This window comes from Bombus affinis, chromosome 8 (genome assembly GCF_024516045.1).
Source record: "Bombus affinis isolate iyBomAffi1 chromosome 8, iyBomAffi1.2, whole genome shotgun sequence".
NCBI classification, from domain to species: Eukaryota; Metazoa; Arthropoda; class Insecta; order Hymenoptera; family Apidae; genus Bombus; species Bombus affinis.
This window is the reverse complement of record NC_066351.1, coordinates 8,281,418-9,257,448: the sequence shown is the minus strand read 5'-3', so window position 1 is coordinate 9,257,448 and position 976,031 is coordinate 8,281,418. Positions and strand designations below refer to the sequence as shown.

Below are 976,031 nucleotides of genomic sequence, written 5' to 3'. Positions count from 1 at the left end.
ATAGAATTATAATAAACGTGCTGTTTGTAGAGCCACGTTTTTTTAGTCACTTTTGTTCCTTTTAAATCCTGTATAACGCGACAATTCTTCAAATTTTTGAAACGACACGTCTCAGAGAAGAAAAAATTTCTGTTTCCAGCCGCATAAAATGTTTAATAAATGCTCATGGTTGAAAGCTACAATCTTATTTTATAAGCAGTAGGAAAGCATACGCATATTGTGCGTCATATAAAAGCACATTTTCTACGTTCAAACATTTATACCGTATACTGCACCGGAATAAAAGTGTCAAATTTTTTAACAGACGAAGGTAGACCACATTACTATCGTATCGTCGGATAAAATTACCTTACACCAGAATATGATGACGTTGTATGAAAGTTTGCTTCAGATTTTCAAGCGATTATTTCGCTGTATTGCCGCGCGTGTGCAGCTCTAGCGATTAATTATCTGTTAATTACTACTAATTAAGGGAAATAATGAGATGGCAGTATGGTGGAGGGTAGAAAGCGAGTGACGTGATGGGACAAAGCCTGGAGGAGAATAAGCAACCCGGGGAAGGATAACAGGAGGAGAGACGGAAACTGGTCACCGGCTACCAGTTGAGAAGGGTGATTTAGTGAGGGGAACAGCAGGCGGCGCCCGATTATTTTTTGGTTTTAGCCGTGGTGGCCATTATTTTTGGTCTGCCGCTTGCCGCAACTTGGACTCTGCTCGGCCAGAAATTCAGTGTGACCGAGTTCAAAGTACGCAAAAAGCCTGGCTACCTCGGCGAAAACTACACGCGGACGTGACGGACGAATTGTAGATTTCTCGTGACATCGTTAAAGACGAACTTCCTGCGGTAGAACACGGAATTCTGCATCAGCTGTCGGACTGCTCGCTGAATAACACTGGCATATTCGTTGTTGTACCGAGGCAACCATGGAATGCTGCCTGCGAGAAAGCGAATCGTCGCGAATGCTGTCTGCAATTGACAGCGTTAGGATATTCGAGAAATTTTAATTGGTTTCTGTGTATAAATAAACCTTGGAAATGTAGAATAGATTGTTTCGTAAATTAAAGGATACCATTGTCTTTTCAATGTATTTACTATATTTACTAGATTTGTATTCGCATATAAATTGACCTTCAACTGTTATTAGCTACACGAATTTGTGTTGAATTTAAGTTGGAGTTAATTTTAGAATATTAAATTTTAATTTTTATATCGCATTCTACACGACGAATGTTATTAATACTCTCCATTACGTAAAGCATAGAACACAAACTGAATTGAAGTACTCTAAAAATTATATTTAATTCTGATCAACTTGGCTCAGACAGAAATATAGGCCATTTATGATTCGATGATACTAATTCAGGATTAATTTCGTTTATTGTAATTTTATACCTTGCAAAAATACATATATAAATATAGTTACGTAGCTGTTCATGAAAGTATTCACACACTTATAGATACTTTATGGACTCAGAAATGCTAGTGACGAGAGTTTATCAAATGTAATTTTGTATGACTATGTATTTCTCTTGAATTATAATAAATATTCTATTCTACCTATTAAATTTTTAAATACCACTTTTCCAGTATTTTTTAAATACCACGAAAACCTAATTTAAATTTTCAATTGTCGTTATTCTATTATCTAAGAATGAATAAAAGCTACGTAAATACCTTTTATGAAATGTTCTTCTAATGTTCATTGGGGCCATTGAAGCGAATGAGATCTATCATAATTACCATCTCCCACATCTCTAGCTTTTTTCACACATATACACATCCATAAAAGGAAGAAGATAGCCGAACCTAGACGCACTGGATTACGTTTCGAAGCTGATAACTTATGAAGTTGAATGACAGACGGATATCAGTGCTGTAGAGTAGAAGAACGGACTTACCGGTAGTTTGTGAAAAATGAAATAAATGATGGAGAAGCACCCCTTGGCGCTGCTAGCAGTTCGGCCCGTCAGACGTTTTTATTAATTCCTCTCAGATACAATTAGTTGGTCTATTCGTCAGACGCGTTTCATTAAGTTTCCCTTTCCATCTTTCTTTTACCAACTCTTTACCCCTTTTCTCGCCTGTCGTACACTTTATCCTTCTTTACTCGAGGATACGAAACGGGCAACTGCTGCGAAAGAAATTTCCCCCGCTTTCGTAACTTCTGGAGACGATACCAACGCGTATCTCGAGAAACGATTAATTTCGTAATGGTTGTAGATATTCTAAATGAAATTTCGTATTCAACTTCTCGATATTTATCTTCGATACGGTAAACATAAACTTTAGTATACATGTATGTTTAGTGCGTTATAAAATTAAGGTAACACAATTTTAATCATTCGCATTTTAAAAAAGATTCTGAAACTTTTTATAATACTACCTTTTTTATTTGAGAAAAAGGAAACAAAATGAACGTTTATATTTTGTATGGAATTGGACCGAATTTTCTATTATCAACATCGCATGAGAATATGACGGGTTAATAGTATCATTTAAAATAGAAAATACTGAGGTCTCGAAGTAAAACATGTTCAAGCGTGACGGAAAAAATGAATTGAAGCACTTTTTTAAAAAATAAACTAAAGTCAGAATATCAGAGCAGAGATAAAGTCATCAGTAGGTTTATCAGAAACTGTTCAACTCATATTACTTTCCTTTCAAAACAAATAATCTGTTCCGTCGTACAGGAAAAATAATTTCGTTTCTTTTTAAGACACGGGGCTGTTACATGAATGGAAATCTATTACGGAATTAATGGGCGATTTTCTGCGAAGGGAATGGCTACGTTTTCGCGAACTTCGCAGATTGCCAAGCATTGCCAAGTGACCGTTTAGCTTGCGGCGCCGAGAATTACATGCACCACGATTCGTTCGATTTAAATTATCAGGTGCTTCGCGGCTCGACGAACAAATTCTATGGTACCTGCAACGTGAGAGTGAGAAGGGAAATGTTCAGGCTTGTTTTAGTATGAGAAAAAGGAAAACGAAACAGATAAAAGGAGAGAGGTGGAAGGATGAAGAAAGAAAGAAAAAAAGCGCACCTCAGGGAAAAGGAACAAGCGCGAAATAGAAATACAAAAAGAAAGACTACTCTAACGTGGAGAATAAAAAGAAAAGAACAAATTTTCGTAGTATTGCCTGTTAAATTTTAATGACTAGAAAGATTTTACATCTTCAGTCACCGTTAACTTTCGATAACAATTTCGATAATTTGGAGAAATTATCTGCGTAATTTCTTCGACGAATTTTTACGTGCGCTATTGATAAACCGGGATAATAGATAACTATTTCAATATATACTTGAAATCGTTTTAATTATCGGATCATATTCACTGAAAGCCAGAGGTGGCTTTTCTAAATTACAACTTTTAACGCTCCTTCATGCTAAAATGATAGGTTTCAAATTTCTGACTTGTACGATTACTAAAAAGGATACAGGTGCTTTTAGTAAAATTAATTTTGACTTTTATTGAGAAAGACGATTATACATATTATTTATTATACCTAGACCCTTTAACCACATCATATAGTAAACTTCTATTAAGTTAACTCAAACGCAGTACCGCCAATCACACACTCTCGTTTCCACTTTACATAGTATATACACGTGTACGTAGCCGTCTCAATGTTAATACAGAGACGATATCGGCTTCTGACGACAAATCACATATACCAACATGACGTCACCGTTAGCTGTAGGTACATCGTATAGTTTGAAATTCATCAAAAATTAATAGTTCTAATATTAATTCCACAATAGCTTTACGAATTAAATTGAAAACGAACATTCCATGGAGCGATTTATTATAAAGAAAATTAGACAATCGGAAAGAATTTACGTCACAGCGACATAATCGTAAAATTCTTTCATTACGAATTGCCTCTTCTAGAAAAAGCATGTATACCAATGAACGTGTATTCCAAATAAGCAAAGCATTTCGTACGGTGATCTAGGTATTTTGCTTTCTCTGAATTTGCTTCTAAAAAGGAAACGCTGTTGGATCTGGGCTTACACGAAACTGCCAGCGCAGCGGCCAAGTAGTCGAAAAGAGTACAGGTCAGACTCGCGGCGCATATAAGGAGCGGTAATTGAGTTGTTTGTTAAGTCACAGACAAAGCACGATAGCACTGGAGCAAAAAGAAAGGCGAAAACAGAAAACGGAAAGAGGATTCGAAGGACGAATGAGACACAGAGATACTCAACGTCAAAAAGAAAAAAGGAAAATAGGAAGGGAATGGATAAAAAATGAGAGCGTCAGATTGGGCCGAGTTGGAAATGAAACAGAACCGTGCATCAACACGGGAGGAAGAAAGAGAAAGAGCAGATGGCCGATGCACGTTGGCCTCTAATGGAAATTAAATAAAAGAGAATCGAATGAACTGTAACCAAAATTGTGTTCGCCCGATGGAAAACAAAGAGCCGACTATGGCTGGGGAATGGTCGATGGTACGAAAAGCAAGCCAAAGAGAGACAGAGAGTCACACGAGGAAGGTTTGGCGGGATAGAGGGGACGATGAGCGACGGACCAGAAGCATCGACGTTGGATAGGGCAGAGGGGGTTGAAGGAGAGGGAGAGAGTGAGGGTTTAAAGAGAGGGAGTTGGAGTCTCGTTTCACGATCGGAGGGAGGACAGGGAAAGAAAGTAGCGGGACGTTGGAGAAATGGAGGAATTGCAGGAGAGGAAGTCGACTGTGGGCCGGGGTGGCGACCGGAGAAATACGTATCCAGTTAGTTTTACACTGTGGCTCCAATTGATTCGAAATCGATTGTCGTTCGAACGATTCTCAATTGATCGATTACGGAGGGTGGGCCGCAAAGAGGGCTACAGCCAGCTTCACGGCACCCTCGTGCCGGTGCGCCGCACCGCACCACGCCGTCAGCCTTCGGCTAAAAGAGAGAGAAAGAGAGTTTAGCCTCCAGGAGGACTTACTCTAAGCCAACGCCAATTGCATCCCGTTTTTTACGCTCGCTTGTTTCGACATGCCTTTACGATCGCCCAATTGTATCCTCTCCTCTTTTCTTCCTCTACAATGTTACTTTAATTTTTTCGCCGTCTTGCTCGAATTTCTTCTACGATTTTACGCTCAGCCTTTCACCCATCCTCGTTTTTCTTTCTTTTTTTTTCAATTTACGCTACCGCTCCCGGTTTGTTTGCTCAACGCATTGCGATCACAGAGTATCGATCGGTTATCCTGTACCGCTCGCGATTTTATCCACGCCGTTATAGCTTGCTTGATCAAAGGATATTTAAATGGTGCCGATGACATTTCGAGAAAATGTTTATCCGTTGGTTGAAAGGAGTAGAAATTATGTGGATAAGTTATACAGGAAATTTAGTTTTATCAAATTTTAATGGATAGCACACGATAGATGTATCATTTAACATCATTTAAGTTTTATATAAACGAATCTCTTTAGACAGAATATAAAAAATTCGCATTTAATACTATTATTTATCAATCAAACGTTCAAACTCATTTCTTGAATGTGTTCAGAGCATGCACGTTTTCTTGTATTACATTCTGTTACGAACGGGAACATTAATTTTTCTTACTTGCGACAGCAACATCATATTATATTTTCACATTCACTTGTATCTTCGTTCTCTCATGAAGCACATTGCATTCTGAAATTAAATAGCTACGGATGTCCCGTTTGTTCTTCTTTTTGAGGGAGATGGTATTAAAATTTTTGCAGTAATAAGCACAAAGCTAATGACCTGCGACAATGTTAATATTATGTTTCAGTTAGTAAATCTATGGATAATATGTATAAAAGTAGAAAAATTAAATGTAATAATTTTGATACGCATTATCCTATAACGTTATTATTATGGAAATGAAATATTTCTTATTAAGGACAGTATTTCAGTCTTGTGCATACGAGATTATATAAATTTCTAATTTTTTTGTTTTTCGTATCATTGAATTTAATAAGAACAGATTTTGTACTTAATACATTAACATATTTCCGTAACTAATAAGATTTATCTTAATGTTTGAATATATCGATAAGAGGTTACTGAATTACGTCAATTACGAGTTTTAATATTCAAATATTAAAATTTAATCTTCTTCGTCTGTTTCAGAGTTTCATCTAATTCAAAGTAATGTACCATTCTGTTCAGCAACTACTACGGTGTATAGTTATGTAAATACGAAATCTGAAGCCAGAAAATCAATCAATTCCAGTTTACCTCGGTTAATCTACGCCAATCTTCCGCCCACCTTAATCAATTCAATCTCCCTGAACCTTCCACCGATGACAAATAACAATTTCACCACCTTACAAATTCGCAGTTTCAGAAATCAACAATATCTTGAAGCATTGATATAAATTTATACTTGCCTCTTCAAGATTCTAATAACTATCTCAAAGCAATATGATAAAAATTGTTTTCTTATTCCTATTTGACAAATTTCTTTGAGTAATTTATGAATTGCTCAAAAAATTACCCTCTCTTTTGCTAACTTTCTTACATTCTTTAAATTATAATTTAAATATTTTATATTTAAATATTTAACAAATATCATCCCTTATCCCTTTAATACATTGTTAATAAAGAATAACATGTCTGTATTGTCCTATTATTTGTGAACGATGCGAACAGTTGCATGCAATTTCTATAAAATTTTGTTTTTTCTTATTTTTATTAAGAGAATTTAGGAAACTAAATATTTATTTCTTCACGCAATGAAATTTTTAACATTGAATTTCTTTGGCTATATATTAAGTTCAGAAAATAAGATATTTTATTTACCATTTCTTCTTCTTCTTTTTTTTTGAGAAAATTTAAAACTGATAGTCGTAGAGATAAATAATGCTAACACACGAGTAATTCGTTGAACTTTCAGTTTGCGTGTTACTGTTGGTTGTTTATTACAGACAACGCAACAGGAAGCACACGTTGAGCCGCAAGCCGTTCTCATCATTAAGCGTGTACGGTCTGCCTGCTGCGATCCATGTTAATTAAATCGGTTGACGTACACATCGTGCGTCCAACGATATACATAGACCAAGTCTCGCATCCGTTACTGCGTACCGCAAGTTAGACGAGCTGAAACTTTGTCACGTTCAGAGATTGACGATTAATTCGTCCTTCGCCGCGGAAATTGAAACTTCCAACACCTGAAAATATTTCATGTAATCACACTTCTATGTATATCTAAAGATGATTAACATTTAAGTACTTTATCTATTTGTAATTGCTTCAATTATGGATTAATGATTTGTTCTTATATTACAGCTTCGCTACTAATCGAATTTCTATTATTTACGCTAAATATTAACAAATAACTGTCGTACAAAATCAATTTCTCTGTTTACAAGTTTTACATGATTCTTAGCGTTGATAGCGTAGCGTAAATAGAATAAAAGACCTACTTGGATCAAAATTATTCTTACCGCAACAAACAATTGACAACTTCTTCGCAAAAAAGAACCAGTTGATTAAAGAAAGTTTTAATAATTTTCAATGAGATTCGAGTACTTTTTACAGCAACATTTGATTTCAATCGGTAAGGTATTGAAACGCAGTAAAAGAAGCTAGTTAAATACGTGCCATGGTAAATCCCACCTCTGGCGTGTAACGTATCGATAATCCTCCATGGTTCAATAATTCAATCGTCCCGAGGAGCGGCCGACACAAATCATTTCCCTTTCCCATCGATCCCCTCGATAACTCTGTCAATAATAATCACATTCACGCTTCTCTCTTCCATTCACCTTGAACAATCTCTCTGCTCAGGCTGAAATCGAGGCTCGTAAAACTGTTCTTCGACGAATCAATTAAGCAAGGACAAAAGTGAGGGTGAGGAACGCTTAAGGAGAGTCGGTGGCGGTCTTCGTTGTAGAAAGACGATCTTACTGGATTTTTGGTGACAAACGCGAGCCAGTCCCGCACAGTCTTACAAGACAACACGTGAAGGACAAAAGACAAAAGTGGCGTGGAAATGGCGGCGGTACGGTTTAGAAAGGACTCGCTGCAGTTCTGAAATAATGAAAGGGTGTTTATCCAGAATTAGGTCCAACCCCAGTGGTACCCCCATAGTCCATCGTTCGCTCATTCAGACAAATTAGCCCAGCGGCGGCCCTTTGTAGTTTCGCGATTCAAAGCGCGTGTTACTCTTACCAACGCGCATTCGTGTTAGCAGAGCTCTTCAACACTTCATTTAGACGGGACGCGCTGCCTCGCCGAAAGAATATAAAGGATCTCTCATCTTTTTCTTTCCCCCTTTTTCCCTTTTCACGACAGTGCTTATCGACGTAACTCGCGAGACTCCCTCAATTTTTGGATTCTTCCATCCGTGCTTCGTCGAGAGTTCGGTCATCTGTCTTGAATTATCATCGTGTGTGCGTGTTTGCATGAAAATGTTCGTTCGACGAGAAAAGTGGAGAATATTAAGAGAGAACAGTAAGTTCCGTAAAATAGATGAGGAAGGTAGCGATGTTTCCAGGTAACCGCGAGATCTTTATTCTGTTAGAAATAGTTTGATAACAGTTTGAGTATGATTATGGTCGTTTTTTAGTGGTTAGGATACATTAGACGAGTATCAGAAATATGATTTAACCACCGATGTATCTGAGATTTTTAACTAAGAAGGTTCCATCAGAAAGTGCTATTACGACTGAAAGAAGTTGTATCGCTACTAAACAATTCTTGTAGTGTTGCAGTTTTGTATCGAGTGAGAGTTCAATGTCCTAAATATCATTTTAAATCCAATGATATGATATTAGAGATTCAAAATTTAATTTTGTAAGTAACGTTGATTTCTATGATACATTCGAATACAAGGGTAACATAAAATCAGTTGTAAGCCAGTAACTATGATTTTAGAAGAGATCAACAACTATCATTTCAGATGAGATTAAATGCAAGATTGATGTACAAAAATTAATTTCGACAAATTTAATACCTGAAATTGGTACAATTATTAAAGAACTCTTCCATTGTAGATAACAGCCCATAGTATAAGTCAGTATAAAGTATAAAAACATAATCAGTGTTCCTATTTGAAGGCTTCAATCCTGAAATAATTAAGTCAGACAAACTAATTATTAAATACACACACGCAGTCATACGTATCGTGTAATACGTGCAAAACTGTGCGGACATCTGCGATCGCATACAATTTCCATGTGGAGCAGATATCACGAGGTGCATTAATTTAGCGATACAAGTGCACTCTAATTGTATCGAACGCTCTGTAAACTGATACGACTAAAAAGCGTCCTATGACACGCAAAATTGATTCGACATTTTCATATTCTTCATAAACAGTCCACGGAGGAAATTCATGAGTTTCAATGCTCGAGATTAATGCTAATGCTCTTGCGAATACATATTCTGTGCCATGTTTATCTGTCTTTGAGCATAGAGAATTGTTGCATTACAAATATTGACTAAATTCTAAAGGACGTGTCTGTATTTGAGAGAAGAATATCTTAAAATATGTAAAATGAAATAATTTAGATCTTCGTAATCTATTATTGCACATTTTTAGCTTTTTACTGAACGATAGCGATTAAACTCAAACTTATAAAAGCGTAATGTTAGTTTGATGGCAATGTTGGCCAAAATTATATTACAGAAAGTTAATCACTCAAAATCGAGTTTGATTTATACGATTGACGAAATTAGTTGACAATGGATGCTGTAAAAATTCATCATTAATTGTTATGCTTTGATAGAAATTTAATCAAAGTTCTATTTGATGCATACGAATATCTACTATTAATTGCATACTGTCAACAACTGAGGCTCATTGATATCATTAGATTTGAAATCACGCTAAATTATTAATTTTGCGGTGAAGAGAATTTTAATAGTTAATCGTTCATCTAATCGATGATTGTGAAACTATCGTTGATTGTGAAATATAGAATGTAGAATACCTGTGAGTGAAGAAAATTTGTTTTCGTGGGATGTATCCAACTTCGAACTGATCTTAATAAAATGCTTGTTCAAACACTTCGTTCCATTTAATTGGTTTTCAAATACAGAATGCTTAATATCTATTACAACGTGAAGTGGAATTGAATTCGATGCTCAGCAGAAGACTACGTTTGCAATCATTGGTAATTACCGCTAATCAGTCGAACGTCATTGTCAAACGGAATCAATAAACCACTAGATTTAATGCGCAGATAATTGTACAATGTTAACTAATTTAAATTGATTGTAAGTGTTAACCACATTGATAATATAAATATGTTCGAGGTACCTGAAGTGCTGTCAGCAATATTAACCAATAAATGTAAAATGTGTGAATATTAATAATTAATGTAAATAATAATATTTATAATACACGATGTAAAATAATTATCTGCACGTGTTCGTTCGTTTTTCGGGAAAGATACTATATAATTCCAAACGTTTAAAAAAACAATTTTCAGTAAGAATAAATTTTAAAATTTCTGATTTCCATAATATTTAATATAAAAACTATTGAAAAAAATATATTAATAATACAGGAAAATTGTTTCATCCCGATAAAATTATAAAGCCGATTAATAGAATAAATACCTAATTCTTATATAAATATACATAAATTCCACATACTATTTGATATTAGATTCTATGGAAAGCATTTTCGTACATTTCACAAATTACTTTATTTCAATTTAGAAGGACTCTAAGACTGGCGCATCTTGGCAGAAAAACAAGCCCCTTCGATCGCAGCCAACACAAGTTAAAAGATTAACTGCATATTTTCACGTCTAAATTCGGTGTAAAGTGTACTGTAGGGCATTTAGCGGATAATATAAACGCGACAGCTGGAATAAAGTTACTTTATAGCGTCATTTAGTAACAGCTGGCAGCAGTGACAATAGTATTATTCCTGTGTATCTGAAATATGATGCGCATTTAAGCTAACCTTGATAAAGGGAAAAAAAAGGAAGCTTCAGGACGATGCTACGAATAGCGCTGTCACGTGTAAATTTGCATCGATAATTTCATAAAAATCGTTCTTTAAACAAATTTTGTCAAAGTTACTTAACTGTTTCGCCAGTTTAAATGCCAGGTCTTTAATCCATTTCAACGCTACTCGGTTTCTCACTGAACTTAAGAATGATGAAACATTTTTGAAGATTAATACAAGATAACTAGGACAATTAATTTTATTAAGAAAGAAACTCAAGATTTACGTTAATCGTGTTGACTAATTATTATATATATATATATATATCTCGAAGATTTTCTATGTTCTTTTCTATGCTTTCGATTCTTATTGATATATACATAAATCAATTTCTTCTGATTATCGTTATGATAATCAGAATGAATTAATAATTAAAAAAAATTCTCCTTACAAAAATTATTTTCTTTTTACTTCCTTTTTATTTCCTATAACTTTTTACTTCCAATGCAAACACAGCTACGCTTTGCTCTTTGTGTATTTTATTTTAAACATTTGTTATTTACTAAAGAAATGTTTAAATAAACCAATAAATAACGTTAAGTCATCCATTCAATAAAGTGTATCGCGTCAATCCATTAATCTCGCGAATTAAAAGAAAATTAATTACCGTCGCTGCAGCTCGAATGGGCTGCGATGATGAACGATGAGCAACAAGGAACAAAACTTATAAAATACACAAAAATTAAAGAGGAGTCAAAGTCAGTGTAAATAATAAATAGCTTAGCTTGCAAAACACATTTTATATTACATATACATATATCCCAGATATTCACTGCATTGTTAATTCAATTTTTTCTGTGGTAACCATATCGTAGAATTTTATACATTTACAGAAAATTTGAAGCTACGAAAGACCACTGAATACGAAAAGATCGCAGAAAATACATAAAACGTTCAAGATGAAGTACCTGTTATAATATTTAGTAGGTAAAATTATTTTCTATCTAATAACAATAGGGTCGATGTCTTACAATTAATTCTATTTATAAAAATATGAATTTGCATGAATATTGGTAATCCAATAATAACGTACAAAATTACATATTTGTTACGAAAGAATATCAAGAAATATATTACGAAGCAAATAAGTGTTATTTAACAGTAGCTATATTCGAGTAAAACTCAACAAAGTCAAGGGTTCCTTTTTTCGGCAGGATGAATATTACGAAGGAAGGAAGCAGAGAATTAAACATGACCGGAAGGAAGTTCTTCCTCTGAACGCGCAGTTTAAACTTACGGCGGGATAAAGTTACATGTACTCCCAGAAGTGTTCAAAAATTTTAGCTCGACTTTTGACGCAGTGTAAAGAGCTTGGTATATATAAGCCTATTTTCAACCTTTAATGGATTCTTTTCCTTATACTCTTCTCTTCCCACTTTATTTCCTTTTAGGATGAAAAACTTCATACCTGTTATAGATTTCTTGTATTAATATTACTTATGAGCCACTTTGCGAGGAAGTAGAAGGGTAGAAGTGCCCATTAGGCGAAGTATTTCGTCTATCCTAACTTCGTGGATAAGAATACTTCTAATTTTCACATTAAAGAGGATAAGAAGGATGGCTTTTTACCTAACATTGTAACTTCGCGTATTGATAATCATTTCTGAAATTTACAGTTTCGAAAGTTTTATAAATTAAGGTAAAGCCAAGATTAGCTACGTAGCTTTTAATAAAAATGAAAGAAAATCGCTGGCATGTAATAACTTTCAAATATGAAAATAGAAATCGATGAATTTAGAAATTAAAATATAACACTAAAAGTGGAGCTAATTCCTAAATTCAATCATTTTCCGATTATTTAAAAAGATTGTATTATATGAAAAATAAATATATCCCTTTCAATAGCAACATAGCATACGCCGTTCTACCAAGAGATATTTATTTTAATCTTGTCAATTTTTATAACGTAGGATTAACTGACAACGTGCTGAATTCGAAAAATTCTCCCATAAAAAATGGAAAATGTGACTTACCGTACTTTTCCCCTCTCATATATCACAACATGACACGATTCACGTTCTCGCGCTAACATTGATATAAATAAGTATCAAACAGACCTTAAATATTAAAATAAACAACATTACATTTTTCTATGGCTAGTAAATATCCATTTTCACAAAGCAACACACGGTCCTTACGATAATGCTAGAAAAAGAAAATACATATATATATAACTTAATTCAATAGTAAAATAAACGCCTAAGTAAAAACGCTTAAGCAAAAACACTTTCCGTTTCAGATAGGAAAGGAAAGAAAAACATTGATATGTATTAATTCACTCTTCAGCATCTCCATTCGCACCCCGATTGAGTTCGTTTAGAAAAATAGCCACGGTGGTCTCGACAGGTCAAGATTGACCGGCAAATGCTGATTGGAATTCTGTGAGACGCGAATCGACAGATCGTTTAAAACGAACGCGAATCTATCTGACTGGATGAGGTACTATCTCTGTTCGGTTCATCCCTATCTCGTTCCTTGCCGTGCTCTCGCCGAGACAGGTTAAATATTCAGTTCCGGCAGGTTAAAGATTCGAGGAGGGTTCAGACCCTGATGTCGCTCGCCTCGCGTTACGTCTCGTATAAAGGAACACGAAAATCCGTTCCTCGTGAATTACACCGACGTCCTGTCCCATCCGTTATCCGAGCCACCCCCGTTTCCCGGTAATTAACTATCAATTCGTTGGATCGCTACTCGAGGACCGGTTATATTTTCGACCTGCTTTCTTCCTGCTTTCCAACTTCATCTACTTGACCATTTGTTTTAAGGCAGAGGATTGTGTACCAACTTATTTCCTGGAACATTGATACGTATTGGTCTAAAGGGCTCATATATCTGATTCTTCTAGTTCTGTAATGTGATTGGTAACGTTTTATCAATTATTTTGTTCATTTCGTTACGTATTATTTTGTTTTTTTAAATGTTCTTTCTGTACATACAGAACATATAGATTTCTATAATAAAATTTAATATAAATTGAAAACATAAAGTAAAAACAATTCTGTTCAGATATTGCTTATCTATATTTCTCTTTGCGCGAAGGTATTATATTTTCTATTTTATGATAAATATTGTCAACTCATATGCATAGAACATATTGAAAACTGAAATACTTTTATCTTTATACTAGTCGTTTCGATATTATAATGCTTCTCGCATCTTTGTATTTTGCACAACACCGTCAACACCGAACGTTATTCGAAATATCGTCCCGTCTCAAATATCTACTCAGTTTTCAACTCCAATAGTGTTCGCATCGTTTGATTTTTAAGAAGCAGATGAACTACCAAGCTTTCTCTTTGCTAGGGTAAGCAGGTGAAAAGAAAAACGAAATTACATAAATATTCATAAGAACGAAAATCCTATATTTATCTTCACAAATGGAGATGCATTTATTATCGACGCGCCCCTGATGGCGAATTCCATTAAAACGCTATACGTTGTACTGAAACAAACGATTATTGAATTAATCAATTAAACAAAAATCATCGACGCCGATGTACGTGATTTTCGATAATTTGTAGCAGAATGCGATGTTCGGATTTTTTTTCTCTTCTTTTTTTTTTATGTTACCCTACGTGTCTTTATGCATACTCTCTCGTGGCAATTGGCGTGCTGCACAAGGTTCAAGTGTTTTAATTTTTAATCTCCATTTAGGATAATGCCATTAACACGCTAATTGTATTGGTACGAGTATAGGATTTCGACCTTTTTGGTCCATCATTCTCGAATTTATATTTAAAACGTACACCACCCCGACATTGTTAAATAAAACAAACGCGCGCGCGCGCGCGCGCGTTACGATCCGATTAAATATGAAACCATAATTGATTTACAAAGCCGAAATGAATGTGTACCCATTTACAATTCTTAATAATACACGCACAAATATATACGATACTGAGCTCTTGTTTCCATTTAAATCGACAGAGACGCGACATTTCATGACGTTAATGTTATTTTCAACACGAGAAATATCGAGCTGAACCGAATGAAAAATGCATCGATTCTTTGGTCATTCATTATCGATGCTTTTTTACTTGTATCTCGTGTACAGTCGCGTTATAATTTTATTCCGAATCGCCGTTCTTCAGCCATAAAATTATGTTTAAAATATGTTTTATTAGAAATTATCGTGACTTAGTAACCGATGTAACTGTTCTCATGTATAATACTTTCCTTCGTCATGATATGTAAGCGAATAATGGCAGCTTTCATTTGTATATATTATCGTTGTTGCATTGTATAAATAATCTAAGCGGAAAATATTCGAATTCGTAAAAAGCAAAATTAATAGCTTTTGCATTAATTTTTCCTTTTGTACGTAAAAAATTTACTGTTATTGTCCCCAGCAATTTGCACGAGGAATAGAACATTTAACAAAATTGCACAAGTAATAGAAGATTTATAGCGAAGGGAAATAAAATTCATGAATTCATGAGATACTATTAATTTTAATCGAATATTATAACGTATGTAGAAATAGGTACAGTTTGTTATACTACAACAATATTTGTATAACGATGTTGGTTATTAATTTATTTGTATATTTTATTACTGACTATTAACTCTGAAATTCTACATTCATTGGGTGCTAGTTGTGGGACTATAAGCAAGTTTTCAATATTCGTTTGAAACATTTATTTGTCACGCTTCAGATAGAAGAATTATGGAAAACAATAAAAGTCACTGAATTTATTTTGCATGTCTGAATGCGAGTTTTGCAGATTGATGTAAGCACAAAAATGCGATACTTCAAGAGTCTGTAATAGTAATTTAGAAAATTTTAACTTCAATAGGATGAAATATTTTTTCTCCTGGAAATGTTTCTACATATTTTATAAAGTTGTTATTAATTACTAATGAAAACACTGATAATGTTTATAGCAAGTATAGAAATTAATTAAAAGATGTACATCGTTGTTTTCATATGTGGACTATATAAATAAGCCATGTTCATAGATTTCTCTAGTTAGGTTTGATTAAATGACTGAGTTCTCTTGAGTTCCCTTTTCCCGGGATATAATTCAGTATGCCCGTGGGAGAAAGTCACAGGGTTGGAAAACCACTAAACGCGCATCCTTGCAGGACTACCAGGTCTATAAATTTAACTGCTCAAGTAGTTAGGCGAATGAACTATTATCTTCAAGAGAGATTATCTGTTTCTCTTGAACAAGTAAATATTTTACAGACGAAACTTTAATCCATATATGCTTCAAAATTATTGTATCTCATCGGGCAAAAATCATCACGTTTCCAATGAAATTCCTTAAACTTCGCTATTTTTCCAATAACTATTTATTGATAAGTATCCTAAAGGTACATAAATTCACTAACGGAACAAACAATCTACATAAGTGATAATTTTTAATGTAGAAGATACATGTAGTATCTTAATGGGTCTTAGAGGAAAGGACAAGTAATGATGTTTTGATTTAATAAATAATATTCGAAGCAACGAAATGATTACAATGCTGTCGTACGTCTTATTCTCATACGCGGCTTCCGACTTCCCGATTCACACTCTTCGGCTTCTACACTCGCTCGCTCTCGCTTCTCAATTCACACTCTGCACACCTTTTGCATCCGTCCTCTCCGGCTTCTCAACTAACACTGCCTTTAGCGTCTCTTTGTCTTTTCCCGTCCTATCGGACACGTGTCCCGAAACGCCCGTGGCCAGGGTCACGCAGGCCCTTTCCACGAAACTATCCACTTAAAAAGAACCGACGACACATTGATGTACCCGACGATGCTGCGGCTCTCGCGGCATTGTTTATGGTTCGGCAGATATCTTAGGCCTTTTGTCCACGATACTACATACATGACTCTAATGACGTTTTTATGACACGTGAAGAAATATTTTTTCCAAATTATTTCATTCGCGTCATTCATTTTATTCATACATGTATAAGCAACTAGAAAGAATGAAAAAAAAAAGACGCGATTTAAATATTCCCCGTATTTCCAATTCATGTTATTATTTCATATACGTACATGTACGTTGTCTTTGTGGAAGGACTTGAAGTTTCACAAGAACACCTTTCTCGACAAAAAGAAGAAAAATGTAAAGACCAAGAAAGCAGAGCCACCCTTCTTGACGCACCGAAAAACCTCGATGATTTGTGCGACGCATCTGCATTTTAATTACTCTGAATAATTCTCTGCATAATCTTAATCTCGCAAACTTGCCGAAGTTACACTCGGTTCTTCGCGTCTCGATTCCCCCTTTTCGCTCTCTATTCCGAATCCATGGCGGTCAATTTGACTAATCATGATTACCGCAGGATTGTTATGAGCAGAGTGTTAGAATTCAGATGAATTCCGAATTTCTGGTCGAAGTTTTGCCGAATGTCGTTGGAATAAAATTATAACCATATTTATATTTCGAACTGGTGCGCGCCAGTAGCCATCATTTTATGCGAAGTAAATATTAATGCGAGCGAGATGTATGGATATATAGAAAATTTCACCTAATTGGTATATATAATTACTTTATAGAATATATTCATAACGCGTAATAATATCTTCTAGAAGACACTGGATCAGGCATTCTTGTGTAAAGATTTGAAATGAAAATTCAATTCTTTTGTTCCGATTTTATAAAATTTTTAGATGAAGCGCATGAAATACTTCGATTGTAATTAACGATATTTTGTTAATGTAAATTTGTAACCTTGTATAACTGCTTCCTTAAAATAAATTAATATAAAAGTAGATGCGAAGTAAGAAATTTTTAATAATCGGAAAGACAGGCAATTTAACTGACTTGTCAAGGAAAATTATCAAGTGAAAACGGACTGTTTATAGTCAGACGCGTTCTCTAATCAATATATACGTATGCTTCTATATAAAAATTTTAATTTAGATGAATTATACTTTATATAAAATATTTGACATTAAGTACAGGTATAAGAATCATTAACAATCTCATTAAAATTGCACGTGGAGATAGGGAGAACTTTTTGTATTAAATAAGTTTATTGAACTACATTTTTTGAGTAATGTCAGAAATTAAACTAGTTTATCGATATCATTAGTAACAAAAACTAAGATTTAGCATACATACATATTACATGTGTATATGCATATCCAACAGAAATTAAATTTGTGGGAAACTAAATCCTCGATATTTCTCCAGTAATTGTATTTAATACATTTAACGAAAGTTAGTATGCGACGCGATGTTAAAACCTGCGCATATACGAAAAGATGGAATACGATGATAAAATATTTAGTGCATTGAAAATCACGTCAAATAAAATTTAGTAAATAATTAAGAACTATTTATATTTAAACAATGCAATTATATTTTATCCACACTGTAAAATGTACATTATTTTATTTAAATCGTAAACTCCAAGATAGTTGTTGCGCTGGTAATGGTTGACCGTAACATTAATCAAAATTTAAATGGATACGAAGCACCTTTGCTTGCGATTTTAAAAAGTTTCGGGCCACCGCTACGCCACAGCGAAACGAAAAATTCAGGTATTGTTTAAATGAACGATATAAATCGTTCAGGTTTTTCTCACGTTTAAACTCTCGCGGGCAGAATATCGTGCCTTTTTCCTTTTTTGTTTTTATTAACCAGCTGCATTTATCACAGTCCGGAGGATGGATGAGTCTTGAGGGCAGAACCCTACCGCCGTCGCGTTATTTTTTCCCTTGGCTGAATATTTGTCTCTATCCAACGAAGAAAGGGTTGGTAAGCGGATCGCGGTAGAAGGGTGTCAGTCGCTTATTAAAAAAAAACCCCTTTGGTCTTGAACACAGCCAGCCTTTGTCCCCTTCTCCTTCTTTTCGTGACAATGCGCAATCATTAAGGCTCCCTTGCGAAAGAAGCGCTAAGAAAACGATCAAATTGCAAGCCCATAAAACTTCAAGGCATTCCAGTTGCAACATTGAACGTGGCTGAATCGATGACGCCGGAAATAATTGTAACACGTACAGGTAACTCGGTTACGCTAATGCGTTTTTACATTTACGCAGGAATAACCGTCGACTGGTAAATGGAATTTATGCTAATCGCAGTGATTTTAAGTTGCGATTTCTATAACTTTCGCGATCCATATGCACGAATTATCATTAAGCCCTGTTTAATAGTTACTGTAATGTATACGATCATTAAACAGCGGCCACGGATTTCGGTTCAATTTTGCATTTGGAAGCTGCTAAATACCGAAATGCGAAATTACAATTAGTTGTTAATGCCCTCGTTGTTCCATAAGAAACGTAATCGCCGTCCACAGTCTGCGGATAGAGGTAATTGAAATAGTGATCGATTTATTGAAACAACTAAAATGTAAAAATACCTTGTTTTTGCAATAGAATTCAATACCGAAATGAAATATTTTAAATCATTCAGAAAATTGAAGAAATAAACGTGTCAAAGAAAGCAATTGATATTATAACGTACATTTTATTTGTAAATTTTGTTTCGTATAAGTTTGCAAATAATTTCGTGGCGTACTGTATGTTAGGTTAAATTATCACTCTTAACGATAAGAATAAAAGCTACCGAAATGTCTCACGACCTAATTTATGGAAATTCCTTATCTCCGAATAATGTCCATAAAAACCTAAGTGACATATTCAAAATGAGGGAACGGTTCAAAATGAAGAATAGAACGGGGTCGGGAACAGTGTCCAGACTCGAGTCGAAAACAGAGAATCCAGAATAGTGAATGGAGCAAAAAGCAAGAACTACGAGGAACCTATAAGCCGCAAGCCTGCGGCAAAATTAATGTCTTGAATTGTTAGGGTTGCCGTTATCGTCTCTGAATATTGTACAATGGCGCCGTCTAAAATTTTCTTACTGGTTCGACGTATCGCCCAAAGTGACAGACTTGCGACTGTGAAAATATGGTGCATACTAATTACGTATTTGGCGAATGATTCTTAGTACTAGAAAACTCTTTGTCTATGTTCGGTTGTCTCAAAAGACGACACATCTTGCTTAGTCTCCGGCAATAGTTCAACGACTCGATGGTTTTTACTCTTGAAACTAAATCTTGTGGAAGATATCCAGAGAAAGAAGAGAAGAGAAAGAAGGTGTGAAGGACAGGTGTACGCGTAAGGATGAGATACCGGTGGTTGGCGGTAGGTGTGTCTCGGGAAGTGGGACCTATCTATTAAGGAACGTGGCAAAGCAGCGGAGGAGGAAGCTGTTCGGTCTAAAACTTGTACCTACCTAGAACTTTGCGTGAAATGCGCCTGAAGCACATCCTGCCGCGTCTCCTTCATCCTGTCTTCCATATTAACGTTCGTTCCTCCCTCCCCCGTGTCTTCTATACAGATTCCCTTTTCTTCCTTCTCCGCCAGACCTCGTCAAGTTGTTGGCGCAGCCAGCAAGGAATCGGTAAAGACGTTCTCCTGCCTTTTGTGAATTTTGCTTCTAATCAACGTGATACGTCGTGTATTTTCAATCGTTTCTGAATCGTCAATTTTGGTAGGATCTTGCAGCAGAGAGTGGCGGAGAGTATTTGAATACTTAAAGGAATCTTTCTCGAAATGCATGTACCTACATTACGTGAGTATATCATACGAGTAGTATCGATTTTAAATAATTTCACAAAGGAAAGTTAAAGCTTGGTGTATATTTGTATCGAATGTTACACTAACACAGTGACACCATTCTATAATTTCTTTAACGAAGGTCAGTTTCGTTTTTATCGCATTCTATGAAAGAAATACGTACGTCAAATATTTTGAAAACAAATACACTCGAAGCAACATTATACAGATCAGATTTTATCAAGAAAAGAATCAAGTAACTCAAAGATGTTCAGTAATCGATATGAGAGAACACTTCCAATACCTTCATCTTCCTCTATCTAAAGGAAAAATGTCTTTTACAATAAAACTAACAACTACAACGGATACAATGATGTGAAAAGTAGTACTCGACGTCGTAACATCAGCCTGTCTCGTACGTACCATGGCAAAGCACCATGGCCACACTTAATTGGATTAAGAAACTGGAAATTCCGAGTGTATTTGGTATGCCGACCGCGGAGGACAGTCGGTTGGACGGCAGCCTAATTCCCGGAGACCGAATACCCGGCGATAGCGCTGCTACAACTGGTTGAACGAGTGATGTTTGTCGAAATCAAGCAATCAACCCTAACCAGGCCGAGCAAAAGATTATTTCTGGCAAGCATTCGCAAAAATTAAACTGACCATTTTCTCTCCGGTCACTGCTATCCTGTGTTTCCGCGTTCTATCTCATGTTGTCTCTACCGGACCGAAACTCGAAACCAAAGGAGAGTCCACGAACCACTTTGCTCGACCGAGTTACCCAACAGTTTGTGTCGCTGATGGAATAATGGTCCATTTGGGATGCACGTGCTGTTGCAGTATCCTCCTAAACCCGTCGCGCTGCAGTTCTCCCCGCACGTATTTACATGTTTCGAACAATTAATATTTATGCCCTCTGCATCGCATCCTCTGCTCACCGATGCTCTTTCAACGCCCGATGTTCTGACCTTCGCGACGGACTTTAACACCACAGTGAATTCGTTTAGAATGTGCATAAGTCCGTCTGATCCAAATGCGTTGGCCAAATGTTTTAAAATGTCCTAGTCTCTCCCTCAATGTGATTTAAGTCTAAGCCGCAAAGCAAAAGTTTCCTGAGATTATTCAGTTTTTAAATGGGAAGATTACAAGATGCAGAAGCTGTTTATGCATTTTGAAAGGATAATCATTTGGTCATACGAAGTTTTTGAGAACGCATATAACTGCGAGAATAGGATGGTGTATATAGACGTAATTTTAATGAAAAGGAAGGTAATATAGTATTTTCTTATTGATTTTCTCATTTCGATATTACTTGTCATAATAATACGTTAATGAAAGGTTGCCAAAATATTGATGATATTACTAATATTGCAAAATTGGTTGGTAATAAGATTTTTATTAGTTTAATAAAATTTTTCATTTCTAAATAACCCGACTGTATTCTATTTAACTCATAATATAACTTTAAAAATCCATGCTAATCTATCATAACTTTTCTAACAGATTTATGTTTTTGTCGTTTCTTCGTGAATTAGCGAACGTGCGCGCCGTTGCTCGCTTTTGCACGAGCATTCGCATACAGAGTACGGTGTAATGACATAATGACGTGACACTAGGTAACTTCGTTTTCTCGAAGCATTTAGTTTCGACAAAACTACGTTATATGCAACTCAACGTTGTAAAGTGTGCTTTACCCGATGTTACTCTCCTCTATACTACAAAGCGTATTTTTCCATCCTCTATTTCTTTACCGTAGCGTTACTTAACGTTGTAACACAGCGTTGCTTTCTCCCGCAATCACAATGACATAGGAGGAATGAAACGTGTTCTTGTTTGAAGATATTTGATAACGTTGAGTTCACTAACATTCTGTTCAAATGAGTTATGAGAATGATACTTATAATACCATACGAAGAATAACAAATAATACATATGGCTTGATCAGGAGTTGATTATTATTAAACATTTCGTTTATATTGCTAGTTATCGGTTCTTTAGCAAGTATACTAATTTTCTCGTCATACGTTGGGAAAATCTACGTGGTTTCTATTTGCGGTATTAGAGAACATTGCTTGTCGTTTGCAGCTTTAAAGGTATCAAAGGATTTATGAATTTATGGTACATCTAAACACTTTCACAATAGTTTTGTCGATATATTGGAAATATATCTACTAACTGTTTTCTGTCTTTTATTGACACCAGCTTTCAAAGACCGGAATCAATGAGAAAACTATTTCATAAATCAATTAACAAACTTCTCCTTTCCACCCTCAATCTCCTTTTCCTCCAATTAAGTACTTTCTACCTGGATTACAATGCTAGTTATTTACGTAGACCAATTATACGATAGAAGTTTGAACTTGTAATTGGAAGATACTTTCAGTCGCATCAAGTATTTATATACATCGAAACAAATTCAGTCATTTCATAAAACCTATCGTTACGTTAACTGTTTCAGTAACCATAAATTCTAGGTTCTTGATAATTATTTGATTAGGATTATTATCATTTAATACAAAGTTAAATAAATTATATATAAATTGTAATATTCTTCGGAATTATATGCGTATCTTGAAATAAAGAACGAAAGAGGAATGGAACTACAACTGTTGTACTTTATTATAATTTTAGAAGAGGAAAAGATACACATTCTATGCCTTATGGTACATATTCACTAGAAGAGCGAGTAGTACATGTTTACAAGACTCTTACGTCGAATGCATGGTACGTCAAGGTGAGGAAACTTCTCAATCTAAAGAGCTCTTCGAGAAGAGGGTTAGAGGACAAGTGGCGAATGCTTTGATGCGAGTCGTAACATTCCAACGCAAATAGAAAGATCACTCGAAAGAGAAGTAATATGTGTGAATAGTGAAAAACGTATACGGGGAACTAAGAGAAAGAGAACTAACGATTATAAAAATTTGATACCGATGAAAATAAAATGTGGAATCCGATACTTCACAGGAAAGTAAGCATATTCGTGCAAATACATTTTTAGCCGTTGTAATTATTTTATTAATACATGCAATTGTTTATTACCTCAACCGGGTCGTGTCATCATGTAACACAATATAGGGATATTACTTAAGTATAGAGTATAGAATATGGATTCTATTCGTTAAAAATTCGCCTCAATTTGGCTCAAAACTAGCTCAATCCCAACTATCAAGAAACGCATTATCCCAACTTTACGGACAGATGTTTGTACACGGTGAAGTAGGCGAGCGGCTATAAAACGAAGGTGCCCAGTTCGAGACGCGAAATTTTCATATTGAAAAAGAGCAGCGTAAGATGGAAGCCGAACGCGCCGCGAGCATGGCAGCGTTCTTATGCGATCTGGCTGGTCGTAAATACTTCAGTACTGACGCGTGCAATATTAGAAGTGCAGAAGCTATAGGTAGCAGCATCACCCGGCCACTCGACGAACGGGTGGCCACGGGTATCCGAGCGTACACGCGCCTACACATGAACACGGCCGGGACTTACCGGAAGATTTATGTTGCTTACCTCCGCGTGTGTACGCGCGCGAAAAGCGCGAACGTTTACGGGCCGCTCTGAGTATCGTAGAAATCATTTACTCAGGCATCGATTTCCTACACGTCCGACGCGCTCTCCTGCCATTCGTACTTTAACGATTCATTTGCAACACACGGCACAGGCCATCTCCCCGGTTTCTCCGCACCATCGTCGGTCGAAACGAACACAGAGTCGAAAAAGGGTATGGTAAAGTTCGTAGGTGGCCTTGGTCGTTTCGCGAGAATACGAGCGTGGCTGGTTATTAGAGGAACGGCAACGGTTTTTACTTCTTCTCTCCCTTGATTTCTCGTGCTCGACTTCCGTGACCCGTTATGCAGAAACGGACGGGGCGCGCGGAGATTTACGGACGGGTATAGGGACAAGCTGCAGAGATTACTTCGCTTTTTTAGATGGCCACTTTCCACGTGAATTATTGTTCTTCCCAGCGCGTACCGATTGCATTTTAAATTCTTCGCCGGAGCACACGGCCGATTGGAAAGTTCGAGTTCCAGAATGTCCTACTCGCTCTTCCACTCCTCCTATCCTTTGGGAGTTTTTACGAGGCGCGTTTCTTGTACTAGTTTTGCCGCTGATGATACGAGTATTGGGTTTGTTTAATTGTACCGTCTTTCTTGCGAAAGAGAAGATATATTGAAGGTTACGCATACGATATGTCCGATTTTTATTATCATTTTATTTTGTTTACGATTGTCATATTTCGTTAATTATGCGTATAAAAATATAAAATCGTATGAACTTTCGTAATCTACTGATTATAAGAAGTAAAACTAGCGGAGTTTCGTTTATCCATATTGTTGCAACTAAAATGCACTTTGTCAAACATACGCCAGTGCCATGTGGTTTAGATTGATCACCAAAGAGGCAACATTTTCCTCATGGAAAATGAAACGCATTCCTGTGTACCCGTATCGTACGCTTCATTAATTCGCACTAATGATTCAGTTCGTATCCTTAGAACGCGAAGAGACTCGCTAGTAGAGCTTTTAGTCATTCATTCGTTAGCTCACGTCCTTTAGGTGGAAATAAATTATGGCCAAATAACACGGTATTTATATTTTACAGGCGGTCCGTCTGCGCGACGTCGATAAAGTCTCTTTACCCGATTCTGTTTTTCGCTGGCTTACACGCCGCCATTCGACTGTGCACCATCGGCTACCACCGGTTAAAACGACAAATCGTATTTACCATCTACACGGCAAACATCACCGCCGCGGTAAATATCCATTAATTGAAACGTGCTGAGTAAACGGCAAACAAATTGATTCTACAACGACGAACAATATATTAATATCGATTTCTCGCGGCAAAGAAAGCCACGATCGATTCGTCGTTTAATGCTTCTGTACCGTGTGTGCATGACCTTCCAGGTCTTTTGTATATACGCGAAGTCCCATTTTAACCTTATTACGTCAATCGGTTCATTTTCCAATTACAGTACAAGTTCGTTTATCCGAAACCCATTTATACGGACCAGTTTTTGTCTACCGTCAGTTATATGAACTCGTAACTGAACCTCTATTATCCGAACCATGCTCAAACGTACTTTCAATTACACGAACGCGTCATCTGAAGTCGTACACGTTTGTGTTTTCTCTAGGCTGACATATAGTTTAACACAATTTGTGCCGAAATTATTGTTCAATGTGTGTTATCCGAATGGCAGCCTCTAATATCGAAACTCATAGCAGCAGCTAGTAGGGATAGTAAGTGAGCCTCTATTCTCCGAACTTATCGATCATGCGAAATATTTTATCCCTCGGTCGGTTCGGATAAACGAACTTCTTCTGTATTTGTGTTGTATAAAAAATTTCTTAATTTGGAGGAATCCTACCATAGAAGATTGGATCATAAAAATTCGGAGATCGTAGCAGGATTAATCTCCTTCCCAAACTATTCATTATTGAGACTAAACTGTGATTTCGTATACTAAGATTCAACAATCATATATGTTCGGAAAAAGTTTTGCGTTGTATTTTTACTTGATCGAGATAGGTTTCTTTTTTCGATACAAAAGCTGAACCACTACGATTTCGGATTTTATGGAAATATGTATAAATTTTGTAAGGAAGGAAGAGTGTTAGTTTTATAAATGTCATTATATGTATATAATTGATTTTATTAGAATGGAATTCTTCGCTCTTCCTTGCTGTACAATTTTCTTTTATATATTTTTCAGCCAATATATCCCTGCAATCACATCTAACTATATATCGATTTGTATTAACTCGATCGTTGTCAATCGCAACATTCATATAAATTAAATTTAATTAACTCTAATTAATTCTGAGTCAATAATTATTACACTAGTAAATTAATAACTAATGACATAATAATCTGCAATCATTAACGTTACTATTCCCACGTAATGTATTAATTACCATTTCTGTTATTATTTCTAGATAATCTATTAATTGCTATCCCTGTTACCATTCCTGGATAATGTATTAATTTTCTATTTCGCGAATGAATAGACTTGCCTTGTTATTGAATATGTAACGATAAGGTTACAAATTAATTCCACAATATTATTAACAACAACCTGTTATTTCGACGATATACCCGATGTTCATAATTCTAAAAATAGTTTTGATCTTTTCTTTATAGATTCCTTTGAATGTCGAATAACTGGATATTGAGAAATTATGTTGAGAAAGTGTGAAACAAAAATTGTTTCTTTTATTCAGTCAAAATTTCTTATATTCAACATTGTATCGTAGTAATTTCAGAAATAACGTTTTCAGCCAAAAAATACTTTATCCAACAGTCATTTAAAAAGGAAAATGCTACTGTTTCGCTGTTAAACAGAGATTTCCCGACAATTTTAACGAGAAAACAGGTCAGCTCGTAAAATTTTGAAAAAAACGAGCAGCGCTCACAGTTTAATACCACTACGGGGAACAATAGCAAAGTATTAATTATGAAACATGTGAACATATAAAATGGTCAAAATCTGTATTACGTCCGGGAACAAAATATTTTATATTTTTAGTCTCTCAAATTACCGATACAACAAAGTAATATTTTAAGGTTACAAACGTACAACAGTCAAAGAATGTGCAACTGAAACCTCTTTATCGTTTCAGACACTGTATAAACTAGAAACGAGGCAACAGCAACACTTCATATTACGTCCAAGTCATTTATTCCGATAATTAAAATTAACTGGCGCTGATAGATACATATTAAAGCAAGATAAAGCCTGAAATGACTAACGTTACGTCGATATGTAATTTTGGGCTGATTTTATAGTCCACGGTAATTTAGAATTCCGCAGTAATATTTTAAATGCTATCTACGACTATGCTTGACTGTACGGGTTAGTCCGCATGGGACATCCCAATATAGGAAGAATAATCAGTTTGTATTGCGCTATTGCCAGCGTGAAGTTATACGTTATTGCCAAGATAACGTAGCAATGGAGTGTTTATTTAACCCGTGACGCTATTTAGATCTTGATCAGACGATAAATGTTACATTGCGTATCAATATTTGATATCGGTATCACTTTCACGCTCGGTTTACTTTTTCTTTTTTGCTGTTTCACGTCAGCTCGTTCGAACTAACGTAAAAAGAAAGTTCGCAATATTCGATACTAGCGTGTTTCCCTTCAAGTGAACTTTTTTTTATGGAAACGATAATTGATCGACTTGGCCGATTAGGGTCGATTAGAAAAATCCAGAATACATGTATATATTAGATCGCTCGGAAAGGTCGTTCCGATTTTCGAGGAATTTGTTCAACATGAAACATCATATTCAAGAATATCCATATGCGTAAAAGATAGAAAAAGTTTTATGGAACAAAATTGCATCTATATAATTCAATAAATTCTTATATCAGATGGAAATGTAAATCCGGAATGAACATTCCGGCCAACTCAATAATACATGGATATAATACTCGAATAAACAATTGATCCATTATCACTTAAGATATTATTAATCAAAAATCAATCAATCAAAAATAAAAAATCCTATTGTTATTAAGATAGAATTGTTTTCAAGAAAAGTTACAAATTGAGATACGACTTTCAATATAGAACACGTGAATTTACAGCAAAAGTAAATTTGCGTCTCTCTTCAATTTTAATATCATATCTATGTATATTTCCTCTTTTTAAGATTACACCTCGAAAATTAGATATACTATTTTTCTTAAGAATTAGAATTTACCGAAGTGTTTAAATTACTGTGGTAAAAGAAGTAAAATTGCACGTTTAATGTCGTTCGTTAATTGTTCACGTTAACATCTACAAATAATCGACAGATTCAATTCTCATTCTAATTCAACCGCGTCATTATTAAATCGTCGAAAGCTTAAACCAAGCTTACTTCTGGCCAACTATCTCAACCTGAATCTGGAAAGCCCGATTGTCCTGCGTATACCGTTAACGAGTAAATTCACGATCCGTGTAACGCTAGGTTCGCGTAACGGCAACTATGAATTACAATATCTAAGCGTCGATCACAGACGATCGCGGGAGAATCGGTGTCGGTGTTGGTTCGTTTCACGAGTCATTTGTTGGTGGACGAGCGCTTTGTACACCGCAGGATTCGCATAATGCGCATGGCAGGGTGTCGTTTAGGCGAATGGCTCTATTTACCCATTTGCCGTGACAGTGGCAGGGGCCATCATCGTCTCGGTGAAAAACAGAGAAAGTACGCTGTCGTCGAGGGAAACGGAGAAAAACCGTTTGGAAAGGGAGGAAAGAACGTGAAAGTGGTGGAAGAAAAGGAAGGGAAGAAAGCATCCACGACGAGGTAGTTAACTTGATTAATCGCATATTTATGTATCAGCCCACTTAACCGAGCCGGTAGCTTTCTTCTTAAGCCCCGACCTGCTCCTCTTAGAACCAGCCCTTGCACACTACTCCGACGTAGAGCTCTGCCTTGTCTTAACGTTGAAATAATGCAGGCGAAATAAGGTCGGCTAAAATGTTTAGAGAACTAAGCGCGGCGCCGAGCCTTAAATCACCGTCCGACGACGTCGACTGTCTCCCCTGCTCTTCTTTTACTTTTACCTCTATCTTTTTCTCTTTTCCTTCTACTACCTTTTTTTCTCAATTTTTTCCCTTTCTTCTTCTTCTTCCTTCCCGATATATTTTTTTCTTTCTCCCTTATACTTTTTCCTTACGTTTCTCCACCTATCTATTTCTCTTTCTCTCAGTCTCTCTCTCTCTCCCTCTCTCTCTTTCTTTCTCTTTTCTGCTCTCGGTCTTTCTGAACCTCTTTTAACTCGGGCATCCACCTCATGCCACTCTGGCTTCCCTCGCGACGAAAGCTCTGAAGTTTAAAAAGCTCGGCAAGCCTCGAGCGTGGACCGCCCCGTTCCTGGTTCGTGAGGTATTAGCGGCTGGATACGAAAATTAATTAAGGTCCTCCGGGGTAGTTTCGCGACGCAGCCATCGCCAACAGAGAGGACTTCTCGTCATCATCGACCGTCTCGCGACACGTTCGCCGCTCGTAGTTTGAAATTCTCGTGAAAGAAAGCTCTAGCTTCAAACGGTTTGATCCGGTTTCGCGAATCGTCGTAAATTGTCGTATGTTCCGGTTGATACAATATTATTTCACAAATTCCTTCTATTGTTTTCTTGGTAGTATTTTGAGTAATTCTTTGTATTCCAATTACATGTAGAATAACATTTTTGTTAGGAATGTAGGATTTTTCACTTGGTCAAATTTTTTGAATATTTTTTTAAATAGCCGAGTGTGTAAATAACCTACTGAGCTATTTATAAATATTTATAGAACATATTTAGATATGTATTAAAGACTAATTGCTCTAATGTTAACATTTATTTATTATATGCTATATAATCTGTTTACAAAATTAGAGCATAAAATTATGTTGTAAAACATGCTATCACCTATGCTAATTACAATTTCAAATTAGAAAGATAATTAGTTTAATTATCTCAAGGGTAATGTATTTATTTATTATGTAAATTATTGTGAATGCGGTTGGTAATTTCAGTTCCTGGCTTACGATAAAGAAATGTTTATTAATGCTAATGTATTTTAAGAGGAGGTAACTTTTACTATAATCTACACTTGTGTCACAAAATTTTGAATGCATGGAGTAAAACAACAAAGCAGGTACAATATACAAAACTCATGAATCGATATCCGAGCGTCTGTGATTACGGGACGCAATTTGTTGGCAGGTGAAGTTGGGTAAGAAATATTCAAATAGACTGTTTAATATTCAACGATAATTTACAAGTAAATTGTAGATTTATTTTTCAGTCTTTTATAAGCATCTTTTTACACATATCAATGCATTTAAATTAGCCATTTTTATTTTCTACCGCTACTATGATAACGCATAGGTTGGTTAACGAACGAAAAATAAAGTGTGTGACAAATAATCTTTGAGTAAATTACATATTTCTTCTGCGTCGAGTTCATCGTAAGTTCAATCGATTCAATAAGGAGTCAAGTATTAAATCGTTACATTTTTTGCTAAATAAAGATGCAACTAACTTAACATTTTCATAGGGTAAATTGTAAAATTTGTTTTAAATTCACTAAATGTAAATTTTGCTTCTTATGTTCTGGTTTTTATCTGACTTAAGTATATATTACTAAAGTATATATTATTGTCATGCGCAATATTATAATTATATGTTCAACTGATATTTTATATAACAGATTCATTACATTCTATTTATTTCAGTTAGATATTTCATTTTCTATTATACTTTAAGAGTTTCATATTTCTTATAGATTTTGTATGGATTATGCATCCAAAAATTATGCAATTCCAATACGACTATAAACAATCGATTAAACAAAAAGTTTCTTTCGTTTCATTACGCCTGGTAAAACGATATAGACCTTATCTCCTTCCTTAAATCGCTGTGGAAAACAAGCAGCGGTTGTAACACTTTTGTATGTTGTCTTCCTGACAAACTATCGCGGTTAGTAGGATAAATCAGAGTGGTTGAAATGCTAAACCAACTACATTACAAGCACAGACGTAAATTATATCGCGACGGATGCGCCACGTCACCTGCAGGCAGCACTGATATTTATCTATTGAGCGTGGAAATTGAAAGTGTTGCTAGCAGAAAATAAAGTGAGTGGCAACTTGAAAGTTCGAGAATACACGTCGACTCCCAACATTTCAATCGCTTTAGCCGCGTAACATTCAAATTTTTTGAACGCGTACAAAGGGAAATTGAATTTTAGTTTTGTATACGTCAGATAAATTTTTCAATTTAAAATTGGTATCGCAAATTATTTCCGTTATTTGCATATCAATGTAGGCGAGCGAAATTTTATATTGGAATGTTTCTTTCAATCCTACAACTTTTATAGGTGTGATATTTTAGATTGCTATTTCTGATTACGAAGATATATCAGATAGACAGAACTGATGTACATACATGATTCATCTAAAAGTTGTATAGTTCTAGAGTTATAATACTACCAGTCACAGCTTTGTTTTTCCACTTTTCTTCCTCGCGCACGAAATTTCGGATTTGCTCCTGTAATCACAAGGAACAAGGATAGAAATGATACGTGGAACGGGGACTCGTGAACTCCATACGTTCTGTTTATACTTCACCGTGCGTCACAGGGGTGGGAAAGTGTATCAATATTCTATACACTGGCGCGATAGCAACGATATTTAAAAGTAATCCAGAAAAATCACCTGCCGCGCGACATTCGAGGAATTTGTTGTCGCTTTCAATAACACGAGTCGCCGCGTGAAATGGAACGGCTTATAAATCCTGCAGGTGCGACAAAACTATTTCCACATGCGAGAAATGGGGCTTCAGGAGAGAGGGGAGGGGTTGAGGACGAAAAAGGAGAGGGGACGAGAGAAGGGTGGAAAACGGCAAGGTCGAAAGGATACCGCGTGGAATCCTAAACGATTCGTTTGCCATCCGACTCTCCTCCCCTTCTTCTTCTTCGTCTGTTCTAGAATCCACGCTAAGCGACGCGTGCCGAGCTGCAATCTAGTCCTTCGTCTTCTTACTCTGCCGTGGAATCCCTTTCCCTCGGATATCCTCGAAAGCTCCAAGAAGCACGATGATTCCGTTCGTCTTGAAACGGTCTTCCTAATCTTCTCTGGAATCTCCTTTCGGAACAGAACCCCGCCTTCTCTCTGCACCAGCGTCGAATGGCGAGCCCTGAAAGGGCGGCACGATTCCAAAACTTCAAACCCCCACACGCTTTTGGAATCCTCGTTCGCGCGCTCGTTTCCAACGAATATCATCGGATTTTGAGGGGCGTTGATAACTTGATCTGTTTGAAAGGTCCTACGAAAGGTCGTTCGCTAGCCGAGACCATTCGAAGATGCGACCGCGCACGATCGAGGGGAAGAAATTCATGTTTGATTGTTTGAAGGTTCGTACGTACGTGGAATACAGATTTGTGGAACAGTGGATTCCTATTTTTGAATTTAGATTTCTGGTCATCTTGTGGTAAGTTGAAAGAAAATGTAGGAAGGTAGGGATTATTGAAATCGCTTGAGCTTCTATATTATAAAATTCAATTTTAAGCTAGCCACAGAATAATCATACTTGTTACATATTATGAGACGGTATTAGCGTTTGACGTTGTAACGAAAAAATGGGAAGATATGGTGTAGTTTAGGTACAAGCAAATAACACTGACGATAAAACTGATGATTGAGCTATGGTACATGTATATGCAGATGCATGCATATGGTATATGCAGAGATAATAAAACAAAGAGTAATTTATTTGTGTACAGTTCCATTCATTCCGTTACGTCGATAATTTGCAACCTGTTAATATGAGTATAATATTCGAACATATCGTGCAGTAAATTTAATGTGTCTGCTATTTTAAGAAATATAGATGTGTTGCCAATAGTAAGTCTGACAGTGCTATATTTAAGGATTAAAAGGGATGTTGATATTTAATGATTTCAACAGGGAATGGAAATTAATTAGGTTTTATTATTTTCGTAGAAGTCTATGTAACTGTTAATTAATGTATTTCGAAGAACAAGATTATGTAATAAATAAAGAAACAAATATTACGGAGCTAATTAATTGCATGTAGCAGCTTGAAAATTTAAGAAACAAATTTAAGTATCTATTTTTTATGTTATATTATCTTTCTTACATTTCTCTATATGCGTAAGATGATTATCATTATTTGAAAGTAATATGTATTCATTTTCTGTTTTCATGAGATCTCGTGAATCAGAATTATCCTAATTATTTTATTGAATAATAATTGAATCGTGCATGTTAAATCGCAATATCGATGAAATAAAAATAGACTAACAGTTTATTACAAACATTCGTTTTACATTCTCGTATAAAGCGAAAATACCTTATTAATTTCAGAAATAAAGATGCTGGTTTACTTTGGCTTCTCTAATGCATAATATGATGTGACATTTCAAAGAAATGTCAACAGTTTTATTGTCATAGTTCAGTTGAATCCTTACTTTATAATATCATACTTTATTTTTGAAAGTTGCGGAGTGCAATGACGTCTTTGATCTAGAAATCCTTCTTTGGAATATTGCGCTTTCTGCATACCCTCAGGTGCAAGTATAACGATTCCTTCATCTTGAAAATGTCCTTCATGTTTAACACGAAAATCTAGATTCTTTGACGTATCTTCATAAAGTTATATTCTCTCGCCATTGCCCTAATTAATTACGCTCGAAGCGTAAAAGTTTAAACAAAGAAATGCAAATGTCATTTTATTTACCGATACTTTTGTACAATGTAATTCACGAAAGTAGATTTTATTTAAGTCGGGGAAACAATGAAAATTTACATTGCAGTGGCAAATATGTGATTTCAATACAAACACTTGATCATAAACATCATTGTACAAATTTGCAAGAAAGCTAATAACAGCTATTACCATATATTGTTGTGCCATTAGATATTTACTTATACACGTGCATGTAATTATTGATTATTAAAAGTAGTTACATTTGGATTATACGTATAATGCAACCGCGTTGACAATAGCGTAATCCAGCAAATGCAAGAGAATATAAAATGGAATAACTTGTAGCAATATTTTGATTCTACAGTCATAAAACGTTTCTCTTTCCTTGCGAATATTCCGACGATATACATAACTTTATTTCTGGAGACATTCTAGTCAAAATACACTACAGCTATATAAAGGCCAATCTAAGTTTACAAACGAGAATTGCATTATAAAAACAAGAGAACGGATGACTTTATCAAACTACGAATGATTTTATTCATGGCACAGCACCCACCCCGTTTTAAAATTGCAAACTCGGATACACATGTAGTGCATTGTTTATAAACCGACGAAATATCGGCGTTCTATAAATTTTGCAACAAAACGTTTCGTACAGCCGAAAAGTTAGCATGAAGCGAAAGAGTGCCAGACCACGCTATGGATTATCGATATCCCAGCCGTGGAATGGCCACAATTTCGAATTATTAATTACGTTTCTGTCTCCGTGCCCGGTTAATGTTAATGAATCCTCCTTCGTGAATTTTCTGTTTAAATTATGAACGTGCCGGGGCAATATTCGACGTTGAACGCGCGTGTATACGTTCGAAAACGTGTGGCGCGAAAGACTCCGACAAATGCTGTTTGAACAAATGCGAGCAGAGGTTCCTGCGCGCCATATAATGTTCCCACACAAAGAGCATTCGATGCTTTATTTAAAAACACATTGTTCAAATTCACAGGGTGTTAAAAAAAGTGGTCGATATTTATAAGCTGCGATTTTAGATATCAAGATAATGAAGAAAGTTCACGTATGAAAATATCATTCGAGGTTTATTTTTCGAGTTACAAATAATTCATTTTTGCCTTAAAAATACAATAGTAATTACGTAGGTTATTGTTTAGGGGCTATTATAGGAGGAACTTTGTGGCAGCATTTTAAATTAAGAAATTAGTTAAACAAGTGGAATTATCATTCATATATCCAACACTGATTATATTTGTTTTATCATTATTCGTACCATTCTATTTTTCTAGAGCAAGAACTAAACTGTTTATAACCTGAAAAATAAGCTATAATTTCGAATGACGTTTTCTTGTATGAACATTTTTTCATTGTCTTGATATTCAGAATCATATTTCATAAATATGTCTCTATACTTTTTCAGCACCCTGTATTTAGCTTAGCATTTTTCATGGTTTACAACGACAAACTTTTCGGTAATCAATAATAAATCTACTTTAGTCGAGCCGGTTGATCCGTGAGCGAACGGTTAATTGGTAATTACATTGAAACAAATTATTCAAGTCGTAACATCTTCGTGGGTCCCCGATGGCTAATATCCGGGTAATGGGACGAGGTGCCTTCATCTCAGTTCGCTGCGGAGAGGATGGACGAAAGAGAGATAGAAGATAGGTCAAAGTAGGGGTGAACAGACGAAGAAGGAGTGGCCGAGAAGTGTGAAGTTATTCCGACGAGGGGCAATTGATAAGAGGGGACGAAATGATTGAGATATAAATTCACGCTCCGACAAGCTGAGGAATTAATATTTCTAATTCATGAGCCGCTCGTAAAGAATTAAGTTGATATAAACAGTCGATGAAAGCGCCCGTAGCGACGTTTTCGAAATTAATTCTACTTTAATTAATTTACTTTGCAGTTATGCATATTCCGTAGATTAAATTTTACTTAATTAAATTCATAATAATTATTAGTGTTTGATTGTAATAAATGCAAATACTGTATATTATCCGTTGCATATATAAAAGAGTTTCGAAAATAATTTTTCGGCAAAAATATCTTTCGCTATTATTCGTTAATATTAATCTTCCAATAAATATACATAAATTAACATACATACATAAATTATTGTTTTTAAATTTATTTCGATTTCTAGTAAAAAAAGATAACGTATAGTTTAAAGATTAAACCGATTGACAGGGATATTAGTGCAAATCAAATATAACAATATTCTAATATTAGAAATTATTTTGCATTCATAATATTACGAAGAAATATGGCTTTTAATAGAAGTAGGCTCGTTGTACAATACGTAGGCGACACCTGATAACATACGGTCCATTTTCACTTGATTCGCTATATATGTGTTTTGCGCTCTCATAGGTTAGTCTATATTACACATTATATTTGAATATATTATCCGAATAATATATTATCTTGAACATTATTTCACATCGAATCGTATCATCGATCTACTCAGTCGAAAGACATTCAACAAACGAAAGCTCCAAGCCGAAAATTCCAAGCCGAAAGAAGAGACAGACAAAAGAACTACGCACGCAACATGAATCCTTGACAGACACGAATCGCGGGACCGCTCTTTCGAACGGCACGTCACGAAGCGGGGACACCGGAGGGGTGAAACGATTCTATACTTGACTTAATTTTCATTCAGAGCATTCCACGACGGCAGGAATTTCGGGCCATTAAGCACTCGCTATCTTTCGACGGGCTTGCCGTGCGTAACGCGAAGGGCGAGCCTATAACCGCGGACGACGCGGTAGTTAGACTACACGCAGTAACCCCCGTCGCCCATTTTAAAGCGAGACTTCCTTCTCGCAGACTCAGGACCGAAGCTTCTCCTCTTCCCTCCCCCGCCTTTCCCCCTCTTCTGCTAGTCGGTCGAGCCCATCTCTCCCTTGTGTCAGAATTATTCCGTATAATTATATTCGTTTCGGAACGACACCCTCGGGGCTCGAAATTGAAATTGAGCTTTCTTGCGATCGCAAGGAGAGAACCGTCTCGGTTCTCTCGACGAAGACGAGCCGAACTTTCGTTCTAAGATAGAACAGGAAGAGCCAAGACGGAAGAAACGTGCGTGAGTTGCGTGTAAGAAAGATAGAGGCAGGTCGTGCCGTGTCTACCGGCAGACTGGCTATGGTTTTCTGTAGCCGCGAGCCAAGCTTCCGTTCTTTGCCCTTAGTTCCTGTTTTTCCGCTTGCTCTACCCCCAAATCCCCACGTCTTAATCTTCCCTGGAATTTCGCCGCGCTCCCTCCGGCTATGCAAAGGACCGCAGCGAGGGGCGAACCGTTCGTCATGCTGTTCCTGCGTATCAGAAAGCGAGACGTCTGTGTTATCCACACAGCTTCTCTAACTCCTCCTGTCAATCGGTCGGTTATGCTTCTCTTTAGATTTCTCCGTTGACAAGCTCGATACTCCGACGTGGATAGTGATTTCATTTCCTATGGAACGGTACGCGTTCTCGTGATAAGCGTCTCATGCTCCGGTCTTCTGAAGAATCTATGTTATGGCTTTGACTATATTTTTCGAAGAAGGGTTTGAAGGAACAAACGCAAGTTTAACATGTGTACCGCTTGTCGGTTTTTTATTATTTGTAATTCTATGTCGTAAATAAGTTTCATACTAAAACTATTTCTTTATTGCAACACGGTACGTACATTCTTTGCGTGAATAGTTGTGTAGTACAAAATACGAAATTTATTTGGTTGTGCGATATGTAGCGGTACATGAGTCAATGGAAGATTTGAATCGGCAGAGACTCATATTATCGTGCCTTGGAATATCAACGATGTTTTGGTTTGCTAGGTTCCAAGGTAAACAAACTCCGAGCAAAATATTATTGTCGCTATTTGTAATCGTCAACCGGAGTCTTTTTATAATAACAGACGAACGTGTTCTCTGGGACAGTTTTTAATAATAGAGTAATTAGTGAATAGAGGAGTAGAATTGTTTTGAGCGAGCGACGACTACGACCAGTGTACACTATTTCTGTACTTGTACTTATAGTGATTTTCATATAATCGACTATTACAATTTTATCACTCGTTTCTTTATTAAACACGTTTAATGAATCTCAGGTAATTATTGTAATTTATGTAAGCAATCAACGAAACGTTTACGCAGCATTTCCACGAAATCGTTGGATCGAAAAAATAGCGAATATATTATTCTTCAATACTTATCTTTGGTTACACCTTTCCTTGGTTCGAATGTGACAAAACACGATTAAACTTGCAATTATTTAAGACAGTTCACGGTTTTGGGTTGCAAAACATGATCAATGGGAGCTAAAATAAATTCTAAGAAAAACTAACGATCATTGTTATTATTTTTTAGCCTATCTATAGTAGCTTCGTTATCGTTTGTAAAGGAACAAGTTAAAGAAACGTAACTTAATTTATTCGGTAAATTTATTCGCACAGTATTAGTATGTTTTTCGAATCTTGATGAAGCTAATTACGAAACATTGGAACGAAAGAACAATTGGACACGATTCAAATCTTGAAGCCTCGTTTGATAATTCGAACAATTCGTGCGGCTAAGATTCAAAATTTTCGTAATTATAAAAGTTTAACAGTTTTGGAAAATGTCCCTTTTCAATGCTTACTTCGTAATATTCTTTTATCAGATAGAGTAATAATTATTAATCTGACGTAATACAGTTTTTGAGATAGAGAAATTATCGATTTAAATGGCATCTATTTTCAGATATGGTTCGATTTTAGAAATGTATATAAAAAGCATATATAATACATAGCATTTGCTAAAACGTTTTTTTTTTTTTTTTTGTTGCTTATTGCAATCTCACTTTGCTGAATTTTCACGCACGAATTTAGTATAGGTTTTTCGTTCGGTCGGCAATCGAGCTGTCCCAAATGCAGTTTCGTCCTGATCAGCAGAAATTAGCATAGCTAATTTATGTCGGCGTATAAATAACATGTTTATCGTTATAATTTATGCGCGTTGCAACGCATCCTATCGACGCGCACGGCAAACAAATTTGAGAGCGGTAAGTGATCGATGCGCGTTTTGCATCCTAATTCAAAAAGCCCGTTAGCGTTTTTAATCATGGCAGTTTTGCTGTCCCAATAACCACAGCTGCGAAAAATCCGCGTTAACTAATGTAGGCGCTCCCATCGTTTCACAGTAACTTTAAATTGTGAAAATTATTAGTAAATTAGGTGGGTGTTTTTACATTGTGCACATTAAGGTGCTTACTCGTGATGAAATTTCAAGCGGCAACGTTTAAATTTTCGTTGAAATTCACGTTACTCTTTTAGGAGCTAGAGTGTAAGCATGTGTACACAAATAAAGTAAAAAATAACATATATCTACGTTTCTTAACAAGCTTTAATCAATTTTTTGTATTTAAATAATTAGAAGAATTTTTTTGTTAATACATTCGAAGAAAAATGCAATGTAGAAAAACATTTGATATAAAATATGTTCTTGAAATACGATGATTTATCCAATTGTATATTCTTTATAATATTCATAACTATCTCAAGGAACAGAAATTTTGCAAGCTAATTTGGATTGTTAGTGTATTGTTGAAACAAATAATTACCTATTTTACAAGCGAATACAATTCTAAACATTGCAAATTAAATACTATAAATGTTCATTAACAACGTAATCATTGGTTTTTATTTTAAATACTGAAAATGAGTAAAATATTATTTTAAATCACTGTAATACCTTTAATACCATTAGTTGAATAATTTCTTCTGAAGTATTATTACTCCATGTATGGTTATGTATAATTCCATTTCTTATCATAATAATTATTTACTGACACAAATTGCGTGTGTAATTCATATTATCAGCGATTTATATTTAACATAAAAGAATAGCACTTACGGTTCTATGTTCTCTAAACCTACTGATTGTAGTGTTTGCTTAAACAGTATGCATGTATTATGAATTAAATTAACCATTTTTAATCTCCGGTGGTTATACTGTACTGTTTTAAATCACGCGACCAGATGCGTAAGCACATAAAGCCACTGCAAATTATCCGTAATTTGTGAGGAAAAAGAGGCAAGCGTTATTTTAATAATTTATTCGGCGAGTAGCCATTAACTATTACCATTTCACTACAGAAACGGTTTTGTTATTAAACAAAATTAAAACCGCTCCCGTTGTTTCACATTTGCTATCAACAATTAGTATCACAATTATCAAAGTAAACTTTGACGAATAAAATATTAATACGAACTATTGCAAGTTGTCATTGCGTTACAGGTATGCAATTTTTATTAAATGTAAGTATACAAAAACTAACATACGAAAGTTTATATTTTAATCTCGTATCAATTAAGCAGATTTTCGAATAATAGTAAACAACACCTCTTTGTTATAATATTTTCTTTTATACATCATGCTCTTACGTCTACAATTATCTGACATTCCTTTAATATTAAACTTTCAATCGCATACAGGTATCAATATAGGTATTTGCTGTATTTATTAGATCTGAGAATTAATTAGATCCGACTATATCGAATTCCGTACCATTAATAGTCCATACGTTCATAGGACTACAAACCTACTGTGAAAGAAGCTAATACTTTCTGCTGTCACTGTATACGTATTTTTATATAACAATAACTTTCAGGTACTACTTTCACAAACGACGTACGCTAGAGAGTCAGCTAATAATCGAAAACGACACATGCTACGCGACATCGAGTTTCGTATCAAAAGCTTTCAAAGTCGTTAACCACACGTCTCTGTTTCGTCGTCACCAGCCTGGTCGGTGCCTCGTCGAAAGTTATAGTCAGTTTCAATTTCTGTCTGATGCCACGGTCTGCCAATAGGATCGACGTCGTAGTATTAGGGGCGAGATCGCGGCTGGCGCTAGCGTTACACGCGCGGAAAGAGCCCGTTGCCTGCGAAATTGCGGCACGGGTTCGCCTGGAAATCGCGTCAACTCGCGTTTACGCGCAATCGATGCATTTTGCTCTCCCCTCGCGGCGCAACGATAACTCGTTATTCGCTCGCCCCGATACACGCGTGTATATGGACAGACTTGTGGGATCCAAGAGTCACATTGAGGGATGAGAAAGAGCCAGACATATAGAAAGAGAGAGAGAAATAGAGGGGGAGGGGAGAGAAGAGGGGTAGACAGAACAGGAGGAGGAAGGACACGTGGACCGAACCCTCTGTCACGTACGAGTACGAGTGGGATAGGTCTGTACGATATGCAGCCATTTGCATACATATAGGGTCATTATAAATATACCGACTCCCTATATCCCTGTCTCTCCATCGTCCGGCCCATCAGGAGCAGAGGTGCTCGCAAACTGTCCGATGGCCCCGCTTATCCGTTATTGCGTTCACCGCCTTCGCAGTCATCACCTCTACGGATTTAACCTGTTTTCGAGTCTCAGTGGACATTTTGGCCTCGAACAAGCGTTTTTCACCGAGATTAAAGCAGCTTTGGCGTACAAGCCATTGACGTTTAATTGACCAGAATGGAAGAAATAAGAAACAAAGTATTTATTACATTCGGTGGTTTCAAGTAAATCGACAAGACTGTTTTGCCTTGATTATTTCGATCATTCTATTTTGTTCATTATATTATTTTGGTATTTTTATATAATTCTTCTGCAAGGAAAAAAGTCGAAGATAGTGCGTGTGATAGATAGGAAAGTGATGATGATAAGTGATGGTGTTCTTTTATTTCAGAATCAAAGGGATTGAGCAGAACAGAACGGAGATTGAAGGCAAAGCAGATATTCTTCTCCGAATGAAGAATATTCTTCGTAGAGAAGTTGATGGCGGCGTATTAACTACTTAAGTACTTCTTTGTACTTGCAGGAATTAATTATAAACGTTCTAAAAGGAAATAGATCCTCTAAAAAGCTGGCGATTTTGCCAGATATTAGCAACTTGCTCATATCATAAATTCATCGACTTAACGATACTTCTCCTAAATTGCTTAATTGAGGTACCAAATCCTTATGAGCTCAGAATCTTTCAAAATTTTTTCAGTTTATCCCAGCTTGCATTTTTATTTCATTCCATATACAGCAATTATTATATTAAAACACATGTATTATATCACAATTATACTTTATTATATATATAACAATTACCACAACGTATGTAAAATACCTAAAAGTATAATACTCATCGTAAAACTTAACAGGTAAAACTTAGGTTCCATTTCTCTAATCATATCACTAAACATATGAATTTACAATTTACCACATTCACTACGACTTCACTGCTTCGTCACTTTATCACTTTTAACGCTTGAAATTTAACCACGTAACAGCTAAGGAAACAGCAAGAATAATCCGTCAAACGTAACCGAGATGACAATATGCCGATGAGTAAGAGCTGGTAAGGAACAATCACGTTGGCAACCGTACATTTTCCCGTCTCAATAGGAATAAATAAGAATCGTTACAGAATTTGAACGGCAGAGCGAAACTGCAGAGAGCAGCGACAAACGACGGTAACGACGCACGTCGTTCGAGTGACGTGTGAAAGGTTCTTAATGGCGCGTCTATTTTCTACGGTTTGCCGTAGCTTTTCGGTGGCAACCGGTGAAAAATACTCGAAACCTGGGGAAGCCGTGATCCTTGAACGGCTCGCGGTATAACGCGGCCGCGTGCTCGCCGCGTCCTATTAACATATTCCCCAGCAACGAGTAGTAAACTCTTTTCTCTGGGCAGGGGAACACGGAACACACCGCTATAAATGGCACCGCTGATGGGTTTGCGCGGAGCGTCAACGCTCGCGGGCCAGAGTTAGGGGTAGGTGCGCATTACAAATGCTAATGGGAAGCGCATAGTAGATGTTCCGCATAGAATACATTACCGTCTCGTTCCTCAGTCATTAGCCGTGAAAATACGAAATTTACCGGACGCAAAGTGCAGGTCGTGCTTGCTGCTCGCACTTTGTCCTGCGGCAAATATCGATGACTCGTCGAAACGCAAAGACGTGGAAAGCAGCTAAATATCAGCCTCTTCTTTCTCTTTTTGCTGTTCGAGAGTTTCTTTGATTCCTAAGGAGAAGAGGGAGGAGTATTTGATTCCTCCGAGACTTTGAGTATTACATGCTCAGGAATATTTGAACGTTTGCTTACTTTTAAGGAGGTGTAATTTGATTATAAAATTTAGCGGAGATCATGCGAGAAAGACGTATAAATACATTTTTGTGTATTTTTTGATTTCAGTGTTGGTTTATTATTGTTATTAAAATAGAACGATTTTAATATGATATGATTGGAAATGAAAATATCCTGTTAGGTCTGAAAATGTAAGTGTCTTCAAAATGGTTAATCAATTGACACACTTTTGTGGCAGTCGAATATAATTATTAAGACAAGTAACATTATTATATGTTTAATATTTGAATATTAAGGCGCGTAATATTTCTCAAACATTTTGTTAAGAACAAAAACACAGGTTTTCTCTTCAAGAACAATAAACATTTGTAACATAGGATTTTTATATGTAAGAAGATTCTACAATGATTTTATTTTTTATTTTAAAGCGATGAAAACCAATAATAACTTAATAATTCTATAAGGAAATGTGAAACATTAGTTTTATTAAATTGTCGTTACTGGAACATTTGTGTAATGTTACTACCAAAGTGTCAGAATATGTGCTATGAACTGTAGCGCAATTTTGTGTGTTAAATGTTCGAGATACATAGAAGATTATAGGGTATTATGAGTTTCGCTAGTTGTAAAGCGCGTTATTGTGATCATGAAGCATTTAAAGCTTTGAGAAGAGAAATTCTTGGTTTATGGATAACGTGAAAACTACATAATTTAGAAATTTATGTTAAATACAAGAGTAACTAAACTATATAATGATTAATATTGAAAGCTACTGAATCAGAAATATTTTATCGATTAATTGTGTTATTATGTGATACATAGAGCTTATCCTGCAAGATAATATTCAAGTTGGAATTTAATCGTATTAGTTAAAATATTTGCTGCTTAAATGAACTTATCATACATCTAGAAGAATTTTTATTTATACAAATATAAGAATTTGAGTTTCATTCGAGCAAAGTAATTTTAAAGTTCTCTAATCTATTAACACGTAACAATAATTCAAGGAAATTGATTTTTCTCAAAGTTATATCAATAGTAAAAACTCGGAGATAAAACGTATCATCAAACATAATAAATATAATATAACAAACGTATATATTTGGAATTACTATCACCATTGGTATGAAATTTGATTGTTATAAAATAAAAAAAAATACTTTGAATACAAAAAGTACTGGAAATTAATCTTAATTAGATAAAATCATAAAATTCATCCAGGACTAATTAGAAATAATCGTAAGTGTGTGATGTCGCAGAACTATATTCTACTATTTTAACGATATATATATCCTGACTGACTGGTTTCTCTATTAAACGGAGGAACAAATAAAATCGGGACAAAATTCTATTTCGCCTAACGCATATCATTGTTAATACAAGTTAATTGCCGTGGTTCTGAAAGCACCAATTTAACAATGACCGATGTGAGGCATAATTAATAAATTCGAACTGCTCTAGCGATGCGATTGAAAATACGAAATGTTCAAATCACAGGGTGTGTATGCGTGCCAGTGAATGGTTGGGCGTCGATGATTGCTTGACGGTCGATTGACGAGAATTCATCGAGGATTTAATTACAGGGACGTGCGTGATTTCTTCCACGACAATGACCGCGAGCAATTTTTAATTAACACACGTGACAAAGTGGACAAAAATGACGGGTGCCGATCGATGCGTCACTAACCGCAGGTCTTTGGTTATTCCCGCCTCGTAGTCAACTAACGAAGACGGGAAAGAACAAATTAATTTGCCCCGTCTCGCCGAAGAGTAAAAGATCCTTCTTCTTTTTTTACATTTCGCGTGAAAGGTTCAGAATTTTAAATTTCTATAAACTTCAGAATTAGAACGTGATGGAGACAATTAATTTTTTCACTAACGTGTAAAAAATTTTGCCTTAAAATCTTGGGATTTATTCTAAAATTCTGCCGCGCCAGCCATAAATAGGCGCACGCCTATTATATTTATTGAAAAACACGAACAAATTTTACTTTATTTAAAATATTTTACGTTACAAGGCGCGCATGGTACGAATGAAATAAAAGGTTTTGAATAAAATAACTAAAAAATGAAAACGGCGAGAAACATTTAATTTGAACTACGAGTAAATATTAAAAGGTATTCCAGTAGTTATATATATTTAAATAATGAGATAGAAGTAAAATAATAATACGGGCAATTCTTATTCTCAAAATAATCTCAATTCTTTCAAAATACTTTCTCTTCCAATCGTTCTTCCAATAATTTATATAGAAATCTCTTGTTTTTCAATCATACTGTATTTTTGAAGATCTCACACGCACAATACCTACACACGCGTGTACTATTTTACCACGCGCAATCAAATTTCCACGTAACACCATTCATCATATCCTATTTGTACATTTCCCAAATCGCTCATCACTCGTTATTGATGTTTTAACATAAACATTTGCTCAGTTCTTTAATACTTGTCAACAGAGTAGATTTTCGCTCCTATATAATTAAAAATGAAAAGAATAGTCGCAACAAAGTTCTACGAAATTTATTTTGTAAACAAATATCGAAATGCGGATGAAGTTTGCGAGTATCTCAACACACTGTTGCAAACCGATAATAAAGAATATTGAACATAACGTGACATTCATTCCTCTTTGTTAGCGTTGAACACATACTACGCATATTTTACTGCAAATCACATTGTATATAAATCCCATTGTTGCATACGTAGGCGACACTTTATAAAACATGGATGAGTTATGACGTATTACGTAAATATATCGATAGACTTGACGTGATGGAAGTGTTGCTAGAAATCTGAATGTAACTGGAAGTTATGTAACTTCGCTGCGAATAAAGAAACAGGAGCAGCATTTATTGCGAATGTGATGACAAGAGAATATTCGATTCGAACACAAAATATGTCAATTCATTTTAACTTAAATACATGCTTTCATTTTCAACATCTACGTTTATTCGATACATTTCTAACTCAATACAAGTGTCTCTTTCACAGTAAAGATTCGAAAGAAAGCTAAAAAAATTGTATTCGTCGACTTCTATTAAAACGGAATCACTAATCGTACAAAGTTGTAAATAATAAAAGTTGTTAATAACCATAAGTATATACATACTCATTTTTCATATATTTTCCACTGAGAACTTAATTCACAAGAAAAAGAACAAAACCATCATCAAATACATATGAAATATTCCTCTGGTTTTCACAAATCGTTGACACAAACTTATCGAAACTTATCGAGTTATTAACCAATAACAGATAATCTCTAGGAATTTCGGTAGGTGAAAATCAGAGGGAACGCAAGATAAAAAAAAAATAGGGGATTGCGAAGGACGATAAAATTGATAATTAAAAAGCGGTGCCGGTGAAACAATACCAAGAGCAGTAACACGAACAGCCGTTTCCAAGGCCCGAGCTAGGGCGCTTTGCGCGCCCTCGGTCTCCCAAACGTCCGATCTACCCTCTCTTCCACCACCTCGAGGGAACGAAGGAACGAACCAGGCTCCCTCCACCTACCACCCACACGCCCCACCAGCCCGACGGACCACCCCTCCAGTTACCACCGCCGCCGCTGCCGCCGCCGTCGTCGCCACCACCGCGATACATTGCGATACACGGTTCTTGTCTCCACGCTACCTACCTACGTGCAGGTCACAGCGCTCCACCAAATCCATAGCTCGCTACGCACTAGGCCACTAGGCAGCATCCTCCTCTCGCCTCCACGTTCTGTGTTAGTCCATTTTTCCCCCCTACGCTCTCGCCCGTACGCCTCGATCCCTCGTGTCAAAGACGCGCTCTCTCGTCTACGTCCTCGCGCCGACCACAACCACCAATACAGCCGCGGTTCGTAAACACAACAAGCCACACGACGACGCACGCGTACAAAGAGGTACGTTTCACGGACCAATTCGTTTTTACGTCGTTCTTCGGCGTGATCTTGATCCAGCAGGATCTTTTCAACGAGGGAAGACCGTTCCAACGGCGCGAGTGTCGATTCAGCTGTTTGTGTTTCACTGGGCAACCACTATTGTGAATTGTGTTTCCTAGTGCATATTTCAGTGTTTACCCGGGTGTTTGACAGTGAAGAACCGGTCGAGCACGTGCGACCACGAATGATTCGCGAGATTCTGTTGCGGCCCGTCGGATGGATGTTTCGCTCGCTGGAAATCGGTTTCGCGAAGCTTCTCGTGAATCTGACAAAAACAGATTTGACGAATCCTTCGATTTCCTTACGCATGGTAAAGTATTTGGATTCGTTGCAACAAACGTGTTATTAATCTTGCAGACGAAATATAAAAATTGACGGCTGCTGCGAGTTCCTCTCAATATCGTTGTGTCGCCGTTGACAAAAACTAGAATTCTAAGTAATTAGGAAAATTGGAGAGATCACACGATCTACTTGTGCAACCGAATGAAGACTAGTGAATTTCGTGTGATCGGAGGCAACGCGAAAATTTAGTGAAATATAAAGAATTGTTCTTGATTCGAGTGATTCAAGTAAAGAAAGTGAAAAGATACCAACGACAATAGCGCAGTAATCTGATCGACGATATTAATCTTCCAAATAATCATTCGACGCTATTGAGATTCTGTCCACGTTGACTGCGGCGTAAGCCTTTCCGACGTACCACCTTGTCACTCGTTCCACGCTTGGTTAGTTCCATCTGTCGACTAAACCGCCACGAGGAAGTTCACGGAGTAGAAATAACGCAAAAACGATAGAAATAAGGTATACTCGTGTAGTATCTATAAAATTACGTCGGTTGGTACGATATAAAGAAAATACAACGAACGAACACCCAGCAAACTACATGCACTGCAAACAGAAGATAAAACAGAGGAATTCCGTTTCGGCCGAGAGATATCGACGCCAAGAAGAAAGATTCTCCGCAACCGATGCGGTAAAGCTCCAGAGAAAAGTAGTTAAACTCAAGGTAGTACGAGCCACGTGAAACTGGTCGCTATTTTGCCGGGCCGTGCCGCTTGTAGAGGCTCGAAAGCCCCTGGTTTCCCGCGCACAGCACGAGCCGAGCACACACAACCACCCCGACCAACCAACCAACGAGTCTACCCACCGCCACCAGCCCCTACACACAACAACCCAACGAAGCATCCCCCACTCTGAATCGCACAACAGCCTGAGCGGAAGTGCTAGTCAGTCGGCGAGCGACCTTCCAACATTACGGGTTAGGTTCCCTCTTTTTCCACCCGCCGTGTCTTCGTCCTCGTTTACAGAATCGCGAGGACGTGCTGCCTGATTAAGTTTCACACGAAGAAAAAGAAGAACATCTCAATAGATAACGATTCGGTATCTCGGTAGTGAGATCGCGATCTCTGTTGCTACGACGCTGAACGCGACAATGACGCGGAGCGTCTTCCGCAATTGATACATTCGTGGAAGATCAAGATAAATAGTGTAACGGACGAAGGTCCAGGGAGCCAAGGCTAAAGGGATTGTAGATATGCCATTCTAATCGTTGATGACACTTTTTCTTAAGGTGTACCACCGCGGTTGTAGTGTTCTTCATCGAGAAACGCGTTTCAAAAAGAACGTCGGGTAAACAACGTTCCGTGATTCCGTTTTCTATATAGTTCCGTACGTGAGCGTAATATCTGGTGAATGTAAAAAAAAAGAAACAGTGTTCCTAGTTTGAATTCGCTGGGCCGGAAGCATCGTACTCATCTACAGTGGAAGTGCTGAACGAGCAGCTGGGCTTTTTACTTTTACAAAAGTTGGTTAATAGTGCGCCGACTTTATGAGGAAACGTTACTAGTAGCTGAGCGCAAACACAGCTTTTCAACAAATACAGTTATCTCGAGGGGGAAACAAGAGAGCAATCAATTGTATACTTGTTGAACCGGCAAACCCGGCGTCTTTAATATTTGATACCGGCTTATACCGCGACTCATTCCACCACTTTACTCAACTGTAGGAAGTTTCTGTTGGCAATACAACACCGTTAACTTCTACCGAGACCAAACCTGTCGCGGAGGAAACGTTCGTTCCCCATTCGTATTTGTGCCGGCAATCCGAAAGATCGACGTGCGAGGCTACTCAAGTCGACCACGTGGTTATGAGTGTGCATCGACCACGCCGAGAGTTCTCGATACGTATCAAGGAAGTTTTCGGTAAACCGTTTGTTTCTTGTGTAACATTTTAAGACGTTCGAAGAGTGCGCTCGAACACATAAAGACTGATTATAGTGATTCGTAATTATATATCCGTTTACCGATTTCTAACTTTGTGTAAGCAACGTGTCAACGAAGTTCAACGGTGTGAACATATTTATACAACGATAACGGATAGTTTGACAAATAACCGCATCTAGTCAAAGCATTAGGTGACTTTAATCGTTTTATCCGCGAAAATCTTGTCGATCAAATAGCTAATACGATAAAAGTGAGGTAGTGAAAAATAGGCAAAGTCGAAGTGAAGCGGCTGAGGATTTTATTAACGAGTAATCCAGCAACGAAGCAAGCTCCCGAGTGTCTCGAAGATTAACGATAATTAAAAAACCGGTGTAAGTTGGTTACCCCGAGGAAGCTGCAAAGTAGCAAGATCCCACCCGCAGGAGATCGTGAACTTAAAGAGACCCAGGTGGAAGTGGTCCAGTCCGGGTCAACGATCGGCGTTAGTAGATCGTATCAGACCCCTCAGCAAGGAGGGTGGGTGCAGTGGTGCAGTGGTTGCAGAAGGGCCAGCGAGGTTGGGGTGGCCTCGTCTACAGGCGCCTTGGCACCGAGTGCACCGGGCCCCGGGGCTGCAGTGGTGGGCTGCTTGGTTGGGGTGTACCCGTGTTCTCCCTCCTCCACGGGGCCCAGGGGCCCCATAACTCATCACTTCCAGGCTATTCCGAGTCAACAACAACCGATTGGTTGCCGTGCCTGTTGCTGCGTGCATAGCAATCACCAGCCAGCTTCGGTCCAGCTTACCAGTCAGCGGGGCGGCCTATCGCTGAGGGTAGCGAGGGTGGCGTCCACCACCTCCGTCCGAGCCGCCCCCTACGCCCACCCCCAGCACCAGGGGCTGGGGCAGGAGTGCAGGTAATAATAAATTACTAAACATACATTGTAGCTTCACTTCGACACGTATAGTACTCTACTACTACTACCACTACTACTACTCCTAGTACTACTATTACTACAACTACTACAAATATTAACCACTACCATTACTACTTCTACCTGTACTACTACCGCTACATCCGCTTCTACTCTGCTTGTCGTCGTCGTCGGCAGTGTTTGATAAAATAAAAAAAAGTACAATATAATAAAAGTATAACGTAGTAGCACGTCGAAGTAACAAACACGGTTGATGGAGTAAAAGAGTTATCCAAAACCAAAAACGCACAAAAAAGGTGTAGGGAGGAGACGGGGGCATTGGGTGGAGGTGGTGCGCACATCCTCGGCAGCCCGATGCTGTTCGTCCCGTTCACGGTGCCCACCTTCCCCGCGACGCATCATCAGACGACCCACCCTGCGCATCAGACGCATCATCAACAGCTACAAGCCACTACCCAGAATCCGGTGCAGCAGCCGCAACAACTCACGCAGCTCAATCAGCTGAGCCACCTGAATCATCAAGGCATTGTACCGGTTACGACCAACCAGCCGACCATACACAGCACCAGCTGTTCGCCGCAGCAACAAGCAACCACACCGAATAAGGTAAAAACAATGTTACATCACTTTCTCATGCTCTTCTATTGGATGCACGATTCCTATTCGTCCCAATGAAGTGGAAAAATCGTTGAAACATCCGTGCTTTTCGGCTTATCTTGAAGCTGCCATACCGCGAACACTGGTCGGGTTTGTAGGTCATTTATTATTTGAGCAACAGTAAAGCGGTACACGCTGAAAATATTTTCTTAGTTCCTTAGATCTCACAAATAATCTCTGATTAATCTTCTGACACTTTTATATTGAATTGACCGTTTCGATTTTCTGCTGTTATTGATATTATAGAATAACATCCGATATTATGTTTAGTACCTGATGAAGAACGCGTGGCTAATGATATAGGAGAACGGAGATAAAAACTTCAACACAATACAAAATTGTGTTGCATTCAATACAAAAAATATTAACAATATGCAAACTTCTGTATACTGTCGGGCATAAGAATTAGAATATCCTATTCCTTATATTTATTAATCAACTCTGATCAATTTTACTTTAATTTGAATACTTTAAGATTATGAAGTATGTATGATGCAAATGATGTAGCAGATCTATGATAAGATAACGAGTATTCAAGTTATGCTAAATATCATCACGAGTATCCTAATGCTTACAGCTGACGCTATATGTATAACACTACTTTGATAGAAACTATAAACGTATACGAAAGCTTAAAGCTAAAACACCGACCTCTATAAAACAACACTTTAGAGAAATAAAAATAATGTACAGCAATACAATTCAATTATTTTAAATACTTTCTCAAAAAAGATATTTTGTATTATATTATGCGAACAAAGGAGTTTTTGCCGTTATTCTGTCTTTCTCAATAGCATGATCATTAAGTTACGCGAAAAGTTAATTACGGTTTATGAACTGTTTCGATTTTACATTTATCAAAGTTATTTACCATTAGTGACAGTTTTAATTACGGCGATATGCAAAAAACGCTCTTCACGTTGAAGCGAAACGTTCGATGGATTTTCGTTTCGGAGCTCGGAGGAATATCGCACGCAACAATCCTCCAATCCATCATTGCTGATCGTGACAGTTAAAAAATAATGTGCGTGTCTCAATAGTCAGGACAGAGCCGTTTATCATCGAGTTACCAGAATTCCAGTTCGCTGGTTTACATATCGGTGATTCAATTCGAGCTATTCAGTTAAATGTAAAATCGGAACTGACCAACTATAAATAAAATAACAATTCACTGTTCATGTAATCTATTCTGCGTGTATACTGTTTCATTAGCTGACCTTGTCTGCGCGTGTTTATTTATTGAAAACCGGCTTATTATCCTGTTGTTGCATAAATCTATTACCAATAACACGTGTTAATGTGCAAATTATGGTCTTGCACATTATCGTGCACTGGGAGTTTTGTAAAATTATTGTGATCATAATTATTATTACGTGCAGATAACTTTCATGATCTTACTTTTGAAAATTAATTTCTCTCATTTTCTCCTCTGTATAATATTTTGTTTCATTCCTTGTATTTAATTGTTATTACTTATCGTTAATCAAAGAAAATATTATTTTCACTTCTCACACGATGCTTAATATTTATAAGTTTACTTTGTTATTTATTCGTGAAATTGTTAAAGTATCATAAATTGTCAAGAATTAAAGTAGAACACTTATATCTCATAAACTTATAAAATTGTTGATAGAAGGAAACTATATGCTAATAATATGGAAATTCATTGGAATATTCACAGCTAACGCAAACGATAGTATTTTATGAATAATCATCCCCACGATCGATAATTGTTTACTCGGAACAACCTAAAGTTTGTTATAATCACAGATAGAAGCAGTGCAACGATGGATTTTTCCAAAGCACAGTAGATTTCACTTCTTTAAAATATTCATAGAGAAAAGTCATCATACTTTCCTTCTATCTTTGAAGTAATACTTTTTATTTTTTACTTTATTCGTGTAGCGATGTATTTTTCCATAACTATAGCTTATCAAACGCGAAAAGCAAGCCAAATATTCACGCATTAATTAATTCACGCATATTGATGTCCTTAATTAAAATGTCTGTGATATTACCACTGTTTTCGAATCTGAATGGATATTTTATCTAAACTTGATACTTACAATTCATAACTTGCATCCAAAAGCTATTCAGAAGTTTCATACTTTTTGAATCAATAATACATTGATACGCTTTTTCCTTCTTTTTGTATTAAGATTTAATGCAAAAGGATATGTTTCTAAAAATAAAAGAAATAAGGAAGAACCACAAAAAGTTCAATTTTTCTGAGTACATTATCATCGTACTATTTAACTCATTCTGTTACATTATTTTTTTTTTTTTACATTAAAAGATGTGTCGAGTGTGTTCTATGCAAGTTAGGTTTTATTATTATCGCCATCTAATAATGCCATTGCAATATCATTGCTGCAAACAATAATATTTCTGTTCTTCACTTAGTACTGAATAATGGATAAAACGGAGGATTCTTCGACATTATTAACTTTTTCATTTAAAAGATATGTATTGTTATTAGGGTGAAAATTTAATTCATGATATCCTTTAAAGGTTGAAAGCCTCTTCTGTTTATTGAAACATAAGTAATATCGAAATATAAAAATTCAAAGATCACAGCGGAGCTTAACATGTGCAACGAACGTATAGTAACTGACTATAGTATATAGCACGATAATATCGCATAATCCATCGTATATTAAGTCTTATATCGATTGGCCGTTTAATCGTTATCATAATCTCAGTGACGCTTGACAATAACCTAAAGGATGTAATAACTTTTAATTGATATCTATCGATATCGACATTTCTCTGTTTCTATCTCGATTCTTGTGCACGGTATCGCTGCGAGAACGATGCAAGAGTCCTATTGCTTCTTCCATTCTTCTCGCCCACGTTTCCTCGCAGCAACGCGCTTTTATTATCCTGGCCGTGGTTCAAGTCAATTTTCTTTAGCGAGCCATAACTCGCCAGCTGAGTTACTCTTGGGCAAGCATCGTCGAGATACGCAGAGAGCGCGACACGAACTCGTTGCCAGCCAGCGAGAACTTCCTTTAATTCTTAGAGTCTGGCAATCCGCGGGTGGCGTTTCCTCTTCCTTGTGCCGCTTCTTGGAATGCCACTACAGAAGCCGCATGGGACTTCTTGAAACGATACGACCTTCTCCCCGTTGGCGCCGGATTGTCGATGAGAAGAAAAGACGTATTCTTACGATACGAGTTATCAATTACTAAACACATTCAAACATATTCTGATTCTACAGTTACTTACTTTTTTCATTGCGGCAACGATCGAAAGGGAGTTACGCGTCAATTATACGATGCTATGCAGGAAGAACATTCTGGGAAACCTTATTTAATTTTGTAACCGGATAACTAGGCAATTTTCAACTCTTCGCGCTTTGAAAATTGTTATAATAGACCGACTTTAACACGCTTTTACAGTTTTCAACGATTTTGGTTTGAAAAGAAAAACATTATAAATGTTTGTAAATTTTCGTAAGTATCCTTGTTATTTTTTTTCATATTTTTTCATATTTTATTTTACATTGTTAACGTTGCTATAATAGCATCCGTAGAGTAGAAAGAATTGAATGAATACTTTTGAAGTAAATAGAATGAACTCAGAGCTCTTATTACGATGATTGAGGTGTTTGAAACATATTGTATGTAATCGCATACCAGATAAGGGAACACAATATTCGCTACAATATTTCAGAAATATGAAGTCGAATAGGACATACATAATATGTTTATGAATGGCCCTTGAAGTAAGTTCTAACACTGAGACACCATGGGTATATGTAGTTAATTTTTCGAAACATATTATCAAGCAAAAATTTATAATATTAATACAATATAATGTTAGTCTTACTATTCTTCCAAATGCAAATAGTAAAGGATGATTTATATCACTATATACGATATAATTTTAATCAAAGATATAAGTCAAAAGTAAACTTCATTTAAATGTATAGTATGGAAATACTAAGACCAAAAGTAAGAATATAAGAAAAATGTAAATGTAAGAAATAAGTTGTATTTTCACGCGAATAACAAGTAACAACATCTTCTTCCTCTGCAACTTTAAAATCCACCTTCTTATTCAGTCTATCAATACCTTCCAACTGACTGCAAAGTGGGTCATCAAACTTTGTATAAAAATCGTTGCGACGTTCTGATATATTTTGTTAGACGGCTACAATCGTTACTCGAAGTTTCGAGTAAAAAAGGACATAGTTTGTCGATTGTTCTCTGCAACAATTACAACAATTTCACGCGTGTCGATTATCGAGCGCAATTAATGAGAATAGGAATAAATCTTTAAGATAAGGTGTAGCTTTCATCCAATAAAGGGTTTGAAGTCTGTAGGTAGGTTTTCACGGAAGAATGAAGAAACGATAAAGAAGAGAGGTAGCCGGTGAAGGGAGGGAATAGCAGAATTTCTAAAGCAAGGGAAATAGCTGGTACAGCGGTAGAAGGTCGTGTAGAAGGAGCAGGAAGACTTTGAGAGTTGTTCGCGTAACTTTATTAATTAAAGGCCGTTAGTCCTTGTTGCTCGATACATCTTATATACCTACCACGGTCGTGGTTCTCATATACAAAGAAGAATGAGCAACCTGTCCCTTCATCTATTCTGTCTCTTGGCGTCTTGTTCAATGTTCTTACCCCGCGTATCGATCATCGTCAATGTCCACCGTAGTTCACGATGGATCGTGCATCGTGTTATTGCCCCTCAAAAGATCTCGCTTCCTTTATTGTGTTTAGCACAATCATTTTGGATCTTCCCTTTACGAGCATCGTCGCATTGGATTACTTTAAAGGAGTTATGCATTCAGAGAGAAATTTTATTGACGACAAGGCTTGACAGATCTTCTTTGTCTTCTTTATCAGGCTGTATTTCACAAGAACAAAGTTCCATTTGCATGGATATGTTTTTCACTATTAGAGATTTGTACAGAATTTTCGTGTTTGGTAAACTTATTTTTATTTGTTGTAGATTTTTAATATCTTCTAATGACCAAGCAAACACGAATGACAAAAATTCTGTTCTATCTGACTTTTCAAAAGACAGAACAGAAACATGAAGGTAATGCGTGGTTTGCTAAATTACAGAGAACCTTTGATATCGAACTAATCAACGTAGGTTCCTGTACTTGCAGTAAAACAGAGAATATGCAAAGAGAATATGGAGCTTCGTATTACGTACGTGAATATCGAAAGGCATTTCGAGGCAACTATTATACAGAAGTTAGATGCTTCAGATAAAACTAAATCCATTAGGTAAAAATTGAAACATTCAAACGCGAACACTGTTTCAAACAGCTTAAATAAAAATTAGAATATTCGAAAGTGAGCGTCATTTCAAATTACTTTATTACAATGGTTGGTCCAGATTCAAATATTTCTCAAACTAGAAAAAGTAGTAGTATATTAGTGAAAGTGGTAGTATACTAAGAAAAGCTTCTCACGAATAAAGAGGTACACAAGTGAAAGTCGCGGCGTCTCGTCGGTCATAGCGCGTTTCGTGGCGACCGCGTGACTGTTCACCAGCAGCATCCTAGAGCGGCGGAATTATTGCGGTTCACCGGGCCGTTACGCGTCCCTTTTCTTCGTAGCCGCGTGCATTCTCTCCAGGCGTCTATTAACGTCGTCGTGCGAAAAACATTACGCGAAAAAGTAATTATGGCCGAGCTGGGCAACGGTAACCGGCGGAAGAAAGGAGCGGCGCGCGACAAAGGACAACCGGTTAGCGCTTGCCATAATTAGGAAATTGCTTCTCGCATGGTAAAAATGTATCGTGGCGAAGAAAGCGCAGAAGGAACTCATTACGGGAGCGATGCTCGGGGGCGGGCAGGGATATGATGAGGGTGGTTGGGAAGAAGTAGAGCGGTGGTAGGGATGTGGGAGGAAGGACTATGGTGGAGGAAAGTTAGCTAAAGGTAGGAGGCAGGATGGTTGGGACGGTGGCGAGTGGAACGGGGGGTTGCGTAGCCGTTTTCAAGGGAAAGCGACGCGGAGGTTGCTCATGGTGGAAAGGAGCGAGGCGCGCGAGGGGAAGATCAAAGCACTGGAGATGATTTCATTACGACACGCCACTCGTCTACTACGTTGAAATATCAAAAGAGTGGCGGCCTCATACAAGTACGCCAGTCGTCGGCGCGCGGCTCCGCTCGGCGCGGCGTGTGGAAGTTTTCAGCACAATGCTTTTCTTGTCAGGCTAAAGAGAAAGGAAAAACGTATACGGCTATCGCGGAAAGGAGTAGGATAGAACGAAGGAAAAAGCTGCTGCACGAAAGTAACCCTCGCTGTTCTGATTCCCGAGACCATCTCTCCCCCTTCTTCTCTACTTCTTCTCCCTTTGCCCCGAAGGGAAGAATATTATTAGTTCAAGCTGCTGCCTATTGTCGAAATAAGTTCGACCGAGATGTCAGATAAAGATACGCAGTCGATGCACTGGATTTGTTTGGCGTCTATGAAATTCAGTTTTACGGCGCGATCGTTCAATTTTTCATGATCGTCCTGATGCGTTCGATGCGACTGCATGCTGTGTACACTGCACGCTGTCAAAGGCATGGGGCAGGAAGTTTATGGAACATTTGAAACCACGTTTTGGAACATTCAGTCACGTGACATACTTATTGTAGATAGTGAAAAAACTTTAACTATTTATATGTGTATATAAAAATACGATCTTTTGTTCGGATATGATTTTTTATTATACCAATATAGAACTTATTTTACTTTCTGTGTTCAATACGTCATATTAACCAACCAATATATTCATAACTAACCTTTCTTAAAGGATATCTACGTCGAATCTTTCGTCGATATGTATCAATTTTTAGATTAAAGGTGACATATAATTTGTTTTTTTAATGAAGTTCTATCAAATTTCCCCTTTGTTCAGGAATTTCATAATTTCATATTTTCGCTAATTTCCAACATTTCAGGGTTTATGAAGAATGGCGTAATTTCATATCTTGTTCTTTCTTTCTTTTTTCCTACGTATATTGCACTCCAATTATGAGTAATCAACGCCGTAATTACGAGGGTTTAATAACACATTTCGCTTTTAGTATTTCTGCTTTAATGTTTCAAGCTTCTTTTCTTAACGATGCTACAGCTTCTTACCTAGATCACGCAACTTAAGTAATTTCATTCACGATAATAGTGTTAAGTGCAATCTCAATTATTTGTTCACTTCTACAAAATAAAAACACTATTTATGATAGTAATATTCTATTATTTTTATTAATCAGAATTAATTAGATTAAATTAGAAGATGGAAAGTATAAAGAGGGTATAATTCAATTTTGTCCAATAAATGAGTTTTCAATAAATAGTTCCTGAATTGTATATTATAAAAGTTAAAATGGCAATGTCCAATTATTTTCCATTAACGATCTTCCGTCGTACCTATCTCAATCTTCTTTTAACTGAATGAACATTGATCAAGTCCTGGCTAGTCTGAACACTTCATTACAATTCTAGCCACGTGCAAGTTAAATTTTCACGTGTCATTCTTCAAATCGGTCTACATTTGTAACTGACTCTGTTAATTGATCAAGACGATGCAGTATGCTGAACAATAAACGTACGAAAAACTGCCCCATTCGAGAATAATCGGTTTATTAATTCACTTTAGCTTTGGATAATTGATGAAATTCAGCGCAGCTGTGAAGCTTTTAGCGGACAGATTCTCCAAGTTTTTTACATTGCCGACAGGGGCGAACGTAGAAAAAAAGCAGCTAGCGAAGAAGAAAAACTCACAAGCTCAATTAACGTAACCAAGTTTTATAACAATATCGTGTTTGGTTTCATTTTAACCAGGAAAATCTTACCAGTATGCTAATGAGATTTTTATCAACAAAAAATTAGGAATAAAAAGAGTTTCGCCGTTTCGTTATTATTGTTTCACCGATACGAAGGCGATACAGATCTTTCCAGGGGAAGCCACTACCGTGTCACATTACTCGCTTAACTGGTTCAAGGGGAAACACCTCTAGTAGTGGGGATAAACCATGAACAATTAACGGGCAGATCCTAGCGAACAATTATAGAGTTTCTACTAAATCACAACACCGTTTGCAATTCAAATAATATGTGAAAGCAGAACGCAGGTGAACAATGATGCTATTTCTATAATTTTCATATACAAACTCATCTGAATATCAATATTGTTTTTGACTGCTATGATAACATAATAATAAAAATAGCCGATATATTTAAGAAAGTAAGGATAGTGTGTGGGTTTGCCTTAATCCCGAGTAACTGCGCTAGGAGTCATATGATAGTAAGTTAATCAAGTACATAGTCTTAAATTCCTATGTATAAAATTATAAGATACATTTTTCTTTTTATTTTTAATTTTGATGGTAGTCATTTATGAAAAGAGCTTCGTGATGCAAGTAAGACACGATAAATACATATTCAAGAATAATTTCCCGAAAGCAGTGATAGAATATTTAATTTAATTATCGGCTCAAATAAACGGAATATAAGAGCCTGAATTACATTAAATATTCTGGGCGTGCCGCGGGGTAGGCTGGCCGGAAAAATATATATATATTCCCTAGTAATTCCAGCCTTGCACACGGCGGAGGCGTACGTAGCGAAATCGCGAAGGATTCTGAAGCAAACGTGGAAAGTTGTTACTAACTGGAAATATGATACTCGGGCATTGCCGAGAAGTGTATTATCGCCTGCCACGAACTCTACATATTACTCAACTTTCGAAGTTCCGGCTGTAGCGGTTCCAACTGATAGCAGTTTAGAAAATAATCAGTCGAGCTATGTACCTACGTTCTCCTTTCGAACGGGTCGAGTAGTACGCGCGACTGCGTGACTAATCGTCTCTCCTTGGTGTAGCTCGTTAAACCCTTTGATCGACGAGCAAATTTTTCAGCCCTTTACCCTTTTAATATCCCTTCTATCCCGGTGCTTCCGACTCTCGTCCTCCGCGGCCGTTTATCGTCCACAGGTCTCCGGTTGTATCCGTTAACAACCGGCGATCACGTAGAATTACGCGCCGAAAGGGAAGCCCGCAAGGGACACGATACAATTCCGCGGGATTTCGATGGTCCACGGATATCTGGCCTCGTCAGATCGATCTGATACGACGTTTAGTCTTGGAGCGCGCGCGCGCGCACACACACATTCTCGGATGGGTCAGTAATTAAAATGAAATTCCTAAAAAAGAAGCCGGTAGCCAGCCCCCCTCCCGTAATGGATACAGCGCAGCGGGGACCATCATAAAATTTTACAAATGAGCGTACCGAAGTGGTGGCTTACGGAGAACGGCACTGTGCAGGGGTAGGGGGCAGGACAGAAATAAAAAAGTAGACAGCAAAAGCGAGAACAAAAAAAGGACACTCCGAACACAGCTACATGCCGCTGCTGTTGTTAGTGTCTGCTCGTCCTCCACCTCCATCATTTCCTCCTCCACCTCTTCCTGCTTCGTCTCCACCTCCGCCGTGCTGCACTCGTACCGCAGATACAAACAAACAGCGGGTCATACAGGCGAAGTAACAAATGCCGGACATTTACATTTAGCAGCGAGGGTGGCCTTCTCTCTTTCTTCATCTCTCTGCTTTTTTTCTCTTTCTTTCTCCTTAACGTTATTCCCGCGCCATTCGGTCCGCTTGTTCTCCGTTGTGTTCTTTCTTTTTTCGCGTGTCCTCTCCCCCTCTTTTTTCCTCTTTCTCTATTTCACCTATCTGGTTTCGCTTTCCCCCCTCTATCCCTCTCTTTCTCCCCCTTATTCGCGGGTTGAACGCGTCTGGTAACGAGAACGCGCGTGTGTGCAGGTTGCATTATGTACGGTGGCTCCGTACAGTCCACGGTTAACACAGCGTCGGCCTTCCTGGCACTTGCAAATTTTCCGCTTTTAAATGTTAATTTCAGCGTAATCGATGGTACTCGCTGGGCCGGGCTACCAGCATGCTCAGTCTGACACCCTCTGCCCTTTCCGTCCATCGAGCCTCACCATCGTAGAACATACTGGTCCAACGCGGTTGCCCTTGTTAAGCGGCAAATCGATAGAACTAAAAACCGTTGGATGTACTCTGTCAATGCAAATTCCGTCGAAGCAATATCTTTGCACGGTTCATTCAGTGGGTAGTTTTAGAAAATTTGTAGCGGAGGTATAAATAAGTTGCGTAAATGAAAATTTTATCGCGTCCTTGCGGTGTATGTTCTTCTTTAACAGTAGAATCTCGAATATTTCAGCTTAGATAAAACCTCGCTAGCGATCAGGTTCAAAGCATACAATTTTCTTCGTTTCGTTCTCGTTCATTTAACATGTGATTGAATTTACGACACATAATTAGAGTTCTATACAAAACATACAATTGTCTATTAACTTCTTAAAAAGTGCAAATACAGCTACGAACCTTTTGTAAGTACGACAATGCGACAGAAATGTGAAAGGTCATAAAATGCCAAAGTGGACTAGCGACGAGGGAGTTGAATGAAACAGATGATGCTATTATGATCAAAATAGTATAAATATTTAGAATAAAGGAAAAGTATATGGTCTAGATAATCTTGTCCTATGAATTATATTCATTCGCGTATTATCACGTAGCTCTTTAATTGTAATCATTCAGCGCGGTATATAACGTTGAATTAACTCACGTACATACAGCTCGTATTTTAAAACTCCCGTTATAACATTAATAATGTATCGTAAGCACGCATCAAAATTTAACACGGCTGAGAAATATCGCTGATAATTAGCGTCATAAAACGAACAACATAGGACAATCTCGATGTAGTTACACATTCAAGAGCGGCGCAACGACACGGATAAGTTCCAATAGCTACTTGCGTAATTGTTAATCGAATCAACATTATAAGTGGAAACGTGACAGAAAATTGATGAGCACGACGTATGCAAGTTGGTAGGTATGCAAAACAGAATCTGGCTAATACTGACAACCGACCTCTACTCATTCAGCGAATTACAGATGTGCTTCGCTGGCTGGTAACTACGAGTGTCCAATTACTTCCTGTTAACCGTCCGATTGTCGTCCATCGCCATGCAATGATACTTCTACCTCGAAATAAGCCGTGCTGCGGGCCAGTCACTGCCGCCGACATTCTGCTTAATATAATTACGAAGTATCGATCCTATCCGGTACAAGCGACAAGAGAGAGAAGAGGACGAAGGATTGTTAAACGTTTTGGATAATGTCATTACCTAATCGAAAAAACGCGCGTTTCATCTGTTACTCTTGAAACGCTCTTTTTTCTGTCTTGATCGTTCAAATTTGCATCTTCAGTAGTAGTAGACACTGTCGTAGTCGTAGACATTTTGTAGAGGGAAGCATATTGCTTTGAGATTTGGAATGGATTTCAAGATAATGCGAGACCATTGGAACTTCTTACGTTCAGATTCTATTGTTTCGTATCTTATTCAGTAGTGTCGTGTATAATATTAGAGTTTTACAGTGCTTTTGTTTTCACGGTTTCTATATTATAAGATATAAAAATCAAGATACAATTTGGTGGAGAAAAAGTGATCTTTTATTCTCGATAGAAGTGGAATCGCAAGAAGCAAAGTCTAAACTATGTGGAGGATAAAATGAGATTTCAAAATCCAACTTCATACACTCGATTATAAAACATTACTTGATCTGTACTGACAGAGGGTCACTACACACACTTTCATTATACGCGCTACGTCGTTTTGTGTCTCGAATGAAAGGCCAGATTTGTAAAATAACCTTCGATATTCAATGATATTTCGCAATACAGGTACAAAAAGAAAGTAAAAAATAGTCACGTAACATTAACGTATCTTACGCAACTTTTACTTTCTTCTGGTATATCGATGAATTTGTTAGCTCGTTCAGCCTCGCCGTCCAACGAGGCATCGCAAGGATCGAAGTTACTCATCGACATCGCAGCGCATAAAGCAGCTAGGAAAGTTGAAAACAAAGTGGCAGTACGAAATAAGGCGGCATAAAGCAGGGGGTGCACGGGGTTGGCGGTTAGAAGGGAGAGTACGCGGGCAACACGCGAGGATAAGAGGGTTGGGTAGAGGCGGAGGGACTCGTTATGCACGAAACGCATTACTTTTATCTCGAGCAAGCCGAGAGTGGCGCCGAATTGCAATCAATTTTTTGTCTTTCTTTCTCAGCCCCACTCATCGCTCACCCTCTTCTTCCTCTGCCTTCTTCTCCCCTCCGCCCAACCGGCTCTCTCATTTTATCCGCAGTCCACTCAGTTCCATTCCTTTTGGTTCCGTTCTGAACTGATCCGTGCCTGGCCTGGGCCGTGTTTCGTTCGTTCGTTCGCTCATTCGTTCAGGATGGCTGGCTGGCGTTACCCCGTGCAACCGGAATTTGCATCCCGAATCCCACTATTTGCATTTCAATTCCACGAGACTCTCGCCACCGCCGCTGCCACCGCCACTGCCAAACGGCGGCTACAAACATAAATACGAATTCAAGGGTCCACAAATGACTATATCTCGCATAACTTCACGAACGATTCTGTGTATCCTGATTAGGTCCGGTTACCGCGGACTATACCGTTTCCTGTTCCACTTACGTACGCCACGGGATTTTGGAATTTCAAGAACGGAGCCGGGATTAAATCGCCCACCGCTGCTACCTCTTTACCTTTTTTATCGTTTAATATCGGTCTTACACGTTTTCTTCGTTGCACAGTTATAATATATAACTGCGTATTCCATTGCTTTGAAAGAGATTTTTATCTTCGGCGAAAAAATGTTGTATGCAAGGGACAGTTGAATAGGCTCATGATCGACTGGAAATGAAACAGTAATTGAAATAAAGCCAAGGTGTGCTGTGTTTTTTCTTTTTTTTCCAATTTATAGCTGAATGAAAGTACGGTTGCCTGGTCGTTGAATTATACGCTGAAATTTATTTATCGGGAATTCTATTAAAGTTTAATATAGCGTGTATTTAAAATAACTGTGTTTCCGTTGCATTTGCTTTTGCATTTATATACCTTTATAATGACATGGCTGAAATACACGTATTAAACAGAATAATGCTTCGGAATTTTAACAAAAAGGGAACGATCTCTAGTGTACTGTCATAAATATTGCTCGTATCTTCGCGAATTTCCGTCTATTAAGAATACTAAAGAAGTTGGAAAGGTTGATCTACCAATAATTAAAAGTTCAATCGATACGGTAATTATTATATCTTCAAAATAAAATAATTGAATTACTATTTGTAGCCTCCTTTTGAATAGTAAGATTTGTTATGGAAAATGTTTTTTAAGTAATCGTAATTACTTCATTGAGCAATCCATTAAATTATAAATGAAAATAAATAAATAAAGTGTATTTTTAGTATACACTTATTACATATATTCAAAACATATTATCGACTCTACAATTAGTGGGATTAAACTGATAATATAGGATAACAAGGATAACAAGATAAATCATAACAAGATAAATCATATAACATCATTAAATTAATCTGTGCAGTCATTAGGGTATATGAAAAAGAACCTTTGGTGAAGAATACGATGAGTTTCACCCAACTTTTCCTTTTCAATAATGCAATTACACTTACGCCGTATATAAGCAAACTTCTACGGGAACATGAATAATTGAAATAGTTGCAACAATTACTTACAAATTTCATCTCCTTAAAAAGTGTATGTATTATAAGAAATGAAAAATATTATAAGAATTAGATTTGTCAGATCTGTTAATTATATAACTTTTTTACTCTATCGCCTCTATAAAGAAATACAGAAAATTATGAAACACATCCCCGTAACCAATATAATTCCAAAATATATTTAAACAATCGCTTCAACGACGAATATTAAATAGACGCCAAACAATGACCATAGTAAAACAAAAATTACGTCGGTATCTAGAATAGAACGAATAACGTTTATTTCTAGGCTAGCGTAACGTTGTTTCGTGCGAACGAGTTTTCCGTTTTGGAAAACGGGACCCCGGCATAATCCGGCGATCCGATCTGAAAATCCCGCGTGCACCGAACGTTGATGGCCGCGATCGAACCGCGTCCGATGGAACTGTTGGTCGCGTCGCGGCAAAAACGTTAATGCGACGTCTTCCCCAACGTGTGCGCCTCGAAGTACATCCGGTGATTTATCTACGCTGATACACGATAGTAGCCGCGTACACCGCATCAGTGTAACTAACCCCTTCACTCTGGAGAGCCCCTAAGGCGATGCTCTCTTCGACGCTCACGCTCGGATCGATCACATGTGCAGCGGTGTCTCTTCTCTCCTTCTATCCAGTCGCTGGTATCCATTGGTCTCTCTTTCTCGTGCATCAAGTTGGTCGATCGTGATCGTCAAAGGGTCGCTCACTCGTAATCAGTCGTGCGAGGGCTCACGCACGTCCTATCGCGACTATCGGGGTCGTTAACCCCCCACCCCCTAACCGTTCAACCCTCCACCACCGCCACCTCCATTTCTACCTCCTTCGCCATCACCTTCTCAACCTCCTCCTACACCTTGCTAACCTCCGACCCTCTTCTTCGACCTCCTCCTCCTCCTCCTCCTTCACCTTCTTTACTTCCACCTTCTCTTCGTCGAACGATGCACGATCTCTCTGCAACAACATGCAGGCCCTCGTTCAAAGGCGTTGCCTGTGCTCTGAAACCCCGTTTCACGGGCAGCTGGATCTCAGGTGAGACGTGAACGGACAAGAGAAAATACGGGGATACAGCAAGAAGGAAAATAAGGATCGTGCAGCAGGTACTCGTGCGTGTCGATCGCTTTTCTGGATTTTGAATCATGACGCTTGCCTCCCTCGGCTGCTGCCTTCCTCTTTGATCTTTAGACACGTCGTTTATCGACGAGATCGTTATTTAGTTCTTTTCTCTCCTTGATCGAGACGAATCGAGAAGATGCACCGCGACTAGAGACGAGCACGGTTATGGGTTTTATTAAACGGGTGAGCGAGTTTCTACGAGCGCGCTATAATCACGATGGCTATCAAAGTTTATCGTAGTTATCGGTCAATAATTAACCGTATTATTGCCAGGTCATCAAATTCGGCTATCGCAAGCCATTAATAGCTCGCCGATTTAGGTCTAGCTGCAAATTTTCCGTTATCTCCGTAATATGGAGTTTAATTTGCTGTTTGTGTTTCGTAGTGGTATTCTCGTTAGGCGTTCGTTACCGTGTTATTTTCGTCTTTAATGATAGTTATATATAGAGATGATTGTGTAGACTGAAAGCTTAATGAGTACACGTATTAAAATGGAAGATTATTGGAATAGAGGATTTACCGATGAAGAATTAACGAGACGTAGAATTATTGAAGAATGGTTATTGATTCTAACTAATTTTAATTATTATATTCTCTTTCAAAAAATATTAATAATTCATTAAGGATGTCTAACGTTCCATTAGATTAAGTAATCTTCTTTTTTCTAATGACACTGTTGAAGTTTCGTCTAGAGTGATACTTATAGTTGACTTCAGAAAGTTATAGATAGTTTTAATAAAAAAAATTTGATTAGAAAGTATATGAGAATTTAACATTTACACCTGTAAATTTTTACATCAATCACTGAACGTTACAAATATTCAGAAATGTTGAGCGTCACGTGATTCTGTTTTCCCATTTTCCCTCTGTTGCCTTACGAGGAAAAACGACCATAGTGAGACACCGAAGACACGGCTAGTAGATTGCAAATGAGAGCTTTCGCAGTAGCTGTATGTATTTCCTTACTGAGGATTTTAATCCCGCGGGCAACGCGATGCCGGTTTAACGTCCAGAGATTCCAGTGCTCTCTACGTTTTGCCGCTTCTTTCGCGATTATCCGTATTTCACCTTTCTCTCCTTAGTCTGTTCTCAATGTGAACATTCTCTTCGCGGTCCGTTTGGCGCGAATAAAATATTCACCTGTACAGCAACTTGGATTATCTGAGTTCGGATTGCTTACGTGTAGAATGTCAGAATGACAATGCGCGAATTACCTTGTTCAAAATCTATCACGCGTATTACAGTACGTTTATAATATACATTTGTCTTTATGAAAATTGACACATGCACAAGCTGAATTATTTAAGAACGAACGAGGAAAGACATTGAAGTTTGAAATAACTGCGGACACAGAGTCGCCGTTGTAACTCATCCTTTCTTCTCTCGATGAATCGTTGTCGCGGTGGAAATTGATTGATGAAACGAGAATCGGGATGGAAGAGAGAAATGAGAGAAACTGAATGTTGGATAAAGGATGTCACGCATAGAAAGCATTAATTGCGAGAGATAAAAACGTTTGAAGTTACAAGTAAAGGGTATATGTTAAACGATATATTTTATTTTAACTGATTTTTAACTGCCTGTCAGGGAAAAAGGATCTAACGAAAAATAATTAAAACGTCAAATATTGTTAAACGTTTGTTAAATAATATGTAGTAAATATATGCATCTACTATTTCTGATTTATATGACTACAGTATTAGTATGAATATACGGTAGTACATACACGATCGAAAGAGAATTACATCCTTGATCCTATATGTTGATTGGATACGAAATTCTTGACATATCGGTTACATCGAAATTGGTAGATCAATGATCACTGGTAATCAAGAAGGTTACGTGGCTCTCGTTACTAATCAATGTAATGGAGTACGACGAACATCTCGCATAACAGCGACGATGTCCGGGCTGCTGTAATTGCTTTCGATTGTTGCTTATATGTATATGTATATGGAACATTTGGCTGGAACCAGAGACGCGTTATTATTGTAAACACAAGCAGGGATATACGAACTATGAAACGAGGAGCGTTTAACGGATATCCGTTACATCTTCGCTTGATCTGCTTGGTATCTTCGAATTAGATCAAACCACTTATTATGTGCTTGAAATTTTTTATTACGGGAATAAATAGTCATAAAATTAACGTTTTATATGTTTGCATAAAAAGTCATCTCAATACAATTCGATCGAAAGGAACATCGAATGCAAACGATTGGCACCTTGACATTTTTTGCATGACGTGTTTGTATGACAAGGTATGTAAGTAAATTGAATCTGTATGACAGTAAAATTTTCCAATGGTTACTGATAATTTTACTTTAATTGAAACCTTTCAACAACACGAGAGATACAATAAGAGAGAGAGAGAGAGAGAGAGATCGTAAAATCTCATTGATCTTCGTCATCTGTACCCTTTAGATGCTTAAATTACGATGTCATCAAATACAGGACAGTGAAAGTTGAACGGGGATTGCGCATGTTTGAAAATATTTAAAACTTCTCCCGGGCGTTTAATTAGGACACGTTCGCCCGAAGTTGGCAGAATTATGTTTGCACAGCGCTTAGCAAATATTACTCTGCACAATCCCTTCATAAATATTCCAGAGCCGCGATAAACTAACATATGAGTTCCTTCGATCAAACTTAATCTGTGCAACTCGCGAATTCTCTTGGCGTTAATTAATTCACACGCACGCGAATAAAAGAAAAAAGAACGGGGAAACTAGGAAGGTAGAGGAGAAGAAAAAAGAAAAAAAAAACGTTGACGATAAAGAAACGCACCCAGAAGTATTTTAATCATTCGTGACAGTTCCGCGTAGGCGATGGTTGCACGCAAACTACATGAAACGTTCAAAAATGTGTTAGGCTGGAATAGAGCCGGAAATAAAGAATTACCAAGCGCACGAGTAATCAAAACGATCGTATTTTCTTCGACACAATTCAAGTGTTTACGAGTTTTCCACGACACGGCTAACCTTTGTCTACGAGATATATTTCCTAGTTTGCGAGGACCTGATATCTCCTATGGGACAGAGACTGTGGACAAGCACCTGCTTGCTCCCAAGATGGTCTTAACACAATACCAGCCGCGCTCTGCTAGTAGCTGGCCTGGTTCAAATAGCTCGTTGCACGCCGGTAAACTACCCGTGCAAACGGTAAACTCAAATAAATCATGAACCTCTGAAGAGACTTCGGGATGCGTTCATTAAAAAATTCATCGAGTCGCTCGCCATTGAATCGTAGTAACAGTCGGAGCAGCAGCTGGCTGCGTGACGAACGAATGCCATGGGAATTCCGTCGAACGGCCGTAATTGGAAACTGATTTGTATTCCGAGCTTTAAGATAATCACACGTTGTAATAGGTATTCACGCGGCAGCTTCTAATTAATTGCCGGTCGTGTACGCGTATCATCTGTAATTGTTTACCTTCGTCACTTTAATTATTAATTATAACGAACAAGCTGCCAGGCAAGTTTCATTTAATTGGATACGTCCACGCTCAATATGGAGTTACTCGGGGAAGTGGAAGCTGGGTCTTGCAAAATTTTCTGTATGTAAACCAATTAATGGCTGCCGTTAGGTGGAATTTTATGCCACGGGATGGAACGTAATTCGCTTAACAGAGGAAGAAGCGCGGGCGAACACCGCGTATATACAAGAACCTAGAGGAATGCATGTTTACGCGTAAAGTTTTCACTGGCCCTGACAGAGCTTCGCTGGGTGTCAGGATCGTTGGCGACCTATTCGAAATCACACTTTTTCAGGCGCCGTTTCAGCAGGTAACCTGCAATAACCAGATAATAGTTAGCCGAGATCCGAATTTATTTCGTCAGTGCACAGTTGGCTTTCAGCGTTCAATGATAATAGGATAATCGATGAAACTGTCACCTCGTACAAGAGGCGGTCCGATAGGCGGGATTCTGGCGTATTTCAACGAGACAAACCGAAGCCACAGTACGCAGCGTTAAATAATTGCTTGGTATCCGTTCGATTCTCGAGGGTGATTCGAATGGCGGGATTGTCGATGAACCGGGGTGAAGCGAGGCTGCTCGAAATGGAAAACCACGAAAAAAATTGAAGCAACAAAGAGACCGAACAGAAAGAGGGCTGGGTGAGAGGGCGGGAAACGCGGGAAAGAGAGCGACACGAACAGAGGTAGGGGTGAGATAGAGCGAGAAGGAGAGGGGGTGGGATATCAGGTTGGAAGAACAGAGAGATCGGCGATAAACGAATCAACGATCGTCAGCCACAGGCTGACCGCCGACCGCGCCCCGACGCTCTGCGCCAACGAGAAATTGAAAATGGAAATGTTTAATTGCCCGAAAACACGATGCCGCTCTCCACTGCGTCGTTTTATATTTTTCGCCACTTCTACGATGCCGCCGTACGTACCGATCGTGTGTTTTACCAAAGGGTTCGTTTGTTTATTGCGGACAACGGAATCTTTTTGTACTTTAAATCGCAACATATCTTTCGTATTTATAATTGAAACGTTGCTTGTTCATTGACAGGGCATAATATGTTTGGCGCGTTACTGAAATGCCATTGAAGTGTTGTTAAGTAGTTTCTGTTCATTTCAATTTCGATATAGTGGATGCCAGTATATAAAGCATTATAATTCCGTATTTATAAAAATATTTATAATAGCAAAAAATGTTAATAGTATGGAAGTGATAAATATAAATTGTTATTTCCTATTCGGCATATTAGAATTACGTTTTGGTATAACATAACTATTATATTCGATTAAAAAGTATAACATCTGATCGTTCTCAAGTATATACATATATCTTCGTATAAAGTAATTCTATACAAAATTATTCCCTTTTCTGTGTATACCTTTTACGTTGCACGTATAATTCAACAATTTTATGTAAGAAAGAATCGAGAATCGATTAAAATTATATGAACAGTTCATCTACGAAATCAATTCAACAAAACGTAAATCGAACTCAAACACGGATCAAATCATGAAAAAATCAAAGTGTCTACGTTGCATCCCCTTGTTGTTCCCATTCAAAGAACTGGTCATTAATCAAGCGTGAAAGTAGTTTAAGTATCCGTTGTGCGTTTTATATCGCGTTCCAGTGTTGCCAATTTCTACAAGTTTGATCGAGAATTTATCCGTTCTATCATCCACGGATAATAGATGGGAAACGTTGGCCCGTTGCATCGTGATAAATAGGATGCAAGGGTAGCTGAAGAGAATCGATGGAAGACGTCAGACAAGATAGAGGGCTTCTCGAGAAATTGCCATAGACACGGAAATGTGACGAAGGCTGACGAAGCCCCTCTGAGCTACGGATAAATACGGATGTCTTATTATTTCCTCTCGGAGAGCAACAGCTATGACGAGCGACCGGATGCTGGGATCAAACCCCTTGTACTTTCTCTCCTAGCGCCAAAGCGTGTCACGTTCTACCGAGTAGCATTCGGGTTAATTAACCGCCGCAGAAAAGCTCGTGTTTCCCTGCAGTTTAGGTGCGCCTGATTTGCATGTAGAAGTTCATATCGCGAACCACGGGGTCGTTGGAACGTTTTTGTATAGGCGAGAAAAGAAATCTCTAGACGAGTATGCCTGATATCTGCCTCGCTGTTTAGAAGAAAATTACGACGGCCTTTTTCGTAAATTTTCGTAATTTACGGTGAACTGAACTTGAATTTCGTTGGGAAATTTGAATACCACTAGGGTTGCTTTTGGGTAGAACCTATACTATAATGTGTAAAGGGTAATTTGTGAGAGGTGATAAAAAAATATCACCGAAATAAACAGGTACGCGGATGGTGTTTGAGCATACGAAGTTGAAAATTAATTCGGAGAAAACGTGAAAGGTTCTGCAATTTGTTTTATTATCACGAAGATGTAATATCTCGAAAATACAGAATAAAATGTTTCAGCCTGTAGCTTCGTTTACGAGAAAATCTAGTTTGAAAATTCATGAGGTACGTGTACGTTTAACTATCTCCTCCAATTCCTCCGTTCGTTTCAATTTAGTCTGATAATTTGTGAGATGAATTAATTAAACTATTTGAAAAGTGTACAGTATATTTTATCCTGTGCGCTTAATCAATGGTTAATACAAACACAGATGGTATAGAAATGTAATCAAACGTATGTAATAGATTTCCAATCTTGATTTTCTTGAAACCTCAAATCAAAAATATTTGTCATAAATTTTCATAAAAGAATTCTTCCTTTATACATTTAAAATCATTGTTTCGATCGTCATATAATGAGTTATATGTGACGCTTTGCATATGAGGGAACCTATTTTTAATTCTTTAACGAAGATACCATCAAACTTGGCTGTATCATCATTGGTTAATCTGCAATATTTACCTGGCATGTTGGCATTGCAACGTGTTTGTCGAGTACAAATAATAGATCTTTATCAATAAAAAAACTTAATTACTCGTACAATCCGTAAATCCACGCTAACTGGAAGAACATTTTTATTTCTTTCAACAAATACTCGCACATCCCACGCAGCTAAAATAACCGATGCCTTTTTATATAACTGTATATTTAATAACACGGTGCAACATACGAGTTTAAGCTATAATTTGAATTACAAAGTAGCACGGAGAACTGGAAAAAGTGGGCGAGATTTTTAAACACGTTGCTTTTTAAGGGATTCGTTTTAAATTTACACTTAGAGAGCATTGTTCAAAGGAGAGACAAAAACTCACGGCATTATGTTCTTTATCTAGAAGTTTACATTCCCAAGGAAGCGTGTTTTGAAACCGTGTTTGTACAGTCAAGTTGGGCAATGTATGCACGGGTAGCTGAAACGTAGCTTGAAACGTAACGTTACTAGGCACCTTTGTCGCGTCTGGCCTGTGAAGCCTCCCGGTGCGGTGCCTCGTTATCTTTTTATCTGGTACTCGTCCCACCCTTCTTCTAGAAAGAGGGACGAAAGGGAAGAACGAAGGGAAGAGTCAGGCGAGCGCACATGAGACACCCACATTAATTATTTTTCTTCGTCCTTTTGTTTTTCCCAGTCTCGCGACTCTTAGCCTGCCCGCCATTTTGCGAGACGTCACTGACCGCAGATATCCAGCTGAAATACACGTAGATGTTTCCTTAAATGGATTGCCCGTCTTTGTCAAAACGTCCAAAAATTCGCGACCGTAACCCCTGCTACTACGTACATGTACTCGCGATATAGATGCCCGTTTTATATATTGTTAATAATTTAACGACCGCTTGACTTTTTAATCTACATCGATTTATGTAATTACAACGTTGATGAAAGTAATGCTTGAAATAATAAGCATGTTATTTATTGAGCCATCGAATTAAATTTGCGTTTTGAATACATTATAAGGGTAGTAAGTACGAATTTACTGGTTATCGTGAAGTCATTAAAATTTAAATGACATTTTACTATTCGCTTTCATCGTGATTTATAAATGTACGTTAGCCACAAGTATATTGAAATAATCCGCGTTATTCAATCCATACAGATGTACAGGAAATTTCTGTAGGTGTAAATGTAATTAGTTAACATTCTCCTGAAATTTTGGATACTAATATTTCCTATACCCAAACAAATTCAAACAATTTCTCTGCAATCATTTCTTCAATGATACATATATCTTTCATCCTGAATAAGAAGCTTTCCTGATTCTAGAAAATTTAAATTAATACATTATTCGATGAATATATATTGTTAGTATCTGAATAATTTTTAAAATACTGTTCCTATATACCTTATATCGCATTTATCCTTTCCAACGGTTAAAACTGATATAATTAAAATTACTCTTCTCTATTAATAGTTAATTCCAGGGATATCTTTTAGCTAAGAAACGAGCAAGCTAGCTGGCTGATGCGTGACAAACAACGTCTTACGCAATACGCGACTAATCATATTTTAATCGGTGATTATCCGTTAAGTGGCCTAAACGGCAACGGTTTTGCCACAAGATGCGCCGAGCAAAAGCATTTTTGAATTCGATAGCATCCGTAAGTCTTTCACGTTCAAGAAGCACATTCTGCAACGTGTCTTCAATTTTATCTAATAAAATGGAAGCTAGCGCCTTGTTAAGCCACCCTTTGGCGCTTGCTAGTAAATTAATGAGCTCACTGCAACACTACACCGTGCAAACCCTTATACCGTCCCAACCACCCCGTGCTTCCCACCCGCCCCCTTTACTCCGTTGCCAGTCTACTCGCTCTACGCTCTCCTCGGTCTACTCTCGAAACCAGCATTAAATCATACATCAGCGCACGATGTGGCGGATGACGAGGAGGAACGGGTCTGGAGAAGAGTAAAACGGGAAATGCTAACGGGGTGGAGAGGGTGTCGCGTATCCTAGTAACCATCACACGGCGAGACCAGACTTTGATAGGGTTTAGAAGAAAACGCTATGAAATATTTCGATCAGATTATTATTATGATTGATAAATTTTTGGAAACGTAGCTAGTTGTTAGTCAATTTTAAATGTAAAATATCGAGCAGGGTAAATATTAAACATGTATCAAAAATTCTCTCGAATCGTATTTTATAACGAAAATATCGAAAGCATGTCTCTATAAAAATTTGTGTGAGCAATTTAAAAGAAAAATAGAGTACGGTATTTGACTGACGTTTTTATTTAAACTTACAGCACGTATTATTTTCAATTTGAAAAATTTTTCCGAAATATATATATCGTAGGCAATACGTTACAATTTATTATGGAAGCAATATTCGTGGCGAAACGTGTTTGCGAATATAAATAATCATTCTTCATCCAATATTCGCGATATTGTACGGGTACCAGGCTGGTAAAGGAAAATACATCATTTGATTTCGATAAATTGCAACCTCTAAGAGCAACAAGAGCTTAGAAATGAACAGCATTTATTCCGAAATCCCATTATAACCGGTAGTACCATTTCATCCACGTGAAAATCTACATTACGCATTGCTTATTGGGATTCAGTTGAAGTTATTTCACGGCCGCGTCGTGTAGATTAAGTCTTAAACATGCGGAATCTAGCCGAGAGCATGCAGAGAGGAAAAAGGGTTAACGCGCTGGCCGGAAGAAGGTCCGAGTGTGGTCAGCTCGTGTAATCCCCCTTTAAAACCGACAAGAATTAACTTTAGCACATCGCAAATTCGCACCACATTTTGCGGCTATTATGAATTTAAGCACTCTCCGTTTTGCGAGGTGTAAAGGATTCTGAAATGAACTCGTACGGTCAGCGACAAAAATGGCCCAGCAAGATGGCGATACGAAATGTTATTCAGGAAACAAGAGAAAATCAACGAACGCGGAAAATACTTAACAACGTGAAAAAAAAAAGGAATGAAATACAAAACGTTGAATCGTATTAAACAACTTTTATAAGCGCTATCTGCTTATTTTGTGCTTTATCTTTTTCAGTCTGGTAATTCTGATATTTCTCTAGCAGGAATATAACAATAAATCTCTTTTCTAATAAAATACACAAGCATTTCCACAATTCATTATGTTTTAATGTTTCCTATTTCTTGATAATTTTTCATTGGCGTGTAATTGCGTGATATTTTAAAGTTACCTTCAAGTTTGCATGAGCACAAAATGCAAAATTTTATTAAGAAGGTCGCATTGTAATGATAACAAATTCAGTAGAAAGTTTCAAAAGATATTTTTTAACATGTTGAAAGTTACCCCATTAACTCACTACATTTAATCAACAACAATAATCAATCGACTAATCGAATAAGTTTATTATCTCTGATATACCTTTGTGTGTACGAATAAATTTCTAACTTTCACAAAATTAAAGGAAATACAAAAATTAAATGGCAAAATATCCCTACATCTTTTCAAGAAGAAAGTTACCGAAGACATATATTCAAGTAGAAAACGTATTTAATAGTAATCAACTAATAATTTATTCGTAATAATCTGCTTTCGACCGTTAAAATAACGACTATAAAATGTAGTAATTATACACCAAACTCGAGGAAAGGAGAATGACGCGTAACAAGAAGAACAATATGCAAGATTTCTGAGTTTAATAGATCTGACGAAAAGGGCAATGAAGTTATAACATGGTTTTCCATGGTTTTGAACTGGTGAGGATAGGGGTTGCTGGTTCTTCTCTCTTCCGACTACAGGCCGGAACTGGCCTTCTAACCTCGTTAACACACCCATCTTTCGTGCCGCGAACGAGCGAGGTTCGCCGATTTCATTACCAAAATGCTCCGCCCGGAAGTAATCAATTATTTCGAGTCAACGCAACGACTAGACCGTAGATGTGTCTCATACGCGTGGATCCTTCCATCTTATCGTGTTTTCAATTCCGTCACTCATGCAAGTGTCATAGGAAGTTGTGATCGATAGCACTTAAGAGATCATATATTATTTAATACTTGTGTGATTCTTCTACACAGTATACGTGTTGCTGCGATATAACGAAGTTGTTACGTTAAAAGAATATTTTCTTTAGTGAAAGTTCAAATTGAATTTTTAAGCGATGACCTAGTTTGACGAAATAACGTATGTAGTTTAAAAATAATTGGTAGTTTTGTTTATTCGCTTATTATTTATTTTAAGGTCGTGCCCATGCGAAAGGATCATTAGTAACTATATTAGCTCGTATGGATTTAGATCTACGACTTAAATAAAGCGAGATAAATAAAATGATAAATGTATACGCTAAATAAGAACATGATGTTGAGTTTAAAGCAAATCTCTTTTCTGTACCGCAACATATGTTCAATTGAAAATACCAAGTACTTTCTTGCACAATGTTTGTTTCTGATTTTAAAAATTCTACTTGCAATATATATATATATCCTTCGATATTTATCACTATTTCGCCATCCTTTGGAGTACGTTGCCTCTATTATTTAATAATTATTCGATTCACATTGCAGAATAATTTTAACTTATTTATAGCTGCATTTAAAAGTTGGAGCATTCAACCGATCGTGACAAGTATTCGTCGGTACCGAGACCTCGACAGCAGACACTTTATACCCGTAGACCTTACGGCATGTCGCTCCGCAAGTTCGCGACGCTTTCGTGACTCGCATGCGAGTCACTAGTTATCGTCGAGATTATATCATCCCCCCCGTGAACACGGTATGCCATATTGACCGTTAGTTGCTTATTAGTGTCGTTCCTTCATCATCGACCAGGCACGTTACACATTTCGAAAAAATACGTGGTTATACGTGCAAAAATTCAATGGAAATTTGCGGTTTCGTGGTATTTTCGAACACCTACCGAAATTAACTACTGATTAGAGGTAGAAGCATCTCAGCTTATAATTTGCCTGCTTTCCCTAATACTTCAGATTTATTGCTTTATAAAGAATCTCACGCCTCAAATATCGAAGAATTTTTAATCAACTCTAAATTGATAAAAGAAGAAAGAGACAGTGTTTATGGAAAATTTGACTTCTCAAGCAGTTCTACTGTCGAATACTTTTCTTTTATCTGTAGCTAAATGTACGTAAAATTTATAATTTGTATCACTTTATGTGTATTACTGGTTTAATTACGCTCATATAACTTGTAATTATATTAATGAGAAGTTGGTATTTCGCTGAACAAGATGGAATGCGTGTATATGGTTTTATTTTATCCGTCTGAAGTACTACAACGATCCCAACGAACAACGATTATGACAGAATTTCATTCAATAAATTATTAAAGGATATCATTAATCAAAAAATATTATTCGAGCCAAATTTGTCATTATATATAATAATAACTCGTCATTTTGTTAAAAAACGACAGAACTTGCATATGAATCTAATATTTCTTACGCTCAATGAAAACAAGAGGAGACAATCACTGTGAATGCAAGCCAGCGTCGGTATTCAGGTTCCAAAAAAAAAAAAAAAAGAATCGCTCATATAAAATGTACTTGGAACTCCAGAATCTTCTTATAGAATTAGCGATTCTCAACGACAATTCCAAACAACAGCGGTGTCTTTCGTTTGGTATCCACGACACACCAACGTTCTAGCCTGTCCAACCTGGCTTGTCGACGTGACACAGTCTCGCAGGCGTTCGCATCAGATTTAATTATTCTAGAGACGATCACATGCGGTAATTCGCTACGCGCATCGCATTCATACACCGCGGCGTACGCCGCTCTTGATTTTCCATTTTCCTCGAAATCGGCGTCAAACGCTGTTACGAGTGTTACGGTCACGAAACACAGAACGTACAATTGCGCCCTATCAAGCCCGACGATCTATCAATTAATTAACGAAAATCACGTTTTTGCCAAACGGAAGAGCTGGTTTCTACATCCTCTATTTCGGAGATGAAACCGTGGAGATTCGTTCGTCATGCGCAACTCACTGCCGATACTCGCCGGCGTCGTGGCTGGAGACGCGTTCGGCCTCGCCGCGAATTACCGGATATCTTAATGAGTACCGTAATTAATACGGCGGCAGATGAGGGAGGGATGTTGCGCAGGACGAGGGGTCGAGATAGCGCTTAACCGAAACGTACGGGCTTTGTCACGGACGTGTACAAGATAACCGTATATCTGCTGTGAAATGCAAACCGAGGCGACGACCACCGTGGACATCCCGCTGTGCTATACCAGAATAGGATTGCGGTAGATCGGCGCCGACGAAGCGCTCATCTACGCGCCACCCTCCTCTACGGTGATACTCGACAGCCACGTTCTAATGCCTGCCGTTTGAATGGTGCCTGGCGCGTGCAATGCCGGGACACGGCAATTACCAGCCGTGTGATTAGAACGTTAAGAAGTTCGAAGTCTTAGGGACGTGAATTGGCGTGTTTGCACGGGAGGGGAAATAGTATGTTGCAAGAAATTTACATACAGTTTGCTGCGAGTGTTGTTGCTGGGGAAGGAGTCGCCATTTTCTCAAAGGCTTATCTCAATCTTTCAAGACGATAATCGGCAAATATTATTATAGTGTTCTGTTGTTTTATTTTTTATTTATTGTTGGTCGGAGAGTAATATTAGATTAGAATAGAATAATAGAATAAAAAAGGATGACAATATGTATACAATGCTGAATGTACGATTAGGTACAGTTTGTACGGAAGGTTTGTAAGGAATGTTATGTAAGGTCGAAAGTATTGTTAATTGCTGTAAGCGAAAAGTATACTACGCGTTATGTTTTAAAAAATGTGCATTTTACAGAATACAAAAAATAGATGCTAAAGCAGACGTATAATAGCCGCGTCATTAAAGGGAAATGATTTTACACGCACGCACAATATAAAAAGTAATATACATATGAATACCACAACGATGTTTATGAATATATATGGAGCTTAATGAATGTTGTAATTTGAAGCGTAATTGTTGCGCGATATGCATAAAATACTTATTAACGTACGATTGCCGAAGCAGCAGAACAACTGTATGCAGCTCGATTAAAAAAACATGCAAAAGAATGCGCGGCGTGATATCAATTAATTCAAAAACACTACACAAAAATGTATACGCAATAACTGACATAAATAGCAATCACCAGTATAAACTCATCGTTCATAGTTCTCATATTCGCCCTTAAACCCCTGAGTCCTTTCTCGTCGAAATAATCATACGATAACTTTCCACTAATTAACGTTAGGTTGCGTTTATCAAGAAATCTAATTAACACAACAGCCGTTAAATCATTTCTCTTGATTATCCGCGGGTTATAAATTATCGTATTGTAGGCATAACCCCCAGAATACTCGCGTAATTAACATTCAGAGGCGCTGGAAATGGAAGTACAAACTAAAAGAAAGGAACGAAAGAAAAAAAAAAAAAAAGAAGGAACGACTTTATGAGATTAATTTAGCTCGTTGAAATGAATTTTTGAAAAGGTTCGTCTACCAGCGAGCTTAAATAGCTGGATATTCATAGATCGTTGCAACGCGAAACACTGATGTAGTTTCTCCTTCTTCCTTTTTTCTCTCCTTTCCTTTTCCTTTTTTTTCTTTTTTTTATTTTCCACCGTAATCACTTTCATCGAAAATGCGGCGAGTTGGAGTGCGAAAGTTTTACGTTGCCCCTAACACGAGGCAATCCTGCCGATCCTCATTGCCTTCCAACGCTGGGCATCTAATAAATATTAACAAGAACCACGACGAGATGGTAATCCGCAAAAGTTTTTCTTTGTGGATAGACTGCCAAGGGGATGTAACATGGCGCGGCGGGACGAGGATTCGGTTAGGGAAAGGGTAGCGACTCGGCAAGGAGTAGTTGAGCGAAGCGAAGAAAGACGGCTGGATAATTCAGACAAGAGGGCGCACAATGAAAATTTGACAATGTAAATTATCCTGTTATTCTTCTTCTTTTATTAACTCGCTTCCGTCTTCTAGGTACCTATCCGCGGAAGTTGCCGCGAAGAACTTTTGAAACGCTATTCCACATCGCCTGAGTGAATAGGAAGCTGTTGCCAACTGTTCTAATATCTGTTGCACACGCTAAGAGAAAAATCCTCGCAATTAACACGTTTCTCCGAATTGTGCGAACTTTGTGATATACCGTGACTTGAGGATGAAAATAATTCGTGGAACTAAATTTAAGCTTGATGATATGACACCGGAATTCGATTAATTTAATGAGCTGGAATTTAAAATAGAAGCTTTCACATCTTTTTATACATACAAACATTCCTTATTTAAACATGTATATAGCCAATTAAACATATCGTACATTAAAGTATTTTACATCAAAGGAAACAACTAATTCAAACTCATTTCAATGAATAATCGTTATCTTAACTCACATTACCGTACCTTTCAGGTCCACTAAATGCTTTCATCGAGTCCAGAATATTCCGCGTCGTTCATATTCAATGGGCTTCGAGTGGCTCGCCTCATCGTATCGTTTTCACTCGGCCGGTCATAAAACGCGACATTAATTCCGCGCGAGCTTCTTATTTTCTCGCCAGCTTTTCATACATTTCTTCCAGGATGGAAGAACGATCACAGCCACGAGATCTTCTCATGTTTTTACGAGCCGAAGCTCGTCCATTCCCCTTCGCCATCGTATCACCCTCCCAACAGCTCTACATCCGTTATCTTCTCGTTACTTTTTGGACGGTTATCGTTCACGAAAACGGAACTTCTTCTCGCAGGATCTTGCAAAGTTAATTCGTTCAACCTTGTCATTGTACTCGGATAATTTTAACAGATCGTCGATTGAAAACTAACCGCTTGGCCCTGTATTAAGCGGTCGAAAATCAGTGCTTTCGATACGCTGTAGGTCGCAGGGGGAAAGGCGTGCTTGAGCCGAACGGAGCAACGCAGGGCTATTCTAAGGGCTCGAGATTACAAGGCATTGTTCCCGTGCCACCCTTTGTCTCAAATTTACCCTTCCTCGACCAACCTTCACCACCTTTTTCAACCCCCGTTCGCCGCCTATCTCGTTCTTCTTTGTATTTTTAATTCGCAACTTTGTAACCAGCCCTGTCTCACTCCTACATCGAACGTCTCGCCTGCTACCGTCCTTCCTTTTTCGCCTGGCTTTTCCCGGACCCTAACGTTCCGTTTCCACTGGCCGACCCTCGATCCAATCCATGGGTGTCGTCGTCGTCGTCGACCTTCGTCAACGATTATTTCTCCGAGGAAATCTGGCCCTCCACGGTTGGGAAACCGTTTTGCATTTATTCGCTCGCTGGAATAACGTTGAACTGGGAGTTTACATTGGCCGTGAATGTACCAATGTAATTTTAAAGCGATTCTGGCAAGGCTGCGGAGAGATATCCGGTTACGCGGATCGTTAGACAAAGTTTGTCAAAGCAACGCGAAATGGTAATTTCGAGTTAGAATATGAAATATATTAACGTATATCATGGTACAATATATTAACATACGATAACGAAGCAAAATCGGAATGTTTAATTAGACCGTGATCAAGGTAGAAGAAGTTCGTACGTTATCTAAGATAATTCCTTGATATTTTAATGGAAATCTAGAAGATCTTCCTCGCAGAAAAATTATAGAATATAAGAATAGTTTGTGTGAAATCATCAGTACCTTCTTTGACACGTAACAAAGCGATCACGAGAAGTTATCTCAATTCAGTGATTCGTTAATGAAAATCGTAGCAGAATATTGATTAAACGCAATAATGTAAGAAGAAGAGGTTTCACTTTTCACAAGCTTCGCCACAGTATATCAAATAACGTCAAATTTAGTCATTGCAGACTTCGAACTCGCTAGACTTAGAACCCGCACCACTTACAACCGCAAATCTTTTTTTTTTTTTCTTTAAGAATCTCAATCAATACTTCAACCTAATATATAAATAACCCCTAAGTGGCAATGATGGACCTTCTTTCTATCGAAGCGTAATGTTGCTCCGTGCAAAGAAAAGAACGGTAACGGACAGCGTAGACACAGTGTCGTGAAATCCGCTGCATAATTGTAAGACCATAATACCGAAGGACGAACGGGTTTACACGGTAGACGGGATTTCTGCAGTTCGCTAAGGAACGGCGAAAACCCATTATAGATAACGAGAGCCAGAAAGAGAGACAAAGTCGAGTGGTGGGGTAGTGCACGAAGTGAAATCGAGGTGCCGGTGTACGAAAAGGCCCGATACGCCTCCTCCAAGGATTTGCGAAACGATTCCCCGCTACGACTTTGAAGTCGTTCGCCGCTAAAAGACAGAGACAGAGAGAGAGAGAGAGAGAGAGAGAGAGAGAGAGAGAGAGGAAGGGATAGAGGAAAGGCTCCGTAGTCGCCGCTTGCATCTCTCCGGCCATCGCCGCCAGTAAAATGACATCTCCGAAGGAGGAAAGTAGAGTGGATATCCGGTGTGCTCCATGCAATTGGAAACTTTTAGTAAATGTAAACCGTTTCGTGCTCGAGTAGATACAATCCGGTGCTAACCCAGTATCCGCTACCCTCCTGCACCCTTTAGCCTCGCTTTTAAATCTCTCTTTTGCTCCTTCTTTCTTACCTATCCACGCGAGCCCGAACGACACCTAGCCCAGCTGTGCACGTTCAGAGAGATACACACAAGTCGTCTGACCGGATCGGAACTTGTGTTTCTCCCTCATCGATGAACCCTCTATCGGTTGGTCGATACATCAGGCGAGAGGATACAGAAACGGGACTAAAAGGGAAATTGTAAAGTACGTCGCTTAGAAATTCGCGAACGGGCGAGAAGAACGGGAAAACGAGGAAAGAGAAAGAATGGTGCTCGGTTCGGTACAATTCGCCCCGCCATGTTCACCGGTTCCACGATCCACAGTCTCGATAGTCCGATTAAAACCGACTCTAAAATCCCGTCCCAACCTACCGAACCTATTGCGCCGCTGCTATTCCGTTTTATTGTTCGACGTACCATATGCATAGCAATAACTATGTCCGCCCCTACCGATATCGAGTAGCTCTCGCGTTTCGCCACGTTTCAACCTTACTTACCTTTCGCTGTTGCTGACTCCTTACGACCTTCGAATTTCCATAGTTTCTCGAGAGTGTCGCGGTTTCACGCTGTTTACATCTTTTTCGATCCCTCCCGTCGTTTTACGATTCGTTTTTGTTTCTCGTCCTCTCGTTTGTGCTTTTTGCTTTAGACTTCTTTTAGTAGCTTCCGATGTCCTGGGATCTGTAATTGAACGTTACTTATAGGATTGTAAAGCTTCCACGTTTTTACGGTTCGTACAGCGCGACCGATTGAAAATCGTGCTGATGCGTCAGTCGAGATTCTGACAATCTGAATTTAGTCAACATAAAAATTTATATTGTGTACTACGAAAGAAATGGTCTTCAATAAACGGAGGAATTTTAAGAAAAATACATTTCTATTACCATATTTTGTTACAACGTTTCGATAAAGGTAGCAAACAAAATTTCCATTTATAGTTTCCAAAACTTGACGAAGATCGTACACATAATAACAGAGAATATTATCTGTAAAGTATCTGCGACAAATGGCAGCAATATTTAAAAAATAACATCCATCATAATTCTAGGAAACGTATATTCAAGAATTTCGTATAAACAGAATATTTCACGCTAAGAAACACAATTCCAATGAAATAGGCCATTTCGAGGCAACTATCCGTCACTATAAACCAAAGTAGCCACGGAATCGTCTCGGTGCCTCGCACTGCCTACTACCGACGACGAAACGAAGAAGCGAGATTGAAAGTGATTAAGACCGGGCGGTGGGTGGCCGGAACTACTGTGCGTGCATGCAAACGCAGCATAGTAGGTCACAGTGACGTTAAAGGGTTATCAAATAGCCGTAGTATAAAGCGTTTGGGCGGCGAAAGGGCGAAGGGTGAGTCGGAGCCGCGTCGTATTGGCATACGGATGCTTACAGTTGGGCCTGTGAACACGTGTAGCCGAGCTGCACATCGCTAGCTGTCTGACAGTTTGGCATGTTGCCTTCCACCACCACTAGTACCGGCTCCGCCACCGGCATCGCCATCACCAGTATCAGGGACGCTGCGTATCGGCTAGTTGTCCTCGTGTCGACACGCGACACGTTACCATGCTTCCACATGTATGCACACGCAGGTGTTTAACGCCACGGGAAATCGGTCAATCGGTAACATAGTATCTCGACGCCACCTGTAAGTGTATAAAGAGTATACAAAGAGCGCTGTGGTCCGCTCAAAACCTCGGAATATCATGCCGTTGTAGCGTCAGGTTGTATTTTCTCTATGAATTCGGCTATTTTATGGGGCTTGGGACGATGGTATGTGGAAAACACTAGCGGACTAGCGACTGGGGTGAATTCGATCGCTGTTGTTCCCGTTGTGTTGCACGGATGTTGGCTCGATCGTGTTCGTTTACATTCGATTTTTAGAAAAGTATAGTGGTAGGTATGTAGGAGAGCTGCTGGTGTATAACACAATGTGACGTGTTAGGGAATGATGAATGAAACGGTTTTGTTACTCTTGCTTCATGGTTGTGGCAACTGGATTTTTGTTTTTGTAAAGATGCGAAACGTTTTGGCAGATTTTGCGGAAAATAAAAGATTTTTGTTTATTTACGGGGCAAACGACGCGACGCATAACGGTGCGTTTGTTTTATTTACGGATTGATGAATATCGTGACAGAGAAATATTTTTCCGAATAAATTGCGCGCGATTATCTGATAAAATATGAACGATATAAAAAAACATCAAAGCACGGAATGTCCATGGTATTAGGGTGCACGGCACGTATATATTCGCATTTTATTGCATTTTACTTTCAAATTTTATTTGACAATACTTTGCCGTATTTATCCTCTTACTTCTGTTTAACTTTTTATTTGCTCTTTTAATGGAAAAAAATGTAAGTCTCACAAAGGATAAAAATATAGAAAACGAGTAATATTTTAGATATTATTAAATACAATTTAGTTAACTGCAAGACCAGATAATTGGTTACAAGTCGAGTTTCGTGTAACGGTATATTTCATCAGGACGAAAGTGTCCGTGTGGCGTTAATTTTGCGGACAAACGGGACAAATACGTTTCAGTTCAGATGTTTCGATCGAAGTTTATATTGTAACATTAAATTAACTTTGTTTAGATTAATAACATCGACTTGATGACATTATGATACTATAATAAAAATGTCTAAATACCTATATAATCATAGAAAAGGATAATCAGACAAGTACTTTTTATAATTATATTTTCAGTGTACATTCTTTTGCCTAGTGAATGTATGAGAGTCATTGCAAAACTATTATAGTTATCTATTTAACGCGCACGATACTACATTTTCAAGTTTGTTTCTTTTGAAAATGAAATATCTTATGAAACAGTTTTATTTTGCATTTTTTACTTATTTTCATTATTTTTTTATTTACTTCGTGCAGTTTAAACCTCTGTCGATTATTTACTCCGGTGCAGTCCGGAATTAGCCAAATTTAAATTATACTTGTCAAATCTCGATTTTCTCGAAAAACGGAGCCACAGATGAAACAATATTATGCCAAATTTCTTTCTTTCTATTTTTTCTCATAAAATCACCCGCTTCCCGCTTGTTCTACGATCACTGCCCCATCCTCTGTACTTACCAACAATAGTCTTTTCATCCGATACGAACTTCTAATACACGACAGCGCTGATATTGACTGATTATGCTTCACGAAATGAACTTACGCTGAAACCAGAACACCGAATAGTTGCACATGGTGGCGTGGAGTACCTATACCGGAATCCAGTGATTCGGGTAAAGAATTCTCGCACGTGACATCAGACTTAAACGGTCGTCCCTGAAAAGGAGTCGATGGTTTCCCAGATTCGAATGTCGCGATACTGTCCATGGCGGGTTCCTATGGGAAAATTATTCTCCGCGTCGCGCAGACCCGATATCGCAAGCCGCATGATATCTCCATAGCAGCGGATTTCTACGACGATTTCGCCTATTTGCAATAACAGTTCGCTTGCCGAAGAATGAAAACGCGACGTGTCGTCGGTCGCCAAGCGGAATAAGGAACATGGCGTTCACCGGTGGGACGTGCTCCGCGACTGGGATAACCTTTATTTCGCGCCGCCACTGTTACCGAATGGAAATTAGATCGACGTTTACGTATGAGACGTGTAAATCGATACTGCACAGATTTAAATAATGCAGCCGCGGGTAACAGCGTGTGTCGGGAGTCGATGCCAGGGAATTTCGAGAACCGTTTTCGCGATAAATTCTGATTCGTGGACATGGAAAATAGGGTCTCTTCGCGGATACGAAAATGTAAAAGCGTAAGGAGATTGTTGCGGTAGATAGCGGGTATTGGAAGATCATCGCTCTATTTGTACAACGTAACTGATTTATGCAGTATTCGAATGCACGGAATCTTTTGCTGGTACATCTGCACGTGTTTGTTTAGGAATAAAGTGTTTCGTGTAATTTTAAAAATATGAGCTAGTATTTGTGATGCTGGATATTTCGATATGTTAGCGAGTGTGTTGAATGAACGAAGAAGATAAATGGATTGGGCAAATAAGACCGTAACACTCGTTAGAAAATGTAAGCACATTTGCGTGATTAGAACGGATGACTGAAGAAAGTTATGAAAAATTACGAATCGTTAATCAGTTTCGCGACAGTTTTATATATTTTGCATTTGATAAATCGCCACGTATAATAACTAATGAGACACTTCCTTTTGCACTTTCACACCGCACTGTTCCAAAGATAAATCAAACAAACGTACGTACACTGTTCCTATAGGCTAACAAGTTCAACAAACTTTAGACCAAATTACTCTATCAACCTTGGCATAAATTTTGCAATTAGACAACATAATCGCGTTTAAAGAAACGATATTCGAATGGGAGCCACGAAGACATTTATTCAGCGAGGCACTACGCTTAATTTGTCGGCGAAGAAGAAACAGGCTAATTGGATTACACCGTAGCGCCGGAGCAGCGTTTTTACAACATTGGCCGGAATGAAGAATGCAAAAGGGAATGATGTACGTAGCTACGTCGGGTGGAAGTAAAAACGAGGGTGAAAAAAGAGTAGAGGGAGTGAGAGGACGTGAAGTAAATCCAGCGTAGCGTGGCATCACCGACCCAGGAACTACATGGACCGTGGTGGTCAACGTACCATAACATTATATCTATCCCATGTAGCCTATAGCTACTATTTCTTTTGGACATGTGACTGGAAACCAACCCTTAGGTATCACCAGCAGCGCAGGACAATGTGCTTGACTTAGCCTGATCTTATTTTCCTCCCCGAGACACAACGGTAATTCCATATATGAAATCATATTTCCGAAGTCTCCCGACGTCACGGCATGTCTTGGGGCCTGGTCCGATTACTTTTCCCTTACAATGGACGATATGGTTCACACATCGAATTATTTCAATAATATCAACATGATTTTACGAATAATAATATCTCTTTAAAAATAGGTTCTGCAAAAATCTGCATGCATTGCGTAGAAAATAGAATAAATTTTCAAATCTATATGAAAAAATGTCAGCGTTTTCAATGAAATGCTTCACATCGTTTAGGAGAAAGAAAAAAATCGCAAAAATACATCGCATAAATTATACAGGTAATGTTCTCCAAGATATCGCAAATACACTTTGAACAATGAGAATTGTTCTATTACAAACAAACGTTTGAAAATTTCTCTTATTTTCGTCTCTCTCTCTCTCTCTCTCTCTCTCCCTCTTGTACAATCTAACATAGATTGTTTCCTGCTTGAGAAAGGATAGAAATTAAAATAAGAACGGCGCATGGATTCAAGCTTCGCCCCATCACCAGTTCCGTTTCCGGCAATTGTGCTTATATTCTTCGTTTCTTTCAATCGTCCGTTGTGCCCTGAACGTAACGGTTGTACAAATGTTTCGTTTCGTTGGAGCAAAGTATTTTTATTCGAGCGGTATAGCGGTATAGACAGGTAAAGAGAAGCGTGGTGGAAGTACCTGAGAAAGTGGGGGATTTGCGTAGTTGAAGAGCGAAAAAGAGAACGGGAGAGCTTATCAAGAGCTTTAAGTTTTGCTCACAGAAGCAGTGAAGCAGGGGAGCACGGTCTCTGGCTTAATCCTGTATTGTAAACTAGACAGCATACAACGGCAAGTTTTCTACCTTGTGCCACTCACCTTCTATACTTGTTATTTCCTTTCTTTACCGCCCACCTTCCCAGAAGGGTGAAAGACATCATGGGTTAATCTGTCCTCTGGGAATAACTCGAAACACAGAACAAAAGCTTCCGTTCTTTTAGCTTTTCTCTCCCTCTCTTTCTTCCCTCTCAGCTCCACCGTTCTTTGAACATAATCTTAACCCTTTGCGCAATCAACGATACGTTCTCTTTTTGTTCGCCTCTTTATCCGCTCTGTGTAAGTCTTTAAGTGGAATTTGCTTAAGCATCATCAGAGGTGCGAGATGTAAATACGCGCGCTCTGTTTTGCGGCGTGTAGCCTTTGTTGGGAAATGAGAGACATTTATTAAAGTAATTTGCTCAAATAAATATTTATACACAGCCACTGTTTCTTGTGTATTATATCGAATGCTATATTCGTGGGTTAGAAGAAGTCTAATCGTGTTTCCTTTAATTTCATTTAGCAGCTTATTTGGAAATAAGATTTTGGGCATTTTAACATCGCTTGGTTTAGCGTCGATATCCATTTTAGCAAAAGGAAGTTTCAGCTTCAAGAAATGTTACTTTCTTAAAAAGATTAAAATGGAAAATAGAAAATTAAATTGGGAGTCATATTTATATTAATAGCAATAAAAACGGTTTTGAAAGCATAAATTATTTGGTTAATTGAGACATATACAGACAATGTACACTATAGGAATAGTCACGTATTGTTGTAACGCAGGAATGGTAACATACCATTGTCAATTATTGGCTTATTTGCATGTTTGATTACCAAAAGTAGTTGAATTTGAATTGCATTAGTGATCAAATGAATACGAGATAACATATAATAAAGGGATGCAGTGGTCGGAAAGCATATAATAATTAGAGGATACAAAGAGTAATCGTAGTTAAACAAATTTGTCTGTGCCAGCAATGTATTATAATGACACATAATATTTTAATTCCATCGCAGTAAAACGTTCTCTCCTCTTTGTAAATGTTCCTGCAATACGCACTTCATATTCAGGGTTAATATCATAAGAAAGAGGATTTATTTCTCCGTGTACTCTCAAATTTTCGCGTTTATGCTAAATCATGTCTACGACTTCGTATTTCAGCCACGTGTCGCGTCTTACGTAGTTCGGCATAAAGCTAGCCTTATATTCGTCGGCGCGATGTAAGCGCGCGTGAATCTTTTCAATTCTGAGCAGTATATAAATTACAAGGCCAAGTCTCTTTCGTGTTTTCATACTTGAGCGGAACTCTTTGCGATCTCGGTTAAATGGTCCGTCCTTGTAAAAAGCTTACTTGCTGGATGTTAAAACCTACGCCTGTTAGATTTCTTGCTTATGGTGCAATAAATGTATACAACTGGAAGAAGGTAACTTACCCCTATGTATAGCCGTGATGGGAGAAGATGAGCGGGCAGGTAGCTGCCCGCCGCTACTTTCATACATTTATTTATGAAGCGCTATGAATAAATGGATGCTGGCCCTCCTCTCCCGCTTAGTGTTTCAGAAAGCTGATATCGTGTTGTTCGTACACGGACATAGCGAATATAATGGTTGTTCGGGGGAGTACCTTGTCAAATCGATTAGCTCATTTCTCGGTGTCTGCCTTCTTTCCACCATGTTTTGGACAGAATTTTCAAAGGATAGCAGGTATGTGATAATTTTGGAAAATTTTCATCCGGTAGAAATCCTTCGCGTAAATTTTGACTTAAAAATCTCTACTTTTATTAAAGAATTCAATTGCCCTTGTAAAAACATGAAACGTCGCGACAACTCCACACTGATAAGCTTACCAATAAAAAATATTTTCGTATATACGTGACAGCTCTAAAATTAAATAAAGGAAATAAATCTACTCAAAATCTTAACAGTTCAAAAACCATGGTCACGAAGGAGGCAGATTAATAAACGCGATAAGCTGTACGCTGGCGCACCGAAAAATATTCTACTTCCTTAATTTCCGACAAATTTCACCCATTCCCTAATTAAGCAAACAGAGAGCAAGAGAAAGAGAGAGAGGGAGAACATAGGGATGAAGGAAGAGAGAGTAAGAGCAAGTCTCGGAGGGTGGCCACGGAGTGTCGTTCATCATGCCAGTCGTTTTATCGCCTCCACGTTCGACCGATTCGAAGAACGAGAAAATACAAAGTCAAAGGGCCGGAAGACACGAAGAATTCGAAGGAACAGCCGTTTCATCGAAGGAAATTCGCTCGCCGCTTCTTTTCCGGTTCGCCTAACCTGAAAAACGGTATTCTACTTCCCGCGTACTTTGAGTCGCGTCACGAAGCAGCGTGAAGTTCGGGAGCGTCAAAGTGAGAGGACGGTCCCTGTGCGAGCATGATGGCGGCAACGTGTCGAGGGGGTGAAAAGGTCGTGCAAAGGGATGAGCATGTAATTAACGAGTATTCTCAATAAGATGGTCGTCAGGTTAGAGGAGAGAAAGAGAAAGAGAAAGTGAGAGAGAGCATAGCAGAGCTGAAGACCGCGTCGAAAGAGAAAGCTCAAAGCTTCGAACGCCTCGCGCGTTCATCTGTTAAATAAAATACACTTAAATGCCGTGCGTGAAAACTATTGACTCCACGGCCCTGCCTTTAACCTCCTGTTTCTTCCATCTCTGCTCGGGCGTGCCCTGCACGAGGCAGCTTAATGAGCGTCGCTCTCGTCTCGTTGGAAACCATCCTGCCTCTACGTATTTCTTTTATTTAGGCTGTCCCTCTTCTTTTTGCGCTTTAGCCTTCTTCTATTTTCTCTCTTCTTTATATCTTTCTGTCCGCGTCAACGCGTGACAGGAAGCACGGTGTCTGGCGAAACGAGATGCCACTGAAAAATGCGTAAATGTATCGGGCAAACGAGGACGAAGTATCGTATTATTGGAAGAACCGTAAGTCGTGTTTTGGCGAACGCTTGCAAAGTTCGTTCCATCAACAGGTTTCGAGGATACGAACTAGTTTCGGTTGGCTTTGTACTTGAAAGAAGCCTAGGGAATCTGTATCACGGAATTTAATTTAACTGTCGTCGCTGTCGAATCGTTGAAGCAATTCTGTAGAACTACGAAATTATTATTACAGGCATTTAAGATGCATTGTGTGTAATATCGAATTTTCACGTTTAAACTAGTAACTAAACTAATTTCTATAATGCTTAAAATCATCTCTTTGTCAATTCTTCGCTGCGCCTTAATTATTATAGTATAACTTTTCATTATTATGTTTACGCTTATTTTTATTTCTTTGGATTCTTAGTTCATATATTGTTTCCCGCGCAATTATTAAAGAATCAAATAAATTCTACTTCGTTCATTAAAATTATAAAATAACTTCCACATATATAATTAGGTTCCTTCAATGGAGACAATGCTAATAAACAATGAATTTATAAAAGTTACGATTTCACGACACGAAGGATCTTTTCTTTTACTGCCGCTCTATTTGTGTATATATAGTAATAACTTTGCGAAAAAGTCTGAAACTTTCTCATCATGAAGAAACTACAAGAACTTTCTTAGTCATCTTATATTTTATCTGTACTCGTAATAGAATCGATTATTGTTGCTATTACAAAATTCTGCATAAACAACAATAAACAACATAAAGAAATACTATCTAGGGAGAATAAACAGAAAGTGTTATTTCTATTTAACGATAAAATAAATTAACGTATAAACGGAGAGCATATTGAACGAATACAGACAATCAGCATTACAACCACGTAATATCGGTTGGACTGTCGCGTCATTAACGTGTCATTCCCCTTGTTCAGCGGTCGTCCTATTTTCTTTCGTTTTATTTTATTTGTCTTCTATGCCAGGGTTCTATTTACGACAGACCAGCACGTCGTCGTCAACGTCATCGCATAGTAGTTGTTCTCTCCTGATTCGTTCCATTTCGTTTCGCCCCGTTCACCGAGCTTCTACTCATCTCGCTTCGCCACCCGGAAAATAGATATTATTATACCGGATGCGCTCCTCGTGTATTGTAGATACGTCCGATAAATATCAGGGACGAAGCGTCTTGTAGCTATACCGTGGATAGACATGGTCGTCTTTTATGCGATGGCAGATTTCAACCTGGTAAAGACGTGTGTATAGGATACATCAACGCAAAGAATGCCGTATTATGCGAAAGCTAATGTAATATCAATACCGATATATCGTATGACTTTGCTTGTGGCACTTGATGATCGATTGTTGTCCACTGAATTTGATTACACAAAGAAGACGTAATGGTTTGCACTTAAATTATTGTGTTGCTATTGTGTACAAGATCTATATAACAGATTTTCTACATGTAGATTTATGGAATATTTTACCAGGGTTTACTAATATTTTATATAGAAGCGCCACATTTCATTTTAATTAAAAACATAATGAACGCTTGTAGCTATATTTGTTTGTAAAATTACAAATAACCGCTCGAATAAACTTGTCACTGTGATATTTACATGTGCGTTAATATTCAAGGTATATATCTACGTCACAGAAAGTCTATAACTTTATGAAACCGGGAACAGATACCTGGTTTCAATCAGACGCTAGTCGGTGGCGAGCAATAAAAGCTGTTGATAGAGAAAGGGATAATATACGGAAAGCGAGTTTCACTTCGGCAGAAAAATGTTCATCGTACGGTCGATAGTAAAAGGTAATAAGTCGGCGTATCGTAAATATAGACAAACCTTCATAAATTGAAATGAGAATCGTCAGGCTTTATATTCATACTGCGATTGGACTTTCTCAGCGCATTACTTTCATAATTCCGCGAGATTAGTTTTTGAAATGTTTTATGTTAAATTTATGTAGTATACTTCATGCAGTATTCGAACTGAAATAACAAATTCACATTCAAAACAATTAGGGAATAAATGCAGTAGGAAACATTCGATTTGTAATAAGTGTCATTATAAATATATAATGGTTATTCCAATAATCATTTTAGCTGGATATGAATTTCAATTGGAAGAATTTAAAAATAAGGAACGAAGCGGATAATAAAGATACTTTATACAAAGAGGATAATTTATTTTTCATACTATTCTTAGTAGAAGTGGAAAAGCATTTCGTCGCTAGATTAGGATCAACATAACGAAATAGGAACATAGGCTGTGTATAGGAAGTGAGTTTGAGCCAGCGCCAAAGGGGATGAGCGAGCCGACAACCCTTTACATTTTAATTACGCCCGTCTTAAAAGCCAATAAAGTCCTCGGTAGAATAGCAGCGTTCGTCAGGTTTGCTCAACCTCGGACGCGTCATGGGAATCTCACGAAATCAGTGCACCGTGAACGATGGCATTGTCCTAACGAAAGGCTGAGAACCACCGCGGAGGCCTAGCCGCCTGCCTCTCAGACATCTTCGAGCAAGCTTATCCGTCCATTTAGCTTCTCGCGCACACACGCATCGCTGTGAACAATATCCCTTTATCACTGATACGTTCCGTTTCGGATTCTTCTTTGCGCCTCTCCTTTTTCTCTTCTCGCTTTCGTATTCAAACGATGATCTTTTTATGCCGTGGACTCTCGTGTCGATCGCTCTTCGCGACAAAGTCGATGCTTCCGGATCCTCGAGTATTGTTGAAAAGAGGTATGCATTGATTGCAGGGATTCCATGGTAAATTGTTACGTGTATTATATATCGTTTGTATATTATTTTTGTTTTTGACATACTTTCTAACATAGGACGAGATTATTCAATTATATAAATATACATAAATTTATAAAAGAATGTTTAATTTTTATTTGAGATTAACAATAAACGTGTATTTCATAGCTGTTTTTTAAAAGTAATGTTTCAAAGTTTCTTTCAGTTGGAGGTATGCATTTTATTGAGCAAGAACGTATACCTTGTTACTAGTTGAAAAATTTATAACATATGGTAAATTGTAAGGTGCCCTGTAATCAATTATTGAATATACATTTCGATAATAAATTCGATCAGTTTAGGTCAATTTAATTTTTCTTCGTTTATTTTTGATATCATCATCGATTTTCATATGCTATTTGACATTATTTAATTTGTCAAAGTTAACCTATATATATAGTATATATATACACTAAGAATTAATTAAACATTACATCACTGTGTATCCTCTTTATACCGAAAGATTATAATTTTCTGGTTTCAGTATCCTAAATGAGATGGTAATGAATGTGCATACGCTTTGAAGTTTCTTTGTCATTTTTGCGTTTTATAACCATCCAGTTGAATATTGCGCAAAGGGAATTACAAAGAGAAACTGTAACCGTGTCGACTGATTCTTGACGAAGGAACTGCGCAAAATGTTAGAATTCCATGAATAACATTGTAGAATATCGTAACGGGCATAGAAGTAAAATTACATCCGCAGCTGCCAGGAAGTTTACGGTTTTAAAATGTATCGTAAAACTTTTTGCTATCAAAAATCTTTTTCAGCCTTGTATATCTTAATGTTACACGTAACGTAGGAATTATATTTGTTCAACGATATGCTTCCGCACTTAAATCTCCTTCTCGCCCTGATAAATTTACTCTCCTTCGTTTATTAGAAATATCGATTAAAGAGAAATATTTATATAGAAATATTTCATTATACGAAATATTTATGTTCAAAAGAAGAGATATCGTATGCGTAAAATTGATGGAAGGACGAGGCAAAGGGAACATTCAAACTAAAATTTGCAAGGCTATCAAAATTTTTCGTCCACAGACTGAAATATAACGTTACCTTTGACATTCGAGGCAGTGTATCAATCAAGAAAGGCAGCTATCGCATGATCACAACGCTATCATTCCGACGATATGCGATACCACACGTCCTCTTTCTATATCTATGAATTCCCTCTACGTGCAGGCTGTCCAGGCTGTTAAATTCTTCCAATTTCGGTGCGCAATGTATTTTTCTATGGAACTATCGTTTATGATTTTTACTCCTGTGATCCTTCTTTGAGCCATCAATTTCCTTTCATGATTTTATTTCCGCTCTATCTTACATTTTTATCGTAACATTTGCAATAAGTAATGAAATGCAGCTATGTTTTTTTCATTTAATAACGAACTATTATTTTTATCTATGTATATACATATATTACCACTTAGGTGTGTTACGACTATCGATAATCAATACGGAGCTTACTTTGTTCCTAGATGCTTTTTCCCATAGTTTTTGCAACGTCAAACCGTATATTGATATACTGACTTGCTTGCGTAAACTTATTCTGTCGTTTACTTCCACGTTATCGTGTAGTAAACGAGGGTCAAGCTAGGTTAAACGTCATACACACGCGAAGACTCAATTTAAAGAGCTACCACAAGGAAGATCATGCCAACGTGCAAAGTTAATAACACTCTGGATGCGACGTATTGATAGAAATCTAAATAAAACAAATATCGAACACCTACTATGTATTATTGTAATTAGCAGTATATTTCGTTTGTTGACTTTAACTATCTGCTCAAACTTAATTTGCCGTAATTGGTAGATTGCTATTTAATTCTTAAAATTCGTAATTAAAAATTCTAGTGTGACGGAATTCGTGGAGGTGTATAAAATAGGATAAATTATTGTAATTTGAAAGGTAACTAATATTTGTTACTTAAATATGTATAATAATTTATCAAATTCCATAGACACACTCGTATAGTAAGCTTGATGAATTAGGTATATTTTCAATTTTTAATGTACTTAATTATGTTACCGATGCCTTACTTAATTATTCAGAAAATTTTCGAAACGTATCGTACAGACCATCAACACCATTTTATGAAAGCATACATTCAGATAATACAACTTCGCCCTTTGCATTTTATTCTCTACAATTTTATATTGAAATAAATTTATATTTAGATATTTTATAGTTCTTCCTATCTACAATTTGCTTTACATATCTACGGTCGAAATAGATAAATAAAACAAATATTCGTTTTCCCAAAGTCAGCAACTTTTATCGAGCAAGGTTTCGCGAGAACGTAATCACCGAACATTGTTCGCTTTTAATGAACACACTCTCGAGTTAGTTCGGCGAACATCAGTAGGATAATTCGCCGGTTCTCATACTGTACACGTTCAGCTTCACTTTGATGACAGCGCGTTTTAGAATCGACACCTCAGGGTTTCTCATCGAACTAAGTTTCATTGTCGGAGACGTATGCTTTCCCGTTTAGGAGGACAAGTTTTGGAGATAGCTTCCTCGAGAGCTAGCGGCACGAAACTCCCGCGGCGCAAAGTCTGGCTCCGAGTTAGATTAAGCCGTGGCCAGTAAGCCACCTTCAGAAATTGCTCGTTGCCCTTCGGATTTCATTAGCGTTTCAAGCGAATCTCATATTCTGCAAAGTGCTTTTCCAGAAATTTGCGGTTCTGTGGACGCCTAACTCGAGCAGAATGAGCGCCCTTTTTTCTTCACTGTTTGAGATACGGGCCGTTTCGTGGGCGGGGAAAAAAATTATAATTCTTAATTGAACATCTTCGTTGAAATACGCTTTCGGCTAAGTTCGTATCTTTTTTACGATCTTTTATGAAAACTGAAGGATTTAATAAAAATGAAACCAACTATATTCACTAAAGTAGTCTTCCGTTGGATTGGTATAATTAAAAAATAATATTTAATAAGCAGAAAAAAACAACGGTAGCTAATATTACCTCATTTTCGTTATAATTACATCTAGTTTAACCACCAATGGTCTAGCTAATAAAATGGAACTGGGGTTAGTGTGAGAACATAGTAAAACCTAAAACGAACTGTACGTGAAACGTTTTAAATGTTGTATAGTAAGGTTAACGAGGACTAACTGAACCTCATAAAGAGGGTTTATGAAACAATAAAAATCAAATGTATCGTCAATAAGGATGAGTTACGGAACGTAGTTAAATTTCGTATAACATCGTCGAGCAAATAGCGTAATAAATATGTTTCCACAAACAGAAACGTTTGTTTCATGTTTCCCATTATCCACCCGGAAAATAGGTTGTTAAGTCTGAGCCAATAATTCGAATGTCACGCGAGCTTCCGTTTAGCAAACGGAATTCTTGTAACACCATTCTGTAACAGAAGTTCCGTATCTGTAATTAAGTAAGAAGATGAGAAACATCAAACGTTTAGAGACCTTTGATGTTCAATTGGCTGTTACGTGTGAATACTACTGGACGAAAGCGACCTCTCTTCGAGTAGAGTGTGAATTTCGCCGATCAGGGCATGATTAATAGCAGTAAATTGGAGGCTTCTACGTTTCGCGCAATAGGACAAGTCGCTTGGATGATACGTATGGGAACTATACCGCTTTCAAAGTGTTACGTGGCTGTTCCGATCGTTTTCCCACCTCGTCGCCTTTATGTAGATTACATGTGATTTTCATTATATTCTCGTACTATGATATCGAATGATTAAGTGAATATTTAATAGGAAAATATTAGACGAGTGGAAAATTTTACGTGATAAAAGTATTTAATTATATTTTTAATATATCCATCTACATATGGACAGTTATGTACCTACAATTATGTACAATTTATTCCTGAAACGAATCTCACATATTACAGAACTCTCTGCATATCATGAAAATTTATATTCAAAATCGATTATAACGAAAAAATGAATTAATATTCGGACGGATGAATCACTCATTTTTGTAAATTTTATTTCAATGAAACATTTTATTAAAATGCAAGCAAATACAAATAAATACAAATACAAATATAATATATAAATATGATTGGTAGATTTTATTTCGTGTTTGTTATTTGTTGAGCATTCTTGGACAATCGCTCGGTTAGTTGAAATGCTTACAGATTTAAATGTAAGAGGACGAACATTATTAATAGTAATGTAGCACAGTGACGAACTTTTAGATCGTTTGTTGCGAATTTATGAAATCTAACTACCTCTCCATACCTCTCAAACATCGGTAATTTCATGAATGCTGACGTTCTCGCCGCCTCATAGTACTCCAGGACGGATTTTGATGGAGAATCCGATTATCGAAAATCGGGGTTCGGAAACCGAGGAAGCGGAAATATAGCAAAATTAGCTGCTTACCGGTTCCTCGCCTCTTCTTCCGTTCCAACAATTCCCAGATAGTAGGTATGAAAGGTGCCACGCGCTTGTGTATGTACGAATAAAACTTTATTGGATTGCTCGAAATTGTTGTTTACTAAGAACAACTTCGTGTGAATATATTATTCTAGTACTGATTTCATTTGTACCATTCAACGTGAATGTACTATTTTATAACTTGTCTTATCATTAATCTTATTTTGCCTTCGATAAAATTCTCTTTGTCAGAGAAGGTCTCACAGAGACTTTATTTTAATTAAAATATTTTAAAAAGTATTGAAAAAAGTAATAAAACTTTAATAAAAGTTCGAGGGAAAATTGATTCGGTGAAATATTAATAAAAATTGCAATAAAAGTTAGTATTATTATAATGTACAATGATATGTGATAGAAAGATGAATCTCGAACACGAATTTCTATATTTCTAGGCAAAGTAACAAATCCATGTAACTACATAGACGCTCTTAGCTGCCTTTTCGAAACGCTGCATCTTCGTGCTCTGCGTATTTGAAATCTTATGCCACACTGACAAATGTAATTATGTCTCATTTTTTCTCTTAAAATAACATAAAAAATCAGGTTTAACACTACTCCTCATCGCACAGGCGTTCCTGTTTCATATTTTGGAATCGGGCCTCATGGTGTATCGTGGAAAGCAGGATGACTGGAGGGTTCTAGCGGTGACAGGACAAAATTACCGTTGTCGGTAAATGGATTAGCCGGACAGATATTACGAGCGTAGGGGCTCTTTGATGAGCGCCAGTTCGTTTATCGTTAATTTACAATGGTACCTCGTGCCCCTTCTCTTGGCCAGGACGCCCCATCGACCCCGACACATGAGAATATCCACCCATACCACTTAACTGTCTCCTACCTCGAATCGAATTCGAGTATGACCGGAAATCCCACCCCTTTCCGTCGGCTCGGCCACCAATTATTGCATTGGTAATCGATTGGATTATCAAAGTTTTGATAACGCATCCGAGCTCTTCCGGCTGCGCGGCCCGCCGCACTGCGCCACCCTCGGCACACCCTTCATCCTATCTCCCTCGTTACCATTCCACTGTGTTCCACGCCATGGCAAATTATTTGCTCCGACGAAGCATGAATTCCAACCGTAATTACATTTCGCCTGATATTCAATTAGGACTACCGGCTCGTCCGACGCGGCTATCAGGAACGGAGAAAAAAGAACGAACGATTGAAAGCAGTCTATAAGGGAAACCATACGCCAGCGTATGGGGACGCAGGACCGGAAGCGTCGGTTTGCTGATGAAACTCGGGACCTTCGGTACCGCGCGCCGATGGCATTTAACGCACGTAACAGCTTTTTCTTCTGGTACTAGCTTGTAAAATCTTTCGAAATCCTGACGTGCTTGACCGCGTTAGGCGAGGGAATGTACATGCGAAGTTAACTCACTTGAAACGTTCAATATTAAAGTTTCATTCTTGTCTGGAGTTTGTAATAATCGTATTCGGACGATTTGAGGTGAATATAATTGTAGGAGTAATACAAATCTGATTATCATTGTAATACGTTTATTTCGTATTATTCCGATGATTTTAATGAACGATGGATACATTAATGTATCTTCTATATAAAATGTGTATACGAATGCGAAATTAAAAACGGTACTAATAGCGCTAAATTTGGAAACTGTAATAAAATCTTCGATTACACGTTTCCACTCGTTTTTATGAGAGGCAATGAATACGTACAAAGAAAAAGATTGCCTTTGTGTAAAGCAGCTCATCACCTTTTTATTTCTTTAACTCACGTAACCTTCCGTGATAATACATGATATAGAGTGTGCTTGAATTTGAGGATCTCGCGTGTATACGGTCAGCGTCAGCAAACAACGGTGGTTATATTTCAATATCTCGGGCAGTTTTCTTCTTGCTGTTATTTCAGTGGAACTGCCTTGAAATATAACTAAATCTCAAACGCCAAAATTTATTTGCATTACATTTAATTATTTGGATCAATTTTTCCCATAACTCATCTAATATACATATGCATATAGAGAAAAGAAAATCATGTTAAAGATAGTAACAGTAAAGCAGAAAAGTTTCCAAAATATAATTCACAAATAAACCACATATGCCTTTTTTACATCATGTAATAAAATTACACTTAAACAACTCTCATAGGAAAACTTTCCCCTACTTCATAGAATTATCGATCATCCTGTAGTTTCGTGTCGCGTTCATGAACGATCATGAACGAACGCACGATACGATAGGCATAACGAAATTGTGGTCGAGAGGGTTGTAACACAGAATAAGTAACGGTTAGTGTCATCAATAAATATCGAGTCACGTGGTTCTATGCTGTAGCGTTAAGTTGATCACTTCCGGTAAAGATCGCAGCGTGTCGCAGCACGACAACCATAAATCCTGTATACTCCAGGACGATGCGACGGGCATCTGGTTCCACGACCGTTTTTCACCAGACACGGAGTGCCCCGTACGTATACACACGCTCTTCGTGGACAGATTACCGTGGCACTAGCGGCAGTCACACGCCGGAGGCTCCCGAGGGAGTTTAATTTGCAGTAATGGGCGCATCCTCGCACGAGCGAAAGATTAAAAGCACCCACCGCCACGGCACAGACCACCCCTATCGCCACCCCTTCGTCAGCCTCACCATCTTCTCGACTCACCGACCAAATGGCTGTTCGCCCCGTACCCGTCAGAAAGGAACCAGTTCAGATACCATTTAGCGCTTTCCACGCTTTATCCTCGCCGCTTTCCCGCTTCTCCTTATCCCTCCGCGTCAGAGCCAACCGGTCTCGTTGCTCTCCTGATTAAATGCGAAATTCCACTCAGTTCTTTCGCGTTCATCAGTTCGAGCTTCAACCCACTCCCCCACTCTCCGTTTATTCCCGCCTCATCTCTAGACACTTTCCTTCCCTCTTGCGTTTCCTTCTACCACCGCTCTTTTCTTATTCTTCGACTTGCTTGTTTTCCCTCTACGCGTCTTTCTTTCTTACCGTTTCTATCTTTCTTCGATACAGCCCGTCCCTGTTCTCACGGATGAACAACCCCTGCTTCCTCGTTTCTACTCGCCAGGCAAGAGGGGCTGCGCACGGCTACGTGGATATTGCCTGCTGTTACGAGCGCGAAAGACGTTCACATCGCGCGGATATTTGTTTAACGCTAATTGGAAAATGCTTCGGCCTTATCGCTCTTCTCGCCCGCCGATATTCCAACCGTCTCCCTTCTCCCGTCTCCAGTGTGGTAACTAGTTTAACTGAAAGTGGTGCACGAGTACACATTTTGCACGTGCATCCTGTAGCACCCGAATTCTACTGTCCCGTTCGTTTCCCCGTCTCGCTTCGATTTCTTGTCTTTCGTTCTACGGCTGAAAATCGAGTCACGTTTCTTCCCTCGTTTACTTATCCCGAGTAGTTGGTAATTAGCGTTAAGTATTTTGACCGACTAAAGTGGTGTGAGCATGCAATTGGTTGCGAGACAATAGTGGATGATAGTTTCATTGAAACGCTACTTTCTCTGTATTTAAAAATAATAAGTCTGTCGATTTTTGTTCTTATAAAGTTGCAGATGGAATTAGCGGTAATAGATGGGAATTAATTTTTAACTGAATAGTATCTAAGTTATGAAATGAATAATATTAATTATACAATGGTTATAATAAAATAGTCATTAATGTAACTATTGTAGTTGATATTGTCTTAAAATAGCGCAGAATATACTTGGTTATCTTACATATATGACGTGAAATAAAAGCAGCCAGTGTTCGTTAATCCGGCCTGATTCGTGACTGATTTATACTACTTAAAACAAGAGAAACACTGACGCTACCACTCTTAAAAGGTAAATATTAGGTTGCCCCAAAAGTTCCTTTCGTTTTATAAGGAAATACTAGATGCACAACATTTTCTGTTTTATATTATTTTATTCAATTACGTTTGATCCACTTTATTATATTACTACAAAATGGATCATACATAAATTCATGAAATAATATAAAATAAAAAATATTGTGCATCCATTATTTCACTTACGAAACGAAAGAAACTTTTTGGACAACCTAATATATACTGTACGGTAAATGTTATACATAACGATGTACTGTAGGTGTAGATAATACATTAAGATGCTAAATAGAACGAAAAAAGAAAAAAATAGACAATACCAGAAGTTGTAAGTAATATTCACTGGCTGGCTTGCAATACCATCGTGATTTCCATCTTCCTCTTGGATAAAGAGACAAAAATCTCAAGTAGTTCCTGACCTATAAACTTGTTTTCGTTACCTCTATCAAATCAAAGGCTAAATCTTCAATATTCTTCTATTCTTTGTACACATGCTATTCAGAGATCACTATCTCTTTGTATACGTATTAAGGTAGAATATTCACAGGGTAAATATAAAAATACACAAAGCTCTTTTTAAGTATATAGACACCACTATCCTATATAGTGCAACGTCCCACTGTCGCGACAGCATCCCCGACGAAACTCGAATCGCTTTGTATCGATAGTAATATTCTTGGTGAAAAACAAGTCTCGTTGAAGAACAAGCTGGAGTCGGTAGTTTTCTTTTTCTCTTTTTGCCGAGCTACAGCTCTCGTAACGGCAATGATTTGTAATCTGCCCTTTCCAATCACGCCACCACGCTCACTCTGCAAAGATGTACCGTGGAAGTTCTGTTCGTCAATGAGAAGATAGAAAAAAAGAGGAGAGAAAGCGTTTCTTTATGTACCGCGGGTTGTGTTTCTGCGAAGTTCAGTGATGCGGCTGCAAAATGGTGGCTTTGCTTCATGCTTTTGACGTACGATGATTCATCGTTCCCGTACCATTTGTCTCAATGCAGTCTCATTTGCCGAAGTCTCGCGAGACGCCAATTCCAATTGCGAACTGCATCCGAGGCTTCTGAGACGCGTAAAAGTGAGCCAACTGTGCGTATGCTTGCTTTCCCTTCCTTCCGCAGTTTTTCTTTGTGTTGCCCCCTTTTCGTTAAGACGAATCGAAATTAAACTGTCTATCGGGAATACGATCAACGCGTCATTTATTGCGAGACAGTTTCCCTCTTCTTTCGTCTGTCCGACTAGTATCATATTTTAGTATCTCTGTAGTCTCAGACACTTCATCTGGTAGCTACAAATAGTTGGAAAATCAGGTGCTGTAGGAAAAGATATTTCAAACAAAAGCAGCATAGTGTCAAAGGGAACATAAAATACAGTAATTAATTATTTGTTAGCTTTCTTTCTCGTCGACGTTACTTTCAATTTTTCAAATGGGATACGTAATATTTCTTTTGAAATATTTTCAAGGTATCAAATGTGTATTATTCCTAAATCATTGGAAATCATATATTTTAGTGAATTGTCAAACACACGAAAATTTATACTTGGTTATTTAGAAATTATTATTTGACAACATCATTACTCCTATCGAAGTTTCAGGTACTGTACGTACTGTATGTATCGTAAAATATCTTCTGAGACCGTAATTTTTAATTATCCCGAGTGTAAGGCACATGATCATCTCTTCGTCGAATTAAATGAATTTCAAATTTCTTTGCAAAGAGATTTAATTTCAATTAATTTACAAAGGCACGAATTCTCACGGTTGTTAAAAAATTAGTAGCTTGTAAATTCGACGGAAATTGAGGCACAATAAAGAGCTACTTGCCTTTCATAATGTGCTAAATTACGTAGTCAAGCATAACGCGAGTTTAATTATTAATTCACAGCGATCCGCGAAAATCGAGCCTGAGATAGAAGGGATAAATGCCGTAAATATTACAACGAGAAGGGGAGATTTCATGGGAAACAATCGAGATTCAGTTCCTCCGTTGCCGAGGTTCGTGTGTGTTAGTGGTGGATACGGACTTTACTAGAACAAAGCAAAATCTTCGTCTGCAGGATAAATTACAGTACGGTATAGTAAAGTGTACTAACCAGAGACTAAAGAGAATTATACACCATGATACTGCAGTACACTTTACAGGGTCGTTATTGCACGTTCTCTGCCGTACTTTTGTTACTATCCTGTTCGTGTATTTAAGGGTACGGTGATAAACATAACGTAATACTCTGTTTTATGGAATTTGTAAATTCAAATACCCATTAGTAGCGTAGTGTGCATTGCATTTACTTAAATACGTTTGCCTCAGAGATACGCATTTTTGAGAATATTACAGCAATTGTTATTTGTTGAAAGGAAATTATTGTCGTATTCTATAAAAACTCGTCCTTTAATACTAAGTTAATTAGTGAGAAGAGCAATTTTATAACACAAATATAAATAAACAACAAAATAATTGAATTTTTGCAAAATAAATTTCCTTTGAGTTTGAAATGCCTTGTAGAAAAGTTTGGGAAAGTTTGCAGAGGTTGAACTACGTGAAACATTTTTATATAATAAGCTCATTTTGTTAGTCTCGGCCGTATCTCAAGAATATATTTATTCTTTATATTTAACTGATCAGAAATTTAGTAATATGAAATTACGAAAAGGTATGTTCGAATAATTGAACTAAATATTAATATATATGATGCGATCGATCAGTTTCAAGTTACGAACGATGAATTTAAATATTAAAAGTAATTAAATTTGACATATTACGAGAACAAATGGTGCTCTGTTATTATCAATGCAAGTCAATTATGTTACACGCGTATCATAAAAAATAGTATTAGTATCATCATCTATTCAAAATACATAAAGTGCTTTGTATTATAAAATTCCACATTCCGGCGGGCAATTTAAAGCAATTTTCGCATCGTGCTATCAAAGCCTAATGACGATGACACGGATGAAATAAACGCGGAAGGAATCACCTTTTAGCGCGGAGAGCGCATTACAAAGGCACGTATAACCACCGCTGGTCACTGTCAATTTGTTTGCGCTTATTCTCCAACGGGGATGACGCTGGTCCAACGACGAGTGCACACGAACAACGAACCCATTTAATCGAGTGATTTATTCAGGACATGATCATTAATAGAAGAACATTACTCTCGCGTCAGGAATCAATAGACGGTCGGCTGAAACACGCCTGTACAACACAGGGTTGGCGGTTCGACGAGGAGGCGAGAGAGAAATGGAGGGTTGGCGAAAAAGGGAGGGAACACTGATTGAAGTCGAAAGAGGGAACGAGATCGAAACCGGAGAACGAACGCATCGGCGAACGAAACGGGAGAATTTCACGAAGAAAAGAGAGGCACACAGGAAATCGGTGTACGTTCTCTGAAACATAATCGCCCTTCCGCCTCCCCTTTCTCGTTTCATCCTTTATCTCTTGTACGTAACTTTTTGCCTGTCCCGCACCCTAGCTCTAGCCACCACTTCTTGTCGCGACGCCGTGTCGTTCGAACGCTAAACGGCTCGACTAAATCATGGAAACAAAACCGAAACAAACCGAAATAAATTGCACAGGTAATGCATTCAGGCTGCAAATGATTATTCCAGATCCGTCGGGTTCAGCCTGCCTGCGGTTTTCCGCAAACCGCCGTGCTTGCCGTACCCCGGTTACACCCTTCACTCCGTCCGCTAAATCACCTCCCACCGTTCTCCACCACGTAGTCTCGCGTGTCCATTTCTACATACAGAACTGTCTCTGCAACCTTCTATTTGATCTCGTCACTCGAAACATAATTAGCTGTACGACAACCCAATTGGGAATTCGATATAGAGAATAGATTTTTTGTTCTTTCAATGAATTTATCGACCGTTTGGTAATGCTAGGTAGCATTGGTCGATTGCCATTAAACAAGATTTGTGTTTATTACACGATCATGGGCGATTGCTGTGTTTGGGGGCTTAGAATTTAGCGTTTCTACTATACGCCTGATAAGATCTGGATTGTACGTGACCGAACAGTTGCTCTCCGGATATCTTATATAGCCACGCGTGTTTAGTTCTCATAGGTTACACTTTTTCTTGTCCGAATGGCGGATTACCATGTTATGAATTACAGAATTTCTAGTGAATTTCTATCAACTAACGATTACCGCGATCAAATCGAAGCAAAGGAAAATGTCTACGGACGAGATTGCCGTTCGATCTGCCAAATAGGACGATTTTATTCGTCTTTCAAAAAAGCAACCCATTGAAGGCCGTAATTGATGGAGGAATTCGAGTTATTAGAAACTCACGTAGACACGAGGTTGATATACACCGTGCAGAATTCTTAAACGTGTACAATGTTTTAGATAGATAGTTAGTACAATAGCATTCTACCATTCGGGCTGTAGAACTTAAACAATAAATCATGCCCCGTACGTTGTCGTAAAACCTACCGCCGTATAACATCCACGGTAATCACTAAAAAGCAAACTTTCATAAAGTAATTTACTATGTGAAATTTCCCTTCGGAGCTGGATCAACGCTCGACGTTCGCGACGAGACGTCGCGAAGTAATACGACTTGTCAGCCTATATTGGCTTGTAACACATATTGTTACGACCGGCAGCATCCTAAGGCGACGTTATACATCCGGGGACGCACACATACCGCAACGAAGAGAGACGCGTGACAGCTAGGCTCGGTGCAGCGACAAGATTAAGGAGCGGGGTATTTACCTCGACAAGGTGACAGGATCGGGGACGGAGTCGAAGTAACGGGATGGCTCTACGTGAAGATTTATGATTGTTACGCTGCAGGCAGTGAATGGTGGAATGTAATAGTCAGACCGTTGCTTCCCTAGGGGCCCAGAGGAGACACACGGTCCAGCAGACGAGGGTTAGCCCGCAGCTTCGTAGGTTTCCGTAACACGGGTCTAATAGCTCGTTTGATCCGCTCCTGTTTCACGTAGCCGGCTGCTCTCTCGCCTTGCTTCCGTCTTGTTTTATCTCTGCTTGGGCTCCTCGCGGTCGTTGCAAACCCTCCCCGGCTATAAGAAACGTCGTTAAACGGCGCATCTTCTGTCAATGGCCAGAGCACCATGATTGTTGCCGCGGTTTTCTGGCTCGATTAATTTAATCAGAAGATTAAAGCGTAATCTCGTGGAAGTAGTATACACCCTGTGAGAATGTTTCAAAAATGGAACATTTTCTAATACATATACATATGTATATTTGAAAAATAATTGAAGGAATATAGAAAAACTAAATGAAACAGCAACTAACAACATCTATCAATTTAATTTCATATGTTTTACAGATATCAGCCATTTGAAGTTTAATTAATTCCTCATGAAAGTGAAAAATATAGAAACATATGGCGCGACAATGTACAAACTCGAATCTCATTTAAAGAAAGCCATAAACACAAACATCATCGATCATTTGTAATTTCGCTGAAAATAGCGCGTACAATAGTAAACTGGAAGGAAGCAACTTCGATGAAACCGCCGAGGGGCGACGAAGGGACAAAGGAACGAGAAGAAAGTATTCAACAGGGAGGGGAAGTTTTTTCTTTATCCGAGGCAATTCATTCTTCCGAAACGGACAAATGTTGAAACGCAGTAACGCCTAATAATGTAAACTCCAGATAAATGAATGGGTGAAGGTAAGACCCTTGTCGTCCTCGGGGCGATGGCGGAGGGATCGACTCGCGAAGACTGGTTCGCGAAGGAACGATTCACCGAAGTCAAGAAGGGAGAGCCCGAATCGGCTATGGAGAAAAAGAGAGAGAAAGAGAGAGAGTGAGGAAGGGATGTAGCACGAATAGCATGGTATGGGGAATAAGAGGATGGTCCTTAAAAGTTGGAGAAGAGCTGCTCTCTACTGGCGGCAGCTAGAGCGGGAGTTGTTATCTAATTTTACTCTCAACGCTTCTTCGATTTATTCGCCAACTTCTCGGCGCATTACAATATGCTGCTAACGGAGGCCGGATCGTCCTCCACGTCCGTTCTGATCCTGCTTTCACCCTCTTCCGTTTGCTTCCCTATCTTTTAGTCGCTGCTCGACAGAGAACCCCTCCGAACCCCTGCTATACACATTCTTCCACCCCCTTCGTTTGATTTTACCAAACACTTTCTTGTTTCCTCTCGATGAGCTGATCAACTGTTTCTTTAACCTTCTTAGCGCCTTGATTTCGCCGCGATACTCGCGCAGAGGGTTGCATTTAACGTAGTCGAGGTACAATGTAAGATTGAACTTTCGACTTCGAATCTTACGTTAGGACTTTCGCAGATAATTTGTAACCTATGAATAATTGTCATATTTTAGACAAATTAAGTCAGTTCATAAGGTAGCACGTATTTTTAGTTGTAAGAAGACAATAACGTGGGAAATTATGATTAGTTTCAGTCTGCAATACGTTTTATTGTATTACATTAATACATAACTGAAAGTAACGTATAAGTGAAAGATGGCTATCAATTAAATTGTCAGAAGTGCGTGTGAAGTATATGTTCGACACTATATGTGGTTTGTTACTTGAATAAAAATTGTTTTGATACGAGTTAGATTTTTTATAACACACGATTAAAAAAACACTCAATAATAAAATATTTTCAACAAATTAAATCGTTATTTTAAATGTTAAAAACACAGAAATATCGAATATTTAGACGCAAACTCCTACAGATTTTCCGTTTTCCCTACAGCATAGCAACTGACGCTCGGATCTCTCGCAAAAAATAAGCATTTCTCTTTTACCTTTCAAACCTGTACCATTTTAGAAATGATCTTCCTCCTGTCATCTTGGCTCATCCGCGAACCGCTTTGACGAAAGAAAGTCGCTTTCGTACCATTATTACCTGTATTATTTACGTCTCTACATGTCGTGCGTTATATTCAAAAATGGAAACAAAGACGATAATGTAATCGCGGCTGTACGAGAGACGAGCACGCACGTTTAAAACGTCTGGGTTGACGTTTGGCTAGTAGCTGAAGCAAGTTACAGGAAGTTTCACTGTAGTTGATCACGAGTGAAGTGACCCTGTTCGCGATCCGAGGCCGCATACCGAACGTAGCTGGTAACATTCTTGAAAGCCGCTCGTTTAAGAGCATTTAACTGGACGGCAGACAGAAACAACGATCAAAGATGCGGTGAACAATACGGAAAGAAATGTAGACCGATCGGGTTTTCAAAGAAGAAGAAAAGTCCGGCTCACCGGATACAATCGATCTTCGCCTCGGGGAAACACTTGTCCGACTTATTCTCCGGACGAACACGTCTTTTCGACTCCTCGCTGGTACAATTGTGCTTGTAAACTATTTTAATTACGGCTTTGTTACCATCCAGTTACGCTAGAAGTTCACCAGTTAACCAAACTATCTTGAAATTTTTTGCTCCTCCTCTGGTCTGTCCGTAGAGTGAAACGAACTTAAAGGGATCTCGAAGTGCAATGAGACAGAGAGAAGTGGTTAAGAAACGAAGGATGGACCAAAGATTGTAACGAAACTATGTTGATATATAAGAAGGGGAAAAAGAGTCAAAGGAGAGTTATATTAGTATTTTAATGTTTTGTTAGAACTTTGTGTCATTATTTTAACGCTTTATTCGAACGTTGTGTTCTAAAAATATTTTTAAAAGAGGCAAAAATTTATCAAATGGAATATGAAGTTATGTACCTTTGGTAGTAAGAAAATTTAATAAACATAAATTCATATTAAATTTACTATACTATATTACTATATACTATATTACTATATATATACTATATTACTATACTATATTATTTACTATACTATATACTATATTAATACTATATTAAATTTCAGATATAATATTTTGATACGACGTCAATTTTCGTTTTAATATTGTTACACACGTTTCTCTGGAAAATGTATGGAAAATTCAGCAACTTTAACATTCTTGATTAAAATATACATATAAACTATTTATAAAACGTATGTTACAACTGATATTATGGAAGTATTTTCAAATCATAAAAAACTCATTGAAGAGCCCGCACCCACGTCATATTCGTAAAACCAGTGCGTTTCTTTATCCAATTACTTTCCCTTTGAAGTCAGTTCAATATTCACGAAAGTATATTTTTAAAATTATTCGTACAAAGGATTAACGACAGTTCGTTGAAAATTATCGCACAAAGTATCGGCAAGTCCTTCAAATCGGGGCCCAATCTGCCGCAAACATATTTTACATTCCATTTGAAAACCTCGACCATACGGAATTTGGAAAATCTATGCAATTTCCACGGAACTTTGAAATTATTACGAACTTGCCGAATCGATCAGGTCAAAAAATAGGGGGAAAAAAGGGAGCTATTAATACGAATCTAAAAGTAGCCAGTGGACGTGCAAAATTTATTGGGAGGTGGGTCGGGAGGAGGGAACGTGATAGAAAGGGGTGGAAGATCGAATAGGAGGGAGGGTAACCGTTTGAAATTTTCGGGAAAATTACAACCGAAATTCTTCCACACTCCACGGTTACACGCGTAACGTTCATCGAGTTCACTCCAGCGTGGAGGGCTGTTACACTTGATCAAAGCCGACGTGTACAGTTACGTACATTCGATCCTTTCTACCTCTCGCTCCCTCGCCATCGAGGTTCGCCCTCGTCCGCGCCTCTGTCATCGTATGGGCGCGCTTCAGCCGCGCTATTTGCATATTACCGGCGTGCGGCGTGCCGGCAACAGGCCATCGAAATACCGCTTGCCTCTCTTTCTTCCTCTCTCTCTCTCTCTCTCTCTCTCTTTCTCTGCTCTTTACGCCACTGTTACCTGTTCCGGTTTCCTATCGCCATCTAAAAGGGAAAAACGCGTTCGTCGCATTCTCTCTCACAAAAATTTCAATACCGTGCACCCGAAATCTCGAGTCGTGTGCTACTCAGCTTCACGTCGACCAGTATAATAGAAACGAGATATTGGCGAATTGACTGGCCTGGATTACGCGAGAAAGCCAGTTTGAAGGAACCTCGTTCATAGACATGTGTTGTGTGACAGAAGTATACGAAATTTACAAAATCGATTCTTCTTTGCATGTTGATTGCGTGAAGGTAAAAGGGTAAGGTAAACGATGTGTGCGACATTTTGGAAAATTAAGCTGAATTTGTTATAAGGACTTTCTTTATTCGTATAGCGGTTAGTGTATGCATTTGATAAAAGTTGTATCTGTATAGGTTAATATTGTAGAAGTATCTCGAGCCAAATATAAAATAAAAGGCAATGAAAATCATGAAATTATGTTTTTCGATATTTGTCTCTTTATCCTCTTACTTTCGTTTCATTAATTTCTTTATCATAAAATGAAGTGTACAGACACTGCTCGCAATCTATTGTACATTTTACTAGAAGTGGAATTTATGGAACAATAAATAGAAACTTGTGCGGAAAATATGTTTGTCCCACCACATGGAAGAATATAATGAGCAAGCACATGTGCAAGGAGAATTGTACAGTTCTTTAAAAAGAACAAGTTCGAAAAAATAGGTACTATTAAACAAGACCTAAATTCCTTACTTTCTAACATAGGCATATTTCCCTACACTAATATCAAAATGATAGAAGTTTAGAAGAATTCTTTGCCGAGATTCATTGTGAATTACTTTCATTGCTCTTCGTACTAAATTTTAGCTCAATATCAAACTCGACAAATTTGTCATATCTTTAATATTACAAAAACTAGGTAAATTACCAAATTTTGTCAAGATATAACCTGGAAGATTATTGCGGACAATATGTAATCCTGTACTTATCATATTCCACCTACAAATAGCTTGTGCAATTAGGAATGTTATCCTCCATGAATGCAAAATTTTGATCGATTAATCATTTCTTTGACAACTTGGACCAATTGCCACGTCCTATATAAAGTCAGAATATATTGTATTACTTATCAAGATATGTCTATCTGTGTATTAAAGTTTTAATTATCTTAACAAATACGTCTGAAATGATTAATTAATCTCAACGTTAGTATACATAATGATACAATTGTGTGGCAAATTTCTACACAACACGTAGCATTTAAAACTCTTCAGAATTTCTTAGCAGTAAAGCTGGAACGAGCGATTCCGGGTGTCGCAAACTAGTTATCGTGTCTTTTATCGATACGAAACTTTAACCGTTCCCATAATCACGTATCGCGAAGTTGATCCCCTTTCCTCTATCTCGTGTCCAACCCGCCTTTCCTTTATTTCCTTTATTTTCCCTTGTTTTCACCGCGAATCCCGAACAAAGCTGTGCTCGTTTGTGACGAGCGTTGTCCGACCCGTTGCCATCCACGCCGTTTGCCGTTCAACGACGCCCGGGGCTCAGGGGATACGATGAAGTTTCCAAGTTAAAAATTGTTTAAATTGTCGGTTAACAGTTAGCCGCCGGGGCTAATGAAACGTGGAGGCCCGACTATCAAACCCTGGCTACAACCACCCGACGCCAGCCAGCCTCTTTTCACGATGTACTATACCAACCCTTTGACCACGTCAGTCGCTACACGAACACGCGCCGAGAACTTCGCAATCACTTTTCGTCCGTTGGACGTGCCGTGAGGATAGCTTCATCCTCACTTCTCCTCTACGTTTCCTTCTTTTTCCATCCATGCACTCGCAAACCGCGTACGAATCGTGCTTTTGACAAGTCAGCTTTGGCCGTTACGTGACTGCTCGCACGATGTCGCTACATAGACGGTTAATTAATGTAATATTAAATTGAGGAAGTTGGGTATTTGGCCGTTCAAAGTTGTAAATATTAATGTCTCACGTGACTTAGTCAATTCTACTTTCCTTCTTAGATTCTGATTTTTGAGAAAAAACTTTTGGTAGTTTTAAAGTTTCAAAATTAACGAAATGGATTCCCTTGTTTTTGATTTTGTCGTGTAATGGTTGTACGAACGCTTCGAATAAATTTAAAGCCGTGATATAGTTATGGGGTTGACATAAATGGTTAATAGCAATTATTGAATAGATATAAAACATGCTTTTAAATGAAAAGTAACTGTTGGCGATAACAGGTATGAATGCGGAAGTCTTTTCGTCAGTAGACAAGGAAAGACAGCAACTGCTGGAAAGCAGAAACCATTGCACATATGTATGTCTGCCGCGTTCTATCGCGTTGATGTTATTCTTCTTCTGTTTCTCTCATTTTGAATAAACTCGAATATCTTTCTGCATTTTACTTCATTTATCTTTTCCTCTCTCTATTTTATTATAATTTGTCACTGTCTGTCCGTGAATCAAGATTTATTCGAAGAGTTATTTGAAATTACTGACTAACACCATGACAATACGTGAATAGAGAATTGTCATATTTAATTCTATCAGTTATTTAAAATGATAAGTAAATGCAAAAATTCATCATTAGATAGCTCTATATAAAAAATACCATACTAAGGTCTCGATAATTTTACGAAAATGTTACGTCAACACTTTTATCAGAAATTATTGTTTCAACCTAATTGATACCTTAAACTTCCACCTGAGGTAGTTGAAAATGGTTAAACAACCAACTGATTGGAATGAAAAAAAAAAATCGTTCAGCTTGTCCGTTACGCGCGAAGTTCAACTTCTCGAAGACAAGCGACAGAGTCTCGAGACCGAAAGTTACGAAACTTATAATCGAGGAACTTTTTAATTTATCTTGGTCCACGAATTACGATGACACACCTTGTCGTTAGTTTCGATCATGTTGCTGCTTCCTAGATAGACGTGTATGTAGTACGTGCATGTGCTCGCAATATCTTCCGTGTATACTTGCTACATTCCAATGGGGCGTCTAAAAATATGAACTTTAGTTTTGCTTTAGTTCAACTTAGAAAATTAATTAATGTTTTACGACTGCAGTTCGTAAATGTGAAAGAATTATCCTCATGAATCCTTCCTACTACGGGACCAACGATAGCGATAGAAGTACGAATGAAGCGATAGAGAAGGAAGGATTGAACCGCCTATTTGTTCGCTTAAGAGCACGCACGTGGTACGTAAGAACGAGCTACTTTCGGAAATCAAGTCACGAATATCGCGTTGAAACAACTGAAGCGATTCTAGGTATCCCGGAATCCGGGATTCGCGGATAATCCTACCACGGCCACGCTTCGATCTTGGCGCAATGTTAAACGACATTGTAAAGAAAGAAAGCAGTAGTGGAGCTAAACGATTGAGACGAAGTAGTGAGACGAGTAGGAACGAGTAAGTCATGGTGATGTTTCAAATACTCAATCAACAAAAAGGCATCTTTGAAAGTAGAGGAAACAGTGGAATTTTGTAATTTTTACAGTTTACAGATAGCGAGTGATACTTTTACTAAGAAATGTATATTTTTAGCACAGTAGGGAGTAGGGATATTTTGGGAAATAAATATCTATGGTTTTTTCTTGTTCTTCATTGTTATTAATTTTATATTATATCGTGTTGTAATGTTTATAACACGTTTGTAATACGATTTATATTTGTCAAGTTATGATTAAACACCTTGCTTACACAATAATTCAGACGATCGAATTATTGACTCGTACTACTGAAATTCGGTTGAACGTTCAGTTGCATTTATCAAACTTGACAAAGCTGACTTTTATATCTAAGAGATTTGTTAGGGGAATGTTACCATGAAACGCGGTTAATAATCTTGTTTAATGTCTTAATTGATAACAGATAACATAAGAGAAACAGATAACTTTAAATTTATTTAATATCAGGCAATATATTAGAGTTTTAATTTATGCACCTTAAAGGGATTTCTAATGTATCTACTACTATAACTGTCGTATTTTAACAAGGAGGTTGCTATCTTTATTCGCTTAAGAAGTAAAAAAAGTATATGCTTTGAGTAGAAACTGTTCCATAGTAAAATTGATAGTAGATGCTAGTGTCGTATTATATTGCTATTGTCGTACATTATTGTCGTTTTCGAAACAGTGAAACGTTTTTGAAACGATCAACAAAAATTGACCCATACGGTGCAAGAATTACAGCAATTACAATTTTCCCAAAAACAGAAAAAGACGCAAGATGCGTCCAATGTCAAATCACAGCAAAATACACATTCTGTTACCATTGTTGAACGTACCTATCAAATGCCAATATCGATAATCGATATCCGTTTTGTGAAATTTAAACGTAATTATTGCAATCAATGAAACTTACTTCGGTCGTCAATTTCATGTAATCCTATATTGTACGTATATTCGACTGCAATGATAATTAAACATTTACTCCTTCGTTTAACATTTTGTTCGCAGTTCTCTTTTGCATCATATTTGTAAAGAATATGTGAGGATATTTTATTAAAATTGATATAACGAGGAAAATAGAAATTAATAACAAATTACAATAAATTGGAATTTATTGTTATTTCCTTAATAACTTTTTATTTCGTGAAACGAATATCAGACAAATAATACTGTCGTATGTAAGCCAATATAATTTTGCTCAATTATTAAACATAATAAAATTACAGTCTCTAAAGTTTAATGCGCAGCACATGTTCAGCTTCCACCCTAACTTATAATTCATGCTAGAACCCCGGGGTTTTTAACCTTTTCTTCGCATTCTATAATGAGCGAGGGGTGCAGGAAGCGTATCATAAAACATGACCCTACAATTAACCGATTCCTTGATTACCCATTCCGTTTTCGAGTTGAAATATCTTGTTTCCAGCCAGAAGTTAATTTACTGCTCATTAATGTTAGTTCATTTTACGAAAATCTTTTTTCAAGCGTTTTATCGAAAGTGTTCAGTTTAAAATACTTTGATTTTGTATTTTCGTATTCAAACTATTCAAATACTGTTACCACTTCTGCCCCTACGATACTTTACATTACCAAATTTAATTCTAATTTAGACGTACCTACACTTTTATCTCTCTCTACGATGTGAGATCTGTTTCTAAATCTACTTCTTTTGATGTATCTCATTTACATATTAGTCGTGTTATATATATACTGCTCAATATACATTATGATTTAATCAATGCATTTGTAAACGGATCTTCAAAAGCTATTAAAAAAAGAAAAATGATAAACATTTCGCATATATGTCACCTATTATTAAATTCGGACAGAATCAAATTTCGAGCAGACTTGTGAATCTACCAGTCTAGTGTATTTATGTACAAAACAAGCGCTTTGCAATTCGAATTCAAAAGATACAAATTACCGCGTCATCACGAGTAGTCTAATTATCACGCTTCATCCTACCAAAATAATCCAACATTGGAATTACATAAAATGTAGTTGAAAGTCCTCGTCCGGGGTGAAGGTTCGATAATCTGGAATATACAAATCATTACGCCAAGAAACACCATGCATTCTAGAAACAACAACTGTCATCCATCGAGATACGTATGTACATATTCCTATTACCATCTTTCGCGTTATTACCGTGAGCATTAAAGTGATGAACGTTAGAGGCGCGCCACGGAGGCGAAGCTCACCGAGAAGAGTAATATTGTCACGGATATTACCCGGCCAGTAGAAATACGTTGTCTCTCTCGATGGTCACGATCGTTGGAGTGTTTAGTCTAGTGTCCTCGGCTGTTGTGACAATCCATCCGCGCGCAAGCACAAAGACACACACGCACGATCACACGCACACAGGTAGGAATATCTCTCTGGCCACGCAGATAGGTGGAACGGGAGCACGTAGCAGCAGCAGTACCAGCAGCCGGGGACCGCGACGATGGAATGGGTTCTCTCTCTGTCGGTTCTAGGGGGACGATGGAAGCGTCGGCGGGCGAGAGTTAGGACAGAGGCATACACAGCAGGAGAGACGACGTACGTGTTCGGGATTACGGCGATCAATGCGGTAAGCCCTGTTTGTTTTGCGCTGGACCCACCCACACTCGTGCAAACATCCATCGCCACGTTGTTCCGAAATCAGCCATCTGTAGATTTCATTCATTGCTATGGTCTCCGTTTGCTCCGGAGGCGGGAGTATCCGACCGACGTCGTTGTCTGGCTGCCTGCTTCGATGTTTTCTTTTTTTCCTGCAACCTATGGAGAGGTTGTTCGACGTCGACACGTGGCTACCACCGCGGGGTTGCTGCTCATGTACGACGTCAACCTAGAGATTCGATTACCAGAACGATGTTGACCGTTGGTATGTTCATGTTTTCGTTTGAACTGTTTTTACCCTCCATAACTGGAGTTTTTCTTGTTTATAGGGAGAAAGAGTTGTAATTGATTACAGCTTTAAAGTTCGATCCGAGAAGAAAAATTAGTAATAAACAGTCGATACAATTTGTTTGGTGTATGTTATAGTTATAAAGTGAAATGATATATGCAAAATAAGATTTAGAAACAATAAATATATAGGCGTGTGTGTGTAAAACTTTTAACATTTTTTTCGTGTTATCGAACAGTGAGAAGAATGCATCAAATAAACCACTTCATTCCTTTTTGATTGAAACGTGATATATGGACATTTAACATAATCAGTCGAAATCAAAGGAATTTCTAATCAAAGCAACCATTATTCCTATTTACCGAAGTGTAATAGAAACTCGTTATATATTTTCCTGCTATTTTTGACAAATTATTTGATCTCATTCTTCAAAGTTGGTTTTGGTTTGACAACGACCAGGATTATAGAGTCAAATTTATCGAGTATTCGAATATTTAGAACGGTCCACGATAAATCTGAAATCGATAGAGCGATTACATAACAACGGCCGCTGTCCTTGTACAAGGGTGTTCGAAAGGGACGAAGAGGACCACCACTGAAATTATAATTACACGCAATTCAGCGCGGGCCGCGTTTTGATTTTTCAATTTCACCGGTGCGTCCGTCAAGCGCACCGCATTCCGCACGATAGCCCAACTGAACGAAGCTCTGCGTCAACCAACCTACACGAACGTTCTACGCCTCTGTGTATCGTCGGTGGTAATGGAAAATCATGGGAGAAGTAAAACGCGAACTCGTTTCGCCTCCGTCCGCGGAGCGCGGTATATTTTTCACGCAACTCATAGTCGAACTCGAAAACGGGATTTCGGCCGCGCCGCTGGCGGCTCGTGGATATTAAAAGTCCATCCGGGACGGAATTCGGTACGCGAACCATGAAAATGCACCGACGGTGAGCGGAAGTCGCTTGTATCGACGAGAATCGTCGCGGTTACATTATTCTCCATGCCGTTTTTTTATTTTCGTCGTATCGTTGACTTTTATAGGAAAAGTTTCACGCTGCAGCCAATGGTCGGTAGAGAAACCAAACCCGAAATTGCGACAACTAGTGACAGACATGGACAGAACGTGAACCAAGATTGAGAAGTATCGAGAAAAATGCGGGGCGTAGTTTGGCCAGCGGAAGAAATTTAGCGATACGGGAACTTTAGCGTTTAAGGAAGATTGGACTTTGCAAAGAAACCTTTAGCTTACCGTATGGTCTGCTTTCTTGTCTTGGCTAACCGTCCGATTATTTCACCCCAACGATATTACTTTCCAAGCAGCAGTTCTACGTATACACGTTTACACGGAGTCGCGTTGCTCGTTACCATGTATCGACTTGAAATCGTATCACTTGGTTTCCGCACGTGACCGTGTACGTGTACATACGATCACCGACGAGGTGATCCCACAGAAATAGGCTACCTATTTCCCCTCGTACGTACGGAGAAATATCTTGGATAAAGCATGAGCGATTTGAAGGGGAAGATGCGGTGCAAGGATGAATTTGTTTCGGCGATCAATGTTTCTGAACTTATCGCGGTTTTCCGCAAGATTGTACGCGTGTGTGTATGTGATTCTTATATAAGAAATGCATTTTGGCATAGAGAGAAACGAGGGCAAGGCTGCTTTAAATATCGTAATTTAACTGAGCGATAATTCTGATTGTAATTTTCAATTTTAAATCATATTTTACCTGAGAAATAATTAAGGAACATCTGATATAATTTTGTATCACATACGAGAAAAATTAAATATAAATTCATCCGTGTCCTTCACTTAAGGATCGAGGTAACATATTCTGCATTATCATCGACAACGATGTTAAATTAATCATGAAATCATTAAGCTGTTACTCCCCAAAGAAGCGATATCTAAATGAAACACAAATTGATCCTCATTTCCGGATTCAACAGCCGCATTTTGACAAGGAGAAAACTAAACTAACATTTGATACGAGAAATTTGTACGCGCATTAACTAGCACGACATATCGCCGGCGTTGAATCTCCTCCATAAAGACACCTAACTACCTATATGAGCATTAACCAACAGATGAGACTAATTACGCGTAACAGCATTCATCAAGGTGTTGATTTCCTAAATTAAGCCTAACTATACTCGAATCCGTCGATGAATGAGCCATCTCTATGTGCACGTCTGCCATATCTAGAATTAATTCCAGACGGTGTACTTGATATTTAGGGGAGAAGCGAAGAGGTAAAACGAAAAAAGGCGAAGCGGCGCTTCTCATACAGCAACTTCGTTTCCCTTTGCCGTTTCGAAAGCGGAACGCGAGGTTAAATCATGTGGACGACCAATGGACCGGAAGAGCGAAAGGGAGAAAGAGTAAGAGAGCGAGATCTGCGCCACTGCATCGCCTCAACCAGTCGATCCTACTTATTTCAATAGCTTTCTCTTGCTCCTCGTTTGAATAAACTGCATCTACTGCACGCGTACCCTTTCGTAGCTAGATGCTCGTGGTTATGTGAATTCACGTATGAAATTCGCGTGGAGCCAAAACATGCAATGCCGCCTGGTTCTGTGGGTTCCTTGTTACGAGGACTGATACTTCATCATAGGGGATGGCAAGCGAGATGGCCAGAACAGCGGGATGAGCTTTTGCGCAGTTTACATTTGTTATGAACTGCCCCTAGGACGCATCCCGGGCTGCCATGAAAAATCGAACGTTTTAATTTCTCTGGCCGTGGTTGATTACCGTGCCGGGCCACGGTGTGGCGCGGCGTGGATGCACGCAGTACGTGGCCTCCGCTTTATGAATGGCGTTCCTGATAACGTTTGCGGTAAAACTGAAATAATACCTACGTCGCTACCGCTATTGTTTCGCGAAGTTGCGCGATCGCGACTACTGATACAGAGAATGGACGCGGAAATAAAAACGATAAACTGTGCAAAAATCATGCACGTCCGCGGTGCCTTCGCTATTAATCCCCTACCTATGAAAGTTACGTTTTGTTTCAATGATGCGCCACTGGCTCGATCGTAAATCGTTCAGAATCTTATCAGTCAGAAGCTTATATAGCTCAATTATGACCGATAGACAGGTTACGTTTGGCCGAAGCTTTTTATCACTGTTAGGGATGATTTATACGCAATCGTATATATCTACGAAAGGACTATTTAATGCTAGGACTATCAACTTTGTCAGAATGACGAATCTCAGATTTTTTTACGACAAAATAAAATATAATGGGCGGCCGCTAAATTTAATGTACAACCGAACGATATTTTATATATAGCAATCCAACATTGGCAACGATCAAATGCAGAAGAAAAATGTATAATATAACATTCGTTCACCATGCACCACATAAAACACCCTTCTTCTAGGTGAGAAAAATTTAAAGCAGCAACAATACATCTCGCTTTATCCAGCAGTCAATTTTCGTAACCTCAGCAATCTATATTTCGGTATGCTTTCCATCTCCGGCAGCCTTTCTTTCCCTTTCGCGAGTATGCCTCTTCGCCGACGACCGTGCCGGGTATTAGTCGACCGGAATTGGGGTGCAAAATTCTCGAAGTCTGGCTCTGAAGTATTTATGAAGGTGTACCCACCTTCGGCTTCTCATTCTTCGTCATCACCCCCCTCCTCTTGTTTCGCTCGTTCTTTTCTCCCTTCGACCGTTTTTCATTTCCATCATTCCCTCGCTCTTGCTCCCTCGCTGTCTGACGTTCGCTCACTTCTTCCCTCGTCTACGGTTTCCTCTTTTGTCTGGCCGGTGCGCTACCAACCACCTTCCATCTGCTCGTATCGCCAAAGAACCGAGAGAGTTAATCCGAGGTCTCCATCCGCGGGACTCGAGCAAAAACTAAGCGAGCTGCACCTCTTCCTTTCAACGTTTTTTCCCTCTTCCAGCAGTCAGGTTAGCCATGCTGTCGATCGCGCCTAATCTCTATCCGATATCTCGATCCGCGGTCGCTAGTCGATGAAAAGAGCGCGATCGTTCGACTTGCTGTTAGCAGCTATTCTCAGCGGGTCGAACATGTGCGGTGGAGGAGGAACGATTGCGTCGTGAAACTGAACGATTGGTTGTATTGCGGAAAATGAAGGAGAAGAAAAAGAAGGTGTGTTCGCCGATGAGAAAAGCGCAACGATAATGCACGACAGCGTGCGAGTAGTAGTCGCGACTAGAGTAGAGTCGTAGACAGGTAGACATTTTTAATGGCTCTGCTCAGCTCGTTAATAATTCTATAGGATTATGCGTTCAACGACACCTTGAAATCGGATTAGAAGGATCGTGTTTCTCTGCCGTACGTACGCGTTTAATCGCGTCATTCTTCATTCTTCGCGGTGTTATTCGCCAAGCTAATTCCGCGCGAGTTAACGGCCTGACTTCTTTCAGTTTCTGCAGCCTTATTATCCACGTATGCCTTGTGCGATATGCTTGTGTATAAATGTTCGTCGCGTTCAAGTCGCTTTTGTTGAATTACCTGCTGCCTTGTACGCCTGCGTCTATACGTAGACGTGAACAAGAAACAGGGAGAAATAGTACTCCTGTGCGATTTTACGGCGCGGTTGTTTATTTACGAGGGATATTTCTTTGCATTGGCGCTTTGTTATGAACGCTACTGCTTGAGAAAATCCAGACACTTTGCTTTTTTCTTGTGATTTTCCCTTGCTTTTGTTGTGATATAATTTACGTACAGAAATATGGTTAAAAGGATTTGTTTTACGTGTTTAGTAAAAAGAATCATCCTTCGTATATGATATAATATAATATGAACAAATTGACAGTAATATGAAACCGTAATGGCAAAATTATAATTGAAAAGGGTTTGAAAGATACAAAAGATCTCTAAGAAGAGTAACGATTGATAGTTTGAAATAGAATTGAAAGTGCGTACAATGGTAAAAGCATGGCAAGAACAGACGGAAAGAGAAGGGGCGAAAAGAACGAAAGAATGGAAGTAGAAATACAGGCCAGTAGCCATCTCTCAAACTTACGAAGCTACGTATCCGGTGTATATTTTGCTGGATGTTTTCATATATACTGACGTGAACGAGGGAAAAGAAGAGGCCGCACTCCGTTGCTGTAAAACAGAGCATTATTATCCTTCTAGTCCATTACCCAGGACACTACGGAGGCCGGGAAACCGGCTGGAAGAGGACGCTATAGCAAAAACCAAAAACCCGGGCAACTACGGGCAAGGGCCATTGACTCCAACACTACCGCCTTTCAACCTTCGACGTGATTTATCTCCGGATTCCTGGTTTTCGACTTCCATCTCTCGTTCGAATGCTTCGATCGAACGCCACCTCTCGCTTTTCCTGTTTCGTTATTCCCGTGTTTCATCCCTTTCCCAGATTTTAATATCTCTCTTCTTTCTGTCGATAACTCCTATCATACGTTTCGTGTGTTACATACACGATTCAATGAACCGTATCTTTTTCAACGTTTATATTTACCTAGGTAAACTTGTGGGTAACGATAAGTACATACGTGCTGCAGAATCATATTTTAAAAAGTTCAAAGGATTTCGATTTCGATTCCATTCTGTTAATAAGCAGGCTTGACTTTTACGTAAATGAGATATTTAGAAGATAGTATTCTATATTTTGGTTTGTTGTGGAATAATAAAGCTTGGATCGTGTCATGAAATAATCATGCATTAGTTAACCAAATGATTTTATAACGAATGAAATGCTGCTCTATGTTATTTTTATTTAATGTAATTAGTCGCATGATTGCTTATTCCATTATATCAACTACGTATGTCAGTATTATAAAGTCCGTTACGTAATCAGATTTATATACTCATTATTCAAAGATAATTGAAATGGGAACAATTCCAAGAGAAATTCTGCTGTTACGTTGTAAAGTAATCCGGATTTATTGTTCGCGAATTAAATATATGAAAAATAGAATTTCAGATGAAAAATTATCTGCAAGTTTGATTATAGACGTTGAGTGAAACAAGATCTATTTGATTCCAACATACGATTACTTTACTACATAAAGAGATTTGTGTTTAGGAATTCTGCTGATTGTTCTGAAGTCTTTATCCGTCGTTTATACAATTACTACGAAATAAATGTAAAGTATGCAATTAGGTTTTTAATTATCAATTGATGACAAGAATTAAATACTCCCAAACTTAATGAAATATTATTAATATTGTAATTAACTACGTCTTTCAGTAAGATGGAAAAATTTTATAGGAATGAATTAAAGCGGTAATTGGTATATCATAAATCAATAAACGGTGCTTCGTTTGCATAAAATTTTCACTTATATCTGGGCGTTATTTATATCGATGATCGATTACGTTGCGTACGAAAAACGCGTTTGTATACGTTTCATTAATAAATCACGAGCGGTGGAAATTTTTGCATGTAAAGCAACGACGTAAATTAAAAATAAATACGCAATCAAGGTGGACGTAATGTCTGTTGCATCGAACTAATGAGGATGGCCGCTCATTTACATTGAATCAATAATCAAGAAATTATATCTGCATACAAATGTTCACACATATGGCGCCGCTATTTTTGTAAATGTCATAAAAAGCGTACCGGAACCGGCGAGCGTGCAGTTTAAAATGAATTCCGTTGATTGAATTTAGGAACATTTCGAACGCGCACGTTGCCTCTGTGTTTTATTTTAGATTTCAACGAAATTCAAATTTTTATATCTTTGCTTTTCAGAAGATATGCTAAGTCGCGAATTTTATCTTTTTTTAACGTCCATATAAACTTTATCAGACTGCACATTTAAATTATTAATCTAATAGATAGTCATAAAATAAGTCATAAATTTCCAAAACAAAACACAAGCTCATCAACTACATTTTTAGTTAGATACATAAGTTCGAGATTGAGATAAGAGAAATCGTCCCGATAATTTCTACAATATAAAAAAAAATGGACTTGTGTAACTATATATGATGACAGCGATCGCGATCATAAAAAAACAATCTTCCTCTTCGAACGTATTGAGAGAAACACGAGACGAGGAACGCAAACAAAGTGCCTGCCAGAGAATACGTTCAGCCTTGTTCCCACGGAAATAACCACGGCAAATTGACTCGATTTCCCCGAGAACTTTCGAAAACCCGTTATAGAGTCTCGAGCATTACGTGCCCTTTGAAGCCTGCACATTTTTTTCAAAGTTCGTTACTACTTTAACGGCAGCGTGATCAAACACGCGAGTCGAAGCGAAACTCTACGGTTCACAATAAGTCGACGGCCCGGTCCCGATGATGCTCCAAAAAGTTGCACAAAGCTCGCTGCGTTCTGACAACTGCTTTGAAAAGCCTCGAAAAACCTTTTTCCCTTTTACCTTGATCCCATCAGGCTGAAATACCTATGAGGTACGCGTTCACGGCCGTGGAAAGTTTCCCAGTTCCGCGGCGGTGTACGTATCCATCGCTGAAATATCTCGAAAAGTCTACCCTCTGGCGGCCGGGCAACATAATATCAGTCTCGCCGGAATCTAAGCATATTTAAGCCAGCGCGCCGGAGGAAGAAGAAATATATAGGAACGGTCGACGAGCGTGTGGCGCGGAGGTTGACGCTGAACCCCCGGGAAGATGGAAGTGCAGGGGTGACTGCATACCCCACTTTTTTATACAGCCGCGTCGAGAAAGGTTATGAACACGAAGTTTGAGGCATATGAATAAAGTGGCCAAGTTTTTGCCGCGCTATATCACCGGGTAATGTTCGCGGCCGTTTCAAAGCATTATATACATACGTTACGGCTGATGTAACCGGCTAATGCTCGAAGTTCTTTCTTCGACGGCGTGGCAGGAACATTTAATCGCGTTTGAGTAATTACGTACTGGCAGGCGATGAGTGACGCCGCTGCTGGCTGTAACTTCTTTCATTTTGAGGGGCTGAATGGGAAGCCGGGAGACGGCTATGAGGCGGTTGGCAGCGCGGGGAGGACAGCCAGTTCCGAATCGCTGGAGCATTTTTCTTTTTTACGGCTAATGGCGTTGAAATTTGAGCTCTTTATGTGTGTACGAATGGTACGTGCAAGTTTTCTTGTTGGTTTTGCGTGCCAGTACGAGCTTCGGCCCGGTAACAGACTAACGAAATTGTGGGAAAATGGGCTGGAAGGGGGTGCAAAAGAGTTTCGATAGTTTGAAGGTGATAGGGTGCTTGCGTTGCATATTCTTTTCCGTAATTGGTCATTCATTACGAGATCGTTTGTTCGAAACGATCAGCTTATATTCAGCGTTCGTGGTTCTATCTGTTTCGATAAGATACCTTGGATTTTGCAGAGTATTGATTTTAATTTGCGAATATGATAAAATTTGTTCTATATCTTATGACAGCGTTTGAAAGAGCGTGGCTAATTAGCAATTTCCACGTTCATTTTTACGCTTAAGCTCTTATCCATTCTTCATTTTAATTTAATTTCCACATTTTATTATCAGAAATGAAAAAAGCAATTTCTGAACATTCTGTACGTTCGAACAGCATTGTTCACATCATTCGCTGCTTTTCCTGTATCACGATATTGCAAAGGTAAAATTCATTGTTTCTTTTGTAACGCAATATTGCAAAAAGGTAAAATTTACGGATTTGTATTTACAACATAAAAAATACCTATGAACCACAAAATTTCATATCCGTAACCATGTAGATTTGATAATATAAACCGTTACAATAGTAGCGATATCATTAACAACATAGTAACGACATTGTTAAGGAACTCTTATTGTTCAAATGCGCAGAATATATTACAGAGCGCTTTCCATTCGCCGCATTTTTATCTAAAAAATAACGACAGTGCCATTGAGGTATCTGGCTCTTCATCGAGTAAACCGAGTGAAATCCTAATTAAACCAGCGATAAAGTCTCACAAAGAAGGATTTCGTTATTTATTCCCGGGGGAGACGGAGTAACTGCGCGGAGGGACGCGCTCGCGTGGGCGGACATACATTACCAGGCCGTAGGAATGATTCGATTCGACGCGCAATTAATCAGATTGCGATTTGCGTATCTCTGTGCGCGTGTCCCTCGGGCGTCCTCACTTTATTCCCATGTATCGTCGAGCTCTACCACGATGGTTTGCATTCCAACTGCATCGTTCGCGTCTTTACAACGTGCTGCAGACCGCGGTCGAGCCCTATTCCCCTCACTTTTTTTCCACCTTTTTCTCCTCCTCTTTATTATTCGCGAAGCCTAATCAAGAAGAGTAAACGCAGAGAACGAAGAGCTGCGCAGAAAGCTGGATAAGCGGGGGAGAAAGGTGGAAGACAGAGACACGTGGTGGAAGCGTGTGTTATAGGGGTGAGCTAGAAACGAATCGATGCATTACCCAGAACAGTCGTTCAGTCGTTGACTGAAAATGAAGAAAAAGAGGAGCAAAGAGAGAGAGAGAGAGAAGAAGAGAAGCATGAATTGACACTTGGACGAAGATGGATGAAGAGAGTCAGATTGAAAGAAGGGGTTGGGGAGGGAGATCGATAAAAAGAAAACGTGGAAGGAACGAATGCTTATGTATAACTCGCGCCGGTGGCTGTACTGCACGTGTATGGCTGTGTTTAAGTGTGTACGAGCAACCAGGAAAAGGTAAAAAGAAATGCTTGGGAAGTACGGAACAAGCAGAGGAGAGGGACGAAGAGAAATGGCAGGGTACACCGTGCTGGTATATGGTAGGGTAGTTAGCCAATCGCGCTGCACTGCTACACCGGATGAATATCAATGAGGGAAAAGCCACCCATCGCGTTTTACAATTTTCTTCCGCTTGTGTCTGAGAAATAGAGGACACGGTGGAATGCAGGGAGTAGAGGAAAGTCGTGCCAGGATCGCTTGTTTACGCAGGGATTGATTGAAAACGCGGTTTCTCATCGAGCAATCCAGTTAGGAACTTACGTGAAACTTGAAGGTGAGATTGACCAAGAATTTCTTTATTACTCCCGGCTGTAGCGGCAATCGTGGTTTCAGTTATTTACATTTCCCAGTGAGAGAAATGGAGAATACAAATTATTTCAAATGTTCGAATCAAACGTACGAGCTTAGCTAGTGGACCAACTTGGTTTATTCGAATGGGAAAACGACTTTTTAAATTATATAGCATAAAATGTATTAGATGATTACTTTCTACAAATTTTTTATCGGAAAATATTTATTAAAATATTGTAGTTCAATATCTTTTCTTAGTTGAAATTTCAAATTAATATTCAAATAAAACAGACGCATACATTTAATACGATCATGCTAGCGGTCAATAACCTACCAATTTTTCATGTTTAAAAAAATTAAAATGTTTTATCTCTGTTTTTTATTGCATATTGTCCATGAATTTATTAATTAAAATAGGGAACGTTATACGTGATATGAGCGCATGCATGTCGTTTGTTAACGAAATCATTTGTATAAAGAGCAATACGAAATCCCTCGTGAAGCTAGCATTCATCGAAGCTCAATATAAAGCAGAATTGAATATGAACGTGGATTTTTGCAGTGCGTGACTCATCATTTCATTAAAATTCGTTCGGCGAAACCGGCGCTGTTTTACGAACGTACAAACAAAATAGCCAGACTAATAGCTGCTGCTGCATTGTTGTGAGCTGAAAAAGGCAAGCTACAAAAGCCAGGGGAAGGGATGAAAGAAGAGAAAATGTACAATCCAACGCGAAACATCGACGATAACCAACGTACGTGCTCTGTTGTCTAACGAAATCTTATCTTTATCGTTTCCTACATTGCATTTCTGCACCAGTTTCTAAGACATTTGCGAATTGTTCGGAAATACTATTTTGTCGTCAGTTTATTGTGCTTGACAGATATTTCTTCATGCGTTTGATTCAATGGCAGACTTGAAAAATATGTAGCTGCACAGAAAATTCCTAAAGCAGCTGCGAGAAAACAACGGAAAGAGTGACAAAAATCATTTCCTTTCTTTCAAACATTAATTCTACATTTATGAAGCGTTTAATGTCATCAATGTTCCTATTTTTATTCTCGTCGCTATACATACGTATGTTCATTATACTATCAACGTTGATTTTATTGATCTGATATTTTGAATAAATTCGCGCAACTTTTTAATATTTTCACTATTACAGTTAACAGATACAAATACCATATTATATATCTAGTATAACAGCCATGCATAAAACATATTTGAGTTTGAGTGCAAATTTTCATTTTCTTGCGCGTACAGGATGATCCCAGGATGCAAAGAAAAAAATATTACATTTTCTTACTGCGAAGAAGCAGGTACTGCGCTTTTACTTCTACCTCTTGGTGAAGTTCAGTAGCGTGACCGGAGCAATTTATGACTTTGTCGATTCAATTAGATTTTTTTTACATCGAACACTTGTTGAGAGGACCGTCATAAATAAAGAAAAAGAGAAAATGTTTTGCGACAGCGTGCGCGCAATTACCGAACGGACAAGGACTCGAATTTAAACAAGGGATTTTTTCGAAAAGCGATGAAGATTAAATGAAAACGTAAATATAAGGTTGATTCCATTAATCTTTCGCTTACCCTATTCTAGTTTCTGTGCTACACCTTTTCCTTCAGACGTGCTTGTTTTCAAAGAAACTAACGGACGGGAGAGTTAAGCGGAAGCTGAAAGGTGAACGAAGAGTAATAGATGGCTGAAGGAAGAATATGCTATAAAGAGATTGAGAAATGAAAAATGATGCTAAACAAGAAAAATAGACGAACGAGGATCGAAGAATAAGCAACGTCATATTGGAGAAGTTGCTCATTCATTGAAACAATCACAAATTAGGACACAGATTAAAACATATGCAATTTTATTTTCATACGACAATAGTAATGTTTCTGAAATAATATAGTAGTTGTATTTTGTATACATATATGTTCCAATGCCCCAATTAAAAATAATACGTATAATACAAAAATTACATAAATTTTCTATTACTAAATCATACTTTAACACTGTTTCGTCTTCTATAAAAAATAATTTCAACAATTTTTTACGCAAATCAATACATGTGATGCACGATTATTGCAATTAAAATATAATTTAATATTATACGAAATAATTTTTAACAACGAAAATTGACGTTCGCGTCAATTGCATAAACATTTTCAACTAATACTATAAAAATAGAGGATATAAATTCCTGGTTAAGTTATTTAAGATACGAACTGCCAGCGCATCACGTGTCTAGTCGAAATAGGTGGTTGCTATCATTATGTGCTTACGGGCTAAATCTGTGGTGCATTAAACGAATTTACGCTACAGCAGAGTCCTTGCAATTACATACACATAGGTGGCATTACAAGAAGCCTGGTTGTACGCTCTCTCAATGAAGTACCGTTGCACAAGTAGCACTCGTGTTCCTTTTCCGACGAAATGTTGTATTACACGTGTTTACAAACGAGAGCAGAACAAATCTCGAGCCTCTGTTAGTTTTATTTTTATTGACGCGGTGAATACGTTCGCAAACGGATAGGACATTTACTCCGAATTTTACAGCGCCTTGTTTGAGCTTTTGAAAAAAGTACGACGGTAAATAAGCTAAAGTTCTAGTTAAGACTTACAGTTTGTTTATCGTTCTTTATTACTTCTCGACGCATCATTGTGTTTATCTTTCGACATCAACTTATTCTAAAATATCTACGGAGATTATTAAAAAAGGTTGACTACCACTTTTCATGTACAATGAAATTTTAATAACTTTTTAACGTATAAGATTATTAATCTAATAACGAAAGAGTTATGTTTTTTTATGTATTGTTATATGTATATGTTTTAGAGTTAAGTTTTGCATATACTATAATTATTCTATAACTGATAGTAATGGATTTCTGTCTTCTAAATTAACTGAAAATTATAAATATTAATATCTACCTTTGAAAGAATTCGTGTAAACTTAAATCGGAACCGTGTAACGTTTTCTGTGTAAATTATTTTCTTGCGGTGATAACAAATGTCATTCGAGTGAAAGCAGCAGCGAAAACATGAAATGGAATTTCTTGATCTTTCTCCTGGGAAAGCATGAAACCATCGGTCTCAGAGGTAAAGCGATGAATCTCGTCAGTGCGAAAATCCAAATCATGTCGATTTATTTCGACAGAGCGGAATAGAAGACTGAAATGCTTACACGAAAGATTTAGTAGAGCACGGTAACCTGTCTTAAAAGGTAAAGATATCGTTTCACGTTTTCTTCTCGATTTTCCGGAGACTGTTCCTCCCGTTGTAAATCTTATTTTATGTCTGATTTTGTGAATAATAATGAACATTGATTGTTAATAAAGACACAAAGATTTATAGACGATATACAGCACTCTACAATACTGATTTTATACTAAAAAATATTTTATGAATGACACGTTGATATTTTGCCTCTATTGTAAACTGTAAAAATTCGATTAAATTTCGTTGAAACTTAAAAAATCATTTACAAAAGAAAATCTGTAAGAACTTCTACGTTTTGTGAATTAAAATTTTCGTTCGTTTACATAATAATAAGAACGTAAGTTTAATTCATTGGAAATATTTTCAATCGCGATATATGTAACACTTTCAAAAAATAAAATAAGCTCAAAACAAATAGGAGAGAGATATAGAATTTTGGAATATCCATCGCTATTTCATTTATTTAATTATTAAAATACTAGAGATAGAAATACGTTGGAGTACACTCATCGTTGAATTTCAATTACACTATACAAGAGAGTTTTCAAACAATTTTTGTTCAATCCAAACAACGTATCGGAATTCCTGTCTTCACGTGTCGATTTTATCTCGCTAAAATCCTGGCCAAGTTGTTCGCTGCACCGAAATCGATTAACCCGAAATCGCTTCCTATATTGTTACCAATTTCATGGTCATTCTATTTCCGTTTGCTGGGACGCTGTAACGCGTGTCGAGTATCTTTTGAGCCGAAAAGGAATCGCAAACACGTCTGGAATCAAGCCATAACTTAAAACGAGGAAACCACCGGAGGCAGAGCAGAGGGTACAATGAAATAAGATGTGTCGTGAGCGCTTCTTTATCCACGGTGATCCTGCTCCCTGAAGCTTATCTTTGCATTTGCGAGGCGTATACGAACACATACCCTTGTCTCTCTGACTCTTTCTACCGTGTTGTCCACCAATCTGCCTCTTTCTTTCTTCTTTCTCTGTTTCTCTTCGTCTCGCAGAACAGTCTGTTCACATGTGTGTACCAGTGGAGCACGAAGGCTGGTAAACTAAATCAAAGAATTTCACGGATTTACCGACATGCAATCCCGGGTTACCGCGAATGCACGGTCTCCGTAACCTCCGGTAGAATATTTCTCGGAACACGGCAGTTTTCCCTTCCTGCCGGAAGACCACTTCGTGAGAAAAACCTCTCCCCCGGGTATTACCGATCTTTCGACCTCGTTTCTTCGTTGCCTCGTAACTCTCTCGTTGCTTGTTATCGTTCCTTATCTCGGTTAACTTTAAACGGCCGTACATGGGAGTTATCACGCCTCCTCTAAACTGTTTCAAAACCTAACCCCTTCGAACGACGTCGCCGGAGGCCCCCAAATCATTATTGCTGTCTGCTCTAAATTGAAAGCTTCTGGATATTAGAAATAATATTAGACATTTTAACGGATACTTTATCCGATCGATTATGTCACTGGTTATTGAATAGCGGTCGTGACAAAATTCGTAATGCTATCGGGTTATCGACGGCCGTTTTCTGATATTGTTTATTTACAATATTTACCTCGTTCTTTTATCGAATCGTAGTTTTCTTCCCGCTAGAAACTTTCTGCAATCCGAGGAAAATATTAGAAGAATTGTCATTGGTATGCGTGACTTTGCATTTGAATTTTTTGTATAAAGATCTTTGTTATACATTAGTCGTTTCATCAGTTCATTGTATATTTTTATACGTAATATCGCATGTGTATCTCGAAATTAATATGCTAGCAATCAATAAAAAACAATTTTTCTCACGAATTAAAAAAGAATTCAATTCTAAGAGGATTAAGAAAACTCTGATTACTTCAGTTTTAATTACGAAACAATGGAACTTTATCTAGGAACAGGTGGTTTATGTATTAAAAAGATTGGACAAAGGAGCGTTCTTGTGGAATTGCCAAGAAATCTGTCAATAACATTTGTTATATACTGAAAATCAATACTTCACTAAGTATATGAGTGCTTGTACCTACGAATACTGTCCTACGGGAAACAGTACTTTAACTTATTGAATTTTTCGATATGTGTTTATGCCGCAAGTACAAGGATTTCGTAGGGCGACTTCTAAATATGTGTACGTGTGTGTATATATATATGTTCATAAAGCAGAATTCGTTTTGTCTGAAGCAACAGAATTGTATACAAGTGAATTTTTAACGAAGTAATTCGTCGGTTAAGCTTTAGATTGCCAACGTCTCTGATGTAAAATAATCTGCTTATTCTCAAATTTTCTATTTATTAACTCATCGCTACATTCTTTCTGAAGATATCTGACATAAATTCCTTCATAAATTCTTCTATAACACGACAGCTTTTCAATTCTTACAATTTTTATCGCGTGATATACCTTTATTAATCTACGAATAGTACGAAGCCTTCGTAAGATTATATCTCGTCGGTGATTACTGCAATAAAGTCCATATCAGCGTTGACCTCGACACCGAGCAGAAGCGGACCAAGTATCGTCGATATTGACAATTTCCTATCGTCGATCGAGCTGTCGATCGTTTCACGCTCACGGGCGTTACCATTGTCAAGCATTGAGCAATGTCGTTTCACCTGCGATTGTTATTGTTTGATGCGACGTATTACGGCGTGCCGTATCAAACACGAGCCTCGTGCCATTACGCCAATTCCATCGATCAGGCCGGCGTAGCATTTGTCAAGTTAACGGAACGGTGAAGACGATAAGAATTTTCGACCTCGCGAGATACAACATACTAAAGCGGAGTGGAAGGAGGAAGTAATGAAATTTGATAAAGTTATACCACGAGGTTTCCGTAAAGAAATATACGATATCGTATGGATGGACGCGATAAATAAAATTCAGGTGGGAAGAAAAAGAAAGCTAGACGAAAGACGATGTTGGGGACTCGTGAGAGTGCGGCGCCACGATAGAAACGGCGACGATGGAAGATGTAAGACGGTAAGCGGTCCAACGATTTACGCTTTACGCTCTACGTCCTGAGAGGGTGCAGCACGACGTCTTATGCGTTTCTCGTTCGCTGCTTGCCCGTTTGTGCCTTTATATTGTTGGCGTGCATGCGCCGCAAGGCAATGCCGTAAATGTATAACACCTACTGTGCGTACATCGCCCTATAAAGCGCCGCGGCACCGCTTCATAACTCGCGCCACACGCAACCCGTTTTCACATTGCATCACGTCGTTGCGTCCCCACCGTCGTCGAGTTGAAACTTCACGATGATAATGTCGGGTACGGAAACTGTGGAAAGGCGGAGAAAAGGCGAAATGATGAAACGTGGCTAAAGAAGAAGACATTGAAAATGGATGAAGGGTAGAGCATGTAGAAAGAATAGGAGCAGAGTGGAGAATGAAAATAAGAACGAAAGGAGGATGCCATATACAATTCGTATATACAAACCTCGCGAGACATTTAGGATGCACATCCGGTTGGAAAGATGGCCGACCGTCGACTTCCGGCGCGGCAGGGAGCTGACTTTCGCATTACCATTGTGTGCCAACTCGCACAAAGATTCTCTCTCCGCCGACCTCCTTCTCATTCTCTCTCCCTCTCTCTCTCTTTCTCCTTTTCTCTCCCCTTTTCTCGCCTTTCTTCCCTACCCCGTCCTATCCTTTTTCAACCGTCGACGCCTCTGTCTGCTTCTTACACGAATTTTAGTCCGCGTCGACTTTGTAACGTTCGTGTTCATCGACAATTTAATTTCTTCGTAATCTGCGTTTGAACAAAGGAATTCGCGTGGAAACTCCCTGGGAAATGGTTCTTGCAGGAGATCGTGGAGTTAAATGCTGTTTAACGGTTCCAATTTCTACTTACATTCCTGTTTATTGTAGCTAATTGGCAGATCTGTAACGCTCTGTTTGAATTATTTTGTAATAGGCAGAAATCAGAGTAGGATATTTTTGATGTATTTCACCTTTTTCAGGACGGAACTCTTTTAGTTTATGAGAAAGACAGTATCTTTTTGTTAATTATTAACAATAGGAATATTATTTTCCAGATGGTTTTATAAAGGAGACATAGTGTATTAAAATTTGGAGCTAGTTTTACCAAAAACGAATACTTTCATCGTTTAGTTGTTAATAATTTATGAAACTATAATTATGCGTAGATATCATGCGACATACTACGAATATAATCGGCAATATTCTTCTTCAAAGTATAAGCTGTGCAACGATATAAGACGATGAATATTAATCTCGTTCATAAACTTTTAATCTCGTTTTAAATTTCGACGAGAAACCTTCACCCGTGCTGCATCGAACGTGTCAATTTGGGCGTTGCTATATTCGCTCGTTAATTGCAACCTATAATTTATTAGTAACATTTTTATCACGGTAATTTTTCATTGAACAACTTATTATTACTTAGCAGCAGACGATAAATTACCTCTTCGTACGATAAACTTTTTCGTTACACCCCTGCCAACTTGGAAACCTCCTCCATCACTTTTATCGTTACCTAAAAACTCGCGTCAACGATTGCGAGCATTGGCAAGCGAAAAGACGAGGCTATTGTCTCGGGACAAAGGCAAATTAACGTTTCCATTTTATTAAATTTATATCGATTTAACGATGATCTAAGCGATGCCTCGTTTACCACTCGGCTCGAAACCAATTTTCGCGTGTATACTCGGTCAATCTGAAGAGTAGCCGTATATTATGATACAATCCTGCTACACATTCTCTCCTTCTCTCCATCTCCTTTTTGCCAATTAGAGTATTAACGATTTATCGGCCAGGATTTTGGCATACTATGACTCGGCCATCTCGGCTGATGCTGTCGGCGTATATACGATAAAGTTCTTGCTTAAAAAGTCCCTGCCCGTTTAAGATATTCCCGTCTGTTATATAGCTGGGGCTGGCTAAAACATTCGGAAATAAGAGATGGGGAGACCACTCTCCTGATATCCCTTGGGATGAGACGTTACGTTCCTCTGAGCCGAACGCACCCTTATCTTCGCGCAGCCTAGCCACCGCCTATTTTAAAGGACCACCCTGCTCGTCATATTCCTTGTCTACTGCAACTCTGGAAAATGTAGGCCCTGACCTTTCGAGCTCCTTGTATTTTAAGATACTATAATATTTATACAGACGTCGCTGAGTTTCAAAGCGGTATTTTTAGAAGAAGCTTGCGTAACTTGAGGCGAAATATCCACGAGAAGTTTGTTTTGTGAGTACTTCTATAACTGTTTTTACAAATCATATTTTGCAAACAACAGGGTAGTAACAAGATTTTAATGAATTCTTTTAAAATTATATGAACGATTGGGCGGATATAATTACTTTATTATTAAGAATTCTATTTAATAGCAATCTGTAAGAAATTTATAAAAAGGATTAATAAACTGTATTCGCACAGTTCCTAAATTTTTCTTAGCAATTGTTTGTAAATACTGAGCGTGTTAAAATATGTGTTGGAAGAAGTTTGAATATCGTTTTACATAAGCACATATTTTCGATAGTTATAAAATTTCATTTCATTTCGATGCTTATGTTAGTTGATGCAATAATTAGTAACAAATATTTTTTCTACAGTAAGAATTATCATAAAATTAATAATAATAAATAATAAAATACATATTTCTATTCTAAAATGTTCAACGAAATATCAATTATTCAGAAAATGAAACTACAAGTTTATGTTTGAAGCGAAAATGTCCTACTTGAAAAGTAGCTTCTAAATGTAACAGGTAAAAAATTGTACGACCCCTCAGAACACTACATACGACATTGTCTATTTATCTACACGTGGATAATAAGAAACGACTAAAACTAATAGCAAAGAAGATGGGGTTCATATAAGATGTCATCCGCAGAACTACAACAATTAATCGTATCCCAAAGCCTCGCTAGTGGAGGCCACATGTTCCTCGAGTAATTCTAATAACTCCAACTGCGTTGGCCGTAGGGACACGTACCCTGACAATTCTCAAACAGTCGTAACCAGGGCGGGAAGACAAACACAGAACTCAAACGAATTACTCGAAGTTGGCCAGGCGTATTTAAAATTCCTCCGTCTTACCAGCTTGACAGTCTCACGGTCCGTCGACCACGGGGTTGTCGAAACACGCTCCGGGGTCCTTTTCCAAAGTCCACCGAAATTTTTGCGCCAACTCCGTCGTCCATGCAAACATACACCGTGTCTCGCACTACCAATATTTGGCACATACATATTCTGGTTGCTACCGGTAGGTAGTCACCAGTTACGAAACGAGGGACGTACCACGGCATACCGTAGACTCTACGGCGTAGACGGAGAGGAGTTACGGCCGAGGACGGGAGAATTGTAATCGCCAAGGTGTACTTCGAGCTACGTCCCACACTCCTCTTTGGCCGCGGTGTGTAGCTTTCGTGTGGCGATACCGTATCTCGAAGTTCAATGTTTGCTCAGCTTGATTCATACCCCTTGGCCCACTCATCCCTGTTATCCTCCGCTCTTCACGCTGCCCCCAGCGGCCTCGATCCGCTCAAGCTCCGCTCTCGCAAAAGCCCATAGTCCTGCCCACGGCCTTCGTCTCCTTTCACTCTCTTTGCACGCATACATATGCAGACACGTGTACACAGAGTCCCGTGAGAGACATAGGCGAGTGGACGCGTGGGCGTAAGGTATTTTGAATTTCATAGATGTTATGCCAAACGGCCGGTGTTCAATCGTTGCTCGTGGGAGCCGGTGAGTCAATCCTTATGATTAGTCGGTATTGTTTGGAAAATCACAGTGGCTGATTGTGATCAATGTTACGGAGGTATGGTAAATTTGTTGTGCTACAAAGATGTCAGAAATTTCTTAAGGGCACGTTGGGTACAAAAATATGTCAAAATTAAAATCTCGTTATGTACTATTGGAGGATATGAAAGTGGAATTTTAAGTTAATTTCGAGGTTTTAATTCTTAATAAACATAACGGTCGAACACTTTTTTGACATTTATATAATTCAATGTTTGCTCTGCTTGACTGGTACCCATTGGGTCATTCATCTCTGTTATCCCACGCTGTTCAACCATTTTTAACGATTAAGTTTCGCGTATTCTTTACAATTGTCGCATGTATCTGTATAATTGCGAGAAGAATAAAAATGATCATAGTCGGTGCTTTCAACGTGGTTTATCCAGAAACAAATATTTAAACGAAGATAAAGTAATCATTAGAAAGCGATATTGAAGCACTAAGAATATTCATTTCGAGAGGAAGTGGTAATTATAAGCTGAGGATCTGTGGAGAGGATCAAGTGGATGAAAATAACAGAACGAGGATTTTCCTTTAGATAGCCGTTTCTTCAGTCTGACACCTTTCATTTATCGTAACTTCTCCCTCTGGACCCTTCAATCATTGATCAATCGAGTGTTTACATAGCTATTAGGGAATATCCCTTTTCCTTTGTTTGAATTACGTGAAATTTCCAATTTACTTAACCACTAAATGTACTCACAATACGATTAAGAATTTATAACACGAAAAATAACCGAAGAATGTTTTAATGTCTCAAGTCGATAACCGTTGAATGGCAATTACTGTAATTGCAAAATCAGAATACTCCTTATGATTCGATTTGAAAATAAAATCCTAAGTTCATATTACTCAAAGATAAATTATCTTTGTAAAATTTAGAAACTAGGAGATATTTTTTTCAAAATTAACATCAGCTTGTCCTTCTTTCACAAAACAAATAGAAAGATCTCAAATTTTATAATTGTCCAAAATAATTGTTTGTAATATAATTAAATTATTTGTAACATTGAAACAAACAGAGAACCTATTTTTACACAAAATATCAGTTACACAGTTGTTTACCAATGAACTTCATTATTTAAGTATACTTCTCAATCGAGGAAGGGAAAGAAATTAATCGGTGGTTCTCCGATAGTATCTAAAGTAAACCATCCTATAAAAACCAGCGCAATTTAGCCAAGAGATAGCGAGTACATTTTCAATGTTACGTGACTCTAAACATAACAAGCTTAACGACATATGCCTAATGTCTTGGAAATTGTGAACATATATACTGTACATAAGGTTGAGGGACACAATTCAGCTTGAAATTCCCTGGCAACCGCGGTGCCCCGGGAAAAGCGTAAATTGCGAAACACGCTAGAACAAGAACTTACGTACGGGGTAATAAGAAAATTTGAGGACGGTGCACGATGCCATTTGTCATTGTCAGCCTGACCTCGAATGCTACGGGCCGGTATGCTACGTTGTTCTATTTCTGTGCTTTTAACAATATTGTACATCACGCGTTCGTGCATTTCCTTTTCCTCGGGTTCTTTTGTTGGCGGCTCTTCCTCGGCTTCAACTACGCTCAGTCACTTAAGTCACTTGACGATATGTCTTCATGTAGTAAGAAACAATCAGTCACAGATCGCCATTAACGTAATTTACTAGATGGTATAATTGTTAGCTTGTTATCTAAATAGAATTTTGTTCTGTTAAACGAAGACAAGCGTGGACAATATTGGTCAGTACTCGTCTAGCTATGGCGAAGTAACGATGTACAATATACTTATTCAGTTAATAATTGTTATTTCGTACAATGTAATATGAATAATTTGAGAAATATACTATTGAAATTACGAAAGTTCGATGATATATGAAGTTATTATTGATGTAGCAATGAGCAGTATTTTATAGTTTGTAAATAATTTTAACTTGGCATTATATTTTGTTACAGGTAAGGATTATGAGTGCTGTTGCTTGACTTGAAATCTAGAGCTTTTATTCCGGATTCATCGAATGTAGGTAATATAGTTTTAATGTTTTAATTTCTAATATAGTTTTAACATTTTCTTTTTTTTTTTTTTATACTTCAAAGCAAATATAGTTCGTTTCTAACATTGCATGGGTTATTCTAACTGCATAGATGAGTCTTAAATAGATTATTCTATTTAAGTTCTACTTTATACTTATATATAATCTGCAACTTGAACTGAAATTTCAGTAATAAGTCCCTCATTTTTGTAAGAATTAAGAGTAATAATTCTAAACTGTGAAAATGAGTTAAGTTTTCAATTTAATCGATGCTTTGGCAAGTACTTAAAATATTGTTATTATCAATAGTTTACGCGCATGATAATTACATATAATAATTACATGCATATAATTGACCATGATTGTTTCTTACAGATGTAATTGTTCATTATGGATATATTTAATAAATGCATGTTACAATCTAATTTAATCGAGATCCTATGTCGATAACTATGAATTTAGATGCAGCAAACTTCCTTGTACGCAATTAAATAACTAAGTTAATAGTATCTACTGATCAATTTTCTAATTAATCTAAGCTAATTTATCAATTGATTAGCGTTACTAATAAAAAAAAATAAAAATTTGGCAAAACACGATTTTCATTTATTTTATTTTTTCGCTAATGATATTTTACTAATTATATCATTGTCGGTTTGAGAAGGGGGGAAATAGAGAAAGCTGTTTCAAAGAAAATTGTAAATGTTTTATCAGCGAATCTAAAACGTTACAGATATTTCGAATAAATTTAATATATTTCACTGAAAGCCTGCAGCGTATATTGAAATACCCGGTCGGTATAAAATTGATTTCGCAATTATGTCGGCTATCAGGGCGTGTCCATCATCGCATCCATGTAATATAATAGATATTTTCAAGGTACAGTGAAGATAGTCATTCAATTTTGATCTCACGCCAGTCCCATTTGACAACGACCAACAACCGATAATAGAACGTAATCACGTACAGCGGCGGATCAGCACAGTAAAAGTGAAAACCAACTCTTGTGCACCTGTTCGTACCCATGTTCGATTAGCGATGAATTATCTCCTGTGAAACTTCCTTACTTTCGACTCTACCTGTTGGCTCAAATTGCACTGTCTCATTGAAACTGTGTGCATTATTACATCATAAATCAAAAATTCGTACGTGGATCCTTGTTTGTAGATCCTTGATAGTGATTTCAATTTCAATGTAATTTCTCGATTTTTACTTTTAAAAATTGAATATCATATACAAGAATTATGATAGATTAATTTGAGTGTAGCTATCATTAGAAATACTGTAACGTGTTAAATATGAAATCAAATAAATCTAAGGATAAATTCGGTAATTTATACTATACACGCGTTACATTCAAATTTAATTATTTTCATTCCAAAATTTAATATTACGTTGCGTTGCGGAATTATTCATAAAGAATGCAATTAAATTAAAGAAATCATATTTATGCGTAGTTGTTGAACACGAATAAAATTTCAAACAACAATAGAATACAAAGACGATTTTTTCTTAAAGTTGTCTTTCATTATCTTTTCGCTCAAAAATTTAATAATTTATTTAATTGCGTTATAGAATTGCTTATAAAGAAAAGGTGAATAAAATGTCAACCAACAATAGAATACAAAGACAATTTTTTCTTAAAGTTGTTCATTGCGTTCATTGCGTTCATAGATTTGCTTATAAATAGACAGGTGGAGAAAAACACAACTTCAAAAGAAAATTCCTGTTGTATTGTATTGTTATCTGAGATCTCTCATTTGTATTCAGCAAGTATGCATAAATGTAATGTCGTGACTGGTGTTGGTGTAACCTGTAATATTTAAAATAATTATATACTGTATAATAAAGCATTTTACTGAAACATATATTTTGTTGTTTCATGATTCCCATTGAGGCAACTGTTAAAGTAACAAGTAAAGTTCAAAATATTTCGAACCGTACAAATAGAAGATCAGTAAGCTCTACGAGCTATTGAACGTAATTTTTAAGTTCCCCGATTTCCCGAATAACACGTTGTACTGAAATTACTTTTAATCACTTGTGTCAAATGCAGCGCTTGGAACAACCTCGTAGATCCAATTCATTCTGAATTTACTGTGTCTTGCATTAGACACGTGATCGATGGTTACAAATTTCCTGCGGAAAGCTAAGCAACCACATGTACGTTATTTTATCGGGAAAAAAAGCGTCCCGCCTGTTGGACTCATTTACTCTAAATGTGAATTCATTTTCGTGAGAGATTAAAGCCGTATAGTAAAATTTACGTTAAATAGATTGCATTGTTTTAGTGTAAAATGGAAAATAAACTTGTTGCACTGTACGTATTTTAACAACATATTTTAATTCTGTTAAGTCAAAGTATATATTTGGACTGAAATATTTGTAACCTTTTATTCTTTCTGACCTTTAATTACTTCCATACATTCATAAACAATTATTCTTTAAACGAAATATAGAAGATGCAATATAGACACATTTTATCATTCCTTACAAAACTAATAGTGTTGCCTTTAACTGTCGTTTCTATTTTAATAATTCCTTCTAGAAATTATTTAAATGTTAATACAGATTGAACATCGTAAAGTGAAATAATCATATTAAACTTATTATAGATTCACATGAAGCACGATATAAAGTTATTTCACTAATTAACATCGATAATGAATATAAACAAATGTCACGTTGGTTCCTACAAATTGAACAGTTATTACAATTGCACGATGTCATAAAACTCAGCAAAACGTTTCGCTGAATTAAGCCGTGACATCTGACTGTTCGCCTGGAAATGTTACAGCTTGAAATTACAAAGTGCACGGTCGCAATACGATTACCTTGTCACAATGGTAGTGCAGAGCACTGGTAAGAGCATAAATGTATCAAGCGAGCGATAAACATAAGATGGTCAATTACACGGCATGAAGAAACGGTTGTAGCGGTACCAACGAGTGAACAGAAAAGAGTACCGCGGGGAGTGGGTGGGGAGAGGGGTGGAATAGATAGGAGGGAAGAGAAATACGTGATGTAGATATTAAGTTGGTCGGTCTTACCATCGTGCCGAGGGTTATATCGCGCTGCGCTCGTTTATAACGCGGCTGGTTATAGAACGGACAATATCTTTATCTTTACGAGGCCCTAATGTTTTTAATTTCACGACGGATTATCGTAAACGAAACAAGTCATGGGTGCAGAACGGAAGCGGGTCCCTGGGCTGCTGGCTCGTTCTGTGGCACTTCGTTAACGGGTGCACGTAAACCTTGCCATTATAACGTAACCGCCAGTTAAATATTAACCGTTTCACGATATACGATGATGGAGACCAAAACGCGAGCGGAACCTCCTCTTCTTACCGCTTCTCGCCAAGGCTATGCTAATCAGATCAAGGTACGCGTATACCGTTCTGTAATTTCGTAAGCGACAAATTGGCTGGCCGAGCGCAACATCGATCGCACTGTGGTCACGCTGACAGAAAATCCGCGGGTTGGAATTTAGGACGAGCTATCATCTGCCAGAAGTGCTCGATCATAGCAGCTATCGCAAGAAATTGTTCGGTTACCGATGACTGCATAATGAGATCGGGGATTAGATATCGCTGATGAAAGTATTTATACATTGACACGGTTATCGCATTGTCGTCTTTCTTTCTGATTATAGTGTAGGAAGTTACGGAGTTTCCTTATATGGAATTATCGAGCAGAGTCTTATCTGTGAATGGGGTTTAAACAGAGAAATCTCTTCATTCGTCTTGCGCTAATTTTTAAGTTATTTCCACCGCTACTATTTGTGAAGTTGAATTTCACACAGCAGGAAACTTGTATATGTTTATTTTTGTACTGTAAGGTAACGTGTTAGAACATGGCTGAGATGTTAAAAGGAGATTAAAATAGGATGAAGGTTATTAAGAAATTTAAGCGAAAGAAAATTGAAGTTTATAGAAATGTAGGATGCAGAAATGTAAATCCGTACTACTTAAGAAGGCTGCAATACCATATTACATTTTACTTCGAGATATTTTCATTTTTGCATCGTAATATATTTTTAATCTTTACGGTTTTCCGCTATTCTTTATGCCTAAATACGTACCTGATATATACGAACGGATGAACTCGACTTTTTATCTTATGCAAGATATAACAAATTCGCAGCGTACGATGCTTTAATTTACAACGATTTATAACAGCTAGGCACATCGTTACTTTTTTTTCAACCCAGAGTCATGGTAAATTCTAGGTAGCCAAGTCACAGAGAACATGAGCTACTGTAAAAACAGACAAAGGGCCGTTTTTTATCCTCACTGCACAAAGGCTAGGCTAACATATAGCTGGCCGTATATTACTGCTCGTAAATAAATGTAAGCCGTTATTTATTCAAACCATTTTTAGATGCAATATACGACTTGATTCAAATTTTTTATTTTATTTATTTATTATAATAAAAGCGTATTAGTATTATATTGGTTTATTTACCTGTGTGATTTATAGCTTTTCGTGGAATTCATTGTATCAATACTAATGCTCCGTTTTATTTTATTTTCTATAAAAATATCAATATTCATATAATTAAAGCATGACCTATAATAAACTGACTGAAATTACTGTTTACGATTGCCTATTGCGATTATATTTCACATGAATTAATATTCATGTGAACAGATTAATATGGGAAATGGCTACTTTATAACATAAATACATTTATTATTATACCACGAATATTTCGACGTTTACTTACCACTAAAAGTCACTTATTTTGAAAATGGCCTTTCACGAAAACGATGCTCCATACCAAAGAGACAAGTTTATTCCATCGTGTTGTAGCAACGAATGGAATTCCCTGTTGCTACAGAACATCGCGATTTTCAGTCCATCTTGTATCTGAATTAAACAATTCGCACATGTCTGGGCGAGCCCCGATGACGCAGTAATTCTCTTTGTTAGAAAGCATGACGGGAATTCGAAGAACCTGTCGCGACAAGGCTTGCATATTAAATTTGCGTTACAGTACCGAGATCGCCGTTAATTGGGTTACCGGCAGAATCACTAGACACGCCTGTCATACTAATTACCATAAGATCGGTAGGTACGTCGCGTGAATAGAAATAATTCTTTTCTGTCGGCCGTTGTCGAAGCCTCGCTTCTCTTTCCCGTAAATCTTTCCCGTCTGAAATTTCCCCAAAGCTTTCCCCCTACTAGTAGAGAACCAGTTAAACAGATTTGTAAAAAATGCTTCATCCAAGATCTCTCGAAATTATTTAGAGTCATTTTGTGCAAAGCAGAATATCAAAACCAGGGCTGCAACCGAATTTATGGCGGTCCACGGGCGAGCGCTTTATATCGCAAACGCCTTTATGTCTTTCAGTCGACGGTCAGATAAGTACCCGCTCAGTTGTCAAAGATTCGGCATAGCCTCTGTGTACGTTGCGGAGAGGCAAAACCGTCTTGTTATAGACCGACTTCCATGTAAAATCTTCTTTACAAAGGTGAATAACAAGTTCGTGGCCTCTACCCTTTGCCCTTGCCCCTCTCGACGCGCCACTATAAATAAGCGTATTGAAATTGTACTTGTACTTCGTGCACCTTGCAGTTTCTATCGCGGGTACATAAGCCTCTTTTCCGTTCTCTTACACATGGCAGAGGCTGCGCGGCAGTTTCGTTGGTTGCTTCTGTAACATGCTTCAAAAAGATTGTTCTACTGTACTTTTCTCTTCTTTTCCCTGGCCTGTCCTGTTTTGCGACAGAGCTTTCTTTCTTCGGCTCTCTTCCAAAGATTTCTCTTCCAAAGAATGAGAGTCACGGAAGAGATAGATAAACAAGAATGTCGCTAAGTTGTGAGACGCGATTGTTTTTAATTACGTCGATTAGAGATTGCAAAATATGTCGTCGTGACCATGACTGAAATAAAGTAACTAGTCTTCTTTGTGAATAGCGAATTTGTACAGTTATGCAGTGATGATTTAATTACTATAGATTCATCATTTTAATTTCCTAAGGAATGTGAACCCATGTATTTACGTAAAAATTTTAACAGCTTCGGTTGAAAATTCTAACAATTTAACAGACTGTTGTCAAGAGATTGATATCTACTGCACTAATTTCGAATGAATTAGAAAATTATCAAAAAACCATATTACACACAACTACAAAAGTAATTTCAAGTTTTAAATTGCCAATGAAAATAAAAAAGAAACTTTCATCGATCTTTTTATTCCCTTCAGACGGCAACTCTTGTTACGAACAGTTCCATCGTCTTAAATTCACGACTCACAAACCCAGAAGAACTGCATTACTTACAAAATGACCCGATACATTAATCGACCATAATTTGTTATTCTAATGCAATTCTCGGTAACCCCCGATTATTCAACCCCAGAATGACGAACAATAATTCGATCGTTTCTACTTAACCCAACAACTATCATCTTTTACAAAGCGTAGCGAGCCGGCTAAAGTAACCACCGAGTCTGGTCCTTAATCTTGGCTAGGGGAACGGAAAGAAAGAGAACGTAAGTGGAAAAAGAGGGGAATGGAGCACGGTGCAAGGACTTTCGGTGTGTAACTCCGGTCCAAGGGCAAAGGAGAAAGAGAGAGTTGGTCGAGCTGGGGGCGAACGGGTCGACTACCTCGTGAAATAACAATTCGGTTTCGATCGCGAGGAGTCTGGAAATTTTCATCTCCGCCTGGAGGCATGAGGCGCTTGGTAGGAGGGTTAGATCTACATCCGTCGTAGTCGGAGGCACAAGAGCGAGAGTAAAAGAGAGCAGAGGATAGATCTAAAGGGGGTGAGTGGTGAGGTGAGCTGAGTCAAAGAGAGTAAGGGAGATAGAAGGAGAGCAGAGAACCAGATCGTAGGGAGAGGGGGTGTGGGTGCAGAGGTGGTAAGGAAGACTAGGGGATGAAACTGGTGAACGAGAGGGGCATAACGGGGGGAGGGTGGCGAGCGAGAAGAAGAGAGCGAAGGGTTTAAAATAATAGTAGAACACAGAGGCTGAGTCGGTCGCGCGAGGAGAGTGAGGAGAGGGCTCCGCCCCGCGAAATATGGCGAGCTTCGCCAGGACGTGATTGGGTGACGGGAGGACCTCGAAGCTTGCAAGCCAAGACATTGGTGCCCCCTTTCCGCGTAGCTACCCCCTTTTTAACCACCCTCAGGCACCCAGTGGTACCCTCTTACTACATATAACCTCTTGCACTTTCTCCCTCGCTTTATCTTCCTCCAATGTCCCTGGCCTTCCTTCTCCCCTTTTGACTAGGCCCAGTCGAGTACCCTTGTCCATTGTCTCGGTTACGCGGACGATCAACCTTCGATATTCTTTACCATGCGTTTATCGCCACGTGCTACGGTAATTTCCTGCTCGACTAGTGGAAGACGTAGCTAGTAGTCGCGGTACGCGCATAGTCAGACAGTCGACAGTGTTACTACTTAAGAACGTATGGATCTCTATTTTTGATTATTAAAATGTAAAACAGTTTTGTTCTCGTTGAAAGCTTGATTAAAGTATCATGGAAATTTCATTCTTGTTATTATATTTATTAGTAGAAATTATTTTCTATATCTTTGAACGATTGTTTAAATTGCATAGTGTTGGAATATTATGTATTTCGTATTTCATTAATTACTACCATTATCTGGAAACAGTTGAAGCTTCGTTGAAAACGGAACACAATATCCGCGAAAAATTAGTTGCAATTCACTTTCACTGGGTATTTCGCTAAAAATGTTCTTGTTCTAGGTGAAAATAACTGTAGGAAAAGTATGCGAAATATGCATATATTTCGCATTTATTTCATCTTGAAGTATTTAATGGATGAAAGAAATAACTCTTGCTCTTAGTTATGCAAATGAAGTTCATTCGAAATACTTCGTAATAATGATATTTGTATATTGTTTATTTATTCAATGAATGTGCCATTGTAAAGTAACGTGATACGTAACGAGATTAAAAACCAGAAGTTGAAAGTGAAATTCTGTGAATTCAAACATTTTTATTTTCGCAACCTAGTTTTGATTCAGTAGAAACGTAAAGAAACGCAAAGATTTTGGAAAACATTTAAATAGAGAAGATATTTATGAATCACTTTCTCCATTTTAGTTCACCTTCTTTAAATTTATGTATTTCTTCCATGAAAATATTTTAAGACAGGATTGGTGTCCAAATTAAATACAGATATTTTATGATCGAAAACCTTGCAATTTTCTTTGGCAGATACTACAAAAATAAATTTCATATATAATATCGCGATATTCTTATGTGAATCATCTGTACTTATGATGACTACCTATCCTAACCCTGAAGTCCATAAACCTTCCTCTAAAAGAAACTAATTACGTACTGCATGAAATAATTAGAGGACTATAAATACACTAGTTAAGTAAATAGAAGCGAAGGAAGTACTTGATACTCTGATATACAGATCGCTATATTATGCATGCAATATAATAAAAATTTATCTCATACAAAGGGAGTAGATGTATACTTATTATATGTATGAATCTATCCTATTATATACCATATATATGTACATACATAGAAATCAAAATATTCTGGAAAACTATGCCCTAGTTATTTTGATTGGTGGAGAAAAATATTCAATCTATCAATACCGAATCCATATTTACCATCGAAACGAATGAACGAAACAACGATATACCGTGACAATAAAACTACTTGTATAAAACTATCCAAACTTCCAATACCGAAATCGTATTTATGCTTCAAAAAAAAAAAAAAAAAAAAAAAAACGAATCGTACACCGATATACCACGAATGCAAAACTAATTATATAAAAATCATTAATCCTCCAATATGAGAACCGTATTTACATTCCAAGCATAAGAATGAAATACAAATACACCATGAATGTTGAATCTCGTCTTATCGCATAGTAATCATCGTAGCAGTGTTAAGAGTATAGCTGTACCTAGGTCTAGTATGGTAATCAGCCTCGTATGCCACGAAATGTCCTTATCGAGTGTCTGGTCAGGCACGGTGGAGGCTCGTTCGATGTCCCTTTTGTATGCGGAAATCGTACACGGCGCGAGAGGTGGAATTCGGTTCAGGTTCGAGGTGGTCAGCAGAACGAGTTTCCGGTCTGGAGACCCGATAATCTCGGTTGTGCTGTTCCACGCATGGAGTTGTCAATCAGGGTTGATGGTGTCCCGCTGGAACGTCCGCTGTCTGTCCGACTCGTCGACGGATATATACGAGGTCCGGACACTGCACGACATCCGCAGTATTCATGCGATCTATCTGATCGTCTTCCCGTTCACGGCCACCACTATGATCAGTCCGGCTGCGCACTATACCTGGATGTTGCATTAGCAATTGTTCCGCTCTATTAGAGTGTGCCACTGCACCGACGGAGGTAACTTCTATGGTTGCGCAAGGCATGATAAATAGAATTCGGTCGGGTTTGTTTAGAGACTGTCAGTCGCTGCACTGAATACGGCGTTGCATGGAATTTATGTTAATTTCGTGCTACTAGAGAGATACTAAATTATATCTGTACTTGTTGAGCTGAAAATAGACATGAAATTATTAATACCTTCAGCGGTGGGATATATTCGATATAATGTATTGGTAGTATACAGGGTGTTCTTGTTTTTTTAAACTTACAAAAGTAAGACTCCGTTGTTTAAAAATTTCGTTTCATAAGAAAAAAGATAAGAAACAAAATTGTTAATAACAATGACTGAAACCTTGCCACAGGAACATTCATGGCTATGATCATTACTTTTTTCCTCAAATAAAATTAATCTCTCATATAACAGCCCGCTGTCAACAAAATATGCCAAATTCACGTAATCACCCCGTCCACTGTTTAACAACTATAATACGTAATAATCAATTTCATACGGATAAAAGCAAATAATAAAATCCTTAATAATAAGAATGATAGCAAACATTCTCACAAAATTATTCTCACCTTTAATCATTATTTTATTTAAATTCAAATAATCTTCCATATAAGCAATTTTAAAACATGTTACGTTCCACAAAATCACATTCTCCATTAATTTAACAATTTTGTGCAATATTCCTCTTTATAAAAAATAACGTTACATAGATACACGTTATTGCACAGTGAGAGAGAGAGACAGAGAGAGACAGAGAGCCGAACAGGTATGCGTCTGTAAAATTCCTTTGATGCTACACCACGCGCACGATCGAGCAAGCATTTCAAGAGAATTTCGAGCGTGTTCGATGCATTTCGCACCCTCCTTTCTCGTGGTCTCGAAAACGAACGTGAGCGAGCGGAGCTCGAATTAGCGTGAGATTTCGAGCGGGTTTGATGGTAATTGGAAGCAGCCGTTTTTGCCATTTCGTTGCAATCGGTGGGTTGGTAGACAGATACGCGATAGGTACTTGTTTGCGGAGGGTACGGATAGATTAATCATCCGTTAAGCTTGGGCAAGACGTGTTCGCGTCGGTGGTTATTCCGGCTTAATCCAGCACGCTCACCCCTTTATGCCGGAGACTTCCCTTCTTTAGTATCATCCCCCGCAACTGTTGTGAAAGAGACGTAACCCAAGAGCTGCGCGTTGCGACAAGTTACGCCTACTTCAATACAGGCCGGATTACGTAAGTCCGCAATCTCACGCCTTTGTCTTCTTAATCTTGTTCGGTTGGTACGTTAATTCTTTCTGTGAAACGGATGGTTACGGATGGGCTATAGATTGGCTCGTTCCTTTGCGTTGTTCAGATAAATTGCGACCAGATACTGTATTAATTAGCCGATACGATCGAGAATATTTATATTTCTCAAAGGAAAAAGAAAAGAAAAAGAATAAAAAGTTTATTAAGTTCAAGTTTAAAAAAGTGAATTTTATAACAACACTAAAGTTAGTAGGAATTTTTATCACAGTTTTATTCTTGGTTAGGTAAATAATTCTGTTTATTATTAATTTAATATGTGTTTACTAAAACATATATTAATTGATTAAAATTTTTATGTAATGATATTATTGAAATTAGGTATCTTCCCGTAATTTATAAACTTCTCGTAACTCTACAATGGCACTTTTCATCATTCATTTTCTATTGCAAAAATTTCATTTCCATCGTTATTTTATGAAATATAATGAACTAGAACAAAATATAGGAAACGAACGAAGCAGGAAGCTGAAGCAAAATTCGAATTAAAAAATTCCCTGATTGGCATCAAAGGATTTTATTACGAAAATTCTATTAAAATTTCAAAAGCAGGTTTCCATTCAGATTTGCGTGCATACTCTATTATTTAATTGTCTCTCTCTCTCTCTGTCGTTGGCTAAAAATATAATTTTCAGCCCAACAGCGAATTGAATAAAACAGCAATACCGTTGTCTATTTTAATGTACCATCCACAAGGTGTTTCAAAAAGTTCGAGTCAAGCTTCAGAAACATATACCTAATATTCATTAAAACATAGAGAACAGTCTTAACAAATATGGATACGATAATTAATAACAGAATATAATTTAATTGGTAGTACTTGAGCATCAGATTGAGAACTCAAAGAAACGACATTCGATAAGCAGTCAATACATAGGGGAATATGGGGCAGAACAGGGTACCATTTTTTAAATATATTATTCATTTCTATATATTAAGGATTGAAATTTGAAAGTATTTGCATGTGATACTATAAGTTTTTAACAATCTGATGCATACAAAATATGGTGGAGAAAATAAAGTATTCTTTCAAAGAATAAAGTTATAGAAATGATAATCAGAAAGCTCACACCGTCCGAAGCCAATTTTTCAAAATAAATATACAAATCTTTAAATGAAAAGAAAACAAACTTTGTATGTAGAATAAAGTAAAGGCATTAAAAAGCTTCATGTCAGTATTTCAAATATCTCGAACAATAATTAAATTATTTTTTTCGTAGTTAAAATCTCATCGAAATTGACCCGTATACCAATAAACAGTATTTCGTTTTAAATAATTCTGTCTACCTATCGTAATCGATCTTGTTTTCCAATTTCATCAATCATTCCTTCAAAATTAAATATTTAAAGAATCGTATTTAGGGAACAATTTTTCAACAACCTGTATTACCTCATTGCCCATTTCAGTCCATATTCACCTACATGCTTCTTAAGTTGTTATTATTAGTATACAACTTTTGAAATATCCTATAGATGCACACAGGCACGTTTTATTTATTACAGCGTTCACGTTCCAGCAGCTGTTTCGCGCTTTCGAAAACTTTGTAACTATAATGACGCGTAAAGAGGTAGACGAAGAAAGTGGCGAAGGGTGGCGAGACCTTAAAGCTTCGAGAAGGGGTTTGCATGGTCAAACCATGACCTAAGCCATCAGCAACTTGGTTCGTCGGGAACGTGTAACACGTCGCACGTTCCCTCGCGTTCTTACTTTCCCTGTGAGTCGAGATAGGCGATACTATTTCGTGCAATATCCACGAACTACGCAACCTCTCCGCTGCTCTCTTTTCCATACAAGCTCGCATCGATTTTGCGGTATAAACATGAGCACTGATTGTATCGCTATAATCGTGATCTCTAAACCAAGTTTGACCGCCTTGCGCAGACTTAAACATTTTTTTTCCGCGGAGATCCAAGATTATACGGAACGCTCAGTTTACAAAATTATATTCTAAATCTACTTTGAAATTGTTTGCCAGGCAGTTTGGCTCGTAGTTCTTTTGTACGGCGATTCGGGACTTGTTGCGAGATCTCAGATCAAACTTTCTTTGCTGTTTCCACTTTACTTTTAAGTTACATGCAGGCAATTAAATGAAAAACTGTGTAGCGATGCAAATGAAAGGTTCTTTTTCACAAACGACACACGCGGGATGAGTAATTTAAATTGAATTCTATGATTTCTTCACAATTTAGATTTGATTTCTCCTTCTCAATTTTCTAAAGTGACTTTTCAAGATATGGTAGCGAAAAAAGATTCACATAAGCATCGAATGGAGAACATAGTTTGACGTTATAATATAATCAGTTTCCCAGTACTTTGGCAGCTTTCGAATATCTTTTTAGTTTGTCGAAATATTTATGTTTACGTAGAATTCAGATTCTAATACGTACATTTATAATCGTTTCATATACTTTGAATAATTTATACATATGTATATACAATTACTATTCCTACGTAATACCAATTTTTAACTTCTTTAGTTGAAATCCTATATTTGCTGTTCATTCGTGCAAACTTCCTTTAAGCCTCGCAAGAGCTGTAATGCAATCAAAACTTGGTGGCGAAGTGACGAAGTATCAGAATAACTTCTCTGTTGTTGTATCGAAGTTTTGGGAAAATTGTAGAATACTTTGCATATTAAGCAATAATTGTTTAAATTCAGCATAAACTTGGCAGAAATAGGAGCAAGAAAGGAAGTGCTTAGTACTGATATGAAAGTACTTCGTTCGTTTTATCCGCGAATCACTTGAGCGAGAAAAAACAAAACAACGACATTTCGGTTAGAGACGAGGGCCAAAAGAAAGAAGAAAATTTCATAGCGTCGATCCCAGGGCTTTCGAGTAACGTCGTCGTAGAGACGATGCAGGACGCACCTGAGCGCCCCTTTCTCACTCGTCCTCTTCTCTCTGAGTGGCTTAGAAAAAAACTGTCGCTCAAGAAATTTAAGATGCTTTCAAAAAGGCGACGTTCTCGCATAATGAAATACCCATCTATTTATGCTCCCTCCGAAAATGCTGCTTTCAAGCGCCACGATATTTCTGCGGAAAGACGTGCCTTTATCTAACATCTTCGACTAAAAAGAAGAGAAAGAAAAAGGGCAGGAAATAAGATTTAATTTCACGCACATTATTAGAACAAGGGACACGGCTTGGTATTATGAAGTAAAATATAGCGCTCTTTCGGTTAAATTTATTCAATGAAGTGAGTAGATTCAGAAACGGTTGACCTAATTTCATTCAAACTACTGCCACGTCACACTACGGAAGTATTTAACCACGATACTCTGGCAAGAATTAAAGTGTAACAAAATTTAATCGGAGAAAAAACAGAGAGTTGGAGAACCTGATAGACGAAATTAAATGAAAATAAAGTTGAAATAAAGAAAAATACGTACCTAGGATCTATGTTAACTATATCAGCACAAGAATATATTGGTTTATTGGTTACCATGGTTTAATTATCTAACTTGTACATTTTACTAATTGCATCGTTTATCGAAGCAAATAAGAGCGACAGTCATCAAAGATATAAACGACCAAGAAAATGTAAACTTAATGAAACTATTAGAAACATTTCCAGGGAAGTATTTGCATGTCCGTAACGATCGACAGTATTTGTACGTGCCAACACAGTGCGGAAAGCATTGGACAAAAATTAAAATAATCTTTGTTCGATATTGATCTTATTATTTATTGATATCATAATTAAGTAAGTAAGTAACATAAATGTAAACAATAAAAATCGTTTGTACATTAAAATTTAATTACTTGAAAATTATCTCACTCGTTCATTATACATTCTTGGTTGGCAATTTTTATCGAATAGTGTTTGTTACATCTTAAATATAGAGAATTTGAGAAAAAATATGTATAATTTTAATTTCCAAGTGAAAAATGTCTTTTTTGCTTTAAAAAGCAATTAAAAACTATAAAAATACTTTGCTGTATAACTTTTTTGCTGCTAAAAACTGCTACACTGGATGTTCTTCATCTTTTTCTTTTAGTGAAATCCATTCGTAATTGCGACTCGATTGAAGAGTGAATTTCTGACTACATTTATTCCGAGAAAATTTTTAAAGTTACGCAAAATGTCTGTTTTTTTTTTTTTTTTTTTTTTACTAAATGTCAGTACAGTATCTGACGAAATGGAAGGGAAGATAAATGATTACTGCATGACACTTACGAAAAAATGGAGAGATTGTTCCTGGCATCGGCATTATTCACTTAAACGTTACCATGTGTGGCTAAACAAGGAAATAAATAATCACGATATTTAAACCGAGCCAAGAAATAGAAAAAATATTAATAATAATTCGACAAACATACTTTTACTCACCTCGGATCGTCTGATATTAAATTTCAGAGAAACTGCACATTATACGGAATTTTTTATCCTCGTCCCGAATCTTCATTCAAATCTCTCACTGTGGAACGTGAGGACGTAGGTACGTTGCCTACAGTCGTGCGAATATTTGCCTGCAAACCTACGAATTCTCATTTTCGTCCTGAGTCCTTGTTCAAATGCCGTATTGTCGCTCGAACGAAGCGTCATATCAATAGCGAAGCTTTAAACATCGCACGCATGTGGGTGCATTAACAGCAAAATCAATACAGCAAAAATCAAGCCGTGGTGTTGATTCTGGTTGTACTGATTTCACCTCATCGTTAGTCGGCTGTTTCGAGCTGCCAATTCGGCTACCCTTCTCTATCTACCAACACCCTTTCGCTGCACATTACACGGGAAAGATGTACGAGGGGAATATCGACAGCCAATGTCCACTGGAAATTGTCCCAGTACCTTTACGAAGGACTGACCAGAGGAAGCCCTATAATTGACCGACGCGGTGTCGATTCAATAAAAAATTGCAACGGTGTGCAGTTTTATGAAAAACTGCGGACGCGTAGATTGGTAGAAATTGCAATGTCGTGGCACGGTCATTTTGCCATTCTATAGTATCTGCGATAGAATGTACTGCCAGTGAGTTGTTTATTACTACGGATAGAATGGTAATGAGAGCTTAAATTTCCAGACGAAACCCAGAAGCCATGTTAAAATAAATTTTTCTTCCAAAAGTTACTTTATTGTCCTTTGTCTAAAAAATTAGAAGAAAGAAAATCTCTACAACCCGATGATTTTCGCTTTTTCTTTGAGATTTAAGTTACTAAGGTGTTGCTGTATTATTTGTGATCTGTGTAGAGATATAACTTCAGTTTACGATGCTACGATATAAATTCGAGCATTCATTTTGGATGAATTTAATACAAATAAAATGTTAATAGGAATAAATATCAATTTTAATTGTAGACGCGCAATGAAGAGATTTCGCATTTATCGCAGTAAATGATGGTGCATTGGAATTGTAACTTGTAACTTGTAAACTTTGCGAATTCCGATTGCTGATATATCAAATTACTAATAAAATTAAAGTAAAGCGTTTAAGCGGGTGCAAAAGTGATACGCAAAATTCACTTTCATAATTGTTACTCAATCTGATTATGACAATGCGAAATATTTGCCTCGTGCAAATTATGATACATTGCAATGAATTTATCGTAACTGTCTCGCAATAATTTTTCGATGCAATGAATTTGCAACGTATTATCGATGAAATTAATTATTAATTGTCGTAAATACGATTTGATGTAGTCACTGTTGTATGAATCAATTAAAAGAGAGATAAATTATTTCCAAGAATGCAGATACAATTCGAAAAGTGTACAATCTCTATAAAATTAATACTTTATATATGTAGGAATACATCCAGCTTAGAAATTTCTTCTAAATCGATAGAAAAGCTTCTGACGTTGATTTAAACGGTGATAGGTATTGAAATAAAAGCAATAATTTAGACAATGTTATTGATACATGATATATGCGACAAAAAACATTATTTAATATCACGTCATATGATAATCGATATACATGACATCATATATAAAGTATCTGATAAATAATGATATCGATATATTATTGCATAAGCAATTGCCTACTCAAAGTAACGCTATTAACTATTACAAGGTATATTTTTAAAGTGTGTCATCTAATTTCTAATTTCGATTAATAACTCGTAATAATCGATTGTTCTCCCTTTGGTCATGCACGCATTGTATTCGGTTTACATAGGTGCGCTCTGTCTACAGTGAAAGCACCTACTTTCTACACGATGAAATGTTAAAGCCAACTGAAGCGTTGGACCCATGAATAACAAATGCACAATCTCTAGTCTCTCCTGGCACCTTGGCCCCTTACTTGGCGACGGGCTGAGAAGTTTTCCACCCTCTCCGGCGAACCTGGAAAACTTTTAACTGGATACATTACCTGCTTGACTACCGCCGGCTTTCCTTTTTTATCGCGAGGGAGGCTTTTAAACTCCTACGGTACCTTGGTGCAGCACCGCCGTTATTAGAGATTTCATGGTGAAACCGGGGGAAAATAATGAATAATTGTCGTGACCGTCGTCGTTAGGGCTTTTGTTCCAACGAGCTTGTAATTCTTCGATTCCTCCCGATCCTCGATTTGTGAAACGATTTCCCTGAATTATTACCATTCTCGCGATTGCGTTGCAATTGCTCTTTTGATGAATGTTACAAGTTACAATAACGCTTTCTGTTTGCTGCGTAGTTTGAACTTTATGAACATTTAGGACGCTGATCGATCTACACTTGAATTCTTTAAACGATACGTTCAAATTATCCTCTTAATATCTTTTAAAACAGTAATTCGAGTGTAATTTTTCAAAGACGATTGGACTATGTAAGATTTGTACGATTAAATGATAGAAAGAAGATTAAATAATTAAGAACAAATATATACGATATTTGTGTTTATTTTGTACGAGCTCTGATGTATCTTAATTTTCACTAACGTAATTTGTTTCTTCGATTTATTATAGTAATTACCCTCGTTCTTGTGTATATCGTGCTTGCTTGGTTGAGGCACGGTGGTGCGGCTTTGTGATTAAGTAACTACAAGAGTCCAACCCTTAAAGTACAGGTCTGAAGTAGTTTCCACAAAGATTCGAGAAAACTAGATTCCGCTGTGTGATTACTGGTTTAGAATTGTTTATTTCCTTTAGTAGAGTGGATAAATTACAGGCTGTGATACGACACTGTGATTATATTAGTATAATTTTTAGTATTTGCAGTATTTGAAAATTCAGCTTAATATGCATGTACAAAGTACTATACTATAGTAGCACGTACACTTTTATCTTTGAATAACTGATAGTGAAGTTTATGAGGTGAAATTGAACAGTAGTCTTGAGACTTATATTTTTGCATCATTTACGTGTATAACGCAAAATTATAATAATAATTATTATAGTATAATTAGTACAAAGAGTTAAAATGTTAGGTAAACCGGAATGAGGTAACGTCACGTACAATGGAAAAGAATGAAAATTAGGGAAGAATAAATGGATTAACAATAACGAATATGAAAACGAAATTGAAGGCACATTAAATTATACGTCTCGCACGCATGCTAGATGCGAATGATAGAAACCTGCTTGCTGCAGAATGACATCGTAATTAGTAAGTTAAACAAGATGAATAATTTCGTTCGTGCCGAGTCTGGAGAACCAGTTTTCAACTGTTTCTCTAAAAGCGTTATTTCTCGTCGGTACTTGCCAACTTTCTTCCAGGGAATCCGTTTTTTCCCAGGATACTTATAAGAACTTTTATATAAATGAATAAAATTATTCCTCTATGGAAGTTAAATTACTTTAGAAAAGTTTCCGGTAAAAGGGAATTTACAATAGATAAGTACAAGCATACCGCTTTATTTGCATTTAATCCGACATCCAGATTTTCAAGGCTGTAATTTCGCATGTGTCACAGTGTCGCGGTGTCAATTTGTAGGAGTCGAACGTGCGATTGTATTATCCTCAGCGTTTACATTATTATGAATTTTACATATGAATCTATAGCGTTAAATATTCGTCGACGATAATTCGTCAGTTTGACAAAGAATGAATTAAAAAATTTACGTGAGAAAGTTAATTTATAATTATAACAGGCAGCTGTCCTACATTTATAAGCTTCTCTTTTATGTGTTCCTCTATAGTAGACAAGAATTCTTGGTGTTGGAAGAACGACAATACAGAATAATGGTTTTCAATAATACGTAACGCGGTTGCATAATGCGAGAAAATAATTATTACACGATTTTTATGTAATCGCGTTACAGGAAATTACGCAGCGTTCGATAAAATCATTATTTCTCATTATTTCAATGGTTACGATGTGTACAGCTATTCTAAGTAACGTCAAATAAGTATTATTTTCTTATTGACATTATATTACAATTTTCGAAGCAACAATCACTCGCTAAATATCGTTCCACCTAAAGGAGTTAAATGTTTATCGAACAGAGGAATGTCTGCAAGATCTACTGTTTATTGTACATTTTTCAATCCGCGCAATGATTCCACGTAAAAAAATGAATCGCTTCGAAAAGTCCGGAAGCGTTCTCTTCCGGTTGCGTTTTCCGCTAATTAATTCCATTCTTTCCCCGTTTACCTACTTATCTGGCTTGCGTTGCTTATTAATTTCGCAATGTATCGTAGGGCAAATAATATCATTACCTTTCGTTTACACAAAGATCCGCGCGCATTGCTCGTAGTTATGCGTTTTCCTTGTGTGCATTGGTTACCGAAAGCATGCTCGAGGGCAACAATACAATTCGCATAATCCCATCCGGCAAAGGGCGTTAATGCGCCGCTTTAATTAGCAGAGAAGCTATTGCGATTCACGTTGAAAATGTATTTATCGCGACAAGGAGGCACCGACTAAGGAAGGGTGTAGATGGTGGGAGTTGAGAGAAGAGGCGAAAGATTATATTTTTATGTACCGAGGCAAATGAATCTCCCTGATTATGAGTTGCGAAATCCTACCTGGCCGACCGTGACTGCTTCTCTTGCCCCTTGCCGCTTTTGCCTCTCCTCCAGCCCCTCCTAACCCCTCTTACCTCCATCTAAGAACTCAAGCAAATATTGGTTTTGTCTAGTGGCCCCTGCGATTTGCATAATTAAATCTTGAGGGAGAGAAAGAGGAGGGGACGAGGCGCGGGGCGAGGGGCGAAGCCAGTAACGGGGTAGAAGAAGCGAGGGAACGAAGCGCAAAACTCGTGACCGGTCGGTGGATGCGAAAATAGGAATAATTAAAACTCGGCCAGTTTATTTACTGGGCTCCCTGAGCACGAGGCTTGGCCCGCCATGCCACGGAGATTTATTAAGGGCCGCTGACTGTATACACACCGCGACGAGAACTGCACGGTTTTTTCTAAGCGTTTCCTGAAAAGACGACGCTTCATAAAGCACACCGGCATCTCTTCCGCGATCAGATTAATGAGGCTATTACGGATCTCGCGAAATGAGAGTATTCTCACAGAATAAGCCGTACATCGTGCGCAGTTAATGAAAATTTATTGATGCAACGGGACTGCGTAATTCGGGTATCAGAACGCTCGTGTGATCCTGAACCTCTGCGTGACGTTAATTCAGTACAGTTTGATACGTTTTTTATTTTCTTGTCTCGTATTAAGACACACGCCATTGAAGTATACTTAGCATTAATGTAACAGTATTCGTGTAGATCCTACGTAACACATGTATGGATCCTATATTTAATACACACTATGATGTATATCTAATTATATACATCTAAAATACTCACAAACACAAATACTAATATATATTATTTGTCTAAGACTTCACATGTTTTGTATTGCTTTTACGTTAAACTTTAGCGAAAGATTTGTACGAAAACATTTCTACAATTTTAGTTCCGGCCACAAACTTTCTACGAGATACTTGTCGTGCATTTTTGTCGAAGAAAGAAGTTTCCATAATCCTATTATATCGCAAATCCTATTAAATTACACTGCTTAATCTCGTTTTTGTCTATAACGTTTAGAGCATAACAATGCGATGGTTCAGTTGTGTCGTAATCAGATTAAAAGGAATATTACAAAGTTACAAGAATTGAATAAATTCGTAGTAGGATAACGTGCAATTTTAGCAATTTTTTCCTACATTTTTAATAAAATATTATTTTACCAAAGGTCAATACATTCTTTCTATGTTAATGTCACCAATCAAGATGATGTGTATTTAAAATAAAAGATCTTATTACCATTAAGAAAATTGTATTAATGTTCTTTTAAAGAATAGTTTATTATTAATGCAGAAAAATGTATATATACACGCATATTTATTGCTGTCGTATATTTTTACATTTATTATAAATATTTCATTTTTCGAACTTTTCGCATCGTCTTTCGAATCGGCCAATTATAATTAAGATAACCGTTAAATTTCAAGTAAAACTTGAGAGGCTTAAAATACCTTTAGAATGAAAATTCTAATTAATATATTAAACAAAAATGGCAACTTTCGTAACAACTTGGATCAACGAGATTAAAAACTACTTTTACTCTAATTAAAACAGCGTGTGGAGACCGTTGGAAATATCTGGCCATCGAGTTTTACGTACACTTCCACTGAAGATGATTTAGGGTAAAATAACTTTACAATCAGAATTTCGCAAAGTTTCGATTAAAATTGCTCGTACACTGCTGCCGGACTTTCTAATATAGCTATGTAAACTTTAGGTTCGACCTACTGCACCAAACAGTTTAGACCTCCTCGCTTCCACTTCTGTGAACTTCTCAAACACAAACTTTGATCTCGAAATCACAAAAACGTGCGCGCGTTAAGCTTCTCTCGCCATTCGGATTGATATTTAAGTTGTTCCTAACTTGTCTTGATATTAAGCTGCGAACTGAAAAGTTTATCGTTCATTAAACACCGAAGATCGGAGTTCAAGCCCTTGACAGATTAGTTATGGATTCGATTTTAATACGCGGGATTTCCACGAAATTTCAACTAAATTTATCGACCACGATAAACTGTGTATGCATACTGGTGCTACGTATGTGCACGCGTGTTCATAAACGAGGCAAGTTTCACGAAGAACGGAATACCTAGTCTCTTTTCCAGGCCGTTTCAGACCATTATGATAAATGGCGCATTAATGTTGCAGCTTGATCAGAGATAGACAAGCAAGCGGTCGTTTAACGTATCGTTCCGTGTATTCGTACTACGTTCGACGATGTATCGCATTAAATATTTCTAAGCCTCTCACTTCGGCGACTTTGTTTCCAGACGAAAATATTTACGCGATGCGGCGACTCGTTGTATGTCATCGTTGGAAGTAGAATGTTGCGAGGAAATGCGTGGAATATTGCGATGCATATATTTGCGCTTGCAGGAAAATTCCTCGAAAATCAAAATTATATTCCAAATCGCGCGGATAAGTTTCACATGCAGGGATATATTTATGTTAATTTTAAATGTAAGGCATTTAGATATGGAATATTCCACTTTCTTCCTCGACGAAATTTAGATTTTTAATTATGTAGAAAAAAAATATTTGATATATTGCGTGTGCTTGAAAAATTCTAGAAAATTTGTTTTTTGATATTATGAAATTGATATTGTAATTTAATTAGAGTAAAAGACTATGTAGGATATGTTAGCGTAATGTACATACTTAAAAAATTTAGAAGTTCCCTAGTCATTTATCTCTTTCATTCTCAATGGGCATACCTAATATTATGCTCGATTAAGTTATTAAACGATCAGTATGTTTATTTCCAGTAAAACCAAATTAAATTTCAATGCATTATATTCTCTTTTCTTAACTATCTAACAAAATACATTTCTATTATTAATGATTGTTAAAATATAATTTTTCTTACAGAATCAAAAAAGATTTAAAATGGTTCTATCTTATCACACTATATATTGTACATGAAACCTCTTCGTCAACCACTTAATCCTACATCAAATATTTGTCAGTATTAGTGCCACTAAATTAATACGTTGAAACAAAGTTCCAGACGCAAGACCTTTTAATCCTGTTATCGCGTTATACATTTACAACAGCTGATCGTTTGTGAAACAGCAGGAAACAGTTACGATTCAATTGAATCTCACGGATTTGGCCAATTGAGAATGAGTTGGTAGACACATAAGAACGAACGACTAGAGCTGTCGTGGCAAACCTTATGCATCCGCTAACATTATTCTCTTTCGTAACTCAGCCGGATTTGCTCGCTGCGGCCACTGGCTGCACAGCAGAAAATTTATTGCCAACTACCTATCTGGCTGGTAGGCGCATAAGAACCGCGAAGCGGCGTGTAATTAGCAACCTAGGAATCTCGACGCTTTACGCCGTCTACGGATCTTAATTGCGCTCGCACGTGGCGCGGACGAGCATTATTTTTCTGTAATTATATAGGAACAGTCTCATGTTGCATCATCTGAAACTCGTAGCATTTTCGCTGCGTAGGAACCATTTAACACCTGGACCATGTAATTAGCCTGTACACTTATCTATCACGATTTGACGAGTAAATTCGTTCGATGATTTCGAAATAGTAATGTAGTATTTATACCGCTTGATATTTTTTCAATTAAGAAAAGGATAGTAACGTTCTTGGTACACTTTCTTAATTTTCTCACCTTCCAATTATGGATAATTGTATTTCATTTCATTAACAGGATTTATTAATTAATTAGGATATTCGAGATATGGATAGCTTCATTGGGTCTTTACGAGTCTTGATTTTATAGTCATTACGAGATAAAATATTTCACAATAGTGGTATCACGAAGACAAGAATGAGAGACTATTTTTGGACGTGTATTCCTAGTCGGGAATAAATATTCGAGTTCGTAATTCATTTCTAACAATTATTAGATTTGTGCATGTCATTTAAAGTCAGAATTCCTGCAGAGTATATGAGAAATTTATGTTCAATGTCGTTGTTATATCAGAACTAAACGAAAGCAAATAAATATAATTCTAAATCTAAATAATACAAAATCGAAATATATAAACTCCAAATTTGTAGAACTGTGATCAAATTTATACTATGTCAAACTTTATTCGTTCAACTTATAAAATGAGTACGTTGATACAAAAATTAAAGCCAGGAATTAAAATAGTCAATTTAAAAGTCTCGAAGTATCTCTGATTTCGTGAGCAAGTATTTTAAAATCCAGTATTTGAAAAAGATACACGTTCCATTTTTTGCGTATGACGTTCCATTCGCAGATTACTAGCACTTGAAGCGATGTAGGAGGTTTGTAAAACAACGCAGAAATTAAATACTTGACTGAAAGCATCATTTGCCTGGTAGGAGGCACGATGAGTGATGATACACACTTCCCTAAAATTGCTAGCCGAAGAGAGGGACAACCGAACATCGGGCCACGTTCCCCTTTAGGTTTTGCGGATGATAGATATTGTGAATGACGCTGAGAGCGAGCAGTAATTGTTACATCGCATGTCTGGAACGGGGAAGTAGGAGAGAAGTGAATCGCCTAGGATTGATTTATTGCCGCTGAAGTGCATGTAAAACGCACTTCGACCACCTTTGTACTACTCCCGCAAATAATGTCCGATATCTATCTTTTTATTATCATTTGATTGCAATGCAATATTTTGTGTTAGCTGTGATGTTTTAGAGTTTCGGACATTGTTGGATTTATTAATATTTTTGTATACCCTTTTACTTTGTTTTATAACTGTATCGTAAACGAAACCGTCTTTTTTAAGCTTGTTCGACTTTTACAGTATATTATTTGTACGATGAAATATTAACGATTATCCTTTATATTCCCTTTCTTGATTTTTACAGAACGTTATTTTTATGATGAGACATTAACGATTATCCTTTTTAACTCTATGTTTCCTTTGTTATAATAAAAGATTAAAATAATACCAATATTAAATAAAAAAAATTTTAATATAAAAAATTCAAATGCTTGATCGATACAACCTAAAAACCAATAAAAACATCCTAATGGAATACATAAATAGACCATTTCAAAATATATATTCACGGCATGAGAGAGCAAAATTTCATTTGGAGAGTATTCCAAACAACTTGCAGGTTTCATGAAAATGTTATATTTTCATGAGAACGCTTCCATAATTGAACGAGAACGTCGCTCGACCCTTCAATGTTTCGGAAATCGATGGACAGGTGTACAGTGTACAGGCGTGTCGTTTTATTCGTAAATGAGAAAGGGCCATGAGTTTGATCGCAAGAGTAGAGAACAGGTCTCGTTAGTTACATTAAGGCGTACATGTGCACGTGATTGCGATACGATATATCTCGTTCATGCCGATAGTTAACGATAATTGGAAACATCCCTTGCGCATCGCCGTATCGATTTTACCGGCACGATTGAGGAAATGGGTATGGGAAGAATTAAGGACTAAAATTATCCTTTGGTCGATTCTTGGCCCATTGTCATTCCCATCCCTTCGCCTAAGACTTTTCAGTAATTGCCAATTACACTAACTGCGGATTATGGATGCCGAGTGGACTCGTGGAATTAAACAATTTCACAGGTTTCGCGTATTAACACTGTATACATTGATAAAATTGAGTATTGCTATAGCACAACAAAGTATTTTGCGCGATTAATTCGCAAAATCGATATTTTTAATTGATCTTAAAAGTTATTTGCATGTTCGTGTATCTTTCCCTATAGTTAACTAATTAAGTTAAACTGATTTATAGATTACAGTAGTAATATCGAAAGAATTCAGCTTTGCATTATTCGAGTAATTACTGTGTATAATTTGAAGAGCGTAATTTGAAAAAATTCTTATTCGTCGTATTCACCGTCTCGGATTGGACATTTAAAAATATCTTCGAAATTGTCCCTCCACATTTTTGTCTCCAACGTTTCAGTTGATTTAACGAAGCAAAATAAAATACCAAGTACTTTTCATGCCACAACGAAAAATAATCTGATTATAATACCTGCTCGCAAGCGTAATGACTCAAAATAGTTCAAAGTAGGGAAAATGAGAGTTCGTTACCGTCAATTGAATCGAAACCTGCCCGATAAGCCGGTCGCCCGAGATACAGGTGCGTGCGTATCAATACTTAATTTTCTCAAAACAACCAACTTGTTCGTCGCATGCGAACATAACTTCTAAACAGCCAGTAAAACTCCAGCGAAATCGCATTGTAACTGCTAATTCGTGCTAATACTACGAGAAAATAGGGAACGAGGCAGTTTGTTTTATCATCGATTCGACGTCTAACTTTTCCAACGTTTAGTACGCTACCCCACCATATTCCATTAATTTTCTTCTCTTGATAGTACATTTACGTAAAATGTTTATTATCCGTACTCGCGTTTCTCCGCGTTGTTTCATTCGATTTTTTTTTTCTCTCCTTTAAGGACACCCACGGACAAAGTTCTTTCCCTTTAGAAAGGCAGGGTTTCGAGAACATTTATAAAAGGATTTAATATACGTACGCGAAAAGAGGTGACGGTGGAGGATGGATATCACAGGGGAATAGCGAGGTTAGATTAAACTCGTGTAGGAACGGCGCCTCCTGGGATGGCCGGAGCTTAAACAGTTTTAATCTATGCCTAGGAACCTCACGTGAAAACAAATCGCGGCCTTATCACCACCTGTGAGGTAGATAACAACTTTTCTCTCGCTCCCGCTTCACCCGCTCCTCTTTTATTCCTTGATTTTCCTCCCGCGTATCTCCGTGTCCCTCCCACAACCCTCTATCCACCCTGGCAACCCCTTTCTTTCCGTCTCATTTACGCTTGTTTCTCTTTCTCTTTCTCTCTTTCTTTCTCTATTCTCTTCTATACACATCCAACCCTTGATTCCGACTCTTTTCGCGTTACCATTCTCTCTTACTCGTCGGCTTTCATCGTTCACTCCCGGTCGCCCATCTTTCCCTCTTCCTCTTCGATTCTATCTTTTGTTTCCGGCCTCCCTTGACCTCTCCCTTCCTGTTCCTCCGCTGTCCTTGTCTCTCGGCTGCTCGCATGAACTACGAACGAACGACCATACGGCGCAGCCGTCGGATGCGCCGATTAAACTTTCGAAAACTGTTTGCATGAATAGCCAAGCGTTTCCCGCACATGTGCCGCTGCTGAGTACTGACAATTAACACGCTGGAAATAGAGAAACCGGCCGAGCGACAGGCTTCCTTTTCGCGATACATCCCCTCGTGGAGAAAGGGATGTATGCTAACTACGCGTAGGCGTAGACTTCGTTTAGCGAAATGGGATTCTAGGCCGATTCGATACAGCTGCAGTTTTGTGAAAGTCGCGGGGCTCGGATGGAATAGAAGTCAAACCGAGTTTGTCGTTTGAATGAAAAAACGCGCGCACGAGTTGAATTTTCTCGTTTTATTCTGATCGTCGTAATCAGTTCCATGAGAATCATTCGCATTGCGAAATTGATCAGACTTATATAATACACGATATATGTAGATCGATACAAATGCATACTTTGTTTTTAGTGTGTCTTTATATGATGAGCTACATCATACATATAAATTACATTTATCTATTTATGGATTTAAGTTTACTTTGTTTGTGAAAATGATCAGACATGATAATGTTGTCCATTTTATTCCTAACTACAATCAAATTAATTTCTCTGTCAAGATATTGTCGAAACGTGTAATATACCCTTATGCCTTTCAATAAAACGTCTTCATAAACCAGATTGATCTCATTTTCCTTGTATCTATGCATCGCAAGTATCCACTGTCTCGTTTCCTTATAACTGTAGCCACAAGTTCCTTTAAGAAGCGGCAATCAAGACGATGCAATCACCATCACTGTTTGTAACCTGTAATACTGTGTATTCTGCAACGTGGCCCGTAAAAACCTCCCAGCGGCTGTGTAACAGACGACCGAGATGTTTCGCATGATCACTGACCACAAGAATATTTTTTTTACGATATTGGACGCTGTTCTGTTACGTACTCCTTGAAATGGGCAATAAAGTCGCATAGAAACTGAGTCCTTAATAAAACGGCGACCCCCATAGTTCTCCGCCAAACGTGATTTTCCTTCCCCTCAAAATCGAGCAGGAATATTGGCGAAAGTGAGGGGAGAAGGAAGCATAGACGAATCCTCTTCCGCGCTCGTGAAAAAAAAGCGAGAAGGCTTCATAGGCAGACAGACTGACAATTGTTTTCCCAGTGCGCGGATTTTGTTGGCGTGAATTTGCTACGGCAGGGAAACGACCGAGGGGAAGAACGAATTAACTGTTACCTGCAAATTACGACGCAGCGAGTTCAACAAATGAAAGCTGGATGAAACGACGAAGAATGCAGCTTACACAACTAACAAAGCAATCGCGATGCTCGGGGAAAAACACTTTGAAGAAATCATATTACAAACGTCGCTCCGTGATTAGCGCAGCAAGAGACATTTTTCGAAATGAAGTATTTATCGCGACGTCTTTATTGCTGTACAACGTAGAATAAAAACATGATTTTATAAAATTGATTCAAGATGACAGTGATGTATGCATTTGTTCTGAAAGATTTAATACGTGAAACTTATAGTTGCGTGGTATTTCGATTTTCGAAAACTCTAATTAATTACGCTAACGTAGCACTTAACGAGTTAAGCATTCAATGAAGATACTAGTACACCACGCAATATTCATCTCTGTCTCGCGTTTCCGTTAGTTCGTTTCTTTGAGCCACAAAAGCGTAAACCCTTGAATATTCGCACAAAACACAATACAAAACTCAACGATGCGCGAGAAACCCTTCAATTGATAATTAAAAATGCCCTTGCCTCTGGAAGTGATTCTTAATGAACGCCTCTTCTCACCTCCGATCCGTTATTTAAACGTTCCCGTCTTAAGGCAGTCTCTTTCATTCGTTTGCTCATTCTTTCATAAACAGCTTATTAAAGTAGATCGAGCAATAAAGAAACCAACTGACGCTTCGATATTCCTCCGTGGACCGAGTCACCCTTCCTCCCTTAACCGATATCTTCTATCGGCGTATCCTGGCACAAGCACGGCTACTTATTCACGCGGTGAGCGAGCCGGATTAGCCAATAAATCGAGTCCGAAAGAGGAAATTCATTAACCCACAACGATAAATAACCGGGCATACCGCCACCAATGGTTTTCGCGAAACAATAGTTATAGTATATTTATGCAAAGTTTCTAGGTGCACAGGTGGATGTGAGAGGGTATGAGAAAAGGGTGAAGGGGTAAGTCTGGGGCAACCCAGGACGATGAACGGGATGGAAAGGTAGAAAGGGTGCCATTGTGTTTCCATGGTGCTATTATAAAGCTCAGTCTCTTGGGATATACGATGCTTCGCGTCCCGGTGATTCCTCATTCGTCCCTTCTTCTCTGTTTCTTCTCCATTCTGTTTCATCCTTTCGCTCTCTTCCTCCCTGTTCGTTCTCCGTTGTTCTTTGCGAGGCGGCTATGTTATTACCGAGATAATTATACGTATGTACAAAGCCGCGGAATTGAAATAAGGGAGGAAAATCGAGGACGTGGTAAGAACAAGAAGATTCGACAATGAGGAAACTGGTGGAAGAAAAGTCGCGATAAGTTTGGAAATAAAGGGGAAAGAAAGGTTAATGGAACGACAATGAGTTGTGGAACGATTCCACTTACGGTCGACGGTGAAACGAGTTTTGAGGGGGTGTGTTTGCGTAAAAATATCGGGCATACGTTTTATCGCGACCCGAGAGATTTAAAGCGCAACGAATCGATTTCGCTGGAAAAATGTTTCCCGTGAAATATGCCTCCCCGTGAAAAGAAGAGTTGAACCGATATTACATATATTTCAGACGCGTTTGAGGCAATAACATTTGTTACGCTTAAAGTTCAACTTGTTTTCTTTTATATTTATTTATATCTATTTACATGCGTGCCAAATTTATCGAGTAATTCTAATCAACAGAAAACACAATAATTGTAGTCAACTGTTAAAAATTACTATGTATATGTACGTTACTATATGTCATTTTAGTTTATTCAGAAGAATTAATTACATAATGAAAATTTTTAAAAGAATATCTCCAAAGCTGTAGAAATAATCAACGATTATTCGAGTCACTTTACAGTCTGAAAACAAAACTAGAGTTCCAAAAGAAGTACAGGGGTCGATTGTTAAAACGATAAACGGGCACACCATCATAAATGCATTTCGTATTTGACTGCCAAGAAGTATGAATAATTTAAGCGAACTCGAGGCCAAAAGAAACTCGAGGAAACAAAGACAGCACGAGCTTTGGGCTGGAAGCTGGACTAACTGAGGGTGCAGATCAGGAAGGAGTAGTGAAGCGACAACGAGGTTGTACGGTAGGACGATTTCATTCGTGAGCAAAATGGTGTCCGGCGGAGAAACTCCAAAGTGTTCTTGCAAGAACCGCGCCGATCCACTCCGTAGTGTCAAGTTTCCAAATTTCCGGCCGTTACAAGGTATACGCCAGAGAAGTACGCCAGCAGTGCAAAGAGGGGAATAGCGAGTCAAGAGCAAAAGGGGCAAGTTTCTGTTTGACTCCAGACTCTCCATCTTCTGCTACTCGAAACTCTCCGCTCTTCCCTCTTTCCCTATTGTGTCAACGTATCTCCTTTTCTACTTTTCCCGTATCATTCATCTTTTTCTTTCACGCGTTATCTTCCTCTCTATATGCACATCGATCTTTCCTGTTCTTCTTGTTCTCTCCACTTACATTCCTATGGCTGCCGCATCCGTCCTAAGATTCTAGCTGGGTGCTAACGGTTTATTTCGATTTGGACCTACGGGAAATTAGTCGAAACTCCCTCGAGGTAGATGGCATCTAGAGAGGAATCTCTTTACCGCACTCTGATTCACCTTTAAAATCATCTCGAGACCGGAATGAAACCTACTCGGCTCGCGTTCGAATTTTGCGACGATAGTTGAAACTTCGAAAATGGAACGAAGTAGCAGCGAGTAATGTGAAAAGGTTGCTAATATTTGAACGAAATTTCACGGGCTAACGGAATACATTTTCTTGCATTTTCGCCGCATTTGCATGTCAGATTTTGAAACAGAAGGTGAATCATAACTTTATCGGATTCTACAATCGATAGAGCAAATGCGAATTTTTAGTTCCATTGGTCACATACGTTATATGTTTTCAACCATGTTAACGTTTATTTTGCCTTATTTTTCATCTAATCATTCGAAACTTTTAATCGAGTGTATTTTAGTCGGAAAATAATTTATGAACTTTAGGAGAGACAATCGATGCATTGTCTCCAAAAACCTTGAGCGCATCAAGCTTCCTAGAACTTTGAAATACCTCAAATATTATTCAAATCTTCGAGGTATTGGAAATCTTAAAAGTTTTGAAACACACACACGTATACACACACACACACACTTTAGAAGTCTTATAAAGTCTTAAAAGTCACGAGGGATCTTGAAACTTTCAAGAAAATTGAAAATTTTACGTGTATCTGTACGGTATGCGCTGCATTTGTTTTTCTGTGTTCCAAGTGAACTCGTACGTATTTTCTTCCTTGTTAATCAATTGGATAAGATAGTATTGGACTAAGAGGCAAAGGAAATTTTGAAAAACAAGAGAATTCTCTAAACTTGAGGGGATCATAAAATACAGTCATTGCCTGATATCTTTTGTCGTTGACTTATACTACTAGCTGTGAGAAGATAACTCAGCAGCGTACATAATGACTAATAAAATTACAATTAACATATTTCAAATGAAATTTCAAATACATAAAACATGGGAATTTTGCTTTAAATAGAATATTTAATAATAGCATATTGATGAGAACTACGATCTCAAAAAATCCTTCAACGTTAAAGATCACCACATTTTTAGAATTACGGTTTAGAAACTTATGAAATATTTAATCTTATGTTAATGAAGTGTCCACATTGTGTGACAATACGCAAATATATGGTTGTGTTATTAAAATTATATAAACGAATTTTTACTTCGATTTGGATTCAACATAAAAAATCGATTATGATTATGAAACTTTAATTTGTTTTCGACATTAACTGCATAGAGAACTTTTAAAATTTTCAAAACCTATAAGTTCAGGAACTTGGAATATCGTGCAAAGCTTACGTATGCAATTGAAAAGTATTGACAGCTGTGATACTTATAGTTACTATGATCTTCTATTATTAAATATAAGGTATATCCCTAAATTAACTTCAAAGTGTTTAATAAAGTGAAAAATTTCGACCTAAAAATCCCATGAATATATAAATGTTTCAATCAAATTTTGTTTAAATTAGATAAAATGTCCGTATTTAAACTTTCTATTCATGTACTGCTTCGACAGGATATAAAGCAGCATATAACGATATACACACCCTGGATATATGAAAATCACATTTTAGGTTTAAGACGACGCCTCCAGTAAGAATAGAGAGGTTTAGAAACTTTCCATGGATTCCTGGCACGAGATACTGTCGTTACAGCTGAACAGAATTTATTATGTTCCATGTGCCAGAATACTTAAAGCAAAATTGTTTCCAGTAAATTAATAATGCAAACACCGTTGCGAGAATAATTTATTAATTTTTATTAGATCTCAGAGATATAGAATTTTTTGAAACTTTTCTTCTTCACTATTTAAAACTGGAATTTAACATTTAGAGCAATTCAATGGTTCAGGTATTAATTATACACAGGTTAAATCTAAATAATATAATTTATATAAAATATTAATCAATTGTTATGTCCGATTTGTTTATTTTGTATTATTTTAGCAATAATTTCAGCTGTTCGAACATTTTTTCGTTTAAGCAATAGAAATTCGTTTAATTTCGATACATTTCTAAATACGTATTTCAACATTGAGAAATTAAATTCGAATGCATAAATTATTACGTACATTGTAAAATTTCATTGTGAATGTCTCTTTAATATTTTCGGTATATATTTAAAATATAAATTTCAAATAATTTTACTTGAATTTGATACAAAATATTAGTACTTTACACAAATATTTATTATTTAAATTAATATACATATTATTCAAATATATAATACATACATATTGTACAAATTAAGGAAACTCTGTTTCGCCGTTTAAATGAAAAACACATCCCACTGTTTAATAAGTCGACAAATATTCTTGCATTACGTTTATCAGATTATCTGGCGAATAATTTTTAACAATAGCCCTGTTCCCGATATCAAGCCAAATTCTATTCCGGTTGTCTGGGTCTCTGCTTCGATGACAAAAGTTTTCAGCGCGAAACACAAAGAACGCCAGGAAAATAATAGAAAGAAGAGAGGAAGCGTTCAGGAAACGCGATTTCAAGCTACGCCAGGCACAATATCCTCCAAGATACTGCGAATCCGGTGTTCTTGATTTTTTTTCTTGAATTTGCTTCGTCCTTGTATGTTCCTTAGATATCGCCGAGCGTTTTCTATGCTGAGTATAGTCACATTATAGGAAAAAGAGCGGCCAGATGAAATGGCATAAGGCCTGTGCTGCGGTTCGCGTAGGTAAAAATACACCTAAACGAGAAATACTCGCGATATCGATGCTCCTATCGTCTAGCGTGGCCTACCTCGCATCAGTGTGACACGCGTGTGTGGCAATTTACAGATATACGTGTGAGCGACGCTATCTAAATCGGAATCTAGAAATCAATGTCTCGTCCCCGTTCAAAGCATATGCCACACTATGGTTTCTATGGAGGATGAACCGACTCGGATCCATCGGAACATCGAAATTAGAATGCGTCTTTTGAAAACATCCGATTGAACGTTAACGATACGTCAATGAATACTCCGCGGTAGTTTCGTTCAAGCTTTACGAGGTCTGATCAAAAAGATCGAGAGCATCGTTCGTCAATGACAGCAGGAATGATGTATGAAATTAAAATATACAGGGATTCATTGCATCGATCCTTTTGTTATAGATTACCCATATTTTATTGAGTTAGACCTCCTGTGTAATTTTTTTTGTGAAATATTTAGTATTTTATGCTCACTGTGACTAGTAAGTTGTGGATTTTTATTCATTTTCTAAATTCATATTCTTAGAATGACATTTGAAACAACGGGAGCTAAATAAAAATTTCGTTTACCATCTAAATATTATAATACGTACTTTAATTAAAATATTCTGTGTATTTTTTAATATTATGTACATTCTGTACATTTACAGTTATCATAAATGTATAAACATTTACAGTTTAATATCGAAGTGTAGGATACTTTTTCTAAAGAAAAAATATAAAACATATACTTTAAAAGATACAGAATATAATACTTTGTTTTACTAAAATAAATCCATCGAAATAAAATATTGAGAATTTATGTGATCCGTTATGCGTGTGAAAATAATTCCAACCAACTATTACATCAGAAAAAGTTAATAACAACTGATTTATATAAAAAAAAAATCCCTTTTTGATCCATCATAAAATACCCTAAAGTCCCCTTAGAATCTTTTGATCAGACCTTGTATATTAAGAGTATATACCTCCTTCGATCGCTGTATTCTATTGAACCTAGCTGGTTTATATATATAACGCAAACTTCGTGAAACTTTCGAATAATAATACTATGTATACTTTCCGTGATTGATTGCTCGATAAACGTGGGTTACCGCTAAGGTGCGCGTAACTTTGTTAGTTCACTAGTAATTAGTGGATTGCTCCGAAAGGAGATAAAAGTTTCTTCATACCTGATGACTGTTAGTAATTAGTATGATACATCTGAAGAAAATAGAATTATAGTGTACGGCGGAAAACTTGTTCACGGTTGTGTATTATGATTTTATTACATATTTCGTTATTCGATCATGCGTTTATTCAATATCATTATTGCTTCGTTGAAATTAAATACTCCAGTTTGTTTGTAAATTTGTATTCACAAATATTAAAGATTACGTGAAGTTCTTTTCAAATAGCGAATTACTTAAAGCGATTTATCTAGCCCTATACTTATTAAGAAATGTTTAACTTAGCGATCCATTTTCTTCAGTGCTGAATTCACTGAACTTAAATCTTTAAAGTTAAATCTTTTAGTAAGAACGTTAAACGATGAACAAAGATCTGTATATAAATTAATAAATAACAACTTTTCGCCTAATGCCGTCGTTATTTACCGAATTTCTGCGGTATGTTCTACAACCCCAAACAATTACAAATTGAAACTTGCATTCACTACATTATATCTCTATTATATTATATTACGTTTGTGTTCAAATCAACATAATATTTCTCAAAATCCTATATACGCATATTCTTTTTAACATCTCAGATTATTTTCTGTAGAACATAAGATCTGCATTTTATATCCCATGCCGATACTTACATTTCGATACCCGATACAAATCCCTTAAATGCCATCGTTACCTTTATCCCGGGCTGTAAAATTTTACTCGAAACGACGTGACTAAGGCAACGGCACGACAATCCGATATCAACTAACAATCATACAGGGGCCAGAAAAGTACCGGTCAAATGATAAGGGGGGCTTTGGCTTTGGAATGGTACGATCACGCCCGTTGCCACTGAGGTTTTTGGCGAATAGTGCAGTAGTCGGAAGTTAAAGGGGATATGACCGAAGAACGTAATGAATATATTTGCATATCGGGGCCGTTACCGAACCGTTACTGGTACAAGGTATGCCGGAGTACAAGTCTGTCCGACTGCCAAATATGCATGCATCTCGCCTGGGGCCAAACCGTCCGCAACGCTTCAAACCGACCGCCATGCATATAACGCTCGGAAGAGAGAATTGTCGATTAGTTTGCAAACTAGGGACCGTGCATTCCGTAACGCGTCTATATACGTCTGTCTATCTGCTCGAGCATGGAATTTCGCGCTTAGCTTTGTCGTACGTTGCCCGATCAAGTTGATCGTCTCTATATGGGTCACAAAGACGCGTGTACACACGCGTTCGAATAAAACGTTGCAGATATATGTGTAGTATCGTGCACGAAGCCCTGACTACTTACTAGAGAGGTTATTTTCGAACGAGGTTCGAGCTTTGACACGTGAACGCTATAAAGTACGCGGAGTTGCGGCTTACTTTCGCATGTTACGCGTCGTGCACGCGGCTTCAAGCGAATGGAGGATTTATGGAAATTACGCAGACGATTAGGTGTGTCGCGCATTTAGTTAACAACGATAGGTGTTTTGTTGGCGGCCGGAGTTTGCGGTTAAATTTTATCGGGATTTTATTGCCTATGACCTGCTTACGCGTCATCGTTGAAGTGTGATAAGCAACACGGAAACACGTTCGCTAGAAAATTCGTTGCGAATTTATCAATAATTGTTCTAATTTCTCGTAGAAACAAAAGCATGTTTTCCTTCTATCGAATATTTAATTGTTTCACGTTCTTATAGGAGTTTACATTATTTTAGTTATTTCGCAACTATAGTTAATTATCCTTTAATTTAGTTTTTAACGACGTCAATCGTCAGAACGAAATTACCTGGGAAAATCATAAAAATTTGATTAATTCAACACTCGGCGAATTTCCTTTTCGCGCCTTACATTTATCGGGAAGGATATGAGCCAAGGGTAACGACACGAAGCGTCGACGATTTCACAATGGACGTGTCTAGCGTTAGGTAATGGGTAACGGAGCCCTTTCGGACTTTAAAAGTTCGATAATTGCCGGGGACACGTCTGCCGGTAAAATCGGGCCGACCGCAGCCTTTGTGGTCTAGTCCCTTCTCGTTCTTCATTCTCGGTTCTCCCATTCTCTCGTTGACGGCCCTCGGTCGCCTGTAAAAGTCAGCATATTTCAGCTTCCCGCGAACCTCGTCTCGCCGAGGCTGACCGAGAATTGGAGGTGGTAGGAAAATGAGAAAGAGAGCGAAAGAGAGAGCAAAAGAGGGAAAAAAGAGAAAATGAGAAAGAGATCGTGGCGCGTGAAACAGGCTGAGAGCAATGAAGCGATTCGAAGGACGCAGACAGCGTGGACGACAACGGGGTGCGAAAGCTCGTAGGTAAAAATACTTCCAAAAGGAAAAAAAGTAGAGATTAATGATAGCGTAGGAATAATGATAATAGCATCAAACAAATTCATACAACCGTTTATCTCAAACAATAATATTTTTCTATAATAAAATTCTGAAATATTTCAAAGTGTACAAAGTTCTAGTGTTCTGATTTTTTGTTACTGATTTTAAAGAGCTTGAAAAGCTCCCTCCATGATTATCTCGGACGATCGCGCCTTTTTGTATTAATTTATTTATATACGAGGTAAACCCTTTGATACATAAAAGATACCAAGTAGAAGAAAAAACACATTGCTACACATGGAAAAGTTAAGAACAAATTACTATTGTATGATAGATATTGGCCAAATAGATCGATCTTCTGGCGTATAAAGATGGTATGGATCAGTTGCTCGATTTATACAGACAAAACATGTGAATGCTGTTTAGACAGACGTTTCAGGAATCAAAGAATGTTTGGATAGGCGAAGATATCTGGCTTGCAAAGATATTAGTGATGACTTAAAAATAGAATTTGGTCGATTACAACACGGAGAGGGACGTAACAGGGAGGTCTGTTGATCTTCACATTCCTCGCGTTTATATTTCAACCAAACCGCGGTGTTTCACAAGATGTACAATCTTAAAAGTTTTGTAAATAACTTTTCTGAAAAGCAGCATTGTCCTCTCACAAGACCATCCAGTACGTGTTCTTAATTGCCTCTGTGCAGGTTTTTCACAGAAATTCAAGGCCACATATTCGATCGGCGTTTTTCGAGGATCGGTATAACAAACGAAAATTGCTGTTGGTGCGGTTCATCCAGCGAGGGGTGAAAAATGGGTTGAATGGCACCGGTGGCACTGCACCGCCTAGCGAAATTAAAACTCTAATTCGACCGGACAATATCCAATTACGGGTCTCGCATGGATATTAATTTCTAGCTTTTATTCCTGTTTATCTTGCTGGAACGTACCGCACGGCCTACGCGACTCGCAGCTCTAACGATATTTGATCAGCGCAGAAATTTGATGTTGCGATTCTGATATTTAGGGGCGTTATGAAATTTCCCCGGAAGAAGAAATACGAGGGAAAGAATTCCCGGCGGGATTACCTTTCCCAGCGTATCCTTTTTCTAATTTCGTACTTTTCTTTTGGCTAATTTGCTACTGGCGCGATTACGTCTGATTTCATTTTATTCTGTGCAGAAGTTCTTTTAATTACCAATCTTATTGTATACACTCTTCCAAAACATTCTTTACATTTATTTGTAAAATTTCTAAAAATTATATCGACGTTCTTGAGTTTTCTATTTACATATCTCATACCAATATAAACAATGTTCGTGCCTTATCTCACTATAGAACTCTGTTCTATACATATGTCTATGTGCTATTAATAAAAAGTTGGAATTTTATCTGTATTAAGTCTTCCATCAATTTTATTATTAACTCGAAATTAATGTTACAGATATCAGTATTGATTTCCTCTCTGGTGGAAAGTTATTACGCGTTCTGTGTATTTGTATAGCTTCAAACGTTATATAAATGTATAAAAATTTGCAGTCTGAATATTATCATAACTAAATTCGAATCAAGATAAGATTAAACGAAAATATCCTATTTACTAAGCTTTCTATTCTTCCATCAAGCATACACGAAGGGTAACGAATGAGCGTAAGAACCATTTCAGGTGGATTTCGAGCGATCCTTTCCGTCAGAGAAACGTTAAGTCAGGATATTTTCCTTTGACAAACGCGCCTTCATTGGCCCCTTATTCGTGACTGTTCGTCTATGAAATGCCTTCAATCGAATCAACGTGCAATCACCTAAATTCCTCGAGAATTTAATCAGAACGTGAGCTCTCTGTCCGTCGGCTCTCACTTGCTTTTGGCTCGCTCTCTTTCTCCTTCTCCCTGCCTCACTCTCTTTGTATCTCTTTCCTGCTCTGCGGTGGCTACTGGTTTCCGGACAATAATTTCGCCGCGCATGTTGGTTCTCCGGTCACGTGCATGGACTCCCAGTGGCTTCTTACAAGTTCAACGGACAAGTTTGGCTCTTTTCGTCTTTCGATATTTAGGTTTCAGCCCTTGCACAGTAAAAGTTATCGCGTATTCGTACGTACGGGATATTTTACGTTTTTATCTTTATATCATTTGCCCGCACGTGTTACGCAGAAAATAATTGTGCAAATGAATTGTTTGATTCGATGTTTTCCACTTGCTATTGAAAACTGGTTATTTTTCTTTCTGACTATTACGAGGAGAAAGGTGGGTTTCAACGAGGATTAAATTACAGAATCCCGAGATTTGAAAAACGGTATCGTAATTGTACTTACAATTGTTTTCCGCTGTGGTTTTGTGTATGTGTGATATTACCTTGAATGGTTGTTGTACTGATAAGAGTTTATTATAGCAAATGGGCTATCCTTTGAATTATTTTTTTAAAATAATTTCGATTAAATGGAAAAACCTAGTGTCGTTTAGCCTAAATTTACGAACGTGTATATACTGTTATAAATAAAATAATTGCCGTTTAATTACTCGTGTGTATAATACATAAAATAATTATTATCGCAAGTAAATATGCAGTTTATTGTATTCTTTGTAACAATTTGAAAAAAATATTTTTCATCGCACATTTGAGAATTTTATATTAGATTGATCTATGATTTGGTTTAGAAATAAGAGAGAGTTATAAATTGTTGGAACAAATAAATATATGTTATATAAATTCAAAGGATACGTTGTTTGAAGTTATTTTATCAACAGAATATGTTTTTTGCAAAACGTATTTACGAAAAATGTTTTTGAAGCAACGGTAAACATTACAACAGTATCAACCGCATTCGAAGCAGAATTCGAAACACGGCTTATGCCACAGCTGTTGGAACATTTGCAAACTTGAAGGTAAATAGAAGCAGTCGGTGTTGCACACGATTTAGACTATTCTGAAAGATCGAATATTGAAATGGTAAAGAATTATCAATGTCTGCGTGACGATACATGTTTTAATAGCTCAATCATGCTATGGATATTCTTCATTTCCTCCTCCCCTCCCTTTAAATTTATTTATTTGATATTTATAAGAGTTAATCGTCATCGATAGAACATAAATGTGAGAAAGCTCAAACATATGTAAACGGTCCAAGCTGTACGGAAAATTGCGGAAATATTATTAATAATCACGTTACGAACTATGCTTGTATTTCGAAATGTGGCCCAAAGGAATCTATTTATTCTAGCAAAATTTTAAATAAATATAATATATATTTTTTAGATTATATTTTATATATAAATGCACATATAACGTACAGTAATTTCAGAGGATGCATTTCCTTTCAGGCTGCTTGTTTGATTTAACCTTTTATAGGTAGAATTTTATCTGCCTACAAAGAAATAGCTCTCCACTTAAAAATTTGGTAAATAATAAATACCACGAGTAAGTGATGTAATGTTAGTACAATGACATAGTAAAAAAATAATAAAATTAAAGAGAATACTCAGGTGGGTATATAATTTCCATATCACAGATTCTGGTGGGTTAACTAATAAATTTTTGAAACCAAACTAGTGAAACTTTACATAAAGACCCCGTACAGTTATCGTACGTTAAGTATTTTTATCTGAAAACTAAACGTAAGTTACAATTTAAACAAGATGTAATCCTCAAGTGTAGAAATAGTTAATAATACGCATAAAATCATTATAACCGATATAAATACAGATTGCGCAGTGCAGTAATAAAGCGTGATTATTATAATATTTAATTTGAATGCGATTCATACCGCTCAATCTTTCATGTATAACGTACTGTTTATATAAAAATCTCTGAGTACTACCAACCTGTCCACAAAATTAATGTTATACACGATTAAATTGTACGGTTTTCCCTCTATCTTTCGCGAGATTAAAGCGCGCTGTTTCACCTTTCTTTCGCATGGAAATAAATTAAGAGAATTATACACTATATCACAGACAACTGTAATCTCGTAGCGCGATCGTTCAGAACTCTTTAAACGTAATCCATCACGAAACATGCAAAAACAGTAACACGTAAACCGTGTGTAAGGGAATCATTTCTTTCCGCCATAAATATCCAGCCACGACACGATAGCATCGACGAAATATTTTGAAACAAGCCCCACAACGACAAGTGGCGAGGTCCGATCAAACTTCGGTTTAGCAATGTTCGTTTGCTGTATTTCAACCGCATTGTTTGATAGCTGAGACGGTAGCCTTGGCGTATACGTGTTTCCTCGATTTCCACGGGCCGATCAATTTTATAAAAGAGATACGTGAAGTAGGTGGTGGGCCACTCGAGACAGAGAAAGAGAAATGTAGATGCAGATAGATAAAGCCGGAGTAGAAAGAAAGTACATCGGAAAGAAGGAAAAAGAAGAACGAAGGAAAGGTAGACAGGGAACCCAGGGAGACGCGCTTGTTTCGGAATAAACAGATAGCACCGATCGCGGTCTGAATATCAAACAGCTCATGGCTCGCTTTTCCATGGAACACGAAAATGTTATCCCTCTGTTATAGCCAGCTTCGAAACGTATTCCTACCGCGACGCGTATACGTCGTCGTAACACCAGACCGAGGACTCGCAACGGAGAACAGAACGAGTGTAGATATCTATCCGCTACTTTCTTCTATTGCAAGAGACAAGGGACACTAAAAGTTAACCCCGTCGACCAGGGCCACCACCCCTCTGGCAAACCTATAGGTAAGATATCCAGTTCGATGTACAAGCGAAAACTGCATTCCAAGTTCCTTCTGCCCTATCAGGGGAGCTCCTCTTTTTCCACTTCTTTCTTTTCGCTTGTTTCTCTCGTCTCGTTTCTCCTGCTTCCTAACCTTCTCTGTTCCTATTCCTTCTCACGTTGATACTTCTCTCTTTCTTGCATCATTTCCTTGGGACTCACATTTCTCCACTAACCTCTCTGCCCCGTATATACCTGGTATTGGTAGCATAGAGAGCATCGGCGTACCGAAGATACGAGAAGTGACTTTTCGTGGACTCCCGCGATACGTTCCCCCGAGAGCCAGGATTGTTAAAACTTTTCCCTCGGTCTGCAAGGAAATATAAAAATGCACCTGAGACCCCGATAACGCGTGTCCGTGATAGGAACAACAAGAACGCGGTGGCGGTTCGTCCCGCGTTCACCTCCCTCAGATCGTAACTGCGTCGTTAATAAAGTTCGTCCGGGAACAAGTTTTATAGATTTTGATTTACGCGCCGGCTCTGGATGTTCTGTCTCGTCATAATGGGGCAATTTACGTTGAACGGTATAAAGCGGCCCGTTTTATCAAACGCGCGTTTATTTTGTATCGCGCGTTGGAATTCGCGCCGATGCAGCGTCGAAAATTCTCATTTCCATCGGCGGAGAAATATTCAACGCGATCGTTCGCGTGCCTACTTTTCCGATTCTAAATAGAAAGTTAAAAGCATTACGTTTGTTTCACACGTGTAATATACCGTATCATAATTTCCTTCTATATCAAACAACGCAATCCAGAACAGTCACGTTTCACGTTTTAAATCTCAGATTGCGATGAATCGATCTGTGTCTGAATAATCGTAATCGAATAAACACGAGAATTCTGACCGTTTTCTTTTCTCCTTCACAATACTGCTGGTTTCCGCGAATGTATTGAATAATTGTTCGTCATTCGTGAAAATAAGAACTACAGATTGTTCGTGCGCAAATTGAATATTCTGTGACGGATTAGGAAGAAACTCGATGTCGCGGATGTCGCCCTGCGAGAACCACTCCATTCCCTTCATCCGATTTTCGACGTCCCGCGGGACGAGCTTTATTATTCGCAAACAACGTAGTGTTCCGGCTTCCTAATTTGCAATAATTCTAAATTATCCCATTTCGTAGCCGGAGACAGGCGGAAGACGGAAACGGAGTAGAAGAGGAGAGGAAGAAAAATGCTCTCGGGGAACGAGTCTTTTTATTACCCTATTAATCCCAACTAGCGCCTTATTTTTAAATTAACATTTTTATCTCCGGAGAAAACAAGCTTCTCTCTCGTCTCCTTTTCGTCTATTCCGTCCTCTCGTTCAGCACATCTCCCCAACCCCTAGCCCCCTACCCTGCCCTTTGTCTTTTCGCGATGCTCTTTCATTCTTCCTTTTCTCGGTTCTCCTCCCGCTCGAAACCTCATTTTAGCATCTTTATCTCCAACAGCTCTCGTAAAACACAGGATTATGGGGCTGAATTCTATTATCGTGGGCAGCTAGCGAATCGGAACCGGTAAAGAGCAGCTTTCAAAGTATCATTAAGTATGCCTGCGAAGCTGCGTCTCCGGCTGCATAGCCTTTGATACACGAGAAAACAACGACTCCTTGGATTTCTTTCTGTTTTATCGTCCAAAAATGTAAATCCGATGCACAGACGATACTGCATATGCATAACGCATAGTTTAAAAAAATTATCGGCCAGACGAAATTTTCAAGCGTAAAGCGAACAATGCATGCGTGATGCCGTCTAATAACGGTGAAAACTTCGTCCAATTATGTGTCTGGAATAATAATGGCATAGTAGAAAAAATGTAGAAATTATTGCATAATTTACTCGTCAGTTTTTTGTTCCGTAATTACGATAATGTCCGATCAAACTTAAATATTATCGAACGGTGTTCTTTACCACAATATCTAAAAATTTCATGTCGCTGGACGCGCATAATCAAAAATACGATTACGAAAATCTTCGAGAAGTTGAGAAGCCATGTTAAATATTAAATGCTTCGATAAGGCTTTTATTTTATTTCTTCTGCCGCGAATACGAATATACAGAATTAGAGTGTGAATATGTAACAATGCTCTTTGTTGTTTTTAATAAAAATATATTAAACGGGCTGGTTGTTTTTTAACTGTCTGTAATGTTCAAGGCGTTTTTAATGAATTCACATTGGGCGAATTCACATTGTAGAGTACAACTTTCGCGAACATTGAATCAGTTTATGCGAACGAGCAACCTCTTTTTGTGAGTAATGGTACTTGAGCTAAGTTTAAGTTTAATGCCTTAACAATGAGATTCAAAGAGACTCTTAAAGCAGATGAGTAATAAAAGGGAGAAGCAGATAATACTGAAGAAACCTAGATGGTCATTCGCCGCGTAAAGTGTCTTATTTTTATAGAATAATAAAAGCAGTAGATTTTCTTAAGCATTCCACGATCCTTAAGAAAAACGGGGCCGCCTTTTTTCTTTGTCACGATTTTCATGCCAACATTTAAGGATTTTCTGAGATAATCCTTAATATAGCAAACTTAGATAGTCCCAACATTTTATGATAATCAACGTTCTTTATTAAGAAAATCAGTAAGTATGCGCGTATAATCTTTTTCAAATTTAAATTTATATTGTATTATAATAGTAAGAGTTATCTGTAATTACATGTATAAGTATACATTAGAAACCAACAATTGAACATTTTTATCTACAAGAATAACGTATATTTGTACGATTATATGATAAAATTCATGTATTCCTATCTTTTTATCTTCTATCGATTCCAGTTGATAAAATCTGATCATGACGTGTGTTCTCAAAACCACTTCTTAAAACGCGTCTGGATATGTGCAAGAGTTATGAATATCTGCTGGCGCAAGTTTAAGAGGTTAAGTCATGAAATCGGCACGTCGAATTGGATTTTTTCCACGCGGAAGCTCACACGAAGGGGAACGTTCGCCAGAAACGAAAAAGTATTGTCGTTTCCGGCGCAGAGAAAGGGGCAATTTTCCACGATTCTATTCGAGCTCTTCGAATATTCGCATTTCAATACGTTTGTACGTATTCGATTTGCAATTGCAAGCAGAAAATTGGACATTTCTATAATTCTGACAAGTTTCCTGTTTCAATCGGATGTATTAGTAAGAAAGCTGTATGTATAACATGGATCACATGAATCCCAGTCAGTAATCATTATACTATTTTTTTTCTCGGCATAAATCTCTATAAAAGTATAGAAAATATACTTGTAATTTAAATGGATCATCGTTCAAACAAGTACTAAATGATTGCTCTTATCTTCTTCGTAATCGTTTGACTATAGTTTATAAAGTTGTAAATTTGTCCCTTTTTATTTAAAATAAATATAATTTAAGGACGGTATATGATAAATCAAGGACATATTGCAAAATTGTATGTAGTACATGAAATAATGGATGACAACATAGATAGACACTCACCCTTATCATTAAGATCTCGAATGCGATTTGAAAGATCTTTCCTATGAGATTATGTAATAAATGACCTAAGTTTCTGCCGCCTTAATATATGACAGCAGCGTGAAATAGGTGGTGCTAATGCTATCAGCTATTGACACAGCCGACAGACTGGCGCTGCTAGGGAGTTAAGGTTCCCTACACTGTTACCTTCGAGGGGTTGACTACTATAACTGAATTGATTCTAGATAGTCCCAGACAAATCCCCGACGCCCTTGCCCATCCGTCCAGTGTTATTCTTACACAGTGGCGCCGAAAAGCTGGTACCACTAGATTCATTTCGACGTCTTCTTCAAACATAATATTTCGTCTTGTTCAAATGTCACGTCATGTGTCTCGCTGATCGCAAGCAGTATATTCATCCACGAGCACGAACATTTCGCTGATTCTATTTAAGCATATACATTTCTTACCGTCTATCTTCTCTCGTTGTGTAGAAGAGTCAATTCGACTGGCGGAAACCAAGATAACGGCGCACGTACGGAACTTTACTTATCTCGGTTGTGCAATATTCGACCCCGACAGAAATTTATCAACATTGTTCGTTATTTGGACGGAGATGTGAGGAATAAAAGGAGAAAATGTTATTCTTGAGAATTACGCCAGTGGCTGATGGTTTGACCTCGAAATATAGCCAGCCAAAGAAAGGAATGGTCAGAAACGCGTCACGTAGGTGTGCAGGTTTCGAGGTGTTGATATTACCGTGTTCCCTCATATTCCTTCAGGATCGTGGATTTCATTTTTTATTATATTCTCGGTGTCTTCCAATTTTTCCTAAAATCCTAAAAATCCTAACATTCTTAAAAGAATATTGTTCATGTACTTGAAGAGCATATTTAATACACTTATATGAATATACAGAAGATCCTGTGAATAGTATCATTTTAGAAGCAAAAGTGTTCTTAATTTTTATATTATCTTATCGTCTAATAAGATGATCGAAGATACGATATCAACTATGCAATGCTTCATATCGTAAATTTAAAGTATATCAACATCTTATAACGAATTTATTCAAAGATTTAATAGGAAGATTTGATAGATTCCGCGGTTCCACTTTTTCAGGTAACATGATTTATTGAGAGCTTCAATTAAAGTTAAAAAAGAAAGCGATTTTAATCAGCAACACGAGGAGAGAAACCTGACATCTGTTCATGTAATAGATGAAAATCTATGAAACTTCAGGCAACGACGGCGTGCACTAATAAAAACGTTTAATCTTCCAATGAACAACGTTGCGATTTAAGTTGAAGATAAGTCAAGTGACTAAACACCGAACAAAACGATCATGATAAAAAGCTTAATAATCCTCCTAATGAAAAAGCAAATGATAAATAACACACAATAAGGCGGAAAAAAAAAAGAAAAATTACACGAGACTGACACGAACCATAATGTTTCATACCTTAAACGTGGAAGTACTTGATCGAACTGACTGTGTGAGTCCGGGTAAATATTGACAGTGCATAATCGAACGTGTCGATGGCAGGCTAGGAGGAAATGTTCAGGTACCAGCGTAAACGGGGGAAAGAAAGGAGAGGGTGAACGTACAAAATTACATGAGAGAAAGGATAGGAGGAAGGGAGACAAAACAGAGAGGAAAGGTTAGAGAACGAAAGAGGGAGAAGAGAGGGACTCCGGGCGAACAAGGGTAAGGGTGTGCAGGTGGATTAAATTTGCGCGAGTATGTTGTACACCATGAATATGGAGGGCCTCGTTACTATACGTACCTACCATTCTCTCGTATAGTATACTTGCAGTATGCACATACTAGAGACAAGAGACACCACCATGTCCCTTCTTTTCCGACTGTCTCTCTTCCTCTTCCATATCTCCGTTGACTCTCTCAGTCATGCAAATACGTACACGCATACACATTTCGTCTCTGTCTCTCTTCTCCTGTAGCAAGCCGCTGTTGGTTTTATCGTTTAACACGGAGTTACCGTAAATTTCGCCGGAGAATCCTGGTCTGGCTGGTAGTTAGCTCGGTCGAATGTTAATCCTAATGCTACGGCCATGGCCGAGAATGTATCGCCGTATCTCAAGGCAAAAGCCACCACCTTCGCCCGTTTCGTGTCTTGAATCTTCTCGCTGCAAGATTTGCTGTTTCACTGGCGTTGTTTGCGTTACAGATACATACGATATGCAAGCTGGATCTACCATGACGGGCAGATTTTATTCGACGAACTTCTGTCTCTTTATTTCTACATTTTAGCTCCGAGGATAATCCTGTACATCTTGAGTCTTTCATGTTTACTTACATTGCTGTATTATTTCAAATGTTCTATAAGATAGTCGAATAATTCCGTATTGAAGATCGAAGATTATACAGGGATTAGACTTCTAATGTAAAATTTATTTACTTTCGTTGAATTTATTTGAATCTTTATTTGAAATTATTATACGCAGAAAATAGATTTGTATCAAAATTTACAAGAACTATCAATAACGTCATGAATTTATACTTGAATGTAAAATTATATATAAAAAAAAAAATTGAGATTTAATTAATTTGAAATATCTGTATCGGTCATATGTAAACTGTATTCGAAACTTCTATTCTGTTTGTTATAGTATAACGTTATCGGAAGTACATAAAAATAATATTCACCATGATCAATGTGGTAGTTCTGTTGTCTGATACTGTAAAAAAAAAGATGAAAAATATCAAATATTAAAAAAATTCCGAAATTGCAATTCATATCATAAAAGTCAGGTCTGTCCCATTTGTTTTGAATATATCATATATCTTTTCACCACCATTTTACAAAAGTTCAAACGATTGTATTAATGTCAAATAAAATTAGTTTTTATCGGTATTTAATTTAAAAAACACTCGTCAGACCTTCAAAGAGATTTTTCGTTGTAATATGTTTCAGACATCAAACGCGGTTACGATTCAAAGCGTTGAATTCCCTAACAGTTTTTTTCACATTTTTATAATGTAGTAACTGTTTGATTGCATGTCAATGTACAAATATTCTACTGATATATTAAACTTTTATATCTCTGTTATATACAAATATGTTATCTATTCATTACGAATCAACTTATGTTTATATTTTAAAAAATTCGTGAAAATTATTCGAAACAATTGGAAAGTCAGAAAGCGTGCTGCAACAACGAGATTTCATATCAATGCAAAATTTCACAGTAATGAAAACGCATATTTAGAGTCTATATTTAGTAAAATAAAAAATATATTCTCTTTTATACAAGGTCTTTTATTTCTTTGCCATCTCACAAACTTGTATCTATTTCTATTACAACAGATCGATACCTTTGAAAATTTAACCTAAAATTTCATTCAACAATTAAAACTTATATATACGGAATAGATTAATTACCGATATAAATATCACCTAAACTTTTTTTCAAATACCATAAAAACAGCTATCATATTTAAATTTGCAAGCAATACTTTACTACTTTACTCTAATCTCTGTCGGAACATCAATATCGCACAAAGCAACGTCATTACTTCGCGAAAGTAAAGTTCGTGGCGTTTCGATCTCGCCATTAGAAGGATAATTTCTTCCTGGAAAAGCTGTTCAGCCGGTGGCGATGTAAGCGAAACGATCGGTCGAACGAGAGATCGAGCTGGACTAGGGGGATGGCGTTCAATTTCGTCAACTGGCAAGGTACGAAGGAGTCGTTTAACTACTAACAGCGTGAGACGTAAGAAAGGAAACGACGGAGGAAGGAAATTCGCGGGCGACCAAGGCTGGGCTAAGGGTGGAGAAACTGAACGACGAAAGGCTGGGGGAGGGGGTAGGAGGACAGGAGAAACGTCGAATAGAAGCAAGGATAGCAGCGGTAACAATTTGCCGGGCATGTTGAGATGATCCTAAAGTTGGCCCCAGGCGAGCCAATAATTGCAAACAATTATCGTACATCTCGACTTGGCTTCGCACCGCTTCGCTAGGTCTACTCGCCTCTTACATTCGGAAAACAATTGTCCCCGCGATTTCGTAAGCCATAAGAGACCAGCTTCTCTATCTCTGCTTCGCAATGGTTACACGACACCACCGAGTTTAAGTAAATGATGATAGTTGCCACGGAAATTTACTGACGTAATTTTTCGAAACCCCCGAACCCTAATGTGCACCCCTTTTTCTTTTCGCCTTTCTTCTGCCTCGACTCAGCCTCTTCCTTCGACACCCTTTCGCGCTTTCCTTTTCTCTCTATCGGACACCGCTCGCAGGGTAAATGATTTCGAAGTAAATTGCTGTGCGGAGAAGGTTAAACCGAACTCCGCCTCCCGGCAATCTAGCCTTTGATTCTTTCAACCTAAAACACGTCCGTGCAGTTAAGGTACAATGCGCGATCCATCTGAGCATCAACGAAACGAAGTACAGGTGCGCCTTTCGAGTAGCTTTTGAGGAAGCGAACGCAAAGATCTTATCTTACGTGGAGTTGAAATAACAGCAGGGCCTCAATGTGTAGAACTAACAAAGGTACGAGGATAGTGCTCGGTCGTGCTCACGAACGTTTTGTGTTTTTCGTTCATCTCCTTTTTTCTCTCGCTTCTTAGATTTTACCTCACTTCCTGCCGTTGCCATGAACCATCAAATATCGCGCACACTCTCCCAACCCGAAAGCTTTCATCGATGTTACACGTTTTATTTGTACCGAAGATATTCGAACAATGATGGCCGCGAACGGAACTACTGCTGTCCTACTATCGATTATGTATCAGGAAATCTGTTTCACATGGTACATGCTAACTTTATTTTTGTATCATTCGAAATTAATTGTAACATTCGTTGTAAAATAGAGGTTGTTGAAAATAAAAAATCTTCTCTGATATACAAAGTTGTGTCGTGATTAATCTGAGTAGTTAAGATTCTAATGGACAATTAAAATTATTGTTTCTACTGTCAAGTTGGTTTTAACACAATTTGTTAATTTCACAACAATTTTTATGTAAATACTGTCGTAATAGCATACTAAATAATACAAAGAGCACATTTTAAAGTTGTCTTGGCGAAATGGATAGCGCTGTTCCTCGTAGTTCACTTATTCCCTCTGATAAATCTGCAGACTTTTTACTCAGGATTTTACGGGTGTTCGAGCCCGATATGAGCAGATCTCTCTTTTTCTAATCCTGTTCTCGTTCTCCTTTCTCGTGTTCCTCCCGTGTCTGTCGTCACTCTTTCTGTCTGTCCTGCTAACGGCGGGGACATGTGGTGGCAAATAACGTGTGATTGATTTCGCAAAAACCATACCCTCGGATAGGGTCGCCGGTGGTTGGTACAAATTGAAAAATAAGTTACACGTGTCCACTCGAACGTGCCCGCCCCTCTATTCCGGCGCGTCGAGTCCGAGAATGGGAGTCTCGCGGTGTGTTACGTTTATCGTAATGTAGGGTCCGTCACGGAAAGACATTGATTTTTATAGCATACATGTATGATATCTGATAATTGCGTGGAGAGTAAATGATCGGTTCTTGTAACACGAGTCAATTGTGCTTAAATAAAAAGCAATAGTGTTAGGCTATAGAAAATAGAGAGATTTCCGACATATGAATTTAGTATAAAGATAGGTATAATTCGTTAATATAAATGTTAGTACATTTTGATACGAAATTTGTCTATTTGTTCAAAACATAAGATATATCAATAATACGTACTTTAGTTTCAGTTTGTATTATTTTTAGTGGATAAAAGACAAAAGGAAATGGTGAGTAAATAACATGGAAAACCATCTTCTGCGATGAATGTGCACATGTCCTTTACATTAAGTTCAGATTATTTAGCGATGATCAATCGAAGGTAATAAATTATACTGTCCATAGGGTTATTGGACACTAATTAGGTCTGGAATGTACCAAACTAGAACATTTTCGGACCGCGTTGCAACGACACTCTCTAATTTTTTTGGATTTTCGTCTTTGTATGTTTTCTTCATTGTCTTACAAGTTTACTTATGATGCACGAAGCTTTTCCTCTATTCAAATGTTTCTATATATTTAAACAAAGAAGCTATATTAAATATTACTCGTCAGTAGTAATTATTAACGATTTTAATTAACAATGTCAGTTTTGCATGATTTTTTTATCTTAACAATTCTAAGATATTTGAAATTTGTCATACATCAGAATTATTAACATTATTATCGTATCGTTTAGTATTAATATTATCACTTAATATTATCTAACACACTTATTAACGAATATGTTTTTGTTTTTAATTGTATTATTATTAACTTATCAATGTTTCGAAATCTGATCTCTATTCTTTGCTTTCATTTTAATATGCTTCTGAAGAAATTGCTCGTCTTTGTACGTACAATTTTGACTTCCTTCCCCATTTCAATTTATCCCAGTACCTATTCTGCTTTCAGTACCATCAGTTTTACACGCAATTTTACTCCTTAACAAACCTTACATATTATTTAATCTAATTGAATTCATAGAAACTGTGGATGAACGTACGTACGTACATTGATTACAAGAACGTACGCTGTACGTTCTGTTGAAGTAAATTAATTCTTATTATGTCACTTGTTACGAAAACCTCCGCTGTTTTGCATTTAACACGGTCCTCGCATTTTGTACGCTGAACTTTCTGCTAAGTTAAATAAATTTCCCATGCGATTTATATGCCGCAGCTAAACCATAGGTGTTCCCAATTTTACTGAGAAATTCATACTAGATTCGATTACACTTCGGTTGCTTTATATTATACAAGCACAACACACGCGTACACTACATCGCATTAGAACATTTACTGCTTTCAATAAAATACAGTTTAATTACGGAAGTGCAGATAAAGGCACGATTTCGCTATGTATAGTTGCAACATATTAATTACTGATTATGTAGTTATAAATTAAATTATAAAGAAAATGTGACTTCGTTCCTTTATTTCTGTTATTCAAGTTATATTTAGAATACCCGTGTAATTTTTAAAGCCTTTACGCTGACCCGTATACCTAAAAGAGAAATTTTTCATAGTAAGCATGAAGATACATTTTTTCCCTTTTCATTACAGCTGTGACTTGCATTCGGAATTAGGAGCATTCAACGTTAATTTCTTTCACAATTTTATCTCGAATTGCAATATTATAACGGTTTGGATTCTGTCTTGATTTACATTCACATGAATGTCGGTTTAATTTCATATATTCTACGTATATATTCTGCTAAATAATGTTTAATATTTACGCACGTAATACTTAATACATAATATCTAAATACGTATTTAATTTGCTCATAATTACATATTTTATTTGTACATACCATGTATGTACGCTTGCATCGCTGAATTACTGTGTAGTTTTGTCGCTTGCATATAAAAGAACAGGGAAGAAAACGATGCACTGCATTCCAAGTTGGAAGGTAGGTGATTCACGTGCAAAGAGGTGGGCATTAATTAATTATAAATAATGAGCAACAACGTTTAACTTGCCAATAGTCTGGTCTCTTGAAGATCAAGTAATTTCATAGGATGACAAACACGTTTTCTTGCCAATTAATAGATGATTAATTGCTAGGGTGACACTCTGGATTTTACCATAACATTCTCTTCTATGTTATTACAACCTACTCTTTACCCACGCCATTGTAATTACAACGATGTTTTCATGAAATAATGTATTCAAGACTTGACGTAGCGAAAATGCTAATTACTAAATCTGCTATACGTTCACGTGGCAGACAATCTTAAACAGTTTCCGTGCATCCTTTTTTGGTTAATTTCCCTTTTTACGTATGATTAGGATTTGTTATATAATTTTAACTTAATTACGAATATCAACATTTTCGATTCTAACTGGAATTAGAAAAAATTCGGCTATTTTTTCTTTATGACCATTGCTAATTAATGCATTACAGGTTCGTGATAATGTTTAAAACTATTTGCTTACTTTAGATCATTTACTTTGAACGTAGTATAATTTCTTCATAATTGTGTATATTATAAATTATGTATGTACATACTATTAGTATTATTATGTATATTTAAAATAAAAATAACTTTCTGGTTGAAAAGAAGCTTGAATTATGCTGTTATACAATATCGTAATCTCAAATTCCCAAACTCTTGTCTTTGAAATCTCGATGTTCGTAACTTTTAAACTTCTTTGTACAAACATGTAAACTGTAAACTCAGCAATTCCTTGAATTTAACGAATTTTGTAACTGAAAATCTTTAATTTCGCGATACACGAAACTTCCAGACCTAGTATATAGGAATATTATCGGAATCCTTTGTTCCACGACATAGCTATTCCAAGAATTCGATTGTTAAAGCGAAACTGCACGCGTACGATCGCGCTGGTATACATAACCACGGTGGTTCACCTCCGCGATTCGTTCGTTTCCGGTGATTGCGCAGTGATTGCGACGTCACTCACAAAATCAGCCGGTCTGCGCTTGGCAAATTAACGCAATTTCCAAAACAAACGGGCTTTACCTGCCCTCCGCGCCTAGAGTGTGCTCGGTGCATGTGGCATGTACGCTACGTATATAGGGTTTAATTGCGAACTCCGCAGCAAACGCCACTCGTTTATTACATCCAGAAAAATACGAAGAAAGTCACACTGAAATCTAGCGTGCGTTCCCTGTTGTTTCAGTAAACTGGCAGAAATAGTCTCCAATCTTGAGCAATAAGCGAAGATTTTTTGTGAGGTGTATTGGACCAAAACTTTGCGAGTTCGATATAAAAACAAAGCAAGGAGAATGGTAAGAATGGGCACACATTACAGAAATTCACTCAGAATTATTTATATACGACGCAAATTGAAGAAAATAATATGTTAAATGTTTCAATGGTTGCAATGTATTTCATTTTACGAATTTCCAGGTTATTGCAATTACAAACATTTTCTTTTAGAATGAAGTATCATTTTTGCGATACGGTATGCTGTTAGCCACTTTAAATCGCGCGCCTGACACTTCTGCCCAACCACCCCAATATTCTACCCTCGAATCCTCCGCCCGAGGCTTTTCTACCCTACATTTCAATCAGTGTTCTTGACAGGCCCTCCTTCAACTTGATGTAAGAACCACTTTTCCTCTTGGCAAATTAATTGCCAAATTAACCATGAGAAATTAATCTTCACTTGATCAAAGCTAACCAGAACGAGAAATTCTTCTAAATTTTTTCGCTTAGGTATCTGCCATTCCTATTTGTGAATGTTCCAACAAACCTGTCGAGCCTTGGTGAAATTGGCACATCGTATAAGAGTACTCGTAAGGTTATTTATACAAATCACGAATTTTAGAAAAATGTGTGAAATAATGATAACAAATAAGAATTTTTAACTCGTCTAACAGTAAGATCTTAGTAATGTAAATTTCCATTTACCGTCAATTAACTTCCATTGTTAATGTTCAAGTTTCAGGATTTCACAAGCATGTGTACAGATGATTATTAAGCAATTCCTTAATTTAAATTGTAGCTTTGATTTTAAGCTAGCTGTAACTCGATATTGCACTAATTAATTTTTGCTGAAAATTCTAATTACCAATCTACGTGCCTAATGAATATCATGAGCACCCTTCCATTGCACCCTTAACACGTTTTCAGTTGAAGTAGGTATGACGATATCCAAACTAACTCCAAGTGGATAGAAATTCGATAATGGTATAGAATCTCCTTCTATATTTGACTTTTTTAACGTCAGATTATTACAAGTATGTAATTTTATAATTAAATCATCGCAAACTCAAATAAATCACGATACAGCTATAAAGAAACACACGCGCTCTTGTCATCTTCACGGATTCATTTTGGAATCTTCAATCCTCTTTAGAACTTATAATTCGATTAATATTCCTACCATGTATGCTACATTGCGTGACATTTTCCACCTGAATCCAATACAAAACGCGGCAAAAGTTCCTCTGCGCTTATTCACCAAACGGCCGAGTATTAATTTTTCTGCCGATAGTAATCAACACGAACGGATCTCGGCCGCGATATTATTCTTCAGTGCCGGTTGCCTCAGAAACGGCAATCTGATTACTTCAGGAAGATTTAATTACCTCAAACAATCCTGCAATTCAAGTTACTTCCATGGGTTAAGAAAGCGCAATGGACGGAATCAAAGAATCACAAGAGTTCGGCTTCGTTTAAGAACGATCGTGAAGACTGAGTGAATGAGTGGGAGAGAGAGAACTCTCCTCCAGTTTGCGGGGGTTAAAAAACAACAGCGAAGGAATAAAGAGGCGGCACGACATGGATGGGAAATAAGAGGCAAAAGAGGGCAAAGGATAGAAGCTGTCGGGAAAAAGGGAAGCGCGGTATTCCCGAGGAGACCATTGGTAAACTATGTATTCGTTGAACCGATTGAAAGCCACTGTAGCGCGCTACGAAAGGGATACAAAAGAAACGTTGAGGCCGCAATAAAAGCTGGCCGTAAAGCGAGTTTTTATTTCGCAAAGTCGGACGAGTGACCCGCGGGGTTTCGTCGCTTCTTCGTCCTACCCTTTCTTTCGAACCAGCATCGCTGTCTCTGTGCTCTTTCTCTAGCCTTCCTCTCTGTGTTCTTCCTGCATTTGTGGCGCGCGCGCGCGCCAGGCAGCGGCGATTCTTTCCTTTACTTTTCGAGTCTCAGCACTGCGCCCTTCCACGCGTTGTTACTTTATTTATTTAGTGCATTCGTGCCTCCTCTGCTGTTCGAGCGAACAATCCACACCGGCGAAAACTGAAATAACCACGAGGGTGCTGCCTCGCTATACAGGCCGTTTCATAGATGAATTTATTGCCCGGCCTAGCTTCGCTGTGACTTGGAAAGTTGTTATGAATTCGAAGCGGAATATACAGGCGGCGAAGTTGCCGAGATAACATTCTGGCCGGGCATTTTCTGACAAATTTATACGGGGACGATTATTGAAAGTTATAATAATAACAGCGCTTCGCGTTTTGTGCGAAGTTTACGTAACAACGATTAGTGGAAGTTCGAGCGAGAACGGCGCGGCCTCCAGCCGCCTCCATGGGCATCGTGTAAGCGGAATCAGCGATAAAAGCGATTACTGACTTGTTTCACTGAATGCTAGACAGGTCGCGATCGTGGCTGTACCCCTTATACAACGCACGAATATAACGGGAAGTTACGTTGAATGCCCGGAAATATAATATACAAATAGAGAGGTGAAATACCAAGTACTGCTTTATGCTTACTTTGATATTTTACGGTACGAATATTCTTTTATCCTTTTGTCAAGATATAATCAAGTGTATTTTTTTTCTACGTAAACTACGTCTTGTAAAAAGATACAAAGGAAATCAGAAAAAGATTGTACAACTGAGGGTAATTATATATAAATGATCATGTTTATGAAATAATAGGAAAACCTTATATAGAGCATTTAAAAGTTGATAGTTGTATTATGAACATATGTTTCAATTTAGAGTAAATGAATATACTCTGAATTAACTGAATTAAATTTCTATCGTTTCATTATATTTTCTAAATTTTCCACAAAATTATTTTATTTTGGTAAAACAAAGTTTTGTACATATATTTGTAGATATAAGGCAATATAACCCGATGAAAACGTCGAATGGTAAACTATTTGAAATCTACCGATACACTTGCCAAAAATACGCCACCGAATTAAAGCTCTTTTTAAAGAGGAAAGACCGACTGTAGATTTTGGGGATAGACTTTCCAACGTCGTGAAAAACTTTCTCTTCGAAATTTGACAAATTGTATCTTTTGGATTAAAAATGTGCAGTTTATCCTCGTTTCTTTCGCGACGAACGGAATATAAAAAAAACTTGTTTAATTCGGGTCGCATGGAAATTTAACCCCGACTTGTCGTGAAACGTGGAAAATTATCAGGTATATTTCTCGAATTTATTTTTACGTCCTCGTTTTACGTCAGGAACATTTCAGCACTGCTCATTTACAGAGCGAAGTCATCTATTTCTCATCGTGAATTTCTCGAACGTGGCACTGTTTCGCGAAATGGAAATACTTGAGCCAAGTGTCTACATCTTTCACAAAGCCTAGCACTCGATTCCTCCATCTTTCCGCTTGTGTTCTCTTCGAAATCTCTCAAATCCTTCGACAATGATACGCGTTTACGATCGTCTGGTGTCTGAATAATTTTTGTAAATTGGCCCCATATGTATGAATGTCCAACCCTCTCGAATTCACAACTAGAAGGGGAGCCAACATTTATATTTTTTACTCGTGAGCCTGCGTTCGTACGTTCGTCCTCTGAAGTCGTCTTGATTCGCGTTCTCGCTTCTTTTCGCCGTCTGTACGATACTTTCCCTCGCTGCTCTACCCTTACCTTGCGCACGCCATTTCAGGAGTGGAATTTTAAAACCGCTCGGTGGAAATAAAACAGCTTTATGGCCACCGTAAGCTCCGGAGCGGCTGGTTGCTTTCCAAAAATATAATGTCTTGCCGGTGTGTCCGCTTCGATATACGTCCGTCTGTCACCTTTACGATGCATCTGGGATATTAACGTAATATTTTTCTTACCGCTCCGAAGATTGGACGCGTATAAACTGGAATTAAAGAATCTCGTATTGCTACCTAGGAAGCTTATTCCTCACGAATGAAATATCAGAGCAAAAATAAAGTAACTGTAAGTCTGTAAGTAAATATATCTTTCTAAATGTAACTTTATAGCTTTAATATATCCAAGTAAACTATGTTAATCATACAAAAGCGAAGGAATTCATTTTTCTCAAAATCAAACACAAACATTATAACGAGATCGAGCATATTGAATATTTTATGCTCACATCTATTTTAGACGGTGAGTTATTTAGTTCATTGAGCACTGGGATTAGTCCACTTTCGCTCGCAATATCCCTATTAATATCTCTTACGAAAATTAAAAAGTACGGTAAATTATATACTTTAATAAAGAAATACTAAGGTCTATTATTTAACATTTGTAATTGCAGCGAAATTTCGGTTGTATTTAATCAATACGATTGAGCTTAGTAAAACGTGAACTGCAGTGAAATTCATTATCTCGGTATCTGATTTAATATAATTCCAACTACAATACCGCATTGTTCATAACTATACATCAAGTAATGAGTTACAATACGAAAATTGTTGGAAAATATGAGGTAATTGGAATGATTGGAAATGTTAAACTCCCTGAATTCGATCGAATTCCGAATGTTTAAGTGACGCCGAATATGAGAATTTATGCGAGTAAACATAAGTTATTCACCCCAGGCGGGAACAGCTCTATCGCCTCGTTGATATCCTTATATACCATATGAGCGGGAAAGCGCGCCGGAAATGGGAATACCTTGTGACGCTTCCTTCTGAATTTCGATGATGCTTTCTATCATCATACACTATCTGGAGAAATCGTTTCACGAGACAAATAGACGAAGATATATGTCGAATAAAAATGGAAGCAACTGCGATAGCTTTTTCTCTTCGTATAAACAGTAGCAGCGTATACACGTACATATACGCAACATTTTAAGATATAAATATTATAATTTACAAATAGCAGACTGTTTCTAACATGCTATTTCGCGTACAAATTTACTCCTTTGTCAAATAAAAAAATAAAAAACATTGCTCGACATAGAGAGAATAATTCCATTATTTATATACAACATATTTATTACGTTTAGCGAAAAATTATCAAAAATTGTGTCGACAGTCTTCAAAAAACATATTTTAGAGAACAAAGCATCTAATTAATTATTTAAAAAATCATAGATGATACTTTCCTATATTTTGTATTTCCTCGTAGATAATTATTTATGAAATGGGCTATGTGATACTCTACAAGATACGACTAAATGAAAATACCAAAAGATAATTTCCTCTAGACTATCGGTCAACTCTGATCACGCCAACTTTATTACGATACACGATTAAACGTCCCTGCACGATATCTCAGCAATAAATAGAAATTTCATTAAAATGAATCTTAACGACATTTGAAAACAAATCCCATTTTACAGAATACCTTCTTTAGCCTCATATCCTATGCTATCAGCCGGTGATAGGGAATGTGGGTTAGGTATATACGTAGTGTAATGATGCATTAAAACTGGTAATAGCGAATGCCACAGTACGGTTAGAACCGATGGCCACTTTATGGTTAGATTTTAAACAAAATACGAAACCCGTAAAGCGATGGTCGTTAAGCACGCCGGGTATCCTACGTCCACAGACCGCTCACCCTTCGGCCTCTCCATTCGATCCTTCTGGTCATCTTGCGGTGAACGAACGGTCCGATACCAGGCCGACCCTTAAAAGCCCACTCCATCAAAAGGGTAGCTTTTATACCTTCTATATTTACGAGGGATGTTTCTTCTTCCGCCGCCGGCTTCCTTGCGATAAGAGTTACAGTCTCTGCTATATCGACCTGTCTTCTGTTCACGACCGCCTTCGTCTTTCAAAAAGTCGAGCAGGACACGTGCTGACAATCCAGCCTGAAGTTTTTCTTACTGTAATTATGAAGCAATGTTTTCAAATGTCGATTATTGGTTTGCATAGGACAAAGTCGACCAAAAATTAACTCCCACTGTATAAACGCGAGTGTCTCGTGTCCCGGTTAATTCAAATATAAAGCTCCACCTCTGTGTGTATTTTACTTTTTATTATTTACCACGTAATGTATTTAAACAGATCAAAAATATTATGACAATCTTTATTCAGAATATTTGAAGACGTTATGTGAATTTTTTTAGAGCTCTTAGAGAGTCTTAGCCATTGGAAAATGCATCGAAGATGAAAGAGCTACGTTTACGTAATAAGAGCTGTATGAATATTCATAAGATTTCTATTTGATAACCGATATCTTTTAATGTTCTTTTCAGTGCTATTGCGTAATGATGATAAAATTCTGTATGATTGCAAGCAACAATTCTATAAACAATAGCTACATCGTAAAGCTCGATAAATATCAATTTTTCCTGCACATTATTTCACAATAAAGTTGTATTCGTGCTCTTCCACCTCTCGTTGTTTTCACATAAACCGGCTTCGCATACTTGAATACAATTGCAGAGCGAGAAACAGAAAGGCTCTGTTATCGCTAACAGTGCTGCGAACATGGACAACGGTAAATGCACCACGAGAGGCAAGGTAAATATTTGCAACTAACGGGCGAATACTTCGTACATACCATCATAAAACATGCACGGACAAGTAAATTTCATCGTATTTGGGACAGCGTTAGGAAATCTAGCTGAAATTTCGTTGCATTTACAATAAACGAATCCATTAATTAATGAAATCCTGGTTTCCAGTGTGATTAAACGAACTACAATCTCTAATTTATTCACATTTCCAGTGATATATCTTATCGTTAATCTAATTATTTCATGATGCAAATATAGAAGACGGTATCTGAACAGTTATTTTCTTCAAACGTATCTAATTTATGGAATCAAAATATGGAAATCGTAAATTATAACTCGATAAAATATTATTTTAAATATATACCTCTGTTCATAGCTATCAGATTTATTCTAAACATACACCTGTGTTCATAACTTAGAATATTTAGCAAATCTTAAGTAACTGGAAAATTGTTATTCACGTTTCTGCTACAATATGTAACAGTAAATAGTTCCCATGAATACTATTCTGAAAATAACAACTATTAACTTCCACGTAAATAGAATGGTGAACGAATGGGGAAAGTTATCGCTTTGCAAGATTTATTTTCCACATTCCACTCATTCAGCCTCCTATCAGAAATCATTGCCTCGATTGTCTCATAAATTCTGCCTCCCCCCTTTTTTAAACAAAACGGTTCATCGTTCGAAAGGCTGTATGGGAGAAGAATCACGGAGGTTAGCACACGGCTTTGAAATGATATCGAGCCCGATACGCTAGACCATAAATTTTTTTCTCCTCGCTCTCCTTTTTCGCATGGTTAGCTCGTTCGCGCTCATTGACTGCATGATTATGCAGTGAACTCATGCCGCCCGCCGGTTCGAAGGTCCGCATATTTTTATGCACGTCGCCTAGACGAGACTTTGTGGAGGGCTGCGTATAAAGAAGGGAGAAAAGAAAAAGCGCTCGAAAAATATATCCAGCACACGCCCTGCGCGGCACGCAGTTGTGTGTTACCTTCGTTATCCGTATTAACATAATCGCCGGAGCAGAAAGTCGGCAGGCGAACGTTCACTCGCGCACCGAGCCAAGAATCGATCGTAGCACGAAATATGCAAACCAAATTGCATTTCACCACCGCGAGCTTTGATCGGCCCGCGATCTCTTGAAGGCTTAATGACAAAATACTACGCAAACATCATTCGCGGCTGAAGCGAGACCGCGCGCGTGCTCTTGCAAACCGAAACTTCGCTCCTACCTGGTGATTAATAGCGTTTCTTTAACGCGAGCCGAAAGAAAGCCACGAGGGAAGTCTTCAATGCGCTTTATTCGCGATAATCGTTGTGCGTCTCTACCGTCGTCCAGGCGAGCAAAACTTTTAACCCGCTTAACGGAGGCTGAACTAGAAGTGGAACGTAAAATCTCTTGGAAAGTCGCGTTAAATACCGTTACGAAAGAAATATGCATGTACGTAAGTATCACGTCTGCGCTCACCGTTTCCTCAGAATTTCATGGAATTAAATCCTATCCTTCTTTCTCTCTCTCTCTCTCTCTCTTTCTCTTTTGATAAGGACAATAACGTGAGCGAAAATGCAGATTTCATACGTTACCCTGAAATATCAATTCTCGCTTCCAATTAGTCTGGAACTCATTGTCAATATTAATACTAGAATTATCGATTTTTAATACGTGCAAGATCACTTTTCAGAAATCTCTCAAACTACGTGAATATAAATAAGACGAACGTATCAGGCTACAGATTTACCTGAAATTCCGCTGGTTAGTCTAGGAGAATGTGTTAGCGTAGCTGAAGCAAAGTGGAAGAAGGCAAAGAAAGAGAGGCATGCACTGTGAGTAACAAAAACGGCGAAAACACGGTAAATAACGGGGAAGCCTAATGTTGCATGAACGCGATAAACCGTAATCTGCGGTATATACATATCGTGGAAAAAGGCTGCATGCGGCGATCGGTGGCGCGGTCTGCTCGGTATCGAGGGGCTACCATTCATCCCCTCGTTCTAAATAAATAACAACCGATAGATAGCACGACGGAGGGACGAAAGACGTGGAACAGTGGAAGTTCGGGTCGTCGGAAGTGGTACAGAGAAGCGGAGGAAGCGGAGAAAAACGGGGCAAGGGCGACTCTCGAGACATAGGAAATGGTCGTTTCGTCTACGGACAGGGGAGGCGGCTCGCATTTCTCTCCGGAAGCCCGACGACAAATCGCTTTGACGTGGCTGTCGGTTGGAAAATTTCGCTCCTTCTGAGGTTACCGCTTGGGAACACGTGATCGCTCATTGCCCGCCGCGCCAGATTTCTGTCACGTCCATTTGTCCGGAGTCCGTAGCCCTGGCCCGACTCTACAACGGATCAAATCTGATCGAGCGTGTCCCGGCTTTCGATGTATGTATTTACTGTTTAAACGAATTAATACCAGCACAGTTTACGGGTTATTAATTCGCGGTCGGTGCGCTTGATTTAGTAACGTCCCACGGGAATCGAAGTTGGCTAGAGCGGTTACGGAACCGTGTAACAGATAACGAAGAAACAATTTCACGCCATTGTGAGATTTTTAGATTGATATCTTGACTTCTAGGTATTTTGTATTACGTCTTGACAAACTTTCCTGTTTAAGCTTCGTTGGTATAGGATTCGTTGTTAGCAAGATGTTATTTTGATATTTAGAATGTAACCTGACCTAATAATTGTAAGATAGAGCATCCTATCTGAATCAGAGCGCCAGTGTCTGAGTAATGGCATTGTCAGATAATAGATTGGTCACTTTCCTCATATTAAATTTCACCTAATCAGAATTAAAGAGATCAATTAAATTAATATTAAAATTGTTTCAATATTCAAATAAAGATTTTAACATAAGTTGGAAACTGTACGATCATAGTTCTACATACATAGAATGTATCTAAAGGTGCATATTACGTACAGAGGATTCTATAAAGGCACCCGAGGTTCTATAAAAGTTCGAGTACCGAACCGCTGTATATTTTCGATGTTTGCAACCAAACGTTTCCAGCAAGATATTTCGTGCTCAATGCAAGTATCTCAACAAACTTCATTTAAAGTTGTACGAAATAATTTCGTCGAGCTTTTGTCATCGAGTCGTTGGTAAATGAACTTAAACGAAGGGTTGACAAATATATGCTTGATAACTGAATATACGGACGTATGTATACGAGCAATTAGTTGTCAAAATACATGAAATATCAAGGCAGTGGAATACCTGGCTATTTTAAAATATGCTTATCATATTCAGGTTATCTTTATCATCGAAGTTGATTTTTATGGGCTGGCGTGTTTGTCTCTGAACGCGAACAAATTTTTGCAGGGACCCCGCAACTCTTCCAAAGTCATCCGATTTGGTTCTTTTTCCGCTGGATTATTCCTCGGATTTGCATGAAAATGAAACTTTCATAGATGGGCGAAATTAATGAATTTTAATAAGGGATTCTGTCCCTCGGTCGGTCGTCCTTTTTCTCCTGTTCACTATATCGTCTTCGCCCCATTATCGTCAGATAAATTAAATGCGCTAACGCTGCCAAAAAAAACTTCGATTTTGCTCGATTTGCTCCTTGCTTCACCCTTTCGTTTAACGTCGTCACGTTTCTCTGTCTTTTACTTACCCTTTCCCCTTCCTCTATCCCCTTTTCCATCCTTTCAACTCCGACTTGATTAAGATTCATCAAGTTGCACAACGAAATGAAATGCCAACAGCTGTACAAAAGGACTATTGATCTTTCGTTAAAGCATGCACGCAAGTGAAAATAATTCACGCGAACTGTTTCTTTTGTAGAAATTTCCGATTGTTATCTAACATAGTTTTATGTATTTAATATCTGATGAAATACTGGACGATAGACTTTCTACTAGTATTAAGGGAACACGATGTTTGGACAACGATTCGCAAAGTTCGACGTGTTCGTTTCGCATACAAAAAGTTACTTCGATTCTACCAACTATTTCGCTATTCCCACACTGTTCGTTTTTATACGCGCTATTATTTCTCTGACTATTGAAACTAGGAACCAATCTCTCTTATGAAAGTTATTCGATTTGATGGACGAAACTTAATAGAATTAATCGTATAATAGAATAATAGAACAGAATAGAAGAGAATTAGAAGCTAAAAAAGAGATTGTAGAACATGTATTGCATGATACAATAATATTTTATGCGAAATATTGATAACTATTTCAAACACTAAGCCAACGTCGCGCAAAGAATCGATTTCTTGAAATAATCTGTCTCGCGTATTCACCGGAGCCTTTCAACAGCCTAATCGTGAGTTATCTGGTTTCAGGTAAGAGACGTTCCGGAGACCGTATAAGTCGTCGACTCACGATGATTCCCGACGATCCAAGGCAGTAAGGTAGGCCGCGTTATTCTATAAATATCTTAGATTATCCGCAAGCACAATCTGACCTTTCTCAATCCGTCAACGAGTCGACGAAGTCGCGCACTACTTTCTTCCCTTCCCCGATGAATAGGGGGTGATGTATAGAGGATCCTGGCGAGAACGGGCGAGCGAGGGTGCAAGGAAGGACGCCTCGTGGACCGAGGATAGGGAGGAACGTTGGTGAAACGATGAAGGAGAAAATGAGAGGGAAGAGAGGGCGAAGGTAGGAGCGAGAGTTTATAAGTTGGTAATTTGAGGCACGGGGCACGTACGCGGATCCAGATCTTTGCGGCGCCGAAATAAATCAGCCACCTACGACCCCAGCTCCTTTCCCTTCGTCTCCGCCGCGACTTCCTCTTACCACTTCTCTTTCTCTTTCTCTTTCACCTTCTTCTTCAGCCGCACTAGCCCGGCGTCCCCTTCTCGATCTTCGTGCAAGACCGCGGTTATTTATTCGAGAATTACCGTCGCTTATAATAAGCCCCTCTTTATTCTGCAGCGCCGTGACAGCCATGGCACTCACGATGGAACAGATTTTCCAGTGATTTAATGGAGCCTCCGTGAAAATACAGACCGTACACACGGGCCTGTCCTCCTTTATCTCGGTGAAAAAACGATTACCGTCAGATATATCGATCTCCGCTGGCCGGATCTTCTCGGAAAACGAGCGCTCCTCGTTTTGTTACTCGCAGATGTTGCTACGTTATCCAGTACAGTCTCTTTCGCTTTCCGTGCACCTCGTTGACCCATCTGCGAGGAATTACCGAGACGGTGTATCGACCTGGTGAGATTTTAAGTGTCTCTTCCGAGTTGCTTCGAAGTTAAGATCGGGGTCCGTTGGCAACTGTGTTTTTTCTGCTTGAATTAAATTAATCGAATATGGTTTGGAAATTTAGTTTGGACCAATTTATGTGAATACCATAAAGTCAGATGTACTTGACCGTAAAGAAGAGTAATTAGCAAATGTACAGTTGGACGATTCTTCTCGAAGAATTAATTTTTGTAGGAATATATGTAAAACTTTCCTTTGTAAATAATTTTTATGAAATTCCATAATTGTTTTTGAAACAACGTATTTTAAATTCGCTTAATTCGCGCGCGTTTATATGTGTTCGTGTGTGTATGTATATGTTGCATGTCCAGTACAAAATATTGGAGTAGAAATGCCAGATATAGATTGCCAAACAATACAGTCATTCACATGTACAACAACGTTCAAACACCACGATATATTTACCTGCTACGAATCCTTCGAGAGCGTGATGTAACAATTGCGAAAAGCGGAATCCGAAAAATACAGAAAAATTCTGAATAAAATGAAAGAGTCCAAGAACAACAAACGGATCAAACATCGACAGTCATGACGAAGTACGAAGCATCACGATAGAATAGAAACGCGTTGAACTGAAGGACAGAGAGACAAAACGGACAACACTTTTGCAGGTATCGTAGAGAGCGTACGTGATCGCGCATTGAATCTCATTGGTGATAGCCGCGAGTGGCGGGTAATATATCCAGTGCAGTCAAGCCCCTTCCTTCTGTGCCCTCCCGGGCCCTCACCCCCTATAACATCAAACCCCGTCCCACGCAATCCAGCCGTCCAGTGTCCCCGGTGTGCGGCCATTGTGCGAAGCTTTGTTCGAACAGTGACGGGGTCACATTAATCTGTCTCTCGCCCCTTCAGCATACCACGTACGTTATACGATGTGCACCGACATACTCCCCATAGGTATACCCCATCATCCCCTTTTACAGTCCCGTCAGGCCACTCCGTGAAAAGTCGATCGATCCAGAATGATCCGACGATCCATCGATATCCGTTGGAGTACCAACGTTCCATTTCTGGTACGATGTGCCAAATGGTTAAACCTTAAATCTCGACCGGAGGCGTCTCAAAGTTGTACCGTTGTTTCGAGCTGACATTTTAAGCAACTACGATCACGCGACAGTCAGTTCCCAGCTATGGCTCCCTCGAGATCCCGTTGCCCATTGTCCGTTGTCTCCTGTTTCGCAGAATCCATGATTCTGCTTTCGAATCGTGTTTTCAAAGTGTACCTCTGTTCCGTTTCTATGGGAGGCTTGCCTTTCGCGAATAGTAATGTGTGCATTAATTTTCCAACGAGACGAGATTCCCGATGCCTGTACTTACCGCGATTTTGGCTCATTTTCAAGCCACTCGTATTTTTCTATCGTTAGAAAATCTCTTGAATTTGAGGAAACGGGAAAAAATTGTTATCAACGTGCGCGATTTCTCGTTTTACGCTAACGATTCTCTTGAAACGTCGAAAGACTTGTTATTGATTGAAACGAACGTGAAATTAGGTAAAAAAATAATTCAGGAATCGTTAGAGAGCTAAGGATTTTCACTTAGTCAGAGTGATAGACTTTGATATTGCTCGTTCAAACGTTTTCATTGACTCGAGAAGTACGTGGAGCTTTTCTATAGTATGCTGATAAATAAATGTGTTCATAACGTTCTTGCATTAGATAGATGTATAATACTGAGACATAATTCTCTTTTTTTTCGTAGATAATAATGTATGTGCGTAGAAAATTATTTTTAGAATCAGATTTTGTTTTTGTTAAAAATGGACAAATTATTTAATACAGTTTTGATAAAAATTCAGAGTAATGGCAATTTTATACTTTTGTTTGACCTAAAGATTAATTTTCAAGAAGCTTTTCTTTAGTTATATCTTAAGTTTGATGCACTACGCGAAGGAAACTTTGTGATTTCAATGCATGTTTAGGTACGTAACCGTGAAACGCTATGTGAAACTGGCATGAAACTGTTACATTCTTTATAATTTACTTAATATCAGTGATCATCGAATGGTTACAGTTATTTCAAGTTATTAAATTATACACAACCAATGATTTTAGTTATTTTAAGTTACGCTTTACGTTTTTGTGAAAGAAAAGTTATTGGACACTTTATTGGTATGATGCTACTTGAAATTAAATATACAATTTTATAATCATTTTATAGTTATCATATATATATGTAAGTTTTGTAATAGTATATAGTTTAGAGTTTTTATTACGGTAAAGTCGAACAACTAGCCATCATGAAGTAAAAAGTAGCAATGGGATATATAATGTTCATTGAATGTATAACAGTCAGATCTAGATGATGACTTTATTCAAAACTAGTACCTAGTAGCCTTTTTTAAACAACAATTGAAATCGGTATTACATTTACAAACCGTTTTCCAAATGACAATGAAAATCGCTGTTAAAACAAAAGAGTTTAAATCTAGAACATATTGATCTCATTTACATGTGTATAGTTTTATAAATAAATATAAATAGTAGAAACTATTTTATTCTAATCTACCATGCATGAAATCGAAAATGTACTAGCGCTTATTAAAATGTCTAAGAACACAGACAGCAGCAAATATCAGAAGAATATTTGAACATGCATCTATAAATTTCCTATCTCCTTTCGTGCATCTCCAATTGTAGAAAGAGCACGTAATTCTAATTATAAAATAGAAGTCTCCAAACTTTACTAATTTCCGATGTCTGTTTGAGAGAAAATATAGTAAATAAGAAATGCATCCGCGAATGACGATATGGTATTTACATTTGATCGTACATTAGACGTACTAACATTCCAGCGGTACTTAAATATCCTGTTATCTTGTTATCCTAAACTGTGAGACGTGCATAACTTCGTTATATTCACGTACTTCTCGTAGTTGTGAATGAACCGAATTCGTGAATGAATGTAACTATGTAAAGAAGCTATAGATATAGACCCACTACGTCTTAGCAGCTACAACACTTCATTAGCACCCGTTAGCGTAGTGGAGAATCCAAACGGAACACTTACGAGATGGTTGGAAATGACGTCTGTTAACAGTGAAAATATACGTGTTGCGAATAGAGTTGAAAGAGTCACCTCTTCGCGACGAAATGATTCGCTGGCTGTTACATTGTTTCAAGGCTCGATAGAGCGCCGATAGAAGGGGGTGCGTGCGCATTCCTATTTTGAGTTTCGAGACTTCACTCGTTGTATCGTAGCTGTATCGATTCACCCCCACCGGCTGTTCGAGACTGGTGGTGGGGAAACCGGTAGTTAGCCCATTCTGCACGAGGCGAGCTTTTTTCGAATCGAAGAATGGCTTTGTAGTGGTATTTTTAATATATGCTACATATTAAATATATTTCAATTTCTTCATAGTATAGTGTAAAGCATAATAACTAGCATAATGGAAATTTTCATAAATTTGAATAGTTAAAACATGCTTTATCGTAACTACAATTATACAAGATAATGAAAAAAGTGTTACTTTTGTAATTATGAAGTATATGAATTTTATCAAAAAATATTCACCAAGATCAATAGTAGAGTGGATCATATACTTGTATACCTTATTCTTTATTTCTGTATTGTCGCAGATATATTACGCTATTTGTATGAGTTAAATTGTATTGCAATATGAAAAGGTCGCTTTTGAAACGAATATTGAAGATAAATTAAAAACGTTTGTGAAACTTTGTCGTATACGAGAAACTCGATTAGCGTCCACTTTACAAAGTCAAAGTTTCGACGAGGGTAACATGGACTTGTACAGGCTACCCCCACTTCTTTCTACGCGATCCCCTCCAAGGCTGGGTTAAGCTCACCCCTAAAACCCCTCCAACGAAGGGGTAACATTCGTAGTTCGAGATACGTCCACGAGATGACGCCAGTATTCGCTTTTTCGGCCGAATTCCAGGATCGCGACACCCCTATGTTGATAAGGTGGGAAACATCGGGGGTGGTTGATAAGATTTGAAATTTTCGCGCGACTACACGAGGCTCCGCTATCTGTTTGAAATCTTGTCGATGTACAGAAGAGAGGTGAGCTCTAACACGAAAAGAGGGTGAAGTGTAGCAAGGACACGCGGAAAGGGTGGCGTGCGTAGGGCGGTGTAGGAGGAGTGTGTGTGTGTGTGTGAGAGAGAGAGAGAGAGAGGGAAAAGGAGAGAAAAAAAATAATCCTCACGCTACGTACGGGTAGTACAGTAATTTTCAGAGCAGTCGTGCCCGGCTTGCTTGCAGCAGGGTAAGCGTGACTGGAGGCGATAGGATCGAGATCCCGCCGAGCGGATAAGCAGCCGCCAGCCAGGCCGTTTTATTTTCTAGTTTAAAATGTAAAATAACGGGAATTTTGCAAATTACAGCGGCGTGCGTTATTTGTACAAAGTAATGCGGCGAGCGTGCCTGTCCCTTCTTCCGTCTTCCTTGTTCGGTCCTTGCGCTCTTCCACTTCGCGCGTTCACCCCTTACAAATCTAGGCCCCTTAGCATTTCGCTTTCGGAATTCCTAGCTGAGACACGCTATCATTATTTTTAGGACTGGAATTAATGCATAGGCTCGGATTCTAGTACGAGTCAGCACGGAAACGGAAGAGTTCTTACGACGCGGTAGAAGTTCGCCAAATTACGACGTAATCTCCTCGTTTTCTGTCATGCGAATAAATCATGCTTCATTTACACTAGTTTATCGACTATGCGAATCTGTACCTATGTCGAAAGAATCATATACGGTCTCTTGTTTAGCGTGGCATTTTTTAACTATTCGCTCTATGCAAGTATGTTGTTACTTTTTGTATAATGTTAAGGTATAGGATTAATGGAAAAGTAATGTCGAGTTTTGATCACGCTAACAGATACGGTTTCAACCGACTCATATTTCGCAATTCAATCCAAAATTATTTTACGAAGCTGATATTCTGTGTTTATAAAACATTACTGTCTGAACTTACTTAGGAGTTGGTGTAGATAGAGCAGCTTTAATAATTAGACATACAGCAGGGTGAAGTTTGTTTTTCATCGATATATCGTATGAATTTAGAAAAGATGGAAATTCAACTATTTGAAATTCTTTCTCGTCGTCCAAGGATTATCATCTTTGTCAGTCGTTATGAAAATATTTTGATGGAAGAAATATAAACAGTTCAGTTAATTTTTCTTCGATTAGTTCAGTTTACTTTCTGCGAAGGCGTCATTAATTCATTTTTCACCCCAATATTAATCTTTCGCCGTTAATGAATATTTGTTGCTTAATATTCGCCACAAAGCTTGGAAATGATTTCAGCGCTGTAAAGTAAAGGATTTTGAAATTAACGTGGTGGTTAGAAGCAATGCATGGCAGGCGTAAGGTTTAAAAGGAGAATTTAATATCAAAGTAACCAGATCCGACTTCATCGTGGGTCTCATGGATCAGTTTACAGCCCTTTGATAATCGGACACCGCGAAACTATTGCACCCCTAAATGCTCTTCTCTGCCATCATACCATGTCACTACATACGCTTCAAATTCATCGAGGGTAAAATCAATGCAACGTGATGAACAAACGTCAAGCTCTTCATGTGCAATAAGTCTATAAATTTAACATGCGGTTTCTAATCTTTCATTACGACATAAAATTTGATGGAATTCTAAGATATACTTGCTATAACAATTATCCACCTATGTATCAATATACAATAGTAATGTAATAAATACTCGTTTCTTCACGAAATGACTTTCAACCTTAAATAACAAATTTCATGTTTCTTGTTATGAAATAGACACAAGTGTGGCAATAATAATTTTATCTTATATATCTTTTTGATATTATATATCTTACAATTTTAATGCAATAATGCAGAAAATGAAAGAAGACGAAATTCTTTTTATAAATACGAAAACTTGGTTGTTAGTATAAAAAATATGTTAAAAATTGTTGACGTTGAAGGATTAACAACAGCACAACGTAAATACATTTGATAAAAAAACAAGAAAATTGTTTCTTCGGCGCACGTGGGTGCAGAGGAACTTTCGCCGGACCGGTTAGCTAACATCAAAATCAATACCCGCGCAAGGATGTTAGCTCCATCAAAATAAACATCAACACCGGGTTTGCCAACGATAGGTTTGCAGCCTAACTCGAAAATATCGACGATGCTGTGTAATTTTTCACAAAGGACCCCTCAAACATTTCCGTCTCGTCGACAGCGACTGGCCGGCGGGTGTTTACGCTGTGCCACTGGTCTCACAATGCACTCGACGTGTAGCTCTATGGCAATCAAAGTCCGTGGACAGGGTCCACCTGACGGCAGCTTGTGAAATTCAGGTCTGTGAAATATTTTACACGTTTTTTTTCCTCCTCTAGCGTTACACAGAGCGTACATGCGATGAAAGTTACGCCGCGTAGGGGACCGGTGACGTGCATTCGCATACATACACGTCCACCTCGCCTACACGTAAAATGAGAAAACCGAGCAGACGTTCGTTCGGCAAGCTCACGAGGAGTCGCGTGAATTCTAGTGCGTGCTTCACGCAACATTGTCCCTATCGGTTCTGTCGAAGAGGTTCTCCGTTCAATTATTTCTCTTAACGACCAGATAAATAGAACCAAGGACTGGTCTCGTTATTATTTGCAATGATGCGGTTTACTTTTTGGAACTTTGTGGTATAGATTCGTAAACAGGATATTTTGTTGGATATTATGGAATACAGTGTGTTCCTGCATGTGGAATAAGTTATTGGTGTGTGTGGCAGTGGTCCAAAGGTTGTGAAAATTCTATGTGACTGGTTTTAGTGACAGATATTAAAATATTCTCTATATTTTTGTAACTTGTAAGTGATATCTAAACAGCTTCCAGGTTGACGAGTTTGGAGAGGATTATGATATACATATTATTAATCGTGATTAGTTTCCATTTTAAATATTTAATTCAAAATCTGGGAACTAATAATTCTCATAAATGAATAATATGCATATGCATGTACTATCTGTGTGTTAATAATCCACAATAATATAATGATAAAGAAATAAAATAAAAGAAGGATGCAAGAAATACATACGTATCTAATATTTACGTAATACGACAGCAAAAGTGTTTAACCTATCTGTTAGGTTGTGTCCAGAAAATGCTGTTGGAATTTTCTAATCTCGGCGAAGATTCTTAAGAGAAATGTACTTGCTCACTGCTTTTTACACAAGATACCACAAAGTGCGACGAAAAGCGCCCAAAACTGTTGAGTCAATCTCACATACGTACTTTACGTCGTACTCTCAATGTTATCTTTCTTCTTATCTTCTCTTTCACCTGGCGCAATCTTCCCAACTACTTTCAGATCCATTTTACACATTCGGATCCGTGTTTCGTTTCACCCTTTCGGCGGCATCGAATACAAGACACTAAAGTTTCATTCCTTTCCGTTAAAGTGACTTCCTTAATCGGATTAACGTGCAAATATTCGCGCGGTGGAGGCGACAAAGGACGTCGAACGCCTCCCGTTTCCATGTCGTGCGCCTCACGACGATGCAATTTCCAGGCTCAGATCCGTTTCCGCGTATTAAATCCGCGAGCGAGGCGTTCCTACACGCCGAATCGTTGCGAATGAGATATTGCGACAAGAATCGTGTACCGTATCACTTTACCGTCTAAATAAGATTTCGAAGAATAGAAACGTACCGTGGTGTGGGAGGCAACGGCGTTGTTAAGGTTTGTGGTATTCTCGTTGACACGAGGACGCATGTGTGTTACCAAGAGACACGTAAACGAGACGTTATATCATGATTTTTATTGAAGACTCGAAGCGACGCTCACGCGACGCATGATATCGCTCTGATAATCTGATATTCGTCATATTCTCGTCACGCTACCGAGGAACGATTTAAACGACTTCCAGAGGACAGTATCTTGCCTTGTCTCTGGGACTTTCTAATTTCGAAAGTTTTCAACTAAAATATTTAGAGACATTCTACGGTGGCAAGCAGGAAACTTTCTGTAATGGTACAGTAACACAGAATGTAGATAACATGAGTATGAAAAGAAGATCATTTGGTTTAGGTGGAGAGAATGAGGATCGTTTTGTGTATATTGGAATTAATATAAAATTTATTCAATTAATCATTGTTAGAATAATTCTTATTTATTACTTTGTAAATAACTTGTAATCAGTGAAACAACAATAATTTCACTAATACAATTAGAGAGATTACTTTCCGTGATAAATAGTGGCATAGTATTAGATTTATCTGATTAGAACATACGTTTGGAACGGTTTGATCTTTTCCCTATTTACGACCTGCAGATGATACAACATGAAAATATACTTTCTGTGACATTTAGATAACGATAAACGACCCATATAAATTTAATATTCCTTTATGCTTCTAATTGTAGCAATAATTTTATAGCAGGTACGTAATGGAATATCCATATAAAGAAAAACGAGATAAAAGCTCTCAAATAGAAATCTTTATTGCATCGATATTCGTTAAGTTGTGTGATCTAATAACAAAACATACCAACATGTTTTAATTACAGCGACAGATTTTTCTACGCAATCAATTTCTGTTATGCAATATTTCCTTACCAATACAGAACAATACTTTTTTATTACGTATTGTTTAACAGATTGCAACGTATGAAATATTTCAAATTTTACTTTTTATAAATATTTCAAAATCTACAAACTTACCAAATGTTTTATGCACTACCTGATACGGTTTAACAAGATTAATTTCAGGAACCTGAAAAATTCTCCGCAACTATTACTGATTTTTTCATCAGTATTTCTAAATCAATAAATAACACACGATATCACTTATCTACGTTCCGCAATTCTGAAACATCGATTTAGTTTACGCACGAATAAATTCTGCACGTTCGTACGTATATCTTGTTCACCAGAAACAATATCACAGCATGCGACCTCAATATGATATTATTTATAAATTTTATTGCCACGATTTATTTCGATTTACATGCTATTACGTCGAGAACGTTAGTTACATGTAATTCGTGTCGTAATAATACATTTCTTAAATTTAGGTGCGAATCGTGCGCGCGCAAAGTTTCGCTTTGTGAGCGATATTATTTTTTCCTGTTCGCCATATGCGGATCAAGCACCTGACCCATGTGTACGACAGAATTTTCGGAAATTGTCGCTAGAGAAAAAAGAGCACGTACGTAGCTTTAATGGCCGCAGCAGGAAGAAATGCTCTTTTTGCGAAACGTTTCCGCAGGACAGCAGATATGAGTTAGATAAATCTGGGACGTTGGTGTTTAACACACACCGTAAAGATGAATCACGAAGCGACGTTTCTGTGGCACAGTAGCACGTACGAAAAGCGTTACTAAGCATTCAGATTCTAAATATAATCTTATTTTTTTTTTTTTTTTTTTAATATATATTCCTGTACTATTTCTAACTTGAGCAAAATGTATGCCTCATTAATTATTTCAGCCTTTGAAAATTATTGCTTATTCATTCTTCAGTTTCTAAATATTAAATTTATAATTCGATATAATAAAATTATAATAAGTTAACATTAATAAAAAAAATAGTTGATCGATCGTGAAATTAATAAACAAAATTATTGAATCAAACATGAAAGAACATACGCCAAATCAAAAATATCGTACGTGATCAAAACGACTTAACTAGATCCTATCTCTATCTTTTATATTATATTACAAGTTTACACGTCATAATTACCTATTTTAAATCTAAGATGAATCATCTCCATTTATTTCACCGGATATCAAATGTCTTGCTAACACGAACTCCAGAGATCGCAGTTCGTTAAAACAATTTGTCAACCACGATCATGGTTATTCCTTAGAATCATTAAAACAGAATGGAAGTCGTTTCGAAGGACGAGATGGGAAAACTGTAACTATCTGACCGTATAAGGGAAATAGATAAACGATGGTGGTTACGTCACCCCGAGGGGTAGCTTCGTCACGTTAGCTGGAACGGATGTAATGTTAGCGCGATAGGGATGGGATATAGTAGGGTTATATAGCTATTTGCCGTGGGCAAGAAACGACGGGTTGGAGAAGGGTATGAGAGCTTAACTTTGCCTCCTTATTTCCCAACAGACCTGCTTGCTCTGCCCTCTACCCTCACCCATCTTACGAACATTCCTCTTCTTGCATCTCATCCTCGCCCTGTAGCACGCGCGGTCGCGCTACCTATCGTGCTCTATGATTTACAACCAGCGATGCTCATCTTGTAAACAGAGACGGATGCACTTCCCGCGATTCTTCTTTCTTTTTGCAATACGTTTTCCTTCCTTCTCATTTTGGACATTTTGTCCAATGTTATTCACTGAAATTCCCCCTGCTGCATTTTGGTATTATGCTAAGCGAACACGCAACATTTGGATTCTACGATCGCACAAAAAATATTCCGGCTAGATGAAAATAACGCTTTGTGCTCGGTTACTGATGTTTCATAAAATCATGATGAAACATCGCTACTATATTATATTTTGTTCATTGAGAGACACACTAAGCGGTGTCATTTTTATAGTGTATAATCCAGCTCGTTGAAACATTGTTTGTCTAAAGGTTTTGGGGACGATTAAAAAAATATTACATTTCCACAGAGAGATTATGTTTCTCTATAGTTCATATGTCATCAGGTAAATGGGTACTACGATATAACAATCGCGCGTTCACAATGCGATATATTGATTAGAGAGAATAATTTTTCGGATAATAATTATTGATTAATCCAGCACATACGTGCGTGCATGAATCTCGCTTATCTGTAGAAGAATTTCATTAGAACCATTTGGGGTATAATTAATTATATTTCAGTAGGGGAATATTGCGTAATTAGTGGTAACGAATACGCGATGGTCAATAATGGTTCACTAAAATAGATAACTTTAATTGGCTTGCATTACTTCCTCATAAATTGTCGCTGACGCAATCGTTAATATTTATGCGTTCGTGAAAGTACCGTGTTGTTCCTGCGCTATCGACGAGAAGATCGAAACGAGCTGAAACAGCAGAATGAGAGAGCAGAAACAACGTTGGTACAACAGTCGCTATTACATTCCGTACGATTAAACGACCGTATCTGCGTAGAAAAGATTTAACATTTAAATGTATGCATTGCCTTACCACGTAAAAGGCACTCGATGGAACGTAGTATTTTAGTTGAGAGCACCTAGGTGCCACGCCACTAGTTGCTAAGTGCAAATAGTCAGCTACGGAGCGGGCTCCGAGGTCCCAGACTTATTTCACGGTAGAACGAAGGCAGGATACTTCGGGACGCTGGGAATTCCGAATTCAGATCTGAGAATCCTTCCGCGAATCCATTGCTGAGTGACCTCATCGTCGGCTCTTATTCTCCGCTGTTAACTCTCCTCCTAGATGTGACCATAACCTGTCTACGTGTGCCTAATAAATCCAGATCGTGTCTCAAGTTCTCTGCCACAAATTAGACTGTTCAGTTATTCCATAAATAGTTCATCAATTCATTTCACACCGTGGATGTTTTATGCAACCATTTATCTCCTATAGCGTCTATAGTATTCCGTCTTTTCACCGCATGGTAAATTTAGTACTGTTCCCATGGCAACTGGTTATTTTGATTCCATTGTCTTCGTTACCTATTAACAGGAACGATATTGTTGTTCGTAATAATTCTATTTAGTCTCCACTGCTAATTGCAGACGAATACTGTGCTTTTTCACATTGCCGTTTATGAATTTTAACTGTGGTGATGCTTTTCAAATAATTACTTGGAGTAATTGTTTTAAAATAACGCTGCCATCGATAAAATGAATGGATATTAAAATTGAAAAAAAAAAAAAAATGAAATTTCGGCGCAGATTTCATAGAATGAAAGCTGCAGTCTTAATTTTGTAATGGGATTTGTATTAATTTTATCCGGCGGATTTCATATAATCCTTTTATCGAACACATTGATTAATAGATTATACATATGTGTGTATATATACTTTTTGAAATTGACTGAGTAATTAAATTATAATGGATATGCGATTTCCACATATCCAACATGAATTTTGAGCAGTTAAAATCACACGTTTTAATTATCTTATTAAAGTATACAGGTATATATATACAATCATTTCACTCATCCTTAGAACAGATACAAAACACAACTTTGAAAAATAAGAATAACATCGCTTTCCACGCAAACTTTATTCAAAGCAATTACGATTGAATTTCGTATGCGATATACGATCGAACAAATCAGCAAGCATACAGAAATGTTCGATATATAAAACAAAATTACAACTCGATGTAAGATAACTTCGAATTACAGAAACTATGATTACGTTCCTGATAGTAGGTACCCATCGACTGAAGTAAATCACGGACAGTGATCAAATCTGCGTACATATCGTAACTTCCGGGAGTATAGCCAGCCTATCATGGAAATAGCTGGTCGACTGTGCTTCTCGTGGATTTTTTCACTTTCGGTTGTGCCGGCACAGCTTCGCCCCTATCCATCGCACCCTCGTGCAGCAACAAAATGTATGGACACCAAGCGCGAAATGCGACACTTGGTGTCGGATCTCGTAGCAGATTTTACGTATAAATCGTTTTTGACTCGCTGATGGTTATACCAGTGAACCTTCAATTCCGCAGCGTAACCTAATCGCATAGATAAAATTCAGGATCTCGCGATACCCGATGATAGGCTCTGAGATAGGAAAAGAGTGAAAACATCAGGCGCGACAAAATACAGTTGAAAGGTTACACGATCGCTCGATCTACCAGTTATAGGAAAGCCTTGACTGGTCGACAAAGCGTAACTGCACTCTCAAAAGGATGCCTCCGATGTACGTACAATACCTTTGCTTGTATTACCTGTACGTGTGTACGTACGTACTACACCTGCTCCACTCGAATGGATCGATTTCTCGTGTCACTTCCCTCGTTCGTCTGTTCTTTTTTCGTCCAATTATATTTTTCACATGCTCCGTCCTTATCGATGCACCGGCAATAATTATAATCTGATTGAAGATCCAATAGAATCTCGCAGGTAGAATACTGATTTTCGTTACGAATGCACAAAGACAATAAAAATACAGGAGCGTAACATCATTGAAATCTGTCCTGTAGCTCTAGTATTAACACGTTTATTAAAATTGAAAATGTTGAGAAATTAAAATTTGTTATCAGCTTTACGATAATTCTTTTTTTTTTTTTTGGTTCTTCTATTTGCAATTTATATAAAGATAGTAACGAATAACGTGTCTTTAGCGACGAAAAAAAGGATCAGATGAGAAAATGAGAAAAGTTTTATCCTGGTGTCACTGATTTTTGCGCTAACTGAAAATAATAAATATACAGATTCCTAAAAACATACTAATGTAGGAGGAATATAATATAGAAATATAATACAGAAGGAAGTTCAATGAAAATTTATATTCTTTATCTTATTGCATAGATCAATGAATACTTTGTAAGTATTATATTTCTGTAGAAAGGAAACATATACAGTTTCTTAATACAGAGTGCCAATTAAATCGATCTATCTATTACCTTAACTATTTTTCCTTAGTGTAGAAATTGTGTAATTTATGTATTTCAATAATGTAATTGAAAGCATACAGTGATATTGTGAGGTATTCTAATCATATGTTTCACTTGCCTCAGGTTTGTAATTGATTCATAAAACAAGTAGACGATACAAGGAACAAAAGAGAAATTAATCGATCACACCAACCAGACGTTTAATCCACCATTTTAGAGTAGCGCGACAGCTTCGCTCGTTTCTCATTGCTGTTTTGCAGACCAGATAACAAAAAGTTTATGGCGTTGTACTGGAACACAATATACGTACATGAAGGTGCACTATCGAGAGAGCAGGATTGAGAGAGCAGGATTGAGACAGCAGGTTTATAACATGAGTATATTTGCCATAATATTATAAATATTCACAAGACTATCATAAACACTGTGTAATAACTCCACTCCTTTTCTGTGTGATTTTGGTAATGATACGTAAACAATATTGTTCAATCAATATGGTTTATTTCCTGTTATATATTGTAAAATACTATGCATATGTGTGAACGTCTATTATTTTTTACAAATAGAAGTATAGCAAGTTTAATTAATTACGTGCCTCCATATCCTCTCATTTACATTTAAATTAAGTAATGGTTTAAAAGCTAAATTATATATGCCCCGATGAAAAGCATAATTATGCCCTGCTATTTATGCCATGATCGTATATTGATTGCGAGTAAAATACATTTTCAAATGTCTAGAATATTTTCATCTCTCAAGAAATTTAAATTCATACATTATTGTCTCTGATTAGTTATAATAACGTAATACTATGGATTAAAAAAAGATTAAATTGATTTAAAAACATATCTGTTACTGTACAAAACCTTCTTTAACTGTTACACTTTTTTTTTAATTCAATATTTACTAAATGTCTTGAGATTGTGTCACTACAGAAATGCCAAGAACTCAAGTGTATAATTTTTCAAATTGTATATCATATTCCAAATCATATATGCCGATATATAAAAAGAAAATGATCTGAACTTGTTAGAGTCTCTAGACTCTAAATTACTATGTAAGACGTTGCGTGATCTGACAAATTTTTCAGTCACCGATATTTTTAAGGTTTTGAATACCATGTAACATACATTTATTAAGCCAAAAATGTAGCAAATAGGGGTTTAACGTTCAATCAGGGGTTCGGACGTGACGACGCGCGATTAGTTTTTGATCTTGATATGTATCGTCTGGTTGGCTTGGTCGAAGACGAAAGAAAGGAGAAACGAACCGTTTTGAATAGCCACCAGCAAGACGTTTAATCTACCATTTTAGCTCGGCATGACAGGTTCTCTCGTTTCTCACTGTCATTTTGTAGACAGTGACAAAAAGTTTATAGCGTGGTGCTAAACACGTAGTACATAGATTCAAAGCTGGTGGTAGGTGCGAATAGAGAAGATTATATTCGTGACTATGTCGTGGCAAACTCTGCCGCCAGAGACATATTTATTTAGAAGGTTGAATATTAATAGGGTACAATTTAATTATTTAATTATGTAAAGTCGCATCCACCTTACGGTCATTAGTGATTACACGATAATACACAATTACGTCACATAATAAATGCATCATCTATCTTGGATTATATTACACAATATAAAAAATACGCATAATGCGTGTGGTAATTCTGGAGCATAGCGATAAGACTTAATTAATTACTGTTAAATCCATAGCTTCGTATATTTTTACTCTACTTTCCAAGGGAATTAATATTAATTTGCTAAGTACAAATATATTTGTGTACTTTTATAGTTAACAGTAAAGAAATTGCAAACTGTTGCCATCAGAAATAATTATATTACGTGTGTTTCATGGTGCGCCTTTATTATTTGTCGCAGCTGAGAAATATTTTTCGTTCCCTGCAATTTCCTACGTACAAACGCAGCTCATCTGCTTATTGCCGATGGCACAAAGGATGAAAATTTAAAGAGTAACGTTCCGTCGCTCTTTCGTTTGTTTGCTTCAGCTTCATATCTGTTTTGTATCTTTACTGTACCTTCAGTGATATTGTTGATTGTTGTTGCTAAACTATGAACACCGTAACAACTTTGCTCGAAACGTTATTAGTATACTACATATCCATTGGAAGAAGAGATGGTAATCGTAAGACAAACATTGTCAAAAAGATACAAATAAGTTTTGAATAAAAATATACAAATCTTAGCCTTCGTAAATAAACACATAAATGTTTAGTTTTTTAATGTAAAAATCACTTACTTTTCTTATAGTAAATAAAATCCAAGCCAGAAGCTTCTATATATCTTATACGCTATTTGGTACAATTTAAAACCGAGAATTTGGACGAACAAAACAACGATATTAAAAGATAGCAACCTTCGATCGATTCGAAGTACAATATTACCTTAAAATTATTTGCATATCATGTACGTTAATACAAAAAGCTCTTATACAGGACTTTCAAACATTTCCATTATTTAACTGAACTTATCGAGCCCATTTCTTCTCGTTACAAAGTTCCCACTTAAGCCATATGTAACTTCAATCTCATAAAGCCTTGATATACTTTAAATTCGAGCGTTATAAATATTTGTATGCCAATAAGAAGGCGATTAAATTGAATTCACCGAACAGGCCAGCTAAAACATATACAATAAACGCACACACTCACACGGTAGTAGTTAAGCCGGAGAAGTCGGCCAGTTGAAACCCCAAGGAGCCATGTCGATTTAGAAGTTATCGTTGATTTCGCGAAATAAAAGGAACAGCCAGCAAAACTTTTCATTCGCCGTAAGACCCTGTACATAACTGGCTAGCGGTTTCCTACGATATAACCGACGCGCCGATATACCGATTCCCCAGTATACTTTCCTGGCTGACTGCCGCTAGTCCCGAGGTAGCGATACTCGGACGAACGAACGAGCGGAGGGCGTTAAACGAAACCATTACCCCAACCCGCCGCCATTATTGCTCATTTATCGGTGAAAAGGCGGTGAAACTATTGGCCATAGGCTCGCCGCGAAACGATACTCTCACTCTTCTTCCGCTCTTTAACAGTTCCGGCTATCGCCGTTAAGAACATCTTTCTTTCTTCCGCTTCCTCGCCATCGCCTCGCGCCGATAATTACGTAATTGAGTATTATCACCTTTTTTTCATTTTGTCGTTTCAGAAATATCTCGCGGATAATGGCAAGGAGAAAGCCGATTGAGATCGTCGATCTTTAGGAAATTCTTCTATTGTACTCTTTTTCTTTATGTACGTGTGCTACAAATTGCGAATATTCTATGTCCCTTTTGTAATCTCGAAGTTTGAATCTTAGAGATTTCGATCGTTCATTAAGTGAAGATTTCTTTTCTCTAATTTAATGCGAATTCATTTGTAACGACTTTGAAACTGCAAGGTGTAAAAAATGATAAGTACATTCCTTTTACTTCGATATCAATGATTAAGATAATCAGAAAGGGAATATCTTCTTGATCTCACGATAACTCTATGGTGTTGGAAACTTTAAAGCAGCATCGAGCAAAATGTGTATGAAGATATTCACGGATTAAAGTTTCTTTATATTAAATTTTATTTTTTGATAAGAGACATACGATTGAAAGTATTATAACACGATAAAAACTGTTGCTATTCAAACCTTGTACTTTACAAGACTTAAATAGTGTATAATATATTTTCGTGTCCTGTGAAATATTCTATACAGGTGTTACATACTTACGCTGCTTTTAATAAATTGTCAGGTGATAAATAATCTCCTGTACTAAATTATGTTAAATTGAATGCACGGAGTTTGAACTTGCATTGGAGAACCTGTATGCTTAGTTTGATTAATGTATCCCTTGATTATGTTTCAAGATATCAAGTTGTAGCGAAAATCCACACAGATTACGTTTCAACAGGTAGTTTACAAATACTTCCCAATGTTTTGATAATAATTCACTTTCGTGACTTTAATAGAATAATTATACTTATGCTTATAGAGTGAAAAGTGCGTAGTTCATTTTAGTTTATCAATTCGTTCAATTATTTATACTTCTTATCGTTCTTTATTTAATAAGATATACCAAGTTAAAGATTATTTATAAAGTTAATGCCCTTACCGATTTCAAGAATCTTGAATTATGTTGTCAAGACTAACATTCTGAACAACTTTTCCCTACACATCTTACCATCATTCGACTTAGCTTCCGAGATATTCGCAAAAGTTTGTTTCAACGATAGGTATGATTTTGATAATCGAATAGTCATTTCTCTCAAATTACGAAAATATGGCATAAAGTTTACTACGAATTGTATCTGTCTTATTATCTATAATACCTTAAATTGCTTCGTAGATTGAAGCGAAATTTTTTGCGGGTATCTCGGAAACTAAAGCAGATCGACGATAACGTGTGTAGGAAGAAGTTGTTCGATATGTCGACCTTGACAACATGTTTCAAGGTGTCATCGAAATCGGTGAAGGCGCCTGCTTTGTAAATAATTGCCATTATGTTTTATGTAATTAAAAAAACTTCTGCTTCTACTAATTTATTATTCCACGAATACTTGTAACTAATTTTTCAAACAATTCTTTAACTGTTACTTTTTAAATAAATTAAACTGATTACAATTGAAACTGATTTATCATGCTGCATTCTTTCGCTCTATAATTTCATGTATAAAGGTTTCGCTCGAAATTAAAAGTTTTCCGTTCGTTGAAGCGAATATGAGATTGAGATATAAACAAATTCGAAAAACACAGCAGGGTTAATGCTATTTGAAATACACGTAGTCAAAGCGAGAACGTTTCAATCGCGTTGAACAAGAATCAATAAAACAATTCGCTGGAAAGTTGGATAGATATAATTACTTCGAAAACCGAGGATGGTAAATTTTAACGCGAAGAAATTGCAGTCGAACTCTCTCCATAAAACGGTGGCTGTTTTTTCCGTAAATGGGTTTCCGAGTTCCGTTTGAGGAGTTTCGAGTGTTCGAGAGGTGACGCGATCTCCTCATTCGCTACCTTTCAGACCCATTCAAACGCAACCTGTAGCACCGAAACCGATTTCACGATTGGAACTTTCGAAACTTCGCACTTGTAAACACGACCAAAGAGGATTACAGCAGTTCAGTAGTATTTCCGCTTTGCGAATACGACACAAGGTATGTAACGTTGGGATTGCGTGCTCCACCCGACATGCCGCGATAAACGTTCGAATACGCGTAAACTTGCCTTTCCATTGTATCTTCGCTCCAAGTGCTTCCATACATCCTCACGTGAACGATGCCATGCTTGTTGTTCTCGATTCTGTTTTCATTAACGAGCATGCTAGTAGAATGTATTAATTCTGCTAGATCATTTGAATTTTCATATCTCAATCTTATTTTCGTTTTAACGAAAGGAAAGATTTTCGACGTTTCAAGAAACATTTTAACATGAAGTTGGCGTATTGGCAACGGCTCTCTCAAGTTTTCCTTAAACGTAAGAAAATTTTGAACGCTGGAATAAAACACGATCAGGTTAAAAATGGACCAGAGATATTAGCGCAAGAACACGATCTACGTCATTGTTTAATATTTGTTCGTTTCGAATAAAATACACCTGGCGAGGTGTATAATTTTGAGATTTTAAACTGTTACCGTGGTTTAGATTTGAAAAGTTTCAATAGATTCTTATAAAACGTATTGTGAAAGTTAACATGCCGTGATACTACTCGTGTGAAGAAAAATAGTCATGAGATTTTCATAAACTATAAATTCACTATTAACATACTTCTGCTACCAGCTCCACGTACATAAGTACACATTAAGTTTTTGATGCTTCTTTTAGTGGTCTTCAAACTTTGCATATTCGTTCGCCGTTTAATGACTACATTTCCAGCAATACAGTTCCCAGAAACAGTTTTTATTGCAAACCACAATAATCCTGCAGTTGCGTAAATAACTAGAAAAAATTTCTTTGAAAGTTCTATGATAGCCGTATCCATAAACGAGGAAACTTATGCAGTTTGCGCCATCGTAGAGGAGATTGTAGCCTAGCACGTGCATATATGTATACCGACATACTCGTACGATCTGCGACACGCACGTTTACTCGAATATTAGTGCACGCGAGCTTGCGAACGGCAGGGTCCTGTACAAGTATGTATACACCTGTACGTAGGTCCGATAATTAACGAATATGCTAATCAGGCGAATAGAAAAGGAGGGGCCTATAATTAGCTCAGGGCGCGATATAACGGTTACGTTAATTATTCAGTCCTTGTTCTTTACGACCCCGCGACCAACTGTAATTAATTTTCGAATGACGTGACTGCAAGGAGGTTGCATCTATTAGCATTGTCGGGCTACCGAATGACTTATGCATCTGACAGGTGGTACGTTTCCCAAGGTGTCGATATCCGATCGTCATGTTCCGCAATTCATTACTTAACGAACTCGGCTCGAACTATCATCGATATGTCACTTGTTGTCTCGCGCAATGATTTCGACGCCTACAATCGTTCGATTGTATGATATCTCAAAGTTCCTGTCGATGTGGAAGTTTGGCGAAGATGTTTGCATTTAACCTGTCTTGCTCTTCTTCGTTAAAACGTCTTATATATCAAAGAAAACTTAGGAGAAGCTTCATTGTTCCCTTTGTACCATCTTTGCATCTGTTCATCCAATTAAAAATATTTAATCATTGTATCGTAACAGCCTAAGTGATAGAACTTTATTTTAAAAAGTAGAAAATAGGTGGCAACAAGGTAGTAATCGCATCAGATATTTTAATATTTACTGACAAATGTTAGATATTTTCACTGAGGGGGGCAGTGTTAATCAGAGAAGATGAATTAACTGGTTACTCAGGTTCATTATTCCAAAGTGGAATGCAATAATTAGCGAGGAAGATTATATTCCAACACAGTAATATATAAATTATTTGTGAAATATCGCGTTTATTGAAACGAAAACACTGACTGTTGTCAAAATTGCAGAAGTTTGGAAGGTCTGTAGGATTAGATTAGATTAAATATATAATATATAAATATATAGAGCAAACTATAATTCGAAGAAATTTATATACCTGTGAAACTTTAACTATTTCTAACGTCCTTCGATATTTCCAGCATCTAACTGTTTAGAGTACAAGTTACTTTGGACAGTACACAGAATGATATTAATTTTGCTGTCGATTTAGCAATTTCGTGTAATTGTTATATTTAAATGTGAACAGCTCCAACTGGCATTGTATTATCGTAACGGATTAAAATTTAGCTGGCGTTTATTACTTAATAAATATCCGCAAGCATTGCTTTACCTAGTTACACTACGCAACTTACAACGCTATACGTATAAGCATAATGTTCACAAAGTTCATTAACCATGATTATCTATCTATATAGAAATTTGTGTTAAGTACAAAATGTATATATTACACATATTTAAATCGTCATACATATTGCGTAGATATTTGAGGTTCGCAAAACACTATTATTACTATTAAATACTTAATATCATTATTAATTGTGTATTTAAAACTTTTGATTATTTTTGGATTTTTTTCTAGAAACATTGTTAAGATTTTGACGTAAAATATTCGATCGATCGATATATTTTACTTAAATCTTTTTTTATTTCATTGATAAATCTGAAGAATGGAACGACGACGTAATACTTTTACGACGTACACACTCTTATTTTATTTAATATTATTTTCATTGTATATGACCAAGCATTGTCATTATAATAAATAGAATTTTTCTTTTCGATTCATTTATATCAATTATTTTCGTATTAATGTTATTTTCACCCGTTCTAATCGCAAGCTATAAATTTTGATAGTCACTGTTTGATTTTATGCGAGAAATTCACAGAGCAGAGAAAAAGACAGCATCACTATATATTACCTACGAAATAATCTTGCTTCAACTCTATAATATTCTATTAAATATTTCAGAAGGAAATTCGCGAATGTCTAAAAATGCAGCCAAGTGTTGTACATTACTCAAAAGTTTAAATGCATCGAAATACGAAATTTTAATATCAAGGAGTAAAGGATTAATTACACGAAACATTCGTAACGAATTTTCGTTATGCATCGTATGAATATTAATATGAATGTTATTTCATATTTCAGCGTAAAAGTTGTAGCACTTATATTGTATGAGTATCGTAACAACGGCGCTAATGTATTATATGTAGATACGCGAGTTATTAATTCCCGGACATGTAGACACGATGAATCCATTAAGGAATTTTTTTCATTTTAACCGCGGTCGATACTTTTCGATTAACTTCACGTGAAATGGAAGCCCGAGGGCAGCTAATGGTTTCTCCCTCTGCCGTGGCATAAACTCACGTAAAAAACGTACGCGATGGCTGACTTGCAGTGACTGCCCGAATATGGGTTCGTTGAAGTACCGGGGAGGAAAAAATTAGGGTCCAGCTTGGACTGCATAGCGAACGATTAGTCGGGGTGTAATTGCGCGTAAATAAAACGTAGCTTCCTTCTGGTTAACCGATCTCTCGACCAATCTTCCAGCTTGTCTGGTTTATCAGCCACGATAAAAACCTGCTTGGTTAATTTCCTTAACTTCGTTTTTGCAAACAGATCTTATACGTGTGGTCAAGTAAACGCTTCCTTATTTACTTCCACAAACGTTGTCTACAAATTTGTAAGCAGCTTTTTTTAAAGAAGGTTTTCATTCGTTTGGATAATCGCTCTATTCCCTTGTTTTCTCGTCGATTTCATTCTAGTTCGTTAATTTTTATTGAAAAATTATTTACGAGAATATTTCTACCATTTAGGATAACAGTTTTTAGAAATAAATAAATTTCAGTACTATACCCTTTAAGATTAAAATGTATGAAATATATACCCCATAATATATACAATATGGTCAAATAAAAATGTGATTAAGCGCAAAACTATAAGCGTAGTTATAACTTTATATTGTCACTGTACTGTATTATTAATATTTTTTAATCTCATTTTCCTCTGTAAGATTGATAAAATATATCAAAAAGATTATATAATCTAATGATATATATATAAGAAATCTGAAATAAGAAACGTAATAAATGAATATGTTGTATTTAAATTTAATTATATTTAATCACATCCTTTTATTTGGATGAGTGTCAAAATTCACACATTTTTAAAAACTGATTTTAGCGTATGAAAACCACTATTTATTCCTGGTGTTACAATTTAAAATTTTACATGAACATATATGCATTCGTTTTCCCGTACGTACTTTTTACACGATGTAACAGTACTATGATGTCACACACGTGAACCACATTCTACAAATACCAGCATAGTAACCAAAAAAAAAAAAAAAAAAAAAAAAGAAAAAAGAATGTGTCATTCTCCTTGTATTTTTAATATACGAAAATACGTTTATTCTCATTATATAGGATGACTCCATTTATCACGGTGGTCATAAACGCGCTGCGTGAGTGCCGTACAATGTGCGTATAACTTCTATCATCATTTTAAGATTTACGGATCACTCGTTGCCAAAGTTATCTGTGGTGTATTTGTGCGAAAAACAGAGCGACAAATAAAAGCAGGAATATCCGCGGGAGTAACGGCCGCCAATGATAACAAATTCGATCGTCCGGCTAATGGAAATGCATGCGAGTTTTAACAATATACTCGTTAATGTTAATGCCGCGTTAACAGCGAGCTGGGATAATTTGGCCGTAGCAAACAAAAGCGCGATTTCGCACGACTACCAGACTGCATTCGCCCTGGTAATGATTATCGGAGATATTTAATTACTTAACAGTTTCCAGGCCGAGACTAATGTGCTACACGGGTCATAACACGTGACATATGCGATATCGCGAAGCATTCATCTTGTATTTATGCTGAGTAGATCGTTCAGTTAGCAATGAGTCGCGCCATGTGAACTGAAAGTATACATATGCATGAAACAAGATGAACGCGATATAGAAATGTCGCAGGAAAGTGGGAGGAAAAAAAGTGGAATTGAACGTCGAAGAAGGGAAATCAGAGGGAAAGGCGGATGCGGTTTTAGAGTGCGACGGGACAATTACACGGAAGCACGATGTAATTCCAATTTCACGCACTAATCAGGCACGACGAGTAATTGCTTTAATCCTGTCGATAATTTGTTCGAATAATTAGTTCGAGTGTTGCCGTACCGTTGGCCGGGATCGATCGACTTTTCACGACCTCTTTCTATGGACGTTCCATGCAATCGACGTCCGTCAAAGACAGTTCTTTGTCAACGTCGCGTGATTCGCGTGTCGGTCTGACTAGTTTTGACATTTACCACTTCGGATCACTAACACACGGTTCATTCATTGGGACGCTCTACGTGCAAACGCCAGTGTTACTCATTGTCAGTTTCTTTATCACTGTTGAAGTAAGCTCTATGCGCTTGGAATTGAATAGTCCCTGTTCTGTTCGAAAGTGTAGTGTCAATTATTATATTTTTACGACATTCTGATAATAACGGATAAAGGAAAATTAATTGAAACGTTAAATTACAATGACTATCAACGAACATACGAAATTAATATACGATACTATATTGAGATGAGGCTTAGTGAATTATTTTCATATGCAAAACTCGTCTTTATCTATTTTATAAATGTACATTGAACAAAAGAAACATTGAATATGTGTTAATGAAAGTGGCGCGTTTTTCATATCATTGGTAACTCCCACGATGAGTTTGACGTAATAGTTTAAAAGTAGAATGACCATGATGATTCTTATTTAATGTTGAATCAACTAGATGTTTAAAAAATTTCTGTGAAAATGAATTCACTTAAATAGAATATTTAGATTCATTAACAAAAAGTACCAGTTAAGTTATATATATTTTATAATATAACTGAATCTTAGTGAAATTATCTAGAATAGTTGTTTAGGAGAAATTTCTATATGTTCAAGTTAAATTATACGACGCAAATAAGGAAGCTACTATATCTATAAATTTTAGCTTCAGCAATACGCGTAGCTGTCAGATAGGATATAACTACGACCTTCTGATTCCAGAGTTAAATCGTAAGCTCATACATCACAGTCGCATTCCATCCTCCTTTGGTCTATACTTCGTCTCTTGTTCGAAAGGATTTCTGCCCGATAATTCTCTCGCTGACAGCGATTAACGAAGTTGAGTTCGAAATCCTTTTCTCTTCAAGGAACACGAATCACGATCGTATATATAGAATGACATTATTTACGGCATACACATTTGCAAAACTAATATTAATTAAATGACATATATTAATAAATCTTGTGTTCGAATGAGAGTATATAGGTCGTCCGAAAAGTTTCTTTCGTTTCATAAGGTGATAATAGATGAACAACAATTTCTGTTTTGTATTATTTTATTGAATTAGGTATGATCCATTTCGTTAGATTTCTATTATTATATTCGTGCATAATTCAATAAACTAATATAAAAGAAAAAACATTGTGTATCTATGTATGTTATTTCCTTATAAAACGAAAGAAACTTTTCGGACAACCTAATATAACTATAATGTCAATTTTGAAAATCGTCGAAACTGAAAATCTTTAATCAAGTAAATAACATTCGCAAACTTCTCAAATATAAATTACTAAAACTTTATAGCGGGTTTCACAGCGTTATTGATTTGAGGTACCTAAATAAATCCATCGTATTACGTATAGTAAGCTATTTCATTTGGTATGAAATGGGAATTGCTGCAGTTCATTATCAAACTTAGAGAGTTTTTATTTTATAAGAACAGAAACTAAAATACTTCGTACTTTTTAGTACGTTAGAACGATTGCACAACTTTCCACAAAATACGCCATTATAAAAATATCGCCTAGAAAAATGTTCTAAAAATTTCTCACCGAACATGCAAGACAATAAAGAGTTGAAGTGTAAAATAGTTGACTTGAAATCGCCACGAACTATCTGCGTATTCTAAGTTTTATTTTACTACAGTACTTTTCTCTTTAACCTTTCACCATTTTCAAATTACGAAAAAAATATTATACGCTCGCTACAGCATGAAATACAATATAAAGTATGTTCGCGTGCTATACACGAATATTATAAAAAGAGTTATATTTGCAAAATCAGAAACTGTCAAATCGAATGATTTATTTTACAGACTCGTAGTATTCTTACAGGATAATTATTCTTCTACTTTATACTTATCAGAAGCTTGTATCAAGTTTGCTCAAAAGCGTTGCTTTGCTTCGGCATTACAAAGTCTTGGCTACCCTAGAAATCACCAGACGTCAAGACAGTGGAAGTCCATCTGATAAATCTCCGTCATTTAGTCAGAACCTAGTTAATCTGAGGCAACGAAATGCGAATCGAGTAAGCCGAGCTCAGACGATTTCGGCACTGATGCGACGCTTTAGTTAAAGATTTAGATTAAAAACGGTACGACGAAGGAGAATAATCGTCGGTGGAAAAAACCACAAGGGTAAGTCGTTGGCAAGTGTGGCTGCGATGGTGTCTGGCTGGAGGACAAAAGTTTCGCGTTTACGATACTGGGTCATTTGTTTCTACTTATACTGTGTCCACAATGAGTATCTTATTGTTAGTGTAACACTATCATTACGGAGAACGTGTTGATACCGAAATTGCTTCATTAACGTTATACCGTTGTGTGCTGGTTATAGCTGTTTTAACGATCGACTTACGCCTAATACGTATCAGTTACGTTGACTTTAACGCACCTGCCAATGACTTATTTCGCCGCAACCAGCTGCCCGAACGTAAATTTTCAGAAACGATTATTTTCTAACGTGGTTCACTTTTATTATGTCGCATCGTAATAACTTTAAAATTATCTTCTTATAATATTTTACAATAAAACACACTTTTCGTCATTAAGGTCTGTATGATTTTACGCGTCTGGAAGTTGACTATTTTGAGGTGATATTGTATGCAGTAATGATTGTTTTATTTAAGTTAAGCAACAAAGAATTTTACTCGGTAACATAACGGAAAAATTAATTAGTATGGTGAATCGTAGAACAAATCTGCCCCCATAAAATGTATCATAGTATAAATATGAATTTACACATATTTTAGCATAATATTAGTCTCATTAACATCATATCTGCCGTCTGATATACGCGTTTCATTTTGCGGAATGTTTGTTCACTACGAATCCTTTAATCGTGATTATACGATAAACAAATATAATTAATTACTCTTCATAATTAAAATGTATCTAATATTACGTGCAATGTTAAAGATGTTGTGCCATAATGAAAATACAGGCCACAGGCCCCGAGGCTTAAACCTCTGCTAATGAAATGCGCGAGTTACTATAATAATAACAATATATGGTAATATTAAGATATTGTATATATTCTCCATACTTAATACTTCTTTTAATACCTATCATGTATAATATTTATTTTACATAATATTTGGAAAAAATATTTAAAATGAGCTAAAGCGTTACATACATTTTGCAAATTTACATTTATGTTCAATAAACGATATCAAGTAATTTATTAATACTTCTTGTCACTATTTCTCAAAAAGAAATTTACAGCTATATAATTGTTGAATTATGAACCAACAAAATTTGTCTCACTTCTATATTATTTTATTCTCTACGTTCTACCTTCATAAAATTATTGACAATAGGAGTTACAACGATTTTACTTTTTCTTTATCGAAGAAGAAATCTAACACAATTATTTAGTAGAAAGTTATATTTTTGCAATAAGAAATATATTATTCAAATTCCCGAGAAATAATCTTTTTCCAGTCGTATCATCGCACCCTCCCTGTTTTATTTCCCGCAAGATATTCTAGAATAGAAATACTACAGCACGTGCAACAGCAATCTCGCTGGCATATTCACGTTGATTCCGTTGCGGAATCAATTTGAAATATATATGACAAGGCGAAGCCACCGTTATAGCGATCAAAGTCGATCCAGCAGGAACTCCCGTCACTTTCGGCAACCTTCCGTTTCAGTTCTGAAATTCTCGAACACGCTGGCGCAGTTTCCACCTTGCCAGTAACAGCTAGACGATTATTTATCTCGCTTCTCACCCCCGCGAAACACATATTTGTTTCTTCCCCGCGAGTCTTTCTCCGGGACGTGGCTCGCGAATTATTAATCAAATCAAGCAATAAGCGCACCCGTATAAATAACGATAGCAGCGAGGGCTCGTGCCCAGGTTGGCTTACGATCTCCTCATCGTCTCGTTCTCTTCGTCGCCCGCGGTTCGCCTCTCGCTTCCGCGCGCACACCATTCCCTTTTCCTCCGTTAGCCAGTTTGCACGATTCTGTGGTCGGTTCTAGCAACGATATCACTGTAGGCGCTACGCGGCGGGCGAGTGTGATTTGTCGCAGCGGATATGAGAGCGGCGAATGCCCCTTTGGACGCAATATTATTTTAAACGATGATATAGGAGGGGCGCGTGGTGCCGCAGAAACCGCGCGTTCTAGCCCTTCCACGTACGGGGTGTAACGCACGAAATGAAAATCGCCGCACGTGTATGAGTGGAACAGCGTCTGTGTCCTCTCTTTCTCTTTCTCTGTACAGCCCACGCGTGTGCACGGCTCGACGAACCACGCTAAATCGGGCTACGTTCCACGATGTCGCCCCGCTTTTGCAGCTCACGCGGCACAAAATTCCGGTCGCGTTTCGCGCAACGAGATCACCCGGGACCCCGTTAGCCACGATTTTTTAGTTAGATGCCGTCCCGTCGAAAGGAAAATAAAACCTTTGCGCGGTCTTTGATAACATTTTTCGCAATCTTTTGCGGAGATTTGATGGGTTCTTTAATTTATATGTAGATTCAAGTTTTATTGATAATGTTATTGGTGTTTAATGGTTGTTCGTGTCTGTTGATACACAGTTTGCCGATATTTGATGCATTTATGGAGTACTTTAATGTAAAATTAATTGCAAATAAATTTGTAAAAATGTGCAAAATGTCCAGAGCAAAGCGCCCATTATAAAGTTTGCACGGCTCTATTTCTTGAGTTGTATTTATAAAAATATATACGCAATTTGCACAAATGTGCACAGTCTATTGACGAGAAATAGTTGAAATGGAATCGAGCCGATGGTGATTTATACGATGCACTTGTATGTGTATCTATGAACATTTCCCTCTTAGTATATATGGTGAAAGTTACAGTATTCGGATGATTAGATAGACTTTAAAAAATCTATCACGTGGAGAATACAATTGAATTTTTTCTCATGTATATTCGCTACATTTCTCAATTACCAGTTTTACCAATTATTGGTTTTTCTGTATTTACCGGTATTTCGTTCCATGTATGCCGTAAATTATTCCACGAAGATACTTCAAATTTTGAGTAAACTTTTCCAATTTAATTCCTATAACATTTTTTTCAATAGAAATTTATACATTGTAGAAATCGATTAATATGATTTTTAATACAACGCATAAAACCTACTGGGATTTCCAAATTTTTTCTGTATGTTTCAAATTGTTATCATGAATGGATCAAAAATTTTGATGAATTAATCGTCTCATTGATAACTTCTCCGATTATGTCAGTTTATTGGGTATATCATCATTGGATACTGGAAACATCGTAGCGTATGGAACTGCAGATTTGTTCGAAACTAAAATCGCTAAAGCAAAGGGAAGAAATCGGAGTAGTTGTTTTAGATTGACCTCCAATGACTCAGCTTCCGTCATGAGGAAGCTGATAATAACGATTTCGGCATGACTTGTATTTAGGTTTCAATTAATTAAGGGGATTAAAATGGAAAATACTTATGATTGATTTCGAACGATTTGAGCGAAGTAGGACAAATATGTTTTGAAATTCTACACTTCAGTTTACACAGATTTATGACCTTTCTCATTTCTTCTTTTATTTCATCAATTTCCTAGAATAATAAATGTATAGTATTATAGAAAATTCTTAGGTCACCTATTGAATAAATATCTTGCCTGTACAAATGAATATAAAAATATTTGATATTATTTTAAATCTGTCGTTACTTATCAGGAAATATTCGATTAAAAAATTGTTAACAATTTTGCATAATAAGAACATTGATTAATTTGAAATAATTATTGAAATAAAATGTTGCCTTCGACAGCGAATTTTGCCTTCTTCCAACGTCTTATCAAATAATTTTTTAAGAAGCTCAATTTTGACATCTGCCACTTTTTCTTTAACATTGTAAACTATTTATCTACACCGTTTACATACTTGATTTCATGGCTCATGGCTCATGGTTCATATACGTATGAAAACATTACTTTTCTAAGAATTTTTGAAAAATACAAATTAAGGTATCTTGTGTATTCCTTTATGTGTAACAAGTGTTCTAATATCAACGGTATTAAAATCCGTAGTTAATCTTGGAGTCAGCGTTGAAGTATCCCACGGGTTCACCTGTACTATGACACGAGATAATTATTCGTAATTAACAAGCATGTATACCGTGCCAGGTATTAAACGTTGAACTACAGGAGAGGGACATTGCGATTAAATCAGTATCGTTTAACACTGCTTACATACGGATAATAAATTTGATATAAATACTATATTATCGTACTTATCATTTACTGTAATGTATTACATTTTCAATTTTTATGTTGTGCCACAATTAACAAAGGTACAACTCTATCCTCTTATCCAGGTTTTGATCTGATTGATGATATTCATAAAAATATGAATATGCATAAATATCCTCAGTCTTATCCTATATACATCTACATTATGCTATAGTTAAAGCATATACAACACGGCACATGGTACAATAAACAGTCACAAGGAATATGGAACGATACGTATTGAGTAGTCGAACGCATATCGAAGTTTCTTTTGATTCAGTCATCGCTGCGTCGAATTCTGACCGCGTTCGCTAAAATGAGAGTCACCGTGGCCTGTTTTTCTTTTGAATTTGAATTCCTTAGGCAGAAGAAACTTCGATTACAAAGCATGCCTCTCGTGATATTTCCGAACGTGCTTCGATCCCTTCTACTTATCGTGTGACTTTCCTCCTGATGTCGGCGTGATGCCGATACGACAAGTAGAACAAGCCAGTAATACACAGACAAGCAACTGTGCGTCTCCCTGCTGTTTTTTTTTTTTTTTTTTTTTTTTTTTTTTTTACGTAGACAAATTTCTATTATACATACACGAGCGAAAGCGTGTACTGTGTGGCAAAAAGACAGACAGAAGATCGATGCGTGTCGAACTCGTTTCGAGTCTCCGGCTAAATTACGTCTCGAATTCCTGTGATTTCGACGAAAGTCGGGGCAACGAGTTCGAAAATTCTTTCGCGTTACTCTGTGCAACGTTTCGAGCGGCCTCCGTGGAGGTCCTTCTGACATGGCAGCAGCATCTTTCCTGAACTATCGCCGCGTCTGAAATTATCGGCTTGGCAGCAATTCAACAGAAATGTATTATTAAGAGGCTGCGCTTGGCCGGCTACCAGCAGCGCAATTTCCAAAAAGAGAAGTCCATCGGTGCTTCCGGCACTACAGTTTCCTTCAAGGACTTTACTAGCTTTTAATAGCCTCGTAGGAACAGGCGATGGTAATCGTGAATCGAATTTGAATAAATGACACGCGTTCAGTTAGACGCAAAAATCCTACCTCAGGCAACATTCAACGTGATTTCCTCTCGTAGTTATTGACACATTTTCTTCTCTCTATGTAGCATCTTTTTATTTTTCAAGATACGTCGAAGTGTTGGCTTGTTCGTAGCGAAATTCCAGAAAGATTTCAAGGCAATTTCCATAGATCTATATCTTTATCAAATGATATGTAGTTCGTTCTTTCCGATGACTTCTCGTCACGTATTTTTAATTTTTCAAACAAATGTTCTTTCATTAATAAGTTTCTTCAAGCGACCGTTAGACTTGTAGTAGTTACTGGTAATTATACGACTATTTAATTTATCATCTTTGAAAGATTTGTTTCTAGCATTTGGAAATTTTGCAGGAATTCATTATAAATAACCTTCTTTCAACCACACACAATGCACAATATATTCACAATGAGAAACGCTGCAAACTTATCGCACAATATAATATAAATATTAATATTTACTGCTGGATTAATTAAGAGCCGCAAGGATTGGAAAACAAAAGAAAATAAGATAAATATAAATTTCCTTCGTCGAAGGAGCCCTTCACTTTTTTTATACATATTTCACGTCCAAGTTGTATAGTATAGATTTTTAATATCAATTCTTTCCATGACACAGCATTTTTCAATAAGTACTCCCCGGTAAGTAAAAATCAATATTTTACTTGTAACACAATTACCATTTTATCCGCTACTTAAAGACCACTATAATGTACAACAAAAAAAATCTTCAACTATCTACAACGTTTTTCTAATTTTATGCCACATTTACTTTAAGGAAAATGTGGAACAAAAATGCCGCTATTAACATTTCCAATTTGTCAAAATAGGATGAAACGTTTCATGATTTTGTGATGTTTCATATGACTTTTCGATGAAGACACAAATGTAGACGTTTCTCATAATTGAATTAAAAAGGTAGGAAGGAAACTTGCGTGAAAATTGAATAATTTGTTGAACATGCAGGCACTTACGTACTATGGTATTCATTAACGCTTAATAACCACGTTAAATAAAACATTGAGAACGATGTTGCTGGCGAAAATAAAGAGCAAGGGGAGGAAATTCAGGCTAAATTTAACGAATTAAACGTTCGCGAAAAACTCTTCTCTTCTTGCAAAACGGCCTCTGTTGGCGCATACTTGCGCGATACCAACGAACACATGTACACGTACTTTCACGTACACACCTCCACGAGGCTATACATTAAATTGCATCCCTGTTCACCAACAAACTGCCCAAACTGGCTGGCCGCCGACCGGAAGTTTTAACCGGAAGCAGCCAGATGAACGCTGTGCGCGTGACTTACTTCGAATCACGCCAAATTGACTTTCTATCTAGCTTCGCCGAGGTCTGACGTATCTTCTGCAACGAGAATATCGCAAAGCCAGAGAGAAAGATTGGCTAGATGAGAGGGACAGACAATGTGTACGTTGTATCGTGGGCGTACGTGACGAAACCGGCAGGTGTTCTCTAATAAGGAAACGTAGTTTCCGATACGAGTAACCGAAACCTATGATACTTTGTTGCTCCTACTATCTCACGAACATCTTCGGTAGATTATGAATTTCTTGATTATCGAGTAGATCATGCGCTTGATACGCGAAGACATTCTGTAGAATACGAGAATGTAATCTATGATTTAACCTTTGACACACGGAATTTCGGTTTGCTATATGTGCCTATATCTAGGACTACGTTAGTAGTTGAGTTTATATGATTTTATGTATGTGTCGATAAAGGTTATTGTTAAGTAGGACGCTTGGGTAAGGAATCATGTAAATGGAAAAAGTCTTTAGATTGAGGAGACTGTAATAACTTTCGTGGTAGCATTTTTACGAGGTACACGAAATGTTAAAAGACATATTATTGTACGTGTATGCTCGTGAAGTTCTAGAGATTTGTAACAAAATATTCTAGACAAATATGAATTTTTATATTTTCTGTATCGTATCTTGTATTTATCTTAGCTTTTTTCCTCAAATATTTCTTCGTTGAGTCATATTCAATCATCTTTTTCATTAGTTTCATGACCAATTAATTAATTTTCATTTTTAATTAATTTTAATTGAAACGTTAGATGAACAATGATAATGTAAAGAATGAATAATTAATCATATTACACATAAGATTCAATGGCTAAAATAATTAATGTGTTTTAAATTTCGTGCACCGAGGACTAATATTAAATCACAAAAAAATAATAATTTTAAATGATTACAAAGGGAATTTACTTTAATAAAAACATGAAATACCAATAAAATGTCAATGAAGTTATATAAGTGTTTATATGTAAATGTTTATATATTTGTCCAATTAATAAACTATTTCTTTTTACTGTTTTAGCTTATATCGTCTTATAATTATAACTCGAATGTGTCAATGCATTCATAGTTATTACTTTTATATTTTTAGTTACAGTTATACTTTTAGTTATTACTTTTTTCATATTTAGAGCTGCAATTGTGTTAAATTACTCTACAAATAATACTATAGAATTAAACTATTGACACAGTTTACTTTATTTTTCGCAATAATTAGTTTCCAAATCGTTTACATTGCCTGCATTTGTTAGATTCGTTTAACAATAAAATTCTTTCCAGACATAAAGATACAGAAGAGAAAAATATCAAGCTTCTAAAATATATTTCTATAGTTCTGTAGCATATAAATTGTTCGACATATGTACATATATAAATGAATTGTGAAATACATACATTTAAGCATACTAGGTTCGTTGCTAAAATAACTAATCAAAATTCCTCGATTCCTTTTCTCCATGCACGTTATATCGTTGTGTACGGTATTTAATTTGAAACAAGCCCGAGTTAACTCTGCTGCTACTGCAAGTTAATACGATGCAAAAGAGTTTCCAGCTAACGCGTGTGCATATTAATTAACTCCTTCGCAAGAGATGTTACCTCGGGAAAGGGTGAATTGAAGATATGCCAAGGTTGATTATAATTTCTTCGTTCAATTTGTTGTCTACGTACGTACAAATAGATGCCCGCTTTACCAGTAGGTTTTTGAGATATCAATTAATTTTTATATATTAATTTTTAGGTAATGTTATTTCATGTTCTAGCATGATACGTTGCATAATATTTTCTTGGGAATTTACGAATAACCGCGTGCATGTATTCTTGTTTCGCAGACGCGGTTCATCCTGAAACATCGTATACATTTTACCGCTTGCAAACCGAATCCGGTTTTTTCGCTAAATTAAACAACAATACTTCAACTGTAAATCGACATTTCCAATAACCGGTAGGTAACAAGCGCATTAATTAACATTTATTTTAATAATAATAGACGTGAAATTACAATGTTGTATATCAAGTTGTATCTGTTGTCTTGTATAATGTCAATAACAAGGCAAAAGCGTTGAAATACCGGACAAATTAAAATTATACCATCCATGTAATAATGCATTAGTTGTACGTGCATGACAATCGTTATAGCTTCGCGCGTTTATGATTTGGTAATTAGCAATTTTATCTTTGAAAACGTAAAACGATGTATAAAAGAACATGGTTCAGAATGACTCTAATCACGGTAAAAGGTTTCACGGGATTATCTCTCATCGCGAGCTCTTTCTTTTAAATTTACAGTCAAAAAGGCACTTCAAAGAATGTCACTTTACGTTTTATGTCGCTTTCATTTACGTTACTTCGCTGCACCGTGTATTTACAACGCTTAACTTTTCGCTACGATAATCGTATCTGCAGTATCACAAGTCCCCGACGTACTTAACAAAACAAGAAAAAGCGGGCCACTGTCATCGCCGTTCTGACCCTTCTCTCATCGTTCTGTGTCTTACGTATGCCGAACAACGGGCACGGTTTCATTTCTATCCCTTTTACCGACGTTTTTAGCGCCTCTGGTGTGGTTTCCGGCATTATACGTAATAACGAAATTAAGCCACGCATACTCGCGTATATGAGCAGCCTAAATTACCCGCGGCACTCTTACGCAAAGCATGTACCAACAACGCTCTCGGAACGCTTCGGTTCCTTCCGCTAAACGTAATAAAAGTTTGTGTTATATACACGAGGACTCTGGCTAAAGGGTCTCAGATTTTTCGATAAGTTAAACGTTAAACCAATCTGTGAAATTAGAATAAAGAAAATGTTAATTTAAAGTCTGTTATCGGCTCTGCTTTGCTAATTATCGCTTCCTCGTTCAGACAAAATTGCGTATGATATGCTAATCACCGTTTGAAATTTCAAAAATTATCATTCAAATGTATCGTTATCGTCGAAGGTGAGATAAGTAGGTGTATCCTTCTCGTGCTTTATTATTTGATAAATTAATGCTAACGTAACCTTTTAAGAATATTATTAGTTTGTAGTTTGCCTAACGTCTATTATTCGCATTATGCGTGGAAGTATTTTGTATTTAAAAAAATAACAGATTGTTATTTAGAGGAAACTCGGATACTGAAAATCACGTTATACGTTTAAAGGGCTTAAAAAGCCAACATTATACGTTGCACATCCAAAGTACGTAGTCAGTTGTTAAATGATTTAACAGCACGACAGCTAATTTATCAGAGAAAAATCTGTTAATTCCCCTGTACAATTGCTATCCTTTCCAATACAGCGTGCAATATATCAATATACAATAATTTACAAATTCCAGATACATTAATTCCACGTTTCTCTGTTGCAAAATTAAAAGATATTCGACGGGAGGACTTATTAAAATCGAACGAAAATAATTACGACGAAAGATCGGATAGGACGCGTTATTACATGGAGGCTTGATTATTTCCAAAAATGTCGCGCGCATCTGCGGAACGATAAAACGGAGCGGAGTTAGTATTGAGAGTAAACATTAGCGTCGCTTGTAAAGTTGCCTGAAAAGCAGTTCGTGGGGGTATGCTCGTGGGACGTGCTAAAAATCGGTAATTTGCCTCACAAATAAGCGCGGCCAGACTAATTATTATCCGTAAAACAAACAATGCACGCTTTTATTCGGACCGCGATAAACATCGATAGATAGCCCCGGCATGTATGATGCATGTTTGTACTTATGAGAACGAGCCGGCCAATCAGGTATACGCGAACGGATAGGCAGGTATCCGCATTTTGTACATCACCGGCCTGTATTGGCGTATGCAAAGCTTCCAATATTTGACTAGCCGAAGCTTTTGATTTATACGCGCGTCCAATAAAATACAGGCTTAACTTTAATGCCCTGGATCCGGCTATACGCGCGCTGCATCCGCGTGTGCACGTATATTTACGTCTCCGTGATTGTACACGAATACATAGACACAGGTACAAATACGTGCGTACATAGACGAACAAACAGATACGGGTAGCAGCCACGTAGACAGACTGCTGCCTATCCACCTACCAACTTACCGGCAGGAAAACACAATATGGAACTCCCATCGCGATACTGTTTACCAAGTTTACGAAGGTTCGATGCGATACGTTCGCGTGAAAAATGACCGTCGTAATCGGGATACCGGCTGCTTTTGAAGCAACCCTTCGGATCGGTTCCACGATGCGATCCGTCAATAGGACACGTTTGAAAATATAACGATATTGCGTTTAACGGGAGCAGATATTGCCAACTGCTCTATGCCTCTGTGTGGACGTGCTTACAAGTATTGACAAATATGTCCTACGACGGTAATAGGATAATGGAATTTCAAGTAAACAGCAGAACAACGCGGACAAACGTTATTATCTGACGAACGATAACAAAACCCGTTAGACTGTCTCTTCTTACCTCTTGGTTACGTAATTTATTTAGCTGTTATCGAAACGGGACGTTTCTCGATCGTTGTAATTTTTGAATTTTTTATGCCCTCACGGTAATTGTATTACATTTTCTATCTCTTCGTTAAGAGTTAATTACGGGTATTATATTGTAGAATATGGTAAAAAGTTTAATCGTTTTCGCAATAGTAAACAACTTATTTGTTGTTTATATTTAAGTATAACGCCTGATTTTTATTCTAGTACTGTATATTAAGTGAAATAGAAAACAGCTTGGAACGTGCCAAGTTAAATCTATCTCGTTATTACATAATTTCTGCATAATTTAAGGAAAACTTAATTTCCCAAAATAGCTATTAACACAGTCTATATATTTAATAGAATTTATGTCACTTTCTTTTTTTTCCAAACTGTTAATTACATGGCTAAAAATAATGTCGTTAAATAAACCACTCTTATTAATTGCATTAATGCAAAGGCGTAGATAACGTACAGGCTTAGATATAGATGTGATAAAGTTATCACATGTATATTACTTAACGATATGTACTAAAACAGGCAAACTTCTTTAATTCTTATCCACATTCGTAACCCACATGATTGATCAATTTAAGCACCTTTTTCTCATGAGTATGTAAATAATTTAATTTACAACTTGTTGACATTTATTAAGAATAATCTATTTCCAACGCCTTGAAGAATTTGAGAGCAAACTTGCTAAAATTTATTGATAACAATTTCCCCATATAATATGATCTAACAATCTACGTATACTCTTAACTGCACGATAGTAGATGTTTTAATTTATACACATTATTCTCTTTGGTTTGTGTTATTAATACGAATTTTAATATCGATATAAACACAACATTAATACGCTAAAATTAACATTAATCTTAAAAATGTTTGTAACTTCTGATAAGATGTCCATGACTAAGGAAGTTTCTCCAACTCTACTAATCTTTCACCGAGTCCGCAATGTATATTTCTCATTATTATTTCTAAACATTTCCCGGCATATCCGACAGCAATATGTAGCGAAGATTTCCAACGCGTGATTTATATTAATACATCAAGAACGATAAAACATGCACATAATGTAAACTCGTGTTCATTAAGCCAGATGATGCAAATATCGTAAAGTATAGAAACAATACGGAATTAATTATGTGCCACAGATGTTGAACGCTGGGCACCGTTAGAGTTTGTTTTACAAACCGAGAACAGAAAGAAAAACAATGGCTCTAGAGTACACGGTATGTCAAGGAAGTAATTGAAAAATTAATTGAAAATTTCTGGGGTCGTTGTACCGAAATAAACAGGGAGACGTAACGAGAAAAATGTAACGCGAACCAATACGTATGCAGGAGCGTGCGTTCCGCGAAAAGAAGAAAAAGGCTGTTTCCATTTTGCGGCTAACGATTCGATAGAAGGTTTTGATTTTCGTCAGGTAGTATTCGTCTGACGGGTGGCCGAATTCGTTCGGGAGAACCGATTGATTTCCGGGCTTAGGCAAGCACGTGAGTTAAATACGTATCGGGCTTTGCCTCTGGCACTCTTAACATTACCTAACCTTCCTCACCTTTTTGTTCGTTCAATTTCAACTAACGATCTTCCGCTTCTACTGGGATAACCGCCGTCTCGTGAGGATCCTTGACACAGGAGCACCGTGTTTCACCAATTGCTAATCTTTTGCTCTTTCACTAATTGCCAATCTGTACCCAATCTTATCCTCTGCTCTCTGCTGAGAGATCTGTTACTGACATATCTGGATTTAATTTAGTTCACTCGAATGAAAAAAGGTGAATATGACTAATTGGATTAGTTCAGCGAGTATTTGTGTCAAAAGTACATTGTGTACATTTATTCGATGGTACGCCATGGTATCTTTTTAAAATTGGAATTGTACGTTGCATCAGGTATAAAGTTATTGGTAGCGCTGCATAATTTTATTAACAAACTTATATCGAGTAAGAGTATTGAAATTGTTAGAAATTAAAGTTAATTAATATTCTTTTGATTATTCCTTTTAATCGTTGTGCTATCAACTTATCGATACTGATTCATATTGAATACTTGTATTGCTTCTATCTTCTATGCAATAACAAGAATCCATAGATTTTAAACGAATTTTATGTTTTCTTCGAGCAATCTTAGTTGAGATAGTTTGAAAATGCTTGTGGTTGGCATGGTTTAATACATGAGAAAAGTTACTATACTACGTCATGAGCGCAAATTGTACCGTATAAAAACGGATGTTCTCAAAGTTTACGCTTCAGAATTTCTCATCAGAATGTATGCTTCTCCCCTTAGTTACGCCAAACTCATTCCTCTTCATACGGAAGATGGTGAAACTTTCGGCGAAGACGCAATGTTTGTTTATTTAGTTCGTAATTATCCGTGCCGGAACTGTGCAAAATATGATGTCTTCCGTGAAAACATTCTCCATGGCGAGCTCGAAGGTTTTCTTTATATTATACTTGACAAATGGTGGAAGTAGACGACGAAGAAAATGTACTTGGTCGTTGAACATCGATGAAATTGAATAGGGAGAAATATGAATAATATCTTGCTCAAAGAAACTATCTTCCACGTGTTTCATTTTCTTGCATTTTAATTTTACTTTTATATTTATCACTAATTCATCTATAAAATTTCTAAATAAAAGCATGAACATTTCTGCATTAATAAATTAAATTTTTTATTTATAATATTTTATGAAGGTATTTGTAAACTTTCTGGAATTTCTTTAGCACTGTAATGAGACATAACGAACATAATAATAATTATTCTATTTCATTACAGTTGTTTTGTATAATACACACATATAATAAATTTATAAAACGTTTCTATAAGCTTTCAAATACTGAACCATTGTGCATCGTTGCAATATCTTTCACAAATAACATAATTATCTTGCATGATAAATATTGATCTAAATACAAAAATTACTGATGTAAACGTAGTTAAACTTCATTAAAATTTGAATCAAGAAATAAGATAAAGTAAATTAATACACTGTCGTGAACTTACAATATTTTCCAAATTTTTTAGCTGTTTAAACAAAATTTTATTGCGAAAAAATCAGGATAGGAATGCTTTTACATATTTTATTAACAGAACTCGTAAAAACATTGATAGAAATTCCACTACATTTGGACCAAAATCTACACTTGATTTAAAAAATATACATTTTCTATGTATCAAACAAAACAAAACAAGATAAGATGAGACGAGACCTGGACTAAACCAGGACTAAACCAGGGATTAAACCTGAACTACACCAGGACGAAACAGAAGAAAATAAAACATATCAAACAATCAGTTTTGCAATAAATATCGGTACATCAGAAATAAAATTATACAAACAACAAACCTAAAAATTTCAATTAAAACATCGTGTAATTATACACCTTCCAGCTATTAAGTTATGGTGAAATTCCTACTTTTCTCGAAGATAATTAAATATAGAAATTATGAATCTACTTAGATAAAGAAAAAAAAAGGAAGAGGAGATAATATAAATATAAAAGAAATATATTAAAAATTGGTGAACTATGAATATTAGTTACTTTTATATTAAAGATTTTTATCACATTTCTCACATTGCTTTTATCAAATTACTGTTTTTTCCTTATCATACAAATTTCCTATCCTTCTACCTATTGTAAATGTAAAAAATGAAGATTTCTAGCAAAAGCAAAAAACCTATTCCATTCATTCCGACATTTAATTAAACTTAGCATTTAGCTATCCGTATAATAATACATCACAATAATGCGAATAAAAACAATGTGACATTTTCGTAAAACAATAGCTGCAAAGCGGGTTTAATTTATAAAGTTTGGTATGGCAAATATCAACGAATAACATTACTTTTCGCGAAAGTCGATAGCTACTTGGGATGTATAAACAGATGTCGCGTTCGCACATAAAACGTCCTGGTCTCATGGTATTGTCAGTGAAAACAACAATTAAGTGAGGAGTGCAATCTTTCGGAATTATTGTTATTCCGTTTCGCTTTCTGGAAATAGTTAGGACAAGGTGGTACACGTTCTCGTTGATGGTCTGTTTTAATCATAACCGACAACTTTCTGAATGTTATTCGAAACAGACTTCGAAGTAAAGATTCTTGGATAACAAACGGAACAATCGACGTCTTGAGTGTATCTAAGGTAATTGATCCTAATGAAGCCAAGTGTACGTAGGAAAAGTAATATCTAATTAGATGTCAACACTTTTGGCCAAAGTTTTACGCGGAAATTTTGAAAGTAAAGCGGCCAAGTTTCTGGTTAATAGAATCTATAGAAGGCTAATAAAATACGCTGCGTATCTTATTATCTCATGTCAGCGATCTGGTTTTCTTTGGAATGTCTGCTTGTTATATTCGTTATTATTTCTATAGCTGATGGAAAGCAACGCTCACGATGCCTCTGGCTACAATCATTTCGTGCGCCGCTTCTCGTTATCTTATATACGTGGGTATGTTACGGTATCAAGACTGAGGGGACTTTTGTGTTACAAGGATGTGTCCTTAAACATGGAACAGCGTATTCGATATAATGAAGGAGTATTTTCAAACTACGAACATAAAATATTTACAAGTAATTTATTAAAAAAGATTTCAAAACATCTCTGAAGATTTATACAGATTTATTTTATTTCTGATCTGTTGACTTTGTTATAAATTTCCTAGCGGTAATTAATTTCGCAGCTGTTTCATTTACATAATTTCTTACATACACCTTCTTACGTATTTTGTTTGTTCCTTGCTTCAAACTTCACATGATATACATGATATTCACTTTTCATTAACGTAAGAAGCAAACATTTTAACATTTTCAATATATAATATATTCAAACTTCAAACTGATCATTATTCAAACCGGTAAATTAACAAGACAAAATTTGATGAATTTCTCTGATAAAATTACTCCATGAACTGTCATAATGTCATACCAGTTTTCAACTGTAAGTGTTCAAGGATTACATTACTACAAAAATGTTTTCCACGACTATTTAAAAAGTGAACGGTGATCAGCAACTAATTTTCTTGCACGTATCGAGAAGAATACCCTGTCGAGCCAAGTTTCTTTTGGAATATTTTCATCGCGAAGCGACGTGGAGAAAAGGTTGCTCGATGCACAGGCATCCGTTCAACAAATTCGAGCGAAACGAAGAATACTCTAATAGGTAGTCTAAAATAAACAGGAACAGTTCGAGATAACGGTTTCAAGATATTAGGGGGCTTGGCAGAAGTCGGAAATCAAGACTCTGGACTAACTTACAAGGTCGGTGCTCGTGTATCTCCTTAACGAGGAGAGGAGCCTTCGGTGAGAGCAGAGGCAGCGCCGAAGAACAACTCGGTGAGAAACTCAGATTAAAATGAAACATCTCGAAAACTCTCCTCTGCGTGTTTGCCTCGCCGGATGTTTAATCGTCCCGCGAGTTCGTATTGTCCTGTTAGAGTCAGCGTTTCAGGACATTACTTCATCTTAAGAATTAATGCCGATTTATTAGTCGGAGTTATTTTGCAGGTTACGTCACACCACGCCAACGGGGATTTGTATTTGCCAATTTAGATTTGCGTCAGCTACTTCGCTCCGATCATTTTCGCTTACGTTGGTTTAGGGTACTGTACGTTTTAATTAAAATAACCAGTCGTACAAGATAAGAAAATATTGGATGAATACTTAACATATGCCTACCGCGATCATTTACAAATTGGTAGACTGTAACGATTTTTGTTATTTTTGATTTTGATATTTAATTATTTTTTTTCTTTTTACAATTACTTTATACATGTTGAATAAAATAGGGGTAAGAACACCATCTTTATATACATCTTCTGGCCTGTGACGTTCAAGTATACTAATCTTACGAAAGTTAAAACTTGATCTTATTAATGTCTTGTAGCGCGAAGAATGTACAGTGTGTAGGAAATGTAAAGGTTTCCTCGATGAAAAAGAATTTTGGGAGAAAGGAATGTTTCCTATGACGTTCTAAGAATCGTATATTTTCTGTAGATTAACAGAATTCTCATTGCGGATTGTCATTCTCCAGATTCGTAAATATCATTACTTTTCCTTCGTTCAGGATAAGCAAATAGATGGAAAGAGGTATCTAATTAGTAGCGTAGAAAATTGAAGAAAATGAAAAGACAACAAAATCCTGAAAGATGCTGTTTTGTATTTGGAATTAACTTGGTACACTGCACTGCTTTTTAAATCCAAACGAATGATATATTTACCTAATTCTTTAGCGTCTGCTCTGAATATTCCCACGTGACAGCGCAGTTATAATTAATTTAAAAAAATCAAGGAGTACAATTAAATGATTTTTATCAATGGCAATGAAATTGTTCAAATTCAATATGTATATATTATACAATTTTACACGTATATGAATGAAGATAAATTATTGAATTTATCCTACGTATAATGAGCAACAACAGATCTAAATACAATAATACACAAGTAATAAATAATGTGAATAGTAACATCTATTTCACTAATCGGTATTTCGTCATTTTTTACATCTGCAATTTATTTTCAATTTATTTCGAATAAAACAAATATCAACAATTTTAAAAGGACGAAATTAAAAGAAGTTTCTGTTCGTCTAATGTACAAAGACTTCTGTATACGCAGATTGTTGATGACATTCATTAATGAATATTTAAGCATGATAAAGGTCGCTGAACTTTCTTATGTGCAGTTAATATGCGTACATTACTGTTAAATGCATAAACGATCGATATGTATGCCGTGCATACGTATCCTTAGTGGCGTGTAAATATACGTATAATACATATGTAATGTTTATATACTTGTCACATGAAACGTACACGCGTGAGCACTTGGGAAACCTCAGCCATGTACATGCAGACGAGTACACAGATTCCAGCGATATTAACAATGCAACGTGTGCTGGGACCACGCACAGAATGCATAAGCTGCGATTTAGCAACTGCCAGAAAGATTATCCTGTTCTATCGGAGGAAATGTTTTAGATATTTCCGGTTTCCCAGTAATCGCATGTAGATGTTAAACCGTGACACTCCGTGGCCTTTGAATGCTATACGTGGGAATTGTTAATACTTACTGTAACGTACTACCTGAACCTATTACAAAAGAACATGAAAATTTATCGAGCAGTATTTCTTATTTGTATATAAATTCTTTTAAAACATATAAAAGAAATATTCTCAATTACATAAGAGAATATAATCTTTTGACAATAAATTTTATAAGGTAACATAAGCTAATACAGTTAATTAATATTCCAATTTATACATAACTAATATAATAAACAGAGGCAAAGATTCTATGATTTGTTAAAATTCATGAAAACGTTAAAATTAATTATTCATTCGTTATAAACCAAACAACGAACCATATTTACATATAGTACTATACTTTTTACGAAATAACAATCTTGTAATGGAGCAATTACGACTAAATCAATGACAGAAGAACAAATTTTTAACTTTAAAACTTTCTGTAACAATTAAGCATTCCGTGTAAGCCTGAAGAGTTCAAAAGGAAATATCGATTTTCACTTGAGAATATCTTTTCAATTCTTTTTTTCTTTTTTTTCCGAAAGAGATTTTCCTATTATTTCAGTTCCTTTCGTTATCGCATCCTGTATAAACGAAATCTCGGTGCTTAAAGATTTATAACGCTGGAAAGATTGCAAAGGCTATGTGACACGGAGATTCATGAATATTCATAATGAAAGAACGAAACGGTAATGGCTAGTGATGTCGGACGCCGGTATGATAGCAGGGTCATGACCATGATCGAACGAAACTTAAAAGTCAACAGATCTGTCTCTGACTCATTATATGCTTGATTATAAACGATGACCAACGTTGACAGGACCCCCCGCTTGGGAAGAAATATGACTGGGCTCGATGTAAATCTGAGAAGGTAAAAAAAATTAACGAAAAGTCTTATATATACATTCTTCATCCACCTAAACGTTCAATTAAACAACTCGTTTCATCGATCGTTTCGGCGGAGGATACTTGAATTAAAATGTAGCATCAATCGACTTACTTCTATTTTTAAGAAAATTAAATTTTCTAGTACAAGATTCATGTTTACATTCAATGGTATTCATGGTAGTCATATTTATGGTAACTTTTTTTTTATTAAACACTTGTATCCTCGACGAAAGTTTATTTCTCTCACACACGAATAAAGAAAGTTAAACAAATGTAAATTTTTCTATATATGTATATACACACACACATACTTATACATAAATGTATGGAAAAATTTACGTATGTTTACTCTTACTGTATCTTCTCTGTAATAAGCATACACTTTGCGTTGCATTACGTCTTTCGAAATGTATTTCACTGGAATACTTCCGTTGATATAGCTCCGTATGGTTGTATCATAAATCAGAATTTTACCTGAGCGTGAGAATAGCCCGACAGTCGAAGACTTGGCGTGATTCACTCTTATTAAAGCGTTACTTGTATACTTACTGTTATATTCCGGCCATTAGCTGAAATCGTTCGTCGAGACACGTTCGGTCTGAAAACTTGGACGGTTTTTAATTTGCTGGCCGTCACAAACGACTTACGGACAGGCGGCGAAGTCGCAGATATAAACTACTAAACTTTGGCGTATTATGAAAATCACTGAAAGTGCAACTAATAATAAGGAACCGGGTTTCGCGGGAAAAATTTTCGTTCGCATTTATATCGTTATCGTTTCATATACAAACATCGTCAGTAGAAAAATGTAATTTTATATACACTTTTAGATACATATTAAATTAGTTATATAAATTTGAAAGGAGAAAATAAATAGTATTCTTTGACGTGCAAATAATTTTTATGTTACTTTTAGTAGTTTTAACATTTTTAATACTTTGATCATTTATAGAAATTCATACAATATTCTTCACGTTAAAATGATTATGAGAATGTTTTAGTAGTAAGTAGTATTACGTAGCTACGTACGAGTTTTATTTTCTCATTCATTTGAAAATTCCACTTACTCAGAAGGCTGAAACTGTTTGTTTTCCTGCAATTTATTGTTTAATTAAGCTACAATAGAGAAAGGATCTTTCTGCGGCAAATTTCTCCAGCTCTTTATAAAAATAATATACAATGCCGAGGAGAAAAGTGAATAGATTTTTCAAAGTTTAAAGTAGAACAATAGGATATGAGCATATAGTAAGAAGAAACTGATAAAGTTTACATGGCAATTGTTGCAACTTTCTAAAGATCCAACTTTCTTTCGTCTTATTATCCTTATCAAAATGTTTAAAACCACGTCTCGGAATAAAGTCAGATCTATCATTTTATAGAGTTTTCGATTAATACGATAATAAATGAAAATAGAGCTTTTTAATGTGTGCGTTGGATTATTTCAATAACTTAAAATATCTATTTATGTTTCCAAAAATGTCACGAGAATTCACTAATAGAAATAATTGTTGTTACAGTTGATAACATATTCCCATACTGTTGTATATAAAGTACCTAAGTACATTATGGAAATAGCCTGCTCACGTGTATGTCGGTAACATTATTAACCTGTAACGTTATCAACTGCAATAATGACATTTGCCCTAGAACAATGATTTATAGGTAACCAATATATTATGTAAATAGGTATATTCATTACGTTCGGATAAAGACGAAAAGGTCATAGGTAAACGTGACTATAATGGGTATGGAACACTGGCGGAAATTGTAAAGTAGAATAAACGCAATTATATTTGTTTCTGTATTACCTGTTTCTGAATTTATTTTAAAGAACCAAAATTATTTAAATTAAAATTGATTGGGAAGCCTGCAGTTATATGTTCTTTAATTACTCATTTTAAATCAATTCTTGTTGATAGTGTAATTTATTAGAAGTGCTTTAGCTATTTAGCATCTATATATTTTTTATGTTTATATATTTTTTTCTAAATTTTTCGAAAATGCATCTTTAGCAATTAATCAATAGCAAATCTTTTATTTTATTAATCAGGCTCCGCAGGAGAGATATGCGCATCACGTAACAGATGTAAACGTGAGAAGACACGCTTGTTCACTGTACGTGCGTGAGTGCCTCAAGTACTAACAATACCACCCTGACCTTTCTAATTTGTCCCGAATAGTTTCAATGTCTACAGACTCAACGTTAAATGCTTCGTAAATCGTTGCTTAACGATATTTATAATATTTAGTTCGAAATTAAGGTAAACTGCCTTTGAAAAAATTGTATTTTGTATAAATCAATAGCTATATCGTAAATATTATCAAACACAAAATTGGACATGCGGAGTGTACACAATTAAAAAATCTGTTTATTTTTCAATTAATTGACTCCCTTTTGAATTTTTGAAAGGTATTTTTATACCTTTCAACATTCAACCTAATAAAACTATATCTTTATACATTACATTTTATATTACTTCTTCATCGATGCTATGAAATTTGTGAATACTAAAATCACATGTTATCAAAGAAGACCAACATATTCGTATATATCGGAACCGTAGCCGATATAAAACAAATAATTTTTCGTGAATGAAAATTTATTTTAGAAAAAATAATTTCAAATACAACGTACAGACGTAAAATATCGAGTTATTGGTGGTAAACGGACGTAGGTAACTAAAAAGGTAACAGATTTTAAGACAAAGTATCCGTAAACTCGCGCCATGGAACCCGAAAACAACACGATATTTTTACAACGGTCGTACATGATTCTCGCAGATACAGAAATAATCGGATTACTCCTGTATGAATCGTCGTGCAGTTCGTAACCATTACGTTCCTTGTCCGTGTATCCAGTAGAATATGTTTCGTATGTATAATACATAGAAGAAATGGGCATCGCTGCCGGGCTTGCGGAGAAAACATCAAACAGATCTTCCGCCAAATGCCGCGTCAGTCGTACGTGGGGAATCCGATATTTTATTTTATTCCACTGGCCTTCTCATCCGCTATTTTTCTTTAACGTTTCTTTCTCCCCCCCCCTCCCCCCTCCACCTCCCCCCGAGGCTTAAGTCTCGCCATTCGTTTTACCTAGGTATCTCGAACAGAATCGTGGTAGCATTCTTTCTGTTTTTACTTTGCTCCGTTAAAATCGACAGCCAATCGTCGTGATTCTATTGTCTTGCGGCCCTAGCCGCAAATACAAAGGAAATTTAATTTTAAAAACGGAATTGCTACATTACGGCCAAAAGGCATTCGTTGCAAGCTTCTCGGACAGCTACTAATACGATCAGAAAGAATAAATAGCACTGGCTATCAGATCCTACGATGCAGTCTGTCGATGGCATTGAAAATAACCTTTTCCAATGGATTTAAAAGAAATTTACGTTGCAAGATAATCTCCTGTTGCGAAAGATCGAACAGAATAGTTCCATGAAATATGAAAATTAACTGAAGATAATGCTTAAAGAAGAGATTATATTTCTATTGACATACAATCTTTTTATTGCCATATTCTCTTGTTTTTCACGTTATTAAATAAAACCACAAAATCCAATAGTAATTCATTGATGCGCAACCACCAACTATAGATTAAAAGTCTCCATTAACGTTCCTGTTATTACGAGTTAGTACTAGAAAAAGCAAAAAGCTTCTTCTCTCTCTCTCTCTCTCTCATGTAAAGCAAACAGCGTGAAAACAAATTAAACGTTTTCGTATGAATCGATGGAATTTTATAACATGTGGATTTATATTTGTATTTCATTGCTCATTCTCGTGAAATAAAACGAACGATGAATTCAAACATTCCTGAACCGTACGTACCGTTTGTTTATCATTAATATCGCAACTTTTATGGTCACTTTTACCATGTTTTCTTACGTCCGCACCTACTTCACGTTTCAACCGTGAAATATTGTTCTTTCTGTTCATTCTCAGTATCGAACCGCGAATAAATATTACGACCACTGGTTGCTTAAACATTCGAATGAATATTCAGTTACAATGTTGCTAATTGACGATCAGCTGAAGCTACATGTAAAAATGATTGACGGTGTCTTTTTATTTCACCTATTAGGAACGTCCGCGTTGGGAAAAATTGTATTTCAACGACATGTTCGAAAGTAATTTTATTGTTAATTAGTGGAACTTTAAATGCAATATTAAGGTAGGTAGGCGATAAAATTGTCGACCGAAGCATAACGTCATTTTAACCGTGCAGAGCCTGCTCATGGCTGCATCGAAGTCGCTCATGGGCGCACGCACGGCTGAAATTATTGCCAATAAATCTTCGCGATACCCTGGTCGTACTCTTATTGTTTTAACCTCGCAAGCTACAACGATGGAGAAATTAATTGTTATGCAATAGCGCAGAACGTTAGGAGAAAGCGACACTGAACGGCGACTCGTCGATGATTCATGCTTTGCATCTTCCTTTGATAAATTACTTTTTCTGCTATGCTTAAACGGGCCACGGATGTCCAATACGACGACATCCGACGTTCTAACACTCTTACCGTTACTTTATAAGGATCCACGGAGATTTTTCTTGTTTCATAGAAACTAAAATTTCGTAGAACGATACTTGATAGGCAGACAATTTATTTTGTATGTCGTATCGCTTAATATGAGAAAGAGATCTTCCTGCTTCTTAGACATTACGAGTCATGATATTCTATATATAAAAAAAAACGCTCCTACATTTCATGAAAACTTGAAAATGTTAATTTCAGTGGAAGAAGCAAAGTACATAAAGAATTTAAACAACAATCGAAATCGCTGAATTACAGAAACTTTTCTCTCGCTTAAACTGATGTTTCGTAAAACAATAACGGTTTCTTTTCGAGGAGCAGTTAATCTCTTTATTCCGTGAGGAGGCGCCCCTCGATTTTCTGCGAACTGTCCGATATAATCTCTATCCATTTGGAGCTATCAAGCGTGTTGCTGTCAGGTGAAAGAAGCACGGAAAGACTGAAAGAGTAAAGTTGGTGGGTGTTCGAAAAAGTATCAGTAGAGGATACCAACCTCTGGCGTGCAAGCCTTTGATCATCCACGAGTCATTCGGATGCGAATTGCTCGGAACTACGTAATTTCACGAGCGTAACCTTCCAAGTATGCCTGGAACTCCGTCTCTGTCCCGCAGGCCGGGAACCTACTAACTGGCCCCTTCCACTGGTGCATCCCCTTGGCTCCCATTTAACTCCCCCGTGGCCTGCGTATTTGCGCAACTTTTTAAATTTCCGGTCGCGGATTGCCTCCGCGGCTCCGCGCCATCCTCCCCTCGTTTTCTTTTTCCGTGGAACAATAAAGCGGACGCGCGCGTTACCGCTCCACGCGATACGATACGATAGGATACGGAACGATACGATACGATACGAAACGATACGATAGAACGCGATGTGATACGATACGCTATACGAGCTCTCGACTCTCTATGTCTACCGGACGTCCATTTCTCATCGGGCCGAATTAGAGAAAATTTCTCACTCGTGCCTCTGATCACCGATACGAGCCATGCTTTGCCTCGCCACCCCCTGTGTTCCCCTATCGACAAACAAATTGGTTTCTTGCAGTAGAAAATTTCGATGCTGCCTTACGGGACGAACCGAACGATCGGTGCACCTCTTTTTCCCGAATATCCATGGATTTTTCCCCTTTAAATTGCTGTTTGTGCATCTACGCTAGCACCCGTTCTTTTTTGTATCGATGCAGCCTGTGCAAGCAGGGGAAACGAGTCTCAATTCGTAATCTTTATGTAATGTGTACATGCACATTTTCGAATGGTCATGATTTTGTTTTCAAGGCTGGTTTCATTAGCCATTTAACATGGTAAAGTCGTAAAGGGAACACGATGTTTTTGCTGGTATTTCTTCCGAAATTTTTGCAATAACTAACGAAGTGTTGCAAGGTTTTAGTGTTTTAATAAAAGAATATCTTTCTCGTTGGATATTCACGTCGCTTTAAATAAAACGCCTGACAAAAGTCTCGCTCATCTAAGATAAATGTAGACTTGTAAATGTGTTAGAAGTATGAAATGGCGCGTACATCTGTATTTTTCACTTAACAAGACATTGTATTTACCTTATTCGTATCTTTGTTACCACCGAAAGTCAAATAAGACTGACCTTTGCGCAATGAAACTACGTAATATTTGTATAAATTACAGGTTAAAGTGAACGAAAAATAAAAATGATACACTAATTTGTATAAAAAAAATTACATTAGAAATTTGAATGCGAAATATCGCAATTTTAAAATAAACGTGAAACAGTTTAATTAATCGTTTCTCTGAACTCGGCAAGATTCTTAACAGCATTTACACAGCATCGTTATTTTTAAAGGAATGCTTTCATTTCAGTAAAACATCTTGTGGATAATTTTCTACCGTACTCGTCGTATTCAAACTCATCAGCTGTATATTTGCGGGAATCTTCTGCTTAACCACTAATACCGCGCTATACCGAAACAGAATTCTTTTCTTGCGGTTCCGCGTCTTCCATAGCAACTTAGTACTGTGGCACGTTCAGCCGGTCGCATTTGCAAGGGTCGAGCTATAGAAAGCGGAAAAACGGCGAGGAAGCAGGGATATTCTGAAAATAATTTCGCAGCCGCGAAAAACATGGCAAACTCGGACGTTAAAGGCAAGTCGTGTAGTCAGTGGAAGCGGAGAAGCTTTCTCTGTGGCTTCTGTATCGCGCTACTAGGGGGTTTTACAATCGTGTACTATGCTAATCCCGAAACATTACGCCCGGTATAAAACATAAAACTCACTCACTCATTCGCTGTCTTCTTCCATTACTTCTCCACTCGTCTACCATTATCGTACCTTCTTCGCTTCTCGTGTCTGCAATACGAATCGTAAAACTTTTCATCTAATAAGCAAATCTTAAAAATGCCTTGACCACGTACCGACCTCGATCGTGATAAATAATCGAGGAACTTACAGATTATTCGTAACTTACAGTCGATTACAGTCATTTGTAAGTACTAAGATATCTACTGATCTCATATAAAAGCTGAAAAGAGATAAATCTACCAAAGTACTATTTTTATGAAAAATAACGATTCAAAATACGGCGAAGAAATTTGTGAAAGTTATCTGCGAGAGTTACAATACTTTGAGAAAATTTGAATCAAATAGAAAATAGAGAAGTGCTTGTTAATCTGTTAGTTATCTTTGACGAGCCCTGTCAGTAATAAAATTGAAAAATAAAACAGTTATTTAATTACAATTGAATTCAATATTATAACAGCCACACATACTCTGTGTTTCACAAGTATACTCGTCATTGCTTACTTTTTGCTACACATTTTAGGTACACACTATTCAAAGAGGTCGCAACAGCTAACCGGTTAAGAAACTAAACGTGGTTCGTGAAAAAATGATTTATGAAATGTATGGAATCGAAGAACGACGACCACAAATATATATATAGACGGTTCGATACAAATATACAACTCGAGACAATACAAATATATAAAGTTAATTTTGACAAGAGAACGTTCGACTATATAACGTTAACAGCTTGTGGAATCTAACTGGATGCAATTTTATGTGATATCAATGATACTGTTATTTATTGAGTAGAAAGTTTGAAGAAGAAACAGAGTTCTTGTTAATAAACCAGAAAATTGTTTATTACCGAATAAAAACGTTTACTGTAGAAAGAAGCACTTTTCTGACTTAAGCTCTAAGAAATAGAGAAGCTTTTTGTGCCATGCAAAAAAGATGACTCTATGCTCTTGAAAATGTAAATGGCCGTAGTTTCAGAATTTAAAATACCTTCATAGATGCATTAGGATTCTTGCTAACCGGGATTTTATGTGACTGGGCAAGGGTTTAGTTTAAAGGCAAATTAGGACAATGATTTTTTGGTAATATGTATAGAAAATTATTATGATAACATAAACGTAATACTTAATGTACTGGTTCTAAGAGTGTCTGACTACAGCAATCTCTTTTCTCCTTAAAATCAGCTTTCTTATTTCCTTAGAAGAAAGAGTTTCTTATTTCTTTTTAGGCAAATGAAAAAATATGCAATGAATTTATGTACCGTTACAATACCATACATGCCTTTTCACGAAATGATTATAAACTAATAGTAATAATATATCGAAAAATTTATCCTGTAGTTCTCTTTAAGGTAGCCTGTTACGAGAAGCGACAGAAGTTGGCGATCGGATTAATTAATTAGTACTAAGTTAGGCTAAACATAGGATTAGATTTATTAAATAATATAGATTAACTTGTATAAAATTCCTGTTCGAAGACGAATGTTTAACACATTGTACTTAAGTCCCTTGATTAAGGGACATCAATTATATAAAAGATTGACTACTTCTCAACTTCGTGCAATGAAGTTCATCGTTATTAATTTACGTAGAAGATGAAGACGGTAGGAAATAATAACTTAAACCGTCAAGTTTTGTTATTGAAATTATACAGGGTGAAAATATCGAATAAGGCTTTTTTGTAGAACGCTTCATTTTCGAGAAAATCGAATTTAAAAATTCCTCAAAGATGCATGTACCAGACTAATGCTTTCTTAAACATACTCAAACTACGAGATGTAGATCGAAAAATTTGATTTTTATATTAACAAAGTCAGAATGCACTGTTACACCGCGTACCTTTAATTCTTCACGCACGAAGAAAAGAAGGTGGACTCATGAAGCAGGTATTATAATTTATAGCACAGTCCGTGCCACTTCACGCATGCAGCGACGTTGCGATTCGTGTTACTTTGAGTTATTACACAAGCGTATGCCCCACCTAACAAAATTCATTAACTGCGTTATTAAACGAGATTAATCAGTAGCACAGGCAACACGCGTAATCGCTCTAATCTTTCCCCTAACGATTAATAAAACCCTTAGTTTTATATTTCAAACGCGTGTGCGTGACTCTTCAGTTTCGGGTAGTAAAAAGAACGGAAGTAGATTCGAAAAAACATCGAAAGCGTCCAAGCTGCCACCCGTGGGAGCCAGTTATTATAATTTCATTTCGGTAATTATGTACCGTATATGTGCGTCCCGAAATTAATTAAATTAATGCAAGTATGTGGGGAGTGGTATTTTAGATTCCGGCTGTGGTACGTGTGTAAGCTTTCGTAGCGCGTAGATAGCTAGACAGATAAGTACACAAGAGTGAGGCTACGATGTGCTAATTGGGTTAAGTGCCCTATAGCGAAGCGACAACAAATAAGAACATCATAAAGTCCAAATGGACTGGACGGAACAACTGTCCTCTTGTGCTGCTGCACTTTTTCGTTACACCCAACCCGGTTAACATACTTTTTGTTCATACGCGCGCAATAAACGCTGCCCGTGGGTGCCAGAAATTCTGTTGCTCCTATTTCCACTCTCCTCTTGGTTCGCTAGGCATTCCGCACCGTTGCCGCGTGAGAATGCGTTCCAGTTTTTCGTACAGTATATACATTAATTAAGTGCCTTTTCAACGTTTGCTTCGGTTTTGCTATAACATTCAATAAGTTAAAATTATTAGGAATTGTAATAGTAGAAATATTTTTATGTTGGCTGTGTAAGTATCTATGATTACAATGTATTTTTACAGGAGAGACTGGATTCAGTTTGGCAGTTTGGCAGTTTGGCCTCCGAGAGATTTATGTTTGGTGGACGAAATTATATTTTATCTAATTCTCCGAGATCTTAAGACGGAAAACGTCATATTAATTTAGTGAAGTAAATTAAGAAGATAACCACAACTAGCATCTTTTACGTTCTTTCGCATCTATGCATACAGAGTTTTATTTATGTACATATTTTGCTTTATCTATACATGTATGTTCCGAATTAATCCAGATACTACTTTTTCGCTAAGGATCGACATTTTCGAGGGAAGATCCATTTCTTCCGCTCTAATTGCGCCCGTCGTACAGATTTAAAGCTGTTTGAAATAAATTTGCAAGCATTACGTCGTCTCTGTGTTCATCGATTTAAGCAAAGCACAGGCCCTTAATGGAAAGCCTGATAAAAATCGAGTTAAGTTCAGGCGGAATTTGCCTCCAGTTAATCGATGACTTAAGAAAGGAAGGGAAGAGCAGATTGAAATAATAGGTGGTAGTTTCGCTATACTCGTATAAATTCTGTCGTTGATAATTCCGGTGTTAAAATTAAGTATTATAGAATGCGTCGAATGAGCAATCTTATGCTTTTAGAATCTTGTCATTTTCTTTTACGTGCGTGCATGCGGTAATTAAATTTCCTACAATTTTCATATATAACATCATGCACAGTATCTCTGAAAGTAATTTTAGATAAACTAAATTATCATACTCGTTTCGAAAAATAAATATCCAAGATTAAATCGCTAATACACACATGGTTTGCGTTAAACATAAAAAAATTCCAAGGGAAAAGGAACAGTTTATTACCATCGATACGCCGTAAAACTCGTAGTACGTATATACTTGTATGTAAAATCCCATATATTGCATATATTCCCATACAACGATGTTTGCATAGTTTGTGTAGTTAGAAAAAGAAACGATAATTTCAGATAGTTAGGTTACATCCTTAGGGTGCCAACTGTGATTTGCTACAATTTGCTACAATTTTCATATATAACATCATGCACAGTATCTCTAAAAGTAATTTTAGGTAGACTAAATTATCGTACTCGTTTCGAAAAATAAATATCTACGATTAAAACGCTAATGCACAAATGGCTTGCGTTAAACATAAAAAATTCCAAGGGGAAAAGAACAGTTTATTACCATCGATACGCCGTAAAAGTCGTAATACGTATATACTTGCATGTAAAATCGCATATATTTCCATACAGTGATGTTTGCATAGCTTGTGTAGTTAGGAAAAAAAAACGATAATTTCAGATAGTTAGGTTACACCCTTAGGGTGCTAACTGTGATAAATATGAAAAAGCAGCTTATTACTATGAACAAGTTACAGATTGCTCTTGATTATAGCAAGAAGTGTATTATTTCAAAGAAATAGGAAATAAATACACGTTTCTGTCACTGTTCCAAGATTTATGTAAAAATCATTCATGAATCTATTTCGCATTCGCTATTCACTTGATTACTTCCACGTTTTTTCTTCTCCTCATTATCGCATGCAGATTTAGAAAATATATTTCTTATCCAATATTTATCTTCGCTTGCATACAGATTATGCCTGGTTATAATTTGGTCGATCTACTTTCATTCTGAAAATCTTGTTCTTTCGTGCAATCTCTACAATCATTTCTTCTTTAGAATAGAAGAATTAAATTGAAGATTAGAAATATTGATTCTATTAACAATTACCCAAAATATTCAGCATCAAGAAGCGAGAATTTTTCTCAACGCAATATTCACACACTTTTTATAGTAACATCAGGTCGAATAATAAATTCTCTCGGCGGTGGCTCTGCTCCGCGGAAATACGTCAATTAAACGGAACCGTACGTACGAGTTCATCGCGAACCTTTAAATAATACATGCTCGCGTACAATACCTTTTTTTCTCTCTCTCTCTCTTTCCTCATTTAAAAGCGTTTATCACGGGACGTAACGCCGCGGTGTATACGCGAGGGTTTAGTTAAAAACGGCACATGCCCGTCGGTATCACGTGCAACGATTAAAACATTCCCGATAAAGCAGCGTTTAAATGAGAAAATTATACTCCTTGTCGACGCAGCCTGCAATATTCCCTGAGAGGTGGCCTATATAACATTAACGCGTGCAATAATAGGATTTTACGATCACTTCCTCGATGGAAGGAATTAGTCCAGCGGTTGTCGAGAATCCATTTCGCGTTGTTGTTTCTTCGAGCAAAAAGGAAAGCACGCAGTTGACCGGAAATCCGGCGCAACAGGATGACACAGAGCATTAGTGACCTCGGAGAACCGACAGAAAGGGGTGAAAGCACCAGACGTTTTAGACCTTTTAATGTCAAGCCATGAGATCTCCAGAGCTACGAAACTTCAGTTTGAGACGGATTACTGATTTTCTTAGTGGTGCTTGTCCAACTTCTTCGAGGCAAGAAAGTACACGCATCCGCGGATTTCTTCGTTCAATCTTTCATGGTATTAGTGGTTACTGTCAGCTATCTTGAACTACTTCTCTTTAGAGAGTCACAGATGAAAAGCTAAAGAGTGTTATAACATATGTAATCGGGAAGAGGGAACAAAGATCTCTTGACCTTTTTTCGATTGAAGTAATATTATTAGTGGAAGTCTACAAAGCACGAGTTGCAAGTTGCGACTATTATTATGAGATTCTTTTGCAATATTTATAGCAACAAGTTTCGTAATGGAGCAAATGAACTCGAAGAGTGCTTGGAGAAAACACTGTTAAGTATCAGGGAACAAGCTTTTCAAGAGGAAAAGAAAACTTATGCATTAACGTAGTCCAAATTCATAAAAAAAAGAGCAGAAGTGTACGCGACGTTCTGACATCATTTTCCAAAATTACTACCATTATCTAAAATAACTATTTAGAAAGGGAAATTCGGCATCTAAATTCTATACTGCAGTATTATCGTCGATGTATACATAGAACATTTCCCACTGGAAAATCGAAATTTTTTGGCGCTTACAGCGTTTTCTACAAGCACTGTTTAATTGCGCGAGAGTGTTCTTGTATAACATTCAATCAAATGTTTGTCGGTTTGTCGGTGTATAGTAATATATTGAAAATTATTATCAATCGTTTGAAATAATTCTTTGTCACTGTTTCTGTATCAAATATTGAAAGAATGCAAATAACAAGGGTAAAATAGAAGTGGTTGATAAGTAGTTGTTCATATAATTTTGTCGATTCTTTGTAATGATTATATATCTTCAATACATAATTTTTTTGTAATAATAATATATTTCATAGTTACGTAAAGCGACCTAAGAATTTTACGAGGCTAAGAAACTAAAATTTGTGAAAGCATTAAACCTCATGATTCTACATAAACCTTTATTTATTCAGCATACCAGAGATTTAATAAAATTTTTATAAAAATTTACTTTCCGCTCAAAAGTACGTTTTTAATAATATTTTCCTGTGGCGTTGAAAATAAATAACGTAAAAAGTAAACGCATAAATATTAATAAGTTTTTTACGACTATATTTCGCTTATTGCTTTGAATACGTAGAAAATACAAAATTAATTAAGCATCTGCCTTATACGTATAACAGCGTTCGAAATTTTCGTTCCATGTCATGTACATAATCATACGGAATAAAGTAACGTTAATAACAAAATTCGACGATTTTACTATTGCAAACACTCTGTAACAACGCGGCCTGAAAAATACTCGAAAAAGTACTGACTCACAGGCAATCAAAGCCAAAAAGTATATTGTACTTAAAGCAGGTATAACTGCAGTTGTATACTGCCGCACATTTAGTCGTAAAAAGTCAAAACTGGACTAGCTTCCCTTTTTCCTGGATCGCAAAGTGTAACTGCGTCCTTGTAAAACTCGAGTACAGCCGGGCAAGTGAATTTGGCAAAATAGCATTTTACAAAGTTAAGACGTCTAGTATCAACGGTGGAAATGGAGAACGCTAGGCAAAAACTTCATGACTTCGGTCTGCTATAACAACTGCTCTACTCAAAGATGTATGAAATCGTACACCTCCGTGGGTTACCTTAATGTGACTCGTCCCGACTGAAATCGTTTCTGAAAGACGAGTGCCAACTGCCATTAGAAGTTTGATCCGAAACGCTGGGCGGATCTTTCGAACTGTCGCATTATACGTGTTATTATATTCCCCCTCGGGCTCCTTTAAATATTCTCAACTTCTCCGTTGTAATTTCCCAACGATGTTCCGCTGAAAATCTTTTGTCAGCCAATAAGTCGACGACGAGAAAAAGGTTCTCCCGACAGAAAGAGGACAGGGAGAAAGAGGGAGAAAAAGGATAGTTGGATACGACACCGATACGTTTGATACGAATAATTCAATTTTCGAAGCTCACTCTCGAGGACATTTCTATGCAAAACGAGCCCCGACACAGGAGACTTCCTCTTCGATTATGAATTAGTCTTTGAAACGAAACGTTTTGAACTCCTTCGTTTGCTTTATAACGGACGAAAAGAATCGAAATATTCAGACAGATTTTAAAAGTAATAGATAATGGTGGTAACCTTTATTCGACAACTAATTTTTTATCTTCATGATTGGGCAAAAAGATCATAGTAGTATAAATAATTCTATTATTATAATACTATAAATAACTACATATTTTTTATAATTATATAAAGAAATAAGATCTGGATGGAAGAAGAAATAGTGACAAAAAAAAAAAGAAAATAATCGATTCTTGAAATTCCGTGAAATAACGTTAAAAAAGAAAGTGCAACAATGTTAATTGACAAAGAATGATCGTAACCTAATTGACTCCTAATGGATTAAAGATACCTGCCATGAATTTGAAGTTTTAGTTCATTATTGGAATTTCAGTAATACGTGCGCCATATCTGATGTAAAATTAATAAAACTGAAAACTTGACAACGGAACAATAACAATTTTATATATACCGATAGCGTAATGAAAGTAAATTAAAATAGTACTAAAAAGTATTAAAAGCTTTTCACAACCTTCAATTTTCAAAGCTCTTTTCATATAACATACGAAACTGGCAAGTTATCGATCCATACACGGATAACAAAGAATGTTCGCAGTTGTGAATACAAACGTTTAGTCAAACGAACAGGAAGCAATTTTTCCGAACGGTAAAATAAACATTTCACGGAGTAAGTTAACAATACTCACCCGAACGGTCACTTCAAGATATTTACTATTATGTCGATAATAGATGGAATTGTACCATATAAAATCTACATTCTCTACGTTTAAAAATGAAAAAAGCACGTTATATCTGATTATCCTGAAATATGGAGAAAATTCGAAGTTAACCAAGAACTTATACTCCGAATTAAAAAAAAAGAAAAAAGAAAGAATGATAAAAGCTACCTGCTCAAACAAGAAGATTCTCTTTCATCCGTGCTGACGCGTTCGTCGTTTAATTGAACGAGCGTATGAATGTTTCTTATGTAAATTAAATTAGTCGATTAGTCGAAAAAAGAACAGCTTTTTAAATGTATAGAAATAATTCGAAATTAATGAGAAATATACTTTGAACAAGAATGATTTATAGAATTATTATTCTTATCTGTTGAAACAAGAAGATTCTATTTCGCCCATGTTCGCTCGTTTGTCCAACGCTTAATTGAACGATCGTCAACGTTCTTTATGTAAACTAAATTAGCCGACTAATCGAGAAAAAACCAGTTTTATAATTGATTTAAATAATTCCTGCTCGTCTAAATTAATTCGACCGGGGAACTCGGTTATTCTCAGCGGTAACGAAGTCTCGATTCGTTTCTTCCGTAGCTGACTTCCGAACTACTTGAAACTTCGTATCCACAGGTCATACGGCAGAATGGACTTCTTCGTTACTTTTATAGCATATTTAACGAGCCAAAGAAACCGCGTGCTATCCTTATCCCTGTGAAACTTTTTCCTTCGATAAACCCGCCACGTGCGCGGAATTTGATTAGCTTGATTTAGAAACTACAACACGACGGTTTATTAGCGTCGTTTGCGGTACGACACCGGCCGCTGCTCTTTCATTAGAAATTAATGAGCGACCCGTCGTCGACAACGTCGACCCGTACATCTTTCTCGCTTCTCTCTGCCGGGCCGGAAATTTAGAGGCCACGACAAAAGTTCTCCGCGCCGGTGAATAAAATATGCGCCCGACGAAACCAGCCCGTACACGAATTGCCGGTGAATCAAAATTAAGCTGCTCGCCCCCCATTCCTCCACGACCACGAAGGAAGGAAGCAACTGCGACAGCGATGTGGAATTAAGGGAAACAGAGGGAAATACCTTCTGGAGATTAGACCGAAGGGACGAATAGAATTCTTGAATCGACGATTAGGTTTGGGAACGCCATTTTTCTTCCACATAAAATCGAGGTCATGCTGTAGTCAAACTTCTTCTCCACGTCGAACGTCTACCATTGTCTTCTTTCCTGGGAATCTCCCATTTTTGGATCTTTAATGAAGTACTAACGATCCATTTTTTAACAGTAGCCCAATATTCGAATTCGCTGCAACTATATATTTATACCTCCTGATAGATCACAGTTATTTCTGACGAGTAAATTGTTTTCATTTTCTGGTGTTGGCTCTTGCGAGGGATTAAATAAATTAAATAAATTAAAATCGACGCGTCAAGTTTAGAAATAAAACTTCTCGTAATGCGATCGGTTGATTTTACGTATATTTGTACGTTCGCCTCTCAACGTTAATCTTCCTTGGTAATTGCTTATGAAAAGAAAAACTGCTATTGTTAGCAATGTTTTTCTGCTTGAATTATTTAAAAAATCCATACAGTTAATATTTAAATCGATTCGTAAATTCAGCTTCCATAATAAGATCCTCTATAGAATATACAATAAATCTATCCAAAGTAAGGAAGCAACTAGTTTATTGATATTTTATCAATGTTATCCCAAGCACGAAGAAGACAGTCAAATGATATATGTCTTCAACGTCCAGAGATCATCGTCCATTTACGATTTGAAAACTTCATTCCATTTGACATCAAGTAATTAAAAAATATATACCTTTTGTCTATCATGATTACTTTTCTCTTTAACATCTTCCTCGGTTTTACATTCTTTCATATTCTCTTTCCAAACGACAACTAAATTGTACTGTACATGCAATAGTACAGAAAGGGAGAAGCAGCGGCGAAGGCAGTATGGCCTGCTGATAGAATAAGAAGCGTAAGGAATTTCGGGCAAAAGAATGTCCAAAGTATAGGCAAGATTACACAGGCTACTTGTTTACCCGCTGGTAGCTACCTTACATTATTGACAAGCTTGATTATCTTAAGCATACTTTGCGGTGTCGGAAGCTAAAATCTCACCCCCAGGAGAAAATGAGGCGAGCTTGTTTCGGAGTAGCAGGGTTGCTAATATATTTATTAAGAACCTCCGGTACAACCTACTAGCTGCCAGCTTGCCACGAATCTCCGATTCTCCCCTTTCCCATCCTCTTCTCCGCTTCTTCTTTTTCCCTTATGCATCTAAACCGATTCTCTCCATCTGTCGATATCATCGTCCATCTATAATTACGCAATACCGTATCCAGCTATTATTGCCAATGGAGATCAACAGTGACCGGACATCCGATAATACCGGATATCTGTCAAAGTATAAAAGAGAAAAAAATTATGATGAAGCAACGGTGCAGTTTATGACGATCCGATGGAGCAACGTATGTGTTTCTTCGTTATAGCAATGGTTATACGCCTGCTCATACGTCCTCGTCGTGACGGATTTTGTTGGTCGTATACATAGAGGCGGAGAGGAACGATTGGTCGAGGCAGCTATTCGATGAGTCGTGGCATGTGAGGTGGTGCACACGACAACGGGTGGGGGATTAGGTAGGTTGCTTGCTGATTCTCGGCCTGCGAAATCTTCGGCAACAGAGAGAAAACTGGCAGGTATTGTGACCCAAATTGCGCGAAGGCTTTCGTGCATCGCCGGCAGCCAGCTTTCGTTGTGGTGGAATCCACAAGGTTGGAAGGAGGTGGAAAACGAACGAGCGTGGACAGGGAGAGGGAATGAACGAAACGGCACAGGTGAGGAACAGGTTCAGACAGAGAGGGAGAAAGAGCTTTCGTGAAAGCTTTAGCTAGCTCCGCCCCTTGCCAATGGCAAGGCACAAGGGTTCGCTTGTCTTCCGGCGCGCTGGCCAATATCAAACTTGCCCGGATGCGCAGCCTCCAAGGTGGACCAATCGGTAAACCGGCGGAAAAACGCGCTTCCGCGTTGTCACGCTGCTCGGACGAAACTTTTGTTATTGGCGTGCGTAAGCGTGAACAAGCGTGAGACATCGATGCACGCTAAAAGACCTTTGTTCCTGCGGCACGTGCTGCACCCCTTTTCTTCTTTCGCTTTTCCCATTGATCCGTTTTGCCACGTTGCTGCCCATCCTTCGTTCATTCGTTGCTTTCCTTTCGTCGCGTCGTTTTACGTTCTGTTTTCACCCCTTGTCTACTCTCTCGTCGTTTCTGCTTGCTTTTTCCATGTTTATTCGATACTCGACGATGAACTCGCTGCTACGAGTCAATGGAAATAATACAACTAGGATTTTTTGTAACCACACTGTGTTACAGACTATGATCGTAATTACTACACGTCTTATGGCCTTTTTAGGTTCGCTTTTTTGTTTTTTGTTTAAAATACGCATGAACTGAAATTTCGAATGATTATTATTTACTTGGAAATCTATGAAAGTCCGTTAATTAATTCATAATAATAAAATTTTAAAAGTATAAAATAAGTATCTTTATTATTAAGTATATAAGCTTTCTATATATTTTCTAGTATGGAACGAGAATTGTTAAATTAATTTAAAAGTAAAATAGTAAAATAATATTTATCAGATAAGGTAATTTTCACAAAATAGAATGTTTTATATTTATTTCATTAAACGAATAATATAAATCGATGTAAAAGGAAATTTTCTGTAAGAAACTGTAGAAAATAATAAATCCTTGTCTTCAAAAGAGGTATAATACCAATTCGAATTAACTAAAATCTGTAGTCACTTTCCCTCTGATATATCAATACAGTTCTTACAATTAATTGAAATATCAAAAACACTTGTATATCCATTCACGTTTTTCAAGATAGCGAACAAACTTTATCATTCAGATTACTACAGACATTTCCATAATTTTCAATTTCAGCGATGTTTTATTTCACATACAGATAATAAATATCTATAACCTCGCAGTGAATTCAAAGGTATAAAACACAGTAGTACTAATAACAATTAATAACGAAAAAGTTATAAATTACGTGTCGATATAATACATTGTCGGTATTTTAAAGAAACATCTGCGTACCCGGATTTAAATAATGCATCGATGATTGTGATTACACAGCAATCGATCATGAACTTGGTGGAAATACATCAAAGCCTCTAGACAGGAGAAAATCGAATGCAATAACTTTCACGATATTTTTTTTGGGCGAAACTTCCCTGGAGATAGGCACGTACTTGCCTACGCGGAGTCGTTCCATGTAATAATGCATGCGATGCTCATAATTCTGTCCTCATGCTCCACGGATGAACGTATAAAATTTATGTGCAAGAATCTCTCATAAAATAGCAGAAAATTATCGGAATAGACATTCGCTTTGAACACGTGTGCAAACGTCTAGACAACGGACTAGTACGTGCAACAAATATTTCGGCAACGAGTATTCAACGGATTTAAATCATACGACAAACCGACGAACGACAAAGCAAATTCATTTTATTCGATACTGTAACTTTTCTATACTGTCATTGAGTATATTTAGTTTAAGTAATCTTTTACAGAACTTCATTCCTCGCAATTCTTTTGACTTTCATAGTCCCCTTACGTTTGTAGAAAAAAAGAAAGAATTTGAAAAATGTAGAACAAAGATAAAAATGTAATTAAAAGAATAAGAATGCAAAACCTTTGAATATAATAGAAAATCCTGAGCAGAAAATAAAGAATAACATAATACTTGATTATTTCTTATAACAAGAGAAAATCAAAGGCATCAACCATTAAGAAATATAACTTTGGAATTTTCTAAATCTCGCGTTCTATAAGCTTATTTTCCAAATGACTTTTTGTTAGCCAATGTGGCAGATCTGAAGTAATAAATGCTAAAGAACGGAAACATTCTAATTCAGTAAAAATATGTATTTCAAATTTCATCGATGATTATAATAGCGCTGTATTTTAAAATAATAGATTATACGTGCAAATTGCTTATTATATCAATCTAATATTTTACTCTTAAGTATTTTCCATTGTTTTCAATCTTATATATTAGCCATATTCTTCTCTTTATGAAACCGCTTTTCGATTAACGGACATTATTTAGTGAAGAGCATTTAAGAAGATAGAATTTCTTACGTACTGAACAACGATTGAAAAATGTATTGCTTCAACGGAGCGGGGGAATTAATTTTTCGAATTGTCACGGAAGAACGGACTGACAAATTACTTTTCGTCAATAGACAGAAAGAATACTGCCGATACGTTACAAAATTCGCTTTACGGATGGGATACTTTCAGGAAATAACCGACCTTCCGACATGCCCTTGCCTCTTTTTGCTGGCTGAATTTTCCGTAACTCTGATTACACCGCGAAGCATCCAATTTCATGGACGTTATTTATGTTCGCTTCTTTTATGAGTGATTTCATTAGCAGAAGACGCATTCGTTACAGTAGAGTAAGCAAACATTTCACAACCTTCTGCTGGAAACTGTCGTGTAAATTAACATTTAAATCCGTCCGTCGAGAAGATGTACCTTAATGCTGCTAAGATTTTAAATTTTCTATAAAAGCGAAACATAGTTGCCAGTAAACTACTATTTACCATGAAATATCGTTATCTTGTCTACTAAAAGCTTTACTCCTCGGTATGTATTTTGATCTTCGTACCTTGCTTTGTGTACAGATTAAAACATATAAATAACGGTTTCGTTGTATTTTATGTTTTATTAACTTTCATAGGTACCTTATATTTCAAGATCATGAAAGAAACACATGATAAGTGCATCTTTGTTAACTTTTTAATTTTAGTGTCGCTTTAGGATCAAAAAGGAATAGTTTAACAGAAAACAAATTGAAAATGAAAAGGTCCTCTTGGATCCAGGTAAAGATATAGTCGTTGACACAAACAATATTTGTTGATATCTCCAATATTTTGATATCACAGTAAGCAATAATTTTTAAATTACGAATGCGGGAAAATACATGTTTAGTCCTAAAACCAAATAGAGAGATAACTTTGATAACATACTGAATTTTAAAGCTGTTTCACTCTAAAATGTGAAAAATCTGACTGTAATCTCTTGCTTTTGTTTATTTATTTAATCAATACTACATAAACTCTTTGACACACTCAATTTTCGTTAAAACAAAACAATGTTTGTAAATCGATAATCCAAAGGTAGAATATAGAGATAAATTCACTCACGTTCGCGTTGTTTATTTGCTGCATCAATAAAGGAATATGATTTTCTCTAATTGTGTTTACTTTTCGGCCAAAAAATGTTACGAAATGAAAGTATTCCGTATTTAATGGTATAATAAAGCAAGCTCCGATTTTTATCTTTACAGCGTAATTTCACTGCGGCAGACGTTCCTTTACGAATAAAACGAATAATATTTTCGCTGTGCATAAATGCAAAGGGCAGAATAAGCGAAAGACCAAGAACAGGCAATTCCCGGTTAACTGCTTTGTTCCGAAGTTATTTTATAGAAAACAGGAATGCAAGAGATTGAAAAGAAACTGGATCGTATACCGCGTGTACTCAATACCTTACCCACGATGCAATGTTACTTTATTACATTTTTCTATTAGCACAGTTATCGTTTCAATATACTCGCATAGTAACAGCACAATTGCCATTATTTCCTTTATCGTACAACTTTGACATCTCTTATACCTAACCGAGCGCATTGATTAAATGCAAAAGAACAACTCACAAAGCCGTAGCAGCTCTGGGGTCAGAGGGCACGAACACATGCGTATTCGATAGTAGAGACAGCCAGCGCAACGATAAAAATAAACGAAAAACTACTAAGTAGTTCGAAACAGGAAACAATGCTCTATGCAGTAGAAGATGTACATGCATGGTCAGACGTCCAGAAATAACATCGTTTATTATCGCCTTTGCGTTTTTCTGTTTCATTACACTTGTATATGTTTCCATTGAATTGTAGCGAGTCTTCTAACATGCGATGATACTATCATATTGTTATTCGTTAAATATATTCGATAAAAATAAACGAAAAATTACTAAGTAGTTCGAATAGGGAACAATGCTCTATGCAGTAGAAGATGTACATGCATGGTCAGACGTCCAGAAATAACATCGTTTATTATCGCCTTTGCATTTTCCTGTTTCATTAACCTGTCTTCGTTTCACTTGCATGTGTTTCCATTGAATTGTAGCGAGTCTTCTAACATGCGATGATATTATCATATTGTTATTCGTTTCATTGTTCGAAAAAATGTTTGATTTCGGCACGTAAAAGAAATCATTCAATCGCTACTTTAATGCATAAGATGTTTTAATATTGAAATTTGTTTCAATATTATCTACAGCTTCCATTATCAAAAAGAATTTAATTTCTATTCAATGAAATATGAACTTGCATAAACACGAGGTGTCTACTTACAGCTATCGTCCAGAGAACTAACTCACCTTTAGAGATCATGAGAGTATACTAACCTGAACACTGGAGAGACAAATAAAAAAATAAAAATACAAGAAAAACGGAGCGAAAGAATAGAATTGGCAGTTGACACACGATTGTCTCCATTATTCGCATAAGTCATGTAAATTGATAGTCGACACTGTTTCATGCGATTCGCCGAGTCGAGAGCTTTTAATTCTTTCGTATACAAACGTAATAATGATCGAAGCATCGTAGGACGATATTTGTCATAGAGCACGGTGGGAACACGGTCGATCGATTATTTCTATATTATCAACGCGGCTAGCAGTATGCCAGTCAGAATTTGGACATTTCTATGATCTCGAACATTCGAGTTTGCATAAAGCTTTACTGTTTGACTACCACTACTAGGGATTTTATTTTTATCGCGTTCCGGTAAAGTATTCTGATCGAAATGTAAATTTACGACGGTCTTAAATTCAATTTTTTGTCCCCCCACGGAACGATCGCAACACACATGCATACACGCGAGCTCAATCGTTTTATCTACCATACCATGAACTATGCATATGCATAGCTGCATGTACTTTGTAGCCGCTGTATCCGGCTTCAAACATTTTTCAGTGAACCACCTTTAACCTCGGTAACGTTTCGAACATCTGGTAAATAATTACCTGTATAACAGAAAGTTTGTCAAAGTTTCAATTTTGAACGGTGGAGATATTTTATAAATATATGCGAGCAAACTAACGAATACAACGTATGTATATGGAATATATAAATGGTCTCCTAAAAATTTTTAATAAAAATATGGAAACTGAAAAATTCTTAATAGGTAAAATACGTAATCCCGATTGCTTGTACGTGTGCGAATTTTGAGCTTCGCGTTGAACGTAAACATACGCTTTATTGATCTTAGTTTGTATGTTATTAAAACGTGCTCTGCAGTTTTGCGCTACACCATTTACGCTAAATTTACCAAAATTTTGCAGGTGAAATTTAAAAAAGGTGTTACTATACAACTTCGGTAACTTCAAAACGAGGATATAAATTTTATAGTTATAAAATGAATTTCGCCTTATAAAATCCTCCGGCTCCTAAAAGTTTTCACCACTGCATAAGTCTAATGAATATTTCATGTGGTATGTAAGTACTATTTCGCCTAATTTAGGCCACAACGACGGCCATACGATATTCATTACGAACTTGCGAACATTGCAGAGATTGCTCATAAAAAATTAGTAAATTCATGCCAATATGAACCGAACATAATGCGGACATACGTTCGCTATGTTTCTTTTGTAAGCCTGGCAAATATTACCCGGCATAGAATTTCGCGAACCTTTGTCTGAAACGACTTACATAGAAAGTGTTATTCAGTTTTCGGTGTAAAAGAAATGACGCGATATCACGATGCAGAGTGCATGGTAAAGTATCTGGCGAAGGACGAAGGCACGGACGAGGCTCGTGTTTCGGTGAAATCTCTTATTAAAACAGGACAACGGGATAAGGAGACGAGACACGCGAAAGGACGATGCAACAGGAATAAGGTGAATAAGAGCGTTGGGGACGTAGCCCATGTGATGCGGAAGTACGACGTGTTTTTATCATTTAATTTTGCAGACAAAGACCCGAGGGGCTTTCGTTCACGTAGGTCAAACCCAAAGGAAGCTGCCCTTCCTTCCTGGGACATTATCTTCTTCATTTGCCTCTTCTAGTTAAGAAACGTCCCGTGGGATTAGAGATAGACTTCTTTTGTTTCGAGCACAAAGAGCTCGCTCCGGCTCGGGTTATCGAATAGTTCTTTCAACATCTTTGTTCCGGATGCGACGAAAGATTTAGTTGAATTTCCTAAATAAATAAGCAGGCAAACACTGGCCAGCCTTTGATAATTTGATGGCCTGGCTTGATTACTGGATACTCCCGTAACACAAAAGCCTGATTATAAATAATTAATCAAAGTATATCACAAATATTGAAATAAATATTGAAACATTTATCCTTGTGAGAAAAATTATAATCAGAATTGGTAACTTTCTTGATAACTGGTAATTTAGTAACTTTCTCCGTCTTAGTTGGAGAAAAAAAGATTCTGTTATGTCATTGTTACCAGCTTCTCAATTGCAATAACAAATTACAATTTGTTTCGCTAACGACTACATTTTTGTTCATTTCACATCCTATCGTTTTGCTGTGTTATTTCTATATTAAGCTCTTAGACTCTATATCACTTTGTACCATATTACCACGAGTTACTTAACGCGATAAAATCCGAATTATTTCAAAGCTATAGGATACGCTTGATCCGTTATCATCCGGAATATTTCATACAGAAAAAGAGGGGTTCTCTTTGTAGCGCGTAATCAAAATGACATCTCGTATTCTCCTGCGTGTTAAACAATCTTTCAGAACTACAAAAGGATACCAGCTTTAGTCTATAACCTTATAAAATCTTCCTTGGAGGCGCTCGGAAGCCTCTGTCGCTCGCGTGTACCTACGCCAGCCGGTTATACTGAAAGTTTTATGAAAAATGGTAGAGGGCCAGAGATTCAGAGGGAATAGCAGAAGAAGAAACACGCAGAGAACGAAAAGAAAAGGGGTAGTAGGAACGCGAGAGGGCAATGGGACGAGCTGGAGCAGCCAGAGGGAGAGAAGAGAGATCGGTATAGCCTCCACTGGTTCTCGCGGATTGCAAGAGAGCGAGATTGACGTGAATATCCGCTCTCTGCTCAATAAAACACGCGAAACAAAAAGCCACCGTAAAACATCGGTTTAAACTTTCATGCGAGTCTGCCCAGATACTTCTCTTGCTTTCTTCCCTTCTACCACATCTCCTCTATGCTCTCAGCACACGCTGCGTCGCGCTTCTACGTTCTCTGGTCTCGTAGACTTTGCCATGAAAATTTTTCCTCCGGCAGAATGGTCGAGGCTAGGAACACGCACGCCAGTTGCCGCCATCGCCGACGCTCCGCCTCCACCTTGCGCGGGGAAACATTGTACGGAAGTATTAAACACGAATGTATGAAACCGCGGCACGTGGTGCCGGGCAAAGTAACGTTATTATAGGAAATCGTATCTTCGCGCGGAGAAATGCGCGCTACTGTCTGACTTCAATGTATCAAAGTGTTCGACTGAATCGTACGAAAGCTATTTTCGATACTCGTGCTCGTCGACGATACCTTCTGCCCCGTCTTCGAACATTGTTTTCGCGAAAGAAATTTTAGTTCGTGCCGTGGAGTTTGCGGGAAATCAGTTAAACTTAGATCTGTATAGAATTATTCGTTGTATCTAAACATTTAGTGTATTTAGTAATTTATTTTGGCTAGAAACGATTATAAATTAATAGAAACGTTTAATAATTGGAAATAATCGAAACAGAGCAGATTAATTATTCTTGGTATTAATAACGTTCGGCGAAGAATTTAGTATCTCTCGAAGCAGTTTAGGCGTGAGACAATTTTTAAATCGACAACTTTCTTCTCTTTTCATTATTCACCGATGTATTTAGAAGCATCTTTGTAACGTTTGCTACATTTTATATGAAAATAAAACTATCACAGATTATTCAATTTGTTATTGAATTTACATTTAAGGCATTTACATCGTTAAACTCATACTAGCTTGAAAATGAGATTATTCAACTGACATAATTTACAAACTCTAACAAATACCATTTATAATCAATTATTATTTTCAATTACGTATATCTATTCTCAATATCATTTCAATGTGAATGTCACAAATATTCCCTAGATTATGAACAGAATGATTTACGATAGCTCTCGTATACATTCTAGGCGTGAATGAAATTCATATAGCGCGAACAGAAGTTGGTGAATGTGTGGAAGGCACTTCCTTCTAGAATGTCAAAGAGACTCCTTAGGGACATACCAGGCTTCTTGTTTACCGGACGCTTCTCTGAAAGCTCTCAAACCTTCCACCGTGGTTGTGCTTGATTTCATTTTTTATCTAATGTCTTTCATCTCATATTTTCTTATATCACGTTGCCATTTCATCTGCCAGTTGGAACAAACGTATTCGAAATAAATAGCCAGTTGCTTGAAATGTAAACTTACGGTAAATTATTCATAAAATATTTCACATGATTTTTCAGAAAATTTATGTCAGTACGTAGCTGTTGTAACACGCACGACAAACTATGTGCTCTCGTGTATTCAATATTTGGACTACATCATTCGTGGTTTCAGTTAATTAATTGAAATGAATTTAGCCTATGCTTCCGATTTCTCAACAAATTTATGAGAGTTGATTAATTTGCACAATATTGCATCAGATATGGCAATTCGCGACGTAAATATAAATATCAGAATATCTGTTGTAATGCGTAAATGTTTGTGATGTAGCAATAATGCTTCCGACTAATAAACTATTATGAAACGGTATCGTGCAAATTGTCTTTTATTGTTAAAATCATATATCGTTCTCACTGGCAAAACGTACGGCTCTGATACTAATATAAGCATTACGAGTTATGTGCTCACAGTAATAAATTTATTTTCATCCGTCCGCTGTTGAAATATTCAATTCAATAAGATCAAAGACATAAACAAGATATTTACCATTTACTTATACAGCTCGATATTATTTATTGCCACGTAATTCTTTCACAATGATGGTACTCTATTATGCTATACATTTCCAATTTCGTTTCTTCAGGTATTCATATATGGCGCACCATTTGCAACATATGAATTTTACTTATGGTTGCATGAAGCCTAAAAGTAGTCTGAACGTATTAATATATAATTAGTTCTTTGTAAAAATTGGAGGACTGCTATCTTTCATGTTTCAATTCTCAACTAATTTTTTTCATAAGAGACAATAATTACTTCTGTTAAATTCGAGTTAGGTTACCATTGAAACTAATAATCTATATTTTATATGATATATGTCACTGGCAGCGTTTATCACATGCAATACCTTTTTCCTCTTTTTAATTTTTACTTATTTTTTCTTAGCAAGGTGAACAAATGCGTGAAAATTAAAATTTGTTTTTATGTGTCTGTATCTACGTTTTAAGGTATAAAAAAAAATTTCGTAAAGACACAGCTTGTAAGTGACTGTTAGAGGTACAAACGCGCCTGTGTAGCTTAAAACGGTGTAATCTGAGGAAAGCGAGAGGAAAAGGAAAAAGATTTTCGGGGGTGCGATGCCGGAAACGTGCTGACGCACTCCGTTTGCCTTCAAACTGAAAGAATGTAATTACTCGAAGGATCAAAGTCAGAGAAACAACGTCCGTGACCTGTGTGCGTCGCTTTCACCCTTCTTGTCGTCGCGCTCGTTCCTTTCGTCGTCGTCTTTCGATGCGGAATTTAAATATCGACGGAAGTATTCACCGTTCGACTTCGGTAGCTCCCCAGTATTCCGCCACCTTTCGTTCCTTGTACTGCCAGTCAAAGAAAGACAACTCGACGCGCGCCACCGTGTCTTTTCCTCTTGTCGTCGTCATTGTCGTCGTTCCCATCGTCGACAAAGTAAGGGAGTAAGGAGGAAAGAGAAAACAGACGATAGAGGGGAAACAAAGGAAGTTATCTACCGTCAACATCCTTAGTGTTTCCCGTTGTCTTCTTTCTCCAAACGACCGTTAAAGTACGCGCGGATATTTTAAAATTCTTGCTTCGCTTTGTTTTTGTCTTACCTCGTTATCCCTATGGTTCGTGAACGTCGTCAGGAATCTCTAGGCTTTCGGAAATAGAATTTTTATGCATTTCCTGTTAAATTTGCTATGAAATTGTAAACAAAAGTATTGCCGTACAACAGCTTCTCTTCTAAGATTCTCTGTCAATTTGTAAAAAATATGATTCTATTTAATTCCTTTGTGTAATATAAGAAGCAAAGAGTTGAAAGCCGATCTTCGTTCTTGATACGATTATGTAGAACCTTTATCGAGAATAACTATTACAAGACACCGAAATTTTCGAGTTTTCCTGCTTCAATTCGCAGTTCCAACGTCGATCTTTTGGTTCTAATTGGCTTCGAAACGATCCCAGAAACGATATCCTCTCGAATTTTTTTCGTTAAAAATATTTCGTTATATATCTTTTATTGCTTATCTTTATCCTATGTTCGACAGTTACATCTTAGGAAATAAGCGAATAAGAAACTTGGACTTATCCAAGATTTTATGGCAAAATCTAACCTCTGTCAATATTTTTATCTATCATTGAAGTAACGTTTCATCGACCTGAAATTTCCTTTCGTTGAGATACATACAACAGTGAAGTTCTATACAGATACAGATTAGATATTAACTGTTTTCAGATACATGAATTGGGAAGGAAACTTTGTATCAGTATCGAAGTTCTGTCTATCACTGATATCGGTATACCCTCTTGAAGAAAACTATGCCGAAGGTACAGGCGCCGCGATACAGTGGCAACGATGTCACGATGCGTTCTAAACTTAGTGATGAGTGATTAGTTAGTAATTGCTAAACTACTTAGTTAGTTGGTAAACAGTATCAATTAAGTTACATATATCAGAAAACGTTCACAGTTTATCTCCGAAAACATTAATTAGCAGGTCACTTAATAATTCGGTGGATTTTAGGTGTCGATTTTAATCAATTAAAGCTGAATAATAATAAGATTCAGTAAATTATGAATCCAACATTTTATATTCGTTAAAACCTAATTGATTAATAATTCTGTTACTCGTCATCCGATTCGGATATACATAGATAAATATCAAAATGAAGGTGTAGTAAGAGGTTTTAGTTCACGTTCTTTAAGATTAACTCGAAATCTGTCAGAATGGAAACCACGTTTGGATCCTCTCTTTTTAAATTAATATGACAACGGGCTTATTTCAGGAAGTTGCGCACTGCGTATAATACGCTTCGCAATTAAATCGTACTCTGCATTTTATTACGCAAAATAATCAGCGTAACAGGTTTAACGTTCCCTGGGGATCGGTGGAGGAGTTACACAGATAACGTCAACGATGCTTAATATCTCTTAACTGTGTGGCAATACGGTTAACAACTGTCGGACTTTATAATTATACATTCAAGTGCATTTATTCGTTCATCCATATTACGTTCGTGCAATTATGTCATATTAACGACCTATAATTCCGCTTGGGGACGCGTGGCCACCGATAAATTCATATCGATTACAGAGGCTCCCTGTCGATGTGAAACTTTACTTTCTTCGTTTCCGAGGAAACACACGCGGACAGGATTAAGACTCTGTTAAATTCAATTGGACGCAATACCCAAGGAACTAGGAACGGCACTTTGCTCGATAAACCACTTGGCCGATTTCCTAGACATTAGCTTTCTTTAAATTGTTATTATTAGCCATCGTCTTTCTTGATTGTAATTTTACTTTTTACTTGTATAGGAAGTTAACGCTTCAGTTAGATAAGTTTCATCTATAATTTTCTAAATAACAGGTAATTCTGTTTCAGAAATTGTTGAAGATACTTATTCGTCGTTACTAAGCTTCCATAAGATCGTTGCTAGCGCGACGATACTATTTTCCCGCAGAATTCACGAGTGTCTTTCTCATGTGATATTTCATCTAGTTCATAAGCGAATCAGTAGAAATAGAAAATAGAATTGTTTAAAAAATGCTTTGAGATTACATGTAAATACAAGCGAAAGCTTCGTGTTTTATACTTCTCACTTTAGTGAAATAATTTCGATCGCACTCGTTCACACACAGTTGCATTTTTTCGGCGTTTTCTAGAGGGATCATTTAATCAATAGATTCATTTTCAGAATTAACGAATACAATAATTCGTCTAATATTTTCTATTTGTCATATTCGTCACTACAACTGATGGGAGCGAATTTCGACAGATATCACGAGTATAGTTTTGAGAAATTTATCACAGAAGATCTTGTAAAGAAGAAATAAGAAGAAAAAATATTATACTTTAGAGAAACATAAATAATAACAAATTACATACTGGTATTTTATTATTATACATATTTTATGAATAAGTATGTTGTCAATAAAGTAATAAATATTTGAAAGGAACAGTAAACAATTTCTCTACATTAAGAGATATCAAAATCAGAAAAAAATCAGTATTTCAGTTGAGTCGAGGAGGAATTAGAAAAATATAATTACAGCGCAAAGGATTAAGTAACAAGTAGTGAATACATTAAACTCTGACTTCGTAACTAATTTTGTATCTCGGTATTATATTTTTTTTATCTTTCCTCATACTTGTTGCATGTTATGAAGATATCATTCTGTACTTATTATGTTGGGACAAAGGATGCATTCTAGTTGCTGTTTGTAGCTGACCTGCGCGATGAAACGTTGATCTAGCTAAAGGGATAAAATATGTAACAAAGACTCTACGTTGGATAAATCATGTAAACACTGTAAACGCAATACACCTTCTATCTTCAATCGGAACCTGTTTCAGGAGTTACCTGAACTATTTACGGCTGTTCAACTTAGTTATTCATCGTACCTGTTTCCTACTCTTCATCGCTTAATGTTTTACGTAACGTTCTACGTTATACGTAATGTCACGATGGATAATATCCAGATAAAGCTAGAAATGTTATAAACGATTTTTCTTTTAGAAACATCGTTGTTTAAAAAAAATATTGGAAAATTTCAATGGATGAAATTTATTCTTTTATTGTTAGACGAAATGTGTTTTCAATAGAAGATTCAATATATTTATTGTATAACTGAAAAATATATTATACTACACACACATACACACTCACATATCATGCATTAGCCATAAGATTTTTATATTGGCTCTTATTTCAATGGGTTTGTTGTTTCAAATATTAAAACTTTCCTTGTAAAAAATATATAAAATCCAGATTTTAAGGGATCTCGATGTTTTTGAGAATGAATGTGAGATTTGTTAAAAATATTACGTTACTTTAAAAAACATAAAATAATCGCACAGTACGAGAGCGTTCAGTGAAGTAATGAAATCGAATATCCGTGTAATAACGAGGAATAAAACTACAAAATATCCTAGTTTTTAAATGGCATTATCGAAATCAGAAACAAAGTCGTACTTCTGCTTTTAAATATTTTTTACCGTTCCCTTCAGAAAAATCTATATACGCGTAAAATCCATGATAGAAAACGAAGAAACTAAGTTATATATATTTTAGAATAATAACATTATACCCATTTTTCAAATCCATTATCCATTACCCATCTATTATTTATATTTATTTAAAGGGAAACGTAACTAATGTTTAAAATAACACGTAATATTACGTAATACATTGGAATGATTTCAAGCGTGTACAAATTATTCTACAATTACAAAATATTGTACAAAAAATCTATTGACCATTCACAAGCATATATAGATTTAGGTTTGTAGATTGCAAAAATGCGATAATAGAAAATGCAGCGTTTCAAAAATCGTTCACATTCATAAATGCTTCTCGTTTGCAAAATCTGTGAAACAAAATTAATATTACAGCTATCGGTGTCATCATCCACCGAAATTAGTAAACATGAGAAGAGATGCGGATGTACTTGTCGGTCCACAAGGGAAAGAAGAGGCAGGCCACGCGTTTAGAATGTTTCGAGAGACGAGGAGCCACTTGAAGGGGAACGCATTCCATAGGGCGGGTGCTTGCGAAGAGAGGCTCCTATCTAAAGCGTTTTCTCGGTGAACCTTAGCGCACGGATACGTGCTTTCTGCGAGGAATGCGTAGGGCATCGCTAGTCGCCGTGCTGCTGTCTCAACTATGGCCAAACTGCGTTTCACGCGGTTCACCGACGATGCAACGCTAAAAATTCACTGAAAGAAAGAAGGGCTGCACTTCAGACCAGTATATACATCATACATTCAGTCACATTCTCTTAGCCGTTTCCTGTTTTTCAGCTGGCTCCGCCGCCTTTTGTCCCTCCTCTCATTTGATTCTCTTTTGAGCCACACGAGCTAACTGTTGCGCGTTCCTTTTTGTAATTAAATCTGCTGGAAACTACATCGCGTTTTGAACACCCAAGCGCAAGCTCATAATTCACTCGTGTTTGCCAATTTTTCTATTCTCGCCTCTTCATACTTGCTTCTCCACGGCGGAGATTCAAGAATCTTTTCGAGAATCGATCGTAAGGATATCATTAAAAATTCGGTAGGTACAAGGTTTCTCCTTGTCTTCTCGTCGTCGAATGAAATTCGTGTGTTCGAATTGGAAACATAACTTTTTAATTTTTATTTCCTTTATCCTTTCTTCTGTTAATAAGCGATAATCTTCTAAATGTAATAATATTAGATAGGTGTTCGTACAATTATTCGCTGTATCTGGAAATTTAACATAACGTTTGGCAGTTGTGCAGCTTGATACATAAATCCATTGAAGTCCAAAGGTTGCTGCGTTTTAACGTTCTGGTATCTGTCTCGCCCGACAGATTCCCTGCTAATTGGTTGGAGCGATTATTAAATCTTTTAATAAATCTTCCTTCGAAATTGACTATTTCTGTTTCGTTGTTAATATTTACAAATCTTTCCTTATCATATCGCTTGAAACGAACTATGTGGTGCTTACTATTGCTCCTCACGTTTTTGACCGAAACTTCTTCAATATTTCTATATTAGAATTTGCAGCTGGACCGCACAACTGAATTCCATGTATCTGGATTAATTTTAATCTAGATTTATAAAGACTTTATTTTCTACAGTTTCAGTTTTAATTTATAGTCTAGCGTAATTTTCTTTCTAGAGCTGTGCGAGGAATAAAGCGAACGTCACAGAAGAATATTCCAGTTTCTCATTTATCCATTTATTACAAATTTTCGAGCAACACGATCGTTTGTCGCTTTTGTTTCTATGTTCGTCTCTTCTCGTAGCTTCCGCGTATTTTCAAATGTACCATGGTGTATCACCGTGGTTCCGATCGGTAAAACGATTGAAGACCGATTTACATAAACCAGTTTCTTCACTTGTGATTTACTTTTTAGGTCAACTCCATTTCGGCTGCATCATTTTACGTAGAACATTGCGCCGAATAGAATATTCAAATTTCGCAATTGGTTCTCCCACCCCTCTCCCGTTCCGCTTTTGCTTGGAATTTAGTTTTTCGTCATAAACTTTCATCTTCGCTTTTCATAAAAGGGAAAATTTCATTGCTGCCCCAAAACCTACGCATTCTCTTTTGCGACACGCTCTGTAACTGTATAGAATTTTAAATCGCTAGAAAGTTAAATTTCTTGTAACGGGCAAACTCACGTCGGTAGAACGCACAGAATAAAATAAATAAAAAGAAAACAAAAGAAAAGAAAAATGAAGGAACAGTTGTTGAAATCGCCATACTTAATTGCACCATGTCCATGGCTGTTTTATTTAACGTTTTCGCTCTCCTTGCATATTTTAGTGCGATTCCCAGAATTGCTAGGGTAGACAGACGTTCAACGTGCGTACGATGATACTCTGCAAGAAACGATTTATGAGGATCGATATATTATTGAAGAAATGGTTGAAACGAGGCACACGGGATACATATTCGACTCACTACTTGCTTATAATATTAATCAGGGATCGTTTCTGGCCCTTTAAATGGATTTTGTGATAGACAGGCAAAATAATAAAGAAATTGTAACCTAAGTAACTATTCATTTACGGACTATTTTACAGACTCCTTTTCTTTTTATTAAAATGTAACCGTTAAATATACAAATTAATAACTATCGTATAAAACAAATATATTTAGTCTTTACTGACCGTAGTGCGTAAAATATGCATAAAATTGGACATTTCAGTTACGATAGAATATTTAAAAATTTGGTATTCGAAATTATTACGAGAGCGAAATGAAAAATTTATATATATATGAATTAACAATTGATATGTCTTTTCATGTGTGCTTCACAGAAATAACACTAATATTTTTATTAACGCGAAGAATTAATGACGATTATTTTATTTCTTACCTTTCTTCATTTCACTTTTCACGAATTGAATCGTGTACTATACTTTAACAAATATCATCATTGTTCAAACGTTTCTAACAATGTGTAGGCATATTTCTATTAAAACTAGGATATATACGAGTACATCTTCGTTGATATTTCTAACTTTAATTTCACCCATAAGAAACATTCAACTCAATTCAATTTTGTGCTAAAGGCCTTTTCTCGAACAGCTGATTAATTATTAATCTGCTGGTATATAGAACAAATATATTGATGAATATATGTGAAATAATTAAAAAGTGTTTACCTACGATCTATAGAAATATAAAACTAGCGCGTTAAAATTTGTCACATTAAAATAAAATTTATGCATCGAGCAACGAAAGACAAGGAGAATTTGTCACATTACGTGAACACGTAGCCCGAAAATATGCGAATTTTACTTACCTGTGAACGTGCGAACGTGGCCAATGAATTTTGATTTTTGTCCCGAACCTCGTCGCGTCAGTGTCAATAAACACATAAATCGCTTCATTATAGTACCACGAATCTATCATCGCGAAATGATCGCTGTTATTACGAGTGTTTGCAATTGGTTTGGAGGATATCTGACTACGAACGTAAATTCGTATGGCGTGTGAAAATCGAATATCGTCCCAGTGAATCTCACTGGCCCATTCGATCGACCGGCGAACAGTACGATTCCTCGTGAATTTTTCTGTCCGAACCTGTTTGATAAAACGTCCAATCTATAGCGAGAGAACAGACCGAGCCATTTCATTGCTAGAGATATGCAGGCCCGGCTGAATAGCCACGTAGTTGTGTACACCCTTGGTAATACATAATAAGATACGAACGGAGGGCATGCAGCATAATCATATATCATAGGTTAGTGCGGTAGGGCGAAGTATTCCTCCGGTTCTGGACGAACTGCCCCGCACACCACCATAGCTTGTGCACAATCACTGTCCCTACCAACCGCTGCTACCAGCATATCGCACGAAAGACTACATCGTTGTAACGGAGCTTCGCATACTTTCCTATAAAATACGAAGCTTTGTCGTAATTCTTAAATTCGCGTGGACTTGGCTGGATGTGTACGAAACAAACAAGAATTCGCGTTGGCGAAGTTAACAAAGAGAAGTTTCGTGGTAAACAGAACTGTTAGAAACTGTTTTTGGTTGCTTGTGAACCGTGCCATCAAGTTCACTTTATTCTTCGTTCTAGAATAGTCTTGTTTTTAATCAACACCGTGGTTGTTAACGTTTCGAGAAAATCCTTAACAAGAAATTGAAACGCAAAGTCAAGGACATATCAATGAGGATTATTCGTACCTTCCGAGAACTTAAGGAATTTATTGGAGAATATGACTGAAAGAAGCGCAGGAAGTCTTTAACTACAAAACATTTTCTATCGATTTCAGGGAAAGAGTGAAGTAATTTGAGTAAAAAGACACAGAAACGGTCATTCCCAAAGGAAATTTCCTTTATTTAGAGGCAGCAGCCAATGTGTTAAAGGTTTTCAGAAGTCGTAGACTACTAACGCTTCCTTTTCTTTTCACTTTTCTCGTTCTCCTTCGTCGAGAATCGCTTAAGCTGCGGTAAGGTGTACACGTGGATCGACGTCGATGTTAGAGGAGAAGTGTGTGCGCTTGTGCGTTACCTGACATTTCCAACCAGTTTCCTCAACCTCTTTAACACGAACGGAGGTTTGCCCGGCGTACACTATCGACGAGTAAATGGTTTGAATGAATAACAGGATCATGGAAAGACAGAAAATGTGACTTATCGTGTTTTTCAATTTTCGCCTTTATATTTAATATAACGATTCCAATATTTCAGATATTCGTTTAAATTAAAAGAAATCGTAATGAGAAATCAGGTAATAAAATTGCAGAAACTACATAGCTCTTTTTAAATAGTCGACAAAAATAGAACGAAACGGACAAAATATTTTCATTCTCGTTATATATCTATATGTTCAAAAAATTTACGAGATAAATGTTTTATAATAATAAAATCTATTTATTATATTCAGTAATATCATGATGAACGCATGGCCATTATTGAACTGTGTGATATTGTCTGCAGATACAATCATTCGTCGAAAGAGATACAATCACAGCATGTTTGTGGACGAAATAGAGAATATCCGATAAAAATCGTATGTACATTCGAAGAACCTGAACACACGGTTTCTTTAAAGCTCGAGCTGAACGCTGCAAAAATTTATATGACGCATTACACTATGAAACGCTTTATTGACGTAGTAAAATATATTATGAGGAAGGATCGTTCGTGCTTAGTTAGCAGAAATTTTTTTACCCTATAGTCAATAACTCACTGACTTAGAATAATTTAGGTCACCAGCTTAAAACAGAAAAGGCCGCTATCATTTGCAACTGGTCTATCTTGAGAATCAAGGAGAAAATTGTGAAATTTATGCGCCTGTGCCTCGTACAGAGTTAGAATCGGACGAAGGAAAGAAATTCGTCAACCATTCTCACGCGATATACAAATACTAGAAACTTGGTCTTTATTAGCATAAGAAATTCAATTAGAAGTGGCGACTGAAGTAATACAGTTTGGTTATCGGTGTAGTTTCTGTTTAGAATGCAGTAATGCAAATTCCAAAGCAAAGTATAATCTGCATTCTATTTAACATTATTATTAGTTTCGCTATTATTCTGTGACGACATTTTTCACGATGTACACTATCAAAAGTATTTGCGCATCTGCTTGGAATTTAATCGAACAATGTTTGTTATATTTTCAAAATTATGATAGAAGAATGTTTCTCTACTTCTTGCTATAACGATCAAATACTTTGTTAAATTTAAGCCGGAACTTCGTTTTTATTCGTTTATACCATAGAGTTTTAACTCATACTTGGCAGAATTTATATAAATTTTCTAATATAATTAACGAAATGCATATTTCGTTCATTCTAAGAGTCCTAACAATATTTAGCGATCGTACTGTTTTACCAGTTTATTTACGCTAATTAGTATTTACCATTACTTTCATGAATATCTGCTGATAATTACACATAGAGCGATTTTAATCGAAACTATTTAACGTTTGTTAACCACCATGTGTAATTACCTAAGCTAAGATCGGAAGCCACAGAAAATTAGATTCAGGAGTTTCACTCGATACTTGACCGATATACTTCACATACCAGCGATAATGTGGAAATGTCTAAATGCTTGCGAACGATAGTGTTGGTGTCGATAGTCAGGATAAAATCTGTGACAGAACCGGTAAGAAGAATCGTCAGAAGATGTAGCCAAGAGAGACAGAAAGTATGTGGTTGCACGACATCGCGAGGAAAGTAACCCCGTGTCTCGTAAATTCCTTACGATAGCATTTCCGTGACTTATTACCGGGGCAGGCGAGAAACGTCGGTGGTGCCGCGGCGACTAATGGCGCCATGTGGTTGGAAAATAAGAAGATATAAGTAAGAAAACGTACAAGCAAGCTTGTAGGGGAGGTAGGAGAGTTGGGATGGCTGCAACCGACCGTAATGTCGGACGACAACGGAAGAAGCAGCCTCCCTTCGTCATGTGAAAGTCCGAAACGACCTTCCACCATTAAATATACTTATGTAAGATAGTAGCCCGTGGCCAGCCAGCCGCGTATCAATCACGATAATAGGACAATAAATATCTGACCGACAGTCGACTGGCCAGCTAAGGTCAAAAGTGCAGCAGCTTGCAATTTCTGCCCGACTTCCTGCCGATGCCCGTGCTCACTAACTCAACCTTCGCGTCCGCAATATGTAATCGGTTCTCTATCGCGGCCTAAGCCTCGCATTAAAGTACCATGTCGAACCCTGGTATTTCTGCGATCGAGTATGCTACGCTTTGCCAACCGGTTCGATAGTCGCCCGTGCCGGATTGTACTTGCTTGCTGTAGAAGAAAACGCGATTCAAAAATCTTGAGCTCGCTATTTCTACCTTTTGATATTATTTCGTGAACTCGGTCGAGCTTGTATTTAAGTTGCTGAAACCGGGATAGGAAATGTTTTACTCGAAGCAGCTGTGCGTAAAGTTAGCAATGAATTGCTTTATACCACTGGCAGTTATTACTTGAATCAATATATCGTACGTTTATTGTTTCTTTATATGTTAGGTATATCGTATAATACAATAAAATTATATTAGAATCTTTTCCTTGAAACTCCAGTCAAAACTTCAAACACAATATGTAATTTGTTCAATAAATTCATGTTGACAAATAATCAAATTATAACTGTTTGTTATATGAGCGGGTTCGCGAATTGCATGAAACTATTTTAACAATACCTCGTATATCGTCGCACGTATATCAATATTGTGTCATTAACAAAGATAGGATGCATTCCCTCAATTGTCAATATCCATCTGTGTGTTTACCACGAACCTTCCAGGCGCAAGTTAAAAAATCTCTCGTTGATCGACTAGAGCAGATCTCGTGGGACAACCCGTTGACACATAAATATGACACACCGTTAGAGGTGGGCATGAGTCGCGCGCGCATTAACCGTGCAAAACTACGGCATATAAACTTCCTCCTTTGCCGGCGTATAAACCATAAAAGAACGGGGCTCTGGGCCGGCAGACGACCTCGCAACCCGGACTAACTATTAAAAGTTGCAAATTGCTGCAGACACACTGCGGGCCCGACGTTAGCGTACCGGCCGTCTTGGGCACTCCTCCGTCCTATCCTAACTTACTTATCCCGCCAGACTTACTTCCTTACTTACATAGTCACTCGCTTACTTACTTATTCCTAGCCTTGGTATTCCTTATCCTTGCCTCTTTCTGCACCGCAGTTTCCTCGCGTAACATTACTTGTTCATGTTCTTTCCTCGCATCTGCTGCAACTAGTCTACCGGAACTCCCGAAAGGTGTACCAACCAGGTATACTAAACTTTGGATAACGAAACAACTCTCTGCGCGCGTCGTCGTCGTCGTCGTAGTATTATTTTTCGCATTTGTTAAGGGCGAACTTTCGAAACGAGCGCTCGGCCTGCGAAACAGCTGGCCTGTCCCGGCACGATTATGAAGCCGCGTTCACCTATCCGGCCACGTTGATCCGATTATCGACTTATAATTTTCGACAGACAGCGAAATGAAATATGCATTGGACGGGATCGACGAAAACCGATATAAATATTATATCACAGTTCGGCCGCGTTTATCTTTATGTCGGTAATATTTATATACACGTGGAAAATTGCACGGCATCGACGACGATTCCATGTTTTTCAGCTCATTCATTTTCCAAATGTTTCTCGATGGTTTCAATCGCGTTAGCGTTGTATTTCGTTTTGTCATTAGCACAGGGCGAACGCTGTCGTACCAGATTTATTATACGGCTGTCCATATACTTTGTTGTTTATACGGAAGAACGAAATTCGTTCTTCGTGTGACATTCAGGAGAAACATTCAGCATAATCTTTCTTGTATTAGAAAAATATGAATGTAATGCGTGCCTAAGCTACCTTGTTCGTACGCATGTCAAATGCCGTGGAGAAAAGTAAGCTTACTTCAAATTAGCATGGTAGACGTTAAGAAAAGCAAAGTAGTCATATCACCGTTTTTATTCCTCTGACTACTCAGTTTTCCTTAAATAAAATGTTACGCAATTTACTCCTTTCTTAATGTACTTGTAACTGCTTCTTCCAATAAATAAATTTACGAAGTTGTGCTATTATGGTTAAATTAATGTAATAAAAAAATTCCCATAATAAGATACAATAAGACAATTGGATACAACACTTTTGCAACAATAATAATAGTAACATACCATAACAGTTTCATGCTTAATGTTGCAAATATGCATTATTGTATGTTAATTTAAAATTTCAAAGTGCATTTGTATATTCTCGAGCAATATTTAGAGATAATTAAATAGTTCGTACGAAGTCAATTAATAATGTCGAGTTTATTTAAAACATATTTTGAATATTTCGTAGGGTATTTGACCAAACTCAGGCACGTTTCATTCTCTTCCGAATTTCATTTGTCAGCGGATAAATATCAATTTAGAGAAGGCCATAAATTTTCTGTTGTATCAGTATTGAGCTACTATACAGTACATCGTCTTTGAAGTACTGTTCAAACATTGATTTTGCACTGCTAAATGTTGGCACAGTTCCATTTTTCCTTCATTTATTAGCATACCTTTGAAATCCATCAATGTCACTAATTGACACTTTGAATCTCAAATAATACGAACTACGGATCAAGCAGTACAAACCGGTGATCTGCAAATTCGAAAATTTTCGCTTCTGTATTTTAACGTCTTTCAGAACTCAATTATCCCGTAATCTTTGATAAAAAAAAATGTTCCAAATTCTTTATAGAAAATGAAACGTAACAAGAACTATTTGTATTTCTTTTTATTAGTTAGTTAGTATCTTTATTTGTTGGAACAGTGACGTAACTAATAGTAAAAATAGCCAAGTTTTTAAGAAAACGATTTGAAATAAATTTGAAATAAAAAATTATTCGTGGACGTCCTTTAACATTTTGTTTTATAATTGGACCAATGATCTTTGCAATTATGAGGATCTCTGATAAGATATTGTTTATGCGTATTGCTTACTATTAAAAGAAGAATTAAAACAGATGTTAGGTTGTGACGATCTCCCTTTTAAACAGTATAATTTTATTTCTCTTTATTTCTCATCTTAGAAAATGGCCTACTTCTAGACTTGATCTACGCGAATATCTCAAAATCGAAAATTTTTTAGATCTGCCTTCCTCTGTCACCTCGAATCGACAACGCAAACATTGCTAGTTGTTCGTTTATGACAAACAGCGAGTACAAACGAATCCCATCCCAAGAGGAAACGTAAATCTACCATAAAAATGACAAATCGTGTGATAAACCAGCGTTACATTGCATTACACATCAATTATCGTTGTTGTTCATTTCGATCATCGTCGTTTTCTTTCCAATTGAGCATCGGTATCACGTTGTAATGGCTAATAAAGCAGATGAAACGCGTATTGTTGCACCCGTTCAGCAAGCATACGTGTTGTAATAAAGAGCATTAACGGCATTTATTTTACCAGTTAGTTGTGGCTTTCCATTTCTGCTCACGAATATATCCTATAAAGTATTTTGCAAGCTGCACCATGTTGGTATTCGAACAAAGCATCTCATCGACGTAAACGCTTTATCGACCAGAGTATTTTCCCTATGTACGGGAATTTCATCGTAATTCGGTTTAATTATCTCTTGATTACATCGAATTCAGGAACCGCATAGTTAACGTCGTTCTCCCTGGATATGATCGCAAAAAACACACGAGTAGATAGTTGAACTGGAGGCGTCATGTCATTTGAATAAATGAAAAGATACAAGGCTCTCGTAATCGAATTAGGTCATAGTGATCGGCGATATGGAATAAATGTGAATTTCCATTTTGTATCTGACGTACACCGCCGCTCGTATTAATGCCAACACTTTGATAGAAATTTATGACAAATTTTAATGACAGGAACCGATACTTATAGTTATTTACCCGTTATTAATCAACAAATTATGAATGTAAATTTTGTTTTAAAAGCTAGAAAACTAATGTATAGAGGATATGCAATTATTAATAGTATAAAGATATAACAAATATGATACGAAAAATTTCTCCTTGTCAGGTATGAAAAATATAAATCAATTCTACTTAACACCATTATAAAGAGATATTTCCTATAATGTCCTCTTATTGTTTCAGCTACAAGTTTGCCTACGGTATTCGATGAAATGTAGGAATTAAGTATACAAAGAATGCCAGCGTGATGATGCAGATAACTAAGAAAATGAAAAGTAACGATTCAATATTAGCGCTGTATCGTTTGCGTGTATCGTCCGTATGGATGACACCATTTTTCCATTAAGTTCGTCTACGATAGAAACGCATGGCAAGGTTTTACTATATCATTCGTTCAACTATTATTTTACCCTTCCTCCTGTGACTTCTATACATGCCGCGCTTAATATTCCTCACGATTAATTACGACCAGTGTAACCAGTCATAAATTCTAAGCAGCGAGTCTTGTACTCGTAGATATGCATTTAGCTTAGCCTTAGAACTTTGGTTTAGAGGTGAAATCTCAAGTCCTTTGAACTTGCACGCAATAATCACGTATACTTGTTAGTAATTCACTCTTGATACCGCTATTCTCTTGTACAGATGTAGATACATATAACTGAGTAACTAGAAATTTACTTTATATTGAAATACATCTGAATAGAGCCGTATTGGAAACAATAATTTGTTCTTTCTGTAATGAACGGAAAATATGCAACAAGGAATTAAATAATTACTATAGTAAGATTATAAGTAAATGTGCATCTTCATGAATCATTTATTATGGTTTTGTTCAGAGCTGATTTCGATTCGTTAATGATGATTAATTAAACACGATGATAATTTCATGAATATCTACGTATTTGAATTTATCATTTCAACGAAGTTAAACGTATAAATATATTTTATGAAATGATAATTCAGTTTGAATCTAATTGCTTTTCCCGGACTTAATTCTGAAAATCGAATTAATTTTTGTCTTCTCCTTTTTGTAAATGAGTACTACACAGATATACTTACAATAGAATTCCATTTATATGAACGAAACCTTAGCAGCGCCCGATTAACCGAACTTTGGTTGAGTTCTGATTCAACTACTGGCGAACGTCAATCCAGTTATATCAACGTCTAATGATAAGACGTAAATAGTAGTGGCACGCTTACATATGTGATGCTCTCGCGGGTTTCGCAGTCGATACAAGTTTACAACATTGTTACGTAGATATTTAAGAGCAAATTTTTCATGGATCCTCTTATGAACATAAACTCCTATTAACTGAAGAGGACTCCTATTATATGAACGACCAGATTATATGGTCTATTGTATTATCGTATTAGCAGAGATGATATAGAACGAATTTGAAAGATGATAAAAGCCTCTTTGATTATGTTGATTATGTAAAGAATTACCTATTCGTTTAAAAGACCTTTTAACTGTAAATATTTTCTATAAATATTAAAATATCTCTTGGATTACGTAACACTGAATTGACGAACACTAATTACAACGAAAAATCGTCTTTCAGTTGTATCTTTGAATTGCTTTACTTTCTACTGCACGCTCACCCAGATTCGCAGCTTCTTCGAAATGACCTTCACTATTTATCGAATATCGGCTATGTCGACAGTTGGGTACATCACGATGCATAAAGAATCTAGTTTATGACATCTGTTAAGACCCGACGATACCCAACATGTCCTATTTCCGCCAGTCGAGGTCCTTTCGGCCGTGATATCGCTTCCTGTTGCTGCGGATTACCAGCGGATTACCGTACCGATTTCTAGCGAAAAGATTAACTTGATAATCTGTAAACGAAATTACTCGTCACTTGAGGAAATCCAACTGTCGCAGGGATATGTATAGGGAAACCGCATAGGTGCTTTATCAGCGAAAACGTTTTACGTTTAACGCGTCTGGCTAGTGAACAGACCGGTATAAATTTGATCGTTTCTTTGTCTTGACTTCCACTCTTGGATATAACCCCATTCTTTCACGGCAATCTTTTTATACCGACAATTTACGTGGTGAAATGTGAAATGTTATCTAGGATGTTTCGCGACAGTTGGGCGGCGTTGAACATTGAATTTCTAAAAGGTGGTCTAGCTTTCAGTTGGAGAAGTTTTACCAAAGCTCCGTGAGAATAAAAGGTTTCTTAAGGCAGCAGAATTTTATATATCTAAGCATTGAATTATATAATGTTTCATATATTATTTGTGATATATAACACGTTATTTAATGTATTATACAATGTTCTTATTTCATATTTTATTATATAATATAAAATTTTGTTTATCCTGCTTGCAAAGGAACGGGTCACTTATACTGAAGCTCAATTTCTTGAACATTTTGGATTCTCAAATAATCTGAAAGAACTCTGCGATATTTATCAACGTTTCCACTACATTATACATTCATTCGTTAGTCAAATGTTTGGAGCCCTTTTCACAGGAATACAAATTTTTTGGAAGATATCTAAGAGTAAAATTTTGCTTGGATCAACGATATTCAGTTTATTTCTGAACGATTAATATTGGGAATCTGTGTATAACGAACGACTATATGTACACTGTTTTCAAACCAATATGTCAGACATATGTATTTACTACAAGTATTGATATTTATTACAAGTATTTTCATGAGTTTTCTCTATTTCATAAGCGCAAAAAGATAATAGTTACAGATGAGGCAACGATAATTAAATCGCATCAATGTTATATGGAGAGCATGAATTGATAAATCTATTACTGTATGTCAACTAGTTTGTAATTATTAAATTTATCCGAAAGTCATATAAATAGATGGTTAGATAAAACAACGAAATGTTTTATCCTTTTTTGTTCCTCGTTTTATTTCTCATGTATTATATAATACATAATTGATACGTATAGTATCGACTATGTATCTAAACATTTAAATAAATGTATATTTCTTTGACTGTTTCAGGAGATGAAAGTTAACTGGGCTACGTCTCCGGGAAACCAACCAAAACAGGACACCAGCAGTAAGTAATATACAATTTATATTTTCATTTCCGTATGTAATTGGATGTCGATAATGTTTTTCCTTTTCCTTTTGTGTTACATTAGGATTTCGTTACACTATACGCATAACGCACGTTATAGCAGGTCAATTAATTAATATGCAATTTACAAAACTGTATGAGTTTTCAAAAATTGGAACAGTATCAGAGGTATAAAATAATAATATAACAATATAAGTTGTAGAAAATGGCGAAATGGAGGTATTCATAAATTAGTCCAAATATTTGGTTGTTATTGGGTTTGCTTTTAATTCCAATAATGTTGTTAAAAAAAATTAAATTATAATCTTACATGTTACGTGATTATTACTAATGAAGTTTTCAGAAGCGTAATTAGCTTTTGCGCATACAATGTTTATACTTAAAATTTGTTTACTATACCCAATGGTACAACGTTGGCTGAAATGTGATCTAAATGAAATAATTAATTTCAACCCTCCATATGAAGCAATACGAAACTAAAATTTTCTTAATACAGTAAGTGCAACTTACTGTTAAATATTGATTGAAACGCTCCAAAAGATTGTGGATCATAATCCTTCTTTGGACACAGGTTCAGCCTATCAAGCGGATATTTTTAAAGACTCTATTACGTAGTACAAACCTTTGTATTAGTAAAAAATGTTTTATTTGACACATGGCCAATATAAAGAAGTCCGTTAATTTGTGTGCGTTGCGATATTCAATTCATCGAGACTCGTTTTATTGAATAGACGATGTAGGTATTTTAAATTCAGCGTTATGCCATACGCTGTCAATATTATGATAATATATTGTTTTTCTAAAACATCATTTAACGCGATAGCGTATGTCAAACAAGTTTATAAATTATTAGGAATACAAATGTTTTTCTTTCATTACTTTCAGGTTTCTTTGCGTTCAATTACGTTCAAAGTATTGTCTGCAACACCAAAATATTTATACCGCTACGTCGTAATATTATACAGCTAGGTTTCTACTATTAATTTCATTATTATTTTTAATATTTTATTTACGCTTTCTATTATTTATTCTTTAATTCTTATAAATTCACCATTATTTTCTATTATTATTTATATTATTTGGAATAAGTTATAAGTTGCGTTAATTATTCTTAAGGCATAATTCTTAGAAGAGAATTAAGCGAAACAAGTAGATCCACATTAATTCGATTTGCAGATTCTAGCTAATTCTTTGTGGAATAAATTACTCGTTTATAGCCCCGGAAACTTCACAGTTACTGTGGGAATTGAATATATGTAGGTCTCTAAACATCTTATCGTTGACCTTTAATCCTTTCGCAAGTTCTAGATTGTCCTTATTTAGGCGTTAATTACGGATACTTAAATGGAATTAGTTCCGTGGGTATAGTGTATCAAGTAACACTGTTCTACCAAGGCAACGATTCCAACTTAAAAGAAGTTACATAAAATAGCAACATGGACATAAATGACTTTATATTAAACTATTTACACTATGTAAAACTAAGTAGAAATTTTAGCGTAAAATAGACTACTATTGTATTATTAACCGTCTCTTACTTTCGCAACTTAATCTGCTCCTCGTACGTCAAATTGACACAATGGTGAAACATCGATGAAATGAAAGATAAATAATTAATTTTCCTGTTTGTCGTTCACATGCATTCACATTGATCCTCCTTCAGAGTCATCGGATCTCATTCGCACGTATTTGGCTTCGCATTATCGTTCTTAGCTTTATCTCGCGGCGAAGAGAAGAACAAAGAGAAGGCATAAAGCTCTTCCTCCCTTTCTCATATTCACATCAAATTTCGATATTCAAAGCTATACATGTCTAGCTTTATACTAAAGAGGTTGTACGATAAACGCATAATTGTTGTGCAACAATTTTTAACCACTGAGATAGCCGTCACTGGACTTGGTAAAAATAACGTTGTCTCATAAATATATATATTCCATATTAAAAAAGTAAATCATAAAGTCTGAGATCAATTTTTCTTACAATAGCGTCATATTTCACGTGAAAAGTGTGTACGAGCTGTTGCTAATATTCGAGAAGCTAAGTTAGAGAATATATGTAATTCTGCAAACATTAAAATATTCAGTCTTTCTATTTCAAAGTATTAATTTATTATTGAAGGGTTCGATATTTTTTCACACTCTTCTGGTAAATCAACCGAATTATTAGGTCGTCCGAAAAGTTTCTTTCGTTTTATACGGAAATAATGGATGCACAACATTTTTTTAATTACGTATGATCCATTTTGTTCCATCAAGATAAAGATTACAACGTTTGACAGAATAGGTTTCATGTTTGTATAAAGATACGTTGTCGTAAAAGACATGTCCGTAAAAGAAAGACATTTTTCTGACAACCTAATACTTGACGCAGCTTACTTATTACGCATACTTTATGCAGCTATCCGATATCACATATTTTAACACTTCATTAGCATTCCTATCTCTAGCCGTCAAAATGGAAATAAAAAATATGTTAGCGAAAGTTAGGGGAAAATTGTAGGTGAGAATTTCAGCGATGCGCGTAAGTAGAAAATTAAGAATAAAACATATCATTTCGCGCAGAATGCCGTATAATCTTTAGAAAGAAGAAAACAAAGTGAGAATTAAATCGATATAGAGCAGAGTAATCATTTTGAGGAACATCTTGCTCGATTTTGCCGAAACAATGATTGAAAAGTTCCGTTATCAGATGGAATATTATACAAAGCAGGTACATATTCATGAATCGGCAAAATTACGGCGTAGAACTTGAAGTAACAGTTTCGTGTATTCGTACTATAATTTCTGCGTATAAGGGCTGTCCGGTACAGCAGTGGTTAGGCATTAAACGTACGTCACTTGGTAAGCTCTTTCGCTCTCTGTTGCCCTATCTACGGAGAAGCACAGCCGCAGACCAGTAAACCCGTCATAAGTACTTCCTTTCTAGGGATTTCCGTCGTTTCTATTTAGCAAGGAAAGAAGAAAAAAAGAGAGAAAGGAAGGAACGAAACAGATAAAACGAAAAGAAAAATTAATATGATTCTACGCAAATATCTTTCAGCATGAATCATTGAAAATTACCTTCTCGAATAACTTCGTTTTATTTCTCGCGTTTTATTACGCAATAGGATTGGCGGATTCGAAATCCTACTACTTTCCGCGAGTTATTGGAAACTATTAAACGGCGGATTGTTCACGGTGTAAAATATTTCTTTGAAACCCGTCCTCTTCTCCGAGATCATGACCTTTTGCGCGAAAGGCAGAGAACCTCCGACGCTTTTGCGCTGGCGCTCGACTCCGTGTTTTCCGTTTCGCTCTTTTGAATTCTGTTTAACGTTGATGTCTCGTTTAATTTCCGTGTTTTGTGCACGCACAAAAGACGGGAAAAATTTCATTATGCCGCAAGTACTTTCAATTAACCGGGAAAACTTATTATAATTAAATACACGCCGACGTTCCATTTGGCTAATTACGTTTGCAAATACCAGAAGTATTTGCTTATCATGGCAGATAATTTGTCCGAGAGCATCGATAATAATATCGAGCAACGTGTGTCAAGTGCCGCCTGTTCGAAGAAGGAAACCCTCGTCACAATGTGAAACAATTGTTAAAATATATAATATTTTATAAGTTAAATGGACATTCTTGTATTCGGGAATATTTGTTCGACAAAGCATAATTTAAATTCTTAAAGGTATCCTGTAGTATATATGAATACCAGGAATTCAGAGAGGCAAAGAAGATTGTATTTCACATTATTAGACTGTTTAATTTAATTAAGTTTACGGCACAAAATTTAATAAATACGCGTATTTGTTCCATTGTCAAATTAAAATTTGTTCAACGCTTGAAATCTAATTCGAGTGAAAACTGGAAAGAGTTGAATTTAAATTCTGGGCCTATCTACAGTTTCTTATATAAGATGGTGAATATTCCACGATATTTCTTGGATTATTTATTCAACATTCAATCTTGAGTTAAGTTACAAAGCCACGAGATTATCAAAATCCAATAATATTCTATAATTTCTTCGAAATATTTGTGTCGCTTCCGTGCTTTCTTACAGATAGCAGCAAATAAGATTATAACAAATTCAATTAAAATTAAATACAAAAAGATAAAGTTTAATAAATAAAATTAAATTAAATAATTAATTAAAACAACCAAACGTTCGCTTTCATTACATATTATAAAAATTTACTCGAGTCTTCCAATGTTACAATATTGTCTAACTAAGTTTAATAAAGTATCGGATAACAACATTGAATATCAGCGATGATATCATAAATAACAGAAGGAGGTCTGCTTATCTTACCTCTCTAGCCTGCCGTACATACGAGAAAGGCCAAAGAGTGAACACGTGTGTCCTTTTCCTATTATACATGTACGGCCGGGCGACGAATGCGTGTGCGTGTTTGAAATTCAGTGAGGGGTGGCGGCAATATTTAACTCAGTCTGAAATTCCTCTTTTTATAGACTTGTAAAACCGTGACAGGCACATGGGACCCGATCCTCTGCCTCCCCTTTCCCCATGTTTCAGCCATATCGTTCTCTGTTCACCCCTTGTTACCCTCGCTCTTCGTCGTACAGTTGCCCCATCTGAAACGGTTAGATGGTGTTCCTGTATCTCTCGTCGTTCTTCCGACCAGCTTTTCCATTGCTGGCCCTCTTCCGTCCTCCCATACTTCTCGAATCCTCCTTCACCCCTGTCCACCCCTCGGCGATCCCCTTTCGAAGCCGCGCCGTACCTCCCCGCGGACAAATGCAAAACTAAAACGCGCTTCCCCTATTCTCTGTGTAAATATGGTCGGGAACTACTGCACGGTCGTTGAACGGGGTGAGCACACTTTTTCCAACCCCACATCCCCTCCCCACCATCGTTTTCCATCCTCTACGATCGCATTCCCTACCCACGTTCACGAAGAGTGGATAGCTGTGTACGCGTTGCGGCTACAACCGAGACGAGGAATACCAAGGCGGCGAAGGCCCACGGTTGTTTTACTTTTCCGTAAGGGGATGCTACGAAACTTCGGCACATTGGTACACCTGCGCATCCTGCAACTGCGGACTCTCACCGTTTACTCGTCGGTCGAGCGTATATTACGCAAGCCTACGAAACCGTACTACAACTTGCAGCGTATTTGTGCACCGGCAAATATGTACAGTATCATAGCACGTGATATATGAATCTCTATAGGTTCGTCGTAAGATATTGGCGATCCTGTGTCTGCCTGGAAAAATGCTTCGCGATACGTTAAAGTATATAAGTGAATAAAGGGAATCGATAGGGAAGATCGATGGTTAACGTTTGGTGTTTGCGCGATTTTGTTTCTGGTATGGTTATAGTAGCCATCTATATTTTCGATATAATTTAGGAAATGAGAAACACACGTATTAGTTTCTATAGTTTGTAATAATAGTTTTCGAGGGGGTGGAAATGTGATTGGTTCGAAAGGAATTGCAGCAGAGTAAACTCTATGAATTCAGTAAAAATATATTTAAACAGGAAGCCTATGAGATTCATCCTCACGTATTTTAACACTTTTACCAGAAATAATTATGTAAAGTAACTCTTTTCATTACGATATTTTTCTACAATGTAACTTATCATAAATGATTAGGATTTCCTGTTGGAAATCGAAGCTGTATATTAATCAGAAGATCAGGTCATACCGAAATCGTACAAGATCTAACTTACTTCAACCGACGAATGAGAACTTTAGAACGATGATCGTTTATGAACGGTCGTAATGCATGCTTGGGGAATCAGCTACACAGAGGAATATTATCCAAAGATGATATACCGTGTTACGTATAGCTGGAATGTAATGAGAGGAGATTTTGACAGTTATATTCAGCAAGAGAGAAACCTTTCGGACTTTTATGGTTTTAAATCTCCTTCATAATACGCATCATAAAAGGATACAATTTTTATGGTGGCTTGTAACATGTCATCGGGATTTACGTCGAGGACGATGGGATACATGCGAGTAGGTTATTGCAATTGTAACGAGTTGCGCAACATGGCTATGTAATATCTGTAAAATATCGTACACATTAATATACTGTTGTACAAAATGTACAAATTTTCAAACTTTTCCTACGTGTAAATTTAAGAACTTGCGGGTACTGTAACTGTAGTTTTAATTATCTTGTTCTAATTAAGAGCTACTTAAAATAATATCCATTACAATATTCGTGGAAAGGAAGCTGCACTCACTGTATCGTACTTTTTTTCACGTCCCATTATAGGTATTTTCAAGCTTTCACCGATAATACAGATATCAAGCGAGACGATGATCTAAACTTTTAAATAAAATTGTCCTGTCACAGAATATCACGGAAAATCCGCACCCAGCAAACAAGCAACCGTGTTCAATGTGTTACAACTACAAGGTTAGAAAATTCTATTCCTCCACGTCTATCGTGGAATAACGAAAAAATCTTGTCCATTTTACAGCGGATCGGAACAAATACATTTTTCACGTGTACGGCAAAAAGCAACGGGACATTCCTTGACCTGTTCCATAGAGTAAGATGTTATTACGACTATTCCGAAAGACGAACTCGTAGAAGGAAGCTGGGCTGAAAAAGAAGGGAATCCACGTTCCATTTTCTTCATATGATCATCGTCGGTGGAGTGTCGCGAAGGAACAAAAAGAGAGCAAAAGTTGCGAGCCTTGAAAGCATAGGATGGCGTTGGTGCACGGTGTAGAACGAAACGAGAGAAAAAGGGCTAGAAAGAGAAAGAAAGCGGATTGGAAGGTCGTGGTGTAGAGCCGGATTGAGCTTGACTGGTAGACTGCGTAATCGCGCATCGTTTTTCCTGCATTATGAATCGCGCCAGGGGATAATCGTGCCAGTATTTACGGAGCTTTTCGGCACAAAGGGGTTACACCGCGAGTCCCACTCCCGTATTCCGTTTATCTCTGGCAAAGCGTTTACCGTTAGACCATAAGCAGCACGCCTTTGCTGTTTATATGCATTACTGGAGCTGTTATCGTTATTAACAAAACACAAGCTGTCTTTCCCGTGTCTCTCATTTTCTGTCACGTACATCCCGCCAACGCCAGTTTCACTCGCTCGGGGCTCGTCGCGCTCGTTCCATCCCTCCGCTTCCCTTTCGCTCCGTTCACGCTCTGTCGTCTAGCGTTTTCGCGTATATACATCTTGTCGCGTGCTTTCTCATTCGCCAACTTGTTTTTTTCTTTCATCTCCGTCTCTTCCTCCGCCTCCTTCTCTTCTAACTTCTCCCCCACCTCCTCCCTCGACGTGGTACTTAAATTTAATGACTCGCGAAAGAGCAGGAAATTTCGCGAGTCGTGTTTCTTTATTAATGTACGTGTACGTGGGAATAATGTGTAGGTTTGTGCTGTGAAGCGACCCGTCCACGCAGTGGCCGCTCCTCATCGCGAGCATAAATATTTTTCACTAATTCGCGTCATTAATTCTCGCGCTCGTGTAATTTGTACACTTTCTTCTTTTCTTTCTTTTCTCTCTCTCTCTCTCTCTCTCTCTCGCACGCGCGCTCTTTCACGTTTTTTATCCTTTTCTCTTTCGCTCAAGCTTCCTTTTAGAACTGTCGCGCGTGAAACGGTTACCCTTCCCGTCGTTTAAAATGATAAGCAACGTTTGTATTACGAATGAATGTATGCCAAACGAATGTTCTGAAATACTCGCGTACGAAATAGGATTTCTAATTAATTGTCGCGATGATTTCTTAATTTTTCGAACGAACAGAGCGATTGCTCTTTAATGGTTTTATTTTCAGTTTACCTTTTATCAGAGAAGGTTACTGTGGCGAAAGTAACGTTCTTTTGTTGTAAGCGCGCAATAACACTGTTAAAACGGAAAATTAAACAAACAATGCAAATATAGTTAATTTGATGGAAATGTCTTGGAATCCCTAAGCTCGGCTTATACGTTAGGATATATTAATTAAATATGAAGCATCTGAAAAATATGAAACCAACGTAACCTACGATGAATGTAATTGCATTTTGCGTTTGTAATCTTTGAAATTTTGACATTCAGACTTTTAAGTTTAAGACTTTGGAGATTACAGAGATTATAAGTACTAAAAAATCATATTGGAAAGTTATGGAGTTTCCCTCTCATTTTCAAGCTCACTTGGCATAATTCAATCACTACGTATTATTTATTCTGATCGATGCAGGACCATTTAAGTGGAAAAAAGACTGGTAGCCTCTATAGGAGTGACCAACGTTATACCTACAAGATTACTTCACGTTCGAATAAACAAGTTTTCATGAAGGAATTTCTATCGAGAGACAGCAACTGTAAATAGAGACACCTGCAGATAACATTACTGGTTACAATACAGATACACAAAAAGTTTCAATTTAATCGAATAAAAGCATTCAGTCATTAAAGCACAGAAAAAGTTTGCCAAGGAAAATATACTTAAACGAAAGCTATTCTCGCGGGAAACATCAGAACCGACAAAAATAATCCAAAAATGGGTATTAATAGGGAAACTTTGGTACAGCCGATATTACGTGACGAAGTTTTCACTTGCTTTCCAATTCTCCCGCAACGCAATTCGAGAGCTATCAAACCAACGGATTGATCCATACATATGCATGTACATACACGTGGACTGGCTCGACATTCCAGAAATTCTCACGAGGTATCATTTGTAAGAGTCAAGCACATGCAACGATACGATCGTCAACGAGAAAACCAAGAATCCCTCGTACGTATCGCGAGACGTAAGAAACGGTCATTAATCGGATACGGTGGGTTCCACCAGGTCTCTCAAGTTGTAAACGAGCGAGGGAGGCGTACAGGTGTGTAGTGACATTCGCGTTCGCGCAATAGCCGCGTTTAACTGACGACACGATCAGCTCGATGAACCGAGAGAATAGGATCGGGCGCGGTAGACAAGTGCATCGTGCATTCTCTTTGTCCTCGATGTTGTACGGAAACCGAGGTTCTCGCGCACACGTCCCAGTAGCATCCTGCCTGGACCTCGTGGTGTATCGCGTTACTACCGGTGGTGTGTAGCGTTGTGCGGTGAAAGCACTGCGGATGGCATTTGTGGGTAGCGCACGGGTCGACGAGGGAATCGGTAAACCCCCGTGTACGGAGGGCGTCTGCGAGATCAGGCCGCGTGCACGCTGCCATCATATATCGTCTAATAGACACGAGGATACGCGCGGCTTTGCCCTGCAGGCTTATGTCACTTAACCTCTCAACATCGGTGCTCGATTTTGTCGCACGAGATCCGCCGTTGGAGATTACACGAGCCACAATTTATCGCTGGAATTTGTTAGTCGAATCGAGCTGATCTACAACTCCCGGCCTTCATTGGCAAATAGAAAATTTCGTCTCGACCCGGTTGTCTATAGCGGTTGTTCCACTTTCGAAATCCTGTTCGTTGCGTTTCGCGGTTCCCAGATTGCACTGTGATTTTTCGGCCGATCGAAACCAAGCGCGACTAACGCGAGATTGGATAGACGAGTCGAAAGCGCCGAGGCAAATATTGTTTTTTAATATTGTCGAAGTGTCAGCCGATTTTCGACCAGGAAATGAATAACGTCTGGCTGTCCAACGCGACGTTACGCTATGCGACGTAGCAAAAAGGCCAACCGTGTACAATTAGTATATTGCTTATAATACGTACGACGCATGTGATTATACGCGTAGGAGGGGCATTAACGAACAACGTACAAGGTTTGCTGATAATTACAGGTGCGGAAGGAAAAACACGAGATGATTATTGCGTTTGCCCATCAGGTTCCGCAGCACGGAAAACAATCAGATCCCCGTGCAATTTTTATCCCGGTCGGTTACAAAGGAAATCTGCGCGAAAAAAATTCGCTGTTCTTGCGGACACGGCGCTTTAAAGATTATTTTCACGTGCGCCCATCGGCGTTCCGTTGATGGAAGGATACGCGCTTTAATCAAGTTAATGCAACCACGCTCCACCTCTGTTCGCCCGAACTTCGCGTGCACACGCCTCGAGTACGTGTGCACGTGTCCGTGAACACCGATCAGGGTGACTTTTATGAACGTTACACACTTTGGTAACGGTGCCGCCGTGTGCCAACCGGAACCTCGAGCCACAGGCCGTTTCTTACGAGCACGTTTCTCGCAGATTGGTTCGAAGAAAAATGCGGACTCAATTTGGAAACCGTCTTTTCGATATTTTCCAAGGAAGATTTCGACGATTGTCAGACTACCGCGTGACGATGGCGATTTCGGACGTGTAATTGTTTTTTTTTTTTTAACGCAGTTGATTAGATGGTTGATAGGTTTTATAGATTTTCCATATATGGTATTAAAATACCAATACACCAGCAATCCATGGTTCTTACGAGGAAATGTATCATTACGTGTTATTAAGTAAATTACAGATTGTTATTGCCGTTTCTTGTTGCCAGTCGTCATTTCGAACACAACACGTTCACCTCTTTTGATTTCGATCACGTCGAGGTCACCAATTTGAGGTACAAGAGGTAGTGTATGCTGGTTGTAATCGTCGCTAGCTCAATGCCGATCGAAGGAAGGATAACAATACACTGTCTTAGGGAACACGTTCATACATTTATATCGACGAATGTTATCACAAAAAGTTAACCGTCTCATGTAACTCTACCTAAAGATAACAAGAAACAGCAATAACAATCTGTCCAGAGTTCATTTACCCCTTGACTTTGTAAAGCAAAACAATCTTTAGTATTCAAAGGTACAATAATATGGGTTTCTCCCAGACTTGAACATTTTTTACGTTCGTACAATATTATCAAAATCCAACGTTTCAAAGAATTGAGATATGCACATTAAAGATGAAGAAATATTTTACACTATTTATGACATATCTTTAATATCTATTGAGATATGTATAATTTTTGTGCTGGACTAGGTCGAATGCGTAGTGGAGATGTTTGTATGTGGATATTAGTGTGTGGAGATATGTGTGTGCGCGGCGACTGCGAAACAGATGAATGTAAACAGTTCGGTCGGTTAACAGTCTAAAAAAGATCGGGTATGAAAGAAAGTGCTAAGACGCGTGCATGTGTGTATCGATGAATATTCTAGAAATCGTTTATAAAATAAATATGTGTCTACGTTAATAGCAATGCCCAGTGTAAATTTAATGTCTCCATAACAATATTTCGGCCATCAAGATCCACAATTGTCAACAATATCGATATATTTTATTTTCAAATTACCAGCATACCCAAATGTTAGATTTTTCAAAGCAATTTTTCAAAAGTTTGCAAGCAAGGTGGAAATACAAATTTGCAGTATACTTTTAATTCGTCCTTGAAATTGAGAAATTACCCTGCTAATTTTCGTCGTTAATAAAGATTCGTAAGGGCAAGAAACGAAGTCTCCTGAGTTCGCGGTGCAGCTTGGCGTGAGTTAAAAACGTAGAAGAATTGGCACGGAAGATAAACACGGCCGGACTTGCCCAGTGACCGAACATTACTATGTTAAGAGTTCTCGGGAGAGATGCAGGGGTTGTTGCGTGGTATCCCCCGAACGGGCGGAATAACATCGTTGGATAAGACTACGATATTGAACAGTGAGAATCACTGCAATCCCCTGTGTGTGATAACTCAGGTAGCGTGAATAAGCTGACCTCTCTTTGCTAGAATATACCGCCATTTATGCAACAACACAGCATCGCAGTTCTCGCGTCCAACTCTTTACTCTCACATTCGCACAGAATCCAGTATGTGCGCTCTGTACATGGCCAGCGATTTAACATCCTATCGTTTTACGGCACTCGTTAAACGTACAGCGGATACGAATGCTGCTGTATGTGTTCTGATTCCACGCGAATGTCCCTGTCTGCTTTCGTAAAAACTGTCCACATCGGAACAAATACCTTTTTTTTCGGATGCTGTTTTCTGACGCGACGCTATTTCCTGTCATTTTGCGTTCCTGCACGATGGATTGCGACGAGACTCGATTTGTTCCTTCCTTTCGCGTATGCTCATTTCAGAATTACAAATTTCTCGTTGTACGCAGTAATTGCATGATTAATCTTGGTTCTTGTTTGGAAAATAATTATGATTTATATTAACCTGTGAAATCGGATTGATGTTTGCGAGGAAAAGGTACGACTCTCATGTTGATACAAGAAATAATAAAAATGGACAACGTGTTTGAAAATAATCTTTCACAAATAATCTGTTTAAATCGCCTAATCCTAGTGGCTAGACGCAGTTTTCCAATTATCTGTTTTCTAACGTAAAGCGAAACGTAAGGAGAGGTAAGTTTGAACTAGCTCGTGAACTCGCGTTTACAAGCAAGCATTCAAGCAGAAATGATCGTAATAATAAGTTAAATCACAACTTAGAACGTCAGTCAGTGCAATTTGTAACAATAAATATTTATTATGCATTGATAAAATGTCTATCGTTTTAATTTATTAAATTACACGAAACACCACCGAGGGAAAAATACATCGAGACAAACAACATAGTCTTAAGAGTTTGTCGAAAGTATAAGACAAAGTGTCTATATATCGCTTTAAGTTCGATTTGTACAAAAAACAAAGTGTATTTAAAATTGTGTTTCGAAGCGACGATAGGATCCCGGCTTTCATCGAGTGGCGGAACAATAATTAAATATCAATCGCCGCCGCTCCCCAGAGAGTTTTCTTTCACGCTATAAGTTGTCCACTCCGCTTGACATCGACTTCCAACGCTTAATTGCTTCGACATTCTTTAATTTCACGCGCACTTTGAATGGATGTGATCGCACTGAGTTTCAAAGGCGTCATCGAGACGGTGCACAACTTTTGTCGATAAAAACCACGTTGGGGTTTAGCGGAAAGTGTTCGCGCGAAAGAGCAACGATCACGAGGTGAAATACAGCGTTAACGAAGAAATGAATCACGTCACCGTATATCTACCCCTACAGTTAGCTAACCGAGTAATTTTAAAATGCAGAAATTCACCTGGGGAAGCCTTATCCGCCTTGGAAGGAAAATTATTTTGTCGCCATGACACGTGCCTAGGGGAAAGAAACAAAAAGAGAGATGGGTAAGGAGCTTGCGAACGATATGAAAAACGGAGTTTATGGCGGTTGTAAAGATTATGCCGCAAAGAGTGCCCGATATATACGCGGCCGTGTTTTTTCTTTTTTTTTTTTTGTTTCTTTATCCTTTCTACAATGTCTTGTTTCTTTGACTGTTTTGCTATAGCATATTCAAAGTTTTGTAGTCGGCAATAAATCAAGTTTGTATCGCTTTGTTTGCACGAATAAATCGATTGGATGGAAAATTGTCTGTCTTTTTTTCATATAATCCCAGTGACCAGACGCAATTTTCCAATTACTTCTTTTTGTTCGTTGTAATCTAGTCATTATTTTCTCATTTATTTCTGATTTTTATTTCTCATTTAATTCGGTACATTATTTTCTCTTTACTCGGAGGAAACGAATGATTAATACTTTAAGTTTAATTATACATATATCACGTTGCGAATCTACTAAAGTAATAGGTTGTCTGAAAAGTTTCTTTTGTCGTCTATTTTTCCGTAAATTATTTGAATTACCAATTATGAATGTACATCATATAATCATAATATCATCATATAAAAATCACAGCACTATCTAACCTGCTATATGTACAACAAATAATAAAAGAATAAAATGGTTCTCACAAGACCGCGATATATATGCGGATGCCGTTATTATTTCCAAAATTCATACGTCACTTTTCACGTTTACGTTTGCTTTAACAACGTTATTCCGATATAATCGATGTTCCACAAACCGAACGAAACTTGTTAACTGCGATTCGATCGAACGAAGCCCCACTGTCGTATCAAAAATCAGGCCGCGAATCATAAATTGACAATGCGTTGGCGGAGACATATTCTAACGTTCTCATCAGTCGAAGATACAGAATTTTATAATTCTTTATTCCCATGGTTTGAAAGCTACCGCTGACATCGGATGAAACGTCAGTCGGTTGTTCGAAAGCAGCCAGTTTCTGATAGAATTCATGCGCACGATGCACGTTCGACAAAAACCGCATAGGTGTTTTAAATAAACTGCTACCGGGCATGCCATAAGCTACTCAACGTGTCTGTGGCCATTTTTCCGATACGAACCTGTGGATTAACGGGACACGACCGCTTTAGGCAGGGAAGGTGATGGGAAAAGATTTAACAGAAATTTGCATCGAATCCGGTTCGGCCCAGTAAATATGCAAATTTCACCGAACATCGGGCGTGACTCGTTTTTTGACTGGTAGGAGAAAAAAAAAGGAGAGCGGCGGGCAAAGACGATAAGTATTGTCCGTGGAAAAATGACATCTCTGACACGGAACAAAGGATGACAGCACGCGAAACCACGGCGAACTTCGGAAATAACGCAACGGTGCCGATTCATTTAAATTTTGATGAATTAATCACGCTTCTAGCGCGACGTTCGTTAGCATAGTACTTTTACTTTAAAATTTATCACTCGACAAAAGTAGTCACAGGATACACGCTCTTTATTCCCTTTCCTGTAATTTATGATCTTTTCTTACTTTTACATACGTCGATATTTTCTTTTATTTAGGAACCATCAAGTGCATTGTAGCCAGCTCCACGGTAATTAATAATAATCCCTGTCGCGATAGAACTACACCGATTTACACTGCATCGGCACTAAAATTTTCCAAATTTTATTACCGCCATAAATTACGATATATCTACGTTATTCATTTTTATTGGCTTCGAGTGCAAAATCTTTTTATCTGTGCTAATTTTAATATATGCCATTCACACCTTTCGTGTTTCTACGTTTCATCATTTCTATTAATGGGAAACCGTGAACTAACAATAAATTTTCCAAAGTGACAACCAAATATCAACGTGCTTCTAACCACGTTCGATGAAATTTACGATCATGAATCACGGACAATAGATATTTTTTCGGAATACGAATATTTTTGTACAAATGAAAACGAAAGAGTAGTAAGTTGATACCGATTGGATAGCGCGATTGCAACGAAAAGCCAGCTGACGATAGTTAGCTGCAAGCCCACAGAAGCATCCAGTAAATGGAAACTTCGCAAGCATGCATTTCTCTCTCGTTAGGTGTAATTATCACAGTATCCATTTAATTACATTGTCTTAAGCCAACCAGCAGAAGCACCTGCCAGTAGGTTTAACCTGTATTTCACTCACTAACATTGTCAACATAATTCTCGGCTTATCGTAACTGCTGATCTAGCAGTTACATGTTACACGATAGTGTATCGATGCGCGCTAGTTGTTTGCTAGAATAAAGTAGTGAGTTACAGGTGAAGCGATGCAACCACGAAGCCTAGCCAGGCTGTCGCTCATTTCGCGGTAATTATACACTAATGAGACCTTCCAGACTCGACCCGTTTCGCCTCCAAAAAGTACGACAAGTCGATGGAAAATAAAAAGAGAAACGCTTGCGGCGACCGAACTTGGGTTACGTTCCGTAGCTTCATCAAAAGTATAACGATGACGTTGTATTTTATCAATTTAACATACTCGTTATAACATGGAATACGATAAAAATTTGATTAAGGTACAGACAGTAAGTAAAATAATGCACAAAAATTACATAAACGCCGTAATATTAAAAAATGTAGGTAACTTACGCATTCTTTTGTGGAGATACAAAAAATGTATTAAAATAGCCGACTCTTTTCGTGTTCGCTACGAAAGTCTGAAACATAAAAAAGTTTCCATAATTTAAAAAGAAAAATTTATTTATCACAGTGCTTTAAATATTTATTTTTGAGTTCAACAAATTTCATAAAATTATAGAGTTTAGACAGAGAAATTAGTAACGACGAAAAGAATATTCGGCAAACTTCCGGATTTCCTTTCCAGATCATAATATGTTGAAAAATAGAATCTAATAATGCAAATAGATCGAAGAGAATTACAAATTGCAACGTTCACCCCGCAAATGGCCTCATCTCACGTAAAATGATACCAACGCGAAGAATATCTTTAGGCAACGGTATTTATAATGAAAAAAGTATCCTAAAAAATTGTTTCATATACGGCTAGCTTTTTCAGATATTTTAGAATAGACGGTTATTCAAATTGCAATTTGATAAAATAATAACCACATATTTCTCGTAATGGCTAGTTCGGTTTAAAGTTGCTCCGAAAGAGGAAGATATCGATCATTGCACAACGTTTTATTCTTCCTATTCACGTTATTTTTGCAAAAGGAACTGATAACGCATGCAATAACCGTTTAATTCTCGATGTACGTTAAACACGAAACGAAATTGGAATGCACTCGCATCTAAAACAAGCCTTAGACGATTACGCGGCCGCATATAAATTCTAATAGAGATGATTACATCCTACAACCTAGAATTTTATACTATAAACAGGAGCAACATAGTGAAATCTACATACAAATTGAACTCACTTTCTCCGACATGTATTCGACGTGTATTCGACGTGTATTCGACTTTTCTGCAAACTTTATGCGGTGCAATTAAGTGGTTTCGCTGTTAAAAACTGGCGACTACGATAATCGATATTCACATACCGTCGTCGGGAATGGCGTACGTGCATACGAAGAAAACTTAATGAGACTGCACGCACGGTATAAAGGCAACCGCGATACCTGATTAAGCAAAGATTCGCCTCCTACGATTAATCGTGCCGCGTTTTCTTGCTTTTGCATTTAATTGATTACATTTCTTCAAGAAATTCTTAATTGATCGCTAACAGGATCGAGCCGAAGGCTTTATGGAAATGCAAATCGAGCAAAAGGATAGCAGCACCGTCAGGGGATTGGAATTTCAATCATGCGACGTGAATAGAAGATATCCACTCATCAAGTTGCAAATTGAAGAACGATCGTTGGAACATTTTCAAGAATCGAGGACAAGACGTTTTGTCAATGTTATTCTACAAATAAGTCTTGAAACATAACTACATCGGAGCGCTTCTATTAAGATATTGTGCAATGGAATTCTGTGCTATTTAATATTACGAGCATTGTTCTTTCCTTTGCAGCGCGTTTACTGTTTCTATTTAAAGAAATTAAGGTGTCTAAATATCGAAGTTAATCTCCGAACAATTGTACGAAGTAGTAACTTTTGGAAGGTCGCTAAATCTCTTTCTAAATCTACGAAATAATTCTTTTAAATCCTCTGTCAAGTATTACCGAAAGCAGACAGCTACCCACGAAAGAAAAGATATTTCGCAATAATACAAAAATAACGCTTCAATGGGAGTTAATTTATTTCTAAGTTGAAAATGATAAAAGATAGTAACGCACTTACTCTCCATTATATTACGTCTGCTTTGCAATATGATAAATAATTCGTTAAAACTGATGTTATCAGATCTTAATTAACCCTGTGAGACTTCACTCTTTCTTACAGGTGAATCGAAACAGAAAGAAATAGAAGTAAATGACTTTATACTATGAAACAAGGAAATATTTCGTGCGATAGCTAGCTGTAAAGACGCTGACACGTTTTAAGACTGCAGAATTAATTTCTCTGAAAGGTATTTCAGCAACACTAAACTTGCATCTTACACGCATAATTTTTCTATCCAGCGAAAGACATTTTCTTCACTTGCCAGGTAATATACAGGTAGTTGCCAATGGAGGAGCTCAAGAGTCGTATCTTCATTCCCTATAAACTCCGTGTGGAAATGGGCAGGGCGGTAATAAAGAGTTTAGGTAAAGCTTGAAGGTGACTTGTGGAGAGCTGTTCGTTCGGATAGAGTATGAAATTGCCTTGCATGGTAATACGATGTCTTCTTTATTCACGAAGTCTACAAACAAGCGCGAGAACATCTCGGGGCACTGTGTGCTTCACGCGAAAATATAACCCAAATAACTTAAACGCTCGAACTTTGCGAACGCGCGCGCACGATAACTAGTTTAGTTTCGATTTTGAAAAGCATGCGGATTGTTTTAAATTTGCAGAACGTGCGCCAATGAACGTCGCGTTCTCGTATCTTTCCCATCTGATTATATGTATATACGTATAAAAGAGGCAAAAATACTGTTGAAGATTATGAAAGTCTGTAACCGTTGTTAAGTCGGGTATTTCTATCGTTTATAAACTTTCACGATGCCGTGAGGAGATGGCGGACGATAAAGAGTTCCGGTATCGTTAACTCGCTCCTGTAGGACGCGTTATTCTTTCCCAAGAGGGTTACAAAATTAGCCTTCATCAGGATGCACGGCCCCTTTTTCGACGAAATTGTGCTCCTGGGCCGACATATACCTCGCAATAATTTTGTTGAAAGAAAGTGGAAACGAAGTAACTAACAAACGATAACTAAATGGAGTATCATTATCATACGGCGTATCTTAGATTCGTCAGTACTTGAATATTTGTTTTTTAAAGCGCGGAGGAATGTAATGAGAAGATACGGTGAAATGTTCGAAAAAACATCTCTTAATATCTCCAGTGAAAAAAAATATTCGTGACTTTAAAAACTTGAAAAAAGTAACCTTTGAAAAAGAAATTCGCAAAACCATGTATTTTCCACATTGTACCAACTAACTTTGTTTTGGCATGATTTATTTCTATCTATGAAAGCAACCAAGGTATTTAGGAATTAGATAAACGAGATATCCTGGATAAGATCGAATAATATTTTAGCTATGAGATATAAATGAATCGCTTAGAAGTTGGAAATGAAGATGACGAGTTTTCCGATACGTGCACATTGAGAGAATAATGTTAAATATGTAGACAACGTAAGAATCTAGCTTATACGGAGACTATGTTGAAACTTAGAAAGAGTAATAATGGAATTTTTAACGTGATCTTAATTTAACTTTCTAAGCTGTTCAAAAATTCTATCTGCGAATAGAATACTTTACATCGTATGTATTAAACTTACCAATTACTAATTTGAAACTTCAAAAAATTTAGAAAAAGATAGATCAAGTTAAACGATATTCAAAGTTTATTTTCTTCAAAGAATTAAATATTAAGTAACATTTTAACGGAAGTATTCTAATCATGTAGAAGAACAATCCATTCAGAAAGGGAGATTTAGAAAGAATCTTCTTTTTGCGCATTTGCACATTTTCGTCTGTAAATCGCATTAAATATATTAAAATACGTTTGTTTCTACGATCGTTTTGATCGTACCAAAGTATTTAGTTTCCTTATTTCGAACGTTTTGGAACGCTCATATATATTCGTTGAAATGATATTTTGTAACTAAATAGAGGGATATAGTTCTGGAGTAGTTTTACTCGTAAATCAAAACATAAATAAACATATCAGGTTAGTTCTTCACTCTACAATTCAATATAAAACTACAACTGGACAACATAAAATGATTCAACTCAACAACAACGTTCCATACAACGACCACTCCATTCAACGAGCATACGTGCGTTTAGTCTTTCTCTTTTTTACACTCTCTTCCACCCACTTTAAATAAACTGCAAACATTCAGGACGCAGTTTGTCACACCCAGGTACTTAAAATCCTGGGTGTCCGTACTTATTTTGACATTTATTATTAAAATACCTTTTACAATAATATATGTATACGTATATATATACACGTGATTGGACTTACTTTCACAATGAAATGGCGCAACTTCCCCAATATTCTTAACCGTCGATAGGGAACGCTCGAAGAAGTTCCAAGCGTTTAACCAGTCCCAAGAGTATCTTTTCTTTTAAACTCCGAACGTGAGTGTATTCGAGACGAATATTACGTCGGAGCCATCGTATCCCCGCTGAAACGTTGTACAAAAAAGCGGCTGGTAGAAGTGATGGGTAGCCGAAAGCTACCATCGGCAACAGTAAGGCCATCGTATCGTAATATTGGGCAGGTAACGATACCAGCAAACCAACGAAAGAGCTTGGTACGCGAGACCTTGGGGAGCAGTTAGATCGTCAAGATCCTTAAATTAGCAACGACGTAACGACGATACTGGAATCCAGTCGGGTGGAAAGAGGATGGCCGAAGCGGCGCAATTTCGCGCACGGTCGAATCGACTGTGTTGGGCCGCAACGCTACCGCATAGTTCGATATCGAAAAAGTATAAACCAGTGGCTATGCAAATGCGTTTTGGAAACGCTACGCGTTCGTGGTTTCGGTTACGTTGGACGGTCCGAGATCGTGGAAACTTCTCTCAGCCGCCAGTCCGACTGAATAGACGTTTTCCTGGACGCTAGTAGCCATAACTCGTCCGCTCGCATGGTAAAAGGTAACGTTCAAGAGCGTGCCTCGAAACCTATCTGCGCAAATTGCTCGGAAACGCTGGATACTTTGTTTTCAGAGGTTCTCTGTATAACAGTGATACGTATGCATAGGTTAATTTAACGGAAGGTATCTGCACTGGAATTGGTTGTAAAGCTATTCGACCGTGATTAAAGTAATTGGAACGTATCTTAATTAGATTTAAGTGCTTCAAGAATTCTGTGAGATATTCTGTTTGTAGTGAGAAGTGTTAAATGAAAATAGATGGCAAAACGATTGTGTAATAGTCGCGATAATTGAATCGCTATAATTGAAATCCAGCGTGTTTAAATGCAAGTAAATAGTAAAACTGCACGTGCCAGATAATTCCTACTCAAACACTTCGCTATGACTTATGCAATATTGTTTTATATGGATAAACTGCTCTAATTAAATTAAAAACATCAACACCAGTGCTGATACTCCTCTCGAGAACTTGTAACTTATCTTCTACAGTAAAGTAATGCAGACACAGTCATTCGTAATTTTCATATTAAATTCCTACTACACCGTGGCTTCGATCTGTAAAATTCAAGTCCGTTCCTCTAACAATTTTTAATATTATCTTACCCCTTTCAATCTCGGCATATCTGGCAGCCCTGTACGACCTGTCCTAAGTAGCCATGTCCCTGGGATTGGTAGCATCGACGGTCCGCATTAGCATCGACAATAATTTTCCTTAAACGGGTTTCATTAGCGCGAGGCGGCGGATATCCAGAGGCGTCCGTTCTACGCCTTCGTTTCTGGTATTTTCTAGGTTTTCGTTGTTCGCCAGACGTTTACTTGCCAGTGTAAGGCGCTTCTCGTCATGAACCTGTGGTAGTAAAGTGTATCCCGTCGACGATAATTACCCGTACAGGTCTGTGCAGTAGAAACGGAACGTAGGAAAGGAGAGAGGGTGGCTCGTATTCAGACACACGTCGCTTCCATATGCCGCCTAACAGCGCGCGCTGCTCCTGCCTGTAGCTCGACGGGGACTTCCGTTTATTAAATTCATTTATCTTCCATGAAAATCATGTTTGTAACATGTACCTCTCTAATTGGGCGCATTAAAAATAATTTTCCGCGAACACGCCTTAATATGCAAGCACGCGCGTACCTGCCACTCTGCCCTTGGCCACTCCTCTTCAAGCTTCATCTACACCTCTCTGGCATCCGTGCTCCATCGTACACTGTATAGGTACGTACGTACGGAGCGGACACGAGCGCGCATGGTTTCGCGCGCGAACGTTCTCAGGCTAACGTATCCTCGCGTGAATCCTTTGCGCGTGTGTGCCTACGCAAACGGCGTACAGGCGACGCGAGCGATTACGCTTAGACGTCTGTGTGCCACATCTCTGTGTGTATTTAGATACGTAGCTACATCCAGATGATACATATTTATGATGGAACGTGTGCTGGCTGGCTGAATGTGTACAACTAAACACCGGGAGGCGGGCCGAATAGATTATTTGCATAGCAAATAGCGAGACGCAGTTCTAAGTGGAAACACCAGCCACGTACGCGACTAATCTCATCCTTTTGAATTCCTCGCCCTGTGTTTACGAGGCCATTTCTCGTCTGAGGTATCGCGTCGTCTTCGCCGACGTCACACGCGCTCGTGCGAGAATCTGCTATCGTACTCCTTATCTTCAGACGCACTAAGGAGTTTGTTCACACTCACATTTCCTGGTGTTCAAACATCGCCGGCGTATAAGAAAGATATGCTATGTGCGTGTCTCTTGCAGGAAATTGTCATTTGCTCTTAGAGAACGCATCGAAGAATGTTTTCCTTTAATTTAACTATTTCGGGTTATATCTTATAACCGACGCCGATATCGATAATTTGTTCAAAGCGATAAAACACGTATAGTGACTTTGTCATTTACTATAGAAATTGTGAAGAAACAACGCAAGAGTAGAATTCAAAAACATATCTCCCTTTGTTTGACCGTATCACGTAACAGGTAAATATTTGACCAAGAAACCTCCTTCACTCATCTCATAGTTCAGAAATTAACAAACTTAAACATCAAGAGCTTTGTAAACGTCAAAATACTGTCACAGTGTTTGACAATCAGGAATATTAATTTTATTATTACGACATAATTTTACCAAGTCATAAGGTACTAATTAGACGATGTATATCCGATTGCAATGGCCTCAGCCGAAAAAAGATTCAATGATAATCTTCTTCACGATCAGAGGAGTTAAGTTTCGTGTCCTCGCCGCCTTACTTAGATGAGTCGATTAAAACACGACAGTGTGATTTATCCTGCTTGTCACCCTCTCACGGTTCCAAACTCGAGTGTTGTGCGCTGGTGTTTGAGGTATAGACTACTCGTCTGAGTACTCATGAGAGTTTTGACATGAACGCGATACTAACTGATGCTTATATGATGCATCGAACTTGTCTTACTGGATGGCTACAGTAGTCAACATCCTGCATAAAAAAAGACCCAAGAATAAATTTCCTTGCGAGCAGAGAAATCAAGGCTATGTCTTCAGCGTTCTAACCGAATGCGCCGTGCAATTGATCCTCTTAGCGCAGGTTACGTGGTATAGACTACAGGGTATACGTGGAAGCTTCCATTTAAACGTGATATTATCCGATGATACACTCACAACGGTATTCAAAGACAACTATTACGATTCGATATGTGATTGATGATCAGTAAAAATGCGTTAACAGTGTGCGTTAAATTTCTTCTTTGAATCGGAATATGAATATCCGTTTCGTTTTCTCATGTTTTATAACCAAATATATACTTGGCATAAATATTCTATATCAGTAAATAGAGACAATTAAATGTAAAATATTCGCGCAGCCGCAACAAATATATGTTTAACATACTTTTCTTTAGGAGGAAATGCAACAGGTTGGTAGATACTTAAAATATGTAACTATAAAGTACATTTCAAGAAGCACTTGACGCATTACTAAGGCAACGTTAATATTATAATTAAAAGTGCGTGACTTTTAATTATAGGAACTATATACTTAGTTTTGTATTTTTAATATCAAACTAAAAAGATATTTGAAACATATACCTTGCCGTACATACAGACGTATTAAACAGATAATACTCTAAGTTTTCATAACTCCGTCGAACTGGTTTATTCTAAAATTTTCTACCGTGTTTGTTCGCTCAACCACTTCGATAAAATTTGTATTGTACCAGATATATTTTTAACAAACGAATAGTGATCTTTTCTGTTAGCATGTAATATTTGCCTTTCAATTTTGTTCTAAAAATACATGAATATGTTTCACATTTGTGTACGGAGAAGGACATTTTTTAATGTTATTTCCCATTCCTGATATTATTTTGTATTCAAATCGAACAGTATCGTCTTGGAATAGAGAAACAACATATAAATAAATGACAAAATTATAAATCATACGTCATGAATCAATCGTATGAATCCTTCATAAATGCTTTCCCGTATACTAATGGATAAATACTGCATATGGTGTATATCAATGTATAATGTTATAAAACATGGTATTTATTTATATAGAAACACAATTGACCATTTAAAATAAATAATACAGAAAATAATGAATCATATAAACGATAACTTTCCATAAATGCACTTTTATTTATCTATATATGCATATTCTCTGATCAAATAAGGTAAATGACTCAAAGGATAAGTTTCAGCGTATTGATATAAAATATTTGTATTTGATCTTTGTTGAAACATTAATAAATTTCCAACTTGATTTAATTCTACTATTTCGAATTTATGTGCGTATAGTGTGTCACAACCGTATTCCTTCTGTAACAAGCGAGAAGATTTGTAGTCCTTAAAGGTTATCATTACAAGAAATAAACATTAATGCTATGATAGGTGAAATTTCATACTGATAAGTTAGTTTCTCAATTTAAAAATCAATGCAATCAACCAAATGCAATTTTATGATTATATTAAATATTAAACGAGAAGTAAGACAGTTATTATTTACAATGGTTAAAAATATTACGATGGTATTACTATGGGATAATAATATTATTATAGATTAGATTATTATAGAATAATATTAATATTGCATAATAATATTCGTATGGAATGAAATGTCAAGGGCCTTTAAGGGTTAATATTTTTTGAGAGATAGTTTAGCATATACAATATCTACTTTACTCAAATTTATAAAGTCGATTAAGAATAAAAAAACATGATAGTACCTCCAAATGATCCAAAGAACGAAAAAGGAGTAAAGAATTTTTTGTTCCATGAAACGGAACGAAAACCACGAAATTTACTTATATTTGTCGTTATCCGAAAAGTACAATAGTACAATAGTAATTGAAACAGTACCTAAATATTGTTAGAAACGTTAACAAACGACATTATTTTTTCAGCTTCCATCATTTGATCGGTCCCTGATAAACGATAAAAAAAAACAGGGACCTCTATTAATTTAACCGGTTTAAATTCGACAGAAAATAACATTAGGGCAAATGTTGTGGCGAATCTCGTGGAATTTGTCATCGTACTGCAAATTCTCGATGAATGATAATGTGCAGGTTTAATGAAATTACTAGGTCCTGAAATTTTCTGGTCGCGTCGACAACGAGCGGCAACGGCCAAGCATACAGAACAATAGCAAACAAAAATATGCAACGATAGTGTACAATTTGCAACACAGATGTGGACGAAACCTTTTAAAAATGTACAGCCCGGCGTGCTTGCTAAATCGCTAGTGATAACGGATAATATACAACGTTCTTGATACAATAGCTTTCAATAATAATTCGTTAAAAAGTCATAGGGAATGGTTGATGAGAGTTATCGTAACGTGTATAAACTGCATAAAGCAGACAACGAACAAAGCGTTTATAAGTACTACGCCTGTAGTACGATGCTTGAAACGATAATGTAAGTGACGTATTAATGATAAAAATTTGTAAAATTATAAACGTTCGCACTTTCCACGCTATATCTTCGTAACACGTAACGTTATCCTGTACCGATTAACAATTACAGTTACTATCTGAGATCGAATTCCACCGTGAACTGTTATCTACACGTACTGTTAGCTCTCATGTCGAATACAGATTTAATGAATCATCTCCTGGAATTGGTATTCCTCTGTTGGTTTGATTCTCCTCATACGTAGATTATAGTTCCAATTCTAATAACCAATGAAGTTATCAACCAGTACTAAAATGTTTCGTATTCAACATAGCTTGTAAGATTACATTATAACGTAACGAACCGAACGTAAAACGATTGAATGACATGTACGTAAGATTAAACTTTTGTATCGAGTACAATAAGATTCGTTATCAATTCGATCAAAGATCTAGATCAACAATGATTTAGATGCTAAGAGGGGGAAAAATTAGGAAAGTTACAGAAGCAGATAAAATAATGTTATAGCTGGATCGCGGCTGTGTATGCATTTATGGTAAATCTAAAAATACTGAAATGCACATAATATGCGGATGTACGTGAAATATCCAAAATACAGTGATTATTAGATATAATGTACAATAAATAATGTAGGATAAAATAAATCTATGTTGAAACTCTATTTCCTTAGTCGTATTCATAAAAATTTGAATTTGTCTAAACATTTGTTTATGAATGGTCTACAAATGACACTGGAAACAATGCGACGTAAAACGAAAATTTTAAAGAAGTTAATTACACAAGTCCAATTGCGGGACTAGACGAAACGAAACATTGTACATACTTTTGCAACGGAAGTAAACCTCACACGAGATATCAGATGCTTAATAATAATTAAAAAAAAAAAAAAAAAAAAAAAAGAAATAACAAAACGAACGTGTGATGCTATATGACCAGCTGTCCTCGTTACGCCGCGCAGTAGATACAGCGATATAAACTCAGACGTGATATGAACGGAAAAAGGAAAGTGGCTTTTAGCCCGGCTCGTAACATTCGTCTCGAACTTGGCAGATTCTAAATTTGCCCGAGTAGTTTCGGATTTTAATAGGGAATAGCCTGGTAGCCGCATATGCAGAGAAATGCCGTGGTTAAGGGGCAAGAGGAGGAAGGGGGTGAAAGCAGATGGGCAGGCAAGATATAGACGTGGAAAGACCGAGTGAGACCAAGAGGCGGGAGGAAGTAGATAGGGCCATCCTGACACGGCAGCCGTTTGCGCTCGTCACACGGTATTTAGAGCTTTAATGCGAGCAGACTGAAATGCAGACCGGACTCGTGTACACGAGGTCGATGGAGTGAGCAGGGTAATGAATAGGGTGTTAGTGAAACACGATGTAACTGCTAACGTTGAAGCGGCCACGCGGCTGTATAACGCGTGGATATCGTAGCTAAAGAACGGCCACGCTTAACTGCACATGTATTGTGCTTGGTGACGTCAACACGTATCGTCTGATAGTTGTTTCAGTAGAACGGCGAAAGCGTGCGACTCGTTCTTCTCTTTCTTTTCTACGTGTCCGCAGCCGAAATTAAAGTTGAAAGCAGGCTAGAAACGCTGTGGTAGCTAGCAGGGAGGTAATTTGAAAGATACGCGTCTGGAGTAATAGAAATACAGATGTAAGAAAAATAAAACGTTCAATCGTGATTTATTCTTCGTTGTTTGGTACAGTGATGTGGAAAAGTTACGATTAATTGGTATTTTTTGATATCGCGTTACGGCGTTTAGTCGCCATTGAATAAATTGAGTACAGTTGTGAATATTTCAGAAGCCTCAAATCATTCCGATATCTTCCTTTTTAAACATTTGTGAAAATATTGTGAAACAAATAGTTTGAAATAGCAGATTTCAGTATTTGAATACGAAATGTCTCTGAACGTGAACATCCCTTATTACTCACTGATCTGTTCGCATTACATATTTCTATATAAGTGATATATTTAGTATACTTTCTTGAAATGAATATGTGATTAGTCTTTTTGTAACAGGTTTAATACAGTAAAATATGGTGAATGAATACGCGAGTTGAATACGAAGTATAAAAAGAAAAGAACAGACTTTAATAAAACAATGTATAAACACAAACATTTTAGAAGCTTTAAATCGTTTGACTATCATTTCTCAAAATAATTATAAATACTACAAAACTGTATATATACATATAAAATAAATATTTTCAATTTACAAAGTCTATACTTGAATATATTAAGTACATATTATCCCGGCATGGCACACGAAGGGCTAAAATAAATTATAGAAACATTATAAAATTTGCAATCAACTTCTTTTAAATAAAATTCGAGATATTCAATTACCAAAACCATTCGTCGGAAACCATTTCATTAATGCAGTTTCAACTAACCTTCTGTACGCGCATAGACGAAAAACAACGCGCTTGTAAAATGGGGTTAATGGAAAACCTTGTATAACAGTTTCTGTATGTACCTATAAAACAAGATAAATATAAAGCCAGGAAACAGTAGCAGACATTAAATAACACTGCATGTGTCTGATTGCTTGAAACGCGAATACGAGTAGCTTGCATGGATGTTTTGCATCGTAGGAGAAGGCGAAACAAATGGTAATTTTTTCGTCGACATTTGCAAAACTTTGTTTTTCTTCAGTTATTATTTATCAAGGCATATTTCTGGAATGCCCTCGTGCATACATGATTTTTGCGCGTGCTAGGTCAGGCCTGTGTGTGCGCGCATATAGCTAGAGAATACATTGCACTTGTCTTATCGCGTATGCACGATGCTTGGTCTCTGTGGCGCAGCGGTTCTCAACAAAGTCGGCATAAATTATTCAAGAATCGGAGCGGCCCGATGAGCTTATGTAACCAGCTGCCACGAAATCTCAAACGAAATCCACCTGGAAAGATTACAGTTACGGGACTGAACGACGTGTATAATTGCTATATGGTTCGCCTTCGTCGACGATTCTGCATAACTGGTTACTTGAAAAATTTTAAACAATTTATCGATAATTTAGTTACGGTAGAAATTTGAAAAATACATGATACGGTATGTGTATTTAGAAGACGTTCTAAGGTATTAATCGAGAAAGATAAATAAATTATTTGTCATCCGGCTCGTTAATAGAACTTAATTTATTTAGCTTGAGGGATTTCAGAAATCTCCTGTTACATTACATTTACATTTACAAGGACCAGAACTAATCCGACTGAAATTAATTCGTCTCTATTAATTCTTAATGATCCGGTTGAAAGGTTGGAACGTATAACGAATGGCAACGGCGAAAAGGCAATTCGTGACAGTAGAAAATACAGAAGAAACAAATAGCTGTTTCAGTAGAATAAAAATTCTGCCAAACTTTGACAAATGTTTTTAAACGATTCATTTCGACGCGATATACGTATATATGCCGCGTATGGATCAAACTCATATCATATCACGTTCGAAACCGATTTTTAATTATTCTTAATCAACGAAATCAATTTCAAGCTTTTATTTCGGCACAATCGCAATACCATAAAGCTAACAAACCGTAGGCAAGTAGGTTTCGGCAGCATTAACGGTGCAGCGAGCTGGTTGTACACGAGCCGCGAAATTATACAAGGGATTATACGAGACGGATGCAATTCAAACGAATGTAACTCGGTAAAATTGCAAAAGTTCCGGATTTCTCCGCGGCGTGAACACGCATGTATCACTTTATCCCCGATGGGATACATGATAAACACCGAGAGTGGAAAATCTAGTTAAATCCGAAAAAGTTCAGCCATGCAACCGAAAGTTGGTTGGATAGAAGGAAAAAGGCATTTAACGAGAGGACACGGCCAGCGGAACAATGACGATAGCTTGTCAACGACGAAGCGTACGGATACCTTGCGCGCTAGGTAGAAAGAGAAAGAAAAGGAATGGGGTGAAACGAGAAAAATGGAGAACGACTTTTTGAGCACGGCCCTAGCTATGGAAAAATTTGTCGTGGTTTCTCCTACGCTGGCGTAAAAAGCTATGATAATAGAAGCGTAAAGAGGGTCCAGGGTTATTTCATAATTACAGACTGTACTTAGACGAGCGTGCATTACGCCTGCTCCTCTTTTCCTCTCCCGCCTGTACGTGCATATATTCGTATTACGGAATTAAGGGCAGAGGCTTGTTCGTAGCCACGCGAAATCCGCCAAGCAGAGCACTTTCTTCTATTCTTTTGTGGTGCCTACGTTCTTTTTCGGCGACACCGTTACGCCCATTAGCGGGTTATGGGATTTTTTCTTAATTAAACATACAACGGGTCTTGCAACCTTATCCGGGCTCCTTTACCGTCGTCCCCTTCCTTGTTTTCTGAACCACCTCGTTTGTTTTTCCTTCTTTAATCTGCCGCGATCTCGCCGACGCGACCGCCCGAGAAAACTTCCTCTTTCAGCCAGCCACCCGTTAATTAACGTTTAACAACCGATGAATATTCTTTCTTATAATAAACTTATTCAATATATATTTTCAATAGATATTATTCAAAGGAATAGTTGGAAACTTCGATAATTCTTAGGTACCGAAGCGGTAATTATGGGATGAAGAATGTTTCTGTAGATTTGGAGCTATTATATCAAGCAAGGTACAAGCTTCTACTAAAAATATTAATATTATGAATGTTAAATATAAATCGATAGATGTATTTTCATTTGTTTTCTTACTCTTATTATCTTTTCCTTGGTTAATTTATTTTTCTCTGTATAACATCGATTTTTAATTATTCATATGTCACGAACATCTGATTGCATCGTATTTTATAAGAAGAATTTATTCAAACTCGCTTTATTCCATTTATCGTTTAACTTATTTATTCAAGTTCCTATGATTTCAATAATAACGATAATTTCTTTACAAAATTTACCATACTGTTGTATTTTGTATCAAAAACATGTTATCACGTTTACATGTACAAAGCCTGCGGCGAATTGGTCTACAGTTATCGATCTTGAATACCTTGTGCGCTGCAAGTTCCCAACTAGCAAAGGATCCAATTAATAGATTAATAACTAAAGACATTTATAAATAGCAATTTAACAAGCCATGATCTAACGTTTCGAGAACGCGATAAAACAAGAGAGATCGTTTGCCCCTTCCATCTCCTTGGAATTATTAAGTAATTACTCATTATTAGGTCAGTAGATACGGCATGATGAATAGAGACAAGCGGTGCCTTCGCAGCTATAGATCACGTCAAACGTCACCGCATGTCACGAACGAGTTCCTCTGACGTTGTAGTCGATCTCTCAAGTCCTTGATTTGATGTATGCGTGCTTCTCTCCTCGGCTTCCCTTTGCTCTCTCGGCCCCCTTTCCACGCATAATCTCTCACTGTACTCGATGACGTTTGCACCGAGGTTTCCCTCGCTGCCACACTGTTGGTGCAGGTCATGGTGTACAAGCATTCCTATAAGCGATAGCATTGTGTGTACACGCTCGTGAGTGAGCGTGTACACAACGTGCCCGATGCGTATACACGTTCACCCATATACTAGCAACTTCTTGACTGTTTGTACACACTGTGTGTGCTTCACGATGGTCGTATAAAACAGCCTGGATATCGCACCGTTTCCTTCCTTCTCCTCTATTCTACTTCTTACATCTTGCCCCATCACCTTTTTTGCATCTCGCCCCTTATGTCTCTTTTTCTTTATCGTTTAGAAAAGAATCGGCGTGCAATATCCATAAGCGTGTAAGAAAGTTTGGAGTATCTTGTCGTCCAGTATTCTCCCCGGGAGGTTTAAAATTTCTTCAGCGTCACTGTAGAAGACTTGTCTCTCTCTCTCTCTCTCTCTCTCTCTCTCTCTCTCTCTCTCTCTCTCTCTCTCTTCTCTCTGTCTCTCAGTGTCGAGCTATTTCCGAGATTCTTGCAGATTTCTCTGTATAATATTTCGTCGGGGCTTTGACCTTTGCTAGATGAATTTTTCTACTGTCTGCGCATTGACATGTTTCTTATCGGCCACGTAAAAATACACACTTCTCTTCAATGTTATTACTTAGCTATGTAAAAGTATTTGATTTTTAGACTAGAAATTATTGTATAGTTAGAGATCTAATTATATCTTCCTTCTCCATTTTCTGCAAATGAAAATGAATTGGTTGTGTTTCCCACATACTCGACTTCAACATATATATACACACACAGTACATACGATTGCACGTACATCTGTATACAATTATAATTTTGCAATATAATTTAATAAGTGTATGCTGGCATAATTACATTTATCTAACGACGAAATTACATCTAATTCTAAATAATGATAAAGATCTTCAAATGGAATAAAATCTTAAAGTAAAACTTAATCAATATCGTACAAAACATACCTTTACTTTCCACTAAAAAGTATAGAACAGAGTCCATTATAATAATCCGCTATTATCAATTTCGAATAAAATTCCCTCGTTACGTATTCATTAATTTACGGTTTATATAACTATTACTATTTCTTTGCTAAAAAAAAGACATTCTTCTCGATATACACTTTACAGAATTTCACTTCGCGATCACGAAGTACGATCATTAATCAAGCAACTTCCATTTCTTCTGTCCATACCATCCCCACCTGATTACTGTATCCTGTCGAAATCTCTCGTTGCACGGTTCTTGAACATTTCGGATAGCTCGGGTAACTTTGCCATTTCAGCCGTGTCCACGAAGCAGGGCGATCAGAGGTAGACCAACACTCGTATTAAATCGAATACCAACACTCATTAAACTCGCACCTTTCCCTCGTCACAAGCGTTCGCTCGATCGATCGACCACAAGAGAGGTTAAAGAGGTTCAAGTACGCTTTGAAAATCGATGCCACCTAGAACGCCAGAAGCTAGCTAGACTGGTATGAGAACGGTTCGCCTATTAGGCAACCCGGTCTTCAGGATTTTCCTTAGGAATTGGAATCAAGCAGCGTTATGAAAGCAACCTGCCTTATCAATGGAACCGATAATCAAAGCTAAAGCGATTCTTGAAGCAATGCGAACCGACTGGACAAATGATACTCGAAATTATAGCTGCTTATCGATGAAAAAGAAAATTATACAATATTTATATCTTGTTATATATAAATGGAGATAGTTTCTAACATACTTGTATATAGTATAATCATTCATTGTAATTTGTAACAATTTATTCAACATTATGAAATCAACTTAAGATTTAGATCAATCAATAATGAATAAAGATACTAAATTGCTAATAATTATCAATTAATTAATAATAAGCAATTCTTTGCGATGCCATACGTATTCTAGATATTAAGATTGCCAGGTTATTTAACGATTGTAAAATTGACATGGAATATTGCAAATGGCGTACAATTGTTAAAAATATGTATTTTACGAGGCAGAGATACACAATATTCATAGACAAAAGGTACATGGTTTAACGAGTTTATCTCGTAGGTATTTGTGGTAGTTGGCCGAAATATCGCTTTGATCATTTCACAACATTAAGCGCTGTATAATTTGTTTGGTAATTCAATTAATCGCTTTGTTGTAGCAGGCATTAATTAACTAACAAATTTATCTCTAATCGCAATACGGTGTACCGAGTGTAACGCTATTTACAAATTCGCAATACACAGTGCGAACCGTCTACACATGAGCGGTACTCTGGTAATGCAATTCTCTAAACGTTATCCCACAGGGCTCGAAATAGATACGTAGCTACTCGAGAAAATTGCTGCAAATGGAAAACTGGAATTGTCTGCTTGACCGTAAGACCATGAAAATGTCTTTCGCGGAAATTTCAACGCGAAATAACCTCTTAAATGACACTTATATTACCGTTAAAAGCGTGCAAATATTTGTTACCTCTTTAAATTACGCTTTTTACATCCATCCTACATTTTTTCTTCTATATAAAATTTTATAACATCTCTAAGAATATCATCATGCTATTATGTATATATATCTTTGAATAATAGTGTTTAAATAAATGCTGGATGCTGTTACACATACGCAGATACAACTGATATAAGATCATTTTAATTCAGTGTATTTATTGTTTAAATTGCCAAATTTGTTGAGATTTCAATCGTGTATACCTTTACCACGTGCCATTTTTGTAATAAAACCTTTAAATGTATTAACCCTCACACGCCTGAATACGCTTTACTGTAATAGATTATATTAATTGATATCGATAAAACTGATAACAAATTTTGATATATTATGATGCAAAGTGATATATTTATAAATTTCGATAAAATACGTTTCACCTTAAAAAGTTAATTATAACGTAATAACTCGAAGGAAAAAGCAGAAACGTAAAGCGACGTGGATAATCTTTAACTTTAAGGGCAATTCTCTGGACGGATCATTGAGCAATTTCAAACTGAGGCGGAGTTAAAGTGAGCGACGCGAATCTGATGCAAAGTTCTAACTGTCGTCTTGCTCGTTCAAGAGTTACAGTTCCAACTATTTGCCTAGTTCCATAGAAAAACGGAGCACTCCCTCAGGTTAATGAGAGACACGCGAGCTCTTCTCAGTCAGGATTCTATTTCTTATCTTGTTAAAGAAGGAAAGTCGATGCCACGGTTTATGAAAACGAATCATGTGTACGTACGTCCCAAAAATCTCATTCGTGTATCGTGAAATAATATCGCAAGAAATTTTTCGTTCGACTATTTAGATACAAAGTTTTACGATCAAATTTTCTACAGAAATTTTTAAAGCCAAAACTTGAATGAAATAAAGTTTGGAAATCGATATAGGTCAAACAGAAAATGCAAAGATCTGTTCCTGAACATAATAATACATTATTTTGTTAAATAAATTTCCCTCCAACCTGCTTTTAGAAGCTCGTGATTGTACAAAATCGCTATACGTATCGTAAGCACATCATGCAGATTGCCAATAGAATTTGACACTATCACACAATCTACTAATTAACGATCAAGCGAGTTTACTATTGATACAAATTCGCATACACGAATTCGCACATACGATAGACGCGTATAATTCGCGTTCCAACGATCGATCCAAGTTTTGCGAAAGTCGGATTCAAGGTTCGGTTTAATTTCGATCACGTGCTGATACGGGAAGGCTATAACGAGCTTGTCGGTGCGAAGAAAACATCTGCACATGAGGGAACGGAGATTTTTCCCGTAGTTGACGGCCGAAAAACTTGACTGACGTCGGAGCAATGTGACAATTATCTTTGACATAAATTTCATTCCGTGCCGCCGCTATGCATTTATCTCGCAGCAGGTGTCCACGAATGCGAATCAGGAGGATTCGTGTGAATCTGGCTGCAACGGAGCACGGTCGAACATTGTTAAAAAGTAGAAATGAGTGATTGCGTATCACGTTCGCGTGTTAAGGACGTCGATACGACATCGGCCATCAAAAATGCTTAGCTTGTTACATCGTTGTCCCGGGATGACTGATAAGAGATAAGCCTCTTACGCGCCGATGTCTCAGATAATTTACGCTCGTCAAAAAATGCATTTAATCAAACGGCCGTGACATATCGCGCTGCGTGCATTCGCGAGATTCGATCAATCACTGTACAAGCTTGTTGCAGGGTCTCGCTGGATTTACTTAATTTATTTCTTTCGATTGAACGCACACGTGTTTCGGCGTGAAATTCATCGTAAATATAAGATATCGGAGTTGGATTTTAACGCTCGCGGTAAAGAATCAAATTATGAAATCGATATAGCAACTTTCGAATCATGTCCATTCGAATTAATTGTCGTGAAGGACTGTGAATTTGTAATATTCATTTCACGATATTTTAGAAGTATGACATTTATTTACCGAGAATGCTGTGAATCGAAGACTGCAAAGAAATAAGACGATAGGTTACATCTTCCACTTTTCACGGGTGAATAGCCCTAAAATTCAACGGTCACAGTAGTTGTTAATTAAGATTATCTGAGAAACTTCTCTCGTTTGGAACTTGACGTTGAATGCGTCTTAAATACATAGCATCTCCATTCCGCGAGTGACAATAAAATAGAAAAATAACGGAACTGGAAGGGTCGCGTAGCAGAAGCGAATGAAATTTAATTGCGTGGAAACTCCGACGTTAGCTATTGTTAGATGTAGGTATAGAGCACGGGGTTGACGCCACGTAACCCTTGCAGTTTCATAGGGGTTTACTTGAGTCAACCGGGTAATTAGCATGCGCCGTTATACCTAGCTAAGAGGAGAGGATAAGTAAGAGTGAGAAATAGTGATAGGGAGAGAGCTGCATGAAAGGAGAGATTGCGAAGGAAGACAGGAGTTCCAACACGTTGGAACAGTGGAAAGGATGTAAAGGGAGGGTACGCAGGCTGTTTGTTCATTTGTCGTGGGATAATCCTTTCGTACACATCGCGTAAAGATACTACACATGCGTCCGCCGCCGGCGTAACTAAAGCTACTTGTATCCACTTATTTCATAGCTGTATTCTCTGATGCAATTGTTAGTCGAGATGCGCAAAGAAAAAGCATATATCAATTCGAAAAATCCACAGCTTACACGGGCACGAGTTTCATTATGCTAATGCGCGCGAGTTAACGACAGTCTAATCGATAATTATACGTAAAGAGAGCGTTGTTATTCTTTAAACGTCCTAGACACCTTTGTTCTAGTCCATTACGAGATTAGTGTTACGAAGACATGATACAATGGAGACAAAGGGACTCGTTCCTTTGAGTATAAAAAGATACATTTCGCTTTACGACACCATACGTTTAAACCGACTTATGAATAATCTTCTTATGAATAATCAGTGTTATCATTCGATTCTTTATATTGTTCCTTAAAATACTAGTATAGTTATTTTACGTGCCGAAGTCTTGAGAAACGATTTCTTATTTATGTATTCCATTGTCGCGTGTACGATATAATTAATTACTTTAAAATATGAAAAACATGATTAGCGACGAAAGTACAGTTCACAGATAGGTATATTTATGTGCAAATAATTTCCGTAACCACTGTATATAAGAAATTTGATCAAATAATTTCTTAATATATATCCACGAATATTTCATATTTACAAACCAAACGTTGCATAATATACTTATTCCCTACAGAATAATAAAACTGTATATGTAAATGTATATGTATAAAATTTATAAAGCTTGAAAAATTGGATAAAAGGTGTTGTAATTCTTACACCTCTTCAGATCAATATTCACGTTTTAAGTTTTAACGATATAACCAACAAACAATTAAGCAATCCTAGCGGCAAGATAATACAGTTACCATGAATTACGCACAATTTCATCGGAGCAGTCCATAATTAAATTTAAGTAAGTCGTAACGCGCGCGAGATAGAATTAAGTATTCCGAACACAAAGGAGTGGCGCGAGCGGTACATGCTTTGATTCAACTCTGTACTACGTATACAACATTATACGTCATAGTACATGGTGGATTGTTAGGGGTGAAAGGGTTGCAGGAACGAGCGAGTCGGGGGTTGCGTTTCATATTCATTACATCGGTAGCTATTTGTCACAGACTGGTATCGCGCTGAAATACTGGCCGAGATAGCCGGGGTCCCCTGTTGCATTGTTAAAATGTCCCGAGAAAAAAAGCTCCTCTTAAGTCAAGAAAAAAAAAGTCCGCCCCGGTTGCCTTTCGCGCGCCCGCTCATCGGTCATGCGTCCATTATTGCTGCTTGCTTAACAGATGCCGTCAGGTTGGGTGAAACGAATTTCCGTGGTTTATCAGCTAATAAGAATAAGCGGCGTCCCATCGACGGAATTCCAACGCGCGCGATTTATTTCCTTGCTGTGTGTAGCGTGACAACCGAAGCTCGTTATGAGCTCGTTCTCTAGTGGATTTGTTCCCGGATGATCGATAATCCCCAGCGTTCCACCAAGTCGGCCACGCTTTTGGTTTTCGAGACGAGAGTGCAGTAAACAGTGAAATGATTTCATCCGCGGTTACGGAGCTTGTCGAGTGTGTAACGACGTGCTCGGTAATTAATCGTCGAAACAAGTAGTGATCGATCGCGCTAATTGACGCGCTCAGTTTTACCATCGACAACACACATCCGTAGGTATATTTAATGCCCTCGATTGGATGCTCCGTAATTCCACGCGCGATGCAAAGAAATTGCAAATAATCGGGTACGATCAGATTGTCGCGATGCAATAGCAATCCATAGCTATACACGCGTCCCTGCGGTGTTTAGTTGACTGGAATCGAGGTCTTAATGCCTTGAAATTCGTCTCGCTGTCCCTACATCGCGGCCGGCCACAGTATAAGAATAACCGATGTTGACACTTTCTCGAGATTAACAAGCCTGATTTATATTCATACATTCATCAATTACATACATATCTAGACCTAACGTGAGTGAGCGAGATATTCTAAGAAGATATTTACATGCACGGAAGGAGGAAAGTATAGACTTCGAGGCCGTGCATATGCGAACGCGAAACATTCTCTTTAACGTGCGATTGCCAGCTTGCTGCTTGGTACATATTTATTTCACGATGATTTGCATATCCTCGTTCTAATACTTTGATAATTTACAAAAGCAAATAATTGGTCATTGGACGAGTATTTTGCATCCGCTTCGCCGTATATCAAAAGCTCGAGAACAACAACTAAGAACTAACTTGAAGATAAATTACTAGCGCTTGACTAATTAAAGAATGGTATCGTGCAAAGTGTATAATCAAGTGTACGATCAAATTTCCATGTGTACGTATAGAATTTCTTCGGATGATTTACAGGAATAAACGCAAGAAATTCGTCAAACTGTCCTAACGATTTTCCATACGTTTGAAAGGCTCGGCAGAAAACTGAGCAAGACGGCGAGTTTCCGCAAGCATCGTTGTAAGCCGCGTGTTGCTCGGACGAAGGCAAAGGATAAATTTCCGCTACTTTTTACGACGTTGGCACGCTACGCGTTAGTTAATAAAACGCGATAGACGCATAGCCGTTGACGCGGGACACCAAGGTGGGGAACGATACGGACACGAATACGCGTAGACGCTATGTATCGTACGAAACGGAGTGAGAAAGAACGAGACGAAGAGGGAGGAAGTGAGGCGGGGATGCGGAAGGGGAGAAAAAAATAATTTGGAAAACCGCGGACACACGATACACTGGTATCTGCAGAGAACCACGCGCACTATGTCACGCGCTCTGGTTTGGGGTGATGGCAGCGGGGTCGCAGGGTGAGCAGAGGGAACAGCGTAAAAGGGGGATGGGCACGGCTACTCTGTCGAGTGGGTGGGTGTTAAACGCAACATTTTTCAGCAGATAAGTCACGTATGTTTAATTATGTATATTACTGCCTGCGGGGCTGAAAACCAGAGCACGACTGCCGCCATTGCCACGCACCCCTCTGTATCCCGCGGTTCTACCACGTCTGACCGCTGCGCCTCTCCCTCCAGTCGACCAGCGCCGCCAGCGAGGGGAAAGGGGTTAGTCGCGAACCCGTTCGCCGCTGTATTTTATTTTAATTATTAATTCCTCGTGTGCGTGGCCCATAGCAATTAGGCAGAGCTGCAGGAATGCCAAATTCCATGGTGGCCGGAGACAGCCTCGCGCTCTACCTCTTACCACCGCGTCGCTGTCCACTTGCCGCGTTGCGGAATTGCATTACCCGTTCCTCGTAATTTCCTGACTACTCTTAACTCGACTCGATTCCTATATAAGAAAAGAAGAGGGAAAATTGGTGCTTCCACTTGGTGCTGGTCGGTGGGTGGGGGTGGGGGTGAGGGGTAATTACGCCGTCGCTCATTAGCATCAGAGGTATCGCGCGTATAAAAGCCGTTTAGTGGCCGCGGTCTATCAACGAGACAGTTTAAGAACTCTTTCCGCAAATTATCGCGATACGTTCTTACGATACAGATTTACTTTGCTTCGTGCGCTCGAGAAACGTGTTTCGCGACACCTGCAAGTGACCTAATTTTCGTTGTTTCGAATTAAGTTGTCTTACGTATAAATATGATAGTTATATCATGGATGTCATAAGTGTTAAAAGGTTGAAGATAGTTATTTACTCGTGAGAAATTTAATGTAGTCGTCAAATATTCAAAAATGATTTTCAAGAATAAAATCACATTGAGTGGTTGAAGTCTTTTTGTCGTCTCAAAATACGCTCGCTACTGTGCGATGAAAATAATTCGAATACTAAAGCTCGCTTTTACTTTGAAACTCCGTGCAAATAAATGTCAAGATTATCTATAGTTAATAGAACAAAATCGATTTAATAATTTAAAAGAATATTTAGCAACACCATATAGGTATTTTAAATTGTAGTAGCGTATTCGTCGGATAAGGTTGACTGCGAACATCGTGAAACCTTTTATACAAGCAACGTTATTCGTTACGCATACGACATGGTTTGCCATTGAAGCAGACTGGCAAATTTTAAAAACCTATCACGCTTCAACGAAAAACTAAAGTGCAAAGAAAAAGAGGCATTTTAATGTACGCATTTGCTATTATTCAAAGTATCAACAAGTTGTTAATAATAAATCGTAGTTTGCATAGCCAATGCTAATCACACGGTACAAAGCGTAATTTCGATGAAACGGGAATTATTCCAGTGAATTCGTATCAATGGGACAGATTTAATTCGGATCCGAAAACAATTCGCGCAACATCCTCATGACCACTTCCGGGCGGGTGCGCGCGCGCTCTCCCGCTTCATTACTAAATAGCGCAGCCGTTTGCGAACTCATGGTTATCAGATTTCCTCGGCTATCTGCTTGACACGAATCGCAGCGAGGCAAGCCGGTATTATTAAGAACTTTCTTCCTCTGGCGCGGTCTTTTGAAGGGTTGAACTTCTCCTCAGGAAAATTTTGGAGAATGGTAATTAACTTCTCTTCGCTCCTTTGGTTCCTGATATTTCTTTTCACCTGGCCTTAATAACCAACACATGGAGAGAAAGGGAAAAGGAGGAAGCGAAGAAGAAAAGCGCGAGAGAGGACAAAAAGGACGCGACGAAAAATAAAATAATGATCGAGCTATGTGCCGTCGACGATGACATGCTTTGACGGTGTCGCCTGTTGTCGCTATGCTTTTAATAATTAATATCATTACACACGCTCGAACGGTCAGAAGCAAAATCCACCACCGTGTATGTTATCTTGGGTAGGTGGCTCTTTATGACCATTTAGCCGGGGTCGCATGGTAGATAGCCATCGGCAACGTGCATACACACATCCTGAATTTACGAATACCGCAACAATCAAACGAACACGAAGCAAGAACGATTGCTCTCTAAGCGATTTCTCTCCGCTTCTTTCCTTTTTTTTTTTTTCGCGAACGATTGGAAACCGCGTGTTTAGTAACGAATATCATGAGATCATATTCGCGTGCCATGTTAAATGTGTGCAAATGTTTAACATCCAGGAGTAATACATTTGAGACGAAATTATTTAGTAAAGATAACATCGTCGTCGCACAAAATACATGTGGTTTCTTTGAAATTTAAAGACAGGTCAATAATGCACGTTAAGTTTTGACACGAAAAGAAGAAATTTGCTATAAATCACGCGTACTCAATGCTAAGATACGTAAATCATTTCAAAAGAAATTGTAACAGCTCCATTTTAAAAATGTTTGATTTCTACGACTGATAACTTTTATAAAAACTAGAATAATGAAACCAGTTAGTCATTGGGAAAATGCACGGAGTCATGACTTGGAATTAATTTTAGCGTCATGCATAACTCGACGAGGAAATTATTCTGATTAAATGTAGGATATTTAGAAATAGCTATATGCGGTTAACGTTGTGTTTAGAAAACATTTCATATGCATCTAATTAACAATTCCTTTTAGAAAGTAATATTTTACAAAACCTTTTAATGGGATTATTAACTATTTAAATGATAAATATAAAATACGATAACTATACTTCAGGACAAATTGTATATTATTAAAGACAATAATGGTCTGATTGCAAAAAATTTACATATACAATTTCCAATAAAATAACACAAGAGTATATTTTTATACAAAGAATTACAGTGAATGATTTTAAAGTATCTAGTATAAATAATAGAATGCACAATAACTAGTACGAAGCACAAAACCGATAAAACGTCATAAGTATATTTTGTTACCACTTGAAATTAGAAACACATGACGTAGAAAATAATTTATCTTAACGTTATTACGTATGTAAATCCAAGGAAAAGGCACACACCATATAATTAAATGTGGAAATATTTAGAAGAATACTATTGTTCTAATAACTTTCAATACTTGAATCTATAATTCAATGAATCTCCCACATGCTAAGTCGAAGAAGTCATATTTTTGTATCCATTAAAATACATATCGATCCATATATATGCTGTTCTAAAAAATTCATCGTTCTTCGTATCGTTGTAAAACAGGTACATGTACATAGTTACAAGTTTTCCCATTCGCGTTTATGCTGTGTAACAGAACCACCGCAGAGGTTAACGGCCAAACATTAATTACCACACCTTCGTCTATTTTATATGAGCGCCAACGGAATGAATTTAAATCGGCGAAATTACTTCGATGCGCGATGTATTTTTGTTTTTTTTTTTCTTTTTTCTTCTCGCGAGTTACAAAGCTTTATGCGCGTCGCGTAACCAAAAGCTACGGTCCGACAATATTTTTCATAAGCCGATTCACCCGTTTCCGTCTGCCCTGCTCACGTACCGACCATTCGAATTAATTCTGATTTCCAGAAATCACGAAGTCCTCCTTAAAATGCAGCGATACGCGTTCGTATCGAATGAATTACAACGGAAACTTGCAGACCAACCAGTCGCCATTAGCCCTGTTACGGTGTTAATTTATACCTGATATGATTCACGCATTGCGTAAGGTCAGCTTAGAAATAATAACTATGCGACAAACGGACACGCGTGGGGAAACTGCGGCCGGTTTATCGTAATTCAAACGCGTTATCATCGATCGTGTGGAATATCCACGGAGTAATTAAAAATTTTAATAAAACTCCGGATAAGGAACATAATCAATCACGAGCGTATTAGTCACTGCGAGCATACGTTCACCTAGCCCCTTGCCCGCCCCTTTTTTTTCCATGTTTCTGCTTGCTATAATGTGTGCCAACGCGAACAGGGATTGGTAATCCTATTGCATACTCCCGCGCGCCATGACATAAATAAGAAAAGCCTGGAACGTGAAAGCCTAGTTTTACAACGGCATACAACACAGTTACGTAGCGGCGGCCCGCTCATTTGACGAGTTAATAGGCACAGCTTCATTAAGAACGAACGGATAGAACCGGATATACTACTGCTCCCTGTAATTATGCGGTAGATCTTAGTAATTGAGAAAGTTTGTCTAATTCGTGATTTCCTGCCGGTTACCCGACGACACTTTATTGTTCGTTTTAACTTAAATGACTTTTCGGCCATTTTCTCGGGAATTCCATGTAATGCACTGCATCTACGTTTCAGATACCTATGAACATAACGTTTGTTAACATAAAGTTTGTTCAATTATAGAAATTTTGTTAGACTGTTCTGAGAAAGGAGGCAAGGTTATTATAGCTACGATGTTGTAAGATAATTATACTTTGAAATGAAACTAACAATAAGTATCATTGTCTTACAACTTCTTTTCATCTTTCCGAAGATAGCCTTTTTCAGTTTAATTTCTATCGTTCCTTCTCCTTTTAAATATATCTATGCTGTTGAAATTTCTCGAATTCCCATTAATTACTTTTAGCCAATGAGATAAGCAGCTTCAACGGGAAGTGAACCTTTCCATAAACTTTTGCCAGACTTATGCAACTATCTCGAGGTAAGTTGATACTATTGACAGGTGAAGACGAAGGAATCATGAACGACAAGTTATTTCGTTCACGGATATCCCATAAAATCAGAGCAACCAGAGGTCGGTGTCGCGTATTTAATAATGTAGAGTACCGGATGTTCAGAGCCTGGCATCGAATCTGTTGAGAGAGAAAGACTAAAGAGGGCGAGAATAAGCGAGAGAGGTTTGTTGCTAGGGGTGATCGGGAGTAGACTGGATTAAATATTTCACAACGCATTTCCGCCGTTGCGCCGTAGGGATGGTTAGGATAGGACCAGAGGGCAGTAGAAGAGGAAAAAGGGGAAAAAGTGCTCTGCAATTTTCGAGCAACAGATTCACCAGTTTGAATATAGATTTCTGAACGCGCAAGTGTTCTTCGGAGATTTTGAGTTTCACAATTGATAAAATGTTGCGACAGCATTTATACCCGTAAACGTATTGTATACATTCAGATAGAAACGCGATACACCAAATTTCTTATATCAAACATGAAGTAGTATACCCTTTATGCGTATGATAAATAAATTACATATCATCGAAAAATACGTGTCTTTTATGTATTTCAGAAAAGAACATTTCAATAAATTTATCTATTAGCAGTCATTAATGTATTTTCTATTTTAAATAACAAAGACTTTCACCCATATTTATCCCTTTCTAAAGTCCAAAGTAGAAGCTATTCATAAATTTTTATAACGCTCAAGTAGAACTATAATCTTTCAAAAAAATCCATCTCGAGTAACAGCACGTGCGAGCTAAATACGATACTTCAGAAGGTACATCTTAATACGGTACAAGCCTATAATACCATTACCAATTAAACCATTATATTATAGCAATTAACATAAATTTTTCAAACGCGTTCCAACCTGTCCGACACACCTTCTGTCCACTATAACCAGTCAGTCACTTAACGTTCTTTCCCAGGAAATATATCAGCCTATGCGCACTTAGAGCCGTAGAACCTGCGACCCTCCTGATCAGCGATCACCGTGCAACCATTAATGCAATACCCCTTAACCTTAGGAACGGTTAGATGGATCGCGTCGGGGGTGCTTTGTTGCGCTATGGCTCGTAATAAACGCGATCCGTTAGTCGGCAGTTGCTCACGTGCACGAATAACTTTATAGATCTCGTCGCAAAGCCGTTACAGACTCATCGTTAGTACTTTATATACTCGATCTATACCGATACGCTATCCGCTTCAATAGTACGGACCAACGAAAAGGATCAGCATGATCGCTCGACTCTCTGCTTCGTCCCCTATCGACCGTAGACATCCTTTACGTTGTAACCCGTTATCATCGCCAGCGTCTACTTCATTTATTATATAGTACAGTAGTGCTGTTTTCCAAGAATTCGTTTACTTTTACGTTAAGCAGCTTTCATAGTCATCATAAGGAAACATCGGGTCATTTATTCAGAATTTTACAGGTAAAATGGTATACAATCTCGGTTTTATCTTAACTTTTATATCTTGACGATATCGCCATACCGAGCGATTCATAAATTCACGTTCATACTTTAAGGTAAAGCTACATATTAAAGCGAGTAAAGAACGTAATACGATTATAGGTAAATTCTATGTAGCATTAGTTTTCGAGTTTGGTTAAGAAAATCAGAGACTGATTACGATGATTAAAGAAGATGTTCGATGTTCGTCTCGTGCCACTTAGCCAGCAACCTGCAAAATTATATGACATGTACATTGTACACATAATACAACAATGCAGCTTGAAATAGAAAGAACCAATGTAACTGTACGTTAAGATTCTTACGACACCTTATGACGTTTTCAATTTTCTCAAGTCCATCGTACAACTATAATTACGAAGATAAATTTTTCCTACGCCAACTGAATGGCACCGGTACTTTGCTATTTTTCATGCGAAATATTCACAATTATTACGTTTTGCTATTTAACGCGATGTAAGTGGTTTCATGTTAAATTTGATAAAGATAAACAGAGCTACGTCCATTTTCCTGCATCAAGCTCAATATTCTGCCTTTGTCCGGCTCGACCTAAAGTTTCAAAAGTAATTTAAAATTCTAAACGTAAATTCAATATTTGTGTTTAATTGTAACTTCTGCGCAGAGCATGCGATTCCACTTTACAGGGAAAACGCGGCACGGGCAACCTTTTTCTTGTGTTTGCCATGGCGGCCGAATAGTTCGTTAATTTATTTCCAAGTTTACGCGTGCTTACTGCTCTTTTGTGTTTTCGCTAACGTCAGACAGATTGCCATCTAATTTGCCAACATGAATTACGAAGCGACTAAATATCACGCAGACCGTGCAATTTGATTTATACTCGTCGATTTCGCGCAGCGATTATGGAACAGAGATTCAACATAAGCGTTAACTTACGTTTTACCATGCCGGTGAATTATATTCCATGGTGACGCGTGTATTTCGCTTTTGTTACGATTCAAACGTACACGCGTGCTTTCATCGATGGTTATCGTTTGTTACGCATTTGCTTAAACAAACGTTGTCCCATGCGTTTTAATACCGGTTAATTAATTTCGATCCAACTGCGCGGTATTCTCGTTCGCTGCTGATACGAACGGCGATTTTCGATTAAGTTAAAAATGCTCATAGTTCGACTTTTTCGTCCGTTTCGTACAAAACAAATGATCGTCAACTACGAGATTGCAATTAACGTTATTACGAGTAACAAATATTTATTCCGGTGTGGGCTATCGTCGTGCCTTGAACGTTTCATTATGTATAAATAAAGGAACGACTATGAGGGAGAACGGTATTATTCAAATCGTTGCGCGTATAAAATATCGAGCGAGAAGGGGAATCGGCGCTAGAATGGACGAACGAAAATCAATTTTCATACGAGGCTGTTAGTGGCTTCTGTGCCCGAGGCACATTATTTTACTCCGATCGAAATATACAATTGGCTGGCTTCTTTTCTTTTGGCTGTGGCGCAGAGTGGCGGTCCAACCGAGCGATCGATAAATCCCCAGAAACGAAGAGGTTCCTCATATGAAAAATCTGGAAATCCACTTTGTTATTTATGCGTCCGCTTGCTCGCCAAGATGCAGGGATACTTGTGCATGTGGGACAAGATTATCATTTTTCCTCGGTGAATCCCGGCGAGGCTGCCATTACTTTTGGAGTTCTCGCATGTTCCGACCCTCTTTCGACCTGATTCTACGTCATGAAAGCGAAAAAACTACCACATTTTTTTTAGGTACTAAGTGCAGCCCCCGTTACGACTGTGATTTGCATTAAAGTTATACATGTATTTAGTTACATATATTTTCTAACAACGAGATGCGTAACGAGTTATGATCAGCATATTTCGCAAAATCATCTAAAACCTGATTCTTTGTTAGTTAATAACGTGAAATTATAATCGTCGATATAAATTGTTTCAAAAGTGCAAAAATCCTAGTCATATTAATTAAATAATTGAAAATAATAAAGAAAGTGATTGTAATACAAAGATAGATTTTTATTGCTATGTGCGTGCATACCATACAGAATATCGTTTCATCATGCAACCTTTGTCGAAATTTCAGCTGCGCATGTGCTTGTGTCAATTCGTTTGTCCTGATGCACGAAATGTGATTACTTTGATTATTATCATATACCTCGTGGCACGTACTGCAATAAACATTACCTTAACCGTAATAACAAATATTATCCTAAAAATATCATATACGATACAAATCGTAATGTTTCCATTCGAAAGTATAATCCAAAATTTGTTAAACCTTGAAATAAAATTGATGCTTCCATTAAAATTTCTAGTGGAAGAACTTTGGAAATCTTGTAAATCGGATGATACAGTATCCTCGCGGTACTTTACGGTAGAAAGTACCTCAGGAGCGTACGGTGGTTCGAGATCAGAGGGGTCGTCGCATTATTTCCATTAGTCCTGAGCCTCTGGCATTAGCTTTAACCATTAATGAGGCGGACTAACCTACACGCGGCTATGTGCGAGCGTGGATATGTTTTGTCGCGCAGGTCAGCCTTATGTGACAAGCCAAACGTACAGTTTATCTCGGACCTTCGCTTGCTCCCCTATATTTACCCCAAAGCCGTATCCTTCCGTCCACAGTTGCTGAATTAACAAGTAATAAGCTGTACGTATGAATACGCCCGTGCTTATGTGACCTCAGCAGAATTACGCGTACCGGATAACGTTGGCAGGAAATGATTTTCTACGCTAATGCGATCGTTTGCAAGGAACTTCTGTTGTTAAACGCAAGAATAAATGCAGTTATGGTTAGAGCGAAATGGTGAAAAATTGATCACCTGTGCCGTGATTCTCAAATTATTTACCTTCCAATTTCGCTATCGTTAAAATTGAAAAATGGGCTGTTACTGTTTTCGGAAAATCTTTCGAATAGAATTGAAACGAAAAATCACGCATATCGATAACGATCCGTTCTTATTTAACCGAAGTTTCGGAAACTTTCTGACAGTAGAAAGATTCGTTCGAACGTGTCACAAAGAATGCAGCAGAGGCAAATAAGCGAAAGAAAGTAAAATGTAAGAGGATGAAGCGTTATTTAAATGAATAAAATTTGAGAATTGACTTAAGCATGAATTATAGTTTATTCGTATCTATCAGAAGAGAAAGCAACGATACATGTTAAATCAGGGATACGTATCCAAGATGAATTGAAGCAAAAGAATGGAATAATCAATGTGTAAAGAATGCGAATGAAAAGGAACAAGTAAATACCATGTATAAAGTGATGAATAAGCAAATGTATTCTGTCAGAGTCCTTGTTCTTCTAATTCCTTGCGGTGCTGTTCCATTTGTTTTATTCTCATTGTTCGGAGCAAATTGTATTGCGAAATTCTTGGGTGTAGCGCTTAACACTTCGTAGTGGATTACAAAGCAAAATTCCCGAAAATGTTGCAGCTCCTGTGGTTTCTGCGAATGCTGCTATTCGAGGTAAAGAATTAGAGTATGGTAAGGTCGATAAATTTTATTCACAAATATTGCTGAAACGGAATCAAGCGAGAGAATGTATTTCACGAAAAAGCAAAACTCTCGTTTCGTTTTACACCTTTTTCATTTTTCGGAAATACGGTCAAACGTTTTGCCAATTGAAACAAGTACAAAGCCGAGAAAAATTAAACAATAAAAGCTAGCTCAAACGATGTGTATTTGTTTTTCCGGCTTTTTGCTGACAAATTTGCTAATAAATATACGTAAAACATCAAAATATTGATACGCAATAAAAATATATGGGTCGAGTAAAAGTTAACGTTGAATATTAAATGATTCAATTACTCAGTTTCCGATAAATGCTTTGAAACGCATTGAGAATTGTTAATGGAATAGTGAAAATAAATGAGACCTAACAAACTTTTCAGCAACATCAGTTTTCTAAGCAAAAACGAGTCTCGAATAGTTCTGTGTAATGTAATCCATATTACCTCTGGTAATTAAAACTAAACGATAAACTATTTTAAACATTAGGGACACTTTGAACGCACGAAACACATTTTAACCACTGCGTGACATACGCTTGAGTAGTGAAATTCCGCAGCTTAACAGGATTTCAGCGGCGAAAGACTTTAAGAAGACTTTTTGTTTAAGACTAAACAAAATAAACAAGACACTTTTCAAAAATCTTTTTATAAATCTCGCTGTTCGACGATTGCTATCCTGATAACTTCTACAGCCGTTGTTCCATCAAGGAACAAAAATAAAGAACCTGGGAACCAAAAAAGAAAAAAGAAAAAAATAAAACGGGGAATGATTTTCGTGCGGTTTACGGAGAAATTCAAGCCACGGCCCGCGGGCTGAAACCTGAGAGTCAATCGATGGGTACGTGCACAGGGATCCTTTTCCGAATTCGAATTTATTCGAAAATAATACCGGACCCGTACGGTACAAACAATAAGCCCGGCAGCGCTTTGAACGTGGTGGGCTTCGAAAATTCCACGCGCATTGAAGAGCACAGATGGACGAACGTCCGTGCACAGAAGCGAGAGCGCACGTGCATATTTCCCCAAATGCGTATCTCTTATTCAAATTGCATGGAAAATTCGGTACGTCCGGCCCGGCACAATTTATGGACGGGCCGCACTTTGCGGCGTGTCACGGCCGCTAGCCTGCACCATTGGTAGCTGTAATTGGGATTTATGGGTGCGCACAGTCCTTTATGGTGGCCATGGTACCACACCGTATATACCTGTATTTGTTTCTACGCGCGTAAATAAAGTGAATGCCACTGGAGGAACGGAGATGTATAAAAAGAGAGGGTGAAAGAGAGTGAATGATGTAGAAGGGAACGGAATGAGCAAGGGAGAAAGTGAGCAAGGGAGAGGAGGCATGGAGAAAGAGTAGAAGGCAGGGAGAGAAATCGTATACAACGGGGCACTTGATGTTGCTCCAGACCGAGCTTCCCACGATCGGCATCCATTTTAAACCTATGTACGCATTGTGCTGCCAAACGTAATCGATTTATCGTCTATGATTTCTTGCCGTTATACTTTCTCTTTCTATAATCACTCTCGCGTCACTTTTCCTATAATAATAATAATGAAGGTTATGTGGTAAAAGGATATGACATAGCTGTTTGCCGTTTACGCAACATTTAATACGACTTATGACAATAATATTAATATAATTACCATAATTCATATGTGAAATATTAATTATATCTATAATACATTCATTTTATGCTTCCGTTGATATACATATTATTATTATATATACTTGTGGCTATTGCTATAAATATTATCATATTTCTATTTAGAATTTCTATGCAGAAGTACAAAACAGTGCATCTATATTAATAGAAATTGTTCCGAGAGGTAGTTTTGATTGTATAAAAATGTGGTTTCGTTATCGGTATCTGTAAAGTTTCAAATTTTTCTGAATGCTCGAAATGCCGAATTCCTCTTGTTAGATTATTTTGCCAACGATAATAAAGGTTACGAGAAAAACGGATATCGTATAATAATTCAGTATTTTTATAGCGGTATTTAACATAAGTTTAGGTAATTAATTACTGTAATGTCCATACGTGAACGATAAGAATACAATATCGAATATCGTAGAAATCAAGTTATTAAATTAATAGCTATTATTAACCCTATTAGATGTAGAGGTGAGATAGATAACCTTATTAGATATTCATACCTATATGTAGGTGTGATAGGTATCGCTAGAGATAGATATTGGTAGGATATCTCATGTTTGATAAATGTAACGTGAAACCATTCTGGTTTAATTAAATAGCAGTATAATATAACAAATTATATTGATCGTACTATGGAAAAGAAATTAGGCTTAATTGTATCTTCTTTTATCATTAGTTACAGGAGAATAATAACTGTCTTCTTGAAAGAAGATTTGGAAGTGTCTTAATGAATCTTCTCTCCGAAGATATATCTAATTTTCAAAATTTGTTCGAGGAAACAAATTTATTTCGCAACCAATTTTTGACATATATTCAAAGACGCTTAAGTACAATTAGTATAAGATCGTAAATAAAATACATTAGTATAATTAAAACATTGCAATGTGCAATATTTGTATTAACAATGTATTATATTATTAATTATGTTGTAATAATCTATCAATACTTTTGCGTTAATGATATCCTTGTATTAATATTATATTAATGTATACTAATATTACCTGATTAGTAGTAATGAATATAAAGAAGAGGGATTCTCGTTTAATTTAATCGCGAGAAGATTTGACTTTGCTTGTATAGCATGGGAATCCTATATTCATTTGTGGTACGATACTTCCGCAACTTCAATAACTTCACTACGTGAATTACATATCGCAGGACTGTTTCACGAGCATCAAATGTAATTCAAAATATACTCTTCATATCGGTTGCAAACCAGTAAAGTTTTGTCATCCAGATTTGATCCAAATTTATAACACAGCAAGGTAGTTTGGAAACATTTTAGTATACTTTACAGTCCTATGTTTTAGTCGCGCATTGAGATTCAATTGATCGACGATGAACTAGTGACGTGACAGCTATGACGGATAAAATGTATGCAGCTGTCATCTAGTCAGAATCATCCGGAATAAAAAAAAAAGACTTTAATACGTACAATTTTCTAAAATTATATAACAATATAATCTTCGAATTAATAGACAACAAAAGGACTGCAGAGATCATTTACCTACGATTGTTTTGCTTCTTCTGTATTTTAAGCTATCTTCTGCATTTTATTCTTGCTTGCACATTTTATTCTTTTATTCTGCATGCTATTCTTCTGTGTTTTAACGAAAATATAAGATTAGCAACTTATAGTTCCCTTCCATTTAATTTTACGCGAATTCTAAACATCTCCTGACGTAACCCCTTAATTTATCTTATCTCGAATAACCGAGACCCTAAGTATATACAATGTTAACCACCCAAACTCCAATCTACTCAACACCATCAACAGTAAACGCAGTAACACAACTGGTTGAGAAGTTACCCTTGTCCATTAGCCGATCAACAAAAAACGAGGGGAAAAGGGAAAGTCGTAAAGGATGACGAAGAAGGAACACAGGCCGCGTGATTGGGCGATCAGCTTCTAGCGTGAGATTGGTTTCTAGGAATACGAGTGATAGGATGAAGTAACATTTCCCTCGAGTGCATAGTATTGCCCCGTGGGTCATAAAGTTTCTGGTGGCACGGGATTCGTGTTCGTCGCGACCCTTCGTACGCTTTCGAAGCATTAAGCTCTCACGGCTCGTCCGTGTGGCGCTCGGCCGTTGGAATATAGCTATGTTTGATTTAGCGCGGAATGTGGCCTGCGGCTAGTGCCACCCAACCTCTTCCAAATTACGTTTACATAAATGACTAACAGTTACCAACAAGCCGAGGATACAACAAACAAACGGGAGCGGACCGGGTTGGCCTCGCTTGGTCTACCGTGGCCTAAGTAAAAACTCGTTAATTAATTAACCTCTCCCTTTCTGTGCAAGCTTTGTGAGCAAACACAGAGACGGCGCGGAGAAATGGACAGAACAGCAGCGCGAACATACCCGGCCAAGGGAAAGGTGTAGCGTATCGTCCTGCTAAACTCCCAGGATGTCCAGACTCAAGAGGCCGTCGGCATGTTGCGGTAACCTGAGCGGACTAGAGCTACTACTCTCTAGGTCTGGAAGTCGCAGCAGTTGTTCCGACGTTACTGCCCCTTCGGCCAATCCTGCCCGTTATCCTTAAACCCACAGCCAGCATATACATTATGTTCTCTCTAAGCAAAACATACCTGCCAGCGTTTGCCTTCAGATTCGACTTTGCAAGGTACGCCCGTTGCCTCGTTGCTTCGGGAATTATGCGCAGGATTGTCAAAAGCTACGCAAAGTTCTACCGTGTGGTAGTTACCTTCGGATTGATATTCGTATTGTTAGGTGGCTAGGGAAACGGTCCACGGTTAAATTATTAGCAACTGATTTACCTTGATCCGGATGTTAAATCAGTACGTCGTTTCAAATTACATTTAAGATGGACCATTAGATCTTCGTGATAGTACGCTGTAACGTCCTTTGATATTTCTAAAATTATTTCGCTCCTAGTTTTAATTTTAGAATTTGTGTCATCTTTTAGTCACGGAAAATGAAAATGTACCCGATAATATCGACTCCTTTAACGGTTAACTTAAGTGTAGATTTAGATGGAATTTTGATCTTGATTGTTTGTTCTCAAAATTTTTATTTTTATGGAAGAAAAATTTTCAATGTTTAGATTGACAAATCTAAACGCGATGTAAGGAAAACGCAAGCATGATAATTATTAGCGTAATAATCTTTCGATATTTGACAAGCATTTATACTTAAAATATATCGGTGTAGTATCTAGTCTTGTGCATTGTTGAGATTTATGGACATTGGACTAGATAGCATAGTTTATTATGCAATATCGTGATCGTATCCTGATATCGCTTCCATTGTTGGAGTTTACGACACAATTACGAAATATTGCTGTTTTTGGGTTAAAACGTTTTAATTTTATGTTCAATACCCGTTTAGCCACAATGGCAGTCATCTAGTTTCGCGAATTTAACACCAATAATTTAAAGTTGTATGAGGATCATCCCATGTAACGAACGACGTATATCGGTTCTTTTCTACAGCATAATTTCTTAATTTTGCAAGTAACGTGATAATTCATGCACCTCCTTTTAGCAAAACTGCACGCTTAAACGCGAATTGATGAACTTATCAATGTCAATGTAAGTTGTAGTATTGTAAACTTATATTATTTGTGAGAGTTCAAGGTGAATAAGTAGCGTAGATCAAGGATTTTAGGGCCAGTTAAGATAGACAATTCTAAAGTTTTAAACAAATAGAGTCTTTCCCCGTTTGACTCTTTATTTCTGATTCTCTAAGTGTAAAGTATAGAAACATTTCATTACAGATAAATATAATTGCGTTTCTCGTTTAACCCATTGTGAACCAAGTGGTGAAACAATACGAAGAACTAATACCCACGCAACATTGTATTGTGCAGTAAATATTTTAATTTCCACAAACTTCAGGAAATTATACGATGTAGGTGGAAAGTGAAATAACGACGAGAAAGGATACACACCGTAATCGAATCTTCGATACTTCCCTTTATAAACAAGCAAAATACACTGTTAAAAACAGGAAGTGAACGCAACGTTGAAAAGCAAGATTGAACAAAATAAACTGATCAAACAAATTTTAGCGTGATGGATGTACCATTAGTAACGTAATATTTCGGTATAATATTTGCAACTTTATTAAACCTTCGCATTTCGACAATTTCCGAAATTATGGATTTTGTTGCAAAAAGGAAAATGTTACAAATGTCTGTTTTATTTATAGCTTTAATTTCTCTTCCATATTTCATCAGTAAAAAGAATATAGACGATAATCTTCGTATTATTCGTATTGCCGTTTCTGTGTACGACAAAGATTTAAAAGATCGAACGATTGATTATTAAAAACAACACAGTCGTAAGATTAATAACGATTCGTATCACTTTTTACATTTGAAACTAAATCTTATGCTTCTTGATAAAGTTTCACTTTCTGCTCGCAGCTTTGTACGTTTATACAGTTGTTGATTCATTTTTACATTGATATAAGAAACCGTACGTGAAAGGTGCAAAAAGAATCAAACAAAGAATACACATGTACGTGAAGAAGAAGCTTGCGCATTTAACGGTCCATTCTGTCGCAATATACGCAAGCATCGCGTCATTCGGTTAAACGACGTCCACAGCTAAACGGTTAAGTCGCGTGCAATTAATGTCACGTGCATTATATTAATTAAACGGTTAATTAAGCTTCATAGTCAAATACATAATTAACGTTGCAAATGCAGAGTTGCAAATGTACGAGGTAGCTTTGATTTTAACGTACATACATCTGGTACTATACTGTATCGTCAACAAAATAAGACCTCGACGATTCTTCCAGGAAATTGAATTGTATTTAAAGGTAAACGCGTATTCATGCCGCAATCTTTTTCTCTTTTGTATGTAACATATAACATATTCCCACGGCACGTTTACGTTACCATCGCCCCTGTATTTATCGAAACAGCGTACAACAAGCTACGTTATTTTATATGCGTAACACAATTCCCCGAGGTGGTATATTATGTAAATCATGTGAATTGAGAAACTCTAAATATTGAGCGAATCAAACAGAGAGTTTACGTTGCATCGATTAAGCGTATATCTGTTGATCATATTTACGGTAAATTTCCGACAAGCCTAAGTACTTTGTGGCCCGGTGTACTCCAAGTTCGATCGATCTAATAATTAGGAGACCACTTAATTTGCATTCATAATCACTCGCAAAAATCAATTTAGTTATATAACCCTTGCGTGGACTAATTTGACTAGGGTTCGTGTCAAAGCAAAAATTAACACTAAAGAGGAAAGTGAAAGGACGCGATACGGGCTGACTCGACCGATGATGATTGCGAATATCGTGCTGAGAGGTAGCAGGATGTGCGTGGGAGACAAGGAGAAGGCATTCAAACGTAAAACAGAATGGGGGAAGGAAAGAATCGGCGTAGTTGTAAAGAGAACAGAAGAGAAGGAGAGCATTCTCTATAACGTGGCTAGCAGTTCGCGTTTGCGTTGACCCTGGAGGCTTTCGAGAAACGAAGCGCGTAATTACACGCCCAAGGGCGAGTGCAGTTCCAAGCAACCCTCTAACTCACTCCCCAACTCCCTTCGCTGAGCGACCCTCCTCTCATGCTCTCCACCGCTGGCCTTTCGCTCCCTATAGTCACCCCTCCATATTCCGCGTCATTCTGAATAAACACTCGGGCGAGCTGACGGATGGACGCGGCTCTCTGTAGGCATATATGTACGTCGATGCGTGCGTCCGTGTGCGTGAACCGTCAGCGAGCACGCCGTCAGAAAAATAACGTACTGTGGAATCGGTCGTTTGGCAATTTTTACCAAGTGCAACAGCATCGTTCGGCATCGTTGCGCCGGTAGAAAAGGTGAAATTTAGGAAATAAAAGGGCGGAGAAATACGCGCGGAACCAAGCGCCGCGGGATGCTTTAGAATTTTAGATTTTCTCGGTGGCTCGTTCAGGGTGTTGAACTTGTTGCAGCAGTTTTTAATTATTGAAAGTAACACGGGGAAGTGTGCAACGTGCATACGGTGCAAGCGTTTTACCAGCGAAATTGTTACAGCGTTGCTCATTGTTTCGCCAGCCAGAAAGTACCCTTTTCCGTTTTTTATTTGCCCGGGCTGTGGCTGCAGACGATACGAAACAGTGTTTTTGGGTAATGAAATTAGACGAGCCACCTTTCAATGTGAAATTGAAATCGCAAAAGAACGGCCGCTCGTCGGTATCCTGCGATTCTATGAAATCATTGCTCTTATTTGTATCATCGAATCGTATTTCTCTAGGTGATCACTACGAAAGCCGGAAACGCGCTTGGTGACGGGGAAGTTAAACTATTTGAAAAAGTGTGTCTGTTCGCTTCTTTTAACTGGCCCTCGATCGAGCTTTGAATAAACAGTGGAATGGACAAACCTCTGTATGGTTGTACGTATATTCTATTGAAAGTCACCAAGGCGAAAAAACATGTTATACACGTAATGGACGGTCGTGAAGCGTAACTATAAAAACTGTAAACAGTCATTTTTATTCCTATTCCCATAGTGATACACATTAAATCGACAGAAGAATATATACGAAAAAGGGGGAGAAATAACAAACGATGAATTATAAGAACTTCGATATTTTCTGCTCGATATTGTTCGATATCATTGAAACGTTTCAACAATGGCATGCTCTTTTTGTAACTTCATTTATCTGAACACCGTTTATTCGAATGAAATTTTAGCTAGTGTGCAATTAACTAAATTCCTGCCTATTGAATCCACTTATATCTCAACGTGAACTCTCATTATTCGAATGAGAAATCATATACTAATGGGGAAAATCATTATACTTCTACCATATAAACTGTCTGTCTGGTTCGACAAGTTGAGAACATTGGAGCTTTACAAGCCACAATATATATATATATATATATATATATATATATATATATATATATATATAGTTTACTCAATGACATACGACACAATGTTTCTAATTTTCTTTTGTTCAAAAACAATCATTTGGAGATAATATGATATTCAGACGCACATGGATATCATATAAGATATCTCGAGAACATTTAAACATTTTTAGGCATTCCATAAATTTTTACCGTTAACGTCTTCCGTTTATACAAAATGAATTGCTACGTTTGCAATCTTTCGAGAGATCTGAGCCGGGGCTTGAAATTTCTGATCCCGACGACGAGTGATCCTGATGCTTTACATTCTTCAACTTCTTTCCTCTCAGTTTCTCTGCACGTTGCATATTCTCCATTGTTCCAACGATAAAGTCATGTCTACCGTCTGAATACCCTTTGAAATGAAAAATTTTCTTTTCTTTGATTGGATAATTTATGGAGATGTTGCATATAGCTATTTCTATAGAAAAGGATCTAATTATTTCCTTGTGTTTATTATGTATATAATGTATAAGTATTTATTATAAATTTCTCAATGCAAGTGACATATTATTATGTGCACTTTGTTATCTTACAATTCTATATGTTTATACTATTTACTGCTTGTTTCTGAAAATATTATGAAAAAAACTCGTTACTAGAGATTGTGTATTTGCATGATCAACGATTTTGTTAGCTCTTAAAATACTGACTGTTATTTGTGTATTGTATAGATCTTCAGTGTGATAAATTGCATAGAAATTTTATTCTCGTATATACACCTTTCACAGTTTATCAATAGTACTACATATTTCATAATTTTATACTACTTTATAATTATACTTTATAAAATATCTCGAATCTCCGCTTAAGTGTTACAAATAGGTAACCTTGTTTGTGTCACATTTTCGTATTTTATACTATATTTACTGCACATTTATTATTAATAGCATTGTACGGTTATTCAATTTTTCTTATCAAAGAACCTCACATCGGTCTTTGCGCTACAGAGTTTTCATCTTACTTACGGGACGTCGTTCATCAAGATCAGCTTAACTACTGTCTTATCCCTTTTATACGCATAGAAGCAGCAACTTTAAGAAGTGAACGTCCGCATGGCCAATTGCGGAAAGAACAAGCTTTACCAGGATCAATCAATTTCTCGATGTGGCGTAAACGGAGTGGCTTGAGAAAAGCAACGCGGCAAAGAAGCGAAGGTAGCTGACACCTCCCCTCTAATACCAGATAAGCTGCTTACTATAGATCAGAAGTGATCTTCGATGTTGTATCACGGGCAATATGTTAAGCGTTAGGCGCTTACTTTTATTATCTTCCGTTTATGCCAGGAGAAAATGAAATTTTCCGTGAGATGCCAACGATTCGTCTTGTGGGATTAAGGAGCCCTTTAATTTCCCTAGCGGGAGCCAACGTAGCGCCGCCTCTTCTTCCATAACAGCCTTCCTCTTGCATCCGCTTTCAGGAAGGTTGAACGTCACCCTACGAATCCCGTTTCGCGCCACCATCGTCTCATATAACCCAGTAACTCGCGTCTACAGCGTCCGATGGTCACGTTACTTTTTCGAAAGCTAAGCTAATGCGCCCGAATTAAACAGAATTTCCGATGAAGGCACAGCCAGCCAGCCTGTTCTCTGACATGCTAATCACCGAAACGCTCACTTCTTTAGAAAGTTTTTTCCTTTGCCGCTCACGGCTACTATGAATTATGCAGATACTACGTCACTGCTCGTTTCTTCGGATCACCGACGGTTCAAATATATATGAGCACCCGACCGACTAGTGCTCCGCATAAATTCGTAATTACGGACTACGTGCTCCCCCCCCCCCCCCTCCCCCGATTCTTCTCATCCGCTGGTCACCTGCGGAATATTCATCCTCATGGTGTATCATAGCACGAGTGTTAGATTTGAATATGACAAGTGATCAGCTGCTATTATCGAAGAATTAGAAGAATTAGAAATAAATGTCGTCAATCATTTTTCATGGATTTGTTAAAAGATGCTGAAATAAATTTAACAAATTAGAAGCATGGATATGTTGATCGAAGTATTTCAAATTATTCCATCAAAGAATATTGGTAATGTATTAGAACATATTAATTTTTAGGCTATGATTTCTAAACGTTTGTACACCTATTCTTTGTATAATATATGTTGATTCACATATCTTTACTGAGGTATCATATAGCTTTCAATAAAGGACTAAGGTACATGTACTGACATGGATAAAAATGTGTATTCCCCTAAACGTGTATTCCCCTCCCCTCTATTAATACAATTAATACTCGATACAATTACTATTCGGAATTTTAAGTAGAAATAACGCTACTACTATAATAGTGTATTACCAATTTCGTATCCTTAACTCAATAAAATTTCTAGCACGATTACAGTTCCCGACATGAACGATACCCTTATGTCGAAACTTTTTCCGAAAGCGTGAAGACGGGTATCAAATTTTCTGCTGTTTTAACCAACGAGGAACCGAGGAAGCGCGGGATGAAAGAATTCTCGGCAGTTTAGCAGGGAAGGTTTCCTACGTCGATTAGCAACGAGACAACGAGAAGGCAAAGGTTGGACGCAAACGGGAACACCGAGAACACCGACGCCATTCACTATACTCTCGGACTCCTCCGTTAATTAATAAAGTAGCCGCGTAAACTAACAGTTTTACTGCGGAACCGACAAACTTAATACAAGAGAAACAGCTTTTGTTCCTCCGCAGTAGTGTAACGAAGTCGCCTGTGGAAGCCAGTTCGAGGTACCAGCCAGATTACTCGTTGCATACTTAAAACCTTAACAACTGAGCGCTTTGAGAAAATGCTGGACCATTTTCAGTGCTCCGCCGTGAATCGCTGAGCCTCTCCCGCCCATTCGTCCTACTTCGAAAATTTTTCGCCTGGTAGAAGAAAAAAAAGAGAAAGAAAGAAGACGAGGAAAGACTGAGGGTGGAGGGGAGGGAAAGAGGGAAGGAAGCCGAGTACCGAAGGAGTTTCGTTGCTACTTGAATGCGCACTTTTTACCAATGCGCCCGTTACCAGTTTTTAAAGTAGACGTCGAACTGCTCGAGAAGTTCGAGGGACTATGCTCTTTATTCATGCGTCATTTTGGATTCGTTTGAAGAACAGGAACCGATAACCGGGAAGATGTTTCTCTATTATATAGAAATTATCGATTCTCCTACTCTACGTTTAAGTGTACGAAGAAAATAAAGTTCGCTGTTTAAAGGTAAGGACGCGATAGATTTCCCGTGGCCCAGAGGTTTTAATGAATTTCTGATAACTTCGGTGGAACTTGTAGCGTGAAAGTAAAGGAGGACGGTCGTTTCGAAACTATTTCAATGCTAGCAAATTATGTAAATTTCACTGCGGTTATAATTATAAAAACAATAACAAGGACCAAGGATAAAAGAAGCATTTAGTTCGGCCTATTGTTTAGCGACTAGATTTATGAGTCAACTTGCTGTCCTATGGCACTTGCGAGATCTCACCACAAGAATGCTGGCTACTGCCTTTTGCTACCCTCCTAAACATCATTGGAGTGCTTTACGTAGCGACGGTATCGGCGCGCCAACAAACAGCAAGCACTTGCTGATGCTGCTATTGCCACAGCTTGTTTTTCGATGTGCTTTTATTGCGCGTGCCGTGGCAGCTCTCGCGATTAAACCACTAAGTTATGCACGCGTGCGTTTACAGCGCGATACGTTGCCATCGCTCGATCATCGCGCCTTCTTTTCACTTTGCCATCTACACGATTTATTTTTTTTTATAGATACCACGAAGAAAATTGTCTGGAAACCTCGGATTCTTACTCGTCTATAGCACATTTACAATACACTTATAAAATAAAGAACGACGCCATGAATTACGATAAAGCATGTAAAAGATCAGCATAACGTCAGCTCCATACATATAAAGTTGCGTAGCCTATGAACGATAACCAAAAGCACTTAATGTTACTTTATAAGTGAATTGTAAATGTACATGCTAATTACATTCAGCGTTAACAGAGGTTCAACTGTCAGTCGAGTTACATGATTACGAGTATTGATCCGTAAGCTTTTATGACGTTTCGTTAGCAATTTCAGTGGCAACGATAATCTTGCTCATTGTAACGCGAGTACCATCGAGCTCGCTCGTTACACATGCAAACGTGATCCAATTAATAAATTACGGAAAACACTGAACGGTTAATAACGCGACTTCGTAACAGCGAATGACAATGATCGCGCTGAAACACGGCACAGGGAGCCGTGGCTCAAAGGAAGCCAATTACTAATTTAACAAAATAATAACAACAATGCTGGACATTGCGAAACCATGGACAGTGATGGAACAATTTTACTGTTTCGGTGGGGACTCCGTAAGCTTCTTTACAGAATCACAGGTTGGACAAGTGTTCGCGTGTACAGTATACGTATGAACAGTATAGCGGTACAATGTGATAGCATTATTCATCCCCTGGGCACGTTTGACCGGGTGTACTCAAACGAATGTTTCCACTACCATTCCCCCTTTTCAAAGTTTTTTTCCAGCCTTTGGATATGGGCCGCACGAATAAGAGCAAGCTTTTCAATTATTAACCAATTTTTTTTTCTTTTTTTTTGGATAAATTATTCAAGAAAAGGGGCAAACCAAGACGGATTGCCGCTGAAAGAACTGGACCCAGAAACCGAGCGTAAAAAGAAGGGTGATACGATATGATAGGGACGTGGAATACCAATGCATGTAGAAGGTAGTGCAGGTGTGTAAGCACAATAGGAATCGGCTTCGAAAGATGGGGTCTGTGAGAAAATAGAACTCTCGGCGATATTGGCGAAGGTAGGAAAGCCGGAAGACGGAAAGACGACGGAAGGAAGAGACGTTGTCGCGAAAGAAGAGGAGTAAGAGGAAGGGAAAATGGCGTGAAAGGGAAGAAGACAGAAGTATTAAGAAGGAAAATGGAAGAAGAGTACTCGAGTCGTCAATAGTGCACGTGCAGCTTGCAGCTGCAACGCGGCCCGCTAGAATATTACTGGCAGACTATCGCTAAAATATTGTCGACAAAATAACAAGGAAGGAATGAAAAACCCGCGGCAGGTGGGGGAGTTTCCGAATACGGAAAGAAAAATACGTGGAGACGTATCGAGGTGGGCGAATACGCGCGCCGGTATGCGACGATCGTGGGTTAAGGGTGAAAGAGGGTGGAAGGGGAGAAAGGATGGGACGGGGATGAGAAGAGCGCGGGGACATTGCGAGCTGGGTATACAAGTTTCAACGACGCGTTCTTATTTTCTAAACAAACACACGAGCGTAGCGGCGGCCGTTCCCTTTGGTAACGGGTTTATTTCGAGGATTCGTATAAGTGCGCGTACGAATTGTCGTGCGAGTGAAGGTCGTATCGTGGTCGTACCGGCCGGCCTGTTTGTTTGTTTGCGATAGAATAGGTACGGACAGAGTGTACGGTGTGGGAAACTTTTCGCTATTGGAATTCGAAAACGGGTGTATCGGGTCCAATAATGAATTGTCAACAGATAATGCGGAAAGCGACTTTTCCATTTCGCTTTCCCCGCGAGTTGTTTCCTTTGTTTCCGTATAACTTTTTTAAAACGTCCGTCGGGATTGCATTTGATAGACTTTCGTCCGGTTCACCGCTGCTTTCGCGCGTAGCCACGGTCTTCCGTCTTCACCCGTCGAGAAAAACATTTCCACGACTTATAAAAATATCCTACTTTTACAACATTTTACGCGCTAGTTGCTCTTCTATAATCGTGCTTTTCGCTTTAAAGAAAACAAATCCCACCATTGTTTATGATGCCCGGCGTATTTTTCCATGCAGTCCTCCTTCACAGATCAAAACTGGAATGCGAAATGACAGAAAGTTTATTTAGAATGTTTTCAAAATGCATCGAATGTTACGTTTCTATCGATGAATCACGATAGATTCGTTTCGTATTGCAAAAATATATGGCACTTAGTTGCATGAATATTTATTCGCATAAAATAGCAGTTCATGAAAGTATTTGTATATTTGCTGTAGAAAGCCTTCGAGCTCACGAGCCACGATACGTACAATATTTCTTCGTAATATGAATTATCATTTTTTGACACAAAGATAGGAAATAATAAAGTAATTTTACTTTTGATACCAGTAATTGAATTAAGAGCAAGATTAAACATTGCGTTTGTTCACCTTGACGTTATTTATTATTAGAACGCAGCTCTATACACGTCCGTTTCGTTTTCGAGGCCGTACAAGATGTATCAGTAGCAATCGATCGAATGGAACTTCTCATCTTCCAAGTGGTTTAGAATTTCAAGAGCAGAAACATACGCGATAATACACTTGGAGCTGAAAAGTCATGTTCTAGCTGATATTTTAGAGTGGTATCGAGTGGCGGCACAAATAAAATAATGCGGATGAAAGACCTGTACAGAGAGAAATAACACTGAAACGAAAGGTAATACTTAGAAAAGTATTATTTAAGGTAAGAAATATCATATTTCCTTAAAAAATAAAACTGTCTAAAAACTGCTTTAATTGCGAATCCATAATAATCATAATAATATTTCACTAGTGTCATTTAAAATTTGTATCTCTTAACAGAAATATATCTACAAAATATTAACATAAATTTAATCGCAGGGAACAAATACATAATTCAATCTAATTAATAACAGGTTTGCTATCTAGTTTAAATTATTTTATTATTGTTCAATTATACATAGAACGTATGAACATAATTTAATCTAAATAGAATCATCGTTAACGACATTAAATAATCTGCTAAATTAAAGAACATTATAGTCCCTTCTCCCTCCACATAAATAACGTACTCTTTAGTGAGATCGATGCATGGTAAGAACGATGGTTCGAGAAGAACCACATATAGAGTTGCCATAGACGCAATATTCGAGTACTTGTCGTTGAGTACAAAGGGTGGACATTATATAGCGTTAAGGAAAATAAAGTGAAATATGCATAGAACATATACGAAATTATATAGATAAGAAATTTGCATTGAAAAGCGTTGTTAACTTACGTGGAAGATTGAAACGGTCGACGTCATAGGAAAAATCAGACCACGCGTGTTTGTACATACAAGATAAAGAAAGGATCAAGATTGAGGATCGAGAGTAAAAAGCCGCAAACTACAACACCCCGTGACACACAATAGCTCGAAAACAGAGAGGAACTTACGCAGAGATCAGAAATAAACCCCACTGCAGGGCCAGCGGGCGCATTGCGCAAAACCCCCTTGCCTACTCTGCCCTCTTTCTCTCTCTCTGTTTCTTTCGCTCTCTCCGCTTTTCCATTCATCCCTCTCTCTTTCTCTCTTTCTCTTATCCTTCGCTAGCGGTTGCCACTATTACTCCCTTTCGCCCATTGCACTTCCGTGTCTATAGCCACCTTGTACCACTTATCCCTCACCAGCATTTACCACGTACGATCAAACTTCCCACCTGCTTGCAGTTCCTTCACTCCGGGGCCATTTGTCTATTCAAACCTTCCACCTTCTCTCTCTGCTTTTCGTTGTCATAATTTTATTCATCTGCTTAGAGGTTTCCAGTTTTGTTTTCTCTTCTCGTTCTTCTTCCGTCTTTGTTTTCCGTCTTTGGTACTTTGTTCGATCCAGTTGCACGCACTCTTTTCACATTTATCGCATCTTATTGGGCACATCACATGGAACTATTTGTGACATTATTGCGAAAGTTGCTATGTCATACGAAGATTAAGGAGTTTTTTTTAAGAAAGAGATGTTAGAGAAGAGAAACAGAGGGTACATCAAGTTCCATTACAGTTATAATGACGTTAATAGTAGGTTTAAAATATTAAAACTCAGTATATATACGACGCACATTTGTCTCTGTATTTCTTATGAAAATGATATCTAGTACACTGTTCTCTGTTTGTTCATGCGTTGACTCCATTAATATAAATTGTAAAGCTCCTAAGAGATAACCCCGCTCGGGATACACATATAAAATGAGGTTTACCATTAAGAAACTGGGGGATTTACCCTTATACAGAATGCACTCCACGTATTCTTTATGCTCATAGATACTGCAATATCACTCTTCAGTCTATGCCATGTAGTTTAGGGTAAATCTATTCTACACCGTATGTAATTTAGGTTAGTAGATTCTTGGTTTAAACAGTAACGAATAAAAGCGAATTTGCGATTTTCAACACGTATTCTCAAACAGAAATTTCAGATGACCGTGTGTTTCATAAACCTGATTTTAGCAACGAGAAGAATTTATCCTGTGTTTTTGACTTTCTCCTTTTTAACTTGATGCTCTGTGTGCCATCCATAATATGTGTGTGTGCAAAATTTTATTTGGAAATTCGAAATATTAATAAAATTGAAGAGGTCTGGAGCGTGTTTCATTTAATTTAAACCGCACGCACGGATAGAAATGTTTTTCGCAAAATTGTATTTTCAAAACTGGCTGTCGCGATACCTCAAAAACTAATTAACTACTTAACCTCAAATTGTATATACATATTCTATACAAGCACATCTCTTCATCGTTCCTATCGGGATACCTCTCCGTGACAATTTTTACAATGACAAAATTAAAATTAAAAATCTTGTCGAGAAACCAATTTTTTACATTTTGCATGTAGCTATCGTTATAGCTATAATATCTATAACTATACTTGTTATTGATTATATTTCCACAAAGAACTGGGTGAATAAATAAATCGACGAAGTATACAAATAGAAATATTTTGCGAATTTCTTTAGTCTCTGCTTGATATATATTTATAGCTAAATTGAAGTTAAACTGAAAAATAATTAAAGAGAACTTCAAATATTAAACTAGTAATTGCTAATCAACAACGAGATCATAATTGTCCTTATCATACATATTGTTATTGTTGTATAAATTTCTACAAATAACGAAGAAAAATTGAATACTTTCTTAAATTGTCCGTTTTCCTCGGAGTCGCTTATCTTGATAGAAAAACTGTAATATCAGCTCGTTATATCTAGATTAGAGTTTATAAATTATACTTGGGTATATTAATTACACTTTATTTGAGGTTTTCGTGATGTAAAATATTCCTCGCTAAATGATTATGATCAATGCTTGCTAAAAAAATATTAATAAATTTACAGTAAATACTCGTAATACGACTTCTTTTCTAGGTATTTTCGCGGAACGTCTTCTATGCGTCTGAATAGTGCGATTTCGTACTACTGTCGCGAGCTGAGAGTAGATTATACTAAGAAGTCGGTTTCCGCTTAGAAGCTGTCTTAGATTCAGGCAACACGAAACATCTTGACCAATATAAACCTGTTATTTACTTTAAAGTCACTTGTATTCAAGCAGCTTTACTAATCTCAGCGAACTTTATCACAAATATTCGATCAAAAGTATTGATCGATGGAGGCGAAGTTGTACATAAGATTTAATCACAAACAGACTTGTATACTGTACGTCACAAGCTACTTATTGTTTCGTTCTTAAAAGTTATATCATTCCTGTTTACTATTCGTTTCAAGCTATTGTCCTTGATTTTTTCTAAATTATTCTATTCCATCATATATGTACTATAAAAATCCATAGAAAAGTTGTCGCACACGCCAACGCGGCGCAGCAAATACCGTTTTAGCTAACTTTCCACTCGACGCAAACGTCTCTTGTAAATTACCGCGATTTCGAGTGGTCGAGTGGGAAATTGGTTGCGCGTTCACGCCAAAGGGGCAGATATCGCGCGAATAACCGTGCGGCCAAGATTGACCGTCGCAATAATCACCGAAACCCACCGTTTTCAGCTAGTTTCTCTGCTATCTTCGATAGTCGATATATGATGGTCTGTGTGCTAGCTTGGTGTGCAGGCATTCGTTAGCATAAAGGAACCACGGCTAACCCCTGACCCGTATCGCGACATTATCGGCCTTCTAGCGCGGTCGTTAACGGAGTAACTGTAATTGAACTGCTGTATACAGACAGCCAGTGGCTCTCTCTTCCTTCCGCTTATTTTCGAAATGCTTAGGCGCTATTCTGATCTTCTCTCGCGATCCTCGTCTTATGTCCCGGAGAAATTGCCCTTACAGTCAAAACTATCGGTGGCCTAATTGATCGGCGGTCCCGTTACGGCTAATCGAAAGATTAAGTCAGCGGAGAGAAAATCGAATGCTAATCTACAAGCACAGAATTTCACTGAAACGCCTCGACAATAATCTGCCATCTATTTAATCTCTGTGTGTACCATGTAGTTTTCGCGAAGCTCGTTCGTATCGAGTGTCCAGCGTAATTAAAGTAAGACAATAGACGTGGGAGCGCATCTACCGTTCCACGAGCTGTTACAAGAACGGTATGTTGCGCGTTTGTAACGATAAAGAAGAGATAAGAGATTGTAACGATAGAGAGAAAATATCAATTTATCGGAAATATTAGATAATATAGAATTAACGACGTTGATTGTAATAATTGATTGAGAGGGTTGATAGAGTTTTTGAACGTAAGTGAAATATGATGGGTTTGGATGTACCCAGCGTTATTTCGTGGAACCTGTGAAAGAAATAGGATCTATGTACTATAATGCGTGGTTTAGAAGACGCATGAGTCCCGTTGATCTTCTTGAATCGATTCTATGAATTTACCTTTGAACGAATGGTATGGTGAATTGGAAACGAGAAAGTACTATATGGTTACGGTCAGTGGATTATGAAATAAATTTATGATACGTTGCACTGTGCATTATTTCCTATAATATATTTTATGAATCAGTTACACAATACGTGCCAGATCTCCTACGATGGCAACGAGGTTATAACATTCTTTTACTTCGCTTCGAGATTTCTAACAATATTTCCAAAATAACAATTGCAACGGTATATCGAGAATCTTCAATCAAATGCGATATTAATCATCGACGTTGAATATCCTTTTGTCAGAACTCTGTTGCACACATCTTGAAGATAAACAGATATTTATTTCCTATATCATTCATTCTGTATTCTTCGTCATTTTGCTACGCTCTCAGAGGGTAGAAAAAACACACGGTAATGAAACAAAACGTTTTATGTAAATTAATTAATTAATTAATTAAAACTTCTTTTGTACAAAATAGATCTTCACTGGTTCTTACTGAAATAAGAAGTAGCTTAAATAACTCTGTTAAAGATTCAAATTTACGAAAGTATGGATTTTATTATTTCGAAATAAAGTGTAGAGTATGGCTGTAAATGATCAGGGATTCATTCGCAGTGAGTAAAATTTTAATACGCGGAAGGTACGGCAACAGCATTATTTATGTCGGGCAGAAAGAGGCAGCGAAGAGTAAAAAGTGATTACAAAGCGCAACGATGGCAGATATAGTTGAATCAGATATAGTTTTTATTTATATTCCCTTCTGAAAGACTGTTTATTTTGTATATCATTTGTAAACACGAACGAGAATACGAACCATTGTGCCGTGACAAGGGTAATGCGAGTTTTTACTTCAACATATGAAGTTCGGCTTTTAGGAAAAAATGTTTTTCATACGGGGCGTAATACATTTTTCCGTTTCTAACGGAATATAAAAATATATTAAAAGATTTCATCGAATATTCTCTTCGTTTCAAGGTAACAAAGATAATTGAGAAATACTTTTCAGGTACGTAGTCGATCGAATTCCTTATTATCGTAAAAGTTACGCAAAACCTTCAGCAGGTAATGACGACCATTTTAAAAAATCTTACGAGTCAGAACCTCGTGACTGTGTTTAGATCAATACAAGCGAGCTTCCCAGAAATTTCTGTCAACTAGCTAGCACGTTATGTATAACTGAGACTAGTTACAATTAAATTAAGTGTCCCTGTTGGATTAATGATTGAATATTATTCTTCTATAAATTATTAGCTGTCAACAAAAACTCTGTCATTTTATTACAGTACTTCAAATTCAAATATCATACTACCATACTAATTTTAACTGCCGTTTGACGTGTCGACATTTAATTCTTGAAATAGGCTTTTATTTAGCATTTTGCCTGCGATATAACTGCTGGCGCATGTTTAAATCTTATAAAGTGCACGTATTTTTTTTATATCATAACTCAATAAAACGGTGTTAAAGTTGTTAACACGATTTGTTCTATTCTTGGAGACTATGTCGTGTTATATACCTCATATAAAAAAATTTATATCCAACACGTTTTAAACAAAATGAAATACTAAAGCAAATCATGTTTCGACGAATACAACAAATTCGAAATCCGGAAATAATGAGGATTACAAAATCAAAATGCTCAAAGAATAGAAATTATTGATAACAATGGAGAATTATTAACTTACTAATTCGATTATTGAAAATATTTCAATTTCTATAGATGGAAATACATTTTGTTTAAAAGGGTGTAATTAATCAAAATGTATGAAAAATATTCAGTATTAATACAATACATATAATGATGCTGAAGGAGTGGTATTTTTTCTAATAATTAAATTATTTTACTGTAAAATTACCAATAGTAACAGAGGCATTCTTGACAAATTTTTCATTTCCAGTTTGTAGATGGAGCAAGGAGTAAAGGTAACGTTAAAGCTTGAGAAACGTTCAGGAAGGTTTATGTTAATCCGTTTAAAGCCATTTTATTCTGAAAAGGAGGTTAACTTCCTTCCGGAAATAAGTTCCTTCTATCATCTCAATTCCTCTGTTCGAAGGCGTAAGTTACTGCCGTAGATTCCTGTGTTTTCTATGTATAATAGGTATACGGATTGTTCCTGGAAACAACGAGAGGTACCCGACAGTTTCTAATTTTTTTCCCAGTATTAACTTTCCAGTCTTTAAGCTGTTCCCGTTTAACCCCTTCACTTAACGTCCTTGTGCATTATTGCTTACGCTATTCTCTACTTCCCTCTACTTCCCTTACATCTTTCTTCTTGCTTCTTTTCTTTCACTCGTTCAAAAGCTTGTCTCCTTTAAACTTTATTACCTAAAATATTCCCTTTACTTTCAGCATTGCAGAAAAGGACAATTACTCGCGAAGTACCTGAGAGCTTAAAATTGTACGGTTAAACGTCACGATTAAAATATCGTTACTTTGTTCAAAATGAATGATAAATTGTTCAGATATGCAGAAGAATTTTTGTATCTCGAAATTAAATGTTACACTTTCTTTAGTTCCATTTAATATTAATTCGAGAGATATAACGATAAAGACAATGTAATCTTGAAAAATTGAAATTTCAAAAAGCGATATTAAACAGATTCCCGAATTCTTTAATGCTAATATTTATGGATTTAAAAACGTTTTCATTTGTTATCTTGATCGATCATTTTTTTGCATTGCATTTAATGGTATTGCGTTAAGCTGATAGTGTACGAAAAAAACAGATTCTTGAATTCTTTAATGCTAATATTTATGGATTAAAAAACGTTTTCATTTGTTATTTTGATCAGTCATTCTTTTTGCATTGCATTTAATGGTATTGCATTGAGCTGATAGTGTATGAAATAAGTAATGAAAATGTAAACATAACATAAAATGTCATTTCACAGAGACTGCACGAATTCATTGCTCGACGTTTGCTATGTAAATATTGACTGTACCAGTACAGAAACAGGAATGTTCACTGCACGGTTATGCCCTCGGTTACTCTCATACTTTCGTACGAAATGATTCATTTACAAATTTCGCTGTAATTTATACCTTGCAATCCTATATCACGCCATTTACTGTTTTATACGGCACACGATACTTCGTTATTACTCGCCTCGTTTTCCGGATTTTCCGAGGAATTCGACCCAAGGCAAACATCGCCGTTTTGAACGCAAATCATACAGAAAGTAGAATCGGAAAATATTGCATAATTTTGATACGGGTTACGTCGAATGTTCAATTTTAATCAATACAGGAACAAGAAAATGCTATAATTTAAATTATTCCATATCTTAAAAATATCATGTATCAGAAATAAAAGGAAGAGAAAGCCATTGCTTGCGCATTGTTAGAATAATCTCTACCTGAATTCATTATAATTAAAAAAAACGAAACAATGTTATTAATAAATAATATACGAGACGTAGGAATTCTTGCATCCTCGTATTATCGTGTTTTTCGAATTACTGCCAACATACTGTCAAATCGTGCCGGCATGTCATTTCCAGTTTCACCAGCCTCCGTTAAATCGAATCATACCGAGCGGTAAGATTTATTCGAACGAAGTATTAATTATTTCTTCCTTTCGCCACGAGAAACGTGAAAACCACGTAGGAAAGACACAAGCCAAATATACAGATGGTGCAACGGATACGAGTGAACTCGGGAAAAAACAACGGTCGTTGCTTTTCCATTAATTCGCGGTTAACGACACCCGGTCGGAGCGAGAGACGGGCCAACGAAGGCCAAGGTAGGTGGGGTTGGTGGTCGGCGAGAGTGGATGGCGAAAAGGGCGAACAGGAAAAGCAGCGGAGGCATCTTTCGCGTGCGGGCATACGGTGCAACGTATCCGGGCAGGTATAGAGCGGACAATATACGTGCTTAATGGGAGCTCGCTCGCGAATAACTCGAGGAAACTTCTCGAAATATCACTCCGCTAGTCCCTAAACCAACCGACGCAATGGCCGGTATTCCTGTTGGAAGCGGAATAATATCAGCTGTGGGGGTAGCGTAGCAATTTCATTACCGTAACCACTGGGTAGCCAGGCATTCGTGTGCAACCGACAATGCTCTGCACGTTTATGGAAGGGACAGCCTATACGTGAGATTACACGACTGTTCAAGTAGAGCGGGCCACGTTGTTGTTAATTCACCAGAGAGCTAGAAACTTCGCTGTGGAACGCACGGACGAGTGAACCGTATCGGAGTGACTTCCGGATGAGTCGACGTATCAGAGGGGAAGGGAGATACGTCGCTGCGTCGTACGTGGACGAACGCAATCGTAGGGCCCTCCCGGGGAAAGGGCCAGAGGGACGATGTAACCAGGAACCCCTTTCCGCCGGTCGGCTATATCCTGACCATTGAGTGATCGACGTTGAAGGGTCGCTTCTAAAAAGCCGGATGCTTCCATCGATTTCCTGTGATTAAATTCCACAGGGAGCTGAAATATATTAATTGAAAAAAGAATCGAGCCTCGCCAAAGTTTCCGACAGATTCATCTCACCCGGTTGCGTTTGTTCCTACGCCTAGCTCGTTGAAATTCGTAATCGAAATAGAACTTGGATAATAATACGTTTTACGTAACTGATTTTAATCAATTTCCTCGTGTGATCGCCGAATATAAATATTCACTTTCAATATAACGATTGATAGTTTGAGCCCTGCAAAGATTCTTCCGATTGTTGAAACAAATCCGAAGCAGAATAGCTGGGACGCGAAGAGAGACTGGTGCTATAACTATTCTAGTTAATCATGGATACTTAAGGTATCGCAAGCAACGGTCGTAACTAGCGAACACGTTGAACCGTACACACAATCCGAGTAATTCCCATTACGTATCAACGGTAACGGTAAGAGATATCCTACGGATCATTTATAGTAATTTGGAGCAAGGGAGTGACTGTTGAATTTAAGGGAGCATGGAACACGGAGGTCGGTAATGAAAGAAAAGTGCACGACTTTAATTAGGTTCACTGGGGCTAGAAACAAGCCCCAGAGTTGACAAACTACCTCCATCCACCGGTGTTCTTCTGCGTCTGTGTTCCGTTAACTTAAGGCAGCGTGTTGTTTCCGAGAGCCATGGTGGAAAGGCATAACATCGCCCCCATCATCTCCTAATAAGACCTTGGCTCTCTTATTTAGCTGGAACTTTTCTAGGGAGAAAAGGCAGTAAATTGCGTAACGCTACCTTGAAATTGCCAGTTCCTCTGCTTTGTCTCGGTGCCTTCTTTCATCTCTGAGCAAAACCAGGCACAGGGAAAAAGTACGATTTCTACGGGCGATTATACCGACACGAGACGATACGCTCAATTCCAGACAGAAGGAACGAGCACGTAAATACCTAAATCGTTCGACGTCGGATCCTTCAGTTTCATCTATCTGACTTCCGTACTTCTTCGTAACGATAATGTCCTCGTTTCATCCTACATTTATATCCGAACGGAGAAAATTAATTAAATCCAACATCATTCGAGGTTTAATACTTGCGTGAAGGAAGTTTGGCCTGCGAGCACGTCGTTATATTAATTTAATACGCGTTTGAAAGGTTAATTTGAAGTGACTAGAATAGTAGTATTTGTGGCGGCACACGACAACAAATACCGCCACTCGACACTTACTACGCAACGGACACGGCAGTGCAATTGTTAGGCGCCTTAGGTTTCTTGAATGGTTTTGATTCCCGGCGCCTTTAGTCCTATTTTTCTTCCACGCATTAAAATAGAAGAATAATTAGCAGTACCCCAGCAGCGATATCTACAACCGGCAACTACAATCATCACGGACTACATATATCATCTCATATTCATAGCGTCGAAGATGCCAGGTTAAGAGAGGAGACCAAATGATTACTATACTATCATTGTCGATATTGTGATAGCTACGCCGAGGCGTAATTACAATATCAACAATGTTGCGAATCGTTACTCAGATATAATGCATGAACATCAGGGAAGTACACACGCCGTATAAATAATTCGAACGAGGACGGAAGGGCACGATCAAATACGTTCGTATGAACATTAAAGTTCCATTCAATTTGTACGTTGCATTTGTCCATTTATCTTTTCATGCAGATCGGCTAGCGATACAATTATAGCGGCAACATTCTCAGCCTCCTCCTCCGTCGTTTCTTAAGTGCGCAAACAACACAGAGGTGATGTTAATTGAATTTCTAGCACGTTAGCATCGATGATAGAAAATAGCGCGACACCGTAAATCGAAAAAGCTTGAATATAAGAAACGTGTTCAGTGTTTGACAAACAAGCCCCGCATTTTATATGCGCATGCATCAGCTTTGTTCGACGGGAACGTATTACTCATACTATCATACCATTGTCTCCACTATCGACTAAAGATGCCATAACTATTTGCTACATCGCTCCAACTGGGACTTTGTTGTAAAAGGTATTCGCATTAACGTCGTTCTTGATAGTTGACATCTAGTTCATTGATAAGAACAGTAGTATTCCTGGAATAATTATTATTATAATTCCTGGAATGATTATGCTTCTACGTCAACCATTTTTCCAAAATTTAGCGATTTAAGAAAATCTGGAATCTCACATTTTGATGATCGTGATAGTTGAACTTGTAAATGTATATTCATCTGCACACGCGAGTGACATAATATTATACAAAGATACACTGGAATCTCAAATACGATCACTTTGACTTTTTATTATTTCGGTATTGTTAGCTTTTAGTTGCGAAACTTTAAATCTTGGTCTGAACCGAGCCAAGATCAGCGAACGATCTTCCGAATATAATTTAGCAAGAAACATTTAACTGTACGTACTAATTAAATGTACGTTAGTCCAGTGGCTACATCATATCTATTCCGGAGATGACGTTCAGCATGGTATACCTATTCAAAAAGCGAGCTTCTCATTTGGAAGATATAAGTTTTCCAAAGTATGATAATAAAATAACGTGTGAGCCAAAACTTTCGGACAGCAGTATACTCGTATGTGTCTCGAAGTAGTAGGAATCATCGCGCAACTTCCGTGCAAAGTTCGTACTCGGATAATTGTTATTATCGCGTAGCCGGCTTAATTAGAAGCATCGGAACGGGACGGAGAGGCGGAGGTGAAGTAAATCTTAAGAATTCTCGTGCACGATTTGGCCAGTCATCGTACACACCGGGTGGCGGAAGCCTGTACACACCGGCCAGGTATGGAGATATATTTCGAGACTCAGCGAAACTCTCGTTGCAAATCGTGCGGCACGAACCGGAAAACTTCGTTGTACACGGGAGTCTAACTTCGTTAAGACAAACGTTTTGAACAGAACTCGAGCGTTTTGCACGGCAAAGCGTGTGCCGGTGACGTCAGACCGAGCATTCGCGAGCGAGGGTCAACGAAGAGGAGCCGGTGGTACGGAAAGCTCACAAAGAAAGTAGAAAAACTTCGACACTTAAATGTTGAACATCCCCGGGACGAAAGGCCCTCCGGCGATTAATAACATTTATGATGAAAGAGACTCGCCAACGTTTTAAGAGAAAATGAATTCCCGTTACGTACGTACTTTTCAAACGGGTTCCCTCGACGTTTTTCCAACCTCCTGCCGTTAAAAGGAACGCAACGCCGGTAGACGATGAGGAGGAAGAACTTACTTCTATTTATCCTGTAGAATCAATTCTTACCAGGTCGTCGTTGTGTTATCACTTTTTTAAATAGAATGAATGTAGCGAGATATTCTCTCATCTTGGCCTTCGCCGTTATCGCTTTTAATCAATTTTATAACGATTTAAAAATAGGCTTATTTTGGCGACTATTTTTATGCTACTAGCTAAATCGATATACTATCGGAAATTCAAACGATTCAGAACGATAAAACATTCGACGTTGTGAGAGGAAATAAATGTTCCCGCTATACCTTATCCGCAGTTTTTTTCAATTGTTTCGAGTAACGCGACGCTCTGCTTTCATCCTTGATATGAAATTAAGCTTTACAAAATCCATAATAGAAATGAAATTGTTTTATAAATATTTGCAAGGAAGCGGAGAAAATTGTCATTCCGGGCTGAGTGGAAACATAAATTGCGCTTAAAAATGTTGTAGCTCGTTTAGCTAACTTAAAATACATTGGAAATGTGCTAATTATTTCACAGAGCACGCGCCGTTTACACGTACGTTCTACACGCACTTCGCGTAAAAACGAAATATTTTGCGTTATGTTGGATTTATAACAAACATAAGCAGAAGCCTATTATCTTGCAGTACACGATGCCAATGAGAATCTTATTCGATCAATTTTAAATAATCAAAATTAAAATTTGACATGAATTAAATGGCGAATGAATTTAATTAATTTCGTATTTATCGTTTGCATAAAATATACGCATCTTTCATCGAAATATCTTTCACAGGCAAATTACGCGGAGTTTTGTATTACGTTTAACGATCCGTCAGAAATAAGAAAAAAAAAAAACAACTCTGGATAGAAATATCCGGTTATAGTATCCAGCATGACATTCTCCACCTTTTCTCTTTTCCGACCTGAAAGTCCCCAGGCGTCCCCGGAAAATATTTCATGTTCAGTTAATTAGCGTAAGACAAACAGGCGAAAGTTACGGTTTCAATGCGGACAAGGTATTTCTTTCCTATTTTCCGTTTCTCCTCTACCCTCTTTCACTGTCACTACCAGGTAAATAATAGCGGCTAGACATTTAATTTTTCGTTGAAAAAGCGCGTCTTGCAGCCTGAGATACAGATGAGATAGGGATGGAAATAACGCGTTCCATCAATGTTTGCCATACTTTTTTTATATCGTTAATCTTTTCATTAGGAGAATACCGCATTACGTGTTATCGTATAATCTGGGAAATACACGTGTGCATAATTGTAATTCTTATTGCCATAACAAATGTTTCACAGTCTAACATACGTAACGTTGTTTCACTGAACTTTTACATTTCGTGCCATGAACAACTAGCAAATGCTTCGTGAAACTCTATTGATATCCACTGCACGAAAATATGTACATCGTGTAGGTACAACGATAAAATAAAATTTTGAACTTGAGAAAAACGCATCGAATATGCTTTGCTTGATTGTTTCGCTCAAAATTATCGTGTGTACAATAGCTAGAAGAAACATTTGAAAGGGGAAACTGTTAAAAATTTCAGTATCTATTGCATCATCGTTCTATTAAGTCATCTCGTAAGTAACGCGGTTGTTCCAATAAAAGCGGAATAGAAAATTTTTTAATAAAATGATAAAATCGTAGAAAAAAAGAATAAATGATTTTTGTTGAACATTGTTCGAGAATCATCTAAAATTATGGGATATAGGAAGATATCGTATTTCATAAGTACATATGCGTACACGTAGTCCCATTGATTATCTTAAAACTTAAAACTGTTATTTTCATTTTTAGAAGTCTATTACAATACTGCCACAAGGATTAACTGGAAACGTCCGTTATAGCTCAGAAACCTTTCAACCGACCATTTAATAACCTCACACATTTGCATGAGAGACTTGGCTACCTTCGTCTAATTCGTTGCGCCGGCTGAATGTAATTACACACACTATTTCCCCAGATTAACAAACTAAACGATATGCAGGTCTGAAAACTGCAAGATTACCAGAAATTTGTTATAATAAACTCACAACGCGAGATTACTTGAGAAAAGATTTGCTTCCCAAAAGCCACAAGCATTTCATTATTCCAACACAGAATTCATAATAAATTATTCAACATCCTTAACTATATACCCGGATAATGTTAATACAGCATAAACAAACGATATCGTCGGAAATTTGATTCATGCTGAAATTGATTGTCGTCACGCGTCGTTGATTAACCGATTAACCATCCGGCGCGACGCTAATAAACCAATAACATTAAATCAGGCCGCATTTATGCGGCTATAAAATGAACGTCATGACCACGATGGCGAAATACTCCGGTCTTCATAGAGGACAGTCCGAAGAAACCATAGAGGAAATCAAGATGGTTCGCTGGAGAGTAATCCAGCCGCCGTTCCAGGATAGCGATCCCGGCAACCAGCTCGAAACTCGTAGTCTAATGTTTCATCTCGGCGGCGCGGCGTGCAGGCTTGGAAATTACCGCGGCGCCCGAAGATGTGATCGCAGCCAAGAGCTATCCGTGCGCTCCATTATCATGCAGATATATACGCGTAACAATTCGGGAAGATGTACACGCAACGATCCTCCGTCTCGTCCCTTTCCCTATTTCTCTCTCGTAACGGAGAGAGCATTCCGTGCCTGTAGATTGAGTTCAAAGCGATACGCGCGACTCAGGGTAAGTAGAGAAAGGTGGAGGGAGGGGGAGGGAGGAAAGGAGAGAGAGAGAGAGAGAGAGACGGAGAAGGCCGTATGCAACAAAAGACAAGGAGGACCGCAGTGGTTGCGGGCGAATACAGAAGCGAGCCACGGAAGAAAGGAGAGGAAGAGGTTTCATAAATAAGTTGATAGTTCTATCGGGTACAGCGCGGGCTCGCGCGCGGTTACGAATTAGTACATCAGAGACGGTGTACGCGATCGGGCCGATATCTATCCGGTCCGCACAATGGTTAGTAAAGCAAACGTAAAGCCGAATTGCCGACCGCACGAGTATGGTAGACCACAGTAGCATAATAACCAAGAGTAATGCGTGAATTATTGACTGCTTCCTATCTTCCTACCACCGACTCCGCGCCGCTACGTATACGCGCTCTTGCCTCGCGTCGTTCTCGCGTGCACGCGTACACGCGTTCCCACTCCACCTTTTCCGCTTCCAGTATTAAATGGTTTCGTACACGTAGATTAGCTGCTGTCCACCGCACGAGCAGGACCGTACGTCACAAACCACCAAGGTGCCACGCGTGTACAAGCGTACGTGCATACGCAGGTGTCCGTGTGTTTTCGCACGGGGCTGTCACGGAAAACACGGCAACTCTTGCACACGCGTGGATTGTGTTATCGCGGCCGTTCGTTAAACGGATACATCTGCGAACGGTGCTCGGTGGAACGTGAACAGAGGTGAAGGATTTTCTGGAGCGCTAAAGCGCGTGAATGAATTGGAAGCCACGAAAATTTCATGAATATTGTTAACCCTTTTGCTACTTGCCATTACGTCAACGTGGAAGGGATATTTAATTCTGCTACGGTCTTCGAATTTTCATATCTCAAGCCGGTTTCACTTTTACGAATGAAAAGATTGCGTCAGGCACATATATAACGTTGATAGCGAACGTATAGAATTTACGTTCTGAGAAGAAATTTTGTCCGATCATCTAAAATTTCCAATCACCCACGAAATGTTTCTACAGCTATCGTCGGAAATGATCAATGAAGACCGTTGTATCTATTTACGATTACGCATAACTTGCGAGTAGTAAATCAAATTGAGGTGAACTACTGAACAAGTCACACCACTGATCTATCTGCGTCTGTAATCCTAAATACTTGCACAGAAAGCGATTGGTCACTTGATGAACGTCTAAAGGTTGTTATTACGCAATATGAACTTTAGAGGAGAAAATAGAAAAAAGGAGAATAGGAAGAGTGAATTTGAATTGCTAACCAAGCGATGTTGTAATCTTGCGTGATCTTCTATCCACTGACCTATTTGGTCAACACGTAGTATTATAAATAATTTCCTACAACATTAATTACGAATAATTTACATATAGTATGCGTGATACGCAAAACAAGACGGGAAATTAAAATTTTATATTACATGTTGCAGGGTTTAATTAAAGTTTCTAAAATGAAGTTTTACTTTCATGAGCCTCCGTATATAGTTTCAGTTATACCACAAACAAAAATCTCTAATTCGATATATATTCCAGGTAGTATGGAATCTATCCAATAGACAAATATTTCAATTCCAACGTTGAAAGTTTCGACGTTGTATGACAGGCCTTCGAGGGATTCATTAAATTGAACTTCTCTAAACAAGACCTCTGTTGTTTCTATCAATGGAAAATACAAGATATCTTACAAACACAGTTAGACATTCTGTTTATAATATGACGAACATTCCTGTTATTTGATATTGATGCCATTTTAATATATTCGTACGATAACTGGGAAAAAACTGGGAATAAATGCACGAATCTTTTAAAGATTCTACTAATTTCCATGTAATTTTGAAATCTCCATGTGTTTTTGTAAATTCAACGTATTATACTAATAATTCATTCGTGTATATTTATCACGATGTAATTATTCATATTTTACAGGCATTATAAATATTTTATCAACATATATTTTAATAATGCTTTAGCAGAGGAAGAGCTGTGCGAATAATTTAAATATTAAAATGAAGTCAAGATGAGATAATCCAAGTGGTACATTAGGAAATAATTGTTAATCTCAAAAATCAAAATTCCCTACTTAAGTTACTTAAAAATGTCGCAGCTTATTTAGTATTTGAAAAATTATTTAAAATCTATCATTAAAAATGACTGCTAGAAGACATTCCTTCTTATAATAAAATAAAACTTTCTATATACTTAAACACCGTTTTCCTAATATGTCACAGAGAACGTAAGCAAAGTAAAATGTAACTTATGATTGTTAAATGCTGCAACTTTTGTTCAGATCTTTTGTAGGAAACTCAGAACCTCACGCACGTAACGCAAGTTATCACAGCTACTGAGAAGATGAGCAGTTGTATCTCTTCTTTCGGCTGTAAATTTTCTTGTTTCGTAAACTTTTGATGAGTATTTATAATTCTAGATATCGTTCCTCTAGACAGGGCTAAACTTCGAGTGACAAAAGTTAGATCTAATATCACGTACGATGTAACACAGTAATAGTAAAACATTTATGAAACTCGTAAGAATAACAAATCATTTTTCACTGACGCTACAAATAAGGTTCACGTGTTACTGGCAAATTATTTAGAAATGCATATTTCTATCTTTAGGCTTTAGGAACATCTAAATAGATTTTAACAAAATCGGTGATAGAAGATAGTTTTTTATACTAACGATAAATAATAAATTCGGATGTTATAATAGATCGTTTTAACGTTCATTTATCGGTGATTAATATTTTTGTAAATATTCAAGTAGTACAAGATTGGTATATTTGAAAAAAAACCTTCATTAAAATATAAAGCCTCTGTTTCTGTTGTAGGTAATTTTATTTGTCACTAAAAAGACCATTATAATTTTGCATTAAATTAATGGAAACGTTAAAATGAAGAAATATGTGACTGGTATGTGCAGACAACTGTTAATTATTTTGAATTCGGTCCGCATTTTAAGGTGGATGGCGCACGGCAACAAAGGATATGCGTCTTTTTTTCCTTTCGCACCAAAAAATTTACGCTACCACAGGTAACGTCACCGAAATGAATGCACACATGGAAATAAAACCGTGTGTTTCCTGGCTGTTAATGACGTATATTCGAATTTTCGTAGCACAAATTGAAATTTATTACTCAGGAAAGGATACACAAACAAAGAGAATCTTTTTCATTTGCGTCATGCACGCACACGCAATTCCCGATTCTTCCTGCAGGCATTTACGAAAATCCTCGATTTACAAATCTTCAACACCAGGATTTACAAATTGCTGATGCGTGAAACGATCGTACAATTGTTTACCTGGTCGAGTGATTCCCCATGACCCAGACTTTCTCTATAAACTACACAAAATACAGAGTGATGAAAAAACCAAATACACGATGTACACATACATTCGTTCAATCGAATTGGCTGTAAAAAGAGAAGGAAGAAAATGAAAAAAAAAAGAAAAAAATTAAAAGCCAAAACTAAAACTCGTTTTCCGAAAAACAAAGTGCGAAACTCAATGTTCTCGGAACAGGAAGTTTCACTCGAAAATGTAACGCAAACATCTTCAACAACGGTATTCCAATTTCGAATATTCTGTTTTCAAAGTTATTTCACCAAAATCTTGCTAAATTTTATCGCGTACTTTTTTTCGTTACTCGTAAACAAGTTATCAAATTTGCTCGAAGAAGAGCTCATCGTTTTTCCCTGAGCAACTGAAAAGTGTAATTTAATGGCCGGCTATAAATTCTTATATACATCATTGCGGCTTGTATAGTCACGCGGACATGCTGTCCCGTTAGTCTTGCGCTTGACATATGTGTATACGCGATAGAGGCATGAACTTCCTATACCTAGTACAAGCTGGGTTGCAGCCGATGTCGCCTATCAGCTCGATGGAGGAGTCATCGATCAAACCTAAGCGAGCGTGGTAACGACGGTGAAACTTGCGAGACAATATCCTGCTTCGAGGTGGATAACTCGTTAAAGGAGCACGCTAATGGACAGACCAGCTGGCGACTATACATGTATAATTGGCCGAAGATTCGCTGTTCGCGTTCATTTATAATATCATTATAGATATGAACTTCGTCCTTTGACGTCTGTAAACGAAACACATAATGCGACGTGTGGCTTTCATTCACGAGTACGGAACTAAGAATATAGAACCAAACAGGTGAATAATAATTCGAAATATATTAATTTGTAAAATACCAAATACCGAGAGTTAAAGAAAGAAAAAATGAAAATCTAGCACGGAAATCGATACTTTTAACGGTCGAAATATGGCTATAGATCTGAGGTTCGTTAAAAATTTCTCAAATTAGGCAGACAATACATCCTCGTACACAATAAATGAAGAGATGTATAATATACTCGCAATATATATATATAAGTAACTTTAATCGAGTACATTTAATCTGTCCCGTATTCAATTCCCTTCAAATAAATATTTTCTAAAGTTTGTTTACGTACGAACAGATTATGATAAGCAATTTTAAAACTTAAATATGTATTTTTACACTTATTATGCCATTAGATGTATCTTTGACTTTTTACAAAATTAGACATCTATTTCTGGAAGGCTTGATTTGTAGATACAAAGCTATCCTCCTTTCAATTAACTTAGTCATCAATTACAAGTGAGTGACATTAAAGTGTGACATTAAAATAAAGAGATGAAGAAAAATGGAATTTTTTACATGTATTCTCCATTTATTGACCCTGTTTCTTTATATCGTCTACGCTACTAAATCGTCCAATTTAATAGATTGCAACGAACGTTGGTTTAATGAAAAACAGATTAAAATCCACGCCGAAAGAAAGCGCTTCTAGCGACTGTTTAGAAACTGCCCTAACTCCTGACAGTGCTAACGCACCATCACTTTGATGTAGCATCTGAGATGGTAGGGTACGAGGAAGGGATAACTCGGATGAAAAGACGCAGCGGATGAGATGTTACATCCTACCCTCTGGAGAAGACGCAGAGTGGATCTTGTGTTCCGTAGGACAGAGAGAAGAGAGACAAGAGACAGAGTGAGTAAGTGAGGGAGAGCGGGTGAGGAGGGAGTTCGAGCTCTTAATTAGCTACAATTACCGCAACATAGCAATGTCGAGCGAATCGCCCGAGGCTTATCCTCCATCCTTCCATCTACTTCCATCTGTATACCGTTCCTCGTTCCTCTTTCCTGTCCTCTTATTCCTCTTTCCGTATCCTCGTCGTCGCACGGAATCCTATGATTCTCTTGTAGCCGGTACCTCTTTTCGGAACCCCATCTCCGGGTTATTTCCCGTAAAACAGCCAATTTGCGAAGCCAATTTAAACTAATATGCAGAAAATAAAAATCGTGTCGGTTGCTTTCTTTCTACCCGTTTTGAAATTTGCTGCCAGGTAATAGTTATACTCATGGCGAGTTTCCCCTTTTTCTTCTTCTTTTCTCTTCTTTCTCTTATTCTTTCTTTCGTATTACTTTCATTATTCCATATCGGAACGAAAATTCGAAGAGCATGAGGCGATTGTGATAGGAAGAACAGAGAAGGCGGAGGCGTATAGTCGCTACTACTACCACAGCCTCGCGTCCGCATCCGCTGTTGTTCGGGATTTTAGTTGGATAATGAGGAATCTTATCTAATATAATGGTACAACCTGCTGTATCGGTATCCTTCAGAGGAAACTTTTATTATTTACCCTGTAACTGTTCTTAACCCACCTTGCTCATCCTTTCGCTCGCGTGTCTTGTACTTTCCCTGCTTTGATAAAGGAGCCCTATCGCTTTTGTTATTTTCGTGCTTCCTGCATAGCAGCATCCTGCCTATAAATGTGTAATTCAATTAGCTGTAACGGAACGTCCTGCATACAAAAATATGTGTTTCTTTACGGCAGCGGATCAAATATGGTAATGTCGAATAAACTCGTTACCGATTTCGGATTTTGATTCGATTCTTGCTTTAATTCTCAACGAATTGGAAATTAATTACGATGGCGCGTTAACTCGCGCTACCCTGATTTAACGGAGGGGAAAAAATTACGCGGCTGTACGTCATCGTTCGATATTTATGCGATCTGTGCGTGAAACGGTATGTTTATGAATTCCTACATAGATATTTCATTTTATTTTTCAAATAATCTGCAAAATATTTTATCGGTCGTTAGCCAATGGCACCTTTAAATTACTTTTCTTTAATTCGATCAATGCTAACAGTGGATTTTTTTGTTTACGCTATTTCCGCACGTCTGCCTGAAATATGAAATATTCATCTAACGTTTAAAGGATTGGATTTCGACAAATTCTGCAAGCAGTATTAATTTAGAAAAATTGATTGCAACAATTAAATGATCGATTTAACGTTGTACCTCTCCAATTTAAATAAAACGGAGTTGTACCTGACTTTATAAAATATTTTGTTAGAAATTAACAACAAAATAATTTCGCTTGATTAGTTTTCCTTCAGCTTATTTCCCATTACGAAAAGCTATTTGCATACAGGGCTAACTATTTTAACGAATTAAACGATTCTCTTCAAATTCTACTTTTAAGTGTTTTTTTTTCTTCTCTGTCATAAAGAAAATAACAAAACTCTGTTGGTTACCTGATAGTATACGTTCGATCTATGAGTGTACGGGAACAGCATGAAAAAATATGTTTCTGAGTGACAGCAGACACACGTTATTTCGCAATGTATTGCTTGTCGAAGGATAAAGGGAAAGAAGCAAACTCGATGAAAAAGCGAAGGAAAAAGCCTGTCTCGATGAACATGAAGAATAGCGGATTGTATTCTGGCAGGCCGTTGCCAATAGCTCATGGATTCTGTGGCGGTCGGCTACGCGTCACCACGTGTACGTTCCGCATCTCGGTTTGTCTCCTCCTTCCATCGACTCGACAACTGCTACGCCCACGATCACAAACGGAATTATTTATGAGTTTGAACATGAGCCAGAGCTCTTCCGCAAGCCACTAAGACGCTTCCGGACGCTAGTCGCATTCTCTGAATATCGGGATAAGGCGTGGAACCAAGGTGATCCTGCCACATTCTGGAATTTCATCATGATTCGACTTAAATTAAAGATGCATAACGATGCACACGATTCGCATAACAACGGGGCGATAGCAATAAACGTTTCTGCGGTAGCTTTTACTTAACCTTCCTCTGATATCTGTTTATACATTCCAAAGGAATTATTCCTCTATACACTGTTCTCTTTGTTTAGGATGGTCGGTCCCTTGGAATGCAACGATCTGACGAATAGATTCACGTCCGAATTCGAACTTCAGGTCTGCCACTCATTTCTATGAGTTTGGTTGGTTAATTCCAACGATCATTGTTTTAAGAAAATGACTAAGGTACAGTTGATTAACGGACAAAATATTTGGGAGGAATTATTAATCGTTGGAGAATTCTCATCGTGTGAATATAAGCTTTCTGGTTTCATGATTAATGTAAAAACGCGCAAACCATTTAAGTTTTATTTTTCCTTAAATGTTTTGTAAATAAAAGTATTGAAATTGTATCTGTATAAAATTTTTAACGAAAACATTTAATTTTCGAAGCATAAAATTGATATTGTATACAAATTTACAAACCATGAAACTCGTAATTTTATTAAATTATAAGAGAGACATTTGAGTATCTACACCACCAGTTGTGTACATGAATTTGCAAATAAATGTTGCTTCGCGCTTCCAATTGAGTATACTTTATGTTTAAACCATCACACTGCAAATATTTAGCTTCATTTTAATCGTGTAATAACGTTTCGTTTAATGTTACCATTACGAAATTAAAGCCCTAGTGAAGTTCGTCCTATAAAATCATTGTTTAATATCAGAATTAACGACAATATGAGAATTTTATTAAATACAGATCTACGTAACAGGGAACAATCTTCAACGCTCGTATTTCATCTTCTTTTATATTTCACATTTGTTTCATCCTTTAAAAATTCTACAAGCGCTGTGACAAGAGTAGTAAAAAAGTTTTGCGCTACACGCTGGTCCCCGAAAAGGTAAATTCGATATATCTTCTCGAAACTTTAAAAATCCTAGCTTGTCACGAAACGTGTATTTTCAATAATGTAAAACGTACATCGATATTCGGATCCTCGGACTTCACATCGAAAGCGTTTCCTGTTTTAAAAACTGGGAGCTGAGTCGCGTACACGCAAAGCCCTTTCGATGTCGATGCTTGTGATCTATTTTTTAAACAAATCGTACATTCAAGCCGCCTGCCGGTTCCCGTTCCACTTCGCGAACGCTACCATTCGTGCAAGTAGTTTTGTAAATCACGCTAAGTAATGATAGCTAGAAATATTTTCGTTAGCCGGATCACGTGTAACGCGGTGGTTCTTTCCGGAAACGTTGTACGGATTTCATTCGCGTAGGATAAAAAAGAAAAAAAACAGTGGCGTGAGGCATGCAGTACAATTTCGACGATTAATTATACCCGGATTCGTTGCGACGAAGCTGAGAATAAACTTGCGTGTTACAAAAGACCATTCTGTGTCACGTATTCTACTCTACTTAACGCGATAGAAACACGCCTTAAATAAGTCGCTTGAAATTATGCTCCAAAAAAATTCCACAAGCGGTTGCATCCATAAATTATAATTATCATTAACAAACGTTATGATCGCAACCGTGTTCCCGGCACCTCGGTCTACTTTCTAGAATTCTATTAACAATCCTCGCGGTTTTCAGAAAATTTTAAACTGTTTCGTGGTTAATAAAAGCTCCTTTATTTGCACTGTCCACATTTAAATATCGTGAACATGGTTGTTACGATTAGTAACATCGAGCTCTCCAACAGTGAATTTTTAATTGCCATCAAATATTCTTTTTCGCTCGTTTCAAATTGCTTTTCCAAGGCAGTACAGAGATAATATAGTTACTGTATCAAAAGAGAGTTAAAATATCCATGGAATTTCTAAGTAAATGTGATTGCAATTTTCATTTTAGCATTTCAATTCTGAAAATGTGAAATCTGAACGCTTTGTTGAAAATTTCGAATTTTACATATTTAATTTTAATCGTCAACACTTGGTTATATAATTAATTTACTCGTGCTTGTCGTGTTTCGTACAATGTTGACGTTAAACAGGAGAGAATAATTACTACGTTCAATAATCGTTTAATACGATTCTTTTCACTCATAACCAACATATCACTTTGTTACTTTGAATTACGATTTCTGAGCAAATATATTCCGTAGCTTCTTTCCTTGCCGTGCATCAATGTTACCGAAAACAGAGGTGAAATCCTTTCAGTATTCGAACCGAGAGTAGCATTGCAATCACTCTAGTTCGATCCAGCACCAGCGAGCGGCGCCACTTAATGGGTAAGTAGATACACACGTTATTGGGTCAGACGTTGCGATCTCTTTCACTAACAATAACACGTAACGTTAGGTAACGAACATGTAATGTTAGGTGATTGTCTGACGATCCAGATAAAGAATTACATACAAGCAGAAAGATAAAGTATTGTAAACAAATGCTCGAAAGTATCTCACGAGTTGTACAGATACGTCTTGATTGTCATTTCAATTTTAAGTTTTATTTCTGAGTAATGCACACAGACTTTGACAGAAATAAAATTGACGTTAGAAGTGCAGATTTCTCTATTACAATCTGTGGCGAAAAAATATCAAGTTCTGAGAAATATTATATTCTAGTACGATCTGCGTAATAAAAAGCCAATCATTACATTTTTATAGTATTATTAATTTAGTATATTTCTACATTATTACTATATTTTCGGATATGTATATCTTTATGCTTACATTTGAGTTTGTTTAAATTATCAGTAGTACGTATAAATCTTCCTTAACGTTATACTTGATTGAAATATCTGTGCAAATTTACAAGAGCTATTATAGAATATAATTCTGTTTTAAAGTATTAATTAATATATTTGAAAGGGATATCAGAAATTTCTACTCATATAATAAATGTTACATATTAGCATATGAAGATATTCATACATAAATATACATATATTATTGAGAATTTCAACTATAAAGTTTTAAATACACTTTCCATAATTGTTTGCCATATCCATTTATTAATCAATCGAGGTCGTTAATAGAAGATAATAACATTAGTCATGAATTGCAGGATATGAACTCTAATTACTCGAGGAATGTTTATATGACAAGTGAAAGACAATAAAATAACTGATTTTAATATTACGTACTTCCAATACGAACTTGTGAACTTTATCCCTCGTGTAGCATTCAATGGTCAATGATACACGTACAGGGGAAAATCTATATAACTGTCGGACAAGTTGAAAGCAAACGTTTTATTTGTCCAAATGTTCGTTAAGTGAGAATAATAAAATACGATAAAGTTTCCAATAAATTGAAAAATTACTCCTCTTGCACATTTGCATAGCATCTATATATTAAATTCGCAGAATAATTGCGAAATAAATACATTGCTAATATATTCATTAAATCCTTTTTCACTGAGTACCTTCGTTAATTAATCGTTTCTACATGAAATACATTTCGAAAATAAAAATAAATATGTATTAATTGGTGAAAGAAAAACATTCTTTTGGAACACCTAAAATAATGGATATCTTGTAGAAATAAAATTTTTGTCATTTAAATACTGAAATAAGCAATCCATTTCCAGATATGCCAATTTTATTCTTTAAATCACAATATAAAATACGATAAAATGAAAAATAAAATTATCCATATACAGCATAAACGATTTACATATTTTAATTGCAGAAGGGAATAAAAATACGAGTATTGATTTAAACATAATGGGCAACGTTGAACAACTATAAAGCAAAAAATGAAATGTCGAGGGAATAAGTGAATTTCTCTTAACGAAAATGAAAAGTATAAAAAATTTTTATAAGGGTATCTTCTGGAACTTATTTCATTTATTTCATGCACACATACTTTCGTTTAGACATGCATACCATTGCTTTAAATAAACGCGGAAGAATCCGACGTAGCTTCTTGGCATACGATTGTAAGTAAAACCATTTGCTTCGAGAGTAGGGAACTCCCTTTGAAAGTAAATTTATTCTGGTAACAGTACCTTCGGTCGAAAATTCCTGAAGAATATTGAAGATTCAACGATAAGATACTTTCCACACAAAGGCAAACAGCTACAAACACTGCGAACGCGTATACTCCTTACGGGCAGATTGTTCGAGGATTCAGCAGCAGATTTCGCTACAGATCTGCGAAATCATACCATAGCGTTTATACTTAAGCTTGCGCCACGGTTCACCTTCGGCGGTTGTATTACATACGTGGCGAACTTTTTAAATTGTATGATATATAATTTACAAGACACTCGGTCCATAATTACTTTCAAGAAAAAGATCCCTAAATGCATTTTTGTCCTAAGAAAAGAACTCGGAGAATTATGAAAATCCTGAACGTTAAAGGATAAATGGAAGAAAAAATTACTTTCCTTAAAAACTCATGCTTCACATCAATCACTTCTCTTATGAGTTTCACCTGCATTTCACTTTTAAAATAACTGTATAAACATAATGGATATAGTATTGGCAAAATGCTACGTTTCTATAAATACCGGAATCTTTTATTGAAAAATCAAATAAATTACCAGTAACTCGTTTTCTTTTATCAAGGGGCTCCGCACAAACCACTTCAAAGCAGTAGTCGATAACTATTCTTCCAGACATGGAAATAGGGCTGTCAATCGCCGAAAGTTCAAACATCTGTAGACTTCAGGAGAAGCGAATATTTCCAGGACATAATGTGAAGTGTTTGCATAGCAGATGGCACTAAGCGAACACGCTTCCTTCGAAGTCACTGTTGCGAATTCTCAATTAATTGGCGATCATTCAGATGCAACTGATCAGTTGATATCGCAAATCTTGAACGAGATTAACACTCAAGGTGGAGGTAAATTAAAGATGCGTAGTAGTATGTTTAGTTTAATTATTTGTATTCTTTAGTATACACAAAGAGAATCAGTAGCAAGTTAAGATACAGAATATTGTTATGTTAAATTAGTTTAGTTGCAGTTTTGAGTAACAGGAAGAGTATGACACTCTAAGGAAGACTTGTAGAATTGTCTAAGAAGCTACGTCTGATCCTTATATACAAACTCTCTGTTCCCGGGTTTTCCTTCTTACCTGGCTTTATGGGATGGGAATCTATTATTTCAAATCTTGCAATTGTGTACTCTCGTGGGTGCGTATCCTCAGGTGTTGCTGATTGATGCCAGATGCTTACTTTAGACCTGACCCATCGGGCACTTCAATTGTTTAGTAGCCTCTTAATGAGGTCCGCATCGTAAAGTTTACAACTTGGCAGGTAGAAAGTTCGGAATTTTCCGAAAAAGATAAATGTGCTGTCCGAGTCAAAAATGGATGGCCACTTCAAGTTCCAACAGTTACAAAATTCTTCCACGTGTCCAAATTGGACAAATTGAGAATGTAAAGAATTAAATAAAAAAAAAAACTTCAAATCCCGAACAGTTACAACGCGTCTCGTAGGTCGAAACTTTCGTATACAATCGCGTTGAACACCAGTCAAACTTAACAGCTCCCGTTTCTATAGATATGAAGGATGTAGCATTTATTAAAACGTGCAAATAACACCCAAATGTTAAAAATGTCTATCGATATCATCTTTCGATCGCTTGCAAATTTTCAACCATTTTTCTTAACATCATTTACTTATTACAACAACTGATTTCCTTTTCGATTTAATGTAAAAGGATTAATACACTAAGTACAAGTAATTTCTATCCGCATAAATATGTGTGATATATTCAATAATGTATTACGAGTTTAACTGAAGAAGAAAACTGTACTTGGTATTGAATCAATACTAGAAAGCAAACAGGGAAATCGATAAAGTACTATACACGGTATTTACATTATATTTATCATCCAAATTGAAAATTTACACGCAATCTTGACCATTTCGAAAGAATCAAGATAAGAGGCACGTATGATAATCGACTGAAAAATTTAGATTAAATTTAATATTCGTATGGAAGAAAATAATGCTTTATATAAGCACCTCTAATATGTTTCGAAATGTATCTTATTAAACATTTTCGATAATTGAAAAACTTGATTGAAGTCAGTAAACAGAGTATTATTAATTAATGAATTTTATACTATTGACGTTATCTAATATAAGACCAAGTTGACGTATAACAATGTAATGCACTCATAAGATAAATTTACTAGGATTATAATTTATTGGCTGTACCAATAACAAATGTAAGTTACTGATACATTAATTAGCGATTTATTAGAATAATAACAATTTTCGTGATAACCAATTTACATAAAACGATTTTGCGATTAACGAATGGCATTCACCGATACAATGTGATTCGAATAACATGATTGCCATCCAAGCTTACATTCCATTTGTTGTTTTTATTTAAATCGCATGTAATCAAGTAAAATATAGAAAATAAAGATTATTACACAGCTGATCGCACCCGGCTTTACAACAAACTTTCGATACAAAATCTAATTAACATTTTATTCTGAAAAGACAGAAGTATATAATTTCAATATAATTCTTCTATACCTGCTCTAGCTCTATTTATCGATATATCATATATAATAATGGCATCGATATATAAATATCATAGATACCTCGTGTTCTATTGATTTGTTCATTTGTTATATACGAAGAATAACCTAGTTTATTTCTTAGTTTCATTGCTAAAAAATTTACCTAATTAAGGTTTGCTTTGCTTGAAATAAATTGCCGTAAGTTCAATGCAATTGGTACGAATTACTGGCAGATAAAAGTACATTTAAAAAAGGCAAAATACAACGGAAAAGAAAAACTGCGACAAAATGAAAAAAACAATTTCTCCTCTACCATTCCGCCCTCAGAAACTTTGATAGTCTAAACATTAATTCAATGGATTCTATCTAATTTATCTATCCGAGTTCTATTTATTTAATCGATTCTAATTACTTTTACTGAAAAATCGCAAACAACGATGCTTCTATTACGATATTCCTCGCTAAAATCTAGAAATACATTACTACTACGAATCCAGGAAAAAATTCAACCGCTCGTAACAATAACGTTTCATATACGATATTCGTTAAAAAAGAGGGGAAACAAGAAATGGGAAGTAAACGAGCGGAAGACAAGTAGAGGGAAAAAAAGGAGGAAGCGTGAATAATTCGAAAGGACGAGAGCAGTGGTGCATGGACGCATCGAGCAACCCTTTCAGGTTGGCGGCGAGCGAGCGACTGCTGGCTCGCGTCTTAACTCGTGCGATTCCGCGGACGCTCGGGAACGCCGGCGCCTCTGGGCGTCGCGACGGCGGGCGTCCAGGGCTGGCAGGCTGGCAGGCAGGCAAAGGCAGGCGTCCCTTCGCGCTCTCCCCGCCAGACGAGTTCCGACTCTACGCTCGGCCGGACGTGACGTAACGCGAGCAGCGTGGAGAGCGTAGAGAACGTCGTCGCCGTCATTCTAGTCGTCGTCGACGTAGCCGTCGTCGTTACCGTTCCTGTCAACCCTCTCTCTCTCTCCCTCTTACACACGCACATACATACACACACGTAGTCTCTCTCCCCCTGCGACACAAACACCTCTGTTCTCTCGTGCACGCCGAGATACCGAGCCGTTCGCAACTCGTTGACGTTTCCTCGTCGCAGATCAGTCGAGTGTCAACGACAACAGACGGCACGACGCGCGTCGGCCCTCCCATCACGGTGTAGACGCGCCACGCACGCAGCACCGCGTGCGTTTTCACGCACGCCACTGCGTAACAACGGTGCGTCCACGCTCCAGCTGTAAAATAGACACGAACTGACGGAGTAATTTATCGCGAGCGGGGTCAAGTGCAAGTGAGACGAATATTCCGTACGAACGAGTGAAAAGGAAACTTTGTGGTGTGAGAAACGATCGAGAAACGGAAGCAGTTTCGGTGGTGGTTCGATTCGGAGGATCAGAAGCGGACCGAGATCACGTGTGATTACTTGGAAAACGACACGCTCGTTACGTTACGGTGGATCGAGAGATCTGTACTGGAAATTGCGATACAAATCGCAGGAACGTCGTAGAGAGAGAGGGAGAAATTTTCGTGATTAGTTGAAGATTAAATTCGTGACGGTATCGCCGATACAGAGAAAAAGGTTAAACGCCGAGAAAGTTTCGAGGGAAGCAAACTCGAGAAAATCGAACAAGATCTTGAACGAAGCAGATGTCAAGAGATATCGGTAGGTCGAAGTGGGGTCGTGCGGCGATGTAAAGTAATGCCGCGAGGGAAAAGAGTTACCGCGATCTTGGCGACGTCGCGATAAATAGATCGCAGACGGTAGTATGCAGTGACTTCTTGATCTCGTCGAAACAACGTACGACAGCTTTCGACAGTCAGTTTAAAATATTACTGATCGAGTAATGCCACGTTCACGGCACATTAACGTCAGCGATTGATCCACGGAAGTTGCGATCGCTGTCACTTGTACGATCTACGCGCACATCCTGTACGCTTTCAATCACACGACTTATCTTACCTGTCTTACCTATCCAACGGTATTGTTTTCCCGATCGAACGATATAACACCGTGGAAAATTCGCTGGGTGCCGCGGACTAGTAATCCTTCCTGGATCACGTGACGAATCGCTGAGAAGACAATAGTTCGCCACGGCGAAATCGGAACCTAGCGAAGATGCTGACTATGTCGACCTTGATGATGCCCACCACGATGACCACCATGACGAATCCTGGACCTATACCGGCACACAGCATGCCGCAGAAGATAGAACCGCCTAAGCTGACCGCAGCAGCTACGCTCACCCACACGGCAACAGCCGGCAACAAATCAGGTACCGCTTTATACTACAGATTTATGGCTTTGCACTATCACTCGAGCGCGACTCTAAGATAAATTTAACCGGTACATTGTGCCGCCGAGTATGCTCCGTTGCTCCTGTCAATCCGTGAACGATATACGTCGCTAAAGTTACACTCTCGCCGTTAGGACGGTCGCGCGAGGTCGGTATCCTTGTTCGGTTTGCGCTCTTTTAAACCGCTTAATGCCCATCCATCAAATTATTGTATTCGAGAGAAGGGAGCTGCGAGCCAGTTAATGTTTCGACACGGTTATCAAGCCGATAACGTCGAACCTTCACGTTCCATTCGTTTTTCGTCTAAACAGCATTCCATTCTCTCTATCGTCTATTTGGAACGAAAAAACCGACGAAAGGAAAAAGTATGTAGGCACCGTCGCGCGTTATCCAGCTATGAATGTCGACAAATTTTTCTCTTCTTATGATACTTGTTCGATGTGTAATGTATTTACATCCTCATCGACGTGTAAACAAAATAGCCAAATTAATTTTGCGGTTTACACAACTCCCCCGACGTCGTGTTCGCGATACGGCGACAATTTCTGTGGACACATTGCCACGAGGCAAAAACCTACTAAATAAACTCAGCGTTCTCTAATCGTCTTTATTTATCTCGATTTGCTGTCTCCTCTCTCCTGCTGGTTCCGGCGTAGTTCGAGGTATTGCATGAAACCAACAGCTTCAGAAATTTTTATCCGTTTTTATTTCATACATACCATTTTGATACTTTTGCCGCGAAACTACCGCAATTCTGTGTTCCAATTCCGGCGTCCATAAAAGAAGTGCTAACTTCTTGTAGGGTATGCGAGGGGTTAGGGGGGCGGAAAGTTGGGGGGAGAGAGAGAGAGAGAGAGAGTAGCAAGGCCGGCTGATCTGGATGTGACCCGCATAGAAATTGGAATATACGTCTCGGCTTTCTAAGATGCTCGTGAAAGTAATAACGTTGATCGCCAGGAATTAATTGCTCCCATTACGGATGTCGACTTTTCTCGATTAGCGTTCGTGACCGGCCGTTCTCGCGCGACTTCGTTCCCGACCAAGAGATCTACCAGCGGCCGAGAGCAATTATCTGCCGGTAATTACCGGCTAATAAACATTTACCGTGAGCCCCGACGAAACGTTATAGCTCAATTAAAAATTTATAACTCGGCCGCCGGCTTGACAAAGCCGCGGGAAAAAAGGGTTGGCTGTTGGCCAGGACTTTGTAGTCGCGACTCGAACGAAATTCCTGCCAGAATCTTTCTTCGTTTCAACGAAAATCCTTTACATCCCGTGCTTTAACGTTGCGTATCGCATCGTCGAAACAGTACAGCGTTCTATCATCCGTAAGTGCTCTCCATTGCATGCAGAACCGCGTGTACCTTCTAATACGCACCGTCTCGTTGTTTCCGCGATTCCGTTTGCATAGCTTCCACGACGAAACGTTCAACGGTACGTCGCGGAAAAATAATTTCACCAGGAATAGATATCTCTGTTTCGTCAACCACGGGTAAACCGAATCTGTCGAGTGGTTGTATCTAGACAAGGGGAACTCTTAACTGTGCGTACTTAGCACGTACCGGTTTGTATCTGGATTACAATGAAAACCGTTGTTACGGCCATGTACCCGCTGTATACACCGTTGTTCAGTTTCGGAACGTCATCAGCGTACTCTTGTCGGTACGTTCAAAAGTTCTACACAGTACTCTAGGACGGTAGAATTCAAAGAGTGCTTGAACCTTTCTCTCGTGTCTCGACTACTATACGCCTTGTTCGTAGGGTTTCTTTTTCGACCGGTATTTACTGTCGCACAGCCGCTCCAATTTTCTCGTTGTTGTTGTAAGTCGAGTACGGCAATTTCATCCATGCGATCGCGACGAGGCTCTGATTACAAATTGCGCTCGCATTGATTTTGCATCGTGAAATTTAGCTCGTTCCTCGTGTTCCTATGGTTATTCGAAATTGCTCGTTAAACCACACGATGCTGTTACGTAGTTTCTTTTCTACCCTCTTTCGTTATTAAAAGTAACGAAAGAAGACGGCAACTGACATTATTACGGAAAGTGATTTTTACGGGTTATCGACGCTGCGAAATAGAGGTTCGTTCAAACGGAGAGATAGTTGCATTATACGGATCGTCGATAATGCCACACGAATGAACTATTTTGATCGAAATCACGCGTCTCAGCATTCGCGGCCATTTGCCGAGCAACGTCAGAAATTTCTATGACGATATCGAAATCCAACTTTCTAAATCATATTTGATTACGTAACTTCCAAGTTCGAATACGCAAAGTTATGTCCGTGTCAATTCCCAGCTATTGATTATCACCGTTATCTTTTATCTAGGACGCATGATAATCGTTAAAGTCGTGTTCCGTAACTAAGAATAGCCTGTATATTGTTACAACGAAGAAAACGATCGCTTACTCGCGATGATATACAATAAAAGTTTAGAGAAGATACTGAGAAAAATCGGAGACTTTATCGTGAAACGATATATTTAGACCTGGATTTGCAGTAAGAGGATATTCCCTGGCTTTCTGTAAATTTACTTTTCTATAAACGCGAGTTTGTTTACGTTTTCGAACAAAGACGTTAAACGATCGTTGGGACTCTGTAATCTTCTAAGATCTGCTTCGGTTATACCTTATTGAAAAAAAGCTAGAAAGAAGATACACATATGGGATTCAAATTCCTATACTTCAACTTTTCTATCGATTGACTTTAGTCAAGATTGAAAGAAAATCGTAGGACATTTTAATGACAGTTTTAATATTATTATTTATGATTGTATTCAAATGCACTAACATTAAGTATAGTGTATTATGTATTGCTTTATACATGTACATACGTCTACATACTCATTCAGACGGTACGTCTAAGAAATAATTGATACTCTACTTGATATCGTTATTTCCATCGAATTTGCCACTAAAGTAGTCAAACATCTCTTAGAAATGATTCTTGGCAGACATAGTCTTATATTAATCGAACGAAGCAAGTCCTTAAAATATTTTCTTGAATATAACGTAATCTTATACTAACTTACGTCAGAACCACGTGTTTTAAACGAAATGCGATTAAAATCTGCAAACGTGTAATTAATCGAAAACCACACAGAATAATACAAGTTCGTTTTTGCTTATTTTATGTCATTTCATGGCTATTTACAACACTAGCTGTATTATTAATACTGTAAAACATAAAAGTAAAGTTGACCACCATATGAATAAACGACATCGCTGTATCTCGATGATAGAATCTGTTAGCATCGAGAAACTTGAACGTTTATCCGAGTCAAAAACGGGAGAAAAAAAGAAAGAAAGAAATAGAGAGAAAAAGGAATAAATCGGCGTAATGCATGGCGCGACAGCATTCAAAGGCGTGTTTATCCACGTATGTGTAATCCAGAGCGCGGAATACGTAGAGCTGCCAATAGGGCAATCCCTAGCCGCGCACACTTAGCACGTACTAACTGTAGTTACCGTTACATCGCAAGTGTACGTGTCGTGGGAGCGTAACAAGGGCGCAAGTCCCGGCATCGTGCCACTTCGCCACGTATACTACCTGCGTGGCATGCACGTTAGCTACGTAGGTAAGTGGATGCATGGAATTTATCGAAGACCACCAGACGTCACGGCATTTGGCCCCGTATCGGACTCCAACGTGAATCAATCCTGTTAATTACTTAAGGATTAGATGCTGCTGGTCATCTCGTCGTCGAGATCCATCAAAATGCGAGCTTGCCGTTCTTCTTCTTTATCGAGCTACCCATTTCCTGCTCCCCTGCCCTCCGTTACTTTTCCTTAGCTCGTTCACGTTCGCACGCTTCTAGCACTTATCTTGGGGACGCACGCAACGTGCCGGATACATCGACCGCTCTGGGAGCAGGGAATTTTTGCTTTCACGAAGGTGTTAAGGTTCCACGTTTCGCGACCAAACGACTCGTTTGGGATAACGAAGACATCCCAGTGGCACGAAACTGCGCTACGCTGACGAGATGGAATGCTCAATTATTTACAACTGGTGAGAGAGCGTCGGGTGGGAGAAAGGGCGTCGAGAGGGAAGCAACGTGCTCTGATAAGAAAATTAATTCTGTTTACCGATGTTTTATAGGAATAAGGAGCGAAAGTGTAAAGGATTCGTCGCGAAATTATTCCCTTTAGATAGGTCGGAAATTTCGTTAGCGCTCTCGCGTCCACTCAAGGAGCTTCAAGTGAAGTTTGTTGTAGAAGAGGGGGAACTTTCCGTAGTGTACAATTCTTTCTATTATTTAACATAAAGTCTTGCAAGAATATGATGATACGCAAGAAAAGTCTTATTCTCTGTGTATTAAATCCAACATATATGTTTAAATGTAATAATATATTGATACATATATTAGTATCACGGGAGTGTATAAATATGTTTTTTCATAGCATCGTATTTATTTTTCAAATTTGTCTCGATGATCGCAAATGCAGATATAGCATTTACATTTAGTCGAATGGATATAGATATTTTATCAGAGAGCAGGCGCCTGTAAACATTTTCAGCTGTTTACATATTGGTAACAGCGAAAAGGCACCCATTAGCATTACACGAAATTCGTCCAAACGCAAGCGAAGAACGTCGTAATTCAGAAATTGAGTTGGACGAAAGGTTGTCAGCATTTACCAGTGTTTCGACTGTGCTCACTTCAAAACGTGTATACTGAAAAGGTTCAAATAGTGAGAGCACCGGCCTTGTCCAATTACACAATTGCTACCCGGAAATTTGCGTTACGGTAAAATGGAACTGTGAAACATTTTGTTCGCGTGAAACGCAAGTGGTATATTGTAAAGAAAGATGTTCGTTTCGTAGAACATAATTGAATTCGAAACACGTAACACCTTCTGACCGAAACCACGAGCAGGATTAAATCGAAAAATATCACGATTAGCAAGGAATACCGTAATTTACCAAGTATTACTACTCTCGAAAGAACTATTTGAAATTATTGATCCCATAAACTCTGGAAATTTATGAACGAGCCGCATTAACGATTCCAGCTAAAGTATCACTATCTATGGCTCTTAAACTCTGCAACGAGATTAACGAGCAACAAAGTTCGGACCAATCGTTCGAAGAACAGAGAGAAACTCGAGAAATTCCAGTTTCCTTTGGCCTCGCCTCGATCTATCAACGCGTATACGATAGAACGAATGCATTTGGTATCACGTCGGCGGCGGCCGTGTTGGAGAACCATGAGATAAAAAAAGAAGAAACATTGGCTGCGAGAGGTGAGAATGAACGAAAGAGGCAGCAATTTTCCAAGATAGAACAGAAGTCGACAATGGGTACGCCGATGGGAAAGAGGCCGACGACGAAAGCGGAGGCGATGGATGGCTTTAGCTTCGGTTTCCTGACGAGGTTACCGAAGTTTCGTCCGCAGATTCAATTTTAGTTGGCGCGCCAGGCCGCGCCACCACCATCCGCGCCGCTGAATGCTACATAGGTACCTTGCAGGGGTGGTAACCAGCCAGTCTTTCTATATTCACCCTTCCATCCCAACTCTGCCACCCGGTCGTCGCCGGCCTCTTGCCAACGGGCTGCTTCGAGGCCACTTTATTCAGTTCCGCTTAAGTTTTCGCGTTTTCCGCGCCTTCCGCCTGATTGCGGCTTGTTTCGACCTCTCGCTGGTAGTCTCGGTTTCAGCACGGATTTATCGACACGACTCTTCATTCTGACCGAGCTCGTTCGTTACCGCTGCTCACGGATGCGTTTGAATTTGATTATTAATTAATTACACCGTCGGCCGATATAAAGTAACGTTCAATATTGAGCGTTGATCACAGCCACTGCAGTCGCTGTTATGTCGTAACAACTGTTGGCATTGTTAATTCTATAGATAATTGCTATTATTAATTGGTAGAAATTGCGATGGTGCTGATTCGTATCGAACCCTCGAACAGGGGTTATTTTCGTTTCCGCGCAAAATATCGTACTTTCGAATTAATTGAACGTTCCGTGTTTTATTTTTTTTTTTTTTTCCGTTTATAGCGCGACTCCGCTTTTACGTGTTTTGTTCGAACTTCGATGATCTATTTTAAATAATTTCCGGAATGTTTTTATTAATACAAAAGCGACGGAAGTTTTTCGTTTTGAACGATCTTCTTTTGTACTTTTCAATATTTCCTGCGCGAGGATTAATTCAATGGTGTATAGTATTCTGACAAAAAGCGATATAACTTCAGAATTTTGTCATAACCGTATACATTATCGAATATAGTATATCCTTTTGTTATCAGAAGTATCAAAGATCATTATATTTTTCTCTGGAAATACAAACTCTATCAGTAGGGACGAGAAATATAATTATACCAAAGGTTTATGAATCGTAATGAATTTAATATTTAAATACCGTTACAAATATTTCATCATATTCAATTTTTGTTTCGAAAGTGACGTAATTCAAAATATCTGATTTTCAGAAAATGCATTTTTGATCCTGTTAAATATCTATGATGATCATATCTAAATAATTGAATTACTTATTATATATTGCAACGCAAGTGTATATATTTAAGGCATGTGTCGCGACATAAATTATACCAATATTAGATAATCATTGAAAGCATTGATCAGAAACCCAGAAAAAAGGTGACCTTACATGTTATCACGATAATATCTAAAAATATCGTGACTGCCTACTACTCAACTCTATAGACATAGGTGATTGTCAATATCCGCATACCATGAAGGAAAATCTTTAGCACGACGTGTATAGCGCACAAGGTAACGGAAACAAACTCAGAATGATTCGATTTTTTTTAAGCAAAACAAAGAACGTTTTTATGTCTAATAACGAAAGAGAGAGAAAAAAAGAATATTTATTTTCCAAAGTATAAAGGAATAGAGAATAGAATATCGGGATATTTGTTAATGAGTATAATTATAAATATACAACACTGATTATGATAGCTCATTATAACAAAGAAGTAAGAAACATTCTTCTATTTTTCAAATAATATTCCGTAATATATGATAAGTATAACTACAAAGTTAATAAAAACATTTATATAAACTCCGATTTATCCCTCGTTTTGTTTTTTAGCCAGTTTTGTGTTGTGATGCAACAAATCATATTACTACTTCCATTCGTATTCCTATGTTTACGAATTATTCATCATATTTTACTGTTACAATTTAGCTACAACTTCACTATCTCGTATACGCAACCAAATTTATACCGAATGTACGGTTAAAAAACGTTTTAGGAAATAACACACTCTGATTGCAGTTAATGCATGACAACATTCGATCCTCACAATTGAACCGACTAACTAGACTATTCATTGATCGTAGTTAACCGATTTTTAGTTAAAAATGTTGAAGCAAAAATTATTTTATCTGGTCTACTTGCATTCCAAATTTTCATGCTCCAAAAATGTATACTTATAAAATTGTTCAAATTAATTTTTTTTTTACGATATTAGTCGAAAAAATAATGGCAAATTTCAGTGACATTTTTAGTTAACATATGTGATACTGATAGAATTTTTAAATCAATCTGCATGCTTACATTTAATCTTCTGATTTACATTTCATTTCACGTTACGAAGAGAACCTTTCCCCTTTAGGAGAAGAAAACTAAATTACGCCGAATGCGAGACAGGGTTGCAAATGGGATTTATAAAAATTTAAATGAGAAAAACTGTGCAACGAAGTTTCAAAAGTCGTTATTTTTCTGGAAACATGATGTTATTTTACATACATACAAATAGGGTACATTTCACACTTAGGTATGTTTGCAATGGCCCTTAAGCGGCTAAGGGATTAGCCCGCTTATCACAACGTTGTCGACACGAACACACAGCAATTCGTTGAATGCACCTTGTGTATGTTTCTGTATTATTCTGTATTATTTAAAGGGAAAATGTCATTTTACTTGACGCAACTATTCTGATTTTGAAAAATAACAAAATATATTTCATTTTCTTCGAAAACAGAAATCAAATCCTATTTCCATCGAGTATTGTGCAAGATCAAAAATACTTCGTTCCAAAGAGAGTTGACACATATGCTACAGTGTGAACTATCGGAAATTAACTGCTTATGTAGGTATTAGGAATTTATCAGGATCTTCCGGCGCAATTGAATATAACTGTTAGCGAAACTTTACAAGTCACAATCACATAAAACGATTGACAAGTACTTAGGAAACAAAACGTTTCCACGTCAGCTTTCATACGCACGGCAAACAAGAAAGAAAGCATCGAGCAAACATTTTCAAATGTTTGCTCGTATAAAATTCTGTTATAACAATAGCAAACAAACGCATGCAAATATGAGCGAGTTTCGCAGCGAAAAAAAAATAACATGTCCAGCTAAAGTAAACAATATATGACATCGGAAGGGAACGAGATTCGGCAAACCAACGAGATTCGGACGAATCGCAACAAATTTGTCGGAACTGGTGGATCGCAGTGAAAAAGTAAAACTGATTTGCAGCTAATTAACGATATAGCGGTGTTTCCGGTAGCGTCGCAAACGAATTGTAATCTCGCTGCAAAATTGATTATCCGACCAGTTCCATAGAGACGACCGAGCGTATCGTACAGGTAGAGTAGTCACTTCGGGAACAACATTTACCGAGCGGCGTAACGACTGATCCGTCTATTCCCAGTGGCAACGAAAACTCGTAAAACGGTACTTGGAAATTCGCTGCGCCAAGTTAAACTTGATGGAGACGAAGGGGTATAGAGCTAGTGGTGCTAGTGTTGCAGCTAGTGTTGTAGCTAGTGGTACTGCCGGTGTTGTTGCCTGGCCAATCGTGCAGGTTCTACGCTATAGCCGCGAAACACCCAGAGGACCGAATGACTGTCGGGAGGAGTCCGGTTAGTCGCGTTACCAGGCGAAAACCGGAACCGCTACCTGTCGTGACCGGAGAAGTGGCCCGAGAGAGGAAGGAAAACCCCATACCGGCAACGAAATGATATTGTTTTGGCTGAAAATGAGACCTTGGTCGATGCTTAGATAGCATTTCCCTAGTAAAAACCGGACGTACAAGTATCAAACGGTCACGTACACTTGTCCTCCGTTGCTCTTTGAATATATCGGCATGTTACATAGCCACGCATTTACAGAGAAATGGAAGAAGAGACGGAGAGAAGATAGCGAGGGATGACAGGAGGAGGATTCAAGATATCGTCGCGGGGACAAAGATATTCAGTGGCGGACAAAAATATTCGACGATACCTAAGAATACTGGTTCAGTGGCAGGATATAGAGACGGGTGCACCGGTGACGCCAAGATACATCGAAGGAACGAAACATCGCGGAAGTGGACGACGCACCGAATCGAGATCCTACTCGAATATCGGCTCCTATCCTTTTCTATCCGCTTCTGCGGGACGAGGTCTGGTGGATTACACGTGGAAAACCGCATGGATTTGCGTGCAGTTGGCCGGCTGCCTCGACTGCCGAAGCAAAATCTGACCCCCTTTCGGCGACGGATAAATCTAAAATTTGGCATGAGAAGACTCAGCCATGAAAGACGGTCCGTGAGAAAAAGTCTCACCGTTAGACTTGATCGACAACAGACGTGGATTGCTTTTCAGCGAAAAAATGTCTGGTGAGCGTGCGAACGAATACTTTATTTCTTTCTTCTCTTTGATTCGAAGTAATGGAACCTTCTTGAGCATTGTATACTTCTATGGAAACGATGAATTGCGTGTTCAACGCGAACCATTTGAATCTTATATTCTAATTTACCAAGTGAGTGATCACAAAACGATTCTGGAAATTCCGAAAAGTGTTCAGCTTGCAAACTAAAATCTACTAGCAGAATTCCTCGGTAAGAGGAACAGAAGATAAGTTTTGTCATAAAACATCAAGTACTTAGGGTATACACGTATAAAAAGAATAAGTAATTATTTATTATTTAATCTATTATAAACGTATACCACTTAATAGAAATTCTAGAACTTCGAGCTTTGGTATTGTTTAAAGCTAAAAATGCATTAACGTAGTAATCAGATTCTTAATGGTGAGGTCACACAAGGGTTTCTCTTCTGTTTAACTCCATGAATGGATTGAGTGAGGTGAAAAACGTTGAATAGGAAAAGGCAGATATTCTTCTTTCTTTTTCTTTTTCATTCTTTCTTTCTCTTTCTTTCTCTCTTTTCCGTGTCTCTTCGTTATTTTAATTGGTTCATATCAATATGTGAAAAAAATCGAGTTTAATTGTATAGACGTAAACCAAAATGAAGTATAGTTCTATATAGATCATATATAATTTTTTACTAAATTAATGAGATATAACTAATATAATCTTTGGGTAAGATAACATTGACAACTAAAATCGACTTTGATCTCAAATTTTAGTTTAATCATATATTATTATTATTCTCATAATTATACTTTAACGTAAGAAATATCTTTGATATGTTTTATTTGGTATCTTTTGTTAATTTCTTACCACCCCCTTATTATTTGATTTGACAAAACTATCGTGGAGCAAACTAATTATAAATTCAAAAATTTTATTTCCGTGATATACTTTTTAAGACAGTGTCGCACATTAAACTATGCAAATCGTTGGAAGAAAAAATAACAGTGAAACGTCGTTCCAAATCCATTATTTTTCTACTTAAAAATACAAGAAAAGCTTTTCGTCGTATATAAATTTAAATTAAAATTACTTCATCGGGGAAAGACAAACATCTGTCGTAAAATTTTTTAACGGCCAACACTTCGCTTTACATTCCTAAGTTTGAAGTTCCGATTTGGAAGAATCTTTCTGTTTACTGCAATCCTACATGATATTTATCATATCCTATCCTATTCAAGTTTTGGATAATAAAATGTTGACACATTTGAACGTTTGAAAACGGTATTATCCGTCAAATCTTTTTCAAGCCGAAAATATCTGAACAGCGAATGCTTCATAAATTATCACTCAATAATCAGCATTTAACGAAGATAATCCTTAACTTTTGATCGACGGTGTATAGTTCAGCGACCAGCAAGTGTCAAACCAGTGCAGTGTAGTATTCACTAGGGTGACAGCTGTTTAGTTGGTTGACTGACTGACTGACTAGATGGCTAACACTATGCTGGCTAGCTAGCTGACAAGAGCATACCATCGTACATCCACCTGTAAAGTAGCAGCTGCAAGCCGCATACGGAAGTCGTGTTCGCTGACTGGATTTGCTTCTCGCGTCTCGAGATACACAATCTATCGTAAATCGGTTTGTTCGATGCAGTGAAATCAACTAACAAAACTTTCTGACATAATAACCGAATAATAATAGCTAATATAATATTTTTTGCAGTAAATTGACAGATTATAATTTCTCTGATAACATGTAATCTGTAAAATGTAGTTGCATAGATTCGTTCATTTTATTGTCCAACTCTTTACTGCTATGTAGTATTATTACACAGCATTTATTATTTATTAATTATTGCGACTTATAGCTTGTAAAATCTCATTAATAATATTAATTCAATTTTGCAAGCGGAACCACACAGGTTAACAATTGCAATTAGTTACATAGATACAAACATTATACGAGTAGAGAGGATCTAATAAAAGATTGATAGCGAAATAATTGCACAAAACGCAGTTCGTCGGGTTAAGGGTTTTAATTTTGATCACGATCATGTTAATTAGCATTGGTGTAGATTATGGTATGCCAATTGTGGTACACGATAGCTAATTCGCGTATGTGGTATGTATGTAAATTAGTATCGGCGATTCGTTTACTGTTAATTTTATTGTGAATTCGGAAAGATTCGCGCGCATAATGGGATTCGTTACTATTTAATTGAAAACATTAATATTAATTATTTGTCAGGTTCATTAAACCGCGTTTCTATTAATCGATGTGCTGGCCCAAAAACGTTCGATTCGTAATCGCGTCAAATCGCGTTGTAATCGAAATAAGCGTTTAATATTGCACGGCCGCTTGAAACGCGGCGGATTAATTCGCCTTTGTTTCGTCGATTTTATCTCCCCGCCAGCCTTCGAACGTCTGAAACTTCGGTCGTCTACATTATTTTCAGACTTTTCAAGGGTTTTATACATAGAGCGAATTCTATTATGAGCTCGAAAATTACTTGTAGCGTGAAATTCGCCTTAATCAGATCGTCGCGTGGCGAGAGAGGGTCGTTTGAAAAGACAAGCGTGGACACCGTTCTTCTCTCGAAGCACGTTGCCCCCGCATTAAAATTTGCGGTCATTAGGCACGTTCACGTGTCGCCGTTTTGGTCTTTGTCACCAACAATACACCTTTTCTTCTTTGAATAAGATATGCACTAATAGAATAGGCTTTTGCTCCTAATGTATTATCTAAATTCGATGAAAATTCTATAGAAAACGTATAATTCTTGGCTCCGATGACATTTCTTTTAATTCCCTTGAAGATTTCGTTGAAGATTGGCTTTTATTTAAAAAAAAAAAAAAAACAATAAGTTTGTAGTAGGAACACAAATTTAATTAGTCACACGATTTGTTCATAAAATCTTTTTAAAATCCTTACATGTTTATCATATGTTTTATATGTTTAACATTCTTTTAACTTTCTTTTTTGTAACAGTTATTTACTTCATTCATGGAATTGAATATCTATTTAAAAAAACAGTAAAAATTCCTTTATTTCTCCCATAACATCGTTTTATTTTAAAATTATAATCGAGTCAAGACTAAACATCAGCTTTATCAGCGAATAAACCAGTACGACGAGCGGTGGATCATATTTTGTCAAATTTCCACGCTCTTTATCGTGTTAAAGTTGTATCATTTCTTGGGCATCGGGTAGCGACTTATTAACGTAACATTTTCTTTGGAAAGGTTGTATCGGTATCCAGAGATCAGGTACAATATGGATGATCGCAACAGGCGACGGATATTGCATTCGCTGTAGCAACAGCCAAAGTGGTTGCTCGCATTAAGTGCGTTTCACGCTTGTGGATTTAAGAGAGCAGCCAGAGGTAGGCTGATCAATATGCTAATATTTTGATGCTTCCACTCCGCTCCGAGAATTGAATTACGCTCGACGAACGAAGATAGATGGAGAGTACGCGAAGAGGGCGGCAGGAAGAAAAGGGGCTGGAAGAGGATGAGATAGAACAGTTTTACGTTTGAAGATAGGTATTACACAAAATACCACTTTCCATTGAGGCGCGTGCGCACGATTAACGTCACTGTAATGCGAGAAACCGCAAATGAATTCATATGCACCATTGTTACTGATACCGCGACGAAGCCTACCACATTGTTAAGATACAAACTTGCAACTCCAAAAACCGTTTCTAGTTAAAACATTTTCTTCTTTCGAATTGTATGGTGGGTTGAGATGAATTCTTTCGAATTTCCATAAAAAATTTCAATTGAGAAAAGGCGAACTAACGACGTAAATGAAAAAATTGTACATTTTACAGGTGCCTCAAATTATATGTAATTTATAAATTACATTTACTGACATATCTTTTATCTCACCTTACTGATACAATAAGACAAAGAAGAAATTATAATAGCCGAGAAGATTCTTTGAAAACTATTTCATCAAACTCTAAACACGGCAGAACTTTCATTTAGTAAATTCTAGGGAACAAATATGTTAAATACATACTATATTATTTATCACATTGCTCTAAATTTTACTATCTGCACTGATAATACGAAATAATGAAACAGGCTAGAACAAATGACATAATAAATTCATGGCTTATATTATGAACAAAAACCATTAGCTTCTAAAATAAAAAATGCGATGAAATATAATTGTGATTATATAAATACATATTCAATAATTTTACATTACAATTGGTTATGTAAATATAAGCAACGCGTTTGAAAATCTCATCGCAATAACATTAAATATATATAACAGATTTGAATTATAATAATTATTACCGATAAATAGAACAAGAGTTGTTCCGGCGAAGTGGCATTTAAGCGCATTGAAACATTAATCATTAACCGCACCGCAACATGTAATTTTAAACATTTCGAATAGCTGTGAGAAGTACGTGTATGGAAATCGTCATTCAATGTACGAGTGACTTTTATACTTCAAGTCTAGAGTCTGTTGCATCGGGAATGTAGAGCTGCTATCAATGAAATTAATAGCAACAAGGTTTTTAAATCGTTTCATAGATGTAATAGCGTTGAATTTAAAAATGTAAACGCTCCTCAATTATCTATATCACATTGTGAATACGAAGAGAGATCTTTTTTCACGTTTAAGCGAAATGAATGATTTTTATCTGATTCACGTTTTCGACATAACCTGCGACCATGATCTGTCGAATCCCCGATAGGTTAACGAGGAAAGTTTGTTTGCGTATTTATTACTCTCCCAGGGAAGGATACTATCTTAATGCTACGTCATGCGGGTCCTGCCGCGCGAAACATTACGCTTCACCCTTCTCCTGCTACTACACAATCTCACCCGTCCACCCCGTTTATCCGCATACTTTTTCGTTACGGCTCTATCAAAGAACTTCCCCTAACGCTGTACCCTCACCATTTTTAACTCCTATGTTTTAAAGGGGCGATACTTAAATCCGAGCAGTCGTCGTTGCTCTCTATTTTGACGAAGCGAAGCTCCTTTATCGAACTTCAAATTCAAGTGTGAATTATGTATTTACATAGAAGTGAAATAAGAGTGGAAGAAATAGAATAAATATAAGCTGGTATAATAAATATTTCTAATGTTAGAAGCATCTTTAATAATAAAATTAGATGAGATTACTTTAACAAATAAATTCTCTATTTGATTATTAACTATATAACGTCTGATTAATATTAACTGAGTCTAGCTGAACCTGTATAATAGAAGTAACAAAACAATGTTGATGTAAAATTCGCCAGATTTTGTCTACTCAAGAGATACTTTGTAAGAAATACAGAATCTTCAGTCATTGGTAGATTTTGTAATAATGATTAATCAAAATTTATTTTTTTATCTACTAATAAAATCTAAGAAAATCTTTTCTATCCTACCAACCTGTCATACGCAGATGATAAATTTACCAAATAATCAACTAGCATTTTTAATAATATCAGAAGGGAAAAAGGTTGACAGGACCATAAATCACAATTTCTCCAAATTAATACAAAAGAATGTAAGTCCTTATATAATGATAACATCCCCTACGTAACGATAAAATGAAAGAAAATGAAAGGATATCTGAAGGGACATTTTTATCTAGACAGACAATTCTAAAACATTTTCTTAAAAATTAATAAGAGAAAAATGGATAAACTTACGAGATCAGCTTCTCATACGTATTTGTATTAACATACATATTAGCCAATTACGAAAAATATAACTTAGGTACCAATATCTTCTATTAATGTTTTTTATACAACATAAATTTCTATCTAACGTAACATATTACTATTTATTGTTTTACTGTTTTCAAACATCATATAATTTTGATAATTTTCTAGTTCAAATTCTTAGTACACATATTTTTTGGAAATAGAATAATATAAATGCGATTCCTCCGGATTCTCAACCTCCCCGCCTCTCTAGAAGTAGCATCTTAAACGATGTACTTGAATCTGTAGTTACAAAGGATTACTGTGCTTCTGTTCACAAGAGCGAATTTCAAGGAACTTGGTTATTAGATCAGGTTCCCATATCCCAAACGCAGTAATAATGTAACTGGATGTTCTAGATAATTTCGATAGGGATCTACTTATTGGAAAAGGCCTGCTCAGGCAAAGAGAGTGTAGTTAAGGAGAAGAGATGGAAAGGGAAACAGAGAAGGCAGAGGAATTGAAACAAGGAATGCCGGTGGCGCGTCGCGTTCCTATCCAGATATCTTCTGGTTTCCGCGAAGCTGTGGGATGTCGCCGTGAAAGATAATTCCTACTGTGAGAACTTCTGTCACCACTTGTTTGCTTCCTCTTTTCGATTAAGATTCTTTTCTACCATGACCAATCTTTTATTTATTACGATTCTTCATGTACTTATTCCAAACATTTTTAACTTTTTATTTTAGTATCTATCTTGAAATTTTATATTAAATGTTTAATTGTTGGTATTTAACGACTTGAGGATAAACGAAAAATTAATAGGGATTAAATACAAAATTTGACTTAAGAGGGGAAGATTAACATTTGAGAAATTCCGATGCTTTTCTTAGGTTAGCTATTCTATCGCAATTATTTTTATTTGGATTCAAACTTCAATCGCAACGCTTATTTTTCTCTAGATACGAAATGTAATAAGGTAAAAATCAATTAGTGCGTAAGTTTATGAGCAAAAATTAAGTAATATGAAATTTATACATCCGAATGTTCGAGATGTTATAAGGTGACACAAATGGAAAATAGATTCTTCGAGTTACGCTATGAGAAAGATTTTTTTAAATTCTTCAGATTTATAAGCTACAGAAATGACATTTGATCCTATTCCAGAAGCAATATTCTTTTTAGTGATACAATTTAATTAATAAAATATATTATACAATATTAATAATTTGTGAATAACTGGAAACTATCCAAGTTTTCGAATGATATCAATTTTTAAATAAGGCTGTGAATATATATACGCTAAAGCGTGTATTGAGAACGGAAAATGTTTCCAACTTTCTTTAAACCGATAAATAAGTTACTTAAAAAGTGAACACACTTATGTGCATGAAACGTAATAAATTTTCCATCACTTTTCCACCGACGTATCTCGTGTGTAGTTTAATACGAATTATACGAAATTAAAAGCTTCCAAGTTTCTACGTTCTTTAATCATCGGCACGCAACATAGTGCACGGTAGACACGTAACAGTCGATATTCTTTACTCTTTCCCAATTCTATGAAACAAGGCAGTGTAAGATCGAGTAACATGAGCGGAATGAACAGAATCGACAACGATCAGCGTGCTTTCTCAAGCACAAGTAACGTGCAAGTAATTGGAAATTGCGCGAGGCAAAAATCGAACCTCGGCATTTCAGTGTAACGAGCGTGTACGAAGTGAACGTTGCACGATAAAAAGGCGTGTGCCGCGCTCCCTGGCTATGCAGTTAAAAAATCATTCAACGACAGCTAACTGATAATTTGAAGCCGGTTATTTCGTGGCAGTTGAATCGGTCACCGTAACCCAAACGCATCATTTCATCCCCGTCGATTCATATATTTCGCGAAGGGTGCTTCCTGCTAGAGTGGCGGCCGATAAGAATCTCGTCCAGCCCGTTTCTATCCGGTTAAAGGCGGCGCCTTCGTCAGGCCACCGTTTATATCTCTGGATCGCTGAAAAAGACCGCGGTCGATTTCGGGAAATCTAAAAATGCCGTCCCGAATTGGGCGTAGTGCGACGTATACGTGCGACAAGGAGCAGATCGTACCGGGGAGATTGCGAGCGAGGTCAGTAAGCGAAGCCAATCAGATTTACGAGGAGGGACATATCATGATCGCCTTTGCGACAATTAGTCACCGTCACCCCCTTTCCACTTGACGGTTCGCGCACAGGCGACCGACCAGTAATGGAAAAGTGGTAAAACCCTCGTAAAAACCGAACTCTGGTTCGGGTATCGCCTGGTCCCTATTACGAGACGTTCATTTTGAAGTTTCAGCGAACGCCACGCCCTAATTTATACTGATTAACTGGCGAGTGCGGCGAAAGCCAATTGCAGGTACAATCAGTACAGATTGGTGTGGTACGGCAACGTTAAAAGACGTATTCAGCAAGTATAACGTGTTCCTTCGTTACTCGATCGAGATATACTCGATTGTTGGTATACCAAATTGCACATTATGGATTAATGATTCGAGACGGTGATGGAGAACATGTCGGATTGTTGAACGAGGCAAGTTGAAGGTCAACGCGCACCGCGAAAATAAGAATTTACTTTTAACAGAGAAATAGAAAAGTCTAGCGAGGATCGAGGCGTTGTAAGTGACGTTTTCGTTTAAAACTTTCATCCGTTCGCCGGTGACAAATCGATTTCCAGGCTTCGCGCGTATGATTTGCCTCGAGCCAGACAAATATCCTCTTCCCCATCTGTAGATATGGATTTATCGCGTTCCGATAAATATTAGCGAAAACAATAGAGATTGAAGTATAATATGCTGGCCGTATCACGGATGACAGATAACGTTATGTACCGAAAGTTTCATAAACTAGCCACGATTTAATCGTTCGACCGCGGTTTTGCGAAATTATCGTAAACTGCGATTTAATTGGTTGCGAGTTAAGGATAGCTATAGGAGGTTCGATCGAATTTAAAAAAAAAAAAAAAAAAAAAAAAAAGGAACAAAAGAGGGAGAAAAGCGCTGCACGTTCTTTCAATTACCGTCACGCGAAAACGAGCGGCGTATTAACAAATCCACTGATTTCAATGGGTAATTATTTTTTCAAGAGAAAAACCGGAGTTCCGGTATTTACGCATGCGCTCACCGATATCTCTTGGTCGAGTTACCCGCATTTTATGATCCACCGTTCACCATAGACGGATGAATTCCCATGCGTTTTTGCTCTGACCAACTCGAACGAACCAACCAGCTATCCAGCAGCTCCGGAATAGTGGGTGATGGGCGAGGTGGGAGTCGGGTGGTAGGATAGTGAGCCGGGATCGATGGAGATAATGCCCATTACCCTTAATACGAACTCACTCTTCTTCCATCTCTTCCTCCCTTCACCTTTAACCCCTCGCCAGTCTCTCCTTCACCCAAGCTATTCCATTCTCGTGGCTCTTCGCAATCTGTAACCGATGCTTTTTATCGTCCCCGCTGACTCGATTCGAGAACTCCGCGTTCTCGTCGTTATCATCATTGATCAAAATTTTGAAATCGCGAATGGAGTGTAATACCACTTCCGTGCCCTCCGCCTAACTTGCACAAAGAACTGTACTTGAGACCAATCGCACGTCTATAATTCTACAACCAAGAATTGGAACTCGATACCTGACGTGTTTATTTCGTATATCCTTTTTAATATCTCATAAATAAATATTCGTTCATGTACCATACAGGGATTTTTCAATACATTTTTTTCTGTTGTGTAACAATTATATATTTTGAGGAATGTTACCTTTCTCTATCGACTATCGTTGTTACATTGGTAAATTTAGCAACTTGGCAATTTAGCAAAAGCATTTCAATAATCAATTACCCATTATGTTAATGTAAATGTTTCAATATTTAGTAAGGACTATTTTCAATACTTAGGTAATATACATATGCCTAAGGTGACTATTCGTGTTATATACTAATTCTTACTAAATATACATATTTGCAGTAAATATCTTGTAGCTTCTAGGTACATTTTCAAATTGATTACAAATTTGATCAATATAATCACAACAGTCGCGTGTCATTTTGTAATGCAGTAATTGATGAAATTTCAAGATAGTTTTACATAACGCGGACATGATACAGAGATGAAATTTTTTGTGATAAACATTCAAATACTTTCGTATGATACTATACAGTGTTACTGTATATTGGATTACAGCAATTCAGATATCTATTTCGTTACCAATTAAATTTAATTAAACAATACACTGAATCTTAACGACGTATGAAAAGCCTAATCTAAAGTGCATTTAGGTGTTAAGCGGCGTACTTTGAATACAGGCTTATTTGAATCTTCGATCGTTTAACGATTGCTTACAACTTACGTAATACGCATCTTTCTATTTCAGTGAATTTATTTTCCCTGGAATCGCATTACAGAGCAATTTTTCGCGAATGCGCAATCACCGATGCGGAAGAGATTCATTGCTTCGCGGAGCTGAACGTAGCTATACACAAGCGTACAGCACTTATCTGAAGTGGAAGCCACAATAAGCTTCCCCGTGAAGGGCTACTCTCTTGTGACTCCGCGCGCGACAAGTTCTTCGTTACTGATTTAATTGTTTTGCTTACCTTTAGAAAACGCAGCCAGTGCTACGAAAACAAAACGAGTCGTGTTGGATGTACCGTGGCGGGAAGTTGTGTGGGTGGACGCGCGAACCTGTTGAGTGTATTCGCGTAGGTGCTGAGTAGCGGATACGTATACGCGCGAAAGTCTGGGGATGTAGTTTCTCGAGGAAATACACGCGAGACACCGTGCTCGTGAGGATTGTAACACGAACAATGAAGAATACATCCGAACTCGGAAAGCTCGCCTGATAATACGTCTGCACCGGTGTGCATTCTTGAGAAAACTTGGAAAAGACCTGCTACGATTTCATACGATTGAAATAACGATTTCGTGCCTCGTGATTAATTTCTGAAGCAGATTTTTCAATTGGCTTAAGCATGAAATTCTCAAACAGGAATTCTTCCATTCCAGAAACGTATAATTGTATAAAATATACAAGCGTAAGATTGTTGAAAATATGTTACGAAATCGATTTAAGATCACTTCCTAATAGAACTTGCACACCGAAGTAAAGTCATTTGTAAGTAGAGGAGTAGAAGGAAAGTACAAAGAAAACTTTAATTTTGAAAGAAAACCCACTCTTTAAATACAATTTTAAGCTCGCTGTTAAACGAGTACAGAATCTCAACTTTGATAAAGTAGAAGTTCTATTTCAATTGCACTCAAATATTTACTTAAATCGACCTTTGCTTGCATCTTTTTCTTCAAATAGAATGTTATTTATACTTATCAGGGATTGTAGAACGCGTGCGACATTCTACAGCGATAAGAGGTATGATTCGCCAAATATTAATAAAGAAAGTAAAGATACAAAAAGTATAGATCATGGTGTACAAGCAGATCAGTAAATATTAAGGATACATCTATATGCAACATGTATACGTACATATGTAGATACATACTTAGAATATTCTGCTATGCGGTAAACTATAAAGGATGGTTGGACTCATTGGGCTGGAATAATCGTGTTTGAAGTTAATACGTGGGTATGTTAATACGTGATTGCCTTTTAGCCACTTTGTTGCATGTACCTATTTTAAGATCCTTAAGTACCACTGCACCAGAAAGATTAATACGAATTCTAATATGCTTCTTAAAATTAAAAATGAAAGTTTTAAGTTATTTTAAAATATCTAACTTGAAAAAGAAAAAATTAGTTCTTTTAGAGGAATTTAATATTCATATCTCAAACGATAAAAAATGTTATTCTGCAGTATAGATTGTTAATTGATTGAACATTTTTTAATTCATGTAAGTTTATTACGCGTATTTGGATATAATAGTAAATACTTTTGAAAGTAGCAACAAATGATTTTTATAAATTGTGTTAGGCTTATCCACGTACTGCATAGCTTTGGGTGCTATATCGATACGTTCTTTTCATCGTAATCGTATATCTGTATTGCGTCGAAATCAAAATACGTTAGCAAAGTAGGCGCAGTATGTTTTTCGAGAACATTCGTTTTCCGCCATATTGTACAGTAAGGCCCCATATGACGTGTTTCCGCATAACGCAAATTCGTACCATATACATATGTACGTATAATGTATATGGCTCATATAACGCTGTTTCTCGTAACATAAGACATATCCCTCGCGTTATAGGCGGTTCCACCGTCCATCGACGATATTATGACAATAATTGAAACGGAGGACTTACCGCGTAATTCCGATCCAATATCGTAATTCCAAGTTAGAACCGGCACCATAGAACACTTCGTAACCAAAATTTTACACTTTACACATTGTGACCGACCCTGACTGGGGTTCGTTGCGTACTAATAGATGGAATGTTTTCCTCGCGAACGCAATCGAGCCGAACAGAATGTAAACTTACAGATACCAAAACTGAGACGCAATTCGAAGCCGCACAAAATGTAAACATATCGAGCCGGGACACATTTCGTAATGGCGACAGTTATACGTGAGCATACGCAGATGGCGTGTCGCGACGAACGTTTACTATGCAATGCATATGTGTACTATAGTCTTAATCGAATTACTTCAAAGTGATCACGTAGTGTTTATAGAGTTGAGTATAAATCGACGTGAAGTGATAATAAAATTCGTTGGGGAAACGCAACATATAAGAGATTATTTCGGCCAACGAGTAAGTATATTAATGTATGTATGTAATTAATGTATGTTAACTTGCCTGATGAATGGCGATATTCAAGTCGAACGTAGCTTAACTCTCTCCTACACACTGTATCGATTTCGCGTTTCGATTTTCGAATATTTACGCCGTAGGGTTATGACACTACGATAGACAAAATATACTTTCACGGTGTTTCCATTAATAAACGAGCATCGAGTATGTTTTACGCGTATTCGATGGGAAAAAGAGAATTGAAAAGATGCGTTTATGAGTCGGTAATTCGTTCTAGTTCGAATATGTTCTATTCGAATCGCCAATCGATATCGATTAGAATGATCGATCGTCGCGTTTGTCAACGTACAAATTCGTCTCGATGAGTGAGTGAGAAAGTTTGTTTGCCAATTTTTCTGCCAAGTTTTCGAACGACGTAAGACATAATTTCCCCGGGATCACGTTACAGGGAATTTATCTTTGTACGATAATATATTTGGTATGTTTTTAGAAAGTGTGATCGTGCGCGCACGCGTTTCATTGGCAACCGATTCGTCTCTTTCCGTTATGTGCTATTCGTCCCATCAATCAAGTGCAGCAGAAATACAGATTTCAGTGAACAATTGAAATTTCAAGGCCAGCATGCAGCAATCATTTAGTAACTAGGTAAATCATTAAATTAGTCAGTTAAATGTTAAACGATCGAGCGAGGTGAAGGGAAGAGTAATATGAAACAAAAATGGAAGGGAAGTATGAATAATGTACGTGTTAACCATAAGCATATAGTATCTTGTTAATTAATTCTGATTCTAAGATTACCTCAGACATATACACATATAAGTCTAAATACAGATCTTCTCCCTTTATAATATTAAAACATGGATTATTTTTCTTATTATATCAAATAACATCAAATTTGAGAATATTGATGTGTATTACATTTAGTATTCGTCCAAACTCTTAAAAGACATTGTTATTTCTTCATCTAGTATGAAAAGTATTATAAACAAGTGATATTATTGTAATATATCTTATTAAATTTCTATTTTATAGAATTTCAAGATAATCAGTAAGTGTAAAGAAATGGAATATTAGAAATTATTAGTAACTATTGATACTATATTAAATGTGATGAAATATGTTCTATCACAGTATGTAATAATAAGGAAATAGATACACTAGGAAATCGTGACTATTTATGAATTCTCACTCTTTCGATTTCCATACTTTGTTGTAGGAACATTCCTTTTAAAGAATAATAATATATCAGACAATAGTATAACGAAATTCGACAATTACGTCATACTTGCCTTCCATGTGTCTGAAAATAAATGAGCGTACCAACGCTCTTAATCTGTAGTTTCATAGTCTTTCCAACAATCGTATGGCAATTAAGTGCACCATAACGGAAGTGATTCTGAAAGTTCAGAGATACTGAACTGATAGCGACTCCGGATAACCGATATTAAAGATTGCTTTATAGCCGGGCTTCTCTATGGCCCATGTAAATGAGTCGCACAGTTTAAATAGTTGGTTAGTGCCTATCGTAAGAAATAAAGTCAAAGCCTTACAATCCTAGTTTCATTTTATATTTTTCTTCGACTTTCGACTGAAAATATCGAAAAATATTAGTTTTGTTAAAATTAATTTTTAAAATAATGGTGTACTTTTTTATCTATAATATAGCATCTATGATCACTTATATAAATGATATAAAAAGGCATTAAATTTTTATTAAAACATGAAAAAAGCATAAGGGTTATTTATATGTAGGTAAAATGTTCACCATTCGGAAAATGCTACCAAAGGAGTCTTATTTTTCAATCACAATTAGTTTCAAATTATAACGAATATACCTATAGATCACAAGAAATTTTATAATTTACAATAATTTTATCAATATACATTTCCTGTCTTGTAAAAAAAAGTTACTAAAGAGCATCATGAACATCCTTGTCAATTATATCGCAATTTACAATAATGAATATCGATATTCCATCTAAAGTGATATAGGCTAAATAGATTTTCGAACGAACGTTTCCTCGATTCGACGGAAATAACTTTTTCCAGACTTTTTGCTCCAGTGAGGGAAAAAATGAGCGGTTCCATGTCGATTACCTCGCGCCTCGCTGTTCATCCATAACTTTCATCCCTTATTTTCCTGCGGCCAGTGAATCACGCGACTCTCGTTCCCATTTTTCCCGTAGTCGTTGTTCACGCATCAAAAGGTTCGTTACGCGATAAACATGTGTTTCGATACTACGTCTACGTCGTGTTCATGTATTACGTCATCAACTGGTTGGCGATGCGCTTTGAAATTAGTGGCGTAACGTGGTCGAGTGTCTCACTACGGACTAACAATGTCTGTCGCGTGCGCACACGCGTTTATGCCTGTCTATTGTATTCATTTACATTCTGGCAATTTCAAACCAGCGTTGATACCATCTCCATTTTCAATTAATCCTTTAACAACGATGTGGAATATTCTGACACGGAGGATTACGCGCTTCGGTTAGTTGCCTCCGATGTACATTCGATGTACAGATGCTTATTATTTTGTTGTTACCTTCAACTTTATTAGATTTATTAGGTGTATATGGGACTGTCGTTTCTTAGAGATAGAAAGATAGGAAGAAGAATAAAAGATGAGTTAGAAGGATTGAATGCATCACTGATACATAATAATGTTTTAAGAGATATAAACGGAAAATAATTCACGATAACTAACGCGTTATTCTCGAATAAAATATCAATGACATTTGATCACGTTCTTCTCAATATTAATCGATATTTATCTGAAATACTTTTCGATGTCATGAACAGTATGTTTAAAAAGTAATATTCACTGATACACGCTGCACTGTTATGCGTTTGAAATCCAGTCTAGCTTAAGTGGAAATCAGGCGCACTAAATACATATAATTAATTACACATGCGTTATTAACACATTATACGCTTTAATAATCAATTGTATCTTATTGAAATCACAATTAACACTAAGCAATAGTATTACATTTTCAAACAAAAATCTGTCAAAAATTAGAGGATCTAAAGGTAAAACAAGTAATAAAATGCTTCTATGAGGTTTCACAATTGCAAACCAATTTTATTATTACATATTGGCTTAATCGGATCGTAACATGCTATTACGCATAGTTATGATAATTATAAGAAATAAAATCGGAGCAGTTTAATTTGTTTGTAATTTTTTCCTTAAAATATATTTTGCCAAGAATCAACGAATTGTTCAGATACTTTTGAGCGATAGTGTATACTTATTACTCTCATTCTTTCTGTTATGATAAAATAATCTACGTAATTGCAGTGCAGTTTATGCTCATCTATGAAGAAGGAATGGTGATTATTTGCGTTCGCTTGTACACAGTGACGCGACATACTCAACATGGAGTTTTCAAATAATAATAGACCGAATAAACTAATTAACGAACGCATACGACACTCTTCGAAAGTGTACTGCTGCCAGTTGTTTTGCAATACAATACCTATTACTGTCGTTTGCTCTTTCATGCATTCACACCTACTGCTGTGTCCACCTACGAACTCGCAATTGCAGTACAGTGCTGGTGACATTTCCATTTTCAATTAATCCTCTGATGACCGCACAAAATATTTTGTCATTGAAAATTACATATTCTGATAGTTAACTTCCCACGCGCAATGGCTACACCATAATTTCTTTGTTAGAATTTTTACAATAATTTCATACAGTATAAGAAAAATATATTTCCATTTCGAAGAAATTTATTGTTTAATGTTGTAGTATTGTCAGGTTATTAATTCCATCTAATTAAAATAGTTGTATACATGCGTATTACATTTATTTAGGAAGAAAGGAGAATATTTCATAGTACCATTATTAATATTATACATTTCATAACACTATCGTTAATAATATTATATATATAGCATTATACATATTGATATATATTATTATTAATATAACATTAGCATTTTACATATAAAATGGTTTGTTTTAATAACAATTTTATTTTAAATTTAAATTACTTGAAATATGGATTGTAAATTTTTAAAAATTGCGAATTTCATCTACATGTTCATACATGTAAATAATACTATGAAGTTTGTAATTTCATAAACACTAATTTTATTGACATATGCATTTCATTTTGTACACATTATGTATTATATTTGTTTAGAAATAAAGAAATATTTCGTGATGTGTAAAAATCTTCTCTCATAACAATTTCAGTTTACATCCAAAGTACGGTAAATTTTTACAGAATCTCAATACGTGTATTCATATTATAAACAATACTAAACAATTAGCAATAAAAGCACATTTATACAAATCATTACACGAAACTTAAATAGTTTATACTTTAGATAACAGTCTATAATCACTAATTCTATCATATGCAACAACTAATAATTCGAAATTATCTATAACGCATCTATATATTATTAGTAGCCATTATAATTACTACATCATTGTACTAAATATACAATCTCCAGTGTTGTAAATTAATTTCGAATCCTTCAATTATTTTGCATGTATACATACAGTACATGGTAAGCTCTTGTAAATGCGAAATTACATTTTGCGTATCAATGCATTCATGTATAATAAAATTATTATTATTACTAACAATAAGCTAATGTAGTTCCAACCACACAAGTACTTTAAAGGAGCAGCCGTTGAATTCATAGTTTTAGTTCAGATTTAAACCTCTTACCTCTAATCAAGAGCTTGCACCTTTCATTTATCCATACAGTGGTTTATCCTGACATAGTTACTTTACTGCTGTTCATTTACCGTTGCAAATGTAAAACGGTACTGCAAATTAATTAATCAGTATTAAAAATGCGCTTCCTCAGTAATTATCGTATTACTTGCGATTATCCTTTGGGTTTGTTGCAATCATAATGCCGTCAATTCAAATATCCCAATTGGAAGTGACGTTATAAATAGAGCTGAAATCACAGAATCAGTTTTTATACTCTACAATCTACTCGATAATTATATCTAACGTGAAATTTCTAGCCAAGAACGTGAAACTTGAAAAAGTTCTGTTCCACCAATTTCATAGAAAAGTAGGAAGAACAGAAAATAATAATGACGAAAAAGAAATTTCTCCTCTGTACGATTCCAATTTAAATTCACTGGTAAATTATTTAATTTGCCAGTCACGGGCGCTCATTTGTACGGAATGTAAGTCCGGTTTGCGGTATGTTTGCAAAATCAACCTTGTAACGCGGTCGAGTATTTCGCGATAGTATAACAATGTTTCTGGCGTGCTGGTTCGTTTACTCACATACGTTTATACCTGGCGCTCCGATAATCCACATTCCCAGTAATTTTCAAGCGGCGACAATGTCATCTCCATTTTCAATTAATCCTTTGATGACAACGTGCAATATTCCGGCGGCCGGGTTTACCCAATTTTCCATGGTTACCATTCAACGTGTTCGCAGCAAGACCCTTCGAAAAAGTTTATGAAGAGTACATCTAAAAGTTTGAAGAATAGATTTAACTTTCTTAATGGAATTCGAATTCATTTGCATAATTCGTTATTTTATCCATCCATTCGTTTCCTTTTTGCTCCTTATCGAACAGATTTCGAGCGGTGCTTCTTCGGTCAACCAATACCTTGAGATTTATGTTCTGATCAAATTCAAAGGGCCAGAAGATCCTGTCAACTCTTCGGCTTATGAAATATTACCAGCCATTTATGTTTGTCTTATGAAATTAGTTTATTTTCATGGTGCGCGTAACTCTGTATTCATTTTCCTATAGGAGTAACACGCCATATGCGTCTTTTTACATAATTGAACTAATATTTTCCAAGTCACAAGCTGGAAGTTGTATCGATAAATACTTTTGTATGATAGTCATAAATTTGTTAGTAAAACAAATGAAATTTTTATTAACAGATTTAGGCAATGTAAAAAGTAACTAGGTCTTTGAGGGAGTTGCCAATTCAAAAATATTCATCCGCTCTCATTACGTAACCATTGTGACAAATTTACAAGATCTATTCAGGTCATCGCCTTATGCCAGCAACAAATATTAAAACTTTGACCTTTTTTTACTTTTCTCAAAAATCTCCAACCAATGTATTCTACATATTTTTGTCAATTTATATTTTATTTCTTTTAGAATTATTATCAGTTTAACTAAACCAGTACAATATGATAGAAACATCATCGAAATTGCCAATCGAATGATCGAATAATCGAAAAAATTTAAGTTAACCATCTAGTTAATGGAAGCTTAAAAAATAGATATTTAATCGCAGAGGCAGTGTTTATTATAACTGAATTGTTAATTTTCATGAACCACATTAGAATGTTATTTATTTATAAACAAACCGTTAAATTGCTATTCATCAGACTGTTCCGGTAACATTTTTCGAGTATGGTGTTCTTTCAAAGTTAACAGAACGTTCGAAACCAAACAGAAAGAATAGTGAACAATATATACCTATGCGTATACGTAATTAACTACTTTCAATATTTGTTGAGGAAAGAATAAACTCTTGTCCCCCGATTGAAATCTAATAACGGTACAAATTAAGTATTCATCCGCAATCTACAGTCTGTTTGGAACATTAGTGTTATGATACAGCCAATGACTTGATGACAATAACGATCGATGCATATTCCGTACACTGTACCTGATTATCTGTCATTTTGCATTAATACATATCCAGATCGTTTCGATGGTGTATCTATGGATTTGACTAGTTATTCATGAATCATATAAACTATAAACAGAGATTCAAAAACAGATAATTTAAATGCAGAAGTGATGCACTACAACATCAAATATTATAACACTTCCCTTCGCTCTTTATCATGTTCCACTAGAAAATTGTATTTTCTTAAGATCTATTAAATTTTTTAGATATATCATTTATGATTTATGATTTGTTGTGATTTATGATGTCTTATTTTGATACCATTAAAAATAAATGTTAATAGTAAAAAGTTTTGTAAGAAAGTTTTAACACTTTAGAATGTCACGGCTGAGAGATAAATGTGTTGTGTGAAACAATTAATATGAAATAATTAATAAATGTATCCCTCCAAATTTATTATTCAAGGATAGTTCGAGTGCTTAAAATATTAAAATTTTATTAAATTAAGTATCCAGTAAATGTATTATTATCTTAAACGTGTATTTGGCTGTATTTTAGAACGCATATACATTACATGAGACATTCCTGTATGATGATGAGAGGGTACAACCTCAGTTCTAACGAATTCATGAATCCCACATGAGAAATGCAACTCAAAATGGACTAGTAAGATTAATTATCCGCGTTACGTGTATTTACAGAGCAAAGGAGTAATATTACAACAGGGGATTAAAATGTTGTAAAATATATATTTGATACGAGATTTCCACTAGCTTAACTATTTCAATATATCATTTTAAACATGGCAAAGGTATTTTTATAACAGAATATTCGGAGACAAATATCAAATTTCGTGTCTAAAACGTATTTGCATACGCACATCAAATCACTTTCAATAAACACGAGCTAATAATTTTAGATTTTAATGTTGCTTTAATTTTGTTTTGTAGTTGATCTTCGAGTTTCGGTCGCGTCTTTAATAGTACGTTTGCGCCTTGTTTCATCGTGAACATTTCAGTTCAAAATACAACGGAACGTAGTATTAAAAAACGATGGAAACTCGAAGAACCACAAATGCGTGCGTCGCATAAAGTAATAACTTAAACCTCTTGAGTCTCTCTGGCATATTTTCTAATTTAAAATATATCTATTATATAAAAAGCTGCATTTCGCTACTTTTTCTATTACCCAATTCATAAATCCAAGTTCCATTCTCATTAAATAAGTGATTCAAAAGTTTTGAACGTTGATGTATATACCTACGTAATATATGAACGTCCGCCATCCATTATCGGAATCGTTGCTCGTGACGCAAGCAGCAGCAAAAGAAATCTCACGATTAATTAGTCGGAACCGAGTGCACAGAGGAGACGGAAAGAAAGAAGCAATCGAGCGGCACCGAGGGCTCCGACAATACCGCAAATTAAATATTCAACTCTCACCCTTGACACGGTGACGAGCGATATTAGCGTTATAACGTGGTCAAATGTTTCACGACGGAAATGACAACGTGTGCCGCACGCTGGTCTGGCTTGGGCTCACGTTCGCGAGCGCAGCTGCACGCCTGTGTACGTGGCATTGTGTCGACTGTTAAGCATTTGATACGGCCGCCTTCCTGTCGCGCGTCCATTGTCGTTGGCCCGTTCGCGACGTAACCGAGCCAGCCGGCTTCTCGGTGTGCGAATCAGCCAGTGATACGATATGACGATGCTCGCTTCTGTGACAGCGTTTCCCAAACTAATTTACTCGCCGTACGCTCCTCAAGCTTCGCTCTTTCAGTTTTCGAGAAATAGACAGTCGAAATATTGTAGCCGATGTCGTTTTATTCCATCCAATTTTATCATCTATGATCGAATTTGGCTGGGTAATTTTTTTAATGGATAGTGGAAGTTTTTGGATAATATTTGTGTACGTTACTAGTTAAACGTATCCGCCTTATTTTCCACGGAATATAATTAAGTTGCATGATTTCTTCATTAATCTATATGTTCTTTTTGCTCGTTGATAATATTAAAAAAATTGAAATTTGTTAGACACACGGTTAAAACATTTGCATTTTTTATCTTGTTTCTTTTTTTCTTTTTATCGTGTTCCTATATCGTTAAAAAGTTGCCCGCTTCATTTTTATGCCAGTCATTCTTAAAACATTAAAAGTGTTTTTGTTTGTTGAAACGATAGCGAAATTGGAACACAAAAATTTGGATACCGTAGCAAGGTTAAGACGGGTAAGCTTTTTTGCATCCCAAATCTATCGATTCGCCGTGTCATATACGTGCAATCAATGCCTCCACTTTTATGAGACATCGCCATTTATAATCGATATTATTATAAAAGTATAAATAATTTCATTGTCGTAATTTAATTATCTTGCATCTTCGTTCCACCTGCTCCCTGAAGTGAAACTAATAGAGGTAGAAATATGCCATTGTATAGGATGAAGGATTCGCAGCAATGAAATTTATTTATGTATTAAAAACAGAATTGATCTTTTTCTTTTTTGTGGCAGTATTAATGTCGGAAAGTAATGTAATACTTTATGAGCTTTAGGCTTGATTATAAACAAAGATGTCTACAAGAATTATTACTCCATAAAATATTATTTAATGTCCTACCAGAATTTCCGACATATGATTATTTTTAATACCAAATTTATTTTTATTGTTTACTTTACTTATTTTATGATTATACTCTCTTCAAACTCAAGAAATTATTTAATAGCAGAAAAACAGCAATCGAATATGTCTGCAAGAACTTAACAAGATTAATTAATAATTTTCTTCATTTTTAAAAACAGTTTCAAATGCAAAAATACATCACGTAGTAACATCAATTTTTACATTAAGAAAGTAGAATCATTTTGCAATTTAGAGAAGTGTTTAATAATGAATATTTATTTAACGAAGCACATTGGGAAGCGCTGACGTATAGGTGTTTCATCCAGTTTGACGTTTGCTGGTGTACGCCTTTGTATACACGGCGCACATTACCGACCACTGTTGCATGCTTTATAATGACACGAGAATGTGTTTGTACGTGCTTCTTTCTTAACCTAGGTGGTCGAATGCTTTTCAGTATAACTCCAGCCGCTTTAACAATGCCTACGATATTCGGACAATTTTTGCGTCGTTGTGTTCGTTTTCACGTCGCGTGTACTATACCTTCTCATCTAACATGGTGTAGTCTTCACGGTTCGTGTTGATAGGTAATCGATTGATTTCAGTGATAATATTACACGCCCTGCCGCGTCTCTCCTTAACGAACCAATACTGCACGTGTACCCCTTTATTGGTGTCTATAATTGATTATTTTAAGACTCTTTGCCAATTATGCTCGAAAAATAATTATAGAATTGGTGAAAATCGTGCAACAAAATGTTTTTCGCGTCGAGTGCGTCGATCGTATAATTTCAGTGAGTTTTGTGCCTATTTGAGTTTGTTAACTTTCGCAACGTGTCGCAACGTTGTATAGATTACGCGTAACTAAGTAACGTGAATACGTTATTGTAACACAGTGTGTGCTAGTGTAGTTTAACGTTTCGTTGTCGATATCTGTATATTTTTGCGAACTTATGCGCTCGTCACTTTGGAAAATCTGTGAAATGTTCGCGTATAATAACGCTGTGTTAATGGGTTAATTACCGTGCTATAGGGCAATCGACAAGAAATCATTGCGCAGCAACGAGGTTTCGAAAGCAAACACGCTCTCGCGATTAATAGACAGACCTACGTTCCAGTCAACAAATCACTAGAATATCTATCGTAATTACACTGTACAGGATACAAATTGACCAGTCCGCAGTTATAGGTCGATTTTATTTGCTGTAGATGTAAAATACGCGGTGCCTTTCCCATTTCTGTTAGCGTTCCGCGCCGGAATATTAATCTTCGTTTGTCGGTTGGTTTTTATGTCGTTGCAATTTGACGTGAAAAGCATTGTAGTTTTCTTCGTGAATTTCTTTCGCCCCGCTCTCTTACGCTACGTTTACCGTTCTTTCGGAACCGATGGATCGAACTTTTTAATAGAATCTTTGTATTCGTGTATCACAAATTCCCTGGTTGAAAAACGTATGTGTTCGCTATTCAAACGTATTGCGACGTATTAATATGAGAATGAACAACATCGGGAATTTGAATTCTTTAAAAGGAATGATGGACGACGGGTGCAATAAAAATGTGTATGTTTATAATGAAATGCTAGTGGAAATGAATTCACAGAATATGAAATACAGAATATGAAATAACTAAGAAAATAAAGTACGCAAAGGAATTATACATTCGATATTATAAAAAATAGTGGATTCGGATAAAGAAACATTCAGAAGAAGTTCATTTTATCTATACAAATGTTTAGAGAAAGTAGAAGTATCTATACACGTTATTGTTCATTTATACGGACAGTAAAAATATGCGCTAGATTATAAAAAGTGTGTAAGGAAAACATGAGAAGTTTATTTTTGTCGATTTCTTTATTTGTGTATCTTTATGTATTCTTTATTTATGTATATATGTCTTTATTTATTTATGTACTTGATGCCTAAGAAAGTTGGGATACGGATAACTCGTTAGATTCAAAGATATAAATAGATAATAAATTTATGAAATTTGCTAAAGAATCACGGATATATTTAATATTTTAATAATTGATACTTTCTAGATGGCGAATAGAATTCAAACATAAATATTTAATCAATCAAATGTGGTATTGATCATTGACTAAAATTTGCAATCATGTTTTTCCCTACGGTCTTCAAATATAATGTAATTCTATCAAAGGTGTTAAAGATTTTGACAAATATATTTCACAGTTACTAATAGTTACTAGTCATATTAACATAACGATAAATACGTAAATGAAAGGATATTTTAATAATTGTTGTATAGTTCAGTTTTATCACAATTATAAAAAAGGACGAACTATCCATGATAACATTTTTCAATAAACTATCAATGCACAAATTGGCCCTGAAGAGTGCTGCAGTTTAGCAATATGTGCGCAAAAATGTCATCTTACTTGTTGCATTTTTAATGACGCATTCAATTTGATACATACTGTATCGTAGTCCTTTCATGGTTCACACCATTCACGGCTCAAAATGGCATGTAATCGATTCCGGCGATAATTATACGCGTCAATAGTTGGAGCATGACCATGTGACGTTCATTGTTTCTCAGCATGATGATTTCTGCCGGTAATGATCAATAATATAGAGAAGGATATGGAACGCGTCGGAAATAGGGCGTATAGAGAGAAACAGTGTGAAATGCTAGCGGACATGAAACTGCCAATTACTGAAAACGCGATCAAGACTGATGGCATACAAGTAAAAATTACTGCGGAATTCGTTTTGCACCGGAGAACGTATTTCTCCTGGTAATTTTGAATTACATCGTTCTGAAACATTCATTGCTGAGAAATGTTCACTTCCTGTCACAGTCAAGATACTACAAGTCATTCAAATTATAATACTTTCTTCGTAATAAATCACATGAATTTTGAATTGAACAAACGATAATGACAAATATTAAATTCACAAAAGAAACATGTATTAACTTCGATTCATTTTTTAAAATTCGTTCGGAGGAACTTCAATATCAATTCTGTTCGACCAAATAAAGCTATTGCTTTCTCTCAAGTACCTTCTCTCAAAAAGAAGTAAACATTTACATAGAGCATTTGTTTCTTTCCTTTTCAATATCTTAAAAGATAATTGTATTCGAACGTAACGCACTGACTCGAGTATGGCTACTAAATTTATTACGACGCGCTTAATGTCATTCACATAATATCCAGAACGTCAAGATATTGTAATGAAGTTAGCAAACCTAACTAAAAGCTAAAAATACTTGCTGTCAATCTTATCACCGATAAACTAAAAAAAAAAAAAAAACACAATTCTTGCATGACTTGTAAGCTATAAAAGAAGCTCACAAAAAGAAATAGAAGCATGACAATTTCATAGAAACTTTTCGCGTACGGCCACGATCGTACGAGAACGTTACGATATAAGAAGAAGGAGAGCGCTGTGCGTTCTCGAGACTTTTAAGTTCATTTCCTCAAACTACGAAATCCGTTTAAAGTACGAAAACCCTAAAGCTATCCAAGCGTAAAGCAACGACGGCGTAATCAAATGGAGACCACGTAAGCGGTCAGCGATCGTTTTTATCTATCCGAGTTTGCGGCATGCAATCAGTGAGGCGCCCGTTGACTCGTGACGCTTCCGGTCCAGGCTTCCGGTCCGTGGAACCGCACCGTTTCCGTTCGGCTGCCCAGCCCACCGATCTGGCCGGTCGTCGTCGTATATCGTGGATCCGTGTCCGAGAAGCACTATCGAAATCAGTGCCAGCGTCTCGTCAACGTGAAACACAGGCGTCATACCAGTTCGATCCCCGGGGATAATCGAGTCGAGTGATTTTCGTTGTTGTTGCAGAGCAACGGCGTGGCGCCTCGTCTGCGTCCGTTCTGTGTCGATCGAGGATCGAACATCTAATGTACGTGCCAGAAACGAGGTTACGCGCGATTTTCGAGCCAATCTACGGGCACCAGACGATCTGGCTGCTTGGAAATTGATCGGCTAACAAGTCGCCTGAATCGTATGCGATACTCTACGATGTTCAATTAGTTGCAACGTGGAAAATACATGCATGACGCGTGTTATAGGCGATAATTGTGTGCGCAGTGATTTCGTTCTTTCTTCGTTCTAAATTTCATGGTTCTTCGATGAATTCGTTTGAGATGGATGAAATGGTTATTGGAGAAAGGATGCGTCTACACCGGAAACTACTTACAAAACGATCGTGATCGCTTAACAAGCCTTCTTTAAGTTATTTATCGCTGAAAGTTCTTCGCGAAAGTGTTGAAAGTTACGACTGATGATGGAAATGCATCGTTTTACAGTGCTTTCGATTTTTATGTCTCTCTGTCGCGAAAGTTTCGATTAACGAGTGCTTCTATTCTCTGAATGAATTGTATACCAATCTCAATTGAACTGTAAGGAATATCTGCGTTGCTGTGAAAGACGAAATGCAGGGTATTATCGGTGTTATCGAAGATGGTTTAATAGCATCCATTATCTTTATATCTCCGTCGCTTTTTCCAGAGAATATCAAATATTATTGAAAATTATTCGTAAAATTTATTATCGTAAAATTTATGACCATACCTCCGTAATGATATTTTATAATGAATAATTTCCGTTAAAGAACATATATCGAATAAATATTAACAAGTATAAAGAGTGTACATGATTATTACTAATTTCTTATCTCGTATTCAGTTCAAAATTACCAATTATTATTCTTGGAATATTTAGTTGAATCAGGCAACGATACACGAATACAAAGAAGAACTTGAAAATCGAATAAGAGAAGCTTATAAAGCCATGAGATACGATAACAGAGTATCAGGGAGTACATTACCGTGCTAGATAGTAATTCGAATCGATTTTCAAGCAACAAAAGCCATTCACGATTTCAATAATCGTAACATTACAAACAGGCGATTATTCCGAGAATTTCGCGCTTGATATTCCACATTCGTTGTATGACGACGTTGGAAGAGCGTTCTGAACGGTGAGCCGAACGGTAAACAGCGTTATGCACGTTTCTCGGGCGTTAGCTGAACATGGGGAGGCGATGAGCCGGTTATATTGCTGAATATACACCTAAAGTTTGGATCGCGATGGCTGACCGGTGTTCTAATCTCGCCGGAGGTCAAACTGGATAATCAGCGTCGATCATCGTCGAGCGAGAAAAGTAGTAATCGCTGAACTAAGCAAACCGGCGCCGATCCCCCTTGTGTACAGGTGTATGTGTGTGTTTGTGTTGCGCTACGTTGGACGCGAAAATGGCGGTGGTACCGGGTAAGAATAAATTGAAAATGGGCAGTGCGGGCCGATACTACAGCGCCTATCTCATCTACGACGTGGCGAACTCGTGCCTGGCCGCGTTGCACGCCAAGATGCCTCCTCCGGTTGTCGTCACGCGAACCAACCCTCCGTCTCCTATGCACGTCCAGAACCCCCGTAAGTTTTCTTCGCTTTCTGTTTTCTATTTTCCATGGCAGCTGCTCCGCCAACGAGAGTATGTTACGTCGAAAACCAACCCAGTCGCTAGCTACGTTTCAACCGTCAGAATTTTACCATTGTGTCGTAATTATCAAGGAAATAGCAGCAGGAAGGAAACGATAGGCAAGTTATTCCGAGATAAAGAACGGGTTTCGTTTCGTGTTATGACCGCTTTGTCTGAAGTTTATGCAGCAATTTTGTATTTGATAGAGAAAAGTTGGATATAAGATGTAGGGAGATGAACCCATAGGGTTTCGAAGCAACACCTATAACATTAAAGATTCAATATTCAAATGCGCTTAGTGTTCGTAAATGATAGTAGCATGTCATAGTAATGACTAGAGTGGTAATACTTTTTAACGCTATAACCATAGTTTATATCAGTAACGTAATACTTTCCTGTAGAAAAGAACTATTACATACAAAATAGTGATAAGTACAACAATAGACCGAGATAAAAAATAAGGAATATCAATATAGACCAATTTAACATTGTAACACAAGGCTACTGATTGTGGTGTTCCCTTTTAGATTGATATTTTGTGGTTTTAAAATGTTGTTATCAGGTTCTGTACGTTTAATTTTCATAGTATCAAATTTTGTTCATATAAAGGCATTACTCTAAATAACACGAAACTTAATGTTCCTACTTGGCTGTAATTAATTGGTATGTAAATGTTAGAATAACGTGTTAGGACAATACGCTGCTTTTCGCAGCGTAGTGTCCAAAATTTGACCAAAATTTCTCGAACGTATCTCGATAGAAAGCTTCGTAACACCAATTACCCTCATCCTTCTGAAGAAATTAATCTCATCTTCCCTTTAACGATACCGTTGACGTTAAACCGGCTAACCGTCGATTCTGAGCAAACGCGATAATATCAGCCACGCTAACTCTCTTCCAATCCCCTCAGAGTTGGGCTTTTCTTCTTCGATTCTTTCGTACGCCTACTTGCTCTCGATGGGCATCTCTCTTTTGTTCGGTGGCAAGTGGCGCGCGAGGCAAAGAGGTAAGAAGGCATAGGTGCCGGCGCAGGAAAGGGTGGAAACACCCTACGAGACGGGATAGCGTGTCTGTTTTGATTTATAAGAATTCGCCACGAACCTCTAACCTACCTTCCTAAGTCTGGCCTCACTCCTGCCTCTTCTAGATCGAGCTAGATCAACTCCCCCACCACCCGTTGCACCTATCTCGCGCGTGAATAATAGGCAGGTACCCAACTGCCCGTCTTTCCGTTAACCTCGCCTCGTCCTTCACGTCTCCTTCTTCTTTTTCTTTATCCTCCCTCTTTGCCACTGTCTCCCGTGACGGTGCACCGATCATTCTTCTCCGCGGACAACGGACGAGTTTCGCTTCGTTGTCGGTCAACTAAACTATCTATCAACGAACGCTTCGATCGTACAACCCTCGATATAGAGTATGGTGGAATCTTTGGATAATATCGTGGTGGTCGTGTATTATGTACGTTGTTGTCCAATTTCGGAGTGTGTTTTAAAGCGAAGCTGTTACGAGTATCGCTCAACCGATCCAGGACCAACGTTGCGTCGAGATAATTGTGATTTATTTTTTCAGCCAATTCACATTGAAACCTATTGAATTTGTATTTTTTTCTTTTTTTGTTACTTCTCCTATTTAGATAAAAAGAGTAAATATGCAATGTGATACAAGTTAATGTATGCAGGGTTTTGAAGAATTACCTCGTTGGGATATTAATATACATATATATCTCCAATATCTTTTTATATTGGAATTATACACAGATAATTCAAGATTCTTTGTTGGTATAATAATATCAAATATTTAACTCCATCTGCAGATGTTGAATCGGACTAAATTTTCATGCATAAATGAAACTTAGCGGAGAATTAAACACGCTTGTGTCATCTTCCAATAACAATGCATCTCATTTATATTCTATCAATGATCCAATTTAGCTCTTTATAAGCTCTTTGTATAATTCTTCAACCTTTCTCTTCATCTATATATGGCTATTAATTTCTTGTTACGAAATAATCAATTTGATTGGTCGAGTATTAAACAACGAATTGCTAATCATTTAATTGAATCTTTATTACTCTCGAGTTTTCTATTCTCAGTAAGTAAAAGCGTATGAAATTAAATTCTTGGGAAGTAAAATCCTCGTTAATTTTACCAGTAGATCAATAAACTTACTCCTACAAAATTTCTATTATAATTTCTATTTTTCTTATAAGTATATTACATCTACTTGTATTCCTCAAAAATATATTATTTTTTGCGTGAATATTTCATATAGAAATTCACGAGGGTACTTGAATACTCGTTATAAAAAATTTTCATGGATACATTACATACACTATACAAAACTCTTCAAAATTCAATTAATACTGTGTTAATTATGACTTTGTAAAATCTGAAAAAATCTGGACACGTATTGCAATCGTGTATTTGACAGATAGATTTGACAAGGTACCTGTTAAAAAAATGTACGTTTTCCTTTCGATTCTATTCTCATCATACTTTACATAGGTATACGTATATACCCATAAACTTCAAAACTGCTTCAAGTTTCATTCTTCGGAATAATGAGGTTACAAGAGACATAAAAATTGTACAAAGAATTCTGAATACACTTTCTCACGCGTCGTTTCGTCGCTTCCTACGAAGGAACAACACCTCGATCGACATTCTAACAAAATTTCAGGAAAACCGTTCGAATTTGAAAAGGAGCAGAAAATAAATTTGTCGAAGCAGTGAAACTTTCCTTTCCCCGTTTTCCCTTCTTCTTCGTTCCTGCATCTCGTGGGCGCGCACCGATCGTTCTTCTCGTGGACGACGGTCTATGTACTTCGATCTCGTCATTGGTCAACGGGACGATCTATCAACGTTTGTGCCAGAACAAGAACCGTTACAAAACATTAGCGAGTCACGGAAGATTTTGCATTGACGTCTCGCAAGAGTGTACATATATCGGGACGTGTCATCAATCTTTTTACTTTAATGCACGCCAGTTAGACTCCCTGTGCCGTAGTCGAGACGAGTCGCGCAATGCTCCAGAGATGATGTTCGTCCATTTTCAGATGTCACACCCTAGCATTTGTAAACGTTACCGTTTGTCTGTCGTAATTAAACAGTTTTACGTAATGAGCTTAGCTCACGAGTCTGACATCTTTGATTCTAATATAATGCACGTTAGTAATTGACATATTATTTTCGTTTTGCAGAAAAAGGTTAAATCGTGTATTCTTTAGCATCGTCAACGTAGGGAATTGAAAAAAGAGGGAAATATTCTAATTTAATTTCTGTATACATTTTCCACGTTACAAGGTACTAAAATAGCTCTATGCTGAATTTTCAAAATCGTTTCAAAATCTAACTCGCATCTCTTCTCTTTACAAAGGGAAATAATGTAATAATATATCGATTTTATTTTCACCTCACAAAGCGAGAAAATGGTATTGAACGCGCTTCGAAATATAGAGAGTAGTGCAAGAAACGTGTTACAAGTATATTTTAATGTTTCTTGTTAATGTTATGAACGTGTGTACGGAGACAACATCGTGCTACGGCGCAGAAAAGTCGTTGAAAAAAAATGCTCACGGTGATCTAGACGAAGAACAAATACCGTTATTGGTCGGTGACAGGAAATGAAATGTCTACAAACTTTTTCGATATACGCTTGTCGACCTACTTATTTTCTGAATGAAAGCTTTCATAGTTGCACACCGTACTAGCATAATACAGCTGTCGGTTTTAATCTATACAATTACCGACGCTTCTAAAAAAAAACTTTTCGTCTTCATACACGCCTTACGTTTTCCAATAATGCACCTTTGAACGGTTTCAATTTATCGAGTTTCACAGACACGCATACGACAAAAAAAATTTGTATTCAAGTTCGTATTTTCATATCTAAAAATGAAAAGTGATCTTCCGTTGCGCTAAATGGTATAGACGTTTCGAATTAGTTTTTAAATTGCACAGTTTCAAGAGATTATTTTATGCTTTATTAATACAATGTATTCACGAGAATAAGAATGTGTTAAGAACCCTTGAAACGTAAAAACGTTACGTTAAATTTCACCCGAGATACTTGGTCCATTTTATACTATACTATACATATACGTGAATTCGTGGAGGATTAATTTGACTTTTCAGCGTAACATGGTAAATTGTTTCATTCGTTGGTTTTGAGGACGATTACCTCTGAAAAATTTCAATCTACTGTCTGAAACATGTTAAAACTTCTCCATCTCTGTTACTTTCATCTCAAAATTTATTTAAACGATATGATACAGCATACGTTTGGAGCGTTTCGTATTCGTGTTATTCCACTGTTATCGACTTTATTCCTCATCCGAGAAACCCTTTTTATATTGTACCATGCTAATATAAGTTTCTACCCTGAAGACAAATTTTATTGCGTTTTAGACAAGATTATAGATAAGTTTTTGTCACTGGACATTGTCAAACAAGAACTATGTTTAACAAAGAGACAGAAATGATACAGTAACAATAATATTGTGAGAGTCACTCTTATTTATCATCGAATCATATACACATATAGTTATAATCGTACAAAATCTTTTATGATATTTCTTACGAGCGTTCTTAAAGAAGAGACAGTTTTCTAAAGAAACTTTCATATGGCGGATAATTGTGGCAAAGTGATAAAAACGAAGCACGCTACTTCCTCTATTCCCCAGACACGGATATATCGTTTTGACAAAAAGGGAAAGGTTGTATCACAGAATTCGGTAATGAAGCTAAAAAGCTTTGAACATTGGCACACTCGAAGCGAGCACTGGCAAGCTGTAAAGCGAATTAATGTGTTCTCGTTATTCGCGTACCGTGTTTCACTGTTAACTCGTAAAAAATTTTAATCCTTCGGTTAAGCCGTGATTGAAAGTTCAATCAGAGACGAAAATTGCACTTTGAGTAGGTACGTGGAAATTCTACAGGTCGTACCGGCTCATAAACAGAAAACGATTCCTCGAGTCCGAGACGAGCGTTGGCAGCAACGCGTATAACCAGCTTTCGTGCACGTTCGAATTTAGATAAAAATCAGCAGCTTTATGGCCGGTAGATTTTTTCGTCGATCTGCCCGGCGTAAATGCGAGGGTAGTTACGAAACACCCGCCGTGCCCGATGAAAATAACGAATTAATAATGAAAATACTTTCGTTTGAAAAGGGCGTGTGTGAAGATCTTAATTTAAATGAACAGTAAATTTCCGATTGCGCGGAAGCCCGATATTACGTACAATCCGGCCACTGTCGCCAGCCGGTTCGTATCGGTAGCTCGAATTATTACCTTTATCTTAATTAAAACGGAAAGTGGTCCGTGAGCCATGCAGGTCGCTCGTAAAGCGTCTTACTTTGATTGCAGAAACAATACTTTGCTAACCTCGTGGTCAACGATCTATCTATCGCTTTCATACCTAGCAATTCTCATCTTTTCTCTTCTTCAGATATTCCCATATAACCTAATGATTCTATTAAGATCTCAAATTATTTAAACACCCACATATTTGCATCATATTCAAGAAAAAATTTGTATATTAACGCTTAATATTTAGATTTTAATGTATGATAATGAAATTTGTTCGAGTTCATGTAGGACTAGGTTTGGGTTAGTTTCGATATTCTATTTAACCATTCGTTTCTTCTTTTTTCGCTGTTCGTAAGAGACTCTTAATAAGAGTTCCAAAATTTGTAGAATCAAAGTAACGTTTAGCTGTTAACGCTTATTAGGAGAAGACCATAGGTGTCAGATGACTAATTTTAATGACTATGTATCAGTGATCAAAAGCTTCCAGTTTCTATATGGAAGTAACTTGGAAAGAGAAACTAAATACAAGAGTTTCGTTCGGTGTCCAAATACTGGGGCTCTCTGTTTATTACCATTGATAATTTTTGAGTTTTGATTATAGCAATCATATTTGAAATATTTCTGAAATCAAATACTATTAACTGGAATATATGGTGATGAATAATTGCCTCTATTTCGAAAATTCGACAAAACATAGAAACCAAAAGTTCAGTACACGTAATCGTTGTGTAAATGTAAGGTTTCTATAGTATCAGATATTTCACGCGATCGTATTATCGAGCATTTTCTGCGGATTTCGATTTTCGTTATAAATCGGGAGCATCGTTCAATTTTCTTCGACGCAAATGAAAAACATGAAAATGCAAAGTATTCATTATTGAAGTTTCAATATCCACCGGTAAAGTGTTGCACTTTGTTCCAGCCGGTCTCTCAATTTAATCGTGCTCCCGACTGTACATTTTAAAATAACAATCCTATTCCGGGCCACGAAAATTTTATACCCATACTCTCAGATATTTGTGGGGTCAGGTCAGTATTACTCCCTCGGGCGCACCGCGGCGGTCCCCTTCTACGTAAAATAGTTCCGCGCAAACCGTTCGCGAGAAAAATAACACTCACTTCCAAAAAATCGGTTTACTACTCTGACGATAAGATAAAACTGGACGTCGCATACATCGCGCATAATGTGACTCTTTCGTTATTGCGCCTTAAACGTAACACGTAGACAACGCTTGGTAAGTTTTCAGAATGCTGCGAAGCGTACATCTAACAAGTTGCACAAGAAATTAACAAAAATGGTCTTGTCGTTCTGAAGAAGTCTCCATAAGTGTTTAAATACTTTCGCGAGCCGTCGTGCGTATATAACAGATATAAGATTGTAGTATTGCTTCTTTCTTTAAAATTTGTCTACTTAAATAAAAACTATTAAAATGTTATTCGTATTCTCTAAAATAATGCAAGGTCACGTTCGTATTTCAGAGATAAACCGTGTGACAGATCTCGTAGCACGTAGTAGAATCGATGATTCGATCTGGATCGATTCGTACAGTAGATTTCTCGAACTGCTATCGAAATTTCATGATGTAACGACATCTCGGAAGGTAACAGCGTTTGGAAAGCATCGAGCTGAAATGTATTGGCGGCGTGGGTGCATATATCGAATGTATCGATGGAGAAGCTTCTGGTCGGTTTGTATCGTAGGGTCCCAGTCAAACGTTGCCCGCTTATAAGCTCTCTCCTTGGCATGTGAAAAAGAAGGTGCGCGATAGAGGAAAGTGGAGTTATCCGCGGACGCAACAGTAACGAGAAGCCGATGCTCGTTTTCCAAGGAACGAATTTTAGTTTGAGGTAATGGCGGATCGTAGCAGCAATTTTATGAGATGTGAAATTAACCCTCTAACTGACTGGTTCGGACCAGGTCAAGCCGAAATCAGTTTGCGAGACGAAGATTTGAAAAACCGATCGTGTATCAGGTCAGAAAATCAATATCATTGCGAGTTCTATCTAGCGAAAGCAAAGGGAACGTTTCAGCATGCCAAATGGAATGTTACGTCCGCGTATTGATTGACGCTGGCAAAATAGGGGTTGTACGAGAGATTCGACTCGTACAGTTATTAGAGTCCTACGAACTATTCGATTACAGGAATTTCATAGTTCGCTGCTCGCACCGCCACCGTTTTATGTAACTATTATTATACCTGTTAATTCGACTGTTCCGTGGCTGTTTGCGCGGAAGCGTTTGCCGTTGCTTATGCGGGACGACCGTTCCGCCAGCCAGCCAGTGATGTCGTGCGTTAAACGCCTGTAAATTAAATAAGCCCGCTCGAGAAATAGGCTTCCGACGAAATCTCTCGAGGAAGTGTGATTAACTGGATTTTTTCGAGCAAGCGGTATTAACGTCGCGTTGAGTAGCATTGCGCGTGTTAAAAAGGGTTATAATTAGATGTGCTTTGAATTACAGACTTCGCCTCGTTGTTTTCTCCGCGATCTTTGCCAATAAAATGGAGTTGTTTTTCCGTCGAATGTCGGCGTGACGGTGTTTTCCATTAATTTTGTCAAAAGAGAACGTTACAAAGGAGAATGAAGTTTGGAGTTGGATCGCGTAATCGAACGCCTGACTGATAAGTCATTAATGTTAGGGCCGGGATACTTGGAATAAGTTTCAGTTTATTTCACCGGCGAATAAATTTAATTTCCTCGAGTTTAAATAAGATTTAACCAACGAAACGTCCACTTTGTTTCCACCCTCATTTAACTTTGAAAGCTTAAATTCCTCGCTTTCGAAAATGATTAGTCGTCCCACGAAATTCCCAGCTTCTGTCCCGTCTGACGAGACACTTCTATTCAGAAACTGCTTTTCATATTACTTTCGCTATATTCCAAGATAAAATTAAAAGAAGAAGAAAAAACGGTCGGGAAAAAGGAAAACGTCGTTGGTAAGAACAACGCGTCGTTCTCGTAAGAAGTTAATTTCATTTCTGTTGCAACTTTCTTCGTGACTAGACGTATTCCCGGAGGACACGCGCGGATAGAAATACCGAATTTCCAGCAGACAGCTTAGCAATGTACTCACATGGATTAAACGGAACCTTTTTACATTATCCGACTACCGTCAGGAACATCCGGCTTTTTTGTTTCGTTCCGCCCTTGATCTTGCATCCACGTCGCCCTTCCATCATTTTTTTTACGTTCGTTCCGCTCCCGTTTCCCTGTCCCACCCCATCCTCGTCTGGCGTAGCGTTGATCTCTTCTTTACCTTGGTTGGGCGTCTTATGGTCCACTGCATCTTGCAGATTCGTTTCCTCGGCTTAGCCGTTCTTGCCGGATCCAGCGCTGTCGCTTAATTACCAGCCGTTTACGTCTTAATTGTTAATTTAGCGCGTTACGTTATTCTTCGCGGTGCTCGTTAAAGGTGAAAATGCGGGTCGGTTACGTCGCTAGACGGGGAAATGAGATTTCTCTTGAGAACCGCGAAACGGAAACGAGAGAAACAAGGACAGTACAGGGCGGACCGAGCGAAGAAGGGACGAGAAAGAAAAAAATGGAAGAACGCTGCACTTTAACGCGACTATGCCGTTAATGGAACGTTGTAAAATGTATAGGAGAGCGAGAGAGAGAAAAGAGTGAGAAGTATAAAACTCCGGCTGCGCGATAAGAACGGTTGAAAGATAACAAGTTTACTGCCAGATGTTAACAAGTGTCTCGTTTTGAGTACTTTTCGCGAATGCTCCCGATTGCTGCGCGAAGCCTTGCGAAAAGTAGCGCCAATGAGGGAAAATATTTAACGTACAATGCCAACAAACGAACTGTGTTCGTGCTTATCAGTAACTTTTGTTCCCTTTCATAATTCTAAGGTAAGATAAACTCCGTGTACAAAGATGAGTCACTGAATAAGTTATGTTCAATATAAAAGAAATGTAGAACGTATGAAAGAAACTCTTTTTAGCGTCGGTATGAACTACGAATTACTAGTTTTCATGATAATTGTCAAGAGTCTGTATACATTTATCGCAGGAAAAAATTCAATTTATGAATTTGTGGTTTCTTCGATGTATTCTAACGTGATTATTTCTTTATTTTCAAGACTTTCCAGGTTCATTTTAGTGAATTTGTGGTGTCGCGTAGAAAAAATCGGTAGTTTCAAATTTTGTTGCAAATATTGAACGTTGATAATTGCGACACGTAGGATGAAATTACAATTTTGATATTTTAGCGCTGTATTTGACGAATTATCTGATTCGCCGTTGTGTTTGTTATTTGTACTGAAATACTATCCAAAATATACACGAAAATATAGTTATTTTCCATTTCGTAAATTTAAAACAGTAAAAATTTTATCTGTAACCGGCTGTGTTAGAATTAATTTAAACTTCAAAATTAAACAAACAGTCATATCCGTAAAATTTTAATACTTCTGCTATGCTAACAGTGAAAATTAGTGAATTTATTATGAAACGCATACTTTATTATTTAATAAACTCCGTCTATAAACAAGGCACACAAAATTCGTTCAGTAATCGACGTATTAATAAAACCAAAAGCGATGTAAACAGAGATTTTACATCAGGTTAACTACCATTCAAGCTTACGTTTCACCGTGGAAATTTAATTTCGAGGCCTATTCGTTATTATGCTTTGTTGAACATGCTCCTTAATTACATCACTTAATATGTACTCAATACGTAACAAACTGCGGCACAAGTGCCAGCGGCAAGTCATCGAAATTTCTCAAACGCTTTGCCAGAGATTCGATATAAGTATTCCAAAGTATAGTAATTCACGTTCCTACCTGTGACTGCATATCGGTGGTCAAGGTCCTCTTCTCGTTAGGTTAGACAGTGGTATTTTCCCTATATATTTCAGGGTCGGTGAAGAGTGCAGGTGGCTCTCCTACCTCCGTCTCTGTCTTTCTCCGTGACCCTTCGCCGTTCGTTCTATCCTTCTTCGTCTCGCTTCTTGCGCAACCCACAGGAGAATATTTTGGTCACGTAGCAGCCATCGTTCTCTCTCAAATGCCGGAGCTTCCAAGCTCCGCGCTCAGTGCACCTCTCTGAGTGATATTTTGTCATTTAATCCTCTCTCGATGTTGAACGCCGTGCTCCTCGACGTTCTTCTCTTCTCCCTTCGCACGGTCTCTCTAATTTCCCGGAGAAGACACGTCGACTATTATCCATGGGCTGCTGGCATGTCCTTTGCTATGTCACCCTTGCCACCCGGTATCTATGCTGCCCTTTCGTAAAGTTTCCGAAGGTACATTGGTCTCGGCAGCAGGGCATCGAACTCCCAATCCTCTCGTTGAATCCCGATGGCGTAACAACGGCTTGTTCTGCGGGTTACACGAATGACCTAGCGACGATTTTTCTTCGCTGGATTCTGCCCTTTCCCTCCATCTCTCCCCGCGTATCACCCTTTCCCCTCTATTTTGCCTCTCTTTCTCTCTCCTCGTGCCTGCACTCTGGCTTCACTACTTTCTCCCTTTCTTTTGGTCTTGTTCTTCTCCTCTCGTCTTTCAAACCATGTTCTCTTTCTTCCACCATTGTTGTCTACCTCCATTGTCATTCGTCGCGCGAGCGGCTCGGCCGATAGCGCGGAACGGATTAACCCGTCTTTGTCGATGATACCTAGAAAGGAGGAGCCTCTTCTTCGTCCATCGGAGCTGTGCAATTAACGTCAAACGTCCTCTCGTACGTTCGGCTTCCCTTTTATGCTTTTGAATCGAAGACGGCCGAATTAGAGGTTCGCTGGGTATCATTTCAGAGTTATTAACGTTGATGGCGGTGTTGAATTTGTGATATCGGACTGAACGTAATTTCGAGTTTATCTCATCGGGGCTGATCTACATCTAGACCGGAGGAATGCGTTGCCGCCTGCGGTTCATTGTATTTAACATTTCAACGGATAGGAACAGGGACAGCTCTGCTGAAAGCATAGAAAGGCAGTTTTCGATTATGCGTGAATTATTGGCGCGCCGTTATCATACGCTGAATCTAACGTCACAGTAATTTTACTAATATTTGCGAGTTATTTCGTTGACTGAAATAAATATCCTAGGTATTTGGAAAAATATAGTTTCGAGCGTTAATTGATTTTAAGAAATTTATCGATCACTCTGACAGCAGTTTTGTACTTTGTGAAAGATATTTGCGGTATTTTTAAAGCTACTTTAGAAGGTACAACTGGTACAGTGATTCACGAAAGTATTTGAACTGTGACTTGATGCCATGGACAATCTTCATGACTCTATCGTAGGTGTTATATAATATATTTTGAAACAGTAGCGCTATTAATCAGACGCGAGTTACGCGATGTCGGTGTGCGATTCGACAAGTATACATCTCTAATGAAATTTCAAAATGTTTTGTATAACGTACATAATATGTATACCTGTTCGTAAAAGATGTCCATGCGTATTCAAGTACTTTTGTGGAGCCACTGTATTTTTAGAACGTAGAATGTTCGTATTGTATTGATCTTAAAATACTAAGCAAGTTTTAATATTCGTATTTTCAGCGGTAGAACATTTATGTTATGTAATAGTAAAAATTCACAATTTACCGAATAATTAGCATGGCGATTCGCAAACAAAATTTGTTTCCATTGCCAGGGGAAGCTTATGGTATTAAATGTCGTAGAAACTTGCTTGTCGGCAAAGCAACGATTAAAATTCAAAGGGATTTAAAATACCCGCGGGTTGAGATATAATTATATCTCGCATAATATCGGGGAAAAGAAGCCGTACAGTCACATAAAGAGATAAGCGCGGTACAAAATTATCAATTATTCGCGGGTAAAATTCTGCTGCTGGCCATTAGCTTTGTCATTATTAATTTATGCTTAAACACACAGAGTGTTCGCTTTTAACCGCGACATTAAACGCCGAAAAGAGGAGGACAAATGCTATTTATTTAGATTGAGGTAGAATGAACAAATCGAAATAAGCGATCTTCGCTCTTTGCACATAAACAGTGTAAATTTATAAACTTTTAAACATCGCAACTTGGCGTACACGGTGAAACTAAAATAATTTCTGAAATGAGATGCATACATTCGGTCGCATACAAAAGTACACACCCCTTAAATATAAAATATTGTAGAAAAAATTTTAACTCTACGAACTTTTTTGACGCATTAACACGCGTATTGTTAAAATATAACACGATTTATTTACTTCCACCTTTATTAAGGAGGAAGAAACGAAAAAATATAAAATACAAAATGCAATTAGTGTTACGAAAATTACACACGCCCGTTATACGTACACGAAATTGTAAATATAATGGCATAATGAAAAATTATGAAAAATTTAACAAGGGTGACTTCTGTGATGAACTTTTCCACCGACGAGTGGCAAATCGTGAATTCTAGATTCGTGTTGAGTAAATTTTTACGATCTTACAATTTGAAAATATTAAATCCGCGAATGTACGATTTTACGGTTTTAGTTACATCAGATTGAGTTACATCAGACTGTTTATATTTTGTCAAATATAATTTGTAGAATCCACCGTTCACATTACTTGTTTTATTGTCAAACTTGCTACAGTTACGCGAGAGAATTTATTGGCACCGGTAGTGTGTAACTTGAGGCTTGTTCCGCTAATAATATTAGTTCTAAAATTTCGCTAATAATATTAGTTCAATTGTGCAAGTGGTCCCTGGTGAAATGGAAGGATCTTAAATTGCCATGGTGTTCGCACCATGATGCTTGCTGTTCGCAGAGGTAAATTTATTAGTCCCGGTTTCTATTTATAAACTAATAGTGATTTATAAACGACGGCAAAACAATGGTAAGGCACAACCATGAATCAATGCCACCAACGGGGAAACGTTTCGCGTAGTTTCCCGAAACACGTTAAGCCTTTGCGAAAATTAAAGAGCTTTCGTGGAAATTACGAGGGACACGGTAAATCAGGCCAACCGGTTACGTCAAAATTGCATACTATTGGGACACGAGGTATTGGGGAAATATTTAAGTTCAGCTGGAAACCCTCGTGTAACCGTAATATTATCTTTTTCGCCGTTGCCGCTGGATGTATTAGACTTTAAATTAAAGTCAGAAATGAGATACGAGTTTGGATACGAGCTTTGATGATATTTGAATTACCAGTGACGCGCTCCCGATCGAGTTGAATTCACTGTTATTTCAACCGTTATTCTTCTCAATTTTACACGTGTCATTTTTGACTTATTGTTAAATCCGACTGGAAATGGATTTTCTCTCTTTTAAATTAAGCTGGTCAATTTGAACAATACGACGGAAAATATCGTCACGTCATCGGAGGAAGGGCATGGATTCGTTGTTTATGATAACTAAAAATATCGAAGCGATATTTTCTGCTGTATTTTCGATCCTTTAATTTTTCTTTTCGATACATAAGTATAATGACCAGTATGTAAATAGGAAAAATCCTAATATCAAAAAGTTAACTCAGTCTTAATCCGTTAAATAACTTTACAGTTACGAAAAAAAAGAAATAATTGCTATTGATATAGAGACTTTGTTAAAGTATTAGATTTCTTCTTGTTGGTTAAAACGAGAATCTGGTTCAGACGTAAAAATTCAACGACTGTAACAGGACTTTGTAATTTCCAATTTATCTTAATCTATTTATAATTAGTGTATATGTGTATACATGTAAATAACTTCTTTGTGAATCGTAAACGTTTAAGTCTTACTTGATGCTGTCTTACGTATAATTCGTGTCATGAATTTCAACTCGAGACATGTATTTGATATGTGGCTTGTAAAAAAGTAAGAAAGAAGAGACGAGAGGAATAGAGAAGAGGGAGGGAGAAGTTCCTTCGTTATGCAGCAGCTTTAAGTCTAGGCTATGACAAAAAGAAATAGAGATCAGCAGCGTGGATAAAGATAGTTAAACAGGTTTTACTGACAATGGATGCAGCGTAAGTAGGTCAGAGAATAATAGTAAGGTGGAGTAATGGTCTTGTTGAGTGAAACTGCAGGATGTAAGCATGCATTTCCGTTTGCGAGAATAGTTTGGTCTCATCTCAATTGCGTTTCAATATAGGTTGAACGTATTTCGCATTTTGCTGAATGCGAATACTTAAAGCCCGATCATTCAACAAATCAACTACTTAAAACTACCTCAGTGATATATTAATTACTTTGAGATCATAGAACCGTAAATATATCACGTTTTCCCGTATAATACTATTTATTTTTTGAAATTTTTGTAGAAATTTGTATCATGCTATCTTTAGATAGATAGAAAAATATTTCTTAAGTGTTCTTTTATCACAGTTTACATGAAATAAAACAATAATTAAACATATGGAAATTAATATTCTCAGATATAAATTTCAGTGAAAAGCGACAAAAATAAGATTACTCAATGTAACACGAGAGCAAAAATCATCACATTCGTCGCTTGAAATCTAATTCAATCGCTTCCATTCTATATGTTCCTTCGGGAGAAAACCCGATCAATTTCATCTTTCACTAATTTCTTAAAAATTAAAAAAAGAAAAAAATAGAATTCGTTACATAAAAATTACCTACGGATCTGTACAAGTTTCCGAGTTCTTTCTATTCGATCGACAAACCAGTGATTTTCATTTGCCGTTACATTTATTCCAGCGGTTAACGGCTATATTAATCGGCAGAGAGGACTATAGAAGGAACTAAAAACGGAAAGCCAACGACGGAGGAGGATCATATTCGCGATCGTAACTATACCAATTCGTTTCCCTGCCTATAATCCACCACTTTGCTCCTTTTATTTGCCGAGATAGATAAACGGCTTTCGTGTCTCTTGGAATAACCGGCTGCGATACTGCGGCATGAAATTGGACGACACTGTCACAAGAATCGCATTAGTCGTCGGGGAGGTAGCGTGCTGGAAAGTGCACACACAAGCTAATTACAGGACGACACGAATGTCTCTAATTACTTTTATTCCAATTCCAACGAAATTTGTTGGAGCGGGAATCCCCGTGGGCACGTATAGATCCCTCAGGTGTGGAAGTAGCCGCGGACATTCGTATGTATTCGCGTCTACGCGGCTACCTTCCCTTCCAATGTGTGCAGAGTGTAAATTCGCACGCACGTCTGTTTGCATGTGCACCACATCTATCCGTGGGCCGCGCTTCCTATCGCTATTAAAATCCGCGATCGAGGATAATCCGCAAATTGACCGAAATCTCGATGACAAAGCGTCGCTAGTCCTGGTCAGCGGTTTCACGGGTTCGTGTACGATACACGCGTGCATACGCCACGCCGGTTTGAAACTCGATCGACCAAAATAAAGGTTGATTTTCATCGATCGGCAGCGTCTATCTGATTTTAGTCTGCACTCATTCGCGCTCTTCAGTCGCGCGAGACCGTTTTGTTCTTTCGGTACATGTACCGGCGGTTCCCATGCGCACGTTACCCGACAATGATTTTTCGGTGTTGTTCCGAAAATTAACGGCAGTTTTCACTCGGCTGTTCGTTTTCGTTTGTGTTTACGCTCGTACTGAATCACCCACGTATTTCAGCCGTCTACAAGGAAAATCTGATTGTACAGTGTCTCTCTCTCTCTCTGTTTCTCTTTTTGAAATCTCATTCGCGCGAAATATTTTGTTTGCTTTGATATACCGTGGCTTAAAATTGAAAATTAGAAGTTAGTTGTTGGCGTAAGATTATTCAAAATTTTAATTAATGTCGACAGTGTCATAGAATAGTAGCATACGATATTGAACTTTATTGAAAAATTAGTTGTGATTTAGTTATTATACGGTTTCTCATCTGGCTATATAACTATCTGTAATTACGCATAATGACCCTTCGTTATTATGAAATTATGTATTAAAACCTACTAAGGAACACGTGCAGTAGTACATGTCAATAATACAGAATTATCTATCTGGATTTATAAGATTTTACATAGTTCTGTTTTATAAAACTGAAAACAAACATAATGAGCACACCAAGAAAGAGTAACTATTTCACGCGAAATGATCCCAGTCTACCATAATAATTAAATAAACATACTTCAAGCAGTATTCGATGAAAGACACGTAATTGTGATTCAAAGTGGCCCGTCATAATGGACGTAGAATATTAATTAGCATTTAAGTGTTGCGAAGAAGAACAGGGAAAGAGGCAGAAGGAAAAGGTCTACTTAAGAAAGGTTAACTCGTTAATTCTGCCTGATGCCAATTGAATTTACGCTCTTACGAGGTTTTCAACGTCTGCGATATTGGCGTGACAAATATTAATCAAGTTCAATATTCCAATAGTTCGTTAATAGTTTCAGTTTTATTAAACATATATTATGTAATAAAAATTAGTAAGGAATAACGAAGTTCATATGTAAATAAATAATTATACCGAAAAACGAATTAAAGAAATAATTATATGGATAATGACAATCTATTTTACGTTATAAAAGTATCACTGCAATGAAGTTATGTTAATTAGCAGTGACAAATGTGTCGACAAAGAAAGATGGAAAATACATCGTCGATCGTACGTTTTATTCAGTGGATCCTGTTATTTTAGCAGTCCAAGTAAACGCTAGAACGAGAGATCTTGATTTTCGATGGTAGTAGCGTGATAAACTTTCGCGTACATATATTTACAGCCGAAAACGTGTAATCCAGGCGAAATCGATATTTCACTTGATTACACTTTTCTTTGTTGCACCGGCAGTCAGAAGTTCAAAGAGTTTTCATTAATTAATATGCAAATTTGAATGGGAAACAACGACCGCGCCGTTTGATCAATGGTAAACAGTACAGCTGTATTGTTTTCGCGTTGCACAAATATCATTAATATATATAATAATTCTGTCAGTATGTCTGTAATCCTGACATGTTAATTTGTAATTTGACAGAGGCAATGTGTTTGAAATTATGCATGTTCCATGGGACCTCATAAAATCAGTGAATCTTTTAACACAAAGTTCCTCGGTTTTCATCGTTCAGATCTCACGGCGACCGTGATTTTTAACGAGACGTTTAACAGACTTTCGCCAGATTACAAAAGCGAAATTCTGTTTGCATCGTTGAAGCGTATTACGTGTTTCACAACTGGAAGAAAGAATGACTTGCAGGGAGCATGTGTTCCATTTCAATGGAAATATTTACATGAAAGCACTTCAACAGTAGCAAATGAAATTTCATCGTCTCGTTGGACTTCGAAAAGAGCTACTTGTATATTCTTTTCTCAATTTTCATTGTAACCGCAAAGGTGATGAAAAATAAAAATGAAACGCGACAGATAGTATTTATTTTATTACGATAAAACTAGCCTACTGCTATACGTCATAAGAATATAATTATAATTAATTAATGAAATTTAATACGTTAAACAAACAACTTTCTATTATCCGTTCAAGGATGTTTAAAAGGTATTGGTCGAATAAAGGACTCGATCTACCTCAACTTGTACCAATTATAAGTTACGAACAGCAAACGGTCTCAGCTTAGAAACTCTCCGTTATACCGTGTTCCGCTTGATTAAAGACCGTCTATTATCTCACGAAGAATAATGTCACGCGTCACAATTCATTTTTTTCCAACAATTTCTCGTTGTGACTCGTAACGAACGAAATTAGATTTAACCTAGTTTCATCTCGCTAATAACTAACAAATGTCGTATCAGTGACAATATCTAAGTAAGAGTAAAATTATTTTAGTTTTTATTACATTTTACTTTATCGTTTAATAGTATTTTGTTGCGCTTAATCCTTTCATACTCGATTTTGCGTATACAATATTGCAGCTTAACAAGTTACTAACTTATTAAGTCATAAATAAAAGGATCGCAGATCGACGCTACCAATCTGTTATCGCTATTAGATAATTCAACCTGACGACTTGAATGTTCTTTTCAAGGGAATATCTCGTGGAATAAAATATCGGAAAGCTTCGTTTAAATGACTGACATTCGGCGATTTCCAATATTTTATTGCCGTGTATTATAAATTATTCATACTTGTAGCGCAAGTGACATAAATTCCTAAAGATACCTGTTTCAAATATTGCGTTGTGTAATTGAAAAATTGCTTCAATCCGTTGAATCGATTATCAATTCTATTTAACGTCACGATAGAAAGACAAACGACACGTCCGAAAACACACTGTCACCAGTCTTTATCGATCCCATCACGGTGCCATGTTTTACAACTCATTAACGTTAACACCGTACAAATTGAAATTAACAACGCGACCAGCTAAAGGCTCAACAAAGTTAAGTTTCGCATATCCGATCTGCTTATAATTTCATTACGAATCCTTTGTCTTCGTAATGGAATGAATTCCTTCCACGTAGCCGATATATAATCTTGTAACGCGAGAACACGGTCCACTAACCACCAAATCATTTTAATCAATAATTCAGTCGCGCAGCGAATTATCGAGGCGACCGGTTGCCGAAGGATACCGAAGAGAAATTCAAAGAGCGCGTTTCGCTTAGCCAGGATACGAAAGATCGGTTTTCGTCGGTCCTTACAGTTTTTCTAAGTATACGTCAGTCTACTTCGTCCTGGTCAAAGGGAAAGCGCGCGAGCGGTATGGTTGCTTTTTAGCCTCTTTAGTTTTTCATCACGAGCTCAAAGGAGATATTATGGGGAATAGGAAAAAGAGTAGGAGAATGAAGCTACTCTATTTCTCTCCTTTTCCTCCAGTTTGTTACTTTTCCTTCGTTCTCGCAGCTTCTTTTTCTTCGGATGCTATTTGAAAATACTGTGGGCCGGTAAAGAGGTTCCAGCGAGCGCAAACTGGCGAAGCTTGACAGGCGACCGGCTAAACGGCTTAGTGGCTTGATAATTCGAACATGGCTAACCTCGTAACAAACCCGCTTCTCGATCCATAAATCGGTGAAACGAAGACAAAACGCGCGCGTGGGTCGAGTGAAGTTGAGAGTAATAGATAGGGAGGAGTAGATCTTCCACGGAATACTAAATGAACGCGAATAGAAGCCTCTCTCAGTCACATGTTCCCTTACCCAGTGTTTCAACTCTCGACCTTTAATATTCCCCTAACCTATCCCCATTCGCTCAGATCCTTACTCTTCTTTCTCCTTTCCACTGATTCCCCTCTAGTCAATCTCTAGAGCCATGTCTCCGTTCCACCGTGCTCCTTCTTCCTCGGCGTACTACTATGGCAAGTCTTTCCAGCAATATTCCTCAGACTACCCAATTTTACGTGAGACCTGCCAGGAATAACTGAATTCGATTCGTTCGAGTGGCCGAAAGCAACGGGAGAAAGTGTCGGGATCGTTACGACCCTATTGATTCTTTTTCCTGGATACGTTCGCTTATCGATTCGCGCGATTTCAAATAGCCATAAGGCCGCGTTCAAGGCTCTCATGAAACCGAGTTATCGTTCAGATTTATAACTTGGTAATTGGAATCCTTTTCGAAACAGATTCAACCATCGATAGATCTTTCTTTCGAAATTAATGAAAGACTGTAAGGTTTCATTTTTCTTTGGAATCATGTTTCCATTATTATTATGTATTGTGAGGGACATGATTTCTTGGCATTCTTATATTATATTACAAGAGGAAAGTTTCAATTGTTTAAGTGTTTTCTCGCTTCAATTTTATGCTAAAGATTTTCTTAAAACGTTAAGAAACCGTTTCGCGGTTCAGACAGAAGCAAAATTTAGGCAAAAGATTCGATCGCAACACGAGTGTCGTATATAAATGAATCGAGAAGCTTGTCAAGTAATTAGATAGATACCCAAGCTTCAATTTTTTCTAATAATCTTTGCATATCGCGGCCAATGAAGTAGTTGAAATCTTGAAGAGTTTCAAATCGTGCGATCGCTATGGCGTTCACGGAAGCAAAGGAAAGCATGTAACGTTTTATGACTTCTAGAAACAAGTATGTTAAAACGCGTTAGTTAGAAACGCCAATTAATCTACGATACAAATTAAATTGACGTTTGTGTTAAAGTTTCTAAAATTCGTTCATTCGTAGCAGAAAGTTAAATTAAAAACTTGAAGGTGGATCTACTCCAGTCGCTCAACATATGCAGACAGTATTTGCTTCCATTTTTTTTACCTCACATTTGCAAGATTCGCGATGCTTTTACGGTTCGTACGTATTAACATTTCCATTTCTTTTAAGAAAATTATTTTTCATGTACGTGGTATTCGCGTGTATATTTAGCTGTGGTTGGTTTCACAAAAGAATTCGGCTTTCAAACGATTCAAAAATTATTGCCACTATCGTTTTGTTATACTTCGTATCGTATTGTGGCGCGTTTGTCAAAAATTCTGTTGAAATTTCTTTATTGTTCGACAAAGATAAAAGCTTATTGAGCTTAGAAAAGACAGTTTCGATGGAACCTTAAGAACTTGGGAACTAATAGCTATGATGGTTTAAGAGAAGGACCAAACGAATGAACAAAGTCGCGGAAACTTCCGGACGCTTGTCAAAGTTCGTCGCGAAGTAGACCGATGAACAGGATACGCTATGTCTAATTGAGGGACAGAAAGAAACGATTGTGGTGGACAACCTTGAACTTCACTAGATCTTTCCTTTTTTACGCTTTCTTTGGCAGCATAGTGAGATCTTTGGTTTAAGACGATCCTGATGAAAATTAGAAAATAGTTTCTGAAACAAAGTTGAATCAAATTTTCATTTGGAAAAAGGGAACTTCCACTTAAGATCCTTCATTGTTTGCAAGCTTAGGTTGTAAGCCTCGATCGTAGAGTATTTGTTACAAAAATAACAGTTCACATATGTAGGTAGTCTATAGAAACAATAGCAATAATACAGAAATCATGAAACTCAGAAATAACGTTCACATTAACTGGTTTCATAGTTGAGCTTCAATTTAACCAAGCTTCCAAGCTAACTATAAAATTTATATCCAACTTTCTACGCGTTATAGTGAAACTCAATTTTATAATGTTGACAAATTTTACACTGCTGAACTTTATAACTACTAAAACATTCTGTATTTTTTATTTAATGTAACTTCGAAGCTACGTTTCTCATTCGTTGGTTGGTAATTGTTAAAAATTTGTATATCTATCCATTTAGAAAATATTGATTGATATTTAATATTTCAAATATTATGTTTTATATAATTGTATATTTCGTTGTGAAAAAATTATGAAACGAAAGAAACTTTTGTGACAACCTAATGTTTCACTGAATGCACATAAAATAACTTATGATTATAACAAAGAATTTTATTTTTGTTACTTATTATATATTCTGTATATCTAATCCAAAATATATTTTATATAAATATATTTCTGAAATCTCATGAAGCATAGTCGAACACGTTTCTCGTAAAGAGCTTGACAGCATATTAAATAGAAGACTCTGATGAAAATCTGAATCTGATTTAAACGAATGTTAGGATCAGTTGAAACATTTATCCACGGTGTCTGTAAATAACGTAGAAATTTTATTTAATTACACTTTATCGATGAAGTTATCGTGCTGTTGATTATAAAAATTCTTTATTGCATAAGAGCTCTAATTATAATAATAAATAGTTTCTTAATCCTTATTCAGATTTGTATAACTTTTTATAGTTACCCTAATACTTATAAACAAACTTGGTTTATAAACTTGAAATAAATATTCAAATCGCATCTGTATAAGTTTTATAAACTGTTCAGAAACTCGTTAAATTTTTCGTAGCACCAGTTCAAATTCTGTTGCAAAGCACATTCGAAAGTGTCGTTAGTGTTGCGTCAGCAACATCAAGACTGTCGATAGTAAACCATAACCACGACCGCGTGGACGTTGATTATGACAACAAAGGAAAGTTGAATCGCGGAAGGGTGACAGGAGCACGGCCGAATAAAAACTAGCTTCAGTTTTGGCGTCAATGGATAACACGAACACGGCTGTTCGTATAGGACATCGGTGGACGCATTCGACGCACCGGACGTGCCCGTGTGCCCGTTTCATAAATTCTCGTTGGCGTAATTTGACTCAGTGCATTTCATCCCCTTTATTACATCGTTGGTTCAGAAGCACCGCTCGCGCAGATTCGTGAAATTTTTCCTGACATAATGACTTTCCGCGAAATACGTCGTTCTCCGCGAATGTTACGAAAATTGCGCGGCGACAGTAGCGAACAAAGCGGCGAAACTATTTTGTGTTTCACGCGACGAATGCTGCTGGCCTATCACCCAAAGAATTCCCAAACGATTTTAAAGCTAGCGAAGGTAATCGAATATTTTCGATCTTCTGTTGCTAGATGCTTTTAAAGATAATTGGAATTGAAGAATTTATTGCGATAATTTGAAATAACTGCCAGTTAAAAATATCTGTTTAATTTCTATTGAATAACACGATATATTGAATAACTCGAACAATTTATTTGTGTTTTAATCGAAGTACTTTCATCTTCTGTGCTTTATATTTTGTTCTTCCATAGCATACTGAAGTTTTCCATTCTATGAACTGTATCACAGATTTTCAATCGGATTTAGTAAATAAGGAAATATCTAGGCATATTTGTTTTAGAATATTCCTTTTTTTTTAACTAGCGAAACAAATTATTTGTTGGAGAAAACTGCTAAATCATTCTGTTTATTTTTCCAGAGATTTTACATTGTAATATATAAATTTATTTCGAACAGTAGAAGAAAGATAACAAAATTCCATGTTCAACCAACGTTATCTGTTTTTTTATTGGAGGAGAATCAAATTATTTTACCCAGCTGCTTTTACGTATCTAATTATTTAGCAGACACGAACTATTTTAACAGCGGTTAGGAAATACGGGGAAAAAATAAAACTTAATTTTGCGCCATTTGTTCGAAGGTGAAAGGGGTTAGCATGGAGGGAGGCGGCAGTGCTGTAGAGACCATCAGGCGACGCATTGGACGCACCAGTCGTACTCGCGTGGCCATTTCATAAATTCTCGTTTGTGTAATTTGACTCACTACATTTCAACCCGTTTATTACATCGTCGGTGTAGAAGTCGCGGTCACACAGATTCGCGGTAAATTTTCACTGAAGCAATGACTTCCGACAAATAACACCATATTTTCTGGTTACTACAAAAACCAAACGGCGGAAAACAGCAGCCGACGGTCTTTCAAAGTTGCACGAACGAGCCACGTCTCGTTGGTTACATTTCATTATTTCCGAAACGTGATTCAACGACAGAAAACTGGTTGTCCTCTTTCCTCCAAGCTTCCTTCTAAGTTGACCCCAAAAATGATCCGATTTTTCCCGTTAGCTATCGAGAAAAATGAATTCGTTGTTTACTAATCCGAAAACAATGCAATAATGAAACTCAAATATTTTTGAGCTTCGCTACCGGCGGAAAGCCAACACGTATGGGCTGTTACGCGTTCGGAGATGAGCACAACGTGCATAGTAAATGGATCGACCAATATTTGCGGGCTTTTGGCAAACAATCAAACAAACAGAAGCCGTACGCCATGTTCGAACTAAATGTTAGTTAGCGCAAGTCAGGTGTGTGTTATTTCCATTAGTAGCGACCGTGATTGTGTGGCTGTAACGTGCGCCATCCCTTGTTAGACTCTGAGTACACACTAGTCCGATGTATACTTAAGGTTCTGAACATTTATATGTGTGTACAGACGATGTGTGTACGACTTTAGCCTCGTGCGACGATTTCCTCGACGCTCTTTTGCGTCGTCTAATTGTAAGCGTCTCCAAATATCATTGACCCCATTTACATTCCCGGAGCACGCGCGTTGACCACCTGCCCGAGTTTAGTTTTGCGACACGCGTATCTTTGCGAGCTCGAAAGTACAGGAACTAAAACTAAATTTACCTGAGAAAGATCGAATGTTATACGAACCGCGCACTTACAAACAAAGAATTCTGGGTTTAGCGACATTCGAACGATATCAGTTCAAATTCCGCTAATATATGTAAGTACGTTGTATACATTATGCAGCTTTGTGTTAAAATTCATTTCAGTTATTTTATATCTTTTGAACGTGATATTATTATCGGGTTACCTAGATCGAGATATATTGCTCGCAAGGGAAATTAGCAAATTATAGCTGGTTCTGTATCTGATATATACGTAAAGAATATTCGATTCAATTTCAAATATACACGATGTGCGACAGCTACTATTATTTCCTTGAAATAATTCCAACTTATAATTTTGCTAAATAAAAGCCAGGACAGCGAACGTAAATAGTTGCGTCTAAAACTCGAATGTTATGTATAAAAATAGATATTATCCTAAGGCCAATCAATTACCCCTCTAATTAATTCTCCAAACGCGTAATTTCATAAGATTCATAAATATGTCTACGGTGCGTGATTGATTCGTGTCAGCGATGTCATTCTCGGACGAGTCAGAGATACGCGGCCGGTTGAATGGCATCAATCACTCGTCCACTATGCAAGAATCAGAACGATGCGTGGAAAAATGCTGGATTCGGCCAGCGATACGTATATTACGCAGCCAGACAGTGACGAGTTAATTTCGGTAACACGGAAGCGCGTTCTTCCGAAACAAGTTCACCTTCGTGCGCGCTGCCCGACCAAATCAACGATACATCCCGAAAAACGAAGATCGTAACTCAACCGGCCGCCGCCGTAGTATTTTTCTTCGGTGCGGTAAAATCCATCGGACAGATTGAATCGTTGCGGACAAACCGGACGCGTTCGTGTATGGTACCGGCTACCTGGAAGCGACTTTGATAAAGTTAACGGGCTGGTCATGGAGGCCGCATGCACGACGCGAAGAGGGTTGACGGCGAAGCGTCGGTGGGGTCGGAGATGCGGCCGGTGGCAAATGTCCTTCGCGCGAGAAAGTTTATATCGTAGCACGATGCAGTGACGCGACGGATGAATTTTCAGGACAATACCGTGGCAGGAAAGTCAGATACCGAGGGTGAGATGGGCGGAGCGGGATCGGTTCTGGCTGTGAAAGAGGGGAAAAAAAGCGGCGACGGTTTACGCAGACCGTGGTGGCCAGTAGCCGCGTTTTACGTATTTACGGCGGGTACACACTCGCGCGTACAGGCCGCATAACTCACAGTCTGGTGACCCATATCCAACTAATTTTCAGATAATTAATATTTCAGTCGCGGCTTTGTTACGCGCGAGTTAATTTCGATTTGGCCACGTTTCAGTTTCCTGCAGTCCTCTGCTACCGCCCATTCCATGCCGCGCGAAACGCCCACCCTCCCACATTACCTCTTTTACCCTCGTATCCTACCACCGCCACTCTAGGCTTGGCTTTCTCTCTCCCTTCCTCTCTTTCTCTGTCGGCTGTCTTTCTCTCGCCTTCTCACCGTTCACAAACCATCCCCATCGCCAGTCTCTCTTTCTAATTTACAGTCTTCCTCATTCTCTCTCTCTATCTATCTATCTGTCGATCTCTCTCTCTTTGCTTAACGCCGCTCTACCCTTTCCCCTCGGTTAAGCCGTTTCCCGTGAAAAGCACCGGCCAACCAACCGTGCGCATTCGTACGCGAAGTGCGTGCATAATTTATTTTCAGCGTGCTTTACCTTCGGCAACCGCTGAAACGACCGGCCTGGAACGCTTGTCCGCCAACGATTTCAAATTCACCTACCGGAATTGCGTGTCACTTGTTGTGCTTTCATTTCGTTGCCCGATGAGGAACGAATAACAATTCGCGTCTTACCGGCGGGTCTGATTTATCGTACTGTTCGATCACTGAATTGCTGCGTTTCGGACCAAATCCATTACCGAAATACGAATTTGGGGATTTTGCCGGATTTCGTGACATGGTCTGCTATTGAAAATCCGACAAAGAGAAGGTTAACGTGTTTCTCGAACCACTGTTACGTCTTATTAAACTGCAGATTCTTATGTAAACGTAAAAGATGCAAAAATCCGTACAATACGTGAAAATATATAAAATATCGAAAATGTAATACCCATTACGATATTTAATTCGATCTATGTTTTACATTATTTTTACAAAAATATAGATTTGCATTAAAATCCGCAATCTGCTTATCATGTACACCATACGTAAACGTTGTGCACGCTTAACTATATTTTCCATTGAAGTACTCGCTCGAATACTATATATTTTATGTAATTTCATGTATCTTTTACGCGTAGTAATTCTTGATACAAGTGGAGCATGGGAGATTATTGTATACAAGTGGATAGAGTAATTTTTTGCCGTACAAAGCTTCGTTCTCTAGAAAAATTGCTTTGAAAATCAATCGACTACGCACGATTAATATCTAACAATAAGCTACAGACTGCTACCATAACTGTGCCTATACATAATGCAATGTAAGGGCTTGTAGTAGTAAATAGGCTCTTGTATATTATATCGATCTATAGTAAAAGCAATTACGCGAAGTATTACTTAGAAGACATAGACGTGTATTCGATCTGAAAAACAAAACTCCGTGTGATAGAAAGTTATTGTATGATTTTAATTTGTTTCGAGCTATCGAATTTTCTGCGGCACGCTCGAATCGCGATCCATCCTTTTAACTTCAACTTTTTCCATTCTTGATGGATAACATTAATATCCGTATGATCTATAGACTTTATATACAGAATCATTACATATTGTCGTATCGTGCATTCAATTTTTGTCTCTTATTTGTAACCTACTTTGTTAAAAAGTTGCCTTTCAGAATAAGGACATCTATCTCCGAAACGAAGTTAAAGATTAAGTAATATAATCATTTCAAACTGTGATTCGAATATATGTTAAGGATCTATTACGTGTCTATATATATTGTTACTAATTTATACATACCTGTACAATATCATCTATATTGTCAAAGAAAATTTATTATTTCATTTCGAAATAAAATATTTCTTCTATTACTAACTTTACGTTATATAAGAAAATTATTTGTAGAACGTGAATATTAGATTTTTAGCAATGCGTTCTATGCAATAAACTTAGCATGAAAATTTGTCTTGTCAAATAGGACCTTTATAATTGTAAATAATTTGTAGTTAATTGTTTTCTACGATGATTCTCTTAAACAAATTATGCTCAAAATATTATTTATCTGTTAACGCTAAGGGAATAACAATACAAGTTTACACAACATTCGTGATACTTCATTCGGAATAGTGTTCAATGGGAATTAATTAAGTCTGTGTTTATACGTTTGCATCAATATAGCGTATTGTAAATTTACAGAATTGAGAGCATAAATGTGTGATCCATCGCCTAGCGTACATTCGAAAAAACATGCTATTTATTGGTCACTGTACGACTTTCAGCTTCTGCATGTATTATAACAAGCACAATGGGCACATGAAACATTAATTATACGTGCAGTATGTCGAACCAGTTTGCGAATAGTATATTTATATTCTAACCGGTGTTTTGGCTCGATTAATTGAGATACATGTTGAACCGCTACAAATCAACTCATTAACGTTTCATATCCTTGCATAGATTGCTCGCACAGAGATAAAGCGGCTTGTGTAGATTTAGTTGGTTTAAACGCATTTACAGCTCTATTTTGGCTTCATTGAATAAATTATATAGGACATACTAGATATTAAAAATTCTGTTAATCGGATAGATTAAATGAAAACATAATATTACAAGTAAAATGTGACATGTGTGATATTAATTCAATCATTACCTTTCTAACATTTGTTAGAATTATGGCAGAATTATTAATTCGGTCTAATAACATTTTATCTTGATCTAATGGTTAAATATTTATGCTTTAATTTCTTTATGTCTATTTTGATGAATCTGGCACAGTGTAATGCGTTATTTTATTAGCGAAATTTATCGGTAAGAAAAATAATATCCAACCATAAATTGTGATTGTGAATATTTATGCATCGGTAGAAACTTTGGAGATCCGAATGTAATATACATATATAATACGCAAAAGTAATAAAATATTCAAAGCATAATATTCGTTGTATTATTTAATAAATGAAACAGGTGTTTGGTTCTATTCACAAAATCATCAATTTTTAAAATTAACAGATTCAAATGTCTCTTCTGTCATTTTTGATTTACAATGTTAAAGAATTTTTTCATAATAGTAAGAAACATATTTCGCGAAATATGTAATTTTTAATGCAATATAATAAGGTTCAATGTATTAATAAAGAAGTTAAAGTTAAGAAGCAAAGGTTAAAAAGTCAGACATATTCACATAGATATGCAGATTAGAGTACTTTGGTCTCTGATAGTTTCGTATTATCTTGTTTACCTAGTCATTCGTCGCTACAAATAATATTAGCACGAGTTCGTAGTTTTTTAACGTTATGGAGGCTACGTTTGTCTTATCAAAATATTCAGAGGATAGATCACCACAAGTGAGACTGTACTCGTTGGGGGTTGATGGTTCAGGATTGGGTTGGGAGTCTTCGCGTCACCAGGAAATGGCGACCGTTTCCTCTTCGTAGCCCACCCACTGCTCCTCTTCCCGCTGAGAGTTTAACTATGCAGTGTCTCTCAACCTATTGCAATACTTTCTTCTCTAAATGAGGAATAATGTTCTCAGCTTTGAAAAGAAATCTCTTCGATGGTTTTCCTCCTTCCTTTAAAGCGCTTTTATCTGGAACGTGATTTTTCTTGTAAAGTAACACATCCATTTAGTTTGTTTCCTTGCTTCCACAAAAATAATATCTTTCGAAAGACACGAGCGCCGCGTTCATAAATAACATTGCGATTGAAATAAATGACATTTACATTCTGTTCTTTAATATAGCGCTTCTGAAAAGGAATTCCAGGAATACGCTTAACGTTTATTTTCGTCGCCGTTACTTCCACTTAGATTTTACAAGTTCATGAAATCACCATATAAAGAAGTTATACATGCATTATTTATTATAATTATGTCCTTTGTATATAAGAATATACCCAAATATGTCCATACTTCTCTTCCGCAATATTGATGACATTTCAAGAAGCATTCAGAACAATATGATATATCATTGCTTGGTGCTTAACCGATTAAACAATTTCACTTTGCCTACTGGCGATGAATACAGAACAATCCTTTACGTACGATGGCTCTATCCAGCTTGCGGAGAAATGCTGAGCAGAAAAGCAGCAGAGGAAGAACTGTAAAACATACAAATCCTCGGAAACAGACGTGTACACATGTCAGCTGGCGAGTACATAGAATTGAACGTGTACGCGCGGCAGTATCATGGCGTAGATATTGGCTTCTTTGCCCGACCACATCGATATCGCATATCGGGCTACAATTTCTCAGATCATTACACCTTGGCCAACATTGGAAAAAGGGGTGGGTGGATTTAAATCATGCAACGACCGTCGCCATCCATCGGCAAGTATTCCTTTTCTGACTTTTCTATGTCACCACGCGGCCACGCTGCCAGTGTCAGGCAAAAGCAAATGGGAAAAGGGGCGAAACCAGCCCGGTCTGACTACGTGTCACTGAATTTAAACGTCTGCTTAAGCCGCTTCCCTACATTTGGATCATCGTGGTGTCTGTACGGCGCGCGTCCACGCTTATTGGCGTTGCACACGATCACTGCGTGCACACACGTTCGCGAACGTGGTCGCATTATTTTTCGATTCGAGTGTGCAGATGGTCTGCGTTGACTAGAATCGATCGCAGTTTCCTACAAAGAAATTCCGTTCCTCTGTGTTCGGTATTGGACGAGAGAAACTTTAAGCGTCTTCGGTGAGATCATAAGCTACATGGTATCTCCATAAGATGCTATACATGTAATATATAATAGAAATTCGAATATTTTAGTGCACGCGAAATCAATCTAAAATGACGATTTGGTATTTACTCTGATTTCTAATTGCGAAATAAAAGAAGAATAGTGGAGAACTTAAATATCGTAGAAAATGGAAATTTATTATTTTGAAAGAAATTTTCTCACTAATATCGAAATTAGTATACAATCGAATGCTATCGAAAAACGCTTGCAAATTAAAACAAAGTATTACCAAAAAGTAACACGCGATAAAAATTGATTTCTTAAATTCTTCTTTGCAAATATTGAAGTGTTCAGATAATTGAATACATTGAACGATCGGTTTGAAATTTATTTATTAATTCGACGTTGCTTTGTAGTACATTTGTAATATTTTATCGAGATCCAACAGTTGTAAAGCGAACATTTTTCAGTAGAGTTACAACTCCGAGAAACAAGGGAAAATATTTCGTTCTATCGATTCCTTCAAACCGGCATGCAAACAGACACCAAGAAGCGGCGTTCTATTTTAATTCTCTTCGCTTCTTCTCCGCGCGCATTGTTTCTCGCGGATGCTATCAAACACAACCTCGGCTTTTATTGAAACATATCACCGATTGTGGTAAAAGGACTCCGCTCGTAGTCGTTACCGCGAAAGAAACGACGAAGAACGGAGGACGGTCGAGTCGAAGAGTAAGATTGGATTCTGCGTTCCGTTCGAATACGTACTGGTACGAAGAAAATCGTGAGCCACCGTTCCGTCTTACTCAGCAGACATCTCGGGCATTCGGTTCGAAAGGATACTTTCGTAGGTATCACGATAGAGTAGAAGTAGGTGGGTATTACCAAGAAAGGAGACCGATCGAACCGTTCGAATCGAATTTTGAAGAAACGACCAAACTGCCTCTTCAATGGAGCAAAGATCGTGTGGCATGACAAACACTAGATAGAAAGGGAATAACATTGTTGATCCATAGGAGATCCAATGTATTAAATAATATTTCAAATAGGAGAGAAATAATTTTTGACACGCCTTTGCTCGAAGGATACACCAAACATTTGGACAAGTTATAAAACTGTTCGAATTAAAAACAAGTATTTATTGTTGAATTTCAATTCTTATTATATCATAGCGATTGAGATATACGTTTGGAGAAGTTCAAAAATTCAATGTGTATAGTACTACGATTTGTTTTTAAATTATATGAATTGAATTATAAGTTTAATCGAAGAACTAATTGAAAAGAAAATTGGACGTCCTATTTTGAACGTGCACACGAGAAGATAGCGAAAGAAAAACGGAAAGCGACGAAGGAAATCGAGGGAGATAAAAATTTGGTAGAGACAAGAATAGAGAAAGGAGCGTTCCTCGCGGGGTAGGAAGTATGAAAATGAGTATTACGGTGAAAATTCCGTTCGAAAGGAAGTTTATAGAAACGGACAAAGTGGCTGTTCGATCGAGGGTCGTGCAAACACGAAGTGCAAAGATTTCGCACAGAGGGAAGGAGCAGATCGGTGGCTAGACAAGATGATAGAAATAGAGAGAGGAGGGTGCGAGCAGACAGGAGAGAAGCAAAGCTATCAGCGTCTCGGGAGCAATATCGTAATTAACCATAGTCGATGAATGCGAAATCCCGGACGAGCAGCGGCAAGATCGAGAGTAAAGATCGACCGGTCGAAAGTAGAAGAAGGAGGCGTTCGACAGGGGAGCGTGGGATGGATAGATAGGAAGGAATGAGAGGTGAGCAGGTAAGGTGAGGCAAGGCAAGGCAAGGTAAGGCAAGGCAAGGCAAGGCAAGTCAAGGAAGGAAAGGACTTGAGTTTGCACAAATCAGGCTAACTTAGCTTAGCACCGATTCCTGAAGAGAACCGCGTCTGCTACCGTTGGAACAGCCAATACCCGACGGGGCTGCCGGCGGATCCTGACTTTGTTGGCTGCCGCGTCTCGCTCTCGCTCTCACCAGTTCTCAATAAGCCAAAAGATGAGAGCAAATATTGGCGGGCGGCTAAAGTAGGGCGGGGGATTGCGAGAACGACGACGAATGCAAAAAAACGTCGCTGTGAAAGATAAGGAAAAAGTCACGGTGGTCCCCGAATCGCTTAGCTCGTATTACGAAGAACGAAGAACAGCCGGAAAAGAAAGTCGAAATCGGTGGGAAAAAGGGCGGAACCGAGGAAGAGGTGGGATGTTGGTGACGCGAAAGAAGTTGAAGGAGCGCTGGTGGAAACCACCGAGGTGGCTAGAGCTGCCTGTCTACCTCTCTTGGGATGAAGAAGCCTGGAAAAAGAGAAAGGAGAGGAGAGCCTGGTTACCCGGGTAAGAAAGAACCGAACCGGTGCGGCGAACGGAGAATAAAAGAAATAAAGATAGAAAACAGAGGGCAGAGGGTGTGTGGTAGCAAGGCGGACAAACGGATAGGCAGGGGCGAAGGCGTCGAGTGCGCTTATTTGTCTTGACACGAATTTATTTTCCCGTCCGAAGAAACTCGGGATGACGCTCGGCCTCCATCGCGGCCGTCTCATGGGATAGTTATTCCACTTTGTTATGTCACAGCGCCCTGCGGTGACGAAGAGTACGCATCAACTCTGTACTGACGCCAAATAATTCTCAATTTTAAAGACCGCTTCTTTAAATGTTTCTTGTCAAAACTGTTAGAGAAATTGTTCGCCTTATTGGCGAATACGGTAGTACATAATTTTCAGAGAAGAAGCTTTAATTTAACGAGTAGCCCTGCGTAACGTGAAACAAAAAGATAAAATTTAGTGTATATTATCTCCGTACGATACCATGTGTGGAATTAAAAATTTGATGTTCTCTGCTTTTTGCCGGCAAAATTTCATTTTGTGTAAATATGTGTCGTAACTTTGTGTCGCAAGGTAACAATATTATCTCGCAATTATCTGGATATAAGAGAGAGACAGAAATATGTAGGAGACAGTATGGAGGACATTTTGGACACGAAAGAGAACGATACGATGGAGGAAGAGGAACGACAAGTATGAGCTTGGTATCTGCCCCTGATGCTATGTACGTGTTTAAATACGTGTATACACACGAGATTACCAGCCGTGGTTATGTTTGTAACTGGCTCGCTCGTCCGAAATCTATGTGTGTTTGCACAGAAATATTGGTCTCGTCAACCGGGCTACTTGAATTATATATATACATTGTATACCGATAGAGAAAATTTGCGCACAAAACATCTAATTTATTATCAGTGTACTGAAAGTTAACAGACTATTCCATTTGTTTTGATAATGAAATTATTTCGTGCAATATTAATTACAAACAAAACATAAATTGTTGCCTATGTGTAGTATTACGCAGGAATACAGTAAAATCGCTTATTATATTTTTTAATCCATTTTACTTGTTATATGCTTTTCTTTATTATTCCAGTGTAGAGTTGTTTTCTGTTTATCGTCCAAATAATCTACTTCTTAATTAAAACCTATATTTTCGAAACAAAAAAAAAAAAATAAGTATTTCCTAACTATAACTATTAAGCACAATCTGCATTTAGAAATTATAATTAAGTTACAAATTATAATTTCAATACGGAACGTCAGAAGATGTAATTATTATTCTTAACTATAACTTTAAACATAACTAATTTGATTGGTTTACAAAAATTTACTAATTTTTCATAGAAACATTATTTATTTAATTAAATACCACACGCTTTGCAAATATGTGATTTCTAAATCATACTTATAGAATGCACCAGTAATACGTATACCTACGACAAATTCATATGATTTTTCAAAGTAAATCATGATTATGATTTTTCTTCTGGTTGGCAAGAACGTAGAGCTATTCGTTTTATAGGATACCATTTTTATACTGAATAAATAGGATTACGTCGCTTCGAAAGCAATCACGTCCTTCGCATTACTACCATAACCGAAAATGAACCAGCTTTGACAAAAGTAGCACTATTTCAAACAAACTACGTAGAGATAATCTTCTACTTCCTCGCGGCATTCACGTACCGGCAATATTTTTCTAACAACTAAAATGAACATTTTCGTTGTTCAAATGAATCAAGATAAATACGTTCTTCGAAGTGATATCTTGTGTTCGCATTATTCAAACACAATCACCAGACACATTAATAATCCAATTCTATTTCCCAATTCTAAAACTTATCTTGTTAAGAACTCGTCGGTTTCAAATCGTCTGTTAATGTAAATAAGAATTGCGAAAGAATCAGTGGGGATAAAGTTTTTATTTCTTTATTCTTATCCCCTTGGTTTGCTTAGTCGAAGTAAAAAATGAAAGTATAAATAATTTTGGAGATTGCTGATGAAAATTAATAATATCTTGTGAAGTTTGAAACGTTTTCCCTTAACGATCGAATTTTATACCAACAACAACTTATTTTAATATGTATTCATCTGCTTCATAGTGTAGAATATAAATGTGTGGCATAATTCCATTATATCTTCCCATTAATTTCTGCAGTAAAGCGATTCTTGAAATAGAATCCAAGAAAGTTTCTTCCAAGCGCAACTAACAACCATTACTAAGAGTCAACGTAACGCTATTCTAAAAATAGAATAACGTGCTTATAAAAAAGATTACACTTGCAAATTGTAACTGTGACGTTTCGAGTATAGTATTGACAGTTTTTATTAAGCGTTAGATAATATACTGAAATAATTTTCTTCGACTAATGACACATTTCATATAACATTTATTTCAACTATATTTAAATATATACGATATTGAAAGATATAACTTTAAACTAGAAACATATAGAACCAGGTTACGCTCAAGATTTAAACACGAGTTAGGTTCAGTTGGTCAACCTAGTTGGTGAACATCGATTCACAAACTTTGCCGTAACTTGGTCCATTTTAAAGACACCACAATGAAATTTGGAGAACACGTGTAAAGACAAATGAGAAATCTATTTATACGTTGTACGTAATGGATGCCTTTAACCGTCCTCATTCAACGATACAATCGCGACTGAATAATAACACTAACGTATTCCCTGCAATATTTAATATTTTCAATATTTCGTATTTAACATATGGAAAAGAAAATATACGCGTACCTTGCAGAGAAATAAAAATAAAAATCCCTCAGTAAGGAATATATCAAGATTATTGAAATCATGTGAAACATCGTTTGGGTGTTAGTTTCCGAATTGTGTCACGCATCGAATTACTTCAGTAGCGTCAAACGTTGATCTACCTTACCGTAGACGAATATACGAGCCACATCAGGTATATTGTCAATAAGCGAGGAAAATTCTTAATAATCGTCAAGTCAAGTCGCTTGGAACCGCAGAACGCGGAACCGGGATCTCGTCTCCAACAAAGTCGCGTCGTCTTGCTGGAAAAGCGAGACTCTATCGTTTCACATCGATCGAACATACATGTGGAGGAGAGGGGGCAGGGACTCGTCTCTGAATTCGATAGAATAGTTGGGATGTCCTGCAGTGTCGGCTTAATTAAAGCTTGCTGGTGCTCGTGACTTCTCTCTTGTCCTGGACACGTAAATTCGAGATGGCAGCGTGCGTGGTTTCTCAGCGAGTAGGATAAGGAGAAGCGAGCGGGACGTTATATAGGGGTTGAATTGAGTCTGGTTAGAAAATGGCACGGAAGCAACTAACTCCCCGGCAGCGACGCGGCCTGAAACGAGAGCGTGGCAACGGGGAAACCCGGTGGGACGAGAACAGGAGGTTCAGAGATCGGGGAACGAGAAACGGAGAACAGAGAACGGAGAACGAGGGAAGAAGGTTTCTCGGTTGGATAGAATATGTGGGACCATCTAGCATGCCGCTCACGTGCCTCTAACTGCCACGGTGTGTCTGTTCTCCGCCCTGGCGAGCATTGTGAGCTATACTTTAGGCCGGCAGCTACAGCTACCAGGCCACCTTAACCTCCGGACGCCGATCACATAGACGTAGTACCTCTGTCCTCCAAGGCTATCCTTCGCCGTACTTCATCTATCGAATTTCTTCTCTCTTTTCTGAGAACCCGTCTGTCTAACAACGAGCCGGTAAACACGCGACGAGCCAGGAATCCAAAAACCAACCGAGAACTCTCGAGGCAGCCTCGATTGTTCCTAGATAAAAGTCGCATTTTGCGGCAGGATACGAACCGGAGTGCACCGTAATCCTCCAATTAAATCTTTGTTGTACTTTCAGATGTGGTTCCGTGTACTTCGTGTTCGAGTTGACGTTGTTGCAAACCGGATGTTGACGAGGCGTTGTGAACGTGGTAGAGTCGTAAGCTGTCGTCAGCGAGCGATCCTTTTTTCCAAACAACGCTTCACGGGCCTGTTTCGAGGATCTCGTTAAAGCCGGCTACCTAATTGCTTCGCGTAGTTCGTTTTGTCGCATAGAACATCTTAAATAGATTTTCGTCGACCTGCCATCTCTAATAGAATGACCGTCTTTTTTCTCCCTAGATTAATTACTTGCAAGTTAAATCGTGCAAAGCAGTTTAAAAGTAATTATTCCAGTATACTCTTTCGATAATATCTCGTTAAAGTATAAAAACTTCGCGAGATGGAGCACTGTGTCTCGTTATTTCTGCACGGGCGACGCTTTCTTTTCAACTTGGGCATCGCAGCCGGTACGCTGTTTATCGCGCGCGATAGTTTACGAAAACGTATGTGTGCGTGAACGCTAAAAGTTCGTAATTATCATATGCAACAGTGCATGCATACATATTCATCGATAGTACATCTAATGATATTTCTCAACCAATTACTATGTTAATAAGGAAATATTTACAAAACAAGTCGTGGACTGACGCAACTGTGCGTGACATATTTTTAAATTTTATGAATTCGACTGAAGAATTTACACCTTACCATTTCGCGCCATTTCTATGCGTGCCTATAAAAAGGGAAGTTTAAGACTTCGTCTTATAGCATCTTATTTCTTATTCCGGTTAGCTCGTTTTAATTGTAACCATTGGTTTTTCTAAAGCTGTTGCACGCATGAATAAAATTCAATTCACGTACATACATTACTTTGCCATTCCTGACACTATAATTTACTTTTTTACTATAGTTATATATATTTTTTGTTATCTAAGTTAATACATTGACGAAGATACGTATTCGAAATTACTAGTCCACTGTAGAAATTTTCTGTCCGTTGAACGTTTTGCTTTATTTCCAAAATAATAAAAGAAAAGTAGAATTTTTAAGGAGTAAGAAGGAGAGAAAGATTTTTTAATCAGGATGTTTCTTTGGAGGATGCAGGACGAAGCATCGTATAATTATCAAGTTCACATATATGAAACATACATCATGTATGTAATATTTTACCATAATATCGTTTCTTCTTAATGAACTCATGTACAATGTATTACTGACCATTGTGTGCGTGTGTGCGTGTGTGTGTGGTAACAAAGTCAAAGTATAAAAATTTTCACGAGACTCGAAAGGTTTCGTGGCACGATTGCATCTCGCCGGAACATTAACTTCCGGTGCATGTTTACCCAGTACTTTTAATTTATCCGGAGATAATCAGTCGGCGAATCAGTGCGGCTGGAATCACGATACGAGGAAGCTCTACAAAATATACCAGAGTCTTATAACGCTTGCATTGATCGGCCGGTGCTGCTTACTGTGGGGTTTACAGGGAAATCGCATTAAGTTTAGCCGCGACGCGATTCATAATTCCATTATTAACCCTCGCGAAAGCGGCCCGGGGTTGAGTCGCTTTGTTCGCTTTTGAACGAACGGTTTTACGTTATCCAGCAGCTTCCTAAGTTCGAACCCAATTGCAGACGTGGGTGAAAAAAAGGGTTGGGGGAGGGGAGAAGAGGAGAACGCCGAAGACCGCCGCTTGAAGTCAATAGATCGAAAAATCGGCGTTAACATCAGTATAGCTCGTAGTACACCGTTAAAGGGTTTAACTCGGCCCGGTGAATTATAATTTCGCCCTCGACATGAAAGATTTTATGGTTAATCAATTACCGTAGTAAAGCATCGACGTTAAATCGGTGACGCAGGAAAAGCGGCGGGGGACAAGGATACAAAGTGGAAAATCGATATAAGAGACAAACCTTTCTTTTTATCGTTAAGCCTAGATTCGCAATGTCGGCTGCTGGCTGACCCCATTACCTCTAAAACGCGCCTTTTAGAGGCAGAGATAAAATATCCAAACGAAATGATACCTTCAAGCCCATAATTTTGCTTGCCTCGTGATGTTTCCAGTATTGTTTCATGAAAACACTTAGTTTCGTTATTTCGTTTGTTACAGCGAAGCTTCGAGTTTACTTTTAATTTCAAATTCGAACATTAATCTCTATAGATATTTTAAGCTTTTTGATTGAATGAGATAAAAATGAGCAACAACTTTCAATTGATAGAGTGGTGTACGTGCTCTGTAATCGTACGTACGATCTTATAGAAGAAAAATAGTATGAATTGTAATTGCGAAATCGTGTTAATAATTACTCACTTGTTTAACTTTCTTATATATTATTTACCATAAAAAAGTTAATATTTATTTGCATGAATATTTACTTGAACAAAAGAAACCTCCATTATTCTACGTGAAAAGTTAACATCGATATTTGTTTAAAAATGTTACACTTCGCAATCATGATATTCTCAAATTTCGTATTCTGTATTTCCGTTTGGTAAATCTAACATGCAAATTTTCGTTTTTTGATATTTAGCTTTCTACAACGTGGTAAGTACTCGAGCGATGCACGATGAAATAGATTTCCCGAATATACGTACGAATAAATATTTAAGTGGTCGTACCAGCAGGAACATTATGAAATAACGTTTTAATTTCACTGGTAAATTTTTTACTCGAAAGTTGAATTTTTCAACGACGCCAAGCTTGTAAAATTTTCGTTTACCGGTTATCCACGATACACAGAGACAGGGGAATAGAAATTAACAAAATGGAATGGAACATCAAGTTCGTAATAATACAGTAAGTACGTTGCGTGTTCCTCTCTGAAATTTCACTCCTCGTTGCCAACTCTTCTGACGGAAAATGAATTTCAAACATCTCCGCGGTTTATATCACTCAGCGATTTCCGTGGGCCGTATCTCCATAGAATCGACGTTGAACGTATGCACATTTATATTTGTCAGGACATCTGGAAACGGACATCCACATCCCGGCCACGTTCATCGGGCCACGGGAATACTGGGTCCTGAGCGCCGATTCACGAAAGCGTACCACGTCAAATGTTCGTTCATCGTATCGCGTAGCTGGCTGCGCGCGTAACTCGCAGAAACGTGGAAAATATACGAACCTCTTTAAATGGAGGCATACGCAGAGACTAACGGTGGCATACGTAAGCGTTTTACCTGCCTTCTACGCGCCTTTTCTCTTTCTGCTGTCTTTCTTTCTTTTCTTTTTTCTTCTTTCTTTTTTTCGTTCCAACTCTCTTTCCCTCTCCCTTGCTCGGTCTCTTTGTCTCTCCTTGGTAAATCCATCAATTTGAAATGCAGACAGGAAGCGGTCTTGACTGGCAGAAGGGTGAAAGGCAGGGGATGCGCGGCAACCGCTGTAGCAAAAGAAGGGGGGCGGAGGGGGTTAACGCGATGGTAGCAGGTAGGAAAGAAGGGTAGGAGGGCACGGCAGGCATCCGGGCAACCAGGCAGGCAAGTCTTCGCTATAGAATGCATTGAATCGCACCGAAATAAAAACAGCCTTTTGAATGTTTTATATACAAGACTGCACCCGACCACAGTTCCACCCCTCTTTTTCTGCCGCCCACGTGCGCAATCCCCTTTGCGTTATCAAACTCCCCAACCTTATACCAACGAGGCTTCCGTCTACCTCGAACTCTGCTCGTTACCCTACTCTTTCGCCCTCGTCCATCCCCTGCATCCCCCCTCCCCCCACCCTCCTACGTCTGGCTTCCGCCACCGCGAACCTCACCCGCCACCCACTGTGTGCCCTCTTTTCCATTCGTTCCTTTGCGCCGCCGTTCATTTTTTTCCGCGAATGCACGCTTTGCAACAGTGCATCGTGCCAGATTGAGCACACTTGTGCGTGCTTTTAGAGCTCCGGAGACTGAAAGAAAAAGGAATGCGGATCGTTTGAAATGTTTATAGGTTCCTTTTTGCGCCCCTTTTCGCGCCGTTTCGATCGATGCACCGGTTCGCAAATTAATTGACAATGGCCCCCGCTCGGATACTGCAGCATTTCGACGCACAATTCCTGCTTTATACATACCCGCAGGTTTAGGCTTAGACATCGGCCGGCGTATGCTTCCCGTTCACGCTTCGAAAGTTCTCGAACTCTTGTGTTTTTTTGCCTAAAAACGGCCTTGGTCTAGATTCGCTGGAAAGTTTCGCGGGTAAACATCGCTCCATCTCGCTGCCATCTCGTTCGCCTATGTCAGATCCAAGTAATACGATCGTCATTGTGCATCTCTGTTCCACAGTATTCACTCATCGAAGGTCAATATAGCATTAACGCAATAATATGTATAAACTTTGTTTGTAGTCTTCCTTCGATTAACCAATTGACTGCATTTGACAAATATACTCGTGGTCGTTTGTATTTATTTACGCATTGTACGACCTAACCCCATGAGACATTTCTAAAACTAAATTCCGTAGTTAACTGGTTTATTTACATTATGGGGCTTTACTTTTAGTATTGTGGTGATGAAGAGAAATATGGAGGATTTATTTCATATTTTCTGTTCTTTTTATATATATATATATTATCTTTTCCTTCATCTAGATACTGTGGTTTTATGACGTTTAAATGAATTGGTGTCTGTATGGTGTTGTGGTAAATTATTTATTTTCGAAGCGATGGAAATTTTATTTATGATTCTAACATTTTTTTATATCTTTGATACACATAATTCGATAATTCCTATATGTATTTCATTTAGTTAAAGATTTCGTTACGGTGAAACTATTATAGGAATGCAGTGCGAAATCGTAGTTAGCAAGCATCGTTTCATGTTACAATATCATTCCCTCGAGTCTAATATCTTGATTAAGCTTTGCTTGAACAAAGAAACAAATTAATCATTCGCAACATTTCAAACCCAAATGTAGGTAAATTTATTTTCCCTTTGCTTCAAACGATTCAGAGCAGTTTGCGGTGGCTCTGGTGTCATATATCCAGCCAAATTTTTCCATTGAATAGGAAATCAATTAGCGATTAACTCAGAATAAAGGGGGACGATAAACAGCTACAGTTAATTCGCCATTGAGCGCGAATCGTAACGGAGCTGTTATTTATGGTCGAAACGAGACCATTGACTGAAAAATCTGGGAACATTGACTGCGTTAATCTTTCACCGTTAAAGGACACGTCTCTGGAAATTTAGTCTGCGGGCTAAAAATATAAATACTCCTTTAAGGTATTAGTGGGCACGGTGTAAAGGAGACGCGGTTGAAAAGAAGGTGTGCGAAGCGTTGCACGGATCGAGTCTTTTAATTGCTCTATACGCTTGGGATGGGCCGATATGAAAGCACTGGACTACTTAGAGGTTTTAGAGCCTGTAAATAACGTCTCTTTAGCCGACGTAGTTAAATTAAAGAGAACTGAGGGAAGCACAGAAAGTATGTAGAATATTATGTACAGTGACTACAAAAAGTATTGCCACGTATTGGCGATCCTTATTTTCTCAGTGAAGCAATTTTCTTTTATCAAGCTGTAAATTTCATTTTCGTAGTATCAAATTTTAATATAGTACTGTCATGTGACAAAATGATACAAAATTTGATACATTTGGACCTAATTAATCAGTCACTCTACTCTGCTATAATAAATACAATTCCATGCCAATACTTTTTTTAGGCACTGTGTACTGCCAGAACGAATGTGGCAAACGATTAAACTCGCATTATTTATTTTAAATGTCATTGAGTAGTGGTGAAAGAAGTTTTCCTTATGCTATTTTCACCACATTCATAGCCCGCGTTTGTTCTATGCTCCCTTTATGACTGTCGTTTTCACCGTAAATGCTCCTAGGTCCTTTATTCTCGCACTTTGGCCAGTTGCGCCCTATACCAGTCATCCTGTAGAAAGTTTCACGTCGGGCTGTTTGTCAGAAACCCTCGTAGGTTAGGTTGGCAGGTGCAGCAGCGGCTAGGTATGGACCACGGCTAGCTGGCGATTAATGGAAAACGACATAAGCTACCCTGATTCCGGCGTCCTTGCCGCTAATGACCTCGAACACCGTCAGAAAGCGGTGAGATCTTCGTTTCACTCATTAACGGCGAAACCGTACAGGTTGGAGATTCCCGGTGTCACAGATGGGAAGGATTCGAAACTCTCCAGGAACGAAATTCCGAGGGTTTATTCGGCAAGCGCGCAAACACTATTCCGAAAGCGACGCCCCGGAAATAGCGTCTCCTTCGTTACGCTCGTTTAAGCGTTCATGCGGAAATTAAAAGTTATAATGGATTTTGAACGCATTCGTTTCCTTCCTTACATATTTGTACCTTTAAGAATGGTTATTATATGCTGAAAGTTGCAGGTTTCAGGTATTCAGAATTTTGCAATCTCAGATGGTGGTAGATACTTGTAGGAATAAATTTCACGATGAAAATTATAATCAGGATATTTTTCTTTCTTAATGTTTTGTAACGTCTGGAAGTTAGTGATGATTACAAAATAGAAATGTCGTATAGTTATTAATATGCCATATTATGTCGAGTGTAATGGCTACTTGTGTTCTGTATAAATTGTCTCTGTTTCTAGTTTCTTCTTATTACCGTCTTTTCTTCATTCTTCTCCTCTCATAAAGCTGCTTTAAAAACAATTAAAATACAATTTCTGAAATGAAAATTGAGAGTAGTAACTGAATTATCATTGTTTCAGATGGAAATATAGTTCTTGTCGCGATGACTGCGTAGTACATAGTTTCAAACGTTGTTTAAATGATAGTATTTGTTCATTGAACTAGCTACTTCCCATACAATGTTGTTTACAATGAATAATTTTCAACAAGCCGATAACAAAACATCGTACATTGCTAATAATTTTCGATGTATCTTAACTTTATGTATCATACTTTGTGTTAGAAAATATTAACTAAGAAACGAGATTAAAGGAATATTATTATTGCAAATGGTATTGCACTAACGAGAAGTAACCAAAAAGAAAAATACAATTCTACGGAAGAATTCCGGTGCAAATAAAAGAAATTGAAGGTTTTCACTCTATCTAGTAAGCTAAACTTCCAACAGCTCTTAATTATCGAATAATTAGTGCGAAGTATCGTTCGAGACTCGAATGTTAATCTCGCCTTCCCTTTATCTACGACGAATCGATAATGTCTGAATCACCTCGAAATTACTTAATTTAAAAAACCTCGTTTCCGCGTCTTCAATTAAAATATTTTCTGATTTACATCAACGGTGCGGTGTACCCGAACGAGATAACTTGGATGTTACGGTCATGCCGTGAAATATTCCACGTATAAGCGCAGGCTCGTTAGATTGTCCTGACGTTAAGTGCTACTTACTAACGAACCTTTACCATCGCTCAAACGTCGCGGATATTAATATTCTAAGCTTTGTGTTTTGGCAACGCAAATGAGATTTTGCAAATGTCTTTCAAGAAATAAATGTAGTTACATAAAATACACAACATCGTGGTTCAAAAGTTTTAGCGTAACCATCTCTGACTATGAAGTACGTATTAACATAGAGGCTGCAGAAGAAAAACACGATATCTTTTATAGAATAACAACTGTAAAATTCAATACAATGTCAATCCTATGTGAACGTTACCTTTTCATTCGATATCGAGAATAATCAGTAAGTTTTATTAGACATTTTTCTACTATGTCCAACTAAGAAGAATAAAACGTTAACGTCGTAATAATTGTCAAAATTTAAGAATGTTCAAACTTTTGAAGGTAACCGATAATAATAATCTGCATAGATTATCGTAGAAAAAGAGAGCATCCGATAAAATTCGAATAATGGAGACGATATCAAAATTGGCTTAGTGGAATGAACGATTAGGAAAACAGAATAAATCTCTATTGCTTTAAACGCTTGGGGACACTACTTTTCCCATAGAAAACTAAGCATCGATGTTTGATCGACACGGATATATATACTTCGAACACCATATACACAGGCTCGATGGTGGACTTCATAATAGTGCGTATCAGTGAAACACGAGCGTGGCAGCAGAGAGGTATTCAATAGTATACAACAGTACGACATGCTACCCAATTATAGATATCCCACGGTCGAACTTCGGACGGTTGTATAACTAGTTCGACGTTACTCAACAGATATGTCGTTACGGTAGCACTGTTAACAAGAATGAATATAATGGAGAAGTCGACGCGCGATGCTTTTCCCTACTGGGGCACTGGAAAAGCGAAATTAGGGCTTGGAGGACGTACTACGCTCGACCATGGAATTTAAAAAAAATATGCTTCTCACACATTTGAGGCTTTGTTACTTTTTAAGTAGGAGTTAATTCTTTGAACTTAATGACACAGTCGTTCTAGTCATACATTACATGTTGCAAAGTTTAATTTTGAAGGAATGCATTGCATCAAATGAAAATGAACTTACCGTTATAGTTGTTTATAGCGAGAGAAATTCTATCTTGAGTTGTTTTTATTAAGAATTCGGAATAGGAAAATTGTTTAATTTCTATGTCATCCTTTGCGCTTACCTGTTAACGAAGCTTTAATATTTTACCTGTAATGGAATATTTTACATACGTACAAATATTAAACCAGTCAGTATTCACACTGGAAACGTAGATGCTTTTATATAATTTTCAACTCAGTCAGAGTGAAAATTGAACACCATTTAGCACTGTAATCAAATATAATTTCAGTTAAGGTTAATTTGAACGCATTTAACTGCAGCAGGTATGCGTGCTCAACAGTATGTTTTATTAATATATTATATTTTCACATGTGGCTTAAGATATTTAATTAGTCGTCATTAATCCCACTATGATAAGGGAGCGATATTATAATCAAATTAAATTTCAATAGAAAACACAGTTATACGTGTATTAATCCTAAATATAATTATAGAAACAATAATTGCAAAAATTGTGGAATTTTATGAGATTCATTATATGAATTAACTTTTGTTTCATAACACGAAGTGATACTCTTAATCTCACATTAAATATTAATAACGACTGAACATCAAACTATTGATAATACATACATATATCATAATTAATTACATTTCCAAAGAATATTAATGAGCGCAACGTGTTCGCAGTCAGTTCTAATACTCACGCATTCCTAAATAAGATACTTCTCCCGCTTTTACATTAGAGCGCGAGATACTTCTTCGAAAGATTCAACAAAAGATTAATACGCGAGAGATCTCGCCCAATATAAATACAAAACGATTAACAATGCTAAATCATAGAATATATTATACCTTTAAAAACAAAACTTTCTATTACATACGCAAAATTTCGTTTAATACCGTCACATAAATGACATTCGATATCGTAAGATATTTATTTCATCCACCGATAGGAAGCGACTGAAAGAAATCCAGGCGAATTTGTGATACAGTTCCGATGAAAACGACAAGTCGATCGAACGAAACGATCGATATGCTGCGAGTAACGCAACAATAAAAGCGTCGTACAACGATACCGCTTGATTGCCAAACTTGAGTGGTTTACCCGAACGAAGCCAAAAGTTTCTCCCCCTCGATATGTTCCATCAGCAGCCCTTCCCTTGTTCCTTGGTACTCGCGCCTTACTGCCGCCGGTGGTTAGTTTTCGGATATGGGTAATAGTAATTCGTTTCAGTTTCGGCGCGCGAGACCTGTGGGGTGGGTTCTTAAATCATCAGATAATTACTTTGGTAATTAATTACAACTCTGTTGGGCCGTGGACCCACCAGCCACGCCAGTAGTAAAGTAAGGGAGAGAGCGTGCTCCACTAATAAACGAGCCGTCGACGCGCCCCTCACTCTTTTCACCGACATCCACCGTCCAACCCACTTTCCATTATTCTTCCTATTATAAATCACTCATCAACTTTTTTTAACTTCTGCCCCACCCTCGCGCCCGTATTCCTCCGCTACCCACTTCCGTCGCAAGAACCGGAAAGCTGTGGCCGGTGTCGCTCAAAAATCCAAGCTCTCTGTCTCTGACGAACGAAAGAACGATCGTTTTCTCGTTTCTACAGCGGTAATTATACCGTTCGATCGATCAGCTGGTCTTGTCGAATCTTCTTTTCAGCTTCGACGATATTTTGACAGGTTACACGCAAGTTGAGATTGTCTTTAGTATCGATCGTTTTGTATCTTAGTATTTTTTACGTAGCCAGTGGGAAATTCGAATATTGGATGTAACACAATAAGTATATGATTAACATCATATCGTTCGGATTAATTTGTTCGGTATGAACATTTTTTTAAATAAAGTAAGCTCTCTCTAGTTTCTAATGGAATTCCACGACTGGTGCATTTTGATGCTGAACGTTGATGAAAAATATTTATGTTCTGGGTATTACAACATTAAACTTTTAAACGTATTTGCTTATGTAAATTATCTTTCTCGATCTAAATTTGTATATTTCTAGAATTATCAGAATAATAGTTTACCGAAATGCTGTCTGCTTCGCTGAAATTTATCGTGCAAAGGGAAAATTGAAATCAATAAATCGACTGATCGATCATTCATTTACACGTGTTCTCTTTTCATCCGACGCGCACAAATTTACCAAGATTTATAGATCCCTTTACCGTTATTTGATTGTTAGGTCATACGCCCCAGCAGCATTGACCAGTCTAACCATAGGAGATGTTGGCAGGGTTATAAACAGCTCACTTGAGCCACTATAGAACCACCGTCCATAAATCTACGTGGTCAAGCACGTTTGATGACTGAAATATGATCTGCAGGCGAAGTTGTTTTCACCTGTCAATCAAGCGTATCTTCCTTATGAATACTTGACAAGTCTTTGTCTACGAACGAAATGGTAAACTCTAAATTGTATTACTCGTAACTGGTTCAGAGCTTTGATATTTCGAGAACAGACTAATATCTTCCAGTGATGAAGATATTGTTCTGAAATTTCAAACGATATATCTTGATATAGTTCGTTTGTCGCTTTTATACTCGCGATTTTTCAATTTTACAATCGTGTTTGAAAAATAATCTCAATATATAGAGAAATTCGAAAACTCTCCTTTTGCTTGTTATTTTTCTTGGGAGGAGATACGAATTTTATTGAGAATCATAAAGAAGATGGATGGGATTGAAGGAACAATTTAATCTTGAATAATTTATTACGCACTTCGATGTTTCTCACTGACAAAGATCAGGCACTGTTCACCGTGCGAGGAAAGCAGCGAACAAAAGTTCTAGATTACAATACCAGCAACATGTAACACCTCCGCTCTAGTTATTCTAGTACAATTTCTACACATTAATTTTACCACAGTAACATTATCATTCCGAATTATCATTTTTTCCCCTTCAAAATCTCCCTCCTGACAGAGCTAAAACGTATTCTGCATAAATCAACCTTCAACCCTCGTGCCACACAAATTACACGCAACTCCCGCTTAAGGTATCTCGTTTGCGATCTAACGCTTCTTTACTGAAATGTTCCCACGCACGGTTCACAGGCGCCGAGGTAATTCATTAAGAGAAGCAAGAAAAGCGGAACTCTTTAATCAGTTGCGAAATCCATTGCATTGATCCGTTCAGGGAGGGGTGGGGAGGGGAGGGGTTAGGTGAAGTCACATTTACCGCAACGTATCGTACGACATAGATATCCGCGACGCAAGTTTGACGACACAGGAGCCAGAAGTTCTTTGGTAGATCATGACAACTTAGAGTCAAGCGCAGCGGGGATGTTTATAAGATACGACTCAATCCAGGAAGTTGCGGGGATGTCTAGATGCGGAAACTAGCGTTCGCATAAGTTCCTGGGACGGTCGTCCATTAGTTAATTGTGGTTTCCGGATCAGTATTCTGGCAGGCATCGCGTGTTTCCACGGTGGATTGCTAAGCGAGAACGGCTTAAGAGCGCGGCGGTGCAGGAAGTAGGAGTGTAACGGGAGCGTAGGTGGGCTGGGTGACGTCGCACGGGGTCTAAGGGTAAGGGAGTTTGACAAACCCTACGGTACCTAGCGCTGATCAATGCAAGCAATCAGTCTTGTTCCGCTGCCTCGACATGACAGCGTACCCATCTTCTGAATACCCGGTCGCTCTTTGTTCTCAATTTCACCCTCCTCTTATCGGTAAGCCAACCGGGTTTCCCCTCTCCCTCCCTCCCCCCTTAACCGTTACGCAAACTTTTCTGATCGTTTCAGTTATCGGAGCTTTTCGGGGTGGGAGAAAAGTGTCCGAGTCTCGTGCGAAAACTCCTCTTTTCTGTCTGCTGTTATCGCCCCTCGAAAGAGTTACGCGATCGCATATACGTATCAAAAGAAAAGCAATGCCGATTTGTTTTATCGAAGATTGTCACGAGCGTTGAAACCTCCACGATGATTCGTTCCCGTGTAAACAATTTATTGCCGGAATTTTCGTTGATTGATTTGTCGTTCGTTTAAACAATCATATTTATATCCTGACGTTGAAATATTCAACGCTATATATTTTATCATTGTATGTATATTTCTTCAAGAATTATCATATCATCGTGTATGAATTCTAATTTTAAGCAAGACAAGTGTAAAAAGAAAGCGGTGAATTTAATACATTTTACTAGAACAAATTCTTCTTGTATGTACTTAAAATTGTTATTTCTTCGTAGTTTGATATTGGTTCACTGTGTACGGAATTTAAAAGCAACTACGTTATTTATTATTCTAGTAAATACATTGCACGTATCACAAAATATGCGTATAATTCAATTTGATGAGAATAGTATCTGGAAAGAATAGTATAACAATTATCATTTTCTTAAATTTACGCTTGCCATTGTATTCTCACTTTCTCACCAATTTTCCACCGCTCCTACATTTGGCCTACAAAATTCTCAGCTTCTCCATATCCGTGGTATCGAGAAACAATCACGTACATATATACAGCAATTTCTGTAAATTCCACGAAATCCGATGGCTTAGATTTTGGCTAGGAAGCTGGTTGCAGTGGCTGTAGTCGTACGAAAGCGACCGTCAGCTATGAGATAGCAGAGAAACATGCCTTTCCTTCGACACGGTGAATAAAGCAGAGATGATAGTATTCCATCGCGATGAATAAATTGGTAATCGAGTTATCGGTATTCGCGGCGAATGGAGGTGTCGAGAAATTCAAAATCCATTTGAAGTGGTCGAAGTTGTTGGAGCTGGTTTCGGGTACGCGACGCATGTCAGAGAACTTACGCCGACAGGGGATAGCAGTCTCCTCAAGGCGATAATGTTGCAAATTTATATTCCGATGGCGATCGAGCAAAGCTGCTGAATGTGCACTCTTGGCCGCGACTGGCCTGCCCTTCCTGGGATGCCATTCTCACCACCACCACGTAAACCACTTCCATCGGGTCTTTTTCCTCGTCTACTCCTTCTCGACTTTCCTACCTTTTGTGAACGTCACACAGTTCGACGGTACTCAAGCCTCTTGCGTCAATCACCAATTGACAATCAATTTTTCATACTATTCGCATTTCTTCGTCCTGCTCATGGTGCCGCGTTCTTCTTCTTCCTATCCGGTTTTCTCCTGTCTTTCGACTGTCGACCAATGACGAAAGAAATGAATCGACGATAACGGAGACAACTTCATTTCTTCGGCGAATTGAATTTGTAACGCGAATGTTTCTCTTCTTCCTTTCCAGCTATTAATCGTCTCTCGTGGATATAATGTTATTTCGAGCGAGCCGATGCTCTCGTGTCGATGTTTTTGGCAATTATTGGCAGATGTGGATTTCGTAGCCGCGATATAAAACACGAACGAACGAAAACTCTGAATATCTTGCAACTTCTGTGTGCATTTTCGCGATTGGTTTCACATTTTACCACTACAATCGTAACAGTCGTATCTCGTTGCAATCCTAATTATTTTCAAAATGTTTTATACGATACATATCGAAAGTCTTGTATGATAAGTGCTTCGATATTTTAGCAAGTTACTATATATTTGAACAAGATTTCGAAGTTGAAGTTTAAACGCAAAATATTTAGGTACAGGAAATTGAATATTAAAATATGTCTAGATTTATCTAGTCAGAAAAAGACAGAAAGAGAGAGAGAGAGAGAAATATATTGTATTATTTAAGAAAGTATGTTTCACGATAATTACAAGATTTCCACTGATAAATATTCAAATAATTACGTTCGTAATTATTAAATGTAATATTTCTAGTACTTCCACCAATGTTTCCGGGAATCTGCAAAACGGATTTACAAAATTGGCATTCGAGTTTTTAATTGAAATGCAAGCCAAGTTGCGCGGAATATTTTTGAATATTTTTATTGCTGTTCGTGAAAAATTATTAATTTTTGCTTTTCGGTAATGTGCCAGCGAATATTGTAGGACCTTTTTTTTTAAATTATTTTCACAATAAAGAGCAGATTTTCAGGAACACATTAAATAAACCACTTTTCTCTGTAACGCAAATGCTTTGCGGGATTCGGATTTAAATGAAATATTCAATTCCAAATCTGATCGCGAAATCCACGGTTGATGTAATTCGCCTCTGGAAACGTTTAATCGCATGTCCCATTACAACAGCGTATTTCGAATGAATATTGATATTATAAAAAGCAAGTATAATTAATAGAACGTTCGATATTTTGTGGGAACGATTTATGCGTTGTACTTTGGATAAATATAATTTTAGAATTATGAATTATTAGTTTTTTAATTATTCAGGCTTAGCTTGCACGCAATTTGTGTGTGTCTGTTGGGATGAATAAAATAAAATAGCTGTGTATAATGTACAACTTTGTTAATATTTCTGAGACGAGCTAATAGGATACATTAGTGTTCTCAGTTAGATATTTCTGCTCATATACCGTAGCCGTAAATGTCCTTATCGCTGAAAGCAGGCCATCAACGTAACAGACGTTTAATCACGCGAACACACGGTAAAATTTTCTTCCCGGGAAGTGTCGTAAATTAGGAAACTTCGAATTGGTTTTCGATCATCTCGGGACATGACATAGAAAATTTAGAAATGATGCAGCATCGAGAACAATGTAGACGAGCATTTACCTCCTTAGCATTCTATTAATATAGATATGTCTATTAGTGATAAAATTGAATCGCTTTATTTTACAGTATTCTGTATACTATATATATTCATACTTTTTCATCATTTTAAGCTTTAAATACTCCATCGCGATATCTAACTTATTCCAATGAAAATCGTGATAAGTATCGCAGTAGATAATTATACGACATCATCGTAATTGTGTTCTGATTGACATAATCATAGGTATTAGAATATGCTGATCTAATACACAAACGCTATAGTCGACACTGATTATCGGGTAAATTATGTTTGTCGATCGAATTTTGTGTTTAATAAACACAATTTATATAAGACGATTTATATAAACCACCAATTACGAATTTGTAAAAACTACTCGTACGAGATATAGAAAGAATAATGAATTAATAATTATCTCGTATAATTATAACTTTCCACTATTCTGAAAATAATTGCCACATAATCAGAACAAAATCCATAAAGGGACAAACATTCGAACGCAACGACGTTTCCCGGCGCACGTATCTGCTTGGGCGTATTTAAAGGCAATTTCTGTCTCATCTTCCTTCCGTTCTATTTGAACGCTATTTAAGCGAAGTCTCGACGACGTCCACGCGCAAAAAGACTCTCTTTCCAATGCCTTGTAGACGACGATGTATCCGCACGACGACGTCCCGCTAAGCGGCGCCCGCAAAAGCTGTCGTCGGTGGTTTCCAGGAGTTTTTAGACTACCTAGATCGATAGGAACGCCTGGACGAGTGTCGAAGAGACGATGGGGAAAACGGTGCGAGGCAGAGAGTTGGATAGTTGGGGGTAGGTGGGTGTGAATAGGTTGAGAAGTGGTGGACGCCACTTTGTGCTGCATCGACATGAATTTGTATTCCTCTGGAGCTGGTCGGTCACCGTTCTCACTTCTCTTTCTCTCGCTGTCCTACGTTGCATTCGACATACCCACCATTCCCTCTCTTCCTCTTTCTTTTTCTTCGTTTCCGAGCCATACATGGTCTGTCCTTCTTTTTCTTTCGGGAAATTCTATGTAAAAAGACATTACATCTGTGCCGTTGCTTCGACCATTGTCTCAAAAGCGACACGTTCCGAATACAAAAAGAGCCTTTCGCCTGGATCAATCCACAATCGATTTGACAACGTTCTTTTACATCGTATTTGGACCTACGACGTATTATACGTGTATATCGTATAACGTCATTTTATGGAAACTTTCAGTGTCGCCTAACTATTTAGTGATAATATATCGTAATAAACTTTACTGCCGTTAAGGTATACGCTATCTTTATATTATCATCAGAGGACTAGGAATTTAACACGACAGAAAGGAGATTACATCGATATAGGCCACGTTTATTTCACGTTCAGCTAACCTACTTCTAAAACTTCGATTTTGAACCGCAACGTTTTGAGCTACTTATAATAATTGTTCGCCATTGAAAGCCACGAACACGTGAAAAATCGTACTCGAAATTCACAAATATTTGACAAATCGTAATCACGATGATGAACCCTTTTGCAAGATTTCAATCTTCTTTTCAGCCCGTGAGAAACGTTACCTTTTATTAATTATTAATAATAATAACACATTTTATCGGGCGATTTTATAATACTGACTTAATGCACTAAAATTTTAAACCAATTTTACAGAAAATAGATACGTTTGTCGTTCAATTAATTAATAACTCATGAGTTAATGTTACACGTACAACGTTACATATACATATAAAATGGTTAGGAATAACAATTTCTTACACGTTATACGTGCATGTTAAAAACAGAAAGATGTAACTGTCTGGTAAAACGCTAGGAAAGAGGTAAATTTACATAATTTCCTAGAAACTTTGCATCCGAGTGTTCATGTTAACAGACACTCTCGCGAATCAGCAAATACGATCGGTATTACAATTCGATCGGGCGAGCTTCTGCTAAACGATATTCATATCACGAGAAAGTGCTTGCGGCGCAAAAAGCCAACTGCGACGTGACACTCGCTGAACCCTGTAATCGCGATCCTCTTTTCGATCATCGTAAAAAGAGCATTTCCCTTTCCTGCCTCCTCTATCACTTCCCCCGAACTCCTCCAACTGACAGCCTTCCGCCTACCATCGCTTAAACTCGACCCAAGGGTGGTCACGCAGTGGTCGATACTCGACATCGGTTCGGCCACTCGCAAACATTTGCTGTGTAATCGACGAGATTTCGCTCGAGTAATGGATCAAGCTAAAGTTAATACTTTACACATATAGGTGTGTTGACGTTGTTAACTTATTAGGCCGGACAGCTTCTTGGAGCGCGGCCAGCAACCGTTCCAATGATAAATAAGAATCCATGTTTAATCGCTCGAAAAAGCGTTCGCGTTACAACTTCCCCGAAGAATACTATTGCTTTAGCGGATAAAGTAGGTTTTCAACGCAGATTAGAATTTGAGCGATATATCAAACGTTTAATCCTTTCACTGGTCGGACCTAAAAATCCTACGGGCGCAATGAGATTTATATTGGTTTACTTTATATTGGCTCGCAACACGAAGGCACTTGATTCTCTGACTATTCTTTCAGCTAACTGAATTATAGGAATCCATTGCAGTTGCATTAACGTTGTTTCAGTTTGTAATCGTTTAACTTTTAAAAAGATCGCTTTAGTTGGATGTATGTGGACAGGTGTTGACTCGTGATAAGACGATACAATGAGACAGTGAAAATTATATTTAATGGAAATCTTTACTCTAAGAGTATATCGATTCTATATGTTCAATTGTTAGCTAACGTTGAACTTTGACTCTTAACTTTCATCCTAAGAGATTAAATTAACAATCATTTATTCTTGCATACATCTCTGTACTTTAATTTTTATCGCTCGAAGACATTTCTAAAAGATATTCAAACACATTCATCCAAACTCTCGTCACGTATCTTTTGTTCGCATCCCAACTCTATCTCTCTAACTTTAACATTCTAGACTCTAAAACACGTATCTTTCATGCGCACCTCTATCGCTCTACTAAACGTTCTCAACTCAATATAAGTTCTATCGTTCTGGCGTGTACGATATACATACGAATTTGATATTCAACATCCACGTAATTACAATTATTTCAACTTTCTAGAATAAAGAAATTCCTTGATTCTAAGATAGATTGAAGGACACAATGGACGAATAATCCTTCTGAAGTCTAACAGATCTCCCCGCTTAACCTTCCGTACGATATTTTCTCGAGAAACAGTTCGGCCGAAGAAAAAGCCACGTTCATTTCTCTCGCAGAAGATTATAGCATCCACCGAATTGCATTAAACCGGCTGATTCCCGAGGAACACGTATCCTGGCAGCGGTGCAATAAAAGCAAGAAACGACGAGACCAGGCTGACGCGTATTTGACGCGCGAAACGACTCGAAATTAATATCTTGTCATCCGGATATCTTCGCGGAGCATAATCGCGAAGCCAGTCATTCACAGTCAAACTTTCTCCATTACGACCTCGACGTAAATATGTACCGTGGTTAATCGCCTTTTCCGGAAAGTTTTGCTCGTAGCGACGAACCATTCTATCGGTTTGTCACTCGTCAACGATGCCATTGTGCCCTGCTATTTCACCTCTAACCTCCTGACCCCTGCGCCCAGTAGCACCCCTCGCGACAGCTAACGCTTTACTAGCTGCTCGCAGTCAGCTACGTCGATAGATGGAGCGTATCCATAATGCGACGAGCTTAGCACGCGCGTGTTAGGATCGTCCCGGTACAACCGGGCAGATTGAGGCTTAGAGCGACGGCAAACAGCATCAATTTGGCATTGCGCCACCACGCACGCTGATGGATACACGATAGGTGTGTATACACTGGTCTCATACGTGTACTGGTCCTTACGAATACGTACTTCAGACGCGCGTCCTGCACAGACCGTTTAATTAAGCTGATTCCAGGCTAAGATACGTTTGCGTTCCTGTCGTGTACTTAGTGCGTTCTTTTAGACACACTGCTGGCCATAAATGTTGGAATAGTTGGATCTTCCTACATCGTTGAATTAATATTAACAAATTTCACGAGTAATAAGTCGCACACTGTTTTGTGTTTTTACATTACGTTGAAATTTCTGATTTATTCTGTGAAAGAGATTGACGACTGTTAATTAATATAGCAATAGGAAGCTACTATTGTACATATGTATGCAAAGAAAGATTTACGTACTTGTTATTACGTCGCAATTCAATTTGCATTTCAATTTGTCCATCTATTCAGTTTTACTTATAAAGTTGTATAAAAATCACAATATTGCTATAAAAATTCTAGTTCGATATTATTATTATTACGAACGATTAGTTCACGTAACTAACGAGCACACAATTATCATCTATTATTTTTTCTGTCTAGCAGTATTTGTATATTTTTCACCATCGACTCTATAATTTAAGATTTATCGTTATTTACCATTGTTCTCTAATTGAAATGTTATATCAATATATACAAACAGAGCAACTATAACCGCGGGAATGTGGAACAGCCGTAGCAATAGGAAAGGAATTGTTAGTGATCGATAATGCGTTTCAGGAAATGTGCAAACAAAATTTACTAGTATCAGTGGCAATTTGTATCGGATGGTATTGTGCATACGTGTTGTACAATGACTGCAATGGAGTTCGAACTAGGCATTAACTAACGTGTGACATTACTGAACTACTTAATTAAATCGCTTCAACGTATGAATGCGCCGTTGCATAGGGAACAAATGTCGACGCCTACGCAAATCGTATCACTGATTGATCGAACAACTCTATTGTTCGAAGGAACCTTATGATTTATAGCGATCTTATTATAACGCGGCAACGCGTTGATTAAAATCGATTAGAGTCGTTGGAAACGTCATCGGTTTAATTTATTCACGACGAGAACGTATGCAAATAAGAAGATGAAAATAATACAGAAAGCTGGATTTCACGATTTAACGCGTTTCGAGGTGAAAATACAACGATAACGTATTCTATAATTTACATTTATTGCTCTCCGTCTTCTCAATTATACGTGTTTAACTAAATTGGCGATCGATCATTTCTGGCAATGCACTATATCGTGCTTACGGAAATTTATAGCTAAAATTGGATACTCGTAATGGAAATTCGCAGATTACTCGTGCTGCGTGCGTACGGATTACGCGCTGAAACTATATGTATATGTACGTAGTTCGAAACTGGCATTAGTCAAATGTAGATTTAAATGCATTTAGAGCTATTCCATTAAACTGATTCTATACAAACGCTACTAAATAGGGGAAAACCAAATATTGATAATCGCGGTGATATTTGCTAACTGCATTAATACTTGACACCTGCCGCTGATGATCGCTATGTCAAGGGATAATAAAAAAAAATGTAATTATTATTACAATTGTTGTTATATTTGTAATGCGTTATTTTCCTGTCTTTACAACGTTCATAATTGATATGCCAATTGAAGTTAATTATAATGGAAAATAAAACGGAGAAAGATACGTCGAACTTATAAAACATATTATAGCATAAATATTGTCATAGTTTGTTAAAATTGATCTTGAGCTATGTTATCCATGACACGTTTCGTAATTAACTTAATTAAACTTTATGTTTCTATATAGATTATATTTGGTTAAATGATCATTTGACTAAAGACAGCCAAAAATTCTACAGAAATTAGTTAGTCCGTCGTTTAATTCCTAAATAGTTTTTGAAAAATCGTTCGTGTATTAAAAAGGAGTAAATAAAATTAAAAGAACAAAATGTGGGAAAACCTTTCGTGTAATATAGCGATGATTAGCGTCGCACATGTACTGTATGCAGGAAATTGCATAGGAAATTACATCTTTCCTGTGAATACATCCCGCATGAAGTAACCGAAACGACTACACTCTATGTATTTAACTAATAGTTGATGTTGCGAAATTATACACGGGTATAAAATATTATTTATATCAACTTGCTATTACAAATATTTCTATCTCTTTCGACAAACACGGGGATAGAAAAGATTAAGTAATTTACTAATATAGATTTAACAATAGATAACTTTTCAAATAACTTTTCCATTTACAAAGTATAAGTATAGCTTTTACATTTCTGGTTTTTTACTAATGTTACTTTGCCTTGTAGGGCGAATAAATTATTTTTTTCTCTTTTAAATAGTACGAAACAGATTGGTAAAAATTATAATACATTACTCATATGTAATGCACATATTTTACACATATAGAAGCACAGCCACCACTTTTGTCAGAAATTATGGGTAAATATGAAAGCATTCGCTCGGAAAACAGCGCTTATAAATGTACCATAATTCCTCGAACCATTCTTGTCCTTATAGCGTATGGAAAATCAATAGAATGTGAATCAAATTCTTCTTTAATAGACTGTGAAATCAAATTGAAATAAATTTTAAAGAGACCATGTCCCGTTACCACTGAACTATTATTTTAAGGATAGCAAAGAAGATTATAAATAGCCGTAACCAATTATTAGCATTTGGAATTTATGTATTTTTATTCTTATATTCATCACCATGCTCCTAATTATGCCTTATGTTTCATTACTTCGCTTTCGACAAGTAGCGTCACAAGATATATATATTTAATTCATCTACTTAAATCTATTGCTAAGTAAAATTCATTGTAACTAATTATATTTCAATGCAAGGTAAAAAAAGATTCCGCTCTTCAAGAGAACTGCGGTATGTGCAGTTTCACCAGCAAAATTCGCTAAAGATATTTTCATTGATCTTACTAAAAATTCCAGGAATATTTAAAAAATTAAAAGAGAGAATAATTCAAAGCATTTGAACAATTCTATTTGAAAAAACTATTCAAACGCACGCCCCTTCTAATCTACAAATTTTAAAAGCCGTTTCAATATCAAATAAAGCATACCAACCACGCGCCCTAAAAATTAGTCGGAAGAAACCAAGATAGCGAAGGTCGCCTCCCACCCTGTGCAAAGCACTTTTGCCCATGAAACTATCGACATTCGTTTTCGCGATTAGATGTGGTCGCGTGATAGACGATGGCCAGCAATGAACATGATCAGCAAAGGACCGCCTCCAGAATATCGAGAAAATCCGAGGATGAACGTTAGCAACGGCAATTCCGGCGTTATCTACGCTCGTCTAGGGACAATGCATCATGCATCGCGTTGCCGTTGCTGCCGTTGCTGCCGTCGTAGGAGCCAGTGCTGGCAGTATACCATCGGCCATAGCGCAGTTTGAGCTATGCATTGGCCAATATGTCGTTCATCCCCTAAATCACGACGATTTACAGTTGAACACGGCAGCGTTATCGATGCTGGTTCGTCTGTACCTAACCTTACGCTCTTTCGTTTGTCACACCATTGACGAATTAAAAACTACCATGTGAGGGAGGGGGAAACGGCCTCGAGACGCGTGTACACAACTCGCTTGCATTTTTCTCTTCTCGCTGTTGCAACGCTTTGTTCCGACGCGACCGACCAACAGTTTATCCGTATTTCGTTCGGACAATAACGTGTCAAAGATAGCGACCGGCAGACAAAGGGGAGAAATAGCTGCGCGCTGTTAGGACCGAACGGAAGAACGGAACAGGCCGAGGCCGTAACAGTTTGTTGCGTTCCTTCGGATCTACGGCCTTCGACTTGCGTGCGAATTGAAACACACGCCGTTCTTGATATTAAACGTTTCTTCTGTTCGTGTTTCCGTGAAATAAAACGTTTCCTTGCGAAACTGTCGCTCGAATACCTTCTGCTTTATTTAGATACATGAGATAGTCATGTAGAAAAGGTAACACGAATTTAATGATTGTGATATCTATGCGATGTCGAAGACTTGACGACAATTTCACTCACGTATAGGGTGTTCTAAAGAAACGCATGACGTACACGTCGTAAAAGGTTAATCGAAAATATATTATACAATTTTTGTTATAAGCGTATATAAGGCTCCGTTGTCAAGGAGATCGATTTCGAAAATATACCAAGCATGCGTATACTTTGCTCGACATTAATAAACCAAAATCAATAAACTGATGCGTACCTGGTACGCGATATTTTATATCGATAACAAACCAGTAGGATAATAATTAAGAAGCATACAACACGAGCAGAAAGAGATATACGTGTGCAAGGAATCAAGTGTATTTGATATATTTTCAAAGTCAATTTTCATAAGGAAAACTTGCTTTAAGTATTAAAACTTATTTCATTTGATCCTTCATTTTGAATTTATTTTTTGTCAGTATTACTATATCTCATGCGACATTTTGCATACTAAACCTAGTATTTTTAAGACCTAGCACGAAAATACTTTTAAACGAAAAATCTCTATCGATTAAAATATAATCAAATCCTATCACGTCTTTTAATAGTTACATTTTAAATTTATAGTAGTGGCTGTATAAAAGCGTTAGAATTTTTCTGGCTGATTAATTAACTATAGATACATAGCTACGGACACATTTTTGAATCCAATTTCTACGCTGTCGCTCTAGAATACTTGATGTGACAAATGCAGGAATATTTGATTACCCTTTAGACTCTATTATTTTTGGAATTAAATCTATAGCTTGATATGTCCCCGAACGTTTTCTGTAATTTCGTAGTAGCTAAAAATTTATCGAATATGATTTGTACCGCTTCGCTTGGAGGAACAATACGCGGACAGTGATAAATCACGAAATATTTTAGTATTTGTCAATGATTTATTGAACAATGCGATCGTAAAATCGTCAATCCGCGGATAAGAATTATTTGCACGTCGTGGTGCCATTACAGACGAAAAATGAAACGCCGTCACATTTCGTTTTTATCTAAAAATTATACTTAGCCGCGCCGATAATGGATCGGGGCAAACCGTCACGTGTAAAGCTCGGACGCGTTCAATATTTTAAATTGTTTACTCTTCGTGATAGAATCCAAAATTCTCTGGTCGGCAACTGATTGCACTGACTGTGGCTCGTCGTTCCATTGGCAGAGACAATTTTTCGCCATAGAGCAAGCATTCACTGCGTTCACGCGAGAACGTTCTTGCCAACAGAACGATCAATTTATCACAAAGTGCTTCTATTATGCGTTCCACAATACACTTTCGATTCCGTGGCATTGTTACGAACGGACCAGAACGAATCGTGAGACCAGCCACCGGTAACTGAATGCATCGTGAAAAGGCGCCCTCCATTCCAAACAAGCAGGTTAATTGAAGTAGGGCATCAATCGTTTCGAAACGTCATTAATTAAGAAGTTGATTATCGTTTGTCATCGTCTTGCGCGTTGTACGTTTTACATTTACCGATTGTCGACTATTTCACTAATTTTTCCCATCGTCCGCAAAATGAGATTGAGTCTGTCAAATTTCGATACTTTGTTTGCTTAAGGAAGTTAAACTTGAAGATTACGAAAGTAGCTTCGACGACAAATTTCAAGTTGGTAGAATTTAAACGTCTCTTTGCAAATTTTATTATACGAAGAAACCAAAAAAGAAAAAATTCTTTGATAATAAGCGGGCGTTACGGCGGCGAATCTTACGGCTCGTTTTCTTTGGCGAATCGATGGCTGATGTCTTGGTAGAAATCGCAGCGATACCCGATACCATTGGTGGAAAAATTCTCTCGCCAGAAACAATTGACTAAATGTCCCGACGAGAGTCAATCTGGTTCAGGTCCCACAGGAAAGCTTGGTAACTGTTTATTACCGGCGGCGAGAAATAGAACAAGAATCACGAGGAATTGGAGGGATGAGATCAGTGGTGAATACAAATGTGAGAATTAAACGTTGATTGGCCGCAACTCGTTCGACTTTGTGTGATTCGTTGGTTGGATTTTAAATCGATTTAAATTAGAAGATATTATTTTACATTCGTATCCTTTTTCCTATTTTATACGATTCTCCATATTATTCTTTTACCTAAACTAAAATCTATATTTGATTTTTCTTGATAGTAAGAACATCTTTTTAATTATACTTATAATAGTACATTTAATAATTTAATTCGGTTCCTTCTTGTCTGACCTCTTCATACAGAAATGATTCGACCAATTTAATATGAATTGAAAATAGATTGAGCAGTTGGTTGTTAAATAGGCTGACAATATGCAGATTTCTTTTAGTTATGCTACTATCAATGCCAAGAAGTATAATAGTAAGCCTAAGGTAATCTCGCCATTAATTTAAACCGGTCATGATAATTAATAATTACTATTACGGAACTGATGTTGGCACTCTTCTGTTTTGACAAATAACAAACTATCTAGGTTGGCGACGTTTTGTTATGTATAATGTCCGTCATTTAATTTTATCGGGACACGCCGGATATCCATTTAGAAAATTGTGCGTGTTAAAAAACAGAAGTAATATAGAGGAATGAGCGTGGGTGACAAACATTTCCTATCACGAAGCACGCAATGATAACCATAACAGAACTATATTAAAGAAATAGACACAACACATGAGATACCGCACGCAATCGCGCGTATATCACCGGCAATGAGAGCCTAAAATTAGCCTGTATAGAAACAAACTTTGCATGCAAAAAAAAGAGTATTATCTAAATGCTGAAACTTGTGACATGATACGCTTTTAAAAGTGCTGTTCGCGTGTCGGTAATAATTCCATTTTATTTGAAGGTGCGACTCGTCTTATTATATATATATGTTATATTAAAAATAATCATCTAGTACCTGATACCGCTGTAATTGAAGAAATTACAGGACAAAAATTAGAGGACAGTTCTATTTTCCAATAATTTAAGTAAACCAACAAAGATGAACTCGATCAAACTCGAGTCAATCTTCCAAACGTGCTATAAAATTATAGCCAACTAATACCTAGTAAAATGCTTCCCTACTTTCGAATATGAAACTTTCGAGTATAAAACATATCTTTTGTTTTTCTTTTCCTTCGGATACATATAATTTAAATGTTAAAATCGCTTTCTTATTCTTGCTATTACTAACCTGGATATCGTTCAATTATTAACTAAGAAAAACGGCGGCGCACGTTTTATCAAATATTGACAACTTTCTCTTCATTGAATGTCCCGAAAGAAAAATAACTTTCAATTTTCTTGATCGTTCCGCGGCTATTAATGGCCCTCTGCCGGAGGGTCGAGGGAACGTGACGTGATTGTAAAATCATATGTAACGAAAAAAAACAGGTCACGAATACAGAATGGTCGCGTGTCAGCTGCGTGGTGACCCATATTTCTCGACGAGGAACGTAAGCCAAGTCCAGGCTTATGGGCACCACGTGTGCATCGATGCATCGCTAGGTTTGGAAGCGACCAACCAAACCGAGATTCAATTCTGTTCACCCTGCTAGGTTTTCGCCGCATGGAGAATTAATAGAGGTTTCTCTCCGTGTTGGTAACATGGCTACCATGCTCTGATCGTAGAGGCTAGGTACATACGTTTCCTTGAACGTGGACGCGTGCGTGCAAGTCTCAAGGGCCGCCAGTAGTCTCTCTAAATCAACGTTTCACAGTTGCCTCGCAAAATTAAGGAAATCCTTGATCTACGAGCCAACCGTTTCTCGATTCTTGATCTATGCCCTACGGGATCGCTTCGAACTTTTGTGCATCCCTCTTCGCATTGTCCTGCTTCAATGGAACTGACTTCTGACCCCGCTCCCCGTAGCAGTCGCATTCCATTCTTACCCTTCCTGGCCGTATAGAAATGTCTCGTAAGTTCAACTGCGTTCGTATTATACGAATCGTCCAGTGATACGTATTGCGACCAAGAAAGTCCGTGCTGAAATTGCCAGTTTATCTTGCAACCTGACGCAACGTTGCGCTTGTCCCGATGTGCTGTACATCAACGGAGATTTGTATACGTTCGATTGTGGCTCGATCGAATGGTGCACGGTCGTAAAAACTTGAGATTGCCCCGTTTCAAAGCCAGCTATTGCGGTTTCCTTTTTCTAACGTGATGGCAAACCGTGACTTAAAACTGCTTTGTAATATCGGCTGCACGGTCACGGTTTTTAATCGATTTCATCGTTTTACAGGGCTCTAGACAAATTAAAATCCTGAGTATTAAAAGCACTTACTGTATCGGAGATAATTGAGTTTAAAAAGGGGAAAATAATACGGAATATAGAAATTGCAAAGACTTGATTTGAGAGTGAAAGGATTTTTAACAATTCATTAACAGCATTTTTACTCAAAATTCTTTATTTATTTATTACGGATATATTGTATATTGTGATACCAAAGTAACAATTTTCTTGTCACTATATTCTAAGGTTTTACGGATTGTCACTATATTCTAAGGATTCGGTTAATGATAAATTATTTGAAACTTCTAGATGCTAATGAAGATGACATTTCACTGTATAATTTTAAATTGTACGCAGTTACCTTTACGGCTAGCACAGCAAAGATAATGTTAAGCGTAGAATGTTTCAAAGAATGCGTTCCCCTTTCGTCCACAAGAATCTAGCTATACGTTAATTGTAAAACTAACATCCTTAGAGTTCGAAACTGTGATAATCCGCGACAGCGTTGCAACAACATAATTACTAATGAATACATGGTGAGAAAATGAAGGAAAGCAACATCGAACAACTTCGAGTTTCAATCTGCGCACTACGTTATTGCTCATTCAAATCCGCTATGTAAAATTTAATGTAAAGCAATCCAGGCTAATTAATTAATTAATACACTACGTCTTTTCTCTACCAGAGACAATTTTTGGGAGGCAGGGAATTCAGGATTCGCAACGGGGATTGATTCGTAAATATTTGGATACTTGTTAATCTTATACAAGATGTGTCAATTAAGGCAGATTATTATGGAAATGACTTACTTGTTCAGAAAATTTTAATCACATAAGATAACGATTAAAGTGTACAGTGAATATTTGTCAAAACTACTTCTAGAAGTTATTATAAAGTCAAAAATTATACGTTGTCCGTCACAATGCGTTAATCTGGACTTCGTTAAAAATATTTATGCACATATATATTTGTATATAAATGTATCAATGGATTTTCAATATAAATATAACGACATTGCATTAAGAAAGCTGCAAAATATCACCAAAAAATAACTGATCAAATAGACGATATTGACATATGCGATAAGTCGATTTCCTTAGTTAAAGATTAACAAGAAAACATTTAGCGAGATACTTATAAACGTTGCACACACGCGCATAAGCATTGCATGCTGCCAACACCATAACGTGACTTTGGTAGTAGCCTTATTTCACAACGTATTCACGTTTTCCATTGGCGATATCCCACGATCGTAACGATCAGCGTGATAATAATGACGTTTATACGTTCATACCTAGCGTCGACATTGCAATCGCAGCGAACATCGATGACGGTGACGATAATAAAGCTGTGCCACAATTCCGTCGTCAAATGAGAATCATCGTCCTGTCGGAAGGTAGAGGGAAAGAGATAAAGAGAGGCTTGGCAGCAATAATAAATGATGCCCCATTGCCGCTGCTTTATTGAAAATCCAGTTTCCCGCTTAAACGACCCCGAATAGGTAGGTGTGTCGTGACTTTTGATGCCGACGTCGAATTTTTTTTGACCAGCCAACTGTCAAATGTCACTGCTTCCGTCCGAGTCTTGCCCTCGCTGCAATAATTTTTTTTTACTGATAAGACTAACACTGCTGCGTTTAAAAAATTGAAAGAGCCGTTTTAGCGTTTTCATCGTGCGTTTGTATAAATTGTCGAAGCCAGAACGATAACATTGTGTTTGGTTGCGGTGGTTAAATTAAAAATGAAATATCGAAACATCGTCGAAATACCAATTTTCACAAGCGTCTGTAATTCGTTTACGGTGTATACGTGGAACGTAAATCATTATTAAATATGTAACAAATGAATTGAAAGTAGAGGTTTCTACACTTTCTACATTGCTAAGGCAATGTGAATGCTAATCGAGGCGCACATATTTCAGATTTTATCTTGAGAGATTTGAAACTTGATATCGAAGAATAAATTTCTATGCGAAATATGGAGTGTTCGTTTGCAGAAATCATTTCAAAGATATTGGTAATATTAGAATCTGTTAAAAATTGTATTTCATTGGATTTCTCTTCTGGTTTGAAAGAGGCAAACTTGTGTTGCCTCTGCCGATCGCGTTTGAGGCTAATGTTCACAATAAATTTTTATACAGGCAGACAGCTAATAGAAAATTCAATAACGTTCCGATGTGGTTCTATATCCACCTTAGTGCAGGTCTCTTCATATAAATATGACAATAAATAGTACGAGATATCGTTGAAAACGCACGTCGCTATATTTTATCTCCGTCCTCCGTTCCTCCATTTATTTCCGTGTCGACATGACTGAACCATATCAGAAAGTGATATAGACACGAACGCGGTAGACTGCTAGAATAGAAGCTGTTACGTTTCGAGTAATAATTTAGTGGATATCTTGTCTAGAAACTCTCTGTCTGAGAATCTGGTGAAGAATGTTCAACGAAGATCATTTGTATACGAAAATGATTTATGCGCATTTGCGGGGGGGAAATGTTTCGTGCATCAATAACGAAAAGTGGAGCAACCCTTGGCAATTTGTAAACAACGCAGTGAATAAATTTTATTATTACACGACGCATAAATTCAAATCTAATTACAATAAATTTATTCTTTGTTAATATGATACAATCTTTAACAAATGTTATGTATCCTAATCTACATATATCTGTACGTATAAAAATATTTTACGCTGTATTTTCGACTCGTTCGATCATGTAAAATCACATCTTCTTCTATTCTTACTAAACATCCTGCATAACAAACAAAGACGCAGGCTTTTCGGAATAAAATTGATTCGAATATACGAGTCTATTAAAGAAACAATATTTTGAACAGTCAAAGAGTATGAAAAACGTGTTCACACTATCAAGTTCGAAGCACGAGGCTGGAAACGAAGCCGTCGGCAAAATAAAGTTTTGTCAATTTCCTGCTGATTTCCTAATAGTCCGAAGATCCCGGTGCGATGTGATGGTGCTGGCAGTGGAACGCGGAGGGGAAGATGACGAGGTTCGGGCTAATTCACGAGAATGGGCCACTGTGTGTGCCCACCGGAACCTCCAACCAGTGAGGATAGACCATCAAACCGATTGTAATCAGACCACCCTCCGTTTCCAACGCTCCCAACGCCTACCTTGGCCCTCTATACTTTCCTCTGGCGAAATACTCGGTTCGTAGTAACTGACGTCCGGACCGGGTAGCTCCTATAGCTGTAACTCGATTTTCGACTACTCATCCTGACCTACCCGTTGCCGAATAACCTGCGGGAGGTGATGAAATGAGTAGAAGGTAGCGAGTAACAGAAGGGACAACGGCAGAGAGGATATTGGCTAGAAGGAAATGTTTATCCAGACCATTTTTCCATTTTCGATCATGGAGCGTCCATCCTAAGGAACAGAAAGAAAGATCGTCTTGGCTGTACGGACCTTAGGATCGTCCATCTGTCCGTCTGTCCTATCACGTATGCAGATCGATAGCCAATTTAACCGCAAAGGGCTCTCTCTCTCTTTCTCTCTACGAAACGACAGAATCGAATCGAGCTAACCAACCGGATGATCGAGTTGCTTTTTGATCAAATTCAAATTCGTAAGTTGAAGTTGTACCGTTTGGTAAAGGTCTGCGAACAGGCGACCACGGCGGGGAAAAAAATGCAAATGGGGTCAACAAACCGGGCACGTCAATAGTAGAAACGGGGAATGTACCTTAAAACTGTGGAGCAAAGTGGAGCAATTAGGGATAGAGTAAACGAACCAGATTTTGCGGCGGCAAAATGCATATTCAGCGAACTCGGAACAACCGGGCCGCTGTACTAAATCGACGGTTTTACTGCGTCTTTCCTGCTTGGTGGCGCAAATATTATTTATTGCCTTACAAAATTTCCATAGCTTCACATTAAAGATTCCCATAACTCGTCGAACGGTGCAGTTTTCAATCTTGTCTGAGTCAGCGTTGAGCATGATCGTCTTTAATATGCGTGTACACTTCACCACAGAGTGCTACACCGCGTTGGCCTGTTGTGCCAGCTTCTCTTCGAATTTTGTTGTCGATAATGTATTCCTGTTCACGGGGCATCGCATATGGCCTCGATCGTTATTTGTATTGCCGTTTACGGGACCCGTTTGATGGCCACTGTCACCTAATTTAATATTTAACGTTGTGGATTATTATAATTTTATTCGTCGCCGCAACTCGTACGAACTCATCCTATCGAAACCTATCAGTATCATCGACATTGGGCTTATTTGAAAATCAATGCTATACTTGCTGTTGGTAAATTCGGTTAAAGGAACGTGTTTGCGTATGATATTAATTACTCGTTTACAACAGTGTTTCGATTAATCAAGAGAGGTAGAATTATTCGAAAATCTGTGCGATCTTTCACCACGCGGCATATTAGTTTATTCGCTTCTCTTTTTATGATGTTTGTCGTCGAATTCCGATTTACTCGAATAAGCATATTCGTTGTTTTTTCAGTTGTAGAAATATAATCCGAATGTTTGCTTGTTTCGAAATTGGAAAATTATTGTCTTTTTTCTACTCTATTTATCGATATTAGCAGTTTCCATTTTCGGATAAAAAGTATTTTATGCAGCATGAACGAAGTATGAAACTTAGAGAATAACGAAGTTGGTTGAAACAATTATTTTCTAAGCATTTTCGCTGAAAATAGAACGATTGGTTAATTATTTTTTATCACATATAATACTCAATTACAAAATATTCGACCTACTATAAAACTAGCGAAACAAGCTCTTAATTACAATTCAACGAGAATTGTTGTAATGTTTGTCGAAAGCAAATAGATAAAATCAAAAAAATTACGACTACTTTGTATTTGGAGTTCTTCCACTTCAAACGTCATCTTTAATAGCATCTCTATCATTTTGAAGACATTCAAACCAATAAAACGGCATGTGACATTAATACGTGATTAATACTTAACCACCGATATTAATACGACGTGCAACTTCCTTGTGATTTCTTCATTTTACTTAAAATTTGTTCCTGTAATATTCTCTGGCAATAAAATTTAAAAAAGAGAATTATAGAGAAAAAGAGAACAATACTTTTATAAACACATTAAGTCAATTTCTGAAACATTATAATCACTCAGTACGTCAACAGAAATTCAGTCTTGTTTTTATTATTTTATTTCATTTTCCATTGCTCCCGGTATACTTTCAAATATCAAAAAGTTCTTTAAAAATATGTAACTTTCGATCGAGTGCTGCGTCTTAAATATTATTCTTGGTATTTTCGGTTTGCTTAACAAACACCGCCATTCCACAAGGTAAACAGCCCTTAAAGCTTTGATGGAAAGATATTTTCGGTATCCCGTTATTTTTACACGACGCAATCTAGACGTTGACTTTCTACCGTGATTCCGCTTCCAATTGAATTTTCTTGTTGAGATACATAGCGGCGTCGGTGTTTCCCGGCGTTCTTTAGCGAGTTTGCATAACAAAGTAAGAACAGTCGGGCGCATTATTAGAATACACGGGATTTTATCTAATGTATATAGCGAGACTAGCCGCCGTTAAATTACTCTTGCAATTTTAATAGAAACAATGAAAGCATGTTTACCCTCGCGTCCAATTTTGTGCTCGCCCGCTGTTCCGCCGGCTCTATAACGCAAAGACTGCCTCGAATATTTAAAGACTAAACAATACTTTGCTTCTGATTTTCTAATTTAAAATTGTTTGCCAGCTGCCGAATATCCCGACCGTGAATTAATTCCGACTATCGCGAACCGTCGTGGTTTTATCAGGCCACAAATTCATCCAATTTTCCATGAAACGCAAGGATAAAGGTATACACGCTGTATACGTCGCTGTTCCAGTGAATAAGTCAATTGTGAAGAATTTTTTATGTTTGCTGTGAATTGCGACAATCCGAATTTGTATTATCGTCTAACGATTGACGAAATTGTTATTTTTGACGAAATAGCAATATATCGTGGAAAGGAAAGATTACGTTTATTGCAATACGAATTAATAGAATGACGAAGCTTAAATAAATCGTGAATTTTGTTTCTATTTGTGGTAGAAAATGTTTTACGTTTTGGCTTCTAAATTCTATTTGTGCAATTTGACGGTTCGGATATTAAATAAAATATATGAAATATATCTTGAAACGTAACAGGGATTTATATAGAATTATAAAATAAATGTTACTCCGACTATTCATATTATTACTGTATTTTCAACCATTTTTATCGTTACGCTTCTTTTCAAAGAATTCTTTTTAACGATTTCACGTATATCTTTTTCAGAACACTACCACATATTCGTAGGAGATCTGAGCCCAGAGATCGAGACGCAGACCTTGAGGGAAGCCTTCGCTCCTTTCGGCGAAATCTCGTAAGTCCTCTTAATCTCGCTCATTAAAGACGACTTACCGTTCTCTTCGTAGTATACGAGTGATAATATAGCGATATAACGTGAACGCTGATCTTACGTGCATGCAACAATAACTAGCCGTGCTGCGGTTCAGAAACATTTTATACAGCCAAATCTTCCAGTTGTCTTTATTTTTGTCCAGTGTACAAATACTTGCATTATCATATATTACGGCTGTCGCGCATAATATGTACAAAGAATACGGGTAATTATTTTATTAATTAATTAATTGTTTTATTACCTGACAGCGAGTTTGTCATTAGGAATTATAGTCATACGATAAAAGAAGAAGGATGATGATGTCTGAAACGTCTACTTTAACTCGAGAAAAGAAGCAACAATTTTTAATCTTGTTTTTGTTAATTACCATTAAATCACGGTTTTATTTTAATTTGAAATTAAATCGATATTTAAATACAAAAAAGCTACGTTTTCGTTATCGATATTTAATATCAATATTCTATATTTTGCTAATCTTTAATAGAGAGTTTGTGCCAAAAATTCTTTTCATAGAAAGGTAGATTTGTTTCAATTTCACCAGGTAGTTGCTATATTATCGATATAAAGTAAAGATGAGACCAAGTGGAAGGAAGATTGTAACAGTAGGTATTTTCAGGATGGATACATTCTATAGTATACTCGAAATGTGTCAATATTCCTGGATAACTTTGTGCAGTGTACAATCAACTCTATTGTTGACAATTGTATTGTCCTCTTCTGTTGATTCTAAGAGAAAGGACCAACAGTTGCAGTTAAATTGAGCAAATTCTGTTTGAAGTATGGGAAAGAGAAGGAAGATCTGAATATTTCGTTTTATCAATCGCGCGGATTTCGCCGATCTATTTCCCCTTCAACGATCGTTATGCATTGACGTTTGCACGTTTAAAAAATACGATGCGGGATTATTGGTCGAATACGCGCAGTTTTCAATGTCTAATAGCAAAAACGAACAGACAGAGAGGAACAGAGAAAAGAAGAAAAAGGACAGTACGAATCGTATGCGGTTCCATATGTAAATCATAAATTCGTGCAAGCGTCGATGTCACGCGTATTTTTAATTTAACATCGCAACGTGAGATATATTTTTTTCCTCGTACGCACGTGGTTGTTTAAATATTCACTGCGCTTTCAATCGTGAAATCACATTCGCCAAAGTGTGTATAGTATTTTGTTATCGTGCCTGCATGAAATATTATATTTCGCCGCCGCATGGAATTCCATGCCTGAGCCGTAAATGATATTAACCATTTGCTGATATTTTAACATCGAAATGACAGGCGCATATTGATCGAATTCACGCATAAAAAAAAAAACTCCATCAGCAGCGAGATCACGGTTTTATGTCATCGAGCCTAGCCTGCATTGAATATTTCGCAATGAGTTACGTGTTTTTACTACGTACATTGCACCGTAATAACGATTTTCTTATACCCTCTGTTTTTATTATTATTATTATTATTATTATTTATTTACACTCTCGGACTTATAACGAGATTTATGGAACAACGTAGTTTTACTTTTTCTTAATTCGCAGAGACTCCAAATTATCCCGCGGTCAGTTGGGTGCATCGTGCAATTATATGTACAGTATCATTGTCTGGGAAGTTCGTTACTTTTTTGACAGATGGTATATTCTCTTGTGGATTTGTTGAGATTAGAAGAGAATTATTTATTATGAATTTCTGTTACATAATGAAATACTATATAAATAACGGGCTAATGTGGAACAAATATTGCTTCCAATTAGGAAGTAAATGCGCCAATTAATGAATCAGAGATTGATCAGTGCAAAATAGAAAATCTAATTGCCCATTATTAACGATTTGTAACTGTAAAAAATGGTTCCTTAAGACGGATTGGTTCCTTCATATTATGAACTTAATTACCACAACATGGTTATCCACGATAGCTAACTATGATCTAAAGTTCATGTGCACCGTTTACAATTCACGATACAATTTACATACGCCGTTTACAATTTGCAATTTTACCATAGTATCGTACAGTACCGTTCATGAATATGCTACGCAAAATTGTACAATATCCATAATAAAAATATTTGTAGGATTATAAGAAGAGCGCGAAGAATTATCATTTTACCCTCCGACACGTAGTGTTCCCACTGACACGTCTGAAAACTATGAAAACAGGTGAGAACTTTCGACAATATTTTCGACACATTAAATTGCATTTCGACTCTTCGCAAAGACAAAAACAAAATTGACATTTTCAAATCAATTTGCCAAAGTGAAGCGAAATGTTCGAGATAATCGTATATCGCACGAATCCGATAAAACGAACGAAACTTGACAAGAAATGGGAAAAATAACAAAAAAAAAAAAAAAACCAGCGAGAAGCTTTAAGAGAATTAAAAAAAAAAAAACCTAATCTCGAATAATGCACCTATATCTCCGGATACCCGTGTTCGATCGTGGAATGGGGCTTTTCATACGCGCAGCGTTCCATCGTCAAAAAGAGAGGGTAGCGGGGAAAAAAAGAAGAAAAAAAAACCCAAAAATAGTACTCGTTTAAACCCTGACATTTGGTGGTACTCTTAATCTCCGAAATCCCCGTGTATCTCCGGGAAGCATTCGTTTGACAGGAAAATCCGGCGGTAAGTTCCGAGATCGTGGACCTCGATGTGAAATCCGAACTTAGGGTGACATTCGCGTTTCGGCGGCGAAACAGCTGGAAGTAGTAGGTACAGTTCGCGTCGCTTGCCACAAGGAGACGGCAGAAAAATGGGGCCCTCCGGTAAAATCGATTCAAACTCTCTCCACGAGTACCTAAGCCGCGCTTTAAAAAGCTAGTGAAAAATTGCCAGCGGTTTTCCTCTTTCATTTTGTTTTCCCGCGCCGTCCTCGTGTCCCCCACCTCCTCGTCCCTCTAACCGTCGTGTTTCCACCCCTGCATGCTGCCAACCCCTTGTCGGCCCCACGACCGCCTTACCCTCTTTCTATGCACCTTCCACCTCCGGTTTCTTTTTCTTCCGTTCCCACGTTGCACACTCTTTCTTGACCGGCCTGCGCCAGAAACGCTTTTCTTATCCAGCTCACAGTGTATGGCAAACACTTCAGATTAATTGTATGCTCTCCCTGTGGCTGCCGATCGGTCCGTCGCTCGACACCTTCGCAAAATCGGTTGTCGAGAATTCTGCCATCCTTAATCGAAATACCCTATCCATCATTTCGAACCAACGGAGAAAAAGCGAAGTTTTATCATTTTTTCGCCATGTCTTTGTTCTTCTGCGTTTAATTTAAAATATTTGATCGTTGTTTCGTAACAGTCAGCGTGGTAATAACGTTAACCGAAACATAAAGAACGAGCACGGGGAATTTCAAATATTTCAACGTGTCAAAAAATTGAAAGAATGATTGTTAAACGAATGAAGATAAAATTTAACTGATCTAACTGGCACGAGTTATGATTTTCCGCATTAATGATTCACTAGTTTCTAACAGCAGGGTTTGGAAGATTATTTAGAAATATATGTTACGTAAAGTATCACTTAGAATTCCCACGTTAATTCTTCCGCTATAATCTTTGTTTCTGAGCTGCTGCTAGAACCTCTCTAATTGCCCTGAAGAATCCTCGTATCCGTGCAAGGATAGGCGAACTAGCACATATGAATAACAGCCGCTTGTTAGCCACACCAACACGCCGCTGCATTTCTAAAACTTCTACTTTTCAAACGTCGCAGTTACACTCCGCTGAAAAACTCTCCGACTGCCACAATGCAGACAATGACATTTGAGTTTTTAACCCGGAGGGGTTTCTTCAGATTTTACCCGTACTCGTTTGTGTACGTAACGTACACGTTAAAAGGATATATACGCGAAGCCGGAGAATGTATACACGAGCAAATAAGCGTGCGAACGTGACTGGAAAATGGATGATAACGAGGAATCGCGAGCCATAGTGGACAGGATTGTAAATTAGAGGAGGAAAAGTTTGCGAAAAGAACGGAGTAGCGAAAGTACGGGACGAGAACGAGCTTTGAGAAACGCTACATTGTCGTTTATCGTTACGTATCGTTTCCTTGAATATCGTTTTATGTTCGTGTCACGGTTGTTATCTTTGTGCTTGTTATCATACTGCCGAGAAAGTTAAAGACACATCCGTTTAAATGAAAAATTTGTCACAGTTATAATTAATAGTCATATACTTGCGCAATTTGTTTTATCTATCGTTTGATCGGTCGACGTCACTTTGAATTAGCTATATATTTGTAGTCAACGCACGGTTAACAAAAATACTCAATTTACGATATTCGTCGCGTTAGCAAGTTCGTTAGTTCTTTTCTGGACTTTTGAATTTCCTAGAAATTATTATAAAAATATGAAATTTAAGAGATTTGTATTTATTCTAATACGATTAAAATGTATGCAAATACGTATCGCGTTCAACAAATCTTCTTACATTGTAACATGCAAAATGTCTCGTAATTGATAGCACAAAGCGAATGGAAGTTCTATACGGAAAAAAATGTAGAACCGTAGAATAATATTTTTTTGATACGATTTGTTTTTGAAAAAATTGGCTGCAAATATTTGCGTTGTAACTATCAAAGTCAACGAAAACAAAGTCCCGGATGAAAAAATTCTGCTTTGTTTTTTTCCCAATGTTTTTGTACGTATGTACGGAACCTTGTTTTGCTTGTATCACAATTGCAAGACGCCTTTCTTATTACTATTTCTAGTAGGAAATTATTTTATGGCGATGTATACACGTACATGGTGTGCAAATGTGCAGAATCGCTTGGATAAATATATAAACAGTTATTCGAGAAATGTTAATTACCATATTATTTTATCCGAACATATTTTGACCAAGGTTTACATTTATTATTTTAGAAGATGCAGAATTTATTATAATGATGTTACATTAAACGTGGTTATAGCCCCTTTTTCAACAAGTAATGTAATTTAGAATTGGAGACGAAAAAATGTGTAATACGGTCATAAATATTAATGAGAAGCACGTTAAGCTACATTAAGCTAATTAAGAAATATACGTATTCTAAAGAGGAATACATGTCTGAACTGTGTTGCATAAAATATTATCAACTGTTTTCTCAACGCTACTACAAATAACAATAATATTCTCTTCTCGCGTGTACGTTGAGATTCAGTAGAAATTTTAACATAAAATACGCCATACCCTCTATAGACTCTGCTTTAAGATAGGGTGATAACTTCGTCGTTTTCTTAAACGAGGTAACGCAAGAATTCTTGCATTCTGAGATAAGTCGTTTGACAGTAAGCAAACATTTATACGGATATTCTCTTCGCGTCTTACGAGACTACGATATTATGTTGAATTTTGATATTTACAGTAAGAGAATCGAAACTTATTTTTCGCTCTTTGTTATCTTTATCGCGTCCGTTTGGTTCTAAAAATATAAAAAATATGGAAAGTTTCGCAGGTATTCCTTTAAAAACATATATTCCATTCAAAAGAATAACCGCTTTAATCGTAAGGACAATCTAGCGCATGTTACGTGTGTCGCATAAAACGATTTAACAAAGCGTAAAATGTTAAGGAGGAACTTTATTGTTTCCCTTGGTAGTTCCCCGGAGAGTAGTCCGCAGTTTCATTCGAATTGCTTTTTAATAAGATATAGCCAATGTTCGACCTTGCCTACATGGATTTGAATGTTTTTACACTGAGAAAACTTTTACTTTTCTTACGAATATTAAGTATATTTTAACGTTATTATAACAATAGAAATTTTTCACAATATAATTGCGTATACAGGAAATCATATCGTTTAAATGTGTCTGCTAAATGCTCTTTATCGCTACTTTGACATAAAAAGTCTGTGTAATAGAAGCAATAAGACTGCAATAGCCCCACGTAACTATTCACTAGAGAGATAGACTTAGGTAGAAGGCGTGCAGTTAAACCGCGTTTCAATTAACACATATGTATATACATTCATTACGCGGAGACCAGCTCGCTATAGAAACGACAGCAGCAACGTCTACCTAGAACTCGATACTTCCGGCATGGACCGTGTATTTTAGGCAATCCGGTACAGCGTTAGGCTGTTAATATCGCAGCTTGGTCTCAGTGGGAGAACCAAAGCTCGCTTTTGGGTTTAAATGGCGGCTAAGTAAGCTCTGGCCCCGCTTTTCTCTCTCGCCTCCTTTTGCTCCTTCGCTCTTCACTCTTAACCACCCTTCGCCGTAACGCGCGCCAACTAATACGTATAACTGCACCTTGCGGTTGCCACCACCACTGACGCATAGACAAATACGAACGGCAAACCTCTCAAATATCATTTTTCCGCCGTCTTAAAACGCGTATTCACTAGCAAACATATAGCAAGCTTGAGTTATTCGAGCCACCTAAGCTTCGACATTTTTAAATTTAATCTTAAACTTCGCAGAAAATAATCAAACTTGTTGTATATTATGGAACACCGTTAGCTTCGATCGAATATTAAGCGGATTTTGGGCAGATTAATTTTATCGTCAAAATATTTGGTCGCTGTTTGAGTACGAGCCGTTCCTTGTTCCAATGACAATAGACACTTTACAATCTTATTTTCAGGATTAAAGAATCATCGTGAACGCGACAGTCGCTTGAAACAATGGATTTCGATTATTGGTGCAAGATTGCGTGAGGCTACATAGTTGAAAGTCAGTCGTAAGTGAGGGTAGAAAATACACCTCTGAGGATTTAATGGATTGGTCAAATCTTTCTTCCAAATAAGATTTTGATGAATTTTTAAATGGATCGTTCAAAAATGTTGGTATAAGAGCTTGGCAACAGACAGATTTTTATAACTACAGCCTTTGGACTTAAAATTAGATAGAAATAAATGCAACTAATTAAATCATATAGATTCCTGACGCTGTTTAAACTTTTTTAAGAGTCAGAGCTCTTAAGAATTATTTCTATAGGACTCTCGAACTTTGTGGATATTAGAATTTTGCAGATTTCGTAGAATCACGCCGACTTGTGGATTCAGAAGTTTGTAATAGATCACAGTCGTTATTTTTCTTAAGTGTAGATATTTAGAAATAAATTTTTTTATTTATATGCTAAGCACCTGACTCTACATTGTCTCTTTCTTTCTTCTCATTCTACTTTAATGTCGCGTAGATTCTAACTTACGATATTTATAATACACGACGGCGTAGTTAACGTCAGGTTCTTTTACGCCTTGCCGGCTTCCTTCTAGCTGCCGGTTAACAACATTTTACTTGGCAAAGTCTGTGAATACTCGCCAACACGTACGCGTACGTGAAAAATAAACAGACAGCAAGGGTAGGAACGAGCGTGATGTCGATATGGTCTCGCGAGGTCGTCACAAGTATAACGAGCAGCAGTCGACGTGTCCCTCGGCGACGAGGAACACGTTGCCCTGTGCGAGATTTCGTTATTAATATTTAACTGCGCCCCGGAAAGATTAAAAAGTTTCAGGAATTTTAATATAGCCACCCCCGGGGGAGTCGTTTCCATACACAGACCGTTGCCAGACGCATACGGCCGAGTTTTCCTGCGGCGCTGCGAATAAACGTGTGTACGTGTTCACCAACACGAACCTGGATATTTACGCGTGTGCGCGGACCCGCTGCTGGCCGCTAAATAGCGATACGAACGTCGAGGAGCTGATTCCACGTAATAAAAATGATGAGGGTAAAAGAAAGTGTCCAGCAAAGTCATTTCGTTGCGCTTCGTTGTCACTTGATCGTTGCGCGGTATCTGTTAAGATTGAATTCTTCCCACAGTAGGTTTGTTCTTTCAAAGTACGACGTGAGATATAATTGGAGAATTTATGTAAAGAAGTAGGTTGAAATAACCTTCTCTTCTATTTTTATTACTTTGAGAACTGAAAATACAATAGAAAACTGGATGGACCGTGAAGAATAGAATGAAATGAACTGGATGAAATGAACGAATGGAATTAATGAATAGTTTTTAACAAAATGCCGTGTAACGACGCTATTCTATAGTATTTTTTGCGTGAAAACAAGTTATTAAATGTGATGGATGTTTTCAAATAAATAGAGTGAAACAGTTTTTAATACGAAATATGTATGATAGAAAAATGTATTGATATTATTATAATATAACAGTTGTTCGTGTCGATTCATTTCCGCTACTCGAACAATTCATATTTCAGACAATCGTTTAGGTATTTGAAAAACGATAAAAACGATAGGGAGAGTGTGATAAAACTTCATATCCTAAAAGTTTTTATATTGTTATTTCCAATAGACGAGATTTTGTGTACTATCGTGCAACGGATGATGCAAACAACCATCAAACATCCACTATTATTTTTTTTGGATAAAGTGATTTTTCCATACGTCTCGCATGTTTATCTTTATCAAATCATTGTAGCTATCGTTTACGATTGACTCCTATGTACAATCCACTTTTCATCGAACTATTATACTGACGAAATTCCAACCAAATGATAGTTTTATTATTAGAGTCTTGTGCAATGTGACAATTATTTGTAGTTGCTTGATTTATCTTTAATTGCGAGTGGATACCACAATCGTCATTAATCCGAGAGAAAATGATCAACTTGTAATTACAATTTCGCTGCTTAAACTGATAAGGGCGACTGGACGTTCACTAATAAATTAGAATCGAAATTAGTAAAATTCGTGAACGTTAGTAACATCCATGAATAATTAGCTGCCTTCATGATACCAAAGTGATATATACGTTGAACGTGACACCTGCAATTATAAGATCAAAGATAACACGACTTTATGATACCTCAGTTGCTACAAAGGAGCAAGAAACATCAAACTCTTCGGTTAATTCTTGGAAATTAGAAGTCCTTCTGATAACAAATGAAATTGCTAAAAACAATATATATTACAGCATATAATCTGAAACATTTAATCTTCAAAATAGCAAAAGAATTCCTAAGTTAATTACGTGAAACGCGTACTACCATATTCTATACTATAGCGAACAGTCATCTCTGTTTCCATGAAAATTCCTATTTCCAAACAATCAGCTTTCTATTATCCGCAACGCAATTTGCCAAACAAACTAACAAAATCAAATTCTCGGAATTAAAAAGTCAATCCGTGGATTATTTGTAGCGCTAACAGCAGGATTTTACGGACTCTCGTTATCAATTTCGCAGCAGCAGCATGTTTCCATTGATCCAGTGATCATCAGCGGACAGATTCGCGGTGTTGGTTGCTCGTTGTTCGTTAACGCTCGATTGAACGCAATCCCCTACAGAGATGCAAGTATATCGTATCGAAAGTTCTCGAGCTGATCGCAAGGTCGAATCCGACATCCGGCTACTAAAGTTATCCTCTTGGTTCGATTCGCGACCGTACATTACGAGCTGTTGCCGAAAATGCACCGTCTCTTTCGACGCGACGTCGTTACGAATCGGCAGTTTCCGATGAAACTTTTCCTTTGATGTTCGTTTTATTGCCATTTGCATCCGACTTTGCTTGTCTGGCTTAGTCGGTAATGTTTGCCGATGCTCGTTTATCCGCGGCTAGTTGTTGTTGATAAGGTAATAATGCTTCTTCGCCGCGAAGAAATGCACGGTTGTTAAATCTTCCCTGCTATGTATCACGAAGTTTCTCACCCCGAAATTTCAGGTATTCGATTCGTAGTTGTAGTAAATTACGTATGTTGGTCGTTTGGTAAATTCTTTTGGATGATAATAATCCGTGTGTGATTTGAATACACGCTGCACTATATTCTTCTTACGGTGATTTTATTTCGAGTAATATTGTTTCGCATGATAATTATTTACATATTATTGATTTACATATAACGTATAATAATTACATATATTATCAATGTACGATAAATAATGTATAAATACATCCACGTAACCGGACGAAATTACATTTTTAGAGAGAAATGGGAAAGTAATTTCATATGTGGAATATAGCTGGAGGGCTGGAGGCTTAATCATGGCAAGAATTATGAACTGTATAAACATACGCGCGCGTATATGTACTTAAAATTGCAGCGTACTTTACATTGAAAATACAGAACTATATTTAGCATCCGATGTGCTAATCTTCTTATCAAAAGCTATTGATCGAAGATTTTAGTACAGTATATACATATATGAAGGACTAACTGGCAGAGGCCAGCTTATTGCTTGCAATCTAATCGCTAGCAGAAGCAAACATTTGATTCCCATGCGCTTACCTTTGCCATGTAACAGATTTCCAATTACGGTTTCGTGTAATCATTTAGCTACTAATAAGCCAATAGGTAAATAACAAAGTGTTTCTGTTTGCTACAGAGAAAAACGTAACTATGGTACACTGAAAGAAAGTAAAATCTTTGCCTTGAATGTTAAAGCATCAATTATTGAAGTTTAAATAAAAAAATTGAATACAACCTTGCACTCGTCGTCTAATGGTCGTCTACTATTAATCTAATTCGACTATTTAAATTCGAGCAAGATATAATATCGTAAAGCGTATCACTAATTTAATTTGAATAATACTTGAAAAACAACGACGTAAGATCCAAATCGCTGTACAAACAATGTTTCAATGGTACAGTTATATTTTTCCAATCTCTCAGTCCATTTTTCGAACTTGGATCACTTCTTCCTTTCTTCCTGCTGCTTTTTTCTTTTCTTTCCTTCCTTCCTCTTTTTTTTTTTTTTTTTTTTTTTACATCAAACCACTCCCGGCGACAGCAACGAAATTTATGCATGTACGACGATAGAATAATATTTTTACTCTCCTATCGACCCTCCGCGTTCCAGAAATAACACGGTAGTAACGCGGAAAACGCTTTTCAAATGTCCTCCTTAAAATCGCACCAAATACAGCTGCTATTTCTTGGCAGGCATAAAGAAGAGGGGGCGCGAAAAGTGGCGGCGTACCACCGAAAAGATAAAAAAAGAAAGCGAAAAACGGGACTGCTTTACTTCGCAGATCGTCGCCGTTGCAGAAAGGCGTGTAAAGAGGTGACAGAGTTTGGGATGAGGGGAGAGGATGGGAACCAAGAAGGAAGGGTGGTTGGAAAAGTTGACAGCTTCCGAAAGTTTCGACACCCTGTAGAGAAAGCGACAGCTCGATTAGTTTGCAAACGACCGTACTTTTGCCCAAGATCTTTATCCGTAAAAGTACGAACAACTTTCGCATACTATCGGCTAGATAGAGCTAAGGGATACGACTGGTTCAATTGTAATGTCCGGACATAATAATTCAGCTTTCACTGTTTCCTTGTATTATTCCTTTCTTTTTCTCTTCTACTCTCTTTCTCCCTCTTTTCTCCTCCACTTTTGCACTTGTTTTGCTCCTTTGCTTTTCGGGCGCGGAAGAGGCTGTTCTTCTTTTATCGTCGTCTTCCTCTTCTTCTTATTCTCCAATCGTGGCGCACAATTGATGAGCAGCGCTCGATAGTTTCACCGATCGAAGTTTTTTAATTGCGCCGATACAGCCTGGACTTTTTCAATTCTGCCACTGCCAACGAATATATGTTTTATCGTTTTAATTGAGCTATTTTACCGTCATTATCCGGCGGAAGATCGTCTCGGAGCTGAATTTTTTCTACTCCAGCCCGATTGTTATATTATACCGGTTGTAGGACTGCAAATAACAGCGAGAATTATAGCTGATTTGTAAAAGTTCCGCTGTGTCAAAAACTTTACTCGATAATAGTATTGTTATCGTTCAATTTGATTCGACGGTGATTTAATTTCGTGCATATTAACTCGGGGCTTGGGCAATCGAATTTCCAATTATTTCTGCTAATATATTAAGCAAGGAAATGTCTGTTTTCGTATAATTCGTTATATAATTATAGTTTTTACAGATGTGAATTTCTGCCGCTTTTTAAATTTCCTATAATTCCCCTTGAAACCCGATGGCTTCAGTTTTCTTCGTTTACCAGTGCACATGTCAGCCTCTGTACGGAAACCAAACCCTAAAGTGGACGAAGGATCAAAGCAAAATCCGACGAAATAGCTTACCCCACCGGATATCGAGTTTCGAGGGTGGAAGAGAATTATTACTTACAGAGCTTTCACTGGCTGCGTACTTACTTACCCTCTTATTGGCTATCCCAAAGCATTCCAGTATTTCTCATACTGACCGAACTGCTATTTACTTGTCAACACATTTTATTCTGCTCTGTGCAATAATACCAATCTCAAACAATAACTACCACAAATCATATCTTACTTGTATACTTAAAACTTTAACTATTGATAACGTATAACGAGTATCGGCATGGTCTTTTAAACAGGAACATTATTATTGAAATATTTGATATATCACGGATTGAATTTTTTAATTTTAATTTCTCTCTGTATTCGAAAATTGTGATAGCATCTTTCCATGATCGATTTACATTTAAAAATAAAATGAGGGAATTTGATCGATTAAATTATCCTGTCGATCATCCGATCTTCTCGGTGTATAGGTATATTAATTGAAAATGAGCAAGTATCTGTCGGTAATCAATCAGCAATTTATTTTCTCGTGTTTCAATTCTTCGTTACCTTCCTATTAGTCTTTTGCTTTCCTTGTAAAACTTCTATCACGACAAGTTCTATCGTTCGAAACTCGATAAGCATCGCATTGCTTTTCAGACGATCTATCAAATGTCTGAATATTAATGCCAGTCAGCGTAGATGATCACATTATACGTCTAAACCGCAGAGACGGTCACCAAAACTATGAGATCGTTGCATAACAGGCAACGGAACCGAATCAAAGTAATTGATATTTTGCAAGAAGATTGATTTATAGATACAGGACTGTTTATAGGTCTAGATCCGTACACTTGGCGAGTGTTGCGAATGTGCGGTCACTTGATTTATTACCCCTTAAGATTATCACTCCTTCATGTACCAAGAACTATTCCTCGTCTTCACCCTCTAACCGGCTCTTAGAGCTTCTGCTACTTCTCCCAGCGGTTTGAGACTTCCTGCCAGGGTTTACAAAGTGAATCTACGGTCTAGAGTTCTGGCTAGGAGTTGAAATTCATAGATCAGTCACAATCCGACGAGAGAAATCTGTGATGGTCTATGTAACTAGCGAGGAGGATATTTCTCATCCGATGATGATATAAATCTGGTAATTATATTTCATTCATAAAAATATCTCTGAAAGCTGTATAAAAATTTCTGGTATGAATAACGTATTTCATCTTAATTTTAAATTATACTCACACATCTGTGAAATAAATAAGGAATATATCGCTTTACTTCTTGATTTCTTTTCATGTCGATTATTGCAAAGCAAGCTTTTTATAAAATCTTTCAAAACTGTTTTCCAGCGCGTTCCTTTTTTAGATTCAAGTTAATAAAATCCAAAAACGAACTTTCAGAAAAACGAAATAACTTGATGAATTCACACACTAACGACACCTACTCTATGTTAATCCTTCGAAGATGCAACGAAGTGATAAAGAATTTCCAATGACCAACTTAAAAAATCATTATTTCTTTACCCGTAAGATTTCTTGCATTTCCGACGCCAGATACAAAATATCCATACTTTCGGCTCATCGTCGGTAATGAATACTAATAATCGCGTTATCTATAATTACCTTTGAGATGCCAGGTGTACAGCGCTATATTTGACGGATGTTTGCCTTGCGCTACACTGTGAAAGGGTTGAACCCATTTACGAAAAAGAATTTTCCCGAATGCATCCCCGCTATAAAACACCGAACGCTTTTACCTATATAATTAACACCTACTCTCCGCAAGAGCCACGGTAATCCTATTTTTCTTGTAACATTGACGGAATTGCATATAGAGATGCAACGCGGCGTCGTTGCGTTGAGGGTGTAGTAGGAGGCAGTCGTAGAGGGTGATATTCCGTGAAATGATTCAAGGAAGTCGGCGAATAATGCGCTTCGCTGGTTCGGCGGTAGGCACTTAAAATCCGGAGACTGGAGTCCTTTGCCTCCGGTCTGAACGTCCGGGGATTCTACCCCAGATCCCAGTGCCGGGTTATAATAGTAATAGTAGCCGGTCGCCAGCGCCCGAATCTACCGAACGAGCGGTGCACTCGGACTTGAGACGTTGTCAGGGTTTAAATCTTTCCTCTCTTACCTCCCAGCTCCCTGCATCACCGCCGCCATCCTTTCCTCTTCGCTCCCTGACTTCGCTACGACCGACCACCCAGTTGCTCTCTGCTTCTGCCTCTCTACCCCACGGCCGTCTCTCAACAAACTGACCCCGTAAACTTAGCCTCACCCCAACCATCTCTTCAACCCTCTTCTACTGCCTCTCTCCCCTTCTGGTCTCCGGCTCATATTCTCCTTCTCCTTCTTCTTCTTCCGTCTCTGTCTTCGTCTCTGTCACTCTGACACCATCTCGTTTCGACCAACCTCCTTAGCCACGACCACATCGCTGCTTCGTTCCTCGGCAAATAGTCAAAGAGAATTCGGTCCAACGAAGCAGTGACATAGTTATGACCGCCTTTAACGTACCTACGTGCCGCATTCGTAATTGTCTCGTTTGTCCCGCGTAGGCGCTCGCAAGTTTATCGGCGAACCGGCAACTGTACGGTGAGATAGGTTGATAGGCGAAGATGTATTCGTTCGAGCGAGGATTGCGTGCGCTCTTTGGACGCGTTCTATGTCGCAGATAGCTAATTGATACGTCTTTTTCTTCGAGATCACTCGGATATTTTTATGGGACATACTATACGTGACGTGATACAGAGAGTATAATTAATCGATAGCCGAGGAAATTGTGTTTCAGATACGAAGACGAATGAATTAATAGAAATATGGAGATGAAATCTCAGTGAAGGTTGTAGATGAAATGTTTGGCAAGAACTTTAGGAAAAAGGACGAACTTAAAATTTGTAAGTGTTAATTTGTTACTCCATAGATTAATCTACGATCTTTACTATATGTCGGCGACGTGGTTCGATTCTTGAAATTAATTCCATTAAAAGTTACTATCTGGTAAATCTGAAAATATCTTTTTTATGACTAAATTTATGTAAATCGCCTAAAATTCAGTCGACGTAAACGGGTAGGGGGTATAAGAGTTTTCCTGTAAACGGTTTTCCGAAGTTATCAAAGGGAACATTCGCGGAAGGGATAAGAGGGGAAGATGTGTAATGGCTTGACTCTTCCGGTAGGAAGTTTTCAGGATGTTTGACGGCGGGTGAACTGGCCAAGCATGTCTGAGGTAGGGTTTGGTAGGTAGGTCAACGAGTATGAAATTTCAATGAGGCAGCTACTCTCCGTCACCACGGAAGAATCCCCCGGCACGCGTATAGTCCACCGGGGCTGAAATTATGCTTAGAGTCTGAAATATCGAGCGTAGAAGGGCGTACTACGAGCTTAGTCGTGGAAGAGAGAAAGAGAGAAATAGAGAGAGGGCGGTAAAAGGAAAAAGAGGACAGAAAGATCTGGTAAGAGGTCGCATCGTGCATTCTCTTTGTAAACCTTGCTAAGGATCTCCGGCTACTCCTTGCCCTGTGCAGATAGAAAGAAGAAGATAGGACCGAGGAACATCCAAAAACAGCCCACGTACGAGTTCCGCTTTGAAGCTCGATATCTTGTTTGCCAGAAGTCGAAGCCGGTGAAATCAATGTTACGCGCAATTCTTGTCTCAGACCTTTTAGTTTTACTATTTTTCCCCTCTTTTTCTACCGCTTCTCCTTTTTTGCCTCCTTAATTTGCCTTCTATTTACGTGACTTCGTAGACCCAGCGAGTTAAATCGTATTCTCAGAAATGTTCGCCATGTATCTCTCTCCTTTTTTTTCGATCCTACAGCTTCTTACTTCACTTATATAAAACGGCATTTGCATTCGAATTTTCCAGGCGTCTTATTTGTTTGCACATTGTTATAACGGTATTATATTTTCAAAATAGCTGAAAGGAATCCTACTTTCCTCGTATTTTAACCTTTTCTTGTAGAATCGCGCGAAGATATCAGCTTGTAGAAAGTATTTTAACATGACTACAAAAAGGTATTCGTTTCTTATTACCATATTTCTCTGCTATCGTTTCAGTAGCTCCGTTATGTAGTAAATAAGTTGCCTGGCAAAAGTATTTGGAAAGTAGGTCTACCGAAAAACGAATTCCTTCTCCTTAACTTTATTCCAAACAATACGGTCCCTATAATACACTACCTACAGCATCGAAGAAGCTTCAAGCGGATGCGGAAGGTTGAACAGTTTGAAACGCGGAAAACATCATTCAGCAAGAGAATTTTAAGTCACGACGAAGAACCAGTGTTTAATTAAAAATAAAGAAACGGCCAGGCAGGGCGGAACGAAACGGACAAAGCCAGAAATTAGGAATAGCGGTATAGAGGAGTACTTTGCTCATTAGGTTAGAAAAGTGTGCGCTTATAACACAGACTCTTCCACGAGTAGGCTTCTCAACAGTTTGTCTTTTTCTATCTCTCTTCTCTGTTTCACCGCGCCTCGTCGGTCCTGCTTCTCAAACTCTTCCACGACTTCCTCTCTTGTTCCTGCAGCTTTCTTGTTTCGGTATGTTATTCTTGACTCGTTCGTACTACGGTAGGCGTTGGTAGACGTAGAAGAAGGAAAAGCGGACAGAGAAAGTAAGAATAAGACCAGGTCGGTAGCCAGGGTACGTCTACCACGTCAACTTACCATTCCGTGCCTCGAGAGAGGAAGCAGCAAGGAAAAGAAGCGGCTTCGAAGTGGAAGCGTGTCGACGCTAGGTCCAGGCAGGCACTTGTTGTCCGACTAAAATATTCAAGCCACTCGACGGCACAATGATATGTGTCTGCCCTTTTCCCTACTTGGCTCTTCTAGCTTTCAGTCTAGCGAGTCGAATGGTTTCCATGGCTCCTCCAGCTACTTCCAATTCGGCTCAGTTTGCCGGATATCCTACGACCTGGAAAAGCATCCCGTTCGTTGCCGCGGGTCCTTCGTAGATTTCGAGAGTTCCTCGTGTCTATCCGGTGTTAACGTATTCATATCGGGCAAACCGTATGAATCGTGGCATAGGCTGGCACGATGTACGGACCTCCGTGGCTTGCACATTACTGGTAGATGCAATCTGAAACAGTTCACTAATTCCGCTCGATGTATCGGCAGCGATTTGTTCGATCCCGGAACTCGGTAATCAGTATCGTTTCCATGAATAACGTCGTTCAATCTACCGCAATCCCGTCACGGTATTGTGCGCTCGTTCAAACGGTTCTTTTGTCCGGAAGAGTGAGGATTGATTTCTTCTTCTTACGGTCGATTGCTTATGGGAATTGACGAGATCTACCGAACACCAGGAAAAATTGATGCACTTAATAACGCGCCAGGATAAACTGTACGAGCAGTGAATGGCCTGACGAGACTCTCTAAGTTTGACAGTTATTTATCGAACGAAGAAGAGTACGGATTAACTGACGTTGTGATTAAATGGAGCGGAGATTTTTCTGTATGAAGTGTATGAAACGAAATCTTTTTTTAATTGATTTGTTGAATATACCTTCGTAACTTTATATATAAATCACAATTTTTACTTTGAAACAGTGCGATTTGAATGGAATTCTATTTACCAAATAAAATAAATTTTAGATAGAAATAATGCAACTTTTGAAAGTTACGAAGGTTATTACAAAGTTGCTGAGACCGACATCTTTTTACCTAAACAATGTTCATTTAACCTTTATTTTGATACAATTTATAATAATTGCAAATTTCAAATTATTTTCTTAATAATTCACATTTGTATGATTAACGTACTATTAGCCATAAAACCACGTAAACGATTATTGATGAAACAAAACGATTATACATTTTGTCCGCGCTAAGAACAATCAAAGATTGTTCATAACTATAACATAAATGATACATACACACGTACATACAAAAAATAGAATAGATGATATTTGGTCCACTGCAGTCAACAATATCGTACGAGGAATTCGGAACATTCAGAGACGTACCAAAAAGCGGGCCACCTTCGATGAAAAAGTAGGTAATAACACGATGCTGGTATGCACGATATACCTGCACACGTTAAAAGGAAACGTAATAAACAGATGATCCGTCGATATACATACTTTCAATCGTAATTACAAGCTAGGATGGGAAAGAGAGGATAACAGTGAACGAGAGAGCGAGAAAAGGGAAGAGAAAGCTGGCCGAAGCCAAGCAGGACGCGATGTTCAATTGGCAACTTTTTTCATTAGCGCATCGAAACCGAAGCGAAACGAAAGCTAGGCGAGGCCAGTCGAGTCGGGGCTACCAGACGCGCGTTGAGCGCGGCGTGGCGCGTCGAGAAAGAAGTAGGAACGAGCTCTTGCCGGACGTTAGCGGTGGCAGTACTTGGCCAACTGGCTTGAACAAAGAGGACCTCGAAAGGGATGCGGAATGAGCGCACGAGTCAGAGAAACAGATAAAGGCAGCGACGGCGGGTCGGGTATTCACGATCGGACGCAACACGTAAAACGATGCAGCCCCAGAAACGGCAGCCTTTCTATGAAAGTGCCTTTCCCCGCTTCACCAATAACGCACACCTCCCTCTGTAACTGTACCGAGCAGCAGCAGCAGCAGCAGCAGTAGCAGCAGTAGCAGCAGTAGCAACAGCAGCAGCAGCAGCAGTAGCAGCAGCGGTAGTAACAGGACTGCTACATGGTAGATCGAGTGGCCAGCAAAGGGACAGAGGGAAACCTGTACCAGGGTGACTGAAGCTGTGTGTACGTCCACGCTGGAGACGAAATGGAAGGAGGAACGACGTGGTAGAAGAGAGAGAGAGAGAGAGAGAGAGAGAGAGAGAGAGAGAGAGAGAGAGAGAGAGAGAGAGAGAGAGAGAGAGAGAGAGAGAGAGAAAGCACGGGCGAGAGCTCTTTGAATACAACCGCGATTCGTGTCGGTTCGTTGGTCGACCGAGGCTAGCTCGAGGGGCCGAGCAAGCTCGAAGCTCCACGAAGAGAAGGGGTGGAATTGGTACGAATATTTAAATGCCGAGGGATTTGAAAAGACTCTTCTTGGACGTTGCTCCCTCGACCGCTCTGCCTCTTCGTCCACCTATCGCCAGGAAGAGCCTTGAACGTAGAATGGTTGCAACTCGGACCTCTAAAAAACCAACGAAAAGAAGGAGGTCGAGAATCTGGGAGGGCTGGAGAAAAGGTAAAGGAAGGACGAGAAAGAAGAAGAAAGACAGAAACCAGGAGCTAGCTGACTGAGCTCCCAAGTGTGCGTCCCTCTCATTCTGTGTATATGTTTGTGAATGAATCCGTGAACGTGACTGTCTGCAGTCAAAGTTGCGGAAGCCAGGGGAAAGAGTCAGGATATTAAGGACTGACCTATTCGCGTGAACTCCTAAGTTTTCTTGTGGTTCCTGCCGAGAATGGTTCGCAAATTTTTTCATTCGGATATTCTTTTCGTCCCTGGGTCCTGGACAATTTCCTTCCCTTGACATCGTCGAACATTGCTAATGTAAACTATATCGAGCTCTATGGAGTTAAGCAAATGTCTACAGAGTCGAGTAAAAATAAAGAATGATGAAATTGGCCTGAGAGACTAAAGCTGTAACGTATATAGAGTGTATAGTTATATGTATTTAACGTGATAATCTCATAGTGCTTCTCGATACTGAGAATAGTTAACATTTTGAGGGCAAAATCTTCTTCTTATTGCCATAAGTTTCGAGCTCTGAAACCATTCCGATTTAAAACGCTTATGTATGATTAAACGGCGTTTTGATTTATCAGAGAAACCTAATATTCTTGGAATCACTTAATTTAATTTAACGGAAAGTTATTAATTAATTCAGTCAATTCTCGTGTCATCGTGTGTTTATTAACGGCCGTACGACGTTCATTTGCGTCAATGTATAAAATTAAGCTTCAAAATGCATAATTAATGTCCCTCAGAACTGTAAAGGGAGTACAATTTATTACCTATCCTGGAATATTTTCATACCGTACGCGGCATAAAGTATTTCATGTTCCAGTTTTAAACTAGCACTTTCATCTTGCTTTTCATGGAAAAAAACGAGTTCCATCTAACTTGATAATTACCTATACATCTCTCGTAGTCGAACTTTCAGAGTATTTTATAATTCCATTAACGACAATTAACAAACGGAAATTTCAGATCGGGAACTTACATTAGTGGCGTTTTAATCTACAAACATTTACATAATGGCATAAATAGCCACTTAATTCTTTAAATGGAATAAGCTTTAAATTATCGAATGTTCAAATTATATATATGTATCTGTTTGTGTCCAACAAATTTACAAATATAATTGCACGTTTTATTGCACATGTATGTATTAACGTATACATTCTCCATAGTACTTCTTATTTTAAAGTCAGTTGAAAAAGATTTAAAATATAAAAATAGTGCATATTTATAATAGTAAGTATATTTTAATTGAAGTATATAGCAATATTACATAAGAAAGTACGTAAGCACAAAAAAGATTTGTAATAAATCACCGTAATAATTTTCTGCTGATTCGACTTATGCAGATATTATTATAATTCAAGGTTGTTAATTGCATTGTAATATTTGATAATCTGCTTTCTACGTTCTTACATCAAGTAAGTAATATTGGGATATTTTGTACCAGATGTTCCAGTTAGGTTTTTTAGAACATCATGAAATCGATTAAAAATCGATACCCTCTGGAGCGTCATTCATTCAGTGAGTTGTTTAACCATAACGCTCCTATAATTCCCTAGAGTTCCATAGAAATATGCTTTATTATCGAAATGTGTTGCGGGACCCATACATGTTGTTGATAGTATAACGAAGAAACCTTTTGCAAACAGTATACTATATATACGCTATAATTTATGACTATTTTTTAGAATACGCAGCTCTGTTACTACAGCTATCTCATTATTAATATCCAGTTGTTGAACAACTTCAAATAATTAACTTAACCATCGATATTTGCATTATATTTCCAATAAAATTTTGTTTATTTGTGGTCAAGACACGTATATATATTTCCTCTTATTTGCATATTGAATTAATTCGAATGTTATTTAAAATTGGAATAAATAATTTATTGTTGTCAGTTCCCAATTATTTTGTTAAAATGAATGCGAGATTGTATTCCTATTTTTAAACTGAAATGAATAAAATTTATAATATAATTTTGAAGATTTATATTATATTTTGTAATTGAATGTTTTAAATTGAATTTTAAGATTTCACAAAGAGAAACATCATGGCTCTAATATTGTAGTTGTTATTTACTTTTTGATAGATATTTCTGTGAAAATTTCAATATTAAAAATATAGGTAAAATGGTATTCTTTATTAAATTATATATGTATTGCTTAAATTCTTTTATTAGAAATTTACCAATCTCAAAATGCTATTTCTCACAACTAATCTCTTCAATATATTGTATTTCCATATGTTCAATCAATAAAACAATTATGTGTCCTCATCTTCATTGGTGCAGAAACTGAACATTCCACAGTTCTACCGAAATTTATGCATATAATTCATTAAATTAAAGACAAATGGAGTATACTACAAATTAATAAAATGCAATCGACATACATAACATTTTTACAAAGCCATTCAAACGTTTAACTGCATCTTTCCATTAAATGTATTGGCATCATGCGAAATTCAGAAACAAAGAGTATACCGTTGTAACTAAAATACGAAGACTAAAAGAGAAAAATATGATAATCAAACATTTATCAACTTCTGATTTTATATCATTTTATGGCTAAACAGAAGAATTTTAATATAACATAATGGAAAATGAAAACCTACTAATTTCAAAGATGCAGGTCTTCGAAAAACAAATGATAAGTTGATAAATTATGACAAAAGAAAAATATTCAAGCGAATAAAAACAACGAAACTCGTCCAACAGTACGTTCGCGAACGTCTTATGAGAAAGAAATCTCAAAATGCGATATTTTTAGACAACGGTAATCGACGAACTAAATCTAAGAATCGCATGCACACGTAGCTCACCAAACAAAATAAAATATGAACGTAAAAAAAGGATTTATTGCACACAAAAAAAAGCTTGTCATTTGCGTGTGGCGTATAATTTAGTATAGTTGATTCTTGGTGGATGTCGGCGCTCGGGTCGGAACGACGATCCCTAAAAATAATAGGGTGTACGTAGAACGCATACCGAGAGCTGTCCATCTTTTCTCGACATGTCGGGTAAGATCAGGTAGCGCCATTAGAAGGGTAAAGCGGGCAGAAGGGTCGAGGTTGATATAAACTCATATTTTGGTCACTCCGGCGAGCTTTAATAAAGAAAGCTCTCTCTCGCTACGACGCAGGCGGTCCGATGAGAGTCGGTGTACCGTGAATCGTGTGCCGGCTATATAGATACCCGGTACCTGTCAGAGAGCTCCACGTTATACATCCCTTTGGTATATGCGCGTAGGTACAGACATATACGTGCGCGACACATAAAAGCGTATAGCATGGGTGAGCGAGCGACCAGGACGGTGATGTGGAAGCGGATAGGATAAGGTAAAGAAAGAAGCTAGGTCGAAAGAGGATACATAGCATGGCGGTGTAGTGTTGTGAGATGGAGCGAAGGTAGCAGCCAGAGGCTGGAAGTCATAGCCTGAGAAGGCTCACGAACTAAGAAGCTCGCGAGAGAGCTCGCGATATTAGTTTCCACATTTTGAAAAATCCCGTCACCTAACACGTCGCCTTGTCGTCACTCGTCTGCCCTTCGCTTCCATCCCCTTCCCTTTCCCCTGTGGCCCCATAGCTTCTTTTTGCCCAAACTCTTGCCTGCCTTCGTAGCCACCCAGCGGTACGCTTCAACCTATACTGTTATTTGCATACCCACCACCCGCTACGGTTCGCATGAATATGGATGTGGACGTGGCTCTGGATGCTCGTCGTGCAGCCTTGCACACCGAAATTTCGGCGGGGTCTTGGTCGGAATTTCGGGTCGTAAACGTTCCTCGTATTATACGCGAACAGTTACGTGGATTACGCGGCACATAGTGGCGGCGGCAGCTCGATCCGCGTTCCATCGAAAAAACGCACCTTTCTCGCTTTAACGTCTCTAAGCTTCTTCGTGTATTTTTGTTCGACTACGACGATTATTGCAATTTTCATACGGTAGGTGGACGATAATCGGAAGGACACGTTATAGACGTCGTGAATGATGTATCCAACTCGCGCTTATTCACGTGCGAAAGAAACGCTATGAAAGCGACACTCTCCTATAGCCTTCCGAGCATCGGTAATGTGACTTAAGTGGTTGGCTAGAAATTTACAATCCATTACCGTTTTATTTCCTTGGCTTGGTGAAATTTTGATCATTTGAATCGATGGAGTAACACGTATGATTTAAATATTGGATATAAATTGAGTCCTGTAAAAACGCACACATTTTCAGAAAACGATATTTCGAGATAGCTGTTAATTACTCACTTAGCTAGCTTCGCAGAAACTCCAATATTGTACAAGTAAGCTTTAGTACGATATTTTTTCTATATATTGACATCAAATATTTAATGTTTTGAAATTACATTAACGAAAAATGCCACATTGCATTTGGAAAAGAAAGCAGTTGGAAGCTTTTATGGAACATATTCGAAATGTAGTAAAGTACATAATGTCAAAAAATGATGTTTATTAACAAGTACATGAAGCGTATTAGTCGCTATATTCTAACACTGTTTCTCTTTAGCTAGTAAATAAACGAAGGACAGTGTTTCAACTTTGATTGATTGCGTACATATACTGCAGATTTTAAACATTCCGTTGTAATATTATAATAACAAAACGATAAAAAGAATAGGATTACGTACATTAAATTCACCGACAAGAAGTATTATCAATTCAAACGAATTAATTTGTTTGAGCAGCATATTAGAGCGAACTAACAATTCCAGACCTAAAAGAAAGAAGATATAACGTTGGAATATTAAACTTCGTCGCATTAAACAGTACTATAGTCATCTTACACTGTTTCAGCTTGCAAATGCAAAAATAAAATATCACGTGTGCCAATAACACAGTGTTAATAAGTGCGCGTAAAATGCAGCTTGTTATTCGTATGTGATCTCATTGGAAATGTTGAAGGAATAATAAGATTATCTGCCGCTCTGTACCATTTAACGTACGATATGCATATAGATCTGGAAATGCATTCCTCCAGATACATAGTACATACATATGCATTTGCAGTAGCTTATATCTCGATGTCGTTTCGATATCATCGTGCAGGAGATGCACGTGCGTATACATACGCGTCTACACGGATGTACGGAGTTTCGCTCGCCTCGCTTACGACCGTACATTCTATGGGGAAATATTGGCTGCATATAATGCATTCGAACACACGTATACACGTATACGTGTAATTGTGTTGTACTTATTTGCGACTAACACGGTGTACGGTGCGTGTGCACGCGTTGTAAATGTTTGAAAGGAGTTGGAAGTTTGTTCGGAAGGGATTGTCCTTGGGATCGTGGACGAAAGAATGAATATATACGAATAAAAGGGGCGAGAGAAGCAATACACGGCGAGATCGAACCGCGAGTTTCGTGACTACGGTTGTTAGATTACTTTGCGAGTGTAATGCTAGTTACTAAGATTGAAGCGGACGCATAAATAAGGGAATCCACGCTGATTAATAATTCATTCTCGTTTACGTCGTTACAGATATAACAGCAATTTCAGTCAGAAGTACAAGCAATACAAGAAAATGGAGCGGTGCTTGATAAGTAATAAATTCATTTTCACGCGCGATTAGATCTAGGAGAGGGTAAGAATACGAGGTGAATAAAAAAATAGAAAAGAAATGTGGTTTATAGGAATAACAATGGCTGTAGAAAGGCCTTCGTTTTTAACTATTGTTAAAGATACCAATACTTTTTTTGTTGTTGAATTGGTGCGCCATATCTCTACGCTATCAAATATTTCTAATCTTTTCTCTGGTATAAGTGAAATTCTTAATATAATTCAGACAATGACTGATGAAACAAATCTTGTATCATTTTTTATATTATACTTTACTTGTCTACATTTTATATAGCGTATCGTTCCTTCGTATTTGAAAACCCGTTAAAACGAAAAATATGAGGTAATTTGTTATAAAAAGGATGATCGTTAAAGCGGTAGTAATTAAAATAGTATCTATGTATCGGAAATGGCATCGAAGATAGAAAAAAGGGGTGCTACTTAACTATTGCAAAATTGTGTTTACATACAAAAGTACAAGGAAGTACAGGAAAATATATATTTGTCAATTCCATCGTGTGGACGGAATTGTACAAAGTACCGCGTATACAAAATGTCTGCTAGTTGACGATAACGAGGTGTTAAGCTTCATCAAAATTAATGCGAAGCAAGAGATCTCTCGTTAAGTCTTCTCATTAAAAATAATTTGACATAAATAAGACCAACTGCTATAAATAAAACCGCGCTTTAAGCAAATACGGTTTCAAGTACAATCGAAATTATTTCTATATGACACCAACGAATTTAAGTGTCCGATTTTCTATCTCATAAAATTTTAATGGCGAAGCCTCAAAATGGTTATATTTTCTTCCTAGCCAGCGACTGTATAAAATTTAATCAAACAAGATGCAGGGGTATTTTATACGATTAATTTAAGTTTACGTCCAGAGGTTTAACTGGTATGCAAGCGCTTTGTAGACAAATTCCATGCAGCACTTTACGAGGAACATAAACACGTAGCTGTATATAAAATTAGATAAAACAGTACTTTGATGAGATAGTCTTCGCTTAATAAGTCGTAGCTAACCAAGCTGAGAAAGGGTGAGATATATTCATCCCTTCTCGCGACGAAAATAAATCTTATGCATGAATTAAATACACCCTGGAAAGGGTGAAAAAGAAAAAGGGGAAAGAGTGAGAGATTAATTTATTATGCTCTCGTTGGAATTAAACATGCCGTACATATAGCGGGTACACTCATACACGGCCTCGAGCAATATATTTTTATAAATAGAAAATCCATTAATTCGTTACACTGTCGTACATTTGATACAAACTTTCAGAAGAACATGTGACGCAAGTGTAATATTTATTGTTGCTGGAAACGATTTTACAATGGAATTTACAAGATGTGAAAGATAACATGCCGCGTAACAATAATTTTATCGGTGAAATGATTCCATTTTTCTCTCTCTTTTTTTTTTTAATATACATACGTTCGAAATCATCGTGCATTTGAAATTCATGTTTCGACAAATTGAACACGGAAATCGTAAATATTTCATATGCTTGAATACTTTTAGAACGATGTCCATTTGTACTGTTTATTCTGCATTTAAACAAGTTGTACAAATTTCATTTATGATAAACATTATGCGATATCTGTACGGGCCATCAAGTGACATTACAATAACTTCATTTCAAATCGAAAAAAAAGTAATACGATACGTCCATTTGGTCCATTTCACGCGGAAAAATAAAATTTATATCTGACAATGAAAATCGTTTAAATAATCGAGAATGGTAATCGTAATACACTGCTGACGAATTATATTTCTCCATTCGTGTGAAACCACCTTGCGTTTGAAAAATTACCAGTAATCAATCTTTGCGAACTGATGTACGAGCATTTGATTAAAAGCGTAGGATTACGGGATCTTATTAGGCAAACGAACCTATCTATCTATGCCAATATCTATTTCCAAGCCTGCTTATCCTTCACATATTGCAGGCCACTATATGTTCTGAGAGTAGCGTGTTTATTTACCTGTAGTTACACGGTGCATGCGCGAACAGCTTTTAATTATATTTAATGAGCTACAGACACCTGTAGTCATCTCTGGAGACGTGATGAAACGAGAATCATGGAACGCAGTTATTGACACGGTTTGAACAAATGGCAATTAGCGTCCGTATACTCTTACTAGGTGTGAATTTGCTGGACGAAGCAACATTAACGCGATCGATCACTGTTAAGCGTGTTACACATGCATACCCAGCTAAATATATTCTCACTTTCATCTCATAACGTAAATGCACGAAATATAGCTTGGATAGTTGATAATCTTCTAGCACACGGCAAACAGGCAATTTACATATTTACTAATTTATACCTATAAATCATCTGATACATAGATTTCATATATTTGAATGTCAATTAAGTATAGATTACAAAAGATAGAACAGCTTTCAACAGTTGTTATCTTTATGTTTCATTTGTAGATTGAAAGGTCTCGTTTCTCGCTCCATTACTTTACTTTATTTCGATACTTCTTCCATATTTCATCTTCGTTTTTATGCATTATATTTTTGAACATGTAAACGACAGAAAAGTACAATTTTTATTCCGTACGATTTGTGATAAATTTAGCAAAGTTAAAATAATTTCTCAATATTGATGTATAAACGCCACGTGTCCATATTTGTCGTTGAAATCTCTATATCCTCGAGTAACTTCTTTCAAATGCCCTAAATATTATACATAGTATAGTATTCTACGGTTCTTTCAACGGACATGTGCATCCTACATACGTTTCATTGGTCAGCATTTTCAATTCATAAAATATAGATGAAAGTCGCCATTGTAATATGTTATAAACTGCAACCAAATTTATCGAACTTATTGGGTAGGTGTATATCGTACGAATCTGCAACATGCTTTCGTGGGAAATAGCCGTTCATCAAGGATAAGACGTTTAAGCGTAGTATGTGATACGTACATATAGCGTTTTTGAATGAATATGTCCTAGTTCCCTGAAATTAGCGCAAATTTCTCTGATCCCAGGCAAATTCTACTCGTTGTTTTCGCACGTGTATCTCTAAATTCCTCGATATCTATATCTGTTCGTGCGAAACAAAATCAGAATCAATCGTTTGCCTTCGATCGTGCTTCTCGTAGTCTAATCCGTAATTAACTTCGTATCTTTACCTTTTAACTTTTATTCTCACGAACAAGGAGAATTCTAATCGTCGTAGATTAAAACAATGTCTGCTATTGGCTGTTACACACAAAATTCATTTTGGCATTAGTTCCTACATGCTACGCTCATAAATTTCAACTTCACATCGCGAGTATTAATCGATGCATATCACCACAAAGCTCTTACACCGCTTTCAACCTAACTTGCTGATTCCACTTCGTTATAGGTACTTCTCAATCTAATTTGCCCGGTACCGATGAACGTGGCCGAAAAAAGGAAACGAAGGCAAGAACGATAGAGAAACGTGAAACGGCTATCCGGCGGAACGTTAAATCATTACGAAATAAACGTTTTCATTTCGTTCGCGTTTCGTGATAGAGAAAAAAAAGAAGGTGAGGGCGAAGGGGAAGTAACGAAGGAATCAGAACAGTGAAATTTATAGTCTCGCGGCAGTTACGCTTAACAAGGTGACCATTGCGATTGCGATCGCGAAACGTTCGGTTATCCCTGCGAATCGTTCTTTCTCGCCACGGGGTATCGACATATAGCCGAGGCGTCCGATACCCATGTAACAATTAGAATTGCGGGTGAGTTTGGGGTTGACCGCGACAAAGCGTGCACCAGCGAAGTATTGAGCCGTGTATTTCACGGTTCCCCCGGCCCTCTTGTCCCTCAGCTTGTCTGCCATTCAGTCACACACGCACGACTAACCAGCAACCACCCACACTCTATCGTATAGCCGAACACAAGCGCAATTGCAAGGCCAGCGGCCCTCGCCAGCCAAGCCTGCTCTTTCTAGAACAGACAGTTTGTACAGGCATAGTTATATCTATGCTCCGTCGATCGTATGTTCAAGCTGATCTACACCAACGTACCTGAAACCAATACCGGCCCTGAAGCGCGGACTGGAACGACCCTCTCTCACCGAGAACAGATTGGCCACGGCTGTGTTGCACCGTTTCCGAATACACGAAAACACTCAAATGCTTTGGAATCGAAGGATCTATGAGCCTGGCAAACGGTGCTCAGCGCGACTGTTGATTGAACCATTTCGGGCTGGAGTTACGCCTCTTGAAGCTTTGATAAAAATCCGCAAAGGGTTTAGTTCAAGCGGTTAAGGGAAATCACGCGATCTACCATTTTCTCTGTTTCATAGCTTTTAATTTTGCCACGCGTGTTTCATAGAGAGACGTTCCCGTTGAAGTTGCGCGACAAAAAGTGTAGCGATACGGTTTAATTTGTAGCTGAAACGGTTTCGTTTCTGAACGTGATCCACTCTCCTCTCCCCCCTGTACCACCCCTTTTACTTTTATTTTCTGAACGGATTTTAATATGAAATTCCCTTCGGAAATAATTTCAAGTCGCTGGAAAATTATGTTCGAATTTTCACGAATAGCACGATTCCAGAAATATAATTACGCGATACGCTCTAACGTTCTATGTTCTGATATCTGCGGCCAGCAATGTGATACTGCGTAATTCTCAACAGTAAAGAGCTGTCAGATACATCCACGGAAATGAAATTTCTCGTAAAAATAGCAGTGAATATTAAAAATGGTAATAAATAATTATTCGATATATATAATTAGATATAACGAAACACTAAGTTGAAACACACAGGATATGTATAATATAACGAAAGATGAAAGTGGGAACATCTGGAAGATTCAAATACGAACATAGAAGCGACGTCCAATGCATATGCTAATCATCGATGACGCTTAAAATCCAAAGTGAATTTTCAAAAGAATAGTGATTCCTCGAACACGATTTCCATACGCCTCCTTTGACCCGTGGCAACAGTATAAATTGGCGATCGACTCAAGCGAGCCATATATCAAAAATTACCTCATGTACGTGCGACTACATACATGCGCGCACACACGTGGGTGAAAACGTTCTGCATGAAACCGCACTCCACACCACTTAACTTATAACCCATTCGAACAGGACGCTCCATTTGCCAACGTTTCTTCCAGGGCAGTTGGCATTGATTTTTGATAAGTCAATCGCTTCGTTTCCTACTCTCACCAAGGCCGTGCCATTTCTCACAATGGAATATTCTTACTCTTTGCCTCACGATCCTCAGGCTATCACACAGAATCGACTTTTTCCAAGAAAAATGACGGCCAACTGAATCGTGGCTACGTTATCTACCGGTTTATAACAAATTTGTCATGATTTTTCTCCCGGTGCTCCCTCGATTCCCTGGTTGCGCATTTTATAACGACATGCAAGCGCTACAAGTTTCGGAACAAGGGGTATCGTGGCAGATTTAGGAACGACGTCGAACGAATGCGAATCTCCAGAGAGTACAGCTCTACACAGCAGTCCATACCCTTTCACGGCACTCGATTCTGGTTTGTTTCAATAAACAGTACCTTTCGTCTGTTACTCTCGGTCTTTGTGCTCCCAGCTACGTAGACGCCTTCGCCCTTGACAACATTTCCAATCTTCGTCGCGACATTTATGCCTCTTCAAAACGAATAGTTTGGACGTCGTGTAAACACATGGTTGATTTCGTAAAAAAAGCAAGTCTTCTCTGCCTCGTTCGTGATATTACAGAACCGTTCATCGGAAAATTTACTTTGACCGATGCCACAACGAAGGGCGAGATCTGTTCGGGCGAGGCCTTTTCCAGTTTCATCTTAGACAAAGCACTTGTCTTCTCGATAGACATCAATTCTTCGAACATCTCACGTGCTCACTTTTATTCTTCCGTAGAATTAGAAATCCACGGAACATGTTATTACATGATGAAACAGGCGAAAATTATTTAAGAATACGAATGACAAAATTCGTGCAGCAATGTTTTGACCAGTACGCTATTAGTAACATCGAAATATAATACTTATATTCGCATAATGCTATTCGTTGAGTTGTATGCTTAAAAGAAAAATCTTATTTCAGAAAAATATGTGTAGGAATTAAAAATTCAAATTCACCTTCGCCATGTAATCATAAAAGATAAACGATAATGAATAGACTGCTTCTTATATTTGTAGAAAATTTAGCGATATAGAAATGTACGTAATATGCAAAAATACATGTATAAAGTATCTAATGGATAAAACACATCTCTTTATACAAATATGAATTTGCAGGCCAGTAATAAACCACAAAAAATATTTTGAATCAAAACTTGTATCGTGTTGCAAGAAAAAAAAGTATCTAGGAATTCTGTGTAACATTTTTCGAGTCCACTATTAATTTTCATTCATAATGGAATTCAATGCATATCACTGGCTTCGTAATTCAGCAGACGCACGAGCGTCAAGGAAACTCGACGAAGAATAGCACAAAATCTTAATCTTTCGTAGATCCTCGTCAAGCAAAAAAAGGAAGGGAGAAGATGGGGAAAAAAGAGAAGAAAAGGGAATCCTAGAGATTCTTTTTTTTTTTTCTCCCGCTGACCGATCTCTCTGGAGGACTCATATAAAGAAGGATGAATCGTTTGTGGAGTTCCATTTCTCCTAGCTGACTCGGATTAAAAATCTATTATTTATGCACTTCTTATCTTATCTACCCGCCGTTTTCACCTTTGGTCGATTTCCTTCCTAAATTCTTCAAAAGAATAGGGTTCTATTTACAGTTAGCTCGTTTGCCAAGAGTGTTGGCGTGTCTTCGTGACATAAAAAACTAAGCAGCTTCTTAAATCACGTTATAGTCGGAAGTCCGTGTGCGCATCCGGCCGAAAGAAGTTCACGCTTTCATTAATGTTAACACTTCAGCTAAGGAAACCGTTCTGCCTCGCTCGAAAGACACGAACGTTTAACGAGAAACTAGCGTGAAGTATTCGAATAGAATTAGGAAACAGACACTGTTAACACTGCACGGAAGTATGTTTGCCTGTGAAAGCGGTAAATACAAGGAAGCTGGCTCTATCCATTCCATTATAATTTTCCTCAATGTGTTGTTACACGTTAACGTAGTCAGCATAGATAATCAAACCTTTCACGCCCTTTCACGCCCTTTCACGCCCTCTCACGTCTATAAGCAACGTTACACTTTAAAATGTCAGCAAGTAATTGAACGATAGATATATTTATTCGCGATAGAACTGTCCCTAATTTCAGTGCATCTACGTCTTCTTTAGAATAGTATAAAGAAGAGACGTGTTTCTATTGTCAACAATTGACAAATAAATCTTCCATTAACATTTTGTCCTTTACTTCGTTCTTAGACATATTCTAATATCTAAAAAGAAGACACGTGTATTGGTAATTATACTATGGTAAATATTAATAAATAAGATAGCAAACATTCCAAGTGAAATAAAGTATTTATTTTAGCTGATTCTTTCTAAACAAAGAGATATTCATGTATTTCCGTAAGAGTTACCATCCAAGTAACAGTTACCTTTATATCTACGTATAGACATAGAAAATTAAGTAACACAGCTTCTGATCTTAGCGAGTAATAGAATGCAATATCGCGAAGGTGAGACGCTTCAAAAGCTCTGAAGCGCAAGGATGGCATCTTGGTCGCCGACACCGGACCAGCCATTGGCCTTTACCAATGCCTGTATCACCGAGGCTAAGAGTTTGTTACCCTTCTATAGAGTACGGTTCGAGAAACTTGACGAACCTTACACATAGGTTGCCACGCTAGATGTAGATTGAAGTGTAAATCAGCCTCGACGGAGTGACGCTTTCTATCCTCTTCCTTCTGCTTCGTATCATGCTCGATCTCTTCAGTCTCCTCAACTTTCTTGCAACCCCTATCGCCTCATACCCCGCGTGCATCGCCTTTCCTTGCCCCCGTCCAAATCCCTCCTTCTGCCAACTATTTCGACGATGTCGAAACAACCTGACGAAATTCCTTCCCCTGTCCCGATCTTCCTCTCCTTCTCTTCCTAGTCTTTCGTTAGTCCTTCTTACATCTTCGCCTAAGCATGATAGCTCTCAAGTAACCAGTTCCAGCTCACGTTGAGACAGAAAACAATGGCAGTCGAAGAGCAATGGAGAAAGAAAATAATGGGGCGACGGGAGGACGGACAGAGGGAAAAATAAAGAGAGCGCGAAGAGCCGGTAGCCGAGCCAGAAGGAGAGCGAGTGTAGTAGAACTAGCCGTGCTCACCCCAACACCAGTCGTGGCCCTCCGCGGTTCGAATGAGTTCCGCTCTTCTTCCTTCCGGTCGACAAATTGAAATCGTCAGACCGGGAAAACTCCACCGAAATCCACGTTCGTGAGGAAGGCGCCAGGCGGCAAGAGTGGAAGAAGAATCGGGTGGACGAGCGTGGAATACGGGAAGAAGACACGAACACAAACACTTAAAGGGAAAGAAAGAGGGAGCTTGGGGATGGAAAAGGGACACAGCGATGGAACAAGCTGGACAACAGAGACAAAAGAACGAGGAAAGGGAGAGAAAGAGAGAGGAGGATAAATTCCGGCGATCGTGACGGAGACAAGTAGAAAGACTGAAACAGTGTGAGAGGATGGAAGAAGGGGTGAGAGAGAATACCTGGGTCCCAACGTGCTCGTAACCGGCGACGTTGCTTTACCGGACGATATTTCACCTAGTAATTATCTTAGCGTGCAACGCGATAGTGCGAGGCGGCTGCCAGTATTAATGCCCACTGATAATGTACCAATACTGTCCCATGCGCCGTACAGGCAGACCTGAGTAATAGACAGCTCAAATGCACTGTACCGACCGTCCATTCCTAAGATATTCAACAGAGTGGATTACGACCTCGTATTACGTCTGTGGTCACTCGGACCATCGATTGATGACGGGGAATATGTTCGTTAGATCTTCGATCGGCTTTCTTGCCGATAGATAAACCACGTAATTAACGAGGCATTAATAACGTCTGTTTGCTCAGAAGGTTAATTAACACTGTGATTTCTTTTAACGTAAAGTCGTGGTTGCACCATCCTTCAAAAATATCTAGAGATCTGTTCAGTCTTGGCAAGATGAATTTTCATAATAACATTATCAATAAATCGAATTGCAATGATTTTATCCTTTACAATCGTCACATCCGCGATGATAGATTGTTAGGATGCAATTAAATCGATTTTTAAAAGCCACTATGGAATAATATTAGGTCATCCCATAAGTTCATTCCGTTTTTCGAGCGGTTATATATGTTAAGGTTGTTTACATACCTTTCAATTTCATGAAAAAATGTAATTCCCCTCTCGTTGTACAACTTCTTCCCATTTTTCAAGTGCATTGGTCCCTTATCGCCGTATGTTTATAAATCAACACATGAAATGTATACACAAAAGTCGGCACGAACTTAGGTCGGGACGACCTAATAAAACGCGTTATCTTGAGATTCTTTAATTTTTGCATTATAAGTTGGATTAAGAAGAGAATTATCTTCTGAAATAAAAAAAGAAAAAAAAACACCCGACGTTGATGTAAACAGTGGTATTTAAATATTATGTATATATAATAAGTAGAGAAATGTGTCATTGGCGAGTTTATTGAATGGGTAATTTAGATGGTACGTCTGGTAATTCCATAGGAAATGTGATAGGTGCTGCTGCTAATTATTACTTTGCTATTAATTCGTACACTTTGATAGAATTCTTTGGTACAGATCGACAAAGACGTTTGGAAAATTATAGACGGTAATGTAACTACATTTCTCGTGTCGAATATTTCGACGGATATGCGGAAGAGATCTGATTAAAGAAAGAATGAAACTGCAATAATTGCGATGAAACACAGTTTTACTTTATAGTCACTTGAAATAGATTTGCTAGATTAATACGATTCTCCTGAAAATTCTTCGCAATAAAAACTTTGTTCTACTATTCGTGTAAAGAAATTTTTCAAGTTCTGGAATGTCAGATTTCTACTATCCTCTTTTCTGATAAATTCGATACTTTTATTAAACATGGAACGAATGATTGAATTTTTTTCTTTTAGAATGATTACGAATGTTGGTCCAATCTTTTAGAAGCGATAATGACACAATTTGCAACGAATATAAAATTTTATACGTATTCTTCTTTAGTACGAAATTCGGTTTTAGTTTTGATATTCATAGGGAGGATAGTCCAACTCGAAGGAACCGTAATAAAATTCGCAAAAATATTATGGCCTCGTAAAAGTCACGCGGGGATAGTAGGAAAATTGTGCATTTACGATTCTGTTATTACGTATCGAATAAACTGGAATGTGTGTCAATAAATACCTGTCATTTCATTCGACGAAAATGCTAGAATTCTAAATTGCATAAAAATCAATTTTGTGCTTTAATAATATTGCATTTATATTTTTATAACAGCAAATTTAATAACATAAAATCGATCGTCATTGTGAAATATTTTTGCTTATAGTACTACGAATTTTTTAATCTTAAGTTTATTTTTGGAAGGAATTTATTTCCTATATAATCATATATTTATATTATATATTTATATATGATTATATAGAATATCTTTTTAACATACACAGACGTTCTAATCTCTCAGAGATATCTTTGGTATAAAATTAAAATAAATGTTTATGCGTATCAATAGCAATTCTTTCATATTTTCCTCAAACTAACGACATAAATATACATTTATGGTTAAAAATAATTCAAAAAACACAGAAGGATTATACAGAAACATTTCGTATCGACCTTACATTGTTTTAAAAATGATCCATCCTCTAATTGTTCTAAGGAAAAATGAAAGAATTATTCCGTTTTTCTCCACTTTACGTTTTTTGTAAAAATCACATCTCATTATAGCGGATAATTACATTAAATAAATTCAGTAATATTGCTATTTGTAGCATGAGATAAGTGAGCTAGTGTCACTCGTTCAAATAAGGAAGGTATCGTGTTATAAGAACATTGTCGAGTAACGTTCTCTTTGCAAAACAGAAGCTACTTTCGTTCCGCCTTGAAATTTCATACATAGAAAAACAAGGGTTTATAATCAGGAAATTGCAATACTTCATCAAACTAATGGCGAGTCTCGCCCAAACGAATGAGCGTGTTTAATGGACATACATAAAGTGGATTTAATAATGCGGTTGCTCATTTATCAGCGTAATGACGGCGAAAGAAATTTAATGCAGAAATCACAAGTATTTCTAACAAGAAGCTTCGAATTTCTATTATATTTCTGGCACAGCAGGTGTTGAATATATATCTATTTGTATACATATAGAAAATAGTAACTAATCATCATTCATATTTCAGACAAATAGCGTTTAATTATTTATCGTAACAAGTAAAATAATTAACGAAAAATGAAGGAGAATGAACAAGGTTCGATTCTTTCATTTCATTATTTCACTAAATAATGTTGATTTTTCGTAAATCACGAAACTAAATGTATTCATATAATATACGTAAAAGAAGGAGAAGCGATAATCCGGGAATGGTAAAACATAGACCAATTACAAAGTAAACAGTGTAAAGTGCAAATTTAGTACAAAATCCAAGCAATGTGTAAAAATTATTTGCATTGTGTTTCATTATTTTTGCATCTTTTATCATTCTACGTGCTTTACAACCTGTAGTTTTGTACGAAACTTTATTTATTGGCAATATTTTCCCTTTAAATGTCAACTAACGCGTTCAAAGCCTGAAATCCTACAAACAATAGGAATGAAACGTTACAACGATCTATCTCAATTGCTTTACGTTGCTAGCCAAAAGTTTCATCATTTGATGAATATGCTTCGTAAGATTACATTTGGACATTTGATGAATTATTGCACACAGAATATAATACTTTTTTATTATCTGCAGTACCTTAAATTATTTTCAAAAATTTATTTACAGTTCGTGTAATAATTAACGTTGTAGATACGTTTTGCACATGAGCTACCTCGAACGACTTTTTCGATAAAGTATCTTTGTTTCAGCTTAGACTTTCGGAAAAGTCGACTATTTGCACTCATGCACGTTAACGAAACAAAATGCACGTTAAAGTAACCATCGTGAAGTAATTTTTATTACATTTTTCGAGATAAAGATAAAAATACATGGCTGTGAGTGTTATGCTTTAGCAATGAAAAATGTGGCGAAGTAAAATTGTTAACAACGTAAATAAGAAAATATAAATAAGAAAATAATTATTTTGTTTAATGATACGTGTCTGTTTGTTAAGGTTCTTAAAATTAGATGTTGAAACAACTGAATTGTCAGAACTTTTGAAATTCTTCATTAAATAGTAATAAAATAAAAATTCAGACTCCTCTCGGGAACGAGTTGTCTGTAGTTAACGGATAAACTACATCAGTTCAGGTCGGTTGTAACTTTGTAACGTTACATTCGACCCCGGCTAATGTTACAACCATGTTTGTGAACTTTAATTACAGATTTTCCCCGATGACATGCTTGAAAGTACAAAGTACAATGGAAATTACACTCGGCAAAAACTAAATTGAAAGATAAAAATTAAAAATTAAGAGAAATAGAAAGTGCACATTTATCGGGGAAAAATTTATATTATAATTTTTAAGTATTGAGAGACAACAATTTTATGATGTCCGAAAGTTATTTAATTCACTGCATATTTCACCTTTACGTATACACACATATGCACGCATCAGAAGTCTTCACAATTATTTGACAAGTTGCTTACGAACGATTAAAATTGTTAAAAGCCACGTTATTTGCAATCTCTTCGCATATAAACATTAGAACATAAAATATAAAATATAGATATTTATTAATTCTTTATTCCTTTTCCACAAACCATTATTAACAACGTGCGGAAGGAATAAAGCTCGAATATTTGTTACTGTAACACGATGCCTTCGTAAAAAAAGAGAAATCCGTGGAATCTCGATAATAAAACACGCTTTGGCCATAAAATTTAACGAGTGGTATACAGAGAGGGAGTAAGAGAGAGAAAGAAAGAGAGAGAGGGAGAGAAGCGTGGCAATGGACGAAACCATGCGATAACAGGAATCATCGCAGGTGTCTCGCTTAACAAAGCTTATTCGAATAATTATGAACGATGGCACGTAGGTAGATTCGCGTGAATGGCCACTTTTCGCAAGTCAAAGCATCTTTCTGCGCGGCTGTCGCCAAAGGATATTGGAGTGACGTTCATAAGGCACAAAGCTAACGAGAACGCAATTGGCGCGCGCGTGTAAGTACACTGCATACAAGGCACGCGAGAGTTGTGAATGATGAAGTAGAGAAAGGGGAAAGGACGATAGAGGTGGTGCACGAGGTGAGAGAGAACGAACAGTGCACACCGTCACGTAAATCTGGACGAGGGGTGCTGGGCACGCTTGTACGTGGGTTGTCCGTGGCCAAACAATGTCTGTCCGAAACAGCCGCGATTTCTCTTATCGCGCATTCAAACGCTAAATAATGGCGCAACTTCTCCTTGGTCAACACCGACAACTCGGCTAGCCGCTCGGCCGACCAGCACGCGGCCACCACTATTGCAGATCCCATGAACAGTGAGCAGAATTTCATGCCCGTTCATCCCCCTGCCTTCTATCCTATCCACCTCCTCCCCCTTTACGCCATTTTCCTCATCGGTACGCGCAGCTCGCAACGTCCATGCGATTCGTCGATCGGGAAATTTTACTCAAACTATTCGACACGAGTACGCTCTATACGAATCGAACAACGCCTGTTGTAATAAAGAAGTTGCAGCGTATGACAACTACGCTTTCTGAATGAACTCGTTCGCGTTTCATGGGAAACACTCGTAGCTGGTAATTGGCTGGTGGATTCGAGCATGCGAAACAACGTAACGTGCAATAGAAGCGAGCAGTATAAGCGCAAGGTTTCAATGTATAATTTTACGATTACATTCTATTTTAGAGCATGGAAAATTGGAATCAACCGGAATGGTGTTGGCGAGTTCTTCTTTCTTCTTATCTGCGTTATATCATCTAATCTTTGATTACTGCTATTCGAAGCGTAGTTAACACAGAGAACGAGAAACACGGATTTCGTTTACCTTACAGTGCTACGTTTTTAAGCTTATCCGGAGTTGAGAAAGAAAAGAACACTTAGAACCTAACAGGTAAAGATTATCATATATTTAACTGTGTTAGTTGCAATTCTTTTAGAACATAGCTTTTGGAACACAGATATAAAAATATCTATTTAGCCGGAGATTTTAGCGATTATTGTTCTTTGAGATTATTTTCACATCATATTTACCGTGGATGTATAAAAAAGCTCGTCGATTGTATTTGAATTAAGCAACTCGTAGATAATGCCTAAACCATTTCTACACGTATCTCCATATACACGCGTTCCTCTTTTATCGTTACATCTTTTTTAATAGTCTCCGAAGGACGCTGTTCGAATTTCAATCAATGTCCTTTTTCTCGTTTCGTCGTTACACAAAACTCACTTTTCATCTGCCGTGACCAGACGCTGGAAAAAATCTTTTTGAATTTGTCTAGCATGAAGCGAAACACGAATACAGGGGCGGTTCAGTAAATTTCTCGGTGACAGTTGGGTGACAGAGACACGTTGTGCTTTGAACTAAATCTACTTTTGTAAAGATAGCTCGCAACACTTGAATCGTGAATTCCAAACTCGAATGCAACGTCACGAATAGTCAATCCTGAATTTTCGTTAGTTTTGTCACCTATGTACTAGACACTTTCTCACGTGCTATCTTCGAAGTTGAAATTCACAGGTTTTTAAACTATCGACGACATGTACGAAACAGTTACAGACCTATGGCCAAGTGCGAGACGACTGGTTTTTCCTGCATCTGTTGCTCTGTGACCAAATTGAAGCTCGTATGTACACATGTAGCATGCAGTATCATACATGCACTACGCCACTAGTCGTTTCAAACGTTTGTAAAAATCTGTCTGAATACGCGACCATCAAAAAACCGACGAAAATAGCTTGTTTCAAACTTCTTTATTCTCCAGACCTGCTTTTTATTTGGAAACTCTCTTAAGAATAATAACACGAATTAAGTAGCGAGTAAAAATTAAATTAATTTCCAAGATCTACATAGGCGATATACCCATACCGTGAATCTGAATTTTTAGTAGAATTTGTTGACAGTCAAGTGAGAGAAATTCTACGGCTTAAAATAAGACGAAAATGAAGAACAGAATTGCGTTAGAGGCTTCATCTCCGAGAAAACCGTGTTTGAAAACTTGTCAAATATATATGCTAGCTTCATTTATGCCATGAATTCAGTAGCCTACGATGTATTTTGACAACCAGGAACAGTATTCGTAGATAATTCGTATCTTTTGTGTACCACATAGCCAAATATAATTATTTAACACGAAAACAATTTAGTTGTACGTAAAAGTTACTTGAATTGAGACAATGAAAACTTCGCGTTCGCAGAAGGCTTGTTTGCACGAACAATGAAACATTACAATTCTCTCTAACCAGTGTAAAGCGTGCATCATGAGGTATGTAGTTTAGTACACATTGCTTTATTGAGTCAATCGAGGTGATTACCACTGCAGGTGTTCCAAGACAATCGTCTTTTCGAAGTTAATCGTCTAATGAGAAGTGTTTCACTTGTTTCATTCATAGAATCCCATTCACCGCTAAATGATACTATTGTTTTCTAATCAAATCACATGTTATTCTCACGTCGTATAAACATAATTTCTTTTTACATAAAGATTTTCTCACAATTGCTTGATTGCAATTGTAGAATATACAGGAAAAGCAATGGTCAAATGTTATTTAGTCTAGGAATAAATACACATAAAAATGTGTCAATGAAATTTATTATATTATTTGAATTAGAAATTTTACATATCTGTCACTCAGAATGATAGTGCTGCATTAACAATCTTATTAAAAACAAAACCGTACCACATACATGTTGAAGATAATTTTAATGTACTAATATAACAATGAAGTATTTCCATATGTACTATGTATATGTATTGTACTACTTTTACCATATTAAAAGAGGTGATATATTTTTACATTGAATATTCGTCAATATTCTTCTCGGAAAATCAATAATGAGAGTTACATCACTATATAACAATGATACTTATGCTACTTGGTTAGCAAATTAAATTGTATTCTACACTTTTAATCTATTTTTGCATAAGAAATATGCAACTTAAGGTTAAGAATTGTGGGGATTGTGTTTATGTGTTTAGTCATTTCATTAAACATTTTTCAATTAGATCTACGTAAATATGAATAACAAACAAAAGAACGATATTTGAAAAATATTTAACAATTGTGTAGTGCATGTTCGAAACGTTCCGGAATGTATATGTTGATACAGTAATTTGATTGAATTATTTTAATAAACGTTTCAATTTTATTGCAAATATTCCTATAAAATATTTCTGATATTGGCAGCATGTTAAAATGAAAGGTATCTGCTCGTGCATGAACTAAATATTAAAGTCAAACAGAATATTCAATTTGCACAGAGATTAGTATTTAACAGGAATTCAAGTATCGGATGAATTGTAATTGCGAAAGAAGGTTAATTTCAGAAAGTAATATGAAAAGATTTACACATAGCTTAGTAAGGACCATTAAAAAATATTTTGAACATCATTTTTGCGACATGCGCTATTTGGAGAAATCTAAATTAGAAGATTATCTGAAAGATTCGTTCTCTGACTCATCAATATTATTTTGTTGTAAAATTATTTACAATCAAAAAAAAATATATATACGCTGATATACTAAAAATTACAAATGCTACGTTTTAAAATAAAACAATTAAAATAGCTTCGCATGGAAAAGAGATATTAAAATTTTTGTTCTCCGTTTGTGCACATGGCAAATGCCATTTAAAATACATGACAACTAATTGGTTTTAAATAAACATTGTATATACAGTCTTTTACGCTTCAGTATGTATACATAATAAAAATTGGTTAAAATCTACTCAAATAATTCGTATATTCATATATTTCGCACACGTATAATATTCCTCTTTATAAAATTCAACGATACATGAGTTGACAGTTAAAAACGACGTTCCTGAATAGAGACAACAAACACATCACGTAGTTAATAACTTTTGTGCGAGTCAATACAATAATATGCGACACACACGGGAGAATGGTGTGCACACTGGACGCGAGAAGTCATTTTCACATCATATAATACCAAGCTATAGAACAGTAATCAGAGAGATAGGCATGGAAAGTGAGGCAGTGATAGGTAGTGATAGTGGTTAGCGGACATCCGTTGAACACATATTTGGTCAGGGATCAGAGTGAATAATCCCTCGGATTACCCCTGGTTTTCACCTCCAATCGTACCCCCATCATTGCCTACGTTCGAACTATCCGCTCATCCGATTGGAATATCGACCACGGATTTAAACGCCTTTCTGTCGAATTTCCAAATCTGCGGATCGACTTTGGTTTCTGCTCAAATACCAGCAGCAATAAGTACTAGTAGGTACTTTCGATCCTGCAAATATTATGAACAATCATCGAACGTGACAGTGTTCCAGCAGTCAAGCATTTTCTGTTCGATTGAAATTTCTACAATAATAATGAATCGTTTGGAAAAGGAAATTATTTCCAACAATATGAAATATTTAATTTAAACTCTTGGCACGTTTTTATTAAACACGCATTTAAAGGAGATATTATAGAAATTTATTATCTCTTATACTGACTACTTTGCTTGAAAGAAAATTTTCAATTTACAAGTAAATCTCTTGTCGTGCAAGGTTTTTAGTTTTTATTTATTTAGATCTGTCGTACGAGGTTAGTTGCTAGTTGCTTAAGGAAATGTCAGCTATTTATTGCTAGGATATAATTTCATTTATTTCAACTAAGTTACAACTTTATTTTCTACCATGATATATTTTCATATCTTGAAAAAATGAAGAACGTTATATGGTGAAAAATGATATTGGACTAAATAACTGTATTATGTGAATCCACGATCAAATATGTTATCTGTACGAAACATCTTCACATTGCATTGTTCCTAAAAAAATTTAAGAAAAGCAGGACATTAAGCAAACCAATAAAACCTAGCAGCTAAGATCAAGTATGTACATTGTTTACCTCGTTAAAAAGGCTGAGACTAGAATCGGTGTTCTGTCTGCTAGAATAAAGTGTGTTCTTACAATTTGAAACAAGTCGAGTATTCCACAAGTGTTCTGTCGCATTCTACGACAAGTCGACGATATTCTTCAGAGTTGTTCCATCAAGAACAAGAAGTACCTTTCAACTCGTCACGAAGTTTTTTTCACAACTGCAACAGTTAACTCTTTACAGAAATATAGAGTGAATCATACAATTCGGGCAAACTACATCTCGTATTTGATCAAAAGAAGTGAAATAGAAAAAACGAACGCTATGATAAAGTTTATTTTTCTTTGACCTCACATTGTTCGTAACTGCGCCTGTGACGTATATACCTGCTCTTTTTCTTTATGAAAACAAGTAAATTTGTTTTCTCGATGAATTGATTCTCCATGATATTCTCTATACAAATGTTACGTTAAAACATTACGGAACATTGAAAGAAAATTCTGCTATCGCAACGCGTTTGACAACTTCGTACAGGCGCAGTGTATCATTAGAAATATGAAAGTTTTAGAAATATAAAATCTCGCACCATTGTTACAAAGATGCAACGGTGTAACAGCTCTAGTCTCCGCTGGATCTAAAGGTCGCACAATATTATAACTGTGATTTGACATTTCTGTATTTTTAATAGATGCAAATTTTGCAACAATGACGCTAAGACAGTGTCGAAGTGCAGTACCACTGCAAAATGGCAACGACATTACCCATTTGCACTCGATCTCTCGTATCTTTAATAGCGTGATCACATGCTCATACGTATTCTATTGGGTTGGCAACTAAGTGATTACGGATTTTGTCAATACCACCTAATGAAAAAATCCGCAATCATATAATTGCCAACTTAATACCATTAAAGATATAAACCTACAAAATCATACACCTACCACCACCAGTGCAGTGTTGCAACGACGCGATGTCGCGTTATTCATCTACACCGGATCTAAAAGGTTCAATTTCCAGAGCTGCAAATGTGGCTAGTAAGATGGTTTCCTAGCTTTGATCGTAGAAAATAGACGGTAGCCGGTTCGGTTAGCCGGTCGGTAAGAAGGGATGGGACTCTCTTCACACATACACACACAAGTAACAAGGCAGGAAAGTCGAGTTGCACGATGCGATGTGTATACTATAGAGGAAGAGACCTGGGTCGATACCTGTTGATACTTCGTTCAAATAAAAGTCAACTTGTACGGCGAGTGGTTTAAAAGTCACACACACACATACACACGCGCGCAGCCAGGCTGACGTGTTTCCTACCGTCGTCGTCGTCGTAGTCGTCGTCGTAGTCGTCGTCGTCGTCGTCGTAGTCGTCGTCGTAGTCGTCGTCGTTGTAGTCGTCGTCGTCGTCCTCCTCCTCGTCGTCGTCGTCCTCTTTCACGGAGTTTCTTCTAGGGCGGTGGAAGTATAGTTCGAGAAGACGAGAAGAGTAAAGGGTAGTCAGAGGATGACTCTCGAGTACACGATAAAGTTGGAGAAACTTTCGTGGATACTGCCGATGGGGAACGTCTGTTCCTTCTGGCGTTTTATTATTTTAACGCTTCTGATACCAAAACCCGTGCCTGTTTCTCCATCCGTCTACTTCGTGGTTTTGTTTTTCAAACAGGCACGTCCGTTGTTCTCGTTGATGCGGTCGCGATTCTCTTATCGTAGCTTCGAATCGAGGAATCGTTGCTTCTCGACGAGAATTCAACTTTCTGATAGCATCTCTCGTTTGTTTGATCTATTAAAAATAATAAACAATACTTAATACAAAGTTAATAAAAGTTACATCGAAGATTATAATTTCGTTGCTTATTGTAGTTTTGAACGAAGCACTGTTTATCAAATTTTTAACTAATCGCACGAAGTCGATGATGAAACAGCGGGTATGTATTAATCGTAAGTTTAATTCAGTTTTGAAGAAGGGAGGAACAAGAATTCTCGTTTACCTTTATCTTGTGATCGTAGCGGGTATTATTCCCCTGGATACAAGCTGCGTTACAAAATTTTAAGTAGATTTTCATTCACGCAAAAGTAATACCCAAGAAATCCATAAGAAGCCTTAACTTAATCCACTTCTCTCGTTTTTATTTCCTTGAGTAAAGGATCGACTCAACTGGCAGGTTCCAGTTAAATACTTTATATTTCTTTTAATAACTTCCTTCGTAAAACTTATCTCAATTTACCGCTGCCTGCAAACTTTCATTATTCTCGTTGCACCCCTTTCTCTCTCTTGTAGAGCGAGTAGAGACGAGAAAGACGAGCTCCGAGAGTAAGTCAACTGAACGAAATTCATATTCGATATTCTTTGATCGCCCCGTGATAGAAATCTAGAGCGACGAATGTATAAATGCGCAGACCGTGCTGATATAGGAAGAATTAAAACGCAACCAACCACCCTGCTTCTCCGTGTCGTCTTTCGCTATTATTTTCTACGGCATTCACCATCTTGGATATTAAAACTGCAAAACAATCGCGATGCTGCAATGAATAGACTGCGTTCAACCAACGGACTTGATGGTCCGGACATTTTAGAATAGATACATGAACTCTCACAACCAAAAAGTTGTTAGTCTCGTGGAAAGTGTTCTTTGACAGAGTCGTGTCTCAGGGAAAAAAAGGAAATATTAATTTTGACGGAGTATGAGGAATAGTCACCGCGTGTTCATCGTGAGAAAATTCCAAGGGAGAATGCTACCTTAGATATTTCTATAATAAAAAGGGAGCGCGAGGTTGAATTTAATAAATTCGAACTTACCATGTTAGGTGTAAGTTGACACGTTGATTATTTTTCACGATAACCTTACAAACGATGTTGTGTAATTTATATATTTTTCTTTGTAATAACTTAATTAAAAATTTGTGTAAATGGATTTTAAAGTATAGAAAGAGAATGAACATAAATATATGTGTCTTCCTTTTGCATTTTTTAAATACGTTTCTTTCTAAATATTTGTATTACTAGCTTCACTTTTCCGGTTTTTAATTTAATTTCACATGCGCTTCTAAATTCAACGAGATACGTTCCAACTGTTTTAATTTCAAGAGTATTCTACAGCTAAATTTAACCTCAGAAACTTAACCCAGGTATCGACAAATTCTACTAATTAATGTATCTACTACTATGAACGCATAACGCAAGAACACATACAAACAAAGTTCATATTCAATTTGCTGTAATTAATGATTAGTAGCTATTCGACAATTTACATACGTAACTTACGACATAATTCAGAAATTGTTGAGTGCGTCTTATTCAAACTTACAAATAGAAACAATTTTTGCGAACATTAATTTATATAAAATTCAATTTTGACATTATATTCAAGTTATTTGAATTCTTTCTAAACTTCTTTCTAATTTAAGAAATAATTACGCGTATGTGCTCAAACCAAACACATATCTCTACAGAGCATGATATAGCAAGTGCAAAATCTACATACGTACATCCGTTAAATTTTAATACTTTGTTTTTGCCAACGTCAAACATTTCATTTGGTATAATAGCTCTGCTTTCACAGAAAACAGAACAATGATAAAACATTAAAAATTCTAATATTATACGCACATATCGCTGTACTACGCTTGAAACGAGAAATCTCAGAAGACATAATTCTTGAATGAAAAATTAAACTGCTAGATATCAGGTTGTTTTCATTATGAATTGTTTTTGCCAGTTTGTGAAATTCGGGTTATAAAAGTCGAGATAAATTTTGCATAGGAATAACAAACCGAACTGGCAAACATCGCGAAACATGAATACATATGTCTCGATTTTGATGTCGAACGTTGAAATGCGAAGCCGTTGTAACTTCGGAATTTCGTCCATACGGTCCGAATGCGATGGCGGATATCTTATCGATCGTGATGTGTGGAAGTTTGACATGGAAATTTCGGCGCATACTTTCGAACGGTAATGATTGAAGTTTCGTTAAAACTTTTGCGCGAGGAAAAACTGTTGGCCAGGCTGACTGCGTCGATCTATCATTCGAAAATGTAAATTTTCATTGTTTGGAAGAGTCGTGTTCGAACAGCAGGACGGAAAAATCGGAATTGTTTGCAGACCGTTGCATTTAAATTTCGTCAAAATAGATTATGAAAAATAATCCGTCTGTTCAAATAATATCAAAGTACGGCATGCATTTGCAAGAGAAATCCAAATGATATTACGTAGAACGTTACATTAATAAATAAATTCTTATAAACACGAGTTATTATGTTCTATCTTAAAATCAGTTGGAAAAGCGTGTATTGGGTTTGATTAAAATCCGTACCTCGAAAATATTCATCGCAAATATTTTAATACTTTTCAAACATTTCATTACGATTCTGTGCAAAGTAAAATTTATTCAAATAAATATCACAGTGATACTATTTGTACAGAATTACTCTTTCCATCGTTCGTTCGTTCGGTCCTCCAGGAATTTTCGAAATGTTTTTTATATAACGCACATAATATATCAATAAAAAGTTTCTGAGTATTCAAAATGCTTTCGTATGCCACTGCATAATACATACAGTACGTATTATAAACCATATTCAACAACCGTCTGCAGAAAATCGTTAAAACACATTTCTGTTCATAAAACTTTTTTTTCACAAACGTGATACCGTCCTCGGACTCGTTTAAGATCTGTCAACGAGCACATCGAAAGTCAAAGCATTATCAAAACATTCTGATAAAAGATATTTCATCTGGGAGAAAAGTCGTGCAAGCGCCGAGGGGATGAATGCAACGCGCAATATCGGTTGCTTTGTTTCCATTCGCCGTGTTACGGCTTCGTATAATAAGAAATCGCGGGCGGGCTCGTTTGTTTGGGCGAAGATATCGGTATACGGTGCTCGAAAATCGCGGAAGACGCGTGTGAGAAGTAACGCCAATAGAAAGGAAAGGTTTGGTAGTGAGTCTGGTCGCGGAAGAGGAGATTCGCCATTCAGTCGGTCGGTCGGCTCGTGGCATCCTCATTAAAAATAATCAATATTGCAATATTAACAAATGCCCCTCGCGGCTTTACCAATTGCCCGTCGTCGTCGCGACTTCGCCGCATTTTCCTCGTTTCCCTCTTAAAAATCAATACGCCCGACCAGCCCAGCACGCCACATCGTGGAATTATAGAAGACATTTTTAAATGCGTCACGTCAACTCCCAGATGGATCCTGCGAACGTGCCACGATATTATTTGTTCGCCAACTGTACTTTCAAATGAACGGACTGCCGGCGAAACTGCTGGGAAATATGGAATGGCCGGTTGCAACTGAACGCGGGAAACTGCATGGAAATATGAATCGAAACGTTGTTCCTCTCACCGAGTACTGTTACGTTTTTAGTTCTCTCGTCGCTTGAGAATGTGTTTGAATGGTGAGAAAAAATCTTTGAAATAAAAGTTTATCGTGGAATACGCGAAGGAATGTTGAAATATCGTCATTCACGCGTGACGTGTTGCGCTGTTAAATAATATTTGCATACAGGATAGTGTGCGGCTCGATGAAATCGTATTAATGTAAATAGCATATTTACGAGAGGAATAAAAAGTTTATGGTGAAATTTATGAAAATATTTAACATTTTCCAGCCGTTGGTTTATCTTAGACCTTTTATTACTGAAATACCAGAGCGAAAGACAAAGAAAAGTTTATATTAGAAACTACCCTTGTCGATTTCTACCTTTCAAATATCCTTAACTTTTGAACAAAATATTTATTATACCATGTAATCGTATTTGGCGTTATGTGTAATTAAATCGTAATTATCGTATATTATTAGATCATCCCATAAGTTCGTGCCGACCTTTGTGTATACATTTCACATTTTAAAGAAAAACAAGAAAACGCTTATCGAGACGGAATAATGAAAAATGGGAAGAAGTTGTACAACGAGAGGGGGATTACATTTTTTCATGAAACTGAAAAACTTTTATGTAAACAATCTTAACATATATAACCGTTCGAAAAACGGCACGAACTTATGGGATGACCTAATAAATCATGAAAGAAAAATTGATTGTACCTTAGAAATTGAAACCGCAAGATAAATGACAACGTTAGTTATGGGATCACTCGGTAAACTACTTCTTACGGTATCCGTTTGGCCATGTTGCGAATTTCGTTTCTGATTTCTAAAACGTGTCGTTATTTGAAAGCTCGAAAAATTTAACAGGATATCCTTTTTATTACGAACACCTGAAATGGCTAGTTTGCTCGGATCGTTTTATCATGCCGATGGTAACGCATTGTACGCCCAATTATATCAAGGGTTATACGTCGAAAAAAATTCATATTGGAAGAAAAGCCACGAAATCCAATTTCCTCGGGGCGAGAAACTCGGGTATCCGTGGCAATCGTTTCCTAAAATGTACTTTACGCTGGCCGTAAAAAACGGAAGCGGAAAATTTTTCTCCTTTCGGTAAACTTTCGAAGTCGCGTTTCCCTTTCGGTTTTCATTGTCGTACTCTCAGGGATCCACTTCAGGTAAAATTCCGACTCGAACAAAGAACGATCAACCATTCAGTTTGAATCGCGGCCCTCTCGAGAATACCTTCGACATTAAATACCAACGATCCCATCGGGATGAACACAAAAAAAAAATTTTTTTTTTTTTCAATTTGACGGTTCGATTTCGCGAGATACTATCTACTCGAATTCAAGTCGTTTGAGTTAAACCTCATTCCGATTAACCAAGTTACTTGAGTTCGATTTCAGTTCCAGTAACCTGATTCCAAAGGGATACCTAATAGGAAATAAAAAGGGAACAATTACGTATTGAATGTATATGTGAAATGTTCGTTATAATGTTAATCATAATCGAGGATTACGGGGGAAAACATGTCGAACATATTTTCCTGACTTTTTTATTTTAATGTCGCTCTATAGTTAAGAAACACTGTAATACAGGACAGATAAAAATGGAAAGATCCCGTTAGATTGGGCTTAAGCCGAAAATGTAATTGTTGAAACAGACGATATTTGAAGCCAAGTGAATGACAGTTTTAGACTGATTTCAAATTAGATGAACTTAAATTGTACCAATTCAGATAACTTGAAAGGAGCTTCAAAGTAACGTGAATAAGAAAATGAAGGAACAGAACGTTCACGTATATAAAATATTAATTCCTATGAATTTTCAAAATTAAGAAGGCAGCTGCAATATCTAAATTTTACATTGTATTTGGATATATATTTATTTATGATGATATTCGAAAGTTTTACATTCAGAAACATTTATCGTTTATAGTTTCCTCGCATTACCAAAAAGTGAAACTTCCTTTTTAATAGAGAACACATTAGAAATATTACTTACGCGAGGTATGTATGTCAATATTAATAAAAGTCGCTGTATTTCGACTCATTACTTTACTGATATTATCATCGTCTAATAACACGGCATCCTTTCCCGGTTTAAAGCTTCCCTCGGAATGATTAAATCCATTGGTTGACATCATTTATCGTCATTACTCTCTGGTAGAGTAGAGAAGCTTCGAATGTAACTGAACTGCCATTCTCCCAGCGACATTCTCGTACCACCTATTTCGAGTGAGAATTGTCGGTCCGCGTGACTCGACCCAAATAAAAAGAAAACCGCGCATAAATTAATTCGCTGACTAGAACGGCCAGTCTTTTTTCTTCCGGTACGTTAGAAGAGGAGACACGTTTAACTGGCGAAGCCGAAGGAAAGAGGGAAGGGTAGCTGTCGCCCCGAAGCGGGCAAAGTTGGCTCGTGTCGAGGGTGAGCACGGGTCGCGAGGAGGTCTGGTCGCCAGTGGTAGGTTGAATGTCGAAAACTGTTCAGGTCGAAGTGGAAAGAGCCAGCGGTGAGCGAATCTGGTGGGTTGGCGGCAAGCCATAAACCTTCCCCGCGTAATCTGGATAGCTTTATAGATTTCTAATAAAATAACGCATTAAATCAGGCGCAGCCCGACTGATTGGCTCACCGAACGAAATCGACTCTACATCCGTGACGCGCACGTATTGCAATCGAACCGACATTTATTATCCCTGGCAAACGACCACTAAATGTTGAATGATCTCCTAGCGCAAACAGAGAGAACATGTAAGTAGTATATGGTGGCCCAGTGGTACATAGAAGTAGACACGAAGGATCAAGGGTTTCGCACGTTTGTTCTGAGGTATGTTCTCTGGTCAGTTGAAATTGAAGTGTAAGGATAACCACCCTTGGCGATTCTTGCCCTTTTCCAAAAAAAAAGAGAGAAATACTGTAGCTTCTTTAATCTTTGCCTGATAGATTTCTATTTCTTTTCGAAGTAATATTCGTCACATTATATAATTGCTACGAGCGTTATCTGCGGTAGTGCGAAAAAATTATGTCGAATTAAATCATAAAATTGCGAATAATAAGATTGTTTTTAATGAAGGATAAGATTAATATAACAAACGATGTATTTCCATATCTTTAAATAAGGAAAGCAAGCGATATGTTTTTCTAAATAGAATCATCTTGATATGTGACTCTTCGTCTAAGAAAGTAACGTAATTGATGATTTTTAAACTCCGCCTCCTCGAAAACTGAGTCTTGAATGAAAAAGGTACGTTGTATCACATATATTGTGTTATTATATCACGTATGCGTTTGTACATAATTGTGGTTCCTATCATATTTTGTAGGTTCTCGATATTCACCGAATGATACACAGGCAGGAACTAAATTCATGAATGAACAGCTAAACCAGGATGCATGTAGCGTATACTTTATTGGTTTAGGATTATGTTGCTTCTAATACGCGTCACTGTAGCAATGTTTCAACGACCATTCCGAAACATTCATCTAGTAAAATTTGCATACGCTTACGCTGGATCGTTTAGTTTGAAACAGCAAGAGTTAACAACTCCTGTTAATTATTTGTTGATACGATTCGCAAATCTACGTTGTCTGTACTTGATCTATGAAATATTTCTCGCAGCATTTTATCGTAATTCGCGATAGTTCTGATTAAATTAATAGTTCGAATACATCAGAACACACGTTTCGCACAATACATAACATACATCTCTGAAGATTGATAATATGCAAAAACATCTGATTATAACTGTAAAATTTACAAAATGCACATTTGTGCACGAAAGTTGAAATAGATTCTAAATAAATTATACTATTTATTTTTACAGTAAAACACGTATAAATTCGTTGCTTAATTGAAAAACGCAGTTTCGTTTAATCTGTGCGATATAAATTTTAGTGAACTGAGGAGATATAACACACAAATCTGCTCATAATATCGAAAAATATTCTTTAATACGTGTATTTTCTAGAATTTATTCTAAAACAGTATTCTACACGAACATGACTATAATCATAAATCTTAAGATAATCTTAAAATATATCTTTTTCGCCGTATTTATTTACATGTATTATCGAATACATCGATACTGAATGTGCTTTCATATCCCTTATTACTTATATATATATAGAAAGAATTGTTTCCAAATTTCCATGCTCTTAATATGACAATTACCAATTACGTTATTAACAACACGATAATTCTACTAACATTCGTAGTATCCCAAGACAATCTTATGTACATTGAACTATCCTTAACAAACCTTAATATCCCTAACTATACTATACTTGATATTTTACTAAAAAATTATTTTTTAGTTTATTATTAATGTATTATTTCAAAGCGTTATTCGTTAAATTATAGCGTAACCATTAGTCATTTCAACAGTGTAACTGATCTACATCATCGATGCTTCTGAATTGAAGTCATAAAAAATGTCGCCCTCGTGACAATTTAGCAATTCATAGTACAAGAGGAAGCAGAAAGGTTGCGTGGCTGCTTACAGATTACCGAAAAAGGCAAGTCGCCAAATAGAAAGCGAATAAGGCGGGTCGTACCGCTGAGCGAGCGAGCGGAATAAATTCTTGTATCAAGATTCGAATAAATGCATTCGAAGCCGCGAGCAAACTTCCATCCCACGTGGGATGCGGGCTCGCAATACCACCAACTACACCCCTCCGTTTTCTCGTTGTATCTTACTCTTCAAGCCATCTTCCCATCGCGTTCCTCTACCTGATCTCGAATAAAATATCCTAAAGGAATTTCGAGCGAATATACGCTACACACGCCGAGCGTTTCTTGCAAACGTGTACCACCCGAAATGTGGACCGCTACTGTTCGAGTCAGTGGGAGCATTCGATGCATTTAAGGATACACGCGCGATTCGCGATTCCTCGTTGGTAATTCGAAAGCTTCTGAAGTATTATTAGCCACAAAGTCATTGTCGAATTTATAAGTGTTTTCATTATTTTTATTATTAGCGTGAAAGGTACATTATGATTTTGTCAGGTCCTTTCCAGATATTTTTAAGAAGATTTGATAAAATTGGATTCCAATAAAATGTTTCGGGCAAATTGAATCTACGAATTCCCCGCGTATATTTTGATACGCATTTGGTGAAAGTAAAAACGGTGAGTAGCGGTAAATATGTATAAAATACTTGTATTGTATTTTTAAAGACGTTTTGTCATTGTCTTTCGTAAAAATGGATTACTATAGTTTCTTTTTTAAAGAATCTAAACTATTACATTGAGCTATTGTAAAAGAGAAAAGCTTCGATTTTTTAAAACTACGAAAGTGGTATAACCCTTTAATACATTTTAATGATAAATGTTTTTTAGTTAGATGCAAATAAATGTATCAATAAATGTTTTCGTTCAAAACGATATCAGGGGGAAACAACGAATGGTATTGAAACAGGAATTAAAAATCATTTCGATATAGCTCATGGCATTTCGATTGATGTTAAATCAAATAGCAAAAGGCAAATGTGTCACGGGATGATTAAAGCGCGATTAAGAAACGTAAAAAGCTGTTTCTCAACGCTGAAATTTGTATAAGCATCTTTGAATAATCATATCGGTAAGATTTACTAGCCTCTTGTGCAGAATTTGTACGCTTACAGCAAGAAATGCAGATATCGCGAGTTCCGAATCTTCCGATTGATCTGATCTTGATGTTGGCTAGGAAATTTTTGAAATTTGTAAAACGAACAAATACAAAGTTTCAAGCACTTTTATTCTACAAATATTTGTAAGGCTTTGAAACTTTTCCGCTTCATAGAGTCGACTTGCCTTTTTACTTTCGTGCTTCAATTGATTTCCTTTCCTGCTGTGCCTTCTTTAGGGAACTCGCCAAACTCTCCTTCAAATAGAACGCAGAAATTTGCGATTTCATTGGATAAATGCGCATTTAACTAAATAATTTATCAAATTCAACTAACATTCTAGGAAGTTATTAATATTATAAAATCGTATATTACAAATTGTTCAAAAACTTGTGCAGTTAAAAAGAAATATTTCCAGACACCTCTGATACAGATATGATATTTTAGGAAAAACCATTTCCTCATTCTAATCACATACCGAGATGAAGATATATCATCGCTAATAGCCTCATTTGTATCATCGATAAAATGTTAAAATTTATCCAAAGGAAAAAAAACTTGCTTTCCAAAATGGTTAAATAAAAATTCAAAATTGCGTGTCAAATCGAAGAAAATAATAATTATTATCGATGCAAATATCGTAGAGATTCGTGTTTCGAATAATATAAAAAACTTATAAACTTTTGACAAATTAGTAAAAAATGAAGTTACTTTTGGCTTCTTATCTTTAAATCCTTTCCACTTATCAATGTCAAAAAAGATTCTCGATTCACCTAGACGCGTTCTCGCTCGATCTAGCACAATTTCAGTTGACGTAACTTCAAAGCCGTTTAATCCTCTTAACGAAGCCATACAGAGGGACAAGCTACAGTCTCACCCCTTGTGTTTAGCATCTTAACCCTTCGTTATTTTGGCTCTTGCCGAAGTTAACCTCAAGAAAGGAGATTGTAAGTTCGCGTGTATGGACCATCAACCGCACCTCGATAGATGCAAACTTTCTCGAACTATGGCCGATTCGCTGTTAACTCGGCCTGGCAACTTGTTTTACCCATCTACAAAGCCACCGTAACGTCTTCGAAGAAATAACGAGCTTCGCTTCCGACTAACTGATAAAAGTTGAAACCTAGAGCAATGCGTAACTTTTCCCAGTGTAGTTGTTATTATCAGCAGATACAGAATCTTCTTTGTTATATAATCGAAAAAAATATTATTATCGTTATTAGAAATTTATTATTTTCTTAGTCAATTAGTTTTGTTAGTTTAGTTATGCCATTATTTAGGAATCGCTTATTTCCTTACGTCGTAAGTAATTTTTTCATAAATATTTTCATTCGTTATTTTCGTCAGCATCTGGTTAGTTAATATTTTGTTAATCGTGAGAAAGTTTGACAAATTGATGATCGTGAAAGATATCACGTTAAACATCTACTGTTTGGAATAAAAAGATAGTATATAACATACATACAAGTACTATAGTTTAACGCTACATTTGATATAATGATAACGATGCAATCGTAATTCCGCAAGTTCAACGAATAAAATATAAATATTACTTTTCATTGGTCGTAAAATTGACTTTTGCAATCTACCGTAATATCTTTTATCTAAACAATTTGAAAAATAAAATGATAGATCACACGTATAAAGACTTGAGATGTCTACTTTGTAACGAAACAGAAATACATATTCAACTATGATCCCTAACGGTATATACTTCTTGTTTTTAAATAATATAATCGTCATTAATTGTAGAACAGAAATTCTAACAAAATCTTTCACGTGTACTTTTGTTGCATCAACAAAATCTTATTATGTAACAAAAATACATTATCAAATGAATCTGTAACATTTATAATGAACTAGATTTGAATCGACTAGCATGGGAAGATTGATATTACACTCATTTAAAGCTAAATTAATAGCACTAGCTACCTTGATTTAATATAGGTTCATAGCTGAGAGCATACAATACATATTAATGAGTTGAACTTCATATTTCAATAGAATATACCCATTCTCCATACTACCAAAATTATTAAAGCATAATTTTCACCCAAGGATACTTCACTTTTGAATTAATTTATTACATCTATCAAATTTGAATACCGCGGATAATTCTTGAATACGCTATTTATAGAGGCAACGATTGGTTTGAAACCTTTAACAAGTTAAAACAAGATAGAGCAATCTAGCACGATGACAAATCTAAAATTCGTCTAATCCACCGCATCCAAAAATAATAAAAGATATATAACAACATACAACGATAACAATAAATGGAACACACAGTTCTTTCATTTTTCTTCATATAAATAGACATTTTGAATAGACATTCTGTATACGCGCTATCATTTTACGTCACGCTTTATTTCGATACACTAAAAGGAACATTTGCACACCAATCGTACGGCTATTTACATATATTATATCATTGGAGAAGAGATAGTATTTATATTTGTTAAACGAAGGGAATTACGAGTTGAACATTAATGGCAAAACGAGAACGTGCCTGTGCACATATTTTTGCTGGGATATAAAAACGGTGAACGTATGAAAGCAGAAATAAAACATCGCAACGGTTACTTGTTTCGCGGACGAAGATAAGTGACAAAACTCTGACGTAAAAGTTTCGAGCCATAATTAGCTTCTGTGCAAATTGTAATTTCGGTCACGCACACAACTATATACATACGTATGTACATATACATGCGAACGAAAAAATTCTCGTCGTGGTCGCTCACCTATGCTATGTAGAAGGGCAAAAACGCAAAGCAAATTACGATAGAAACTCGACGAAATAAAAACTGGGAAATAATGTATGCTAACCATATTCGTCGAATGTGCGTCGACGAGATAAAAAAGAATATAACACAGCGAGCGTGCTCGTTGCAACGGCTAAACGAACGAAAACCCGACGAACAAACAAAATTTTCCAGCTTGCAGGGATAAAGACATGGTCGAGGGTAAAATTACACGACGTGTTAGCGCCTTCGGTAATCAGATAATTTTATTGTTTAACGACCAGGATATCCGCTCTCATCTTGACGTAATCCAACAGGCGCCATTCAAAGGTCATAAAACAGCAATGCAATTACCGGACAGAGAATCGCGAAGTGGTCGAAAATGCAGCAACGGGCAAAGGGTAGAACAGGGTGAGAGTAGGGTGGGGATGTGCAAGAGGGTGAGATAGGGCGTGGAGAGAATAGAGGATTCTTTCCATGCCTCAAAACAGAAGTACTACACCGGCTAATAGCCTCGTTCGAGTACTGGCCATTCGACAACGTGTAGAATACTGCGGGCGTTACAACGTGTACGTCACCCGTTGATAGCGATACGCTGGTGAAACGAGCATCGGTAAAACCCATCACTAACTTCTATGACACACATCCCATATTGTTATCTCGTTTTTCGGACCTGCCCCTTGCCAAGGTGATAAAATACGTGCAAACTGAAAACATAAATGATGTTTAAAATAAAATTGGGTTGCCCGCGTTTGTTAGCGTTCTTGTTATAGGTCTTCTTATTGGATCGATCGTTGTGATATCGATGCTAATTGAAGAGTGCTCCGAAGATTTTAAAATATTAAGTTGTAACGTAAATTTGATCGCTTCGGATTATTCTGGGAGATCTTTTATGGTTTACATAAAATTGAATGTCAATCCGGGCGCTTTCGTTTCGCGTGTGTTTTCCTTGAAACAGCGTTGAAAGTCCTTCGGTATACTTTTTGCAATGGATAGGTAGAAATAGGAAAGTTTCGCGTTCATTAATTTTCTAAAAGCGAGTCAGATTTTCAAAGATCATTTTAAGTCAGCGCTTTCGTCGAATATTTTACTTTGTATAGTCTTTGCTGGGGGCCAGCAAAACACGGTTTAAACTTCATCGACAACTTCTTTGTTCTTTGTTTTCTCCCCAGCTGTTCATTAATTACTGCTTTGAGATTTAAATGATTAATAAGTTTCAGAGAAAAGTAATGTTGATTTTACACTTCGTAGAATTTGTATTGTAAATAGATAAGATTTCCAGAATGATAACGATACGTTTCGTTAATTTTATATCGTAAAAAGTTTCGCTTGAAAGATTTCACGTCATTTTCCTTTAAATCTTCCCTTTCAACGACGACGTAATATCTCTTCCTATCTCAGGTCGGTTTAATATTATACAATTATTTAGAAACGAATAGCAACAAATTTACCGATGCAACTGTCCATCTACAAAAGCATCCACAGTCGTTTGCGATTAAAGTAGCTTTAACGAATATGAGTAATTGCTTCGTTACATGCGATTTTCCTGATAGTAGAATTATCCCTCGATCTGTATCGTTGGATCGTAAGTGACATACAATAGTTTGAGTTAAGTTATTTAATTTTAACGTACTTCTTTTTATACACTCGCATAATTGAATAGGTACAAGTAAAAAGGTATATCATAAAATTTAATTACATCAATACATTCAAAATAGACGGCAGACTTTGTGGTTGATAATCTGATGCGATGTAAGCACCACTTTCTTTTCTTACAAACTTAATTACCGTCTCTACGCAATCGAATTCGCGCGTTACGGATATTCTTTTTCAAAATTTTGCAAACGATTCAGAAATTCAGTATGACGTATGACAAATGAAATTCGTTCATAACATGCTTTCAAGGATTTCGCGGCACGATAATTGTCGCGTAAACAACAGGATGGATTCCATTACGCGTAAAGAATGCACCAGGACTCGGCAGAAATACGGCCGGAAGCTTAAATGCAATGAAATGCGCGGCTCAAAAAATTACGAGCTGTTTATTTCCCGGTTAGATCGCGTTAGCGGCCGTTGCTTTTTAAAATTCTGCTCTAATTAATTTGCCCATTTGTTCGTCTGCGTTACTCCGAATTTCCCTCCCGTCCATTTTCTCGCTCAAAAAGCTTTTCGCCGTATTTGACGGGCAAAAAAACAAAACCACGATACGCTGACCAACGTACCACGTTGTAATGTCATATAAATGATATACACGTACATCCATGTCCACACCCATTGTGGTTTACGATTTTGTACGAATTATAGTTTCCGACTAACCCGCGATATAAGCTCTCTCTCTCTCTCTTTCTCTATCTATCTCTATCTATCTATTTATCTATCTATCTCTATCTCTCTGTTTCAAAAATATAACATTCTCGCAAAGTTTATTATTATAACTTCCTTACACGATTGAACTAATATTATTAGCGAACCTTTACAAGTCACAAATTAGAAATTATAATAATATTAATTATTGATACTAAAATAAGAAAAAAAGAAAAAAGTAAACGAAGAAGAAGAGGAGAAGAAAAATTGAAAAGATGGGACCGGCGATTTTCTCAACTCATCGAATGGCAATAATTCACCATTAAGCGTGGCCGTACTGCAAGAACGACAATGCAGATCGCTTCATATCGTAAACATTACACGCATATCACGCACCGGTGCAGAGAAAGCCCATAAATTCTCAATACTTGGCTTACCGCCCGAATGAATTCGGTGCCGACAAAGTTCGCAAAATAGCGCGAGCGTAATCAGCAGCGCGTTATCGGTCCTCGCCTACGATTCTAGTGTGTAGCCTTTTGTGCGGCCACCGCGGACAGTCGGGGAGCAATAAATATGTTATTAAAATTACCATAACCCCGTTCGCCGGGAGTAAAACAGCGCATTTTGCAGTTAATTTTCCAGTTATCTAGGTAATAATCTCGCTTACGCCAGACCCGGTTAACCCTTTGGTTATAGAGGTGAACGGCGAAAGAGGGATGAGAACGATAGGGGCGAAAGGTAAATCGGTGAACAGGGGTAAAAAGGGTTTATAATGGTCTGCAACGATGCCGCGTTTCTATAATGCCATCGCGTCACGTTATTGACTGCAAGTTGAGTATCGTTTAACGTTTGATTGTTTTCGCGTTAATTTCATTATGTGGCAAACATTATTAACGATCTTCCATTTGTTTGTTCGAGTAACCAGCATATCTGAGTTGCCGATTTACGCGTACTTGCTAGATACAAATACAAACTAGGGCAAGATCGGGTCGTGCTTTTAATTTCAAGGTAATTTACAGCGAATCTATGAAAAGCTGATTTTGAGAATACGTGTGTGGTAATTAAAAGCATTAAAATACAGAGAAACGGTATAATATTCAATGATATTCAAAATATCAAAAATGAAATATTAACAAATACCTACTTAAGTTCCATTTCTTTAGTTACATTTGTAAGAATTTGAATTTCTGAAACTATTCACAGTCGATATGTAAACTATGCATATACATAGTCACAACATGTACACCTCGATTTGTATATGAACAATGTTTTTGATTTAGTATTGGATGCGACAGTTATCTCAAACTGTTAGGAAAACGACTAAAATCTAAGCACATTTTCGTATACGCAAAGTAATAAAACGTTTTGTACAATAAAAATATATGAACTTTATAATTAATTGGGCACACATTTTTGAGTATATATTTTGATATAACGAACACGGTGTCGCTAAAGTTTATGGGACTGAACCTATTACGATTTTAAAAAGTAAGGATTTTATTCATACGTTTGTATTGTAAAGTGGAATTTAAATAGCCAGAACCATGGGCAATAAAAAAGATCTACGGTGGACGTTCAAAAATCCTTCTAAAATTTTAAAACTACATTAAAATATTATACTTGTTTAATCCAGTATTTCGAAACTAGACTTTAAGCTCTTTATATTTATTAAACCGAGAATGGCTTAAATATTAATTTAACTAATTTAAAATTACAATAAATCTAACATACACATTACGTAAAGGTTTAATCTTACTTACTATTAACTCTATCGCGATCCACGAACTTTTTTTATATCCCAATCTTTTCATACACTTCTACTATTTCAAGCATAAATCTAATTATTTTAGCATAAAGTTGAAACATAATTTCATGCATATCGAGAACGATCCTTTCGTATTTTCATCAAACCGAAGGAACGGTTTAACAGCCTAAAAACACGACTGATATTCGAAAATGGTCCGAGAAACTCAGCAAGGATTAAGATTATAAAAAATTATATAAATCTATATCTACAGAAATGAGAACATAAAAGTTTTACTACTCTTTAATATTAGGGGCGAATTATTCCAAAATAAAAGTAATATTAAACGCATGAATGTCTTGGTTATCAGCGAGTTGGTCTAAAATAAAACAATCTTACAACAATCAGTACGTTTTATCGCGGTTTCACAATCAGAAGCCATTTCAAAGTGCTCGAGAAGTCAAATTTAAGAAGGTGTAAAAGGTAAATTATTCCGTGCAAAGCCCGGTGTTGTACTTGCGTCTAAAGTAAATAGGATAATTGCAGTTACCGAGAAGTTAAATAAGACGAACTCGCTGTAGGGGGTTGCTACAGTAATTATGTAGTAATGTATTATACTGCTACCGCAACTTACAATTAGAAGTGTATTTCTTGCTCAATGTATACGCGCTGTTATTTCGAAATGACGAGTATATGGCATCATAATATATTAAACAAGTATTTCAACGTAACCATTTGATAGAGCTAAACATCGATTAATTTCCATTAATTGCATACTTGTTTCTGAAATGGATAGAAATTAAAAAAAAAAATCTATAGACGGTAGAATAATAATTTTATTAGATCTGTAAAAGAAGAAATGGAAAGGATATTAAAATTTTACGTAATAAAAAGAAATAGAAATACATTTTTCATAGAAATAATCCTGGATACTGAAAATCTGATTGGCATTAAATATATTATCCATTTAAACGCAGAAATATCAAAATAATATTTTCTCTCAAACAAATATTCCCTGGTACCCAATATTTCCAGATATCAGAAACTCGGCTAAAAGAATATAGTCACGCTCCTCGCTTACAGTTCTCGCGCAATTATTCAAACTTAACCCCGCAGAATTCCAAATACTCGAGCGCTCGCCTATACGTTGGTACGTCGAGGAATCTCAAGTAATCTGTATTAGTCGATTTCAGTCACGCGTATACTCTGGCCGGAATTATTCGCATCACGATCCACCAAATTTCATAAGCACCATAAATCAACATGCTTCTGATTTCGATCGACAGTTTCGACGGATCTTGACGAATTAAGCGAGAGAAGGTACGAATATGAGGAAGAGGAGGTAAGAAAAGGAGCGCGTTGGGAACATTAATAAGCGGTTTAGACGCGTCAACGAGGGAAATACGAACTGGTCTGTCGAAGCGGTCGAGGAAGAACGAGTTTCCACGACGACCAGTTTCATTTATCGCGATCTCGAAATCGAAGCCCACTCTAGAATCTTCGAGAGTCCCTGGGTAGTAAGTGAACACACGACTTTGTTCCAACCCCATCTACCTCTGCCCAAGCCAGCCAGCAGGACCGGGGCCAACCTATCCCACCGACAATTAGTTCGCGCGCTCGGCATTGAGTGCACTTAGTGAAAAGTAAGCAAACTCCCCCCTTTCCACTTCCGCTCCCCCGCCGCACGCCCTTTCGTTTTCATCCGATACCGGAATAGTTTCTACCGGCAGCACGATAACTCCGTCGTCTACCTCACCGATGCCTTGTTTCAAGGACTACCGAGATATCGAACGTCTTTCCGCTCTTCTTTCATTTCTCCTAACCTCGTTCCATTCTTTTCCTTCTCTTTCTTCATTTTTCCTTTTCCACGTTCTTGCTTTCTGGTTTCGCGAATTCGTCGCCTAAGCTCGCTATGTTCAGCAGTACGGTATTATTTGCAGTGTCGCGTGTTCTCGCGCGAACCTCGTCGACGCACACCGCTGCTATACGAGACAACGGGAAACGTTTTTCCCCCTTCCCCATTCGAAATTGCCGATTGTTAGAGGCGAAGCGATATCGACCCAGGTGGAATTATTGGATTACGATATTTCCCGCGAATTCTCGGAACTGTAATCGATTTAATCGTTTCCGGTTACATCGTTTAGGCCAAACGGTATTTGCACCATAGTCCAAGTTTATAGAGATGATTGAAAACGAACTTTTTCTTTCTCGCGTTTCGTGGTATCTTCTTTATAGATTTAGAATTGCGCGCGGCGTTTGTAAATACGCGATTGTTAAACCAAATCATTTAGCTCGCAATTCGTTTCGCAAAGCTAGATACTAATTTTTTAATTCAAGAGATCGTGTTGTACAGTGTATAAAACTATGTGTAAAAGACGTATACAAAATTTAGCCTGTGAGGAAAATACGTTACGTGTTCCATTCTTATACAGTGGAACTTCGGCTACCAGAATTAATCATCACACGTTAGTTATCGAATTAGCGCAAAAAGATGTTAAAATGCTTCCCGAGTGCAAAACTTGCAAACTTTAGAACTACGTACGATATTATCTGCATATTTACCATCTACCACTGCTTCCCAACTATCTAACACAAACATACCAACTTATGTAAGAAGCGTAATGTAACGAAGACGTAGAGACACGTGCCAACAACGACGAACGATAACGATCAAGCCGAACAAGCAGAGTGACACTCTGCGCGAGTGATTAGCAGGTTAGATTGATGAAGCCCGAGCAACCAGCATTCATATCTCGTGGTTCTCTCCGATGCTTTTCCTCCTTCGAAAGCGGTATTCTTCGCCATCGGTTCCGTTCGATTCTTACCTATACGATAAGGTGGAAGATTTTGCGGTACAAAGATTTTTCGCGCTGACGCATCTTCCTTTTTATTATTGGTAATTAATGAGTTCGAGTCCCTGTGCGATGAGAAAAACTGCTTCTATAGCAGCTACTAGATTGCCACGTAGCGCTGACAGGGGATGAAAAAGTACCAGGCGATGACAGTTAACGCGTAAAAGTTTCACGGGTTGGAAACACATGGACAAAAAGACAAGATTCTACCCACAATCCATGCTACGTTATTGTTCTTTGACATGCATGCTGTTCGAGATAGTCAGATAAGACGAGACAACGTTGCATTTATACGGAACTCTTATTATTCCAGTTTTGCCGTACAAAAACGCTTTACAGGTTCGTGTAATACAAATAGACTTTCTTAAAAAAAGAACAAAGACTAAACTCATTTTATATAGTCGATTTAACAAATATACTAGCGTCAACAAAAGCGTATTGGATATTAGGCGAAACAATTAATTGTAAACATGGAGTATATTATCGTAGTTTCAGTTAGCTGCAATGAATATACGAGACAAATCCCAATAGGCTGAATTGGCTATGTCGAATATTGTAAGTACTATTCTCGTAATTACAGCCCTGTGACGTTCGATATAATTAATTATATACACCGATATCTAGCATGAAACTAACATGAAAGAAATAACTCGCTAATTTAATTATACTTTAGGCTACCTATCTAAAAAATAAAAATACACTAAATCAATATAACCCTAAAAAAGAAAGATCTAGCACATAACTCATTATTAACTAGGAATGTAAGGTAAGGAATTGATGATTTTATGTATTTAAAGAAACAGTATCTTCGCAAATAGTTATAGAAATAAGCAAATAAAATTTTGTATTTAAATAGACCAATTTCATTGAATGTTGTACTCTTTATCTCCATCGTAGTCCCACATTCAAATGTGACATAAAACAAAGTTCATACACACGTACTACCACGATTACTATAAAAACACGATACTCGTACATTGCTCATTGTCAGCTAATTTTCTCTTCCCTTCTGGCCAATCTTCTTATACATTTCATTTACGTACTAAGAAATTCATACATATTGGAATTGTTGATCAAATCATCAAACTCATATGTAATGTAGATATAATATCAGTCGTAAAACGGTTCTCGTGGAAGTTGCGTGAAACTGCTTCGCGATAGTCGCGGACCAGTTTTACGGTGCTCCGGTTTCAAACTCGACTAGGCTACGAGCCAATAAATAAAACACGTCGTGGCAAGGATCGCGACAGCCCGATGGAATAAAGACTTGCTCGGGATTGATAGGATGAAAGACATGCCTGGCTTTCGTATGACCGGACGCTGTGTCTAGGGCGTGGAATTTGAATCATCGGTGCTGGGCAACGACGAGATTCAACCTGACGGCCATCGCGCGTGTTCGGCCACTACGTTTCGCAATAAATTCAAACTAACTCTTTATCCTATCTGGGTTTTGTCGTGCAGGCTGCGTATCTACCGCCATTGTCGCGGTTATATCACGCGACCAAAGAGGAAGGGAGGGTGTCGCTGGATCTCGACAGCTCTCGATGGAACTTGAATTAAATTTCGAGATTTATCGCGTCAATAACCGTGCATTAATTTACGATTTTTAGCGGTGAAAACGTAAATCCATGGCGTTGCTGGCGATTGTTTCGTTCCTCGTGAAGTGTCGCGCATAGAACACGAACGAAAAGAGGGAACGAAAAGAGGACCGATCGTATTTAAAGGGGTGAGGCGTGATGCGCCGAGGGGAAGGACAGGCGAGACGAGAGAAGGGGACAGCACTAGGAGGTTGGAATGGGTGGACAGGGGTTGAAACGCGCAATGAGAACGTGCAGCGGGGAGAGTTCGCGGCTGCTATATCGAATGAGGAAGAACGAAGGGTGGGAGACTTGAAGTGTGGGCAACGACATATGCGACTGGCGTGCTCTACATCTAACTTATATTGACTATTACTCATGTTCGTGTACTGTGACATTCGCCGGCATTCACTGAAAAGTCGCAGGAAACAATGGCGCGATTTGGCTGGCACGCGGATCACTCGAAAGAAGATTCGCTGCTACGTTTGCTCTGTAATTTGTAAGAAATATTTGGTAAAAGATCGCGTTACGGCCGCCTTTGATATAATGATTTTGCCCATCTCGAACAGGGAACATTTTTGCGAAGGCAACAAATTTATAGAGAATTTTGTCAATTTGTCGTAGAGACCTGGGTGAAAAATGTAATTATTACTAATTACTTCTATATATATAGATGTTCATAAACTAATAGCTTTTATATATATATACATATATACATATTACGTATATGGTAATAATCAGAAAGATTGAAGTCTTTAGATGTTCATAGTTCTTGCCCACGTACTTTACCGAAGAATAAAAGGTTTTTAACTAACACAGGTATAAAATCAATCCTTTAGTTGTAAAATGTACTTATATTGTAAATGAATCTAGCGAATATGATTCAGCTTAATCATTTTTCAATTTTATTCTACTCTTTAACACATAATTCATCACATAGATATCGACTATATTGAATTTGAAAAGGTGAAAGAAGAAGCTACTACTCTGCTACAATTAATATAATTTGTTCGGAATATATAAATGAAAATCACATGGAATTAAAATCAGTTTTTTAATTTAAGCATTGATATTCCTTCTTTTATAATAAAATTGCAATCATTATATATGAAATGATACCACGAAAATTTCAAATATCATTTCTTCGCGAATCCGCAGTGGGTTAATCATTGAAGACGCGCTCTGTTCTTTATTACGTAAAAACGAGGACGATTAAGGGCTGACTAAATACTGACGTCGACGTGAAAAGCAATTTAAGCGAGTATAAGTATTTAGTGGCGAAGAGAGAAAGTAAATGCATAACTCCGCTGAAAGGCCGTGTTTACTGTTGACCGCAACTTTGTTTAGCTTCTTGCGCAACATAGTAGTTTTGAGTAAAATTTACTCGAAACTAGTGCTTGTCCGGTCTCTTCGTACTTGACCTTCTTAACTCGGTTTATTGCATGGCGGAGAATGTAACGTGGAAAATGTAGAATGAAATTAAAGAAACTTCGCATGCAACACAATTATATCTGTAATTATCTTGTGTTCCATTAGAAATGGAAGTTGAGATTTTGTGAGAAAAATTAAATATTTTTAATTTGTTATTTGCCGAGTTAATTCGTCATTTAAATGATATTTCGGCTAATCCTTTTACGTATAATTTCATTTTTCTTACAAATAAATTATACATTATAAATCTAGTATTTAATCCTGCTACGTTTCTCGCGTCGGTTTCAATTTCGTATCATTTTCAAGGACTTCTATGCTAAACATTTCCTAGAACCTTAAATATTTTCTTCTCGTTTGAAATTATAATGAGATCGAGGCATAAAGAATTCTTGGATAGAAATAAAGCAACTTGTCTGTAGGCAGTTTCGTTGCTTCGACTAATTATTCACGATTCATATACGGTAATTAAACTTATTTTTGTATTTCATTTAGCATCCGATTCGTGCACGAAGCGTGTTTTATAATCGTTTTGTTTTACTCGTGCCTATACCTATCTGTTATTTCGTTTCGTTGCGTTCAGTTCTTTCGAATCGCGCGCTGTAAGCGATTAATTGCTCTAGTGACTGAGGAAATTGCTAGAAAACAAGTAAAACCGAAAAGGTTGCATATAACAGAGAGAAAGAAGATAAACTAGGATGAGAAACTAACGTAATACTGCTCCCTGAATCACGTAATTTTGCTTGCCTACTCTTTCATCCCTTTTCGCGTTCTGTCTTTTTGCCCAACGCTTTTTCAATCTTTCTTGGAGCTCGACTCTTTCCTTTTCCAATTTCAATTTTTTCCTCCGCCTCCCCAAGATTCCGATATCTGCTACTGCTTTTCACAATTTTATCCAGTTGCATTATGGAAAATGTTCTTTGCCGACCCTTTTAAGCGTAATAAGTTAAGTCGCGATAAAAATGTTCCGCGCATTACGTGTCTAATGATTACTCTTCCGGTCGAAAAAAGGATCGAGTCCTTCCATTTCGAGGAACCGGCGCGGGAGAGTGTAACGAAGATAAATACAACATTGTCAAACCGCTGCTTTCTGCAATCATTTTAATGCATTTGGAACAAACTGGATGGCTTTCTTAGGGCGTTTCTCCTTTTTGCCAGATATTATTTGAATAAAATATTTTGATAAACTTGAATGTATCATCTAACATTGGAAATATACGAAGGGTCCACGAGAAAAAGTGGGAATGCCAAGTTTTGGCATTTCTCAGAAGATGAAAATTTATTTTTCAATATATATAACGTCACAATTTCGTATCTCCTCACAGATATTACTTCAAGATAAAACATTATATTTTTCATTCCATACTGCATCATTTTCAACTTTTACTTATAATTTTAAATAATATATAACACGTTAAATTGTAAAAAATGAAAATGTAAGTTGTATACCTCAATTTCTTATAACTATCGTAAAACTCAGAAAATTTTAATCAAATTTTAACGCGACAGAGCCACATAGGACCGTACGAAAAAATGTTAGACTTAAAATTCGTTAAAATTGACATTCAATTTTAAAATACGATAGATAATTTTTCATACAGAAAGGACCGCTTAAATTCCTTCGTAATTAGCCCAGGTATAATCGCTACGCATAATCAAATTTTTGTTACAGTCAATAGCAGTCATAAATAAAATAGATTCGCTCTCGAAAAAATCAAATACAAAATTAATATAAAAATACCAAAGCGTTATAAATGATCTTCTCGTTGATAATGGAAACAAAGTAACAACGTCCTTGTTCGTCAAACTTTTCTCTTTCTCATTGAATTCTATCGTATAGTACGCAACGAAAAATAAATTAGAGACGATACGAGACGACAAATTAGTCAGACCTATAACCTGAAACTTTATTCGAGCCGCATGCCAGCTTCCACTGGCCGAAAGAATATTTTATTTAAGTCGAGAGAAGAACGACGCAGAGGAGTTACCCCGTGCACGAGTATTCCTAATTTTGTCTGACAGGCATTGCTGGAATCTTAATTATGAGGAAGAATTTGAGGGCGTCCAACAACTGGGCTCCAACTCGCTCGACAATGTTGTTGGCAGTTTTCGGGGGAACACGAAATGCTTCGAAATTCGCCGGCACGTGGAATAAATTGAACCCATCGTTCAGCCGTTATTAATTCATAATAACTGGTCAAGAGCAGATTTTTCGGTCCCGCGAAATTCTGAAAAACCATTACATCTCATTAACCGGCCGGTGGGAAAAGCAACGCGCTATTAGAGAGGTGTCTCGTTAAGTTCGAAAAAGAGCTGCTTCCGCTAATCTGTTGCTTTCGTGTTACATTGTATCGGGGAAATGAGGTAAATGGAATGATTGCCAAATGTCACGGAACCCCTATCTGTTAATTCTCAAGGTAATAACAAGATTATAGTGCGTACTGCTTTCTTGTAACTTGTTTCTGGTTTTTCGATCAGTTTACGAAGTAGATGTGATTACTTATTTATTTCAACTTACAACTACGTTACAACATGAAAAAAAAAGAAATGGAATATATTGGAAATTTTGAATTGTTTTAATTAAATCATCAGGAACCGTAGAATGTACAATGATGATATTTTAATGAGAGATATTTAATGAGGATAGACTTAATTAACCGTGGCATGGACACTATGTTTGATTATTTAAAACTACACGAGGTTCTTCCGATAGATGAAATTTCATTCTTTTTCAAAAAAAAAAAAATCTTCTATACACCCGTAACTAAATAAATGGACAGGATGTAATAGAAATAGTTGCATATTTTAAGTTCGTTCTTGGTTATTCAATACGAGGGAATAATACTCGTACGTTCAATTTTCAATCTTGTGAAAATTGCTTGAACTTTTCGATTGAAAACGAGTGCTGGGGTTTCCTCGTTGGATTTCGCTCTCTCGTATTGTATGCATGAAATAAGTATAAATATTATGGAAAAAATGTAAAAAGTATTGTAAATTATCTAATTTAATGCAACCTTGTTGGATGTTATACGATTAGCAGAATTTAAATCTCTGGATTTTACTTTGGTTAATTAGAGATATGTTCAATGTTGCATGGAATGCTGAAACGTTATTTTCGTACCACTAATATCGCTGTTAAAAAAAGCTTAATTAAAATTTAGAAAGATGGAAGGTTGATTATGGAAATGAGCCTTTGAACATGGAAAAAACTTTCGCGTTATATTACCGCAAGTAATTTTCAAGCACACTAGAAAATTTATATTTAACAAATGAACTTGTTTCTGTTGCAGAGATTGCAGAGTTGTAAGAGATCCACAGACGCTCAAATCCAAAGGATATGGGTTCGTTTCCTTTGTTAAAAAAGCGGTAAGTCTTACACAAGTTTAATTACGTTTATTATTAACTTGCTCGACCATAAAGTAATTATTTTAAATAATGCAAATTTACCGAAATTTCAAAGGATATGAAATTGTAGCTAAGATAATGATTTTAACAAGAGAAAATGAGCCTTAGCTACGATATAAGCTTGTTTTCCTCTTCTTTATTCTTCTTCTTTTTTGCAAATTGCCTTTCCAAAAAATATTGGAAATCTATAGCACAAGTAAAATTGTAGTTACTATCTCTTCTATCGTAGATTCTATATATATATCACAACTAAAAGCCTTTCCCGCACTGCATTAACTGCAAACACTTCCACTAATATAGTGTACACAATACGCATCATAATTAATTAAAAGCACCAGGTAATCCTAATATCTGGTAAAAAATGAATGCTTAAAATGGTTCATGTTTCTCAATTTAAAGAACCAATATCAACAAACATGAAACTAAGAATAACATTTCGTCATCTAACTAATGTTCCTTTCAAATCGAAGACAAACCAAACGATATTAACTTCACCTGAAACTTGAAGAAGGCATTTCTCGTGAGCATGAATACTATATTTGAATCTCTGAATTACATCCTACGCAAAGTACGTAATGAAAACAATTACACAATTTATTTATTAATATAAATGAAACCGTTGTGGAAAGAAAAATACCAAGAACATCGACTATATGCTTCTATACACTGTACACGTTTTGCCTATCCGTGTCTCCGTAACTCGAGAACTCCGTAACTCTGTAACTCGCGCGAGAAATTTCGTTGATTAAATAGGAAAGAGGGTCCAACGCGTGACGCTTTAAAGTATCATTTTTCGAAAGGAGACGGGTCGTGTGGAACGACTTTTACCGTGACCCGCCAAAATCCGCGACGTAAATCACGGCGAAGTTAAATGTACGACCGTAAGTAAAAGAAGCCTTGCCACCGTTTATGGTGAGGTTATTCGTCGGGGCGACTGCCCCCAAGGTACGGACCCTCTCGTTTCCCCTCTGTTTTAATGTTCTATCGATCTGGACCACCGCCGGCACCTGCCTCACACCCACGGTATTACTATTGCCGAAGTATAAATTTTCCGGGTGTCTCCGTTAACCTCGAGGAACACGCGAAAATTTCTCCACTTCACTCTTCCCCGCCCCTTGGCTCACCTCTTTCGCCCCCGACCCTTACAACACTCGTATCCTACTGCCACTATATCCTTCGACCGCCGGATACACATACCTAAATCGCGGGCTCTGATCATCGTCCAACATCCTGGCTCTCTTAAGATGTACGAGGAAATGCGAATTCCCCGGATTCTCGTTTTCCTTCGGCCTCGATTATGTTACTCGAGATCGCTGCGTTTAATGAGCATCGAACCGTGTAACTCGCATCTAGGTTCCCCGAGCAACGTTGGCGAGAGAGCCTTTGGCACGGATAGAATTTTTGATTAATGCGCGAGAAAGCAGAAAACCGGAGTGACGAAATTGTGGGTACGTTTGGTTAATGGGAGAAATAGTCTTTCTTTTTATTATTAATTTTAATATTGCTTCGACGTCGAAGTCATTTGGCATCGCCGTACGCTTCTTCGTTTATATTCTATATCGTTAATTAGGATTTGGTAATTTACAGATTTTGGTGTAGCTATGGCGTGAATGGAGATCGCGCAGGATTTATTAACTTTTCTTCTGAATTTAATCGTCTGTTCATATCGTTTGGCAGATTTACTATTCTTTTCGTAGCGTCGCAGTTTTTCCACTGCAGTATGACATGCTCGATGGTAGTTGGTATATTACGTTATATCGTTCAAAGATTGGGGTTCTTGCTTATCTAATAAGCATGAGTGGGTTAGAGCCGCGTGACCTATCCTAATTCTACTGATTATGGTTTGTAGATCAACAAGAAACACCTGTTTCAATCGATTGAAATCTGTAACATATGAAACAGAGGATTTTCTTGTATTAATCTTCTGAATCTCTTCTTTGCGATAAATTTTTTCATCTTTACAGATGCAAAATAAGATGCAAATAATGATAAGCTTTGAACCAATTTAAATACTTGATGACGGATTGCTTTTACACAAATACCAGTAATTTTCGAATTCTGGTCAATTTGTTCTTTCTTTTTATTATATGATGTTAGCAACTTGTAGAATGTTCTTAACCAATTCTCATTGAGAATTCTTGCTACTTGATTCTAGCTGCTTCCAACTTTTATAGCTTCACTGCAGATCAATAAATTGGACGTTATTACTTTTTATGCCGCAAGACACATCGCTACGTTAATAATAATTTTAACGACACCGATTAATGGCACGAAATTAAAGTTTAACGCAATTATAGAGATACATTATATACTTTTATCAGGGGAACTCGGGCCATAGAAATTAACCAAATAAGCGACAGAATAAAATTATGTTCCACGGAAAATGTAAAAGTTTGTGGAGAAATATGACAAATTCGAGAAATTTTTTAATAGTGATGAATCAATGAGATCTATCGTTTCCCTTTTTCATTAAAACGTAAATGATACTTTGCTTGTTAATATTTAGGATTTCTCGTACTTTTTTTAAGTTTTCAACTACATTGCATACTTGTAAGGATTTTTACGGATTAAATTATGTCGCACCTCTTCTTTCACATCTTCAGTTTCTTTCCCCTAAAATCTTTTTAAACGCGTTTGAAGTACGTAAATATCATTGAGAAACTGAAAATACCGAGTGGAAGACGAAATAAAAATAGCATTGCACGATAGTGTACAAACACGCGTACAAAATGACGCCAACAGCGAAATCAGCGAGAGGTTCGGCCACTTTAAACGACAAGAAGCAGAATCGATAAATCCGTCGGCAATAAATCAAGAAATCGGGAGGAAAAAAGGCTTTCATAACGTTCCGTCGATAAAATCCCAGCTGGAATAAGGTCGGAAGCCGATGCGGGAGAAGAGCAAAAAATTCATTTCATATTCTTAATTTCCACGTGGCTGTTGATTCCAAAATTTCCGGTGTCGACATAATATTCCCATAAAATATCCGATCGATGGATCCCGGTTCGTGTTCGAAATCTCGGAACCATGTCTTTAACGATCGATAGAAACTCGAAATCGGTCGAAAATGCCTCGACAGATCGGATGGCCACGTCTCTCGTCCACGTGAAAACAGGCGTGTCTATATATATGTGTGTACCTATGTTTGTGTGTGTCTATGTTTCTTTAGAGCCACGTAATCCGACGTCGCATGCCACCATGGAGCCTATGACTTAGTAATGCGTGTAAAGCAGCTGGGTGTCGCTGCTCGGGGAGTCACGAATGGCCTATAGGCGTCTCAGGCCGTACAAGAAATTCGATTTGATGTGTGCTTAGACAGCTGGAACTAGGCAGGTCTGGGCGACGAGGTCGGTAGGACGGCCGACGCGGCGCGGCGTGTCGTATAAACGGTCTGGTCACGGAAAGTGGAAGGGGCTACGAAGGTGCATTCAGCCGTTCCTACTCGTCCAGGGGTTAGGGTGTCGGAGGCTAGGAAACTGCAAGTTATCGACCGTAGTTTAGAATCGGCTTAGAGGCGAGCATTCGGTCTGTCGGTCTATCTAGGCTAACCACGCGAACGCGCGACGTCATATCGGGAATGGAAATTCGAATCGGAAATACTTTATCCTACGAAGGGAATTGGGGAGGGGGAAGGGGGCAGGCCAACGATGTCGTAGGATAAGAAGCACAGAGAAAAGTAGAAAGGTCTGCTTGAAGATGACGGTGATGCCAATGGTATGATGCTAAGTTCCTCGCGGTATTCGAGAGGAAAGAAGAGAACGAGACGAGAGAGCGATGGAAGGTAACGGTTGGGGAAACGAGGCAAAAGGCAGACCCAAGAGTCCTCGAAATGGCGCAAATGGCGATAAGGGTGGGGTACCACCGGAATGCCACTAGGAAAGAAGGGAAACATCCCCTCTTTCGTACATACTCCCGAAGAGCTTTTCGAACAGTCAACCTTTTCGGGGGGATTCCTTCGCGACGGAAGAATATTTTTAGATTTCCTATCCGTCCTTCTTCGCATCAGAGCCGTCCAACTGCCAGCGGCACGCTGTCACGGACTACTCGCATTTACGTGAAATACGCGCGGTTGTGTGCGTCACAACCGATGTCGTTCTCTGTTATTCCACATCCATTTCTTCTCTACGGCCGTCTTACCACGGGTTACCGTTCTGCTTTTGCCTCTTCCTGCCTCCCGTCTTCGCTGTCTCCTTCTGTTCACTCCCACGATTCTTCCTTATTTTTCATACGAATCCTGTAATGGACTTATGGATAGACGGATACGAGTGCCTGTTTTGTTACCCATCTCCGGACCAAACTGCATCATCTCTCTCCTGGCTAACGCTGTCGCCACGCGATAACTTCGAAAGTGTTTTTCACTAAAAAACGAAGGCTTATTTTACGTTCGATCGAAAATCGAACATATAGCGGTAATCGAAGATTCGCTTGCTGGATATGTTCCCATGGATTTCGAAGAATCGAGGGGAGATACGGCAGATCGGAGAGAATTTCGAAGCTCGTATTAAGTTCACCCGCATCGAGAAACATCATGGAGAAAGGAACGACTCCATGGTCTCAAATTTCTAATACCATCTGCAATAAATTCTTTATTCTCTACGCTGTATTGCATTTGTGAATGGTTCTCTCTTAGAAAGATTAAAACTCTTACTATATTTGAGATAACAATTCCTCATAACACGTACTTCCTAATACGATAGAATTCCATTTATCTGAACTCGTGCGAAATAAATAAGAATAAATAGGATTTCACCAATTTTCCCTATTATTTTTCGTTCACACATAATAAGGAGTCAAATAAGTGGATTCAATCTGTACGAATTCAGTTAATTTATTAAGTAGAATTTCAGTCTAACGAATAAGGTTCAGATAAATGTACTGTATGTAGATCAGCGATCGATCTTTATATCTAACGATTGTAATGGTAAACATGCTGGTATCGTTTAATATGTAAATATAGAAAATGAAAAAAATACTTAGGATGGAAAAATTATTAGAATTTATCGCAAAAAGTAAAAATAACCCGATATCGTGAATGTAAGCTGGAAAAAGGAAAGTAGATCTATTGCATCGACAATTGTCGTGCTAACTATTTCTATTTCCATTCGATGGCTATGTATACATATACATGTACATTTAGCGTAAGTGATATATATGTACATATGTATTTATTACGTCTGTTCCATGCAGAGAACAGTAATAGACCACTTTTCTCAATCCACTCGAGCTATGCTTCTAAAACCAGAGCAGTAGTAAATAAAAGTTACGGCTACCATCTTGTATACTGCGAGTTACGGCCTCTAGCTGTTGGTCGTAACGTTTCACCTTTTTGTTTATTCCAGTTCTCGATCTCTTTTTTAACGCAAGGCAACACACTTACTTCGTGACTTCTCCTTTATAGGCTGTGTAAACATTCGATAATGTTTCAGAAAAATGTAATCGCTGCATCGGCATATCGTAATACATATTTAGTATACGTATGAAATACAGTAGGCAATAAACTGATTTCTGCACGATTTTTACAAAACTGCGATGTATAAGATATGTAACATGTAAGAATTCAAAGTTACATCGCTTTCAGAAGTTACATAGTATCAAACCTTTAGAAATGAGATAATGAATTAATTCTGATTTAATTGATAAATCTAGTTAGTGAAACTATCGAATTTTATTGAGGCAAGATTTGGTTTATAATGAAATAGTAAAGACTAATGCAAACTTGCCAACTACCCTTACTTTAAATTCGTTTGACGGTGGATTATTGGAAATCAGCTAGTGAATTTTAATCCTTCAATTACTTACAAATTTCATGAATTCGATCGTACTTCTATCTTATGAAACTGTAGAATAAAGTCCAACAGTGTTTAAAATCCTGTTGGATCAATTTTTAATTACTTAAATTGAATTGTTTGTATTAATTTGGTAAGGAAGCATGAAGTGTAAAAATGTAACTGAATTCATTAGCAGATAGTAGACAGATAAGAAGACTGATTAGAACTAGATAAGCTGATATTATAATAATTATATAAAATTTTTAACTCCAACATTATATCAACAGTTTTATACAAAAGATAGATAAATGAATATAAACGTTAAACTTATCGCGACTAAATACCATTGTAACTATAATTTCAAATCACTACTATGTGTTGAATATACTATGTATGTGGCTGGTCACCGGTTGTCTACAACTGAACCAATTTGCAACGCAAGCACTGGTTGAGAGAGGCACATTTTTAAGGACGCTGAAAAATTTGTGAAACAAGATAGAACCATTAATTTTAGATGATGTCATTAATAGAAAGGTGGCACTTTAATATTGAATAACCCGCTGCACAGGCGAAAAATGATGACTATAACGCATTCGTAGTTAACCGTGTAACAACGTGTATCCATTTAATTGCTGTCTAAAAATAAAAATCTTTTTAATTCGACGATTGAATCGTTTACAAAATTACATACAAATTTTTGGTATATTGACATTTTATAAATTAATTTGAAATAATTTTTACCATATAGCGTATAGTTGTGTACTATTGTACTAAGCTATCGTCGTTGCTTTATTTCAAGTATAGTTTAGTAACGTTCTCTAGTTTTAAGGTACAGTTTTGCTTGCATTGTTTCAGGAAGCGGAAAGTGCCATCGGTGCCATGAATGGACAATGGCTCGGTAGCAGGAGTATTCGAACGAATTGGGCGACTCGCAAACCCCCTGCGCCAAAATCCGAAGGTGAGTATTGACGTACATGTAACTTTTTCAGATCTTTATTGTACACAACAGTGGTGCATGATTGCCTTTGCAATAAACGAATCATACAATCGAGAATCCAGGGAAAGATACATATCCATTTCTGATATATCATGGTTTATACGTACACATCTTTTGAGATAGGAAAAATGGCACAGTGATACGTACACATATAACACACTCAACTTTTATCTACACTATAGTGACGTATACATATACATTTAAAAAACAGATGTCGATATTCGTACACGAAAATGTTCGTAAAACCTGCATTCGATAGTTATACAAATATTACAAACAAACAAATAGAAGATTAAGACTTTGTTATGAAACAATGAATTCGTGAAATTGATCATTTCGGATACCTGAAAATATATTTAAACGAGCGAAGAAACAGATAGAAATATATAAACGAGAAGGAAGGAGAATGGAATTTGAAGATAGTAGTTTTTCTGTGAAACCGTTGAAGTAGCGTCACCCTTAAGACGGTCTGTCGTGCATACGAAAGCGGCAAAGGGAAATTAAATATCGCGGTGGCCCTTCACGAGCGCGGAATTTTCGCCGACGCAGCCGGAATTCGATTAGGTCCAGTCGGTTGGTCCGCTAGAGAAAGCTTTCACCACGTCATTCGGGAGAGCTTAAAACGGTTTCACCACGAACGATTGCTCCGCAAAGGCGATGGTGACGTTCCGGCCTGTTCGAGGGTTTGTTAATCGATACCGCGACACGGATTTCGAGGGCATTTTTGTTCCTTCGCGAAACAACGTAGACGAGAAAGCGAGAATCGTCGCGAGGCGCGAACATCAGTCTTGCGAACCTCGAATAGAATAATCGTGTTCATTCTCATTTTTGATGATCGTTCGTCACCTTTTCGCGACAGCCACGTTTATTATGAATCATCCTTGATCATCCTCATTTTTTAATGACCGTTCGTCAGTTTGCTTTGTCATCATCGTTATTCACCGGTGAACAGCCGCGTTTATTGTGAATCTCAAATAGAGTCATCTTGTCCATCCTCATTTTTAACGACCGTCCGTCAGTTTACTTTATTGTCATCATTATTCACTGGTAAACAGCCAAAGCCGCGTTTATTGATGTTGTCTGAATCACTTTCCAGACATTCGCGCTCTCAAATATATTTATATCGTCATTTACCGATTTTTAAAATAATCTCTCTTTTAGATAAAAATAGGAAGACGGGAAATTGTTGTTAAAAATTAATCATTTTCCAGGAGAAATGAAATAGCGATCGAACGTAAGCAAAATAAGTTATTATTTTACAAGTTCGAAAAAGCGTTTGAAAACAAATGTTTACAGAGTATTTATTTCAATTTCTTCAAACTGTAGAAGCTATGTAGAAGAAAGAATAGCAACATGAATATTATTGAGCAAATTTTACAAATCTCTCTTCGTAATTACAATGTGGATCAAATAGGGTTCAGTAATATAAATCGACTAAAAAGAAATTATAAATGAAATGTTGCGTTAACGTAATTTTTTCGCGATAATGTTTTTTATTGGAACGTCTCGTATGTGAATATATAATATAACCTTAAAACGGATGAATGCAATGTATAGTGTGGATCGATGACGAAACAAAGAAAAAAAATAGTGCTTCACGGTGACACAGCGCGTAACGCGGCCTACGTAAACAGGTGGAAATATTTAAAAAAAAAGGAGAGGGGAGGAAAAAGAGCGCAACGGGTTATAATAGAAGCCCGCGTGTCTACAATTAATGCGAGCCACTCATTCATGCTATTTTGTCACGCCTTTTTGTTTTCGTTTACTCGAATAAGTTAGCGTATATTGTTCACGTGTATACCGCTTACCTTTATGTTTACCAGCGACAAGATCCGATTTTATGCCTTGGGAACATAAAGACGTTGTTTTTTCGCGACCTAAACACGCGACCTTAATAAGTTGATCGTTCGGATCTAGCTTGCGTTGCAACGTGAAATACCTTCTCAAGCTTTATGCAGAAAATATATTTTAGATTAAAGTTCGTATCGTTTATATATTCGATAATTTATTCAATATTTTCCCGTACCATAATTATCGCGTTGTAGGAAAATTATTATATTGGTATTTATGTATTCATAATTTAATTTAAGCAATTTTATTTTTTATTGTGAATAATAACATGTGAATAATATTGTGAACTGAATTCTGCCTTTAAAATCAAGACTTTTACATTAAACGATACGGAAAAGAGGTATAATTTATCATTACGATGTGATATAAGATACGATGTAAAGTTGTCTTTTTGAGTAACATTCATTTTACTGAAATATCTTGTTTCATTATTTTTTGATATTTTTTAATAATTCTTCCGCCACGAACTAATAACAAGCAATTCTATCTCTTAAAGCGATACTTATTAAATTCATTGTACAGTTTCTATAAATTAAGTAATAAAGAGTGCAATTACATAATCTGCAAAGCTTCATTGTTAATTAACTTCATTGAAACTGAAAAAACAATTTCACGGCGACAATAGCTAACTCCGCACAAGAGGGTATTTCCAAATTAATTGAAAGGAATTGTACGAATTGCAGCCTCACCGTGGCTCGAGATATAGGGCAACGGGTGATTTACGCGTTCGTTGGCATAATCGTCATTAGCTTGATAATTAGCACTGTTAAAGACAAGGGCCCGATGAAAGTATAAAGCTCCAAGTCGAGGCAGGATAGTAAGAATCCAATTGAAGTTATGAACTAAACGCATAATGAGCTTGGAGGTAGCACTCCGAGACCCAAGTAAGTATTATTATATTATCATAAGCGGCTCTTCGTCGTCGACCCAAGGACTCCCATCGTCCAGCCTGGTAGTCACCTCCGACCCCTCTACTAACTAATTTCATTCCGCAAGTCTTTAATTAGTATTCGTCGCGAAGCGTCCAAACTTTTTCACTAGACGAGCTAGGGCTCGCCGTCTCGTCCTACCGGGACCGTTCACCCGTATTTGCATAGGCCAAATTCACAGAGAATACTTTCTTGCCGACCACCTTTCGACGCTTAATATTCCTCGTTGGCTGGCTCTTCTAAATCTCGCATCAGGAAAAATGATTACTCGTTAATGAAATTTTTCCCCTCGTCTACTATACACGTACGTAGCTAAAAATTCATTTGTTCTACCGCGTCGTGCTATTTTATTTATATGTGCTAGCAGATGGAATTAAATCGAAGCTCGGAGAAACAACGCGATGAAATGTAAAATGTGAATTATTTTCGTGAAATTTCCTTTCTAATAGTCGAATCGAATTGACTCTTTCCAATTGATATTGGAAGCAGCAAGTTTCGATTTTCTGTTTTCCTAATTATCTGCAACGTGCGGCTACTTTTGGCAAGATAGCTTCTATTGGTATCTATTTATTTTCAATTATATTAATTACATTCTGCATATCGTATATTTAATTTACAATGTAGCCGTTCGCGGGGAGTGGCACATATCTGACACGTGGATGTCAGTAGTATTAACGTCCGTATTATCGGGGTAATATTCTACTGTAAAACGCGTTTCTATATTCAGCCCACTTTCTACTTCTTTTACAAAGAACTTGTACCATTTTCTGCATCGACATTTTAAACGTACATGTATATGCTATATCTAAGCATCATTGTGAAATTTTTTTGTACGTTCGAGTACGATATATGATTTTTTGATACGTTCGAGCTAGTAACGAAGTACAGAGGCAATTGTAACTTTACTGCTTTACTGAAAATTGATGTTCTTCGCGATAAAAAAAAAAAAAAAAAAAAAAACGATGGCAAAAGTGTTGCAACATTTTTGGGACAGGTGAAGTTATATAAGATTCCCAAAAAGTTTGTAACTTTTCGAAGAGTTTATTCCCGTCTTCAGGATATTTATTAGCAGTAAAATCTGAAAAAATTGAAGCTTCGAAATATGGGCCAAGGTCAACCGTAGCCGGGTAGCTCGTCGTTTAATCCAAAGCATTTGAAATCTTGCTGGCAATCTTTCGAGTTTTAACAAAACCTTCGAGATTCGAGCGAGCAACTTGGCGCTGGCTAAACAGAATTTCTTTTATAATGTCAATGACCACTCATTTTCACACAATATGGTTAGATTTATATTTCTATATACGAGACTTATTTCGTCAAATTTCTATTGATGAGATTCTTACGAGCAAATAATATATTTGCATATTCATAGATATCTGAATAACTTTGATTCGTAGTAACAATACATAAATATCAGTACAATGTTTAAAACAGATATAAACTAGCAGATTCTAACGTAATACTCGTAAACTTTTATACGAAATCGACATATAATAAATTTAGATTATTTTTATTTCAAAATTTACCAGTAGCAGTTAACTTTTAGAAGCTCGTTACAGAACTAAATTCGAGATATATGAGAAAAGCAGAGTCAACTCGATTATAAATAAAAATCGCGAAATGTTAACGTTCTCGAACTTTAAGACATCTTTTTCTTGACAATTCTTGTGTGTTCCTACCACTGTCGCTTTTCTATTTCTTGGTATTTCATTTGTCATTTTCCATTTCTCACTTTTTCTAATGTCTTTTATCATAAGGCTCATTTATTCATTTATCAAGCCTTATCTTACCCCGCGCAAGTGAGAAATTCTGACACGCACGAGACCAGCATATAAACGTTAAAAGTTTATCCGGTTACCAATCTGATTGTTATTCAGTTCAGTTATATCTTTCAATGGCTTCTTTAAAACCAATATTTCAACAAATTCTTTTTAACTTTTTTTTTTAATTTAATTACCAATTGTCGAGTATCGAAATAAAGAATATAATGAAAATAGTATGAAGCATTTTGACGTGACAAAACTTAGCAAGTTTGTACAAATCGTCGCTGTATGATACTTGCGTGTTTCAATCATTGCTAACAGAATTAGTTAAATGATACAAGAATAACTGTTGACGTTTCGCTGTACTGTCATTAATCGTGTTAATTATAGTTTATCGATAAACAAACACCACCCACGTAGTGTTGAGATTGCTATGAAGTGACTCTCGTGACATTCAACCTTAATATTGGATCGGTTTATATGCAATTTATTATTTATCTGAACCTATTCGCGAGAGTCGCTGGCTTAAAGCTCGTTACTCCATAACAACAAGAACACTCGAGACAGTAAATAGTCTCAATATAATGCATGCGCTTAAATAGCGCAGTTCAATGCCGAGGTGAGTGCTTTTAATGGAACAACCGCTCCACCAGACAATGCAATATTACGTCTCGTAGCTTATACACGAAGAATTTCCCATTTTTCTGAAGCACGGCTAAAGGAAAGAAAAGGTGAACGAGTAACATAACGTTCGAATAGAAAGTTATTTCGCGATGCGCTAGCACACATCGTTTCAGATAATTGTTTAATTCGATAAAAGGCTGCCTCATTTAAATCCTTCGCGTTAGCAGACGTTTAGCGTTTAATATTCCATGGAATTACGGTGAAGGAAGAAATGAAATAATTCTTAAAATCTTCGTTTGTGTAATAGAATGAATTAACAGCGTTTATACCACGTACGTTAGGTGGTACATAAGAGAAATAGAAGTAATATGTTGCACGGAATCCTTTTCTAGTCGTAATAGCATAAAAGAAAAAGAAAGAAGGGAGAAATTAGAGACAGCACAGTTGGGGCAAAGTAGCATTTAATTTGAGAGAGTCCCGAAGTTCGTCAGCAACTAGGTCAATATTTTATAGCCCCAGCAATTAGATAATTTTGCGGTCAGGCAAAAATACGATTGCTGGCGTGTGAAAGAGACTAACTTGGGCTTGGGTTAATGTCGAAAGTTTGTATCGCCGCCGACTCTGAATCGTTCGTAACCAAACCATGACTGCTGTCGATTTCGCATCGCTACTCTTTAAAAGAATCAACGACGTTCTTTCATTTTCCGACTTTTAATCTCTGAAACGAAACTTATCGCAAAAGATATAAAACTGAAACTTGCCATACCGTATTAAAAGCCAGCGGAAGTAACGAGAGCTCGAAGACGAAGCTTCTTTTTAAAAATACCGGTATTAGGTCTAAATGTACTTTCTTTGTGTTTCACAGAACTTTCATCATCGTTATTACCCTTTTAATAACTTTGATCTAAATTCGGCAGGTCAAGTCGAAAAGTTTCAAATTATTTTAATACCGATAAACTAATTCGCGTATGGTCGCATTTTAAAAGTAGGATTAAACTGTTCCAATTAAATATCGTAAGTTCTTATGTAATTGAGATATTTACATTTAATTTCTATGGACTACATACACATGTATATACTATGTGATTTAATAATATATATGTTAAATAATTTAATATTAGTAATTTAATAATCATGTGTGTACAAGTACGTAAATATAAAATATTTATGTCGAAATGACAGGAAACAAAAGAATCTGCATCATAATCTCTGCTAAATTAGTGTGTAGGACACATATCGCACAAAAAAATATACCACGGATATATTATATCATAAATTTTAGATAATGAATAATTATCAATTTTCAATTTGCAATTGGAAGCGAAATACAAAATAAGAGAAAGCAAGCATATGAAATTAATGACAGTTGTATTACTGTTACATTGCAGTTATCGTGTATCATTCGTATAATTTCCATTATACCAAGTATTTCTTAACAAAAGTCAATTACGTAGCACTGTAATATTCAGAAATTGAAACGATCCTAATTTAGAAAATTAAGTACATTTGACAAATCGATATAGTCAATATGACGAACTATAGTAGCAGAATAATAGAATACATCATACCACCAACCATATCAAACACGATTAAGTTACTAATTGTTAGTAATTGTATCAACTGTATTATCGGGGGATGCAATATTACGAGTAGGTAATATCGTAACGCGAGGAAATTATACGAGGGTTTTCATATCCATTCGTATTAAAAATGTAATAAATTACATAAAATTAACATCACATATATATCAATGTCTAATAATCGAAGTACACATGTTTATACAAATTTATATTCTTATCGACCGAACAAAAGAAATATATGAACTGTGACATCTATCGTTATCGTATAGAATTTTAATTTCTATTTATGTTCGTCATAATTTATTAAAGGGAACACGACGACACCGGTAAATAACTCAGAAACTGGCAGAACCTTTGCATCCGTTTAATATTACGTAACAACATTGTTAATCACTAAATTCAGAATGACTTTATACGTTCGTGAAATCGTTTGTTTCGTGTGCAGCAACCTAATGTATGCGTTGGAAAATTTACAAACTCGCACAAAGTTGCACGCGAACAGGCAAAGGCGGAAAAATACGAGAGAAAGAGTAGAAAGGGAGGAGGAAGAAGAACAGGAGTATCGTAAACGAACGAAAAAGAACCAATGAATTTCGTCTTTATAGACCGTAAATAACAACACATAATTAACCCGTCTTTCTTCCACTTCGCCGCGTTTCTTCAGCGGATCGCATGGGCAGTTAGCTATCCAGACTTGAATATACGCCTATAAAACCGAGGCTGTAAAGTAGCGTATACACGGAAGGTTCGAAGGAAATTAACGCCAATTCATCTGACCAATTTTCATCGCCGATATACGGCTAATAGTGCGTATAGATGGTACACACACGCGAATGGATTTGCGAACGCAGGTTTAACGCAACATTAACGCACCGGAACACCAGTCCATCAACGGTGACGTAAAGCCGACGTGGCGGCGTTGAATAAGCGGGCCAGTCCGTTTGCTACGGTTAAGTGTTGAGTCGTGTTGGAAATTGGCGGCGTGCTTCCCGACACTAAAGTGCGCAAGAGCTCGCGCGTACAAGGGATACGTCGTTCCACGAAACCCCTAGCCGTATTCTGCTTGAATACGACCAGTATCGAATGCGTGCCATCGACTTCTAGGTACAACCGTGCCATCGTTCAAGAAAACGAGACACCAGAATCCATCGCTTCCCTTAAATCGATCCTTCATCCCCTGATTTCTCTTGCAATCTGCATTTGTCCCCTCCAGTGAAACTAATAATTCAGTTTCTAGCGTTTTTAGTGGAAGAAACTGAATTGTTAAGTTTTTACAATTTTGAGAAAGAGCGTTGAATTTCCTAGGAATTTTGCATTGAGCGTAGAACGTACGAAATACCATTTCGATGGAAATAGTATACGATTCGAAACTATACAAAAGCAATTGTCATTCGTGTGATCGAGGACTTTTGATTGGAACGATGACGTTTCAAAGGAAGACAACTGGCGTAAGTATATTAAATGGTTTATATTACGAATATCGAAACAACAGAAACGTAAAAGGTTGTCGACTCAATATGCTTGGAAATGAAATTAAAAGGATATTGCAAAATAAGATGTACGTGCCACCTATGTGTCATCGACTGACGTCGTAATTGTCTCTTATTCCATGTCTTTTTCCGCCATCGATCGACATCACGTTCTGACACTTCCATAATTACGTGGTTAATAAACTATCAGTTAGGTATTGCCAAAGCCTTTCGTTTTATTCATAATACGAACAGGAAGCTATACGATAGTATCGTACAGAATCCGGTTTGATTTTTATTCGTCATATTTTAAGTGTAATAGTTTTGTTTCCTACAATTATACCCAATTCCTCGTTTTCCAGTAAAGATCGACCCAACTTTAATAAATATAATAAGGATTTTAGTGTATAGTTATAATTTAATAAATAAAAAGTATAAGATGAGATAGCGATAATTATATTTGTGTTACGCATGCCTCTAGTAAAAAGAAACAATTGAAAAAAATGTGAAGTTGTAAGTAATCCGTGGATATGATAATATGGACATTAACAAAAATTGCAATTAAAAATCAACGTATCATTAATTACTGCTCTTCTGTCTGGAAGATCTTCTCGATGCTCGTTTATATTTTTTCTTTAAATAATAATTTCCTTTTTAAAATTTCCAATTAGACAGGAGTATTTAGAATATATTGAACAAGTGTGTGCGTGTATTTACATAACGACTTTACTCTATTTATCTAACGCAAAATTCAAGCTTCGGTAACTAAATTAAATAAATGTCCCAGTCACGTTTCACGCACGTTTGTTTCGGTGATTTTTTCACCGCATTCGTATACAGATCTCTGTCTACCTTTGCTTTATCGTAGTGCAAACTTTAACGCGATACTGTACATCGAGCTTCTATTACAAGGCAATTGTCGGCGCTTTTCTCACGATCGAAGGTAGAACCGAGTTCGGAAATCCAAGAAGTTGGGGACCACTTAGAAAGTGCTCGAGCACGCTTAATATTAAATTACGCACCGTTCTTGAACTTTCTCGCTAAATAGAAACTTTGAATATTTAGTTGTAATAAGAATATTCGGTTAGTACCGTATTTGGAACGCTGGACCTAAAATTCTTTAGAAGCTCTATTTTTCATTATGAACGCCAAAATTCCATTGATACGCTAACTGTTTATACGAAATCACATTTATAGGCATATGGGGTTTATTCTATTACCAACGGAGAATATTATTATCCGGATCTCAAATTACAATACGAATGAAACGCGACTAACTGCAATTGCAAATAATTATCTGTCCAATAGGAAAGAAACTATCTCCTTTAAAATGGTTCTTGTTTAACGTTAATCCGTCTTTTTATCGGTGAGTTATCGTAGTTTATACCAAAGCGTAATTTCGAACGTTCCATTATCCCTTTCTCCCTTGTACGATCGAACCACCCACTTGCACGTCTTCGCTGACCTATCGCAAGCTTAACACCTGCACGACGGTCAGCAAAGGCAGCCGAGTCAGCGGATTTTTTTTTTTTTTTTTATTATTATTGCACACTTGCGACGTGTGCGTCCAAGGAGAAAAAATTGGGTCAGGGCGTTTTCAAGAATTTTAGTCGCCATTCAGCATCTCTTACGTTTTAAACGCTACACTCTGAAGTGGTATATATAGATCTGTAGGAGCGATTGAAATATCAACTTAAATCCAAGTATGTCTTCAACTGAATGCTCTTCTTTGTCCTAGCTTGTCCCAAAGTGGATTTACTTTGGAAATTTCTCGGTTCTTCCGGCTTCAATTTACTTTTCAAAGACAACTGTTCAATTGTTAACGCGTTGAAGGACGCTTCGATTTCGATTAATTAGGTTATTCTATTTATAGAGGAATCTCTGTAATAGAGGTATTACTGCGTCTACGTAGTAAGAATTGTAACATGGAAATAATAAAAGAGATAGGAGAAGGATGGTGAATTAATTATTGTTGTAAATTATAATGTATACTTAACCAGAAGAAATATGCTGTGTACATTTGAATTAAATTTGTAAAGAGTGCTAATTAAAAGTACTATTCTTTAAATACTTAGCAGTATGCAATTTTTAAAGTTTGCTGAAGATATGTAAATATAATATATTCATTTATTTTATGCATAACATCATTGACGTAACATATGAATGTGAAAAATGTTTTAAATAATTAGCTTTTTCTTCGACATTCATTTCCTTCAATATGTATATAGAGTTAAAACGATGAAAATAAACGTACTTCGAGTTTTATAACGTTTTCAAAATAGCCTGAAACTATCAAAGAAAATTGACGATTGTCTCGAAAGAAGAATTAACAAGTACGCGGATAACCGAAGAAAACGTAAAGCAAAAAAAAATCATTTCATTGCTTGTTTGCACACGAAAACGCGTTTTGTTCGTACGAACGTGTAGAATAACGATTCCAGTTAAAACCATTTCGACATCAATATCTTTTTTTCTTTTTATGTTCGTCATAGGTAATACCACTCGTCATAATATGGCTATCCGTGAGTTATGTTTCGAGGCAACGTCGAAAGGCGATCTCGAAAGCGCACGCACGCTAAATCGTTAACAACCGGCGATAATTACTTTTATAGCCTAAGGGGTGAGTCAAGTGCTCTTTTCTCTAGCAGCGCGAGCGCGCGGCATCGGTGTACGCTAAGTGTACATCGCACTGTGCTCACACATGCGTGCCTGTGGGTGAAATACCTGCGGTGCTCGGATGAAACGTCAACAAACGAAACGGCCTACCAACAACAGAGACGAGTGCACCCTCCATTTGAGGGAAACCCCTACCCTCTTACCACTGTATTCTCCCTCTAACTTTCTATTTCCCTATTTCTCTCTGTCTGTCTGTCTCTCTCTGTCTCTCTCTCTCTCTCTCTCTCATCGTCTCATTCTCTCATTCGTTTTCCAACAATCCAGCTTCGCCTGTAGGGGATGAACCTAGGTCTCTGCTTGTTGCGCCGACGGCTGGCCAGTCGGTTGTTTCGACGAGAGTTTTTGATTGGTTGCCCGTATCACAACAGCCCGCGGCTAAGCGTACATCGAAACAGCATGAATAGTAAATTGGTTGGAATTGCTACAGAACGAAAATTCTATATCCCTTAGGAAATGAGCCACGGGCTGCGTGCGTGAGTCGCGTCGCAGCAACTCTGCCGATAAATTGCAAAAATGCCAACTTAAACGTGGCCGAGATCGAGAGAAAATTTGTTTGAGATTTACAGCGTAAACTCGACCAACGACACCGAATCGGCGCGAACGTGAAAATGATCACGTGTCCTGTAAGCATGCTTCACACGAACACACACACACGCGCGTATATATCGATAACCGGACGGTACGGTGAAATTGGCTTCGATAGAGCGATCCGAAACTGGGATTAACCATCGAGTGCGGCGGAACGGGCGCAAAGCGTGGTATTTGCTCGGAAAGACTGCGATGAAATCTCGTGGCATGATGTAACGCGACTGCTGCGGATGCAAAGTGTCTGCTCAAAGCGTATCTGTATCACTTGAAATTTTGTTTGAACTACCGATGTCCGCTTTCAGCGGCGATAAATAAATTCAACCGCAAACAAAGCATTCTAATTTATCGGTAGGCCAATATTTGTGCTCTCGTTTGCGCCCTGTTTCGTATGAATTCCGGGCTTCGTGCACGGCAATCGAAGGATTGAAATAATGTATTCACCCTTGCAAATGATCTTTGTTTGCGCTTTAATTTAAGGAGATGCAATTCAAACGAAATTGTTGTCTTTAGCACAGAGATACGAACGTTGTATTCCTATTCATCAAGTTGTGAAACATAAGCGCCATTCGCGAGATTTTTAAAGTTGTTGATAAATCATTCATAAACCGACAACACGAGAAAACATATTTTCCGCTTCTTTGTGAGGGAGCAATTTTTAAATTCAATTTTTAAATTCACATTGTCAATCGATGTCAAATCAACAATATCCTTCTATTTAATTTCAGGATTAACTATGCGCTTCTATTAATTCGATGATTAACGAGAGACTTGATAGATTGCTCTCTAAAAAGTTGGCAAATCTGACAAGAATAAATCTATCGCTTTTGTTACGAATGTCTGAAGTGGTAGAAGCGTAAAACGCTGCTTAACAGAACAACCTGCAGAAGCATAATAGAATTTCGATCTTTGCGCGAAATTGATGAAAATTGTTGGTGAACGATGCATCGAACGCGAACGTCAACACGGATTCTAATTCAGATTCGTTTAAGCTGAGTGTACATCGTTCGAAAAGTATCGATCCCGTGCGCCTTGACAAGCATATATTCCCCCGGAAACTTTCGCTCCAAAGTAGCAATTTAACTTATCTCATTAAGATAATACAATAAGGTAATACAGTTCGCGCAGCCGCACGATCGACAGAAATTGTTAGCCGCAATTTAAACGAGTGAGAAGAGAGGAGCAAACTATTACCGCGCGCGAGCTCTTTAAACTATTCGAACGGAGAAGTTGCAATTCCTTCTGCTCCAGTATCTCCGGGTCAGTTTGACTTCCTGACTCGGTAATGCGGCGAGATGTAAAACTTTCGGACAGAATACGAAATCCGCGCGTGATTCGAATTAAGGGAACGCAGAAGGGGACAGCTCGTTCGTTCTTCGAGTTCGACGTAAAGCCGTGGCGCATCCGTGGCTCGGGAAGAGAAAACGCTGCGACATTTCCAAAGAGAAAGTTCCGCTCGCGAATAGCAAAAGAACGAATTCAACGTAGGAACATGGTCTCTCGCACCTTGTGTCCGTCGGAAGCTGCCAAATTGGAGAAAATTGGAAGCTTTGTTATTTACAATTGAGTCGAGAACGAAAGCGAATGAGCGGAATAGAAGGGATGAAGCTTAGCGCCGCTTTAAATCCTTGACTCGCTGTTAGTTCTTCCTCTTTCCAAGCGTCCTTCTTTCTCCTCTCCCACCCTTTTCACCTCCCCGAGGGTGCATCCAGAGAGCGTGAAATGCGAAAGGTATCGAGGAAGATAGGGGACACGTAGGTACATCGATCGATAAACTGTTAAAGCAACGAGCATACTCGATAAAGTTTCATATCGAGTTTCTCGTCGCTCATCGAATTATTCGCGAAGAATGATAGTTCTTAAATGATTCGGCGTTTCGGCCATTACGCTTCAGCCACATGTGTCTAGCCGCGAAAGTTTAGCAGTCTAGCAGCTGTTTCTGCAGCTTCGACCCGCATACATATATCGTCCGGGACTCCTTTCTTTTCTTCTTTTTCTTTTTTTTTCTTTTTTTTTTTTTTGTCTAGCCTCTCCGCTCATAAAGTCGGTAATTACACGTATAATAGAGTTACTGAAAAAGTAGTTCCTTCCAGAGCATCTCCCGCTTACCCTTATTACTATGGATATTGCAACTTACAATGCAGCTAACAATAAATGATGAACGAAATATTTTATAAAGGGAAGGTGAAAAGTTAACCCCGCGGTGGCATTATGAAGGTGAGAAAATGGCGGAGGCTTTTATGAATAAATTACGGTCCGACCTATTGTAGTTTTATCTGAACTCGTAATTTTGTTATGGCTCAAAACACTTTTTCCGTGTCTCTAACTTCTTTAACGTTCTTCGAGTGTAGTAGCTGGTAGGAACAGTATTTTCTCGGCTAATTTGATGAACTATAAAACGTAGTCATAACAGTCTAATGGTAAGTATGTAATTGCCTAATACCAAATTAACTTTCGCATTCTTTTAACGATCTTCGCAGAGAGCTCGTTTGTTAAAAAGATATAAAACACCGATGTGACGTTTCACCTAGTTATACGTATTAAAAATTATCCAGACAGCTATATACTCCATAAAACTTCTGACTTTAAAGGGTGTCCTAGTTGTTTATAATAAGTTATCTTAAAAAAAGATCATATAAATCAATGATACTAATTACGTCACATACAACATGCATTGCATAAGAAAAACAAAACTATCGGTTTTTCAAAAATAAAATAAAATAATTCGATTAAATAGCCACTACGAATACTCATCGACATCGCGATATTGATCTTTCCATCGTGCTGTGACAGTGAACAATTTACCTTCTTGGAACGAGCTTTCTTGACCATAGAGATTAAAAATGAAGGTAATATTATAGAAACATTTGTTCGCCTAACAGTTCTTTCGCCGATAAATTTTTCCCAATTGGTTTATTGATCGAATTCGGCCAGTCTCGGCATCCCAAAGTAACCAATTACACGGTAAATTTTCCAACATCGGTACAGACCATCGGGGGGAATGCATTTGGTGACCTCTTTCGAAGGTGGTGATACTTCGAAACCTGACCTGTACAGGTAGAACACACGGTCCCGTAGGTATTGTTGCGAGAAGTGCTTGCACTAGAGATGTATTTCGCACCAGAGACAATGTATCCTAGCCATGTATCTTTTCTGTACTACCTTCTCGGACTGCAGCTAAACAGTAGGTCGTTGCAAGATCCATTCGCCCATTAAAACATCCAGACGGTCCTTTTTTCAAGCAGCAATTGAAAGCCATTCCTCCTACTATGGTACATTGAAACTTATCTTAAAGTACAGGCTTCGCGGCGGTATAAGCAACGAAAATAGAGTTAGACCTTTAAAAAGTTGTTTCCTTAACACAATTTACGTAATCCCTTTATTTTGTCAAACGTGTATAGAACTTTTATAGTCCGAGTCTAATGGATCAAACGAAATACAATCATTCGAATTACAATTTTCTACAGAAATATTTGAGAATACCAAATTTGATAATTATTTTCTATACAATTTGCTTATATACGTAATATATTTTATCGATAAATACGACAATTTTATCAGACGGATGAATAGCTGAATTAATAAATAGTCTTCGATAAATATAAGTTCAAATAACTTCTTGAACATTTACTGACGATGTAATAAAATAAAACATTTATTTCGAAAATAAATATTATTAAAACTACTACGGAAAAGAGTAGAGTCCTGAGAAAATCAAATTTACGTAAGATGAATTGAACGGACGTGTACGATTCTGAGAAGAAGAATATCAACACGAAAAACGGACACCCGCGGTAATAATCGGTAAGCGAGAGCGAATTGACAGTGTCAGGGTTAAAATTAGATTCCCGGTAGCGAAGATCGATCGAGTTTGCCAGAGAGAGACGCTGTGCGCGCATGGTCGCCCGATCCGATCCCAAAAACTTTGACGATTATACAAATCGTACCGATAAACCTACTCCGTTCGCCCGCAATTTCGCTGCCGGATTTCCGATGTAAATCGGCGCTCGTTTGTTCCCTCTGCGACGTCTACTTCGATTCGCCCAATCAAGATCGTACATCACTCTCCGGGGTCGCGAGTGCACCAGCTAGACCGTGTATCTTTTTGCATGAAAATAGACCAAGGAAATTATTATTGCAAATAGCTTTGATATATCGCTGTCCAGCGAACTAAGAGTGTTCCACGGAAGGAAACGGAAAAGATACTGTAACTTGCAGGGAAACAATGTTTCGCGATAAACTTTGCTCCTCCCTCTTCGGTTATCGCGGTTACTTCGCTCAACGCTCTAATTTGCAACGATCTCTCCGCTAGTTGTATAAAAACATAGCAACTATTCTCTAATATTCTCATGCGTTTTATGTAGAGAATGAGTCGGGAAAAAGTGAAAAGCGCCTGAAATAACTCGTTATCTATTGACTTTGTCAGGAAACGTTGAAAGTGAATTTATTGTATTTAAGAGATTTAGTCAGACGACAAAGACAACGTATTAGTTGTACATAGGTTAATAGCTTTGTGTAGGAATGTGCAGCTGGATCGACTGATGTTAGAAAAAATATATGGCGACTATGAAAAATCTCAAAGTTATTGGAGGAACTGAAATGTATTCGTCTAACCAGGCGTCTTAGATACAATAAATTTTACTTGAAACTTTTTCTTAATATAGTCAATAAATAACGAGTTATTTTCAGATGGTGGTTTTTACACGCTCGCATTGTATACATATGTGTATATGTGTGCATATTATTCGTTTAATTCTACGACTCTTTGCCATTTGTTTGTCGATTGATTGATATAACTCTTGCAAAGAATTCATTATATCGTAAATGTTAAACACACTGGCCATGCGCTATAAAAACAAAAAAGTATTTACAGAAAGATTGAATTGATTATCTCGTTTCTGATTGACTCGTGTGTTCTATAGAAACTGATTTCAATCACGATGTGTGTATATGATGGTTGATTGACTTTTCGATTCTGGATTGCGAACTCTGTCGTATTCGAGTTGGAACATGAAATATATAATGTTTGCCGAGCACTGGTTCGATATAATGAAAGTAGAAGGGAGAAGTTAAAAAGTCGAAAATGATTGCATATTCAAATGAAGTTTGCAGAGCAAGAAGGTAAGGCTTTTTTTCTGCAAACGATCGGTAAAACTAGAGAGATGTTGAGAAACGAAAGGAAAAAGGAGAAAACAATGGCAGCAACAAGCTCAAGATTGTTAGCTTGTTTAATTGAATAACTGGTTTCTAAAAGTTTTGAAAGGTTCCAAGTTTGGAACGGTTTATAATTTTTATGCCCTCTAACTCTTTCGTTCGACTATAATACGATGAAATCAAGTATTCCAACACTCTCGCTATATTAATTAATCATCGTCGCAGAAAGCTCGATTAACTGGAAGAAAAGTGTAAAAATTCGATTGCACCCGCTTCAATGCATATCAGACATCTACGATCGAAGCAATAAGTATGGTCGACGTTTTGTTCAAGAAAATTGAAGCCTATTTTTCTGTGTCAACTTTTTAATTCATGGCATAATCCGAGGACAGAAGCGTTGCAAGCCTTTAGGTATGCATAAAATCGTGGCAATTTCGCGACCATTTAATCGCGGCGCAGGGGCAAGAGGAGGGTAAATGATGGTCGGACGCGGAGGAAACGACGATCGTCGCTAGATACAACACAGCCACTGCTGCCAGCAAAGATGGATAAGTAAAGAGAGAACGAAGGAAAGAGTCTGTGTTAGCTGGAAACTCGAATGGATGTTTGTGGTAGTAACCGGTGGGTGGTTGCGGGGGAGAATCACCGCTACAGCCACTAACCCATCCCTATGTCGTTGGTCGAGCAATCACAGCTATCAGCACCTTCGTATTAGAGCGAACTTCCACCATAATACGCTTTTCCTGCTCGCAAAGTCCTTTTTTTCAGTATTTCACAAGTATCGTTTTCTCGGATAGATTACTCTCGCTGGATACGACAATCGCATGAAACGGACGACCGTATGTTCCGCGATTAGAAAGACTTTCGCTTCCGAAACTTTCGATAACACCGAACAAATCGTCACCGGTGCTTCGTTTAAGCTTAAGCAAAGCAATTCGAGAAAGTTCGCATATTTAGAACGAGTCGTGGGAGTTTAGTTTTTACGTGCGAGCAGGGTCGTTTGTTTTTCTGGAATTTATGGAAAAACTGATAATTAGGTCAATTGCGATTGTAAAATTTTAAGAGAACTTCAAGAATCTAAGACTCTTAGGAAATTTAAATTAGTTCTGTAACGACTTCTGGTAGTAATGCGACTTCTGGTATTGTAAACGAAATTACTTTTTGTAATGTGATATCATTATTTTCTTTTTTTCTTTCCTTTGAGTAGCCACTTCTTGCCATAAGTGGACGTTCTTCGGAATAGGAATAAATTGAAGTTGTGACGTTCATCGAAATTCATTTGTGAAATTCAACAAGTGAATTTGTTCATTTGATACACCACGCGTCATTTAATCGATTGATCAGGCTACATTTCAATCCCAATATAAATTTAAAAAATCCATGTACGTGAGTGTTAAGAACAGATGTCGGAAAAATAATTCATTTCCAAGATTAATTTATCACTTAAAATTAATCAAACCTCCGAAATAACATGTACGTAAATAATATGAAAATTACATTTCATTACACGCATATCAGTCGATATATATTCAATACATGCATATCAGTAACGGTATAAATATTATATTTCATTCACAATTACTCTCCTATTTCAATAATACAATCCATCTTAAATTTGATTATTTAAGTGCCATTTAACAATACCCTATAACGCACACTTACAAACAAACGTACATACGTTCGACCAATGAAACTATCTCCACCAGCAACTAGACAAAGAAATCACACGACAAGAGCAACTTAATAATCTCAACCAAGATAGATCCAAGCATAACTTCCTATCGTTTAATTCTACCTCGCATCACACTTAAGATTAAAAATTCTCATTGCCAATCCTCCGAACGAAATCATTTCCGAACGGTACTCGAATCGGATTCGCTTACATGGAATACTTACACGGCTCGGTAAAAGAAGGACGAACGCGCGTGTAAAACTCCGGCATATAATTACCCTGGCATACGAAATGAAATTCCTGAGGGTTGCGGCCTGCTGGGAACATAGTGAATGACTCAGTGTTGGGAGGCTGGTTCGGCTGGAGATGCCGAACACGTTGGTATAGTGTCGAGGACGAAGGAGTTGGAGAAGGGTTGCAGCTGGTGGGTAAGCGTTGGTGCCTGTAGGTGGTGGCCAGAGCTTGCAGAGATGCGGATCGAAGGTAATATAGGCACATACGCGAAAGGCGAACGAAGGTGCAGAGAGAGGATTGGTTTTCCCGTTTCGATAAAGCGGCGGGAGGCCATTTCGTCGTCGAGTGCGGAACGCTGTTGAACACCCCCGTGGCTCTTTAAGCGTTCGGATCGGTTTCCCTTGCACATACTCGCCGTCTCTCTGTCTCTGTTCAACGTGCGCGGTTCACCCTCTTTGCTTTCCTTTTCTTCTTACATGCCTCTGGGTGCGCACTTTCTCTCGGTGTCGTGCATGAAGCTTCCTCCTGTCGCTGTGTACCTAGCGTACATACACCGCCGGTCTCTGTCTTTCTCCAACACGTTTACGGTCTTGCGTGTATCAATATTTGACAGTGTAGTGTATACACGTTCCTGTGCATTTCAGTTACGTAATTATGTGTTTATGTGGCTCTTCTTCCATCCTCCTTTGCAAATGTTTTTACACCTGTTTACCAATGTTTAGCGACCCGTGTGCGTGTGTGTGTGTGCATACTTACTGTCGAACTTGAAGGCTAAAAAGGTCGTTGGTATCGAGCAACAATTTTCAACCTTTCTCGTCATACAGCACGTAAACTAATTGCTAAAATTCTACGGCACGCCAAAAGGTATATTACATTTCGAGACAGGGCATTTACAACGGATGGCTATTGTTGTCTTTATTTAACAATCTGAGGGAACGGAGGTCAGTATCCCTGATCGTTTAGTCAGCTATCGGATGTTCGAAAAGTTCTTGCGGTGGGGAAATTCTTCCGCTTGAAAATCGAGGGTGCGGAGGACACGGTAGCAGAGGTTGTACAGGTGTTTTAAATGTTTTGTCAGAATGCGACAGTGGTGTTAAACGTTTTATCAGAATTCGAATTAATTCGGATCAGTCGTTGCTAAAGCAGCAAGTAGGAACGACTCAATACACAGAAACGCGTATTGGACACCTTTATCGGGGCCACTAATCTATTAAGGCAAGTCGGAGAAGGGCGAAAGCTCGAATTTATGCCGCGACTACAAATCTTGGCTTGGCCCGACGCGCAGAGAAGGGAGTTGAAAACCACGTAGAACGGAGCACGAAGCACCAGGCCAGACCTGGCTCTACGAGCCTCCTTGAGTTCCAGATTCTACTACGGTAATCGATTGCCAGACGAAAACACCTCTATTAGAAATCCACAACCGTCTTACGGCCACCGCGCGCTCGTCGAGTATAGAAGTAAATCTTGGTTAATGGTCTATACTTGTAGCGCCGCTGGCAACAACAACAATTACCTTCTCTCTTGAAAGAATTAACTACTAACAAATAACATTTGGCGGAGATAACCGAAACAATCAAGGAGGGACTATACATAGATACATCCATCGTGATATTTAAGCATAGTTTTCTTGGAGTTAACATTATTCCAAAATATGTATGAACTGAATTTTACGATACCAGCGAAGAGAATGGTTGTAACAAAAATTTTTTAACCGACAGATATATTTGTGACAGAGCCGCGGACGACGCTTAATACAATGTAGTTCACATAAGATTAGATTAATTGCCATTAAAGGGAGTACATAAATATAAAGGGTGTCTCACGAAACTAGGGCAAACTGTATTTTTAAAATCATTAGCGACGGGGGAAAATGTCATAAGGCAAAATGAAATGGTATGGAATGAAGCATGTCTGCGAGTTAACTTTATATATTTTTACGCATCTGAAAAGTGGAATTGCACAAAATTGCACTTTTATAAAAACACTATGTTCTTGACTGCGCTAATCGATACAACTTTTCATTTCTTGGGAAAAAGTATCCAAGTACCCATATATATATATATATATATGCAGCATAACATTATTGATCTAAAAGAAGTGCGCGCTATAATAAATCTTCGGACGATCCTGTATTACATTCTGAATATTTTTTCATTCTTTCCTTTATATTGCCGAACATATGAGTTTTATACCTATACATAACTTTTCATGTTCCTAGCGAAATACATCGCTGAATATCTCTACACTTAAGAGATAAATATTGTACTCTTGCCTTGTAAAAATGCATAAAATTAATTCCAGAACATGCTTCGTTCCATATCAGTTCATTTTACCTTGTGACATTTTTCTCATCTCGAACCGTTTCGAAGATATAGTTGTTCCACGTACGCAAGACACACACATCGACACAATCATACGAATGTTGCTTTTCGATATAAAACTTTGTTTCCGCCACTTTAACCCTTAATTATCTAAACGATATGTAATAATATCTATTATAATTTATAATATATTTATAATAGATAATAGATAATTCTATTATATTTATCTATGATATTTCTAATAGATAAATCTGTTATCGTTAAACCTGGTCTCAAATTATAGCGTATAGTGTTTTCTTTACAAGACCATCCAGAGAAATATATTTCTAAGATTACTAAATAATAAGAATATAACAATGCGCGCAGGTTCTTAAAGAATTAAAATCGTAAAACATTCGATAGTTGTTTTCATTTACTTTTCTTTCGAACACAGTCCATACAGATACAATTTTCGTGTCTTTTTCTTATAAATATCAACGTATCAAAGCTATTATACCCAAACATTCATTATGCATTCAAATATCTTTCCCATCGACAAATGCCCTGAACATTAAAACACGAAAAAGATCTTCGACTAAACTTCATTTCCAAAATATTCGAGTAACGTCACTCTTTATCGGCGCCCGATTTGGTATTAACTTAATCAATAGTGGCGGCAAGGGCGAAGAAACGTACGTGTTTCGAGAATAGCCGTACGTGTTTACAATTCAATCACCGGCCTGCCTCTTTACACCGCGTGCAGAGCGTCGTTACTGTAACAGATGAAGGTTAAGAGCGGCCATAAATTTTCTTTTCAACTTCGTTTATCCGTGCAGAAGATTCTCGCGCATCGGTCGTATCCGTGGTGGGACGCGTATAACGACGAGCCAGCAGATAATATCACAGACGAAGAGGAGAAGATAGGCTGTGGCTGGTTGCCGTGTAGGCGATAATCACAGTAGCGGCACGGCGAGTACGAAACAACGCTCATAAATAATAGTCGAGTAACCCTTCCACGTACGTTTGGATGCCGCGGCCGAGAGTTTTGGCGTGTTCACGTTTCGAAGCACGGTTTTCCCGTGGAACGAAACCGCCTATCCCAAGATTATACGGAAACTTTAACGGCCACGGTTACTCAGCCGTCTCGGCAAAGTATGGTAGGCGTGGTTTGAACCCGCGGGTTTATTAATCCTGATAATGTCCCTGCGGGGAACATGCGTCCGTGTTTATTGTTCAAGAATGCTCAGTAGTATAGGGCTTTACGTTCGTAACCCTGAAGCAGACCGACCTCCCAATTCCCTGTAATTAAATCTGGAGTGCTCATTTTAAAGATTATTAAACGGCCTCGTTGAATGAGAGACGTACTTAGCAAGTACTGTTTCGTTGCTCGAGTTCGGGCGCACGGGGCTAACGCGTGCTGCAAATCGAACAGTCAGCAGAGTAATAGCTTGTTTATGGCTGCAAGCAAGATGAAATTGATAGTGGCGCGTATTGTCGCGATAAGATCGATAGATGGTAATGCAAAGTGACGGAGGGGAATAAGCTGCTTGTAAGAAAACATTAGAGCCGTTACAGCTTTTTTAGCGGCATGTTACGCGAAACGAGAAGATCGTAAACCCTTTTTCCAGTTCTAGTGAACGAGACATTCCGTGGCAAATATAACGTTAAAATCTTACAGATGAAATAGAGATATCTTACGTTTTATTATAAACAGTGGATTGTTTAAACGATCGGAAGTCGATACAAGAGCTACTAAAATGCCTAAAATGTTGCAAGTTATAATGTATGGTAACTTGTAATATTAATCGATGCAAGCAGTCGACAAACAAACTTATGTTTGTTTAAGTTTTGTAAATAAACGGAGATATGAATCTTGGCGTTTCCTCGTAAAGATTGTTATCTCATGAAAGAAAATTTGATCTTAAAATTTTACAGCTTGATTGTAACATCAACTTAGAAATTATATTCGATCTCATCGTACGTTAATACATCGTACAATACCGTCCATAAAAAGACGTATCGCGCTATTTATAGCATAATCTGAAGAGATGGAAGGAACTGGCCCGGAAATACTCAGTTTTTTGTCATTATGAGTGGATCCATTAAATTGTCGTTAGTACTTGAACAGCATAAGAATGTACAAACTACAGTCAAAGTAATAAGCGAGAGACATAATACAAGGAAAAAAGAAATCCATTCAAAGACGAAGGTCGTTAAATGCTGCACGTTTGCAGAAAGAAGCTCATGATTGAACGTATCTTTTCTACATTTCTTATATGATTCATAGAATCGAAACTTTGCGTAGCTAGTCATTGAAAATATTTTAACATTCAATTGGACAAATAATCTAATTAATTTATAAACTAACAGTAGATCCTGAGTATCATATTTGTAATATATGTTGTCGTTAATTTCAACAAGTTATCATATTTATAGCCTCGGAATAGAATTGAAAATGCAACAATTTTCAATTCCGATTGAAATACCTTTCGTTATAATCTCTTAACAGTTAAAAGTATATTTTCTTTATAAACTGCAAGGTATTATACATATATTTTTATCCAATATACTGAGGAACAAGTTTATTAAAACCTTTGCATGATAAAACATGATTCTTAATTAAATTTTGAAGTTTAAAATCCTCTTAGATATTTGTTCAAATCCATTTAAAAGTTTTTCCAATTTCTGAAAAGATTTATTTAACTTGAGGCTCTTTAGCGAGAAAGACCAATATAAAGGACATAATCACATTCAAAATAGAATTTCTTTTCTCCCTTATATCGATTCTATAATCCTTGAAACATCATTTTTTCGATAGATTCTTGACAAATATAAACGACCATTCTGAAAATATAATCGACGAAAGAAGAAACATCGAATACCTTTGTTTCTGTCAAAACGGCAATTAACGTTAAACAATAACGACCACTTAAAGGAACATGCATAATAACGATTGTATTCTATAGGAAGCGTCGACGCACTTGGCAATTTTCTCGTACGTGTCGTTTTAACACGGATATTTTGCAGGAGGGTGATACATACGGCAGGAGTTAAGGCCAATAGCAAAGAAAAGAGAAAAAGAAAAAGAAAGGGAGAGGGAGTGAGGGCTTAGACAAGTGTGTAAGTGTAACCAAAACTCAAAGCAAGCTAGCTACGAACGTTATCTAATTTACCCTTTACTACAAAATATGTTTCATACTTTTTTCTTACTTTTTTATCTCTTTCTAATACCATTACTTCTTCTAACTTTTCGAATACCTTGATATTACATTACTTATATCTTTGTTGTACTTATTATTACCATAATTATACTATACATTCTCTTTAACTTTCCATTTTTCACTCTTCGTACTTTATATTATACGTTCTTGCGTGGAGAAAAATATCAGCACCGCTACCTGTTGTTGCAGCCATAAGATATTACGATAAACCAACCGGAAGTGGAGGCAACGAGTCGATGCCGATCTTGGCATCGACTTAAATCGTTGCCCGTTGATTTAAAGTAATATCCTATCGCTATTATTTTTCTCCGTGTATATACAGCTGTTCTCTCTTTCGTCCTTATTATTATTCTTTTTTTTTTTTTGTCTTGTTGAAAGATCATCGACACTCTATTATACAAGTATTCTTAGACGCGTACTATATTAATCAACGATTCGAAAAACTTTTGCAAGATAGATTTCTAAACGATTGTTTATTTCAAGGAACGTTTCGATATAGATATTTCGAGTCGTGTGTGTCTTAACGTTACGAGTGAGCGAACTGCTGTTTAGTATTTGATTAGAAGTATTGTATCGGATTGGTAGTCTTGTTTGGTCGTTTTGTTCAGGGCACTGAAAGAAAAGAAACAAGTCTTTATTAACGTGTAGTATTTAGAAACATCGGTGAAAATATCCTGTCAAATATGTTGCACAAATTAATCATCAATTTAATTTCCAATCTACACTTCTACCGATTCGAACGAATTTCTCAGGTTTGCCAAGCGTTATACGCGAGTAAGAGAACACGCGTAAAAGGAATAATAAAAACGGAAGCATAATAGACGACAAAGATATTTAAATGCCTAGTGAGAATTTTCCTTATCTTACAATTAGCCTTACATTTAATCCTGCTACCGCTTTCGAATTTTTATATCTCAGTCTTGCTCTCGTTTCAGCGGAAAAAAGAAACGTTTCATATTTTAACGCTTTGATATAAAATCGGAATAAAAATGATGCTTTCATATTTTCTTTAAATTTGAGAAATCTTTTAACGCTAGAAGAACACATTTAAGTGGAAAATGATCCAAGCAATGCAACAATGCTAGTAAGAAGACAAAAAAATATGCCATTAACGATATTAAGCAAGGATATGTAACACAAGGATATTGCCAAGCAATATGAACAAATTAACTTACTCTAATTGGATAATTTTTATCGATGGTCGAGAATGCTATACGTTTTTAAAGCAACGAATCCTTTTTTTCAGCACTCTGCATACGTACGTATATACATGTACAACGCGTGTGCATACGATAGAATGTAGCATATATAATACATACGTGTATGTACGTATTTAGCGACGTCATCGTTCGAATTTCGTTGAAAGTAATTTTCTGTGTCGTAACGTTTTATAATACAATAACGTTTTATGATACAATGTACACATTGGCTTCAGTATGCATGCTCGTCTATTTTTCTCTGTTTGAAAAATATTTTGACATGAGAATATTCTAAATTGTGCAACAAAATACATATAAAATAGAATGATAGGCAAAGCTACGGGATAAACGCGTTGGGAGAAAAGAGAAAGAGAGAAAGAAGTTGTACAAGTTGAGCAAGGTAAAACGGACGCTAAAGTACGCTGAATCTTTCTTCACTTTTTTCCTTCACTTTTAATAATTTCTTTTGTCTTTTTTTTAGTTTCTTAGTACTTTCACCTCTATTATTCCGCTGATTTAGTTAGTTAGAATCGAGGAACGGAGTAATCTTACGCTTCGTAAAAGATACAAATGTGTATGCACAAATCCTAGTAATAATTGCGAAGTAACATTGAACACGACAATTAGCAACTCGTGTGATATTTCGCACAATCTATTGTACTATTTTGTAACTATATTGTATGTCATTTTTTCCTTGTACTCACGTGCACTTTTACCTACGTGCACACTACTGCGTCGAATTGTGGTTATTAAATTTCGCCTTGGAAGATTTTACTCTTAACACTGTTCTAGTAATAACACATTTTGTTTTTTAGTCTTACTCAATCTACTTGATCATAGATTAGTGTTATGTAACATACACTGTAAAATGGCGAAACGAACATTATTTTATACCTAAAGTAATATTAATGTTACAGTATTGTCGATGAACATGAAACGAAGAATTCGGAAGGAACGATTTGAAAAATAATAATTTTTAATAGTGTTCACAATATCGAATACAAAAAATACACACTTTGAACTTTTTATAGGTAATAAATAATGGTAATTGCATTACGTTTTGTGATAACGGGAACTCGTGATATGAAATTTCTAATACGTTATATTTGTTTTGCATAAAATGGATAATAGATACGATATTATCCATAAACGTTGTTTTTAAATTTAATATACGTGTCATTGAAGACTTTTGTATATTTTTCTTTAGTAGGAAAATCATGTTACACGTTTAAGTTGGTTCGATTCACAGGCGTAATTGGAGGCTTTAAAACGTCGAAAATTAAGTTGGCAAAGCACTAGGAAAGGGAATGGTTCATACTTCACGTTTTACCTTTATATTTATCCTTTAAAATTCGCCTATACTAGATATAATGACGCTACTCGCTTTCGAATAATCGTATTCTACGAGCGTCATTATGATTGCAAAATAGGGCTGTTATCGCAGACAATGACTTAAGCGCTTCTTCAGTACCGCAAAACGGATAACAATTACGGAACAACAATTACCAGGTGCTGTGGTAAACCAAGAAAGAAAGACAAGTAAGAAAGAAGAAAAGGGAAGGACAATAAGAGAAGCTAAGGGCAGGATGGAGGGCGAGGAGGGAGAGAAAGAGAGCAGAAAAGCAATTTTTATCTTTTCATCCCGGTCGATATAACGCTTTAACAGGCCAGCGGAAAGTTATAAATACGGCGTCAGCCTGGGAACTAATTATTCAAATATCTGTAGATGGGCGGCAGTAAAGAAAAAGGAGACAGACAGAGGGAGAGCCGATGTCCACTTAAAGGCTGCTAGCATGAATTTACTCCGGGGGAATATTGGCGCGCTACGGGGGTAGCCAGTGCCAACGAAACTTCAAGTATCTACGTTATTTAAGGGGGGTACGAGATACGTACATTCGAGTTCCATCGTCGACCACTAGAGATTCCATTCGCCATAAAATGGAGAAAAGTGGAAACTTCCTTCCCGAGTGTAAGAAAGAACGAGAGAAGATATTGCGAAAGTCCAACATCGTCGGCCCTTCTTTTTTCCTTTCTCACTTTTCTGTTTTCCACCCTTTCTTCGTTTTCTCTTTCTTCCCTGCGATTCTCGACGCTCTTTCTCTCTCTCTTTCTTTCGCCTCTCTATTATTTTCTGTTCTCCTTTTTTTTCTTGTCTTGTCTCCATCCCCTTGTCGACGTTCTGTCCTTTTTTTCTTTCCATTTGATCTTGAAACTCCGGGACGCTACCGGTTCGCACGAGACTGGCACGGTCAAGGGAAAATTTCGAGTTTACCTCCTGAATTTCTTGTTGATCTTTCATCTGTTCGGGCTGTACCTGTCGGAACTGGCTGGCTAGCAAGTTATCGAGAATTCAGCCAAGTAAAAAGTTCCTAGATCCGCGCGATAAATCTAGTTAGCCGATCGCCAAGTTGTTCCCCCGGCCAGATAAGAATAAAGTTTCAGCGAGCATGCTCGGGTCGCCATTGATTGAGTGTGTGGAAGTTCGATTTAGCCGCGTTCGTGTAATCAGCTGCCTAATGAGCCGAACGCGGAACCTACAGGCTCTCCCGGTAATGGCGAGCCTTATGCCGACTATGTCTAAGCCACCAGCCATAAATCACGGATCACCTTCGCAACGACACGGCGAATCGAAGGGTCCAGTAAATATAGTAGCAGATAGATTTCCTTAAACGAGATATATCCGCTTCTGATGGCCGGTCGCGCACGCGAAATATAGGTCACTTATTGAAAGATGGTACGGAGGAAATGACGCAGGAAATTTCCTTGCTACGAGGTGTCACTTACTTTCACTATTGAATTTTCATGACTATTTTGAGAACGCGTCAACGTGAACATCGAGCAATCGAAAGTGGTATCATCGCGAGTTTTATGCGTTTCATCTATTTTCGCGAATAACTTTCGTACATTATTCGCAATTTGTGCTTATGTTTTAGAAGAAAATTCATGTTTATTTTTCTCAAGTAAATATTGCGTTATGGAAGAAAAAATTGAGGACGAAGTATGCACTTCGTGTCAAGTATGTAACTGATAAACTTGTTACGTTTTATCAGGAATACCACAATTACATGGCTAGTAAACTTATTTGAATGTAATTGTATGGCTATATACTTCATTTCTATGTCATTTGCAACAAAAAAAAATTTCTACTTTTGTATACGATTATTTAATATATTAATTAGATGATTTTTTTATACGATCACATTAGATCTTATTCAAACATTGTCATTCTTAAAAAGAATGAAGAGAACTCTTCTATTTAGAGATAAAAGAAATTCCTCTTTATTTAAACAATGAAACATTGCATTAATCAAAAAAAAAAAAAAAAATGCAACGATATTAATTCGAATAATACACGTTCATTTTCATTCTATCGTTAAGCAATATTTTATGAAAACGCTGGAATTATTTTAGATTAACTGTATTTCAATTGTACGGTTGTATATACATATATAAATCTGCTTTTTTAGTATATACAATCTGAAACAAGAGCTGATTACGAATCACTCAAAAGTCGATAAACTTTCAACGTGAATAAGCCCGGATAAAATTTTTGATCGCAAATGGTTACTCTTTCTATCTAAGGAAGCCTTTCGGGCGAACCGATCTCATCTCTACGATCTTTTCTTTTAAAGCTGATTTTCATTCAAAGAGTCTTGCCAGTATGAAAGCTTTATCATAGTATGGATCTATAGTAACTCCTCAATTTTTCAGCCTACTATCCCTTAAAGCTTTCGTGGCAATTTTTCGTATAGATCATCCGATATGAATTTCGATTTTTTCAACATTAAATCCGGGGAACGAAAAAGTATATTCGACAAGATCAGTTGGCTTTCTTTCCTATTAACTTAGAAATCGTAGATTAGCGATCAGATGTTATAGCTATCCTCTTGATCGATGGTTTCTCACGCGGAAAGCGTAAAAAGCATTATTATTAATGTAATTCCTAAAAATTTGCTTAAAAGACTTTTAAAAAAGATTTAGAAATCTTGTTGGAAAATTGATATTTGGAATTTTTTGTAAACACGAAAAGATCTGCGATTAATGCACGTTTAGGCAAAAAACAATTTTTTCAATTTGTAGTCTTTTTAGAAAGGATAAAATGTCCGACTTACAATTTAATATGCGTATTTTCGTATTATATTTATACAATTTTATATGTGATTTTTCAAGTTAAGTTAAATTCCTATTATACAACACTACACGGATAAAATATATAATAAAAACATAGGTCATTTGATTTATGTAACACATACTTTCTCTGCAATAAGTAACATTATGTATATAGTTTGTTGAAACACATTTCATGACTAAGAGATTGTGCGTGACATGGAAAATTTTACGGATGAAATACTTTTGTACAATAGTACAGATGCTTCGGTACAGATAACTTCTAGTGTGATTACTGATAACACAATCTTACACATAAAAATAAAGATTCCTGTTATCGCAAAATATGTAAATAAATAAGCATGCAATCATACACAAAGAATAAAAGATTTCTTGTCGAAGAAATTTTATTCCTTCTACACACACCGTTCGGGGAATATTTTACAAGTTACCTAATATTACATGGAAACAAGAACGTCGGCTTCTGTTCTTATTTTCTAATCTCATCCATCAAAAAACCATCCTTGCATTTTCCACCGATCGGTGTTCCAATAATCGACCGTTCCGTTAATTAGAATTCTATAATAATCAATACTCTATTGTATAATTAATAGAAACAACAGTCAGGATGGTAGAAGTTATCAGTTTTGCCAAAATCTCACAAAGATTGGTCTCACAAATCTCACATAGATAAAAGCCACAATTTCTTCGTCCGAAGAAAATTAAATTATATGAAAAACGAGATATTAAAAATCCAATCGTTGATCAAGCTCTTAGAACCTGTTACCATTTGTAGCGTTTAGCTCATTCAGCACCTTTGTCGCGTGATTTCATCGACCGACCGCATATCCTGTAATCTCTAAACGTCTCAAATAATGAAAGAGGAAAATTTACAGGCAATATCTAATGTTCGCGAAACGAGCAACGCTTTGACATTCGCCGTTCGGTCGACATCGATCGTCGAAAGCGTGGCAGTTCGAGGCCTCGTAAAAAGGAAATAATAATTTCATGGACACAAGAGAAAAATCGATATTATAGTGGCTACGTAAGCGTTTTAGCGGGAAGAAAATTTTTTAAAGCGAACCGATAACGCATGGGGGAGAAGGATGGGACAGAGAAGGAAGGAGGGAGTTTGAGACATTCCGAGAATACTGAGAATAACATTCAGGGGGCAATAAAGAGATAATGCCGAGCTTTCAGAAACGAAGAGAACGTCCCCCTGGTAAGTTCTTAACGGAACGTTCCAACGTCCTGAGAACCTTCTATCCTCGAACGAGGCAATTACAGGCTGTGGTTTACCGGTCGCGTTTACACCCATAGTCTGCTACCTTAGTATAGGCTAAGCCCCCGTACGATCGTAAACTTAGCTGACGGGGTTCAACCTCTTTGGCATTGCCGTTCGATATCTCGAACGGCTAGCCTGCTGCACCGAGTTCCGCGTCGTCAAACCTGACCCGTTTCTCCGGGTATCACCGATGCTAAAACAGCAAAGCAGACGCACCGGATAATAGTAAACAGATATCGGTGAAGTTAGTTTCTTTAACGTGTGCAAATTTTTCTTCGTTTACAGATAGAACCGATTATATTTTCTTACGATAGGAAACTAATCGATAAAATTGAATATCGCATGCATCGATGACTTTGTATCGTGTACCAGCTCAGTTTCTTAATTTTTAATTTTGCACTGAGTAGCGACATTGTTGCAGAATTCTAAGATTATTAAAGCACTGATAATTAGGTAATTGCATGTTGTATTTTTTCTTTCTTTTTTTTGTTGCCGCTTCAATATGAGGAACGAAAGAAATTAAAAGCGTAAATTCGATAAACTATCGACAAAATTTGCTGTCTAACGTTATCATTATTTGAGAATGCAGATATCATATATTATTGAAGATAGGTAGAGAGACTATAAATAAAGCAAACGTGCATGTAACTGTGTATACTTTCTAAAAGATAGTATCTTTTCATCGCTATTATATATTCTAAACCCATTAATTATCAATGGAGTATTCATGAATAAAAATTATATAAAATATTTCATTTTATCGTACCGGCTCTTTTTTTCTCATACAAGTTGTAGATGCATGCGTTCCATTAAGGTCCATTATTCTGGAAAACCATTCGGTTGTCAATATTCTATCATAAATATTATAACACATTGAACTCACACAATGTAGGTATATTCAAAGTAAATATTTTAATCCCTTTAAAATGCGTAGTATTTCAAATAATATAAATCACATTGAGACGGAATGCTGGTTACGTGTGAATATTTCTTTTATCGACACGTTTTAATATAGCCGAACACTGGATGCATAACCATATTAAATCAAAAATATTGAAATACATTAAAACGTCGAATATTTCTTTAGAATGGGGCAATTTTAAATCTCAGCTTTAAATGTTGAGTCAGAGAAAGATTTTCCATAATTCGAACGCACATCAGTTTTGCATTAGCTTTTACTCTGACAATAAGTATCGGAGCTTTCGATGAACTTATACATAGTTTATACATTAAACGTTCTCGAATGCGGTAGAAACGTCGAAATAACAGTTTTTTTGAAAATGTAAAAAAGAAAGTTGTTAATCTTCCGCTAGGTTTTCGTCGAGTTCCTTACTTTGTTAAAGTTACGAAACATTTCGGGCGTGATTAATACATTGCATAAATTAAATAGTGTTTTTTTTTTTGTTCATACTTTCAATGAAGGTTATTAATGATCAAACTACGAACTAAGTTTCTAAAGATAAAGCAATCAGGGATTTTAACTGGTTCACCAAATGGTGAAGATATTGATTATGCAGCCTGCCATTTAATAGCTCTATCAGACTGGTATCGGGATTAAAAAGCATTTAATATTCCGGCGATCGAATTTTATAACGTCGTTGCCATTCTCCACATATTTTATTTGCAATTTTACAATTAATTTCCGCAGCACAGCAAAGTTATATCTGGCAAACTTTGCAGCTAATTAGACTTAAGTGTAACTTTGATGTAAATTCGCGAAGCTAGTGAACTTTGCAAGGAACTTTAGATTACAAATTTGACAGTGTTAACGACTTTATTAATGTATCGGCATTGACGGAAGATCAATTTCTACTTTAAATATCCGAAATTCTAATTAATTATCCAATTTTATGCTAATCGGACGTTATTAACATAAGACAATTTTCTCTACATTTTAATATTCTTTACCAATTATCTTACTCCATTAAGATTTCATTATTATGTCCAACTGACAGTGACAAAAAAAGTGTATGATATATCTAAAGTATGTTAGAAAATTCTAAAGACATATGCATACAAATGTATGTTGAGTAACTAATATTTTAGAATGTTTAATGTAAAACATATAATGTATTAACAGGTAACGTAATCAAAAGAAAACACAAACAGACAAATATTTGTCATCACTTCGATCCACAGCATTATCTTGATAATGGAGTAAATCTAAATTTAACTAACATTTTTTATTTATTTATTTGCAGCAAACGCAAAACCATTGACATTCGATGAAGTGTACAATCAAAGTAGTCCGACCAACTGTACAGTATACTGCGGTGGACTAACTAATGGTCTAACAGAAGAGCTAATGCAAAAAACTTTCTCGCCTTTTGGATCCATCCAAGAGATTCGTGTATTCAAGGACAAGGGTTATGCTTTTATCAGGTAAACGTTAAATTTTTACATTATCTTCGCAAATTTATAACATACAATTTCCATATAAGAGTTCACGTATAAAAATCATGCGATAGTTGCTGTTAATATTTTCGTTTGATTAGTCGTTTATAATACAGAAAATAAAGCTGTGTACACGTGCAATGTTTCGAGCGGACGAAATTTACACAAATAACAATTGAAATGTTTCGTAATTAAAACTACAAAATTCGTGAAAACATTCGTAAAAATGTAATACGATATCGCATCTATAATAACGCGAACAATAATTAACTGGCAAACTTTTCCAGCGTGAAATCCTAGCAAGGTATAATTTTCTATTTTTATTCTTTTAATCCACGGTAAAGTTCCTCGGTGGTTCAACGATTGTTTTAGAAAATTAGTGGTCTACAAAACTTGTAGTATATACGAAGACAAGCGCAACGTGGGCAGTTCTTTCGAAACTTATTAATTTCAAAAGTTTGCTCGCGTAAGTGTACAGCTCCGACGATCTCTCGATTCTTGACGTCCCTGAAGACTGTGGCGCATTGTTGTTGAAATGTCGTGGTGATATACGTTACGTGTAATATCTCTCGGAGATGTCAGTGCGACGGGAAGTCCCCACGGTGAAGGTAGTAGCGTTGAAGTACGCCGCAGTCAGAGATCATCGCGTGGAAGAAAGCGAGCAAAACGGGAGTTAAGCTGATCGATAGAAAAAGTTCTCACGTACAACGCCGAGTTTGAGATAATAAATTCTTCACGCTAAAGCCGGATTTCCTTCCGGCGGACAAAAAGTTTTAGGACCGGCTATTCTAATTGCTAGATATATTAAAGTTATTAGTTTTGCAAACTAATAATAAGACTCATAAAAAGTTATTTGTAGACTGGTCGTAGTCGATCTCCGGAAATCATTTGTCTTAAAAGTTTATTAATTAACGTTATCTTTCTATGATATACATATGTCCTTATTTGTTGGGAAAAATATTCTACTTAAAATATTGTGCCTTATTCCTAGGTCAACAATAAAATATAAATTCATGGTATGTAGAATAAATATAAATGATAAAACTTGTGGAAGAAAATTCTTCTTAAATTAAAATAATTAACTCATAATTATGTCATATGCTAATCTATCTACTTTGGCCTCCTCGCTGCCATTTACATATCACCATCTTTCTCGTATGTTGTTGTAGTATGTGGAAGCTATATTAGTCTCTATATAAGATTGCTCCAATTTCTACATATAATTAATATCATAATTTTTCCATAAATTACATATAATTTGATCATATAATTAAACAACGAATGCGTTTATGCAAATTCATACGTTTATGAACATAATTAAAGAATTTGCACTTAAATGTGCTTTTTCTTTTAAATATTTGTAACAACCAGCATATATTGTGTGTGTATATATATATATATATATATATATATATTACGTGTACTCTCTATACGTGTACTCTACTATTTTTATACATTAAAATTTTTCATAACGCACGAATATTCGCAGTCAGATTATATGAAAAATATGAAAATTGAGTGGATCTTATAGGAGAGACGCTAAATACATCAATTATAAAATCGCGAGTGAAAAATGAATACTATAAGAGACAGATATTTAATGGAACGGAAGGGACGATAAATTCACTTAATAAATATCGACGTAAAAAACGTATAGTTTAATTAACCGTACTTTACGTCGGTTTAATAAAATGCTAAAAAGTATAAATTCGAGCCAACGTTCCTTTTTGCCAAATTTCGCTTGGCAAGCGTCTAAAATCGAAAAGCAAGAGGCAGGATGCGTCACGAAGTTTACCGAGTACACTGATAACACGATGATGTCTTTAACCGAACTTTTGGCATCTGACAGGGATGCAATGATGCTTTCAAAATTGATAGCTGATTTCGGAATGCGGCCAGAATCACTTGCGTATTCAATCGATATCTTCGAATATCGGTACGTCGTCATACAATTAGAGTGAAAATAATCATGACTCTGCAATTTCAGAGACCACGTACTGCAATCATGAACTTCTCTCATTTGCCTCCAGGCAAATTGTGCGTGATACAATCCGTTCCACGTGTGATTAGTTTCAGTTTTCAATTCAAGTCGTCGTGCGGTAATAAAGACAATTTACTTTTAACGGCAGCTATGAAATTATTTTTGTTCGAGAGCTTTAATTCCATAAAATAAAAATTTGTGACACTAATGAAACTGTAAAATAGATTTGTACAAGTACGGGACATACATAGCTGAGTCCTTAAATTATTAATATTTCAAATGTATTTTTATTAAACTAAAATAAACTAATACATAATAATAATAATTGTTTATAGTATATATATTATATACAGGATGCGGTCGAATAATACGTACAAGCAGGCACGAGATGATTCCTTATGGAAAAATAAGAACAAAATATGGAATAGAATTTTTTCAGTTAAGGCTTAGTTTACGAGAAAATCGAGTTTGAAAATTTATGAAGTATATTTGAATATGGCTCTATCCGGACTAGGCAGGATTAAATAATCGACAGGAAGTTATTCTACGTGTGAAAATAAGTCGAAAACGTAGAATAACATTTTTTCTCAAGACGCTTTGTTTGCGAGAAAAATAAATTTGAAAATTTATCATACGCGTGTACTAGGTCGGTTCTTAACTAAACGTGTTCGAACTTTATTTTCTTGAAAATGAAGCCCCGAACGGACAAATTTTATTCTAAATTTTCGACTTATCTTTACACCTCCTGAACAATCTCCTGTCAAGTATATTTGATAAATTTTCAAACTTGATTTCCTCGAAACCTAAACCTGAAATGAAAAAATTTTATTCCATATTTTATTTTTATTTTTTCATAAAGAATCAACTCGTGTTCGCTTGTATACGTTATTCGGCTGCACCCTGTATACTATAATAAATAAGGTATTGTTCTCTCATATAGTTGTCTTTCTTTCATAATCTTCAAAGCAATTGTTGTATCTTACGTACAGCTTTGAGGTCGTAAAGGCTCAACCAGTTATGAAAGTCGTAAGTTTTATCACTTTATCCACATTTTTAAAGTTCACATAGTGATCATTCTCATCGTATTTATAAAAGCGAGAATTATTGAACGTCTGGCATACATTTAACGTAAATGAGATTGCACGATGGAACGTATTATTATCTAATTGTACCATCAACATAGTTAACATAGATGCGAAAAATTTATAAATATGTACATTATGTACATAATACATATTTTATCTAAAAACGAATAAGCGTATCAGTTATTTTTGTATTTGTAGTAAATTCTTATACCTTATGATAACGTACAATTCTTATGCATTCCTCCATAGATAATCTCACTCGAATTTTCAAGCGAAAATAGCAAAAATATATTTTATAAAAAATTAGTCAGAAATGATTTTCTACTTCTGTGAAAAGGTTCTAATTGATTTTGTTCTTCAACTATGTATTCCAATCCATCTTTCGCCCCTCATTTCAATTACTGTGATTTATTACTAATAGATAGGTAACGACAGCTTATCCGACAAGTTATTCTGCAATACAATTCATTGAAATAATGATCAGTGCGATCAATATATTATCGTTTCCATCGATATACGAGAATAAGGTGGCATTCACAAGCATCGTAATTTTTTTCTACTTTCTCACACTTTGCCACGTAAATACACATATACGCTACAGAGAGTAGACAATACACGTTCGAATAATTGAATTCTATTGTCAAGAGAAATGAAGGCTATCAAATAACTCGGATGACTCAAGGAATCGCCTCTGATTCACGACTAATGCCTTCGCGGCTACTTACGTGGGGGAGAGAATGTATATCGTTCTCTGATCGCTAATCATATTTACCGTCTTGCTCGTCCCTTTCTCTCTTTCTAGCTCCTTTGTTGCACGTGGTATATACGCCTATCACACACGCATACCTTCTGTGGCAGCCAATCACACGTTCTAAAGTTCACGTGCTATGTTATCGCAATAACGGCATACATCATCACGCAATACCTTTAAATGTCCATTTCACGATTAGCCATTGTTAGAATGCAATATGGCGATATTTTGCGTGACGGAAGAACGATCATAATGGACGCGAGTAACAAAGATCGACAGATCGGAGAAACATTTTCACTTTCGATGTACATACATATATATCGTACCAATATCTTTTAATCCTTTTACGGTATAATAAAGCGGCGAAAAATTCAAAATGGGCAATTCATAGAATAATCAATGTTTCTCAAATATGATTTCTTTAAACTCAGAAATTTCTACCACTTGTGTCATTCTTTGACAACAAATTGACTCACAGAAACGAATATGTAATTCGTATTTCGAGAACTAATCACTGATCTTAGCGTAATGAAATTGCGAGATTCGTGATAAATAGAATCGAGCATTCGATTTGACTTCTGAGAAGCATATTTCATAGTTCGCTCAAGATTCTCTTTAAAAGAGTTTAAAGGCGATCAATTTTCCTCCTGAATCGGAAAACTAGGAAGAGTATGAGAAGACGGATTCAAAACAAGCGATGCTTGTGGAAGAAAAAGGCGGATCATAAGGAGGCGAAAAAACTCTTTCTCCGTAGCAGTTCCTTCGAGTCTGACTTGGTCGACGTTTCTCGCGCACGTTCTATGCTGTTCGGCATCATTCTTCTTTCTTGTAGTCCCGCCGCTAGCAACCGCTGTTACCCCAGTATCTCTTCGTATGTCTTCTGCAGTTCCGCCACCCGCGGACAATGTCCGTCGTTCGGATATCTTCCGTCTAATTGCTCTTCCCTCTTTCATTCTTCTATAGTCAGAAACTCCGGAAACGAATATCTCGGGATGACGTATGGACTTACTCTTGGATACACTGTATAGATCGTTGCAGAGGAGTGAAAAAGAAGTATGGAGGATGTAAGAGAGGCGAAGAAAAAGAGAGAGAGAGGTCCTTTCTTCTCGGTGAAAAGAAAGAATCTTATCTACTACTGGTTATCGGTCGAGCTTTGGACGATGTGAGAACGAGGCGATGGCAGAAAAGGGGTTGGTTGCTGACGATGACCATCCTTCGTCGTACTCGAAGACGTGGATGGAGAATGAACTCCTGGACGGAGCTCCTATTGTGGCAGTCCCGGGCGAGGATGTTAAAAGTGACCTAATCTCTCGATAAATTCGATGATTTTTCGTTGGTCCTCGCTGGCAGCCGGTGTCGTATTCGTCAATCCACGATCGAGCTCTCGTGAGACGCTCAAGCGACGAAAATTGATCGAATTTTGTTGGGAAACGTGCTTGGAATGGACAGCCGATAACTGATATACGTTTTAAAGTAACTGGATATGGGATACGAGCATTGAAAGTGCTACCACCTAGTATTCGAATACTCCCAATCTTCTTTTTTTTTTTACAAATATTAGCCTGCTCTTCTTTACGACATTTTGTATTTTAATATCAATGCAGATATTTTGCTGTGAATTTTATTTTTCAAAATATTGCTATTTAGTTTTCCTATTTACGATATAAATTGAATATGTTTCGTTTCAATTCGGTTTTTATATTATATGTATTATTATCCGTTCATGAAGCCTATAAAAAGAGGAATAAACGATAGCTTTTACCTACTTTGTTAAATTCAAATTCATTTATCGAAGTTATAACAACTAAGTGTAATAAAGTGTATAATTAAAAATGTTCGCGTGTACTGGAAGTTATAATAACGCGACTCGCTGCTGTTTCTTGCAATTGACAGTAAAATGATCAGCGAAACGATATTTTACTTGGCACAATAAAGCTTTCGAATCATAAATACGAAATAAATTATTCCCGTTACAAAATCAGTTTATCTGGCCACGTAATTGAATGCTTTACAAAGCACGTTATCCATTGCTGGGATTTATACGTGCAAACCTGAATCCAAAGCGTTTCTCAAGAAACAATAAAGTTACTTCGCTCATTGCTACGTTCGTCAAACAATTCAAAGGCATGTACAATACACAAAAACAGGTATTACGTTAAAAGAAACCATTTATCAATCAGAGTTACCGCTTGATTCTGAAGACTGCTATTTAAAAATGCATCTTTCTATACAATCTGTGACACAGCATCCACGATGTACAAGGAATAGAGTATAATATACAAAAGATTTCATACAGATCAAATTAAACGTAACGAAATAATAGAATTTCAACTTAACAATATCTTGCCTAAGTACCTTGTTATATTCTGCTAAAAAAAAAAAAAATAAAAGAAAAGACACGATATGCGAGAATTAATTATTGTCCTTTACTTTTATAGTTTAAAGTTTCTCGAACTCGCTGCATCGTAATGCAACCCCGTTCATTAACGAACGGAAACTGCAGCCTGAATCCTGCAGGGCAAGCATCCGTATATAAGATTATCTTTATAATGCCTCTAAAAACGACGTGTTTATGTCCGGCCACACGGCATAACGTACCCCCTTCAGCAGCCGGTTACATAGACGACATTTACGAGGACATACCACCCCCTCGGCCCATCTGAATCTTGGTTGAATGCCAAATGGCAAACCTTAACCTCGCCGTAATTGAAGGACTCGATAAATAAAGGCTACGTCTGCGTTTTCAGTAATGCGATCCGGCTGTTATCCGGTGCGAGCAGCGGCATTTTGATTTTCGCCTGGTGTAATAAATAAATAATCCGCGACAAAGAGGAAGATAAAGCCGACCGATAGGAGTAGCAGCAGGCCATGCGGTTAACTCGGTCGTTATCGACAAAATGATAATATCACCGAGGGTAGAGGGTGTTTGTTCACATGCTCGATACACTTTGAACGCTCTCCAAACTGTATGAAATTCAAAGTAGCACCGCACGATATACATATACGTGAAACTACGATTTAACATGGAATCTCTAGATCCACGGGTATAATCTAGATTCGGCGGGATTCACAATTATCGTGCTTATTCGTGCGCACGGTAAACTCGCATAAATTAAACTGCAAGAGTCGCTGAGAGCACTAGTAGCCGACCATTTCGTTAAAGCTACGATAATAAGGTTCCGTGTAACTGGCGGAAAAAAGTGCAGCCAGATCGTGCTACATATTTTTCCTCACAGGCGTGTACGCGTATTTGTAAATTCCGTCTATCCTCGTAACACGTGGCGGCAGCAAATACGCTTGAAACGAATTTTTAACGCCCGTCCTTTAATTGCTTTTTAGAAACAGGCTACTATATGCATAATTGTCTTTACATATCATCGCCAGCTCTCCTCTCAGCTGTCTCTAACAAAAATCCGAAATTTCGATGTTGCCTCTCTAGGGATAATTTGATGTAACGTGTTATAAAGATTTATTAAAAAATATTACAGCGCGAGATCGTAGATTTCAACGAAGTCCCTTTCCATTTTCTCTTCGTCTCTTTCCTTTGGGAATTTTGGACAGTATTACTTAAATAAAATATGTGAAAAATTGGGACAGTTAAGATAAAGAATTGATGTAATCCAAACCCTCATTTAGTACTATTGGACGATAGATAATTCACAAACGTTTGAAATAAACTACTTCATTTTTAAGTATTTTGTGAAACGTGATGAAATTGTTCAATACGCGACACTAGAAAAGATTTGATGACAAAGACACATTTTTTGTCTATCGAATAATTCTTTTGTCGAAATAATTGCTCTTATTTATCTGTCTGTCAGCACAGGTGGATTTAAAATGGAAAGAGACATTGTTCTTTTGAAATAATTGACGATCGTCGAATTCGTTGAACCTTAAAAATTATTAAGTGTGAAAGCATTTGAACGAAACGTTGAGAGCTAATCTGAAATTCGTGGTTTGGTTGTATTTCAGGTTTTCTACCAAAGAATCGGCGACACACGCTATTGTGGCAGTACACAACACCGACATCAATGGTCAAACGGTGAAATGTAGCTGGGGCAAGGAGAGCGGGGATCCGAACAATGCCCAGCAAACCGGACAGGTAAACGTTCGCTCTTTTATCGACCTCTCATGGAAAGAGGAAGCAATGAAATTCGCGACAGAATTCTGGATAAAGTTTGAAACGAGACGCTTAAGATAAAATTTCAAATAAAGTTTCCAATCACTTCTTCCATCGATCGCGGAAAATGGCAACAACGCTGGCCAACTAAGAAAGGGAAATAAAAGGCCTTTGTACATTCTCTTTCGTAATTCTTCGAATATAGTGTGTGAAAAATGAATAAAGATACAGAATATTGTAACGGGGATAAAAATGGGGATACTTTCAGAATTCATACTATACGTATATCATGATTAATACGAAAGATCGAATGAAATCGATATGAATTCAAGGAGAATATCCTTCAGCAGGTTTATGCTCGAACTATGTTTTAACCTCGAGATATGTGCCAAAGATCCTAGCAATTAATACCAAGTCCACTTCGAACTAGAACATGAGTTCGGTTTGAATTAGGGATTGAGATATCTTGGCAAATGCATTATCATATAAGTCCGTTCGATCGTATTGTATATATGTCCTTGGTAAGCATTCTATATAATTGAAACTAAATAAGAGGCAAGCACGATTTCAAAATAGGTCTCTTAAATTATCGTGCGATTTTTATTTTTACTATTTACTAAATTACAAGCGAAAACAAGTAAACCGAAATACACGAAAAATGTTCATTTCATTAAGGATACGTATCTTAATAAGATTAACAAGAAGAATATTTCTCATTTCGTTAAACATACAATACATACTAATATCTGCGAACGTTGATCGTATCGAAGAGAAACGCAAGGCACAAACGTATCGCGCCTCGTTACCAAGAATAAATCGCAAAAAGCAGCCTCCTACGAGATATTGGAAAAAGGAAATAGTTACAGTATTCGATTGCCTGTTTCATCCGGTTCGGGCTTTGCGTTCAGTGCATGACCGACTGGTACGAGCCTAGTAGAAGAGTAAAAACGGAAGGAGGAAGGGAGGACAGGGAATCGGGCAAGATTCCGGTCTATTCACGGGTCTTGCTCTAAAGTGTGTCTGTCGGGTCTCTTAGCAATTAGCGCCGGTAGGACGAGTAAGTACGTCCGATCTGGGAATGGTAGCCGAAGTACGCCCTCTTCTCCCTTGTACTCTCCTCAGCAGTACTTCCGTCCATCCATCCACTGTTACTCGGCCCGTGACATCGCTCTAATTGATCCCTATTCCCATAACGCGCTTCTCCCACGAGTAGTACCGGGATATCGCATTACTACGTATCTCATCATGCCTCAGTCTCATACTCGACGCAGTTGGTCTGCTTTCATGTTCGATCTCCTTCTTAACCTGGCTAAATTAATCGCCAGGTGGTGCACAGGATAATTCACGTCTCAAGATTTTGGCTTGTTCGCATGCAGCTTTAGAGGGTGTGAACGTTTAGATTCCGATACAATTTCTGAAAATACAGTGAGTTACGAAAGTATCCAAACACTTGCAGAAGTATTTTATGAATATATTGGGTTGTAAAACGATTGATATTGCATCGATGCATTTAGAATGCGCATCAAGTAAATCCAGTTTTCTTGATTTTCTAATTTCCTTGTTACTTGAAGACCAGAAAGAAGTATTTATCTAATAGCCTGTATAATATAATTTCATCAAAATGATTAAAAACACAAGAAACTTCAAATATTCCGATACAACTTAAAAGATTTAGGAATGCTGGGTACCTAGGATATTCCCGTTAAAGAGAACAGCACTGGATAAAAGAAGCAACACTTCGTACATATATAACATACTTTTCTCCAATTCCTAATATCATTTGTACTAAATATACGCAAATACAAAACGTAGATGCCTTGTTGGTCATATAGCATCGTAACATTTAAAAATCAGGCGAACGTTACAAAAATTAGTTACCTTCCAAGAATCTATAATCTATAAAAACAAAATTAGCATTTCTTCTTTCTTTCTATTTTCAATCTGACCGATCCAATCCATTTCCCACGCGAACAATATTTCCATCGAAAGATTTTTCCAGTAACCATCCACAGGGAAAATTCCTATGAACTTAACGGCAGCGCATTACAATAAACGCGGAGTCTTTGATGCAATAACGATTTAACGGCATATATGAGGCATTAAGATGAGTTTTAAACGAGCAGTATTAGCATCTTTAACCGTATAGAGATGGTTAAGCATAAAATCTAGGCGATGCTCCTAGTCTTTTTTATTTCATTGATCACTGTGCTCTTCCAGGCGTTATCGTCGGCGACGTACCCATACTACGCGGCGGCAGCAGCTGCCGCCGCGGCGGCGGCAGGCGTCGCGGGTGTCGGAGGCGTCGGTGGCGTCGGCGGAGCTGGCCAGCTAGGATACTGGTATCCGCCCCAATCTTATCCTACGACAGCGACGCAGATGCAAGCTGGTGGCTTCCTCCAAGGAATGCAAGGATATACTTATGGACAGTTCGCCGGATATCAACAGGCGCAGTACATGGGGTAAGCTCCCTTATGCTTTTACCGTACAGGATAATTCTGTGATACTATACACTATCGGCTAGATACTTAAGTTCGTTACAAATGGTGAGGATAAACGTGACTTTTATTTCGTAAATTGTATTCTTCTTGCATTGAATTTGGTGTATTATAATGTAATCGTCGAGAAGGTAATATAATTTTAATTTGAAAAAATAGGATTGAAATATCATTAGAACCGCAGTGTTTTTTTCTTCTGATGTATGGCTACTTCACTGTGAAATGATATGGAATGAGTTATGTAGCGTCAGTATTGGACTCGCTGAATTTATCATATTTCCTTGATATAGGTGTTAATGAATATTAAACACCTATGAATAGTATTATTCTTGAATCTTCTTTTATATATATCATATTTTTTATAGATGAGATTCACTAAATATTATTTATACATTGGTACACATTTCGAATTGTTGGAAGTGTAGAAGCAGTATTTAATTAAAGAATTAAATTTCCTATATAATATTTTAAAATTTGTCTTCTTGAGAGATAAAATATTTCAAATTAATATTAATGTACTGCATACTTCAAAAAATAATCTAGAAGACACGGTGACATACAATCTAATTTAATTGCTGTCTTTATTTCTTTATTTATAACTAATTATCTGTACCTTATACTAACAAAAAGACTTATAATGCAATAGTGGAGAAGTATTAAATATACTTGTTCCGTTATGAATCAAATTATCAGTTTTAACATGAAAACGTACTCCTACTGCTCTGTTATCATTAACAAACTACTAAATATATTAAAAATGAATAATAACTAACAAAACTTTTAGAGACGAAATATAAACGAAATGAAAACAAAATGGCAAAAACCTTTTAGAAGATGTTCATCCTACTTAAAACCTACACCAACATGTTGAATATAGTGTAACCCCTAACCATCCTAGTCTCATCATTGATCTTAATCAATTAGGCGAAGTACCGAGTAGCTAATATATACCACTAAACGTAAACATAGCTCAGTAGGTCAAGTCAGTTCTTATAACATCGTAAGTTAAAACGTTGGCTGAAGTTAATGTACGTCGCTAATGTTCATGGCACAATAGTCTGCAAATGACCGATGAAAATTGCACATTATTATACATCGTTGAATTCGTAGTGAAATCCCCGACAGAAATAAACTAACATTTCCTGCGAAATGCTAAAAAAAGGTATAGAGTTATAGTCTTTAAAAATTATCAATTTCTATGTACAGTGGTAAATAATTAGTAACTTTATGTTTTTACTAAGTGTAAGAATAAAATTACCTAATAGTTATGTATAATAAATCTGTGATATTGATAAAAGGATCTCAGAACTTGTGATATTTTCATGTAATATTTCCATTCTGTTCTAATTATGATTACAAAATTATAGATGAGATATATCTGATATCTGAAAGATATTTGATTTTATTACAAAAGTCAGTGATAGAAAACTGGAAAGCTATACTTTCCTGTCAACTATTTTCAACTTTTAATTTCTAATACACGTGTATTAATAATCAATGATCAAAAAGTCAATTTACTACTCAATAAAAAAAAATAGCTTTTGTTCTACTATTTACGTAAATGTGAAAAACAAACGAGTGCTATTCTTACCGATTTGTTACCGATCTGATTTGTTACGAGTATCTATTGTCTTCGTTTTCGTACACATACCTATCTTTCTGTACAAAGAACCAGGATCAATTGCAGCTAGATAGTTATTCGAACCTAGGTAGTTACTGCACAGGCAGTTACTTGAAACGAAACTATGTACTTTTGTTGAAACGAGTTAAGTGACAGCAATTCGTTTGATTCCAGAAAATAAAAGTAGACAAACTTTAACAATACGCTGCTCGATTTTCTGTTTCAATTTCCCGAACGAAGACAGTAGCTTCACACATACCGACTATTTATATGTATAAATATACGATATAAAGAATATATTTATTATTATGTAATTGGTAACTTTGTATACCAATAAGATTTTATAGCTTCTTTATAAATATCTTTCATGAATTATTAATATTTCATTCGCTTTAAAGTTATAATACAAATTATTTCAAACAACAAATATGCTTGCTTTATCTAACGCGATATTATATCAAATTTTGCTAGTACGAACGATTATATCAGGCTAAGACTTCCGGCTATGCTGGTAATAAAACGGTGAATAAATTTAATTGAAAATTTGACGATGTCATAAAATAGTAAATATTGCCAGCCTTTAAACTGTAACCTGAGAATGTGTAGAGCACAAAAGAGCACAACTTTTAAGGATCACATAGTATAAAGGCCAAGGTAATTTCTAGGATAGAATATCTTTCGACGCTTTTACGATCTATGAAATGACGCCCTTAAAGTGGGTATCCGAATGCTTCTGGAGTATTCTCAGGACTGTAAAGTAGAAATGGTACACGTTCGAAATAAACTAAAGCTCTCAATTGTGTGCATCATACGCTGAAGGGTTGGGACTGTCATTTTACACTCCCTATGAGATTTGAGCGGCACAAAAGCCAAGGAAACGTCAGACATACTATACATTATTTTTAAATATCACCTGACATTAAATTTATCCTTGACAAATCGATGGAATTTGAATAAGATGCACCAGTTGAGCTTAAGATAGATCACAAAACACGAAGGGAGGGAAGGGAAAGAGTATCTCGAGAATAATAAAGTAACTTCAGAAAATGTTTACTGACTATTGAGCTTCTTGTTTTACTACGTGCCGTATAATTGATGGCATTTAATCAATCCCCAAATCGCCACATTAAATCAGTTCACTCGAATTTACATATCCTTTGGCGAATTTAACCATATTCGAGTTTCCATTTACGTCTAACCCGCGTCACATTTGCTAGCTATAGCAACTAAATTTATTTACTTGTATCATAAATGAAGTCATTTGCATTCCCCGAAATAATTACGTATTATATATTATGTAATTTATATATAGGTACATACAATGCTTGGTATATTTGATTTAGAATTACACTTGAACTACCAAATCCATAGAAATGACAATTTCTGATTGCGTTTACAGTTACTAAAGATACGCAACTTACGTTCATCAAATTTAATATTGACTTTTATTGAAGAAACATTATAGAAACATCTGTCTATTTCCATTATAATACTTATACTTCAATTACCAATATATTAATCCCTTACGGGCAAAGCATTGGAAAAATATATAAAAATAGAGTAGGCACAACGCTATTGAAATATAATAATTCTTGTGCAAATAAAAAGATATATCAATTATTATACACACGTTTAAAGAATATTTTTACAGCCCGATCACTATTACCAAAGCTTGAATATGGATCGTGAAAATTGTAGTTTTCGATCGATATAAATAGAGAGAAACATAAAACGCCGTGATAACATTACAATTTTATTCCTCAAATTTTTATAGGATGCCTAACCGATCGGATTGTTAAACGAAATAGCGAACGGGTACATGGTTGCACTCTTAACACAGACATCAAATCGAATTTGTGCATTTGCCGATCGCGCAATTTTTAGAGATTACGCGGCAAGAACGAACGGGGTGCTTTCTGGCAAGCAGAATATCTTTCAGCGTTCTTACGATCCGTGAAATGGCACCCTTAAAGACCGTACCCGAATGCCTTTCAAGCATTACCAGGATTGTAAACCAGTAATGTAACACATCCTAGATAACCTAAAGTTTTCAGTTGCGTGCATCGTACGGGAAAGGGTTTGAAACCTTTATGTAACGATACATATATTCATGAATCTGGAACGTGCGATTTTATGTTTAAACCGTGCCGTCTGGAAAATAAAACGTTTTCGTTATAACATCTCTATATATTGTGGTGAAAAGAGTTAACGAATTGTTAAATATTCCCAACACTTTCAATAAATATAATCACATTTGAAAATAGAATATCCGTCAAAACAGCCACTGAGACATTATCGAGAGAATTTTCGAAAGAAAGAAAATGGTCAATAATTGTAAAACTTCAAATACGAATACAGTATGCGAACGTCTTATTGCTTCTTTAATTCGTGTCCAAAATCATTTTAAAATTCAGAAAAACTGGTGTAGATTTTCTATGCTGTATTTGCTAAATATTTAGTTTACTTGTTTTTGTAACATCTGTAAAGTGAAACAAACGATCAAAGTCCCTATCTTTAATCACTGCAGGTAAGAGTTGTTCGATTCGATAATTTGAAAATATTGCATACACGTAGTTTGTTTGTACGATAAATTTATCTTTACGATATTCGTTGTGTTCGTGTACAACTTTATAAATTGTGTCAAAAGTATTATCAGAGAGTAGGCGTTGACGTTACATAATTCATAGCCATAAAAGATCTCGTGTTATAACATTGGAACGTAAATATGATATAAAGCTGTCAGTTTACCACTAAACGTTATATTACAACGATTTTAAATGATACGCTACCCATAATTAGATATGTGATATGAGCGATTTTACCTTCGTTTCTTGTCGTATAAATTTCACCTAATAACTAATGCACGTATTTTAGAAACTTACTGATAAACAAGTGTCCAGCTACTTTTCAACGATAGTGTACATAGTAATATTCGACTATTACTTTTCCACAAATTATTAGCAAATTGCGGATATTCATGAAAATTCATATCTTCATAAACACTGGCAAAGAAATGATACCTAACCGGAAATTTAATTAATCTACTAAATATTACACTTGATATTATATTTTGTATATTTTACATATTCTTGCATATTATGTGCATTTGTATGCATTTTTGCATCATTAGATCTCCCAGAAATGCACAAAAAACCAGACTTTAATTATCGCAAATCCGACGTAAGTTATTATCACGTTGTTCATTTTGAATTGCAAAACTCGCGACAATTTACAAGCTTTCGACCGAAGTTGTTTATTTGCACGGAAATTACATGTAGAAACTTGTGTAAATACAGAATGGGAATGGGTGTCCACGCTGCTGGCACGGCAGCAGGTTGGGGCCAGGGATTACCTGGGGGACCACAGTTACCGCCACACCATGCCACGACGGTCACGGCACCCCCAGGGGTGCAAGCCGCACCCCCACCACCACCACCTCCGGCACAAATGATGGCCTACCCGATGCAACAGTTCCAGGTAACCATTACTTTTCTCTCTCTCTCTCTTTTCCTATCCACGTGCATACTTTGTTACCTTTTGTATCTTTTATTCGAACCTATACTTGTATCTCGTACTTTGCTTTATATATTTTTGCATCAACTGTCGTCATTTTGATCCATTCGTTGGAAAACCATCGATCGAAATGCATCGTTGCAAATGTATAGTAACGATTCGTACGCAGGGGAACAGCTTTATTTTCGTATGAGAGAAGGTTATACATACGATATTAACCCTTGGAAGCTGTTATCAAAAAATGCTTGTAGTTTATAGCATCGCGTGTTGAATTTTATCTCAGGATATCTTTCCTATTTTAAACATCGATAAAGCTAAATAAATATAATCAAGTGTTCTATCGTTATTCGATATTAGGCAAGAAAGAAAAAAAGTTATTGTTTACAAAAATCACGAATAACGCCATTGTTTTATTACAGGATGGTAGTATCGAGTTTATTTGAGGTGAAATTTCATCCATAATAGCCTTTAAAATGTTAAATAGAAAGAAAAGCCTTTGAGTAAAAATATAACAATCTCTTTCAGTTTCTATCCTGATTTTCATCTTTCTTGCAAGGGATCATCCTCAAATTTCACGTTAACATATATTTCTGTTAAGTATGCTGATAATCGAGATTCTAGTTTATTTTGTATAATACCTGAAGCAAAAAAGGTATCATTCGACTTTGATACTGTTCCCAAATTTTGTCACATTAACTCGGAACAAATCACTGTGATAAATATAATAATAATAATAATAATAATAATAATAATAATAATAATAATAGACATGGTAAAATGATACATTTGTTCGTGTTTTAAAAATTGATCACGTATCAACGATAATTTTTATCGAATCGATAGTGAATGAATGGATCAAATTATAATGACAATTTTATAAAATCTAGTCTTGGCTTCTGTATACAGTACAGGATTTATTGAGATGATTGAATGATGTTGATTGCGAAAATTTGTGTTAAGAGTGGCTTTCCAATAGAACTGTTAATAGGACCCCATTATCTCGATGAATGTGACAGATAAAATCTTTTTGTGTTTTTTTATTCCAGTTGTCTGAAATTCCAATATGTCATGTGTTATGTAATGAATGCCACACCTTCGTGCTACATGTATGGATTTCAGTACATGTTTTCATACATATACGTCGATTCATTAACCACGCTTGATTACGCTTTGCTCTAATAATGAACTTTTCAAGTAATCACTTGCATGGATCTTATAATCATTTGTTCCAGAATCTTGTTATAATTGTGCTTCGTAGAATGCTAATCGCCTGAACGTATTGTCAGTATTTTATTTGTAACTGTTACAACTCCATTAACATATATAATTGTTACTTCTCATTTAGTTATCATTCCAAAATATTAAAAAAGGAAGTAGAAATTATATTATAATCATATTTGTTAAGCATTTTGTTAAGCATATTGTAATTTAACGGCATATTGAAGGTAACTTTTTGAACACTAAAGTGAAAATAGTCTATTTAATAATTGTTAACTTGAAATTCAAGCATATCTGAAACTGAAAACGTATTATGTCTAATATTACATAATTTTGTAATAACGTTTTACGTTATATTTCAGTTATTTTGTTATAAGCAAAAAGAGTAAATTAAAACAAACCTAATTCTACTTTATTTCTAAAATATCGTTTTTATTGATCGTTCTATTTGAGTTTTTCTCTGCATTAAATTTAATATATTTTATACTGAAATATAACAACACATGTATAATATACGTACACATATAATATTATCTATAGATCGATATTTATCAATTAAACTTCTTTTTAACAATTTTTAGGTTCATTTAGAAGTGGAATTAAATAAAGAAGTCTAAGTTAAAGTTATTATTTGCGATAAGAGTTAATGAATTTCGACAGGCTGCATATAAGCTTTCTAGGAAGTTTAGATTAAGAAATCGTATAATGGAATTACTCTACTTTAAACGACACTTTCTAGTGATATAAGGAATTTATATTGTATTTTCTTTAATTTCAGTATGTATTTGAAGATGTAAGAGGGCCTAGCAATACATATTCGAGATGAGGGAATACTAATGAAAAAGAGTTATAAAGCCTATCAAGATCCTGCATAAGAATCTTTCATCACAGTAAATATTTTTGTATCTTAGTTATCATACAGTATGAAGTTTTCCAAAACCTTTCATTGTAATAAATATTTTTGTATTGTAGTTAACATACAGTAAGAAATTTTACCATTTTATCACTTGATTAAAAAGCTTCTCTTTGTATATTAAACTTAAATCTTGATAATATCAAATGTTTGAAAGTATGTTTCTATACAATTTCTTTGGTTTGTTAAAATTTTCAAAGATCTTAGTATGCAAGACCTTGTATGCAAGTGATATGCTTAATGAAAATTGTAAATAAACCGACACAAAGAATAATACTACATAAACAAAATTCAACTTATTAATTATTCCTGTTTTAGTATGTTATGTTTCTTAAAATATAAATAATCCAAATGCTTAACAAATTTTCACAAAATTTTAATACAAATCATTTTAATCGGTATATAATTTAAAATTAAAGATTATTACAAGTCGTATTTTCAATATACTCGACAGCAAATTTTGCTAAACAGAAAATGATGTAATCATGCTTAATGCAAGCTTATATAAGTGTGCCCAAGCATTACATTCACTATCATACTCTTTCGCATGATACTTAATGTGCACGAATATTAGTTGTCATATAAAGGCTGAACTACACGCTTATTCGGCTTTGTTTATCTAAACTCGAGTATCTCGCTGAATTCTTTCAAATTGTCACAATACATAAGAAAATAAAATGCTATGAAAAAAAATACGATGATGGTGTCTCGAGTTTAACGATGGATACTGTAAAATATACAACATACAACACGTACAAATTAATAACGAATAATTCATTTACATTTTCTATAACATAATAGAAGGTATAAAAAATATTAAAAAATATTTGTAAATCGATAAAGATAAAATTATCTCGATCTTGTTAATCGATAGAGAAAAATATTTGTAAATCGACCGAGATTTTTAACTTTTTACCATGGCTGTTATAAGATTGCAAAAATTAGAATTGTTGAAAAGTTAAAAAGCTAAGGAAATGTTACATTGAATTGTTCGTTATTAAAGAGGAGAGATACTCGAAACCATCCGAGGGATTATTTTTATTTACATATTTCGATTCGCAGGCACAGTGATCGCTACCACTATCATCGCACGGCCTGGCTTATCCTTACTTTCAAATATCACTTTGCGTCAAGGAAACTGCATCTACAACCTGGCTCAACCTCGTATTCAACCAGAAAAGTGTCGCTGGAGAACGTATCTATAAAATGGATATCATCGTTGCGTATGAAATTGCAACTGAATGGAAGAAACGCAAGAAACAAAAGCGAGAGAGTGAACGAAAGTCTCGTTATACCAATAATATCGTCGCTAATATTTTTATTGGAATTATCCTTCTGAAATCGATCCATAGTTTCATAATCGGTCCATAAGAGAATGAATAGTTTATTGATCGAACACCACATTTAAATAATCTGAAAACGTTTACACCACACTGATACATTCCTCTGAGCGTTGTCAAAGCCAAGCAACACAATTATCTTAGGGTAATAATGTGTTTAATTAATTGCTCACACTTTTACAACATTGAAAGCAATTGAGGTTGAGTCACGGTAAAGGTAGATTCAGATCGATCAGTCTACGTATGTTGGAATGCGAAGGATATGTGAGAGGCATAAGGAGAGATAGAGAAACAAGAATGAAATGATTTTTAGAATTAAAAAGGAAAGAGCGAGAGGAAAAACGAAAGTGTGGAATGTGCGAATGAAACGTGTGAAAGATAGAGAGAGGTAGAGTGAAAGAGAGAAAGTTGTCGAGAATATTTCTATTATTTTCTTGAAATTCGGACCAAGACTTAACCAGCGTTTGTGTGTTCAAATGGTAAAGTGTGTTCTTGGTTGCGGTCCAGCTAGCGGATGAGGACTGGCTGACGCCTAGCCTTCTAGTGTGATGGTAAGCAAGTACACCCCACCAACAGGAACAACTTCTACAGCAACAACAGTTACCACCACCACCACCACCATTATCACCACTACCACAACTACCAACAACAACAAAATTTCCGTCACCATCGACGCCACCGCGACAGCAAAAGCAACAAAAATCATGCCGCTTCCGGCTTGATGAAACATAAAAGCAGAGGGCAGAAATTGCCAAACGTAGTTAACGATCGCTTTAATGAACAGAGCAAGGGGGAAAAAAAGTATGACAGGAAAAGGGGATGAATTCTTATCTATAAAAGCATTTCTTAAAGTAAACGATAAAAAAAAGACAAAAAAAAATGTAAGGAGAGAATGACAAAGAAAAAAGAGAGTACTTCCAGATTCCCTTAAAATTTTCACGTCCAATATAACCGGCAATCTTTACGGGAAAGAAAACTAACTGGTACCGTCAACAAGTCGGAGGTATCCTCTCGTCCAGTCTGTAGGGTAATGTAGTGTCTCTCTCGGCTTGAATTAATAGATAGCGTTGCCGTCACGGTAGTGTCAAAAGCTTCAGTAATGAAACACGAATTCCGGGATACGCGGACCACCATGTGATCATCAAAGACAGTTTGTAGCGTAAACAACCAATATTTTGTGTGTTGTATCGTCCACAAAGGACTGATTACGGAAGAGACGAACGAGTTGACGCATGTTGAACAAGCTCGTGATTTGCACTTTCCGCCATTTAATCGACGCTAAACTCCTTTATCGACGATAAACTCCTAAAAAGAGAAAAAAAAAAAGAGCGAAAGAAAAGCGATAGAACGCCGCCAGTTATCGACCCGTAACCCGGATTCATTATTTTTGTAGTTTGGGCTTAACAGTGAAAATTAATAAGTCGAAAACGTAAAAAGAAACTGTAAACGCGTTACTCGGAGCGCGAACCAGCGACCGTCAAGTAATCGTGCTGTATAAATGATAAATAAAAGAAATCGATAAACACGTGCACACTCGTGAAGATTATATAAAGTAAATTTAACAGAAAAAAAAGTTATTATAAACGAAATTCAACAATTAGCTAGTTAGGTAGGTATGTTATAATAAAAAGTTACTCGAGGACGATTCGAAATTCGGCGGCAAGGCGGAAACAGACCTTCAGAAATTCAACGATTCCGCGTTCCTGAGGAACTGTTTAAACGTACAACCACTCGACTATCGTGAACCACGGAACTGAAAGATCCACGTGTCTTAATCCATTTTCCGCCACTGCGAGGACTTCTTCCTTCGGTTATTATATTTATTATCAGACTCGAGGCCAAAAGACAAATCATGCGCGAAGTCTTCGCAGAACAGTCGAAGAGCCGTTTTTATTATTCGACTTGATCCTTTTGACGCGGCACTTAGACAGTTGGATATTTTTATAAAAGATCAGCCGTATGCGCCGAGGGGTGTCGACCGATGCTGTTGGCGTGCCGATCTCGCGATTAAGATAAAACAAACGTAACACACGATACAATAAAAAAAAGCAAGATAAAAGGATATGAAAGGATGGAAGGAAGCGACGATTGGACAAAGCGTCATCTAGCGATCGATCGACTCCAATCAATCGTGTCGGGTCTACCGTGGTTTTTAACTTATACCTTAGATTTTTATATAATACGAATACCATAGAACCAAAGGGAAAAATCTCGACTTTAAGACGCTTAAGCAATAAATCACTAAGCTTAGGAAAGCGAAGAAACAAACAGTTTATCCCTGCGTCTCTCTACTGTAACTCGCTCTCAGCTATTCAGCTTGCGAGCCACGAATTCGTAACAACGAAGGGGTACATAGATCGGAGAGAAGGGACACGACGCGAGTTTTAAGAAATCGATAAGAGAAAGAGAAAAGATGGAATGAATCGGTAAATGGTCTGTCCGACGTCCCGAATTTCGACTTGGCCAATCTAACGAAACAAAAGAAATAAAAAAAAAACGAAATCGAAACAAGTGTAAGTAAGAAACAAGTGTAAGCATGCGTGGATACGTTCGCGCGTACGAACGAGAGAATGTGAGGAAGAGAGAACGAGGGTGAGCGAACGAGAGTCTGCGAATAATGAGAAATTATACAACAAGCGAGAGACGAGAAAAAAAGATTAAACAATTCGTAGATAGACACATTGCACAAACAGCACGAAAGTTAGATTAGAGATCCGTCGAGTTCCTTCCTCGCGAACGCGTATCCTGTCCTCCGATTGAATCTTTCAAAGGTTGTCTCTCTTTGTGTAATTCCGTCGGAATCGGAAAACAAAATCCCTCAGCCTTTAAACCGTTGCTATATATGTATATAGTAGCGAACAAAGAAACGAGAGAAGAGATCGTTAGAAAAGAAAAGAAACAGGTTAGGGATTAAGAAAAAATGAACGCGAAGACCGACGACGGTTTAACAAGTATAACGAGGACGAAGTAATCCCATCTGATTTGCCTATCTATGATCCCCGCTTTAGACCTTCGTAACCTGTCCATACTTACTCCATGCTTCGTCTCTTTCAGTTTTAAGCACGATCCGATGCTTCCGTATCGTACTTCTTCTGTTTCGCCGTCGACCGTTCGAAATCACCCTTTGATAGACGCCTACTCTCTCTCTCTCTCCCTCTCCCTCTCTCTCTCTCTCTCTCTTTCTCTCTCTCTCTCCTTGCGCCCGTGTTTGTACGGTGTCTTTTTTTCTCAATAATGAAACTGTCTCATCATACGAGCGCGCGTCGTCGGGTGCAAAGCCATGAGTTTCGTTATGATACGATGAATCCCGTAGGATTTAGACGAGCGAACCGAATAACGGATAGAGAAACGAAAGAAATAGAGACGAGCAAAAAGAAGAAAAAGAAAAGAAAGAGGGGATAAAGGGGATGAGGAAGAATGGAAAACGGGCAAAGGAAAAGGAGAAAAATAGAGAAAGGGGGAAGAAAACGGGGAGAGAGATAAAGAGAGATGGACGACTTTGTTATTAATCAAAAGATAGACGACGGATCGTGCTTTAAACGAATCAAAAGCGTTCAACGTTTTCGAATCAAAAAACGCGACGATCAAAGAACGATACAGGGACGTTTGCGAGACGTTAGAATTGATGAGATCGCGAGAGCATCGAATACAAGAGAATGACGAAATCAAACCCGCTTGGGACAACGTAGCATTTAGGAAATATCAGTAAATTTACTAATTTCCCGAACGATTCGATACGTAGTACGTGGATATGGATATAAAAGGTGTGCCTTCAGTCCATCTCGCGGACCACAAATATTTCGTACCATTAATTCCTTGTAAACTAATATTGTTCTATTCGGCGAGAGAAAACGAGCAAACGTTTCTATGCCTGAAACATAAAACGTATGTAAGTATATAAATCTGACAACTACGCGTAATTCGATAATCTCTTAGTGTCTTCCCAGTACGAAAAGCATCTCGACAGAACTTCACAAATTTTACGTAGCACGATTATTTGTTAAAATTTGTTACGATTTATAGATGTTCGATTTTATTATTGAAATTGTTAAATTAATTGAATTAGTTGACTAATTTTCATTTAAATTTGACTATCCGGTTAACTCGGATATTTCTTGACGTTTATTTTTCAAACGGCGAATCTTCGTCCGATTATTCATATTCCTATGTAGTTTTCAAATTGACACTCTGTATACTCTATACGAGATCAGTGGAATATATTCATTTGGATAAGTTGTTTCGTGTCGATAAGTTAAGGCGAGAACTATACAGATGAATCAAAAATTTGTACAATGGAGAAATTTTTATCGTGTACTTAAAACATAAGGATTGTGGCCCAAGATTTAAAACCAACACCAAACATATTTCACTCTATGCCCGTCAATTGTTTTATAATTGATAAACACGAGAGAGGTAAGAGCCATTTGTAAAAAAAAAAGAAAAAGAAATTACACGAACATACAACGAAGTGATACAAAATTCAATAACACGTTATCGTGAAACGCGGACGTGAATCATTGGCTATTCCAAACAGTAACGGAGTTCTGTTTCTCGACACAAACGTAATGAAATACACAGCCTAAAGGACACGGTACCGATCGCGAGGAAGAAACGAAAGAATTATAAATAAATATATACATACATATAAATACAAAAAAAATATATTATATATATATATATAAATAAATAAATACCAAAACGTGCAGCGACGACGAAAGCTGTTATTTTGAATCGTCGTAAGTGAAAAAAGAAAGCGCTGTGCGTGAGATAAAAAAAGAAATAGCTTTTAAGAGACGACATAAGGACATAAGTGAAACAAAATATCGTGTACATTATTAGTTAGGCGAACAAACAAGAAAAAAAATAAAAATATAGGTTATTTTTCTGAAAAGTGGAACGAGCGAGAGAAAAAGAGAAAAGGGCGGCGAATAAAATGGCAGGTAAGAGTTAGAATGTACGACGTAAATCGTAGCGTGAATTTAAGGGGCAGCGCGAGGCGTCGTATTGAAAGAAAGTCGATTAAAGGGGGGTGGGGGATGAAGGAGAAAATCAAATCATACGTCTGGTACACTCTACTCTTACGTCCTTCGGCCGTATAATCACTCCCCTTGCCAGAAAGTTCACTTCTCGACTCGATTCCACTTTCAACGGGAAGAAAGAGAGTGGTCCCCCACTCTTTTAAAGAATCAGCGGGGATCCTCGTCCTGTAAAAAGTATTTGAAGAATGACGCCTTAAGCATTAAGGCGTGTATAGAACTTACCGCTAGTCTCGAGTACGTTGTCTAGGTAATAAAGCGAATGAAGCTAGCCAAGTAAAAGGAGAAAAAATAAAGAAATACACGGCGCAGCGTCAAAGGGGAAACCAAATGTAGTATAAAGTGATAAGTAGATAATTAATGTAATTTAATTAGTAGAAGATACCACGGGGTTTTGGAAAGTAACGACCACGAAGCGAGAGTGGAATCGAGGAAAACCGTGTAAAGAAATTTAGGCAAAAAAGGGTGAGAATGATGCGAACAATACAGAAGGATGAGAGCAAGAGAGAATGGGAGAGAGAGAATGCACGCTAGAGTGATACGTCTAATAGAAAATGGTCAAATCCATTTATGGTACCTAAGTCATGTGCGTAATCACGCCCAGAAAAAGGAATACAAAATGACACGTACATTGACACTCGTACAGGTAAAACGCACGCACGCACGCACGCACAAACACACGTACACGTATGTAAATACACACGTACAAACAAAATCACATTCTCTACACGGCAGCGTACGTATAGAGAACATAGCGGCGAGAAACTTAACAACAACTCTAGGCTTAGTAATCTAGTCTAGCTTGACGATCGCTAAGTTAACAAATAAGAAGAAGAAAAGAAACGTTCACGAAAAAAAAAAATGAATAGCGCAATAACTATATCCGCAAATCACATCGAGCACCGTTACACGACATATACACACACGCACACATAAATACTACACGTAAACGTAAAACACAACAAGGCATAAACACGGAAATAAAAATATATAGGAAACAAGCTGCGGCTGCTGCCTCCATCCTTCGTCCGTGTTCTCGAGACGCAAACTCTAGAATTTCTACAGCCCTGTAACGCGTCCGATATTTCGCAATTCTCGCCGTTTCAAGAATTTTTACCGTCGTGTCGTTTAAGCTTCAGCAAGCTGGCATACCAGCTGCCTAGCCGTTATCGAATCACGACATTCTCGCGTTACCACGACCCAGTTCCTTCTTTTTTTTTACCAACCTCCTCTCCTATTCTTCCTTCACACTTACTGGCATCTTCGACTTTCTTTCATTACTACGTATCACGTCTTTGTGACATTCTTTTGTCCCGACGTCCTTTCTTCTTCGTTTTGTCTTCTGGCTTCCTTGCCATCCTTCTGTGCCGAACGACCGAATCGCTCTACAAATGATTTCCTACACAGAAGGATTCCTCTCGTGAAGATTTACCAAATATGATAGCCGACAATCATTCAAGAAACATACACTTAGAGACTTGTACGTGTTCCTCTCATCGAGGACTAAGTGAAAATAATTAACCAAGTTCCAGTATGCTTTCACGCGACGTCTTACGAACAATGGACAGAGAGGATTATCGGCATCGGCGGCGAAGGAAAATAGGAAACGCCATCGCATCGGTTTTGTCGAACGCCCTGTTAATATTCTATGTATCGAATCACCACATCTTCGCTTTTAACAAATATACAACGAAACACTGTTTCAATGCGTCAAAAGCGTTACACGCGCATAAAGCACATATAAAACATATCACTGCGTTGTTTAGCAAAGTCCGTGAATCTTCGTTAGAAGTCGTAGAAAGAAACAACAGATGTAACGTTGTTGATAGATCCAGTGGCGTAAGTCGCAAGTATTGGCCGCTTAAAGCGGTTTTTGTTCTTGATGGAAGTGAAACGGTGAATGAAAATATGAAGTTTGTATGGTAGAGTTAGGAAATTTAAACAGAATGGTTGTTAAGTATCTCGTATTGTTTCGTAGACAACCTCTATAATTAAAATTGGTAACGTAGTTACATTCCTATATAAAATTCTTCGTTCTTGTACATGCTTCGTGAACAAAATGTTTTCATGATTGAAATTGATTTAACTATTTCGTATAGGAGAAATTTATTTTACGTAGAAGTTATCCTTATACGCAATTTGTCAACCGTTCCTTCGACCATGCGCAGACAGACGGACTGCGTGTACCTATCTTACCGTCCTATAAAATAACATTGTTTAAGAGTAGTTACATTTGTTTAAAAATGTTACTCTGAGATGATACGCGCCAAATAAGATCACGGCATATACAGTAATTAAACGATCATGTAACGTTGTACATATATAGAGTCGTTTCGCATATGTAGCAAGAATCTAGAGAAATACGACGTAGAAAACTATAGATAACTACCAGATCTAGGTAACCGTACGATTTAGTCACAGCTATTGCTGATTCTTTGTAGCAGCCCGCAGTGGAATATTCGTCTGTCCTTTGTGTACAAAGAAGATTTTGTGTTTGTACAAATGAAAGAAAAAGAAAATTGGTGAACAAAATTGTGTATTTAACCGTTTGCGCTTGTTTAATGTTGTACAAATAATATCGCATCGGATTCTGAAACATCGTAAAAAGAGCGTAGAAGTCATGTTGGTAGATTAAACATAACATGAAAATATCGTCGTCGATAATTGTTAACCATGAAATACAACGCATGTAAGTAGGCCAAGCAGAGAAACGTAATACTTTAGTGAATGCACATAAACGCAAGAATTCCTGCTTTTATCGTCGATAACTTGGCTCTCCTTTCGTTCAAATTCATAGTAGGAAAAAAATATAGAATGTTACGAGCGCAATGAAAATGATTCAAGTGTTTAACAAATGGATGACATGCACGGTTTTCTTTATTCACGGGGAAATAAAAACGTCAAACACCGGGAAATCTAATCTTGAACTTTCGAAAAGTTTATCCGCTTGAATTCAATCATCACCTGTAACGTCATCTTGTCAATCGGAAACTGGCAAAAGGGTAGGAAGGCAGCAGTCAAGCCACTCTAGAATACCGACGCAGAGTACCGTGAAAACAGTTTAGCGTTAACACAAGAATGTTTAACAGAAATTTGTAAGAGATGATGCACACAGCGAAAGAAAGCAAAAGTAGGAGCCGTAAGCGTAGTCACCGAGCATACCTTAAAATAACATATGTATATGATCATATAAATATATATATTACAAAAAAAAAGACTACAAAAAACCAACACGCGCATCTATATGTGTATACATACATACGTCTATATGTATATGTATATATACACACACGTATAATACAAAAAAAAATATGTATATTATATATACATACCAGATATAAATGTGTAAGAAGATAATAGCCGACAACTAGAGATTATATCGAGTATAAGCTTAGAAACGAGAACAGGAAAAGGGGGCGGAAGACGCGTCACCTGTTAACGCGTACTCCGCGACATACTGTGTTAAATACCCTTAGCCGTAAGGAAACTTCAAAACCATTGAAACGTATCTCGTGAAAGAAACAGACACGAGAGAAAATGTTGTGGCCAGCCTGCCGGACCCCCTGAGCCCCTAAAAATATGAATATGTAATACGTTTGCTGCATCGAATGAAAGGAACGCAACGATATTACGAGAGCGAAAGGAGAAGAAAAAAAAAAGAGAGAAAGCGATCAAGCGCATGAGAAAGAAAATACGTGTATGTATCGGTTAGCAAGTGAGTGAATAAATGAACAAGAGTGAGCGTGTGTGAGAGAGAAAGTGTGAACGATAGAAATTCACGCGCCTCGACGGCAAAAAGACAAGTTCTTCGGAGAGACAAAAGTTTAATAATAAACGCTAATTACGATCACGTCCGATTCATACAGAGATTACGACGTTCCTTCATTGTTTCGTAGTGTTTCGTACGATCCGACGTGCGCGTCACGGGGTCCATTATTATATCGTATAAACCCCTTCCCACTCCCATTCCAACCCCCCAGCGCGGTATGCGGCATATCACTTACGACCGTACGCTAAGGAGTAAGGTGCCTTTTTTTCACTTCATCGTGTGTATGTATTTCGGGGTTAAAACAAGCGAACAAAATAAAGAAACCAAAAAAAAAGAAAATAAAAAGAAAACGCGAGTAAACAAAGGGGGGAAAATCCAACGTAAGATTTTATGTATCACGTGTAGAAACGGCACGACGGAGCTCAAGGGAAGGGGCATGTGACATCCATCCATCGTACGTCGTCCGACATACTTTCACGTCGCGAAGATCCCTTTCCAAAACTCTAATGCGAAGCGTTGAACGGCATTGTGAACAATGATGTAATCGAGAATTCGAAATGTATTTCCGCGATTCGATGAACGGCCCGCGGGGTCCCATGGCAGCCTCGTTGCATATACTTAAGCTTAGGAGATGTGCAGTCGCTGGACACAGCTCAAGGAGCAACAACCGGGCAAAACCTTGTATAATGTACTTACATGTAATTTCTAACGACGTGACAGAGATGATACGTGATAACGTATCAGGTGCGCGTGCGCGAATACAGGCCAATACACACATACACATATATGTACACGCGTATACCTATAAAATAGTAAAATACACGTACACGTGAAACAGATAGACACATAGGAATGGATGATACAAACGTACACTTTATACACGAATCACACAGGTGACATTACTTAAAAAAAGAAAGAAAAAAAAATAGATGCACACGTGCACGTGCACATAGAGAAAAATGATGGAAGATACCTCCAAAAGACAATTTTCACAGGATATAACAATGGAAACGCGAGACGCCCTGGGACGTGCGTGAAAAAAAAACGTGTATGATATTATGTATACATAATATAGCATATAAAGTATATTATAAATAATGATGAATATAAATAAAAAATATATATATAAATACTATGAAGAAGTAAACAAAGTATAAATATGAAGGAAGTATATAAACGAGAATATAGGATAAAACACGCTTAGGCTTAAGAGTATAAGATATTATTATGATGATATATGGTTGGTTTATAATGTAAAATATATTATAGAAAATGTATATTGTTATTTTTATTCCTGATTAACCCCAAAATACCGCATATCCGTATAACTTTTTAATATATAAAATTTTATATTACCTAACAATAATTTACCAAACAAGTAGAAATCTCCATTTAAACCTTTTACACAATTTTATAGATTTCTTAGACTTCTACCAATGTGTTTACTCAATTTTTCGTCTTTATCTAATTACTTACATAAATGAATTCCACAATATCTTAATCTTCCTACGTCATTTGCTAAGAGAGGTTCAACGTCAAATGATAAACGAGAATGAAAAATGAATTATACCTTTAACTACCTTCATGATTTTATTCTGTATGTTTGCATACCTTCATGAACTTTCGTAATCAAGATTTTCTCAACGATTGTGAATATGTAATAATATATTGTTCGTTGATAGAAATCCATATTAGATACGACAAGCTTATTCGGACACTAAGAGCATTGTAGATTAAATGTAGATTATGTGAACGACACGAACAAGTACAATGACTAGAAGATTAACGATATAACCAAAGCATAAGTTCTGTCTGACGTTATCAAACATATCATCCCAGAGAATGGTATGTATAGTTTACGGTTTTCCTTTCGCGTATCACGACAATTGAGATCTCTTTCAACAAGTCATTAATGGTTGCTAATAAAAGTTATATTCGTGCAAAGGAGAAATTAACAAGAGGTAAGAGAAAATATATAATATCTTTCTTATTTTGACTTTATTCTGAGATTAATACGTCTAACTTTTTATTATTATAAATACTTTCACGATGCTAAATAATATTGATTCATTTTGTGTCTGATATTGTGTAATAAAAAATGCTAATAAATATTACATATATGTGATATTTAACTACATGATCTCTAAACTCTAACAACTATTAACTTTAATTAGCATCAAACTAGTTATTTTTGTATCCAATATCCCTCCCAAATATACGTTACGTATATACATTATAGTGCAAAATGTTTTATATAACAGACACAGAATATACATAAAAGTTTCGCTGTGTGTTCAAAATACTTTCGTAAACCAGTGTATATGTCTTCTTATGTAGTATCTAAGCATTTAATAAGTATTATTAAATATATATCAAATGCACGACACAAAGTGTTACATCGTACAAGGACGCGGCAGAACGTTAATTAAAACGGAATCATCCTCTGGCATTCGCTATTATAATCATATTTAGATATTCGGAACACTCAAAGTGACTGTACGGTTTTACTGTCACCGGAATAACGACATTTTGAAATAGAAACGACGCGCCGGTGAATTCGGATCGCGGATGAAGAAACACCGGTGTAATTAGTGTTGCCGTTGCCAGCGTCACGCGGGCGCATCATCACAAAATTGAAAACGAACGAACAAACCGATGGCCCGTCGCCGTGATAGGAGAGATGTGCCAAGAGACGGGAATATCCACGCGAATCGACTGTCTCGATGCTGGTTCACTCATACGCGGTTGTTTGGCCGTGAACGTACATGAGATCCTCTGTTTGGATACACGATATGGATATAGGCACGTTTAATTGCGAGATAGGGGTGCGGTGCTCGGTTATGTTAGCGAAACTGACGAACACACGGACATGACAACTGAGAAAGTTTGAACTTCCTGTCCTTGGACGTGCGCTACGCTACGCTTCGGTTTAATTTCTAAAGTGTTGCGTTATTTTTAAAGATAAGGACTCCAAGTGGAAAGCCTGTTTGACTAATATACATATAGCGATTCAGGAAAGTATTTGAATACCTAACATAGAAAACTTTCGAATTTCATTATGCTATAATGAGATTATCGTAATTATGTTATGACACGATGTATGTGTGACATATGTATATAACACGATGTAATTTAATCACAAATTGAAAAGAAATTTGCAGTTATTTTATTGTTGTGTATAGTAAAATATTATGACATGATGATTTCTAAAACCTAATGTACAATAACAAAATTGGTATTCATAATTCGTCGAACTTTGCACAACCATTTTGTTATTTAAAGATCTCTTCCTTCTCAGATAGTTTAATCTTCTGAATTATAAGTCAAATAAAAGAAATTCTTTTTCAACTAACACGAAGACTGTTCACCCTCTCAAAATCAAAGAACTTTTCGTACGATTTTATAGGGCATCTTCTATTATGATTATCTCTGACATTTCCTTTCCGTCACGTGTTTGTATTGTGTAAGCATTATGACACGTTATGAAATCAAAGTAGGTACCATTTGATCATCATCGATAATGCACGCTTCTGCTTCTAATAGCTTTGAAACTTTCACCATTAAACCGACGACTAAAGAAAAACAAAATTGATCAATTTTATATTATGGCCCAAATACTTTCGAAGGATAATACACGAAATAGATTTGTAAATTTCGAGCAAAGAAGCTATCGAATTTCCGGTATCTTCGGAAACGATAACATTTGTACTTAGTTAGAAGCAACTAACTTGTACAAGCTGTACGTTATGCATAATGAGCACGCTCTCGCAAATTGTTAGATGGATAGCTATATACTCATAGGAAGTGCGTTCACCTATACAGGTAAATGTACGGGTCTGTATATATCGAATACCCAACGGACGGCAGAACGTACAAGAGAATAGCGTAGTATAAAGCATAAACTACAATTAGCGGTAATCCGCGTGACACGGGCATGGCACCCTTTGCGCATATTAAAGCATTAGCTACCGAGTCATACGAGCGAACCGTACATCATTTCGGGACGTGGCCACGTCTGCCAGTAAAATCGTTAAATTTACGAAGAAACACGACTGACCCGATACTGACTGAATATTAGTATTACGGATGGCGATGTACGTTTCGGTATTCCGCGCGGACAGTGGAGCTGCCACTAGCGGCATCGATATCGCGTCGCACGCGATGAAAATGTACGCTTTTCTAACACCACCGAAAAAAAAAGAACCCGGTTACCGAGATAAATTACAAATGAAATTCGATGAGAAAGCTCTTTTTGGTATAGACGCCGTAGAGTGGAAAGTAATTGGTAATTTTGGTTTTAATCTTATCTCGCGTTCGACGAAGGATTAACGGCTTTGCGTCGAACTGTAAGACCGGTTTCATACGGCGATACGCGTACGTATCGTAATACACGTATACGTAGCGTATTTTTATAAACTTGGAAAATTCCAACAATTTACAGAAAGAATTTATATGAAAGCCCAGTTAGAATACCTACGGAATGAGATTAGCCAAATTGTTAAAAAGATTCGTGTAAGTCAAAAATTGCAAAATTGCAAAATACAACTAAATTGGCGTACGTGAAAAGCTTGTAGCGAAAATCTGCCTAATGTAGAATGGTGGGATTCTGTTTTGTTAGCAAGAAGATATCCGAACAAAGACGAACCCATTATTGTTGAAAGTTCCACTATCTGAAATTTTGTAGAACATCCCACGCAAATATGGTCACCAGGTACACACTATCTATTTTTTAGAGAACGCTTATTTCATATTTTTGGCTAACTCTTTGAAATCAAATATATATGCCCGCATATTGAATGAAAAGGGAGCGCAAGAAATTACGTAGGCAAAATAGGCGTGAGGCATTTAAAGAACAAGAAAAAATACTTGAACCTCCTCTAGAGCTGAAATTACGAATTTCGAATCTTATACGTATTAGGTACACAAGCTGTATAAGATCCTACGAAAATAGAAGCACACATCCGATAACAAACAGCTAAAAGATTAAACACGAAGATGCTAACGCAGCTCGAAAATTTACTGCTGATCAGCGATGGGACAAAAAGACAAGAAAAATTAAAGAGGATACCACGATTTGTGTACATGTAGCAGTTTACAGAATACGTAGTCTTTTAAATAACGCTTCAAAGAAATTTAAAGTGGAAATAAATCGCAAAACAGTGTTTTGTAATACTCTTATGAGACGCAATATTGTTGTTGTTGATGAAGAAGCCAAAGAATTAAATAAATATAAACGATTAATGATGTATCGTGCCCAGCGAGAAAAAGATATTATAAAAGACAGGGTCGGAAATGATACGCCGAATAAACGCGTTCTGGTATGAAAAAGTACTAATACGCAATATCATTTTGAAAAAATTGAACTCAAAGTTTGCCTAAGTGAAAAAAGTGCTCGGAAATACTTTAAGAAACACGAAGCGCAAGAGTACTGGGATTTAGCCTTAGCTTAGCATGGAATATTAATAATGAATACATATGGATATTAAAAGGACATTTTTGCTACGACATTTGCCAGGACCTTATTAACTTTTAATTGCTTTATTAACATTTTTTTACAATTTAATCAATTTCCTTAGAAAGTAGTTCTTTCTATTTTATTAGAATCATTTTCTTTAATACATTTTCTTCTTCTATTTTCAATGATAAAATTTTAACAAGATCTTGCAATAAACTTAATTCAAACGTAATTAACTGCGACGCTTTCACAACAAACTAATGAACTTCGAGTGTCATAAGTACAATAATCGATACCGTGGTCGTAGAATATCTTGCGCGAAAGATATTTCTATTAATTGCAAAAAACGAGCAGCTTTCAACCGAAGTTACCAATCCTCTTTATACAGTTCCAGCCAGGTAAGCTTTCTTAAGGCTATTTAAAGAGGTTTAATCAATGTATTTCTCAGTGAAGGTAACTCGATTCCTTCCAGTATTTGTCCACACTGAATCCGCAGTTTTTGTAAAATTCCCGCTCGATAGCAGCCTAAAACAACAGTTACGAGTTTCAATTTCTTCGTTTCAATTAACAGAAAAGTTTAGAACAACAGTTTCGAATGAAACAAATGTGGTTCCTAGAATTGGCCTCATCGGTCACCAAGGAAGCGTGGAACAGCATAGTTCCCTCTACCATTCTCATTTGCGGTTGTCGGTCCACTGCTATTCGACTATCCTCCACAGCTGTTTTCATCCCCTATACCCTCATACATTTCGTTGTAACAAGTTTACATGATACTGTAAGTCTTATTGAACTCATTCAATACTTAACATGATTTAACGCTATATATTTTAAAATGCGATACCTTTCTACTTCCTTTCCAAATGTTATGAAACTAAAATTGGGTAGATCAAAATTGTTAAAAATTCCATTGAATTTCCTCATTAGCTTGTTACTCTATTAGGAACAATACTTTTTAGAATTCTATCTACATATATTTTTTTCTTGTCAAATAAATTATTAATCGTCCATCAAGTTCTATCCATTGTATTCCACTCTATCTAATGAACAGTAAATTAATTAATTCACTAAAATTATTGAAATAAGATAAGGAAGAATAATAAAAAAAATAAAATCATGAAAAATTTACTATGATGGCAATTTAATACGAACATTACAAACGTAACAAAAGTTCTATTATCGATTGAATGTTATTTGTACATCACATTAATAAATCAAATGTTTAGAAACTTTCTGCTTCAAAAAGACATATAACTTTCATAAATTTTCATATTAATAACCATATGCGCGGAGACATAATGTAGAAATTATTGATAACTACAGTGAGGTAAATATCTAAAGTAACAAATTTTTCAGAACCATCACATATGCTATTTTGTGGATTTGCATCACTAGTTTCATCTAAAGTTGGTATCGTAGAACTTTGCGTGGGTTGTATCTAGATTCATTACGCGCGAGTGACCTCTTAGGAATTTCTATCATACTCTGCAGCAACAGATGTCCAGTGTCTAAAGTCTAAAGAGCTGGTTTCAGAAGTTTACGTAAAACATTTGTCTCTTTCACAAGATTCATATATTGTAATAATTATCACATATTGCGTTATTAACAATTTATTAATAAAGCCCATTAAATTAATACGAAACAAAAATATATATATATATAGTAAAAAGTAGCTTTCAGAAGGAGGCCTACATAAAAGAATGTATAAAACAATGAGGTATAAAAGATACTATATTTTTACCTTCAAACATTCTGATTGAATTAATTTATAACATTTCTACTTTTCAAAACAAAGCAAAATAATAATATTTCAAAAAATTTAAATCAGGACTTGTTAAAAAATTTTAACGTTCGTTTTACATAACAATTGTTTTCTTTCTTCTACCCAATTATATAAATGTATACATCTCATCCATTTACATATTTTAGTGATCATTTTATATTACATACTAATAAATACGAGAGCCGTGTAGAAAATAATATCCATCTACATATAGAACCCATATAACACGATAGAATGTGCTTAAGTCTAAGTGCTATAAAACTCACGTAGCTTTATTCATGTCAATCTTTTCAAAATGCATTTGTATTGTTGTTATTTCAAAACGGGTATTACTTTCTGGGCGACTCTCATATGTTAAAAAAATATTACAATTTTTCAAAATTAACCTATTGTTTATTTTCATTTTTAAATAGTACACCACTACGTATTCTCCCCAAGTCTTATTATTTATTTAGTAATAAAACTGATTTTAAAAATTTCCTATATTCAGTTTTCACTAGCATTACATACTCTAGGAATATTTTCGTGAACATCCCGGGAAACTTATTGGTATTACCCGATATATATTACCACGACGACTGAAGACTCCTGAATAACTAAATAACAATTACGGTGCTGCAATGTGACGTCGGTAATATTTACGTATGTTTACAAATATCTAATTTGGAAAAAAATATTGTTTTATAAACAGATATTATGATAATCCTTTAACTTATAGAGGTTATGTCGTGAAGTACCTAATTTTGTATTAAATTGAGAGATTTATAAAAAAATTAATTCCATGCTCTTATACATAGGTTCAGCAACTCTTCCAATTTTTGGTGATGGGGGGATGTTATCATTTTGAAGTACATATTTTAATTCCCTTACTAGCCACATGATGACGCCATTATGAAACTCCTCCAGCACGCGCATACGCGTTTGTCATTAGTAACAGAAGTAATGCATTATTTGACTCAAAATTTGAAAATTAAAGTAAGCAATTAATAATCAACGGAAAGTTATTGTTCATTCAAAACATTTTAAAATAAATGAAACAGGATAAAGATAATTCTACTACTATATTATTATAACGACATAAAATGTGTACTACAGAATTACCAGGAGAAAGTATGTTACCACGATTATCTCTTTAAATCACTTCTTTTTTCATTATGATCCTTAAAATGTTTTTCGTATATCAACTGTAAGTTAAATTTTGTTATACAAGGAATGGCTTTCGCCCATTTCTTTTCTAAATCAACATTTTTAAGTTTTTTGGATAACGAATCCTTTGCAACACGACACAGTACACGCATTTTTTTCTCTTTACTTGTTTCTCCTTTCTATTCGAATATGTAGCGGCAGGCGCAGTAGTCGCTAGACCGCTACAAATGCACATGCGCACTTGGGTAGTTTTATGATCGCGCCACTATACGGTTAGTAAAGGAATTAATATTACAGATGCATATGACATCAAAATGATATCCTCTTCGAACCTATGTATAATGTATATTGTATACGACCGTGATCATCGTAATTAATTCTTTACAACAAATATTGACATATTTAATAAAATGGCATTAACAAGGAAAGAAATAGATGAAATGAAACCACAAATCGAGAAAGCAGTACATAAATTTCTCGGTTTTGGGGAACCTGCTATTGTTACCACGGCTGTCAATTGTATGACTTCAGGTTATGATAAACGCAAAACGGCAGGTTTGTAATAATCACTTACATGATTATCAATCATCACATCATTTGATTGTATTATTTATTAATTATACTATAACACTATTTATTAATTGTGTTATTATTATACTATTCACATACATTCCTATTTGATCGTAGCATAGAATGAAGTGCATCAGAATTATATTTTCTTATAAATAATTTAATATGAGTAATCATAAGCTTTATTATAAATATGTAATTTCTATGACACAAATAATATACTTTTATAATGTTCCCAATATTATAGATAAATTATCTGCTTTATTGGAAGACAAAAAAGCTTTAAAATTGACAGAAAAAATATTCACAATATACGATGATGCCAAAGCAGCGCAGAAAAGTAAAAAACGAAATCATGTGGAAGATAAGGATAAGGACAAAGATGCAAAGAAACCTAGATTTAAGGATGATGAAGTCAAAAATGAAAAAACAACAGAAGCACAGTTATCTGCAGATAAGGTATAAACTCATGTCAATGTGAACTAATATAAACATGTTAATATATTTACTATATTAATTCATATAGTATTATTGCTTTTATTTTATATTATTTTATTATTTTTATTTAGATAAAACAAATGATGGCAAATGCCCAAAGAGAAATCGAGGAAAGGAAAAGAGCATTGAAAGCTATAAAACAAGAAGAAGTTGCCCCGGCAAAACCTCTACTTAAAGCACGAGATTCTTTACCAACAGTAGGAAGCATGTATAATCAAGGTTTATTAAGTAAAACAGATTCTGACAAAGCAAGAAAAATTGCTGCTTTGCAAGCACAAATTAGAAGTAAACTAAGCTCCGGATTACTTGGAAATGTTAGTGTCCCAGATAAACCAACTCCACTAATTTTGGATGAATCTGGCAGAACTGTAGATATAACCGGCAAGGAAGTGCAACTCACACAAGTGGTACCAACATTAAAAGCTAATATTCGAGCAAAAAAACGTGAAGAATTTAAAGCCCAATTGCAAGAATCAAAAGGTCCAGAAGAAATTCAAGACACCCACTTTTTTGATAATAGGATAGGTGTCAAACCGGCAGTGCGAGGCAAACGGACACTCAAATTTCACGAACCTGGAAAATTCCAGCAATTAGCAGAAAGAATTCGTATGAAAGCCCAATTAGAAAAATTGCAAAATGAGATTAGTCAAATTGCCAGGAAGACTGGTATAAGTTCTGCAACTAAATTGGCGCTCATAGCGCCGAAAACAGAAGCTCTTAGTGAAGATGTGCCTAATGTAGAATGGTGGGATTCTGTTATATTAACAGGAGGATATCCGAACGAAGATGAATCTACTACTATTAAAAGTTCTACTATCACAAATCTTGTAGAACATCCCACGCAAATGCGACCACCAAGTATGCACTACTTAATACCTTTTTTAGAGATCGCTTATTTCAAATATGTAATTTTGGTTAATTATTTTTTTTCATTTTAGCTGACCCTTTGAAACCAATATATATGCCTGTATTTTTAACGAAAAAGGAACGCAAGAAATTACGTAGGCAAAATAGACGAGAGGCATGGAAAGAAGAACAAGAGAAAATAAGATTAGGTCTTGAACCTCCTCCAGAACCAAAATTACGAATTTCGAATCTTATGCGAGTATTAGGTACAGAAGCCGTACAAGATCCTACGAAAATAGAAGCTCATGTCCGACAGCAAATGGCAAAAAGATTAAAGGCACACGAGGATGCTAATGCAGCTCGAAGACTTACTGCTGATCAGCGACGGGAAAAGAAGGCAAGAAAAATTAAAGAGGATACCACGCTTGGTGTACATGTAGCTGTTTATAGGTGAGCTTAAAGACACATAACACATCTAACTATATAATACATATACGTATCATGTAAAAAGTAATACTGTCATTACAGAATACGTGATCTTTTAAATAATGCTTCGAAAAAGTTTAAAGTGGAAACAAACGCAAAGCAACTTTATCTAACAGGCTGTGTAATGCTCTTCCGAGATTGCAATGTTGTTGTTGTTGAAGGAGGAGCCAAACAATTAAGTAAATACAAACGACTAATGATGAACCGGATTAAATGGGAGGAAGATATTATAAAAGATAATGGAAATGATGTGCCGAACAAATGTGTTCTTGTATGGGAAGGTACTAGTAAACAACGTCATTTTGGAGAAATCAAATTCAAAGTTTGCCCGATTGAAAAAATGGCGCGTGAACATTTCAAGAAACATCAAGTAGAACATTATTGGGACTTAGCATATAGTGGAGCAGTACTTGAAAATACAGACGATGTTCATTCTTAGAAACGGTTTTTGTAATTACAGCAATAAATATTAACACCATGATATGAACACAATCATAGATAATTTCAATACATTTTAAATAAACAATTATTATGGGAGCAAAAGATAGCAAGAAATGAATAATGTAAACAGTGATACATGGAGCGAAAATAAAAGTGCTCAAAGCCTCTCTAGTAACATCTTTGAACAGTTATAGAAACCCTGGATCCAAGATATAAAATTTAATTTTCAAAAGAAGTTATTTGTTATTTATTTATTATATCCAATCTAGGAAAAGATTTTTTTATCCATTATTATATAAATTTTTCTCTGGAGAACTTTACTGTTTATTACGAATACAGGAAAGTTAACTACAAAAATATTATACTTCTTATTAATTAGGAATAAAGATTTTCAAAAATATTATTAAAGAATGTATTGAACATATTAATATAAAATTGTATAACTTTCATCTGCTATCATTGACCTTTAAGTAAGCCAGTTTAATAATCACGAAGTACATATTATTTTACTTATCTTTCTCTTTTACATACCAATATGTAATATTAAATTCACGTTTATGAGGCAAAAATCTTCATATTCAATAAGAAATGTGATCCCATTACTTAACTTTGATTATTTTTGAAACAACTGACAACTGTTTGTTGAAAACAGATACAGATTGTTATTAGCATACAAATAATTCTTATAAAGTTGTTTCATTCTCTTAATTTCAATCTATCCCCCTACGCGCGCCATAAATAATCGCACGAGACGCGTAATACATACTATTTTACGGATTGCCGCATCAAGATTGTAGGCATATATAAGACTGTGCATAACCAATGCAGTTAATCATTCGCAACGTCGTCCCCAAGAATCAATCTTTGGATAACGTTATAGTCGAGCCTATAAGTGTCAATTAGCACAGTATAATGGCACCAAGACCCTATGCGAGAGGTACGCTGTAAAAGAACACGCATGTAATTATGCACATACAGCGTGCTATGTACACGAAAGTGCTAATGTATTTTGGATCCTTGAAACTGTACGTCCAACCGCGACTACGGATAACATAGACTATGAAAGGTAAACCTTGGTCTTGTTCATAATACCAATCCGGTTGCAGGAATGATGCGCTTTTACCGTATTTATAAGAGTTATATACGTTGGTTCAGCGTACCTTGTTGACACCCTATACTAGCGTGATTCTTACTGGGCCCCACTCTTTAAACCCACGGAACGGACTGCAGTTTTACTTTCGTTCGAGGATCGGTCTCAGTTCAGGTTTACCGCTCCGTGCTCTTGCGTATACTCGGCGCGGTTCTTGCGAAATTTTACGAGGCAAATGAATTCTGTTGTACGTTGTTGTAATTAATGTACAATCAATTACTGCTTGTCAATTACTACTGATACGATAGTTTTGGAAAAAATGTACTTGTGTGTGAAACGAAGACCGGTCAACGGTATATTTCTTTTCCTGTCACGGTGAGTGTTTCCGCTTTCATTTTGCGAGATAAACGATATCTCGACTACATACTTCAGTACATCTCGAATCGCGACCTATGATTACAACTACATACATGAATAATTTTTGTGAATAAAGTTGTTTCATCCGAATGTTCGACATAATTTAACGTTTGAAGCTGATTTTTCCATTTGGATTCTTAAAGTAATGTCAACATTACAGATAATTACGTGTTTAAAATTTCATCTAGTATATTAATTAATTAATGAAAGGAAACTAAAGATATTTTAAAAATTCATTAGTAATGTGCCGCCTACTTTCTCAGTGAGTGGATTTGGCATAGATCATAGAAACACGTGTGTGTCAGCAAAACAAACATGTGTGAGTATAATCACTCAATGCACAGTGACTTATTTTCCTAATAAAAGTTACATAATTTATTTTTTGAAGTTGTTACAAGCAAATATTTTGTAATTTATATTTTATATATTATTTCAATATTTAGTTTACAATGTAATCTTAATGCTAGAAAAAAGATCACATGTACTTGTATTTATTTTTGAATAAATATTAATTTCGTAGTAAATATCAATAATACTATTAATATAAACAAATTTTTGACATATATAACTCTTAGAAAGCTTCACCCGTTTATCTAACAATATAATAACATTTATTTTGTACTTGCATCAGATTGACATTTATAAATATTCTTATTAAGAAGAATTATTAATGTTCGTGCAAGAAAATGTATATTTTATATGAGATACAATTTAAAACAGATTTAATGATATGCCGATGTATCAGAAAGCTAACTTTTAGCTATAAATCTTTCAAAATAGAAATTTATTGCGTTGAATATCTTTATCATCATGTCATCAAAAGTTTGTCAAAAAAAAATATTGTGAAACATGTTTTTCTTAAAGGTCATGGTTCCTTCTACATTTTTTATTATTATTTTTAAATCAATATTTATATGCATATGTTTTTTAGGCAATGTTCTTGACATATAATTAAAAGACAGTGAATAAAAAATTCCAAAATTTCAAAGTAATTACTAGTAAAAAAAATATATGAAATCATATGAGATATAAATTTTTAGAAACTCTAAAATAGTAGATTATATATACAACCAGAAATTTTTTTTACATATACTTTAATTTACATATACTTATATGTGTGTACCTACTTAAAAATAGAGAAACACGAAGAATCGTCAAATAATTAATATAGATATAGCATTAATGATTTACCAACATCAGTGTTATCAAGTCATATCTCAAAATAACGTGTATACACGATTATTTATTTTTAGTGGGAATTTGAAAATTTTCTTCAGCAAGAGCAAACCAAGTTTCCAAATAACTTTCATCGATTTGTACAGGCACTATTCATGGACGCAGAAAAGATTACGTAAGAAAGTCACAAAAGAAGCAGGAAAGAGTTAAATGTCAAACAACGAATCTTCTTTAATCTCTTCTTAAGGTCGCCCGTGTATCCCATCGGTATGATTAAAAAAATAGCTAAGTACCACACTTAACTCCAAGATATATGTGGATGAAAGGATGAATGAATTTAATATTAAATAAGACGACGCGATAAATAGAATGACGAACAGTGCTCCGCACAGAATGAGGCGAAATGCCATCTCCTAGACAAGGTCTCTAAGATCCATTGCAGTATCTGCAATAGAACAGACATTAATCAGTCACGCGATTTGCTTCGTGTCGGTATCGTTTTTTATTAACGAGAAGATTAATCTATGGAGAAATTATAATACGAATTTTTTTCTATGTATATTTAATTGTATCGTGTGAAAAATTAGCTATTTTTGTCGCATACTCCATTTCAATTGCAATGCGGATGTAGAAACGACAAGAACTTCTAATCCGAATGTGCCCAACCCTATAATTGTGTTTTTAATGGTTGATTCTATCGCATCATTGTCAAGTTAGGTAATAACACAACCATTGAATTTACATGACAATTATTAGGTAACGTCAAGGTATACTACTGTATAATAGAAGTTATACACGATTTCTCACGAGTTCACTTCAAGTGGAAGGTACAAGATTATCATGGTGTTCTCAACACCTTCTATATTCTCACAATCTTAATAATCAGGGGTTTCATACTGCTACGAAAGTTTCAGGTTTTGTCACGTTTAATTAGTCATTTTCTTTTCCTTCAGTACGAAGAAAGTAATTAATAAGAAAGAAATATAATGTAAGTTTCGATATAGAAAAATATTTTGTACTATCGTTATAATATGTAATTGATATAAATAATTAAATATAAAAAATCAGTTTATATACATTATCATTTATTGCTTGGCAAACAAAGTTCTTAGCAGATATTATCTTTGTTATGATTAGATTCCTTTAACGGTGATCTTGATGACCCATAAGATTATAAAATACCAATAGGTATTTATCCTAACAATGATTGTACTGCTTGTAACAAGAAATGAATGTTACCTTTTCGTTCTCACGATACTGGTAGTAAAGTTATTTTCTATGGGTATGTTATTCCCAAGTTTATTATAGATAATTGATGAATTTTTTTCTCACAAGATTACTCTCGAACGAACTAGAATTGCTGCAAGAATCTGCATTTATTATCGTATAAACGCTTTCTGTTCCCACAGTTTTATTTCTTTTAAAGGTCTGCCATTGCCATTGAATTTTAATATTATATATAAACCGTTACCATCGTTTTCACTATCAAAAACTGAAGCTTAACTACAAGTGGAAACAATATACATAATGAGATAAAAACAGACCGATCGTAATATTCGAATAATTATGCGCGGTAATATAAGTAGAGACAAGCTATATTTTCTATCTTCAGATTTCGATTCGCAGATTCCTTGCCACGTTGGTACTCATCAAAGGTACTACATTACCGTCAAATATGTTACTGGATCTGGGTAGGCGTACAAATATTTCGATGGAGAAATACGATCAGGCGGAGCGAGCAATCCTGAACTCGCGGACACATTTGAATCACGGTTCTCCTTCATGGTACCTCGGTGTGTCACATGAAATGACCGAACACGCTCAGAATCTCTCAAGAAAAGCTCTACGGATAGAAACGATGGCCGTAATGCTGGTAGAAGCTTTGAACATGTCATCAAAAGAAGCATCTTCCGTATTACCATCGGTAACTGCCATCAGTTGTCCTGACTCGCCTACATATTTGCAAGTGATGGCCAGCTGCAAGATGATCGATCCTCGCTATAGAACGCACAGCGGGAAATGCAATAACGGTTTGCATCCGACTTGGGGCGCAGCTCTAGAAGCTTATATACGGTTCTTGCCAACTGAATACGTCGATGGTGTTTCTCTACCGCGTATAGATTTACCTAGCGCCAGAGACGTCTCTTTGAGAGTTCATTCCGGAGGATCCGATCTTAAACATCCGTATCTAATGGCGCTCACCGCGCTCTTTGGTCAATTCCTCATTCACGATCTCGCGCACACGCCAAAGATGGAACTACCCGATGGGGCGAGACTAAAATGTTGCGACGTGGATTACGAACACTTTCATCCGGAATGTTTTCCAATCCGAGCCAATAATGTTGTCGGCTGCATGGAATATTCTAGATCGGCGCCGCACCCAGGAAATTCGCTACAGGTAATTGAAATATAGCGTGTGAATGAAATCCCTTGCAAGGAACTCTTTGCAGGAATTCCTGATATGTAACATGTTTACTAAGTATCAGATAAATGGCAAAGTCCTGTCGGTTCTGGTATTATCAATTCAGCAGCATTGTTTTATTCAATAAATTATGATGGATTTGAGTAGAAATTAATTTTGTTCTTCTTAGTTAAAATGTCTTAACGCGGTACTTAGCAAACAGCGTAAAAGTATTTTTCTACGTAGGGATGCAAATTGGGTCCTCGGCAGCAGATCAACCAAGCGTCATCCTACTTAGACCTTTCCCCTATTTATGGGAGTTCCGAAGATGTAGCGCAAGCTCTGCGATCCGGCAAGGGTGGTTTGCTTAATACACAGAGGAAGAACTTGCCCATGCCTTCGCCTAAGTATGAAAGTTGCAGAAGCGCGAACAAAGCTTTTCCATGTTTCTTTAGTGGGGATTCACGGGTAAACGAGAACCCCGGTCTCACTCTAATGCATGTACTTTTTCTGCGTGAACATAATCGAGTCGCTACAGAGCTAGGACGACTGAATCCTCACTGGGATGACGAGAGACTCTATCAGGAGGCAAGAAGGATCGTTATCGCAGAAATGGAGCATATAACTTATAACGAGTTTCTACCCGTTGTTCTCGGAGAAACGACTCTCGACAAGTACGTGTTCTCTCTTTCCTTTTATAATTAATTTCACGGATTAACACTTTCATTCGTTACATACGCACCACAAAATTTTAATTCGGTCTTATTAATAATTGTATAGTTATTTCATTGATATGGCTATAACCCATAACTATTTAGACACTTACAATAGTACATTTCAATCTAAAGGTTCATATATTCGTTATATTTCCAAAATTATGACTGAAAGACGTGCCTCTACTGTCAGTTTGTTATCTGCTATCATAGCTGGAATCAAATACTCTTATTATTTAACTATTGTTCTCATCGATATTTTCTACTATTTTATATGGTTGGCTGAAATAAGACCAGAGATTCAAATTAAACCTTACAGTTTCATTTCTAGTATACTTGCATATTTGCAATAATTTGCTAGTGTCTAGATACTTATGGATGTTAGTGTATATATGTGTATGTAAAATGATTCGATTTTTTGGAAAATTGGAAGATATCAGTTACGCTTAACGCATCGAGGATACTTTCGAGGCTACGATACTCGAACGGATGCGACACTTTCAAACGCTGCCGCCTCTGCTGGACTCTTCTTCATTGCCACGCTGACCCCAAAAACCCTCGACCTAGTTGACTCGCGATCGGCGTTAAAGTCTGGAGAAAGGTCCTTACTATCGGCCTTCTACGCTCCGCAAGAGTTCTATGAAGCTGGTGCTATTGATCGCCTGATTGCTGGCGCTACAGGTCAGTTGAAATTACATATAAATATAATTTTAATGAAAAACATCCCTAAGCATACGTACATCTCATAAGATTTAATCATCGAAAGATGCATGTACATGTAGCTAATAGAGTTCGACGTGATAGTACAAGATACGATTAGTCCGGTGTACGTCTGACTGTAGGTTTCACAAGATCAATTATTTTATTGAACATAAATTACATGCTGTAAATACACGAGGATTCTGCTATGATATGCCAAATGGTAGTGGATATGTACTCCGTTTCATGAACAAAAAATATGTTTTAAACTATTCTAAAAAATTATTAAAAATCATAATAATTATACAGATAAAGATCATCAAGGTACCGTTAAGCTACCTTATATATTAATCATAGATTTATTAAAAATTTCTAATTGTAAACATTTTTCTATTAGAATATAGTTAACTTTCAACAATTTTTGACAATCGACTGTGATATTACAGGACTTCCCAATATCTTTTTTTAATATCGAATAGTATGCTATTTTAAAAACTTTATGAGACTTAAATAAATTTCTTTGCTCAATTTCATATTTAGTATAACTAATATTTATATTAAGGAATTGATTATATATCAAGTAAAATTCTAATTATATCTAGTCAGTTAAATGAATACTATAATTGATTAACTATAAAAACTAAACTCGATTGTGATTGCGTAATTGATAATATTTGATTGTTTAGCCTTTAAAATTAATTTTTCGTTCGTATTTGTTCCTCCAATCAAAACAAAAGGAATAGTTACGGTTAATGTACAATAATGTGTGTCAATCCAAATGGCATTAGTTCAAGTAAATTATTTGACTCGTAGTTATTTATTGTTAGAGTCGTTTGTACAGTCGTTTGTTGCTTCAAATGGCAAAGTTTTTAACGCAACCTTTCGAAGTATGCATCAGTTACAGAATGTAATAGACTATTTACATTAAGTGATCCTTACTATCTGTAGGTTCGAAGATTCATAATAGTCTAGACCTTTAGATACAAAAATTCATAATTTTTAAATTATATAATAACATATCCCGATGACATAATGAGCGATGATCGAAATGATATATTGCCATGTAAAATCATTTATTCGAATAAGAATTCTGTTAGGATATTACACTCTGTGAAATAGAAAACTAAAACGGTTTTATCCAATTTATATTTTCATTGTACATATCAACTATGATTTTAAGATTTTATAATAATATTTAAAAGGACAATGTTAAAATGTGTTAAAAGTATATATAGAATTTAGATAAAAATTTTTTTAAATATTTTTACGATCTGCTAACACATTGCCCCATGAGAACTTGGTTTTAATGACGATCTAGGATGCAAGATTTAATTTCCGCGACAGCGGGACATTCTAGGAAGCCATTGCCACCAGGACTGAATGAAATACTTTTGGAACGATATTTCCATGATGGAAAAAGCAACGATATTCCCGTGGATTACGCTGCGCAGATCATACAACAGGGAAGGGATCATGGTTTGCCACCTTATGTCAGATGGCGATCATTTTGTAATTTAACATATGTCAGTAGTTTTGAACATCTTAGAGGAGCAATGTCCAAAGATACTATAGAAAGACTTCGAAATGTTTATAAGTAAGATATAATTATAATAATTTATTATTTGAACCTGAATACATTTTTATAAATTTATAATTTATATTTAATAATTTGTATCATTAACTAGTTGTTGAAACGAGTATTATTTACAGTTTCTTTTTCAATTTACAGAAATGTAGAGGATATAGATTTAGTAACAGGATTGCTTTCGGAAGCACCATTACCTGACTCAGTCTTAGGACCAACGTTTCTTTGTTTATTGGGCCTTACTTTTCGGAATATTCGTTTTGGTAAGTGATCCGCGATGTCTATATTCATTACAAAAGTATGTAAAACTCTTCACTTTGGAAGTATATATTTTATGATTAATTTCACTGATTAATGTAACATCTCATAAATTATAATACAGGTGACAGATATTGGTATGAGAATGGAAATACCCCAGGATCGTTTACCTTATATCAATTAGAAGAGATCCGAAAAGTCACAATGACGCAAATATTATGTTACAATGGTGAAAGATTGAATTGGGTGCAACCTAGAGCGTTTCTTCTAAGAGATCGTTTTTTGTAAGTTTATTGCTTTATTTTTATTTGAATAAACGTTTAAAATAATAGATATAGTTATTTTCCTCAGACAAAAGGAATAATCAGTCAATATTAATTTTTAGAAACGAAGTGATAAACTGTACGATACACAAAAGCGGATCGCCGAATCTTTCATTTTGGAAAGAAAGGAATAATTCATAACTTTTTTGCTATTCGTAATTGTATATAGCAAATATTACATAGCTATTATTAACAGAAAACGCTAGAACGTATGTTAATCAACATTGTTCCTTATCATAGAAGCTATAAATCCCTATATTTCATTTTCTTTTCCAAGACGATAAATTAAAAAAAAATTTATTAAATCAAAAATGAATAAAAGTAATTATAAATGAAACACACATTTGCTACTTACTACTTAAGAATTATGTATCTGATGCACATGCTAATGTGTATCTCTTTCACTATGTCGTATTTAATATTTTTTATACATTTTGTAATAACTACAACTATAACTACATTAATAATGACTGTATTTAAAAAATACATACAATACAAAAATTTTAAAAATGTATCATTGAAATATAAATACTCCCATATTTTCTGTACATAAAATAACATCAAATATCTTTCAGAATTGACAGATTATAGAAAATAATATATAGTTAAAGAACAATAAAAAATATCAAAATACAGAAATGTTTTTATATCTATAATAATTATTCCTATATAGAAATAGATTCCTCGTAATATACATATATAAAACTGTTGGGAATTTTGAGTGGCCGTCCGTTTATGGCAGGAGCAGGCCCATTCCCTTCTTTAGGAAATTCCCGAAATGTCCTCCCCGAGCTGTAAACCTAACGTTCGAAGGTCAGCTAAGAAACCCTTGGAAAGGACCAGATCGATCGATCGGTTTGACCTGGCCGGTTGCTCTTTAGTCGATAATTCGTAACAAAAACATTTTCATTCATTTTTATCATTGCAATAAAATCAATAGCTACCAACAATTATTTAATGTCCAAAAAATTAAACAAGAGAATAATAGATTATTACTTAAAACAATGTAACGAGAAGTATTTGTCAATAAAAACTTTATACTTCAGATTAGTTCACATTGAAAATTTTTGCAATATATACGATATCAAATAAAAATATTATAGTATGCTTATATAATTAACCTTTTTTATACTTTCTAAATAAAGCACATTTTAAAATAACATTTATTCATAATTAATTGTATGTCTTGTAAATATCAAGCAAATTATTATTTTACTATTATTAATTGTATTACATAACTGCGATATCGCGCGACATCACCTTTTAAATTCCGGAAACAACTAGATGTAATACCTCCATAGACAATTTTCATTGCTGAATAATTATATTTTTTACTTTTTATAATAAAGTAATGAAATATAACAATATTATAATAATTTAAATATTATATAATATATTTTATTTCCCTGATTTCAGATTTATATCATTTGTTTGATTAATGATTACGATATCTATACTGTTGTGGAATATTCGGGGTAATTCTCGAGTAACGAACAGCACGAAGGCCATGGAATACGTTGATTCGTAAATTCTTCCAGAGCGGAGTACTCATTGGCCAAATAATACTTTCTACATTGGTCAACAAAATGGAAGGTTCCTACTGCGCGCATGGTTTGCGCATTGTACTAGTCTCTCTGAAGGTTGCATCATTACACATAAAGTTGGAGTATTCGCGTCTCTTTTTAAGTTTCTTATAAATTTGAAAGGATAAAACGTATAAAATCAAAATGTTGACCGCTGCAAGATTGTTAACTCGTAGTTGTAGCAATATAACCTACGACATTACTAGAAAACAACAATTCAGTACAATTGTTAAAAATGTAAGTTTCGATGGCGATTTGCGGCACGGCGTGCAATTGGATTTATCGAATATTTTTATCTTGTATTGAATTTGTACAATTATTTGATCATGTAATAGGATTAAGCTTATTATTTCATATTTATCTTTATTTTTTCAATGTTTTCTATAGCTAAATGTTCTTTTAATCAATATTAAGCATTAGCTATTTCGTAGCCGGCACGTGACCTGCCTTTAACAAAAATTATATATTTTTATATATTTTAAATTAATTTTATAAAAAGATAGCATGATATTTATTATATTTGCGTCTTTCTTATATGTTATTTATAACAAATGTTACAGGAAATTTTTTTTGTATTATAATTAATTGTGTTATAGTAGGATGCATTAAATATAACATTTAGAATACGTAAATTAAAATATTTTCCAGGCTGCGGTTCCTGCATTGGCGGTACCCCAACGATTTACAGATCTGCAACAATATAGATACAAGTAAATTGCTCATGTTATAATTATTTTATGCATTAAAATTGTATTTAATTTTTATGTATTGTTAATAATGTAACTATGTTTTTAAATATCATGAATGAAAATCTATTATTTACTTAGATCCGAAGGCGTGAAAGGTGCAGTTATTGGCATTGATCTTGGAACAACATTTTCATGTGTAGCAGTTATGGAAGGAAAACAAGCCAAAGTTATAGAAAATGCAGAAGGATCAAGAACAACTCCATCTTATGTAGCATTTACTAAAGGTCAGAATTTAAAATTTTATTTTCTTAAATATTGCAACATTAAAATTTTAAACATATTTTTATTGTAGTAAAATATGTCTTCTCATACATGAAATAAATATTTAATAATTTACATTATCGATAATTCACATTTGATATATGCTAGTAAAATCAGTGATTTACATAAGTTCGTAAAGAAAGTCAATAAGACATATAAAACACAGCTTATTAAATATGTTTATTCACCTCTTTTGTATTAATTTGTGAAAAAGGTCTTATTGTGTTATTCAGTTATGCCGTGTTTTTTTATCTGTTTGTACTGTACTGAAATAACTGTTTTTGATCCGAACAAATACAAATATACAAATAAAATTTATTTAAAGGCTATATAGTATATAAATAAAACTAAAAGTGAATGAAATATTGATTTTTAGTTATGTTAAGTAAAATATAATTTGTACAATAAATACAATATTCTAATTCATTTCTATTTATAATAATACAAGTAGAATTGAAACATTAAAACATGAGATACCAAAACCTATTTGATTTATGATACTGATTCCAAGTTTTTGTTTTAATGAAATTAAATTATAAACTTGTTAACTTTCAGATGATGAACGTTTAGTTGGTATGCCAGCTAAACGTCAGGCAGTTACAAATTCAGCAAACACATTTTATGCTACAAAACGATTAATTGGACGAAAATTCGACGATCCTGAAGTCAAAAAGGATATGTATGTACATTTTGTACGTGTATGTATGTATGCGCACGCGCGTACATGTATGTGTTAATCAATGTAATTTTTTTTTAATCATTATAATTTTAGGAAAACTGTGTCTTATAAAATTGTTCGAGCTTCTAATGGAGATGCATGGGTACAAGGAGGTGATGGTAAACTATATTCCCCTAGTCAAATTGGTGCATTTGTACTCATAAAGATGAAGGAAACTGCAGAATCGTATTTAAGTACACCAGTAAAAAATGCTGTAATTACTGTTCCTGCGTATTTCAATGATTCCCAAAGACAAGCTACCAAGGATGCTGGTCAAATTTCGGGGCTTAATGTACTTAGGGTAATTAATGAACCAACAGCAGCTGCCCTTGCATATGGCATGGATAAAACAGAAGATAAAATGTGAGAATTTTAATATTTTTAATTATATTGTAAACTTAATATTAATGCATATAAAGTACATCAAAACAAGAATGATGCCATTATTTTTCGTCTCTTAGAACTATTGCATTATACATGCTGAATTTATTTTCTGACTATTTTTATAAAATATTATTCATTATTTTGATTAATGAAAAAAGCATACTCTTTAAATATATGGTATATTCTTTTAGTATTGCAGTGTACGATTTAGGAGGTGGTACTTTTGATATTTCAATTTTGGAAATCCAAAAAGGAGTCTTTGAGGTTAAATCCACAAATGGAGACACCTTTTTAGGAGGTGAAGACTTTGATAACGCATTAGTTAATTATCTTGTGTCAGAATTTAAAAAAGAGGTATATATATTGAAGTAATCTATATTATTTTTAATATGTACTAAAAGTGATTATATATGATATTTTAACATTTTCATTTTTGTGTACAGCAAGGCATAGATATAACTAAAGACACAATGGCAATGCAAAGGTTAAAGGAAGCAGCTGAGAAGGCAAAGATTGAATTGTCTAGTTCTTTACAAACTGATATAAATTTACCTTATTTAACTATGGACTCTAGTGGGCCAAAACATTTAAACCTCAAGCTTTCAAGAAGTAAATTCGAAAGTCTTGTTGCTGATTTAATTAAACGTACTATTCAGCCATGTCAAAAAGCACTTTCTGATGCTGAAGTAACGAAGTCTGACATTGGTGAAGTATTATTAGTTGGTGGTATGACAAGAGTACCTAAAGTTCAACAAACTGTACAAGATATTTTTGGACGGCAACCATCCAAGGCAGTAAACCCCGATGAAGCTGTTGCTGTAGGTGCTGCTGTTCAAGGTGGTGTCCTTGCTGGGGATGTAACAGATGTTCTTCTTTTGGACGTTACCCCTCTGTCACTTGGTAAATGATTCTTTCTTTATATATTTCATCAAAATTATTTTTAGACTATGATGCTTATAACAACTAATCTTCTCTCTGAACAAAATGAAGATCTTAGTCTCCTGAGTTTTGATGAAATAAATTTTTTATTTTTTAGTTATGGTCATAGAATTGTTGAAGTTTAATGTTTGTATTATTTAGGTATTGAAACACTGGGTGGCGTTTTCACACGATTAATTTCTCGAAATACAACGATTCCTACCAAAAAGAGTCAAGTATTCTCTACAGCTGCTGATGGTCAGACTCAAGTAGAAATCAAAGTACACCAAGGCGAACGAGAAATGGCTAGCGATAATAAACTTTTGGGACAATTTACTCTTGTTGGAATTCCACCCGCGCCTAGAGGAGTACCACAAATAGAAGTCACATTTGACATTGATGCCAATGGAATTGTTCACGTATCTGCTAGAGATAAAGGAACTGGAAAAGAACAACAAAGTATGTAAATGTATAAATTAAACCCAGTATATTTTTTTACGAATGAATTAAGTTTTTATACACACAAACAAAATTATTTTATTTATTCAATTTTTATTTTTTATTTACAGTCGTTATTCAATCAAGTGGCGGTCTTAGTAAAGATGAAATTGAAAACATGGTGAAAAATGCTGAACAATATGCCAAGCAAGATAAAATAAAAAAAGAAAGAGTTGAAGCTGTAAATCAAGCTGAGGGAATCATTCACGATACAGAATCCAAATTGGAGGAATTTAAAGCACAATTGCCACAAGACGAAGTAAGGCTTTATATATAGTATTATTACATACATGGTATACGATATTATATGATATACCATGTCAAATCAATTTCCCTTTCATCATAATACCATTTAACAATGATTTATAGTGTGACAAACTCAGAGAATTGGTTGCAAAAATGCGAGAAACATTAGCTAAGAAAGACGATACGGAACCAGAAGAGATCAAGAGACAGACAAATGAATTACAACAAGCTAGTCTTAAGTTGTTTGAAATGGCGTATAAGAAAGTGCGTACTTTATTTATTATTAAAATATTGATTATTACTAAATTCATTATATTTATTAAATTTATTTGACTATATATATAGATGGCCGCAGAACGAGAAGGACAAAGTCAAAATCAACATCAGCAACAGGAAGATGGGCCTGAAAAGAAGGAAGAGAAGAATTAATCCAAGAATTAAATATGTACCAAATTTTCATTATGTACGTAAAGTGAAACTTTGAAAGAAAGAAAGAAATGCTATACATAGTACGTTATTTATTATGCATTACAATTTTGTGAAAAGTAAAATTGTAAACTTTGTATATAACTGCTTGCATTATAGCATTTGTTGCTATCATATTTTGTATCATTACATGCAAAAAGTGTCAAAACATAATTTTCATTGGTTTCAAACACTTGGCCATATATAACAACAGTAATGAAAATTGGTAGCTCAAAAAAATGCGATTGTAAAACTGTTGATTCAGTATGAATGTGGGAGAAAATACTAAGAGAATGCGATGAATGCTCGATACAAAACAGATTATTCCTTAGGAAGTACGCGATATGTAGATTATTTTAGGTAATATTGTATTATGACATATGATGTTATTAAAATTTTTTATTTGAAACACACAGCTCTATAATATAACTACAATGTTTTTGATGTGTTATCTAATAAATTTATGAAAAAGTAATATATTTGTAAATATATGCAAAGTGTCTTACTATAAAATTGCATAAAATGTTTTTGCAACTGTTAAAAATAGTAATTAATACTTTAACATTTATTAAGATCTATCAAGAATGAATTTCATTTTTTTTATTGAAATATATCCTAAATTTTCTTTGAAATATTTTTACAATTTATATTTATATATTTCAGAAATCTTGGTTACCATTGAACAAGATACTTCTATTTAAAAATAAAAATATTGAGATATTTCACAATATTTGAATCATATTCATAAATTTGCATTCTTTAATACATTAAACTTCAGTTAAATTGGTTTTTAATATATGGTGAAATACATTTTTGTTTTTTTGTGTGAGAAAAAGTGTATATATCCAAACAAAATATTGAATAATTTGAGAAAAGATTTTATATAAGAAGTAGTTTGTAGTTTGTAATTCTATAAGACATTTATGTATATTTTAAACAATTGTTTTTTGGAATTGTTAGGAATTACATAGTTATAATAATAAAATCAATCGTATATGTACAAATACGTACAAGTAATAATAAAGTGTGATTAAAGCATAATATTAAACATAAAATTATTATAGAACATCAAATATCATATATACTTATACGTATAGTTCCTATATCTATTGAGAAGAAAATACAAACTCCAATAATGGCTAAAGGTAAAATACGCAGCAGAAATAATAATTCTTATAGTGATTATTTCACGCTCTTTATGTGTACTCTATACTTGTAATTACTGTAATCATATAAACATAATAAGATATAACTGATTTTAACATTAGCCGTACTGGATAACATATGAAGTATCGAAAGTGCAACTTTTAGTGTTTCGCAATAGAGATTATCGATAAAAAAGATAAATATGGAAATAACGTATAAATATTATAATTGTAGTGAGCAGAAGTAATATATAAATAGTATTATTTTTGTGGGTATATTGTATTTATATCTTTTTTATCAGGAATAAAAAAAATGGATATGATAAGATTTTATATATAGTCCATCCAACGACATAAAGTCAGATTAACTGTAGGCACATATAGAAGTTTGGTCGTTTGACTGCTAGAGGCGGTAATTTGTGGGACATACTTTTGACCGAATTTCTCATCGGCGATCTCCTTATTCATCTCTAGCAGTGTAACATATACTATAGATAGTAAAATGTATTATAAATTTTCAATACTTTGGTGTATGGGGTATATTGGAATAAACCTATAGTCGTGAAATAGAACATATCGAAATTATCGATTGTCATAAAAAATATATCGATAGTTTTCGATAGCGGAAATTATCGATACATTATCGACATTTCACTATATGTAATGGAGGCTTTAACAGGTTTGAAAAGATAAAACATAAAACTGATATTGTAATTCAGTTGTGGAAGTAGATTTTCATTTTTGTCGTTTTACTAGCCTTTTGTAAAAATAAAAAATGATGGAAAGCTCTGACGAAAGTTCCGAAGAGACAAGTTGGGTATTATACAGAGATCGTGAAGAATGGAGAGATGTGGTTCCTGTACCGCAGGATGACGGCCCTAATCCTATTGTCTCAATTGCTTATTCTGAGAAATGTAAGTATTTTATGTTTTATGGAATGTACGTTATGTTTAAATAACAATAAGTTCTATTTTGTCTGTATTATATTCTTGATCATGATTCGCTGCCTTATAACCTAACCTTATACATATACTTTAAAATATAACAGATAAGTATTTAAGTAGGTGTTAAAATAGAAAAATAAAATTGTAAATTAATGCAATATCGCATTGTTTATTATGAAATATATCATATTAAGTCTTAATTATATCTGTTTTATGGTTAGAAAGAGAAAATAAATATTACATAAATAGTTCAGATAATAAAAGTAAATTATGAAAATCTGTACAAAAAACATGTGTATTATTATTTTTTGTATAAAACAGATCATAATGTTTAGAAATTAAAAAATATTCCATCCATGCTCCTATATATTTCTGATAATTATATATAATATTTGCTTCAGTATGAACAAAATCCATTATTTTCATTTAATATTAAATTAATACATATAATATTTCTATTAACTAAAATTTTATTATTGTTTTAAGTTAGGGACTCGTATGACTATTTCCGGGCTATCTTAAAATCTGGTGAAAAGTCGGAGCGTGCACTAGCTTTAACAGAAGATTGTATCTACCTTAATCCTGCAAATTATACAGTATGGCAATACAGGAGGGAGATACTTAGAGCTCTCGGCAAAGAATTGCGAGATGAATTAAAATCTACTAATATACTAACGGAATATAATTCTAAGAACTATCAAGTGTGGCATCATAGGAAACTTATTGTTGAATGGCTTCAAGATGCTAGTGGGGAACTAGAATTTACAGAAAATATTTTAAAAATTGATGCAAAGAATTATCATGTTTGGCAGCATCGTCAATGGTGTATAAAAACATTTAAGTTAGTATATCTTGTTTATCTTTATTATGTTTGTTAATTTATGATTTCAGATACTAACTAATAACAAATTCTTTATTTATGTAATGTACAGTTTATTTGATAAAGAGTTGGAATATACAGAACATTTATTGAACGAAGATGTTCGTAATAATTCTGCTTGGAATCAACGTTATTTTGTAATAAATAACACAACTAAGTTTGAACAAGATATAATTGACAGAGAAATTGATTATGCCTTAGATAAAATAGAATTAGTTAAAGGCAATGAAAGTGCTTGGAATTACCTTCGAGGGTACTGTTTGTCATTGTTTTTTATATAATTCACATTTGTAAATTACGTAATTTAATTAATGTATGAATTATATACCATATTTTAGTATTTTGATGCATGATAGCAATGGTTTGGCTTATAATGAAAAAGTAAGACAGAAATGTGAAGACCTGTATAATGCTGGCTGCCGTGTTAATCATTTATTGGCCTGTATTATAGACATTTGTCAAGAAAAACCAATAACAGATGAGTCACCAGATTCAATATTTCATATTAATAATGCTCTTAAGGTATTTTCATTTTTACTTGTATAAATATTTATGCATTATATTAATATAATTTATAATTATACGTATAATTACAACTTTAGCTATGTAAAGAATTATCTGAGAAACATGATACAATAAGAAGGAGATATTGGGATTTTTTTGGACAACAATTATTGGATAAAATGAAGTCAGAGTCTATAAGTACATAGTTTATTCTACATTTTTATAAAAACACCACTTTAATTAATATAATTTAATTAATTCATATATTTGGAAGGAACTGTGTATTATATGTTTGAAATACATATTGATATATGAAGCATATTGTTCATAAAATTTGATAATACATTTCAGTCAATATTATTAATTAACATAAATCACTTTACAAATAAGAGTTAGTGTCTGAAAAGATTTTATAAGATATATACAAGAAAGTCATAATACTTTCTGCAATATTTTTAAGTGTAACAAAAAAATAAATAAGTTGTGTAACTATGGATGGGAAAATAAAAAATGGTGAAGACTTTTATAAAGTATAGTTTTTTTTCGTTGTTAGTACCTTATTCTTGATAGGTATACTATTAAAAAAGGATATAAAACAATCAACATTGATTATCTATTTATTTATAAAATAGTTACATACTTTCAAGTATAATACAATAACTAGTTAAGGTAATCATATCAATATATTTATATAGACTTTGTTATAATTAAAGTAATTATGAACGCAGCGTTCCAAACGATGATTTTGTCGCCAAAAATATATTCGTGTGTTTTTAAAACTTTAATTTATTTCAGTAAGTATAAACTCAAATTCATTCGTTGATGCCAGTGTTTTAAATATTAATGGCCACCCCTTTGAGGCAGTGTTAAAATTTCTAATAAGGAAAGTGAATATCGTTGCAAAGAAGCAATGGCAGTGATTACACTTCTTAAATCAAACTATATTTATGTTTCGAAAAAATTATAAATAATCTTGCATATAAATTATATTTGCGAAAGGTCGACTCCAGTACTTGATAAATATCTTACGAAAATAAAACAATAAACGTACGTTCTCTCATACAAAATCAAGTGAAATTATGTATAAATTTAAAGATTATTTAGGGTAGTCTTTACGTATAATACGGAAATGTGAATTTAATGTATGACTATTTTCATATATCAATAGAATCAAATTATTTGTAATTATTTGTACACATTAGTAAATAATACAGAAGACTTTTAACGTATGTATACCCTCTTTGATATTTAGCTTCCAACAAATATGTGAGACATTTAAAATCAAAACTCGCCAAGTCCGATCGACTTTGTTAACTATACAAAACAATAATAACAATGAATCACGAAATGAATTATCAAAACAAGAAATGGATTTGGTGGGTATTGATTCCAGACGCCTCGTAATATTATAAGTTTTTAATAGAATAATCGATATTACACATGACACAAATTTTTTAACGATATGTGTAAATAACAAAGTAACATTAATTTTTAATTGCCAATATATGCATATTAGACGATAGGTGACACGCGAAAATTACACGATTAAAGTTTCCGAGAACGTATATTTAAGGCAAAATTAAGAAACGATCGATGTTTCCATTTCGATGAAAGAATTTTACCGGTACAACAGAATTCCACACGCAACGAAACATACTTCCGATGCACGATGCTTGTAGACTGGGCATTGTTTTCTTAAAGTTCTCTATCCTAACATTTAACAATCAACATTCAAACGAATAATCCGATTATATGCTTGTACCGATCGGAAACAAATCCTCCTCTATGTTATTAAAAGAAAAATATGAATTTATTTTCAGCGCATAGCTTTCATGATTATTTTACAACGTTTACTCTTTTCAATTTCAAATTTTCGAAACGCTCATAAAGAAGATCGCTTCCATCGGTACGTTAAAGCTACAAGATATACGTAGTTATTACCACGGATTATATTACATATATATTTTCTTTACACTGAAAATATACCGTCGTATGAATATTTTTACCTTTCTCTCTCTCTCTCTCTCTCTCTCTCTCCCTCTCTTTCTTCATTTTCTTTGTTTAAATTTCTTTACTTGTAACATATCGTATAAGTATTTGTTTTGTCAACTCGCTGTGATTAGCGCACGGTGCCTGAAAACACGTATATCGTCTTACCTCTTCAACTTTCAAACTATTTAAACAATTAATCCGAGGTATTACACACACACGTAGGTTACATTGAAAAGATCGATACTAACGCTGTTTAATAATGAAAAACGTATGATTATTTAACTTTCCTTGCGTGCACGCGATGTTACCCAAATTCTTCCCTCTAATATTCGTGATTCGAGTAATTATCAGGTTCTCGTGAACAACACTTTGCCTCCCGGAAAATGTATATCGTTTTTCATTGCTAAATATTAGTCGAAGTTAGGATGGTTGAGTTAAATTGTTAAGTTGCATAATAAATAACCGAGAGTGTCCATTCATTTTTTTAACATTCACTGAGTTGAGCAGTAGGGCATTTTGATATCAACGTTTAGTCTCGGATGCATTCAAATCTATACGAATTAGAAATCTCGTAGGAATAGCGAAATCTTGTACAGCGTGCAAACGGTTTCTCCATTTCGCTCGAGGAGATTGGAAGTTAACATACATCGAAATCAATCTTACGTTTCCTAAAGAATCGATTGGACAAGATTTATAAGAGTAAGGTATCTCCAATTCTTATCTAAACTTTCTTATGTAAACGCGTAATTCTTCTGGTACATGGTTTTTTCGTGCGCCGTGTAACACAGTCAGTTATATTTTTATGTCCTCGATTAATATTCTTTTCTTAATGAATACATAATCTATACGTTTGGACCATCTGTCAGCCAGTACAAGCACAGCCCGACCATAATCTTCCACTGTTTTATTTAGTAGCTTTCTGCGAGTACTCATATTGGCCGTGATCGGCTCAATGACCCTTTAAACTTTAAACACCTCTCGTCACTTTAGTTGATTTCCTTTTATGGGACACCGAGCCCTTTACACGAATCAATTCCCTTTCGATTTCTCTGTCCAGCAGTTACAATACTATTATACTTCTAGTAGATACCACCGAAAATATCCTCGATAAAGATGCGAGTAGCTATCGAGAAGGAGATAGATTTCGTATAGAGAAGATAGATCATTGAGTCCTATTCGAATAGTATGTGCCTACGTTACGATAGACGAGATATTATATAATATTTTGTATCCCTCACGAATCCTTTCGTCGTTTAAAATAGAGCCAATTGAACAAGTTTTCATTGTACGTGGATATCAATTATCGTTATATTTTTCTCGCTAAAAGTGCCGCGATGAAAAATTAGGTAATCAATTTTATATTAAATTTTGCGTTCCATTACATATTCTCCTAATTTTAACGTATGAATCTTTTATATCTAGAACGCAAGATTGCTTGCTATTACGTTACGTCGTGAAGAATACTTCCCAGCGACTATTACTCGTCTATTATTAACCGTTTTAATAGAAAATTCACGATTATACCTATTTTAAACATCGTTTCCAGTTGTAATATAGCAGAAGAGTTCATGGATACTAGTTGGCTGGAGCCATTTTTTGAGCAACGATCGAGAGAAAATCGTACATCTGACGCATGCTCGAGTGCTTGCTCGTGGAGCGATGCATTAAGAAGTGAACGGAACACATCTCGACTTGGCCTTTGAGATAGCCAGACGGAATAATATAGTTGAGGAAAGGATAACCGACGTGGAAATGGCACGGTAGATATTTTCTCTTAATGGCCTTCAGTGACCAATATCCGTGAACTTTAGTACGACACTTCCTTTTGGATATTTTATTCCCTTTCGTACATGAAATGTAATACTAAAATATCATACGAGAAATAGATACTCGAAATTCACAAGAATTCCAAATAACATACGTACGTACATTGAAAATGAAAAATGATGTTTAAACCGGTTGAAAATATTTGCGTAAGGTGTGTGTGGTAACGCAGTAGCAAGAATCTTGCAGACCATTTACACGAATGCGACGAAAGCAAGATCGCGACGCTACAGACGGTTAAATGGCTCTTTAGTATTTGTTGGAGAGTTGGTGCTATTTGCATTATAATGATCATCTATTTGCTCGAAATTATATAGAATGAAAATCACGAACGCTCGAGTGATGCATGCACGTAGAAACGATTTCGATGCAACGTTTCGAGCCTGTTTTTATTGTCTACATCGATGAACTTAAGAAAAACGTCTTCCATACTTTTCCTTGATCGCGTCCTAAAAAATATGAATTCTGGTCCTTGGGAAAAATACCAGAAAAATACTCTGCGAGATCGTTTGAAAAAGGAATATCCTTTCCAGTATCCTTCGTAGCATATGTAACACGTATTAGGTTGTCCGAAAGGTGTCTTTCTTTTATAGACACGTCCTTTACGACGATGCATGACACCTACGACAAACATGAAACCTAATCTGTCGAACGTTGTGATCTTTATTTTGATAGAACGAAATGGATCATACGTAATTCGATAAAATAATATAAAACGGAAAATATTGCGCATTCATTATTTCCTTATAAAACGAAAGAAGCTTTTCGAACGACCTAATACGATGCAAATTTTTAAGTAACACTGTAGCGCCTGTCGTCGGTGAGATCGCCAATTCAATTTTCACCTTTGCTGTGAGTTTCTTCTCCGTTATTTGAGAGTATTTCTCTGATTTTTTCTTACATGCGTTACCTCGCTTTCAAGGCATTCTAAAAGACACGTCAAATACGTATATAATAATTTTGGCTAACGATCGATAACGGTACAGTAGTTGCTGTTTATCGGTCAAGTTTTTCTAATCATAGATACAGGATCTTACAGACGCAATGCTCTAGACACACTATAAGTAAGACAAGACAATTTACTGTTAGTGATGATGTATGGTTCGCGCGTGTACGCGCTTTGTATGTATGTGAATACGATCGTGTTTTTAATTGCGTATTTAATATGTATACGTGTACGAAAACATGCACGCGAGTTGACTAAGTATAGGATAGAGTTAATATGATACAATGAAATTGTGCTTTCGAAAGGATAGTGTGTTTTTGAAATAGCATCATTACGCTTTCAATTCGTGTGCCACTTTACAGAATTTTTTCTTCCTGGATTTGTACGACTAGCTGAATTTCGTCTTAAAAAAATAATAATAGTTACTTCGATACTCGAATCAGTGGGAAATAGGAAACTTAACAACCTATTAGACCTATCGTATTCTCAATCAACGTGGCGTGGGCGTGAGACATTTCACGCTTCATCTCTGACATCTAGTTTCTACGTTTGGTTGAGATTGAAAATATCTAGATAACATAATTACGCCGTTCCATTTGTCTTTTCTATACTTACTTCAGTAACTTCAAAGACATGCGGTAGTGATCGAGTTGATACGAGGCAACGCCTTGAAATGCTTGCCTCAATTTTTATACGTAAGTCTTATCGTCTAAGTGTAGGCGCTGCTAAAAATCTGCACTAGATCTGCGCTAGATCTATTTCCATGTCCTTTCCATTAAATTCCCGTTTCCATAAAGTATTCGTTCACGATTTTCCTTTCCTCTTGCTTATAGCCACGTTTCTTATCGATGCATCGTGCAATTTTTTGTTTTCGTATCGCTGTTAGGAAAATTAAGTAACAGAGAATTATAACGCGAATTCGATGTCAAAAGAAGCATATGGTTGTTTCACGATTCGCGTAACATTTTATCACAAATGTACGATAGAAAAGAAAGTTTGACTAGCGGTTCTTCGGACTGTTCCGTTGCTTTTTCGCTTATGTCTTGTTCCTTTTTTCTCAAGACGCGTTGAACTTTATAGTAGATCCGAAGTTTTCGATGCATCGTGAGTTTTATTCCGTTCGTTCAAGTTTACCGACCTTATTTACAAGTTAATCAGAAGTAGGCAGTGATGGAAAATGATTAAATATATTTCGCTCGGCAATCGTCATTGCCCTTTGTGGACGCTTTGGTCTAGTCATCGCAAAACTTTAGTAATTACAATAAAATTCGGTATCGTAGGTTGCTGATCGAAGATCTTTTGAATGGGAAATCAATAGACTGTTCCCGCGTTTCTTTCTTTTATCTCTGTCTTTCTCTTATTCACCATCTTTTTCTCTGTTTCTTTCTCGATCTTGTTCTCTTCCCTGACCATTCATCTTTCTGTTTCGTTCTCTCTCTTTAGCAGCACGCAGTCTTTACGAGCTAAATTCTTACCACGATTAATAATTCATTTACCTGTCACAAAAATAAATACTTTTATTATATCGCTTAATCTACTTGCTTACGTACTAGAAACAACGAGTCCCGCTTAACATGGCCAGCTGTTTTAGCGGCTTTTTACGATATCTCTTTTTTGTTATACTTTCTACGTGTCTCATGCTAATTATTTCACTTTTTTTCTCTTTGTTCTCTTCGTGTACTCTCGCCGACCGGTTTTCCTTTACTAAATTCTGTCGCGCGTTTCGATCAACCTTTTCGGTACGGCGCTCGTCCGCCGTGTATCACCTGATGACAGCGTACAGGCGTAGCAATTATTATCGCGATTGACTTTATCGACGCTCGTACCGAACAGGTTCAACGTGTCGATTCGTGTGTCTTATTATCGTTAAAAATCGTACTCAACGTTTACTGCTACTCGTTTTTATTTGCCACGCTGGGAAGAACACCTTGCGACGAATACGTGACCTATCTCCGCTCGCTACATTGTCTCGTCTTGCAAACTAAAAATATCTACCGGTAATTCGCAATCTCGTCGAAATCGACGAATAAAATCTACGATCGTTTTATATCTAATACGAATTAAGTTTGAGATTTCTCGCGGCTCTGCGGAATTAGGAATGCTCGCTCTCACAAGAAACAATGGTGGTATCAAAAATGAAACGAAACGAGGGACAGTTTTTGTGATATTCTCGGCAATGATGACACGCGAATAAAAAGAAACGCCTCGTTTGCATTTAAAAACAGCGTGAATCTCTACGAGAACGGATAGTCTAATACGTAAAATGTAAATGTAAAAGCTATGCCTCGACGTAACGAGCAATAGCCTCGTAAAAAAATATGGTCGTCGTAGAAAACTAGACTACGTCGTTATCGTAAGTCGTTAAGAATCCATATGTTACCGTGCATGCGTGTTTTTCAATATAAAATATCAGCTAAAGTGAAGATGTCTCTGCTTCTTTCATTTCTTCTTCGTCGAAATACATTTATTGTTTAAGTAAAGAATAAAGAATAAAGGTAAAACAAATGTAAGTTAAGCTCAATTATTTCCACACAAATGTCTGTGTTTCTTCCTTTTTTTTTTTTTTTTATACCTTTCCTATAGAACTATAATATATGTATTTTTTGGCACGAATAATGCCGAATGCCACGTACAATTTACGTCAAGTCTCAATGGCACAGTTGCTTCTTTCCTCATTTTATTATTTTTGCTTTCTCTAAATTTGCATATTTGTTCATCGTTTGTAGCGCGCGTTCTTTAAAAAGTGAACTGTCGGGCACAGTTCGCAACAAGTTCCGATCATAACTACTAACGATCATATGGTATATTATCTGTTTTTTGTTTTTTTTTTTTTTTTTTTCGTTTAACGCTTTTCTTATTCATCTCTCATCTAATCCTTCCTTACCTAGCGAAACGCACACTGGACAACTAGAACTACGAATATCGAAAGTACAATCTCTTCTATCCTTAGGACCATTTCGTGATCTTTGGTTTGAAAGGGTTCTTTAACGCGACCATGTTACAGAAAAAAAGTGTGTAGGTTGGAACAAAAGTTCGTAGCGTTTTTCCACAGCGACGTGATGAACGCGTGAAATGTCACCATTTCAAAATGAAGCACGTGTTACACGTTCTCTAACGTTTCGCCGCATTCTGACATTTTAACCAGCTAACTGCGTTCAACCTGTATACACGTCAATCCAAAACTTTATTTCTCTGCGGTTGACGCGTATACTCGTCATGTAAACTAAAAAATTACCATTTACTGTAAAAATTCAAAATTTTGGTAAAAAGTAACATAAATGACATTCAGCGGTACGTTTCCTTTATAACTTTAGTAGAACTGTTGTGTATTTTATAAAAAAAAAAAAACAGTTTGATTATTTGATTATTCTCCGTGTTACACTTCGTATAATGTATTGCTCTTTATAAATTCAGTTGATTATTTTCTCCAATGTATCCCCATCTCTGTACTTCACTGCGTGTATCGGCTATTCCCCGAATTATTTTGTTTTTTGGCAATTTTAACATTTTTAATAATAATACCCTTTTCAACGATGAATTGTGAATCTTTTTATCTACTTTTTCCATAAAATTTTTAGAAGCTTCCGCCTTGCGTTCGACGTGTATACTCGCCATTGCCTGTATGGAACTTTTAAAACTAAATTCCGCTGTCAACTGGTTAACGCGTCTTTCTCTGCAATTTGACCGCGTTTACGTTAAAAGTAAAGACGAAGGAAAGTAAGCTGCATTTTCGTCATTCGACGCTCTGCTAATATAGATGGGAAGAAACGTCGTACAAACAGTAAAAAAGATATGTATAATTTATAGAGACGCTGCTGTAGCTGAGAACATTGTTTCGAAATGGTTAGATCGGTTCAAAAGTGGAAAATCTGATCGACGTTCCGCCAGATCTACGGTATTATATGCTCGACAATGACCAAATCGTAATGCTAATTGAAAATACGTGACGCGACACATCGCATGGTATACAGGGTGCAGCAGATGCTTCCACCATAAGCTTCCAATGCGAAAATTATATACGATCATCGCCATGTCCCTTGCCCGGTAGGAACTGACGATTGTCATTGTATCGTGTACAAGAACAGTGACAGTAGGTAGCTATCTGCAGCGAGATCTATCGTATAACGCCAGTCATCAATCGATTGTACGCGTACTAGATTGATTTTCAAATGTATTTTCTCCGAAAACGAAGCCTCTAACGTAATTTTGTTATTCCTGATTTTCGCTTCATTTTCAACCGTATACTATCCTCTCTGATCCTGTTTGTACCAACCTGAATTTTGCCCCAGTCTGTATACGTTATTGAATAAATCTACGTAGAAAAGAATTCGATACATTCAAACACCGTCTTTGAATTTCACCTGATAAACGCTACGAATTTCAGTTAATAATAGGCGCTTTTGTTCCAACCGGATCATACATCATTCGTTCGTACATCGTTTTCCTTCGAGGCGTTTCGACGTCGGAAATTCGAGATTCGGCGAGTCTATCTCTCGGTCGAAATCTTCGTAATAACCTTGAGGAAATTCCCCTGGTCCAGGAGATAAGGTACAACGTTGAGCGATATATTCCTAAATCAACAGAAACTCTTTAGGTCCATGGCATGTATCGTGGTCGCGCCGAGTGTCAGAAGGCCGTGTCCAAAGCAGCCATACTCGTTGAAATATCGGGATCGGCGCGACACGCTTCTAAGAATTCCGATAGCGTCACCACTCCATCTTTGTTCCCATCCATCTTCTGCAACAATCGTAAATATTCATGTTCTTTCTCAATTCTCTACGGCTGGATAGAATGTGACGAAAGGATCGATCTAGTTTTACGGAATCTAAATCCTTGTACGAACAGAATCCATTTGTTTAACTGGATAACACGTTGGTTGTCAACGCGAATTTGAAAAACGTTGGTGTGAAAAGATTCCCGTGAACTTCTCTTCGTGTTATGTACGAGTCTGTTAATTGTTATCTCGGCATAAAAAGCATCGCATTCCTCGTCGACTTGAAGACAAATATCAAATAAAGCATAATTGATCCTTGCCAAATTTTGGAAATCAGTTCTGTTTGATTTCTGACGCAGGGTAATTTTCACTGGAGGTGTAAGGTAAATCATTCTTATTGTTCTTACATATACGAAGTATACTTAAAATGAAGGAAGACGAAAGAAATACGAATATTAATATTCGTTTTTTTAATAATTTAATGAGGTGGATATGTCGTGATAGGCGCGGAAGGAATACTTAGATATATTCAACAATAAATATTTATTTCACAATATATTCTGGGCGTACACTGACGCGCAGAACTCGCGGTTAACGGTTAGGCTACTGGTCAATGTGTTTTGATGCGACGGGAGTTTGGCGATGATTGCGCGAGATGCCGATGGCTTGGAGCGTTGATTGACTCGGACCGTGCGATTGTAACGACCGTTGTGTGTCGACTCTATGTAACAGACTGACTTTCCGTCACGATGATGCTGTGAAGGAAAACTGTGATGGGGTGTATCTAAGGATGCGAGATCATCGGATTCGTTGAGTAAAGCTTTGGTTCGGAAAGTGAGGGAAATGTACGTCACTGTTTATTGGCTAATTTTGTGTTTTGGCTAAGTTGCCAGCGGGAAGCGTCGTACGTGAGAGAAAGCAGATTTCTCGTGTGTTCCCGTAGTAGGTGGTAGACTTAGAGACTGATAAAACAAAGACTATTTGTCTCTTTGGAGGACCTTAGCTAAAATAAATCCTAAGATTTATAGCGGGTCCTTAGGCTAGCTGAAAATATTCGGTACGAATGTATCGGCACCTGGCAATCATCTTGTGATTCCTGGCAGGAATAGGGTCTTCAACAGCAAGTAATTCCAACATTGAAATACTTCAACGCTTCCAATCGAAAACGCTAAGATCCCTAATAAATGCACCCTGGTATGTTACCAACGAAATAATCCACCGCGATCTCAAGATACCCACAGTCAAAGAAGAAATATACAAGTTCAGAAGCAGATATAACACAAGGATCAACAACCACCACAACCCATTAGTCAGCCAACTACTTGACACGACGGACCAGATCCGCAGACTAAAAAGAAAATACCCTTTAGATTGAATCATTAGATCCAACTAGAATCAACAATATAAACTATTATAAACCATGTCATTGTATCACGCCAGATGAAATTACTGAAAATTCTTAACGAGAATTGATTGTAAATATTCTAACAAATGGAAAGTTTACTGTCGAGTGCCGCCATAGAAAAAAGACAAAATACTATAATCTATCGCAGATATGTATCGTGCTAAAAAGGTCTACGATTCACGATATATGTATATATGTAGGTGCATAGTATGTATTAGGTTGTCCGAAAAGTTTCTTTCGTTTTATGAGGAAATAATAGACGTACAATGTATTTTGTTTTATATTATTTTGTCGAATTACGTAGGATCCATTTTGTTCTGTTGAGATAAACGACGCGATATTTCACAGATTTGGTTTCACGTTTGTATGAAGGTACACTGTTGTAAGAAGCACGTTTGCGAAAGAAAGACACTTTTCGGACAACCTAATATATTTATCCATTGTAACACGAAGAGAAATTCGGGAAACTTTTTCATTTGACTATATTTTGCCCTGGAAGCTCAAATAGATTGAAATATATTATACCAAGACATTTAATTTTTAGAAAACATTATACTGCCTTTGAATACTCTTCATTTTTTGACAATGTTATCCATGAAATTTATTTTATTTTAATTATTCTAAAATACTTACCATAACCGATGACCACCGGGCAGTTAACGTGTTAGAGATCAGAGTTAAGTACGTTAACGAAACATTTTATTTGTAATTTTTTTCTCATAACTACATGAGAAAAATTATTATTATTGAATTCTACTGAATTTATATCGTAACTACAAAAAGGAAATTTAAGAATCTGCGTAACATTTCCCTCGTTATTACTTCATGCTCCATCCAGATCCTACAATTTTATGAAATTCGGAGAGAGCAAGTAATGTTGTATCACGTGAGAGCGATAATAATTTCATAAGAAACTTTATTATCGGTACGTTTCAGTTTTTAATGCGCTGAAAATATCTGTTATTTAAAATTTTTAAAGTTAATGGTATTTTGTAAAATTTCCAAGTTTCCTTTAACCCTTACAAATTTGGTAATTAATGATGTTAAACGTCCGAACTAGAGAACGTAAACTTTTGCGTAAGTGGTTAATGCTTTGACTGAATGTAAAGTTCAAACTACGTTGAAACGTTACACACTATGCTGAAAACGTCGGCGCTCATTAGTATTCTAGGAGAAATGGTTGAAGACAAAAGGATGGTATCTGCAAAGCTCGTGTGTAATTCGAGAACCGTGTTTCGCAAACTGCAGAAATCGAATGCCACGGATACTAGCTTATTGCTAATCGATAGTACGCTGTGTTTGTACAGAATTTCCCTTGGATAATGGAAAGTGACACTTATAATAATCACGTACGTCTTACAAAATTAAAATTAAAGTATCCTTCAAACTTTGATTGTAATATATTGAATAATAATACTATATAATAATATAAAATTTCAATAAATTGAATTGACCTGTATATGTATAAGTATAATTTTTGATACGATTAAAAACTAAATAATTTTATTAAATTATTAAAAATCTTATCCAAATATAGTTGAGTTCATTGATTTCAGTATTTTGAATAAATAGCAATAATAATAATTTATTTCATTTTGACGTGGATTTTCTTAACGAAAAGCTCGACTCGCTTACGATTTTTTTAATCACACACCTTCTCATTCGTCCTTCCTTTATTCTTATGTTATCCTTAACCCAGTTACTACATACTAAGAGTTACAGAGCACGCCAGAAGTTCTTCCTATTCTAAAACTATTATTTCCGTCAGCAACCCCTATTGCTAACCGTCTGCTTATTGCACCTTTTAATCTTGGGTATTTCTTCCACAATTTCTTTCTCCGTCTCTTTCTATCCTTATTCTTTCCTGTTCCTATCTTTCATCCGTCAGAATCTTTTCCACACTCGTGTTGTATTCTTTCTACCCCGGTGCAGTCTACCACCAGATGTTTTAACGTCCCAATATCCTTCTTGCAGATTTTACACATTCTTTCCTGTTCCGACCTTCGATATTTGTTCTCCTCTTCTACGTTTCCACATGTCACTTTAACTGTGATGCTTTGCTTTCCTCCTTCTCTGTTTTCTTTAAATAGCGCGCTGCCATTTTGACATCTTTCACACGTTTATACAGAATAAATATTATGTACATATCGAGTAAAAATTAATACGGAATATTTTAGTTTTCAATGATATAGATTTACTTTAGAAAACTAGAAGGAGAAATTTAATAACAAGCTTACTTTGGACGTTGCTATTAATCATGGTTCTAAGCTAACACTTCATTAAACTTGGTAGATATTGTGTTGTGTTGCAGTCAGTATCAGTTTTCCCAAGTGAAGTTTTCTTCTAATGACACGCGAAAGCTCTAACGACACGTTATTTAATAACGTGTTTGTTGTTATTTAACGACTGGTGTTGTTTAATAATTTTAAGTAAAAAGAGGATATCGTTAAATTGGCAGTTTTAAAAGAAGGTCGTCGAATTATGAATATTAATAACGTATGAGTATTATTAGTAATGTATATTTTATTTCATGTGTTTTACTGGCGAGGTAAATCGAGAAATAAAAATTTACATTCATCAATTTGTGCATTGGAATTCGTATATTGCATTTTATCGTGCATCATTCAATAACGTAATGGACGCCGTCACATTTATCGAAACGTAGGTTCTTCATATAAACATAAATTCAATATTCATATTATGTGATGTGATACTCTTTAATCAAACATGTTTTTAGATTTCATTAATTAGAAACGTATAGACTTTCATAATGTAATTTCCTGCGATAAATTAAGAAGCTCTTCTTATTTTAATTTACTGTTTCGTTCGCACGAGATTTAATAACTCTGCCAACAAATGATAATGATATTGTTAATAAGAGAAGAAACAATTTTGTAAATGGTCACCGCGTATAAACGAACATCTTGGATGTAATTAATTTTGAGGCATTTTGAGGCTAAATTTCGAAGACAATAAAATAGCAAAACAGATAATATTCATCTTTACTTTAACATTGTAATTTTATATTCGTGTTATTAATCGTACGGTGCGGCATTCTGAGATCCAAACTCTAATATTGTGGCAACAGTGAATTGGCATTTTCAAGATCTTCCACTATATTTGACAAAATCATGCCGTTAATGATTAAAAATAGACGCAACTCTGGCATAAATATAAAATATCGCTTTAGGTGAAATCAATAATCTACGATTATTTAAAATCTCGAAGTCTTAAAATCTTGAAAGTATCTCGTCGCGCTAAGTAACTAATTTAAATTTATTTGTGTACATCATTGAAGCCGCTTGACCCTGTTTTTAAACATAACATGATCCGCATGTTTGACTGGGCGTAAAGAGCTCTCGAAAGCTCGGTAGCGGCTTTTAGAAACAATGGATCTGATTTAAACCTCGATCCTTTCTCTACGCTCTATACGTTGCTCATTTTTAATTAAAAGTCTATACGGAGTAACGAACGGCGTATGGCGTAGCTCACATCAGTTACATCTGCTTTCTCACTGATTAATTAGCACCGATTGTATCTATCGCACCACGAAGCGTCATCGTCGTTTGCTGAAACCCGGAATCGTATACCGGAAGCAGGAAGAGCGCCGTTGTGACAAAGGTGTTGTCAGAGTTTCAATGCGAATACGTTTGCTATTTCGTTATTAGGATTGTGAATTTGGTCTGTGTAGATACGTATATACGCTTATGTATTTTCAACGAAACAATTCTTATACAACACAAGTATAAATTTGTAGTATAATATCCTTTTTGCAGTTTCTTATGGAAGTACAATACCTATAAAGGAGTACAGTAATTCATTCGGACACGTTGGACAGTAAAGTGTACTGGTATTGGATACCGATGAAGAAAAGTAATCGATAGAAACGAAATATCAACCACTTTAAACTTCGTATTCTTCTTTTGTATCGTGGAGGAACAAACTTTAAATTGGCAATTCCGTGTTGCTGCCGGTTGCTTCTGTCCTCGTTCGTCGAAAATGCAAGAATACATCTGTTTTGTAGGTCATAGGAAAATCGAAAAATTACGTGTTGATGTATAAGAATATTTCTAACGTTCGTGTCTCATGTAGATTTAATAAAAAGTCAATAAGAGTATCGGAAATAATGCTAAGAATATGATTGCAGCGAATAAATTGCTAGGATTCATATAATTTTCTCTTCTCTATTTCCAAGCATACGACCATATACTTTTAAACTTACGTTCGTTCTTGTGTCTTTTTCTTTTTTTTTTTTCACGCTTGATATAAATATGTAAAAATCGATAATCTGCTTATAACGAAAGTAAAAGATATGGATATATATCTCCAAGTTTCATTGATCTGGCGTCGAATGAAGCGTTCATATTCTTGAATTTCATAGAACTAATGAACATTTTGTCGAATGAACACGGCGAAGTTCGGTAGCTTTAGCAACAAGATTCAAAAAGTATAGACTACGAAGCGCTTAGAGAACTTTGAACATTTAGTCAGTGCACGTCAGTGCATGTTTTGCAATGCGATTTCACGTTAGAATCGTACTAGTTTCCTCGCCACTCATCCCCCGGTTCGTGTTTGTTAGTTCTCTTAGCTCTTTGTGCATATATGTGCATGCATATGTGAACGCGAAAACCGGTAACCGTAAACAAGCCGTTTACCCTTGGATTTCGTACGAGCTTTGCCAATAAATTCGCGTCACCATTCCTCTTGGCAAAAGTTTAACATTCATGACGTTTGCGCATAAACATGATCAAGCTACAGCAAGCACTCGAGACGAAGATTGGAAATTATCAATTGATTATGCAACAAATAATTACAGTATTTTACCGTTGAATTGCTTGTTAATTCGTTTACTCTACGTACATATACAGTGGCTCACGAAAGCCACTTCGAACTGTGAACGCTTGTCGTAGAAAATTTTTATGTGTATATCGTACGTACTGTATGAAACATTCTAAAGTTCCAGCATCACTGTAATGAGAGTCGAATATTATAATAATATCGGCAAAGCTTGAAATAATTCTGGAAGAAAACAATATTTAGTGATATTTAGTGTAAGTATATATTTTGCTTTAACTGTATGTCTATGAACTTCATTTCACAGTTCAATTTATTGCAACGTAATCTATCCAATTTATTAGATATGTATCTTAAAAGATGTTTCTATGTTATTATAATGTAAATTGATGTAACAGAAAATAAATAACAAGTTCAATCTCTTCTAGTTTTTAACTCGCGATTAGGCCATTTTCATAATTACTAATACGATTACGTTACGTATTTGAAAGATTTTCTAAATGTTTGGACATACACGTGCTTTGATACACTTACTTGTTGAATGTTACTCTTGCAAATTAGTAAAAAAAAGTATTGGTAAAAAAGAATGATCGTAATTATACTATGATATATTTATCTTTTCTTTTCGTAAAATATTCAGTTGAAATTGAGAACATCTCAAGACGAAGGATAACAGGAACTCCTTTCTCATAAATCAGTGGTATGGGGTTCGCACCAAAATTGTCTCGCTGAAACGAATCGCCTTTTATCCGACGTAGAAAAAAGATAACAGAGACAAGGGTACGAGTACATCATCGCAGACATTGTCATTCGCGGCTAACAATGTGACAGTCGCTAAAAAGAAAGGCTTTTCCTTGCATCATTGAAATCGACTGGATGCTTTACGAGCACTCGTTTTCCTTCGTCAAAGTGAACGAACAAGCTTGTCAAAGCCTGTGAAAACTTTCTGTCTATTGTTACCCTCTATGATGAAAGATCATCGGGTAGCTCATCGATTTTCTAGCTGTCGCACTGTATCGGCGACTCTTCAATTCGACAAATTAATTGTCAACTATATAGGTTAAGCTGTTTGATGTACTTTGTACAAAGATAAAAATCGGAATTTCTCGTAACACGATTGTACGATGTACAATGAAGCTTACCATGTATACTTGTAACAATTTCAAATGAACGTGTTCAAATGAGAAAATATTATACTGCTACTCGATCCATGTTCTAACGTATATACAGGGTGGTTGGTAACTGGTGGTACAAGCGGAAAGGGGGTGATTCTACGCGAAAAAAGAAGTCGAAAATATAGAATAAAAATTTTTCGTTTGAGGCTTTGTTTTCGAGAAAATCAACTTTGAATTTTTGCTCGGTACGCGTGCACTTTATCACGTCGCGTTATAACGGATCTCATATGTTGCCCATTCTGCCGAACACAAACTTCTGCTCTTCTAATGAAATTTCTATGAACACTTTCTAACGTATTCGATTGTTTTAAAGTATGAAAGGCTACAATAATATTTTCCGTTATAACGAGACGTGATAAAGAGCACGTGTACCGAGCGAAAATTCAAAATCGACTTTCTCGAAAACAGAGCCTCAAACGAAAAATTTTTATTCTATATTTTCGACTTCTTTTTTCGCGTAGAATCACCCCCTTTCCGCTTGTACCACCAGTTACCAACCACCCTGTATATGTCTGTTCTTTTTAATTTAATAGTAAGGCTAACAAAGTAATTTCGACGCGAATGATGAATGCACAATAAGAAGAAAATAATTATAACTTTTCTTTTACAATATTTCTATATACGTAGTTTTCCGACAGAATACAGCTGATGCTTTGTCAGATGGTCTATGGAACGAATATGCTTTCGATGTTCATGAAACATGGCACAAGAGTAATATCATATGGAGAAAAGTACAGAAATAGCATGTACAGATGTAAGTACGTAATAGCTGACAAAGTTTCATTTTATATTAAATAACTCGTAAGAAATGTTATAAAGTACCGATTTGTGTTTCGAAACTTTGAGATTCTGTACTTCACTAACTGTAATTTAACCGCAAGCAATGTTCTTCTTTGCCGCGAAAGTTTTTTAATTTAATTTATCGCGATGTATTTTAAAATTGCTTTTTGATTTATGATATTTTAAATTGCACTTTATACTGAGTTTTATATCGAATCGTTCTCTAGGGAAGGTTTATGAATTTAATTATGTACCAAGGGTTGCACATTAAGTTTCTAATTAACGTATTGGTGTAACATGTAACATACGAACACAATAATGTAACGTAATGTACTATCGTTGTGCAAACTTTAATCGAACTTTAATCAAAGTTCGCGCATGAATATCTGCACGATAAGGAAATCTGCACAATAGGGAAAAATTCATACCTGAAACATTCGATCTACTTTCTCTCGCACACCGTCATGGTCCATATTCGGGTCAGAAAATTTTCCCATCAGCTCGTATACAGCTGTCACGATGTCCGTCATTTCCTCCCTTGTGATGCAACCGTCGCCATTGATGTCGTAAAGGGAAAACGTCCAGCGCAGCTTCTCGTCGATGGAACCACGAGACAGTATGCTGAGCCCAGTAACGAAGTCCTACAACATCGGAATAAAATTGGTCTTTGCTGTATTAGATACCACATCTCGTATATTGGAATTGTTCGCTATTTCGTGCACGGACAAAATGTCCATAATAGAGAACGAAGAGGAGAAACAATAAAACGATATGAAATATGAATATTGGAAATGAGTATCGTGCGTTAAATTAACGTACCAGAATATTCAGAATAGAAGTCTGTCTATAACTGTTATAACAAAAATTTAAAAAGTCGAAGTATAAAAATTCACGTCATAGCTTAAATGATTTTGGTTAGACACGATGATTATTATTATAAACGATTACAATCTTCCGTCCTTTTTTTTCTTTTTTATTATCTATGACGGAATTTTATTCATTAAAAGCAAAAGTTGCTTTCGTTATTCTTGGCTCTCGTCAATTTTCACTAATATTATTGATCATTAGTACAATTAATATAATCGCGCTTCGAAAAATAAAGTTTCGAAATTGTTGATATATTCAGTTGCTGCGTTATGAATATCATAGGAATTGAAACGTAATGAAATATTCACGATAGAGAATGGAAAAGGGAATAAAATACGACGAACATCGTTTGTATGTTTAATTAATGAACGAGAAGTCGATTTAAATAGATTATCGTGGATTTAGCTTGTATACTTTAGTTAAAATTCGATTTACACCTTCATTTCGATTGGATGATACCATACCATAGAATATAGACTGCAACTAATGGTATGTCGTTTAATTGGGAAAGCCATTGATATCTAGAGCTCTCTATCACCTAGGGAACTGTTTTATTGAAACAGCCCATTACGACGAGATTTAAAACTTGTGTTTCTATCAATGTTTGTAGATATATTACATAACTATTTATAATAGATCGATCGGCATTGTTTATTGTATTTAAGTAATTTATTTATTAATTTATTTAACTAATTATATTATTTATTGCATTGAAATTATATTTAATCTTTATCCGACTTTTTTGCTCGTACGTGATCTCGACTTTGAATCATTTAATTTCAAGGTATTTGATTTTAATTTGTACAATTAATGTTGTTTCCACAGTAAAATAGACGAATTTCTCTATCTCAGAGGCATGAAAATTTTCGTTTCGGAACAAGAATGTAAAACGTATCGAATTATTCACCGTTTCTTACACGAGTTTTGTCATTACCCGACTATACGCACCATCGTATTCCGCGTTACTGATATCGCACAAAAGATAGTGATTAAAATAATGTTTTCGAGTTCCCCTCGCTTGATACCAAAAAACAGATGTAACGAGAAATCCATTAACGTAACAGACGTTGGTAGCCGCTGTATCGCTTTCGTAAAATTTCGATTTTGTTCACGCGAGAAAGAGATTAAATCGAAATCAAAGTGCACACGCGAAAAGCCCATTTAATCGCGCGATAATTGACTGTCCGACGATAACGACAGATACTACATCGTCCCACGGGTAATAAACTTTAATGCCAGTTCGCCAACTTACGAGCCGGAAACTCGCTACGATGTGAAAGCGTACACTGCTGCTCATAAGTACGTGGACAGCTTGCAGGATTTTTATTAACAATACGCGAATGTGTTACTAAAATATGATGCACGAATTAGCGGTAAATTGACGATGGAAAACGATATTTACAATCTTCTTATGAAATCAGCAGACACATTAACGATCATAAACATTCACGCATTTTCATCGATTTATAATAACACTATGTGGATTTTACCAAAGCGTACGAATTAATTTAGTAAAAATCAAGAAACGGTAATCACTGTTATAAAAGACTGATTTGTGCCTTGGTTCATTTGACTGAAAATCGATAGATTCTATGGAAACTATCTTCGCTATGAGATTCTACCTAACGATTTAAGCGGTTTCCCTACGATGTGAATATTTTATTAAAAAACTCAAATACATATATTGAAACTAAAGGTACTAAAGTATCCTTTTGTTTTTTTAAAAGAAGGCAAACGCGGAGAAGGTTCGTTTTTGTTACGAGTTGCTCATTTGTAATTTTCTAAGTAAATTTCACTCTGCCAAAAGGGCTGAAATACATTGAGCAGAAAACCAGGAAGCCAAAACGGCGTTTTGCTTGAAAAAAAAAAAAAAAAGAAAAAATGAGCCGTGGATCGACGTTGCTCTGAGTTCTACGTTCGTAACTTCGTAAATAAATTGCGTTCTGTACAAAATTAAAATATATCGAGCGAAAATGAAAAATACCAGAGAATTATCGCGGTAAATAAAACGTGGGCGTTAGGCGTACAAGTAGCTCGAACCACAGACTAACTATTTCCAATGCAGACGCAATAATTATTATGGAAATTCTAGCAGAAGTTTGAATGGCGATAGAAGATGGAGGAGCTGGCTCGTAGTAGCTTTCGTCTCTGTTCCATTGTACCACTCGTTCACGCTTGACTTTACGCCGGAAGAGAATGATTGCAGCGACACTGTGTCTCCGTTTCCGTACGCTCTACATATGCGAAAGCGCAATTTCGACTACACTCACCAAGAAAAGTGGGCATTGACGTTGCATGGCGTTTTAAAATAGACCAAGCGTTTCGTGCTTTCAGCGAAATTTAAATTATCACAAAAAAGGGCTCCATTAAAGATCAAAAGTGTGAGATCGTTTAACGTGACACTGTAAATATTTCTAGTTAGTAGACGATATTTGTTCTGTGTAGAAAATTAATTTCTCGAAAATTCTGCGGGTATTCTATGATTCCGAAGTTATTTTCATTTTTCATAATTTTTGTCTAGTTATTACTTTCGATACGTTAAAACTAGGTTACAGATATATATCAATTTAATTAAAACGTTCGATATTTATGTGTAATTTTAAATACATATTTATGTATCTTCATTCGCAAGGAAGTACAACACGATTTGATAATTTGTACATGCATTTGCATGCATTACTTTGCCCCTAAACATACGAAGAATTCCACGGTTCTTTTATCCAGGAGAATCTTTTAATTTTAAACGAATTTCCTCCTTTTAATGAATTACCTTTGCAAAACGGCTTAAAGCGACAAGCACAAGCGCATAAATACTGTGATTAAAGAGACCAAAATTTTCCCTTAATTTTAAAGGATACCATATCACAGTACGAACAGTACGTTGTTAGTAACTTCTTTATGCATTAAAGAGATGTATTCGTCGGCGCTATTAGCGTGGCTCATTTCGAACAGCATAGAGAGCAAAGAGCACTAACGGGTTCGAGAGATGAAACGAGGAAAGCGAAAGATGAGAACAGGAAGCGGATTTTTTGCAAAATTGAGAGAAAAGTTTCATAAAGAGGAATTACGCAGTCGGTTCAAATTTTATCATATACCGAGAAATTCACGTTGAAGTTCGCGTTTAAGGCCTCGAATTTATTTTCTTTACGAGTATACGAACAGCAAGCCGTTTATATTTACGGACAGCATTTTCTTAAAAATAAATGAGAAACTAAAAGTGGGAAAGGAATATGAAAATCAACAAGACGAAGCAAAAGATTCTAATTATCACGTATCTCACGATGGAATATTACGATAGTGGAATTTTAAAATAATACAGATTTTTTAACGATGTATAAAATAGATTTTGAAATAACTTTAACGTGTATTTAAAATGATTCACGAATAATCCGTGAATGAAATTTATCTAGTAATTTTGTAGTCGATATGGTTGAAATTCAATATTTCAAGTTGTTAAAGGAAGAAAAACAGTATGGAGTTTAATTATATATTCAAAGCTGTCTATTAATCATGAAATTTCGTTCTATGCTTCCGACTTATTATTTTTACATAGAGTTATTCTCTTCTCGGTTGTATTAGTTACAACAACCCGTATAAAATGGATATTACACATTGAATGTAAAATGTACAGTGGAAAAGTGTCACGTTTCTGAGCGAATCCATAGAACACCGGGAAAAAAAGCGTGTCTTGGGAAGTGCAGTTTGTTACAAGTTGTTATTTCAATTGGTCCGAAGGATGACTTCAAAGTGCAACATTTAAACTGTAAAAGATACTGAATGGCAATCGAATTTCCGGAAACATGATGACCTACTTTTTCTTTGAAAATACGCACACCAGTCTGGCGATAGTGAAAAGGGAGAACGCTGAATCAGCGTTTATCATTGAACAGAATGCAGGTGTCAAAGCTTGGAGTAGGTCAGTGAAGACCAACGACCGAAGGGTACAATTGTCGTGAGAGAGAAGAGAACGTGAAATGCTTAAAATTATACTGTCTCTTTGCATAGCAATATATTTTCGTGACCGAAAAATATACCAAAAAATATCGTAAAAATGTAAATAGCAAGAATGCTATGTTATAAGAATTATGCAAATATTTCCCAGATAATGGTATTCATAATATCATGATTTTTTAAATAAATATCAGTATTATATAGCACTGCTATTAATCTCTACACTTTTATAAGCCATGATTTTAAATACCAAGAATTTGTTCAATCTGATTTCTACATGTATAATCACTAATCCTATCTAAAGTGTTGTTTCTATTAGGTGTTACAAAGATCGAAATAAATCAGTGGCAACGATACTTAATCTTAGTTACGTACAAAGTTTAAATTTTCATGGACCTTTCCAGCCGCTTTTCTATCCTTATTTTGCACTTTGTATCGCGCTTTTCTTTGGAAACAAGGCTTTTTACGTGTTTCTAATAAATCTTCATTTGCGTTAATCAAATTGACTGTTCCACGTTTACACGACGCAACAGTTTAATACAAATTAGTACAAAGGAAAATAATCGAAACTTCTAAATTTAGTTATAATATAATTTGAATAGTTTAGAAAAAGAAAAGTATAGATATAATATCGTATAGGTATAAAAAAAGTATATAGATACTACCTATCATCTGCACGATATCAGCGCAAGGGATAATAAAGTTTCAAATAACGAAGTTACGAAGTATAATAAAGAAAAATACATGAAAAACGTGCTTCATAATACGTTGTTACTCGGTTTGCGACTGCTATTCGGTCGTATTCTAGCCACGGGAACGCTTTCATTGAAGTTTTGATTATTACCAAGAGACACATTATATTGTCTTCTACATGTCGTCGACAACTTTATGATACGAGTAAACGTAAAAAGCCAGGCAGCCTCTGCCTCGCTTATGAATAAATTGCCTTCGTGCACCAAGACAAACGAAGTAATTTGTCGCGTACTTTATTCGATGTCGCATATACAACGTGCTCAACTTTGCAATAATGGCTTCGACATCTTCCAGTACGATGTAATTGAAAACTGTAAAAAGAATTAATAATAACGCCCTATAACACGAGTCACGCCGCGTACACGCCACGGCCAAAAGCACTTTGGAGTTCATGCTCATGGGACAAATTGGATTAGCACACGCTTCAATTATGGCAAATTGAGTTACGACGGCGTTTTTTCATTCGAAAGCAATCGATGGAGAGCGTTTCGTGCGTTGCACGAACCAGTTAAAGATACTCGATGTTCGAGTTACGGGCATTTTGTCGGATCGGAAGCAGACAGTTGTAACGTTGTTTGTTTCCGCGTGTTAATCCTTTAACGTACAATTTTTTCCGATCTGACCGGTCAAATGTGCACAATTTTGTTTCAGCGGAATTGTTCCATGGTTATAAACTAATATATTTTTTGTATTGTTATTGCTATATTTTCCTTTCTTTTTTTTTTTATAAGATTAATACTATAAGGTCGAGATGACCCAGTTCGATTATACGATAATATCTTGTAGTGATAAAAGTAAAACATTGACCTATTTGATAATGTCCCTGTAGATATACTATAACAGCATCGTTGAACGAAACTTTTAATGGTCAATGGTTAGGAAAAGGTGAACCTGTGACATGCTTCCCGCTATTACTCGACCTATGGCCTTTAGATTTTTGTTCTATGGGGTCGTATGAAACTGAAGATGCGTTTGCATGGAAAATCTAATATACGTAAGTTGTTGAAGATGACCAACGAAGTTGTTGTTAATATAGAAGAATGTAAAAATTGGTAATTAACGTGCAGTGTACTAATGATTTTCGAGGTCATCTTATAATAAAAATTTCAACCTCGAATATTGAAACATTATAAGAGAAAGAGAGAGAGATTATAGGTGACATAATTAATTTATTAAAAAATTCACTATGGCATAAATTTTAATTTATATTACATTTATGTTATACGTTTATTTCAATTCGTCAAATTCAATAATTGCGAAAGTATAATTACCTTCGAGATTCACTGTATATTCTATTACTTTCACAAACCTTTATCTTCATCTTTTTAATTTTCGCATTCTTAATAAGAATGTGTTTGCTAACTTTGTTTTTGCGTAAAGTGAGCTTAATAGCGAACATTAATTTCCAATTTGAACAAGGCTGTATAGTGAACGTGTAGGCAAATAAGCCTGTAGCGTAAGTAAGCATTATAACGCCGAAGTAGGAATGCCTTGGTCACAAATATAGCAGATACATTCGCAACAGTCCTAATCGCAAACAGCGATGCTCGCCGGAATAAATAGCGATTGTTGATTTAGGTCTTCGTGATTATGCCGCCAGCGATTTAACGTTGAACACGATTTCGATTGAGCCTAAAGGACAAAACGCATTGAGTGGGACATTGTGAATTTAGTCATGAACGTCTATGCAATGGATGATTATTTAACGAAAATTGAATTTATCGATCGACTGAAAGACTCAATCTACTTGACCAGTGCATAAAGTATGTGTCTGATTTGATTAGTATTTACATCCAGTTCTAGAACTTTTTTTAAACGATTATCGAGATAAAGTACAAATGTATTTTATCACAAATATCAAATTTTTTATATTTACATATTAACAAAAAATAACTTTAAATTTGCTTTAAAATGCTATTAACGCATTTCGAGAAATAATGAAAAATTTCGAAACATCTATGTTAAAAACATGCTTAGGTACTATACATTGAGGCTTTCTAAAACAATACGATTGAGCTAAAAATCGGTGAACTCGTTTTTGTCGTCTTGAGGAAGACGACCGGTGTAGAAGCAAAATGTACCATCGAGTCGAAGATGGAGGAGTCATGTCGTGCTGAGATAAAAATTTCTCTACAAAAAGTATCGTATCGTAAAGCAGTAGCGGTGATCTGCACGCGTTCGCAGATTTTAGGGTGAGCTCGTAATGCGATTCGGCTCGATAAGGACGTGTATTACCCGAAAGTGTTACTGGACCAATAGCAGTTCCAGTTCAAGATAATGTATGTCGTAGGATAAAGCTGTCTTCCCCTGGTCAATTTTAGAAACTGTGAAAGAAAGCTGGGAACGATTCTTTGAAACGACCTGGTGAAGCATTTATATTCTGTTCTTTTACACGCGAAATTTTACAACGTAAAACTTTTCTAATGTCGATGTATTATTAACATTTGAATCTTCTTTCGTTGGTGAAACGTGTGACAAGAAGGAGAAAAATGTTATTGCTTTTATATGATCTCGGTATATTTGATTAAAAATTATAGTAAATTCTCAGACGTGATGTTAATTTTATTTGTCCTAAAATAAGAAGCTAACATTCTATTATGTTGGAATGTTATTCCATAATTTTGGAAGGATATTCCATAATTTTGGAAAGTTATTTCATAGGACATTCTGATAAATTTGTTCGATCTATTAACCGTAGAAAGTTTCCAGGACGTAAAATGTCGACTCAGGTTTTACTTCTCTGAAATTGAAACATTCTACTTTTAAAGAGGAAACTATGTTTCGAGAAATTTTAATACCATCGAGCAAAGTATTGGAGTTTGCATTTCACCTTTGCAGACAAACGCACAGCGGTACGTATTAAGAGAAGAGATTTCCGATTAATTCTTTCGAAATTCATAATTTTTTATCTAGAATTTCATCTTAATTATCGAGTTTCAGTTAAATTTTAATTAAATTTCTGTTAAAGAAGACGTGTCAGCTGATATTCTTAGTTATTTTATTAATATGCTACCATCTCATAAATACCAGTATAAACATATATTGTTCAATTAAATTACCTAATTAAGTGAAAAAAAGTAGAATGGTTAATAATGTCAATTATTAATATTAATAAAAAAAGGAAAAACGAAAGAAAATATTATTATATAATACAGAACTTTATTGTAATCGAACCTCATATGGTTAAGACATACCGCAACGAGAACACAATCCATTTTCGATTGTCCGCCATTGTCAGAGCAGCAAAAAGAGCGGACGCTCGAAAGTTGACTTATATTGTTCTATAAACAAGCCTGTGTGTACGTGGTTAAAGAGAATCTGATAAAAGGAGTTAATTAAAGGAGGTTGGACGTCAAAGGCTACTGTAGAAGCTTTATTGTGTGCCGAAGAAAACGAAAAGAACAGACGGGAGAAAATGTTTGCGATGTAAAAAGCTACTGCAATGTGTGAGCTTCGGGCAACCCGAGGTTTAATTACACAAGGTACATCTTCAGCCCGAAGCGTTCAGAGATAATTATGTTAGTTGTTAATTATCTTCGAACGACTTCCCCTCAGTTTTCTTATTTCTCGATTCTCGAAATAATAAACAGAAGGGGAGGAACGGCTGCACCGTCGGCAAATTAACCGCGAATTATCGATTAATTGGACTGCACCATCGATTGATTGGAAAACTTAGTTAGATCTATGGTGCTCGTTAGTGGCATCCTGCTAGTGGCAATTATCGTTAATCTCCGTCGAATATTTGTTCGAAGCACACTTGCCAATTGAACGGTGCGAATGGCTAATTGTACAAGGGCGACAATAATTCGCGTGATGAATATGGGACGTTGAAATGCTTGCTTCAACAAGCGATGCATGAACAACGTTTAAGCATCGGTCATATGGCGCTATCATGTGTAATTCGTATCGGAGCAAAGGAAATGGAATTTCCTCTATCGCTATCATAACCATTTTTATATTTTGCTTATTAATCTTTTCATTTTTATTTCGTTCGTTAAGGTATTTGTTCTGCGAGTATAATGGCTTAATCTGACTCTACATTGTCAATTCTTTGTATGAAAACTAGGTCATCGAGAATTCATGCGAAATCACATCCTTGAAGCTTTTATTTTTGCAAATATACAAACAACTGTTCCAACTATTTCACTTAACAGACGAATGTATTATGCAATAGAGATAGACTTTTTAAGAGCGTAGAACGGTGAAAAGATCAGGCTTGGAGATAAACGACCTAGTTTATCGATGTAGCGTGAAAAAATATGTTTATCTACGGAGGATTATGGGTATACTTAACGATTTTAAACGATGCATGGGATTCTAATTTATAGGAGCTAGCGGAACGCAAGTAGTTTTACTTAACGATTAATCGTTATAATGTTAAGTAACATCTACTTTTCAATATATCGTTATAATTATTTTTTCGTATTGTTAGCGTGCGCTGGAAATATTCGATTATGTTTTTAACGTTATTGCGGTAAACGTTATTATATTATTTTATATATCATACTTCGTTTTTGCCAATGTGCTATCGCGCAGAAATTCCTTTGTCTCGACATTGACATGTTAATTGTTTTCGCTTTAAATCGTTGCTGTATATTTTAAATATTTTAGATTCCACGCGAAATTTATAACATATCCTCTTTCCGAAATGGTAAATATTAGGTTATATCGTTATTAGTTAAGTTACTATGTGAGAGAGTTTTATTCTTTTCTCAAACATTATTACAAAATAGAAGAAGAGAAGTGACACAAGAAACATGTGTTTAGAAATACTTCTCAATGAACGTGTGCTATAAAACATTAATCTACTAAATCTTTAGTTGAAAAAAACATGTAATTTTAAGGATTCATGTTCCTAAAGTACATAGTGCTATTGTAGATTCTCTCTTATTTATCAGAACATCTATGTCAGAGAAATTATAGTGTTCTACGGTCACGGTAGATATAGATATCACACTAAACTACACCCTTTACTTTTACTTCAATAAATCAACGTACAACACTTGCGTCTTTTAATGTTAATTTGTATTTGTACATTCTATATTACTGAATAAAATACATTTAAAAAATATTTTAAGTGCAAGTATTTTTTCTAATGATAATTTAACAGTTTAAATACTGGCAACAAAGATGCGTAACAATCGTTTGAGAGTATCGAAAGTTCATAATGGGCAATTCCGTTTATACGATATCTTGTAGATAATGAGACTTTCTGTCAGTGTAATTCTGGTTTTAAATGTAGTTAACGTTGGTAGTTTTTTTTTTCTACGGCTTGTAATAATTAGATCTGAAAGTGGCTCATTTTTTCCCTTGGAAGTAGAATTGAGTGCTTTGTTGAAAATCGATCGCCGTTAATATCCTATCCTTATTTGCACATACTTTCAACAGCTTTCCGAGTAACGACGCTGCTGATTGGATTTTAATTCAGTTTCAAAGCAAATTTTTCACTGTTTACGATGAATCTCGATGCTTTCATACTACAGTGTTTTTATTTCCATGTTCGATGAATTTTTAGAACAGATTTTTACGACAGATTTTAAAGATTCTCGAAACAAAATTCCTTTAGCTTTTGCCTACAAATATCGTATTTGTTTTTTTCGTTAAAGTTAGTACTTAAATTTAGTTTTATCGCTTCTTATGTTGTTTCTTTTATTTCCATAGTTTTTTTCTAAGTTGTATAACAATAACCATTTTGAATTTTTAAAGCACACGGAGTATTGCACCTTAACCGAATATATATTTTTTAAATTTCACGTTCCAATTTATTTTATTTTAAGATGAAATAATTTAATACTTTTAATCATTCGAATTTTTAAGTAAATATTATTTAATTTGATAGTTTAGAATTTGGATAATGGAATTGCACGAGTAAATAAAGTTAACAGTAAATAATGTAACACATACTAGAACGTACTTACCTCAAAACTGAGAATACCGCTATGGTCCTGGTCCAAGGTGTTGAAAACGTAATGTGCATACTGGCTAGTATTAGCTGGAAAAGTAAATAAAGGTAGATATTTTAATCACGTTCGTGGAATACTTGTATAGTTATACTTCACTAGGAAAAATAAATTATTGCTTATGTTAATCCTTTCAAGTACCTTCGAAGCTATTGAGGTGATGTGCGTGACAGGTGTAGAAGAATCACTCGATATTGTTCAACAATAATTATTTATTAGTTTATGTTCGTGATGTACACTCGTGCGCAGAACGCGCTATACAATTATCGGTTCGCGGTTACCAGTTCGAGCTCGGTGTGATACGTTTCGCGGTGCGATTCAAATTGGGACGATTGTACCAGATGTCGAGAAATTCGGATTCGCTATTACGGCCAACTACCAACGGTCAATTCGGATCGACGTCTCTCAACTCGCGGATCACGACAGAATGATTTTTTGTCGCGATGATGCTCCTTAGGAAAACTGTGATTGGGTGTGTCTAAGGATATGGAATCATCGGATTCGTTAAGGAAAGTGTTAGTTCGGAAAGTGAGGGAAATGGACGTCGCTGTTAATTGGCTAAGTTTTGAGTTGGTGGTTGAAAAGGGATGTTAACCACCCTTGAGAGAAAGTTGCTAGCGAGGAGCGTCGTACGTGGAAAAGGAAAAGCAGATTTCCTGTGTTTTCCCGTAGTGGGTGGTATGTGTAGGGACTGTTGAAACAAAGACTATTTGTCCCTTTAGAGAACCTTAGCTACATAAATCCTAAGATTTATAGCGGGTCCTTAGGCTAGCTGAAAATATTCGGTGGAAATGTATCGACATCTGGCAATTATCTTGTTCGAAGGGTGGAGGCTTTGTGTAACGAGCCACGGGACAGAAACCGTTGGGAAGTTTGCTGATACGTTGGAAAGTGTTTTAGATAAAGACTGAATAATTTTAAGGGAAATATATGTAGATAAAATTAAAAAAACAAAACTATGAATATTCTATTGTGTTAATTGTACCAACTCGACTCTATAATTTCGTCTTGTATATAAATTGCAATATAAATATAATTTACGAATAACAGATTTCACATTCATAGAATTAGAAATGACGTTGAAGAGATAAAATTGGTAACACATAATAAAAAGGTCACAGCCACAAGAGACAGAACTGTCTTCTTTAACACATTTTCCGTTAACATAAAATGTCATTACTAAACGAAAAGCTACATAATATACAAGCATGGGAAACATCGATCGAAACAGTATTTTAAATATAATATTTATAACGCAAATATTTTACAATTCTTAGTTAATTTTTTAAACGTCATCAAAATTAACTTCGTATTTCTACTTTAAAGAAGATTCGTCGAAAAGAAAACCCTCGGCAATAATAATTTTGAGCGTCTACCGAATATACATAGGAGTACAGCCTTAATAAGCACTTGAATTTCTCAGATGGTAAATACTCAGTGACCTTTCTAAGGAAACCTTTCCAGATCGTCGAATTTAACATGGTAAATTGAAACTCTACCGGTGTGCGCTAATAACTTCTACTTGTCCAACAGAAGTTCAATTCAGAGCAGAGGTTCATACTCGAAATTATTTGACGGAGATGCCACTTTATTTCTGTTAGAAGAGACACGTTTCTTTCGTGACGATTTTGCCTCTCTTCGAAGGAAAATCGTTATCCTATCAAACAAAATAAATCGATATTATGGAAAACTTGTAGTTATAATACATGTTCTTTGAGAAAAGTACATTTTGAATAATCTATTATTCGTAGTTTTCAATGGAAATATATGTATAGAATTTAAAGAAACGAGGATAGCAGTTTGATATTTTATGAAACAACTGAATGTTGGTAAATTTACATTTATTATATGTATATTCGTAGCATGTTCATTCAAAGTCGCTAAAATAACCAAAATAATTATGTAAAGATGAGATAAAACATGAATGAAAATGAGATACGTATTCAATACGACTACAAATTAGGAAACATTATGAAAAATCATTGAGAAATGTTATTTGTTACTTGTGACCTTGTTAATTACATTTTTAAAAAATGATTAAAAGAATTATATAACAATTTAATAAAATGTATAATTCCAAAAATTGAACGACGATATTTTACACGTCTTTCGTTATAGGAGAGTTTTCGTAGAGAAGTGTCAAGGTTAAGGAATGTCAGTCTCGTCTTTACTTAAGCAGAAATCTCGGAGGTGCTGCTTCAATTGAAAGGATTCGTCTAGAAATTAGTACTCGACTCCTTCCAGCGAATTATCACAGTGGGACTCTTGTGCTAGCACGAGCACCAGCGTAAAGCAGATTAACTCGTTAAAGTTGTCAAGCTTGTACGAATTAGGCTTCTAGAGGAAGACAGATATGCTATTACTTAATGGCACGACAAAAATCAAAAATTAGTTTTGTGTTCCAAATGTCACCCTGTCACAAACTATAAAGAGATTAATACTAATTAATTCTTTATCTAATTTTTAAGCTTTCCGCTAAATGTAAAAAATTCGAGTCCTTTAAGAATATAATATTTAATAGAATTTGCAAATTCGTTGATTTTAAAGTAAAGAAGTATGTACACATAAATAGAATGTATCTCGTGGGAAATAATTTACAACACCTGCAATTAAAAACAAAATCACTTTTTTTTGCATTTACGCATTGGAAGCTATTTATTATGATAAATAGATCTTTTCTAAATGTTTATAAATTTCCTTATTTTCTACAAACTGTCCTCTTTTTTAAATACATGTATTGATCTTTATTTTCGAGAATATTATAATTATTTTTATTCTGTTTTTATCTTTGACTGTTCGTGTTTATAGCCAATTAAAATCGTATGTACATATCTATAGGATGGTTTCAATTCCTATATATAACTGGAACTGAAACCATCAAAGTGACGATATTGCTCGTATAAATGCATATATATATGTACCAAGTCTATACAAACATGCGATATTAAATTGGAAATAGTTATTGAACTAGATTTCTCTAAGTTATGAAACTTATCAAATTTATCCTTTTGTTGTTGATAAATGAATTCTGATGATCTTTTTTATCCCATTGATTGTTTAACAAAATAGATTTAATCGAATACATTAGTAAAAATATAATACGATTGATATCGAACAATAAAAGTTTCTCATAAAAAGTCTAAGATATCTTTTGTATTTCTCGAGTAATATTTATACGGTTGAGATAAGTTTCGTTTACTGTGAAAATTCTTGGGACATTTTTCACTAGAACGGGAATTCGATGCAGCGACGTTTGCGCTTGGGGGTAAAGTGGTAATATTTTTATGGTAAAAGACCTGCTCAGAGACCAAATTCTTCGAAGGCAAACTCTAATCTACATTCTAGCTCCTTTCGAAATTTTTACTCGATATAGGGAATTGAAAAGTAAATGAATGTGAAATTATCCATTTGGAATTGAAAATTCGAAACACAAGTATTTTGCACACATCTGATTTTTCATCTAATCTATGAAGTTTAGAAAAATTAATTAGAATCAGTTTTTGAATAATTTTCTTTATTAAAGATTAGTTGCGCTGTGTAATATGAATATTTTATAAGAGTATACTTTTGCTACATAAATAATGGTAAAAGAGAGGAAGAAGAAGAAATAAGAGAAAAGTATAAAGAATAGTAAAAGAAGAATGATATTGTCAAAGCAATGAATAGTTTTTTAGGAGAGTAAAAGTTTGCAGATCAAACTTACATTTTTCAGGGATTTGGGAAGTTATATTCTTTTAAAGAACGGAAATGGATACCTATTGAATACTAACAATAACTTTCCCCACTTGCATTTCGTCTGATATTCTTTCTTACAACTTTATACGAGTTTCCTGTTTACTATGGAAGAATTTGGGAACCATATTATAAGTTAAATTTGTTCGCCGCACAAGGATTCTATTTTATGATGAAAATAGACTTTTACTATCTTCTAAATTGAACAACGAGTCAATTTCGACTTCATTTTCTAAACAACGGTTTATAGCGCGTATACATGTACTAATTTTACATATTACAAGCTTCAAATTGAGAAACTGGACGTTTTTAGAGGCTACTTTATTATTTTATATTTTATACCTTTTTTAAGAATACACCTAAGTTTATACGATATATTTCTATTGTTTAGCATTTAAAACATATTTATATTATTAATTGTTCATTTTCTAGGAGCAATTATAATATATTATGTATTTTTTATATGCTTCGAAAAATTGTATTTCTCTGCCATTAATAATAAGGCTCATCATATTTTCACATTTTTCAATTTATAACATTACTGTGCCAACGATTTTTAATTATTCTTATACTGTTGAAAAGTTAAATTATTTTAATTGCGCTGAAAAGATCAGATTTTACTGAATAACGTGACTTTAAAGCATTTAATTTTGTATATAAATTATAATTCAAAACGTGCGTTGGGTATTATTAGCTTTTCAACATTTAGATGATCATTTTGAAACGAGAATACTTTGTTATATAAATTATAATGTTCCAAGCTTTTAAGGAAACGAATATTTTTCGCAAAGATTATAAAGATACTTCGCCATATTTATTATGTCAATATATCTAATTGATTTCAAATCCTACACGAATAAAATTTCAAATCTATATTTCACGTGAAATATTGTATTTTTATATATCGATATTAAATGTGATCTATTTAGATATCGTACATTATACTATATCAGACATATACAATTTTCCAAAGTTAGACGATAGCTGCTGTAAGCAACCTTATAGCGAAAATTCACTATTCAGCAAAACGGGTGGTATCGTGTTGTCATAATTCACCTCTTCGACTTTCGACTATCGATCCAAACCTTAGAACGTCCTTTTGTCATTGAACATTCCCTCCGACAGATCCAAAGGTATAAATCTCATTTCATTGCACGAACATACATGAGAGTTTCGTTTACCTTCTCGAAACGCTTGAGGGCTTTTAGATAAGTACAAACATGTATCTCTCTGATAAGAAGCAGGGATAGACGCTCGCGGCTGATCCTTTTGACCCTTGTACATCCGCTAGCATTTACAACCATATATTTCTGCATTGTATTATCTTACGGAAAATTGATTGTTATTGAAAAAAATTCGATATATAGCCATGTATTATTTTCGTAATATTATAACTGTTTCTGTCAAGCAAATATCATTAATCAAATTATTTTTTGAAATTGTTCGGTTGTTTTATTGGAAACGAAACAAAAATGTACGAGAGTGACCTAATTAAGTATATTGCTCTTAAATTCCTACACAGAACACGTATTTTTTATAATACTGAAATTTCGAAATTTCGATTTTGGCAACGTGCATTCATGAAAATGTTGAGAATCTACAAAAAAATGTGCTACCATGGAAACCTTTAATTGAAATTTCAACATGAGAAACAAGAATGTATCTAGTCGCTCAGTTCTGTATTTGGCTGTGATAACGAAGTCGGTGTTCTCATATGATGCAGCGTACAATATTTTATATAATATGTACATAAAATAGCGCATCATATCGCATATGTTATACGTGGAACGCAGAGGAACACAGGCGAATACAATGGTGCGAAACCCAGATTAATAGTCATAAAACTCACTGTGCTTTGCGACGCTGTATTCGGGTCAGCGCCGATTGGGTAGCACAAGCTTCCTAATACAACATGAAAAAGTGAAAAGAGAGAAAAGAAATATAATAAGCTCTTCGAGGTTTTTGACAAAATATTTCTGCTCCACAAATTCCGGATTTAATCAACCTTTTTACTTCAGGAAGGTTATCTTATCAGAGCTGCACCAAATCAGGCACTTAGTTTTCGAAAAATGACAAACAAAGAAAAAAGGCTATTTTTCAGAGAAACAACTGATCTCACAGAGAGTTACAGGCGAGAATCTTTACGTATAGGTTTACTTTTATTCACGCAAGTTCGATTAATGATGGAATTGTCTGGATTTCTTGATATAGATCGAAAAGACACAATAAGAGACTCATGAACATACTACGTGTTGTATAGGACTTGAAAATGGATTTACAGTAGTCGCAGAATTAGAAGTAATTGATCGAGTCGTCGCGTCGCTGAGTTATAATTTAGTCGATCGTGAAACTGAACATCTGGTATCAAGTCTGGCTGGTATGAGTAGAACCGACGAAATGCCAGAACCATGTTGCCATCGGATATATCTTACATCCAAAAGTTTCAGGTAGTCAATTGAATTCTATTTGCCGTATTTGATAGTATGGACTAGTGCTGCTCTTATTGTCACTCTTAGAACAAAAAGTACATTAAAATTATAACTTGCTCTATTGGCGATAATAATTTAATTGTTTAAATAGATAATTTATTTTCGTTTCTTATTTAACGAATGCTTAAAAGCTCTCTCTCTCTCTCTCTCTCTATTAAGGGTAAAAATAATTTTGTTTCCTCCTTTTTATATTTTTACTAATGAATATTATAATTAATAATCATGATTATATATAATGGTAATAAAATATTATAATTACAATAAAGTTGCTATTTGTAGTGAAAGTTAATTACATTTGTAAGATAGGAAGCTAATAATAATAAACTCTATTTAGCGTTTGTAATGAATTTTTAGTATATCATAATTTTTCCCGATAACAATAATTTTACAGCAATCAGTTTGATGATCTTCCTTGACGTTACTATCGCGAATGTAAATGAAACTAATATCCTACACCTATAAATTGTAGGAAATGTTGGAGGTGAAATTGTAACACGTGAGATACTATAGCTGTTGTACACGCAACTATTATGCAAAACAACCGCATATGAAATAGTCGAATTTATCCTCTCGGTAATTACTATCGAGATTTACGAAAAACTATGTGGATTTCACATTTATTTACTATTACTAACGAAGTAGAAATATAATTTAATTACGTTTCAATAGAATCTGATTATTTAAAATTTCACTACTGAAATATTTATATGATTTAAATATAAATAAATTCCTGTTCCTTAATTTTCCTTATAAAAACAAATATTTTTTCTATTATAATATATGACAAAATTGTAATTCTTCTTTCTTAAATTTATCTACATTGCTTTAGATAAAAGCTCATAAATACCCTGTAGCTAAATATGTGCCTTTTAAATTTTTAATTAAAAAAAGTTTCTACTTTAACGTTTTGTTTAGAGTTTTTCCATAAATAGAGTTAGAGTTTTAAGGCTACACAAATCATTGCTTATTGTAGGTTTTCGTCGACGAAGAATAAACGGTTGGAATTTGTACACTTATCGGAACATTTTTTTTCAGATTTTGAGGTTTGTCCTCCGTAAATTCTCGATCGTTCTTCCTTTTGTATCGAACGACAAACAAATGACGGTATCGATACGACATGCAGCACTCAGCCATAAAATTGTTCGCGAAGAGAAATTGTCACTATCAGGGGATCGAAGGTCGTCTTGTGTACTTACAGCTGCGTACAAAGTAGTACGACACTTCAGCCATGTGTGCTCGTTGCCAACAAAAATGCTTTAATCGATAATGCCATCAAGATTGAGTTTAAAATCCGATATACACGTTTAAAAGAATCGTTGACCAAAAATCTTAGGTTTTTACCTTAGTCAAACCAATAAAACTTCTAATGCTTTCTCAAAATCGCGTTTAACAATAAATTTACTCTTTTCACTGCGGATTAAAGACTTTGAATATTAGAACGTCGACTACGAACGATTTCGTACTATAATTTAACTTCCACCGGTACTATATTGCTCTCCGCATACATATATCAACTTTTTTTATATAGGAGAATTGAAGGATTTTCCACAAAATTTTTTTTTGTTACGAACAACTTTTTGCGGTGCAGTAATTTTGTTCTACAACACGGTTTAAAAGGTTCTGTTATCTTCTTAATTTATCGATATCATTATTGTAAATATCGTACTACGAAGTATAATAAAGCAAATAATAACTAAGTTTCGGTCCATGGTTGTTCCTAAAATGTAGATTAGTTATTTCCTTTTTACAGTGACCAACACGTGTTAATTAAAGCGAAGATAATTGATCCGTCAATCAAAAACTGCAGTGACATTTTTAGGACAGCTTTCTGAATATACTAACGCAACGTTCACTCTGAAATACATACCGCATATTACATACATGGTAGCAAATCGATAGTTATAAGCAACAAAGCGATATGTTATATATGAAAACAATTAAACAATGAAATTCGTATGGCAGTTCTATTCTCTCGAACAAATGTACAATACAAAATTATAATATAAATGTTGGAAATGTGATATAGTAACTTATATGTAAATGTCGTTGAATTAAAAATTTTATTGCTTATACTACTTTTCTTCTGAGCCCTTCGATTGATTGAATGCGCCATAAATTCTAAATAAGGTAGAATAGGGGTCTTTGTCGTTAGGGGAATTTAAAGCAAGCTTTTCGCAAGTTACACAGAAGCCTTGGATAGCACAAAAATATTTGAAATCGATAGAAAGCCATTCACTGACGAATATCGATATCGTTTTTACGGATAAAGAGAAACGCTGAAACGTAGGACGATTTTGATACGAGAGTTTGTTACCATGGTAACTATATCTGCATTCAACGAAGTATCGTGGGTCTATTTGCTCTATTCGATTGTGCTTTCTCTCCCATTGTGTTTTTCTTTACCCAGTATCTACACGCATATAGCTAGCCTATTGTTTATGGTTTTCGTCGAAGCTCCGCGTTACTGCGAAGCAGAGGGAATTTAAATGTGAATACACACTTCGAATAAACAGAATGGAATAGTATTCGTCTGGTCCTTATATTCGAATTTCACATCAACATACCTTTTAATCCAACACTAGTTTTTATTTATCGAATAAATAAGTATAGAATTTCCAATGACTTCTCTCGTACTTATAATTAGATTTTACCACTTTTCGTCTCAATTCAAAAAGAAATGTGCTCATGTACACGATTGATTAAAAAATGACTCAAAGGACGTACTAGGGTTAAATATTCAAAATTACAAATTATTTAATCCCGTAAAAGAATACTGTGCAATATAGTGATGTAACTATGTATCGTTATACGATTACATGTTATTTTCTAACATTTTATATACGTATAAAATATAATTTCCTTTATTTATTTCTCCATGCTATTGATAGTACTACGCCATACGCTTTATCTAGAAATCACAAAAGTTGGATAGAGTCGAGTTGGAGAAAGTTAGTTTGTGCATCCCTAGCTGAACGAATTAAAATACTGTGTTCATTTTCCGCTAAGTTTCCGCCACGTATCCGTCATTAATTAAAACGATGGTAAAATCTTTCGGATATTATGCCATAATGCACCCACCTCCTTGCGGAAAGAACTGTGAGTAGATGCACTTGAAAGTTTCCTCTCTGACGACTCCCGTGGGACATTCTGCCTTGAAGCCACGATATATTCTCTTCAGCTCTGCCTCGGTGAATCTCGTAGCTCGACAAAGACTCGCCAACGAGTCGGGTCTATATCTCGGGGTCTGTTCCTCTTCGTACTCCGAGTCTGCAAAATCGAAATCAAAGGTTTCTGTTAATTATGGAAAAAACTTGCCGAGCACATTCGCCCTTTGCAATTTATTTTCCGCAGTACCGTGATAGTAACTTTAAATTGCAAAAATACGTATGTAGGATGTTTCATTAATTTCGGTATTTCAAATAACACGCGAAAATATTGTGCATGAAAGTTTCAAGATTGACAAAAGTACATAATATTTTTATACATTGAACACGTTTGGTTAGAAAGGTAGCCGTCAGTTTGTTTTTAGCTGTCTTCGGATATTGTAAGTACACGTGTACTCCATGAACGATGTCCTGAATGAAAATACTTTACTTTTTTTACTTAATTCTGGCTTTATCATAGCTATTTACTACATAACATATTTAGCTAATATTGAAAATTGATACAGATAATGTTAATTATCATACACGTTTCGCAAATGCAATATATACCTCCTTCTGATCATGTGCATATAGTGAAAAAGAGTACATAGTACATTCATTAAGGCGAACGATTTTTCTATAGATAGCATAGTGCAATTCGTGTGGTTCGAGTTACTTGTAAATTGTTTGTTGTGTAACCTTTGGGATGAAGAAGATAATACCAAGCAATAAATCAATTCTGTGCTATTCTGCTTTTGTATTAAAGTATAAAATTTATTGATGTTTCCTCTTGTTCAAGTGAATTTTTTTCTACGCTTCGTAGAATTCGGAAATAACAAATATTCAATAGAACCATTACGCTTGTAGGATATTCAATGAATAGTTATGAATGTTCATAAAATTCGTTGACTACAATTAATTTGTTGGGCATACAAATTTAATTGTACGATTATTAAATTAATAATCGTACAATTTTGCCAGTATAGCGAAAGAAAAATGCTCTTTATAGATTTCTACAGATCGTCAAATTAAACAATATATCGTGTTTCCAATATTTATTCGCGTTATTTTTTAGAACAAAGCACGAAACATTTCACAAAAAAGGAACTAAAAGAAATTTTTACGCCACTCATCCTTGACAAATAATAAACAGTGTAAGGGCAATATTTTATGATTTTAGAAGTGACATTAAATAATCATATTTGATATTATACATATATAGTTACATAACATTAATACTGCAACATTCAAACTATCAAATTTGAAACATGGTTAAATTAGGAAACGTGGTTATAATTAGTACAGTGCACATATGTAAAGTATGATATTTCTATTACTGTACGATATATCATAAAATATTATAAGACGCGTTAGTTCCCTAATAATAATATAAATCAAAAATTTCCAAACAGATCCCGTGATAAGAAGATACTACTTTATAATGTGCATTTATTTTATTACGCACTTTAATTTTGTTGAAAATTTTATTGAAATAATATGTAAAAGATGTTCAAATACCTTCATCAGCAATTGCGTCTACTAAAAATTTGAAGTATTTCAAGCGACACATTAGAATATTCCGTATTTACACGTAATTTGTCGTTTTGAACAGAACGACGAATGGTTTGAAATTCTTTCTTTCCAACTCTAATAGTAACACTTTAGCTGAACGATATAAAACGTCGGACAATTAATATTCGCACGTGTGTGTTTCTTTACGGTCGTAAAAAAAAAAAAAAAAAAAGGATTCGAGGCACGTACGATCGATGCGCGTAGACGATTCACCAGTCATGACTAACAGTACCTCTTGCACATTTAAATGAATTTTCCGCGAGTGGCGTGCAACGAGCAACCTATTGTCAGCTTGTTTCGATGCACACCGACGTATGCTTTTATTCGTTCCGATTAAACGAGGCGTTGAATTGCAGCCCGGAAAATGCTTTCCAGAATTCATTTACCTTTCATGCGAACGAAAGGCGGTGGCTTGTGCGAGTAACAGTAAAGAAATTTATTGGAAGCTGTTCCATCGATAGGAAGTATCAACCTACTTTTTTTAGACATTGCTGTTGAACGATTATAATTTGCGTCGAAACGTTGCTTCCTTCAAATACAATCAATTTTTATACGTATTCAATATGAAAAAGAAATTGTCAAATCGATACATTTGTTGATTGTTATTGAGTAATATCTCACTTTCTGGAAGAGATAAATGTCCCTCCTTTTTGTTTATCATTTATACTTTCTGATGATTTTCTATCAGGAAAGACTAAGACTGGTCGGCACTGGTGAACTGGTGAACGCTAAATTCTTCTTATTAAGTAAGCTATCTTTTATGCCTCCATAGTACAATTTCCGAAGTTTCGAAATTATAAAATTTACAAAATAATACTATACATATACAGCAATTAGAAAAAGTACTCGCACACACCCTTCTTCTCCGACGAAGTGTTCTTTTATTGCATTCTATGCATTTCATTTTGGTACCAAATATCATAGTATCAAACTTTGTAATCATATAAAACTACATGACACGAAGTTTAATATACTTGGGCCTAATTATATTACATGCAATGGTGTGCCTATACCTTTTTTTGCCACTGTATATTGTTCTTCCTATTATATAAATACTCTCAGTAAGGAGCTTTCAATTAAACTGGGATAAATTATAATATCGTTTTAGGAAGGTTTCAGAAACTCTTTAAGTAGCGATCTAAATTTTTCACGAGCCTCAGTTAAGCACAATACGGCCAAACGAGAAAAACCCGTAAAGCAATGATAGTCACTCAACGAGGCATCGGAAGAAGAAGGTCGATTGGAGGTAAGTCGAACACAATAACCCTTGAAACACGTGAAACAAAGGCGTACGTGCACATACAGAGGAAGAAGCATGTAGGAATATCATGCAACATAGATGGCTGGGTAAAGCACGTAAGCAAGTTGAAGGCCCCTCGCAACAGAAGCTCGGGAGACTCACACGTTTCAGGAAAATGTGTTCTAACCACTTCGTGGGATACGATTCTAGAGTACGATGATGCACGCGATAAATTGCTACGAACTTTGTAAAACATATTTGTATTCTGATACGTAACTTGCTCAATCTCCAAATATCGACGTGGTTTTGAACGCACAGAGACTCACGAAAGTATTTGGATGTTTATTGTATGAAATGTGTTTGAATACATTGTAATAAGATCGTAGAAGAATGATTTGATGAGTACATTTTTGTCGAATTTTTAATTTTTAATTTTGAAAGAGACATTAATTAATTTCGAAATAAATAGTCAATATCGTTAAAGAATTGAAATGGAGAACCGTTTCAATTGGAATTATGTTCCCAATATAACGGTTTAGAATATATTTCTCACTTCCCGTTTTACCCTAGTTGATAGTCCACGATTCATGATGGTGGAACATTCAATTTGAATACACGACAATCGGAAAACCCGCCTCTCTGCGTTGCTGAATTTTTGATGGAGACTACAATCCTAACTACAATCCTGTCAAAATGTCGGCAATCTTCCCTAAATAGACATACTCCAAGCTGTGTCAGAAGTTTTAAACAATACTGCCTGTATGGAAATTTCCTAAAAGTTCAAAAGTATAAACTTTAAAAGCATGAAATAAACTCGATGTGAGTCAAAAAATTTAGAAAGGATTTTAACGGAACAAAAAAAAAAAAAAAAAGGATTTAATTTACCTTAAAAGCATACATTGATTATTTCAGTCATTGGTGTTCGTTCTTTGCAATTTTAATTTAATAATAATTATTTACTTCAGTAAAATATAGCTAATAGGAACACGTATAAAAGAAAATGGTATGTCGTTGAAGTGAACGCTACTGGAATTTTACTGTCTCATTTTTAGTGTTCTATATAATACACATTCTATACTCATGTATTCTATACTACAACAATTTCATCTTCTATAACTTTAAACTATATTTTAGAAAGGAACATGTGCTGAAGAAAATTCTATTGTAATTCAAAAATATGCTATAAAGTGCTCTGCAAACTAGTATAATTTCAACTACAATATTCGTACAGAAGGTGTCCGGTTTATTATATATTAAATATATAATTTATAAATATTTCAAAAAATATGAATAATACAATACAAATATTTTAGAGAATGATTGGCATATACTATACTCTTGTGTATTTGACCTTGCGGTGACTTTAAAATCTCACATGAAGAAAATGTTAAAATTTGTATACGGATACCTCCATTTTTTACTATACATTCTTGCAGCTGACATTCAGTCGTTTCCAGAACATTACAAACTCCTGTCTTTTGCACCATCCGCTACCAAGATATGAATTTTAGAATTCGATGCGTTGTCAGCATTAGCGTTATCCGATGTACACCGGAGGAATATTTTTCATCGTGCTGTTACTGGTATGGCATTGTCGAAAAACAAGGTTGCAGTTTTCTAACGTTTCTAAAACAGTTAGTCCATTCCAATCAGCACTTCTAGGTAATATTTTGTATTTCTCTGTCAAATCTTGAAGGTTTACCTATGTCACAAGTATATAGCGTTTTGAAAACGTCTGAATATCAGCTCGAAGGATACGTAATAGGAGATGGAGGTGTTTGCTTAAAAATTATAATATTATCCTCGCAGAAGGTTTCAAAATCACCGCAAGGTCAAATACGCAAGGGTATAGTATGCCCCCTCTCTATGTCACGCAATTTTTGTCTAAAACATTTGTTCATCATTTTTATCATCATTTCTTTTTTCATCATTCACGTTTTTCGGGACATTTAAGCAATTCTAGATAAACTGGACACATCGTATACATACACATATACATAAACGAATACTTCTATAGAATTTTTATCATGCAAAGATACATTAAATAAGAATACTTTCAACGATAAGCTAGCGAAATACCTAAAGCGAATTTCACGCCGGTCCACGCCTGTCGAACGTAATTGATCAATCTCCTGTAGAGAGGTCTTGGTGGTCTTTTCGTTGGAGCACCTTCCTCTTCGTCGCCTTGGCCATCGTTTTCCAAGGTTCCCGGAGGTGGTCCCACGCCTGTGAGTGTGCCAACCTGGTTCCTCTCGCCAAGAATATTTACTACTTCCCGTAGCTCAGGCGCTACGCCTTGCAGTCCTGGAGAGTAATTCGCGGGGGCGACGCCTGAACCAAGAAGGCTCGTGCCGCCCCCGCGACCTCTGTCACGGCCCCGGCTACCTCGACCCCAGGTGGTACCGGTACCTTCGAGATTATACAGCGAGTTACGCTTAAACGTGACGAGATTTCGAAGAATACCGATATTTTGCATGGGCTTGATGCGCAACGACGCGCAATGATATGCAATATAATACTAAACTCACGATTTACCCAAAAGCAAAGAGACCATGTTTACAGCGAGAGATTAATTTATGTTCGTTTGAATTCGTTGTTTCATAGCGTAAAGTAGTACGTTGCGCAGGTATGTTGAATATTATCGGTTGTTTTGTGAAATTTTTGTGGAAATGTACAGAGTATGTTTCAGCGCTCGATACGTACATGATCTGTATTACATTTCTTTTCACATTCGCGAAAGGGTGATTTTCGTAGATAAAGTATCTCGGAATTAGGTTGTGGATGTTTATACAAATGCCTACTTTTACAGGAAATTGTTTGATCGATGATTTCGTAACATAGTATTTTGCTCGAAGATAAGAATACTTCGAATTCCTTTTCGTGCGTGATTAATAAACACGAAGAATTGAATACTATGTTATACTTTCCTAAATTTTATCAGTGTTACCAATATTTAAGAGCTTAAGTTAAACACGAATATAAATATTAGTAAAAAAATTTGTTGTTATATTTGTAATGTTATAATAAACTTTCTTGTTATACCTATATATATTTCGCAAACTGTAACAAGACGTAACAAGAAATGACATTTCTCGAGCTTTCACGTATTTAGAAGCATTGTCTGACAAAAAGGTGTGGTTCGTCCTTTGCTGCGCGTAGTCAACGTACCCTACTATTATTCTGGTCGGTAGTTTTCTTGATCCTGGCTGTTTAGCTTATTTCCCTTCATTTATCACGCTTAGCTTGAACTCGAGGCACATTTCTGTTTGCTACCTTACACGCAACAACAGTCGGATAAGGGTAGTTTCAAGGAAGGAAGCCAGAGATCATGTAGTTTCGAGACACTGACGTAACTTCTATCAAAACCTCTGTACAGAAACACGCTGCTACTCTCTAGATCTCTAGACATAAGGCAACATAGAGATTAGAGCGAGACGCATTGAAACGACAATGTTCTTGACAAGATATATACGTTTTGGGTAAATCACAGGCGAGAGTCACGTCCGCGTCGCATGAAACTTGCTGAATTTTTAACGAGAACATGGGAACGGCATTAAAAATATGAGATTCAGCTTCAGTTGAAGAATTTCATGAAACAGGCGTTAAAACATTCATGAGAATGAAAAAGTTCAATTAACGCGAATCCGAGAGTTATCGATCTGCCCCGTGCCCTGTGAACGTTTTCTATTCCTGTTTACGGCTTCAAGTGCGGTTAATATATATATAAAAATGTTTCCACTGACCGTAATAGTTTTATTTAGTCGGATAAAATATTTTCTGCTTAGCTTCTTTTAGCATCGTTCTTGATCGAAATTCACAAAGGTGGATTTTCTAAAGTTGAATTTATGAATTACAATTTGTATGAAAATATGGAAGTGCTGTTTGTAATTAAAGTCACGCTGAACATCTTGGATGCTTACCAATTAATTATAAAATATAAAAACAAAATATGTTATATAGAATACAAAAGAGAATTCTGAAAAAAATTAATTACAATTTGCATAAAAATGGCGTTAAATTTAATGCTATTGTATCTAAAGTTTGATGAAGATTTTGGATGTTTGTAAATGAATTATTACTAGTAATTGAGAGTTACATATTTCATATTCCTTAATTACGAATTATTGTTAACAATACGTATTCAAATCAAGTTGTATTAATTATGTTGAATGCATAATGTCCGACGATAAACTACCTTAAACAATGATTAACGTTCTAATTTCATTGTTCCTTTGAGAAGATTCATTGAGGAATTTCTATCAAATAATGCATTCCAAAATTGGCATAAATTGACCATAATGTTCATACCAGTGTGCATCTGTCTGCATAACTCAGAGTGACGTGTAATAAACATAATAAACGCGCCTACTTGTGTAAGCGACCGATTTGTAATAAACTTTAAATAATTAGAAACGGTAGCTATGGAAACAAATTATGTGCTTGAATGATAACAGTGGATGGAACACATTCATACATTAAATAAGCTGTAATTGTGTTCCGGAATTAAGCGGTGGTGCCACAGTAGTAATAATGTTAACTGACTTTGAAACAAGGTATTACTAGAATAGTACAGGGCAATGGTAATTAGTTCTTTAATTAGTTAAATTGCTTAATTGAAAGGCAATTATTCCACGTAACCGTGTTTAAACTAATTAACGAAATCAATTGTCCATCACTGAAACCAAGATATTAAATTAATCACTAACTATCAGCTATTAGTTTCAGATTGGAATACAGTGATTTCTATATTTATGCAAATGAACTATTTATTTTCTTAAAGAAAGAGATACGAGATGTTCTTGTCTCAATTTGCATGGATTTATCAATTAACTATTTAGTTCGAACTCTGCTAAAATAAATACAATAAAAAGGAATCAATTTATATAATAAGTAAGTAAAGTAAATAAGTAAAGAAAGTTTGTGATAATTTACCACTAATTTAGGTACTGGATATTACCTATAATTTGATCAAGTAAATGCTCTAATCACGATCAGGTATGTTTGCCATAAGTCGGATATAGACAAAGAGAATGACCATAATGGCCTAGATACTCTGTGACGTGGAATAAGATGTTTAGGCTGTGTCTGAGAATGACGTACATCACTGCATACGATGGATATTACATTTACTACCCGATATAAGCTATTATATTAATAATTTATAATTTATTAGAATGGATACTTAGATAATTTTATTGAAAAACACAACAACCATTACGTAATTATGATTTGATATGAACAAACTACATATGCAAACCTATAATTTTGTATTTCACTTAGTAGATCGTGGATAGTCGTTATAAAAGCAAGGAATGGCATTTATATCGATATTTTGAAAATAATATTATTACTGTATTATTAACTTTACTGTAGGTTAAGTATATATACCTTTCAAATAGCTTTGTATACTCCGTAATACTGGTTATATTGAATATAAGATGTAACTGAGCGTAGAATTAATCTGCTAGTTTTATCAATATTTATTAAAATAATAATTTGAAATATTATGTCGGATGAGTGTCGGAAGTAATATTGTATTCTAGAAGCTTTTATGCAAGGCAAATTTTCTGTGTAATGTTTGATCCTAACGGGTGAAATTTACTGAAAGGTTGAATAAAGCACTAAGCCTCTACAAGCGAAGACAAGTCTAACACATTTAACCTGGCACGCTAGATAAGATTGAGAACAGTCAACTAGGTGTCTTTCCTTATCCACTATGTATATGGTCTGTTCAATACGATAACGTTATAATAACTATGTTAAATTTTTTAACCGACAATTTTTATTTATTTACATTATCAATGAAAAATATGAAACATAACAATTATATGGGTTTATGTAATTTTCTGAAACAGTTTTTTGACTTTTCATCAAATTTATTCAATACAAAACTACTAAAAGAGCTATTTCACGTAATACACGTAAACATTAATGTATAAAGCATATAAAATATACAGATCATAAAGTAGAATATAAAACGTTATTTGTAGCCACCTCTTGTGTATTTCGATCAGCATATAAATCCAATGTTCTCGTTTTTGATTAAAACGATAGGAATTATATTCCAAAGATTTAATATTGCGTCTGTCTAAGTACATCCGTTAAATAATAGCCTCAAATATTTGTATTAAAGTACGTAAAAGGTATATTCTTACATAGCATTGCATTCAATTATTTTCAAAGTTGACAAAGCATTTGCGATTATCCTTTTTATCATGAGAAATGATATTTCTGATTATCGAATAATATTGAAAATGAATTTTGATGAATTTTCAAATGAGAATGAAATTTTATGTTTCGAAGCAAATAGTGATATTTTTATTAGAACAATAATCTACTAGTCATTTAAATGCCTATATTAATAACATGTATCTAAATCTATCAAATAGTAATAGTGCTATAAAACATGTTTATTCTTTTCAATAATATATCTGTTGTATCTTTTACAGTAAATAATTTGCCGATCTACACTATCCCAGGAAATTCTTCAATTATTCTATAATTATATATCCTCTATTATATTCTTTTTCAATATTTCGTAATTTCTCCGATTCTATTAGAACATCTTTTTAATTGATTGCTGCAGAAAAAGTTTCATTACTTACGTGAAATTTTCTATGGTTTCCTCTTATTTCTAGTTCAACTAACAATTAAAAGTTTCAATTATTTTACGAAATTACATTCAACATATCACATGAAATTTTAATATAATAATTAGTATTTCGATTTAACTTGTTCTGCAATGTTGCTATAAATACAATCACTAATACTTGTATATCAATTAATAATATTTATATTTACAAATAAGCAAATTGAATTTAATTATAAGAACTTGCTTGTACTTCAGTACAATATGCTAAACATACAAAATAACAAAAGATAACTAATTATTTTCCATAAAAAAAATAATAAAATCTGACTTGAAGTTATGACTATGCAAGTTATAAACGGATTACGATATTAATTCTCACGTTTCATTGGAAGAATCAGAAAAATATAGAAAATATCACACTGTAGATAATTGCTCGAATAAAAATTCGTGAAGATAACATTTATCTTTTTCGGGTTGAAGAAGATACCTTGACGCTTTTTATAGGAGGGGAGCCCCACCACAGAGCCACAACCCCCCGCACTCCCCGCGACAGAGGAGCTGATGGTGGCAAGACAGGGAGCTCCCCGACCGCCACCTCCGCGTCGTTCCAAGTCACGGCGTCTGCACCCACCTCCGCCCCCACCACCACCGCCACCCCCGGCGGACAACACCACGACGGGTCCAGGGGTACGTTTACGTGCCCCTTCTCGTGCGGAGCCCCTTTTTTCAGAGGAGGGCCCCGCGATCTCCTGACGCCGTACTCGCAGGCTTCTTCGAATCCTGCAATAAATTTGTTCTCGTTCTTTCTTTGTTTCTCTATCTTCAATTATCTTTGAAGTATTCTCGAATTTACATGAAACTTTGCTACTTGGAAATGAAAGTAGAGCGGAATCTCGATTATCAGAACATCGATAACGCTTAAAAATATTATAAACGGCCTCTCATACGAAAAATGAGTTATTCGATTTAAAGAAATCGCTGCATTACGCATATATATTTCTAACGAATGCAAAGATTACCGCGAATCGTTTCATTCTATATCGTGACATGTATTCCATTGCTAGATCGTGCTTTAATGTTGTATGAACTGAACTTTGCAGCTGATCTTTCCCTATGGCATGTCGGTATTAGCTACTGCTATGCATTTGAAATCGATCGATGTCAGCGATTTTTCTTACTTTCCTAGTATACTTTACAGCTGGCAGTAACGCATTTTCCACCCGGATACATTCACGATCTCGGAATTCGTGAGGAATAGTGGAGGATTGCGATTTAAAACGGCTCTTTCTACGCATATCTTTTCTACAGCCGTCGAGTTCGCTGGGCAAATCGAGTTTCCATCAGCCTGCTTCAAAACAGCTCTTCCTATTCAATTTTTGTTTTCATCGGATTCTAATAACCTACGTGCTTCTCCGTTAACGCTGCACTTCTCTTCTTTCAACGACAAGCTATTGTAATTTAATGTGAATGCACTTAGCTTACGATAGTAATTACAACTGTTCTGTGTTATGAATCTTTATTGTACAAGATTATTTCTCACATTTGTATAATTAATTGAATACAGTGAAGCGTTCCGTACTCGAACAGTCATCGTCTGAATATCCTAGACAACGAACGAATTAATCAAGTTACCCGGAATCAAACAACTTTGAGATACTTTGTCTGCGTGAACTTATTATTTCACATAAATCGAATCCTTCTTTAAAGTTTGATCATTTGAATTTATATCGAATAACTTGATTTCTGTGGATGCACACTTGGGCAGAAATTACTTGAATAATTGAAGTCAAGCTTAATATCTGTATATTCCATTGTTCGAACATGTAATTAATATAGTAAAATGGAAAAGATGCATTCGAGTTCGCATTCGATGAAGTTAATCATGTTTATAAACTCTTATATATTTTCTACCATAAGCTCTGTACAGTTTTGTTTAAGTCCTTTGAATTTTAATTATCATTTCGATCCGAGCAGTGGTTCATCAAGTATTAATTAATAAAATTTCAGAGCCCGATGTACGTTAAGCAAATACACTTTAATCGTAAATGAAAAGAGGATAAATTGATTTAGAAATAGGTACGAGATTTCAGCTGGTCCGTATGTAACTGTCTCGGTAAAAGGTAAACCGGTCCACTTTTAATTTTCATTATGAACAGAATCACTCCCTGAGAAATTGGGACACGGAGAAAATGGAATTTTTCGACGTAGTTACGTGCTCACCCTTTCTCGCGTACAACCACGTTGTTCCCTCTCTTCAGAGATGGAGTGTTTAAATTAACCCCTCGGATATTAGTTTTGTCGATCAGGTATCCGAAACCCACGATGTGTTAATGGATTAGATACACATGCGTTAATTTCGTTGATAGTTTACGATGTTTCCCTTTTCACAGAGAACGCTATTTTCCCGATGCTTTTACGACTTAAGACGATGCGGAGGAATCCTCAGAGTTGTCATAATGGGCACACTGGTTAGTTATGGATAATTAGTTTGGCTTCGCGTTGATCTCGCTTTGTTAGAACCTGAAATCAATAAAGAGAAGCATATCTGTTAGTTTTGCATGAAAACGTAACTATTGTTAACATGGTGTTAATAAGACTAGTGTTAATAACGAAGTAAGTAAAATAAGAAATTGTTATGATTGGCATATGAACGTGTTTACACATTTATTTAATAATTAAATATAAAAAAAAATAGACAGAACGCATACAATACGCAAAATTATACAAAATATCAAAAGTATCGTGTAACACTCATTAAAATTTTGGAAGGGTCAAATTTTCTGTTTGGGTTTTGTTTCTCTAGTTATCATGAAATCTAATTTGTTAGAAGTATCTTCTATCAAGTATACAATATTTGCGATGTTTATATAGTCTGTGAGAGAAGGTAGAAGTTATCCTAAATCAATCTGTATAAGAACCTAGATTAGTCAGCTGTAAACGAGGCGATTTCTTTCACTTGTAAAAGATAGAGAAACATAAACTAGGATGATAAGAGTAGCTATCCTCGGATTAACTAGCATACGAGAAATACTACTTTAAGTAGGATAATTGTAAATTTATCATACTTTGTGGACGACAAGCGGGGAAACGTGGTAAGAACTGTCTGTTCGTGGGGTGTAAATGTAAGTAACATACTTTGTGGTGTGTTGGTTTTCTGAGTGTGGCAAATACAATTTTTAAATTACAATTCGCTGTTTTTCTAAGAATATCTGTGTATTCATAATAACTCACGATTATACACTACATTCCTGACTTTGTACCTTTAAGTTACTCTCACAAAATTAATTTGCGATCCATTTTGAAAATAAATACCTCGATAAAAATCATCCCAGTCATTGCAAACAGTTGAAAATTCCAGCTTATATATTCGATTTTATATTTGCAACGTTATTCTATCCAAATCACGTTCTCACGTAAAGTAGTAGAATAATAACACGTACGATGTAAGTATTACTTTCCTTTATTATCAGAATATATGTATTTCAAGCGTATAAAAGCGAATACCTTGCCAAGAATGATGTCAACGATTTATAAGTAATTACAGATAAAATTCGTTTAATCTTCGTGCAAATACAAGGAAATATGCAAAACGTGTAGTAATAACTAATTGCTCGGGGACAAGAACTAACAAGATTTCGACCCACAGAAACTCGAATACGCGTTCCTTGTCTGTATTCATTGAACACGGTTTATGTACAATGCACATGTGTCCAAGCGATAAAGTCGGGGCCAGGGCGCTCGTAAAAGTACCACTAGAACGAAGATCTTCGAGATCACTTGGAATAGAGGACCTTGTGTTCTGTGCACTTTGTAGGTATATCCTCTTATTCTCGATTCTGGCCAAAAGCTGGACGGTTCGAGAAGTGGAAGCACAGAACAGATACTCTATCTTTTAGAGAATTCATCGAGGCAATATGAAAATCGTGCGAGTGAATCTGGGGCGTGCAATTGAACAATCATCAAGACCAACTAAGCAGTAGAAAATAGCCAATAGCGTTTTATCATTGAGAAGTTTTGTTCTTATGGTAGAATTAAAAAATTCTTGAAATTTTATTTCATTTTCATCGCTATACCAATTTGAGAGTTTGAATTTAATCGCGTATTCCAACTCCTATAGATATTCTACTAGTTTCATAATTAATCAAGTAGTAACTTCATTCTCTGCCAAGACACGTTTTTATGATTTGAAAAAATACAGCGAACTTTTTATAATGATATATGCCGTGGTTTTTCGTTTTCCCAGAAATCGTAATAATTTCAATTTATTGCGGAATTACTACGTGCGATGCAAGCTTATGATAATCCAGAATATTCAACATCTTTGAACATGGAGGAGGCGCATATCGAACGAAAAGAATTCACGTAGTTTCAAGTTTAGGTATTACCACGGGTTTTCAAGAATTCTATAAAAAATGGAGACAAGAAGAATACCTAACCAAGAGAGAAATATAAACCGTTCGTGAATATTTTATCGAAAGAACTCCAGCTACAAATACACTCTCGTCCATAAGTATTTGAATAATTGCGATTCCATTAAAAGAAATATATTTTTATTGATAATATAAAAAACATATATATTTTCAAACTTATAATAAAAGAAATTTCTCCACTGTTAATTTCCCACTTTTTGTCATAGCTGAGATCAAATGTTGTTAAATTTAAATTATAACGAAGAATATGTCTGCATCGCTTGTTCGAGGGGTGTTTTATATATTTGCAACAATGTGGAAGTGTTGAAATGTATGTAAATGACACATGACAAGCGAGATGTTTCTGCATCGCCTCATCCAGAAAATGTCTATCAATCGCTTATTTAAATGTTCCGTCAGAGGCTTGGTATTTGTATGCGCGTCACGTAAAGATTATACAGTATAAACAGGCGGAATGTAACATTTTTCAAGCATTCATACATTCATACATACCGATACGGTGCGGGCTTTAAATGTGCGAACATTGATTTTATCACAAGTTCGACGTTCCAATAAATTCCAACCAATAATCAATCATACTTTGTTTTCAGTCTATTTTGTCGTCAATTGTATATATCTTTTTATTTATTTTTTTATGTAAAAGAGTATATATTCCTAGCAATAAAGTTATTGCAACGTGTTTTGGTATAATGGTGATCCCGAACGTTATTTGGAATTTGAAATTGACCTTTTCTGACAAAATTCTAACACTGAGTCGAAATTACTCGTTTTTTTCTCATTCGGTTATTTTTACTGGAAGATATGGTATATATTCATTAATCGAGGTCCTTTCACCGTTTGTCTTTAAAATAGGGCAGTACAGTGAATGTGAAAGTACTACAAGCGAGAAAAAGATAATACCCGGTACAAAAATAAATCAAACGTATGGAATAGAATTTTTCCATCCGAAGTTTAGTTTCCGAGAAAATCGATTTTGAAAATCCGCTGCGTGTCCGTGCATTCACGTGTGTACGTATTGTTCCTGCTTACAATGTCTACGTTACTTTTACGAATAACCAGTGTCAAGAAAACGCGCAGAAATATTTTATCAATTATTTTGAAATCTATTTTCTCCCAGGAGTAATACGTGTTAAATGTTTGAGGCATCTCAAAACAAAATGTTTTGTTATGTATATATTTGGCAAAATCACGCATTTCAGGAATATAGCAACTATAATTATACAATTATGATGAAATTTTATTTGTTATGGCCTAAAACTATTCAATATATCCAGTTCGAACAATTAATTACAGCTTCAGTTATTGTAAATGCAAATCTATCTTTTGTTAAAAGGTATTGTTGTTAGAAAACAAACGAATGATAGAAATATTAAGCAATATCAATGACACTAGTACGTAATTCGTACTCGTCCATATCGACAAATCGGGCAAGATTTATTAAATCGTAATTCTCTCACTTTTTACGTTATGCTGTTGGAAAATGGAATAGACATCTGTCTAAGGTTAGCCATGAAATCGACAATTTTTCATGGATATCTGCCAACCTACGTGACTAAATTGCATTATCCGCTCTAATTTCCAGCTATCAGGGTACTCGTTAATAGTGAAGCTTTAGCACGTAATTGCAGCAATTCCTTTAACTACGTCCAAGGGAATATCTGTCAATTTTAGACCCGCCTCCCCGTTGATATTTCGTTCTTACAAATCCGTATGAGATGCAGAAAAATAATATGGCTATGATACAAACGTGAAACTAGATTTTTATACTAACGAATAAAATAACTTTGATTTTTTTTTCCAGCATCGTTATATTGTTATGAATAATATACGTTATCTTTTTGCACGAGCAAAGTAGAACAGGGGTGTACTAAGGATATAAAAATAACAGAAAAAGTTCATATAAACATATATCCAATATGACCTTGTTTTTAATCGTGTTTTGTCTTCTGACTATTTCTTACGTGTATAGATATAATCCAGTCGTATATAGATTTACTGTTTCTCTGCAAGATTCGAATGCAGCGAGATATCGCAGGAATTTATAAAATTGTAAACACTAACGAGTATGGAGTGTACATTCCGATGATGGAAGTGGCGAAAGCGTCTGCACGTGGAAAACGAACTACGTGATCGATCGCGACAGTCGTATAAGGTTTATTCCTTTCCCCCGAAACCCATTCCTATCTGCTCGAACGACTATCTCTTTATATTACCAGTTTCCACTCTGAATTTCACCGCACGACCATCACGATGGACCACTTTTCTTTCCACCCAATCTTCTTCTTGGATTCGTTGATGGTTTCCAATGTAGGTTTTCCGTTGGTGTTGCCGACGATCGAGAAAACGATAAAAAAAAAGGCATTGGGGGAAGAATGCAAAAAAGAATGGAGACGATAAAGAAAATGGAGGACAACGAATTAGAGAATGTTACGGCTCGAAAAAGGAAGAAGTTCTATTACGAACTGATCGTGAGCCTATCAGGAAAGCTAAATGTGAAATAAGTAAAAAAACATTGCTACTAGAATGTCGTAGGATAACAAGGCATTGCACTACGTGAACATCGGTTGCTTGATAAATCAATACTTCTGGTCGGTAGATTCTTCTGGTTCTCTGTCAGAGTAGCTAACATTTATGCGAAATCCACTAATCGTAAGTGCGTTTAATACTATTGTAATAGAACTGTTTTAATTCGAGGCGCTCTAAGACACAAACATTACAGAAATATCGAGTAGCAAACTGATATTACGATTACGGCTGTTAAATATCTTTCTACGCAAATTACACAAGTTCTCTAGAACACGACAGATTCTTCCTAACGATAGAACGAGGTTACACCGAAAATACGCTGATATGCTACTAGCAATAAATTCGAATAAGAATCCGAGTAATAGACTTATTACGTGTTACTTTGTACTGCAGTCCTCTTCTTTTGAACTTATCGATACACAGTATCTTAGAGAGTTACAGTAATTTTTGAAAGGTGAAAGGACGAGGTTGCGAAACTATTTTAGTACGAAATAAAACTGCGTTTAGATATATAAATAATTTTAAAGTATAGAACGCATGGACCAAATATAATTACGCAGATATTGATAAACATATATCAATAAGTTATCAATAATTTATAACTAATCGTTAAAGTAATTAATTCGTATATATGTTGCGATTCAAGAATTATATAATTTCATTATTGTATATATAATAAAAATACATATTATGTGCATATATTTATTTGTATAATAAGGAAATTAATTCCTGAATCATAAAACGTATAAAAGCGCTATTACGATAGGAACGCGTTACCGTGGAAATTGTAAGCGTTGACCATCGCAATTTCTTATTCACCTGGCAATCGTATCACGGTGTTACTTGGTGTATCGTCGTGACTCATGTTCTCACTGTAAATCAGGCTTTAAAGTTAGAAGATTTATGAACGCGGCACGAACGAACCCGACCCTGGTCGAGACCGGGGAGTGAACTTGTCTCGTGTGGAGGTCAGCCAAGGAAGACATCGTCGCCACCTTCTACAAATCTTCCAGCCTAGTGGCAGTCTCTGCAGGAATGTCTCGCTATTGGATACTCCGAGCTACGATGTGGTTGCGGCCTATAATTTTCACTGGTACGCCGAAGAAGACAGAGATATCGCGCGCGTGGGCCTTAGACATTTCGGTCGAACGATTTACATAACAGATATTTTATGTGCACGTAACTTATATCGTGCAGCACTTCATCGTACCGAAGCTGACCGATTTACCGCGCATAAATTAGCCCAACTCTAACGACAGAACGGAGTCGTCTCTAGTATATACATATGCACGCTGCGGCTAGCTAGTTCACGCGCAATACCACGTTACCCCAGCCAACGGACAATCGAGTTTACTTTCGAAGAAGAATCCCCGGGGAATGGAAGCTTCCAGAGCCTTCAGACGTCGCTCTCCATTATCGTTCGTGCGCCTTCATTCCCTACCGATGCATTATTTACTTTGGAACGCGCGATGTTCGACCGGCCACTTTATCAGGACGTGCTTCGCAATGTAAATGGCGGTTAATTAATGTGCTATTTTAATTAATGTGTAATATGACGGTATAGGAACATTTAAATGAAATGTCAAAAATGGTACAGAATAAGTTGAAAACGTAGAAGAACAACGCTTTATCTTAGGAAAAAGAATAAATCAATTAATCCATTTGTGGCTCCGAGGAGTGACGAACTTTTTTGGATTATAGCGTTAATGTTATTCGAAATAAAAAAGGTATGAAACATTATCAAAAATTAGCGTATTTATCTCAATGAAACAGTCCTTATCACGTGTGAAATCCTTTCCTTTTGTAGGAAACATTACTTTGAGTTTCACGTGTTAAACATTAAGATACTTTAGACAAAATTATAGCGATGTACAATTTATAATATCTACGACCCAGTCAATTATTCTCTGCGTCATATTTTATTGAAAGATTCAAAGGATTTTTTACGATAAAAAAATAGAGCTATGAAATTCTGAAGAAGCTTATATTTCGCTGGAATTCAATTTATGGTCTTCCGAAATTCAATCGGTCGATTCGACTTCAAGCAGTTCCAGCCAATAGTAGGCAAAGTCTATTCGATCAGTTAAAATATAGTCTGTTGCCGGTGAGTAATCTTTGGCATCTCCGAGGACGCTTAAGTTAGAGCAAATACCACCGTATTCCTTCAAGAGAGTCACGGATGCACGAAGCTGTGCAAAGCTGTATAAATCTTGGCTAAGCCGCGTCATTGCATTGTCTCTGGAAGGCACCTTCATCCTGAGTACATTTGCTGTTTCATAGGAAACTCGAATCTACTAACTAACAACACTTACATCGGATGTTTCTAAACGAATTATTTCGAATCCTAGTCGCTCCACAATTCCTATCGAAGTGCAATCCTTTTATCGTTAGTCTCTCAATGCTAATTTTTGTAGGTATTTTGTCCATTCAGTATTGTTAGAAAAATTTCTTACTTATAACACGGTCATGTTTTCACTCGTGTCTCACATCAACTTTTACGTATATAATAGTTTTATTTTATTAATAGCATTATTATTAGTGTACATTAATAAAAATGATAAGAAGTGGAACGAAAATATTCGTTTAATCGTTTGGAATTCTTAATTACTATTGCTGGGAGGATTAAATGCGAGAATCACTTTGGGTTAGATAGGTAGGTATAAGGTAGATTTTATGATTGACTTTAATCTGCATATACTAGCGTTTGTTACACGAGAAACAAAAGCTGAGATAAAATTAAATAATTCAACATGAACGTTCTAACATAATAATTACTATTGTAGTAACAGTCACGTATTAGTAATTAACTCAGTTACACTATAATATTTCAACATAATAAGGTTAAGTAACTTAATTTGTATTCTGAAATCAACAGTACCATTGACATTAATTAAAATGAGTCCATTAAGAGTCAAATAAAATGTAATATTTAGATAGATATCTATACCGTGGGTAGAAAATAATTTATTTTATAGCTAAATATTTGTACTCGTATTTCTTCGTTATTGTTGTTGTTATATACATTAGTTACTGTAATAATTATTGCAAATAATATGATCGATACTAAATTCCAAAACGGTGATATAGTTAAAAAATTTAAACACCTCCCATTTACCGTACTTACCAGTTTAAAAAATGCTGACATAATGTAAAAATTTAAGTACATTCAGTTTGCTCTATTTACATGGAGTCGTCTGCGACTAGATGACAAATGGCATAAGCAAGTGTCAAAAGAAGGTGCGACAATAGAGGCAATATGAAAGGATAATAAAACATGTTAACACTGAAGAGCGAGCAACGGTAGAATTTAACTTGAGTGTACAATAGTGTCGCTTAAGCGAATCGTTAAATCTTTTCACGTAGTTGACTAAAGCGAACATTTTCTGTATTTGCATCTTATTCGGCGACCTTATTATCATAGAGAGGCCATTTTATTCTTGCTTAAACAAGACATTCAGCTTGACCAACATTCTTCTCTTTTATCTTGCATACTATTTTCATTTCCATAATAATCTCTTCTCATTTATGGATTAATTATACAACTAATTTCAACGATGTATTAAGAAGTATTAGGTTGTGTAATAAATTCGTTTATCATTCAGTGTTACGTTTCCAAGAATATTATAACGCTAAAAAAGATTTACATGTTAATCAAAATTGATTTCATCGTAGAATGCGTATTCGATAAGAATATTTTGTATACCGTATAATAATATGTGATACAAGCTTTTTAGCTTCAACGTAGAATACTTTCGTCTTAAATACGATGAAAAAGGAAATGTCTCCAAAAAATACAGTTTTTTTAATTACGTCTGCACATTATACGTATGTACTGATATTTATCTGCCTCATCGTGGCCACAAGAAACACGAAAATGGTTATGAAAAAGGAAAAGAACGATTCTAATTCTAGAAAATAGAGAAATACGCGTATCAACCACCGTGTAACCTCATTTTTGTTTTGTTATCATCCATTACGAAGTCTTTAAGAGGCCAAGAGCTTTAATATACGCGAAGGATATTCTCAAGCACAGCGTGAAATACAGAACGACCAAGAAAATAGTAGTTCTTATTCGGTAAGTATATTCGATAATCAAATGTATTATTATATAAGAGTGTTTTTATTTTATTCAAAAATGTTACAAAGTCATTTAATTCAATTGAGTGCCTGAAATTCTTTGTTCGTATTTCTATTTCTTTGTGATCGTGTGAATTGCACCATTGCATTGTTTTTCTACATAGATGCATTGTTGCGTTTCTCTAAACCAGCTATTTCACGCAGCCATGCTTAAATGTAAATGGAACTAAGCCAAGTGAGAAAGTGAGCGAAGCGCGATTTTTTTTACAATGCATGTTGTGCGCTGGCCTTTAATTTTTCAAATGCAGCTGCTGAAAATGGGAATTAAAACATGACCAGTGCAATTTCCACGATCATGTTACCTGTACCTTTGCAATGAATTTTTTAGGACGGAAATATTACCAAAATGTTTATTAAACTACATGTACCGTATTATACGGAATCCAAGCTACTGACATGATAATATCGGCGGAAATTTTATGCGATCGTTAACACCGTAATTTCAGTTTTATATTTTAGAAAATTACGCTGTAAGCTTAAACAGCATGTTTAATATTATTTTAACGCACTGTGCGATGTTTTTATTTAGTATTATCTAAAGATTGGAAAAATGTTTCGTGCATTAACTGTCTGAATATTTTTATAATATGGGAATTAACTATCCTCCTTCTTTCTCTGTTATTTAAGCGATATATGCAATGAAAAGAATATTCCTTTAAATTAGTTTAATACTTCGTGGTATTTTCAACTGGTATTTTCTAGGAAGAATTGGAAAATTATTACGCGTATTAAATATTTGTATATATTTATGATATGTGAATTAACTATTCCTTCTTTTCTTTTATTCTTTAAACATTTTGTGCAATTAGTAAATTATCCTTGCATGCTTTATATTTAGAAATTACACTCTACTATAATATAGTTGCTTATATCTCTGTTTGAAATATGAAGCGTAAAAATAAAATTTATGTATATTGTTATACCGATATTTTCCAGAAGAACAAACTTTTGTGAATAAAAATGTAACAATTTATCTCAACTCTTATTCCCGTTTTCCAATTTCTCTCACGCGAAATCATCCAACCATTCAAATTTTTCGTTGATTGATCCTCCAATAATCAATATCTTACTGTATATAAAATATATAAATACAAATATTGCACCTAAAAAATTATCGACCTTGAATTTGCATCGCGCTTACACTTAATAAAAATTGCGTTAATCAGGGAATTAATCATACAATATAATCAAAGTCTATGGAACACCGTAACAATAGGGTTGTACTACAGACAATAATTAGAGTCTACATTGGTATTGCAAAGCTAATACCGCGGCTAGATTGGTGCACACAAAACGGAATTGCCATACTCTCTTTGTGATTAATCCAATATGTTCAAATGGCGAAAAAGAATCATTTAATTTCCAAAAATCTTGTTATCGCTTTAATCTCTGTTATTGCTATAGAATAATTATTTTAGTAATCACGAAAAGATATTCGGCAAACACTAAAATTTGCATGTAGTATTTTGCAAATTTTTCCCATTTCTCTAACTCTTCATAATCGATTAAATTCTCTTATAGTTGATCGGTACTTTTAAATCTTCAAATAAAATTGGAATTTACGGGCTTTAGATGACCAGGAAGAAATTTTACGAAATTGAAATATCATGATATTCCAGGAAATATAATTATTATATCATATTGATTATCTATGCCATTAGCGAATATAATATGTCAATTTATCTTTGAAACTTTTATTGGTATCGACGCTTCCGTAATATCTATTAAAATTTCATCAATTTTATAGCGTTCTCATCCCAACAGAATTCTAGTTACTTGGAAGCATACATAGCTGACACGTGGTATACATAAATCACTAAAGTTTGTCTGATTTTCGTTTCAGTACTCTGAATACAAATATTACATTATACCAAAAATTAATAGCTTTAGAAATTTGGAATGGAATCGAACCTTGAAAGGAGAATTAATGGCACTGTTAACTACATTTGTTCGTTCTACGTATATATAATATTTAATACTTCAATAATTATATAATAATTGTCTAACATTGATCGATATAAATGAATATTCAAAATGTACGTCTTGTTCAAATATCTCCATTATTAAGTTTGTTATATGCTGTACACTCTATACACAATACAGATAAATCAGGATTAATAATTTCTTTTCAACGCATTATCATGACTAGAGAATTCATTAATTTTATACGTCTGAAAAATTATATAAGCAGGATAAACACTCTGTGTATTCAAGCCAACATTTCCACATTGATGATATTAATTTCGAGTCTATACAATCATAATTTCATTCTATTTTTCAAACAGTAATATACCCTGCAGGAGTCTAAATGATTTTCTGCTATGAGAAAGCTTCGAAGGAAGATACGTAGTCAGATTTATAATACAGGCAGGATATAACACACGTTTCTGAAGGATACTAAATTTAATTTAAACCACTCTAAATAAGGTCGCCTGAGAGTATTTAATTAAACGATCAAGTGTCAGCGAACCTTCGTTAACAGTGGCTCAAGGCGTGACACTGTTTGATGTACTATTTGATATCCTATTCCCTACACGGCATAACTTGATATTGGCCGGTTCACCGCTATTACGCGGTTCGGCTATTAGGCCTTCGTCCTCGATTATTCTCTACACCGTTACAATTTCGATTCTCGTCTCCATCGTCTCTATCGATCTTCTCCCAAGCAGGAAACACGGTCACCAGATTACCTGTTCGTCACAGTTGACGCTTTTCAGATGGCCGTGTTACACATTAACAGCTAATTGAAGGAGACAATTCCTTCTGTTGTTCGAATCCCGGCATCTTCTATTCTACCCGTTTCACACATCTAGAGAAAGCGATACGATATGTTACATTGTATTCGAACGCATGCTATGTCGCAATTACGAGAGAAAGCAGTACAAATTCGCAGTCTTGGCGGAAAATTTTTGCATCGGTAGCATAAACTGCTGCGTTTACTATAGCGTCTTACTCTAAGTCCGTTATGAATATCGTGTATTGGTCCGGGTAATATCACTGTACCTAAATGAAATTCTACGAGTCACAAGTTACAAGTATCAAGATGAAATTTCGTACAAGGAATTTTACAAATTCCAATTTATCTAATAGATATAGTTTTATAGTAACTTTTTTTAGAAAAATTGATGATGATACACAATGTGAAATGTTATTGTTCGTGATATTATGCGTTAAATGTTTCATATCAATTTTTCCAGCCTATATATTTTGATTTGATTCATTACATCTCTTTTAAATAGCTAATCATCGCCACAGTAATTAACTGGAAAAAATTGCAGACCGTGCAAAACCAAAAATTGTACGCTTTGAAGGCAGAACTACACGGGCAAGCACTCAGCATGATGAATAGCTATACGAGGTATGAGTTAATGTTCCAAGAAATTCCTACACCCGCCACTGTCCATAAGGGTTGATAAATATGCTATGCAAAGGCGTTTAACCGCAGAAACCACAGCTATTTCCCTTTGCATGACTTCCTTCGTAAAAGCTCGAACACTTATCCTTACTTGCTGTTAAACGCCAAAACATGTTCCTTTCGTCTGGAATGTAATTTCGTTCGAATGATTAAAATAGTTTCACTAATCGTATCTTTTGATCTTTCTCCATTGTTCCTTTATTCTTTCAAAGTAGACTTTAAAAATGTGTAGTTTAATAAAATTCAGATTTTTTCCAAGATACTTTTTCATCAAATACATTGAATAATTTTCTTTTTTAATTTTTCGTTAATGATCTTTCGTTCTATTACAATAAATGTTAAAAATATTAAATTCGATTTAATTAGTCTCGAAATTAAGACACTTTCGAGTTGTTTCGTTTAATTTATGTGAAATATATATTGGCGATAAAAACATTTGTCTTTTACATTTATCAACAGACTTTTATTAAAAATTTAATATTGTAAAATATATTTTTGTGTAAATTATTAGAAATAAATACATGGATCTTTTGATATCTGGACGTTATTTAATTTAACAAGGTGTTGAATTTAATGATATTTATAATGTGTGTACTGCAAAACCGTGATCTTGACTTTAATTGCATGAATCGTTATTTTGTCGAGATAGTATCAAGTAGCCCGTAAAATCACGTTGAAACCCGATTATGCGGTAATTAACGTCCGACACAGTTTGAGCTAATTGTATTCAGGTCCAAGGACTGAGATTGATCTTTGCACATCGATATTCCCTTTGAAAAATCTTCATCTAGAAAATAAAAAATTTCTGACCAAAAGATATTTCAATCAATACACACAGAGTTTGATTTTTAAGATATGATTTACGATTGTGTAATATAAAATATGCGATCAGTAATAAAAGTACCTGATAGTAATTGGACTACGTGAAAGTTTTATAATCTTTTTATTCAAAATTTGTTCCTCTATAGAAGTAATCTCCTGCGGAAGATTAGTTAAAAACTGCAAATGTTCGACCTAGTTCAAAATATCGCGAACAATAAAACTATCGAATTTCAAAGAAACTAATTTAGCATAGAAGATATCCCAAAAAATTAACGTGTCTCAAATATATGATATATTTATCTATATAAATAACGTATTTAACAAAGAAAATATGCAACATGTAGCCAAGGTAACGCTAATAGCAGAGAGACAATCTTTTTAGTGGAACCACAGTTTCCAAGAAAATCACTTATATCAGCCTCTAATTTTCCCTGCGAAAAATTCAATAACACTTTAAAAACTTTAAAAAGTTCCACAGAATGTACCGGACAGAGAAAACCCAGTAGGAAAATTGGGATGACCTCTTCAAATTGCGACGTTCACAGAATCCCGATGGCTGTTCTTGTACGACATTGCAAAAAATCCTCCTTATTCTAAAAGAACCAGCTTAAGCTTTCTCGTTGCGCGTGAATTTACGCCGCGTCAATTACCATTAAAAGGGATAAGACTGGAAAAGTTTCGTGAGACTGGAAATTCAGTGTGAACGTTTATTGCGACTGAGTGAGTTTTCAGTGTCTGGGGTGCGTAGAAAAACCGGATAGATCTTTGAAAGTAGAGTGTGAAAGAATATTGCATTAGAGATTTAATTTACTTTTGCATAAGAAATTACTTCCTGTTCGCGTTTGAAAGACGTTCGGCCATACTCTGTACAAGTCGATGCATATTTTTTTATCCTACATTCGATGCATAGTAACCAGAATTGTGTAGCTAAAGGAGATATTTCCTTTAGCAAAGAATATAAAGACAGCGGAAGGAAATGGGCGGAACCTGGATAAATGATGGATGTGTCGCAACTGTTGCGAACTTGTAAAAGGATTGGCGAGATCACAGCCTCTTCTTCGGCACTATAGGCCGCGAAGCTATCGGGCAACAGGTAGAATAATACATTACTTACGTGGCTAGTAAGCTGCGACCTAACCATGCCAAAATCGCTAGTTGCACAGCGTTACCGAACTGCACCCGTCGTTAAAGCTGCAGCCCAGCGTGGAACTGATGCCAACGAAGCGATACAGAACAGTCGGTGAAACGATAATAGAGATTGCTACGTTATCATTGTGATAATCGGCTAATCGATTGAGTGCTGGTAATTAAACTTGAAAGACTAGATTTTGGAGGAACTATGATCTACACGCAACACGTGTGGTTTGTTTCGTGGTTCGACTATCAAACCGTGCTATTCTCCGTTCCGCATTTATTCGAAACGTGTACTTTTGGGACACGCACAAGCAAGAAGAATATTCGTTTTAGTTACTGTTATTTCCAGTTATATTTCATTTTTACCATACCACGCTTTTTAATATTTATGATCCATGAACTAGTGTAAGATCTAGACGTACATATGTATACGTAGTAAACTTGACATTTTGAAAATTAGAAATCCTGTTAAACTGATTCGAAACTTTCATAATTTAGAGCTTAATTCCGAAACTGTTTCATGTGAATGCATAATTGGTTGGCACAGTAGGTATGTAGAAGTTTATAATTAACAGAAGTATAAACTATCTAACATTTACAGAGGATAGCAAACAAATGTAGGGAGCGTAAAGTTATAATCAGGCTTGGAAGTTAGTTTGAAATTAAAAGCGATAATGTAACATAAATGTCATTATTACGGTCATTACTTCAACTAATGGAACAATAACAACAATCTTCGAACAATAAATCCGATCGCTAGAGAAGATCAATCTTCACTGTGCTGATTTATTATTCAAGTACTTTTTTTTCCAAAATATCCTTTTTGCTCTAATATTCTTTCAATCTTAATTGAGTTTTAATAATTGAAGAAGTGAAAACTTGTGTACACCTCCGCAATCAAGGCGCAACTATCGCTTTTAACGTTTAGTTTTTATTGAAAGTAAGTTCCATAATATCAAGTTTTAAAAAATCAATTATCTGAAAGCTACCGATGAAATGAAATTGATAAATGCTGGCATAAATATCTTTTGCCGAGAATATATATCGTCTATTTCCTTTAATAAATATTTACGTTTAATCCTAATTGATTTTCTCCTCCCGTTATCACACACTTTTAACCTTTGCTGTTTTTTCCGGTCGGCTATCCGAAAATTCATTTATCGAAAACGATTTGCATTTTTATTGTTCCAGATAATGAATTCCGCATTACCATTTCAAAATGAAACAGGTACCTTTATTTTTTAGTAATCACCGTTCGCGTGTATATTTGTAAACACTGATTACACGAATGCCAACGGTGTATTCAAGGAAATCATTGAACTAAATCACCGTTATGATATCTATGCTCTGCAATCGCGAGCAAACGAATGTTTTTCATTTTCCGTGTTACACTTATTTTCCTAGGGGAACTGTTGTCGTTTGAGAAAATGGAATAATTATGTTTCGCGTTATTTCAAGCTATAAGATAAAAAGAAAAAATTACGACAGATTATTTTAATTAATTATATGACAGGTTTCTTTTTTTATTTAAAATAGACCACTTAGATAGATATCCGTTTCGAAAAATTACTATTGATTATCTCAAGTAATTGCAGTTACCAACGAAATTGTGAAACCTAGGTAATATTAATTTAACTTGATATAAATATAAACCGATTATATCATACTACACGTGGGATATCATAATTTATGCTACCGTATATTGAAATTATAAACCTTATTTACATGCAACAAAGCAGTGAAAGGACTCGCAAATTGGAACTTCCGACAAACTAGATTAAGATATGAACCCTTTCATGAAATTTTCTAAAATTGAATTAAACTTCATAATTCAAGTAACTTTATAATTTGTTATTGTATCAAATTAAATTCCTAGGCTGGACTATATCATTTTTTAGCTACTATATCATTTTAAAAATTGAACCAAATTGAGGGCGTCCATGGAATAACCAATTTGATCCGATTAGGCCATAATCGGCCTAGCAAAACTATTACCTGCACGATCTTGAATATTTGTCAGATTAAAACCTATCGAACACCAATATGTATTTTTATTGTCGTTTGATAATATATTTTGTAAGAATATTTATACTCGCTTCTATAAATTATTATACTTTATAAACTTTAATCTATTTCAGAATTTTAGTGCAAGCTATTAAAGTTACTTTTAATTAAAAAGACATTTTTAATAGAAATCGATATCCGGTCATGATAAATTAGAAATATTTAAAGTCAGTGACTTCGTAAAATTTCGTATTTTTTAAAATGCATATCCAAGCTTTTTTCTGCCTGAATAAATTCGAATAGCTTGACAAAAATCACACGTTACATTGCACATGCTGAAATTTTCTCATGACTCGTTTCTTTCGTAAATATATTCATTTATATTCATGCTTTAACGAGTTTACGGTTGTGCAAACATTGAAATTGACGTCGATCAATTATAAACATGTTTTCTCACCTCTCTCGACAGTCTGACAAGTTTTAATATGAATTTTAATAACTTTTTGATTGGATGAAAATTCTATGTTAATAAAAAAATTATTGAATGCTAGTCATAGAACGATTCGTCCTGTCAAAATGATGTAGATAGCACGTATTCGTTAAGTGAAAATAATATATTTTTTTAAAGACATTCAGAATATATCAACAAATAATAGATAATATCTAAACAATGTAAATGAAAAATCGTTCGATATAAATTATTATTTATTATATATAGTGAAGCATTATTTTGACTGTATTAACTACAATGTTATTTATTATATTAAGTTTTGTATGATTCTAGATAATTTGTTTTATGATTCCAGTATAATTTACTTTGATAATTGTATTGTTTATTTGGTGATTAAACAACGAAAATATAAAAATCTAATATTTGTGGCAAATAAATGGTAAATACGTACATAGCTGAAGAGAAATAGAACTTTGTTCTTGGCTAAAGTAATTCTTGTCAGCTATTAGCTGCTTTCAGGAGAAAAGCTTTCGTAAATAAGGTATTTGCGTATTTCACTTTGGCACTATGCCCATCACTAAACATCTCAAACGTTGGCTGCACTTCTACTCTTCTACTCAAGATTGAACATCGTATAAAATATATTTCCTACATTTTTTTTTTTAATCTACTGACTCTATATGATTTTACCAGATATCATAGAATCATACAAATTTCCGGTAGCTTATTAAATGAAATAATATAAAAGCTACTTTTATGTAGATTCATATTTTTGAGTATATTGCCAAGTATTATAGAAAGCACTATATCTTGGATATTTTATTTATTTTTTCATATTATGCGCGTTCAATTGTAAGACTTTCAAATTTCCAATAAATGTATGAAAATCCACGATCGTGACAATCTTCACGAACGTAACGAAAAATTTCTGCCCAAAAAGGATAAGAACAATAATAAATTCAGCTGACCTGATCTACTACCTCGGACTACATTAAAGGAAGCATCATAGATACGTCCCATTTTTACGATTTCCTTAGTTTCAGTATCGTGGGTATATGGTTCGGTCGAACTGAATTTGACGTTAAGCTGGGAGACAAAGGGATGAAAGTTGTACCGGGCACGAGTTGTATACTACAGATCAGAGTGATAAAGGAACTTCGAATCGTAAGACTGTTCGTGGAAACTTTTAGCATTCTCGAGGAAATCAGAGTTCCTAACGAGTGCCGCTCGGTCCGCTGTCATTTCGAACGAATGTAGGTCAAACCGATTGGCACTTTTCCAGCCAGCAAGCTGGACTGGTGGACCCACCTTGTTCAAGTGCTGACGATCGTGATTTCCCTTTCGCCAAAGACGTGACCGTAATATTTCAAACTTCCGGATACCTCTCTTATCAACGTGCATGTGAAAGAAGGACTGATTCACGCCTTCCTATCTATGCTTTCTCTAACATTTCTTTCGTCATAGAAAATGAATACGAAACGAATGGAATTCACAAAGGGACATTCCAAGCAGGCAGATGAATGTTAGTGAAACTTACGTGGAAAATATTTCTTAAGAAAATGTCTAACGCTTGTGTTTTTTTTTATGGGTAAACATTTATATCGATGAGATGAAAATAACTCTGGTTTAAACTGGTGGGTTGAAAGCATATTTTTGAGAATAACGTGGGAAGTAGCGCGGGAATAAAGCGTGTAGCAACAACTCACGCACAAATTTTGAAAAAGAGTTATTAATTTGAAAAATATATTAGGGATTAGAGCTTTTCTGGACATCCATTTTCACATAAATTTGTATAGGTCCTTGAGTTATGGAATGAAAAATATAATAATAGAGAATACGTGGTTTGCTATAGGATAATGATTATTATTGTATTAAATTATATTCTATTATATTCTATTAAATATCTGGAATGATACCAATGTACAATATGTCGAATTTAGTAATACTAATTGTTTTAAAATTCTTATAAATAATAATGTATTATCGTTAATATTCATTATATCGTAAGAGATTTGTCCTCTTATGTTGGACACTCAACTTAAAACTTTTCTACTGAGAAAAGAGATTTATTAGAGAAATTCTACGTATAGACTACCGACAAGAGTATAATAAGAAAGTAGAAAGTATTTTCTGACAGATATATATTTAAGAGACCAATAATAAAGAGAGAAATTTTAAAGATAAATGGCTAATATGAAAAATTTTGCATGTAACCATGTAATGAACGAAGGCAGATGAAAACCTGGGTATGCGCCAAAATTAGATTACTTTATAGCAATTTTACTTTGCCTGGCGCTTTTTAATTTTTCTACTACGCAGCGATCTTTACCGCGGTATTATATTTTCAACATGACTAGCGCATGGTGGAAACTGATAGTTCCTCTTTTCTACGGCGTGCCGATGAAAAGAAAATTTGAAATATTAGGTTCTCATGATGCTAGAGTATAAAATGGATAATATGTTTTCAGTAAATTATGGAAGATAATCATAATTATGGATCCTTGTTAAATAGTATAAAATTAAAATGTTATAAGATATCAATAATATCTTATGAAAATACGTCAGGTCGTTTAATTATCCTAAGGATATTCAACTTGTACTTTGTTTTAAATATTTTTTAGTTGGTACAGCAATTCTTTTACTACACTACGGTACTGTCAGATAAAAGTTACTTTTATTATAATCCAATCAGATTTAGTTGTACTTTAACTCATGAACATATTATTCATTAGATTAAGATCAGCTATTTTCGACGATAATGCATATTCTAGAATTGTAGATCATTTTATTCATTCATACAAATAGATTGAAAATCTTGTTTTGATATTTAAATTGCAAGTATTAAAAGTTTCATAACATAAAATAAACAGTAAGCTGATTATATATAATATTTTGCAACCTATTTATTTTTATATATTCCATTTTATTCTTTTCTGAAATTGTACACATTTTAAATGATTACAGCTTGTTGCCAGACAGATAATTCATGTAGAAAACACCTTTTTAACAGAAGCTAATATTTTCCACTATAATCACTGTCCACTATAATTATTTCCAGGTGATTAAATATCCAGTGAATATTTTCTAAGAAAGGTGATTTAAACAGAATCTTCTATCTCTGATAGACTGTAAGAATAATCCTAGAATACGACAACTTGACTAAAAAATTACAGTTCTGATTCTCTTCGGAATTGCACGCGAAGTGATAATAATTAATTCTGACGCTGATTCGAATTCACGCAAAACAATTAACACGAGAAAAAGGAAAAGAATACCTGTAATGTAGCTATGATTGATAGTCATGGCCTGTCAAAAATACATGCGAATTGCAAATGAACGTCAGAAATGGCATGCAACGTCGTTCATGTAAATTGACATATTGCTAAAACGCGTTTAGCGGTAGACTGTCGCGACTGTAAAGTGACACGTGTTGCTTGTATCCACAGAATCTAACAGGCTACGGTTGTGGATAACAACATTCTGAAATTTTACTCATTTCCGAATAAATGCTGAAATGTTGTCTGACCTGTCTATCAAACATGCAATGTGACTTGAACAATAAGTTCTCTGCAACGTGCCCTCCACAAAGCCGTTTTCCAGTGTCTGTCATTTACAGATCACATATTATTATTTGACAAATGAGCAAAAGCTCGGATATTGTCAGACACGTTGCCCAATTTTGATTTATTTTGACGTTAAACGTTATCTTCCATCTGCTTGGAAGTACAATATTTTTCAAAACACCCTACATTTTTATTAAACAGAACGGACTCGACTCATCAAAGGATATCTCGTAATTGTGACGATAATCTTTATTATGAACACGATTGTGCTATCAAAGATACGAATGGAATTGCGGTTCAAACAAAAGTACGTAATCAACGTTTTCGAATAACCGAGAGGAAACGTCTATATGACCGTGCATTAATGAAATCGTGGATTTCCAACTGTAATACACGCGGCGCGATAAAATCCTTTTCAGCAAACACATATTTAAGTACAATAGCCCAAACATTATGGGCTGTACCATTTCCTGTATCGTTTCCTATTTGAAAGGTGATTATTTCCCTTTTCAAATGTGCTCATTGATCCTCTCATAAAAAAATGCTTATTGTTTCCTTCTTGTGCATTTATTATCCGAAAAAGGATGAAAAATGAAAGAGAAAATAAAGAATATAGGATGAACTTTTCGAGGAATACTCCGTTTCGAGGAATAAGAAAATTAGGGGTTGGAAATTGAGCGGATAGGTGGTTGAAGCTTGGTATAACACGTTTTTCTATCGATGAGCTATCAAATAATAATCCACTACCGAATAAATTCAAGGATACCTATACACTTTTTCTTTCTTTATATACAAGTATATATAACTTTTTATATAGAAAGTGAGCTTTATCTATGTCTTAAAATCCTAAATCTCTTCGTTATCACTCAATGTAAAGTTGAAATAAACTACCATAAACTACCATCGAGCGGTTCAAAATCCTCAATAAAGAAAACCTGTCTCTGACATTAATCTCGGGAGAACGAAATCCGGATCGAGCACTTTCTTTCTCACTCGAAGTAATCGCATCTATCCGTTTGATTTCGACAACTCCGGGGTCCATAGACGAGTGACAGAAAGAGGCACGATCGGTGGGCGCGTTCTCTCGCCGTTGAAAAGGAAAAGGAGTCACAGTAATTTGATCCGTAGTGAAAAAGCCTACGGGTATGTGTCGTGTCGCGTGGCTGAAAAATTGGGTCTTCTTTGATGGAGCGTCGGTGGGCGTGTTGCGTTCAGGCAAAAAGGAACGAGAGTCCTCGCTCGCTGGCTACAAACAAAACGAGCGAACCACGGTAAATATCCATGACAGATAGGCAATTTAAGTTCCACGACGGATCCAGATAAGCGTCTTTGTTGATAGGACGGACGCGAAATCATTTGTCATCGGCCACAATGCGCTGTCAAAAGGTAAAGCCGGACAGGCCAGTTACCATTTCTCTCATTGTCATCATTATGATGGATTACTAGCTAGCACCTTATTCCATCATCCTCTACACCCTAAGGTCTGTTCGATTTGCTTCTGGTCGGTTTATAGTTGCGACCAATCAGCCAACTCCCAAGATTTTTCGACAAAGTTTTCAAATATACGCCGTATGAATATTTATCGCGAGCCAAGAAATCAACTTTCAAATGAGCGAACCACATTTTAATGAAAATTCATAGGTTCCGCGGGCCTCGATATTGGAATATATGATTGAATTTTATGTGGGGATATTTTTACAAAAATTGAAACGGCAAAGCTAAATATAATCTAGATTCGCTATTCATCGTTTCGTTTACTGTAAATGGAAGGGTTCCGGGAATAAGGAGGAAATACGCTTTTTGTACATATTTTTAGATGTACGCGGCCTGCTTCAGAAAGTAATGACGCTTGCTTTCTATCTTGGATCGGTGAGTTTGATAAATTTTTTGATATTCATATATTAAATTACGTCGTTATTAAATTGCAGATTTTTATGCATCTATAACAAGTTTGATGGCGTAAAGATCCACAGAATATACATAATATGCAAAAATATATAAATATCTAAAATATCTTATTCCTTATTTAATATATGAAATAATTTTCTACTTCTTATTAATTTTCCACCTTTTTAGTTGTATCCATAAAAATATGGATTCTATAAATATCCATAATCTAAATATTACAGCACTGTAATAGTCATGAACAAATATTTCGTATAACAAATACAACATGAATATTAAAGCTTTAAGCGTTTAGATACGTTTTTTAGGCCAGTGTATCTCAAAAACTTCAGTTAAATGCCCTCTAATAAACTAATAAGATAATCTTTGCATATATCATTTATATTTGCACTAGTATATATTTTCATACACCACGTATATAATTCATAGTCAGCTTGACACACTTAGAATAAACAGATATTTGCAAGAGCATCCTCCTCCGAATTAGAATTTGTTGGAGTCGTTTCCCACAAATTCAAGAACATTTCCTGTAGCTTTGGCTATTGATACCCCTGAGAATTCCCCGACAGAAAGGAAAAAGAACGCAATCCACCAGGTCGACGTAACCCTAGAAAAACGCCTGTTGTTTCTTTTCCCTGAGATCCTCGTGGGTTATCTGGTTCCATTTTATTCCAACGTTGGATCGGCGGGATGCGCCACTTTCTCGATTCGTAAGGATCAATGCAATCTCCCCGATAACGTCTATGTAAAAAGATCTCGAGTAAAGAGTGACTTGCGGTGCTCCTTTCTCTTTCTCTCTGTATTTTTTCCTCTACCTTTTCCTCTTCTTTAGCGAAAGAGAAGAAATCTCACGTGAAAACGTCGTGACCTGCTTCGTGAGTAGATACCGTTTCACAAATGCCCGCAGATCCAAAGTGAACAACGTCGTCAAAACGCACTGCACGAATGGATTTCTCCCATATTATAAAAAGTTCCTCGGTACACGATCAGACAGTTAGGTTTTACACCAATTTAAACTTTCTATGCAAATGCAATCAGCTTTTCTTTAATTACACACACTCACTAACCGCAAACGGGCCATGGCTTTAATTTCTAATCGCTGACTCGCTTGCTAAAATTGCCTCCAGCGTTTGTGAATTCGTTCTAGTTTACCATCAAACAGTTGTATGCTATTTACAATTATTTTTCGAGCATTCGGGAACGTTTGAATTTTGTGTTAACACGCAAAATGCCGTAGACTCAACATATTCTTTTTTCGTGACAAATATTTCAGAATTTCATGTTTGCCAGGAGAATTTCCTTTTAACTTCGTTGCAATTTTCGAATTTTTATGTTTCAATCTGGTTCTTAATGTAGTAAACTAAACGGATTTTTAACGCTTTAAGAAAATATTTAACACGAAATTGAATGGAAAATTCGCGCACAGAAAATTTAGAAAGTTTAAAATATTACGAAATATTAGGTGTTAATGTGAAATTCATTTCTGCAAGTATTTATGTTTTACGAAACCGAAATATAATCTGCCTTTTTTTCAAATAAAGTATTATAATCTATTTTATAAAATGAAAAACAGTATATTATTTTTAAACTGATTTCAAGCTCTGCATCATCTGCTATATACAGGATATAATCTTGTCATAACATCAATATTATCCTCTTCAGAAAAAATGAACTGAATCAAAATTTCATGCTTTCAAAGAAAACGTAAGATGGATTGAAGATATCTCTCAAAGTACAAATGGAGACATAACAGCAGCGTGAAGAGTGCTGCTCTCTCTTCAAGTAGATACATAAACTCGTTCCTCCTTTTTTTAGTGTCGTAACGTATTTTATTTTTATTTTCAATTTCTCTTTACGTTTTACATTTTTGCCCGCAGACAAACTTTTGTTTTACAAATCGACTTTCTTATTTTTCATTAATCTCATTATTTTATTACGGTATTACCATCGTAGTCGAATCAGAAGATTAAACGAATTATATCTGCAGAGAATGTTTACCAAATGAAGCGTTTTTTTTTTTTTTTTTTTTTTAGTAAAAGCTAAAATCTTCTCTCAGCAGATTGTCAATTAGGTTGCCTCTCGCTCTGAGAGGTATAATTTCTTAAACCTTTTCCAAGGGAGGCAGTATAACTTACTAATTAAAGAATCTTTTGAGCGAAAATTAAAATATCTCCGACCACAGGGTTTATAAGAGACGAAGATAACAAAGCTTTAGACGAAACTTCGTACAAAGATAAAACTCTTTTTTAATTTTGTTCTCAGGAGGATAATTGAACGTCTGAATATGGTTGAACTACTCTACTGTAATTGCGAGTAACGCGTGTTAGAGTGGTTACTTTCACAAAAAGTTTACAAAAGGTCATCATGTATCATGTTACAGATATCGTGCTTATAAAAAATATACAGTGAGTCATGAAAGTATTCGTACATTTGTAAATATGACATTTTTTCGCAATAGTGATTCCAAAATTCTTATAACGTATTCGAATAATTAAGCTAATTTAAATGGGAGCAAAATGGAATAATTAAACTGAACTAATCTATCGTGTATTTAGTACATTACAGTTAGTTGAAAACAAAGTGAAATAACTAAGTTCCGCTGATCCAGCATACATGATCCTAACCAAATATCAAGTTAAATTACGTTTCTCTAGAAAATCTTACTCAGTTCGTAGTATCATAAATTTTCTTTAGCCTGAGTGCTTAACTTCGACTTAGGACGTCCCCTGAACCACCAGCACCCTTTTCTTTGCACCAATCAAAATACTGTCGAAAAGACTGGGGATGATTCCAGAATACCTTCCTAGTTTCACGATTTCGTCCCAGTCATTTGCGAAGATTTATGTTAGCAGTCAGTCTTCAAATCGCAAGTAAAACATTGTTGGTTTGAAGAGAAATGAACTGTGAAATAAAATGTCTAAAATTTAATAGAAAATGAATATTCGATGGCCAGTGTCATCCATCATTTTTACCGAAATATCATATATAAGACAAATATTAAGAATAAGTTAAAGTAAACAAATATCATATTAAATTACTAAATTTGATCACTGGAGTTGATTTTATCAAAATACGCAGTGTTCATTAGAATGAAGTCACGTTCTAAAGTTTCCGATTTATTTTGTACGTTATTATATAACAACGATTATTTTAACAAATACAGATATACGTTGAGAACCTTTTTATTATTTTCATATGGTAAATTCATTTTAAAAACAAGCTATTTTATAATTACCTTACAAAGTATGTGTAAGTATACTAAGTATGATATTCTAAAGCGGAAAAAGCTATAATATTCTATCTAAAGATATACATGTAAACAAAATAACTTGAACACCCCGGTACGTTTGTTTAATATCTCGTTTGAAATCAAATATTCCGTATAAGATTGATGTTTTCAATAAAATAAAAATTTCAAATACTATAGTATTAAAGAAGACGACGACAGAATCGTTATAAGTTTATATTTTCTTCAACAGAAATTCAGTTGCGAATGTTAAGGCTTCAAATTGACGTGCAATTGCAGCCATGTCACGTACAAAGGAATGATAGGAAAGGCGCAGCACGGATTTCCGATAAAGGTAATATAAAAGTACGTATTCTTCGATCCAGAGGCTTTGAAACGATCCGCCAGGAAAAATAAACATTCGCAAAAGTGTTCCTGCAAATCTTCACAGCGGGTATATGTAAACATACAGTGCATTCCAAATGCATCTTCCAGGCAAACGCTTAGTCAGCGACGACGCGAGAGACGTATGCGAATGCAAAACAACTGCGAGAGAAATATTTCGAATTGCTTTCAATGTATCCAGTGTCTGGGGCGCTAATGGATACTTTCTCATTTTTAAATATTATACTTCTGCTTCGTTTGATGTTTCGACGCGGCTCTTTTGATACAAATATTATAACGTAGGTATTGTAGCGTCGCATTATATAATTTCATTTGATAAATGTGAAGATACATACTGTACAGGATACTCATTATGTTCCTAATGTACGAAATTTATTTTTCAAGTAAAATATATTTCTACTTTAACAATACGATAATTTACATATTATGCGTTGGTTTAATGAATAAATACAGCAATGACAATATCCAACTAAAAATTGAACGTATGAGTAATGACGAACACGTTTATATAAAACTAAATTAAATACTAGCAAGCTATAATAATATTATATAGTATAGTTAATATTTATGAATGCAAGTCATAAGTGTAGATTAATGACAGCATAATATATAAAATAGTTTTAACAAAGTTCAACAGTAAATAAAACGTTCTACGGGATAAAGAATTCACGATTATACCGTTGAAAAATGAATCATGAATAGTTGAACAGGAAGAATAAAATAGTAAATGGAAAGGGAGAAGAGAAATATACATATGTATGTTCTTGGAAGTTCCATTTTCGTCTTACCACTGAAAGGCTTTTTCTTGTGCGAAAAAATGAAGATATAGAAAAAACATTTTTGGGATGTCTATAGAAAAGCCATTTCGTAACTGACAATGCGCTATTATGTTCTTAACCAGTTTTCCCCTCTCTTGTTGTATCTTTCTGATAGATTTATATCCACCGATCAGGCTCGAATATCGTGTTCTGTTTGCGAATTAATGTTTCCAACCCTAGTTTACCAAAATGGATCTATATCAAACAAACAATATTAGCTTAAACCTATTTATTGTTGGATTATTTAGAAAATATCGTATAGTCAAAGAATTTAGTTTAGAATATTGTAATTAGATTTTTATACATCAACAGAATCTCTGAATATTATTTATACAATTTGTAACTTCTTTTATAGATTGTTATGTAATTTATAAATTATTGGCATTTTACAGAGAAACGAAGAAATGTGTATCGACTCGTCTCATATGCAATGCAATTTATTTGAAAAACAAGTTTGTAAAGTAATAATGTTATTAAAAAGTTTTACAACAAACAATTGTAGAAATAAGAAAAAATACTGTTACTGTTAAACGTCTACCTACGTATTGCAGGAGACTGCATTGTTTATGAAATAATCTAATACATATAGTTATATGTATTATAAAAATAACAGAATGTCAGTTACTTAAATAAAGTCTTTTTTACTAACTGAATAATGATAAAATTGTCAAGTGAATTATTATAAGTAAAATACAGCTTGATTGAAATTCAATAACAGCTGGCATACGACAGTGGATACTCCATGCTCGACGTCTGACTAATTGTATACCAATATCACTTATGAGGAGTGCTTGAAACAACTATGTACGGTAGAGTACATCTCACAACTAATTAATGAGAAATATTAATAAATTAATGTTTCTATGAAATGTAAAATTTGATTTTTGTAAAATGACACAAAACCTCTTGACTTTAACTTCATGATAATTATCTGTCGATCTGAAATCGCGTTTACTTTAATGCGAAGTTAATTTACATTATGCACAAATATATAAAATTCGAAAGAAAAATTAAATTGTGTTAAACCTATTTGTATAATATTACAATAGAAATGCGCAATATCTATTTGTCATGTGCTTGTTAAATGAAATAAACTTTTTACCATTTTCCTGAAATTTTTAGTTAGCTTCGTTCCTATAAACAGTATGACTTCGATGGATCTTGTACGTCTATACCTTATACGTTCGTTTGGAGTTCGATAGATTCATCAATTTGATATCTTTGAAACGATTGTGCTTCTTCCGACATTTTACAGCTAACTCGTTCAATTCGTTGCAGATTACAAGATTCGCCACACCGATTGAAAATTGGTAGTGCGCTTCGAGTAGATTTGACTTGACTAGATCATTTTTTGGAAGAAGAGCATAAAACCAAATATAAGATTAGAATCTAGGTGAAATGAAAGTAAACTTCTTTAGCACATTACTATTTGTACTCTATTATTTCGATAACACGAAAATGGAACGTTTTAGCAAACAATTTTAAATCAACTAAAACAATAAATAAAATTTTATTAATGTTTTTAGTAAAATATGGATTAATAATAAGATAATATAAGAAACATAATTTTAAATAGCCATCAGTATATACTTATATGTGTACAGTTTTAAATATCATTTTTAGATGAGTGCAATTTCAAATTGTTCATCGTTGATTTTATATTTTCCATGTTTATTGCCATTTTCCAATAAGCTTTATAGCTTGACCGTAATTAATATGTAAATAATTAATCGCGCTCAGAAATTACGCGGAATTATTCAATTTCATTCTGCTTTTATTTTTATTTTTTCATTAATATATAAAATGTCGCCAACGTGAATATTTGTTGCATCTCGAGGATGAGAGTTTCTCAATTTGTCAATCGAATACTGATTGCGAAACTACGCTGAAACACAAGCTCACAGATTGCAGCTATTCACACGTTGATCGTGTATTACTTCGGAAGCCTGCACGAAATCCGAAGAAACATGCTTCAATGTGATTAACAAACCAAACCAACGTCTTTGAATTTCAGTAGTTTCGACGACCTGATCTGATCGGCCTATCAGGAAATGGAATTACGCCGGAAAAGAAACGATTTTAACGAGAAATGGATAACATTTCGATTCGAGCTTTACGGTCACGACAAAAGCGATCCGGTTTCAGTCCTTTCGCGTGACTATAAATGTATTTTTGCTTACCAAAGCTACGTCCTCCCAGTCTATTTATTTCCTGCAATAGTTAACCTCTAGTATATTTATTGGGGATAAATTAAACTTGAAGATGTGAAAGCTAAATTTGTAGAATTTTATGGTACATAATTTTAATATTTTGTTATTCGAACGACGCTATATTCATGAGCTTATCTACTTGAAATAAACGAAATGCTAGTCATTTTATTCATGTGGAATGTATGTAGGGTATACAACAGAGTATGACTATAAAAGGTACGGTAATAATAAATTTCGAAGCTTGTTAATTTCCTTTAATATATGCCGTATATTATGTGTGCTTGCAAATTATGGCAAGCTATCTCGTATTTATTAGCAATGGAATTCATTGATACGTACAAAGAGTTCATCGCGCGTTTGAATGAAAATATTAAAATTTTAATGTTCGTTATACCCTCCTAGAAATGCGATTTAAATTCCTGTAAGTATCTCTCTAAAGTATAATAACTAATTATAGACAGCAATTGTTACGAAATAGTCTTGAAATCTTATTAATATTCCATTATGATTTCAAACTGAAAAGTATTAAAAGTATTAATTCATACGCGAATATAAATTGAGCAAATGAAACTTTTAGCGAGGAATTTTATATGATCGTTTCCAGTTACAGATAATTTGACTTTTAATGAAATTCTCAAAATTGAGCAAATTATATGTATACGTAATGAAGGTACATGGATATGTAGAAAAAGTGAACTTCAAAGACTACAATGGAACCTTTTCGAAGGCAATGAGACGGTGAATTACTAGAATCAATCAAATAAATGTACTTAACGAGGTTATAATAGAGAGTATCCTCTATTTTCTCAGTTTGGCCCATCTACCACATTTTATTCGCGTTTTCTCCTAATATCATTATAATATCATTATAATTTAATATAATTCTGACTGGCAGTAACTTGTATAAATTTATATCAATTGATATTGATAACTGCACAAGCATTCAATAATATCTATTATCTTTGTTTCATCATATCGAAATACAATCATATCTATTGTATTTAAATGTTGGTTTACTTACAACATAATTTTAAATGTATTTTAGCACACGAAAATACTTTAAGCAAATACATAAATCGTTTTAAACACTTGATAAAACATTCAATTTATATACTAATTTTGATGCATCACAGAATTCTTCATTTCAACAAAAGGAAAAAACATTAAGGCAAAATACAGTCATTTTTAGTGAGACTATCCTAAACTATAATATCTGGTATATTGTCCTGCTAAAAATACTGAGAGTAATCATCTCGTCGATGGCCTTGTAAAAAGATAGTCGATAGATACTATCAAAAGTCCTAGTGAATCAATAAAAGATAAAAATTTGTCTTTGTCTGTAATAGTTTAAGAGAAAACAGCTCGTAACACTCCTAGCTGGGTCCACCGTATATTATGCTTTATAGCGTCCTGTTTGTTCTCGATAACTGGCAAATAAAAATTCAGTTCGATTTATCACATAGTTCGACGTGACATAAAATCCAGAAAAAGGCATTTGGCTTAAAACGGTAACCATGGCAACAGGTGGTACATTCTTATGACTCTTTCTCGTCCGTATGGACGTCCTACAATTTCCCCTTAACCCTTTAGAATTCGTATTCATGGATGAGCAGAACCATCTGTCGGAAACGGTAAGGGTGTAACAGTCAATTAAATACCAAGAACTTCTCTTACTTCAGAGCTACTTGAGTGGAAACATTAAATCACCATTTTTGTAGCCTTTCCAATATTATCACGACACGGTAGTCAGTAACGTTAGAATTTCAAAATGTTACATGTGAATTATTATATATACTCGCATATTTTAATAACTCGAAATATCAAAGTGTTATTATCATAGTAGACGTTTCACGTCAGTTATAACGTGTAGTATTTCAATAACGTCGAATTCTATTGTATTCATGTAACATGTGATTACGAGAAGTATTTCCTCGTTACTTCTTCTTTCATCTTCGTTCTATAACTTTGTGAATTTTGAAGAAATTACGGAATTTTATAACACAACGATAAATTATTCGTTTGCAAATTATAGACCTTCTTCTTGTACGATGCATTTATTATTGTAATACATTTCTGTATCTTAACAAAACTACTTGTTTTATTTATATTCGTTTAATAACGTTGCGTCAATGAGAAATTGTTCTTAATGAGTTAAAAAACAAGACTCAACCAAGTATTCACGCAGAAATCTGGTTACGCGTGATAGCAAAATTTTCCCAGTAGTGAAAATCTGTTTTAAGCGATCGTGAATAGCGGAGTCTATTGTTCGATTGGAAACGAGCTTTCCATATGCAAAAATATTTCGGTGCTTGCAAAGAGCATTTCATTTAAAAATTCACCGAACCACCGAATCCGGTGACCGTCCTCTTCCCCCATGGTGACCCGAAAGCGGAACATCGGTTGGTCGCGACACGGCCAGACCTATTGAAATATGTGAATAGCAACGTTGATGATCCTTGCTGCACGTTGACGACGCATTGCTGGAATGTAGGTGGCAATTGCAGTTCCTAAATCAATGTTCCACATCAATTTACTCGAGTTACGTCGATATATCCTGTCTGATAGATGACGCACGAGTAGAACGTTTCTGTGCTGATTGATACTGCCCGGTACTTGTCGTGGGCTCGCTACTCAATTACATCCCGCTACTTGTCCTATCGATCCAAGTAATACTGCACCCGGTACTACCGCCACCACGAACGCCGCGAATCACCAGGACAATGGCAAACGCCCATATATATTTGCCGTGCACGTGAAACCGATCCGATCCGATCCCAGCTCTTTCTCGCTGCCTTCAGCCTCACTTCCACCATCCAACGCTCCAACTATCACCGACGTCGCTCTGTTCGAAATTGTTTGCCGTCACTTGCAATTCCATTTCGTCCAAGTGCGTTTAGAGATTTCGAGAGCACGCCACAGGTAAATCGTAACCGATGTCTGCCGGACATCGAATAGACAGATCTCATCGGGAAACAATCTCCATTCTTTCTCGGTTTCTATTTCGCCGTCTTCCCGCCAGTATTCGATCCTGTCAAAAACAATGTTTCAATATCCACTAACGTGCAGATATATATATATTGTGCGATCTAACGTTTCTTATGCCGATGAGAGTTGGTATTGATATTCCTGATCGGTTTTCAGATTTCCAGATTTAGTTTCCAACGGTTGTTAAATCTGATATTAGATTTTCAATTTTCTTCCTTTGTATTTGTGGTATCGTATACGTTTCATTTCTAAAAAGTTCAACGCTTGTTTTTTTTTCAATTTTTAGCAATTAATTAAGCGACTCTAATTAATAGTTAGGCGCATGAGTTGGAAAGCTGCGAGTCTGCATATTTGCACACTTATACGTATAAGTGTGTTATATTTTTTGAAGAAAATTACCCAATACAATAAATTGTTATTGAATGTACTCTAGCAGCTGGACAAGAATCGAGTAACTTTTTACATTCAAACGTTACTTCAAACTAAAATAGTTTCGTAAATAATTATATAACATAGATTACACTAAATATTTTTACAGGAATGAAAAACATTGTGAAAAGATTTGGAGAAATTGCTCATGCATATAGAAAAATAACTCAGATATATTTGAATGTTTTTTACATCGTATTCTTTTTCAAAATAATATCATTTCTCCTCTATTTCGTATTATTTCTCACAACAATATCATTTCCCTTCCATATTATATTATTTCTCAAAATAATATCATTTTCCTCCTATTCCATATTGTTTCACAAAATAATACCATTATATAATTCCCTCCTATTTGAACTTTGAGTTAAATGTATTAATTAAATTTGTACTGTATGCCATTAATTTATTATCCCAATTAGCCGTGGAGAACGATTTTGAGCAGCGCTCGAAAAATAAAAAATCGAAAGTCGAAAAATAGATACAGAAATTATCTCGACGATCATCCTTTTGCAAAGATTAATGTACGGATTAGCAGGATTGTGCCATTAACGTGAGAAATAGATTAAAAGTAACAAGGCTGTGTCTATAGCGATAAAGAAAGGTCACATAATTAAAAGTTCAGCCCTCGCGGAATGTAAACGTCGCATAAAAATGGCAATCTAAATTTTATCTCTCCGGATTCTTAATTAAAAGTTGAAAATCGATCCTTTCTACTTTATTAGATCGAGCTCAGTAAATCGCAAGTTGTTGACCTAGCCTCGTATTTTCTGTACTTTCCAAAAGCATGATAACTTTTTCGAGTAGCAGGCTACGTGCCAGAAGACCTTGCACATGTTGCGAACATGACAGCGATATTTGCACGTAGTGGGTAACCACGTTGTTACGACGGAGCTAATACTCGAAGCCTTGTCATTTATAAAACTTTCAGCTTTTTAGGTTATAGCCAACGAGAATCAAATTTTCCTCGAAGAATAATCTAACCCACCACGGCGAAAAAATTTCGCTCCATCAAAATTTCAGATGTACGCAGTCTTTCCTTCCTCGGCTGACAAACTTTCGCTGGCGTTTTGAATCTACTATAAAACTTTCCATGCAAGTGAATCTTCTCTATAGTTTCATGGTTGATATATAATTCATTCGTATTTCAGAAACGGAGCTTCGTTTCGTTCGTGCTTTCATTTATGTCCCCCTTTTTCGTGAATTTTAACGTTACAGGAAGTTTTTAAGGCCTTTTAGATAAAAAAAAAAGAGTACAACATTTTTCTAAGAATTTATCTATCGTTCAAACCTGCTTTACTTATGAAGGTTAATGAATACTTCATATTCGATCAGTACTTACTTTGCTACCTTTCATCTCTTATATATCTTCTATTATATTTTTCATAGATCCTCGAGAACAACTAAACAACTAATATGCTCTTGCCTGGAACAACATTTTCACCGTTATTTCTCTAAAAACGAGACTTGCTTTGGAACAAGGTTTATATTTATTGTTATGGTTTAATTCATACTTTTATGGAATATCACCTCTTGGCCGAGTGCGAATTATGGAACGCGAGTTACATGCCATACCGCATTTTACCTTTTAAGAGTCTAGCATGCCGTGTAATTCCACTATGAGTTTGTTGTTCCACGATTTCCGCTTGCGTTCTCATGCGAATATATTACACGGGCGAATAAACGGAAAGCATTCGTCCGCGAGATTCGCAGTTTTGAATCTCCGAGTGATATCGCGCGATGAATATAACATCGGATCGCGCCGATTGGCCGCACATTTTAAAAGTCACTGAACATTAAATTACTGGTGAAACGTTCGAGTTCTCATCTGACCTCAAAACTATATCATTTCTCCAAGGGTTAACGACCAGTATCGTTACAATCGTTGTCTCTCGTTAATTTGGATCGTCTAATAAGTTTTTACGATAATTGAAAGTTAGAAATAATCGTGTCGTTAACTTGGATTGTCAACTTGCGCTGTAAATTGCTGCTAGATATATGAAACGTCTATTAGAAATGAGCAATATGTTCGCTATTTTACTGACGTTATTCAAGGAGTCTTCAAATGTGTAAGAAATAACAAAAAAGACAAAAAATAATACACGTCAGAAATAGAATAATAAAAAGATTCGAATATATCGTTTCTATCAAAATTTCGCCATCAAATCAAGTAATACTTTTATGTTTATATGTATATTATTGGTACATATAATAATATTATTATATTATTATTTATTATTAATATTATTATTATATTTTTATTATATTAATTATTTTATTATATTAATATTATTTTAATATTATTATTATAATAATATTTAAATATATTCATCTGTATTTATCATTTTTATCATTCTTAATAATTAGAAAAAAAATAGCGTGCATACGTTTAAACATGCTATTTACTTATTGAGTAATTAGATGTTTCAGACAGTAACGCAGACAAGCCATATCGTTATAGTATACAAGATTTAGTGTCAATACATTAATTGCTAATGGATTTGTAACTAATTTCTGATTTGAATAGTTTAATGGAAACCATTGACCTTAAAAGTATCACTAATCAGTTCAACACGGTTATATCCATTAATCAGCAATTTGGTTATCAACTCAAATTGTTCGATTAATACCATCAACCTTAAAATATTCTGTGTCACTCTAGTATTTTTTAGAATCGGGAATTCGATCAAAAGAATGTGTTTTTAGTACAATTAAAACTACCAAAACCTTTTACACGATTTTGATTTAACGCTGTTCAAACGATACTATTGTAAAAGTTTTTCATTTGAATCGAACCATTAAACCGTATGCGTTTGAAGCTTCTCTTGGTGGATATATTTCTCTTGGATTTTCACTCTGATTTTAGTTTATATTTTCTCTGGAATTTAATTAGCAGTTGGGGCTATTTTCTTAATTTTATTCTGTTTTACGGAATAACTCTATAAAACGTACTGCAATCGGAATGAAGTAGCAATATTGGATTTTGAGAATTCCCTTCAGTACATCAAATTACGTGATATTCTTCTCGGTTGAATCTTCGATACAGACGTTAGTCTTGCTCTCATTGCATGCTTGAAGTTACTATTTGATCGAGTGAAGTTTCTAACGCGTATTCAAACGAATAGAATTCAAATAGAAATTCAGTTAAAGATTTCAATTTAGTCTGCTCGAAAATTTAACTTATTATTACTGCTTTTCTCTAAAAATTTTGTAAAAAGAAAATTCACTCTAATATTATTATTAATCGCTATTGTTAGGCAACGTCATTGGAATCATAAAATGCAATTCAAATTGAAATGAAAATTGGAGAAAGCGCTGATTCGATTTGGAATTTAATCCGAAATTGTAAAATGTAATATACTTTTGTGCTTGTAAACTACAATGAGAAGATAATTAAAAATTTCCTCCTAATCTTATATATTACTAGAAAGAAATCCAAATATAAGCTAAAACTGGAATGAGATATTCAAACACCTAAAAGGAACTTCAAATAAACGCTGTGAATAGCGCGTGTACTTCATCAAAAATTTCTATAAAAACGTTTACGAATTGTTCCGAGGGGCAGCTATATCCCGTGTACGATTTCTATAGTTTTTCAAACACTTTGAAAGCGCTTGTCATTTTACATTCACATATAATTCCATTGAATTTATGATCAGAGAGGTTCCATCGAAGAACAGTGGAATTTAACGACAAACAGGTCCGATCAATTTCCAGGTTCGATCAATTCAATTCAGAATAATGGAAAGCATCCATCACGGTGAATCTCCGAACGACAGAGCAGCTTTCGTTACGTTTCCTAACATCAGATCTCTTAATCCCAGGCTTATCGCCGTGAACTGAATTGGATCATACCATATTCTGTTTGCACCTGACTTGAACGAAAACGAAGTCGTTTCAGCAATTAAAACGATATTTTCTTAGGAATTTCGGCGCAAACTTGATAAGCACACGCCATGATCGACAATGATCTTATTGCTTAAATTAAATATAAAATATAATTCTACACAAGGATATCTGGACACTTGCTCGTATTTGACATATATTTTAATCATAAAATTAAAACAATAAAAGATTTAAATAGATCGAACTGCAATAATTGTACCGATACTTTATGATCAACATGTATGTTTCGTAATTTTATATAATACCACGAAGTGTGTCATTTCAGACAATTTCAAGCAATTTCAAACCAATTTTAGAAGGATAGTTAGGATTGGTTCGTAATAATTTGTTTGGTAATCCTCCGAGTTTATGCTATTCGATACTACAATACATTGTACAGATGCACTATGTAGTTATAACATTCAGTGATTCGATAAAATCAAAGTTATCAAGCATTGTAATTTCCATGTATATTACATTTACTTTCATTCGCAGATACGACGTTATTTATTCCGTTCTGCATATTTTTTCAACAATTATTCATGTTAGTATCTTTCTCTTAAATACGTATAAAAATAGTGCAAGGGCTTAGTTAGCATTACCAGTATTACTTCATTACTGTATTACACATTATTCAAAGTATGAATAGATACTGATACGATGTATTAACTAACTGTATGTTAATGGAAGTTCATACAAATTACCACTAGCGGAAAATTCATACCGAACGAAAATATCTTGCGGTGTTAAACGGTTATTACAATTCCAAGGAGAAGAAATATTCGTTAGATAAATGTTTGCAGAATAATGTTGTTCCACGAAGATATATAAACAATTTGCAAAGTAAATTACCGCCAAAGCTATTACAATATTACATTCCTTAATTGAACGTAATAAAAATAAATTCGTCTAAATGTTTAGTGCGAAAGATGTTAAACTTGGTGGTTGGAAGTAGGTCACAAGTTTAAATTAAAGAGATATGTAACTGGAAACGCGTCTTAACCTCGAAGGGAAGAACTATGAATAAATAAATAAATAAAGAAAGAAAGAAATAATAATAAAATTATTTTCGATGATAGCTATCTTCAAATTTTTCCAAAATTTTACCTCCAAACGAAACTTTCCTAACTAATATAAAATAATAGAATTGTAATCCCAAAGATATGTTGTAATTTTTACACATATGATCAATTGTAATACGCTTAAACCGCGAGCATTATGTTTATGATATAAAGATGTAAACAATGTATAATATTTTAATATTATAATTTTTAGATACTGTAGAATATTATATTATCTACTACAAGTAGCAGCTTTCCTTTTTATTATTTATATTTATTTATATTTTATTATATAGGTCACAGGCACAATTGCAAACTTATTACATGTTTTCAATATCAGAAAATGGATTTAGAAACGTAACTATTTCGTTTCAACGAATGATACGCCATGTTCGATTAATACATTGGGTTATAATTGATTTGTGTTTACACGTCTCTTATAAATATGCAAATATTCAATACAGTGGCTGTATTGGATTATCTTGAAACGCGAATAATTGTGTTAGTGAAGTTTCGTATCATTTCATAAATAACTCACATTAACCATGTATCACTAAAATCACTAAAAAGATATTGAAAAGATAATGCATATCAAAGCATATTCCAACATATTGGAATGTAAAATATAAAATTCTACATGTCCCTATTTAAAATAAACAAGAAATTACTATTTTTATCTTCTACAAAACAAGTCAGCGACGTGTGCACGTTTATATCGTAAATAAATTTTAGAAACACAGAAATGTTAAGAAACTTGGAGTTGCTTCTTGTGCTTCTAACCAGAATGTCTGTAATAACGTAATTCAGCGTAAGTGCCACAGTAGTTTTTAAAAGTACTTTTATTTCGCGGTCTATTTCATTTATCCTTTCCTACGTAGATTCTGGAACAAAGTATGCCACAGAATAATGCTGAATTTTACAAAGTTATAAAAAAATCTTTTACTGCCAAAGGAATTTACGATAGAATTGCGATCAATACACAAAGAAGCTTTGCAGTAAAAGATGATCGATATTATTTCATCGACGCAATAAAATTAGAAGGAAGTAGAATATTTCGATTATTTTCAAACAATTGAATCTCATGGCAATTCAAATCTTTATTATTGTTTTATAGCGAGTAAATAACATTTTTACGAGATTAGTATTTATGTTTATGAAATTATTATAGGCACAATGTCTGTGCTTTTATAGCAACGCATCTACATGAAAAGTTTTACTTTCTTCTCACATTAAAGTAACTTTAACTTTGACGACTTAATTCGTGTTACGGAAAGTTTTGGATTTTATGCTTGCAGTTTCATTTGTTACATTTACAATGTAATACAAAATGTCACGCTCGTTTCATACTATAGTGATATAATTTAAGAAGCTAGATTGAAATTCTAACCAAAAATTACTCGGAAAGCAATATCGTTGTTAATAAAAGAATAGGACGTAAATAGTAGGATGATAAATAACGAATACGGATATTTATTCGTGTGAACTAATTTGAATATTTTATATATTTTTACAAACTACGTGTATTCTGTGCATTTGTGCATTCCAAAATTTTTCACAAATCCATAAATATTCGCAATATCCTTGACGGAAATATTACTATTCCTACGTCATTAGCTGTAAGAACTACTTGAAACGTATTCGCATTTCCTATTTACTTACTCGATCATATTTTATTGTTTCATTTTCAAAGAATGAAGGTGCGAATTGTTCGCTGTCGATGTATTCTTCTTATCTATCTCCTTACCTATAGCATAAAATATTTATACTTCAAATATACGAAACAGCATATGGTTCTATTTCTCAAGGAGATGCACTATAAGAAGAACAACGTTTCTCGTATTACTTTCATGCATTCATTTCTTTCTGTGCATCAAGATAGATCAACGAAAAAAGAAGGGAAAAAAAGGAAACAATCAGAGCCTTTGTGACGTTCAAAGAACTCATTTCCGTGAGGCTTCGCGTTCATCATAACTGTGTGTTGGTTTGTGAGACGACTAAATCAAAAGGATTTCTATTTCGATAAAGCAAGTAAATAAAATCCAGGCTGCGGCTGGAAAGTGAGGATGGAACGGGAGCACACTCTTCTCCCGTGTGGCGTTCGCGGATTACTCGTGATTTGTTCCCAATGTGTAGCGTGCTGCGATGGAAACGATCTCGATAAATCTCACGAAATGAAATACAAACTTCAACGCGCCTCAGATTCGCGAGGGATTTTCAGCGTCCAGTGGAACGAAAGCCGACAGTTTCTTCGGGAATAGCGAGAAACTTCGATTCGTCGAACTTTGCGTTTGCCAAAGACTTTTAAAGAAATAGTACTTGTTATGATACATACACGAGCTGACGAAAGGAATTCGAACATTTGTAGGCACCTTTTGTATGGATATAAAGTATATTTTATACTATAAATTTATATAATTTATATTATAAATACATAATTTTCAGATTTTATTGGTACTGTTATGAGATCCGTTTATCGTAATTATGTATAGAAATTACAAGATATTTGGTAGAATATATTCAATATTTTGCAGAGATCGCGAAAGCATTTAAACGATCAATTACCTATTATACAAATAGACAATTGATGAAATAAGACAGCGATGAAAATAGATAGTGGAACCATATTTATCGTATTATTAAATATGAATATAAAATGCGACTATGTGTATTCATTTTTTGCTAAATATATGTTTACAATAAATATCTCTTAATCTCTGTGCGCGTTCTCTGATTGGTTCACGATGAAAAGATAACAGCATAAGGTTTGCAAAGAACGATCGATTTATCAAACTTTATGCTACTGTTTTTCACTCATTATCATGACCTATTTCTCGCTGGAAGAAGGATACTACTGGGAATTAATTTCTCGATGAAATCATAATATTATTTCTCCTGAGCTGGATATTTTTCTGATACGTTCAATATTCCTTTTTCAACAACGTCTTTTTTTAAAGTTTTGTCAAAACATTCGTGAAAATATTTGAAAATTTAAAACAGACGAAAACTCGTCAAATACCATCCCCAATGAAATTATATACAACACAAGTTTCGCTTAAACATTGCAGCTGCTGAAATCTTTAGGACAAGCCTTTCGTATAAATGATACAGTTCAATTAATGATTTCAATCGAGTCGTTAATAACTTATTATGATGGTTGATCTGGCTGCAAACAATCTGCTTAAAAATTCATTTTACTGTTAATCTTAACGATCAATCAATATTATATCGGCATCCTGGCTTCATTATTTTTTTTCTGCGAATTGAAGCGAATAACATGAGAGATTTTGCCATTTCCCGGCAGCTTTTCTTTCTGCGTCGAAAGTTTATTAACCTTGCCAGATTCTATTTTCAGGCTTTTCATTTCCCCAACAAACCAGCCTTCCTTACTTGCTTTCCTACAGAATACTCTGTCTGGCCTGAAACTTTTCTGCGTAGCCTCCACTATGAGCTTCAGTTACGGAAACCAGTCTGGCTCTTCGTTACGATAGAGCTTTTATTATCGCGCAAACAAATAGAAATAAAGGACAAAGCGGAATTTGTTCCATTTTCAAGCCGATATTCGTACATCTTCTCGAAGCACCAGGTTGTTCAATGTGCGAAATTGTCAAAGGGAATTACAGATTGTGAGATTTTTCTTGCTTTAATGTTTTCACGAGACTGTATTTCTTTCTGTTCGCTTGATAATGCTAACGAATATAACAATTGTTTGCCCTCTCAATTTTGGTAATTTGAAATTTTTCTTTTGAAAAACGGAAAGAAATATCGGACTAGGAAAAAATATGTCAGACAAAAGTTTTGTATTTTACTGACACGTAATAACAACGCATTGCAAATATACATACAATAGAGTAGCTCACGAAAGCAATTGAATAATTATAAATACATTTTATAAATATATTATTTATGTTGTATAAAATGTTTTGAAACTTCATTAGAATTTCCTTATGCTGTAATATCTTAGTTTATATTATTTATTAAATGAATCAATCCATTTAATCCATTTATGCATTTAAATTAATTATCTACCTATTGGGAATTATAACGAAATTTATAACATTATTAGAGAAATATTTTTTACAATATTAGATTACGCGTATATTTTATCCGTTTTCGTGTTCAACATTAATCCCTTGCTGCCAACATATCTCGAGGGATGCACAATACATACATTTTTCCTATTATCTTCTTTTTGCATGTACGGATCCCCATTCTGATTTATTATCTGCGTTTAAACTACACGTAAATTATATCTTTTTGTACTAAACGTTCTTAACTTTTCTGCAGAGTAAATTCTCAGATTAATCCACTTTATTTCACTTTTCTTCTATTGTTTTACGTACACCAGTAACAGAGAAATCATTTCCAGACTAATCTACTTTCCTTTCTCTTAGTTCTATATACGTTTTACACATATATTTGAATCTAACATTTGCACGTATATTAAAAAGTTAAATGAATGGGCCTATTTCCCTGGCAAAGCAACTTTTCACGAAATATAACATATTATACCATACAACATATGTATATCAATTGGTTCGTTTTGATGAGCAGAGTACGAAAATATAAAAATTATTTTTTGAAAGCTATTTTTTAGTGAAGAAACAAATGAATAAAAGAATTTGATGTCGACCTACATGTTTGTATTTAATTATGAATAACAGCATATTAACAATGAATTGGAATACCGTCATTTAAAAAAAATACTGCTAATAATTGATTTTTGCTTATCTGAAGTGAGAAAATTTTAGAAAAGGTCAATTCGTCGAAAAATATTTTATACGCGTTATCAGCTGTCTGTCAGTCGCTGAAAATTTATTTGTATCAGATAGTGCTTACTTTTCGTTTCTATTTCTATCAAAAATCGATAACCAATGGTGTATTTCTCGATATTAATGATTGGAATCGATTAAAGTATCACACGAACGACATATTTTATAACACAATGTATTATTTAAATACAATAAATAAAAGGACTTCTATGATGAAATATCTGAATAGTCTTGGTACTTCTGCAATCTATGCGTTAAAATGATTCGATCAATGTTATATCTCATAAAATGTGATTTTGCTAGGCTAATGTCGACCCTAACATTTACACGAGTACTGAGGAATTAATTAATTGTTAATTATTACATTCACGTGTGCGCTTACCAGTCGTCGGAAACCTTCGAAACCATTGATGTGTATTAATTATAATATTAATTATCACTGATGCATAACTTTCATAACGTCACTGGTCACTTCACATCACAATACGTACACTATTTACTTTGTTTCGCAGTAAAACTCTTACGTGACGAATAACGTACGATCAAAATGGTGTTATCAGCGCAAGAGGAGAAACGCGACTGTCCTGGCTGACACGTAAATCTAAGCTCGCCTTGACTTACCCGCCGAGGTCAACAGGAAATACAACAAAAATATTTTCTATTTGGATCCTCTGACAGAGATGTAAACGTGATGTATAAACCCTGCCGGCATATTCGTATTTTGGAACTTCGAAACCTTGAATTGCTGCAGCTGACCGTTCGTGCACGAAAACAATCAACTTTTATGTAGGATTTGCACAAACTTAGGTCAATAACAGTGAAGTCAATAATGCGTTTCCTGAATCTACAGCTTCGGTATTATTTACATGGTAAATCGCGTATCTGTTCCTAACTAGTGAGAATCTACAAAAAGTGAGAGAGCTTCGAAAATCATTGGGAAGCTGTTGAAACATTTTGCAATTATATTTGAACGGCAAATATAGTTGTGTAATAATTCCAAGGAACACGATTTAAATCATATGGTCTGACTATTTTCTTCGTTGAATTCCCACAGATTTGATCTATTCGAAAATTTATGAAAACGCAAACTGTATCCACCGCTGAACGTGAGATCCTTATTCTATGAACTAGAGATTGAAGCTAGTTTATACGTGTACCTTTAACCTGAAAGATGTAATTTCTAACTATTAATCGCCTACAATTAGTGTTCCAAACCACAAGTACTCGAGAGAAATAGTAAATCTATGATGTAACAACTTCTTAGAAAAGCTAATGTAAAACCATATAACTTTCTATGAGGTGTTATATAACAGCAAGTTTCACCAAATAATACGTTGATATCTTATAAACGATGCATGTAAAACAATCACAAAATTTGCATATATTATCGACTCAGAAGATACTGAAAAGTATACCCCTACTGGTGCTTTTGATTTAAATCGATAATTCAATTGATTCTGAAAATATGTACTATAATAGACATATCTTACCATAGATGACTACAAATGGAGTGGTCTGACCTACATCTTTTTCTAAGAATAGTAAATAAATTTCTGATGTTAATATAATGTTAATAACTTCTATATTAACTACAATGCAAAAACAAAATTTCTGCATAATTTTAAATAACTTTCACGCGGTGCTATGATATTGGTGTTATATTCAGGGGTTATGTGCGATGAGCAAGTCATCATATTACGACCGATCCAACAGGGATATCGGTAATTTAAGAAGTCTATAAATTTTGCCGAAATAGCTTTTCCGAAGTGTGATATTTCGTTTTATTGAAAAATATATGCGAACAAACGTTCAATATTAAATTATTCGGAAACGAAACGTCATACTTATTTTCTCGTGTTGATCCATTTCTCTTTAGATGCATATAAGCTATGAATTTTCGAACATGACCTATATAAATGTGCACTTGTTACGTTATTTTAGTTAGACAAATGAACGATGATTGCAGAAACTAATATTAAAATATAGCACTTTGGATTCTATGTCACATCAGGTATATTAAATTTGTAAGCGTACAGAATAAATTTAGTTATCCAAATTGCTTCGTTTATACATATGTGAAGTGTATTCCTTTATCTGACATTAGTATAACAACAATATCAATTGCGTATTTTAACATTTGAGTGAAAACCGTAGATAATACAATAAATACAAACAAATAAATAACTTTTAAAAATATGTTTATACCTTTACTCGTGACATTTCAAACATAACACTTGATGTATAATGATAATTAAAATTGAAGTATCATTCAGATTATACGTTTCACGACGTTGAAAGCAATATGTTTTTCATTGCAATTACTTTGCAATTTATTTTGTAATTAAAATATTCCAGTGTTATCTGGCTGTTATTCATTTTGGATATGAATTAACGAGTTGGAAAAGGTATTACCATTCGGCAAAGTGGCATGAATACGAAGGTATATGCAAAATAATTATGATTTATTTTAAAAAGATAACAATATATTGAAACGAATTATATAACAACATAGTATTGTTCTATTCGATTGTATTATATCAGATTTAATTCCGTAATTGTTTTTGTCACAGAAATTTGTAACTGATTTTTCCCATTTATTCCTTGCTTAATTTCAATCTCTCTCAAATTAAATAAAAATCTAAATAGATAGTAATTTAACGCTAAATTTTAATTCAACAATTTATTTATTATTACTATAAATTCTAATTATGTTACCTATTAATAACTATAGTTTCTCTACAAGTTGGAGAAGAATTTTTTCTATCTAAACTATTATCTTAGACACTATGCAGATAGATTAAAGACGAAGAAATTAGATACATTTGTTGGAAACTCCGATGAAATGTGCCGTATTTTTCATTGCGTACAAAATCAAATCACGTTATTTATCAATGCACGGTTTCTTCTTGTGACTCAGTAATTAAATTATCTTTAATCGGAAATAGATCGCTTTTATCTTTGTTGTAAGTCATTTCAATTATTGGGCATGGATGCAGTTAACTGACAACTTTTTCATTGGAGAGAAATTAAAAGAAAAAGAGAAGGGACGAAAGAGAGAGAAAGTAGATACGCCAATAGCAACTTTTCCAGTAATGGATGAAATTTTAGTGCAAAGTTTCTTTAATACCATTTCAAGAACTGTTGAAAAGCCATTCCAATCCGCTCTTCAGAAATTTCTAGTTTTATACCACGTACCTACGTTATCGAGACTGCGATAAATGAAAATTTCGTAATTACAAGCAACAAAATTTAATTTCTTCTGACTGGACGTTCTTCTCTTACCCCTTTAACGTATATTGGTTGTAAAACTGAAATCCATAAATTCGAGAGGCACTTGCCAGTGGCATGTGCATACATTATCCTTAACACAAGTCATATACTGTCGAAATTTATACGCACACGTATAACTTGTCCGTGTGAAATATTACCAGCTATTTCCCGAAGATTTAATGGTAACTACAAAATTAGTTGATGTTCAACAATTCGTTAAATTAATAACGAATAGTTTAATAACACGAGTAAGATACGTTTTTCAATTTCTCATACGAGGGGAAACGAGACAACTTACTTAATTTCCTGATCTAATTTTCTGAATAGGAGAAAATTACGTTAATTGTAACACGTTGATAAATTGTCCAATAACATTGTGCTAAATACTATATTTTGTTTACGGACGCATAAAATAATTCATGAATTGTAGAAAGATTTAAATGTTATTTTCAGGCGATATTTATTAGATGCAACTCGTTTAAATTACAAAACAGGTGGCTTAATAATGGAAATGATTTCCCGTAAAACACAGATCTATTTAATTCAGCTTGAACTCGCGAAGCATTCGAAGTTATAATACCGCGTTGGCAACTACATTTCCTCTTCCAGATTACTATTCGGAAAGGAGATCTCTTTTTACATCGATGGCAATTCGAAACGCTTTATTTGAAGGGCGGTATCGCATCCAGTATGCAGGATATTGTCTCCAGATCAATGAAGTTGCATGTCGTAACACGACACTATCTTCGTTTCATGAAAATATTTGAAAAGCGACGTACGCTTGAAATCTGAGGATCAATAGAGCTAGGATACCTATTTGTCACGTAAATTGGAATCCAATTCAGAAATGGTCAGTGAAGGTTCAAATAAAAGCAATCGTCTCAAGAGACTAATAAAACTGAAACTGGGTAGAAATGGAGAAAATCTGTTTACGAAAGGGAGGTTCTCTATTCGATAAAACGTAATCGATCAGCCAGATAATATTGAAGATACGAGACTGCTATGTATCGAAAAGAGAATACTGCCTTTTCATATCCTGTTTTTAATAAAATAATGCTTCGATATTGAATAAAAATAATAGAATTTATTCGTAAATAGCGTAAGTCGTAGTCTGTTATTTAGTAAACTTGGAATAAACTTAAACGAATATTGTAATTACAAAATGAAATTAATTCTTATTTACCGTACCTATCATAAAGAAAATTAAATTATACTCTCTTGAACACTTTATCACAGATTTGTTTCATTAAAACTTATATTTCGAAGTGGCAAGTATCCCGTAACTTATCGACAGCAGTGTACACCCTAATAAATTAATCTACTACTACCTCGTTACTGCTACCCTTATCAATTTTATTACGGAAACCGTATACATTTTAAATTAAAATGTAATCTTTCAAATAATTGCGCTATTATTATGCAAACGTCAATCTTTAACGAAAACATTGGAGTTCTACAATAACCGAGCAAGAAGATCTCGATATGTACACAATGTAGGCTGCTAGGAAGGTTGGTGAACTGTCTGAATGGAGCTAGCTGAAAAGACACTTGATAACGAATCGATCGATCGACCCATCGCTTTACCGATGATGATTTTATTCATGCCTAACAGCCGGGTGACCGGTTAAGTGGTATTCGAAGACACGGCCCGCGGATGAACGCTCTTCAAAGGGACGAATAGCCGAAGAAAGATGGAAAGAAGGAAGAGGAAGTGGCGGTGGATTGCTGACTGGTTGAAAAATTAATGGGTCGAGTGTCGAGAAAGTTCAGCGAGATCGGCTAAGAGAGAAACCAAAAGAGAAGAGCGCGGACAGTTTGGCTCGGGATGTCGTTATTGAATGGCTTCGTTTAAATAAATTTCCCTAGCGAGGCGGAGCGGCCGAAGCATTCGTTATTTTTCACCAAACTGTCCTTGTGAAATGCAGTTTCGTGCCACAATCGGATATTGGCGGCTAAACTACTATTTATCCCTCAACTTCTTCCGTATATCTTCCTCCTCTCTTGTTCCACCAACACACGATGAGATTGCACAATCAATCCACGAGCGCATACTACGGCAACGGACCGATCAATTCGCTAACTTTTAAATAATGAAGCTATGTTTCTGTACAGGTACAGTCGGAGACAAAAATAAATGAACATGTAAAAAGTTATAACTTTCAATTGTTAGCCTTTAATTAAACGCTAATTAATATTCACTATTATTTCCATCAGTATTTACTAACTACTGTATATGGTTCCTCCAGATGATGCTTGGAGGAGGAAAGAAAATGCAAACTTAAGTAAAAATAATCTTTGGTTTTAAATTGGTGTGCAATGTAGAGATAAAATTGGTAGTAAAATTATTAATGAGAAAAGATTTAAAACATATAAAAGTTCCAAAATGCACATCTGAGATACGTTTGATATCGATTTCCGTGTGCTGCTTCCTCCTTTTTCTTCCTTTTCCTCTCGTTTTCAACTTTCGTTTAGTTTTGAACTAGTAACTGACTTTTTACGATCCTTTCATGCGCAGTATGGATCCTTCGAAGGAAAAAGACACAGTTGCAAGCCAATTGATAGGAAAGAAGAAGAAATTTTCAGAAATGAGATGCTTTATTTAAGTCCTTAATTGTTATACATTTTATCATCGATTGTCCATTCTATGATCAATAAAAAATCCAAATATCTTTCCAATGTTCCATTATTCGCAGCAATCCTAACTTTGCTGATTTTCAACTTCTCTTCTAGAGAACATTAGTATGATCTCAAACGGCGACAAACACGTTGACTGTGCAAGCTTTAGTAGACTAAGCTTTAGTAACAAGCTTTAGTAAGCCGAGTTTGTTCACCATGAACGTTTGAAATCCGTGTTTTGAAACTCTTTGTAGGTCTCGTCAATCCATCAAGTTTTTCCGTCGTTACCAACTTTGTAAAACGGCGCAATGCACACAACCCGATCAAAACGAGTATACAGTGTTCCAACGAAATAACTAGTATCGATATTTTAGACCATATCTCGGTAACGAAGCTGAACCGATCTGTTATTTATACAACATTTTTTGTACCAAATATACTGGCGAGGTTTGTCGGTTTATTCACGGAACACCCTGTATATGTGCGATAATATTTCTGCGACGAAATAAAAAAAAGTGGGTTAAGCCAAAAAAGCGATTTTCCACCAGAGATGCAAAACATTGCAAACGTTTTGCAAGATCAGGGTTTTTACAATTGTTTTTCCTTTTTTGTTATTCATGTCCAATGCTCTTTTGTACGTAACTTTTATGACGATTTATTACTTATAATAAATTATCACAACGATTGATGCGACTGTAAATTATCAATTGAAAAAATTCGTTGCTCGTACCATCGTATCAGAAAAAATATGATAATCGTTATTGCTTGTTTCAAGATCTATCGCGTAAAAACAAATTTTTAATGCATTTAAAGTGAAAACTTTTCATTATAGAACATTAGAATCGTTTAGAAAATGTTCATTCATGCAATTAATTTTGATAGATGCTCGTTAGTTCCAATATGCAGGATATATGGAGCATAGTGTCACCCATGAACTCTTTGCATCTTTACTTTCTGTTCTTAGACCTGCTAGCACAGCTCGTTACGTGATAACATGTGCATGAACCACGTAGTAGTAGTTACATAGCTTGTGTATAGTACGAGACAATGTCTGTTGCAGATCTAGTTTCGCCAGAAGCAAAATATGCGTCCAGCGTGCAACACGTTCACTGTTTACGCCCAGGATGCGTACACACGAACACCTTTGTTAACATTCCGCTTTACATTAGCTCTTAATTCTGGCAGACAGAAGTTGCAAGTTGATGACTCTGACACGTTGGCAGCGGTACGAAAACGAAGAATTACGTACGTAATTTCTGTTTTGTCCTTTGTGCGGAAGAGTATTGTTCAGGTCAATGGTGAGTTAACATTTCCTTATTCGTACAGAGATCGCGAGAATAGAAAAAAATTTTACAAAAATATGAAAGAATTTTTCTTCATTTGTGTCTTAATGAAACGAAATGAATCGTTAGATTATGCTTTGCGAAAATACCGCCGACAGTTGAGACTTAACCGCTAACCCGCGACAATTATACGGAGTTTATGTTTCATTGAGCTGAGTGAGAAGGTTCAAATTAATTTTCAGATAACAAAGGAATTATTAGATTTATGTGTTAATTAGATTATATTATCATAGAGTAATGGTCGCTATAAATGAAGGAGAAACGTTAAAAGCTTTATGAAAAGAGTTTCATCATTTTATCTGCAACGTGTTGTGATCTGATACTTTTATAAACGTAATATAATTTTTAATAAAAAAGGAAACCTAATTATTTCGCAGTACACGTGTACATTTTTTACACTGATTTATCATTAGGCTTTTATGACACGGGTATGAATTGCATTTTCTCGTCTACAGCATGGAAGAAGCATGACACTCCTGAAGATTCATCATTTTCGGATTAATTTGATGGAAAATCGGAAGAATATTTCAAAGGGTAATATTCATGAAGCGATGATAGGATAGAAATCGTTTGAAAGATCGTTGAAGCACTCAACCGTCGTGTGAAAGAGCTAGTACTATTAAAGTCTGAGGAAGGAAGCGACGCTTTATCTAGATAGGATATCGATTAACTTTAATGCAAGTGTCTTCAATAACAGCCAAGAAGAACAATGGAAGAAAAACGCGATTGACTGTTAATGAGGTTAATCGAAACGCACAAAATCAGTTCAGCGCGATAGATTTCTCTCGCTTCAACAAAAAGATGTCGTCATAAGAAAAACGATACATCGATTACTTTCTACATATTCGAAATAATATTAGTAGAATCAAACAAAATAACAAATATAAAAGAAAAATTGTAAATATCCATACGATAAATTAACTAGAAGCAAAAATCATACATTGGGCCGGTAATACATAAATTGCTTGTTCCTTAGTGGAATATTATTGCTTCGACGATTAAACATAGGTTGTAGTATCAGAAATTATGTTTGACTTCATAGAAGTGGCTGGCTGTTTCATCAAGGCAAGATTATGCCGCAGATCTTACATGGAACAGCGAACAACAAATTTCATTTTGAATATTTCAGACGTTCAAAGGCATAATATGACTCAAAAGCGAAATTATAAAGGTGCAGTGATGCATGAAAGTTGTCAGGCCTTGCCCGGCAGGTCTTTAGAGATGCATAGAATTCTTTAATGAAAACGTGGAAACGTTTCTATGCATATAAGAGTGTTCGTGGCAAAGACCGGTTACGTGTCATCCGCAGAAACTCTCGTATTCTATCATTTTGCTGCATCTTTATGAAGCTTTTGTTAAACGATTGAATTAACAGAGATAAAACGGATCTAAGCCCGTTGTTTACAGCATCTACTGTGGATGATACGTTTGATAAATGTTTCATTCCTCAGCGTGACTGTCGCTTTGTACGTCGCGAAACACTCATGAAGACACCACTCCTTGCTAAAAGGTATGAAAGATTGGAAATTGAATTGTGAAATACATATTTTCTAATTAAAATGATTGTTAGATCGGAGGTGATGCTTCTAACTGAAAAATTGTATATTGAAATATTAAAATGACTGTTTTGATTTATTCTTAATGCTGGAAACATTTTGATTTTTCATAAAGGGGTTATTTCGTGGCACAACGTATGTACCTTCTTCGATACAAGATAAAACACGAATTACAAATACATTATTTTCTTAAATCATCAGATTGCAATTTTTCAAAAATTTGTCTTCTACTACAGATTTAGGGAGTAAAAAAGTATTACGTGGTATGCTGAGTAGAGTCTATAACGGGAGACTGTAACGACGATGCAGGTCGGGTTGCTATAGTCTTGCGTACTCACTTGCACGAAGGGGCTTTGTAAGCGATCCAGGAATGTCAGTGCGGGTATGAGATGCAGGATATTAATCATGTACTATAGGAATGTCTCGTTTTCTATGAGCAAAAAATTGCTATTATATTAAACTAGTCACAAAAGAAAATTTATCTTCTTTTAAAAATCAAGAACTTACGATTAGCTATATGTGTTAATGGAAATAATCATTTTTACTAGGCTGAGCTTTCTAGTACTAAAACTATGACGATCGCCTAGTTGCAAACGTCATTTTCATATCCAGAATTGACAATATGTGATTTTTATAAAACCACAAAATTGTCAATCTTAAAAATATTTCAATTTTGAGTAAAGTACGAACAAATCTTTTATTGATATATGCGTGATTTCCTGTTCCAATTTTACGATCAAAGTTTAAGTATCAAACTTCGAGAATCATGGCAGAATTATTATCGCCTGATAGCAACTACGAAAATTTCGCGAACGTTGCATAATACTTCAGGAAGAATCACTATCAGCGTGATTACATGTAAGCGAACTGAGTGCGATGATGAAAGGGATCGATGATTCACGCATCACGTGACGGCATTTTCACCGGTGTCCATTGGAGTCGAAAGCCGGATTGATTGATGATATTGAACAACGTAGATCAGTTGGACAGTCTGCTGCTTTGCAAGACAATGATCGGTTCTTTCCATTGGCCCTTATATCGCGGCGGACATCCGGAGAAAGGCGGCGTGACGACCTTCGACCCTTGCTCACTCTCATATTCACTGACAGCTGCATGAATAAAATATGGACGCGGTGCTGAGAGCTGCATTAGCGTTCGAGTCGCTACACATTTAACGGCTGTGCTCCCTATCTGTTGCCATTTCGCAAACAATTTCCACCGGGCGAATCGCCGTTGCTTGTCGAGCCAACAAACAGGTGCATTTAAGCGGCGGTTAAAGGCGTGTGCAGATGTCGATGGTGAAAGGCTAATGATATATCTCTATCGTTTGAACAAGGACTGAGGAAACTGAGCACTGGACATCAAATCTTCCTGCGTTTAACGTAATTTGATGGATGGGAAGTGAAGCAAACAACGATGAGTCTAATATTATTTTATATACTTAACATGGTGTGTAGGAATAATTGTATTCGGTATAAACTAAATTCCTTATTATTTGGGTTAATAGGCTTAAATAAAAAATTGCTGCTTCGCTATAATATATTTGCAATGTGTGTATATAAATAGTAAAAATCCTCGCATCAAATTTAACTTAATTTAGTTGATAATTATTACTTGAAAGAAAAATTTAGATCATATAATTTGTAATACTTCAAAGTACAAGAAATGTATTCTTAAATTCCACGTTGTAGAAAACAAAATGGAAATAAAATTTCTTATGATACGATTAGTTAAACTTAGGAATGGGCATTTCCTCATTTATACGTTTCTTACTGTATGTTGGTTTGACATTACTTATTTGAATTTTCTATATTTCAAGAATCGATAGTCGATATACTGACCAGGGTAATTGGTTAAAGATATTGAACTTCTACTCTCTTTTTTCCTTCTTGTTATTGAAATTATGTAGCAGTTTCAGCGTCTTCTCCTTTCACTCAGAGTATATAATTAATGTCTTTAACTTTTCAGAAATCAAACGCCATTGTACACGATACTTGGCTCATATAATTATTACTGCACGTGCTATATAGAACTCGAATTCTTCTTTAATCTCATAATAAGAAAAGAAGATAAATATTTCCGATTTTACAGATGGTTAAAAAAGATTAAAAGTAGAGAAACTGTAATGGTAACAAAAATGAGAAGATGGACGGAATACAAGAAATCTGATAATCTCTTCACTCTTTTTTGAATAGAATATTTAGTTTCATTTATATTTGATTTATACCAGTGATGTATGTATTGTAATGTAATGTATTTAACATAATTAGTGAAGGTATATATCACTAGTTATCGAGTACATAAGATTTTAAATATCCCTGACTTTTTGTTTCGGCTAGTAAATAAGAGAAAGTAAAGAACAATTCGTTCTCGAGGAAAAATTGATGGCGTGACTGGCAGATTTGTACGTAGCCCTATTACAGCTTCTGCACTCTACGTTCTAAACCTTACAGTCTTTTACCAGCTCGATTTTTTTGAAGATGTCTGGAAGGCCTTAAACTTAACGCTTTTCTTCACATCCGTTTCCCTCAGCCTTTCCCTCGGCCCAAGCACCCTACCATCTTAATCCCCACCATTTTCTGCACACCTGAGTGCGCCCTAAGTGCGCGTATCTTCAGACCACCGCAACAGCGACTGGTTATCACATTCACGTTTCTCTAACCTTTCATCGTGAATTCCCCAGCTTTCTATTTTCACGGGGATATAGTTCCGTTGAGATAAATAGAGCACGGGAAATGAGGCGCGAAAGAAAGGTATATATGCATACAATTTTCTCCCGATCTTTTGCGACCTTTCGTTTCCCTGTTATAGTATTATACTCGAGTTTGTTATACGAATTAAACCACCCCAATTTTTGTAAATTTCATTCTAAGGATACGTGATTAGCATTGAACGTTTCAAAGTAGCATATAATTTTTACTAAATTCCAAGAACATTCTTTGGCAATCGTAACATTCAACACACGTACTTCTTCTTTTATGCTTTTGTATTTGTGTCAAACGATCTGTAAACGTTTCTAAATTGCCTGTATCGATCATGTAACAGATAGAAACATTGCAAACAAATGTTTCTGGTTATCAAGCAATTTGGGAATGAAAGGGTAAGGCAAATTCCACAGTCGGCTGCCGTGGGACGTAATCCTACGTATGTACATATATACCATTAGCTATTATTGACTCGCGGAACGGTGTTGTCACAAATTGTCACTTGGGAGATTCTCTGGAAATTTCAACGCGACCGTGTCACGCCCATCGTTGACCGTGATATTCGGAAAATCCGATTATGTGTTTCGTCGTAAAGGAAACGCTTTCACCTCCATTAGAGAAGGACAAGCAAGGAAATGTCCTTTCTTCTTTGAGACAATTTATAATAGGCTTAGAATAGATCTTTGATGTTGACATAGAAGTTTGTATATTCCGTAATTTGATGCAAAACCATTGATGTATTTATATTAGTAACAGGAATGGCAATAGTGCATCTATGACGTCGCACGTTAACCTAATTCCAGTTGCATATTGACGTGACTTCTCTAAAACGTAGCATATTAAAGAGCTGGTATGATGCCAACATTTCTTTGCTGCTTAAAAAAAAATTGTGTATACCTGCTCTAAACTGAAATTTCTATAAACAGAGATTTAATCCTTTGAAACGAAACTTTCAATATCATGTGCACTATTCTTAAAATTCAGTTGATCTGTGACACATATTTACAATATACAGTTCCAACTCCTACTTATATAAATTTATTCAAAAAGTATACTATGTAAAGCTTCGAATAAAATTAAAAATATATTGAAAAATATAAAAGTGGTTCTTAATCTTTCTGCCTTTTGAGGGTACAGAATTTATCATACAGAGAATATATGTTTCCGATACAATCAATAGCTATTTAATAAATGCTTACGTACTTCCTTTCGTAGATAAGATTATTTACAATTAGAATGCGGTTTGAAAAGCGTATGTCAAAAGTTGTCAGATATGCCAATACCAAGACAAACTTACACTGCTGTTTGTTATGATACGTTATTTCAGTGCAATGGTGCATATCTCTTTCAACATAGTGGTATCGACTGATTTGTATTTAGTATTTATATTCTAGCTCATATATACCAAATAACGGTAAATATTTTCTTTAATCATTATGTGTTAATGTACACTAATTAATGCCCGAGATTTTCACAATTAATTAAATTGGTATGATAATAGATTATAGAAATTATGCATTGTTCTGTTATTTGATTAAATATTGAACTTTGTTAAAGAAACGAATCTTATAAATACTTACGAAATTTACGGAAAGCGTAATATTTACTGGTGTTGAAGAACTATCTTACTAAGATCAAAATAAACCTCAAACAGCTACTCACCTGTAACAAAAAAATGTGAGTAATTAACAAAAAGTAAAATCAAAGTCCTTAATGATAATGTTAAGAGTAAGAAAAAATATACAAATTTCTTAATACACAATTGCAATGTTTATTTGTTTAGTTTAATCGAATAAAATAATTCCATCGTAATTATCAAGAAACGTTGTATCGTGCAAAATAAGATGGAAAGTGTATCATAATTTTATGTAAAATTTTATAAAAATGTTAACCAGTGCTTTTGCTTATTTTAAATCCTTTCAAACTTTCCTTCATTTTGTACAGAATATGCAAGTTTATTAATGTATTTATTTTTACCAAGTATATAAATAACTGAGAGAAAGCCATTACTTCTCCTTAATTTAAATGCTTTTTATTCTTTAATTGCTTTTGATAGCTCCATTCTGAAAGCAATGACTTCCTTCGAAACTAGAATTGGCTTAAAACGCATTTTAATATATCTCTCTTTACGGTCTATGCATACTAATTACCACGTAATAGAATAATCGATTTCATTTCAGCGGATTTACTTTTCTCCCCTTGAGAAAAGGCATCCAGCGTCGTTATCGCATTTAAATGATTGCTATAAGGCATTTATGAAAATAAAATGTTTATAAAAAGTTGATAAAATTTTGTTTGACTTTTGGAGCTCAATTGCAACATACAAAATAACATATGATTATAATTAAACCAATTTGTGTGCGGTATATTGTAGTACTTTATATTGTAATTGTACTGAAATAAGACGAAAATAAAATTATTCAAAAATATAGAGAATAACCGTAGTAAAATACATTTAGTTACGCGTTATAGATAAAACTTTGTAATATTTTAATTACACTAAAACAAAAAGTTTTCCCTGGCTTTGGATAAATATGTGCTAGCCTGCATTATGCGAGGCAAAAGAATATGAGCATTCACATAGTCTAGAAATATTTGCCAAATAGGTACATTAGCCGCTGGTTTCCGGAATAACCAGCGATCTAAAGGCCACAAAAGAATGCGGCTGTTACAATACACAGATTCATGTGAATATATGTACTCGCGTCTGCTTAATATATTTTCTCTCACACGAAAAGAGTTTCCCATCCTTTGGACTATCTGGCACTGATATTCCTTGGAAAGCAGAGTCAAGGAATATGTCACATTATAAAGCATCCTTATATGGTCAGGATAACAGAATTCGGTGACAACCGCCGTACAATACCTTTTCATTCTGATACCCTATTCTCTGCACCTACACAAGCATCCGTAGCATCGATTAGGTGAACATATTATTATTTATTTTTATTTATTAAATTTTTATTTATTTTAGTTTCTTTTATTAAAATTCGAATAGACTTATTAGAATTAGGTGTATCTAGTTATATATACGCTCAATAGAAAATAATTTTTAAATGCATAATTACGCAAATTTCCTCCGATTTGATGTTACTGAATAAATGTTGATATTACGAAACATACATTGGTATCTTCCAAAGTTATATAAATTCTATATTCATAAACTTTTGTACGCCTGTACTTAATAGGAAATCAATATTGGAAAACTTTTTAACGCTACAATATAATTATTAGTCGCTTGATTCATAAGCGAAATGAGACTGAAATTTTCTCGGCATCTCGCTTTTAAATGATAAAGTGGAAACTTCCTTTGGCTGGAAACTTTTCTACGGTATCGTCACCGTGGGTAAGACATATAACGAAACAAACTACTGGAGACATTCTGTGTAAGATCGTTTTAATTGCTCTCTAAGGAATTTATAGAAAGCCAGATGTTGACAATAACATTGCTTCCAAGGCGATGGAATTTGAACAAGTGCCAAGGGAAATTTTTTCCTGTTCGTATAATCTACCTTTTTCTAATATTTTAACCGTAACATAAACAGTTACATGCAAAAGTTGTAGTACACGTAGATTTATAGTTGTGTCTAATATTTGAAAAATTAACAATTATCAGTTATAAATATAAAATATAAATTATAAAATTTTCATGTGAATAATAGCTATTAACATTTACTTGAATTATTTTATTATATTTTTAGATACAGTTAACTCCGCTATACTCTTTCGATCATTCTCGATATCGTATTGTATTCTTCCAACGCTGAAAGATATCTCAAAATTTGGTCAAAATCATTTCAGTCTTATGGTAACTCTGCTTAAAATATTACAAAGCCTTCTCATTTCACTGAGACGAGAAGAAAAATGAGATTTGATTAAATTCGTATTTATAACTTTATTTAACACTTTATCACAACTTTCTATATACGCAGAGATTTCTGCGAAATTTCGCAAAAATATAAACAACTTAATTAACGGCAAAACGACTTTATTCCGCGTATCTATAACTGTACGAACAGTATACCCTGTAAACGAATTCTATTCCGTCAACATAACAAAACTTGAGCTATACGTATTTTATGTTCCTCTGAAAATTTGTTCTCTCGCTTCATTTTACCCAACCTCTCGTTTCCACGTACGAATATCACGCGAGAATATTCGCTCCGTAAATTCTGCAACGGAAACGTACTTGATTTTTTGCACGAGATAGAATTTTCCCGAATTTATACGATACCTTTCTTGTCCTTCGCCGGCATACTTTTCAACGTTCCTTCGTTTCCGAATCGCGTTTCCTTTTTGTATGCACATGACATTCCCCTCCCATGTTAAATCAGAAGCACGCGAGGCAAAATTTCAATCCTTCATACGTTCGCCCATTATAGTACCAAATAAAATGTAGTTCCTTTCTTCGACTAATGGGGGTACATGGTTATTTCTCTTACCCAACTTTTATCCGAATAATACGTCTGGAAATTGTACTTTTAAAACATTTTAATACGTTTTATTTATTATTATTTCTGTAATTGATAGATATGAAGGAGAATAAAGTAATATTTTGATTTAACATGGCAACATGTTTACTGTACAAGGAAGTTTTTGATGTTATCGAATTGCAATTTTTTATTGGCTTTATTAAATTATAAAAGTAACATTTCATTACTCCTATCGCATGAAAAATATAAAATTCACATGGAAAGAAACGAGATGCTTGGAAATGTAATCCAAGAGCTTCATCACAGACGATTCAGCAACAAATAAAATATGCGGAACAGTATTTGGATTCCCTTCCACGTTTGTTTACAATTGCATTGCTCTTTTTATCTCTTACTTTGCATTTCCACCTTTGGACAAGCACATTTACAAAATGTAAAACTGCTCAGAAAGAATAGAACGAAGACGTAGCACGTGCTCTTTAATTCCTTTGGTAAATGTGCTTTCACTCCTAATTTGGAGTTAATTAGCAAACTGTAGAGGGACTACTCAGACTTTGTCAGACGCTTGCATTTCGTTTAAGCAATTTTATTTATTAGCTTATTTCCGCGTTAAACAACATCGCTACGAAGCGTACTAAATGCATTCCCACTTTTAGTAAATGCTCGGAAACAGTCCGCTAATAAATGTTTTCGTTTCTTAGGTTTCTTTGAGAATTACAATCAAGTGTAATTAATGCAATAAGCCAGAGCTCTAAAAACTGTTTAAGAATCTTAAAGTACTAAGCGTTGCGAAAAAGCTAATGGTTACAAAAGGTTTTAACAAGCTTTCCAGATTTTAAAACTTTTATTAAATTCCGCAAAGACTTACAACAAATTCTTTCGAATCTTTATTTCGTGACAACAACGTCGCGATAATTCTTCGTCGCCTCTGATTCATTGCCAGTAATTCGTCTAATTAATTCGCGACAAAATTCGCCCGATGCATACATCGATGTCGTTAATATAAGTCGTTGGCTGTAAGAGAAATTCTTCATTTTTATCGCTCAACGAATTTAAAAAATCGCGTTACTACGTTATAATTCCCACTAGAGTGTGACACGTATTTCACGTTCCTAACGTTTTTAATAATTTCTGTACGGCTGAAAAATTCTCTGCAATACGTGGCCTCTTTGCCCCAATTTCGTTTCTTGACAATTGAAAAAAAAAGAGAAGGGAAAGAAAAGAGTGCCGGTATGTATGATCAACATCAATGGAAAACGTTAAGAGCGCTGTTCACGGCTCCTACAATTAATTACCGCATTTAATGCCCGTTTCCACGCGCGAAATGTCGTCACAATGGTAAACGCCATTTCAGAGCAGCGCCATTATGTTTCGACTTCGTTGGCTAATAAACGAAAGTGAGGAATTAGGATGTAAAAATCTATTGAAATTTATCGCCTTTTTGCCCCGCATTTGCTCCTACGAAACACGCTGCACGCGTTTAACGAGAAACAATTGCTTCGTAACGAAACTGCCGTGAAATTTGAATATACATTCGCGTTGATACGTTCTTAATTGCCAGCCACTTTTTTTAAGGAGTACGCAGTTATGCATCTCACGCATTCATTTCGCAAGCGCTTACTTTCTTAATTCTGAGAGACGTAAAACGTTTAAGATCTGTTTAGGTGAATTGAATTAACAAGTAAATTAGAGTAAACCAGTAAATTAGAGAAAAAGGACTGTATTTTGTTGGACAGAACGTTTAAAGTTTTACTAAATTTGTATCGCTTCACTTGGACAACACATCCCAAAAATTAGAACGCAATGTCGAGGTAAATGTAAAATATCCTAGAGAAATTTTCTTCCAATAAAGATTTAATTAATATTCCGGAGAATTTATTTTTCCGAATAAAAACACTTAACTGTGAGAGACACGTTCTTGATAATACTTCCGAGACAGATTGCAGTCATTATGCTTAAATATCTTCAGTTGTCTTTGTTTAAATGCAACTACGTATAAACGAGAGAGCATTAAGAAAGGTTTATTTCTACGATTATTTCTTACATCTACCTGTACGCTTCTTACACTTTGCTCTCATTTCTCATACACAAGGAAAAGGACGATATTACGAGAAACGAGAGGAAATTAGTTCTTTTCAACGTACCGTTGTGTCTATAATAATACATGAATTTCTAGGATTTGTAAATTAAATTTACATGTAATGAAAAAGGCGAACGAGGCAAGATTAATTGACGCGTATAAAAAACGATGAACATAATATCCGAGGAATCCTTCGAACGTTCATCTTGTCTATAAATATCTGTACTGAAAGAAAGTAAAATCCTTCACATAATTTAAAGGCAGAGACGAATTTAGACGAGAAGGAACTTAAGAAATAGGTCGAGGAAAATTGAGCACGATATATCGGTCGTCTTAGGAACAGAAAGGATAATACTATGATTCCATATGGTGAACAGAGTGCTTGAAAATATGGAAATATTATATTATATGTAGGGAAAAAAGTTCAAGTAATAAAATTAACAATAAGTAACACAATATCAGAGATTTCATAAAGGAAATATTTTTATTTATAGTCGTTCCGATAACGAAATAAAATTTATCGAAATTAAACAAATTTTAAGAGGGAATGTAATAGAAGGATGCTAGAAAGATACAATCGGGCAAGTAACAATTCAAACTTGTTAAGTACAAATATGATCGTTGTTATTATGAGGAATGGTAGCGCTTTGTACGAACGAATCGCAGTTCGGCATGATATAGAAGCTAAAAATCAATATCTGTTACCAAAACTGCTTCACAGAGTGACCAGAAATCGAGTATCCGCGAGAAAGAGCGTATTTTTCTACGCGAATGGAAAGAATACACTGGTTGCGTAACTTTCGATATTGTACATACACAGGAGTACTATCAATTTCCTGAAATTTAGGCTTAAAATAACAAATTTAAAGCTAAGTTAGGATACTAATAAGTATCTACATAATAAGAATATAATTAATATAATCTATAATTTCCTCCATTGTTCTTCTTCATTAGCTTGTATATTTGTAAATTATTTTTAAATCGTATTAATTGGAATGAATACATTAACTTTTCAATTTGAGAAAAGGGGAAAAAACATGAGTTGAACTAATACTTAAAACGTGTTTGAAAGATATGACATCTCTGTTTGAAATGTTGGGAATAACGAAAGCGTCATTGGTTGAAAGTGCACTTTAAAGAATTGTCAATAAATTTTATTTTTTCATATGGCGAACGTCATTGCGAGAAGATGAACAACTGGTTAAAAATATGAAGAGAATGAGTGGGTGAAGAATTTCTAAAAGATACACGACATACAATGTAATTTTGAATTTAAGATTCTTCTTGAAAATAAATAAGAAAGAATTAATTTTATTGCACCAAAAGTTGAGAAGATTATTCGTATAGTATTATATTACATAAAATATTTTATCATTTCCAATAAAGTAATAATTCTGAAAGGTTTTGATAATTTCAATTAGCAATTTTTCAGATTCTCTTAAACTCATCTTTATCTCCTAGAATCGTTAGTATAGACCAATATTGTTATCAGTTATATCATGCATATGAAAAATAAACACTGAAATAAAACGAGTTACATAGCAAAACCTCGTATAGTTGATAAAATTGGTCGTGTATAACAACAATTTTAGTTATTTCTCACTGAATCAAATCAATCAAAAAAGTAGGATACGCCCAAGCGGAAAAAATAAATCAATATAAAATTTCACAGTACAAAAATATAGATAAAAATATTAAATATCTCAGTATTTAAAAAAAGTATATTAAAAGATATAATTTTATTTTCCAATATTATATATCTTGTGTACTATGCGCATAAAAAATCTTTCTCAAAAGTATCACTTTGTTTTCAGTATGTAGAATACTTGTATTTGTTCACAAAGATATGAGAAGATATAAAAAGACAAACCCTTGCATTTTCATTAGTATCTTTTGGTATCATATTTTCGTTTTGAGGCATCTTTGGTATCTTTGATATTACGATACAATCTCTAAAGTATTTAATAAACAGAAATAACATCATGATCAAATAAAAAGTGTAAAAATCTATCTCCAATCTTCCATACATTGAACAAAATCGTTCTGTCTTCAGCATTTAAATCGATCGGATAAAGTGTTTCTGTCAGTTTGTCAATTCTTTCTGCCTGAAAGAATATTCGAAACATAAACGCAGATGAAATTTATTTGCGGCATTTTATATTTTCAAACGATACAAATGGCATGTGAATGAATTATAAATGTAAAATGCATCGGAAAGGAATCGTTTCTACGTTTTACTCTACGTTTTACTACACGGATTAGATATAGAAACGAAGTTTAATGGCAGAGCATTAAAAGCTTTAATTCTGCACGTACCCGAAAAAGAATAGTGGAGACAGGCTCCAGTATCGACATTCATTTATACTCATTTAACAAAGACTGGAAAAGTATCGAAACTTGGAAAATTGGTTTCGCGTAAATCAACTATATCCTGAGTGTGAACAACTGAACATTCGCGTCTTATTGAGAGCTCGATCGATCAGTCATCCATTACTCTATAGTAAATTGTTGCTAGTCATTAAAGAAAGGTCAATATAAAGCTTGCACACTCTGTCGAAAACGCGATGAAAGATGTATCTCGAACACGATGTATATACATACGTATGATTAATATTTGTATAGGTTTCATATAGAAATTGGAGAATTTTCTCGGAGAAAGCCAAGTCACCATATTTAATTTTTAATCATACAACTTTTTTATTACGTTCTCAACGGAAGCTTTTAATTATTCATACACTATATTCTGGCATATTTTCAATTAACCCTTCGTCTGTAAACTTTATTTGTACTGACGTCGTCCGTTTAATTTGGTTGCTGAATTTTTTTTTAAAGTTTCCGTGTTTTAAAATACTCCCAAAAATTGTTGAATCCTCTTCCAAGCTTCTGGAATATCATCCGACAGTTTTTATTGCTATATGTGTTACCTTAACTTTTTAAAGCAAAATAGAATTTAAACAAACTTATGGAAAAAATGAAAAATTGCTTAAAATAACTGGTCGACAGTGACCCAGTATACACATAGAATGCTAAATATATATATACTATATTCATATTTATTAGATAGGTACATGTGAAGTAAACAGCTTCTCTGAAGTTTGCCTTCGATGAGCCAATATAATTAAATTTTGATCTGTTAATTATCATATTAAACGTAAAGATAAAATAAAATTATAATTTTGCCTTCCTATTATTCTTTTAACACCTGTCTTAAAAATTATAAACATTTCCATACCCAACATACCCAGTTAACACTTTGAGATTCGCAGAATTTTAAACTCTAAACCAAACTAACTTTTATTATTACATATTGGCTTTTAAAGATCAATTTCATCGAACAATTTTATTGTTCTGTAATAAAAATATATCTAATACAGCGAAAAGTAAACGAACACTCGAATATTTTTGAGCGATAGTATACATCTCCGTGTCACAAATGTGCAATGTCGATGACGTCGATAGTCGACGATCGATGGTCGATACTGCGCATGAAGAAAACTAACTGTGGGAATACAATTCGTTATTGTCATTCGTTTCTATCGCTTCACCAAGCAGCCACTTAATTTTCATTCGTGCATTTTGCCGGTAACGACGCTATCATAATGCGGGATATGATAACATTTTTCCACCGCTATCTCCGATGCTCGCGATGATGAATGGTCGCGTTCATCTGATAGTCATCTTATAGCGAGCTAGTTTGCTTCCTTCTGGACGCAAAACTCCTTCGTCCCGAGATGTTCTCTTCTCTTCAGCTTAAAAAGAAGAGAAACGCAGGAACATCAATCAACATTTCAGATGCAGACTATGAATTCACGAATATTGTCCTTTCGAACGTGTTACAATATTCAGGCATGTGTATACACGTATCTGACGGAATTATCTTCTGTTTAAACAATGGCAGAATATCGATCGCGTATGTTTGAATATCTTAATTGCCTCCTGTGAGAAATGTAGTACGCTAGAATGACCGCGTTTCTTTTAACTTCGTCGTTAACATCTCTCCTATGAATTGCGATTTAAAACGAAATAAAATGAAATAAGAATACGAGGAAATAATTTATTCGTATCCAGATTGGAATATATGAAATGATCGAATCCTTAGCCATTTATATTTTGCTATATTGTAAAAAACGTTGTTGCGCTCGTAAATACTAGGACATTCACTGGTATTGTTCGAAATACGATATTCGATCTAGGACATCAGAAAAAAATGGATTGATCAGAATTTTGTATTCTTACAAAATAATCATACAAAATATTCGATAAAAGTCGGCAGAAGCTGTTTACAAGGATTGTGAAAAGGTAATGAATTAACAATTAAGTAATGCAATCTGCGGAATAAGTCTGCGTATATTAAAGATATAGTCTTTATTATAAATATTATTTTGATCATAAAAGATTTCTTATTTATAGTATAAATGTTCTTTTTTCCAGTCTTTTATTTTTCACAGCTCAACCTTTAACAGACACATTTTCGTTCCGCATTTTTCTCGTACAAACGGCCCACTTTGGGTCGTTAACAAGTTCAACGTAGAATTCCTAGAACACTCGAAAATCGATCACCTATATATGTATACTGCACGAAACCATTCATATTCGTATTTAAAACATATCCTCTATTTTTCAGTCACATCTACATAGATAGGTATATGAACGACAATTTTTTTCTTTTTTTTTTATATCAAACGTTTCTGAAATGGTACAAGTACAATTCAGCATACAAAAAGCTTGCAAGTACGTGTACAGATTTGACAATTTTCTACATGATGAATATTACAGATTTAACATAACATACCTAACATTTGTATGTGTCTCGTGGCTTTGTATTGTACTATACACGATGTATATTTTCTTTATATTCACAACGTGTAAAATAAATTTCACTAAATTGAATTAAATTTTATTAAATTTTTATGTTGCATTCCACACGAAACTTTTTCGTGAAAAATGGTTATATAGTCTGTTATTGACATTCCTTTCTTTTAATTTTTAAAAACTTAAACAATGTTTCTATTCGGCTTATTAAATCTCGCAAGAGAATTCTGAAGCGTAAAAGCTATTTTTTTTTAATATTTTACTATGTTTCAAAATATTGATTGCTAATACTCTTATCGTAATTTTTTATTCTGAATTGCAAGTTAACACTGTGTTATTGAATCGATTGATAATGACAGTACAATTAATAGTAGTCCATGCACAGTATATATAAATAAAGTTATAATATATCTCTTTGTTTTAGGCATTAGAATGTATAGAAATTGCAATTTTGCAAAGTGAAAAACCTCCTCGACGTTGCTTCTACAAACTTCCTATTTCCTAAATCGTTGATGCTGGAGGTGATTGTTCCGGCTTAAATTGTCTATTGCTGCGAAGGTCCACTGTGTCCAATTACAGCGGGTTCACGGAGCACTTGGAAAAAGCAATCAATGTTGGTGAACCGCAAAGGTATTTTGCTGCGCGATAATGCAATTCCGTATTTCGTTTTTGTGATCTGTGTCAAGCTTCAAACTTACGAATAGGAACTTCTTATATATCTTCCGTATTCTCTTGACGTTAGTTCTTTGCGCCATTATCTCTTTTTAGACTTTAATAATCTGCAAACTCTACAGCTCAAAAACAGGAATAGTGAAAATGTCTGTCGATTTTGTACAGTCCAACGAAACAAAAAAAAAAAAAAAAAAAAAAAAGAAAGAAATATGGAGAGTTTCGTAATCAATTTTATGAAACACGCATTTGGTTGTAATAGACTATTTTTGAATCGAACTTCAGCATTCAGAATTGAGAACGATTTCTTTCAACAATTGTAACAATATTTTCTTTATTTTCCATGTTCGTCGTGTTCTCGTTAGCTGAGAGTGTCATAAACGTGGTCACTTCGGAAAGGTCATTAGCGACGCGTAATGGTCCAATCGGTCGAGAATCGACCAAAGGAATTTCGGTTATCCTTACCCAACCGTTTCGAGGACTCACGTTCGTCCAATCTCTCCTCAGAGACAGCGGAAAAAGGATCAGCCTGGAATGTCACTTCGAGATAATTTGAATTTATCCTGGAAACGAAACGCCTCCAGCAACGTCCTTTAATTCTTAAATTTCACAAACTCGTTGGAAGTTTAAGTTGAAGTGAATGTCTCTTTTCTCGGCTTAATAATTCAAACAGATGTGGCTGTCTTATTTTAATTTTCGCATAAGCGGAAGAAACCATCTGAATATAACACATTGCATAGCACGGATACTTTACGAAAAACTCAACATAGATTTTTTTAAAAGAACCAAAAGAAACTGAGAAGAAGTAGAGTACAAGATGAAAGTGTTTTGCGATAGTACATATTTTATAAACGAGATCTATATTTAGAGGCAAACTTACACGGTAGAAATGTAACAGATTGTCTGAATGATCTCACAGGGGCGTAGAAATCTAACGATTCAAGCAGGGGTGGACAGCAAATGAAACCATTTGTTAACTTAAAGAGGAGGATCAATTACCACGGCCATCCTAATTCAAGGATCTCAAGTTTTAAATTTGGATTGCGCATAGAATTTATGTCGCAGTTTATCGCAAGTTTTCACGTTCAAATTTCGTTGATTCAATTACAACGATTTAGTGATCATACATTCCAGTCTGCGCTACAAACATCTTTTACAATTAACATTCTCGTTGCTAAACTGTCTTTCAAAATCGAACTGTTTAACAGGATTTTCAGATGTAATATCTTCATTAACACGGGAATTTCCAACGTGCTGAAGCATAAGCGTGAACGTATTCAGCATAGGCCGCTTTAAACTCTACACAACCATGGAAATAAAGGTATCGTATACATGCATGCAAGCATATCGTGTAGATGCAAATTAATCGATCTCCCGTTGATCGATCTTGCGTGTCAAATGATCGTGTCAATTAAAGAAAATTTATCGGAGACCTATCGAGCAACGTCAAGGTGACACCCCACGCCAGCTTAAATTCCCCTTAAGCCCGATAAATCGGCAGGAGCGGTACGAAAGTCCTAGCAAACCGCTGTTCGCTATACGCGTTGTCGTAAATAATTCCCAGCATCCCTGCTATGTTGCTGACATCGTAGAAAGTTTGGTTCTGCGGTTGCGACAGGAAAATGTGTCGATGTCGAAGTCTCGCATTTAAAGCAAACATGATCGAGAACATTTTTCCGAGGATAGACTTTCAACCTTATTGTCGTATTCACACGTGTAAACTATACGTCGTTTATAGGTTGGCTGTTTGTATAAAAAATGTTAAAATTGATATGTTATAGACTAGTGCAATACCGTAATACACATGTAAATAATATATATGTATATTCGTACATGCGTTATATGTATTCAACATGCATCGAAGAGGAAATCCTAGTAACCTCGAGAATATAAGAGTGGATTTTGATACTATTCCAAATAGTTTTTCATACTGCATTCTAATACCTTCGAAAGTCACCTTTATAGAATAAAAGATTTCATAACAGCTTCTAAGCTTTTTCTACAAAACTCGCTCCAGTTAAGCACAATCCTGTTAGCAACACGGTTTTTGTTTAAAACTGCAATGATATATTGATATTTTATTTCAATTGGACATAGTTGACAAACTTGCACCGACAATGTAATTAAAATCATATGTGTGAAAAGCAAGCTTGACTTTGAGTTAGTGAAACGTGAAAAATATTTCAAAACAATCTTCTTTTTAAATCGTTTTATCGTAATTGTTGTATAGAATTTCTCTTTGGCTGCATTTACTATTCAACCCAGTTTCTTTGTGTACAATTTCGCTTTATAAGCTAGTTAATTGTCCAAAAGTACAAGAGTAGTTTTAGTATCCCCGGTACATTCATACATACAATTAACTGGTAGGTCTTATTCTAGAAATGCTTTCAGTGCAAATACGCAGCATGAGTCTCAAATTGCTCTATAAGTTCAGTAAATGGAAAATGTAATTCCAAATAAGATATACAGGGCGAGTCACTTAACTCGATTACCTTAAGTTATTCACAAATTATTTATTATATAGATTTCACAAGAATTCACACAATTAATCATTTAGCCAGATCTTCATGGGAAAATTTCATCGCCTATAGATATTTTATTTTCCTCTGAGGTACTAATTTATTTTACTCAGTAGAATGTTTTCGAAGTGTTATTCGAGTTTTACATCTTGATGTCATGTTATCTATTTTAATAATCATGTGATTTTGGCCAATTGCAATGTAACAGAAATATGCATTTGTCATTAATTTCAATTCATCTAACATGACACAAGTACTCTTCCATAATATGTGTCTCATATGTTATGTCAGAGGCAACACATTACACATGTTGATATAACACGCAATATTGAATAAAATAAACATGTACATATGTACGTAAACTCATGACAATGAACATATAACATTCATTTTCAAGTTACATCGCATTTCTCGAATAGCTGTGTGTACGTATTTTCCTTGTTAATGAACAAGAGTTTTATGCTTACGGACGTAAAATATTCTACGTTTCAAAAGCAAACAAATGACGTTATTCTTAAAAGATAGATTAAAGGTCGTATGTTTTCTAACGACATTAATAACCACTTCGTTATACTGCATCTTAAACGATAACACTAAAAAGAGATAAAGTTTTCTATACACAGGAAATTAAATAAATCGATGCTTTGCGTACCTGTTTGTAATTTTATATGATTATGCTTTCATAGATTTATTAAAGTTATTATCAAGTCTCTTTTATTCTCTAACATGTTATAGTGACGTGAAATACTAATTTGTCAGACTTAATCCTGTTTGCGTCATGCCATCGATTGTAATCTGGTATAACGCAAGTGTGAACGATCTTTGTACTCGGTACGTTCACTTTAATAAAATATAGTGTAGAATTTAGGATGCAATAGATATACGTACATTGTATACAGGAAGGCAATCAGTTCTATCTAAGCAGGTATATAATCTTGCAATACTAAAATATTATAATTACAATTGTTGTTTAAATAAATATATATAATAAATATATAATTAAATATAATATATATATTATATTTAAGATATATAACATACGTATGTATCATGTTTAAAATGCAGCAAAAAAACATCTAATCTAATAATTAGTTACATACACGAGTATTAATTTGAAACATACTCTTGTACTATACGTTGCATATTATACATATATACAAATATATTATATATTAATATTTCCACTGTGCACGTTTCGTTGTTTTACGTTATGTTTCAAAGTTGGATTCCGATAGGAGAAATTCATTGGTTTTACGAAACTCGAAGAAAATCACAAAAAACACAGATTCCGAGCATTAGCGATGAAATTCGATTGTTTTTATCACAGAATAGCGATATTTGGTCAGTTTAGTTTCGATTTAACTTGTCTGGTCCTCGTTCGTATCTACGAGACTTAAGTTTCTTATTGTTGAAAGAGATGCAGATCAATAAATATGCAAGTCATTCAAAATTAGAAAATTAAATTTCCACGTAAATGTAGATGGTATAAATTGAATTTCTATTTCCTATGTTAATGTAGATATTGGAAATTGGACGGATATTTGAGATTTTTATTGATCGAGCGAATTAAAAATAAGCGAAAAAATTGGAAAGTGAAATGTGATGTTGGAAAGCGTCGAGTTGGAAAATTCCAGGTAAAAAGGGGAGCGTATAACCTGCAGTAAACTAATAAATACAACAAAATTTAAAATGTTAGGATTATGAATATTAAAAGATGCTAGTAGTAAGGTTCACGATAAAAAAGTTCTGTGTTCCTAGCTTCATATTTTACACTTTTATACTCTGTGACTTGTATGTAAAAGTCTGTATCTTTATTCTTAAAAACTGAAATATTTTCAGTCACTGGAGTGTCCTCTTTTCATATCAATGACTCTCTTCTCGTCTTTCGACTACTTTCATTCAGTAAGTTTTATTGTTTCTAGTTTCTCAAAGTTTTTACAGCCATTGGAACGTGATTGGTTTTAAAATCAAAATCTCTTTTGGACAATGTCGTTTGTCACTTTTTACATGTGATATCTATCGCGACACTGTCGCTAAAAATAGGAAAAATCACTTCAGCAATTTCAGCAACGTTTTTATTGAGCTGAAACGCAAGGAAAATACATTGTTGAAAATTTACTTTATTATTTCATTTACACCACAATTAAGATATTAAACGTAGATATTATATTATTTAATGTTTTATGCATTATATATCTTCATTTTTAAGGCGTATTATTCTGTAAGGAATTATCCTGAATTCAAATGATATGTATCTATTTTTAATTTATATTTACTTTCATAATATCTTCATCTTTTTCTGTATAGTGTTAGAATGTTATCTACTGAATGAAAAACGAACTTCAACATCATTTCATAAAATTTATTTGGAAAACTTTCCTCTATTGTACATATTTTACTAAATTTTGCAACTGAGAATTTAATATCAGTAAATTTGAAACTTTAATATAAATTCAGCCTCAATGTAAATTACAGTGTAATGAATTTTACTGAAATTTCATCAGAACATTAACATGTATATAGAAACTACTAATTAATTTTAGATTCACATGAATGAACGACTGTTCGGTTGAATGTTATTGGCGTGCAGTTTTAAAAGAGCAATAGGTGAAAAGCGGATAAACAATTATACTCAAGGGACTAAATATTGAGATAAATTGCGTTAATCACGTTACAATATAATTTGATTTCGTTCTATTAATAAACGTTTTCCTCTATGTTGCAAATGTACCTAGAATATTATGTAACATTTTGATGAACATTTGCCAACATTTAATTAAATTTTATATACGAACGGCGCATAAATTATTAACGCTTCAATAAAATAATAGCAATTCCCTTTTAGAATAACTATTATTTTATTACAAAAATTAACATTTATATTTACATTATAAAAAATACATATGCCATGACGTGTATCATATATAATATTTTATTAAATATTTTCAGTAACATATTTAAGAATACTTTGCACAGAATCATAATCATATAAAATAAAGTCCTGCATGGTGTTATTATCCCTAATTGATTAATGGTGAGCTGTAATTTCTGCAGTTTATTTAAACTTTCCATTCTGCTGCAGAAACTTGTTGGAAACTGTTCGAGGACAAGAATAATTATGCGATTTATCATTACTTCGACACGAAATGTCGAAAAATGGCGCGTAGTGGTAAGCCGACTGGAAACAGTTGGAAGATTCATGAATAGTTGCGAAGTGTCGACTGAAAAATGTCCTAGTCGTTCAATCAATTGCCAGAAGTCTAGGCACAAGGCGATTGATTAAAGATCATGGATATGTGTGCAATAAATAAAACTGGCATGCGGTTTTCGCTTATTCACGCGGTCGCATGGTGGCAACATATTTGTTTCATGGATTTGGGAAATGCTACTGATATCCATAATTCGGAATTTCTGCTGATGTTAAATCGAACCATATTTCTCAAGCTTATGAGAAGTTTCGTCTTATCCCATTGCTCGTATCTATCTATTCGTTCGCCCAACAGCGATTCCTTATCTTCGTAGTAGCAGGAGCAGGGATTCAAGAAACTTGCAACTAGCCTGTTTATTTCTATGTGCAGCTTCTTCACCGAAACGGATCTGCATCCTTCAAATCGTCTATTTGTGATGTGTCTGCGTGTGAATATGTGAAAAGTACGTTTCACTGATAGAATGGTTAAGAAAAGAAAAAGAATATAACTATAGACTACTTCCCTTATCTATACAACCTCACATCTCACACATCTAACACGTAATTTGGTTCTTTGGAACATAAGTCAATGGAATAATAAAAGATCGATATAGAGAAAAGATAAACAGTTATACTTGCAAATTCTTTTACTAAACGTAAATAATAAAATTTCCTAATATTCAGTTATATGTTCGATTATAGATACATTGTTAAAATAAATAAATTAGTAATTACCTTTTACATTATCTAAAGATTTCTTTAATATCACAGTAATTTTCATACACAGAGTATTTTATATTTTCGTTACATTTTTTCAATAAAATATTTAATAAATTATCATCTACATTTATACGTATATAATATTTTTCTATTACTTTTATTCGTGCAATTTAATGAACTCATTTGTTGAGAAAAATCTGAGGCATCATATATACAAGATGCAAAAAGATTCTAAAATACGTGCAGACAAAAGAATTTTGTCAGAATGAAAAGGAATGCAAAGTAGGCATGAATATTCTATATGTAGATAATAATCAGATCACGTATGCAAATATGCTGTGAACGAAGAAAATTCTAAATCCATGTCGTTTCTGCAAGGTATTAAGCTATTTTTCCATCAAGATTGTACGTTTTTATTTTGACAGTTCATTGGAAATCTTCAAGATACGACATTCACACGTATCTACAATCTACATATGTAAGGTGAATTTCACGTGGAAACAGATGGGTGCATTTTTGCATACGAAATCATGTGAAAGAATGCGCGCGATCGATCATGCTCTACATGCTCCACAAATTTCACGATAAGGCAGAAAAATAAAATCAGCAAAGTTGGAAAATTTAATCACACTGAATCAGAATTTTATTTATGTAGCTACATCGATACTTTTGATCGAGAAAGGAAAAATTTCCCGAAGGAAAGCGATTGAAACTGAACACCAGTACTTTTCACAAAAATACAACAATATCATCGCCGAGTTTTGTTAAGATCGTTCTTTAAATCAATCCTATCGATTTAAAATTCGTCGTTCTGTTGCGGCTATTAAAAGGAAATGCATCCAACTATTGCAGATACTGTTAATTTTGGAAGTTTCAAGGGGAAAACGGTACGGTACTTCAATTTTATCATCCTTTAAAATGCATTCAGAACCTACATGCGTGTAAATTGGTACTTAGCAAGACCATAGGAAGCCACCTGTTACGTAATGATCATACTCTGCATCCAACTCTTTTCCATCTTATTTTGGCATATGCGGTAAAAATTTACTGACAGATTGTGAAACTTATTTGCCTACCAAATACGATACATGTAATTGAATATGGACACACTTGTACAAAATTTACGTATTAGAACACAATGTGTTTAACTCATTGTATTATACGTGTGTATTATTTGCATATACAGTTGATTGTAGTTTGATAATTTCAAGTTCTGCATGATTTATTGTCACCTGTATTGCACGTATTATGCAAATACGTCTAAATTCCAGTTAGTCCAAAGATGTTCATTTCAGATATCTATCGATCTCAACATAATACCATTACCACACTATCAGCATTCAGTCCGTTGATAATTCAATAATACCCTTGTTATTTGCTACTTCCAAATACTTTCGGAATTCGCAGATTGGAAACTACTGTTTGTTAAAATTAATTTCGATGCAAGTTTTAGATAAGATATAACATTGGAAACAATGGTGATATTTCGAACAAATATAAAATACAATTTCCCAATAATTACTATTTTTAAATACTGTCTTTGAATCGAAATTAGTTTATCGTTGATATTTAAATTTCGAATCAGTAATTATGATATTTAATAAATACATAAAGAAACAACTTTTATATTTTATATATATATATATCTCATTCTTAGCATTCCTAACTTTTGTACGTCAGATGCTATTCATTCACAAAGAAGAGAAATTGTATAATAATTGTTTATAAAGAGGATAGAAGGAGAAGTTATATAACATAAAAATTAAGAAAAAGAATGAAACATATACGAATTATTTTTAAACTATATTATAAAAGGGATAATTATACAGAATATTTAAATATAATATTATACTACTTCGCCTGATGTCAAGAACCGTTTTAATACAGAAATATCTACAATTTAGATATAAAAACTTTTATACAAGTTCCTTTTTAACATTTTTATGGGTTGAATTCGAGCCCGAAATTATTCCTTTACAGCAACTGGTTCCACAACGTTAAGTAGTCAAACAATTAACTACAATGTTCAGAAGGGGTATTTAAAGGACAATATAAACGTGAAGATAAAGGAAAATAGGTGTAACAAAAGCTTTTTGTGAATTGCAACTGCATCCTATCTCGTGTTTTCCGTGTATATTTATTATCGTTTCCTTTAAAACTTTGCCCCTGTATTATTCTTGTCGTGTACTTATTTCCATACAACTTACGATCCTAAGCATATTTAAATCTTTAGAATGCACCAAACGGTGGAATGTTTGACGTCCTTGCAACGTCAACAGTTCGTTAGCAATTTGTATGGCGATGCTACTGTACAAAAGCTACTGGGTCGATATTTCGCACACGCTTCTATTAACCTTTAAGAATTTCCTAATCATGTTGCCTGCCTAATTAATCGGCGCTCATTTCCGATGCAACCAAATTAGCGGTTTACGGAGAAAAAGCAAAAGAGTTTTACAATCTATCTCGTGAATATTTAACGCTTAACTTCTTTAGATCATGTTGGAAGCTAAATGTGATTGTGATTATTCGAAATCTGAGACAAATAGCTCTGTCTTATACTTACTGCCAAATTGAGGAAATATTATTGAATCCAAAAATTAAAGGACATTGAAGAAATATTTGTTGATAATTTGCGAAATAATAATCGCGTCTCCTTTTCTAATTATATTAAGTATGAATATAAGAAGATACATTTACTATTATCAACAAATTATAATTACAAAATTTAAATTTTCCGATAAATTGATTGAAACGTATAATACCCTGCTGCGCACAGCTCGTATTTCACTTTCTCATCACACAGTCCTTAGATTAAATATATCCACTACCATATGTATCGCTTTTCCTTTGAATCTCTCATTTAATACCGTGCCTTTATTCATTCCTGATTAAGCCTCACCCACTAAGTTTTATTGTTCACAGACGTAATAAATACAGCATATAAAACTTTTGATATCGGAGAGCGAGGCATTCGTCGTATCGGCAAAGCACTTTCCCATAAAATTTTTCCGTAAAGCCTTCGAACGATACGATATTAAAGGAAAAGTATGCGCCATATGACGATAGTCGACGTTCGAATAACGATGAACTTATGCGAGAATTCCTTCAGACATATAGCACCGGTTGGTATCCTGCCGCTGTTCCGCCGATTAACGTTATATCGTAGTGTCCGTGAATTTTCATGCAAATCTCCATACGAGGTATGTAGGTAATGGTAACTAACTTCCCTCCCTCGCTGCGAATCAATGGACATTAATTGAAATAGAAGCAAAGCAGGCGGACCAAGATCCACGACGGCTGCTGCATTATGCAATACTATAAAGACTGTGAGAATATTCAGGAGGGGTCGCGAGATAGACGTTTGTAGACCTAGCTTTGTCTCAAAGGCGACCGGAAAGTCAGTGACGCCGTTCTTTGGGGATCAAGAAATTCCCGGGTGTCTCCAAGGCGACCACCGTAGATGGACACTTTTACTCGACGTAAGTTGGCTTGTTTCTGGAAAACAAGCTCGTAAATATATCCTAGGAGTAGGCTCTCTATGCCAGTAAGCAGTCGACAGTATCGATATCCTCCTAGGAATAACGACCGGGGTAATGATATTCTACTTCCTCTCAAGGGCACCTTTGTAATATGATTTCACCCCGATAATTCAACGAATCTTGCCCCGACAGGTAGGTCCTTGATCAAATTTATATAACTTTCTCCAACCTATTCTCGTTTTATTTCTGCCACCAGTATATTGGAACAGAAATATAGTGCAGGAAATTTAGTTTTTGTATAAATTGATATCTATGTGTTTATCTATAAGGAATGTAATTTTGTAAAAATATATATATGACGATTATAAGTGTACAAAAGTGTCATTAGCATAGGGAAATAAATAAGATATCTAAAATAAAGTTTACGTTATATATTTCATAATTGTGTTTGTGAAAATATGAAATTATATAAACAGCAAATAAGCAGCTATTTAAAAATAGAGACTTTGCTGTGTGAGTGTACTTATTATTTATTAATTTATGTTACGATGAGTTTTTATCTTGAGAAGGGATTGTTGCATAAAAATATTAATCGATGCAATATAATGCAAGTATAATGATTATTAAATAGGATATTTCGCGAAAGAATTAACATTTGTATTAAAGTATCATTTTAAAGAGGAGTTTGCAGTTGTACATTTTGATGTATGGGTATTACGACCTACTTTTATGATATCTATGATTTTCGAATTTTTATGTTACGTTCTCTTATTTTCAAAGTTAGAAAGATAAAATATAATATGAAAGCGTATTATACATAGCTCGTAGTTCGGATGTTGGACAGTGCGAACGGTAGAAGTAAAATTAGATAGCTTGCGATTATTCTTACAGAAAGGTGATTGGAATATCTGGGTTAATTCCAGTTCTTCCTATTAAAATATGACATTTCTCCGACTAATCGTAACGAATCATAATTTTGCATCTTATATGAAAGAAAAAATCCAATTAAAGAAATTTTTGATAAAAGCAGTTAGTGAAATATTCTTAAAAATCGTATATTTTACAGTAACTGTTTCAGTTTGCACGTTTATATGAAACTAAATATTTTTTGATAACTTCATTCAATTTTTTTCACTATTACATATACTGATAAGTCCTAATTCGTTTAAATCCTAATTAGTTCCATATTTTAACTTATCGTAATTACAATCACCTATGTTTGTAATAGAAATTGTAATATGGCTATAAGATATAAAAAAAAGTAACAGTAAATATGCGAAACAAATTCCGATTGACGTGACGATGAAACCACATATAAATTGGCATCTCTGATACCAGTGATACGAACGTTCAAAGTCAATGCAGTCGGTACTCTGCGAACTTTAGTAACTCTCCAAAAGTTAAACTGCAACTAAACCGTATGTTTATCGTGCAAATACTTCTAAATTGACGAAACGAATTCCTAAAATACTTAGAATTTCCTCTTTCATTCTTCAAATTATTTGTCGACGAAATGTGTACCGCTATATTTTATATGAATATACTAACTTATCGAAACTCTAATTATTTACGAAACCATAATTACAGAGAAAAAAATGCTCCACAATAATTAAAAAGTTTTGCAAGCATAACGATAAAGCTTTAGCTACCTCGTTTTTTTTAGTTGTATTCGCGAGTTTGTAGCATAAATATCATGTTCTATAATTAATTGGAAGTTGGAAGATTTATATTTAGTATTTTATGATCATCTTCAAATTTCTGCTATCTCTCAAAATAGACGATCATTCTTTGGACATATTTCTCTTTTAAATTTTCTAAATTTTCATGTTTTGAAAAAAGATCTAATACAATACACGTGTGTCACACGTTTCAAAACTGCTTTCAAAGCTGCAAAACATTCTGGTTTCAAAGCTGCCCTACGTTAGTCTACGTTCTTGGAGTGCAAACATTGTGACATAGGGAAATTTCATCAAGAGACGAACACATTCACGCAAGTGAACTTTTATCAACGCATATTTAAATCAGGTGAAATTGTAAAAACTCGAAATTCGTAACTCGAAACGTAAAATGCAGGTCTCCTAGGTTGAAATTTTCCCTTCTTTTTAAATTAGAAACTGCGTTCGTCGATTGTTCCCATTGCTCTGTTTACGTGTATTCGAAATAAACAAAAGGAAGCAACCGATGCAGACCGCTGCTTTACAAAGGAGAATGAAACTTAGCTTCAAGAAGCTAATATGAACGAAACAAAAGAGAAAGAGGAAGAATGAAGGAACGGTAACATTTCTTGTGCGTGAAACACCCGTTTAGTTTTTTACAATTGACCATTGAAAACAGGGGCACAGGTGAAGCGTTTAATTTCCCGCTTTGAAAAATATAACGCACGCGCGTTTAACCCTTGTAATTTCCGAATATGCTGGCTGAATTTAATTGAAACTGCGTGTACAACCGGTTAATGAAAAGCACTTCACAACACGGGGATCGATTCGATCTTCAAACCATGTACGTAGGACCAGTTTCATTAACGCGAGATTAATGAACTGACCGGCTTACAAAAGGTAATTACACGGCACAGTATTGCACACTCTGCTAGCAGGAAAAAATGATGTTCAAATAGAGGCAAGTCCTCGCACGTTTTTATAAATCACGAATTAGGCTGCCATTTTGCTTTGGCTTAATGAAACGGCTTTGGCTTAACGTAATGAAACAGAATTTCAGGCAACCTGTCAACCGTGTAATCTTTCCTCGTTCTGTTCTACTCACACATCGTAAATACGTTAAAACAGAGAAATTAAACATGCAAAACGGTAGAAATGTTTTCGTGTAAGAAAAAAATGAAAATGTGATATAGAAAATTTAAATGGAAATAAAATGGTGATTTTTGTGACACGTGTGCGTAGCGCGTAGAAAGCGAGATAAAGTTAATTTCACATTTTATTGATGTTGAAATTTCTAAAACATTGAAATTATAAAATTTTAAGTCGTTGGAGATTTAAGTTTGCAACTTTATGGACCAACGAAAGATGTAGTCATAAATTATTGACTATACATATACAGTACTGTGTAAAACTCTCAGATCATGTACCTTGATGGTTTGGTAATAGCAACATGCAGCAGCCAAGCTTAAGATGTTTCTTTCATGATGTTGCTCATCTATAATTTCTTCCGATTTGCATCCACTGTTTTCAATGTTATTTTTTAAACGTTATATAATATAACGTTATATTTTTTCAATGTTATATAATTCAATTAATTAAACTCATATTATTAATTGTATTATCGCAGTCAATTCTACGTTTACAACAGAATGTACTAAAAAGATGAAGATCTATAGTAATTTATCAAAGGAAAGGTATTATTCATATACCATTAGATTAAAAGAGAATAAGTTTATCAGTTACTTCAGGTAAAAGAAAAAGTGAAAAAAAGTTTACTTCAGCGTTACAGCTCAAAGTGATTTCACATGTTTAATCGAAAAATATTTGAAATATCGAAGTAATCGGAAACATTCGGTTCTAAAGTTTTAAAACTCCGCACACTTTTAAGAAAATATCGGTTCATCGCTTTGATCTTGGCATTAAAAATTAACTTTCAAACTCGTGTACAGATCTCCGCCCCATTCCGATTCTCTTTCCTAAATATCGATCCGCGTCAAAAAGTGACTGCCGAAGATAGCAGTTGCATCAAGATGTCTCTAACAGCCAGCTCGTTTTACAAAAACCCATCGAAAACCTTGAAGTTGTCGAACTTGGACATTGCCGCTTTGGCATAAGCTTTCACAAAAGTTTTGCGTACCGTACACTAGCGATACTGAAAAACTCCTTCAAATAATCTCAGCAACGAACGAGAGGTGCCAAATGAGAACAAGATAAATTAGGTCGAACTAGAAATTTCGTATGTGTTTATTAAACGTGCTGGATTATTATATACTTAACGGATATACTATTTTGACACATTTAATTGCAATAAAAGGAATCGAAATAAATTCACGGATAAAGTAAACGAAATACTATGTAATTACTAAGCGTATGAACCTACAAAAGCGTCTAAATTGAACGTTACTTTCAAACAAATATATTTCAATGAATGAAAATAAAATATCAACCCCTTACTAATAAATATTTTTGCATTATAATATATACACTTGAAATGATATTTCAAGCTCGCTTCCTACAATAATATTATCGTAGCTACAACATACCTGCAAGATTGAAAGCATGAATTTTCTCTTTAAACGTAATTCAAACATCATATTTATACAACGACGACGCTCTTAAGTATCAAAGAAGAACTTGCAAACTTTTAAGAAGCAATTATACTACTATGAAATCTGGTTAAAGTAACGGGAATTTTCCAGGAACTTTTTCAATAATATAATATGACAAAACCAGGACAATTTCCTCTGAAAATTCTTTGAGACTTTGACAAGGGGAATTTCCTCTCGTTTTCGCATGTTGCAAGCTGATGTCGCACGAGTTAATCTGACCTATCGAATCCTGGGAACATCTGGTACAAACTACAATTCTTCAGAGAATAGAAATCGAAGAACCTAAGAGGCGATTCCTGGAAAATTTTCTTCCCGCGTTGATTCACCGGAATGAAGACTGTGCAGCCAGGTCTACGAGACCAAGTTAGATGAATCAAGTTTCGCTGGTGGATTCGAAGAGTGGGAAAAGGAGTAGAGGACGTTCCGTGGAAAAGTTGCGAACTTCGCCAAGAATCCAATATCAGGGACGACCGTTTACAGGATTGGAAAGTAATGTTTGCACATCATTCTGTCGGTTAACTTCGAGGGCAAGAATCACCGTGTCCACCGGACCTCGTAAACGGAGCCAAACATTGCGTTATTTTGTTTCTTTTTTTTTTTTTTTTTTTTTTGAAGCGCGAAACGGCATTTTAGCTGGCTGCAATCTACCTTGCAATAACATTGAACGTTTCACTTCGTAAACCGTGCGATTTATATATGAAGGAACAATGAACGTCGAGCAGTGGATACTTTTGTTAACATTTTGACGGCCACGATAAATCTTGCCTTATCATAATGGCTATTATTAGTATTGTAAATCACGGCATATAAATAATGTTTGTATATATGTGTGGCGAAAGTTATCTCGTAAATAATTTTAACGATGTTAATTATTCTTTCGATTAAACTTTTGCTGCATCTGTGATATTTCCTGTTTTTAAATAGTGCAAGTTTGATTATCAAATAAAAGTAATCTGCGATTGTTATAGTAAATAGGTCTTTTGCCTATTTATTTGTCAATAAATAATGGAAAAAGAAATTCCAGTAAAACAAATTATCTTAAATTTGTTAACTGTTGTAAATTATTATTATACGTATTATTTATCTTGACTTCGCACAATCCTAAAAAGGGGATACATACAATACGAGGATATTTAACTTACAGTTCGTAAGTTTCCAAACATTTGTATACAGAAATATATATTAATTTTCTTTTATGTCTGAATCCATAACAAACTATAGTTCCCTTTGTTTTATACAAAAAAAATTAATTGATTTCTTTAAAAGTAACGAATGAAACATTGAAAGAAACATTGTATAACGAAGAAAGTAGCGATTCTATGTGGAAAATAAGTTGGAGATATAGAACGTTTGTTTATATGCAGTTTGTTTTCGAGAAATATCGACATAGAAGTGTACTAAGCTAAAGAGTGTGTACATGTGTGCGTGTTTGTGTGCATAAACTACTTATTGCACTTTAAATATGCTATAAAAGTATTAAAACACACCAATTACTATAATGTACAAGTATGGCTTCCACGACCGTTGATTAATTAACTAATAATTTGTTAATTACATTTAATCGATCCACTTGACGACGCATCTGTAATCACGTCACGTATTTTAATAACGTGCTTAACGAGCTTTAAAATTTATGTATTAAATCTTTACCGTAATAAACAAAATCTAAACCTATTACGCGTATATTGTAATTTTCAAAATTTTCAAGATTTTTATTCAATTTTAGATATCCTCTATACCAATACTGTATTGTTTAACAATAAGAATACATTAACGATTTTTACTCGATATTAGAGATCTTCTATTAACACTGTACTATTGAACGTTAAATTTCTATTAACGATTTTTATTCGATTTTAGACACCCTGTTATAATACTGTATTATCTAACAATAAAAGTATGGCAAAGATTTTTTTACCCTATTTCTTGCATCTTACAACCTTGGTTCAATTTTTCACTGCTGTTAGCAGTACATGTTTAGAAAACAGGAGAGGAACTCAATACCTTTCATAATTAATGGTGACTGCACGTATTCCATCCTTGTTCTTTTTCCTTTCTTCACGCTCTTTTCTTTATTTTGGTTTTATTTCGTTATTTATTATAGGATAAGCGATGCCATTACTAATTAGTCTTGTTATGTTTGAACACGCCGACAGTACATTATATTATTTTATGTTAATTAATAACAGGAACATAGGAAACCGCCAAAGGCGAAATGAAATGAAATACCAAAGCTTAATAACACCTAAAGTGACCTTTTTTTATTATCGATAGCTATGCTTTGATTAAAATCTACGTAAATATGAACGCCAGAGAAGATTATTCATGAAATTGTCTAAAACTTTGATTTTCGATAAATATCGAAACACAAACTGAATCTCATAGGTAAAATTCGAATATACATACGTGTACTGATGTAAAATAATTTCAAACTGAAACTATTAATCATAATTTATACTGGAATTAAATTAAAATATCACTTAAAATGAAACATTTAATATAATTGTAATATAGGATTTAATAACTATATAGATATAAATATTATATTACAATTATACATATATATATTTATATTATTTATATAGACATAAATTAATATTATGAAATTATAATGTACAGTATTATTATAATATCACAAAATTAAGTAATATGATAATTAATATAGTAAATTCATATCAACTAGAACGTTGTGAGTATATTAAAAAATTTTTCTATTGAAAGTAAGTAAGTCATGTAAAATTTAATTTTTTGATGAATACAATTATAAAAATTGAACTTTCACACGCAAATTAAGAATTCTAGATGTCTTGCATTTAACTTACACTATACAATATAACTAGTAAAAGAGTAAAAACTAGTAAAAGCTCTATACCTTTAATATTTTCGAGATTTACCAATTACTCTAGGCTTTCAAGTAGCAAATTTAGCGAAAAAAATTTGCAACGCCGGATTAAGTCATTTTGCTTACGTCAACAACAGGCTGAGAGTAATTAATACGCTAGAAGGGAAGCCGTAGGTGATCCCAAGACGTAGTAAATTTCTACAGGCCTAGCGGAACGGTGCTAAATACGAAATTACCAGCAAACTCCATGCAGTCGCGTCTCAAGTGATAAAATTAAGACCATCGTGTAACGCAACGCCAAAGACTTTAATTACAACGCCTTTCGAGCGCGGTGAAAAGTGCAGTGGGGAAATCAAAAGAACAGTACTAATTGAGATTCACCGCGCCCACATACTATGATATTTTTCCCGGTGCCCGCGTTCTACGTTTCTTCGCGTTTTGCCCTGCATCCGTATCGGAAACCGTTTTTCTGTTTAATGGCGTTCATCCTTATCTTCACATACGATCCTGCGGAAAAACTTTTAGCTATCTTCAACGCGATCAACCACAACGACGATATATAATTTCGGTCGTTACGAAATACATTCAAAGTGCGCTTTTTATTCGAAGATGATTTAAGAATGAAAGAAGCGACATTTCATTTGGAACTCACAATAATAAATTTTACATTTAGTTGAATAGATTTGTTGAGCCTCTCTAGTAAATTTGTTGATCGTTTCGTAAATTTTTGATAGAACTGTTTTCTTTTAATCGAATATAGTGATATGACATAACTGAAACATGTGGTAGTTTGCTATCAAAAATGTTACTTCAATCCAGAGAAATTTCTTTCATACAGATATTAAATTACATTTTGACATTAATCGTAGCAGTAACGACACATATGTAAATAAGTTCCCTGCTTTGCCTGCGCAGCTTTGTTTGGATTTAATATATGCATAGCTTAAATTTTGCTATATTGAAATGTTTTCCATAATGAAATTTTTTTAATGTAGTACAAGTTTTAAGTCTAAAATGAGAATAACACGATATGTTAGATGCCTTAATATAAAAATACGAAATAAAAATGTTCTATTTTGATATTAAGTTCACATAACACTGAAATGTATGGAATTTTTGCAGATGTTATTGCCTAATAATTGTTTTCAGCAGAAAGTTGTATTGAATTCCTTAGAAAAACACAGTGTAGTTACATGACTAAAGCCAATTATAGTTTGTAACGTATCTACGATTTATATTGAAAATTAATTTGAAGCTGCACATACATTTAATACATACATAAATAATATACATTTTCTTATTAATTCTAGCGCTAATAGACATATAAAAAGCTAATAGACATATAAGGTGAAAAAGCTATAAAAAAATTAAGAATAGTAATAAACTGTATTATAGTAGATACAGACGAAGGTATCGAACGCTAAAGTTCAACTGACCCACGTATTACGAAAATTAATAATTCCCCCGTCGTTTGCGAATAAGTAAACCGAAGAACACACTAACTAAATTAACTTCGAGTAATTGAACTTCTTCCTAAAACAAGTTATTACATCAACGTTATTAGTACCGGAAAGAAAGTTTAAATTTGCATAAAGTTTCGTGGAGCACTGAGTCGAATAGTGGGTGTTCACATTGTTGGCACACAAACTTTTTCACTGGTACAACCAAGTTTCGCGAAATACTTACTTTCGTAATCTTCCAATATATTGCTTCCACTTGTACGACACATTTCATAAATTATTTTATTAGTTCCTGTTTAACTTGAAACACCAGGTTCGATACAGCTCATAGAATTTAGAAAGCATCAAATCGTATGTATGGTCCTATAGGGAAGATTGATTCATGTACGCGTAAAGTAGGCAAAATGTTCACAACTGAGTTATGGAAACCGGAAACTCGCTGTTCAACTTCTTGACTGCGATAAACTACCCTACCAATTTGTTTATTCGATGAAGTGAAGCTGTGCATACATACTTTGGAAATACGTGACATCAAACTCTCGATTATCCTTTAAAACATGATCCGGAACGTATGCTTTTAAAATTAATTAAAATAGTACTAAACTATATATATAATATATCATTATTATTAAATATGTATTATATATAATATGTACACACATTCTGTAAATTAAAAGAAAATCGTTTTGTTTGAGATATAATATTTATTTTGCAATTTTAATAGAATATAGTAGTCGGAGTAACTTTGCTTTTTTTTTTGAAGATATCAATTAAATTAAAAGTAAATTTTGGAAAAGAATAATGGTGCCATTATTAAAATATTTTTAGAGTTTAAACGAAAGCTACATTTTATAAGCGAAAAAATTTCCGCGATTACCGTGTAGCGTACGAGTCAGAAAATAGCTTTGATATATCTTGCTTTGATGCGCGTCTCTAAATACTGAAGAATATTCCATATACGCGGGTAAATTCAACGTTTAATGAAATTCAAAGCGACCGCTTTCATTGTCATTTATGATTTCACCCATTTCCTGTGAAACTGACAAGCTAGGCTTACTTTAATGAAAAGCAGCAGCCTGTCGCGTATCCTTCTTTCCATTTAAAGAGTACCCGAGGCAGTGATCGAGTCTCCGGGTTAAGTAAAAATCCTGTTGATGAAACAACTTCATTTCAGAGTTTTCACGGTGCTTCGGTATGACGGCTTAGCGTATCCGTTGCAATTACGGAAACAACTTGCTCTGCCGCTTGTAACTTTCAGGGACAAAGGACACCTATCGCAGCTTTCATTAACCAAATGGAGCCGGAGGACGCGGTGTATCGAAAATGCGGTCGCATCGACGATCCAAAGCAAATAGAAGAACAACGAAATCGGATAAACTAGCGTTCTATTCTCGATCAGCACGTACAACACCGCGTTTCAGCTTCTTCAATAACATAATCACACGAATATTCTTCGAATACGCTGTACCTTTGGAATAAAGAAAAAGAAAAGAACAGAACGTGAAAGCAACGATTTTATTAAACCAGTATAGAACGACGGATACGTAGAAATTCGTGGAAAATGGACTTGCCACCATGTTACGCGACGTTGTCGAATGTTTTAATTAACACGAGCACACACAGGAAGAGAAAGTTTGAAAGTAAAGAAAGTACTCACCAAAGAGGACCGCGTGTAGTCGCGTCACGTTGAAAGGGAAAAGAGTAATCGCGACAACAAGAAGAATCGGCGGGTGTAAGACGCGCGTGGCAGCCACTCGAAGAACTCTCGAGTCACAAGCGAGAGAGTAAAGAGAAAAAAAAGGAAACGGAAAGTTCGGATTCTCAGCGAGACGACGAGAAGTGTGCGCGTGATTGCGTGTCGGGGCGCGGACTGAACGACTGGGAGAGTACGGTCGTCTCTGGTTGTCCCACCCCATGCTCTCCTCAAACCATCCCCACTCTGCATCCCGCCACGAAGCTCCAAAGCTCCCCACGATCCCACACCCTCAACACTTCCAGTACCGTTCGTCGTCAGCGCCAACGCCCTTGCGCACTGGGGACGTCTACGAAACGTGGCCTCGTCGGTCCTTCGCCACTCGACACCTTCAATTTTACATTGCACCTTTCCCCTTCTTTCACTTTCCCGCTTTAATTATTATCTCCCCTTCCCCATACTCCGTCGCGAATGCCAAAAAAATGCATTACCCCAAGATAATTGACCGTTAAACGACGTATAACAGGGGCTGACTGTTATTTATTTCCCAATGGAGTCCGGACGGAGCCGCGTAAAGAGATAGCTTCTTAGTTTATGTTTGACGTTTTATTGCGCCGTTCAGACGTGCTATGTAAGGACGAAAGATCTTAAGGGGAACTCGAAGTTTTTTAACTTGCAAGGTATTTGTAGGATCAAATTAAAGCGGCGAATGAAGTACATTTTTTTCTCGAATATACGAGAGTTTTTGTTTTATTTAAGAAGTACGTTGTATCAGTGGATTTTGTAACTACGGTGTATAAAAATTATTGCGTTAATACATTAGCATTCTCTAGAACGATATAGTTTTTGCTAAGATGGTAGATATGTAAGAGAAGAAGAATATTTTCTAGTGAGACTTCGTCTTTAACGAGATTAACGAAACTTTTTACAGTTGGGACTGGATTGGAACAAAGAATAATAAGGAACAATAGTTACTACAAAATATGTTAATGCGATTCATAGAATTTTTCTCTCATAGAACGTATGATATATGTAGATGTACGAAAAGAGTCGTTCTTTGGAAAAGTTTAATTTGAAACCAGCTAGACGATCTTTCAACCCTCGGAACTTCCAGATATATTGCAGTTGCTTTCTTCTTCGTGAACTTATGTGGCTTTTATCTCGCGTTACATCAACCTCCATCACAGTCTGTCACTTTCATTCTCGATCTACCTTTCACGAACTTGGCAAACTTGTGAACCGTTATGAAATTGTATACGTTTAAGCTGCCTACACTTTTTAGTCTTGCATTTCTTTTATTCTCTTTCTTGAAGCAAAGAAACTTCTTTTATTCAAATATTTATAAAATTTCATGTTCCTAATGATCAGAACTGCGTAAATGAAGCAGCTACTGAAATCTAATTTCCTTAATATCTATTGTACCATCTTTTATATGAATATCATTGTTATCAAATATAGCACTTTGAGAATTGTTCTTAAAATATTATTTGGTACATAAATTCGTACATTTTACTACAAAAGTTTCCATGTACCTTATAATGTACCCTATAAGAACTACTTTAAAGACGAAAAAAGAACTCCGTAGTACACTGACATAATATAGTTAGGAATGGTAAGATTGTACGAGCACAATTTTTTTCCTATGCATGTGTTTGAATATTTTTAACTATCATTTTACAACAAACTAAAATTTTTTTTGGTAAAAATGAGTCTTTTATGGGATATGTAAAGATTTTCACGAACGACTGTATACCGTTAGCGCAAATCTATATAATGGACCGGGATCCTACTTAGGAATAATGTTAAAAGACTAATCGACCATTTTGTCTGCATCATCGCTGAAATTTTTATAACTATGATATAATGAACATGCGAGAATCTTATCGGTATTGTCACGATATAAATTTACGACTATAATATATTCTCAAGAATCATTATAATTCAACTGCGATCCCACGATTCTGGCAAATCAAGTTGGCTTAACGTATAAGAATATTTTCTTTGGAGTCTGATCGGGTCTCGAGATTACGTGAAAGGTCCTGTTGGACCGATGCATCTCGAAGGGTAAGTCGAGATTCCCGTTTTCTCATACTGGAATTGCTCGCGGTTAAAGTGCTATCAGTGATTCAAAGTTAGCGAAGTGTCGAAGATCGTCGAAGAAAATAATGGCGAGCGATAGAGGGAGGATAGGTCGAAATCCTTTTGAGTTTCGGCAAGTACAAGAACAGCAGAACAACTTAGAAGTGTCTTATCACGATCCCAGATCGTGATAAAAGCAAAATCACTTCAACGATCGTGATTCGCAGGAAGATGAATTTGATGGTATGATTAATGTACGAATAATTACATCATTAGATTGTGTAATATATTAATTTATAATGGTATGACTATATTTAAAAAGACGTATCGATTATCATAGTCGTTATAGCAAAATATTTCTGCTGCAAACAATTATTAAAGTACATGTTACATATTAAAGTGCATATTAAAGTACATATTAAAGTACATATTAAAGTACAATTATTAAAGTTACAAAAATGTAATAATACGTAGGAACAAGGTCGGAAGATAGATAGGAAGTGGCAGAACTTCATATTCCAATTCAATTAATTCCTCTGTATTGATTTCTGATACGTAGGGCAGACATTACTGTCCATCATCTAAAAAGTAAGTTATATCAACGGAGGAATTTATTTAAAAATAATTATGCGTCTGTAAACCACAAGATTCTACAGAGTCTAATTTTTCTCATAATATAAAAATGATCGACAACAATTTACGATTGATCACTATAACTGTATGGTAAATTTCAGCATAAAGGTATATTCCAATTTATCGTTTATTTCTCTGTAAATAGGGGACTCATATTCTGCTTTTATTGTTAATACTTTCCTATGTGAATTCGTATAACAGATATGAATACTTTGCAAATAATATTAATATGGAAAACGGAAAGGAAATCAATAGCAAGAATAATCTATATAATTTTAATATTAAATTTAAAACTTAAATCGTTATTATCAGCAACATTCAAATTGTGAGGTAGAGTATTGCATCCAGTTGCAATGCTTTCTCCGATCCACTCCGAAACTAACATTAAGCCAGCTTATAGATACAATTGAAGGATTTACAACGGCTGTGGGAGTACTAGAAATTCATTCATAGTCCTCTCAATACTCGCAAGGTAAAATTATTAGCTTGAATGATTGGCTATTAATCGATCGACGTTAATCGCCTTCGCGATGGTCTAGACTAATTCCAGGAAAAATATTTCTGTTACAAACCTCCGTGACCTGAACAGATATGGGTACATAAATAGATGTTTTATAGATAACGTAACAAATTAATGAATTACTAAATAAATATTAAATAATTACTAAATAAATGTTAAAAATCGAAGTTCGAACATTTCGTTATATATGTATGTAAATCCAATTTTTCTGATAAATACTTTTTCTTATTTTATCAATCATTTCTATCTGTTGAATCGACGTAAATGAATATCAATCATTTAGTTGCGTAAAAAATATACGACAACAAAATTGAAAGGACAGCTAGATATCACTCGATTAATGATGTGATAAAAGAAAAGCGATGGAGGTGGACAAAGGCACGCGTAAATAGACGATAACCAACAATAGGTCGGTCACCTCGGGAAATATATGAGAAACAAAGGCTGATGACTGGCTAGACGTATTGATTTGCTATTTTCAGAGATGACGATGTAGGTATTTATCTTTAGCAAGAAAGCGCCTTTTCTTCGCGGTGCTCTTATCGCTATCTTGTAGCTTGGCTGAGGCGTATAGACGAGCAGAGTGCACTCGCGAACCTGGCACGCGTCGTTTCATTGTACGAGATGCATCGCATCGTAGCGTACAAAGATCACCTGGTATGCACAGGGTGTCGTAAAAGAAGCTTCGCCACTTTGTTTTTAAATAATTTATAAACGAAATGTTACAAAAATGGGGTTCGTATAATATTCAGTTATCTACGTTTTTATTACTATTAATCTGTATTTCTACATACTTTATATTTTTCCAATCTATTTTCAGCTTACGCAACATATGTGTAAGTGTTTTCGAATAAAATTCATGCTTCCAAAGTATATTTCGCTGTATATCTTTTATCAATGGATATTTTTTACTTTATTGGATCATTTTGTCAATTATATATGAAACACGATACCAGCCAAATGACCATTTCTAGCTGTTTTACAAACGTGTGTACGTACGTGCATCAATAATATTTCTCGTAACACGTTCCATATATTACTTGTTCAATTTCCTGACGAATATTGTGACTTTAATTGCTTTAAGTGAGGAATTATGGCCGGCTTGTTCGCAGAGATCTTTCCTTTTAAATATCGCCAAAGAAACAAGTCTACAACCATTAGGCCAAACGAATTTTTTTCAGTAGCTAATGACTATGTCGATTTTAATCCTGTTCTTGCCTGAATGCATAGTAATCGTAAATCCGTTATTGTTCCCTTTGTATTTCGTATTTTTATTAAAACTTTCTAGTAAAGCTTTGGGAGACTTTTATGCTTAATTATCGCTGTACCAGAACGGACCGCTGACCGCAGAATCCAATTTCTAGAGGCGCTGGGATTGTTTAACGCTGAGCGTGAAGTAAATCGACGAAGACTCGGCGAAGTAACCGGGGAACTTTGACGAAAATGATACATCAAACTTGCATTTATAAACTTGTACTTTGTACGAATGTACCGCCCAAGTTAAAACTTTCGCAAAGACAAGTTGACGTGGTTAGATTTGGAAAAAGTGATATTTTCACGCGATACGAATGCGATAGACTCGTATCGACGACACTCAAACGGCTCGCTAATCGAAAACAAGTCCGAGCGAAGAAGACCGTTTTTTGATTATCCTAACGATTGATCTATGGCTGTCGTACGAGATGGAAATTGATTAGGATTGGACCTTCCCGAAATCGTACAATCTTATAAGTGACGTGACAAGTGTGGAAGGAACGCGAAAGTAAAAGACAGGAGGCACACGTTGACACGAACGTCGCGACATGCAAACATCGAAAACACGAACAACATTCATAAAATATATCTGCAAAATTTGGCTGTTAAACACGGACACTCTGTATGTTTACGATAATGTGAATGTATCCAAATGTAATATTTATGGGCGATGATGTGCGTGTATCTATACAGCGTGTCGCAACGGGCATGGTACAATTGGGAAAGAGACGATTCATATGACGTTTTTTTTATATAATGCTTCGTTTTCGAGAAAATCAAGTTATTTGAAGCGTGATATGACGAAATTTTATTTCACATATACTATCAACGTTTTTATCACATATGATTGTACTATGAATGCTGGGGCATCCTGTACGTAGAAGCAGTGCATTTTTGCATCGCAACGTAGTCAAACCAATTTATAAGGAAGCGTCTAACACGGTATTTGATCTGACGATTTTACACTACATTGCGACCAAATGTTGTAGAAAGAATCAGTCAGTTTAAGCAATACTTTATGAAAATTTAGTACATTCCTTATAAAAATTTAGTACCTTTATAAGAGCACATAAGTTTTATGTTGAAAGCGCAGGAGCATTGTGTGGCTCTGTCTTGTCTTAGATTCTCGCAGAATCATAACACATTTGTATGTATGTAGCTGTACATCTTTAATGCGTAGCAATGTTTGCACGAAGCGACGCGATCATGTGACCTCAATAAATCTTTCCGCAAAATATTGTTACAGCAAATTGTACCAATACTATTACACTCGTATACCATGCGCGTCCTGTAAGAATAAAAAGGGTAGCAGGCGAGAAGCTACAACGAAAAGTAAAAATCTTGCATTTACTAATTTTTGTGATATAAAATAGATACAATTTTTTAATGCAACAGCTGCAGAAAGTATTTGCATACCGTTGTTGGATTTATTATATAGCATTTGCTAATTGATTTATTATATAATTATTAGTGTTTGCATATTAATTAATTAGGTTCGAGTAAAATTATGTTAGATCCGATTATGAAATTTTTTGCGATCTGATATTTTCCATCCGAATCCGTTCTTTTCATTTTAAACTCAGAATAAATTATTATGAAAAATGCGATGCATTTTCTAATAAGTATTTTGAAGGATGGAAAAGATAACTGCACTCTGTCACTCAAGCAGGAAATTCCAGACTATTACATGTTTTGTACCAAAATTTTATTTTCAAATAAATGTGGATTTTTATAAAAATATCTTTAATGTAAACTAGACTCGTTGGAATAATCCAATTGAAACATTTTTCGCCTGGAATATAGGTAATATAGGGAAAAAGGATTAATGACTAACTTTGGTACTACACCTTATTATAATCTATCATTGTCGAAATTTAACTTACATGGAATATTACATGGAATTTATATCTATGGTATTATATAGAGTGGCCCAATAAAAATAAGCACATGGAATATTTCTAGAATTACAAACTGAAAGAAATATTTTTTAAATATTTTTCGGGATATATAGAATACTAATAAAATATAAAATCAGTTCTATACGGTACGTTTTTGCAACGTATCATAGTATTATATTTACGTGCAAATAGTGTGCAAACGAAACGTGTGCAATTACCAAAATTGCAGCTTCCCGTTGTAAACCCTGCCTTTTTGGATGATATATTCTGACATTTCGCCAGGACTGCACATAGCTTTATCAAAGATTGAATGACAAACATACCGATACTGGGGTGTCTTCGGAGAAGACACGGTTTACATCCAGAAGCTCCAATTTCGATAATTGTATTATATGTTGTGAAAGCTTTAGATGTGTGGCTATTTCTTGAAATGGTTTATGTGTTATTACTTACTTGATACTTAATTTTGGCGACACACAAATAATTTCGCTTTCTATATTTCACTTTAAATTACTACAATTTCAACTTAAATTATATTGTCAACAGAAAATAGTTATTTCTCAAAAGTCAAAAAGAATGTTGTTTCATGCGAATGTTTATCGCTGCAAGTTGTAGATAACTTTGTATACGGGGTGTCCCACAGGTTTTCATACAAACTTTGATATCATGTTGTACAGTTAGAAATGGTGCTAAAGTTTCAACAAAAGTCTTTAAAAGTTTTATCAAAAGGCTATAACAAAAGTATAATACGTGAAGAAACTGACGATGGACTTATTTTTAACACAATAAAGAAAAAAAAACGAATAAATAATATTTATGCTATGTAAACTAAGTCATAAAACACATTGGAAGAAATAAAACTCTATGAGATACTCTGATATAATTAAATTTATGAACTGAATGCAACCCTTCGCAGAGAATAATTACTGAATTGTAATAAAATGGAAAACTTAATTAGTCTCTAAATAATGAAAATAATTAAGGGATTCAAATTGTCTTTGAATCATTACCTCTACAGCTGTATTTTACAAACAATAAATACGAAGTTATTTACCTCATCATGGCTATAATCAAGTGTAATGACAAATAAAGTAATTATATGAACAATGAGCGTCTCTTTTCGTCAACTGAATTTAAATTGCAAATAGCATTAATTATTCATTAACTAATTTCGTCTTAGTTGGTATATCATACCACGTGAATCTTTTTATCATCGAAATATTTATAGCTCCGTTACGTGATGAAAATAATATGGCTCACAAAAAAATAGAAATGATTTTAATTTTCTGATATTATTAATCTAATATTATTTTGAACTATTGTTTACTGATTGAATTTACAACTCCTATGAACTGGATACTATCATCTATGATAACAAAAAGACGAAAGAAAATCGATTGTACCTACAATCGAATGAAGTATTACTTATATTACTTTTTATAATCGGATTTCTAAATCCTGAGATTATCGAACGAAGACTTTAAAGTTTAATGAAGCTTAATCGAAACTAATTCTCAAGTTGATACCTTCACCCAATTATAAACGTAACAAGTCATTACCGTTTCCTGATTAGTCAAAGGGAATTTCTTAGGGGAAGTTCAATAGTTCATGTGCCCAGAAAATTCAATTATTAAGCTAACTATAAGTTTGGTATGATCTTCCCAAACCTAAGCTTCGAATAGCAAAGCATTTCATCTTAAAGAAACAATATCATTACCTACTTAATTACATTCACAATTACTTTCTTAGGCATTTACTAATAATATCATATTAATATTTTTTTCGTACTAAAATAATCAATTGAGTGTGTTAATATCTTGATACAAGAATTTTACAAATTTGTTGCTGTCCTAGAAAATTATTCTTTACCATATTTTAGTGTGTATTTAAATATTTCATAATTTATGAGAGCGTCGTTTTTTTTAATAGCTTATCGTTAATAATTTATGATTTTTTAAATATATATCTCATGCCTGGAAATAATACTTAACAACTTAGAATACACTATGGTGAAAAGAAAAACTGAAAATATTAACATATTAAAGGTACTGTTCCTAAATATGCCTGATAATTAATTTATAATCCGAATAAATAAATGTTTCTTGCATAGCAGCTGAAGACAATTTAAGGATTAAAATTGTTTCCAGCACAGACGAGTTAAGAATTGAAATTATTTTCAGCACAGGCTGGTTAAGAATTCCTTTTTACCAGAACATCTTCGGTATTCCGAAACTATTCGTCTGACGATTGTCAGAATGTCTTTTTTGAACGAAGGAAATGTTCGATATTTTTAAACAACAGCTAAATGTTCCAATGAAACTTTCATGAAGTATCAGATAAGGACATTTTAACCAGCAAATTCTTTTAATCGTATCTAGGTCAAACAACGAAGAATTTCCGACGTGGCGATCCCTTCTGATAGAATCCATCAGAATTGTGTTTGTCGTGTATTTCGAACGAAATTAAAGTATTTTAATTAAATCGTTATTCAAGCATACTTGCCAATTATGTGCAAGATTGTTTTAATAACTGGGCCATGTTCTAGTCCCTCGTTCTAAGTGAAGATTAAACAAATATTGCAAGAAAGATTTTTTCTTGGTTTAAAGAAACTTTACTACTTTATAATATACTTTTTATTCGCTAGCATATTACCATATACTATCGCGTCTTGTTTCTTATCATTTTTAAATTATATACTATAATTATAATAAATAGTTACTTGTTTAAAGTATAATAAATATTTCATTGGTACTAAACCCAATCATTATTTCACTTATTTTGCTCCACTTAGCTTAATCAAATAAACCATTCTTTCAAGTTCCTTTCTATTTCTTTTCTTTCTCTCAAGCTCTTCTTCATTATATTCGCAACAGATATGAGAGATTATGATATTTCTTGTGATACATTTCTGTAACTGTCATTGAATTGTAGTTAATACATAACCGTATATTTCACGAGTATCATATAATGACAATCATAGCAATTCCAGGTATAATTATCAATAACACTTTCTACAGTTGCCGAGTGTTTGATTTATAAGAAGCTGAAAAAGTTGAGAAATAACGTAGAAATAAATTAGGCAAGCGTTCCTGATGAGAAATTTGAAGGATAAGCTGCAAAGTAATTTCAAATGGAATGAAGTAATTTATCAAGTTGAACAGAATATAAACTCGAGGGAATAAATCCCATTTGTGGTTTTCGAACTTACTAGGCCATGTTCGCGAAATGAGCATAATTAATAACGTAATATTTCTAATTAGTTCCATGAGCAATATATAGGAAATATTAAGGCAATACAAATCAATTTCTGTTAATCAACTTATTTGAGGACGCCGATTGAAAGTGCATTTTTAATCGCGATTGCGTGAATGCAATAAATGATTTCTCCTGAAGTTACAAATTACTCGTTTGAGTAATAAAAGTATCATACAAATGTTGCTCGTATATTATTAGATCGTTGCGGATGAAATGGTAAAGTTTGTAATGAAACCGCCAGTGTTCATAGCTTTCTTTAGAGATAATAATTAATCAAATTATAATTTACCGAATTCAATATATTTTAACCATTTTCTGACAGAGCTACAAAGTTTAGTTGATCGTTATTGATAACTTTTTAGTGTATTTTTTATATGTATATTTCTGAATGCGAACTTTTTACATCAGTGGCGAATTGTCAAGAATTTTGCTGAGAACTGAATTAAAAAATTAAATTCTACGATCTTTACAGAGAGAAGGAGAGGAAGAGAACAGAGAAGAGAGAGAGAGAGAGAGAGAAACAGAGAAAAAGATTTTAGTTTCTTCGAACGGTTGTGTATAGGTATTTGTATTACTTTAATCTCCGGATTTAATTAATTTAATTTTACCGCTCAGCCAATATTGGGATAATGTGTAATACAATTCGCAATTTGGATTTGCGTGGTATCTGAATAAATATCTTATTTTAACTAATAATCTTTTTAAGCAAAATAGTTAGCTGACTTGAATGGTAAATATATAAACATTTCGTTCTTTCCTAAGTATAAAAGAATTAAACACATAAACCTTTCAGAATTCTCTCAGTCGTTGAAACAAGTATAAGTATAATATACAATTACTTTTAGATAAAGGGTCATATTAAAGTACATACTTGACGAAAAGATAGCTTTAAAGCTGATATTCTTAAATACATTTCAGCTAGAATAGAAATTATTTCATGTATTGTTTTCAAATTTCTACTAGAATAAAATTACACTTTAAACGAAAATTGTATAAATAATGTAGCGAGGCTGAAAATTAAAATAAAATTAATAAAGTGGCAATTAAAATAGTTATATATATATATATAGGAAATGGTGATTTTGAGAATAGAATCATTTCTATAGTTCCGAGTTTCTTGTTCGGTTTGTACTATTGTCCCTAGTTCTTGGACTTTAATGCAAAACGCTATCTGCATATAAAAACATTTAGGATCATTAATTTTCGAGATAGATGCGGCCACAATCTATTGTCATTAAGTTCACTCCAATGATTTGGAAGGCATTCGATAAGCTACTCTTAAATGACATTTCGCTAACGATAAGAACTTCCATTTATTAAAGCATTCGTCCATGTACTCAAAATATCAAGAATATGTAGAAAAGTTTTCACATCGATGAACTTTAGGCTTCAGACAAAACATAAAACGTATAAAATCTCTGTTAAAAGTGTTATTCCATTCACACAAGGTATTTAACGCTATCATAAAAATTTTGCCTCGTTTTAATGCTAAGGACAATTACATTCTTGTATTATACTATAACGAACAAGTACTGTACGAGTCTTTACGTGTATTCCAAGTTTTTCCAATCAAATTTCGTCACTACGAGTACAAACCAGAAAAATATTATTCGAGCATAAATTTACGTTAAAAGTTGTGTCTTTACAAAATACAGAGACAATACCAACAAACTTGCGATCATTACGTCAGAAGAAAAGAGTAGGTGCGCGATCAATATGTCCACTAGGTGTTAATATCCTATTTCAAAATGTTAAGCGTATCGATTTTGCTTTGCCGTAATGAATCCACCAGCTCTTCGTATCAGTTCACCATATGCTCTTTCGAAGTTATCAACACATAAAATTCGAATGATGCGCAATCAAGCAATATTGGAAACCCAAGTATTGTTCTGCTTACACTCTCTATTTTTATGATAATTGTTTAATAAAACGGAACGTTCTGTATATGTAAGATGAGACAATAATTTTATTTATCTAAAATATCTCCACCATTTCCATAGGAATATGAGAAAATATTATTTCTAAATATTCTATGGTATCAAGAGATTCAAAGTTTACTTTTACTGATATACGCTGTGATGATAACAACAATTGAAACACTCTATTTTTTATTGTACAATTGCTATTATATTTGGTATAGAACTTTAGAGTGTAATGTGATTGGAATTTAGGGGTTTGTATAAAACTACCTGACCTCGATCGTGTATGCGAGGAGACGGAGAAAAATTGATAGTCACGCTCTTCCCGCTTGACAATTAATATAAATTCTCGAACTCTTCGACATTACTCTCCCTGAGAAAGAGATAATGGAGAAAAGGAAAAGATTTATTTTGTTCGTGCTTATTGCCATTTCGTGTATGTCTTTACTCACCGATCCAGAATTAGATGTGTTAGTTGATCGACATGTTTCTATCTATCATTTCCAATCACAGTTGTGCATAGTCCGGTATATTGTATGATGATTCAGTATACTGCACTGAAACTTGATTGGTTTCTTCTGTATAGCTGTTTGGGTATAAATTCGCCTATTTCTATACGCGACTGTTATCGTTCGGATAGCCAAGTATCTATCTCGTGCAGAAACCTCTGCGCAATATGGCCTTTCCAATTGCGGTTCTGACATGTGGTATCTAGGATATTTTGAGTGCATACGTTTGCTACCACATCCACTACACTTCGAACTATTCCACCGATTTTGTTTTGTTTTTCTTGAACTGTTCCATGGAAAGAGCTTTTCCATTATGTTGTATTCAATCTCGCCTTGTAATTAGGATTGGTTTCTTATCGCTGTTGTAACATGTATATACACGAACAGAGTGACTAGTGATGTACTCAAGAAACTTTGCCAACGAGTTCAAAGGTCAAGCAACAAGTTCGATCGCCAAGTTTTATTTATATCGAGATTTATTTAATTTTTAATTTTCAATATATTTAAATTTATCTATCGAAACATAGAAATCTCATCATACGGTAATAATACAAATTCTATCTCGAAAAATTCGATATAGTTACTAATAATTTAATATTTCTTATATCACTCATTTTGTAAAATTATATCGATATCAGTGTAGTATGCATATGCAGAGTGAAAGATACGAATACATAATATAATTCTACATATTTGCAAAAAGAATTTAGATGTATACATATGTACTGAGATACTAAAAAACATTTGCAGTTCTTAGATACGTGAATGAAGCTCCTTGCATTATAGGTTTTAACGACAAAACATAAAATTTTATCGTTGCATTTTTTCCACACCATATTCTCTGGTTGTTTCTCCACGGTAATTCGGTTTACTCATTAGATCTTCCTTACCTTCGGGTCATACAAAGTGAAACAAGAGAGTCGTGCTTTTCTATTGAAAAAGACAGACCTTAAGAAATATTAGGAAGATGAGCTAACTAACTACGAAGCTTTAATGAAACGAAGCGAATACTAAGCGAACGGTATTCAAAAGTCTTGGAATGAAATTTTACCCTCTTACATTCGAAATTATCATTGAAGAAAAATAGTTAGGTATGTAACTTCCCTTTGTAAGCATATTCCCTTTCATTATATTTCACGATACGACACGCAAAATAGGAAACTTCAGATTTATTATGTAAGAGGATTTATTGTACATCCTACTTACGTTGTTGAAACAAGGACTCCACTTTAATCTTCCAATAAAGTAGCGAATAGTTGTAAGTAAAAATATGCGTTACGTAGAGTTACTGCTACAGGATACGAAAAATCGATTGTAGGAGAGCGCTAAAGCTAACAAATTGCTAACTTGGTTGCTCATATTGAAATAAAATGCTTAAAAAAGCTAAGTTTCTAAGTAAAATAAATAAAATTCCATGTTCCTACTAAGCATACCTGCCATAAGTATTTTATTATATTAAACTCTATATCATAGATTATGTTACTCACGTAAACAAATATACACATGGAGTAATAATCTGTCGAACACCTTGATGTCCGAATATTAAATGAATCGTTGTATAAACGAATGGACGAAAACTAACATATTATACACGTACGTATAAATACGGAATCGTATGATATTGAAAATCTTGTAAAAGCGTAACGTTTTTTTCAAAGTTGCCAGTTCTAACGCGGTGTGCTATAAAGCTCTCGACTGGTGTACCACTGACTAACGCGCTCGTTGAAGTGTGCTTCGAGCCGCGTGCCTTTGATGCAAAAGACGTTGGAAGCTGGTTTCCGGGGTGACGGGTTTCAAGCTCCTTTTTTAGCGTTTACCGTATTATTCGCCGAAATACGTACACTCCTCCGACAGAAAGGAATCCTTTTCTCTGGTGTATCCTCTGCATGCTCGGCTAAACATACTAGTCCAATCCGATCCTGTTGTCCGTCGCGATTCGTATGCCATTCGGATTTTCCGAAACACCGGTAGCAAATCGCTCACGAAAAATAGGGGACAGCTTTCTAAAAGAGGATTATTATGATTCAGCGCATTACCATACCGACTTATACAACTATGCGTTGCGTGCGTTGAATAACGATTTCAAGCACTAAAACGCTCTGAGTTTTTACCTCGATACTTGGATTAATCGGTGATCACTTTTGTTCGGGCGATTCCGATGATCGAAAGCTTCTGAATAATGGAAAACTGTGTGAATAGTGATAAACGACCGTGGCAAAAATTATAATTGTACCTATAATTATTTTTAAATTGCATTTCGCAAAATTTCGTGGAAAGACAATAGTCGATTAAACTTTGGATAATGAGATATTTCTTAGTTTAATGTTAATATTTGAATTTTTTTATAATTCCTCTAATAAATCACAGTATTTTATTTTTATATTACATTCGTTATATATGATTTATAACGTGAGAGGAGAAGATGATCGATGCACCCACTTTGGATCATATTGTTGCGTGTTGCAAATTTCCTCTGGGTTTTGGTGCATATATTCCGCAGTGCTTGCCAGAAATTATAATTTGACCCTATTTCGCTATAAGATATACTATATTATATAGCATATGATTAAATGATTATTTTCTAGGCAATTCCGGGGCTTCCAAAGGCATGTAATATCACATATCAAACTGTATATTCGCGGTCGTAGCAATAGCAACACCATATTCTATATTTGTTTATTTAGCGTCTCTACGAAGAAAGGTTTCATTACATTTAATAAAACACACCTTCGCAAGACGAACAAAATAAGATGAACATAGCAAGTATTCTTGTAAGTACTGTGATCAATTACAACTAAAATTCCTTTCTGCTATTTTTTCTACTAACTTTTATTCTTAAATACTCTTATTTTTCTTCTCTGTAAATATTAAAGAAAGAATAAAGAAAGGTTGTTGCGATTGATGTAAATTTGTTCAATTTGCTGTTACGTCCATTTGCATATTTTGACATGCCATCATCGTTAAGACAAAATCTATAAACAGCGCAGTTAACCAACTAATGGATGACCTACTTCCCAATAACGCGAGAGCGAAAGGATAAAAAAACCTTTTATCGACTTCGAGAACGGTGGAAGGAGCGAAAAACTGCAACGATAAAAATGCTTGTTCTTATGCGACCATATACAGTTTCGACCTATATATGTATAATTTGTGTAAAACAAAGTTTCTGAACAGTAAACGTAATTTTTGTGTGTTTAATGTGAAAATAGTACGAATGACTTCTCCAATGAATAATACAACGATATGACAATAAGGATTCGTATAGCTATAAACGACCTGAACAAAATCTTAAAAGTGCCTCAACTTGAAGAAAATTCAGTTTATTACAAAACATGTCCGTTGAAATCGAATAACTTCGATTGAATTAATTAGAACATTACTTCAAAATTTAATTAAATTTTTACTATGTTTCCACAAGAAAGGAAAATTCTTTATATGTAACGGTATAGATTTAAAGTTAATCTGATCGAAATATTTTACAAAATCAAATAAAATTTATTTTATCAGCAAAGGATAGATAAAAATGACTATAGCTGAAGACTTATAAGTACCACCGTTCATATTTATATTTTAACTCCTACATGTAATCATAGTAAATTGTAACAAAACTTAAATATATAGATGTGAAACTGGCGCATATGTAACAAATGATTTGAATTAACAAAATTATTCTATATAAATATTTTATATACGTAAAAAAATGATAATGCGCGCTGTATTGTACAATTGGATGTTGCATCAAAATTTTATTGAAGTTCGTAATCTTCACTGAAACGGAGGTATACACACGCATTTGAATTTTTGATATAGGAAAAACTGGGACGGTGAATTCTGTTGTTTAAACGCTGACTCTTAATTCGTTTTTCATTTTTCTTTTTTTCAAATAACCCAAATTCCTAAGAGGATTTCTTCGGAACACGTTGAAGCTTTACATCATAATCGGGTCTCATAGAAATTCGAAGCAAAATACGATCAATGAAGATTCCGGGTGGCATAAACGTGCCCGAGAATCGTGCTAACCGGTACAGAGAACGTGTCAGATATCTGTTTTGGACAGGCAGCAGAATCCATCGTCTCCTTAGCTATCATCCGTACTAATTGGCTCCTTGTTTTCTCGGGTCTTGGTTTCTATTGACTGAGAAGATAGCATATACTGCAAAGAACTTAGTACTATCTTCACTTCAATGACAAAGTTATAATCAAATACTTTCCTAACATCGGAGAATTGTATTTCCATAACAAGCAACAACGAAATTGTGAAAATTTGATTAACGTATACAATTCTAATAATAATGTATATAACATTCTAAGAAAAAATTACAATATAAAGATAATTATATTTTGTTGATTAGTTATGCAATGGCATCAAGTAAATTATTTATAGAAATATATATATATGTGTATGTGTGTTTAATTATTGATTGTTAAGTGAGCAATTTCATTAAGAAAAATTTTCAAGAAAAGAAAGGCAGAATTTAATTTTGTTCCTTAGGAACGCTAATTTAATGTCATACTACTGAAATGCTAGTACTCAACAGCTTATTTATAATATGATTATTTGATATGTGTAAAATGTACATTATTCGTATTCATTATTTATACTACATATATCATGACAAGTATGTATTTTCTATGCAGCAAGCACGTGTTGTCGACGAAATTGAAATCATTCCATCAACCACCAAGTATTCAGCATCTCCAAGCCACGTGCATATCTAAATTGAATTCTCAACTGTGTCTCCGGAATGTATAATATTCCCAGAATTAATCATTTATTCCACACGACTGGAACTCTTGCAACGAACCGCATAAAACTGTTATAGATATATACAAGATCATTTTGAATAACATTTATGATGGAAACGCGTTTCAATACTAGCAATTAACAGGAGAAGGAAATTTGTAAATTAATAGAATTGTTTTATATCCCATTTCATATTAGATCTACCACCAAAATGACATATTTTAGATCTTTTCTTGGATATCGTAGATACATTCAATCATTCGGGTTAATCATTGCAATTTATAACAAATGTTCGAAGTGATAACATATTTGTAGCCCTATCACGTACCATTACTATTTCTGCATCAAATCTTCTTTTGAAGTATCGAAAATGAAAATCATGACGCTTCTGCCAATATGCTCCTTCTTCCATTGTCATATTTCCGATATGTGTCGTAATTCTTTAATGGAAGATGCACATGTACATACAAAACGTGAATCAGCAGAAGAGGATCTCCTACATGGTGACACAATAATCCTCCGTGTCGATTACATATGGCTACCATACCATTAAACTTTTTTCTTCAAAACGAATTTTTTAAGCAATTATTTAAAAAAAATCGGAGATCATTGTTGAATAATGAATATGATAGCCATGGTGGTTATCAATTTCAATTAAATATTTATATTATAGTAAATTAAATTACTGAATAATTAAAATCAAGATGAAATCAATAAGACAGCTAAAAAGCAAATAATTGTATCTAAAGTCATATTTGTCTAACTCAATTAAGGATTATTAACTCCTGCTCTGATCAGCAAACAAAACGTATGCAGGATTGACTTTACAAAATTAATTAGCTGCAGGAAAGTTTCTCAGATCATTGGATCATTATATGAAAGGTCACAATTAATGAAACGTCAAATTGAGGCTAAAACAAATCTGTTATATTTTATACTTCATTAAGTTCAAGATCATATTTTATGGCCCTGTCTTACTCGCAAACTCATTTAATCCACTTTTAAGGAGAAGCTGTGACTCTAAATTTAATTATAGAAATATAATATATCTTACTTGACGTTTCTCCTTTGACTTATAAAAAGTTGTTGACTGTTATAGAAATTAATATTACAATCGCTTCTTCTGATCTAAATGAGAATTTTCATGAATAGAAATTATTTCAAATAATTTAAAACGATATTAGGATTTTATTAGATTATTTTAAACCACATCTAATTGCAAATAAAGTTTACATATTTAGAAAATATCAAATTTAAAATATATATGGATCCTATGGAATTAAAATATGTTTAAGAAACACCATACGACCATCTCTTCCTAGTTCACCGCTTACTCCATTTAGTCTTCTATCTGATTATTAGTTTTGTCCGATAAAATATCAAAAATATTACATTAAGGACACAAAACAGACGACAAATATTATTTCATTACGTTTCTCTCTGTATTTTAGTAATTTTCTGTAATTTAAGGAAGAAAATACGACAAGTAGTCTGAGCGGGATTATCTTGACTAAACTTCGAGAGTCAAGTTCAAGGAAAATTATGAAATTATTCCACGATATCTTCCACAGCCGTTCATTTTTCTGCGCATGTACACTGAATGTCTGTTCTCGTTCTTGTGACAGTCGGGAAGATTAATATCTCCACTGGTGCTATTAATATCGTTAAGTCGAAAAAACGGGGCTTGCGAGGCAACTTTAACTTCGTAATTTATCGGCTGGACTGTCACGATCTTCGTTTCTTCCCTACTTCCCATATTATCAAACGAGACAGAAGGGAAAAAAGGAAGGAAGTCGTTTGAACTCCGAGAAAATTGTCCGGACTTCGGGCACTCAGGGAAGAAGAGACGGAATAAACGGAAGGAATCTCGGCCTTTTTGTAAGTAAGCATGTATTTGTACTATGTAACACGCAAAGGATAAGTATTTCATCTTAAATTTCACATTTTTTTTAGAGCGATTGTAGCACGTGTAATTGCTGATGTCAGAATTATAATTACCCATGAGATTAAATAACCATACAATTTTTATTAGTTCTACATAAAGATAATTGTTACATAACTTATATTTTTATTTGTACAACCCCTCAATCGAATTAGGACTATTTAAAGCACTCAACATCTTCCATCTACTCTTTTTTAATAAAATTGAAAGTTGTCAGTGAACTGATACTTAAACTGTTATAAACGAGCAAACTAAAAACTTATTAAAAATTCTGGGATCCATTGTTTCGTTTCGAAAACTCTATTCATAATTCCGTGTTAAGCTTTCTCTTTCTCTTCAATACGTTTTTCCGTTCATCAACGGTGAACTTTGTAAGTTATGCTTTTTACAAGGCGACGCATAGTTCATCGAAAAATATAATCATTGTTGCTAAATAATAAACCGGCTTTTTAGTTACACAGTGCTAAAGTAACGCTGTTGTTAAAATATAACAGCTACCGAATTTTATATTTATGACACGTACGTGATTTTTTGCTGCTTTGGGATTAACCTAAAATATCTACCACTTGATGACCAGAAAATCACCGAAATTCCGATCGAAATTGGAGGATTTAAATTCAGGATCTCTCCCTATCCTCCGATCACTTCGATTGACACATCGAAAATTCGAGGATGTCAGATCTCGAAAGGCCGTAAACGAACCGTTTGAGGACTCGTTTTCCCAATTTAAGCACGCGTGCAACGTTTCTGCATTGCATGGCTGCATATTCTATGCAGCAAGCTTGTGCATAACGTATGCAAAATTCAGGACATCGCCCAAAAAATCCTCATTGGCATTTTCCCACCTACGCTTCCGGTCCCCGAACTCTTCAAAATCGCATTGCTACGAAAAATTGAAATATTTTGCAGAACGTTGGATTACTTTCTCAAATTCAAGAATTCACAAACCGTCAAATTGCAAAGTATTTACATTTGGAATTTATTCGAAATTCTATGTTACAGTTACTTGCATTTTCATAAATTCGTGTTTTTATATTTTGGTTATTCATAATAAATTTTACATCGTGCTTGTTTAACCTTTAATTGGTATCGTTGAATCATGGTTCATCACATCACTTTAGGATAAAATTTTCAATTTAATTTATATTCCTTATCTAAACAATAGCAATTCTATCTAAACATTAACAATTCTCGTCGCATAAAATACAATGTGCAAGATGCGATTAAATATCTTAAAATTAAATAATCTAAGCTTCCATGTATGTTTATAACTCATAATAATCGAGTGAAAGTTAAGATTGTAAATTATTTCTCTAACACTTGAATATTTCTTTCTTTATTTATTGATATACTGGCGAACCCCGTTAGTGTTCGTAAATTGAATAGCGTGCGCAGTTAGAAAATCAGTAAGATCGATACAATTTACAAAAGCTTAAGTACAGAAATCTTTAAAGTATTTGCAAATCCGGTAAAAAAAAGTCGAACAACATACAAAACTTATTAGTATTGGACGGACACAATTCGCTTATAAATATAAGTGGTACGCAATTAACAAAGTAAATAAAAGTAAAAAGTAAATAAACGTAAGTGGTGGAAGTGCTCGCGTAAAGCTAAATTATCTCAAAGATGCGTGAATTTTAATTAACTTTGAGACTTTTGAACAATATATAAAGCTATTAATCTATTTAGCATGAAACGATTAAGTCGACTGCAGTCTTACGAGATTCAAGAGATTTAAGATTCAAACTACACGAGATCGGTGTGTAGTTGTGGTCCGTAACATCCATTTCTGGATTCCTTCCCAAATCTGCGAAACCTGTGTTGCACTCTTTCCAACAGCTGCCTGTACGTTACCTGGTCCGATGACCAGATCGTCGAAGTTTATTCTAAACGCAGCCTAACAAGCGAGCAGCAAAGCAGCTTAATGTAGCGGGTTTCCTAAGAAAATCTAACATCTTGTATGACTCTCTTACAATAGACTGAAAATGACGTGAGAAATCTAAGAGAGACGTGAAACGGACACCTAAATCACATATCTCAGACTCTAGAGACAGGAGAATCACGCCTAGAATATGTTACACTTCGTATTATCGCGTATTAATTTGACTCTTTCTTTAATTAACTTTTTAGTTAGTAAAATTATTAATCGTTATTTCTTAGAAATAGATAGAAATTCTGTATTATTAAAAAAAGTAGAAAATAAAATTAAATATGTATTGAGATTTAGGTGACATGTATCAATATGTTAATGTTTGAAATTATTTTGCCAGAGATGAATATTGAACTCGTTGCATTTACAATTAATTCCAGAAATGACGTCACTTTCGATTTTAGGACAAGCTATTTATTTTACATTGCCGTCTCTCTTTCAAATACTTTAATTATTACGCTCGTATCATAATTATATTCGGAACAATAAATATTGTAAATCATATTTATTCTATTCGCAAAGAAATTAGGATATGGAAAAAAGATTCTTGTGTACAAATATTTCATATAGGCGTTATTTAATTCACAGAAATGAAATGATATTGTTTCTACAGATTGTAAAAAATGTTATTAAAATTTAAAACAAAGAAATTATTTATTATTGCTTATGTAATGGAATATCCTCCGCCCTCCAAAAAAAAAAAAGAAAAAGACTGAAAATATCTGCGAAAAGAAGTATTTGTACACGCTTTTTTATCCTGGACACGGAATGGTAGTTTATTTTACGGAAATTCTAAAAAAAAATTCAATATCTATGTAGTTTTTATACTTTTATACGACGCACTTTGACCCGTATATCTACGTCTTTGTTGTCTTTATTGTGTTCTTTATTTCTTGGAATAGATTCCATAACTTTTTGTGAAAGTTTTGCCTCTTGTATTACTTTTCGTCGAACAAAAGAAGTCAAGTTCTATATATAAGTATATTCGCATGTTCAAGTGAAATCTGGTAATCTTGAAAATCACATAATCGATTTCACCCATCATCATGCTTGAATATGATACTCGCTTAGTCAATATATTCAACGAAAACCTAATTTGTTGTTATTTCGTAACTTTGTTATAACTCGAGCCTACGTTTATACAACATTTTGTTGTTATTTTTATTTTTATTCCTAGAATATGCTGACTAAATTTTGTTGAAAAAACTGGTTCTCTCAATATTTTTCTCATGAAAAATCATACGACATAAAATAGATGGGAACATTGCTCAGACTTAGATTCATGTATAAAATTTTTATGCACGTGTCCAATCTAAATGAATACGAATTTATGTGTATAACAACACACATAAAATAGTCGAAGGAACGTATGATCAGTATTAAACAACAATAGAACTAAAACCATAAATAAACTATACAATAAAGTATAAAGTATAGACTATGAACAAAGCTATAAAAAACTCTATAAAACACTAAAAGAGAATAATGACATAATATTGCAATAAATAAATATTTCACATTTTAAACAACAACGCAGAAACGTGAACTTGCATTAAGAAATTCTTAGTAAAAAATCTATAGATAGCTTAAAATTGGAAAGGAAATAACAATTAATTCAAAATTTTTTCAGCAAAAGACGTGACAAAAAAAAAAGGTCAAGCAATTCCCATAAATAGATCTTTAAGCTAACAGCAGGCATGTGAAGTGTAAATTGATATCAGAAGGTGACAAAATAAAAGACAGCTCATACAATAACAATAAAATAGAAGGAATTAAGTTCAAAAACGAACATGAACAAATATAATATCGAAGCCGAGAAATGACATACCACATTCGTTGTTCATCGGTCAGTCGTATTCTTTTTGGCTCATATAACGGGAGATAAACGATTTTCACAGCAAAATGTCTGATGTTTTTCGTGAAGATTTGGACTGTCAAGAAGATTTATCGTGGCACGTCGTTCGTTCGCACAACGCACTAACTAATATATTTCCAACGAATTCTTTACACGAATCTTACTTTTTCTCAGACAGTTTATAAAATATTAGTAGAAATATACTTTAAATAAAAATAACCTATTGATCTTTAGTAAAAACGTTTACTTAATTTGTATTTGTAATTGAACATCTATTCAATTTTCAGTCAAATTTTATTTTAAATGTTAAGGAAAAGGAGAAGGAATTTACGTGATCTATTTAAAACAAAAAAAAAGAAAGAAAAATGGAGAAAAAAAAAAGAAAGAAATGTGGATTTAAAAAAGTCTCTATGCTTTTAGATAACGAGTAAACTGTAGAAAATTGTATATAACGTGTTTCAGTTTATTGGATACGAATTAATTACGAAACTTTTATTCCTATCTTCGTTAAATAAGTTTAGTAGTGACCTTAACTAGAATTCAGTTACAAACATCGTGAACAACTGAAACCTCAAATTGTCAAACTTAATTTTTACAAGCAAGTTGCACTGGCAAATGCGAGTCTGGATTACGGTTAGTTGAATCACCTGAACAATTTTTGCGAAAACGAGTAACAGTCTTTCATAATAAATTTTACACGGTTAATATAATTTAGAAAATATTTAATTTTAAAGTGGAAGATAACACAATATTCGAGTACCTTACTAATATTAACTTATTACTAGCATATATCCTCTCGACAAACATAAATTTATAAAATTGAGTACTACACTATTTCAAATAATTCGATTATTAATATTCATGTTGATGGCCAATTAGTAATCCATAAGCGCGATTAAGTATGTAATATAATTACACGCATTCATATTGCACAAATTCAATGATGTTAAATCTTTCGATGTATACAATATTTGAGCAATATTCTCCCATCTGTTTCTATTACCTCTATTACTCCCCACCTACTAATTCCTATTTCTTAACCGAGATTTACTACTATCGTTGTCCGTAAGAAAGTTGTAATAAAGTAAAAATAAATCACATACCACGAAGGTTAGAAACATATCTCATTCAAAGCTTCTAGTGTGAAACTTAAACAAACTCAAATAAAAAAGAGCATCAAACGCGTTTACTGTATCGAATATCTTCAATTGAACCAGTAACAATACAACGTAAATAATAGAGTTCGAGTCTGAGAAAGTCAAGGATGAGTTTCTCGAAAATTTATTCTGGAAAAATGTTTCGCCGCGGGCACTGGGATTACACCAATAGCGGAGCAAAGAGAGTCGCTAGAACAAAACTTCTCTCGCATATTCGAGTGCTGGATAGAATAATGAACAATTGGAGATATTCCAGATGCCTCCTAGCTTCCCCGAAAACTCTCTGGCAGTTCGTTATCAAAGAAGAAGAAGGAGAAGAAGAAGAAGAAAAAGGAGAAGAAGAAGAAGAAGAAGGATATCCCTTATATTATGCGTCCCTCCGACGTGTTTTCGCGTGCACGTGAAGGAATATTGATAGAGGTATTCCGTGATCTAAACCGTTCGTATATTCCGGAACATCGAAATGAAGATTCATCAGAAATCATTCATTTATAGCCGAAATGACTAATAAGGAAAAAAGGTAATACCACAAATGGTATAACGGAAAGAACAAAGTGGATGATACCGCAGCAACGTTAGCGTCAGCAACTGTACCGTAGCCAACGAGTCAACGAGGGATGTAAGAGGTTTACAGTTGCTAGGCAACCTGTTGCCACGGGCACCCGCCACACTACCATCAGAGAATTCAGTGGGTTACGATCTTGCGTACAGGACGAGTGAAGTGAAGCGAGGATAAGAGATAAGACTGGAATCGTAACTGTATGGATTGTATATCTATCTGCATTTGTTTCGAAGCCTTGAACAATTTTAATGAACGTGTTAAAACTTTACAAATATTTGAGACGATCGGTATCAAACAAAAAACTTAAATAAATACTACTACAGTACTAACGTATTCAACAAACTATGTGTACTTCCCGATATTTTTAATTTGAATTCCATGTGTAAGATACAACGTCTTAAACGTGTAAAAGTTGTATCACGTATCATTGCACACGATGAGGTGTTAAATTGATATTTATCTTGATTAGACGCATGCTTTAATCTCCAATCATCACCGTACACATGCCCATCTGCGAGACACTGCTCAGTAGTATAACTCAACATCACGCCAGGCGTGGAAGACTATAGGTTCATCAGTTTATTGAATTCATCACTTTATAAATTAACTACGTTCTTTACAGCTTATTAAATGAAATGATGGACCTACCATAATTATCATAAAAAGATAGCCGTTTAATTAAATGTTTGTAAACGATTGGAATACACAAATATGCCAGTTATTTTCAATCATTTTACATTAAACGAAACATACACATGTACATGTAGAAAAGGGGGGAAAACAGTAAATTCATAGGAAACATTATAGGCTTCGAATTAAACTTGGGAGATCATTCCCCGTGAACTCGTTTCAGCAGTTGATATCGCTTTGCAAGCAATTTGCATTCCAAATCCTTTTACTAAAATAGACCTTTCTTGGAGCAGCGGATAATTTATAAAGATAGAACGTCACGATATTCAAATTAACTTGAAACCATATTGATAAACGATACTCCAGTGAAAACATTTTTATTCTTCAGTTATTTTTAACGGCGAGTATTGTAAAATAGAAGAAACTTCCTGAGGAATAAAGATATGTTTCGTATTATTTTTTGAAATAATGAAAGGGAAGTAATTTCGATGGTTTTAAAGATTTCCAATATGTATACTTATAATATTTAGCTATCGAAATTGCAGTAAATAATACGTTGCGTCTATCTACCTATAATACGTTTATTAATAACGTTCAAGCTACGTGCATAATCTAATCACAAGCCAATCTCCGACATATATTATGTATGTGCGTATCACCCAAGAATTCAAATATGTGAATTGTTCTGATATACATAGTTCGCAGTATACTATAATAATAAATACACACATGCATGTAACGTGTTATAAAAGTCAGAATTGTTTATTGCTAGTACAGTGCAATACGAAAAAGCTTCAGTCGTAAATTTGTTGTTAGATATAATAGTAATTAAATTATAAATAATTATAAATAAAGCAGAGATTCAAATATTTTAAATATTTTAACATTTATATAGAATATATACTTTTAGAAATTAATTAAATTTCATATAAACACGTGGCCAAAATTAATTAAGGATATATTTTCAACGCTCCAGCCGCAGGCAATTTTCATACTTCTTTGTACAAAATCGCGAATGAAATTTATAATTATATAAATAGGTGTATATAGATATGTATATACTTTGTATAGATTTAATGCACTACAAAAAGATGCAATGCGATAATAGCATGGTCCACTGAAATTAACAAAATAAATAGAACGTGATTTCGATTGAAGGGTTAAGAAAAATAGGTAGCTTTTCTAGAAACGCTTTACGATATACTAATTCAATAAAAAGATATACATGTTTTCTTTCTGCTAGTATTAAATTTGATTTAATTATGTAAGAGATACGCTTCCTATAATTTAAAATTTGAATTATACTGCCTTTAAGATTGTTCATTTGTGAAAGAAATAATATATTATCATTGTTAATATAGTAGCTAATGCAATAGTACTACTAATGTTGATACTTTATCTCCTTCGAGATATTATTTCGAATATATTATACTTCGAGATGTTATTTCTTGCAAGCGTTCAAGGATTTTCACGTATACGAAATGATGTTTTAATTTTTTTATATAAAAATATGCAGCAAAGATATATAAGTATTACATCATATATTCATATATTATATTTTACTTTTTCAAACACTTTCCAGTTCACGCTCGTAGGAGGTACATCATTCGTTGAAAATCAAATTAAATTATTTGCGTAACTCGCTGGTTCTAATGAATAAATATTTCCAGAATCTCAAGTTAAATACATTTTGAAATGTTCGTATCCTTTTCGCGAAACAATTTTCGCATGGTCGTTAAACCACCATTTTAGAGTTATATCAGCTGTAAGTTACGGATGGGTCACTGTATGTGTTAAATTGTTTATGAAGTTAAAAATGCTGAGCCTCTCATTTATCCAGCATCGTGAATGAAAATATGTACACGAGAAAGTTTTATTCTGCTATGTAACACTTTGAAAGCCAACTCTCTAGTGAGCAAAGGCATACACATACACACACGTGCAACAATCGATGTTGATATCGTATTAAAGATCGTGTATACACATATACACACGTACATAGACAAACTCTTCTGCTGGAAATTGCTTTCGTGAAAAAGAAAATATTAGAATATATAAATTTATGCTAATAAGTTATTTGTAAAATCATTCTTTGTTAATAGCTGTAACAACGCTATAAAATTTAGCTCTGATATAAAATAACTTCGCGCAAACGGATAGAAAATTTTTAATGTAGCCTAAAATTTCGTTAAAGTAACAAATACCAACATTTCTTAAGCAAGTAAACTTATATCAAAGTGATAAATGTAATTATTCTACATATAGTGAGCGTTAAACCGCAATTCCCAACAAAGACAAATTAGGACTACAGGCTAGGTGAACATTTTGCAAACAATCGAGGACAGTCAACAATCTCGTCACGTTCGCCTATGGGTTTGGATCTGGTTAACCAATTCGATAGATGCACAACCAGGAACTCGTTCCATCCGGTACGATATGCAGCTTTCCGCTGTCCATTACACAGATAAAATTGTATCTCCTACAGTTACGTGCACAATGTTTCACCAAACTCTTCCGTCAATACCTGTTATAGGCCATCAAGCCTAGACAATGTCAAATGGAATATGTTATATGTAACTCAAGTCATAAAATGAAAATTATACATATGAATAAGATTTTTACGAACATAGAAACTATATTTTGCTAAAAAAAAAAAAAAAAATACTTCAGATATCGATATGCTATCTTTTTTAAACTAAAAAGGACAAACGTTTTAATCATTTGAGATGCGATAAGTTTGAAATAATAGCTGTTGCCAAATACAGAGAAATTTATTTTGAACATATTATTTCTCTAGAGTTAAGAATTTATTACTAAAAATAATTTTTACAAACTTTTTATGCGTAAGTCTGGTAAGAATGAATCTTTTTCTTAATGATCTTGACCAATTATTACATTTCATATGGAATTGACAAAATGATCTAATGCTTACGAACGGAGATGTACATTTTGTATTTCGAAGAATACAGTTTATCAGGCTCTATAATATGTATCAATTTGTACAAACTCGCTCATATATCTTGTTAATTATAACAAGAGGAAACGACACTTATATAAATTAACCGATATCACTCTCCTTTCATAATTGCTACAATTGCTTATCACACATTTGCGTCTCACTATAATCTTCTCACACTCCCACAATCTGGGACGTTCACGAATTCCCGCCGGTATAACTCCCACTTCATTCATTGCTCCCCCAATTCATTCTCTACCAATTACTTATACATTTACTTGTAATATTAATTGACCTACATATTGAAATAAACTGTCCTACTGAAACAATTTTTTTAAATAACTGCCTATTATATATTTTGCATATGACGCTTAATATCACGTATAAATTAAGAGGGAAAAAACAGTGCGTAAAGCACGCTCTCCACACCTCGTAAATTCCATTTCCCTAATTTCCATATATTTCGATACTTGAAGGTAGTTCTTTGTAAAGCAGAACTCTGCAAATTAATTCGCTGCTGGTGTCTGCTCAACGGAGCATAGAAAACAGCGGTTGATTTCGAACAAACGAGTGTACTGCGATAATATATGTGCGAGGTGTCCATTAATTTTGAGGCTCGTGGACATTTTGCTATTGCTTTTCGACGTATCTTGTTCGATCGATGTATCGTGATACATATTTCAGGAAATTATTTCTATTGCATGTAAATAAAATATTTTTACAAAGTCTATAAATACATTACATTTTTTCATAAAAAATACTTTCATCAACTAGACGCTTCCCTTCTGATATTAGAAAAGATGAACATTATTCAATAGATCAATGAAAACGCATCAAGTAAAATTAACGCATAACTAACGCGTTAAGTTGAAAGTACTAACGTCAGTAAAGCGAAAAAATGGCGAATAAAATATTTATGAAATTTATTAAATTAATGTATCGATTATTAAGTTAATCTGATCCATTATAATCTACCAGTTTTCATTCATTGAGACAAATCGACAACAACACTCTAAACCAGTCGAATCTCTTGATATCAAGCCTTGGTTTGTCATGTTTGCTAAATATTGTTTCGAACTTGTACGGAGCTGTCTTCGAACTCCTTCATCATACAAATCTCTCTTCCATTATAGTCTGTATTATGAGAAATGCCGTGAATCAATACAACCTAATACATATACATTAAATTGATTTAAATATTTTCCTGAATATATTCGATTTGCAGATAAATAAACGATACTTTACAACATTAAAAGAGAATAATTTTAATTCCTAATCGACATGCTTATCATTTGTACGAACTACGCTGATCGTGCTACGTACACATAAACAAATTCCATTTCCTCGGCATCAATCAATCGAATACGTTATTTGCTTTCCATCAGTTCTACTATTCAGCGATTCCTCGAAAAGTTAACAGCTTCCTCGAATAAACAGTAAACATCGATGGAAATAGAGTATTGACGAAGATTTTCCACTTCGTACCACATTCCGCAATATACGTTCGGCGTATTAAAAGTTTCCAATAGAAAGACCAAAAAGAAAACATCGCTTGTGCGTTGCTTTGTGGTCATTCGAAAATAATGTTTACTTTGTTCGAATGGAAAAAATATCGCCCATGGTATACGTGTAGTGATCGCTCCAGACAGTGAAAGAAGCGTCGGAAGAGCATAGCCGAAATGAAAAAGAGACAAAGAAAAACAATCTTCAATTTGTGCTGCAGATTATTGCGACTAACGTGGCATTTCCCTCGATTTGCCGTGGCCCGATTAAACGACTCCCTACGACGTCGTTATCGACATCCGAATTACCGGACATAGGGGAAAGGGTGGGTAGGCAGGGAAGACAAATAGCAATGAGATGAAATATTTTATGGGACTCCAGTTGAATATTTTATTACAATTCGAAGATTTGGCTTACGAACCTAACGTTAGTATATATAACTCTAGGTGGATTTAAAATAATGTCACTTAGAAATAGGGCAATTATAGTAATAGATAGGAGAATTTATTCTACAAGTATTAAGAAATCAAAATAATTTATAGAAAGTTCAATGATGCAAAACTCTACAAAATGCACATAATATGCAAAAATATACGAAATATCCAAAATGTAGTACACGTTATGATATTTAGTGAATAAGATAAATATTTGCATACGGGTAGGATTCATTTGTTTAAACGTTTTTTATTTAAGGACTTTTGTCTACGTGAATAGATAGCCCATAATACAGTGAATTTATGCGTGTCAATTATTCTCAAATGCATAGTGTTGCTACTTGGCAGCATATCTATATTTCCTAATGTACCGGACATACAACGCTTATTGCATAGTGTGCTCTAATGTACTACCATGGTATAGAGCGTAGGCGTACGCGAATAAATGGATCGTCTGCACAAAATAAACTTTTTTATTTTAAGCTTACCCGTCACGGCCTAAATATTTCAATGTTATTTGTATCTACTGTTTACTTTTATATTTAGAAAATTATTACGTTGAAATGCTTTAAAAATTGCGATACACAATGAACGAGGTAGATAGTTGTTCGAAATAATTTGTTTGCATGTGTCACACATATTGTAGTTATCTGACAAGGACCTATTTCTCTAAATAAAAAACATTTTGTAAACGTTAGGTGGATTAGCCTCATTCGTCGTTTCTACAATTTTGTAACACATAAATGTGTCAGTTCGAAATATTTTACTACTTTTGAAAAAATTAGGCATTTAGGAACTAAGAAGATCAAAAACTGTTAAATAAGTTAGTTTCTTCTCTCATTTTTTAACCTTCCGTACAAATTCTATTTTTAAAAAAACACTCAAATTTTTCATTTTGGAAATTTTATTACTATGTACTGACGTTACTATAATCGATCGTGTCATTAATCAACTTTCTAATAATCGAGATTCTGCAGCAATTTGTTCGAAGTGTATATAAAGCCGAATATAGAACCGAATATAAAACCGCAGAAGAAGTATGTTCCACAAAGATTCTATCAGATAACTTATAAAAGGGTTTAGAACCTCCCAAATACTTTCTCAGTGAAAAACTAAAATAAAACGTTTCTTTATACTGTCTAAAAACTAGCGCGCGTGTAAAGTGTAGATATAATCAGTGCTTTTACCTCTGGGATACATCCTTCTAAGGATGAGAATAGGACAAAAAAAAGAAGTGACAGCGAAAAAGAATTATGTATTTAGAACGAAAGTGTGCAAACTGGAAAATCAAACTTCCTCGTTTTCAGCTACATTATTTAGCAGCAATGTTCTGATGGAAGTTTGCTTCGTACATTTTTCACAAGAAAGCTATGAAGCTTCATTCTTCGAGAAAGATCACCCTTACTTCACTCAGAGTACGTCACCACCAAATACAGGAAACGAAATATACTGTCTTCCGATTCGGATAATAATAAAATACCATTATTCTAGCGTTTGCCTTTCTCGAACATACAGAAATACACGAATGAAATTTCAACCGTAAAATCAGTATGTAAAAGCTATTTTCACACTTGAGTTAAATTCATATTCATATTCATAAACACTATTCATATAAAAAAATATGTCGTTTTAACGAAAGACGTTTAAGCTTTTTTAAACGATATTAAGTATTCGTAATTTTTAACAAAATATGATCATAATTATAAATGAGTACATTTATGATTACAATATATAGAACTATATGGTTCTATTTATGCGTGAACAACTAGATGTGTCAAATATTTATCGGTTCAATTAAAACGTTCAACTTTGTTGGTTCATTTATATGAATGATTTAAATCGGTAAAGTTAATAAATAATAAAGTTAATAGAATTATCATTGTATCTTTTATTTTAAAAATTGTGTAATAAATGACTGAGGTCGTCTATATACGTAATTAAAAAATAATATTCATAAATATAATCGTGAATATTAAAAAATCACAATATGGGTAGGATGGAATATAATTAAAAGCATACATCATCACTGATATCAAGCACATGGTATCAAACAATGATACATCGTCGTTCGATGTTACACAGGTAAAAAATTTATTCGTATCGGAAATAAAGTATAAGTAAGTAACGTACTGGCAAATTTTTGTTCTTATTTGTTTTGAAAATCAATCATTTTACCACAATTTTAATAAAAGGAATAAAATTGGAATTATAAAAAGCACTTATAACTGGAAATACATAACTTCGAATAATGCTGTAAAGAATTAATTTCGCCTATTTTGTTAAATCATCTATAACACCTTGCACAGAGAAATGAAATGATCTATGAACTACTTTACGTAAAATTATTCTATCATCGAGTTTCCTTTAAACACAAAATAAACATAGCTAACATTTTTCGTTGTTATCCTTGAATAAATTTTACTCTCCTGTCTTTATTTTCTCATTTAAATTTTTCAAAAATATATTGCTGCGTACACATAAGAACTGAAAGAAAGTGTCCGCCCTCATAGAGGAAATCGAACGTGTGATATCTCGTTCCTGTCAGTTGAGCCAACCAACCCCTAAGCAAGTTCGCGCAAGCGTCCTCGATAATTTCTCACAGACTCCTTCTTTCTAAATAAGGAGATTCCGATCCTACATGTACATACATACAATGTATTTAACAAACATATTAATAAAACATATTCGTTCACATTTCAAACAACTCTTTTCTAATGTTAAATCATTAACTTTTTCATATCGAAAGATATTTCGAGAACTATTTAACTGATTTTTAATAATAAGATTTTTTTGTTAGTAATGAAAAGATCTTAAAACAACTTTGCAAAAGTTGCTGAAAAATCTGTTCTCTAAAATATGTTTCGCATGAAACACCTAATACAGACCAACTATTTCCATTCTTGTGTGCAGCAAATCTCATTCACAATCTAAATATGATTCCAAGGATAAAGCTTCCAATCTTCGTATTTTTCTCGCAAATAACATGAAGCAATTCCAATAACAACTCGTCGGAAACAATTCGTTCATAGCATAAGACAAGCATCTGGTCATAAAGCTGAATCCTCGACGGCATACAACGAATACATATATCGAATAACGATTCTAACGCATGCGACAGATGTAGAACATGGAACCAGCGCGCGTTCTATATCATTACTTTCGTAATTCAACGTATCTGTGATTTCCATAGAAATCTTTCATACTCCCCGGTAGCGTGACGACAAACAATTGTAACTTCTGCAAAATCTGGATAAAAGTACATTACATTTGCTCCAAATTTCTACATGAAATTTATATAAAATATGTATACGTTATTGCTAGTACATTGAATATACTTAAAAGTATTTGAAAATAGTTTTTAAATCAAATTTTTACAAATACAGTTAAGGAAACGGATAATGTCACCTAAATATTATAATGCATACTTCCTCTCGGATACTTTGTATATTTTAGAATATTATTATGCATCCTGTACGTTTTCACACATTTAAATAATACACATAATGTCTAATGATAATAAGTATACACAGGACTTTCATGCATTTATGGAAAATTTCAATGTACAAAAACGTAAAGAGTGCGCATAATATGCAAAAATATACAGAACATTTACAGTGAAGTATATACACGTTATAAAGTTTACAAGATGAAATAAATCCATTTAGGTTTCATTCTTTCATTCGTCCTTCATAAAGAAGTGATTTTGTCTATTGTTTAGCAATGAGATTCGTGAACTCGTAAATCAAAAATATTACTCGCAGATACATGTACGATAACGCCAAGGGAATGATTTTTATGTAGTAAATACTTATCTGCTTCTCTCTCATATACCTTGACTTTTATCAGAAATAGACGTTTGTTGTATCTCTGTGACACAAAGAGGGACTGGAACAATTAATGAAGCTGGAATTATAAAGCGAGAGTTGCAGATGACTCGTTCCATCTTGTAACAATTGGAAGAAGGGAAACATTTCGCGGAAAGGAATAATTGCTGCTGTTGGTAGCTACTGCTATTGGAAGAAACGTTTAATCACAAGTACATCAGTGTTTGAATTTCCATTTCATTACTCATCGTATTCCCGCAATATTTAGCAATCCAAGATGTTTATCTTTCCTTATTTACTTATCCTTTTTTTTAAATAAAAGACAGATTCAAATACGCTGAATTAATTAATTGAATGAAGACTGTTGTCATTACAAAAACTTTCGAACAATGTGCCCAGAATACGACGTACGTATCGTTTATTAGTATCCTTTCCTTTTGTATTAAATCCTATCTTTAGTTGCACGCGCTTTTAGTTTTGCCATGATATTCTCCTTTAAGAGCAATCTAACTAATATTAGAAACCTAGAAATACGAACAGCGACTAGAAATGCAAGTATGTACGTGAGTCTTGAAAAAGAAAGAAAAATCAATAAAACGCGGTAGCTCAATAGAAAGAAGCAATAAATATTCTATACATGTATCTATATATGCATGAGAAGAATAGGCACTGAGACATTAACACTTGAATGGAAAAAATTCTAATGCAATTTCTTAGAAAGATTTTAGTACAAGCAATTTACCTAATCCCTAGAAAAAAAGATAATGTTATAAGATCAACTACAAAAATTTTTTTAATATATTTTAATACCATAATCTTTATGCTATAGTATATCGTTTCAACTAACAATTCAAGAACATAGTTAAAACATTTATGAATTTACATGATATTAGAAATACTACAACATATCTAACAATACATCTTATAATGTATATATCTTTGGAAAACAAGAATTCTAAAAATACTTAAACTACTATAAGAATGGTAACTGCATAATTTATTGAAATTTATTGTACACGTATAGGTAATAAAACAAAAATAAAAGGAACATGTGTATATAAGTGCAACATTTTTATGTACGATCAACACTTTTCGCTAATATTTTAAAGATACAAATTCTCGTTGCTTCTTTTAGTATCATGCATTATACTTTCTAAAAGAAAACATTCAAAGCTTTCAACAGCAACCAGCCAGCTCCAATAGCCAGCAGTTACATTTCCTTTCACGTTTTTCGATATTCCCATCGTTACGGATAAATTCCGATCGTGTATCAATGTGGCTTCGATCTTCACTGGCTTTCAAACTACAATTTTCGGTAATATTCGAGTGACCATTGGTGGAGTACACGTAAAAATTTCGCAAATGTAACCAATTTTTGAAATTTTCGTTTTTTTTCGTGCTTTCTGTTGCATAACGGAACGATGACTGAACGGAAACTACTCACATACAGTACATTTTAGTCCCTTCATCCATAAGCTTCCGGTGATGTGACGCTTTTATCACTCATTCGGATTTCATTTTTATCAAAAAGATCGTGTCTCCTATTGCGTCACGTATCAGAACGTGCAAAGATATTGTAATAGAGAATTCTAACTCTTTTAAAACTGATTATTTATATTTCGTGATTTCTGCAATTTTACTAATGACATTAATCGACCTTTTAAACACTTATTGCGACCTTTTACGTATTAAAGAACATCAAACAAAATTAATATAAGGTACAACAAAATCATCATCTTTTCTTATCCATAAAAGCGAATGCATTTTTTTAATGATCAGATTAATTATAAAGGTGATGGCGCACATTTTAAATTATTTTCTTTAGCTACATTTTACTCGCATAGAATACAGAAATAATTGTAAGATTTACCTGTGATTTCGTTTGCTATATTTAAGCAAGGCACTGCTACCATGATTGTTATCCAGAACACTTGCGAAACAATGCTTCAAACTTGTTAAAATGCCAACACCTGTTTCTGAAATTCCCTAAGGGTAACCTTAATCTCTCAGGCGAACCAAAATCGGGCCGGTCAGTCGACTTTGATAATGAAGCACTTAAGACTTTGGGTGACGTACACCATTATTTAGCGGAAGAGATTGTAGAAAGTTCGGATTCATTCATCGCTACTTAACGAGGATTTATGAGAGAGCAAAGTTCGAAAATTTGGCGAACAAATTCCAACCAGATTACCAGTAATCGTGCGTCGACTAATAAATATTTGAATTTAAGAAATGAATATGCATGATTTTTCATGATATTATAATGTTCGTAGAACCATTTCAAGAAATGTATTTCTATTATTCATAATTAATAAGAAAAGCAATTTTTCTTATAGGCTAGAAAAAATTCGGTCCCGAAAGTATTAAATATAGTTCAGATTTTTACCAGTAAATGCCACCTCGTCTTAGTCTCGTTCTCGAAAACCTATAAATTTGCATTCACTGTAAGCACTTTGAGTTATATTCATGGATAAAAAAGTGTGATTTATTAGAAAGAAGCAGTCATAAAATACTTAATATTAAGATAGAATTAAAAAAAAATGTATTTGGTATTAAAATTACAAAATTCTAATTTAATATACACATAAAAATAAACATTCTTATTATAATTGTGACTTTTAAATAGTTTTCTTAAAAAATTCTGATTTTAATCGTAAATAAAATTGTGCAAGTCACATATACGAACTATACGATTTTCGAATTTTGTTATCTGAATATAAAATTGACAAAACTTGAAATTCATAATGCGTATAAAAAAAGCTTCACATGTATCTATTTATTAATCTATTTAATTTTTCTGATATTAAACATCACAAATATCCATATACAATAACTTTAAGGAATTACATTAGAAACTTGTACTAATAAATTCATTACTTTCCACAATTATTATTTAAGTCTCATTGATATATAACAATAATAATTTATTGTAAATTCCATGATCAAATTTCAAATATCCCTCACAACATATCCACGCGAGAAATTAAACCTATTCGCGTCATGCTATTAATAATTTTCGTTCACATATAAATTGTGATTTTTGGTAGATAAAGTGAAAAGATAGAGGATCGTTTGTTGAAAATATTATAGCAATCACATCAGGAAAATGAATAATAAAGTGATGGTATTCACCGTATAGAGGGCGTCGGTAACTCGGTCAAATTAACATTCTCTAGCTGACACTGCGTTAATTGCAAAAGTTTTCTTGGGCGATGAAAGTGATAAAGTGTCGACTAAAGCTATGGCTGTGTAAAGCAGCCTGCATAACAGGGAGATCGTTGTCGAGTACGGTAGAACTTTTCATCGTTGCGAATAAAAGTAGATCAAGCTTCAGTCGCATAGAACAGCGAGATTAAGAAACGTCTCGAGTGAACACTTTGAAATACGATAGAGGTCAATGCCAATCCCTTGAGGGATTCCTTTTACATCAAAAAGTATTTTCGTTTTCTTGAATTTATTGGAATCGACGGAAATACAAAAAAAAAAAAAAAAAAAATCGAAATAAACTGTAAAAATGAACCACTTGTTAAGCTGTAGATTATATTAGCTGATTATATTAGCTGTTTTGCGATTTTTCTAAATTGATAAACATAAATATGACGCATCGAACTTTTGTATTGGAAAATCATATCGATCTTTTTATATCAAAGAATCAAGTACGACCTTTTGTTCCTATTCGTTTATTCTGACTATATAGAGTTTGATGCTTCTCTAATATTCCTTATTGTTGATGCATATGTCGTGTCGAAGCAATTATTTAAATAATACTATCGACAAAACTGTTACAATTTTATCTTTATCCGTTTTGAGAAAATGACTTAAAAAGTTAACGAAAGCAGTGAATGATGTATTTGAGATAGTCATCATTACTTAAAATAAAAGCACTTCTGACAGGAAATAAATTTTAAATACTAATACAAAATAAGAAGGCGATGACAGAACAAACGAATGATATTTTGTATCTACTATTCACCATAAAATACATGGGAGCGATGTATAACACAAGAAGGGTCATGAGGGATCAGACTCTAGATGCCTACCCAGCCAACGGTCTCGTTAATTGCTATGACACAATTTCAGGTTCATGATATGTCAATAGCTAAGGGAGTTAGGGTTCTATAAATGCACATGCTTACCAAATGTGAATTAATTAATGACTTTCAACGTCCGCCTTACAGGGACAATGCACCTTTGCTGATAACTCTAAAAGACAACCGAACTTATCGATCTACGTATATATAGAAGATCTAAGTTTTCAAATGACTTAACAAATTGGTAAAAAATTAGTATATCGATATTAATTTTGTAAATTCATTTAAATATCCATATATTGGCATATATTACTTCTGGAAAGTTAGGGATTGATTAGTGGTTAAAAACAAATAGTTCGGCTATAAATACCCATAAAACACAATTAACCATAACAATCATATGTATGTAATACATAATAACATATATATGTAAATATCTTGTTTTTGGAGTAAAACAATGGACAAAATACGGATCATAATGTGTTCGGCTAATTTCAAACATAAATTGACATCTAATAAATATTACTTAATAGCACTGTTAGTAACTAATTTCTGAATGAATTCATGAAATCGACCGTTTCATATTATGCAATAACCTATCTAATATTTCACATTATCTTAAAACATGATTTCTCGGATTCGGATACTTCGGTGGTTAAATGAATAAGCAACTTGAAGGGATACTACGATACCAAATTACAAACTCATATGTAGCTGTTGTACTGTTTGAATATTTAACGATAATTGGATTTAGTATCTCGATTTGAACATTCGGGAAATTTGTGCACGATCTGCACCACTAATGTTCGTTAACTCTCTTTCAGTTAATTAAACACATAGTATTTTCGCAAACACATATATAGATCTGTACGGCATTTCGAATAGCGCTGTCTCAGTTGAAAACACTTTTAATGAGTCGATCAATATTCGTACATACAACGAAATCAGCCCCGAGCTCTTCAGTTTAAGCCTACTGAAGATCCATTTACATACATGAAGCGTTACTTCCATGCTTGTTAACCTCCTTTCTTCGCAGTAGGAAATAAGCCAAGAAGATGGACTTCGCGAAGCAATTCGTCGAGGATCATTACGTAACATGAAGGCATATTAATATTTGTGTCCGATATTCTATTAAATGTAGGACTACTCTACATATTCTCAATAAAAATTTTATATATTTTTGTATCGTTATTCTCTTTTATCACATTTATAAGTTTATTTTTCCAAAGATCGTGGTTTCGCTTAAAAATAAACTTAAAGAAATAATTAGAAATAAAAGCAAGAAATAAAAATAATTCTGATAAATAAAATTATATAAGATGATGCGTAAAATGTGTTGAAATTTAATATAAATCATGATTTATTAACTAATGTCCATAAACACGTTTTTATATAAACATATCTCTGTATTAAAATATCTCTGCTTATACTATCGAAGTTTTTAAAATAAAGCATCACAGAATAAACCTTTATGTAAACTGAGCTAAGAAGGAAATTGCTGTGCTCAAACAGCCTCTCTTCCACTTATCTGACTGCTGTCACCCTCTTCCTTCCCAGAAAACTAAAACTGACATTAAATGCTATCTCTTCCATAAATTTAAATCTATTATGTATATGTAGAAACTAATATTTAAAACATATATTAACCAATGAGGAGATCGTGGAGAAAAGATTAATATAGAAACAAAAAGAAATAATCCGTTGATCTTATTACCTTTCACTGTTGATGAAATGTATTTCTTCGAAAAAAGAAAATGTTTAATGAATTATTATAGAGAAATTCTTGGAATAGAGGATATTCCCTGAACTTTCATCTTACATTCTATGTCTGCAACTCAACTATTATTATTAGAATTTGTATTCCTGTCTTCTCCTAGAATATACATTCATACACGAGTGTACTCGTATTCCTTAACACATTCGTTATTTATTATCAATAGAAGCTTTTTTTTTAATTAAAATTATTTATATGTAACAGAACTTCATCCTCGCAATTTACCTTTAAGAATTGCAAATTAAACCATTTATCCTTCTTAAAAAGGTACTCCATTTTCATGATGTCATATAAACTTATCGATTACTCTTACTTAGTCCAAATGCAGCATATTGAGGTCATAATGACTCAAGATATATTTGTCGAATTATAGGAAGATGCGCTCGTTATAATATGTGTTTGTCTTTCTTAACGATAATAATTGATTTACATACAAATTTAACATTACGAATTCAGCAAACTTCTCTGCGATTTTGTAATGTATTTTTTGTAAGTATATACAATTATTTAAAAAACACATATGTACTCATAATATAAAAATCTATAAAATATCGAAAGGTACGATATATTTAATTTGTGTTTCAAGCGAATTACCAGCCGTTATTACAAAGATTAAGTTTGCACAAGATAAAACATTATTTTTATTCATACGTGTGCGTGTACGCGCGTGTGCCTCGATCACAATTTGTATACTACTAACGGACTCTATTCACGATACTGTGAAACTACTCTTACCATTTTCATATCACATGCGATATTACCGGTTCAGTCCAAAGAAATGCATATACATTTATGAATGTATATATGTATATCTAATCGCAAAGTTAAGTTATTTTTGCTATGTTATTTCTAAAATGAAAATAATAAATTTATTAAAATAATTCATTATTTCGTATTGTTACTTTTTATTTTATTTTAAATCAAATGTGCTCAAGTCTATATCATATTCATAATTTCATAATTACATTTAATTTGAACATTTAAATCCCTGTTATTGTTTTATAAAATTGTTATAATCTTATTCTATAGCGGATCAGTAAGGTCACAAATAGAAATACCAACGGGGCTCTGGAATTCATATTTTCATACTGATATTATGTCTATTTTATTTTACATCTATACTTTGTTTGCAATAAAAACCTTTTGAATTTCGAACAAAAAGAAATCTTTAATAGAGGTGTCTTTGTTTTGTACTAAATAGAGCTGATGAATTAGTACACTGAATTGATAGAAAGAAAATTTAATTAATCATTAATTTTATCTAATAAGGCATAAAAAATGATGTCACTCGTTGATTGGTGTTACATTATAATATTTACTGTACGAATGTCATGTTCTTTTTCTATTCCCTCTTCGTTTTTCCAGTTCGCTCATGCACACACTGTCTTTATATATATATATCCATAATGTAAACATGCATACCTAACCAATATACCGTATGCCGGGCTACGAGCTAGTCAATTTATTGTAGATGAGTGAACTAAGTCAATTAAGTGTGACTTTCTAATTGTAGATTACAATGTGGTACTTGATTAATGAACAAGGTACGTTCTGTTATCGATTAAGTAATAGATCAACCATAAATGACAATGTTATTCCAACTTTTGTATTTTAGGTGCCCGCATATATTTAAAACCAAATCAAGAGACGTTAATCGGCAGGAAGAAAGCTGACATTGTTTTGCCAAATGATAAATCAATCAGCAAGGAACATGCCTCAATTAGTGTTACAAAATTAGAGGAAATAAGGGTATTTTTAAACAGGAAATATAATATAATAAGAAAATGCTGTTTACAAAATACAAATTTTTATATTGTTTCAGGGTAATGAACCAACATCTATATGTAAACTAAAAGACTTAAAGTCAAAATATGGTACTTTTATCCTTCATGAACATGACATAATACAACTAACTGAAACTGAATGTATTTTAAAACATCAAGATACAATAAGATTTGGTTTACAGAACCATGTATTTAAGTAAGTTTCATTTTTTTTTACTTTTTTTTTATCTAAAAATGTTACATATAAATATAAGTCTTCTATATGGAGAAAATTTACATATTAGGGTGATAAATGTGCCTATAATAACAACAGTATCTACTTTATGTGATGATGAGATAGAAAGATTAAAACAATTGATGGAATCAATTGATGGTGTAATAATTACTGATAGCGATTGGAGAAGGGCATCCACTTATTTAACAGTAGGAAATGCTATTTTAACACTAAAGGTATTTTCCTTGAGAAAATTTTTTAATTTGGGTAATTCATTTCCTAATCGAATGTGTATTACTAATTTGGATATATAACAGCTTGCCTCTGCTATGGCTTCTGCTTTACCAATAGTGACAATGAAATATTGGGACGAAGTTAAATTTGCAATAGATAATGGTCGGCAACTTCCAGATTCAAATAATTTTGTTCCACCAATTGGTGAACCATTAATCGCTAAAAGAAAGGTATTGATTTCTCCAAATGAGAAAAGAACAACGTTATTTGAAAATTTAACATTTATACATTTTAGTACAACTCAATATAGGAAATATAAGAAAATCATTAGAATAGCAGGTAAATACCAAACATTGAAAATTGTATCCATGACTTATCTGAATAAAATATTATTAAATACTGTTCTTAATAAGAAATATATTTTAGGTGGAATATCACAATTATTTGAAAGAGCAGATCTAACAACTACAGAATTTTGTAGCCCAAACGTGATTGTATTACAATATTCAGACAATGATTCAACACAGATCACGGAAAGTATTTTTTGCATATATCATTCAATACGTAAGTGATTATTACACATTATAAAATAATTTGAGCATTATCTTTTATTGGTCATATGTACTTAATTATCCTGTGCTTCCTTCTTCAGAACAAGCATTGAAAGCAAATAATTATAGAATGATAGCTGAAGTTGAAATTTGTCTTGCAATATTGCATTGTTCGACAGAAAAATATTGCAATCCTATGTATAAATTCGCAAAGCTTTTAAAAAGATCAGAACGAAAAAATGATTCATGTGAGATTTTAAATCTTGATACACAAGATGAAACAGCCAAAGTGTCAGAATTACCAACTTCTTCGTTTTCGATATCGACACCCGTAAAACACCGTATTATTCCTGAAACATTGGATATCAATCAAGAATCATTACCAAATGTAAGTGGTGTTGTCATACAACCTACAGAAGAGCAAAAATGTAATAAAATACAATGCATAAGAAAAGCTCCTAATACTTCAGCAATGGAAAATATGCAAGTTACACGATCAAGAGTAATTTCCAACGTTTCGGCAACGACATCCGTGAAAATAAGACAACGTATTATTCCTGAAACATTGAGTAGCATCAGTAGTCAAGAATCACAATCAGATGTACATTATATTTTCACACAACCTACAGGAAAGCAAAGATATAATGAAATACAGTGCATAAAAGAAACTCCTACTGATGCTTCAGCAACAGTGAAAAATGTGCAAGTTACACAACCAAAAGAAATTTCCAACCTTTCGAAAACATCCATGAAAGTAAGACAACGTGTTATTCCTGAAACATTGAGCAGCATTAGTAGCCAAGAATTACAATCAAATGCAAATTTTGCTGGTACACAACCTACGAAAAAGCAAAAATGTAATAAATTTCAATACATAGACGAAACTCCTGATGCTTCAGCAACAGAGGCAAGTATGCAAGATACACAATCTAATGAAAACAATTCGACTTTTCCTAACATATTCTCACAAATCATTCGATATTCTAACCATGATAATCAGAATTTACACAAACACGGTAATATACAGGATAAGAGACAATCAAAGGAAGTAATAATCTTAAGTGACGATGAAACTGAACTAAATACAGTACAGCAAAATAAAAATAATAACACGAATTCTAATAAAGATTTCATACATAATACATCGAATAATATATTTAAGACAAATAATTCAAGAGATGAAAATAGGCAAATGCAACAAACAGCTCGATTAACTGATAATCGTATAACTGCCACAAATTTAAAAGAAATGTGCGAAGTCGATGAAAAAATAGAATTAAAAAATGTGCGCCCTGTAACACTAGAAGTAGAAGAAAAGCATAATGTAGAAACGACATGTTCAGAAAATTCAATTACACCATATACAACAGAACCACTAAATACACCTGAAGATCCTCCTATATGTTCTGTGGTAAGTTTAATAGATATATAACATTCATTAGAAAATTCTAAAGTAGGGGGTTCTATTGTATAAGTATATCATTTTTTACTTCAAAATTTCAGGAAAAAGAAAAAAGGAAACATAAAGAACAAAATGTTATAAATTCCGCATTACAAAGTAATTCGTCACTTCGAGCTCATCCTAATTTCAAAGTGTTCAAAAAGGTAAATTATAAGATACTTTTAGGCTATTTTCTATTTAGAAATATTGAAAGTAATGTAAGAATATTAATAAGTTTTATTAATTTAGGTTCCTGCTATAGTTCCTCAGAAAAGGATAAAAATCGATAATATGTATGTATGGAATAAATATAATATAACAAATGAGAATTTATATTAAGATATAAAAATTGTATTAAACTTCGAAGTAATACTTTTATGTTGTAAAGAATATTATTTTTCTAATTCGAATTGTAAGAAAGTGATATTTCTATGTTAATTTAATTTATATTATTTTCTTTTATAATATATTATTATTTAAAATAATTTCATAAGTACCTTGAACATTAAGAATTACTGTATTTAAAATACAACTGTGTAAATACTATATATATATATATATATAGTATATATATGTTGAAAATCAAATACATTATGTTTTTATATTTTAATAAGAAAACAGGTTCTATAATGATAGTATGTACAGCATTATTCATATAAATCTAACGTACATCATCTAGGATCTACATGAGAACGTCAATAACGTAAGATTACAATACACGTCACATATATGCATTGCACTCTCACTACTACAGTTATGTGCCGATGTTACAAGTATAGAGTTATATAAATGATAGGAGATGTATGTATGTATATATGAATGTATGTACTTACATAGCTTGAATTGCAGCCATAGAACTTGAAGTTTGATCACAGAAAAAAATTGCATTTATCAATCGACATCTTTCTCACTAAATCTCACAGCATTTAAAGCACAGAATTATCCGATGTAACGACATGTAACGCTCTTTTGCGATCAAAATTAATTAGTGAATTCGAAAGGAGTAAACTTTACTTGTCTCTAATTGTAAGCAAAGAACTTGTAACTAGCTAACTAAATACATACATTTATATCTACAACTTTTTAAAAAACTGTAATGTCTAAAAATTTAAAAGTACACTTATTATATAAATATTAAAAAAAGAATTAAAGACCGCCACTTTCGTGAAACTAGTGAAACTATAGAATGTGCAATCGCTAATTACTAATTACATACCGCGATATTCGATTATGTCATCGATATAATTTCTCGTGGTCGATAGATTGGTGGCGTCTTGGAGAAACGTTAGTTTTACGCGGGAAGTCCAGCGAAACGGAACATCATCCAGATCCCATTAGGTAAAAGTTAAAATTATCAGTTTTAAAATTTCTTTCTACATTGTCGAATATGTCTATTAATTAGATTAAAGGACTATTAGAGTTACATATATGTAATTCAATCATGGAAGTTGATATATGAAAATAGAGCAGGTGAAATATATATCGTGAAGAGTAAAATATCTTTTCGTATTGTACGACTTAAGAGGCCAAGGAACAGTTGAATATAATTAACATAATTCTTAATATTCTTAATAATTGTACTAAACTGATACTTCAATATATAATCTCATATCAAAAAGTAAAGTAGATTGATAGAAGTATTAGATTTACATATTATATTCTTATTTATTTATTAAATAAATAATTGTTGATTAACGGTATATTATGATAATTAGTAAAAATTAGAAGTTTCTAATAAAATTCCGACGAATATGTAATTGATACTATTACAACAGTAGATTGCTATTATTTGCTATATGGAGATTGATATTACAATATTAATCTTATACGAATCACGATTTTTATATCATGGTTAAGTATTAATTACTAATTACATGGTTAAGTATTCTTGATTGACAATCCTTGATAAACATGATTTTTAGCTACTACGTAGTATAACTGTTTTTGTCACAAACTGGCATTTGATATATATATATATATATATATATATATATATGTGTGTGTTCTAATATAGCTTTTCTAAATTTCTTCTAATATAATCCTTTATTCATTTTCAGGGAACATTCGTGGCCGTGTGTAATGTGATCGGTAGAGTCAGTGTTTGCTACGTAAAGTTATTTCCAATATTTTTCAGATTAAGATAGTTCTTAGTGATCAGTAAATTGAATCAGAACTCATACGCGAGTTTAGAGTCAGTGTTTGTCTGCCGCTTGTAATTTAAACAAGCACGTTAATAGTCTTTTATTTTTCTTTTTTTACACACACACACGTGCGCGCGCGCGCACGCACACACATACAGATATATTCTTCTTTTTAAATACTCTTTTCCAGTATTAGAATCACCCCTCCCCTCAAAAGGATCCAACCTCTTAAAAAACCAAGAACAGTGAGTATCTTTATATATTATATACCACTCTGTCTTATTTTTAGCTTAAATTGCTATTAATCATGAAGGTAATTTAATGAAGTTCAAAATTTGTATTCTTTACTGAAATAAAATCAGAATTTCAACATTTATTGTTACTAAAGTTCTAAATCTAATAAAGTTCCATCTTTCTTTTGTTAAAGATTTTTTACAACTACCATTTTAATTATGCAGGTCGGTGCCTTCATAATGTTTCCCAGGCAAAGATAATACTAATAACAATATTCTTCGCATCTAGTGGTAAGTCGCATGCATTTTTATTCTTAATCACTTAATCATATCGTAGGGCGAAAGATTCGAATCGATACGAGTGACTGGTTATATTACGTAGATCTTCTAGCGAGCATAATGACCACGGATATTTACCCGCAGTATGGTAACATTTTGTGTGTTTTAGTTATTAGTTCAAGATAGAATCTTCTTGTATATTGTATTTTCTGACGATTAAAATTTTATATCAGTAGTATTAATATAAACTGGATGACTTCAAAGTAACATTTAATGTTTACAGAAGTTATCACGTAAGTGAATGTTAACATTGAATTGCGTATTTTGTAATAGAGAAATCCGATATTCTCTAATTTCGTTGCAATAAATATATTACATCTGTGTTACCGTAATATTTTGAGTGATTTATGTTTAAGTATAATTTTAAATACTCACTACGATATGAAAGTTCAGTGTTCGTCATGTGTCAGATATTAAATACAAGAAGACTTGTATTTAATAATTTAATGGCGAAAGGCAGATTTCAAAATCAAAGCAACAAATTTTGCTTCGATGATGGAATCGCTTATAGATACTTTACCTTATGAATACTTACGTCTAATGTAATGTAAAATATTACATTACAGTGAGTTTGTCTTTTTATAAATAAATTTGTTGTTTATCTACAACCTTTTTCTTTTAATGATAATATTTCAATAATTTATTAAACTAATGGAGTAGAGTAAAGAGTTCTAGTAATTTAAAACAAAATTTCAAAATACGAATTGAAAGACCACTGGCCCGTTAGATAAAAGATAGATACATATCACCTTTTTAGCTCAGGATTTTTAAGTTTAACCCTTTCCGTCACCTTCTAGGGCCTCATTCACGTATTTAGATGCAACTTGGATGAGGTACTGCAGTGAACATAAATGTTAAATTTAACTTGAATTGGAATTACGAATTATAAGATACTGCTATTGTTCTTAGAATTTGTTTATTATAGACTGCTATAATTTCTTATAAAATATTATTAGGATTAGTTGTATTTTGCTTTAGTTAAAATTTAATTAAGAAGACATTAATTAATTAACTTTGTAGTATTATGATTTATAAGTATCACGCATATTAAACGTTTCTATCGAGATATATAATTACAGTTATTTTTACTGAATGCATTTTAAGAATTAATATTGTGATATAATATTAAAAATATTATTATATAGCTAATGAACTTAAATAGTAAATTATTTATTTCTTAAGGAGTCTATTATTCCATTCATTGACATTTTTATTTATTACGCCCGAAAATCTTCTGAAAATATTTTTAAAATAAATTATTTTACCTTTTACAAAGTTTTACTTCCCAACTATAGGTAACAACTACATCTATTTCTAAAACTTGTATAAATATAGTAATTAGATATTATAAATGAGAATTATATATGTTAGACAGCGATACATTTTACACGGCAAATATAATAATATTAGATAAATATTATATTGCATATTTGTCTTCTCATCTTCAACGCAAAAAATTTCTTTCTTACCACTTGTAGATAAAGATGAATTTTTAAAATAAATAAGTATTGTAATTTTAATATTTATTGATAAAATGTCAAATTATCTATTAAAATGCGTATATAAAAATTGTTATTGAATTATACAATTTCACTTGCAAACATAGACACTTACAGAAATAGTGATCCCCATAGTCATCCGTATTCTTGTATTCTTTTCCATCAATCTCGGCTTCGATTTTGCGCCAAACTTGGATAAAAATAATACAAATAAGCATATTATTTAGTCGCAAAATTTTTGAAACTTTTTTATTGATGTAGATTTACTTACCATTTCTGAGAAATTTTCTAATACTTGTTTTATGAGGTATTCTATTAGGTCTAGGTGGTTTTGTATTTTGTTCTGCGATTGAGCTTATATCGTCCTCCATATCCATGTTGATATTATGTATTTGTGGATAAGTGAATCACAGCGAGAAAGGAATAGATGTGTACTAAAAATAAATAATAATACAATTTACGTTAATACAACTGTTGCAATGTGATTAACTTTGGTTTGTACAAAAACCCACACTTTATTATTCTTCTTTGATTGATCGAATATTGCATTGTATCTTTCTTCAAGTATATTTTTCTTTCAACCGTTGGTAGTTTATTTAGAAGAATTCTTACTAGAATACTCATGCTTGTTATTAACTTAGAATTTATTAACATTCAGTATCTAATACAATACAATATTACATACTACTTAATAAATAATTTCTTATTTGAGGAAACTATTTAATTGTTTTTGTTATCTATGGATATGGAAATCATGAGAATATTTCATATGTTCATCTTATTAACACCACTGTTCACGCTATTACATTATTTACGTAAAATATGAAAATGATGCTTGCTAAAAGTTAAAGTACTCCAAATTATCATCTATTAGAATGGTCACTAATTATTCTAAATATTAAGGTAAATATAAATTTATTTGCATTATTTACATTGTATTAAATCTTCGAGGTTTTAGTTTCGTTCTTGTTGGCCAATTCTAACGTTTCAAAAGCAAAGAAAACATATGCAAATGCATATTCCTGACCTTCCGCAACAAGTAATTCAGTTTTGTGCTAAACGAAGATGAATACCAGCAAAGCGAGATTTCAAGAGCTAAGAATTGAACACCAAAAAATCTACGTGTTCATCTTCAAGAAAATTTTTCGATTCAGTTTAGTTTCCGAAATATAAACATGTATAGATTATAATAATGGATTACCCTGTACATTAAACTATAGGAACAAAGTCTTAACTTCTTACTTAGTTTAACTTTAACTTAACTTAACTTTTACTGCTTTCTAAGTTCTTTAATATTAATATTCTTATTTTATTATTCTCTTCTTAACATTCTTTAATATCAATATATTACATATTATTTATTTTTCGAGTTATTCGCTTTATTAAGGAAAGAAACTTTATTTCTTCAATCTATACTATCAGAAGTACAAATATGCAGTTCAGTGGAACATATGAGACACTGCATAATATGTATTCTTGCACATAGCAGTATTTCATATTCAATACAGTGTCATAATAAATTTTTGCTAATAGAATTTGGACGTATTTCAAGAATTTAATGTGATAAGTATATCCGTTTATAAAATTACTAATGGCTCGTTTGTATGCTGTTGACCTAGTTATTACATGTGACACAAACTTATCTCTTCTACATCCATACTGATTGCATAAACGATATTTGCTTGTGCAATCTTGCACAGTCAGGAAGATGCATATTTTTTATTAAATAAAATACATTTCGTAAGACAGATCTGTACATTTGGGTTTAATGTAGATCATGTTAGCAGGTTATAAGTATATTGCAATATATAATAATAATAGTTTCAATCGATAAAGTCTTATCAGATTTATGTTATACAATTTTTACGAATAAAGCGATTCCAAATTTTATAAGCAATTTCTTAGTTTATCAATAACAAAGTTTAACTTTCTATTCTTTAATAGATTTGAAAAATCTGCAAATATCTACTATCGCTTATATTTTTAATATGTTAGAATTTTAAGAAAAATATTGAGATTACATTAGTTATAAATAAAAAGAACTAATATAGCTATAGTTATAAATAAAAAGTAATATATGTAGCTATTTGTTTTATAAGTTTTCTAAGTAAACTCGACAAACGCAACTCACGATAAATTTAACTCTGATAACGTCTTATTATCTTGTTTACGATGTTTAAGCAATTATTATAAACTGCTATGCAAATTTCAATCTTTACAAATCTCAACCCTTTCTTATATGTCATAAACTTCTAAGATTTTTTATGACTATAAATTTATTTTTAATGCCATTGAAAGTCATATATGTGGCGCTGGTGCAATATGAATAATATAATAATTATATTAGATTGATAAATAAATAAATAGTGTATACATAACCTGATAACCTGATACTACTATTTCCTTGGAAATTTGAAGCTCTGATTTCTTGCACGACAAAATTATAATATACGTTTTCAAAATACAACTTTCTTAGATTTTAATAGTTAGCTATTATAGGTAGTTTTTACCAACATTTACTTTGGTAGCTATTTGCGGGAAGGATGAAATTGTGCGTAGAAGAAATGAAATAACATTCTAGAAATCGATAGATAGATAGATAGATAGATATGAATCTTCGGAATAAGTGTATTCTTTTGCCAAGAAAAAGACAATCTCATTCAAGCGATGAAAGGAAATGGTCAGTGTAATATTCCTGTTCGGTTTACGCAGTTTTATTACGTCGGTTAGGTGCAAAACATACGATAGCCTAACTACAGATGCATACATTTTTAACTTATACATCATAACTTTGTTTCTATCTGTGCAATATTTAATAAATATATTTAATAAATAGCTACTATAACATTGTTGCGCAATCTTAAATGTCAATTCAATGTCACATGAATTTTATATCAAAATTTTGATATCACAAAATAGTAAAAAATTTACACGACGGTTTAAGAACATGTATTGGTGACGTTATTAAATAAAATATAAGCATAAGGTACGAACAAGAAAACTTACGTTTTATAACACAATCATCACGTGGCTTCGAGTTGCAATTTCTTCAAGGATTTCAACGGAATATTTCTCAACCACTCTATTCATATAGTCTGCTGTGCAACATGCAATTTACATAAAATCAACATCGCTGGTCCTCAAATTACACCTAGCACACTAATTTACAAATCAATCGTACATATATAAAAAAAATATTGTCGGCCGCGAAGATATCCAACCGAAGAATATGAAAGAAGTACGATCCACGAACGTGGCGATGATTGGCGAATGCCAAACTGCAAACTAAAATCTTCGCAATCTTCGTTGGTTGTAGGATAACGAAAGGCTATTCGCGGGTTACTTTGAACTTGGCTGAATAGCGAGCGGAAGAAGAAACTTTGGCCAGAGGCCAAATCCTCCTACGCGACGTCATATTTTTTAACGTAAAACAAAAAGATTTTAACGTAACCAATAGATACATTATCGACTTTGACATGGTTAGTATAATCGAATACACAAATCGTAAAACTATGTGTGTTTTGATATCCTTACGTCTTGAATTCAGAAGAAATAAGAAATAGTTTGCAGTAGGAATGTCGTAACTTGTAACTTCGTTATTATAGCTCATACGAATAACAAAACTAGGAAAATTATTTACATATTTGTTGACTTGCCAAGTTGGCAGTTCTCAGTGTCACCTGTAATTATCCTAACGTGAGAAATATTTACAAAACCTAGTTTTCTTCCACCGATAATAAAATTACGTACCTAAATATTCGTCAAAACTAGAAGAGATATATTAGGGAATTATTAAGAAATCTTTAAGAATTCTAAATCTTAAACTTGCACGATGATTGGAGGACATATTTGTGGCTGTTCGAATTTCGATCGTAACCGTTGCTGTCTTATTTTCAAGTTTGGTGGTTCAAAGCTGAAACGTTCGTACCAATTTCTCCAACAGTATATCGAAACCTTCTATTATCTGAAATTACTCACGACGATGAATCGCAATATGAAATATAAAAGACGTGTTCTCAAAACGGTGACAACTCAATTAACACTTTGATCGCCGCTGAGACCACATTGGCGTCATTTGTAATATGTCAAGTTATATGTTAATAGTTGCTGCTGCCATATAAGCGTCATTTGTTGTCAATTATTGACAAGTAAGGGCAGGTTGCTTAAAGCTACGTGCTAATAACGCAGCCTGATAGAGCTTGAGAAAACATAAGCGGAACATAATTCTTAGCAGAAAGATTCAAATTTCCCATGTCTTCAAATCTAACATTCATACACTACTCCTATCAGTACGAATGATACCTAGGAATTCTTTTATCAAATATCATATACACCTGCATAAACCGACATTCTGCCACATTTACCCCGAAACAACGTAGAACGATCGAAGCGACACGACGAAGTCCGAAACAGGGGCAAAGCGTCGGGCAATGACAGAGCAAGAAGAAGAAGGGTTGCGTGCAGAGCGCGACGGCCGCGTTTTAAAAGCGCGCTTTGTCGCCATGCAACGGGTAACTGTACAGCCTCGGTCCGTGGCTCCTGGTCGTTTGACGGAAAGCGGCGAATTCCAGATAGTAACTGTCGTCGGCAGAATCATCGGTCAGCCTAGAAGGAAGGCATTTAATACCCTTTAGCGAGCGCGCCCGGTCGAGGCGAGTATCGCGCGAGCACGCAAGAAAGCCCAGCTCGGCGTATACAGCACAGTTAGCCTGGCTGCTTGTACAGAGACCGGCTTCTACTAAGAAATTTATATGGCGGCTTACCAGCAATTGCACAGCCACCCTGCCGCGAGTTCGTTTATCGGATGCTGCGCTAATTGGACCACCGGCCAATGCCAATGGACCGTGCTCGTGATTGCGCCTCGTGGACGCGGTCTACTGTCCACACCGAGGATTTCGTCCTTCCCAACCATTCCGCGGCAATGTTGTTCTTTTCGACGGTTTTTGCCGCAACTCCGCTGCTCCGCTGTAATTCGACAGACTTCTTTAACGAATGAGACGCGAAACGTTTCCTCATCCGGGAATTTATGGCTGGATTCGAATCGTTCGGTAAACGTACAACAAACGTGCGATCTTGATGGAAAATAAGAGGTCTCTGTCTTTTAAAATGTATTAGGGTGAATACGGGAGAGATGCCGTATTGTTGGTATTTCGAAGATGAAAGAGAAAAATGACGGATCTATTGCTTTCATATGGTTTGTTTGGTTATTTCTAATATACGAAATGTTTATACGAAACGTCTTATATAAAACAGTTTTCCAAGAACAATATCATTACAATCTGATTTCGTTCTTGCACGATGGATAGCTTTCCAAGAAAAAAATTGATCAGTTTCAAACAACATCTAGTATAAATAATAAATTATTTCCAAATCATATCGAAAACTCCGACTAAACCGTGTTAGATCGAGTTGTATCGTGTAAGAAGAGAATTGCGGGTTTCTTCTAGACCACGCTGAATTGAAATTGTAAGAAAAATGTCGAAATGAAAGCAGAACTGGGTGTACGAGTTTCTCATGCAACTAATCGAAGCCGCACGGCAATAACGAGCAGAAAAGCTGCGAGTGCGTGAAATCGGCTGGCATCAAGGTGGTGCGACAAAATAGCTGTCTTGTTCGCATTCTATAGAGAAGGCACGAGCACGTCCCACCAGGTGAAATATTATACAGATGTTAGGAGGGAAAAAATGGGCGTCCTGACGGGCGGCCGTTTGTGTTAGGACCGTAAGGCAGTTGTAAAATATTTAGGAGTCATCCCGCCCAGTTGTAAAGCCAGAGCTGGGCACAATGCTCCGTGATCTTTTTCACGGCACTTCACCATCCACAATGACTGACCCATGGCTTTAAAGGTGTGTCAAGATTCTAGTATTCTTTCAGGCTACGCAAACTGCCTCTGTTTCTTTCGTTACGCTTGACTTTCGATGTCACTGATGAACGAATAAATGGCTAATTTTAAAATAGGTCCATGCAAAAAAACCGACAAAATGTTACAATAATGGGTTAACAAGACATTGAAATTTTCGAATAAGATCTTTCTTGTCGGGTTGTGTTTTAGATTCGTTTATTAACTGCTGTGCTGTGCATATGTATGAATTTACATCCTTTGTCAAACTCTGTTTTAAAATATAGATTGAAGATCTGAAAAGAACTCATCTTCTAGATAGATTTGATATTACGTGCAACGTATAAATTATTGTTAGGAATGTTGGTACGATCAAAAATACAAAATGAAGAGTCTATATCCGATTCAATTTCTGAATATTTGTTTCTTACAAATAGAAAATTAACGAAATGACAAATTTTACGAATCAAGTTATTATTAAATGATTGATATTAAATCGAAAGCTGGTAACTTATCTTGTAAAACACAAAGTGCTTGGGAAATAAGAGATCAGCAGCTGATACTTCGAGTACCAGGTGATCGAGGAAGAGACTCGGAAGAGACACGTGTTCTGCAGTGAATATCGAAGAATTGATCTCGTGTAGAGATCGCAATTTTAAGCTATTCGAATGTTCCACCTTTCTGTCTGCCACAGCTGTAACAAGACCATAAACTAGAAGAAAGTTGGTTCTGTCAGTCAAGCTTGGATAGTTACATTGTCCATTTTCTTTAACCGTTCAGCTACGTAGTAAAGTTGTTAACATCTATCAGATGTAAGAATTCCTAAAATAAACGCAACAGTCTCTAAAATATATCTGAATTGCTTTACTTCTACAAAAGTTTCTATAAAAACGCAAACAAATAGATTAATTGTTAATATAATTAAATCATTGAACAAATATTATTAACTGGCTATATATTATACGTATAATACATTATTTTCATATTTAAACCACCAAGATATCAACTCTGAAAATTAATACCTCGAAAATGGTTTGTATAGAAGGTCACAGATAAATCGCGTTTTGAAAAGAAAAACGCTTAGATTGTCAATTATAAAATATGAGAAATAAAGATCAATGTGATCAATGTGTTCTCAGTAATCAATCGTTTCAGTTCGATATTTCATACACAACGATCTTTCTATCTTTGATCTTTGATCTTAATGCTCGTTACGCTCGCTTAAGTATTTTTCCATTTTCATCTATCAATTTCTTAGTTTTCATTAATTTTGGTCTTTTATTATACGCTCAATTACCAAACGTTAAACGATTGAAAACATAGATTCGTCACACAAAACTTGGATACAAACCTTGTACGTTCTGAAAGCAGCTGATAATTGATGATAAAGAAAAATGCAGTAATAAGTGTCAATTATCATTGTTGCAACGCGAACGCTTGTTTACCGCAGTTTCATCGACGGCTCGATCTTTCGACGATGATTTATAAATCGGATGAAATTCACGATGGTACATCGATGAGAACCGCGAGAAAGGAATGCCGATGCTGGCAGCTACGGTTGACGAGGGCATTAAGTAGAGGAGGAGAGGACATCAGAAAGAGGGAGACTCACATTGTAAATTAATGCCGGGACTCTTTAGCTAAATTAATTGCGCCAATGGTAATTACACTTAGAACGCGCCGGTCTGTTCGCATCCTGCTTTAAACGGTGCTAGTACTTCTTCTATGAGCTGTTTTCTTGCGTTCTCTCGTCTCCTCCCATTTTGTTCTGAGAGCGTACCAGCCTCTCTTGTACAACGACAGGACCGTGTGCCAACCTGTTCGACGATAGTCACAGTCTCCATTGACTGTCCGTACAAGCGTGAAACACGTGTTCGCACACGCACAAATATAATTAGTTGGACATTTTTGCGGAGACCGAGGCGATACTATGTTCGTTCGCCTCTTTCACTTTGCGACACGCATACCACAATTGTATTTGTCGTCGGGAGGTACTATTCAAGCGAATCAAACGTGTTCTGGTTTTGTCTACAGTTTCCATAGTCTTTAATGCGATGAACGTCTGAAGCCCGTTGATATGTCATTCCATTTTCTTAGAACGAGACGATCGACGTTGTAGTCGAAATTCGTGTAACAGACTTTCACGATTCCTTTCTTTTCTCTAGAGAACATTGTCCTTGTATCATCGTTCTTCCATATTTACGATATAATATCGCAAATTAATAGGAGATATTATTTTTAAATTAACAGATGGTACAGATTAAATTCGAAATTTATTTCACTGTTTCACTTTCTTTTCCATAGAACATTATCCTTGTGTCATTAGTTTTTTGTTATCCATCGTATAATATTATAAATCAATTGAAATATTTTTCAACTAATAAATAGTACAAATCAACTGTTTATTTTTATTATTTTTAATTCATTTTCCAAATATATATTAAAATAACGAGGAAGAAACGAATACGTCAAGTTTGAAATAAATCTAAATTCCAGTTTTTGGACCAACATCGAAGATTTATTAGAATCTTGCAATCTTCTATGGAGGATATATATATCATTGATATCGAGTATATTATATATCTCCTGTTTATTTTAAAAGTAGTACACATATACATTACGTTATATTGTAAATCAAGTGCCTAGGTAATATGTAGATATATTCCAAATTGCTCCTCACTCACATGGAACAATGTGGCTGCACACGGCGGGGTTGAAAGTTCATGACGATCATTTTTACGGCGAGTTACATAGAGTTGCGGATGATAGGTCCGCGACGTTTGCTCCGAAAGGAAAGGTCCCCTTCGTGGATGAAAGAAACGGCAAACACACAGAGAGAACTACCGAGAGAGGAAGAAGGACAAGGCAGGAATGGGGAGGAATGATGCAAAGGGGGAGACGAAGCGAAGCTTGGCACAGAGTTTGTTTCTCATGCTATGCTTCGCGGGTATTGGAAGGTGCAGGAAGAGAAATCGTACGGCTGAGAAATCTGCGACAAAATGGAAGAGGGACGAGAGGAGAGATGGAACGACGAAGAGACGAAAAGAGAAAAAGAGATGAAAAGAGACCTGTGTAGGTAGGAGCACAGGGAAAGAAAGGAGGAAAGAAAGGAAGAAAGAAGAAGGAAGAGAAAGAAAGAAAGAGAGTCGTGAAGGAAAAGGCGATGGTGGTAGGCGGAGAAGGGAAGAGGAGGACCGTTTATCGGACATACCTTGGGGCCACCCTGGCGTCTAATTGCGTGTAATGCACTCCCGACTTGCCAAGCCTCGAGTTGCCGCCAGAGGAGAGTCGAGCGAAAAACTCGGGTCGCGCAACGGCAAAACCCTGGCGATCGCGAGGACGCGGTGCTATGTCCGGCACGCTCGGACCCACACGACGAAGATGATCGGGACACGAGGTGCTGCTTGACGAGGACAGTGAAGACCACGTTCTCCAGGACATCGATCTCCACGTGCACGGGAATATCGTGTCTTTTCCGCTCGGCCCGCGTCCTAGTCCATTGGAATGTCACCACCACCTTCGAACTGCTAAAATGAAGACGTGTTCTTTGCCGGGTTCGAACCACCTGGGAATATGATTCTTGATCGCGGTCGTCGATGCTTGTTACTAGATTATAAGATTCAAATAAACTGGACGAATTTCGTGTTTCAGATCTGTTAGCATGTACAGTTTTGTTGCGAATGGGATAGGATCGGTATCGATTGTTCATTAGATACTTCGCTTGCGTTTATTGAGAATTAGTAACAAATTAGCAATGCAAGTTTAAGTTACGCTTCTAGAAAAAGGTTTGGTACAAAGTCAATCTACAAAGAAAGTAGTTTAAAAAGTTTGTTCAAATATATTTCATTTTTAGTCAAATATACACATAGTGAATTAAAACATTTACCTTTGTATCTCACAATTTAAATAACAAAATGATCGTTTCGTTACTAAGGGTACATGAACATTTAGTTGCAATGTCTCATTGTCTTCTTACGATAATTTATAAATAAAATTTAGCAAGGAATATGTAATTCGTTATCTAAAATCTTTGACTAAATCACATAAGCTACTACTGTCGAGGTAACACTGGATACCGTTACGATACAAAATCTTATAAAAACTTGTTACAAAATCAAAAGATATAAGAATATAAGATACGAGAAAGATACAACAATTATATAAGAACAAGTTATAAGAATGTATCGTACAGCACGAATATAAAAACAACTTGTTACATGTTCAAGGTAATTGTTTCGTTATATGTATAGTATAGACGGAGTTTAGGTCACGTCAAACAGTCATCTCCGATAATTTCATCTACTTTTATAGGATGGCGCTTAGTCTCTCTACAAATCAGAAGTTCCGAATTGAAAATGAGTTTAAAAGAGGACGTTTGGATTCTCACAAGGCGGCGTCCTTTAATCGCGCGATGATCTCCTCGAGGTCTTCTGAAGAACCGGTGGGGAGTCATCCGGTGGGGCGAGAGACAACTACGACGGCGATCATTTAGCGTAGCTAAGATCTGTCGGTAGAAATTTTTTGTCGCGACAGCTTATTATGAATAATGATTTATATCTGGTCTGGCAGGGTGTTCCTCTCAATCGAGTGAACGAGCCGCGGCTACAGGGTCGAAATAAAGACAGATTAAAGGGGGTCGTGACAGAGCAAGGGAGACCAACCGAGGGGTTAATAACGGTCGCGTGTTGTAATACCTGCCATTATCCACAAACCGACCGCCTAACAAGCTACCTGCTAATAATACATGACGACGCGGCACACATGATCACGTGCGTGATCTTATTACTTGACTCCCCTCGAATTTTTGTCATTGCGATACCTAATCACCAGTACGATAGTTCTAGCCGATCGATCGCGATATACGCAGATCGTGGGGAGCTGTAACGACGATTATAGCACGACGTATCGAAAGTAAGCAGACAAACGTGAATCATTATTTAGTGGAGCATAGTATTGGAAATACAATGAGGTGTAAGGCATAGATTCTCTAAGAAACGAAACTTTGCCGTTACAAATATTTTATTCGCACCTATGCTATAAATTATCAAAACAGTTGAATTTCGTAAATAGACTTTCGTTCGATTTTTAACGCTCTTGGTATAAGATTTCTTTCTGGGATGAAGCTCTCTTTCTATAAGATCTGAAATCAAACACAAGATACGAATGGTAGATAAACGATATATCTAGTAACATACGATCATTTGAAAGTTTTTAACTACGCAAGATAAATTCTCTGTTTATTTTATTTTGAATTAACTATTTCATTCTTTGCTCTCACTTTTTACACGCTTCATTGTCAAAGGAATGAAGATCTTTCCAGAATCCCAATTTCATCTTCGATTTCTAGATAAACATCGACAATGGTAAAAATGCTAAGATTATTATTGGATATTTTTTTCTTTAACAAACCCGTTACGTAGAACTAAAAGTCGAGTTAGGTGAGCCACGTTTGTATTTTTCTAAATATGTGCTGTTCCGATCGGAAAGTTCTATAATGAAATCTCGTCGAGCTAAAACAGAAATAACCTATCGGCAGTTATATCTTCCTTATAATAAGGAAGATCCACTTGCACAAGTTATTCTTCGAATTAACGCTTATTACAGAAGACCAAGGTAAAGCAAATCAGCTTTGTTAACGTAAGAAGGCAAGTAGGTGGCTGGATCCGCGCAAAAGGTACTCCGCAAAAGTCAATTAGTAACGGAACAATTATATCCGGTCGAATGGATCGCTTCCAATCTCTCCTTGCATTACCTTCCTTGCACAACTTGGCTTCACCTGTCATCGGCCAACGATCCGCCAGTGAAATAATCAACCGAATGAAGAGAACGAGAAGAAGGTGGAGAAGGAGCAGCTTTTACGAGTTGTGAAATAACAGGGCGCAAGTATGACCATCAACTTCTCACCGATAGTTTTCCGTCGCTTGCTAATCCTTTTTCTTCGTTCCTCTGGGAATAGAGAGATTCTTTGCGCGTTATTCAGTATGACTCGGGTGACATGATTTATGAGGAAACTTAATTTAATTGACGAAAAAGTGTATTTTACGGTGAATGATTTTTGTAATAAGACTGCGGACATTTATGTAAATTCATATTGTCATAAACACTGAAGAAATGGTACCCGGGAAGAGATTATGTTTTATTTCCCAATTATTATAACAGAGGTACTTATCTTGGATATTTTATATATCTTTACACAGTACGCGCATTCTGCACATTTTTGCACACTTGAATTTCTCACAGATCTATGAAATGTAAAAAACTGCAGTCTAGTAATACGTTTGTGACGTACAAATGGAAGGGAAATTTATTATTGAAATTAATCATCGCTTTTGTTAGCAATGATAATAATTTTAATAATAATTCGTAACATCGTTAACGTAGATTTATATAAATATCGATGTAACATAAAACTATCGACGAGGTCGCCTAATTTGTTAATAGGAAGTTTCCTTATTTTAATTTGTTAATTGAACGTATCGATGACTATAGAAAATTTCAATTATTCTACCGATTGACTATGACGCGCGTACTTTGACGTGAACAATTCTTATGTATGAAAATTTCAACCCTAAAAAGTTTCTTCAAGCAACGACGATTTGTAACATTAATTGACTTGTTAGGAGTTTTACAACTTGTTTACTAAACTTTAGCTTCAACCATTAATAAGCTCGGTACAAATGGACGTTCGAACATTGACGTTCGTTCGTCGGCTATTGGAAGAGAAACAATGTACTTAGAAGTTTCTCAATCGTTTTGTAGCGAGCATGGCCTGCCTCCATCTATGCGTGTGCACAGTGGATCCGTTCGCTGGTCGGATGCAATTACGGATCGGGGCCGGACCGAGAAAAACGCCCAGTGCATCGCTTGCCAATTACTGGAAGGAAAGGCAAGGGAGTCTCCAATTTGCTACTAACTTCTCTCAACGAAGGGCGGAAGCGGCACGGAAGGGTGTGGCACCAGTTACCGAACGCGAATTGCACGGAAGCCTTTGCGAATGTGAACCGAGTGCGACAGTATTTATTAATCTCTCAAATGATCACTCTTGAAGAAATTAATTGTGTAAATTGAAGTAAATCAATTTGAGCGCGATAATAATGATCCACAATGTGTTGAATTAAAAGTTTGATTAAAACACGGTACATGATACGTAGATTACGGATAAATTTATATTTAACATACGAAATGCTCGTTTGAACGCATTTTTTACTTAAATTACGCGAAACATTGCCGGGGGAAACACAATGTAACATTTTGACGTGTAACACGAACGTTGATAACGTTCTGTTACAACGGAAAATAACAAGCTTTCTTTATCGCGTATTTCACGGTAGAAAATGTGATCGATTGGCGTACGTGATGGTGAAACTGATACTAAAGATAGGCACGCAAAGTACAAATGTCAGAGTAAATCAATAATATAAAGGAACGTTGCTGCGAAATACGGAACAAGTACTATAATAAATACACTAGATCATAAGAATTCTAAAATTAAACAGAACAAATAGTACACTTAGACTGAGATATTAAACCTACTACGAAAATGCTATATCAAAAATACATCCAATGTTAAAAATAGAATTCGATAATGTTACAAATAACCACTAACGTATACAACAACGTGTAAACGAAAAAACTTTTTGGCCAAGTTAAAATAAATTCACCGAAGAAAGTTGCAAATTTTGATCTATCGTTGTTCCTTGATGGATCAATCCCCAATGATATTTTTAATCGATAGAACGATCATCTGATTACATCGGCTAAATGTTAACATATTTCGCATTGATTACACAAAGATACATCTGTTTCGTATGATCGTTCATATAATCGTTCATATAAAAGTATGTCGTCCTTCTACTTATCTATAACGTATTATTTCCTACTTCTTCTATCAAGTACCTCATCGATTATAACAGTGTTTTAAAAGGATAATCGTAAATCTAAATACAAGAATTTTGTACAAGGTGGATATACTTTAAGGTAATCAGCGATGAAACGATATTACGAAAAAAAAAAGGTATTTTTACGTGACCAGCAGGAGACGTGTTAATAAGCAAATCAGCTCGTTTCGTAAACGAGAATAAGGTGGACGACGTATCGTTCGAGCGATACGATGGCATACAGATCATTCGTTTCGAGGACGCGGAGTCGGAATGAAAGAACGTGGGTGCGAGACACGAGCGAGCTGTGTCGAGCAGGTAATCGAAAATGCGATGCGAGTGCCACGCCGGCGGTCTTTGTCGGCAAGCCTGCACGAGCAAATGCAAAAGGCATGAATGCAGCTGAAACGGCACGAGCCGGCACGAAAGGCGTACGGTAGAGAACGACGTCTGCTGACGCAGACCGAGGCTTCCTCTTTGGCCAGACTTCCTGTCAGAAATGATCGTCGCGATTCGCGCGAGCCAACCGTTCATTCCGACCTTATGATTACATTCTCGATCAGCTCCAGTGATCAAATAATGCCACTCACTTGTCATCATTTTCTTTTCTATTCGTACAATTGTCCTTTAATGTCGTCGCATCCTGATTGAATAACGTTGCGTTTCTTAATATTGTTTCTAGTATAGGTAATATTATTATTTACTATTTTTATAATGTTATCTACTATTTTTATGAATATATACGAGCGAGAAAAGAGAGCATAAATAGAGATTTGATTTATCCTCTAAACGTTCCAACTAGCATTTTACTTTGTACATTTTTATGAATTAGATACGTTAGCTACGTTTTGTACATTCTTAAATATTAAAATTTCCATTAATTCATAAATACGCGCAGTCTATTAATAATTAAACATACGATTTAAGTATTACTAAATATTATAGTTGTATAAATAATAGTAGTATAGGCAAATAATAGTTGCATAAAATCACAAATGACAACTTTTAAAATAACTTTCTTTATATTGTGATTATAAGTGCCACTTTTACAGATGTATATTGAATCAACTTAAAAAGTATATTGAATCCCATAACTTTCATTGAATTGTATACGTATTTTACACCGTACAGTCAGAGAAGCCAAAATAAGGCGTAGTAACAAGCGCATCATGAATGAAACCCGTGGAATGTCATTGAGAAACAGCCTGAACGCAACACGATGACATTAGTATATGCCAACGCATTATCTGCTTACTTCGTTACGTTACGTTCCTTTTCGACAAAATCGCAAAAAGAAACGCAGCCGAACATATATAAAACCAGCATTAATTTTATGCAAATAGATACGAGTTTCGAAAATTCATTTTCTCAATAAACTCGTTTGATTCGCTCGATCAAGTACAATAAAGATTTATACGAGTTAAGAGACTTTTCCCTTCGTACCTTGGTATTCTGCTAATTCGATGTGATGCACGAATCATCGTAGGTGGTCGAAGATGGAGGTGTGGGAGTTCGTTTCACGATGCCGAAAATCGCGACATCTTCGACACCGCATCGACATCCGGAGGAAGGCGCCTCGGTTGCGCATATTAATTATGCTACTTATCGATGCTAATTAATTCTTCTAATTAACTAGGCGACGCAGTAACGCGCCGTTAACGCCTTTCATTTATATATCATATGGCACATAGACAACTTTTACATATTTCTTTGCGTCATACTGGCCTCCGATATCAAGAAGCTTTGCTTCGATTATTATGTAAATCGATCAACGCGTTTCACCGATCGTTTATGCACATGCGCATTTATGGGTCACTCGATACACAGAGAAGAAATGAGAACGTCACAAGTGAGAAAAATCTTTTCGTTCTTTTACATTTTCACTTGTTAAGCAGGGAGAACGAGTTAATTCGTTACTCGGATTTCCAATCTCTTGAATATAACAATTTCTTTATTTATACATGGATCTGTTAGTTTTTAATACGTCGTATAGTGTATCATACAGTGAATAAAAATCGAAATAATCATTGTTCGATTTTGATCTTATTATTCGATGATATCATCAGTCTGTAAGTAGCATAAATGTAAACAATAATTCCCCCCCTAAAGTCGATAGAGGATTAGTAAACATCGTTTGTACATCAAAATCTAATCGCTTGAAAATTAGCTCACTCATTCAATTATATATTCTTGCTAAATAGCGTTTGTTACATCTTGAGCAAAGATATGTACAATGTTAATTTCTAGTTTAAAAATTCCTTTCTTTCTTTAAAGAACGATCTTAAAAGAAAACGGTCCAAATTATCCTATAATTTTAGTTGTTCTTTGTCAAGAAGATATTGTACCACATTGCTATATAACTTTTTTCTGCTACAAACTATTACGTTGGATGTTGTTTATTTTTCTAGCAAAATCCATTCGTAATCGAGACTTAGTTGAGGAGTGAAATTCTGATCACATTTATTCCAAACAAATTTTTTAAGTTATACAAACTCCGTGTCCTTTGCTAAGTGTCAACACAATATCTTATGGAATAAAAGGGAGGATAAATGACTTGTGCATGATCCTTAAGAAATAATAGAAAGATTGTCCTTGGTATCAGCACTATTTGCTTAAACGTCACCGCGTGTGTTTGGTTAAGGAAATAAATATTCAACTGAGACAGGGAGTAACTAAAATGTTAACAAAAGTCTACTCGTGTCACATCCTTTGATATCAAGTTTCTAGAAAGCTGTACATTCGAATTATACGCATTTGTTGATTTTTGTCCCGAATCCTCATTCGAATGCCGCACTGTGGAACGTGGAAACGTGGTCTGCAAACGTGCGAACGTCGCCTGCGAACGTGGACTGCGAACCTGCGAACGTGGACTGCGAACGTGCGACCGTGGCAAACGTGGTCTACGAACATCACCAGCGAATTTTGATTTTTATCCCAAATTCTCATTTAAATGCAGTACTGTGCGTGTCATTTCCATTAGAAATAAACCATATCGTACTTATATTTGCAAAAATTAAGATTGACCCAATTAGAATATCATCGTTAGTTACTAATCCTGAAATTATAAATATTCTTGGCTAAGAGACCCGGACGACAGATTAAACAGGTCAAATAGACGGATTAAGAGATTAATAAATATAATACAGAAAAAAACGAAATCCCATTTATTAATTCCCTTGTCAGAACTCGCAAGATATATGAATTTTTATTAATAAGTTGACGAAATACGCGTGACGCATTTCCGTGACGTAGCGTTACGTCACTGGGAAACCCGGAAAGGATAGGGCGGTATTCTTCCGACGAATATTTCCGACAGTATCCCTTTGGCGCAAAAACCAGAAAGGAGATCCGGTAGGCTGGTTGTTTCGTCGAAGGACAAGATTTTTGCGTCGGCGTGAGCTGCCGTTAAAACGACAAATTATCCATCTTGTAGTACAAGGTTCCTCCACCTAACCGATAGAGTAAAGATTTCTGAAGCAGGGAGGAGGGCAGATCCATCCCTTCCAACGTTCCGCGGATTCTTCCCGGACAGATTTGGTGGGAGAGATGGCTGTCGAGTGGGAAACCCGGCGAACCATCGGAGGGGAAGTGGATTGACTTACGAGAGATTCTTGCACAAGTGCTCGCAATGCAACGGCGAGAACCTCCCGCAAAAGGATTTACGACATTACTTTCATTCTTCCTCTAGAGATTTTGTCCGGGCCGATTTCTAAGGGCCCGTGTGCTTCTCGCCGTCAATGACTACCTGTTTCCATTTCTGACAAGATTTAATTAACGTGCTACGAGGCTCCGATTCCTTAGACACCGTTTTAATATCGACGCTGGTTGCTTAGAATAACACGTTGAAATTGATATGTGTGATACGATTGTAGTGGAAAAGTTTAGAACCTGATTTGGGTTGGGTTTGGGTTATCGAGACGATATTGTTTATTTAAATTATATATCTTCTACTTCTTTCCAACGATTTCATTTCGTTCTTCAAATTATCCTCGAATATATGGTGTGATAAATAGTAAAAATGTTCTAATTTAACCAGGCTTTCTTGTTACCTCTTATTGGCAATTTTAAAGTATTTTCAAATAATAAGATATGACGAGTAGTGAAATTATTTTAGTTTTTTAAGCAAGTAAAAGTATTCGTAGCTCTGTCCGTTACATTTTATCTTCTAATTTTTCACGTCATATGATAATCGGTGTTTTAATAGAAATGTAACGTAATCCGAGTAAAAGCAATCACAACTACCATAAAAATGAACAGGAAGTTTCATTAATCAATCAATGTTGAGGTAAAGTCTCAATCAAAACTTGTGCCAGAGAAGTTAACTCAAACTTCAATTTACTTTTAAAATTGCAACATTTCGAATTGTAATAGCGTGGTACCAAAATGGCGCACGCAGTGGGACGCCGCTAAAAATTACCGGATACGAATTCTTTTAAAACTTATCATTATAGTCCTATGATGAAATAAAGTATTAACATATCACGGAAATATTCGATCTCGTACGTTGATCACGTTATATGGAAGAATTCGATGTTTAGACATCTGGGAACTTGAGCAACATTGAGGCTGAGACAGACTCACTACCGACAGGGTCGATGTCCGGCGAAGGCCGCTAACGACGCCTAATCTTTTCCAAGAAGTTGTCACAACTCGCCGCTCTTCTGGTATCGAGCCACGTTCAGGATCAGCTTAAGCTTCTCGATGTACTGTACTTGGAGTAACTTATAACTTATCCAATGAACAAATAGCAGCGATTAACGTAACTTTCAAACGTTATTAATATATCGATTTCGTTTTTTTTTTTTTCGGAAAAAATATAAAAATTGACGGCAATAAGAACTTAGAGCGTCGTTTCATTTCAACAATTTAATGGTACTTTCTTTTTAGAGAAAGTGCGGCTGTTCTCTGAGATGTGAGGTATATAGCATAATAAAGGGACAACAATGCGTCTGTTATATGTATTTTATATTGTTTCTGAATCGACATAATTCAGATGAAAGTAAGTGATTGGTATTATATCATTTTTGTCAAATAGCTTGAATATTAAAGAACTGTCTTTACTAATTCCATCTGCTAATTCAAATTTTGTAACGATATTGTATTCCAGAATCTAAAATGATTATAATTTATTATAATGACTTCTTATAATATTATTTTCAACTTTATTAAAGAATTTAGCGTCTCAAGTTGAATTAAATTTTATTTCAAATACTACTACAGTAGATTTAGACTATGTGTTACTCATCAAGTAATCGTTAGTAAAATTTTGGAAATTTCTATATTAAAGACACGCTTAAATCCATCGATATAAAATTAATATAAAACATTAATTACGAACGTTAACAAATCAGTTTTTTCATGTTACTATTCTAAGTCAAAGTAGCCGAGTGGTGACATCCTCACCGCAACTAATGTCTTGTCATCTCATCCCTAATCTATTCTACATGTGTATATCTATTTACCTTTTTTACTCTTTGCAACCCATCAACTGATTCGCCATTTTGTCGCGATGTTGTAATAATAATGGCTACCTGTTATACATTTCCAGTAAGCTCGCTACTGAAAAAGTATGGGCTGCACTTGGAATCCTTGTGCTGAGGTTTCATTTGCATGATACCGTCTTGGAACACGTCCAACGTGTAACAGAATTCTGTAAGTAATAGAAACTGGACACTCATAGATATATCTTAGCTGAAGTCTGTCCTGGCTGTTTTAAATGAATACGATATTCGCTATTTCCAAAGGATGCACAATACAGATTGAAGTGGTTAGGACAATTTCAAATCTGCCTTTCGAGCATCCTGGTCCAGGTACTGATCTGCTGGAGGCTGATGGGGCGTGGCACCAGAAGATGCGGGTTCTGCCATTGGCTCGTACCTGTTAAACCATTCACTGCTACAATTGCTCTCTCTACTACACCGATACTGTAACTTTATCGATCGCTTCACACTCAAATTGAAAGGTCAAATAGTGCTGCTGTTCCAACCAGTGGTGATTTTTATATCTCTTCGAAAGTGTAATTCTACAGCAATTCATCTCAATTTGTTTGGAATGAGACGATATATGAGATATTCTTTTAGACTCTTAATGTTACCAGACTAGTTTTCGTTCTTTATCTGCCTTACTTATCTGCAGTCGTGCATAAATACAGCAGATAGATATCAAGAGAAAAAGTAGGCAAGTGCTTATATATATCTTCACCTGCATCTTTCTAGTGCACGTTCAACTTTTGAAAGGAATTCGTTCCACGTACGAGAATGAAATCGTGGAAGGCATAGCCTGGTTCTGCGTAAAGTGTCGCCAATTCCAGCAAATCATGAAAATTCATAGGTATCGCTTTCACGGAACGAATTACGAGACAGCCTGGCAGTTTTTCCACGAACCAGCTCAAGTGAAAGAATCGAAGGCAAACCTGTTGTAAAAGAGTTGTAGTAAATATTATTTATTTACCGAGTCACTGACGATCGGTTGATGGAACTTTAAAAGATAGTGTGTAGGCTAAGAGGTAGATTTTGTCATCAATATCAACAAATCCATCGTCTTCCTCTATAGTCTTGTCTTATGGACTCTGGGACATACAGAGTGTCCCAAGTTTAAACGATCGGGAAACAAGAAGAAGAAGTTGCATAAACATGTGTCTGTGAACGCTTTATTACGTTAGAAGAAGTTGATTTGTATTTCCATTTCAAAGTGCCGCCCTTCGTTTTGGACACAAGCTTGTTATCATAGGGAAATTGAGTCTATTACACTTCGAATTTCATGTTTATCTTGCTGTTGCAATTGTGAACAAATGCTGATTTATTCAATGAATGAACCATTAATCTTTTCTATTGCTTCTTGTCGCGACGCTGTTTCCCACTGATAAAATACTGACGATGTAAGATTTGATGACCTCGTGGAACAGATAATGTGTTCTGCCCGACTAATTTTTCATGATGTTTTTCTAGTGCCTTTGGGTTTCATATTTCTGTTACACCTTTTTTATAAAACGTCAGCAGACCTATGTTTATATAATATTTTTTCTTATCTCCACCTTCTTATCTTCATTAGGACATATTGGAGACATTTGATCGTTCAAACTTCTGGGGCACGTTGCATAATTGAAGCTTGACAAAATCATATGTTTTACGACTGATAATAATGACAGTGTTTATTTGGCAACGTGTAACCCCGTTGAGCAATGAAAAGAGATACATTACGTGATATTGATTAAACAAACAACGAATCTTTGATTTCTGATAGTTCCCAAACAAATTATCTTGAAATAGGTGTTTACATGAATCGTTTCCTGTTTGACCTCTTAAGCATGCTGTATCTATTAACTTTTTGGATTATACCACACGTGTATAAATATGGATTAGAAGAAGTCATACAATAACGTTAGTGTAACGTATTTTAATAATTTAACTTATGATAAAGAATACAGAATTTTTTGATGCAACATAAAATATAAAAAATGAATTCTACGCAACATGATATTATGAAATTGTTACTAACAGTATAATAATAATAAACAGTATAATAATAATAAACAGTATAATAATTTTAGTCCTATATTTGTTAGTTTAGGATTTTATAAAACTAATTTTCGAAAATATCTGAGAAATTTTATCTTTATAAAGAAAGTTTCGAATTTTAATTAAAGAAATTATAGTAAATTTTAAATTAAATTACGATTAACACGCCTATACTTAGAAATGTACTTAGAAATGTCTTTCGTTTTAGTTCTCGTGCACGAATTGATAGGTATCTGCAGGTTCTTATTAATAGATACACATAGAGTCGACCGTAACAGTTTAATTTTGAACGAACTCTTACGGTTTACGAACTACTATGATAAAGAAAGTGATTAAATAAATTTAATAAAATTAATACTATCCATTTACTACTTATTTTTTCAAATACATATAATACAAAATATTTTGATCATATAATAAATAAATAAACGGATGCGAAAATTTACGATTACCTTAATATTTTAAATTCAAATTACTTCGCATGTAAAATCACTGAGACGACTAAAATATTGATTTTATCAATATCAAACTTATTTCTCTCATATATGTGGTGCGCGACTTGATAATCGTCCCGCTGAGATGCATCGTTATATGAGTATTGAACCCCTGTTAAGATATCAAACGTTTGATTAAGTTAAAAATAAAACTAATCGTCAACATAACTTGATGCAATTTCCGTAACAAATGTTTTTGGCGTAGATAGTAAGTAAGGGGCTTACATCTTGTTCCCTGATCGTTATATAAGTCACAATTTACATCAACTTGTATCCAATTGATACAAAAAATAAGAATACGTAATATGTACAGAACATTTGTAAAGAATCCACTCAACTTAATACGTCATTTAGCAAAATGTGTTCTTAGTTCTCAATAATGAATTTTCAAAAATTTGATCGGGAATCTAACTAGAAAAAATTAAACATGATAAGATAAAATCATAATAGCCTAATATGTACGTAGATTACAACACTGCGAAGTTTAACAATTATGTTTAATGACAAACATAAATATTGATATGTAAGTACATTTCGTAAGAGCTGACTTTAATGGCACAATTTAATATCCTTACCTGTTAGATTCTTATCTGTTAGTATTGTTCGTTAGCCATAATTTGTAATTTATATATGTGATATAAAACAAATGTTACTTATCATATTTCTGCGGAATTTATCTGGAATTTACGATATTGTAATATTAGGTAATTCAATCTAAAAATAATCTTTATTCCATCGAGAATAAATTTTACACGTAAAAGCACATATTTTGTTAGATATATATAGCTGAAAGTAAGATAAAGATCAAGAATAATAAAATTACGTTGGAGAGTTCATTTCAGCAGAAATTTTATTTGGAAATATCCAATATACATGAATTTGCCAAATTCGCAACTAGATAGGAATTTACAGGAAATTGTTCTACGAAAGATTTATGATTTTCTCGAAAATAAAGCCTCCAACGCAATTCTGTTGTTCCTGGTTTTCGTCGTATTTCGAGACATAAAATCTGACTATCTTCGCTTCTGGCACAAATTTAGACTGTGTTTATATACATATTTTTAGAAATAGTTTTTCAAAAATAGACTCACAAAACGTAGTTCTAAAATAGTTCGCATATTTAATGATCTTTAGTCGTAAAAATGAAAGAAACAATCTATCAGATTCTTAAGAGATACGAAAAATTGAATAAAACAACATACGTAATATGATACACCAGTCCAAGCTTCCTTCTTAAATTTACACAGTGAATTATCATTCATTATTTATTAACTAATTAATAATAATTATTACCTAATTAATAATTAACATAATTTGACCGAGCAATTGATGCAACATTTAAATATAAGAAAAACCAAGAAAGACACTTTTCACTCGGTTTAACCCCAACATTTTCCTACGTTTCTACTTCTATGAGATCAGCTCTATATTCCTTGCCCTAAAAACGAGAATCTCAAATTTTCAACTGAAATAACGATTTACAAAACATGTTATCATATCACTTATCTTCCTAATCACAATTCATGATTCGGTAATCGTATCGTCGCTCAGATACCGTTATATTAATCAAAATAATCAGTCGCGATAATTCAATGTGTATCTGGCTAAGTATCAAGGTTCAGGTAGATAAAAATCGAAAGGAAGAGAATGAAAGAAAGGAGGGAAGAGAAATAATTCTCGCGGTGTTCAGGAAAAGCGTTCACGTGAAAGGCGCACGCTCGATTTACATGGAAGTAATAACACGCCCGCGCACTAATTTGCATGCAAATAAAGGTCGCCAACGAGAGAGCGCAGACGCCCCACTCTCACGCGATTCTGAACACGGTCGCAGCAGAACACATATCTACATAGTGGCGCGGAGGAGGCACCTATGTGTACGTTGTTACCAATACGACGCTAACTTAGACCGATATGCACAACCGTCCGCCTTGTTCTCGGTGATCTTTCACGACGGCAGTTCGTTTCTAGCATCGTACGCAACTCAGTCACGCGTGATCTTCCAAAATTTTCCGGAAATCGCGTCGCGACACGTGTCTCGAGCTTTTCGCCAGATATCCGTCAGGTAGGACAAGACAAGCCGAAGTGGTGGCCAGCCGTTTAACCAGCTTACTGTGTCGTTTGCGCTTCTGGCACCGTTATTCCGTCCTTGAAAAGATACCAGTCTTACAAGAAGCATCTAGACATTGAGAAGCCGCAGTGTTCGCGCGATCGTCAGATTCCATTGATCCGATCGATTCTTGGACATTTAACCAGAAACGCCGGTGTTTGAATACGTGCTTGGGATTCATCGATCTCGCTATTCGGATCTCCCATCGAACAAATTCTCACAGTTCCGAACGGTATGTTGTCTTTAATATTCAGTTTTATTAATTCGTTTGTGTTTTGTTTTTATTACATGTTTTACCAACAGTTGTATGAATGAAGGTTATGAAAGTAGTATTATGAATGCAAGTCTTTATGCACGCAAGTAACGATCGAATGTTCCTGTTCATAGTAGATGTTTGATAAAATTATCGCCCCTGAATACAAGATTTAAATAGTAAGTTTTAATAGATAAGTAATTCATTTCGTATCATTGTGTTATCAAAGAGAAGTTCAATGAAAATCTCGAATTAGACACTCCATAGTAGGCTTTATTTGTTCGAAAGGAACACCCAGCAAGTTTTAAGGTTAGGATTGTTTTATAAGTATAAGGATATATACTTCCTGGTAGCTAATTTGTTTTTAGACCACAGCCGTGTAGTTTATCCTGTCTAGTATGTTTAGCAACGTGGTAGGTGTCGGTTCACATCAAACGAACACGCAATAGATATTAATAGTCTGTTCCTCGTTATCGAAATTCCTGAACTAGAAAATCGTCAAACACGATTCCATTCTTTGTATAGCGTCGTAATAATTATTGCTACGTGGACAGCGTAGCTGTAACAGTGTGAACGTATTATGTAAGAGAAAGTCCTTGACTGCCGGCCGCAAATAACCTCTACTTCCTTCTACGATCGTTACGTTACGTATCGTAAAATCGAAATTATCAATGCTTCCATTAATTGAATCAGATTTGGCTTGGTGAGAGGTTCTATGCAAGATATAAACCATCGATTGTATAATAACTACATTTTCGTGGTTCCTTGCCAACAGGTATCGCGTATACTTTCTGTCGTAACATGTGACGCAGAACGCCGAACACGTTGGAATATTAAACGAGTGTGGATTTATGAATTGTTTTGTCATATGTTTTTATACGGTGCATTGTACTCTAAGTTTAATACCAAAGCTATGATTTGTTAGACTATAGATCCTTTTTATTAAGTATTTGAAAAGCGAGATGCATGCTGCTGCGATATTAAATTTTTTTACTCTTTGATATACCATATATTACGCAAAAAGAAAACTATGTTTATTGAATAGATAATGTTTATTAACACATAAGTGTTTTGATATATTAAGAGAGTAGTACAAATACGAGAGAATTCCAAGTAAAGTGAATACGCGAATAAGTAAAATAAATCTCTGTTTAGCTTTTCTTTTTTTAATTATTTTCATGACATGAATATGCATAAACATCCATAGTTCGGTGATTTTTTATATTAAATTTTTAGTATCAAATTTTTACCACTTCTTTACGTTCAGTCCAACAATGCTTTTGGATATTTCACTGATGTTCTTAGATGTTTATCTTACAGAACAGTATATAATTTGGATCTTTAGATTTTTTTATTATTTATATCAATAATTACTGTTTATTTTCTTATCAGTAAACTGTAAATTTGAAATACGTGACATTTATATAAAAAATTATTTCTTCCTTTTTTGTTTGCAAAAGAGTGTAGATTTGAGATTACATGTTTCTAAAATATTTTACTGGCAGTCAGCTTGCGTGTAACTGCTTCCAAGCGAACGTCACAAAAGACATTTATTGTGCTAATAAAAATGGCCTGAATACCAACACTAAATGAGATACAGCAATTAAAGGCAATCGTCTTTTTTATACTTACATAACGCTGCGCTCTATATTATACAGATTAATATTTGTGTAATATTGTACACTAACATCGCAGATATCACTGATATCAGGGATTAACATTATCACCATTGCATACGTAGTACATGTACTATACTTTTGAAAACTGCGATATTATCTTAACCATTATCGATCCATGAGAAATAGTGAGAGAACTAGTCACCTAAAGGTAGTTTGATGTATATAAATAGGAACATAACAGAGCGATTTGTCGACTTTTTTTAACGAAAATTTTACGTAATATTTTTAAATGAACCGACACTTTTATTCAAATGCATAGGTATATTGTTACGTAGTATTTTTATTATACTATTTTATGTATTGGTATATAGCACTTTTATAGCATGAAATAATTGACCAAGTTTAAGACGGTTATTGTCTTTTTTCTTTTTTAATATCATTCGCAATATTCAAATTTATGTCAATATTAGAACTGCAAATATACGTAGGAACCGAAGTATTTACGTAAATTTTCAATACACAGAAATCAATCGGGAATTGTCATTTAAATCTATGTAAATTAATGTCGAATACGAATTATCTATGACGTAAAGAAACCCTTCCTCTTCCAATCTTCAAATTACATAATTTACGTATATCATATAATCATGATCGTCTTTTTCCTTCTGTTATGGTTACTAGCATAAGCATCATAACCTTCAGCTAAAGCAACACTTACAAGCTACATATTTTCTACTTATACTTACACTTTAAATCACTGCTGATGATCAATCACTTAACCATCACTATTACACTATGTACATATTTCCATTGAAAAATCACACACTATCGAGTCGTCCACTTAAAGTCTATAACATCATCGCGTTTACTAGTTTTCGTTTCAATTCATGACTATTATAATAATTAGTATTACAATGTCGTTTATACATTATTATATATGGACTATGGAAAACTATCGAACTTCAAAATTAGTCCTGCACTTTGCAAAATGGTCATAACAATTATAGTATTAAAATTTTTAATGCATTAATAATTTTTATAATAAACTGTTTATAATTTGCTTATAATTCGGAAGCAAAAATTCAATATATAAATAATATATATTGTATATGAAAATGAGAAAGTTATTTTAATAATTGGTGGTAAGGTACGAAGTAACTTGACTACAATCACTTAAAACAAGTATAACAATCTATCTTTAACATTCTCGTGAGATCATGCTGTTTTGTGGTACTGTACGACAGTATCTATCGATAAGAATAATCTTAAATAAGTCTTCATACGTATAAGTGCTTACGTAATTTATTGTAGCAATGTTAAAGAACCAAAAATATTCATTGTGTATTATAAAGTCTTTTACGTAATGTAGATATACTGAATAATTTCACGTAATATCGATAACATGCTTTTTGAAAAATTTTTATTTCTTATATTTTTGGTAAAAACGGTTCTTTTGAAAGAATTATCTAATCGAGTCAATCTTATTTTTTAAGCACTTCGAGCCTTATATAAATACTCATAAATAAATTATTGTTGATAAAATTCATTTTGCAACTTGATTTGTTTGTTTGAAATCAATATAATGTTATTTAAAAATTTGATAAACTTTGTATATGTATAATAAGTATAACGATAATTAACATAATTAGGGCAATTAAAATATTAACAAGACAGGAGCTATGTGCATATCCCTCTGAAACTGATGTACTCAATATGATTGCTAAAATTGGCTCAAACTCTTTCAGAGGTCGACGCCAAGTCTGAAATCGATAAGTCGAGCCTGACGTAGTTACGTTAGTTGTGTCAGTTATCGAGCTGCACTTTAATTTCAGTTTTACTACTGCCAAAACACGGGAAATGTTCTTTTGAATTTGTATATTTGTATTTGTATTTGTAATTTTGAATTTGAATGTTATATAAAGTGTGTCGTATTCTATTGGTAGCTAACGAACAGACAATACTTCAGGTAGCTTTCTACGTCGTTTCCTGTTTCCAAAAGACAGTAAAGTTTTTGCAATACTTAGTATATATTATTAAGAACTTGATACTTTCTGAAAATCAAAATTGCACTTATTTTATGCCAAATCAAAGTACGTATTTGTATTACATTGAAAGATAGAAATTGGAAAATACATTACAACAGGGCAAAAATCGTGTTAAACATTTTTAGTTAATATTAAAATTCTTTTAGTAAACGAGCATTAGAGTAGATGTAAGATATTAAAATAATATATGTATATACCTGTGTACATCATTTGTATTTAATGATGAATTTGTTTTTCTATCTAGCCATAAATTGCAGTTGAAACTGAAACTAAATTTAGTTACAAATACAAGTTCTTCTTGTCATTATCATTTGTCAGAGTCGAAACTATATTTCACGTAAAGAAAGCATTTGGAAATGAAGGAAAATAAACATTCCACATTCATTTTCTATTTTCAATTTTAACTTTAAATTCAGTATAAATCATGACATTGAAAGAATTTTTTCTTTTGAACGAATATCCATAAATATCGTGCTGGTATAATATAGTGCAAACAAAATATTGTTCTAGTAATGGAATTTAACTATTATATACAAATTTAGCTGTAAGCTTACAATTCAACTTAATCTTACGAAGAAAGGCCAAGTAACATTTACACGATAATGTGATTTACACGGTATTATATTTAAGTTACGTCGGAGGCAACATAAAGCTCAATTTTTATATTATGCAACATTGAACTGACACTGTATCGTGTTATTCAAATTATATATTTATAGAATCCGCTCATAATTAGGTATATTTATAAGCGAGTTATTTCTAGGAAATTAATCATATTTTAGTTCTACCTTTTTCATTGATAAAATGTGTTAAAACTAGTGCGCTTTCAGTGCAAGCTTCTATTCAAACTCATGTATGTCACGTGCATACACAACCACGTGGTTTTTTCCACAGTCGATACAGAAGAATCAGTCAATCGGTAAAGAAGTTCGCTATAGTTCAAATTATGTGCACTATCATTTATGCTAATATGCGTACCTTCTGACATAGTATGTATTTGAATCACTATTTCTGTGTAGATATTCAAGCGGGTTAATCATTTCTTCTACAGATGTCTCCATACATGCGAATAATGTGATTAAGCTGTTTTTTATTTTTATATTCGTATTTTAAATTACACGGTAATATTTGTTAACGTAACAACATTGCGATTAAGCATACAATTGCTTTTAACTTGCCATAATTTATGTAAAGAAAGTACATCTTAACCATAAACGTAACTACAATTTAGTGGACTAAACTGGAGTAAAACTAGATTAGAAGATAAACATATTATATTTTTATTTAGTTATTTCACTAAACAAAAATAAAGCGATATTATTAAATGAAGATACAGATAAAGATAAGGACAAAAATTAACGAGAAGTGTCGTACGTTTTTTAATGACACAAAATACACACCTATTCCATTTTCATATATATTTCAACTGTATCTTTTAATATACGATAGTTTTCTAAATTTGAAGTTTTAAAATTACATATAAATTACACGCATAGAGAATTAAAAATCTTATCCAACAGAAGATGACTAACAAATGATCTATTTTACGTTTGGAGCTATACTTATTTTTAGTCGACACTGTTTTTCATGAATAATTTATAAAAGTTCAGTATAAAGTTTAGAAACAGTTAATAGTTGCATGAAATTAAAGATTATTATATTACTTATTCTTCTCTCTCTCTCTCTCTTTGGATCCGTAATTGAAGAATATAATATATATAAATATTTATAGAGATGAAATTAGTTTTAATTGTGTTATATTTATATCCAGAAAATATGTGTCTAGCCATTTTAAATATCCACTCATTCCTGTTTTACCACTGTCCTGCAAACAATGAGACACGTGTGCCACAGGATATCACGGTAATAGGATAACAGTATACCGAAATATACTGCGCGTACTACGATGAAATTCAACCGAGTATTTGTATTTTATTCACGGAGATGTAATGCGAGAAATAAAGCAGGGCATTAAAGAAACTAACCATCGCATAAACTTGTGCGACAAGTTTCGTTCACACGACACTGACAACCTCAAGTTCAATGTAGAATTAAAAACAGCTAAATTTCCGTGAATATCTTCGTAACATATATTTCGATACAAACTTTACGATTTACTTACAATTCAAATTTTTATCAATCATTTTATATGAATTAATATCATTTAAGAAAAGGTATTCTCTTTTCTCTTTTTTTAAATAGATTGTTTACTATAATACATTACTAGCGATGCAGTTGAAATTACAGATTTCACAATTTTTAAAAAAGATCGATATCTTTTACAATGTTTCTCAGTTATAATACTTCACAAAAATTTGTCAAATTATCCTTTACCGAAGGGCAATTAATATCAAAATATGATCTAGCAATAGAAGTCTGTAAAATATTATTTTACAATTAAAATTTTGAGTTTGCAATTGTCTTTTATGTTTATTTTTCTGGGACTATGTATACAGAAACCTCTTTTACTACTCGAGAGAAAAAATTAAATGAATCATGCCGTAGAAACGCGCATATCGCACAAATTCCTGTTGCATTTGCTTGCCATCGGGCAGGCCGTGGAAACTTTGGTGATAATTCTTCAAAACATATAAATAGACCTATATACGGTTATATGTAAAACTATAGAAGGTATAAACAAGTAACTTGAAGAGATCTTGAACTAATGAAAATAAGCTGTACAATATACATATGAACACTGTTATTACTTAATCAAATTGCTGACTTCATCTTAGCATTTCTGCAATCTTAGATGATTCTACATCTCGATTGTCTCTAATCCTAGTCTCCGGTTACGTCCAGTATCCAACTGATGCATTCTTTTCAAAAATATCACTACTGTACAATAAGTTTTATTGTATGTGTGATGGAGATTATGTAATGAAAAATTTGCTATTATTAAAGTATGTAATATATTGCTTTCCGTTAAAATATATAATGATTAAGAATTCATACTATTACATATGTATGAATTTTACGTGTTTTACGAGTTTCTACTCTACATTTATCTCGTGACTCATTCTTCGTGATAATGACTCACATACGTTATCGTATGGAGACATAGATACTTCGAACCTGCTTCGTTCTAATCTAATTCATGAATTTTTTTATTACATATTGTTGTATCCATATCTATGTTCTGTAAATACTTTCTTTGATATTATTCTGCTCCATTTTAAGCAAAAGAAAAAAGTCGTATTATATAGATACATAAGTATTTATAAGATTGCTGTAATCAAAATTATCAGCTATCTATTATGTATGTCATATCCTGTAAAATTCCAATGCATATTGCTATTATCCACGGTAGATTTCCATGTTCATTTTCATTTGTTTCTCTAAATCTGTGCACTCTATTTCGTTTTAAAAATTTGTTACCATATATTTGATAAAAATTGACGTTATCCAAATTTGTTTATTTCAGCTTTATCTATTGGCTTTAACAGTAAGCCTATTGTACTTGATACACATATTATAAACTTTTTTTAGAAATTTTGATCCTTATGGCTATAACTTAATTTACACGTATATTTAACTTTTATTTCACTCTTTAATATTTCTTTGGCTCCTTGACCTGTTGCCTGTTATTTTCTCTTATTCCCTATACTTGTCAATTTATAGTTAAAAAATTCCACTAACTGAACGTTTATGCACATTCGTATTTTTATGGCTGTGATGAATAAAGAAAAAAAAAATAGAACCCAAATAGAGATTAGTTTCATACTTTAAATATTATAACGAGTACAATATTAGCTTAAGATATTTTGTATATCCTTAATCTTTACGTGTTGTATATATTCTGCATATTTTAGCATATGGTATAAATGCATAAATCTTAAAAGCATGAATAGTCTATTTTTAACGTGCGCCTTGTGCACAAACTTCATGCTATGTAAACAGAAAAGCGACACATGTTTTCGTGTCAATCAGCAAGTCAAACAATCAGCCGTCTGTATAAGAAATCTCCTAACATTTCGCAACAAAGATAAGACACTTTTCTCGGGGAAACACTCGAGCCTTACGAAGAGAAGCTCGGCTATCGGATAAAATTCGGATTTATAAGCGCCTATAGAACTTGATCCTGCCGGTAGTTTTGGCTATTAAACGCGAAGAGCAAGCAAGTATCGATGAAGTCCGCGAATACCTGGCAAGTACGAATACCGTAGCGCCCTCCTACCAACGTAACGAATCAAGCGGCCGACACTCATGGTCAGCAGGCCAAGGTCAGCGGTCTTTGCCGCATTGTCAGATAGAGAGACAGAGAAAGAAAAAAGGGACAGATAAAGAGGCAAAAAGTAAGAGAGAGGAAGCAGGACACGATACATAAGCGCGAGACACGCGTCGTGTGCACACGTATATGATACGCGAGCGATGTGTGAGCGTGGAGGGGCATGGTTAAGAGGGACGCACACGAGCGCAATCGCGGCCTTAAACTTTTCGCACGCACGATTCCTTCGTGTGTCACTGACCACATGTTGCGCGCCAGTACACACGAGCGCGCGCACCCACGTGTACGAGTCTCCGCTCTTCCACGCTCGTGTCGCCAGTGAATAATACGCAGTCCGCCTTAACCGTGACCGAGTATCAATGATATTCGGCTGATTCTTTTCTTCTTTCATACACCTATAGAGTTTCCTTTGATTAGAGATAACTAATTTAGTAGTTGGATACTTGTATTGTGAGAAATTAACTAATACACTTTGTTACGTAAACTGATTCAATGATGGCTAATTATATATTTTACTTGTCAGTTAATCGGGTTATCTCTTAACGAGAAACCTTTATAATTGGACTACGTTATGGGTATTTATATTTGCATTGGATATCTATGAATTTTCACATTTTTTATGAATATATAAAGAAATGAAATCTAAATAGGAATTTATTTCATTCTCTGGATGTTATAACGAATGCTTTATTTTGCATATTTTTGCAATTTTGTATCTACAAATTTCCTGTAAACGAATAATAGTCATTAGTCTATTTGTGATCATAGAATTAAAAGTTGATAAAGAGAATCAATTTCAATGAAGTTTATTTTAATCTTCACAGATATAAATATGATATAATTTATTATAAAAAAGGAAATGTGTGTCAAAGGATATTGAATCTGTAAGTAAAGAAATTATTATGTACGGAGACTGGAAATCCGGCTGACGAATTTACTCGTCTTTCTTGCTTAAGGGGGCATTCTCCTGTGAACGTTGCAAAATTTAACAGTTTTCACATGATATTTTTTACATGACAGTGGTAGGATCTTTTCAGGTACAATTTTTAAACAAGTGATTATCGCGGGCGAGATAAAACCGAGAAACAATTAAAACTGTATAAAAAGTACTAAATAAAGTATGGAAAAGATTGTAACGTTAGACGTATCATTGCTTTAAAAAGCATTCATGAGAATTATTAAATTTTGCCACTTTCACAGGAGAATGTTCCTTTAACTGGTTAAAAATGGCAATAAATAATAGAAAAATACTGAATATCGAAATTGGAATTATTCTCTTACATCAGAGAGAAACAAAATATTCCATACGGTATAAGGAAGCCTAATTACGTAAACGAGTGAATAATCCCGTACAATTAAGTACATACGTATACGTATACGTGTATGCATTTACTCATCTAGACACGTAAACTCTCAAAGGAAACTTTCATACATCAACGCAAACAAATCAATAAGAATCTTTTGAATTTGCCTAATCATGTAGGTAAGGTTCTTTAAATTACGCTAAAGAATTACGCTACGTTCCATTAAAATTTATAACATTGAAATAATATCGTATAAGATGCTCTAATTAAACGTTACAAACCCTTTTTTCCGAAATCATAGCAGTTATTGTCATTAACTTTTCTTTTTTGTCAAGACTCTGTCGTGTCATTTTCTATTATCAAAGCCTGATAACCTTGAATTATAAAAATACACTACTTTTTGTAGAATTTTCCATCATGTTCGTTCGAGCGATGAAAATGATGCTCATTAAAGACATTTTTCTGTTATAAATGAAGCAGTTTTCTATTAACGAAGGCCAATATCACGAGTTCTAGGTACTAACTATTATGACGTTTGCGAACGTGACGTTGACATCATCAAAATTTCCACAAAGGCCAACAGCAAAGGTATAGAAAAAATAGACCTGATTAACAATTCTTAGAGACGTGTCTCTTCGAGATCGCGATTGATCTTCCATTCACAGAATCATTTCCAGAATGAAATTCCTACCGCGTTATGTGCGAAGATGGAAAACTTCGATTCATTGTTTAAAGGCATGGGTGAGAAAAATTAAGCTGCTATCTGAGATACATGGAACATAGTTAATGAAAATAATGGAAAATTATATGTTTTTGACAAAGTTTACATTTAAATAACATACATATATACGGTATCGTTGTATATATCTTTCATTGTAAAAGGTAAATAGGGCATACAATTTAAATATTTGTGTTTCATTCATAATGTTATCATTATTCATATGTTATGGAGGAAATAAAAAAAAGACATATCAATAATAATATTCCAAAATTATAATAGCAAGGGAATTGAACTTAAAGTATAAAAAAATGAATCTTATACTTCATTAAATTTCTTTAAAAAAAGTATCTTATTTCTGTGGTCATTATTTTCTTTTACGTTTGAAAAGTTACATATTGTAGAAGATACGTATGTAGGTATATTATTTTTCGAACAGAAATTTGCACGTATTCAAGATGCAATCGATCGATTTATTTCTCACGTCGAAGAGAAAAGATCGCCCAGTATGTGAATTTGGAAACCAATGATTCATATTGGCCTTATTACGTTGCACTTTCACTCACTCGCGACTGTCTCCACTTTCACGCTGAAAGGTGTGTTGCAGTGATTCTTTCAGGCCATGTCTCGCAAGTGACACTGCTCTTAGTTGTGACGTCACAACGATTGCTATTACATCTCGCTATGTCATTTTTTCTCGGATTGTGTCAAGAATCTGAAAAATCTATTAACGTCGAACATATGATTTTCCGCTAACAAATCCAAACTCTTGCCAGAATTATTTGAAGTTCTACCAGAAACAGAGAGGATTCCCGGAAACGTCTCATTTTTCCTTTACATTGTTTCATAATGTGTAAGAATTCACTTTCAATCTGATTATCTATTATGAAATTATTACAATATCTTAAAGAAAATATATAACAGTATGATAGATGGGAAAAATCACTTTTATAATTGTTTTAAAATAAAATATCGGGTTAACGTTCTCAATCCAACGTAATTATTATCTTAAATCGCGTAATTTTATAATATGAATTAAGTCAGAACTATGAAAGAAATTTTTTTCAAGCGGAACCAGATTTCTGAGAAAGACGTCATTAAAGATTAATTGAGTACGCATGAACTTAATTGACATCACAGATATTCCACGATAAATTGTATATTAAACTTTTATACTTATTCCGACAATTTTATGTGCTCCTCAAATATATCTACTTTTAACGTCATTGATTAATGCAAAGACGCGTACGTAAAAAATGATATGAAAAGTATTGCAAGGAATTCGCTTAGTTAGAAAAGATCTCCGGTAATTGAACGATACTTCGATTTTTTAAAACGAACGTATCATCTAAATCAAAATTTAAAACCACGAAATCTTCTATTCTGCATGTAAGACATAGTTCACTATCAAATGTGCCGTCATATTTATTAAAATGCTGTGCTTTAAATATCACCAGAAATAAGTGGCTAATTTTAAAATAACAGAATGAAGCGATTTAGTGTTCCGTGATGATTACTGTGTCGTTCGAACGGTCAAAGGAACAAATTCTGAATACTAAATCTGAGCGTGATTTGTGTTCCATCTCCCAAGCGTTCATAGGAGGATCTAGAAATCGATCGACCGAACTAACGGTTGGAATTACCGGCGCGCTTCGTTGTGCAACCTTCTTGACGTCACTCGGTCGTTACACTTGCTTGCGACTGATTCATACACGTCATGGCGTTGCGCGCCGCGCTCGTCGTCTTCTCTTCCTTCACGTTGCAGGAATATCGCCGCGGAACGTTTCTTGTATCGAGCACTGATTTAGTTTGTTTCTCGACGAGCTCGTCTAGAAACGCGCGCGCTATTTCCGCGTAAACGGAATACTGCGAAAATCGAACGTCCCTCTGACACTGTAAATGAGACAGTAATTAATTGGAGATGTCGTTATCAATCTGTTCATTTTTAATTAACCTTTTTTTTTTCTTTTTTGAATGTTAGGTAATACAAGACAATTTCTGAGAACAATGTTCTGTATAATACACACGGGTAAAGTAGAGAATTATTATGAAAGTATATATACCTTTAACAGCTTTTTAAAGAGAGAATAAAAAAAGATGGAAAGTTGTTATTTATATAAAATACCAATTCGTCTTTGGAAATAATGGTTTCAATTTAATTATGACTTGATTGAAGATAAAAATATATGATATTGGAAGCACAATATAGAGTTTTATTTTAATTGATATCAGAGATTTCTATTATTATTATTGATTCTATTACGAGGCAAAATACTGTATACTCTAATTCTGTGTTAGAATGTTAATACAAATTGCAGTGCTTACATTCGTATTTATTGTCACTTTTTTGTGAGTGTCAAGATGCTAATAAAGCATTAGTAGTGTTGGAAAATAGATAGGAATAACTATTTCTTATTTCAACAGCTTAATTTCGATCACAAACTGCAAAAGCGCTTTCAAATAGGCTGATATAAAAATATCAATAACTAATCAAAATATGCGGAACACTTTTTATGACCACATCGACAAGGAAGGTCAATGAATCAATTGACTTATCGTCAATGTAATGACGATTTAATTCGTGTAATTGCTATAGATAACACGTATACATGCATCAGACACTTGTTCGATATGTTTTTAAATTCATGAAAAGAAATCGATGATAAGTGTTCTGTCTGATGTAGGACGTATCTGTTCCTCTTAGTCAAATGAAAAAAAAGGGGTCAGTATTGTGAGATAACGTGCGTCAGATCACGGACGCCGTTAACGTAATAATTTATCCAACATATTATTCAACTCTCGTGCGTATGCGCGCACATAGGAACGTGTCTGTGTGGAAAAACTCGGGATTTACCGTGGCGAACATTTACTTACACTTGAGCTCCCTAGAAGATCCTTACTGCACTTGTACTTTGTACGACATTGCATAGCATACCGGAAAATTATGCATTTGTGATAGAGGAAATGTACACTCGAGATGTGTGGCATATTCGAAAGATATTGTCATCGTTCGAAACAAGATTGATAAATTTACTTTTCGATCATTGTTGTGATTCATGTAAAATCCATTCGTGTAAATCCTTTGTATATATATATAAAACAAGTGGTATCAACATTTATTCGTTTCTTCAAATTAATTGAAAAGTAATTAGTTGTACGTTACCTAGCTTCTTTTAATTTTTTCATATAAGGAGAAATGATTTTTCTTCGAATTCTTTTGCTATATGATTATCAGATTATACGATTATCAGGTGTTTTATTATTTTTATTTGAATAAATAATTTCTCGAGATAATTTCTAATTCTATTATGAGATAGGTACTTACAAATGTCCTTTGTTGAGATAAAAATGAGAGCAGATCCTGGGGAGTTGTAAAAGAACTTAGATTTATTGTTTATGATTAAAATGTATAAAAATTTAAATTATTTTTAAAGTAAGAATCTTAATGATCGTACATTATTGTTGCCTTTAAAACCATTAAACGTCATGTTCGCTTGAATGGTTGAAGTGAGTTGTAGCGTTTACAGAATATCCGTCGCCAGGCGAACGATTATTTGCCTAGCATAAACTTAAAATATCTGCATGCGCATGTTATTTGTCTTCGGTAATTTTACTTCTAAACTTGTAATCCGCCGATAGTATTGCATGTAAACAAACACTTAATATGTTATCATAAGTTATCTATTAGAACTCTTCGATATATAACTACGAATAAAAAATATATAATGATAAATAGGAACAAATGATACAATGAAATTTCAAAAAAATAAATTTTTGTCACAATCAAAAAAAATAAAAAAAATAAAAAAAAGAGGATTCAGCCCTGAAGATATTAAATTTTCTATAAGCGTATAAACATCCGCAATTTAATTACTGTATCATCGATATATTTGGATAAAAAATAGTGAACTGCATGCAGGTGTAACTGCAAGTAAAAATAGCCATTTCGAAAGCTACGTACTACGTAAAATGAAAGAAAGAGCTGAAGAATTTAGGTTAACGTAAGCGAGACATCTGATGCAATATAGACAAATGTTTTGATAGACAGATTTCCTATTAAGCTTTCGATTTAGTGTATAAAGCATTCGCTTCTCCATTAAGAATGCAATCTGAACCGAATCCTACAAAAAGAAAGAGAGAGAGAGAGAGAGAGAGCGATGTGACAAAACAAGTGGAAGTAAAAAGAAGATCGTTTTAGGTGAATATAATAAGCATTTACCTGATGAACGAAGGTGCACAGGGAAACAGGTCAAAACCTGCACAGACGTGCGTAAGAACAAACGACGAACCAAACCCGGTATTCCAAAGTAGGTCGATCGTATAGTGAGAGTGTCCTCGTAGGTCGATCGTGTAACGCCAAACTTTTGCTCTCCGAAGCAACGTTATTGCCAACGTGGAATCAAGCTGATTATCTTATGCTTCTAAACACAGTGATTTTTATAATCTTGGTTAATATGTTAACTAGTAATATTAGTGAATTAACGAATAACGATCGTAGATTTCTATGACCACAAATAGCTACTCATGATTTTATAATTTAAAGTGGAATAGGGCAAACAATTGATTTGTATAATTTGAAATATTCACTTGTACTTTCTTTACTGTTGCATATAAGAAAATGTATTAATAATAATAACTTTTAGTCAGTGACTTGTGAAACCTCGCTAATAACTAGGCTGCAGACATATATGCAAATTCATATTTTTATGAATATTTATCTTTGATTAAAAAATCGGAACTTAGGTAGAAGATTGTTTTCTATCTATCAAATATCGTAAAAGGTATTATACTTTGGATGTTTGATATGTTTCTGCATATTATCAGCTTTCTGACTATTTTTTGAATTTTTAAAGTTCCCATAAATTCATAAAAAGCCGCAGTTTACTAATAATATTAGTTCGGTTGTGCAAAGGAGTTTGGCAAACTCTATTCACAACCTAAGAAAGATTTCGAATTCTAAGTTAGAAAACTGGGGAGATTGCATCTTCTTGTCTTTATGTGATTTCTTGTACGAATAATTATATATATAATTATATATAAAAGTATGAAATGAATGAGAAAAACTTATTATAATTGACGATAAACGATTTATTATAATTCCGCTATGTATCATTCTCTGTCGTGTACATTTTTCCTTTATACAGCACATTAAACTACTGTTTAACTAATCGCAAGATTTTTATCAACTAAAACAAGCAGTTGTCCATTCCGCTGCCTTATCTACATAATATAATGTCGTTTATAGACCGTAATCGCTTCATTCAATGGATAATCATATGCGGTACGTTCAGTTTAAGAGGAAGATGATCTGGTTACTGAGAAACTCTGTAGTTGGCTTCTCGGAGTCGCATAATGACTCAGCAATCGCGTTGGGGTTTACCTATGGTCTTCTTCGGACCGTGAAGCTATTATCCGCGGGAACTCGACGCACGTACGAGCCGTTTTCACACTCGTTTAATCGCTAGGCATCACACGGGTCAATTTATAGAAGTTACACTTGCATAAACATGTTTATATTTTAGCATCGATAAAAACCCTTTGTTACACAATAGAATGCTAATTTTTAATTTGTGTTCTGCGTTAAATATTATATGCATTATGGAATGGATTTAATGATTAGCTACAATCAGCATAACAGGTATAATTATGGTAATTTCCTTGTAAAGGATAATATATAAACTTTTTGTCGGGTTCTTATAACTTGTCATATGAAAAGTCCTAATTCTTAATATGTTATACACGTATGTACATAGTTAAATAAATTTTCAACAGTAAATTGCATCTATGCTATTTATTTGAAATATGTATATAGATAAGAATGTATGTATATATTCTTAATGTAATAATATTCCTTTCACCAATAACATGCTAAATAATACTATTTTTTTTTTTTTTTTTTTTTTTTTTTAATAATTATATTACATTTACAAACTGGGGCTCTGTTGAACGAACCAGCAAATTTGATAATGTGGATATCGTGAGCGTGCGGATAACACTCACTAGTGAAATTACAAGTTGTACAATTCAAATTTACTTTATCTTCTGATAAAACTGATATGTATTTGCATAAACTTCCCAATATGTGCAACCAAATTTACCCTATAATTACACATACGCTTACATTTATTTGTAATTATATATTTCAAATAATAATATACAATGTGTGGACATGAAAAACTAAATATCCAAAATTTCCAAAATAACATTTTATTAACGCAACAAATCTGCTGTTACTATAAACGTTAACATCTTTGTGTTCCTCTTTCGGTAGTATTCCAAGCATAAGCACCTAAACATTTAAGAACATTAGGCAGTCCTTTTAACATAGCGTTTTCGGTCCGCTGTTCCTTTCCTTCTTTTTTTTTTTGCTACAAAAAACTAATTTCGAAGAACGCGGAGCTCGTTTCTCGTGAGATATACATATTGCAAGCAGCTCTCTTCGGGCATAACATGACTGGGCTCACGTTCGCGACAAAGTTTATGGTCGGACGAAAAAAATGATACGGGTATGCTAATTCGCCACGCGAACCAGTAATATTGAAGTCAGGATCGTCACGCGTCACTGACCGAAACGGTCCGGTACGAGACTCAGGATGTTAGAACGGCGATAATTCTCGTTGACACGGGACGTCGTGGTCGTCGTCAAGTGTGAGAATCGTGGTTACGATCGTGGATCAGTCATTCACGACGGTAAATACATTTTCGAGACAGGAAAATATCGTTGCGAATGTCGTTAAATATTCTTACAGTCGCGTCGTAGACAACGACAAACGGGAAAGATCCTTGTATTTTTTCCATGTCACCTTCGGCCAAGTGACTGGTCACCCAGAAATTATTGCAACTTCATGTCGAGTATGTTGTAACGCTTTAACGATGGGACGTAACCTCGATCGAGAATCGAAGGTGAGTTTCTTCGGAAGCGAATGACTCGAACGGAGCACCGTTTTTCCGCTGTCGACCTACGAGACGAGTAAGCCGATCTAAACTTTAAGTGTACTTTTTATGATGGTCGAGAAAATTATGGTTATAAATGTATACTGCACGACTTCTTCCTCCTCTTTCACCTTGGTATGGAAATTATGTCGTCGAATAGAAAGAAAGCTATACGAGTGAAGTACAAATAGATGCAGTCCAATTCGTCGGTATTAGGACGTTATGAAAACCTTTAAAAATGATCATCTGATACAAAAAATTTTATTATAAAAGATTAATATTATAATAGTAATTTTATCAACAATATATCAACGTCCATACAACGAAGTTAATTCTCTTCGTGTCTATGACTGATACGTCTTTTGATCATCATTTTGATCAATTTCGACATTCGTATTATTATTATATATTAATCGTTTCTCTTGATTTTACAATGGAAATTCAAATTTTAAGTAGACTTCTTGTAGTATTCATTTACTCCATACACTTTATTATAGTCTTTATATACAGAATATCGAACAACTCTCCTCTTCATTCAAATTTCCGACTACGTTTTCAATAAATTTCAAAGTTTTAATAATAAATTCCAAACACGCGAATAACACAAATACTCGTTTAACACTTTTGTACGTAGAGACAATGAAATTATAATCGTGCCATAAACGTTAATTATTTCGATGCAATCGTTTCAGAGTTAACCGTTAAAAGTTAGTAATACACGCAACAATGATTTTGATCATGCGAAGAGAATATAAATTGTATTAAATTATGTTTTATTCGTGTACACATATCTTGGTCAATCTGTGAGTTGCACAAAATGAAAGAAATTGGCGTCAGGCGGTTACACCGGAACAAAACTGTTCAGGACACGAAATGTTTGTAACGGGACCTGATCTTGCGCAATAGTCCAAAACGAGAGCCGATCATGACTAAACGTGTACTGAACGTGGGCCCAACACGTGGACATTCCGGACGACCGCAGAATTCACTTACAATGATTCAGAGCATACCACCAAGATCCGGTGTACAAATTGCGAAATGTTCCATTTCGACTTTCGGAACGTCTAAAAATAATAAATTTTCATCTAATCAAATAATCAACTTGTTCCTCTGAAGTACGGGCAAATGTTTAGAGACGTTACTGGCAAACATATATTGAGTGTATTTTTCGCACGTTATTAAGCGCACGTAAGCGGATATTCTTTGACGAAACCATTAGAAAATGCCTCGTAATCGTGCTTCATAAAGCAAGTTGATATATAATATGAAAGAGAAATTGTAACAGGTAGTATATTTATGTATAATAAAATTCTAATATTTTTATTAAAATTAAGTAACTGGCGACATTGCAATGGTAACAGTGTATTTTCTCTTTATCTATTGTTTAATAATTTAATGATGCAATTTGTAATTTAATTCGTAATTTTTGTTAAATACGTGCAAGATAAACGAACGTCTGAAACGATGATTCCGGACAATCTCTAATATTTCAAACTTTAAATAAGTATTTAAATATTTGGTATATTTAGAATCGAAGAAATAATGGAAATTGGTATTAGATCAGTATTCAATTTCATTGTACATGTTTCGCCGTGAATCACTGGGACATTCCCTAACTGTTTTTTACGAGGAAATTTAGCTAATGTAAAATGTAAAAGAATGTGTATTGTATGTAGTATTTGAAGAAGCTTATGCAAATTTTAGAACAGTTTAAGGAAATTTTGTAAAACTAATTCTGTAGAAAATGAACCAAGAGGTAGACCAGAGAATGTAGTCCATAATATTTTAAAACAGAAAGTGTGAGATATTATTGAAAATAATCTACAACTAATATTCCAAAATAAAAGTAGACTTTTACTTTTTACAATTACTCGTCGGCTGGTGCGAACAGAAAAGGTAAAGAGAATAGACAAATGAGTTCTGCATGAGTTATATGATATGCAGAAGTTATGGCAATTAAAGATGACTGCTTATTTTGCTGTTTCGTAGAAATAAACAGGTTATATTATGAAATATGAGATTCTATTAAGTGCTCTATACCTTCGACTTCGCTCTTATGGATTATTATCTTTGCAAATAGTTTCTTAATTTGTGCATCGATCATTTTTATAAGTATATTTATAATTAAATAGAATTAATATTTATACGTGGATGAAATATTAAATTAGACTGCCGATATTTATGCACTTATAAAAAATATGGAACACAAATATGGAATACAAAAATATACAAGGTATTTAGAATATACATGGTACTTATTATAATATTTGCATTACATTTCGCGGAATAAATCTCTATTTAAAACCCATTTCCTTAACTGTATTTACACAAATATGCATTTGCATAAAGATCTAACGACAAGATAAGAATGACAATGACATGAAAATTATTTTAATTAAATATACAATCTTTTGAAAAACTTCGTGTGTTTGAAGTTTTGCTTAAAAAAACATTTCACGTGCATTCCACTACAAAATGCAAAAGTACATAATGGGTTGCATTCAGAATCGAAGGTAGTGTAGAAATTTAACGTTTAAATTGTCGCACGTTAGAAATGACTCGATACGCGTTCTTTTTTTGGATGCTAATTTCCATATTTGTCTATGGCTTTCTGTTCTATGTAAAAGTCACATAACGTATTCCTAAAATTTAGCAGGCTCATATTGAAAAAGATACGACCTCGAAACCGCAACTGTCTGTGGAATTCAGCCTACTCTCGATGAGAATGAGGTCAGAAAAGCGTTTCTTCCGCGAGTAGGTTCGTCGATTCCGCAAGACCTTCGGTTTCCGCGTCCGAGACATTGCTCCGAGATGAATGGAACATTCCTGGAATTGATCCGCGATGATTCAACTCCAGGACGTACAAACCCGTTTACTATGTCTCTCCTTCATGAACCTACCCCGAAAAAATTTAGTTCCTACCTGTATATCTAGTGAAATGCCAAACTCTTTACTTCCACCGGAAATTCCAAGGATTATAATCTCGGTCACGCTTTCTCAACCCTTATATAGTCAACCGCAATGCTGCGGTTATACAAGTTAATAAATAAAAGCTGAAAGCTAGAATATTTAAAATATTTGCATAAATTTCTTTGGAGACTAGAAAGACACACACAAAAAAAAGGACTGAAAGTAAACAATTAGAAAGGAATACAGAAGTGGATACGAGAGAGAAATTAAGAATGAATAATGCGTGACTGAGGAACAAAGTATCAATGGCACGCAGTTGCGTAGAATCTGCTCACTATCAGAGTAACTGCAAAGAGCGACGTAAGGTGATATTCATTGAGGAAGAATATTATGACAAACCGATACCATAATAGCTTTTCTCTTTGAATGGTTTCCTCTTACGTTTCAATGCATTTCTAACAAACAACAGACAACTCGCGAAATTGTGCTAACTAAAAAAATTGTCACAGATGCTAGATCGTTTATTGTTAATAATAATGTTTGGTCTTTATTTTGAACCATTCGTTTCACACAAAGTGATTAATGCAGTATAATCATAGTACGAAACAAATTGATGTTACTAATAATTAAATGCGAGTTTAGAATAATTATATTTGTTGCACGCGTGTTCGATACACCAGTAAAGCATATTGCATCGTTGTTTTAATTAATACATCCCCGTCAAACCAAGATAAATAGCATCAAGACAACCAACAATTTTCTAAATAAACTGACACGGATAAAAAGCCTGAGAACACGAACGTGTTATTAAAAACGCATTTATCTCAACGATTTCTCGATATTCTTTATGCAGCTCCCAATTTTACCAACAAACAAGTTAGCGTTACGTGCAGTTTATCATGCTCGTCGTCGAAGATACGCACGAAGGATAGTTAAATTCCTGTGAACACGATTTTAAAGTTGATTCGAAAGCTGATGAACTTCCTGTATTATATCATTGATTCAATCGATACGACTATGTAGTCGCGTTGAATGAACGTGGTTATGAATGAACGCACGATGTCCGGGCACGTGTTGTTGACGGTAGCGCAATCGCGTAGGGCCTGTTGGCAATCTTATCGGAAGCAAACGGCTGTCCGAATGGATGGAGGGAAAGAGAGAACGGAAAGCGGTGGAGGAAAGGCAAGAGAAAGAGTGGAAGAGAGGAAAAGAGGAAGAAACGTGGGGTGATCTGAAGGAGAATGTGTGGCACGATGCCACCGAGGTGGTTTCGTGCACAGGTGCACCCTGTGAGAGGGTAACACGATATCGTGCGATCTTTCGACCTCGAGTGAGGATCCGCCATTACGACCCTGAAGGGCGCAGCTAGCGTACGCGATGAATCACCCGGAGGAAATGATGTGCACATACAGACGCTTCGAGACCGACAAGTGTAAGCCAGCTTGTGTGCACCGGCCTCTCAAACCACGCGCCATCGTGAGAGCGTTCGAGAGCTTATGCTGCACGTGATCGCGACTTCTCGCTATCTTTGCCACCCGACGGATATTTTTGCGCTCTTTTGCTTGCGCACATAAGCCTTCGCGTTCTTTTCCTACTCGATCGATGAAGTTGCATTCGACACTTTATTTCAGGTATATTATATTAGGTATATATTATTTTGACGCTAAAATTATTATTGACGAACATTAGATCAATTAACTATTTACGATTATTGGCTTTAAATAGAAGCTTTAATAATATAGGTCTCTAATAAAATCTTCGAAACATAAGACAACATAGTTTCGTTTATGATTACGTGATTAGTAAGTTTGAACTTTGTTTCACAATTATGACGTCCACTTATATCTATCACGTGTAATTATAATGTCTCGTAACTTCGCTCATAAGTATAAATACAGTTTGATTGATTTTCAATAATAAGGAACTTATTAGCAGTAATATATCGTAATAAAATATACTATTCGACATGACTGACGATTTGTATACCGGTTTGTGCACAACAAGTGGAATAAGACAGGAACAAAGTGACTAGTATTATTAACATATAGTTTATATGAAGCTATATTAACAATTTCGCAAAAATGTGAAACTAATTTTTGCAGATGTCTATCCTCTTTTTCCTCAAAATTATAGCCTCCCACTTTATGCGTTAAAAAAACCACAGCTTTAATTATAAAGATACTACTTTCTTTCCCGTGTCGATTATAATTATACCTGTGTATCTAAATATACACCCGTGGCCAAGAAATACATAATTATGATAAAAAGAAACAGCCACTTCTTCACACGTCGGTATTCCAATGAACTCAAGTATGTATAGAATTATAAGCATTATATATTGTTATGATAATGTAGTATGAGAACATAATAAAATATGCAGTTGAATACTAAAACAAAAGCTCCGAGAAGACTGGCTTTTCTCAGTATGCAGTGTCAAGAAAATGCAAACGATACATGATTTACAAATGCCATTCGCACGGCTGTCCCAGGCGGTGCACACTCTACTGAAATACAGGGTGATTACGGGGAAACGAGCGCAACAGGTGCCGTGTTGTCTGCACTGGGAATCTTTTATAATCTTATCTCAACACCTCAGCCCCTTGATTTCATGGTATTTCTTTCAGGAGCGCCGTGCAAAATGAGACACAACGACATAAACTATCAGATTGGTGCATACCTATGCGTATACACGATCTTTTTTAAATGAAACTTTGCTAGTTTTTTCAAAGTATTTATTATAAAGTATTTGTTCAATTGTTGGTGGGCCAGTGTTGGAAGCGTAAATAAACAAATATAAATAAAGATACATATATTTAATTAAATAAATATATTTATATAATATATAAAAATATGGATATACCGAGACGTTAGATTCAAAGAAAGAACGTTTTTTATGTACCAATCTGATATTTAAAATATAATCTACTTCTATTGAAGTGATATATAATTTTGTTGTCATCGACGCTCTTTATAAGTGTATAAAACAGAATTAATGAACAAAAAATGACGAAAACAACAAGAACAATTTTTGAAAGGTAGAAGAAAAGAAACGACAATGTAACGACTTAACTTCGCGTATCTTGATCAACGAGTTCAACATCTAAGAGAACATGATTCAAAACCTGTGATTAAGGAACAATATCTGCATACTCGAAGGATGACTACTCTTTTTCTCGCTGACCATTTATTACCACAGCGGTAAGCCTGACGCGTAGAGTAACTAAAAGCCGCAGGATAAATATAGGGATATACCAGGATAAAATGCTCCTTAGTGCATGACGACTATTACATAAAACTTAAAAATATCTTATTATGTATCGTACGACGTTTCAAGCGAATATAAAATAGATGAAGATACTAATGTACTTTGATTTCTTGATATTACATTTTACTATCTTTTATACTTTATCGTCGCGTCCTTAAACTCGTTTCTCATGTATTTGGATGTTTTTTTTATCACAAATATTATTATTTGTTATAGACAGTTGATAATTTTGTAATGCCCAAAGAAACTAATTTAATTTCTATTTTTTCTTTTTTTTTTTGTTACAGAGCCAACTCAAGGAGCTTTCGATTTAAAAGAAAGGTAAGTCATATATAATACAATACATAATAACTAGACTGTAAAGCTGTATAAAAATTCATATTCTTTTGAAGTTAATTAAAAGGGTGGGATTTTAAATGAAAGTTTGTTTCGCCCCATTAAATATCATAATGAGTACTCTATTTTGGATATTTTGTATAATTCTGCATATGATCTACATTCTATGCATTTTTGCTATCTTAATTCGACTTGTCAAGATACAAAAACTGAATCATCAAGGAGTGGAGAGTCATAGCTACTCATGGTTTCCTGAGCTATTGAAAAATATCCGATTTACGTGACTAACTTTGAATGCCATTGCCAAATAACGGCATATTCTTTAAGAAGGGACAGTACGTAATATGTAGGTTCATTCATGGAAATCTGAGAGATTCGCAGTGACGTAGCTTCCATGACGTTACATCGCAATTCCAGTAGGCGGACTTCGTCATCGTAGTAAAATTTTTCACCTACGCGAAACTCGTAAAATCGATAGCATTACATTTGAGCATTGTGCAATCTGTGTGCTACATATGAGGGATTTGGAATTTCCAAGTGATAATTCTTCTTTCAAACAGATCAACATTTGCACGTGCTTAGTAAAGACAGTAAAATTAATATGCTTTGCCGTTTACAACTCTCTTTTAACTTTCTTAGAAGGGTACAACGTAAACGATTCATTTAAGCTGTCATAAATTGTGCGAAGATGTATAAGATCCACATAACTTAAAACTAAACTGAGTCTTTGAAGACAGTTAACGCTAGAACAACTACTGTCTAACGTATATTCAAATATGCATTGTACATAAATTATTCTGGTCAGAATTTTATAACAAGAATAAAATAGATACGTACATATAATCATATTTCAAATTTAATGAAAGTCTACGTTAATCGTGCAGTAGCAGCATCTGCATAAATATGTTCGTGTGTCTTGGTCAGATTTAGTATTTCTCATATCAAATATTTATAGTTTTAACAATTTCATTGTTTGATGAAGCCTTCAATGAGAAATTTATTTATGCATTTACCTTGTAAGAGTGCTTGTGAATAAGAAATGGAATATATGAATAAATATTGGAAAAACTAGTTTATGATTAACAGAAGAAAACTCGTGATTATATAATTGTAAATAAGTTCAATTTAGTTTTAAAGAATCATTCTTAAAATTAGAAACAGTTTCATAAAAAGAAAGTCATGAGATTTTCTAAAAAAAAAAAAAAAAAAGAGAAATGCAGACTCTAACACTTTGAAATATTTGATGAAGCGTATCTATACTGCAGAACATAAGCCATTTATAGGCAAGATGTTGCAAAGGCGATATATTTCTTTTATTTACAGTTAGAGGAAGTAGAGGAATAAACGTGTAAACGAGCTAATTACAAATTCAGTATATAAGCTAAATTCCATGATGTTTACCTGCATTTTAATTACAGTAGTTGGGAATACGTATTCTTGTGATCAAGATTAATAATCATTCTTTCCTTTCGCGTTCGCCAATCCACGATTTCAAAGATGTAGAACTCATACATAAGTAAACACCGTACTATTTATAATACTATGAATTTTTATAGAAGTTGGATTTTCTTACGAAATTTTATACATCTTTTATATGTATAACTTTGTTATATACATCTATTATCGTTACTTCCATACTGTATGCCTGCAACGTACTTCGTATAGAAGAAACTTGAAAATTATATTAAAATTCACATAAATCACATATCGTTAGTAATTCTAATTTTGATTTAATTGATATCGTAAAATAGCGTTATATAAATTCTCTACTCTAACTTTTCAATAACAAATCCTTATGCTTAGTCATTTATGTAGCTATCATCTCTTCGTGTGCAACTTTAAAAGATTTGTTCTTCTCACCAGAATGCGTCATGATAACATTGTGCATCAGCTAAAAAAGTCTGCTATTCTTAGGTCGAGGAAGTCCCTCGTAGTGACGTAAATAACGTAATTTCTGTGAGGAAAGAAACGTTACTGTCCGGAAGCGGACGTGTGATCAGACTTATAAGACGTAGCCTTAAAATCCCTTTCTTGGAAAAATCTTCCGAAAATAAGGATATTGGCTAGACGGAAATGAATTCTATTTTCATCGACAGTTATAAACTACAATAGGTCAATTGTACTTATTAAACACGTGAATAATCACATCTATGACTTTCGTCATGCGTAATTTCTATCATAGAGAAATTATTCTGCAAGTATGTTTTTCTAATTAGAACGATATTTAATTAATAACGTAATAAATATATATGTGACCAGTGACTGTCCAAATTCTATTATTTTATTATTTCTCCTCTGAATACTTTAAAGGCCGTATAACCTTCGATACGCGGATATAGATAAAAGCAATCGATAAAATTAATTTCGCGAGATCGATATCTTCAATAAAATTAGCTGTCGTTATTTTTCTTCTAGAGAAAATGCAACTTCACTGTGACATAATTGGAAAATCCTCGTAGCCCATTGTACTTCTAACATACTCATCGAGAATAAAATCGTTCCTAGCAATCGACCGAAGAGCGATTTTAGATATTCAAGAATGGCTGGTAGGAGTTTCCACGTGTGTCATTGCGCTTTCGTGGTTTCTAGACCACATTAAACTTTCCGTTATATAGAAAACACTTACATAAGTAATTATTCATTGCTTTTTATAACGTTTCGAAAAGAACGATATTCCATGCACAAATGTTTCTTCGTCAAACAAGAAAAGCAACATAATAGATAGCCGTTAATGATGAAAAAGAGCTGTTTGCTTTACTTTACGTCTTTGGCTCCTGCGAAATTTTACTAGACATTTGGACCTAACAGATTCTTCCAACTTCTAGCTATTTTATGTCAAAACAATGATTCTAGATTAGATGAAAATGCCATAGAACGGCATTTAGTATCGTCAGATGACAAAAAATTCCAAAATCAAGAAAAATGTACCTACTTGCGTCCTTTTTCTGTGTTCTTCACATCTCAGTAGCAGCGAATGTATTAATCCACGATCCAACGTATTGCAAAATTCTCAATTAGCCTATAAACCATGAAACAATACGCAATAAGTATCTGAAACTTGTAATCTGCATAACAATCATGTCTCTCTCTGGAGCTTGTGCATTTTCTAGATCGCAAGTGAAGGCACACTTGCGCAAAATGGAGCGATGTCGATTCGCTGATGATTTCGCGAGCATACCAGGTGGATGAGCATTTGCAGTGGGTGCGGTAGCTAGATCGCGATCGGTCGAACACGCTGATCGGCCTTTGGTGACAGAAATGGCCGACAATTATGCGAGCCAAGCCCGCGAGATGAGCTAACGCACGCGGTCGGCATCGCGACGGACCCGTAGCCGCTTTCCCTGGTCTTCTCTTCGCGCGGCTTCGTGATCACGCGCTAAAAATAATAGCAGACAGGCACGGCCAGACGAGCCGAAGGCGAGTGTGAATCAATCCCCGGAGGAAGTAGCGGCTCGCGCGGTTCCTTACTGCCTTACTCATTTACGACTCGGCCACTACGATTATATACATATATAACGCCGATTTTGACTGGCGATTTTGGATGCACTTCATCCACCGACCATTACACCGAAGTCGAAACTCTACTTGAGATTCGTAAAAATAGCTGTTCATCGAGCAATATACGTTGTACGTTTCGTTTCGTTTCTCGTGGCGATAGACTCGTGTCTGTGCAATTCTATGCTGGATACGCGCCGATCATGAATGATGAATCTTTAGTACGATTGGAAAGCAATTTTCCTTATTCTAATTGCGATAAATTGCAGAATGTTTATATGGTTTTATGCGGAAAATTATCCTCAATTCAATCTGCTCAAAAGTGGTATTGAAAGAAATTTGCATTATCGGTCATCGAAAACAGCAATTTACTGCAATAATACAAATGATTACGTTTATAACTTCGATCATACTATGAGTTAATAACATTCAATGTCTTCTGGGATAGCGCTCGCTTAATAAAGATTATTCACATTCTTCTTATTACTTAATGACATACGTAGCACATAATAGACTTTTAACAAAACACACGAACATTTAATGCAAACTTCTACACCGATACTTCTTATTATTCCTGAAGAGACATCACAATGGATATCATCATTCTTTACAAAATTTCCTTTGTCCTTTTTGCTTACCATCATAGACTGTCCGGATATTTACGTAAGAGACGGAACCTAATCATATTTTCTTTAATAAGTATTATAGCGAGTACTTTATTTTGCATATTTTAATATTATACGCATTCTGAATATTTTTGTACCTTGAAATCTCCTATAAATACATAAAAATGGCCAGTTCGCTTATCAGTATACACACAGAGTCGGGAAACGAATTTTCATTAACGATCGTTTTAATGCCGAAAGGACAATGTATAATGCATATTTCGAACGTCGTGCGTTGAAAGACAAATGAAGTTTAATTTTAAAGCTTGATTGAATGGATTGCAACAACTGGCTGATAAAGCGCGATCGTTCAAGGATGTGTTTCCGGTTTTTACGGTTACACCGCCTAAAATTAAACCCGCTGATTTAAACTGAGCGCCGCCGATCATCGCACAACTTTAAACTCGTGACATTGGTTCTACGATATTTACATACAAGAATCTCTCTCGATGACTTGTTGATTCTCTATAATCTCGCGATTCCGTGAAGTAGTACTGAAATTCTTATACTCTATGATTTACCGTCAATTTTACCCATCTTGAGAACTTTACACGTCACTGTCTCTAATAACACCAGAATCGATTGTTAATAGAAGTAAGTATATAATATTCACATGTACACATTTGAAGTCGATAATGACTATAACAGCGAACAAACGAACGTTTGTAAAATTCATTAAAACGTTCTAGTATTCTCGTTAGAAAAATAATTATCTTGGTATTTATTTCTAGTACTTGTATTATTTTTCATATATAATATATCTCAATATAATATCAATATAACAAAGCTATTGTTATATTATTATATCCATCGTTGAATTACGCTATTATTAGTTATTTTTGATACTTTACCGTGATTATGCATATTATAGAATCAGTTGATCCTTCTACCACTATAACCTTTTCGCTATGTATAAATTAGTATTGCAAGCATGGTAATCTAGTGGACAAAAGCACAATAAAACACTGTAGTACAGACACATTGATAAAACATATTCTTTGTCACAGACGTATTGAATCGTTGTATTAATTTACATCCTCTTCATCGCGTATTTACATCTCATTGTCAAATTCAAAACTCCGTGTATTTTTACGACTCGTGTATTACGTCGACCTTTTTTCATTCAAGAAATAAATTGTTCAAAATGTTTAACTTCGCGGATGAGTTAAAAATCACGAAATTTGAAAAAAGTGTTCGTGTTAATTAGTGTAAAATACGTATGTAAACGTCTACATACCTGTGAATATGTATAGCACACGTCAGTATATATCGTGGCGGGCAATGAAAATTCCATCAACAGTGAACGTGTTAATCTGCGATTTACAAACATTCAGACGAATTCCTGCCGGTATATGATCAACATCGAAGCCATTCAGATTTATATCGATTTCGGTAAAAGATTCGGCTAGAGGCTATATCGCGGGAAAATTAGCCACGTGTTATATATTACTATAGAAGGGCGTAATGGCACAAAGGTTGTCGGTATTCGCGAGGAGTGCGATTTTCCAGTGGTTGGCTCAGCTGATCGGCTCGTGCCGCGAGAAAAGACGCGGCAGTGCGTGTTAGAACGTGCGATCGTGCAAACGACATTCACGGTCGGATAACGTACGTCGGGTGAAATGCTCGAACGTGATCGCGACGTGAATGTTCCATGGCGTGGGACTCGTCGCCTGAGGATCTACGCTGCAATGTATCGTGGAATGCCGCCTGTAAGTCTTACTAAACGATGACCATTCTTTCTACCTTAAACATGCCGAGAGATTACCTTACGTACGTGTTCAGGTGGAAATATCGATGTTTGGAGGTTGCGGCAAAAACGAAATGATATATCTGTTTCCGTCGAATCTGCAATTAATTAATTTGAACGAAATATAAACATCGAACGATGAGAAACTGTTTGGTGAAAAAATGTATCGATCGAAAATAATTTTATGTATATTCGTATCGTCTTTGTATGTATACAGTAAACATTACAGACGTTTACGTACATTCAACAGAATAAAATAGATAAAGTTTGATCGGTATTAAGGCCAATTTGGATTAATTGAAGTTAATGAATAAACAAAGACAAATAATTTATTGTAAAATCGAGATTAGTTATAACGTATAATTTACTTATTACACTCTCGATTTTCTTCGATCTTTCACTTTTATCGAGATACGTTTCAAACGATTGATTTAACGATCTGTATAATTGTATAATGTTGTAATAATAATAATAATAATTATAAGCATCCCGGGATTTTGCTAAATTACTTTTTAAATATAGGATGAAATTAAAAAATTAAGCTTGGACACACAAACGTGACTCTGTTTGTCTACAAAAACTTGAAAGGAAAATAAGTATTATCAAAATTAAGCAAACACTATCTAAAGTAATAAACACTATAATGACAGCATACATAAATTTGTACTTTCATAATTGCATATGTGCATAAACGCATGTGTAAATACAAGTATTCTCATGGTCGGTCAAGAACGTCTGTGTGTAAAAACACAAAGACGCTAATCACTCGTGATAGGTTAACAACGCATTAATTTTTTTTCCAGTTGCGACTTCTCATTATGGTATGTACGCATCAGCAAGAAAATCAAGTCGTATAATGTAGAAAAAGAGTCTAGTCGTTTCAATAGAATCGTCGAAACAAGATTTGTATAAAATTGGAAGATTCTAACGAGATTACGAGATACATATTTTAATACGAAAACAGTGTGATTCTACGTATTCATTCCCAGCGAACTGTCACTGTCTTTTGTTTACCTCCTTTGGCGTCGTCGTGTTTTCATTGATATGCGTGCGCGAGCCAGCTTCGTCAATTTACTATCCTTCCAATTCTCCGCGACCGTTGTATCCACAAAAAATTATCGATCCTTTCGAATGTGAATTAATCTCGGAGACGTTTTATGTCACGCGGCCATCCATATGGCAAGTAATTTCTCGGTGCGTCGCAAAAAACATTCGCTGACACGAACACACCGATAAATGAACGCTGATTTCACGGCCCAGAAAATTCTTAAATCACCGCTGCCTCGATGCTGACCTCTCTCCATCGCACCGGTAAGCGATTTTATTTCGTTTCAATCTAATACACTCTGACCTGCGCTTCCGTTCAACTTCGTCCAAATTAGTCATGTTACCTGCCTTCAAGTAGTTGGCCACTACTTTACCAGTGTAAACCTGTTATGGTATTATACTTGACCTGGAATGCACTTTTTAATATTCTTCCTACCGATTCCTTTATTCTTATCGGTCGTATTCTGTCCTATATAATACTCCGTTGCTCAATAAGTTAACAAGATTTAATAAGAAATTCTAATTCAAATGTTCTATAATTCGTTCACGAATGAAGGCATCAAATCCAAAAAGAAATGTTTTTTATCCATGGCATTTCTATTTAATTAAATCATATCTCTGCCAAGCGATGGACATTAATAAACATATTAACGTAATGAATGTTCACTGAAGGTATTACAGTGAACACTATTATACGTAACTAAGCTGTAGACAATATCGTTGCATATAAATCATAAACAAATTGTACAATTAAGCATAACATTAGGGTTACACGTGACTATTGAAGTTCATGTACCAACAGACAAAGTTAATAACAAAATCTATATGAATACCGTAATCGCGTGAAATTTTCTACTGATATATGATCACTGAGCAACAAAGAAACGTTCAGGAATGGTAAAGTGGCAGGAATGGTTTGGGAGCAGAATCGCGTTTGCGATTGACCCGCTATCTGTTTCTTTGGGTTTCATGCGGCCGGTATACCTCGGGTATTGAATATTGCGCCAGGCAACGAGAGTGGTTCTGGGTGGTCCTTGTGCGGCCGAAATGTTAAGCAGAAAGGGCAAAACGGACAGCAAGACGGTCACAGAAAGAGCGAGATAAAGAAAGAGAGAAAACGTGCAGGTCCCTATTGGGTTCTCGGCGTGCCTTTCGTACCCCTGGAATGTGGCCGATGTCTCTATCCGCTTCTTGCAGCGGCCGCGATCACGGGGACCACACGAATCGATAATTGCCTCTTTCGAAAAATTGCTCCCGCCTTTTCCACTTGGACCAGTTAAACGTCGTTTTTCTGGGCAACGCGTCGGTACGCGCCTCGAATTCGCTCGCGTAATACCGAGCGCGAAAACCTGACCGGTTGAAGAAGCGAGATCCAAAGTACGCGGGTTCTGTCATCGGGATGTTCCGAGCCGGAGGGTCCAACGAACTTCGCTCTCGAATGTCGTCACTCGGTCGAATTAGTTCTCCTTATACATATAACAATAGACGTTTGTACTTATTCGTTGAGTTTGAAATAATGGCGATAGCTTAACAATAGAATTATACCGATGTCTAAATATTTTATACATAAATATTTCGAATTATAACGATGCATTATGGAACATGAGTTATTAGAACGTAGATTAACGAGACGATGCATTATTGGACGAGCGAATAGAAAATTCACAAAGAAGAAATCGTTGTGTTTTTGCTTGAAAACTTTGGCTCTTATTTAATATTAACATATATAAAGAAGTTCAGAGGGAATGCCATATGCAAACAAAATTCGATTCCATATTTGTGAGAAATTGAATTGCACTTAATATTGAGAGTATCGAAGCGAAGTGTTCGATATAATATTGAAAGACGGAAGGAATCTTTACTTAGGTTCGTTATTCGTACTCATAGCAGCGTTACTTCGGCATAACGTATTAGACTTGACTATATGTCAAAAAAGAAAAAAAGGAAAAAAAGAAATAAGCTAAAAGGATGTAAAATTAACAACATTATGCAAACGCAAGTATGGGGAGGATAAACAGGAGTACGAACGCGCTAAAGATGCTGAAAGATGGTAACGTTAAATGCACCGATGTTCATTGCTTGTCAACGAACATGTCATTTACTATATTTAGAAAAGATGTTCGTCGCAAGAAGAGGTACACGCGAACGTATTCTTTTCCCGCATCGTTTTTCAATATTATTTTATAACGATCGTCGAACGAACTAACGAACGAATCCATTATATCGATGTAATGTTTCACTTAACAGTCGATGGTCAGAATGCACGATTCCGACTATTCTCTTTCATTTCCGTCGAAGCGATTATCGGTTATGATGACAGACATTACGCGATAATGCGTGACTACTCGCGTAACAGCGTGATACCAAATTAGGCTAATTTGCATAGCTAACATACACCATGAGCGTGGATCGTGGCAAATGTTAGCAGAAGACGAATTCGTCACGCACCGGTTGCGTATGTCAGCTTCCACTGCTTATTTTCGGAAAAACACGCGTATTTCCTGCGAAACAATAATCCATGTTGACTCACTAATCAACCGGCTCGAACCGCGCTGCTCTCGTTCCTCCGGCTTCTTTTCGCTTGTCCTTTTTTTTTGTTTTGGCCAAGCGCCACGAGGAACTCGTACGTTTTCTGGGTAACGTCTAGTCACCACTTAAACTCAGTGTAACGTATTTGAACCGGAAACAAAATCCTGCATGCAAATAATCAAACTAGATGTCCACGTGTGACGCACACGATTAATTTCTCACAGCGACGATGACAGACAGATTTGTAAAATATGTATTACGTAGTTGCTAATTTTAGTATAAAAAGTGATTCGTCTCGTGAGATTTATTGTAATACCTTCGATCGGATATGCTTGCGTTATTATTACGAGCAGCAGGAATATGTGGCACAACTTGTTTGGCGAGTATGTTGCAGTAAGGTCAGTTTTTCTATTGTAAGTCAAGGAAGAAATGATACTAATTACTCGGAAGTCGCAACAAAAAATTAATGTAGCGTATTTGAAATAAAGTTGTAAGTGCAACAAGTAAATCGGGATAAATTAAATGTTATACTAGCTTGTATTATGTTCGTATGTAAATAAAATTGATACCAAAAGATTTTTAAATAATCCATTCACATTTCATGTGCGAAGAGAAATTCTTGAATCTTAATAATTTAATTCAAAACGTTTTCTAAGATACGGAGGAACTTGAACAAAGTTTTGTGTAAGAAGTTAGATCCAAGTAATTGATGTTCAAAAAGGTTGGAGCAAATAATTGAGAAAAAGCTACGGCCAAGAGAACTGCACGTACAAACTAATAATAAATTCGATAAAAAGTGATTATTAGAATTTCATGAGCAGGACGCCGTTTATATCTATATTTTTAGAGATAATTCAATGTGCTTAAAAGAGGTAAATAATGAAAATTCAAGATTTTCTATTAGCTTTGTAACGCGGTATTTGCGCTAAACGCGCACTTCTACGTTTCTTCTACAATGTTCATGCCGCGCGCGGCTACGTTTTCCCGTTATCATCGGGAGTCATGATTCTGATGTGATAACTTATATTATGTATACATAACAAGAATCATGTGTATACGTAGTACGTAACTCAAGATTGCTCGCGAACCTACTGAAAAATCTCGTGAGGACGGTCACGTACATCTTACTGTTTAAATCAAAATGCAACTCCTCGCAGAATGTGTCACTGACGAAGCTCACACCTGTTTATTATTAATCGTGGAAGATGTTAATCAGATTCCGATCAGAACGCCAATAAACGATGCCGACCATTATAAATACACAGTTTTATTACCCGAAGAGTACAATTTACACGATAAACTTGCTCATCAGTTTTTCCATGTTTAAATTATTTTTCCATTTCACGTTGTATTCCGGGAAATTTGGAATCAGCTGATTTTCTTCTAACTTTCTAATAAACTTTAAACTTGCGTTTACATCTTTTCTTTCTTTGTACCGATAGAACATTCCGACAATGTTTGTCTATCATGGAAAAAGCTAGGACATCCTGTATTCGTCTTAATCTTGCATTTACTTCCAATGAAGGTTGTCTTGTCAATCTTTCAAGAACCTAAAACAACGTGATCGCTAAAGCTTAAAAGCATATGATACGTGTTCTCGATAACGACGAACTCCGCGTGATCGCATTTATAGTTCCGTTAAACAAACATATAGTCACGTATCGTCGTTGCATACTTATAAAATTATCATATAGAAAATTATCGTGGTCCACCTGAGAATTTTAGATACGGTGTGAATTCGTAGAGCGGCAAGGGCCGAGCTGAAATACCGAGCGTTATCGAGGCCGTGAACGATTGAATCATGATGTATGTACGAGTACGCACGCGACAGTCAAGACGCGACTTCCAGGAGAAGGTATTAACAACGGTTCGAATTGGCACGCGTACTTCCCCAGCAGACGACCTGCATAATCCTACAAGAGTTGAGCAATGGTAGAAAGGACTGTACGATTGTCGGATCGAATGATTGAATTATGTACTTAATTACACGGCTAACATTCATCCCTTTTATGACATGACATAATGAGTTTTGATTGAATGGGGTTGCTTACATTACATAAGAACAATAACAGATTTCTCGCAATAATCGAATAACGGAATTCTATAAACCTTGCTGTTATTATCAATTACGCGTAATTTTGTTCTTAGATATCCAGATACTTTATAACTTCTTTGGAGTGTATAATGGGAAATATATTTAAAGGAATTGGATATAAAGGTAACATAAAATAAAGGATGAGACGTTATGGGAACAATAATGCACTAAATTTGATTTATTCATTATGGATTTCTCATACGTGAATCAGAAAGGAACACTTTTAAATTGAGCACTATTGCGAATTCTAATAACAGGATTCTACAATCGTCAAGACCATTGAGTTTAAATTATTCGTAAACGTTAATTACTAGAAAAAAAAAAAAAGGTATAAAAAGATAATATGATACATACACATTTAAAAAATTGATATTCAATACAGCTCCAATTCTCATAATATAAATAAGTTTCATTCATCCTGTCTTAATTTCTTCAATGGTTCAATTCGTATGGTTCAGATGTAATACTAACTAGGATGGCTATCTTTTTATTATATAACAGAGTATTCTAATGTATCGGGATACACATGCGTAGTCATACACGAGGTATTCCTCGAACAGCGTTTCTTATGCACTTGACCCCGAAAATTAACGTGACGTAGACAGCGTAGACGTCTGCTTTCGTAGGCGCGAAATCATTTCGCAACTATTGGCGAGACCGCCGTAATCATTGCGAAAACTCGCACGTCATCCCGTTAACCAGCTTATACCATAAACCAATAGCGGCGAAAGTAGAAGAAAGGCACGGGAGGAGAGGTTGGCCTTGATTCGAAATTTGTCCCTTCTACTTTCAAGATCGCTGCTATTTTTACCGTAAAATACGTGCTTCACGAGATTTTTGATCTCCTGTGACGTCACACACGTAATAAAAAAATAGTTGCGCTGTTACGTGGTATAATCCGTGGCACCATAACCTACAAATCGTTAGCCCGATCGTTCTCACTCGTAACGTGATTTCTAAAGCGAGTGTAATAGAAATCGCTTAGTCATCTAGAAATCCTTTCTCTATCGATTCTTGTACTATAACACGTACGTCAATTCAGTATTAACTGTTATAATAGTCTAAACTACTTACACCTGCGTTGTGCGAATAGAGAAATTTAAAGATTTGAAAAGGTCAACGTTAAAATGAAAAATAAAACGAATTAAAGACACCGTATTACTGTTTATATTGGGTTATAAAATTGTACACAGAGGTATAACAATATTTATTATATGTATTAGGTCGATATGCTTTTGTTTATCGATGTACTTACTAAGAATCTTTAAACAAAGAATCTCACTATAAATAAAAAGATCACTGACCCATATGAAATTCTCGATACTTAGACACCGTTTACACACTGACTTATCAAAATCATACAATTAACACGAATTTACTAACTCATTACTGAGAAGTATGACATGTTTGCGCTACTGGAGAAGCTTCCGAAAACAAATCTGCGAAATAGATGTCATGGTCTTTTGACTTACACGCCTTTGTCCTACCGAGAAAGATCGTTCGCTCCTTTTCGGAAATAGTAGCGTTCGTCACTAACGAAGCTGCTGCTCATCCCTCTCTTCGATCTAATGGGGGTTTCACGCAGAATTACGATTACGAGATACGAGTAAGGGAAGACTCGGTGAAAGGAAACGTGATCACTGATTTCAAGTGAGAGGAAAAAGAGGACACAGGGGTAACTTCCAGAAGGGGAAGATTTATTATCGAGGTGGGCCGATCGCACACGCGAGATGAGTACACGGTTAGGTGAACATGCAACTAATTGATCTGAGATTTAACGACATCCACATCGATAACAATTATGTTCTCAAACATGTCAAACGAAAAGGAGCGTCCGCGTAGAAAGAAAGAAAAAGAAGATATTAGATAAATCGTAGATAAAATCGCAAACTAGATATTATCGTTTCTTTGATACCTTAACCCGTTACAAATTCTAATAATAATTTTTTGGTTATATTCATCTTCTTATTTACAGAAATGTTTTTTATCATTTTATATATTTGTATCTGCAAAGGCTGCAATTAATATCTCTCTGTTAACGTTCAACAATTATAGAAATTTTTGATTAATAAATTACTCGGTTAACAGATAAAAACACATGTAGAAATCTCGACAATGTTGCTATTATAATACCTATAAATGTGTGAAACATCTATTGCATTCTGGCTTCGATATTGCGACGAGATGAGTGATGATCGATTACGAATTCCTTTGAGAAGGCTGAATCAAGAAAAACCTGTATTATCACGAACATTCATACATAGAACACGTTAATAATAGATAAGCAGACGTATAACTATGCAAATGAGTCATTCAGTTATGATAAGTTGGTTTTAATGCGTCTAGCATCGCGAGAGGGTAAGATACTCCGCTAAAAGAATCGACGTAAAGCGCTCATTGTCATTGCCATGTTCATCGAACATTTTGCTCGATACGTTCGTTATCACCAGAATCTCAACAGCAATTAATCCATGTTGTTGCGCGGGCATCGAGATGCTGTAATTATTACTATTATCGTCATCTTCTCTATTATTAGCGTTATTCCACGGTGTTATGTCTACGGAAACATGCTTACCGTGCATAACCGCGTACACACTTACGCGCGAGTACGCTTACTCTGACGTAGTCAAAAGTCACGAGCCACGGTTCTCGCTTATTAATTGCATGTTCGAGAGGCCAAACGTTCGTCTTTGCGTAATGGATGCTACATGCAAAAGTCTCGATGCGGTGGCGACATGCCTTGGATTACCAACGACCACGGTAATTAACAGAATCACGCGTACAACACCGCTAATGACGCACACGTTCACCTGTGGGATGCCCCCTGCCACGGAAAACTTGCTCTCAGAAACGGATTTATTTATAAAAACATTAATGCACCGCTGATTCTTATGGAGGAAACGAACCAACTAACGACGTGTCTTCTGTTCCGAGTACGGAAAAAGCGCTCGCGTGCCAACGACGGAACGTTCTTGCAGCTGTGAGGACCTAGCCTTCTCTAGACGACATACCACCGATGTCTGTCCTGAGGATCAACCAGGCGTAGGATGTAAAACCGCGTAACTATCTCTGCCTTTTAGACGTTTGCACGCTCGGCGAAATTTACAATCGTTCGTTAACATACTGACAAACGCGAGGAGAAGGAAGATTCGATCTATCTACTTTCTTTCGCGAAATACAAAAGTTACGTAATAACGAAGAAGTAGGTTCAAACTAACGAAGAAATCAATCTGACAAAATATTAAAATGAAAAAATCTCGTTGCAAAGATTTCATATTTACTTCTAAGAGACTTTAGAGAGCAGTATATAAAGAGTGTTAAACAAATATGGGAAATTAATGGTAATCTTACGGATTTCGGATCGGTAGAAGACCCATTCGATTGTTGGAAAGGAGGAAAATAAAAATGCAGCATCCGTTTGAAGGACGATGTCCAATGATCTGTGGCAGATGGTATCACGGTGCACCTGTGAGTAGCGCGGTTAGAGGAGCCGCGGAACGTGCCGGTGTAGCATCGAGCTTCCAGCAAGCTGATCGTGAGGCGAAGACGAGATCGGTTCGTTTAGATGCCCGGCTTCTACGACGTGAAAAGTGGGGGTAAACCGATGGAAGGTGTTTAGTGGGGATAGTTGGTCGCTCGCGGGGAGTTATGAATGAGTCGTGGAGTCCTGACCCACGAGTGTCACGTGGTGGGAGAGGCGGTAGTGGTGAGCGTGAAGTAAAGGGGAGGGATGCGATCGGAGGCAGGAGGCGGTAGAGCGCGGAGGAGGCGGAGGAGCAAAAGGAAAAGAAGGCCGGGGGAAGAAAGAAGAATAGAAAAGAAGCAAGAAGTAATGAGAGAGGAGTGCGAGAGAGACGAGGGAGGGAGGGAGAGGAGAAGGAGAGAGAAAGAAACGAGAAAGCGAGTGATCAAGGAAGGGCAAGGATGATAGTGGGGGTACTTAGGATTGACCGAAAGCGGGGTGTGGGCCACGTGCTTCGGTGCCTTTATACAATCGTATATAGGCACCGGTCGACCGAGTGGCCACTACCATACACTGATAGTCATACACTCAGGCCGCACGAGATAAAAGAGGAAAAGAACGACGTCGCGTCGGTCGAGGAAGAAGAAGGAAAAGAGGAAAGAGAACGAAAGAGAATACAATAGATAGAGAAGGAACGGACAAGAGAAACGACCTACCGACAAGCAAGGCAGACAGACAGAAGTCCACCTTCCACTTCCATTCCCTTACGCAGGTTCACTCCTACTATAACGACGAACGAACAGCCTGCCTCTGCTCGCTCGCCTGCCTATAGCTGGCTTCTCCTTCTCTGTTTCTATACCTACCTACCTACCTACCTTCTCTGCGCCGTGGTTAACTCGGACAGAGGCGAGAGGTGATACACTCGATACAGTCAGCCAGACGAGGGCGACGAAGACCTCAGTCACCTCCTGACATTCGGTATGGTACGACCTTACCCCACTGGCGTGCAACTAAGAAGGTATCGCCAAAAAGAGGGTTGAGAACATCCAAGAAGATCTCCGAGACTCGAGATCAAACGAAGACAGCCGGTGAAAGGGATAATCACCCACGAACAAGAGGCAACTGGGAAAAACCGAGAATAGGGACGCTAAACGAAAGAAAAGAAAGCATCTCCGCTGTTACCACCGCTACCGCACGGACCACCCTTAACGGTGTACCGAGCCGCTGATTCTTTTTCCTTTCCACGCGAACCTCCCCGCCACATTCTTAAGCACCTACCGCTCCCCTCCTCCTACCATCTTCTGAGACAGCTCTCGTAACCCCCTTCCCCCCTCGTATAAGAATCAGTGCATCGCGTGTGTCGGGACCAGTGCCAAACGGCTTGTGATTCTGTGCGGACAGTTTTTCAAGTGTGATCACACGTTCCATCCGATAACCCAAACCATCGACAACTCCTATGATTTAGCCAAGAGCGTGGGCTAAATCAGGGTCCTGTCTTCTAACAACTCGTTATTTGCTTTCTCAACGATACCGCATCGTAGAAAACAGACGCTATCTATTATAATAACAGTGCATTTTCCATGCGACTCGTATCTGTCAACTACGTAAATACACGCTCGATGACAGGGTACCACTGACCCGCGCCTTCACGCAGCCAGTACGGTATACATCGGTGCTGCGACACGCGAGGATAGATACGTCTCGCTTGCTCCTTGGCTGCCACGCGCCACCGCGAGTGCCTGCGTGCGACGAGAGTGATCAAGTGCTATGCGAATATGACAGTTGAGGAGGATACGACGATCGCTTACGATCGACAAATGACAATGGAGGCCATTCTAGTTCGTGACCAAAGGACCACATCGCACAGAGTTCTTGACCATCGTACCTCGTCGAACGGTCTAAACAACACTACTGCGTCCAACAACATGACAACGTCCACTAAATGGTACAAACCTATTTTGGACAAGAATCCATGTTACGCAGCGGATGTCGCTCCGAGAATAAAAAGAAACGATCAAAAGAAGAGACACTTATCGTGTGATTCGTGCCCTGTACCTGCTTTTTACGACGATCGAGGGATACGATCGAGATACAACGCATCCGTCACTGCGACCACGTGGCTGAGTAAGTCCAACTACTTACTACTGAACACGATGATGTTTCGATATCAACGATTGCCAAGAAAATGTGCGCGGTAACTGTTCTTTCTCTATGTTTTTCTTTCTTCTCTGCATAATTGGCAACTCGATATGTTATATTGGTCTAAAAATTTATCGAAACTAACGTATCTGTCTCGTCAAAATGCAACTTTGAGCGCTAATGTTTTTTACAAGCACGATTCTTTTCTATCTTATTCGCGCGCAATGTTTAAGGCGATCTGTTGGGACAGATGACAATTTTTGGTCCTGAATAATTTTTGTAGAACGATTTAATATTGACGAAAATGCCGACGTACGTTTTATTTCATGTCAGGGAAGCAAAAGAAGAATTTTCACCAGATATTCGTAACTAATTTGTCAAGAAATGTCTCACTGCGATATTTCAAATCATTTCTGACAAAATTTGTGGTCACGGTCAAAAAGCGAATATCAAGCAATTAGTCAAGAAATTCTACTTTATGCTCTAAACGAGACTACTCTTTTTTTTATCTTGACCGAATGTTTATTGTCAAAGTAAAGATTGCGTCCTTTTTCCAGCTGTAACGTGTACTCTAAATCTGTACACTTTGAGATATTCTCCGTTCATTTCTACAACTAATTTACATATTTCTTACATTAATAACTCTAACAGCTCGTATAGCGGTCGTCGTCCTTAACAGATAAATCAGTTTACTCATCATACGTGTAATTAATACGATATTTTTAACTTTTCTTTCGCTCTTTAATCAGTTATCTCAAGAATAACACTAGGAACTCTGTCCTTTGATACTTATTAAAACAAATCGGTTAATTGCTTTATGAAGTGAATCAACTAATAACTGACTACTAGTGGACTTATGAGCCTAGTATTGACTGAATTTACATATTTTTTTATCTTTTATCTATTGAATTGCACTTCGTAGACACCAGTCAACGTACAACAAATAACAGTTGGCAAAAAAACATATATTGTTATATAGGTGTCATTTATTAACGCTCTATGTCTCTGTCCGTTCAATGTGCAATGTACATCAACACACCTGACGCTGACTCACGTAAAATCAATACTTTCTTACGTAATGATCGTTCAGCATCTTTCCCGGGGTCTGAAATCTTCTTCGTTCATTCGACGCTTTTACTTTTATCCATTCAACGCTAACAGGACGCGTTCATCATGATAAAACGAACACAAACGTACCTTGTTCTTACTATTTCCGATATTCTCTAAGCTGACTGTAATACGGAGTAAAGACTTTTGCAGGAGATTCTGTTCGTACAAGAATCACCTGTTGCAATGTGCTTCGATTCGACATTAACGACAGTTAATGTGATATCGATACGCGTCACAGAATTCGACTTTCGAGATGCATCATAAAAGTGGGAGATAATACACGAGTTCTGAAACTTTAACGTAGCAGTCACCACGTAAACGTGATCATATAATGTTTTCTTCTTTTCTTGATCCTTTGTCCCTACTGACATTCTCTCTCGCGGTTTGACGTCACTATTGAACAAGTCGATGAACGCATTAGTCATTCTCCTTGTAACGGTCCTTCTTATCGATTCTTCTTTGCCCGTTGTTTCCTTCGAAATTCATCCGATTGCATATATTGATTGTATTCTTTTCCATTTACAACTGTTCTGTAACGATGAATTACGTAGAATGGAGCGTGATATAATTAAGCACGATGACAAATTTGATGCGAAATCGGTAAAAAATGTGACATCGATTCGAAGAGCGACGTACGCGCTCGACACACCCACCTGTTGAACACTCGCGAGTCTACGGAGAGTCCTGACTGATGCCGCGCGCCGGTTCGTAAAATTTTCATGCGTCATGTTGCTGCCGTGTTCCGTGCAATAGTTCCCTAAAGCTATACAAAATTGAATAATGCGCCATTCTGTACGCAATTCCACTCGTTAACCGGTATATTTTTTGAGCACAGATATTATTACATGAGAAATGACAAATTTAACGAAGATGACTAAATGATAAAATCCTTGTTGATAGTATATATTTTACGGTAGAACCTCGATTATCGAAAAGCTGATTAATCTAAATCGTTAGTTAATAGAAAACTTGAGGATTATAAGGAAAACGGGAAAATTAGAACACAAACTGAAAGAAATTGTTACATTTCCCTTTAGAAGCTTTTGTTCCTATTCATACCAATAATCAAATCGTTTAGAAATCAGCCTGATTAATTCCATAAATCGAGAAATAGAGGAAAGTTTTGCAAAGATTATTTTTCCTTCATTTTGGACTTTATTTAATCGTGTATTTGCATAATGTAACTATGAAATTATATGTAAGAAATTACATTCGATTATCCGAACAACGTCTATGGAGAACGCCTTTGGAGAAGCAAGATTTTACCGTATTTGATAATATTCCTGAAACGAATACCTACCATACCAAGACTAAAGACAGAACGATTTCTTACTACGTAAAGAGTTTATTTGAAAAAACGTAGAGACATTTTCAATGTACGAGTTACTTCATCTTCGTCGACTAGAAGGTTACGTTCGACTAAAATAAGAGCTGAAAGTATTCAGCGTGTATGGAACATGATTCTATTGATCAGGACTAAGTGATCAGCTCTGATTTTGAAATTTGTTCGGTGTCAAAGTATGTTGAAGTGAGAAATGGCAAACAAGGAACAAGAATAGTCGGAAAAGGGCGTGTAATAAATCGGCGAACGTATAGGTACACTTGGCGCGCATCGCGACCTACCGCAACGCGCTTCGGTCCGGGCACGAACACGATCAAGTTGATAAGGGGGTGGCGGGACGGGCGTAATGGGGTATAATTGTCGCGAGCAATGCGAGGACAGTGCGTCATTACCGCATTTTTCACCATCTTCTTGCCGACCAACAGCAGAGATGCGCTTGCACCGGTGTCCACCGGCTTTGCGCGCCTTACTTTTTTCCACGCAACCGCGGGTTCTCAGGAATTTCGTTGGAACGCCGTCGCCGAGCGTCGTCGTTGAGGTAGGTCCTAGCTGTACCGTCTACATCGTCCAGGCCACACGGGGCGAAAGTACAAAAGATGCGAACGTCGACCGTTAGATGACCGTCTACCGAATATCCGCGGTAAATCGCGCGATTCGATGAAGAACACTAGACCGGTTCATTTGTCACTCGTCTAGAAGCTCGTTTAAAAGCTTCGTTTCACTCATTAAGAAGCAAGTAGTGAATTAATATGTAAAAGTTACGTAAATGCAACGTTGTCAAAAAAACGTAAATGAAGTAAATTAGTGTCTCGTTAAATTACAAAAGCCGTATTAGGATTATAAACTCAAGTCCGTCATACTAATCGTACAAAATGAATTTCTATAATTTGAAATAAAGATTTTGTCATATTGTTATAAGATACTTTGATATTTTCAAAGTTTCATTATTATAATTGTAGGATCTAGATGAAGGAAGAAATAGCAACAAAAAAGATATCGATCGAATTATTGAAATTCCTTCTTGTAATTGCTACGTGAATTTAATAAAGTAAATTGATTTTAAAAAATTACATAGGAAATCATTCCTTATGAAACGTTAACATGCACCAATTTTTGGTTGCCTACATAAGAAATAAATAATATTTATCTCCGAGATAGTCGAGATATGTACATTGTACATACTGAGTTTGTGAACGAAGCATATCGGATGATGCATTCCAGCTGGCAAGGTTGCACGTTACGAGCCACAGGTGGCTCTTTGAGTTTCTTACGGCTTAAGAATGCGATCTTGCTCGAAACAGCACATATCATCGTAATTCCCTTTCCGGACAAATTTGGCCGGCACGGAGGACATATCGTATGGCAATTAACTTTCAGCGGTGTAAAAACGCGGCGCAATTAAAGAAACTGGAGAAAGTACACGATGCGTATACGAACGACAAGTAAGGAAATATAATCGTAGACGTTGAGATCATTTACCTCGACGATGGGAACTTCTGTACGGTAAAAATACTTGCCGCATTATTCAACAGACTCTTTTTCCAAAGTATGTACACATTTCTTTCGGCATGTTTTAACTGAAAATTGTAGACTCGACGATATCGTTTCCACGCTGCTGCAAAGATCCTAATTGCGCCGTTTAACCGTCTTAATCGCTGTTCTGCTGACTTGACTGTTTCGAGGCTGTTTTGCGGCTGAAATTCACCGAAACGCGTAAAAACATTCGCGCGTGGCGTTTTCCGCTATATTGCATTCGTATAACGGCGCAATTCAAAATACGTCGCAATTCAAAATGTATCGTAACGCAGAAAGAAATTGTCTGAAAAACATGCGCGTGTGTTTATCATCAAGTTCGGTGCAACTGCACGTATAAACAAATTCACGTGATTTCCATCGAAACTTGCTACAGTCTGCGAATACGTGATTTGTGACCTATGTATCTATCTTCCAGGGAATTCCAATCCAATCTGTCCGATTAGAGTTAACACGTGTGTCTTCTAATTTCTTGTCACACGTATCTGTCCATCGAATTATCGAGAATGAGTCCGTCGTTGTTCACGTTAATCGAGGCTTTTAACATCCGAAAGGAGATTCGAGGATTATGTTAGGTATGTAGTAGGAAGAAAGGATATCACCGTTAGACACGGTGCACACGACGACACGGATTTCATGGTTACTTCAGGGCGCAAACTTCCCCGCGGCAAATTACTCTCTCACTAAGACGCGAAACGCACTTAAGAGCCGCTTATTAATATGCGTTAAGTGTCCGAGGTGTCTCCCTGCCCTCCTCCTCGTTCCCTCCTTTTCGCTGTATCCTTCTTTCTCTTTCTTCGTCCGCTTATTTTTCTCCTTGCGACTCGAGAACGCGTCCGTCATGCGCGTTGCATCACGCGTAGCTGCACATTAAAATTAAATTCGTTAGCGCCCGTACGATCGCACAACATACCTACATTTTCTAGTCCTTGATACGACCGTTACACACCGGCCGATAGTTTTTCTAATTCATTCGCGGCTAGTCTTTAGCGTATTCGCGAATATCGCCGCGAATGAAAAGTAATCGCATCGGTGATGCATCGAAATCGTGCTAATTGGCAGGTAACGAGCGAGCGACAAATTGAAACTGCAAATGATAGAACGTCGAGCGAAACGGTTGAACTTGACAAACGACAAAAATCCTCTGCGTTGATATTCTCAGCGATCTATCATAATATTTGATCGGAGTATTTTAATGTATCACGGTTGACCGGACTTTGATACTTCGTTGGCAAATAACGCTGTTTAGACAGATCGACGACATTTATACGCGGATATCGGAACGATTCTAGCGTTACAAATCAAATATAAAGGTATTCGCTTGAAGCGTGCATACTCGTCAGCGTCGGGAAAGAAAGACGACGATATTTAAACGAAGGAAGAGAACTCGTACGCGGTAGACTGCGGTGGTTATACATCCTCCGAATGCGTACGCGACTGCTGATGGTTTGTCGTCGTAGCGGTGCACGTGATCCCAGGCCCCTCATCAAGGGTCGTAACTCGTGAAATAATGCGACGACGAATTCGCGTGGATGTAATTCGACGAGCGGTGATCCCGAAACTGCCGGATGATCATAAGACGGCCTCGATCGAAATCTACCATTTAGGCGCTTACTATCGACGAAGACAGCATCAAAGGGTGGGGGGAAGGTAGAAGAAACAAGCCGGAAGCTCCAGGATGATTTCTCTCGAGGGCATCCTCCCCAAGAGTCTCACGTCAAATCGTTGATTACTACCAACCAGTGAGCTGGTTCTTATCTTCTTAATACATGGACAATTCCGTTAATAACGTACCGCGGCAGTTATCCATGAATTGGAAATAAGAGCAATGGAACCGAAATAAGCCACCGATACCAACGAAATTAACCCAACTGCTTTTTCGACGTTTTCATTCTATTCGATTCTGATGTACTTCGTGTCGCGATGTGTACATATATACGAAGACGTATAAAAGTCTCAACATTGAACTTGCTACTAGGTAATCCTTTGAACCAACTGTAAGACCACAGTTGGACGATTACTTTCTTTACCGATCAAAATATATCGCTGAAAAGCGACCGATAAAATAGTTATTTCATAGAAATCTTGTATCGCGTTGATCATGTAATCATTTCGTTGTTCAATTTCACTTTCAGGGTTAGGTAGTCTTTTGCTGACCCTGCTCGTGGTCTCGGTGCACAGCGCTCCGACGATGACCCTCGAGGGTAGACGACATAACTCTCCCCCGAAATGGGTGAATCCTTGTGGCCTCGCTGCCGAAGATTTTACCGGTGATTTGGACGTGGTGCAGCTTACAGACTCGCAGCTTCTGCAACAAGTTGTCCTTCAAGCGAAAACAGCACTGTCGCACGCGGAACTTTTTCGTGATGATTACGTGAGTACAGATTGCACGTTCATCTTCCTCTTTTCTCTTTCGTTTAGCGCGCGCGCGCGCGTGTATACTCGTCGTCGTTCCCCTCGGAGAAACATTTTCGAAATGCCTCGAATATTTTTCGGGATATCTTCGGTGCGATCCAACTCGCGCGCGGTATCGCCGATCAGAGACGAAGATTAAGTTCATCAATGGTTCAATAATTACTGACGTGACTTCTGGTGAGGATCGGACGGGGAAAGGGGACATCGAGCGGAAGGCAGTTATGGCAGTACTTCCGGTCGTACGGACGTTGATCGTAGAGTCGCACAGACCTTCGAAAGAGATCTCGGACTTACGAATCGTCTTTTGTAGCCGCTCGAGAATATGCTTTCGAATTCGATATTACGCCGCTTTGTTTTCCTTCGTAAATATCTTATACTAGTGAATTTTAGCATTATAAAATGTCTATGATCTGAGGAAAAGTAAATACATTAAACCATATAATACATATACGGAGAAAATGAAAGTGGAGCGTGCCATAGGTGTAAATGAAAAGGAAATCTTAGAAATAACTCGAGGATAATTTATTCTCTAATATTCTATAAATTGTTTTATCGTTAACGATCTATTTTAACTCTTTGGAGAATATTATTCTCGAATTTGCTCGAGTATTATATTCTTCTAGCATGATTCTTTGCTATCTTAGTTATTATCTATATTTACCGATTACGTTTTCCTTATTTTTAATTCATCGATTTGAAAGCAGTAAAAATGTAATTACTAAATATATAAACGATGCTCGTTTGGCAAAGCGGAAAAGCAAACTCTCTCTTATTTTAATCTTGCAACTATCAAATAAACGATTTCGATGAAATATATAATTCTTTTCGCTGTTCACTTGCTTATATTCTCACCAAATTTTAATCACCAAGTCGTTATTTTAAAAAATAGCCTGTTCTTGTTACGTAATTAGACGGTGACAGTCGTCGATTCCGCCGTGTATTCGAACATTCGAACATTGGTTTTCTTGCAGGATGGATTGGAAAGTGGTCAGGATAAAATTACCCCGTTTCTCTTATTGCCAGTATTACGCGTAATTTTTATTACTCGTAATTGCACATTGGAAATACAGAGTTATAATCGGCGGAAATAAAATTGTTCGAACGGGAGAAAAACTGTTCGATTTCAGTCGCATATCCGATATAACGATCATTGTCGCTGTTTGTCACTGTATTGTGTACCGGCAGGTAGTTCTCGGCCACGTTTTTTTGCGTATATCATCAAACATGTAAGCGATCTTTGGGGGAAAAAAAATAGATTCGTGCGACCGCGCACGGAGATCCTTCGTTTCGAAAGAATCTTCCCAGCCCGATCGTGCCTTATTATCTCTAACCAAGGACAATAAATCACGGACCGGGTTCGGCCTCTCGTTGCTCAAGGTTTCTCTTCTGAAACGATCCGAAAGAAGAGACGTGGAAACCGCAGGATCGAAGGTACGGTTACACACGCGAAACTTTACTCTCGTTTTTTAGGATAGATTAAGCTCGTCCCCCTAGTTATACATCGTGCACACGTGTCGACACGATTCCGGGTCTCTATAACTGCGCGTCCTTACGCGCCCGCCAAATTCTTAGACTCACCTGACTCATCCTTGACCATTCTACATGCGCTTCCTGTTTCTTCATATCATACACTGAGCGACTGTGGCGTGAATTAAAATATCGATTATATCGCGTACTCAAGCTATTACTTCTAATAGATATACTTAGCAAGATTGTTAGTGCGTCGAACGAAATGATAATCACTGGTAAGTCACTGGCAGCAAAACTATAAATCTATAATGGAATGCGAGTTTTATAATACAGCTGGAGGAACATTCAACGCGCGATTGGTACCGAATGTCCATTACTAAACGACGAAAGGTCCGATTCCTATGCTTATGCCGCTAATATTTGCCTACGCGAGGCGAGTGTACGACAGCGAGAATTAGCATTCATCGCGTGCGACCATAAAGGGTATTTGTGTGTCTCTTCGTACGTATAGGGCTCGTTCCGCCCTGTGGTTCCACCAAAGTCACCGTTACATCATCGTTCCGCGATACTCGATACCGATGTTTTCTAAGTCAGCGCATAATCCGATATCGTTTGGTTCGCTAACGATCTTTCTCTTTCTCCTTCTTCTCCTCCTCCCCCTCCTTCGTTCTCTGTCTTATTCTGGCCCTTCTTGGGAAAACGAACGGCTTTGAACAGCAGGTTGTGCCATTTAGGTAGAAACGTGTTCTACCAAGACAGAATTATCTTTGTTCTGCTCGACATTTATCCAACTTTCTCAGAGCCAATCGAAGCTTCGGCAGGGGGCCTCTAAGGACGCTCGTGTTGATACCGATTCTAGGCGACGTACTGTCTGGTGGTCCAGTGACGTCACCGTCCACCTCGTTATCGTTTAGACGTCGACAGACACTCTGTAGAGCGCAGGGAAAAGGTAGATTAGCAAGGGATACCGAGAAGCAAGGAAGTTCGTGAGACTGATCGCTCTCGCATGCACGTGGTGTGTTTTGCGATACAGTTTCGATCCGCGAATCCTTTGTGCGCGAACCTTGCTACGTATTTGTATCAGATATTTTAATCGACATGAGTGACTTTCGTTAACATTTATCACGCTTGAAAATATTCGAAATAGTCGCGTATTAGGTTTAGGTGAACCGCTGGCTATTAAGTAGTATAGGAGATTTCTTGGTATTCGATTGCACGCTTCCAACTGTTTGTATTTTTAATTATTTCATCACAAATCCTTTTAATTATTATTATATTACTTTATCATAAGTAATTTTATCATAATTAATTCGATTTTTATCGCATCGAATATCTATTAATGGAAAAAATTAACAAGCGAAAAACCATGCTTTCGGGTAAACATAGATTTGTGTGACACGTCCTTGTAAGACGTTCGTGAGCAAGTATGGGTGATTACATATCCGATATTCTGTTCTTCGTAGATAGGAAGTCCGACGTCTACGAGTCGCGTATATGCGCGTCGGTACGTGAAGGAATCGGATAAAATATCGGAAGCGGAGGATTCCAATAAATCAGAATCGGAAGCTGCCCCTCCCCGCCAAGGATGGGGCATCTATACACCACACCGGCACTCTGCCTGCATACTAAAGCGCAGACCGGATATACAACCCGCCAGTGCATTTACTCACCTCGATACATTCAGTACGCACTACGACACGTATTTTCTGCTACTCGGTTGGCTGGATGTCGATCCGTACGGTTTCATTTAATGCTGACATATTTTTCAAATATGTAGGTAGAGAATCGTTTTACCTACAAAATATTACTACGAGTATCATACTTTAAGTGTTTTTTTTATTATCTTTGCACGTTCGTATGTCCCATAAATGCATAAAGATTCGTAGCCTAATAATTATCAATTCGAACGTAACCAATACGAACTGCGCCACGTTCTTTCAGTCGTTTTCGACTCAATTATACTTTTACCCGAGGTTAAAAAATATCTTCAGTTTGAACAAAATACGAAACAAGTTTATTGGTACGCGCGATTTCGAATTAAACGTTTTCCTGAAACGTTAAAGATACTTCTCGTTTGCTAAAACGAGAGCACGATTGGAATATCAAAATTCGCGAGGATCGTAGACAGAGTGAAAAAGCTAGACTTAGAACTTCCAAGAGAATTTATTCGATTCGCCAGTTCGTCTTACGAGTTCCTTTCCCAGAAAATTCCTAAAAATTCGTAGATCTAGAAATATTCTGAAACGAAAGTAGAATTAATCGAGCGGGAAAGTTAAAAATTGAAAAGATTTTCATTCGCGTGAAGCATTCCCTTTGTGCCTCGTGGAGTCGCGAGCACAGAGCGAGCCATTCGATCGGTTCGAGGCCGTCGCACCGAAATTTTATAACTTCTAATAAGCGGTGGAGCGGTGAAGCCGCGCTAGAAGAAAGACTGAGAGGCTAATTGATTTTGACGGGTCCTCTGGAGTACCACAGAGACCATACCTACTCTCGCCAGCCTACTTCCTGTCAGTTTTCAGCCCGGTTTTACGATTATTCGTGCCTCGGTGTGGCCGAGGAGACTTTTACGAGGCACAAAAGACCCGCGTCTCAGATTTGCTCGCCGCCAGTGGTTGTTAGCGACAATTCCTTTCATTCTTCGTTGTTTCTTCTCCCTTTCCTATTCGTTCGCTCGCTAAAACCATTTCGTGACCGCCTTCCAACAAGCAACAATACGAGAAACCCACGCATTTCACCTGACCTGCGGATATTCGCGATTCGTTCGGTTTCGAAATCGATAAAACACCACCTTTTTTTATAACTTCTTTAATTCCTGTGGCTCGCAGCTGTGTATACCGTTGACTATAAGTATTTCGACACAGTCGAATTATCGCAAATTTACAAAATATCGAACGAAACACTTTAGTCCAATTTCGGCCTCTGATCTTATCTCAAATAATCAAATACAGTTACTAAATATTAATAATAAAAATAATAGTTAACGTTAATTAGTATAGAGAAGGGATTAATAATTGAAAATGGCTGTTCACTGTTCAGACCTTAAAGCGATTGAAATACGTATCACTAGTCAGCGACAATCTGAAAAGTTTTTATAAATTTCATGAAGCGTCAACTGTTCGTTGCAGATAATCATAGGATTAGAGCGATACAGGTATATGTTTCGGCTTTTGGTTTAAATTTGCCAGAGCGTTTAATTCTCAATTAAGTAGAGACACTTTGTTCGATCACAATCATGAAAATATAATAAAGATGAGAGACTCGTGGTTAACTAACGAACATCGGCAGAAGTAAAACGTGCCGATGGAATTCCAGTAGATCATTTGAACACTTCAATTCGGGAAAGGCAGCGGAAAGGCTGCAAGATCAATTCAGAAATGAACTTGTAAGAATACGTTTTAACGTGTATTTATTATACCGTTCGTTATACGCGGGAACCTTTCGCGTAAAATAATCATAAAATTATTTAATTACCCATTTCGGTGCCTGTTCATGAAGCCCCTGCGCGTATTGAAGGGTACCCTGGACAGTCAATGTTGTACACGCTTGGTGATAATAATAGTTCGTGACGCAATCAATGACAGCTCGGTTTTAATCATCGTGTTTAATGTTTCCAATACAAAGTCTCCATTTTGAAAGGTATCTGTGTCCTCTCGAAGGGTTTCGTAATGATTTGGGCGTGGAAAGGGATCGATTACCGATCGAAGAGAACGACCAGCTTTAAATACGACAGGCTCACACTGTTGTGTGAGGATTCGACTCACCGAGTGGTTCGTTTCATCTTTCGATTTTCTGTCGTTTTCTATTCTCGTTTTTGTCTTTCCGCGATACACTTCAAACTTAAATTTTAGGTACAGTGGCCCGCGAACATCTTCTATGAATGTATTAGGTATATGTGTTATATATGAAACATATTGAAATTTCATCAGCGTGTTACAGCGTTAATAAAATTTCAAAATATTCTACATGGCACGCGTAATGTTAACATTTCTGTGGTCATTGGTCAAATGCTGTCATGAACCACTGTACGTTTCAAGATATTTGGAGGGTCGCAATCGTAGTGGTGTAAGTCAGTGCTCTGCTACTTTTCATCAGGTAGTGTTCTGCGTTCGTTATTCTAAAAATTCATTAGATTTTCTCGAGTCGCGAGAAAGTATCTTGGCGAAGAACGAAATTACAACTTGATTGTTTTTAAGTTTAATTTTAACAGTCGAAGTATTTACACGAGGAAATTTAAATTCCAAAAATGTTGACTTATACTACTAGGATTTCCAACCCGACATTTCTTTCGATTCATATATTTTTCAAATTCTGCAAGTTGCGAATATAGAAACGCATTTCGACTTACTTCTTACTTCTTATTGGCTGATTAACCTCCGATCTACTAACTGATGGTTCGTTTTATTAATAAACAATTTATCGAAATTATTGCTGGCAGCCGCATAGTTCTCAGGTTGCCGCATAGTTCTCTAGTTGTTTGCTTGTCAAAGTATTATCGCAGTCTGCAGCTCGTGAGAGTAGTATCGCATGATGATTATTTCCATTCCTGGGCCAGATAAGAGCCTGGATAACTACGTTATCTTTGTGCGGGCCAGCTGGTCCGAGATGCGAGGTCGAAGACACATTCGATGATACAATAAGTGCTTATTTCAGCTCGAGACAGATCGATTTTTTTAAATCTATTTAAAATAGTAGTTTCAACGTGAAAGCATTTATAGTGTAATCACTAAGTGATTCAATCGACGGGTTTGATTATTTACCGTGATACAATGGCATACCAAAGTCGAAACTCTCAATGAAGCCATTACGAGATTACGAGTATTTACAATTTACGTTTCACTATGTTTCAAGATTATAGAAATAAAATACGAAGGCAACGAGTGAAAATTCCTGTCATTTACAGAACAGAAATATTAACATTCAATGCCAGCATATAATTAATGAAAAATCCCTACATAGATTAGAAGCATTTTTCAAATCTGCCTCCGCGTCAAATCTGCTACCAGCTTCTCGTCTTGCAAAATTCGAGTGAATCGATACAAACATTGATATACAGTTACCTATATGAACGTCAATGTTGTTACATCGATCAAAATATCGGATTACTTTTCTATCGCAGTTTCGACTTCCTTTGGCTAAAGTCAACTTCCTTGCACAATCGCAGCTGGGTCGTCGAACGAGTCCTACAATCCTTGCCCATTGAATTAGGATCACACATGCACATATTTCACCTTTCTGATTACAATAGCGATTGCTAATAATTAGACACGATATCAGAGTATATTCATCTGCTATGAATTTTCTCAACAATCTAATCTAATATGTATATATATAATACCCTAGTGATTAACAAACGTTATCATTAGTCACTCGTTCACGTATCCAAATTTTATCCAAGAACTGAACAACTAAAAAATGTTAAAAGTTCCGGGCGATTCTAATTCCGAGTAATCGACCGGTAACCGTACTGTACCATGAAACGAGAATTTTCGCGCGAAACGAGGCGTTTGGACGCGTGCCGATGCGACCTTGTGATCGCGTTAGATCCTTTTATATTGGGTACGCGGCGCTTAAAGTTTCGCGGAACGTAGGCTGTAATGGAGCATCCCGAAGTCGTGACACGATACGCGCGAGGGCTTCTCCCTTCCTTTCAGCTCGTTACTCGACTCTGTAAGTACATACTCGTTCGCATGGTTCGTGATTCATAACGTTCAGACCGATGGAACCTGTACTTGGGTAACGCAATTAGCGGGACTAGCCTGGCGCCTGAGCTTCCAAGTAATTTCTTGGTAACGATCTAGCTTTTACACAAGCTGAACCACCTTGGTATTCCCAAAAAATGAACGACGTAGCTCGAGGCGGGCGCGTGCACCGTTCGCATGGGGACTCGCGATGCGCTTACTCATCCGTCAGCATGGTTTGTCCACGTTCCCATCGTACCAGGAACGAGGGATATCGAGAGAGGTTGTGCTCGTGAACGAGGCGCTGCTCCCTGTTTAATCGGTGACTAAACTCGCTAACCTGTTATTGAACCATACTGCTCCCATAATGAAGGTGCAGTGCGAAAATTTTGCATATATATGAACCAGTTTGGATACGACGCGATCGCGTTAACTTTCACAATAAAGACATTTGGTGTTTCATGGCCGATCATTGGTACCTTTGACGCACGAATATAGGGTATTTGCACGTCGCATAACAGTTAACACGAAGAAAAATGTACGTTCTTCGTTAAGAACTTTGTTGCTCTGTGAACGATCTTTCATCGTCGATGCTGCATTCTCCGCTCTTTTTGTTTGTTTTCCTTTTTCCTAATCGATAAATTATCGACTTTGAATATAAACGAGTAATAACGTCTATGCAAGTTAAGTTTGATGTCATTCGTCACGTGTTGTTTCATAAGGAAAACATATAATGTTCAGCTAATATGCGTAATTTTTTTTTGAAAGGTACAAAAAGGCATCAAAACAACGCAGCTGAGGTAGTTACGATCTAGTAAATCTAGTACGACGACTTTGTAAGTAGAATGAATACTGTCGGACACGATTTATTATGGAAGAGTAGATTAGAACATTTTTTAAGCTTTTTTCTTTTTTACTTTTTATAAGTTTTCTACCGGGGGAAAGACGACGGGTGAAATTTAATTATTAGTTATTACATGGGTTGTGGTTGAAGATTCTGAAGAGAATTTGATTTATTTTTATATAACGAATCATCTGCTCTCAGATTGTACGATATTTTCAACCACATTTCGATGTATAATGTCTTTTTGTAATTTGAAAATTATTTTAAAATATGTCACTTCTCTAGACAAACATCATTTTAATCGCACGTACAATTTTTTTCGTGATTTTACAGGCTAGACGAACGTTCAACATCGACTTCGCCGATCTACACTCATCGTTTAAAAACAGTCATTACGATTGGCTTCCCGGGCAACAGCAAATTCCCAAGCAACTAGGAGAACAGCTGGAGCAAGAATTTCTAGACAAATTAGAAGTATGTATAGATAGCAGTTTCTTCTTTTTTCCTCCTTGTTTACTTCTTTTTTCTTCACTAACAGAATGCGAGTAGCAGAAATAAAGACAGTAATTAACGAAACGTTTAATTTCGAGTAACTTGTTATTTAACATTCAATTAATCAAGTCATCATGCTCTAAAGATCTAGTATTAGATTTACATTTATCGTCTTCGTGAAATTGGTTCTGCTAATGCATTCTATGCTAATATAATCTTCTAGCTTTATACATTATTTTTCATTTACGCGTGTTAGGTAGAAAAATTACATATTTTAATAGTTTTAATAATAAAAAATAAAGTATTATTAGACATTATGTAATTTTGTCATAGATTGAGTAGCAAAACTGACGTAATTAAGTATAGAATTTAAACAAATTTTCGTAAAAGCATTGAGAGTAAAAGTGAACTAAGCCACATTTTTCTCTGAATATGAGCTTACAGTAACGATTTATTCCAATAAACTGTATTAGTTATATTCAGTGGAGGAATTAATTTCTTTCAAATAAACTTCAGATAATATAACAAAGTCCCTTGTAGTATCTTTATGTAATAGCTAGTTACCTTGCTATTATGTTCACCTTGAATAGCTAGTTACAAAGTTCGTTGAATGTTAAGATCAGTCCATTTTTGCTGTTCTCTTGAATCAATCCAAATGCAAATTACTTTTCAGAGATACACTTAAATTAAAAAATAATTTCTTGTTTTCACAGCTTGATACGGCCTTGATCGATACGTATGAATATATGCAAAAGTTTGCAGTGGGTCTAGAACAGGTAGTTTGGGATCAAGAAGATTTAAACCTTCAGTTTAGCAAGCAATTTAAGGCCACCGAAACTGCACTGCGAACGGTGAGTGTACATTTACGTTGAAACACTTTGTCTTGGAGAACACTAGTCTAAGTTATGATATTTTATTTCCCGTTCACTTTATTTTTTCTGATAAAAAAAAAAAACAAGTTACTGAACAGCTTTCACAATGGTACCATCTCACTGAATGCTATTAGCCTGAATCACGTTACCTTCTATTGTCGCAAACGCGATAAAAAAGATACTTTGCTTTTACGAGTTTGACGCAAAACTTACGCGACTAAACACTCGAACCTCGTGAAAAAGTTTATAGCTCTATCGTCCGTTCGACCAATCTGGATCGCTGTTCTGTCCAGTCAACTTCCACTCGATTTCTCTGATTTCTTATTATCGGTTCTTTTTCCAGCCATTTAACATTGAGAGAACAAAGCATTATATACCTCGAATATTTTTCGATACATTTGTTACATTATACAACGTAGATTATGAATTATTATGTATTCATACTAATGATCAATATTACACACTACGATTCTTTAAACACTTGTTCAATCCTTTATTAGTCTGATACGAGTCAAATCGCCAACATGTAAAATATATATTTTTCCTGCCAAAATTACCGCACTTCTCGCTGACTGTCTCTGCTACTCTTACAACGCAAGACCATTTATTAGCCAAGCTTTTTACCAGTAATTAATTAATTACTCATTTATCAGAGATCTAAGCTATAACATTGCTTGCATTCCATATTTCAACGTTTTTATGCTCGTTCGAATCGAAACATCAATTCCACTGAATTTATATGGAATACGTTCACTAGATTAGTAAACATCCATCTATTCATTTCCAAATCTAAGGAGATGTTCAGTTAATAATCTGCGAATATTTGTCTCGCTACGGAAAGTTTAAGTATACAGAAATATATAGAATATATGCACTATACAAAAATGTATGGAATATTTAAAATATTCGTAAAGTATTCTCTGATTGTTCTTATAACATACATCCGCGTTCCAATTAACATTTGTCTCCTACGCATAGAAAGCACTTCGATGTTCACCAGAACGAACCGTAACATTAGGAAATATACATTTGCAGGTGCTGTGCGAGCTGCAAGTGGCATTGGTGGAGCGGCAGCTATCTCCACGGCCAGACGTGTCACGCGACATCATGAAGTCGGATATTCGTAGCTTGGCATCTTCAGAGACGTTCCGCAGGTTACGCGACTGGGTAATCTTTCGGGACTACATGAACGGACTGGAATACGTGGTGCAAGTGTTCGAGCACTTACTCCGCGGTCTGCAGTCCTGAGGATGGCAAGGCGGAAGCCGAAGAAGGGCTACCAGGCGACGACTCGCCCATCTCAGGAAACCGGAACAGTTCAACCTGGATGGCCAACTCTCGTCATGAGGTTGGAGAAGAAAGTGGGTAACGGGGGAAGAACCTAGGCGTGCTCTGCCAAGCAAGCCCAGGGGCTACCTACCCTTCTCGGTTCCAGTGAGATGTGTCTCCATGGCGACGATCGGCCTATCCGTCGGCCACAGATCAGCTAGTGATGCTGCATCACAGTGAAACCGACAGATATACCGTATCGTCGGAACGCGAAAGTGTGCGTGTGTATCTGTATCAAGTTGACTAGTATGACTTTGAGACAGATAATCGACGAAAATCGTTCACGAATCTCGTCAATAACATACACCGCCCGTCGTTGATGCTCACCGAGATTCCACAGTGAGGCAACCAAGGAGATAGTGTGAACAACAAGAAACAGAGAGTCGTACGATGAGCAGCCCATTGGCTTTCGCCGCCGTAGTTCACGAACGTGTGTGAATATTACTCGATTTCGTACGCGCTTACACCTAGTACGCGTCATATATATCACGCGTGAAAATCCATGTCCAAAGTATAATTATTATATAGAAGAGGATCGCTGAAGATGACAGACACCAGTCCCGTGCAACATCTTACCGTTCCTTGAGATTTCCACCATCGAGCAAAGCGTTGTACTCTTCTGATTTATCAGTTCTTTCACGTTTGGTATCGCTGCTCTGACATTGTGTTCTTAAATTACTCGTGTGCATCGATCGATTTTTAGAAAATCGCTCATAACGTTTAGCATTTTATCGGCTTAATGATCCATTCTAATATTTTATACCGTTAAACGTAAATTTCTTTCTTCTTATTTAACAGAACGGTATCTGATTTTACTCGGCAATTTTACTCACATTTTACTCCATTGTATCTCACTTTTAATCGGCGTGGATTTATAATATAAAGGTTTATACAATTGGGCGAACTGATTCTCCTTCGATGGTCATTCTGTCCATTTGGACAATGTATCAATGTGTTTTCTCTTTCGAATAATTCTCTTTTAAAAACGGAGTTCCTTCGTTCGTGTTCGAAAGTTTCAAAGCAGCGGCACCAACAAATATTTCACTGTCATTTTCATTCAGGGATTCATTGAGGGAAAAGAAACGAACAAGGCGTGAAAGAAGTTGAACCGACAGGGAGAGAGGAAAGGATTCAGAGGGAATCCGTCTAAACGAGCTTGTGCACCGCAACGGTATTATATCATAAGTATACAAGAAAATACAGTATTCGCGCTTTAACTTAGACTATGCGTGTCGTGCGAGAAGGAAGTAAGAGAAATTTCTGCGTATGTGCTATGCCGCGTGATATCACGCGCGAACCCTGAAAAAAGGTACAGCACGGCGTCGATTGAATCATCGACGACGAAAGAAAACAAATCTCTCGACGAACCATCCGCGCCCACTCTTAATCCTACATGATAATTTATTGACTAACTGTAATATTATTATATTCGTATTTATTCAGATTATTTATTTTATTTTTGTAAAGATTTTACATGTCTGATTAACTGTATTTAAAGTGTCTAGTTGAGCTTAAAATTACCTAGAGTATAGGAAAGATACAGAAGGATATATATTATTATTATTAATTATTATTATTAATATTATTAGTAGAATTTTAATAGTATCATTAGGGGAAGAAGGAAACGCATCGACGCGGCCAACGCCATTTTACGTTACGCGCCGCGCTGCTGCTGCAACTCCCTTCGCTCGACGTACCTTTCAACGGTATGAACATTTAAAATTTCATAACGATACATACGATCCGCAACGTCCGTTTCTCCCGCTCTTTTTATCCGTTGTGATGATTTATTTTCAACGATTGATTCTAAATCAATTTTATCCGGTATTGGTTCAATGGGTGGACTTTTGCGACAAAATTTCTTTTCCTTCTTTATTCTTTTTTCTTATTTCTCTTTTTTTTTGTTTTATATATATATACATATATATATAGTGCCTGACACTTCCGTTTTTGATCTAGCGATATCCGAGACTGTTGCAGGCTGAACAAAACGTAATCTTCGATGACTCGAAAGTATTATAATTTTATCAGTAATTCAACTGCATTTCATCTTCTGTACTAGGATTTTAATCTTTCGTAAAATTCGTTTATTTTTACTACCACCGATTTTTACTGAAACTTTACTATTTCACTTTCCCTTTTTATTCCATACACTTTCCTGTCTAGAAGAAAGCGTCGCGTAAGGTATCACTTCGACATTTGCTCGAAGACGGTCGACTTCACAGACTTTTCGTACTTACAATCCGAAACTTGGATACGAGTAAGCGCGCTCCGTTCCGCAAAAGAAAGGAACGTTTACTTTCATATTTAATTTTCATGTCATTGGCGGCCTATAAGCTTACCATAGATAGTTAGTATAAAGCGTGCTGAAAGTTCACGACTGGTCGCACTGTTCGTGTGATTTTGTAAAGTGTACGCGGATGCACGTTATACGAGACGCACTTTCAATCCGATATCATCGTATCTGTGATATGCATCGTCGAACGTCGCTCACACGATTAATTATTATCATCGTCGAATTGTACTAACTGATTTTTCCGAGTTCTGATTCCGTCGAAGGGGAGGGAAAGGAAGAAAGATAATTGGAGGATGTATCAAAAGAAGGCGCTTATGCGTGCTGATATAAAAGAACACGAGAGAGGGAGAGAAAGGCCGATGTGTGTGGCAATGTCGATCTCACGAATCGATCTCGAATGCGCATTTCATTTTATCACTGCTATTTTATATATTTTTTATTTAGTAGATCGTCACTTATTCTTTGACGGTATCGATCATTTTTTTTTTTTAGCTTCTTTTTCATTTTCTTCTCTTATTTTTTCTCTCTCTCTTTTACATAAGGAAGACTGCCATTTTAGTTAGAATCGTTCCAATCATCGTAGGATACGAATCTATTTAAAAATCGTTTGACATTCGAGAAGAAAAGAGGTCGCAAATTTGTAAACGCTAGGAGGAACTTCGGCAATTGCACGTATTGATCAGAAAGCAGCAGCGCAGCCTGTTCGAGCGTCGATTAGCAAAATAATCCTACCGATTGCCGATATGGATTCTGTCTTTTTATTTCTCTTTGAATTCGAATTCGATCAACTTTTTATTCGAATTTAATTTCGCGTCGAATCACCGCGCGCACGCTATTTCTTTGTCAAATTTTTACCGTCTTTTGTCATTAGACGCGGTGTATTTATGTAAAGATACGTGGAACGTGTCTATTAAAAAAAAAAAAAAAATGAAGGAAAAAGGAAGCTCATTTTTCCTATGGAATTGAATTGGATGAAATGATCGTTGATTCAAACGATTGGAAGAATATTAGAGTAGGTTCCGGTGATGCGTTTCACGGGCACATTCTACGTGATTGATACGGGCGATATAAAATTTTGCGTAAAATAATTACTGATCGCTTGGTATATGTTGTACATAAACAGATTTGATGATATAGAAGCTGCAAAGTATAATTATATATGTGAATATGTAATATGTACACGAGCCCCTACCCTAGAACGTCCGCTCTGTTGTATCATATTAAACCAAAGACAGTTCAACATGGTATATCTTGCGTTTCATTTCACTTTGGCGATACTTTCCAATCCTGTTGCGTATTTTCCTTCGTTTGAGAGATAAATTAGAAAGTATGATAAGATGTTTTATTTTTTAAGTGTTCAGTGTATCCAAATATCGAATATTTTATTATAATGCATGGTAATTTATTGGCGCGAACTCCAGTATTCTTGACAGTATTCTTATTATATTTATCAGGTGGAAAATAAAAGTTTTAATTTATATTTTAATCGATTGCTTTTAATATTTATCGAAGAAAACAGAAACACGATATCAATTAAATTGCTATTAAGCAATGTAAAAGTACAGTTATTGGCAATTAGCGGTTTTCGATAAAACATCAATTCTCTCACTTCAAATTTTCTTTTATTCTCTGTACATGTCCAGAATTACACGTTCGTAATTGAATAATGAGAATCTTTGTTACTCGAACGTTCTATTATTCGGACATTATATATTTTAGTAAAATATTATACTTATATATGTAATAAATATACAATGTCTATCTTTTTTTATAAAGCGATATTTCTTCGCAATGATTCGGTGTAATCGATATAGAAATAACACAGATGTATTGTCAGGGCCTTATTACACGAAATACAAAAATACAATGATTGCGATGCATTCTATAAAACTTTTATTCAATAACCGAGCATGTCCATCGGACAAAGTTACTTTTTAAAACATTTTGAATAATAATCAAAGAGTAAATGAAACCAGTGATAGCAGTAATGAAGAGGTATCACTTCGTTCCGTGGTATTTACAGCACCGGAAAAAGGCTTCTTAAAAGGTTGGAGGCTTAAAAGGAATGTGACATAAAAGAACTAAGGACACAGGTGAAAAGAATGATAAGTCACATTTTGTCGTCAACCAGTTCCACGTTAAAGCTAGATATCTTTTCGTTTGACTTTGAAACTTCCTGAATATTTAAAAAATATAAACGACATTATTTAATTACATCGAACTAGCATCAACGACAAAGTAACGTTACTCGTTTCTTACAAAAGGCCGTGCACCTATCACCCATTTCCAAAAGCTGGCACCTTTGAATCTAATCAGGTTTTTTCCTTCCTCGACTATTTCGTATTGAAATACTTCTTTTTTAGTCAAATGACAGAAAAGTCAGAGTTAACAAAAATGGAGTTTTAGATTTTAAACTTCCACGACGATTAAACGAAAGAAGTTGGTACGTTTCGCTTTGTTCCAACGTTTCGTGAACATTCCGATTCCCTTCTTCAGGGAAGATCCGAGACAAGATTGAAAGCTGAAGAATCACGCGTGGTACGTGATCCAATCATCGTGAAAGCTCACGTTCTGAAACTACAAATATCAAGAATGAAATTACCATATTTCTGGCGTGGCTTCCTGTAAGGTTGTAACACGTTCTTCGGTTTCGATTTTCTTGTCATGACGGTGCGTATCGATCGTCGCTCGATCCCGTTGCTGAATTTGCTAGTCGAGCAAGAACGACTGGTCGTTTCCCATGATCAATGGCCGAGTCGTTGTGCGTTCGGTGCTGTCTACGTCTTCGATGTTTGAGAGGAAACGCGTAAGTACATGATCATCGTCCCGGGCACGGCTCTGTCCCAAGCCGCCGTGTTTACCTATGCTGTTAGCTCGTTGTCATCGCTCTCCCAACTTACCTTCTCATAAGGATTTCCACTTCACTCGTGCTGACCGTCTGTTTGACGATCCCTGCCCGCCTTCCCTTCTATGTCCTCGCCCAGGTGGTTTCCCGAGCGCCGCCAAGGTGTCAATGTTTTGCCTAGCCATTAAGATCGTTAGTCCTCCTTCCTGTATCGTTGCGTATATTTGGTTGGAGAACGATCCTGGCGATCGAATTTTATCATAATCACGCTTCGAGCAAACTAGCTTGTTCAGCATTAGTCGAATACGAACTTTGGAAGTAATTATGAAACACTTGGTGGCTGGGATTATGGTAATTATAGAATTTCGTGACTTCATCATATTGACTGATCATATCTGTTAAGCGTAAGAGAAAGAGGAGAAGCACGAGAAACGATATAAGTTTCATTGTTTTATCAAGAAAGTGTTTACAACGTTTTCTTCTTTCGTCAAAGTAAATAAAACTATGTTATTTTCTCAATTCGCTCGGTGTTTTAAATTTAGCGAAGAAGTTAGACGGAGTTGGATTTCGCTAAATAACTATTTCCATCGTTTAAAAAATTGTTGGCCCAGATCTAACTCAAGCTTTTTAACAGATTTCCAACGTTGTATCGTTTAAACTGAAAAGACGCGGAAAGTAAAAGGAATAAGAGAAATTACGGTATTGAACTCATCTCGACCGCAGACGGTTACTAATAATCTTTTCGCTCTTTTATTCCCAACACGTTTAATAATAAGAAGACGTATACCGAAAACAGGCGCGAAAATGTGAAAAGAAGAGTAAAGTAGAAAAGTGAAATCGCGCGGTGATTCAGAGGAGCCGAGCGTGTTTTGAAATATTGTCAGAGAAGATATAAATATTCATACGGCCCGTTACAAAGAGATGATCGGAAAGCAGACAAGTATTTAAAGGTGGTTAACAAGGCGGCAGCGAACAGTGGAATCCGAAAGGTCCGGCGCATACATACCGGTGGACCCAATGGCAGAGGGCCGAAAAGGATGATTCGCCGGTGTCTTCGTTGATGATGCAGGTAGGGATCGACGATCGGATCTCATGCGGCGAGGTATGAATGAGTCGTGAGAAGAGGCCAAAAAAATCGGTCGGTACCATGAATGGCTGGGAAAACTGCGACGTTCCTGCGGAGAATCATACTCTCTCTCTCTCGCTCTCTTTCTTCATCTTCCATTTCCTTGCGGCTGTTCTTTTTTCGTTTTGCCCGATCCTCGATGACGGCGAAGTGCCGACGATCCTTTTGCACTTCGTTTCTGAAGCGAGTCCTGGGAGCGGACCGGAATCGTCTAGCCTCCGTTGCCGCGGGCAAATACTTCGGCTCCTTTCAGCTCGAAAAAAATAGGAGGCCTCGTTGTAATTAGGACAGTGCGCCCGCATGGCCTGTTGGACGGAGTCTCCACCACCTCCTCACCATTCTCCTTCATCACCCGCTATCTCGCTTCTCCTGTCCTTTTCCATTCTCCGGTAGCTCTCTCTTTTCTGTTATCCCTATCCTTTACCATCTTCTCTTTTACTCGCTTCCTCTGTCGTCCTTGAATACCCGAAGGCATCTTGCCGCTACATTCCTAGTGACCCTCGAGACAACTTTCAATAACGTTGAGACAAAAGGCTTCCAAAGTTGAGTGGTGCTGTGGCGGGGCGCCGTGCAATCCATTGCATGTGTGGACGTAACGCCTCGCGTGTGATGCCAGAATTCGACGATTAGGGTTGCTCCGTGTTTAAAAGGACGTTGATCGTTGCCATGCCGATCGGAATCGCATCAGCAATACACAGTGGTTTACGAAGGTATTTCAACACTTGTAGACGTGTTTTATCAATGCGTCGTGTATGTTATTCGAAACAGCTTGAAATTTCATTGTAGCTGTGGTGCAAAACGACTGTCGTTATTATATATATTATATTGTTATGTTAACACACAAGATACATCTTCTCATCTTAAACTAGAAAAACTTACCGAATGTCCAGCTGGACAAATTGTAAATTACAAATAAAATAATAAAAAAAGAGAAAAAAGATACATCTTCTCTTCGTTTGTATCGATGGTGTAACTTACCGACTTGTTAAGGAAAGTTTAGGAAATGTTCTAGTTCTTTCAAAGTGAAATCTGTCAACTGAAATTGTAGGGATCGCACTCAGGAAAGCAAATATATGACTATTTTTAAGAACTGTGGATTGAGAGGCGGTTCCGTGCTAATAGCTTTCACCCCTCATCCTATTACTCCGGACACCATGCTTTAGAATGATTTAGATTTATTATTTTGACAGGCTAGTTAGGAAAACACGCCTGGCTAACCTAAGTAAGTATCTGCCTTGTCTAAACGTATATAGCATGAAAGTTAATAATAGTTTCGTAGCTGTAGTCTTTTTCCCTTGTGAAAACAAATTCGGTGAGACGTGGTAAACGACGAACGACTCTAATAGAAATACTATGGGATATTTGAATATCGAACGAAACGATACGTGACGAAAACGTTGCTCGTGTGCACCTACGCCGATTAATAAATTTGTCACAGTATCGAAACGTCGCGAGATCAACCCTTGGAAAAGTTGGCAATCTTTGAACGACAAAGTGACGAAGCTAACGCTGAAAAATCGAAAAATCGTGATACGTATATTAGTCGGTTTGTCTCGCTAGGAATCTAGATAGGAGCATGATGTGAAGCATCGGAGGACGCGGTTTCTCTCGGTCAATGTCGAGATGGCTTCAGAGAAAAGAGGTGCCGTTCGTGGGAACCGTGAGACCGCTTCCGAGAAGGCTGAACAGCACGTAGACATCGGCTGGAAAAAAGAAGGTGGATGGAAGATTGGAACGTGGAGGGACGATCGGCATTATGGAAATTCGGCTGTTTCGCAATATTAGCGTCGGTGTGGTACAGCGACGGTTGTGAGGGAACGATGATCGCGTCGCGGTGGTTCGAGCCACGATTTCGACCAGCTGCTCTGGGCCAACGAGATGCATTTTGTCGCGAGATAACGCGGCGTGGACGATTCGGGCACGTGGGTGGGACAGCCGATAACCGGTGAAACACACGAACACTTTTAACGACTAATTGCCGTAGATAGGAGCGTTCGAGAAGCTGGGTGTGGAACTGGTATAATATCGTCGATCGTCCTCGCAAAATGCATGGGAACCGGAGTCATCTGGCCGAGGCGTGCGTCATCATTCCTGTATCCATGTGGATTTCCATAACGATCTTGATCTGCATGTGCAACCTGCTACCGTGAAGAACGATGACGGCCAGAAATGAAAGACCGAACGGTGTCGGACTACTATTTTCAATGACTATAGCTTCCCTCGATCCTGTTACATTACGATCATTAGACTGTGAATGTTTATGTATCCATATGGAAAATTTAATGATAAAAGAGACGTATAAAAGGTAAGTAGGAGTTAGGACATTTAGCAGATGAAGTAAGGTTCTCTATTTAGGTTCCATTTCCTTAGTTACATACAGTGACTGATGAAAGTATTCGATGAAGAATTTCTATTAATTTGCAGAAGTTGTTCATAAATATATCATATGTATTATGCAAAACATTTTGAAATTTCATTGCCACTATATTAGGACAAGACGATCATGGTAAATATAATTATATTGGTAAAATTTGAAAGGAATTTGTAAACGTGTATAAAAGTTACGAGATATTTTATCGCAGGCATAAATATATTTCGTAAAAATCATCAATTTGAACAATCAAATATTTACCACACTAGTACGTCACAGTATTTAGCAAGGCCATCATCAACGCTGATTACGTGTTCAAACTCATCGTTCCTTTACACTTTACAAGTGAAATACATACATTTTCAAATTGCCTCCAAATTTTATCAATATAATCGCTGTTGTCGCGAATAATCAAAAGCGTATACCGCTGCTTCCTTCGTTCCCTATTACGAAACTAACGATAGAAATTTCTGAATGACAAAATTTCTGAAATAATTACTCGATGATATAACCGGGCAGAGCGTCGTTTCACGAGTTAAAGAAAATACATGGTCCGTCGTGCTTTGTCGAGCCATTACGGATCGTTACAGATCTCTGAGACCCTTATGGGAAGTAGTCGCGGCTCGAAGGTAGTCGGTTTAGTGGCGGTGGCGAAGGTTTAAGAACGTAGTCTGAAGCGGGACGACGAGGTCGCGACATCGTGACCACGGCCAGCCACTGATTTACATATTGTCCACCAGTGAAGCAGCATCGCGGCTCTTTGTTTTGGAATGCCTGCCGAGAGCGAGGAGAGGAGCCTTCCATCTTCGTTTTTCTCGGCTCGGACTCTCTTTTTCTCTCTACTTCGTTCGTAATAGCGTCCAGATCCCGACGCCGGTGCTATCCACCGAACCACCAACGTCGATCTCCCCGAGAACTCAGAGAGAAGGCGTCGGGGTAATGCATTCTCATTTTTCGAACGGCGACACCCTTTCTGTTGTTCCATTCGCTGTAAACGAGCAAGGCCGACGATCAGCAGATTAGAAAATTCTTCGAGTCGCGCGTCGTTGATTCCCACGGATAATGGCAAACGTACGTGCAAACGCTGTACCAATTGTTTTCCTTTTCTTTACTCTCTTGTCGCTTTCAAGATCTAAAGCTATGATCGCAAATTTTCCAATGTTTCTTATTATTTTTGAATAATTGACGTAACGCTAGACAAACACGTAGTTGGTAGAAATGCGGTGTATCTATGATTTTTGTATGATACGGCCGATTTTTCTCGTCGTATTGTGATTTCAAACAGAAGTTCGTCGAATCGAACATCGATTAAAATTAAAATTTTGTACACATAGCGTTGGACAAACAGGTATATTTTGCATCCCAATCGGAAACAGCATCCAGTGCAACGTTCTGTGAATTTCAACAACAAAATATCAGTTCATTTTTATTCCTTTCCTAAAAACGATACGATATTCTTCAATTTAGAAGTGTTCATTTGTGTACTTCCCACTAGTTACTCAATTACTTGACACGACCGATCAGATCCGCGGGCTAAAAAGACATTACCCTCTAGATTTAAACATCAGATTCAACTAGAATCAAATATACGATAAATACTTATTATCCGAGTTGTAGTACCACGCCAGAATAATTTGCTTATAATTCTCAATGAGAATTGATTGTAAAATTCTTACAAATAAAAAAAAGAAAAAAATTTGTGTACTTATTTTCCGCTTAGTGTGAAAATATTCCCTAAAATCTATGAATCTCTTTCTTTATCTTGCAATTCCTAGGATGCGAAAAAATCTTTATACTTGGATTTATATCAATGAAACGTCGAGAAGAAAAGCTTCCATTTACATACAGATAGACAGCAGCAAATTTGGAGAATTACACGCGATACGCGTAGCACGCAAACGTATATAAAATATACAAAATGTAATTACGATATTTTTTTTTTTTTTATTTGGAAGAATTTTACAGTCAATTCTCATTGAGATTTATAAGTGAATTAAATTACGATATCTAGCGAGTGAAATTTCTACTTGCGCTTCATTTTCTTTTCTTCCTTTTTCAAGCGTATTCGTAAACATATGAATTTCCATAAACGTTCACGATTCACTCATAATTCACGCTAACGAAACAGAGAGATTTGTCGATTTTAACGCATCAGTGATACTCGACAAATGGCCATTCGGACGTATTCAATGCAAATGAAGGAGACGCGTCTGTCAGTCCGGTAAGAAGGTATTGACAATTTCTTTCGTGCTATTCTCCCGAGTAAAAACGAGGATTTGGAGAGCCGTGGAACATCGATTACGGAACTGTTGGTTAACCCTTGGCCAGGTGGATGCGTAGAAGACGCCCGGTGGTACGAAGAGCTGTAAAACTGATCCCACGTGGCGGATTAAGGCGTTGCAAAAAGCAAATAAGCAAACTACGACGGGCTGCAGATAATGGAAACAGCAGGTTAAGGGTTCTTTGCTTCGGATTCTTTTTCAGATATAACTGCGCGTTCGTTTGTCCATTTTTCTAACGCACTAAATCAAAAGTCCTTGGCACCTTTAGTTTTGCTGCTTTTACAATACGACAGCGCCGACATAATACAGGCGCCGCTTTTTGCTAAAGAATCGCGTGACGAATCTTCAGGGATAACAGATTTACCGTAGACGCGATTTTCTGTCAGGTGAAAGTATACCGAGGCAAACATCGTCGTCATGCATTTTGCACCGCGAAAAAAATTGCAGGGTACAGAATATTCGACATGGTTATTCCAAAACTGAAAATTAGTCATTGTCAATTTTGTTCTTCTTCGTTCGATTAAGATGTTTAGCCGTCAGTCAGTCGTTGGAAAAGTACATTGAATCTTCTTGGATTCTTTGGTTCGAAGATACGAACATTCTTAGAATAGGTAAAATGAACTCACGAGGTATTGTTAATGCTAAATACACGATTTATAGCGATCGATATTTTTTGGAATAGTCAAAGTCACAGCAGAATTTTCAACGTAGTAACAAACATACGATTTACATTGTAAACAGAGATAGAAGAATTATTTTGATAGTACGAAATTTAATTTAATTTTCATCTTATAAGAAATGAAAAATGTCACTAATGTTCTTTCCTATGATCTTCGTACGTATCAACTTGATATAAATCGTAACAGCTGGTGTATTTAATTTCTTGAAACTATACAGTTGTTCAGAAGCTTCGTATCGTTTGCGGTAGAGTCTGTTATAGTTTACATATTCTCGACACTTGTATTCTGTCCTAAATTCGATAAGATTGGAAGAAGACATCAGGTATAATCAAAATACCGCAGAAAGCTTGGAAACGACGAAGCACGAATAAATTAAAGTACTCTCAGTGATAATTCCTCGGAGCCTAGTAATAAATAATCTCCGGAAACTACAAATAGACTCGACGCTAGATCGGCCGTGTTCTTTGAGGACGTCAAGCGGCGGAAATGCTCCTCATAGTTCTGATTCGAGTCTCCCGCAGGCAAAAAACGGAGCGATCCGTAATTTAGCATCTACTCTCTTTCTCCCTCTCTCTTTCTCTCTCTGTCTCGGAAACACTGTGTTTCAGGACACGTAAACATGTTCGATGAGTAATAGCGAGAACGTTCGCATGCGGTCTGGAGAAATACGCGCGTTGCGAAAATACGCGATGAATTAGCTGCGAAGAGGCGAGAAGGAGAGAGCGAAAGACGAACGAATGGTTGGAAAAGGATAAAGACGGAGAACGCGAGATGTTAAAACGAAAAACTCGTATGGGATGAAGACCTTTAGGAAAGGCTTGCCAAACCGCAAAACCTGCCGTGAATCGAGCATTTCAGAATCGATGTTGTCCAGTTTGCCAGGCCGTTCTGGCTGCCGCGCCTTTCCTCTTCATCGTCCCACTTGTTGCCGACCGCAGCCGGGCACGAGGCTCATGCTGATGCCTTGTTAACATCCGCGAAACGACCATCAAGAATCCCAAAGAGCTTGCCGCATTAGAACCGGCTGGGAGAAGGAAGAAGCTGCTTTGGATGACTGGCTTCCATGTAGATTTGTCACACACATACGTACAACACATACAAAAGCAATAATATCGCCTGCTTTTATATACTTCGGCCGAATAATGTTAAAAGGATTCCTATAACATTATGAGCAGGCAATTTCCAGACCCGAGTAATGGCGACAGATAGAGAAGAGATTGTAAACAGTTCGATTTCGTTTCTTGTTATTTGAAATCCTGCGACCAATAGGCTCTAAATCACGTTACGAAAGATACTGCAAAGCACTTGGTACGTACATGCAACTTTCCATGAAATAGACTTTGCGAATACGATGAGCGCGTGAGACAAAGTTGTTGAAAATTCAATGCGACAGTCGTGAAATTGTGAAGTACTTTTAATTGATCGTTTACAATCGCACGAATCGAAATCATCACCGATATTTCACTATTTCACTTGCATCGTTTAATTTGAATTCTTCGCATCTTTCGTAGAAAAGAAATTAATATATCGAAGTATGACGATACCAAACGGAATGTTTGTTGCCCTATGAAATAATCTACAGTATTTAATCCGAAAAATTTGTGTACCGTACGTGTCAAACAATATCTAAATTTTCAGGTAACAAAACCAAGCAACGTTTGTATCAAATCCTTCGCTCTTCTACAATGGCTATTTCTACATTGTTAAATTTCACATCTTTCACACAGTTTGCGACGGTCGTTAAATCATACCGAGGACAAATCCTGTGGCCCAGCCACAGTTATTTTGGTTGTTCCGTTTGTGGTATTTGGTTTTGTGGTACCGCGTCGACCAGGCGCAAAATATGCGGAGTCGAGGTGAGGAGAGATCTCGTCGGCGGGATGAAACGAGATCACCCGCACGTGGGAAAGTGCGAGGTTTGACCGTGGGGGGTCTTGGTCCTGTCCTATCCTGTCCCGTCTTGTACCCTCTCTCGTTCTTCCTCTCCCTCCATTTCGCCCACTCTTTGCTTCCACAACAGAGCTGTCCCCGCAATGCGGAATCGTATTTCTTTCGGCAGAACTGTCCAAGGTATAAGCCGGTCGGTAGGTAGCTCTAGAGTCCCTTCATAACGGCGTCTGTATGAACACTCTGTAACTATGTTACCCGCCATTTTGTCGCGCATCAACGAACATGATTGTTAAGCGTCAAGTCAGATGAAACGCGATTCAGTGTAATTTCAGCCGCGCAATTAGCTAGCGGTCGACCGTCAGATTGAAATAGATCATCGAGAGAATGACCGAGAATATGTTTGATTTTAATCCTGTGATTCGAATTTTTAAATTTCGATTCTTGTTCTCGTTTTAGTCTCTTAACATTAGAACTGCCAAAACCAGTACTTGTACCAAACCAGTCAAAATGACTGGGTTTTTAAAAAAAAAACGTAATAATAGAATATTTTTATAGTTATTGATTTATTACTTTCTTACAGAAGGAATCCCATGTCATGTAGTACATTTTTGGTATTATTAATCCCTCTGGGACCATGATCGACCTAAAGGAAGGTTGACACATTTATAAAATTGTAGAATCAGTCATTTTGACTGCTGTGGCATTTCTAGCGTTAGCATCAGCGATCTAGCGATCGATCCGGAATTTTCCTGATAACTAATATCATCATATCGAATGATACACAGAAAAAATTTATAAAACGCGTTGCAAGTTGTAGAAAACGAGGAAATTGGTTAATTGGGGTTCGATAAACACATTACAGGACCCTTTTACACTTTGACAAGTACCAGTCATTTTCACTGATATTGATATAAGTAGCCTTGATATAAAATTATTTTGAGTTCGAATACATAAAGAACAAAATAAAATTCAATATATTATTCTTTTAGTTATCGTTACGAAAGTCATTACATCACTGCGGGGAAAAATATAACATGAAGTAGGAATTTTAAAATAAAATTGTAAAACCAGTCAATTTGACTGGTGCGGTAGTTCTAGTGTTAATTGGAGAGATTTATATGTAGTCGATCGTTAAAAAATTGGGAACGTATAGGAAAGAGAAAATTCTTATTATTAGCTTAAAAATGATATATAATGATACGTTTCATACGGATGTTAAAAAATGTAATATATAATAAAATAGATAATAAAATATTTCTCGAGAAAGATTTATAAAATCTACGCGACAGAATCGGGTATTTCAAACGTTATAACCAGTATCTTTAGAATAGAATTGAATTTAAAGGATTTAAAGCGAAGTGAGACAAGTGGGATCAAATATGTAACTTTTTATTTTACCTAGCACTTCGAATAAACATGTGTGCAATTATTATTGAACAAACGTAACAATTTCTCAAACAGCGCTCGACCACGCATTCGTGTCTCCGGGATTCTTTGTCGAAGCAAATCACGCAGAATTCAATTATGTAAACTCTTACATTATTATCTACCACGTTGTACAATTCCTTTGCGATACGGTACGATGATTATACACGCACGCGCATGTATAAACTAATGCAACATATACGCGTGAATCATCACGAATAATCAACTTAAACTTGAAATACCTGAGAGAATCGGTAATTTTTTCTCAAGGTCCAGACCACTGTGGCTACTTTTGTTCTCTCGGCTCCTAACAGAATGTACCTGTTGTAACGCTCGTAGAGCCGCCCTCTATTAATGCACGCATATTTGTATCCAAGCATCTCCGATTACCACGAGCGGAGGCTGCTTTTCGACCTGGACCACCGGCGATACACGCAGAAGGATTGCTTTAATTTTTCCGACACTCGTGTCAAATACATCACGGCCCAGGCGATAATATGTTAGCGACCGAAACTCTACCTAGTAGCTCGTGCTTTGACGTTTCTATATCGTTCCCGTGACTAAGGCTTGGTTATCGTGTTAAGGATTGCAACGACTATTAAATTTCTCGACTCTTTTCGTAACAAACTAAACAACTGCTCGAAACTGGATCGAAATATAACGGTCTTATTCGAGGAAGTAAGAAGCATCTATTTTTAACGCATCGAACATGTATCCCACGTCAGTTGTTTCCCGAAAGGAAAGCTAATTGAAATAAAACAAGTCTAATGAATCGTTGGAGCAGAGACAGTTGCCGGTGGATTATCCGAGAAAAGCGACCTAATAAGCCAACGGGTGTAGAAGATCGATCCTATATTTCATATAACAGAAGACGCTCGCTGTATCGAACGCGTCATCGATTGCAGTGGTTGGGTGGCGAGAGAATCTCGTTTCTCGTTAGTCTGGTGAGAGGGTCGGGCACTATCGTGTTGCTTGAAGAGACGTTCAAAGATCCGAAGGTGACGATATCGAACGTGAGTCGCCAACGACGGTGCTGATGACCTGCACGGAGGCTCGACGTATGTTTTATATAGACAATCGCCAACTAGACCAGCTATTAGTTGTTAACAGTATTAAACAGAGCTGCAGCATGAAAATAAATTTTTAACGCGTACCGTTTATTATTAACGTTAGTCTGTGTAGAATTTTAAAAAGATAATAGCAAAATATTTCTTATTTAACGTATAAAGTGTCATATAGTGTCATATAGTGTCATGTAACATTATAATTGTTTTTTAAATATAATTTTAAATCGTATGAACATGGATAATTTTCTAATGGTTGTTGTATTAAAAGGAAGACATTTCTCTATTTTTAACAACTCTTTCAAATAATCTGTTCAATAAATAAAATTTGAAAATTTCAACGTAATATAGCGGACTCTTATCAGTAAAATCGTATTATATTAGTTTCTTGGAAATCCAATTTTATATTTTCGCTTAATACTACGTCTATTAAATAGACGCGAAATATTATATCTTCTAAACTCGTATTGCAACAAGATAATAATTACATTTTGTCATATCGTCAAGTATCGACTACACCAAAGGCAATGCAATTTATTATGAATCATATATATCCAATGTCAAGACGATTTATATTGATTTATTCGTTTGTAGTACATCGTGTAAAGCATTCACAAAGAACCATAATAAGAAGTTCATTGAAAATAATCCGTCTCATATCTCTCTGTCATTTTCCTCCTGCCGAGTTGTCCGCATCGTCGAATAAACGTAAGCTCTGTCCATTCACGAACGCGTCACAATGCACCTAACTAGCAGATTTCTATCGCCCAAACCCAAAAGGTATACGCGATTATCGTAGAAAAATCCCAGCTAACCGACGTGATCGACGGCGTCCCATTTTACAGGGGTGGTTTCTACGTTTAGTGTAGTACCGACACTTATGTGGACATATATAGATGTATCGGTGAAAAGAAGACAGCGCGTTGACAGGAAAAAGAGAGAAACAGAGTCGAGCACGACAAGCTGGCGCCACTTTAGGTCCATCCACGTCCTTTCTCCACCGTCTCTTCATCTTCTTTTCCTCGTCCGCTCTTCTCTTTTTCACTGGTCTCTCACTCCAGACTCTTCTATCGAGTACCAAGAGGCCGACAATCCCTTTCGGATTTGCCAACATTCCTTCACACGCTAAATGCGTAACAATAGGCTTGTTTGGGCTGTGATTTAGGGGCCAGTTCGACGTTTTGTCCATCGAACATGGTTAGCCCACTTCTTTGTCGCTCTTTTCGGTTATTATTTATCTTTGATTCACCGGGAAACTGAAGCACCCTCTTTTGTGTCGTGGCTTTCCTTTCGCTTTGTATGATCCTTCCTTCGCGACCCGCCTTATCGTTCCATCTTTTTGTCGACTTGTTTCAACTTGTGTATACTATATGCGCTATCAGATTATGCGCGTTCTATTGTTTTGTTACGCATTTACCATTACATTGCTGCGTCGAAATTGCTTGACGTGGAATTAAGCGAAAGCGATCGAAAGACGTTAAGAATCCTTAGACTTTAGACCAAGAATCGTGTAAAACTGCAATTTTCGCCATTCTTAACCGATTTAGATGAAATTCTTAGCACGCATATACCTGACAAAAATCTCCAAAATATGTTGTTTAGATATTGATTACAGGTCCAGATAGAAAGGCTGTAAAAACGGCCTCTACTTCTTTCTTCGTAGATCCGATTAATTGCAACTTTGTCAAAATTCTTTTTACGCGTCATCTAGTAAACTAATGCTTCTGATTTTTTTTAGAGAAAAGTCAAGTCGTTTAGCTCAATTTTAAAAAAGTTATTAGGTTTCAAAGAGTCTACGAATACCTTTTACACCCACTGTGATTACAAATAAATTCAAACGATCTAAACATGATATTTCTGTTGCTTTATCTTTAGCTTCAAATATTTGTATAATAATCTATTAATATAAAATAAGTTTCTTCTGTATTAATTTTAAAGGAAAAGGTATATTTTTACAACGTTTACGTAATAAACAGTACAATGATATCAACCGCCAAAAATTGTTCCGCAATATTTAAACGCCATATACGTTTAACGTAAAAGTGATTAGACTACATTCCTCATCGAAACATTTACAACTTGTTATTATACAAATGTATGCTGGAATTTTATTTCTCAGTTTTTCGGTTATAACGTGAAAGCACTAATGATGGTTAATTGTACGTACGACGTGTATTTACGGTTCTTGTAGTGTAATACACATATTAGTGCTTAATATCTGTAATTAAACGATGCTTCTTATTGGCACAACTCTCGACACTTGGGGCAAATGTAATGGCGTGAAAATGCTTGTGCTACTTAAGTAGTGGCATCAAGTGGCGTCACGCTCCGCCCTCTTGGTTTCACGCTCCTCAAACTTCGCCGATCTGCGAACATAATCTGCGAGCAAATCGGGATTTCACGGACCGACTGTTGCGGATGCTTCTCAAGAGATCTACGAAGGCCCTTCACCATCTCTGAACCTACCGACACGTTAGGAACATGGTCTACGTCAAGTGTCTGGGTAACGCATTAGCAGCAATCACGTAGTAAATCAAGTCGACAGAAGATGTTACTGTCTCAATGTGTGCGTAGTGTAATAAAATGATGATATAATTATCGTTATTTTATCGGCGCAAAGACATATAAATATCAACTGTTTTATAATCATAATGTTTCTTAATTCCTTGATTTATAATAAATAATAAGAACTAGCTTACTTTATCGCTAGTTCATTGAAAAGTATGTTACTGATTATAACTGAATATAATGATACACTGATATACTGAATATAATAAATATCTTACTGATTTCTAATACTCCTTAAGTGAGATCATACGAACGTATAACAATGTATTATTTTTAGATACTTGAATTGCGAAACGCAAAGTGCGTAAAGTACTTAACTGCTTTCTTTATCGAATATTTGTTATCAAATCATTTATTTATTCATTAGTTTCTGCTTTTAATCTATCTATATTACACACTGGTAGTTAAAAGAGGCGTGAGAAATTTAGCAACTAATGGGGAAACAACTTTAGTTTTAGGGGATCGTTCCTGTATAATGGACAAAAGTTAGATTTATTTTTAAATTAAATATTCCATATGTTATATAGAAACATGCACATTAACAAAGGAAACGTGGAGTGATCGGTGAAGAAATTCCTATTGAAGAGCGTGCAGTGGTGGAGTGGTCGTGAGCAATGGCACTCGCGATTTCACTAGCAAGCAGATCGTATGCCGAGGCACGTCTGGGCCACATAGGCCGTGGAAAAGAACCCTGAAGGGCTCCATACAACGTAACAGACCACGATGCAATAACGCGCGTTGCGCGACGTTGGCGACAACGCGCCGGCAAATTGTATGCACGCTCTGGTACATTGTTTGTGGCCGAGCATTCAAGACGGTCAGCCATGAACTACGGTTTGCCAGCTCGACGAAGGCGATTGCTCGAGAACCGTGATTGGTAGGAAGTCAGCACCTTGTATGTTCAAAACACTCTTATACGTATATTAAGTTGTCGTTTTTTAAAAATAAAATGTTTAACGGTACAGTTTCTTTAAAATGTCATATATTCAATAGAAATAATTTCCGTATGATCTAGTACTCATTCTCCATGACCGATTATATCAGAGTTGTACGAATTATCTGTTAAAAGTTAGAGCAGCTTTTGGAATTAAAAAATTCTCGGAAGAAAGTTAATACAGTTTCTCGTAGGATAATTTTTGGATCAGAAACTTTCCAGATGGAAAAGAAGACGTCTTCGACTAAATTTATGTTTCCGATACTTTCCATGAGATTTTTCACAAATTTGAAAACTCACGTGAGAAAATCATACGGATATTCTAATTATTCGGACAATTAAGCTTTTTAATATTACACGCTTAGATCACTTAGGATTGTTATACTAAAGTGGCCAAAGGTAGCAATCCATAATTTTCCATAGAAATTTTACAAAGTCTACAGAGATATATTTTTAGGGATTTGAATGGTTTTGTCTAAGTGACAATAAGATCTGTTCTTTTCTTACATCATGTATTCAACCTACGTAACTATTTCCATTTCCTTACAATTAGTACACGTTTTAAACTTTAATCGACAATAGTCATAACGTTGCAATATTTTCGTCACTTCTTCGCTCCTATTCATCTTCTTAGTATGAGAACAACACCTTTCGAATATACTTGATAACTACGTACTATGCAGTGTTCGAATATACACAGTATAAGATCGTGAACAATAATGAAAAAGTAATTCTTAAATTTCTCCGCGCTCGAATTTTTATTTGCCTTTCCAAGATTCATACCCGAAATACGTGATTTCTGAAGAACGTACCAGAACGATATACCTACAAGATTTCGGAAATGTACGCGATTAAGCGTGTTTCGGAATGAAAGGCATCCGAAGCAAGCAAAACGGCCAGGTGATTAAAGGATCGGACGCGCGTGTTCACCGTGGACCTGTAGTTTAGAGAGAAAGGGAAAAAAGTCAGTACATCAAAATCGCATCTGGCGAAGGTGAAGGCGAAGGCGGATTGTGGGCCTGCATTGTCGAGGAGTGTGCATTGTAGCCGACGGCTCAAAGTTAAGTGCCGCCAAAGGAAGGCGGAGAAAAGGAAAAAAGAGAAGAAAAGAGGGTAAGAAGACGAGAGGAAGGTAAGTTTCGGAGTTGTGCGCATTCCCGAGGAACCCGCAGGACGATCGGTGGATCACTGGAGTACACTTCCTGGGCTCCATTGTCGTTTCAACGCCTTTCATTGGCGTGCCAGTAGACCCCACACGGTGATTCCGACAGGAAGATGGACCTAGCACCTTCGAAAACGCGCATACCTACCTGGGGATAAGAAGCGACGCAAAACGCGTGAATATAAATGGCGCACGGGATCTTTTTTCCGACTAGAGCGAACGCCGGATGTCGAAAAGCTGTTCGTCAACCTAATGAACCGCCTTCGAAATTTACTGAATTTCCAACTGATTTCATGCCGTCTTTCACACAGTCACGCTTTGTGAGACACCTGCAGAGATGGTAAGATCAGGGGATTTATGGACAGAATGATTTTCCACTGGTTAACCTACCTATTACACGTTGCTTATACCAAGGTTCAGGAATTATTATAGAGTCAGGCAAGGAATGGTTCCTTTTCAAAAATAGACCGGATGCGAGAATCTATGCAATTTGTCCAACAGGGTATCGTGTAAATTATTTCAGCGGCATTGTTTATATCACGATGCTTTCGTTAGAACGAAACCTCACTGGAAGGAATCTGTATAGGAATTAGGTTTGTTATTGAGGAACAAGTTTATTAAGATGCTTTCTGTAATTTCGAAATAAATTTACCGCGTGTAGTTTTATAGCTACAGTGATTGCGTAATTCTTTCGTCGCAGACACGTCGAGCAATAAGTTAGATTTTAATTCTCGCTTCCTTGGTAACGAAGTGTACTATCTTCCATTTGATAACATATCGAATAGTCACCTCTATTCGAGAAGAAATCGAACGACGACATATTAGTAACTGAGAAAATTGGAAATTTCAGTTACGTCGTTACTGCAGCGAATGAGCGAGATCATGTTGAACAAATTACAAAAGCTGAAACGATTCGTGTCAAGGAAACGCAAACAGAGCGAGCGGACAATTTGGCAGGATTAACAAGGTACAAGAGAGTGAGATCCTTGGAAGGATACACAGCTCCCAATTCCCTGATTCACGACTGTGTCGGGCCCCGTAAAGCCATCAAACCTGGCAAATATTTGGTCTGAGGAAGAGAGGAGGACAGAAGCAAGAGAGGAAGGCGCGTTGGCGGGGCCCTAAACTCATCATAGGCACGAGACCCCCTTAATGAAATTATAGGGGGGGCGCTGCAGGCCAATTAGCGTGAGAATGTCGAGCGGCGGTGGTGTTAGGGGGTGTCGGATAGAAGATCCTAACTTGTACGATGAACGAAGAGAATTCAGGTCGGAGCGAGAAGCATCGATCTTCCGAGGCTATCTTTGTCGTTTCGTTAGGACCTACCTGAGTAGCCCCGGGGACTCATCGTCGGGACCAAACACGACGGTTTTCGGGTCCCGAGAGTGCCTTATTCCTCAGTGTTGTATGTGGCTATTGAGTTGTCGGGCCCGCGGGGGACACATACCGAAACCTCGTGAAACACGATCGGACACGGATGCACACGAGCACGCAAACAAACAGAACTATTCTTCTATAGGCAGGGGGAGCCACACCGGTATCCGATTGATCTCTTTCTTCCTTCCTTCTCGGCCTTCTCTGCTGTTCTCTTTTCCTCTTCTGCTCTTTTCCTTTGCTGCTTTTATTCCTCTTTCCACCCTTCCTTAAGTAGACACCGTGATAATTTAACTCTCGATTTCTTTCAGCTACATACTCACGACCTGTTTAGATTTGTTACCGAGTCCGAATCAATTTACGGCGCTCTTTAGGAGAAAGCGTCCGTCCCCTGGGGCGGACCGATTTCCTTCGTTTATTTTGCGAAACGCCGTGCCGGCCTTTCGCTTCCGTAATTTTCTTGTTAGTGAAGTTTTGTGTAATGTTATTAAGTAATTAGCGATCGTTAGACGGAGAATTTTTATTCGTAAGAAGTTTACATGTATAGAATGCGCGTGGAATATAAATGTACATAAAATAGCCAAAATACGAAGTATGAAATTATTATAGCTAGATACTTGTTTTCTGTTTATTTAATCACACTATTATTAGTTTGATGAGAGTTCACGGGAGAACTTTTTACCATGAGAAGTGCAATATTTAGAAGGTATATTTCCATTTATTGTGAACATAGTTCTTCTATCGCCACTTTCATAAGGTTCTGTATAATTAATGCTAATTGTATTATATATCTCATTACATGGTAAATAATTCTTTTAATAAACAATTAATAGATTCTAATCAGTTTTGTAAAAATCTAATGTCCTTGCTGTTTGAATCCAATTTCATCAAATTGATATTCATAAGAAAAAAAATCACTGAAAAATTCCGGTTCTGCATTTTACACTTTGACAAAAGCAAAATACATTTGCTTCCAAAATATTATCGAATGAATGAAAGGAATTGTAATGGAATGAAACTTTCTGGACAAAATCATACATAGCCAGGAATTGATTCTAAAATGACACTGACGAAAATAAACGTGAATCATATACCCTAATGCAGTAGTATAGCAACGGCGTCACTGTGGAATCACAAGCATTCACACATTAAGATTGCAAGATGTTCGACAAGAAGGCAAAGAACACCTAGTCTACCGAAAAGACGATGACGGCGCGATATGCATAGAGAGTCTGATAACCCTGAGGAGCGTCAAAAGCAGTTAACCCCTAGTAAGAGTGGGGCCACGTTCCATCCTGGTCCAAACGATATCGAGCCTCATAATCTCGATCCGGTTTAAACTGAAAAAATGTCACGGTCTCTCGTGGGATATGCTAAGGGCGGGACGTGAAGCTATGTCGTTCTCTCGCGAGGGTGCCATGCCACTTTCCCACCCTTCTTCTGGCGGACATCGTTGAGCAGCGTTCGCACGAGAGGAAACTAGCATAAATGCGTTTACTGCGACAAAAGCTAACCATTTTTGACTCCCACCAATCCTTGCGAGGCTTTCTCGCGCTTTAGTTCGGTTCGTTTCTAAAAGCGGCCACTTTGACTGGTTTCGGGTCCCCGTCTATCTGATCGTTCGAGACGAGGAGAAGAAGGAGAAGAAAAAAAAAAGCCGGTAAAATCATGATGTTGTCAGCCCCAGAAGGCGGCTACCCACAAAGCTCCAAGGTGGCCCTTTAGTTAGGAGGAGAATTCGGGGCCCACGCCACGGGGGTCTGACCAAAGCTAATAGAGAAATCACCCTGGCGCTGATACTTCCCACTATTGGTAACGCCGTTTCGACGAGCTGTACCAATAAGAGGACCTACCTCCTACGAGCCTCGTAAATCCAAGGCTTATACGGTTCACGTCTAACTAAAGATGGCCCTCCCTCCCTCGCCCTCCCCGAAAACGTGTTCTTTCTCTCCTCTTTTGCCGACACTACGAGTCGACGGCTACTTTTCAATCGATGATTCTCCATTGCTACAGGAAATCGATCGTTTGTCAAATCTAATGCGCGGAATAATCGATGTTATGATTCGACGAGTTTTGGATCATTTGTTATCGGACAATTAGGCGGGCTAGATTCCGCGCTAAGTTGTCAGATTGAATAATCTTTCGGTGGTAGCTGCTACGGAGTATCATCGATGTATCGCTACCACATACGATACCTATTATTTCTTGTCGTTGCTTATAATCAGGTTGGTTTGAAATTATTTTTATTGTTATTTACATATGTCACGGCTGATTACGTTGGAATTGCTGCTTAAACGCAAAGCATTGTAAGATTGGTGCGTTCGGAAGCTTGCGAGGATAAGTTACGTTTGATAAGAATTACAGGAGCATCGAGACTTCAGAAATCGCTTTGGCCAAATGTTGGCATATATTTTTTAAAATAACGCGGTTAAATGCATTGAATATTTGTTAGAAAAATTCAAGAAAGAGGAACGTTACAGGATTTGTAAAACATGAAGTGATACGAAAAATCATGTTTCTGGCTTCTCTTAAATTAACTATAAATTGATGCACAGCTTTGTTTTCATTCAATTTGTCTTAAACAAACGAATTTGTCTTTTTGTTAAATATTACGTTCGATGAAAAACGAGCATTCGAAATTTTGGAGTGGATTGCTTTGAAAGTTTAACGAGGCGTCAATTTGAAACGAAAGGTAAGTCACACATTCGAGGGCGAGAGAGAAATGTATCGTACGGTTGATGGCGGCTGAGAGCCGTGAAAAATTAAGGGCGTGCGACGACGTGATTTGTGGCTGCAAGCAAACTACAAGAGCGAACGTTTGTTGGTGCCGCCATGCAGCGTAGTCCCTTTACACGCAAGTGCGTGCCTACCTTGGCACAGCAGTAAGTGCATCAGTAACAAGGATACTTTACACAAGCGTAATGTGTTGTCAAACACTTGACATCGTAGTAGACATGTGAGTTTCAGTGCAGCGCCTTCCGACTTCTGCTAATTGATGTCACCATCGATTTGTGTGACATAAATCAGCTTCCAAATATTGATACAGTTTCTTAAACTTTATAATATGGCTGTTATAACAAATTATAAACGATCCACTGCTGTGATAGGAGAATTGAGACACTCGGAATGAGGGCAAAAATCGAGTTTTCTACATTCTTTTATAGCATTAATTCACCCCAATAAATTGTATCAGTCATATTAATGTGGAGGAATTTGTTTTTCCCAAACTATGGCTAGATAACAATGGAAAATGAAAAAATTTTTGCATTGAATATCTTGTGTTTGTGTTTATTCTAGACAATGTATTCATATATTAGAAATCGATATTTCTAATGTTAACTTAGTTTACATATCAACAATTTCATTCGACCAAACAAAATACCAAAAACTCATAAATCACGAAGTAACTCAAACGCGCGCAAACAAGAAACGAATTTATTCGAACAAACGTCCTAATTTGCTAGCAACATCTATCTTACGGTTCATCAATTCAACAAAGTCTACAAGATGGTCTCCGCTTCACCGAAAAAGCATGTCATTTCCACAAAAACGGGTTTCCAGCTCGGATCTGAAAAAGGTGGCCTAACGTGGGAAAGCAAAGTAGCGAACGTTTCGTCAGCCGCGGTCTGCCGGTTTTGATCTCGCTCGAATGAATGAGAGATACGACGCTTGCCTACGGCTACCAGGGCCATGTTCATTGAGCTCCCATCTCATTCTATTTTCGAGAGTTGAGCAGCACGAGAACGAGCAAAAAAGAAGAAAACAGTGGAAGAAGGAGGTGGAAAGAAAGGAACAAGAAGAATCAACAGCAGCAGCAGCAGCAGCAGCAACAGCAGCAGCAGGATAAGGAGCTAGAAAAAGGAAAGCAGCGGAGAGAAGAGCAAAGCTCGAAGGAGCTGGCTGTGGTTCGTTCGTTCGGCCTGAACTGTTTCTGGTGTCGCGTTACCATGGACTCCACAAAGGATCGCGCATGATTCTTATCTGAGTATCGCCTAACTTGTTAACATACCTAACCTGCCTGAGGAGCTCACGGAGGATTCACCCGGCACCTCCGGGACAACTCAATTCCACCAGTCCTTGTCTTACCAACGTGAACCACCGCTCTTTTACTCTCCGTCTCGCTTGTTCATTCCGTTTTTTCGTATCTTGCCTCTATCCGTTCTCTCTTCTCTTCCCTTTTTCCACCGCCTATTCCCGTTTTTAATGGTGCTGAGTTAAGATAACGACCTTGTACGCATTTGGACGCTTATGCTCCGTTTATATCGACCGACTTGGGCCTAGATCGGCCATCTGCTAATGCATCGCACGCAAAAGACGAATGAAGAAGGCCCCCGAGACATGAATATTTATCTGTTCCGATTGGAGAAGCACTTTTGCCAAAGGAAACGTGCCGTGCTTAAATACCGTTCGCCGGCCCCGTCCAAAGTCCCGTATTCGAGGCTTTCACGCGTGTTCAGCTGCTTTCGATACGCGACTCTCGATCCTCCTTGCCCTCTGATTACACTCTGTCTCTTTCGTGTTACCAAAGGGTAAAGAGAGAGAAGAAGAGATTAAGGGTTAGTCGAATTTATTTAAATGCAATTTGTCTAAAGTGCGTCCTGATTCCTCTTAATCGACTGTTAATCGAACGTTAAATTCCTTGAAAGCGAAGAAGATGGTATTTCGTGACAGTACTTGAACACTCATACTTATGAATATTCTTATTCGTATTAATATTTTCGTAGTTTTCGTGAGCAAGCTGAGTTCGTATCTACGTTTAATTTTGTTACTGCTCGAGGCTTTAACAAAATCTGACAAAATCTACGATACTTGATCGTGTCCCTTGAATTGAAGAGAATCTTCAGGAAGAATAAAAGTTCGTTTGGAAGGAATTCATCGGTGAAACTTTGATGGAATCGTAAACGATTCCAGGTTGCTTACAGAGGATTATAAGGTTCTTTTTGTTTTTCAGTAACTTAGCATATAACAATTCTTCTAATGAATCGAAAGGCCACTTTTATTATTGCGTATTAGTTTTAAAAATTCAATCGATCCGAGTCACACGATATATCATATATATGATTGCAGTTTTATTATCTATAACTTTATAAATTAAATACGTCTCGTGAAAAATAAATAAGTACCCGGATAGCATTTAGCGGTAACGCGCATAGAGATAATAATACCTGTAGAATCAGTATATCACGCAATGCAAAAAGGTAAGAACTCGTGAGTATGCATCTAATTTCGGACAAACAGCGGAAGCCTGATCAAATGTCAAACAGAGGCGCCGCGATGCACGTCTACGACGAAAAAGGTTGCTGGTCGAGAGCGTAGGACGAAACGCGAGGCAAGGTAGACAAGACTGATAACGTTCACGAGGAATAAAGCTCGGCGAGTTTACGCTCGTTAAAATGTCGCCGGTGGACAGAACGAGTAAGTCATCCTCGGTTTATGCTAATCTCGCTGCCGGCTAGCCTCCACGGTCAATAAATTCCGGAAAAATATGCCCCAATTACCGAAATGACTCATCAAGTAATTGCGTATAAAACAAACCGCCCCGCAGGAGATGGCCACGCCACGATAACGGGGTTGCCTTTGCATTCGGAGCACACACTGAGACCAAATAAGAACGTAGATAAGGCATACTTTCCCAAGGCCCTCGGAACGATCGACCAGATTTACTGTAACCGTGTCGGAATTTGGGCAAACGTCGCTTCTGCTGGCTATCGCTTATTACGCCATAATGAGAAAAGGTTTAGAATAACTTGAATACCGAATTACCTAATTAAACGAATTATCAATCTACGACTCGAATGCAAAAGAATTTGAAAAATTTATTATAAATTAATTATTATAATTAACGGAAAATTGCAAGTATGTCGGAGGTAAAAGATGTTTGAAAAGTTGAAAATTTAATTCGATCATTGGATTTTTTATACAAGAGATAAATATTTTTATCGTGTTTTGTTAGCACTTACGTTTAGGCTCCTTAGTGTCATTCCTTCGCCAGCATCCCTGTAAGCATGGTTGCGCGTCTCTAAGGGCGCTGCACTTATAAATAAACTAAACTATGTTAGGTTTTCCAACAAACTTAACGAAACCATGACAAAATTCTGTACATACAGGTTACGCAGATATATGTATATATATACACATAATATTAATATTATGTTGACTGTGAATGCAAATTTTTGTTTACAACAAAATACTTGTAGTTAAATAACAGCCCATAAGATCGTTTAATTTTCGAACTAGTGGCAATAATATTTAACATACGATATGTAGTAATATCGAGAAATTGAATGCATATCAAAAATCGTATATTTCGTTTTTAACAATTTTAAAATTGCAAGCTCCCAGGAAGAGTCTCCACCGTGTCAAATAGCGAAACTACCTCAATACTTGATCGGTATCAAAGGTTTCTACGTTAACGTCATTGAGTTAGTACAAAGTAACCTTTCCCTTTCAATAAAACTGCTTTTCTCTTCTATCAACTCTTATCCCTTACTTCTTACCGGCAAAGAATCACCAAAACAAAGTACCTCTTCCACCGTCCTATTTCATCCAACCACGCCTAATATCTGCAAAAAGACAGCACGTTGAATCATCAATCCACCGTCCACGCAATATGCTACCAATCTTCCAAGCATTGTACCTTCGCGGTAACGTAGCCGCTACTCTTATACCTCGTCTGTTCCGCTACTTTTATGTACAGAGATACCAACCGACGCGATTTACCGCGTCAACTAGAGGGACGTATAAATTAGATTCCACGATAACACAATAAATTGCGCCGAATGCATGTAAACGTCGAGTGGTTAGTTGGCAGAACGATATTTCACGTTCGTTCACGAGTTGGATCGTCGCGGGTTGAACGCGTCTCGGCTTCGAATGGGTAATAAAGGTTCGCACGATTCCCGAATCGAGTGATTTAAAATTTCATAAAAGCAGCCCTCGCGTACCGTTTGTTGGATGTGGCATGGTATAATGTGTGTACGAGGTCTGGTGGCTATCCACGACGTAGAGAGCCGAGGGCAGAGCGCAATGGTAGTCGCAAGCAGCTAAATAAATCGTGGGAAAGGCCCGCGGCTACCTAGAACTTTTACGGCCGATCGTTTGCTGGTGGCGCGCGAGGAGACCCGCGAGGCGGCGAACCGATTTACCAACTCGCTTCCACGAAAACCGATCGCCGGCTCTACTTATTGCGTTTATTCAGCCCATTGCCTTCTGCGACGTTACGGATTGTCAGGGGGCGTGTCTAAAGCTGTTTGCTAACGGTGCTCCTTTTTTGCTGCAGCCAAGCGCGATACCCACGTCCGTATCCGCGGACGGATTTTCTTGACACGCGTGGCGGACTTTCGACTTTCGCGGGGATCGAGAGATCCTCGCCGGCTAGAAAAGTACGATTGACGCGTTTCACTTGACCGAAGCCTTCGAGCGGCGAGTCCCCGGTTTCAAATCAAACAAGGTGGACCCTGAGAGTTTTGCATAACGCGACGGCTCGCTTTCTTCGAGGTGTCTAGCGAGCTGACATTGCCGGAAGAACCGGCCGGAGGAAATCTGCCGGTAATAGGAGCTCGGTAACGTTAAGATTATTTTATCATCTTGATCGAGTATAGTCATGGAAAGTAATTCTTCGGTGATTTTGTTAGGAATGTTCTATACAGATAACTTCACGTAGGAGTTCGATCAGAGAACAAAGATGAATATATCAGGAGAAAAAGTGACCATAGCTCGTTACAATGAAAATTTAGATCTTAACATTCTGTCTAATAATTTACATCGCATGAGAATTATTTGTCCGTGAATTGGTAATCTGCAAACTGGAAGTAAATGCACATAATGTCAAGCAACATTTCATTTCTTCGGCAAATTTGTTAAGGTGATTGATAATAATTTATTAGACGATAGAAATCATAGATACGTATATTGCTTATGCAAAGAGTACGAGAAGCTCAACCTACGTTCTGAAATATGTCAATTCAAAAGCATTCGTTTCCTCTTTCAACATATTTGTCAATAAAAATTATGCTCAATGTCTACTACGTTATATTAGAGCGACATCGATAAAATATTTAAATCGGACTATCGAGCGAGATGTAAATCCATCGTTCCATTCTTATTCTATCTACGACTGAATCTACGCTACGGAAACTCGTTTTCTGATTATTGAAACATATATTAAATACGAATATTAATTTTACTCTCTAAATATTATGACAATAATACTTGTGTAATTTACATTATATTAATATTTTATATATTCTTGCATATTTAAATCTTCTATAAATGCATAAATATTCCCAGTCTAGTTATTACATTTCATTTTGACAATTCGGAATATCACTGAATTCCATTCTGTTTTATAATCCAGTTGATAGCAGCCTGCAATGTATTTTTCGTAAGTGATAAAAAGCTAATGCGTGAACCCCTTTCACTTACAGTGGATGGTCGTTGTATTGTGTTATCTTCCTCAATACCAACCCCCTTCGCAACAGACAGAAATTCCTTTCTCGCTTTCTCTCTTCTAGTCTCGACAGTTAAATGAATTCTCGACTCACTGGCCTTCCGACGATATATTTCACATTTTATGATTTGTAGAATGTTCTCGCCTGCCTTCGGTCGTCTTTTTTAATCACCAGACCAATCAACCGGTAACCACAAGCTCACACTATGGCCGAAGAAACGCGTTAGTGGCAGAGCGGCAGTAAAAATTATTCAAAGGAGCGTGACTCGCGTCTCTCCTATATTTATCTAGCTTCGTTTCAAGATATTAATAAAACTGTTGGTGCTCATCACTATTTTTCTAAACATAATGTGTCATCGACCACAGATAAATAATTCATAACCATTAATTAAAAAAAAAATGGATTAATAAAAAATTAAGAATTGATAGTACATGAGAAGATTAAGATAGCAAGTTTAAATAGAAAATTAAAAATTGTCTACAAACGTGGCAAATGAAAATTTGGACGTAAATTAATGATACAGCCTACAAATAACGACAAATATACAACATACAAGTACTCGTGAAAATATTTGAACATTTATCACTGGATAGCGTATTTTTATGTATTTGTGGAACAATTTAAAATGAGTAACATATTCGAAATATAATACTCGTTACAATTTCCAGTAGTTTCTCTACTTGCGTTACATCTTTTTACATGTTTTACACAAATCTATTTATTATATTCGTAAAAACGCGAACAAGAGAACGTCACAGACAGTACGTAAACGTTGCATACTACGTTCAAACAAATAACAAGAAATAAATCAAAAATATGAAAAGTTACTTTACTTTCCCGAATTCTGCTATCAGCAGTTACCGGGTGATCGAAAATTCGCAAGAGACACGAGAGAAAGCGGGGGAGTAGTTTACGCGAGTCCTCTATAGGAAGGACGAAACAAAGGGAGCGCTCACGTCCAATTACATGACGTTCCTTTAATTATGCAGCACCGGTGGACCGGCCACGGACAGTTCGTAGGAGGTAACCAACGGCTTTAATTTGGGTCTCAGGAGTTTCGCTGGAGCCCGCTGCCCGGGGCGCCATACGTGGGAATATAACCTGGTCCACGGATGGATCGGTATGGGTGGCCGTCTACACCACGTTCCTCCGTGTCCTTGGTCCTTAGCCCAAGATAGTCGTCCGGTTCTGTCTTCTTTTGCGGTTGCTCTCCCGCGCAAACTGAGAGCTCTCTTCTCCGTGTAGAAACGAGAGCTCGCTAGGCTGACCGTGCCGCGCCGGAATTACCTGCAACTTGCCGCTTTCTAATCAGCTCGTTTTTACCGGTTAGCGAATTTTACCCCTGCGTCGTAACCAGATCGGCCGACTCTAGTTAACCAGCGACTCTGACCAGATCACGAGACGCGATCGAAGAATTAGGAACTAATCAAGCTGCTTGCATCATTCTTTATAATATATTTTAGCTGTTCCGCGTTGTCAGATTTCGCGTTAGTTTTAGTATAGGATTTCTTAATGTTGAATACATTCGTTATTGCGTAACGTTTGAATTATCCGATAATATACGGGAATTGTCGTAAACTTTATTTCCTCGATGTTATTTATGAAGATCTGCTGCACGATTGGCCCATACGATAATAAAAGATTTTATTGTCGAATCAATCTCAATCTTTGATATTTATAAATTGACGTTTCGTAATAAACGTTGGCGAGATATGTATAAATGTACTAGAAAAAATGGCAAGAAGTTATAAATAGTGCTAATGACAGTAGTGGCGATTGTAACGATAGAATTCAGTTAACGATATTTACATTAACCTTCCCAGTGCATTCTATCCTACTGATATAAATATCCGAGCGCATCATCCTCCAATGCATATTTCATACGCAATGAACGTCATCCTAGAACTGAAACGAAAACACGATATTAGCCGCAAAGCCGGCTGTAATATCTCAATGACAATAAAATGAGATTACCATTGTGAAAGTGAAATCCTTTGGAGCCGAGGGAACGCGGCAGTGGTGTACACCATTCTAGATTCGAAAAGGACCGAGAGAAAGATAGTGCTTCGTAAATAGAGATCAGAAGGGAATCAGCGACCCATTGAGCCGGTCGAGATCTCGCAGCCGTCGAAAATGCCAACGTACGATCGTACGTTTTCGCGGTCGACAATATGCGCGTAATGCTAATCCACCTTCATTGCTCTGTGCGCAGCACTTAAAAGAAACGGCTCGCCATCGAATATCGCGCTTAATGCGTCGCTACGATGTGGTCCGTTTGTCACACTTCTAACCGAGCTAACACTACAGGCCAAAGACTAACGTCGGTTCTTGTCTTTTGTTCAGCCAGTTGGTTGAATTTTAATGACAGCCACGACTAAGATAAACCTCGGCGACGACGTCGATCATCGTTTGATCACGGTCCACACAACGAAATTCATGGTTGAAAATTGCAGCCTGATAAATTGTTGGCTGATCAGGTTGATACTTCGAAAGCTTCAGAGCACTCGAATGGCCTCCTTTCATCAAAAGAATGATATACGGAGATCTTAAATTGGAGTTTGGCCGCTCCAATTTCGACGCAGCCGGAATAATGCCACCGACTCCGCTGTGGAGGTTAAAGGGTGACATTGTACATCTTGTACGGAGTCACACGCACGGGGTCCATCCTGCGGACGGTAGAGTGGCCTGCATTCCACTAAAGGGATACTGCTCGAATTTGAATATCGGTCGATCAGCCGAGTCGTCCGACGATCTACCTCGAAAGCGTGCTACCCGTTCAGCAACCTGTGACCCCTTTTATTCATTCGTGCGGTCCATTCTAAGAGGCAACGAGACATTCTGATGATATTTTCGGGTACCTTGTTACGTAAAGTTCCAGCAACTTTTACTTTCTCGTTATGTTGCTATATACGAGTATCAAAACGACAAATAATTCAAAATCGAATGGATATTTGTTAATTGATAGATATACGTTAATTACGATAACTCAAAATAATTATATAAATCTCAGTAAAGTAAAAACAAATTGTATTTGTGAAGCGTATAGTATAGAAGAATAAAATCATAATAAAATGCATAAAACTTTATATCAAGAATATTAATATATAATACAAACGATTAATAATATTAAGAGTTAATAAAATAACATTCTAATCGTGGGATATAATTGAAGATAAATGAACAGGCACGTGAAACACGCCAGTTTCTGTATAATTATCTCCATATAACGATATTTCAAATCTTTATACGAATTAGAAATGTTTTATGAATTTGTTCGTCTGATCTTCTTGCGTTCATTAAGAAAAGGATTGATAATATCTGACACTAGTTAGCGTTAATTATGGAATCAATTAGCAGCAATAAGTTACGTTACCGAAACGAACGATCAGTAGAATTTGGACATCTTATTTTAAGATCGATTAAAGTATTAAATTACCGCTAATTTCTTGGTCGATTTAATTATGATAATGATTTCCGATGAAGAGATTGGCCATGGTACGTGTCACAGAAGATTGCGTCGTATTTTGCACGAATCACCGTATCTACTCCAGATTCGAAGTGTGTGAAAACTATATGACAAGTTAATAACCTTCTGACGATCAGATAAGTCGGTGTTTTATCGTATTTCACCCGTGGAGACCTGTTTCCCTCCTACGCCGTTTCCTTATGTCGAACGACAAAGCGAATCCGGCTTTACATATTTTAATGAGAAATTGCAAGAGTTGCAGATCGTATTTTTTTCTTTTTTTCCTTCTTTTTTTTTGTAAACACCGCCGACTGAGAGAGGCCGTATTTGAAATACTTTTTTTATGGTTTATACGAAAGCGCGAATAATTTTTAATACAATTTATATTTAACCGTAATAATATTATACTTGATAAATTGCAAGATTCCGATTAACTGTCATTTGTATGTTACTAGATTACTGTGTTATTACTGCCAACAATCTGCAATTAAAAATTTTCTTTTTTTTATAAGGGCAATTGAAATCTCCGTGAAGACATTGCCTTACAATTGAGTCGTATACATATTATACATCATCGATTAAATTATAATCACAATTAAAATACATTGTTTTTTTTTTAAATTGTTAAATTATAGTTGAACGCAACAAATGATTTACAGTTAGGTTTAGATATCGTGATAAAAGTTGTGTCTTTACTAAATTGTATAACGTAAATTTAAATATAAATAGTTATTTATCTTATACGCATGTTAGCGTTGAGTATAGTAATAAGCCATGAAAAATTTAATTAGTGAGTTAATATATTTTCGAAAGGTTAAGCAATTATCATTAATCAGTTATTTTATACCACCTGTTTCGAGGATTTTTCCCTATATCCCAATTTGAACAATATTTTACATGATACGGACGCGCGATTCGTTATATCGATATTATATTGTACATATGTAAATCGAAAGTTCCACATATATGAACATAAAGAAAGATAAGTTTCCATTATTATTAACAACTATTAAAAAATATATCTTCATGAGACTGAACAAATATTCAAACCTATAACGATTAATAGTTAGCTTAGAAGTTGGCTATTTAATGCTAAATTTGCTTCGTTCCTTCGATAACGCTTTTAGAAATTCAAATTAGTAACGTAATATGCACCGGCTGTTGCATTGTACGCGATAAGTAACACAACAGAAACACGATACAATACAAGACGCTCGTTATTATTAACTTACAACTGTAACTTCCAAAAACAGTGAGGTGTCACGTACCCAGCAGAAACATGAAATCGTAGCGAATACGCGCGGCGTAAAAACGGAACCGTAACAATGCGACTTTTTTCAGAAAGGGATGAAGGGAGGGGCAGAGTACGCGCAGCAAACGTTGAACGCTCAGCAGGAAGAATTATAAACGAGTTTCAACTCTCAGATAATTACAATTTACGCGTAACGTTGAAAGAATCTCAGTGGCAGTGGAAGAAGGAGCCGTGGTAGCAAAAGAGCCTGGGACAGTTGGATACCTACATTGTCCGCCGGCATCCTAAGATCTACGCCACGAAGGTGTTTACGCGGTTTCTGAGAAGCGCACTTCGTTTTTGCTACGACCTGTTCCTCCGTTCCTGCGTCGTCGGTGTCCTCGGATCGAAGACCGTTTCCTCTTGCTTACCTACCGCCTTTACTTCCCTGGCGGTCGCTTAATGACTGTCCAGTGACAAATAAACCCGAGCAGCTAGTTCCAGATGTTCGCCCTCAACAGCGGATCGTTGTTTTGCTTGTTGAGATAATTGTCTATCGGAGAAACTGGGCTCGAGACTTCGAATCGCACTGCTGCACGCGTCTTTCGCTAATGCTCGCAATTGCGATCACTAGGACTCGCTGGCGCGTTGTTAATGTTTCACGGGTTTCTAACTTTGAATTATCGTTCCAGCAGTGTGCTTTTGTCTCTTCTCGTGCCTGTCCGCGGCGATCGAAGATATAGGAACAGGACGAGTAGGGTTTTAAGTATGAGATTGAGAGATTTGTATTCCTATCGAAAGTTCGCCTTATGTAGGAAAGCATTAGGAGTTCTATTATTCTCCCCATATAGAAATTAATTTTTCTATTTGATTTCTATAGAAATTAATTTTTCGTATTTTATAAAATTTTCTTTCGGGTCCTTGAAGACTCTTGATGTGCCTTTGATACGTTCTGATATCCAGACTATGCGGATAAACCGACTTATAAACGAATAAAGCATGCAATGCAAAACAAATAATAAGTGGATTTAATTTAGGATTCGTCTCCTACAGCTTACGTTACTAAACAAGAGATTATGCAATTAAAAATAACGTGTTTTTCGAAACAAAATACAAATATACATAGCTTTACCTTCATACAAGTTTAAAGACAATCTTGAATAAGATTTATCGATAATATTTTATTGAGAAACAAGCAAAGTGATTCTTTCAGTAATGCTCTTATACACATCTGTACACTCTAATTCGAATTGCGGAGAACGTGGACTACATATTATATCTATCTATCAAGCTGTCTCGCGTTCGCGATACCATCGATTGAACATTGCGGAGCAAAGAGTCGAAACCGCATGGTCCGTGTTTTCAAAGCCACCGGTATGCGGACATGAAAGATTAGACAGCGATTCCGCGTTGATACGCGTGCGCTTCGAGCGTAAGGATTCTGATTCGAGGCAACAGGTCGTTGAAAACGTTTCACAGGGCGCGGCCATGAAGCCGCGAAGGGTGAGAAAAGGAAGGGGAGAAGTAGCGAATAACGAACAAGATGGGTCTCGAACGAGATCCTGGCATGGATCCGAGAACGTTCTAACCGGTGTATTTCGGTATAATTTTCGGCGCTGCTCGATCTTTATGCAGATCGGGAGCAAACATCTAGTCGGACCGGCTGATTGGTATTCTCCAAGGCACGCGGCTCATCACTTTCCCCCCAGATTTATCGTTCAAAATTCAGCCCCGCATTTTTATATTGATAATCACTCAGGAGGGCGCACGAAAGGGGAACAGAGGGACAAAGAATGTGGGATGGGTGAGTGCAGTCACGACAGTGACGTCATGCCAGTTATGGTAGCGTATCGTTCAGTGTGGGTAGGCCAGAGGAGGGCTCTACTGCTCTTTCAACTACCTTTCTCTTTGCTTCTCCTTCTCTATCTTTATCCATCTTCCTTCTTTTCGTTCGATTAATGGTGCATCTGCATGCACAATTTAGTCATTCGGCTAACCGTTCGTTAATTCATCCTTTTTTACGTTGTACGTGCTCTTCGTGACTATGTGCGTGTTTTACACACTGTATACGCATCATCTCGAATTTCGGGAAAAAGAAAGAAACCAGATCCAACGACAGACATGCTAAGTTGCGAAACAATTACCCTTGCCTCTGCGAACCGGCTTTTGCGAATTAATGTAATTTCTGTAATTTAGTTGACAGAATGACTTTCACACGTTATTTGTATAAATTACGTATCACCGTTTGTCATGATAACCAATCAAACGTATATTTTATACGTCGTTGGAGCAAGAACTTATTTGTTAAGTCATTGTATATGTAATTCAAGATCATAGAAGGACGTAAGAAGTATAGTCTTCTCGACTTGTTTATTTTAATATCGCATTATGATTAAAAAAAGATATTTTGTTATAAAAATAGTTATAAATGTATGAAAAGAACCGGTGAGGTCCAAAGACAAACATTCTTTTAAATATATTCAATATTTTTATATTATGACAAGCAATATTGGAGAGTGAAAGAACAGATCTTTGGTCTTGAGATCAAACATAACATAGAAACATGGGGATAATTGTCTTAAAACTACTGCTCTGTAAAAACTGTGAAACGTAAAAATTGTAATCACGATCTAATTCAGATCTACAGTTTAATATTGTAATCTACGCGTTCGTGTTACATGCAGTTTTCTTTGAATTCTTAATGTTGTAACGTTTGTGCAATCACGGTGTACTAATCGAATTGCCTTTATTCCTACAATTCACAGACCGGCCGACACGAAATGTCTTGATGTTAATCGCAATACAGAATTTGTACGTGACCTTTCGAACATTGTTTCCATCGCGATCTATACTTGTCCATTATTCGTTCGATGATATGCAAATTCAGATGTTGCTGCTTACAGCAAACTTCACCAAAGGCATTGAAAATAACTGAATAAGCAATTTCCACTAAAGAAAGAAATTTATTCTGAATATATGCATGAAGCATATACGTGAAATATGTTGGTGCAGCTATTATGCTTTACTTCGTTGCAGTCTTGTGACACTCTTATGAAGTTTCGCGGAACATACTGTGAAATAGCAAATGTATTATTTTATCACTAATAAATTACGAAAATTTCTCACATACTATATGCAATTTAATATTCCAAAGTATTCTCCTATTTCATTTCTACTTCGTTCCAATGATTTATTCTATGTTCAAAGTATACGATTCGAACTGTGAATCATTATGCTTCTAATTATAATTTATTTAAAATTAAGACATGGCCCATTCCGAATATGCCATAATCGTATCGTTTATATTGCTTTATGACCAATTAAGAACGACGATATACTTCAAACTAATAACGACAGATTCGCCCAATTTTTATCATAAATTGGAAATGTTAATTTAGTGATGGAGGGTGAAACGTGGAAGTGGCACGAGAAAAAGGAAAGCGGACAATATATGAAGGTTATTAACATGTTTTGAGAGTAAGTAGGGAAAGAAAGACGAAGCGCGTTGAGTTCGTCAACCTGGCACCATGTCAGGTGACTTTTTGTGAACCGCCCACGACAAGCGCGTAGACGTGTAAGAAGAAATAAGAATTGTTCTTCGATCTTCCTTTCTTATTTTACGGATAAACATGTTAATCATAAATGATTATTGGATATAAATGATTCTTTGATTTTTGTATTATACTATCTTTTCGGCTCATTTTATATATTTTACTTTTTTACTTTGACTGTGATTTTGAAACATTGTACACCATTTTTATGCAGAGATTTTCAATAAAAAAATTAATCACTCGTTATTTACAATTCGTTAACATACCTCCAAAAATATTCCTTCTATATTGCTGTAATTTGCTACAAAATTATTACTCAAAATTCCAATCTTACATCTATGTGTATATAAATAATAAATTATGGCAAGATGGTACAATAAAAGCGATACAGTGACATCATGTTAGAAGATTTAGCGATTAAGGACGCTGGTGAACGTGACTGAACACACGAAAACGAAGAATTCTGAATATTTGAGACTTTTTATTTACGTAAACGTAAAAGAATTCAGGAAGTATATTCCTCTGAAATTTTTAATTTATGCATATGGTTATATACATACGCGTGGCTCTGATGATAAAATGATTCTGCTATTAGCAGTAGTTATGGCAAATCTTTATATACTTACTCTTACTCTTACTCTTACTTACTTACAATAAAATAGTCTTGTAATCCTCTCCACATTGCATACTTATAATGTTATATATATATATTTTCTGTTTCATTTTTAATAATTACTTTTAAATTAAAAACGTAACCAAAACCGATATCGGTATCTAAATCTACGCAATGTTTAATTTATATACAAAGTTTCAGTATACGTATTCTTTCTAGAAAGTAGATTTAAACTGTGGGCAAACACCGTTTCATACTATTCAAATATAGGTGTAACACAAATCTACTCTTTAACTATTTTTAATATACCTACATATTACCTTAACCCATTAAAGACAAAAGTCACGTTACCGTAACGTTCCATTTACGAATTCCTATTAATTTTTAATTTATTATTTTTTTCGTGATTATAAAAAGCATATTAAGCAATGGACCGTGGTTAATATTATTTTCTACGTGATATTTAAAATATTAAGATATTTATGATATTTAAAAAAAATGTAGGCTGTAATGTCACACATCGTCTAATTTCCTACCTAAATATTCAATTCGTGATCAGGCGCAATCTATGTCACATACAAGCTGAGGCTGTAAAATATGTCAACTAAACAAATTTTTCCTAACAAAAGCCATCTATATATTTTCACAACTCTGTTCGATGGAATAAGCAAACGAGTGAGTGAGCGTATGATGTTGTATATCGTTTCTTCATCCAACTCTTGTTAATACCATGTGTTCGGCCCATAAACACGAAGGGTTATGAAGCAATTAGGGATTTCCCTCTTGATCGTTATCGAAGCTAAAACTCGTGTAAATTTCTGTGCCCTATTGCGGTGCAGTTCCACGTACAACAACTCGATATAACTTTACGTCGTGAGATTTTCTAGGCTTAACGAGGGCGGTGATTCGTCGGAGCAGGATATTTTCACTGCGTTCGTCAGGTTCGCGGCGCGTAGAATGACGTAGCCTAGGGTAAACACGAAGAACGACCGGTTGTCCGCTGATAAGGGTACAACATGAAGGGTAGGAGGAACTATGGAGACGGTAAACTAAGCCGATAAGGTATGCAGGTGTCTCGATGCTGATCCACGAGAAGTCTGACGCCGTATAAGTAAGGTGGTAACGTTCTCGGAGCGACAGTTTATCCGACCGATGACATAATCGTGTCACGTCTGAACTATACCACCTGCACGATTGCTATCGCGACTAATGCATGCGTGGCAAAAGCCGACTCTTTCCAAGTGGTAACTACGCTGGGAAAAATGGATGCGAGGAATTTAATGTTGAAGGTTCTGCACCCGCTAAGTCGCCTTGTTTTCATTACGGGATAGAGTTTGTGCGCCATTCGTCGTCCGTGATGGGATTGAGTTCGATACGAAGTCAGGAATTCAAGTCAATATCCGGTTTCTGATATGTCTATTACTAGGTCTAAATATTCTACGTATAAATCGATGTAATTCAAACGATACCATGTAGTGTATGTATATGTATGTAAATAAAAATGAATGTTAATTTGGGCAGAAATATCTGTATACTTTTAGTAATCGTAAAAAAGGAAAATCTGAAAACCGGGCTTAATAGGTCTAATGTTAAAATAGAATGTTAAAAGTAACGTTAAAAGTTTCATTTCATGATATCTGATTTGGCATTTTCTGTATTTAAAAGGTATATAGACGTATACAGGCTAATTTGGAACTACAAAATATATGAGTAAGGTTTGAGTATGTACTCCCTTGTTCACCGGTATTAGGTCACGTGATAAGTTCGTACAGAATGTAATAATTAAACTGGATTATTAAAAGAAGAATTAATTGGCTAGAATTATTCGTAAGTGCAACATAACAAAATATTCTAAATGATATTTATAAGAGTTTTAGAAAAAGAATAAATTAATATATGTTGATGTCTAGAATCTGTTCATAAACTTCATTGAGAAAATGTTAAATGAATCATGTTTCAAATAATCGAGTTTTGTAAAAGTACTTAAACTTTGAAAGAAAAAGTTATTACGTATAATATACAATGCAAGTTTGCTGGAATTTAATGTTCATTCATTGTACAAAGAGACAGCTATCGCAAAGCTATCACGGATTAATCTTCTGATTAAAATACTCATGAAAGATCCAGATCTATTTGTTCAAGATACGATTGTATTCGAAAGAACCACTTGCATTTCTCAAAGTGTGTACGTATGTACTACGTATTTATACAGTGTTGGAATGTCTATGCTTGAATCTACTTAAAAGTATAATTTCTTCTCGTCGAAGTATTTATGAAATGTCTAAAATCTTACAGTTAGATTCAAACTTTTAATATACCTGATTTTATTGTTACTATTCATTATTATTACGATTTTATTCCAATCCTTTACTATCCCTAAATATTATATACATTTTAACTAATATCGAAATTTTTGGCTAAATTTTGTGAAAATATACGATAAGATCTCTATCTAAAGTATATGAATCACTCAGAAGCCAAACAGATGATTTTCTGAAAGTTTCTTAATTTCGTTATTACGATACGTTGGTGTTTAATTTTTCAGAATCCAATTAATTAACTTTGATACAGTTGATTAGTTTGGCTTCTGTGTGGCTCATATTATACAGTGTGTTACACACAGATGGGACAAGCGATACATGTACGTTCAGTGTATTTTCAATCCTACCTCATAGTTTTCCATTGTTGAAAAGATTTCTTAAGTTTGAGGAAAGTGTAGAAGGGTCGTTATTATTACGCGTGATTTCTCGATTCAATTTAATGTTAAAGCTTTCCCTACAAGATTAAAAATTATTTTGTTTGTTGGAGTAGAGGCGACATTTAAACAGTTGTTTATCTTTTTTATTTAATTTTGTGTTTGGCTTCTAAAACGACGAATTACTTGCTATCTAAGCTTTTTAAATTAATAGAAATAGGAAATACATATTATTATATAATATACCACATAAGTGGTTCATATTATATTACTATTACCATATCAAACTGCTTGTTGATATTGTATCATATTAAGAAATATCATATACAACGATACAAATTATCGTTGATATTCTGAAACCATAATTCTCAAAGTTTATCTAACCTTTTGTAATTTTCTGAAAATCGCAAAGTAAACGGTTGTAAATCACAGAAGCATACATAAACTTTTCACTGCATCACTAACAATAGACGTTACGCAGTAAGATGAAAATGAACGACTGGAGCTGTGTGATAACGTTGTAAAAATTACACCAAGAAATTAAGGGAAATTTTCACAGAAGTTATTACTGGATACAGCTTGAAATCATAGTGATCCACGTTATTGTCATTTCCTCTGTTTCTAGAAAATACGAAAAATTATAGAATAACGCTTGTATATAACTTAAAAAGTGCATCTCTGCAAGGTATGATATTATTCCTTCTTATTTCTTGCCTTACCTCGTACGCATTTTAACGCAAAAGTATAACATAGATTGTGTAAGGAAAATTGCAACACGTTAATGATACATATGAAAAAGCAATTAGCGTTTCTTTTTTGTCTTATCAGGTAATATCCAAGTTCCTCATCTGTAAGAAAAGCAACTAAAAAAGAGGGTAAAATACACGAGTCATTTTGTACGGTCTTAAAAGATCGAAGGGATTAGGAGAAGATTTGGCTAAAAGATTTTATCTATACCTTTGACGTTACTACGTATTGTCAACGTCATCAGTGCAGGTATGAACATCCGCAATTAGCTATAGTAATTAATACCATTTATCTGCAACACCGTAATACAAATTACGTGGTGTTGATCATTTGTAAACATGCATTGCACCAGATCTCTGTTTTTATAGATAAATGACGACGTAAAAAGGCGTTATATCTGATCTGGCCGCAATTACCAACTGGCTGATTCATAACGCGCGGGCGTTCACGCGCGATCGTTTGAGTCGCTTTCAACGACTCGATCAATTTCCGACCAGAATGAATTTTGTACCTCGGGACACCCGCGTACGGACACCTTTATTGTTCCCGTTTTTTTTCTTTTTTTTTTTTTTTTTTTACTTCCTTTTCCTTTAATATTCTCAATCGACATCAAATCAACCTTTTTACTGATTACGAGGCCCGGATCTCCTTGAATTTTAGATCCTTGGATTAACCTTTTGGCCCGACAGCAAATACCACTTTATACCGATTCGGATTATTAGATTGTTCTGTTTGGATTCGACAATGGATGCGCCTGTGATGGCGATGGAGTGTCAAGAAAAAGAAATGGACCGATTAAGTTTCAGTGAAATATTTCAAAAACCCATCAGGATTCGGTATAAAATATATTTTCTAATGTTATATATAGTGAAACATATCGCAATTATCTCGAGAGTTTCTACGATTTTTGTTCTATATGAAAAATTAATATTCTTGTAATAGGAATACACTAGAAGGGAAAGGCGTATCTAACGTTTTGGAACTTATGAATAAAAACGTACGATTTTAAAACATTTTCTTTCAAAATGAATGACCGCGGGATCTCGGAGAATGCCCTCTTCTGGATCTTAGCAAGGTGAAAGAAGAGACAATGCACATCTTTAATTTTTGTTCTCGCCGACGCAGTTTTTACTTCTCAGTCCCTATCATACGTATTTTATTGCAAAATACGTTGCCTGTCCTTTGCATGCAGGCAAACTTGAAATAAAGAGGTATATCTTATTATACACATTGTCTCTTATTACTCCATATTGTTTCAGGCCAGTGGAAGAATAATTTAATTCAGTAAGGATACGTATTATAAGATTGTTGTTCGAAGGTTTTCATAAGAATTCAAGAAGATATAAGTAGAATCACTTTTGCGACTTTATATGTAATAAGGAGACAAAAGGTGTTCGGTTCGCCTAACAAGATGTTTAGTGTATTTATTCATCAAAAATAAGTACGTATATACAAATATCAACATGGGATATTAATAATGTCGAAATTATTAACTTGCCGTCGGGTAGATTTAAAAAATTAGAAAACCTGAATTATTCTTCAAAATGATCGACGTGCGATATTGACATACGTTGAGCCAGTCGATACGCCTCTGAGTGGATAAGGGAAGTCATTTAATAGCGTCATGAGAACTTGGAACGTAGAGAATGCGATCTAATATTAGTTTATCGACCGGAGTTTCGGGAACGCGTAAATTTGGTCGGGTCTGCAGTTTAGCTGATTCATCCTGCAGGTCTTCTGACGGGCGAAGACCACCGAGTCGAGAATTCCGGGTGAATCACTGACATTCAATACAACCGATAATCGCGTTACGATCCAGCACGATTCCGTCGTGCGTAGGCATCAAAACCTCTGTGAGGTTCTCTCAGGTTAGATCAGTTCTAATTTTACGAGTTATCGGTTTTAGCTTCGGGACATAGCGCGCGGAGTTCATTTTCGAGCCGTCAACTCGTTAGCTAGCGGACACCTCCGATGTATTGGTGAATTAGTCGCTGCTTAAGTAGTTATTACTATGTCTCAATTCAGAAGTCATTGGCTGACCGTAGGGCAATTAAATTAGCATCACCGGCCTCGATGGATCGTAACTTCCATTCAGTGGCCTACTCCTCGTCAGGTGTGTCATTTTTATACCTGCTGAATGAAAAGCACCGCTAGGTATCCGTTGGCTAAGCTACCGCCGTGATTTGCATTAAATCGATTAATTAAAAGGTGGACCGAGGTTGGGCCCGATTTATGGCTCGGAACTGTTCCTGGCGTTTTGTCGACGTGGAAAATTGTTCGTCTACATTTTTCGCCGTTTGCTAATAAATATTTAACGATACCGAGGCAAAATTTAAAGTTATTATTTAAAATTTATATCAAATCGATGGTTATAAAATGGTTATTTAAATTAATTATTTAAAATTTATATCAAATCGATGGTTATCGTTTTTTAAAGTTAAAATTTTAATCGCGCATGCCTTTGTTTAAGGAAATTGGGTCAGTTATTACATTTACTCCAAAACTAGACAAGATTAAGTAAGTAATGCGCAAAAGATATAAAAGAATGATTCTAATATTTTATATGCTAAAGAAGATATACGTATCGATGTAACAGTAATTGTATTAAAAGGTAAATTGTAAATGAATAATTCAAATAACAATACAAGTACTAAGGCTTTGTTAAAGTAGAATATACTTTAAAATCTTTGGGCGTGAGTATGATTTCTTCAAACCGTTATGCGTTAGATCAGAATAACTTGCACATAATTCAATGTGAATGTGAAAACATTTTAACTCTACAAAGTCACACAGGAGAATAACAAAGAAATAATATAAATATTCTCAACTAATTTAAATCATTCGTCATCAAGCAGTCACTTCTCATAAAGCAAGGTGCTAATTTGTGCAAAGATAAGAAGTCTTTCCGTAAACGGGCCGCGTTGATGGCCTTTCCATCATCCAGTTTCTCCCGAAAGAAATATTTCTTTTTTTTTCTTTTTCTTTTGCTTGAAAACCGATTGAACGGTCGTCTGACCGCACAGATACCGGTTGTCTCGTATTATCTTCAAATTAATTTCTAATCCTGCCATCGTCGAAGGATTTAATGGATGTACGGTGTTCAAAGGTTGGCAAGGCATGCGTGGTCGTATCCGAGATTGACCGCCGTAGGAAAGCAGGATTCAGTGTATGTTTACAAGGACTGACGTCATTTGCCTAGGGCGACACGTGTTGCCAGCCTGTCTGGCCCGGTCGTACCACTGCTGTGCTGGTCGTGATCCTTGATAACGAAAAAAACACCAGCTTCGATCCTTTGGAGTGTGCGTGCGCGCACGTATGCGCCTCGAACTGCTGCTTTCGGTAATCAACACCTCCTCGTATACGAGCGTCTTCTTTTATACGAGCCTGTCCGCTTTGATGAAGCGATCGCGATTATGTTAAATCGATAAACGATAGAATTCGACGAGGTATACGGGTGAGCAGAACGTTGAAGAAAGTACAATATGTAGAGAAACAGAAACCGTGGTAAGTAAATTCGTGCTGGTTGGCGCGAATACAGTATCACGCAATAAAATACGCCTTCATTCAGATTTAATACGTCGAGGAATGCGTTTGAGGTTACTGTTTTCGACGCTAATGAAAATGGGAAAAGGGCAACCTCGTTATTTATGACTTGGTACGATATTATGCATACACCTGCGTCGTAGAAAAGAACCGGGCGTGTTTATGTGCAAACACGCATTTATCCGCGGTTACTTCATTCAGCTGCATAGATAATATACGTTTGCTCCGGCCAAATCAAATTCCGATTATGTGACATAAGAAGCGAGGAATCGAGACGGCTCGTCTGTTGTAATTGACGTTCCGAGGAGCAGACGAAGTGAAAGGAAAGGAAAAGCAAATCGTAGATTTTGATCGTTCGATTTTGAATATTTAAATTGAGAGAGGAAATCTCAGTTCGATCAATTTATGCGAAATTGATTTGAAGATAATTATCATCTCCTTCAACTTGGATAAGTAAAAAAGTATTTTGATATTATTTTACATATGTATATATTGTTTTTCTAAATTTGATTGAATTAGTACTATTCACTAATATTTATGACACTGAAGTTACATTAATTGTATCTTAAATTTATGCTAATTCTTTACTTTGTCTATTATTTGAAGCACAAATAAGAGTATAATTTCTCGCATATGGCATTGTTATCGTTTCTGTTGCAGCAAAAATGGGTACGTACATACTATTCATTACATATATTCATAGGTATGCATTTACCATAACCTCGAGCAACTGCTGACCTATCATTGATGCAAATTAGTTGACTTACTTGCTACCGAGCATCATGGAGATAGTTTATAAAATCTTGCTACCATTCGATATGAACTATCCCAAGGTATTGTAATAAATTTCATGTAAAAAATTGCTCTCAAAGATATAAATCTATTTAAGTATAAATCAAAATAAGAACTCCCATTTGCTGTGAAATCGTGGAACGTATTATGCGTATAAAACTGATGCATTCAGATTAAATGCATTTCTTTCGTGCAATGTCGGAGATATATTGTTACATGTTTTTCGAACGTACCGTTGTTTACAGCGGAGCTGTGTAATGTGAAGAAGGTTGAGCCTGTTTAATTGCTTTCCGCATATTAGGATACGCAGTACGGATAATTCGCAACGGTAAGAAGTTTGCGAACAAAAATGGAAACCAGTGGACGCGTAGCGGTATAATCGCGTTGCTTTGCGCCGCGAACCGTTCGATTATTATTGCACGAAATAAGTCCAAGTGAAACCAAGATACTTTTCTTACTTCTTGTGCATCTGTGTTCATTGCTCACGACCGGGAACCGAAACGGTCGTCTTACTTATCGTTGCCGATTAACGATCCGTTGCAAGTTGCAAATAGTTGCTATGCTGAACCGCAGAAATCAAAACTGTATTTATGATCGGGACACTGGATCATAACTGTCGGATTATAAGCCGATTTCCTTAATTATGATACGCCATCATGGAGGTGAGCCAGCGCTTTCAACATTCCCTCGTAATATATACATTGTATCTATCTGCGAAATCGTTTTACAGAAACACAGCCATGTTCAGGTAATACGACTTGATTAATACCGATACGATATTAAATAGATTACGAGTATTTGTGGGTTTATAGAAAACTAAAATGTGCAAAAGTGTATAAAATATACGTGATTTATTATAATACGCTAAATATTCGAAGTATTTGTTGTAGCATTTAAACTATGACGTAAATCTCCGCTATTTATATTTGCAAACGTATAAATTTGTCAATCTTTTCGTTGTTACCGAAATGGAAAATTAATTGAACAAATTTTGTTGGGAGGAATCGCGTTCAAAATTTGTTATCGATAGCCGTAACTTGGAAATCTGTAAATAGAAGGATACGGTTTTTAACGAAGATATCGATGGTTTAAAATATGGTACTAAATTATATGAAAAAGGACATTGACGAAGTTGAAAAATTGAACATCGTAAAAATGTAAATCATGAGATATAATAGATGATTGAAAAATTTGGTGATTAATACCGACGCTTCTAACACTTTGCATGTAGAAATCCGTTTGTAACGTTTGAAAATAGACTAGAGATTTCTAAACAGTTTCATTTCTATTCAATATTTTTTATAAAACGATATTTTCATTGAATGCTTTTAAGAGGAAGTGTTCACGTGTGTCCCGGTGTTTTGAATTGAATCTTTGTGCTTTTAGTTGCGGTGCGGTGGTGCAAACGTATTATTCATGAGTCAGTGATTTCGATGTGTAGGATGCAGCGAGACACGCGCGAAAGGGCAGCGACATAGACTACCAAGATCGAGACATTCTATAAATGATTCATGAGTAGAAAATGCATTCTTGCTAATTTAATTGCTGATATAGAATAATAAAAATAAAGCATTGACAGTGATGCATTGTGAAGCAAAACGATAACAAAGGAAGCTCTAAATTAAATGGATTTCAACACCGATCCTACTTTACAATTTCGATCAAATATTCATTTCGGAATGAACTCTGACGAATGCAATTTCATCACTTATGCATATTTAATTTAACATGCAGTGATATTAGATACTTGAATGCAATCAATTTTCAAATTAATGTTCGCAAACTTTTATGAAGATCGAAACATTATTTGTCTTGCACATTATATTTCCATATATTGCATTACAATCTTTTTTATTTTATTAAAATTCGATTTCTAGATATAACATAACATATGTCACGAGAAACTTTATTCTTCTAAATCCACAGGTCCCTTTATACCGATGAATAATACTACAGGGATGTAAACAGGTACGGTGCAACAATGAGAAGCTTGTACATACGTTGTTCGAGTTGGCCCCTATGTTAAATCGCGTTTCCCCTTTGCCAAACTTCTCTACAGTTTGCAAACCAAACCATTAACAGCAAGCTCTGGGTATTTTTCAAGTAGAATGAATTCTCCGCCTACGAACGGTGTCACTCCTCCGGGTTCGTCCCTCGAACTGTGAAACCGGGTCGTAAGGTACACGTAAGATGCAGTTATCGTGCTCTCGCCCTGAGCATTACCGTCGCGAATTTCGAGCGTAACAACGTATCCGTGCTGCCGCGATATAATTCTCGAAGGCCCGGTGCTGCGCGTACACGCGTCCCGGTAATTGCTCGTTCCGGGGGCGTTGCGATATATACTACCGCTCAAAAGTATCCTGACACTTGCTTATTTTCGACAACATGTATTTTATTTAGAAAATTACGAATAAAATCAAACTACGATGATTTTATCCTTCGTAGCCATCATATGGCGGGCATCATATCTTTTTGCACATTTCAATTTTTCATAAACGTATGGATAACAGTGGCCTGTTCGTTATCACAAAGTAACTTTCTTTTAGACGAATGTAGAACGAAAAGACAAACATTTGTCAATACAATTAAGGAAATGTTTAAATATAACAAATACCTTATTTTGGATATTTTTGAATATTATGTACATTATTATTAATTACTGCGAATTTTCCGCAAAATTCATATTTTCGTGAAAATAGTTCAAGAAAGTAGTACTTGCACAGGGGTTTATTAGTATAAGAATTGTATATAACTATATTTTGGGTATTTTATACATGTCCATACATTATGTATATTTTACGCATTTTTTTGCAAATGTAAACACAGAAAAATTCGCACTTTATTAATTACTAATTCATTATTAACTTGTACGTTATTAATTTGTAATTGAGTCTGGTAAAACTCACGTACTTAGTGTTACTACATATCGTCCAAGGTGTCTTGGATACTTATGAACTGTAGTGTACGTGTCACGTCAGTTTGCGTCTGTGCTTGTGCATTTGGCGCACTGTGCTAGCAGGAAGAGAAGAAGGCCCTTTCATTTGTCGTGGAAGTGTTAATGGCCTGGCGTAAAACTCGACGACGACAATGCGGAGCGAAGCGACGTGTGGGCGCTCAAGATATGGGCCAGTCTGCCGCCCAAGACCGCCCTTATGCCAGTGTTGCTTGTCTTAATAACGACGCGCGATTATCTTCCTCGTTACAAGATACTTTCGCCGGTTTATTCGACCATTATCTAGAGGCAAACATCGAATTCCGAATCCGAGTATATCGATTTGTCTCGCTGGATCCCCGAACGCGTGTAATCGTTTCGTTCGCAGCGGGTAATTGTCTTGTCGAAGGAAACATTTATGATTTGCTCTCGTTTCCTTCTTTCCGTTTCTTCCTTAACTTGTCATTCGCTTTCACTTTCACCTTATGCAACTTTCTTTTTTTACGCACGTGAAATATTTATTTCAATCATGAACGTCGCTAGATGGTGATTTGCGCTTGGTGACAGGATGCGTAATAGTTTTCTAATTTAACAACGTACGGTGCATTATAAATAAGTATAGAACCTGTACTGTTTATCAAAATAGAAATGGCAGCAGAACAGAAAGAATTTGTAGGAATTCTTGTTTGTTGCAAAGTTATTCTCATTTATTATCATTTCCATCGTACTATTTGTTGATGTTGTATCATTTTCTTTATAAGCGATTATCGGCTAAACGATTATTCTAATTAAACATTTGTTCAATATAACAAATACTTAATCCTTACCTGCTATGGAAGATACATTACCTAATTCCCTGGCGGTAGTCGAATCAATAAAAGAATTTAATCTGAACATACGAGTTACAATTAGAAGATTGGTCCTAATTGAATTTAAAGGTGTAATTGTGACAACCTTTATAGCATCTCAAAGTTTTCCAGTCTTAGACAGTAATAATATGTAGTTCATCGTTCTAAATTCTCTTTCAACTTACTACAACCACCAACAAAATTTCCCAAGTTTTCCATAAATTTCCATTTTGGACGCATCGTTTATCGCTCTACAGTCCCACATTGGCTTTAGACCCTGACAAAGCTTATAAAGCATTCGTTCCAGCAATTCGTTCGTTCAACTTAGCCAATACGATAAATTTCCTGCAAAATTAAAGCAAGTGCCGAGGTTTCACGCACGAGCGTTTGCTACCGAAGCGACGCGACGCTGTTTGAATCTCGAGAGGGTCAATCCTCCCGCTTACTCTTACTTTCTTCTCCCACCCGAAAAGCCTGAACGGGAAGAATGCTACGGCGCAACACGGGGTACGTTGGCGATTTCCAGCAGGCGACGATAGATCTACGTCCGCCCTCGGTTTTATACCTTTCGGGGACCGGGTTACTTCTGTCGTTTTCACAGCAGCCCTACGGACGTTGATTTAAATCGCAAGCAGTGCGCACGACCTTTCGCCGTGGCAGCGCTTCCATCAAAGATTGACGTCTTCATAATGCTCTTGTAGCAGTGAAATTGGTACCAGATTGGTGCGGCGAGTGGTTGGTCGCTGAAGTGAAATGGACAAAACTTTTTCGCTCGGGGACGAGCAGCACGTGGGCTAGTAGGCCACGTGATTCACCGGCCCGGTCGAGCGCATCGAGATGCGCGTACGCGCGATATAAACACGTCGATGGTGGGTATAAACTTCCGATTGATCGTAAAATCGAAGTAACCGCGAGTTTTGACGTACGCGAGGATGTGGTTCGCTACGAACTCGTAGGCTAGTAATGATGAACGTTGAGAACAGTCGTAAAATCGCGTACCTATTATACAGTCAGTCACGAAAGTCTACATACATCTATGGAATTTCGTGTGTCTGGTTAACAAAAGAAACTAGCAGTAATTTGTCACGATATCATTTATACTCTCATATCGATATAATTAGTAATTAACGTATTTTTTAAAGGAATTCAAAAAATTAAGACTAACTCACAAAAATCTTGGGATAAAATTACATTAAAAATGATAAAATCTTTCATTTTTTCAATGCCGCGCGGAGAGTAGCTCCTTATTGATGTTTAAGTAGGGAGAAACATACAAGATATTGATAATATTTATATTAATCTTACTATTTTTATGGTTTGACGTAGATATAACAAGGGTTTGTAAATTTTATAATATGTTTTATATTTTTTTACTTCTTTGTCCTTAATAAAGGTAAAAGTAGATAAATTGTGTTACATTGTAACAATATGCTAACAAATTTGCAAAGCCAACGTTTTTACTATGACATTCTATATTTAATGAGTGTACGTAGAATTTTGTGATTGACTGTATTCGGCCAGATTATTCTATTTTGTTACTATGTTAGAATGTATATGGATTATTAGATGGAACAGACTGGTAATAAAACACGGAGAATGACATTGCTTCAAATACTAATCTTTTCTTCAAATAATATTATAAAACTTTT

At 36.1% G+C, this 976,031-nt stretch overlaps 8 protein-coding genes, 3 long non-coding RNA genes and 1 pseudogene across 31 annotated transcripts; 9 read left to right on the top strand and 3 right to left on the bottom strand.

Annotated features, from left to right (window-relative positions):
* The first annotated feature begins 47,081 nt into the window (after positions 1–47,081).
* Positions 47,082–630,288, top strand: LOC126919557 (nucleolysin TIAR-like). 9 transcript variants are annotated; one of them, XR_007711695.1, is made up of 12 exons: positions 47,082–49,797; positions 50,112–50,421; positions 292,746–292,803; positions 491,587–491,674; positions 561,250–561,325; positions 567,988–568,090; positions 600,977–601,157; positions 608,959–609,088; positions 611,324–611,565; positions 616,519–616,699; positions 618,732–618,843; positions 620,714–630,288. XR_007711695.1 is itself a non-coding variant. In XM_050728939.1 (10 exons), exons 1-10 carry the CDS (start codon positions 50,170–50,172, stop codon positions 620,753–620,755), a joined length of 1,353 nt encoding a protein of 450 aa, XP_050584896.1. In that variant the 5' UTR covers positions 47,083–50,169; the 3' UTR covers positions 620,756–630,288. The 9 variants fall into 9 exon arrangements, 3 of the variants coding, with proteins under 3 accessions (XP_050584896.1, XP_050584897.1, XP_050584898.1); XR_007711694.1 differs by having other exon boundaries at positions 47,082–50,421; XR_007711696.1 differs by lacking the exon at positions 620,714–630,288 and adding an exon at positions 619,929–620,685 and having other exon boundaries at positions 47,082–50,421.
* Positions 63,708–84,072, bottom strand: LOC126919579 (uncharacterized). 3 transcript variants are annotated; one of them, XR_007711712.1, is made up of 3 exons: positions 83,421–84,072; positions 82,519–82,702; positions 63,708–65,007 (listed from the first exon to the last, which is right to left on the bottom strand). It is a non-coding gene; the product is annotated as an uncharacterized LOC126919579 (long non-coding RNA). The 3 variants fall into 3 exon arrangements; XR_007711713.1 differs by lacking the exon at positions 63,708–65,007 and adding an exon at positions 78,994–80,761; XR_007711714.1 differs by lacking the exon at positions 63,708–65,007 and adding an exon at positions 82,127–82,207.
* Positions 351,340–357,259, top strand: LOC126919576 (uncharacterized). The gene is made up of 2 exons (XR_007711709.1): positions 351,340–351,851; positions 351,929–357,259. It is a non-coding gene; the product is annotated as an uncharacterized LOC126919576 (long non-coding RNA).
* Positions 411,769–415,866, bottom strand: LOC126919573 (uncharacterized). 4 transcript variants are annotated; one of them, XR_007711703.1, is made up of 4 exons: positions 415,553–415,866; positions 412,968–413,161; positions 412,546–412,626; positions 411,769–412,489 (listed from the first exon to the last, which is right to left on the bottom strand). It is a non-coding gene; the product is annotated as an uncharacterized LOC126919573 (long non-coding RNA). The 4 variants fall into 4 exon arrangements; XR_007711704.1 differs by having other exon boundaries at positions 412,968–413,134; XR_007711701.1 differs by having other exon boundaries at positions 415,557–415,866.
* A 690-nt stretch (positions 630,289–630,978) lies between the features above and the next one.
* On the top strand, positions 630,979–636,871 carry LOC126919565 (U4/U6 small nuclear ribonucleoprotein Prp3-like; annotated as a pseudogene).
* LOC126919555 (U4/U6 small nuclear ribonucleoprotein Prp3) lies at positions 636,748–640,408 on the top strand. Of its 2 annotated transcripts, none has more exons than XM_050728933.1 (6): positions 636,748–636,888; positions 637,044–637,947; positions 638,210–638,421; positions 638,532–639,318; positions 639,399–639,756; positions 639,835–640,408. In XM_050728933.1, exons 2-6 carry the CDS (start codon positions 637,803–637,805, stop codon positions 640,229–640,231), a joined length of 1,899 nt encoding a protein of 632 aa, XP_050584890.1. In that variant the 5' UTR covers positions 636,748–636,888; positions 637,044–637,802; the 3' UTR covers positions 640,232–640,408. The 2 variants fall into 2 exon arrangements, with proteins under 2 accessions (XP_050584890.1, XP_050584891.1); XM_050728934.1 differs by lacking the exon at positions 636,748–636,888 and having other exon boundaries at positions 637,021–637,221; positions 637,690–637,947.
* A 149-nt stretch (positions 640,409–640,557) lies between these two features.
* On the top strand, positions 640,558–649,409 carry LOC126919551 (peroxidasin-like). 5 transcript variants are annotated; one of them, XM_050728924.1, is made up of 10 exons: positions 640,558–641,698; positions 641,981–642,059; positions 642,994–643,091; positions 644,543–645,314; positions 645,564–645,991; positions 646,464–646,711; positions 648,074–648,323; positions 648,459–648,577; positions 648,697–648,856; positions 648,958–649,409. In XM_050728924.1, the coding sequence occupies exons 1-10, from the start codon at positions 641,643–641,645 to the stop codon at positions 649,034–649,036; spliced, it is 2,289 nt and encodes a 762-aa protein (XP_050584881.1). In that variant the 5' UTR covers positions 640,558–641,642; the 3' UTR covers positions 649,037–649,409. The 5 variants fall into 5 exon arrangements, with proteins under 5 accessions (XP_050584881.1, XP_050584883.1, XP_050584882.1 ...); XM_050728926.1 differs by lacking the exon at positions 641,981–642,059; XM_050728925.1 differs by lacking the exons at positions 641,981–642,059; positions 642,994–643,091.
* A 1,097-nt stretch (positions 649,410–650,506) lies between these two features.
* Positions 650,507–655,192, top strand: LOC126919554 (heat shock 70 kDa protein cognate 5). Its single transcript, XM_050728931.1, has 11 exons — positions 650,507–650,715; positions 651,127–651,188; positions 651,306–651,451; positions 652,044–652,167; positions 652,261–652,569; positions 652,782–652,944; positions 653,034–653,490; positions 653,671–653,967; positions 654,078–654,265; positions 654,376–654,516; positions 654,598–655,192. Exons 1-11 carry the CDS (start codon positions 650,623–650,625, stop codon positions 654,679–654,681), a joined length of 2,064 nt encoding a protein of 687 aa, XP_050584888.1. The 5' UTR covers positions 650,507–650,622; the 3' UTR covers positions 654,682–655,192.
* A 1,191-nt stretch (positions 655,193–656,383) lies between these two features.
* On the top strand, positions 656,384–658,720 carry LOC126919564 (protein farnesyltransferase/geranylgeranyltransferase type-1 subunit alpha). 3 transcript variants are annotated; one of them, XM_050728954.1, is made up of 6 exons: positions 656,384–656,541; positions 656,619–656,776; positions 657,293–657,647; positions 657,739–657,939; positions 658,025–658,208; positions 658,289–658,720. In XM_050728954.1, exons 2-6 carry the CDS (start codon positions 656,638–656,640, stop codon positions 658,394–658,396), a joined length of 987 nt encoding a protein of 328 aa, XP_050584911.1. In that variant the 5' UTR covers positions 656,384–656,541; positions 656,619–656,637; the 3' UTR covers positions 658,397–658,720. The 3 variants fall into 3 exon arrangements, with proteins under 3 accessions (XP_050584911.1, XP_050584910.1, XP_050584912.1); XM_050728953.1 differs by having other exon boundaries at positions 656,510–656,776; XM_050728955.1 differs by lacking the exon at positions 656,384–656,541 and having other exon boundaries at positions 656,633–656,776; positions 657,297–657,647.
* Positions 658,721–667,364: 8,644 nt separating this feature from the next.
* On the bottom strand, positions 667,365–708,443 carry LOC126919668 (Kv channel-interacting protein 1-like; the record flags this gene model as incomplete). Its single annotated transcript, XM_050729152.1, has 7 exons — positions 667,365–667,689; positions 676,249–676,461; positions 687,310–687,383; positions 696,651–696,839; positions 701,607–701,936; positions 706,751–706,899; positions 708,340–708,443. Coding segments are annotated over 7 exons (1,170 nt in total), but the record flags the coding sequence as incomplete, so codon positions are not given.
* A 125,946-nt stretch (positions 708,444–834,389) lies between these two features.
* LOC126919667 (uncharacterized) lies at positions 834,390–840,896 on the top strand. The gene is made up of 10 exons (XM_050729151.1): positions 834,390–834,895; positions 834,967–835,100; positions 835,174–835,331; positions 835,420–835,585; positions 835,667–835,922; positions 836,010–836,147; positions 836,236–837,545; positions 837,638–837,739; positions 837,825–838,913; positions 839,633–840,896. The coding sequence occupies exons 1-9, from the start codon at positions 834,871–834,873 to the stop codon at positions 837,912–837,914; spliced, it is 2,379 nt and encodes a 792-aa protein (XP_050585108.1). The 5' UTR covers positions 834,390–834,870; the 3' UTR covers positions 837,915–838,913; positions 839,633–840,896.
* Positions 840,897–902,926: 62,030 nt separating this feature from the next.
* LOC126919562 (uncharacterized) lies at positions 902,927–927,040 on the top strand. Its single transcript, XM_050728950.1, has 5 exons — positions 902,927–906,397; positions 912,533–912,771; positions 921,138–921,278; positions 922,010–922,147; positions 923,204–927,040. The coding sequence occupies exons 1-5, from the start codon at positions 906,049–906,051 to the stop codon at positions 923,414–923,416; spliced, it is 1,080 nt and encodes a 359-aa protein (XP_050584907.1). The 5' UTR covers positions 902,927–906,048; the 3' UTR covers positions 923,417–927,040.
* The last annotated feature ends 48,991 nt before the right edge of the window (positions 927,041–976,031 follow it).

Bases quoted from the DNA above. Each gene is read 5' to 3' on its own strand.
- LOC126919557 (XM_050728939.1), top strand. From the start codon at position 50,170: ATGCTGTTCGTCCCGTTCACGGTGCCCACCTTCCCCGCGACGCATCAT. The intron at 50,422-292,745 runs GTAAAAACAATG...TGACTGTTTCAG, and splicing joins AAGCAACCACACCGAATAAG to GAGATGAAAGTTAACTGGGC. The intron at 568,091-600,976 runs GTGAGTATTGAC...ATTTATTTGCAG, and splicing joins CCCTGCGCCAAAATCCGAAG to CAAACGCAAAACCATTGACA.
- LOC126919667 (XM_050729151.1), top strand. From the start codon at position 834,871: ATGTGGTACTTGATTAATGAACAAG. The intron at 835,586-835,666 runs GTATTTTCCTTG...GATATATAACAG, and splicing joins ATGCTATTTTAACACTAAAG to CTTGCCTCTGCTATGGCTTC. The intron at 837,740-837,824 runs GTAAATTATAAG...TTATTAATTTAG, and splicing joins ATTTCAAAGTGTTCAAAAAG to GTTCCTGCTATAGTTCCTCA.
- LOC126919564 (XM_050728954.1), top strand. From the start codon at position 656,638: ATGATGGAAAGCTCTGACGAAAGTTCCGAAGAGACAAGTTGGGTATTA. The intron at 656,777-657,292 runs GTAAGTATTTTA...TATTGTTTTAAG, and splicing joins AATTGCTTATTCTGAGAAAT to TTAGGGACTCGTATGACTAT. The intron at 658,209-658,288 runs GTATTTTCATTT...TTACAACTTTAG, and splicing joins ATATTAATAATGCTCTTAAG to CTATGTAAAGAATTATCTGA.
- LOC126919555 (XM_050728933.1), top strand. From the start codon at position 637,803: ATGGCATTAACAAGGAAAGAAATAGATGAAATGAAACCACAAATCGAG. The intron at 637,948-638,209 runs GTTTGTAATAAT...CCAATATTATAG, and splicing joins TGATAAACGCAAAACGGCAG to ATAAATTATCTGCTTTATTG. The intron at 639,319-639,398 runs GTATGCACTACT...TTTTCATTTTAG, and splicing joins CACGCAAATGCGACCACCAA to CTGACCCTTTGAAACCAATA.
- LOC126919562 (XM_050728950.1), top strand. From the start codon at position 906,049: ATGACAGTTGAGGAGGATACGACGATCGCTTACGATCGACAAATGACA. The intron at 912,772-921,137 runs GTGAGTACAGAT...GTGATTTTACAG, and splicing joins AACTTTTTCGTGATGATTAC to GCTAGACGAACGTTCAACAT. The intron at 922,148-923,203 runs GTGAGTGTACAT...ATACATTTGCAG, and splicing joins CCGAAACTGCACTGCGAACG to GTGCTGTGCGAGCTGCAAGT.
- LOC126919554 (XM_050728931.1), top strand. From the start codon at position 650,623: ATGTTGACCGCTGCAAGATTGTTAACTCGTAGTTGTAGCAATATAACC. The intron at 650,716-651,126 runs GTAAGTTTCGAT...AATATTTTCCAG, and splicing joins TCAGTACAATTGTTAAAAAT to GCTGCGGTTCCTGCATTGGC. The intron at 652,168-652,260 runs GTATGTACATTT...TTATAATTTTAG, and splicing joins CCTGAAGTCAAAAAGGATAT to GAAAACTGTGTCTTATAAAA.
- LOC126919551 (XM_050728924.1), top strand. From the start codon at position 641,643: ATGTACTTGTGTGTGAAACGAAGACCGGTCAACGGTATATTTCTTTTC. The intron at 641,699-641,980 runs GTGAGTGTTTCC...AAAATTCATTAG, and splicing joins ATATTTCTTTTCCTGTCACG to TAATGTGCCGCCTACTTTCT. The intron at 645,315-645,563 runs GTAATTGAAATA...TTTTCTACGTAG, and splicing joins ACCCAGGAAATTCGCTACAG to GGATGCAAATTGGGTCCTCG.